This window comes from Festucalex cinctus, chromosome 6, assembly GCF_051991245.1.
Source record: "Festucalex cinctus isolate MCC-2025b chromosome 6, RoL_Fcin_1.0, whole genome shotgun sequence".
NCBI lineage: Eukaryota > Metazoa > Chordata > Actinopteri > Syngnathiformes > Syngnathidae > Festucalex > Festucalex cinctus.
Genome location: NC_135416.1, coordinates 3,096,766 through 4,250,198, shown reverse-complemented (window position 1 = coordinate 4,250,198; position 1,153,433 = coordinate 3,096,766). Strand labels below are relative to the sequence as shown.

At 39.8% G+C, this 1,153,433-nt stretch overlaps 53 protein-coding genes, 6 long non-coding RNA genes and 7 other non-coding genes across 170 annotated transcripts in view; 34 read left to right on the top strand and 32 right to left on the bottom strand.

The window, feature by feature from the left end:
- lrba (LPS-responsive vesicle trafficking, beach and anchor containing) overlaps positions 1–91,363 on the bottom strand; it is a 200,085-nt gene extending 108,722 nt beyond the window's left edge. For 4 of the 10 annotated variants that reach the window (XM_077523683.1, XM_077523684.1, XM_077523688.1 and 1 more), the window contains exons 1-36: positions 90,432–91,362; positions 75,390–75,621; positions 74,804–74,904; positions 73,636–73,731; positions 73,336–73,457; positions 73,122–73,248; positions 72,858–72,977; positions 72,176–72,322; positions 70,891–71,088; positions 69,312–69,445; positions 67,814–67,922; positions 67,310–67,462; positions 66,152–66,320; positions 66,011–66,084; positions 65,163–65,225; positions 64,885–64,982; positions 64,712–64,804; positions 63,682–63,790; positions 63,498–63,579; positions 60,335–60,458; positions 60,062–60,254; positions 53,586–54,620; positions 51,948–52,120; positions 51,521–51,674; positions 50,033–50,213; positions 48,749–48,852; positions 48,239–48,346; positions 46,713–46,854; positions 45,749–46,109; positions 38,580–38,764; positions 37,109–37,193; positions 36,805–36,938; positions 33,954–34,015; positions 19,973–20,037; positions 18,076–18,184; positions 5,726–5,892 (exon numbers count right to left, since the gene is read on the bottom strand). In XM_077523683.1, the coding sequence (XP_077379809.1) occupies positions 5,726–5,892; positions 18,076–18,184; positions 19,973–20,037; positions 33,954–34,015; positions 36,805–36,938; positions 37,109–37,193; positions 38,580–38,764; positions 45,749–46,109; positions 46,713–46,854; positions 48,239–48,346; positions 48,749–48,852; positions 50,033–50,213; positions 51,521–51,674; positions 51,948–52,120; positions 53,586–54,620; positions 60,062–60,254; positions 60,335–60,458; positions 63,498–63,579; positions 63,682–63,790; positions 64,712–64,804; positions 64,885–64,982; positions 65,163–65,225; positions 66,011–66,084; positions 66,152–66,320; positions 67,310–67,462; positions 67,814–67,922; positions 69,312–69,445; positions 70,891–71,088; positions 72,176–72,322; positions 72,858–72,977; positions 73,122–73,248; positions 73,336–73,457; positions 73,636–73,731; positions 74,804–74,904; positions 75,390–75,621; positions 90,432–90,593 (5,771 nt within the window). In that variant the 5' untranslated portion in view covers positions 90,594–91,362. Of the gene's footprint in view, positions 1–5,725; positions 5,893–5,977; positions 6,116–18,075; positions 18,185–19,972; positions 20,038–33,953; positions 34,016–36,804; positions 36,939–37,108; positions 37,194–38,579; positions 38,765–45,748; positions 46,110–46,712; positions 46,855–48,238; positions 48,347–48,748; positions 48,853–50,032; positions 50,214–51,520; positions 51,675–51,947; positions 52,121–53,585; positions 54,621–60,061; positions 60,255–60,334; positions 60,459–63,497; positions 63,580–63,681; positions 63,791–64,711; positions 64,805–64,884; positions 64,983–65,162; positions 65,226–66,010; positions 66,085–66,151; positions 66,321–67,309; positions 67,463–67,813; positions 67,923–69,311; positions 69,446–70,890; positions 71,089–72,175; positions 72,323–72,857; positions 72,978–73,121; positions 73,249–73,335; positions 73,458–73,635; positions 73,732–74,803; positions 74,905–75,389; positions 75,622–90,431 lie in introns of those variants that run through there. The other 6 variants (XM_077523687.1, XM_077523689.1, XM_077523691.1 and 3 more) reach the window with 4 other exon arrangements.
- Positions 91,364–93,835: 2,472 nt separating this feature from the next.
- On the top strand, positions 93,836–97,159 carry rps3a (ribosomal protein S3A). Its single transcript, XM_077525272.1, has 6 exons — positions 93,836–93,982; positions 95,246–95,349; positions 95,854–96,041; positions 96,447–96,655; positions 96,743–96,852; positions 96,985–97,159. Exons 1-6 carry the CDS (start codon positions 93,921–93,923, stop codon positions 97,110–97,112), a joined length of 801 nt encoding a protein of 266 aa, XP_077381398.1. The 5' UTR covers positions 93,836–93,920; the 3' UTR covers positions 97,113–97,159.
- Positions 97,160–97,226: 67 nt separating this feature from the next.
- sh3d19 (SH3 domain containing 19) lies at positions 97,227–109,390 on the bottom strand. Of its 2 annotated transcripts, none has more exons than XM_077525366.1 (20): positions 109,214–109,390; positions 105,401–105,440; positions 105,059–105,099; positions 104,946–104,985; positions 104,696–104,810; positions 103,601–103,742; positions 102,679–103,542; positions 101,857–101,928; positions 101,668–101,780; positions 101,565–101,605; positions 101,249–101,411; positions 101,101–101,163; positions 100,935–101,001; positions 99,887–100,017; positions 99,749–99,810; positions 99,331–99,566; positions 98,976–99,016; positions 98,043–98,220; positions 97,577–97,662; positions 97,227–97,502 (listed from the first exon to the last, which is right to left on the bottom strand). In XM_077525366.1, the coding sequence occupies exons 1-20, from the start codon at positions 109,281–109,283 to the stop codon at positions 97,395–97,397; spliced, it is 2,673 nt and encodes an 890-aa protein (XP_077381492.1). In that variant the 5' UTR covers positions 109,284–109,390; the 3' UTR covers positions 97,227–97,394. The 2 variants fall into 2 exon arrangements, with proteins under 2 accessions (XP_077381492.1, XP_077381494.1); XM_077525368.1 differs by having other exon boundaries at positions 103,601–103,721.
- Positions 109,391–110,742: 1,352 nt separating this feature from the next.
- fhip1aa (FHF complex subunit HOOK interacting protein 1Aa) lies at positions 110,743–133,806 on the top strand. Of its 2 annotated transcripts, XM_077524772.1 has the most exons (13): positions 110,743–110,900; positions 117,182–117,249; positions 119,132–119,329; positions 124,437–125,117; positions 126,512–126,670; positions 126,741–126,827; positions 127,053–127,220; positions 127,745–127,824; positions 127,910–128,079; positions 129,134–129,940; positions 130,914–131,092; positions 131,212–131,332; positions 132,845–133,806. In XM_077524772.1, exons 3-13 carry the CDS (start codon positions 119,225–119,227, stop codon positions 133,024–133,026), a joined length of 2,739 nt encoding a protein of 912 aa, XP_077380898.1. In that variant the 5' UTR covers positions 110,743–110,900; positions 117,182–117,249; positions 119,132–119,224; the 3' UTR covers positions 133,027–133,806. The 2 variants fall into 2 exon arrangements, with proteins under 2 accessions (XP_077380898.1, XP_077380899.1); XM_077524773.1 differs by lacking the exons at positions 110,743–110,900; positions 117,182–117,249; positions 119,132–119,329 and adding an exon at positions 123,534–123,656.
- A 1,233-nt stretch (positions 133,807–135,039) lies between these two features.
- gatb (glutamyl-tRNA(Gln) amidotransferase, subunit B) lies at positions 135,040–143,736 on the bottom strand. The gene is made up of 13 exons (XM_077525387.1): positions 143,581–143,736; positions 142,498–142,651; positions 142,314–142,427; positions 139,011–139,209; positions 138,806–138,928; positions 138,192–138,305; positions 138,021–138,105; positions 137,677–137,721; positions 136,573–136,765; positions 136,339–136,472; positions 136,165–136,243; positions 135,961–136,098; positions 135,040–135,273 (listed from the first exon to the last, which is right to left on the bottom strand). Exons 1-13 carry the CDS (start codon positions 143,724–143,726, stop codon positions 135,139–135,141), a joined length of 1,659 nt encoding a protein of 552 aa, XP_077381513.1. The 5' UTR covers positions 143,727–143,736; the 3' UTR covers positions 135,040–135,138.
- Positions 136,824–139,510, top strand: LOC144021263 (uncharacterized). Its single transcript, XR_013284090.1, has 2 exons — positions 136,824–138,336; positions 138,826–139,510. It is a non-coding gene; the product is annotated as an uncharacterized LOC144021263 (long non-coding RNA).
- A 415-nt stretch (positions 143,737–144,151) lies between the features above and the next one.
- On the top strand, positions 144,152–145,010 carry dctpp1 (dCTP pyrophosphatase 1). Its single transcript, XM_077524654.1, has one exon. It carries the CDS (start codon positions 144,243–144,245, stop codon positions 144,699–144,701), a length of 459 nt encoding a protein of 152 aa, XP_077380780.1. The 5' UTR covers positions 144,152–144,242; the 3' UTR covers positions 144,702–145,010.
- A 2,567-nt stretch (positions 145,011–147,577) lies between these two features.
- On the bottom strand, positions 147,578–193,973 carry LOC144021325 (uncharacterized). 12 transcript variants are annotated; one of them, XM_077525529.1, is made up of 9 exons: positions 193,735–193,973; positions 192,831–192,950; positions 192,386–192,441; positions 182,190–182,312; positions 164,884–165,003; positions 164,635–164,677; positions 162,648–162,756; positions 149,914–149,991; positions 147,578–148,811 (listed from the first exon to the last, which is right to left on the bottom strand). In XM_077525529.1, the coding sequence occupies exons 5-9, from the start codon at positions 164,895–164,897 to the stop codon at positions 148,771–148,773; spliced, it is 285 nt and encodes a 94-aa protein (XP_077381655.1). In that variant the 5' UTR covers positions 164,898–165,003; positions 182,190–182,312; positions 192,386–192,441; positions 192,831–192,950; positions 193,735–193,973; the 3' UTR covers positions 147,578–148,770. The 12 variants fall into 12 exon arrangements, 11 of the variants coding, with proteins under 11 accessions (XP_077381655.1, XP_077381651.1, XP_077381647.1 ...); XR_013284104.1 differs by lacking the exon at positions 149,914–149,991; XM_077525525.1 differs by lacking the exon at positions 164,635–164,677.
- Positions 193,974–195,928: 1,955 nt separating this feature from the next.
- On the bottom strand, positions 195,929–279,870 carry fbxw7 (F-box and WD repeat domain containing 7). 2 transcript variants are annotated; one of them, XM_077524496.1, is made up of 14 exons: positions 279,387–279,870; positions 272,136–272,308; positions 259,460–259,714; positions 258,778–259,359; positions 218,319–218,401; positions 215,691–215,832; positions 212,033–212,167; positions 210,438–210,561; positions 210,193–210,329; positions 208,460–208,573; positions 204,327–204,508; positions 201,580–201,805; positions 201,297–201,507; positions 195,929–198,529 (listed from the first exon to the last, which is right to left on the bottom strand). In XM_077524496.1, the coding sequence occupies exons 3-14, from the start codon at positions 259,643–259,645 to the stop codon at positions 198,261–198,263; spliced, it is 2,391 nt and encodes a 796-aa protein (XP_077380622.1). In that variant the 5' UTR covers positions 259,646–259,714; positions 272,136–272,308; positions 279,387–279,870; the 3' UTR covers positions 195,929–198,260. The 2 variants fall into 2 exon arrangements, with proteins under 2 accessions (XP_077380622.1, XP_077380623.1); XM_077524497.1 differs by lacking the exons at positions 258,778–259,359; positions 259,460–259,714; positions 272,136–272,308; positions 279,387–279,870 and adding an exon at positions 223,921–224,484.
- Positions 279,871–282,703: 2,833 nt separating this feature from the next.
- tmem154 (transmembrane protein 154) lies at positions 282,704–290,780 on the bottom strand. Of its 2 annotated transcripts, none has more exons than XM_077523579.1 (8): positions 289,020–290,780; positions 287,335–287,433; positions 287,012–287,086; positions 286,777–286,830; positions 285,767–285,937; positions 285,592–285,646; positions 285,071–285,147; positions 282,704–283,940 (listed from the first exon to the last, which is right to left on the bottom strand). In XM_077523579.1, the coding sequence occupies exons 1-8, from the start codon at positions 289,123–289,125 to the stop codon at positions 283,936–283,938; spliced, it is 642 nt and encodes a 213-aa protein (XP_077379705.1). In that variant the 5' UTR covers positions 289,126–290,780; the 3' UTR covers positions 282,704–283,935. The 2 variants fall into 2 exon arrangements, with proteins under 2 accessions (XP_077379705.1, XP_077379704.1); XM_077523578.1 differs by having other exon boundaries at positions 285,767–285,940; positions 289,020–290,778.
- A 133-nt stretch (positions 290,781–290,913) lies between these two features.
- On the top strand, positions 290,914–292,914 carry tma16 (translation machinery associated 16 homolog). The gene is made up of 7 exons (XM_077523580.1): positions 290,914–291,046; positions 291,164–291,270; positions 291,448–291,485; positions 291,555–291,639; positions 291,907–292,055; positions 292,137–292,179; positions 292,382–292,914. The coding sequence occupies exons 1-7, from the start codon at positions 291,044–291,046 to the stop codon at positions 292,596–292,598; spliced, it is 642 nt and encodes a 213-aa protein (XP_077379706.1). The 5' UTR covers positions 290,914–291,043; the 3' UTR covers positions 292,599–292,914.
- Positions 292,657–314,972, bottom strand: marchf1 (membrane-associated ring finger (C3HC4) 1). 3 transcript variants are annotated; one of them, XM_077523575.1, is made up of 16 exons: positions 314,344–314,972; positions 314,153–314,266; positions 308,914–308,984; positions 308,703–308,824; positions 307,550–307,628; positions 305,889–306,012; positions 305,577–305,640; positions 305,065–305,450; positions 300,645–300,701; positions 300,421–300,494; positions 297,886–298,596; positions 296,195–296,375; positions 295,982–296,126; positions 294,792–294,836; positions 294,373–294,690; positions 292,657–293,526 (listed from the first exon to the last, which is right to left on the bottom strand). In XM_077523575.1, exons 8-15 carry the CDS (start codon positions 305,140–305,142, stop codon positions 294,413–294,415), a joined length of 1,569 nt encoding a protein of 522 aa, XP_077379701.1. In that variant the 5' UTR covers positions 305,143–305,450; positions 305,577–305,640; positions 305,889–306,012; positions 307,550–307,628; positions 308,703–308,824; positions 308,914–308,984; positions 314,153–314,266; positions 314,344–314,972; the 3' UTR covers positions 292,657–293,526; positions 294,373–294,412. The 3 variants fall into 3 exon arrangements, with proteins under 3 accessions (XP_077379701.1, XP_077379703.1, XP_077379702.1); XM_077523577.1 differs by lacking the exon at positions 294,792–294,836 and having other exon boundaries at positions 314,344–314,970; XM_077523576.1 differs by lacking the exons at positions 307,550–307,628; positions 308,703–308,824; positions 308,914–308,984; positions 314,153–314,266; positions 314,344–314,972 and adding an exon at positions 307,514–307,528.
- Positions 305,085–308,939, top strand: LOC144020273 (uncharacterized). Its single transcript, XR_013283843.1, has 4 exons — positions 305,085–306,015; positions 307,536–307,898; positions 308,710–308,834; positions 308,921–308,939. It is a non-coding gene; the product is annotated as an uncharacterized LOC144020273 (long non-coding RNA).
- apela (apelin receptor early endogenous ligand) lies at positions 314,237–318,290 on the top strand. The gene is made up of 4 exons (XM_077523645.1): positions 314,237–314,416; positions 315,708–315,782; positions 316,303–316,426; positions 317,825–318,290. Exons 1-3 carry the CDS (start codon positions 314,320–314,322, stop codon positions 316,389–316,391), a joined length of 261 nt encoding a protein of 86 aa, XP_077379771.1. The 5' UTR covers positions 314,237–314,319; the 3' UTR covers positions 316,392–316,426; positions 317,825–318,290.
- A 667-nt stretch (positions 318,291–318,957) lies between these two features.
- tmem192 (transmembrane protein 192) lies at positions 318,958–330,574 on the bottom strand. Of its 3 annotated transcripts, none has more exons than XM_077524368.1 (6): positions 330,466–330,574; positions 328,825–328,977; positions 327,636–327,897; positions 327,446–327,568; positions 320,669–320,774; positions 318,958–319,638 (listed from the first exon to the last, which is right to left on the bottom strand). In XM_077524368.1, the coding sequence occupies exons 1-6, from the start codon at positions 330,493–330,495 to the stop codon at positions 319,524–319,526; spliced, it is 789 nt and encodes a 262-aa protein (XP_077380494.1). In that variant the 5' UTR covers positions 330,496–330,574; the 3' UTR covers positions 318,958–319,523. The 3 variants fall into 3 exon arrangements, with proteins under 3 accessions (XP_077380494.1, XP_077380497.1, XP_077380495.1); XM_077524371.1 differs by lacking the exon at positions 330,466–330,574 and adding an exon at positions 330,114–330,407 and having other exon boundaries at positions 328,825–328,974; XM_077524369.1 differs by lacking the exon at positions 330,466–330,574 and adding an exon at positions 330,114–330,406.
- A 672-nt stretch (positions 330,575–331,246) lies between these two features.
- On the bottom strand, positions 331,247–362,816 carry LOC144020485 (LIM and calponin homology domains-containing protein 1-like). Of its 6 annotated transcripts, XM_077524028.1 has the most exons (27): positions 362,481–362,816; positions 355,685–355,755; positions 355,490–355,559; positions 355,274–355,380; positions 355,169–355,199; positions 354,130–354,240; positions 353,035–353,162; positions 351,668–351,738; positions 350,805–351,003; positions 350,598–350,741; positions 343,695–343,880; positions 343,503–343,541; positions 342,707–342,836; positions 341,359–341,507; positions 340,957–341,217; positions 339,031–339,337; positions 338,643–338,957; positions 337,445–337,553; positions 337,099–337,124; positions 336,786–336,899; positions 336,481–336,573; positions 335,107–335,275; positions 334,671–334,770; positions 333,841–333,909; positions 333,232–333,340; positions 333,058–333,160; positions 331,247–332,861 (listed from the first exon to the last, which is right to left on the bottom strand). In XM_077524028.1, exons 1-27 carry the CDS (start codon positions 362,574–362,576, stop codon positions 332,836–332,838), a joined length of 3,333 nt encoding a protein of 1,110 aa, XP_077380154.1. In that variant the 5' UTR covers positions 362,577–362,816; the 3' UTR covers positions 331,247–332,835. The 6 variants fall into 6 exon arrangements, 2 of the variants coding, with proteins under 2 accessions (XP_077380154.1, XP_077380153.1); XR_013283896.1 differs by lacking the exons at positions 343,695–343,880; positions 350,598–350,741 and having other exon boundaries at positions 332,977–333,160; positions 362,481–362,815; XR_013283897.1 differs by lacking the exons at positions 343,503–343,541; positions 343,695–343,880; positions 350,598–350,741 and having other exon boundaries at positions 332,977–333,160; positions 362,481–362,815.
- A 1,223-nt stretch (positions 362,817–364,039) lies between these two features.
- uchl1 (ubiquitin carboxyl-terminal esterase L1 (ubiquitin thiolesterase)) lies at positions 364,040–368,687 on the bottom strand. Of its 2 annotated transcripts, XM_077525245.1 has the most exons (9): positions 368,542–368,687; positions 368,435–368,446; positions 367,962–368,090; positions 366,581–366,722; positions 366,323–366,408; positions 365,631–365,678; positions 365,464–365,533; positions 365,201–365,259; positions 364,040–364,666 (listed from the first exon to the last, which is right to left on the bottom strand). In XM_077525245.1, exons 1-9 carry the CDS (start codon positions 368,572–368,574, stop codon positions 364,583–364,585), a joined length of 663 nt encoding a protein of 220 aa, XP_077381371.1. In that variant the 5' UTR covers positions 368,575–368,687; the 3' UTR covers positions 364,040–364,582. The 2 variants fall into 2 exon arrangements, with proteins under 2 accessions (XP_077381371.1, XP_077381372.1); XM_077525246.1 differs by lacking the exons at positions 368,435–368,446; positions 368,542–368,687 and adding an exon at positions 368,370–368,402.
- Positions 368,688–370,548: 1,861 nt separating this feature from the next.
- On the top strand, positions 370,549–381,401 carry anxa5b (annexin A5b). Its single transcript, XM_077524801.1, has 13 exons — positions 370,549–370,707; positions 370,819–370,867; positions 375,294–375,378; positions 375,686–375,780; positions 376,922–377,035; positions 377,201–377,291; positions 378,526–378,605; positions 378,757–378,807; positions 379,464–379,557; positions 379,633–379,728; positions 380,641–380,699; positions 380,766–380,888; positions 381,027–381,401. The coding sequence occupies exons 2-13, from the start codon at positions 370,865–370,867 to the stop codon at positions 381,087–381,089; spliced, it is 954 nt and encodes a 317-aa protein (XP_077380927.1). The 5' UTR covers positions 370,549–370,707; positions 370,819–370,864; the 3' UTR covers positions 381,090–381,401.
- A 516-nt stretch (positions 381,402–381,917) lies between these two features.
- Positions 381,918–382,666, top strand: fgfbp1b (fibroblast growth factor binding protein 1b). Its single transcript, XM_077524104.1, is given in 2 exon segments — positions 381,918–382,474; positions 382,476–382,666. Coding segments are annotated over 2 exon segments (648 nt in total). The 5' UTR covers positions 381,918–381,940; the 3' UTR covers positions 382,590–382,666.
- A 1,283-nt stretch (positions 382,667–383,949) lies between these two features.
- Positions 383,950–390,393, bottom strand: fgfbp2b (fibroblast growth factor binding protein 2b). The gene is made up of 3 exons (XM_077524103.1): positions 389,823–390,393; positions 385,078–385,955; positions 383,950–384,035 (listed from the first exon to the last, which is right to left on the bottom strand). Exon 2 carries the CDS (start codon positions 385,904–385,906, stop codon positions 385,088–385,090), a length of 819 nt encoding a protein of 272 aa, XP_077380229.1. The 5' UTR covers positions 385,907–385,955; positions 389,823–390,393; the 3' UTR covers positions 383,950–384,035; positions 385,078–385,087.
- A 142-nt stretch (positions 390,394–390,535) lies between these two features.
- On the bottom strand, positions 390,536–413,411 carry prom1b (prominin 1 b). 10 transcript variants are annotated; one of them, XM_077524092.1, is made up of 28 exons: positions 412,852–413,411; positions 406,702–406,763; positions 406,578–406,604; positions 406,274–406,479; positions 405,213–405,333; positions 405,065–405,128; positions 404,895–404,984; positions 403,943–403,966; positions 403,535–403,752; positions 402,396–402,470; positions 401,328–401,391; positions 400,509–400,517; positions 400,242–400,401; positions 399,950–400,102; positions 398,543–398,666; positions 397,439–397,542; positions 397,263–397,347; positions 397,026–397,172; positions 396,068–396,139; positions 395,753–395,845; positions 395,648–395,665; positions 395,447–395,500; positions 394,730–394,810; positions 394,495–394,563; positions 393,875–393,964; positions 393,183–393,298; positions 392,068–392,169; positions 390,536–391,095 (listed from the first exon to the last, which is right to left on the bottom strand). In XM_077524092.1, the coding sequence occupies exons 1-27, from the start codon at positions 413,132–413,134 to the stop codon at positions 392,097–392,099; spliced, it is 2,682 nt and encodes an 893-aa protein (XP_077380218.1). In that variant the 5' UTR covers positions 413,135–413,411; the 3' UTR covers positions 390,536–391,095; positions 392,068–392,096. The 10 variants fall into 10 exon arrangements, with proteins under 10 accessions (XP_077380218.1, XP_077380227.1, XP_077380220.1 ...); XM_077524101.1 differs by lacking the exon at positions 392,068–392,169; XM_077524094.1 differs by lacking the exon at positions 395,648–395,665.
- On the bottom strand, positions 393,723–393,793 carry trnag-gcc (transfer RNA glycine (anticodon GCC)). Its single transcript has one exon. It is a non-coding gene; the product is annotated as a tRNA-Gly (tRNA).
- trnag-gcc (transfer RNA glycine (anticodon GCC)) lies at positions 395,962–396,032 on the bottom strand. Its single transcript has one exon. It is a non-coding gene; the product is annotated as a tRNA-Gly (tRNA).
- A 1,128-nt stretch (positions 413,412–414,539) lies between the features above and the next one.
- tapt1b (transmembrane anterior posterior transformation 1b) lies at positions 414,540–424,833 on the bottom strand. Its single transcript, XM_077524998.1, has 14 exons — positions 424,633–424,833; positions 424,122–424,252; positions 423,873–423,991; positions 422,044–422,206; positions 421,801–421,936; positions 421,144–421,241; positions 420,117–420,186; positions 419,928–420,008; positions 419,673–419,782; positions 418,716–418,775; positions 418,575–418,643; positions 418,424–418,500; positions 418,150–418,325; positions 414,540–417,256 (listed from the first exon to the last, which is right to left on the bottom strand). Exons 1-14 carry the CDS (start codon positions 424,802–424,804, stop codon positions 416,991–416,993), a joined length of 1,728 nt encoding a protein of 575 aa, XP_077381124.1. The 5' UTR covers positions 424,805–424,833; the 3' UTR covers positions 414,540–416,990.
- Positions 424,834–426,207: 1,374 nt separating this feature from the next.
- On the top strand, positions 426,208–428,040 carry clrn2 (clarin 2). Its single transcript, XM_077523221.1, has 3 exons — positions 426,208–426,524; positions 427,432–427,611; positions 427,772–428,040. Exons 1-3 carry the CDS (start codon positions 426,272–426,274, stop codon positions 428,038–428,040), a joined length of 702 nt encoding a protein of 233 aa, XP_077379347.1. The 5' UTR covers positions 426,208–426,271.
- A 904-nt stretch (positions 428,041–428,944) lies between these two features.
- Positions 428,945–433,002, top strand: lap3 (leucine aminopeptidase 3). Of its 2 annotated transcripts, none has more exons than XM_077524259.1 (12): positions 428,945–429,156; positions 429,256–429,371; positions 429,467–429,521; positions 429,605–429,870; positions 430,001–430,165; positions 430,790–430,948; positions 431,014–431,138; positions 431,799–431,887; positions 431,974–432,076; positions 432,161–432,240; positions 432,314–432,426; positions 432,517–433,002. In XM_077524259.1, exons 1-12 carry the CDS (start codon positions 429,061–429,063, stop codon positions 432,701–432,703), a joined length of 1,554 nt encoding a protein of 517 aa, XP_077380385.1. In that variant the 5' UTR covers positions 428,945–429,060; the 3' UTR covers positions 432,704–433,002. The 2 variants fall into 2 exon arrangements, with proteins under 2 accessions (XP_077380385.1, XP_077380386.1); XM_077524260.1 differs by having other exon boundaries at positions 432,314–432,413; positions 432,517–432,693.
- A 929-nt stretch (positions 433,003–433,931) lies between these two features.
- med28 (mediator complex subunit 28) lies at positions 433,932–436,243 on the top strand. Its single transcript, XM_077524352.1, has 4 exons — positions 433,932–434,158; positions 434,336–434,402; positions 434,519–434,631; positions 434,792–436,243. The coding sequence occupies exons 1-4, from the start codon at positions 434,000–434,002 to the stop codon at positions 434,993–434,995; spliced, it is 543 nt and encodes a 180-aa protein (XP_077380478.1). The 5' UTR covers positions 433,932–433,999; the 3' UTR covers positions 434,996–436,243.
- A 767-nt stretch (positions 436,244–437,010) lies between these two features.
- On the top strand, positions 437,011–447,039 carry klhl2 (kelch-like family member 2). Of its 2 annotated transcripts, none has more exons than XM_077525112.1 (15): positions 437,011–437,462; positions 438,875–438,994; positions 439,502–439,608; positions 439,672–439,793; positions 439,968–440,130; positions 440,450–440,559; positions 440,630–440,746; positions 441,090–441,239; positions 441,319–441,436; positions 441,588–441,785; positions 442,430–442,531; positions 443,715–443,843; positions 443,908–444,048; positions 444,583–444,726; positions 444,806–445,841. In XM_077525112.1, the coding sequence occupies exons 1-15, from the start codon at positions 437,395–437,397 to the stop codon at positions 444,862–444,864; spliced, it is 1,848 nt and encodes a 615-aa protein (XP_077381238.1). In that variant the 5' UTR covers positions 437,011–437,394; the 3' UTR covers positions 444,865–445,841. The 2 variants fall into 2 exon arrangements, with proteins under 2 accessions (XP_077381238.1, XP_077381239.1); XM_077525113.1 differs by lacking the exon at positions 444,806–445,841 and adding an exon at positions 445,877–447,039 and having other exon boundaries at positions 437,013–437,462.
- A 1,591-nt stretch (positions 447,040–448,630) lies between these two features.
- msmo1 (methylsterol monooxygenase 1) lies at positions 448,631–452,925 on the top strand. Its single transcript, XM_077524351.1, has 6 exons — positions 448,631–448,701; positions 449,850–450,106; positions 450,308–450,456; positions 451,358–451,484; positions 451,566–451,720; positions 451,842–452,925. Exons 2-6 carry the CDS (start codon positions 449,852–449,854, stop codon positions 452,032–452,034), a joined length of 879 nt encoding a protein of 292 aa, XP_077380477.1. The 5' UTR covers positions 448,631–448,701; positions 449,850–449,851; the 3' UTR covers positions 452,035–452,925.
- A 1,873-nt stretch (positions 452,926–454,798) lies between these two features.
- cpe (carboxypeptidase E) lies at positions 454,799–465,960 on the top strand. Its single transcript, XM_077524350.1, has 10 exons — positions 454,799–454,907; positions 455,329–455,700; positions 459,350–459,546; positions 459,623–459,790; positions 461,389–461,506; positions 461,588–461,770; positions 462,925–463,064; positions 463,146–463,245; positions 463,959–464,077; positions 465,137–465,960. Exons 1-10 carry the CDS (start codon positions 454,814–454,816, stop codon positions 465,233–465,235), a joined length of 1,590 nt encoding a protein of 529 aa, XP_077380476.1. The 5' UTR covers positions 454,799–454,813; the 3' UTR covers positions 465,236–465,960.
- Positions 465,961–468,743: 2,783 nt separating this feature from the next.
- Positions 468,744–472,820, bottom strand: sfrp2 (secreted frizzled-related protein 2). Its single transcript, XM_077525535.1, has 3 exons — positions 471,725–472,820; positions 470,714–470,794; positions 468,744–470,629 (listed from the first exon to the last, which is right to left on the bottom strand). The coding sequence occupies exons 1-3, from the start codon at positions 472,266–472,268 to the stop codon at positions 470,322–470,324; spliced, it is 933 nt and encodes a 310-aa protein (XP_077381661.1). The 5' UTR covers positions 472,269–472,820; the 3' UTR covers positions 468,744–470,321.
- A 637-nt stretch (positions 472,821–473,457) lies between these two features.
- On the bottom strand, positions 473,458–506,210 carry dchs2 (dachsous cadherin-related 2). Its single transcript, XM_077525120.1, has 24 exons — positions 503,691–506,210; positions 502,284–503,102; positions 500,905–501,105; positions 499,902–500,133; positions 499,552–499,788; positions 496,935–497,364; positions 495,702–496,288; positions 495,335–495,522; positions 494,185–494,284; positions 493,926–494,095; positions 491,473–492,295; positions 490,330–490,569; positions 488,650–488,784; positions 488,296–488,505; positions 486,622–487,482; positions 486,181–486,297; positions 484,667–484,878; positions 484,396–484,547; positions 484,102–484,232; positions 483,216–483,502; positions 482,877–483,018; positions 478,891–481,534; positions 478,687–478,767; positions 473,458–473,578 (listed from the first exon to the last, which is right to left on the bottom strand). Exons 1-22 carry the CDS (start codon positions 504,591–504,593, stop codon positions 479,139–479,141), a joined length of 9,573 nt encoding a protein of 3,190 aa, XP_077381246.1. The 5' UTR covers positions 504,594–506,210; the 3' UTR covers positions 473,458–473,578; positions 478,687–478,767; positions 478,891–479,138.
- Positions 506,211–508,031: 1,821 nt separating this feature from the next.
- fgg (fibrinogen gamma chain) lies at positions 508,032–515,343 on the bottom strand. The gene is made up of 9 exons (XM_077523105.1): positions 515,182–515,343; positions 513,838–513,906; positions 513,580–513,766; positions 512,413–512,497; positions 511,215–511,345; positions 510,812–510,945; positions 509,972–510,156; positions 508,387–508,664; positions 508,032–508,300 (listed from the first exon to the last, which is right to left on the bottom strand). Exons 1-9 carry the CDS (start codon positions 515,239–515,241, stop codon positions 508,122–508,124), a joined length of 1,308 nt encoding a protein of 435 aa, XP_077379231.1. The 5' UTR covers positions 515,242–515,343; the 3' UTR covers positions 508,032–508,121.
- A 1,786-nt stretch (positions 515,344–517,129) lies between these two features.
- LOC144020071 (lecithin retinol acyltransferase-like) lies at positions 517,130–531,876 on the top strand. The gene is made up of 3 exons (XM_077523108.1): positions 517,130–517,494; positions 527,334–527,968; positions 529,648–531,876. Exons 2-3 carry the CDS (start codon positions 527,477–527,479, stop codon positions 529,801–529,803), a joined length of 648 nt encoding a protein of 215 aa, XP_077379234.1. The 5' UTR covers positions 517,130–517,494; positions 527,334–527,476; the 3' UTR covers positions 529,804–531,876.
- Positions 522,180–525,417, top strand: LOC144020070 (lecithin retinol acyltransferase-like). The gene is made up of 2 exons (XM_077523107.1): positions 522,180–524,039; positions 525,085–525,417. The coding sequence occupies exons 1-2, from the start codon at positions 523,374–523,376 to the stop codon at positions 525,235–525,237; spliced, it is 819 nt and encodes a 272-aa protein (XP_077379233.1). The 5' UTR covers positions 522,180–523,373; the 3' UTR covers positions 525,238–525,417.
- A 3,059-nt stretch (positions 531,877–534,935) lies between the features above and the next one.
- Positions 534,936–538,935, top strand: LOC144020306 (neuropeptide Y receptor type 2-like). Its single transcript, XM_077523644.1, has 3 exons — positions 534,936–535,169; positions 536,257–536,985; positions 538,475–538,935. Exons 1-3 carry the CDS (start codon positions 534,936–534,938, stop codon positions 538,814–538,816), a joined length of 1,305 nt encoding a protein of 434 aa, XP_077379770.1. The 3' UTR covers positions 538,817–538,935.
- Positions 538,936–540,791: 1,856 nt separating this feature from the next.
- LOC144020069 (PDZ and LIM domain protein 3-like) lies at positions 540,792–553,374 on the bottom strand. Its single transcript, XM_077523106.1, has 7 exons — positions 553,042–553,374; positions 545,622–545,773; positions 544,359–544,437; positions 543,830–544,017; positions 542,712–542,839; positions 542,281–542,392; positions 540,792–541,164 (listed from the first exon to the last, which is right to left on the bottom strand). The coding sequence occupies exons 1-7, from the start codon at positions 553,132–553,134 to the stop codon at positions 540,993–540,995; spliced, it is 924 nt and encodes a 307-aa protein (XP_077379232.1). The 5' UTR covers positions 553,135–553,374; the 3' UTR covers positions 540,792–540,992.
- A 2,656-nt stretch (positions 553,375–556,030) lies between these two features.
- On the bottom strand, positions 556,031–598,183 carry sorbs2a (sorbin and SH3 domain containing 2a). 3 transcript variants are annotated; one of them, XM_077525706.1, is made up of 25 exons: positions 597,505–598,183; positions 582,251–582,306; positions 581,556–581,645; positions 580,204–580,230; positions 580,002–580,120; positions 578,247–578,603; positions 576,799–576,925; positions 576,303–576,478; positions 574,308–574,374; positions 573,318–573,368; positions 573,014–573,239; positions 572,833–572,947; positions 571,097–571,168; positions 569,219–569,275; positions 568,473–568,522; positions 566,872–567,053; positions 565,034–566,689; positions 564,281–564,360; positions 564,053–564,150; positions 563,713–563,827; positions 563,481–563,609; positions 563,049–563,252; positions 557,775–557,812; positions 557,559–557,665; positions 556,031–556,776 (listed from the first exon to the last, which is right to left on the bottom strand). In XM_077525706.1, the coding sequence occupies exons 2-25, from the start codon at positions 582,258–582,260 to the stop codon at positions 556,712–556,714; spliced, it is 4,218 nt and encodes a 1,405-aa protein (XP_077381832.1). In that variant the 5' UTR covers positions 582,261–582,306; positions 597,505–598,183; the 3' UTR covers positions 556,031–556,711. The 3 variants fall into 3 exon arrangements, with proteins under 3 accessions (XP_077381832.1, XP_077381833.1, XP_077381834.1); XM_077525707.1 differs by lacking the exon at positions 597,505–598,183 and adding an exon at positions 591,782–591,923; XM_077525708.1 differs by lacking the exon at positions 581,556–581,645.
- LOC144021252 (uncharacterized) lies at positions 560,599–562,365 on the bottom strand (the record flags this gene model as incomplete). The annotated part of the gene is made up of 1 exon (XM_077525378.1): positions 560,599–562,365. A coding segment is annotated over one exon (783 nt), but the record flags the coding sequence as incomplete, so codon positions are not given.
- On the top strand, positions 597,702–612,417 carry tlr3 (toll-like receptor 3). 9 transcript variants are annotated; one of them, XM_077525715.1, is made up of 9 exons: positions 597,702–598,177; positions 601,808–602,214; positions 603,774–603,922; positions 604,999–605,061; positions 605,178–605,260; positions 607,190–607,609; positions 608,468–608,662; positions 609,655–611,510; positions 612,132–612,417. In XM_077525715.1, exons 5-9 carry the CDS (start codon positions 605,234–605,236, stop codon positions 612,367–612,369), a joined length of 2,736 nt encoding a protein of 911 aa, XP_077381841.1. In that variant the 5' UTR covers positions 597,702–598,177; positions 601,808–602,214; positions 603,774–603,922; positions 604,999–605,061; positions 605,178–605,233; the 3' UTR covers positions 612,370–612,417. The 9 variants fall into 9 exon arrangements, with proteins under 9 accessions (XP_077381841.1, XP_077381842.1, XP_077381843.1 ...); XM_077525716.1 differs by adding an exon at positions 606,181–606,236 and having other exon boundaries at positions 601,808–603,922; XM_077525717.1 differs by lacking the exon at positions 604,999–605,061 and adding an exon at positions 606,181–606,236 and having other exon boundaries at positions 601,808–603,922.
- Positions 612,418–614,088: 1,671 nt separating this feature from the next.
- On the top strand, positions 614,089–622,564 carry cyp4v2a (cytochrome P450, family 4, subfamily V, member 2a). The gene is made up of 11 exons (XM_077525719.1): positions 614,089–614,382; positions 615,119–615,231; positions 616,026–616,111; positions 617,063–617,253; positions 617,360–617,429; positions 617,505–617,631; positions 618,513–618,677; positions 619,743–619,845; positions 620,538–620,672; positions 621,515–621,694; positions 621,957–622,564. Exons 1-11 carry the CDS (start codon positions 614,193–614,195, stop codon positions 622,139–622,141), a joined length of 1,545 nt encoding a protein of 514 aa, XP_077381845.1. The 5' UTR covers positions 614,089–614,192; the 3' UTR covers positions 622,142–622,564.
- A 10,040-nt stretch (positions 622,565–632,604) lies between these two features.
- Positions 632,605–677,315, bottom strand: LOC144021424 (uncharacterized). The gene is made up of 4 exons (XR_013284139.1): positions 677,007–677,315; positions 674,969–675,074; positions 637,105–637,447; positions 632,605–633,705 (listed from the first exon to the last, which is right to left on the bottom strand). It is a non-coding gene; the product is annotated as an uncharacterized LOC144021424 (long non-coding RNA).
- Positions 677,316–679,943: 2,628 nt separating this feature from the next.
- Positions 679,944–722,421, bottom strand: mtnr1aa (melatonin receptor 1A a). Its single transcript, XM_077524809.1, has 2 exons — positions 722,154–722,421; positions 679,944–682,898 (listed from the first exon to the last, which is right to left on the bottom strand). Exons 1-2 carry the CDS (start codon positions 722,353–722,355, stop codon positions 682,018–682,020), a joined length of 1,083 nt encoding a protein of 360 aa, XP_077380935.1. The 5' UTR covers positions 722,356–722,421; the 3' UTR covers positions 679,944–682,017.
- Positions 722,422–724,107: 1,686 nt separating this feature from the next.
- fat1a (FAT atypical cadherin 1a) lies at positions 724,108–798,726 on the bottom strand. Of its 10 annotated transcripts, none has more exons than XR_013283807.1 (32): positions 798,537–798,726; positions 792,544–795,815; positions 783,767–784,081; positions 770,895–770,956; positions 765,733–766,068; positions 764,545–764,761; positions 764,205–764,273; positions 763,471–763,610; positions 754,672–754,947; positions 754,236–754,446; positions 749,194–753,267; positions 748,600–748,796; positions 748,364–748,517; positions 745,858–746,091; positions 744,351–744,737; positions 743,085–743,299; positions 742,739–742,876; positions 742,140–742,283; positions 741,670–741,867; positions 739,113–739,697; positions 738,211–738,433; positions 738,002–738,136; positions 736,523–736,680; positions 734,601–735,075; positions 732,800–732,953; positions 732,590–732,700; positions 730,758–731,395; positions 729,523–729,657; positions 729,251–729,333; positions 727,480–727,539; positions 727,146–727,181; positions 726,250–726,302 (listed from the first exon to the last, which is right to left on the bottom strand). XR_013283807.1 is itself a non-coding variant. In XM_077523246.1 (31 exons), the coding sequence occupies exons 2-31, from the start codon at positions 795,779–795,781 to the stop codon at positions 725,752–725,754; spliced, it is 13,866 nt and encodes a 4,621-aa protein (XP_077379372.1). In that variant the 5' UTR covers positions 795,782–795,815; positions 798,537–798,726; the 3' UTR covers positions 724,108–725,751. The 10 variants fall into 10 exon arrangements, 8 of the variants coding, with proteins under 8 accessions (XP_077379372.1, XP_077379373.1, XP_077379375.1 ...); XR_013283808.1 differs by lacking the exon at positions 729,251–729,333 and adding an exon at positions 729,025–729,050 and having other exon boundaries at positions 726,263–726,302; XM_077523246.1 differs by lacking the exon at positions 729,251–729,333 and having other exon boundaries at positions 724,108–726,302.
- On the top strand, positions 778,314–781,181 carry LOC144020139 (uncharacterized). The gene is made up of 3 exons (XR_013283811.1): positions 778,314–778,807; positions 779,512–779,755; positions 779,856–781,181. It is a non-coding gene; the product is annotated as an uncharacterized LOC144020139 (long non-coding RNA).
- On the top strand, positions 798,580–935,665 carry LOC144020138 (uncharacterized). 2 transcript variants are annotated; one of them, XR_013283810.1, is made up of 7 exons: positions 798,580–798,842; positions 799,141–799,215; positions 857,776–857,866; positions 894,609–894,780; positions 898,276–898,388; positions 923,074–923,281; positions 934,595–935,665. It is a non-coding gene; the product is annotated as an uncharacterized LOC144020138 (long non-coding RNA). The 2 variants fall into 2 exon arrangements; XR_013283809.1 differs by lacking the exon at positions 934,595–935,665 and adding an exon at positions 932,045–932,231.
- A 1,653-nt stretch (positions 935,666–937,318) lies between these two features.
- Positions 937,319–944,472, top strand: frg1 (FSHD region gene 1). The gene is made up of 9 exons (XM_077523278.1): positions 937,319–937,561; positions 938,047–938,114; positions 938,232–938,354; positions 940,077–940,134; positions 940,231–940,345; positions 941,075–941,179; positions 941,290–941,381; positions 944,224–944,334; positions 944,436–944,472. Exons 1-9 carry the CDS (start codon positions 937,503–937,505, stop codon positions 944,470–944,472), a joined length of 768 nt encoding a protein of 255 aa, XP_077379404.1. The 5' UTR covers positions 937,319–937,502.
- asah1b (N-acylsphingosine amidohydrolase (acid ceramidase) 1b) lies at positions 944,447–951,247 on the top strand. 2 transcript variants are annotated; one of them, XM_077523277.1, is made up of 14 exons: positions 944,447–944,464; positions 946,121–946,167; positions 947,021–947,111; positions 947,178–947,264; positions 947,353–947,431; positions 947,507–947,581; positions 947,709–947,754; positions 948,327–948,471; positions 948,573–948,627; positions 949,432–949,513; positions 949,627–949,758; positions 950,384–950,507; positions 950,705–950,761; positions 950,845–951,247. In XM_077523277.1, the coding sequence occupies exons 2-14, from the start codon at positions 946,145–946,147 to the stop codon at positions 950,932–950,934; spliced, it is 1,086 nt and encodes a 361-aa protein (XP_077379403.1). In that variant the 5' UTR covers positions 944,447–944,464; positions 946,121–946,144; the 3' UTR covers positions 950,935–951,247. The 2 variants fall into 2 exon arrangements, with proteins under 2 accessions (XP_077379403.1, XP_077379402.1); XM_077523276.1 differs by lacking the exon at positions 944,447–944,464 and adding an exon at positions 945,659–945,996.
- A 495-nt stretch (positions 951,248–951,742) lies between these two features.
- Positions 951,743–977,181, bottom strand: pcm1 (pericentriolar material 1). 17 transcript variants are annotated; one of them, XM_077523259.1, is made up of 40 exons: positions 977,062–977,181; positions 975,845–975,956; positions 975,141–975,377; positions 974,353–974,688; positions 973,293–973,463; positions 972,938–973,057; positions 972,674–972,863; positions 972,399–972,508; positions 971,856–972,120; positions 971,629–971,779; positions 970,930–971,151; positions 970,624–970,787; positions 970,315–970,547; positions 969,577–969,725; positions 969,375–969,504; positions 969,128–969,301; positions 968,865–969,040; positions 968,313–968,486; positions 967,904–968,177; positions 967,687–967,832; positions 967,528–967,607; positions 966,717–966,906; positions 966,331–966,635; positions 965,564–965,719; positions 965,365–965,421; positions 965,026–965,198; positions 964,272–964,403; positions 963,599–963,743; positions 962,883–963,041; positions 962,697–962,794; positions 961,446–961,580; positions 960,921–961,121; positions 960,769–960,819; positions 960,585–960,690; positions 959,958–960,118; positions 959,819–959,873; positions 959,157–959,380; positions 952,425–952,520; positions 952,226–952,349; positions 951,743–952,078 (listed from the first exon to the last, which is right to left on the bottom strand). In XM_077523259.1, the coding sequence occupies exons 2-40, from the start codon at positions 975,938–975,940 to the stop codon at positions 952,065–952,067; spliced, it is 6,180 nt and encodes a 2,059-aa protein (XP_077379385.1). In that variant the 5' UTR covers positions 975,941–975,956; positions 977,062–977,181; the 3' UTR covers positions 951,743–952,064. The 17 variants fall into 17 exon arrangements, with proteins under 17 accessions (XP_077379385.1, XP_077379382.1, XP_077379390.1 ...); XM_077523256.1 differs by lacking the exon at positions 977,062–977,181 and adding an exon at positions 976,731–976,941; XM_077523264.1 differs by lacking the exon at positions 977,062–977,181 and adding an exon at positions 976,731–976,941 and having other exon boundaries at positions 959,157–959,377.
- A 467-nt stretch (positions 977,182–977,648) lies between these two features.
- Positions 977,649–980,474, top strand: sart1 (spliceosome associated factor 1, recruiter of U4/U6.U5 tri-snRNP). Its single transcript, XM_077523275.1, has 2 exons — positions 977,649–977,863; positions 977,994–980,474. Exon 2 carries the CDS (start codon positions 978,005–978,007, stop codon positions 980,336–980,338), a length of 2,334 nt encoding a protein of 777 aa, XP_077379401.1. The 5' UTR covers positions 977,649–977,863; positions 977,994–978,004; the 3' UTR covers positions 980,339–980,474.
- Positions 980,475–981,463: 989 nt separating this feature from the next.
- LOC144020978 (oxysterol-binding protein 1-like) lies at positions 981,464–992,595 on the top strand. 5 transcript variants are annotated; one of them, XM_077524912.1, is made up of 20 exons: positions 981,464–981,627; positions 982,200–982,345; positions 982,631–982,839; positions 982,905–983,064; positions 983,147–983,258; positions 983,326–983,524; positions 984,400–984,517; positions 984,592–984,655; positions 985,676–985,843; positions 985,929–986,174; positions 987,263–987,383; positions 987,464–987,567; positions 987,650–987,745; positions 987,892–988,076; positions 988,153–988,382; positions 988,701–988,739; positions 989,520–989,567; positions 989,961–990,027; positions 990,125–990,163; positions 990,917–991,059. In XM_077524912.1, exons 1-19 carry the CDS (start codon positions 981,538–981,540, stop codon positions 990,135–990,137), a joined length of 2,415 nt encoding a protein of 804 aa, XP_077381038.1. In that variant the 5' UTR covers positions 981,464–981,537; the 3' UTR covers positions 990,138–990,163; positions 990,917–991,059. The 5 variants fall into 5 exon arrangements, with proteins under 5 accessions (XP_077381038.1, XP_077381041.1, XP_077381037.1 ...); XM_077524915.1 differs by lacking the exons at positions 989,520–989,567; positions 989,961–990,027; positions 990,125–990,163 and having other exon boundaries at positions 982,200–982,294; positions 990,917–992,595; XM_077524911.1 differs by lacking the exons at positions 989,520–989,567; positions 989,961–990,027; positions 990,125–990,163 and having other exon boundaries at positions 984,592–984,649; positions 990,917–992,595.
- Positions 992,596–993,240: 645 nt separating this feature from the next.
- casp3a (caspase 3, apoptosis-related cysteine peptidase a) lies at positions 993,241–999,244 on the top strand. Its single transcript, XM_077524883.1, has 6 exons — positions 993,241–993,483; positions 993,639–993,763; positions 995,121–995,249; positions 996,256–996,431; positions 997,178–997,289; positions 998,185–999,244. Exons 1-6 carry the CDS (start codon positions 993,422–993,424, stop codon positions 998,412–998,414), a joined length of 834 nt encoding a protein of 277 aa, XP_077381009.1. The 5' UTR covers positions 993,241–993,421; the 3' UTR covers positions 998,415–999,244.
- Positions 999,245–999,635: 391 nt separating this feature from the next.
- stox2a (storkhead box 2a) lies at positions 999,636–1,011,808 on the top strand. 3 transcript variants are annotated; one of them, XM_077525122.1, is made up of 5 exons: positions 999,636–1,000,157; positions 1,006,039–1,006,191; positions 1,006,862–1,009,397; positions 1,010,273–1,010,493; positions 1,010,885–1,011,808. In XM_077525122.1, the coding sequence occupies exons 1-4, from the start codon at positions 999,818–999,820 to the stop codon at positions 1,010,478–1,010,480; spliced, it is 3,237 nt and encodes a 1,078-aa protein (XP_077381248.1). In that variant the 5' UTR covers positions 999,636–999,817; the 3' UTR covers positions 1,010,481–1,010,493; positions 1,010,885–1,011,808. The 3 variants fall into 3 exon arrangements, with proteins under 3 accessions (XP_077381248.1, XP_077381247.1, XP_077381249.1); XM_077525121.1 differs by having other exon boundaries at positions 1,010,273–1,011,808; XM_077525123.1 differs by lacking the exon at positions 999,636–1,000,157 and adding an exon at positions 1,003,439–1,004,396 and having other exon boundaries at positions 1,010,273–1,011,808.
- A 1,580-nt stretch (positions 1,011,809–1,013,388) lies between these two features.
- tll1 (tolloid-like 1) lies at positions 1,013,389–1,041,933 on the bottom strand. Of its 3 annotated transcripts, XM_077525283.1 has the most exons (23): positions 1,041,584–1,041,933; positions 1,041,429–1,041,462; positions 1,039,827–1,040,267; positions 1,031,465–1,031,566; positions 1,031,317–1,031,397; positions 1,030,633–1,030,785; positions 1,030,124–1,030,241; positions 1,026,938–1,027,116; positions 1,026,067–1,026,172; positions 1,025,813–1,025,937; positions 1,025,138–1,025,253; positions 1,024,153–1,024,255; positions 1,023,910–1,024,026; positions 1,022,908–1,023,053; positions 1,022,112–1,022,307; positions 1,021,857–1,021,982; positions 1,020,806–1,020,966; positions 1,020,549–1,020,729; positions 1,017,731–1,017,856; positions 1,017,254–1,017,381; positions 1,015,448–1,015,661; positions 1,014,435–1,014,685; positions 1,013,389–1,014,298 (listed from the first exon to the last, which is right to left on the bottom strand). In XM_077525283.1, the coding sequence occupies exons 3-23, from the start codon at positions 1,040,008–1,040,010 to the stop codon at positions 1,014,164–1,014,166; spliced, it is 3,048 nt and encodes a 1,015-aa protein (XP_077381409.1). In that variant the 5' UTR covers positions 1,040,011–1,040,267; positions 1,041,429–1,041,462; positions 1,041,584–1,041,933; the 3' UTR covers positions 1,013,389–1,014,163. The 3 variants fall into 3 exon arrangements, with proteins under 3 accessions (XP_077381409.1, XP_077381408.1, XP_077381410.1); XM_077525282.1 differs by having other exon boundaries at positions 1,041,429–1,041,933; XM_077525284.1 differs by lacking the exons at positions 1,041,429–1,041,462; positions 1,041,584–1,041,933 and adding an exon at positions 1,040,538–1,040,554.
- Positions 1,014,898–1,024,503, top strand: LOC144021190 (uncharacterized). 2 transcript variants are annotated; one of them, XR_013284068.1, is made up of 6 exons: positions 1,014,898–1,015,179; positions 1,015,443–1,015,610; positions 1,019,066–1,021,175; positions 1,021,273–1,021,321; positions 1,021,549–1,021,630; positions 1,024,144–1,024,503. It is a non-coding gene; the product is annotated as an uncharacterized LOC144021190 (long non-coding RNA). The 2 variants fall into 2 exon arrangements; XR_013284069.1 differs by having other exon boundaries at positions 1,015,443–1,015,668.
- Positions 1,041,934–1,045,749: 3,816 nt separating the features above from the next.
- On the top strand, positions 1,045,750–1,053,912 carry tnip2 (TNFAIP3 interacting protein 2). The gene is made up of 6 exons (XM_077525290.1): positions 1,045,750–1,048,019; positions 1,049,433–1,049,723; positions 1,051,240–1,051,326; positions 1,051,401–1,051,679; positions 1,051,831–1,051,947; positions 1,052,836–1,053,912. The coding sequence occupies exons 1-6, from the start codon at positions 1,047,726–1,047,728 to the stop codon at positions 1,053,154–1,053,156; spliced, it is 1,389 nt and encodes a 462-aa protein (XP_077381416.1). The 5' UTR covers positions 1,045,750–1,047,725; the 3' UTR covers positions 1,053,157–1,053,912.
- fam193a (family with sequence similarity 193 member A) lies at positions 1,047,805–1,080,732 on the bottom strand. 4 transcript variants are annotated; one of them, XM_077525279.1, is made up of 23 exons: positions 1,080,249–1,080,732; positions 1,077,520–1,077,594; positions 1,076,911–1,077,153; positions 1,073,852–1,074,024; positions 1,073,592–1,073,759; positions 1,072,320–1,072,581; positions 1,072,112–1,072,236; positions 1,071,036–1,071,183; positions 1,070,883–1,070,957; positions 1,070,740–1,070,814; positions 1,070,558–1,070,667; positions 1,069,576–1,069,705; positions 1,069,460–1,069,503; positions 1,069,145–1,069,298; positions 1,068,935–1,069,042; positions 1,067,509–1,067,802; positions 1,067,153–1,067,411; positions 1,066,473–1,066,835; positions 1,063,644–1,063,926; positions 1,063,361–1,063,547; positions 1,061,507–1,062,482; positions 1,060,660–1,060,741; positions 1,060,192–1,060,335 (listed from the first exon to the last, which is right to left on the bottom strand). In XM_077525279.1, the coding sequence occupies exons 1-23, from the start codon at positions 1,080,462–1,080,464 to the stop codon at positions 1,060,242–1,060,244; spliced, it is 4,644 nt and encodes a 1,547-aa protein (XP_077381405.1). In that variant the 5' UTR covers positions 1,080,465–1,080,732; the 3' UTR covers positions 1,060,192–1,060,241. The 4 variants fall into 4 exon arrangements, with proteins under 4 accessions (XP_077381406.1, XP_077381405.1, XP_077381404.1 ...); XM_077525280.1 differs by lacking the exon at positions 1,060,192–1,060,335 and adding an exon at positions 1,047,805–1,047,968 and having other exon boundaries at positions 1,069,460–1,069,705; positions 1,080,249–1,080,730; XM_077525278.1 differs by having other exon boundaries at positions 1,069,460–1,069,705; positions 1,080,249–1,080,729.
- arfip1 (ADP-ribosylation factor interacting protein 1 (arfaptin 1)) lies at positions 1,080,695–1,095,274 on the top strand. Of its 4 annotated transcripts, none has more exons than XM_077525285.1 (10): positions 1,080,695–1,081,164; positions 1,083,378–1,083,691; positions 1,086,585–1,086,686; positions 1,087,036–1,087,144; positions 1,087,494–1,087,598; positions 1,090,158–1,090,270; positions 1,090,480–1,090,701; positions 1,091,406–1,091,563; positions 1,092,090–1,092,264; positions 1,092,372–1,095,274. In XM_077525285.1, the coding sequence occupies exons 2-10, from the start codon at positions 1,083,380–1,083,382 to the stop codon at positions 1,092,525–1,092,527; spliced, it is 1,452 nt and encodes a 483-aa protein (XP_077381411.1). In that variant the 5' UTR covers positions 1,080,695–1,081,164; positions 1,083,378–1,083,379; the 3' UTR covers positions 1,092,528–1,095,274. The 4 variants fall into 4 exon arrangements, with proteins under 4 accessions (XP_077381411.1, XP_077381414.1, XP_077381415.1 ...); XM_077525287.1 differs by lacking the exon at positions 1,080,695–1,081,164 and adding an exon at positions 1,081,197–1,081,473; XM_077525288.1 differs by lacking the exon at positions 1,087,494–1,087,598 and having other exon boundaries at positions 1,080,702–1,081,164.
- A 564-nt stretch (positions 1,095,275–1,095,838) lies between these two features.
- fhdc1 (FH2 domain containing 1) lies at positions 1,095,839–1,116,479 on the top strand. Of its 2 annotated transcripts, XM_077525380.1 has the most exons (14): positions 1,095,839–1,096,047; positions 1,096,147–1,096,240; positions 1,102,836–1,103,394; positions 1,104,124–1,104,185; positions 1,104,642–1,104,744; positions 1,104,832–1,104,917; positions 1,105,071–1,105,171; positions 1,107,443–1,107,513; positions 1,107,589–1,107,696; positions 1,108,694–1,108,764; positions 1,108,991–1,109,108; positions 1,109,179–1,109,343; positions 1,110,516–1,111,530; positions 1,112,992–1,116,479. In XM_077525380.1, the coding sequence occupies exons 3-14, from the start codon at positions 1,103,017–1,103,019 to the stop codon at positions 1,113,774–1,113,776; spliced, it is 3,063 nt and encodes a 1,020-aa protein (XP_077381506.1). In that variant the 5' UTR covers positions 1,095,839–1,096,047; positions 1,096,147–1,096,240; positions 1,102,836–1,103,016; the 3' UTR covers positions 1,113,777–1,116,479. The 2 variants fall into 2 exon arrangements, with proteins under 2 accessions (XP_077381506.1, XP_077381508.1); XM_077525382.1 differs by lacking the exon at positions 1,096,147–1,096,240.
- On the bottom strand, positions 1,105,372–1,105,442 carry trnag-gcc (transfer RNA glycine (anticodon GCC)). The gene has a single exon. It is a non-coding gene; the product is annotated as a tRNA-Gly (tRNA).
- trnag-gcc (transfer RNA glycine (anticodon GCC)) lies at positions 1,105,766–1,105,836 on the bottom strand. The gene has a single exon. It is a non-coding gene; the product is annotated as a tRNA-Gly (tRNA).
- Positions 1,106,059–1,106,129, bottom strand: trnag-ccc (transfer RNA glycine (anticodon CCC)). Its single transcript has one exon. It is a non-coding gene; the product is annotated as a tRNA-Gly (tRNA).
- On the bottom strand, positions 1,106,866–1,106,936 carry trnag-ccc (transfer RNA glycine (anticodon CCC)). The gene has a single exon. It is a non-coding gene; the product is annotated as a tRNA-Gly (tRNA).
- On the bottom strand, positions 1,107,260–1,107,330 carry trnag-ccc (transfer RNA glycine (anticodon CCC)). The gene has a single exon. It is a non-coding gene; the product is annotated as a tRNA-Gly (tRNA).
- Positions 1,116,480–1,117,169: 690 nt separating the features above from the next.
- trim2a (tripartite motif containing 2a) lies at positions 1,117,170–1,145,343 on the top strand. Of its 7 annotated transcripts, XM_077523630.1 has the most exons (14): positions 1,117,170–1,117,226; positions 1,118,563–1,118,720; positions 1,118,823–1,118,906; positions 1,129,794–1,129,978; positions 1,132,301–1,132,786; positions 1,133,819–1,133,999; positions 1,136,893–1,137,240; positions 1,138,778–1,139,171; positions 1,140,434–1,140,534; positions 1,140,988–1,141,155; positions 1,141,634–1,141,802; positions 1,141,889–1,141,959; positions 1,142,043–1,142,183; positions 1,143,004–1,145,343. In XM_077523630.1, the coding sequence occupies exons 4-14, from the start codon at positions 1,129,845–1,129,847 to the stop codon at positions 1,143,154–1,143,156; spliced, it is 2,346 nt and encodes a 781-aa protein (XP_077379756.1). In that variant the 5' UTR covers positions 1,117,170–1,117,226; positions 1,118,563–1,118,720; positions 1,118,823–1,118,906; positions 1,129,794–1,129,844; the 3' UTR covers positions 1,143,157–1,145,343. The 7 variants fall into 7 exon arrangements, with proteins under 7 accessions (XP_077379756.1, XP_077379755.1, XP_077379760.1 ...); XM_077523634.1 differs by lacking the exons at positions 1,117,170–1,117,226; positions 1,118,563–1,118,720; positions 1,118,823–1,118,906 and adding an exon at positions 1,125,422–1,125,578 and having other exon boundaries at positions 1,132,301–1,132,544; positions 1,132,635–1,132,786; XM_077523629.1 differs by lacking the exons at positions 1,117,170–1,117,226; positions 1,118,563–1,118,720; positions 1,118,823–1,118,906 and adding an exon at positions 1,120,948–1,122,749.
- Positions 1,145,344–1,145,802: 459 nt separating this feature from the next.
- On the top strand, positions 1,145,803–1,152,872 carry mnd1 (meiotic nuclear divisions 1 homolog (S. cerevisiae)). The gene is made up of 8 exons (XM_077523635.1): positions 1,145,803–1,146,013; positions 1,146,535–1,146,600; positions 1,146,718–1,146,775; positions 1,147,962–1,148,110; positions 1,149,039–1,149,113; positions 1,149,207–1,149,321; positions 1,151,026–1,151,070; positions 1,152,249–1,152,872. The coding sequence occupies exons 1-8, from the start codon at positions 1,146,011–1,146,013 to the stop codon at positions 1,152,353–1,152,355; spliced, it is 618 nt and encodes a 205-aa protein (XP_077379761.1). The 5' UTR covers positions 1,145,803–1,146,010; the 3' UTR covers positions 1,152,356–1,152,872.
- The last annotated feature ends 561 nt before the right edge of the window (positions 1,152,873–1,153,433 follow it).

Sequence of the window (1,153,433 nt, the reverse complement as noted above, 5' to 3'; positions counted from 1 at the left end):
AACACTGTACTGTATACACACCGGCGGTAAATGTTAGCATTTTGGGGCGACATTGTAACACGCATTCACAAGCTTGGTCACACGATAGGATGCGTGCTGTTATTTGACATCTGTCAGACGTCTTGGAAACATCCATGTTGTCCCACGTCCATAACAGGAGGCAAGATTGCTTACATTTCTTCGTAATGTATGTTTAGGATGGATGGGGGCGGAGGCTAATTGTTTCCGAAGTAGTTGGACGAGATGAGAGCTGTGGGACGGGTACAGCTGCGAAAGCTCAGCGTGACGTCCAGTTTGTGTTTAGATTTGTTTCTAAAATGGTTACAATCGACTCGGGTTACGACGGGAATTCCGATCTCAAGTTTGGGAATCGTTTACTAATTTGCGATGCGGAACTGCGCTTCACAAGTCAAAGCAAAAACACAATTCAAACAGCAGCAAGTTGTCATGGCTTCCTGCCAGCTTATCACCGTGAGGTTCAATTCAACATTCGCAGATTGAACACCGTTTAACAATATCTAAGTAAAATGAGACAAGATCATCATTATTTATCATCATCAATTATGTCCAAATATGGAGAAATATGAATCAATTACTGTATTTAAAAAGAGGGTTTAAAAGATCATAGAAAAATATGCAAATTGGGTAAAAATGTAAATAAATTTGTGTGTATGTATGTTTATATGTGCATGTATTAATTATGCGCATGTGTGCCCACATACTGTATGTTCAGTTTATGTAGGGCTTTACTTTTGCTCTCTCTTCTTTGCGTATATGTCATGGGTAAGGACTTATAACTCATACTAATATTTGTGTGCACATAAGATAATCATATTTTGTTTATTTTCTATTGTTTAACTTTTATGTTATTGTGGGAATTCTGAAGCATTCCCACATGTTAATTGTGATCGTTATTCTCCACACTTTTTTGCCCACATAATACTTCTGATTTACACTGTTCAAATTTCAACTTGTTTTCAAAAATTGACGCCTCCCGGGGTATATAATCGTCTGATTCCACATGACTTACAGTATTTGCACAATGTAACCTTAAGTATCAACTTTTCCCCATTCATTTTCAATGGGATAGACATTGAACTATTTTTAAGTGTCGCTAGCCACGCCCAATTCCATACATAAAACTTATCATTACCAGGTGTTTGATAGTGCTCATTGGTAAAGTAACCAGGAGGTCATGATTTCATAATTTATCTCTCCATTTACTTCATAAGCATTCCACATGCATTCAAATCTTAGCATTCAGCATTCCCACGCAATTTCTAGTTAAGAACAACTTTAGTAGATCATTATTATGATAGAAGCATTAGGGAGTAGGACTAGATAAGTTTTTGTACTTCTTCCTAATCCTTTTGAACATGTAAATTATGATACTAGTTACGATTTCCTTTTCTTTTTCTTTTTTTAACTACAACTTGTATTTTATACTTGTGATGTGTTTATATGTTCAATAAAACCCAATCAATCAATCAATCAATCTCTTATTTCAGCATTCATATTTTTTGTTTGGTGGTGTGCTGTTAGATTTTTCTTAAATTAGGAGGTTGATATATTCTTATTATTTATTTATTTATTTATTTATTTTTGTTTTTTTTGGGGTTGGGCCATGACCAGCGATCGTAACAAACTCTTCGTAAATTATCCTATTTTTTTCCCCCAGCATTTGCTTTGAGAAATATCATGTTTGAGTGCAACTCGGCAGATTTAATTTGATTTGACTTTTATGACAAACATCTGCTCTGAGTGTTTTTCCTCATAAACGCGCAAAATAATTGAAAATGGATGGCGCTGCTACACATGATTTCAAATGGGGCTAAATTTGGGGAATATTTACTCATTTCCCAGCTGTTACGCATGCTGACTTCTCGTAGCCGGCAAACAACACTGACGACCTTTTTACGTGCCGATTTTGTACACTCGCTGATGTACACTGCGACCAGAGGAAAGGATGTTGTCTTTATCTGCACTTTAGATGATTTTTTTTTTCACTCTGCCTTTCATCCGTCCTCTCTCCGTCTTCCTGCCGGTGTCGTGTCACGCATTTCCGAGGGTGCGTGTACACGAAACGCTGATAATCTCCATTGACGTGCCAAAGTCCTATTTCCTTTTTCAGCCTGGTAGCACGAAGACCAAAAAAAGAAAAAGGAATTTACACGCGAAGGGGCGACGTAGACATACTGCAGGCCTCGGTTTGAACGCGTGCGATACATTTACAATTATGTATCATAATTGTGATTTAGGTCTGGAAAGGAGAAGCGTCCCCGGAGAGATTCATCAAGCTGCCGCGGCTTCTCATGCTCGCATTTGTCTTGTGAGGTGAACAGGACTGTCCTCGGCGTCGAGCGTGCGCACGCACCGTCTCCAGGAAGCTCGCCGGAAGGTGCGAAGCTCAGCAAAGGCTTTTTTCGAGTCAATTTCATGATCAAGCCTCAAAACAAGCAACAATATTAATGACATGCATGCATGCATGTCACACATCAGTAGTGTTAATTTTGTCTGCCATTTTAAAATTTTGTCTCAGTTTTAGTCCAATTTCTATAATTGGATGAATCCCCAGAATTCATCCTTACCTGTTTTTCTTCCCTCTTTTTTTTATGTATAAATCTGATCAATTTTGTCAAAATTTTTATTTTTGTTTTGTGTTTTTATTCAATTCTAATCCTACAAAAAAAATGTAATTCACAAAAAAGGTCATTCTCAAAAAATATTTTCTAAATTGGATAACTTTTCTAACTTTTTCTAAATTCTAAGTATTCTGATTGCTGGAAAAAAAAAGATTTGGGTTCTGAATATTGTTATTATTATTATTATTATTATTATTATTATTATTATTGTAATAAGAAATCAATCCAAATTTGTTTTTCAAATTTTTTTCATTTTTTGACCCAAAAAAATTCTAATTGGAAAATGTTTTCTAAATTATAAGAATGGTTTAAGAATCCGTCATTTTTCAGTTTATTTTCTTTTAGTAATTGATTATCCATATTATTTTTGACATGGGGTGCATATCTGACAAGGTTATTTAAGTTAAAGTAAAAAGAACAAAAACATTCTGTGTCTATTCGAGTGTGTTCTAATATTTTCTCTAGGGGGGCATAGTAGCACAAAATGACACAGGACAGGATGAAAAAGTAATGCTAATATCAATAGTTTGTCCATTACAGGTCAGCTAACTGTCCGGCGGAGCAGTTACAAAGCTGTCCGTTTCCCATCTCGCGATCAATACGGGCCATACTGTTTAAATTTTGCCCGTATTGATTTCCTCGGCGGCGAGGCGACCTCGCGGCGCATTCGTCTTTTTCTGAAGGGGCGGAAGATTTGATTTAGTGGGGAAAAATTGGAGTGCACATCACAAAGATTTTTCGCCGGGCGGGAGCGTGACAAGCCAAAAAGATGGATGTCCCTCGGCTGGGAAGCCTCTAGCCTAAGGGTGTCCATTAGAGCGCCTCTGCTGCAGAAAATGAGCTGCTCGTATGAGGAAGAGGGAAAAGGAGGAGGTGGGAGGGAGGTGAGGAGCCCCGGAATAAAGCCGGAATAAAAATGGATGCTGATGCGGCCATAAAAAGAAGACAACACCGCCAGAGAAATGACTTGCATCCCTACGGGCGTCCTGTAGAATTGTTCGGGATGTAACGTGCGTCGTAAAAGGAAATTGCTCATTAAAACAATCACGTTTTATTCGTGTCATTTCGATACGAGCGTCCATATTGGTTTACGTCACCCATATGGCTGTACGCCCGGAACTCCTGCTGAGTAGGTACTAGAAATAGCACCTGCTAGGACGATTATAAAAGTGCATGGATCCAGATTTTTCAGTACGTCCCGGATGCGACACTGAAGAAATTAGCAAAGGGACAGAAGGTGCAACTCATGTCAGCCATCATGTCGGCCGACTTTCTAAGAATGACGGATCCTGACCCGGATAAACGCGGCGTGGATAGACTGCGTCAAAGCATACACTGCCCGCGATGTTCACTTTCACTCCAAGAAAATAGGGCAAGCCGAGGAGTACACGAGAACAGGCGAGTCCCTATCCGTCAAGCTTTCCGGCAGACGTCCTGACGCGGGACGTGACAGACGAGGGCGCGGAAAACGACGGATGCTGCCTTTTGTCTGGCGGGCGGCAATCCTCGGCGGAGGCCAAACGCGCAAACATAAAGACGGAGGCGGGGAAAAAAAAAATTACAACTCACATAACGCCCGTTTCCTCCCGAGGCCGCGGCTGCCGGGAAGCTGGATATTAAGACACAAATTGCGTTCAGGCGGGTCACGGTGATATTAGACGGCGGGAACAATTCCCAGCAGCCGACAGAGATAATATTTTCATTCCCCGACTCTTTATTGAAGGGAAACTTTGGGGAATATGTTTTTTTTTTTTTTTTTTTTTTTTTAAATGGCGGGTGTGTGCAACAAAACGGTTGTAATGTTGGCTGCATATTGTCTTTGTTTGATTTCTTCCTCAAGTGGCTGCAGGTGCACGTGTTCCTCTTCCATTTTCATAAAAACACTGTCAATTGGTTCTGTTGGTCCATTTTCTTTTTAGGCAACATTGTAGCGATTGTATTATATTTTTAATTGTGCGCTTTTTTTCTAATATTTGTGCACTTTTCCCGTGATATCATCACCCTTTTAAATTACTGGCTTAAGTCGTATTTTAACAAAAAAAATATAAGTATTTCTTTTATTTTTAAATTTTGTATAGTTTTTGTGGATTTTTTTAAATTTGTGTCTAACCTATCATGTTTCTGTATCTGAAAAACATCTCACGCATGTGGCTGCAGGTGTTCCTTTTTTTTTTAATGATTTTCTCCGCGCCAGATGTTGCCGCAATGAGAGCCGCACAGTTCTCTGCCGCCCTGGTGTGAAAGCTGCGCCACCTGACCTTCACGGTAATTGACGAAAAATATTGACGTAACGGCACCGGACTGATTGTGATTTATGAAAAGAGCGCCAGCCGAGCCATTGGCGCGGGGCCTCGGCGCGCCCATCGGCGGCCATTAGGAAAAGCATCAATAGCCGCCACGGTCGGTAATGGGAAACTTTGAGGCCGGCGCTTGTGCTTCCATTTGAAACGGAACGGCCTTTGTGCGAGTACACTACAAAAGAAAAGGAGAACAGGAAGGCGAGAGACGTGGACATGGAAGTACAAGACGATAAAATGGACGTGGAAACAAAAGCGGCTATAAATGGCGGCAGACTAACATGCATCATCACATGGCCGTTACATACTAATAGATATCGTACAGTTGCAACCAAAATGTTCTAATATTGTCGCAATTGCTATTGCTTTTACATTTTCATCTAATGTGATTTGGCATGATCAAAAGATCAATGAATAATATTTTCATCTTCTTCTATATTTATTTTACTTTATGTCTTGCATTTAATAAGACATTTTAATATTGTGTTTCATTTGTCTGAAACACGGATGGGTTGGATGGACGGATGGATGGATGGATGGACGGATGATGGGTTGGACGGGCAGATGGGTTGGGTGGATGGATGGACGACAGGTTGGATGGACGGACGGACGGGTTGGACGGACGGATGGGTTGGATAGATGGATGGACGACAGGTTGGATGATGGATGGATGGATGGATGGATGGATGGACGGACAAATAATGAAAAGAAAACCAAGCGCAATCAACTTGCATGTGACTTCTCCCAGCCAATCGGCACAAAAAGTCAACGACAAACAAGAAGTACCTGACAGAGGACGATCCCCACGCTCCGTGTTTGTCGGTGAGGATGTTGACGATCTTCTGGATGAGCTGCGTAGCCGTCACGTGGTCTCGGTACTTGGCGGCCCTGATCAGGTGATCGCACATTTTCTCCTCGTCGCGCTTCTCGGCCGAGTACTGAGCGCAGTTGGACTGGAGGAAAGAAACAAGGAAAAAAAAAATGAAGTATGGGTAAATTGTGCGACTCTGACGCACCCTCACTTTTTAAGGTACACACCTCATTCGAAATCCCAAAAGGTGGTATCACCCATTTCCCTTGCGTACATCCTCAAAATAATTGAATATTATGAACTATAAACACACTGTGAACAAAAACCAATGAAGGCAATAATTAAAAAAACAAAACAAAAAAGAAAAAAAAAACATTCAACATACCACCAAAAGATGGCACACCCACCGTTCTCTAAACACTTCCTCAAACAAAGAGGCAGTCACGTTTTTAATGGTTGTGTACTACAGAAATTTCTGAACTCAATTAAACACAATTCTCCAAGTTTAATGGAGCTGTTATCAAATGTTTTCAGCCATGCACCACCCAGCATCATGGTGCACCAAATGGGGGATCTATGGGCACAAAAATCTCTTGACAAACTTCCCAATTCTGAAAGTTTAATGGAAGAATTCCCAAACTTTTAAACCACACGCAACACGTTCATGATTCGATGAGAGATGGTGCACCAAATAATACGAACACACCATAACTAATCATGTAAACATGGTCACGGGGAAACAATCAAACTTAAAAATTGAATTATACTTCCATCCACGCAGCTGCACAAAGAGCGAGGGTGCACCTCCTTCTCTCCTCCAAGCACATCTTCCAAAAAAAAAAAAAAAGCATTATTTCATCTTTTTCTGTACTCGTAAATGTAATATCATTCTACCAGGATGCCATTACAGTTTTAATCTGGTGCACCCCCTTATCGCTGCTATTTAGGAAGTCCTTGATTTTCCAAGGAATTTCTCAACGAAAATGCGAGAAGGGGGCAAGAAAAAAAAAAAAAAAAAAAAAGGGGTAGTGTTGGTAATTTCAGTCCTGGTGTCATGTTGATTAATAACAGTGGACACATGGCTACTAATGCCCCGCGGCACACCCAATCACACGATACCCAGGACATTCTTCTCTGTCGGAATATGTTATCGCACTTTTCCTGCTTGGAATCAGTTCTCAACTCAAGTGAAGAAGTGTGTCGACTTTCCACATATCCTGTGTAATAAAATTAGTCTTATGAGACGATGATGCATGGTTGGTGGTTAAAAACGCATTTCCCCCCAAAAGTTCACTTCATAAATTGCTTCCTCTTCATATCTGACAGAAGATCCATAGATATAAATCACATTAGAGGAGGCTGAATTTCTGCGGGCGCAAGCGCCCCTAATTATCAATCTACGTCTCTGTGCGGCTTCGGAGCGGGCCTTGACCCCTCCAGGCAAGCGTGATGAGTAAAACGGGAGTACAACAGGGGGGATAAAGGATGGCTTGGTAAACGTTTGGAATAGGGATGGGCGAGTGGGCCGATACCAGCCTTTTTTTCAAGTACTCGAGTACTCGTGAATCCGACGAGTACAAGCGACCGATGCTGGAGACGTTGAGTGAGTCCTCCTTGCCTGTAGCTGGCGCTACCCTGCAGCAGTTTTAACACCATGGCAAATCATGAGGATCACTTCCTGTTTTGACATCGATGAACCCACAAGCATGTCTTGCGTTTTTCACCAAAACTTCACCGGTTTGGAAATGCTTCAAAATTGTGAATCCTAAACTAAAAGAGCATTTTTGTGTTTTATTTTGAGCGTTAACACTATTGGAGGGTGACCGTGCTGTTTTTTTTGTTATTAAGTGTTTTTGTTAAAAATATTTTTAGTGATGTTTTTTTTTATTTATCAAACCGGTATCGGCACTTGGTATCGGTATCGGTAAGTACTGAGGATCTGAGTATCGGTATCGTATCTGTCTGAAAAAAAGTGGTATCGAACATCCCTAGTTTGGTATTTAAGTCACAAAAATGGTGGCTGTGAGTGTCACGTGAATATCCGTCTTCATTAGAGGAGGTTCACGCACCAATGTATTGGGGAGAATGTACAAAAAAAAATCGCCAAACGAAGGAGTAGATGTCTATATTTGTGTAATAAACACGGGGAAAAATAGAGTTAAGGGACTGCAAAAACCTTGGGCGATGAGCCACATCCTGCTTCACCCAGTCGAAACGAAATGCATTACGTGATCACATCTAGCCGGGTGCCACGGTAAAATTTCCATTACACTCGTCTCGTTCCTGCCCGGGATTTGCAAAGTCGGCAGTCTGATGGCATGAGCATAAACAAACACTTCATTGAGCCTTCCCTCGACCAAAGCCAAGGTAGGAATGGTTCAAATTGAGAAAAAAAAAAAGAAAGCCTCTCCCTCAGGATTACCGGCCAAAACACATAGCGAGCACCATGAAACCACACCGTTAGGCTTGTTTAGAAGCGGAGAGAAGAAATAGCAGTTAACTAGCCGGGTCACTCCCAGAAAGTGGACTTAAAAATGTTAATGAAGGTCAACACGACGAAAAGGACAGAAGCGGCAGTCTTTTTCGGGGGAACGTTGAGGGAAGCACGCAAACTAAATTAAATGTTCCGGGTCGCTTGACAAACATCGGTAGCCACGGCAAAAACTTTCCAGGCCGGTGGAGTTTGTCCTCAAAATGGCTGCCTTCCTGTTCATTTTCAAGCATGGGCCCTTGAGACTTTTTCACGCATCCTGTCAAGACAAACATGGCAACTGAATTGTTTTGATTGGTGAAACTGTTGAAGGGGGACTTTTTTGTATTATTATTATTTTTTTAAATTCCACGCCCCTTTTTCATGCAATTCAGCCAAAAAATGGCTGACTTGATTTGTGCGCTCTTTATGATAGACATGACCACCAAATTCTGTGTCGATGGGTGACAACTGGTGTTGTGAACAAAATGTTTTCAAACGTTGCAGGCCATTTTTAATGGGATGTGTCATGACTCGAGTCATGCAAGAGTAATGTTTGGGTCTGGTCTCATATCTGGGATCATGCCCGGGTTAAGTTTGAGTCGAGTTCATGACCGTGCGCCAGAGTTCACGCCCCTGTTGCGTGTCTGTTTTGGGTATTGATGTAACCACATCCAGTTTCAACTAGTTTATGCTATGTGATGTCTGCACTATGTGATGTCAGGAATCTTTTATGCTGTATGATGTTTGTTGATGTCAGGAACTATCTGTAATTACTGGGTTAACAGCCAATCAGAGAATTCCATGTCATTACTGGTACTCACATGTCGAGCCACAACCAATGAGATTGATTGACTGTCTAGATAAGAGTCTGAGTATCGTGTGTATTTTGCCGGATTATTGTCCACCTGTTCCTGTGTACAGCGTCTCTTAGTTTCTGTGCCTCTCGATGTGAATAAAAAGATAAAATCTTATTTGTGCCTGTCCCTTTGGGATCCAAACCTCTCAGCACACAATAGGATGCACTCCAAAAATGTTGGCTTCCTACCAAAACGGCTGATCACCTGTTCAACTTTGTCCATTACTCTTTGAGACTTTTTTTGTGCATCTTGTTATGATCGTTTAAAATGACTAAATTGCACTTCAATTTCAAGTCTTTGAGATTTTTCATGTAGCCTGGTATGATATCCAAGTCCACCCATTTTCTCATTGATCTGTGAGACTGGTGCTGGGGGCAAATCTTTTCTAACGTAGTGACGTTTCCCCACTTTTCAGAAATTAGTGAGTTTTCAGGGCATGTTGAGGCCTCCCAAATGCAGCCAATTCATCGGAAGAATAATAATAAATAACATCTGGCGCTCGGGCCCTAAATACTTGTTCTGGCATTTGCCAAAACAGAATGTCACTTTGCCGTGATGACTCGCGACACTTTAATAGTGGGCAGCACCTTCCAGGGCCCAACCTGCCTGCGTAGACAGCACATCGACGAAGACCAAAGGATAACGGTTGGCGTTAATCGAGTCAATTACGCGGATTTGCGTTTCTCGCAATTCATTCACCGGTCAAATAAATAACAGTGGATGTCTTTTGGGGAGGAGGGAGGGAGGGATAATCCGGGAAGTGACTGTGAGGTGGAAAGAAGAAGGACCATCTCCAAAAAACAACATCATGGTACAAAGTGGCGACATTGAGACAAAACCATGCATAAACAGACGGTCCAAGGTTACGTTTGAAGATCGTTTTTCTGCGCAGGCTGACAAATTTGGAGTCCTTATGCAACCAGGAATGAGAAAATATCGTATACATGGCGTCATCATGACTACACGCACAGAAACAGTCTTATTAATTAGACAACAGGAAGTCAGCCATTTTGGTTGAAAATATTTGGGCAAAAAGAGCAGAGAACGTTTGAGGTAAAAATAAAAAAATAGGCCCCCGACATCAGTTTCACAGATCGAGGTGAATGAGTGGACATGTCTACCAAACAGACGTCTGAAAAAATCTGAAGATAAGGAACAGGTCAAGCATTTTGGATCAAATTGAATCTAAAGCTTTCCAAGACATTCTAGAGACGAATATGTTGCCCAATATCTGAAAGAAGTCGGCGCAGAGAATTCTAAACCTGTACCGTATATAACGGTAAGTATAGGGTAAGAATTTCAAGGCTTAGTCTCAGCCACCTCCATTTAACTCTTTTACTGCCACACGTTATCAAAAAAAAATAAATAATATGACAAAGTCATTTTGATCATTCACATCATCCTTGAAAAAGTTACATTTAATCAAATTTCGTCATGTTGCATTGTAATTTCATACGCCGGCATCCCCATTGTAAAGAGATGAAATGCTGCCATCTGCTGGCCATAGTTAGTGTTTTTGATTCCACAACCTATTGACCAGGCAGTGCTGCATTTAGCTGTTGCACTGCCCAATGATTAAAAACAAAACAAAAAAAACACACAACATAGTTGACGTTATTTAACGTTTATGGCGGCATACGTCGTGATTTTAAGAATCGTTATAAAACGTTTTTGGCAGTCAAAGAGTTAAAATAATTAGACCATTTTTCCCGATTTTTACCATGCTACAGTTCACTGTGCCATATTTTTCACATGGCATGTCCTTGACTTGCATGCAAAGATGGCAGCAAACGTGGAGTGACGGACGAGAGGGTTTCATCTTGGGCGGAGGAGACGAAGAGGCTGCCATCGAAGCGCGGTGACCGTTCCATTAAAGCCTACGCAAGAGGATGAGGAGGAGGAGGAGGAAGATACTTTGTGCTGCGTTAACCTTGATGGCCGCTAGCAGGGATCTCTTTCAACTGGATTAGATTTTTTTCCCGCCCCAAGAGAGGGCCATGGGGGGGAAATCAATAGTGAGGAGCGGCGGCATGACAGGCGGCATCATTCCAGAATTGAAGTGGCTGTCAGCCATTGTCATTTGCTGACTTTTGTTCGCCATTGTTCTTTTAAACCCTCATTTTTCTCCCTTCCTCGTCTGCTTCTCCCCCTTGTGCGCATTGTCTGAATTCCCTGGTGGTGTTTTATGTTGCAATTTGGAAACTCCGGGGCAAGGGATCAAGTGCAAGAGGGTCTTTTTATTTTCCCGAAAAAAAAAACAACAATTTCCGGATACCCATTCTAACAACGCCATCCCCTCTTTTTCCGATTTTGCATTCGGAAAAGGACAAGGTAGATTACCCCGCCATCATCCGGACCCCCGTTTGTTGGAAACGAAACCCCCGCGGGAGTACTTGTCAACGCACGTGAGAAATTGGAGACCCTCGCAGAGCGACGGCCCGGCGGATGTGCCGCCGAGCGTCAAGAGATTGCAAATCAAGCGTGCTCGTGTCCTCAAACCGAGCCTTAAATCCCCATCTCCACTTTTTTTTCCCTCATCTGCGGCAACACCCCTTGGACCTTCCTCTGTCACTCTAATTGATAAACAGAGGGCTGATACGGTGTAATGAGCCTATGTTCTCCTGCCAATTATGCTGGTTAACCCTCACAACCCACTGAGAGGAAGAGAAGGAGGCATCATGTGACAAGTGCAGCATTTAGATAATGATGAGCGAACTCACACGCTCCTTTATTTGCATGTGGGAGCATTCGGTGGAGTCTTTTTCTATGCATTTGTGAAGCTTAAGGCTACAAAGTGTCCTGACAAGTTATAAATAAATTGGACCCCAACATCAGTTTCCTAGACTGACAGGAAAATTGGTGGATCTGTTTATCATAGCAAAGACCAGAGGTGGGCATTTCATCAATATTGTCAATGACAGACGTCCATTTTGTTGACGATTGACGAGAAACTTCTAAAAATTAACTAAGCATTGACCGAAGTATGTTTTTTGGCCGAAGACGAAATTTTCACCCATAGCCGTGATTGGTTAAAACAAACGTGTAGAATGACGTATCGTCCAATCGGCTCGAATTATTGTACTGAATGTCCCGCCTTTTCCCGACCAAATTACTGTGGAGAGGTTCCAGATGCATATTGCGAAGAACTCACTTGAGTGAAGCGCATATCCATCTGGTTATTGCCAGGCTACACCAAAATATCTGAACTACCTAATTCCGAAATTATTTGGATTGAAGTGGCCACAATTGCATCAAATTTGAGTAGTTTCCAGCCTTCCGATTTAATACCAATGTCAGAAGTTCAACAACTTTCGTCAATATTGAACTTGTTTGATATTTCCCATGGCAAATACTTACGTGTGGTCAACACTAAGTTGGATTTCGGGACTGTGAAGTGAAACCATTCAACCATTGAGGAAGCTCAGTGAAGCCCGCACTGTTGCTGGACATTTTTACAACGGACATTTTTACAAGTTCGTCTTCTGACTTACTCTTCTTTGTATTTTTAAACAGTGTGCGATGGTGCCTCTCACAGGTCAGTCTTGGTCCTACAACTGAACACGGTGTTGTGTGTTGGTCACATCAAGTTCACCGCTACTGCCCGAGCTCCAAATTGAGAACTCTAGAAACTGAAGCTGAACACAAATGTGGCACTTGCAGGAGTGCACCGCTATTCTATTCATTCAAGATGCTGTTTCCATCATCTAGGGTTCAGTTTAATGCGCTCCGGCGCAAACAAAGAGCAATGGAGAGCGCCTCCGTTATAGACACAAACTCCTCCGAAGCTGGATAACAATCCAATGATAATGCAGCTCAACTAAAGGCACTGTACTAAACTGGGAGCGTCTTTTGGTGGTTGGGGGTGGGTACTGGTCAGGAGCCGCAGAGGAGGTACCAGGAGACTTCATTATGCTGACAAGACAGCAGGACTGAGACAGTTGTGTTCCCCTGATGGTCTTCTACTCCAGTCTGCCGGGAAAGGCTTGTACAGCACAAAAGAGATGGCAAAACATGCCGGGAGAAAATATATATTGTGACCATATTGTCAGCGTTTTGTATTAAGACTCGTATTGTGCTTAAATGGGCACTGATGAACGAGCTTTGTGTTGTCTGGACGTGAGACTTTCTAATAATGACGTAGCACGTCATCGTTTGGACAAGGACATGACAGCTTGCGCAGTCGGTGGCAGCTGTCAGTCACACAAGGCGGCGTAAAATAGCCTTTGGGAGTCGGGGCTTTCTGCTGCGACAAGTGCGGAGTAGCAATTGGTTCAACTCCAACAAAGAAAAGGGGCGAATCGTTGCGAGCAGGTTAGATGTTGCATCGCAGAGATGACCCACTGATGTCTGTCTTGATGTGACGTTTGCAAAAGGGTGTCAAAAAGGGAACAAATAAAAAAAAAATAAAAAAAAATGGGGAACTGTTAGACCTCAACGTACATTTTGGAACACAAAACCAAAATATTTAATGAATGTGAAATGTAAAAACGGAATATATAAATCTGCTCACGCCCACTTCCATACATATAATTTGTCATCATTACCAGGTGTCTGATACTGCTTGGTGGCACAGTTGGTAAAGTCCATTGCCCAGTAAACAAGAGGTTATAATTTATCTCTCAAGTTACTTCTTAAGCATTCCACATGCATTCAAAATCTTAGCATTCAGCTTTCAGCATTCCCACACAATTTCTCCAGAAATTGCACTAAGTCTAGTTGTGTCAAATTTTTACTTTATGTACGGTACTTTGTATAAAGCTAAGATTGCTTTTTAAGTGATCTATAAATAAAGTTGAGTTGAGCTGAGCAAAATTTCATTTTTGTAATTTTCTTTTATACTTAAGGTCCATTGCATAAGAGCGCCGGGATAATACAGTGCAAGAATCATCGGCTCAATGCTAATGTCATTAATTTGGGGCGGGAGAGCAAGCTCAGCGGAGGAAAGACAATGACGCCAAACATTAATTAGCCTGCTATCGTCTGGCTTTCATTGTATCTCTCCAAGCGCCAATTCAATTACTCCATATAACAGCGGGAGGATAACCCGAGCGTGCGTATAAAAAAAGGGAAGAAAAAAGGGATGAGGAAGAATCGAAATGACACGGGTCTTGCTCACTCTTCCCTATCTGGACCTTCTTATCTGCCCTTGTGGCCCTGAGAGCACCACATTTCATCCCTAATGAACAGCCCCATAAAAAGAGGGACTTCGATTTCTCCCCCCCCATGTTCTGTTTTCCTATCTCTCCAACGCCCTCTCTTTTCCGGCTCCCCGGCGAGATATCGCCGTCTATCATTTGTTGTGTTGTGATCTGCAGATTCCCTTCACATTAAGGATCCTATTAGATAAAGAAGCTAAAAAGGTAATTGGATTTCCCCCACCTCACCAGCCCCACTTCAAGTTATCTTCATATCTAGTTCGCCACAAGACCGTGGTAATAACTCACTCCCCGGTACAAAGATTACTCCGTTCCGTCCCGTGGAGTTCCGCGCAACGTGTCAGAGAGACAAGACTCCGTTCAGTGGAGAGGATCTGGGACTACAGTGAATCCCCCGGCCTATATCGCGCTTAATCTTCCGCGTCCCTACTAGATCGCTGGTTTTTAAGTGGTCATTTTTGAAGGGTTTTAGGTTGTAATTTTGCACAAGTGGCAGAATGCTGGATGGGCGGTTTAGTGCTGTCAAAGTTAAAGCGTTAAATTAATTAATCACACTATTAATTTTGACCACAGATTATCCTTTCGCTCAACAGCGGATGGTGACGTTAAAGGTAGCACATGTGTTTGAGCAATAAACATAAAAGTACGTGCAGTAACGTAAAGCATTTAATAAATGTTTGTGTATGACATTATTACTACTATTACTAGTAATAAACAGTTAATTACTATGTCATAATTTATCCTTCAATTTCCTTCATAAGCATTCAGCTATTAGCATTCAGCTTTCAGCATTCCCACGCAATTTCTCCAGAAATTGCACTTAGTCTAGTTATACATTATTGTTGTCTGAACCTTTTTGCACATGAATTACTTTTGAATTAAAACAAATAGTTAATTAAATGCTTGGTGGGTTTATTAGATTAAAATGGATTAAAATCGTAGTCGTCCTGAATGACTGAAAAAAAAATTGAGATTTTATTTTTTGGCTATATCGCCCAGCCCTACTGTACGCTGAAAGTCGTTTCTGGATTGAAAGAGACAAAAACCGATCTCGTCCTATGTGGAAAAAGTCATTATTGCGATTCCGTACAAAAGTTAAGTGCAGCTTATTCACAAATGGCAGTAGAATTTGAGAAGTTTATCGTTTGTCTGGCTAAACAATAACCACCGTAGAAACGCAAGACAAGCGAGACTGAAGGTGAGAAACATTTCCAAACACCTCCACAGATGCAAGAGGGTGGGAGTGCGCTGGGGTTTGGGGGCGGTGGGTGGTGGGGGGGGGGGGGGGGGGGCATGTTTCATTGGCCTGTTATTTTTATTGTGGCAGCGCAAAATGAAAGCGTGGGCTCCATCAGACTGAAACAGAGCTTGCACCCAGGCAAAAATCAATACAGCAATATCAGAGCGGGACTTATCAGGGGCTCTCACTTCTACTCGGGGGTCACCGAGGAGCAAGCCGCATTATGGAGGGAGGGGAGGGATTCAATTGTGAAGAGAGAGTTTTGGGGATGAACAACAGACGCTGTCAATTAAGGAGAAGTTACAGCTTTCTATTACTTGTCATTTTTTTATCCCACCAGTGCATGCGGCTGATAGTGGCGCTTCATTGAAAAACATAACTGACCCCGGTGGACACTGGACCGGACAGTTTTGTACAAGAAACAATGGATATTATTAAGTCTTTGTCTATGATATTGGCTGTATAAAGCATGTATTGCCATGTGTAAGCATAATGTCTAAACTTTTTAATTACTTCTTTAAAAAAAAAAAAAAAAAAAATGCATGTCGGTGTACAAAGGTATTTCCTGGAATGAAGAATGCATCAGCAGGGTGCTCGGAAAGTCACTGCATGTGCGCTGACATTTTTTTAACATGTTTTATTACAATTCAGTGCAGTGCCTGTATTCTCGATTGAAAGATATTCGTCAAAATACATGTTGACAGTGACTTTTCAAACACCGTGTATTTATGGTACATATGCTGTAGATTTACATGATAAGTTAATCGATTAGTTGGCAACAAATTGATGATCAAAGTAATCAACAAATTCTTTCATAATCGAGTAATCATTTAGAGTCATTGACCTACGTAACTCATTTGCTCCCAATAACGTATAAATACGTTTTTTTTAATGTTCTAAGTGTCCCAAAGATGTATTTATACGTTTTTTGCTTTTGTTTTTTTTATGCTAGAGCATACAGAAAGCTTTGTTGCAGCCTCTCAACTGCAAAGAACGGTTGCAGAAATGGTAGTTATCACACAAACGGCCAGCAGGTGGCAGCAGAGCAAAGGAGATCAACCAGGGCCATCTAGAAAAAAAGCTCAATTACTTACAATTTTAAATAGATTTGTGAAAACTGATGAAACTTAGCTGTCTTCTAATGCTAATTGCTGCAAAACGGAAACAGATAGAAACATACTTTTTTTCCCTGATGAAAGAAGATACTTTAATCTTTCTTTTGATACGTTCCATGCTTTTATAGCAATAGAACACAATATTCTGTGGGCCTTGCAAACTCAGTCAAAATCCAGGAAAACAGCCAGGAGCGAACGGGACTGCTTCTGTGAAAATGGTTGGGAGTGAATGAGTCAAACAGCTTTTTGGAAACCTCTAGGTTTTGTTTTGTTTTGTTTTTTTTGCTTTGTGGACTAAAAGTGGACTCCATGTCATTAAGCGCAAATCAGTAAAGTGCCAATAATGGGATGAGAAAAAAGTATAAAACAGGAAAGTGTCTGCCTTGAAAGTTGAATTTCCTGTCATGGGGCAAAATACACCCCCAGCGGGAGTATAATGGGTAGGATCTGCTGCGAGGAGATCTAGAAAGCAGAGGATGGGGATCCAAGAAGGGTGGAGGCCACAAACGAGGGTGCCCGCAGTCCGGGAAACAGTTCCCAGTGAATGGCGACGTTTGTGCTAAGCAGAAGGGGGTGTGTGGCGCGTACGCCACATTAGCACAACGTTTGCTTAGCAACGTGTGCCGAGCATGGTGTCCCCGTTCGCCGCAAGCTTGTTTGAGACGGACCCGACTCGACGGGCAACTTTTGAAGCCGCCGAGTCAGCTCCTGGGAGATGCCGAGTTGTTCTTCTTTTACACGGCTTGTGTTTTCTCGCAGAGCAACAAGATATGAAGTGGTTCTTTCAGTGTGACAGGGCTGACTCCGCCACTGGATACGAGAGTCATGGGTTCCTCTGGTCAACTCTGAATAAGTGTTTGATGGCATTCTACGCCAAGAAAAAAAAATTGCTTTGTCATCAATTTAAAGACAATAAAAGGGAAATAGTGAACATACACCTTGAATTCTGATATGATTTTTAAAACCCATTCACTACCATTGACGACTATCGACAGCAAACATCCTTTTTCTGGCAGTGAATGAATTAACTTTACCATTCTTACGTTGACAATTTCCAGTGCAAGATGAAATTTAAAATTAAAAGAAAAAATTAAAGGGATACTTCAGCCCATTATAGCAATAAAAAGTTAATATTTTGTCTATAATTAAATTGATACTTTCATTATTCTTCACGTACAATTAATACCTTTAAAAACACATTTTGCAACTTGTTGTCGACTTAAAATGACATCACAAGGGCTCAGGTAACCAATCACAGCTCAGCTGTTTTCTAGGTTTGGTCATGTGACATTCACAAGCTGATCAATTTATAATCTTAATGTTTATAATCCATGTTTCTTCATATGCTAACCGTGTTCCTATAACGTGTATAAAGATGACTCTCCATGTATATATAAACAAAAACAAAAAAAAGGACCTCCACGCATCTACCATGTATTTTCCTTTAAAAATCATGTCTCTCCATGTATTTTGCAACATCTTACCTCGAATTCCGCATGTTTGTGGATGTCTTCAGCCCTCTGCCGGCTGAGGATGAACTCGGCCTCGTTTGCCACGCGGACCAGGTGGTCTTTCATGGTGTGACTCAGCAGCCTGGAGGAAGAAGAAGAAGAAGATTTGCATACTTCGAATATCATCACTCTGTCCGCTCGCTGGAAGTAGACAACTGGACCAAATCGTGCTAACAGCCATAAAACGATGTGTAAAATAAGCGTACAAAATGGGCAGAAAATCTCATTTGCACGTGAGAGTTGAGAACATCCCGTGGTGCAGGTGCTAATTGATTTGTTAATGATACGCATCTGACAGGAGGGGCAGAGAGTATCCGGCCCGATCGGCGCTTATCTATACTAATCAAACGCGCATGTTGTGGACGAGGGGGGGGGGGGACCTCGCTGCACGGCCCCAAAAGGTCAGCGGTGTGCAAAGTGGAACAATAACAGACGAAGGGCCAGAGAGGAGGGACTGCATGGGGGTTGAAGGGGGGGGGCGTCGGCGGTCTGACTGTAACCCAAGACTGCTGTTTCAGCGCAGGGCAGCAGGGGAGCGGAGGCGCTGGGGCCCTCGGCAGCCTCTCTGGCCCTGACCCCGCTATCAATAACCACTGAGATCCGCACGCAACACATTTCGACTCTCAAATTCATAAATGTTCTCCGTGAGGAAATCAACTTTTTGAACGGTGTTTATGGTAACATCAACACTACAGTAGATTTGAGCCATTCGAAGTGATGACCTCAGTTCAGCAAGCATTAAGAATTTACGGTGTTTTTGATTTTATTTGCAACAATAAGGGGTAAGCTCAACACAATGTTGAGAAGAATTATCAGACAGCCGAAAATAAATCAATTAAAAACGGTTTTAACTTCAGTGTAGGACTGGGCAATATATCGGAAAAATATTGATATTGCAAACATGCGATAAGTTTCATATGGAATTGTATGCTTTTATTTGAATTTGACCAGTCAGAGGCAAAATTAAATGTGCATCACCATGAACAATATCTAGGGTAATTACAAATAATTAACTAACAATACATTGAGATAGCTTATTTTTCCACATGGAAATCTTTTTTTATTTTTTTTCATTAGGTAATAAAAATGTAATTTCTTTAGGTACATTTTAAATGTCGCAAAACAAAATCAATAATATATCACATGTTTTTCCAATATGTCGAGCGAGCTACTTATTTAAATTTTCAGTTGATGCTGGTGACTCTGGCAACCCTCTGTACCTTCTGTTTTTGATCATTTAAACCAACATAGGTGAAAATGTAACTTTTCACATATTTTGAAATTTGTAAACCATTATTTACTGTAGAAAATAATAGGGAGTACTTTTTTAAGATTGTATCAAAATTTTTAAGACATGTTAACCAATAAGCGGTCAAGAAAATAAATGGATGGATGGATGGATGGATGGATGGATGGACGGACGGAAACAACCTTGGGAGGTCCCTGAACTTTCAGTTTGAATTTTAAAACAAAGACGTCTATCCATTTTCTTTTCTTACACCAATATTTTCCCTTTTAGTGAAAATGAATATCGAGTCCAAATATTATTTATTGGCCTCGTTGACCTACTAATATGGCGCGTCTTCATCATTTATTTGCACGAGTATATTATACTGCTCCCTGGTGGCCAGCGCAGGTACAACAGAAGGAGCAACACAATGAATTGACTTGAAATCGTGATGCACAAAGTTTTCAATTCTTTATATTATTTTTAATGATCATACAGTGCAATTTTCCTTATATAAAAAAATAATAATTTTTAGGAGGCTAGAAAGTGAGCCTTGAATTTTATCTCCATACATTGTGTAACAAATGTTCATATAAGAGCAACATTTTGACCCTGGATGATATTTCTGTTTATGTTTCTTACCTGCCTTCGTTGACCAGCTCGATAAAGGCCAGACCAGCGTTTTTCTGGATGGAGTTCTGCCATTCCTACACGCACAGGGGGGGGGGGGGGGGACTAAAGGTTACACATTATTCATTTGGATGGTATAAACATAAAATATGTATGCCACAATCATCCACTGATTAGAAGTTGAAACATTTGAGGACATGGTAACATGCTACAGCAGTCATTATGGAAGTGGGGGACTGCTTTGGTCAGCACAGGCGTGAGAATTAATATCCAGGAGTGAAAGAGCCAAGCTCAAAGTGCATTTATCATTCAAAAATATACAAATTTCCTCCTCTCGTTGACCGGCGTTTTGCTTTGGAGGTGTCAGTCCAAACAAGCCGACCGCAAGAGACTCGCCATCGAGGGACGACGAGATGAGGGAGGGAGGGGTCGACACGACTCTCATGTTCTCTTCCGACGTTTCAACACCTTTCGACGCGAGCGTCAAAAGAATAATAAAGCAACAAGGTTACGGGGGCCTGTCTGAACTTCGCCTGCCTGCCATTTTTTTTTTCTCCCCTCCCCTTTTCCCTCACTTCCTCTCCCGGGAGTTGAAGAAGTATGCATGAAAAACCTCATGTGAAAGAGTTAACGACTAAACTACTCTTGAAGAAAAACACGACATGCCCCTCGAAGCAGCTACAGTACATATTCCACATCACTTAATACAAATGAGCCATGTTTTGACAGCACATTTTATTGGACCCTTAAGGTCATTCTGTTAACTGTATAGACTCGGTTCTAAAGTTCAGCTCAGTTTTTCAACTCCCGCCCAATGAAAACAGGACTTCAGAAAATTTTTTTGTTTTGTTTTGTTTCTACATCACACGCAAGACGTTTTGCCAACCTCTGACGTTGTGGAATTGACTTAATACAATTTAGTATTACCCGTCCGTCGAAGTGTAACAAAATCCTAATTTGCTAATGATTGGACACAATTTATATAAAACAAGTTGGTCTTTGAAGGGCAGTGGTCCGCAACAAGTTACTAGGAGTTCAGTGGTAAATAATAATAATAATAATAATAATAATAATAATAATACTCTGAAAAACAGAAGTTGGTGCTCTGTTTTTTGGAATTTTTTTTTCCAGTTTTTTGGAATTTTTTATTTTTTCTGTTCTTCTGAGTAATTACCCATCGTCCCCCCACCCCCACCCCCGCCCCCTCCACCATGTTTGTCTGAGTAATTTTTTCCCTGTTTTTCAAAACAAAAACAAAATTTCCCTGTTTTTCGGAATATTTTTTTTTTATAAAAGAAAAAATATTCAGTAAAACAGAAAAATAAAATCGGAAAAAAACAACAACAAAAATTACTCAAAAAAACAAATCTCCCCAAAAAAATTGTCAGAAAAACAGGTTTTTTTGGTTTTTTTTTTTGTTTTTTAAGGGAATGCAATATCAAGAGATTTTTTTTTTTTTTTTTTTTTAATGAAGATATGCAGTGTGGACATTTTCCAAATAAATTGGAAATTGAAAAATAGTCTCACATTTACTGTTGACTAATGAAATTCCCTATAGCTGATCAAGGATATTTCATCACTTGAGGAAATGTGGTTTAGCACATGAAAGATTGGCGGTGGAAAAAAAAAAAAGTATTCCAGCATCAACTTATTTCCTTTTCAAACTCTGCTGTCATCATGTCGCGAGCTGATAGAGGAAACCGCGTGTTTATGCGGACTGAGCGACCCTTCGGTAAACTTAGGAAGTCCGCAGGGGACGCGGATATCAGCGCGACGGGGGCGGAAGGAAGGATCAATTTACGAGAATTCCTCATATAAACCCTCCACGCCTCTCATATATATACGTGATGATTTTTGAAGGAACGTATAACGAGCCAAAGCCATCGGAGCCAATCAATCCGGGCGGGAAGCGGCCTGCGCACCGTCACTCGTGCACGCAACAACACCACACTTAACCTCAAACTCATAACTGCTTTTTGTCCTGAAGGGTCCTATTGGCATTGACCGCGTTTACCGTACGCTCCAAACAACCGGGGCGCAACGGGGGAATAGGAGCCCACACTTGGGAGGCTGGCACTTGGCCCTTTTCTGCGGCTCAGCAAGAAAAGAAGCCTTGAGGGCCTCCAAGTAGAAGTTGAAGGACATTAAACATGAGTTTGCCTGTGGCCGTGGGGATATTCCAGACCAAACCGGGCCGGGCCAGGCTCGCTTTCTCTCTCTCTCTCTTTCTCTCCCTCCGCAAGCCGGATTTCAAATAAACACCACAGGAAGTCGGGCCATAAATAGAGTCTCTGGAGGAGCAAACGTTACATTTCCTTATGCGATTTCTTGTAAATACTCGCCAGTTTTGGTCCGAAAGTAAGCCAGGCGCTAGACCACGCCAAGTGATGTAATAACGTCAGCGGAATATGGCGATGGATGATGTACAAGCGCACGCGTCTACACTAAACAACATGCCTGCTTTAATAAAAAACACCCGAGGTCAATCAAAAGCGCCGCCAAAACAGAGCAGGCGTCCTCAATTAAAAGTTAAACAAGGTCCAGTTCAGGAAAATGTATTAAAAGTCGATCATAATGTTTAACATGCTTTCGAATGTAGACATACTTTGGAGAAGTTGTTCTCAATTTCCAAGCCAAAATGTGCTTGAGAGCTGACAAATGTGATTTCATGTTTTCATATAATATTTTAGATTTGTTTTAATTTCATACTATAAATTGAGATTCGCCATGAATGTTTTATTTAACTGTATGTGTTAAATAAAAAGTGTTAACCCCACAAATGTTGGTTGGAGCTTCAAGGATCATTGTGCAGTTTGTCACTTTTTTACTCACAACTGCCACCTCTGGGCCAAAACTTAACTGCACCATCCATGTTAGGATAGTTTATTGTGCGTGTGCGAGTACGTGCACGATCTTAAAGCGATACTTCAATTATTTAGCCCATTATAGCAAAAAAAAAAATTTTGTCTATGATACTTTCATTATTTTTCACGTACAATTAGTACCTTTAAAACTATATTTTGCAACTTGCTGTCGACTGAAAATGACATCACAGGGGCTCAGGTAACCAATCACAGCTCACCTGTTTTCTAGGTTTGGTTATGTGACATTCACAAGCTGATGTGTTTTTAAAGGTACTAATTGTACATGAAAAATAATGAGAAAAAAAAAAAAAAACTCAAAATGAAATAAAAACTAAAATAAAACATTCCAAAACTATAATAACCCTATTACAATATTACAAATAAATTTGTTTATATACTGTCGCATTTTTCTAAATATGCAAAAGCATAAATACATTATTTATACAATTTTTAGGACTAAACACTATTCCTATTCATATATGTGGCCCTTGCGTCGTCCTGATTTTCTGTATGTGGCCCTCAAATGAAAAGTTTGGACACCCCTGGTCTAAGTGCATCGCTGCCTGGTCAATGGGTTGTGGAATCAAAAACACTAACTATGGCCAGCAGATGGAAGCATTGTACCTCTTTTCAATGGGCTGTCGGTGTATGAAATTACAATGAAACATGACAAAATCTGATGAAATTTTCAAGGATGACGTGAATGATCAAAGCCTTTGTCATATCATAGATTTTTTTGATAATGTCCGGCAGTAAAAGAGTTAATTGCGACTAAAAAATGTATAGTGTTCCCTAATGTAATTATTTTTAGTCATCTAATATAGTATGAACATTAGTATTAGTAACAGTACTGACAATTTTAAAAAATGAATTGTGTGTTGAAATATTTTTTTTTTTACCCTGGAGATTAAAGAAAACACATTTTCAAAAAAAACGTATCCATGTACTTGTGGGGACATCAGGACTAAAAGAGCAGCATATCTGATCCAACCGCCCAACACCTGAAAGCAAGCAAGCAAGCAGAATAAAGCACAACAAAGCGTCCAGCCAATAGCCCGTCGTCCATTCTCGGTCGGAAATGAGCTTTGACGAACGCCATCGGCATTTGGTGGACACAAGACTAATGGCGTCATTACTGGCTACGAGGTGGCTACTCTTCTGGAATTAAAAAAAAAAAAAAAAAAAGCGATGACCCCGATCTGAGGAGAGAGCTTGCTGATGGAATATTGGATTTTTGGCTGTCCAGCGGTGTCGCAGCTTTTATGGCCGTAATAGGGGAGGGGGCTTTGGCTGGGGGAGTGTGACCACGAGCGCCCCTGATGAGAGGATACAAGCAGCCATTTGTGAACTCTCACCTTTAACCCGACCTGCCGACAGATGATAGGGTCGAGAGCGTGGGCTGCCCCCTTGATCCTGATTGGAAGCTGGAGGGAAATTCGAGCGACGTCCCGCCACGGCTCAAAGGGGGACGACGCTAGCTGGAAAAACTGAATGGGGCTCGGCTTGTTGTGTGTTCCACGGCCACGACGTTGAGACTAAGCACACATGCCATGCGCTTCCGTCATTACAGCTGATTATCCATAATCAACATCCAAATATACCACCACTGGTAACTACGAGTGAGAAAAAACAGACGTCCAGAGCGAGCTTTCAAAATCAGGCTTGAAAAAAAAAAAATGAAAAGAAAAACAGGGAAAAAAAAAATAATCACGTCTCCGCTGTTCCAAAACAACAAATAAGTCACTCGCGCTGTTCAGTGGCATCGCTCATAATCGCAAGTGTTTATGTATTTGTAAGGTGACAGGTGAGTCTAATCTTGATTACATGACATTTCAAATCATATAATCTACATTGCAAGGAAGCACAGTATACATTTATGGTAGAAATCAATATATAACAACATCAGTCCCTTTGCCTCAATCCATCACAAAACGCAAAAGAAAACTTGCATTACAACGACGCCAAATCAAAATATACAGACTGTGTCAAAAATAGGTATACATTTTAATTTATTTATTTAAGGAAGGAAGGAAGGAAGGAACCTCATCTCATTTTTATTTAGTCCATTTTTAATTCAATATAAATCTAGTATTTTAGTCTCCATCTAATTTTAGTCAACAAAAACTGTCACCATTTTAGTCGAGTTTTAGTCAGAACAACCATTTTTTCCCCTGTATATTTTTTTTGTCAACAGATTATAATGAACCATTTCGGGTCTAAAACTATTTCACGCAAAATTTTCTCACCATTTTGATGAAAAACAACTTGACACAAAATTAAAGTGACTCCTACGGCTCCACGCTACAAGCTAGCAAGGTAACCAGCATTAGTTAGCAGTTGCATTAACATTACTGTTGGAATGTTATAGCCATTTGATTAATGTTAAGTTATATCTTTAATTTACTCTTTTTTTTTTTCTTTTTTTTTTTTTTTTTAAATAACCTTTCACCGTGAATCCACCTTCTGTCTGTCCCGTGTTTGTGCTGTGTCACATGACAGTGTCACAGTCGTGACAGATTAGCAGAGACAAGATTTTACAAAATTATACAATTTTGTCTCGTTTTTGTTCATGAACTAAAATGTCCATAGATTTTAGTCCAGTTTTTCTTAAGTGGAGTACATTTTCATCTCGTCTTCATTAGTCGACGAAAGTGGATACTGATTTGGTCCCATTTATTGTTTATTAACTCATTTGCTCCCAATAATGTGTAAATACGTTGTTGTTTTTTATGTTTTAAGTGTCCCAAAGACGTATTTATATGTTTTTTTTGTTTTGTTTTGTTTTTATGCTAGAGCATACATAAGGCTTTGATGCAGCCTCTCAACTGCAAAGAACGGTTGCAGAAATGGTAGTTATTACACAAACGGCCAGCAGGTGGCAGCAGAGCTTACGAACACAAACCAAACTGTAATCTTCTAATACGATACGTAGCAAACCTTATGTTCTAATATTACTGATATGTGAAGCAATGATGAACTGACTACCTATTTGTGACGTAAATCTTAAATGACGTTTATTCGCATAAAATTGCCTCAAAAATACGGAATTTCGCATATTTCATACCTTTGCTTTCTGGAAGCAAATATAAAAATGTCATTTTGACCTAATGATGATAAAACACAAGATTAGGTTGAAGTTCACAGACATTTGAAGTGGTTAACATTGATGTTCGCTATGTATGAAACCTAAACTGTAAATGTCCCAATAAAGCGGTGACGAAAGGTGCGAGGCAGAGTTCAAGGGTGAAACATTTACTTCAGGGTAATTGTTTCCTCGTGTTTGGTCTAAAACCTGCTCAAAGGAACGGATCCAATGCCCGCTAAAAGACGAAATAGCCGCCGAGGGTGCGACAACTTTTGAGGCCCCGGACCAGGGGAATGACAAGAGTGAACACCCCTTTTTGAACAATCAATCACGTCCGAGACGTTAACGAGCCTTTGCGCCCGATCTTATTTGAAGGCTCCCGAACACGTTTTTTATCAGCGGGGTGGCCAGCCGAGCAGCGGGGGAGGAACATAAGAAAAGATTCCAAGGTCTTCAGTGCAGATGACCCGCCAGGTAAGAAAACATCACTTTGAACGGGGGCCCGACGGAGGAGAGTCACTCAACTGAAGCACAATTGCACACCACGCTCGCTGGAACAACAACGTGGATCTAAATTAAATGTTTTAAAAGGAGACTTTTTCTGTTCAAAACAGTTTGCAGGTGTTTTAATATCTGTGACTAGCTTTCATGAAAATACCCTTAGGATCAAGAATGATAGTACACTTTACATCTCTATTTTTTGGCTCTTAATTCCTTGTCCTGCTTCAAGGAGCTACACCATAGTCATCTCTCATAGGCAGAACAAGGATAACGTAAAATATGCTTCCAAAGTGTAGCTGCTAGCGAAGGCAATACTTTTAAATATGGCATCACATCTACAAGGACACCATCCATCACTATGATAAATTCTGCGTAACATTATTTCAATAAAACATTGTCTTGAAAAGAATGTTAGCGGTTTGAGAGTTAGCGGTTATTGACTTGCTACCGAAGCAGATCACTAGCTAGCTAGCTAACTAGCATGGAATACAGTGCTTCACATATGCTTTGACGTATCTTCACACATTTTCTGAGAAATAAATTGTTGTAAAAGATTTTGATTTTATTTACAAATATTCAACTGCTTATTACTTGTATTTTTCCATGACCACTCAATGGAGCTACGATGTTGCGTCAAGGCTAGCATAAAGTCAGATGGCCCATTCAGCTGAAGAAAAAGCATTGATTGTGTTTGCCCTCATGGAGGCAACATTTCAGAAGACGATACCACCACGCTGGCAACTTGCCTGAACATTTGAGTACATTCGTAGTGCTGCTTAACAAAAGCTAACACTGATAATGCTGTTAGCTAAGGCTAATTATCAAAGCCAAAAGCTAAGTAGTGATAGCATTTTTATGTGCTTTATTTCAGATGTAGCTTGAAATCCACAGATCTTTGACTAGTCTAGTTTCAAAATTACATCGTCACAATACGAAAAATTTCAGTATAGCTCGTCAGTTAGGTGAATTGCGCAAAACTATCTTGTGGCATCTACAGGCAATTACAAACATTTGTTTGTTTACAGTTTTCACAGATTGATTTAGCGCGGGGAAATAGCATGGAAACACTGTCCGAAAAAAAAAAAAAACGACTCATGATGTACATTATTCACAAGCTATTTTGAAAAGTTCTCTTTTTGATAATGTGTCTACCCCCTTTAAGGGTTCTCTCATCTGATTCTCAATTCACCTTCCTGTCAGGAAGCCGCCCTCCTGACCCGGCCCTCCTCCCCGCCGCCTGCATAGTTGGCAGAATTAAGTGCCAGTTGGTGTTAGCGTGTTTTCTCTGCATCTCGCAGGAGAAGTGCCTTTCCACGACGTGACCCCGTGAAGTGGAGAACGACAGCGGGGGGGACGCTGCGCCGCGTGGCACGACCGTAAAGGGGTACTGGGTTTGGGGAGGAGGGAAGAATAACACTTTTGACTCGTACTGGTCTTGAACTTTTTGCTCGGCCGTTTTACGGCACAGCATGGTGCGCCTTCTGACAGGCAGGGGGAAAATGATGAGCCAAAAAAAAAAAAAAAAAAAAAAAGTATTTTTGTCCCCGGATTCACCGCATTCCTCGCCACTTCTCTCACCTCTCCGCCGGGCTCCCCGAGCGGTCGGCGCAACGTGGTCTGCGACTGATCCATCAAAGGCCCGCTTGAAGAAAATATGACCGCTGAACTTGATTTATTGCTATTTTGAGGCCGCGTTTCACTTGAAAAACAACTTAAACTTGCAATTGAGAAACCATCCAAAAAATGTTTTTGCAATATTCATCCTGGTCCTTTTTTTTTTTTTTTTTTTTTTTTTTTTTTTTACCTCCGCCAGGGTACGCAAGGTTTCCTTTGTCGTTATGCAAAATTAATCATTGCCATTTAGCTTAGCTCCTCCGTGAATCGTAATGACTCCAAATAAAAATTGCCCAACCTTGTCAGAGGTTTGCACTCAAGTAGCCCTCTCTCAGTTCAGATATGGACTGCTACATTAGTTTGTAGTGAACAAAGAAATTCGAATTGAGCGTTTTGTTGGTGCTTTTTGACAAGAACCGAGTAAAGCTATAGACTGCTACATTAGCAATTTGTGGAGAAAAGAACTCGGGTTTAGCATTTGTAAAGAAGTCGAGCTAGCCAACGGTACGGATTGTGCAGTCCTATTCTTTAACGGCGGAGTTGTGAACTTCTCTCTGGCTGCGAACCCAGAGGTCAACGGGTGAAAGGGTCAGGAGGAGCCAAGTGTTTGGGGAAGTCAATGTCTGTCTCCCCACACGCTGACAAGAGACGTGCCCATCTGTTAAACAGGTTAACTTTGACTGGAGCCACTGGGAACAAATGATAATGTGCCCTAAGTGGATTACTGGGGGATTATGTGAACCAGTGGTCACCGCTAATTGTTAGTTATTTATAGATATTTTGATCCTTTTTAGACAACCAAAGGGAAATGGATGTAAAATAACACAATGCATTCTACTAAGTGTAGTCAATGCAAGTAAGTCAAGTCTTACTTGCTGCTGTAGCTATGGAGAGGTTTGTGGGCACTTAGTTGTGTTTGAATTATATTCCAAGTACATTATTATTTTTTTGAATTTATTATATTATGGTACAATATTTTACATAGTGTTTATTATTTGTATTTTATTTTAATTCATGTCATATCCTATATCAGTGATGGGCAAGCTCTAAAATTTGTTTAAAAAAAAAAAAGGTTTTATCACTACAGTGGGGCCTATTCTGATTTATGTATTATATATATGTTGTTTTAGTTTGGCAACCCCCATTTTTTGTAGGAAATGCACATTGTAGGCGTATCAGCGTTATTTGAAGAATTTTTGGGGATGTACAAAAAAAAAAAGAACCGACAATGCATTTCAATTGTCGTCAATTATACACGGATTTTAGCTATTCGGCAGGTGTCTACTGTATAGTTTTATGTTGTAATATCATCATTCACCATGACAGGCAGACGTGTCTTAGTTGCACTTGCGTCGGGTCTTATACAGCCGTATTTCGTACGCTGCAACGTGAGTAGGGCTTTTTTTCTTTTCTTGACAAATTTGGATATAATATGTTCCATTATCTTTTTATTGTATTGTCTTTTATTTAAGAATCGGTAAATTACCATTTTCACTTTCATTTGTATTTTGCTACAATATCAATGATAATATTCTTTACGTCATCTATTATATATTACATTATATTTTTTAGTTGATTGTGAACCAAGCAAAATGCTTTTTTAGGTGGGAATAATTTTCTCCTCGTCGTCGTGTTTATTTCATTTTTGTAGCATTTGTCAAGTATTGTCAATGAACAAGTCAAATGTGACTAAGTTTTTGATGAATCATACAAAACCCACACAACTAACAAGTACTCAAAGGGTGGACACGGCGCAATCTGGCCCTCCGCTACATTGCCTTGCCTATTACTTCCTTCCTTCCCACTCATGTTCACGATTCATTTCTGATAAATGGCTGAAGGATGGATGGGCTGACAAGAGGGCCGGACAATAATGGCTGATCTACAGGACACAAATGCAGCTACTGGGGAGATTTATGGCCTTCTGCGCGCACACACTTGACCAGTCCGGTAACCGATGAGATGATTTCTCATATCAACGCCGGACTGAAGCGGGACGAACGCTTCCCCTCTTACGTGGGACATTATTTATTTAACTCGAAGGTTTAAAGAAATTGAGCCGTTAAACAGTGAGATGGGAGTAAATGTGGAAAAGATTGGGAGAAAGTCAAACTGTCCAGGTAAGTAAGTTATACTTCAAATAACAATCTCTGACACCCTTGGCATCACCAGTAAATGTAAACGACATTTTATTTCACTTTGTAATTTTGTTGTTTGAAGAAAAAGTACATTTTGGTTCGAATATTACAGTATCACATGATCTGACCAAAATTAATAAGTGCACCTTTGATTTATTGAAAGGAAACTTGAGCACTCCTGTATCAGACAGTTTCACAACTAGAGTAAGTGCAATTCCTGGAGAAATTGCGTGGGAATGCTGAAAGCTGAATGCTAAAAGCTGAATGCTAAGACTTGAATGAATGTGAAATGCTTATGAAGTAAATTCATATATTATGAAATTATGACCTCCTGGTTACTGGACAATGTACTTTACCAACTGTGCCACCGAGCAGTATCAGTCACCTGGTAATGAAAAGTTATATGTATGGAAGTGGACGTGGAAAGTGTACTTAGAAAAAGTTCAATGTCTGTCCCATTGAAAATGAATGGGGAAAACATTAAATTGTGCAGATATTGTAAGTAATGTGGAGTCAGATGATATATACCCCGGGAGGCGTCAGTTTTTGAAGCTAGTTGAAATTTGAACAGTGTAAATTGGAAATATTATGTGACAGTTGTTACACGGCAAAAAAGTGTGGAGAATAAAAATCGCAGTAACATATGTGGGAATGCTTCAGCATTCCCACAATTAAAAATGTCCTCATTGTGTGCTGGAAGAACATGACAATCTAGTTTGACATGCCAAATTTTGCAGAAAAGTTCTTGCGGGGAAAATACACATCTGGTAGTCTGCAATGGAATGCCTCACAAGTTGACCCACAAAATATCCCGAGAAGCAAGTTTTCCAATTTGGTCTGAATGCCGAACAGCAAAAATGCGGTGCATTCACTGCAGTCGACATGCTACTTCTTTGGAACTACTGTACAGTAAGGAGCCATTCATCTTCAGTTTGTATATGCAGCAGTCCGTCGTAATCAATATCAAGATGCCACCCAAACAGTTCATGTCTGCTCAAAATGGGCCTTTAATTGGAAGGCCTGTTGTCGCTGCTTAGAAAAGAAGCGGCCATCAAAGAGCGGTTTACCATCGCCTCCTCAATAGTGCGACGATGCGGCGGGCCCATGCGACTCTCTCGGGGGTCCCTGATTAAAAGCTGCTCTGGAGTCCCTTGCCTCCTGACCCTTCACCCTGGCCCCACTCCATCTCGACGCACGGGAAATTAATTAAAATTTCACACAGAAAGAGTGAGATTGTATCAACGATGAGGTGGGCTTGGAAATCAATCAAAAACATCCCCCCCACCCCACCACCACCACCACTATCCCAAATCCACTCAAGATGGCCGCTTGTGCGCTTCCTGTGCGAGGAATGGGCACTTCCTGCGCTGGGAGGGACGTGAGGGAGGGGCCGGCTAAATGACATCATCAATCACACGCAGGAGAACAAACACACGCAAATGATTACATGCAGTAATTTAGCCCAGAGGAAAGTCTGTCCCTGCGTTTCCCTTTTTTCTTGCTCACAATAAAATTACATTTGCATTAGCTGTGAAAGAATTTGGCCCAGATGATTTATGGAAGCAATCAACACTGCGCTAGCCAATCCCAGTGGTTCCCTGAAAAAAAAAAAAAAAAAATAGTGTGTGCGTGTGTGTGTGTAGATTAGGTGGGGATGGCTTGGCTGAAAAGGAGCATAGCCAGACTCGGGGACCAAAGTGGGGGTTGTGAGGGGGTGAAGCAGTCGGGTCTGGCTGGAACAATCACACAGATTCCGCCTTTGATTAGATTACCATTAAACAACATTCTGACAGATATGACAAATAGCAGCATTAGAAGCTGTCATTCTCTCCTCTATCGCGCCGTACTCTCCGCCGTTGTACGCGGCCGACGACGCGGGGAAGGGGTTAAAAAGAGCGAGACGGCGTAAAGCCAGCTGGCAGGTACCATTTATTTGGCGAATTAAAGCTGATAAAATAAGAAAAGGAAAGTGTGCTGATGCGTCATTAATCAGATGTGGTTTTTGGATTACTGCGCAGTAAATCGAGAAAAACAAACCGTTATTATCAGCCGTCCTTGTGGCTTGAAAATAAATACGCTGCATTTCCTAAAATAAATAAATCTAAGCCTCAGTCGTTGTACGCAATTGATCCCGAATTTTTACGCAAGTTGGAACACTAAGATAAGCTACTATAAGTCATAATTAAAAACCTGGTTGTCTCTTCTCATGCTGCGTGACGGCAAATTCTTAAATACTTCATTGGGGTGCACCGTTCGGAACCTCGAAAAGTGCAACCTTCATAAACTGGTGACCCCCCCCCTGCGGGTCGAATACACATCAATGATCTGCTGGGTACACTGAAAAAACACAAACACCACCCTCAAATACATCCATAACAAAATAACTAATTATTAGAGTTCGGAGACACCATCGTTGAGTGCTGCTAACAAAAACAGCAGCACCTTACACATAATCCAGTAACCACATAGTATTCTTAAATGAGTGTAAGATTTTGAAACCTCCTTTAAATAGGTCCCTCCCTTTCTCAGTAGATGTTAACCATTTCAGTTAATTGACTAATAAGTTAATTGTTTGAATGTCCTATTTTAACTGTTTTGCAAGCCAAAAAAAACCCTCAAACTCACATAAGGAAAAAAAAATGGCGGTAACGCTAATATGTATGCACAGATTTGACCTCTGCCGCTAACTAAAAAAGCAGCACCAAAGCATGTAAACAACATCTCAGTGTGTCTGATCACTTTTAGGGAGGAAAAAAAAACAAAAACAACTGTAATAAACTGTGGACCTATTTGACGTCTGCTGCTAACCAATACAGCAGCAAGTGTGAAATTTGACCTCTTTTGCTAACTAAAAACAGCACACAAGCACGTAAGCAATATTTCAAAGAGTGTCTTTGCACAAGATCACTTTTAGAGGGGAAAAAGAAGTAGAATGGTAATAAATTGCGTAGTCTACTTGACATATGTTGCTAACCAAAACAGCAGCAAGCGTGAAATATTGCCAGATATAAAGTACATAAAGTACATGTGAAGACTACCGTAACGGGTCCACAATGTTGTGTTCGTCCATGTTTATGTTCTCCACTATATATTTTTTAATTTTAGTTTTAAATTTCAATTTTCATATTGTTTAATATTATCAGCATTGTTTAACGCTTCCCTCAGCTGCAGTTTTGGGTAGTGAAATTCCCTTGCAAACCATTTGTGGAAATATGCTAAGCGCTGCAAAGCGCAATTAACAAAATGGTAGGCAATCGCCGTATTGGATTCCGATTGACAGCAGTAACAAAGCACCCATCGGTAGCGTGATGCTAATCGGGTATCCCGCAATGACGCTATTGACACCGGCCGTCATCGATCCGCCCACGCCTGCTTATGATCCCGGAATTAGTATTCATGAATGTGGCGGCAGGCTAAATAAACTTGGCAACAGAAACGTCCAAGAGAAAAGGACCAATCAATGCAAAGCACTATCAAATCGACATTATCCCTCCTCGTCGGTTCGGGCCCACAAGGGGAACCGGGGGCCGGGGTCAAAGGGGAGGTGGACGGGTCGCCCACCCTTGACCCGTGCGGCCGATATCTGCAAGCGTAGGTGCCTTCGATCCGGTTTCTCAGTCATCTTTGGGGGGGACGGGACCAGAGCGGCAATGGTGAGATAAGTGACTGGATGGCTCCCGAGTCCTGACTCTGTTGTTGTGGTGGTGGATTTAGTGCACTCAAGGTGAGGCAGATAAATCAAAACTACGGCAAAGGGCATCTGAGAGAGGAGATAAAGACGCGAGACTTGCCTGTGAACACAGCAGCATGACGAGCTCCACCACGGAACTGCTGGACTTCATGCACACCAGGCCTGGGGGCGGGAAATACAAAAAGACAGCAAATTGGTGTTATTTGACAAAATGGATGCCTCTAACCAGCCATATGGTTCAAGTGAGCAGTACAGTCGAGTCCATCACGGTTTGGAACAGTACAAGCAGATTGGGGTTTCATTTCCAACGAATTTATGCATTACTGACGGAGATTTGATAGTTTTTCTTCAGTCGACTATGGAGAAAATTGATAACAATTAGAAATTTGGAGGAAACAGTTAAAAACAAAACAAAAAAAAACTGTAAGATAAAACAAAGCAAACAAAAGCTACGGTGTGAAAGTCAAATGGTTCCATGACTCATTGAACAATGTTCAGCAGTGAAAAGTTCATAATTTGCCCAGAATGAATTTGATAACTTCATTATTTTTCATGTACCATTAATACCTTTAAAAACTTTTTTTTTTTTCCTGTTGCTGTCGACCGATGATGACATCACCTGTGCTGAGGAAGTAGGTAACGGCCAATCATGGCTGACCTGTTTTATGGGATTGGTCAGCAAACTGAGCCATGATTGAAAATAATGGAGTTATCAAATTCATTCTGGACAAAATATTTACTTTCTACTGCTGAAAATGTCTCAATGAGTCAAGTATCCCTTTTAGAATAATAAACAAAAAATAAAATTCCATAAATTGGAGTGATCAGCTTTTAAAAAATTAAGTGGTGGAAAAAGGGTGAGACCACGTAAAATAAATAAATAAATAAATAAATAAATAAATACATTTATTCATTAATAAAGCAGATTTATTTGGAGTGACCAGGATTTTTAAAAAGATATTTAAATGAATAACAAACATCTGGTATGTTTTGTAGGCTAGGTAAAAACAAATAAATAAATCAATTTCTGTTCAAATAAATTATAAAAAAATAAATAAAAATAAAAAATTGAAGTGACCAGGTATGAAATAAATCCATAAATAAAAATAAAATGGTGCAACCTTTAGAGACCAAGTTTAAAAAAAATTGTAAAATGTATTAGCTAACATCGTACCATCTGCAAGTATTGATGTGACTAATGAGCTAACATGCTGCTAATGTAAACTAATACATATTTGAGCTTTGTATTACAGGAACAACTTGGGCCGGCATATGTCCCCTATTGATCCCTAATGGCCGAGCGTGGGGCCCGTTTGAAGTGTCCGAAAGCCCAGACGAAGAGATGGGACGCGGACATGTACAAACACACACCTCCCCCTGCTTGCCTTCTACACGGTCGCCCCCCCCCCAAGACCCCCTCCTGCAACTATCAATCAACTTTCCATTTTGTTTGGTGGCAGCAGACATCCCAAACACTGCTATTAGGGGCCTGGCCTCTGACCCGGGCCCCTGGAAACCTTCAAGGGCTGCTACCGGCTCATCACGCTACTACTGCGTTAAAGGCAGCTTAAGCGGCAGGGACGAAGCCCGACCGACCAGAAGGTGGCGTTCCCGAATTTTTTGGAATCCGATTTGCCAGTCTTCACCAAGATGCTCTCTCATATGACAATGACCAACCACCACGAACAGTCGAGCTGGTTTTTTAACCAGCAATCAAAAACACGTTTATAGTTGTCATCCGACATATTTTTTGGGTTTCCAGAGTGTGACGATATGTCGATATCACGATAAAGCGTGATACTTTGCCTCCCGACAGATTATCGATACGCCTACGCAGGTATCGCGATATTTGTAATTAATATACAGCCACTATATAACGGCTCCATTGTTCATTACTTGGCGGACCGCTAGGGGGAGCACCTCATAAGAGTGGTGAGTGGTGAGTGGTGAAATGACAGGTGAAGAAGACTCATGAGCTTACTTTAACTTGTATAAGACATTTATCTGTCCAACAACTGACTCAGTTCTGCATACATTTCTATGAAAAATTTATCTTATATGTATATATGTATGTATGTTTGTAAAAGTATATGTATGTATGTATAAATGTATCATTTTTAACATTTTAAAACATTTTATGTTTTGACTTTTTTTAAGGTATACTTGACTCATTGAACCATTTTCAGCAGTGAAAAGTTCATATTTTGTTCAGAATTCATTGGATAACTTCATTATTTTCATGTACAATTAATGCCTTTAAAAAGAATTTTTTCTACTTGTTGTCGACTGGTGATGACATCATCCGTGCTGAGGAAGTAGGTAACGACCAATCATGGTTCTGTTTTCTGGGGTTGGTCAGAAAACTGAGCCATGATTGGTCGTTACCTAATTCCTCAACACAGGTGATGTCATCTTTAGTGGACAGCAAGTAGAAAAATGTGTTTTTAAAAGTATTAATTGTACATGAAAAATAATGACGTAATCCAATTACAAGTAATTCTGAACAAAATATTTACTGCTGAAAATGGCTCAATGAGTCAAGTATCCCTTTAAGAAAGACACAAATTTGTTCAAAAAAGGTGGTCTCTGCTAAGAAGACATTTGTATTTGTTATTTAAAAAATAAAAAAAATAACACTCACTGTGAAGAAGCCACCAGTTTTAATATTGTGTTTCAATGATGGTACAAAAATAAACTATTTTGTCATTGAAAAAACAGTTTATATTCCTTGAGTAGTTTTATCATAGATTATCGTGGATTTATGACCTGACCAATATATCGATAATCGCGGTATCGTCATATCGTGAGACAATTATTATCGTGAGCCTTGTATCGCATATGGTGAGGTACCCAGATGTTCCCACCCCCAGTTGCCATACGTCCGGAATGCATCCAAAACAGTCAAACATTCTCAACATTCCCAGCCGCCTTGAACGCATCATCATACTCACTGGTGCCCTCGATGAGGAGCTCCTGTCCGTGACTGCCCAACAGGGTCCGGGAGAGGAACGGAGCAAAGTCCACAAAGATCTCTCTGAGGAGGGGGGCCGCCTTCTCCAGGGCATGCTCCAAACGCTCAGAGATGCTACAAAAATGATCATCGGGATGGCGTGAGGTGCAAAATGTCAGGCGACGAGTTCAAGGTCATGTTTTTTTTGTTTCTTTTTAATGGTGAACACTTGAATCAATATAAAAAGGTATTTACATGAATGTGTGTGTAAGGGTTGGGGGAAAAAAAACAATAAGATGAATCACCTCATATTGGGGGCTGTGTGCTGGGTCACAGGGGAGAGCGCGGGGACAGATGGCAAGCTAGCGCTAGCTGGAACCTGGCCGCCTGCTGCAGGGGGAAATCATAGAACTCTGTTATTAGTCTGGACTCACACTTACACGCACACGCACGCAAACACACACTCAAGGCAATACATTATACGGCCAGCGAAGCGCCATAAACCGGCGTGGAAACATGCCTCTTATGAAATCATACAATGGCTTCCATTCAAATGCTGGAAGAGAGGGGAGGGGTGCGATTTATGGAGGAGCAGGGCAAGTGGGGGTACAAGTATCATTTTTATGGTTAAGATAGCGGATGATGTACTCCGGGCACAATACGTCTTCCTTATCAATTTACAATTCAGAGCTTTTCATGATGGAGGCCTCTAAATTACATACTTAGAGCCTGGTAATGTTTCACTGTCACTCGCTTAGCAGGAGCTCCCCCCAACCCCAACCCCAAGCCGCCCCTTGTGCCGGGAAATAAGATTGCACAATTTGGAAACTGACCTAAATAAAATGTATTTGGATTTTGCTTTTAATTGGTATTTGTGTACTATGGTACCCTTTATGGTGAAGACAAAGAAAAAATGATGCAAGCCAGACAAAAATGATAAATACATTTACAAATATTTGAAATACATAAGATTTTATAAATTTTATAAAGGAAATTCAAAAATAAGCTTTTTTTTCATGCACAAGTATAATTCATCATAATTTCATAATACAAATATTCATTGTAATAAAATGTCAGTTTTTAAAACAAAGAAAATCGTTTTTATGCCAAATGAATTGTAATATAAAGCCAATTAAATAGAAATGTTTTATTAAAATGAAAAATATTAAATCAGCCATTGATTTAAACCAATTTATTACCCGCTATCACAACCAATTTTGATTCATGTATCAGAATTTAGCTAGTTCATGGACAATTTAATATTTTTATTTAAAAAAAAATGTTTTATACTAAAATGAAATGTAATATAAAGCTGATTAAATAGAAATGGTTTATTAAAAATGAAAAATATTAAATCATCCATTGATTTATAATTTAAACCAGTTTATTCATTATATCACAACCGATTTTGATTCATATTTGAGAACTTAGCTAGTTCATGGAGAATTTAATATTTTTATTTTACATAATTCTATTTACTGGTTTTTGGCACCAAAAAACATCCGTCTTAGTTACTAGTTGTCTTTCTATTAGCATTTTCATACGATTCTGTTTTTCAAAAATGTTCTAAATATAATTTGAAGATGAATCCCTGAGCTTTGTGTGATCAAGTGTCGCAATGCTATGTGTACTGAGGCCTTAGATAAGCACATTATGCTACACAAGCCCCACAAAAGCGCAGCATTGTTGAATAAATATTGATTTGTTGTAAAGCCAAGTAATCCAGTCTGCACCCTGCTCGCCCTATGCGTGCGCGCGTGTGCGTTATCTACTGACCGTCTGCAGAGGTGCTGGCCTGCGATGCATCTCCAGACGAAACCACAGCCACGCCATCAGCGGGCGTCACAGCGGGCACGGTGGGCGCAACGGGAGCGGGAGCGGGAGCGGGAGTGGCAACGGCGGCAGAGGCGGTCGGCACCTGAGACGTCACACCTGCTTTCTTGGGCGCAAGGACGACACTCCTGCGTGACAAAACACAAATATTCACGATACAAAAATTGTGCTCATTGTGGGAAAGCTGAAGCATTCCCACATATGTTATTGTGATTTTTTTAATTCTCCAAACTCCCACATAATACTTCCAATTTACATTGTTCAAATTTCAACTAGCTACAAAAATTGACGCCTCCTGGGGTATATATATATCGTCTAATTCCACATTACTTGCAGTATTTGCTCAATTTAATGTTTAATATCAAGTTTTCCCCATTCATTTTCAATGGCAGAGACATTGAACATTTTCTAAGTCCCACTTTCATATCATCATTACCAGGTGATACTGCTTGGTGGCACAGTTGGTAAAGTACATTGTCCAGTAACCAGGAGGTTATCATTTCATAATTTATCTTTCAATTGATGTCATAACCATTCACATCTTAGCATTCACCTTTCAGCATTCCAGTCTAGTTCAAGCAGAAAGTTTATACACTTTTAGGATTTCTGTGACAACATTTTAGCTTATTTATTTATTGCATTTAGGATCTTATTTATTCAATGCCATTGACTCAATCACGTTTTACAACAATTTTTATAGTGGCATTGATGCCCCATTTTAGATATGAGATCAAACAAAAGTCACAACGTAAACACTTTTTTTCTTTGGCATAATTGTAGAGTTCCAAATTTGTAATTCAACCATTTTTTTTGTAGAAAATCACATTTTCAAGATTTACATAACTCGCATTGTTTTAAATTTTTAGGAAAATTTGATATTTTCTTTATTTTTTCTGCATTGGCAAAGGCACAGAAATGGGAACTCAAATAACATTTTGGTTAAAAAAAACAAAAAAAAATGGCTTTAAAAGTCGCACAAACTTAATTAATCTCATGTGAATCGCTTCAGAGGATCAAGGGATTAACTGGTTCAGCTTTTCTTTTTTCTTTTTTTTGCTGCTGATACCTACCTACTTTACCCCCCTAAAAAAAGCATCCCTACAGTTGAGAGTAAAGTGATCTGGTTTGAGCGAGTGCGGTTGAAACGGCAGCCGGGGAAGCGGGCGGCACGCTGCAGATAAGTCGTCAGTCTGGAGCAGGGCTCTGACAGACCACTGCCCATATCAAAGGGGAGGCTGGCCCTGCTTATCAGTGCTGACACAGGGGAAGCAGAGCCTAATCACTGACTGCTGCTGACACGCGCATGCTTGCAGATGTACAGTCAAACATGCAATGCACATGTTTAAGTGCAGTGGATAGCAGAAAGAGACCAAAGGCTAAGCTATAAGACATTGTCTTGAAGCAGCTGACGCGTATGAGTTAACCCTGGCTAGCCGGATTAGCAAAGTGGGTAGTAAATAGTAAATCCAGTACACAAGTTTAACCAGTCAACCTGAGTTAGAATACAGTGGAACCAATTTAACGCAAGAGTATACACAGGCTGGCCAAGCAGGCTATTGGAGATTTTAACCAGGCTTGTAAAATTATAACACATGCTAGCAAATATAGCCAATGTGTTTACACGCGCAAGCTAAGTTTGTCCGCAGTTAGCTGAGCATCACACAAATTTACACAGACTAGTCATGCTAGCTGGCAGACTAGGAAGGAATGACTACCCCAAGAGTTTATACTAGCCAGACAATTTAGTAAACAGGCTAGCAAATATAGCCAAGGTGTTTACACGCGCAAGCTAAGTTTGCCCGCAGTTAGCTGAGCATCACGCAAGCTTACACAGACTAAGTCATGCTAACTGGCAGACTAGTAAGGAATGAGTAGCCCAAGAGTATATATTAGCTAGCCAATTTAGTAAACAGGATAGCAAATATAGCACAAACTATACTTACACTAGTCAAGTTAGCACGGACGGTAACAAAGATAGTACACAGGCTAGCAAATTTACCACGAGTTAACCCAGGGGAGCCAAGTTTTCCAGTTTATCTCATCAGTTATTTACAGTCCTCCATTTTGTTATTTGGACTTCTTCATTTTGTGTCTTACTATTTATTTACAGGCATCCATTTTGCGACGTTGGTTACTTATAGTCCATTTTGTGACATATCCATCCATTATTTTGAGTCCTTCATTTTGTGACATTTTCAGTCATCCATTTAGCGACATATCCATTATTTACAGTCATGGTTAATATGATATGAATATTTCTGATTGATGCCTTTATTCACAAAACTCAATTTTGTGACACTTTGGTATCAAACAATTTGCTGACTACAAGTAGGTCGCAGACATTATCTTCAAACTTTTGCTTCTGTTCAGATAACCACAACAGATGATGCCCCAATCAGGATGGGAATAAGAACGTACACTGTTTAAATAAATTAAAATAATAATAATAATAATAAGCACAAAAGAGTGCATAAATAGAGTATGTGTGTTTATGTGGAGCCTTCCATCTGCTTGTAAAGGAACCAGTAAATTATTCAGCAGGTCATTAGGCACACTTATCATGAGTGAGCTGCCCTGGACGATTAATCAGACGTCAGCAATGGCAGCCAGCCACAACGCAGGAGGCCCAAGGTGTGTGCGTGTGCGTATTATTGTAATGTTTTAACCTGTTATGTATGCGTGAATGGAATGTGCTCTGCAATTTTGAGGTAAAGTGAGGGCATCTGCGTATGTACATGTGAAACTACATTTTACAACATTTTCATTGTTTTTTTAAATTATTTTACAGAAATCGTTTTTGTGATATAGTCCTCGATTTTACAAAATGTTACAGTGCTCCATTCTGTTGCATATTAGTTACAGTCTTGTATTTTGCAACATTTTTGTTATTGCAGACATTTGTTATTTACACTCAATTTTTGACACATTTGTCACACATTTTATGACATTCCGCTCTTTACAGTCCTACGTGTGATTTATTATTGACAGTCCTCCATTTTGCAAACTACGTTATTTAGAGCGATGGTTACTGTCCTCCATTTTTGCAACAGGTCCATCTTTTACAGTCCTCCATTTTGCGACACATTAGTCATTTACAGTCGCCCATTTTTGAAGAGCGATTTTGAGAAATTCAACTTGCCGTCATTCCTACGCTGCTCGTTTCTGACACGCCGAGTTTCCTCCATTAACAGCACTCCACGATGGACACGGGTCTTCTGTAGGCGCACGGCAGGAATGCAAACAAGTGCGCCCCGTGTATATCCCCCCCGCCGTCCAACGCTCGCACATTCTGCTGATCTAAATCAGCGGCTCGTACAATGACACTGTTTGGTTCTGGTTCGTGTCAGCAAATATTTGCAGACTGCCTGTCATAACAGGGGCACGGCTGAGAAATGGATGGGAGAAATCCACCGGGTCTGTGCTAGTAAATAAATCAGTCGAGGGGGTGCTGGGGGAGGGGGGCATCGGAGGGGGATACTTCACCCTATGACCCACACCCAGTTTTTATCTGGATTTTCTTGTTCCCCCCCCTTACGTCGCTCTCGTAAATCCAACGGCTGGACGAGAAGAGAGGTGGCGTGTTTTGGTAAGCACGTCTGTGTAGAATGTCAACTTGTCGTGTCGCAGGAGAACTTGCGGTAGATGTCAGCAGTGATGGACATGGGAGATGATGAGTGGTAGAGTGCGCTAGGGATGTAACAACATCCAACGATACGATATCACGATATGCAGGTCACGATACAATAATTATCACGATATTGTGGGGGCGTTGGCGATATTTAAAAAAGATCTCATACTAAAAAACACGCAATATTGTGCTTTTGTACATAACAGCAATGCATATAAACCACCTTACAAACTCTAATAACAATATTGCGGCACTTACTTGCTAATGCAAGCACACATTGATCGCTTCACAAGCAAATTAGGTTCCCTTTCATCTGACAATTAGCAGATTTTGAACATAGAAGGCCAAAACATCCCTAATAAAAATTAAATTGCACTAATAAACTAGCTACTAGGGGGTGCTAGATCTTAAAATCTATTATTCATCCATCCATTTTCTTGACCGCTTACTCCTTACAAGAGTCGTGGGGGTGCTGAAGCCTATCCCAGCCGGCTTCGGGCAGGGTACACCCTGAGCTAGTTGCCAGCCAATCCAGGTTAAAATGTAAAAAATTGTTCGAGCAAATTCCTCATTTTGTATTTATTTAGAGTAAAATGCTTCAGCAATTGTGAAAACTTTGGATTTTTTGTTTGTTTTTTGTTTGTTTTTTTTTTGGGGGGGGGGGGGGGGGTTGCACAAATGTAACAAAACTGTCTAAAAAAATAATTCTAATACATATCAGAATTTATTGCTCAATTTTTATTTTTTTTTGGTGGTGCAAATTAATGTTTCAATGTGTTTAATAAGTATTTAGTAATTTAGAAATGTAAAAAAAAAAAAACAAGTTTAGAATTTGTAGTGCAAGATTAGATGATTGAATTAAAAAAAAATAAAAAATAAAAAAAAATAAAAAATCCAGAGGTATAAAAAGGTTCAAATTTTACTATAAAGTATTAAACGTCTCAAAAACCAGGACTGGAATTTTTTCTAGTATATTTTGCCACAAATTTGGCCAAGTCATGTGGTGTAATCTTAAAACGGATTCCAAGTGACATTTCAGGGTGAAATTTTTGTCTGAAAAATTCATAACAATTCAGTACACATTGGTGACTTGGCTCACAAGTTTAATTTGTTCAGTGACCGCCTGTTTTTTTATGTTTGGTCATGTGACATTCACAAGCTGAGCTGTGATTGGTTACCTGTCTGAGCCCTTGTGATGTCATTTTCATTGAGAGCAAGTTGCAAAATGTGTTTTTAAAGGTACTAATTGTACTTGAAAAATAATGAAAATATCAAATTTATTATAGGCAAAATATTAATGTTTGACTGCCAAAAATGGCTAAATAAGTAAAGTTTGCCTTTAAAGGGTCAGAGAAGTTTTGGGTTGTAAAAGTTATTGTGGACTTTTCTAAATGATACTGTTTGATTTTGTAATTCTCTTGGTTTTATTTGTCTGGTTTGAAATTGTTGCTCACAACTCGAGCCAAAAGCGACGGCTCATATCTCAAAAACCTCAAATGGCGTCTCTCTCGCAAGTCGTACTATATTCATTTCCACATTAAGTTGCAAGCGTCTCCAGTACATCTGTCTTATCGTGATTGTTTATGTTAAGCCTCTTCCAGCCCCTGTTGAAGGTGTCTGGCTGCGAACTGGGGGCTTGCGTGCGTAGCATGTGGAGGCTCCCCGAGCTGTTGGTCTATCATTTCCAGCGCTCCCGACGTCCTTCCCTGTAAAAGCGGCCGGCGTGCTGAGCGGGCAGGAGCCAGTCTAATCCCCCTGATATGAGGAGCACCCGCAGACCTGACAAAGCATTCCTCAGATAAAGACACGCCATCATCACCGAGATGCTGCGGAATTCCCACAGTCGGGGAGGGGGAGGGGGCTAGACTCGCTGACCGACTGCGGGGAGGAGGCGTTTTCTTCAAAATGTGAGAACCTCGACTTTGCCGGTCTCCCCCATGGAGGAGTCTCTTACTCATCCTCAAAGTCTAAATGTAAAACAGACCCAAGGTCAGGACCATCGTTCTCACCTGGGCCTGTCTGCGGATTCGCCACATGACATTTTCCCCTCCTCGCCCCGCTCCAGGGTTACCAGCATTTATAGCGGACAGAGTCACGATCCCTCGGTTCAAAGGGGTTTCTGTTACAAAATGTTCCTCCGGATCCTCCGGGGGGTACCGCGTAGAAATGTCTTCAAGGTCGGCAGCTTGTGTCAGGTATGAAACTGTCAACTTTGAAAAGGAATCGCCATATGCAGTCCTGTGAGGAAACTAGTGCTTTTTTTTTTTTTTTTTTGCCCACCAACACACGGGAGCAAAGTGGAAAAACAGGAGGGATAGAACAATTATTATCGGCGCAGATATTTGGCATTTTGACAAATATCAGCATCAGCCTTTTTATGAATCTGAAGGCCGGTTTTAAACAGAATTTGTAGGCTGTCCACACTTGCCGCAATCACAGTTCGAACATATTCAGACTATTTTTTTCAGTCTGCGAAAATCTTTTGAAACTTTTTATGAACCCTGACGAAAAACCCGCATGCATTTTCGTTTAATGAGATAGAGGGGGCTTTTCATTTATAAAAAAAATAAAAATAAAAATAACACTGACACCGGGAACTTCCTACACTTATTTTTTAATTAAATAAATACGGTAATTGAAATTTTTTTAAAATATGTTGAAGTTTTGGAGAAATATTAACTGTAGAAAAACTTTAGGGAACCATTTACTTGGTTGTTTTTTAGTTTTTTTTTTAATTTACCCTGGAAGCTCCCTGCAATTTTTGTCATATTTTTTAAACAAAGCTTTAAATTCTTTATTGCAATTATTGACCCATGCAATATGCATCTTGCAATGACATGCAATAAGTTTCATGTGGAATTTCAATGCTTTTATCTGAATTTGGCCAGTCAGCCGCTAACTAAAATGTGCACCACCATCCAATAATTGAACATTATCAAAGGTAACTACAATTAATAAATTAAGATTATATTGCGTTTGCTTATTTTTCTACATGAAAAAAAAATATTTCTTTAGATTATAAAAATGACTTTTCTTTATGTACATGTTAAATATCGCAATATCGATATCGCTATATTGAGCAACTATTGCATGATTTTCCAATATCGTGCAGCTCTACTGTATGGCCACTAGGCATAGGATTGTCCGCTTTTAACATTCAAGTCCATTGACAACTCCATTGACTCAATGATCAGATGACACCACTCTACACAAGAGCTAATCTCCGTTATTTTGTTTTAAGACAATATGCAATTTTTTTTAAAACATTTTGTTTTGAGCTGATGATTGACAATGACATAATTTCCAACTGCAATTTAAAAACATATGGCTCAAGTAGCATTGACCCCATGAATTGTGCTCTTTTCCACGCAAAATGACAATTGAGCCTATTGTCCAAATTTAGTATAAATGTTTTTTTTTCTTATAACAGATTGTGTTAATCTATCTCCGATATGAACATTTTAGTGTGAAGAGACGTGCTCACCTGTCAAAAGACCGGATCTGCATGGAATCCCTGGGAAGGTCACCCACGCCCAGCGCGCTTCCCAGAAAAGCGGGCGGCAGCAGGCCGGGGTCCACCATGACGTCGCCGGCCGGTGCGCTGACCAGACTGCGCAAGATGTCCTTCACGTTCTTGCCCTTGGCGTCGGCGGGTCTGACCTCAGACGACAGCGTGGACAGGGCCTCCGAGATGGCGTCGGGGCCGTGAGTCGGACCCCCGGAAAAGGGTGTCTCCGCTTCGCCGGCCGTGGTGATGGAGGCGTGCTCGTCACCGATGCCGGAGTCGTAGCGGCGGAGGGAGACGCCGTTCTCCGACTCTTGACCGGCAGACTGGGTACTGCTGTCTGCACAGAACATAATCATTCAATTAAGTTGACTGTTAAAGGACTAATTTTCTTCCAAAACTGTATAAATATGTTCTATTATAAATGCATTAAGTGTCCCAAAGACGTATTTATACGTTTTTTATGTTTCTTTATGCTATACAGCTAGAGCATGCAGAAGGCTTTTATGCAGCCTCCCAACTGCAGTGAACGGGTGAAAAAAAATGGTAGTAATTACAAAAACGGCCAGCAGATGGCAGCAGAGTATAAGAGATCAACCAAGGCCATGATGAAATCAAGCTGTTTCCCCACAATTCTAAGCAGATTTGTGAATAATGATGAAACTTAACTATATTCTAATGGAAACAGATACAAATTTACTTATTTTTCCTGATGAAAAAAAAAAAAAAAAAAAAAAAAAAAAGAGACTAATTTTTCTTTTGGTTGCATGTTTTTATAGCAATAGAACACAATATTCTGTGGGCCTTGCAAAAATCAGTCAAAATCCAGTTAAACAGCCGGGAGCGAACGGGGGTTGTTTCAGTGGAAATGGCTACGACTGAATGAGTTAAAGTTTAATTAACCTAAAAAATCCGATTGGGGTTTCAATCGGACCTCCGATACCTGTGCTCCGGGTCGACTGTGATCGCTGGGGATGCTGGTTGTCGTTGTGGGGCTCCAAGATGTCTCGGTACTTGGACACCATGAGGACGGAGATGAAGTAGACCACGGCCAGAGCCAGGAACTGAGCCTGCTTACTGTCCTCCTAGAGCAAAACAAGCATACTAAACCACATCTGTATTTGCATGTGTTTGTGCATATGTATGCATGTATGTTCTCCAGTAAGTGCCACTGGAGTCCTCTAAAGTCACTTCAGGTCTTCTTGGAAGTCAATGTGCACGATGCTACTAGCGAGTGGAAATATTTGCCGAAAATGATAACAGTAGCAACTTAAGTATATAGTCAAAATAGAATATAAGAAAGAAACAGTGGAATATTTAATATTCTGGAATCGGCCTACTTTTTTCCCCCTCTACAACATGCTATGTCGTCGGCATCATTTATTTAAAAAAATTCAGATTTCATCACATTTTAGTCAACAAAAAAAAATAATCTTTAGTCATTCAACTACTACAGAGGCTTAGCTTTGTTTATGAACAATAGAAATTAGAGTTTCAAGTAACGGTTTTAAGTGTGGTTTAGGGTTTCAAACAAGGCTTAGGCTTTCAAACTGTAGTTTCAAGAAAGATTGGTGTTTGAAATTAAGGTTTCTGACAAAGGTAGATTGTCAAATTAGGGTTTCAAATCAGAGATTAGTCTTGAACAACTGAATGCTATTTTATAAACTCTACAATTTAGAAAAGAGAATAAAAACAATTCATTTCGGTTGGTTGGTTGACTTCATTTTATTTATATTTTTTTTATAGATTAGATAAATGCAGTGCTTAAAATGTCACTGCTTTATTTATGGAGAAAAAAAAAACTGAAGTGATAAATCCACAGATTTTTTTTTGCATTATTGTTGAAATCTGATTTATGACTTTCTGATTATGTTTATACCACACTTGTCTGGTACAATTTTATGACGGCATCTTAGTAAACAGCTTAAAGACTGAAAAGTGTTTAGTAAGTTAACTGAAGTAGAAAAAAAAATGTCTTTCATTTTAACACTTCAAACCCCAGGGTTTTCCTTACCCCTATGGGGCTAGATGGTAGCAAAGCCAAATGGCTTAGCCTCAGTGATTATTAATTCATAGTTCATCTTTTGCCATTAGCGCAAGATGAACCTACAAAACCAAAACATGTATGTACGTAATAAATCTGATATGGTTTATTGCAATGAATGTATTGCTTGTACTTGTTGAGGAGAGTGACAAAAGTGGTGTTGGTGGTGGTGGTGGGTGTATGCAATGACTATTTTTAAAAATTGCTCAGCCGTACTATAGATACGGTATTGAGCTATAGTTAGGGTTTCAGACAAAGGTTAGGGTTTTGAATTAAGGTTCTGCGTCAATATGAGGGCTACTTGTGGGCCTATTGATTTTATTGACTGTAATCGTAAATGGAACAGTGTTACTTTAGTTGGTGGAAACACAAAGCCCCGAGTCAAGCATGTGTGCGTGCGTGTGTGCGTGCTTTCCACAACTCACAATATCCCGGAAGACGACAGCCCGGAGGCGGTTGATGTCCATGTCCTGCAGCAGCCGCTCAAAGTCGCGCACGGGAGACACCCCGCCCGTCACCGCGTCCACGGGACTCTGCGCCAATCAAAAGGAGACGTTTGATTGGTTCGACGAGACACACAAACGCGTACGGGCAGGGTTTCCTCCGGTGGGAGGACGGCGTCCTTAACGTAATGGCTTTTCTATAGAGCGGCTGCATTATGAATGAGCTTTAACACACACATACACTCGGCGGCGGTTCAGGGAAAGAACGGCGTGACTTTTACTGGAAGTCGCTGGATCGGATCAACAAAATAACAATGACAAAAAGGAGCAGAGTAATACAATCAGCTATGAGCTAATGCAATAACGTCGAGTAGTCAGTGGTCAATGGGGGGGGGGGGCTTCAATCTGGTGTGGAAGTGACTACAAGGGTTTAAAAAAAAAAAAAAAAAAAAAAAAACACGAGTGGAAGAAGCCACCCTGGGTATGACTTGCCTGTGCGGACACAGATTTGCCAGGAACGGCTGCGATTGCTTCTTTGCTGAGCTTCAGGTGAGCCTGCTGACACTCCAGGCAGTTTCTCACAGCCATCGCGCACACTACCAGAAGAAAGAAAGGAAGAGATTCAAAATGGAATTAACGACCAAATGAGGGTTCAGCTAAGTTAGAGGGGGCTGCATGGTTTCATTTCTGCAACCGTTCTTTGCAGTTGAGAGGCTGCATCAAAGCCTTCTGTATGCTCTAGCATAAAAAAAAACCGCATAAATACGTCTTTGGGACACTTAAAACATAAAAAAAAATGTATTTACACGTTATTGGGAGCAAATGAGTTAAAATAGCTGTTTTGACTGCTCTAAAGCAAACAAAACAATAGTAGAAGAATTCCGTAGTGTCAGAAATGAGAGGGAAAAGAACATGCGTATTGCGTGTGACACGGGTGGTGCCAACAGCGTCAGCCCGGTTCACTGTGTCTGCTCCAAGGTCGTACAGTGCAAGGTGTGCTCTTGAATCACACAAATAATCACACTCACACACGCTTGCATGCGTGCGTGTGCGCGTGACTGCTGAGTCGGCAGTGAGACACACTTTCCCCTCGTTTGCAACAAATAACATCTTATACCCGGGATGCAACTTCCCTTCACATGTGGCACACTTGTAATCTAATGTCATCTCATGTCATGTCATCTATTGTAATCCACAACCCCCCCCACTCACTGCTACCGCCGCTTGACAACTGACAAATCTCAGCCATTTGGAAAGCCAAGGAGGGAATTATTCCGTCTGGAAATGGCCTGGCTTTTTCCATTAGGACCACTCTCTCATACGGCCATTTGTAAAAAGGAGACGGAGGGGAGGAGAGGAGCGGGGCTGGTAGACGCTAAAACCTTGTTACGCTCTGACCAAATCAGATTAGGCGCCTTCAATGGGAAGCACATACCTCATCAAATATTCATTTCATAACAAACGCGACTGCTGATTTTCCAACACTGGACCTGCAGGAGTGTCGTGCTGCTTGTTGCTTTTAACTTAGCACGTTACAAAATAACGTTTTAAAATGGAGTTCCGATTTCAAGTCGGGGTTTCACGATACACGGTAGCAGTTGCGCAGCTGAGGCTATTATGGATAAATCACTACATCACGATAGCGACCATTTTACGACTTTCGCCATGCGGTGGGGGTTATAATAACAAGATAAGGTAAGGAGAGCTCACAAAGGTAATTTTTCAAAAAGGGAAAACATAAAAAAAAATAAATAGAAAGTCAGGAAGTGACAGTACCAAGGCGGAGGCACTGTCGCAGGATGCCGCCCGACGACATGTTCTTCTCGGCCTCGATCTCGGCAAAGTTGAGCGAGCTGGCGAAGACCAGAATGTCCATCAGGCTTACGAGGCGCTGCAGGAAGGCCACGGAGGAGTCCAGCGTCAGGCCCTGAGAAGGCTCGATGTTCTCCAGCTCGTGCTGGAGGCACGACAGACGGCACAGGTATGAAAGCAGCAGGGCAAATGGAGCATATGTAGACACCCATGTGTTTACAAACAAAAATGACCATTGTAAATAGTTCTTGTATTCAACAGCAGGTGGATGAGGGTGGTGTCTATTCGGGGGAAATGTAAATGATGCATATTTGATTTATTTATTTATTTTTTAAACTTTTTTTAAAAGTATATTGACAAATCTTCTCTGCATTAATTACAAACTTGCATACTAAAGCTCATTGACAAGTTTTTCATTTATTTATTGTAATTTTTTTTCCCAAAAAAATTTCTGGCATCATCAAAATCTAGTCAGTAAATATTTGGTTTTAATGAAGTGGACAAAAAGAAAAAGAAAACTAGTTATTCAAAGAGAATTACTTTAATTGTAAACTGAGAAGAACAAAGCAAATGATTCTTCACTACATTTAGGGGGAAAAGGAAGAAAAAATTTATTAAAGTCAACTAAATTGTTGACATTGTTTTTAGTGAACAAATGGTCTTTACATTGTTCAAAAACTAATGATTAAAATAATATGTGAATATTTAACTTCAATTTATTTTATTTTTTTTATTAAAAAAAATGTATGCTACCATACTTCACTTTAAAAAAAAAAAATGGTGGGATTATATGGACAGTAAAACTAACAAAAAATAAAGGCACAGTTCTTTGCTACAATATTCTCAATTCAATTCAAAATGTTTATTTCATTCTTTAAAAAAAACAAATGAAAGGGGACAGAAAGAATTAAAACTTGTGACATATGCCCCTGATCATAAAATAAAATAAAAATGAAACAATAAAAATAACAGTAATCATAAAGAAAAAAAAATCTAATTAAATTACATACATTGGTAAACTACTTAAATGTAATTTTATTTTATTTAAATCAACAAATATTTCCTACATGAATCAAAATCTAGTAATACAATTTATTTTAATACAAAAAAATAAATTTTACAGTAGATGAACACATTTATGTTTAGCTCCAACTTCAAGGCTTGAGTAAAATCAATGGCCCTACTTCCTGTCGGCATCTATTTAAGGTCGGTGCTTAATATTGCAAGCGGAGAACACACTTGTCTGAATTTCGACATGGACATTGCAGTAAATGCAGTTAGAAACAACAATAAATCTGCATTCCCGGGTCACACGGAAGGACAGCATCCCATAAAAGAGAGGTCAGTCGACACAAAAAAAAACAAGCTAACGATGTTAAGGAAGCGGCTAACGTCAGCAAAAGGTCAATGCCGTGCTTTCCTCTTGCGCGTGGCCATTGGCTGGAGACTTACCGAGGAGGAGGTGGCGGCGGAGAGCAGCGGCAGGATGCCGCCGCACGCCATGACCAGGTTGTCCACCACCTGCGAGATGAGGTGAACGCTGTTGTGCACAAACACCACATTGTCACTGCTGTTCACGAAGTCCAGGACTGTCTTGGTGGAGTGGCTGAATAGATAGAAAAATATACCAAATTCCTGTTTCAGACAAGAGTTTTGCAATTTAGGGTTTCAAGATCAGGATTGATTATGTTCCAACATCAAGTGGTCATCTTTGTACACCGTCAAATTCATTTACTTTCGCAAAAAAAAAACACTGGTTGCCAGCCAATCGCAGGGCCGATGTGATATTGATTATTCTATTTTTATTATTATTATTATTTTAACCCAACCCGATTGTTATTAGTCCAGTAAAGGTTCAGTCAACAGAATCCTGGCCTACCTCCTCCACGCTTGCACGTCGGTCTCAATAGCAAAGAGCAGATCGGTGAGGAGGCGCTGGTGCATGTGGGACCAGCGGAACTCTGGGATGCGGAACATGGTGGAACGCGGCACCGAGGTTCCGCTCTCTCTCGACTGGGTCGAGGAGGGTCCGCCGGCTGCTGTTGTTGTTTCCTGTAAACACCACAATGATGACGTTACAGAGGACACACGACGTCAAAGTTGAGTTTTGAATTGTTTGTGTACTAGTGTTAATTCGATCAGCCATTTTTAAATTTTGTCTGTTTTAGTCCAGTGTCAATCATGCTTGTTAGTTTTTAAGGTAGTTTGTCAACCTCATCCAATTTTTATTTAGTCAATTATAAGTCTAGCATTTTAGTCTTTATTTGAGTCCAAACATTTTATTCGTCTAGTTTTAGTCAACAAAAACTGTCAATGTTTTAGTCAGGACAATCATTTGACCCCTGTATATTTTTTGTTAGCATATAATGTTGAACATTTGGATCTAAAATTATTTCACATAAAATGTTCTCTCATCTTTTTGATGCAAACCAACTACACACACACAATAACAGTATATCAACAAGTGGCTACTATGGCCCCATGCTATGAGCTAGTAAGTTAGCAAGCATTAGTTTGCGGTTGGATTAGCATTATTGTTGGTACTTATAGCCGTTGGATTGATGTTACATAATAACTATAATTTACCTTTTTTTTTTTTAACCATTCACCGTGAATCCACTGCCTGTTTGTTGTTCCATGTCTGCTAGCTGCAGATTTGAAAGGGGGTGTGTCACTGTGTCACATGACATTGTCACAGTGACAGCTTAGCAGGGATAAGATTTTACAAAAACATATTTTCATCTCGTTTTTGTTCATTAACTAAAATATCCATAGATTTTTGTCCAGTTTTTATTAAAGGGATACTTTACTTATTTAGCCATTTTTGGCAGTCAAAAATTGATATTTTGCCTATAATAAATTTGATATTTTCATTATTTTTCACGTACAATTAGTACCTTTAAAAACACATTTTGCAACTTGCTGTCGACTGAAAATGACATCACAAAGGTAACCAATCACAGCTCAGCTGTTTTCTTGGTTTGGTCATGTGACATTCACAAGCTGAGCTGTGATTGGTTACCTGAGCCCTTGTGATGTCATTTTCAGTCGACAGCAATTTGCAAAATGTGTTTTTAAAGATAGTAATTGTATGTGAAAAATAATGAAAGTCAAGACAGACAAAATATTAACTTGTTATTGCTATAATGGGCTAAATAAGTGAAGTATCCCTTTAATTGAAGTACCTTTTCGTCTCACCTTCATTAGTTGACGAAAATGCATATTGATTTAGTCCCACTTATTGTTTATTAATGGGGGTTTTAGTCTAGTCTAGTCTAGTTTTAATCCGGTGAAAAATGTGTGTTGACGAAATGATAATTGTTTCGTTTTTGTTGACGAAATTAACACTATTGTGTACAAATAGTTGGGTGTCTAAAGTGTCTGCCTACCCATCAAGTGTGAAATGAAACGATCAGGTAGATCTTTTGTGAGCTATTTCCCTAAACGTGCCTACAAGCGAGCTGTTGGCTGTATACGTCACCAATAATATCAGATTTGTTATGAAAACGATGCATACTGTTGAGTGTGCCTCCTTCAGTTCGAGCCTCTCCGTATCTAATGCTACATTGGCCACATCCAGACGGGCTATTTTGATTTCTTTGGTCTTCTGGCCAGCAGCGCTCCTGACGGTGCCACTAGAAGGGGATTCCTCTCCGGAGCCGGTTGTTTCTTGACTCGGTGAGACGGAGTCCGAGCCTTTCGGAGTCTCCTGTCCTGTAGAGGGTGCTGTGGGCTGCTGGTCCTTAGAAGCGGGTTCCTCTTCTGGCGGTGTCACATCTTCTTTATCATCCGCTTCGGGGGTCTTTGGTGCTTGGAGGGTCTCGGCACTCTCGGGGACCACTTTATCTCCAGGTTCTTCGTTGTTGTCTTCTAAAGCAACTTCCTGCATTTCGCCAACTTCCTGCTTCATGTCACGACCTTCGTTTTTCCCAACCGCGTCGTCCTCGGTTGCAGCGGAGGCGTACGACGACGACTCCTGGCTGTCATCAATGGGCTCGCTGACGGAGGACACGTCCACCAAGTCCTCATTGAAGACTGAGGCACCACCCAGCAAGCTGTTGTCCAGAGGGACCGCAGACTCGGGAGACTCTTGGTGGTTCTTGGGCTCATCTTTGGCTGCTGCTCCATTCATAGAGTCTTCATCTTTACTGACTTCTCCCTCAACTGGTACAGGTTCTTCACGCTTAGGTTCTTGTAGATGATCTGCCTTCTCAATATCAATTGTTGGCTCCTGTTGGTCTGTTTTTCCACCCTGTTCCTCTAAGTTGTTGGTTGGAATCCCAGCATCTTCTTTGGAAGCCTCTTGAGCCAGCCTCTGTTCATCCTCCACCACTTTGGACACGGTAACAGACGTCTCTAGCGGCTCAGTGGAAGGTTCCTCCACGGTGAGCTCAATGACGGTGGAGGGCGGTCCATTGGTACAGTCGCCGGCCTCGGCGCTCTGGCTGACTCCGGAGACGGTTCGGATCGTGCCGAGAGACGCGGCGGATTCCTCGCGCCTGTACTGGCGGAACATGCGGGACAGGTGCTCCTTGTGCTGCTCGAAGGTGACCTGTACAGACACAAACCAAACATTTACTGCCATAAAAAGAGAATGAAACCACGCGAAGGATATATATAGCCCAGGTGAGATTAGATGCAGAACAACGCCATGATACGAAACATGTCGCAGTAAGACACAATACGATATCATTAATATAGAGTACTTAACTCATTCGCTCCCAGCCATTTTCACAGAAGCAATCCCTTTCGCTCCCGGCTGTTTTACTGGATTTTGACTGATTTTGAAAGGCCCACAGAATATTGTGTTCTATTGCTATAAAAACATGGAACCTACCAAAAGAAAGATTAAAGTCTCTCTAAAGGAAAAAAAAAAAAAAGTATATTTCTATCTGTTCCAGTTTTGTAGCAATTAGTATTAGAATATAGCTAAGTTTCATCATTATTCACAAATTTAATTAGAATTGTGAGTATTTTAGCTTTTTTTTCCCCAACACGGCCCTGGTTGATCTCCTTTGCTCTGCTGCCACCTGCTGGCCGTTTGTGTAAAAACTACAATTTCTTCAACTGTTCTTTGCAGTTGAGAGGCTTATTCAAAACCTTCTGTATGCGCTAGCATACAAAAACGTATAAATACGTCTTCGGGACACTTAAAACATTCAGAATAGAACGTATTTATATGTTTTTTTGGGGACAAATGAGTTAATAATCCTTTGGTGAGAATTAATGATACGATAAAATGTGGTTTGATCCGAATGTAATGTGATATGTGATGTAATGCATTAACTAAACAAAGCTAAGGTCTCATTTCACTTCACAACGTGATTCAGTTCGGATCAGAATAGTACCATCTTGGGAGAAAAGTAGCTTCAAGTTGCACTCTCTAACAATTTGCCCCCAAAAAATCTTTACAATAGCCTATTTATTTGACCAATTATGGCTGAAACATCTTCTAATTAGTAGTGGTTCACTTCTGCAAGCCTCTGGCCAAAAGTTATCCTGCCCTCTGCGGCTCATGTGCGTAATGTGTACGTGAAGAAGGGGTTATGTAGTTTCAATTTTTGGCCACAGGTGGCAGTAGTGATTTGGAATTCAATTTTCTGCATTCAGCAGCTTTAAAACAATGTAACCTGATTTTGGCAACAACAACAAAAAATCATTTTCATTTTAGTTTACTATAAAAGCTAACATGTTATCATGACTGTAAATTTGTATATTTGCAAGATATGAAAAAAAACATTGAAAAAAAATGTGAAAAGACTATTCAATTTTCTTTGATTTCTTAGCCAATAATATTTACAAAATTCAATTTATGAGGCTAGCATAATGTCAATCAGATAGCATTTGAGGCTAACCGTGTCATGTTAAAAACCCCTCCCCTCTCTTGTACGCGCAGCTACTTAAGACCTATTAACCCCGATCAGTCTGCCGAGCATCAGATAGCGCTTGGAGGGATCAGACTGCTCGTTCGTCCATAACCACAATGGTTGGCGGTGGCGTTTGAGGAAGAGGCCGCGCTTGTAAGCGGTCATAGATTAGCGGCGGATGCTATTAGCGCACGTCTGCGAGCAGTGTGGCGTGCGTGTCCGGCATCGGAAAATCCTCCCACGCCTAATGCAAGACCTCGCATTAATCACTGGGGCTGCACGACAGAAAGTCAAAGATGGTGGTGGAAATGGATGGGGGGGGGGGGGGGGGGTCTTGAGTGAAACTAGACCCACTTTGCAATTTTTTTATTTTTTTTACCTGGGGCTATTTGGACAGCAGGGAATGAGAGAGGCTTTGAGGGCTAAAATAAATAAATAAATAAAATAAAATAAAAATAAAAAATTGACAAATACCGGACGCAGACAAGTAGAAAGAAGGTGAGTAATTGGAATGAGAAGAAAGTAAAGCCGGGAAGAAAGCAGGCTGATTGTTTGTAATTAATTAGGCGTTATTGTTCTAAATTAGCCGGCTACAAGGTTGCTCATTAATCTTCTGTAGTGGGAAGCAGTGACTGCTAATCCATAGCTGCCTCCCGAGTGCGGCAGCAGTTCTTGTTCCAGCACCCCCGCCGCCTCCCCCCCCTCCTCGACGTCGTTCTCTCCCGGACTTCAGAGCTGCCACGCCATTAGTTTGGCCTTAATTGGACTTTAGGCCAGTTCTCACAATTAAAAGGCTGCATTACACTTGCCGTGGAAATGATGTGGTAGGCGGAGCGGGACATAACATGCTGGATTCAAATGGTGTCGGGGGTGGTCCGTTGTCAAGCTTAAAAAAAAAGCTTCTTTATTTTAAATGTGCTTTTTTTTTTTTATATATATATTTCCGTAGTTTTCATGTAACATGAGGATTTTTATATTAAATCAATTGATCACTTTCAAAAGATATGATTACCAGCACTGGCTGTTTTCAAAGATACTTTCTCTAGATACCCAACAACACAGTATAATCAGGTACACTCACGTTAATCATTTCAAGACTTGTGATAATCGTGTCTTTGCTGACTTTGGAGTGAAAAAAACCCCTCAAATTTGGATCGATTGCCCTGTGTGCGTATCGCGCCAAATTCCGCACAAATAGCAGATTATAGCACCAGAACAAAAGAGGCTTGTGGCAAACACATCTCAGAATGGGTTGTCTCCAATTTTTTACAGCGCGTTTGAGGCTAAAGAAACTAAATCATGAAGTGGCACCATATTTGCCAAGGCGCGTTCGCTCTCGTGAGGATTGCTCGTATTTATGAAGCCCCGTTCCTCCGACGAGTCCCGCGCCACTCCGATGAATATTCAATGGGCGCGTCGGGTAGGAGAAGGGCTTCCTCGAGAGGGAAAAGGCGAGAACGTGCGCCTGGCGACTCGTTTTCAAAGACACGCACGCGCGCACACGCACACACACAGCCCTGCAGCAGTGGGAGGAGAGAACAACAGTGACAAACAGCTCCGGCGCTACAAAGGTGGCAGCAAATCTATCAAACGGGACAATAAAATTGCAATTGAGTTTCTTTAGCTTTTTTTATAGCGCATGCATGTATCTTTTGTGGCGAATCAGAGCGCTCGTAAGTGTGTGTGCAGAGCTGGAGTCTTACAAGAGCTACTGTACACATAGGGCTTATGTTTTTATAGCCAATTTTTTTTGCTTTCAGTCAGTTAGTAGGATTATGGGAAAAAAAAAATACAATTCTATTAAGCTTTGAGAAGAAGTGTATTACAGGCAAAGAAAAAACTAAACTCAAGTGAGATTTTGAATAAGGCTGTAGAGCCCGGATTTATTTATTTTTTTTATTAATTTCTCAGGGATAATGAATGTAACATGCTGTTGCTGCATGGCCATGTAAAAACGTGAGACAGGCTTTAGTTACATGCTCTCTCTTAGTAGCCTTCTTGGAAAACAAAGAACGACATTTGGTGACTTAGACTCGGGACAAAATGGACGCCACACGGCTTCACTGTAAAGCAGAGGAACCATTCTGATCATAACAAAAATAAATATAGAAATACAAATTAATTATGTCAAAATATCATGTAGTCATGGTTGTACATAACTATTATATAATGACAATCATATAATATAAAATTCCATATGATTATAAATAAAAAGTATAATTTAGTCATAGCTGCACATCAATTACATTCATTTTCATTCATTCATTCATTCATGGAGCCTGGATTCGAACCTATGACCTCTGCACTGTGAGGCGAATGTGCTAACCAGCCACACCGACCGTGCTCTCAATACATAAAAAAATAAAAAAAATAAAAATAAAAAACACAGAATAGTAATGTTGGAAAAAATCTATTTATAAATTGATGATGAAAATAAAGCTTAAATAATAAAATAAAATGCTAAATATGTTTTAAAACATTTGAAGAATATGTGAATAATTACAAATAAACAAAATTGCCTATTACTGTTGCAGTCAATAATATAGTTCAGTTATAATTGAAGTTATGATGATGTACTGTCACTTGTGCATGCATTCCATCATACATTCATTTTATTTTGGTCCTTTGGAAGCACTCAACATATGCAAACGGACCCAAGCACACCCACAGTCTGTCTGCGCCCCCTACAGGCTACTAACGTTCCCACACTGTGTCAAGTGGGTGCCTCACATCACAAGCACATCTTTAACTCACCCTTCACTCTGGCGGGGCTTTCAACTCCCCCCCGCCCCCACCCGCCCAGACCACAATCCCACACCGTCCCACGGTTACTTTGCCGTTTCGGAACAGACGAATGAATGTAATGCGATAGCCACAATGACTTTCTTCAAGGCCTGAAATGCGCTTTTTTGCAAATGAGAAGTGCCAGCGGTTGATTTTCATCTGTGAATGAAAGCTATTCTATATGTAAATAAAGCGCAGAGAGAAGCTGATTGACTGCTTGTACTAGCATCTCGGTGTTACGCTAATGGGACAGCTTCAGTTAGGATGGAAGGTGCGCTAATTTTGTGGGGTACATTCGTGGACCAGTTGATCTCAACACAAAGGTACAATATAGCCCATACACGAGAATTACATTGGTAACGGCCCGAAATAAATAAAAACCTGCCAAGAAGCGACCCTACATTTATTCTAAAGCTTTATGACCCTCCCCTGTGTCTTATTAACCTTTCCCACATTTGTATTAAATTTTCCCATACTCTTAGAAACACTTCCGATTGGACTGAAAAGTGTTAGAATTAGGGCTGTGCAATTAATCGAAATTTTATTACAATTTCAATTATTACATTCCACAATTACTAAATCATCAAAATCATAAAAAAAATATTAATTTTCTAGTTGGTTAAATGTATACATTTGCACTTTTTTTTAATTTTAAAATAGCTCATTTAATACATTTTGTTTCATCCAAAAGGAAGCTGCATAATTAGTATTTCAAAGAATTTGATTTGTCTTAATATTTTACATTTGTTTTTACATTTCAACATTTTCTTGTTTTGTACCAAAAAATAATTACTCATATTCAAATACTGCCAAAATAATCACGATTACTATTTCTTCCATAATCGAACAGCCCTAGTTAGAAACAATTTTTGTACATATCCAATTTAAATGTGAAAATTTTGATCAGTACTAATACAAAATTGCCATGCGAGGTGTAGGTAGCATTTTTGTCCAGTTGGGGTCGCTATCTTCTACACGGGTGGTCCCCTATAGTGTAATTAATTCACACTCTAATTTATTTAAAAAAATAATTTTGGAACAAATCTTATTATTATCATCATTAGCTTTTTTATTATTATTATTATTATTATTATTATTATTATTATTATTAGTTTTATTATTATTATTTATTTATTTATTTATTTATTTTATTTCCGTGTGATTATAATGCTGCCACTTAACTTTAATGGACATGCCTTTGACAAATACATGTTAACGCATTAAAAACTGTAGACAGGAAAACAAACCCTCCTCATAAGTAATCGTGAAAAAAAATGATTGATGAATAAGGTAGAGTCTAACTTGTGTACGTGTGCGAGTGGGCCATGAGGAGCTCTCTGACCTTGGCGTGGGTGATGGACAGGGTGTCCACCCAGACGCGCCAGCCGCCCCATTCGTACTTGATGGCGTGGTAGAGCAGGATGCGGAAGACGGCGTACACCATCTCGCTGACTTTCTGCTCCTCGCTGTTGCGCGGGCTGATGAAGCAGAGCGACAGCATCCACTCCTGCCACACGGAGCACTGCAGCAGGCTCCTTCGGGGGCGGGGGAGGTTTGGGGGGGTCACGGCGTTAGGCGCGTGCGCATATGCTGCATGTATGTGTATACGCGTTACCTGCGGTTGTCTCGGCTGTTGTTGAACAGCTTGATCATGTCCGACAAGAAAACCTTGCGCACCTCCATGCTCTCGGGCGACTGCGGGGTGTTCTTCAGCAAGGCGGCCATGACCTTCAGAATCTCTGAAATATATATAAATATATGTACATAAAAAAAAAAAAAAAAAAAGTGTTTCTAAAATATTGGTAAAAGTGGTAAAAAAGAAGGGGAGGGTTTGTTTTTGTTTTTTTCTAGACAAAAAAATTAAAGTATTACAGGATTAAAATTGTATTTTTTTTTTTTTTGAGAATGGAAAAAAAAGTTAATTACAACATTAATTCAGGGGTTGTTCAGAAAAATTTGAATTCATAAGGATTGATTTTTTCAATAACAGTCGTCCTATTATGAGGTTTTATTTCTCATGAAAAAAAGTAAAGAATAAAGTTATTTCAGAAAAGTCCTATTACTAAGAGATTAAAGTCTCAAAGTAGGAGAAATAACATTTTTGTTGTTGTTCAAAAGAAAATTTTGTTTTTTTCATTTCACATTGAACAAAAAATAACTGCACATCCTTTTATATATTTTTTTTGTTTGTTTTGAGATTGAAATCACATTTTACAATATTTAAGTCGTTTTATCGATAAGGGGAGTAAGAATAAAATTGTATATTTCTGGGGGGAAAAAAAAGTATATTTTAAGAGTAGTCGAATTTGTTAATCAAGTCATAAAACGAGATCACGTTTTTTATTTCTTGTAACAAAGTTGTAATTTTTTATAATTTCTGTGTACAATATTACAAGAACCAAGTCACAATACTATTAGATTACTTTTTTGAAGAAAAAAATGTCTGAATCTATAATTTTATTTTGGATGCGTTTTCATTTTATGTATTAAAAAAAAAAAAAAAAAAGGCAGGAATTCAGTCAGATATTTAAAGAAGAAAGAAAAATTGAGTATCTAATTTATTGGAGAATTAACAGCTCTTAGTTTCTGTTTCAATTTAGATGTAGCAATTTTGGTTCCCTTACTTTTTTACCATAAAAAAGCCATCAACCACCATAGGAACAAGCTCGGTACCAAACGGTATTTATTTATTTATTTATTTTTTGTAACGTCCGACTATACAGCATAGTCCATCATTCATCACATGAATGTATTAATCCTGGTGCAATTTTTTTACATCGCAAAAATCTGGCATTTGAACAATGGTGTGTAGACTTTTTGCATCAACTGTCGGTACAAGATTGGACACAACGTGCAAATCATTCTGTCACAAACAATCCAAAACTCTGAAACGTGGGCGCACAGAAGAGATGGCTATCTTACAGTCATGCTTTCGGTATTGCTTGGGCCCCTGTGGAAGCTTTGGCTCCGGCCTAGATGACTTACCAAGACAATGTCAGCGGTTGTTGGGGGTTTAGGTTACATTTGCCTCTTCTGACCTTAATGCTAACCGTCGCCCCTTATAGCTCCGTCGTCATTTCTACGCCTAAAGTCGTGCAAATTACGAGTGGCTTGAACCTTCACCGGCAGAAAATTACCCCAGCGAGAGGACGGCAACATGGCGTAACCCTCCCGTCTTGTTTTTCCAAGTTAATTTGAGGGAAACGGCGCTTCCCCGGTGCACTTTGATAGGCTCTGACGTTCCTAAAGACTGCAATCAGAGGGCCGTTTTGAGACTTTGTCACAGATTAAAATCAAGAAAAGGTGCAGGGGCGGGGGGGGTGAGACTGCAGACCGCCGCTCGTACAAAGTGATCTGGCCCGGCTGGGACGCTTTTTAACGCAGCCGTGGCTGCACATAATCAGCGTGGGACTGCAGCCGGACCTTGTCACATTAAAGTAGCGTGCTTGAGCCCATGCCAGATCCTTGTTGAAAAAAAAAAAAAATGTACTGACTGGCTGCATGTGTTCATGTGTAGAAACAAAAACGAGGAGGAGGGACCCAGCAAAACAAAGATGCATCGGAATCATACCAGAATACAGGGGTTCCTTTATTCTACATGTCGCTGATGTCAGGCTTCATTGTACCTCCAAACAAAACTTTTCAACCACTAACACTGCATCGTCAAAGAGAGCAAGCCATTTTCAAGACTTTACATTAAAAAAAAAAAAACACATACGGACTGCGATCAATAGTATACATTTGTGAAATAATATGAAATTTGCCACTTTTTGACTTCTGAGGTAGCGCTTGTTATTCGTGGGCACCCTCTAGTGGTATGTAAAAGAATAGCTGCCTAAGTACAGTTTAGTGGTTCAGTACAGTATTAACCTTTTAATAGTACATTACACTGCATTCAATTTTAGTAACTGTGTATTATTATTATTATTATTATTACTACTACTACATTTAGGTACTTTTTTTTTAACTTGCGTGAGATTCATTCATTGAATCACTGTCTTTTTAAACGCAGTGTTAATTTTGAAATGGTGTATACAATGGTTTATGATGTTTTTAAATATTCATTTATTTTTTTGGGGCGTGCCAAGCCATTTTAAAGCTGATACTTAGTATAAAACAACCATTAGTATGCATGATTTTGTTTATTTGAGATCATTTTACTTAGTAGAAAATGCAAGCTTCATTTTAAATGTCATTAAATTTGTTCCAATTCACACAAAAAAACACTTGTGTCCCGATTATACCAAGGTGCATACCGTGATTTCGTTATCGGCAATTATGAATCTCCAATTTTCTTTCAGAGCACTGCTGTATTTCTTTTCTTTTTTTTTTTGTGGGAAAGGAATGAAAAAAAATACATAAATAATACATGCTTTTAGCAGACTCTTATATACAACACAACCCTTTTTACAGAAAGTTTTATTTGGTATAGTGAGGATTTAACAACCCCAATTGTAATCATTATTCTCATTACTCTCCTTTATCATTGAACTAGTTCGAAATTCAACACATGCTGGACTATAAAAAAGGAAGGAAGGGCGGTGGTTGTCATTTTTTTTTTGTTCATTTACACAAGAGGATTTAAAAAAAAAAAAAAAAAAGAACAGAAAAACACAACACACTCAGGTGGCAAATTTATGCGTTTCATTTGTTGGACATGTGCATGGCAACTGCTTCCATGGGGGAATAGCGTTGCTGTGCAGCAGGGAGCCATACAGTAGGTGTGCTATATGGCAAGGAGGTGGGAGGGGACTGGTGATTTAAGGAGAGGCGCTTACGTGGGTTGATGATCTTCACAGTGGAGTCGGGGTCCGGATGCTGTTTATGGATCACTTGTGTGCAGATCTGCTCGGCGAGGATCTGAAGACGGAACGGATGTAAAAACATGACACGTACATTCGCATTGTTACGCTCCGTCCTGTTATACGCATCATAATATTGCTTTACTGGAGGTAATCCGACCTCAAAGAGCACATTGTAGGTGGTCATGGAAAACTGGGCTGAGTGGAGCATCAGGCGCTCCGTGAGCAAGGAGAAGAGGCTGTGACCGACCATGATCTCAGACTTCCTCCTGACGAAAACAACAACAGCTTCAAAACAAGGAAGAAATCCGCAGCATTGAAAATCAAATAAAGTGCACAAATTAAAGTATCAGCAATCAAATATTATGATGCTATGTATTCAAAGTAAATGTAGCATCAAAATCTGATTTAATACGGTTGCATTCTCCACATTATCGGTTGGAGAAAGTTCTTAAAAAAAAAAAAAAAAAAAAAAAATATTATTAGAATAAAACTTGCATTTGTACTTATTGAAGCCTTCCATCTATTTGGGTAAAAATATGTATAAGAAAAAAACTATGAAGGCCTTTGTGTGTGTTTGTGTTTTGATGATATAAAACAAATTGTACATATACACATACTACCCTCCTTGTCATTTATGTAAAATATATACAATTTCAATTTTTTAATAAATCTGCATTGTACAATTAAAGGCTTTAGAACCGATTTGTAATACAAACGTATCTGTATTGGGATAATTAGGCATCTCCTTTTCATTAGAAAATATATTTTATCGTATAAAACTGCAAATACATCACCCTGATTTACAGACAAAAAATATGTATTTATTATTTGACATTATTCTAAAATAGTATTTGCATAATGAAATGCTTCCTCCAATGTTTTGACAAAAAAAAAATCTATATATATTTTTATAACTCAAGGCCTCATCCCTATTTGTAAAGAAAGATAAAATATTTTATATTATAAAACTATTGTACAAATAATTTTCCACCACCATCTCCCCTCCCATTTGTGAAAGAGGGAAAAAAAAAATACCATAACATTTTACCAAACCGTATTTCTAACAATAAAGGCCTCTACTCTTCAAATGAGTGCTGTCCTGTGTGGTTTCATGAGCAAATGGCGTGTTTTCACAAACTAAACGTCTTCTGTACATTCAATATATTCACAAAAGATGTCGTGCTTACTTGGGTGACAAATGTTTGAGGAAGTATCCCAACACTTTGAGCGTCTGCACTCTGATCCCTTCGCTTTTGGATGCCAGAAGCTTGTAAATCACACTGCAACAAAATTTCACATGAAGCCATCGAGGGGTAATATGAATACATCTCGCGTGTGTGTGTGTATACGACCGCCATACCGAATGCCGTTACGCTGATCAAAGGCCTGCACCATGGACCCAGGGTGCTCAGACATCAGTGCCACCAGCAACTGCAGCACATCCATGAGGTTGTCATCCTATTTAGGACAAAGATAAGTCATATGTATCATGTTTTAAAATTTGATTTGCGTTCCATGTAGAGCCAAATATTCACAGAGATGCAGTTGGGAATTTGTGCGCCAGTGTTTTTCATAGCAACAGCAAAGGGACAAAGTGTTGAACAATGGTGCCATCTAGTGGTGATTCTGCACGCTCACCTCGTGCATGGTGAGGAGGTAGTTGAGGATGCTCTGGAGCTCGTCTTCCTTCACACCGTTGTCCTGAAACAACATTGGAGATGTTTCATCGTGATTAAAAATTTATTCAAGCATGTCTGACCATTGAGCTGGTGGAGATGCCAACAACCTTTATTATTAAATATATGTATTTTTTTAAACTAGCACTGAGCTGGTTAAAATTTAAAGAAAGAAGCATGTTTTCATTAACTAGTACCTCACCTAAAATATCGCAAAACCTGATATCCTGGTAAAAGTGTAATGGGGTTAAGAAAACAGTCACTACAATATCATACATTAGAATAGTGATCTAGTGCCACAACATTACATTTTATTAAGGGGAGAAAAAAAACAACTGAAATTATAGACAAGCTGTCAATATTTTTCCACTCAAAACTAATCAAAGAGGGGCTTTTCAAAAAGTTAATTTGATTTGTACGATAGAGTTATAAATTAATCTGTATGTGCAATCCTTGAAATTGATCATATTATATCATGAATATATGGGGGCCAGTACAGATGGACAACCCCGACACTCAAAAAAACTTGATGATGGCGAGTGTGGCTATTGTTACCATGACGACCAGGGCGGAGCTAGGGCTCTGCTTACCTTTCGGCTTTGACATGATAGTGCTTTTGTGTAGTATTGTACAAAGCAGCTACATAGAGCTTTCACTGGTCATTTCCATGACACCATAATGGCTAATAATAATTATATTAAGCATTATGCTATCACGGCATGTTATTAAAGTGAGCATATGTTATGCGATTTTGGACTAAAACAGACTACATTTAAAGATGGCTGATAAAATTAACACTACTGCTCTTACCTTCATTATGAGCTGCTTGACAAATAAAAGCAGAAAGGCTCGCAAAGACGGCATTTCCTTTGGCCTGGGGCCATCTTGAAAACAGTGCAAGCAGAAAGTTAGTCGATTGTTCGACGAGTCGCGCACCGAGCGGTCTCTTACCGAGTCCTTTGGCCACGACGCCGCTGCGGTCCTGCGGATTGACCACCCAGTAGTAGTACTTGAGCGTATGCATGACCTGCAGCACGGTGCCCACCCGGCGGATGGCGTTGTAGATGGTGACGGTGCTGATGAACTCAGTGGCCAGGTACGTGTACAGAGTCAGCTGCACCTGTGAGGGAACATCAGAGGGACAGGAGACAACTTCAGTGCACTTTGGATTTATAGCAATAGGAAGCTTGTCAGCTTCCATGTATTGCCCCCCCAATGGGAGGAATTTAAAATGTATAGAAAATAATTTGCCAAAATACTTGAAATTGCAAATATTCATGAAAATTAAGTATTTTTGATGAAGTAACAATTGTTGAATATCAAAATTAAAAATATTAATGAACATAATAATGGAGTAATGTACCCGTGTGTAATCAAGAATTTTAAATATTCTGTTGTACTTTTTTTCACGCACAATGTCACAATCATGTATCCCCCCCACACACACAAAAAGCTATTTTTTTAATGAACAAAATTCAAATTCAATTTTAAAAATCAATGTTCCACATCACAAAAACGCTTTTGTCCGATTCATCTTATTTGTATATATTAATATCTTCCTGACGTTCTACACTAAGAAAGTAATAAAGTACTTTGTACTTTTTGTTTTTTAATACTATTTTACATCATTGCCACAGTATGGATTGCCAATCTTTTAGCAGTGTGTTTTACTGGGTTTTTTTTATTCTTATTATATTATATTATATTATATTATATTATATTATATTATATATTATTTTATTTTAAATTCATCCATCCATTTTCTTAACTGCTTACTCCTTACAAGGGTCACGGGGGTTGCTGGAGCCTATCCCAGCCGGCTTCTGGGAGTAGGCGGGATACACCCTTAACTGGTTGCCAGCCAATTGCAGTATTTTAAATTCAATTTTAGTCAAATTGTTACAATTACAACAATGATAATATTGCTATTGTTATTATCATGCTGCCATTGTGATTGTGCCAATTCTAATTGTATTTCTTAACTGACACTTGTATCATATTTTTCTCAAGTAACAGTCCACTCACTGAAGTACAATTTTTATGTACTCTACCAAAGTCTGGTCCTGTTAAGAGCACATGCCAAGCATGTTTGCCATATCGCGTTGTTACCTTGGCGGGGGCATGGATCCAGATGGCGGGGTTGAACAGAATGTGGTCACACAGCTGCTTGAGCAGCAGGATGCCGTTCTGCAAGTTGCTCAGGTACCTGGAGAAGGCCAGCACGATGTCGAGGACGGGCCGCGTCACGTGCACCTTGGACGACTGCAATGGGATCCAAACAGAAAATAATGGACTTCATCACAAAATTCTAATTTTCTGAGACAGTCCTGTATTTGTTACTGAACCACCCAAACAAATCAAAAATGTTCAGAATGCAAGCAGTGCATTGTAAACATCAACAATTTGACATCAGAATCAACAATTCAAAATCTGATTTAGGCTTTTAAAAGTTTTTATTGTTTTTTTTTCTGTTGTGGTTTCTTTATTAAGAAATAAATATTGTGATTTTTTTTCTTCATTCTTGCTCTTGTATTTATATCTTGTCAAAAAAAAGGATGAATCTGTAAATCTTGCCATTTTGGTAGAAAGTAGATCCTGTGAATTTTTGCCAACCTTCTCCAAAGTGTATCCAATGACCAAGAAGCCTTTGCAGGCCAGGACCTGCTCTTGCATGGCCACGGAGTTCTTCAGCAGCTCCATCACAAAAGACAGCAGCGTGCAGCTACGAGGCAAAACGCACACAGAGACAAAAACCGTTACAACATTGACAGACAGGAACAATAATCTGTGTGAGCTGCTGCTGACAAAGCCTGGAGTGTGAGGGGGGGGCCGCCCACGACATGTGACGTGATTGAATGAGGGTGTCGTGTCCCCGTCGTGACGACGGAACACAGTGTCGCCCCGAGAAGGACGAAAGGGAGACAAGACCATAAAGACACGCAGGTAATTATTGTGAAGTTGGCATGCAAAAAAACAAAACAATGAACAAATTAGCAATGAAATTCAATTGTGCCTTCTGGAAAGTTGGAAAGAAGAGCGTCTTTGACACTAAATTGTGCGGACATGTCTATCATGATAGAATGCACAATAAAGTCTCAGGGACTCATGCGTGACATTGAACAGCAAGTTGGCCATTTTTGTTTGAAGCATCCATTTTGGAGGGAAAATGCTCCCTAATTCCCAAAGACCCATGCCTGGAAATGATCAGGAAGTCGGCCATTTTGTTTTAAAGATGGCATTTAGCGGGGAGATTCCAGATCATGATCATGCAAGGTTTCTGTCAGGAGAATGGAGGATTAAGATTCTAGATCGGTGGTGGAACAGAATGAATGTGTGTGTGTGCTGTGCTGAGATTATTAGTAGGGATGTAACGATATCCAACCGTCACGATACGATATTATCACAATATGAAGCTCACAATACGATAATTATCACAATGTTGTGGGGTTTGCAATATTTTAAAAAAAAGTCACAATATTGTTAAAAAAAATAAAAATTAAAATAAAAAAAAGGGCACAAAGGGCTCATACTAAAAAAAAAAAAGCACAATTTTGCTTTTGTCCATAACAGCAATGATATTATCATTATTATTATTATTATTATTATTATTATTATTATATGTTGTCAATGAATGCACACATTGAGTTCCTCCACAGGCATATTACGTTCCCCTTCAACTGACAAGTAGTGTCAATTTTAAACATAAAAGGGCCAAAACATCCCTAATGAAAATTAAATTGCACAAAAAAACAAAAAAAACAAAAAACTAGCCACCAGAGGGTGCTAGAACTGCACAAATGCAAATCAACCTGACTAACAGATGTGTTGCATTTAAATATTGCGAACATGATGACGATACTGTGACAATTTTAATATCACGATATCACGATATCGAGCTTAGCGTTCCATCCCTAATTATTAACACACACAGAGTGATCAAAAAAAAAATTAATATTCATGTGCGCCATGTATAAAAATCTCTTTCAAAAAAATCTGTGCGTACCAGACTTGAGGATTACACACAATTTCAAAGTGTTACAGTTGATTCACTTGTGGCGATGCACTCATCTTTCTATATACATATGAACAGTATGTGCGTTTCCATAGTTACCAGACTGAGGTGTCCAGCTCGTGGCTGGAGGGCTGGCAGAAGTCCAGCTGTGCAAAGAGGGGGAAGAGGACCTGCACACCACCAATGGAGTGAATACCACTCTGAACCGAGTGAGTCACCACAGCTTTCACATCCTGCACAGCCAAAAAAAAATAAAAGACAATCAAGTTTAGCCATGGCTTTATTAATCATTGCTGTGTTAATCATTGGCGTGTTACTGATGTCCAGTAGTACTTAGAAATGGAACAAAGTTAATTCTGAAACCTGCGTGACACCACTACAGTATAGATCAGATTGTGTACATTGTCAAAATATTACAAACCGGGTCAAATTATTTATATGCTAATACGCAAATACAAGCATGTCCATTATGGTTGGATTAGGATTTTTAATTTCTGATATATAGGAACAAAGTACTGGATACTTGTTTGTATTTTGGACAAAACATGGAGTCCAACATTTTCTGGTTTAGTGTGCATTTATTTTGATAAATTCTATTTTATAAATGAACAAAGAATATTCTCTATTCTTTACTATTTCTTTTAACATTGTTGATAAGCACTTAGTGCTGCATACATTTATGAGGCGCAATATTTGCTTTTAGAGTAAATTAACTATAGTTAAGTTCAGGGTATACCCCGCCTACTGCCCGAAGCCATCTGGGATAGGCTCCAGCACCCCCCGCAACCCATGTGAGGAGTAAGCGGTCAAGAAAATGGATGGATGGATAAACTATACATGAAAAAGAGATATTTATTCAGTTATTAAACTTAATGATGTATTTTATTTTTAATAGTTACAAAGTGCTGCCTAATTTATTAGGCGCAATATTTATTATTAAATGTCACTCAGTGCCGGCAAAATGTACAAAGTGAAATGTGAAGATTGACGCATTTATTTAGATTTTCATTATAATAAAAGAAATGAAAATAATAAAAATACCGTTATGCTTTTTTTTTTCTATGTTTATTTGTGCTACTCTGACATTGAAAATTGACAATAATCATAGTTTTTCATGATCATTTCTCAGTGTGCTGTGGTGGGAGGAGCTTGTTGCAAAGCACACTGAAAACATACGGTGGGGGAAAAAAAAAAAAAAAGATTTATTTTTTTTTGATGAGCGAAATGTCAACAACTGCTTGAAGTGGGGAAAAAAGCAAGTGAGAAAAGTGCAGTGTGTGTTTGAGTGTATGTCATTAAGATTGCTACTTGTACAGTTCGTGAGCAACGTAATAATAAGCAGACCTGGAGGTATTTGGAGCAGGTGAACCTTCTGCTCTAATGAGGCGGCTATACAGAAAGCTCTTGCCACCTGTGCTAGCGGGGGGATAAGTGAATGATTCCCAACACAGTGAATGTGTTGAGAATCATTCAGCCATTTCCTACTTCCTAATCATTAAAGAGATTTTTATATAGTGGACTATATATATATATTGCAGCTCACTACAAAGTCCACTAAAAATCCCTATCGCATCTGAAATATGGATTTTTACTTACTGGACTATATACAATACATGTAGGTCACAAAAAAAAAAAATCATTAAAAATATCCAAGCCATCGCAATTGTGAGCAGTTTACCTGGAGCATGAGCGCGTGCGGGGAATGCACGAAAATGGAGGCGTTGTCCTTGGGGGAGGACTCAAGGCAGAGCTGGGCATCGGTGGCACGGGGGTTGTACGCAAACGCGATGGCGGCGGACAGCTTGCCGTCGTACAGCAGCATCTTGTGGTGCTCGGCGAACAGCAAGTCGCTTTCAGCCTTGTACTTGAACGTGCCCTGAGGAGGGACAAGATGAGGAGGAGATATAAAAAGGGGGAAAAAAACAAAACAAAACATGAAGCCGCTGACAAAGTGTCGGCTGTCATTCCGTTTCGGCCCTCAGGTGCCTGAATAAATAACACGACTGAATAAATAACATGCAGCTGCAACACTCCAAATTGACAGTAGTGGTCTTTGCTGCCTATTATGTTTTCTTGTGTGTTGCACTGAATTATATTTTAGCATTCCCAATGCCAATTTAAGTTGGGGGTTTTTGGCTTGGATATTCACTGTGCGTATACATCTTTAAGACATTACGTCTATGGCCATGACAATTTCTGATTTCTCTCAAATACTGTCAGAGCGCAACTGTTTATGGACTCCAACACAGAGAAACCAAGCACCACAAAATCATCCCATAAAAAGAGTCTGATTAGAAATGATCAAAAACATTATCAGACAGGAGAATTTCAGTAAGTTGATGGTATATAACTTTTTCTAGGATTGGAGTGGCAGATTTAATATGGGCTGAGAAGTTTTTCAGTACTGCAGCATCAAGACTCGTCATATGTTTTAGAAGACTAAATGACAGCAGTTTTAAAGGCTTTTGAAGTGACATACTGAACAGATACGCAAGTTGTAAGTGACAAACTTCTCAGCACAGACTTTAGAAATCTAGTGGGTAACTCATCAAGGCAGCACATCAATAGACTCAAATGCATGGATGAGGCATCCATGCATCCAAGCTTTTTAGTTTTGGGAGCCCGAAAACTACTAATTTTTTCAACCAGGTCCCAGAGCATATAAATCTCAAAACGCTGGTCTCGCATTTCTCTATGTAGAACACCTCCCCCCCTTTCCTTTCTAGGGCACTAGCCATGTAGTATGTCTGCATGTATTACACTGTGCTCTGGTGCAAAAGGCCCAGTGAATACATGCATTTAATCAAGATACACTGAAGCATTGATGTATGCATATTTAATGGAATTATTAATATTTTTATAAACTATTATATTATACAGTGCTCTTATTGAAATTAAAAAAACATGCTACAAAAAGCATGTTAAGCTGAAATAAAATGTTTTTAGTTGTCACACCATCTTACCTGGTACCCTGGCCCCAGCTGGTAGATGGCCAGGATCTGCGCAGCATTGAGAGCTTCTCCGAATAAGTACACGGCGCCCATCTGGCCACAGAAGACCCGGTTGGCGTCGGCCGTTTCGGACGAGCCGAGGAAGCACTTGTCGAACGTCTACGGGACGAAAGCATTCATTTTTTTTAGCTCAACGAAAAGCAAAAACAAAAAATGAAAAGAAAAGGTATTAAGGTCTGTGGTGATGAAACGAGGCAAAAATAGCAGCAAAGATGTGAGGACAATGCGCTATAAATATCCTCAATCGCCGGCAGTTCTTTTTAGAACGTGATTGTAGACTCAAGAAATCCTCCATGCTGTGCCACCAGAGCATGCAGTGATTTGCGAGTGATTGTCAGACGGGAGACGTGTGCATCTTTCGCACCATTTTGCAGCGTTATAACCACACTAAAAGATAAAATGAAAGCTACTCAACAAGGCCATCTGATCAAGCAAAGACTAAGAGTTCATGTGTCCATCTGTAATGGATGTGAAAAAAAAAATCCATTGCTAGGTTGATTTTAGTCTTTTAAAGCCGCACACCTGCATCTCACCCCTATCTCCAAGCTCATAATCAGCCCCAGGGGCGCGCCACAGTTTCAGAACACCTGCCTTCGACCAATTAGCCACACTTTGGCAAAGGCTTTCTACTTACGTCGCTGGTGTTGACAAACCAGGCGATCTCTCCAAAGGACGCCAGCTCACCGTTGACGTAGCAGCTAATTTCGCTGTTTTTCCAGCGGTTGTAGACGTGCACCAGGGTCACCATGTACCACTGCAATGAAAGAAATGCTACATTTTATAAACAAAAACGGCAAGACGGCACAATCAAAAAAAAAAAAAAAGAAAGCCACCCAGTGATTATCGAAGAAGATGGCGGTAATTAGCATTGTTGTTTGATTTTTCGTTCCAATCTTACCTTCTGAGGTTTGAAGTCATACTTCACACAGTGCTGGAATCCTTTCCCCTTGGTTTTCAATGAAGTCACTATCAAACAGCCACCCACAAAGTGTGCTGAGTAGCCAAGGCCTTTACTGGTGCGAAAACTGAATGAAAACAGCAAGGATGGTGGGTAAGAGTCCGACGGTTGGATGCCATCCCATGAAGGTGGGTGTCAAGGAACCTGAACTGACCAGTAGAGGTAAGGTTTGTCTTTATCCACATTGATGTTGTTGAGAGGGTCCATTCGGAGCCACGTATGGAACGTAAAGCCATTCTGGTACGGCCATTTTGCGATGGGTGGAAGCGCTATTGCCTGTTTTTAAGCACAACAACACAGAATGAATCGGAATCAGAATAATTAATAATAAATAATAAATAAATAATAATACATTATATAAAATAATTAAAATAAAATAATAATAATAATAATAAATAATAAATCAGATTTTTTTTGGGGGGGGGTTGCTGGTATAATATTGACGTGAACTCACAGCTGCGTTTTTGCCAGGAAAGCTGAAGAAGGAGTCTGGGCCACTCCTTTGAGCCATGTACTTCAGCACTGACAGAAGTTTCACGGCATGTCGAGGCTGAAACGCAAAAATAAATAAAATGCAATACGTCATGTTCTTTCATAACATAGCCTAGCCGAACAGAGGGGATGCACAAATTTGGGTAAAGTCATAAAGTTAGTTTGTCAATCAAGGTGACATGTAGCTAAGCAAGTAAATAGATATGTTATTTATTCTGGCATTTAACTGATTGTTGTAGTGGTAGGTAGTAGATGGGTAAAAATGCAGTTAGCCAGCTGGTTATATACAGTGAGTTAGTTACTTGGTTATTTAGGCAGATAGCAAGGGTGGGTTTAAATGAGCCAATTCCCTAGTTGGGTTAGTCGTCTGGCCGGTAGGTCAGTCAGTTAAGTATGTAGGTAGGTAAGTTACAAAGACAAGCTGGTAAGTAGTAAAGAAATTAGTGGGTCGTAAGGTAGGTAACTAGGTAGGTGGATTAGGTTGGTTAGTTAGTTAGTTAGTTAGTGACCTGGCTCACTGACTGTCTTGGTTATAAGCAGGCTTAACTAAGCCACTTTAGCTACTTTAAAGTCAAACTGACTGACTCGCAAGCTGAGACTTTTTGTCCGTAAGGATTGTTACTGGTTAAGTCATTTAGAATATGTGAGTGAGTCTTGATACTACCCAATACAATTGGTCAGTTAGTTAGGCTAGTAAGTAGTGAAGGCAGGTAGTTAATATGTCAGTCAAGATTGTTATTCACTGCTGTTTGTTAGTCAGCCAGTAGTTGGGCTGGTAAGTAACTAAGGTAGTTAGTTCATCTGTAGGCAGTTATTTAATCTTGTTAACAGCTAAAACTGTTCATCAGGGAAACAGAATGCTGCTATAATCCCGTGTTGATGCAATTAACAATACAAACGTTCTTTAAGAGGTTAACTGTTTGATATATCTTATTTCATAAGCAGTGTCACACTGCACAGGATCCAAAAGCACCGATGATGAAAGAAATCCTCTGGACCAACATCATGAGCCATCACATCTGTGTGACAAGGACAACGATCTGATGGGACGGGGTGGGGGACGCCGAGCGCTTGACGCGTTCTCAGCACATTCTTCACATATATGCCCGAGACAACATCATCTGACTCACCCACTGGCCTTTCTCCCCCTGCAGCTTGCTGAAGAACAGCTTCAGTTCTTTGACCGTGATACTGTAGCTGGCTAGCACGCCCAGCATGTCTACCAGCAGGTCTGAAAGAGAAAGGAAAAAAAAAAAAGCCACACCGGTCAAGCATGACATCCAATTGCTGTACACGAGCCAAGTAAACGAAAATGTTTTTTGGCCATGAAATCATGAACTTATGATGATTGCATATCAGAGGAATGATATTAAAAGATGGAACATTTTCACTTGAGTAAACATCGACTTTGCCCTCACTTGGCTGCACAGTTGCTGGAGGCCTGCTCTGTTCTTGCTGACGAGAAGGGCACTGATGCAAACACCGTCGGAATAGATCCCGGTAATCCTAGCAATTTCCCAACGCCTTACAACAGAGTTGATGCACCCTTATTCCCAGCACCCCAAGCGCCCCCTAACACGCCTCACGCCAGCAAAAGTATCCAAACTTCGTTTTCGTGTACAGCTCAGTTTGATTTTACGTAATAGAACAGCCTTTCCCAGACATTTTAAGTAGGTGGGAAGGGATTTTTATCATGTCCCACTTGGCCTTGTGTACCTGCGATCATGCTGTCGGTGTTGGAGATGCGCTGCAGCACCACCTGAATGAGGCCCACGTCGGTGCACGCCTGCAGGTTGCGCACGCTCTTCTTGAGAATTGCGGTGAAGATGCTCCACACCTCGGCCTGGCAGGTGGACTCGCACTTGTCCAAGAGCTCCACCATACATACGATGCTCTCGGGCTCCTGGATGATGAAGTTCATTTCCAGGTCAAACTGGCCGCCGACCAGCTGGATGGGGAGACAGATAGGGAGACAGGGAGACAGAGACAGAGAGACAGAGAGAGAGAGAGAGAGAGACAGAGAGAGACAGACAGACAGACGAAGAGAGAGAGAGAGAGAGAGAGAGAGAGAGACACAGAGACAGAGACAGAGACAGAGACAGAGACAAAGAGAGACACAGAGAGAGCGAGAGAGCGAGAGAGAGAGAGCGAGAGAGAGAGAGCGAGAGAGAGAGAGCGAGAGAGAGAGAGAGAGAGAGAGAGGGAGGGAGAGAGAGAGGGAGAGGTGTATTTTAATAGTGACAGTAACCAACTGTGCTTCAAAACTGTTTTTAAATTACAAAATCTAGGGGGGAAAAAAGTACTAGCGTCAACATGCAAATAATGTTGAGGTTCAAACTGTTTTAAAAATGTAAAAAATACAAATAAAAAACATTCATAATTTAAAAATATATATTTATTAATTCAATAAAAATCTAGCCTTACTTTTATTTAATAGATTACGGGTTTTTGTCTCAGTAGCAGCATGCTCAGCTACAGGCCAAATCTTTGTGCACTGGCAAATGAATGGAGTCGTGAGCCATAAAAGTCACACTCTCTCACTTCCTAATAGCAGCCATGACATTTTTATTATTGAATCGGCCTAATCGAAGGGAGATAAGGAAAGTAACAACATAGACGTCAAATTCATTCCGCCAGTGAGGGTGTCATGTTCCGAATCAACGTAACAAATGAACATGTGATGTGCTATACAGCCATTAGCCAGGCTGTGTGTGAAAACAATATCGGATCAACGAATGGAGGCTGTCCAATTAGAATGACTGAATTGAGGTTAGGTGGTTTTGTTTGTGTGTTCTGTGCGAGATAAAGGAGGCACCAAACAATAATATGACTATCCCTTTAACCTCACACCAGCATACGAACAATGACACCATCCATCTTGACAAAAAAACTACGATGTGGATTGTGGAATTACTGTCCCATTGCTGTGTTTTGACAAATAACTTCCAAAGAGAATTACAGTGGGCTAAGATATGTACATACATGGTTTTCAGTATTGGAATGTGCCTGGCTTTAAAGCCATGCCAACTATTATTTAACTAATCATGTTAAAAGGGGAAAAGTGATGAATTTGAGGTCACAGTGGCCTTGGCACCATCAAAAAACATATGCAGAAAATCTAATTATTTTCTACATGTTGGGCCAAGATTGAAGAAAACAGGCCAAAAATTTGGCAAGCCAAACAGATCGGGTGGAATTTCATAAGTAGATAAAATTAAGTAATTGACATGTGAAATGGAAAATATGTTTCTACTTTTAACAACCTCCCCCAAAGTTTTATGACCCGTAAATGCACATGCAGACACGGTCACTGTTTTTGTATGCATTCAAAACATGCAGCAAAAAAAATAATAAAAATAAATAAAAAAAAATAATGTAAAAATGAGGCCAATATAAATAAGTTCCTTTTTTTTCTCCACTGTTTTTCCTCATGATTTTAAAATCCCCAAAACTTAAATAGGGTCTACCAGTAATTGGGAATATCAATATGGCTTTTGGAAAAAAATAAAATAAAAAATAAAAAAATAAATAAAAAATAAAAAAGATTCTGGAATTACATAATTGAAGACTAGAAAGCTAAAATATATCCCCTCAGCCCTGTTGCACTGCACCGTTTGTTCACTTGTTTAGTTTAAAGTGTGACATACTGTTGTCAATCATCTTTTTCAATAGTTTGAACTATTTTTTTAAATGAACAATGCAGCCTATTGTTATAGCCATACTTGCCAAAGGTCGAGCTGCACTGTATTCGTTTACAAAGTATAACTTGGGGCTCAAGCACAAGGCGTATTTCATGCGTTTCATGTTGTTCTGCTTTGTTCACAGTAACTCTTTTGGACAGGAATACATATTTTGCAGCACTCTTCCAACCCTAAACTTTTGGTTGAACGAGTGCAGCTGCATCCAGATGTGCCATTAGCCTCTCCTGGGTGCCATTTTTTTCCTCAGAAAGCTCTGATTTATGAGTCTGACACTCAGAGCGACTCATCCATCCATCATTGTTGACGGACGACCAAGAGGACGGAGAGAAAATATGAAGACGAGGCTGCTTACACACATTGTGGGGACACAACTCGGCATTAGTTGAGGGGCTGAAATGAATTTGTCCCCGCTGGTCATGTTATGTCAGGCTGAGAGCCCAAATTAATCTGATTTTAAGAAAGGCCCTCATGGAGTCGTTTTATTTCGGCCGTGTGATCAGAATTTCATAGAACTAAACAGACTTTTGATTATGAGACCAGTGCTTCTGATAGTGTGCCCAACAATTTCAACAAATTTACACACATACTGTCCCCTGTTCCATCATTTACATACAGTAACAGTAGCGACTGTATATCGGGAAAAAGCAGTCCAGGTTGCCAGCTGCAACCTGGGTGCGATCCCAAGAGTGCTCCTGCACCTAAACGTTGTAGCTTTACGGCAACCAGACACCAGATCCCAGGCTGGGTAACCTAGCCTGGCTCTTCCCCACCACCCCGCTGAGGCCTTCCTGAATTAATCATGGCTGAGCAGTCACCAGGGCGCAACACAAAGTACGTTTTCTATGGTCACCATGGAGAAGAACATGGGAGAACGGCAGGGATCATTGGGACCTCGGATGAAATGGTGAGCAAGAGTAGGCTCATGTTTGAGATGTTGCCGGATCAGAGGAAGATTTTAGGGATCTACACAACGTGTTCGACTAATAGGAATGTAATGACGACCGTGTCGCCGGGCACCTCGGCCACCTCTGTCACGCGCATTTGCCATTTTCACCGCCATCAATCAGTTGCTACCAATTGCCCGTTTCAGCGTTTCCAACTTCCGTTTGTATGCACGCCTGACTGCCACTCACCATTTCAAACCAGGAAGCAAAAAACAATAAAATGCATGCATCACTGCTGTGTCACAACATTGCTCGAAGAAGTTGTTGGGTATGTATTGTAACTAAAGATTCTGTCCTTTGCCTTTTTGCAGATACAATTGTGCCTTGAGATATGAGTTTATGTCAAGCCATGACTACACTTATAACCCAAAACACATCTCAAAATAATCTTTTCACATTTGAAATGGGTGGAATAAGTCATAAATCAGGTCCACATGTAGTATGTTCTATGGTCCATTACAACAAGAAGTATAACTTGACTAAGAGCAATTTCTGGAGAAATTGCATGGGAATGCTGAATGCTAAATAGCTGAATTCTAAGATTTGAATGCATGTGGAATGCTTATGAAGCCAATTGGGAGATAAATGATGAAATTATAACCTCCTGGTTACTGGACAATGTGCTTTACCAACTGTGCCACATGGAAAGTGATACTTAGAAAAAGTTCAATGTCTGTCCCATTGAAAATGAACGGGGAAAAAAATGATATTAAATGTTAAATTTTGCAAAAACTGTTAGTAATGTGGAATCAGGCGATTTATACTCTGGAAGGCGTGAATTTTTGAAGCTAGAAATTTGAACAATGTAAACTGGAAGTATTATGTGGGAGTTGTTACGCGGCAAAAAAGTGTGGAGAATAAAAATCACAATAACATATGTGGGAATGCTTCAGCATTCCCACAATTGGCCAAGCTAGCTAGCATGGTACCCAAGCTCAAAGGGGTCATATCAAGATAGCCCCATTTTTAAGATGTGGCCAACATCAAGATGGCCGTGACGACAGAGCTGTGGAGGCTACAGGAAGAATCCTTTCAGGAGTACATGAAGGTGCGGCAAAAACGGCTCAGAAAATGTGTTACACTCATGTGGTTAATCACGTGAAATTAATTCTCAATTCCCTACAGCGCATACTCCTGTTATCATCCCTTTGGACAAGTTCCACATGACAGCATCTAATCCACGAGTAGCAATATCGACCTTTAGATGAGGACCACACGCGACGGCGTTATTTGTCATTTCGGGGAAAAAAAGCGAGGCCGAAAAACACTCAAATGAGCTGTCAGAGCGACGACGAGACGATGGCCTACTTTTTCCCCAACAGCCCTTTTAAACGCATCCTCTTTTTAACGAGCCATCTCATCAAACCAAAGGCAGTTGAGTGCATTGGTCCATGAGAGTGCTAGTTGGTCACGGACGTTGAACACGTGAGCCATTTCCACGCTGCCAAGAGGTCAAGAAAATAATCTGGTCCAAGCGTTATTGGTTAAAAAGACACATGAAAAATACATTTCCTTTCATTGGATATCGTTAAATTACATTACATATAGGCTACTCGGAAAGTCCCAATTCTCAAGTGTGCAAAATACCTACAGTGGAGGAAGTTATACTTTTTTTTTTTTATTATTATAAATTTATACTTTTGGTTGGGTTTTCAAACGAGGAGATAGTTTTTGCTTTAGCAGAGATTAACCCAAATGTGTGAGATTTTTTTGTCTCGCTAATTTGGCACTTCAAAATGTTGCAAAAATTCAAGCTTTTTTCTCGTAATTTTGTGAGGGCATTTTTTTCACAAATTTGTAACTTTATAAAGTCATAAATATTAAAGGGTTTTTTTCTCCTGAATTTGTGATGTTTTTTTTCCTCTGAATATTAGCCCCCTCCCCTCTCCAAATGTATTTTCATGTGGCCCTAATTCTCTGTGGTAATCATTAAATTTCCCAACTAACCATCCATCCATCCATTTTATTGACCGCTTATTCCTCACAAGGGTCGCGGGGGGTGCTGGAGCCTATCTCAGCTGGCTTTGGGCAGTAGGCAGGGTACACCCTGGACTAGTCGCCCACCAATTGCATCCCAACTAACCCATCAAGTCAATTGTGACATCCCAAGTACAGGCACCAGAAAGAGTTTCGAGGTTGAGCCTTTTTTTTTTTTTTTTTTTTTAGTAACTATGCCAGCTAAAAAAAAAAAAGCCGCTATCGAAACAATAGCTCACACGTTCATGCTTGAAAGAGGTAATGAAGAAGCTGTTAAGTGAAATTTCACACTTTCCATTAACACTGGTGGAATCCCCTTTTACTATGATATTCAATCAAATATATCCATGATACATTAGATAAACGAATGTCCCATCAAAGAGTCTGCCAATGCACAAAAAGATGTGATCTGCCTTATCATTGCTTTACAATACCAAATCTCACTCAAAAATGCTGTGCCGCCACGCACACACTTTACAACTCCCGGGACTCCATTATACGACACTGACCTTATTAGTCTTTGTCACTCTCATTACACTCTTTAGTTCCCAGTAGAAGCATTTAGCACTCATGATTAGTTTCACACATGGAGGTGCACATTGGCACTCGACAAGTAGCTTCATTTTCTCCAATCTATGTTCGTCAAACAAATCCATGCAAGTGAGCATGACAACAGTGGGCCAAAAAAAAAAAAACATCCACTTCATGAACGTTATTCAGTATTGGAAGCAAAAAAAAAAAAAAAAGAACTTAAAGAGTGCCAAAATTGGGCAATAGACATAATAGAAATCATTCCACTCAACCTACAAAGTTATCATTGGGCTCAGAAGCATTATAATAGCTCGTGTGCAGATTGGAAGATTTGACACTTTCAAGGGAATTTTCTTGTTTTTCATGAACCAAGAAAAAAATTGTGTTGAATGGCATAGGAAAAAAAAGCAAGGTGAAATGGTCTATTTAAAAAAAAATCTTTCAGCATCTTTCTAAGAATATCTTCAAAAGAGTGTCAATGTGAAACGGCAGCTTCACAGCAATGGGATGGTTCCACGACTTGAGCAAATGCAAACTTTCAGGAGCCATTCTGCATTAGAAATGAGAGCCATTTTCCATGCTGACAGTGACGCCATACTCCATGACTATTAAATGATACAAGTTGTCTTTAATGTGGGGTTGGGTGATATAGCCTAAAATTCATGTAACAGCATAACTTAAAGGGATACTTCACTTATTTAGCCATTTTTGGCAGTCAAACATTAATATTTTGCCTATAATAAATTGGATATTTGCATTATTTTTCATGTACAATTAGTACCTTTAAAAACACATTTTGCAACTTGCTGTCGACTGAAAATGACATCACAAGGGCTCAGGTAACCAATCACAGCTCAGCTTGTGAATGTCACATGACCAAACCTAGAAAACAGGTGAGCTGTGATTGGTTACCTGAGCCCTTGTGATGTCGACAGCAAGTTGCAAAATGTGTTTTTAACGGTACTAATTGTACGTGAAAAATAATGAAAGTATCAAATTCATTAGAGACAACTTTTTATTGCTATAATGGGCTAAATAAGTGAAGAATCCCTTTAAATCTCTTCACAGTAATCGTATATAATAAATCGCAATATAACATTGAATGTACAAATTAGATGTATTTTTGAATGGGTTGGCAAAGCTGCATGGATGGAAAAATGTATAAACAAAAACAAAAAGGATATAATACAATTTGAAGAATACTTGTGAATCTCAAAATTCTTAATTTTAAAGATAGCAATCTCTAGGGTGCAAAACATAGATGACATTGCTGTTACTAACCGGCATTTTCACATTGTTGGGGGATATCAACCATTTATATTCACTGTTAGTCAAAAGTTGGCTGCTATCGCCAAAAAAAAGGAAAGGAAGTTATCCATGAGCCTTAAAACTCTGTTGCCAGCATTCCAGCAATCCCACATTATTTTAGTCCAACAAAATCATCATCTTTCTAGACATGCTCACATTTAAAAGTTGCGCAATACACCAAAACTTCATGTGTAGGCAGTGTGGAATGAAATGTGTGGCATTAGTCGGGTACATGCTGAAGAATGTGCGAGTGGCTAAAGAGGCGTACACGGGAAGGAGGCGATTCCATCTTAAAGTAAACAAAGAATTTCCTTGTTTGGTGCATGCCAGTGACTGAACATGACACCGAAGCTCTGCACATTTGGTGACATGGACATTTACAATTTTTTAGAATCATGCATGGATGAGAAACGCCAGTCATTCTAATTCAACCTGATAGTGTTCTCTCTCGTGTTTGCTCTAAAACCAGTATTGCAGGTATTGCCCTTTGCATTTGACGCTTTCGTTATTACTTTCGTTGGCAGTTGGTGGCAGTTAACAATCTCATCCCACCTACATGTTTTGCATTAGTAAGAGAAACTGCTCAATTAAAAAAAAAAAAAAAAAAAAAAAAAAAAGAAAGAAAGTTGTAGTGTAACGAAAGTCTGGCCGATACTTATTTACTAATGTCATGGATCGATTTCGTCACCAGCAACAATTTCCTTTGGGAAAATCCTGCGTAGGGAATCTGGAGCGTTACTATAACGCAGCACCACACAAGTGACTATCTCCTGCGTCACAACAGTCACGACAGTCTTAGAAAAGAGAATGGATGACAGAGTGGCAAGCTGCTTCACAACACACTGTCATTGAACCCGAGCGTGGTTATAGTAATTCAATTTACATCAACGACCTAAAATTATCCAACCATATGTAACTTGCCCGAGGATATAGGATAGTGTACATCTTGTCTTTTGGATAAGTCAACTATCTAAAATGAAAGGCTAATGATTTTTTATGTTTTTCTTCTTTTTTTTTTTTTTTAACTATGTAATTACGAGACTCTCGCACAAAAATTCAGATGGTGGAAAACTGCCAGTTGAAATTCACACAACAACCAACAAAGTGGGCAAAAACTGACACTATCGTCTGAAGATGGAATAATATTGCCAGGTCAATGTGAGAGGTTATGATTTAATCTAATGTCTGTGACGTAATATGCCAAACCGATAACTTCAACGATGTGCACACAACCTCTAACATTTAGTGCTGCCCGTTTAGACATGCGATGGGACTGGCCAGATGTCTGGACATGCTAGAAATAGACCGGAAGGATTCTGTGTTTCCAGAAAAACGCAATTTTGGACATTTTGCGAGAGTCGTGCACAATGTAGACATGAGACTGGTGAGTTTTGATTGATCGTTCAACTCCCGTTATTCTCCTGTGTAGGCACTGGACAAGAACACAAATAAATTCAACCCACAGCTGTAAAAAGTGTGCACAGGAACCCAACAACAGTCAAACTAGTCAAGACCTTAAATGACTGACTTGTATAGTGATGCTTTTATGTGTAAGTCACAATTCCAGTGGACACAATAGGCGATGAAAACTGCTGCTTTATCAGATACCATGGGGCAAACAGAGGTCAGGCTTTCTGGTTGTGGCCTGTAAAATTAACTACAAGCTGACTAAAACATACTGTTTCACACCCTTATCATCCACCACAAAAAAAAAAAAAAGCTCATTTGTTTATCGGAAATAAATTAGCACAAAGGGTAATCTTCAAAAGGAAACAAATCGCAAACAGTCACGCTTTTTCAGAGGAGAAGAATTAGCCTCCAAACTATATTCAGTTGGGGGAAAATGAGCAATGCAAGAGTATTTGATACACATGCCAGATTAGCAAAATTACGCAAATAAATTAAGCTTGTTTCAAACACAACTTCAGGTCTCGTTAGCATACTTGACCGATTTTAGGCTGATCAGATGAATTTATGACGTGTCCGAAATTTTGTCAGCATCAAATTGATCTCGCAGTTACGACTATTTTCCATACTCTGATACGTTTCAGCAATTTCTTTGCGTAAAAGACAGCAGTGGACTCACAAACTGTGCAAATGCCATACATAAAATAGGGCATCGATGTCATCTACTGGTTGTTGTTGTTGTTGTTGTTGCGTATAAAGTTGTTTCCAAGTTTAACATTTATCACACGCTGTCCCACCCATCTCTGACGAAAATATGTAATTGATAAGTATTCAGTAGCAGTGAATACGTTTCACGGCGTTGTTTCCGCAAGACAATTTGTAACTGAAAGCTGTTCATAACTCTTATTTTGGCTATTATGTGCCAAAGCACAAATGAAAGTGAAGATGGAAGATGACCAAATTGAACTGAAAACAGATTAAAAGGGTGGCAATTTGGTTATTTTCGTTAGGTACAAACATTTTCAGAAAATATTAACCTAAAAACAATATTACTTTTTCTGTCCAAATGCTCACAAATGTTTGTCTGTACATGTCTAATGTTACATGGCAAGAGAAAAAAAGCCTTTATGTTTTTACTGCGTTGTTAGATACTGCCTTAGAGGGGACTCCTTGCTCACCCTTGCAAGTGTGTGAAACTGTGCAGAGGGACATAGTTGATGCAGTCTTATCTCCATCAAAAGGCTTTTATCAACTGTGCACGGAAGATCAAGAAGATGCAATTTTATTCGAAACGCCTCTGGTCATTTATTACATGCAGTGCTGATTTCATTGTGAGGATCATGAAAATGCATAAGACCGTTTGCTTTGGGAAAGTTATTGAATTGTCTCACGGTGTTATCTTAACATCTGCCTACACCCACGTAATCAACGAGGACAATCACATTAGAAGACAACTAGGCCAAAAAAAATCCTGATTTGGATAAGCACCAAACGGCTTGATACTCGTCACTGGCATGAGTTTTATTGAGATTCAAGTATTGCAAAATTCAGCTCAATGAAATCCAACAGTCTCAACACACCAAATGAAGATGATGCTCTATTATTATCTGCATGAGTTAGGAAGGAGGAAGATGAGGAGGAATGTCGACATCTCTCACAAAAAAAAATTAAGTAAATATTGGAGAGAAATGAGAGGAAGACGTATAGAAATACCAGAAAAAAATACTAGAAAATTAAAACCATGATAACCAACTTTAAACATAAAAATTAGGGAAAAGAATACAAAACATGAGATGACAAAAACACGAAACTACTATGACCCTCCTCCCCCCAAAGAAAAATAAACAAATAAATAAATGGATCAAATACAAAAATCTCAAAATACACTATTCGCAGTTGATAGGTACAGAAATTATTTTTAACTTCCAAGAATGATCGATACCACAAGATGGCGACGAAGCGCGGAGAGGATCATAATGCATCACCACCATCATTTAGAATAACATAAATAACTTAATTCAGTCATTACATTATTCGACACAAACAAACCACCTTTACACGAGGCTCATTTATAGCTAGTAGGGGTGTTAAAAAAATCGATTCGGCGATATATCGCGATACTACATCGCGCGATTCTCGAATCGATTCAATAATCGGCAGAATTTTTTTTTTTTTTTTTTTTTTTTTTTTTTTTTTAGGATTCACACCTTGAGCATGGAAGAATGTTATATGAACGGAACATTAAGCCTTAATATTTTATTTTAATGCTGTTCAAACATGAAACAGATTACAACCTCTATAAGACTGAAATTTCAGATAAATAAATAATACATTTTCATATAAATCTTACACTCTACAAGCTTACTGATTAGTATTTTCTAAATTTGAATGAAAAAAAATCGCAACAATCAACTTATAAATTCGTATCGGGATTAATCGGTATCGAATCGAATCGTGACCTGTGAATCGTGATACGAATCGAATCGTCAGGTACTAGGCAATTCACACCCCTAATAGCTAGCATAAAAAGCTAAATATAATGTCCCCTTTTTGTATGCGTGAAGCTCTTCAACTCCCTTCATAGTTTCTTGGCACCAAGATGACACCAGATGACCCAATGAATTGGCGGATGCGCGGTCGAGGGTTTCACTGCAATCTCTTCAATCGTGCAAAGGGAAGCAAGACACAAGGAGGTTAGCACCGTGACCTTGCCTTCAGGTAAAGCCACATTCCACACCAATAACTCGTCAAACTCCAGCCTAGCCTCTCAGATCAGCCGGGAGCCCAGCTGTCAGGCCAGCTGTCCTTCACTTGAACGAAACTGACTCGTCGTTGACTCAAAGTCACATCAGCTGCCGGGGTTAAAGGGTAGACCATTTTTCACTATTTTAAAACGGACCAAAAAGAGGCTTATTTTGGATATTTCTTTTTATAAAGGCGTTTTTATACCATATATGTATGGATATACTGAGACTAACCTAAAAAAAATATATACATCTTTTATCTCAAACATTCTTTTCAACTGAATAATCCGGACATACACCAGTACCATTGCTGCAATCTTGCTATGTTTCCATCGCCAAACTGAATCCTGCAGCTCTCCATGCTAAACTTTGACATACAGTACATCACAACAGGAACACACACAAGCTGACCGTGAGCGTTCGAAAAATTAAAACGACTTCCATCCTGACAAAAGAAGAGAGTCAAACATTTACGCGACACTTTCTCAGGAGTTGGCGAAACAAAGCTGACCTTTGGACAGCTAACAAAGAGTCAAAAAGATTCTGCTTCAGTTTAGCTTGTGAAACTTTTTTATGGTATGGTATGGTATGGTATGGTATATGGTGTACGGTACGGTATATAGTTTTAAATAGTAGGGCATGGTACGTATGGTGTGTTCTTTGATGTATGGTCTGTATGGAAAAGTAAACATGGTATTGTTTTTTTTATGGTATGTAATAGTATGTTTTTATTGATATAGTTTTTTTTGTTTAATTATGTGCATATATATGTCTGTGTATCTATCTACAGTATTGTGTAGTAGTAATGGGTTTTGGTCAGAGAGAAATGGTACAAAACCGCACAAGGGGTTGACGGTGATCGAACGCCGCATGGCTCAGAAGTAGGGCAGTGACTCACACTGGGACCGAGACTCTTCCCGTCACTATTGGTCTTTTACATTCACTTTATCCGTGAAGTGGAGGGTGAACATGGGAGAGCGTACTAAGACCGCCGCGGTAGGCAGGGGTGAGCAATTGACAAATGAGGCCTTACACAGATGCTAAAATCATGTTATGTCACAATTTCTTAGCTCCATTAACAAAAAGTATTGTATGCTAAATGTTGTGTAAGCGACGCAACCCGCAGGTACGGCACAAACACACACGCTGCCTCGGGCAACAATTGGCCAAGAGACACCTGAGCGCTAAGACAGAGAGAAAGTTATTGATGGGTTAACCCATGCGGGTAAGCAAACTTTTTCTTTACATAACTGCTAGACTGCAATAAAACACCAAATTTGTACTCATTCTACAATGCCCTAAAATGCCAAAATCCCTGAAAAATAGGAAAGGAATACGGTAACTGGTGTCAAGGAAATACTGTCAATTCAATTGGCATATCTCGAGTGTCTATCTCTGCATGTCGGGGAGGAGCTAAGATTAGCCCAGATTGTTCCGGAAAGTCTTCACTGCTTGCTGGCATGGGCGGATATACCGTGAGCAAAAATACTGCGATATCACAGTATTAAAATTCCATCTCTAAAAATGTTCTTCTTTTTTTTTAATATTTAGGTAAATAAATAAATAAAAAACACATTTCTCCACAGAGGTATTTTCAGATGTATTTTATTTTAAACAAAATGTAAAATATTTGGTACGACAAGAAATGTGCACCATTTGAAATTTAAATAAATAAATAATAAAAGGTTAACATTGTTTTGTTTGAATTTTTCTTAGCAAGTCACAGTGTCCAATCAATGGTGAGATATTTTTAGAACAGACCCATGGACTACTCATTGTCCTTGGGGCAAACTAGTACATGCTGGCACCCACACGTTTTGTTTTTTTAAAGACAATACAAAGACATCCGTGTAACTAACTGTATCTCTTTCATCTAACCTCCCTCTATCGCAAATATGAGATTTTCAACAAATAGTAGAGGAAAATGACCCCCCCAAAAATCTGCAAATATTCATGGCTGTTGGCTCTGTCCTCACAAATATTTCCAAAATTGTGAAGACTGAACAAACCATCAGTGTCCTATCAACATCCCAGAACGGATTCCAAGGAACTAAGGCAGCAATATTTCATCACTTTACCGATTCACTTGCTACACACAAGCTGCTATTTCTCATTGGTATGAGCTTCTAATGCTTAAAAAGGATTCAATGGATCTTTGAAGCTATATTTTTTCTGTCTTGTAAAACCCCTAACGCTTGCGCTATTGCCTTGCCAGCTAGTGGAAGGTCTTTATAATAATATACATTTGCCTCACATTGCTACGAGTTCTTTCCGACCGAGACACACTCCATTTGATTGTACTATATCATACAATAGAAAGGATGAACTGTTACCACCATGACAAAGCAGTTCTGCAGGTTCTACCGTCCCCGCCGCAACCCCATCCCCCCCCCCCCCCTCCCCCCTCCTGCCGCCAAACCAGCCCAGCTCCAGTTGCATGTCGCCCTTCACAATGACCGCCCTTTTCCGGTTTTGTCGCCCTCTCCCGCAAAAACTTCCAATTTGACTCTGAGGATCCTGTCAGGATGCCACCAGATTAACTGAGATAAGGGGTTGAGGTGGCCAACAGGTTGTACACACACACATACATACAGTACATAGTCATGCACAATATCACTGACCTGGATATGTCATAGGCTGATTTGCTTCTCCGGGCAATGAGGATTCTGACACCAGTCATCGCGTCACATTCAATTTACCACTTGCACGTTGCTGTTTCTGTACGCGTCAAATCTAATAATTACTCACTCTATTCAGTCTGTGATTACAAAGGTCTGCAATACAACTGACACGGGACACTTATGTATAATACTTTGCAGCGGCAGCTTATTTAAAAGATAGTGAAAGTGACTCCAGGGGTAATGATGAATCGGTGCAAAATTCAAACCAGGGGATAGACATACTTAAAGGTGGCAGCAAAGTGATTGACTACTGCTGTCCTGAAGTGAAAGTAATGATAAAAATATGACCTATTGTACCATCTACCATTGGCTTTTAGAATCTTTTAAGTCAAACATCAACAGTCACCCAAAATAACCATTCAACACGAGGCTAGGCTCATTTAGCACTGATGCTAGCATCCTAGAATTTAGGATACCATACTGAGCTACTATGACCAGCCATTTCTTTACAGCTATCTCTGGAATTAATTAGACAGTTACAAAATGATCATGTTATGTCTGCATTTGCACTATATCTATTTTCAACTCAACTTACCTGTTCAAAATTTAAATTACAACCTGCGCTCCATCTCCCTTGGAAGCAATTTACATCCCACAATTTACATCCCAAGAACATCTCTTGTGTGTGATTGTGTTGCCATTTGAAAAAGCCAGTGGATTTTGGACATGTGCACTTGGAGAACCCGTTGGAATTTTGGATTCAATTACCGGTAGCTTAATTTTAATTGCTTAACTTGCTAGCCAATCACATAAGGGGTTCCCCGAGTAGCAGATAAAATGGTCAACAAAGTACATTGAGAAAGAATTAAGTTAAAATATATTGTTTTCCTCTAATTTGAAGGTTTTTTGTTTTGTTTTGTTTTTTTACCAGAATTTCTATATGCAATATTGAAGGGAAAATGCTCCCCAAAACAGCCACTATCAAAGTCTCTGGAACAACATACTCCCTTTTTCAAAATTCTTGGTACGGTGTACTCAGGTTGACTCAGCATTTCAATAAACCCCCATTTTTAAAAAATTTTGTCACCTTAACTACTCCAAGTTTGCTTATTTAGCAGCACTATGAACCTGCAACACTAGCTAGCTTGCTATTAGTGAAGTTTGTTTGTGTGTTTATTTGTCAGCCCTGGAATGACACCTCATGATAAACTGGAAAAATTGCCTCACTTTTAAGTTCTACAACTATCCCTTAAAATGAATGCAAATCCACAAATTGGTTTGACAAGATAGAATAGAAATAATGAAGTGACCAAAGGAGGGCACCGGTTGGCCACAAGCTGAAGGGTTTGACAGTGGACAGCAAGATGACAGAAAGATTCCAGTGGTGGTCCAACATGCAGGAATGGACGAAATTTACGTTGTTGCCCCCTAAAAGATAATATGACACTTTCCCCCAACATGACACAATGATCCCAGCATGTAGGTGCGACCTGCGGCCTATTCTGAGCGCGCATAATCAGCTTACCAGGTTGAACACGGTCTCCACGACGTCTCGGTTGGAAACTTCCCCAACTTCCATGAGACCGGCCAGCACGGCGAATTTCATCCGGATACCTCGGATGGGCACAGCGGGATTGAGCGGCAAGGCGCCCGGCGTGGCGGGTCCGGAGGTCTCCTCGCTCGCCATTGCTCAAGGTGGGAACGGGAGCGCAGGTGGCGTCCACAGGTAAAGCCACCTGTTCGCCTCCAATGGCGGCGGTGGTGGTAAGTCAAAGAGGAGAAATGGAGGAAAGGGAGCGGAAGGCTCTCTTTAATGTCCCTCCGGGTTAGTTGGTGGCAGTCTACAGGCACATAAGCAAGAGTACGTCCCTCGCCATTCACGAATGATAAAGTCAAATAAAGTACAAAGAGTGTCGTTCCGCTGTGGGAAATACCTCCGCGAACTACTCCTCTTCTTTTAGTCCGTAACTTGATAGCCCACTGGCGGATTAATACCGTCCAAAGAAGAAACTGGGCAAGTAGGTAAGGTGGAAGGGTCCGAGGTCGCAGGTACAAGCAAGGCTAGCCTTTCCCCAACGGTCGCTTCCTCGAAAAGAGTCCCCAAAAAGAGCCACTTCACAACCGGCGGAAGTTGCTATTGTCATAGAGTCCGCACACTTGACAGGTAGCGGCGCCAAACTCTCAAAGCTCGCACACGCCGACTGAACCACCACATACGGAGGGGTCGTAAGAGAAGGGGCGGGGAGGGGGGGCAGGGGGTCTGATCAACACGTCGAGCCGGGAAAGTGCACTCAAGCCCCGGCAGAAGAGAGTGGAGCGATCGCCCAGCCGCTCGCTGCGTCCGCCTTTCGTTTCCTGATTTGCTCCCCGGTAGCTTTCAGATCGTCACCGCCATGACAGTGGAAGCCCTCGAGTGAGGAAGTGTGCGCATGCGCGCTGGAGAGAAGTCAGTAGGACGGGCTGGTTACGCGAGAGGCGCGGGCGAGGCAGGTGCGTGCGCCGGCTCAGGTGGACCGTGGAAGGACGCAAAAGTCGCTCTTTTGTCACCAAATTATGGTCAACTCCATACACGAGCAAGAGGTTTGAGTTACTTCACATGGGAAGAGAAATAATGAGATCGTGAATTGGCAATTTGGCATATGCAACAACAGTAATCTAATCCCTCATTCATGGCGAGGTTTACGTCCCAAACCACCGCTGCAATAACTAAAATCCGCGATATAGAAATATTTTATAGCATACACACTAGGCATATGTAATTTATGGCACTTGAAAAAATAGTTAAAATTATATAAAATTGAAGCGTTAGTTGCAGTGACTTCTCCTGGTAAAAAATAAAAATAAAAAATAAAAATAAAAATAAAAATAAAATTAAATTAAAAAATGTAAGTCTTAGTTGGAGTGACCTCTCCTGATAAAAAAAAAAAAAAAGGCTGCAGTGGATTTACTGTTTGAAATGTCTGATACGCATGCACACCTATGTTTACATCAAGGTTTATAAAAGTGTGTATGTTGATGAGAGAATGCTGGGAGGAAACGTCATAGTGTGGGTGTGCTTATGTAACTATGCAAGATGGGGAACAAAAAGATTTTTATTGAGGTACATTATGGTCTGCATTTTTTTTTTCCAAACAGATGAGGGTAGACATTTTGATGGTTCAGACAGTACACAAGTTGATCTGCTCCTTAGCGGTGGCTCAGTCACACCGCTGCACCTGTAAGCACCCGTGGTGGCTATTGCGAGGGAATCACCTGACTCGAGTGAATCACCCGTCTGGACCGTGAAACGGGTGATTCATTAAACTGTTTGTCCTACGTATGTCAAGTGAATTGAAGCAAGCTTTGGAAAAAAGTGTTTCTCCGCAATTGGAGTTTGAAGCACGGTAGTGTTGAATTGCCATTAGTACAAAACACTGTGTTTACAGCAATAAGTTGCGCGTGGGCACATAGTAGACTATGTTGACTCATCACCTGGCACCACCAGACCAGTTGGAGGGCGAATAAATAAATCCTCATGAGCTTGCACACTTGTTTTGTTTCCGCGCTGTTGACCTTTGTGCTGACACCACTTAGCAGGGTTGTCACACTCAATTGCACAGGGGACCAAAACTCAAAGCACGCTTTAGGCTGCGGGCCAAACAGGATAAAACATTTTTGAGCAGACTAAACAAGACGAAACATTTTTGGAAATCAATGTGAATCGAAACAGGCAAGGTACAATATTATTCCAAAATAAATCAATTTAAACTTAAAATAATTTCAAATGTGTTGCTGTTTAGAAAAATATATTTCAAAATTATGCAAATCCCAAACATGAGCTACTAAAAAAATGTACAGCATAGGCTGTTGTTAGATAATGCATTAGTACGAGTGCCCATGCATGCCAAACCACCGGGCCGCACACCAGTACCGGTGGATGCATAGATATGTTGTAGGTCGATACGACACATCCCTTTGAGATGTGTGCCTATGGAGACACTAAGCTATTGGGGGCAAATGTTCAGTGCATTTAAGTTTGTTGTAGGCATAAAGACCAGAATAACAAACCTGTGCTGCATACAGTTGCACACAATGCTGTGCAATCACAACAAGGAAATAATGAATCATTTTGGCTCTTTTTTTTCATTGTACAATCTCATTGATAGCTTTTAGTCTATGAGAGCTTCAGTAACTGCAGTACTTGGCTACTAACAAGACAGTAATGAGAGCGAGAAGCTTGACAAGCAAACTACTACTTACTCAGGGACATACTATATAGTATATATTAGAGGTTTGATTATCAAATTAATAATTAGTTTTGATAATTGATTAATTTAGTTTAAGTTTAGAGACCTTGTTTAATTTAAATGTGTCCAAATTCTTAGAATTTCAGCCTCTCAACAGTCAATATTCTCAGATTTGTGTAGTCTTTGTGAAAGCAGACTTATCTTTGTACTAAAACATCTGCTTTTACTTTGAAAATCATTGATCAACGTATTTGCCAAACAATTACCAAATCATAATACGTTTATGCTAGTGCATTTCCTGCACAGTTAATTTGAAATAATGTCTCGTTTAGAAATGTAAGAATATATTTCAGATTCATTGATTAATCGACAAAATAATCTATTATGAAAGATGTTTAATATGTAACTAAGTTTTTTTAAAGGATTTTTTTTAAATGTTAGGAATATGTCAGACTAAAAGATTACCTTGCATCTGGACCAGAATAGTAAATTGCAGGCTACTGGTTTTTTGTTTTGTTTTTTAACAAATTTAGATCAAATGTTCTGTATTAATAGTACATGCTTTGACGTTTAAAAAAAAGTAAACCTTATTTATCTTAGAGTGTACATGCATTATTTACCTTTGACGGAAAAATTGCCCCCACTAATATGGCCGTCACGTAAGCATGTAGCCGGGCCTGAACAGCGTGCTCGAGTAGGCATCGCGAGAAGACAAACCTCTCGATCTCGTTCTCTTTAACTCTCGCGAGATTTTCTCTTTTCCTCCTCTTTTACTCTTTGTAGCCAACATGGCAGTCGGCAAGAATAAGAGGCTGACCAAAGGCGGCAAAAAGGGTGCCAAAAAGAAGATGTAAGTACGAAATTCAAGTAGCGCAGTATCAAAGAACATCCACATGTCAGATTACCACAAAAGACATATTAAAACAAGAACGGATGAACGCGATATTTGGCGGATAACTCAGGCTTTGGCTACTGTCGTCGACGCTGGCCTGTGTTGGTCGACCTTCCGCGTGAGCCTTTCTTTTGTCATACCCGTGGATGCATTTGAATTAATTGTTGGTTAATAGTGTAATTAACTTGTGTTAATCGCCTAGCTAGCTAGAATTTGGTTTCATCGTTCAGAAGGGTTTGACAACCTTATCCCGTTTCCTGGAGCTAACACATGTTAGCACGGAGTTACTGGCGTCACGTTTACGAGTTGACTTCTCGAAAAAATGCGGTGCTATTTCTGCAATTTTTTGGGAGGGTGAGCGTTAATGAGATGAAGTTGAACTGATATGCTGTGGAATTCAGTGAAATAATGGCATGGTTTATATTTGTTAATTGATGTGAAAGGAAGTAAATGTGAAATGCCTCCATTAGCTGTGTGGAAGTTGTGAACATGTAACAAATTTGACAATAAAAGTAATGTTATAACTTGCGGCATAGAAGAACAATTGGCACAATTATTTGGTGAAAAGGTCACACGGATGAGAAAGGAGTTGAACATGTTTAAATGTACGCAGTGGTTATTTTGCCGTGACCTGCTCTGATTGGTCAATCGCCCGAGGTAGGAAATCTTGGCCTGCCGTAAATTGGCTATTTTACCGTGATTGTTTATTAAAAAAAATTATCTTTAGCAAGAGAGTTGCCGGTCATGGCAAAATAACCACTGGCTAAAGTTATTTATGTTGACAAAGAGGCACGCTAATTAGCTGTCCCCTGTTTGGGATTGTGAGCGTCCACCTGTTGGGGTTTGTCTATATAGGACTGGCTCGTTTTTACGAAACATCTCTCAAAGGCCAAAAAGATAAGGTATAATAACAGTTACACCCTTATTGCAAAATTATTTGTAATTATTCTTGCAAAGGAAACAATATTTTCTCATTTGAAAATCCACAAAATCTTCTTGACATACAGCAAGTGGACAGGAAATGTTGCTTTGTAAAGTGACTTCCAACTGCTTCAAATCTAGAGCTGTTGCAATTTCGATAACTCAAATGCAGTGTTGATCTTATAACAGTTATGTTAGCAGCTTTAAAGTTGGAGTTGGCCCAAAATGATGCTGAGGTTGCTGCCTTAAAACTTGATATGCAGCAAAAACCCCAGAAAATGTAACTGTCATTTCTTCCAGTGTGGACCCTTTCTCCAAAAAGGACTGGTATGATGTCAAGGCGCCGGCCATGTTCATCATCCGCAATCTTGGCAAGACCTTGGTCACCAGGACTCAGGGAACCAGTAAGTCTGTTTTTTAATATTATAGTTTTGTTGCCAAGTATTGCATTCAATGGGCTGGGCTTGGATTAAGTATATGAATAAACCAGCCTTTTGTTTGTCTAATGCGCAACCATGGCTTATGCTGGAAGATGACTACACAAATGTCATGAGCAGCCTACTAGAACAGCTGAACTTTAGTTGGAGTTAATCGGATGCACTTTAACTGGTGGTGGGTGTGTTCAGACCCCCATCTAGCATGAGTTTGTATGTGATTGGTTAATTCTGAATAAAGCCACCTCAGTGAAGAGGGTGTGCAAACTTTTGTAAACACATCTGTTAATTTACCACCCACTTAAATTATTTTATTTTTTTTAAACAAAGTATAAAGCTTGCAGGTCACATTGTCTTGTATGGCTAAATGATAATTTCCTGACTTTCCACTGTGGCGTATTCACTCGTTGCCGCCAAAATGGCCTCAGACCTTCTTGTACCGGCTTTACCACGTCATGTACACCCTCCTCCCAGGAATCGCCTCAGACGGTCTGAAGGGACGCGTGTTTGAGGTGAGCCTCGCCGACCTGCAGAACGACGAGGTGGCCTTCCGCAAGTTCAAGCTGATCACAGAGGACGTGCAGGGCAAAAACTGCCTCACCAACTTCCACGGCATGGACCTGACCCGTGACAAGATGTGCTCCATGGTCAAGAAGTGGCAGGTATGTGTCATTTTTGGATGAGACTTATTTATTATAAGACACCACATTTAAAGTGCCACGTGTCCACTCAAACAAAATGACAGCAGAAATACCATCACCAGGCACTCAACATGCTGACTGGCTAATTGTTGCTAATTGTAATTGCTAACATGAGCTCGTAAAGGTCGTAATTTGCCGACTCCCACGTCACTCGCCAGGCCACAAATTTTAAAGCCACACAAACTCATGACAGCGTGGAATTTAAAGACCTGACTAATTGCACGTTATGGTTTGATGCTAAAAAATCACTTTTTTTTCCAGTTAGTTGATTGTATTATCTGTAGGAAAATCATCTCTTAAAAACATTCGATTGCTACACGACTATTAGAGTCCCTAAACCTGAGACGGTTCTCGCTGTTCCCTTAGACCATGATCGAGGCCCACGTGGACGTGAAGACAACCGATGGCTATCTGCTGCGTCTTTTCTGCGTGGGCTTCACCAAGAAGCGCACCAACCAGATCCGCAAGACTTCGTATGCGCAGCACCAGCAGGTGCGCCAGATCCGCAAGAAGATGGTGGAGATCATGACCCGCGAGGTGCAGACCAACGACCTGAAGGAGGTCGTTAACAAGCTGTGAGTGGTGCGCGGTTGAGGTCTTGGCGTTCTTGTACTCCTTCCTAATTCAACTGTCGGCCTTTTTGGCGTGTTTTTTTCTTTCAGGATCCCTGACAGTGTTGGCAAAGACATCGAGAAGGCCTGCCAGTCCATCTACCCCCTGCACGACGTCTACGTCCGCAAGGTCAAAATGTTGAAGAAGCCCAAGTTTGAGTGTAAGCTGGAATTTATCAAATATGAAACCAAATTCCCCACCCCCAATACATCTCCTTAAGTGTCTTGTTTGTAGTTTCTCAATTGAATTTAGTGACATTTTGTTAAATTGCCTTGCTGATTTCCTCTGGCAGTGGGCAAACTGATGGAGCTCCACGGCGAGGGAGGTTCCAGCGGCGCCGCCAAAGCTACTGGAGACGACACCGGAGCCAAGGTGGAGAGGGCCGACGGTTACGAGCCCCCCATCCAGGAGACAGTTTAAAATAAACATCCTGACAGATTTAATAATAAAAAAATGTAAATGACCAACATTGGACTACTTTTTTTGTTGTCTGTGCAGTTCAAAAAGTAGCAAAGCACGTTTTTATTTCTTTAAAAAAAAAAAAAAAAAAAATCGGACATACTGGCTTTTTCTTGCCAAAAAGTATTGACTACTAAAATTTTATTACATAATTAGTAATCATCAATCATGAATGTCATGCAGCAAAAACTATTCGATGTCAAATACTGCATTTTACAACAAGTACGATAGTTTGTCAGTACATCAGAGCACTTGAATGTAGTTTTTAGGCACTAGGGCCCGTTTGCCCCTCAAGTCACCCAGGAACCATTCGTCGTCCATGGACTCCAAGTCAGTGATGACGTCCCCAACCTGCAACGGAACCAATTGGACCATGTCAGGATGATGTGGATGCTTCAAAGTACAATTTTAAAAAGATACTGGACCTGCAAAGAGAGCTCCTCATCACAGTCTGAAGTGAAGTCGTACATGGCTCTTCCCTTCATTCCACCACCTTCCAGCAACTTTTGACCTACTCATAAAAAAAAAAAATGTTTTAAAATCATGAAATCCACACAAGTAGGCTACAATTATATCTGAAATCGAGAAAAACATTGTTAAAAAAGAAAGGGGGAAAAAAATAGCATTTAATCATTTTTTTCATAGTCATACATCTCTAACATGTTTATATTTTTGGTAAAAATATTAAGCTAAGCAATTAGTTTGTCAATTTCTACAGTTCTCTTGAAAGTTTTTTTTTTTTTTTTTTTTTTTTTAAACATATTGCTTAAGTATTATTAACCCATGTATCTCCAAATTTAGTTTATATTGAGCTAAAAAAAAAAATTTTTTTTTTTATGTATATAAATACTTTTTTGTCCCCTAAAGAAGAGAGTCACATGGACGTCATACCGGTGCGACTATCCACAAAAGCCTTTGGAAAGATTCCTTCTTTGCCGTTGAGTCTTCCGCAGCTCCACTCGTCGTCGATGTGCCTGGTGATGAGGATGCGGTCGCCACGCTTGAAGGACAGCTCGTCCGCCGCCTTGCCGTCAAAGTCGTGTCGAGCCAGCGCCCACTCCACCGAGGACTGAGGGAGGTGCGGCAACATGACACAGTTTTACACCCGTCTATAATATGAATCCACTCCAGCCTCCCACAAAAAAACATGTTTATTTAGTAATGAAAAATAACTATATTGTACTTTATAAAAGGTAATAATAGCGTCCTTAATGTAAAGAAACTTTTCAACATTTGTGCATCCAGAGTTAATTATGCTGCAATCTATTCCAGTGTGTTGCTCCTTCTGGTGTACCTGCTTTGGCCACCAGGAGGCAGTAGTGTATAATACAATCATGCAGATATAAACAAAGAATAGACTTCTGCTACTACTTTGTAAGTTGCTCTAATAATAATTGTCATTTTTCAGAGAAGATAAAGAATGTATGCCAGTGAGTATCGTACAAGTTATTTGTGTACATGCATTTGTGTTAAAAAATCCCTCAATGCTAGTCATAAGCATGTGAGATTTTCCATTATAAGCTTGTGGGTCATTCTAGCTTCATTCAGGCAACATGGCTTGGTTGATTTAAATATACAAAATGCAATTTACTTTTATTAATGCTTAAGTAAACATTAACTGGCAGAGCTTGAAGCCTTGTTTTGATAAATTGTTCACTATTTGCCAAGATGCTAAAGTGAGATGCGTGTACTGCTGACATGCAGCACTTCTATCTCAAGTTTGCACTCGCATGTCAAGACAAAAAAAAAAAAAAAACTACTTCAAAAAACCTGTAAATTGGGCCACTTGTACAAGACACTAGTGTAAAAATAAATGTTTCCTACCTGAGCAAGTTTGACCGCTTCTGGCTGATTATTGGCCATGCCTATGGAAAAAAAAAATGAAACAGAATTCAAAGTCACATAACAGCGAAGCTGTGAATGACTAAACAATAATTGATTTGAAATATGGGATCCCTAAAAATAAAAAAAATGTATAAAAAAAAAAACAAAACACAAAAATAGATTGTGGAGCTCAATGGCTTAACAACTGTTTCAAAAAGTTGAAAATCTTTTTCACACTTTTTTCGATACAAACGTAGTGAAATCTTGGTTCTGTATTGAATATAAACTCCAAATCTTAAAGAAAGGTCAAACAGTGACACACTGTGTATTTATTTCGTGGTGCATTACTTCTTACCCGGCAACGCGACCCTGTTGGCATTAATCCGACTCGACTGCCCAGTGGGCGGTGGCGGCAGATCTTCGACCACTTCCACAAAACTGAGAGGGAAATTTCCAGAAGCGGCGCCCAGCTGCCCGTGGGCCCACTCGTCGCTCACGTAGGCCTGCAGCCGGATCACGTCGCCCTCCGCGAACGATAACTCCTCGCCGCCCTCGCCCTCAAAATCATAGCGGGCCACGCATCTGGGACCACTTCACGAAAATCAGACATTTGAAACTTTGTGGCCAGCTTAGATTTACTAGCATTTGGAACAGCTTTGCATTGACGGAGTATACACGGCATGCAACAAGCTAAAGTTACTGTATAAAAAAAATATAGATCAAAAATGGATGTGAGGGTGTTCAAACATTTCATTGCAAAAAAGAAAACTTACGTGACTTTAGCAGAAAGTGGCTTTGGTTTCTTCTCAGGAACAACTTTTGGTGGTGCGTCCGACTTATTGGAGAATGAGCACAACGATAACGCATTTGTATGACAAAAATGACAGTATAAGATGAGTACTATCACTTACCAGCACTTTAACAAAGCTAACTGGGAAGTAACCAGTGGATCCTCTGCAAGTGCCTCTGTACCATTCACTATCCACGCGCTCCACCATCTTGATGATGTCGCCGGCGTTCAAGCCCAGCTCTCCAGGACCCTCTGACGTAACAAAAACAATACTTTCTATGAAATTATGCATTCAAATAACATTTACCCACGTTTTTAATAAAGCACAGGCCTCCTTATGTCTGAGTCGTTAACGAGCAATCTGCTAAGCCAGGTTTCAAAACTCCTTTGTAGTATTTAACCCCCCAAAAATATATACGTGTCAGCTAACTATTTTAATGCAATATCCCCCCCCCCCCAAAAAAAAGCTACTGCTAAAAAGAAGAAAGAAAAAAAAGAGAGAGATACATGGTTACAGAAGTATTTTTCCTAACAGAAATGTTCATAATTTTTTTCAAATTATTTGATATATATGGTTAAAAGCAACATTTTTGTCTCCAAAGGACAATAAAATATTTTGCATGTTCCAGCTAAAAAGAAAAAATATATATAAACACGATATATGATCTGATGCAATTTTTTTCGGCTAATTATTTTAATTTTTTTTAAATTGTAAAATAAAAAAAAGAAAAGAAAATAGCATAATACGGTTTATTTTGATTCTTTCAATTTTTTTCTTTGTGTTTCGGTTACATGATTCAATTCAACATTATTTTTTTCTGAAAAACATCCAAAAACCAAATTTATTGCTGTTTTGTCTTAAAATTGTTTTTTTAGTATTTTTTTTTCCTGAATTTGAAATATATTGTGAAATTGGGTTTAAAAAAAACAAAAACTGAAAAAGAAATGATGCAAATACGATAAATACAAAAATAAAAATGGAATGCGTAACTTCTTTTCAGCTGTTCGGCTTCCCGCAGGTGTTTTTTTTTTTTTCAACTAGTACCCATGCTAAGGGATACTAAGCCAACTGTATCTAAGGGTTTAGTTACAAAACGGCTTCCTCGATGCTCAATTATCTAAGGCAGCAAATAACGTGCTACTATGTTATCAGACGATGAAATTGTTACCTGGAGTGAAGTCATGTAAGGCTTGAACGTTTAGTCCTTTTTCTTGCTTGCCAGCGGGACCTGCAACCTGCACAAACACCACCAAAGATCTTAGCATGAGCATAAACCTCAGTGACACAGACTCCACTGACATTTTACCACATATTATGCAAAAAGCTCAGCTCACCTGAACTGACGGTTCTTCTGTGTGGCTCTCGTTAAAGTCTGGGGCGGCGGTTCCGCGTGGAAGCTAGTGGAAGGATACACGCACAAAGATGTGGGTTATTGTAAACACAGTTACAGGAAAACGGACATGCTTTGGGGGTTTTCCTCACGGAGTATTTGTCATAGAGACGATGGCCCTGGACAGGTCTGGGAGGCAGGAGGAACCCTTTGGCGGGCTTGGCAGACTGCAACTTGGGTGGCGGCGGTCGTCCCGGACCAGGTTTGCCTGGAGGAGGTGGGCGTGGCGGGAGCGGTTTTCTTATGCTTTCTCGCCTAAAGTATAACAAAAAGATGTCACTAACTCATTCAATGCCAGTCCAGGAAAAAAATGAATCTTTGACGTCTATAGCCGTCTATGGCAGTGAATGTCTTAATTGCTAAATGTAATTATTTATTTTTTTTTATGAAATTTTTGCTTTTACTCACTGATTTGGCAGTGATGGAACCCGCTTGTCTCTTAATAAGCCCTGCAGAGAAACATGAAAGGTTTTTGAAAACACAAGTTCAGAAGCTCCCATTAAATCCTTACCTGTGTTGGGACGCTGGGTAAGGACTTTTGCTTGGGGACGGCTGTCGTGTCGAGGGAGCCGACTGGATTCCGAGCGGGAAGTGGAGGAGGATTGCCCTGCAGATTCTCAGTGGCTGATTGGAGATACCAGCTGTTATGTTCCATAGCGCTTTGTTAGCATGCGTCGTATTTTAGCTAGGTGGTGCTCACCGACTTGGCTGGGGACTCTGATAGTGGTGGGCCTTCTTGTTATAGTTGGTCTCGCCTTGACAGGAGGGGGAGCTGAGATAATATATAAATCAATAAAGACTTGTTTTAATCACTACTGCTAAGCAGTTAGCATCTTTATCCAGTTTTGATAGCACTGTCCCTGCTTGTTGTGCTAAACTTAGGATTAAAACTATGGGGAATATTTTTGTTGGATTCATGTTGGTTTGTTTGCGTAATACAATGCTTTTATATATAGTTTTGGTTGGTAGGTAATGCTGGTTGTAATGCTATACTAAATTAGCTACTTTCATAACTCAAGCTTCGAGGCTCGATTGAATTATTTTGTGATCCTTTTTCTCAGAGTGCAGTTGAATTGGATTAATTCAGTAAAATGTCATAAAGGTTGTGCTTAACTTTATTAGAATCATTTAACACTGGCAGAAAGACAAAACTCATAACAAGTGTTTGATCCATGCATGTCCAAAGACTTTTATGCTAATTTGGACGTTTCCAGTGTTACAATCAACTGATGATACACTCTAAGGTCCGTGGCCACTTTCATCTGAGATCATCCCAGAAGTCTCGCAATGCTCCGAAACTTTGGACTTTTTGAACTTTTCAATCTTTAAGTGTTGTCTTTGTCACACAATGTCAAAACTTGGAACAGTTAGGCAAGTTTGGAAACTATTAAATTTATGTCACTGCATTATAGGTTCACCCTGAAATTTCACCCAAAAGCCAAATATCCCAAACTTTTAACCTAACAAACAAAAATTCCCCAAATTTGTAACTTCACCCAATTCAAAATCAAATTCGACTTACTTGCTGGAGTTTCATCGTATTCGTCATCTCTGAGAACAGCGGTAGAGTTGTGGTTGTTGATGTTGAGGTTGGGCTTCAGTGGTTCCTTGGGCGGTTTCACCGGCGGTCTTGGCGGCAAAGGTGGTTCCTCGCCATGGATGCTGTAGGCCCTGGTTAACACCGCCGGACGCGAGCGGTGTGGGGGTCCGCCCTTTGTGAGCAAGCTCTCCAATTCCTCTCGCATGGGCTTCCCGGCGAGTTTCTCGGGCGGCTGAGGTTTGAAAACCGGTGTCTGATCTTGGCTTGACACATTTTGACTGTCCTGGACCGACAGCGATCTGGCAGCCACTGGAGGTTTAGCGGACACCGGTGGCGGCTTCACGGGCTTTCTGGGAAGAGGTTGCGGTCTGATCGCTTCGGACGCACGTTCGTGCTCAGGAGCGAGCTGGCTCTCGAAGGCCTGGATCCGGGCCTGGATGTTTCGCTGACTGTTCATCTCGCCATGAACTTGTTCCTCCTGATTTGCTTGGTCTCCGTTCGGACTAAAGACCTCCAGCAGCTCCTTCAGATACTCATTCGAGGAAATGTCTGCTGCATCTGTGGGGACCTCATCATCTTCAAGTTTAACCAATGTTTGAACGTTATCTTCGGTCTGTTTTCTGGATTTTATGCGAGGAAGTGGGACAGGTCTGGGTTGTAAGGCAGAAACAGAAGAAGTCGTCGCGCTAAGGGTTGCGTCAGGTTGCGGTGGCGTCTCCCAGTGGACGGTGACCGATCTGGTGCACCTATCTCCTGAGTCCCGTCTTTCTGACGTGCGTGGACCACTTTCAGAAGAACGTTCGGGTCTGGGTAAGGATGATCTTGGTGGTTTTTGCGGCTTTTTACCTAACGAAGAATCACACTCAGAAAGGAACGAGATAAAGACATTTTCCAATAGTTTTACCGGCTGATTTTTCCCTGACGGGGTCGGTCTGCGTGGAGCAGGTAGTGGTGGTGGGAGAACAACGTCGGGGGGCCGCAGTGGGCCGAACAATGTGCTCCTCTCGGCTCTTTTCTTGAATCACCTGGTCATAGGACGGTGGGGGCTGAGTTGTGGAGAATAGAAACTTTAGCAAGACGGTTTCTAAACTTCGTGTTATTTTTGAATACCATGGAATCAACAGTGCCGAAGTCGCACTACTTTCACGTGACTAGAGTATAACATACATTTGTTGTTCTTTTTTTATGCAAGAGCATACAGAAGGCTTTGATGCAGCATCTGACATGATGAGGCGGCTTAACGCAATGGGAGTTATTACAAAAAAATGGCCAGCAGGGGGCAGGGGAATATAAGATATCAGCCAGGGCCATGTTGCAACAAGCTCTTTTTGACAAGGTTTTCACCAGGAATTTAATTATTGATTGAAACTTAGCTATGCGCTAATGCTTATTGCTGCAAAACGGAAACAGATACAAATATACTTTTTTTTTTCCTGATGAAAGAAGAGACTCTTATAGTTATTTCTGTAGTATCCATTATTTTTATACCAAAAGAACACAATATTCTGTGGGCCTTGCAAAATCAGTCAAAATCCAGCAGAACAGCCAGGAGCGAAGGAGCTTGCTTGTGAAAATGGCTGTGAGTGAATGAGTTAAAGTCTTAAAATATGTATTTTATTATTTAGCCTTTAAAAATGACACAAAAGCCTTAGAGCCACCATTTTAAAGGAGCCACAAAAAATGTCTCTAACTTTTCTATTTTATATATTATGTAATAGTAAAGTATTGTTTTCCAAAATGAATTCCTTCGTCTTAAAACAAGTGACAAGTAATCCTAATTTTCCATGTTAAAATCTTAGAAAATCCACATTTTGTCTTTATTTTTTGACTAATGTGTACTTAGTTTTGCTAGTTACATTAACAAAAATAAGATCTAAAAAGATTGATGAAATATTATGCCTCTAAAGTGAACCGGTTCTTAACTCACACAATTTGGAATTCAACCAAAATTTGGCGTGTTCCACAGAGGAAGTTTATAAAGAACCAAGCTGGACCAAACCTGGATGCTTGCGGACCAGCTGGATTGAGTGGAGGAAGGAAAGACCACAGGCGATGCTGAGAACCAGTTGTTGTCATCTAGAGGTTCCGCGCAAATGACAGTGATCTCCGGTCGCCTACAAAAACACAACACACCATTCCGATGCCAAAATGCACAAAGCATAAGTGAGGGGGAAAAAAATATCAACTATATGGGAAATAGCTCATGCATTTGTCAAATAGAGGAATTTGAAGACTTTTTAATTAAATACCTCGGGTCTTTTGTGTTGTCACTCAAAGAATTTGCCCTTGCTGTGAATCATAAGAAAAATTATCATTTACAATTTATATTTATAATTTATAATTCAAGTTTGCATTAACTTACTTTGCTTAACAGCACCTTGTATGGAAGAGGAAGGCCCTGTGCTGATGATGAAGAAATAAATATGATCAATTTAATAACAGTACATCTAAATAATCACATCCAAAAAGACGGCTTGATAAAAGATCCTGCTTTTAAGAAAGTAAAATAAGATCAAATAAAATATTGCAAGAACGGAGTTAAAATGTTCTTAAAAATAAGATCGATACATAGCAACTGTAGTCATAAAGCAGCACACAAACAAACCCCGAACCAATGAAAAAGCATTAAAAAGAAAAAGAAAAAAATCTTTCTTGGTGGAGGTAAATATATGACCAGGATAGGCCTCATGTCATCACAACTTACTTGCAGTGCAATAGATTTGCTTTGCCTCCGTCAAGATGATCTGTGAAGATGAACAGAGAAGCCATTTTCAGTCATGCTGAGTTGCTGGGAAGGAATCTCGTCTCTATTTCAAGTAATTGCTCTGTCTGTAAAGACGTCACTACTTGTAATCCTGTGACAAGCTGGCTACAATCAAACATCAGCAATGCAATTGAACGCGAAAGGCTGAATGCGAGACATTCAAAGTATTCACTCGAATGATAACGTGTTTAGCTTAGTAACCTATTTTTTATGAATGCTCAAATTACAAGCCCTGGATTTCACCCAAAATAGCTGCTTTAAACAAAATGGCTGCCTTCCTGTTCAGTTTCATGTCGTTGATCATTCTTCGTCATCCTGTTATGATTGGAATACCCTCCCAATTTCTCGTCATCTGTGAAAATAGTGATGGAGCCTATGTCCGTCCATCCATCCGTCCGTCCGTCCATCCATCCGTCCGTCCATCCATCCGTCCATCCATCCATCCATCCATCCATCCATCCATCCATCCATCCATCCATCCATCCGGTGGGATCAAATCAAATGTGGCCAATGTGACAACCATGGTTTTTTTTTTTTTTTTGATTTCATTTTGTCATTAGGTTTTTTTTTTGTTGTTGTTGTTGTTTTTTTTTGGGGGGGGGGGGGGGGTGACATATTAATGGCATTTCAATTCATTTAAACTAGAAAAAGATGATTCAAGTGTCTTATAAGTGCTCAATGAATGAATTAAACTCTTATCACAAGGCTTTAGTGTCATGCCAGCAGTATAGAGGGAAAAAAAAACAACCTCTTCGAGCAAGTTACTCATCAAAAAGTGCCTAATTACCAACTACGAAATTAATAGAAAAAATACAAATGTCAAAATAAAAGCACTCATTCGTGTGACATTTTAGTCAAACGAATACACTGTTGAAATCAACATAAAAAGCACCTGTCACGTCTGTAACTTGTTTATCGCTTTTACTCACCTTCCTCAACGACACCAACGTCCTTTCGTTTTTAGCCTGACAGATTTGTTTTAAGCCACCGCCACTTCCTGGTTGATACTTGAAGAAAGCGCTTCTTCCACACGCACTTTGCACCTTACGGTGGGTTTACCTGCTAATGAGCTATATGGAGCATGTAAAGTCCACTATTAAGAGCGTGTTTCTAACTTAAGTCCTCTCCGGTGGACGACCTACGGCTGAATGTGTTAATGTCAGCCAGCGTGTGCGCGTGTGGCAAAAACAAAAACACAAAAGTCGCCATGCTGGACGTGGACCAGTCACATCAAGTGGAATGCGGTCAATCAGGAAGTCAACCCGTGCCACACGACTGTTTGCCGAAATGGAAAAAGATAAGGAAGTGTAACGTCAAATGGAAGTTTCATAATAACAACATTTCACTTGTAAGTCAAGGACAAGTATACAAAAAGAAACATCTTTTGAAGAATAACACCTGGCAAAAAATGAATGAAGAAAAATTATTATAATTAATATAATATACTGTATAAATTCAATAACAGAGATAAAACTGCATTAAAAATCCTGGAAATTTTGCAAGGGAAAACTAAAATAAAAATTTGCATCCTCCAAATTTGGAGTCTGAAAAACACACCTTGAAAATGTGACCAAATTTTGGCAGACTTACACCTGCAAAAATGTTTTTCTCAAAATTTGATTTGTATTTTGGAAAATAATTTGTCCAAATATAGGGGGGAAATGTCATTTTGTCACTGAACAAAAAATGAATAAATACTTTTAAAAAATATATACAATATATAAAAGAAGAATTACACGTGGCAAAAAAAAAACAAAAAAAACGAAAAGTGAAATAATTTCATCGGTTAAAAAAGCGCACCTGGGAGAAAAAAAAAAAAAAAAAAAGACTTATTAAAAAAATAATAAATATATATATATATATATATATATATATATATATATATATATATATATATATATATATATATATATATATATATATATATATATATATATATATATATATATATATATATATATATATATATATGGGGCGGCACGGTAGTCGAGTGGTTAGCACGTCTGCTTCCCAGTTCTGAGGTCTTCGGTTCGAGTCCAGGCTCGGACCTTACTGGGTGGAGTTTGCATGTTCTCCCCGTGCCCGCGTGGGTCTTCTCCGGGTACTCCGGTCTCCTCCCACATTCCAAAGACATGCATGGCAGGTTAATTGGGCGCTCCGAATTGTCCCTAGGTGTGCGTGTGAGTGTGGATGGTTGTTCGTCTCTGTGTGCCCTGCGATTGGTTGGCAACCAGTCCAGGGTGTCCCCTGCCTACTGCCCAGAGCCAGCTGAGATAGGCGCCAGCAGCCCCCGCGACCCTTGTGAGGAATAAGCGGTCAAGAAAATGGATGGATGGATATATATATATATATATATATATATATGAATTTAATAAAAACTACCTGGTAAACAAATCTTAGTCTCAAAGTCTTAATCTGAAAGTGCATGTATCCTTGTAAAAATTAATTAATTAATAAATGATACAATTCTCAGAGTTTTATAACAATAATGCAGTAAATCATTTAAATTTGAATAAAGTTTAGTGAAATGCAAAATCAATTTCAGAAATCTTCTCTGGATTATTAAAAAAAAATGAAAAGTAATGAATAAAATTTAAGTTTACATTCTGCACCCCTACCCAAAATAAATAAATAAATAAATAAATACGATCCAAACTTAACCAGATACTGTTTAGCTTTTTTTTGGCTCAAAAATAAAAAAAAATAAAAATTAAAAAATCAACTGGCTAATACAACAACCATTTCTCATGGTTAGACAGACTTGGGTCCATTTGCATTGTTTCTGTATCTTACGAAAAACAAAAGTGAACCAACCGTGTGTCATGATGTTTTTGTGTGAGTGGACACCAGCGTGGTCTGTGAAGCCGCTGAAGTCAGCGGAATACTTTTCCCCCTATCACAGCTGTATCTGTGCCACTCCAACACATGCCGACATTGTACACATGCTTTGGACCACAACAGGCGCACAGCAGCTGTACAACAAACCATCTGTTTGCCTCCTTATTAAACTCACAATATTAATCAGATTGATATACATACAGGAATACGTTGAGATACGAGTATATTTGTTCCATGACCACACTAAAAGCGTTTGTATCTCAAATCATCGTTCCCCACTGAAATGAATGTAAATGCAATTAATCCGTACCGGCTTCTTTTGAATAAGGAAAAATAGCACAAAATAGTATATATATATTTAAAATATAATTAAATACAATGTAATCAATTAAAGAGTTTGATCATCATGATTTAATTGCGCAATCCAATTTGTTGTGCTGCCCGCCAGCACTTTGTAATACAGACACAAACAACGAAGAATGAGAGTGCCTCTGTAAAAATACTTTAATTCAAGTTTCTTTTCTTTCTTGTAGAGGGTAAGAATAGTTTTGTTATCACTTGAACGTGTTGCACCATTTATGTTCAAAATCTTTCAAGGCTAACTGTTAGCATGTCAATGGCGGTATACATTTTTTGTTAGCATTAAGCTAAGTAGATTTTCCATAAGGCAAAGCCATATATTTTTTTAGATACACATAGTAAATATCTTTGTTTTATGTTTACTGTGACAGTGAACTTCAACTGATAAACTTTTTCTTTTTTTTTTTATGAATTCTTAATTATCATGACTTGAGTTCACGGGCACCATATCGGGCTAGCAACATCATGTATCTCAGGGCATCAATTGTGTGTCTGTACTATTACAGTCAATTTGAGTTATAACTATAATAATAAAAATTTGTCATGCAAACCTACCTGTTGTTTGGTTGATGAAATGGTGAATTTCAACGCACTCCTCTTCCCCATGCCTCATTTCAGCCATCATCAGTTAAAGCAATAAAGAACAATAAAGTCATAAAAAAAGGCGGTATTTGATGATAAGTTCTCCTGAGAGTGTGTATGTAATGATGCGTCCACGACGGTCAATGTGGTCCTGCCGACTGGAGCACTTTGAGTGGGTGGGACCCTGCAGGGGAATCAACATGGAGCCCACCCTCCACTAAAATGAGGGCTGACTACTGGATTAGAGATATATTTTTCGGTTCATTTTCAAATACCTACTGTAACTGTAATGCTACTGTATGCTACACATAATCATAACATACAATATCTGATCATAATACCACACCATACTGTACAAAACCACTTCAATACATCAACTGGCCTTCTACTTTGGTAACTCCGTAAAAGAACTGCCCCATACATGTAGGCTACATGTTTAATACACTTTTGAGAATTTTGTATAATCATTGTAGTTGTAGTTATACGTATACAGTAGTACTATGCCAGAGGTTCGTGTAACACTAACTGTACTCGGGCTCCCTTCACTGCTATGTGAATGAATCACTGCCAAATATTACATTTTAGTTGTGTTTAATACAGTTTCCAGTACATTTGTATTTAAACTTTGAGACCAGCTTATTTTAAAACGTTTACTGTCTTAGGCATACATTAATTTCTATTTACCTTTTATGTGCAAACCATTTTAATTGATTCATTACTTAGATACAGCTATTCCTAAATATATATATATATATATATTTTCTTTTTTTTGTATTTTTAAATTTATTCTAAAAATCATCTTTATATAATATAGCGACTTTATTGTTTGATGAACTTTTTTCCCCCCTCTTTTTTATGTTTCTTGTAGTGTTTCACCTTTAAGAATAATTTTTGATTTTTCTGACTATTTCGACTCTTTTGTTCCTGTAAACCTCCGGGTTGTTGTTTTTCACATACAACTTTGCCATATAGTTTGTCCCTGCGAAGTCATAATATTATGGCTTTATTTATGTATGATTTTAAATGTTCACATAAAAATTTCGACTCTATTATTCTTGGGAAATTACTTAGTTTTTCTTATATAGTAACATTAAAATTTTAGGAATAAAACCTCTCTCTGGTTGTTGATAAATATTTCGGCCAACTACTCCACTATTTCAGAGTTTTGTTTCAGCGTTGTAGATTGAGTCCAATGTTTGGGAGCCAAAATTTTCATAGCTCACATCAGAAAGAAAAAAAAATAACGTTGCAGTATTTTCTCACGCAGTACCTTCTTTGTCCAACAGAGGGAAACAATTTACAACTATTGTACGTATTTGCATCACTTTCTGATTCAAAGTGATCCCATAAAACCACGACACACTGACACATTTTGGAAACCGTATTAAAACCGAAGTAATATCATTTATTGTCGTTTTAAACGCAAAACTAATAAGAGACGATTTGACGCGTCGACACGTCAATCATCCGAGGGGCGGGACTACTTCGGCTCTCTCCTCTCTCTTCACCTTTGCAGTCAAATCGTTCCCTTCCCACTCCAGTGAGTCCACACCTCTTCATTTCTCCACCACGTCAGGACGTCCTTTATCCACGGGATTTAAAGGACTTAAAATAGATTTGCGTTGGGGAAGTGGCTATTAGCTTCCGCGGGAATCACACGGTAAGAAAAAGAAGAAAAGTGTGCTAAAACGCTTGTGTTTTCTTCTTCTTCTTCTCTCTTTCTAAGTGTTTACACTCGTTGTGACTTCTAGTTTGGCTTCGCCGTGCTTGAGGTGAGCTAGTGCGCATGCGCGGTTGTGATTGACACGCGCGTATGTTGTAGCCATTTAGCTGCCTAGCTCGGTTTACGATTACAAAAACAAGTAACGGCTACTTTTATTAATTTATCGTTGCGAAGGTAGCACTCGATGTTACGCCCCCTAAACCCCCCATTAAAGCAAATAGTCGTTATTTTTGGATGCTTGAATGTTCTTTTGTGTGGTCAAGTCCTAAAATTTCCCCAAAACATCCTCAAAAATCTTCATTTTTCCTTGACTTTTTGGTGTTTTATTTGTTATGTCTAATGCTTGCTGAGCCATGTGACGGTATAAGTCTGTCTAGTTCAAGAGTGATTTCTCAAATGTCAGGTCTGTGTGATGCAGGTGTTTAGTTACCTGAAGACGTCACACTGGATGTCATTCCATTACACGCTCAACTATATGCTCGTCAATAAACGTGATGATTTTTCATATTAGACCGGATATTTTATGGTTATTGTTTCCACATTTACCAACACAAACAAACAAAAAAAGCCAAAGGAAAAGGCCACATTTCTACTGTCCTAGTCAATATGACTTCATCATTCAAATATATATTACAACACTTTACTAGGAATGTTCTGGTTGTCACGGATGAGTGTAATAATGATTTACGTGATGCATTGCATTGAATTGAGTAGCTGTGATCACACTAATGTGATTACAAGTCACAAGTTTAGGAAGAGTTTCTTGTAAGAATCACCATCCGAGTTACGGCCCCAAAATTTTTTTTTTCCCAGAAACACTAACAAGGCGTCGTTTCATTTGGTGCAGGTTGTAAAAATTGTTTAAGAATCAAAATGGAGAAAAATATATATATATTATCAGTGCGAAGGAAAAGTAGTCTCTAAAGCAAAGTCACATTCAGCTTTATAGACATGTACGGAATTTAAATAGTAATAGTAAATAATTTAGAAAAGAAAGAAAACTGTTTATATTTACAATACAAAGCCATGTTCAACTTAAAATGCATTTAAAAATACATATTTAAAAATTTTAATGTAAATACAAAATGACAAATAAATCCAAATAAAATTACTTTTAAAACAGAAAAAATACAAAAACTAGGAAGTTGAAAAATATTTTTTCAATGCTCTAAAAAAATCAACAAGCATATTAACAAATTTTGTTTAGATGACAATTTGAAGGAAAAAAATGAAAATGACAAGCAGCTATATATGATTTTATATACCGTACATATATGTCACTCTGACAATTTTTGATTAATCGCTTCATTAAAAAGGCGGTTTTAATCAACATTTTTTGCCTGCCAGCATGTTATGTATTCATTCTTTCGGCATTTAATGTTTTGAGGACGTCTTTGCCATTTTTTGATCCAGGGCACACTCTCATGATCGTCCTCTTTTTCTAATCAGTTAATTACTTGCAGAATTTAAAATGAAAAAATGAACCCAGTAGTTTGACATGAACACATATTCTGAATGTTATACACAGACATTTATGAAATGTTTTCTTTAAAACATGTAGTTATGTTTATTGCTCAAAACACAACCTGTGCTACCTTTAACAGAGCCATCCGCTGTCACGATAAATGATCACCTGCGGTCAATATTAATAATGTGATTAATCTGCGTTAAAACATGATTAATGTGCAATTTTTTTATGATTATGATTTTTATTATTTAACTTGGACAGCGCTAATACATATATATGCAATTAAATAAGTACAGTAACAGTTACAAAACAATAATAAGAAACACCGCCTGCTGCCCGAAGCCAGCTGGGATAGGCTCCAGCACCCCTGCGACCCTTGTGAGCGGTTAAGAAAATGGATGGATGGATGGATGATAAAAAAAAACATTTACAAAAGCTGACTTTCTTTTTTTTTTTTTTTTTTTTTTTAGAAAAAAGTACAACGGTTGTAGAAGAAACTAATTGACATTTTTTTAAAAAGAAATATTGGCGCAATGGTAAAGATATTAACAAGGATTTCTTCAAAATCAATATAGCATTTGCAAATTGACACTTGATACAATATTTTGAAGACCAACAAATCTTTATGTTTACAAAGTAGCCACCTGCTTGAGCAAATAACAAACGTGCAAGAACAAAATGCCGATTTTATTCATTTATGTAACTGCCTCTTTCTTTACAAAGGTTGCAAAACAAAGCGCAGATTAATATTTGGATTATACAGTATTTGGTGAAAAAAAATAAAAACAACTTCTCAAGCAGATGCCACCGACCGGATCAGCTGTGTCCCGAGTTTGGGATTAGCCCCCAACAGCCCTCCCTTCTTGTAACCCCTCAACGACCTTTGATGCTTTTTGACTGCTTGCGTAATCTAATGATTTCATTTTTTTAGATTTAATTGACTGCATGAATTCTAACCTCATAATGGGAAATTTTATATTTAAAAAGACATTCAATTTAACATAATTATGTAAGAAAAAGGTTGCGAAAGGTTTCAATGTATTACCATGTACTCTAAAAGAGGCCGTTTCACAATCTTCTCCCTTTGTGTAAAGAAGAGAGAATTTAACGTGAAAATCAGGTTGAACCACTTGTGTTGTTTTTAACACCAGCTGTAACCTATATACAGATTATGGATTTTATACACGTTGCGTAAACAGACACGATTGACAATGAGTGGCACACAGGCCTCCACAAGGTCAAACAATAATCAGCTTTTCAACATTCCATGAAAATTAGTTTCCCAAAGTGAAAAAAATAGTCAAACTGGTTCATTTTTAAATAAAGCAAAGCAAATATTTGACACTGATGGATGACTCTAAATCAACATTTAACGCTTCAAACTCTTCCACATGACTTGTGTTGCATCAGTTGCCCTCCATCTTCCCCCTCTCATGGCCATTTTTTATTTATTTTTTTAATCAGCCAGTTCGACGTCATGCAAACAAGCCTGCAATGAGATTCCTGAGGCAGACAGAAGCCCATTGTACGCCCACCCTCATAGAAAGATGAAAGTCAGGGTGATGTCATCGCGTGCCCACATTGTGCTCATACAATATCTCAATTTAGCTTTAGCCGCGCGAGTGTCAAGATAACGAGCCCGGGGTTTCAATGAGCTCGTTTGTGACCGTCCTTGAAATATGGCCGGATTCTTTTTGACCAAACTGGTTAGCACGTAGCCTAAATTCAGTCTTCCCCTCCGCATATTCACAATTTTGTATTCACAAATAGTCACCAGGTTTATTAGAGTTGTGGAATTTTTTATTTTTGTTAGTTTTTATTTCATTTTGAGTTTTGTTTTTTAAATTGAGGTGGTTTTAATTAGTTTTCATGGTGGTTCTGTTAGTTTTTATTATTTTTAGTTATTTGATACGTGCTTAGTCTTAGTTTAGTTTTAGTTAGTTTCAGTATTAGTTTTATTTTTTTATTTTTTTAAGTGTATATTACTAGTGTGCAATATTCAAAAAACACCATGGGATGCAACGTCATCTGAAGGTGCGTTTCTATTGGCTGCTGTTGCCAGATGACGTCACTTCTGTGTGACACACTTTCAAACGTCCTTATTCCGCGTAATATTAAAATAAATCTAATTAAAATCACATTTAAAATCATCCCCAGAGGCTCATGCATTAAATTACCAACGATGAAAACGAAGGACATTTTTGCTATAATTATAGTTCGTTTTTTCAACAGTTAGTTTTTGTTTTTTAAAATGCATTTTCGTTTTTGTTTTATTTCGTTAATGAATTTGTTTTTTTTTTAATTTTAGTTTTAATTTTTTCGTTAGTTCTTGTTAACTAAAATAACCTTGCTAATCACTGTTTTTATTTATTTATATATTTGTTTATTTTTGGTTGGGGGGTTACGATTATCTTTCTGTGAGTGTGCGAAAGCTAAAGAGAGTGCCATATAAATCTTCATTATTATTATTATTATTATTCACTGAAAAATTCAGCAAATCACGTTTTTTTTTTCTTCCTTTCTCTGTAAGCTGCCACAAGATGGCGCCAAATCCCTATGCAGTAGAGAAGTAGTCCTTTGGTGGGTGTGGCACCGATCAAAAATGTTAAACCCCATCACGAGAATTGGTTGTATTAAATGCTAATCAACATCGATGCTAATGCTAACGTACGTATCGCCAGAGATTCGTTACGATTTATTCTCTCCAGGCTCCGCCTACACTTGTCTCATTTATTGATTTTTTGAAGACGAGCATGACGTACTGTAGCATTTCCCTCCTGCTGTGTTGTCGACCGCCGGGCCAGTAGCGACTTCACGTGTGGCTTTAAATATTTGATCAGCCACTTTATCGCCTTGGTCACCCTTGCACGTGTTGCCATGGCAACTGCAAGGGAACTCTACAATGTTTCCTCTGAGCAGAGATGAACGAAAAACCATAACTTGTCAGCTGAAAGATAGTTTATCAAGAATTTGATGGGTGTGTCCTGCTGACCTACCTGCCTGGAGCTGTTTGAGCGTAGCACACCTGTGCAAGTCAAAGCCCGTAGAAGTGCTGAGAGCAAGCATACATTTGATCAGGGGAAAAAAAAAAAAAAAAGTTCCTCAGGGCAGTTTCATTTTTTATTTATTTATTTATTTTATTTTTAAATCCTTTCCCTGCTCGTAGCAACGCTTGGCCTGGGCTTGTAGCTATGTTTTTGGTTGTTTGGAACGTGTCTGCAGGAAACCACCAAAATTGATTGAAGACTCTGCAGTTGCACTTTGGTGTACCAGTTTAATTTATTGTGTGACAGAGCTTTTGATTCAGCTTACTTTGTTTCCCAAATGGTGAGTGAGACGCAGGTTGCTGGGGGTGACAAAAAGGCATGTTACAGTATGTTTGTTTGTTGAATTTGTTTTTGTACAAACGTGCAAGTTAGGTTATGAAACACTCAAAATTGTCTTTGGTCAAGTTTGGTGTTTACCCCCCAAAACACACTTTAAGTTTGTCTAAAACATTTTTTTTTTTTTTTTTTTTTTTGTGAACGCACAACATTCTAGATGATTTTTTTTTTTATTTTTTTTTTTTTTTGACTAAATTGCAAGCTCACAGTTGGGATACTAGCGCAGAAATGAAGGGAAAGATAAAAAATATATATATATATATATATATATTTATTTTTTATTTTTTTTGATGTACCAGTATGAGTGTAATGAAAATTGTATATGTGAGTATGAATTTCATGTATCTACACTAATGGCAAATGTACGTATGGGTTAAAGTTCATTTGTGTACACGGGCAGGATTACACATTTTCTTTTAATGAAATGTATTAATTTATTGTATTAATAATGAAATAAGTCAAAAGAGACAAAAAAAAAAAGCGGTAGGACTGGTTAAGTTTTCCACTTCTTCCTACTCCCTTTGAACATGTAAACAGTCACTGATGATTGTATAAGTTTTTTTTTCTTTCATTTGAATTTTTTATCCGCTACTTGTTTATGTTTATATGTTTATAAGTTCAATAAACAAACAAATATTCTAAAAAAAAATAAATAAAAAACAATGTATATGGTCCAGGAATGAATTAAACTCTGTATTTGTATTCTTCAGTTTATTTTTTGTGTAGAACATGTGAATTAATAACACTATATACAGTAAATAAAGGCACATTTCAATATAATGTACTCTTCGGAGCTGAAAAAGCTGGCTGTTTTTTTTTTAATATTTTTTTTTAGAAACTTTTACTCAAGTTGCTGCTGACCTAGTTGTCGGCGGAGTTTATTTTAACACTCATTTGACACGAAAGAGAACGTCACAGCACATGACAAAATTCCCACGATGGACAGCGTGGAAGCTAACATACCCCCCCCCCCCCCCCCCCCCCCCCCCCCCTCTGTGTGACAACTTAACATGGTGGCGCTAATCGTCACGGACAATGCTCTTATTGTCTTCCCGTGCTGGAATGTTGAGGACTTCCTTCAAGGAATGCGGCGATGAGAAAGTGCTGACGTTGCCTTTTTTTTGGGGGGGGGGGGGGGGGGGGGTACTGGACGCTCCGTCTGCTGCACATGTGGAAGTCGTCATCTTTCACTGTGGACTTTGTCCCTCCCCCTTTTATTGAATCTCCTCCCCCTCACGTCCACGTGCTTCTCGGAGCATCTTACTCACATCCAGTCATTTCCCAGCATGCTTCGCCTCCCACACTCCTCACGCAAACCATTCCCAACCTCTCTCTCGCCCTCTCTCTCTCTCTCTGTTTTTATTTAGCCGGCGTGGCATGAGGACGTCTTGTTGGGCTGAGCTCCACGTTCCCGCTTGAAGATGCTCCAGCGAAGGTAAGACCGACAACAACATTCCAACCAGATGGTAAAGATTTGAACGCCCTCGGTGGCAGTTCAAAATGGGCCGATGTGATTGGACAAGAGGGGCTTTTAGGAAGCGTCAGATTTGTTGTCGCGACAGCTTTACAGTTGTCTCCCGTGGTGACAATGTGCCTAATGACTCGTACTGTGAAGGAGTACGTTTACGTATTGTATTGAGCGTGTTGTATATGCAATGGAACAATGCAAGCAGGGTTACAAGAAGAGTTCTCATCCGACCTATGTCCCAAAAAATGGGAGGACTGGTGATAAACAAATAACAATTAAAGAAGAATAACTTATTTAACCTAAAAATTACATTTAGGACCAGGGACCATGCAAAAAAAAAAAAAAAAAAGAACACAATAATTGTGCTGCCAGATTTTAATTTTTTTTGTCATAAGTCATAATCTTACAATGCTGAAGTTATGTTACAAAGAAAAAAGTAATAGAATGAAGTTGTGTTTTCTTTTTAGAATAACATTTTAATGTTGTGAAAAAAGTTGAATACAGTATTTTTTTTCTGAATAAAATAATTACAATTAAATAATATGACAGAAGAAAAAAAAATAGTAACCCATTGGAAAAAAAATAATATAAAAAAAAATAGTCACAATGTAAGGGGAATGAATAAAGACATGATGTTGTGCTATAAGAAATTTTTGTAGAAATTCCTTTAAAAAAATATAAATCTTATGAGATTACAATTATTAGATGACAAGAAAAAATTGCAATACCTCAAGAATAGAGTTGTAATTTTCACAATAAAGTTGGAATATTTTGATTAAAAAAAAAAAAGCTTGTCATTTCACAAAAATGTAGAATTTTTTTTAGGATACATTTGTAATGTTATAGAGAGGAGACGAGAAGATATGTATTATATAAACACAAATGTATAATGTTTTGGTAAAAACATCATTTTACAAAAAAAAATCAAGGAAAAAAGTAAAAAAGTTAGATTTTTTTACAGAATAAAGTTGTAATCTTACATGAAAAAAGTTATAATCTCACGAGAATTAAGTTATAGTTTTCCCAAAAATAAATGGAACTTGTAATATGTGAGTCAAAGTAGAAGTTTTATAGTCACTTTATTTAAAATTAAGTCAAAATATTCCAGGAAATGTAACCATACAATAACTATATATATAATGTTATGCAAAAATTCATAAAAAATAAAAATAAAAAATAAAAGTCTTTGGGGAATACAATTAGCTTTATTCAAGATTAAAATCTTACGCACTTGAAAGAACCCCTTTTTATTGGCTTAGTTGCCTGATTTTTATTTTTATTTTTTTTGCAATTATGCAATTATGTCATGAATATATGACCTCTCTCCAGAGAGACAACAATTACTTGTAAGCGGAACAAAGACTTGCATCCTGGTTGGAAATAGAACTAGAATTGTTCGAGCAGGTTCAACTGGGTTGCAAAAGCAATCGTCTGTCTTACTTTTCCAGTCGTGTTCTCCAAACCAACATGTTCTGTCTTTTCTACGGCCAAATCGACAACCTCTTTTCCGAATAAAGTACTTACAGTACTGCTTGTTAGCTTACCAGGCAGTGCTATACAGTCAGCACAGAGCAAACTTATTTGTTTCCCATCCAAGTGGCGCGTAGCCCGAGTCCATGCTGGAAGCCTCTCAGAACGTCTGAGCTACTCCGAAAAGCAATTTGACAGCTCGGGCCCAAGTGGGCTCCTCCACCCAGTCATGTGACTTCTCCTGTTATTTTTCCTGCATGCCTAACATAGCTGCAGCGAGGCGGCGGCGCAGGGAGAGAACAGCGGCCGGCGTTGTGCTGTGCCTTTTTCAGGGAAAAACCTCCGCTGACATTTTTTTTTTGTTTTTGGCCTGGAGCAGGTCCTCCGCGGTCAGTCCGTCCTCCCGTGGTTACGGCAGTCGGGAACGCCCTCCTATGACATGCTGAAAGACGCATAAAGACCGGTCGCCGCCATGGCCTCCATGGTCGTCAACGGAAACCAAGATGGGCCGTCCGCGGTGCTCCAAGGGGCGGACCCAGAGACATGCATGATTGTGTTCAAGAACCACTGGGCTCAGGTAAATGTCAGCAAGCACACAAACAAACAACATCAAATAAATAAATAGGCAGTCTTGCTCGAGTTACATGTCACTTTTTCAAGTGGAAGAAGTTAACCGCTGTGAATAATAACACCCCATAAAACAAACACACGATTTATTTTTTATTTATTTTTTATGATTTATTTATTTATTTATTTATTTCAACCAGGTGCAAGTCATGCCCAATTTTTGTCAAATTTCCACAATTCTGACATTTTTTTTCTGCCTGTTATATATATATATATATATATATATATATATATATATATATATATATATATATATATATATATATATATATATATATATATATATATAACGGAGCGATTTTTACCCAACCAACCAATTAATTCATTTTTTTCTTTTTATTTACATGCGTGTTTTTCATTTAATTTTTGTTGATTTAAAAATATGACATGCCTGTTTTTATTTATTTATTTATTTTATTAAATTTGTATTTTTTGGCAAATTTCCACAATTCAGATTTTTTTAGGCAAGTTTTTTTTCTGCCCGAAACAGTATTTTCTTTAAGAAGTTATAATCTTCGCCAATTTTTTATTTTATTATTTTTTTTTTAAATCAATCGCTATTGTGCCTAAATTTAGTTTTAGTTTTTCCTGTTACAATTGCCAGCATTTTTGGGGGGCAAATATCACGGATATTTTTTACACTATTTCTCAGAACATTTTTGTTAAAATATGAAGCATTTTTATTTCTGCCAAATACGTTGTTTTGTGATTCAATTTTTTTTATTTTTTTTTATTGATAAGCAGTTTGGCAAATGAATGGATATTTAAAAATGATTTTCACTTTTAACTGGGAATTATTTTTCAGCCAAATACAGTTTTTGCCATGCATTTCTTTTGTTCATAAATTGGGGATAAAATTTGATTGACTTTTTTTTTTTCAGTGTTCATCTAATCATTAGTTGTTGTTTTTTTTTTTTTTTTTTTTTTTAATAAAACCTCAATAATTTGGTTTTGGCCGGAGCAATATTCACTCAATTCAGGTTTTTTGTTGTTGTTGTTTTTTTTTTTTTTTTTTTTTTTTTTTTTTACATGCTTATTCTTGCCAATTTTATTGTAAAAATGGGTTTCAAATTGTGAGTACTGTATATTTTTATCTTTCTACATCCCAGCATCTGCTATTCAAAGAACCGCACAATAGTCAGTTAGGATGCCGTTTTGAAAGTGAACATTTTTAGACAAAAAAAAAAAAAAAATGACATACTATCCTCAAATAACTCTCCAGCGTGCATTGACAAAGATGACTATAATTGCTGCCTTTGGATATTTATGTTGGGTCTTGAATTGGGATGGCCAAGTATCGCCGGGCCCGTCATCGAGGCGAGGCCCGGTGAAAAGTATTTGTCGCTACGGTGACGGCACAAAGTGCTCCAGCCGTCGTCCCGGCAACGCTTGAAAGTACAGCGCGGTTCTCCTGCCAGTGGAATCTTGGCAGTGCAAAGACGTCTGTCTCAGCTTGCTTGTGGGACCCGCTAGCAACGCTACACCCACGGCCACATGAATGACAAGATTTTTAGCTGTTACTTTGGATTCAAAAAAATATTTGCTTCTCCTTGTAAGCCTCTTAAAAGTCCTCATGCGTCATCTCCAAAGACACTTTCTGCATGCCAAGAATCTGTACTTGAAAATTTACAAGGGGAAACGCCCGTAATTCTAACACTTTCACTTGCTTTTGGCACGAACGAGGATATTTTCATTCTCGATGCGCATGACTGTAGATGTTGAGCTGTACTGTTGTGCTACTAAAAACACTTAGTTTACATTTACTACAGAGCAGTCAGTTATTGAACTGAAATATACAGTATAGTTTTTGGTACTGTGTGTAATATTTAATACAGAGCATCAATGTGACGGAAAACAATGTTAAACTTAAACAGTTTTCATGGAAAATATCGTTGTTAAACTGGCCTCATAAGATTAATTTATGCCTAATACAGTGCTTTGCTTTACTGAAAAAAAAAAGATTGTTTCATATATATTATATTTATTACTGAGCAGCCTTTTTTAACTAAAAAAAAACATTGTTTTGAGATGAATTTCACTCATTTTTTTCACGCATTTTCTATTTAACTCATTCACTCGCAGCTATTTTCACTGAAGCAACCCCTTTTTCTTCCGGCTGTTTTACTGGATTTTGACTGATTTTATAAGCCCCCAGACTATTGTGTTCTATTGCTATAAAAACATGGAACTTACCAAAAGAAAGATTAGAGTCTCGTCTTTCATCAGGGAAAAAAAAAAAAGTATATTTGTATCTGTTTCCGTTTTGCAGCAATTAGCATCAGAATAAAGCTAGATTTAGTCAATATTTACATTCCTGGTGAAAACACTGACAAAAAGAGCTTGTTGCGAAATGGCCCTGACCGATCTCTTATACTCTGCTGCCACCTGCTGGCCGTTTTTTTTGTTTTGTTTTTTTAAATAACTCCCATTGCTTTAAGCCACCTCTTCGTGTCAGACGCTGTATCAAAGTCTTCTGTATGCTCTTGCATTAAAAAAAAACATTTAAAAAAAACAACAACAACAACAGCATAGACGTTTTTACACGTTTTTGGGATCCAATGAGTTAATACAGATCAGCGATTGCACTTTTCCACATTTCCATTTTCTTCTCATGAATTCCTGCAAACCACGAAGGAAGGCAAGAGAAATGTTAGTGTGAAGAATTCATGCGGACTTTTCTTACATCCTTTTACAATTCTGGCCGTGCCAAGACAAGTGAAGGTGTCCCAAGAAAAAGAGGGCGCGTGGTCACCCTGTCGAAAAATAGTGTTTGGTTGCGTAGTGCTTTGAGTGCTGTTTGTTCCCTGAGGCTCAGCTGAGCTCCCAGCAGGCTCCAGTTTCCATCGACCCACTTGCGCTGTGCGTAATTTGTTTGTTGCCACAGCAAAGGTGGGCGGCGTAAAAGGAGGCTGACGCTATTGTCAACTCGTAGGGTGGGGTCTGTGCAGTAACAGAGCATGCACAAAGGACAGCCTATCTCACTTTATTTGCTAGTCTAATCATATCATATTTGATTATTAACCTGTCGGCATTAGAAGCAATTTGTTACGTTTGATGTTGACATGAAAGGTAATCATTAAACAAAGGAGGCTTATTGTTACCATCGATGTCAGTTTGCTCATGTAAAATTGTATGGAAGAAAAATATTAATTAATTAATTTATTTATTTATTTATTTATTTATTTATTATTATTATTATTATTATTATTATTATTATTATTATTATTATTATTATTATTATTATTGTGGCTCAATATTGCAATTGCTATTAGTATGCAATTATTTTTGTCAACGTCCTCTTTTCAAATGTTAGTTATTTTGTTGGTACCTGATGAGCCAAGTGTTTTTTTTCAGGTGGTACTTGGTTAAAAAGTTTGAGAACTTATTTCAAAATAGGGCTAGAGACATTAACATGCAGTGTTATGAACTCATTCACTCGCAGCCATTTAAACTGAAGCAACCTCCTTCTCTCCCGGCTGTTTTACTGGATTTTGACTGATTTTGCAAGGTCCACGAAATATTGTATTCTATTGCAATAACAACATGGAACCTACCAAAAGAAAGATTAGAGTATTTTCTTTCATCAGGAAAAAAAAGGATATGTAGCATTAGAATATAAAGTTTCATCATCATTCACAAACCTGTTGAAAACACTGGCAAAGCTTGTTGCAAGATGGCCATGGCTGATCTCTTATACTCTGCTGCGACCTGCTGGCCGTTTTTTGTAATAGCTACCATTGATTTAAACGACCTCTTCATGTCAGAAACTGTATCAAAGCTTTCTGTATGCTCTAGCATTAAAAAAACAAAAAACAAAAAAAAAAAACGTATAAATACGTTTTTGGGAGTGAAGGACAAAGTGTTAAAAAACGTATTTATACGTTTTTGGGTTTAAATAAGTCAGTATGCAAAATCCATCCAGCATGGGGGAACCTCACTCCATACATGTTCTGCCCACAGTAAAAGTTGTTTAGAAGTTTTTTTTTTTTTTTTTTATAAAGGGCTAAAAAGTAATAATTTCTATATTTAAATGTTATAACTGATGTATATTTCATGCTAAAAAGGGCGTCATTGTGTTTGAAACTGTGTGTAAATAGTTAGTATTCATTTCCTTTATCTTATTTTGAAGGGTTATCAGTAACCGCAGTGCGTTATGGGTAGTGGAAGCTACGCTAGGTTGAGACGAGTAAACAGTACACCGTGCTGAAGAAGCCTGCCACCAACTGCACATCCTGTGTTCTTTTTTTCTTTTTCATACTCCTTCGAAAGCAATAGCTGTAAGTTTGTGTTTAGAAGTGTTTAGATATCTGTTTTGGAGATCGTTTTTCTGAAGTGTTGTAGTGATCAGAACATAATTCACCCACGGAACGTTGGGACGAAGGGGGAGTTTTTGGGATGAAAGGATGAAAGGATAAAAGAACAAAATGTTGGTAGGTCTGTGAGCCTCGCACAGAGTGAGTGGTTGTTGCTGTTAAACGATGAGAAGCTGATATCAATAAACCGCCGGTCTTTGGCTCCGGACTTCAACACTCTGCCTCCGACTCCCGTCACTCCTCGCTACAGTGTCTTACTTGTAACCTGCTTCCTGAGAGCACCGTGAATTAGCATACTAATACTGCTAACGATCTAATTAGCATAAGTAACGACTCGCGAAAATGCTTTGTTTACATTTATTGTAGCTATCGTTAGCATCTCGGCTCTATGACTTCTCTGGCGGTAGTTATTTTTTGTGGTGTACTTTTTCACTTAGCAACAGCTAACGTGCTCTTTTTTTTTTTTTTTTTTTTTCTGTTCATTTTTAGTTTCACTCAACCCTTTCATCGAGCTCATGCTACAATTGTTTACTGTAGCTGTTCAGAAGATTGTAATAAAGGAGCAAGACGCTCAGCCCTTCCAGGCTTATGAATACCGAGTTTGGCTTGCTGTTGACCTGCGTTGACATACAGTGTATCAACACGTAGTGATAACAGTACAATACACTATCCACAACTCCAAAATGTGCAACCTAAAGTTTGAAGTTTCCTATCAACTTTAAAGTCATGTTTCTTTTTTCGCAGGTGGTGAAGATCCTGGAAAAACATGACCCCTTGCGCGGCGGCAGCGCCTCGGCCTCGGCCCCCTCGCTGGGGGCCCTGGGCCTGGTCGGCGGCCCGCGCTTCGGCCCCGTGCCGGGCGACGAGGCCAGCGCGGTGCAGAACTACGTGGAGCACATGCTCTTCCTGCTGATGGAGGAGGACTGCGGCAAGGCGGGCGCCATGGGCCCCATCCTGGAGTTCGTGGTGCTGGAGAACGTGATGGAGCGCCTGTTCGTGTGGAGCCTGCGCCGCGAGTTCACCGACGCCATGAAGCTGGAGCAGCTGAAGATGTACGAGATGCTGGTTTGCCAGTCTCGCCAGCCGGTGCTGCACCACAAGCCGGTGCTGCGGCCGCTCATGATGCTCCTGTCGGCGTGCTCGGGCTCGGGGGGGGCGCCCGGCGTGGAGGCCCAGCTGGTGCTGCTCCTGCACCAGCTCTGCTGCGTGCTGGCCAAGGACCCGACCGTCCTGGAGTTGTTCTTCCACACCAGCGAGGACCAGGGCGCGGCCAACTTCCTCATCTTCTCGCTGCTCATCCCGTTCATCCACCGCGAGGGCGCCGTCGGGCAGCAGGCGCGAGACGCGCTGCTGCTCATCATGTCCTTGTCGGCGGAGAACCGGCGGGTGGCCAAACACGTGGCGGAGAACACCTTCTTCTGTCCGGTCAGTACTTTTATTGTTGCGCGTGGCTTCTCAAATACAAATTAGATTTAAAATTCATAATGCCGGTGTCAGTTGAAGATTAAATGATAATTTAAAAAAAAAATAAAAATAAAAATAAAAAATATTTAAAAAAAATAAATATTAAAATAAAATTACCGGTAAAACATTAAAAAAAAAAAGCAACTGTCTAGAAAAAAAAAAAAAGTCATGTTACAATACAAATTGTAATCATTACAAAAGCAAAAGACATTTTGTCAGGATAAAAAGTCACCCTCTTATGGGAATTAGTGTTAATTTTGTCTACCATTTTTATAGTTTTAGTTCCCTTTCAGTCACACTTGTTAGTTTTTATCACAGTTAGTCAACCTCCCCCCATTTTTATTTAGTCCATTTTTAGTCGCTATAAATCCAGCATTTTAGTCTTAATTTTAGTCCAAGAAAACGTAATTTTATTTAACACAGTTAAACATCAAAATTTTATTCACACATCACCATTTGAGGTTATGCACATTATTTTCAATAATTAACTTATCTTGGCTTGGTTTAATCAAATTACAAAATCCTGACATGTGAACAAGGGTTTTGAGACTTTGTTTATCCATTGTTTAGGGCTCGTCATGCAATACTAAAACTAAACCAAAACTTAGAAACTGTTTGAAAACAGACAAATGGCCATAAACTAAATGATTTTCCTACATGAATAATAGGAAAAAGGGTCCTTAGCCTTGCCACACTGTAATGAATTTTACACGTGTCTGGTGTTTGTTTAATTATGCTAATCCCACATCCACAATGCCATTGTAGCCTCAGCCACAGACATGGCATAATAGGAAACAAAGAAACAAAAAAAATCAGCTTTTGATATCATTCCGTTCAACAATGGCCAACCATTCACGGGCTTGGCTAGCTGCTTATACAACGATAATCTGACTGAGGATAAATTGCTGCTAATGCTGTTGTTCTCTTAAGGCACTGAATTAATTAAGCAAAGGAATCCAATTCATGCTGGCATAAGGTCATGTAAACACCACATGCTGTGTCGCTAACTGCTAACAGTAGCATTAGCAATTAGCATTAATGTCGTTATTGTTGTTTTAATGCAGTGTTTCTTGTAGCTAACCGCTAACGGCACAGTTTAAAATGGGCAACAGTTATTTTATTAATCAGGTAAATTGACAATTATTTTATCAATTAATCAATGAATCTGATTTTTTTTTTTTTTGTTGAAATTTCCATCCTTGTATTAAAAAACTTTGTCAAATTGACAGTACAAAAAATGCAGACTGAATTGGCATTTTAGCAAAATGTTGATATTTTGATGTTATGAAACAAAATGTTTCCGTTCATCTAATTTGTCATTCAATAAATAATCCAAATCTCCTTTTTGACACCAGGTTCTTGCCACGGGCCTCAGTGGTCTGTATTCGTCCCTTCCCACCAAACTGGAGCCCCCGAGTGACGAGTGGCACTGCCTGCACAGGGACGACTGGCTCCGCATGCCCTCCCTGGTCCAGTTCCTCAACTCGCTGGAATTCTGCAACGCTGTCACCCAGGTCAGAAAAAAAAATAGAAATAAATCAAACATTGCAAGCATTATTTGCTTTACCCCTGTCAATTTTACAGGTGGCCCACCCCGATATCAGAGACCAGTTGTTGGGTTACATCTACAATGGCTTCCTCGTGCCTGTACTTGCACCCGCTCTCCACAAGGTTTATATGCATAACTCAAGCTTAAATTTGTTAAAAGAATGTTCCATGTCAAGTTTTTTTGTTGCTAACTGCACAAGTTAGCTATAGCAATTAGCATTTTGATAACATTTGTTATATTGATAGAAAAAAATGTTGCTAACTGAACAACAGAGCATCATGCCAGACATCATGTTGGATAATAGTTTCATGTCTGATTTTACTCCATATTTTTTTTTCACCGTGAAGCTAACCCTAGAGGAGGTAATGACCACCACGGCGTACCTGGACCTGTTCCTGAGAAGCATCAGCGAGCCGGCCCTGCTGCAGACCTTCCTCTCCTTCATCCTGCTGCACCGCCACGAGAACGTCCACATTTTGGACACGTTGGTCAGCCGGATCAACACGCCCTTCCAGGTACCCCAGTAAGGCATTTGTCAACAATCGGCACAAAACACTGGACCACTGATTTCAATTTCACTTAATTGCTACAATTATTTATTTATTTATTTATTTATTATTATTATTATTATTATTATTATTATTATTATTAATTCTACGGACTCCATGACTTACGACAAATATATTTAATTACTGTATTAAATTGTGTTAAATGAAAAATATAAAATGTAAACGCCGACATTACTAAATTATTTTTGTTTCATTTGCTATTTTTTATTCATTTGTTTAATATTATTATTTGAAGAATACTCATTTGTCATTTGACCCGTTTACATTGTATGACTGTAGACTGTTGCCGTGGCAACGCCCAGACCACACCAACTTGCTGGTCCTGTTGCTGTGTAAATGGATCGTGTTTACAGTTAACAGTGACACACCTAGACATCAAACATTTTTTTTTCAGATTTGTACTTTTCTGAGCAAACGTTCACCAAACAAAACATGAGGTACACCCGAAATGTTTTCCTTTGTTTCTCCAGCTGGGCATCGTGTCACTGGCACTTTTCCGCACTCTCATCGGTTTGCACTGTGAAGACGTCATGTTGCAACTCATCCTCAGGTGAACTTCCAGCTCACAAAACAAACAAAAATATCACAGAAAGAAAAAAAATCACCTGAGAGAGGATTGTGATGTCCACCCTCAGGTACCTGATCCCATGCAATCACATGATGCTGAGTCAGCGGCGCGTCGTGAGGGAGCGCGACTTCTACTCGGCGTCGGCAGCCAAGATCCTGGCCTTGACGCCGTCCTGCTGCTCGCCCGACCGCAGCCCGCCGCCGCTCCGACAGCTGGAGTCCATACTCTTCTCCAAAGGTGAGCCCTTTCAGAATGGATAAAAAAAAAATAAAAAAATTCAGGTTGATTTCCATTTGTGCAATTCTAGCACCCTCTGGTGGTTTGTTTTTTTCGAGCAGTTTAATTTTAACAAGGCATGTTTTGACCCTTCTATGTTTAAAATCCAGGATAATAGTCAGATGAAGGGGAATGAAATGTGCTTGTGAACCGAGTCAATATGTTTAGGAACTCAATGTGTGCTTCCATTAGCAAGTGCCTCAATACATATTTATTTATATATATTATTTTATATGTAATATTTATTATGTTTCTCTAATATTTTTCATTGCTGTATTGTACATTTTTTTTAGTATGACCTCTTTTTTTTTGTTTTTTTTTTTTGGTTACAATATTGTGACCTTTTTTTGTATCGCCAACCTTCCCACAGTATCGTGATAATTATCGTATCATGTTTGGATATCGTTACATCCCTAATGAATAATAAGGGCAATTTTTTAATAAATGCAGAAAAATATGTCATTATTGCAATATATTATTTGAACAAAATCTAATAACATATAATAAATTATACATATATTTTTTAATTCTGAAAATCAAACTTAAAAACTGTTAAAAAAAAATTCATACGTCATATAGTATATTATTAGTATAATGTTAATGTTATATTACTGTAGATTATATACATTACATGCAATAATGGAGATTACAAAATAATGAAACTTAATTTGAAGAAATACAATTTAAAATTTGCAAGAATTTAAAAGTAGCAAAGCAAAAATTATTTATATTTTACAATTTTATCCCAAACAATTAAAAAAATAATAAGAATCTTCTCTGTTGATCTGAAATTAAAAATCAAAATATTTTATTTAAATTATTATTTAATTATCAGATTTATTGTCACTTTTTCTTTCTTTTTTTATTGAAGTTAATAAAAAAAAATGTTTTCTGTTATTTGTGATTTTTTTTTTTTAAACCTTTTGAACATTATAGTTCAAGTTAAACCATCATGTACTTTTGCATAGTTGTAAACATTTCCCTTCAAACCTGTCTTGTCTTTCTTGTTGATTAGCTGAGAAAGACGGCATCTCCGTTGAGAGCGACCCCGCCGGCAACTCCTCGTGCACCATCGGCTCCGAGATCTACCTGGACGTCAGCTACCTCCACTACCTGGACGACGCCCACGAGCGCATCGCCGTCTGCATGCGGGCGTGCCGGGTGTGGTCGGCCGCGTACGACGGCGAAGACCCACCGCCGGAGAAATACCAACCGGGCTTCCTGGAGGACCCTGCGACCAGGAAGCGAGCGCCGCGGGCGCCCGGCCCCACTCCAGCTCCTAACCAGTTGGAGCTGGAGTGGGACGACAGCTACGATGCGTGCCCGCCAGGCACCGCCGAGCCCAAACATCCGCCCGTGCCGTCGGCTTCTGCTGATCCCCCCAAGCACATCGAGGAGATGAGAAAGTCGGCCATTTTGGTGGTGAAGGGCTCCTACATCGAGGAGAACGAGTTCCAGGATGACGTCAAGGTCTACGATCTGGTCGCCAAGAAAGACACCGCGGCCGTTGAGGTGGCGCCGCACAAAGACCCGAACGCCCGGAAGAACGGAATCACCCAGACGCATCCGCCGGCCGAGAATGGCAAAAGTCCCACCGAGGTGGGCGGCGACCTCCTGGCTCAGTACGAGGAGCTCATCCGGACGTTTGACGGCAACAAAGCCGGAAAATGTGACGGTGAAGCGAAGGCTGCCGCCGCGGCTGACGGTGAGGAAATGGACTTCACTTCCTTCTCCGTAGAGACGCCGGAGTCAGAGAAGCTGCAGTCGCCTTTTGGCTCGGTAATTCGCGGCTCCGTCAGGAGTCATTCGGCACCTTTTACAGGTTAGTTGGCAACGTATAGCGTATAGAGTTTATCACCGTTTTTGTCAACAAAGTTAAAACACATCCGGGAATTTGTCTTTGCTAGCTGGAAACCCTCTAATGCTACAGTTATGACTGTAGTGATGGCATATTAGGGACACATATATATACTGGTATATATAATTAGTGGGGGAAATATTCAAAGAAAAAACTGAAATCATTGTGACATTATAAAATGGCAACATTGCAATAAAAAAAACTCGCAAATTTATGAGAATTAACTCACAAATTTGTGACATTATAGTGTCAAATTTGCAAGAAAAAAAACTCACAAATTTGACAAATAAGCTTGCAGATATGTGACAATATAAAGTGGCAAATTTGCAAGAAAAAAAACCTCACAGGTTTACGAGAAATAAACTCGCAGATTTGTGACATAAGGTGTCAAATTTGCAAGAAAAAAAACTCACTAATTTACACAAAATAAACTCACAGTTTATGACATTATAAAGTGTCAAATTTGCAAGATAAAAAACTCATAAATTTACGAGAAATAAACTCGCAAATTTGTGACATCGTGTAAAATTTGCAAGAAAAAAAACTCACTCATTTATGAGAAGTAAACTCGCAGTTTGGGACATTGTACAAATTTGCAAAAAAAAAAAAATCCTCACAAATTTGCGAGAAATAAACTCGCAGGTTTCTGATGTAGTGTCAAATTTTTCTCGTTTTTCTCGCAAATGTACCACTTTCTAATGTTTCAAATATTTAATTTTTTTTCTCATAAATTTGCGAGTTTTTTTCTCTCGCAAATTTGCCACTGTATAAGGTCGCAAACATTCAAGGTTCTTCTTGTAAATTTGTGATTTTTTTATTTTTATTTTTTCTCTTAACAAAAATATTGACATGTGGCCGTAATAACGTCGCCGTATACATCAAACAAGCCGACAGTTGTGGCCATAAATGATCTTCTAACCTTCCGAAACGTCGCCAGGTCCTTTTGTCAGCGTCCTGTTGTCCCGCCTGGAGAACATGCTGTCCAACTCGGTGCACGTCAACCTGCTGCTGACGGGCATCCTGGCACAGCTGGCCGCTTACCCTCAACCTCTGCTGCGCTCCTTCCTCCTCAACACCAATTTGGTCTTCCAGCCCACCGTTCGCTCACTCTACCAGGTAACACACATCCCGCTCACAAACTAGTCTTTGTAGATTCGATTATCCCATCCGTTACTTCAGCAATTTACTCAGGTGATTCCCCTCAGCCCGCCGACTTATGATTGATTTCCCGCCAGGTCTTGGCCACGGTGAAAAACCAAATCGAGCAACTGGCTGCAAGCAGTAAAGATTTTCCAGAGCTGATTGTCGCCGCCCAACACTGGCTGTTGACCAGGGACACTTTGTACGGAGAAGCAGGTGATGGAGCTTTTTCTTTGTCTTACAGATAAAATCATGAAAATAAAATGTTAGGCGTTCAGCGGAGGTCGCAAGGCGGCCATATTGCTCCTCCCAAGAAACGTTTCTCGCCATATCATCCAGATACATTTAACAGCATGGAAATTGGAGAACTGAGACAGTACTTAGTATGATTTATTATTATTATTATTATTATTATTATTATTATTATTATTATTATTATTTAAATGTATTCAACATAAACAAGAGGACTTGCCTTAAATCAGGGGTGCCCAAACCATGGCCCGGGGGCCATTTGCGGCCCGCTGTCCACTTTTTAGCGGCCCGAGACATATGCTAAAAAATGGCATTTGACTCTGTTCAAATAAAATAAAAACAAAAATGTTTGGTGATGGTCAAATTAAGAAGGGTGGGTGTCGAAAAACACAGGTGCAATTCAAGTTTATTTTAGTTAACTAAAACTAACGAAAAAACTAAACTTAAAAAAAAACATTTCGTTAATAAAATAAAATAAAAACGAAGATGTTTTTTTTTTTTTTTTAAACTAACTGAAACTACATTTTATGTTTACAAATCTAGCTAAATTAAAACAAACAAAATAAAAAATATTGCGTACAAGTAATACAAATTTAAAAAAAAAAAAAAACTAAAACTAATACTGAAACTAACTAAACTAAAACTAAGCATTTATTTAAAAAACTAAAACTAATAAAAAACTAACAGAACCACCCTGAAAACTAATTAAAACTAACTAAATAAAAAACAAACAAACTCAAAACTAAATAAAAACTAAAATGAAAAATTACAGATTACAAATTACACAAAAAAACGCCTTACTATACATGGTCATTTAAAAAAAAACAACAAACGGCTTCCTATACATGGTCGTTAAAAAAAAAAAAAAAAAAAAAAAGCCTTTCTATACATGGTCATTTAAAAAAAAACAAAAAAAAACAAAAAAAAAACAAAAACAAAAAAGCGCCTTACTATACATGGTCATTAAAAAAAAAAAAAAAAAAAACGCCTTACTATAATATGGTCATTTAAAAAAATAAAAATAAAAAATGCCTTATTATACATGGTCATTTAAAAAAAAAAAAAAAAAACGCCTTCCTATACATGGTCGTTAAAAAACCCCCCAAAAAAACAAAAAAAAAAACGCCTTACTATACATGGTCATAAAAAAAAAAGCCTTACTATACATGGTCATTTAAAAAAAAAAAAAGTTCATTACAGTAGTAGAAGAAGACGAAGTGTATTCTTCTTTTAGATCTGCCTGACTGTATTATACTGTACTGCCCCCTTGTGGCCAATGTGTGCTCATCACGTCCTATTTAAGGTCTGTTTTTATGAAGTACAAAATGCAACATTTATTTATTATTTTGGGTGAATAAAATCCTAATATTCCCTACCTCAATAGTTTATCCGAGTGTAGTGATAAAAAAAAAATAATATGCAAAAGTAATCTCTCGCACAGTTGTACCTCATGCATACAAACGTTGTCCTTCTCAGACAAAAGCAATCGAGTGCGAGGCGCCGGCATCATGAAGAGCTCGCCGCCCCCGCAGCCCAGGTCCATCTCCGCCGAGCGCACCGACGTGTTCGCCACCGTCCTCTTCAGCGAGTTCCTCAAAGAGCTTGCCGCCCTGGCCCAAGAGCACTCCATCTTGTCTTACATTCCCATGGAAGAGTAATTCAACTCCTTTATAGCAAGATGTTTTATTTTTCTATCATCTTTTTAGGCCACCAACCAAAGACGTTAGATGTACTTTTGTATTTATTTCAATGTATTTTTATTTTATTTTATTTTAATTTTTTTTAAGCAATCACCGGCCCTTTAATTTTAATTGTCTCAGGGTGGGCGGCCATTTTGGACTCCAGCCTTGGCCTGGCGTTAGCAACATTAGCATCAGCAAGCACAATCCAGCCGCGGACACTTTTAAAGCATCACAAAGTGATGTTTTATTATGATTATTATTGGTACCTCAGAGTCTTTATGATTGAAGCCATGTTTCTTCCACTTTCGGTCACTCCGGCCTATTTAATGACATATTGTAAGGATTCACTATGCAAAATGAATAAGAATATTGGGGACTGTTGTCAAGTTAGGCGGTTGGGTAATTTAAGTGTTGCTTTCTGTGCTATTTTTGTGGCGGAGGAGGGGTTATGATTGTGCTTTTTTTATCGCGACATTGTCTGTTACAAAACGGTCTTTATGCTAACAACTTTTAAAAGAGACATTCGGCTATTTTTTCCCCAGATTTTTATTTTATTATGTTATCAAAATACTCCAAAGGTCAAGAATTACAGTACTCTTGCAAAAAAAAAAAAAAAAAATGCCCATTTTGAGGGGGCAACTCTGGTTGAATTTTACTTTTACGTACAGCACTTTGTATGCAGCTATGTTTGTTTTTAAGGTGTGTTATAACTAAAGTTGAGTTGTACTGCAAGGCCAGCGCTGAGTACAGCTTTCGTTATGATCACGATGGGGGCGGAGCTTAGAGGAGGGTTGAATAGGAAGCAAAATGGCCACTTGGTGCACATCTGTGTATGTGGCACTAACTATACATGGTCGTTAAAAAAACAAAAAGCCTTACTATGCATGGTCGTAAATAAAATAAAAAATGCCTTACTACACATGGTCATTTAAAAAAAAACAAAAAAAACGCCTTACTATACATGGTTGTTATAAAAAAAAACAAAAAAAAAACCTTACTATACATGGTCATTTAAAAAAAATACAATAAAAAATGCCTTACTATACATGGTCGTTGAAAAACAAAAAAGCCTTACTATACATGGTCGTAAAAAAATAAAAAAAATAAAAAATGCCTTACTACACATGGTCATTTAAAAAAAAAAAAAAAAAAAAAAAAACGCCTTACTATACATGGTCGTTATAAAAAAACAAAAAAAAAACCTTACTATACATGGTAATTTAAAAAAATAAAATAAAAAATGCCTTACTATACATGGTCATAATTTTTTATTTTTTTTTTAAAAGCCTTACTGTACATGGTCATTTAAAAAAATAAAATAAAAAATGCCTTACTATACATGGTCATAATTTTTTTTTTTTTTTTTAAAAGCCTTACTGTACATGGTCATTTAAAAATAAAAATAAAAAATGCCATACTATACATGGTCGTTTAAAAACACAAAAAAAAATGCCTTACTATAAATGGTCATTTAAAAAAACAAAAAAACGCCTTGCTATACATGGTCGTTAAAAAAAAACAAAAAAACAAAAAACGCCTTAAAGTACATGGTCATAAAAAATAAATAAAAAATAACGCCTTACTATACATGGTCATTTAAAAAATGATGCCTTACGTGACCATCATCATTAAATGTTTTACTATACATGGTCGTTAAACAAAAAATAAAAAAAATAAAAATATATACTATACATGGTCGTTTTAAAAGCCAGACTTTTTTTTTTTTTTTTTTTTAAAGGACACCTTGTGGTGTCTTGGTGACATGGTCAACTCAAATCATGGTCAACAAAAAAAAACCGTACTATAACCAAATCAGTTTTTGTTGTTTTTTTAAGATTCATTTATATATGGTTTATATAATCAAATAATTAGACAATTAACTGGGGACGAGTATCTTTTTTCATTGGCTACTTGGACTACTTATCAATGTATTATGGATACCGAATAGAAATGTACAGTGAGTGTGAATCAACGGGTTCACGTGACACATTTAGTGAAAGCACGTCTTTATTAATTACAGACAGATAAATAATAATGTCAATTATATACAGCTTGATTGTTGGTAGTTTAGGCGGAACACTTGCCCCCTCAATCAGTTTCTGAAATCTTGTCCAGCAGAATCTTCCGCACTGCAATCGGGTCGGCCCGGCCTTTGGTCTCCTTTCGAACCGACCCCATCAGCTTGTTCAGGACGTTTTGGTTGCCTGCTTGGAAGGCCCGCACCTAAACGCAAAAAGGAAAAGGGAAAGAAGCGGGTGGGAGGAGTTGAATAAATCAATCATCTTATAGGAAAGTAAGTCTTTTTTTTTTTTTTTTTTTTTAAATTAGGATTATTAAAAAAAATGTCATGCAAATGATTTCCCCAACATGTTTCATTTTAGTTAGTTTCGATTTTGTTTTTAATTTTGTTTGTAAAATTTAGTTAGTTTTAATTAGTTTTCAGGGGTGTTTGTTAGTTTTTATTAGTTTTAGTTATTTAATAAATGCTTAATTTTAGTTTAATTTTAGTTAGTTTCAGTATTAGTTTAAAAAAAAAAAGTCTATTACTTGTGCGCAATATTAAAAAAACAAACAAAAAAAAAACACCATGATGGGAGTGATGTCATCTGAAGTTGCTTTTCTATTGGCTGTTGCTAGATGATGTCACTTTTGTGTGACACACTTTCAAACGTCCTTATTCTGGTTTAATGGCAAAATAAATCTACTTAAAATCACATTTAAAATCATCCCCAAAGGCTCATGCATTAAATTAATTGCCAATAAAATAAAGGACATTTTTGCCATAATTATAGTTCGTTTTAAGTTTGTTGTTTAAACATAAAATGTAGTTTCCGTTTTTGTTTTTTTCTTAACAAAATTGTTTTTTTACTTTGAGTTTTTTGGTGAGTTTCAGTCGAACTTTCTCCTGACCTCTTGCGGATGCGAGTCCACCACCTTGGCGCAGACCGCGCGCAGCTGCTCCACGTCACTAACGAGGCTCAAGTCCTGCTCGCCGACAATCTCCGCCGCCGTCTTCGCACCCGACTGCTTCCACATCTCTTGGAACACCTGACGCGCACACACATCCAGGTGAGGAAAACTAAGCGCCAGTTGCGTATGCGTGCGCGTGCTGACCTGCTTGGCCACCGTGGACGAGATGCTTCCTGCTTCCAGCAGCTCGAGCAGCTGCGCCACGGAGGACGGCGACACGCGGCTGAAAACGTAGCAAAAAGGACACCTAGCTTCATGCTAACGTTAGCATTGATAGTGCGTACGTTTTGCTTTGTTTTTTGTATCAATCCGTGTCACCTTTGGCTGACGTTCAAGTCTTGTTGTTTGAGGAGCGCCAGCAGCTCGTTGGTCACCCAGCCAATCACCTTCCTGGGCTCCCGGCTGGTGGCCTTCAGCACGCACTCAAAGTATTCCACCAGGCCTTCCTCATTCTGCAATGTTTTGAATGAGGACACATTCAAAAAAAAAAAAAACCAAATATGATTTTTTTTTTTTTTTTTTATCCTGAGATGAAGCCTGTCGGTTTCTGACCAGGAGGGTGAAGCTGTGCTCGGGCAGGATGTCGTACGTCTCCACCAGCCGGTCTCGCCGGACGGCGGGCAGCTCGGGGAGCTCGGCCCTCAGGGTCTGCAGCACCACCGTCCGCCGGGCGTCGGCCCCCGCCGGGACGGAGGCGGGGTCTTCGTACACCATCAGAGGCGGCAGGTTGGGCTCGGGCATGAACCTGACACGCGTCACATGATCAAGATTCCAATGAGCGGGCGCAACATCAGGTACGCCGGCACAGTCCAACTCGTTAGCCAGAAAGAAAGTTGAATTGTTTATTTCAATGACGTGACTAGTTTCCTAACAGACTCCGCTATCAACTAACTGTCAAGTGACGAGTTAACCACATTTTGAACCAGCTTTCTGTAACTGAATATCAGCACTGACTCACTTTGTAAGCAATTGAGTAAGCAACTGACTAGCTAACTGTCTCAACAACTTTCTTTCTAAGTAACTTCAGAACTAACTACCTGACCAGTTAACTGTTTAACTCATTCACTCGCCGCCATTTTCACATTTCGCAATCCCGTTCGCTTTACTGAATTTTGACTGATTTTGCAAAGCCCACAGAATATTGTGTTCTATTGCTATAAAAACATGGAACCTATCAAAAGAAAGATTAAAGTCACTTCTTTCATCTGAGAAAAAAAAAGTATGTTTCTATCTATTTCCGTTTTGCAGCAATTAGCATTAGAAGAGAGCTAAGTTTCATCAGTTTTCACAAATCTATTCAAAATTAATTTTAAATTTAAAGTAATTTAGCTTTTTTTCTGGATGGCCTTGGTTGATCTTTGCTCTGCTGCCACCTGCTGGCCGTTTGTGTAATAACTACCATTTCTGCAACCGTTCTTTGCAGTTGAGAGGCTGCATCAAAGCCTTCTGTATGCTCTAGCATTAAAAAAAAACAAAAAAACGTATAAACACATTTTTGGGACACTTAAAACATAAAAAAAAAACAAAACAAAAAAAAACGTATTTACACGTTATTGGGAGCAAATGAGTTAACTGACTGAATTTTTGGACACTGCTCTTGTATTGGATGTCAGGTGTACCTAATGTTGTGTCCAATAGATGCAATGAGTTTTTCACCTGTAGTCCTGGAGACCTTCTTTGTCCCTCATGGGCACCGTCGTCCTATCGTAGATCGACAGATAAACAAACAAACAAATATATGAACAATCGGGACCTTGCAGCGGTCGCTGCTCGGGCCCTAATGAAAACAGATCAATTATATAAAGTGTCATATTCAAGGTGTACTAAACCTCCATCCATCCATTTTCTTAACCGCTTGCTCCTCGCAAGGGTCGCGGGGATGCTGGAGCCTATCCCAGCCGGCATCGGGCAGCAGGCGGGGTACACCCTGACCTGGTCGCCAGCCAATCGCAGGTGTCCTAAACATCCATTATGAACCCGAGAGCGGTCCCCACTCTTACCCGGATTTGGAATCGTATGAGCGGGTCTCGTTGTGCACGCGGCCCCCTCGCCGCAACACGTCCGTCTGTCTCCGGATCTCGTAGTCTTTTGCCGTGAACGAACAGGAGCCCGTTTTCAGCGCACGTTTTACGCAGCGGCGGAAATTGAGGTCAATTTCAGGCGAGTCTTACCGATGGCCTTGGCCAGGTAACGGACGCTGTTGATGTTCTTCACTTCGGTCCTGACGCCCAGCGGCTCGCCGGGTCTGTGCACCGACACGTTGGCGTCCACCCTCAGCTGGCCCTCTGTGGAGAAGTCGGCGTTTTTAGCTTTTTGGTAAGGCAAGGCAAGTTTATTTGTATAGCACATTTCATACACAAGGCAACTCAATGTGCTTTACACGAGGAAAGACAACACATAAGCATCAAGAAACAGTAGTTAACATTCAGAGGAAGAAAAATAAATGAAAATAGGTTACAAACTAACAATCTTAAAACATTATTCAACAAACTTTTAAAAATTTAACATAAGGAAGTTTAAAATGATAATGATAAAAATAAAAATAAAAACAAAAAAAATATATAAAAATAAAAATAAAAAAAAAAAAAAAAATAAAAGAAAAAAAAAAATAAAAAAAAAAATAAAAAAAAAAAAATAAAAATAAAAAAAACACTTAATTAAAGCTGGTACAAGTTGGTACAAGTGAAAAGTTAGAAAATAACGTTAAAAAATATTTGCCTTAATTGCGAGCTGCAGTAACTGACATCTATATCCAAAAAAAAAAAAAAAAAAGTGAGCACCATACCCGACATGTTTCCTTGACAGGTTCCGAGGGCCTGCATGATGAGCTGAAGCTCCCTGACGGCCGCCGCCGCCTCCTCGCCACACGTCATGTCGGGCTCCATCACCAGCTCCATCAGGCCCACACCTGACCACGACATTAACGCGCATAAACGGCTGGAGGCTGGAGCGGGGGGGGGGCGGCTCCACCACCTCAGGGCTCTTCTTACCCGCCCTGTTGAGGTCGACGAGCGTCCGTTCGCGGGCGTCGTCGCGCAGGCTCTTGCCGCTGTCCTGCTCCAGCTGGATCTGCTTGACGCGGACGTTCTTCCGGACCATCCGGTTCTTCTTCTTGCCGCCCAGGAGGCTGTAAGTCAGCACGCCGTCCACCGCCACGGGCCGCCGCTGCTGCGTGATCTGGTAGCCCGCCTGATGATAGGGGGGAGGGGTCAAAAAGTCATTTCCAACAAACCACGTTGAGTCATAGCCAGGGATTTTCATAGTTTTGGAATTTACATTTGAGTTAGCTTTGATTTCATTTTCAGTTTTGTTTTTTTTAAATTGAGTTAGTTTTCATGAGTTTTCATGGTGGTTCTGTTAGTTTTTATTAGTTTTAGTTATTTAATAAATGTTTAGTTTTGGTTTCAGTATTAGTTTTTTTGGTTATTTTTTTAATGTGTATTACTTGTGAGCAATATTTAAAAAAAAAAAAAAATGGCAGCGACGTCATCTCAAGGTGCTTTTCTATTGGCTGCTGCTAGATGACGTCACCTATTTGTGACGGTTAATTTCCGGTTAATAATATCAAAATAAATCAATTTAAAATCATATTTAAAATCATCCCCAAAGGCTGATGCATTAAATTAATTACCAAAGACTAAAATGAAGGACTTTTTTTTTTATATATATATAATTATAGTTTTCATTAGTTTTGTAAACATAAAATTTAATTTCAGTTAGTTTTCATTTTTTAAAATAATTTTGGTGTATTTATTATTATTTTATTTCGAAATTGTTTTTTGAATTTTAGTTTTTTTGTTAGTTTTAGCTAACTAAAATAACCTTGGTAATAACTCAAATTAAGCGTTTTAATGAGTGCTTTCCAGATTTAATAATTATGTCTGTCTCCTAATTGGATGACAAAATAATAGAAAAAAAAAAAAAAAACTTTTTTTTTCGCCTTGATAAAGTTCCAAAATCTTCACTTGAGCCTACTTTTTTTTCTCGAACACGTCAAAAATGATGAACTGTCATTAAAATCCTGAATCTATACAATTTTATTATTATTATCATGTATTATTATTTTTTTTTTTACTCAATGTGTGCTGCAACCTTTTAGTTTCTTAAACTATGCCGTTTAATTTTACATGTTTTAAATGTAGCATTTGGAGATTTATTTGAAATGTAAAGTGCATTAACTTATTATTATTATTATTATTATTATCATCATCATGTCTTTCTCTATCAACTGACTTTAAATCTGAAGGAGACATCCAAAGTTGAACAGTAATAAGGTCAAAAACATATTAGCAAAAAAAAACAAAAAACAAAACATCAAATCCTGCCTCCAATTAAAGGTGATGATGTGATGAAACAGTGAACAAACGTCATATTTTTTTCTCTTGAGAATGTTCAGCAAGTTCCACTTTCTGCCATAAGGGGGCAGTCAAATGAAGCTCGAAAGACTCGATCCCGTTTGAGCAACTTGAAGGGTGGTGAACTCAATTTATACAGCCAGAAGCGAAAAAAAAAAAAAAAAAAAAAAAAAAAAGTTCCTTATAAATTGAACACCCGCTCTCATTACTGCTCTTCTCTTACTTATCCTCCATCATAAGTTGGGAGACATGTGGGATATTAATGAGCACCAGTTTAATGTTGCAGCTTTAAAAAGTGCTCAGTATTATTAATACACTCAATAAGAAATAATAAGAAACAAATGGATGTAAAATAGATGGCGGCTGCACTCGTTCATTAAAATGCAGCGGCCGTGTTGTTGCATTTTCACTCTCAAGGTTTCTTCTTCTTTTTTTTTTTTTTCTTCCTTCCTGAAAAGCACGAGAATAATAAATATTTCATCTGCTTCCCGTATTCCTCGCGCTGCCCCCTCGGTGCGTACGAGCTGCCCGCGTTGCCGTGGCAACCGTATCGTATAACGTGACTCATGCTCCACGAGCAAGGTGGGAGTGAAAGCGCAGCGGAGGGAAACGCCTCACCAGGAGAATTTTTTGTTTTTGTTTTTTTTAACTTGAATAATGTAATTCAAGCAAAATATGAAATACATCAAATACATTGAATTCCCCTGTATACAGGACTGTCTCAGAATATTAGAATATTGTGATCAAGTCCTTTATTTTCTGTAATGCAATTAAATAAGCAAAAATGCCAAACATTCTGGATTCATTACAAATCAACTGAAATATTGCAAGCCTGTTATTGTTTTAATATTGCTGATTATGGCATTTTTTTTAACTTGGCCTGAGGAAATATTCTAATATTTTGTGATAGGATATTTGCGTTTTCTTAAGCTGTAAGCCATAATCAGCAATATTAAAATAATAAAAGAAAATAAAGAACTTTATCACAATATTCTATTTTTCTGAGAGAGTCCTGTATAATTCATTAGTATAAAAAATAAAAAAATAAGCATTTGTAAGTGATTATTAGGTTATTATTAGATTATTAGGGTAGGTAGATGATATGTACTATTTTATAAATATTTTAAATATGTATACTTTAAATATTCTTTCAGCTTTATTTTTTAAATATTAAAAAATATATATAATTAACATTTTTAATAACATATATATTAAATTTCAGTTTTAAATTTTATTTAATATTATGTACCGGTATATTTTTAAAATTTTCAATTATATATAAATTCATTGTACATATATAGGATTTTAAATTTAATGTCTAAATGATTAATCAATTATCCAAAATATTTATTTATTAATATAATTGATTAGTTGTTTAATATATATATTTTTTTTTATTTTATTTCCATTTTTAAAATTGTTTTTAAATAACGTATAATGAAAAAGCTGTAATGTTAATAATCGCTTTATTTAGCAAAGCTTGATAGGAGAACTCATGATCATTTAAAGGTCCTTTGCATAAATATCGCGAGACTATTTTGCACATTGCTTGTCACCGTTAAAATGATTCAAAAGAAAAAAACATGCCCCAAAATCTCAAGTGTCTGTTTGTTTGTAAATGCGTGCTATACAAGTGTTTGCCTTTTTACATCGCAATAATTATTTGCACAGATGCTGGGTCATTTGGCTATTAAACAAGCATGCCAGCTGGTCATTAATATGATTTACTGGATTTGCAATCGAGCATTTAGAAAAATATCCCGCCATTTTTACAATGCCTCCAAGGAACATTCACAATAAGTGAATCAATTGTTTTTAGTTGTTTTAATGTTAACGCAATGGGACAATCTGTCTCTGGAATGTTCTGAAATGAGCAAAAAAAAAGAAACGATCCCCAAAAATGAAGCAAGGAAAATGGCATTTTGAACTGAAACTCACGGGGAGATCGGCGTAGAAGTAGTGCTTCCTGTCGAAAAGTGACTTCCTGTTGATGCGGCAGTCGAGAGCCAAGCCCGTCATCACGGCTGCCTCGACGCATCGTTTGTTCAGGACCTGGCGAGACACATACGCTGGAAATGATTCATCATGACACATAGATGACGGTTGGGACTAAAGTTCTTACAGGTAACGTGCCAGGTAAGGAGGCGTCGAAGAAGGATACGAGGGAGTTTGGAGGCGACAGGAAGTTGACGGCCGAGCCGGAGAACATTTTAGTGTGGGATTGAATCTGGGCGTGGATCTCCAGGCCGACTACGCCTTCCAGCTGCATGGGAACACTGCAAAGTGAACAATAAAGTCAAAATATTACGAGAAACAAAGTTTTGCCTGATGGATAAAAGGTGCAATGATACGCAATGTTTTTGTTGTTGTTGTTAAAAATGTTTTACAAGAAGAAAGACGCACTGTTATCAGAAAAGTTATGATAATTGGAGAATTAACTCGCACTGTTCCGCGAATAGTCAAATTGGTACGACAAAAATGTACTGTCTCGAAGGTAGTGTTACGTTAGGAGAAAAAAAAAATCTAAGTTATGAGAATAAAGTTCTAACATCACAAAAAAAGGAATAAAGTTGTCAAGTTACATGAAAAAAATGCAAAGTTATGAGAAGGAAGTGGTCAAGTTACTGTAATAAAGCAGCAACAACAATTGTAAAATTGTTAACATTTTGAGGGGGAAAAAAAGCCGTAAGGTTGAATCTTTTTTTCTTTTTTTTTTTTTTTTTTAATTGCCAGTGGTTTTTGTGCGTGAAACAAAACAGCTACGTTAACAACCCCCGACTTTGCAATAAATTGCAAACATTTAAAAAAAAAAAAAAAAAAGTACAGAGCGGCATTTGAACCCGTGACCGAGCACCTTCAGGTGAGCGCTTTACACACTATTCGACGTGCTGGTATACATTCACCTGCGCAGAATTTCTACTAGCAGTTCTCGCGCGATTCACGGCAAAATAACTCTAGAACGCTAGCTTGCGGGTGGCCGGTTATGGCAAAATAACCACCTGGAGATTGAATTGTTAACCACTGTCAAGGGTTGCAATAATGAACCGGTGCAGCTGTCTTTTCTCACTATGAAAGAAAAAAATACGAGGGAAAAAAAAAAAGAGGTAAAATCAAATTACTACAACAACTAATAGCATCTACAGACGAGCTAGCAGATTAGCCACAACTCGAAGGCCATTTACTCCATTTTATAGGCTTTATCAACCTTTTTGTCCTGTTCTGCAACTGGCCATCATATCGCGAAGATCCGATGTTCAATCGCCGGACTGTAAAAGACGCATTAGGATACAATAATAATGTTTTCTTCAACATTTTGTAGGGGACACTTCCTGCAGCAGTGGAGGCTGCCATGTTGGTTTATGAAGCGCGGTCACTTATGGGAATTGTAGTTCTTCAAGGCGTGTAGAATAGGCGAGAGTTGGGTTTACACTCGTTTTTACTGTTACAAGAAAAAAGTTGTATAGTTACGAGAATAAAGTTGTAACGTTATGAGAATAAAAAGTGAAATTACTTTTTTTTTTTTTTTTTTTTTAAACACATTCTTCTTTCATTTACTGGCCGATTTGGTGCATACCGTCACCGCCTGTACAACAGACCTGTACTAGTTTAGACTCAGAAGTTTAACGTAAAGTAAAGTAGGGAAAAAAAACTATAATTTGGATACTGTTTTGTTTTAGGCATTTGTTGTGGACTACTATTGGTGAAAATTGTAGTTCTTCAAGCCAAGGTGTACGCACTGAGGCTCATATTTAAACTACAAACCCCAGCATTGCGGGGAGGGGGAGAAATGACGCATTTCCGGGTTAACGTTTGGCGGGACGAGTAGTCAGAGAACACCAAACTTTGAACCACGCACGTCCTTTCAACATGATGGCTACAAACGGAAAAACGTTTGACGACGGTCCGGTGAACGGTACCGCGCCGCACGCCGATGCCTCGACGGAGGATCACTTCACCTTCAGCCCGGAGCCGAGCTTGGAGGACATCCGCCGCATGCAGGCCGAGTTCACCGACGAGCGCGACTGGAACAAGTTCCACCAGCCCCGCAATCTCCTCCTGGCCATGGTGGGAGAGGTCGGCGAAGTCTCGGAGCTCTTCCAGTGGAAGGGCGAGGTGGCCGAGGGCCTGCCCGACTGGAGCGACTCGGAGCGGGAGCAGCTCGCCCATGAGCTGAGCGACGTGTTCATCTACCTGGTGGAGCTGGCCGAGAAGTGCCGCGTGGACCTGCCCCAAGCCGCCCTCCGCAAAATGGCCCTGAACAGACTCAAGTACCCCGCAAGCAAAGTGCACGGCTCGGCCAAAAAGTACACTGAATATAAGGACTGATGTATTTTTGAGATTTATATAACGTGGACTTTTTTTGGTGGTGTCAATCATATCTTCAGCTGCTTTTTTTTTTTTTTTTTTACATCTTGAATTGTCTTTTACGTATGTTCGTGCTTCAAAGTTACTTGCAGACACTTCACCATGCTTTTAAAAAAGATTTTACTTGATTTTCATGGCTCATCTAAACCCCTTTGAAAATAGTACACACTAATGTAATATATAAGTTCATGGCCACTTGTTTTTTGTTTTACATGTGCTTTTTCTGTCAAAGCGCTCAGCCAAAGTAAAGTGTTCTTTACCTTCTTTGAATTTGAGTATATTTACTAATGTTATATTGGAGGTCAGAGTCTACTGGATTCATCCATCAGAAGTTTTGATCTGTCTCAAAAGCAATTAGTCATTTGGTGTTGACTGAAAATGACATCACCTGTTTTCTGGGTGTGGTCGTGTCAATTTCATAAGCTGAGTGAGCCCTCAACGAATGTGATGTTATGAATTTTTGACTTGACTTCCCTTTGAAGTATTACATTTATAAGTGGAGGATGACCTAAATCCCAACACGACTTTAACAAAAGCCTGAGTAGAGATTTATGATAAAATGAATGTTTTATATTCCCATATAGAGACTGTATATACTGTAGTAGGGGTGTTAAAAAAAAAAAAAAATCGATTCGGCGATATATCGCGATACTACATCGCGCGATTCTCGAATCGATTCAATAATCGGCAGAATCGATTTTTTTTTTTTTTTTTTTTTTTTAGGATTCACACCTTGTGCATGGAAGAATGTTATATGAACGGAACATTAAGCCTTAATATTTTTATTTTAATGCTGTTCAAACATGAAACAGATTACAACCTCTATAAGACTGAAATTTCAGATAAATAAATAATACATTTTCATATAAATCTTACACTCTACAAGCTTACTGATTAGTATTTTCTAAATTTGAATGAAAAAAATCGCAACAATCGACTTATAAATTCGTATCGGGATTAATCGGTATCGAATCGAATCGTGACCTGTGAATCGTGATACGAATCGAATCGTCAGGTACTAGGCAATTCACACCCCTATACTGTAGTGTATATCCCAATATAGTATTTGCCTTTAAATGACATTATTGCCAATATTCCTATACAACAAATACAATACAACAAAACCCAAACATTCAGTGGAAAAATACCATTATAAACATTTGGTTGTAAAACCAGTTAGGTATATTGTAAATTGTATATTGTTCAATAAAAAATAGGCTATAGCTGTTTCACTTTCGGTTAAAGTTTACTGATTTAATGTCAATTACACAATTTATATTTAAAACAAAAACTTTGCTTTAGAATGGCCCTTAGCTTAAGTCTACTGTAACATATGGAAAAGGTCATTGATGGGCTCGCATCAATAGTTGCCAAGTTCTAACTTTAAGCAACAGTTATTTGAACACAAAACTCAGAGCAATAGACAATAGGTAGACAACACTGACTTTTTTTTTTTTCATCCTCTGCAAAAAAAAAATCGTTTTTCATCCTATGCCAAAAAAAAAAAAAAAAAAACTAATAAAGATAATGCATATAACCATGATGGTCACTTTGCAGTCATGGTGATGCTTTTTTTTTTTTTTTTTTAAATTGATTGACACTGCCAGAGATGTGTTTTCCTCTCACCACTGTTATGTCTAATACGTGAGCTTGGTGAGAGGCTCCGAATGCTAGAAAGCTTTTTTTTTTTTTTCTTTCTGAATAATAGAAAGCTTTTTTTTCCCCCTCGCTTCCACCACCAGCACGCCGGCCTCCATTTGTCGTGCGTGCGGAGAATGACGGACAGCCAGCGGTGACGTCCCGGCTCAGCTCGGCATCGACTGATCAAAGCGGCGTGGTGAGGCTGCAGGAGTTGGACTCAATGAAAGGCGCCTTTCTGCACTGTCTGCTCTCATTTTGGGTGTGGAACCGACAAGGGGAAAAGTTCAATTAGGGTGTGCTAAATTCTTCCTTTGATCTTTTTTTATTTTTTTTTATTTTTTTTTTAAGTTTGGCACATTTCGCTTTCAGACACCCTACTAAGGACACCTGTATTCATCTAATGACATGCAATACATGATGCGGATAAGAAAGTCCAAATCAGAAAGGATAAAAAAAAATAATGCTCACTTCTTGCAATAATGCACATTCACAAAACCATTTATGGTATATCCAGTTTAAGTAAAAGTAGAAGTCAGATTTTCCAATGGAAATATTTTTAATTACACATGGTCCCTCAAAATAGCACCATTAATTTATTAGCTAAACCCCTGGCAACAAAAGTGAGTACACCTTTAAGGGAAAATATTCAGTGGCAATACTTTGTATGGCCACCATTATTTTCCAGCACTGTCTTAATCCTGGACTGTCTATGTAAAACAAATAAATGAATAAATATTACAATTGAGTCAATGTAAATGTGTCAATTGAATTGACACATTTTTCACATTTATGCATTCAATGGAATAAGACTTAAACTGTACAATATTTTTTGTTTAAACATTTTTTTTATATATTTCCAACAACTCAAATTTAAATATACATAATAAAATACATTACATTTAAACACAATAAAAAAAAATAATCTTACATTTTGTATTTTTAATTTTTTGGAATATTTGTATTTTTAAATATTATTTTCACATTTTCATGTACCAAAAGTAAAATTAATAGAGTTACACATTTTTTTTTTTTTATAGAATAATATGAATTTCAATTATGTTTTAAATATTTTATTTAATTAAATATTTTTTTTCATACAAGTACAAAAATAATGTTCTAGATTAAAATTAGAATTAATCATAAATTTTGTTTTAAATATTTTATTTTAAAATATTTTTTACACGTTACAAATTATAAATTCAAAGAAACGTTGAGCATAAATTCAAATAAATAAGTTTAAATGTTTGTCTTTATGTACTTAATAATATTAAAATACAATAAAAAAAATAACTATAGCATCTTTCATTTTTAGAAAATATTTTTAAAAATATATACTCTTATTTTTCTTTTTACAGATACCTTATTTTAGTATTGTTATATATACTGTATATGCAAACAACATTTGCCTGACGAAAACAAGAAGCCCAACGGAACAAAAATGAAAAGTCTGAACGCGAACAAACAAATTTTCTGGGAGATTAATCGTTGGCGTTGTGGTCCTTGAGGTGGTGAACGGCGATAGTGGTGCGCATTGTACTTCAAATCCTCTCTGAATGGCCTCCAAGGCCGTCCTCAGTCAAAGAGACTGTTGCTACGAAGCACTGTTGCTATGGAGGAGGAGGCGGTCGCGCGTCAAACAGACACGGACCACCGAAGGGGGGAGCCCTTTCTCCCCTCATTGGAGAGAAAAAAAAAAGAAAAAAAAAAAGTTTTGAACATGTTTAGAAAATGGGTCAGAATAGCACAAGTGCGACTACTATTGTTGGTGGCCTCAGATGGCTGGATGGAGGCTGCATTTGAAGGCAGATGACGTACAAGTCCATCAATTGCAGGCTTCATTATGTTTTTTTCACAGTCGCCGATAGCCTTTGGAGGTTGAAGGTATATTATGTCGGCGAAAACACATTCAGATTGTAAAAGGTCCTTCAAATTCGCCCTTCATTTCTTTTTGTTGTTGCTGTTGTGAAGGTTTGGCAACTTTCATTTCAGAATGCGTCAATGTACTACGTATGCTATCATCAATTCATGTACTGCATTCGAAATGAATTTAACCTTCAAATGTAGCCTTATCGGCATGTTTTTCAAGCTCGCCCTCATTTGAAACGTCATTCAAATGCAGCCTGAAAAGCGTGAGGCAAGATGTTTTCGTGTTTGTTGCTCAGCTGTGATTGTGAATAGGTCCAAGTCCGATTCAAGCATTTGCATCAACACCCTCCCAGTGTTTCATTCCGGCATCGTGATGAGCCCTGCCAGCAAACCCAACTTTCTCTTTGTGATCAAGTGTGCAGCAGAATCCAACCTGCCCTGGGCGCCTTTGTCCACGCGTCCATTTTTTCTCAGCATTTTAGCTCCTTTTTTTGTTTTTTTTTCTTCCTGGGTCATTACGCGGTCACCACTTCCTGCTCCTTTCTTCTGCCTTGCTCCGCATCACTGCTGAGGGGAAATGAAAAAAAACAAACACGGACTTAAATTTGGTGTATAAAATATTTTTTATATATATATTACATATTTTTTTATTTTAAAATATGACCTTTAAAAAATCCATGAGATGAAAAAATGCCAGTAAAAAATTGAAAATGAAATAATTAATTCATAAATATTTTAAATATATGAAATTATTATTATTATTATTATATTTTAAATATATTAAAACATATATTTGTAAAATATGAATGTATTTATTGCTGTAAGTTTCCTTGTGCTGGAAATAAAGATACATTTGCAAAATATATGACCATCAATACAATAAATTTTTTTATGGCTTCCATGCAGAGTCATGCTTTTTAACAGCTGTTACAAAAATGCATTGACTAAAAAAATCAGAATGTGGGAATGTGGGTTTGGCTTCCATTCCATGGTCACAATTTTTAACAGCTCTGATAACATTGAGTCAAAAAATTCAGCTGTCAGAATGTGTGACTTTTGGTTTTAAAGCAGTCATTGTTTCAAAGGGGGATTTGTCTTCTATGCAGTGTCATGATATGTAACACTTGTAAACTTGAGTTAAAAATTTCAGCTGTCAGAATGTGTGACCTCGGGTTTTCAAGAACTTGTAGTCAGGTTTCCAAATTAGGGCTTCAGATGAGCTGTACATTATTTTTTACAATAGGTGCCATACACATCACTTCATATTTTAAAAAATGTACATTTAACCACCATGTTTATCTACCATTTATCAAATTTCATTCTTTCTTTGATTCATCCTGTACACACATAATGAATGTGACATTTTCCATTGGGTTCTACCTCTACCTCTCATCCACTCGAGACACCCCCCCTCTTGCCCCCCCTCTCCACACAATACCAAGGGGAGGTTTTAATGCGGGCCTAACAAAAGGGGCCCCACACGACTATCGGTGGAGATAAATTAGCCTCACGTCAGGGACTTGAAGCCCAGTGTGAATACAGTGATGTGTGTTTGTGGCTGTTTTGGTCCAGTGGCTGTTTCAAGTGATGGGTGGGAGGCAAAAATCCCAGCATCCACACAGGGAGGCCTGTTTAATTATTGCACACACGACTCGTCTCATATTACCTAATAATTGCTTTTCTCTGGCGCCGCGCGACGAGGAAATTGAGTTAGGGATCGATGGTTTTGCCACATATTTCATCACTGGGGGGAAAGAAAAACAAAACATCTATAAATGTGAAACGTTTCCACGGCGGGTGATAGCATCGCCAGTTCTTAAAGGATTGAAACGCTATCAGAGAACAAAATGTGCGTCTCGTTTGGGACGAGAGCGATTCATTTTCTCATCGTAGAGACTTAGCGTTTGAATTAAGTGTGAAAAATGGGGAATTTTGGGATCCTTTTACGTAATAGCAAGTGGCAGCTGCTTAATAGAGGGCACCATGCTCAGTTGAATCACCTTGAATAAGAAAAAAAAACAATGAAAGGAATACTTCACTTATTTAGCCCATTATAGCAATAAAAAGTTAATATTTTGTCTATGATTAATTTGATACTTTCATTATTTTTCATGTACAATTAGTACCTTTAAAAACACATTTTGTAACTTGCTGTCGACTGAAAATGACATCACAAGGGCTCAGGTAACCAATCACAGCTCACCTGTTTTCTAGGTTTGGTCATGTGACATTCACAAGCTGAGCTGTGATTGGTTACCTGAGGCCTTGTGATGTCATTTTCGGTTGATAGCAAGTTGCAAAATGTGTTTTTAAAGGTACTAATTGTTCTTGTAAAATAATGAAAATATCAAATTTATTATAGGCAAAATATTCATGTTTGGGTGCCAAACATGGCAAAATAAGTAAAGTATCCCTTTAAAGGGAAATAAAATGTTTTTTACAATTATTTTAAATGTAATTTTTAGATTTTTTATGGGGGGTGGGGGTGGGGGCTAAAATATATTTGAGGTTCATCAGTGTGTTTTGAAATATTATTTGGGATCATTAAAAACAATCTATACCTGCAATTTTCCAATTGCATTTTAATGTGCGTAAAATTAAATGTGAATTTTGGTTATTCACGTACGTATTTTGTCCGTATTTAAAACTGCATTTTTGTCATACAACGGGTTAGGAAGTGCATGTGGGTCTATATCTGCTCCCTCAGTAGCGCTGATGAAAAATTGTACCACTGTATCTCCTTTTTTTTTTTTTTTTTTAAAGTGCTTTTATGAAGGTGGCAATTTAACCAAAGCAACATCCAGCCCGCTGCAATCCCGTCCACAAAGTAATCCCATTTTCTCATTTGCACTTGAACGAAATGCACGTGTTTACGTTATACGGGCGCATAACTTCCAGGGTACGAGGGATACGGGGAGGGGCAGGAGGTTGTAACACCAGACAAAAGCCAAACCATTGGCACTGGCACTCTTGCCAGGAGACGACGGCGCACCCCTTTCTATTCAGGTGGTGGCACTGAAGGGGTCCGTTCCCACCGCCAAACACAGGCCAGATGGGATGGGAGAGGCCCAGACTGCCTCTATTGTCCTTTAGGGTATTTTTCCCCCTCACTTTTTTTTTTAAACCATCTTCAACCCTTTTTTAGAAGCTGTTTGAATAATCCCATTAGCTGCAGATTCCTGTAGGCTACCAGCACGTGAATTAGGCCATCAAAATGTGACCAGCAAAACAAAGTTTTCACCTATCCGCTAAGTGAAATGTAGAAAAACTGCCATATCGTATGTTCTCAAGGCTTCTCTGAGCTGAGCGGAAAGCAAACAAATCAACGTCAGCTGAACTGAGCTGATGCCAATTGAAGGGGCTGAAGCTAAAAAATGAGACATTTATTAGAAGAGAGCCTAACGAAGCGGATGACTTTAAACAAGAGAGAAATTGAGTGAATTGGAAGGGAATGAACGAGACGACATTCAGCCCAAAAAACCCCCCCAAAAAAACACTGGAATTCCACTTATCCAGTCGGGTCACCACTTGCTGCAAATGACACTGCTTATTATCTCCCTGATAGCTCTGCCGAGTGCAAAGCCAAATGTGATATGTCACTTCCTGTTCAATTATCATCACAGGTTCTCAGACTTTTCGGGGGTCCTATTATCACCGGCATGTCTGTCCAATTTAATGTTCATCTTTGAAAATGGTGTCGGGGGATAATTTCTTCCACTTTTTCGCAGAGAATCTTCAAAATGATCGTCAGACTTTGGCGTTGTCCATATTAGAGCGCGTAAGCTGGAAAAAGCGTCACTATTTAGTGTTTCCTGCTTCCAGGTTGGAGCTCAATAGGCCAAATTCCCTTGTAGGATTTGGTTCTATAATCAGCCCTAAAATGGCCGTCTCAAACCAAAATGTACAACTTCCTGTTCAATTTTGGGCACGTCTGTTTGAGACCAATCCTTGAATCTCATGACACAGTGGTTTTTTATTTTCTTAAAAATTCCCAGGCTAAATTTTAACAAAATTTGCTCCCAAAATGGCTGACTTCCTGTTGTATTAGAGCATGGATCCGTGAGAATTTTCCACGTGTTTTGTTATGAGACATGTCCACCATATTTAATGTCGATCGGTGAATCTAGTGATGGGGATAATTTAGAAAAACTTTCTTTGCGCCATTTTGATTGAATCTGCCCAAAAATGTCTCCTTTAAATCAAAATGGCCGACCTCCTGTTCAATTTTGGGCTTGGGTCCTTGAGACCTTTTTGGTATGTCCTCCCAATTTTGTATTAATTGATGGAACTGGTGCCGGGGGCTATTTTTATTTTAATTTTTAATTTTTTTTTAACAAAATTTGCAACTTCACAAGCCTCTTCTTCATATCATTCATTTAATTGGTTGCCAGTGGCTAATTTTTCCAAACTCCTCAGGCCCCTTTTTCATGGAAATCAGCCCTAAAATGATTGAACCAAAACTTTGACACAGAATTCCCAGAAGGGCAAAGCCGCTTACAGCCTCTAGGGGCATCAGAATAATATGCTGCAATGTATCAATAATCTGAAGTAAAGTCAATGATGTGAAAAGTCAGGGAAGGAAAACAAAACAAAACAAAACGCCATCTTCCCGTGTAATTAAGCGACAAAATTTCCCGACAACACACACCGGGACGTGAAAGTGGTGAAATTAGACTAACAGTCCCGGCGCGTCAGCGCTTTTAGCATATTTTTTTGCATACTTTGTGCACATTTTAAGGAAATTTGGGGCGCAGCCGCTCTGTGTAAAATGTTTGGATGAATAGGCGATTAGCAGCTTTTTTGGGCTAGTCCCTAAAGACCCTGCTTCATTTATTCAGTCTGCTTGGATTTTTGTTTATTTCACAAACAGCCTGGTGTGAGGTAAGTGGATGGATGAAATAAAATTAAAATCAAGTCAAATGTCTCATTTTGAAGCTGGATAATAAACAGGGCTGGGCTGGCCATCTGGCATACAGGGCAGATGCCCGGTGGGCCAACCTCTTTTGGGGCCGATGCAGTCCTTTTTCATGATTATTTTCCTACATTTTACCACAAGAGACTGCATGGTCCACAATTTAGAAGGGCCAGTCCATTAATCAATTTTGAACATAGATCGCAAACTCAAACATCATCAAGTGGGCCGTAGTCAAAATGCCAGAGACGGAACTGGAGGGACTTTGCTGGTTACAGTCTACTTGCATTGCTCCCCCCACCCCCCCAAAAAAAACAAACAAAAAAAAACATGCAATTTGCATCTTTGCCACCTGAGATGAAGCCCCACAAGATTTACTGTCATCCAGTGTGAACAATTCGGTTCAAATCCAAATTGTATTGGTTTTGTCGTAGTATCAAGCCTGCTAGCTAGCTAGCTAGTGCGATTACAACAAAAATAATAACAAACAGAGGTGAGTTACTTTTGGTGCAGATGTAGCAGAACTTGGTTATAGGAAAGTAAAAAAAAATAATACAGTGCAGGGACTGAGCCCTGACACAAACACATTTATATGTCGGCAAAGCACATCATAAATCTCATATTTCCTTGGCACTAAAATACCACAAGATGGCACCAAAGAAAAAAAGATCTTGAAATCTCGAACATTATTAAGTCGAGAATCCTACCCTCCCGTAATAAAGCGTCTTAGATGCTCGTTGAAGGTTGTGACACAGCAATGAACTTGTCACCACGCGGAGCATCCTGCCTTCTTGCTCCCTCCCGTTAATGGCGGCCATCTTTCCTGGACCGGCTCCATTAATTCCGGACGAAGGAGGGTGACATTGTGTCCGTAATGGCCGCTTTTATGTACGACAATAAAAGGCTTAAATGCGCCTCCTTTTATTTTTTAGGGATGTTGTTTTCTGTCAAAGTCACACAAGCGCCCAAAGAGCCAACGTGTGATTCATTGCAGACAGATAGACAGACATGCATACATTTGTATAATGCTGATCACCGAGCATTCACGTCTTTTTTGTTGCTATTATGCACCGTATAATAGTATTCCCCATACTGCATGTACAGCAAATGCAGAGAACATAAACATATCATTCATACAACTTATTTTGGTATGAATGCTGACAACCAACCATTTACATCCTCTATTTAAAGTATGACAACATTATAGCGTATTCACCGTGTCAGAGTGAATGCTGTGAAGTGTGAATCAATAATTCACTATAACCTTGGCGTGCGCCCCAAAAATTAATGAGGATGTAAGAACCAAAACATGCTGCTTTATATGAAGACTCGCTTCAAACATAAATATATGCAAATGCTGTGAATCTTGTAATCCTGTAGCCCAGTACAGCTTTTTGCATAAATGCTGAGAACTAAGCATTCATTAATCCATGATGATTGATACAAAACAACACAATGTTTTTGAGAATGCTGAAAAATCCTTTTGTGTCTAAACATTTTATCGTAAAGGGATACTTGACTCATTGAGCCATTTTCAGCAGTAAAAAGTTAATATTTTGTCCAGAATTAATTTGATAACTTACATCACCTGAGCCATAATTGGTCGTGACGTATTTCCTCATCACCTGTGCGGTGATGTCATCTTCAGTCGACAGCAAGTGGCAAAATTAGTTTTTAAAGGTATTAACTGTTCATGAAAAACTAGACTAAGTGCAATTTCTGGCGAAATTGCGTGGGAATGCTGAAAGCTGAATGCTAAGATTTGAATGCATGTAGAATGCTTATGAAGTAAATTAAGAGATAAATTATGAAATTATGACCTCCTCGTTACTGGACAATGCACTTTACCAACTGTGCCACCGAGCACCTGGTAATAATGATAAGTTTATATGTATGGAAGTGGGCGTGGAAAGTGATATGAAGAAAAAGTTCAATGTCTGTCAAATTGAAAATGAATGGGGAAAAGTTGATATTAAACGTTAAATTGTGCAAATACTGTAAGCAGTGTGGAATCAGACAATATATACCCCAGGAGGAGTCATTTTTTAAAGCTGGTTGTTAAGCGGCAATAATAATGAAGTTACAAGTGGACAATAATGAAGTTATCACATTAATCATAGACAAAATATTATCTTCTTACTGTTCAAAATGTCTCTCAAACAAAATAGATCACTGTGTGGCTTCCAAGCGTCCAATCGGATTCTTCCGTTCTGATGTTATGCGTAGAAGGCTGATTTGAACTTGAATTTGGGGATTACTATGCAGTGTTTTGATTGGCTAACCAGCATTCTCGTTTTTAACTTCCTTGCCTTTCCTTTTCCATTTTGGCCTGGCAAGATCACCTCATGGAATTATTTATTTATTTATTTTTCCGAAGGAATTTCAATTTCCAGTTATCTGCCGCTCATGACGCCGCGCCCGCCTTCAATAACGGCACCTGGCCTGCGGGACGTCATTAGGATGCACCTCAATCATGCGAGGCCCAGCCGCACCGAAGAGACGGCTCGGAGAGGGACCAATCAATTCAGGCGCAGATGGAACGATCCGACTTTGACGGCCTAGAACGTCATTCCAGAGCTTGGGTGCCGGGATTAGCATTCAGGGAAGGGCGTTTATCGTGCGGTCACCTATTTGGAAAGCCCTAAGACTGAAATTGAAGTCGGTGCACACAGACAGAGTGACAAGTACATACAAAGACACAACCAATGGGGACACGTAGGCCGATATCCAAAAACAGGGACACAAAAAGAAACATGGACACATACACAGGGTCAAAAATGTATAAATAGTAGAGGTGTGCAAAATTTCCGATTCTTAGATTATTCACGATTCGGCCGTGCAACAATCGAGAACGATTCACAAATGTCCAAATTCCGATTATATAAATATGCCAAGGGAAGCGAAACGAGCGAAAAGTACGCGGAACTGAAACGCAGTAGCGCGCGCGGTCTTCGGGACGCTTTTTGGGACGGACCGAGAGTACACATCCACAACTCACGCCTCGAGATTCAAAACAACAACAAGCATGGCTGAGCTGACCAACCCACCTCTTCGTGAGATCAGACCTGCTCCGAAAAGGCAAACAACTTCAGGCGGAAGTATCAGCTAGCTGGCTGCAGTGCGTCGGTTAGCGTTCTACAGGGCGCCGCGCAGTGATACGAACGAACGAACAGAAAAGTAGTGGCTGGCGGTAATGGCGTCTGACTTTATTCAGAAAAGAGTATTGTGGTGGAAATGTATCACGCTTTTGAAAACAAATAGTTTTTAGAAGAAAAACGCTTTATTTCCGAGACCCCAGCCAGCTTGCTGGACTATTTTCCTCTCGTCCAACGCCGTAGTCAGCGCTGATCGCACACACGGGAGGTGAGGATCAAATTGAGATTCATGTTAAAAAAGCCGAACGATCCCATTAATGTTTACACGTTCATGTTTACACAAGTTAAAAAGCAGAAAAGCACTTGAGGGTTTTTTTTTTTTTGTACCTCTGAGAAACTTTAATGTTTACATGTTCATCTTTACACAACTTAAAAAGCAGGAAAGCACTTTTTTTTTTTAAGGCATTTGTATTGAAGTAGTAGTTCACATTGTCTTTCATTTATACCTCAGTGCACTTTTGAGTGGATAAAAATAATATATTTTTGCTCAATGCTATGTTTTATTCTGTTGAAGACTGAATATACTTAAAAGCTGTTGTTACAGAATGAGGACTTGAGTATTTTATTTACTGTTTTGAACTGTTAACTTGATACTGAAATAGTAGTTTATTTAGGTCTGAGAGGACTTTTGTACTATTTTTGTAACTAATGTACGAAACATTAAAAGCGCCAAAATACATTGTTTTTTTTCTGCTGCCTGGGGGGAAATCAATAATCGTTTTATAATCGAATCGTCGCCTCTGAATCGTAATCGCAATCGAATCGTGAGGTGCCCCAAGATTCCCACCTCTAATAAATAGGGACTTCATACACATGCACGCAGAAGGAGTAAAATAGCTATGGCAGCGAGCATAATTAAAACATGAGGCAGCGACATTTTCTTGTCTGGTGGGTGAATAAATTACACCAAGTGTTAACGCTGACCTCATCTCTAATTTATTGGGAGCGCATCAACGCTCCGGGCGATGATTTGTAACGATTATACAAGTATACAGTTTGTCTTAGCAAGACTTTTACTCCGGACTATTACTTCCTGTCATGGCCCCGCCTTTTTTCTTTTTGTTAGCCCATCAGTTCCTGTAGCCTCTTCGACACCAAGATACTGCAAAATGAACCCATCATATTTCGACTAGTCTCGTAACGTTATACATTTCTTCGACACGTTTACTGAGAATTAGCATTTTAGCAATAAGCATTAAATTAAATTTTTTTTTTTTTTAGCATTGAGCCAATAAAGCCCAGCTAGGCAGTATATCGCGACTCACTGTTGGCCTCTCATGCTGTCGTAGCAACAAACAAAAGCGAGTTAGCCAAGTTGGACGCCACGTCTGAGGGATGAACTAGCTTAGCACTAGCTAGCTAGCTGGGTAGATGCTAGCGCAGCGTAAAGGGGATGGATATAACATGGGACAAAAGAGCAAAAAAAAAAAACATGCTGGGCTCTGCCGTTAGCCAAGTTACCGTGTGGAATCCTGGAGATAGAAGTCAATTATTTTAAGCTAAAAGGGAAAACCTTTCCGTGGGTTGATACACTGCGTCAGTGCTTCGGTGTAATCTACTCTCCGATATGTTTGAATATGAGATAACCCAACATGGCTTTTTAAACATGATGAAGATAAAGTGATATATAAGTGCACTCCATTCACAATTTACCATTTGGATTTTTCATCTGTTGGACTATGTTGTATTTTTCAGAAAAGCGCAACATTTTCAAATTGATTTGAATGTCATTTGCTGACTTTAACACTAATGGTGAATAAAGTTTTTGGGTATTTTTATTCTTTTACCATCTCATATTTTTATGTTTCATTCCTGTAACACTATAATAAAAAAAAAAAAAAAAAAAAAAAACCTAATGTATTTTGGTTATGTTTATTTTTTACTTAACCATTGATGAAATATCCTGATTTTTCTTCTTGGATTACACGGACTTCATCACATGCCTAACACAAGCAGGATATTGCGGCAACAATTGTAATCGAAAATTCTGATTTACAAATTTTCCAAAACGCAGCATCGGTACCATGGGGAGATTTTGTTCTACCCAATGTGCTTTTTGTGACACTTTAACTGCGTGTTTCTAAGAAGAAGAAACGCATAGTAGAGCAGCCAGCATATTCTTTAAAAAAATATATATATATTACCAACCCCGTGGCTCAGTTTGACAGCTCAACGAGGCTAATTCAGGACCCCCTGCAGGCGGAATGCATTGGATTTAGGGGGACCAATGAAAGCAACATAAATCATACAGTCGCACAAACAAACCCTGCTGTGCAACGCTAGAATTTACTTGGGGAAAAAAAAAAAAGTCAGATTTTCTTCAGAATAAACTTCACAAATGATGTGAAAAACACATTCAATAATTTGACTGTACAGAGGATATAAAAAGTCTTCACATCTCTGTACAAATGTTTTTCCCTTCTTCGTGATGCATTTTTTTAACTAGTGTGATTTATAAACTGAAAAATATGGTATAAGTTTTTCGTTATGTTGCTTTATGACACCCAATTAACAAAAAGCGAACTAGCTAAATAATTAAGAGGATAACTAACTAGCAAGTAAAATAGCTAAAAAAGAAATTTGCGTCTTTTTTCAGATGTGAAGTTTTGGATTTTGCATTTGTTATTTTTTATTTCGTTTTGGCTTTTGTTTTTTAAATTTGGTTATTTTCAATTATTTTTTTCTTACCAATTTTGCAAGTTTGTATTTATTTTTTTTGAAAATGCTTTGTTTTAGTTTAGGTTTCTTTAGTTTTAGTATTAGTTTTAGTTTGTGGTATGCATAAAAGGTTTTTGAGTGAGTTGCTTATGTCGTTTTCCAAGACACAATTAAACAGGCAAAAATGCTATCAAACTAACCAACTAATTAACTAGTAAGCATAGTAATAAACTTTTTCTCTGAGCTTTTCACACCCAAACCATCTTTTTACGGTGAAACAGGACGGAGAGACGCAATCTTTTGTGTACCGTCGCTCTATGAAAAGAAAGGTGCACAACAAACAATCTGTCATTGTTTGGCCGTGCCGCTAGATTGCTTGTCTATGTTTTATGCGTGGCCATAAAACAAAAGACGTGCGCAGTGTAGAGAAGCGTGTGCCTCCTATTGTCAATATTCCGCTCGCCGTCACGATCAATAAAAAGCAGGTTCTGTTTGAACGAGTGTCCCGAGAAGCCCGTGCTGTCAGCGTCGACCCTCATTACGCTCGGCCTCTCTGGCGTGGAAATGTCACGCACTCCCCACAAGGTCTTAATTAGCATCCTCAATCATGGAGGCAGCGTGCAACACTTTTGCCATTTAATTGCAGTACTGAGTTGCTTAAACGATGCGTGGGAAGTGTCTATGTGGGATGACAGGATTGTACTGTACTGCATAATCCAGTTTTTCAATTTGTTGTTGTTGTTGTTGTTGTTGTTGTTAAAATTAGGGCTTAAGGGAGAGGACCTTGAAAATATAAGTGCATAAAAGATTCTTGACATCACATAGCTCCTGAAATCACATAGCGTTTTTCCAGTTGAAACCAGATGATGGTTACAACCGTTCAGAACAGACACTTGACCTCACGGTCATGACCCAAACATAACCCTTGCATGACCCAAACTTAACCCTGATATGAACCAGTCATGACAGTATGCTACTTCTCTTGAACTGGGTCGACGTCATAAAATGTGTGCATGGTGTACCTAATGATGTGACCAGTTAATGCAGATGATGGACAGCGGCTGCTGCATCCTGTCATCAGTCAGCCTGGTTATGACTTTAATCACAGTCAGCCATTCACACATTTTGGAAAATCAAAAGCGTGAAATATTGCCCATTTGAGGCAGAAATTCATTTTGTTTGAGTCATTTTGTTGCATTCCAAGACGCCGGCTGCCAATAAATGTCACATTTGCAGGGACTGATGTGCGCTATTTGCTAATTAAGATGCTTTTATGCTGCACTTTACACATTAGACACCAGTAAAATTTCCCACCTTTTACACGCAGGTGAAGATAACGGCGTTGAGGAAGCAAAGAAACAAATCACTTTCATTTTAGAAAAACAAACCAAATAGCTGTCGTGGCTTATCTTGAGAAGCATTAAGACGAGGACAGAATGATAACAGAGGTTGTTTGAAGAGAAGGGAGTGAGTGAGTGAGTGAGTGAGTGAGTGAGTGAGTGAGTGAGTGAGTGAGTGGGTGGGCTGGCGGCAGGCAGATGGGCTTTATTGTTTCACGATTTGATTTCCAATAATTCCAAGGTATCGCATATTCCATGGCTGACGAGCTTTTGAGCACGCGTCACACTGTGGGGGGGAAAAACTAATAACGGCCGGCTTTATGTGCTGTGAAATTAAATGTAACTAATAGCTAAGTGTATATACATAAAAGTCAGTCAACGCTGATTCGTGACTCACTATTCGCAAACTCACCCACTCGGTGTCTTGACTTGCGACGTACTTATAACGCACTTATGCGACCGCATTCAAAATCATATGGCAAATCATCTTTCCCTATTGAAATGCTACTAATCACTTCCGGCAGCATAAAAAAACATACAAACTTAAATAAAATGTAGAGAATTAAACAGTTTATGTACTAAGGGCATCGTGCACTCAATCTGATGTGTGAACCTTGGCCACCAGAGGGCAGTATAATACATATATATATATATATGACACATATTAATGAAGAAACACAGAAGAAGACTGTCTTACCTAAGCTAATTGTTTTCACAGAGGAATGAATACAGGCTTGATTTTTAAAGTTTTAATAATGACGACAACATCTACGCTTGTTTCGTCAGCCCACGTATTGCCTTTTGTGTTAGAATAAAGCTAGTGGACACTTAACTCACATTTTTGCTCACAACTAAAGCAAAACAACAACAACAACAAAAACACAAAAAAATGAGCAGAGCAACAAGATTTTATTTTATAGTATTTGCTATTATTATTGAAAAAAAATAAAGTGTTCTGGGATTATAGTTGGGTCATTTACTGCTTAAATCATTTACATAGGCAACATTTTAAGTGTCAGGGGTCCATAACTTACTATTCATGTCTATGCTTGATCCCCGACCTCTACGAATAAGGCAGCCTCACTGTAAATGTTTTATATCACTTGCCTCTTGACTTTCTTTTTGATTCTTATTTAATACTTTGTTTATGAAAGAGCATATATAGCATGTGGGGGGATTCTGCAGGGGCTGTAAGATATTTGTTGTTCCCCCTGCTGTTCTGAGAGTCCTCGTTAGTTAGTTAGGAAGAAAAGTAATTAGACGGCTGCCTGTGAAGTGTAGCAAAGCGCCCCCGGCGGCATCTCTCATCCCAGTTTCTTTTTTTCTTTTTTTTTTCCCCCCTTGAGCTTTTCCAAATAGTTGACGAATGAGTGGAGGATAAATGCGGATCGGGTCTATGCGCAGGGGGTGAGCAACCTACATATGATACAGAAACAAATGATACCTGGAATGAACTGTTAGAAACACCTACAAGGAAATCAGAAAACTACACTCAGCGACGAACAGGTACTCGGGCCACCTTTTTCACGGCGAATCCTCAAAACGCTCAGCAAATAAATGTTGACATTATACTCTGCTGACATTACATGGCATGGGCTGTAAATCCCCTAGTCAAAGCGAGGGCCAAACGAGCCCTAAATTCACCCAAAATGGCTGCCTCAACCCAAAAACCCAAGTTTACTTTTGGTCACGAATGGTGACACTTTTTTCTGTATAGACATGCTTACCAAATTATGTCAATTGATGAAACTGGTGTCATCGGCTATTTTTTTCCTAACTTTCAAGGCTCCGTTTTTCATGGAGATGTGTCCTAACAGGATAACGTCTTGTCAGGACCCTATGGAGCGGCAAAAAGGCCGGATGCCGCTTCCCGTCCCGTCACCTTTAAAGGTGAGCAGATGCCATGAATAATGCACTCGCTGTTGTATCACGACTTTAAGCGGGAAAACTTTTGCACATCCTCTCGAAACTCTTTCACGTTAATTTAACCCAAGGCCTCTTAATCCTCGATGTCTGATGATGTCATCTAAAGGCGATCAAACGTCACTCTCCTGGGGTCCCGTCTTAACTTTGGCGTACGACCGCGGGGAGCAGCTGACTTTGTGTTTTACCCTTCCCCAACACCTCGACATAAAAGTGTGATTCATCTCAATCTCCGTAGCTAATAATTGCTTTGCCGAAAGGAAAGAAAAAGCCTCCTCATCCATCATTTTTACAGAGACGAAGGTGACGGGGAAATGTGTTTATTACGCAGCCGAGGACGGTGAAGACACTCTTCAAGATTACCGTCACGCCGTGGCATCATTAGGACATTTTTCAAAGTTTGTTTACTCACCTTTGTCAACAAGTTTGGGGCACTGAGACATGTTATTGTTTCCTGTTAAGTTTTGTGCTGTCTGCTTGACGGTAGAATTAGTACCGGTGGATAGTGTTCCACTCAGGTCCTGTAGGTGACAGTAAAGTGGTCAGTGAGACACGTTCATGTTTATAGTTTTTCGGGCTTTCTGCTAGCAGCTAGCTAGCAGAAAGCCATTCATGGCTAATTTCGATGTCTCTTCTAACGGATCGTATTAGCACTGGCCATCTGTGCGAATAAGCAATAAAAATTAAAAGTAGCAGTCACAAAACGTGGTGGAAATGCTACGCAAATACAACAACAAAACTATATTTTGTCACAAGAAAGATTTAATTTTTCTTCTTCAAGTGCTTCGTCATTACTGTCACGTCAATTAAAAACAGAATTCCATTATTGTAGCTAGGGAATACTTTATTCAAAGCTAATCTAATCACATTTGTCAACAAACTGGCAACATTGAGACATGACGGGCTACTTTGCTAGCAGGAAGCATGTAGCAATTAGCACTGGTGGATATGGCGGGTGGTGGAATTGCGATCAGACATACTGTCTTTCATAGTTTTTCTTATGACTACCACCAACAATACACCTACCATTACTGATACAATTACAATTATCACTGTTACTATTACTAGCAAACAACTTTTTGGATGCAACAAAGGGAATGCCATATCTGACTATGTGGCAGTTAGGGAAGGAAAACACATTCTGCTGTTAATAATTTATTTATTATTTTATTATTAACTCATGGTCCACAATGTTCCATTCTGGTGCTGTAGGTGGCAGCCTCTTACAGTACTGCCACGTATGTGGTTGTCAGATTGGATATGCCATTCTACAATTATCCCCCTTCTGCAGAATAATAATAAAAATAAAAAAAAAGAACACCCCCCCCATGGAGAATCAACCACATAGGCCGACTACAAAGATCACACAGTGGTGGTTCTGTACAAGACGGCGGGGCCCGGCAGGATGTCAAGATGAGGAAACCATCACTCGAGTGTGAAGAAGAATGATGTGTTTTAGCGTGAAAAAGCCCTTCAGACGACAAGCGCGTGGGAGGAGCAGCTTGGAGATGAAGAAGATATTCATGTGAGCTATTCACAAGGGCCAGTGCGATTACATCTTTTTTTTTTTACTACCACAGGCCGCATATTTCAATTGCCTGTGACATCCAAGCCATCTGATTTTATTTATATATGCTACATTGAAAGCTGCCACTCGAGCAAACACCTCATCTTGGCGCAGGCTCGGGGGATTTGTGGAAATAATAAAAAAGATCAAATTCATCCATAGAATTTCAACAATATTGATCTTCTCTCTGAAGTGGAAGGACTAATAAAAGATGTCTTAAATAAAAACAAGTAATTCCTAAATTGCGTTTGAATGGAAAATGATCACGTGCTAAATGTTGCTATGCTAACATAGCACAAGATAGCAACCTAGTGTGCTAAGAAAACATTAACATGTCAAGTTATTGACACATGAAGCTGGTTAACTAATAACTTTTATTTATCTATTTACAGTATTCCAGAGTCCAGACATAATACGCACAGAAAATGCAAGCAATCACATACTAAACATTAGGGATGTAACAATAATGGCAATATTGTGATATTAAAACTGCCACAATATATCGTCATCGTCATGTCACGATATTAAAAGCAGCACATCTGTTAAAAAAAGTTAGGTTGATTTCCATTTGTGCAGTTCTAGTACACTCTGGTGGCTAGTTTCTTTTAGTGCAGTTTAATTTTCACAAGGCATGTTTTGGCCTTTCTATGTGTAAAATCCACGATAATGGTCAGATTAAGGGGAACATAATATACGTAATATTATTGTGATAATTATCATATCGTGACCTTCATATCGTGATAATATCGTATCGTGATGTTTGGATATCGTTACATCCCTACTAAACAAACAAACTTCAATCACCCCAAGTACATCAACACGTTATACCTACCTGCATAAGATTATTGGAAGTTATTAGATGTTTTGGTTGGAATCTGTTGGATAAACATGATTGCTTGTCTTCATTTCACTCTTTTGCCTTCACCTGCTTTACTGCAGCATCCTACATAGCTAATAAAATGCTCAAATATGAACAACTGGTATGCTAACATATAGTGAGCTAGCAGTAAGGGCAAAAAAAAGTGACATATCAACAACTTGAATTCATATGTTTTATTTTATGAGTAAACAGCCAGCTCACCTCTGCAGAGACATATCCGTTATTAGGCCTTGATTGGCGCATCAGAGGCCTAATTAAGGCGCTCCCGCTCTGAACACGCCACCAACCTGGCAGAAACGCTACCCCGGGGTGTCGCATGCACTGTGAGGAGGAGGAGCAACAGAAGCTCACTGGTTAAAGAGAAACATAAAGCGGCATTTGCCTCATCAAACTGCCTAGGTTTTATAAAGGCTTTTATGAGGCTACAAGTTACTTAAAAACATGCTAACATATAGCAAGATAGCAACCACTCCATGCAGTCTATTTCAAGCAGACAAGCTAAGCAAAGTCAACTTTATTTATATAGCACCTTATCATGTAAAGAAAGAGTTGAGTTTTACGTCATCTTGGACATCTTCACACTAATGGTTGAGATTAGGAAAAGGCACAGTGAGGTTGTATACAAAACATGTAGTCAATACTAACAAAACATGTAGTCCACACTAAAAGAATCACTGGACAAATAGCTCAGTGAGATAAACACTTGTCTTCGGACCAGATGGACCTGGTTCAAGGCTCATTTTAGTATTTTTGCGCTATTGAACATGGCCGATAGAGGTCACTAAACTAAAATACGTAACACTTGGTCGTACAAGTATTTATTGGAGGACCATCTCAAGCAGATACTATTTAAAAAGACAGAGCATTGTGATATTGTCTTTCTTGACCATAATTTGTGTCCAAATGTCCATTAACCACCATAGAGATGCTAATCAATCGCATGTCAATGGCATTTTCCATCGTTTGTTAGCATTTAGCTTGCAGCTAAGTGCTTTCTTTAGGTAGCTGTTGTTGTTTTGAATACACAACGTTTAATCTTTTCACTTTGTTTGGTTTGACAGTAAACTTCAACTGGGAGTGACAATAAACAGCGTGAAGCCATTTTATTTAAGAACTGTTCACTATTTTTTCACTATTAAGTGTGTGTTTTTTGTTAAGTGAGTTCACTGGCGCTGTACAACGCTCTCAAGTTTGCCTTTACAATTCAAAGTGAAAAATCAGCCAAATGACAGCCTGGATTTCAAACAACTCGTATCTCAAGACACCCCTGTGTAGTTTTTTTTTTTTTTTTTAATAGCCAAGAAGGCTACATTTCAAATCCTAACAAACAGGAGATGTGTATACTCCTACCTACCGCCCCTCCTTTTCTCCATCTCGGCATGATGAGATGATTCATCACAGCAGACAGTTTCCTGAGAGCCAGATGAGATGAGAGCGGGGACGCTGTCATTTTCTATCTCCCAAAGAAACACGCAGAGATAGCGACTTGGAGAGAAAGAGGACTGAGAAGCTCGCCGCGCCGCCGGAGGCCGATAGACCGCAAACGCATGACGGCTGAACCCCCCACAGCTGACATTTGTCCGGCACTTGTAATTAAAGGGGCCGTGCTCCCCTACTGGGGAGAAGACCTCCACTCATTTTAGGCACACTTGAGGAGTGACTGACAGGGCTCTTTTGTTGCGTCCAAGGTCCCCGCTAGAGTTCATTTAATGCAATAAAATGTAACACAATTGAATAGAATACAGGGAGTCCTCGAGTTAAGGTGCACTCGATTTAAAGGTGGATTCAATGATGTTCTCGAAAAGTGGAAACCAAATCTGTTTATCACGTTTAAAAAACTGCGTACGGGAAGACCATCCTACCAGCTCTCCTGTTCATCTTGGGGAAACGCCTCTCAAATGTCGCTAACGTCCGAGCTCCTCATCATCATCATCATCATCATCATCATCATCATCAGTCTCTGCAGCCGGCCTCGCTTCATACGGATATCCAGCTATTTTCAAAGTACGCCGTCAGCTCGGTGGAGCGACAACGATGAATGGGCGAATCCGAAGCTCACTCCACGAAGCTAGCTACATGTTACAAACACTCGAAGTGCGCATGCGCGGCTAGGAACGAGCACGCACGACGTCGTTACGCATATTGATTGACAGGATCGAGAAACAATCGTTAAGATGATCCGCCCGGAAGATGCAGCCACAAAAATAGCCTTGAACCCACCTTTAAAGCGTTTCGACTTTACAACGGTTACGCCCGGTCCGCCATTTTGGCCCTGTCCGCCATTTTGGCTAGTCCGCTATTTAGCCTTTAGCTAGTGCTAGCGCTTGTGCACTTGTGGGAGTATCTTTGGCTTTTTAGCCCTCTTTTTTTCCACATCAGCCTCCCCACTGCTTTTACATCCACCTCTAAGCAGTAATGGTAAGTACAGCATCTTATTTATTTAGTTTTTTTTTATTTTAATGTATTTTAGATTTTTTTTAATGCAAATTATTTTGATGTAAATATTGACTCTAATGGGGAAATTTGACTTAAATCGAAATTCGGGCTACATCGCTTGCGTAGGAAAGGAACTCCGACGTAACTCGAGGACTACCAGTACTATATTTAAGCTTTTTTAAATTTTGAAAATAACATTTGAAGAACATAAGCCCCACAAAAAAAAGTCACGGTTTCATGTTAACAACTTGCAACTTAAACTTATAGTTAACTAAGACACGCACACATTCAACGTAGGCTACTAAGGGTAACATAAACTTTTGATGGAAAAAGTGACCACTTTTTTTTTTCTTCACAAGAACCGTTGACAGTTCGTTGAAAGTGCATCAATTTGCCATCCCTGGTACATCACAAAAACCTTAGGGAACAAAAAATGTCCCCTACAATAATTATCCTTTTTTTCTGACAGCATCTAGAAGACCAGTTTGGAAAATGACTGAATGAACTATCCTCTTATAATCGTATAATGAACTGCATGGCCAGGAGGAGCTGGTAGAGCTTTTTCTTTTTTTCTTTTTTTTTGTTTTCTACTTTCAGATAAATTTCAAATGAAGCCTGCGACTGAATTGTGGAAGGTGCCCTCTGGTACATCCCCAGCGCATTCAATTCCCCCCCCCCGCGCCTCGCCGTCTTTGAGAGGATTTTGGGTTGGGCCGCGTTTTGCCGAACCAAAAAAAAAAAAAAGCCGCAATAATGACTCTGCTCATTTGCAGCCAAACAGATAAGACGGCCTTTTCGCGGGAGTCGCTAATGTGGCTGCGAGCGGCCAAAGTGATTTAAAGCCCATTTCACACTCGGCTTCAAAAGGAGAGTGATGGAAACGTCACAAATGTGGAACTTGGGAGAAGTACAAGAAAAAAAAAAACAACTTTTTTATTTTTTTTTTATTTTTATTTTTTTTTAACTGTCACTGGATACCTTGAATGACAGCTCAGTACACCAAAACTCGACTTACAAGAATGTATTGGACTAACTGTCATCAAAAAGTAAAGAGTAATTTTTCTTGTAATTTTCCAATTTTTGACTCCAATCTATTTAACTATTTTCTCTCAGCATTTTTACACTATTGATGTGACTTTATGACTTTTTGTTCTCCAATTGTTATCAACATGAGACTTAGCGGTCCTGTGCCGCATAGCCATGATATCATAAGTTTCTATGTAAACTGACTGGTCTCTTCAGAATTGTGAAATGAGGCCAAAAACTCCCATCATAAATCCCTTCACCCACATAGGAGAGATCGGGGAAATTTTCCACGGTACACAGAGATGAGTCCGTCACAGCCATTAGAGGGGTGAAAAGAGCAAAAAAATTTAATTTGGGGGAACTTCTAAGTTTGAAATGATATTGTTGTGTTTTTAAACAGTTTTAATAAGTGTTTGCGCCGCTTTAGTCTCCCACAAACTTCTATTTATATCCCTTCCAACAGGAGAGGAAGCAGCCGGGAAGGCCTTTCCATTCAATTAGAGCTTCCCGCTTTCCCACGCGGCTGCCACAGCTGTCAACATGACTGCGGCTCAAACTGGCGCCCGTGCAGCCACTTTGCCCAATTTATTCCACACAGACTTTAATAGCAATTGGAAGTGTTTACACAGCAGCACAATACATATTTGACATTTTCACATTTGTTTTTTAAGGAAGTATTTATTTCTAAATGTTTTTGTTAAAAAGCCATACAAACAGTACGGATGTTATCCGTTTGTTTATGTCGTTGGTGGAAATAATTTAAATATATTTAAAAAAAATTCTCATATTTATGAATATAACTGGTTAGACTGGCTGTCTACCCTGCGATGGTGTTAGATTTGGTCTGAGTAGGCAAAAATGAGCAGCAAGCATTACACTGATACAAAAATCAGAATCCGCCAGCATTTGCGCCAAAGCGCAGATGGGCTCTCTCGAAAATACATCTGTGACATCTTTCCTAGTAATTTACAACTTTATTCTCACCATTTCCTACCAGTTTTCTTGTTGTAACATAACTAATTTTGTGTAGCATTACAAATATTTAATCGTAATAGTATGATTTTCTATCACAAATTCTGGTGTTTTTTCTCGTAACCATAAAACTTCTTTATCATAGCTTACAATTTTTATTTTCCCCATGTAACTTTGCAACTTTTTTTCTTGTATAATTACAACTTCCTTTTTGTTATCTTTACGACTTAATTCCTGCAACATTAATGATGTTTGCCATATTCTGGTAGCTTTACCCATTTTGTGCTCACAAAATTATGCCTTTTTTCTCATAATATTGTAACTTTCGTCATTATTGTTTTTTTTTAATATTAATATTCCAACTTGATTCTCTCATATTGACCAGTTATATAAAAAATATTTTTCCGGACAACAAGAGATCAGCTACCGGATGCGTTTAATTGCATTATGCAAACGTCATATCCAATAGCTCGTCAACTCCCTGGTGGGAAAACATGAGCCTCAACTCTTAATACTGCTCCCCTAATGACAAAACCTCCTTTATCAGCGACGTCGGCACCTGTGCCGATAATCCAACCGACTTCCCCGGCTGCAACGCAAACGAGATAAACGCGATCGGACAGCTCGGCCGAGCTACGTCGCTATTAAACTCCCGGCAGACTTGTCAGTGAGTGGCAGGCCCATCCAATTAACGGCATCCAGTACAGGTCAACCAATTCCTGTTTGTCAAAAAAAAAAAAAGCCTCATTGATCCACAGGTTGAGTTATTGAACTGATGAGGAACTCTTCAGCCCTGTAATGGCTTGACTTAATGATGCATCATGGGAGATCGGTGTGATTAGTTATGACAGCGATGCATGCCGGCTTCTTTTGTTACACGCTATTATGTACATACAGAAGGTGGAGTTTTTACTTCAGGAAGTTCAAGTTTTGTACCGCAATAAAAGATGCCCTGAGATAGAAGGGAACATAGAACCATAATAAATAGAGCCAAATACGCACACATAATTTATTCATTTAACAATTTTGAACAAAGAGATGTTATCCAATTAATTAAATCAAACCGCATAAAAAGTACGCCACATATTACCTGAACAACTGCGGTTGGCTGGCAACCAGTTCAGGGTGTACCCTGCCTGCTGCCCATAGTCAGCTGGGATAGGCTCCTGCCCCCCTCCCCCATGTGAGGAGCAAGCTGTTCAGAAAATGGATGGATGGATAACCTGACCAATACAATTTTTTGTTTGCTTTTTTTTTTTTTTATTCAAAGGCACACAAACAGACCTCTGCCAATGCTAAAAAAAAAACATAACTAACTAACTAACTAACTAACTAACCAAACCAAACAAGCAACTACCAAACTTACCATCCAACCAACTAAGTAACTAACAAAACATTAAAACAAATTTACCATCCAACAAACCAACTAACTAACTAACTAACTGACTGACTGACTGACTGACTGACTGACTAAACATTAAAACGACTAATCAATCAACAAACTTACCATCCAACAAACAAATCAATTATCAAACTTACTAAGTAACATTTTAAACCAATGTACAGCCAACCAACCAACAAGCTAGATGACTGACCGACTAACTAACAAATCAATACAGTAACATAAATAAATAAACCAAATTAATTATCTACCCAAAAAATACACTACCTAAGTTACTAACCAATCAACAAATAATCCAACCAGCCATTCAACAGACCCCCAAACAAAGCAATTAAGCAACTGACCGAAAGTGTCTAACTAACTAACTAACTAACTAACTAACTAACTAACTGACTGACTGACTAACTAGCATAGCCCAAAGTGCAAGACCTCAGAGGAAGTAGTAGATTTTGTTTGTCCTTTAGTGCCTCCCGCTTCTAATCCTTGAATGGAATTTGGATTAAGATACGAGATAACGCTTCACGTCCTCTCGGACGGAATCCCGAGAGTGGTTTGGGTGCAGTGAACAACAACATTGATAGCCGCCCGCTGCTCACAGAGCCAGAAAGCCTCGTTCTGCTCTGCTTCCCCGACGCTTAAACTTCACTTCAGCGCCTAGTGGAGCGCGGAGTCCAGTCCCTCAACTTTTATGAGCATGCTTTCCCGCATCACGCTATCGCTAGCAAGAAAATAAACACCGGAAGATATACACAAGAGTGCTACATATTGATTAAACGTGGTCAACCTCATTTTAGAAAGTGGAAAATCCACACACATTGCTTCAAGGCACTTTTTATTCCAAAAGTACTGTACCTCAGTGTACATTTATTAATTCACAAGAAATACCTAAAAAAAAAAAAAAACTCAAGTGTTTCTTATAAACTGATTGACTTTTCTCTTAACGATACATTTTTTCAAACTTTTTTCTTCAAAATTCTACAACTCAAAATTATTTTCTTGCTTTTTTCTTTTAACACTTAATTGTACAAATCACATTTTTACGTAACGCTCATCAATACCAACCATCCGAGACTTATTTAATTGGGAAAAAAATAAATAAAGAAAAAAGATACAGTTCTACTCCTGTCCTGTAGGTGGCTGTAATGAGCATTACAAAGCCAACTGCTACACACGGCAAGTTTGTGGTCACTCCGACCGTCTTCATCCGAGATGACCTTCAGTGCGCACAAAGAGACAAACACACAAAACACTACACAACAGTGTGGCCTCAGCAGGTGTTGTGGCGCTGACGCTCACACATTGTGAGAGGTGAGCGAGGAGAGGCGGAGAGCCAGGTCTATTTTTAAAGGCGTGCGGATGCAGCAGCGTTGTCGTCGTCTGCTGACGATGCTCATTCACTTCGTTGGAAAGTTTCGCAATCATGCCAAGGCAAGCGCCTCAAGGCAACAATAGATTCACTCTAATAAGACATTTCATTATTCGGACATTATGAGTGCGGAGAAATGATGCTAATGTTCGTTGCGACTATTTATTAATACACCTGTGCACAAGTTCTGAAGATGTGATAATGTGAAATGTCATTGGTGCCTTTTTTTTACTTTACAACTTATTTTTCCACAATCTCTGGAGTGTTTTTTTTTTTTTTTTTGCTGTGTTATGAATCTGATTATTCTATTTATTTGTCTGTTTATTTATTTATTTATTTATTTACTCACTCACCTACCTCTTGGTATTAATTTACTGATGTAAACTTTATTTACTTATATACTTAAAATACTTGTATACTCACTTAAAATGTTTGATTTTTCTCTTGTTTTTCTTATCTTATTCTTTACCGCACGTCCGTTTTCTGTTTCATGTGGAGCACTTTGTATTAGGGATAGACCGATTATCGGCCGGGCCGATTATCGGTGCCGATATTTGGCATTTTGACAAATATCGGCATCGGCCATTTTTTGAATCTGAAGGCCGATAAAGCTGGTATCTCACTGAGCAGTGAATACTTGTGAATGTAACGAATTTGTGGTTTTCATCAGGAATTTTAAGATATTCAGTCAGTTTTTATTTATCGTAAACACATTTGGAACATATTCAGACAATTTCTCACTGCGAAGATCTTTTGTAACGTTTTACGAACCCGAATAAAAACCCCAAATTAGCTATATTAGCATGCATTTGTCACTCCGTGAGATATGGGGAACTTTTCATTTGTGGGTCTATTTAAATTTCCACTTTATTGGAGGGAAAGAAAAAAAAACTGAACTCCTTACACTTTTTATTTTTAAAAATTAAATCAAGAAATTATGTTGAAATTTTAGAAAACTTGGGAAGCTATTTACTTGCTTTTTAATTATTATTATTATTATTATTATTATTATTATTTTAATTTAGCTTAACCCATGCTAATGACCCTGGAAGCGCTGCAATTTTTGTTAACAAATTGTCAATATTGTTTTTATATATATATTTGTTCTATTATATTGCAAATTGAATATCGGCTTGAAATATCGGTTATCGGTCTCCTTGTTTACGAATAAGCTGTCTCGGTATCGGCCTTGAAAAAACCATATCGGTCTATCACTACTTTGTATACAGCAATGCTTGTTTTAAAGCGCTTTATAAATAAAGTTGAGTTGAGTTGTGATATTACAACCTTGCTGTCACAACTTGACTTTTTTTCCCCTTGAATTATTGCACCCATTTTTCATAACTAGACTTTTCCTTAGGAGCTACGTAATATTATGCTTCTTTTTTTTTCACGATAGATTACGACTTTTTCACATCATTTCTCTAATATTTCAATATTGACTGCAAATATTTCATTCATTTATTTAAAAAAAACAAACAAACAAAAAAACCACACGAACACACACACAGACCCGCTACTCAGTGGGCTGTATCGCTGTGAAATTAGACCGGGCCCTCACTCTGGGTCCAGCCCACCCCCTTTCGCTTATCCGTCTTATTGGCCTCTTAGCAGACCAGAAGAAAACCGCCCACCTCCGCAGGAAGCATTAGAGCTCGTCCCAAAGCAATTACAAGCCTCAGCTAAACACACTCGCCGCCGCCGCCGCCGCCGCCGCCTGATATTGTTGCGTGACGTCTCCCGCCTCCCTCCTACTCCCAGATAAAGATAACCACTGGAATCGTTCAGAGAACTTGCAAAAGACTTTTACTCTGGAAGTTCAGTCTCCAAGTTCCAAATTAAGGACACAGAGAAGAAGCTAATAGGATTGAAAGTTAATAGGATTGTGGCAGAATTTGCAACATCTTTTAGAGTCATTATCACTCAATTTACTCCTGCCACTTTAAGAAAGAAGCTAAAAACAAATATTAGGGGTGTGGTTGGAGGTTAGATTTAGGTTTTGATGATAAACAGGATTGAGGTAAGGGTTAGATTAAGAATTTGGTATCCCAAATTAGTTAGTGCTCAGGGTTTCGGGCTCAAATGAAAGTCTAGAAACTACAGCCCGGGGGCCATTTAGGGCCCACTGCCTACTTATTAGTAGGGATATAACGATAAGCGTGATATTGTGATATTAAAACTGCCACAATATCGTCATCATCATGTTCACGATATTTAAATGCAACACATCTGTTAAAAAAAAAAAAGGCAGGTTGATTTCCATTTGTGCAGTTCTAGCACCCTCTGGTGGCTAGTTTTTTTTTTTTATTGCGACTTAATTTTTATTAGGGATGTTTTGGCCCTCCTATGTTTAAAATCTACACTAATTGTCAGATGAAGGGGAACATAATATGCTTGTGAAGCAAGTCAATATGTGGAGGAACTCAATGTGTGTGTGTGTGCATTAACAACATAACATAATAATAATAACAACGTAATAATAATAATAATAATAATAATATTGCTGTTATGTACAAAAGCACAATATTGTGGGGGGGTTTAGTATGAGCTCTTTGTTTTTACACTATTGTGACCTTTTTTCCCAACCTCCCCACAATATCATGATAATTATCATATCGTGAGCTTCATATCGTGATAATATCGGATCCTGACATTTGGATATCATTACATCCCTACTTGTTAGTGGCCCAAATCATTTGTCATTTGATGGCTAGAGGATTGTGACATGCCATTACTAATAATAATAACAATGGATTCCCCCTCCCCTCCCCCACACACACAATTATGCGCAAAACTATTTACAGTGTTCCCTCGTTTTCCACTGGGGTTGGGTTCGAAAATATACCCGCAACAAATGAAATCCATGACGTAGTTAGCTTTATGTTTTACATTTATTATAAATGTTTTAAGGCTGTAAAAGCCCTCACCACACAGTTTATACACTTTTCTCATCAAGGCATTTACATTTTCTCACATTTCTCTCGTTTAAACATTCTCAAAGTTCAAACCTTCATACATTTTATAAAATAGGTACATTATTGTCAGAAAAAAAAAATGCATGCAAAATTGTGCTTAAAAAAAAAATGCACGCAACAGCGAAGCCGCGAAAAGTGAACTGCGTTATAGCAAGGGAACACTGTCCAACTAAAATAGCAACAACATCTGTCTTTATGATAATGGATACGAAGATCTTCTCAGGGCAGAAAGAATTTCTCGCTACAGATTTTCTTAGATTTCTGTGCTCCTTTTCAAACAGCTCCTTTGCTTGATGGATTTGTGAGGCAAATCCTCGAGCGTGACAAGTTGCCACCTCCAACTAATAGAAGACTAAAAACTATTAGCTGTGCTTGTAAACGTCTCGTTTCTCATACTCAAAACGTGCCTTTAACATCACAGAGGTGCCGCTAAGCCGCCTTTTCATTCCACGCTGAAAATTTAAAGCGACGCCAAGGTCAGCAGGCATCACCTTTTCTTTTTACTTCCTGCGTAAACAACAAGTCAAGCATTCGCATGTCAGGAAAACACAAGGCAGCACACCCTTTTTGTCACCAGGATGAAAATGGAGGTGACAGTATGGTGATGGCGGAGGGAAAAAAAAAAAAAGGAAATAACCACATTTTGAATTCCACTTCACCTGCGGGAAATCAAAAGTGTGAGCTGCCACTCTGCTCATTCTTCACTGGACGCGCTCACACTTCACTACGAAACACGGTTAAACGTGTACGCACGGAAACATCCTTCTGTCTATTCCCATACATTTAAAAAAATACATATTAAATAGATTATTAGACAATAATAGTCCGTTAGAAACATCTATCCATGCACACGCGTAATCTTAACATCTAACCATTTACATGCACACTACACATACTCAACCCCTGCTATTCGGCGGCCCACCAATAGTGAACAAACTATTAAACAACAACAAACAAACAAAAAACAACATAAAAACTTGCCCTATGTCTTGTCTGGGGTCACGCCAGGGTTAGGTTTGAGTTCATGACCTGTTAAGTTTGGGTTCATGACCGTGAGGTCGTGTCTGTTCTGTACTGATGTGACAAGTGTCTGTTTTGAACTGATGTAACTCGAATCTAGTTTCAACTGGTTTTAGGCTATGTGATGTTATGTGATGTCAAGGGCTAGAAATCTTTAAACCCTTTACCTGGTCAACAGCCAATCAGATAATTCCATGTCAGTCCTGTTACCCACATGTCTAGCCACAACCAATCCGATTGATTCCTTGTCTATGTAAGCCTCCGGAGAAGTGTGTGTCTTTGTCGGATTATTACTTCTGTTACCACTGTCCCTCTGTGCAACAACAACTTTGTTTCTCGTCTAGTCAAGTTTGTTCCACGCCTCCCGATGTGAATAAATAGTTCAAATCTTATTTGTGTCTGCGCTTTGGGATCCAACCTCCAGCACATGACACCCTAAAAACTAATTAAAAACCCTGATTCATGTAAATACATGATATGCAGTATTTTCAAAAATATTGATTGTTACACAATATTATACTGTTAGTCCATTCATATACACACAAAATGTAGAAACAACTATCCATGCACGCACGCATAATGTAAACATATCCGACTACGCGTAATGCAAAGTTCTGTCTGCCCACACACATTGGAAACAGGTTTCGCCATTGATAAACACATCAACAATATTTAGTTGATTCCCAAGCACACACGCTGTAAACATGTACTTTCATACAGGTGCCAAACAGTTGATTCCTACTCGCGTTGTACGTTTTTCCAACTCACTTTCCACGCCGCTCTGAAGGACTTTGATGATGCGCACGACTTCTCTCCCACTCGCAATGCGGACCTCCAGTCAATAAAGACAGTCAGGAGGAACAAGTCAAGTGTGGAAATGAGAAGCAGTTGAGAAGTAGGCAAGGAAAAAAAAAACATGCATATATTCAACAAAGGTGTGCGTTTATGTGAGTGTGCGTGTGATTGTCACTCTCAGTTCATCTCCCATCCTCCTCTCTCATTGCACTGTTTGGTGGACCATAAAAGTTGAAGCAATTCCAATTTGAGGCTGCCCCCGGTTATGGAAGTACAATCCTGTCCTCATGTTGTAAATAATACATATAAAAGCTCATACACAAGTGCATTAGGACGCACCGTGCAAGCTTAAGAATGGACAGATAACAGGGTTATTTCTACAACACGGTCCACTGTGTGTCTCCATGGCAACACAGGCAAGCAATTGTTTGATGGCTGGTCTAGTTCTAAAAGTTTCACTAGGATAACATTATCAGGTGACATCTGAATGTAAAGTTTTCTTTCTTTCGGTACTTTTGTATATGGCTGCAGGTTGAAAGGAGTGTTTCTGTTCATGCCGTTTGGGGGTGAACACAGCCGACGTACTTCCTGGCCAATGAAAGCGGCTCCACGCACACAGAGTTTGACATGAAGTACATTGATTGATTGTCATGACTAGGGTCACACAAGGGTTATGTTTACTGTCATGACTAGGGTCACACAAGGGTTATGTTTACTGTCATGACTAGGGTCACACAAGGGTTATGACCGAGTGGTCAAGTGTCTGTTTTGAACAGCATCTAGTTTCAACTGGTAAGACGCTATGTGATGTCAAGAATCTTTAATGTCTTTATCTGGTCAACAGCCAATCAGATAATTCCATGTCAGTCCTGTTTCCCACATGTCTAGCCACAACCAATCAGATCGATTCACTGTCTATATAAGCCTGTCTGAGAAGTGTGTCTTTGTCGGATTATTACCTCTGTTCCTCTGTGCAACAACAGGGCCCAAGTTAGCTTAGCGCCTCGTGATTCTTGATACATTCTCGTTGTTTCTCATCTAGTCAAGTTGTTCTACGCCTCTCGATGTTATGCGAATAAAGAGTTAGAATCTTATTTGTGTCTGCGTGTTTGGGATCCAACCCCAAAACATAACATTGATAAGGAACCAGGAAAGAAATTAGAGTATTTTGTTCATTATATTTAGATTTTAATGAATCTGTTATGGGGATTTTTTTTATGCCAAATATCGGAATACCGAAAGAGCAGTTCCCTCAAAAAATCCAGATATGTTGGTCTATTTCCTTCTATTCGCATACACATGAATTCTAAGCAAGAATATTGTCTATTCACACTCCAAGTTCCTAATTTGGGTCATGAGTTTAAAACATTTGCCAAAATAGATTTTGTGTTTCAAAAAGGAACATCTGCATTCTCTCTCAAGGTTAATGCTCACTGTTCATGTTTGCACTCGAGCTGCAGTTGGCGCTGACCTTCCAAGGCCAACACTAATCTTCTGTCATCATTTATTCATCAACCAGTGCAGATGAGATCAGCAAAATCACAAAGCAAGCTGTATCATTTCTTCTATAGGGCGGGAAAAAAAAGAACCAAAAAAAAAATCAGGAAAAAGAGAAACAAAGGGAAATTAACGCACGCATCGAAATGGAGATAAACAGACGTCATCCGACGCGACGTGACAGTGGCGGCGTTCTTCCGATCTGTCCCTCTCGGCTGGCTCGCCGTCCTTGGCGAATGCGCGAGGCATCAAGGTCGTTCCTGCCTATCAGAGTGACGGACAAACAATAAAAAAAGGAGCTGCGAGTGGCCAAGTGAGAGACATGACGTGATTTGTTTGACAGCAGCACGGCGAAAGCCCGACGGAACGGACGCAATAAACAGCAGCAACTACAAGGCCAGCCAAACGCAAACTCCTGCTTCTATCTATCGACTTCATCTATTATGGATGGCACTCAAGGAAATACTGGAGTGGGGTGAACATTTTCAAGGAGTAACAGTAACAATTACACTGTATTATAAACTAACATCAGAAAATAGACTGTAGAGAAATAAATAAAAGTGTGATTACTGGTGCCTGGACTCGTACCCCAAATCCGACTTCACATATATGTTTGCCATTTAACCACCAAATCCCAAATCAATTATGAATGTTAATTACTTTTCCCGGGAATATCACATCGCGCTTTACCAAGCCTCATATACCTTTTTTTTATTTTTTTTTTTAAACAAAGTGTTCCAAAACTACGCGGCCACCATGTTCTCTGCTTCCTCAACATATGAAAAAGTTTTCCTTTTTAGTTTAAAATAACTTACTTAAACCTAATCCGTCCCACACAATGACCAACAGGGTATTTTTATTTTCACTTTTGGTAAAATTTTAAAGCCATCCATGTCATGTATGTCGTACTAGCTAGCTAGCTAGCTAGCGCTAAGCTACCCTAGGAGAGCTCATCTTTTGTTTGCAAACTTGAATAAGAATAAACAATACTCAAAATAATAAAAGAAAAGTAATTCTCGGGACGTAACTAACCTACTCCATCGTGAATCATTTTCCGCTTGCCATTAAAGCATCTACAAAATAGATGAATGCTAAATGAAAGTATAAAGCTCCGCTATTTGTCTCGGCGGGTTTAGTCTGCATGGGAGTGTCTGCATCCAGTTGTGGCTTACAGTGGCACCTAATCTTTCTCTTTTTCGTATTTGTGCGTTTGGCTATTTGTCCCACGTTAGGTTTATTTGATATCCGACCAAAAATGTGCCAAATGAAGTGCATACTACAAAAGTGCGGAACTGCAAACGTGGATTAACAGTTTAGACTGGACTGTGTCGTTCGAACGTTCTGCTAAAGTCATTGGAACATTATTGGTAAAAGATAAACTAAGCTAAAAAATGCTTAAAACATTTGTTTTTCGCCACATAATGTCACAGAGTATTGATTTGTGCATTCACAAATAGCATTACCATTATGGGAAAATACCCTGTGGCATACAACTTTGTCAATAAGATTGAATGACTTTGAAGTACAGTCGAACAACAGCACAGTCAGAATTTTTTACTCCACGTTGGCACTTCCACGCTTCCGTAATTTACTGTGTATTACTTTTAGTATGAAATCCGACTAAACTTGTCGGCTCATTACAAACATTTATTACACCCATTCATAAATGAAGCAGGATCCTAAAGAAAAATTATTTCAATGAGCTCAGCATCGTGGCTATGTCTTATTTTGCATTTTAAATCAGCGCAGCGTGTGCCTTCTTCTTCTTTGGCGTCCATATTTCAAGTGCGGGCAGAATGTTTAATTTGTCTCCTTAATCACTCGTTTCTGTGATCAATAGCGTAGAAGCGACTTTGCTAGCATACAGTACGACTCAGCAAATAGTTGAAAATTAAGACTTGCAAGTTAAATGAAAAAAAAATGGCTGTAGTGAACGCCAAATAGAGATGCAAAAGACAACGTGGACATACACGCTTTCATACGAGCTCTTCCGTCGGACGGCATGCGGAGATACACGCTCACACACGTCTGAGTCTCTCACAGGTGAAATGAAAGAGAGCAGCTGGAGGTCTTCGTCCTCAGGAGACAGACAGATGGTACAACATTAATTAAGCGGAACGCCACCGTGGAGCTGGACCACCTGAGAAAACGCGCGCGTGCGTATGCCCTAAAATCCAAACCTTTGTCAAGAAAACACCAACAGCAGCAAAGAAGAACCATCCTTAATTGTACTCAAGAGATTACGTACAACTTGCATTATGCTTTCAGCTGTAATTCAATTGCAGTATCTATACACATATCATGTCAACTCTACACTGTCAAGTCCATGTTGAAACGATAGGACAGTTATGTCTTCTTTTTTTTATAGGCGAGGCCGCTCCAGGCTGACGTTAGCGGTCCGTCGCACTCTCTAGCGGTGACAAACATCACACATCCCTCGCAAACCCCCCCGCACGCCGCGACCTTTGCCGTCATTGCTGACTCGTTCGCATGCCGCCCGCTAAATGCCACCAAATGTCACGTGAAGGACTCACTTCTCCCTCCACGGCATGTCACAAAATATGATTAACTAACTACCAGAGGGGCCACTGACACCGTGTCAATCAGCGTGTCAATCACCATTCCCACGACAACCCCCCCCCGCCCCCGCCAACAACAGTTAGGTGGCGAGCCATTGGTGGGAACTGCATGTGAAGGGGGGGCATGTGAAGGGGGGGGATGTGAAGGGTGGGTCGTTTATGGAGACTCAATAGCCAAAGTCATTTCACGCTGGGGTGCAAAGCAAAGGCGATTACATTGGGGAGCAGCGAGGTAAATAAGAGTCACTGTGGATTTGCCAGAAGTGGCAAAAGTACTCACACTCTGTACTTAAGAAGTACAGATACTTGTATTAAATAAATACATAAATAAATACATATATTTTTTAATGGCCAAAGTACTGATATAACTCCTTTGCTTTCAAAAATAGTTAAAAAGTACAAACTCTGAGCAAAAAGGTCAAAATGATTTTTTTTACCGAATTAGCGGTCAAGAAAAGGGTTAAGTTTGGGTCATGCAAGGGTTATGTTTGGGTCATGACCATGAGGGTCAAGTGTCTGTTTTGAACCGATGATCTAGTTTCAACTGGTCTTAAGCTATGTGATGTCAGGAGCTATGTGATGTCAAGAATCTTTAATCTCTTCATCTGGTCAACATCCAATCAGATAATTCCATGCCAGTCCTGTTACACACATGTCTCGCCACAGCCAATCTGATCAATTCAATTCTTTTCCTCGATGCCTTCTTGTTGTTTCTGGTCAAGTCAAGTTAGTTCCACGTCTCTTGATGTTATGCGAATAATAAACTCTTATTTGTGTCTGCACTTTTGGTATCTAACATCAGAACATAACAAAAATGGATGGATGGATGGATGGACGGACAGTTAACACCAGCTAAAATGTAACTGTAATTCCCTATAAAGGCCACAAGATGGCAGTTGGCAGTATAGCACTGATTTTCCATTAGACAGTGCTATGGCATGACGAAATGAAACTTGCAACAATATGCCACCAGATGGCACCAAAGCAATATTTTTGTGTTAGACATGCCTTTGGCCTGAGTACAAATTTAGCAAATAAGGGAGTCAGTCAGTACTTGACTGAGTAAAGTTACAAAGTATCCCTAGTAAAAGTAAAATGTCACTCAAGTGCAAGATGATTGAAAAATCTACTCAAGAACCGTAACAAAGTATTTGTACTTCCCACCACTAGTATTTACACATTCCTCCACACAGGGACACGTTACACACGCTAATTGAAAGACTTGACAAATAGGCCGACCTCACATTCACTTTACCCAAAAACACCTTTTTATATGGAAAGTCCAGAGTTAAAAAAAAAAAAAAGTCTATTCACGGTCCGCTCAGCAATGCGTTCACGCTCCGCCAAGGACCGGTCGGGAATAGCAAGCACTCATGAAACAGCCTTTGATTGACAGCGTTTTGTCCCTCCGTCGCTTTGCATTTAAAGGAGAAACAAACCTGGGCGCCGGAAACTTTTTTTCCCCGCTATAGAAGTTTTTCTCTCTTGACGGACGGCGTCCACTTAACTTTGTCGCTAAAAGCTCTTCATCCCAGGCGAGAAAGACGTCCCACAGCTTGGCTCTGTAGCAAGCGCACCAAAGAGGGGAACGGAGCATGTCAGCAGAGAAGCCACCACGCGGGAACTCTAAGCATCAATTGTAAGTAACACAGCTCGACAGGGAATCGCTGCATCGTGATACGGTGGCTGCCGGCAACATAAACACAAGGAATGCTGTCCCATTAGCACTGGGATGGATTTGCTCTTCTAATCTTCAACTGGAGCTGATTAGTTGGCTCATGAAGGCAACATCGCACATTTGTAGTGTGTACAGTAGGGGGAATATTTGCATATTTAGTAATACAGTACACCACATTTGAACACTTTAGTTTCGGTTCGCAGCAACAAAATGTCACAAGTTGATGGATGACGGATTTCTAAAGGATAGCCAACGGATGGATGGCCAGAAACGAGCATGAAAATATGATGATGGATGGTAGATGGATGATGTACAATAGATGAAAGATGGATGGCTAATTGATGGATGAATGAATACACAGCAACATACGTGTAGCACTTTGAAGGCCACATAAATGGAAGTCAAGATGGATCGATCGATGATGACAAGACAGCAGGATGGATGATGGATGACTGGGAAGATAGCAACAGCCATGTAAAGACTGGATAGATGGAAGTGAAGATGGATGGATGGATGGATGGATGGCAGATGTAAGTTATGATGGATAACAGAAGTTAAATGGATGGCTAGTAGATAGAAAGATGGGTGGATGAATGGACACAATTTAAGATTAATAGATGACAAGTGTAAATTATAATAACAGAAGATGAATGGATGGATGACAAAAACCGGACGGATGGATGGATGGATGAATTAATGGATGGATGGATGGATGGATGGATGACAGATGTAAGTTATAGATAACAGAATTAATGGATGGATGGATGGGTATCTAAATTATGATGAATTAGAAGAGATTGATGATGGACGGATGACAAAAACTGGATGGATGGATGAATGGATGGATCACAGATGTAAGTTATCATAGATAACAGAATTAATGGATGGATGGATGGATATCTAAATTATGATGAATTAGAAGAGATGGATGGATGGAGGTTGAAGACTGATCGGATGGATGCATGGATGACAAAAATGAATGCTAATGATGGATGGGTAATAGCAACAGATGGATAACAGATTTAACTTAAGAAATATGTTGAATATTATGCATGGATGAATGGCAACAGGCATTTAAAGAACAGAGGAATATTTTTGTGATGGATGTAAGCTGAGTTGTTTGTCTTAAGGCCGATAAAAAAAAAAGAGCCGGTGCACTGAAGCCTGCCGTAGACGCCAAACGCGTATTTCCACATCCGTCTACCATTCAAGCTTTTGTGTGGGCTGTGACCGACTTGATTCGCAAAAGGTGTTTGGCAGGCAGGCAGGCTGCCCACTAATGGCTTCATGCGTCTGCAAATGTCAAGCAAGGCGCCGCATGGAAATCGCATCCGGCCGTAATGGTGACGAACGGCACGACGACGGCGGCGGCGGCGTTCATGCGGAAGCCGACGTGTCATTACCGACCCGCCGACGCTCGGGCCAGCCGGACGACAGACCAACTGTCGCGGCGATGCGCGAGCATTACGTGAGGTGAGCCGCTCACCTATTATGCCCGCAGCCACTTGGAAAATTCCAGATGGATGGATGGAGAACAGATAACGCGCGGATGATGGATTCAAAATGGAGGCTTTTATGCTGCATTCGAGGATAGTTGGAAGTCGGACAATCCGAGTTGGTTTTTCCCAGTTAAGACCTGAAAGCGTGAGAAGGGTCTGATTGCAGACCGCAGACTGGGAACGGAACGCCCACGGAACGGAACGCCCACGGAACGGAACGCCCCTATGCTCTTGATTGACGGAAAGTGACGCTGCTGTCGTGATCCAGTAGTGTTGTTCTCAACTTCTCTGCAGCGAGCGGTCGCCACGAGAACTACGAAACGAAATCATTCCATCCATTATCACAACCTCTTAGTTCTCAAAAAGTTCCCGGGGACGACACGAAATAATTTGTAAAATGACGAGTCGGGAGCAGAAAGTAAGTGGACGTTTCCCGCACAGAAAGTTTGAAAAATGAATTGAAATGATTTAGTGGAACACAATGTTTTTCTTCCTTATCTCTCTCGTTGAATTCCAATTGTTATTTCACATGGAACAATAGTTTGAACCTGTGTACCGTACAATATGATGACCTAAAAGTAGTAACTTGCAAATGGGGAATCCACCATGACGCTGTATGTAATGCAAAATGGTGTAAGCCCAATACATCACATATTTGCAGCAGATAGGCCTGTATAGCGTAGCTACGTAATTAATTACCATTAATGTATCGATGGGATTTGAATAATAACATAATTTTACTCTGTTGTGGCATGAATGTTAAGAAATCTTTACATGAGTCCAGTTTTTTGTATTTATGTTGGTATGTTTTTGGATTGTAATTGCCCAATTCTACAGTCGGATGACAAAAGATTTATACAAATAAAATGTGTTCTAATTTGCACTCAGCTTCATCGAACCGTCTATAAAGATGGACACCTACCAGCACCCATTTTGGAAGGCTTGAACCGATACAGATGCAGCATTTGTGCCAAAGGTGGAGAGTTTGCATATGTTGTGGCACATCTGCAAACTCATGATAAGACGGCAATTTGTCATGAAGGTATGTTGTAGTTTGAAGTCCACTATAATCAATTTAAATTTTGTCAATATGGCAATTCTTTCTTAGTTGCCATGGTAAACAATTTATATAAATATGAAAAAGAATGTATTGTTAATTTTGTGAATGATGAATACATTTCGGTACAACCTAAAAAGTACTCACTGATACTGATGCCAAGTAATGGATGCCACTAGTACTCTATATAGAAAATTACAATTAAACAAATGACACAGACTTTTAAAGAAAGACCTTTCAAATTTGAAAAGCTTTTTCTAACCTAATGCACAGAAATAAGGCTGGCTCGCATTTACAGAAACAGTAAAATAGATGAGAATGCCAAGGTAAGAATAATGGACAGAATTTTCCAAACCCCAATTAATCTATGCAAATTGTCATTGTAGTGTATACATGTCCAAAACATATAATTAATCCCATTCCCATGAACTTAAGGAGGAACGTCAGATGTCAGCAACCAAGGTCAAGAAGCCTTCTGCAGAGAGAGTGGTCGCTTCCAGCTCTCAGGCATGCATGCAACAATTTTTATTTATGTATTTTAAATTTTGGAGGTGAAGCACAGTTATGAACTGATGATATACACTCACTGGCTAGTCAAACAGAACTACACAGAGTAGAGACTTTAATATTGCATCTTTATCAGAGAATCATGTGGTTCTGACATTTATACAATATAAACAAATTATGTGAAAGCTACAAAAACATGCTGATAAGGAATTCTTCATTGCACTACTCTTGTTCGAAGAAGATAATGATGATCATATTGATGATGGAGACCAGTCTATTTTTAGTTTATGCGGTTATGTTCACAGCTACCAGAGGAGATTTTACGGTCCATCCTGATTCTTGCTGTCCTCAATGATGGCGAAGGCGCAATCCACGTGCTGGCCCTGACATGCACCCGATTCTGGATGATCATCAGATAAGAATCATTTTGTAGGGAAGCACATTTTCAGTGGCTAGACAGTAAGTTGTGAGGGAGTGGGGATCATGAGGATAAGTGGTTAAGATAATGGATGGGTGGACAAAAAAAAAAAAAAAGTCTGTCTGTCTATCTATCTATCTATCTATCTATCTATGTGACAGCTAAGGCTGTTTGAAAGCACTATATACATAAGATGACTTGACTGTCTGTCTGTATGTCTATCTATCTACCAGGTGTCGTCAACTGGAGTGCATTTTCACCTGATTATAAAAAGATGTACAGGATCCCCTATTGCCTCACCCCTTGCATCCAATGCAATTCTATATTTAAAAAATATAAAGGGTTCTGGGGACATGGAAAAAGAGGAGAACTCATTGGTTTTTATTCAGATTACAACATTCACAGACGCTGCAGCAACTGCATAAATTTATGTGACAAAATAAATGTGATTTGGAAAACAAAAAAATGAGAGTGGTTATTTGAAGTTACAGAAGCATGTACATTACATAATGCTTACATGTATCATAAAATCATGTTTGGAGAGGAATTTTGTGAAAAATGATGAAGTAGGCTACTTTTTGTCATAAATATACCACCTCGTATTGCTTGTTGTAGGCCTTTATGGAAAAATCTATTTTAAAGATGGCTAACAAAAAATAACATTTTGTATGTATATCACAATTAAACCAGCTTTAAAATACTATTTCCACCTCATAACTTTGTGGAAATAGTCTTTTTCATATGTGCTACGTTTGTGTGTTTGTTGCAATAAAGTTTAGTTTGTCGCGCCATTAATTGCATTAAGTTACTATTCTGTTTCTAAATAGTCTGTTTCGTATGTGGTACGTTTATGTGGTTTTTGCAATAAAGTTTCTACTTTTGTCCTCTAAGACTACCCGTAGCCTGCGGGGGCGTAGTGTTCCGCTGGGGGAGGAGTGTTCCGTGCTTGGGGGCGTAGTGTTCCGTTCTGCGGTCTGCAATCAGATACAATTGGAAAGCGTTCGAGGCGAAAGTAAACAACCAAAATGGCAGATAGTAGTAGTAGTAGTAGTAGTAGTGAGTGAATGAAGAAAGCTATCTAGTTTAATACTCAAGAAAATTGTATTTTACCAATCATGGTTTAAGTTTCCAAAGGGGTCGCCATTGTGGAGTGACGTCACTTGTAGTCCGTCGGTGAAGTCGGGATCCTTTTTTTTTCCGACTTCACAAGTGGAATATCCGAGTTCAAGTGGGCGTTCCCGTACACACTTCCTGGTTTGAACTCGGAACAGTCCCACTTCCGACTATCCTCGAATGCAGCATGAGAACCGTTTTCACTCTGCCACCATCTCTCCTACTGGATGCTTTCCACCAATCATTCGATTGGCTACGTTTACAAATATGTTAAACCAATCAAGCACTGACTACGCATATGACGTTAGCATATGAGCTAAATGTGCTTCGCATGTGTAACAACACGTTTGAGCGTTCATGAGCGCCTCCAGTAACCGTTAGCTCCACCTCTACACAGAGCAGCAACGTTTTCCCCCAGAAAAGACTCGCTGATAAAATATTAAAACGCGCGGGGAGGTGAAAGCGGCGGCGAGCGTCTCCAAGGCACGCCGGCTGGCAGGCGCTTTGTTTCCACGCCTGCCAGCCGCCATTGATTTGAGGCCCCGCGTCAACAGCTAGCCTCATTGCGGCGGGGGAAAAGTCATTCATCTCACCTGCCTGCTAATGGGACCGTTAGCCGCCCGGCGCTAAAGCTACAGTCGAGCCGTGTGGGGCTTCTTGTGTGGGAGGAGAATTTGATGAGCGACATTAAAGTGTAAACATGCATGACGGCGCCCGAACCGGGGCAGCAAAACAACAGCGGGAGATCATTAGCGTCATCGTGGACATCTTAATAATGTCCGCTAATACATGAAAAACAACACAGGGGGGAAGAAAAAAAAAGCACCTTCAGATCATAACAGCTTTTAAATTATTAAACTTCTCTTACAAACACTTTTTTTTTGTCTACAAAGGTTGAGTAATTTGAGTTTCATTTGATTTAAATGAAATTCATGACAATTTGACGCCGCCGCCGACCGTCTCGCCCTCGCGCAGCCACGCTCCATCGGCCGCGCGCGCCGTCGCCGACGAATCGCGTAATTAATTGGCCCCCATTAAAAAAAAAAGCCAATGAATCAAAAGGGATGATTTATTCACGGCGGACATGTTTTGATGTTGTTGATGAGGCCTGCGTTGTTTGTGTTCGCCGCTCGGCTTCGCTTTTGTCTCCGTGAAATGAACATGACACTGACGGCAATGCGGATGAATCAGGCTACGCAGGCACACAATTTAGCCGCGATGAGAGCGCACACTCAAACAATAACAACAGATGACATCATAGGAAGAAAACAAAAGCGTCACCACGTTTGCTTAGTTTTGTTATGTTCTGAGGTCGGATCCCAAAAGCGCAGACACAAATAAGAGTTTAACACTTTGTTCGCATAACATCAAGAGAGATTAAAGATTCCTGACATCACATAGCGTCTTACCAGTTGAAACTAGATGCTGGTTACATCAGTTCAAAACAGACGCTTGACCTCACGGTCATGACCCAAACATAACACTTGCATGAGCCTAGTCATGACAATTTCGAAACAAAATTTTGGCCAAACTGCATGTAAAAAAAAATCCAGGTAAAAACACTAGGGGTGTCATTTTTTAATTGTTATTAATCTCATGAGTTCAGTAGTTAACTCACGAATAATCACAAACTGTTCTAAATGTACAATAAAATTAGTTTTTTCTAAGATTTCATTCTCTAAAACTATAAAAGTGGGGAAAACAATGTTAATTGAACTAATAGAAATATGTCTGTATCTTTTTTAATCTTTCATACAGTAATTGTATAATAATTCATGAAATTGAGTTAAAATGAAAAAGATGTACTGTTCTGTAAAAAAACGAGTGTGACATTGATTTACGTTGAGGTCACTATTCTGCCACTAGATGGCACAATTGCATTTGTAAGTGCATTTTTCTGCTCATATTAAGAGCTATCGACTCTTTAACATGAAGTAACATATTTTTTTTTTTCCAAGTTTACACACCCTTGTTAACATAAAGGTGGGGGGGAATGTTAAACTAATAGAAATATGGCTGCATCTTTTAGTCATTGATACAGTAATTTTTATAATAGTTCATAAAATTGAGTTAAAATTAAAAAGATCTACTGTACTGTAAAAAAAAAAAAAAACGAGTGTGATATTGATTTATGTTGGTCATTTTTCTGCCACTAGATGGCATAATTGGTGACAGCTCAGTACATTTTCTAATCTTTAACGTGAAGTCACTTGTGAAATTCTGCACATTTTTTAATGTGTAAAATACAACTTGACCCCACAAACATATGCATTATTATTACTTTTGTCACGGACTTGTCTGCTGGAATTCCCCCAGCACAAGTCAGTCAGGGGCGATCATTAATTAAAAAAAAAAAAAAAAAATCAGTGTCGTTAAAGGAAATTTAAACGAAGTACTAAAAAAAATGCCGCCGGTTGCGCGTCGATGTCCTCACTGCGACCGCCGTCTTTGCGATCTCAGCCCACCGTGAAGCCGATCGAGCGAGAACGGACGCGAAGTGCGTCCGTGTTTGTCAGCTGGCGCTCGCTTTCTTTTCATCTGCATCTCCTTCCTCCTTCCAAAAGCGGCTGGCCGGGCCAGCCAGCAGCGCGCTCGCTGCATCTCAATCACTTGACTGGACTGCAGAAAAGAGCGAGCGAGCGAGCGAGAGATGCTGATAGCAACATGACAGACACTCGCACGTCTCGACACCTTTGATGTTTATCCCCTTGGGCGCTCCTCACATTTCATTACTCTTACTTTGCTTATCTATCTAACTTTTTTTTTTCTACATTAGGAAAACGAGAACAGATCGTGTGAAGCCTTTGTAAACTCTTTTTGTGATTAATGTCAATATAAATAAATTGGACTTGACTTAACTTGAAAATATCAACCAAAAAGTAGGGCCGACCTTTGTAACGAGAAGGTCACAAACAAATAAAACAGCCAGAACGGAGAGTGCGGGCGGTGGTATGCCTGGTGAACGCAGCTTTTTAGTGGTTAAATGGGTTTCTTTGCTGACCCTGAAATTGGAAAGAATACGCATTAAAGCACTTGATGACGCTGGGTGCTCTCTTCTCATTCCCATGAATTGAAAGAATCTTCATTAAAGCACATCAGAAAGCAGTGAAGGCGCGTTTCTCATTTTTAGGAACTGAAATAATTCACATTAAAGCGCTACACAATACTGTGGATGCTCTCTTCCCATTTTAATTAATTTGTGGTTAATTGTTATGTTTCTTTGATGACCCATAATTGAAATGAATCTGCATTAAAGCGCTCCATCATGCTTTGCTGGTTTTCACGACAGGTGGTCTAAAATTTAAACGAGTTTTAGTTAAATGATGTAAATTATAACGTGCTTATTTTCTGATTCTGAATTCCTAAAAAAAGAAATCACATTAAAGCGCCGCGTAGAGTTGGAGTCTCGTTTTCATGAAGTTGAAAGAGTACACCTACAAGCATTCCACGATGATGGATTCTGTCCTCCCATTTTCATAAAACTTAAAATAATCTCCATTAAAGCACTGCACAGCGCTCTTCTCGTTTTCAGGATCGGTGGTCTTATACATTTTAAAGCTTTTCCATGGTTAAATGGTTTACTGAAATCGGAAAGAATATGCATTAAAGTAGTTCACAATACTGGATGCTCATTGTTTTCATCGAGTCCGCATTAAAGCACGAAACGATGCCAGATGCATTCTTTTCCTTTTGACAGGTGGTACATTCAAATAAAGTTTCTGTGATATTTTTCTCTGCTGCCATTGAAATTGGAAAGAATCTGCATTAAAGCACTTAATGACGCTTGGTGCTCTCTCCTCATTTCCACGAATTGAATGAATCCTCATTAAAGCGCTTCACAAAGTTGTGGACACACTTTTCTCATTTGTATGAACTGAAAGAATTTACATTAAAGCACGACACGATGCTGGACGCGCTCTTCTCGTTTTCATGTTAGGTGGCCTGATATATTTTAATGACTTTTAGTGGTTAAATGTCAGACCCCAAACGTGAAAAGAATCCGCATTAAAGCAGTCCATTATACTGGATGTTCTCTTCTAGTTTTCATGACAGGAGTTCTTCTACATTTACTTAATTAACTCATCTGAGTTTGAGTGGTTGAAAGTTTTGTCTTTGTTGATTGTGAACTTGGAAAATATATGCATTAAAGTTATAGTGACAAAGTGATGTAACGTGTGTAATCGTTATCGATCTCCATTGTTCTTCGTCCTTTTACTGGCCCTAATTGCAAAAAACAAAAACAAAAAAAAAACCCGTGAGAACCAAAATCTCCAGCAATCTTAACGAGCTCTGCAGTGGGAAGATGTCGGTTCACGTCCTTTCTCTTTCTCCCCACTCCTCAAATCTCAATTAATTAGTGGAAAACCCGCACATGAAAAGTCTCAGCGGCCAAGCAGCGAAGGCAATTCATCTTGAAGAATAAGACCACTTGCATTCCGGCATCATGGCGACGCGCTCTGGTCACTGGACGCTTGCGGGGGTGGGGGGGTTTGGGGTTTGGGGGCGCTGGGTTCAAGGGGGGTGCTCGACATGAGAGGCACAGTGGGGGGCTCGGTGACCATCTCGCACGCATGTGTCAGCGGCGAAGGCCTTGATCAGAATTATGGCGACCCTCCCCCACCCAGGGATGGATTGGGGGGCGATTCCCATGATGATGATGGAGAAAAAAAAAACCCGATCAAAGGCGGTCAAGATGAAACGTGAAGGTTTCGACAACTTTGACACGAGAGGCGGCAAGAAAATGACATCGCTTGCATCATATCAAAGAAACAGACAAAATATTAGGTACGACTACCCCATTTTTTTTTTAAATTTTTTTACACTTGTTGCAACTGCACTGCATCATATTAAACGTAAGAAAAATAAAGTGGTGCCTTGAGATATGAGTAACCCGAGATGTTTATTATTATTATTATTATTATTATGATTACACGAGTATTTGAAGCAACCACATCGCCTCTCCCACATGATCACTAACTCCATAGGCACACGGTGTAGCTACTAGTGTTACCGATACCGATTCTGCATTAAAACAGTGGTATCGGTATCGGTGACTACTCACAAGTAACATGCCGATACCATTAAATCCAACCCTAATATAGGATTTTGAATGCAGCATCTTGTGTCTTGCTCGTGCACATTCACTGAAATGTGACATGTTCACTGGATGCCGATATAAGATATCCTATTAGCCCTTGAATGCTCTGAACCAATGACAGCACAGCTTTTTCATGTTGAGGGGGAAAAAAAAACCTTAAGTATCGGTATGGTATCGGGCGATACTGCAAAGCTGGGTATCGGGGGCCAAAAAACGGTATCGGAACAACACTTTAAAAAAAACTGGTGAATTGGTATTTACTGACCTGATGTTGAGAAGCCGAAATCGAGTCTGAAGTAAGAAGCGGGAACAGTCCGGTGCCTGAAAAGTCCAACAGTGACGGATTCAGTATTTTCATGTGATTTTTATGCGTGTAAATTTGGACTAAAACAATAATAATAGGTTGAAGTTGAAGAAAACTTTATTGATCAGTTTTTGTAAGACGTGAGTTTTTTTTTATGTGACTTAACAAAACTAAATATGGAATACTGTACACAAATATTAAATACTTGGAGTGTGTGAAAACATTCTGTTGAAGATGTGACGCAATACATCAGGGTTAAGTTGAGGAAGTCCACTTCTGAACAGGAAATATGGCAACTGTCGCCATTAAAGGATTCAAAAGGAAAATCAAGCACACACTACTAACGTTGAAAAGATTATTTTTTTTTTTACTATTATTATTATTATTATTACATTTCTGCACTCACCTGTCATGTGGTCCTCCACTTCAATCCGTCTTTTTTCTTAGCTGACACGTTCTAATGAGGGCCAGCAAAGCTCTCAAGAGTGGAGAAAAGATGATGCGTCACACTGCACACAAGCAACGGCTTCAAAAAGAAAAAAAAAAAAAAAAAAAAAAAAGTAAGAAATCACAGTTAATGTGAAGTGACGTTAAGCTTGATTTCAAATGAAAACTGCCAGTCTTTTTTTTTTTTTTTGCTCGAGATACTCTCTCTGTATGCGAGGTGGAAGATGAGTGGGTGCATCGCGACGCATCCATATTGCATGAGGGAGCATCCTCATTAATCACAGATCCACAAAAGCAGCTCGTTATGTTAATTGGAGGCTTGTTTTCTAATGAAATGCTCTTCGCTTTCCGATAAAGTCGAAAGTGTGAAAGTGTGAGAATGCATGTTTTGATAATCAATTATTTTTTTTAAATCCTTATTCAATATGTTTTAATCATCGTTTTTGTCTTGTTTTCACATTTTAGGCCTAACATTGATCACATTTTTAATCATGCGGTTTATTTTTGTATCATTAGTTCACCGGGTTTGTTTGTTTGTTTTTTCACCATGGGGCCATCACAGTGAATAAACGTTCATCTCTGTTTTATAATGAATTCATCCTCTTCTTTCAAGACAAAACATAATTCAGTTGAATGTAAACTCAACTTTATAGCTCACTTTAAAAACAGCCATACAAAGTGATGCACATAAAGTAAAATACAGACATATAATAACGACAGTTAAAACAATAAATTAATAACAAAGACAATAAAATAACACTCAAACAATGTCGAGTCTCATGCCATAGATAGAAGACAAATGCGGAGGCAGTACTAGACGATACAGCCATGCTAACACCAGCGAAGAAGAATAGATTACTCACTGCTACTCGATGAGTTGTTGTAATATCAGTAATGTTTCATAAAAGATGATATGCCTGAGAATATTATGTCAACGTGTTGTCCATTATTTGTGTTCAAAAATCATTTGCTGAAAGTGTTGTAAAACTGCAACTATCGATGCTAACCGTTAGCATGTCAATGGATTTTCCTCTATATGCTAGCATTAAGCTAGTGGGCATAGCGTGCAGTTTTGGCTCGTTATATGCCCCACCCCTTCTCAATATATTATAATTATTATTTTTATCCTTGTTTGTTGTGTTTTAACTTAATAATTTCTTTAATCCAAACCATGTTTTTATTTCTTAATCATTTTTCGTTTTCATCATATATTTATCACATTGTTTTTGTTTCCAGCCCCATGTTTTTATTCCTGTTTGGGGCGCATGTCGTCACATCTTTCCATCAGTCATTTCATGCTTTTTAAAAAAAAAAAAAAAAAAAAAAATTATCATGCAATTCTTCATGTTTTTAATCTTTCAGGTTGTTTCTTCTCGTGTCATCAGTGTCGCAAGTGCTTTTAAGTGAATGCTCGCACGATTACTTCCTCATGTGCCATGTATGTTTGTCATTTAAAGTATATAAAAGGTAAAAAAAATAAAAATAAAAATATATATATAAATATAAATATATATATATATATATATATATATATATTGAAGCACAAAAGAAAAATACTATGGGGTCACTTTTTTGCTTTGCGTGTGAGAGTTTGAAATCCTCCGAAATGTCATCATCTCAACGGTCTTCGCTGCTGAAAAAATGAATGAACAGAACAGGTTTAGCCCTAATGTTTTTCTTTACATGTGATCGGTCGACTATGAGGCAACAAAGGATTTCCGCCAGGCGGTTTTAATGCGAACTGACAGGCCGCAACATTTTTTTTGAGTGTCCACTCATAATGGACACGCCTACAAAATGTTGCTTCAAGGGGTGAAATCTTCTAAACTCCAGGGGGTGCTAGCAAACCAAAATGGCTGACCTCTAAATTTGTAAGAGATGGCTTCTTGAGACTTTCATGCCAAGTTCAACTGGCTTTGTGGGATTCATGAAAAACAAGCAAACTTCCAAAACACCTCGTCAGCCATTGAGCGCGTTCAATTCACTCACCAAGTCACTTCTCGGGCAACAAAGGTTGAAAATGGGATTAAGCGTAGCTGTGTAAGGTTGCTGGCACCCAGGAAGAGCGGGCCGCGATTCATCCGCAAAGACGTGAAGCCCCTTCAATGTTTCCCATAGCGACGCATGCTGCAGGGTGGGCGTGCGGGTGGGGGCGGTGTGGGCTTCCATCTCAGGCGGCCTTGGGAAGGAGCGCCGGCCGCTCGTTCATCAAGCGTGAAGGCGGCACTCAAAAAAGAAAAAACGTGAGCTGGATAAATGGCCGATAACCTCGAGAAATGAGCCCATTCATCATCTTCACAAGAAGACAAATGAAAAAGATGGAGGCTGAAAAGCTACAACAAAGCTTTTTAACAAAAAAAAAAAAAAAACGAATTTCAGGAGACTGAGGGCACCAACGCAGCAAAGTCGAGACTATGGAGTATTATGCCTCAGCATCCCGAACTACAGTGCAGAAAACGCCAGTTAGTGTAAACTCACGTTAAAATGAGATTGCAGTTTTATTCGTCAGGAGACTGAGGGCACTGATGCAGCCAATTAGAGACTGAGGACAAATACAACTTCCAGAGGTAAGGCACAGTAAACAGGGTACACCAACGTGGATGCAATTATTTGGTCATTTCTAGAGATTTTACTCAAAGGGAGACTAAGGGCACAAACTGGAGTGCCACAGCAAAATGGAGACTGTGGAGTATAATAGCACAGCTTCCATAGCAACAGGTTACGCTAATGGTAATGCTAGCCTAAAATTGCCATTTCTAGCCAGGATCCTCCGATGTGCATTTATTTGGTCAGTTCTAGAAATTTTACTCAAAGGGAGACTAAGGGCACAAACTATGGAGTGCCCCAGCAAAATGGAGACTGTGGAGTATAATAGCACAGTTTCCATAGCAACAGGTTATGCTAATGCAGCGTCGCTGCAGCAAAACGGAGATTGTGGTTTCAAACTGCAGCATTCGGAGATTTTGGTTTTAAGCCACATTAATGAAAAAAAAAAAAAAAAAAAAAAATGAAGCCCAACCACAAAAAGCAAATCAAATGACTCCCGTAACAACAGCATTACCCAAATAATTTGCTTTATTCAACATAGAAGATTCCTTCACACAAGGTAACAAAACAGACAACGGATTTTCGCTTGAAATGAAAAAAGAAAAGTAAAACAAACCCACATTTTATTGCACTTTAAGTTATAAGAAAATAAAATTCTAAGTGAATGAAACAAATCACAAAAAAAAATCCCTTTAAAGGTTTTTTTTTCTTTCCGTCTGTCGAGTCTTCTTTTTTTTTTTTTTTGCCAGGCAGTTGAACACGAACTGAACTGAAAAAAAAAAAAAGACACTTTAAAATAAACAACAAATCTGATTTGTCAAAACCAGATCATAAATTAAACAGCGGGAGAAAAACGAGGAGAAAGAGCAAGATTGTTTTGTTGTTTTTGTTGTTGTTGTTTTGTTGACTATACAGTGTTACAACCACTTTCACAGTTCAGTTTGTGACTTTTGGAGAAGTTTTGGCTACAAGGTTCAACTTTTTTTTTTTTCCTCTCTTTTTTTTTTTTTTTTTTTTTTGCCCACCGTGCGTAACACTTGAAACTTAACGGGTGGGCGGTCCGTCCACGGATGACAACCAATCACACGCTAGGATGTTTTGTTTTGTTTGTTTGTTCCTTTGAAATCCTGTAAAGCGTTTTTTTGTTTTTGTTTTGTCCACGCAGCATTGGTACATTCCCACCGGTTGTCCCGAGGAACGTGTTGACAACACTCATGCTTCCTTCTCTCTCTTTGCAGGCGATCCATCATCCTTATCATCTTCCGCCTCGTAGAGGCACATTTGGCTCAAGTTTCAGTGGCAAAAAAAAAAAAGAAAAAAAAAAAGAAAAAAAAGATGTTTGCTATTTTTTTTTGTCTTCTTTTCTCCCCTCTCAACAACACAACAGAGTTCATTTTGGAATTTCGCCTGGGACTAAAACGTCACAGCAAAAAAAAATAAAAACAAAAAAACCCAAAAAAAAAAAGTCAAAAATTTGCAACTATTTCCGTCCCCCCCCAGTTCATCTAGCAGCATTTAGTACAGTTTGGCCACGGGGCTGGCAGGTGGGAGGTGGTGGTCTTAACGAGGAGTGGGGGGAGGGAGGTGTGCACGCTGGCCTCAGGAGGTCGCAAACACTCAAACTGAAAAACTGAGGACAGATTTTTTTTTTTTTTTTTTGTGGGGACATGGTAGATAGATGGCACCAGCTGGACAGCATTTGACGTTTGTTGTTTGTTTTCGCACACCGCCACCAGGTCGACTGAAAGTAACAGCAACAAGGGTGTTCCTGTTCCTGCAGCGATACCTGACCTTCAAAGGCTGGAACGCATCTCCAGATGCTGAAAAATTCTTCTGGTGGTAAGCAGGAGTCGTCACCACAGAAGGTCAGACGGGGAAAAAAAGAAAAAAAAAACAACTCTGGACAGCATTGGTGTTCCTGATACTGCTTTCCTCACCTCTCTGTAAGATTTGGTGAAAAGTTGAAAAACTGGAACACACACAGATGTTCCTGTTCCTGTTTTTGCTGTATGGAGTGAGGTTGGTAGGCGAGGAAGGGGGACAGCAGAATTCCTCTCTCATGAAGGTTTGAACGGTGCACCAGCTGGACTGAAAAACTCTGGACAGACAGCAACGATGTTCCTGTTCAACGCCGAGCCAAACTGGAACAGGTCTCGCTCGACTGGAAAACGGACAGCGTCGGCGTTCCCATTTGTTATGAGGTTGGTGGGCCGCAGAATTCAACATCTCAGGAGACTGCTCCTGTTCCTGCTCCTGTGTTTTTGCACCTTTTGAGACGTAGCGGGAAGTCGGCATGCGGGTCGCGACGCATCAAAAATCCCTCGTCTCGGGAGGCCGGAACACGACGGCCAGGTCAAGTGGGAAAACTGGACAGCATCGACGTTCCTGTTCCTGTGTGAGGTGAGTGGAATCCGAAACCTGTTCCTGTTGTTTTCCCCTCTGGTGGAAGTAAGCAGCACAACTAAAGGCTGGAAAACGAGCTTGACAAAAAAAAACAAAAAAAACACTTTGGACAGCATTGTTAGCGATCCTGTTCCTGTTTTTCCCTCCCCAACATACGAAGGGGGGGCGGGTTCTAATACTGGGATTCGTTGCCATTAGCAACAGCAAGGCGAGGGCAGGGGGCGGGGACAGATTTGGAAATTCACAGTTGACACCGAGGTTCCGAACAGGAACAAGCGAGCGGAACAGCAACAAAAACGGGGTTGATCGACTTCCTCGAGGCGCTTTCTCTGTACATGACAACAATCGGCCCCTTTGCCATCAGGGGAGATTGTTTGCTTTTCGGGACCTCCCACCTCCTTCCAGCCCCGCCCCCTCTCAAAAGTAACGAGGGCGCGTTTCACTTCATGTCCACGTCAAAGTCGAGCACCAGCAGCTTGGTCTCCTCGGTGCCGTTGCGGCTGCCCACGGCGCACACCAGCTTGGTGTTGGAGGCGCGGATGCGCCACACCACGCCGCCGCTGCCGCCGCTCTCCAGCGTCACCAGGTTGCGGATGAACTCGCCCGTCTTCAGGTCCCACAGCTTGACCGTGCCGTCGTCCGAGCTGGTGATCACAAAGTTCTTGTTGAACTGCAGGCACGTGACGGCGCTCTGGTGCTTGTGCGGACCTGCGCGGGGGGGGGGGGGGGGGGGGGGGGGGCGGCAAGATGGACGCCGGCGTTAGCTTCCGCTACTGCTAGCGTAACAACTTACAAATATTGTTTGAATAACTGATTAAATTTAGTTTTAATTTTAGTTTACTTTTAGTTAGTTTCAGTATTAGTTTTAAAAATGTATTAGTTTTTGTTATTTAATAAATGATTAGTTTTAGTTAGTTTCAGTATTAGTTTTACATTTTTATTAGTTTTTTTTATTAGTTTTTTCAATTTAGTTTTAATTTGTTTTCAAGGTGGTCCTGATATTTTTTTTTAATTAGTTTTTGTTATTTAATAAATGCTTAATTTTAGTTTAGTTTTAGTTAGTTTTCCAGAATTACTTTTAGTTTTAAAAAACATGGGAGCGACGTCATCTGATGCTTTTCTATTGGCTGCTGCTACTGATGTTACCCTCAAACATTCTTATTCCGGTTAATAATTACAAAATAAATCTACTTAAAATCACATTCGAAATCATCCCCAAAGGCTCATTGCATTAAATTAATTACCAAAGACTAAAACGAAATAAATTTTTGCTATAATTATAGATTTAGTTAGTTTTGTAAACATAAAATGTAGTTTAGGTTAGTTTTCATTTTCTAAAAAGCATTTTCGTTAAAGGGATACTTCACTTATTTAGCCCATTATAGCAATAAAAAGATAATATTTTGTCTATAATTAATTTGATGCTTTTATTATTTTTCACGTACAATTAGTACCTTTAAAAACACATTTTCCAAACTTGTCGATTGAATATGACATCACAAGGGCTCAGGTAACCAATCACAGCTCACTTGTTTTCTAGGTTTGGTCATGTGACATTCACAAGCTGATCTGTGATTGGTTACCCGAGCCCTTGTGATGTCATTTTCAGTCGACAGCAAGTTGCAAAATGTGTTTTTAAAGGTATTTATTGTACATGTAAAATAATGAAAATATAAAATTTATTATAGGCAAAATATTAATGTTTGGCTAATTAAGTAAAGTATCCATTTAATGAAATTATTTTTGGAATTTTAGCTTTAGTTTTTTTTTTGTTAACCTTGCTTCTACTTAAATAGGATATAAAGCCCATAAAATACGAAATATAATTCTAATATAATAAAATGTGAAATATTCAGTTACATTTTTACAGCGAAAGATAAAAAATAACACCTCAATGTATCAAGAATCTCATCTTTTCTGAGCGGCGTACAACCGATAGAAATCAGTTGTGCGTGTGAAGCTTCAAAGTCAAGATGGCGCGCATCCGCTGACTTGCGAGCCAGCGAGAGGCTTGAAAGCGATATCTTAATGAAATCAATTCGGAGGCGACGCCAAACACAAGCGGCGTTTATAGCCGCTGTTGCCATGGCAGCAGGATTGGTTCAAAGCCCCGCCGCCGGCCGGGCGCGCTGATCAACACTCGGCTGATGAGCGCCGTCCACCTATTGTGTCATTCGAGCTAATGAATAGCAAGACATTGTTCACTGACCTCATTATGTAACCTACAAAGACCCCTCCCCCTTTATCGCAGACGTAAACATCCGCCTGAGCGAGGCTCAGCCCTGCCTGCCTTTTCACCATCACGCCATGATGGTGCGAGCGCCTTTGTTTCATCCCGCTGTTTCCTAATGAGGGAATTGAGGGGGGGGGCTTTCTCAGCTACTTCCTGTCAGCCACCAGTTGCACTCGTGGAGTTGACGCAAACACAAAAGAAATGGATTCAGCTTTGTTTGCACATGCAGACAAACAAGCTCACAGGCCCAGTTTTTGGTTGGTCACATTGCTACACAAATGAGACAAATATGATTTTGACATCGCAAGCCAATTGCGATTTTCAAACTGAAAAGAAACGAGCAAAAAGAACATCCGCTTGGTTTTTTCTTTTCCAAGGCCGATACTGATTATCAGCTGTCAAGGAGGTCGATAACCGATATTTCAAGCCGATATTTATTTGCAGTAAAAGACAAAATATTAGTGTCAAAAAAAATAAAAATAAAAAAATAAAAATAAAAAATTAAAAATGTTTAAAAATTATAGCTTACTGTAGGGCTATGTAATTGATCAAAATTAAATTAAAATCAAATCATATTTGTCATACTCGCAAACAGAAATCAAAGATTATTAATCATAGTTTTGAGTTGTTTAAATTTATATATTTGCACCTTTTATTTTTATTTTATTTTAAAATGACTAATTTAATACATTTGGTCCAAAAGGAACTTAATTATAGTGTTTCAAAAAATGTTATTTGTCTTAATGTTTTTAAATGTTTAAACATTTTCTTGTTTTCGACCAAAAAATAAATAAATAGTTTGAATAATCGTGATTTCAATTATTATCAAAATAATCGGGATTATTATTTTTCTTTTTAAATACAAAGTGTAGGGAGTTCTCAGTGTCAGCATATATATTTTTTTTAATAAAGTGGGAAATTAAAATAAATCCATAAATGCAAAATTCCCCATGTCTAACTGAGCAACAAATGCATGCAAAATTGCAAATGTAGCAAATTAGGGATTTTTGTCAGTTCATAAAAGGTTTCAAAAGATCAATTTCAATTTTTTTTTGAATATGTTCTATGTAATATCTTTGCGACAAGTAAAAACTGTCCGTAAACATCCTACAAACCCCAAATTGGCTACGTTGGCAAGCATTCACCGCTCCGCGAGATATTTGGACAAATATCGGCGCCGATAATCGGTCTATCCCTAATGGAAACGTCCTACAAAAAATGGGTGTCTTTCTCCAAGCCCACCTTGCAGCGTTTGCAGACACTGGCCCGTCTTGATGTCCCAGATCTTGACGGTGGAGTCGGCGTTTCCCGACACCAAGATGTTGTCTTTGAGCTCCATGCCGCTGGTGAGCGACTGGTGGCCCGTCAGCGTGTGGATGCAGTTGCCCGTCTCCACGTCCCACACTCGGATGGACGTGTCCAGCGAGCCGCTCACCACGTGGATCCCGTCAAACTGCGTTCAAAAGCAACCGGCTTGGCGTCAAGCGACGGCCATTTTGCGTCACGTCGGGCTCGGGCGGCTGACCTGTAGCGAGTACACCCGGTTGGTGTGGCCCTGCAGCGTGTGGAGGCACGTCTCCGTCTCGGGGTCCCACACTTTGACCATGAAGTCGTAGGCGCCGCTGACCACCCGCCGCCCGTCGTATTGGACGCAGCGCACGGCCGCCACGTGGCCCATGAGGACGTGTAAACACTGGCCCGACTCGATGTCCCACACGCGCAGCGTGGCGTCCCGTGAGCCGCTCACCACCCTGCACGCAAAGAAAAAGACACATTTGCTTTTAATGGTAAGTCAACCTGAAACATTTCTTGACAATATGTTATGTGATCTTACTAGTCTAAACATGACATTGTGATTAATATTACATTTGTGGAATATGAATTATGAAGCAAAATCCAGCCGTTTTGGTCCATCTCAGGGGGCCATTTTGTCACTTGCTGTCGACTTAAGATGACATCACGGCTGCTCAGGCAACGACCAATCACAGCTCACCTGTTTTCTGAAGCTGAGCTGTGATTGGGTGCTACCTGAGAGCTGAACAACTGTGATATCATTTTTACTTGTGGCAAAATGGCCGCCTTCTGATATTGATAAAAACTGATGGACTTTTCTGCTTACATATTCCACTTACACAATGTTTACCAAAATACCATACTTAAGACTAGTGGGCCTGCCTTTTTTTTTTTAAACAATAATTGTCTTTTCCTTAGGTTAAGTGTGCCAAAGTCGCCCACTCAAATTTTAGTCAATGGCTAGTCAAGCAATTAATTGGTCAATCAAATGATCAAATGACTGACATAATTTAGTCACCTTAATTTTCACATTGGTTGTTTCACGCTGCCAAAAATGCTAGCTAGCCGGATAACTAGCCAGCGAACCGGCTAACTAACTAGCCAGCCAACTAACCAACTAGACAACTAACTAACTAACTAGCTAGCTAGCCAGCCAGCCAGCCAGCCAACTTACTAGCCAGCCAACTAACTAGCTAGATAGCCAGCCAGCCAGCCAGTCAACTAACTAACTAACTAACTAACTAGCTAACTAACTAACTAACTAGACACTGAGCTAACTAACTAACTAGACACTGAGCTAACTAACTAACTAGCTAACTAACTAACTAACTAGACACTGAGCTAACTAGCCAGCCAGCCAGCCAGCCAACCAACCAACCAACCAACCAACCAAATCTTTATTCAGTCACTTAAACTTTTTTAATTGTATTCATACTAACTACTTGTTTAGTAATCACCCTCCTAACAAACTAAAGAATCACCAACCAACCCAGTTTATTCCTGATAACCAACCAAACCACTGATTAATTAAAAAACAAACTAGCCGACCAACTGATCTTTATTTCGCCCCCTTCCATAATGTTAACGTGGCGGTCGGTGCATCACCTCTCAAAACGCTTTAATCCCGCTAACTGGCTGATCGCCGACTGTAATTAGCCTCCGCATCCGAACCCCAACCATACGCATATTTGTGATCCAGCACGCTTATTTGTAACTGGATTTCATCATCCACAAGAGAATGAATGAATGAGAAGGAATTATGTGTGTGGGAAAAAAAAAAAAAAAAAAAAAAAAAAAAAAAAAAAAAAGAACAGCCAGCTATACTCTCGATCTTCACTCAATCGCATGTATATCACTTTCGCTTGCTGCTTTGACAACCTGAAACTTTAAGCTCCACTCTTGCTTGTCAGCTTCGTACTTGAATGTTAAAAAAAATAAAAATAAAATAAAATCTAAAAGCTCCACCTGAGGCCTTCGAGCTCACAGAATGGAGTTGATATTTTTAGCGACTGCGGACGGAAAATAAAGCGTCCGTAGGGTGGATTGCTTACCCAAGTTTGTTTACGTTAACACATTCAACACATTTGATCAGAAACTAGCGAGCCTCTCTGTGTCGAGTTGATGACGCGCATTCCTTGATAACATACGACATCACGTCGCTATACCGCTGGCCATGCGAGAAAACACATGCTGTGTAATTTACAAGAAGCGGAGAGGAAACCTGCCGCCATGTTACTCGCTGTCTGCTTTTCAAGTCGCAGTCATCCCATCGAGCCGGGTCATCAAAAGCCACACAAAACCTCGGCGGGCCCCGGGGCGCAAAGAGCACTTTGGAGCCTCCCCGGTGTAATTGACGAGTGGAAGAGTGAGTGGGGGGGGCTCCGCTAAAGAGGGCCTGTTTAATGGCCACCATGCTCACTTTCACATAGACACAGATGCTCTTTTGCTCTGTCAGGTTGCAGCTGCTATCAAGCCAAGAAAACAACAAAATTAGCAGAATGCTCATTACTTCCTCACAGCAACTTTGACTTTAATCGCCATTTGTTTGCTGGTTCGTCAGCAGGATGAGTCCAAAACTACTTGACAGGCTTTTTTTTTTTCTAGACAACTTTGCAAAAGGGGCAACGAGGGCCAAGGAGGAATTACAATTTGGATGAAAGGTGCAACACAAGCAATTTCCCCACTTTTACCGATGCCAAGTGCACAAATTCAAAGGCAGGTAGTTGGTCGGTGAAATCGGGGTACTTTTTTCCCCCCGACTTCAAGGGGTGCGTCCCCGTACACACTTCCTGGTTTGAAGTCAGAAAACTCAGACTTCCCACTTTCCTCAAATGCAGCATATACTCAATAGTTTCTGGTCTCGACACAAAACTTAACCCCACCGAAATTCCATTTCTGGTCCTTGACCCTCCGCCCCCCCCCAACCCCATGCCAGAAGTGCCAACAGTATTTCTGTTCGTTCACAGCAAGCGTCCTCACCTTTTCTCGTGCAGATGCATGCAGCGCACTGTTGAGGTATGCCCGTAGAGGGTGTGGATACATTCGCCCGTCTCTGCATTCCAGACCTTGAGCGTGCGGTCGGTGGAGCCGCTGATGATGATGCTGTCGCGCATCTGCGACGACCACACGCCGCCCGTGTGGCCCACCAACGTCCTTAGACACTGTTGGGAGGCAAACGGCAAGTTTCTCTGAATGTTTCGACCAAGAACGCTCGCTTTCTACGGCTCGACAAACGTCCAATAAAAGACGAGGCCCTCATTCATTCTCATTAGGCGCGCTAGATTAGCGATTGATTAGCATGCTTACGGGAAATCCTTTTTGATCAATTGGATTTGCGCGGTCTGTATCCATTGTGCGCCTCTATTTACGGGATCTTCAACGTATTCAATTAAAAGTGCGTGGGTAGAGGCTGCTGTCTGTATGCACAACATGGCAACGGAGCAGCTTTGTCACAGGCAGAGAGGATTTACTGCACGGAACGGGAGCAAGATTGCAGTGCAACCTGTGCCAAGTCTCCGTCCTGTGATTAAAGCGTTGCGGCGCATGACGGCGCCGCATAGGGCAAATCCCGCTAGAGTGTAGCTCAAGTGAGAATATTAATGATTACTTTCATGGAATTAAAAAAAAAAAAGTGAGATGGCACCGAGGATAATTGCGACATAATACTGAAAAGTTTTTATGCAGCAAGAGGATAAAGTTTACGGAACAAAAAAAAACCACATCATGGCTAAAACATTCCAGTCTACACATTCTTTTGGACTGACTTGACAGTTTGAGTGCAGTGAGAAGACGCCCATTGTTTTGCATTCTCTGGTAAGAGTCCAACATCAATAAAAGTGTCCAAGGCGCTAAAATATTCTCTTCTTGTTGGCATCATCCAAACTGCAATGTTGGCGAGGGAAGGAGGAGAAACCCTCTAGTGTCCACGTGGATGTTTGTTTACGGCCCAGCCGCCCGCCCAAGTATAAATCAGGGGTCCCCAACCACCGGTCCACGGCCTGGCACCAGGTCACATAGATTGAGGTGGGAAAACGCGTTTTTTTTGTTGCGGCGCAGTAATATCACGATCGGGAATATAAACCAGACTACCGCAGCCCCGGTATTATTCGTTATTACGCAGAATATATTTGTGTAATTGTTGATTTATTTAATGATTTTAATCGATTTTAATCTAATAAACCCAAAACATTTTTCCAAATTTTCATTTCTTTACAAATAATTACTGTGCAAAATGTTCAGATCACAATGTAAAATGATTCAAAATTGGTTTTAACAAACTTAACATTCATAGTTTGTGCTTAACTCTTTGACCGCCAAAAACGTGTAATAACGATGAGTAAAATCACAACGTATGCCGCCATAAACGTTAAAATCACGTTTTTTTCTCAGTGCAACGTCTAAGTGCAAGCGCTGCCTGATCAATGGGTTGTGGAATCAAAAACACTAACTATAGCCAGCAGATGGAAGCAATGTATCTATTTCCGTGAACGATCAAAGCATTTGTCATATCAAAATTTTTTTTTTTTGATAACGTGTGGCAGTAAAAGAGTTAAATGCCACAATTAAGTAGTTGGTAGCTATTGTAAACGTCTTGTAAACCTTCCATCCAGCATTCTGCCAAAATTACAACTCACAGTAACATTTGACAAGAGCGGAATGTTTATTTTCTATAACATTAAAAAGCCAATAATGCACTTAATTCTCATTCATTTTCTATAAGACCATAAAAAATTGTAAGCGGAGCTCCTCAGGGCAGTGTTCGAGGGCCATTCAATTTTCCCCAAAGCTTAGATAGTTTTGAGTAGCGTTCTTCAGGTCAATCTTTGACTTTCATTCGTTTTTTATATCAGTTTTTGAGTGGTGTTCCGCAGGAAAGTGTTCAAGGTCCATTCGTTTTCTGTACGACTTCGACACATCGGCAAAATAGCGTACAGATTCTTCCCAGAGGAACGAAAGCAGGGTGAATAACCCGTCATTTTCTTTCATTCTGCCTGGGCCAGATGTCCCGATACTTTGGCTCAAGTGTGTAAAACGGCGCGACCGAGCACTTAAACACCTTGTGACAGACTGTGAAGGAATGCTGACTGTGTGGAAGGCGGTACATGCAGATGGTGGTAATCCTAATGTATCTTTTACACTGCACTTTTTATTGGCACGGACAAGCAATTTGAGCCGAAATGGTCGACTGGGTTTAATTCCGCTCACTCTCTTTTCTCTTTCCTCTTGAAGCTGGCCGGACGTGAGCTACATTTCCAACAGTGAGGGGGAATTCACAGCTCGTCACCGAAACCGCGTCTAATTTCGCCAATAAACGCGCGAGGAAATAGCGCGCAAGCATGCGATAACAAAGAGAACAGAGGATTGTTATTTAAAGCTCTGTAACAACAGTGGCGCGGCAGCGATTTACAACAAATTCCTCACATTCCATTTCCATAGTTTGCTTTTTCTTTTGTCAGCGCCGCACAATGCCGCACCGTGAGAGTTGTGTGGCCGCTCGAGCAACGGCTCGGAATACCAAACGCTGCTTGCGGACGTGCTGCATCATCAGATAAGAGTTGTGGTGAAATGAAACGTCCATTTTGGGATGTGCACCTCTACAGAACTGGAGTGACACGTTGGCTCAACATGTCATAGTTTCCCCAATCAAATGAGCCTGAAAGTCATTCAAAGTGTTGTGGTTCAGATAGCTGACGTTGCAGCTGGCATGGGATCAGTTCCTTTTCAATGCCACAGTCACAAGCATCCTGTGACCGACTGGCAACCAATTCAGGGCGTAGTTCCCCTTTCACCGAACGTCAGCTGTGGTTATTTACAGATAATATAATAAGTGGAAATGTGCTTCAAATATCTTGACTTTGATGTTGTTGGTGTGGGAAGATTCAACGTTCATTTCACAAATCGCAGGGATAGGCTCGCCCTGAGCGAGATTAAGAGTTACATTAAATATGTGAAAGTTCATAGTTCTTCACTGACGGGGATCGATTCGCAATCAATGCCTGACTGACTGGCGACAGGTCCAGCGTGTACTGTAGTAACTTTTTGCTCAATTAAACAAAGAAAACCCCATAGTGGGCACAGAAATAACTTGAATCTGACAAAAGTAATTCATGAAAATGTACAGAAAATTAACCATTGAAAATTGCTTATGAGTTGTAGCTTAACAGAATTATTTAGAAAAATAAATTCATGAAATAGGCCTGGATAAAAATAATATCGCGAAAGATGGCAAATAATTTAACCATATGGACTAAAGCAGGGGTGTCCAAACTTTTTCATTTGAGGGCCACATACAGAAAATCAGAAGGACGTTAGGGCCACATCATGTTATGAAGAGAAATTGTGTTTAGTCCTAAAAATTGTACAAATAATTTATTTGTGCTTTTGCATATTTATAAAAATACTACAGTATATAAACCATTTTATTTGTAATATGGCAGGGGGTTATTCTAGCTTTGGAATTTTTCATTTTAGTTAGTTTTTATTAGTTTTCAGGGTAGTTCTGTTCTTTAATAAATGCTTAGTTTTAGTTTCAGACAGTATTAGTTTTTTTTTTTTTTTTTTTTTTTTTTAAATGTGTATTACTTGTGCACAACACCATGGGAGTGACATCATCTGAAGGTGCTTTTCTATTGGCTGCTGCTAGATGACGTCACTTCTGTGTGACATACTTTCAAACGTCATTATTACGGTTTATGTCAAAATAAATCTAAAAATCACACCAAAGGCTAAAACGAAGGACATTTTTGCTATAATTATTTTAGTTTTAGTTAGTTTTGTAAACATAAAATGTAATTTCAGTTAGTTTTCGTTTTTATTTTGTTAACGAAATAGTTTTTGAATTTTAGTTTTAGTTATTTCGTTAGCTTTAGTTAACTAAAATAACCTTTAATAGCACCCGTGCTTTTCGACACCCTCCCGTCTTACTTTGACCATCTCCAAACATTTTTGTTTTTATTTGAACTGAGTCAAATGGCATTTTTAGCACATGTCGCAGGCCGCTAAAAAAATGGACGGTGGGCCGCACATGGCCCCTGGGCCCTAGTTTGGACACCTGTAATTGTTGACATTCTCCCTGGCCGGTTATACACCCACCGATAGGTCTGAAGTCTTACCTTTCCTGTGATGGCCGACCAGACTTTGAGCGTGTTGTCGTCAGAGCCGCTGACGATGCGGTTGCCGCAGAATTGGAGGCAGGTGATCACGTGGTCGTCGTGACCTTTCAGCACCTGAGTGGAGAGCGAGAGAGACGATTGCTTTTCAACATCAAAGAACCGGCGTAAAATGTCAGAAAGTGCCGCAGGTGTAGTAGTAAAAAGCCAGCGTCGCGTGCTGTGACCGGTCACACGTCATTTCTGAAGACGACAGGTGAGTCGCGGGTACTGCGTGCTCAGCCCAGTGCAGGCATTTGAGGTCCCCCTCTACACCAGTTAAGAGTCTAAGATGTGCTTAGACGCATCAGGAGTTCATCAGGGAAACGTTTGGAGTGCGTTCATTTTATACAGGATTAAAGCTCATTAATTTGAAGGAAAATGCCACCTTGGAGGAACTGAAGTCGCCTCTACAGTTAGTTTCACCCCCAGTGGAGCTCATCAGGGAAATGTTTGAGGGCCATTACTTTTCTGTAAGATTTAATCTTGCAAAACGCTATTGCCTGCCATTTCAGGTCACCTCACCCATATAATTAAAGGGTCTCACCAGTGGAGTTCATCAGGGAAATGTTCAAGGTCCATTCCTATTCTACAAGACAGAATTTGCCAATCTCAAAGAAAATGCTACCTTGGGTGATTTGAGGTTGCCTCCTCCAGTTAGTATGCTGGCAGATGTAGTAGTGTTAATTCGTCAACAAAAACTAAACAAAAATAATTTTGCCAACACACATTTTTTTAACAGACTAAAACTAGACTAAAACCCTCAATCAATAATAACTGGCACTAAATCAGGATGCATTTTTCTTCAACTAATGAAGATAAGATGAAAATGTCCTTCACTTAATAAAAACTGGGCTACAATTTATGGACATTTTAGTTTATGAACAAAAACGAGACGAAAATTATATGATTTTGTAAAATCTTGTCTCTGCTCATTTTTCACATCTGTGACAGTCAGGTGACACACTGCACAAACATGGGACAGACTAGAGCTAAAAAAATATATATATATAGTTATAATTTAACATTAATCCAACAGCTATAACGTTACAAAAATAATGTTAATGCAACTGCTAACTAATGCTGGCTAACTTACTAACTCACAGCATGGAGCCGCCACTGTAATTATGTGTGAAATTGTTTTTCATCAAAAAGATGAGAACATTTTATGTTAAAATAGTTTTAGATCCGAAAAGGCTCAATATAATCTGCTGACAAAAAAAAAAAAAAAAAAAAAGCATATCTACAGTGTAAAATGGCTTGTTCTGACTAAAACTAAACTAAAATGTTGACATTTTTTGTTGACTAAAACTAGAAAAAAATACGTTTTCTTAGACTAAAATAAAGACTAAAATTATAGATTTATAGTTGACTAAAAATGGACTAAAAAATGAGATGAAGTTGACTGTGATAAAAACAAGCGTGACTGAAATTGGACTAAAACAGACTAAATTTAAAAAAGGCAGACACAATTAACACTAAGATATGGGCAATAATAATTAAACTTCAGTTGATTTTCTTTTAGAAATCAGAGTTGAGGGTTCTGCTATTTCTTTGATTTGAGGTCACATCTCAAGTTTATCTATTCTGTGCTGCCAGATATAGTCACACAAAGTGGAGTTTTTATCCACTAAATGCTTGAGGTCCATTCTGTTTGTAAAAGATTTAACCTTAATCAATTTGAAGGAAGACGCTACCTTGGGTGATTTGAGGTCCCCTCTCCTCCAGTTAGTGTCTATCCTGTGCTGCCTGATGTAGGCACTCTTCCAGGGGCTGTGAGTGAAGCCGGGCTTGACGATTTTCCTCTTCTTGAGGGGCAAAGGCTCATCGATGCCTGGTGGTGGTGGGGGGGAGTGAGAGGGAAAGATGCGTTGACTTTTTTTTCAAGCTCATTGTGTAAGACTTCAAAGCGACATGTTGCTGCAGAGGATTAAGCACGCACCTTCTTCCCGGCATTTTTCTCTCCACAGCAAGTTGTCCTCTGCCAGAATGCGCCAGTAGCGACACGTCTGAGCCGCTTGGAGGAGGTCCTTGGGCTCCAGGAACGACAGTACGTACAATGCCAGCTGCGGGAATGGAGGAGGAGACGTGAGAAAGGCACAATCGAGGAATAAAAAGCTCCCAAAGCCAAGAATGTGCTGTTCGACCAGCATTGACTGAATTGTTCGGCCCCTGCTTCGTCAGTCAGATAGAGTGAAAAGTGTCATAAGCTTCATTGCAGGATCTCAAATGAAAACATGGAGACCAGTGTTAACCATCGCGTGACAAATTCAGCATGTGGTCAACAGATCCTGAGACTAATTTGCTAGTGCCACTTTCAACTACAATAAGAAGACACATGTTCACTCTGTTACGAAACTGCTTAAGGCAGTCCGGGCGAAAAAGTGTGTAGTTTTTTCTTCCCCCTCCATTGCATTTTAAACTATTTTTGTTTTGTTTTTATCACCTGTAATATTTTTATTTTTCATTCAAAATGTTGGCTTTTTTTTTAGAAAAATAATTGTGTATTTTTAATCTATTACATTTTAATAGGTTTTGTCAAACAATTTTTGCCTCATTTTTCTATATGTTTTGGCAAGTAATTTTGCAATTAATATTGTCGATTTATTTCATTTTCTTTCATATTTTTGTATTTAACATGAATCCTATTTTTTTTGTATTTAACCTGAATCCTATTTTCGCATTTTTTTTCTTTTCTATATTAATATATATTACATATTTTAAATAGTATTCTTTGGTAATAGTTTAAAAAAAGTTTCATATATATATATATATATATATATATTGCCCTCATTTTTTTATTCTGATATTTAATATTTGTGTATTTTTTTTTGCCGAAATCTTTTTTGTTTTCTAATATTCATATTTGTTTGTTGTGTCAGACTTTTTTCTAAGTTTTCCTCCATTATATTTGCACTCTTTTTTTTTTAATTTATTTACATTTTTCCCTAATAAAAATAATTTCCCGAGATTTTCTCCACATTTTTGTATTTTAGCATCACATATTTGCAAATGGCTCATCTTAAAGCTAGAGAAACTCAACAATTGTGACAGGGGTCGATTTTTCGTTTTCATATGATGGCAAAAAAGCATTTATTTATTTATTTATTTATTTTTTAAGTACCGGTATACAGAATAGTGGTGTTTTTAACATCTCAATTATAAAATGTCTTCTTTTTTTTCCCCCAGCACTCCAATACAGATGTATTGAAATGCACAACTTTGAGTCCTATATTTTGTGACCTTTTACAAAGGAAACAAAAAAAAAAAAAGTCCACCATATGGACTGAACTCAGCGTTAAGTGTGCTTGATCAGGCACATCAAACTTACAATGGTTTCCTCCGTTTAACACGCATGGATCTCTAGTCCTCTTTGAGGCACCGTGAAAGACGCAAGGCAACCCCGCGTTCGGATTAGTGCTCGCGACATGTCAGGTGTTTCCATTCAAGAGCTTGACGTCTGACAAAGAGGAAGTGTGTGCGGCAGAGGGGGGAGAAAGGTGCTGGATTGAAATGGGGGGGCTATTTTCTCCTCACCTCTTTGGGCAGCAGGGAGATGAAGTCGCGCTGAAACTGCGGCTCGATGACCTGCATCATATGCTTGACCTGCGTCGGCTCACAGATGTCGATCAACTCGTCCAGCGCCAGCAGCTTCTCAGGGCCGCTCCAGCTCTGCAATTAAGAAATAAAAATAAAAAGAATTTAAAAATATAAAATTAAATTTCAAATACACATTCCTGCATCGAGCAGCTTGGGAAATGGTCGCCATGGAAACAGCTTTTAAGCAATTATGCCGTCCGGATCTGCAATAAAAAAAAGAAAAAAAGAAGCAGGGCAGGGACAGGTTTGACTTTTTTTAAAGTACTTAAAATGAGTTGCTTCTGAACTTTTTCAGTTGCTTTCGCTTAATCTCTCGTGCCAATGCATCTATAATTTATTTCTGTGCATACATAGTACTACTGTGTAAAATTGTAGTAATCTGTACTGCAGTATTTTGCATTGAGTAGTTTTTGTATTTTGATCTCTCCATCCTATGCGCAAAAGGAACAGCAAACAGAAAAAGAACTAAACTATTTTATTTTATTTTATTTTTCACAGATGTGATTTTTATACTTGTCTTATTTTCTTCAAATAAGAAAACAAATGTAATAGTTGTGTGGTGTCTTTTTCACCAAAAGGTTTGTCTAATATTTCATATTTCAACATTTTTGTTTTTCTGCCATAATTTTGAATGTCCCGCCAACATTTTTCTTAATATTTGCCGTTTTTACAAGTGTTTTTATCTACAAATAATTTTGTAATTGTTTTTGTCTTAATACATTTATGTTTTCTGTTTTTTTCTGCATTCACTAATATTTTCAGACCCCCCCCCCCAATTCTATGTTGTAGAATGCCTATGTTGTCTATGTCTATGTTCCTGTATGCTCTTTGCTTGGTCGCAATGCATTCCAATCGTACATTTCCAGCACAAGATCCTCGTGAGCCTCATCCCAACAAAGCCTTGTGATCACGTCTGCGGCTTGTAGAATTCCCTCCCTGGTGTATGATGTTGCGTGTTTTCCCTTCGAGCGTTCACTCAGTTTCCCGCCATTAGCTGATCAAAACGCTTGTTCTCGCCACAGATCCCCTCCCTTCCTCCACTACCGTCATCCAGCAAAAAAAAAAAAAAAGACACTCTTATGTCACACAGGCGTCCTTGGGTTATTTATGGAGCTTTTTAAGCATTTTTAGGAACTCCCCTAACCAAAGCGTCTGGACTTGAGCTGAGCTGTTATTTAGGAGTCGTTTTCAAGTAGGCTGCAAATAAAATCACAAATGCACCACAAATATAGAGGAGAGGAGCTTTTGGAAACAAAATACTATGAAAGTATAGTAGCAGATTCAACATGTGCATAGAAGATTTTCTATTTTAGTTACTATGGCAACATTTGGAAATACTACCCGAGAGTGCTGAACAATTAATCAAATGGCATTAATAATATTACAAACTCGTTCAGCCCTACTTCCCGATGTTATATTTTTAGTTCTTATGATGTTATGGTTCATGTTATCAAGTTAGTCTTATGTTGTGTTTAATGATTTCATTCATCACAGTGAAAGCTCGTCATCACCATCTGTTGCCTCGTTCTCATCAAATGCTGCTTGCCACAATTTGGTCAGATAAATAAATACGGCAAAACAGTTTATTTTTCAGAGGAATTCGCGTTGTCTTTTTTTCCCCCCTCATTTGTGTTCAAATGGAAGCGTTTCCCATGAGCCGCATTAAAAAAAAATGTCCCTTCAAGCTATCAAAACATACTTCACCATGCCCTTTGCTGTTTACATTGAATGATGTCGTGATTTGACGATTTGATGTTTTGAGCACTTTTTGCACAAATTGCAGATTGTTCGAATGCTTATATCGCACCGTGGGTTCAACACACATCATGCATTGTCATTCTGATTGACTTGCAAAAAAAAAAAATCAAATAAAATACTGCTGCTACAACGTACTTATGCAACCAAGTCTACATGTATCACGTCGTCGTTTTCTCTCGCGGCAGGCCAAGACGAGACTGGGAAATGTAAAGAATGTACGTTTGGCTTTAAGCCGCCTCTACAATCAAGAAGCTGTCAGTTTGAAAAGATGGTAAACTGGCCCAAGGACTTGTCTTCAGAGAAAAAAAAAACAAAAACATGCGCGCGCACACACACACACGAGTGTGACTGCGAGTCAACCGTAATGAGCCAGCTTCAAGTCTCATCCGTCACCACTCAGACATGAACATGTTTGCGGCGACGTCTTATTACCAAGAGTCAATTAAAACCATCCGATTCTTCCAAGTAGTTATCAAAAAGCCCCATTATAAAAAGGGATGGGCACGATAATCGTTCGATTGTTTGGATCTTTTCAATCATTGGCTGCAACTAGGAGAAGTGCTATTGACTGGAAGCATTTGGACAATGATTCCTCAATTATGAACATGAGCAATTAACTCATTTGCTCCCCAAAACATATAAATACGTTCTATTTTAAATATTAGCAGTGTCCCAAAGACGTATTTATACGTTTTTATGGTGTTTAATTTTTTTTTTTTTATGCTAGTGCATACATAAGGCTTTGATGCAGCCTCTGAACTGCAGAGAGTGGTTGAAGCAATGGTAGGTATTACAACAACGTCCAGCAGGTGGCAGCACAGTATAAGAGATCAACCAGCGCAATATTCTGTGGGCCTTGCAAAATCAGTCAAAATCCAGGAAAACAGCCGGGAGTGAAGGGGGTTGCTTCAGTGAATATGGCTGGGAGTCAATGAGGTAATTTGATAAATCGACTAATAGGCAATCATTTGCACCTGCAGGTGAAATCATTTAAAAAAAGGACTCTTTGAAAGAAAGGGGAAAAAAAAAAAAAAAAAAAAAAAAAAAAAAGAGTCACTGGGAAAGAAAAAAGAAATGAAGGGGAAAATCACAATACTGACATTGAAAAGAAAAAATATTCAATTTTAACTTCCAATTTATAGAAGTGTTTCAAGGCTAAATGTCATTGTGTTTACATTCTCTTACCATCTCCCTGTACACACCAACAAATCAATGTTTCATTGGAAAGTTAAAAAAATAAAATAAAAGGCATGAGTTGAAAAACAACTTTGTGCATGGGTGTTAACTGTACGATCTGCCTCTCGCAGCGTGAAACCTGCAAACAGACTGCCTTAATTATCCACGGATTAGCACCTTATCCTCACCCCTGTTAATAACAGGCTCAAAAAATAATTCCGCCGTATCCGTACACCCGACATTAGATAGCATCTGTTCAACTTTCTAACACCGACAACATGTCGTCCCTTCATTTGCTTTTAGCCCCCCCGACAGCCCGGGCTAATTCCAATTCCACGCTACACTGCCTTCCAGTGATGTGCAGGCAAGGGCTGGAACGACAACAATTATCGTGCGAGAGCAAGAGCGAGCATGGATGGATTATTACCCCTACCCAGGGTTTTTCCTGCATATAAAACTTGGAGGCGGTCAAGTTGGATGGCATTTTTAAATCGCCACTGCAGTGTTGGCCATGTTGACAGGGTGGTACTGGACCACAATTTCTTTTGGGACGATTTTGCGGAATTTAGAACAATTCAGTTGCGGTTCTTTTGTAACCCAGCACGTCTTCCGAATGATGTGCAGCCGCACAATCGGCCTCCATTTGAGCCAAGAAAAGTACCTGAAACGTCCGGAGCCATTCCTGGAGCCCCGTGGGTGGCTGGATGGACGTGAGACGCCGCCTCTGCTGGCCCTGACCGTTGGCCGCCCGGAGGTGGCCAAATGTGGTGGGCGTGGCCGGGCACGGCACGATTCCCGTCGGGCTGAAACGATAAAAACGTTTAAATGGGAAAATCGGAATATACACTATTCATGAGAGCAATTATTCCGGAAAATGTCACCGGTGGCATTTGCATATAGCAGGCTAAAAACAATGCAAATAGGTTTCGTTATTGTTCAGGGTTATTCCAGGTGTCCCGAGTTCGCTCCGTATGATTTGAAATGTACTACAAATAATCGCCCAAAGGGGACATAATACAAGTTATGGACCAAAGAATGTGATCCAATGCAAGACAATAATGCTCACCTTTATTGTATTCACAACAATGCAAGTGTCAGAATGAGTAATTGTGTGTGCTAACTTCTTGGGCTTTTATAACTTTTATCCTAATAGATGGTGCACTCAGAGTGTCAAAGGGCTTTTTTTTTTCTTTTTTTTTTAAATGAAACAAATGACTTTTTTCCATATTTCTTTTTCTTTTTCTTTTTTTTTGACATTTACTCAAAAAACAGTGACTGCTCATCTTGCTGCTTTTTTTGGTGATATTTATTCCAAAAGATTTACTGCTCATCACAGTGTCATGTTTACATTTGCCTTTACACATTTTTTTAGACAATTATTCGAACAGTTTGACACGCGCAAGATCTCAGCCTACTTCACACGAGCTCAGTTGAGCGTGCAAATGATTTAAGACTGAATGACATGACCTTTTCTAGTGGCCACACTGCTCTTCTGATGAATAATGTTCCATTTGTGCTATTTAAGTTGCACTTTCGGGGCAATTTGGACACGTCCGACTTCGGCCCGTTCGAGCTTATTGGTGGATATTTTTCCACTGAAACCTGCCAGCCAATTGGAGAAGGGTTTTCTCGAGTAGCGGACAAAACGAAAGGACTGAGGAGAGATAATGAAGTTATACTGTTGTATACAAAAGATTTGAAGGTGTTTTTTGAGCATTTTATATATTTTTTTTTAAAGGAGATGTCACAAAAAGAGACACTTTTTTTTTCATTGTGCATGGACAGTTTTTGGTAAATCAAGTCATTCTGCGACTTTAATTTTCAGTACAGCTATTTTTTTTTTAATATTATTTTTAAACAAGACCTTGACTAAAGGATCGATTTTTTTTCTTTGAAATCTCAAAACTGGCCATGTTCAACAGTATTTGTTGCAATGATTATTTAAAAAAAAAAAATGTTTTACTACTAACAGTGATTAACGTATTTTTACACTTGTATACCAAATAATGGGGGGAAAAAAAACCAGATCCTGCTAAAATATATGAAAGACTACATAATGGGGAATAGATTTTTGACCATTAAAGACTACAGACTTCTCTCCACATCATCCATTATGACTTTCGTTAAGTATTCTTTAAAATCTGGGCCAGTTCCGGTTCTGGCTGGAACACCACAAACAGGCAGGGGCAGCACCAAAAAAGCCTCAATGTCAAACCCTGTAAATATTTCTCTATCGCAGCCATTTTGAGGCTGCAACGGATTAGCTGTCTCGCTTTTGGGGAAGAAAAAATGTTTATTAGTTAAGGTGTACTCTTTTAAACAACACTACTTTTTAAGGTGTTCATCAGTGCAGAAGTAGAAACTAGTTCATCGACATGTTACATGAATGTACAATCGACCATATATTTGTGTTTGATGTCCTTTGGTTCTGTCTTTTGCACACCCTGCTGTGAGAACATCGACAGAGGAGAAATCCCCCCGCGTGCTCTGGCAACAGAGTGCAGCGGAGGGGGGAAGCCCAGGGTCTATTTCATTATTGATTCATATTTAATGGGCCAGGATGCCGATACACAGCTGGTTACACGGCCACATTTACACTTAAGTGCCTGTTGTGCGCGTTGGTGTATTTTTAATGGGGGCAACATGCGCATCAAGTATTCATGGGAAACATCAGGGATGGCTGGCGGGAAAGCGTCATTCCGTTTGAACATCTCGGATTCACTTTCCTTTCACGGCCTCTAATACGCTTTGCGGCGAAAACGAGCGACTGTTAAATATTTCATTTCTTTTGATGCTGGATGGTGTGAAAAGCATGTGACACTTTGGGATGAAGTGGATGAAGTGCACCTTGGGTACTTGAGGATCTTTTAGCCCAGATACCAACAAATGACTTTTCTGTCTTTGGATCTTTTGGCAACACTTACTCTAGATAAGATTTTCTAGCTAACTAACATCAAATGAGTCAATGACTTTTTTTGTCTTTTGATTTGGCTATTTTTTTTTTTTAACACTTATTCTAAACAAGGCCTGAGCCCAATTAACTTCAAATGATATATTGTCCGCCCTCTAGTTTTTTTTTTTTTTAAACCCTGACCAAGTTTAGTTTTTTATTGTTTGTTGTTTTTTTTTTTTTTAACAAAACTTATTCCAAACAAGACCTTTTGTCAAATGACTCTTTCCATTCTTTAGCTTTTTCTGCAACACATCAAAGTGCTTCCACACGCCTGACTAGCATCAAAATGCCTTACAGTAGTCTTGATTTATTTTTTAGTGTGTGGATGAAGCTCACCTTGGGTACTCGGGACCTTTGCAGGGCTTTTTTCCTGAAGGGAAAGATCGGACCTCGGGGCCATGGTCCAACTTTCTCTTCATCTACGGGGGAAAAACAAGCGATAAGGATACTGTTAGACACACTAACATGAATTAAGCCTTTGTGGTGGAGGATAACAGTGAAAACAATACAAAGGGGGACAATTTTATTTGAATACTTTTGCTTTCAACTCCAACAAAGCGAAGTTCTAAAGGCGGGTAAAAAGCAGGTCGTGTAGTTTTTTTCCACCTTTTTTTTTTGCAGAGTACGGTGCAGAATTTCCTCAGACGTTGTTAGCATTGTGTCTGCAACTCGGCATATTAAAATCTGCTAGCGTCAAATTCATGCTAATGGGGAGCCAAAGAACAGAGGATCGATATATTAACCAACGCGCTATATACAAAGCTAATGAGATCCAATGCAAGAGCAGCATAACAATCTGGCCATTAAGGTATTCCTTTAAAAACAATTTCCTTTAGCGTAGGCAGCACGTTGGAGAAATCTGCATGTTGCCAACAACCCCAGCTGACCTTTGTCAAGAGAAGCTGCCAGACTGGTCGGCAGTCAATCACTGGGCACTAACAGACAACCAATCATTTCAACACACTCTTCAATTAAACGAACATGAAAATGTCGGAGAAGCCTGGAGAAAACCGACTGAAGCATGAGGAGAAAACGTTGATTTAAACCGAGACCCTCTCGACTGTGAGGCAGACGCACTAGCCACTACCACCATCGTGCTTCTCCAATTGATTCTATTCCCATTTCCCCATCAGTTGAGAATACAAAGACGCGTGTGTTCTAAAGATGACCTGTTCCATTTCTGCCACACGTGCAAGTGATCACCCTCTCATCAACACACTCCCTCAAATGTGCACACTGCTCCAAATGATGTATACAAGGTGGATGGATGGCCTCGTTCCTCAATTAATTCAACGTGTTGCTTGTTTGACACGAGATGTGTGTGGCCCTCTCACTTTCAGGTTGATAAGATTTTTTAAATTCACACCTTCCACTTATTGTGCAGACGATCAGAACATTATTAGATTAAGATTATATTTTATGTAAAAAATCATTCATGTGTCGCCAAAAAAAACAAAAAAACAAAAACAAACAAGGAGTGAACCAATTATTCCTTCCTACCCAAGTTTTGAGCAGATTAAATCTCTCATATGATTGTGACATTTTTGAGCATATTTTTTAGAACAATCTTAAAAAAAATTAAGGCAATTAAGAATAGATTCTCATTTATAATGCCGACCTCGCTACAGACTAAGGATGTAATAATATCCAAACATCACAAGCATGTAACGTGCCCCTTCATCTGACCAATAGCGTGGATTTTAAACCTAGAAGGGCCAAAACATGCCTTGTGAAAATTAAACGGCACAAAAAAATAGCCACCAGAGGGTGCTAGAACTGCACATATTGAAATCAACCCGACTTTTTTTTTTTTTTTTAAACTGATGTGTTGCTTTTAATATCGTGACATGACGACGACGATATTGTGGCAGTTTTAATATCGCGATATCGCCGTTATCGTGACATCCATAACATACAGTTAAAAAAAAAAAAAAAAAAAAAGCCGTTGACTGATTTAAATTAAGATATGAGTCTTATTTAAGTTTGAACTTTCCATTGTGGGGAAAAAAAAAATCTTGTCAAAATTTCTTTAAAAAAAATTCTGGGCAAATGTAATTAGTGTAAGAATTATGAGGGGGAGTGCGGATACATTTGTTTGTAGTACGGGTCACTGGATGAAAAAAAGTTTGATAAAGTCTGTTTTAACTTGATGCATATAAATAAATGTTAGCTCACAACACGAGCACAACTGAAGCAAAAGAGATCACAGTTTTGTCTCATGTTGACATCAAGGACTGTTAAATTTGCCTGTGATAAAAATCTGTGAGGTGTGCCGTGTTTGAATTAAAACAGCATTGTCCCATGTTGCCCTTTCTGCTGTTTGTGTGATAACTCTAGAGAAAAGCTGCATATTTGATGCCGGACTGTCTGGATCTGCACAGGCTTGATAACACGTCTCTCCTCCAGATTGGTTATTTATTTTGTCAGTCTCTATAAATTTGGCCAGTTTCACTGTTTTTTTTTTCTTTCCAAACGCCCCCCCCCCCGCCACAGTCCCAAGGGGGATATTTGGGGTTTTAATTAGAACCCAAACCCTTAAAATACAAGCAGGAATGCTGGCTATCAGTGACTGCGCCCGTTCTTTTCTGTATCGAAAGCAGACTACACAATCAATGCGCTAAAAGCAACTGATGGGAGGAGAAGCACGTGTACATGACTAGCACGCTAATGCGTCGTCGCCGCCACCCGAACTCCCCTCAGGACATTAAGACTGTGATCTAAAGCACAATTGATGATTTCCTCCTCCCGCTAGCATGTGTAACGGCACTTTGAGAGAGGCTCGAAAGCTCTTTTGACGACAAACATGGCGACGGCGGAGTAAGGATTAAGAATGTCGAAAATGTGAATGCCCGCGTACTCAAACACCTCAAGGCGTGTCCATGGTGAGGGAGGCTTTTTTTTCCCCATTGGAATTACAATGAGAGCATTTGATGACCACTTTTAGTGTTTTTAGTGAGTTAAACATTGCCCCCGTGGGTTTCTTTTGGTACTGCATGTGTAACGTGTCGCTAACGTACGGCATAAACTCAAAAATCTAATTTGCCAGCAGACTAGATTTCTGCAGTTTCCATGTTGGCAAGCTATCGACAAAATAATTTTAGCTGCATCACTCACTATTGCGGACAGCTACCTTTCCTGTTTACATTCTTGTAACCAACAATAAGAGAAAGAGGTCAATCATTAGTTTAGTTGTGACGCATTTTGGTTAGCAAGGGCAGAAAATAGACAAGGGGAATCCAACTGTGGGTGTGAAAGCAGTCAGAAACAGTGCAGATCTAGTTTGTGTGTAGGATTAGAGGTTATTTAAGACAACCACTGAGTGGTGATCTCACTGCAATGGCAGTTCAGTAGGGTGTGTGTTTAAAAAAAAACAAAAAAAAAAAAAAGTGTGTTAATGTGCGTCTGCATGGGAACATCAGAAAAAAATTAAGGTGTGGAGAAGATAAGTAGGAAGCACGTAACAAGCCTCTTCTTGTGTGTGAAGAAGAGAGCAAGAAGGGAATGTGGACTAATACGCAAGTGCTTCCGCAGCCCTTTTCACCGTATCCGGTATGACAGATGGACGCAAGGGAAAGTATTTCTGATACGCTCGGACAGACCGGCACAATCGTGCAGCATTTCAAATGCCCAACAGCTCCAGTCGCTAACTTGTGCGTTATGTAGTTTTTTTGTTTTTACCCCCATTTAAAAAAAAAAAAAAAAAAAAAAAAAAAAAAAAAAAAAAAAAAAGACAGTTGTATCTTGTCTTGTGGGTGCCAATTTACAGGTTTTTCAAGTTTTGAGAGGGGGGAAAACTGTTGTGCTTTTATTTATTGATTTTTTTTTAAGATAGTGTCTAATCTTCAGCATTTCTTCAAAAAAAAACAAAAAAACAGGCAAAGTGTGCTTACATCAGCCGTTTACTGCCACTCTTTGTTGAAAATGACTTAAAATTAAACATAAAACAAGAATTGTTGTGATGACACTGACAAAAGTTCTTATTGCTAACACAAAATCAATTTCTATAGATGGATTAACAAAACTAGCGTATTCTTTATGCTCCTCAAAAAATGACTTATGATTGCAACTTTTTTTTAATTGCACAGCAGAGGGAGTGGCACAATGCCCAATTTATTTTTGCAAGAAATATTGCCAAAAAAATAGTCAATTCTCCCACATTCTAGTTTGGGGCCTTATTATTTATTTTTATTCATGCTTGAAACATGTAGCGGTGCATTTTTGTGGAATGACATTTCAATAAAATAGGATGATTTGAGGTGCAACCGATTTGTGTTACAAGTGTGGTCAGGCAGGCATCACATTAAATTTGTATTCCAAGGTAACACTTATATTCTGAAAGCACCTGCCAAAAATGGCATTCAATATTCCAATCACAACCCACGTGTGCATATGACATGCACCGGCCCAAACGCTCCTTTCTTAAATTCACTTTTCATGGCTTCCACCCAGCAGACATCCTGGCCTGAAGGATACTCTACTTCACGCAAGCTGACACAGTGACCCATTATCCCAGGTCCGAGCCTGGGGCAAATGTTTAATGTCATGGGAGTGGTGAGAAGTAGCGTCAGTGAGAGACTCCGACAGGCAACAGATCACATGCACGCGAGACAAACGCTGCTGCAAAGCCAACCAATGTCGTTCTGTTTCCAGTCACTTCTACAACAAGTCAACTATTATCGGTTTAAAGAAAAAAAAAAACATTAAATAGCCTTTTGTGACAGCACACAAGTAGGAACGCAAAAGGGAATTTCAGAGCACAATTAGAAAAAGCAAGAAGTAGGGCATCTGTGGGGAAGAAGATTGTCAAGTTTCAGACTTTTTAAGACTAATCAAATTTAAGACTTGTTCTCTAATATGACAAGCACAATCAAAACAGAGCCAAATTATTATTATTTTTTTAATTTAATGGATGTGGTTGGGCTCATTTTGGGTTTGTAAAGCGTAAATCATAATTACAAAGATAAAAACATTTTCAGGCCATTTTAAGACCTCTGAATTAAAAATTATCACAAGGCCTATGTACTCCATGGAATATCACAACTACTTAATTTTATAAATCTATTTTTTTTTTCAGTGATTTGGCTCATTTGGAGCACTGGTATTTTAAAAATGGTACTTAAAGATGTCTAAAGAAGCCTTCATGCTGGAAAATCACATTCAAAAGTACCGTTGTGATGTGGATTGCACTTACATTTAAAATTCTCCCATCCCCCAATCTATAAAAAAAAAATGTGATTAAATTAAACCTTTTTTTTTTCTTCGTTAAAACACATTTTTAAACATTTCACATCCCTGTTATAGGTACAAATCTTAAATTGGTTACCGGCAAAATATATATACGTACTTAGACAAAACTGATTCCGCTTGCCTTAATTTTGTAAAATTATTTTTTTAATTATATTGTAAAATCTGAAAAAATGTGTGATCCCTTTGATGTAGTGCATGCTTTTCAAAATAAATTATTTTTTCCAAAGTAATTGCGCCAACATGGAATCAAAGTGTCCAAAAGTAAACTCCTGAACGGGTCCCTGTTTTGGTCCTCCACCCACCAGTTGCGAACCCCAAGTCAAGCGTGTCGTTGCTAAAAGCAATAATACAGTAGCACAGTGCGTCAAATCGATGAAGCAGTCCGTGCGCATTTTCCTCATTTTTTTTTTTTTAAGCCTCCACTTGAATGCCGAAGCTGCCAGTCGTCCGCGGAATGAGACCAATGTGCGCATTTCGTGAGGCGAGGACGCCAAATCGGCGTGGAGAATATACAAATAAACGCAACAGCGAGGCCTCTCTGGGCTGTTTGGATCTCTGCGCCACGCCGCTTTCCGTCCTCCGCAGTGACCGAGCAACCTGACCCACGAGTGGCGCGTCATAAAAAAAAAAAAGAAAAAAAAAAGAAAAGCAGCTCATAATAATAAAACGGCTAGGCGACGCAGTGACTCACTTTGTAGAAAATCATCTTCAAAGTGCCGTAGAACCCCATGGTGCTGCTTTTTGGGAGCCGGCGGGCGCTTCCTTCCTGCTCAGTGACGCTGGCTGGAGTGTGGCGGTGCTTCTGCGGGGGCGGTGGCGGGGCTGTGACGGCGTGAGGCCGGCGGCCGACTCGCAGGTAGATCCGACGCCGCCTCGGCTCTGAACATGCTCGGGCACGTCACCCCTCCACCCGCCTTGCTTTCAGTAGAATCCCCCCGAGCGATGGCATCGAATAACAAACGCGCGCGGGTGGGGGGTGGGGTGAAATTAGCGAAGATAAGCTCCACTCGGACGCCCGGGCAAGAAGCGAGTTCTCGTGTCCAACGACGCGATGCGGCGGTCGACTGGAGAGCTCGCACACCGCCGAGCAGGGAGTGATTCACGGGAGGGGAGGAGGAGGAGGAGCGGAGAGCGAGTGTGCCGTCCTCGTCTTCCTCTGCGCACGCTTGCAAAAAAAAGACGACTCCTCCGCACGGATCGCATTCGAGCCTCCCCAGTGGAGATGAATGGTGCAGTCCGGCGTTCAGCGCCCTCTCCCAGGATTTGCACGCATGCCGGATTGAAGCACCGAGTCCTATCTATCCCACCCATCCACCACTTGTTGCACAAGCAACTGATGCACGTACCACGCCCTAACACTGGCCCCCACCCCTAAACATTGCTGTGTGTAAATATGAAATTGTCGCGAATATATCATTTAGGTGGAGCACATAAAGCAGTGTGCATTTAAAAAGGAAAACAAACAAAACTTTTACGACAGTATAGGTGATTAGTTTTTAAACTAATATGCTCACCACTAGATGGCAGTCCTTGCTCAAGACCACCTACCACAAGACTGACGTCAGAGAAGAAGAGCTCTGTGCCTCGTTTGCGCAGGTATGGATATCAGTATAAGCAATTTCACATTACATACATTATGTACTCACAAAAATACATAAACGGCATTTTTTTTTCATCCACAAGAACGTTGACAGTTCATTTGAAGTGCATGTGGAGCAGGAGAGCCCCTTTGCACACATCAGGAAAGTTACTTATTATAATTACATTTTTAAAATTCCCGATAGGTACACTGACTATTTTTTATTTTTTATTTTTTAAATACAAGCTATATTGTTATGCTGCACCTTTCATTACGAGTTAGATTAGATTAAATTACAGACACACGGACATACAGTAGTAGCTGGTTTGGTATCACTATATAATAATGCAATTATAAGGACACAAAGGTTTTCGAATAGTCAGCTCTTCCTGAGACAGAGGGGCTGGGCACTGATTTATAACCCATTATCTCACGTGTGGGTGTGTGTGTGGGTGTGTGTGTGTGTGTGTGTGTGTGTGGGGGGGGGGGGGGGGGGGGGGGGGGTGATAATCACCTGACTTCCTGATCCCAGGGGAGACTCAACCATAGTTTTGTACTTCCTATTTGTAGCATAAAATACTCATACGAATTTGGCTTATTGTAATTTAATTGACATCCAATAGCACCTGCAAACATTACAACAAAGTCATCTAACGATTCTTAACAGAAATGTATATTCTTAGATTAACTCAATTTCATGAGAATCCTTTTACGTGTCATTTTGTCCAAAAAAAAAAAAAGCGCATAAAAAAAAGGGCACCTTTTACAGGCAGTCATCATGAGTCCTTGTACTTAAGTGCGTTGCAATGCTAATATTTGCTCAGGACTGCGTCTCTTGACATTTGAATAAGATGTTTGTCCACCAAGAAGAGTCAACAGTGTGCAAACTTCCAAATGAGCTCAAGCGGCAGATGAGACAAAGTGGCCGACCTCTGTATCATACATAATCTATCAGCACAATCATTGTTGGTGCACCTGCTTATTTGCACACAAATTCAAAAGGAATATTTGCCTTTCAGCGTGGCAGGTGACAGTCGACTGATCCTGCCCACTTAACGCGCCAGATGGCTTCATAACTCTGATTACCGACAGGAAAATCTCAGGCGAAAAAGATGACCGTTTCGGACACAGAGTGCATTTATGTAGCTACATATTTTATTTGTGTTTGGGAAATTTTCACATCAAAATGTCTCCATTTAAGCCGCAGCGACAGTCTGTCATTGTTTATCTCGGACGAAAAAGAACCTGAAATGATCAAACTACGAGAATAAAGTTGCGATGTTATGACGGTTGTACAAAAATAAAAAATAAAAAACAGAAGAAAAAAAGAAGAGGATTAAAAATAAATTGGACTATAAGAGGGCGGCACGTCCACCTCCCAGTACTGAGGAGGAAAGATCGAGTCCAGGCTTCGGCCTTCGTGGGTGGGGTTTGCATGTTCTCCCCGTGCCTGCGTGGGTCTTCTCCGGGTACTCCGGTCTCCCCCCACATTCCAAAGACATGCATGGCAGGTTAATTGGGCGCTCCAAATTGTTCCTCGGTGTGCTTGTGCGTGTGGATGGTTGTTCGTCTCTGTGTGCCCTGTGATTGGCTGGCAACCAGTTCCGGGTGTACACTGCCTGATGCCAGCTGGGATAGGCTCCAGCACCCCCGTGACCCTTGTGAGCAGTTAAGAAAATGGATGGATGGATGTACTATAAGAAAAAAATGCATATTCAAAAGCAATATTGTGGGTGGCGGAAAAAAGTAGATTTGTAAAATCGTTCAGCCCTAGTCTTCCATTTTGTTTCATTACTCAGTACGAATAGAATCTGCTAAACAAGCTATAGCAACATTTGTCCCTTGACTCTACTCGATTCAAAATGGCTGCATTTGCTTCAAACTGGAGCGTCCAAATGACTGCCGATAATTGCTAACGCTGACCTCTGCCTGCCTATTTATTTTCTTCGCAGCCCATTGATGTCGCGCGGGAGATAGCGGTGGCGCTCGTCTTCATTTCCGTTTTGACCCGACCCCTTCAAACATGAACGCTGCAGTCGCGTGGGTGGCTGCGCGAGATGTTAATTCAACTCCACGCAGACGATGCTCCATTATCCTTCGCCTGTTGCCATGATTCATCATTTCCTTATTCATCAAAATCCCCCTTCTTCCTCACGCCTTGCATCTGTCAAGCCTGGAATGATGCGCTCACACTTCAGCTTGTTTTATTATTAGGGATCTATTCAAAAGGGGGACCCCCCCCCCCAAAAAAAAAAGAAGACAATCGCACAATGACGTGCTCCCGTTTAGTGCCGCATCGCTGGCCGAGAGGTATTCCGGCCTCAAGTTCACCGCGTAGCATTAAACATTAGGTGGAGAAAGGCCCATTCTCCTCGCCGAGTTGGAAGGGTTCCCACCAGCAGGGTTTGGGACGGTAGGAACTGCTGCCGTCTCGCGCTCGACAGCTGTTTCGGAATATCATTCGCTTCCTGCGTCAAGAGCTCAAAGAGTATTCCGACACATCTTGCTATTACGTCAATTAGTGACAATTGCAGATTGTTCAAGGGATCTTATGGTGGTTCTTTTCCACCTCATTCAAAGCATGCAGCAACATTGTTACAGGCGGTTCTCAGCTTACAATGGGTTTCCATAGTCTACTGCTAACCTATGCTAAAGTAAATATTTGTATGAGAAACACTCCCATTTCATCTCATTCAAAGCATGCAGCAAAATTTCACATCTTTTACAGGGGCTTCTCGGCTTACAACAAATTCCCAAAGCAAAGCATGCAGCAAAATGTAACCTTTTACAAGGGCTTCTCGGCTTGCAATGGATTCCCAGTTTACTGCTAACCCATGCTACAGCAAATATTTGTATGAAAAGTACAGCAAATATTTGTATGAGAAACACTTCTAGCCAATACAATCAAATGAAAAGCCGAAAACACAGCTAAAAAAAAAATGCTCCTCCATTCAAAAGACCTTTCTTTAAAAGCAAGTCAACCATCCATCTTACGCTTATCTGGGTTAAGTCAAGGAACATTAAAAAAAAAAAAAAAAAAAAAAAAAAAAAAATCTCACTGTATACCACAAAAAAAAAATGTCAATATAAGTATACTTCTTCCTGCAATTAGTATAGATGACAAGATTTTTTATTTTTTTTTCTTAACAATCCCACTCCAACAAAGGAAATTGGATAATTTCTCTAACAACACACAAATATGCTACAGCTCAGTGGCTGAGAATCACCAATTTAAAGGACATCTCCAGATAGTGCTACATTTTCCCATTCAAAGCATGAAGCAAAATTTCACTCCTTTTATAGGGGATCCTCAGTTTGTCGGAGATCTGTTCCTACAGGAGCGATTAAGTTTGCATTTCAAGGTCATAAATATAAAACAAGCAAATAGAAATAGAAAGTACGGCGCCGACTGCATTTTTGTTTTGCATAACCATAAATTCTTACTCCATACTCAAGCATCATATTTAATCACTTTTTCAGCAACACTTGGCTTTTTTTTACAGGGTGAGAGACCCACAAAGTGGGCAAATATTTGAAGCTAGGTGTCGTTAGCTGTCGTCGGAGCAACTCAAGCGTGCCCAGAAAGGCTTTGGGTGCATCAGACAAGACCGCGGTGCGAAAAAAAAGGCCACCTCGTCGCCCGACCTTTACACAGCGCATTGGAATGCCTGGCATGCAGGAGAGGCCGTGCCGTGGCCTTTCAATGGGGCCGGCCTCTCCTTTGTCGCTCTTCTTCTGGCCCTTTTGTAAAGCCTTCCATCCACACACCCCCGATACTGACCTACTGCTCATCAAAACCTAAATCGCACTGGTCACACCTACATCAACTCAGTCAAGCAAGTTGGTTTTGTTAGGGGGAAAAATAAGGTGATCCTTTTATGCAGTAGAGGTTATGTGGAAACGCTCATTAACACTGCAGTGCAGGCGGATGGCTTCTGGGAAATTACAAATGCTAACGTTTTAGCTTTAACACACACAGCCTGCAGCTAATCCACGGATATTAGGTACTCCCAAAAGGATAGCGTTCGTGTTTTAGGAATAAATCACACTTTCTTAGCCCTTGAGGGGGGTCCTCTAAATCTATTTAAAGGACATTTAAGGACGTTAGTATGAAAATATACTCGCTCATTTGTCCCAAAAGACAAAAAGAAACTGTCACCTTTCCAAAGACTGCTGTAATTGGATTTTTATCTTCCATTTAAAATATTCAATTGCTGAAAAGAAAAAAAACAAAACTTCAGCCTCAAATCCATCCAGCCTTCCATTTTTTTTAAATTCCACTTTTCCTCATTAAGTCAGGGGCGAGCTGGTGCCTCTCCCAGATGAATTTGGGCGAGAGACCGGGTACAACATAATCTGACCGCTAACAGGGCACATACAGACAAGAATTCACATTGCAATTTAAGGACAATTTATGTCTTTAATGAACCTAAGAAAAGATCTATTAAGTAGGATTAGATAGTAGATTGAAAACTGTAAAAATGAGGAGACATTTTGCTGCATGCTTTGAATAGGGAAAATGATGCATCATATGCCGAAGGATGGGTCAATCGTTAGCAACGTTGATTTCCATGCATTATTTCTTCATTTTATGAAGTGCAACTACTGTACTGTAGTATTCGCGTGTTGGATGACTCGAAAAGCCCACGTTAGCGGGGGCCACTTGTAAGTCCAGGTACTCGTGCAGCTCAAATGTTCCTCCATGTTTAATCCCGTTATGATGAGAGGCTTTTGCATGTGGTTGCAGTCAGAGCTGTTCACATCCCATTGTGGTATTTAAGAGAGGGGGAGTTATGGAAATGTGTCTATGATGCGCCAGGTGATTCCTGGCTGGGCCATCAACATTTACACAGGCATGCATAAACCTCTTTAATCATCGCAAATTACACACGTTGCCGCACCTGCTGGCTGTTGACTCTGAAAATGAAGGTCCAAAACCATCTCAGAAAACTCATTTGGGAACATTCTGACACAGTCTCGCCTTGACCTCCACTTCATCCCGATAGCTTTGAAGAGTTTTACTTATCTCGTGCACACAACTGTAATCATTTTTACTGTACCTACGGAGGAATTTGGGGGTGGGGGGTATCCTTCAGTATCCTTTGATCTGAGGCGATAACATATCTAAGATAACAAAAGCTGGTAGTCCTTTCAATGATGAGTTTCAGTGCTGTAGATGTTCGCTCACTATAGAGTACAACAAAAGATGTCATTTGTCTCATGAATCCTTTCATGTGTTCAAAGGCCTAGATACACCAATCTTTTTTTTTTTTTTTTTTTTTTTTTTTTTTTTTTTTTTTTTTTTAAGAGCTCAGAATTGTTCATTCGGTAGTCTTACCGATTCAACGTCTTGTCATCATTGCTCTTTTCTTTTTTCTTTTTTTTTTTTTTTTTTTTTTTTTTTTTTTTGTGTGTGCGTGCGTTTGCGTGCGTGCGTTTGCGTGCGTGCGTGCGTTTGCGTGTGTGCGTTTGCGTGCGTTTGCGTGCGTGCGTGTGCGTGCGTGCAAATACTTATAAATTTATACTCATTCATTCACCTAAAACCTTATAAATATCCCATTACCCTTCGCCTTAACCAGGTACTTCAGAATCTTGCCAGAGTCGAGAGATTTAAATGGTCAGGAGACCAGAGAAAAGGTCAGAAAAAAAAAGAAATAAAGAGAAAAGAAAGGTAAATCAAAGTGACATCCAGCACCGACCAAACACTTCCTGCCTTCCCCATGATTACAAAATCAAAGTCTTACGCCAACCCCGGAAGCCTCTAAATTCCAGCAAATTTAGCGAGATCTCAAGAGCCCAGAGGAAAAACTAAAGAGAGGAAGGAGGGAAGGATCGATAAGGCAGAGTGAGATCAATAGAAGCCAGTACATCCAATCCATCAAAGTGAAGTCCAGCACCAACAAGACCCCTCCTGCGTGGTTACAAAACCGGAGTCTTATGCCAACCCCAGAAACCTCAAACTTCCAATAAATTGAGATCTCAAGTGACCAGAGGAAAAACTAAAGAGAGGAAGGAGGGAAGGATAGATAAAGCAAAGTGAGATCCACAGACACCAGCACCCACTGATTCAAGGGGCTGTGGGAGGGAGAGGCAACTTCTGTTTGAGTTTCAGTAGATGCTGGTGCGATGGATCTGGCATGCATAAGGACCACCACCAAAGAAAGAAGCCGTCAACCGCGGTCCAGCAAAGCGAGCACCCCCCCCCCCCCCCCCCCCCCCCCCCCCCCCCCCCCGGAATCCCCAGGCCGCGGCAGCACCAAGGCCACCCCCAAGCCACCCGAGCGGACACCGGTCGGCGAGCCGACCCAGACACCCGGAACACCCCCGCCCCAGCCCCGGCCCACACCCCCGAGCCCAAGGCCGCAGAACGAGGCCCAGCGGGCCCCCACAGCGCCCCACCGGTCCCCAGCCCCCATCCCCCCACGACCCCCCCGCACCCCACCCAAACCCGCCATCCACCACGACCCAGGCCCCACCACCCCCGACCCCCAAACCCCCGAACACACCCCGACCCCCAGCACCCAACCCCCCACCCACCCATACCTCCACCCCCCCCCCAAACAAGCCGCCCCCCCCCCGACGGCCGCCACCCCCCCCCGCGAACCCGGCCCCCCGCGAGAACCCCCCACCCCCCCCGGAAACCGGCACCGGGCAGCAGCGCAGAGAGGGAAGATGTGCCCACCCCACCTCCAGCCGCGCGAGATTTGCACAGCGGCGGGAGGGGGAAGCAGAGGAGGAAGCACCAGGGGAGAAGGCGGAACACCAGAACACCGAGCCCGGTGGGGAGAGGCCCCGGTCGTCACGCCAGAGTACAAGTGACACCTAACCCTGTTACTGAGTCCGCCAGCTCGCCGACTGGCGAGCTCTACCCTACACCGTGAATGTGGCCCCACCCAGTGTATATACAAGTGTGTGCGTGTGGTGCATTAAAATTGGGAGCAGGTGAGTCGGAGCAGAGGGAAAAATTTTCCCCTATTCCGACACACCCGTATCCCCCCCCAAAAAATGAATATGTATATGTGTGGTGCATTAAAAAAGGGAATGGAGGGACAAAGTGGTGGGGCAGGGACACAAATGGGGGGGACCACAGCGCTGCCAGGCACTGCAGTCCATCCCCTCTGATGGCTCCCCGCCCCAACTCACCCCTCCCCTTGGACGTGAGGTGCATTAAAATTGGAGGGGAGTTGAAGGGTGAAGACGGTGTTTCCACCCTTCCCCACCCCACCAAGAAATGTGTTGTGTGCCCTATGTGTATATTTACAAAGTGTATAGTGCTAGTGAAGTGAGTAAGAGGAGCGACCAGCGGGGCCTCACCCAACCCGGCGGGTGTAGGTGGCACGCCCGCCCCCCAGCACCCCCACCCCCCGCCGCCCCCCACCTCATCCACCCGGCACCACAATGGGCGGACAGCCAGCGCAGCAGGGCTACCGGACAGCCCACCGGCCACCGGAGCCCGCCCGGGGCGCCAGGAGTTATACCGGAGTGGGGCAGGCCCCAAACCCTCGCCCGGCCCCCGGAGCCCGACGCCCGGGCCGGGGAGGGAGCCCCAGGCCCAGGGAGAGGGAGGGGGAGGGGCCGCAGGGCAGACAGGGAAGGGGGGGGGGGGGGCGGGGGAAGCGGGGAGAAGACGACAAGAAGGCGAAAGGGCGGCTGCAGGGCAGGAGGCGGGGGGGGAGAGGAGGAGGGAGGGCGACAAGGGAAAAGGGACCGGGAGGCAGAGGAGGATGGGCGGGAGGAGGCGAGGAGGGAGAGGCGACGGGGGGGAGGAAGGGGGAGGGGAGAGGGAACCACGGGGCACACCGGAGGCCCACCCACCCCGAACCGCGCCGCCGGGCACGGAGCAGCGGACCGCGCCGGGACGGCACCGCCCCGGGCACCAGGGGAAGCACCCCAACACCGCACCCCACAGGGGGCCCAGGGAGCGGCCAAGACGCAACCGCCACCGAGCAGACAACGGGGGGCAGAACCACCCCCGCCCGACCACAGGGGACGGCGTCAAGAAAATTGACTAATTAGCATGCAGTAACACCAAGTGTTGATGCTTAGTGCCCACTAGAAATAGATCTTAAGGAGTTATTGAGTATAGTGTCGTATAGTGTGGTATGCTCGAGCCCACTAGCAGCAACTAGGTTCCTGACTATATAAAAATAAAAACAATCAGATACAAAATACCAAATACAGGAGCAGCGAAAACAGAAGTTGTAACGATGTGGTGGCTCTCGTTAACAGGCAGAATCTTGGCAGGATTAAGTTGCCAAATTGAGATTAAAATATTCTATGTACATAGACCATATTTGTTTAAATCTTGATACTTGATTTTTATTTAAGGCAGAGATTTTTTCCATTGAGATATAATTTATTAGTAAGTTTAACCAGTGGTCGATATTTAGAGATTGTTTATTTTTCCAATTGACAAGGATTATTTTTTTAGCAATAGTAAGGGCTATAAATATAGATTGAGATTGTTTACATGGTAGCTCAGTTATTGTTAAGTCACCTAGTAAACACAGTCTTGGAGATAAAGGAAGCCTACAGTTTAATATATCAGCGAGCTTTTCCAAGATTTTAGTCCAGAAATGCAGCACTGGAGTACATGACCATAAAGCATGAAGATAAGTATCGGCAGTGTTTTGTGAGCACTGGAGACAAATGTCGGAGTCAGAGAGTCCCATTTTTTTCATCATATATTGTGTAATATATGTTCTATGAAGTATCTTATATTGGATAAGTTGCAAATTTGTCTGTTTGGTCATTTTAAATACATTTTCACAGATTTGGGTCCAAAAGTCTGGTTCCGGAACTATAGACAAGTCTTTTTCCCATTTTAAAGTCGGTAAATACGTTTTATTTGTGTATAAAAATAACTTATATATTTTTGATATTTTCTTTATTGTTGTTGGAGAAAGCTTTATAATATCTTTAGCTAAGACAGGCAGTTGGAGCGTATCCTGAAGTGTTGGGATTTGTTTCTTAACCATATTTTTAACTTGCAGATAATGTAAGAAATTTCCCTTTTTTATTTCATATTTCTGGACCAAGTTTGTATACGATATAAACTTATTATCTGAGAAAAGATGATGAAGGTGTGTAATTCCTTTCTGCTCCCATAGGCTTAAATGGAACGACTGATTATTAAGTTGAAAGTCGGGGTTATGCCAAATGGGAGAGAGCCCACAGGGCGCCAATTGGGAGTTTGTAATTTCTAATGCCTTCCACCAGGCAGTCAGGGTGGCGGCTATCATTGGGTTTTTAAAACAATTATGTCGTCTTATTGATTTTGTAATAAAGAGTAAATCTGACAGTCTAAGATTATTACAATCCTTCTGCTCCAATTCCAACCAACAGTTAGCTAGATACACCAATCTGACGTCGGCCAAATGTGACCGACGCCTACCTCATGTGGCATTGGCCCAGACGTCGGCACTTCACGTAGAATAATGCACACCAGACACTGCACCGATCCCGACTATTACGTACCTTTGGTGTATGCTCGAGAAGTAATTCCCCCCCATACCATTGCGTCGGTAGTCATTATTCCTAAAGGCAACCGGAAGCCTCTTTACATGGGCGGGATATAAAAACGTAAACAATGCATACCGGTTACTTTTTCCTCTCACAATGTCCTCCTATGTGAATGAAACCCTCCGGCTTTTTGCACAGTATCGTATATAAAAGTAAATCCTACCTCCTATATCCAGTCGCGTCCCCATGTCATGCCATAGTTTGGCCTTCATACATTTGTCGGCAAACCTTTTAACGGCAATATCATGCAATGCCGGTCTCTCTTGAACCTAAGAGATTAAGTCATCTTCTCGAGCTCCTGTCCAGACAGACATTGTACGGAGGGGTACGGCAGGGTGACAATGCGCAAAATGAGCAATAAAAAAAAAAAAAAAAAAAAAAAAAGGCCTTCCATCTGGACTGTTTATCCGCATTCGTCACTTCCTCTTCTTGCATTGATTTGCTAGCTAACAGCCAATCACAGTGATCAAATGCCCCGACGCCGATTCAACAAATCAAATTTGCTGGAAACACCTCTCCCCTATCTGTATTCCAAAATTATCCGACATTACGACAGTAATTTATACACTGATCAGACGGTCCAACGCTGTCCGACTCCCGACGTCGGATTGGTCTATCTAGGCCACAACACAACACCCCCTAAAACTCACAGTAGTAGGGCCAACTCAGAGAGCTAGGGAGGGGGGAAAAAAAACAAAAACAATTGATACAAATCTGGATGGACGTGATTATTAACCCTTTTAATTCTAGCTTCTCCGTTTGACAAAAATGCCTCAAGCATCCATGCCCAAAACTGAGCAGGAAATTAAAAATGTTGCGTTCAAACAACCATTTTTAATGCGAGTTTCATGGCTCATACTTAGATGGCCCAAATGAGCTCCAATCAGCAGCAGCCATCCTGGACAGATGTGTGATGCTAAATTATGAAGCACCTGAACTCTTCATAAAGGTTTCACAAAGGCAACCAGTTATAAATAAGTGATCTGAGAGGGGAGCATTTAGGCCCATCTTTCTTTGTGTTTGTAAAACTAAATCTAACTTGGATACGAAATGGGGCATTTAGCAAGTATGTTAAATGTAAAGAGTGGGTTATTTGTGTTCACGTTTGACAGCACGGCAGCACAATTGCATCAGAGTGAAGCGGACGGGCGACCTATGTTGATTTACAATCCAATTTCAACCGGTGAAGGGTGCGTTTGATCTCGTTTAGATGTGTCCACCCAGCACGCTTGTAGAGCAAAGGTTCTTGTCTAAAGTGTCCCGTTTGAGATTAGCGCTATCTCTGATGGGCCACCGGGAGAGCTGCTGATAGCAAGCTTGACTTGGAATGACACATTGTGGCCACCAGAGATCGCACAGGTGAACGGTTGACAGAGATTCAAGCAAGGTGAAGCATGGGAAAATCTTTGTTAGAAATCTTTTCTTCTTTTTTGTGTCCTTGAAGTACAATGATGCAACTTGCCGCAAGTAACACAAAGACGATAAATGGAATGATGCAAGACCGACAAACACGTCTTGGAGGATACACTGAAATGATCAGACTATAGTGATGGTGATTGTGGCTGATGAGAATCCTTGTATTTACATTTCTTCAGTCTGCAGCTAGCGGACGTCAAAGCTCACAATATTTTTGGAAAAAAATATATCAAACTAACTCATTTAACATAAATATCAGTGCAGCTGCAGCAGAACACTAAGCACAACACTAGCATAACAATTGAGACGGTTGCACGTTTTTCTTAGAAAAAAAGATTAATTGTGCACTTTACTAAGAATAAAAAAGCAAAACAAACATTGCAATATGAAAATTAAACTGAAATGATCATGATATGTTTGTTTAATTGTGTATTTTTATATACTTAAATTTGTCACTATTAGACCTCAGTATTTGACAATTAATACAATTAATTTCATACATTAGCTTTTTTTTTGGGGGGGGGGGGGGGCGGGGGGGGGGGGGGTCATATTGACATATTTAATTTGAGATTACTGTACGGCCGTACAGAAGAAGGAAGTTCGATTAGTCATTTGGGAACTGCAGTTTACTTTATTACAATATAGACTTTCTCTCCCTTTCTATCTCATCCATCCATCCATCCATCCATCAGCAAAATAAATTCAACAAAAATGAAGCAAAAAAAACCCCTCACAAACTAAAAATTAATTGACTCAGAATTTAAAAATCCTAACTAAAAAAAATAATAACAATGAAAAATCCCCAAATATTTACAACCCCGTTTTAGACACATATTACTGACAATGAAATGAAACATCTCCCAAAAAATCTGTTCTGTAACAACGTGGTTGTCACCAGATAGCGACAGTGACGAGTTTGTCAAGGAAGGAGGGTACAAACGCGTTCTATTAAGACAGGACAGACATTATTGAAATAAATTAAGGCCTATTGTTTAGCTTGTGTTTGTGATAGAGGTCAGTAAGCTTACACTGGGGAAGGTGGGGGGGAAAAAAAAAAAAAAAAGTGTAAACTGCTGGATGTGGCCTTTGTGGCAGGTTTTGCTGCAGTCTTTCCATGGTCAATAGGGTTTGTGTGTGCGTGTGTGACGCAAACAGAGTTCAGACAGTCGTGTACGCCTACACGCTAAGAGTATACATAAGGCATCGTCCTCCTACCTCGTAGAGAAAACAAACGCGAGGTCAAAACTATAGCGGGCCATTTTTAATAGAGCTTGTAGGAGTTGCTGTTCATTGAATTGTTAGCTCAGACACCACAATCAAAAGAAGAATGCGCTGTTTAATAATGCACCACCAACTCCCAGGCATGGCTTGGTTTCTAATGGCCTTTTGTTCACAAGACTTATTTTTGCTATGGAAAGGGTAAAAACAAAGCCTGTTCAACTTAACGTAAATGTGCAGTTATCATACCAGACCGCCACAACACTTAATCTCAGTGCACCGCAGTTTGGGAATCCCTGGGCTAAAGCAAGCTAAGCAGGATTTATGGAGCGTCTGCAACACTGAAGCAGCAGATGGCACGGAAAAAAGGGAAACATGCCCTTCTATTTAAATGATGCAGACACAAAAGCATTCAAAGTCTGACTTTAAATCAGAGGTGGGCAGCCTACGGCCTGCGATACACTTACAGGCAGCGATAAACTGTGTTTATCTTCGATGGACCCTTGGAAATGGCCAAATCGAACCTAAAATGGCTGCTTAAAAACAAAATGGTAGACTTCCTGCGTCTTTTCAGATAGACTTTTGAGACTAAAAGCCTTTCCACACTGCACTTGGCGTTCTTGGTGTCCACCGTGTCAGGCCGACAGTAACCTGGCGCAAGATTGCCCATATTTGGAAGTGCTTTTCCTGTAGGTTGGTCTACAGCTGTTAGCACTCTGGAATCACTCAGTCAGCCCCACAGTTATTGGCTGCGCCTTCTAACAACTTGACACCGCCCGAGGGTGTGTCGTACACACACCTCGAGCACTTGTAGCACATACGCATGGAATGGCTTTCTTGATGGTGCACTGCACGTTGCTAAGTGCAGTGTGAAAAAGACAAAAACACAAAGTTGACCAAATCTAGAATCTTTTCCTGACTTTAGCATCATCCATCCATTGTTGTACATGGTGATTCAAATTTAGTCGCTACCGGACAAAATCTCAAAGACAAATTCATCTTTGAATCGTCCATGCCCTATAATTGCCACTTTGAACCAAAATGGCTGACTTCATGCGTCTTTTCAACCATGGCTTCCTGAGAATGTTTTTGTGGGGCAACTCAAGATAGACATGTCTATCAAAGTTCATGTTGCTGAGGGAATTTGGCCTTCGGGGCTTAAATTTAAATCCTGGAGTGTGTCACTGAGCTACAATTCGCCAATTCAAATCACAATGGCAGACTTCCTGTTTCTTTTCATGCTCGACTTCTTGAGACTTTTTGTGGGTTCTCGCAATATAGACATGTCTATCAAATGTCATGTTAACTACACTATTTTTTTTTAATGGATGGGTTCTTGATTTTTGTTCATTTTTTTTATGATAGTCACACCTGCCAAATTTCAGGTTCAGTCAATTTTGATCTTCTCAAATAAAATGCAAATTCTAATGAGATTTTGAGTATGTGAAAAGCCCACAAAAAGGCAATTTATTTAGTTTTATATGCTCCCCCACTCCTACTATATACGACGATACTTAGTTTCATATGACATCTATTGAATCCCCCTGACAAGCACAAAAACTATCGTTAGCCAAAGCAGCGCCCATTCAGTTCAGAGGGGAGGTGTGGCTGATGACACCAACTCAAGCCACGACACTGTAAGTGACCCGCACCGTTTGACAAAAGGCGACCCGTAATAGCGACCGTGCGTCTGGTGCTTTTAATCCGGGCCGGTCCATCTGCTGTGGTTGCGTCTCTAGCCACATCCGGTAGGACAGCTGTATGGTAATGTGCACGAGAGGCCGGAGGATTGGCGTGCAGACGACACGAACAAGGGGCCCCCTTCACAGCGGGGCGACTTGGCAGATTACACATTCAGGAAACAAATAAAAGCCAGCAGACGACGGAGCTGCGCAAAAACGTTGACAAAGACGCGGTCGCCAGGCAGAGGAACTCAATCAAACTGATGAGAATAGGAGGATGCGCATTGTTGGCTTTTAGACATCTAAAGATGGTGATTTTTCTTTAGCTATGTGTGCCTACTGTTGCGACACTGCCATTTCAAAAGATAGAAGACATTGCACCAGATGTCAGCACACCTTACGAGAGGTTAATTCAGATAGGAAAGAATGTGTGTTTCAGATTTTTGCAACACTTGCTTAAAAGGATGCACAGCCTTCAATGTCAACAGATGAGCATATAAGTGCAAGATGTGTGAACACTTCACAAGAGCTCAGTTTAAGTGACTGTCAAAGGATGCTGGTGTTTGTGTGTGTCTCTCTTTTTCTTTGGCTTTTCTGTTGGGATGAACAATTAAATTCAAATAAAGCCAATTTGCAATTAGATTGTATTTCAAAATGGTTCTGGCCCACTTTTTGGCGACAAATGCCAAAACACAAACAGCCATCGTGTGGGAGATGAATGTCTCGATCTCATGAGAGATCAGTACAGCAAGAAGTTAAAGGGACAGTAACGTGACAAATCAACTTTTTGGAGCTTTTAGCCATGTTAAAATGCTAATTCCTCACCAAAAACATCTCCAAAGTAGTGTTTCCCTCCAATCGCCCCTCTATGAGAAATTCTAGGCCATTCTGCTCTAAAAAGCTCCAGCCCCTCCCAACCTGAGAAATCGGGCGGGTGCTTCACTTTGTGACGTCATTAGGTGCTGACCCACTTCCGCACCAACTCTGCGGACTAAACACACACCCACTTTCTTTGAAACCTCCATGGGATAGTAACAAAAATAGCCTTTATGAGTAACCATTCTGTCCAAATGAATTCAACCCCCCGCGACCCTTGTGAGGAGTAAGCGGTTCATTAAGAAAATGGATGGCTGGATGGATGGATAAATTCAAAGCAATCAATTATCTTTCACATTTGCAATGTCAAAGTGCAATGACAATTGGCCGTCTTAAAATCCCAGAAAAGGTTCCTTGTGGTAGTGGTTAGTGCGCTCGCCCTGTAAGCAGCAGGTACCCGGTTCGCGACTTGCTCATGTTTTTTGTTTTTTTCCTTCGTCTTTCCTCTCTTCTTCCCTCTACTCCCCTGCTCCTCCACGATTTCTTGTGGCAAGGAGCCGTTTTGTTTGAAATGTTTATTGAAGAATTGATAACTTGTGTGGCCATTCAGAAGAGTGCTCAAACGCACAGCTCCAGCAGCAGGCTGCAGCCGGCTCGCCGGGGGCGCGGCAACCACACGGGGAAAGGCGGGGTTTTACTGCACGGGGGGTTTTACTTCCGTGTTAGGAAAAAATAATGGGCAAAACACCTAATATTTCATAAAAGGTTACATCGCCATGGTGTCAAAGGTAAGCTAAAATCATTATTTGACTATAGTTAACTGTGGGAGGGCTTAAAATACCGTGATGTAATCCCTATAAGTTGTTATATTCTGGCGAACAACAGCATGATGCATTTCTTTGCATCATTCATTTCAAAAGATGCACCACCATCGTGCGTGACGTGAAAAGTCAGCATATCGTGCCAGATATCACTCTGCCCCACAAGAGCTCACTTCTGCACGCATGAGACAACTTTTGGGTGAATGTTTTTCTTTTTTTTGGGTGTGGGGGCTTTTCCAAGACATTTATTTCAAATGACGCACAGCCGTCATGCACGATGTCACGAGACGCCGGCATATCGTGCCGGATGTCAGCTCACCTCACGAGAACCCCTTTGCACTGCCGTCTCTTCACTGGCATCTGTTAGTTTTTCCCTAACGCGAACAGTTTTTTGTTTTTTTTTTGTTTTTTCGTTTACGTGACAACTACTGCAGCTGCACTGCTTTTATTTCCCTCCGGCGGCACGAGAGCAGTCAGCCTGACTGATGTCAGACATTTGAGGGTGGAAGGAGGCGCTGGTTGGAAGCACCGAGCAGACTCAAATCAAATCAATACTTGAACAGGCCGAGCGAGCTGCAGATCTAATCCCGACGTTGGGATGACGGAGGACAGGCAGGGACGTGGGCAACAGAGGAGGACCCCCGCTACTATCCCCATACATCCCTCCCCTTCATCTGTAAACTTGTTGCCAGGCAACAGTAGTCTCTCCATGTTGGCCTCCAGGCTGCAGTGAGCGCCTCTGGCCTCATCCGGGATAACGCTCCGGCTTGCTGTTTATGGCGAGGCGCGTGCGGTTGGCAATTTAGTGAAGACGTTTAGCAGATAGTGCTGATTAAGGCTTCAATTTCATGGGGATGAGGCCCCCCTTCCCCCCACCCGTCACCAAAGAACAAAGATAAGATCTCAACGCAGCAATTTCATGCCCCAGCAGAGTGGAAACAATCTTTGAAGGAAAAAGCAAAAGTGTCTTTAGAGTATCGGCCGAGGTATCTGCCAGCGAATCAGATGACAAAACAGCTTAATTGTTATGTGGTACAACAACACGCAAACAAACAATCGGGAAAAACTTCGTCAGCTGTGGTTGCACACTCGGGCTGATAGCGCCATGCAGCATAATGTTATCTCTACGATGACTGCATTTATGTATACCCGAGTCAACTGATCTGTGATTACATGACCCGCTTGGCCATCATGCCTCAGGGAACATATGGAGTTCCACACGGTTCAATTCTGTGACCACTGTTGTTTTCATTGCATCTGCAGTCCATGGGTTCCATCTTCAGAAAACAGTTGCGTGATGGGAGTCAGCGTCCTCACTATGATTTGCAATACCAAGTTGAGCAATTTTAGTCCAGCACAAATTGCAGGATTAGGCCTATATTTGCTATCTAGCAAAACTAAAAGAACACTTCGTTAAGATGCATGTAGATGGGGAATACAAGAACATAATGATTTCTGAATTCAAGGTAAAGAGAGATATTATATAGATATTTGAACTGTTTTCCCCCTTCATCAAATTGCCCATTTGGCTTATTTAAAAATTAAATGTAGCCCTTGAGCAAAAGAGTTTGCAGCGCCCTGGCACAAAGATGCTTTTTTGAGAATTTTGACTAAAAGCAAGTGCATGTTCACTGTTTTAGATTGTTTGAAGAAAAAGTTATAATCTTTTTTTTTTTTTTTTTTTTGTAAGTATGTGCTAACAAGGCAGGTTCTCAACAGCTGTCTTCCGGCTACTGAGCAGCAGTACATGCTGGCCATGAGGCTCTGGGGCGGGGCCCGGTGGGAGTCCAGACCCCCACATACCTGCCTAACTCTCCTCAAAAAAAAAAAAAAAAAAAAAGGAGGCTAGGCGGACCAGATCAGCACTTTATGCGCTCCGCTGTGGCACGCAGATGTGGTGAAAGGGTGTGAATGCAGCAGGCCTGTAGAATATGAGGGGAGGTGAAGCGATGAGCTTCAAGTACTTGCGCTGCACGCGAATCGTGTTCACTGGTACACGACGCTGGCGTTTTTTTTTGTTTGTTTTTTTAACAGTAAAATTGTTCCAATGTCATGCAGTGAGTAGTAAATATGAGTTACAATACTTTACCAATAATAACAACCATGTCCTGATCGAGTGTTCATGCGGTTACCGTTAAATTTTAGAGGAAAGACAATACAAGTACATCGGGATAACTGAAGGAAATTTGAACAAAGTCATTTTTGTGCATTAAAAATAACTTGACAAAAAACAACATTGGATTGGGATGGTTACCAACAATAGCAATATCACAATAGTATTAAAAGGATATATGCAACCAAAGGAAAAAAAAACATTTTCTTTGTATTTTAGAAATCATAAAACAAACAGTAAAATCGTCAATTGTTACTGTAACCTAAAATAGCCTATATCATGAGAGAAGATTTTTTTTCCACATAATCGCCCAACACTAGCACATGGTGAATTAAAGTCAACAAAACAGGACATTCTCAAACACAGATCGCACTGAAGTAAATCCAAAATTTGTGATGTGGCCTGAGGACAAAAATGGCAACTAGACATTAGTTTTTCAACGAAAAACTGAGGACAAGTTCCAAAAGAAACTTTGCGACTATGAATTTGCCAATGACGAACCGTGAATATGGGGGGGATTACTGTAATATACAGGGGATCCTCGGAATACGAGGGCCTAGAAGTAATATTTAATGGAAATATTTGATTCAATTATTACATTACTACGGCGTGAGCATAGTTTAGTGATAGATTACCTACACCCCTTGTACATATTGAGCCCTTTGGCCTGCTATTATACCTCAAGCGAGATAAGGGCTCTCATTGCTCTGTGAGTTTTACTCTTGGCTGCAAAAAAAAAAACCATGAAGCGATATTTCTTTGAAGAGAAACACGTGTATTCAGCGGGAGGCGAAAACTGGTCTGAGTCATGCTACTAAATATAGAGATAAAGAGTTGGCCAGGCGGGGGGGGGGGGGGGGGGGGGGCGGCCACTGCACAGTGAAGCGGAGGATGATTACGGATGCTTCTTGAATGAAACCGACGACTTTCAGAGAACAGCGCGGCAATTTTTTTCCCACATCCATTTGCACCATTTTCCCACCAACAATGGCTTTTCTTCCTAAATAAACATCAGGGATAACGAGGCCCAGGATACCATCATAAAAAGGTGGGATTGTTGAACTGTCATAGGCAACCCTAAAAAGCAATTTACGACGGTGGTAACAAGCTGTTGTCTATTCCTCATAGGCGGAATATAGGATATGGAGTATGGAATATGGATTAGGGGTGTGGTTTTAAGGTGACAATTCCGACACCCGAGTGAGATTAGCCGACACCGATTACAATACCAACCACCTGCCTCAGCTGCATATTTTTTTCAATTTTGGAGCCCTCTATTACACTCAAAAAGGACTTTATGTCGTCTTAACAGTGCAGAAAACAAACATATGAGCCATGTACTGGTTTGATCTGTAACGTGCAGTGTTAAGGGAAGGGGGAGGGGATGGTCAACTGCACAGGCTGGTCTCGAGTCGGCTGCAGGCTGCAAAGTGCACGATACAGGTGATTGTTTTTTTTGCGATTGGCAATGAGAGGAATTGATCTACAAATGCCAATCACGTACTTCTCTATAGAAATCGGCGGATGGATTGGACGACCACTAAATGAAGTCAATAGCATATCTGAAGCTCTATTGTATATAAAACTTTCATTTACAACACAAAGCAAAAAAATAAATACATTAATATTAATTGACCAAACTACATCTTGCAATTGAAATTCCCGCTGTACTGAGAAAACACGAGCTTTTTGAGATGAGCTTCAGCCACCTTCTCGATTATTCCCCACACGTCTTCATCCAGCGAAGACACTGCCAGACTCTTAAGGTAAACTCTCCAAAACGCTGGCACACGCCAAGCTAATAACTGTGATTTCACTCAAAAGAAACGCACCGGGAAACAACAACAAGAACATCTCGGCCAGGAAGCAACAGATTAGGACTTGAAGGTCCCTGAGAAGCACTTCGAGGGCAATATTTTTTTTGCTGTCTGGTGTCGATTTTTTTTTTACAACGTTTATGTGACAGTGAGAAGTTTAAATTGCTCCAACTCTAAAATATACCTTCGTCAAATATCTTTTCAAAGTATAAATTAAAGGTCGTCGGTTTATTGAATGAAATCATGTAAGCAGAAAAGTAAACAGCCTATATAGAAGGTGGAATCTTCTGGCATCTTAAGGCTTTTCAGCAAGAGCACAACAAAAATGTATAGGTGAGTTTTTCAGCAAATAGCTGTGGATAGGTAACAATAATACAATAACAGGTGAATTTGTGAATATAACTATGAAAATGCGAGACATTGTAATAACTCATAAAACATGCTTTCATAGGTTGTTTTGCTACAACGGCGGCGAACAGAGACTCATTATGCTAAAAATCAATCTCTTCATTAAGTAGACAAGGAGGTTGTCCTCGGAAAGCGACATAATGCTAATGTGATGAAAACATGCCGCTGCTTTCAGAAACGTCTCTCAAATCAAATCAGACAACTTTGATTAAGTAAGTGTTGGTGGGAACATCAGTGAAGTTTTTTTTTTTTTTCCCCGCAAGTCAAACTTTTTTTTTTTTTTTTTTTTCCCTTTGATTGATCTTCAGCAACGACCTTGTGACGAGTCGCCCAAGGATGCCTGGCACGTTGGTGGCTTCATTTTAACGCGCGAAGGACTCCTTCAAACTCAATAATGCGGCATTGAGAGTACACTCACGCTACAAGTGGAATATTTAGCCAAGCTTTTAGTCGGGAGGATCTGCATGCAGGGGAAAAAAATAAATAAGATAGGCCGTGCATCTAATCAGCACAAATGTTACTTTGACAGACTCAAATAAAGCAGACAGACATGAGAGGGGGGGGGCTGTTAAGTGACTGCATTTTCACAAATTAGCAGCACTGCATAGGCGGGCAGACCATGCAAGTAGATAAGCACCACCAACATATGACAGTGAAGATTCCCCCTCTTGAAACATGAAGGACAAGCAACAGAGCGCTCTCATTTTGAGGCCATGCTGCCCCCTGGAGGCAGCAATCAAATATTTAGAGTGCCATGAGCCCAAAAAACATCCGAATTAACCATCTTAAAACGATCCATCAAAAGACTTTTTTTTTTTTTTTTTAATCTTCATATGTGCACATAGGGAAAAAGCAGTGAAACAAGTGAAGTTTGTTCTTACCTGTGTGTTCACAAGAACAGGGTGCGGAGTTTGAAGACACAGAGGAGAGAAGAAAACAAGATTTCTTGTTAGTGAGGGGCTTGTGGTAAATGTGGATATACATTTTTTTTTAATAAATAAATATTGAATATACATGTTTTTTTTTTACCCCCAAATAACACTGAGTTTGCCCCACTTAAATATCGCATCATATCCATCCGTCCAACCGCTTATTCCTCAAGGGTCGCGAGGAGTGCTGGAGCCTATCTCCGCTGGCTTTGGGCACTTAGGTGGGCTACACCCTGGACTGGTTTCCAGCCAATCGCAGGGCACACAGAGACGAACAACCATCCACACTCACACGCACACCGAGGGACAATTCGGAGCGCCCAATTAACCTGCCATGCATGTCTTTGGAATGTGGGAGGAGACCGGAGTACCCGGAGAAGACCCACGCGGGCACGGGGAGAACATGCAAACTCCACCCAGGAAGGCCGAAACCTGGACTCGAACCCGAGTCCTAGTATGATAATAAAGATGCAAAATCTGAAATATTCATGAAACCTAGTGTATCATATGATGAATATATGGAGCCAGTACCGTTTGACAGGCCACCACTCAAAAAGACTTCAAGTCAGACCCTGGAAATAAAGGTTAACCTGTCGCTTTTAATACAAATATTGGCCACATTCACGACTAACCCAAATAATATAAACCTTTAAAGTTAAACCCAACTTGTACTTACGACTTATCAATTTCTTACCAATGCATATTTTTGAAAGTATGCCTACGTTAGAAAACGGAGCCATGTCTTATCTGTCAACAATGTCAAAACAAAATGGGTTTTTTTTTCCAGTGATGAACCACATTTCCCTGAAGAGAAGATAAAATAAGCCTTTTGAAGTGTAAAGTTCAAAGTTACGTGTGGTGAAACAAACAGAACCGCATGTCTTTTATAAAAAAATAAATAAATAAATAAATAAATAAAAAAACAGCAGAGCAAGCCCATTGGATTAAATCAAAGTGAAATTTGGGTGGGCCAGGAAAGATGGGCGGATAAAAAAAAGAAAAACAGACTTTCCATGAGAGGTCATAATGGAATTTAGTGTTAGTGCTTCCATCGTCAAAACTGGTGTATTTCTTACAGTTTGCTTTTTCCACAGTTTATTCATTCACACCAATTGCAAAAAAAAAAAAAAGCCAGGGGAAACAATCGTGTGAAATGTTGTGATCTTATCAAATTTGACGCATGGAGCAACAAGCGCGCACTCACACTGGCCTGCAGATAGAAAAGAGAAAAATAAATAAGTGTACCGACAACATGGAAAATGGTGATTGCGCAACGTTACGGAGCTACTCGGATGATTTAATGCTTCTATTAAAGGACCTTTGTGTGACTGGAGGGCAGCAGGGGCGTAATGAAGGTGTTTATTGTGGCCTGTGTGATGTGATGTTTTGTTGCCGAGGCCAACTCTCCTTTGGCTCACAGAAATCGATTTCAGGTTGAGATTGGTATCCGCTGGAATGCATCCGAGGAGGGCTTTTTGCTGCACAAAGAGCAATTTCAGTACTTTTGGCTTGAGGAGCAGAAGAGAAGTTGAACTTTAAAAAAAAAAAAAAAAGAGATTTTTAGTCTGCTGTCGGGCAGTTGAACATTAGAATTATGAGAAAACTCCCACCTACACGACTTGTAAAGTGAATAGACAATGTGCATTGAACAAAAATATAAACATAATAATAGTTTCTGCTCCCATGAACTCAACTCTAAAGATCTTTCTTGCCATTGAAGAGGAATGGACCAACATCCCATTGGTCAGAACAACATGGTGCGAAGCACTGCATGCGGCTAATGGTGGCCGCACCCAAAACTGATTGGTTTGCAGTTTTCACAAGTGAAACCCCAAAACAAGCGCTAATGTTTAAGCAACCAATCGAAAACTAGAAACATGCGCAATTAGAAACACCCATCAGCAAGGCCGGACTGCCACTCATTTTCAGCCCTGGAGTTTCAGGGCTCAGACCGGCCAACTTTAGTTCACATTTTAATGTACATACACAATTTTATAGTTCATGTTTTAATGTAACATATGATCAAAAATGTAATTTATAATTGAATGCTCTTACAAGAGCACGGTCTTTGTTGATTTGAACAAGTATGTTAACATAAAATGGGCAAAAAAAAAAAAAAAAAAAAAAGGATAACGTGCTCTGATTGGTTGTACCCTTATTTTGAAATGTATTCTCACCACTTCTAGTGCACACGACTGAGTTGACTAACTTGAAGAGAGCAACGGTCATCGCAGGAGGCTTTCCCATGATGCTTTGCTGCTGTTACGAGTAACACTTGTAACACTTTGCCTCATTGTACAGGCAAGGTTTATATACAGTTGTATTATTCATTGTTTCTATTCGTGGATTAAAAAGTTTTGCTACTTAAATTGTAACTCAGTGACACCCTTAGTAACAAAGGCACACAGTCGGTGCTATATATATATATATATATATATATATATAATGACCTGTCAGGGTGATTGGGGTTACAGTTGATTGACAATGAGATAGTCAACATAAGATGACATGGATACTTTTTATTTATGGAGCCACTGACTGCCGATTCGCGGCATGAAATATAGGACGGCCCACCGGGAATTGTCCCGCCTCTCCAGATGGCCCAGTCCGGGCCCGCCCATCAGCCATATGTTCCATCCCATCAGACATGACCTTAAACATTTCTCGACAATAATACATTATATGTGACCTCACTCGTCTAAACAAGACATTCGGATTAATATTACATTTGTGGAATATGAGTTATAAAGCAAAATCCAGCCGTTGTTATCCATCCAACGGGGTGGCCATTTTGCCACTTGCTGTCGACTTAAGATGACATCACAGTTTCTCAGGCTCAGGCAGTGACCAATCACAGCTCACTCGTTTTCTGAAGCTGAGCGGTGATTGGTTGTTACCTGAGCCCTGAGCAAAATGCCAGTGGCAAAATGGCCCCCTTCTGATAATGATTAATTTAAAAACTGATTATTTTGGATTTCATATTCCATGAATACAACAATAACCAAAATACCATATTTAGACTAGTGGGGCTGTTTGAACATATTGTCAAGAATTTTTGGGGGAGTTGACTTCCCCTTTAAAAACCAAACTGAACCAACTCCCCTCCGAGACTGCAGGACTAAGCAAAGACGAATAAACTTGGACAAAACTTTATGATGTGAGCCGAGGCAAGCAACTATTAAAAATTAAATTAAACTTGAGCAGCCCAGAGTGAAACGTGTCTCTCGCAAGCGTCTCAGAGGAGCCTGCGGTGTCCGAGCCGCTTTTGCCGAGCAACTAAAATGTTAGGTGAAAAGTGAGCAGCAGTGTGGCTCTAAAGTCAAGAAACTTCTAATTGTACAGTTTGATGCATTACTAGTTGAACCCAAAGCGCAACAAGTTATGCTTCTTGACGACTCAATGTGAGAAGAGTGTCAAAACAAGCTGGTAAAGCTGCCTTGGAGTCACTCAAACTTGATGAGATGCAATGTTGAAAACTCACATATTTCGTTCAAATGTGTTAACAAATCTCACAAAAATCATATGGCGTTAGACTTTGAATATGACCAAAATGACTGTAAAGGGCCTTTTTAAACCTAGATGTCAGACGTTTTTCCATGTATGACTTCTCAACTTTCATATTTTACTGCTCAAACATCGCATCGCCACATCTGTCTCTCCGTGGATTAAATTTGTTAACGATCCAACTCAATTTCCACGAGTAGCTCATCTTTAAAGGGCCACTGGAAACACCCCAAATGACGCTAAAATGGTCACTTCAAACCAAAAAGCTACTAGCAACATGACAAGGGATGGCCATTTTTTTGGTGGAAATTCAAACATCTCGAAAAAAAAATCCTCCGTAGAAATACAGTTACGAACGATTGATTACTTAAATTCACGGGTCTTTTCGCAAATATGGTTCCATTTGCAGTACTGAAGTCAATTCTTTAGGTCAAGTGGCACCATTTGAAAGGAAATCTCATCACAGTAATGGTTGACTTCCTCGTGTGTTGCCATGCACCGTCCACATTTACTGATGATAACGTTTTTCGCAGTTTAGCACCACCCAGTCTCATGTTTTGTGTACATTTTGGCAAAAGTTAGCATTGACACTATTATAACTAGGAGTTCATCTTTCAAAGACATCTGGAAATGGCCCAAATGACTAAAATGGCCGCTTCAATCCTAAATAGCGGTTCTTGAGACGTTTCTGTGGTTCTACTAGTGGTAGAGATGGCTACTAAATTTCGCAATGCCAATTCAAACGGGCATTTTCCAATCCAATAAGGTCATGAAATGGAGCAAATAAAGAATACAGATGATAAGGGCAGGAAGCTGGCAACTTGCCATGTAGCCTACCAAGCACATGGCCTCGCAGCACTTATAAAGGGCATATTGTACATGCTTCTATCCGGGGTCAAATGAAGAGGCACGTATCTCGTGTACACTAAATATCATCACTTGCTTACTTGGCAAGGATCGTTATCAATGTCATCCAGGGTGTAAGTTCCACCGAAGTACCCCCTCAGACTCTGCGAGTAATTTAAGGGCAGGCAAACTGGAGGAATAAAGTGTGCAAATCAAGCCTTACTCTGAGATGCACGCAGTTGTGTCGTCGACAAAAGTTGGTATTTTACACTATGTATCAATTAGTCTTTTGTATTCGATTTTGTTCCTTATTTTTTTAAATATAGGGTGTTTGAAAATTTTAACAAAGTCAAACGTAAAACAACCTTTAAGGCAAATTGGACAGATTTAAGACCACGCTAAATAAAAAGTGGGAGTTACGTAAGGGTTAACTTGATACAGACTATATACGAAAATATACGGAATTGTATTTTCATGTTAGCAATTCCGATACAACCTCACATTGCTGTCATGCTAAAATGCAAATTGGCTCTAAGTCCCAAAGATTTCATTTTCCAGGGTAATTAGTGCCTTCATTCAGTGGACTCCACATTATATTCAAACTATATTTTATGCCCTGATCTATTATGCAATTCACAAAAATCCTGATTAGCAAGGCGACAACCAGATGACATTTTGAACTGTCCAAAAATTGGTTAGACTCCCAAAAACTCACAAGCCTGAGCAAAGTCATGTGCCACCTTTGCTTGCCTGTGTACACAGCTTGGCTAGCAATGTCAGGATGAGACACTGATGGGTGAAATGAAATGAAATGAATTCAATGTCATGGATACTACTACAGTGTAGTAACTGTGACAACAGTTCCAGTTAATTTCTTGGTGCTTGGTTTTCATCGATCACAGGGTTGGTCTGGAACATAACTGAGGATCACTGTTTATAAAACTGTCTAGGCAAAAGTCTTTTTTTTTCTTCTTTTTTTTATCATCATTTTGTCATAACGCAACTCTTTAGGTTTCTGCCTCGCCATCTGGCACGCCCGCTGAGGTATGCACATCCATCCATACACGCACACACCTACAATACCGTTCCCTTACTGCTGTTAAATATAGACGCACTTGATACTGCACCGGCTGAATGTGAATACCGGGAAGAGGCACGGCTCGAGCTTGTTTTTCTTCTTCTTCAGCCTCCACAGGATGTGTGCGGTTTGAAGAGAGGAAAGCCCCTCACGCAGCTCTTTGTGATATCAAACGAGAGCGAGGGGGGGATGTGGCTTCGATTGTAGAAAAGATGCTAAACAAGATATCTCGCAGAGGAGGAGAAAAAAAGGGGTAGGGCAAGGATAACATCCTGAGAGGTCAAGGACTGCAGCAAAAGTCCAAACCGCAGTGCATCAGGAGTGCGGTCAGCAGGGTTCATAGCCACCCCATCAGGCAAACTATATTGGTAACAGCCTATTAAAGATGTATTCATAGGCCATCTTTGTTGATGACCAGAGTACAGCGTGCATAAGAGCACCTTGTAGAAGGTCAGTCATGCGACAGACCCCAAAACATGCTGAAGATGAAACTTAAAATGCAAAATGTGTAATAAGTTAACAAAACCGGAATAGTCAGACCCTCACACCGCCACGTGGAGCGATACGTAGTCTGAAAGGTTTTGAAATCAAAGTGTGAGGCATGGAGCAACTGTATCCCCGTAATGAGCACCTATGAATTTCTTCAGAGCAGGACCTTTATCTCATGCTCAGACGTAATAGAATTGTCGTAATGGAATTTTAAGTTTTGTGAAACTAATCATAAAATAATAATAATAATAATCTAAACTAATAATAAAATACATATCAATTAACAATATTAAAAACAAATAAGTAACAATAAAAATAAAAAAATCATAATATAATAAAAATAATATAAATATAATATAAATATATAATATATAAATATATTTTATATAAAAATATAAAATAAAATATAATAATAATTATAATAATAATAATAATAATAATAATAAAACTAAGCTCATGAGTCTTCTTCGCCTGAAGACTTGCGTCCATTTCCCCATCCCGCTTATGAGGTGCTCCCCCTAGTGACCCGCCAAGTCATTGCTCAAGAAGTCATTAACAATGGAGCCGTTATAGTGGCTGTATATTAACTACAAATACCGAAATACTTGTGTAGGCGTGTCGATAATTTATCGTGATACCGATATATCGTCACACTATATTCAAATTTGTAAACAATCTGACAAAATCTCTTGGACAAGTTGATATTGGGATTACCCTACCAAAAGGCAACAGTTACCCAGACCAGACTTGACAAAAACAAAATATGGAAACAGGTTAGAGGTAAGCTAAGCTTGAACAGACAATAGTCTGTTTTAACTCTCAGTGGTGTAATGTGTCAAGTTTCTCTTCTTTTTAAATTTGGGGAAACACGCAGAAATTGTGCTCCTAACCCATCATTTTTCAGGAAACCGACCGAAAAAATTTTTTGTTGAGCTAATAACATTGTATTGCCATAGAAAGCAAGCTATTTTCAACACTTAAATTGTTACTGACTAATCAGTACAGATTTTGAAAAAATAAGTTGAACACATTTTGACAAAGGGGGTTCCGGCACGACGCCAGCGACATGTCGCTGACCCGGGGGCTCTCGTTTGCTGACCGGCAGTCTGCATATGCCCAGGAATGGGGTGTGCGTCTCAGAATAGCCAAAGGCAGATGCCCCCCAAACGGTCCCCTCTTGTGTTATTTGAAGCCCGAGGGCGACAGAATTCAACCTCAAGCAGTATTCCAATGTATGCTCCTTACTCGCTTACCCCGATAGAAGTACACTTCAACCTCGGGGATCCTAAAACATTCGCTTGCAGTGTGCCGGTTTTCATGCTAACGTCGTTGGCGAAATGCAAGTTTTAACTTCGCATGTTTACTATACTGTCACTGGCATTTGTGGATCAACTACATTTTGTTTACTGCAAACAAAAGAACAAAAGCTGCTACTTTATTAAAGAGCGAATGAATAGTTTCAGTCAAAATATGGCCAAAGACTTCACGTGTTGGATAAGGTGTCAGTTGGCATCACATCGGTTTTAGTCATATCTGAGCGGTATATGTATATTAGTAGTACGTTTAAAAAAAAGCACTCTTAGGAGGGGTGTGCAAAATAATAATAATAATAATCGATTCTCATTTAGTACAATTCAGAATCGATTTTATACTGTCTTTCTTGCCCTTGTTTGTGTACTGTGAACGCTGATCATGTTGTACCCGATTTGGCCACTTAGGGGCAGTGTGGTTCCATGCGATCGGATACACAGTTACAGTTTTTTATTATTTTTTATTTTTAGAGCATATGCCGGTGAGTAATGGTAAGACTCTTCTCTGTATACATTCCTGAAGCGATTTGTTTGAATAGCCGTTCTTTTGAGGGACACAGGTGCCGCAAGTAGCGCGCTAATTAGCATTAGCGAGTTAGACTGGAGTAGATCATGACAATTATTTGCTTATCTACAAAATGAAGCAGAAATTGTCAATCACATCATTTTTTTTTTAATAAAAAATTGATTCTGAATCAAATCGCAGACCCAAAAATAGGAATCGACTCGTGAGACAGTCAAAGATTCCCACCTCTAACTCTTAGCACTTGAGCCGACACTCTTGGTGTTGTTGACATGGACATAGCTGCCGTGGGAACGTCAAGATCGTCTTACTGTGCACGCCTGCAGTTCAAGGCGTGTGGTGGGTGAGGAAAAAGTCATAGGACCGATTACGAAAACAGTCAGTTATATTTTCATAGCTTTTACTGATCGAGATGGATGCACGATCATGAGGTTAGAAAGGGAAGGGAGGTATTGCCAGTCACTTTTTTAATTTAGGATTCATCCAAGATATTACAAGATGGCACCAAAGCAATTTTTTTTTATACAGTAGTGCCTTTAGATACGAGTGATCTGACTTTCCAGTGTTTCGAGATCTGAGCCTTCGATTAGCTGATTTTTCGGCAAACTTGCGATACGAGTGTTATGATGTATGCTGGCAGGTAACTCAACTCACTGCACAACAAGGTGGAGTTTGGCTGATTTCATTTGCAAATTTTGAGAGAAACCAGGCCAAGATTCTCGATTATTGTGATATCCCCTAATTATTAGTCTTTTTCCTCATCAATGTCGGATATAATTGGCAGTGGGGGGCAATTTTGGCCCGTGAGCCGGATTTTGCTGAACCCTGTCATGCCATTTTCAACAGGATAAAGTGTTTTGCAAAGTTTGCCGAGTTCCTAAATAGGTTAAGACCCTCCTATGATTTTTAGCATTTTATGCGACCAGTCACTGACATTTATCATTATTTCTAGTTGAAGTTTTATAATATATTTCTCAACTTTTCCCATCGCTGTCTGAACCCTTTTTGATCTCACTACTTTGAGAGGCTCCCTTCAACTTTGACGTGTAAAAATGACAGCCCAGTGCTAATAATAGTGGTCAGGTGTCACCATTAAATTGCAAGAACATACCACGGACATTTTGAAGCAACTCTTTAAATGGTAGAAATTCTTTTTCTTCATTGAGCTCTGTCATTTCATCAAAAGGCACTTTTTTTTTTTCATGAAAGTCAGCTGTTCTAATTTCCACTTCTATAATCCACAAATGAATTGTTGAATTCATCTCCAGGCGACTGATTAAGAGTGTTGTGTTACTAGATGTGATCATTTGGGGAAATAATATCCGGAGCAATTATTAAGTGAAAATTAATGATGTTTTGAATTACAACCTAATTGGATTTGTATCGTTTTCAGTTCAGGGAAATGGTTATTTTTCCCCAAATACAAACTGCAGATTATGCTGCATTAACAGAAAAAACACTGTTAATGAGGTATTGGTAATTAATCAGATATAATAGTGGAAGCCACTCCAAAAAACATGACGATTTTGAGTCAGATTTTTCGGCTTCAAGAACCATCAGATGTCCACACACGGGTTGATAAAAAATTAATTATTGGGCACTGTAGGCGTGTCCGTTGAATTAGCTGTAGACATGCCCGGCTTGACCTTCATCCGTCAATCAAATACGTTCCATTTAGCACTGCGTCAGTCACTACTGAGCTAGCTAACCTGCTAACACGCTTCAAACGGAGACCGGCCGCTTGGTTGTTAGTTAGCTACACATAGTAGTGGGAGAAATGGGCTAGGTTATTATTATGTACTTGAAATGACGGCAGTGTAATAATAATTAGACAAGAAATACTTTAACACATTTTCATAAGAGAGCTCGGTTTAAATTGTTTTTATTGGATTTTACATAAATCATAGTTATCAAACCTAAAATTAGGCTCACCAGCGACAGACTTTGTAAGGTCATATGTTCGGTGGCACTTTTCTGTGGGTGGAGCCACATCGCAATTGCCAATATTCCATTCAAATATAATCATAACAATCATACAAATAACTTGTCTTACTCAGAAAGATCCAAGAAATCGTTTAAGCTAAGTTACTCAAGAATTTTTCCAGAAAAAAATAAAAATAAATAAAATGACATATTGTCAGTTTTCAAGAGGTTGTTAGCAGCACCTTTAATATTTGCCGTTATCATAAAACAAGCGGCACTTACCCGTCGACGGCAGAATGGTAAACCCTGAGCGATGATGTTAATACTAAATATTCGGAGGATTTTCTGAGGGGGCAGGGGGTCGGCGACGATGTCCTTCGGATCAGCCCCATCCAGAGTTTTGCCTTCCGGTGGCGCTTCGGTGGAGGTCCTGTCCTTCCCATTATTTACGGTCTTTCTACGGGCGCCGCCGGACGAGAAACGGGGAATAGGGCAATGCCGCAGCATTGCAAAAACGGCGGGGGGGAAACAAAAACTAACAAATCACATTCCAGGAAGAAGACAGGACAGGAAACACTGCAAATGGCTTGAACAAGCAGTACCAACACCTCGCAACAGTCTCGTCCAAACTCCCCTGCTGACGGGCACCCTTTTAAAAAAAGTGCCTGGCCTGTGATGTCACCGCTGAGCAGCTGCCGCGCGACGCATGGCCTCCCACAAACCACGCCCACCCAGAGGCGCTTGCGGAATCTGCTCCCGTGAACCTTTGGCGGCGGATTTCATCGCACCACAGCGCACGCGTCCGAGGAACCTCATTGCGAGCATTCTCGGACCCCCAACCTTCTGGGTGGCCTAACAATTCAACAGCGGCAGACATTCCAAGAACATCAATACTTGTGTGTCAGCAAAGAGGCTGAGGATATCTTTATGTACTCCTAGTTGAAAGTAGGGATTAACAGAGGAATAAAACAAATATCCAGTGGCCAAATAAATACCAAAATATCTGTCTGGAAGGACAACCAGTTTTCAAGGAATGCAATTGTGTGCAGAGAATAAAATAAAATAAAATAAAACAAAATAAAATAAATATTAAATGTATAAGAAATTACAGTATTCCAAATGATTTAATGATTTAAATTATTTTCAAATTCACCCATCTCAAATTCATACGGAAATTTGCAACAACTTTTCCACACCTTTGCAACCCTAATAAGTCTAAACTACCTCCAAACCCAACATAAACATGCAGATTTTTTTTTTTCTAAAAATCTTCACATCTTGCCCATGCCAAGCTAACATATAGCATGTTATAGCAAAATGGTGGCTGTGTGATCACAACGGTCAGGGTGTCGGGGGCAAACGTCAACAAAATTTTTTTTCCCTGTGTGCATTTCAAACATCTAAAAACACAATGGCCACACAAAGAATTCTCGGGCTTAACCTCTCTTCTATTCTCACATCCACCATTGTTTGAAGAGGATTAGTGCACCAAAACATCTATCGGAGCCGACCATACGGGCCCGACAGCCGGGCTCGCGCCATTCGACGCCACTGTGGGCTCAAACCCCACCCTCAATTTGTAAAAGTATGTTCAGCACAATTGGTTACTATGTATTCAAATTGGCCTACAACATTAGGTCAAATAGTGGCCATGCCTCAATGCAGAGGTTCTCATACGGCAAGACGTGTCTTATTCGTCCGTGGAATAACTGGCGATAAATGACGTACTTGTATCATTAAATGTATCCCTGCGGTGGATATAAAAAGTCTCCACACCCCTGTTCAAATTCCATTTTTTTGTGATTTAAAAACAATGAGACCTTCCGGACGACAGAAAAGATTTTACAAAACGTTTTCCAAAATGCCAATGCTTGAATGCCCGAAAAAGCCACACAAACCTGCAAACTCCACACGGAAGGCCAAACAAAACCTCTAGAGCGTGGGGCAGACGGGTCAACCAAATCCGGCACCCCACCACAGGTTGTTTTCTTTTTTTAGCATCCGAATTCAGACTGTTCAAAGTGATGCTATTGAAATGATGTTGCACTTCAAACAGAAAGCTATTTAATTTGGATTTTATTGCATCCATCATTTTGTTTATTTGAACATCTTAAATTGGATAGTTTACTGCTAGATGTCATTAAATTTGTTCCTCTTTACTTATTGTCTTAGTGTACACAAACAGTTTAAAACCAATGCACGTACAAGAACTTCCGCTTTTTTGCTGTTATAACGAGCATTTTGTAAAACGCATAGCAGTAGCTCATGAACAGATAAAGTGTTCTCATAATGGAAGTGCCTCAGAATATTAATTCAGGCTGAAGGGTGATGATGCTGTTTAGCTTGTCCTGAATATTATAGCTACTAAATAGGCAACATAACGCCGGGCAAGAGATGCTTTACTGTGAGCATGGCTCGTCATTTGCTCCAACAAATTGCGCATTTCCTCCCCGCTCGCTCTTTTATGGCCTTCCAATAAGCACTGCACAGAAAAAGAAGTGTCTCTACCTCAGCCAAACGGGAAAGCTGGAAACCCGGCCAAACACCGGAGACATAACTCTTAGAAAATAAACGCATGAATGGCCTGGCTAATAGCCACTGCGGTGTGTCTGACCCAAGACGGGCAACGGTTCACAGAGGCGGTACAGCGGCAGGTTACATACAGCTCTGTCTGAGCAATAATAGGTTCTTCAAAAGTTTTTGGGTAAATGCCTCCCCCTGGTGGAAAGGAGTGGTGCAATACAAGTATCTACAGCCATCCATATTCGATAACACTTATCCTCATTGGGGGGGGGCTAACTGGAGTCAATTCAAGCTAACTTTTGAGTGAAGGAAGCTAAGGTACATGTAGACAAACAAGAATCCACCCTCTCATTCACACCTATGTATGATTTAGAATCAAATAAGACTGGTGTCTTAATAGGTTTGCATGCAGTACACAAAAAATGGCAGACTACCTTATATTTACAAAATGAATAAATTAAAGTCAGTCAGACAGGACTTGTCAAGTCACAAATTGAATTGGAAAAATTATATTGATTTAACCTAACCGTCATTCCAGTTTAAAATGTCCCGTCCTTGATTTCTATTGCACCCAATGTATTCATTCAGCTTGACACAATTGTTTTTTATGTTGATCCCTGTTGACGAAAAGATGGGAAAGATGCTGAAAGTGAGGGAAAGCGTGCCAAAAAGGCAAAAAAAAAAAAAAACAGTGAAAAACAACAAGTAACATTTGTATGTAATATTTGGCTTTGAAAAGCCAAGTTACAGGGAAAAAAAAATGGTGGAAAGGATTAATGGTCTTAATTTAATAGGTCTTAATTTCAATTGATAAAGTTAATTTATAAATCAAGGTACCGCTATACGAGCATGTAGGGATTTTTTCATGATGATTTCATGAGAATTTTTAAAGAGCCAATCAAAAGCGACAGGTGCAGGAATGCTTTATGGTCAAAAGAGGGCGCCGTTGTTTAAAAAAAAAAAGAAAAAAGAAAAAAGAAAAACTGCAGCAAGGCTGTGTGAGAACTCTTCCAAATAGAAGTGAAGCTTACCTTCTTGTTGGAGGAGCTTTGGTGTGAGTCCACATTGTTGCTGGCAACTGTCGCATTGTTCCTGATGGAGGGAGACATCAGCCCTTCTTCTTCTTCTGCTTCCTCCTCCTCCTCCTCCTCCTCCTCCTCTTCGTCCTCCTCCTCATCGCGCCCGCTCTCCGCCGAGTGCTCAAAATCGTCGCTGTCCTGGTCCATCTCCTCCTCATCCTCATCTTCCTCCTCCCTTGTCCTCCTCTGCTCCCGCCCTCCCTCTGTCCTCTCGTCCTCTCCCTCTTCCTGGTGACTGCTGCTATTGTTATTGTTGTTCTCCTCCTCGTCCTCTTCTTCTTCTTCTTCTTCTTCTTCTTCCTCCTCCTCCTCCTCCTCCTCCTCGTCCTCTTCGTCGTCGTCGTCATCGTCGTCCTGCGTCCGCTGCCTCTGCTCGGCCCTCCACGTCCAGCGGGGTCCTTTCTCGCCCCGGTTCACCTTGCTGGGAGGACCCTCCTCGCCTCCCCCGCTGTCCCCCCGGGGGCTGTTGCTCGGTGCAGACTCGCCAGGGGCCCATGCCGGTCCTCTGTCCACGTCCACCTGCGAGGTCTCGGGCTGCACAGTTGGACAAAATAATAAAAACGTTTCAGCTGGCTGCAAAAATGACTTTGGCATGTCAAACCGTCGTTGTCGTCGTCGTCGTCGTCGTCGTCACCTGTTGCCGCGGCCGCTCCTCGTCCTCGAGCACCCGGTTCATGTGCTCATCCTCGTCAGCCTCCTCTGCCGGCTGCTGGGGTGCCCGGGCGGTGGAGGAGGAGGAGGCGTTACCTCTCGCCGCCGGAGCCCCGGAGCCCCGACTCCGCCTGCTGCTGCTGCCCCCCGACAGCAGATCCTGGTTCATTTCCAAAAGCCAGCTTGCTACCTCCTGCACCTTCGCTAAGCTGTCTGAGGAGGAGAAGGTCTTGACATGCTGCAACGGAGACAAAAATACATGACAATACAGTTAAAGATTCAAGAAGTGCGACAACATTGTGGGGGAAACAATGGGGGAACGTTCATTCCTGGAGAAGACAACCTCATCATAAGATCGCCTCAATGTGGCTTTTGGCGAGCAACAAATCAAATTTAATCATGAAACTTTCCAAAGACATCAACTTTTACCTTTCTGTGACTCCTCCAGTCTCTCTCTCTCTCTCTGTATCACTGTTGCAATCTACTGATGACACTCATCTGTATTACACAAACTAGTACGTAATGAATCAAAATGTTGTTGGCGTATTGCTACACCTCTAATAAACACCCTCAAAAGCGGCGAGAATAATTCAGATATTACGGTAATTAATGTGACAGTGGCCGACATTGCGATCATACAACATCGGAGGCTGGTTTGAGATTTCTGCACTCTGAGTTCAACTGCTAAACTCAAAAGGGTCCATTATTTGTCTAGGTCACAGTCTCTAAAGTGTTTTCAAGCATTTACAAGACGTCCATTGATCGGACGGCTGACCCAGTTGGATTAAAATATTTAGAAACATCACATGAAGCATGTCCAGGGATACAATTGCAGGACAGTGTTTCCCAACCTTTATGGAAGAAAGGCGGATCGGGGGGAAAAGAAAAAAAAAAAAAAAAAAGAATCTCACACAAAAACACAATTTTGCAAAAGTATTCAAAAAAAGTAGATGTGCAGATTAATTATAGAATTATGTAAGAGCATTTGTTTGTTTTGCCTAGGCTGTTACTTTACATGCCTGAAATAAAATAAAAACTTTTTTTTTTTGTCAAAATAAATGGCAAATTTTATTAAAGCAAGGAACCCCTGAATGTGTTTGTTCAGACTAGAAGTGGAAAATAACCGCTAAAGAACAATGAAGTCTTTGTTTCAACTAAATGAGTAAAAAAAAAAAATAAAATGTCTTTCATAAAGAGAAGTTGATTTGGTTGATTCCCAAAAATAACTAAATAAAAATTTGGCATTTCAAAAGAATTTTAATGTCCACATGAGGTCTGTAAACTCATTTTCATAAGGGCAAAAAGTTAGCCGAACAGAAGAAGACGCCTCCAAAATCTTCTCAAGTCATCAGACATGAGAAAATATTTCTGGGAAGCTCGTACAATTTTTTTATTTATTTTTTTTATGTTTCAGTAAGAAAAGCCGTTCGTTTGACTTTGAGGACAATGTCACCCATCTCTTTTTGCGTGCATGGTCTCGGCACTGCGGTGGGAAGCATTAGTCAGATCTCAGATTGCACGGCCCTCCTGGGAGCGCCGCTCTATGGCCTGGAGCGCCAAGGAAGAAAGGCTATGAATAGTTAAAACTTTGGTCTGGACTGGACTGGAATGATCGAGGTTCAAGCACTTTTTGGTGGCGAAATGTGTTTGTTGCTTCCTCTTGGTGCTGCCGGTCAACCTATTGTTACCAGCGGTGCACACGCAGCTTACGAAATGAGGCACAAGAGTGAGCCAGACAGGAAGTGCCGCATACTTGAATACACATTCATATCCAATTCACTGGTAGCTCAGAATGTAGAATTAAACGGTAACTTTAAGGACATATTGCATGCACCCCCCCACCTGCAATTTAAAAAAAAAAAAAAAAAAAAAAAAAAAAAAAAAGTCAACTTTTTTTTTGTGTGTGTCGCTGAAAAGAGTTAAGTGCCGAGTTTTAAAAAAGCAAATGCTAACTGCTAATCACATACAAGCCTCCTTGAACACAACCAAAGCAAGCATGAGAGAACATGCCATTAAAATGCCAACAACAAAAACGCTGGGATTCAAACACCAAACTTATAGGCAAAAGTGTAACCACGAGTGTGCCGCGCTGCCATAAAGTGCTCCCACCTTGGGTTAAGTCCAATGAACTGCTGAAAAAGTCATTTAGCTTTCACGTGAGCCACTTGTTCCAAATTTTAAATCACAAACTATTGAAAAAATATAGTTTACAGAGACTTAATATTTTTTGTATTTGTTCTTGTGATTTTGGTCAAGTTAAAGTCAATTACTCCATGACGTTATTTCTCTTTTTCACATTAAAGTAAAGCGTTCTAACTAACATGTTTGGCACCCCGAAAGGACAAATTTCGATAGACAGCTTTTAAAACCGATAAGGACAAATTAAATGATTAACTCATTTGCTGCCAGTAAAAATGGATCTTTGAGTGAATGAATTGTTAAAAATACAACTCGCAATTATCGTAATTGCCGAACTATAAGCCGTGACTTTTTTCCACGCGCTTTCAACCCTGCGGCTTATACAATGATGCGGCTAATATATGTATTTTTTCTGACGGCCGCCAGGGGGGGCGCTCGAGCAGAAAAGGTAAGTGAGACAGGTGGAATATATGTGTCGAGGAAGACACAAGTTTAATGTAACTTTGCACTTTGTGCATGAATAAAATTAGCATGAACAGACCCCTCATCATGGAAAATACAAGAAGTCTCAGTTTCAGTGACTTTTACCTGTATGTTATTTTTAACCAGCCCTGTTAGTTACTGCCGTATTGCTGCTGTGTTACTGCCGCGTCACAGGCACTGTTTGGAAAGAAAAGCGAAGGTATATTATTGAAAACTCTTTCTGTGTACCCTCTTTCTTTGTAAATATCTCATGTTTCAATGTAGGCGCATGTGGCTTGTCGTCAGGTGCAGCTTATGTATGTACAAAATTCCTTTTCTTTGAGAAATGTACTGGGTGTGGCTTATGATCAGGTGCGCCTTATAGTCCAGCAATTGCGGTACATTGAATGAAGTTGACTATTTCACTCATGCTTGCATTGTATTGGAGGATAGATTTGCATATTTTGCAAGTGAGGATAACTTCCTGAAAAAAAAAATGACTGTACAAACTATAAATAATTGATGATTGTCCATATATTATGCATTTTAGCTATGCCAGGATATGAGGACAATATTCGTTACTTTGGGTTTTGTGCACAGACTCATAATTGGGCACTTGGGCGACAACATGCTGCTCAATTTGGACAGGGACACGCCCCTCTGTTCTGGCAACAACTGTACACAAGCAAAGAACAAAGGTTACTTTTTCCTCTCGAGAAGAATTTAATGACTCCCTGTCAAAATATTTCATGTTGATGCACCACCAACCGCGACTTATTCTGTAGAGTTTGATCACGGACCTGGAAGCGATTAGGGCCGACGGTCAATCACGGGGCTTTTAGAGACGGTCTAGCAACCATTAGCGCTCATCTTAGCGCTTTCCGCGCAATTAAACTAACGCCAAATCCTGAGAAGTGGGGAAAGCTGCCATTTTCCTCCCATTACAGGTGTGCGAGATGTTCAGATGCGCCCTGAACGGCTTGCTAATGAACACAAATATAATGGAATGGAAAGGGTGCCATACTTGACAATTTGCTTATTTATATCCCAATATTCTCCATGTGATTATTTCAAATCATTGCTGTTACTCGAAGAATTTACTGTGGTGGATCATCTTAAAAAATGACTAGATTAAAGTAAAGAAGAATGGCTAAACTGTGTTGGATATGAGCCATTAAATGACACAAGTGTGTGTTCTTCAGAGCACCCCGGGAGAGTAGAAAAGGTATTGACTTTCCATAAAGGCATACAAGTGGTACCAGCCGGTATCGACGCAGTGTCCACTTGACTTTAAATGCGAACTGGTTAAATAAACAGCGAGGAGGCTTTTGAGTAGTGATTCTCAAAGTGTGGTAGGCAGGCTAGCTGCAGTGGTAAGCGACAGAAATCACTGCGCTAGCATAGGTCAGTTATATGTTCATTTCAAGTAGGGCTGTCAAGATTAGGAAAACACTCAATACATCGATGACCAAATCTGCTACTTAAATAGTCAAAGTCATGATTATTTGTTACGGCTAACCCGTGTTAGCCATTTCTGACCGATAATGTTGTGTCTAGAACCTAGTCTTAGCTAGCACACACAGATGATGTTGTTTGTCATGTTTTGGCTATGCTAACATATTGTTGGATCTACTGTGGATTACAAAGGCATTACTGGTAGTTTGCCATCTATCTAACTACTATCGGTGACTAGTTGACGACAAAGTAGTCATTTATGGCAGCCCTACTTTTTAAGTTCAGCACAATTTCATGTAATCTTTGACAAATGCTAGTTTTTAAGCATTAAAGGGCAAAAAAAAAATATTCAAGTCCAGTTTTTATTTCACTACAGTCATCTCTCGCCGTATGGTAGTCTCACTACGTTGCATATTTTCAAATCATAGACTACTTAGCATTCCCACATATGCTATTGTGATTTTTTATTCTCCACACTTTTTGCCATTTAACAACTCCCACATAATACTTCCAATTTATACTGTTCAAATTTTAACTAGCTTCAAAAATTCACGCCTCCCGGGGTATATATTGTCTGATTCCACATTACTTACAGTATTTGCACAATTAAACTTTGTAATAACCTTTTCCCATTCATTTTTCCATGGGACAGACATTGAACTTTTTCTAAGTATCACTTTCCATGCCCACTTCCATACATAACTTATCATCATTAACAGTTGGTAAAGTGCATTGTCCAGTAACCAGGAGGTCATAATTTATCTCTCAGTTTACCTCATAAGCATTCCACATGCATTCAAAGCTTAGCATTTAGCTATTAGCATTCAGCTTTCAGCATTCCTACGCAATTTCTCCAGTAATTGCACTTAGTCTAGTTTTATAATGGAGATTTTCCGCTAAGACTGGTCGAGTTAATTAAAAAAAATAATCATTTTGCTGAACAACAATCCAAAAGCAATTATCATTAAACCTTTATTTATTATTACCATCATTTAAAATTTGTCTTTTATATTACCGTACTTTGATTGAATTAACACTTTTGTCCACATGTTTGTCTTCCTCGAATCATACCTCTAATACAGTCCATCTGTATTTGTTTTCTTGGCCTCTCCAATTCCACGCAGAAGCCATTAATTGATTTTTCTATTTAGAGTCAGACCCTTGTGTCATCCCACAGGAAGTGGAAGCTCCAGACGAGACGCTATGATTTCAAAATGTGTGTATCCTGGTAAAAATGGAGGTACTTAAGATTGAAGCGGGCATTTTGATGGCATTTTGAAGTTCAATTACCGTTTTATTTTTTTAGAAACAAAATTCAGATACATCACAACCCCCACCCCCATGATGAAATGCTTCATATCAAAGTCAAAAGGCTAACGGGTTTAGCTTCTAAAAAAAGTAGCACATAACTGCAAAGCTGTCCACTTGATGACAGGACATTTTCTAGGAATGGTGTAGAAGTGATCATATAAAAAGGTAAAAACAGATTTATTTAAGTGTTGCATATTGATATTTGTATCCTGCTTATTGTGAGAAATCATTAGCATGATAAGAGTCTTCACGTAAATGAATATCATCAACTATTAATAACAACAGATAAAAGCATTACTTAAGTTAATTTGAGCAAAGTTATTTCATTAGTGTGTGGTAACTGGTAGAACTTCATATTTATCAGTAAATAATAAAATAGTTCTCCGTTTTAATAAGGTTGGTGACACCTGGTGTGGTGTATAGTTTTTTGTTTGTTTTTTTAAATATATTTTTAACAAAAACGTCATACAAAGATACCTGAGAACACAAATTGTGGGGGAAAAAAAAAAATTGCATGTCGACTTCTTTAAACATCAGCACTGCACTGTCTAAAAATTCACTGTTATCTCTGCACATTGACAGTTTCCATGCAACAGCGGCGTGACAACAATTTCCCTCCGGGTGGTTCTATTGTTAATTGTGAGAGCATCAATTGTCTTGGAAACTACGAGAATTCATAACTATTGTGAAAGTGGCCTTCGCCCTGAAGCCATGTGGCTGCCGCGAAATCGGCTTTTCGGTGCCTCCCAGCCCGTTGGACAGACGAGAGGAAATCTGAGAAAGTGGGTCCACACAGCGACGCAAACGTGTGCAATCTTGTTTGGCCTGTTACTTGTTCCTTTCGGGGGGGGGGGGGGGGGGGGGGAATTTGTTTGTCCACTTGAGGAGGAGCAGCAATCACTGCGGCTAGTCTGAAGTAATCCATTTTAAATGACTGATTTCGAGCACACTGTTGTCAAGGCTGCCGCTTCCATTAAAGAATCAATTATTGTGCTGCTCTCTGATGCAACACTTGTTCGAGTTGAAGAATTGTTTCAAAGCGCCTATATACGGTAAGCAGATGCACAAGGCCACTGTGCTTTATGCAATTTGCAGTCAAGGCCTGGAAGGGTCATATCACATCGATACGATGTCATCACGTACGGTTCAGTTTAGAATAAGAGCAAAAAAAAATAAAAAAAAATTGAGTAAAGCTTGAAATTGTACAGAACACCGCAGTGAGGCTTCCATTTTTGACCAAATGGTATGAAACACTGTCATGCCAAAGCCAAAAGGTGAGAAGCGCTGCAATAAGTTTTGTTCAGTGCACAGATTAGCATCAGCTAACAGCGTTGGCTTCTGATAAGTGGCACATAAATTATTCACATTTCAATATTTCCACATTCACGTTTTTCCTGTGAAAAACCTATTCTCAGCTATTCGGTGAGACCAACTTACCGTATTTTTGGCTTTCAACGTAAAGTCCTAAGAAGTCGCAAGGTGCTGCCAAAGCCCTGCCTTATAGGAAAGTAGTAACTTATGTTAAGGAACTATGTTGAACTGATACATCTCCACTGTACATCTGTATACTGAATGTCGCGAATGAACCAAGTTTTATAGTGTAATGAATGATTTCATTTTCATTTAATATACTCCACTGCCCAACATTATTTTGATGTTACTAAAAATACAACAAATTTAAAATTCTGTTTTGTCTATATGATTGCACTTTATTAGAGATAGACGCTGTTTTTTCAGGGCAGATACCGATTATTAGTAGTCGAGGACGCAGATAATCGATATTTGGAGCCGATATTCATTTTCAATACAAGGGAAAATATTGGCATCAAAATTTGCAAAAAATAAACTCCATCTCTTAATTTATTTATTTTTTTTATTTTAAAGCATGTTTATTGAGCAACTTTTAGAGTTAGTAATATATTGGAGTTTTTATTTATTTATTCTTTATTTTTTGGTGAAATCTTAGTCAATAGACAACTTTGTTTTTAAAATCTAACAAGTTCCAGGATCTCCCAGGGGCAGTAGCATGATAAAAACAAAAAATTGTTTTCTATCCTAAATAAAGTATTCCAAAATTTCAAAGTAGCTGAATTATTCAATTTTTTACTTGTCTTCATTTTAATTTCAAACAAAAACACAAGGTGCAAAGAATTCCCAGGGTCAGCAGCATCTCTGAAAATTTAAATAAAAAAAAATAATAATGTAAAATAGTTTCCTGAAGTTAACACTTTTTTTTTTTTTTAAAGGATCTATTATCGGCCATATGATTAATCAAAATGCTGAATATCGGCACCGATAATCAGCCCAGCCGATAATCTGTCTATCCATAGTTTTTTTTTTTTATTGATGTTTTAAGTTTTACCACGTTACTGTTTCAGTATCTTTTGAGGTACTTTATGCGGGTGACAACATTGGTCTCACCTTTTAAAAACTGCTGAAGATGCAAATGCAAAAAAAAAAAAAGAAGAAAAAAGAAAATCAGCATGTCTACGTCACTTGAAACTTTCCGAGCGCTCGCTGACGAGACGCACACGTGAGCGCCGTTACCTTGGATTTGGGCCGGTTGCCGGCGGCGAGCCGCTGCAGCTGCTCCGAAGTGTGGCTGCACGAGAGGAGGTCCGAGCAGCACGCCGTGCGGCCCAGCCTCTTCATCAGAGAGGATATGATGCTGCAGCCACAGCCGCACATCCAACTGCTCATTAGGGGCGCTGAGAAAACGACCGCCCGTAATGTCGTCTGCGTAGTCGCTTCGAGTTGTCCTCACTTCCCGCTGCTTTTTTGAATTGTATTCCGCATGGCGCTAGTTCCTTGAGTACTCCGTGTCAGGGATCGGGTTATCTTCGGGCCGCAGACAAACTACAAGTAGTTTCTTCCCCATCAACTCTCCACTTACATCCACAATCAACTGATGTTGCAAAGACAACAAAAGACGACGTCGGGCTCCTCTGCCGACTCCAGTTGCCGTGCACTGAGGATGCTATCCTCGTCCGCCACTGTATACACACACAAATACGCGCACAACACACACACACACCGCCACAACCAGCTACGCTCAGACTGAGCTCCTCCAAGTTGCCGATAAAAGTGCTTTCCTCCGAATGACATTTGAGCTCCCGACGCTTCCATTAATCGGGAGGGTGGGCGGGCGGGTGTTCGCTCTGGCAGAATCATACGAGAAAATGCAAAGCCACTTTGCATGCGGTGGTACGCTTGTAAAGGAGGAGGAGGAGGAGGAGGAGGAGGGTGGTCCGGGGTTAAAGTAGTTAGGAAGCGGACGACAACAGGGCACACGAGATTACAATGGTAATCTGTCAAAATGCTGCAGATGACTGCTTTAATCTGTATGAAAAAAGGGGGGCAGATGCAAAAAGGCAGAAATGTCTTCAATGGAGGTTATGTTGACCATTTCAAAAAGAGATCCTTCAAAATACAGAGGGACCTTTGACTTGAAAACAAGGAATTTTAGGAAGACAATTGAGTGTTTCGATCGTGGGAACTCGTCTCAACCTCATTATCTGGGCCAGAAGAAGACCCTTGCAAATAGTTGACTGCTGTTACTTTGTTCTACTGTACCAAAAGATGACTGTTCATGTATGATTTCAAAAATGCAGAAATGTGACAGACCTAGTTCTGCATCTAAAAAAAAAAAAAAAAAAAACTCCTGCATTCACATTGTTTAAAGGACGGTCAGGACATTAATCGACTGCAGATGAGATGACATCTTGGACATTGTACTTAAGGTTTTGAGCAAAAAAAGCTAACTGGTTCTGGTCATGGCAAAAGTCAAAAATTCTGTGCTTCGTTTTAATAAACTAAGTGAAAACAGTTGACAATGTATGCAATGTATTATTGGGCAGATGATGGATGGCAAATGCAATTTTTTGCCACATGCTTGTCAAAACATGATGGATAACTTGGTTGACTCGGTGAATTTAGCATAATTTTATCATTTTTGTAGCAATTTTTTAAAAATGTGATAGAAACAAAGTTTCCTTGCCTGTACTACACAAATATTAAAGTGTAAGTCAAACTTACACATTTCTTGACAATAATATGTTATATGTGACCTCACTAGTTTAAACATGACAATCTGATTAATATTACATTTGTGGAATATGAGTTATGAAGCAAAATCCAGCCGTTATTATCAATCTTAGGGGGCGGCCATTTTGCCACTTGCTGTCGACTGAAGATGACATCACAGTTGCTCAAGGAATGACCAATCACAGTTCACCTTGTTTTCTGAAGCTGCGCTGTGATTGGTTGTTACCTGAGACCTGAGCAACATTGATGTCATCTTCAGTCGACAGCAAGTATCAAAATGGCCGCCCTCTGAGATGGATAAAAACCGCCACACCTGGATTTTGCCGCTTAGCTCATATTCCACAAACGCAACATTAAACAGAATAACATATTTAGACTAGTGGAGCTGCATGGAACATATTATTGTCATTTTTTTTATGGGGGTTGACATCCACTTGAATACCGTTTCCCTCCCGCCTTTGCAACACTTATCTGGTGGTGAGAATCTGAACGTAACCAGATGCCATCGAAGGTTGGGGTGGTGGGGTACAGGGGAGATAGGATGACTCTCTCTCCGAAAAGGAAGCGCAGCAGCGGTGTGATATTAATAGCACAGGCATTACAATGATTGATTCCCTGTCCCCCCTTTTGCCACCATTGTGTCAGGAGAAAGGCACGGCAAGTAATCAAACAACCCACGAGAACGAGATGATGTTTTTTCGATGAAACGCCACACCGACTGATGCAACAACAAGATGATGTTTGGCAAATTATGGGTAAGAAATGATAAGAGTCTGGCGAAATCTCGTCCGTGTACCAGGTTGAAATGTGTCAAATAAATCATATCCAAACATAAACAAAGTTGATTAAATGTACATCTGGCAAGAGCAGTCTACTAAAATAAACTCAAAAGCGGTTTGACCTAAATACTGATGGGCCCTAGTTTCAAAACAATGAAAACTCATAAGCGCTAACGTGATTAGCAGAAAGGATTTTTTTTTTCTCCCACTCTGATATGCAACACAGTCAACTGTAACAAAAAGTCTAATTAAAGTGGAACTAAACCCATTTTTTATGCGGGCGGGGCGAGCAAGAAGATGTTATATGTGCTGCCACTAGTAATCACAATATTACTGGGGGCGGGGGGGGGGGGGGGACGCAATTTGATTATTTTTCAAAAACAAACAGTCCTGTAGGTAATAGGGAAGTGTCTTTTCATACTTGTACACGTGCAATACAAAGGAGTCAGTGGCCTGACGTCACCGTCAGCATACACACTCACACACACTTAAAGCTGCTCACAAGCTGCCTCCTGTTCGCTTTGATGATAACAGAGCGGCTTAAAGATGAAGCCGAACGAGTCCGGTTTGAGCTTCATCTCAGGGTAGTCGTAGTGGTGGTGGGGAAGCAACAATCCTATTTACCGTTATGGTCTTTTCGTCGCGAACACAGGAAAAGAGGGTTCATTATTTATGAATATTGCTTTTCACCGTGTCAGCTCAGTGCCTCAGCGTATTGATCCGTAAAGCAGAGTGGTCACTGCACCAGGGAGGGCACATCAAGCTCGAGAATACGAGGACATAAGAAGAAGGCATTGCATGTCCACTTATCAGTCCCAACGTCTTGATTTCAGCACACACTTATGGGCCTGTCTTTTGAGCGCTATCAAGTCTCATTCCTAGTGATGGAAATGGACATCAGATGCAGACTACCAATTCCGCTGGGTTGGCTGCACTCTACCGGCCAAAGGGGGTAAAAAAAAAAAAGTGAAGTGCCGTCATTAATTTGGTTTCCTGCAGGTGCCGTCTGAGTCAGCACTTGTTTTTTTTTTTAAATAAATAAATAAAAAAAACTCCAGCTCCCGCTGTGTGATGACTTTGTCACTAAAAAGTCACATTTGCTCACAATGAGAAGATCCTGTGGCGGCCTTGACATTTTAGGGTACCAAAATAAGAGCTTCCAAGCATCTCAAACACAATAAAGGAGATATGCCCCCCCCCCCCTCCCCCGCCCCCTTCAAATTTTAAAGCGGTTCCCAAGTTTATAATTAGGGAGAGACAGGTGACAATAACTTGCAGATTTTGGCTTTTTATGGAAATTTAAGGTCTCTAATTCTATCCCATGCAAACAGCACACTACCCTTCTTGACTTATCTGAACACCAAACTTGTGCTGTCACTATATATTTTTATAATCAATCGATTATTTGATCAATTCGACAAATTTTAATGCAATCACAAAACTTATCAATGTAACGTGACAGCTAAATATCAATTCCTGACATTTTTATTAACTACTCACTAGAAGCAGCAGGACTGAAAAACTATTACAACGACAGTCTGTGTGCTCAGTTTATAGTTTATTGAGTTTGTTTGTTTGTTTTAACTTTATTTTCGTTTATTGACATTCAATTAAAAATTTTCAAATATTAATATGACCTGTACAATTAATGGAAGTATTACATTCACATCCGTTTAACCCTGGAAAGGACTAATATAATTTCCACGACAACTGACTCGGACAAAATTCCCCATTTGCTATTCATTGTTGACAAACGTGTTTTACTGTTTGTGGATCAAATTGAATGTGTCATTGTATGTTCGGTGAAAATTGCATCATAAACCAACAAATAAAAATTACATTTGATAATAGTAAACCCTTATACCACACTTTACATACACCATACGCTGCAAATCCATTTCGCAAATCCTCATATTCACCCTTTTGATAATGTATCACAATGTCTGTGTGTGTGTAAACATTGTTACACCACACAAAAATCCAGTCCACGCCATATCTATTGTTTTTCATCTGATTGCTTTATAGTCATGGCCTACACTTGTTTCCTGCAATCATGACTTTACAACTGCATTAGTGTAATATAGTGATACGACAAAGCAATGGAACTGTCATAAACCGAGGAGCCCATGCAACTAAAATGCATGCCCGTAAATGGCCACAGTTATTAATAATACTGCATGTGTATATCATAGCCATGTAGCTCTCCAGAACAGATATATATATGGAGCACTGTGAATCAACCACATGAGAAGCTTTGTGGACAGTTAATGGCAATCATAAGTGACCCAAGTTTACCTTCTTCACCTCAGCGCACAAATAGACTTCATTACACATTTAAAAGACTCCAACCTCCGTGCTACAGAACTCCACAGACACTTTAGTACACATCATGCGTGCAGTAAATACTGGTTGAGCTATTTACAAAAAAAAAAAAAAAAAAAAAAAAAAAATGGTGCCGCTTTTACTCACAGTTCTCTCTGCTTGTATTTGCTCAGGCCGCGAGCGCAGGTCTCGGCTCCGGATGCTGGCCCGGGCGCGTTGATGCCTCCTGCGCACAAAAGTCCCGTCAGAGCCGCCGCCGCCGCCGCCGCCGTCGTCGCTGTCCCTGAGGTCATCAGAGGGTCACGGCGCCGCGTTGCCGCCTGCAATGAGAGAAAGAGTTGACGTAAACAAAAAGCGGATTTGGAGATGAGGGTCTGGGAAAAGAACAGATGTGCGTACAGCCAATCCAGCTGTGGCGCGACACTTGATAACTGTGGGACCAAAGGCGGGAAAAAGGAGGGTTGGGAAATGGGAAATCTCAAGCATTTCAACTTTGTTTTTGTAGCAAAGTCAAGGGCCTGCTTTTGCGCAGACTGGAAAAACCACCTGTGTGTAAGGGACATTCTACAGTGAGAACTTCTGATGGATGCAGTTTCATTTTCGTGTCTGAAGTGCTGCTCCCAACAGTGAAAATGCTTTTGTCGTCTTTATGGGCACTTGATTCTTTTCCAACACTGTGGGTTGTTTCCCCAAATAGAAGCCGCTTGCCTAGTTGCAACGCCCTCGCTCTGCCCAATCGCGGTAATGAAAGCCGGACTCGCCATTTGCCCAGCATTATATTGGGCAGGGTTACGACTAGTGATAGACTGATATGGATTTTTCAAGGTAGCTACCGATAATTAGTAGTCAAGGATACAGATAAGTGATATTTCAAAGCCGATGTTCATTTGCATTAAGAGAGAAAATATTAGTGCCACCAATTTTTTTTTCTTTTTAATTTAAAAAATATAAAGAATTGACAGCTTTGTTTAAAAATGATAAAAATTTCAGGGAGCTTCATCAACAAGTGTTAAACTAAATGAAAAATTACCATAAACAAGTAAATAGTTCCCTAAATTGTTCTACTGTAATTAAAGTTTTCTAAAATGTCAACATAATTCTTTTATTTTTTATTTTTTTTTAAATAAAAAGTGTATGGAGTGTCGGTGTCAGCATCATTTTTCTAAAGTGGAAATTTAAACAAATCCATAAAGTTAAAGTTCCCTGTATCTCACTGAGTAACAAATGCATGCAAATACAGCAAATTTGGGGTTTTTGTCAGGGTTTGTAAAGGGCTTAAAAAGATCTTCGCAGAGAGTGAAAAATTATCTGAATATGTTTGAAATGTCTTTGCGACAAGCAAAAAGTGTGAATGTGAACATTTTACAAGTCGCGACGAAGACCCTAAATTCGCAACGTTCGTAAGCATAAACTTGCTCAGTGAGATACCAGCTTTATCGGCTTTCAGCGTCATAAAAAGGGCAGATGCCGATATTTGTCAAAATGCCAAATATTGGCACCAATTATCGGCATCCCTAGTTACTACCCTAAATTGCCCTGCAATAATCAGAGTTTAACTATACTGTATGTCACATGAATCCACTTGCGCATGCATATAACACAACGCCAAAAAGGCCAGAAAGTAGCTGTTCATCAAGCTGTTTTGATTCTGTAACGTGCTCTTGCATCACCCGAACAGCCACAGATGCTGTCTTGAAGAGGTGCTAAAAAAAAAAAAAGGTTGGTGTTTCACCCCCGAGGGGAAGGAAGCGCGACGGCGGACCTGAGCTTGCCTGAAACATGCTGCTGCCATGGAAACTCCCATAAGCCAACTGTCCTGGCAGTAGTAGCACAGCACGGTAATTTCCTGACCTTGAAATCTCAATGCTGCCCGTCTGGATGGCAGGTGGAGAGGGAGACGCACAAAAAAAAAAAAAAAAAACATGTTGCGCTGTTTAGTGACTGCAAAGCCAGTCAGTATCTGGTGTAAATGGGATCTTGGAAGCCAAATGGCTGGGACGGACTTCTCGGATACCGAGTCCATTTGTTGCCGTTTCTACACAAGACGGGTTTGTAGGAACACAATCGGATGGCAAATAAGTGAAGAAAGTGACAGACTTGTTCTCCTGCAGTGCTTAGTTCACTTTGACCGTACAACGGGATAATCCCCTCTTAATAGACTTAAAGGCACTTTAACTGATCGCCCAGCTGTCTGCGTCGCCACCGGGGAAGTCGTACGATCCAGGTCAGAACCCAGGAAAAGACGCCCTATGCACGCTCCGAAAGCACATCAAACACTGATTGGCTCCATCGTCACAAATCGTCCAAGCATGGTTCAAAACGTGGAGAAATTCTATAGAATTCCATGGAGCACTTGAGGGTCTGTATGGGGAAATTGTTTTCCCCACTTCGTAGTGGTGAGGACTGGAGACTGAGGGCTCAGCTACAGCTAAGTGGAGGCTGTGGAACGCAAACCTGTAGAATCTGGGGAAAGCTAATGTCAGCAAGTACCGTTATTTTTGGTCGTTTTCTAGCCCTGCGTCCTGTTATCAAGACAACAAATCTGCCTGACCAAGTACTTAAAAGAGCACCAAATATGACCAAATGGAAAAGCATCATTACAGAGTAGGGTACGTGTAATGAAAAGGGGATATTTATTAAGAGATTCCGGAGAACTGGATGCTTCCAACTTTGTGGCCAGCAACAATTAAGACAAGAACCGTGTCTGTTCCAAGCAAGGTCCGTAAAAGTATCGCAAACCCTGCCAACGCGATTAAGTGTAGACACAGTAGATTTGGAGCGCTTTAACAGATAAAAACGCTCACAAATAGGCTGACAGAACCAAATGCTGGTGTCAATATATCAGAGCAGCAACATGCGTTTTACCTTAAGTTTGACAAACAGTAAATAATTCATCCAGAGAGTGAGAAGGAATGTGGGTCAGAACTGATCTGCATACATTTCCAAGTGAGCAGACCTCCAGCCTACATCACGAGGAAGCGCACTGCAGGTTGAGCTTCACGTCCGTTGAAGTGGACATACGACTGCGCATGATGCGCTGCTTGAGCTTCGCCAACTTCCGGGTGAAAAGAAAGACGACGTCGGATCAGGAATGTGACCAAATAGAAGCCAACAGTCGTACTTTGACGTGACTGACATAAAAAAAGGCTTCTACAGTTAATACAGTGTATGAAATGCTCAGAAGTTATTTGAAATTAGACACAGTCCTTATGATATAAGGGGTACAAGTGTGAACAAAAAAAACAAAACAAGAACAAATATTAAGCAAAGGTGTGTATCTGTAAAAGGTGTTAATTCGTGGAATCATTTGGGAATTGAACTGAAAAATTGTGACTCACTGCTGGAGTTTAAAAAAATGTTTAAAAGTAAAGTTCAAAAAAATTACCTATGTCAGACCAGAATATGAAAATTGTACGTGTGAGTATGTGTAAATGATTTAGATAGGTATTATGGTATATGTTTAGGAAATTTATGTACATATGTTTTTGGCAAATGTGAATATGTTTAAGTGCACTTGTGTATATATTAGGGGTGTGAATTGCCTAGTACCTGACGATTCGATTCGTATCACGATTCACAGGTCACGATTCGATTCGATACCGATTAATCCCGATACGAATTTATAAGTCGATTGTTGCGATTTTTTTTCATTCAAATTTAGAAAATACTAATCAGTAAGCTTGTAGAGTGTAAGATTTATATGAAAATGTATTATTTATTTATCTGAAATTTCAGTCTTATAGAGGTTGTAATATGTTTCATGTTTGAACAGCATTAAAATAAAATATTAAGGCTTAATGTTCCGTTCATATAACATTCTTCCATGCTCAAGGTGTGAATCCTAACCCGAAGCCAGACGTTTTGTTGAATATTTTTCCATTAAAAATGGAAGTTTAAAAATCTATTCACACACACACACACACACACACACAAAAAAAAAAAGGCAACGATGATAAGACGTTGAATCGGTAAGACTACCGAATGAACAATTCTGAGCTCTTAAAAAAAAATAATAATAAATCGATTTTTTTTAATTGAATCGATTCGAGAATCGCGCGATGTAGCATCTCGATATATCGCCGAATCGATTTTTTTTTAACACCCCTAGTACATATATAACTTGGTTTATATATTTCATTTTAATAATAGTAAATTAGAATTGTATTAATAATGAAAGAAGTTTAAATATATTTAGTAAAAGGGGTACGACTAGATAAGTTTCTAACTTCTTCCTACTCCCTTTTGAACATGTAAGTTATGTTGATTGAATGATTATTTTATTGGGATTTTCTTCTCTTTTGATTGTTGTTGTTTTGTTGTTTTTTTCTTATCTCTGCTGTACATCTGTTTATATGTTCAATAAATTAAATTTTAAAAAAAAATGCTGCTTGCTAAGTTGTCAATGAACTTGGGACGAAGACAAAGCCGTGCATTTAGCGTCTCTTAGCAGGCCTAAAACCAATTTAGATTCCATTCCTAACACGAGTAGTTGCTGGTGTAAATGTAAGTCTAAGTGCTGTGACTTGACAGGTGATGAGTTCCGTGGTTAAGCACCAAAGTACGGCGGCAGAAAAGAAAAAGGCAGTGATGAGCTAATCATGAAATAATAGCACACAATCACGCTCGATGGCGCCGAATCGAGGGCATGCTGGCGTGCGTGCGCACATGTTGCGTTTATCTCTCGCAGGAAGCGGCAGAAAAGCCCTTTAATTTCCTCCTTCCTTAATCTGACGCTGCCCACACACCACGTTGAAGGCAGTTCCAAACGTGCGCCCGCCGTCCTGACATCCACGATGTGATGTTATTCGTGCCCTGCTCCTTCTTATCGGCGCGCTCCCGCAAAAACAAGCGTTTAATCTTGAACAAACACGCTGGCGATAAGCGATTCCAACTACTGAAGCTTCGAAGGCTTCAGGAATGCGTCGCCACCTGTGAGACTCTCACTAGTTGTTACGCTCTTTTCCTTTTATTTGTTTACACCAGTCAAAAAGTCTGGGGGTACTTTTTAAACACAGTCGGGGGCTATTTTGAAAATCTGGTTCGAGGCTGCTTTCAAGACGTCCCAAAAGTCATTACGACTCACTTCCTGTCCCCAAAATTTTAGCTCACTGGCCAGGATCTGCACTCCCAAACCGAAGGTGTGCTCGTTTGCAGTGCGGGTTCGATCCCCAAGTTGGGTGGACGCCGCCAACAGTTCTACGGGAAGGAGTTCAAGAGTCAGTCGTCTGTGGCAAACGACGCCGTCAAATGCCATAAACGACTACAAAAGCTCATGTGATTAAGACCGGCGGGAGAACTCGTGCAATCTTTCGGTGCGTTATCAATCCTGACAGGCGGAACATGAAAAAAACAAAGCAATTCTTCTCACTTGGACTTCAATGACATAAATGGATTAAGGTTTGATGACTGTGTGTGTTCTGCAAAGTCGTTTAAAGGACGAATGCAAAGATGTGTGTGTCTTTTCACCAAATCAAATTAACTTAATAAATGTCTACGGAAGAATAGGCACGAAGATTGTACAATTAAAATATGCCCCGAAGACGTACAAAAATGGGTGTGAAATTTCGTGGTACCTTGTGAGACAGTGCTTTTAATTTAGATTTTTGCAATTGTTTTTTTTTTTTTTTATTATATAGAGATTTTTTTGAACATATACTCAATGTATTATGAAATGTTACCGATGAACATTATTGGTGTAACCACAGAAACAAGCACAACAAGAGGATTAATACAAGAACATGAAGAGGAAGTCAAATGGCTCAAGTATCACCATTCACTTCTCACCTGACTGATTTCATTGCTTTTATGGCGGCTAACTTCGTTTTACACTTGCCTGACAAGTAAGAACGGTGGAGACGTGTTACCCACGCCTCATTGTAGTTAAATCCGAGGGTTTTATTTGATCAGCCGTTAACTTTGACCACAGCCAAGAAGAGCGAGCCAGACCTTTCTCTGCATCAATTTTACAAGTTTGCCACCCTAATTGCAGCTCCTGACACAGAAGTCGTCCCATATAGAACCAGACCAACAGCCAAAAAAATAATACTTTAAGATTAAGATTACATTTAAGATTTAAAAATGCAAAATATGACCAGGCATTTCTATTATAAACGGCGAAGCCATTGTAGGCTTTACAGGATTGGTTTAGTGCATAAACCAAATTAAGACCAAATTACACGCGAGTTACGCCATCCCACGTGACCTTAATGAGCCAGCCAAATCTGCATTTCAGCCGATAAACATTGACTTTACAGCGAAAACACGGCAGAGAGTACTGCATAGAACAAATGCTCGCTCCAAAAATAAATTTGAACGTAATATTCATTTGCCTTTATTTTAGTGTAAGCCTAACTTATAAGACTAAACCATTGATGTATTAACAAAACAAAAAAACATTTATTGCAATACAGATTTTTGTGTTTGAAAAAAATACATGGAAAGACGAACTTGAAAAAGAAATATTAGATATTTAATGATTTAAATTGTAATCAAAATATTGAGGGGGTAAAAAACTAAATTAGCAGCAAGCTTGAGACTGTTGTGTCAACAGAAATACTCCTTTATCCTTAATTTTCTTTTATTTTTGTTTTAGCATTGTATCTGAACAGGTAAAATGTAACTACTTTTTTTTTTTAGTACATGACAGAACATCATTCACTTACGTTTCGGAATTGTACTAAATGAATTTGATCTGAGATCTTGATTACATGCAGATGTAAATACAACAATTAGGTTCCAATAAACATCTAAAGACATAATATTCTGCCAGACCTTCGCCTCAAGAAATGTTCTGAAACTTGGCTATGTTCAGTTTTAATCAAATCCCAGAACTTTGCATCAACGGTGCTGTTCACTGTCCAGTCAGCCGGCTATCAGGTGGTGGTAGTGGCTATGAGTTTACTTTACCGCATTGGAATTTCTTCCCTGGGTCAAATTGTGACTTCAAAGTTCTCTTGATGCTCCCTGCCGTGATGATTCTGCAAGCTTGTTGAGCATCTAGACATCATAATGATGCAAACATTAAAAGCTTGAGATCATCAAATGTTCCATTTTGAATCACACTGCCCGGAGAATATGTAGACATGTGGAGCAACAGCACGAGTTGGGCTTCTTCAATGGGACTCAACAAAGTTAGTTGACGAGTTTGTGAAGTTAGGAGTGAACTCGGCTTCTTTTTATTTGAGTCTCAGCGGCATCTTTTTAAAAACTACACTAAGCGTGTAAACACACAGGACGCTATCCGGGTAGTTGAACTTTGGGGAAAGAAATGAAAATAAAGGATGAATCTGGACTCTAGAGTTAGCACGTCGCTAACAAGCTAATGCTAAGATGCTAGGCCCGCGAAGTGGTGCCTTGCTCCCCGGGTTGTGTGTGTGGAAAATGCCCGAGTGTGGTTACCTCACAAGTGCGAGGACGGCCGGGGACGACGGGCCTTTCCGGTAGCTCTTTGCGGCGGGGTATCCGGAATGAGATATCTTCATCGGCTACAGGAAGCAAACGCCGGCCGGAGCCTCCGGTGGGATGATGCCCTCCCTTTCGTGTCTTCTCTTCCCGGTGTGTAGCGCACTGGTACCGCGGGGCGACCACGTTAGCGACACCGGCTAAATTAGCATCCGTCCGCGCGGGGGTGCTAGTGGAAAAAAAAAAAAAAAGAAGAAAAAAACGCCGCTAGCGTTAGCCGCTTGAAAGCAGTCGGGGCGTATTTGCCACTCGCGCGGCTACTTCTAGTCCGTCACGGCCTGTGTTTCTGACGGAAGGGGTCGCGTCGTAGCGGGAGCAAAAGGCTTGCCAAACGGGAGCAATTTGGCTTTGAGTGCCGCTAACCGCTACTGCTAGCTTTCGGATCCTTGACAAATGGCCGTCGCACGAGTGTGACGTCGGAATTTGCTTACACTGGCGCTAGGAAATGACGGAGTTTTTCCTTGGCTTGTGGCGCAAAAATAGCAGGATTTTTATTTATTTATTTTTATTAAAAATGATATATAAACAAATAAATTACTATTAAAATACTGTATTTTAAAATTACTTTATTTATTTCAACAACAAAATGACTGTTTTTCTTTCATTACTATAAATTAAATGATAAAGTGGCTTTTTTTTTATTTTCGTTTAAAATGACCTTTTCATTTTTATTTTTTGTTTACAGTTAAAATGGAATTCAAACCATTAAAATACTATTTTGTTTTGGTGTTGAATTATGTCTTTTTTTCCCAGATGTTTAAATTACTCAAGTTATTTCTACTCCCCATGAACCTTTGCGTGATTATGCGCCCGACTTCCGGAATGAATCTCAACAGGTGTTTTATTTGCATCGAATCTGTTTGCACGATTCCACTTTCTATTACTTTTACATAATTTACCAATGTGGAAATGCCAGTTGTAGCAGCTTTAGCTTTCTGCTAATGTAACAGGGTTCGTGTTTTGTTGAAATAGATTGGGCACAGAATATTTTAAGTTTTTCTTTTAAGCTAAAAACCATCAAAACACATGACTCAGATCTTTTCCCCCCTCAGATAATCCACGAGGATGCAGTTAAGAGTATACTGAGAAGCAAAGTGGTGCAGTTCTGACTATAGTTGTTACTGATGAGAGGCCAGAGAAACGTTCCACATGACTTAACTCGCTGACATTGTACTAGTCTGCGCTACATCCTGTCAAATAATTTGCCATCAGATCACGCAGAATCAATTAGTGACAACTTTCATCTCTAAATATGTTGTGACATGGAGATTCTCAAGTTCTGTGGAAGATGTTGTCATGGAAACATTTGGACAAAATTCAAATGGATTAAAATGCTCCTGATTATGGAAGCAGAAAGGCGCCTGGAGGACAAAGCTAATGTTTTCTAGACTGAGATTAGCGCGAGCGCTAGCCGATTAGCATCACGAAATTAAGTATGGCGAAACGGGACTCCATTTGTCATCTGATTAAGTCAAAGATAGTCAACTAAACAACAACCGCTTTATTATCGCTATTTTACGAAAGTGCCACGCTAAAAATGAAGATTAATGATGAAAAAATTGCAAGGAAAAAAAATACATTAGCTCAAAATTAATTTGTATTTAAAAATAGTCACAATAATGAGAACAAGTGTGTGTGAATTTCTGAGAGTAAAGTCGGGAATGAACTACCAGGAAAGACAAAAATAGCAATAAGAACTTGCAGTAATGCTAAAATTTTGAATTTTGACACTGCACCAATTTGCCTGTCAATCTCCAGCTGCATTCTTCCCTCATCCCAAAAATTTGTTTTGGGCTTTTTGTTTGGTATAAGTTGTTGCTGTGGCAACGCACTGTTTACCAAGAAGAATGATGCTATTTTGATGGTAAATATTCTTGACAACTCATGAAACTTTGCGCACATATCAGGCATGGCACAAAAAAAAAAAAAAGAAAAGAAGAAATTATCACGCTAGTGGCTTGACTTATTCAATTGTGTTCAACTTTTATTGTAATAATGATGAGTGTGTAGCAAGGTTATTTTATATACTAAAACTAATGAAAAAAAAACGAAATTAAAATTCAAAAACACATTAACGAAATTAAAAAAAAAATGCTCTTCAAAAAAACGAAAACTAACTATAATTATAGCAAAAATGTCATTTGTTTTCATCTTTGAAAATGAATTGAGTACATGAGCCTTTGGGGATGATTTTAAAATGAGATTTTAAGTAGATTTATTTTTATATTAACCGGAATAAGGATGTTGGAACGTCATCTAGCAGCAGCCAATAGAAAAGCTTCAAATGACGTTGCTGCCATGTTTTTTTTTTGTTTTTTTTTAAATATTGTACACATTAAAAAAAAATAAAAATAAAAAAATAAAACTAATACTGAAACTAACTAAAACTAAGCATTTATTAACTCATTGACAGCCATTGACGGAAAAAGACGTCAAATAATGCATTTTTTCTGGGTGGGCGGTGAATGTGTTTAACACAATGTGCCAATATATTTTGTGATTATATTGCAGCATCCTTTTTTCCTTTTTTCTTTTTTTAAGGCAAATTTTGCTTAAAAATCCGTCAATTTTGGTTACATCTCATCTTAACTCATTGACTGCCATTGACGGAAAAAGACGTCAAATAATGCATTTTTGCTGGGCTGGCAGTGAATGTGTTAAATTACTAAACCTAATAAAATCTAACAGAACCACCCTGAAAACTAATTAAAACAAACCAAATTTAAAAAAAACAAAACTCAAAACGACGTAAAAACTAATTAAATTGAAAAATTCCCAAACTATAATAACCCTTGTGTGGAGCGAATTATCATGGGAAGATACTTGTGCATCTTGTGGGAGGATCGGGGAGGACAGGAAGGCGAGCAGTCTCGTGTGTGCTTTTCTGTGTTGAGCGCTCTTATCTGTCAAGGTCAGGCTGTTGCGAGCTTAATTTGGAAGAAGTAAAAAAAATAAAAATAAATGCTCGTTAAAAAAAAATAATAATGCAGCACGATTCGGAGTTGTTGATTCTCATCCAAATCGTTTCACACTTAGCTGCCGATCGCTCCAGTGAGAGTTGAGGAGCCAACAGAATGACATCATCTACAAAAAGTATAAACGCAATACCGAGGCCTCCAAACTGGACCCCTTCTTCAATGCCTCGGCTGCACTTAGAAAAAAAGTTATTGACAAAATTGGTGAAAAAACAAAGCGCCTTGGTGGAGTTCAACCCTTGCTTAGTCAGTCAATGCAGACCAAATTAACACTGCTCACACATTTTTACATTTTATTTAGTTGAACAAAGACATTTGAGACCGAGCAATATTTACAACAACAAAAAAAGCACTCACAGAAAGTAAATTCTTTGGCTGTGTTGCTTTTGTATATTTACAACAATAGAAAACAGGACAAAACTGCATTCACATTGAGGTCAGTGCCACAAACACAAACTGCAACAAGGAATGCCAGATTTTTGGTGACATAAAATGCCTGTTCTAGTAGGCTTTTTTTCCCCCACCAAATTCTGATGGCTTGGACTTTAAAGGAGTGGTCTTCCGTTTTCACTCAGGAAAATGCACTATATAAATACAGGATGTATACCCATGAACTCCTTCTCAATCTACACATCTGGGCTTCTGTTAATGTGTGGTGGTGATTTTTTTTTTCTCCTAAGGCCTGTATTTTGCCATTTTGTGTTTGTTTTGTCAACAGCGGGACATTTCTGTGGACAGACAGTTGTCTACCCCTCCAGCCAATCGCAGAAAGGGGAGTGGCAGGGGGGGCGTGTCACTCACTGTCGGCAGACGGGGCCGGGCGAATTTGTCGGCTGCATGACGTCACTCTTGCGGCAACTTGACAGCACGCACGGATTTTTTATTTTTTTTTTCCATTCACTCAAGCTTATGTGAGTGAGTGACCAAAAAAATTTAGGAAAAAATCACCACCACACATTAACAGAAGCCCAGAGGTGTCGATTGAGAAGGAATTCATGGCTGTACATCCTGCATTTATATAGTGCATTTTCCTGATGTGATGAGATGACAAAAATTTCAGGAAAAGCCTGCTAGAACGTCTGAGCTTCATTTGAGGTTAATTTGATGCACTTTAACATGGCGGCAGTTGTGTGATGACTCCAATTCAGTGAGTGATTAATTGTAAACACAACCACATCCCCGTGCAGTCATATGAGGGTGTGCACACTTGTGAAACCACATTGCCTCCATTTATTTTTCATTCCCCCTCTTAAAAACATTTTTTTTTCCACCTGAGTTGTGCATGTTAAACCTTTCATTTGTGTTTGTTTCGATCAATTTTCCGACCTTCCATCCAGCGCGTGAACGCTCTGCCGCAGCGTTGCTGTCCGTCGGAAGATTCTCAGGGATCAAATTTAGCTTCGGATGTATTTCCAAAGCGTAAACTCAGATGAGCAGACGCGCAGGAAAGAAAAAAAAAAAAAAAAAAAAAACACGACTTCATGGTGTGCTAGAGTTGCTCTTCCACGCCGTTAACCTGCAGAGAGGGAGGGGCAATGTGATGACAACAACAGGAAATGGAACTTGTCAACATAGGGAAGTTGCGCTTCCCAGTAAAATACATAAAGAAAAAAAAAAGATATATATATATATTTTTTTTTTTTAAATTTTATTTTATTATTATTATTTTAAATTGTATATGTATATTTGCTGCCATCTGCTGCCTCGTTTTTGTCATCGCTCGACTCGCCTGAGAGTCGGAACCGCACCAGTGACATTCCAGTTGCTTGTTGACTGACCTTTGACCTTTTTCGGGTAAGTGACAGTTTCTATTTTGTCATTCTCCCCCCCAAAAATGCTTGTGTAAACTATTGTGCACACAACTTAGCAGTCGGATTATGTGGAAATAAACTGGAAAAGGTCACGTGGGGCGTCGGCGAGGTTGAGTAAGTGGACCTCGACCTCTCTCAGCTGAGGAAGAAGGAGGTCGTCCGTGTCCGTGTCGTTGCGCCACACGAGCTCCTCATGTCGTAACGGCTGACGTATGCGCGTTTGTGCGTTATGCGTGTGTCGTAACCCATCAGTCACACGATGGAAACATCTGGAATATGCATCCATATTTTTTTTTTTGTACTATTGCAAAAGATTAATTTCGAAGAGCACACACTACCTAACCTGATGGTTAACTCGTTCAATCCCAAAAACATGAAAAAACGTTTTTTAATACTGTGTCCTTCTCTCCCAAAAGCATGTTTACACGTTTTTTGTTATTATTATTTTTGTAATTATTTTTTAATTTTTTTCATTTATTTTTTATGCAAGAGCATATAGAAGGCTTTTATGTAGCTTCTGACATGAAGAGGTCACTTACAGCAATGGTAGTTATTTAAAAAAAAAAAAAAAAAACAGCCAGCAGGTGGCAGCAGAATATAAGAAAGCAGCCAGTGCCATGTTGAAACAAGCTGTTTTTGTCATTGTTGAATATTGAAGAAATTTAGCTATAGTCTAATGCTAATTGCTGCAAAACGGAAACGGATACAAATATATATATATATAAAAAAAAAAAAAACCTCTTCAAAAACTGCTGAAATAGATTTAGAACAAAAAACAAAAACAAAAAAACCTTTAAAATGTCAGAACGCTGACGTTGCAAGCGTATGAGCGTACCGTCTTTAATCATCCACTGGTCCAGTTCTTCCATCTCCAGCTCCAACACCGACGGAACGTCTTCTTCAAACATGGGCCTGGACGCACAAAACAGCGTTTGTACCACCTTGCTAGAAATGTGTACTTATTAAATTCATTGGAAATACATACAAAAGACTTGTCAAGATAACAAAACTTTGCCAAATAATAAGCCCAACTGAATTGAGCTATTTTACTGTGGTAGCTCTTCTTCTTTTTTTTTTTTTACAATAAATCCTCAAGTCCAGTATCTTGTCTACAAAAATTATGTTCTCAACACGGCATCCTGATTAATATTGCGTTTGTGGTGTATGAATTAAGTTGCAAAATCCGCCCGTTTTTATCCAATTTAGGAGGCAGCCATTTGCCACTTCCTGTCAGCTGAAAATGACATCACAGGAAACGACCAATCACAGCTCAGCAAAATCGGAGCCACAAGTGACTGTCACGGCTACAGTATACTATATTTATTGATATATATATTTATGTGAAGTGCAACGTACATTGGCACTTTCTCTGTGCTGGAGCCATCCAGATATGGATCATCTTTTCTGGATTCTACAAAAAAAAAAAAAAAAAAAAAAAAACATGACAGTGTATTATTATATATAAAAAAAAAAAGTCCACTTATTGTATTATATTATGTAGTCGTAACAATAACCTAAATGCACTTTGTACCTCGGACGGCAGCCTCCATTTTGAACCTGCGCCTGAGGAAGAGGGCGAACATGACGATGACGATGATGAAGACCACCAGGGCCACCGGGATGAGGATGAGGGTGATGTTGAGACCCTCCTCGTTCTTGGGGCTCAACGTCGAGTCCAACGAATTCGGGTCGTCCGTGCTGCCTTCTGACAAAAACAACAAAATGACTACAACCATTACCACTGCTTGTAATAATAATAATAATAATAATAATAATAATAATTACTATAATATAAAAAGATATATAATTTAGGAAAAGGTAAAAGTAAAAACATAAAATAAATAAAAAGCAATATTTAATAAGATATTTAATAATATATAAATAAAATAATAATAATGATATAAAAAAAGATACAAAAATGAAAATCTAAAAAATTGGAAAATCTCATAAAACAAAATAAAATGTGGCATATAAACTTTCAAAAAAATATTTCTAATATATAAATCTAACCTAACTCATAAAATTCTAAAATAAAATAATACATGCACACATTAAATAGAATAAATAAGATAACAATATAAATATTTAAAACAATAAATAAATAACTGTCTTTGAGGGTCGTAAAAGGTGCTAGTTATTTAATTATTAGTTATTCAATATTAAGAACTGATGATTATAACAATAACATAAAATATATGAAAATTAGTAATAAGCAAAGTAATAATACTTAATAATAATAATAATAATAAATAATGATATTAAGGGTGTTTGATACCATTTTTTTCCAGAACAATACGAGTATTTACTATTTGAGTGCTCACTGATACCTCTAATGCTGATGATGTATAAAAAAAAATAAAAAATTCTTTAAAACAATTACAAAAAATAGGTAATGCTGTAATAGCGCCAACTGCTGAGGGGGACTAACTCGATGTCAGATTTTTATTTTATTTTTAAAATTTTAGTATCGTGGCTGGTTTTGACAGCCTCCACGAGTAACCAATATGTAACCGATAATGCAATCATATTTACATATTGTACCTGGACTGTCCACTCCTGATCCCACATCTTCTGTTTTTTCTCCTGGTGCAATCTCTGAAAACAATAAGAATGTATTTATTTTGTCTTCAAAACGAAATGTTCCCATTTGTAACTCAACATAAATCACGTGTGGGACATTTAACGTGATGTTGTAAAATTAGGAATTGTAACAAAATATGTCAAGCTTGCGTGCGTTGTGGACCAAAACTACTGCAGTCCTTACTTATGCGCTTACCAGAATCCGAGACGCCTTCCTGGGTGGGTGAGGGTCCCAATGTGGCGGAGGCGTCTGGGCTGGATAATGTGGGCTCTGCAAACAAGAACAAGTTGCTTTGCAGTCAGTAGTCTCAACTTTTAGGTTGTTTTTACAGTAGTTATGTTAATGTGACAGTGAAAGTGATACCAATTATGTACATAATAAAAGTTTGATGGTGATAGTTTGACACTGGAAGAGAATTTTTCCATTTCCATTTGTTCCTTTTTTTTTTTGTCTTCAAAAATATTCAACATGCTGATTTTGTTTTCCAATGATGGCAGATGTCGCTTATGCATTATGACCTGTTTTGGTATCCTCCACGACCACGACATGTCCTTGGTCTTCTGTCACTTCTTCCACGATTTGGCTTTCCTCTTCAGTCACCTCATCTTGGCTTGACACTACGACGACAAAAACACTTTCATAAAATCATACAGACGACAGAAATCAGAGTGAGAAGTTCTCCAAAAATCAAAAGCAACCAAATTCTGTGCCAGGTTGCAACTTTTCACTCTTTCATCCATTTTCAGAGCTTGCCGTCATTCGAGTTGTGCTATTGTCTATCCCAACTGAATTTTGACAACCAATCACGGGGCACAAAGGGTCAAGCGTCATCTAAACTTGGCTGAAATATTTGAAACTTATTCTAAATAATGACAGTAAACATTCACACTGGTATGTAGTCCATTTTAGACTCAATGTCTGTTTAACCTCTTATCGCAGAGGTGTCCAAACTACGGCCCGGGGGCCATTTGCGGCCCGCGCCATATGCTAAAAATGGCATTTGACTCAGTTCAAATAAAATAAACAAAATAAAAATGTTTGGAGATGGTCAATAAAGAAGGGAGGAAAACAGGTGCCGTTTAAGGTTATTTTAGTAAACTAAAACTAATGAAAAAACTAAAATTAAAAAAACAATATTGTTACCAAAATAAAATAAAAACGAAAATGCTTTTAAAAAACGAAAACTAAACCAAACTATATTTTATGTTTCCAAAACTAACTAGAATTATAGCAAACATGTCCTTCGTTTTAGTCTTTGGTAATTAATTTAATGCATGAGCCTTTGGGGATGATTTTAAATGTGATTTTTAGTAGATTTATTCTTGATATAAACCGGAATAATGACGTTTGAAAGTATGTCACACAAAAGTGATGTCATCTAGTAGCATCCAATAGAAAAGCACCAAAAGATGACGTGGCTCCCATGCTGTTTTTTAAATATTGCGCACAAGTAATACACATTTAAATAAAAAAAAACTAATACTGATACTGAAACTAACAAACTAAACTAAAACTAAGCATTTTTAAAGAACGAAACAGAACCACCCTGAAAACTAATAAAAACTAACTAAAATGAAAAATTCCAAAACTATAACAACCCATATTACAAATAAATTGGTTTATATACTGTAGCATTTTTCTAAATATGCAAAAGCACAAATAAATTATTTGTACAATTATTTAGGACTAAACACAATTTCTCTTCATAACATTATGTGGCCCTTGCGTCCTTCTGATTTTCTGTATGTGGCCCTCAAATGAAAAAGTTTTGGACACCCCTGTCTTATCGTGTGAGCCCTTTTGTCACCTCTGGTATTGGCGATACCGACCCTGTTATTTACATGATGTGGAATCCATACCTTGCAGTAAGTATTGCAGTACTTTTTGAGTCGCAACCTACCGGAAACTTTTACCACTTCCTGCTTGAACCACAAACAAATCAAAAAGGTTGCAAAAGCACAAGTGGAGGTTTTGTTACCACGATGAACACTTTTTTTTTTTTTTTTCCCGCCGAGGCTTTACTGTAAATCGTAAAAATGCTACAAATAACGCGTGTGGAGATGATTCAGGGTGATCCTGGATGGAAGAATTAGTCAGCAGGTTCAAGAACAAACCAACAAAGAGTCTTCAGGGAGTCGGCATTTGACTGGAATTGTGTATTTGATGATAAGGGGGGTGGGGGGGGGGCGTCCAGATTTCTTACCTGATCCAGTCCAGGTACCTGTGAGGAGCCACAACAGGAGCAGGAACAGCGAAGTATTCCGGCGGCGGCCTCTCATGCTGATAGAAGAAGGCCTCGAGGCGGACATGTTTCCATCGTGTTGTGTTATGTGTCACAGCATCGCAACTTCCTGACAAATCGGACTTACGCGGATGGGAGAGGAAGAAGAAGAAGAAGAAGAAGAAAGAGGTAGGACACACCCACCGAGACCAGTCACTCGGGTGTGACGCAACTTTTTTTTTTGGGTGCTTGTTGCCGCAAGTTTGCTGCTGCGCGCTCACATTCCTGCTGCAGGCTGTCAAGGTATGCAGGAGCAGGAACCTGCATTGTCAACCCTTTCTGTGAACTAACTGGTCGCCACGGGGCTTCGTTAAACGCCAGCTGTTCCTGTACCTGCGTGTTGAGTGCTGAGTGTGAGTAATACCCAATCCCAATCCCAGGACCTGACCCCTGGCTCATAGGGGGTCATTCGTGCAGGGCTCCATTAAATGTGCCGCATAAGCCAATGAAAAGAGTCAGGCTGCTTGTTGCTAGGCAGAATTGACGTGGCTTCAATCATTTGTGCCCCATATTCCAATGAAAATATTCGTGTCTATTGGTTTAAATAATAACACATTGAAAATACAGAAGGTTGACAGAAAGACTCTTTATCCAATATATATACACCAAATCAGATGTCCCAATAAGCCAATGAATGAATGAATATTGTGAAATTGTGACTACTTGTAGATCGACAAAATTCATGCTCCTTGTTGCTAGGCAAAATTCACAGGGCTCAAAGCATCTCTGATTTTATTATTTATTATTATTATTATTATTATTACTTCTTATGTCAAGCAAATTGTTTTGAATCATCAATCAGAGAGAGAGAAAAATAATTAATTTGCTAGAGCTGGTGGGGATACAGATAACACTTGTTGGGTGACTTTAACAAGAAAAAAAAAAAGATTTTATTAATTATATTAATTAAAGTGCAGTTGATAGTCTACACAAGTTTACAAATACTGTCTTACTCTTAATATAGCTTAATTAAATTGTCGCACAATAAGGTTTGTAATAGTAAGATTAGCTTTTTTTCCCCCATTTGGAGTGTAAAATACTGTAAATAGACTTGAATAATATCCATCTTGTCACAGCTGTGTATCCTGGCTGTGTTACAATTATGACAGGGTCAAGAATTTCATGGAGAAAAAAAAAAATGATTCAGACTTCTTATAAGACATATGACTACCAGGAGGATTTAGCAACATGGCCGCAGGTTACTTATGAATAAACATTTGTTTTCAAAGAAGCAATGACAAATGTAATCTTAATCAATTGTTTTTTGTTTTTCAAATGTGTAGCTAGAAGAATATATAAATTAATATTTATATGAAAATATGATGGATGGATGTTTTATAATTGCTGGAATTAAGTACAATTTTGATATTTAGTATCCATTTTGTGTCAACTAATAAATATATGCTGCTTTTAGCACTGTACTTACTGTTATACAGTCATTATTTTATATATAAATGTTTAGTTATTTGAATCAGTTAGCTAACATTTTAGCTGTTTCTAATTCTTTAATAATTACATTATAACTGTTCTATATAGCCTATAATTATTATTTTTAATTCGTTAAATACAGAAAAATGTGTGTATGATGTGTCGATGGAACGCTATTGCAAACCGATGCACATAACAGCTTTGTTGTCTATATTTTGTTAGTTTTTTTTGTTTTGTTTTTATTGTAAATACAAGTCGAAACAAACTTTTTAAGGTAATATAAATGTTGAATGTTTGTATTGTGCCATTGTGCGCATTCAGTTTTCTTAAGAATACTGAAGAGAGAAATACAACAATTTCCAATTTAGTAGTTTTTTTGTTGAAAGTCGCATACAAGCACCGGAAATTTTCCTCCACTTTTGTTTCACCCGAACCCTTTTTCCAACGGAACTTCATCGTTTCCGTTTCCGGCGCAGCTGTCAACAAACCAACCACGAGTTTCCAGTACACCAAAGCTAATGGTGAGACTGAGCCACTATTTGCGTTTACAACCAAACAAATCGATCACAATTTCAGTGGCGAAATACATATTTAACACGTCACTGCCTTTCACGTGATGTAAATGTATTTTCCTTCAGCCGAAGACGCAGAAAAAGGGGAAAGCCCCGGAGAAGGTTGTGCATCCGTACAGCCGGAAAGCAGCCTACATGGCCCGGGAGGAAATACGACTCAAAAAGAAAGAACGGTATGTTCACGAATCTTGGATTTAGGTCTGATACGTATTTTCATACAAATATTAACCGCATTATGACATCACTGTTGCAGTAGATTAATTTATTGATAGACTACATCGCGTCCCGTCTTCCGTCGTAATGTCGTAAAACGAGGACCATCTGGACTGTGTGCCATTTTGTTTTTGCAGACAAAAAGTTGGAAAAGCTGCACGTCTGAACAGTATCGGTAAGTTAATTTTGATTCATTTTAATCGGTTTGGGGAATTTACATTTAGGATACGTTTCTCATACACAGGTGAGAAGCTGTTATGGTTTCAGAGCCAGTTGGACCCACAAAAGACCACGTACACTATGAAGGATGCTTGTGACGTCATTGAAAGGTGGGCGAGCATCTTAATATTATCGTGTGTGTAATTTAATTTTTTTACACAATATGAAACTGTGTGCGCCATGAAAATTCAGCGAGTAATGTGCTGGCTACTCCTGGTGCACGCACCATGGCCACCAGGGGGCAGTATAAGTATTTTGTCCATCTGCGTGCGTTTACTTTAGTGATGTGACGTTCACTCTGACAAACTTCTTGCTGCCCAAATTTTGTTCTAGCTACTCAAAATGTAAAAAAAAAAAAAAACTGTGTGTGTTTGTAGGTACCTGCAGCGGTTCGACGGCGAGCTGGAGCAGATCGAGCTGGCGAACGGCATCAAGGGGCGTAAGGGGCGTATCCACGGCTCCAGGGAGGACTTCATCAAGCAGACCATCGAGCGCGAGCGGGCGCTGTACCACGGCGCCGGGTTCGGTCTGTGCTCGTAAACTATACTGTACATCCATACACGTTTGTAGTCATCAATGTTGATATAAACGTGCTTTATCTTCACAGAGATCCCGGACTTTATCAGCGCAAAAAATCTGAAAACTTTCAGGTGAGCGAACCACTCGAAACGACTAGCGATGAATTGCAACTTGTTCTATGCGCTACTCACAAAAATTTGGGATTTGGAGTAAAACTACAAGAGGATCAACGCAGGTGTTTGACCCACAAATGGGCCAATAAAAGTCCCACTTCAATTGGACTTTGTAAATAAACATTGACAAGGTTACTAAAGCAATGTTTGTTTGCTGCAGGGAATGGACGGGAGATCTGAAGAAACTTCCTAACATTAAACTGACGAAGGTTTCCAAAAACAGTGTGGTAGTAAAGGACAAAGAGGAACAGAAAGAAGAGGACAAAGAAGAGCAGAAGAAGGACAACAAAGAAGAAGAAGAGTTGGACAGTAATGATGATGATGATGATGACGATGAGGAACTGGATGAAAACATTCTGCTGTCCGACTCAAACTAAGACACTCTTTTCTTTCATGAGTCCTATTCAAAGACTTTTTAAGCACAAACAAGTCAGACCATTTTCTACAGTCGGTTTATTGCACAAACAAATTTTGTGGCTAAGCTAAATGACGTTTTATCTAATCAGACAGGGCATCATTATGTTTTCTTTTTCCCCAACTTTTTGTGGCGTCTCTGGTAGAAAAGTGAACACATTGTAAACAAAGTGACTATTAAAAATTATTTTCATTGTGTCTAATTCCCTTAGATAGTGAAGTTTGGATTGTTGTCTAATTGTAATGCAATTAACAAAATTATAAAATCAATCTATACGAGTTTGATTTCCTGATTTGAACGACCAAAGATGAACATTTTCACGATATTCTCTTTTATTGAGATGCACTTGTATTTATTGTTGACCAGGTAAGTTGTCCAATAATTGCACATTTTATGTGTAATCATTAACACGGTGTTCAAAATGGTTGCCCAGTAGAAACTATGCGACTTCTCCTGGCCAATCAGAATAAACTGAAAACAATGCAAAAGTAACACTAAACGATGAATTTAAATCTGACATCATACAAATGTAGTGCCAAGACATTTGTAGATGAAGTTAAAAAAAAAAAAGTTTGAACGTGGCTGTAAAGTATGTTGGCTCCTTTCAATAATAACATCATTCACATATATTTTTAAATTCCACTGAAAGACCGGAGCGAGCTGCATGTGGCCCACAGGCCGTACTTTTGACCACCTCTGGCTCAAACGAATGTATTGAGGGTGTTTAGTGCAGTTTGACAAAGTGCATAAAGGGAATGTAAGAGTCAAAAGTATAACATACAGTCATTCACTCGGCATTCGCCAGCCTTTTCTGGAGCTGAGACCTCAACCTCACTCTTCGCGGTCACCGTGGTGGTCTGCCGCCTGCTTGCTTGCTTGCTTGTGTTCACCTTGAGAGACACAAATGCGAAGTGAATTGTTCATGGTAATAACTGCGATGGCCACATTCATTTGCTGAAACATGTCAGGTAAATGAAAACCTTTCTTTGACAATCCGAGTTTACATGGAGCCATGTATTCCGATTAGACTGAACCCGACTGGAATTTCATTCGGAATCACAGGTGGAATATTCCTTTCGATTCGGAATGGAGACTGCGCGCGGCAACGCGCATGCTCTGTCTGGACGTAAATGCGTCATGACGTCGATTTTTCCGCCCACTAAAATGGCGGCGTCTCCCCAGAGCTCGTCTGCTCGTCTGAGAACTAGTTTTTAAGTACTTAAACGTTTAAACTTTTTTGTTTTGTTTTTTAAAATTAAGATGTTGCTTCAATAAAAGTTTCGACACTATCAAAACTACTGTGCTAAATGACGAATTAACTTCATTTTGATAAATCACGTGATCGACGTCCGTGCGCTCCGCGGCTGCCGCGGGACTGATCTGATTAAACCGGGGTTGCGTGTAAACGGCAGATCGGAATTGATCATAGTCGCATATAAACAGGTGACCAGAGATCATCATTCGGAATGATTTCAACCGAAATGCCTAAAAAGTCTCCATGTAAACCCGACTAGAAGTGTATCTCTCAAGTGTACCAGGGTTGTTATAAATTTGGATTTGCCGCCATCTGGTGGTCACCGGTGGAACTACACCCACGATAATATAAAAATAGCAGCGCCGCAAATCCACGATGGAAAGACGCTATACTATACTATACTTACTTTTATGAGTATAGTACAAACAAAACAAAACAATTACTTCTACAGTAGAAGACAATATAAAACCTTATTACACACTTGAAGTCCCGCCCAGCTCGACGCAAAAACGTTGGCACCGTCAAACCGGATTGTGCCTGTGCGCCACCGCCGCCTCCAAGGACGCGTCCGAGTCCGGGGTCGCGGTCGGCGCGGGGGCCTCCACGGCCGCCTGGCGCTTCCCGTTGGCGAGCGGGCTCTTGTCGGGGCAGTTCTGCACGGTGATGATGCGGTTGAAGGCCTTGAGGCGGCGCCACAGCTGCAGGTACACTTTGCACTGGATGTACATGAAGATGAGGCCGCCCGTGAAGCCGATGGCCACCACGATCAGTTTGGTCCAGAAGGGCCACTCGAGCACACCTGAAGTGGGGGATGATACGATGTAGTAGAGTTATTCAGCCTGCAGGGGGCGCCGTCATCCCTCACAGGTGTAGGTGATGATGACGCGGTGCCGTGCTTACCCTGGGGGGTATAGTACTTCAGGAGAGAAATCCGCCATAATTCCTCTGCAATCAACATTGTTAATTTCTCTCTCTCTTTATTTTTCTTTGGCACAAATGACTTCTACTGACTCACAGGTACTTTTATTAGCATGTATCATGGCCACGCCTCCATGCTTTTACATTGAGTTGGCCAGAGGCCGTGATACATCTTGTGTAATATTTAGCAACTATCACATGATTGTCCAGGACCAAAACACATCACTTACTCCTACTCTTGCTAAAATGTTTAGATATGAATTCATTTCTGTGGGATAACACTGACATTTGTTGCATCTACAGCACACCATGACAGAAGGAAATAAGAACGACAGGTTTTAATGAAATGTTACAAGAAAAGAAATGTCAACTTTTTGCCTGCATTTTCAAACAATGAGGATATTCTGAGAATATAATATTCTGACAAATAAAGCAATGTTTTATGAGTAAAGCTTTAAAATTGAAAAAATGTCATGTTTTGTTTAAAATATTATTACTCTTGTAACATTTGGACTCACACACTCACTGGCCACGTCATTAGGTCCACCAGCATTTCCAAGCACTAGCCGGCAAAATAGTAAAATGTATTATGCTTTTTGTCCGTCCAAAACATCATCTTATTATGGAATCAGGTATGCAGGTGTACCTAATTGAGTGTCCGGGGAGGAGTTTGTGTTTGTTATTTATAATCATATAATTTGGTGTCAAACAGGCGGAGGCACAAAACAACCATCTGGACCTCTGAAGGGCAATGAAATGATTGCTTACAATAACTAAAATGATGTTGCCTGACTTTTAACCCTTACATACTGTTCATTTTCTATGCATGCATGGTATGTTTCAGGTACAATTTGAGAAAAAATCCTCATAATAATTGCTGAAAAGTGATTAATATTTTCTGCATAACCGAGCCGCTAGTCTCATGTGAATGTGGTTTGTGTTGAATAACTGAACTGCTTATGCAACATGGGTTCATGATTGTGTGCACATGCTAGTTGCACGCACGGTGTTGATGCTTTACGCTCTTCTCCATTCTCAAGTGCTTTTGCCACCATGACTTTTGATTGCATTTGACCCGAACAGCATGTTAAGGGTTTGTTACTTACAGCCCACCGAGATCCAAATGTGTTTTCCAACCTCGAATGAGGACAACACAAATCGGGAGTACTGACCGTTCTTGCCCAGTTTGATCTCCTCGGTGGTTCTCTTGATCAGGATGTAGACGGACCACAGCATGCACACGATGGCTATGAGGTGGAAAAAGACGGAGCAGTAGATCTTCCTCCTCTCGCTCTTGGACATGTGCAACTTCTCCCACTGGCGACGGAAATATGAGCAAACGTTTCATCTCGTGTGCATTAGAACTATTTTGTGCGCTGGTCTACCTTGCGCAGAGGTTTGAGTTTGGTCTCCATGATGAAATCGAACTTGCAGAGCTCGCAGCAGCGCGTGTCCGACGACTTGATCCACTGGTAGAGACACGCGTGGTGCACGAAGCTCAGGCTGCCCGTGCAGTGGCACGGCATGATCAGCGGGCACTCCTCGTCGCCCTCGCAGTGGCAGATCCTGCACACAAAACGCGCGCGGATTGTCAGAAAGCCCTTTTGTGTGCGCGTCTCGTACCGCTTTCACACTCAGCCGGTGCCAAAGACAAAATTAGCAACGGTTCTTGGAGCTGGAGAAGAGAAAAGTGGTGCCAGGGAACTATAAATACCCCAAAGAGAAAGAAGGATAGCACATTTTGTCTATTTTGTTGCCTTGGAAATTTTTCTCATCAACTCTTTTGTTATGAGAAATTAGATTGTCTTTGACACAATGGTTTCAATTTATTATTACAATCTTATCTTACATTTTTTATATTGGGAAAATATTTAAAAATATGTATATGGGTGTAATAATCTATCCATCCATTTTCTTGACCGCTGACTCCTCACAAGGGTCGTGGGGGGTGCTGGAGCCTATCCCAGCTGGCTTCGGGCAGTAGGCGGGGTACACCCTGAACTGGTCGCCAGACAATCACAGTAATCTATAATTTTTTTTCCTATTTATTCAGTAATTTCACAACAATCTCGTCATTTTAAAATTAAATCAACTTTTATAAGAACAACAATAAAATAAATAATAAAAATAAAATAAAATGTAATTTGATCTTGAAATCGCACATATTTTTCTTGTTTTTCCAGTTTCCATCTGTTCATCAATTCCATCTATTTGACAATGATCTTATCGTTTTTAAAATAAAATGAACTCTTTTCTAAGTTGAGATAAACATTTTTTTAAAAATAAGTTAAAAAAAACATTTGGTAATTTAACTTAAAAAAAAAAAAAAATTAATTAAATTAACTTTTTTTTTATAACAAGAAAAAAACAACAACCTTGAATAGATTTTTAACAATTTGGTAATATGAAAATTTGTCTCATTTAAAAAAATTAAATTAGCTAACTCAAAAGAGACATTAGCATTTTTTCCCCCCGTTATTTACAACAGGCATCTTAAAAATATGTTTGGAGTCTAACATTTTTTTTCTTCTTTTTTTTAAAATATAAGCTAATGGGCAGCAGTTCACCCCACCCCCCTGCTGCTGGGCCAATGCGGAGTCACCATAACAACTGGGGGCGGAGCTAACCATTTGCAAGTTGATTGTTTGAGGAAAAGGAGCTCAGTGTGTAGTGTGTGTGTGGGGGGGGGGGGGGGGGGAATAGCACCAAGTGTGAAGTTAATAAAAGCATTTTCAAATCAAAGTTCCTCATTCAAACGTTGGTAACAGTTGTGTTGTGTGCCTTTAAGGGGCGGGCCTAAGTAAATGACATCCCGAAATGAGTCAGTGAGCATGTGTCCGCAGAGTTTTTGACCTACTTTAGCTCCCTGCGAGTGTTTTTCATTTGGGATTTGTGTGCTTGATCTGAAAATGTGGTTGACTGTTAGGAATGCACCGTTTTTGCTGGTGTGAAAGGGGGTTCATGTGGATTTAGAACCAAACCGCACGGAACCAGACAAGTATGAAACGCTTCCGTTATTGTTGACAACGTCTGAAGCGTCGTACGGGCCGCGTGTGGCCGCACGCCCCCGACTGACCTGCACACTTCCATCTCGGAGTCATCGGAGCAGACGCGAGGCGGGGCGCCGTTGGCGCCGCAGCGCTTCTGAGGCGTGGGCACGGCCATGTCGCCGTGCCCCGCCCCCTTCTCCTGATACTTTTTCGTGATCAGCTCCTCCTCGCCTTCGTCCGACGAGCTGTCGGCCGGACTGGGCTCCTTGTCCATGCTGGGCAAGCTTTCCCTCAGCGAGCTGTGCCCGCTGCTAGCGCCGCCGCAACTGCCGCCGCCGCCGCCGTGTCGGTTTTTCACGCCGTCGTCCACCACCGGGGCTCGCTCCTCCTTCCCCTCGTCGGAGCCCACCGACTGCAACTCCATCACCTCCGTCACGTCCTCGCCGCTTTTGCTGCGGCTGCGGTGCCGGGCCCGCCGGCACTTCTCCTCCGTCCAGCTGCGATTCACCGGCTTCTCGTCCTCCGAGGTGGAGTCCAGGCAGCGGAAGCGCGCCGGAGGCTCCCGGCGCGCACGCGAGCGCGTCTCGCCGCGGTCCGGGTCTCTGGCCGTCTCCACGCAGTTCAACGGGCCGAAGCTGTTCCGTTTGCGGCGATGGCGGCGCTTCACCTGCTTCTTGGGGGCCGGGGCCGAGGGGCCCCGGGCGGAGCTGGGGATCGTCATGGAAGCGGGGCCCTTGTTGTGGCCGGGGGCGGGCGATTTGGACACATCCTCCTCAACACGGGTCAGCTGGACAACGCTGAGCACGCGCACAGATACACACACGCACGCACAAGATGGATGCTGAGATGAGATGACAATGTGATCAATGAGGTGACGAAGTTCAAATATAATGTCAAACAATTAAAATCCACTTTTTTATTATGCTATTTTTTTTTAAATTTACAATTACTTTATATTTACAGTATCCTAAAAAATATATTTTTCGTTTTTAAAATGGTATAAACCTGTATGATGAGGGGAAAAAAAGGCTGTCACATTTGATTAGATTAAGATGAAATTTGTTGAATAATACTGCTATTTTTTCCCCATTTTTAAGAAGAAAACGATCGAATCATTTCATAAATTCTAGTTAGTAAATTTAAATTAAATTAATTAATCAATAATGATAAAATATAACAACAAAACGAACCATGAATTACACTTCATAAAATGTTTCTCACTGTGTAAAATAAATTAACTCTTTACAATAAGAAAACAAATGTACATCATTTCTAATACTTCTATTTATTCGGTAAATTAGCATTAAATTAAATTAACTCAATGATGAGAGAACATTTTTTTTCCCCCAGTGATTAGATTGCTTTTAATAAATTTCCCCCCCTCATTTTTAAAATGAAATTAACTCTTATAAGAAAATAAATTGGTTGTCAGGAGTTGATTTCTTTAACAAAAAAATAAATTGTTACTTTGACGATGATGTTTGACCTTTTTAAACTTAAATAAAAATATACAATTACAAACTAGAAATTTTATTCTGTAACTCAAAGATTTTTTTTTTATATATATATATTTTTTGTCATTTAAATTAAATTGTTCTCATTTTGTTAATCAAATGAACTTAGATTATTTTTTCATATTTTATATTTTTTGTATTATATAACAATTTAATTTGTTGTTGTACTAAATCACTTTTTAAAAATGAGATTAAATAAAATTTGCAATGTATATTGAATGTTTTATCTGAATCTGATCCCGGCGACAACTTAAATTGAACACAGAATTAAATTAAACATGTTTGGACGCCGATATCTAGCAATTCCACAATCTATACACAATAATTGAGACGTGATGGCAATGACATGAGCACAATGGAGGCGACACACATGAGAGGCCGTCAGGGACAAAATTCAGGATTACGTCTTACGCACACTCGTGACGCACTCTTATAGACACGACTGAAAACACTTTTCACACATTTTTTGAAGAAAAAAAAACAACAACAACAACACTATAATATTGTACTACCTAAAGACAGTAATAATGAGCTAATGAAATATATGTTTGATTATATGTTCACAGTTTGTCCAGTGAATAGTGTTGCTCCTTCTGGTGTGGTCATACCAGCCATTAGGGGGCAGTATAAAACCGTACAATAATGAACAGACAAACGAAGAAGAATGAATTTTTTACTTAAAAAAAAAAAAAGAAAAAAAAGTCTAGAATATATGTATGTATGTAATGTTATATTATCAAAAAAACTGTGTTCAAATAACTAAAAGTGAAAAATAAAAAAAAATCTAAAGTCTGATGCTAACATTAGCATCTCAATGGCATTTTACATTGAGGATAGCAATAAGCTAACCGGCTGAGCGTTTCACTCGTGTCTATGAGAGAATTTCAATCATGTGTGAAATAGGTAACACCGAATGACTTGAGTATTTCTTTGCGGGCCCCTCATGACACAAGGACACACGCACATGCACAAAACACACTTTCACAACCACACAGCTGAGCCCATCACGAAGAGTTTTTTTTTGTCAGCCTCATATATTTCCTACCGGGGTTTGTCAGTAAGCATACTTAAAAAAAAAAAAGAAAAAAAAGACGGTAAGCGTTCTACCTGCAAATATCCTGAGCAGACGGCGTGACGGACGTCTTGGAGACGCTGGTTTGTCCCGCTGTCGAGTTGCTCGCCTGGAAGCCATCGCGTCAAACAACGTGGTCACTTTTTTTAAAGTCACTTTAGTCCCAATGCTGTGATCAAACGTTAGCTTTTTTTTTTAAATTTATTTATTTTTTTGATAAGACAAACGCACCGGGAGGTCAAAACCCCTGCGCGGTTACCTTGGAGATGTTGCTGGATCGACTGCCTGAGCGACCGGGGGTCTTGGCCTGAGGGCCCTGAAGCGTAAAGAAGAAGGCAGGAAATCGTTACGGCTTTTAGCCCAAAATGGCAAGTGGGCAACCTGCGCGACTTCCAGTCTTCCAACCATGACAACATCTCAAACAATCTTAAAAAAAACAAAAAAAACAAAAAAACAATCAGTATGAGGAACATTGGCACAAAATGTAGGTCTTATGCAGTTGTACAAAAAAAAAATCAACAAAAAATAAACAAATTAATAACATAATGAAAAAAAATGTAAAACATTCAACAGTTTGTGCATACTGATTTAATGTTGCAATCCACCAGTGTGCTGCTCCTTCTTGTGTGCCTGCCTTGGCCACCGGGAGGCAGCACTGCCACACGAAATATATACAAGTCATGCCAATGCAAACGAAGAAGAGACTTTTACTACTCAGCAAATTGCTATAATATTAGACATTAATTGTAGAGGATAAAGAATATATGACGGAGAGAATTGTTATAGTATTATCTGTCTAAATATGTTATTGCACTGTTTGTTGGTTATTATTTTTCTCCTCTTTAAGAATCAAATTACTACTACTACTGTTACAATAAAAGGGGGGAAATGTACCTTATTTTATTTGTATTTATCTGTTAATTTGACGATGTCATTTTAAAAATTAAAATAAATCTGAAATTTTATTCTGTAGTCTTTTTTTTTTTTTATCTAAAATTAAACTTTATAATGAGAAATGAATATAATATTTGACACCATTTATTAGCATTTAAAAAAATATATATTTTTGGTAACTCGACAAAAAAATGAACTGAACTCATATAACATGGAAAATAATGTTTTTTTTTTAATTCAATAAATGGATAATTAACAAAATAGATTAACAGGTCTTGAATTTAAAATGAAAAGGTGTGAATGAGTTTGGAATACCTCCAGGGTTACGAGCAAGGCTGCTTCCATTAAACCCACGCATGCACACAAAAAATTGTGAGTGCAATTGGACAAAAGTGAATCGACACCCACAGACAAGAGCGACTCATCTAAGCTGATCAAGGGATTTGCTGCTAGCCTGATTTGCTATTAGCGGCTCTGTGCTTGCGTGTACAACTGCGCACATGTCATCATCATCTTGAGTCAGGAAATGTTTAAAAAACAAAACAAAACAAAAAACACTAATTGTTGTTGACTTTATGGTGCCGTTGTTTTGAAACGACAAACTAACACTTGGCTAAAAGGGAGAGGAGGAAAATTCATGTCATCTGGATTGGTAAAAAGCTAAAAACTAGTGGAAACTTTAGCGGTTAGCTCATTTAGTCGATAGCGTTAGCAAAGGAATTCTGCCATTCAAGTAAAACTGAAAAACACGACATTTCATCCAATAATAAAGGCTTCAAACTGTCTGCGGTTTTATAATAATAAAAATTAAAAAAAAAACATTGTTTTACTCTAAAAATGTAAAATGATACATATGGTACTTTTTAAAAATATTTTTTACAAATCTAAAAATGTATGTTTTTTACAGATATAAAAAAAGATCAATATTTAGTTACATTTTATGTCAAAAATATTTTGTACAAATCTAAAAATATATTTTTACAGATAGAAAAAAAAATCAAACAATATTTCGTTCAATTTTAGTTAGAAAATAAACAAATTCAGTAAATATGAAAAGTCTACAAATCCCTGTTCAACCAAAAAAAATAAATAAGAGAGAGAAGTAAAAAAAGAAAACAGATAATGTGGTTGCATAAGTGTGCACACCCTCTTAACTCTGAGGCTGTGAATTCACAAGTCACATCCCATTCAAAGTCGACACATCTGCCTCCATTTAAAATGCCTATGATGAACCCCAAATAAATTTTAGCCGTTTTAGTAAGCTTTTTCATTTATTTTTTTTTTAAACAGTGTTTTAAAGGTTTTAAGTTTCAGTCATGGGGGTAAAAAAAAAAAAAAAAAAATTATCCAGGTCACTTTTGAATATCACAAAACCTTGCATTTGAACAGGGTGTGGAGACTTTTTATTTACGGTATGTCTACTGGCCTTTGTTTAAAAATAAATAAATAAATAAATAAATCCTTCTGTCAACGTTTTTATACTATACAGTATATTCATCATTTGACAATAAATAATAGCCTTTCCTATTGGGTGTATGCTTGACCAAGCATAGACTATTACGCTATAGTCAAGGTGACATCTTAAATCACTTGCTTTCTACTTTCAAACAGCTGTTTGACAACCTCATTCCCTTGCAGTTCATGCTATGCTACAGTATAATGAACCCGACCGGTTCGGTGAAGCCGAGCGCTAAAGCGACAACATCCACATTTTGTTAGCTTGCACTCGTAAACAAGATCCAGCTATCCCAAATGAAATGAGCAATTAGCCACGCGGCTATGGCCTACCTGCCCCTGTGCCGACTCCCTCTTGGCTGCGATGCAGGTTGAAGACAGCCGAGTGGAACATGTGCATGCGACTTGTGTTGGGTGTGGTGGAGGGATTAAGTGGTGTGGCGTGACAGCTACACTGAATATATTTAGATAAATTGTGTTAGGGATCCACCGATACATTTTTTTCTTTTTTTCTTTTTAAGCCCAAGTATATGTTGTTATAATGCCATTACATCTTGCATTTGTGATGAAAATGTGTTCAATGTCTTTTTGCAGTAAGGCTGAACCAACACATCATCTCAATACCAAGATATGAACTTTCAAGATATTAATATTGCAAAACCACCAACGATGGACTTATCTTGCTAATGAAAACTAAGCAAAATACTAAAACTAAAATTGAAACATTTTCATTAATGGAATAAAATGAAAACAAATGTGCATTTTGAAAAACAAAAAATGTCTTTGCACTTATAAAATGTATTCTATTTTGTTAATAATAATTCTATATGAACTCAACTGGGACAAAAAATAAACAAATCACATTGCTGCACTCATTTCACTCTCTCTGACATCATAGTATTAAAAAAAGTAGTTATGACATGAAATGTTTGGTGGATGCCAGTTGTGTGAATGCTGTTTGTATTTATGACTACTTAAAAAACAAAAAACAAAACAAAAAACAAAAAAACGTTGCATTTAAAAAACGACTTTGCAGCCACTCGCCTTGTTGTATTCCAACCTTCTCCTTGTGTTTACGTTTTAATTCAATTGTATCTCTCATTTCTCTCAAAGTGCTTGTCCTCTCTTGTCAAAGCAATACAAATACACATTTAACATCCTTTTGCATTATTATGACACTTTTATTTTTCTTTAAAAAAAATCTTAGTTTTTAACCATTACAGTGTCTCCCAAGCTCCATATAAGGAGGAGGAGAGGAGAGATGGCCAAGAGTCCAATGCACCCATTCATTAAAAAACAAAAACTAGTTGACGAGAAGATTCGTCTTTGGCATGCCACGTCATGATTTTACTGCCAATAAAAGCGTTAATTCTTTCCTACTGCATCAATTTAATATGTCCATATCGTCCAGCCCTAATTTATGAATTTATGATTTAAATGCCTTATACCACCCAGGTGGCCAGAGTGTGAATTTTCATGATTTAACAAAAACAAAAACAAAAACGGATTAATGGCATTCCCATTCATTTCAATGGGGAAAAATTATTTGAGATCCAAGTGATTTGACACAAGTGAATAAAACATGTTTCGTCCAACAAGTCGAATACCTCCCCAAAGTGTGCAGGCTCACATTTGTAAAGTCAGAATGTTTAATGCAACCTTTGTAGTGGATTTAATGATAATGTGCAGGTGTGTTCATTGATCAGTAGGTCCGAATGTTACACAAAACAAAAGTGCACTCACGACACGGTAATCAGTCAACTCCTGAGCAGAGTTCACATCTCAGTTCACGTCTAAATCTGGCTTTCCCCTTCTCACGCTCTAGGAAAACACACACATAGGCTGAGTGTGTGTGACGTAACCCTGCGATGTGACACCCCCAACTGTGTCATGCCACACTGTGTTAAAAAAATAATAATAATAATCGCGGGGGGTGCTGGAGCCTATCTCAGCTGTCTATGGGCAGTAGGCAGGGTACACCCTGGACTGGTTGCCAGCCAATCGCAGATATTAATAAACTTATCGGAATAAGAATTAAAAATTAAATAAACAGTTTTTTAATGAACCTGTTTAAATAAAATGCCAACTTAATTGGAAAAAAAAAATACAAACTTTGTGGGTTAGATTTAGGAACTGAGCAGGCAATACTGAGCGGAATTCTCACCAGATTTGCTAAAAAGATGGTTTGAACTGCAACTAGTTTTCCCCACAACGTCTTGGTTGACGTGCAAATTGATTGTGTGAAGGCACGTCTGTGTTGATACTGTGTATATATTATTCACAGCGTGCGATGCTGATCCATATTCCCAAGAAGTAGGTCAGAACCTCACCTCGTTCCTGTCTTTGGGCCGAGGGGCGCTCTTGCCGTTCTCCCTGGCTGGGACCACCGTGATCTGGTGTACGGGCATGCTGGCGGTTTCCAGGCAACACACGCACACACTCAGGCACAGGCGGACGTTGGCGTTGTTCCCGCCGCGTCCCCGCGCCTCCCCGTCCTCCGATGGGCGGCCATCCCGTCAAAGGAGACGAGGCAGGTTCCCGCTTACTCCGTGCACTTGCCGATCCGGACGGCGGAATTAGATCACGAAGACGGCGGCGGAGATGGCTGGGGGTGCGGTCGTCATGGCGACTGGGAAACTACTCGGCGGCTCCCTCCCTCCTTCCTCCTCCTCTCCGTCCGTCCGTCCGTCCGTCCTTCTCCTCTTGCCCCCGCCCGCTGATTGAGCGAGAGAGAGAGAGAGGCAGGAAACAAAAAGGTGTGTGTTGGCGTACTGGATTTTGCCGTGCATGCGGGGTAATAATAAGCATACGCTCCGCGAAGGGGATTAAAGCTTAGACTAACCTCAATCCACTCTCCCGCCCTCATCTCGGAACTAATGGGATTACACGACTTGTGCGCGTGGATGCTGAAAACACACACACAACAAAACGGACAAACTTGTTGTTTCCTCAAGATGGACACTTAACTGACTTAAAATTAGAGTTTGTGTGCGTGTGGGTGACCAAAAAAAAAAATGGCCAACAGAGCCAAGTGTTCAAACAGACACACAAAGAAGCACAAAGGCCAATCATTAATAATTCGGGTTAACATGATCTGACTTGAATTTGAGAGGCGTAAGTGTGCACATCACTGCTCTATAAGTGTGTTTGTCACCCGTGTCGGCCGACGATGGCGTTCTTGTCGGGCGAGCTGGAGGCGCTGATGGTCGTCTTTTCCCTCCTGGTTTTCGGCCTCTTCACCCTGGCCGGAATGATCCACGAGGAACGTGGCCGTCCGCCTGGTACGACATGTACAAACGTCTCGTTGATGAATATGTGAATGACAAGATGAAAAACCGGGTCAAACTGCCCAAAGATATGTGTGCCATACTTGTGAAATCGTGCTGAAAAAGACTTGAGGTTGTAATTGGCTGAGAATACTTTCGCCATGTGATTTCTTAGTCTGTATTTTTAATAAGTAAGGAAAAATCCCTCAAACTTTTTTTTTCCCAACTTGTAATGAATAATTAAGGTGCATTGCGAGTACAATTTTGTGGGTTAAGTTGCAGTTACAATAACCGCCACCTCAATTGCAAAAGTTATATTCCAGACCACACCCCAAAATATGTGAAATTTGCGATACAGAAATATCATAAATACATCCTAGTAGGCTGCAATTGGCTGGCAACCAGTCCAGGGTGTACCCCACCTCCTGCCCAAAGCCAGCTGAGATAGGCTCCAGCACCCCTTATGAGAAATAGGCGGTTAAGAAAATGGATGGATGGATGGATATCTTAGTAGGTTTTCATAAGCGTTTGTGGATTTTTTTTTTTTAATATCCTCCTGACTACCAGCAAAAGAAATATTGTCAAATCATGTTTATTTTGATATTCCCCAATCTTTGTGAAGTAACTGGAATACTGCAAAAGAAATAAAAAAAAATAAAAAAAAGAGTTTTTATTTTTAAGCTATGATGTGTCCACTACAGAGGACATTTTTTTAAAACTTAAATGCTAGGCTCAAATACAGTTAAAATAATTCAAACAATACTTTAATATGTTCTTAAGAGTCTTATAGAAAACATGCTAACAACATCTAAAGCCTAAATTTGTTCAATAAAAAGTGTTATACACTTACTTTTCTGCTGTGCTTGCACTGAGGGAAGCCATTTTCTTTTATGATGCAATCAAAGGTAGCAAAGCCCCACCCCTACACATTTGGTATCATTGGAAAGCTCTGAATGTCCTCTATAGAGCACAAAATGAGTTAATTCAATCGTATGCACTGGGTGGGCGATATTCAGGTTTAAAAATGTCCACTACAGAGGACAAATTTGAATTGCTAGTAGTCAGGAGGTTACAACAAGAGCAAAGTCTAACACAAAAAAATTTGTACAGCGTATCGATCTCGCTATATGTTTACGGTAAAAAAAAAAATCCAGTTTCTTCCAAACTAACAAACTTAATTCATAATCTCACAATATAAATCAATCATCATGTACATTACAAACCAACCTGCGGCCATCACTTTTCTGTAGGCAAACAGGATTAAGGAGGATTGTACTCAGCAAAAACTAGGCTGACCTTGAAATACCGGTACTTCCTGTTTTCACCCTTCTTTCACATGTAGAGTCCAATAAGTGTGCCACCCTATAGTGGCTAAAAGTCCAATTACACCCAAAATAAATGCAGAAGCAGAATAACAACAACAAAAATCCTTCAAAATAGTAAGACCGTGAACCCGGAACCCGCAATGGAGAGTGTTTACTGCAGTAACAATATGTGAAGAACTGTAAAATACCTTTTTTGTTGTTTTCATGAAGGGAGCAACGTTTACCTGCGCAAAGAAGACTTGATTGTTTGAGGACCAGGACGGCACGCCTCTCCAAACGGAACTTCCTCCTCCTCTTGTGAGCCTGAAGAGATGACATAAAAAAATAAAAAAAACATGCAAGGCTGCTTAGTGTGTTTTATTTCACTGCAAAGTCCAAAGTCCACATGGTGGAAACCTCTCCAAGTATGCGAGCCTCATGGATTGTGTACCTTGCGCTAGGATGCGGTCATATTTGTTTCCGGGACTAATGCTGGACTCTACTTATGTGTTGGAATATATCATGGAGATTAAAGATTGTTTTCTGCTCACGTGTGTGTAAATTCTACACATTCAGGCTGATATTTTTCTCATGGTGAGTCTTTTTCAAAACTGTCTTGCTTAGCTGGCATTCCATATTAAACGGGCCACTTCTCATTGAGTGCGTGCAAGCAGAATATTGATACTAGATTCTTTAACTTATTCACTCCCAGCCATTTTCACAGAAGTAGTCCCGTTCGTTCCTGGCTGTTTTACTGGATTTTGACTGATTTTGCAAGCCCCACAGGATATTGTGTTTTATGGCTCCAAAAGCATGGAACCTTTCGAAAGAAAGGTTAAAGTCTCTTCTTTCATCAGGAAAAAGAAAGTATGTTTCTATCTGTTTCCGTTTTGCAGCAATTAGCATTAGAAGAGAGCTAAGTTTCATCAGTTTTCACAAATCTATTTAAAATTTTAAGTAATTGAGCTTGTTTTCTAGATGGCCCTAGTTGATCTCCTTTGCTCTGCTGCCACCTGCTGGCCGTTTGTGTAATAACTACCATTTCTGCAACCGTTCTTTGCAGTTGAGAGGGCAAATCAAAGCCTTCTGTATGCTCTAGCATAAAAAAAAACAAAACAAAAAAACGTATAAATACGTCTTTGGGACACTTAGAACATTTAAAAAAAAACATATTTACCTGTTATTGGGAGCAAATGAGTTAACACAGAGCGCCCCCAAAATGACTACATTAATTTGAAACCATATTGCAAGATGTCGTTTGGTTCAGGCTGCTCTCTAAACTGTCAAGCAGTCTCTTGTGGTAAAAATGGGGGAAAATAATAATTAAATGGCTCTGCGTCTGCCCACCGAACATCTGATATCCCTGAGTGTATAAATATTCCAAATATTCCATATTACGTAACAGCTGCGATCCCATGGAAGTGCTTTTCTCCGGTTTTGAGCTGGCCTTCATCGTGGTCGCCTTCGTCGTCTTCTCGCTCTTCAGCGTCGCGTCCGTCTGCATCCGGCCAGACGAGGACCTGCGGTCGGGTAAGAGAAGACAACACCTGCTTTTAGATGACATGCATATAAGTACTTTAAAAAATATATATATTTATTGTGTGCTCACTCTTCAGATGAAGACGTGGTTGCAAGAGGGAAGCAGAGAGTGATCAGCAGGCAGGCTAAACCGCAGAGAAGCTAAATGAAGCATGAAAAGAAACCGTGTCAATAAAAAGGCAACGTAACGATACACGTTCTGGTCTTGTGGCATTCTTAAAAGAATTCTAATTATGGATTCAAAAAGTGATCAAAAGTGCTCGTCGTTCAGCCAGCAAGTCAATAAATAACGTAAGTTGCCTACGTCTGACTCTTTACCGTATTCAGAATGCTGAATGAATGTTTTTGGTGAAAGCAAAGTGACATATTGTATTGTTTCTTAAAGCGTCTTGCGGATCCGCAGCGGCCGCCGTGTCTGAGTTTTTAACAAAGCGGCTGACATTTTGGCCTCCGATGCCCCGGCGAGGTGACATCTTGACTGGAGAAGACCAGGAGGGAGGGACGGCCGGGTGGGCTCCCTGTTGAGTTCGCCCCTTGACCCCTGAGCCCTCCGTCAGTCAGCCGTCGAGTTGCAATAAAAGACGGCCAGCTTGATTCTATCAGCGTCTACTTTGCTGAATTTGTGATGTGATGACCCGCGTGTGCGTGTGTGTGTATTGCATGAGTGCGGCTCTTCATGTGCATATGAGATCCATCAGGCTTTTGGATGGTCCCATTTGCAGATAAGGGAGTTTAAGAGTCATTAAGTAGCGGGCAGCCGCGGGTCTCATTAGCTTGGACGACCTCATGCCATGACAAAAGCGTCACAAGCACTCTTAATGACGCGCAGAAGATCACAATCAACTCTCACTTCACTGACAGCCAATGTGGTGACACCCAATAAAATGTCGTCTCTCCTCTGCATTTGGACAAATTCATTTAGATGACAATGAAGCAGGCATGCAGGCTCCATGATTTTTGTTCTCTCTCCTGAGCTTAAAGGGATTCTTGATCAATGCATAGAGGGGCTGAGAAAATGGTTTAAATTTATTTTAGAATATAAAAGAAAATGCATAGAGAAGCTTAACTGTAGATATACACATTTCTGACGGGGCTATAGCGCCCTCTAGCCACAGTGTTGCGCCGTCCCTACAATGACATTGTCCAGGATTGCCATTAGCCACCAAATCGTACACCTTTTTCAAATAAAAATGCTTATTTTTATACTTTTCAACTCATACGTCACCCAGTGTTTTATGTATTTTTTTGTTTTTTAACTGTATTGATTTTTGCCATTGATGATTGGCAAAAAAATAAGTGTGAATTTTTTGTACACTTTTGAAATATATATTTTATGTTATATTTGTAGAACATTCTAAAAAAACTATATGTACATAACTGTAAAAAATAAATTATACATAAATACATAGCAGATTTTTGGCACCAGCAATTTCACCTATTCGAGTTTTTTTTCTTTTTTTTTTCAATTTTATCTAAACATTTTGTATTTGTTTTTTGTTTTAGATTTTTTTGGGGGGTAACCCAATAGTTTTGAGGATTTTATTAAATTAAATAAAAATGAATAATGAGGGTCCAAAGTATTCCTTTAATTAAACACTATTTTTTTTTAAATTATGAAATAAAAAAATAACTGCAACAATGAAGCAAAATGTATTTTTTTACCTACTATTATTTTTAATACTTAAAACGGGAGAATAAATCAATTATATATGGTAAAAACAGAATTGAATAAACAAAACAACTCAGAAGAATTTTTTAAGTGGCATTCACTCTTACTATAATATAGTAAATATAAATATAGCCGAAACAATATTATTGTTTCGGACATTACTGTACTAAGATTAAACACACTAGTGCCAATTTCAACAGAGTATTTTCCTTCCCAAGCTGCCTGTACGGATAGTAATAGTAACATATAGGCGCACATTTGCGCAAGCAGCGGAGGCGAACCCTCAAGAGGACCACTTTTATGACTCCCTGTTCTTTCTCGGTATTATCAGAGAGGAAGTTTCTTATCTGCGGATCCTCAGGAGATGATGAGGAGGAGGAAGAAGGTCGAGAAGATCCAAGCTGTCTACGAGGTTGTAAAGATCACAGCTAGCATAGACCGAGCTAGACCTAGAGCTAGCTGTTAGCCTTTTATTTATTTATTTATTTTTTGAGTCGTTGGTAGAGGCAAAGTGACGCGATAATTTCCACTGCAGTTGTCGGCGCGAGCAGCCAGTTAGCATGACAACTTTTCCAACAAAACATCACCTCTTTTGGAGAATTGAAGACATTGACAATGGTAAATCCAACAATGAGTATACAACTGAGACCCAGCTGGTGACCGAACATCCTCAGTTCTTTTTGCATCCCCGCTCTAAAAAAAAATGTTTATTAAATTTTAAATTTTTATTTTTATTTAATTTTATTAAAGATTATAGGCCACACTAACTCATTTGCTCCCAATAACGTGTAAATACGTTTTTTTTTTTATGTTGTACGTGTCACAAAGACGTATTTATACGTTTTTAGTTTTTTTTTTCTAGAGCATACAGAAGGCTTTGATGCAGCCTCTCAACTGCAAAGAACGGTTGCAGAAATGGTCGTTATTACACAAACGGCCAGCAGAGCAAAGGAGATCAAGCAGGGCCATCTAGAAAAAAAGCTAAATTACTTACAATTTGAAATAGATTTGTGAAAACTGATGAAACTTAGCTCTCTTCTAATGCCAATTGCTGCAAAATGGAAACAGATAGAATCATACTTTTTTTCCTGATGAATGAAGAGACTTTAATCTTTCATTTGGTAGGTTCCATGCTTTTATAGCAATTGAACACAATATTCTGTGGGCCTTGCAAAATCAGTCAAAATCCAGTAAAACAGCCGGGAGTGAACGGGATTGCTTCTGTGAAAATGGCTAGGAGTGAATGAGTTAATGGCGGAAGGGGTGTGTAGACTTTATATATCCCCAGAATGCAATATCAAAGGCAACTGGAGGATACCTTTTGACGTACTTAGTAAAGTTATCTGGATCTTTCGTGACTTAACGGGCCTCTCCTGTTGATAATGTGATTATCTGGGCTTTTTCCATTATGAAAATAATAACCTGACAAGTGCAACCATTACGACGACTCTTGTCACACTGATTGAATTCCTCCGTGTGGGTCGCTTATGTGTGTGCGTGCGTGTATGTGTGTGTTTGAGCAGGCTGGGAAATCCCCCCCGTCAAGATGTTTAATCCCCCAGCAAGAGCAAATATTACAACACCAAAAAAATCCTGGAGGGGAGACTTTTTTTTTTTTGGGTGGGGGGGGGGGGGGGGGGGGCACACACGCACACACAACACACAGCAAGTTGGATACCAGGTGGCTGTGAATGACAATTGGAGCTGCATTAGCATATTTAAATGCAGAAAAATACAACTTTTTTAAAAGACAATGGCCGCTGATATGCAAAGCATATGCAAGAAACAAACCTGGCCAAGGAGATGCGTTTGCCAAATCCGGCAGGAATCTCAGCCACGTCTACACCGACATTTTTGCAAATACCATAAAGTCATAAAAGCGCACACACACAAACATTTGTGTTGTCGTTTGTGGGTTTCTCAAGCGAGATGCTTGTTCAAAGTCTCAGGGAGTGTTTTGCAGGCCTGGCGTTCCATTAGCGTCCTGCTGCTTCCCTTAATCCTCATTCACATGCAATGGGCGACATTTCATCTTAATGTGCTAATTGATTGGAGGCGCGCTCAATGGTGGAGTCGCTCACGGCGCCGAGCAGACGCGCTAATGAGGTGACAGCGTACGAGACATGCAGATTTTTACACCCCCCCCCTTTTTTTTATATAATCAAACTTAAGTGATGCAGCTTTTAGACTTTTGCCACAATGTTCCATTTCTATGACTAGACATAATCATTTACATTTCTTTTGTAAATTCATGACAGAAAACGTTCTATACTGAGTTTGGCGATTTATAATTTTTGTTTTACCCTAAATTTTTGCTCACTAGAATGTTACTATTACAAACCATGTGTTACAATTGAAGACATTTTTAAAATTATTTTTGCCCAGTAAAAAAACAACAAAAAAACTATTGTAATCATTTTAAATGTATTTATTTAACCCTTGTTTTTAATCAACCAAGGATGTAGAGCTACAGACTTTCTTCTATTATATTCTAAATATATATGACTTTATTTTTGTTTTTTAAATATTTTTTTTCTTAATTTGTTTATTGTATTCTACTGATGACATTTTTTCTTTAAATAAATGTATTGATGTGCATCATCCAGCGATGCAGTAAGTGCAGTCTTTCAAATTACTATTATTATTATTATTGTTTATTTTTTCAAAATTCAAGAAAACTGCTGGATACTTGCAGTTCAGCACCCACGGATTTATCCAGTCGCTGATTATTTTTTTTTCAAAAAACACTTATTAGAGGTTTATTATTACATTTTTTTTCAAATTAATTTTTGGGGTTAAAATTTCTCAATGCATTTAAAATTAAATTATACTGTACGCAGATTTCCGCTATTCCGTCTCTATCCCCCGCGAATAGAGGTGGTCCACTGTATACTAATTACTAGGAATATTTTATACTACTTTTTTTCCAGACCGATAGCAGTACGAGTACCACTAGTTCTTTTGATACATAAATATATATATCACAGATAATTTTATAGAAAACCATTTATAATCCAATAGAGCATTTTCCCTGCATATTGCATAAAATTAATTTTCTTATCTTCTCATTTTTAGTTTCTGATAGTAAAATGGCCACAAGAGGGCAGCCATTACTGGTATCCACCGCCAGGTTACCCTGACCGATTCATCATTCACTCACCATCATTCTGTAGGTTTCATTCAATTGGTCTGAAAATTCTTCATTTACTACAAATAATGTGTTGTTCATCTGTAAATATTGAAAATTGTGACTATCGTAGTGATTTTCCTTTATTTGATAGCATTATTTAGCTAGCGGTCAAAAAAATAATAATCCGATTTTAAATCGCAATCACAATATTGAGAGGGGAAAATTGCCATTATTAAGATTATTTTACAAAATCATTCACTGTTACTCTATATATCAATCACGCACACAAAGTGCGTGCGTGTGTGTGCTTGTATGTGTGTGTTCAAGGGGACAGTTGCAGGGTCGGGTGGGGGCTTCCTGCCATTCGAATTACCCTCTACATGTGGGGTCAATATGTGCCATGCTTGTGTGTGTGAGCAGTTGAAGTGGAGGGTGATGGGTGGGTGGTGGTCTTAGGGGTGTGGGGGGGCTTCTGGAAAGCCAGTATAAAGGAGGTGGGGGGAGAAGCACCTTTGTCACTTAGCTCTCAAGTCTCTGGAAAATACTGTGAACACTGCAGGGACGTCATCCATTTTAGGGGCTTCTCCAGGATTGCCTACCCAGGCAGGGTCTTCTCTTTCTGGGCTGAAAAGAACCACAAGAAAGTGTTAGAACCAAGACTCCTCATCAGACCCGAGATGAGGATCTTCAACCTGCTCTACCTGCTCACGTTGCTGCTGATGCTGTTCGCCAGCGTGGTGGTGGTGGTCGAGCCAGCCTCCATCGCCAGGCCAAGTAAGTCACGCAAGGCCAAGTCTCACAACTTCCGGAAATTCAATTATGACTTAAAATGGAAATTTATGGAGACTGACGTTAAACCAGATGAACTTTGTAACGATAAATTAACGATTTCAAAATGAAAAAGACCAAAAGAGGTAACAATATTATCTGTAACTGGCTAAATACGTTAAATGTTCAAAAAGAAGTCACTCTCGGTTGGAGACTTTCTGGAGACTGACGTTAAACCAGATGCACTTTTTAACGATAAATTAACGATTTCAAAATGAAAAAGACCAAAAGAGGTAACAATATTATCTGTAACTGGCTAAATACGTTAAATGTTCAAAAAGAAGTCACTCTCGGTTGGCATATGGCGTGTAAATCCAATAAAAGTAAGAATTAAAAGTTCGTCATTTTACCTCGAGAAACACGGTTGAATCTCCTCCAAATGTTTGCTGCGTTCAAATACTACCGCCTAGGTCGTAAATACTTCTATCAAGTGAAGGGGGAAATGAAAATTAAATTATGTATTATTTTATAGGTAATGCGTTGTAATTGTTAATTTTAAAAAAAACCATCCAAAATAATTATATTTGTTGGTACTTATGTTTAAATCGTTATTTGCTTGATGGTAAAAAAGATATGACTTTTGTAACCACCGCTTATTAGCGCTCCTGACTGATGCGTTCAAGCTCGACCGCCAACGTCGGAAAGTATAAAATCCACTAAAACAACGTAAATTATGCACGTCTACGATAAATATCACACTTTTTTTTTAATAAACGATACTCACTCCAAATGACTACATCGGTAATTAGGCCAACATTTCAATCGTTACTTTGTTGGTGTGTATTTGCTGTGTTTAAGCTTCACCGCCAACTTGCAAATAACGTATCTAGTGAGTTGAAAAAAATGGTACATCTATTTGATAAATAATATCACGTGTATGAACATTTTTATAATTGTCTGTGCATGTGTTTAAATAATTGTTTTTGTCAACTGTGTGGATATGAGATAGGACAGCCCGCCAACCATCGCCACTGATTGATGCGTTCGCGCTCTCCCGCCTATGTCGTAATTACTACATTCTACTAGATGACACGTTTTTGAAAGTGTTGCTAAATATTTTTGATTAAGCAAAGTAAAATACAAATATGATACTTTACCGTCTAGGTTTAGTTACGTATGCAAGTCGATTATTAAGGTTTCGTTTGTGTTTGAAGAAACACAAGACAAGACCCGTCGATGCATTCACTTCCCCTCACAAAACGTCGTAAATCGGAACGATCCCACTCGAGAAGCTGAAAACTGCATGTGTGGGCACTTCGGATTGTTTTTTTTACGATTGGCTTTAATTACACACTTAGCTGCACCGCAACAGGTGAGATGTATAAAATGAGAGAGCTTGGAGGCTCGAGGATTCTGATCAGATGAACACCGCCGCTGGGGGATCACACACTCGGCGGGTCTCCATTGTCCCGGTACTTTTGTTAATCCCAGCGTTAAGATGCCATGCAAATACGCCCCCAGGCTTTTATTAAACAAAATGACACGGGAGGAGAATCTAAAGACGCGTATACCTCCAGGCGTGGGGCTTCTCCCTCTGCCGGGGACGAGGGGAGGAGGATGAGGATGGAGGAAGGGAAGGGGGAGTCATAAAGTCATCTGGCACTTTTTATGCTCTTCCTGGGTTTGGCCGGCAGCTTGTGAACGGCGGGAGCTCAGTGGATTTATTAGGGACGTTTAGAAATAGTCATGTTTGGTGGCTGTAGTGTGTTAAACTTTATTATGAGGCGGGAGAGAGGAGGGGAAGGCATAAGAGCAATTTAAGAACACACAAGTCACTTGATGTGTTATTAATGATGGAAAAAAATTGCGATTCCAACTGTTTTCTCCGGCAGATTTCCTGACTGTGAGAAAAAAGTACCACCGACACTTCTGCCTGCACCGACGATGCCTGCCTCTGCACTCCAGAGTCCCCTTCCCCTGATGACACCGCTGAGGTGGTGAATAAGGAGACCGTAGGTGAGCACTGGGCAAACACATATTTAATTACATTTGAGGAATTGGGCCAAAATGGCTGCTTCAAGGTGAAATCAACAAACTCTTGTTAAACTTCGATCGAGGAAACTGATGGGCCGTTGTCGGTACCAGATGTGATCGAGCTGCCAGATTGTATCGGGGTCGCCTGCAGATGACGTCACGCTACAGGATTGTCTGGAAATTGTCGGTTTACAATTGTTTAAAATGACACAATTTATGGACTAACATTGTAAAAACGTAAATAAACCTAAAAATATAAAAGCATGATACTCTAAGAGTGGGGGAAAAAAAATACAAAATTGAAGCCCTTCGAGCTTGCCGGTGACGTCAGTCCAGCAGCGCTAACGAAGTTAGCTTCGGTTTGGTTTCTTTTTTTTTTAGTTGTTCACAAAAAACTTAATGATAATAGGAATACATTAACAATCTAAACTGACAATATTTGTCACATCTGAGACAACTATTTTGTGTATTTATCATTTATTCAAACAATTTTATTATTCAATATATTCTTAGGTTTATTTACGTTTTTACAATTTCAGTCCGTACATTTTATTATTTAAATTACATCTTTAATATTTTCTTTCCAGTGTTTGACGTCACCGGGATAATTTCCGGCCAATCCTGTAGCGGGACGTGTTCGTTAGGCGACCCCGATACCATCTGGCAGCCCAATCATATCTGACACCGACACCATTTTTTCATGGATTTAGTCTTCAAAATGGCTGCTTTAAACCAAATTGCCTGACTTAGTGTTGAATTTTATGGCATGGGTCCTTGAGACTTTTTCGTGCGTCCTGTTATGATAGACATATGTCCACCTAATTTGGGGTCAATTGGTGAAACTGGTGTCAAGGTAGCTAATTTTTAAAGTTGGCATTATTTCTTCTTCTTCTGTTTGATTATTTTTAAGACTCTTTATGGAAAAGGTACCTGCAAAGTTAGATACGTTATCCCGAAAAGGAAACAGCTATCCTCGACAGATGCTAACTTACCAAGCTTCCCCCCCCCCCCCCCCCCGACACCATATGAGCAGAGCACGGTGTCAAAATTTGATGATCATTTCGACGGTTGTCTTTGAAAAAGGAGGTGCGAGGGCCCCTTCATGGCAGCTTGAATTTAACTTGAAATAGACTCCCCCGCCCCCCTCTTGTGGGTACCAGAGGCTGCAGGTGGCACATGAGTAGGTGCGATTAGCGGCAGAGGGTGCGCGGGACCCCTGGTCGACATAAATCTGGCTAATGACTCCGAGGAAGGATTAAAAGCGGCGCAGGAATGCCTGAGCCGCTCGTTTATGTCGGGACAGGCCTACTTGAACACCATGAACTGGAGTTTACCTCCCTTGCCGTCAGTTGGGGATCGTAATCGGACTTTCTGTTACAGGTTCGACACTCAGGAATGAGAAGAAAAATGGTACAGCTACCTCGCACGTGTCGGCACGACATAGTGGACCGACGACTCATGATGATGATAAAAAACACAGAATGGAGGGGACGAGAGACTATTTTGAAAATATCTGAGCACCTTGACTGATCAATAAGCCAAAGAACAAAAGTCTGTAGTCAAGAAAAGATGATGAGGCAGCGCTACAAAAAGGCGCTAAACTCAACAAGTTGTGGACCAAAGAGCTGCTTGCCATGTTGTGTATATATACACGCACACATGTATATAGTATATACTGTATAATGCATTGTATGCACTTCGAATCTTTATTAAATACATTTTATTCCTTTTAATTAAATAAAAATGTTTAAATGTGTTTGTCATTGTGTACATCATCTAGGACTAGGTGATAGAGGCTAAAATTCATATCATGGTATAACTTTACAGCAGAAAAAAAAAATCAAATTCAATCAAAATTGTATTGTAGTAGAATAATTTTTTTTAACTGCAAAGGCTGCAATTCTAAAAATAAGAAATGCTTCATATATACTCTGTATAATTTATTTATATCATGTCTAGATAAGAATTGCAGCCCACAGAGATTTGTTTGCATTATTGTTGGGATCTGATTCCTGACTTACGTTTATGCCACACTTATTTTGTATTTTTTTCAAGTTTTTATTTTGTCAAGTTGTCGTAGTAGTGTTTACGACGTTAATAACTCATTGAAGCAGATGAACTGTTTCGTATTATTTTATGCTTCTTTTTGCCTTTAATTGTAAAGGCCAAACTATAAGACCGGGAAAAAAAAACAATATTTATAAATCATATATAAATAAGATTGTTTGTCGTAATAGATTAAGTTATAGCTTGTTTCCTTTAAAAAAAAAAAAAAAAAAAAAAAAAAAAATCATGGGGACTTTTTTTTTTTTTTTAACACTGACTGCCACACGTTATAAAAATAAATAAATAAATAAATTCCACCCATCGTAATTTTACTAAATCTCTATTAAATGTCTTTGGCAGTCAAAGAGCTAAATTAAAAACAAAAATGGAATTTTGAGTAAATTATTGTACAGACCTCAATGCCAAATCATCAAAATTCCAAAATAAAATCCTTCAAATAAACAATATTACAGACACACTCAAAACATTTAATATGCAAAACACAGTAGATATTTGCAAGGGAGATACGCCCGACCGCGAATAGCAAAATTCACAACTGACATTCATTATAACCGCCACGAAAAAAAACAGAACATATTTTTAGAATTTTGAAATAAAATCCAGAATGAATAAAACAATCTGGAAAAACACAGCAAGTAACAAGGAATAAGGTTTGCCCACCAGGAGAAAAGCCTAAATAGTCATGAGTCATGACACCTGCAGGCCTGAGGGTGACCTGGTCAAAGCAGTTGTAAAAAAAAAAAAAAAAAAAAAAAGGCGTAAACATTTATGAACATTTCAAACACACATTTATAAGAGTAGCAGCTTTCTTGGTACGCTCCCCCCGATGTCCCCTCCCCTATCCTCACCTGTGATCCGTGACGCCTCTTTAAACGTCGGCCATTTTCAGCGCACCACCTCGTATTCATCTGTCCGTTTCGGGTGAGAGGCGAGCTCAGTACGAGTCTGACCTGAATCGGGTCCGACTGAAGTGCACCCGGCGGCCGTCCGGAACAGGTGACGTTGGGCTGGTTCAATGCTGAGCCGAGAGGTTGAGCAGCCTCCTGCTCAGCAAGCTGTTGTGCTGCTTCAGGTACTCGATCAGGTCTGCCTGCTTCTCCACCACCTCCTCCAGGCAGGAACCCTCTCTGAAATACGCACCGCAACGAGGAACCTTCCGTCGCTATTCCGTAGAAAATTCCGAGAACCGGGCTAATTTAACACTATCAATAAGCTACAGCTAGGTGGCAGGACTATTGCCAAAAATGAAGAGTTTAAAATAAAAAAATAAAAAAATTTAAAAAAAAGTTTTGGCCTCTTTTTGCTCCGATCAGGACAACATACTACCCCTAGCAAAAAGTATGAAATCACCAATCTTGGACGAGCACGCAGGCATCTTATTCTGTAGATCAAACTCAGATAAAAAGCATATTTATTCCCCTAAACTTGCTCTATAAAAGTAACATTAACTGAACAGCACAATGTTTTTTCTTCATTTCTTTTAGTGTTTCTGAAAGCCAAGATGTTGCGCTTTGGAATGACCTTATGACTGTTTCATGATTTTTATCTGAATTTGAGCTACAGAATAAAACGTCTGAGTTAGTGCTCGTCCAGGACTGGTGATTCCATATTTTTTTTGCTAGAGGTTGTATAAATAATATATATATTTAAAAAAATAAAAATAAATAAAAAAATTAAAAAAAATCACAAAATTGTGACTATAAAATGGCAGATTTGAGAGAAAACAAAACAAAACTCAAACTTACGAGAAATACACGTACATACAACTCTGACATTTGTGCTAATACTTTTTCGGTCGGGTTTTCAAATAAGGAGATGCTAATTGCTTTAGCAGAGATTAACCATATCATGTTGAGCATTTGCACTTTCTGAGTTTGTTTTTTTTGTTTTTTTTCCTTGCAAATTTGCCACTTTATGAACATGCAAATTTGCCACTTTGTAAAGTGTCAAATTTGTGAGTTTTTTTTTCTGGGAATATTACACCCATCTGAAAAGAATATATATATCTATACGTGGCCCTAATACACAGTTGTACTTTGCTGTGTACAATCATGCTCGGGGGAGAACTTTTAACAGCTACACTATTATCCTCTGTGCAAACAAACATGGCGGAGAATGCTTTTACAGTGTCAATAATGTGTGTGCGTGTGGCCTTACCGGAATCCCGTCTCCGTGGGGAGGCCGCCGACGCTGAAGTTGTACGAGTGTTCTTCCTGGCTGACGTCAGGCGCCGCTCGCTCATTGTTGAAGATCAGCACTTTGACTGGGGGAAACAAAAGCGGAGGACATTTTGTCAAATAGTTTTAAAAAAAAATTATTTAATGGTCCCAAACAACTCTGTTTACCATTTTACTGTCCTCTCAATGCAGAACTGACATGAAGCTAAGTTCATGTTTGGCCAGCTATAGGTGAGCTAAAATGTTAAATGAACACATTAAAGCCATTTTGGTAGGTTTTATAGTGACTAATACCGAGTCAAGCTTCATGAATAACAGGTCAAACTCAAGTTTTAGCCAAGCAAATCCCAAATCCTAATATTGTCCTCTGCGTTTATTTTTTTCACAAGACACAAAACGTAACCTGACAGTGAGAGTTTCCTCGCTGTCGTAACGAGGCAGGTGGGAAAGTGCACACAGCCAGTGTTTTTTTTGTTTTTTTTTCTCTCCGTCTCTCTTGTCTTTTACAGGCTTCCATTCCCTGGCCGCCTTCTACACACACGGGCCGTTTTAACCCGCACTTAGCTCTTATGGGCCGCCATATCCTGCACTTAGAGGTCCAATTCACACGCCCTAAACATACACCTTTACTCTGGGGGATATGAGTGGGGTGGGCCCGGCGGCGAAGTGTGGAGCATAGGGGTGGTCGGCCGCCGCAGGAGAAGAAGGCAGAAGATATGGCCGTTGGTCACAAAAAAAAATAAAAAAATAAAAAAAAATAATTACTGGGTTGACCTTGTAAAGTTGAAAATGTAAATTTGAAACACCACAGAAAATAGTCCTCATTAACAATTCCAATCTCCGCTAACTGTCAACTATAAATCATATACCACATCTTTCTTGAGCCTACACATCCCTACATATTTAAATTCGAGCTGCTGAAATGAATCGCCTTAAATCCTCCTGTGGCTGAAATACTTCCCAGCCGGTTGGCTTAGTTTCAACCCCACGTCGAGAAGCGCTAGCCACCAAGTAGCTCGTGGGCTAGCTGGGGCTCCCCATTTTTTCCATTTCAGGTAAAGTCAACTGTTTATTAATTCAACCCGTAGCTTATATTCACGCACATCCCGTAATTCCTGCTACATTTATAACATTTCATCATATTACTGTTCCTACATCCCTACTCTATGCTAGCTTGGCCAGGCTAATGCTGTCCTAACTAGCCTCGCATGAACCGACGAAGGCGCAACGTCTTCTAACAGTCCATTTGTGAATAATTCACTCACTGGATGACTGAGAATATTCACAGACATGAAACTGAGCTGTTCTGTAAATTGGGGCGGTCAGCAAAGATGCATTCTTGGCGTGTAGACATAGCTAGCTAGCTAGCTAGCTAGCTACTGCTAACTACAACCTGCTGACTCATGTAGGACCCCCAAGTGCGTCACTGGGTGCTGTTTAATATTACACCTCCACAAGTCAGTAATACATAGTTCACTAGTTATCCTCAAATATGTATAATCTATATAAAAACATATATGTGAATTCACTTTACAAGCAATTTCAATATAAGAAATAGCAGGCAGTGATGACGGCAATGCTAGTGCCATCGGGGGTAGCGGTCCCAGTATTGATAAGACAGGAGCGTCATTAGTCAGAGGAAATTGTCAGGGAGATTCTCAAGAGGGCAACCTTTGCTTTGCTGTGTCGCAGCATCGACACACAATCCAAAGAAATACTGCGCATTCCTGCATAATGAGGCCCTAAATACGCGTATGTGTGTGTGTAAATACAAGTGGTATGTGAGAAGCATTTAGCAAAGCGCAACACAATTGTTTAATGCTACTGCATTTACTGACTAGTTGTTTGTGGGATGACACACATTCAGTACTATGACAAATACAACGTATAAATATACATATAAAATGTAATTTGTTATTTTTATTATTTTACGGGTCAGTTTGGCCACAAATGTCGCAGCTGTATGCTAACTAGTATTACTGTATGCAAACATTTTTTGATACTTGTGTTTTCATGTTGACGTCTGTATGCATAATATGTTTATATATTAAGTATTTCTTCAATACATTGCTGTTTATTTCTGTTTCAACTAGTATTGACATGTTTTTTTTTCCACATTCTTGCTACTTTCATTCACTTTTGCAAACTTTTTTTTTTTTTTGCTACATACAACGCTGCTGACTTTTACCCCAAGTGGATAAAAATAATACCTGTATCTCCCGTGCATATTTGTATTGCTATTATGCAAAAAACTTACATTACATAAAACTTACAATGCTGCAGACTATTTATTCTGCTGCTCCCAATCACATCATGCTAAATAGTGTCATCATTGGGTAGTTTGATGACATAATGCTGAAGAAATGATGAAACGGTCAAACAGACACGAGATGCCAATGACGGATGGATGGAAAACTGGGAAGTAGCCGTTTAAAGGAGGTGCCACATTTCACACCTCCGTGTCAGAGGCTCTCTCTCGTCTGTCACACGCGAGTGCACAGACAAGACAGACATGCTGAGCCCGAGCCCGGGTCAGACATCTGAGTGGCAGAAATCAGCTGTGCAGCAGCGTTGCGCAATCCTGGCTGATTATTACAACGTGGCTGTGGTGCTAAAGGCTCATATTGGGACCACCCAGCAAGCGGGTCTGCATCGGACGGTTGGCCACATCCCATCAAAAGATGCGAGAGGCATTTTAAAGTGAAGGAGGTGTGACAGAAGGTTAAAGATTTCCAGGATTTGGAAGTCTGGACTCCGCTGACCAAATGACTCAAATTAGCTGCATGATTTCTTAAACCAGAGACAAAAAGTCTACTAATTTGGCTTGTTAGCGCTCCCAAAAAGTTAAACAGAATTTAGTCCTTTTAAAAGTTTTACTTAACAAGAAACTTGGTACACAGTCTAGCATAATTAGATCCACAAAAAAAGTCTCAGGAGCACATTGATGGAAAGACACAGGTGGGGAGCCGGCCATTTTAGTGAAAAACAGCAATTAGGGTATGTCACACATTCCTGAATTAAGATTGTTTTACTGAGCAACACTTTGGCTCAGGAAACAAGCAATCATGGCTTACCAAACGTTTACAAGGAAGCCATGATTGGATGTCATTTTCAGTTGACAGAAAATGGCAAAATGCCTTAAAGGTGTTAATTAAACATTAAAAATAATGACGTTATCAAATTCATTATAAACAATATATAATGTTAACTTTTACTGATGAAAATGTGAAAATTAGTCATGTATCCCTTTAAGTCCCTTGAAAAGTGGGAGGCACATAAACAATAATCGTCATAATTGGTACACTACTCACCAAATGTGGATGTAAATACCTTCAAATTAAAGCTGAAATTTTACAGTTAAAGCACCCTGTGTCATTTCAAATCCACCACGAGCCAAAACGAGGATGTCTCAATATTTATGGAACTGACTGATATTTAAAGCAGTTTAATAAAGTGCTACATTAGCCTAGCTGCTAGCATTCAAGTCAGCTAATGTAGCAGTCTACTGTTTTACTCTACTTCTTGTCAAACCACACAGACGACGCTAGCAGCTAACATCAGCATTTCATGAAGGAGCGACAATGTAGACTGCTATGTTAGCCTAGCTGCTAGCATTCATATCAGCTAATGTAGCAGTCTACTTCTTCACTCTACTTCTTGTCAAACCACATGGACGACGCTAGCGTCTAACATCAGCAGTTCATGAAGGAGCGACAATGTAGACTGCTACGTTAGCCTAGCTGCTAGCATTCATATCAGCTAATGTAGCAGTCTACACTGCTACATTAACCTAGCCGCTAGCATTCAAATCAGCTAATGTAGCAGTCTACTGTTTTACTCTACTTCTTGTCAAACCACACAGACGACGCTAGCAGCTAACATCAGCAGTTCATGAAGTAGCGACAATGTAGACTGCTACGTTAGCCTAGCTGCTAGCATTCAAATCAGCTAATGTAGCAGTCTACTGTTTTACTCTACTTCTCGACAAACCACACAGACGACGCTAGCAGCTAACATGTTCATGAAGTAGCAACAATATAGACTGCTACATTACCCTAGCTGCTAGCATTCATATCAGCTAATGTAGCAGTATACACTGCTACATTAGCCTAGCCGCTAGCATTCATATCAGCTAATGTAGCAGTCTACTTCTTCACTCTACTTCTTGTCAAACCACACAGACGACACTAGCAGCTAACATCAGCAGTTCATGAAGGAGCGACAATGTAGACTGCTACATGAGCCTAGCTTGTGCTAGCTGCCCACTGGCACGCTGACGTATGCCTTCATGTGGGTGTGTCTTACATGGTTAGAGCCGCAATGTGCCCTGTAGTGCTTTTGCAGCAAAAACGCATGAGCGCGCGAGCCTTTGAAGGCCGAGGAGCGCCTTTGATGTGCGTGGAGCGCGTGGGCCGCATTCATGTTGAAATGAGAGGCCAGAAACATACAGCAGAGGCCTCAAACACTCACAATCGAGGGCGCACTTCAAAGAGAAGTAGAACGAGGCCTTCCTGTATGAACTTCATGGCTGCAGGCGCTACCTTCGGCGACTCAGAGAGCTACCCCCCACTCCATGAACTTTTATGTGACTGAATTTGTATACGGTACACACACACAAAAAAAAAAAACACTCCAAACTTTTTGTTAGTAGTGCTGTGCGCAAGTACGTGATCCGTTGAACGTTCTTTTTGCGCTTGACTCTTGCTTCGCGGCTCACTGCACTGATCCAAGCTGGAATGTGGCGCAGACTGACCTCCTCCACAAACAACTGTAAACACCGGGACAATGTGCGTGTGCGTGCGCGCGCGGGCGGAGCGGAGCGGCCGAGGGCTAGCCAGCCTGTGGCTAGGCTAAACACTAATACCTTATCTCCACCTGCATATATGTGTGTGTGTGTGTGTGTGTGTGTGTGTGTATGGGGTGGTATCTGCCCATCTTGCGCCCCGTGGCAGCCCAAATACTCCTTTTAATATGGATTTCCTTTCAATACCACTATCTGCCTGATCAATATCCTATCAGACACTCGGCAACTGCGGTCTTCCTTCACGCTACAGAAGCCTTTACAAAATATAACACATTTCAATGCTTTTTAATCAGAAGAAATCATTACGGTTGAAAAGTTTCTGATCTTTTCTCGAGGAAGTGCTTGGGACGGATGACTCAAAGGCGCCTGAAATAACGCTCAGAATGGTGAATGTGCGTGCGTGACCCAAAGTGAAAAATCAGCAGATCAGTTGTGGGAAGGAGGGAGGGGCAGAATGCTTGATTGTCATGCTGTCGGGTTTGAAAAGGGCAAAGTAGCTATTGTCATGCCAATGCCCTCTCACAATGTGTGTGGGGGGGTTGTGTGTGCGTGCGTGTTTTTGAATGAGCAATGTAATCTAACGTTTTGTCTTTCTCCATGTGCTGCTTATGAAAGCGATCATTTTGCCACAAAATTTTAACTATTTTTAACCACAAGGGTGGCTCTGATATAACACAAATGTCTGATTTCTAACGGAAGATCACCCCCTCTCGCCCACAAAATACGGGTATATGTAAATTTGAGAATGCCAAACTGCAACTATTTGGTGGTATCTCTAAATTTTGAGGGCTATGTGTGTCACAAAAAAAAACAAAAAAAACAAAAACAAAAAAAACATTTTTTAATTTTAATTTGGTGGGGGTTAACCACAGAAGGACGTTTATGCAAATTTGTATTCACAAAAAGCATGCCTATCCAATTTTTTTGTTTTGTTTTAAACCGCAAAATGAATAATAAATAAATAAAAATAAATTTTAAACCACAAAAATCTGAAAACCTTGAGGGTTTTATTTTTAAACAAAACAAAAACAAAAAAAAATAAAAATCAAATGATGTGTTTTTTCCTAACACAGCCCAAATTTTGAATTTGTGTTGAACCATAAAAATTATACAGCTCCTAAATTATGAGATTTTCTGACCACAAAAAGTACATAATTAAAAATTTCTAAGGATTTTGTTCAGCATACTTTTGTTGCACCTGCTTTTTTAAACAAAAAAAAACATTAAAAAAAAAAGTGCAAATTCTGGTTTAATTAAAAGGATACTTTACTTATTTTTCTATTTTTGGCAGTCATACATGAATATTTTGCCTATAATAAATTTGATATTTTCATTATTTTTAACGTACAATTAGTGCCTTTAAAAACACATTTTGCAACTTGCTATCGACTGAAAATGACATCACAGGGGCTCAGGAAACCAATCACAGCTCAGCTTGTGAATGTCACATGACCAAACAGAAAACAGGTGAGCTGTGATTGGTTACCTGTCTGAGCCCTTGTGATGTCATTTTCAGTTGAAGTAAGTTGCAAAATGTGTTTTTAAAATGTAGTTTGTCCGTGAAAAATAATGAAAGTATCAAATTTATTATAGACAAAATATTAACTTTTTATCGCTATAATGGGCTAAATAAGTGAAGTATCCCTTTTACGTTTCGCTCTGGATTAAAGTTTTTTTTTTGTTTTTTTAAAGGAATCAAGTACAGTGGGTCCCCAAATAATTGTTCGGCATGAAACTTGTCATATATTTTTTTTCTTCAGGAAAATTTTTATCAAAAGAGAGAGAGACGAAAAAAATAATGCCAATTATTGTGTTATTATGGTCTATCTCGCCCCTAACCCCCTGCAAGGGTCCACTGTACCTCCAAATTTTTGTTGCGATTAAAAAAAAAACCACACACACAAAAAAAAAAAAAACACAAAATGCATCTCTCTCTCCGTCAAAAATGTTTACCTGTATAATAGATGAGACAGGGCAACGCCACAAGTAGCTCCAAGGTCAAGACACTGATCAGCAAGTAGGTGTGCAAATCCACCGACAGTCTTGCCGCCATGATGACCAACAGCAGCACGTTCCCTGAGCACACATAAGCGCATCGTTATCGCCACCTAGCATCCGCCGCGTGCCATCGCGGGCGTCTTACCTGCGGAGTGCACGACGAGGGGCAGCTGCTTGAGCCAGCCGGTGCTTCGGTAGAAGCGCAGGTAGCCTCTGTTGCGGGCCCGGCTGTGGTGGTGCTGGGCGCAGCGGGTGAACACCAGGACCAGCACCCACAGGGCCGCCTTGCCGAAGATCACCGCGCTGTCGCCCTGCACGGGCCCCAGGATGCCGACGCACGACTCTTCCCGGCCCAGCTTCAACGTGCACAGGACGGCCACGCACACGGACAGAACCACGTACGCCACCTGGAAGACACGGCAGACGTAAAGTCAAAGGAAAAAAAATCTGCTGCGGGAAAGAAAAACAAATAAAAACATTATATATATATATATATAATTAATTTTTCATTAATTAATTACGTTTTTCATTATACATAAAAACATTATAAGAGCACGTAACAAAATAAATTGTTGTTTCAAAGCGTAAAACCGCAAGGCAACTGCAAAGTTGCAAAACTGTGCAAAAAAAAAAAAAAGGGAAAAAAAGTAAAGAAATTAGGTCTTACTTCATTCAAGTATTTTTGTTTATGAACGGAACAGTAAAATTTGACTTAACTCATTCACTCCCAGCCATTTTTACTGAAGCAGCTTCCTTTCATCCCAGCTGTTTTACTGGATTTTGACTGATTTTGCAAGGCCCACAGAATATTAAAACGTATATATATATATATATATATATATATATATATATATATAAATAAATAATATAAAACATGGAACCTACCAAAACAAAGATTAGCGTCTCTTCTTTCACCAGCACAAAAAAAATAAATAAATAAAAAATAAAAAAAAAAAAATAAAAAAATTAAAAAAAAGCATATTTGTTTCTGTTTACGTTTTGCAGCAATTAGCATTAGAATATAGATAAGTTTCATCAATATTCACATTCCTGGTAAAAACAATGACAATAAGAGCTTGTTGCAACATGGCCCTGGCTGATCTCTTATACTATGCTGCCACCTGCTGGCTGTTTTTTGTTTGGTTTTTTTTTTGTTGGAAAAAGTAACCAGAATTGCTTTAAGCCACCTCTTCATGTCAGAAGCTGCATCAAAGCCTCCTCTTGCATAAAAAAAACAAACAAACACGTAAACACGTTTTAGGAGGGAAGGACAAAGTATTAAAAAACATGACACATTTTTGGGATTGAATGTGTGTATATGTTTCTGTCCATACATGTAGCAGAGACAGCAGGACGGCGTGCCAGGCGGTGGGCACGCTGCGGAACTCTCTCCTGATGGCGGCGTGGAGGGCATCAGCTGAGATGAGCGGCCCGTCCACCAAAGAATCCTCCTCGCTGCGCGTCATGTCCACCGAAGACCCCGCCTGCTACGAACACGACAAAAGAATGACTGCGCTTCTACAACACTGGATTTATTTTACATCATACAATATTATGCCAGAGAATTGTGTCAATACCTGAAGCCAAATTAAAGTCCTGTTAATACCCTACCCGATATATGGATCTTGCCCTGACATTGGTTCGTAAAAGAACAAAAAAAAAACAAAAAAGGCATTTACATGCAACAATAAATGTTTGGGAATACAGGCAAAGTGTAAAAAGGAATGTAGATTGAATGTGATTCGCTATTTATAGCTGCATCAGGAGAGAAGGAAAACACTTTCAGTTTCACTTTTGACTGTAAACGGGTTGCAAGAACTGCTAACAAAATGGGACCCCTCAATCGCACAAAAAAAACCCCAATTGATTAAACCTGACAACGCCACCAATATTCCGCTAGATGGCGCCAAGCTTTTAGCTTTGGCAAGAGGACAGTTTAAAAAAAAAAAAATCAACGAAAAATGGTTGGGAGATTCTGAAAAATATATTAAAATTCGCAAATGCCTAACACAAATATACAGGGATTTACTGCAGCGAGAAAGAAATCACAATTGACACACCTTCTTGTGTCATCTTACAGTAAGAGCAGAAAAATTAGAATAGGTGAGTTATTATCAAATAGAAATATAGGTTAAATATGTGCTTGTCAGGGGCCCTAGCAGGTCTGGAAACGTTATGTTGTAGCGTTACCTTGATATGTAATTTTTAGATTTCTCCTCTTATGTAGCTAAATAAGACAATTATGTAGGTCGAATCTATAACAAGTATAATTTCGTTTCTTTTTTTATTTATTTAAGTAAAAATTTGACAAACATTTTAGTTTAATTTAATAAACTAACACTCAAGAACTTGCAAACTCTTAGATTGAGTCTTAAGTGATACTGAGTGGTTATCATCGTTCGACAGCATCTTTGGAACATAAAATGTATTAATAAGTCTAAATGTGGTATGTCTTCATGTATGCAGCAAGGACATACCGACGCCAACTAACTTAAAATGAGTGTTTTTACGCGAAAAAGTTCATACATCAACACAAACAAATCATGTTAGCGTCTTCGGCTAACACCCATACGCGACTACGAGCAAAGAGACGAACAACTGACACAAAATGTCGGGTACGTACAGGATAAAAGGCACCCTCGGACTCCATTTATTTTTAAAAATCGCCTTTTTTCGAAGAAGGATGGACACATTACAAACTCTGAGCAAAAGCTGAAGGCTAACGGGCAAATGTACACTATGCTATTTTGATGCTTCCAGCATGCCGTACCGTTACGTCGTTATCACATGACCAACAAGGCGGAAAATAATGAACCAAGGTTTTGTTTTTTTGTTTTTAAATGAACCTAGTTATCCGAATTATCTACTAGCATGTGATTTCGAGTGCTAACTAACGTCAACGCTACTTTCCCGAAATAATGGCCGATTCAAGTGCTAATGATGAGTTTAAAACAGTGAAAACTGTCAGTACATACCAAAACTCGCCTGTCTGTCACGTGAGCCATGCGTCAGAGCACTTCCGTTATTTGTATGTTTTCAAAACGCGCCATATATAATTAGTACACAATGTGCGAGCAAAACGAAGTGATACCGGAAAATTAGGTAAGACGATTATTTTCTATTATTTTAATATTTAAAATTTATTATCGTTCACTTTCTTAGTATGCCCCGCCCATCTGCATTTCTTGCTACTGATTGGCTGAGAAGAATCATGTGACCTCAACTTGTGGAATGTTTCGGAAATAGTTATTTCAGATGTCACGTGGTTTATTTTTGTGATTTTTATATAAATATAATGAAATGAATAATGGTTCCTGTCTTGTCCTATGAGGGCTTTTTACATTTGCAATGTGTAGTCTTGTTAAATTCGTTTTATATTCAATCTTAAGAGTTTAATATTAGCAAATTTAGCAAATGCAGTTATTTTATTTACATATAATTATTGTTTTTGTTATATTTTTCTTTAGATAAAATTGTTATAGTTAACTGAAAGTGTACTTGTCCTGCAAAGGATGTTTAAATGACACTGATTAAAAAAATACCATAGTTTAAAGAGACTTTTAAATTAAATATTTAATAATGGTTACTTGTCCATTTTCCTGTAACTTTCTGCATATTTTTTAACCACTCTCCTTACTTTTTTTTTTTTTTTTTTATTAAATGCATATGGATTACATTTGATCCATATTCATATGTTTTTATCTACCTTTAAATAAAACCACAAATACTTTTGAAAGCAATACAAATGACACCAGCCATTTTAGACAGTTTTATTGACAAACATACAGTGGCTATAAAAGACGACGAGCTGAGCATTGCTCGTCCAGAAGAAACGAGGAGCTCCGCATCTGAGAGGAACAGCTGACAACACTCGTGTTGCAGACAGGATGACGGGATATTATGAAATGACGCTAAAAATAATAAAGAGGGAAGCATCAGGTGTTACGTATGGGTCATTGGTTTTAAGCTCGACAGGATGCGGAAGAGGCTGATCCACTCGTTTTTACTTGCTGGTATGGAATTTCACTTCATGTCACATCTCACACACACGCACACACATTTCAAGGTCCATGTGTAGTAGCCCCACACACACACACTGAATTAAGGCACTGGTTGAAACGGCTTAAAGGGAAGAGTTGAAAGCCAACATGCAAATGTGGAAAAAAAAAAAGACATACAACATACTTAAAAGTTCAAGAACTGCATGTCAAACTCATACTTGCAATAACTTATGTTCATGCAAAAAGTGTAAAAACAAAAGGAGAAGGTAAGGCATTAAAATGGTCGCGCTACCTACGTAAAATAGTAGTATTATAGTCTTGTAGTGTATATTGTATATTATTCCAGTTGTAGTACAGTGAACCCCCACTATATAGCAGTTTATCTTTTGCACAAACATTATATTGTTGTAATGCGTATTTAAATGATGAAAAATAGCGCTCCATAATGTACTTTATATAAAAAAAAGAAAGAATAATTACATAATTAAATAGATTGAACTTTTTTGTGTGTGTGTCACATTGCGTCAATTGAACGCTGCTCCTGGTCTGCCCAACTTGGCCACATGGGGGCAGTATAATGCTGCATTCGAAGATGGTCGGTCCCAGTTCCGACCTGAAAGCGTTGGAGGCGAACGTAAACCACCAAAATGGCGGATAGTGATAAATTTTTATTTTGGTCCTCAAAACTCATTTTGACCTCTAGAAAAGTTACCTTTTTGCAATTTTGCTTCATTTATAGTTTTAATCTTAATTCATAAGCATTCCATACAGTTAAGTAGTTGACCGTATAATTTCATGTAGGGAGATAGCGGCAATACGGTCACGTACGTTGCGTTACGTGGAGTTATGTCGAGTATTTATGAATGAAGAAAGCTATCTAGCTTTATACTCGAGTAAATTGTGTTTTGACATTCAGAGTGACGTCACATTGTAGTCCGCCGGTGTTCTTCCGACTTCTTCCTGGAATTTCCGAGTTCAATGGGGCGTTCCCTTACACACTTCCTGGTTTGAACTCGGAAAAGTCCGACTTCCGGCCATCCTCGAATGCAGCATATGACAGACAGACTGGATGCAGCAAACAATCATACAACTCGTACAACTCCAGTGACATTCATAATTATTAAGCATGTGGGAAGGGTAAAACTTTTTTACAATCTCTAATATTGCCGTGATAAACGGGGGTCCACTGTATTATTATTCCAGTTGATGTATTGTGCTTGAGTAGTCATAAATACGCTGGTCATGCTTACAAACACACTGTGGATGCGCAGTATGTTTAGATCATGTGGGGTCCTTATAGATATTCGAGTAAAGTTATATGAGGGTTGATGGTTTATCATATCATCAGAGTGTGGTGGGCTGTCCTCGGCCTGCAAACAAAAACAAAAATAATAACAGTCAGATCCAACTGAACATTTATTTACTAAAAAAAACGCTGATTTACGCCTACAAAAACGGAACTTTATTTGGGATTAAGGCTCGTACTTTGTTTTCACAACTGGCCGTGGCCAAACGTCGTGAGGTTCGCTCTCGCCATCTAGTGGCCGGATGGTATTACGTCCTCACCTCTGGATGCGGCGTAGCAGTGGTGACAGCTCAGCAGTCCGTTACGGATCCTCACGTCCGTCCCGGTGGTGGCGTCGCCCAGCTGCCCCTCGCAAAGGCCACACTGAACACATATTTCAAAAGTAACAGTAACTAATTACGTGTATATACAAACACACGCGGTATTTTTCGTACCTTGAAACACTGCATGTGGAAGAACAGTCCGAGCGTTTGGATGATCATGGCCGCTCCTTTTCCCAGCGGCTGAGAACAACCGGCGCATTGCCTCTTCCCGCTAACGCACCTGAAGTACGCAACACAATCACACAAACATTTATTAACATGCGTAACAATTTCTCAACTCAGCTTTCTAATATATGACACTTAATTAATACATTTAAAAAGTACATTTTCTGCTTGCTGTCGCCTGATGATGACATCACCTGTTCTGAGGACCAATCATGGCTCAGTTTACTGACCAAACCCAGAAAACAGGTGAACCATGATTGGCCGTTACCTACTTCCTCAGCACAGGTGATGTCATCATCAGTCGACAGCAAGTAGAAAAATTACTTTTTTAAAGGTATTCATTGTACATGAAAAATAATGAAGTAATCAAATTCATTCTGGACCAAATATTAACTTTTCACTGCTGAAAATTGTTCACTGAATCAAGTATCCCTTTAATAAATGCAATTGTAATAAAGATGTGTAAATGTCATCCAAAAAAAAAAACAACTTGTAAAGTGTATACTTTTGGTCCATTATGACGTATGATGTCGTACACGTGTCTGTTTTTCTTACCTGCTGGGCGACGGAGGCAAGGCTGAGGACGGCTGCTGTGTTCCGGCGATGCCATCGTGGGAATCGCACCTGTCGTCAACAAACCAAATGTGACTCGACTGTGCTAATTCTATTTATGTCATTTTTGCAAGCGAGCAAGTATTTTTCCTTAAGCTTTATGGCTGCCACCCAACGACTGGCGCAAAACGTTTGGTTTCGCGGCCTAAATCCGCAGTCAATCAACTGCCTAAAGAAAGGCCATTGCTAGCTTAATGCTAACGCTAATTAGCCTCTATGCTGCAATGCTTTAAAACCGTTTAGCATGTTGACAGACAATATAACAGCACTCAGTCGTATTATCTTGATCCTCCGCGTGGAATTATTAATATTAGAGCCGTACTGATAATGAGTTTTTTTTTTTTTTTATGCCACAAATCGCTTCATTTAATGGACGCAGTGTGACGAAAACTGTTTATTCCCTTTCATGCAATTGTGTAATTAAGGCATACATTTATGAAGTACATTATGGAGTACTATTTTTTTAATTAATAAAATATACATGACAACAACTTAAGTTTTTTTTTTTTTTTTGAGAGCGGATTAATGGCGTTTCAATTCATTTCAATGGGAAAAGATGATTTGAGATACAAGTGTTTTGAGTTATGAGCACGGTATGAATTAAACTAGTGTCTAAAGGCACCACTATATGTCAAAATTGGAACGAAGGCTTGATTTGGACCAGAATTCATGTGAAACAAATGCTAAAATTCTCATATTCGTGACCGCACTTGACTTCAAAATGACAAAAAATAAATAAAAAATGGAGCCAGCCCACTGCGGATTCAAGATACCTTTTAACGCCGTGTGGTGGGCTGGGCTGAGTATTCCGGTCCAGAGAGGCCGTCTTCCACATTGCGGACTTCTTGGCTGGCTCAACATCGGCGACAGCGTCTGAAAGAAAGCGCCACAAATTATGTGGAAGCTGTAAAAGACATCACAACTTTTGCTTTTTCTTGACATTTTTCATTTTATTCTTGATTTTTTTTAGGGGGTGAAGCTTATTCTAAAGTAGGAGTTCAAGTTTAATTTTTTTTACACTTCATTTTTATAAGTGACCAAAAAAGGGGCAGCCGAGTGGTTTGTTTGGAGGTTCTGGGAAGGTTTCCTGTGAGCATTCTGGCTTCCTCCCAAAAACATATATTTTTTTTAATTTTCATTTTTATTTTATGGCTTTTTTTTTTACGTGGAGCAGATATGTCAGGAAATGCAGCCGTGTCGATGTCTCACCCTGCAAAAAGTGCAGCTTGGACGCATGCTGCTCTTCACTTCCTCGGGCGTCTTTGTGGCCGTTTTGCTGCACAAATGGGCTGAGATTTTTTTTCTCTCCAGGAGGTGGCGACGTGGTCCTCACGCAGGGATTGAGGGGCGTTACAGTCTCCTCCAAGATCTTCCTCTCCTGGAGGAGCGAATGAAGACAAAATTGTAAGTATGGAAGGCAGCCGTTTGAGCATATTCAATATTCTTGACTACTTAGACCAAACTCATTTTAATTCAGGGGCCATTTTCCCCCAAGTTGGATCTCAATAATGACAGGTAAAAATATTTCCATTTTTTGTAATAATAATTTTATTACAATTAATTAGTACTAGAGTACTAGGGTAATTAGTACACACACATTTTGAAAATATTCCCTTTTTTTTTTTTTTTAGTAGAATCTTACTGCAAAGCATCCTGAAAATTTTCAACAAAAATGAGTGCAGAATTTTTTTTAATCATATCCTGAGTAACAACCAAATTTCAAAATGTCATTTAAAGGGATACTTTGCTTAGTTAGACATTTTTGGCAGTCAAACATGAATATTTTGCCTAAATAATAAAAATGTGATATTTTCATTATTTTTCACGTACAATTAGTACCTTTTAGAAACACATTTTGCAACTTGCTGTCGACTGAAAATGACATCACAAGGGCTCAGTTAACCAATCACAGCTCACCTGTTTGGTCATGTGACATTCGCAGGCTGAGCTGTGATTGGTTACCTGAGCCCTTGTGATGTCATCTTCAGTCGACAGCAAGTTGCAAAATGTGTTTCTAAAAGGTACTATTTGTACGTGAAAAATAATGAAAGTATCAAATTAATTACAGACAAAATATTAACTTTTTATTGCTGTAATGGGTTAAATAAGTGAAGTATCCCTTTAAGTGGTCGTCAGTGCGCCCTCCAGTGGACAAAATTAGCAACAACAGATCATTTTAGTGGAAAAACGACATTTGGTGTTGGGTCCTTGCGGGCCATATTGGACTCCGGTTCTTGCCCATGGAACCTTTGCTTGACACTTCGCACTAGTAGAACCACTATTTATTTCTGATTTTTTTTTCCACTACTGCATGACATTTCTGTGCACTAGTAGAATGACACTAGTGACATTTTTTTTCCACACAACTGTATTGCATTTCTATGCACTATTGGAACTACATGTTACTACTAGTGAGGCAAAACTGTACACTAGTTGACATCTGTGTATTACTAGTAACACGAGTGGAAGTGCTAGATGCTAACAAGTGGAGTCTTTCTACTAGTGTACAGAAGTTTAAAAAAAAAAAAAAAAAAAGGAGTGGAAGGCATAAGCGTGGAAAAACGTCACTAGTGAGACCTGTACCTGTTCATTGTGCTTACGTTCCTCCTCCTGAACCTCCAGTTGCGCTTTCTCCCACTCCTTCTTCAGCTTCTCCTGCTCCTTCTGGTACTGCTCCTTTAAGAAGCACAACCTCAAAGTCACCATAAGATTAAAAAAGCAAAAAAATAGAGGTAACATATAGAGGTGAAATAAGTTAGAACATGCTAGAAAAGTTTATTTGTTTCAGTAGTGTTTTTTTTTATTTTTATTTTTTTATATTACATAAGAATCCGCTTGTAACCACGGCAACACACAACCCACACACATAGGCATTACCACCGGTGTACCTGTAGGAGGCGCTCCTGCTCCCGTTGCCACCTTTCCACACGCTTACGCTCCTCATTGGGGTCCCAGACCCAGTGATTAACACGCTTAGCCAAGTTCAACATGGGGGTCTCAATCTAGCCCCCCCCCCCCCCCCGTTCCACAATCACACACACAAAGACACAAACAAAGACACGCCATGTCGACAACAGCAAAAGGACAGAAAAAAAAGAGGAAAGGTCAGAGGGCAAGTGGAGACGAGGGGTAAACACGAGGTCCAATTGAAGGATGAAGGAAAAGCGGAGCTCAGAACAACAAGTTGATGAGCGTACTCACGCTCATACTGCTCTCCTCTTGGACTTCTGTGGAGGAAAAACACACGGGACTTTTCAATCCAAGTATGAATGAGCTTGTTTAAAATGTATTATTATTATTATTATTATTATTATTATCATTATTATCATTATTATCGTTTTTTGTTGTTGTTGTTTTTGTTCTTTTATTTACACATTACAACCAAAATAATAATGGTCCCTCCCCCCGCCCCTCCAAAAAGTAGTAATTTTAGTCATAATGTATTTCTCAATCAGAATTTTATTCTGCTAAATATCCGAATCGGCGTCCATATTGGTCAGACCCTAATGAAAATCTCTCATCATGTTTCATACGATGGGGGTCATACCTGAGACAGTGGGACAACATTCTTGTAGGCTGGTTATTGAAGTCGATGATAATGACGACTGAGAAGGCTTTTCTTCCGGCGATTTCGCAACGCTCGCACTTTCATTCACCTGAAAGTCAAATGTTTATAACAGACAGTGTATGTGAATGGACAGACAGATGTTTACATTATGTACAGTATGTAGGTGTGTGGGCCAAGGTTATTTTAGTTAACTAAAAATAACGAAAAAAAGACTAAAACTAAAAAAAATAAAATAAAATAAAAACAAAAATTATTTAAAAAAAAATAAAGAATAACTGAAACATTTTACGTTTACAAAACGAACTAAAACCAACTATAAATATAGCAAGAAAAAAAAAAAAAGTCCTTCGTTGTAGTCTTTGGTAACTAATTTAACTCATGAGCCTTTGGGGATAATTTTCAATGTAATTTTAAATAGATATATTTTGATATTAACCGGAAAAAGGAAGTTTCAAAGTGTGTCACACAGAAGTGACATCATCTCGCAGCAGCCAATAGAAAAGCACCTTCGGATGTCGCGCCCATAGTGTTTTTTTTAAATATAAGTAATAAGCAAGTAATACACATTAAAAAAAACGAACAAACAAAAAAAAACTAATACTGAAACTAACTAAAACTAAACTAGAACAAAGGATTTATTAAAAAACAAAAACTATAATAACCCTGGTGTGGACATACTTTGAAATGAATGGAATACATTATATTATAACAATTATATTATATTATTTACTTTTTAAATATAGTTACATATTATTATTTTTTTTCTTCTCATTATTATTATTATTATTATTATTATTTATTAGCATTTACAGATATAGCTATTAGCCTTTTAGCATTTGGCAAAAATCGGCAGATGTTTTACAAAATTTTGCCATTTAAATTTTCTGTCAATACATTCACCTTTCGTTTAATTAAAAAAAAATGTGGAAAAAAAATTGGCCAATTTTTAACATTTTTTTCCTCTGTTGTTAAATTAAACAAATACTAACGTATTAAGTATTACAAAAAAAAAAAACATCAAACCTTCTACTTTCACTTTTAATTCATATCTTTATAGCTGTAAGGTCCAAAAAAATGAGATTTCTTATTAATTCTATATTATTACAATCAAAATAGACTGATTCATTGGATAGTCTGCAAATATTAAAACATCTGCCTCCAAAACAAGTGTCGTAACCTGGCAGTGGCCGTCGACGTCCGGGCCGTGCGGCTCCACCAGCGTCTGAGTGAGTTCGGTGACGATGGTTGTCTTGGTGATGCAGTTCCTGCCGCTGAACAGCGAGCTGATGGTGGAGGACGACGAAGACGAGAAGGACGACGACGAGGACGAGGAGGAGGAGGACTTCGCCGCCTGCGGAGGAGGCGAGCCGTCTCGCGTCTCCGGCATCGAGGAGGCCTCGTTCTCAGCCTGCGCGACCACCATGTCCTTTTCTGCCGGCGAATGCAGCGGCGAAGCGCCCGTGTCGCCATTCACACGCACGAGGCCGTCCATCTTAAATGTGACGTACACACAAACAGTCAGGATTTAAAAACAATTTTTTTGGAGACCCAAAGGACATATTTACCTTGACTCCATGCGTGCTGCGTGGCTGGCGATAGGGCTTGGCCGCCAGCAGGGGGACGGGCCTGGAGGTCTGCGGCGGCGGCGAGGGAAGCGTGAGCGCCGCCGGCTTTGCAGAATGAGGCGGGGAAGGTTTCGGTTTTGGAGGTAAAGGTCGAGGTCGTGCATCCGCTTTGGTCGCTGGTTCTGGTTTGGGAGGTGATGTTGTTTGGGTCGGAGGTTTGTGGCTTTCTTGGGATGGAGGGGGTGTGCTTTCTGAGGTCAGTGGCTCTCCGGACGAGGCAAGTGGCGCGACATGATCGCCGGGAGACCTGCACAGTGGTTGCAGAAGGTATGCAGTTGTCAAATTTGTCTATCCATGCCTGCGTCCTGTGAGGTTCAGTCGGGGGTTGAAATGGGGTTCAGTTGAGGCCAGTTGGGGCTCAGGTCGTCTTCATTTTTGCCATTTTCACCGAAGCAACCCCCTTCACTCCCGGCTGTTTTACTGGATTTTGACTGATTTTGCAAGGCCCACAGAATATTCTTTTGTTAGAAAAACATGGAACCTACCAAAAGAAAGATTAAGAGTTTCTTCTTCCATCAGGAAAAAGAAAAATATTTTCTATCTGTTTCCATTTTGCAGCAATTAGCATTAGAATATAGCTAAGTTTCATCATTATTCACAAATCTGCTTAGAATTGTGGGGAAACAGCTTGTTTTCAACGTGGCCCTGTTTGATCTCTTATACTCTACTGCCACCTACAGGCCGTTTTTGTAATTACTACCATTGCTTCACCCTTTCTTTGCGGCTGAGAGGCTGCATCAAAGCCTTCTGTATGCTCTAGCATAAAAAAAACCTCTTTGGGACACCAAAAACATTTAAAATAGAACGTATTTATACGTTTTTTGGAGCACATGAGTTAATAAGTGTAGTGGTGGTGGGCGGGGGTGTTCGTTGACATGCTCCCTGAGAAAACAGCTCTGACACATCATCCGTTGTGATTTGGCGCCATATAAATAAAAACTGAATTGAAACTGAACCGAAGTACAGTGTTCCCTCATTTATCACGGGTTCATCTTTCGCGGCCTTTTCCCGAATTTTTTTACAGCGTGCTTTTTGGTTTGTTTATTTTTTATTTTTTGGTCTTTGCGTGGCCGTATCTCTCGAACCCTACGTCCGACCGGGTACATACGGGCATCCGTAGTAAAAAAAAAAAAAAAAAAAAAAATCTATTGAAAACTCCGACTTTTCGCTCACTCTGCGGGAGCCGTGCGCATTATCTGGCCTCAAGATTCAAAGTCTGGCTGACAATAACGAGTGGAATTATTAAGTCTTTTGTTAAAAAATTGATAACTGTGATGCTTTTGTGCAGAAGGAACTGGTCAACTTTGAAAGTCAATTTGTGTAAATAATACATTAACTTCCGCATACTACGCTTCAGTTCATCATTTTTTGTCTATTACATCACCCATGGCTCTAAGATCTTTGGAAAACAGTTTTGGAAGATGATGTAGCCACAGTTGTTTGCTTTTACCAAAGTTATTAAAGGCTTTTTGGCTGTCCATGACAGTGTAATCAATTATTTTAGGTGATGCCAGAGTTGCAATATAATGTATAATACCAAATTGCGGCGTTTGGCAACTCGATCCAATTGGCGAGCCGTGTAACGAGACGCATGCAAGCAAGAAATTGATAACAATAAAGACCTCTGTGTCAAAGTTGGCGTGAGTTTTAGAAGCTAGACGACAGGAATGTCAACCGTGGGCCTGTGAAGGAAGCCCTTTCAAACCGTTTTGTCACGATGAGTCAGCGCTATACAAATAAAGCTGACTTGATTTGAATGTGCAAATACCGAAAGCTGGCAATTTGAGTACACTAGAGACTTACATAAATGGTCATTTGTATATTAGTCTAATTATGACTTAAACATAATAAAAACTGTACACCTACTTTTCCACCTCCCTGTGCAAGTCTTCACACGTCTTCTGCCGTGTTGATTCCAGCTCAGAGTCTTCGCAAAGCGTTTTGCGCTCGTGCTGGTCCTGGTTCAGGGCCACCTCGGGGTTCGCGGTGGAGCGGGGCAGGTTTAAGAAGTCCAGCGTGGCGTCGCTGATGGTGAAACGGAGAGCGTAGCGTTGCAGAACCGTGGCCGCCTCCTCCGGCGTCGCCGCACGGCGGTAGGCCTCGCACAGCTCCGCCTCTCGCCGCTCCCTGAGAAAAACACCGGTTGATATTTTCGAGCAGCCGCTAAAAACATTCGTAGTTTCAACAACCACTGAGAATTTCACCAATTTTAACATTTAGGAAGCTTTTCCAGTTGTAAAAAAAAAAAAAAAAGAATTTTGACTTTACTTTTCCTCCACGATCTCCTTGTAGGTCTTGATGCTCTTCCTCTTGTCACCCCCTTCCCCATTCATCCTCTCCATCCTCTTCCTCTCCTCTTCCTTCTTGATCAGCTCTTGCGAGGCGCAGCGCCGGCGGTTCCTCCAACGGGCCAAGTCCTGCACCATGAACGCAGAACAAAATAAAAAATCTAATTAAGGCATCAAAACAGTCAATAGTGTCAGTTTTGTTGGCGTGTGCAGTTCTCTACAAAAGGTATTTTGGTTGATATATGATTCTGGAATTTTTTTTAGGACGGGTTATGAAAGATAAATGTTTTTTTTAGTGTAAAAATGTCCACATATTGTTCAAATCCTTTTGTTTATAGAATGTGTCCGGTCACAACTAGCATTAATCAAAATCTTAGCCCGACAGCAATTTAATGACTAGGGTCATGCAAGGGTTATGTTTACTGTCATGACTAGGGTCATGCAAAGGTTATGTTTACGGTCATGACTAGGGTCATGCAAGGGTTATGTTTACGGTCATGACTAGGGTCATGAAAGGGTTATGTTTACTGTCATGACTAGGGGCATGCAAGGGTTATGTTTACGGTCATGACTAAGGTCATGCAAGGGTTATGTTTACTGTCATGACTAGGGTCATGCAAGGGTTATGTTTACTGTCATGACTAGGGACATGCAAGGGTTATGCTTATGGTCATGACTTGGGTCATGCAAGGGTTATGTTTACAGTCATGACTAAGGTCACGCAAGGGTTATGTTTACTGTCATGACTAGGGTCATGCAAGGGTCATGCTTACTGTCATGACTAGGGTCATGCAAGGATTATGTTTGGGTCATGACTTGCCGGCTTGCAATGGAGAGCTCCAGCAATGGACGAAGATCATGTCCACTGTCATCTCAACTTGCGACTTGAAAAAAAACTGATTTCCATTTCTATATTTTTTTTGATGTAATTTTCGAATTAGATTTTTTTTATATTCATTTTTATTTTCACTTTTAGTGATTTATTTATTTATTTATGTATTTATTTTGAATATTGGCAGTTTTGGTCCTCCATATGTTTTGGCCCTTCTAGGTTTCAAATCCACGTTAATGCTCAGATGAATAATGAGTAATATGGTTGCACACTGAGTCAATATGTGGAGTAAGTGCCTCAATACATATATTAAAGTTATATATTTTTTATATATATATTTTTTATAATATTTTTCATTGCCGTATTAGCACAATATTGTTTCTTTAGTATGAGGTTGTTGTTTTTTTCAAATATTGTGACTTTTTTTTTTTTTTTATACCACAACCTCCCCACAATATTGTTTGGTTATCGTTACATGGCGAGTCAAACGTCTCACACTTTGCCACTGGTCGTCCTCATCTTGGAAGTTGTTGTACTGCTCGTGCATGCGCTCGTAACGCGACAGGCTGAGCTGCGGCAAGTGTCCCGCCTCGTCCTGGTCCACCATGTCGCTCATGCTCACGCTCCTGAACAGGAAAATACACTTTTTGTCACAACACGGAATACTGGCCACCACTACAAAGCACGTGTTAAAAACCGGGAAAGCAATAAATTGATCGTGGAGCAAAGGAAAGCACAAACTGCCAACATTGAGTGTATTAACGGAGCCCAGTGAGCAAATCTGAGTTAAATATAAAAAGAAAAAGATGACAGTAAAAAAGCTGCATTAACAATGAGCAGGAAAAAACAGTTTGAAGCATGTTCGGCTGTAGCCATAAAACAGTGGAACCTCTAAAGTCATACTCAGCAAGCTTGAATTTTTTTTTAAACTTTAACTTTAATATGTTGAATATGTTCCCACTAGTTATTTAATTCGTACTATAAGAATTAACCATTTTAGTCAATACCGCCCTCTTTTGCTGACTGAAATGAACACAACTGCCCTCGGGCTCGCATTGCGAATGTCACATGACCAAACTCAGAAAACAGGTTAGTGGAATTACCGTGTATGATACGACTACCATAACTACACGTTTGTTGACATGATAGTCAAAAAAAAAAAAAAGTTCATAAAGGTTCTATGATGCTGACAGTTTAAAATCAGTTTTCCAAAGTGACATCAGAGGTTCAACTGTACAAACAAAAGTCGTTATTGCAAGCATGCAGAGTCGTCCACATCCGCGTTGACTTACTCGGCATCCGCGGGCATAAAAGCGACTCGCCGGCTCATCCTGGAAGGACAAAACGAAGTGAACACAACGGGAACGTGAGGGTCCGAGCAAGGCCGAACATTTTGGGAATTCAATTCAACATATCCCGATCAATACTTGAATGGATGGAAAGAAAGAAAGACACATGCGTTAAAAACTGAGACGGCGTCTCACATCATTGGCGGCAGATCGTCGTCCCCCGCCCATGAGGATTTCTTTCTCGGCGGATCCTCCGCCTTACTGGCCTTTCCTAACTCCGCCTCCCTTCTAGGCGGGATGACATCATCCAGCTGGAGTTGCGAAGGGGTCACGTTTGTCACATCTGCCGTCTTCTGTTTTTGCTCGTCCGCTTTCTCCTTCCTGAGCGGGATTCGATCACCGAGCAAGACAAATGTATCAAATCCGAACTTATAGGGTGTCCCCACCCCAAACGAGGTGCATGCGATCACTTCACACCTCAGACAAACATGCTCGTGTCAATCCACGCTACACTCGCCGGACACAACATTAGGTACAACTATGACATCTGACGGCATTTAAACCAGAACAAGAGAATGAGATGTATCAAAAATTCTGCCTTTATGCACATAACTGACTTCCTTGATTAACATTTTACGGTGAAAATGAAATAATAGAATCTAAGTAAATGTAATGATAAACACATCTTTTAGTACAATAATGATAATACAGCGTTGTGATTTGATCAAGTTTCGTCAACAAATTTTAAATGAATTAAAATGAAATTAAACTAAATTAATTGTCGATACTTTTTTCCGGGTCCCCTATTTATTCAAGATTTTTTTTTTAAAGTCTGTATATTTATTTAAAAACCAAAAATCATGGCAATTTGTGATACGCGTCAAATATTTGCAAATTTTCACTATTTGTGGTTTCCCCTGCAAATAGCAAAGGTCCACTGAAATGAAATAAAATTTATTACAGCTCATGCTAACCTATGTAAAAACATTTTCCAAAATTTTAACATATGATTTCTCACCGATTATTTTCATGTTCTTGAATTCAAATAAATAAATAAATAAAATTGTGTGAGCAATAAATAACTCTTTAATTGAAACTTTATTATTGAGGGAAAATAAGATGAGCATAAAAATGATCAATTACCTTCAAAATTGATCATTCATCTTTGTAAAGGCAGACTTTTTGATACAGCTCATTGATATCCAAGTCCACGTCATCTTCTCGATACTTTGTTAGTCACTTTGACGCAAGCTCCAACAGCAAACCCCGAAAGGTACCTTTCGCTTGCCGTCTTTTCCACACACGTGGGTGCCTGCTTGGTTCCAGAACTTTGCATGATGTTATTTTTAAGCGCACCAGGCACCGGTAAAAACTGCCTGACGGCTGGAGTAGATTTTTGGAGCCGTCCCGTCCTGCGAGCCATCATGTCGTCCTTCTTCGGGTTGGGAAGAGGCTCGTCTTCATCATCATGGTCATCATTCTTAACATGTTCCTTCTCAATATGAGCACGTGGGTTACTTTCAATGGGAAACTTCCCTTCTTCCACTCTGTGACAAAAGTGACATGTTTTGACTTCCACCCTAGCGAGATGGTTAGTAGGACATGTCCCAATATCCCCACCTGATGTTTTTGTTCCTGTCCACTTCCTTGGTGCCCGGAACAGTAACCTGGACCTTGTACTTTGAGGCAGGCAAAGGCAGGAAGCGGTTGTAAGACGCTGAAGACGTGCTTTGCTTATGGAAAACTCCAGTTCGCCTTGCCATCATGTCATCTTTTTGAATGTCTGGTATCCTCTCCTCCTCCCCCTCCTCCTCTTCCTCCTCCTTCAAACTGCTCTCATACTGAGCCAGACGAGCGTCCAGCTCGGCCAGAGAGCGAGGAGCCTTTGGAGAGCCGGGTGAGAAGCCCTCCTCCGTTCCTCCATCTGTGAGGCTGTGAGGGTATCACATAAAGCTCGAAAACTGGCCTGTGCTAATGCTAATGCTAATGCCAAACCCCCGCATGCACATGATAATGGACATATAGCTATGTGTTAGCATTACAACTGTTAGCAAGTTAGCAGTTGAGAAATTTTAAATAGCTTCTTGTGATATGTTAGCATCGCAACTGTTAGCATGTTAGCTAATGATGCCGGACAACAGAGCCAGAGGCAAAACCCTACTAGAACTGCCTTGGTTGGTGCTTTTTTTTTTGTACTCAAGGTTACTATCACCCGATATGTTAGCATTTCACCTGTTAGCATGTTAGCATCCCAACAGTTCTTATTAGTAATAATGATTCAAGAACACACTTGGTGTAAAGGGTTCTACTTGTTTGAAATAGTAAGGAATTACAGGGTACAATGTGAATTTCTTATTTATTTGCGTTTTTTGTACTTCCTTGCTATGTTAGCACTGCAACAGTTAGCATATCAACAGTCTTTATCTGACTGCTTTTGGTACTTGGGTTGCTCGCTTGTAATGTTAGCATACATACTGTTAGCATGTTTACAGTTTAGTCATTTGGACTATTTTAAAATAGCACAATATAAAATCTGTATTTAGCTACCTTATTGTTAGGGTAGCTATCTTGCTATCTTTTAGCATAGCAAGTGTTAACATATTAGCATATTAGCCATTCTCATTATTATCCTACCCAGTATCAGACCAAATAGACGAATCGTTGCTCTGCCTTAGCACCTTTTGTACACTCAAGTTGCTATCTTGCTACATTTATTATTTAATACCACTTTCTCACCATATCAGCTGTAAATATGAGGGGCATAACATGCTTTTCTCTGATTAAAAGCAGAAACCAAACAGGAAAAATGCAGATAGTTGCATCTCCGACAAGCTAAATACAAAAGCTTGCTTAATGAGCACTCTGATGAGGCAACTACTGTATCATCGTCCCCAGTCCAAACCAGTGCGAGCGGCCATGTTTGTACCTGCCTTCCCGCTCTGAGAGCAGGGAGCCCAGGCCAATGGTCGGCACGGCGACAGTCGCCTGGGAGAGGAGTCGTCCTAGCAACCCCGACTCGGGCGCGCCTATTGGCCGCCCCATCTCGGTCACGCCCCCGAACCGCACCGATTTGCCGGGACCCCGTCCGCCACCGGCATACGACGTTTTCTGCCGACAAGCCTGACAAACGGGGACGGGGTCAGGCTCGCTACAGACACACACACATACAGTACACACAGCGGAGAAGAAATGAGCAACTCCAGATAAATCAGACAGGAAGTAGAGGAGGTTGCCATCTTGCTATGTTAGCATAGCTTAGCTTTTTAGCTATTCTCATTTGTAATGGTACCAACTAACTACATGGCAGGATGTCAAATCCTAATCAAGTCACGCTAGCAACTGTTAGCATGTTAGTTTTTTAGCCTGGGCAAGATGAAAGATCCTAATCAGTCCGCTTTAGGGATTTTTCGTACCCAGGTTGCTATTTTGTTATGATAGAGCATAGAAACTTGGGCCATGCGCAAATGGGTAGTAGGTTACTAGTACTAGTGACTCAAATTGAGTAGCGAAATGGCCCTTAAAAACAAATCAGAATTTTCCCATTCGATTCAGAATTTAAGGCCCGCTAATGCCGCTCTAGCAATGGGAATATTTGGCCAGCTATCGTCTCGATGATGGCCGGCTAACGACGTGCCAGAAACAAACCAAAGTGAGTTTGCAAACTTGTACATCTGACCTGAGAGATGAACTAGCTGAATGCTAGCTAGGATGAAGCTAGTAGCAACGTCTTAGATGGATTTCAAATGTGACATAAGAGAAAGAGACAATTGTTTTGTCATTGGACATGGTATAGCGCGGGAATTTATTTTAAACTAAAGAAGTTAACATTTCTGTATGTTGACGCACCGGTTTAAGCTACCTCTGATAAAGATAAAGCACTATATAAGTGCACATTAACCATTTTTATCCAATTGGATTTTTCATTTGTTGGACTACAATGTTTGTTTTGGGGGGTTTTTTCTTTGTTTTTTTGGGCAAAAAAATACATTGAGTTGATTCGGTCATCAATACTAATTACAAATGTGTTATCATGCGAGTTCAAGCGCTAATAGCAACCATTAGCAGGTTAGCATTTTAGCCATTCTCATTTGTAATAGTTCCATGAGGAGGGCTACTAATCAGGATGTAAAACCCTAATCAAGCAATCATTGTCTTTTTATGTAGGCTACTCAGGTTGCTAATCTTGCTAAATATGTCAGCATGTAAAATGTTAGCATTTTAGCAATTCTCAAAATTGTAATAATATCAATCCAAAGGGCAGTTTCTAAAATCAACGTGGTTCGCGCTGTGCTAGTAGTGTTAGTTAGTAGGATCCTATTAGGGATCCTTGGTGTAGCAACGATTAGCATGGTAGCATTTTAGACATTCTAGTTCTTAACCGTACCAAGTTCTACAAGGTTGAATGTAAAATCCTGATTGAACTGCCTTAGCAACTTGAGTGCAGAAGCGCTATCTTGCTATATGTTAGCATAGCAACTGTTATAGCATGTCAGCCATTTTCTCCAAGTGATGTTCAGGCGCACAAAACCTCCTCTGTGCGAATCTAATGACATCAGCGCCGAGAGGACAAAAAACAAAAGCCTCAGCACACAGTCAACAATTGCCTCTTTTTTTTCCCCCTCTGTAACACACACACACAATGACACACATACAATGACACACGCACACATACACACTAAGGGCCGGCACATTCCCTGCCCTTTCAGAGCCTGTCAGACGGCAATGAAGTGCACAATAATGAGGAGAATAAATAAAGTGGTGAAAAGGAGCCAAGCGAGGGGGAACTAAAGGAGATTTAAAGCTGCTTTCAAGAGGAAACAAGCAGCCACTAGGGGGCGTACTTTTTAAAGATTTATGTTTACGGGTCCTTAGTCTTCTTCCTGATTTACTAAATGTATTAAAGCTACTGTACAGTGGTACCTCTAAAGTGCAAAACTTTGGACTTCAATCTAGTAAGACTTGCGCCTGCTACTATTGATCGTTTTGTTGCTTTTACCTTGGTTACCGATTTGGATAACGAGTAAGAAAGTTACAATTAAGGCAACACAATTCAATGTTACGTTTTAGATTTGAAAATAATTACGGTATGTATATAAACAGCTTTTATTTTGGAAGACAACTTGAAGACTCACGCACGCGTGAGTCACACAGACTGCTGATTTTCTGTGTGCGTGTTTCAGGGGGCACCTGGGTTCACTCATCCTGAGCCTCTCCCACTTCTGCACGTCGGCTTGGCTCATAGCGGCAGACGTCAAGCTCATTGGTCCGTCCCGGGGTAGGGGGCGTGGCCTAGTCTGAGCCCGTCTGAGAGCCAGGTCGTCCATCAGCTTGTCGGGTGTCGCTTTAACCTTTCCTGCATCCTCAGATTCGTCCTCACGCTCCTCCTCCTCCTCATCCTCGCCTTCTTTTTGGCGGGTAATGATGTCGGGGATTTGCTCAAGCTCGCTGTCCATTTGTTGGGGTAGAATAGTGAGGGCAACAATGGTGGTAAAACCACACACAGCATGCACGTGTACTCAAACAAACACAAAACAGTGCATGATCTTCTAACCTGATGTCCTTGTCCTTCAGTGTTTTCTGTGAGGATCGCCTGATGCCTTCCCAACGTTCTTGGTCTTTGCTGCTGCACTCGAGCAGCGGTGGTGCCATGACAAACTGATGCACCCTGGGCACCGCGGGGCCCCGAGGAGCCCGTCGGGAGGCCAGGTCATCTTTGCGAATGTCCGGTACCTTCTGGCCCGCCGCCTCACCCTCGCCGTCCGAGGGTGAGTCCCAAGCGGATTTTTGCGAACTCAGAAAGTCGTTATCGCGGCGAAGGATGATATTGGGAGAAGCTGGTCTCTCCGGGGTGGTGGAGATGGTGGAGGAGGAATGACTGCGTTAAAGACGGGATGGCAACAAGTTATGTCGGGAATGCCGAGAGGTCCACGGTGACGATCGGCGATGCCAAGCGTTAGTGACGTGCATGGATTTGATTTGGCCATTAGTCCATCCAGATGACTCGAAAACCAAAACGAAGACATCCTCCTAGGAAACCTCATCACAGACTAGAACTTGGCATACCAAATACCTCCATCGATCCCAGACTTTAAAAAGTTAATATTAAATAGAATATGACCTAAACAATAGACAAACTACGTGAGTAACTGATTGACAAGCTGGCATTGTTTGAAAGTAGCTAACTGGCTAGTTGTCAATCAAGTGCTAACTAACTCACTAACTAACTGACTGTTTTTAAGCTAGTTAGCTACATAGCTGGATAGTTATGTTGTTATGTACCTCTGCTTGCTAACTAACTAACTAACTAACTAAATAAGTGTTTTATAGCTATTTAGCTAACTAACTGCTTTGATTCTGGTTAGTTAGCGGATAATCAAGCAAGTAAGAGGAAACTAAGGTTAGATGGCAAGTCAGCTAGCTACATAGCTGGATAGTTAGGTTGTTATGTACCTCTGCTTGCTAACTAACTAACTAACTAAATAAATAAGTGTTTTATAGCTAGTTAGCTAACTAACTGCTTTGATTCTGGTTAGTTAGCGGGTAATCAAGCAAGTAAGAGGAAACTAAGGTTAGATGGCAAGTCAGCTAGCTACATAGCTGGATAGTTAGGTTGTTGTTCGGTACCTCTGTTTGCTAACTAGCTAACTCACTAACTAGCTAAATAACTAGCTAACTAACTAACTAACTCAGTGAATTTGATTGTGGTTACTGGGCTACATAATGAAGAAGCAAGCTTTATACTCTACTTTATTTACTGCAGTTTCTAGCAAGCAACTCAACCACCTGTACTACTAACTTAATTTGATTTTGGTTTACTAACTAACTAACTAACTAATTATGGCTTGCTAATTTTACATATGCGTAAAAGAATATGGATGGGAAAGGATGATTGATGCAGTAAATTTCTTTTGAATGCCAACCACTACCGCAAACAATGAGTCAGCACTTCTCAAGCAGTTAGTCGTTGGCCAACAACACCACCACAGCACCAGACAAGCAACTAATCAGATTAATCAACTCATCGTTTTGAACCAGAAGCAAGAGTTCCACGACCAATCACAACTCAGTAGACAAGGTCACAAGACTCCGAGCGCTAACCTCCCGTAGCGAAGCGCAGCGGGCATCACTTTGATGCCCGCCTTCTCCAACCTCTGCAGCCTGGTCCGCTCACACACTTCCTTTTCACCCTGGTGGTCCGGCGCCCAGGTCACGGTCTTTGGGTTCTTTTTGCCCTCAGCGGGACTGTTCGGCACTACATTAGGGAGGCCCGGTCTGACTTGAATATATTCCAAAAGTGTCATTTACCTGCGCTGCTCTCCATCCTCGGCATGAGGTCTGCGCTTGGCGCTCAGGACGTAGAAGCCGGCGTTGCTTCGGTTGGGCAGGAACTGGTTGAAAACGACGGGCGTCCTCGCTTCGCCGCTGGTCGCACGCCGGGCCGACATGTCGTCCTTTTGCACGTCGGGCTTCCTGCCGCCGTCTGCCTCCAGCTCGCCGTCTCTTCCTGCCGTTTAAGGTCGTCAGAGAGTTATGGGACAGAGTCAAAGAACGTTCAGCTGTTTGTTAGTTAGTAGGCTACTTCATGGCTACCTAATGTTCATTAACTACCCAGCTACTACTACTAATGTTGCCAGATTGCTAAGATAGTGTTTGCAAACTAACAGCAAACCAGCCATAACTTTAATCATATTTGCTTTACTTTGATAGCAATAGAAATTGAGGATGAGGAAGTCGCAATCTTGCCAAGTACATGAACAAAATATTCATAGATCTCCAAGATAGGATTGTCTCAAAGCACATATCAAAGTCAGTTGTCAATACTTTCAGGCTGCACGGTATGGGGCGGAAGGACAGGGTTTGGCCAAAAAAATAAAATAAAATATTGTCACAAGGCAAAACTATCCGAGGGCTAGCAATGAGGAAATTCTGTTTCCTCCTGGTTGTCTCACCTTCCTGCACACGCACACACATACATTAAACACACAGGATGCTGCATCTGGGACACACGACTACACACACAGCTGTCCACATGACACAACAAGGTTAAACCCTCCGTTAGAGGTGCTCGAGTCTATTAATGGAACTTAAATTGATGTGCTCTGAGAAAGAAGACGGACAAGTTAGCACACATCTTATAAATCAATTTAATATTTCTAGTGGTCACGAACCTTCCGTGTTGCCTCGGTTGACCACATCGGGAGAAGGACTGTGCTGCGAACGTGAGCCAAACGAGTCCAGACTGTCAATAAAACAAAAGACTGTTAACAACACGAATGAATGGCTCTTAATGTTACCACAGTCTTATTGTTGGACTTGACAATCAAGCTACAAATGTGAAGAAGACCCCTTTTGTGTGTCTGCTTGAGAAGAAAGTCAGTTTTATTACGTGTTGCATTCGTTAAACTGGAAAATTCCAGACTGTTGACAAAAAGATGATATATTAAATCTGTATTAAGTCATTTCTGTCCTGTTCTGCATGGAAGTTGATGTGTACATATATTACAATATTGTGTTTGGTCAAATGTAAAGAAAAAAAATACTGCAAACTACGAACTTGTTACCTAAATAACTACCAACCTAACTACCTAATTAACTTTGACTGTGGTGAGCTAGCTTGCTAGCTAGCTAGCTAACGAACTGATTTTGATTGTGGTTAGTTAGCAAACTTGCTAGTTTTCACAAATTAAATGACCAAAATCTTGGCTGGCTGTTATCCAAGTAGGACAACCAGCTAACTAACCAACTGAACAGGTACCTACAACATTAAATGATCTACTTAACTCACTAATAAATGTCAAAAATGAACAAGCTAACTAGTTAGCTACTGTTTACAAACTAACTAACTAACTAACTAACTAGTTAGCTGTCTAGCTAGTGTTAATGATCAAACTAATTACTCACCGTAGCTAACTAGCTACTAACTATTTATCCTCTACACTCTGGTATACTGGTAATTCTAACTCTATACTTTGATTGAGGTTACCAGCAATTAGTCAACACTAGGCAGCTAGCTCAGAGAAAAAACTCAGAGGCTAACTGACAAGTTAGTTAGCTAACTGATGCGCTAGTGTTTGCATACTAACTAACAGACCATTTAACATCCTGGCTTTGAAAGTGACTCGTTAGCAAGCTGACAAGCTAGTGGTCAACAGCTTACAAACTCACTAACTAGCCAGCTAGCTAAATACAAAACAATGTTAACCTACCTATACAAAGAACTGACTGTGATATGTTAACAACATCACTAATGGCAAGTTAAACTACCTACCTACCTAACTAGTTTTGATTGTGGCTTGTTAGTGAATACTAGGTAAGATACTAACATATAGCGTATCGTACTGTGCATAATGCGGTCAAGAAAACTGGGAAATGGCAAAACTCCAGATTAGGAATGAAAACGGCAATTTAAGGTTGGTTAAAAAAAATAAAATAAAATAAAATAGCACTTATTGCTGTTTACTTGTGTCCTTGCTATTGTTGTCCTGTTGTTATCATGTTATCATTATCCACACGCAACAGTTGTGTGCTGTCTGACCTGTCCAGAGAGTTGTCCCGAGTGTGTCTGGGCGGCGAGAGCGACTCGCTGCGCTCCGAGTCCCAGCAGTCGTAACCGCTGTCTCGAACGCCGCGCTTCTGCGAGCCGTCTGCTGCCTCCTCGCTGTCCTACACACACGTCGTTACAAGCCAAAAGGCAAATAAGTATATCATTATCTATGGAACCGTAGGAATAATTGTAAATAATAAGTTATCATACATTTGCTGCAAAGAAGAACTGCTTCTGCTTGAATGAAGAATGCTTTGCACTCACATTCACATAGCCTAGCCATATATGTTAGCTTATCATATATTTGCTGCAATGAAGAACTGCTTCTGTTTGCAATGAAGAATGCTTTGCACTGTTTCCTGGCTATTTGAAGATAACTCAAAAAAGCTGAAGAACCACAACATCTAACGCAGCAGAATGGGTCGAGCCAGTCTGCTGAGGTCGCCTGTTTTCTGTTAAGAAACGATTGCAAACTTGACCACACAGGTACTCAGCAATCTTCCACTCACACGCACAACACATAGACAAACAAGTACACTGTGTTGCAACTATGCCTTGCATTTGCATTTTTAGGGTTGGAACACCCATGTAACTAGGGGAGTGGAAAAGCAAATAAATAGAGAGGGTGAGGAGAGGAATCTTCAGAGAGCGCAGGAGTGAATTGTATCAGTTCCTCTCCTCGCGAGCCCTGAACTGAGTATCTTCTCTCCTTTTTGTGTCGTGTTTAATAGATGTCAAACAGGTAACCCTGACGGTAACCTTGCTTTTTTTTTTGTTTTTTGTTTTTTTGTTTTACTGTATTAGGACTTTCTTAAAACTGTAACACTTAATTCTAGTAACTCTCCAACTTTTTTTTTTTTTTATCATAAAACCGGTTGAATTGGTCAAACAACTTGATTTTATTCAAACGGAGTTTGAGTTCTAGTATAAAATGTGTTTTCAGTATAAATGGTAAATTTGTAGATCGAATCGTTTGGTCTCCCTGAAACGGCAGAGAAACGAAACAAAAGGAACGTCTCCTTCCTGGTGTGCACCCCTGACAACAACAAAAACAACCCCCGCACACCGACACCCCCCTTTACTTACCACCCTCATGTTTGCCAGCAGACCCTCAAATTCCTTGAGATCTAGCGTGGGTCCGCTGTACGAGGCGCAACCGCTGGCCGCCTTGCCCAGCCAGAAGACGGTGTTCAGAACCTGCAAGACGCAACCCGGGGCTTACACTAGATGTTGAACGCTTACCCCGGGTTTTCACCGGATGCGGTTGCGGTGCGGTTGCGGTGCGGTCCGGCGACGCAAGCAATTAGATTCCATTCATTCGAATGGTGCAGTTTACACCGCTTGCGGGTGCGTTGCGTGTCGACTGCGGAAGACCTATTTTCTATTTTTGCCGGACGCCGCAGCGGTAGGCCTCCGGCAAATGGCAAGCTAGCACAAAACACATCGAGCAGGACAGGAAGACCGAGGCAGTTTCAAAATAAATTTCCGGTTACCTTTCAGAATAAAACACTCGCCAGCTCCTATTTCGCAAGTTTTTCAGCAAAACGTGACGTGGGCGTCGCCGGGCCATGTGCTCATTCACGGTTTAGACACCAGTGAACATGGACGAGGAGAGGTTTATATTGGAGGTGGAAAACCACAAAATAATATATGACACGGCACATCCTTTTTATAAGGACTGTAATGTATTGTGAGTTTGATGTTCGCGATTGCTTGTTGTGCCCGTCTCGCTTGCCGTACTGAGCGGCAGCCGGACGCGGAAGACAGAAATAAAGAGTGGACCCGCACTGACCCGACTCTCGTTATTATATACTTTACAAGGACAACCAAAAAAAGGATGCTGCATGGAATCTCATAGCAGAAGAAGAAGAAAAGGTTAAATCAAAAGAAGTCCACCTCTCGTTGTGAAATGCCACATGATCGCGCGCGCGCGGTCCCGCGAGACACGTTGGGAAGTGGGCGGCGACGGAGCTGCCGGACCGCAGCTGTGCGGAGCCGGTGTGGATTGACAAAAAAATTGACCCGTCCGGAGCACGCAGTCAAGACGCACCGCACCGCAACCGCACCGCAACCGCATCCGGTGAAAACCCGGGGTCACAGCGAGGGGGAAAATAACGCAACTCACGTTTTTCAGTTTGCGGCCGCAATCCGAGTCTCTGATGGAAGACAAGATTATTATTATTATTATTAATAAAATAATAATAATAAAAATCAATGTGCATTTGTTTACTTGAGGTTGGCTCGGACGGACGTGTCCTGGAGGTCTCCCGGGTCAAACAGCTGTGAACCTTTCAGGCCAAGCTCCTCGCAGCCCCGCAGGAAGACTGATAGGTTGTCCTAGAGGAGGACGAACATTAAAACAATTGAACGCCATACAAGCAAACAAGATATCATTTCTAGTTTTATGACAGATTTTTTTTTGGTCTTTTTTTTTTTTTGTCCTTACCAGGCCGGCAATGGGGGTGGGCAGTCTGTTGATCTTCTTGACCAGGCCTGGCTTGATTGCGCTCAGAAGCCTTGGGTGGGAGGAGGAGGAGGAGGAGGAGGAGGGGGCGGGGCCAACAGATAACCAAGGTTAGAAGGAGGTTGATGTGCGTGTGCGCGTGTGGCGCTGCCATCCTTGTGATGTCATCAGTCTTACTCGCATAACAGGATGCCATTTTCCAACGCGCTGCGGAAGTCCTTGTCTCCAAAACGCTTCCCTGTCACCGCCTGCCAGACAGTAAATGTGGCAATGTTGTCATCTCTGCTCACTTATGACGTTTTCATGAAATAATAATACGTGTTTTTACCCCAACATTATGACTATTCAGATAACTTCACATTTTTCTTGGTATATTACAACTTGCTTGAAAATTCCACAACTTTATTTTTGTCATTTTTGTTTTTCACATAACATTACAAATTCTCTTCAAATACTTTTTTTTTCTTCTATTTTTTTCCCAGTATTTTTCTAGTAGTTTTTAAAGTTTTTTTTCCCACTAATACAACATTCCTCTCATTATATTTTAACTTACAAATTTGAATGCCTAATAAGAGAATTTTCTTGTTAATTCTCATTACAATAATTTATGTATAGTATGAAATATGTTGGGGGGGGTTTCGTTTTCATGCATAATATGACTTTTTCTTGTAATAATACTTGTTTTTACTCCAACATTATTACTTTTCAGATAACTAACACTTTTTTGGGACATTATAACTTGCTTGAAAATTCCACAACTTTATTTTTGTGATTTTTGTTTTTTCACATAATATTACAAATTCTCTTCAAACATTTTATTTTTTTTCTTCTATTTTTTTCAGTATTTTTCAGTAGGTTTTTTTTTCCACTAATACAACTTTGCTCTCATAACTATTACAAATTTTAGAGAATTTTCTTGATAATTCTCATTACAATAATGTATGTACAGTATGAAATATGTTATTTTTTCCCCTTTTCATGCATAATATTTATAAATAGAAATTATAAATAATTTGTGGAATCATTTTGGTGGAATAATTTTGGTACTGACCTGAAAAGATGCAAGTCACTTGCTGAGTTTAAAAAAAAAAATGTTTAAAAGCAAAGTTCAAGATCATTATTTAAATCAGATATGAGCTAGTAAAACAGCAGAAATGTATTTTTTTTATGTACCAACATGAGTGTAAAATGAAAATTGTATATGTGAGTATGAGGATGTATTATTATTGTGTATGCCTATGAATTTCATGCACAGACAGAACTTTTTTTTCTGCCACTTGTTTATGTTTTTATGTTTATATGTTCAATAAAACAAACAAACAAGATCACAAATATGACTTTTTCTTGTGACACCTTTTAATCATCTACATAAACGGCTGTTATTTTTCTTCTCGTGGCAGCCCGATTATGTCAATAAAAAGGTGCTTCCATTTTTTTTTTTATGACCACCCATACCAATACTTCTTCGTCTTAAACGTCCTTGCTCGCTTTGATGATTTATGACGTTTACTCCCAATCTGCCTTTTTAACGTCGCGCACGTGTGTGACGGCGTCGAACGGCGGGCCCTGCATGTGCGCAAATCATAAAAACATAACCGATTATCGCCCCCCCCCTTCTCTTATATAAGACTTCCAGATGTTTCCCATTGGCGACGCCGTCCTCTCTCTCGTCTCTTCTTTTCATGTCTGGCATCATTCGGCGTGTCCCGCTCACATCTGCTCGGGTTCGTTTTGACTCGGGGCTTTTGAAACATTTACAGCACGCTCGTGCATTATTTAGCGGGCCTAAAGAGACACAAGCCGGACGATATTCGGCGTGCACTTTTGTCGACTTGTGTTTTGTGCGTAGGATGCAGCAGGGAACAAAGTTGGGTGGGGGAGGAAAAAAAAAAAATGCTCAAGATAAGCTCTGATAGCAACATTTGGATGTAAAAGACAAAATATTTCTCTAAAGTCATCCAAAAACAGAAGCTGAATCGTCTGTTTTGCTTTGTCTTTGGCTTTTCCTGTACTGGGAAAATAAACATGAAAGAAAGAAGTACAACTTGTGCATTTAAAACAACTGCCGTTTAGCTTGTCAGACGGCTAGCTTTGCGATAATTAGCATCTATGTTGCTATCATATTCTTTATCCTCTGCGTAGAATGACTATTAGTGCCGTACTGATGACCTGAGAGAGGAGTTGAGTTGTTTTGAATTAACTGCACTCGAGTTCCGCCGCATCGCCTGCTGCATCTAGATCGCGCTGCATGCAGCAGCCAATCATATTGCAGTTTTAATATTCGCAACACCTCGACGAATAGCATATCCATCTGTCTGTCCGTTTCATACGCCGAGACGGGCACAGCCGATTGAAGCGCTGTGAAAAACTGATTTGTCAGCAGGGTTACTGGAGCTTTTCGTGCGAGATTAAAGCCTCAAATCTGCACGCATCTGGATGAGAGAAATAATCCCTTTGTTGTCTTTGCTGATGACAACGGCGAAGCTAATCTGCACGCAACAATTGCGTCAGCACTAATTTTCAACCCAGAAAGCGTGACGGTGCAGGGTCCACCTAATGTACCGCACATTGGTACTTTAACCTACTAAGGTTACTGTCGTGATCGGGGATAGGCGACGTAATAAAAATGCTTCCCTACGACATTCTTATTGGATTTAATCTGTAATGACATCAGTCGCCACTAGATGGCAGTCATTCCTTATTACACTCCCACCTGTTCATTTCCATTAGAGAAGAAGAACATAGATGCTCTCGGCCATGTTTGCTTTTGTGACATTTTAGAGTCACTCAAGTTAAGTCATACTTTAAAAAAAAAAAAAAAAAAAAAAGTGCCAAGTCATAGTTACAGTTTCATGTTAACAACTTAAATGTAACATTACTTAAAGGGAGTCAAACATCAATATTTTGCCTATAATAAATTTGATATTTTCATTATTTTTCATGTACAATTAGTACCTTTTAAAAACACATTTTGCAACTTGCTGTCGACTGAAAATGACAGCACAAGGGCTCAGGTAACCAATCACAGCTCAGCTTGTGAATGTCACATGACCAAACAGAAAACAGGTGAGCTGTGATTGGCTACCTGAGCCCTTGTGATGTCATTTTCAGTGGACAGCAAGTTGCAAAATGTCTTTTTAAAGGTACTAATTATATGTGAAAAATAATGAAAGTATCTAATTAATTGTAGACAAAATATTAACTTTTTAATTATTGCAATAATGGGCTAAATAAGTGAAGTATCCCTTTAAAGGATAAAGGTTAACACTTGTTTCTACCCTTACATGTCAATAAAAAAAGGTACGGATATGTTCCATTTTCAAGTCAAGTCAAATCATTTATGTACCTTTTCTAACCATATACAGCATTTATTTGTATCTTGGTTTTGAATTGTGAGCCTTTGTAGGTTACATCACATAAAAAAAAAAGATGTACCTCTTTATGAGATTGACTGGCAGTTATACAAAAAGTCAGCTGGGAAAATTCCAGCACAGCCTCAATCCGAATGAGGACAATCGTTACCAAAGGAGAAAAAAAAAGAAAATAGAAAAATCGAGCACAATAACATAATCTGCTGCTCCACAGCTTGTCATACTGTGCGACACAGCAGCGCACAAGGCACAAGTAAATGCGACTTTGGCCTACTTCTGCCATTGCCCCTTACACGCGCATGCGCACGCACGCACGCACACGCCGTGGGTTTAAATGGTAGCCGCCGCTGCTGCTGCTGCTGCTGCCATTCGACACGTCACAGCGGAGTAATTCGCCGCGAGGGCCGCTCGGATTTCGGCCACTGGCGCTGAAATACCCTCAAGACCTTTCGCTTGGTTTCCGCGGCTGACGTGAGCGCTCAAACCGTGGCCACATTACGCACGCGCACGCCCCATTTCCACCAAATATTGGTTCGGTTTGATGCGGCGTGCAACTTCTTCAGATTCCTTTGCAAATAAGGGTGACAAACAGCCAAAGAAAAATATTGACTCGAACGGAGCTTCCTCTGTCAATCAAACGACAGCGTGTACTTAACGCCGTGTGAGACAAGGATGACATTAAAAGCAGCGTAAGAAGCCTAATTTGCCTCAGGCCAATGTGTGCGCGCGACCATTCTTTCGCATAGCTTCCCTCACTGTGTGTTGCTGTGTGGATGTAGGGAGAAGTTTTTTTGTTGTTTTTTTTTTCCGTTTGCAGACGCCTCGTGCTGTCTGGGACGCGGTAAATCTGCCACCAAGGACGGCCGTGACATCTGGCGCGCACGTTTGCTGCGTTTGTGTGTATGACATGACGTGGATTTGTAGGGTGACCCGACCTCCCCCTCAGCCCCCCGAACACACAGTCAGTCAGTTAAAATTTCTGTGTTAACTTTATGCTGGCTTGTCTATGCAAAAAAACAAAAAAAACGCAAATGATTCAAAACCTACAAAATTACATGAAATACGATGCAAAAACACGTTTGTTTTTTTTAAACTACAAAATGACATAAAATACTATTTTCGTTTGAAGACAATAATAAACCGATGTGGCAAAGTAGGGCAGATCCAGCAGATGGAGCCATTGTCGGTACCAGATGGGGTCGCCTGCAGATGACGTCACCGCGACAGGATCGTCCGGAAATTGTCTGTTTACAGTTGTTCAAAATAACAAAATTTATGGACTAAAGTTGTAAAAACGTAAATAAACCTAAAAATATAAAAGCAAGATACTTTAAGAGTGAGGGGGGGAATAGATTGACGCGCCTTCACGCTTGCTGGTGACGTCGGTACAGCAGCGCTAACAAAGTTAGCTTCGGTTTGGTTACTTTTTTAGCTGTTCACAAATAAATCACAATAACAAAAAAAAAAGTCTTCATGATAATAGGAAGACATTAACAATCTAAACTGACAATATTTGTCACATCTGAGACAATTATTTACGTTTTTACAATTTCAGTCCGTACATTTTGTTATTTAAATTACATCTTTAATATTTTCTTTCCAACATTTGACGTCAACTGGACAATTTCCAGCCATTCCTGTAGTGGGATGCGTTCGTTAGGTGACCCCGATACCATCTGGCAGGCCGATCACATCTGGTACCAACACCGTAATGAAAAAAAAAAAAAAAAAGCTTGCTGTGTCCAGCAGTTGTCACTTACTTTGTAAAGCACTTTACCACCACCGACAGGTCTGGGGTGGAACTGCATCACCATGCAATTTGAGATTAGCGTCAGATATGATTTGGATTGTTTGACCTAATTCCGGGTGCGAGCCACAAGGCGCCACATCGCCCCTTTCGGAAACGAGACTGACACCTGAGAGTGTGTCTATGCCCTGTTGCCGTGGCAACCGCTGTCACTCAACCTAGGCGTGTCTGAGGAGTGTCCAACACACACACACACACACACATTTCGAATACCGTTACATGGCCCATACACTGAGTCATTGCCACCTGTGAGATTGTAAAAAACAGAAGCACTGCAAATAGAAGCAGCCTGGACCGCGCTGAAAATAAACCTGCACAATTCCCAAGCAGGAAACAACAAAGCGACACAGCAGGACACATTCACTTCAACTGGAGCGCCTCTTCACTAAAGTAAAGTAATCATGATCTTTATCACAATAAACAGTAATGTCAGTAATTTAGCGGATACCTGACAAAATAAGACGACGACATGTTTATATCAACCATCAGTTTTCAGCTTCAAAGTTTCAGGAGTCTAATCTTGACTAATGTTGACAAAATACTACCTAACCAAGATGGCTGACATAGTCGAGTTCAAACATAAAAACTGCCAAATGACGTATTCATTTCAGCGTTCTACTACTCATCACAGTTGTGATTATAGTTCACATTTTCATTGACTTTACTCGAGGGTAAACAACATTCCTGTCAGATTGTTAACTTATACCTGAGCAAGATGGCGGATGAAGCCATGTCGTAAAGGTTCCCTTTCAGAAGTTTACCAATCAGTTTTGGCTATTCTTCAGATTTTTCAGTGATCAACTGTAGCTCTGTGCCATACCAAACATCGTTTCTATAGATTTCAATAAATAGCCGACAAATACGTCACGGGAGCAAACTTCCAACAACATGCTTTTCTTTTCAGCACTTTATCCATCACAGTCCCAGTCGGTTTTTCAAACAGGGCTCTAACACCATGTTGGAATGTATAACGAGCCTGTAGTTGACTGAATACCTGACCAAGATGTCCGACTATGTTGCTTTGCTTTCAGCACGCATGCCTTCTCACTTTTCTGCTGTTCTTTAATGTTAGAACAAACCGCAGTTGTACTAAATAAATACCTTAACAAGATGGCCGATGTACACTGTGCAGAAGTATTATTATTATTTTACTTAAACAATAAAAACAATACACTTATTGGTGGTCTGGACTTTGGATAACCGATTAATGGCAGTGGTACCACAGAAGTGTACCAACTAAAACTATAGATTGCCAGTTTGTATCGACTATCTTTGTATCGAGGAAGAACTACAGTAAATATTTTACATTTGTAAAAAAAAATAGGTCATAACTGCTTTTGTGATTATGATTCACCACTCGGCTTTATAAATATATATTTATATAGTGAGCATAAGAGCAGATGATGCACTTGATAATCTCATCCCATCATCATCATCATCATCGAATGCTGCTGGTGCGTGAACGTTGGCCCGGTTTCATCACCATGGCAACCACCATGGAATAAGGGGGCGTTCCTGCTCATGGCGTGGAATAAACACGTAGTCGAGAAAAAAAAAAAAAAAAAACACGAGTCAGTTTAATCCGCGTGGGAGTCGTTTTCATTGGATAACCGAGTGCTGTTAGGATGACAACTTTTCGTGCTGTAACTCGACACTCACACTCACTCACCCCCCACGGAACAGGTGACGGTGCACCGGTGCAGTGGGTATTTATTTATATCCACTATCCAGCCCAAGCCCCGCCGCCACCCCCACTCCCAGTCCCCCAACGACGGCTCGTGTTGAGTCCGCTTACCTCGATCCATTTCTGTGCCTCCAGGCAGGCGGGCTCCGGGCGGCTCGCCTCCGCCGACTCCGGCCGGACGTCGCGACCCCCAGGCGGGCTGGCCATCGCCGGGCAGGCCGAACCGGTGTGTGGGACCCTCGGTGCTGTGATGCAGCTCCCCGGCAACGTTATCTTGCGCCGCGGGTCGACGGTACTCGGGAGCCTCCCGCGACGACCCACCACCAAGCCACTAAAAACAGAATGCTTGCACTAACGCAGGAGGCGTGCGCGCGCGCTCGGAGTCGACGGTGGACGATGTCCTCCGCCAACAGCGTTGCGGGCACGCGCTCGACGAGGCGGACACGCGCACGCAGGAATCTGCCCTGCGCGGGGAGGGGGCGGGTGGGGTGATACCATGAGTCCCGTATATATTTATATTATATATTTATTATTTCACATTTCAAGTACCACTTTAGTGATTAATAACTTCGACAAATTCGACTTGAAAGGAAACTTGTATTATGCAGTGAAGTGATAACTGAATTAGGGCCTACCTGACCAAGATGGCCGCTGTAAATATCGGCCGACTTTGCCGGATCCCTGATGAAAAATATCGAGGGTGGTCCGGTGGACCCCCGCTAATCGCGGTGGATTGGGAACGGCTCTGCCGCGAAAGGAGAAAAACCGTGTATAACTTATGCCCGTTATGAAGGAATTGGACAAAAAGAAAAGGAAAGAAACGGGTTGGGACCATCATTTTTGTCGAGTCCTTTTACATGATATATATATTTTTAATAATTCTGTTGACAAAAGCACTGCGATTTTCATTCTCAAATGCTGCTTTCAATCAGGTACCAACAATTTAGTTCATGTGTTTGAGCGTGTATACCACTTTTTTTTTTTATGAAAAAGGTTACTCTAAAAAGAAAAGGCTAATTGATTGTATTAGCCAACATTTATAAGAAATCCATGAACAGCAAATTAAAAGATGAGTTGACTTTTGTGTCATTTTTTTTTTTTAGGTGCTTAAAAGGTATTTTGATTGTTTCTGGGTACTTTTGGGCTGATGATTCAAAAAATGATATTTGAATTAGCTTTTTTGTGACAACTGATTGATAAATGCACTGTTGATAAATGTACTTTGACAGTTAATGAAACACTTCATCTTGAATAGATATTAAACTGTTTTTGCTTTAACGTCATACGTTTCTGCATTTATTTACGGCCAATGTTGCTTAAATTTCACATTAAACAAGATTTGCATATATGATTGCCATCTTTCATATCAAAAATGCTTGAAAAGTTGTAGCATAATGAGAACATCAATACCATAACTTGCTTATTACTAGCACTTTTTTAAGAAAAGTACGGAATATCTTATAAAACTAGAGCCCTTTTTTTGGGGGGGGGGGATTCATCAGTCAATTTCGGATTCAATGATATATGCAAATACTCTAAAACTGTTTAAACTTTCTTGGCACCAAAATGAGTGATGACCACTAATCTCCCAAAATAAATAAATAATTATCCATGCTATTTTAACACTTTTTTTTTTTTTTTTTTTTTTTTTTAAATCACTTGAACCACTATCACACATCAAAAGCACTTTATTTGTGTCAGTAACAGCCACTCGGACAGTGCAAATAAACACTGCAACACACGCACACAGCTAACTGTGCAAAGTCAAGCAAACTAATCAAAATCTATTGCACTCTTCAAATTGGGTTCACTATGTGAAACACATTCTGAAAGCTACATTTAGGCTGTGAGGAACATCAGATCAACCAATTAGCAGCAAGAGGCATCTAAATAGTCAAAAAAAAAAAAAAAGAAAAAAAAAGTTTTTTCCTTTTCACCACAGCTTCCATTTGCATTCTCATTGGTCCGCAAAGCATTCAAGCGTAACAAAATACGTACAAAGAGACAAGTGCTTGTGCAAAGAAAGAAAAAAAAAAAAAAGAAAAAACAGCAGTGGGATTTGTTTGTTCACATCTAAGAAGGAAAAGATGGTTTCTGCTTGTCTTGAACAGTTGTGCTATAACAATGTTGCGTGAACACAATACTTGCTTGACAGTGCGCGGAAAACGTGGATTAATGAGATTGTGGTCTACATTTGGCCCCGGTAGGGGATTTTAACCACGACACAGAGCCACAGCGGAGAAGCGAACTTCGCCGAGTCCTCGCTCCACAAAGCCTCGGCACACTTTGGCAGCATCCTGGATGTAAATTGGTGGGAGGAAGACAAAGTTTGAAACGTTAGAGGGACTTGACGTACAATAGAACCTCGACTTCCAAGGGTGCCCCAACCTTGCATTTGAGGGCCACATACAGAAAAATGGAAGGCTGCAAGGGCCGCACTAAATTCTTTGGCTTAAATTTATTAAACTCAAATCAAGCAAGCTATTCTATATCGTTTATATTTTCCTGGTTTTTGGAAAGAAAAAAAATGCAACATAGCAGCTTTCCATTCAATGCGCTAAGGTGAATAGTTTAGGATTTAATATGTTGGTGTGGCCTTGGCATTGTATCCACTAGACTACTCATGTGGTTACATTTAAGAACTTTAAAGAATTGATCTGGGATATTGCCAATTTAGGCCTCATTTTTGGATTCATTCATTCAGACTAAGGATCTAGAGGACTTTTGTCCTTCTACTGTCTTAAATGCAAAGCCACACATGTTTTGGGACTTTGCTGGAAAGGTTCCATTTCAAATGGAAGGTCATTTAGAAAAGAATCTAATGTCCATACCGTTACAAGGGTCTCATCTTTGGTGGCTCCGTGGTTCAGGGGGCCGTTCATCTTCCCGTCTTAAATGGCAAAAAGACACAGTCAAGATTTCATCAACAAAAATCGAAGTGTGGCATTTACTCAAAAGTGACATGCTTTGTCTACAAATTCTTTCACAAACAGCCTTGCAGATGCCGTGACTACCCTGTTAGTTAAGACATTTACCAGCAACCGAAAATGCTATTTGATGAAATGCAGAGTAGAAGAAATCATAATTCCCTTACCAAATTCAAGGAGTTGTCCATTCACATTGACAAAGGCAATAAAGTGGAAGTTGACCTTATCTGCTTCTGGCTGTGGGAATTTTGAACAATACATCATTTCATTCACTCTTCTGTCAATATTTATTGAACTGAACATTAAAAGAAATAAAAATAAAAAGTTAACTTACCCTACATTGTCCCTGTGCAGCAACCTCATTGTGAGCATCATGGATTGCCTGGACAGATTTTACAGTTACACAAAAAAAAAAAAAAAAAAAAAAAAAAAAAAAAAAAAAAGAACATGGCTTCTATCAAACTATTATGGACCTTAGAACAATCTGGGTAAGAAAAATAATAATAAATAGTTGCGCAGTGTATGATGGTCTGTGGTTCCCCCAAGTGGACATTGACTGCATGCATGTGTAAACATGAACAGACTTCATGCGTTTTACACCAAGTGCAATCGTATAGAAACAAAACATGCTGTTCAGCACTGCCATCTGGCGGTCATTGAAGGACTAAATTGAAACAATACTGAAATACTTCAATAGTCTTCAATTGCCACCATAATGGCCAACATAGAAAATAGTTTGGACTAAAAAACAGATTCAATATTTTAAAAGGCACTGTAAGTTACTTAGAAAACTAACACTATATTTAAAGGAAAACAAATGTAATTGTTGTATTACACATTACAAAAATGTTATTGGAAGAAAAACAGCTCTTAAAGAGACGGCAAATATACTGTACTTCAAATTAACTTTACTTAGAAAAATGTATTGTTATCGTACACAAAAAGTAAATATGTAGGCCTACTGTGCTGGCTTAAAAAATAAAAAAAAATAAAAAACTGCAAGCTTCATTCCTTTATGACCCTAACCTTGTTCTTGTCCAGATGTTTGGCACGCTCATCAGCAGACATCTTGGCAGTTTCATCCAGAAACTTCTTCAACACAGAAGCACTCTCTGAGAGCAAAAATACAAGATTAACCTTAGTGTTAAATTACATTCAAGTTTTGCTAGCTTTAGTTAGAGACGATACTTCGTTTCCTATTGTAGCCGGGGCACAGACATGTTATAAACAATGCTTGCTTTTTTTTACGAGGTGTTCAAGTATAAAATAAATCCAGAATATTACCAAAGGTCAGTTTGCTTTGGTTGTTTCCCAGCGCGTGAAGCAGGGCGATTGTGCCGCAGGAATTGGTTGCAGTCTGCTTCAGGAAGTAAGCGTCCGAGCTCCGCATCACTTTGTCCGCCTGCTTTTGTCTAAAAGAGTCATGCTGGGACACATACAAACAACACTTGACAATGGTAAAATTCATGTTCTATTCAACTACCCTTTATAAAAAAATAAAATATAATATAATATAATATAATATAATATAATATATATATATATATATAATAGATGGGCAGAAATAATTTCAAGGATTAAGTAAATATTTAAGTTTACATATAGTGTTCATACAGAATTGTCTCTTTGTACAGTACTCATGAGACTACACACTAGATTGATAAGAGCATAAAAATAAATCTCTTACAGAATATATCAAGCATTAAATCCATACTGAATTGAATTACCACCTAAGGAATTAAAATTGAATTACAATGTTTTAAAAAAAATAAATTAAATAAAAATCAAATTGAATAGTGAGATTCTCAACTGGTAGCTGAACAAAGATTTATTTTTGTAATAAATATTTGAACAAATGAAGTCAAGTTGATGGTATAAATTTGTGGAATAAATTATGAAAATGATTTTAAAATGTGTGTGGTCCACATACACATAAGAGTATGTTTAAACTTGAGTATTGGAAAAATATTAAGTTATAAAAACCAGGCATAAAAGAAAAAAAAACTAATGCAAATTTGTGTTGGCTTGACTCAGGACAAATTTTGGCAACAAGCTTTTCTTGCTATATTAAATCATCTACAAGTCATTTATTTTTAATTCCTAATGTAAGATTGAAATTAAATGTAAGCTTTTCAGAGATGCTAATTTGGCATTAATTTAGACAGGGATGTCAAACTCACTACGCCTGAAACCATACAAATAAACAGAATACACGATGACAACTAGTTTTGAAATCTTAAATCAAGAATAATATTTTTTTTAATTATTGTCATAATGCTTAGTAAGCATCATGGGAGTTCATGTGCTTGATTTGCTTTCATGCCCCACATAGGATAATGTGGTGGGCCATATCTGGCCCCTGGGCCTTGAGTTTGACACCAGTGATTTAGGGTTCAGAGTACTAACAAAACATTTTGTGTGTGTGTGGTGGAAGGGGGGGATCATCAATTGTTTGTGTCCAGGCTTGGCCCCTAAGCCCCTTTGGTCCCTAGATCAGCTGATGACTCATCGCCATTACAATCAGCATCCGCCACCTCTGCAAGCTCAGCATCACCACACCCCATGGGTATGCGGCCTGGATAGATCCCTGCCACACCCCAACATTGTTACCCCCCCCCAAAAAAAAAAAGTCAGCAATTCAGTCCTTGATTCATTCATGCATTACCTCTTTGGTGATGGGAAAGAGCAGCATGAGGGCACAACATGGCTTCGGAACGGCAGACAGCTGCTCTGCCTCCAAGCCGAGAACGTCCACGAAACGCCAGCCCTCACCCACGCCGACTTTGGTCATCAACTGGTGAAAAGGAAGAATAAAAATTAAGTTTAATAGCCATGCAAAAGCGAGATGAGCTGCTTTGTGCGGAAGATGCTAGCGGTCCAAACAGACCACACCCATAATTAGCCGACAAGCTAACCGTGCCAAGAGGGAAGATGCTGTAGAGTCACACTTTTTAAAAAACGACATTTTTAACTGTTTTAACACCACAAAACTGTCATACTGACGTTGTGTCGTCGACGAAGGGTGGCCGTTGTTGTTAAATTGATGTCCTCAGAGCTTTTTGTCAAAACTTACCGGACATTTAAACGCCATGACTCAGCGTCTGAGTTTTTTGTTGTTGTTTAAGTTTCGTTACCCACCTTGTTAAGCACCTGTAAGCATAACACAACACACACAAAAACATCAAATTATTCGACTGGCGCCTAGAATGACTCAAATAAAGGAGGTCGCGGTTATTTTCAGTCACCTCAGGGTTGATTTCCATCGGAGTCCACTCCATGTTGGCAATGTTTTATCGACGTTTTAATTCGAGATAACTTTTAATATTTTCCGGCGTTGACAGATTCGGTGCTATTTAAAAGACACGGGTCGTACCATTCAAGAGAATTCAAGAGGGGTGGGCTCACACCAACTGGCCGGTTTATCTCGACCGTGTCCGTCACTGGTTGATTTGATTTACTGTTTTGTTTTAATTTATAAGACATCAAGACGATGAGTGACAGAAAAAATGGGTCAAATTTACGATTTTAAGTAAGTGAGTAAAGATTAAACGGGTGAACCGACATTCTTTCTAGAAAGATGCGACGCGCCAATCAAAACCAATCACAAAATGGCTTGGACAGCTTGTTTGACTTGCACTCCACCCAAGTTCAACAAAGCGGTAGCCTAAAAATGACTTTAGAATGTTACGACACAAATAAAACGTTTTTTGTTTTTATTGAAGCACTCTTTAAAAATCTGAGCATAAATGCAAAATCGGAATTTTGTAATAAATAAATGAATAAATAAAGTTGTTGTTTTTTGTAAAACGAGATTTTATTTTAAGAACATAGGCTACTACCCAGTGAGGTATAAAAGAAGTCTGAGTGCGGAGTTTTGTTTTGTAGACATATTACATTAACATGTCTACACACAAAGTAAAAACTTAAAAGCATCAAATAAGACTCAGAATACACCGCAGATATGTGTGTGTCTTTGTATTTTATTGCTGTGATCGATTAACCAAACAATTAATTTCTTTCTTTGGCATTCTATCAAATTCAGAGACAATTGCAATTTCTAATAGACACATTAATTTACTGTGCATGCCAGGTTTGCCAAGAGCAGGCAGTTCTATCAGACTGATCGTCCATCTTTGTGTCTTGCCAAGACAATAAACCTGTGAAAGGAAATCCACCTCCTTCCTCCATTAGTTATTAATGATAAAAGAGGCAGTGGAAATAGAATACGCTGTAGGCTATGCCACACAAATGGTTCAATTTGTTATGCCCAGTAAATGATGATCTTATGTTTGTTGAACTGATACAGTGAAACCGCAAAAAGTGAACCACAGTATGGCAAGGAACTGTACTGCATACTATAATTTAGCATTTATTTACACGAACAGAGACATTGTATAGACGTTTTCAAGTTGTTGCAAAGTTGCGGCCCACTTTATAACAAAGAATACGTTTTTATTTTTAATTTTTAAGATAGCTTTTGAGAACACATTCAAATAATGTACCACCAAAAGTATATTGCTCGTCATAACATCCACTAACCAGAGGCTGTTAGTAGCTAAAGTTCAAAACCGCTCACCTGTCACTTATCCAATATGTTCTATACTTTTTTTTCTTTTTTTCTTAAGTTTATAATTGCTGTCCACGGCCTGACCATAAAAGGTCTGCAAACCCTCTTTTGAGTCCCATCCTACCAGTTGAGAACCACTGATGTAGACAAAAAATAGAAAAATATAAATAGATACAAAAAAAATTGGGGGGAAAAAAATGTTTTGTATTAATTTAATAGCACGCGTTTTGGTTGTTGACAAAAAAGTAAAGCTCGTTGTCCCACCCAACATGGCCGCCAAGTAGCCTAATCACATTGGTTATCTAGCGAGCTAGACTTGTGTGTTTGCCAAATTTTATTATTTACTGTGCTTGTTGACCGTGTAAATAGTAAAATGAATTTGGAAATACAAAATTTCACCCGAAAAGAAGAGAGAGTTGTGTAGCAGTAACGTTGTGGCCTGGTGCCATTAAAAAGATAGAAAAAGAAAGAATGAAAGAAAAGCAAAAATCTCCATGTAGCGTCGCTGCTTGCTGCTGTGAACATAGAAGCTTTCCCGAACACAAAGAGACAAGTTAGTGACCCCCAAAAGGAGAAACACAATGTCAACTTCTTCCTTTTCTGCTTCGTTTTCGGCTCTTCCGCTTCCTCAGTGGTGTCAACGGTGAGCCAATGAGGAAAACTACATCTCCCGAGGTGCTTTGCGCTCACCGGGGTGTGGCGCGTCCACTCACTCGCACGCCCAGAAGACTTTTTTTCCGAGCTGACTTGGAGCTGTCGTCCTTCTTGTCCTTCTCGTCCTCTCTCGCTTCGCCTCGCCGCTTCTCTCCGTGCACTCACCGGGTGTGACAGCTGCAGCTCTGCGGTAAGTCGGCGCTCATTTCCGGGCAGGTGACACTGCAGACCTAGGACTAAAACTTTGGAGGTTGTTTGCTAAAGTCCGAATTTGTTTTTCTCTCCCCCTCCCACTTTGCAGAACGTCTTCTCATCGGAAAAAAAAGAACAACCAGGTCCTGACTAAAATGGTGAGTCTTTTTCCTGCATTTTCCTTCTAAATCACATTCAAAACTTAATATGGTTTAATAATGCCATCATTTTGTGAAAGAATCCAAATCCGTTATTTATGCAAATCTATGACTCATGATAGTATAAAAAAAAGAAGTATTAAGACTTCTAAAAACAACGCCCACATTTTTTCTGAATTACATAACACTTGAGCTGCTTTTTTTCCACTCTACTGGCATACTTGGCACGATATAAACATTCATGGCTTTTCCAGTTTACTGGGTAACTGTAACGTAGTTGATCTAACGGAGCATTTTTGTAGACTAGTTTTTATCCATCACAAACATTTTAAAGGGGACCTTGATTATTTAAAACAGTGATGGATAGAACCTGTGGGCTGTCCAGGACATTTCATCCAAAATCCCTCAAATATCTTACAATGCTTTTATGCTTTCAAAATGAGTATTGTCGTCCCCACCTATCGGCCCTAAAGAAGCTAGTTCAAGGATGATGAAATCAAGCGATGATAGTAAAATAAACTTCTTTTTGGAGGGGAGGGGAAGTTTGGTTTGAGTGACTCATGTAGGCTCTCTTTTTTTTTTTTTTTTTTTCCATTTGGGTGGGGTGTGTCCGTCTATCTGTCTGTGTGTATGTTTTAAAACCCCAGTTTCCAGTCAAGAGTACAAACACCACCCTCCCTCCCTCTTAAAGGAGAAGCATCCCTTTTCCTCAAAGTCAGGGTGGAGCCGCTACGTCGTCACTCAAAATGGAAGCGGTTGCCATCTGCGGCGAGCCGGCCGGGGACTTCCCTTGTGCTGTATCCACGGCAACAGGCTCAAACCTATAAACAAAAAGGAGTAGGGCTGATGAGATCAGTCTACTGTATGTGTACCTATGTAGGGGTCAACATTCATTCGAGAAACCCCAAGTCAGGTCTCAACCCACCTGTAAGAGAATGTACGGACAAAAAAAAGTGAAAACAGATGAAAATCGAACTGTTTTCACTTCCGCTCGTAATCTCATGCGGAGAAGTTTGCGGAAAGCCCAGGAGGCAGGCGGTTAGCGCATTACCGACGTCGAGCAGATCAAATTTCAAAAGAGCGGTGCAGAGAACACGCAGCACGGTGGACTAGTGGTAAGTCTGCATATTCTCCCCAATGAAACGCTATAACCTTACTTGCTTATCATGAAACTGTAAATTGGTGTTCAGTGGGGGTGGGCAGGATGTAAAGAAATTTGAATTATAACCTCAGTCCTCTTATATACCGCAGTTTTTCTGCACGTAGTGAATGTTGTTCGTTCAAGGTGGCATGAGCGTTTGCGAACCGAGCGGACGTTGAGCATGTTAAAAAGTTTCTTGGCGATCGTGTTAATTTCGTCAATGAAAACGAAACAAAAATTATTTCGTCAACACACATTTTTCACCGGACTAAAACCCTCATTAATAAACAATAACCAGGACTAAATCAGTCTGCGTTGTCGTCGACTAATGAAGACGATACGAAAATGTACTTTGCTTCATAAAAAGTGGACTAAAATCTATGGACATTTTAGTTCATGAACAAAAAAACAAAAAAAACGAGACGAAAAATTATTTGATTTGGCACCCCGCCTGGCTATTGTTGCACACACTCCATTTCAGAAGGTGGCGCTAATGCAACCAAAAGCCAACTACCAAATGAAAGTAGATGAAGAAATTGAATCAGCCTGTTGTTCGTATCTGTGTGCCCTGCGATTGGCTGGCAACCAGTCCAGGGTGTACCCCCACCTACTGCCCAGAGCCAGCTGGGATAGGCTCCAGCAACCCCCGCGACCCTTGTGAGGAGTAAGCGGTAAAGAAAATGGATGGATAGTTATAATGTAACATTAATCCAACTGCTAGAAAGTTCCAACAATAATGTTAATCCGACCGCTAACTAATGCTAGCTAACTTACTAGCGCATAGCATGTAGCCATATTAGCCACTTGTTGATAATTGTGTGTGAAGAAAAGAGAACATTTTATGTGAAATACTGTAGTTTTACATCCGAAATGTTGACAGATTTTGTTGACTAAAACTAGACGAATGAAATTATGTTTTCTTGGACTAAAATAAAGACTAAAATGCTAGTTTTCGGCCTATAGTTGACGTTGAAATAAATAAACAGGAAAACTAACAAGCGTGATTGAAACGGGGCTAAAACTGAGACTAAATTTGAAAATGGCGGATGAAATTAACACTATTGGCGACAAAAAAAAACCTGTTTTGCGACCATTAAAACTGTCGTCAAACGTCTTTGCGACCGTTTGAAACCTTGAATGAACTCTGATGAAAACATTCACTACGTACGGGAGTTAGCTTAAAGGGACCACTAAACAAGTTATTTTATTAACCAACATGAAAATCTGAACTCTGTCTATGGGTATAACAAAAGAAAACTTTTTGCGACTTAATAAAACCTTGTTGTGCTCACAACCCTTAAAATTTGGCCAAAGCCTTGACGCCTTGAATCACGTCTTGTTTAAAACCTCCCAAATCGACGTCCAACATTCCATTGGAAACGATCCACATTGTGCTCTTGTTCAAATATCGCTCTTCTTTGTCCCGAGAGGCACGTCGACGTTGATTAGATTTCAACTTGTGCTGCTGCCACTCATGAAGAGAAGCACGTGAAGGTTTTGGAATTCCTCCTGGCTGGAAAAGCACAAAATGCCCGCTTGTTTGTTTGTTGTTGTTGCTTTTTGCGGACCTTGCACATGATTCGGCGTCAGATTTGCAGCGACATTCCTGCGGTTTTGCTTTTCCAAACATCTCGCCGCCTCCGGAGTGAGTCGCCACACGGCCGTTGAGTCATTCGTGTTTGACGACGCGAGGGGAGTGTAAAGGCAGCACTGACGTTCCGTTCTTATCGCATCGGTTTCGGCTTTTGGCGTATTGATCAGTTTGCTTTTCCTCGGCGCATTCTTTATCCACAGTTAGCCATTATCAAGTGATAGGATTGTGACTTTTTTTTTTTTTTTTTTTTTTTTTTGTCAAACAAGAGCCGTTTTGTGTCGACTATTGAGTGAATCACAAAGAAAACGCAAGTCGTTATGCACTCACTTAGGCTTGTGTTTTCATTTCACCGCACACTTTTTTTTTTTTTTATGCTAACAATAATTCCATATATAGTGAAGATATTAAATTACAAATATTAGAGTTGATATATAAAATATGGATATTACAGTATAGATATTAAAAACAATCTATTTGTTTATTTACAGATCAGATTTTTTTCTGATTTTTTTTTTTCCCCACATTCCAACATAAGGCAAAGATGACATTTTAACATTGACCCCATCCACCCATTTTTTTTTTCAGACTTTTCTCTTTATTGTAAAGTTAAACAAATACTAAAGTAATGTAAAACCATCAAAAGTTCCGCTTTTAATTAATATCTTTACTGTCGTGAGCATTAAGGGCCCAAAAATGAAGTTATTTGTAATTAATTGGGGGATTAATCAAATCTCAGAATTGTCATCAGCCAAAAAAATAAACAATAAAATCCTTAAATGTTGAGCCCTAATAATTATGTATACTTTATAATAATACTATTTTTTTAAATCACTTTCAGTGCGTAGCATCATATAAAAATATTTTGGTGTAATATTTTACAATATTATATAACTATAAAATATACATGTGTAAATATAAAGAAAAATAAAATATATCTAGTACAAAATAATACAAAAATAAATTATAGCTAAATATATACTCATTTTATGATGTAAATAATGTAAACATTTTGTGTTGTAAATATTTATTACAAATATAAAATAACTGTTAATATAAGAAACATTTATATTATTAAAATAAAATTACATAAAATAGACATAAAAATATGTATGATCATGTAAATATATATAATAAAGAATAATTTAAAATATAATTCCAACCTTTTTTTTTTTAATTTCATTTACAATGTCATTGTAACATACATAACTATTATGATAATGACTTCCTTCATTTTTAGACTTCGATTGGGCTTGTTCCTAATAGAAATCAGGAGATGAAAACTAGCTCTATGAATTTTTGACAGACTAGTGAGCCTAACTCATTTGCTCCCAATAACTTATAAATACCTTTTTTTTATGTTTTAAGTGTCCCAAAGACGTATTTATACGTTTTTTGTTGTTGTTTGTTTGTTTGTTTTTTATGCGTGAGCAGTCTCTCAACTGCAACTCAACTGCTCTTATTACACAAACGGCCAGCAGGTGGCAGCCAAAGGATGTCAACCAGGGCCATTTTGAAAAAAAAAAAAGCTCAATTACTCACAATTTTAAATAGATTTGTGAAAATTGATGAAACATAGCTATATTCTAATGCTAATTGCTGCAAAAGGGAAAACGGATAGAAACGCGTTTTGTTGAAATGCTTTCGAAGTTCCCGTTCGTAAGATGCTGACCCTTTTGCTGTTGCGTCTGCAGGCCAGCAGAGGAACCGTGAAAGCCAGCGGCAACTTCAACGCCAGCGCCGACGCTGAGGCCCTGTACAAGGCCATGAAAGGCCTGGGTAAGACGCTCGCGCCGATTCCGTTCATGTCACCTGACGCGTCACTTGACCACGATTGTGCTCGCGGCCGTGTTTGTTCTCACCACACGCAAACACGAGTGAAATTTGAGAGGCGGCCCGGCAAACGCGCGCTGCTGCCATTACGTGCATGAGGAAATATACTTGTAGTAAGGCACGGCTGCAACAGGACAAGCCTGTGCTTATGTCATAAAAAGCGTCCGGAATGTATTCCAAGCAGCGTTTTCCACATTTTGTTATTTTACACTGGAATACATTTTTTTTTTTTTTTTTCTCCCCTTTGTCACAGGCACCGACGAGGAAGCCATCTTGCAGCTGCTGACAGCCCGCAGCAACGCCCAACGTCAGCAGATCACCGCCACCTACAAGACTCTCTTCGGAAAGGTGCGATCAGGTCGCCGGTCGTCACCGCTTCAACCGTTTTAGAGGAGATGTCATGCGTTTTGTACGCAATTGAAAACGTTTCCGTGACATGATTGAGTCAAAATACCATTTGTAATATTATGGCAATGTTCTTGTTAAGTAATTATTCTAATGATTATTTTTTTTAAAGGAAAAAACACTTTTCATCATGTTATTTTTTTTCCCCCACTAACATTAAAAAAATGCTAAAAAAAAAAAAAAAATCCTATAAATTTTTTTTTTTATTTCATAAAATTACAAATGCTTGAGGAAAATATGACTTTTTTTTTGGTACTTATAGGTAAAATTATCAATTTTACTCTTATAAGATTATGACATAATTTCACGCAATATGATTTTTTTTTTTCCCCCTATAGAAATGACAACTTCTAGATAGCAACTTTCTGTAAAAAAACAACAACAATTCTTCATGTAATGTGTTCTCTGGAAAAAATGTGCGTTTTTCCTCATAAAATAATATTTTATTTTTGTAAAATTATAACTTTTTCTCATAAATGCAACTGTTTAAATGCAATAGGTTACAGCTTCTTTCCTGCTAGTGCTTTTCTTTTTTCATAAATCTGTATAAAAAATAAAATACTCGTAAACTTACAATTTATTGACCAACTGACTCTTGTGGTTATAATTTATTGCACCGTTTGGTGCTGTAAATGGTAAATCCTTCTTGTGGCAGAGAATTGACTATTGTTGCACACACTCCATTTCAGGAGGTGGCGCTAATGCAACCAAAAGTATTTGCCAACTGCCAAATGAAAGTAGAAGAAGACATTGAATCAGAATGGTAACTAAAGTGCCCAGCTAGCTTGCTAGTTTAGCATGTGGCTCTTTGGCCACAATATGACGCAGGATTGTAGTTAAGGTAATTAAACTAAAAATGAAAACTTTTTCATAGTTAGATGTGGAATTTTTAAATCCAACCAAAATGATTAGGGAATGGTGATTTGGGGGGCCAGTCTGAGCTCTAATTTTACAAGTCACACCTCAGTACAGTATGCAGTAAGTCGTAGGACTAGAAAAGAAGTAGTCAGAAAAATAGAAAAATAAAAAAAAATACATACACTTGATGGTTGATGATAAAAAGTTGTATATGTTGTCTTTTCAGGATCTGATCCAAGACCTGAAGGGGGAGCTCGGGGGTACATTTGAGACGCTGGTTGTGGCCCTGATGACCCCGCCCCTTGCCTATGATGTCACGTCGCTCCGCAACGCCATCAAGGTACGTTAATAATATCGTCAGAAAGACTTGATCCATACCACTGAATAGTGCCACTATCACACGAAATCATCAAAACTAGATGCAAAAAACACAATATAACAGCACTTACAGTATGTCTTTGGGCCTTTTGAGTGAGACTGTGAGAATCCCCTCTTTGGTCACTAGGGGGCGGGCACGGATGAGAAGGTGCTGGTGGAGATCCTGGCCTCCAGGACCGCTCATCAGGTGAAGGACATCGTAGCTGCCTATAGACAAGGTAACATGCTTTTAACACGGACACAGTGTTCTTAACAAAAAAAAACAAAAAAAACAACCAAAAAAAAAAAGACTTTCTTGCATGAACGATAGCAGAATAAAAAAAAAGTTGCATTGAAAAATTCAGATTTTTCTTTTGGTAAAGTTGTGACTTTTAAAGTTTAATTACAATATTTTAAAAAGAAAAGTACTCATAAAATGATGACTATACTGCGGAAAAAAAATAAGACAAAATTTGCACTTTTTTTTTTTTTTTTTTTTTTGCAGAAGTCCTATTTTTTTGTGAAAATAATTTTTTGTAACACGACTTTTTTTGAAAGCAAGTGTGACACACACAATAAATAAATAAATAAATAAATAAATAAATGCTCAATTTTCCCCACTTAATCTGAAATAATGAATCTCACAAGGTTTATAGGCAAAATATGACCATTTAGAAATTGACTTTTCCATGTAAAATTGTGCTGCATTTTGATAGAAAAACTTTTTCTTGTAATACTCTTGTAAGACTTTAAGGGTTTTATGGTTTTGTTTTTAATTGAAAAATTTGATATTGTAAATGTTTTTTCAACAAAAAAAAGTTTATAAAAGTTTATTCATTTTCCATCCATCCATCCATTTTCTTACCGCATTTCCTTGTAATATCATGAAAACCTTTCAATAATTTTTTGGGGTTTGTTTTGGTAACGTAAGATGACACATATATTTGTTTTGAAATTGACTCTTTATGTGAAATTGTGACTGAAAGTTTCTTTTAATATTATGACATGTTTCTAACCAAGTACTAAACTAAACAAATGTCTAAATTATTTCTAAACTATTATTCAAGTGACCTATATTTTAAAATAGAAGAAAAGAAAAATGGGGGGAAACAAGCTTCTTATGAGGTTACATTATTCGCTAATAATAGAATGTTACGCACAAATACCAACATTGAAGAAAAATGGATGTTAACACATTCACTGCCAGCCCAGCAAAAATGCATTATTTGACGTCTTTTTCCGTCAATGGCAGTCAATGACTTAAGATGAGATGTAGCCAAAATTGATGGATTTTTAAGCAACATTTGCCTTAAAAAAAAAAAAAAAAAAAAAGGATGCTGCAATATAATCACAAAATATATTGGCACATTGTGTTTAACACATTCACTGCCAGCCCAGCAAAAATGCATTATTTGACGTCTTTTTCCGTCAATGGCAGTCAATGAGTTAATAATGCGTTTGTGTTTTTGCCAGAGTATGATGACGACCTGGAAGAGGACGTGTCGGGAGATACCTCAGGTCACTTCAAGAGGCTGCTGGTCATCCTGCTCCAGGTCAACAACATCTTCCGACTATCTGTCTAGGAGCCATTTTGGAAATTTTCCACCATTACTAGAGCTGCATTTGCAGTCATGTATTATTCAGATGTTCAAAGATTGAATAGTGTTCGTTTATGTTCTCGTCTCTTCACGTTTGTCCGCACAGGCCAACAGGCAGACCGGCATCCAGGAGGCAAACATCCAGTCTGATGCTGAGGTGAGCCTGTAAAATATTACAAAATATCATCAGGAAATAGAGAGATATGTGTTAAAAACAATGTTCCTATCATTGAAAAACTAGCTGCCTTGATTTAAAAAATAAAAAGTAAGCTAGTTAGCAAATGCTTGACAACTGTCGGTAGGTAAGTTGTTTGTTAGCTTGCTATTTATCGAGTTTGTTTGTTAGCATTAGCATTAGCATGCACCTGCTATCTTGCTGATTAGCTTGCTATCTATCAAGTTTGTTTGTTAGCATTAGCATGCACCTGCTATCTCGTTTGTTAGCTTGCTATTTATCGAGTTTGTTTGTTAGCATTAGCATGCACCCGCTATCTTGTTTGTTCGCTTGCTATTCGAGTTTGTTTAACATTAGCATTAGCTTGCACCCGCTATCTCGTTTGTTAGCTTGCTATTTATCGAGTTTGTTTGTTAGCATTAGCATTAGCTTATACCCGCTATCTCGTTTGTTAGCTTGCTATTTATCTAGTTTCTTTGTTAGCATTAGCATGCACCTGCTATCTTATTTGTTAGCAAACCGCTGAAAAACTGACCACAAGTCTGTTAGTTAATTATTAGCTAGCTTGTGAGTACTTTGCGTTGTTGAGAGGCTTGTTTAGTCTTTTGGCAAAATGTGGCCGTCGTTGTTGTCGTTAGGTCCTGTTCAAGGCCGGCGAGCACAAGTTCGGGACCGACGAGCAGTCGTTTGTCACCATCCTGGGGAACCGCAGTGCCCAGCACCTCAGGAAAGGTTTGTGGTGCCGGCCGACACGAGACGAAGTAGGCAACGTTCGTCAGCTCACGTTTGTGTTGTGATCTTTTTCAGTGTTTGACGCCTACATGAAGCTGTCGGGATTCGAGATGGAGGAGAGCATCCGGAGGGAGACGTCCGGAAGCCTCCGAGAGCTGATGCTCGCCGTCGGTAAGGAAAGGGGAAGACTCAGTCAACAACCTTTTGCTGATAAAGTTTGCTTTATTTTTTTTATTTTTTTTTACTGTTATTATTGTTGTTGAAAAGCTACAGCTTTGTTCTTTCAATATTTTGATTTAATTCTTGTAATAATACGACTTTTTGTAACTTCATTCTTGCAATATTTTCACGTTATTAATTGGAACATTGACTTCATTCTTCGAATATTTTTTGTCTAAATTTTTTTGTAGAGTTAGAAAATCATTTTTCATGTTTTTTTTTATTATACAATTTATCGACTATACTTACGACTATAAATGATAACTTCATTCTCTAATTTTTTTTTTGCTTAATAAATTGTGACTTATGTTTTCTTGTAAAATAATACATTTTTGTAATGTGTCGAAAAAATTCTGTAAAATGACATTCTTTAAAAAAAAATCCTCTAAAATTACAACTTTGCTTTTTAGTATTTATTTTCTTGTAGAATTATGACTATTCTTGTAAAATTCTCTTTTGAAGTCATTACTTAATCTTTTTTTTAATATTTACATTTTTTTTTGTAAAATTATCAATGACCTTCTTGTAAGAAAATATTGACTTTATTCTTGTTATATAACCATTTAAAAATTAAGCTTTCATGCTTGAAATATTCAGACTTCCTTGTTTCGTATTCTAATATTTTAAATAATTTTCCCCCTCAAATTTATGTCTTAATTTTGTAGTAAAATTATGACTACTCTATAGTTTTGTTTTGTTTTGTTTTGTTTTTTTCTCGTAAAAGGCCTTGTTTTGGGAAGTTCTTTTGCTTCCTGTAAAATTCTGACATTATTCTTGTAAAATTATGACTTTATGCTCTCATAACATTATGAATTGATTCTTATATAATAAAAAGAATTAATATTTTTTTGTTTCCCTCTATAGTGAAGTGTGCCAGGAGCGTCCCGGCCTATTTTGCTGAGACTCTGTACTATGCAATGAAGGTATGACGAACAATGGACGGACGGACTGACGGACGGACATTATTAATATTGTTTTGATGTTTTCAGGGTGCAGGAACTGACGACAACACTGTGATCCGAGTGATGGCCACTCGCAGCGAGGTGGACTTGTTGGACATCAGAGCAGAATTCAGGAGGATGTTTGCATGTTCCCTCCATTCTATGATCAAGGTACACACATTATTTTTTTGTATTTTTTTTGTGATGAACAGCTTGAAAATTGATATTGAAAGCAGTAGTAAAGTTATTAGAAATATTCAAGGCTGACATTGCTATCAATCTTTTTGTTTTTGTTTTTTCTTTGCACAGAGCGATACTAGCGGCGACTTCCGCAAGGCTTTGCTCCTTCTCTGCGGCGGGGATGACGCGTAACCACGGCAACAGTGGCCAACGCTAAACCCCACCTTCAAGTGGTCTTGGGAGACGAGCGAGCTCGTTGGAAGTTACTCACCTCGTAAACGTATTTGCATGTGACTCTTGACGGACGAGCCGTCGGGCGCTTTTGGAAATCTTGATTGCCGATCTTTGAAAGGTAGCTAACGTTTCACTTTCAAGTCCATCCCGCTTTTTAACAGACGGTTCCGCTAATTTTTACAGATGATCTCATTTTTCTGTGTGTTTGCACTTGTTTGTTTGGCAATTGACTGAATAAATAAACTTTTTCCATTGATGAAGTACAATCAATGAAGTAATCATGAAGTACAAAACATTTGTCGTGTGGTTTGTCTTTGGATGTGCAATATGAGCAACAAGATGTATGAGCTAGTAAAATAAATACATAAATGCATTAAAAAATAAAAGCATATAAAATGAATGGGGGAAAAATGGTTATAAAAAAATATTTTTAGGTCATTTTATGGCGCTATATAGGCACTGTGTGAGAACAATAGTACTGACAAAATATGTACTGTATTTAGAATGTGTACAGGTAAATAAGACATTGGAATAAAATTTGTTTTTAAGTTAAAAAAAAAAATGTAATTAAACGTTGGAATGTTTTGTAAAAATATAAAACATTATTTTATAGCTAGATACTGTAAATTCTAAATATCCTAAAAATACAGTAAATCAAATTAACTGTATTGTTATGTCTTAAAAACACAAACTTGCAATTCGCCCAGGCATGCCTCTCCAAAGGCACGCCCCCTTCCTCACATTTTCCCTTGTTGCCGGAAAGCGTTGGTGAGTCACATCGCGGCGTGTGACGTTCAGGGGGGCTTTGGATGATTCTGATTGGCTCTCTATTACTCATCGGAAGTTCTTCCGTGTGTATAAAATCAACAAACTTCAGTGATTGTGCCATTGTCAAGATGCTGAGAACTCTGGTGGCTTGTCTACTCTTCCTGGTACTCACCTGCTGCGGGGCGCCGACAGAGGTCGCCCGGGGGAAGTTCCCTTACGGGGGCACCATGAACTGCACATGGCTTGCCCGGGAATGGAGCGACGACCAGGTCAAGGTGTCGGTCAAGTGCGAGGACCCCGTGGCGCGCATCCACGGCGGGGTGGCCGACCGCGAGTGCCGCTACGACGGCAAGCCGCGCCGCTGCCCGGCCTTCCGCGCCGACCCGCGGGGCTTCTGGAAGCAGGTGTCCCGCTCCTTCAGGCGGCTCGGAGGCGGCGTGTGCGACGACGGCAAGGGGCTGGTGAAGGCGCGCATGTGCAAAGGAGCTCCCCGAGACGCGCACTTCAAGCTGGACATCCACAGCTCCGTCGTCGGCGCGCAGTCTGGCGGTGAGGACTGGCCTCCGGTGTCCAGCCCCGACGAACACCACGGTCTGCCCGGAGACCCGCCGGAAGGCGGAGAAGTACTGCATCAGCTCCTGGGCCAGTTTTTGCACATTCTTCCTGTCCATGCTGCAAAATGACTGCTAGTTGGTCTTCTCTCCAATATATTATACTTAATGCAGAGTTTAAATTATATTGTATTAATAAAGCGTTTTCCACAACTACTTTTTTGAGAGTGTTTTCTTTATAATGGATGTGCATGTAATATACACAAAAGGCTAAATTCAAATCAAATAAGTAGTTGTTGAAGTTTTTACATTAAGTGGAACTCTTTCAAAAAATGAAATGCGAATTTACTTAAAATTTAAATATGGCTGAACTTTTCTGAACGAAATGCAGTGCACTGGATGAAAAAACAAAAAAACTTTCAAACAACCGTAACATATTAATAAGAGTCGCCTACCACTAGAGGGAGACCATGAACCACCACATAATCCTTTCTTCATCAACCGACAGGGAAATCATGATCGCTTCTCGCTGAATTCTGCCTAGCAACAAGAAGAAAATGGAGACAAATACTTTGTGATGAATCACAAGTCTTAAAATTTTATAGGTCCCAAACTTTCTTTTGTGTCAAAGTTTTTGCTTTTTTTTTTTTTTTTTTTTTTTTAAAGCCCCCCCCCCACCCAGAATATTCAGATCAAAGTCTGGCAAAGATGCTGACAATTCAGGACATGCCAGCCTAATGTGACTCACAGCATGATTACGTAACACGTCTGTTTGGAATACCAAGCGTGGGACCTTAATGAGATGGTGCACGCTGCCAAATTCGAAGGGCCCTAATCTTAACCCTCGAGGGGTACACATTGCAATCGTCACCACCCATTCAGAGGCTACGTATTAGCAAACAAGCCTTCAATGAAGCTAATATTACTTGGGAATTTGGGAGGAAGATTCTCATGAGTCATAGAGGACATGTTTCCATGTCTGAGACAGGAAAGTATTGTGATACATGCCTATATTATGTCACATATGTTCAAAACTTGAGAGGTTCTGGGTTTGAGTCTTGAGGAACTCCGGATCGCTCCCATACCCCGAAAACAGGCTTGTTTGGTTATCTTAAGACTTCGATTTTCCATGGGTGCGAATGTGAATGATTTGTCTGTATTTGTCCTGTGATTGGCTGGCGATCCGTTCACAAGGGTGTGTAGACTTTTTATACCACTGTGTCCTGCTTTTCTCTACTGTGTTCTAACGATCGCTTGTCTTCATGGTCAGCCTGTGTGACGCACAGACCACCTCGATGTGTGTTCACAGCTGAATAGTGCACTAGTGTGTAGTTCAGCTGCCTCAACGTTAACGAACAACTTCCTGGGCAAGCCGGCAGGCGTGTTTTTTTTTTTGACGTGCGGAACAAGGAGGTCTTTGAACGCAGCGCATGATTGGAAAGTTGACAGGTTTAAAAAAAAAAAAAAAAAAAAGCAAGCAAAATAAGCACGCAGCTGAATGAAAATGAGAACTCTTGATTTTATTCTCCTTGGGTTTTTGTGAATGATGAAATCATGTGACAAGTCCATCAGTGGCGTCTCCCACCTGAAACAAAAGCAGAGTAAAGGTATGAATTTATAAACAATAAATTCAACACATTCAACTAATATTTAGGCAACATTCAATTTATTGTTGTTTATTTATGTATTAGTTTTATTCACATGATGTTATTAGTGCTTTTTCCACTCACATTTTTTTTTTTATCAGTATGAATTCATCTTCAAAACTGACAATTCTGTGACATAAATAGAATTAAAATCTTGTTAGAAAAAAAGCAAATTTAAAATGTGTACTTTTTAAAATGAAAAATTGATGATTAAAATACACGTACTAAAAAAAATACATCAAATACATTACAGATTGATGATTTACAAAATTAGCGTCAAAAATGAAAACACAAATCTAAAAAAAGGAGTGAAGCTAATGAGTAATGAATAATTAGCATGCATGTAATTTTTTATTTTTTTTTTAAGAAAATGTCATTTTTTACAACAAAAATACAAATCATATATATTTGGATTGCGAAATGTATTTAAATAAATCAAACAAACAAAATGCACACCAAGAGTTTATTTTGGAGTGGGGTTTTTTTGTTGTTGATTTTTTTTGGTATAAAATGAGCTTAAAAATTTTAAGCAAAACAGTTTGACAATTATAAAAAGTAAATTATATTTGTTGATAAAATTTTTCAAATAAATTAAAATAAAACGGCAAAGAAAATAGTTTGAAAATAAAAGTTTAAAAACAAAACAAACAAACAAAAAACAATCATTAGATGTTGAATTGTGTGTATCATAAAAATGACTGGAATATATTTAAAAATGTTTAATATTTTGTTTTATATCTGTCTAGTTCTATTCAAGGCGCTGTGCGGTAGACCCCCCCCCCCCCCCCACTCCTTTTTTTTTTTTTTTTTTTTTTTTTTTTATAAATTGACCAATGGCGTGTAATGATCAAAGCCTCAACTTTGCATGTGAAATCTGCCTGGCAACAAGGCATCTGTAAACAAATCCTAGCAAATCGGTCCAAAACATGTCCCAAAGAAATGTGTTGTTGTTTTCAGCTTGACAGAACCAACGCGACTCACCCGTCGCGCGTCAGTTCTTGAACAACCCGATGATGTACTTGCAGATGCCGTGGAAGCTCTTCCAGCAGTACTCGGTGGCCAAGCGGGACGCCTTGGACTCGGGCGGCTCCGTCGGGGGCCGCGCGGTGGCCTTGGCCGCCTTGGGGGCGGTCTTCCTGGTGGGGGCGGGGACGGCTTTGCCCGGCTGGGGCCTGACGGGCGTCGGAGGCTTCTGCGGCTTCTGCGTGGCGGCGGGTTTGGGCGCCGGCGGCTTGGCGGCCTTGGCGGCTCGGGGCCAAGTGGACAGGAAGCTCATCTGGACCTCGTCGGGGTGTCTCTTGCACATGGGAGGCCGGTAGAGTTTGGCGCCCTGACAGGCGTGGCCGAGTTTGCGCAGCTCCCACATGATCTGCGTGAAGTAGTGGCGCGGGTTGAGGCTGTAGGCGCGACACAGGTTGGGCTTGCCCTGGAAGTCGCAGTAGTACGAGCGGCCCTGGCCGGGGCCCTTGCAGGAGACGCGCAGTCGGGTGTAGTCGGAGGCCCCCGACACCACCATGGTGCAGGCGTCCTTGCTCTTGGTGTTGAAGCGGATGGGCTCGTCCCAGATGCTCCGCTGCTGCTGCTGCTGCTGGTTGTTGACGCTGTTGTTGGTTTGAGCGTGGCACGCGCACGCCCACGCCGCCATGGCGAGGACGACGACTCGGGCCGTCATGTTTGGAAGTTTGCGGGACGAGTGCGGGGAAAGGGTACGCGAAGGCCAGAAAGGGTTCGAGGGCGGCTCTATAAAAGGTTGGGGCGGACAAAGACGCCTTTCTTCAGGTGGATATGAGGCTCCGCCTACGCCACACATGATGCAGGGGAGGGGCAGGAAATGAGTTGGAACACGTACACAGTAGATTCTGTAGAGTGAATTTGACTCTATTTAGAGAAATAGACTCAAGTTTTAGAGTAATATTTACACTTGGAAGAGAGGAAAATGAATAATTGGGGGAAAAATAAAAGTCACTCAAGGGGTGAGGAACGAACTCATGACCTTCAGCTTGGGAGATAGCTGATCTACTTACCTGAGCCATGCACCTCCTGCTGTATGTTTGTATATCACTCGTGTCAGCTTAAATATTTTTAACTCCAAGATACCAAAAAAAGAATTTGGTCTCCTCTTGGATATAAGCAAACAGTAGGAGGGGCGTAGCTCAGGTGAAGGTCAAGCTAAAGGTCGTGAGTTTGTTCCTCAACCCTTGAGTGACTTTTATTAATTTTTTTCCCAATTCTTTATTTTACTCTCTTCCAAGTGGAAATATTACTCTAAAGCTGAGCCTATTTGGACTCACTCAAAATTGAGTCAAATTCACGCTACAGAATTTACTGTGTAAAAATTCATGTAATATATAAATAAATAAATACTTTTTTTAAACCAATAATATGATGCCACTTAATTCTCATGGAAAAACTTTACCGTAAAGTAAAAATGAAACATTACTCATAATGTTTGGACTTTAAAAAAAAAAAAATTATAATATTCGTGCAATATTTCAATTTTTAATGTGCACTTATTTTTTTTTCAATATTATTATGACAGTTTTCATAATATGAAAACTACCTCATGAAATAAAAATTCTTCATAACATTTTCGTACATCACTTATCGCAAATTTTTACTCTACACTTTTTTTTTTTTTTTTTTAGCAACATTGAAACTTTGTTCTCATAATATAAAAACTCATATCTCAGGAAAAAAAAAACACTCTTCATAATATATGGACATTTTTCGTAATCTTACTTCGCGTAAAATCACCAATATGTTATCTTTTTTTTTTTTAAACTCATATTTTCTAGTAATATAACGACTTTGTTTCCACAATGTGAAAATGTTATCTTGTAAAATAAAAAAATAAAAATTTCACGTAATATTTGTACCTTTTTCTTTCACAATTTTACTTTATTTGATTCCTGTAATATATATAAACCGGATTTGTCTTTTTTTTTTCCTTGTAAAATTCCGCATTTGTTCTGGCTCTATTTCAACTTAATCAAAAACATCCGAGAGCGTCTGTATTGGGTCAAGGCGCACAAAGACGCCATTCTTCGGGTCAACACACGACTCCGCCTCCTCCTCACGCCACAAACACGCACGCACGCATCTGGCATGTGTGATATTCATTCAGGGGAATGACGGGTGAGAGACTTTCAATGCAGCTGAACACATTGAACGCACGAGGTTCAAATCTTCAAGCAAATTCTAGCAAATCTATAACTTTTTTGTAAGGAAAAAAATAATTTCAATATTCCACATCATTTTCACTTTTTGTCATATGTAACTTAAACATAAAATTACACAATTCTACAAATTTTGGATTTTTCTTATAGCCTATGTACAAGTATTAAAAAAAAGTAATTCTCAAAATATCACAAATGAAGTAAATAAATAAATAAATAGTTAAATTTTGTTTCTGTTGAATTAGGACTTTTCGTAATATTTATTGTCACATAATTAAGAATTTATGGATCTTTTTTTAATTCAGGAATTTCACACTTAAATGGTCAAGTTTTTTTTTTTCCTTTGAACATTAAAAATTCATCAATGCAAAATTCAGACTTCTCAAGACTTTATTTATCATGTGAAATCGTTTTTTGTTGACTTTCCCTTAGGGCCCCACCACAAAGAGTGAATATCCGCAAATAATTCTAATTATTATAGATGACAATATTCCTGGTAATTTATTTCCCTAAAAAAAACTAAACATAGCAGTAATCAGGGACCAAAAAATATCCACAGGCATATATTCTTTATCCTCTATGCAAAATTATGAATATTACTAGTAGCAGCAACAAACGTTTATTCCTTGACTGTTTATTGCTTTAAATTCTACTTGTCATTACGCTATGTTTTTATGTAGTACAATATAACACTGAGTGCTGTTTTTCTCTTTAAAAATGAAAATATTTTTGGATTTTTCTTGGGTGGAGGGAAGGGAGATTAAAACTCATGGCACAAGGCAGTTGGGCCGAAGATAACACAGGACGTCTTTCAGGTGTTATGTGGACTGCAAAGGGGACAGAGCGGAAGAGTGGCGGCAATGTTTAGTCTGCTGCCTGCCTGATTTCCTGACGAACACCCGAGTCGACCACCAGTCAGGAAGTCCATCAATCAAGAGGGGGATGGACAGAGCACAGTGGGGCGGATGGTGACTTTGGAAAAAAAACTGGTGAAGGTGCCTGCAGTGAGGTAATATGACAATAACACTAACACAAATTGTATTCATTTTTTTTTAGAATAATTTTTTCCAATAACGATGAGGAAAAAAAATAATGTGACTTAAAGGGATACTTGACTCATTGAGCTATTTTCAGCAATAAAAAGTGACTATTTTCTCAAGAATTAATTTGGCAACTTCATTATTTTTTTATGTACATTTAAATACAAATTGTTCCACTTACTGTCGACTAAAGATGACATCACCTGTGCTGAGGAAGTAGGTCATGACCAATCATGGCTTAGTTTACTGACCAAACCCAGAAAACAGGTGAGCCATGATTGGTCATTATCTACTTCCTCAGCACAGGTGATGTCATCTTCAGTCGACAGCAAGTGGAAAAATGTTGTATTTATTAATTGTACTCATTATTATTATTATATTATTATTAAGTATTAATTGTACAGGAAAAATAATAACATTATAAAATGTATTCTGGACAAAATATTAACTTTTTACTGCTGAAAATGGCTTAATGAGTCAAATATCCCTTTAATTTGTCTTTTTCTGCCATTTTCTGGTTGTAAAATTACACTTTTTTTTTTTTTTTACTTTCAATTTTATGACTATGCTTACAAAGTACAGAAGGCGGACTGCATCAGGAGGCTACAGAAGCAGTTTGGAGACTTTCAGACTCAAAGTTCTGTGTATGCATATTGAAATCACGCCACTTCTGTAGCCCACTGATCCCCTAGAAGCTGTCAACGTCCCCAAAACATACGCGCCATTGTGTTGTGTGTATTTTGGCAGAGTGGCGAATATTAACCAGGGAAACGCTCTCTCGCCTCTTCATGCGTGTGACGGACTGACTGAGAGCTTCTGTTAGCCACCACGTAGACAAAGCCGGAACTTGTTGGATTTTTTTTTTTTTTTTTTTTTATTCATAGATTTGAGCCCCCCCTCTACAAACACACGATCACTCTTTGGTTTGTGTTTGGCCCCTCCACACCACCGACTGCAAAAAAAAAAAAAAAAAAAAAGGGAAAAAAAAAGCGCACACTCACACAGCTTTGTTAGCTCGCCTTATTAAGAGGAAGTGGATTTGACATGTAGCCAGTAACTTCATGTTCCTTCTTCACGTTCATTAGAAAAACAAAACTTTTTTTTCAACACTGCCGAATAGTATCTTATCGACTTCTTAGCTTAGCATGCTATGGCCGTGCAAACACAAGGTAACAAACAGCAGCTGACTTGACTTTTTCTACCATTCCCTGTTAGCTTAGCATGATGAGATTGTTGACATTGGAAAAGGACATCTAACAAGATGACAAAAACGTTTCCACTTACTTGAGTGTTAGCTTAGCTTTAGCATGAGTTTGAAAACATTGGGATAAAGTAGCTCACATGCTAATACCATTTTACCCCCTACATTCTGTTTACCTTAGCATTAGCTTGGAAACTGTGAGGGGGGAAAAAAGTAGCTCACAAGTTGATGAAACAATTTCTTTTACTATTTCTCATTATTTTAGTTTAAAATGACATTGGAGCTGGGGAAAAGCAGCTTACAGCTTACCATTTGATGTGCTGAGAATTAGCTTGGAAACATCAGGAAAAGGGAGCTCAGAAGCTAATACTATTTTTTCCTCCTACACTTCTATTTATCTTAGCTTTAGCTTGGAAACTTCCTGAAAAAAGCAACTCACAAGTTGACGTAATCATTTCTTTTACTATTCCGTTATCTTAAAATGTCCTTTGAGCTGGGGAAAAGCAGCTCACAAGACGACTTAAAAAAAAAAGAAAAAAAAAAGATGTTAGCTTAGAATTAGTTTAGAAACATCAGGCAAAGGGATCTTAAAAGCTAATTACATTGGACCAAAATTCAAAATATAATAAAAGGCAAAAGTTATGATGCTTAATTCTTAAAAAGTTTACTTTTTCTCCCCTGTAAAATTGCATATTACTTTCTCACGAGACTAAAATGACACTTTTTGGAATGGCTGTAACGTGTTGTAAACCTACCAAGCTTTTATGTAATATTTTTAACATGAACATCATGCAAATCAACTTGCCACTGTGATTGGTTAGCTCGGATCCAATCATGAACCAGAAGTTTTGACATCATCCAAAAGACACGTTTTTAATGGTTTAGAGGCGCAAATATGTCGTGAAGGAATGAACGAATGAAAAATGTGCGATTTTCAATTGATTAGGTGGCATTCATCATCGGTCATAGTGACAAAACATCACACTGAGCTATTAAAAATAAAATAGATAAAGCTGGTTGGATGGTGTCACATACCAACAATTTAATATTTCACAAATTATCAAACTATTTTTTTTTTTTTTCCAAAACATGATGTAACCCATCAAGCCCAAATTAGACTAGCTGTCTACACTACCACAAGAAAGACAAGGATATTTCTAAAAAATGAAATAAAAACTAAACATGTTAGAAAAACAAACATTGACAAAAATATATAAAAAATGTACATGTGTCCATGTGACTGATAGTTTACAGAATGAAATAGCTACGCGGGTAATTTGGGAAGTTAAAACATGCTTGGGTCGTTTTGAAAAACCACATGACAGTTGGCTGGCAAGTTCAGAGTTCCTACTTGTTTGTTGACATTTTTTCCCCCCTTTTTAGTTTCGGGATCATCCAAAGATGTGAACAGGAAATCCGGAATTGTCGGGTTACCTTGGAAAACGGTGGAGCGACGGCGAGAATCACCAACAGTTAATAAATGAGCTTTCTTGTTTGCCTTTGCTTTTTGTGAGTCTTGAGTCACGATGAGATGAAACAAGCGCTTACGATGACGATGCTTCAGTTCCAGTTTTCTTGTCCGCTGTGGGAAAAGCAAACAAAAAACCTACGCTTACTCTTCAGTTTGTTTCTTGTTTTCTGAATTTACAGCAATTGCAGTGCAACAAATTAAGTCGTACAAATTTTTTACCGTAAATTATTGGGAAAAAAAATACGCTAATGTTGCACAAAACACAGTCGCATCACAACTTCAGACCTCCGATCAGAAAGCAACAGTGAGATTAACTCCACATGCTTTGCTTCACTTTTTCAAACTTGGAATGCATAATGCAATTATATTATGACTTAAAAATACAAATCTAAGTTTGCATAATTGTACTGATTTTAGTTACTTTCTAATGACTTTATATTTGTAGCCTATTTAAAAATAATAAACGTTTTGTTTTGTTTTTTTACACATTGTATTTTCATATTGAATTTTTTCTACAAAAAATCCTCATCTTTTTGTTTCATATAAAATCAGTACATTATCATTATATCATTTTCTGTACAATTACCGGTATGCATTTTTCACATATCGCCGCCCTGTTAAAAAAATAAACTAAATAATTCTTCAAAAATTAGTATTTTTTTTGCCTAAATCATCTCATGATGCAAATGGTTCAGACGAATCAGAATAAGCGACTTAGGTGATTACCAGTATTTTAAGAAGGCGTTGATATTTATAACTTTATTCTTACAAAATTACACATTTTCTCATATATTTTTTGTTGTACTAAAATACACATTTTTCTCTCATAACATTAAACTATTCATTCTTGTGAATTACATATCTTGCGATACAAGGATTGTGCACCAAAAAGGCAGCGTAGCGACTGAAGTGCTGTTGATCCCACCAAAGTAAAGTGTCTCCTCATGGCTTCTTGTCACATGTGACATGAAAGTGACGGAAGATTCATCAAGAGGACAAAACTGGGATCCTGATGCATTGGCAGCGGGCGACCACTTCAAAATGTGTTTAACGCCACCAACAGTTCCTGTCAGGATCATTTACCTTTTACCTCGTTAGGAGGGCGCAATCAATCAGCAGTCGGCGCAGATCGGGGGAGCCGAGGCTCGGGGGAATCGGAACAGGGTGTCGCTATAGGGGGAGCTACTGCACATGCAAACACATACGCATGCGCACATGTACACACACACAAACACAAACAAGGGAATTTGAGCCAATGGCAACTCGAGTGGGCTAACTCCAGGTTAGTCATTTTGAAATCAAACGCAGAAATGAAATTGCGAACAGGCGTATTTCTCAGATGAAAACTGGCATAATTCAGAGTTTATACCAGGTGACTTGAGTTCCCCTTTAATGCATGTTTTCCTCAGATGGGAAAAATGAGGCATCGATTTCAGGGAGGTGTTTATTTGTATTGTACCAAAAATTTGGGTTGGGCTGGTTCTATTAAAATGGACTATACGAGGAAATACAAAATTACAAACAAAATTAAAATAATAACAAAATTGATCAAATATATACCTTGATCATTTGCATGCGGTTGATGGCACAGCATGGATTCCAAATGTATTGTTCACCATTTTTGACCCTTATTACCCATAATGCAAGACAAGATTCCCATGGAAAAACCTCCGCAGTCGAGATCATCGGAAAGCATCAAAAGAAGGATTAATCCAAAAGAGGAGATGACTTTTGATCCTGAGAGTGATGATGATGATGATGAAGGTAAAGATCCAAAGTCAAAGTGAGGACGAAAGGTGACAACGAAAGAAGACACAATGGTCAAAGTGCAACAAGCCACGGGTAAGTGGAGCTGGGGAAAAGACATGTGTATGTAAAATGGTGATTAAACAAATTAATAGGGATTAAGAAAAGGGAAGGAGAAGAGAAAATAAACACAATTAATTGATCAATAAGCGCTGACATGCATTACAAGAGCTGTGGGAAAAATACTGACCCAGATGAACAAAGGCTAACCAACCAAAACAGTCTATCTCAGTCAGAAAAGCACGAGATAGTCATGTTGTATGTTGACAGTCATGATCCTAAGAATGGTTCTAAAAACTTTTTTTTTTTTTTTTTTTTGCAGAGATTTGCTTTATAAAAAAATGTCAAATATAACACTCCATAATCTGGATGTAGGCGCTGTCTGGACTCACTCTTCAAAGACGTCCTCCGTGTCCATCCTTCGGTAGTATTTGGCCAGTTTGATGGAGATGATGATACTCGGAAGTAGGAGGATGCTGCAGAGTCCCAGTCCAAACCAGAACGTATTCTAGAAAAACAACAAAAGGGCCTTTTTTTATATTCTTATCCTGCCTAAAGTTACATCTTTATAGCTGTTACACTCCCAGTGGGGTTAATTTGCTGCGAGCTAGCCCCTTTCTAATATACTTTGATGCCAATAAACCTAACTTGCCTCTTCCACAGATGCATTTACTCTTGATTATGTGTATGGCCCTTTAAGAGGACGGGTAGTACAGCGGGCTGTATCTGAGGGGGGAAGGGAGGTAACCGCGTGCTCTGCAGGCTGCAGCGGATACTAGTGAGTTCAGTTAAGCAGAGTTGAAGTCACATTTCACACGAAACCTTCTAGATTTTAAATAAATAAGAAGACAGCAAAACATCTGTGGGTCGGATGAACGAATGCCATGTGCTTTAGGGTCAAAACTTAAAAAAAAAAAAAATGAAAAGGATGATGCATTGGCCGGGAATCGAACCCGGGCCTCCCGCGTGGCAGGCGAGAATTCTACCACTGAACCACCAATGCTTACAAGAGTCTAACTGAATGGATATGCCTGATAAAATGTGATCGACATACATGCCTCCCAAATACAGTGCAGTGTCTTACCACTGAGTCTGCAATGAAGCTGCACGCAACAATCTCCATGCTGTCCACAATGTTGCTGATGGGTTTACATTGAGCCACTTCTGCAGTCAGCTGCAAGCACACAACACATTATAATACTCAACCCTGCGGACCCAAATTTGGCCAGTAGATGGCAGTAATACACCTTTTAACATTCTTTACAAGCACTCACGAGATAATGTTTTGTACATACGTTAAAGTGTTTTACATTCTGTAAATCAAACCGTAAAACTAAATCTAAACAGAACAGTCATTTGAGATAATGTATATTTCAATCGTGGTTTACCACTTGAAGCAATTTTATTAAGTTAGTCAACAATTCTCTGTTTAACTCATTTTAATTTGGTTCAACAATTCTCTTTTTAAGAGTGTAGCTAAGGAACCAGCCAAAGTATGGCTCTATGACAACAAGTGCAGTGTGAAAAGACCATACATTTGTTACTGGGGTGTCAGATTAAAAACAAAATGGAGTGTAAATACTGCACATTCAAGCTATTTCAGGTTTGTGATATTTGTGGGGGAAAAATGCAAGGAATTGCCAAGTCTGATAATTGGCAAGTTAAGTCCGACTCCATTTTGTAGAAAAGGTAGTCAATACTCACAGAGTGGTGAACCCAGTCCGTGTACTGTTTGAAGTATCCCACCAAGCTTTTGACGTAGTTTCTGGTCTCCTGGACACACGCAACAAAAGCTAATTATCATTTTTTGCGATTTTTTTTTTAAAGATGTTTTTTTTTTTTTTTTTTCCCTTAAAGAGCAAGATCCACCCTCTCCCCCAGAGGGGACAAATGCACTGTGGATTATGTATATTTTATTAATTTATTATTTATGTGGTACCTGCTTCACCACATGTGATGCATTGTTACTGATGAGGTACTCTGATGCATCGATGGCGCTCAGGATGTTGGTCACCTTCACCTAAAATGTAAATTTAAAAAAAAATAAAAAATACAATTAAAATGTGTAAAACATAATATAAAAACATTGTTAAATGACAACATTAAAAATGGTGTACTGAAAAAAAATATATATTAAAATGGAAGATAGCAAAAAAAAAAAAAAGTATGCAAAAAGTAGTACTGGTACACATAAATGATAACATACAAATAAGATGAAAATAAAATGCAAAATAAATACTGCACAAATAATAATTTAAGTAAAACACAAACGGTAAAATATATGCAAAAGTATAATTGAAATAAAAAATTGGGAGATGAAATGTGAATGCAAAAAAAACATGTTAAAAAAGTTACATAAAAATTAAATATAAATGACAACACTGTCTTCATGTTAAAAAAATGTTTTAAATTTACATGGTAACCTATAAAAGAATAAGTAAAAAAGTAATAAAATATAAATGCTAAACATGAAAAAAAAAATCAAAAATAACAAATCAATGTACGTCTATTTATATGAAACACAAATAAATAAAAAAAGAAAAGTAAGTAAAGTAATTCATAATTGGTCAATTTAATTGTAAAATGTTTAATAAAACTTCAAATTAAAATAAAATATACTGTAAATATTAAAAAAAATAATGAAAAGGTGTCTCACCGGCAAGTCACTGGAGGTTTTCTGCAGCTGCTTTATACTTTGACTCATAGTGCTCTGCACAATGACACAAAAACACTTGTTACGCTAATGTGATGTATAGTTCTTGAATACTCGTCAACAATTCCATGGGCCACGCACTACATCACCACGGCACTGTTACAGCAAAAAAAAAAACACAACAACCACTGTCACCGTGCTTACCCGGGCACGGACATATTTCTGTCACGGTGAACGAGAGGAGAGAGAAAAATGAGAATGTTCCAGACTTTTATAATAATAAAAAGCGTATATTGCACGTGTATGTACCATGGCTTGCTCCATGGGGACCACCAGTTCTCTGTGAATCTGTCGGATGCTACTGGCGTGACCTTTCAGCGCATTCTCCAGAGCGCCACGTGGCTGCAAAATACATAACATGGAAATAAATACAGAGGAAAGCAAAATGTCTGGGAGTCAAAGTAATGCTTGCCACATGCTTGTAAGAGCTGCGAAAAAAAGAAAAAGAAAAGAGTAGCTGCATTGGCCGGGAATCGAACCCGGGCCTCCCGCGTGGCAGGCGAGAATTCTACCACTGAACCACCAATGCTTGAGAAGAAACCCTCTCGTTCCCCCTCAACTCACAAGCTGGTCGGCCTGTCCCTCCAGATCTGTGGCGAAGGTCAGAAGGTCGACGACTGTGATTCCCTTATTCACCTTAAAAATATAAAACCACGTGTCAGGTTTGTAGCTTCTTTTCAGCAGTTCTAAGTGTTTCACTAAGTTAGTCACTAACTCCCTGTTTGACTAACAAACAACTGAATGACTGGTTAAATTCTGTATTGCTGCCATCTGTTGGTGGTTGTGCCTCATTACTGGTCATCCCAAATTTGGAATTCCCAGTTCCTCTCATCCACCACTCCCAAATGAAAGAATAAAAAGTGAATAATCCTCGCAGGAAAAAGACTAACTGAGCAATTTTTTTGGCAATCATTAAATAGTGTTGTCTGAGATGACAATTTCAAACCTAGAATAATACATTGTTCAGCACTTATTAACTCATTAGCTCCCAAAAACGTATAAATACGTCATATTTTAAATGTTTTAAGTGTCCCAAAGACGTATTTATACGTTTTTTGTTGTTTTTTTATGCCAGAGCATAGAGAAGGCTTTTATGCAGTCTCTCTACTGCAGAAAATGGTTGAGTGGCAGCAGAGTATAAGAGATCAACCAGGCCATGTTAAAACTCCCACAATTTTCCCACAGTTCTAAGCAGAATTGAGAAAAATGATGAAACTTAGCTATGTTCTATTACTAATTGCTGCACAGCGGAAATTGATAGGAATATACTATTTTTCCCTGATAAGAGAAGAGACTCTAATCTCTCTTTTGGTATGTTCCATATTTTTCTAGCAATAGAACATAATATTTCGCGGGCCTTGAAAAATCAGTCAAAATCCAGGAAAACACAAGTGAAAATGGTTGGGAGTGAATGACTGAACCAAGTTACTAACTGTTTAAGTAACCAACTGACTCACCAAGTACAAATCAACACATAATCTCCAACCTAGCAGCAATTCAATAACACGAACATCTTGCCCACCTCAGCCAGGTATGCTTCGTAGTCGATGATTCCGATGCCCGCGTTGGCAAAGTTGATGAGGTTGTCTCTGCCCGCCTGCTCCAGCAGCGTGATGTCCTGCAGGTCCACCTGCACGCTGTCAAACACTTTGGCCAGGTCCTTGTTGTACTGATGATACACACGCATAACGTACAATTACGATTTAAAAAAAATAATCACACTTATCACGAGCGAGTCACACATTGACGGGACACTTGCCACTGTCCTGTTGAGGAAGGAGTTGATGTTAAACATGGTCTCCAGCTGCAGAGCGTGATACAGGCCGTTGTTATCGTGGCACTCCCTTAAAAAAAAAAAAAAAAAAAAAGTCAGTTAGCACATTAAAAATGTCAACCGTATACTATTTGAAGTCGTCATTATTATTGTTCGTTTACCTGTACATGCTTCCGAGCGTCAAGTCAATGTTTGGGTTCTGAAACAGCATCGCAGGAAGGAAGTTCTTCTTGGCTGGATGGACCAGGAACGGCGTGTCTATAATCTAAAGGTACATACAGACAGAGGTGGGTAGTAACGAGTTACATTTACTCGAGTAACTTTTTGAAAATTAAAAAATACTTCTAAAGAGTAGTTTTACCACACAATACTTTTTACTTTCTTTACAGTAGTTACTTCAGGGTACACATTGCTTATATACAGGAAATGCTGCCCTGCACTGTTGTTTGAGCTCAAAAAGTTTTTTTAAAATTATTTTATGATTTGAAGATGCCAGCATTTGCACATACTTACCAGTAATTGTATTTTATTTTTTTGTCTGTATGATGACATTGTTTTTAAAAATAAATCAGACTTCATGTTCAAACAGTTACTTGTATTTGAGTGTTTTTTTTTAATTATTATTATTTTTGTATGACTATGTTTTACTTTTACTTGAGTAATTTGGAAGTAACACTACTCTTAATTTGAGTACAATTTCTGGCTACTCTACCCACCTCTGCATACAGGTATGATCACAGTAACCCCCCTTTATTTTGGCGTATTTATTTTCTTTCTAACCCTAACCCACTACAGAGGACATTTCTTTTAAAGTTAAAATGCTAGGCTCAAATACAGTTAAAATAATTTAAACAACAATTTAATGTGTTCTTAAGAGTCTTATAGAAAACATGCTAACATCATTCTAAACCCTAAATTTGTTCAATAAAAAGTGTTATGCACTTATTTTTCCTCTTAGGGAAGCCATTTTCTTTTATGATGGAAAAGGAGTTAATTCAATCGTACGTACTGGGTGGGCGATATTCAGGTTTCCAAATGTCCACTACAGAGGACATATTTGAATTGCTGGTAGTCAGGAGGCTATACTGTAAGTCACTAGAGGAGTTCAGTTGTCTTTAACTGATTCAAACGTTGCTGATGACTGATAGACGTCACAATCGTCCTTAGAATAGAAAATAATCTAAATTATGTTCATTGCCTCTCGCCATATGATCAAACCAACGCCAACGCACTCAGACAGTAAGCAAAAAAAAGACCATTTGTACCTGGAATAGCTGCCGGCTGGCCAGCGGCTCACACAGCACCTTCTCCACATTACCCCCAACGACAAACAGCGTGGTGACGATGGCCATCAGTACCCAGGCGAAGACGAAGGAGAAGCCCACACCGCTGACATAGACAGACCCAAAGTGACAAGACATCAATATCTGGCCTTGTGGGACTAAGACACGTATGAATATGTCATAAGCGAGTTTCAAGTCAACCTTCCAGTCCTAACCTACTGTGGCAAGAATCAAAATTTTAGTCTTCAGTAAATGTCAAGGAAGTCGAGTCAAGTCATCATATATTAGCAGTGAGCACCTGAGTTGGAAAGTTGGAGTTGGTAGCGTTGCTTACTAGGGTGACCATATTTAAAAAAAAAAAAAAAAAGATGACACTCGGCCCGGCCTCGAAATTGTGGTAAAAATCGAAATTGTAGTAAAAATCGCGGTGACACGATGCAGTCCACCTCGGTCATGCAATGTCAACTGGACATTTTCATGAATTTATAAAACCCCCGGATGTAAAGAAGTTGTCTGTTCTCCCAAAAGAGGACGTTTGGGCACTCTAAATTCACACCGTTTTTATATAAGTCCCAAACCATTCTTCGTATTTGCTTTCCATTGTTTTGTCCGACATTAGCTTTGTTACGTTCGACCTGCTTTCAGTTAGCCAAATTGGTAAGTAAACGTAATACTTTACTTACCAGTTGATTTTGTAGGTTTATTGTAAAAGATAAAGTTATAGTCCTAAGTGTGCAACTACAACGAACCAAAAATTAGCATGGCTAGTGCTACGAAAGATATACTCGAGATACGCTGCAGTGGGTTAATTAACGCCCGAAATTGTGACGTCAGGAGCAACACAACCCTGCGGACCCAAATTTGGCCAGTAGATGGCAGTAATACACCTTTTAACATTCTTTACAAGCACTGACGAGATAATGTTTTGTACATACGTTAAAGTGTTTTACAATCTGTAAATCAAACCGTAAAACAAAATCTAAACAGAACAGTCATTTGAGATAATGTATATTTCAATCGTGGTTTACCACTTGAAGCAATTTTATTAAGTTAGTCAACAATTCTCTGTTTAACTCATTTTAATTTGGTTCAACAATTCTCTTTTTAAGAGTGTAGCTAAGGAACCAGCCAAAGTATGGCTCTATGACAATAAGTGCAGTGTGAAAAGACCATAAGTTTGTTACTGGGGTGTCAGATTAAAAACAAAATGGAGTGTAAATACTGCACAGTCGAGCTATTTCAGGTTTGTGATATTTGTGGGGAAAAAATGCAAGGAATTGCCAAGTCTGATAATTGGCAAGTTAAGTCCGACTCCAGTCAAGTCATGTAATTCAATCCACCTTTGTCGGACATCTATTCTTTTTTTCATTTTTTTTTTTTCATACGTACGCCATCAGCAGGTTCCCGCCCGTGTTGGACATGCAGCCGCGCGTGGTTGGCGTCGCCTGCTTGTCGTAGCCGCACGTGCCGCACAGCAGGCCCAGGATGTTGAAGGACAGGATGAGGACCACCATGCACAGCAGCGCCACGCAGCCAATCCACCTGCAGGAAACGTTTAAAACCACCACAGGTGGGCGCCAAGTTGCGTTGATCCCAGCTTTGGAGTGAAAGCTCGATTGGGACGCCCCTCTCAGAAATCGAACGTCCCAATATTCCATCATATTCATGTTAAAAAGCAAACCTGTAGAAGTCGATCTGGTCAATCTGCGCATAGTAGGACTCAATGTTCTTCTGCCCCCGGTTGAGGAACACGGTGAAGTTGGCCAGTGACGGCTCCACCGGAAACATTTTGGCAAAGCCGTTGATCTCGGAGCCAATTTTATCTAGCATCCCTTTCACTCCTAAATTCATTAAAAAAAAAACACACACCAAACACAATAAATTAATACGCAAAACAGCAACAATGATCATTGAACGTAATTTAGGAAGTTTAATGAGGAACACTCACGAGGTAACGCTGCAGTTTAGTTGTCCAAAAAAAAAAAAAAAAGGGAAATGAAGATAAGAGAAGACAACTGCGTGTGAAACAATGTGACAGATGTCAATAGCGGTACAGTGAACCTCCATTAAATCTTTATGCGTTTTTACAGTATGCAGGCAAGGCAAATTTGGAGTTGCATGGCATTCGTGGATGCAGTGCAATGAACTCATTCACTCCCAGCCATTTTCACAGAAGCAATCCCGTTCGCTCCCAGCTGTTTTACTGGATTTTGACTGATTTTGCAGGCCCACAGAATATTGTGTTCAATTGCTATAAAAGCATGGAACCTACCAAAAGAAAGATTAAAGTCTCTTCTTTCATCAGGAAAAAAAAAGTATGTTTTTATCTGTTTCCGTTTTGCAGCAATTAGCATTAGAAGAGAGCTAAGTTTCATCAATTTTCACAAATCTATTTAAAATTGTGACTAATTGAGCTTTTTTTCCTCGATGGCCCTGGTTGATCTCCTTTGCTCTGCTGCCACCTGTTGGCCGTTTGTGTAATAAATACCATTTCTGCAACCGTTCTTTGCAGTTGAGAGGCTGCATCAAAGCCTTCTGTATGCTCTAACATAAAAAAACAAAACAAAAAAAAAAACGTATAAATATGTCTTTGGGGCACTTAAAACAAAAAAAACATATTTCTACGTTACTGGGAGCAAATGAGTTAACAGCAAGAAGAAGAGGCAGAGAAGATCCCAACTAAAACCCAATAACATTCGCTTTTGGAACCTATCACCAGCAATAATCTGGGGTTCACTGTACACACAAACACAAGCAGATTGGGTACCTGCTACAATATTTTTGGTTTGTTCTTTGACCAGCCTTGGTGTGTCATTGAAGGACGAGTAGCCCTAAATGTGGGGAAAGAAAAAAAAAAAAAAGATACTAACAATGAGTGACAAAACAATTCATGGAAGACTAAATTGTCTTTAAATGTGTTTGCCGTAAAAAATATTTACGTTCAGTTCAAATCAAAGTCTACCCCAAAATGTCAAATTTTAGGCTCAGACTCACAAGCGTGATTTTGGTTGCAGATGACACGAAACCGTCTTCACTGTCCACGAAAACGCGTATGCAAAGTTGATTTAGCACTGCTGTTAGCGTACTTAGGTTCACTGAAAATTTGAAATTGTCATATACTGTATCATGTTGGGTTGAGTGAAAATCTTTGAAGTTTAAAAAAATGCTTGGCTATCTAAAGACTAATTTGCCTTTGATGTTTATGAAACCATACTTAAAAAGGAGGTCAACCTTAAACATTTTTTGACAATAATATGTTATATGTGACCTCACTAGTCTAAATATGACATTTTGATTCATATTATATTTGTGTAATATGAGTTATGGAGCAAAATCCAGCATTTTTTTTTTTTTTTTTTTTTTATCAATGTCATTTTCAGTTGACAGCAAGTGGCAAAATGGCCGCCTTCTGACATTGATAAACACTGCTGGACTTTGCTACATAACTCATATTCCACACATGTAATATTAATCAGAATGCCATGTTTAGACTAGTGGGGCTGCATAGAACATATTATTATCAATAATTTTTTGGGGGGTCGTCTTCCTCTTTAAGGTTTGTAGAAGGCCTGCGATTGGTTGGCAACCAGTCCAGGGTGTCCCCTGCCTACTGCCCCAGAGCCAGCTGAGATAGGCGCCAGCAGCCCCCGCGACCCTTGTGAGGAATAAGCGGTCAAGAAAATGGATGGATGGATGGAGAAGGCTCCAAGCGCTTTTGGTTCATTCTTTTGAGCGTTACTAAAGCATGTTAATTAGATTCATTAAAGACATAAAACCGTCTTTGATGTTTTTGAAAACATACTTTACATTTATGCTAGCTAGGTTAACAGCAGACCTTCTGTATAATGTTGCTGAGGTCTGTCCTCAGGACCGTGTGGACATTCTCCAAGGCGTAGTCGACATCCGGGAGCTGCAAAACAAAACAACAACAACAAAAAATAACAACAAAACTGTTAATCCATTATTGATGATAAATTATGTTGGAAACCACACATAGAAAATGTTAAAAGGAAAATGTCAAAAATCATAGGGATACTCTATAAAACCAAGGAGGCCCTGAATATGAATTCACTATATACATTATATAATACATTATTATTACCATATTTGACCTATTGTGTGGAAATTTGGGGAAATACATATAAAACAAATACCGACACTGTTTTTAAATTGCAAAAAAGAGCCATAAGGATTATTAATAGATCAAAATATACAGAATCAACACATCCACTATTTATTAAATTAAATACAATGAAATTTTATGACTTGGTTGAGTTTAAAATAGCACAAATAATGTATAAAGTATACAATAATCTACTCTGCCACAGTACTCAAAAGTTGTTTGAAATTAGAAACTGTCCTTATGAGATAAGGGGTACAAGTGTATACAAAAAACCCAAAACAAGAACAAATATTAAGCAAAGGTGTGTCTCCGTTAAAGGAGTTAATTTGTGGAATAACTTGGGAACTGACCTGAAAAGATGTAATTCACTTGTTGAATTTAAATTTTTTTTTAAAAGTAAAGTTCAATATTATTATTTAAATCAGATATGAGTTAAGAAGATTGTAGAAATGATTTATTCGTTTACTTATTTTTCTTTGATGTATTGATATGAGTGTAATGAAATTTGTATATACGTGTGTTACTATTGTGTATTTTTTATTTTTCTATTTATTTTTATTTTTTTTATACGAGTAGGATTATATTTTCTTTTATTAAAATGTCATTTATTATAAATAAGTGATAGGATATGAAGAATAAGGGGTAGGACTGGATAAGTTTTCAACTTCTTCCTACTCCCTTGAACATATACATCGATATTTATTGGATGTTTCTTTTATTTTTTTACTTTTAACTTTCTTTGTTTGTTTATGTGTTTATATAATTATATATGTATATATGCATATGTTCAATAAACTTCAAACTTCAAACTTCAAAAAACTTCAACCCGCGTTCATTTTAAAAGCTGGCACCTTTGAGAAGTCGGCGTTGATGCCCAGCTGGAAAAGCGTGGAGCGGATGGCGTTGCAGGTTGGCGACACGGCGCCGTTGGTGCACGCCGGGTCCGACAAGGTGTTGGATAGTGACGCTCGCTCCGTGGACAGACTGTCCTTAAGTCGATCTGTGCCTTCTTGGAGGACTTGCAGTGAGGAGCTGACATTCTCCAGGGCCTCTTTTGTCTCACGCATGGCTGCAAACCAACACGTTTTCATCAGAAATACGACATTTTAACCACCGGAATGGACACGAAAAGGATACAAACAACCTCAAGGAGCACAAATGACATTTGACAAACACAGACCATCACGTAAGAACCGGTTCCTAACACTTCCACTGACATTTACAGTCACAAACACAAATCCAAGAACATTTCTCGTTACCTTTGATTGCATTCTCAACTTTAACTTTAGAAGAAAAGATGTAAAGTGAAAAGAAAAGGAAAATTATTTTTTTCTCATATAGGAACATGAATCGTCAGCGTTTTGGTATGATACCCGGTTAAATCATATAGTTAGTCGCACAGCAAAGTTGCCTAAGCCATAAAAGAACTTTTTCAAAAAAACAAGAAAAAAACATTGAATTGTATCGTCGTACAAAACTGGACGTCAAATTGCGTTGTATCATGTCAAGCCATATTGTATTGCATTGTGTCATGTTCTATGAAAGAATTTAGCAAAATGCATCATATCACAGTAGCATATTCATTGAGAACGTACCGGATCGTATCCGATGGTATTTCTGTCATGCCAGGTTCATGACATGTTAAGCGTCTGTTTTGGAATTGATGCAACAGCATCTGGTTTCAACTGGTTTTATGGTATATGACAGCTAGGTGATGTCAGGACCTATGTGATGTCAATCTTTAACCCTTTACTTAGTCGCAACCAATCAGATCGATTCACTGTGTGTCTTTGTTGGATTATTACCTCTGTTCCTGTGTGCAGCTCTCATTGTTTCTCGCCTCTCGATGTGAATACATAGTTAAAATCTTATTTGCGTCTGCGCTTTGGGATCCAACCTCAGCACATAACAATTTCATCACAACCAATTGAACTGTATCGGAACAAATGGCAAATGGCATTGTAGCTTATCACATTGCCTTCGACCTTTAATCATGTCGGTCCGAATTTTAGCATTGTATCATGTAGTATCAGATTTTTCCGCATCCACTTATATCGTATTGTCATATCCCATTGTATCAAATCACAATGCGTATTATTGGATCCGCTCAAAATGGATGGTCTAAAATCGTGATGTGTTTTATACGTAATCTGAGAGCGTCTTTAAAATGAAACCAAAATTTGATAAGAAGGCTAACAGGTGAGCAAGTACCTCCTGTCATGCGCAGGGCCGTGTCCAGGGAGGGAACCACTTCCTTCTCCAGCTGACTGTGAATCCTCCCGCCCAGCAAAGGTCCAATGTCTAGCACAATACAGTTAAAGCTACTGTAAATTTTAATTTTTAGATTTGTCATTATTAAATGTACAGTAAACCCCACTTACTATCAAGTTCGGATAGGACTTTATTTTTGGCTGTCGTGTACTGCGCTGTCATGTATTCGATTTGCTGCAAGAAAATAAGTAAAAGTGAATTTATTTTTTTGGGGCCATCTTAATTAATGAGTGAAGAAGTGAATGAATAAATGCTTACGGCGGGTGTGTTGTTGGCGAACGTCTTCAAGTCTCTGATGTTGGTGTTAATGAAGCGCCGAGTGCTCTTGATGTGGGAGCTCATGTTGTGGTTCGCCGCGTAGGCCACGAGTACCCCGAGACTGACAAATATAGTACATATATAATTTATTCATTTTTTTTTTTTTTTTTTAAATACAAAAGTTGATAACAAACACAGGGAGGCTAAATTAAGTCATGGACTGTGACCCTTCTTCTCTAACACAGGGAAACTAAGGAGGTAACACCATTCATGTTTTATAAATGTTATTTAAACATAAATGTAAGAAGAATTTTAATTGCAACAGGTGATGCCATAGCCAAGTCTCCCTAGCAACAAGTATCTGGACAGTCGTGATTGCATCAAAACTCTTTTAATAGAGTATAGTACGTTTTAATTGCGCCATATGAACCCTACCTAGCAACAAGTAGGCTAGTGGGGCAGTTACAATTTTGCCCAAATATATTCTTCCTAGCAACAAGTGGTCGAACAGTTAGAATTGAGTCTTTTGAATTCTGCCTATAGCAACAACGGGCTGGGCAATGATAATTAAGCCCTACGAACTCCGCCTGGAAACGGGTGGTGGGGCAATTATGACTGAGCCCTTTTGACTCTGCTTTGAACAAGCAACCGGCCAGTTATAATGCACCTTGAATTCTGATTGGTAACAAGTGGTGAGGCAGTTATTAATTGAACCCTATTCATTTTCTCTATCAACATATGGCTACGCACTTATAAACTAGCTTAATGAATTCTACCTAGCAACAATTGAAGGGGCAGATCAAATCAAGCCCAGTAAAATCTGCCTAGCAACCCATGGTGGCACAGTTATATTTGAACCTAATGAATTCTCCCTAGCAACAAATCCAAACAGTCAAAATAAAGCCTTATAAATTCTGCCTAGCGACGCGTAGTGGGGAAGGTAATTTTGTGCCCTATGACTTCTGCCTAGCAACAAGCCAACCCAGGCATTACATGAATAAGAAAAAATAAAGATTTGTTCGTGTGTGTTAGCCGTTTTCAAATTGTTTTGGGATCCTCACACGATGAAGACGGTGGTGGCGATGAGCGTGGCGGTGAAGAAGCCTCGCCGGCAGTCGGCGTTTTTCCTTTGTCTCTGGTGCATCTCTCCGCCGCAGTTCTCACAGCAACGACATACGCAGAAGCACATGCCCAACACGGGGACCAGGACCACGAACAAGACGCCGATGGTCGCGCACACCAGGAAGCCCAGCTCATAGTAGGCCCCCTGTCAAGTGGGCGGAGAATAGATACAACACCTGTCAGTCATCCTTGTCAACCAATCAGATTTGTTATTGTGATGTTTTAACGTTATGAGGGGCATACCTCAAGCAGGAGGACGACGTTGTCTGGCTGCATCACGGAGACGTAGGAAAAAAAGGCCATTTAAATTATTTATTAACAATGACATGATACCACAAAGTTGTACAACATGAAACCGAGGACAAACCTTTCTCAAATCTTCAAATTTGATTCCTCCCATGTTTTGCTGAATGACTTTAACAATCAGATCTGAGAAGAAAAAAAATATTATTTTGGTGATTTTTCAATTGTCAGTGCATCATCAACCAGATGGCGATGTGGCTTCTTTCTTTTCCCTTTATATTTTTATATTTGATACAGAGTATACTGCCTAGCAACAAGTGGAAACACGTTGGATTTGGGGACACAAATGAACTCGACCCACAAATTCCACACAGCAAAACGTCTTCGACTCCATGAATTCTGCCTAGCAAAAAGTGGAAATTGTGATGGTCAAATTCGGCTTAGCAACAAGTGTCGGATGGACTTGGGAGCACAATCGAACCTGGTCTACAAATTCTGTTGAACAAATATAGTATGTCAGTTGAACAAGCGCCACAAATTCTGCCTAGCAACAAGTAGAAAACGTGTCTGCTTAGCAACAGCTGGAGAATATGTTGGACCTGGTAGCAGAATTGAATGTACAACACGAATTCTAACACGCAACGACAGATGGATGAACGTTAGACTATCAAAGGCAAACGTATTTATCCCTTCCAAAAGTGAACCACGGTGTTGTTCCAGCCCAGCTGTCTGCACGTTTATGTAGGTCAGCCAACGTTAAGCTTACCTGTGCCGCGACTCACCCCCTCCCTCCACTGTTACTCAGCAGGTAAACACAAACTTCCGTACACTCACTGGTCACTTCATTAGGTACACTGACATCCATGTAGGAAAAAAAAAAAACAACCTTGACAATGATGATAATCCTCATTTTCGATTGACAAAGATGGTTTTCAAGAACTAGTTAATTTTGTCTGACATTTTTAAATTTAGTCAGTTTTAGTCCAATTTCACGGCACGGTGGACGAGTGGTTAGCACGTCCGCCTCCCAGTTCTGAGGACTCCGGTTCGAGTCCAGGCTCCGGCCTTCCTGGGTGGAGTTTGCATGTTCTCCCCGTGTCCGCGTGGGTCTTCTTCGGGTACTCCGGTCTCCTCCCACATTCCAAAGACATGCATGGCAGGTTAATTGGCCGCTCCGAATTGTCCCGAGGTGTGCGTGTGAGTGTGGATGGTTGTTCGTCTCTGTGTGCCCTGCGATTGGCTGGCAACCAGTCCGGGGTGTCCCCCGCCTACTGCCCAGAGCCAGCTGAGATAGGCGCCAGCACCCCCCGCCACCCTTGTGAGGAATAAGTGGTCAAGAAAATGGATGGATGGATAGTCCCAATTTCAGTCACGCTTGTTAGTTTTCATTTTTAGACCAAAATGGCTGAATCTAGTTTGGCGTATGGGTCCTTGAGAATTTTTTGTGCAGCCTGATAACATGTGGTTCAAAGGAATTTTGGGGCATGTAGGCTGTGTGTTGGACGTTGATCGAGTCTACAGTGAGTCGCATCGGCACCACCTGTTTTCTTTTTCACAGCTTCTTAGTTAGCATTAGCTGCGGAGGGCAGCTAAGCTTGGACAGCTTAGTTCAGTGACCCAGTAGGAGGTGAAGATACGGCAAACGAAAGGAGCGAGGGGGTGGGGGGGCGAGAGGGGTGAACAAGCGTCACAACAAATAAACAAAACTTCTACATTAATTCAGAGAAGAAAAACTTGTGAATTAATTTGATATTAACAATCTTCTTCCTTCGCAGGTCTTGTCTGACTTTCCTCCTGCGCTCCCAACTGCTGCGTGAAAGCGGCGAAGCAACAAGTGATTAAAGTAAATTAACAGCCCCCGGTGTCTTCCAGTAAAGCGTAAATATAGTCGAGCACAATCCTCGACTCAGACCCGCTCGGACAGATTAAGCGAAGTTGTCGAGCAGACATTGTGCAACCCGGCGCGGCATCTCTGACCTCACAACCACCTCATCTATGCTGAAGAAGCCAACAAATTTATGTTAACTGATATTCAGCAATACCATTATTATTATTTTGTTTTAATCAGTGAGTGAAAGGAGGTATTGCATTTATTTTTGGCAATTTATTAAGGACTTTGATTCAAATGTGGATTTTTTTTTTTTTTTTTTTTGCAATGCAATAAACAAAATGATGTTGCAAACCACACCCCCACTGCACCACACGTGTTTACGACCAATCACATTCATGAAGTCAAAAGAGACAAAACAACAAGAATGACCCACTTTCTGTATGGCTCTGTGTGTTTGTGTGTGTGTGTATATATTTGACAATGCCATCTGCACTAGTCGCACTTTCAGCAGGTTAGCATTAGCTGTGTGAATGCTAGTAATCCTCTAATCTATCTTGTGTGTGTGTGTTTAGCGGTGGGGATAAGGCTCCTCGCACAAGTGAAAGAGGCCAAAACGCATCTTTGCTGCAAACCAAGCAAACCTTTACATGGATTTGAAGGGAGGGGTGAGTGAGGGTCAATGCAATTTTTGTCAGTGGTGGGTGGCTTGACGTAGTCGACCCTGTTTTTGGTATTTTCGTAGGTGGCGCAGTTGGAAATGGGCATTTGTATTGTGATAGTGAACAGAGCCGACTCGATTTCAAGTAAAAAATTTAAGTTTCATCATTATTCATATTCCTGGTGAAAACAATGGCAAAAAGAGCTTGTTGCAACATGGCCCTGGCGCATCTCTTATACTCTGCTGCCACCTGCTGACCGTTTTTGTAATAACTACCATTGCTTTTAGATACCGCTTAATGTCTGAAGCTGTATCAAAGCCTGATGTATGCTCTAGCATTTAAAAAAACAAACAAACATATAAATGCGTTTTTGGGAGTGCGGGACAAGGTATTAAAAAAACATATTTATACGTTTTTGGGTTTGAATGAGTTAATAAACTAAATCATTTGACCAGTTACTGCCCCTGCAAAATTTACTTTAGTATTAAAATGTAATATTTGAGGAGTACCCAGTACTTATCATGGCCTTGACATTTAAGAAGAATTGATGTTCCACAATTAATCGGTATCAGATTTAGAAAAATCTAAACCAAATCAAACTGAACTCTTACGAATTGAAATCGAATCGATTGAGGAAATTATAATCGATACCCAGCCTTACAACACCGATACGGATATATATTTGGATATCAATCTACCCAGCGATTCCACAGGTGTGGCCCACCTGTGTTATCCACAGGGCAGCATATGGTCCCACTGGATTAAAGTTTTACGAAGTGATGCAGGTGACTTAGGAAAGCCTCCCCTAATCGCTGATCTGTTAATTGATTAGCCAGCTCCGCTGGCCTAACCCCGCACACCAAAAATGGCAGAGACTTAAAGGCCTCCAATCCTATTGCGCTGCGTCAACACACCAACGTGACCGCTCGCATACACACTGATCGATACGGGACAACTTTGAATGTCGCGTGACTGAAAAATTTAACTACGAGGATTCCACCCGGCATGCGACGACAACAACAACGACACGATTGGCAGCTATTGATCCGCGACTCCCGTTAATCTGATCACAACATTGCTTTATGGGATCAATATCACGAGATCACATACTTGTTCTGGCAACTTGATCGACATGAAATTGGGTGGAAATGTCTGTCCTAACAATAGGGATGTAACGATATCCAAACATCACCATACGATAATTATCACAATTTTGTGGGGAGGTCGGTGATATTTAAAAAAGGTCACAATATTAAAAAAAAAAAAAAAAGCGTATACTTATAAAAAACGCAATATTGTGCTTTTGTACATAACAGAAATGTTATTATTATTATTATTATTATTATTATTATTATTATTATTATTATTATTATTATTATTATTATTATGTTATTATTATGTTATGTTGTTAATGCACGCACACATTGAGTTCCTCCGACATATTGATTTGCTTCACAAGCATATTACATTCCCCTTCATCTGACTATTAGTGTAAATTTTCAAAATAGAAGGGCCAAAACATCCCTAATAAAAATTAAATTGCTCTAAAAAAAAAAAACCTAGCCACCAGAGGATGCTAGAACTGCACAAATGGAAATCAACCTGACTTTTTTTTTTAACAGATGTGTTCCTTTTAAATATCGTGAACATGACGACGACGATATTGTGGCAGTTTTAATATCACGATATCACGATATCGCGCTTATCGTTACATCCCTACCTAACAAGAGCTACAAAAAAGTCAATTAAAGACTGTTGCCAGAATATAAACAGGAAGTCAGACATTTTGGTTTGAAGCGGCCATTTTGGGGGCATATTTTATGATAGCCTGAAAAGTATGAGGAAATTTGAGTCTGATCCTCGTTTCACTGATCAACATGAATTTGGGTGAACATGTTTATCATAAGTGGATACAGCAAGTAAGACATTTTGGTTTGAAGTAGCCATTTTGGTGGCGATTTTTATGAGAATTATGGATAAATTCGTCCCCAACACCAATTTTTGACACAAAATTGTGATAACATGTCTCAAATAAATGGATTCACAAAAAAAAATGCTGAACAATCCATGAGTGAAATTGAACAAGATGTTGGCCATCTTTGGTCTGAAGCAGCCATTTTGAGGGTAGATTTTTTTTTTTTTTGGGGGGGGGGGGGGGTGTACCACTAACATGGAACTAACAACGACCAGGATGTCATGTGTATTCAACTGTTAGTTAAACAGCATCAGTATGTAAATAGCGCACGCTTTTTTGATGGCGCTCGTTTGGACTTTGTTGTTTAGCTAGCATGCCACCATGACTGTGTGTAAGGTCCTCCCTGTCTTTACCAGCCATTACAGAGGATAAAGTATTAGAAGAAGCAGCGATTGATGAAATGCCTGTCGATCAAATGTTGGCACTGTTATAAAGGAATTATTGTACAGATATTGTATAGAAGGGTTGAAAAACTTGAGAGCGATAAAGCGTTAGCTAATTTGGCAACCCTGTGCTTTTGTAAACTCTCTGTTCGGATCCATGTTGTTTGTCTAAGCAGTGCACATTAAAAAAAACAAAAAAACAAATCTATTTCAAGAAATAGATCTAACAAATCAACTTGAATTAATTGTCCAGTCCTAAATATACTAAATGAAATGACTCGAGAGTCTATTAACAGTAATGATAGAAAATTTTGCTTAGGGTTATGATCTAATGCCGTAACAACCACTTATTTTTTAAATAATTCATAAAGAACACAAAAGACAGAAATTAGTAGCTCCTGTCCCATCCCCCCCCCCCCTCCCCCCCAAAAAAATGTAGGCCTGCGAGATGACACATGAAATTGACGACCCAATAACAATAAACTCGAGAGGCCCCAACCTACAGTTTGGAAAACTTTTGCATGATGAGGAAAAATGTTTATTTCATTTGATTCTATATTTTTCTTAGTAAAAAAAAAAGAAAAAGATAGTTAAATGTATCTTAATAAAAAAATGAGTTAATAATTAGCTTTATTAAAGTTGGACTTTAAATAAAAACATTACTGTTGATATTTTTGTTACTTTTTAACTAATTAGAATAACTTATCGCTGGCGTCAGGCCAAAACCATGTACCTCCAAAATGCTCACTTTTCAGGAGACCCCCAAGATGCTTTTTTTTTTTTTTTTCAACCGTTATTGCATCATCTACCAGAACAAGATATTTTCAACACTATAGATTGGTCAATAATTCGTAAAAATGATGCCCACACATGTGGAGTGACCAAAAGTTGAGATTTTTGATCAAGTATGAAATTTGTCAAATTGTGGCTTACAAGGTTTTGGCACAATGCCATTATCATTTAAAAGTATATAACGATGAAATTGCAGTGGCATTCACTGGGATGTTGAATGTAAAGGATGGTGTGACTCGGTCAAGAGATGTGAAAGGAGGAGGGAGTAATGAAACATGCTCATTGCTTTGTATAATTTTGTTTTTTAGTTTTATTGTGAAATATTTGGAATTTTGTAAATGTGGGAATTCGTGGAAAATATTTCGCAAGGTGTTTTGACTGAACTGAACATTTTGAATTTGGAATGGGAATGATGGGGATTTTGTTGTTGTTGAATGTCAAATTCACTTTTTTTAGGTGGAAAATTTGGAATTCTGGAGAAACTGTGATTTTTTTTTTTTTTTTTTTTTTTTTTCAGAAAACCTGAATTTTGGCAGTCGTTAGAATTTTGAATTATTTGAAAGTGTGCCGGAAAAGTGGTGACAATAACAACACAAGGATTTTATGGGTTCAAATAACTTCCTAAAATTCTGACCTTTGGGAAATGAGTTGGGCTGGACCACGTAGAGAAAAGCGTGCACCATGTGGAAGAGTATCCCGATGGCCCCCGGCTCATAGTAGGCGTGGGTGTCGTACACCGCCGCCGGGACGAAGCCAAAATCCAGCGGCTCCACCGGCGGAGGCGAGCGCTGCCGGTGGGGGTCCGCTCTCGAGTCGCCCTGCTTCGGCTGCTCGTACTGGCCACTCGGGGCCGTGGTGGTGGCGGTGGCCGCCCCCCACCAGCAGAGCAGCAGGACGAGCCACCGTGTCCACAACATGGCTCCCGGAAGGGGGGGGGGGAGACACAAATTAAATCCGGGTATTCGACGGCGTTATCCGAAGAAGAGAAGACACCTGTCCGCTCCAGTCCGAGCTCCGGACGACCTCAGACCTCGAGCGGGTAACTTTTTTTTTTCCCCACACTCTCACTCGTTAGCTCCTGTCGGCTCCGTCCGGACTCTCGACGCGCATCTTCCCCTGGGTACCTCGCTCCTTCGACGGGGCGGAGTGAACAGAAGAGGACTTGTGTCCCGCCGCCTGTCACTCATCCGCCCGCCCGCTGAGCTCTAAATCCCGCTTGACACAGGTTACCGAGGCCAGAGAACGTCATCAAAGTAACGCACACAAAAATGGCTGCGCCAAAATATAAAAAGGAAAAAGAAGAAAAAGGAAATGAAGCAAACATGTTGGAAATGTCCTCACAAATTTTATAAAGCCTGTTGTGGATTAATTTTGTGAGTATCAGGCAAAGAGAGCGATAGAAAGGTTGGGACATTTCGTGACATTTGTTGACGGTGCCTTGAATTACACGCGCTGATAACGCTATTATCTTTATAGCACCTGAGCCAATTAAGATCCAATACCAGCGCTGTATTCAATTAATAATGATAATAATAATTGCAAAAATTAGAAATATGAATAAGAAATTTTAAATCATACATTTCAAATAAATAATTTTCAGTGTTTATATGTGAAATTATGACAGGTGAGAATTATTATGAATAAAACAAATGGAAAAAATCTGTATATAAAAGAGAACATAAAGGAGAAAAATCACATTGTATGCACATGAAGAAAATAAAATGTTTCACATGTACACAATATTACATAATTAAAAAAAATAATTATATACAACAATTAAATAAAAATATGATTAAAGACCCTGTGATGTCATTTACATGTGTTTTTAAATACATAAAAAAATGTATACATAATAAAAATAAATAATAAATTATATTATTAATAATTATAATAATAAATAATTAATTATTATTATATTAAATTAAAAAATAAATTTAAAAAAATGTGCAAAGACTGAGAACAACTTAGTACTAAATTGTTGAGCTATAGCATTAAAATCTTTTCCACCCTATCGGTTGTCCGGATTTCTGCGTTGTGGTAATTACAGGGACCTGTGACACACTTGGGCCCTTGGCATGAGTCGGCCCTCCCGACTATAGCTAACTTGAGCACCATTATTTTATCAATGGCTGGCCACCACAATTTCGAGTTATTTAATAATTAATTGGCCCATTTCTACATATTTTTGCCTTTGTATCCATATCCTATATTCATCATAATTTATGTTTGAAGACAATTAACTAACTGAGAGTGCAGGTTTCAAGGCGTTTTTTTTTTAGAAGCCATAAAGTGTAGTGAGAAGTAAAATAACACCAGACAGTATTACAAAACAAAAAACTTTTATTCTTCTTCTGTGAAGATTACGTCTCACGCACACACTCACACTTCACACTCAAGCTCACGCGCACGCACTGACTGAACAAGAAGCAAATGAAAATTAGCAATCAGTAACATTATATGTGAAATTAAACAATCAAAGAGGCAGCGAGTAGATGATGAGATGGATGCATTGAGGTATAGTTGATTAAAAATAAAAAATAAAAAAAAAAGTCTACACACCCTTGTTCGAATGGTGGCTGGTGTGCGCTGACTGACTCCCATTAAAATGAGTTTAAATGTTACTGGTTAACTGTGAAAACAACCACATCCCCAATTACTTTTGTCTTTTTTTTCCCCTCCAGTTCTTCAACAAGTTATAGTACACAGAACGTTTCAAATGATTTATCTTGTTTTTATGATGCCAAAACCTGGCACTTAAATAGGGGTGTGTAGACTTTTGTAGTCACTGTATATAACATGATAAAAGCATAAGAGAACAAGCGTTGCTATTTTAAAAAATGACGCAATCAAATTCAGACGGAACCAAATCAGAATTTAACTACGTCGGATGGTGGCCTTTAAATATGTTCTCATGCTATTACAATAACTTCAGCACAAAACAATGTGACGGTGACATCCTGCTGGTCAGTCGCAGCAGGGTTTGTGTAAAAACTCATTTATAACCCAACATGTATCACATTTCCACAGATTATTTCATGTATTTCAATTTATGTAGAATGAGAGTTGAAATCTACCCTGGCACATAATCACATCTATGCAAAACAACAATAATTTCTTATTTCAGTCATTTTAGCTGCAAAAGCTTGTTCTTGATGCATTGTTCAGAAATGATTTAGAATAAAAATGAGCTCAAATAAAAAAGGCAAAACAAGGGCAAATTTGGTCATGTCATCATTTAAAAACACTTTTTGAAGGCTGTCCTATTAAAACTCACATCCCTGCTATAAAGATAAAAGATTTTAAAAATCACTTTATCTGTATTAAAAGCAGTGTTGGGCAACCTATGGCCTGCTGACCAGAGATGGCCATAAAAAAATAAAATTAAAAAATAAAACCTCAGAGGGACTGTTAGAAAAAGCCCCACAAATGCTCATCAAATATATAACATTTGATCGCATCATATTTTCCCAGAATTTATGCTGATCATTGGAGCACTTTAAAAAAAAATGTCCCGATAGGAAAAAAACGGTTCCCCACGCCTGGTGTAACAGGTGTTCAGCTATAAGCTTGTTATTTGTTGCCGTATTTCACACATAGAAATCGCCCAAAATTGCCGATTGTAAAAGTTACCCCCCCATGGAAGTGCTCAACTAATTTCATGAGTTAGCTTTTTTTGTTTGTTTGTTTGTTTGTTTGTTCACACTCTTAGCTAGTAGTACACTACTAGTAACCCTCGCTGCCATTGGTCGTCATGGTAACAAAAGCCGTACTCAGCTTTGGTTCCGTAGACCAGTGTGATCAGTTGGTTCGTTGGCATGAGACAAAGGCAGCAACCCGAAAACCGCGTGGACTTCAACTGTGCTGTCATTTTCGTCGATGTTGACCAACAAATGTTTTCAAGACAGCTGGACACAAAGCATGTCAAATTTAAGACTCTAGATTAACATTAGTAACAAAAATCAATGCTATTTATGAGTCTATTATGAGGAGGAGGAGGAGGAGGAGAAGAAGGTCGATGATGAAGTACATGTGATCCAGGACAGAGCCCTGGGGCACATCCGTAATTACTGGGAAGGGGTCAGATCATATGATCATATGTGAGGGACTTTGGAGCTCAATGAACAGAGTTCGAATGTGAGTCTGTACGATTGCTTCACTATTCTCAAATTCACCTTTTTTCTTTTTCTAAATTGATTATTTGCTGAAAAAAAAAGGTGACCTATTTATAGTTCTCGGCAGTTTTCTTTGCTCCTTCAATAACATCCCAGATGCAACATGATAGCACCAAAGCCCACTCAAAAGTAAAGTAGGAATCGGTGTCAAGGAAGTATGCTGAAGCGACATGTCAATTGTCAAAAAAATTAAAAAATAAAAATAAAAAATTGCATCAGGATTCCAGCTTGACCCTACGAGTCTGCCACTTCAGATTTAAAAAAAAAAAAAAAAAAAAAGTAAAATTTGCTTACTATAAACAAAAAAAGATACAATTATTTCCTTCTTAAAACAATGGCAGACTGGATTGTGCTTAAAAAAACAAAAAAATAAATAAAACAGTGCAGTTGTATCCACGACAGCAACAGTTTCACATCTCCGATTCCCGTGACTTGCGTCTCCACGCCGTCTCGAGCAGGTCGCGCAGCAACCGGCAGCGGATCCGGACGAGCCCCCGGAGAACTCCTCGCGCCGGCTTTGTAGTTAGTAACAGCTTAAAGCCCCCTGCTGGTTTGTGTATGTAATAAATTAATAAATACTGATCGGCCGCCGCCGCCGCGTTCAGTCGATGCGGTTGCCACAGATGGTGAAGCGGTCGATCTCCAGCAAGTCTTTCTTGGGCGCCCGGCGCGCCAGCACCTCCTCGTCCAGGCCCGTGTCCGTGTTGATGATCTTGATGACGTGGTCTTCCTCGTCGGGCGTGGTGACGAAGGCGTCAGAGTCGCTTTTGGGGAGCGCGGAAGCGGGGAGGGCAGCGCTCTCCGCCACGTAGGCCGGCTGCGGGCTGACCGACGCCAAGGGTATTCCGGATTTGTCCGTCATTGGTTCTGTGGGAAGGATTACGGCGTTTAGGAAGAATAGCTGTGCTGGGAATCACTTTTTATTTGATGATGTTGCATTAATTCCATGATTTTACTCAAGTTAGCCTAGCTACAGTATATGTCATCTGAACAGAAGATGACTCAAGAAGCTCACGAACTAGAACATCTAACGCAGCAGAATGGTTCGAGCCAGTCTGCTGAGGCCGCCTGTTTTCTGTTAAGAAATGATTGCAAACTTGACCACACGTGTCGTCAGCAATCTTCCACTCACATGCGCACACACATAGACAAACAAGTACCGTATTTTCACGACTATAAGGCGCACCTAAAAGCCTTCGATTTTTTCAAAAGCTGACCCTGCGCCTTCTAATCCAGTGCGCCTTATATATGGATCAATATTGAGCCGCCACAGGTCTCGCTGTCAAGGCGCTATCGGTGACGCGCATGCGCAGAAGATCCCGCCATCTTGGATTGCTAGCTGATACTATTACTTTACATCAGAGAAAATAATAAAACAGCTGTTTAGTCATTTTGGGAGTGAATGGAGTTGTCAGAAAGCTGCTTTGTAATCTATTCATAAAGTTTGACTGACCTATCTGACTGTTTTGTTGACATTCCCTTTAGCGCAGCTCCATCTAATGGAAGAAGCTAATCAGTCTTCTTTCATGCATAACTACAGAAATAAGTGAACAATTACTGTTGATATGCTTAAATCAGATGATTTGGACAATTTTAAATAATTACTCAAACATTAAAATAGTTGTCAATTAATTTGCTAATTGATTATTCGATGAATTTTGACAGTTCTAGTTGAACCAAAAAAAAAAAAAAACTTCTCAAGCAAAATGCATTAGTTTTTTGCACAAGTCCTCCGAAACGCAATTGACTCGTCGTGCTACCTTGCTGCGCCGTGGCAGCGTGAGGTGGCTTGGCGCGGTGAGCCCGGGAGTTGACGCGGCTGGAGACGGCCGAGGGTGGCGGGTCGAAGAGTTTCTCCTCCATGTTGGCTTCCTTGACGAAGGCGCACGACGTGCCCAGCAGGACGATGCTGTTGAGGACCTTCAGGGTGATCAGCCTGTTCATAAACAAATGACCACGCGGGGGTGAATATTACATTCTTAGAATACAAAAAAAAAATAAAAAATAAAATAGAGCACTAAGATGGACATTTACCCAAAATAGAAGAGCAGCACACACATAAAGGAGAGCGATCCTTGGATCTTCACTGAACTGCTCACCACGCGGATCAGCTGGGGGGGAAAAAATAACACGCAATAAAACTTGATGACAAGAACCAAAACTTTTATGTGTCAGGCAAACTGACCAGCAGTGCAAGAGGAAGAGGAATGAAGCCCATTCTCCTGGATACAGAATCGCTGTAGTCTGTATAAGCCTGCGTGCACATAATCGTTATCAACCAACAAACCATCTTTGTTAAGATGAAAACTAAGTGCTAAGATCTCACGTTTTTCTGCCGACTGCTGACCAGGTCGAAGGCCAGACTTGCTCGGTACTCTCCATAAACCTGTGAAATGCAACAAAGTCAACATATCAGAAATGTAAAATGACATGCGACATATACTGACAACTAGGGTTGTAACGATACGGGCAATATCGTGATATTAAAACTGGCACAATATCGTCGTCGTCATGTGCACGATATTTAAAAGGGAACACATCTGTTAAAAAGGTTGGTTTCCATTTGTGCATTTCTAGCACCCTCTGGTGGCTAGTTTATGAGTGCAATTTAATTTTCATTAGAGATGTTTTGGCCTTCTTCTTTTTTTTTTTCTTTACAATATTGTGACCTTTATTAAATTTCGCCAAACTCCCCACAATATCGGGATAATTATCGTATCGTGACCTTCATATCGTGATAATATCATATTGTGATGTTTGGATATCGTTACATCCCTACTGACAACTTTATTTCAGGCAATGTCAGTTCTTAACTCTCATATAATGATTTTAACCGTAAACTAAAATTAAGTAAAAACATGCATATTTTGAAGATGTCTAACAGATCCATAATGGATTGTGCAACTTTTCAACATCAACAACGTGGCACGGTGGATTTAGCGGTTAGCACGTCTGCCACACGTTCAAGAGGTTCCCCTCGCGTAGGATTTCTTCGGGTTACTCCACCTTCTTTCATAACTGGCGCAACCGAGAATATGTCCATCGCGAGAGATTTGTCTACAGGTTTTGCAGTCAGCGAGATTTTAGTGATTAGCATTGACAGCGCTCAGAGATAAAGAGGCTAATCCCTTCCTGTGTTACCGGCTCCCATTGCATAACCGTGCTGCGACCCATCAGAGGGACACACAGGAAGAGTGAAAAGGAGAGGTCGCCCAGAAACGCAAATTTTCTAACAACGATATTTGACATTTGTTGTTGACGTTGCGTGGCGAGAGGAACTCACGTCGGCGCTGATGTCGTTGAATTTGGTGATGAAGGCGTGCTTGACCACGTCCACCGCCACCTCCGAGGCCATCACCATGGCAACGTCAGGCAACAGCACCCACAGGTGGTCTAAAACACAACATGGGTGGCAATATTTTTTTTTATGATACTTTTGGAAAGACAATGACAAGAAACTATTTGACTTCTTGACACTGTTACAGACTTGAATACGTTCTAAAGATTGAGGGCACATTTTTGTTGTTTATTTGGTTACCGAGATTCCAGGAGAACTGCTCCATGTTCCTCAGACAGACGATGAGCAGGAGGATGTAATTGGTGAACCTCTCTTTTATGTCTGCGCTCGACAAACAAAGCCAATCTTGGATTAACCTCCTTTGTGCACAATTCGTCCGAGCACAACTTCCTAATATTTGCCTTGTGACTTTATTGTGTATCCACTTACCGCTGTTTGACATCTGGAAAAGGTTGTTCTTCTCAAACTTCTTGAACACGCTTCCTTTGATTTCCACAAACTGGAAGAAGGGAAAAAAATGGATGAATAATTGCTTTACGCTTACTGGCCACAATATTAGGTACACCTGCATAACCTAATATTAAAATTAAACTAAATACAAGAGCCATACCCAAAACATTGCCTTCACAGAGTTTGAAATGCTCATTTCTGTCGCACTTAACGCATGAGCTCCCAAAAACGTATAAATACGTTCTAATGTAAATGTCTCAAGTATCCCAAAGACGGATTTATACGTTTTTTCATGTTATTTTTTATTCTTTTTATGTTTTAATGCTACAGAATGCTTTGATGCATCTCAACTGCAAAGAACGGTTGAAGAAATGGTAGTTATTACACAAACGGCCAGCAGGGGGCAACAGAGCAAAGGAGATCAACCAGGGCCATGTTGACAAAAAAACGCTAAAATACGATGAAACTTAGCTATATTCTAATGCTGATTGCTGTAAAACGGAAAAAGATTGGTGGCTAGTTTATTAGTGCAATTTAATTTTCATTAGGGATGTTTTGGCCTTCTGTGTTTAAAATCTATGTTAATTGTCAGATGAAGGGGAACGTAATATGCTTGTGAATCGAGTCAATATGTGGAAGAACTCAACGTACAATGGTACAATGCTTATCAGAAAATATGCCTATTACCGATTAATTAAAAAAAATACATAATGTAAATAACAGTTTTTTTCCCAATTTCAATGAGTGTCAATTCCATGCAAAATTTCACTATTCCCGGCCAATTTGTCTGATATAAACACACAATAGTTTCATCTGACAAAATAGCCTGACTATAACAACTTTTTTTTGTATTGTATTGCACAAAATAAGAAAATAAAACCATACTCTCCAAATTAAACATGAAATTGTAATTTTTTTTTTCGGGTCCAATCCATCCTCGTGGCATATAAAGGGAAAAAAAAAAAAAACAATCTTTAAAACTGATCTACTGCATGTTGCTACTCACATTGTTGGACATCATGATGGTGAGGAGTGACTTGTTGTGTGAGTTGAAGGCGACGTTGAGCGTGGTGGCCTGGACCATGATGAGGATGGCGTGGAGAACTGACATCAAGTACATTGAGGCCAAAATAAAGACATACAATATTGGACTAATAAAAAAATAATAATAATTTAAAAAAATTATAAAAAATAGGAGGGATGTCCACATCCAATCACGGCATCAGAATTTGGGATGCAATTTTCAGCGTTTTTTTTTCTTTTTCTTCTTGGTCTAATAAATAAAATCACACAACCATTTGCTGCTTTGGTGCTCAGATAAAAGCCAAGTCTAATTTTGAAATATTGCTTTGGCATCTCGGTGCCAAGAACTTGTGCTGAGGGGGAAGGGGAGGAGCTTCAATTAGTCAGATGATAGCCTCGTCTGACAGAAAAAAAAAAATAAAAAATGATTTTCCGCCATCTTAAAAGCATCTAAAGCAAATCACAAACATTTTTGGGTTTAATATTTATGCAAATACACAGATGTAATAAATAAATAAATAATTTGATAAATGCTCTAAAAGTCTGTTTTCAAATTGGATATGATGGAGATTTTGAATTTTTAATGATTGACAGTTTAATTGATTGACGTACAGTCGGGGAGACGTATCGAAAAGGATACAGACGTAGAGGACGGCCATGAGGAAGTGCGGGATGACGCCTATGTGCGCCCGCTTCTTCTCTTTGGGCTCCGTGGCCGTCCAGTACAGTGCATCCAGGATGTCCTGGCCGAATGACGAGAAGAGGCGGTCGGCCACCTGCCATTATTAAAAAAATAAAATAAAAAAATAACAGATTGGGAAGGAAATGAGAGGAAGCTAGCCGCCACCAAGATCATCCTCATCTTCGTCGTCCTTGGGAGTACCTCCAGCATGTTGTAGATGATGTAGAGCTTGATGACGGACTGGCCTCGGATGAGGTGGTACATCATGGCGTAGTCGACGTAGCTCATCATGGAGTAACACAGGACCATGATGAAGCCTTTCAGGACATCGCACACCTGAGCCGGCTGCAGGAGGCGCCCACCACTAGCATGAGACAATGACGTTACTACTGCCCCCTATTGGCAATTAACTCATTCACCTGCAGCCATTTCACTGAAGCAACCCCCAGAAGGCCCACAGAATATTGTGTTCTATGGCTATAAAAACATGGACCCTACCTAAAGAAAGATTAGAGGCTCTTTTTTCATCAGGAAAAAAAAAAAAAGTGTATTTCTATCTATTTCCGTTTTGCAGCAATTAGCATTGGAATATAGCTAAGTTTCATCATTATTCACAAATGTGCTTAGAATTGTAGGGAAACAACTTGTTGCAACATGGCTCTGGTTGATCTCATATACTCTGCTGCCATCTGCTGGCCGTTTTTGTAATTGCTATCATTTTTCACCCATTCTCTGCAGTTGAGAGGCAAAAAAAACAAAAAAAACAAAAAAAAACATGTAAATCTGTCTTCGGCACACTTAATAAATTTAAAATAGAACGTATTTATACGTTTTTGGGAGCAAATGAGTTAATAATAAATAACATATTGCAGCTGATCATGTAGGCACACTTAGAACCAGAAAAGATAATTTGGAAATTTGATTTAGATGCATAGCACATCTTCCCACGGGCTCACCACCGGTGGGAGGGGCCAAAGGGGTCGGGTGCAGTGCAGGCTGGGTGGCAGCCAAGGGAGGAGACCTTGGCGGACCGATCCCCGGCTACAGAAGCTGGCTCTTGGGACATGGAATGTCACCTCTCTGGCAGGGAAGGAGCCCGAGCTGGTGTGCGAGGCCGAGAAGTTCCGACTAGACAGTCGGACTCGCCTCCACACACGGCTTGGGCTCTGGTACCAGTCCTCTTGAGAGGGGCTGGACTCTCTTCCACTCTGGAGTTGCCCACGGTGTGAGGCGCAGAGCAGGTGTGGGCATACTTATTGCCCACCCGGCTCGGCGCCTGTACGTTGGGGTTTACCCCGGTGGACGAGAGGGTAGCCTCCCTCCGCCTTCGGGTGGGGGGGGACGGATCCTGACTGTTGGAAAGTACCCTAAATGCACCATTTTGCTTGCGTACGATTAGCAACTAGCAAGTGTGTAGCGTATGTTTTGCACGATTAGTTTTTAAAACATCGCTAGCCTCGCGTTACCAGGAAGTTCGCAAATGCCAATGAGAAGTTAGCATCGACTATGGGAGTGTTTTTCCTTCAAATAACGAATTGAATTGGGCCTTTCTGAATCGAATCTAATCGATTTTAGGAATCTGAATCGATACCCAGTCCTAGACTTTATGTGTTAGTGTAAGCAAAACGTGTAATTGACTGACAGCGTATGGTTTCAGCACATTCAACGAACGCGTCCCACAGCATTTCAGAGCCGGAAGAAAGGTTGATTTTTCATGATGCCTAATTTTATATACTGGTGAGTCATTTAGTGATTCAAATTTGGCAGCGTTGTCAACAACACTTTCCTCTGTGTCGTGTCAAATTTACAAGATTTATTTTCTTTCTCTTTACAGTGACTTTAAGAAAAGGGGTGGACAAACTTGGGAGCTATGTAAGAACATGCCGCCACAATGTTTTATGTTTAATTACATCATTTTACCATATCATCCATCTGTGTTCTTTTTAACAAGATGTCTTAGTATGCTTTTATAAAAAATACTCCAAGGCTCAAGAATGACCATATTGATGATTTTTATTTTTTTTTCTTACCCAAGACCGCAGCATGGCAGTGTGAGAAGCTGCAGAAGGGCCAGCAGCACTCTGAGGGGCAATAACGTGAAGACGTAGAGGAAGGCATCCAGACAAAGGAAGAAGCCAAATGTCATCAACTATAACAAAAACACAAAGATATTGATAAACGATTGTGTAGCACAGTTATTTGCCTTTGTGGAAACGAAAGGATTTTTTTGTGTGGTCGGTGAGTAAAGTTGCATGCACTCAAACAAAGTTTTGGCTCACCTTCTCCAGCTCCTTGGGGATGCGAAGGCAGGTATAGACCTTCTCCCTGCGCTCAGTGTATTTGGCCTCGTTGTGCTCCAGGAAGTAGCCCCTGGTCAGCTCCGTGGTTACGAACCTGACTAACGACAGATCTGCACAGACACATCATGCACCACCATGGAGTCAACTTAATTACAAGATTGCATTTTTTTTTTTTTTTTTTTACATTGCACAATCGGTAGACAGACTGGGCAAAAAATACATCTCTGATGTTTTTTTTAATCAATGCAGTGCAGAGTCAATGTACCATGTTGTTGAGTGTAGTCACACAAATATTGTAACTTTTGATGCTAATTATGACGATAAAAGATTTGGGTCCACATTTCTAAAGGACGTTGCCCGCTAACCGTGCAGTACAGTCGGGCTCACTCCCTCTCGGTCACCACCTCATCTCGCGCGACAACAACAGACCCTCCGGCTGTCAAACCCGAGGCTATCTCTCAGTAGCCCCTAACCGGACTAGCTTTCCCACCTGACAGGTTGCGTTTCTTCCCCTTCCCGCTGCCATTTTTGTCGCTGAATCGCAGGCTATCCGTACCACCATCCTTCCACTTGGCTCTTCCTATCCTCGGCGTCCTCCCGCCGATCTCCCTGTCCTCCTTCTCGGCATCATCCGCCAGACCCGTCGACTGCGAGTCCGCCATCTTTTCAGCGACAGCCTGGGAGACTGACGTCGTGCGTCACTGCGTGACGTCATCACGCACAAGGTTATCGAGTACATTATCGAAAGTATATATCTTTTAAACTATACAGCTTTACTTTATTTTTTAGTTGTTTGTTTTCAATAAGGTATTTTTTAATTAAAGTACGTATCTGTGAATGATAAAAAAATAAAAATTGTTTTGTTTAATGGCACACTGAATTAAAAAAAAAAAAAAAAAGTCCTTCCAATATGATTGTAAAGAAAGAACGTTACCATCCATCTATCCATTACCATGCTTAATATTTTATAGAATTAATATGAAATAAAATATATATACTAAATTAAAAAATAAATTAATGCTTTTAAAATGGTTATTTTTAAAACGATTCATAGCACTTTTATTTTGTCAATCTCATCAAAACAATAACTTTCTCTATGTAATATATTATGTTTTTTCCCTATGAAATATTTGTCCCTTATATTGTAGAGCAGGGGTGGAGGATTAAGAAAAAAAGAAAAAAAACGTAATGTAATGTGTGTGTGTGTGTGTGTGTGTGTGTGTGTGTGTGTGTGTGTGTGTGTGTGTGTAAAATATGTAACTATTATGTATTATGATAAAGTCAAATAATTCATTCTCATTTCTAACTTGTGAAGTTGTAATCAAAGGAATAAAAAATGTTCAACATTAACATAAAATATTTTATTTTACACCTTTTTATTATTTAATTATTTGGAGCAAATCAATTAACCAACTAATCAACGAGATAAGTGAATTTAAAGAAAAAATGTTTAATGTGGTTGTAAAAATATTTTACACTCTTAAAATTTTATTATTTACAATAAAACGTAAATGGTGAGAGAGAGAGCGAGGGAGCGATAGAGCGATAGATAGATAGATAGATAGATAGATAGATAGATAGATAGATAGATAGATAGATAGATAGATAGATAGATAGATAGATAGATAGATAGATAGATAGATAGATTAATCTATGCTTTACATTGCTATGCAATTAACAATTAAATATGGCCCCTATATGCACACTAGAGCAATTTGCGTGTATAAATCTTCTAAATGGAGTGGTGGGAAAAAAACAAATAATGCACTTAACCTTTGGGATTTGAATGAACACAATTACCCATGCGTGGATGTTTTTTATATCAGCGCCATGCCTAAAGGTCACCTCCCAAAGGCAATTTGCTATTTATTGCTCCTGCTGAAGAGCAACGGGGCAGGCAGGATAGAATTTCCTCCCAGAAAGGGATCCCTTTGACCGCCATAGATTCGGTTTCTCCTTCCCTAGTTACAAGCGCGCCAACACCTCTCATTTTATGACAACTATTCCTTTTTCTAATTCAGCCCGCCGGATAAACTGATGCAGGAGGTGGCCGGCGGCGCTCGGCTGCGGTTGCTGCCCGGTGCGGCGTTCCCTCTCCTGGGGCAACACGCGGGGCTAGTCATGGTAGGATGCCATCGCTGTGGAAACGGATAAGCTTCTCGGCGGCCTCGGTGCTCTGCGTCGGATCCGTGGCCCTCCTGCTGGTAGCCCTGTCCACGGAGCGCTGGGTTACCGGGCGCATCCTGTGCAAAACCGGCGTCGACATCGTCAACGCGTCCCACCCGGAGCTGGAGTTGTTCACCGGGGACGTCTACTATGGTCTGTTCCGCGGAGGGAAGACCAAGAAGTGCGGGCTTGGGACCAGGCGCTCCAAAATCCACAGTAAGGCGTCAAAGCAGGGTTGCATGTGTGGCAAACTTTGAAGCCTAATTTGACTCACGTGGGTCAGTCAGTTTATTCGTAGATGAGGAGGATTGATCTACAATTAATTGAATAATCAACAACTGTTTTAACAGTCGAGTAATCGTTTAGAGCCATTGTTTAACTTAAAATTGTTTGAGTTCTCTAATTTCAGCCTCTTATAGTAATTATTGTGATTTCTGTAATCATTCACGAATATTCAAAATAAGACATTTAAAAAAATGCTTTTACTTTGAAATATGACAGAACCAGTAACTGAATACGTTTAAAAAAAAAGGTTAAACGATACCAAATACACTAGATTAGCTGGTTAATAAAAATTAATTGGGGACACTTTAATCCAAAAAGAAATGTTATCCTATTTTTAGTCGATGGAATAATCGATAGAATTGTAAATGGTTAAATGACTGAACTTATACAATAAAAAAAATAAAAAAGATTCGATAGTGACAGAGCTGTTTCTAATAATTTGGTCTCCCAATTTAGCTACTGTTCAATAGATTTAAAAAGTCTACACACCCCTGTTCAAATACCAGAGTTTGAGATACAAAAAAAAAAAAAAAATTGAAATCAAGAAATCTTCCAACCCCGCAATTAATGTGACCTATAACCTGTACAACTCAATTGTAAAACAAAATAAAGTATTTTCAAGTGGATAAGGAATAATAAATAAAAAATATATATAATCAAGTGGCTCAAGTATGCACACCCTCTCATAAATAGGGGATGTAGCTGTATTCAGAGGAAGCACACACCTGCCACCATTTAAAATGCCTCTTACTAACACCAAATAAACTTGCTGTTCTAGTAGGCTTCTTTAAAATGAAGGTAGCCTATAATAACCCAATGTGGCGTGCGTGTACTGTAGTCTTCCCAAAGCTGGTGCATACATTGAACGGCGGCCTACACGTGATGGTGATCCTCTTCCTGCTGGCGGCCATGTTCTTCGCGCTGGTCAGTCTGTCCTTCAGCATTTACAACGCACGCAAGGTCCCCTACCAAAGCATCAAAGGTCACAAAGGACTCTACCTATGGAATGTCATTGCCGGTACGTGATTCTGGTGTTGCTTTACCTTGTCATGTGACTGTTTTGCATAGTCACTTGTTGCCAGGTAGAATTCTTAGCCCACAAACAGCAATAAAATTATTTTTCAAAATCGTTCATCCCTATTGTATGACTAAAATGTTTCCCCCTGTTGTGTCTCCAGCTGCTTTCTGCACCCTGGCCGCCGTCTGCTTCCTGGCAGCCGTGAGGCATCACAGCCTCACCGAGCGCGTGGTCAACTACCGGGAGAACCTCTTCGCTTTGGTTGTCCTGGACGATGCGCTTGACTGGTCTTTCTGGCTTAGCGTGGCCAGCGCGACCACTCACCTGGCCGTGTGCGGAGTGGTCGCCATGAGCCGAATCAAGCTGCCTAAAGCAGAGGTCAAGATGCCCGAGCAGCCAACCATCTCCTCTCTGGACTTGCTCTACTGACAGTTACAGTAAAGATGGTGCCAGTCGTAGTTTGCATTCTGGAAATTTGCCAAGTAGAAATGGCTTTACACGAGAATTGGATGTGATTTCCTCTGTAGTTTGTAGAGATGGACTGTGAAAGTATCACACTTAGGATCTGAAGACTACAACATAAACGATGGCCAATATAAATGCTTATGATCACAGATTTCCAGGAGATAACATAGGAAAGAAAACATATAAAAGCACTTTTTATCTTGTTTTGCATATTGTTCAGATATTGATGTTGTAAAGGACATTTGTTTTGTAGGTGTACAGTATATGTGTCTATTATTTATTGAGGTTATTCTTCATCAGATAAAAGATGTCCATTGATTTATTTATTTATTTATTTTTAGATCGTGGGTTACTAGTTTAAATAGCCAAGGAAGCGTATATTTTGCAGTTAAATAACTGTTCAAGTACTTCAAAATAGGATTGTATTATTACTGTATCTTAATTGCACTGGCAGTACGAGTGCTTACCACCTCTACCATGAATTTCCTGAGTTTTGGGGTAGGAATGTCAACCCTTTTGTAGCATTTTCTCTTCAGCAGGTGTGTATGCATTTTAAAGAAAATTATTATTATTATTATTATTATTATTATTATTATTATTATTATTATTATTATTATTATTATTATTATTATTATTACCACCACGTTGGGGTACAACTGTTAAAAATTAAAATGTAAAAACACAAAAATAAAGTCCTGTACAGTACTGGGTTGCTTATAAATTAATAATAAATTCATCATGTATTTTATATTTAACCTATTTAAATTTTAGTCATTATTACGCGGGATTTATTTATTTATATATGTATTTATGTATTTATTTTAAATAATTTTTGGTGGTTGCCAGAGTCGCGGGTTGATGACGTCACCTGCCAAGCGCCTTCCTCTGTGCTGGTCTCTTTCCGGCTTATGTGTGCGACCTTTGACGCCGCGCATTGTTATAGTTTTGTACCTTGTCCCCACGCATGATAACGAGATATCGAATATGTTCCTTATGAGGAGAGCTGCCGTGCTGTCACTCTCACGGACCAACTGCTGTCGGACATTTTGTTCCTCGAAAAGTCTCCAGATGGAAAGAAAAGTGGGTGACAGCCTCGGAGCATTTCAGAAAGGGTTAATTTTTGTCCTATTTACAATAACGACAGCTTTTAATACATTTAAATGTTTTTCCCTTCTTCAGGGTTTGGTGCTGGGGGTTTTCGAGAAAAAGGGAGAGGAAGGCAGTCTTCATTTGACGGAGGCAGCAGAAGGTTTTGACCGCAAAGTGTCTGGAAAGCTGTCCGAATTACTGAAAATGTCCGTGTTTATTTTTTACATTCAATGAAATAATCACCCTTAGTCCCAACATTATGTAGTCATTAATTGCTGCGTCTTACTTTATGTGTTTGCAGTTCTGGACCGTCTCTCAAAAAGGGCAAAAGCAGAGTATTCTATGGAGTACACAAGGTGGGGAATTGCATGTGTATAGAATAAAAAACAGGCTTTTAACAGCAAAGAAAGTCATCATTTATTGGTTGTTTGTCATCCAGGACTTCCCCTGTGTTGCCGTGGTCGGCCTGGATGATGTTACGGCAGGCGTGTGCACGGCGGAGAACTGGGATTCCGCCAAGGAGAGCATCCGCCAGGCGGTGTCAACCGGCTGCAGGGTTCTTCAGGACCTGGAGGTGAACTACGTGGAAGTGGACGACTGCGGCGACCCCCAAGCGGCAGCGGAGGGCGCCTTACTGGGCCTGTTTCAGTACGACCAGCTGAAATCCAAAAAAAAGCCCAAAGTGACTGTCCAGCCTCATGCCAGGTACGACCAAGAGTGTCATTTATTTAATACTGCAGGATTTCTTCATATGGTAGCTCAAGTCAACAACTTTAAACACTGCTACGGCATTTGGTAATTGGCACTATCTGGATGTGTCTATGGCTACATTTAGTGCCAAAGTGGCAGCGTGGGAGAAAGGAGTGCTGTATGCCGAAGGCCAAAACCTAGCCCGCCTCCTCATGGAAGCCCCAGCCAATCACATCACTCCCACCGCTTTCGCTAAGACCATTGAAGAGCGGCTGGGGCAGTATGGCGACCGGGTTGTAGTCCATAAGAGGTATGATATTTATTGCTGATTACTTTTTTTTAATAGTAGACATGGATGACTTTCATTTGAAAAATGAAAATAAATAATAAATAAAAATACAAATAATTTTTTAAATGCAATATTTGATGGGATAGTGAAAAAATGCAAGCAATTGAGCAAGTGTTATTGCCTCTGCATGTATTTATTAGGCATGTATTTTATTGACTCCTCACAAATACACAGACAAAATAATAATTCACAAACTGTTTATTTTTTTTACTGTTTAAAAAACGTGTACAGGAATATAATTAAAGTACTGTAGTGCTGTAGACAGCGCTTTTATTATTTTTTTGCTTTTTTCCCCTATTTTTGCATTTTCAAAATACATTTATAAATAAATATTATTAATATGAATAACACAAAATTTCAAACTTAAAACATTGTTCATATTTAGATTTCTTAAAATGGATATCCTATTGGCCTTAAAAGTTCTATAAAAAGTCGTTTGTGGTCAAGCCAACATTATGTTGGCCTGACCGCTTGTTGCTAGGCAGAATTCACAGGGGGTAAGAATGACATATGCCAGTTATGTTGTTGGATCGTCAAAGTATGTCAATTTTAATAACTGTTCTGCATTAAATTTCCTACCCTCAGAGCCCAGGCATGGATCGAGGAGCAAGGGATGGGTGCGTTCCTCAGCGTGTCCAAAGGCTCAGAGGAGCCCCCTGTCTTCCTGGAGCTGCACTACAACGGCTCGCACGACGGTGCCGAGGCGCCGCTGCTTCTGGTCGGCAAGGGCATCACGTTCGACAGGTAGACTGCCACGAACGCGCCCTGACGACTCGTCCGTTTGCGTATGATTTATCCTCTCTTCATAGCGGCGGCATTTCGCTGAAGCCTTCCGCTTCCATGGATATGATGCGGGCCGATATGGGCGGAGCCGCCACCGTGTGCGCCGCGGTCGTCACGGCGGCGGCCCTCAAGCTGCCCATCAACATCATCGGTGAGTTTTCTCTCTCTCTCTCTCTCTCTCTCTCTCTCTCTCTCTCTCTCTCTCTCTCTCTCTCTCTCTGCCCTCTCTTATCCGCTCTCTCTCGAACTCTCTTCTTTTTTTTAACAAGCAGCAAAAATGTTGATAAACATTTACCTAAGTAAAGGCAGATTTTTGCAAATGGTAAAAAAAAGAAATAAAAAAAAAAAAAAAGAAACAGAACAAGAGTCTAAGAGTAAATTATAGTGCAAGCTATTTTTTGGGGAGAATGAAATGGTGAGAATTAAACAAGGTCTCAAAAAAAATCATTATCAATGTAATTATCAGTTAATTTGACAATCAATTAATTTTGCACGTCTTAATCCATTGTATTGAAAGGGTAAAACATGAAAACATTTTATTTTGTGTTATATGAGCTTGTTCACTGAAATTCACCAGAAATAAACAAATTTGAATTTCAACTTTTTTTTTGTAATTAATGGTGCATTTTGTGGGAAATTATTGAATTGAATATTGTAGTTTTTACAGCAATACAATACAATTACAAAAAAATCAACATTCTTCCATTCCATTCCATACGTTTTGATGATTAAAATTAGACCTTATGGTCAAGCACAATTGACATGTAGTAATTTTTCCCTACGTTTTTTTTTATTTTTTATACTCCGCTAGGCCTGGCTCCGCTGTGCGAGAACATGCCCAGCGGCAAGGCGACCAAACCGGGTGACGTCGTAACGGCGAAGAACGGGAAAACCATCCAGGTGGGTGGACATTTTGAAGCCATGTCATTCGGATGTATAGAAAAGGGATGGTACATGTCAACTGTGACTCTTGTTTGTACGCGCAGGTGGACAACACCGACGCAGAAGGCCGGCTCATCCTCGCCGACGCGCTCTGTTACGCACATACCTTCAACCCCAGAGCCGTCGTCAACGTCGCGACGCTAACAGGTGTGATTTTCGGTTATCACGCTCTGATGTCACCGACGTAACTACGAAACACATACAAGCGTGACTGTGATCATGTTTGCTAAGGCGCCATGGACGTCGCGCTGGGCTCGGCGGCGACTGGAGTCTTCACCAACTCTGATTGGCTGTGGGAGCAGCTGCACAAGGTCACACAGACGCACATGCCCGCCTCTATAAGTGCTGATGTTAACAAAAAGTGTTTGTTTGTCGTCGTCGTAGGCCAGTATCGGGACGGGCGACCGCGTGTGGCGGATGCCTTTGTTCCAGCATTACACCAAACAGGTGACGGATAGCCAGCTGGCCGACCTCAACAACATAGGCAAGTACAGCAGGTGCGTATGTCGCCGGGCGCCCGCGATGCATCACAAACTGAAAAAGGAGCTAAACGTGCCCAAAACGGCGTCCGATTTGGTCCCTGGCAGGTCGGGAGGCGCGTGCACGGCGGCGGCGTTCCTGAGGGAATTTGTCACTTCGCCACACTGGGCTCATCTGGACATCGCAGGAGTGATGAGCAACAAGGATGAAATCCCGTACTTGAAGAAGGGCATGTCGGGAAGGCCCACGCGCACCCTGGTGGAGTTTGCGGCCGCGTTGGCGCACAATAAATGAATGAACACATTTACAAATGCAGTGGTGCCTTGAGGAGAGGTGCAACGACTACATGAGTAATTCCTGTAACTTGATTTAACCATTTCATGCACAAATTATGATGATAGGATTTTTTTTCTCAACTGTTTTTAGGATTCATTAGCCTTGAAAAAAAAAAAAAAAAAAAATCACCTTCATTTTTTTTTTTTTAAACATACATTTTTCAAGGAGTTGGTGACATGTCCACTTGGGTGGACAATGTGTATTTGAACAACAGATAAAATATGTTTGTAAGAATAAATAACAAAAAAAAATGTAAATATGATAGAAAATGTGTGATTTTTAACATCGTGTTCACATATTTTTAACATATTATTTCAAAACTACTACATGTATTGCAAAAACATTTACCCAAAGAAAAATGAACTACTTTATGAGGTACAAATAGTACTTTTCTTTTTCTGGCAACCATTCAACATCACTGCCGCAGTCTTCATTCCCACTTGAGTCAGATGCTATCTGGTCGACTATCCTGTAGCTTTTCCTAGCATATTCTGCATCTCACAGCTGCGAAACTAAACTTTGTCATACTCATAATGAACAGATGGGGACATATGTTCTGTTCTGTTAGGCATCACTGAACTGCTGAATGGGAAGGAAAAAAATTAACCCTGATACAAAACATGAGATCAAAATCAAAACATTTCTGGCAGCTGGGGTGACAAAAAATATGGTGAAAAAACAGAAACTTATTCTCATAAAAATAAGTTTCTCCCCCATAAATAAAATAAAGTTGTAATTTTAACAATATTTTGCCTCATTTTCAAGTTGGATTTTAATTAGAAACATTTTCACATTTGAAACGAATTCTATTACCTAGAATTTTTTGTTCTAATATATGTTTCCTCCTGTAAACATAATTTAACATATAAATTATACATGTATTTAAGGAAATACTTCACACTAAACGTAAATTATAACGATGAATACTCACTAAGAATGTAATTGGGTCAAAAGTCAAACGTTCGTCAGCAGAATTAAAATAGTTTATAAAGCATCAGGAATTTAAGATATTTTTTTTCAATATTGTATCATGTTTTTACGAACACGCACTATCGCGCAGGCGTATAAAGGTATTTTGTTGTAGTGGTGTTGCCGTCGTTATCGATCCAAGCTGGCGGGATCTTCTGCGCATGCGCGTCGCCGATCTCCCAGCATCACCGATAGCGTCTTGACAGCCCTCCATTAGTTGCCCCCTCCAAGGTGGCTGCCACGAAGTCATTCGCGCATGCGTATGCAGAATCCGAAGCCTTTTTAATGGCGTCGTCCCTGAGCGGTATGTTTCCCGGACAGCAACCACCCACCGCGCACCCCGTCGCAGGCGCAGGTGGCCCGGGCCAGCCTGGTTTCCCCGTACCGGGTAACCGGAGCCAGGGAAGCAATACGCTGGTGGATGAGCTGGAAGCCTCGTTCGAGGTGGGACACTTGCTAAATAATAATAAAAAGCTAGCCGTGAGTGCTAACTGGTTTAAGCTTAGCTGTCTCTCCTGTAATTATACCAAATTCTGTGTATTTTTAAGCAGTTTTGTAGGTTTATTAAATTATTTTCTTTGCTAAATAAAAGAAATACATCATATTTCATTTATTCTCCAGGCATGTTTCGCATCTTTAGTAAGCCAAGACTACGTGAACGGAACTGACCAGGAGGAGATCCGAACCGGTCGGTGAACTTAACGGTTTTTTTTGTTTGTTTGTTTTTGTTTTGTAACGTTTTCACGTCTCTATGTTATTATTAGGAAATTCAAACAATTAGTATATGATTGTTCCGACTTCCAGGCGTGGACCAATGCATACAAAAGTTCCTGGACGTGGCCCGGCAGACGGAGTGCTTCTTCTTGCAGAAGAGGCTGCAGCTGTCTGTGCAGAAACCAGAGCAAGTGGTCAAAGAGGTATTGTATTCTCATTAATAGTTATTTTCTAAAGCTTTATGTTTTTTTTATATAATCAGAGTTGATTGTTTACAACATGTGTGTATTGCAGAAATAAAATAAACAACCTTAGTGAGTTTTTGTGCTGTTGTTTGTGTGTGACTCTCCCTGTGCCGTCCAGGACGTGTCCGAGTTGCGCAACGAGCTCCAGAGGAAGGAGATGCTGGTGCAGAAGCATTTGTCCAAGCTGCACCACTGGCAGCAAGTGCTGGAGGACGTCAGCGTGCAGCACCGCAAGCCCAGCGACCTGCCGCCGCCCGGACCCTTGGCCTTCCTGGAGCAGGCCTCGGCCAGCTTGCCCCCCGCCCCTTTAAAGCCAAACTAATTGGGACCCTTGTGGACTGTTACTCGTACAAGTCAAATCAAGCTACAGGCTTGATGAAGTACGCAGAACCGGAGATTGGCAGTTTTATTACCTCCGCCAAGGACAAGAGCATACAAGGTGATGGCTGTTAGTTATACGTTTGAGAAGATGATGGAAATTTCCAAAAATTATGTAGACATTCTTTGGCCAGCCACATTTTCATTACAGGTTGACCTTTGGCTGCGTATAAAATGATGAAATCAACACCGTTTTTTTTTTTAATATATATTTTATGCTTAGTATGTTGTGGCAATTTCTGGCATGAGCTATTGGTGTAGCCCCAAAATAAAAAATTGATATGTCACGTCAACCATTGTCCACCTTGTGGGAGTTGCCTTCTGTCGAAGAGCTGCAGGGTGTGGTGGTCATGGGCAATGGTGATCAATGTAAGTTACAATTATGTGATGCGAAATTTCTGTTTCATTAAATATTTACAGTTTGTTTTCTTATTTATAAATTAATAAGTGCATGTATTAAAAGATTTAAAGGGAATAATTTTCCCTAATTTATTTTTCTTTTTTTCATTTCCTGAAATGTCGCTTCAGATGGGTTGGTTGACTTCACACCATGACAGGCTTGTTCTGGCTGTCTTCACAGCTATCGGCTGTCTCAGTTTGCACTCCTCACAGATGGACGAGAGGATCAAAAAAAAAAAAAAAAAAAAGCTCTGATGAGCTAATCTCCACATGAAACTGAGGGAGTGCTATTATCAGCAATGCTAGTTGATGGGTATGTTGTGTGCATTGTAAGTGGACGTATTTAGGTTCAAGTTTTTGTATATATGCATTGATAGGTCCACCTGTTTGACTTGACATAGTCATTAGGCCCCCATTTTGTGTATGGAACATTGCTGTCTTTTGATTGTGTGAGTATGATTTTTTATTTTATTTTTTAATTCTATCAGAGTAATTTTTAGATCTCAGTTGAATGCATGTGGGTGGATAAATTCTACTATATTCGTGATCTTCCACCCCTAAAATTACTATTTTGTACATTTTTATTTTTATTTTTTATTTTTTTCTGATTTGGTTGTATGGTCGTCATCATAAAATAGTTTGTTCTAGTGTAGTTGCGATGCTATTCTTGGAATGCAATGGCTGGCTATTTATATAGTTTTTTTTTTTCGTTTTTTTTTCTTTTTGAAGTGCTTGTACAATTCTCATTCTTCTCTCGTATACGTTTCCTTGCAAAATAAATCTGACAAAATTACATTATGACTTTATTGAAAAAATACAACAAAATTACATTTTTCTCAGATTTCATTCACAAAGTTTTTTTTCCTATTGTAGATCAATTTTACTCCCCCCGCCCCCCCAAAAAAAAAAAAAAAACATTTTTTATTCCATAAAATAGGAATTTTTTTTCGTATTAAATTGCAGTTTTCAAATAATATAATTACATTTTTCTTCATTTTTTCCCTTGAAAATGATGTATTTGTTTCTCATAATAGTGTAACTATTTTTGTAAATTGCAGCTTTTAGTTATAAAATTATAATTTTTCCCAATTACTTTCCCCTCCCAATAGTATTTTTTTCTGAAATTACATTTTTGAGTACCGTTGCAACTCTTCAAAAAAAAAAAAAAAAAAAATATCACTTTCTGTGCAATGAACATTACAGTATTCATTACACATTTCATTTTTGCCCAATTTTTCAAAGTTGATCTTATAAAATCGTTTGGGTTTTTTTAAATTGTTTTTTTGTCATATTGTATGTTTTCTTTTCTTGTAGATTTTTTTTTTTTTCTTAGCGCAGCGTTCCCCAATTCCGGTCCTTGAGGGACGGAGTCCTGCAGGTTTTCCATTTTTCCACCTACCAACACACCTGATTCACGCTGATAACGATCCTTATGTTTAGTATCAGGTGTGTTGGTTGGCGGGAAAAAAAACCCTGCAGGACTCCGGAATTGGGGAACCTTGTCTTAGCGTATTGTTCGGTCCTCCACCTGTTGATGGCGCTGTGGTTTCCTTGAGCGACTCATTGCAGGCATCGAGGACCCTCTTTGCCGCCACATCTCGTTGTTTGTGCGTCTGAAGGAGCTTGGAGGATGGAGGAAAAGAAAAAATAACATGTAGCTTCTCTCAAACAAACACACCCAGCAACGAGGAGGGACACACGAGGAGAACGTTCACAAACGTCTCGTTTAGCCTTCCTGTCACTTCTCAAGTCCTGAGTAGTCGGCTTATAAAGTGGTATCACCAGCTCGCTCCGTCCTCCTTCAAGAGTCGCCGGCTGCCCTCGACATCCGCGTCCGCTCGGAGACGGGAGAGTCACCGCGGTCGGGCTCCGGTGTAGCTTAAACCCCCACGCCACCACACCCGCGACCGACCAGCAAGGACGAAAACACCGCGCGGATATGGAATGGTGCATGCCGCTGGGCCAAGTGTGCTGCCGTTGAATACAAGCGGAATCATGGACACGCATCCACTGTAAGTCAGTCGAAATGGGATGAAATTAATAAATAAGAATGTGTGTGCGTGTTGACGTTTCCTAATGTGACGGATGATGCCGCATTGACAGGCGGTATGTGGGTTGGGGGGGATTGAGGGAAGAGGGTGGTGGTGGATGGAAACCCGCATTAGAATGTTGGTGCCGGATATTTTCTTTGTGATTTTTTTCTCTCTCCTTTATTTTCTTGTGTTTGCGTGGGCGTGCCATGCTGCGATTTAATTGAAAGCAGCATAATGACACGAGTGCTTCCACATTCATTTAATCAAGTGCCAGTGTCGTATTTTCTACTCATTTTGCCCCTATCCTCGCGTTTTTCATACAAGAATTTCATTTACTGTTTATAATGTGCAATAATTTTAGAGTTAAGTGTCTACAGCGGGTTGCAATGGACACACAGAAAGACCAGAGGAGTCACAGAAACTCATAAAAGTCCTTGGATTTATTTTTTCCAGTGATGAACAGCTGTTGTGAATTTTGCTGTTCCCTCTTTGCCAACTGTAAGTTCATCAACAAAAGTTGTGAAACATTCAACAGGTGAACATTTCATTCAAAAGTTTACAGGTCAACAGTGGAGGCCTTTATTGATACAAAAGTATAATTTACTTGGAAAGCATATTGCATTTGGGTTATGGGACATGAAAATACGACTGAAAAATTAGCATAATTAAGTGGGATCATGATTTTGGCTGTCAAGTAACAATTATAATTGTTGGCAATATTTACTAAAGTAGTCAGCCAGCCAGCAGGGGGCGAACATGGGGTTAAGGTTTCTTTATGCTGCCTTCATAAGAAGTGAGATACTAGGGGGCCAGGGCCCCTTTTTTGTTTTATTTTTACACATTAACACCCTGTTAGACAAATGACATTCAACCCCCCCCCCCCCCCCCCCCCCCACCACCACTCCTATAAATAAATAAAAATAAAATGGTAACGTGAAGCAAATATTTAACGACAAAGTCATATGTTCTGCCATATCTTTAAGACAAAATCTCTCAACACAAATATGTACGCCTCGAAACTACAATTAATAATTTTAAAACCATATTTAGCAGTGTTCCGTTTTTCTGCATGACCAAAATTAACAAAATTGAAGATTTATGTCATTACTGCAAAGTGGCGCTGGGTTCGCTTTAGTGATAAGTAATCTTAGTAATCAGAATTTTATTCTGTCAAAAATCGGAATTTTCATTGGCCTTTTAAAAAAAATAAAAAATCTTTGTCGCACCATAATATTTCTTAATTTAGTGCTTGGTACATTTTTTATTCTTGGTATTTTTTTTTATTTTTTTTTAAAGTATCATTTTTTTCCATTCATTAAATTTCCATTTTGTTGTTGTGGAGCTCAGTGAGATTTGTTGGGTATTGCAATCTGTGTGTGCGTGTGTCACAGGTGCACAAGGCTTTGCCCGCACGCTCTGGACAAAGAAGATGGCGTGGAGAAACAAGGTGCGGTCACGCTCAACCCTCGACACATGAGGAAGGCCTTCAAAGTGATGAATGAGCTGCGCAGGTAATGATAATGCATTGAATTATCAATGTTTTTGTGTTCAATCTGTTTTTGTAATTTTATAAATGACGTGAAGTTGTATCTTTTTTTTAATATGTATTTTTATATTGTGTAAATATATCTGGCTAATGTAAAGTGTCGTAGCAATGTTTTAAGCCTACTAGAACATCTGAGCTTTCTTTGGTGTTAATTAGAGGTACTTTAAAAGGTGGCAGGTGTGTAGTCTCTCCCATTTAAAATGAGTTTGATTAGTTCAATTTTGAATACATCCCACTTATGCAAGGGTGTGCACACTTTTGCAACCACATGAATTCAGTTTTTTTCTTCCCCGCTTGACAAAGATAAAAAAAAAATATATATATATATCAGTCCAGTTGTACAGGTTGTATGGTGGAAAATGTTTGGAAATTGTTGTTGTTTTTTTTTTTTTAAATACATCACAAAACCGTGGCATTTGATCAGGGGTGTGTAGACTTTTTATATCCACTCCTATATGTCCTTCACCCCCAGTCAAAGCTTGTTGTGCGACGTCACCATCGTAGCGGAGGACGTGGAGATCACCGCTCACCGCGTGGTGCTCGCCGCCGGCAGCCAGTACTTCCACGCCATGTTCACAGGTAAACACACACCTCCCCGAGTTACCTACAAAGAAACAAAACGATTTTTGTGTGCAACAACAGGTGAGATGGCCGAGAGTCGAGCCAAACGCGTGAGGATCAAGGAGATGGACGGCTGGACTCTGGGACTCCTGGTGGACTACATCTACACTGCCGAGATACAAGTCACAGAGGAGAATGTGCAGGTGGCACGCACAATACGGCACAGTTAACGAGTAACCATAATAATAATAATAATAAAATGTTAATGTTAGAATACGCAAGTCTTCCTTGCCAAAAAAATCCAAAATCAGTATCAACCGAGTTGATTGTATATCGTGCATTGAATGGCTGAATGCTGTTGCGTGTGCGTGTGTCAGGCTCTGCTGCCGGCCGCGGGTCTGCTGCAGCTGAACGAGGTGAAGAAGGCGTGCTGCGACTTCCTGAGCTCGCAGCTGCACCCGTCCAACTGCTTGGGCATACGAGCCTTCGCGGACCTCCACGCCTGCTCGCAGCTTCTCACGCAGGCCAACTGCTACGCAGGTCATTTGGCTGGCTTACGTTTTCTAGTCTAGTCTAGTCTAGTTTGTAAATGGGTGTATTTGTTGGGGGGTTTTTTGAGGGGGGGGGGGGACACAAACTGAAAAAAATGAAAATGAAATGAAATTCTAAAAACAAACACAGAACATAGACACAAGGAAAAAACAACTGCCTGTGTTTTTGTGGGTATTTTTTTTTTTTTTTTTTTTTTTTTTTTTTTTTAATGTGTTTTGTTGTGTATGTGTTTGTCTATTGTTTTTGTCTCTATTTTGGTGTTTTTCTAATTTTTGTGTCGAATGAAAGGTGATTGTTGTTGTTTCAGAGCAACACTTCACCGAGGTGGTCGGCAGCGAGGAGTTCCTCAATCTGGGCATGGAGCAGGTTTCCAGCCTCATCGCCAGCGACAAACTCACCATTCCCACGGAGGAGAAGGTTAGTACGCACATGCACATGCGCGTTGCCATGGCGACACACCTGATATTACTGTTGTTGGCGTGTGTAGGTCTTTGAATCGGTCATCGCGTGGGTCAACCACGACAAAGATGTGCGCCAGGAGCACTTGGCCCACCTGATGGAGCACGTGCGGCTTCCCCTGCTCACCAGAGAATACCTGGTGCAGGTATCATCCCAGTAGTTATACTTGTGACAATTTGCAACTTTTACTGTGGGCTTAAACTTTTTAATCGTAACATTTAACTCATTGGATCCCAAAAACGTATAAAAACGTTCTATTTTAAATGTTTTAAGTATCCCAAGCTATTTTTTCCTTATATTGTGTCGGTAATTTAAAAATAACTTGGCAAATTATGCTTTTAGAGTAACAATTTGTGTGTTTTAACTGTTAGTCCCGGTTAACAAACGACTAAAAGTGCAGCAGTGTCTGTCTCTCCTTGCCCACACGCGAGGGCATTCCAGTCTCGGTACTGCTGTCAATGCTCAAATCCTGTTGTTTGTGACACCAGCGCGTGGAGGAGGAGTCCCTCATCAAGAACAGCAGCGCGTGTAAGGACTACTTGATTGAGGCCATGAAGTACCACCTGCTGCCCGCTGACCAGCGAGCGCTTATGAAGACGGCGCGTACGCGCATGCGGACACCTGCCTGTTGCCCGAAGGTAGCAAATAAAGCCCTTTTGCTTTGTTTTTTTTAAGAAATGCAGCATTTTCACGCCACCTGCTTCTTGTTCTGTTCAGGTGATGGTGGTGGTCGGCGGCCAGGCGCCCAAGGCCATCCGCAGTGTTGAATGTTACGACTTTGAGGAGCAGCGTTGGTACCAAGTGGCCGAGCTGCCCACACGCAGGTGCAGAGCAGGTAGGAAGCTAGAGAGGCTAATGCTAATCATAATAATATCTCACTTACACATAACAACGCTTGTCTGATCAACCTGGGCCTTGATGCATTTGTATTTATTTCAATTGCATTCAAATGAGTGTAAAGGGACGTTTGCATTTGTTCCCTTCAGGCGTGGTGTACGTGGGCACGTGCGTGTACGCCGTGGGGGGCTTCAACGGTTCCCTGCGCGTGCGCACGGTGGATTGTTACGACCCTGTAATGGACCGCTGGACCAGCGTCAGCAGCATGCAAGACCGCCGATCCACACTAGGGGCCGCCGTGCTCAATGGACTTTTGTACGCTGTGGGGGGCTTCGACGGAAGCACAGGTACCACCGTTTCTTTGCGGTGTCGTTTTTGCACTTTGTGGCATGGATGCAGCACAAGATATTGAATGACTGTTAGAATTTAACAGATGTATTATTTATTTTTTTTGTCAATTTAATTTACAACTTATTTACTTTTTTTTTTAACATCGTTTAGGCAAGGCAAGGCAAGTTTATTTGTATAGCACATTTCATACACAAGGCAACTCAATGTGCTTTACACGAGGAAAGACAACACATAAGCATCAAGAAACAGTAGTTAACATTCAGAGGAAAAAAAAAAATGAAAATAGGTTACAAACTAACAATCTTAAAACATTATTCAACAAACTTTAAAAAATTTAACATAAGAAAGTTTAAAATGATAATGATAAAAAAAAAATAAAAAAAATTACAAAAAAAAAAAAAAAAAGTTTAGAGCATTTTTTACATACTATTTTCAAACAGCTTTATTTCAATTAAGAACAATTGGAATTTAACAGGCTAAATGTTTTTTTTTTTAATCATTTTATTTCTCATTTATAAATAAAGTTTTGTATGGATGAGTGAGTAGTCTAGCTGGATCAGGTAATACATCTTGATCTCAATTTCTTCCTGCCTTGGCAGAGGCTTCTATTGCTCAGACTTGTCGCTGTGCATCTTAACAGGTCTGTCCACCGTTGAGGCGTACAACTCCAAGACGGACGAGTGGTTCCACGTGTTGCCCATGAGCACGCGACGTAGCAGCGTGGGAGTGGGTGTTGTTAATGGTAAGTGTTCACTTAGTTAGGAGTGCCCCAACTTCATCAATTTACAAGGTATTTTGTTTATTTTTATTTATTTTTTATTTTTATTTTTTTTAAGGGTGTCAATATTAGTGTATTAATTTGGAGTTACCGTAATTTAAAGTTCCTTTAATGTCACAATTTTTTTTTTATGCGCGATTAATGACCGCACCTTACTTGAAAATCACGACCAAGCCACAATTTAGCAATGATGAATTTAATAATAATGCACATATTTGTGGAGACTGTGGTCAAAGTTGTATGGTACAATTTTTAAAATGTACAGAATTTTACAAGTTACTTCATGTTAAAGATTAGATAACTCTTAATATGAAAAGAAAAATGCACTGAGCTGTCACCGTCTTAAAAATGCAATTTTGCCTCCTAGTGGTAGAAAAAAAATGACCAACACAAATCAATATCACACTCATTTTTAACAGTAAATCTTTTTCATTTTAACTCAATTCTATGAATTATTATGAAATTACTGTATCAATGATTTAAAGATGCAGCCATATTTCATCCAATTCATCATCATTTTTCCCCACTTTTATGTTAAGAGTATGAAACTTAGGAAAAAAAAATGTACATTTTATTGTACATTTGGAGGAATAAAAAATTGCGACTAATCATGAGTTAACTATTGAGTCATGTGATTAATTATGATGAAAAATTTTATTTATTACTTTATTTATTGCATGTTGTTAGCCAAAATGTCACAACAAGCAACAGGAAGCTTTTTATTGCTGCTAGAACTGTTCTTGTAGTACTGTATACGTTGTGTTAATTAAAGCACATAGTTTCAGAAAGTCTGTTAGCTAAATGCTAACACATGACACAAAACATCTTTTACAGCCTATTGATACTAGCATTGATTGTGTGTTTAAATAATGGGTAATTGAACACAAATGGTCACAATGCGTGTAGACAGATAGAATTACAGTACTCATGCATATATATATTTTTTAATCCTCTTCAATAAAGATGAATAGAGTTTATTGAGCTTAGAGACCTTTGTCTTTGTTTGTTTAAATATTATACTGCCCCCTGATGGCCAAGGTGTGCAAACCTTGAAAGACACACAGTACTAATGAGTATTGAAGCATGAAATCATGATGCACAAACTGTCGAATTCTGTCCATAATGTATATATTTGTGCGTTTGTCAGGGATCCTGTATGCCGTCGGTGGTTACGACGGAGCCACTCGGCAATGTCTGAGCACGGTGGAAGCATACAACCCCAAAAGCAACACGTGGAGCTACATTGCTGAAATGGGCACGCGGCGCAGCGGCGCAGGTGGGTCTTTCTTCCTTTATCTTCCGCTACGCCCGTCAAGCTTTTAATTTTCTTCCTGTGCCAGGCGTGGGCGTGCTGAAGGGTTTGCTCTACGCCGTTGGCGGCCACGACGGCCCCTTGGTGAGGAAGAGCTGCGAAGTATTCGACCCGGCCTCCAACAGCTGGCGGCAGGTGGCCGATATGAACATGTGTCGCCGTAACGCAGGTGAGGTCGGAGAGAGGAGTGCGTCGCTACTGCGTGCCGTTGGAGCATTTGGTCATGAAAGCTCAAACATATTCTTGATATTCAGCCTAAGGTACTAGTGCACTATTTATCTTTACAAGACAATTCGGCACAGTAGTTTAACAACTGTCTTACACATCACTTTGAAATTTTTACAATTGATCATTCCATCACGTATTCACCCCGCCACCCCACCCACAAATTAGCCTACGCTAAACAGTTAGCAATTGCGATTAGCATTAGCATGCTAGCGATTACGTTTCAGCTAAACAAACACTGACCACCATTTAGTACACACATACATAATTTTATCTAAATGAGTTGAATTGAGTGGATATAACTAATAATTTTTTTATTCTGTGCATGAGCATTATTAAACATCAACAAAATGAGCCCGTGTTAAACAGTTAGCAATCGCGGTTAGCAACGCTGACTGCCATTTAACGGCTTTCCAAAACGCGCCGACAAAATGGCTGTCTCACACGACGGCCACGCGATGTGACGCGTCTGTCTCAGGCGTATGCGCCGTCAACAACCTGCTGTACGTGGTGGGCGGCGACGACGGCAGCTGCAATCTGGCGTCGGTGGAGTTCTACAACCCCACCTCGGACAAGTGGACGCTGCTGCCCAGCTGCATGAGCACGGGACGCAGTTATGCAGGTGGGTGGGACCAAAAAACACAACACAGAGGCACAATAATTACAATCTTTTTTTTCTTTTTTTTCCCCCTTAAATACAGGAGCGCAGCAGACCAAAATATTTATCAAAAACGAGATAGAGGTTGTATTCCCAAACTAGAAATATTACTAGAAAAAAAAAAGACCAGTTTTGAAGGTAAAGTCAACATTTTAAAATGGAAAAACACTAAAAGTAAATAAAGTCATAACATTTAAAAGAAAAGGCAAACAAATTATACGATAAAGTTGTGTTATGGCAAAAACAATATCCCAAGATTTAAAGTTGAATAATTGTGAAAAAAATTAAAATAAAAAAATTATCCGGGACGAAAGAGGGCATGCTACAAGAAATAGCCCAAAAAAAATCATAAAAATTAAAAGAAAAAACAAACAAATTATACGACAAAGTTGTGTAATGGCAAAAACAAAATCCCAAGATTTAAAGTTGAATAATTTTGAAAAAAAAAAAAAATTATCTGGGACTAAAGAGGGCATTCTACAAGAAATAGCAAGCAAACAAAATGTTACTAGAAGGGAAAAAAAATTCAAACAACATCAAGATGTCGACGACATGAAAATTTAAATTCAAAATTGAATAATGTAAAAAAATAAAATAAATAGAAGGAAATGCCCTATTTTTTGGACCAGAAGGGACATTTAATTTCATCCAAAAAATCAACAAAGCGTCTTGTAATCTTGAGCGCTTTGCATATGTATCAGCTTTTCAATTTGTCACTATTTCTAAAGATTAATGGAAGTACTCCTACTAGCCTAATTCTGCAGTTGCTGTTTAGACCCAATGCAAGCTGCGCTTTTCTGGCAGCACATTGTTACAATGTGGAACCGGACCGGCACGATGTTAACGACACAGCCAGCTTCCAATAGCTGCAAAAACAAAGCAAAAAATGTTGCATAATTGTGAGTGCATTGACTTGTTTACAGATTTTTTTAGCTGTCAAACAAGATAGCATTTAGCATTAGCCAAAGTAATAACAAACTTTTGTCACCAAAAAAACGGAATGACTTTTTCTTCATAATAAGACTTCTCAGGAAAAAAAACAAAAACTTTTATCTTGAAAAATTACTTTTTCTAAAAAAAAATTTTTTTCTTCTTTTACCTGGTTTGCATCCAGGTGTGACAGTGATCGACAAGCCGTTATGACTGCTGGCGACGGCTGCCAGCGATTAGAAGCAGAAGTTGCATCCTGCTGAATTCTCACGCGGGATCTGCCGTTGTCTCATGCAACGTTTGCACGTTGGTCACTCACGTCGACGAGTTGAGAGACGAAGGCCGCGACGACCAAGGTGATGATGTTGGCGACCGTGAAGATTTTTATTTTATTTTTTGCACTTAACGTGAGCGTTAGGGAGGGTTTGAACCTGTGTTGGACAGGTGACCCGACCCAGCCTGGCCAACTGGGAGGTGCGGCCAGATGCCGCTGCTAAATGACTACTGATGTGAAGCTACTAAAAGTGCTAACATTTACTAAATGGGGAAACAGCTGCTCTCGAAGCGGGACTCTGAAAATCTTCTCATCGCTGGAGTGTCTGTGCGAATTTGTGCGCTTGCCTTCAAAGGTTCTCCGTTGCTCGTGAGCCCGTTTTTTTTTGTTTGCGGGCGCGTTCGTTCGCGTGCATTTTGAGTCGACGGCTGCATGAATGCACTGTTAGTTGGCCGCTCGTTTTGTTTTAGTGTTGAAGAGCGCCTGAATGTTCAAACGGTTGGCCGCTTCCTCCTTCCTTTTTTGCGATTCCTTTGTGCACACAGTGACGAAACGGAACAAAAGTTAAGTGGTTTGTTTCTGCACAGGAACTCCTTTGGACATACCGACAGAAAATGTGACCTATTGCTCTCAAAAAATCTGACATTTTCTTGAAAATTTGCACTTTTTTTTTTCCAGAAAACTTATTCTTGAAAAAAGTAGCTTTTCTTTAGAGCCTTTTTTTTTTTTTTAATACAGCTGGTTTTCAGAAAGTGAGTTTTTCCTCGAAAAACACTTTGCCCTTTCCGACTTTTTTTTTCATTTTTTTTTTTTTCAAAATGACTTTTTCAATGTGATCTTATATTCTTGTAAATTGGACTTTTGTAATAAAATCACGTTTTTTCTCAACCTCAACCCCCAACCCCTGTTTTTTTATTTTAATTTAAAATACTTTTTATTTTTTTTAAAGATTTTTTTCCTCAGAACTCCCCCCCCCCCCCAAAAAAAAAAAAAAAAATTCAAAAACCTAAAAAATAAAATGTCATTTTTCTCCAAAACTGACTACTCTGAAATGTGCTACATTTTTAAAATATTTTTTCTTTAAAAAAATAGGCTAGATATAAGATATTTTCATTTTTTTTCTTTGAATTTTATTTTTTTTTTGTCAATGTGACATTAAATTTTTTTTTCTTCGTAAAAGATGTATTTCTACTCCTACTTTTTGGAAAAACTATTTAATTTTCTCCAAAAAGTTGTTGTTTTTCTTTATAAAAAAAAAAAGACTATTTTTTTTCTTTAAAAAAGCATAATTTTTTTTTGCCAAAAAGTCCTCCCTCAACGTATTCAAAAACAAGATTTTTTTTTTTTTTGTATGATTTTTTTTTTAGCTTCCTTTTTTTTTTCCTGTAATAAATCGAAATGTCGAAGAAGGTTGCCAAACGCATGTCGTCCTAAAAAGAGGCTCGCTCTACCTGTAGCTATCTCTTCTTGTGAGGGCGACGTACAGTATCGCACGTGCTTTACTGTTGCCCGGCAGCCATGTTTGCTCACTGCATGCGCTCCCGCTGAGCTCATCTCCCCTTACGGACTAACCCTGTAAACTGACGTACTATGAATGTGCCAATTTTACAGCATCTTCTCTGATTTCATAAAGTGACCAAACTCTTTAGTGTGTTTTTCCTCCCTTTTTAGTGACTGCTTTCGCTGCATTCTTTTCGTCAACTGTATATCGAAGATGTCGTGTATGCTTAATGACTTTGGATATGTTTCGCATTACATGTTTTGTAGAGCATTATTATTAATAAATCATATGCTTCTTGTATTTAAAAAAAAAAAGAAAAAAGCTGTGAAATGACTTACAGTGATCTGTTTTTAAAAACTTTGCCAAATCAGTAAACTATTTAAATGGATTGTCATGTGCGTTTCTTTACCCCACCCACATTTTTGTGGAAAAAAAAAAAAAATCACGCCCTGTTCAGATGTTTGTGAAATACAAAAATGAGACACGAGAAATCTTTTCAATTTTTTTTCCACTGTTAATAGACCTATAACCTGTGCATATGATCTGTCCTAAGTACTTTTTGAGGAACCTTTTTCTTGATAAAATATATTTTAAAAAAATATGGATAATTTTTCCACACCCTTTTGTTGCTGAACTTTTTCTTATAAACAACTTTTATTGCGGTTTTTTTCTCTTGAATATAGGGAATATTTTCCTCAGAAAATATTTTTGTATTGCTAAAAAAAAAAAAATCCTAAAAAAATCTTTAAAGAAATGACCCTTTTCCCTAAAAACAATACTGTTAAATAAATTTAAAAAAATAAAATAATTACCTTAATTTTTCTTCCTGATAAAATGTTTTTTTTTTCCCTCAGAAATACTTTTTCTAAAAAAACAAACAAAGGAGGCTTTATCAAATGCTAATGCTTTTTTCTTTTGACTTTTTGTGATTCTGTTGATTATGTATCTCATATAACATATCAAACACATCTGTCCAATAAGTATTTATGAAGGCGAAACCTCCCCACGTATGAAAACGTTATGAAATCCGTGCTCGGCCTCTGATTGGCTGTCGCCGTGGCGATCCTCAGTCTCACTATCATCGCTTCATCTAGCCAGCCAATCAGTGACGCCACTTGATCCCGTGACGTAAGTCTGCTCTCCCCACTGGCCAATCGGAAGACCGTTCACTCAGCTACTTGCCGCTGGAGGACCAGGTACACAAAACACACACGCTTCTCAAGCCCGTGCTAAGGTGAGTGCTAATACAGTAATGCTAACAAGCGGACAGTTAGCTCAACTTTTAACCGTTTATTTATAAAACGAAGGACAATGACATGAATTGGCGATTTTAGTGGTGAAAAGAATAATACGAGCTGCTTTCGATAAAGTGGAAGGCACCCATTTTAGCCAGATACAGTAACTATTATTAAAGTTAATATTTGCTGTGAAAACTGGTCAAAATGGTCGTTTGCAAGTGCTGAAAAGCTTCGAAGGAAGGAGGAAGAACTTATTAAAACCTTTCATTTAATGATAAAATGATGTCACACGGTTAACATCACTCGTTTTTTCAAATGCATTTTATTTTATTTTTTTGTTGCTCGTTCAAAAAAATACACTAGTCGTTGACTATAACTATTTTATTTTAATTGTGAAAAAACTATTGCATGTCCACAGTTTCTTTATAATTATAGAACAAAAAATCAGTCTGTCCTTTCTATTAATTCAGTGTATTTATATACTTTTGTAATGAATATATTCAATTATAAGAACCACGTACATTGTGTCAATTTGCCAAATTATTTTTTATTACACTTGTTGTGAGCATGTGCAAAATAAAGTTAATGTGAAAATAATACAGTTGTCTAAAGTGATTAGACATGAAAAATGACCCTAAGTTGAGCCGCAGCAACAAAAAATATGTATTTTAGGTAATCATACAGCACAATATTAAGTGAATGGACGGCTTATCATAGCAGTGTGATAACAATTGTAAGCACAGTACTTTCTTATGTGTATTCTAAAGCCATTTTATCAAACTTATCTCATTTCGAAGACGATAATTTTTTTTTCTCCATTATTAGCCAGTTAAACTGTAACTACCATATGTGCCAGTTTCAAGAAAAAAAAGTTGTAAAGTTGCGATGATACAGTAAATTCTGCTAAAAAAAAATTTAGGGAAAAAAAATGACGAAAGCTGTATTTTTTTTTTCAAGGAAACAAAAGTCTAATGTTTACAAGAGCAAATATGTACTTTGAGGGAGTAAAAGTTTTTCATTTTTGTTTTATTGATGCCCTTTTGCACTTTTTAAAATAATATGACCTAATCCTTTGTTGCTAATTATTTTTGCGGACCCCTTTTACCCCGAGCTCCATAATGTATCTCGTCTCTCTGTGCGCCAGTCATGGAGGTGAACGGCACAGCCACCATCCTGAGCTCGGCCTACCTGGCGGCGGAGTACGTGGACGCGGCCTTGCCCGGGAACCCCTTGCAGCCCTCGTTCAAGCACGCGTGGGACTACATGCTGAGCAACTACACGAAGTTCCAGATCGCCACTTGGGGCTCTCTCATCGTCCACGAGTTGATCTACTTCCTCTTTTGCCTCCCTGGCTTCATCTTCCAGTTCTTACCCTTCATGCAGAAGTACAAAATCCAGCAGGTCAGTGTTTGGTTCTTTTTTTTGTTGTTGTTGTTGTGTTATCTTAGTTATACGGAGACAAGTACGCAACTTTGCCGCAAATATGTTGAATTTTGATTGTACGGGGTAAAACACAAATACGTGAAGTTACATTTTTTTTGGAATTGGAATTGTAAGATTTTGTGGATGGTTACTTTGGGTATATTTTGCGTATGCGCGCAGGACAAACCAGAGACGTGGGAGAAGCAGTGGCGGTGCTTCAAGATGTTGCTGTTCAACCACTTCTTCATCCAGCTGCCACTCATCTGCGGCACGTACTACTTCACCGAGTTCTTCAACATCCCCTACGACTGGGACTCCATGCCCCGATGGTCAGTGCAGGACACGCTGTTATTTTCACGGATTATGTTGTGTTAATGTTTATACAACATTAACAGAATGTTGCGATGACGCTTGTGTTAAAATTTATCTTCCATATTTAAATTTAGTCTCAGTTTTAGTCCAGTTTCAATCAAACTTGTTTGTTTTTACCATAGTTAGTTAACCTCATCTCGTTTTTATTTAGTCCATTTTTAGTCGACTATAAATCTAGCATTTTAGTCTTTCTTTTCGTCCAAGAAAATATCATTTTATTCGTCTAATTTTAGTCTACAAAAACTGTCAACATTTTAGTCTAGTTTTAGTCAGCACAATTATTTAATACCTGTATATTTTTTTTTGTAAGAAGATTATGATGAACATTTAGGATCTAAAACTATTTCACATACAATTTTCTCTCATCTTTTTTGATGAAAAGCAACATGACACACAATTACAGTATATCAAAAAATAATAAAAGCATCAAATTAATTATAGACAAAATATTAACTTTTTATTGCTAAAATGGGCTAAATAAGTGAAGTATCCCTTTAATATTTTAAATTTTTTTTTGACTTTTTGTTTTTGAAGCATTAAGGGGAAGTCAAGTTTCAACATTTTAACAACCAATCACGGCTCAGAAAACAAGTGAGGCGTGATTGGTCGTCCCCTGAGCAACTGTGATGTCATTGTCAGCTGATAGCAAGTGACAAAAAATGCCCCCCCCCCCGACATGGATAAAGTGGATTTTGCTGCTTAACTCATTCACTGCCATTGACGGAAAAAGTCGTCAAATGATGCATTTTCTTTGCTGGTCTGGCGATGAATGTGTTAATATGTATTACTAGAGAACAGTTTGAAAACTAACTGAATTTTATTTTATTATTACATTGCTGTGTGTGTGCGCGTACTCAGGCCGTACATCATGGCTCAGTGCTTCGGCTGCGCCGTGGTGGAAGACGCGTGGCACTACTTCCTCCACCGACTCCTCCACCACCGCAGGATCTACAAGTACATCCACAAAGTCCACCACGAGTTCACCGTGAGTTCTAATAAATACAAAGAAAAATCCAAATCCGGCGAGCTCGCTGATCCGCCCGCGCGCATTTCTGTGCCCAACCAGGCGCCGTTCGGCATGCAGGCCGAGTACGCCCACCCCGCCGAGACCATCATCCTGGGCGCCGGCTTCTTCATCGGCATCATGATCTTCTGCAACCACGTCTTCTTCCTGTGGGCCTGGGTGGCCGTGCGCCTGCTGGAGACCATCGACGTGCACAGGTAACCCCGTCTGACCCTCACGTTTTCCCACGTTGAGGAACGAGGCGACGATGACCTATTTAAAAAAAAAAAAAAAAAAAAAAAAAGAACAAACACATTGGAATTGTTTTGCCGCCCCCAGCGGGTACGACATCCCCGTCAACCCGTTGCACCTGATTCCGTTCTACGCCGGCGCCCGCTTCCACGACTTCCACCACATGAACTTTGTGGGCAACTACGCCTCCACCTTCACCTGGTGGGACAAGCTGTTCGACACCGACAACCAGTACAACAAGTACATGCACAATCGAGAAGGGGACAAGAAGATCCAGTAAAAAAAAAAAAAAAATCGTCTGGAATTGAATCTGGTTTCGATCCGGATTGACGCCTTTGTGCCTTTTTTTTTTTGCAGTGCGAGTATTGTGGTCTTCTGTTTGGCCAGAAATACAACAAGCATCAATATTCTCCTTTTTTGGCTGCTGTTTGATCTTTAAATATTATTGAACTAATTTTCTCCCAAAAACGTATAAAAAACATTTTATTTTAAATAGTGCCATGGTGCCAAAAAAAAAAACGTATTTATGCATTTTTAAAAATATTTTTATACAAGAGCATACTGAAGGCTTTGATGTCGCCTCTGACTTGAAGAGGTTGTTAAAAGCAATGGTAGTTATTACAAAAAACGTCCAGCAGGTGGCAGCAGAGTATAAGAGATCAACCCTCTCTTTCAAACAGGTTTGTGAATAATGATGAACATTAGCTATATTCTAATGCTAATTGCTACAAAACGGAAACAGTTAGAAATATAATTTTTTCCTTTTTGTTTAGACTTGTTTTGGTTCGACATATGGAGTTACATAGAACATAATTTGCAGTCAAGTAAGCTCCATCAGGAACTTGCCTTCGACTCCACATTATTGTTCATCCGAGAGACTTTTTTCTTTTTTTGTGCTGCTATTTTGGTTAGTAACAGGGTTCAAGTGGCCTTAAACTAGTAGTCTTAAACTGTTTTGTTTTTAATTTCCACCAGTTGTTTTTTTCCCCCTGTTGGTGAAAAGCTGGCCTCTATTTCTTAGCACTGACATCCATTAATTGAGGAAATACAGGATGTGAGGTAAAAAGATAAACAGTAATCCACAGTTTTATTATTTTTTTAAATACATCCCACAAAGAAACCCCGAAATATTTTTGTGTTCATGTTGGAATAAAAATATGAATATGCCTGACTATGTACTCTTGTCCCAAATATGTACTGAATCTAGTGTCGGTTTTCCTACATATGCCCAACTACTGCACCGAGGACACACCCCTGCGGCCATATCTTGCACACACACGCAAACGGTGCTGCGACAAGTCAGCATGCAGCAGCAGCTAACAAACAGGAAGTCTGAAAAATCGAATGCCGTTTGATAGATACTTGCAACTGACTCAAAAGTGATTGACTACCGCTGATTTAAATGGAAAATTATTAGCAAAAATCAATAAATAAATGTATTATACCTGTCACTGACTGCCTGGTGGCGGAGTAGCCACTTTTAAAACAAGCTCAATCATGTGGTTTGTGCAGGTAGGCTAGATGGTATATGTGTTTGTATGGGTGTAGGTCAGGGGTGTCAAACATAAGGCCCGCGGGCCGGATCAGGCCCGCAAAGGGGTTTAATCCGGCCCGCGAGATAATTTTGTAAAGTTAAAAAAAAATAAATAAATTGTAATGTCGGACTAATGAATCAGTCGGCCACAATCAAAATATATCAAATTTGTAACTTCACAAGCAGTCCCTGTACGGGGGAAATCGTCCTGGATGTCATTATTTTACACACAACGTAAAGTTACGGTTTGTTTAATTATTATTATTATTATTATTATTATTATTATTATTAATGTATTTATTTATTTTTATCATTAGACCAACAAACGTGTTAAATACGACACAAATTCAATTCCTGGTAAGTTAACACAAATCAATATGACAAGGATTAGTGTCCTTATAACGTCATTACCTGCACCACGCAATGCATTCTGGGAACAATACATATGAAAAACACGTCGATTTAACACGTCCAGGACTCTGTTCCATTTGCATTTGTATTCTTTTTTGGAACAATATGATGACAGTTGAGCTCCATAATTTTGGGCTGGCACACAAATAGCGAAAATCTGCGTCTAATTGACAGCAATCGTTTTTAACTCTTTGACCGCCAAAAACGTTTAATAACAATCAGTAAAATCAACGTTAAAACATTTTTTTTTTTTTCTCCCCCCCTCCAATGTCTAAGTGCAGCGCTGCCTGGTCAATGGGTTGTGGAATCTAAAACACTCTAAACCATGGCCAGCAGATGGAAGCATTGTCTCTCTTTTCGTCAATGATCAAAGCCGCTGTCATATCAAAGTTTTTTCTTTAATGTGTGGCAGTAAAAGAGTTCAGTTCTATTACCGTTATTTTACCGATGCGGCCCACTTGGTCATATATTTTCCTCCATGCGGCCCCTGAGCTGACATGAGTTTGACACCACTGGTGTAGGTGGTATGGTGAACAACGGCGACCTCTTGTGGCCATTTTACAATCGGGAACTTGCCATTTCATGCAATGGGGAAGTGTTGTGATTTTTTATATATTTTTTTGTATTATTATTTATTGAAATAACAAAAATACAAAACACAACAACCAGGGGGGAGACAAATACATATGAAAATATATTTCTACAAAAATATATTATACAGCTCACATAAATATAAGGTTTTGTTGCTTTCTTATTTGTGGAATGACCAATAGACTTAATATATTGTTTGACTTCATTTTCGAACATGAAAAAAACTAGGTCTCTGCTTAATGTATCGACATTTGTGTATGTGCCATTTTGCCAATATGAGAACAAAAATAATTATATGAAAAGCGTTTTCATTGGGGAAGTGCTGTAATGGTAACCTTGCTCTCGCAAGATGAATTCTCGCGGTATTTGTGCCGCTCCCGCAGATAACTGCAGTTCCCGAACCACTGGTGGTTCCGACCAATCACAGAGCGACATGGTGTTTGGGGGGCGGGATATGCAACTGTGACGACACCCGGAAGCAAGCGCCGACGCCGGAGCTAACAAACAAACCTAACATGGACGAATGGACGCTGCAATTAATTCTGTTCTCGCAGAAAGACTTACCGTTTCCTTGTTTAATTTTGAACAGCGAGGGGCGTGTCACGCATTTCTAGCTGGTAAGATGTTCGCGCTTTTCTCCCCTTCGACATGAAAGGAGATGGCGTTTTGAAATTTTCACCCGTGGCCGTGATTGGTTAAAACAAACGTGAAGAATGTCGCATCGTCCAATCAGCTCGAATTATTGGACAGAATGTCCAGCCTTTTCCCCGACGAAATTACTGTGGAGCGGTACCGGATGGATATGATTCGCCAGGTTACTGTAATGGAATATATAGGTCTTTCTTTAAAAAATACATGTCATTGTTTTATGTATAAAAAGTTGAGTATCAAAAAAGTGGGAGGGGGAAAAAAATAACAACCTTCAGCCGTCACACATTGTCCATTGTCGTGAAGCCCGCCAGTGTCTTTTATTTTGAACTCACTCCGTCACCGGACGTGCTCTTCTCCCGCTTTGTAACTTGACACTGCCTCACTCAGGTACGCATCCTCGCGGAGGGGAGACGAAGAAGGAGGGACGAAGAAAAAAAAAAAATCGCCGAGCCAATAATCCATCCTTCCACCCAGCGAGGCCAGCAGCATCCACCCAACTCTCCTCTCACCACCATCGCACGACGACGGCCATGAAGGCGCTCTTGTTGCTGGTGCTGGCGGGCGCGACGTCGCTCGCGCTGTCGGCGGACGGCGACATCTCGTTCGAGTACCACCGCTACGACGAGCTGCGCAAGGCTTTGGTGTCCGTGTGGCTGCAATGTCCCACCATCGCGCGCATCTACACCATCGGCGAGAGCTTCGAGGGGCGCGAGATGCTCGTCCTCGAGATGTCCGACAACCCCGGCGTGCACGAACCGGGTCAGTACATTTAGTCCATTTTTTTTTTTTTTTTTTTTTTTTTTTTGCCCTCAAGCAAAAGTTGCTTCGTGCTTTTATTTTTGGCGCATAGCGGTTGGGTGACATTGATTGGAGCGACTCGCTCTTGCAGGTGTTCTTGTATCGTTCGGGAGCCGCCGCGCGTTAAAAGCACAAATTTCCACCACCAACAACTACAAAATGAATAAAAGAGAGAAAGCAGCGTCAAGACGCCATTTTGCAGCTCGATGCTGATCCGCGGTGGTGATTCCGAGTTGAAACGAGCCGCAGGCGGCCGAGCTGCATGCGCCATTGGCAAGCTTATTTATTAAGCAGGTGCAGCTTTTCATTTCATGACACAATAAAAAAAAACATTGCTGGGTGCAAAACAAACATTCCCTGCAGGTACTCCAATAGACGAATGACTCAGGATCACGTAAAATAATTTTGTTATTTATTAGTTTTGTCGTAATTATTATTTTTCTATTTTTTGTATTGTATTTATACAATACAAAAAATATTGTTTAATTAATGATAAATCAAGCCATCTTCTTCCCTTTTCCAAGATTTTACCAATTATATTAATTTTTGATCGATTGATTGATTTGTTTATTGACCATATAAACGAGTAGCTGAATTTTTTTTTAAAAAACATTTTAGCATTTTCTTTTTTAAATATATTTGCAAATTGTTGAAAAATTTTCAGACTTTATTCATTTATATAGTTTTTTAAAAATGATTTTAGCATCTAAATTTTAAATATCCCTTCTTATTAAATACACTTGTAAAATTAATTATTTTTATTATTATTATTAATTAATTAATTAATTAATACATTTATATTATATACCGTAATCTATCATTCTGTCATTCAACCGTGTAAGGTTTTATCTGACTAAATAAATCTGTTTTATCGATTAATTCATTTATTATTGTTGTTGTTAATACATGAAAATAATACAATGCTCTATATCCCAATGTTGTGTGTATTATAGTGCACCATTTTTAAAATGATCTATTTCCATCTTTGGACCTTTTTGACATGTTTTATTTGAGTAATTTTTCATTAATTATGATTGGTATTTTAACATTTTTTTTTATTTTGCATATATTTAAATAAATTAAATATGCCTTACTAATTGTAACATTCTAATTTTTTCACTATTTTTGAAATAAATAAATGCATACATTAATTAATTAATTGAGGCTAATGCCACAGCACCCCCCTGATATAAATAAATAAATAAATAAATAAAAAGTTGAGTTTGAATGTAAACAAACAACTGCAGTCTTCTCGCAGCTGCTTATTCATCCGTTGGTAAGGATTGGCTCAATTCTCTCGCTTAACTTTACTTCATTTTCACACCAATAAAGAATGCAAGAAAAGAGCAAGTAACCAAAATAAAACATGACTTGCATCGTCTGAGGCTCATGTACAATTAAGCTCATAAAAGCGAGGTGGTCGCGTGCAAACACGACTCACAGTAGAATTATGGAGGCTTTTTTTTTTTTTTTTATATTGCTACCAGATGTCAGAAATAGTGCAGCCATGTTTTTAAAAGCTCCCCTCAAGGTGCCTGCCTAAGGCGGGGCGGAAATAGCGGTCGCCGTGGCAACAGATCGGCTTAGCGTGCTGAGCCGTCCGCCGGCTCTCGTGGTTGGCTCGGGGGCCGTCTCGGGAGAGAGTAGAGCCACTGCTGCCCCCCCCCACCACCACCTCGCATCCCTCCACCACCGCCCACCCGAAACTGCATCTGTTAGGAAGCCGCCATCTGTCACAGGGTTCTTCTGTGTGCCATGACGTGACGCTCTGCCGTGTAGTAGTACAAGCTGCGACGCTTGGATTGAACTGTTTACGCTCTGTTTACGAATCGGAAGAGAAGGCGACTAGTTGGCTAAAAGCTTCGTTTAGTGTGCGTGCTTCAAGTTTGGAAGCAATCGGGTAAAATCATGGAAATATCCCAAATCATCCTTAAAATGGTGGCTTCAAACAGTCACTTAATGTTAACAAGCCGCGTGTTTTTCGCCAGTCGCCTAACAACCCACTCTACACTTCCATGGTTTCCATGGCAACTCTGGGCACACGCCCTTCCACCCGTCCTCTTCCTCCATGATGACGTCATTCTGTCATCGCCGCGGAAACCATAATGACAAGCTGGCGTGTACAAAAAAAATGAGGCGGCAGTAAAGAGCTGACTCACCTGAAGTTGCATATTAAACTTAGACTAGAGAACGCATGGATTCTTCTCATATCTGCCTGTACATGATGATGTAGTTGGTCACAAAAACACGTCACGGTAGACCGCTATATGATATGCCATATTTTTTCTGCTGCTGTTCTGTATAAATGGCAAAGGTGGAAATTTGCGTTATTTACAGTGAAAGCGGCTAACTATTTTTTTCCTGCCTTTTTTTTTTTTCTCCATGTTGCCATTCTGTATAAGTGGCAAATGATTGGTAAATTGACATACTAGTGAAGCGTCTGATTGAGTAACTGGTCTGCTAATCAATTTATTGACTGACCTATTTACCAAATGACTGCTTAGCCCACAAGCTAACCAACTGACAGACTGACTTACTAAATAAATCAACTGACTGACAGCTGTCTAAATAATCGACTCATTAGCTCACTTCTTACTAGGGGTGTGCTCAAAAAATCGATACGGCAATATATCGTTGCGGGCCTCATTACAATACACGTATCGATACGCAGGCCTCAGAATCGATATTGCTTGTTAACTTTAAATAGGCAGTTAACGTTTGCCTTTGCAGCTTGCATTGTACCTAAAAAAAAACAGAAACCAGCGTCTTTGAAGTTAATTGCCTTCGATTAATGCAAAAATTGCTCACCAGTGATTGGACACGTGTGTCTTGCTAAGAAAAATGAAAGCAGAGGAAGAATATCAACATTTATTTACTTGTAAACTTAACATGGCACATGTCTCATGTGGGATACATATGTATCGCGATACGTATCGCATCGTGGCCCCTGTATCGTGATACGTATCGCATCGTGGCCCCTGTATCGTGATACGTATCGCATCGTGGCCCCTGTATCGTGATACGTATCGCATCGTGGCCCCTGTATCGTGATACGTATCGTATCGTGGCCCCTGTATCGTGATACGTATCGCATCGTGGCCCCTGTATCGTGATACGTATCGCATCGTGGCCCCTGTATCGTGATACGTATCGCATCGTGGCCCCTGTATCGTGATACGTATCTCATCGTGGCCCCTGTATCGTGATACGTATCTCACCGTGGCCCCTGTATCGTGATACGTATCGCATCGTGGCCCCTGTATCGTGATACGTATCGCATCGTGGCCCCTGTATCGTGATACGTATCGCATCGTGGCCCCTGTATCGTGATACGTATCGCATCGTGGCCCCTGTATCGTGATACGTATCGCATCGTGGCCCCTGTATCGTGATACGTATCACATTGTGGCCCCTGTATCGTGATACGTATCACATTGTGGCCCCTGTATCGTGATACGTATCACATTGTGGCCCCTGTATCGTGATACGTATCGCATCGTGGCCCCTGTATCGTGATACGTATCGTATCGTGGCCCCTGTATCGTATCGTGAGGTTGGCGGCAATCCCCAGCCCTAGTTGCAAGTGACGGCGCGTTTTTGTTGTGCGCAGGCGAGCCCGAATTCAAGTACATCGCCAACATGCACGGCAACGAGGCGGTGGGCCGGGAGCTTTTGGTCTACCTGGCGCAGTACCTGTGCAACCAGTACCAGCAGGGCAACGAGACCGTCATGGACCTGATCCACAACACGCGCGTCCACCTCATGCCCTCCATGAACCCGGACGGATTTGAGAAAGCCGCCTCACAGGTGACCTCGGCCGATCCGACGACGCCTTTTGAATGACGGCTGAGCCGTGTTTTAAAAAGTCCACCTTGTGGTTCAGTCCGGAGAGATCAAGGACTGGTTCGTGGGCCGTACCAACGCGCAGGGGGTGGACCTGAACCGCAACTTCCCCGACCTGGACAGAATCGTCTACGTCAATGAGCGAGAGGGAGGAGCCAACAACCACCTGCTGCAGAATATGAAGAAGTCTGTGGATGAAAACACCAAGGTGGGTCGGGGGGGGGGTGGGGGTGGGGGGGTGGGGTGGGGGTAATAAATAGTTAGTTTCAGTATTTTTTATTTTATTTTTTTTTAAAGCCATGGAAGCGACATCATCTCTAGGTACTTTTCTATTGGTTGCTGCTGATGACATCACTTCTGAGTGACACACTTTCAGACGTCCTTATTCCGATTAATGTCAAAAATAAATCTACTTAAGATCAAATTTAAAATTATCCACAAAGGCTAATGCATTAAAGTAATTACCAAAGACTAAAACGAAGGACTTTTTTTTTTATGCTATCATTTTGTTAGTTTTTGTTAGTTTTGTATATAAAATGTAGTTTCAGTTAGTTTTCATTTAAAAAAAATATTTTTGTTTTTATTTTATTCCGTTAATGAAATTGTTTTTTGTTTTGTTTTTTAAATTGAATGATTTTTTTTTTCATTAGTTTTAGTTCACTAAAATATTTTTACTGTATTATTTAATTTAGTGAACTAAAATATCCTTGGCTACATCCCACCTAACTACACTCAAAAAAGAATATTTGCGTTTCATATCTTAAATGTAACGCATAATCATGATCATTTTGTGCTGTGACATCATCACAAGTTTACTGTGGTCGGCCTACAATAAAAAAAAAAAAAAAAATCTACCAACTGACCAAAATGATGAAGTTTTTTTTTTTTTCGTTCCAAGTACAGCCTTTGCAATTTGAATTTTTTTTTTTTGAATTTGCATTCTTGTACACTACAATTTCGATTTGAATCTGATTCATGGTTCAGCCCGAATGTAAATACACAGTAAATTCTGTAGAGTAAATTTGACTCTATTTAGAAACTAAATAGACTCAGTTTTAAGTCAAGTCAAGTCAAGTTAATTTATATAGCTCGTGTCAGGTGGAATATTAACTCATTCACTCCCAACCATTTTCACTTAAGTGTTTTCCTGGATTTTGACTGATTTTCAAGGCCTGCGAAATTTTATTATGTTCTATTGCTATACAAATATGGAACAAATCAAAAGAGAGATTAGAGTCTCTTCTTTTATCAGGGAAAAAAAGTATATTCCTATCTGTTTCCGCTGTGCAGCAATTAGCAATAGAACATAGCTAAGTTTCATCGTTTTTCACAAATCTGCTTAGAACTGTGGGGAAATCAGCTTGTTTTAACATGGCCTGGTTGATCTCTTATACTCTGCTGCCACTCAACCATTTTCTGCAGTAGAGAGACTGCATCAAAGCCTTCTCTATGCTCTGGCATAAAAAAAACAACAACAAAAAACGTATAAATACGTCTTTGGGACACTTAAAACATTTAAAATATGACGTATTTATACGTTTTTGGGAGCTAATGAGTTAATAATTCCAAGAGTTTTTGGTCTCCTGGTCTCCTCTCAACTATAAGCAAACAGTAGGAGGGGCATAGCTCAGGTGATGGTATGAGTTCATTCCTCAACCCTTGAGTGACTTTTATTATTTTCTCAATTCTTTATTTTACGCTCTTCCAAGTGTAAATATTACTCTAAAACTGACTTTGGTCAAATTTACTGTACAGAATTTTCTATGTCCAAGCAAAAATGTTCATGTTATTTGTCTGTATTTGCAGCTGGCTCCAGAAACCAAAGCGGTGATCCACTGGATCATGGACATCCCCTTCGTCCTCTCGGCCAACCTGCATGGCGGAGATGTGGTGGCCAACTACCCCTATGACGAAACCCGCAGTGGTAAATCATCATATCGTATTCGAATGAGCTTCAGAATGAATCGAAACTCACTGTTTGTTTTTTTCTGTTTCGGCGTGGAAGGCTCGGCCCACGAGTACAGCGCCAGCCCCGACGACGCCATCTTCAAGTCGCTGGCCAAGGCCTACTCGGGCTACAACCCGGTCATGTCCGACCCGCAGCGGGCGCCCTGCCGCAAGAACGACGACGACTCCAGCTTCAAGGACGGCATCACCAACGGGGGAGCCTGGTACAGCGTGCCGGGCGGTAAGAAATACGAGATTTGCGGAAATGAAACTCCTCAACTCACTTCAACATAGTTCCATGGCACCACAATGTCAAAATATGGCACCAAGGTAATCGCTGTATTACCTGAGCCTAAGCACAAAACAGTAAATAGGTGAGTTTTCCACTGAATAATGAAAGACAGGTTTGAAAAAAAAAATTCTAATTGTAATTTAATTAAAATTATATAATATATCATTTGAAATTAGAATTAGAAATTTTCTTCAGTGAAATAATCGTGTATTTTAAATTAATATTTTGCATTTATTTTCATTTAAATGATTTTTTAAAATTATTATTTAAAAAAAATTAACTGAGGAAATATTATTTTGTTTTTCAATGTAATTATTCTCTTTTTTAATATAATATAATTAAAAAAAAATGTGTTTCACATAAAGAAAAAACAATCCAGAAATTTGGTATATGCATTTTCATTGGATTTTGATTTTCAATAGTTTTATTTATTGAAAAACAAATTTGAGTGTAAATACTTTTTATTTATTTAAATTCAAGTTAATGAAAACATATTTCAATGCAATTATTCATTTATTTTTTTTAAATAAAATGTAATTTTAGCATGAAAATATTCTTTCATTTAATCTGAGAAAAATAGTTGGGGTCTCAATGTAATTAATTAACATGAATAAAAATATTTGTGTTTGACTGCAATGTATTTCTATAAATGTAATTAAAAATACTTTATTTTAATAAAAAATTTTTTTATTTTAATTTCATCAATTTAATAAAATATTTGTTGAAATGGATTTAGTTACAGTTTTCTGAATTTAATAAAAAATATTTTGTGTTTCACAAAAAGAAAATACATGCCTTTTATTTGATAGCGACGATATTACAAAAAAAAATATAAAATAAAGCTACAATATGTAATTTCAATTTAAAGCTACGTATGTAACAATTTTATCTTACAAGCATTAAGTTGTTGTTTTACATCACTTTAAAAAGAAAGGTCATTTCAAATCGCCTTAACTTTAATTGCCTATCGTACTGGTGGACCAACCAGTACACTTCCTGTGTTCTGTTAGCTTTAGCATAGTCACTAGCATAAAGTATGCTCATCTAAATAAGCGCTGTTAGCATTTAGCTCATGCAAAATCATTGCTGTTGTGGTGTTGCAGGAATGCAGGACTTCAACTACCTGAGCAGCAACTGCTTCGAGATCACGCTGGAGCTCAGCTGCGACAAATTCCCAGCCGAAGACTTGCTCAAGAGCTACTGGGAACAGAACCGCAACTCGCTGATCAGCTACATCGAGCAGGTGGAGGGCGGACATGTGCCAAGTTAGCTTCGGCCGTGAATCAAATGATGCGATTTTGGCTCCGTGCGTGCGTTTGTTCAGGTTCATCGCGGCGTCAAGGGCTTCGTGCGAGACCTGCAGGGCAACGCCATTAGCAACGCCACCATCTCCGTGGAGGGCATCGAGCACGACATCACCACAGGTAGCCATGCAAACCCGACATAAATGCGCAGCTAAGCTAGCAAAACTCATTTGTAGCTATTTTCAGTAAGCATTAGATCAGGGCTGGGCAAACTCGGTCCTCGAGGGCCGGAGTCCTGCAGGTTTTGGAGGTTTCCCTCTTCCAACAGAAACTGATTCCAATCAACAGGATCGTTATCCGGCTTATGCAGAGCTTGCTGATCATATATCAGCTGTGTTGGAGAAGGGAAACATCCAAAACCTGCAGGACTCCGGCCCCCGAGGACCGAGTTTGCCCACCCCTGCATTAGATGCATGCAGCAAAACAAATTCTGAATAATTGGATTCATTTTTTTTAACTCGCAATTTTGCAATTTATCTTATTAATATTATTATTTATTTAACTTATAATAATAATAAGGATCGAACACCAAACTTCCTTAGAGAAATACACATTTAGAAAAATAAGCGTATTTTTTTGGACATGTTCTTAAAGTAAACGCAAACATTTTGACATCCCTCCATTCCATCACCTTCTCTTGCTCGTTCGGCTATCTGCAAGCGGTTAAGAATGCGGCCAGCGACATCACCCATCGGTTTGATTCCACCAACATGCTTCACTAAAAGCCCTTTCAATTCTGTTAGTTGGCAGCATGGCCCCCTCTTGTGGACACATTCGGTATCGCAACTTTCTCACGCCTTCTAAAATGTTGCTTCCCCCCCCCCCCCCCCCAGCCAAAGATGGCGACTACTGGCGCCTGCTGACTCCCGGCAACTACAAGGTGGCGGCCTCGGCTCCGGGATACCTGAGCGTCATCAAGAAGGTGGCCGTTCCGCACAGCCCCGCCACCAGGGTACGAACCATAATCTCAATTACATTTTCATTTTGAAAGCTTAAATGCAGAATTTCCTTTAAAGTCAAATGCAATTGAACTGCACTCAAACAAGTTGAAGCTAAAGCACAGAGTCAAAGTTCACTTTGATTCAGTAATTGTTTTGTACCGCTAGAGGGCGTACCAGACTTTAAAATGTCATAACTTGAATGGATGGATTTTCTCTTAAAAAAAAAAAAAAAAAAAAAGGTATCTGTATTCAATAATAAGTGGTTCAGAAAACAATACAACTAATTAATTAATAAAATAATAATAATAATTTACATACATATATTTTTAAAAAATTAGATATTCAATTATTAAATAATGTAATAATTAATTAACATATATATTAATAATTATATTTTTAAAAATAGATATTAAATTAAAATGCAATAATAGTTAAAAAAAATATATATATATGTATTCCATTCTTTTATTATTGTAAAGTACAATATGTATATAGTTTTTTTTTAATTCATTTTAAACTGTTGTTTATAATTGTGTTTCATTAATTAATCTTAAATTATAATGTATTTTTTCTAATAAAAATAAAAATACAATGATGACATCAAAAATGTAATTTTGCTGTAAAAGAATGCTAAGAATTAAGAATTTTAGTTAAATATTTTAGACAAAAAAAAAGGAAATAGATATTATAAAATATGGAAAATAAATACATATAAAAAATTAAAGCCATGTTGCTAAAATATTTTAAATCTTAAAAAAAAAATCAAAATATACGTGAATATGTACCATATTTACCATTATGTTACCATTAACAGTATTTGTATTTTTCTCTTCTTTTTGTTTAATTGACTCAAATAAAGGATGAATGAAATGAAATATTTGAATATAATAAAACATTGTATCATGAAATACTCTTATTAAACATATGTTTAGTTAATTTTTTTTTTAAATGAATGTAGTTGACAAAATATATTCAGAACAAAATAATGCTCTAAAACAAAAAATATTAAATATGCAATGAAGCACATGTTATTTATGTTGTTTGACTACGTTTTTTTTTTTTTTGTGCAGGTGGACTTTGAGCTGGAGTCTCTGATGGAGCGAAAGGAGGAGGAGCGCGAGGAGCTGATGGACTGGTGGAAGATGATGTCCGAGACGCTCAACTTCTAAACGGACGCTGGACACATCGTTTTTATTCCCTTCTCTTCTTCCTTCGTGTTTGAATAGACACACGCGCGCACACGCGCGCACACGCATTACCTGTTGTGTCATTTGGTCGTTCATCGTGAGTGGTAACCATGGCAACCATCCCTATAACTTATGAGCTACAGATACGCACACGTGCACAAATAATGTGGAGTAATAAGGACTGATGATGAAGGATAAAACATTCACTGTTAAAAAATAAAATAAAAAAAAAACACTATCGTCTTCATCATCATCATCATCATCATCATCATCATTGATTGCAGCACAGCTTGGCTTTGAGCACAGAATGACTTCTTATTCTTATGAATAATAACATACATCTATACATATAAATATATATTGGACTGTATTTATCAACCAAATTATAGCGAGAAAAGTTGGTGTTTATTTTTTGTTTTTGTTTTTTTTGTTTTGTAACGTTTCAAGAGCAAACCCAAAGCCATTCCTTTGTAGGTGCAACACACAATAAGGAACTGTGAACGCTTTTTTTTTTTTTTTATAATTTCATTTGAATGTGCTTGATACGAAACTGAATGGACACAAAATATCGTATATCGAGACTGTACACGTGGGGAAGAATATCGCTGAATGTATAGCTGTTGAAAAGGGACTTATATAAACGACTGTATTTAAGAATGGAACCCATTCAACAAACAATAAAACTCCCTGTTTATGTTGTCATGGTGCGTGCTCGTGTTTTTTGGGGGTTGTACTTAATGCAATGGTTGCTATACTATACTTACCCATGGATGTTTTAAATAAATGCCTTACTATGCATGGGTGTAAAAAAAAAAAAAAAAAAAAAGTCTCAGAATAGCCTACATGGTAGTTTAAAAAAAAGCATGCCTTACTATATATGGTCGTTGAAAAAAATTTTGAAAAAAAACACCTTGCGATACACGGTCATTAAAAAAAAAAAAGTCTTACTATACATGGTCGTTTTAAAAAAAACAAAACATTACTTTCCATGGTTGTTTAGAAAAAAATAAAAGCCTTACTATACTATTACTATACTTGTTAATTATTATTTTTAAAAACAAATAAATGCCTGACTATACATGGTCGTCTTTTTTTTTTTTTTTTTTTTTTTTTTTTTTAATGCCTTACTATACATGGCTATTGTTTTTCTTTTAATAAATGTCTTAAAATACATGGTAACGTTTTAGAAGAAATATTAAAACAATTACTATAATGGTCATTTATTTACAGCATTTTTTAAAAATAATAAAAGCCTTAGTATACTTGCCTGACTATACATGGTCATCTTTTTTTTTTTTTTTTTTTTTTTTAATGCCTTACTATACATGGCTATTCTTTTTTTTAAATAAATGTCTTAAAATACATTTTAACTTTTTAAAAGAAATATTAAAACAATTACTATAATGGGCATTTATTTACAGTATTTTGTTTTTAATAATAAATATTTTTTTTAACAAATAAATGCCTGACTATACATGGTCATCTTTTATTTTTATTTTTATTTTTTATTTTTTTTTTATTATTTTTTATTTTTTTTTAATGCCTTACTATACATGGCTATTTAAAAAAAAAATGTCTTAATATACAGGGTAACTTTTTAAAATAAATAAAACCATTACTATAATGGTCATTTATTTACTTTTTTTTTTTTGTAATAAAAGCCTTAGCCTTACATAGTCGTTTTAAAATGTTTAAAAAAAAAAAAGTCTTACTATACATGGTCGTTTAAAAAAAAGAAAACATTACTTTCCATGGTTGTTTAGAAAAAAATAAAAGCCTTACTATACTATTACTATACTTGTTAATTATTATTTTTAAAAACAAATAAATGCCTGACTATACATGGTCGTCTTTTTTTTTCATTTTTTTTTTTTTTTTTTAAATGCCTTACTATACATGGCTATTTAAAAAAAAATGTCTTAATATACAGGGTAACTTTTTAAAATAAATAAAACCATTACTATAATGGTCATTTATTTACTTTTTTTTTTTTGTAATAAAAGCCTTAGCCTTACATAGTCGTTTTAAAATGTTTTAAAAAAAAAAAGTCTTACTATACATGGTCGTTTAAAAAAAAGAAAACATTACTTTCCATGGTTGTTTAGAAAAAAATAAAAGCCTTACTATACTATAACTATACTTTTTTATTTAAAAAAAAAAAATACATGGTCATTTTTTTTTATTTTTTTTTACATGGTCGTTTAAAAAAGTCTTACTATACATGGTCGTTAAAAAAAAGAAAACACATTACTATACATGGTTGTTTAGGAAAAATAAGCCTTACTATACTATTACTATACTTGTTAATTATTATTTTTTTAAAACAAATAAATGCCTGACTATACATGGTCATTTTTTTTTATTTTTTATTTTTAAATGCCTGACTATACATGGCTATTTAAAAAAAAATTCTGAATATACATGGTAACTTTTTAAAAGAAATAAAACCATTACTATAATGGTCATTTATTTACAGTTTAGGCCTTAGCCTAACATGGTCGTTTAAAAAAAAAAAAAGTCTTACTATACATGGTCGTTTAAAAAAAAGAAAACATTACTTTCCATAGTTGTTTAGAAAAATAAAATAAAAGCCTTACTATACTATTACTATACTTTTTTTTTTTTTTTTTAAATGCCTGACTATACATGGTCATTTTTTTTTTTTTTTTTTTTACATGGTCGTTTAAAAAAAAGTCTTACTATACATGGTCGTTACAAAAAAGAAAACACATTACTATACATGGTTGTTTAGAAAAAAAGCCTTACTATACTATTACTATACTTGTTAATTTTTTTTTTTTTTTAAACAAATAAATGCCTGACAATACATGGTCATCTTTTTTTTTTTTTTTTTTTACATGGTCGTTTAAAAAAGTCTTACTATACATGGTCGTTAAAAAAAAGAAAACACACTACTATACATGGTTGTTTAGAAAAAAAAAGCCTTACTATACTATTACTATACTTGTTAATTTTTTATTTTTTTTAAACAAATAAATGCCTGATGGTCATGGGTCATGGGTCATGATCACCCCATGGTCATCTTTTTTTTTTTTTTTTTTTTTTTTTTTTTTTTATGCCTGACTATACATGGCTATTTTAAAAAATAAAAAATACATAAATAAATATCTTAAAATACATGGTAACTTTTTAAAAGAAATATTAAAACCAATTACTATAATGGTCATTTATTTACAGCATTTTTTTAAATAATAAAAGCCTTAGTATACTTTTTTTTTTTTTTTTTAACAATTAAATGCCTGCCTAAATGCCTGCATGGTCATCTTTTTTTTTTTTTTAAATGCCTTACTATACATGGCTATTTCTTTTAATTACAAAATTTTATATATATATATATATATATATATATGACAAAAAATAAGAATAAGCCGTTTTGTATGTTCCATTTATATTTCTTTCAACATAAAATGAATGTTTTATTGATTAATTGTATTTATCATATTAGATTAAATCGTAGAAATAAAACAGCTACTGTGAATGCCATTTATTTTTTTTCCAAAAAGTGGATACAAGATCAAATGATCACATTTTGATATTTATAAAACAAAACATCAAAAACAAATATTGCACAACAAAGAGATTATTAGCAAAATCAACATTTATAATGTCTACAACAAAACACTTCAAAACTAGGAGACCAAATATAAAAAAATGAAGGCAGAAAATGAAAATGGTCGTTTTGTATCTGTTAGTGCTCAAGTATCAAAAATACTATTAAAAAAAACAAACAAACAAAAAACAAAAAAAACGATAACATAGCCATATCTCATGTTTGGCTTGAGAAAATGTTCGGATTATCATTTGCATTTTTTCCAACAACAATTTCAGTGATTCATTTTATGAAACAAAAGTTTTATTTATGACTTTATTCTATTCAGGCCTTCCAGAAATTCAACAGTCATACAAAATTAAGCTGGCAATTGAACCTTGAAACTCAAACAATTCAACAGACCAACAATTTGAAATTATGCCAATAAGACATTTGAGCTGGAAAGTCGAAAATTTAAGTTCAAATTTCAAGGAAATTCAGCAAGAATATAGCACACAAATAAAAAAACAACAAAAAAAAAACGAAAAGGAAATCATTGTCAGAAAATGTAACAAAAAAAAAAAAAAAAAAAAACTAGTTCAAAAATCAAGAATTTGATGAAATTCGATCCAAAATTTCAAGGTCAGAAGATATACCATTTAGTAAAAAAAAAAAAAAAAAATCAAACAAGATATTAGTCTGAACAATTTTGAAATTTTATTTCAAAGTCAGTTTGTCAAACACAAATTTAGCTTGATAAGTTGGAAATTTGAAGAATTAGAAGAATAGTAACAACATGTAAAATTGGAGACGACTTAAAATATTTTAAGTTCAAGTTTCTGTTTGAAAAAAAAAATGTATGGGTTATGGAAATTCCGAATTGTTTGGGCTAGCCACATTTAAAAAAAAAACCCAAAATAAAATAATTTATGATGTTCGAATTTTTGTGCAATTTTTTTCTTCTGAAAAATCCAATTTGAGCTAGCCAAATTATTAAAAAAAATAAATAAAAATTGACAAACTTAACTGATATCTTTTGGCACTAACACGATCATCTATTTTAAAAATTCAAATGGATGAACTTTTTTTTTTTTTTCAATTGGAAAACAATACAAGTCGAAAGGCCATCTTGAAATTTAACACTCAAATTTTTGATGTTTACGCAAAATTGTTGTACAACTTCTGAAAATTCCGAGCTGGTCGAGTTAACATTTTTCAAAATGAGTTTCACTGTTTACAATTTCACACGAACATGACACTACTTGTTACTTATATCATAATCTGTTTTAACAATTTAAAAGGATAAACGTTTGCATGTGTTCTTTTTTTTTTTTTCATACATTTTTTTTTTTTAAACTAAAAATCTAAGATGGTGCTTAATGATTTTAAAATCAGGCTAATCGAAATGGGCGGGGCGATTAAAACAGTCTTGTGTCGTTTTTTTTGTTGTTTTTTTTTGGGTGGGGGTGGAATATTTATTTATGTATTTTTTTATTTTGGTGTTTTTTTTTTTTTTTTTTAGCACTGCAGCTTGCGTATGCTGCGCGAAATCCTCTTGAAGTCGCGGCGGCCCCTGTGCCAGCGCTTGAGCGAGGTGAGCAGCAGGCGCCCGTCGTCCATCTTGCGGCCCACCGCCAGGTAGGCGGCGTTGATGTCGTCCATCTCGTCGCAGACGCAGCGCAGGCCGTCTTTGAGCCACAGCGCCGCCTTGCGCAGGTCGCGCTCGCTCACGCCGCGCAGCTTGTAGACCGTCTTGCTCTTGCTCTCCGGCACGATCCGCATGTCGCCGTCCGCGTAGACGATCTCCTTCACTTTGATTTTCAGAGCTCGACGACGAGGAAAGCAACAACGTGGTTACGATCCAAACGTATTCAACGTCAAATGAAACAAAAGTCGAAGCTGCTGCTCACCAAAATCGTTTTTGCACAAGTTGTCCACTATTTCGTTGTCATTTTCATCCGTTTCCTTGCAGGCGTCGCACACTTGTGGCACTGAAAGACACACAAAAATTTTTTTTACTTGAGGTACGTGATGGTTAGATTGTCGTGCACTGCTCCAGTACAACCAGTAGAGGCACTCTTGAGTCATTTGCAAGTTGGCTTATGTCCAAAGAAGAAAACATGACAAAACATCGCAAAAAAAACCATCCTGATTAATTTTTATTTTTTTTCTTAAGCCATTCACTGCCAGCTCAGTCGAAATAGATCATTGACGTATATATCCGTCAATGGCAATTAATGAGTTCAAAATTCAACTTTTTTTTTTTAAGTCAATTTAGGAAATATACCCACCCCAAGAGTTTTTACCTTTCAAGAATAAAAAAAAGGTTAGTTGAGGAAAATAACATTTCTTTCATATTACATTTTAATAAATAATAATAATTTTCCACCAAAAACTACTTATTTGCTTCCAAGACGATTCTTCTTGTAAAAAAGAGAAAATAATTTTATTTTTTATTAAGTCAGACTATTACTTCAAAAAAATAACAGAACATCCTACTTTTTCCTATTTAAAAAAAACAAACAAAAAAACAATATTGGTTATCCACACTTTTCAAATTTTTTTGGTTAACTAAAAAAAAAAAATGCATTGGAACAGAATAACTGTAGTGTAGAAAAATACAAATATCTTCCTTTTCAAGAAAAAGATTCTTAAATAAAAAAATATGGAAAATGTAATTTCAGAGATCAACTTTTGATTAAAAAACAAAAAGAGAAAACATTTTCCCCTTGGTTTATTTTTCAGAAGAAAAAAAAATCTAAAAAAAACTTAAATTGATCAGATTCGACTTTTATCTTAACTATTTAACAGTTTAAAAAAAACACCATAATTTTCTTAAATTCTCCGTGAAAAATGATTTCCCCTCAAAGCACAAGATGCGTTGAAAAGGCCTTTTAATTAATTAATGAACGGCCTCGCACCTTCCGCGGCGGCGTCGGGCACTGCGTTGCGGAGGTCGGACGGCGGGATGCACAGCTGGTCGCCGTCATCGGCGGGGAAGGCGCGGCAGTCGAGCATGGGGGGCCACGGGAAGCCGAAGGCGGCCATGACGGGCGCGCAGCCGCGCTCCACGCCCTCGCACAGCGAGCGGCACGGCCGGACGGCCTCGTCGAGATCCGGCAGGCAGACGGGCGCGAAGAGCGAGCAGAGGAACTTGCGGGTGTCCGGGTGGCAGCGCTTGTGCACCAGCGGGATCCACGAGGACGCCTGCTGCACCGCCTCGCTCATGCTCTCGTGGCCCAGCAGGTTGGGCAGGCGCATGTCGCTGTACTCCATGTCCCGGCACAGCTGCAGCGACGCCGGGATGGCCTTGCACTGGCTGCGCTTGTACGGGCGCTCCTCCTCTTCCTCCTCCCGCGGGGGCCCCGAGTCGTACGGGCCCCCGGACGCCCGAGCCCGCGACGTCAGCAGGAGCAGCGGCAGCAGGGCCCACGCCGCGGCCAAAGCCACAGCAGCCGGCGTCATCGTGAGCGTGAGCGTGGGTGGAAGACTGGCAGTGTGACCTCCTCCGAGACTTTTCTTCAGTCAAAACTCTGGGAGGAGTCCGCAGAGGGGGCGTCGACGGTCGGATTTAAATACGAGTCTGCTTACAAAAATCGGACTTTATTTCTACACAAATAAAGCTATTCCGCCCTTTACATTTAATAACAATTTTGTCGTCCGTTGTGGCTGCAATTATATTCTTGACCACCAGATGGCAAAACGCAGCTTACACTGTGACGCGCAACATTTGATAGCAGAAGAAGAAAAACCCGGAAGTCGTTCGCCCGCCTTAATTTTTGTTCAGAATTATTTCATGTCATCTTCTGTAATCCTATTTTAAAACGCCACAGAAAGCGACGGCACTATGTTTATTTTGAAATGTACGTCTTTAGACATGATTATTGATGTATATAATGAGACGATACGTTTATTAGTTTGGGAAAAAAACGCGATCGTACTGTAAACACAGGATGCGTAATGGATAAGTCAAGTCATCTTATATAGCGATTTCAAACAACCTTCGCTGTCACAAAGCGCTTTACAGAAACACAACAAAACAAACATCACATCAAATATGAACAGAAATACAATACAATCACAACAAACCATTTTTTTTTCATTCATACTACATACGCTTTGATGTTTTAAGCAGTTATTGATGAAAGACAGAACAAAATATTGTTAGTCTTTCTCCCTCAATAAATTGTCTTTAAATATGTTTGTATTATTTGTGTGTTTAAAAACGTTTGCTTTTTTTTCTTCCAAACCTAAGATCTTCCAAATCATTTGTAAAATCAGGCTTTCTAAAATCTTGTTCTTGCAATGTCCGTTCTTTTAGTTATTGTAGTAAGCTACTTTTTATTTATTTATTTACTTTACTTTTTAATGTCTTTTTTTTTTTTTTTTTTTTGTTAACTGCTTTTAAATGTTGTGTACGAAACACACTATAAATAAAGTTGCCTTGTGTGTCGAATGTTGCGTAAACATAGTGACACTGAAAGCTAATTTTAGCACAGGTCTTATTTTTGTCCCAATCTCCTTTTTTACCCCCCCCAGCCTTCATTGTGGAAGTCAAAACAAAACGGGCTTGACGTGTTTGCTTCATTGCCGCCAAATGAGCCAAGTCGTCAGGTCATCCGTCTGTCCGCTCAATGGAGCGTTCATTTTCCATCATTAGGAGGATTGCGGTGCACCTCAGTGCACCTGGCTGGGGGTGGGTGCGCCCCGCCAGGGGTGGAAGGTAACCCAATCCGGACTCCGCACTTCTGCTTCTTCTCACGCTCCAACTTCTTCTGTGTGGGGGGAGAAAAAAACAAAAAAACAAAAAACGTCACTACAGCTCATCGGTCTTATGTGCGACGTTTGTGGGGATTTGACGCTAAGTGCTTGGTTGGACCCCAAGAATCAAAATGTTCTGATTTGTTAGTGGTATGATGTGCATGTTTTGGAATTTGCTTGTTAAGAGAAAGTTGCTCCTCAAATGAAGCCTCTGATCGCAAAATTACGCCACAAAGAAAGAAAAATATTTTCATTATTTACGTATGTTTTGTACACTAAACCCAATTTAGATTTCGATGTGGTTTGAAAGTTGAAAAATGCGTAAATCTTGGCGATGATGTATTTGTTTTTTTTGTATTTGGGGTGCACAGCTGGTCATTAACATCTCTCAAATTCAAACTTTTGTGCGTCACTTCAAATGGAGCTCAACATGTGGTCCTAATTGGGTCCTGTTTTAATACCGCCTCATTTGCCTGTCCAAAAAGAGAACTTCAGGGGTCCGCTGTTATCCTCGCAACATGGCCAAGCTATTTTTAGACCAGGTTGGTTTCGAGTCAGGGACGCACAGGAGGGGGTCTGAGGGAGGGTTGGGGGGTTGGAACAACTTGACCCTAAAGTTGTTTGGCGCACATCACTTTTGGAGTTGCTGACATGTCGTCAAAAGGCTGAAATGAACGTCAAACCCGAGTTTGTGAGAGGCATCCGTCTTCTGTGCTGGTTTAAAAGTGGGTAGGGGGGGGGTTCTTGTAGACCACATCCATCACTGAAGGATTTTGAGAGTGGGTGAGCAGGTGGGGGTCAGAGGGGTCAACGACCCTCCTGTGTCCAGCCCCCGAAACAACCCTGCTGCTTTCCACAAGGGGTTCAGAGGTCATCTGACTTGGTCGTCACAGACAAACTTTTAAAGTGAGTCACTCGAGGCCTCACGTTACAGGCTGGTCACTTGTCAGGGTTAGGAGGGCGGAGCTAGAAATTCATGTTTATTTCAGAATCTACATAACAATAAAAATACAGTAGGACATACACATTTGTTTACATTTAAATCGGCATCTCGTTTTCTGCTTCCTTCTATTTTGTTTTTTTTACTTTTACTTTACTTTTCAAAACAAAATAATTACAAGTCAACACATTAATATGTATACTGGCAATATGATTTTTTTTGGGGAAATATAAACAGTTTAAAAAATATATTTTATTTTTCTTATATTATTAATTTATCATTTGACATCTCAGTCTTCCTTATCCTAATCCTTTTTTTTAAATTTTTTTTATTTTAACACGTGTAATTATGTATAAATACGTCTTTGGGAGCATGGTAATATTTAAAATAGAACGTATTTATACGTTTTTGGGAGCAAATGAGTTAAAGTGAAATATATCATATAATTAAATTTTGTTCATATGGTAAAAAGATACCTTTTTTAACTGAACATATATTTGGCATTTGTAAAATATGTGCATATAAATTTACCTATATGATAAATGTGAAATTAATTTCTAGTTTTGTAAAAATTCGTACAAAACTTACATAAATTACATCAAATAAATGTGCATGATGCACAAGTATATTTCAACAGTAGTTTTAATCTAACAATATATTTTGCCATTTAAGGCTAAAATGTAGATGAAAAGACGAGTAAAGGCAGCAAAAAGTTAGCGATCTGCACTGCTGCCAGATTTCTGCTGCCATCTGTTTTCTATCATGTAGCAGCAGCAGAAAAAACCCACAACATGAGTGATTTGATTGAACCCAAATGTGACGCTTGCGGCAATGTGGCTGCTTCGTGTATCCAACTTTGACCCGCGCGCTCTCTCTCTCTCTCTCTCCCTCGCATGCCCACTGCCAACTTAACCCCACGCACACACAAACAAGCACACGCACTTTCAGCAGCCTTGGCCAAGAGGCGCTAAAACATGTTCTCAGTTTCTATTCCGACAGCTAAAGTTTCTAACAAAATATTACAATAATCCTCGCTGGCTTCAAACTGTGGGGGAGAAGAATCGGAGGGGACGAAATAAATAAATCTTCCCTATTGTTGAAAAGCTGGCATATGGATGCTCACACTTCCAAAATATTTCTTTAAAATATTTGTCAAAAGTGAGTTTTTCTCCGATTTTGCCACAACTGTGTTTTTTGTCTGATGTTTGGTTTTATTTGACTTGATTTGAACTGATGCAATCGGCATGTAACTATGTGATGTCAAGAATCTTTCATCTCTTTACATGGTCAGAAGCCAATCCCGTTTTACCCGCGTGGTCGTCAGCAGCGAATCAGATGAATCCATGTCAGTCCTGTTTCAGCGACCTATCAGGGTTTCCCACGTTTGGCCGCAGCCAATCAGATCCATTCACTGTCTATATAAGCCTGTCTGAGAAGGGTGTGCTTTGTCGGATTATTACCACCGTTCCTCTGTGCAACTCTCGTTGTTTCTCGTCTAGTCAAGTTATGCGAATAAATAGTTAAAATCTTATTTGTGTCTGCGCTTTGGGATTCCAACTCCAGAACATAACAGATTTGTGTAAATACCAATGATGTTTTCCTCTATAGACGTAACGAGAATGTTTTTGTAAATACAGTACCAAAACATCAGCTTTAAAATCTTTGCTGACCCTAACATACACATTTTTATTACACTGAAGATATTTTAGAATTTTCAAATCTAGAAGCTCGTACCCCACCAAGGTGGTGAACATTTTCAGACGAATGTTGTTTTTCACGCCAGGGTTCAATTCAAGCTCGCAGCGTTTCCTAAACGTCCTCTAAACAAACAGTCTTAACGGTTCTCTAAACTGGTCTTAATTATTTGTAAGAGAATTAAGAAACATTTAGGAAACGTTGCAACCTTGTATTGAACCCTGACGTGAAATCAACATTCACTAGCATTGCAAACATTCATCCCTGAGCAGGATACGGAAATGCGCTTACATTTGGAGTGGTCTAAAAAGCAAACTTTCACAAATGTTGAAAAGAATTTTGTCTACCATAAACTTAATATTTATGTTTTTGGAAAAAATAAAACACCACAATTTAGTCTCCGAAGCTTCTTCAAGGATACAAATGTCGAATATTCAACGAATCTAAACAAAAAAAATCTAACCAACATAATCTGTTTTTGGTACAGGAACGCAATAGTTGTTATGAGGTTGAAACACGAGCTGCTCTAAAAGCACTTGAAGTTATTTCATGATGACAGTGAATGATAACAATCCAGCTTCTCCATCGGGAGCATGCGGGAAGCACTGAGGCCGACGTTCCACATGGTTTTCATGAGAGGCGAGGTAAGGAGTTCTGCCATTAATTACCTCCACCAAGGAGGTCAGGCGTGCTTTCCGTTTGTTTGTTTGCGTGACCGTCAGCGGGATTGCGCAAACTCTCACTGGCGCGCGGCCTTTTTCAACGTTTCATTGCTAACCAAGTTTTTCGTCTTTTGTCATCAACATTAAAAGACTATATCGTTGTGTGTGGTTTGTTTTTAAACTTTAACTATTCATCATCATTAAAGCAATTATACTAGTTTTCCATCAACTGTCGACAACATTAAAGCACCAACAATTTTTTACGACACTGTCAACAAAGCAATTTCATTATAATTTTCATCATTCATCAGCAACATTAAAGCAAGTAAACTCTTTTCATTATTCTTGATCAACATTACGGGACTTGCTATGTTAGCTATCATTAAAATTAACTTTTTGACCGCCAAAAACGTTTAATGACATATGCGAAAATCCTAATGAATGCCGCCATAAACGGTAATTGACATCAACTACTTTTTTTATTTTATTTTATTTTTTAAATCAATGGGCAGTGCAACGTCCTGTAGGGCGCTGCCTAGTCAATGGAGTTGTGAAATCCACAACACCCACTAAATATGGCCAGCAGATGGCAGCATTACATCTCTGAAAATGCAGAAAAAGTATGTTTGTTTTCTCCTTATCTCTTTCTATTTTCACTTATGTCACTCAAATTACTTATTTTCAATGGTCATTACTAAAGAACGGAATAAGGGAGAAAGTAACGTACTTTTTTTTCCAGAATGAAAGAATGGAATCCAATCTTTCGTATGGTATTGTACAATATTCGGTTTGCCTTGAAAAACGAGTGAAGATGTCAGCTGGCACTGTTGTTTTCCATCATATATTAGCAACAATAAAGCACCTACACTACGTATTGAACAGTGACGTTATTATTCTAATTGGTCACTGCACATTAAAGCACTTTCATTTCATCATTTTCCAGCAATACTATGTACCTATTTGCGTATGTACGTATTCAACAATAAAATACTCAAATATGTATCATCAACATTAAAGCACTAACAGAATACATCATCAATATTAAAGCACAAACACTCTCCAACTGATCTAAGCTCATCCAAGCACTTTATTTTCCTAAACGTTGCCGACTGAGTGCGTGATAGCGATCCACTTTTAGGGCCAGCTTTGAGTGAGTGTTTTGGGACCCTCCCGCCCCCAAAAGCTTTTTTTTTGTTTTTTTTTGTTTTCTCCTCTTTCTTTCTCCCTGTTTGGCCAGATCACCTGATACGGTGAGAGATCTCCTCCATCGGTTTGGAATCACAAATAGGAGAGAAAGAACGACGGCGCACACGGAACGCGAGTCAATAAATAACGGCGCACCTCCAGGTGATTACATGGAAGGTCAGGGCCAAAGTGTTTATTGTCTCTGCCGAGACGTCTGGTAGCGATTTCAGCGGCTACAACGTCCCGACATTTGCTTTTAACCTGAGCAGTAAAATAGGGGTGGGGGACGCACGCTGGATGAACTTCCACCATTTTGTAACATCCTACAACATGCACAGATTGCAGAGAAACATTTTGTACAGTTGTATGTCAAAGGTATTGTAGAGTAATTTTAATCAGTTGAATCCAGTGGTAGGTGGCGAGTTTCATACCTGGGATTTCAGTGGGGACTTAATGCTAATGCTAAAATGCTAACTGTGTGGCATTTTTGCACATTTGAGGATGAATAGCATTATTTCTAAAAGCAAGAAACACAATTCCATTTATCTTCAAATACATCAACTCCAAATAACTTTTACCCTCTACACTCAAAATCATATTTATCAATATAAAAACTTTAAATAAAATACATCATACTCACCAGAAATCTGGATGCCGACCTCCCTTCTTTGCTCCTGCTTCTCTATAAGCTAGGTTAGCGTCTCTGTGAAGAAATCAATTTCTGGGTCGCAACAAGCCAGCCAGAAACCGTGTTGGTTGATATAACTTCCACTTTTTAAGGACTACTAAAAACAACAACCTTGTGCACAAAGTATTTCATTAAAAAAAGAAATCTCATTTAGACCTTGAAAGTGGCCTTGAAGGGAGTTTGACATCTACACAGTCGTATGTAAGTTTTTTGTTGTTGTTTTAATCAATCTTTGACACTTTGTAGAGCACGAACCACCAAAGCCCAAAAACTAAAAAAAACAAAAACAAAAAACACAACAAAAAAAAAGAAGTCATACTTGTGTTAGTTACAGAGCAGACTTTCTTGTATGTTACAAAGCTAGTATTTTACAAGTTCAAAATACACTAAAGCTAAACACTTGCTCATACTTGAATTTCTGCCTCGAGCAGGCTTGCGGTGAGGGGCCCCGAGTCTAGCCTGATACCCCCCACCCCGGCGTCAGATACGATCGGAGAGGCACTGGGGGTCCTGATGGTGAGTGACGACAGCGAAGGGGAGAATGATGGCGTCATGGCCGTCGGCGTGAGCCCCGTGTTCCTGGCCAAGGGGGAGTAGGCGTACCTGGGGTAGGAGGGCCGTCGCCCCAGGTTGGGTGCCCGCGACGGTTTGCGGGGCAACACGGTCCGCACCCCCGGCTGGGCCACGGATGTTATGAGTGGAGGCGGGTGCGCTGGGTCCTCGGGGCTCGCTTGGAGCTCCTGGTCCGGGAGCATCCCGATGTCCGTGAAGACCGACGCCAGGGTCTGGAAGCAAGGCTCCCAGTCCAGCAGGTAGTCCCATGTGTAGCCCCCATCCAGACACTCCAGGGAGGACAGAGAATCTGCAGATTTCCCTTCTAAATTCCTTTCTCTAATCCGTACAAGTAGTCCCTCACCGCCTCCTTCTTCTTTGAAGTGGTGCAGACTTTCCGTGCTGGCCATCCCCGAGACCAAACACACACCGTCTGGGTTTTCCAAGGTCCGTTTCCCGTCTCGTTCACAGCAAGGATACTCGTTGATCCACTTGATCTCCTGGTCCTCGGCCGTCTCGCCTTCCGCCGATCCGCGACCGCTCCAGTTGGACGGCGTCTGGCGGTTGGACCCGTCGCAGTTTTGCATTAAGATAGCAGGTTTCATATCCTGCAGAGAGAAGGCGCGGTCCAGTTGGTTCAGGTTGGTGGTCGTCTTTTTGTGACCGGCCTCTTTGAGTTTGGATCTGAGCACCAGGCCGACGAAGAGGACGAGGATCAGCAGGACAACGGCAAGCGAGACGCTCAGAGTGAGCATGTGCCCGTCGAGCGGCAGCCCGACGATTGCCTCGGCTGAGCTGGAGACATTGACGTAAACCTGACAGGAAGATGTCCTGGACACTGGACGGGGACTTCTGGCGGACACGGCCAACTCTAGCACGTCCTCACCGCCCCGTCTGCGGAACATGGGTCCCGACGCATTGATGGCTCCGGAGGTTTTGTTGATGGAGAAGAACGGCGGTGGGTCCAGAAGAGAGTATTCCACAACCCCATCCGCACCTCCATCCTGGTCCAGCGCCATCACAAAGCCGACCGTGTCCCCTGGCTTGGCATCTCGGGGCAAGAAGAAGTGGTAGTGCTTCTGGGTGAAGAGGGGACTAAACTCGTCCACTCCTTTGACAGAAACGTACACGTTGACCGTTGCCGCCTTGTCACCTTTGTCCCGTGCTTCTACCACCAAGCAGTACTCGCCCTGACGTTCATAGTCCAACGTCTGCCGGGTGTGAACATCACCAGTACGGGAGTCCACAGCCAAGGCGGACTCCTTCCTTGCCACCCCATCAAAATCTTCAAAACAGGAGGACAGGACGGAGTAGGTAAGTTGTCCATAGGCGCCGACGTCTTTGTCGACACTCCGGATGGAGCAAACGTGGGAAAACGCCGGGAGGTTTTCCAGCACGGAGCAATTCAACGTCGGGAACAGGAAGAAGGGACTGTTGTCGTTCTCATCCAACACTGTGATAAAAACCACGGCGAACGTGACCTTCCGATCTTCCGTAGAATCGCCGCCATCAGACACCCGGATGGTGAGCGCGTATTCGGAGTCTTCCTCGTAGTCTAGCGAGGTGTTGACCACCAAAAGTCCAGACTCAGGGTCCAGCTTGAGGCGCCCTGGGCTGTTCCCCGAGATGATGTCGTAGCGTAGCCGACCGTTGACTCCCGCATCAGGATCGGTCGCATTGACCTGCACCAGGCTGGTTCCCGCGTGGCTGTTTTCGCTGACTTGAACGTGAAACTCTGTACTCGCAAAAACTGGCGCATTGTCATTGCAGTCTGAGACGGTCACCAGGATGTCGGCGGCGCTGCTGAGACGTGGGGTCCCTCGATCGGATACTCTCACAGTGAGCGCGTAGTCCTTCACGGTTTCGCGGTCCAGCGGGCCGCACAGTACCAACTGGCCGACGTTTATCACCCGATTTTCCACCTGTGTCATTTTGACTTCCAAGCAAAAACGCCTCTCATCATTTCCGGCAACGATGGCGTAGTCCAGATGTGTGTTTTCGGGGCTCCAGTCTTGGTCAGACGCAAAGATGGTCAGCAGCGTGGTGGCGATGGGCGCGTCCTCCGAGACGGTGACGGTGTAGACATCTTGGTGAAAGAGCGGTGTGTGGTCATTGGAGTCTAGAATTAGAACGTCGACTGTGGTGACGGTGGAGAGGACGGGATCTCCTCCGTCTCGGGCCTCGACAAGAAGACGAACGGGGTTGCTGTTGGCGGTGGCCTTGATGGGCTTATTGGTGAAAATGGATCCTGAAAGACACAAATAAAGGGTTAGCATTGCAAGCTAGCATATTTTCGTGTTTATTACTGTTTTTGACAGCACTAATAAAGATACATCTTGCAGAGGTGCGTTCTAGTCTAAAGCAGCGGCAAAAATCTTCGTCTTTACTTCCTGGTAGGCTGCGATGTCATCACTTCCAAATAAGGGCACGCTGGCCACCGGGGGCTCATCGTCATTTTGTGCAGCTGCGAAACCTTCCACACTGAGTGAGTGCAGTGTGAAAAGGGGTTAACATGGCAGCATCCAATCATCAGAGCAACATGCTACGCTAATATTAGCTGCATAAAAGCTACAATGATACGACAACAGATCTGCTCAAACAGCAGTGGTTTATATCGTCCTTTTTTTGCACTTTGAGTTGTTTCTGTCCATGTTAAGGTGCTATATAAATAAAGTTGCCTTGATTTGACTACTCTGTGTGGTATCTGCTCGACACACTTGGAACCTTGTATGACAAACAGTACCAGGTAAGTATACCCTCCAGTGGAAAAGTGCAATGTGAAAAATGATCATTTGCTACTAAAATGTTATTTATATGAAGTGTTAGGATGGCTAATATGGTGCCATAAGACATGAATTGTTAACACATGCTTTGTCTTGTTAGCATTACCCGTGTGCCACCTTCACTTTAACCAAAACCACGTGTACACAATTACAACACACTCGAGTGGCAGCAACGTATTCCCTCCACCGACAGATTTATTATCCGGCTTCAGTGCCCTTGCTCTGCTGAATTGTCGACATGTTGGCCTGATTCATTTTCACTGGGCTATTTATTGTTTTGCAAACATAAAGAGGCCATTTTTACCAAGGGAAGTCACGTATCAGATGGCAGCATTAGTTTCACTTTTTGCACTCCTTAACATAACGCCGGGCAAATGCATTATTCTCATATTTAATGTTCAGGTTCCCGAGCCCGTAAATTACCTTTGGGGGAGGGAAAATAAAAAAATAAAAAAATAAATAAATAAATAAATAAATAAATAAAAAATAAAAATAAAATAAAAAATAAAAAAAGAGTTGCTTACAGGGAATTTACATGGACAAAAATTGTTGGAAATGATAGGTGGTAATTCTTTAAAAAAAAGGACTTACTGGTGTGGCACACGTATCGCAGCATTTTAAGACGTTTTCTGCAGGTCTGTGTGTGCTTTGACAACATTCCAAAAACACAAAGAAGAGACTTGGATGCGGCCATTGCACAAATAACTTCATTGTTGGAACTTGTATTGGGTTCTTTTTCCACAACTGGCATTGTGATTCTGGTAAAGGGAAGACATTTCCATGAAAAAGGCTCGTTAACGTTCTTACCAGTGTGCGATTGGACGGAAAAGCCTTGCAAGAGAGATGAGAGTAGCCTGTAGGTGATTTTGCCATTCAGTCCTGAGTCCTTGTCGGAGGCGGACACGTTCAAGACAAATGTATCCGCAAGAGCCAACTCTGACAACTCCACCTTGAAGAAAAATGGAACAAGCAGAACATGACACATACTTAAAGCCACTGTGCCCCAAATAATTGCAGAGTTGTGCGTCGTTCCACCTGAAAAATTAAACACTGTACCTCATGCTTCCATTCTTAGAGTCACTGAAATAATTCCCATTCGCATTTTGAATAAATAAAGGTCACACCTCGACTTTTTTCCAAACAAACCTGGTACGAGACCTGGTTGAAGACGGGGCTGTTGTCGTTGACGTCCAGCACCCGGACTTTCAACTCCCCCGAGGTCCGGTGAAGAGAATCCGATGCCCAGATGGTCAACGCGAGTTCAGCCTCTTCCTCAAAATCCAAAGCTCGGGTCAGCGTGACCACGCCGGTGTGGCGGTCGACAGCGAAGGCGTCTTCTACGGCGGCGTCTCCCGCAAAACTGAAGGTGATGGCGGGGCCGAGGTCCACGTCGTTTGCCGTCACTTGCGTCACCACGTACCCCGCCGATAGATCTATGGAATACAGTCGACAGTTCATTTGCTCCCAAAAACATAAAAATACGTTCTATTTTAAATGTATTAACTCATTCAACCCCAAAAACGTATAAATATGTTTTTAATTAATTTGTCCTTCACTCCCAAAAACGTATTTATACGCTTTTTATGTTTTTTTTTTTTTTTTTTTTTTTTTTTTTATGCTGTAGCATACAGAAGGCTTTGATGCAGCTTCTGATCTGAAGAGGTCGCTTAAAGCAATGGTCAGCAGGTGGCAGTAGAGTATAAGAGATCAGCTAGGGTCATGTTGCAACAAGTTATTTTTTGCCAGTGTTTTCAACAGGATTGTGAATAATGATGAAACTTAGATATATTCTAATGCTAATTTCTGCTAGACGGAAACAGATACAAACATACTTTTTTTTCTTGATAAAAGAAGAGACTCTAAACTTTCTTTTGGTAGGTTCCATGTTTTAATAGCAATAGAACACAATATTCTGTGGGCCTTGCAAAATCAGTCAAAATTCAGTAAAACAGCCAGGAGCGAAGGGGGTTACTTCAGTGAAAATGGCTGCGAGTGAATGAGTTAAGGTCCCGTCAGTGGGTGGTGGTCTTACTCTCGGATACGAGCACAGGTTCCATGAGGGGGATGGCGGGACTGTTGTCGTTGATGTCCACTACTTGGAGCCAGATGATGGCGGTGCTGTTGAGCGGAGGGTTTCCTTTGTCTGACGCCTGCACCACCAACCTGAAATGTCACAAAAAAAAAGAAAAGAAATCATCCATCCATCCATCCATCCATCCATCCATCCATCCTCACATTTACACCTGAGGACCAATCAAGTTCTCATTCATGATTCACACTCTGGTCTTGGACCAATCATGCGCTCCTGTGAGTTGTGTTAGTGTACTTGTACGAAGACGTGATCTCGCGGTCCAGCATCGCGTTGTTGGCGAGGATCCCAGTAACTGAGTCCAGGTTGAATGCATCATTATGGTTCCCGGAGATGATGGAGAACTCGATTTGCCCGTTTCCCCCGCTGTCGGCGTCATGGGCAAAAACCTGCCAACGGATATGAAAGAATTGGGTAGTTTGTATGTTACTTGTATCTGCGGTCACAATCCATTTTCTTGCATATGTATCCTGTTTAGCGTGCCGCGTGTGTGTATAAACATGCCTACCTCCATGACGTAGGTATTACGCACTAGGCCCTCCCACACGGCAGTCCGGTAGGCGCCCCGTTGAAAGACGGGGGCATTGTCGTTGGCATCCTGCAGGGTGACGACCACCTTGCAGTGGGCCGTCCGCCGCCCATCCTCTGCCAGGACCACCAGCTCCACTCGGGGGCTCGTCTCAAAGTCCAAGGTGTTGTCCTTCCCGACCCGAATTTCACCTGACACATATGCAACACAGGTCAGTCAACATATTACATGTTACATGGTATTAAAATGAGAAAAGGCATTTTGGCCCTTTTAATTTACAGTTGCTTTAAACAGGGGTGTCAAAATAAGTGCATTAATTTTGAGTTAATTTAAAGTTCCTTTAATGCCACAAATTTTTTAAACGTGCAATTAATGACCACCACTTACTTGGAATGTGGACTGTACATGTCCACGTCAAAATTTAGCAGTATTAAATTTAATCATAACGCACATATTTGTGGAGACTGGGGTCAAGTTGCATTTTACAATTTTAAAAATGTGCAGAATTTCACAAGTTACTTAATATGAAAGAAAAATGCACTGAGCTGTCACCAATGTCTTACAAATGCAATTATGCCATCTAGTGGCAGAAAAAATGACTTCAACACAAATCAATATCACACTTGTTTTGTACAATACATTGTTTTAATTTTAACTCAATTTTATGAATTTTTATGAAATTCTTGTATCAATGACTAAAATAATCACGTAACTTTTATTAGTTTTACAGTCATGGCTGACTGAGACTTTTTTGTGGGTTCCCTCATGAAATACATGTCGACCAAATTCCACGATGCTAAGCAAAATTGTCATTTTGAGGCTGAATTATTTTAAACATTTTGAAAGTCGCTACTAAGCCAAAATGACTGCATGGAATCAAAATGGCAGATTTCCAATACATTTTCAAGCATCTTGTCTCATGAACCGTTTTGTGGATTTACTTGTAATCATGATAGACATGCCTACCAAATTGTTGTGTTTGACTAGCTTTTGGTGAGATAAAATGAGGTTAAGGTAGCTTACCAATGTTTGCGGGTTTTATAGAGCTGGATGAAGTTAAATGTCATAATTTTCTATTTTATTTAAATTGCGAGTCTTGTTTGCTGCCAGTCTTATTCTTCTCAATTTAAGGCAAGCAAGTCATAAACTTGACAACTTAGATTTTATGCGAGTTATGTGATATAAGTCCCTCACCTCTGGGAAGTAGTAAAATCAAGAAAACACAACACAAGTATCTCATTATTCTCTCATATCAAGATGTTATGGGATGCTGGAACACGATCCCCAATCGTGGGGCCTGGAAACAATTCAGAGATGTAGCGGATAATTTGCGCTTGGCAAAGAAAGTTGGCACAAATATTTTTCTGGCAAAGTTGTCTTTGTGGATGGCGTCATGGAAAATAAAATGGCCGATTAGAAGAGAACGTGAACTTGGCATATCAACGGTAGTTACGAAGAAGGCTACAGTTGCCACTACCTCTGTGTGTCGTTACCTGTGTGGGAATCAATAGAAAACACGCCGTCGTCGTCCTCGCGGAATATGGCATATGAGATCCTTTCCAATTGGTCATTGGCTTGGTCACCGGCGTCAACCGTCGCGATCCAAGTGCCTGAAAAACACTATTTATGTAGTAATCATGCGAAAACAGGGCCCTGGTACCCCTAGAGTTGGTAGGTGTAGAAAAAAGATGTTTAGTGAGAAGTGGTTATATGGCTTATTGAGATGTTTTTGTGGGTCCATCTAATTTTATGTTTTGCTTTTTTTCCCCTGGAAGGTGCTTGGTTTCTTAAGAAATTTTTGTGGTTTACTCATGACAGACATGCCTAGCAAATCTAAAAAAAGATCTTTCTCTGATTCTGGATCTGGACTAAAATCTGTTCACCTGAAGGAAAAAAAAAAAACTAATAACCCGGAAAACAACAGTGCCACTTACCCGCCTTGCTGTTTTCCATGACGGTGGCGTTGTAGAGTTTGCGCGTGAATTGAAAGTCTTCGATTTGTCCTTTGAGGTGGACAAACACCAGGCAGCTCGACGTCAGCGCGGGATTTCCGCGATCCGAGACCGCCACCCGCAACTTCCTGCCGGAGAACCCGGCCCTCGCCCGCCGCCTCATTGAGATTTCTCCCGTCTCTCCGTTGATGTCGAACAGGTTCTCGTTGCCATCGGGCAAAGAAAAATGAAGGGTTCCGTTGGGGCCCAGGTCGGCGTCTTTCGCCGTCACCGTGGCGACCACTCTGTTTGGAAGCATCTCGGCGGAGACGATTGCGTTGACGGGGTTGCTCTCGCAGACAGGTGCGTTGTCGTTGACGTCATCCACCAGGACGATTACGGACACTAGTGAACTCAATGGGCCTTGGGTTCCGCCGTCTGTTGCTAGCACTTTGAAGGAGAACTGATCTTTGGTCTCCCGGTCCAAGGTCTTGGTCGTCCAAATGGTCCCGGTGGTGGCGTCGACGTCGAAGGCGCCCTGGCTGTCATCGCCCGTTAGCGAGTACGTCACGTCACCGTTTGACCCGTGGTCGGGGTCCAGGGCGGTGACGCTCAGGACCGCCACTCCAGCCGGAAGGCCTTCGCTGATTGAGGCGCGATAGCTGTCCAGGGTGAATGCCGGCGCGTTGTCGTTCTGGTCCAGGAGGAGAAGTTGTAGCTGCGTGGTGGAGCCGAGCGGGGCGGGGCCACCGTCACGGGCTTGGATGGTCAGCGTGTAGTTCTGATGGTTTTCGCGGTCCAGGATCTGAAGGGTCTTGATGGCCCCTGAGTGGCTGTCGATAGCGAAGACGCCGTAGTCCTCGCCTGAAGACAGTCGCACAAGTTACATAGAGTGTGGAAATAAGATTATGGAGAAAAAAAAACAAACAATTTTATTAAAAGAAAAATATCAACATTTTATTAAAAATCTATTTTTCAATTTCAAAAATTAATTTAATCAATTTATTAAAAAGAAAACCAAGAACACATTTAAGATGAAGTAAAGCTTTTTATTGAAAATAAATTAATACGATCGATTGCAAAATATTGAATGGAAAAATACAGATTAGGACTTTATACAACTAAGTGAAATTTTAAAAAACTATTTATAGATAAAATAATTGTTTAGAAGGGAAATGTGGCTTTTTATTGAGAAAATAATAGCCATAAAAACATCTTCATTGGAAAAATAAAACTATACATCCAAGAATACACATTTATTCAACTTTTTTAGTGTATAAAAAGAAAACTTTTTTTTTTTTTTTTAAATCAAGAAAACAATTGTCTCGAGATGAAATGCGACTTTTCAGTGAGAAAATATAATGAATAAAAACAGAAAAAAATGTGTCGAGAGATGATATATGATTTCCTATTGAAAAAAAAAATGAATACAATAAAAAAAAATGGACTTCTTATTGGAAAAAAAATACAATTAATTTGAAAAAATACAACTTTATTGTAAAGCAAATACGACTTTTATATAACTTAAAAAAATATATTAAATAAAAAAATCTCAAAAGGATACACTGTTTTTAATGAATTTAAATAAATTTTAAATAGTAAAATGATGAAAAGTAACATTAAACTTGAAATCCCCATCTTGGCAACATTCACTCAAAATCTGCCAACTTTCCTCACCTACGATGGAGTAACGAATAGTGCCGTTCTCGCCGACATCCGGGTCGGATGCTCGGGCTGTGTGCACGATGCCGGGCGGCAGGTTTTCCGGAAGGCTGATCTGGAAGGATGACTGCGAGAAGCCCGGCGGGTTGTCGTTGTCGTCCAGCACCGAACACAACACCGTGGCGATGCCGGAAAGGGGCTGCGGGCCGCTGTCACGGGCCTGGACTGAGGACAGGAGTACAGCATAAGGACCACGCAAACTGAACAGACTTTTGCTGTTACTACATTTCATGATCGGGTCCGAAGGTTCACCATGATATCAGTTTGTTGCTGCATTGGTGAACTAAATGTAATTGGGGGGGTTCCTACCTCGCAGGGTGAAGTGTGGCTGCCGCTCTCGGTCGAGGAAGGCCGATGTGGTGATCAGGCCGGTGTACGGGTTGATGCTGAAGAGCTCGTATCCAGGACCGGGTAACAGAGTGTACCACACCACCGCATTCTCCTCTGGGAAATGCATTCACCATGTGTCAATCATCCATCACAGAAAACATAAATCTCACCTTCAAGCTAAAGTACAGGTTTGGCAAAAAAAATCTTTGGTTCAAGACATTTCTATAACCAATTTATAAACATACAACCCTACTCTCTTCTGCCTATATATATATATATATATATATATATATATATATATATATATATATATATATATATATATATATATATATATATATATATATATATATATATATATTTTTTTTTTCTCTATTAAAAAAAAAGTTGTATTTTTTTCAAAAATTGTTTTCTTCCTTTGAAAAAGAACAAATCACACTTTTTTCTAAGTAAGTTGTTTTTCTACTAAAAACGTTTTTGACAAAACAATAAATTTTCAATTATGAATACTTTAATAAATAATTTAAATAAGTTGTTAACTCTATAATAATAAATCTACATTTTTGATGTTATTTCATTTTATATCTTTGATTTTTGCATCTAGAGAGAACTAGACTTTTTATTATTCTGTATGTTACAGATATATAGTATTACTAAAAAACAAATAAGATTTGTTTGCTGAATACAATTCTTTTCGAAGAAGTCATATTTTTCTAAATAAAATCCTATTTCTTAAAAAAAACAACACTTTTTTTAAAATAAATAAATAAAAAAAACAAACGTATTCTTGCAATAGAAATGTCACAAAAAAAGTATTTTTTTTCCGACTGTAATGACTTTTTTGTTAAAAAAAAAATTGTGAAAAAAATCTGATAAGTTGCATTTTTTTCCCAAACTTTTTTTTTTTTTTTTTTTTAATTAAAATTGTGCCTAAAGTCAATGTTTCTACATAAAAAAGGGTCCCATTTGCTTTGACATGAGCGTAATCCGAACATTTTAGGTCATTAATAGCTGACGACAACCACAGACTTTATTGGCACAGATGGCTCGGATTATAGACAATGACATCATCGCCAGAGCAGACCTTTGAGACCCCCACAACCACCACCATCACCTCACCCTCACAATCCCCCTTCAAGCCCCTACTTGCTGTTTTTGGACTCAAAGCACCCCCTACAACAACCCCTAGTGACCCCCACCGTCACCAAAAAAAAAAAAAAAAAACACCCGAACCCGCCGCCTCAGCAGCAACAGCATTCGAACAGAGCTGCACTGTCGGCAGCAGCAAGCCAAATAAATGGGACTCGGAAGGCTCCCCGTGTTAAAATAAACACCCGTGATTCGGGGTTAGACGTGTGAGATCATTTCTAGTTCTTCTGTTTATTTCTATTTTGCAAGGTTTTCATGAACTCCTGGCAAGGAATGATTGCATTGCAGTAATTGTATGGCAGGACACTTTGAGTTTTTACTCTATAGGTTATTTATATATGGTCAACTACAATATACTGTAGAACTACTGATTTGTATTCATGAACATCTGGTGATAGGTGAATTGCATTAATTATGACATTTCGGACTTCTGAACGGCCAGTCCATTCCAGGCCAAAATCGTCACGCAACATGAATCACTTGACAAGCGAAAACTCGTCCTCAAAGTACCTGAATCGTCATCGGTGGCGGACACTTGGACGACCGTCTCTCCGGGTTCCCTGTTCTCAGACACGCTGGCGACGTACACGTCACGAGTGAAGACGGGCGGGCGGTCGTTGCCGTCGACCACCTCGATGGTCAACATGTGGCTGGATGAGAGCGGAGGGAGGCCTGCGTCTACCGCGCCCACGTTCAACCGGTGGAACCGCGCCGTCTCAAAGTCCAACGGCGCTGAGAGTCGCAAGAGGCCTGCGCGATAAAAGCATGGACTGAAGTCAGTTTTTGGTTTGAGAACTTTCAAGAGGAAGGTTGGGAGGATTTGATTTTCTATTCAATTCAAGTTTATGAATAGCGCTACTAGTCAGCAGGGGGTCTCGGGATATGACGATACCGTGATTAGCGATATATCGATCAGTTATTAAATCCACGATAATCTGATTTAAAAACAAAAAACAAAAAAAAAAACCTCAAGACATAAACTGATGTTTTTTCAATGAGAAAATTGTTTCTTTTTGTACCACCACCGAAACAAAATATTAAAATTGGTGTCTTCTTCACAGTGAGTACTTTAGTATATATATTTTTCAAACAAATACAAATGTCTTCTTAACAGAGTCCACTTTCTACACACTATTGTCATGCAACATGTCAGTCAGTTACAGTCAATTGTTTCATTTTATAAAATGTGACAATTTTTTTGTCCAACATCGCAGAAGTAATATTGAATCCAATTAAATCAATATTAATATTCCTTAGAAATTGTGTGCTTCAAAAAGTCAAAACATAAAATATGTTTTCAAATGTTAAAATTGAAGATATAATACACATTTTTCAGAGAAACGTATGCAAAACGGAGTCAGTTGCTGGACAGATAAACACAAGTAAAATTAAGCTCATCAGTCTTCTTCGCCTAAAGAATTCTGTACATTTCCCTGCCACTATTATGAGGTGCGCCCCCTAGCGGCCCGCCAAGTAATTGCTCAATAAGTAATGAACAATGGAGTCGTTATAGTTGCTGTATATTAACTAGAAATATTGCGATACTTGCGTAGGCGTATCGATGATCTATCGGGAGACAAGGTATCACGATTTATCGCCATATCGATATATCATCACACTCCTAGTAGTCAGTCAGTAGAGGCGTGTAGGTACCTGTTTTCTCCTCCAGAGTGAACAACCCTCTCTGGTTTCCCGCCAGCATGACATAAGAGATTGTCCCGTTTTCCCCCTCATCCGCATCAACCGCCACAAAATGGTGGAGCAGACTCCCTTCCTCCGCGTCTTCTGCCACCCGGACCGCATCCGCCGACTTAAACGTGGGCTGATTATCATTGACGTCCAGCAGAAAGACCCTCGCCGCCACTGATGCGCGCCTACGCTCGACCCGCCTCTCGGCTTGGTCGCTGGCGGTTACGGTGAAGGCGTAGGCGGTCCTCGCCTCCCGGTCCAGCGGCGCCGCCACCGTCAATCTCCCGGTCCGAGGGTCCATATGGAAGGGGAAGCCCGGGGGCGAGGCGAGGGAGTACCGCAGGGCGCTGTTCGGGTATGTCCCGTCCTCGTCTCTGGCGCAAAAGGCAAACGCCAGTGATCCGAGGGCGGCGTCCTCCCTCAAGGCGAACACTATCATTTTGTCAGGAAACGACGGTGGGTGGTCGTTCACATCCTCTACAGTCACGAACACCCGCAGTGTTACGTTCCCGCCGGCGTCGTCGTCGTCCTCGGCGAGCACAGTCAGCAAATATTGCGCGGCCGCCTCGTAGTCCAGAGGCTGGTAGACGTAGATGTCGCCCGACTGCGAGTTGACGCCAAAGCGGGAGTCCTCATCGCCATCCGTGATGGAGTAGCTCATTTTCTTTCTGGGGGACACGATGATAGCAGAACCAATCATAGTGCCAGGCGGGTCGTCTTCTCGGACCCACAAACGTCTCTTGATTGTCGGGGAGGCGAATTCGGATTGGTCCTCTGATCCATACACCTGGAAAGAATAAAGTGCTGTTAGATTTATTTATTGGTTGGTTGTAGATTAGAATACACCGATTATCGGCGTCGATATGGGGCATTTTGACAAATATCTGCATCGGCCTTTTTACAAATCTGAAAGCCAAATAGCGAATTTAAGGTTTTCATCAAGATTTGTAGGATGTTCACAGACAGTTTTTACTTGTCGCAATGACATTATGAATACATTCAGACAATTTTTCACTGTCTGCGAACATCTTTTGAAACTTTTTTCTGACGAAAACTTCAAATTAGCTACGTTCGCAATTTCACATGTATTTGTTGCTCAGTGAGATATCGTGACCTTTTCATTCATGAATTTATTTGAATTTCCACCTAATAAAAGATAATGATGACACTGGGAACTTCCTACACTTTTTATTTTAAAAAATTAATACATAAATAAATAAAATTCCATCCATCCAACTATCCATTTTCTTGACCGCTTATTCCTCACAAGGGTCACGGGGGGTGCTGGAGCCTATCTCAGCTGGCTTTGGGCAGTAGGCGGGGGACACCCTGGACTGGTTGCCAGCCAATCGCAGTAAATAAATAAAATTAAGAAATTATTTTGAAATTTTGAAAAACGTAATTTACAGTAGAAAGCTTTAGAGAACTTTAGTAAAAAAAAAAAAACTATTTACTTGCTTAGTTTTTAATTTAGCTTAATAGATGCCGATGACCTTGAAAGCTCCCTGCAAGTTTTGTTATTTTTGCTTAATTTTTTAAAACAAAGCCGTCTATTCTTTACATCAGGGGTGTCAAACTCATATTAGCTCAGGGGCCACATGGAGGAAAATATATTCGCAAGTGGGCCGGATCGGTAAAATTGTAAAATATTTTTTAAAACATTGCCGTCAATTACATGCAGATTTTCGCTATTTGTGGGCCAGCCCTAAATTGTGGGGCGCATCTGTACAAATATTGTCCCAAATTTTTTTTGCATAAACCTGCATATTGTTCACTGATTGTGTGGCGGGTGCCGTTAATGAAGTTATAAGGATGTTAATCCTTGTCATATATGTAGTTGAATGTGTGTCTTATTCAGCATGTTTGTGTTTGATTCATGTTTTTATTTTTTAAACAAACTAACTTTAAATTGTGTTTAAAATAACGACATTCAGAGCAAGTCCATGTACAAGTTGCATTGCTCAACTGAGACTTACTTGTGTAATTCTGAATTTATAAGCTTTGATTGTGGCCGGCTGATTAATTGGGCCGACATTACTTTTTTTTTTTTTTTAACTTTACAAAACTATCTCGCGGGCCGGATTAAACCCCATGGAGGGCCTGATCCGGCCCCCGGGCCTTATGTTTGACACCCCTGCTTTACATGTTTAAAATTAAAAGAAAAAGTACATAAAAAAAATGTTGACACCAATATTTTCTCTTCTACGGTAAATGAATATCGGCTTGAAATATCAGTTATCGGCCTCCTTGACTACTAATAATCTGCATATCGGTCCATCACTATTGTAGATAGATAGTTGGTAGAAGAATCAAACAGATTGATGTGAAAGAGATCCGCAAAAACGAGTCCAGCAAACTTGTGCAACTGGTTGAAATTGGATTTCATGTCTCGTCAAGCCACACAAGTGTGCCTGTACCTGCACGTGAATGAGTGCAGTGTCCTCTAGTGGTGGTGATCCACCGTCCATGGCTGTCACTTGGAGGATGTAAGTCGTTTCCGCGCCGCGCTTGAACAGCGTCGTCGTCCGGATGTCGCCGCTCTTACCGTCAATCTCGAAATGTCTCAAATGTTGACCTTCTGCACCGACTGATAGACACACGGATGAAGGTTACAGAAATGTCCCGTGTCTAATTATAATAGAAACAACGTACTTAGGTTCAGTAGAACGAACTTACCAGTCAACAATGAGAAAGTGACCGTTCCATTTTCCCCCGCATCCAAGTCTTTGGCAAATATGTTTGTCACTAAGGATCCAGTTGGTATTCCGGATGATATCTGACATAAAAAAAAAAAAAAAAAAAAAAAAAAAAAAAAAAAAAAAAAAAAAAGTATACAAATTTGAAAGGAACTTTGCAATAATATGTTCTCCACTAGTCTAAACACGGTATTGTGATTAAAATTGCAGAAAACTGACTTATACAGAAAACTGCCCGTTTTTATCCTTCTCAGGAGGACGGCAATTTTGACACATGCTGGTGATGGAAAATGACATCACAGTATACCTCAAGGCTCAGCTTGTGAACGTCACATGACCAAACCCAGGAAACAGGTGATACTTGACGGTCGTGACTAGGAATGCAACGATACTGGCAATATCGCGATATTAAAACTGCCGCAATATATCGTTGTCGTCATGTCACGATATTAAAAGCAGCACTTCTGTTAAAAAAAAAAAAGTTAGGTTGATTTCCATTTGTGAAGTAGCAGCTCCCCCTGGTGGCTATTTTTTTTTTAGTGCAGTGTAATTTACACAAGGCATGTTTTGGCCCTTCTCTGTTTAAAATCCACGTTAATGGTCAAATGAAGGGCAAGGTAATATGCTTGTGAACCGAGTCAATATGTGGAGGAACTCATTGTGTTGCTAATGCTTGTATTAGCGATAGTAGGTTGTTTAAATGCATTGTTGTGATGTAAAAAGCACAATATTGTGTGTGTGTGTTTTTTTAGTACGAGTTCTCTCTTTTTTTTTTTTAACAATATTGTGACCTTTTTTGCATCACCTCCCCACAATATGGTGATAATTATCGTATTGTGATGTTTCGTTACATCCCTAGTTGTTACCTGAGCCCTTTGCATTATGATGTCATTAGCAGTTGATAAAAAATACCAAAATGGCCGCCGCCTAAAATGGCTGAAGATGGGTGGATTTTTCTGCTTATTTAATATTTCACAAACACAGTATTAATCAGAATGTTTAGATTGGACAAGGAACATAGAACACATAGTAAAGATTGCTTTTACTTGATTCTCCACCTCAGTGTAAAAAAAAAAAAAAAAAAAAAAAAAAAAAAAGTCCACCCATTCACGTATACATATAACGCTCACCTGAACATTGCGCTCCTTGCTAGCGGGCAGGTGCGTGAACCGCGGCGCGTTGTCGTTGACGTCAGTGACCAGGATGTGGACAGTGGCGGTGGCATTGCGTCGTGGGCTGCCCTGGTCGGCAACCATTACCTGCAGGGTGTGTTGGCTGTGCTGCTCCCGATCCAACTCCACCCAGTTGACGATCTCGCCTGCGCACGGCAGCAAGTTGCGGTCGCATGACAGTTAGTTGAAGATGCGCCATATAAACACACAAAATGAATTAAGGAAGGTAGAAGGTATGTGTAGTTTGAAGTACTACTTTACAGTAGAAAACTTTGTAGTTAACTCTGTAGTTAGGTAAGTAAAAGGTAGTCGGTTGCATCTTCACCCGTTTCAGCATTGATGCGGAAGAACTTCCCATCCGAGAGCAGGATGTACGACAGCTGAGCGTTTTTCCCAGCGTCCCGGTCGGTGGCCGTGACCTGTCCCACCAGACCCTGAGGCGACGGCCCCTCCGGCAGGACCAAGTAGTACGTGGCCCTGCTGAAAAGCGGCGCGTTGTCATTGACGTCCAGCACCAGAACCACCACCGCCGCCGTAGCGTTGGCCTCGCCCGACTTGGCCGCCACTCGGAAGCGATAGGTCGATTCCCGCTCGTAGTCCAGATCGTCGGCGAGGTACAACCAACCGCTTCGGGGATGGATCCGAAACGGAAACGGTGGCAAGCCCGCTTCCTCCTCCAGGGCGTAAACCAGGGCTGCGGTGTCGGAGGAGGCCCCGTGGATGTGGTGGGCCTTCACCTGGATCACCCTGGAGTCCCTGCGGTAGCCCTCGCCGATCTCCACCTGGTAGACCAGCGTCTCGAAGGCCAGGCCGTCGCCTGGAGTGGCCCGGTCCACGTTTACGGTCAGCGTCAGGGTGGCGCTACGCGGGGGATCGCCGCCGTCTTCGGCCATGATTTCCAATTGCATCGGACTGTATAAATAAAAAAGGAAAAAAAAAAGTGGTTATAGTGCTCAGGCGGCATTTCCAATAGGGAGAATTACTCAAAATTTCAGGCCGTCACCTAAAATTCCCTTGGCGCTATTTACTACTTTCCTATTAGCATGGGCTTTGGCGCCATCTTGTGGCACATCACATTTTTTATTTTTGTATTTTTTTTTACCAAGAAACAATTTTTAATAGGGGTGCACCGGTTGATCGGCCGGCCGATTTATCGGCCCCGATTTCCTTCATTTTGGGGGTATCGGTGATCGGCCGGCCCCTTAAAAATAAACCGATCTTTTCCACCGATCTCATCTCTCTCCTCAGATGTCTAAAAAAAAAAGTTTCTTCTTCTGCTGAGATGATTAATAGGCTTTTATTTTTACTTGAGAGAAATACTTAATGTGTAGTTAAAACAAACCGTTTGCATAATTTCACAGATTTTGTTCAATGTTTTTCAAAAAAACAAATTGGAACGCTGAAGGTGGCTGCTTATTATGAAGAAAAAAAAAATGGGATCGGCAAAAATCGAACCAGGCAGGTCAGACTTTTTAAAAGATCGGGCATTGGTGATCGGCCGGAAAATTGTGATCGGTGCACGTCTAATAACACAAAAAGTAATTTTGGTAAGTCATACCTTTCTCGAGGGTCTGTTTTCAGGCTTTGGTTGAGCGTGACTGTTCCGAGGTTTGCGTCCACCGCGAAAACCTCGGCATGGCGACCTCTCAGGTGATAGGTCACACGCCCATTCGCTCCACTGTCATCGTCGTGGGCGTGGGCGATGTACACCGTGGTGCCCGGCGCGGTGTCTTCCGAAACAAACACGGCATCCCGGACTTTGAGGAATACGGGCTGCGCGTCGTTCACGTCAGCCACGGTGACGTTGACCCGCGTTCCGCCGTAGACCGGCGAGGATCGGGCGTAGGCCTGGAGGAAGAGCAGGGCGTACGGAAGGGTCTCGTGGTCCAGAGGTTTCGCCGTGCTGATCAGGCCCGACTTGGCGTCCACGCTGAACAGACCCTGCGGGTCGCCGGAGGACATGCGGTACGATACAGATTCTGTGGAGTCTGCGAAGAACAAGGTGATTTATGACGGTGGGATGTCCACTAACGTGCGGACGGGTTTGGAGGATTTTGGACCCTTCAGGACTCATTATTGGAAATTTGACAAAAGAATAATAATCACGATAATTGACACAAAGGGAAAAAAATCACTTCTTCGTTGGTACCATGCCGTTTACAACACATTACATTACTTTAGCCTTCAGTATCGGTTTAACTTTACAACAGAGGGGGAAAAAAAATCACTTATACATAAACAATAATATAAACGATGTCAAAATTATTATTATTTAAAGTTCTTGTAACGCCACTAATTTCTGTAACGTGCGATTAATGACCGTGTCTGTCCATTACTCACTTGGCAGACACGTCCACGTCAAAATTTAACAGTACCTAATTTAATAATAATACATAAATTTGTGGAGACTGGGGTCAACTTGTACTTTACAATTTTAATAATGCGCAGAATTTCACAGGTTAATTCATGTTCAAGATTAGATAGCTCTTTAATATGAAAAGAAAAATGCACAGCAGTCACCCGCGTCCTACAAATGCAATTATGCCATCTAGTGGCAGAAAAACGACCTCAACGCTAATCAATATCATACTCGATTTTTACAGTACATCTTTTTAATTTTAACTCAATTTTATGAATTAACTGTCTCAATTCAGTTGAACTTTTTCCCACTTTTATGTTAACGAGTATAAAGTACAGACAGATATTGACATAAAAGCTGTGATTAATCATGAGTTAACTACTGAAGTCATGCAATGAATTACAATTAACAATTTTAATCACATGACGCCCCTAATATATATAATATATATATCTATAGTGTGCGTGTCCATAAAAAAATCTGTGTCCCCATTTACACAAACTTCTTTCCGTCCATTGGTGAACCTAAAGTGCTCGCAAAGCAAAGAGTAATTACAGTGGAATTAACCCCTTAAATGAAGTGTTTGTCGCATCACACACTTATAAGATTACAGACTACCTTAAAGACGCCTAGGACTAAACTTGTTTCTGATTTAAGCTTTAAGGTTTTAATCCATTAATTAATGAGGTGGCCTCATGTGACTGCTCTGCTGCCGTTAAGCTTCACACACTGCCAGGTTTGTCCTTTTATCTCGAACATACACGAGCGCACCTAAATTTGTTGGTCACCATATCGTTTGTCATCTGTTGATCGACTTAAAGGGGATTAGAGATTAAAGGGCAGCCTTCATTTGGCCTTCTTCGCGCCTGGAAGACACAATGGCACTTTTTAAAGAACACACGTGCGCGTAGGATAGAGTGATGTTTACGCAAATTGTTCATCAAAGACTTTATTGTCTGATGTTGTTTACAAACACGTTATGTTGATGTGGTGCCTTAGATGATTCTGAAAAGATATTGGGTATGTCAGACTAAATTGTCATTACAGTTGGGAAAAACAAATATATCGTTTTTGTTTTTTTTTTAAAGGTCATGCTGTCTTTGATGTTACACTGTCGAGATTTCATCACCTCTGTCGCCTTTGATCATTACAAAAACGCATACATTAGTTATGTCAAAGACTTCATTACGTTTAATGTTGAAAAACAAACAAACAAACAAACAAACAAAGAGTTGTTTAGGACCACAGTGACGTTGATATTTACCAACATTATACATCAAAGACTATCTTTGATGTCTATTAAAGCCTGTCGGGACTCCAGCTTTGCCTTTGATGATCACGAAAATGTGCACGTTATATCAAAGACTCCTTTGCCTTTGGAGAAATACAAAAGTTTGTTACAGGCCACACTGTCTTTGATGTTTACCAAAATTATACATGACAAGACTGGATATGTCTTTGATGCTTAGAAAAATGCATGTCAGGATTTCAACCTTTGCCTTTTATGAGTACAAAAATGCCCACGTGTGGTAGGTCAGACTCTTCATGTCCTTAATTGTTGATAAAAATAGAACGACTCATTGTCTTTGATGTTCAGAAAAATGTGTACAAAGTTCATTAAAGGTCAAATTGTCAAATGTTTACAAAAATGCATAGGTTAGTTACTAAGGATTCATTAGCGATGAAGATGTTTTCTATGTTTACAAAAATGCACAAGTCTACGTTAGGTACGTCAAAGTCTCTCCATTGTCTTTAATATTTACAAAATGAGCACATGTGAAGACCAGGTTGAATTCAGCCGGGCGAGAAAACGTACCCGATGGGTTTGTGGCCCGCACGGTGCCCACGCTGGTGCCCGGCGGGGCGTCCTCTGGCACGGTGAAGGCGTAGCGAGATGTCTGGAACGCGGCCGGAGTGTGGACGCTCGTCAAGACATCGACGGTCACCTCGGCCGCTCGTACCGATGACACGCCCCCGCCGTCCTGCGCCGAAATGCCCAACTTGATGCTGGCGGCGCCCAGGTGGGTCAAAGAGGACGTGAGGAACAGCATTCCTGTTGGGAAATATTATGTCGTGTGTAATAATGATTTGAATAAACTTTACTGCTGCTTCAGAGGACTTACGCACACTAAAAGTCGTCCGGTTTAATCCCGCAGTTTTGATTACCTGTTTGTTTATCGATGGCAAACAGAGCAGACAGGTCGCCGGGCAGGATGTGATAGGCGACGTGGCCGAAGCGACCGGCGTCGACGTCGGTGGCCGCCACTCCCAGGATCTCTGTGCCGGGCGGCGCGTGACTGCTGACGCTGGTGGCGTAGTGCTCAGGGTTGAACACCGGCGCGTTGTCGTTGAGGTCTTGGATCTCCACGTGCACGTACGTGTGTGCGCGGAGACCTCCCTACCGAGCCAAGAACAGCGAATTAACAACAATATCACAGCTTCATTTAGAAGCTGTTCATTTTACCAAACGTCAAATACAAATTTATTTGATGTACCCTGTTCACTCGTTTGTAAACGGCAAAGAAAATTAGTCTCTTGATGCACCTCCAAAATGTATTTTTCTTAACATCGAGGACAATTTAGTCTTCAAACAGTTTTTGTGTACGTTTCTCTCAAATTCAGTGTTTTTCTAAACAAATGAGTCTCAAATAAACCATTCCTGTGTTTTTTTTTTTTAAATCATCAAAGACAACCAAAACTATTTTACAGAGGTAAAATACACTATTTTGTAAACATCATCTTTAACGAACCCTAATTATTCATTTTTAAAGATCAGAGACTTCGAACTGTTCAAAACACATTTTGTAAACATCAAAAACTCTCGTCCTAATTATCCTAAAAGGGCAAAGAGTCTCTGATGTACCTAATAAAAATAGTGGAAGAGAATCTAGTCTTTGACGAACTGTTGGTGCAGATTCTTTGAGATGTCAAAGAAAGGCACAGTCTACCGTAACTTATGGATTCATTTTTTTAATCTCCAAAGCAAACTAAGAGTCTTTGTTGTACCAAATATCATCATTTCTGCAAACATCAAAGAGAATTTAGTCTTTACTGTACCCTAAATATGCCACATATTTGTTAATATTAAAGAAAAGTTAAGAATCAGCAATGATCCTAATATCAAAGACAAGCTTTAAGTCTTTGTTCTTGTGTGCATTTGTATACAGACCGGATCCTCTGCCCTGACCAGGATGTCATGGACAGTCTGTCCGGCGTCTCTATCGATGTCCCTGGAGACGCACAGCTCTCCAGTCCGCGAATTAATGTGGAACAGGTTCTGGTTCTGGTTCTGATTCGACTCCTCAAAGTCATCAGGCAGGGAATAGACCAGAACACTAAACTCTGGACCGTCCGCATCGTCGGCCACAACCTACGAAAAAAAAAATACAGGAAATCCAAGTAGTTTAGTGTCCAGTTTCCTTTACATTGACGATGACTCAGTCTTAAATTAGTAAAGTCAAGTCAAGTTTATTTATATAGCGCTTTCAAAGATGACTTTTTTTTTTTTTTTTTTTTCTCTAATGCTATTATTATTACTCATTCCGTCAGCTCGTGCCGGACAGTTGTCTCTCTCGGTACCAGGCGACACGTTATGTGTTATGTTGTGAAGCAACACTGGTGCCATTGTGAGAAAAAACACCGCTGACCGTCTCTGTTGCATTGTGGGACTAAATGACAGCTCAAGCAAGGAAACGAGAAATCTCTTTTGTAAACATCAATGAACACGACATTTAATTCTCAGCTAACTGTCTTGTTTTTGTACAGGCTGAATATATTTTTTCAACAAACCTAAATTACACATTTTTATTAACAATCAGAGACAGTTTAGTCCGCATTGAACATAATATATAGAAACTTGAACTTAAAGTACTTATTTTCGTACATAAAGTCAGTGAACGTAGCATTGATTTTTTTTTTTTAAATTGAGTCTTCAACAAACCTCACTTACATATTTTCATAAACCTCAAAGCTAATTTAGTCATCACTGCTGAACTTGATGAATGCATTTGCGTAAACATTAAACACAATTTAGTCTTTATGAACCTCTTTGACCGTCAAAAACGTTTAATCCCGATTAGTAAAATCACAATGTATGCCGCCATAAACGTAAAATGACGTCAACTACATTTTTTTTTATTTTTTAAAAAAAAATTTTTAAATCAATGGGACGTCTAAGTGCAGCGCTGCTGGTCAATGGAGTTGTGGAATCAAAACTACCCACCAACTATGGCCAGCAGATGGCAGCATTGTATATCTTTTCAATGGGCTGCCTGTGTATGGAATTACAATGAAACATTAAATAATCTGATGAAATAGAACGTTTTCAAGGATGATGTGAATGATCAGCACCTTTGTCACATTAAAGCTAATTCACAGAGCGTCACTAAACAAAAAATATTAGTGTCAAAGTCACTGTTGTGGAGAAAATGTATCTTTTCACAAAAAGGTTGTTTTATCCTTCTCTTTTCAATTTTCTCATATTACCCATTTTCAATAAAGATTTATGAACTGCTTGAACTATTTTCTAGTCTACCTTCTAGTACGTACTTGTAAAAAACAGGTTCCTGCGGGGCTGTGTTCCATCACGCTGGCGTTGTAGAATCTCTGCTGGAACACCGGCTCGTTGTCGTTGACGTCTTCTAGCAGCAGGCTGACGGTGGCGGTGGACGACATGGCCGCTTCTCCTCGGTCTTCTGCCACCACCAGGAGCAAACACACCTCCGGCTGCTTCTCCCAGTCCAGGTCTCCGGTCGTGAAGACCAGGCCAGACTCCGCGTCCACGCCGACCGGGCAGTCCCAGTCAGATTTGAGGACTGAGTAGGTGATGTCAGCGTTGACTCCTTGGTCCGAGTCCTGGGCCTCCATCTGGATGACTGAAGTCCCCTTCGGGGCATCCTCAGAGATCCGGACGACAAACGTGTCCTTCGCAAAGACCGGCGCGCAGTCATTGGCGTCGGCCACCTTCACGAAAAGACCGGTCTCGCTACTCAAAGGGGGGCTCCCGAAATCCGAAGCTTGGATCTTCAACTCGTAAAGATCCTTCTCCTCCCTGTCGAGCTGGGCGCAGACGAACAACGCGTACAGAAAGTCGTCCGTCCGCTTAAGTGCAAACTTGCCGTCGCCACCCTCGAGCCGGACTGACACCGTCTCTCCTTGGCCGTCCGGGTCCGACACGGAAATCCGGGCCACGTAGTCTCCGATTCCGGCGGCCTCGGAGACCAGCGCATCTCCGGTCTCGCTGAGGAACAGCACGCTGACAGCGGGACTGTTGTCGTTGACGTTCTGCACCTTCACGACCACCAGGGTGCTGCTGGACTCTGGCTGGGCTCCGTTGTCTCTGGCTGTGACGATCAGCTTGTGGAAAGCCTGCGGAAACACGCAGTAACGTACAGTATGAATACAGCAATTCCCTCATAGTTTTGCGACTCCAGATTCATAAATTCCCCTATTCGCTGAGTTTTAGCAGAAATGATCATCTGCTATTAGTGGAAACGGTTTTCCTGCAATCATAGTATTGCGTTGAGCTGTTGGCAATATCTGGTGACATTTTGTTGTCAAGAAGTGAGTCAACGATTATACGGGCTCAGTCTCTATTCACTGTAAAATGACATTAGCAGACAAATGAACAATTTAAAGCTGCTCTATGTAACAATTTGCCCCCAAATATCTTTACGCTAGCCTTTTGATTTGACCATTCATGACTGGACTGAAACATCTAATTAACATAATTATTAACACCTTAGCTGTTCGTAAATTGACGCATGTTCTGCTCCTTCTAAATTGTGGGCCGGTCTCTCTAGGTAAAATGGAGTAAAATAATCAATTGAATGGCACCAAATCGTCCCCAAACGACACCGGCCCACCGGGAATCTGCCTTGTCTGCCAGATGGCCAGTCCAGTCCTGATTATATTGAAGCAGGAGTCCATGAAGGCGATGTAATTTGTATACTCCACCTGTGCTTCAAAATCCAGCGGCTTGTTGAGAAAAACCACCCCGGTGGTCTCGTCAACGGTGAAGAAATCTTCGCTGTCGCTCTGTCGCCGGTTGATCTCGAAGCTGACCCTGGCGTTCTCGCCCTGGTCCTGGTCCGTGGCGTGAACTTGGCACACGGATGACCCCGCCGGAGCGTTTTCCGGCACGGACGCTTCGTACTTGCTCTGGTTGAACACAGGCGGGTTGTCATTCTCATCCAGGACCCAGATGTTAACCCGCTGCCTCCCGATCCGAGCGGGGACGCCGCCGTCGAAGGCCTCTACGGTCAGAGCGTAAAAGTCCCGAACTTCTCTGTCCACTCTCCCGTCCAGAACCAGATCCAAACTAAGGTGGTTTTCGGAAGCACCGCGTTGCTCTAGCCGGAACAGCTCCCCCATATCAGCCTCTCTGATCCGGTATCCCTGGGTGCCAAACTCCCCCGCATCCTGGTCCCGAGCTCCTTGGAGGTGGAAGCGGCTACCAGGCGGGCTCAACTCAGACACCCTCAGGTCCACTTCCTCAGAAGGGAACGCCGGCGAGTGGTCGTTGACGTCCACCACGTTGATGCAAACTCGGACCACCTCCCCCGCCAGGGTGGCCACCACAAATTCATAACTCGCACGGGTCTCTCGGTCAAGAACGGCCGTCGTGGAGATGATGCCCGTGTCCGGGTCGATCTCCAGATCGCGGAACACGTGCGAGTCGTGGCTCTCCGAGATGAAGAAGCCGACAGTCGGCCCGCTCAGACCGGTTGCCAGGTCACCGACCACAGTGTAAGCGGGGAGACCCTCCGGGACGTACAGTGTCAGGTTGGAGACTTCTGCCCATGAGGGGGCACACAACATCGCCACAATCAGCAGCGTGGACGCACTTTGGTGAGACATGGCTCACTTTTAAAAAGTTTTTTTTATAAAGATTAGATCAGGGGTGTCCAATTTATTTTTATTTTTTTCAATGCCGCGCACGGAAAACTACAGGGATGTAAGTGCTACATTGAAATTCTTCTATTCTTCTGCTATAATTTGTTTAACACGCTAAAACTGATAACATAGCGTTAAAAGGAGTGCTGTCACTATTGAATATTTTTAGACTCGATTAATCAATGTCAGTTCAGATGTTTGCAAATGTCTTACTTTGATTAAACACAGAAGGTAATCAGTCCTCTTTCATGAAGGACTCCAGAAATTAGTGAACAATTGCTGTAGATATGCTGAAATAAGAGGATTTGGACAATTTAAAATAAAATAAAAAAATGTCTCCAAACGATTACTCGATTAATAAAATAGTTGTTGATTAATTTGATAATCAATTACCCGATTAATTTTGACAGCTCTAGTTAAAAGTAGGGTTGTTAAGAAAAATTGATTTGTCAACATATCGCGATATTACAGCGCGCAGTTCTTGTATCGATTCAATATGCGGCCGAATCGATATTTAGACATTAATTTTTTGATGGAAATATTCAACAAAAAATCTTATGGTTAGGGTTCACACTTTAAGCATGGAAGAATGTTATATTAATGGAACATTAAGCCTTAATATTTTTATTTTAATGCTGTTCAAACATGAAACAGATTGCAACCTGATTGTTAAATACATTGTTGAAGTTTCAGTTAAATGCATTATCATACAAATCTTACAGTGTGCATGTACATGTTTATTGATTAGTATTTTCTAAATTTGAGTTAAAAAAAAAATAAAAATCGCAACAATCGACTTACAGATTTGTATTGGGATTATTCGGTATCGAATTGAATCGTGATACGGATCGAATCGCCAGATACTCGGCAATTCACACTACTAGTTAAAAGTAAAATACATCTCAACTGTACTTGGGCAGTGAGTGGCTCTTCAAAGGGACTCGAGCTGGCATACTACTTACTACAATTCAATTAATTATATAATTATGTAACAACTAAAAGATGGATTTTTGGCTGACCAATGGCATTGCATCCCACTAGAAAAGATCTGCTCCAGTACTGAGCAATAACACAATCATGCTGCATTCTAGAAGCAAAACAGTCTGTCAGCAATCTGTATTAAACTGACGGAGCAGAAAGTGGAATCATTTCACTGACGATTCTCAGGCGCGTCTTACCGAACGATGTATAATTGGTGGAAAAAAAGGAAATGAGAGAGAAAAAATAATTTCTTCTTCTTCTTCTCTTCTCCCGCCATTGCCACCCAGTAGAAAATAAGTCGTACAATTAAGGCAAACGACAAGTCCAGTGGTAATTTTACGAGTATATACCACCGACCGCTAAAAAACTTGAGTTTGGACACCCCTGGATTCGATAAGAAAAGACAAAAACAAAGTCACATTGCAGGTTTCCAGTTGAAATATCGGCGCACATCCTCGGGACGAGCTCCTCAATGTGCGCACCACGACCCCGACTGACTGCGTGGCCCCATCTGTGCTGCCTGCTGCCATTTCCACACTGCTAATCAGGCTGGCAGATTATGCTGCCACCAGACGTCACGGTGCACTGAGGGCGACCATGAAGATACAAAAGACACACTGTAACACATTCTAGAAGAATACATAGATCCCCCCCCCCTTTTTTTAAATCTAGCCCTGTGTTGTGGGTTTAAATGTTACCTTCATATTAGGTTATGGGTCAAATGGACCCATTTTAAAGTCAACCTTTCTTTATTATAATTTAAAAATAACCCATATTAAGGTTAACTCTCCAAATAAAAAAAAATGTGGGGGGGGAAACCCTCAAAATATTATTAAATTACAATTGTAAATACCATCCTGAGCAATTCTGGCTATAAAGGTGAGGAACTAAAACAGGACATTTCATTTGTCACAAGTGTGCAGGTCAATGTGTTTGTGCGTTTCAGTATAGTGTGTACAAGTGGAGGGGGGGTTCGTGTGTATGGTTTGATCTCCACATTGGTCACTAGCAGCCAGAGTAGGCGATGGCGATGACGTCTCCATCCAAGAGATATAGCCAAGGGCCACTCGTCAGATTGTGAAGCCCAAAATGCCCAAAGAAAGAAGAAAGAAGGACCTTTATGTCCACACAGGGGCAGCAGAGAACCGCATTGGGAAACCTTAGTGGTCAGTTGAAAAGGAACAGAAGTTAAAACTTATGAGTGGAAAAAAGTAAGGCGGAATTTGGGGTGAAATATTTGGGAAGGAGCAGAGACTTTGGGTCAAAGAACTGACTGGTGACTGGAAGGGGAGGAAAAAAAAAGAAAAAAAAGAAAGTCATTTCAAATTTTAAATTCGTTTAAATGATGACCAGAAATTGGTGTATCTTTACCGGTTTTAGTTATTCACAACTTTCTTAATATTTCTATTAATTACTCAATGAATGCACTGGAATTGTCTTTAAAAGATAAATCTCATTTGATAGCAATACATAATGAATTATGTGCCCACTTTGTTTACTCCTTTGTGACACTAACAGACCATGAAAATAAATAAAACTACTGCATTCATCACCAAAAATAGGTTTTATTGTTATCTAAAATACGTAAAAAATGTCGAATCGGTAGCAGCTAGCAAACAACCCCCCCCCACCACCACCACCTGTGGGTTTGAGCGGCAGCGACCAAAAAGTCGAAAAAACATGAAAAAGGTTTGTCTTACCTCAGTCGTTGCGACAGTAAATGTCCCATAAAAAAATTATTGACGAATAATCTAGCCAATTTTTGTGGAAAACAATCATTGTAGTTGGAAATCTTAAACTGTCCGCCCATCATCGCCGGAAGTACATGTGAGCAAGGAAGAACAGGTCTCAGTTTGTATTTGCGCCATCTAGCGCTAAGGGGTGGAGCTGCATTTAATTTATATTCTGAACTTTTTTTTTATTTTTGAGAACTTTGACAAAGAACCACAGCTATGCAAAAGTGCTTTTACAGAAAAAAAAATAAAATAAAATATAAAAAAAAAACATCAAACGAGTTACAAAAAATAAAATACTAATACAAATATTTTTTTTTATATAATCAATTGAGCACTATTCACTAGTTAATAAGTATTTCTGGTATTTTTTTGATGATTATTTTTTTCATTTGTGAGTCATAAGTTCAAAGTTTGGTGTACTCTATGTGCTAGCTCATGTTTGCCAGTTAATGGTTAACCAAATCAAGAGCTGCCCAAAAAGAAATTTGCCAGAATATGAAGTAGGACGGTACGGACTGTTTTTTTCAAACAAACACATTAGTGTGATTTGTAACGCAAAAAAAGGGACATCTACAAACCGAGTGTCTTCTAAATGACACTCAACTCACTTCTGTTCTTGGGATCAGTGGCGCGTAAAAAGTGGGTGCTAACTGAGGATGGGCAAATGATTTCAACCGTTCAAATATGGGGTGGTAAAAACAAAACTTTATTCATAGCTCCAAACAATAACGAACAACAGCAAGAGCGTTCCTTTATTATGATTTTTTTTTTTTTTTTAAACCACTCCAAACTGCTTCGCACCCGCTTGCTGTCCGCCGCCTGCCGCGATGCGCGTTACGGGGATGATCTTCATGGTGGTCTCCTTCAGGGAGTACCAGCGGTTGTGCCACGTCACCCAGATGATGCCGTTGTCGTAGCCGAACTCGCCGGTGTCCTTTTCGCTGTATCGCCCACCTGCATGAAGACAAGGGCAGAGGTCACGTCGCCCTTGCACGGTATTTAGAAAACATGCTTCAGTGTAATATTATTATTTTATTCACCCTGGTAGTATTTGCCGTTCAAGTGGGCGGCGTGGCAGCGGTTCATCCACCAGCCCGAGCCGTCCTGCATGGCACAGTTGCCGTCGTACTTGTCGTTGTCCTTGTCGAAGGTGCTGAACTGCATGCCGTTGTGCGACGTGAAGAACTGGTCGCTGGGGTCGTCGCCGAAGTCGAAGCCGTTGAAGGCGTCGCCGGCGTCGCCGCCGAAGTAGTAGCCGTAGGTCAGGCGGTACATGTCGCCCTCCGGCGCCACACGGAACATGGCGTAGTCGGCATGCCTGGAAAGGAAAATAAAAAAAAAAAAAAAAAATAAAAAAAAATATATATATATATATATATATATATATATATATATACATATATACATATATATATATATATATGTACCTTTTGTTGCCCTCCCAATAATAAAATAAATAAAATTAAATAAAAAAATAAATGTAAAAAATAAAAAAATAAAAAAATAAAATACTACTACTACTACTACTACTAATAATAATAATAATAATAATAAGAAGAAGAAGAAATATCTAATATTTGAAACCGCTTGGCTTACCTTTTGTTGTCCTCCCAATAATTTTTTTTATACAAAATAAAAAAATATTAAATAAAAAATAAAAATAAATAAAACATAATAATAATAATAATAATAATAATAATAATAATAATAATAATAATAATAATAATAATAATAATAATATATGCATATTTGAAACCACTTGGCTTACCTTTTGTTGCCCACCCAATACAAAAAAATAAATAAATTTATAATAATAATAATAATATTATATATATATATATTAGGGGTGTGAATTGCCTAGTACCTGACGATTCGATTCGTATCACGATTCACAGGTCACGATTCGATACGATACCGATTAATCCCGATACGAATTTATAAGTCGATTGTTGCGATTTTTTTTCATTCAAATTTAGAAAATACTAATCAGTAAGCTTGTAGAGTGTAAGATTTATATGAAAATGTATTATTTATTTATCTGAAATTTCAGTCTTATAGAGGTTGTAATCTGTTTCATGTTTGAACAGCATTAAAATAAAATATTAAGGCTTAATGTTCCGTTCATATAACATTCTTCCATGCTCAAGGTGTGAATCCTTAAAAAAATAAATAAATAAATAAAAATAAAAAATCGATTCTGCCCTTATTGAATCGATTCGAGAATCGCGCGATGTAGTATCGCGATATATCGCCGAATCGATTTTTTAACACCCCTAATATATATATATATATATATATATATATATATATATATATATATATATAAGAATATTAGAAACCGCTTGGCTTACCTTTTGTTGTCCTCCCAATTAAAAAAAAATAAAAAAATATACAAAATAAATTAAAAAAAAATACTACTACTACTACTACTACTACTACTACTACTACTACTACTAATAATAATAATAATAATAATAATAATAATAATAATAATAAATATATATATATATATATATATATATATATATATATATATATATATATATATATATATATATATATATATATATATATATATATATATATATATATATATATATGAATATTTGAAACGTCTTGGCTTACCTTTTGTTGCCCTCCCAATCGACCAGCTCTATCCGGAGCACCATTGGGATGGTGCTGCTCACGGACAGCAGGTGGATCTTCTCGTTGCCGAGCCAGAACTCGGTGGTGTCGTCATGCGAGAGGTAGCCGAAGCCCTCCTTGTACTGGATCCAGTTCTTGTTGAAGTCCACGCTACCATCCCGCCTCTGCGGATGCGATAAAAGATGCTCGTATATGGGAATTTCTCAGATGTGAATATCACCACTTAAACACCGATAACCTTACACTCAAAAAAATAGTCCGAATTGTGTCGAAAAGAGACCAACTCAATTTTTTCGGCTATTCAATTAACCCAAAAAGTTGCAGCAAATGAGTAACCCACAAAATAAGTTAAATAACCCAAAAATTGGGCTGATCTGTTGGTTATTAATTTAATTTTAAACAACTTTCTAGGTTAAATAATTCAAAAAGTCGGGTTGGTTCATTACCCAAAAAAGTTGGGTCAAATAAAAATTTTTAAAAAAATAAAGGGTTGCTTTGAATTATTATTGAATTTGACCCAGCGTTTTGGATTAAATAACTTAAAGAGTTATAAATAACCTACAAAACAAGCAAAAAAAAAAAAAAAAAAAAGCTTTGTAGGATATTTTTAAAATTATTTTACTTTAAGAATTGTATTATTAAATTTTCTTAATTTGGGCCCTCCATTTTTGACCCAATTTGGGTTATTTTTGACCCAACCGTGTTTATAAAAAAAAATAAATAAAACAAAAAAATCTGCCAATTGACAATATGATTCCAAAATATCCAGCATGTGCCATTCATTCAAAGCAAGCAGTCCAGTTTGGGAAGATTACGAACCCTCTGGAGGACCGTGAAGCCACGCCCATAGCTGTCAATCTCGCAGAAGACCAGGAACTGTTGGGTCGCTTGGGCCGGTTTGACGTAGTAAATACCGCTGACGGTGGCGCCTTTGTTGGCGATATCCTGGCAATCTGATTGGAAAAAAAATGAAATCAAATTGTACCTTAAAATAACATTACTATACATTTAATTTGATTTTTTTTTGTTTTTTGTTTTTTACAGTATGTTCTTCTTTCAAGCTCGCAATAAATTTCATCTGTTTACCATCTACTGATGTCAGTAGCATATTGATTTTTGCTTCCTCTGACTAAACACTGAAAGGGACACATGTTGGGAAACAATCTAAAGGTCACCGCCCCCCTTTTTTTTTTTGGGGGGGGGGGGGGTGTTGTTGTTGTACCTGTTCCCGTGGTGGGCTGAATCTCAACACTGTCCTTGCAGGGCTCGCTGCACCTCTTCTGCAGCTGAATGGAGAGCGACTTCAGGTCCGCCATTCTCCTCTCGTTGGCGGCGACCGCGTCCTGCAGTTCGCTGCGGCAAGTGATGCGCAAACGCGATCAGAATTGCGCCGGGTTCGAATGTTTGAGAATGATCCATGCTGGTGTTTTTTTTTTTTTTTTCAGAGCAAGGAATAACGTTGCACTTTGGTCATCCCTTGCAGTAAAAAATGCATTAAATCTTTGACTGCCAAAAACGTTTAATGACGTATTTTAAAATCCTAATGAATCTTGCCATAAACGTTAATTTACGTTTATACTTTTTTTTTTTCTCTCAATGGGCAGCGCAACGTCTTGTACAGCGCTGCCTTGTCACTAAACAAAAAATATTAGTGACAAAGTCCCTGTTGTGCAAAAAAAAAAAAAGTATCATTTTACAAAAAGCTTGTTTTCTCGTTATATTATTGTATTTTCGCTTATGTCACAAATGACCCAATTTCAAATGGTGATTACTAGAAAACGTAATAAGGTAGAAAGTACATACTTTTTCTTTTCTCATGAAAGAATGGAATCGAATCTTTCATATGATATCCACCATGTTTATGTAGTCATACCGCACAATATTCTGTTTGCTTTGAAAGGTGAGTGAAAATGCTCGAAATCGGCTGGGGTTGTTTTTTGGATAACGTTTGACAGTCAAAGAGTTAAAAACATTTCATAATTTTTCAATTTGTTTTGTTAGCATTAGCGCCATGCTACAGGTGGAATAGAGTTATATGGGAGGGAAGATGAATTACAAATTAGACCATGTTTTTAAAATGGATAAAAAAAAATAATTATAATTCCATCCGTTGTCTTGTTTAAACATAAACGCCAAACAGTGCAGTACAGTTGGAACAAAGTTCAAATATTATATAATAATCAGTGGAAAAGACATTTTGGAGGGGTGAGGACTGCACTTTGACCCAAGATGAAAAATGTAGGGAAATATTTATAAATTGAAGCAAAAAAATTGGCTAAAAAATAAAAAAAAATGAGTGTAAATATTATGCACTCAATCCCACTATATATCATACACTACAAACCTTATATCAAATGATTGGTAAAAATTTTTTGGTGTAGCAAGGGAAAAAAAATAAAAGCAAAGTTTACGCAACTTACAATATTTGCCTCTCTTGTTCAATGATGGTCCTCTCAAAGCGGATGACGTCATCCAGCATACTGGACGACTTTTGGAAGTAGTCGTCTACAAAGACATGTGCAATGTGACATTTCATTTGTTCGGTTCACAAAATAATCAGTCGTCCACCCTGGATGGATACTGTACACTGACACATAATGATACATCATCGTATTAGGATGCAGGGATCGATTTTAGGGCCACTACTGTTCTCAATGTAAATAAATGAAAAAAATACAAATAAAAGCTACAAGAATCTGATTCAAAACCATTTCGGCTTCTAAATTGAAAAACACAAATCTATGTCGACATTATGACATCATCTCTGTAGGTTGATATTTGATTACGGTTAAGTTATAAGAAAATAATTTTTGTCATTCTTTGCAGGGGATAAAGAATATATTCCCGTGACTAGGGATGGGCGAGTGGTATCGGGTTGATACCAGCCTTTTTTCAAGTACTCGAGTACTCGTGAAGCCGACGAGTACAAGCGACCGATGCTGGCGACGTGGAGTGAGTCCTCCTTGCCTGTAGCTGGCGCTACCCTGCAGCAGTTTAACACCATGGCAAATCACGAGGATCACTTCCTGTTTTGACATCCACGAACCCACAAGCACGTCTTGCATTTTTCACCAAAACTTCACCGGTTTGGAAATACCTCAAAATTGTGAATCCAAAACTAAAAGAGCATTTTTGTGTTTTATTTTGAGCGTTAACACTATTGGAGAGTGACCGTGCTGTTTTTTTTGTTTTTTTTTGGTCAAAATTAAAGGAAGTATTTTTGTTAAAAATATTTTTAGTGATGTTTTTTTTCAATTTATCAAATGTACTACTGGTATCGGACCTTGGTATCGGTATCGGTAAGTACTGAGGGTCTGAGTATCGGTATCGTATCGGTCTGAAAAAAAAGTGGTTTCGAACATCCCTACCCGTGACTATTGTTCGATGTGTTATTGCACCGTTAGTGTTTGGATATCCGTCGCTTAAAGTGTAGCAAAACTGCCACTTTGATGCTAACTGTTAGCCTGACTGTCTATGGAGTTTCCCATTGTTTGTTAGCAACCGCTACCTGAATGCTAAGTCGTTGTTTTAAATAGCGTATCTGTAACTTGCGTTTGTTGATTTTGAGAGTAAGACGGGCGACTCACCGGGCTGGATGTTCTTCTGGACCGTTTGCATGCTGTCTTTCATGTAGACGAGCCGTTCTTCCGCTCCGCGCGTCAGGTTGGTGATGCTCTCCAGCTCCTCCTGCAGGTGGTCCAGATTGTCGTGGGCCGACGATGTGTACTTTTGCATGTAGTCGGCCACGCCGCACGTGGTGGGACAGTAATTGCCCTGCAACGCAGCAAATCGGTGACGGTGAGGACAGCTCGAGGGTCGCCGGGCGAATTTGGGCTCGTACTCACAAAGCCGTCGTTGGGGTAGCACGTCATTCTGTCGTTGTTTCTGATGGCGATGTTGTCTCCTCGGATTTGCTAAGGAAAATCACAAAGAGAGCCTTTTAAGTGGAGCTCGGGCGAGTTGGAGGAAGTGAAGCACTTTCAAGTTCCATTTGCTGTTTTCTATGGTTATTGTCACCCTTTTTCTTAGGTTCAAGCTTCGCAACGTCATATTTTTGCAAGCAATAGTATCAAAAAAGAAATACTATGGGAAAAAGTTTTTTATCAAAAGAAATTTTATGAGAAAATATGTTTAGAATTCTCATTTAAAAATGCATACTTTTGAAAAAAATGTAGTTTATGAGAAATTGCCATTTTTTTTCTCCCCTGAAAAAGTGGTACATTATTTACAAATGTTAATATTATTATTATAATTTTTTTGTAATATTTTCTCCCAAAATAATTTTTCTTAGAGGAAGACTTTTTTTATTTATTTTTTTTATTTTCCTGAAGTCTTGTACTTCTTTAAGATGAACGTCTTTTTCTTAAGAAAAAAGTAATTTATTTATACTTTTTATAAAAAAAAAAGAAAAAAAAAAAAGCGGGATACATCTTACAACAATAAAATCATACTTCACTTAATATTTAACATTCTAAGTATTATTTTAAGACATAAATGTGCAAACTAAGAATAATAATAATAATAATAATAATAATAATAACAATAATAAAATATAAGAATTTTTTTGGTGATATTTCTCCAAAAATAGTTGATCTTCGAGGAAGACTTTTTTTGTTGTTAATTTTCCTGAAATCTTGTATTTCTTTAAGATGAAAAAGTGTTTTTTTTAAGAAAAAAAAAGTAAATTATTTTTCCTTTTTATTTAAAAAAAAAGGGGCTTCATCTTACAATAATAAAAATAAGTAATTAATAAGTAAAATAAGTAAAAATATTTTAAGACAAAAATGCACAATGATAAAGAACAATAAAAAAAACTTAAAATGTGAGGAAAAAAATTGTTAGAAAAAAACATTTTTTACAAAGACAAAAATGATCTTACAAAAGAGACAATTTTAAAACGTCATAAGTTTCTCTGAGGTTTTTTTTTGAGAGAACAACCTCTTTTTAGAGAAAATTATTTTTTTTTTTTAAAGAAAATTTTGTTTAAAAAAAGGGGGATCTTTCTCAAGGGTAAAAAAAAAAACAATTTACAAAATTATTAGCATTTTTTTCAGAAAAAGTACTTATTTTGGGGAAAATTTCCCACATTTCTTCCAAATTAATAAGATTTTGAGGTTTAATTTTGACAAAAGGCGTATTTCTCCCCAACAGTTAAAAAAAGCCATTTTTATTTATATTTTTGGACTTACGGCGGACGCCATGGAGAAAAGCAGCAAGAGCCCGGCGGGGGCCACCAGTGATGAAGCCATTTTGCGTCCCCGGTCTTTGTCCTTTCCGCTGAGTGTGAAGCTCGTCCGCTCACCGCCAGCGCTTATTTATCGGGGACAAGGTCCTGCGTGGGGTGTTTGACAAGAGGTTCGAACGTAAACAACCCGCACACTCACTGACCATGACTCAAACGTCCACTCGGATCATTTCCCAGATTTGGCCGTGTCGATGTCCCTTACAAAAATTGTTCGGTACATGTGAGATGCAAAACCTTCTGTTTCATCATCACTTCAAAAGCGATCACAAATAAGATTTTTTGAAATTTTTTTTTGTGGTTGTTCGAGGCAAATTGAAGATCTGTGGAGTTTTTGGGTTGTGTAATAGATTTCTCTCAAGAAATGTCATAACATTAAAAAAATTTCCACAGGGGAAAAAAAAATAGAAGAGTAAAGTAAAATAGTATAAATGTTTTTGAAAAATTGCCAATCCCAGTTGACTTAAGGTTTTTTGATGGTGATATTATTTCCTATAAGAAAAGGTTGTTTTAATTTAAAAAAAAAATTATTAAGCGCCCTATAAAGTTGCCATTCAAGTTTGAGTAGCTTCATCAAGAAATGTTTTCAAATAAGATCAACTGTTCAGTGAGTATTTTGATTGCAGTGTGAGCTGAAACCACTAGTGGGAGTTACGCTACAAGAAAGCAAAGACGACAGTTTCAACTGACCACAAAAAATCGAAGACTTTACATTTCTGTAAAATTAATACTATCTCTGACATAATTGTTTTCTATCCTAATATGTTCTATATTGCACTGTATTTTTTTTCTAAAAATATTTTTTCCTTCAACTTTTTTTTCCCCTTAAAGATAACCAGACTTATTTTTTTTCCCAACGTAGAATTAAAAAAAAATAATTTTCCCCTCAATATTTATTTATGTATTTATTTATTTATTTTGGGGGGGGGGGAATGCAACACATTTTTTCTCAAAAAGCACCCCCCACCCCCAAAAAAAACAAAAAACAAAAAAAAACAATACTTTATTCTCCTATAAATTACTTTATGAAAAACAAGTAAAATTTGACTATGAATTCTGCCTACAATTATATTTATATGGTCAACCAATTATCACTCTACACCCCGGAAAAGTGACTTTACTTAGACTTAGACTTAGACTTGACTTTATTGATCCCTTTAGGATGGCTCCCTCTGAGAACTTTACATATCCAGCAGCAATAAGAACAGGAAAAAAAATAAAAAATAAAAAAAATAAATCAATCAATAAATGAGGTTATTACACCAGAGATTGAATTAATAAAAATAATAATGATGATAATAATAATAATAAAAATAATTAAATCAATCAATAAATGAGGTTATTACACCAGAGATTGAATTAATAATAATAATAATCATAATAATAATAAAAATAATTAAATCAATCAATAAATGAGGTTATTGCACCAGAGATTGAATTAATAATAATAATAATAATAATAATAATAATAACATAAAAAATAAAAATTCAATCAATCAATAAATAAGGTTATTACACCAGAGATTTAATTAATAATAATAAAAATAACAAAAAAATTCAATCAATCAATACTCTCGTAAGATTGAGTTTTTCCTCTTTTTAAAAAAAATAAAATTCCCCCTCCACCCCATCCATCCATTTTCTTAACCGCTTCGCGGGGGGTGCTGGAGCCTATCCCAGGTGGCTCCGGCCAGTAGGCGGGGTACACCCTCAACTGGTTGCCCCACCACCCCAAAATAAAATCAAAACAAAGTAAATACAACGTTGTTTCCATTTTTTTAAAGTACCTTTGTCAGGAATTAAAAAAAAACAAAAAAAAAAACATCTCCAATGTCAAGGCCAAAGTTTTGATCTTAGCACATCCAGTACAAAAGTGCTGTTGAACGCACCCCAAAGCAAGCGGCGTGGCACACTGGCCTCATGTTGACTTTGTGCGCTGAACGCTGCCTCTACCTCAGCCTTCCCTCTGCATGACCTGCTTTTATGACATGCAGGCCCGAGGAGAAGACGGATGTCGAGCCTGAAACGCGACCCGAGCGTGAACCGGCGGGCGGACCTAAACACTGCTGAACTTTAAGTGAACCGGCCTTTTTTTTTTTTTTTTTTTTTGTGAGCCCGCAACAGATGGAAAGCGTCTTGGTCCGTGCCAGGGTGCCTTTCCTAACTTTTGGCTGAACCTGGAAGCTCCCGGGCCGCACGCCTCCGCTGTTGACTCAAGCGTCGGTCAGGCCAAAACACGGCGCCGACTCATCAACTTCAGGTTAGCGACGTTCCCGGCAGCAAGTCTGCAGCGGGGGTTCGAAAACCGTTTGGGTCGAGCGGAGGAAAGTTTCTGAGGAGCTCATCGTACAAATAACGCCAATAAAACAAAACGACAATGTGTACCTCAAGAAGAAAGAATCTATGTGATGATAAGTCATAATCATATCGGAGTTTTTAAATGGCCTGAAAGCTCATTTAGAGTGAAGCAATTGCTTTTGAACGTTGTATTGCCACACTTTTTAAAAATAATATCATTTTGTGGACTGACAAATCTTGCACACACTGATTGCGAATCACTTTTCTAAAGTTTGCAACTTCTTGGTGTAAGTCTCCCGTTTGACACAAACGGGGAAAAGGTCGCCCCCGGGTTCAATTGTCGGTCGCACACACAAAGCTAAGCTAGGCTAAGCTAAGCTAAGTCTGCTCAGCTGAAGGTGGTGTGAGAAAAAGCCTCTTGTTCACACTTCGTTGTCGCACCATTTTGCCTGGCTAAGAAAACAACAACAAATGTTTTCAAAGGCTAAATCCATAATTTAACCTTTGATAGAGTATGCTAGCATCTTGGATCAAATCTGCGCAAACTAACAAACAAACTCACTGGCTAAAGAAGGTAGAAGCAAAGTTTATCTGGATCTACACCTACTAAGTAACTAACTAATGAACAAACAAAACATTTTGTGCGGCTCTGCACCAACTAGCCTAACTAACAAGAAGGAAACCAAACAAATGGGGGGAAAAAAACTAAAGTCACATTTTTATTTTTATTTTTTTTCATCTGGAGCTGCACTGACTATACTTAACTAAACTTATTTTTATCCTAATAATACCCTTTTCAAGACTTTTTTTTTTCATTTTTTTTTCTAAACCATAAAAAAGGTGTTTTCATCAAATAAAACAACCGTTATGAATATCATAAGCTAGTTAGCTGGCTGGCTGGCTAACTCGCTGGCTAGCTAGCGAGTTAGCAAGCTAAGTAACTCGCTGGCTAGCCAGCAAGCTAGCTAGCTAGCTACTTACTACCTAGCTAATAGCTAGCTACTAGCACTAGCTAACAAGCCTACCAATGGTGGGACAAATGATAATGTCGTCTCAACGCCTAACTAACTACTAACTATTGATTGAACTAATTAGCAATGGCTGAACAACATAGGCTACAGCAACTTTGAAATCTAATCACACTTTGTATGATTATTTTATGAGCAATATAAGCGTACGAGCAGACATGCGTATGCGAGTACTAGAAAGTCAATATTGTTTTTAACGCGACATTGAGAATTTTTGATACATTCACAGTGCTCTCCACTTTTTTTTTTCAAAAAAAAAAAAAGAATGTTTCCACATCGTAGCGAATTGCTAATCATTTTGCGGACCCCCGAGCTGCAGACCACTAACCCCCGTGGGAGCCCAGCTTGACAGTTTGTGGTTGCTTTTGTGGGTCAAATGATGAGCGTGTCGTACAAAGCGAACAGGATTGGCCTAATCTGGACAAAAGGAACGTTTTCACGGCTTGGAGAAAAAAAAAAAAGTGCATCTTGGACCAATCCTCCTCCTCCTCATTCCCATTCTGGTCTCGCTGGATACACAGAGGATGACTACCGGGTGTCCCCCTTGTAGTTTTATAGTTTCAGTCTGGGGTGGTCAACTTTTTTTTTTTTTTTTAAAGCAGTTTTTATAGGGATTAGGTTTAAGGTTACGGTTGGGGTCAAGGTTATGTTTGGGTTAAGAGTTCGATTTTAATGGCAGGTTTAAGTTTAGTGCGTTTGGGGAAAGGGTTGTGGTTCGAATTACAAACCAAATTGGTCTGTGGAACATTTGGGGTTATTTATTTAACCCAGGGGTGTCCAAACGTTTTCATTTGAGGGCCACAGACAGAAAATCAGAAGGACGCAAGGGCCACATAATGTTAGTCCTAAAAATTGTACAAATAATGTATTTGTGCTTTTGCATATTTAAAAAAATGCTACAGTATGTAACCCAATTTATTTGTAATATGGCAGTAAGGTTATAGTTTTGGAATTTTTCATTTTAGTTCGTTTTGATTAGTTTTCAGGGTGTTTCTGTTCGTTTTTATTAGTTTAGTTCTTTAAAAAATGCTTAGTTTTAGTTTAGTTTGTTAGTTTCCGTATTAGTATTAGTTTTTTTTTAAATAAATATGTATTGTGCACAATATTTACACAATATATACAACGTCATCTGAAGGTGCTTTACTATTTACTGCTGCTAGATGACGTCACTTCTGTGTGACATACTTTCAAATGTCATTATTCCGGTTTATGTCAAAATAAATCTACTAAAAAAAAATCACATTTAAAATCATCCCCAAAGGCTCATGCATTAAATTAATTACCAAAGACTAAAACGAAGGACATGTTTGCTATAATTCTACTTAGTTTTAGTTAGTTTTCGTTTTTATTTTATTTTGGTAACAATATTACTTTTTGAATTTTAGTTTTAGTTTTTTTCATTAGTTTTAGTCAACTAAAATAACCTTTAATGGCACCTGTTTTTTTTTTTTTTTTTTTTTTTGAAGAGCTCAGAATTGTTCATTCGGTAGTCTTACCGATTCAACGTCTCGTCATCATTGCTCTTTTTTTTTTTTTTTTTTTTTTTTTTTTTTTTTTGTGTGTGTATGTGTGCGTGCGTTTGCGTGCGTGCGTTTGCGTGCGTGCGTGCGTGCGTTTGCGTGCGTTTGCGTGCGTGCGTGTGCGTGCGTGCAAATACGTATAAATTTATACTCATTCATTCACCTAAAACCTTATAAATATCCCATTACCCTTCGCCTTAACCAGGTACTTCAGAATCTTGCCAGAGTCGTGAGATTTAAATGGTCAGGAGACCAGAGAAAAGGTCAGAAAAAAAAAGAAATAAAGAGAAAAGAAAGGTAAATCAAAGTGACATCCAGCACCGACCAAACACTTCCTGCCTTCCCCATGATTACAAAATCAAAGTCTTACGCCAACCCCGGAAGCCTCTAAATTCCAGCAAATTTAGCGAGACCTCAAGAGCCCAGAGGAAAAACTAAAGAGAGGAAGGAGGGAAGGATCGATAAGGCAGAGTGAGATCCATAGAAGCCAGTACATCCAATCCATCAAAGTGAAGTCCAGCACCAACAAGACCCCTCCTGCGTGGTTACAAAACCAGAGTCTTATGCCAACCCCAGAAACCTCATACTTCTAATAAATTAAGATCTCAAGTGACCAGAGGAAAAACTAAAGAGAGGAAGGAGGGAAGGATAGATATAGCAAAGTGAGAACCACAGACACCAGCACCAACTGATTCAAGGGGCTGTGGGAGGGAGAGGCAACTTCTGTTTGAGTTTCAGTAGATGCTGGTGCGATGGATCTGGCATGCATAAGGACCACCACCAAAGAAAGAAGCCGTCAACCGCGGTCCAGCAAAGCGAGCCCCCCCCGGAATCCCCAGGCCGCGGCAGCACCAAGGCCACCCCCAAGCCACCCGAGCGGACACCGGTCGGCGAGCCGACCCAGACACCCGGAACACCCCCGCCCCAGCCCCGGCCCACACCCCCGAGCCCAAGGCCGCAGAACGAGGCCCAGCGGGTCCCCACAGCGCCCCACCGGTCCCCAGCCCCCATCCCCCCACGACCCCCCCGCACCCCACCCAAACCCGCCATCCACCACGACCCAGGCCCCACCACCCCCGACCCCCAAACCCCCGAACACACCCCGACCCCCAGCACCCAACCCCCCACCCACCCATACCTCCACCCCCCCCCAAACAAGCCGCCCCCCCCCCCGACGGCCGCCACCCCCCCCGCGAACCCGGCCCCCCGCGAGAACCCCCCACCCCCCCCCGGAAACCGGCACCGGGCAGCAGCGCAGAGAGGGAAGGTGTGCCCACCCCACCTCCAGCCGCGCGAGATTTGCACAGCGGCGGGAGGGGGGAAGCAGAGGAGGAAGCACCAGGGGAGAAGGCGGAACACCAGAACACCGAGCCCGGTGGGGAGAGGCCCCGGTCGTCACGCCAGAGTACTAGTGACACCTAACCCTGTTACTGAGTCCGCCAGCTCGCCGACTGGCGAGTTCTACCCTTACACCGTGAATGTGGCCCCACCCAGTGTATATACAAGTGTGTGCGTGTGGTGCATTAAAATTGGGAGCAGGTGAGTCGGAGCAGAGGGAAAAAATTTCTTCTACTCCGACACACCCGTATCCCCCCCCAAAAAATGAATATGTATATGTGTGGTGCATTAAAAAAGGGACTGGAGGGACAAAGTGGTGGGGCAGGGACACAAATGGGGGGGACCACAGCGCTGCCAGGCACTGCAGTCCATCCCCTCTGATGGCTCCCCGCCCCAACTCACCCCTCCCCTTGGACGTGAGGTGCATTAAAATTGGAGGGGAGTTGAAGGGTGAAGACACCTGTTTTTCGATACCCGCCCGTCTTACTTTGACCATCTCCAAACGTTTTTGTTTTTATTTGATTTGAACTGAGTCAAATGCCATTTTTAGCATATGGCGCGGGCCACTGAAAAATGGACGGCGGGCCGCAAATGGCCCCCGGGCCGTAGTTTGGTCACCACTGGATTAACCAAAAGCTTGTGTTAAATGGATAACCCAAAGGATTGTTTTGTACAAGTTGGCAGCCATCCATTTTTTTTTTTTTTTTTTTTTTTTGGGGGGGGGGGGGGGGCAAAACAACTGTTTTTTTTTTGTTTTTTTTGTGGGTACAAACTAACGCTAAGATGCTAATTATTAACGTGTGCCTACATTTAATACTCTTTGTTTTGCTTGCTAATTAGCATTATTATCAGCGGCATAAAGAAACAACAATATTGTATATTATAAGATTCATATCGTGACAGGTATAGTTTGACATGGGACGGTTACGGTTAGGATAAGTTCGGTTTCATGTGAAGGGGGTTGACATTTTCTGTTCAACAAAACAAAATTGTGTCAGTGATTCGTAACATTCACAAATCTGACAGCGCAGTCGAAAGGGATTTTTTGCACGTTTTTCTTTCGGAAAAGGCGATCAAAGGAGAAGAAAGTTTGTTCTCTTATGAGCGAGGAAAGCAATGTGACACCGCGTAAACATGGAAGCACTTTGAGTGAGTGCAGATGTGCAAGACTCTCTGTGAATTCTTCCGTCACATCTGCGGGAAAACATCTTGAACGACATCATCAATCGCAGATTTCGTGCGGTTTTACTTGCAAATGCTTCGCTTGAGGAAACACACAATCACATGCAGTCGGGTTTTAGCGACCAAAAAGCTGTCAATTATTATTGAAAATTTCAAGTATACATTGTAATTAGAAATACAACATACGTACAATTATTAATGCTGAAGAAGGTCATGTGTTTTACATCTTGTGCATTACATTTTCATATAAACGTAAGTCCAAAATCCATTTTGGGGATTTTTAGCACACTTGTGGTTTACTCCAGAAAAAAAATAAAAAAATAAAAATCATCTTTTCCGAAATATGGTTGCAATATGCTTGTTCTAGTACTCGTAAAGTTTCATATTAACTCGCAACTTTTTTTTTTCTTTTTCGTTCCCTTTTTACAACACTGACATGAGCCTCCACAACGACTTAACTTATTTGTACACTCGAATGCCTGTTGTTAAAAGTAAAAAAAATAAAAAATAAACCGTGTTCAAATAAAGCCTGCGCAGTTAATCAAGCTTTTACAGAGCCACAATTAGACTCTGAAACAAACAATATCGCCTAATTAGAACCTTGTTGGTCTTGCACAATTCGAACAATGTGCACATTTGTGCAAGATTCAAAGCAAACGTGACTTTTGCTTTAATCTTGTTGATGCATGTGCTGCTAATTCCCAACAAACAAAAAACACACACACAAACACGCACGTGATAAAAAAAAAAAAACAAGTGTGTTGGTGGGCTGGATGTTTAAGGGGGGCTTGTCCTCCTCGTTCCTAATAAAAGGAGCTCATCAGAAGCAATGTGAGCGAGTCACCATGATCAACTTATTCGCCTTCCTAGTGGAGAAATTCTCCCTCCTGTGCAAGCTCAAAGTGCTGTTTTTCGGCTCTGCGCATGCGCACGAGCGTCCCACCCAGCTCCGCGGAGCCTCTTCGCCTCCTCCTCCGCCGCCTCCGCCGCCGCTTCTCCAGCGGGGCGACCTCCTCGAGGTTCCCCGCACGCTCTTCACCCACTTCGGCGTCTACCTGGGCGACGACCGCGTGGCGCACCTCATCCCGGACATCCTACCGGCGCTCACCGACGACCGGCGGCGTTTGGCCTCGGTGGTGACCAACGGGCGGCTGATCGCCGGATGCCTGTGCCGGCGTGCCACGGTGCGCGTGGACAGCCTGGAGGACTTCGCGTACGGCTCTCGAATCCTGGTCAACCGCGCGGATGCCGGAGCCGGAGCCGGAGCCGGAGCCGGAGCCGGGTCGGCGAAGAGGGCCAAGGCGCTGCCCGCGGAGGAGGTGGCCCGCCGGGCGGAGGCGCTGCTCGGCAGCTTCCCGTACAGTCTGCTGTGGAACAACTGCGAGCACTTCGTCACTCACTGCCGATACGGATGCGCCGTCAGCGGACAGACTGAGCGGGTAAAAATTGAAGTCCGCCCCCGCGTGTACTCGCGGTTCGGCACTCGCGGATTTTTTATTTTTTTTTTCCTAAAATATTTTCGTTTTTTTTTTTTACGGATATATGCTATTTGGAAAATGTATATAAAATGTTGATTAGCATTTGAAGCTTTTTAGGGGAGTTTCTATATATATATATATATATATATATATATTTCCTCTCATGCATTTCAGTAGACATCAATTATACATTTTTTATATATATTCACAATTAATAAAAAAAAAAAAAACATTTTCATATTTTTTTTATTTTTTTGTTTTTTTTGGGCATTTAAAACACTTACTGGGTCAATTTTGCAATGTATTGTATTATTTTTTTTTTAAATGGAATTTAATTGGCATCAATTTTTATTCACACATTTTTGCTATTCGCGGGCCGGTCTCACACTTACCCACTTGCAGATAAGGGTTTGCTGCACAGAGGTGCCTTGACTGACAAGTTGAATTCATCCTTGATTGGGCTTTTAACTCAAAACACTCCTGAAGTCATCTTTTTCCTTTTAAATGAAAGGAAATACCATTAATCTCTCATATTTTTTTTTATCAGAACAATAGTATTCTACAATATGGTACTTTACAGTAAAAACATAATTAAAGAGAACTCAAGTCAACAAATTTCTTAGCAATAAAATGCTCTATGCGCCCCCACTAGTCTAAACACAAGCTTTTGATTGATATTGTATTGGTGGAATAAGGATCAAGCAGATGAACCCGTTTTTATCCATCTCATGGCGCACCTGTTTTCTGGGTGTGGTCACGAGACGTTCGCAATGCGAGCCCGAGGGCACTTTGACATCAATTTCAGTCAACAGCAGAGGGCGGCATTGGTTCATGAAACATGAAAAGCTAAAGTGATAAAGTTTATGTTCGCATTATTTTTGTTACCCGACTTACTGTTTGTCAGAATTTTGTGAAGTCGTCATATAGTGAATGCGTAAAAGACTGAAAAGAAAGAATTATGCCGACATGAGTAGTACTCTGATTTCTGTTTTTTTGTTCCCTCTAGTTTTGCGAGTTCATAAAATGGGTGATCAGAGATCGACGGAGCATCTTGGTGACGGGAATTCTGGGAATCATCTCCATGCTCTTTTGCGGCTTGGCTGCCTCAACTACATTACCCACAATTCTTATCCCCTTCACTCTGTGGATGGCCGGTTAATTCTCGGTGACTCTTGACCTTATGTTTATAGTTGCCCAAGTGCCTTAGAAGTATCGAATTGCCTTACTTTTCCCCTGTATTAACAATAACTGGCTTATTTCATTCAAGTGTCTTTTTTTTTTTTATAGTTGTGCAAAAATATGTAAATAATAAAAATGTTATTTTTATGGTTGTTGATTTGTGTGTGATTTGTAAACAACAAATGTCTTTAACAAATCGTGTTGCACTTTCACAAACATTGGAAGATTTGAAGTGACTTGACGAAAGTTTTTGTGAACATCAAAGACAATTACGTATCAAGAAACATAATCATTCCATTTTAGCGTGTTTCCATAAATGACAAAGACAATATCAGCATCAACAAACCAACATCCCCATTTTCAACAATCTTAAGTGTATATATCGTTACCCTCTTAACACATTCATTGCCAGACCAGCAAAAAATGCATCATTTGCATCGTCTTTTTCCGTCAATGGCAGTGAATGAGTTAAAAAAAAAAAAAATATATATATATATATATATATATATATATATATATATATATATATATATATATAACAAAGTTGATTTAGTGTTGAACAAATGTAAAATGTGTTCTGGTTACTATCAAAGACAGTTTTGACTTAAAGCGACTCAACACAGAAAATTGAATTTCAAATCGCTACTGCCGCCTGTGGCCGAAAAGTGAACTGTATTTTCCTTTCTTTACGTTCACACGTACGTCACATCCACAGATAGAGGGCGGGAAATTCAAACCCAAACGGGCTCCGGGTGAGGGAGTGGAACCGTCACTTCGGTGCCGGTTGGCGTGGGTTCGCTTCCCCGCCATGTAAGTTTGTGTGCGTGTGAGTGATAAAAAAAAAAAAAAAAAAATTCGAACCCAAATCTAGTCTGAAAACTATTAACCATTACGAACAGCTAAGGCAGTGGTCCCCAACCTTTTTCTCCGTTACAAAGTTCCAAATATGTTTTTTTTTTTAACTAATTTTGCTAACTTGTCGTCATCGATTAGCATCTGTGCTGCGCGACTGAGATAATTAGCATCTTGACATGCGTCCGTCGTAAACAGAGAGAATCCGGTCACTTTTCAAAATAAAACATTTTAAAGCCCTATTCAATTAACCGGAAGTACAGTACGTGTTTTTTTTTTTTTTTTTTTTTTAATTCTTTTAACTGTGCAGCCCGGTCAAAAGTGGCCCACAGCCCGGTACTGGTTCGCGGACCGGTGGTTGGGGACCACTGAGCTAAGGTGTTAATCTACCAATTAAAAAATGTTTCAGTCATAAATGGTCAACTAAAAAGTCTAGTGTGGCAAATTGTTACAAAGTGCAGCTTTAAACCATTTTAGAAAGTATCTGTTTTTGAAAAAAAAAAAAAAAGAAGACAATTTTGCCTTTTGACAAACATACTTGTTTTTTTTTTCACAAACATCAAAGACAATTAATCCCCACCCCCCTAAAAAAAATAAAAAATCTTGAGAATAATTTGTTCAATGCAGCCCCACTCGTCTAAATACGGTTAATATTCGTGAAATGTGAATAGGCATCAAAATCCAGCAGTTTTTTATCAATAGCAGAAGGCGGCCATTTTGCTATCGAGTGAACATGACATCACAGCTGCTCAGGTAACAACCAATCACAGCTCAGCTTCAGAAAACAGGTGAGCTGTGATTGGTCGTTGCCTGAGCGACTGTGATGTCATCTTCAGTCCACACACCGAGTGACAAAATGGCCGCCTTCTGATATTGATAAAATGGCACAAATGTAACATGAATCAGAATGTCACGTTTAGACTAGTGAGGTCAAACATATTTTTGTAAAGAAATGTTTCAGGTTGACGTCCCTGTTTAACTGTTGAAATAAGAAATGATGTAGAAAACATCATTGACCGTTTCGAGTCCTCAACAAAATGAACTTGCTTACATATTTCGTACTCATTTCGAGATGACTGCAAAATGCTGAATAACGATGAGGCGAGTTTAGCAACCAAAGCGGTTTATAACTCCGGTCGACCTTTTCCGGAATGCGGATTTGCGCTTGACGCGGACCCTCCATCTTAATTCCCTCCAAATGAATCCCCAATTTTCACATTCCAGACCGGCCGCAGAGTTCTTCGAGAAAGCTCCTTTCGTTCCCAGTCCCGCCGGGACGTCGGCCAACCGCTAATCCCGACCCAACCCGCCTCCGCCGGCCAATAAAAGCGCCGCAGGTGTTGCGCTTGACTCTCACCGCGCCGGCCATGTTCCCCTACCAGCTCCTCAGCTTCTTCTTCGCCACCTCCAAGAAGGAGGAGGACCCCTCCTGCGAGTACGACCTGTCCCGGTACAAGCGGGGCGACCTCCTGGAGGTACCCCGCACCCTCTTCACGCACTTCGGCATCTACCTGGGCGACGGCCGGGTGGCCCACCTCATCCCGGACATCCTCCCGGCCGTCAGCGGCGACAAGGCGGCCGTGGCCAAGATGGTGACCAACGAGCGCTTGCTGCTGGGCGTGCTGGCCAAGGTGGCCAGCGTGCGCGTGGACTCGCTGCCGGACTTTGCGTACGGCTCGCGGGTGCTGGTCAACCGGATGGACGGCGTGTGCAAGCAGCCGCCGCTGGACGCCGACGAGGTGGCCGGGCGGGCCGAGAAGCTGCTGGGGGGGGTCGCCTACAGCTTGCTGTGGTACAACTGCGAGCACTACGTCATGTACTGCAGATACGGCATGGCCATCAGCTACCAGACCTACCAGGTACTCAGTTTAGTCTTAAATGAACCCCAAAAGACCATTTAGACTAAGTGCAATTATTGGAGAAATTGCGTGGGAATGCTGACAACTGAATGATAATAGTCTGAATGCATGTGAAATGCTTATGAAGTAAATTGAGAGATAAATTGGAAATTATGACCTCCCGGTTTCTGGGCAATGAACTTTACCAACTGTGCCACCGAGCAGTATCAGACGCCTGGTAATAATGATAAGTTATATGTATGGAAGTGGGCGTGGCTAGTGACACTCAGAAAAAGTTCAATGTCTTTCCCATTGAAAATGAATGGGGAAAAGTTGATATTAAACGTTAAATTGTGCAATTACTCTACAATTAACCTTTACTCCATACTTTTTTTGACGTGTAGTAACTCCCACATAATACTTCCGATTTACACTGTTCGAATTTCAACTTGCTTCAAAAATTCACGCCATCTTGGGAATATATCGTCTGATTTCACAGTACTTACAGTAGTCGCGCAATTTAATGTTAAACATCAACTTTTCCAGCATTCCCACAATGAATTTTCAGTGAGTTTTCAATGGGACTGACATTGAACTTTTTCTAAGTCCCACTTTCCACACCCACTTCCGAGATGAGCTTTTGCGTATACTGTACAACAAACATCATTTAAAGGGATACTTGACTCATTCAGCCATTATTAGCAGTAAAAGGTTAATATTTTGTCGATAATTAATGTGTTAACGTCATTATTTTCCATGTACAATTAGTACCTTTAAAAAGTAATTTTTCGACTTGCTGTCGACTGATGACGACATCACCTGTGCTGAGGAATTAGGGAACCTAACGACCAATCATGGCTCAGTATGCTGACCAAACCCAGAAAACAGGTGAGCCATGATTGGCCGTTTCCTACTTCCTCAGCACAAGTGATGTCATCGTCAGTCGACAGCAAGTAGAAAAAAATATACATTTTAAAGGTATTCATTGTACATGAAAAATAATGAAGTTATCAAATTCATTCTGGACAAAATGTGAACTTTTCATTGCTGAAAATTGTTTAATGAGTCAAGCGTTTTTTTTTTGTTTTTGTTTTTTTTAAAGATTTTATTTCAAGGGTTATCAGTGTTTTTTTTTGTTTTTTTTAAAGATTTTTTTTTAAAATAAATAAGTAAATAAATAAAATAAAAATTCATGTGTTTTTGTCAACGCTGTAGAGTGCAGACAACAGAACCTTTGAAAAGCCAACGCCCGTAATAGTTTTGCTTTTCTGAACTAAAAAAAAAAAAAAATCAAAGACAATTTAGTCTTTAACTCCAAAGAATTTAGTACTCAATTAACCTTAACTAAAATAATTTTTCATGAACGCTGAAGATAATTTAGTTGGAAACAAATGTAGCCTTTATGCTGTGTTGAGTTGAGAGTTCTCAGGCTCACGTTTCTCGTCTCACTGGACGGCTAATAAGCATTTACAATCCGTGTTTGTGAGGATTTCTTGTTCCACAATACGAATCGATTGTGTTGTTGCTTGAGGGAGCTCACATGAAAAAGATGACGGACAAAGTCGAGCTTCAGTTGAAATTCCGCCCTTGATTCGAGCGCAGGGTGTGAAAACGTGATTATTGGGAGTCGAGCTGCTCCTAAAAAACAAGCACGTGTGTGACGCTCATTTTTTGTATTTGTGTTTTTTTTTTGTTCTCAGTTCTGCACGACGGCGCGCAAGATCGTGTGCAGTCGGACCAGCTCGTACGTGACGGCCTTGTGCGGCGCAGTCGTCCTGCTTTACTTCGGATGTGCGACGCCCATCACGCTTTTGGCGACACTCTTGCTGTCCTTCACCATCTGGATGGCAGCATAGGACAGAACAGAAACTCTCCAAAAAAAAAAAAAAAAAAAAAAAAAAATTGGGGGTGGATCTGTACCTTGATCCATCAGACATCCTAATTTCAATACATTTGTTTTCCTTCTTTTTGTTTTGTTTGTTTATGGTTAACCTGTTATTCATATTTGATGATTCATTATAGATTTTTTTTAATATTTTATTATATATTATATTAATATAATATATTGTATTAAATATGTACAGTATGTGTTAAAATAAAAGTATATTTTTTATTGTGTTAATATGTTTAGAAAAACTACTGTGACACAATTAGTTAAAATAAAAAAGAAAGAAAAAAATTGAAAGCCTACGGTGTATACATACAGGACTGAAATTTGAATATTGTGATAAAGTTCTTTATTTTCTGCAATGCAATTAAAAAAAAAAAAAAAAAAAAATGTCATACATTCTGGATTCATTACAAATCAACTAAAATATTGCAAGTCTTTTATTATTTTAATATTGCTGATGATGGCTTGCAGCTTAAGAAAAGCCAAATATCCTATCTCAAGTTAAAAAATAAAATAAAAATCATATCAAATCAGCAATATTAAAACAATAAAAGGCTTGCAATATTTCAGTTGATTTGTAATGAATCGAGAATGTATGACATTTTTGCTTATTTAATTGCATTACAGAAAATAAAGAACTTTATCACAATATTCTAATTTTCCGAGACAGTCCTGTATGTATACACGTCGACATAGTAAGTTACAATATTAAAAAAAAGTAAATATTGTAACACAGGTTAAAATGTAAATACTATTTTATTTAAACCTCTCTGCATTACAATATTTTTGATAAAATTGATTGTAGGCCTATAGCTGCATAAATCAAGACATAAAAATAAATTCCATCTATTTTATATATGCAGTATAAATTACATTTTACAAATAGGCCTAATGTTGGTGTCATAGCGCCACCTGTTGCTTAATTGACAAATTGTTGCATTTGCTGGAAATACTCAGTCATTTTTTAAAATCTTATGTGACTTGAATTGTCAAAACAATAACAAGGGTTATCGCTCCCCCTGCTGGTTTAGCATGTTGCTGAAAGCTTGACGTTGCATTTTTATGTGGGAAAATGTTTTTCATTTCTCTTTTTTTTTTTTTTTTTTTTTTTTTTACGAGTGGAGGTCAGTGTTGAGATGATCCACGTTCTAGCGACAAAAATATCCGGTCATCCCAAGGCTGCTGTTTGGACGTATGACGTCATGCAAGTTGTTTTGGTAACATTCAAAAACGCATTTCGTCATGCTTATCTTGATTTGTTTTGATTTGTGCCGCAGGGAACTGCGATGCAAGTGAATATATACCCTCTGCTAAATTATTATTATTACATTTTTATTATATAGAGTGTGCTCTTTTATTTGAAAATATATTATGAAACACATTTATATGATGTAATATGCGTATACGAAACAAGGAGCCACTCGCTAACTCTGGCGAGTGAAGCGGCATTAAAGCCAGGAAGTAAAAATCGGTCGTGAGATGATCGATTGAGGCGAGGCGAGGCTTGACGCTTATCGACGTGCAGGTGACCCCGTTGACCTCTGTCAAACGCATTTCATCTGCCCTTTCGGGCTCGTATTTCCTCCTCAACGGTCGTGGACGCTTTTTTTTTCCTTCTTAGTCAGCAAGTAACAGAGTTCAGCTCCTTTTCTCACATGTATGTTATTCATTTGGATTTTTGTTTGTTTATGGTTTTGTTCCCTCAGCGCCGGGCCTCCGAGGATGCCGGGCTGGAAACTTTCCCACAGTTGTGAAAGGATGATGTCCAAAATCAAATGATGAATGCTTTTGTTTACTGGCAAAAATGTAACATTGGCTTGGCTGGGAAGATGTCAGGACGGGAAAAATGTGAACACGCTCAAAAAGGTGTCAAATGACAGACTTGTGTCCGCTTTACATTTAATCATGTATCTTATTTGATCATTTGTTTATTTTTTGTTATAATGATTAGAACTTCTCTTTTTTTTAAAATATAAGTCTATCTAATTTAATTCATTCATTACCCGTATCACTTATACTCAATAGTTGTTAATAAAGATAAATACTACAATTATTATAATCAATGTGTTATTATTATTATATTATATTATATTATATTATATTATATTATATTATATTATATTATATTACCAGACATTTGCAATTTCTGGAAAAATTGCGTGTGAATGTTGAAATGCTGAATGAAAAAATTATTATAATCAATGTGTTATTATATTATATTATGTAATATCATATTATATCATATCATATATTATATTATATTATATTATGTTACATTATATTATATTATATTATATTACATTACAGTATATTATATTATATTACCAGACACTTGCAATTTCTGGAGAAATTGCATGTGAATGCTGAAATGCTGAGTGAAAAAAATTATTATAATCAATGTGTTATTATATTATCCATCCATCCATCCATTTTCTTGACCGCTGATTCCTCACAAGGGTCGCGGGGGGGTGCTGGAGCCTATCTCAGCTGGCTTTGGGCAGTAGGCGGGGGACACCCTGGACTGGTTGCAAGCCAATTGCAGGTTATTATATTATATTATATTATATTATATTATATTATATTATATTATATATTTCCAGACATTTGCAATTTCTAGAGAAATTGCATGTGAATGCTGAATGAAAAAAATACAGAAACATGTGGAATGAAGTGCAATGATTTAGAGTGATATTGAGTGATATGGAATGATATTGAAATATACAGAATGATGGGAAAAAATATTGAATGAAATGGATATTATATTTTTCATATGTCCGAAATTTTGGGGGTTTGCGTGGAAAATTTGGCAAGTTGAAAGAATCAAATGCGTTGAATATTTACAAATTCAAATAAGAACAATGTGAATGAGTTATGCTGAAAGTCCCTTAAGAAATGAATGGAGAATTTTTGGTTGAAAATATGGAATTTTTAGGAAAACTTGAACATTTTTGGAATGAGAAAAATAATACCCTCCATGATGAGAATTTTTGTTGAAATTGGAATGATGTGAATCAGATGAATTATGTGGAAAAAAATGGGAATAATATATCAGCCTTCAACCAATAACATAATAATGAAATAATAGTATATAGCAATTCTGACTGAATCCGTAAAAACACTCAGCTATTGATGTGGCGGCGACGTATAATAATTCATAACGCCGCCAAATTGCCTTGCGCGCACTCCGACACCCACGTTGGACTTTGATGAATTATAATTTCCTCATTAGCATTCATGAAAATGTCTATATATTATTTTCCTCAATTCAATTTCATTTTAATTGCTGGGCTGTATAAATAAACATGTTGATTAAGAACGTTTCCAAGATGACTACAAGCCTTCTCATTATGGAGCATCATGCAGGTATTACGTAATATTCACACAGCTATATCGCTGCTGCTTATTTGTCTCTTACAAACGGATATTATATTATTAAATTTTATAATCCTGTATATATGGATGCATATTTATTGTTTACTAAAACACTTGCTTCATTTCCCTGGCATAACCTGCAAACATTGCTCCTCAAACTGACTAAATTGCTCCTGAAATGAAGTCATTGATTCTCAAAATTGCTCCTCAAAGAAAAAAAAAAAGCATCTTTTGTTGTCCTCGTAAATTGTCGAGAGTCGCCAGAGACTTCAACAATACCGTCCTTGAATACGCTGTGATCAAGTGAGCGTTTGAGAGCGGGAGGCTGGCGCAGATCGATAATCAATCATTTTCTCTTTGATAGATTGAAATCAATGATAGATGAGCATGAATGAATGAATGACTGACGCAGTACAGCACAGTAACGTACAGTGTCAATATGTCAGAGCTCATCATGAAGTCAAACGATCACTTGCGCGCTACCTTAAATGTCCTCTCAATTACTTGCTATGAATGAATGCACGGAGGGAATGACGGATGAATAATGGATTCATGGATGGATGAATGAATTACTCAAGTATAATGAATGCATGGTAAATATATGAATGAGTCAATGAATGAATGAATGATAAATATTGAATTGTTGAATGCAGGCAAATGAATGAATAAATGAATGAATGAATGAATGAATGAATGAGTAGAAGACTGCATGAACTACTTAGGTAATGAAAGAATACATAACTAGATGAATAGAATGAATAAAGTGAGGAATGAATGAATGAATGCATGGAATGACGGATGAATAATGGACTCATAGATGGATGAATGAATTACTGAAGTATAATGGATGCATGGTAAATACATGAATGAGTCAATGAATGAATGAATGAATGGGTAGATGACTTGCATGAACTACTTAGGTAATGAAAGAATAGATAGCTAAATGAATAAACGAATAATGTGAGGAATGAATGCATGAATAAATGCACAAATTAACCACTTGGCTGAACAAATGATTGATATATTGGATGCATGAATAAATTAATATAATAACAAAGTGATGAATGAATGAATGAATGAATGAATGAACGAATGAATGAATGAATGAAAGCTCACATTAGTGGATGAATGATGGCTGATAGGTTGAATGCATGAATGAATAGAATAATGAATGAATGGATGAATGAATGAATGAATGGATGGATGAATGGATGAATGAATGAATGAAAGTTCACATTAGCGGATGAATGATGGCCGATAGGTTGAATGAATGAATAAATAAATAGAAGAATGAATAAATGAATGAATGAAAGAACGATAAAAAGAAAAAGAAAGAAAGCTTAAATTAATGACAGATGTTGGCTGACAAATGATTTTTAAAAGTAGCCTAATATGTAAACACATTAAACTGGTAAATTAAATGGAAGCATCAACTTAAACTAAGTAAAATAAAATGTTTTTTTTGTGTCCTTTACTCATATTTTTTATCTGAATTGCTGCTAATTGTGAGGCAATGCCAAATCGATGCTTTTATAACACTGACAATAAAAGTTTTATTCCATTTATAAAATAAGTTAAAAACCGATAGCTATAGCAAAAAAAAAAAAAAAGTTCATTTACACAAAACATGCGTATCTCATTACAAAATTAAATCTAAAAATAAAAAATCGAAATGTCAGTAGGTGATCATGTAACGATCTAACCTGCATCCCGCATCCTGTGATGATGATGATGATGATGATGATGATGATGATGATGGTGGGTGCTGGGGGTGTGTGGGAGGGGGCAACTGTGACGAGCAGTCGGCGCTCGTCGCATTTTCACGCGGCTTCTCAGTGGAGAAGAAGCTTTGACTCTGCTTTTGCGTCTTCTTTCATCTTCATCTTCATCTTCATCTTGACCTGCACGCCGACGACGACAGCAAACGGACTCAACGTTAACTTCTCATTGCACATTGAGGTAAGAGTTCAAAAAAAAAAAGTCATCCCACCTTCTTTTGGATTTGATATTTTTATCGTTGTTTTTTTTTAATCAGTCCTTCGTAAGTACTTTTCAAACAGAACATTCTAGGAAGCTTGGCAAAGGTGGGAAAAAAATAAAATATTGAATACTAATTTTGAGTTGTTAAAATGGATACATTTGCACCTTTTTACATTTTTAAATAACTCCATTTAACAAATTTTGTTTTAATCAAAAGGAACAGGCGTAATTATAGTGTTTCAAAGAATTTTACTTGTCTTAATATATATATATATTTTTACGTTTAAACATTTTCTTGTTTTGTACCAAATTAAGAGTTAACAAATCAAACAGGCAACGAGTGGGACCTTTCACACCATGTTCGGGAAAATACTAGACAGCGTAAAATGGGCTACACAGGTGAAAAATAATGTATGACTGATTCTCGCTTTAGGTTTGAGATGCCCGAGGGCTGTGCAATTAATCAAAATTCAATTATAATTTCAATTACTACACTCCACAATTACAAAATCAGCATAATCATGGAAAAAAAGATTAATACTAATTTCAAATTGCTTAAATTGATACATTTGCACCTTTTTAAAAATTTTTAAAATAACTAATTTAATAAATGTGTTTCGTCCAAAAGGAATTTTACTTGTCTTAATATGTTTTTACGTTTAAACATTTTGTTTTGTACCCCAAAAAAATAATAATCGTGATTTCAATTGTTACCAAAATAATCGTGATTAATATTTTCTTTTAATTAATTAATATTTTAATTAATATTTTCGCGAATTCCTGTTTATTTATTTATTTATTTATTTTTTTTTTTTTCTTCAGCCCCTTTCACACAGTTCCACAGTTGAAGTCCTGTAGTACTGGCGTTTATTTGCCTTTGCCAGATCATTTAGATTGCCATAAAAATGTTTTTACTGACAATATGTCAGGCGATAAGATGGCCACCACACCCCTGTCAGTGACTACACGTTTCGAGAATATCGAACAGCGACTAACAAAATTGTAACAGATTGACATTAAATGTTGTGAAAATTTAAAATGTGTTTTGTTTTTTTCCCCCCCGCAGGCCGGCCAATGGTGGTGTCGCAACATGGATGTCGCTAACGTAAGCGAAGCACAGCGGCTGTGGGCAACGTTTGCTAACTGCTGCCGGGCCGGCGGCGAGGAAGCTTACCCCAACCTGGAGGACAGCACCCAACTGCCGGCCGTACGCGTGGCGCTCATCCTGGCGTACGGCGCCATCATCGCCCTCGGCGTGCTGGGCAACGTCCTGGTGATCCACGTGGTGTTCCGCTTCCGTCGCCTGCGCACCGCCACCAACTTCTTCATCGCCAACCTGGCTCTGGCCGACCTCCTGGTGGCGTCGCTGTGCTTGCCTTTCACGCTGGCGTACACGCTGCGCGGCGAGTGGGCGTTCGGCCGGACGCTGTGCTTCGCCCTGCCCTGCGCCCAGGGCGCCGCCGTGCACGTGTCTACGATCACGCTCAACGTCATCGCGGTGGACCGCCTCCGCAGCGTGGCGCGGCGCCCGGACGGCCCGCCGCGCACGTCGCGGCGGGCGTGCGCCGCCGTGGTGGCGATCACCTGGGCGGTCAGCGCGCTGCTCGCCAGCCCGCTGGCCGTCTTCCGAGAGTACGCCAGCTTCCGGCTGGCGCCCGGCAAGTCCATCCAGGTGTGCGCTGAGAAGTGGCCCGAAGAGGGCGGCAGCGCCCCCTACAGCCTGGCCATGATGTTGCTGCAGTACGGCCTGCCGTTGGCTGTCAACGCGGCGGCCTACGCGTCCATCTGGAGCAAGGTGGGACGTTTGTAACTTTGAAACGCTGAACCTACTGTTTTTGCTGAAAAGCTCACCAATTACCTGTTAGCGCTCAGGCCAAAGCCGTGTCAAATTGAATCATATTGCTTCAGCGCCATCTAGTGGCAAATTGGTGCAAGTGCTTCATTTAGTTCGAACGGACGTTCTCAAAATGTGTAACTCAGTGTCACCTCAAAAAATGAAAAGCACATTTACTATTCTTAAGTTTAAGACAACTTTACAAAAGTTTAAATAAGATGTTGCATAGGTACGAGCTTCACTTTAAAAGATTTGATCGGATGTTAGCTTTTCAATGTTGTCAAGTCAAGTCATCTTTATTTAATTTTAATTGTATTTAAGTTAGTAATTTTTAAAACTGACATTTTTAATTCAGTGGTTTTATTATTTTTCAAGTGTTATTAATTCAGTGATTTTTTTTTTTTTTTTTTACAATTTTAGTCATATTTAAATTTGTTATTGTAATTACATTTAGTGTTTTTTAATTGTAATGAATTCAGTGATTAAAAATGTTTTCATTGTATTGAATTCAATGATTTTTAAAATTTGAGTTGGATTTAATTTTTAAAATTTGAATTTGATTTTCCAGGTATTTTTAAAAAATTCCCTGTATTTCTTTTCCTTAAAAAACCCAAAACAAAACTAATAATTGTACTTGATTTAGGAATTTTAAAAACTAATATTGTTTTTAATTCAGTGATTTTATTATTATTTTTAAATGTTAATTCTGTGATTTTTTAACTAAATAATTTTAGACTTTTACATTTTAGTAGTATTTAATTCAGTGATTTTCACATTTTTAGTTGTATTTATTTAGTGTTTTTTATTTTAATTGTAATGAATTCAGTGATTAAAAAATGTTTCATTATATTAAATAGTGTGATTTTAATAATTTTTTTAAAATGTGAATTGGATTTAATTTTTAAAATTTAAATTGCATTTTCCAGGTTTTTTTTAATATCCCCTGTATTTCTTTTCCTTTATATATATAAAAAAAATAATTGCATTTAATTTAGCAAACTGACGTTTTTAATTCCGTTTTTTTAATTATTATTTTTTAAATGTTATTAATTCAATGATTTTTAAAATAATTTCAGTTGTATTTATTTGTTTGTTTTTTTAATTGTAATGAATTCAGTGATTAAAATGTTTAATTGGATAACATTCAGTGATTTTTTTAATTTTATTTGAATTTTCCAGGTTTTTTTTTTTTTTTGTTTTTTTTTTTTTGTTTTTTGTTTTTTAAATATTCCTTGTATTTCTTTTATTTTTACTTAGTTATTTACATTTTACGATTCAGTGATTTTCTATCTATGTGTGTGTATTTAGTGCGGGTTTTTTTTTTTTTTTACTGTAGTGTATAATTGTAGTGAGCAAAAAAATTGACATGGTCTTTTTCAAATTTTCAAATTCTAGTATTCCACCAGTGACAATACTTTTTTTTTTTTTTTTTCTTTTTACCTGGATCCAGATGAACGCCAGCAGGCTATCGCGCGCCCACCGCCGCCGCCGCAAGACCACCAAGATGCTGGTGACGGTGGTGGCCGTCTTCGGCGTCAGCTGGCTGCCGCTGCACGCCTTCCAGCTGGCCGTGGACGTCGACAGCCGCGTGGTCTACATGGACGACTTCAAGCTGCTGTTCAGCGCCTTCCACGTGGTGGCCATGTGCTCCACCTTCGTCAACCCCATCCTCTACGGCTGGATGAACAGCAACTACAGGAGCGCCTTCCTGGAAGTCTGCGGCTGCTACCGGCCCTTTAACGGCCACAAAAAGACAAACAAAATGGCCTCTGCTCCCGCGTACAAGTTTTAAGTCTCACTTTTCCTGGATCCCTCGTGCCACAATAAAGAGTTTATGTATTGTTTAAGTGGTTTATTGTACGTCTACATGAAGCTGCTGTCATTTGTGTTCTGTGTTGCTTAAAGCACAACGTAGATGCTAATTAGCATAAAGCTAGCCAGATCTTTAGACAGTTGTTTGGCTGTTTTAAAATGTACAAAGTGTCATTCTTTTTCTTGAGTTTGACAGTTAACTTCAATTAAGAGTGACATTAAACTGTTGGAAGGCTCTTTTTGTTTTTGTTTTTAAAGAATTGTTGATTATTGGAAAGCGTGTTGGAACTTCCTGTCGGTGTGGAAGTGCTCCTGGCCCTTTAAGAGCAACCAAAATCAAAATTAAAAGGCATCTAAGGGAGTCGCACTTACCATGGTCCCTGGTAATCTATCTTGCGTGATCGTCTTCACTTTTTTCAGCCATTGATAATATCTTGGTTTCGAATGAGGAAGGTTCGTCGCCTACAAACGCTACCGGCCCTTTAAGAGTGACAAAAAACTCAAATAAAAAGGTTCCTCACAAATATTCAAGTCCATCAAAGTTTATGTTGGACTTAGAGACGATTACTCGGTATACATACAAAGATACAGATATTTGTAATATTGCTGGTGTTTTTATTTTATTAGGGAAATTTCGCATTTCACAAAGCCAAATTTTTCAAATTTAATTCATGCTTTAAAGTATTTTTGGTTGATATTAATCATTACATAAGAGTCTCTTATTTTTGTAAATAATAAGAAAGGTCAAAAGATTTTGAAAATAGTCAAGTTTGTTTAATTGAAGTCTTTTTTTTTCCTTTTTTTTCCTTTTTTTTTTTTAAATTTCAGGGTTATAAAAATTTGTAATTTCATTTTGGATGCAAAATTGAACTGGATTGTGGAGTGATTGTATATATTTTTTGTCGTTTATTTGTTGTTGTATTGACAAGTTTCGTCACAGAATTGTTCATTTATTTTCTGTCAATTAAAAAAAAAAAAAAAAGTTTTTCCAACTTCATCCCCACAGCATTTTGTCACCAAGAACACTTTTGATTTTGAATAATGGCGGTTTTCTAATCCCACTGATCAATTCTGTTTTGAAAATTTGGTTTTGATTGATTTATTTATTTTTAACAAGTAATAATAATGATATTTTACGACAGAAAACGTGTTTGGATTGATTTATACTCAATTTGTCTTGCACCGTAAACAGCGTTTACCTCTGCCAGAGTATTGTTTCATAACATTTTTATGAATGCTTCTTATGGAAAGAAAAAGATTAAATCATAGAAGTAAAATATGCATGTGTACCTCATTTAATGGAACGTGCTACTAGTAGTATTTCGCAGCCTGGATGACACTTTCTGTCCCTTCTGGTGTGTTCCGGTGTGGCGGCTTTATTTTGTTCTGTGTGCGTTGGGCAGAAGGACAAAATGGGTCGTTAAAAAAATAAAAATACTCATGGTGGTCAAAGGATGAAAGTCAAAAGACGAATAGGCCATAATTCAATTGATTTTATGAAAGCGAGCACTTACATGTCAGTCTCCTGGCTCCATATTTGTGCTTATTAATTTCATATATTTTGCTTTATTGGGTTTTTCTTGACTTCTTCATACAAGCTCCTTCAGAGACTCGACATCAATTGGGTCGCTTTTCTTCCAAATAGAGTATAATTGAATTGTATTAGTCATATTAGTCATGATGGTGGCTTCTAAATTCAATTTTATAATAACCTTCATGTTTGGGGGCCTTTTTGGTCATCCCCTAATGTTGAAAAGGAAAAATATGTTCACCTATTGACATTTTGTTAGAATAAAATAAGCATGTCTAAACATTAAGTATGCGTCATTATTGAATTGATCCAAAGGGGGAGCTGTGAATTCATTTTTTAAAGAAAATTATTCTTAAATATATGTTATATGTATTTATCAAAACTGACAGTTTTCTATCTATCTATCTGAACAAAAAAATAAAGATTATTGAGGGAAGGATGAGGCGTCTTTATTGGCTTGATGACGAGTCACAAACAGGAAATGGGGAAACTGGTCAACAGGAAGTGATGTGATTCAGGCAAAACAGGCGAGAAGGCGGTGACCAGATGGCGTCCCTCGGGCGGGTGAGTTTGGGTGGTGGGTGGGCGGAGTTAAGTCCCATCCCGGCCGATGAGTGATGCCGAACTACAGGTCGTGACTCTCGGGTGGGGGTCTGCTCCTGGCCCGGGCGTGGGTTTCACAGTACAGCTGGCCCTCCACGAAGAAATAACCTTTCTGCTTCAGGTTGACGTCACAGTCGGCGCACACGAAGCAAGTCGGGTGGCGGAACTTGTCGCGAGCTTTCACGACCGTACCGCTGCACCAGTACAAAAAAAACAAAAAACAAAAAAAACATGACAAGAGGCACACCCACAATTTTAAAAAGCAGCATTTGAGGACATTTTTATTCTTTATGCACCAGTGTTAAGCATTCCCACATATGTTATTGTGATTTTTATTCTCCACACTTTTTTGCCGCCTAACAACTCCCACATAATGCTCCCAATTTACATTGTTCAAATTTCAACTAGCTTCAAAAATTCACGCCTCCCGGGGTACATGTCGTCGGATTCCACATTACTTACAGTATTAGCACAATTTAACATTTAATATCAACTTTTCCCCATTCATTTTCAATGGGACATACATTGAAGTTTTTCTCAGTACACTTTCCATGCTCACTTCCATATATATAATTTATCATCATTACCAGGTGTCTGATACTGCTCGGTGGCACTGTTGCAGTTGGTAAAGCGTATTGCCCAGTAACCAGGAGGTTATAATTTCATCATTTATCTTTCAATTTACTTTCAGCATTCCCACGCAATTTCTCCGGAAATTGCACTTAGTCTAGTTTTCAATGGGACTGACGTTGAACTTTTTCTAAGTCCCACTTTCCATACATACAACTCATCATTACCAGCTCTGTGATGTTGCTCAGTGGCGCACTTGGTAAAATGCATTGTCCAGTAACCAGGAGGTGGTGGGTTCGAATCCCACCTCCATGTGTACATTGCAAATGTATCCATGGCAATTATGCTAAGTGATTACATGTATACAAACCATCTTGGTTCCGCTTTCTCATCTAAATGAATGGCGGGTACTACATGCCTAGGTGGCGCTATTGCATCAATTTTATTTTTTTGTGTGCATTTTTCCATTGGATAAGATTATTTCGATTTTTCCATCTAAATGAATGGTTTACTTTGAGATAACACTAACATATAAATAGGCCATTAGCCATGATTTTCAACAAACCAAGTTGGCTCACATGTTAAATGCTTGCCTGGCGTTATGGAGACATGCAAGTGCGTTGGTTCAAAATCTCGCTTGGGCAATATTTTATTAGCATTCAGCTTTCATCATTCCCACAGAATTTTTGCAGAAATTTTCGCTTTGTCTAGTTTTATACAGTCTGGTAACGTGCACTCACACAATGCCGTTTCCACACTTGTCGCAGATGGGAAGCTTCTGCAGGTTTCCGGCGGGTGCGCTGGGTTTGGTGGTGGGCGCTTTCACAGTTCTGGTCACCATCGGCTTGCTGCCTGCAACGATAAAACACCGCAGCACATTTCATCACATTTCATAACGCCAATCAATCATTTTCATACGCTCACATTTCATCATGCAGTATTTGCTGACTGGTGAAAGACAAAATAGAAGAGCACCTCCGAATATGTGATACAGTATGAGAATATAAAATATATGAATACAGTATTTAATAAATAGCTAGCATCAATGACATGTCTTATAAAGGACTTTAAATCCCACATTATAGTATTTGATTGCAACCGCAACATTGAACAAAAGTCCAAAAATAGGAGTTAGCCCACTGGAGTTGTTGGGGGTTTGATTTGAACTGACCATCGCTCTCGACGTATTCCTGGAGCGCCTTGAAGGATCCCGACTGTCGAGGTTGTCCCGGTTCCTCGTGGTCCTTCTGCAACATGCGATAGACGTCCGAGTCCTCGATGTTAGCCAACGTCCTCGGGCTGCGTGGACAAGCGCCACACACGTTGGTGCCATGTCATGTGTTTTTTTGTTGTTGTTTTTTTTAGCCAAGATAATATCCGTTATATCTGTATCTCGTATGACAGTGTCAGAGTCAACCAAAATGGAGGCCGTCATAATCAATCCTTTCTTTCAAACCTGACAATGAAGACAAATGATGCGTCATCGCACCTGCCTTAAAAAGCCCACCTGATGCAACTGACGTACGAAGGGCGAAGGTCTAAGCAGGAAATGGCCTGGAACAGACGATTTATTGCTTCTTCATGAGATTATGTAACACAAAATGCTTGTATTGATGTTTATTTATATCGTCATAGCAACAGGAGATGTTTCGCTACCATCTTTCTACTCTAAATAAAGATGACTTGACGTGACTATGGATACCTGCAAACTAATGCTGTTGCATTCTATTAGTTCACCACTAGATAGCACTAAATTCTACACTGTCTCTTCTTAAAAAAAAAAAAAAAAAAAAAAAAAAAGGTAAATATTTTACTGATTTGGAGAAAATATGTTTTAAAATGTCCCCCTTTTGGGAGGATTTTTCAAAATGACTGAATGTTTACTGATTGGCATGATTTTAAAAGTCTTGATTTAAAAAAAAAAAAAAATGTACAAAAAATGAGAAAAATAAACCGATAATTTTATTCATTCCAGTTTTTTAAATAATTTCTTGAAAACATATTGTTTATCAAAAAACTAATATTAGGGAGGGTGTAGGAAGTGGTAAAAACATTTGACATTTTTAAAACATTTTGAAGAATTTCTTTTAAAATTAAAATAAAATATGAATATTGAATAATTTACTATGAATTGATACGTAATGTAAAAATGTTAAGTGGATGCCTGACTTCAAACATTGCCTTGTAATAGTAAAGTTTGCCTCTTGAACAGATTATTATTATTATTATTATTATTAATTTTTATTTTATTTAATTTTTTTGTGCGGAAGAAAGGTGAAGTGCGCTGACCTCTCGTGCCTGGGCTGCACAAATCCTTTCATCTGTCCCTCCATGGCGTCCTGGATGTTTCCGGAGGAGTAGAGCCCGATGGGCGTGTTGTAGGTGGTGCTGACCACCTGACGCGTGTCGTCGATGTTGGCCGCCGCCAAGAACGGTTGAGCTCGCCGGTTGTGCGACGAGCCGATGGCCTTGTACTCCTGCGCCCGAGGTCAAAGGGTCAAAGTCATCAAATCAACTAACGGATGGAACCGATTCAACTTGGAAGAAAGTGAGCGCGCGACCCTATATATAGTGTCCTCCAAAATGATTGGAACGGCAAGGTCCAACTTTTATTTCCTGGTGTTTACATCTGTTAAACAACTGTTAAACACTAGCCACTTTTCAAGTGAGCAAAAGTATTGGAACATGACTGATGGGTGTTTGTATTTGCACAGGTGTTGCCTTTGCGCTAGTTTATGGTTTGGGGTTTCACCTGTGAAAAGTGCAAATACATTTAGAGGGGAGTAGAAATTATTATTTGTCAGCTTTTCCTACTAACCTGCGGCTCGGCTTCCAGGTTGACCTTAAAGGGGCTGCCATCCTCCGTCACCCGCGGCGACCACAGCTTAGCTTCGCCTCTAATAACACCACAAACATGGTTGGAACATTAAAAAAAAAAAAAAAAAAAAAAAAAAAAAATCAAATCGGAAAATACAAAACAACATGCTGTTCAGATAACTGTTTGTGTGTGTGTGTCTGTTAATTTTCAACACTTCAGAACCAATCGTAAACATTGAAAAATTATCATTTTAAATAATCTTAGAATAAAAAAAATAAAATAATAATATTGTTTTTTTTCTTCTTCTTAGAACATAGATTTTCCCTCCTTGAATTTTCTAAAAGAATAATTTTTGAAATGTGAAATTGCGTTACAGAATCTGTTTTGAAATTTTTTTTTTTTTTTTTTAGTTCTTTAAATAAAATTTTTTGGGGAGGTAAAATATTTTATTATTATTATTTTTTTTTAAGGGTTTTCAAAGATTTGTATTAAATTATTTTTTTATTTCATTTCCATACATCTCAAAACATATATTACCCAAACATAATTTCACATTTTAAAGAACACCTATATTATAAAATGTTCAAAACGAAACATAAAAAAAAACAATTATTGATAATTGATCTTCAATTGTAAACATTGAAAAGTTCCAATTTTAAACTATCTTTGAAATTAAACAAAATTATAATAATAATATTGTCATTTTTTTCCTTCTTATATCATAGGTTTTCCCCCTCCTCGAATTTCAGAAAACAATTTTTGAAATTTGAATTTGTGCTACAGAATCTGTTTTCAAATGTTTAATTCTTTTATGTCTCGAAATTAATTTTTTCTTGGGAGCTAAAAGTATTTTATTTTATTTTTTTTAAAGAGTTTTCAAAGATTTGTATTAAATTATTTTTTATTTTATTTCCATTCAGCTAAAAACAGATTTTACTCAAAACATAATTTCCCATTTGAAAGAATACTTAGTGAACTATTTCTAAAATGTTCAAAAAGAAACTTTAGAAAAATTAATTACTGATTAATACATTTTCTCAATGTTGCATCTTCAATTGTAAAAACAGGGACTTAATGCAAACTAAACTTTGGAAAGGTTTTTAAAAGTTTACCAATTTAAAGAAATGTTTAAAAATTCTAGGATGAGTCTTTCTCATCATAAAAATGGGGATTATTTTATTTGTTCTGGTATAAGAACTTCAAAAACGATATTATGTAGAATATACAGTATTGTTTTAAAAGATAAGACGAGTGCCCCTTCACCTTTCCACTGAGAGCGTGAGCTGTTGGGTGGCCTCTTTGATTTTGTTCTGCGCGTCGCAGTGCAGCATGTCGTCGGCGGACGCGCCCTCGATGGCCACGATCAGGTCGCCGGCGCAAAGGTTGGCCACGGCCGCCTTGCTGCCAGGTGTGATCTACCAGCACAGACGGAAGAGACCGGTCACGTTACGTACCGCCTTTAAATCCTGCACTGACATCCATCCATCCATCCATCCATCTTCTTCCGCTTATCCGGGGTCGGGTCACGGGGGCAGCAGCTTCAGGAGGGAAACCCAGACTTCCCTCTCCCCAGCCACTTCAACCAGCTCCTCCGGCGGGATCCCGAGGCGTTCCCAGGCCAGCCGAGAGACATAGTCTCTCCAGCGTGTCCTGGGTCGTCCCCGGGGCCTCCCGCCAGTGGGACATGCCCGGAACACCTCCCCAGGGAGGCGTCCAGGAGGCATCCGAACCAGATGCCCGAGCCACCTCAGCTGGCTCCTCTCAACGCGGAGGAGCAGCGGCTCGACTCTGAGTCCCTCCCGGATGACCGAGCTTCTCACCCTATCTCTAAGGGAGAGCCCGGACACCCTGCGGAGGAAGCTCATTTCGGCCGCTTGTATCCGGGATCTCGTTCTTTCGGTCACGACCCACAGCTCGTGACCATAGGTGAGGGTTGGAACGTAGATCGACCGGTAAATCGAGAGCTTTGCCTTTTGGCTCAGCTCTTTCTTCACCACGACGGACCGATACAGAGTCCGCATCACTGCAGACGCTGCACCGATCCGCCTGTCGATCTCCCGCTCCATCCCACCCTCACTCGTGAACAAGACCCCAAGATACTTGAACTCCTCCACTTGGGGCAGGATCTCATCCCCGACCTGAAGACGACACTCCACCCTTTTCCGACTGAGGACCATGGTCTCGGATTTGGAGGTGCTGATCCTCATCCCAGCCGCTTCACACTCGGCTGCGAACCGCTCCAGTGAGAGCTGAAGGCCCCGGCCTGATGAAGCCAACAGCACCACATCATCTGCAAAGAGCAGAGATGCAATGTTGAGGCCACCAAACCGGAACCCCTCCACGCCTCGGCTGCGCCTAGAAATTCTGTCCATAAAAGTTATGAACAGAATCGGTGACAAAGGGCAACCTTGGCGGAGTCCAACCCTCACCGGAAACGAATCCGACTTACTGCCGGCAATGCGGACCAAACTCTGGCAACGGTCGTACAGGGACCGAACAGCCCGTATCAAGGGGCCCGGCACCCCGTACTCCCGAAGCACCCCCCACAGAACTCCCCGAAGGACACGGTCGAACGCCTTCTCCAAATCCACAAAACACATGTGGACTGGTTGAGCGAACTCCCACGCACCCTCGAGGATCCTGCGGAGGGTGTAGAGCTGGTCCACTGTTCCACGGCCAGGACGAAAACCACACTGCTCCTCCTGAATCCGAGATTCGACCTCCCGACGGACCCTCCTCTCCAGCACCCCTGAATAGACCTTACCAGGGAGGCTGAGGAGTGTGATCCCTCTGTAGTTGGAACACACCCTCCGGTCCCCCTTCTTAAAAAGGGGGACCACCACCCCGGTCTGCCAATCCAGAGGCACTGTCCCCGATGTCCACGCGATGTTGTAGAGGCGTGTCAACCACGACAGCCCCACAACATCCAGAGTCTTTAGGAACTCCGGGCGGATCTCATCCACCCCCGGGGCCCTGCCACCGAGGAGCTTTCCAACCACCTCAGTGACTTCGACCCCAGAGATAGGAGAGCCCACCCCAGAGTCCCCAGACTCTGCTTCCTCAAAAGGAGACGTGTTGGTGGAATTGAGGAGGTCTTCGAAGTATTCCCCCCACCGCTTCACGACGTCCCGAGTCGAGGTCAGCAGCACCCCATCGCCACTATAAACAGTGTTAACGGTGCACTGCTTTCCCCTCCTGAGACGCCGGATGGTGGACCAGAATTTCCTCGAAGCCGTCCGGAAGTCGTTTTCCATGGCCTCACCGAATTCCTCCCATGCCCGAGTTTTTGCCTCAGCAACCGCCGACGCCGCGTTCCGCTTGGCCATCCGGTACCTGTCAGCTGCCTCCGGAGTCCGACAGGCCAAAAAGGCCCGATAGGACTCCTTCTTCAGCTTGACGGCATCCCTTACCGCTGGTGTCCACCAGCGGGTTCGAGGATTGCCGCCACGACAGGCACCGACCACCTTACGCCCACAGCTCCGATCGGCCGCCTCAACAATGGAGGCGCGGAACATGGCCCATTCGGACTCAATGTCCCCCGCCTCCCCCGAGACAAGGGAGAAGCTCTGCCGGAGGTGGGCATTGAAACTCCTTCTGACAGGGGATTCCGCCAGACGTTCCCAGCAAACCCTCACAATACGTTTGGGTCTGCCAGGTCGGACCGGCATCTTCCCCCACCATCTGAGCCAACACACCACCAGGTGGTGATCAGTTGACAGCTCCGCCCCTCTCTTCACCCGAGTGTCCAAAACATGCGGCCGCAAATCCGATGACACGACTACAAAGTCGATCATCGAACTGCGGCCTAGGGTGTCCTGGTGCCAAGTGCACATATGGACACCCTTATGCTTGAACATGGTGTTCGTTATGGACAAACCGTGACGAGCACAGAAGTCCAATAACAGAACACCGCTCGGGTTCCGATCAGGGGGGCCGTTCCTCCCAATCACGCCCCTCCAGGTCTCACTGTCATTCCCCACGTGAGCGTTGAAGTCCCCCAGCAGGACGAGGGAGTCCCCAGAGGGAGCGCTCTCCAGCACACCCTCCAAGGACTCCAAAAAGGGTGGGTACTCTGAACTGCTGTTTGGTGCATATGCACAAACAACAGTCAGGACCCGTCCCCCCACCCGAAGGCGGAGGGAAGCAACCCTCTCGTCCACCGGGGTAAACCCCAACGTACAGGCGCCGAGCCGGGGGGCAATAAGTATGCCCACACCTGCTCTGCGCCTCACACCATGGGCAACTCCAGAGTGGAAGAGAGTCCAACCCCTCTCAAGAGGACTGGTACCAGAGCCCAAGCCGTGTGTGGAGGCGAGTCCGACTATGTCTAGTCGGAACTTCTCTGCCTCACACACCAGCTCGGGCTCCTTCCCTGCCAGAGAGGTGACATTCCATGTCCCAAGAGCCAGTTTCTGTAGCCGGGGGTCGGTCCGCCAAGGTCTCCTCCCTTGGCCGCCACCCAGCCTACACTGCACCCGACCCCTTTGGCCCCTCCCACCGGTGGTGAGCCCGTGGGAAGGGGGACCCACGTTGCCTCTTCGGGCTGTGCCCGGCCGGGCCCCATGGGTGCAGGCCCGGCCACCAGGCGCTCGCCAGCGAGCCCCGCCTCCTTTTCCTGCCCAGTGACCCATTCAGCAAAACAGATTCACATCATCCTTTCCATTTAATATTCAAAACATTCAACCACATTTAATTCACCTTGGTAAAAATGTTCACCATACCGAAAATTTCCCACCAAAAAATTCCCCATTCCACATCATGCAATATCATTCCGCATCATTCAACATGCATCCATATTTTTTTTTCCTTCCAGCATTTACAAGATTTTTCCAGAAATTGCAAATGTGCAGTTTAACATCAGTTTTCTGTGTTTCTGTAAAACTGTATGATGAGATGATTTAACTCATTCACTGCCCAGTTAAAATGGATTTTTGACGTCTATAGCAGTGAATGAGTTAAACTACTAGTCTACTACTACAATATGGCCTGGACAAAAATGAGTTTGAAACCCAACATTTGTGACTTTCGAACATTCGTTGTTAAACTTTTTTAACCCACAGACTCTTAACACAGAAGACGCACGCCCTTACTTATCCACAAAACTGTACCAGACAGTATTTGGTATCAGAGAAGACTAATGAGAGGTCACAGAAGATCATCCCAAAAGGTTTCCAAAGAACATTCTGGCTTCCGATGCACGGGGGCGTGACCTTATTACATTACTACACGCACACGCATATGCGCACGCACACACACAATGAGGTCATGTGACTATAAATAAGGTCTTGAAAGTGGATTCCAAAGAGGGAGCGATAACTTACGGCACGCATCAGATGTTTTCCCGCTCGGAATGTCAAAAACGGGCATACTTCAACACCCCCCCCCCCCCCCCCCCCCCTTTTTTTTGTGTGTTTCTTCTGTTCATTGGATTTTCTCCATGCACCTCATTTGTCATGCACAAAGTTTTCGGTGTAAATTAAAACACCATCTTGTCTTGATTCATTTGCTCCATCTGGTTTGTGTTATTTTTACACCTCCACCAAGGAGCTTTATTCACTTGTTTTACTAATATTATTTTACTAAATTCTATAAAACTGTGTGTCCAGGCAGAAAACGGATGTAGGAAATTTTGCATAATTTTTTTTTCAATATTGAACTTATTCTTTGTTATAAAAGCGACATAATGCAGATACGCGGCATATACGAGAAGTCTTTGTTCTCGCCTGTCATGTCGCCAAAATTAGCACGCAGCTGGTGAACATGAGCTTGCATCGTGCAAACAAATAAGCAGATGTTTCCTCGAGGGATCATCACTTGGGTCTCCAAAATAAACACCAGTGCATACTGAGGAGCATGTTAACAGCTACCGGTATACATTTTCAAGTACTATAGATATTTATGTATGTTTTTATATGTTTATGTGGCGATCACGTGTGTATTACATTGTAAGTAAAAGAATGTAGAGATGAAACTGTAAAAGGGGTAAATCCCAGGTCATGACTTTCCAATGCCCCAACGGGATCACCCCACATATTTTTCATTTTTCACCAGACTATAGCAGTAATGATACGTTTCTTCCAATTGAATAGAAAATATTAAAGGAATACTTTATTTATTTAGCCATTTTTGGCAGTCAAACATGAATATTTTGCCTGTAACAAAGTTGATATTTTCATTATTTTTCATGTACAATTAGTACCTTTAAAAACACGTTTTGCAACTTGCTGCCGACTGAAAATGACATCACAAGGGCTCAGGTAACCAATCAGAGCTCAGCTTGTGAATGTCACATGACCAAACCTAGAAAACAGCTGAGCTGTGATTGGTTACCTGAGCCCTTGTGATGTCATTTTCAGTCGGCAGCAAAGTTGCAAAATGTGTTTTTAAAGGTACTGTTTGTACGTGAAAAATAATGAAAGTATCAAATTAATTATAGACAAAATATTAACTTTTTATTGCTATAATGGGCTAAATAAGTTAAGTATCACTTTAATAATAAATAGCACAATATATTGGACTTTTGAAACATTTTTTTTCCCAAATCTTATTTTTAAGTGTTTTTATCATTTAATGTGTAAGAATTTTTTATTAGTTAAATCTTTTTATTTTTTTTTAAACACTCATTCAGCAAACTCAGTTTTAAGATATTGGAAAAATATGTTATTTTTATATTAATTTTTAATGAACATGCACATTTTATTTATTTTCATCATTACTATTGTTGTGACTATTATTATTTGAAGTATTAGTATGATTGCCATTACTACTATCATAATGATGATGATGGTGATGACTGTTTATGAAAACCTTTCAAAGTTTTGGACAAATGATTACATAAAAATATTCACATACAGTATTCATATGCACACACACACACGCACACATTGATTTGTGTTAAAATTTTCAAAAAACTTTCATCAGGTAAGTTTGGTTAAAAAAAAGAAAAATAAAATAAAATAAAATAAATAAAATAAATAAATAAATAAATAAATGGAGAAATTGGTATTGTGCTGAGGAAGTTGTAAATCTTTTTTCTTCCCCTTATAAATCTTTACATATTTTGGACCGAATGGTTGACCAAACAAAATAATTACGAATTTTACCATACATGTTTTTATTTTTTATTTATTTTTTTTTTAACTCTGCTTGCAACTGATAATAAAGCTCCTGGATAAAGGAAGTCTAAGCCAAATAATAATAATAATAATAATAATAACAACACAATGTCACAGCATTGCCTAAAAATCATAGCTCTCATATATTAAAAAAAACAACAACAAAACAAAACAAAACAGAAAAACTGTCCAGCATTCACAGTCCGAGTGCGTGTATCTCTTTAAGAACAAAACACAGCCATGGTTTGTGTTTACATTCTACTGGCGGCCCATAAAGACCAGGAGGTGATGTTCCTGTCCTAAAAAGGCAGTGGAGGCACGCACACACACAGAGTGGCCTTGAAACGATGGCTCCAGTTGTTCCTGATGTCTTTTCCTAAAAATAGCGGGCGGGCGGGCGCTGCTGATGGATTAGTAGATCGAATCGCGTCTAGATTGTTGTCGTGTTCCAGCTCTTGTGTCACTCTTCACATGTCGTACACGCGCTGAATGTGATTTCGAACTCGTGTTATTCGTGTCGTGTGTTTGGTTTTACCCACGTCAGGGTTTTGCCTCTGCAATTCCCCCCAAAAAATGATCTCGCCATCTTGTCTTTTGGAGCCTTCAAGGCCACCGTAGTTGTTGTACTTGTATCGTATAGAGGGACGTTCCATACCACTAGATTTCAGACTGATAGCAGTACAAGCATTACTGATATGGAAGTACTAATATTACTAGTGCTTATGAGACAACATTTCAATGAACACAATTACAGACGCAAACGATGATTCACCGATGTGTCAAATGGCTGGTATCGATAATCGCCCATTCCTAGCCCATACAGTCATATAAAAGTGCATTTTAAACGTGTCTGCCCATTCACACGCATTGTTTCAAATTGCATTTCCATTCACTTTCAATGTAAACAGTCGCTCATATACGCTCATGATGTAAACCGCCGTTTGTCCAATCACATACAGACAATGTAAACAGACTGGGACGATTGACGTGATTGGAGTGTCCAGTAATATATTGGTCTCTCTGACATGTGCTTACAAATTCTTGTGTGTGTAATCCAGTGGCTATAAAAAGTCTACACACCCCTGTCCCGTTTTGTGATTTAAAAAAATGAGACAAAGGTAAAACGTTACAAAAAACTTTTCCCCACCGTTGATGTGTTTGTTCTTCAAGAGGTGGGGAAATAAAAATAAAAAAAAATACACAACTGGGATAAAGTGGTTGCACAAGTGTGCACACCCTCTTAACTCATTGCAACTAAAAGTGCATGTTTAACCCCAAATAAACTCGGGCTGCTTTTATTACATTTTATTTTAATGTACCCCCCTAAAAGATTAAGTTTCTTTTGAATCACTCAAAACTGGCATTTGACCAGGGGTGTGTAGACTTTTTATATCTACTGCATGTGTGTGCGTGTGTATGTAACATAAGCTGCTATTTGTATCTAAGCCTACAGCAAACACACTGACACAGGTGCAAAGTCACACCCTTTTTGGAAGTCCACCCCCCCCGCAACTTTTTTTTTAGAGATAGAACATTCTGTAAAAAAGAAAATCCGATCACAAACTCACCCTGGAGATGGTCAGTGGCTGGTTGAAGTCCTTGCCGCCCACCAGACGGAAGCCCCAGGGGGCCGGCCCGTTCAGGACCACCTTGAACGGCATGGTCCCCTTTCAACGGCGATGTCCCGACACACTGAGGGGAGTCTGAGAACGTAGTGATATCAAAGAGCAAGGGAGGGCACGTGGGGGGGTCCGGACATGGTCCCGCCCCCAAACAGGAACACCATTGGTCAGTTTTTTGGCTGCGCTGTACGCGCACTTCTTGTTCCGAATACTTCGCTGATGTGAGGATGTGTGCGACCCCACACTTTCCTCTTCACCCCCCTCCCACACCAAAAATCATCCACAGACAGTTTAGAGTCTGGTCCACCCCCCCCTTCCAGCCCCCCTCTTCACTCCTCTCCTTTTTTGGTCTGCCCACTCAGAGCTCAGAGGTCCCGCAGGAACATTGTGGACCAGCCAGGACGAAACCCCTACACACGCTTTCATTCAACCCTTATAAAAATTTTTTTTTTAAAAAGCTGCATTACGTGATATTTTTTCTTAATGCTGTTGGATTTGTCATTTATATTGAGGTTCATATGGGATCCAAAAGAGCTCAACTTGGTCACAAAACTCAGGGGCCTATTCACTAAAGGTTTGCGTCGCCTTTGCACGGCGCTAACCGGTAAAAATGGAGCAATCCGGGAGCGCCTAATTCACTAAACACGCGCAGATGCGGAAATTCGTCACTAAGTGCGGTTGGCAAACCAGATTGCACCACGGTGCGCCGGTGTTATTTGCGCGTTTGTAAATTAGGTAATTTCCATACATTTGACGCAAAATATGCCCACCCCAATGCAAATGAGACTCATTGATATGCAGCGTCTAATTCACTGACGCCAGCGCAAATAGCTACACAGAGTTTGCGTGACGCAAATAACGTTTATGGAAAGTATGTATTAACCTGACGCAACCTCGATCCCAGGATCATGACAGCAGTGCATGGCATGGTGCACGTCACTCCGGCTGATCACGTAGAAAGGAGAGAGAGAGAGTGAGAGAGCGAGAGTGCGAGAGAGAGAGAGAGAGAGAGAGAGAGAGAGAGAGAGAGAGAGAGAGAGAGAGAGAGAGAGAGAGAGAGAGAGAGAGAGAGAGAGAGAGAGAGAAACCCGGGCTGATCGGCAATGGCGGGGAGGCATTTTATGATCCTTTTTATGTTTCAGATGCAAACTGTACGCCCGCAACAACCTCTGAAAATATACTTTTTAAAAACGATCGCACCAATAATTTGTACTTTATGAATGAATGACGTTGTGTTTGTCACAATGGCCATTTTACTGATGCAGACAAAAATTATTTTAAGACATACGCGATACTGTGTGATTACTTTTGTACAACTCTTAATTGTGCAGGCTGGTCAACCACTGTTAAATCATACTACGAAATAAAAATGGCACATATTAGCATTAGCGCTAACACAAACAACACACTGTCTGATTTTAATAAGTGTTTACAACTCTTAATGTTACCGTTAGCACTGGATGTTGCAATCAATGTCATTTATGTTAGCGCTACTGCTAACTATTGGTTCATTGTACAAAACGAAAATAGTCGAAAAGCAATGCTGTCCAGGCCGGTCCACTAAGAAATGAGCTGCTGCCTTTGTTAAACATCACCCAAGTGTTAACATAACAATTCAAAGTGCAAATTCGACACATTAAAGGTTTCATAAAGAACAGTAAAATAAATAAGATCATATCTAAGCGTTTATTAATAATACAGCCCCGTAAAATGCAAAGTAGAAATACTTGACACTTGTGTGCGTGTGCATGTGTGAATTGTTTACAAATAAGCAATTTCACTACATTATTATTGTTATTTTTTGCATTTATCACGTTACATGGCTATTGAGCTAGTCCGTTTTTTTTAAAGGCGGTGTTCAGTCACAAAAAAAAATGGTGTAAAAAACACACACAAGATGACGCTGTTGACAGGAAAGAACAATGGCAATAGAAGAAATAAGAAATAAAGCCAAAAGTGAGTGAGTTTTTATAAAGCAGGTGGATGTTGACAGCATACAAAAGGCTTAGAAAACACACACACACACACACTCAGAAATGTGAGCAACACAATGTGAATTTAAGATAAAAATAATATATCTTAAGGTGCTTCAATGACAGTCAGTGTCCAAAAATAAAATAAAAATCCTTCGTGCAGCGTCACAGCTAAGATGCGGTTTTAAATATTTCCAACGGCAATTTTTTTTCTACCCTGTACAACTAATCTGACAGCCTACAAATTCATGACAGTTTGTTAATCAGCACACTATTGTACTGTATACGTTAATTGGGCTTTCACTTGTAGCGCGTTTTCCACCTACAAGGTACGCAAAGCGCTTTAACACTGACTTATCTTTCACCTATATATAAATATCTGAAATGCAACTTTTTTTTTCATATAAAAATTTAGCGACACAGTACATGTCTTTTGTTGGACAGAGTTACACAATACAGTAATCATAATAAAAACAAAAATGATTACAGTATGTCATCATCATGTACAATTTATAACATGTACTACCTATCACCAAAGTTTTTTATACGAAAAAAGAAACAAAGAAACTTTGTTTCTGTTTCATAAAAAAAAAAAAAATCTAAATTTGTCACATTCAATAAAAACCTCGTAGTTTTGCTATTTTCCAATAAAAACCTCAAACTTTTGCGATTATAAGTTTTTGAAAATGTATTTATATATACAAAATACGAAGAAGTTACTATGTCACCACTGTGAGACAAAGGTAACAAAAATTATTTAAAAATTGAATTCACAATTTTTAGTTCTATTTTCCCTTAAAGAATTACAATCATTATAATGAATGATTAGCCATTATACATATATACATACATATATATATATATATATATATATATATATATATATATATATATATATATATATATACACATATATATATATATATATATATATATATATATATATATATATATATATATATATATATATATATATATATATATATATATATATATATATATATATATATATTTATTTATTTTTTTCTTTTCTGGGACGCCGCCTAATTTATCTTAATAAAAACAATCGTTCCCAAGTTGGTTTGGTTAGATTAATGAATAAACACAAATAAAACAAAAACAAAGGTACAATCATCCCCTCGTGTTGGCGCACTAATAAATACAAAAACTAAAAAAGTGACAAGCCCTCCGAAGCTGACACGCTTTCTTCTTCTGAGGTGAACTCTGATGTCAAACAAACAAACACAAATTGGTTAAAGTGCATAAACGCTAGCGGTGACGGTGAGCCGGTGACATTTGCGCACGTAACATAGCACAAAATTCGCTGATGAATGTCTTTGGGGTGCGAACATTTTTGAACAAACAGAAGAGAAAATACGTGATGTAGCAGAAACACGCGCGCACACACACACACACACACACACACACACTCGCAAAAGCGCTTTTGCGTCATCGTCATTTTTCAGCTTGTCCGTGACCATAAAATCAAGCATAGAAAGAGTTAAAAAGAACAAAAAAGAAAAATTGTACTAACGAGGTCTTCTGTTGAAGATGGCTAGTGAGAGCTGCGTTGCCATACACACACACACGTACACGCACATCCACACATCTTCTGTGCTGAGGAGGGCGGGGCCAGGAATCATTCACGGTAGCTGCTTCACGTAGTTTCCTGGGAAGGTTCCGAACAACTTGCTTCGACGAGACGTCCCTTGGTAAACAATTAAGAACAGTCAAATGTGCTAAGCAGGTGTTCACAAAAATTAAATTAAACATTCTTAGATGGCAGATGCTATCAATTATGCATGATGATGGTGCTATTTCACTCGCAAACTATGGTTTCACATTGCCATCTAGTGGCAACTTATTTAATTACAACATGCTGCTAAAACTTTTTTCCTCATAACACCCAACAAGAAATGTTAAAATATGCCAACTTTACATCACTGGTGCTTGCTCCTTAAAACACAAATCCTTTTTCTATTCATAAATTAGAGTTTGCCAGTGTGCGATGATGACACTTCAATTTGTGCTTGTGTGTTATTTAGGCGAGTATGCTAGCTAATAATATTGTTGAGCCTCATGTGAATGTGGTTTGTTTGTTTTGAATAATTTAACTTCTGAATGTTTTTGTAACAATGGCTTCATGATTGTGTACATTTTAGATGCATGGTGTTGGCGCTTTATGATCTTCTCCGTTTTAAATGCTTTTCTGGAATCTATAAGCAACAACAAGCCACTTTTTTGGGGGTTGAGAGTAATGAATTATTTGCGGAGTGCTCTGCCACTATCCCACGTGAATAGCAGGAGTTCACAGTATTTTATAGATTCACCACTCAAAGAATAGGAATCAAAATAAATATAGAGCAATTTAATTGTTAGTTTGGAAATTATAACATTGGAAATCCTCCCAAACTTACTGACTTATTTGAATAATACAGTATATATTTAAAAAAATAATAATAATAAAACATCTCGTGCGCCTTTGCTTACCAACAAACCATCCGTCGTCACACTTCTCCATCACGTCGACCACGTCGCCCTCCTTCAGCTCAAGCTCGTCTTCGTTGCGCGGTGCGTAGTTGTATACGGCCTGGAAGCTACAATTCAAACACGTCACTCGTTCATTACTCTCTTTAGTCAGCACGTATGTGGCTTACTAACGTGAAAATAAATACAATGAAGGTTTGTAGTGTAAACATGACTTACGGGTCTCCTCCGCCGTGGAGCGCTTCCTGGACTAATCGCTGGAAAAAGAAAGGAAATGTGTTAGAAATGTTTTTAGAGAGAAAGAGAGGGAGGACAAAAAGAGAGAAACATAATATGACATCACAGTAGCGTGGCATCTGCAAAGCTGATATGTTTTATATATATATATATATATATATATATATATATATATATATATATATATATATATATATATATATATCCCAAGAAAATTGGGATGGAAAATATATTTTTATAATAATTAATACAAATATATATTATATATATTTATATATTTTTAATGTAATTAACTTCAATATTAGTTTATTATTAGTTTTAAGATAGTGGAGTAAAAATTCATTAAGATGTATTACCGGTAATCAAATCAGCAAAAATGTTTTACATATTTACAAATTATTTATAGAACACTGCAAATAATTCTGAAAAATCTACAAAAAAAAAAAGAAAAGATGGACATTATAATTTTTTTTATGGAACTATAGTTGTTTTTAAAGTGATCTATTCATTCAGTACAAATATCTATCATTTTATGTGGAATAGTATAAATACTACATGAATTAGAATGCAGGCCTACTTATGAGCCAATATGAAAAAACGTCAGGTATCATAAGGCCAATTGCACAACAACCACCATCTACTTGAGGGAAATAATTCATATGTTCTGTACACAAATTTGAACGTGCATGTTAGCTAAGTGACTTGAGATGACTTCCTTAAACGTCAACCCTGCGCGACAGTTCCAGCAAGCAGAGTTCACCAAGAGACAAAGACGTGTCCCCCTACCCTTCGACCTCTAGTGGGCCTCCGAGACAAGATGGGGCTACGAGGCGGCTTTCCACCCACGACTGGATCCTGCTCCGCGGGCATACACAAAAGGCAAAATGTACGTTTTGGCTCCCATAGCAACCAACAGCAAGTCACTTGCGGTCATGTCGAGCACACCAAAGTCAAACGGCAACATGCCAAAGACCGACAATCAGCGAAAGCATCACGATGCAACAACCCCCATCAAGGTAAACCCACCATCTTGAACAGCACTGTCATTTCTGTTAGTGGACAAAGTTTGTTAGTGTGCACATCACACTCTATGAATTTACACTGTAAATATTATGACATGATACTGCCACACTTCTCAGTGGACTTCATTACCATAATACATGCTGCCTATAGAGGCGATGTGGCATGTGTATCTGTATAGCTGATGTTTACAATTCAAAGTTAAAAAGAACATTTAACATTGTGAAATATTATTTAATATTACTAGAAACTAGAAAGTATCCCTTTAATATTATCACAAAATTGCATTTATATAAATAAAGGCCTCCAACAAGAAACACTATTGTCACTACGCTAATACTATATTTTAATTATTTGTAGAAAATCGATTAAAAATATTAACTATATTATTTAATATTAGAGAAATGCAGGGCTGTTCCCCTAGTAAACTCTACTGTTATTTATTTGTTGGCAAAATGATGAACTAAAAATAAAACATTTTTTTTTTATATGATCAAAAATGCATAAAGACCTCCATAGTGAACAGCAATATACTATAAACTAATTATATATACTAACATTATTATTAGTATTATAATTTAATATGCTGTATTATAAACTCATACTGTATACTGTATACTAACACGATGCAATATATACAGTTATTGTTGTTGGGGAATCTCCGTTAGCTTCCACCGTAGTGGTTACTATTCTTCCTGGGGAACTATGCTTTCAAAATAAAACAAGCTACATTAATATCACAAAATAATATATGTGCACAAACGCAAGATTACTCTGCAGTTATGTAAACACTTTTAAATGGCCACTTTATGGGGTTGTGCTTCCTATGAACTGATTAATCCAATCATCATTCCCACACAAACGGCAACAACTGTTAGAATTCATCCTCAGCACCGGCCTGACTCCAGTTTACCTTCAACTTGGGAGACCTACGGCCCGGGTGGGACACCGCGGGGGGAGAGCGGCGTGAGGTGAGGAGCGGGGGGGAGGTGGACGAGGGAAACGTGGCAGAGTGGGGGGGAGTCAGTGGCTCTGGCGAGTGGAGGGGGGACACGGAGGGAGAGGGCGAGACGGGAGGTGAGGTGGAGAAGATGGGCAGGGGCGGGGGACGGGGGGAGGCCAGGGGAGACGGGGGAGAGTTCAAGGATCGTGGCGAGGAGGGTGACGGGGGGCCGGTAGGAGGAGAAGGTGAGCGAGTGGGGGGACAGACGTCAGCCTAGTGGAGGGGCAATGACACAAAACACTGAATACACAACTTCAATTGAATTGAAATCATAATGGCTGAGGAGACATGGAGGAAAATATTGAAATATTTAGAAAAAAAAAAAATCATTATTATTTATTCATCATAATTATTCCTATTAATCATAAAATATTTTGATTTCAATTCTTCCTGTTTATATATTTTGGATGTTCATACTGTCAGATGATCAATACAGATCATTAGAAAAGAAAAAAAAAATCACATTTAATTCTTTTTAATAACATTGTTTAGATATGTATTGTATCTTTTTTATTGTTATATTTGTGTATTTTAGAAAATACGTGATGTTGTGATAGGGACTTCAAATAATGCTTTGTACTATATTTGAGGAAATGAGGAATAAAACCATTTTATATAATAATAATAATAGTAATAATAATAATAGTAATAATAATAATAATAATAATAATAATAATAATAATAATAATAATAATAAGTTATTAATTTCAATACTATTTTGAGTGCTCAACACATTTCTGAGAAACAACTTAAAATGACAAGTTAATTAAAAAAAAAAAAAAAAGTAAAAGTCAAGAAATCTATCTAATTTTACCGCCAAGTAATGTTCAGGCTAACACCTTGTTATTTAGCATGTATGAATAAGGAGACAAACTGAAAGTCTAATGTGAAACCATTATTTGCAGGTTTTTGTCATAAAATGTGTCAAAACAAAAAACTTCATCACGTTACTGCAAAAGAAAACGTGACAAATATTTTCCTCCATGTCTTATCCAACGTCCTGGAGTTTTTATTTTTTTTTTATTTTATTTTTTTTTAACTAAACCATGTTTCCACCTGGCAGTACAGTTCAGTATGGTATGAAACTCATCTGTCAAGCCTTGGCTGCAAAAAAATAAATAAATATGCAAAACAAAGTGATGTGGTGAAAATGATCAGGCTTGCGGCTGCCTGTTAACTATCTAATCGTGAACCCGTTTATGTGTTAAATAGCCGGGTGTCAGTTGTGTATGAATGTGCTTAATATGCGTTTATTTTGTATATAAAAACAACATAGTGGAAATGACAATAAAATGAAATGTTGCATATCACCTCACATATCTTGCATTTCTAGTGTTGTTTTTGAAATTTGGCTCAGGTTTATAGTGCATCTGAATTTGTCACGCATGTGTTGATGGTAAAAAAAAAAAAAAAAAAGATAATACGAAGGCAATTCATGTTGCTCATCATACACTGTGTCTCGTTTATGTTTTATTCTTAATGATTTGTCAAAATAGAGTAAGTCAAACACTACAAATAGCAAAACCTAAACCTCACGACTTGTTTTTGCATCTATACTAGCTGTTTTTCCTTCAAGCATATTGTATAAACACTATTGTTATTGTTGCACATCGCAATATCCAGCTCGGCCATACGACAAAATCACGGCTTTGGCGGACTCGGGTTCTAGTACTCTAACACTGATGTTGGTACCCAATAAGTTGGTATTTAAAACATGTACCTTAAAACTGTACTGCTTGGTGGAAACGGGGGCGTTTAAAAGAAAGGTCACAAATGCTCTACCTGTGTACTGAGTCTCCCTGTAAAAAACTCCTCATCCTCTCTAGCCTCATCATCTTCTTCCTGAATGAATAACTCAATAAACGCCTTCCCTCTAGTTGACGGAGGCCTCTGAGACTCAACTGGGGCTTCATTCAGGACATGGGCTGTCACACGCTCGTATTCTGCTGATTCAAATGCTCGGGGTTTCGCTTCTGGCTGAGTTTTGTGAAACTGGGCTTTAGTGGAGGAGGAACACACCGGCGACTGATCCTGGTCATCCAGAATTACAGACAGCAGCTCGTCGTAAGGGTCTGCGACACAGAGCTGGACGTCAAAGCGGCTAGGCGACGTCAAGGGCTCCGACACCTTGCGGAGGTCACCGTGCGATTGGTCACCCGCGCGTCGTCCCCCCCGAGAACGAGCGAGCGGACCTAAAACGCCGGAGGGGTACTCGGGCGAGGTGGGCGGAGGCTCGTCGAGAGACGGCGCGAGGTGACCGGGGAGAGGGGGCGGCGTGGGGGGTGCGGGCGTGGCCGAGAGGGAGCGAGGTGGTGGGGCGTCCACGGTGATGGAGAGCCACTCGTGGGTGACCTCCCGTAGGTCGGGCCTCGTCAGCAGGGAGGATGCGTGGTCGCGGGTGGGGGATGGAGGTGGTAGATGGGCGAAAGGCTTCGTGAGGGGGAAGCGGAAGAGAGGAAAAAAGGAAACAGAAAGGTACACAATGTGTGTGTGTGTGTGAAGATATGATTTATTTATACTAGGGGTGTTAAGAAAAATCGATTCGGCAATATATCACGATACTGCAGCTCGCAATTCTGAATCGGTATTTAAACATCAATTTGTGATGGAAATATTCAACAAAAAGTCTTACTTAGGGTTAGGGTTCACACTTTAAGCATGGAAGAATGTTATATTAATGGATCATTAAACCATAATATTTTATTTTAATGCCGTTCAAACATGAAACAGATTGCAACCTGTTTGTTAAATACAGTGTTGAAGTTTCAGTTAAATACATTATCATACAAATCTTAAAGTGTACATATACAAGTTTACTGATTAGCATTTTCTAAATTTTTGACACTAATTTGTAGAAGGTATATGTACTGTATATGAATTTTTTCGGCCTATAAGTCACTCAGGAATTTAAGTCGCACCAAAAACAAACAATCAAAAACATGCATCATGAAGACAAAAAACAAAACAAAAAACAAAAAAACCCCAACAATAAGTCACTCAAGAGTATGCCATTTTTTTTTTTTAAATGTATGATTTATAGTCAAAAAAATATGATACTATACTGTGCATGGGTAATATTATAATACTGCAATGTCAGCGATAAAATGTCCCTACTGAAATATAGCACAGAATACAGTGGAACATGATTACAACTCACCTCCACCTCTTTTTCCTACATGAAAATGAAACTCCGCGTCTCATCTTATCCTGATGTTGTGGTGACATTCCCTTACCTTGATGGGCGTGGAGCTGGGTGTCCTGTTGCCGTGGTATCCGTGGGGGTCCACGTGGTGGAGGTGGTGGGCAGAGGTTTTAGAAGGCGATCGCTTGAACAGGTCCACATAGGCCACGGGAAAGATGCCCTGTTTGGTCGTGTCTGGGATCTTGCCCTCGTACCAGTTCTGGTCCACCTGCCGGAGCACGATCACCCTTTCGCCCTGTACCAGACACACGCACACATATATATATACTGGAGTAACTTTATGTGTGATTGAAATGGCAAGCAGTCCAAAGTGTGCAGTTGTTTTGACAAACGTCAGCTGGGATAAATTCCAATCACTCGTGACCCTAATGAGAACAAGCAGTGTTGAAAATAGAGTATTGATGCTTCTTGTTAGCTGTATCGATGACTGACTGGCGTACGGTCCAGGGTGTACGCAATCTACCTTTCTGAGAGACAGCTCCACATTTGTGTCGGCGTTGAAGTTGTAGCGAGCCACGGCCTCACCGATCTCCCTGACGTGGGCGGGCGGAGGCGGTCGGCTGGGCTGCGGCTTCTCCGTAGATGGCATCTTCTAAAGAAGCAGAATTAAGAGTGTGAACACTGTATACCACAACACATTTAGTCTGTGATTTATTTTTTATTTTTTGCCAGCCCTACGTTAGTTGTACACCCACCTCCACGTAAGCTATGGGGAATATCCCCACCCGGCCTCGGTGCTCGCCTTCATACCAGTTGCTGTCGATCTGCCTGATGATGTTCACCGCATCGCCTTTTTTGAACGTCAGCTCCCTGCAATGTAGTCGGGTTATTTCAAGTGTGACGTAGTATGACGGGGATTTACTCATTGGAGGCCATGCCGTGGATGAATAGCAAAGGCACATTCAAAGCCATTCAGCTGTGATGGTGGGGTGTGAAAATGCTAGCGTAAAAAAAACGACAAGTAAAGTTTAATGGCGCGAACGGCCATTTTCTGACGTGTCGGTTTAAGGCGTTCATGCTTCAATCTGTACTCACTTAGCCGTCTGCGCCTTAAAGTCGTAAATAGCTCGGGCAGGCTGCTTCTGATGGAGGAGAGAGAACAGAATAAGTTGTGTCATCTGTTTATGGGATACCTAGAGGGGATAAAAGTGGGAGACAGAAGATAAGCAGCAAATATTACCAGAATCACCAAAACAATACATCCAATAATGCTAAAGCTAAAGAAACTGGTAGCCATTTTGGGGCTCAAATAACAGGACCTACCTCTCTGTCAGGAGTGGCTCTTCGACTCTGGGGTGTGTGGCGACCGTCCATGGTGGAATAACTCCTGGGCACATCCTGGTCTGTGATTTGCAAGAGACAAAACAGTACGCAAAGTTAGCACAGATAGCATCGCAATGACAATCGGGACAACAATGGGCATGCTCACAATACGGCTGATGATGTCATTCCAACAGGTACATAAAGGCGTGAAACCTTGACATTACAATGGGTGATTGGGGTTTCAAAATATGACAGACACACTTTTGAGCCAAAAAATGTACAAAAAATGAAACATGGTGGTGGGCAAAAGGTGGGAGGGGGAAATTGATGACAAAAAGACACACATTACAAACAGACTGGCTTGAATAGGACAATCGGATGAATACAGTAAACCCTGACTGAGCACTGCCATGAATAGCAATCGTTTAATCATGTGAGGAAAGCTTTCCAAACACCCTAAAAAAAAAAAAAAAAGACTAAACTTAGCTTCTCCCAACATACAAAAATGTCTTTCACTCGAGATGTATCACATCAAAATACTTTCTGTGAATTTGTGAAACTGCAACTAGGCAGGGGCTCACTGTATACTGTAAATTCCCATGTATAGAAAAGCCCTCTGTTGTTGGGATCAGATGCTGTCATAGGCTTTTTCTTGAGAATTTAAAGTGAAAACACTTCATGTATGTATGTCGCAAAAACACAATGTGACCAAGGTGGTGAACAGGACAAATGATATAAGTGCGTCATCTCCACCTGAATAAAAAACACCATTCCCATTGCCATGTTCCTCCCCGTAATCATGACAGTTGGTGGCGTCCAAATGGCGTCCGTAACAGGCACTGACTGGCGACTGGAGCCGAGGAGACTGCAACTGCGGCGTGAGCGGCTCGCCGCCGTATGAGGCGTACCCGTTCGGGCCGGCCTCATGCCAACACCTCCTCCTGGCTGGCAACGAAGAGCTTCTTTCAGGCACGCTGGGCAGCAGCTCGGAGAGTATTCTCCTCAAGATGCTGTCGTCGGGGGTCCTGGCGGCCCTGTGGCCCCGCTCGGCTTGGATGTGCTCGTAGATGTCCCTCAGGGCAGCGTCCAGCGCTTCGTAGATGGCCTGCTTGGATTTTGGTCTGCTTCCGCGACCACTGCCGCCGCCGCTGCCCTTTTTCTTGTGGAAAGGCACTGGGCTGACCAGGTAGGCCAGCTTTGACATGGACTGTTGGGTCTCCGAGCCTTGGACCCGGGAACGGCTGCTGCGACTCGGCGGCGGAGGTCTCTGGGGGTCCTGGCGGGCCCGCTGCCGCTCGTGGCGGAGCATGGTGGTGAAGCGGGTGTAAGAGGCTGGGCAGCGACCCTTGCAAGAGCTAATGAGGTGTCTGTGTTGGTAGCCCTGGCTCTGACCAACGCTCTGGTGGCCAGGATGGTGGTGGTGATGGCGGAGGTGGTGATGCAATGTGGCAGAGCCGTACAAACTTTCCGAGGAGGTCAGCGAGCAGTGGTCAAAGTCGCTCTCGCTGCAAAACGACGAGCCCTCCACTTGGATGAAGTCGCTGAGGTCTGAGGCGATGGCATCCTGCTCGCTGTCAGAATAGTCAGCTTGCGGCACCCGCGGGACGGGAGGAGCCAGGTAGGAGGCACCGCGGTTGGGCTCAGGCCCCACGCGAGGCCGACCCTCGGGCGGGCTACGAGGTTTACGCGAGTGGTCCGTGGCGGGAGGCGGCCGTCTATTGCCGCTGCCGTCCTCCTCCAGTAGAGACTCGATGGAGAAACGGCGTTTTGGGAAACTCGGGGTGCCGCCGCCACTGCTCGCTCGGGACGAGGAGCCGCCCGGCGTGGTGGCGCCCGACGCCGCCTCGCTGTCTCCCAAGTTGGGCATGGATTTGGACTTCTCGATGAGACTCTCAAAGGCGGAGATGCGGTTGTGCACGGTGTCGCGCGGCACTTCCAAGCCGCCAGAGGGCCCCCAAGGGGAGAGGCGGTGCATGTGTAGATGGGGCTGCTGCTCCAGCTCCAGGATGCGGGCGCGGACCGAACGGATGACCTCGGACGGGATCAGGTGGGCCCTGTCGATGTGGTGCATCTTGCGGTAGAGTTTGAGGAAGCCCGGGGAGTCATGCGGCAGCCGACGGCGGAGGCGGGGCACCGAGCCCACGGACCCGTTGGAGTCCGAACGGTCGCACAGCAACGAGCCGGCGCTTTCCGAGCGACAGGCGCGGCGACGGCGTGGGCTGTCGCCCAGCAAGTCGTCACAACTACGGGACCTGAGCTTGCTGCTGGGCGGCGGCGGCGCTGGAGCCTCCTTGGAGGAGGAGACCGGTGCCTCGTCTGGGCAACGGAGGGGAACGGAGGGCAGGGACGAGTGCCCGCAAGGACCCGAAGATGTCAAAGTGTTTGAATACATGACGCATGCGGCCCCACCTTTTTTTTTTTTTTTTTTTAAGACGTCCCACAAGAGAGCAGCGTGGTGGGAGAGAAGAAGAAGAAGAAGCAGGAAAGCATGTTAAGCAGTCATAGCTTCAAGAAAGGAAGGGAGCAAGGAGGGAAAGCTTCCACAGTCAAAACACACAAGAGAAAAACTGGGAATCATTCCACGTGAATACCTTTGGTGCGTGAGGGTGAGGATGGTGAAGAGCGAACGACGGGCTTCTTCAGGGCACCTCCGGCGGACCTGCTGGCGTCGGGCGCTTTGGGTGATGTCGCTGCTCGGCTAGGGTATGACACAGTGTTCGTCTGGGAGTTGGCAGGCTCTGACTTCCTTCTCTTTCTGTAGTCGCTGGCAGCGCTGAAACACGGCGGTCAGTAATGACAACTATGTCTATGAATGCAATCTGTATGTACAGGTATTAGTACACACTCCACATGCTTAATGGGAACATGGAAGCAGATCTTAAGCTACAAAAGGCAATGAATGGACCCTCACGGCCCTCATTTTCATGGCTCACCTTTGCAAAGTATTGGCAACCATCTGTCTAAGACACAGTAGAAAATATGCTCTTCTCATTGGAGCTCATTCTCTAAATTCTAGAAAAGGAGTTTGTTAAAGTTTGTTTCTCTAAATTCACCCAAAACACTTGCTTCAAACCAAAAATGTCCAACTTCCAGTTTAATTTCAGGCTTGGGTCTGTGAGATAATTAATTCCTTAACTAATTCACATCCAAAAACATTTTTCAATACGTTGTCCTTCACTCCCAAAAAACGTCTACACATATATATTTTTTATTTTATTTTATATTTTAATGCAAGACAATACAGAAGACTTTGATAGAGCTTCTGACCTGAAGAGGTGGCTTACAGCAATGATAGTTATTACAAAAAAGGCCAGCTGGTGGCAGGAGAGTATAAGAGATTAGTCAGGGCCATATTGCAACAAGATCTTTTTGACAGTGTGTTCAGCAGAAAAGTAAATAGTGATGAAACTTAGGTATATTCTGATGTTAATTGCTGCAAAACGGAAAAAGATACAAGTATACTTTTTTCCTAATCAAAGAAGAGACTCTAATCTTTCTTAGGGTAGGTTCCATTATTTTCATAGCAAGACAACACAATAATCTGTGGGCTTTGCAAAATCAGTCAAAATCCAGTAAAATGGGGAGTGAAGGGGGTTCAGTGAAAATGGCTGGGAATGAATGAGTTAATGAGAGAAAAACTGCCAGTGGAATTCCTCTGTCTTTGAGCCTATGCAAATGTGTAATTGGCTCAGTGGGCAGAATTTTTATGAAACAGTTTGTACATACAGAACTGTTTTCGCACTACAGTATTGACTTCTTGGCATTGGCTTTTTGTGCTCGTTTGAAAAGCCACAAGCGAGCTTTCTATTGAGCACGACTCAACCTATTCATCACATCCTATTTTTGCTCACTGGGGAGGATGTCAGTTAATAATAATCAGGGCGAAGGGAAAGGGAGAAGGACAAGGGAAATATGGAACGAGGAGGAGGGGTTAAGCATAAGAGGTGAAGGGCAGACTCAAAAGGTTTATTGTGATTTAGATAGCAATGAAGATATAAAGCTCATTGTCTTGCGCTATATGAGTAAATAAAGGCTGATATTTATGCCTAAATGTCAGCAAAAAGGGGAGCAATAGCAAAGACAAGAGCGCGGCGCTCAAATCAGAGCGTGGAGCAGTGATGTTGACAAGATGGGGGAGGGGCATGATAGAGGGGGGCGGGGGGACAAAAATAAAAAGAAACAAGGGGGTTACCTCGCGGGTCTTTCGGGGGGCTTGTCGGCAGGAGCGACCAGCAGGCTCGCCTGGAAGAGAGAAGAAGAAGATAGAAAAAAGAAGAATGAGCCGGCTGAAGAGGCGGGGGGGACAAAAGGTGAAGTGACTCCCGTCTGATTGTGCTGTAGCCTGCACGCGCCTCTGGATGTGTCACACTCAAAAGCCTCCCCCCCCCCTCCCCCGTCGACGCAACGGAGATGATGGTTCCACGTGGTGCACCTTAGCAAACACAAAAGCACTGCTTGCGCTCTGTCGAATGAAAGTGAATTAGCAAAGGAGCTAAGATAAGGGTGATAGGGGGAAGGGAGGGGGGGGGGCAAATGCTGCCTCATAAACATGGACTGGATCAACCGCAGCGGACCTAAATAAGGAAGTAATCAACATTGCAACAAACTAAAGAAAGGCTATGGTGTTTCCCCATTTTTTTTCCTAAAATATTATATATGCAGCAGGAACATAACACACATAATTTGCTACATATACTTTTGACTATTCTCACAATCACCTCTGTATCCAGAGCATCTACTTATTCATGCACGCATCATCGCCCCGCCCCAAGTAGAAGTAATCAATTTGCCCGTTCTGTTAAATAGAACACTGCTGACCAATGTTGCTGCTGTTCAAATTCACTTCTGTAGTTTTCCGTTTGCAAGTGGCATTGGTTTTCGGAAGCCCCGTTCACAATACATTGTTGCAACACCACATTAGTCACAAACATCATTTACCTCGATGCGCTGGCGAGCTGAGACGTCTGGATTATAATCCAGCCGTTTTTTAGGAGGCTTGAGTGGCAGGGATGAGCGTGGGAGGCAGGAGGAGGAGGAAGAGGAGGAAGGTGAAGATGAGGTGAAGGAGGAGAAGCAGCAGTGGCATCATGGGGAGCGGAGGAAAAGAAGGGAAAAAAACGTGGAGAAGAGTGGACACCTATTAGAGAAGTCTGATATTTATGCATGAATTAGTCTCTAAATCACAAACGCGGATACACACCTAATGGTCACATCCTTGGTTACGCACAAGCGACCAAATGAAATGCTGTACACTATCAGAGATGTATGAAATCGTATGCTTTTACAAAAGATAATATTTTGTACTTAAATTATTTTATAAAAGATAATATTTTGTACTTAAATGATTTTACAAAAGATAATATTTTGTACTTAAGATTAAGTGTCAGGTCATCTCATGTCGTTAATTACAGTAACTAAATTGTTAGAAGCTGTTCTCAGTTCTGTAGTACAATCACAATAAACACTTGTGTCCATTCATCAATCAATATTTGCATCATACGATTATTTTTTTCCCTACAATTATTTACAATTTAAATTAATAATTGTAATTTGTTTATGTATTATTTTTTTAATGTTGAATGCTTTGGTGAACATTTTTTGTTTTGGGATTTACTAGCAATGTATATTATACTATAGCCAAGGTAAATGACAGTGATCTAATGTCATTTTAACTCTTTTTCATTAAATTATACATGTAAATACTCTAAACATATATTGCCATTTTGATTAAAAACATTTAGTTTTTTTGTATTTAAAATATGCCATATGTAATGCACTTTACGTTCAATATATATTACTTTTTATTGCATTGAAGTAACAACTTTTCATTCTTCTCTGATTGGCTGGAAGGAATCACGTTTCACCTGCCTTATGAGGATTGTACATGGGTTACATTTAAAGTGACCTTTCAGGTTCCTTATTTTGGCAATCGCAATTATTACCTAAAGGGAGCTCTTGTTGGATGTAACTAATGAAGTGACCAATGAGTGCATATAAAACACACACGCACACGTGTTCATGCAGTGTGAGCGATGTAAACATTAGCAAATGGAAACAGCTCGAGTCAAAAACACACTGCAGTGTATTATTCCATGATTGCATCTGAATGGTATTACAGCTTTCCTCCAGCAGAGGGCATGACAGTCATTAAGCTTGAACAGAACTCTTTCAAATTCCAATTTCCCATTATTTGTGACAGACCTGTGCTGGCTTTCCGCTATTCCTTTTCAAAGAGCTGCTGTCTTGCCTGTTAATAACTCAGAAGCTAGAAAAGTTGACAGATTAGCATCCTCGTCCCTCCATTCTGTGTCGGTATCTCTCACACAGATTGGCAGCTGGAGGAAAGCCAGCTTTGAGGTACTGCCAAAGGGGCTCCTGACTCTGGTACAACTGCTCAGCCTTTGCGGTTACACTGTATATTTTTTTCTACCGAACAGTCCTGTAATTTGGATCATAGCATAACTGCTTTTGTGGTGGGTGGTAATAATTACACATATTGATCCACTAATTATAAATGAGTCTATTTATGTCAATAGCTGCTAGCCAACAAACTTAAAAAAAAAAAAAAAAAAAAAAAAAAAAAGCAACTTAAATCCAAAAGACGGTCTGCTAGAAAGTTGGTGGGGTTGGAGGAGTCACACAGCACCCAGCAAACTACTACATCATGCTCACACAGCTAGCCCCACCCGGTTTACTAGTGCACAGACACACATACTATATATACATAGTAACAAAACCACGAGGGTGGTGTGGAGAAAAAGTGAGTGCAGAGGTCTAGAAGGCGCTCACGAGTAGCTAGGCCTACATCTAACTTACCGGGCGGCCAAACTCCAGCTCGGAAAAGAACTTATACCAAGGCTCGTTCTCTAAATCTATGTCATCATAGGTCTGGAAAAAAAAATGTGACAGTGGGAAGAGAGACAAGAAAAAAAAGAAGGAAGTATGGAGAGCAGTCAAATAAACATGGAGTGTGTGGTTAGGGAGGAACACGTGAGGGAGGTGGATGCGGACCATGGGTCAAGATTTGGAGCGCAAAAGCAATATATATATATATTTTTTTACAAAAACGTGTTTATTAAGTACTGTAACTGGAAGTGGAACTTGGAACTCAAACAGTTTGATGGTCAAACGACTTGGGATTTGACCTAAATAAAATTCTATGGACCAACGAACTGAAATGATTTGATATCAAAAGACACTGAATTTGACTTAAAATTCTGCGGACCACTGAACGTGAACAGTTTCTTGGTGGTCAAAAGACTTGAAAATTCAGCCTACGTAAAATTCTAGAAACTTCAGAACTCAAAATGTGAAAGGACTCGGAATTACACACACAAAAAAAACAAGGATATTAGAACTTGAAAAGTACAGTGGTCAAAGCACTGAAAACTTAAAGCGGACAAGAATAAAAAAAAAAAAAAATATGTTTCCACGGGATTGTTTAGTGATCAAAAGACGATTCAACCTAAAATTCCACGGACTTACGAACGTGAGCGGGTTGGTGGTCAAACGTGTCATAATTCAACCAAATTTGATGTTCAAATATTTTGGAACTCGTTTGTGGGCAAAACACTTTAAAATGAAATTTCTTAAACCCTAGAATGCGAGTGAGTGGTTTTTGGTGGTCAAAAGACTTGCAATTTGAGTTAGATTCAGAGGACCTAGGATCCCAAACAATTTGCTGGTCAAAATGTGAATTAAAGTTGAAATTCCATGGACCTCAGAACTTGAGTGGTTTGGAAATTAAAAGACTTGGAATTTTACCAAAAAAAAAACAAAAAACAAAAATCAGATCTTTAAACACAAAACCTTTGTGTTCAATCGACTCCAAATTGGATCAAAAATTCCACGGACCGAGGAAAATCAGGTGCTTTGACCGACCCCTGAAAATGGTTAACAGCACCCTAAAATGAATTTTTAAAATCTCATCATACTGCAGCATTTCGTCAATTAAGTTTGACCCTTTGAGACCTTCTATTGTTCGATGTATTTATTGTTCTAATCTTATCCCTGCCCAGAAGCCAGGCCATGTTTTTCACACCATCCATCTAAGCTTTAACTGCGGTTTTGGGGGAACGATGAGTCAGCCTGAAAAGCAGAGAGGCATGGTGGCGGCTGCTGACAGCACTGTGCAATCAGCACGCACAAAAGCAACACAATGAGGAGTGTTATTGAAAAAAAAAAAAAAGTTGTTTACTCAGCGTTATAATTAAGAGGCTCAGCATGGCCATTCATTAAGAGTAGTACACATGATGCTCGCAAGCGGGCCGAGTGTTTATTTCTGTCCATCTGGGAGACTCGCGTTTGCTGTTATGAAGCAGCATCAACCAACAGAGGGAGCAAGTATTTCAAGCCTAACTCCTTTGCTGCCAAAAACTACGTTTAATTGTTAACTAATTGATCCAACTTTTTGCTTTAAACGAGAAACAGTAGCAGTCTGCTGTGAACTGATTGGTCCCACAATGCCCAATATTTCAATAACAATAAAAAAAATATCTGAAAATAATTATACGGAGTTGTTTATATTTGTTATCCAAAACATATTTACTTACAGGTCTTTCATGCTCTAAAATGGAGGACTTCCCTGGCTCATACTCAAAAATACTCCTTGGCTCGGCACGGTACTTTCGCGTGTCCACCTTCCTGTCGGGAGGACCCCATTCATTCCTGTAGAGAAGAACCATTTAGGCCCCAAAAACTCCAAATTCATGCGAGACGGGAATATTCTCTCACATGTCCGGCGTGTCTCTGTCACGGTCGCTGTCTCGGGCCCTCAACTGCAGCAGGGAGGGGGCGGGCGGCGGCGGCGGGGGAGGCACAGGTGACGGCGAAGGCGAGGGATCCCGGGCGGCGAGGCGCTGCACGCCGTTGTCCGACAGGCTCTTGGCGAGCGGCCTGTACGTGTGCGTGCGCGGGGCCGGGTGGGCCAAGGTGGCGCTGGGTGGCACGCTGTAGTCGTCTGTTTCAGATGCAGAACATTATATTGAACTAAATGGCTTATTTTGTGGTGAGTAATTGATCATAAAGCACAGCTCACCATTGTTAACGATAGCATATGTTGCGCTGTAGGTGTCCGAATAGTCGTCATCTGAAAAGTAGTGGATATTAGACCATGTCTAAATAGAAACACAGGACCATGGATGATCGTTAATGACAAACTAAATTAAAAAAAAAAAAAATAAATTGTGAAAAATAAATTTCCCTTCAAACAAAAAAAAAAAAAGTGTAGTGAAATGTTTTTTTTGATTGCCGTTTGTATGGGGAAATCCGTTTACTGTATTTCCTAAAAAGATGACAAATTATTGATGCTGTACTTTTCTAAAAAGCAGCAAATAAAGCTGCCGAATGAGTTTTATAATCTCAAAATTTGGCAGATGTCCCACATAGCCTTTTTCCACTGCAAGAAAAAAAGACCTCGCAAAACAAAAAAAAAAAAGAAAAAAAGAAAAAAAAAATCACTATTTGTCCAGTGCTCTGCTTTGCATTGTCCATGACATTCCCCCATTGGCCTCCGCTATATTTAGTACTGTATGCCATCCAACATCCACGCCTCCCCCCCTAACCACACACACTTTTCATGCCTTGATCAGCCAGCTGTGGAGCTTTCAACTTCTCCCACGGTCTCCACTTCTCCAGATAAAACGTATAAAAATGAGCCTCTGACTTGTTGCTCTTTTGAGGTCAACGGCACGCCACCGAGGCATTTTGCATGTCATTATTCATCAGGATGAACACATTCACACGCGCAATTACGCAACGCAGTACTTGCATTGGTATTTGTAGCCTGAGCAGTCAAGTACAAACAAGCCCTATGCTGGACAGTTGCGGTCAGACCCTCTAAATTGGAGCGCTTTTCCCAGGGCGGATTGTGTCTTATTAGCAAGTCTTCACCACCAGCCTAATGAGGTCTGGCTCAGGGTGCGAGGGTGGAGGAGAGTTCCTTGTGGGGGAGGTGTCGTTAATGAGAGAATTCATCACACAATGAATGGGAGCTTCTTAGGGTCATGGTACAGTCAAGTTAACCTACCCGCTTTGTGGACCTTGTGGATCTGTTTGAACATGGTTTTGTACCAGTCCTTGGGCCGATCCACCGTCTATGTGGACGGAGAGAGAAAAAAAAAAAATCTGTTAGCCTAGCAACCTTAAGCATGTGTGTCAGCATTTTATCAAGATATATAATAGTATTTGACTACAGGGCTAAATTAAACATTTTCATCAATCTGCCTGGTAAGGGTGTTCTATAGTAAGTTTCTATTTGAATAAATATCAATTTTCATATGTGACACTTTCTGACTACAATTATCTGGATAAATGTTCACATAGCTGATATTAGCATTTTATCGATTCTTATGTATAAGAAAGAGTATTTCAAGATATTGTGTTGAACTTGAAACATGTAAAACAAATATTTCATGAGTCATTCGTTACATAAGAGTAAATTAAACGGTATAGATGTCACTGATTTAAATTCATATGAGATATTATTTAGGCAGTATGCTTTACAAGTTTGCTTGATTCAGAAGTAAACATTTGAAAGGTGTTTTCATTTATATTGAGAAATTAATACTGTATTTTAAAATGTTGAAAATTGTCAAATAGTGCCAGTGGTGAATTTGAGAAAGTACTTAGAAGACTGTATGAATGTATGTGAAATGATTTTTTAATGTTAATAAAAGAACCAGAGATCTGGGGAGAGAGCATTGTATATCATGTACTTTTTACCTGCTTATACGGGTAAACATTTTTGTTACTGTGGTACACCTTCCCTTCGCTGGAGCATTAACATTAACATAACAAATGTTAGCATTTGATGAATTATATGTAATACAGTATCTCACTACAGGGCAGAGGTAAAACATTACTTCAGTGCAGGTCTGTATTAAAAATGTTCTTTTTTTTTTCTTTTTTTTTTTTGATAAGTGATAGCATAGCAAAACAGAGCAATATCTAAAGTCCTGACTTTTCTACTTTAGCACTCACAGCTCTAGGCCTTTGTGCTCCATTTAGCCACTGTACATTAATATTGATTTTAAAAAAAATTATTGAGTAATTGTACTGCACATCTATGCCAAGAATCACATGTAAAGTTCTTTGTAAGTACCACAAATGACCACCTGCTGTTCTGCCGTATGCATTACCAAGGCTAACAATTTCCATAAAGTGTGGTATGTACGTCTTTATGCACACGCTACTAAAGAGTCACTCACACTTAATGTTGCCTTTATTCAGTAGCACTAAAAACTGCATTTGGCTTCGCCTCAGTGAAAAAAAAACAAAAAACAAAAAGAGGCTCCACAGAGAATGAGTGTTGGCCTGAGCATGTAAGCGCCAAGACTGGGGGCCAATTACCACTTCACTCTCCACGGTTACCACACAGAGTGGCCGCAAAAATGTTTGTCCGCTGACTCCGCTCACAATACTGTAGGACGCGTCTGCTTTTATGCAGGACTCCTTGTGTTTCTTTTCATCATTTCCCTCAGCTTGTTATCTTTGTAACTTGTCCATGAACAAGGATCCTCAAGAAGCCTCAACTGGACAGAGTGCTAATATGCGCTAATCCGCAACCAGAAGCTGACAACTGCCTGCCTACCGTCCAAATAATGTTATGTCCCATTATGACAGTTCAGTGGTGCCTTGAGGTTAAGAGTGACTTGAGAATTTCTCATGCAAGCCGTCGTCCGGACGATTTTTTGCTGTGATTTGTGAGCAAAAGATTTAAGATATGAGCCCGGTATGGTGGCAATGAAATCAACTCAGCTCACTTCAGAACAAGCAGTAGTTTGGCAGATCAATTCTTCAAAAAAAAAACAAAAAAAAACACACTCCCAGTTTAAGTTTACCGTCAAACATAACAATAAACAAAGAGAATTGCAATGATGATTATTGTTTTGTTTGACTTGTAGAGGCATATTTTCCAGAAATGTTACCACTTTTAGGGTGTTAGACTTTGTTGACAAATGAATATCTATGTGAGGGAGTCAATCATTTTAATTGATACAGATCAAGATTGTCAAATGCTCACTGTGCGGATGGCAATGGGAATGCCCGACTCGTCCACGGGTCCGATGCCCTCGTAGTGGGGGGCTTTGATGACGGACACCTTGGTTTCCTCCTCGGAGAAGCGGGCGATGGGGACGGTGCTGCTGAAGCTGGCATTGCCCGACACCACAGACTCTCTAGTGAACGCCTCGCTGCCTTCTAAAACAGACAATATAGACAATGGATTTTTATTTTTTTTTATTTTGCTTTGTGAGTTGAGTCGAAGCCCATTAGTCACTGACGTCATTACTATTTTTCAGCACAAATAGAGCGGTCCACAACCCTTTTCTCGCCACAGACCGGTTTCACATTAAGATATACTCCAACGAAAAGGCAGATTAAAGCAAATGTTAACGTTATCACACTTATGTTGGTAATGTATTACTGTACAATGTACATAACATTTTGCCGATGAAGATAGAGTTAAGCTAGCAAGGCTAACGCCTATCTTCATCTACCATCATTTCTAATCATCCCACCTGAGCTCCGACTCTGTCTCAGGAGTCCAGTGCGGAGTGAGGTGGGCGGCGGCGGGTAGGACGGAGGCGAAAGGGGCCTTGGGGCATGTCCCGTCCCTCCGTTCATGGCGTGAGTGAGAACGTGGCCCTGTAAGGAGGCGTGCCACAAAGAGACGATAATCAACAAAAGCGTTAATTTTATGACTTCAGTGTGTTGTAAAATAGAGGGAGTGCTAATTCTGGGAGGACAGTCATAAAAGTAAACAGTAATAGTTTACAGACAGACAATTCTTCCATTAGTTTGGTAATAACGTCAAGCACACCGTGGACAAGATGGAAGTCTACTTTGAAGGAAGCGCTTCCATCCAATGTGAGACAGCAAATTATTTCACATTGAAAAGGTATTTTAAAAAATTATTACGTTAGTTACAGATGACCATATTACTAAATGAGAAGTAATAATGCTGTACATTTCTACTTCTGTTGGTGATAATGAACAAGAAAAGGCACTAAAAGCTTTTTTTTGTGTGCAAAGGATCACAGATGTACTGTATTTCCCCAAAGAGTGGCAAAAAAATGTATTTACTCAACCACAGAGAGCAGTTGGCATTTATTTTCAAGTGAGGTGTGGCGCTCACTTGAAATGAGACCTTTAATTTGTACAAATGCATGTTTAAGGGCAGAGCTAGATTTGTTGCTTTTGCGTTACAATGGGAATGGACTGTATAAGTGCAATTATTACACATGCGGTACAACTGTAGGCTTAGGTTAGGTTAGGCAGATGCTTTATTATTATTCTGAAACTAAATTATGGCATTCGGTTCGTCGTTAGGTGTGGTAGAAAATGTATTGACAACTGATTTGGGAATTCCAATTGGGTAACTGGCACACTTGCCTCAAAGCAGTAAGACCATGTTGATAGTATTCAGTTGAGGTAAATACTTTAGTACTTTGATCCATAACAAAATGTATGAGTTTAACATCACTGGTCCTGAAGAATGCGTATGTCGATAGCTTCAGTAGAAACTTGAGTGAGTGGATAATGTATCCAATTATGAAATGGCATCCATTACAGCAGAGGTCACAATTTAGGAATATACAGCAGTTGCATATGTGAAAGTTAGAGAAGTGGTCTACTTGCGCGCTAATTGACGGCAAGTAGGCCTGGCTCGGATTGCACATGCAATTAGATGTCCTTTACCTTTCTTGGTTTATGAATTAGTGATACAAACTCCCAATAGAAAGGCATGCGCTAGAACTGGAGCGTTACAGAGAAAGAAACAGAGCAGAGCTTTGAGTGCAGAGGCGTTGCAATGACAGGGTGGTGGGCGAAAGTCTGGAATCAAGCAGGTAGTTCAGAACAGACAGCTGCAGATAAAAGCAACACATGGCGGCGCGGCTATCCGAGTGAGTTGGCGGAGCGTTTGTTTTGGGTAAATGCGGCGGTGACTTGCTGGGATAATAATTACGTTAGTGACAGTGGCTGTTGCGGCGGCTGTTAGCGCGTCGTCGGGGCCAGCAGCAGCAGCGGCGGCAGCGGCAGTGAAGACCGAGACGTGGCTGAGGGTGGGCGACGGCGTGGGCGAGGCGCTGGGCGAGTCCAGGCTACAGATCTGCAGCTCATCCAGCAGACCCGCCGTCGAGGACGAGTAGTGGCTGAGGGCCGAGACTGTCACGGGAGAGGCGGGGGGCGACGCGGTGACGGTCGCGACATACGGGCTGGGTGACAGCCCCTTGGACATTAGGCCCGACAGGTAGTCGAGAGAGTCTGAGCTGTGGCTGAGAAAGGGAGAGTGACGTGCTGTGGAGTCAAGGGAGATGGGGCCCTGGTGATGGAGGGGGGGGAGGAAGGAAGAAAGCTTAGTGGCCTTGCTCATTCGAAGCCCTGTCACAAAGCATGAGTGGAAGTAACACAGTGAAGCGTCATGAGGCCGCAGCGGGTCTTCACTGATTAATGCTGTGGATGGAAAAGGCTTTGTTAGTCCAAGTGCAAAGAGACTACATGGACACAAGGATTGGGACATATCTAATAATGTCACTTATGGCCAATCTGGCTATGACAGCCTTGCTCTGGTACTCAACTGTAAAGGGTACATAGTTTCTGATTAAATTTAGGCTTTCTACCCCAAAGTTCATAACGTTTTGTCCATTAGTGTTGCAACCCAATCTGCAGTGTCCATATAATGCACTTTACACTGACTTTCACACATGGATGCAATACATAACAGTGTGTCAGATGAGCTGCTCACACATGAAAAGAACCAGTTAGTTTACTTGCTTAAGTTGATTGTATGGCAGCACCAAGTTGAAAAACCAAAGAGCTATACACAAACGTTCAAATAGATATCCCGCAAAAGTATCCCAAAGAAACCAGAAAAGGTGGAAGATTTAAACAAGTTGGTGTGAGTGCTGCTCTTTTTTCCACCTTGATGCCACCAAAGTGATGTCGTTTTAGTCATCTTAAATTTCGATTGCGCTGTCTGTTTCTTGTACCAACAGCTCGGCAGGAGAAGGTCTTGGTGGAACTGCGGGAGGAGACGTCAGGTCTTGGGACGGATCTAAACTCGGTGGTGGCTGAATTGGGATCGCCGCGGGTTTGCTCGGAGACTCTGGATGTTTCTGGCTTTCCGGGAACAATTTGACGGAGAGCGAGGAGGTCCTTGCGGAGGGCTGAGGAGGGGCGGTCGGGAGGTGTGTGGGAGGAGGTGGCGAGTGGCTAACTGTGGTCTCAACGTTAAGGTGTTCAGGCGGGTCTGGGATGGTGACGGGGGTCAGTGTCAGGGAGGATACCTTACGTTCCTGGACTTGTGTGTTAGCTGAAGCGTCATTTGCAACACTGGACGCAAGTTGGAGTGAGTTAGCGCTCGTTTCCGTGTACGAGGAAGTGCTGCTACTAAAAGTGTAGGACTCTTTCAAAGCCTCCTCTTTGTGGGTGAACATTAGCTTAGTTCCGGCGCTCAGGTTGTCAGCTAATACAGCGAGCGAGCTGTGGGATGATGGGTTAGCGTTTGCTGGTGTAAAATGGAGACTATCTCTTCGTGAAGGGGGTGAGGGTACGTGATTGTCATCCTTACGGACCAAAGCGAAGTACAAAAAAATAATAAATCATGATGATTACTGTCACAACACATGAATGCATACCTTAACAAACCTAAAAAACAAAAAACAAAAAAAACAAAACAAAAAAAGTCAAAATAAGTCAATATCTATTTGAGGTGTGTTACCTGCGATTTTCTGTCCTGCAGGTTGGGCCGGACGCTGCGAAAGCCTTTAGCGGCCAGAGAGGAGCTGATGGTGTCGCCGTTCTTAAGGCCATCGGTGGCACTGCGAGACCGCCAAGAACCTGTCGGTTGGGTTGGTTTCATTAGCAGCCAAACACAAGGTCAAGACAGACCCTAAGGAACAGATACTAAATAAAACACTTACTGAAGTCTGATGAGTGAGGATCACTTCCTGGGAAACACAGAAACAACAAGTCACGAAAATCAAAGTACAGAACTCGTCCTCCAATGGTAACGTTAATTGTCCACCAAGTACATTATCGGACTTCAGTCTTTGAAATCACCACTTGAAATACCAATAAACAAAAAGACTCCTTCAAAAGTGACATTACATCAATCATTTAATGGTTTCCTAAGTTGTGTCACAAAGAACCAACCACCCATCATTTTTCTATCGCGCTTGATCTCATTAGAGTCGCAGGTAAAGAGGTGACGATCCCAGTTAAATACAGTACAATTAGTTCCATTTTCTAACACATTTTTCCTAAAGGAAAACGTGTTTTGCTGGACAGTGGAAGAGAGTGGGAAAAAAAAATCAACTTTGGCGTGGTGTTACACTAGAGGTCCTACTGTATTGGGAACAATGAGCCCAAATTCCAACATTGCAGCACAACAAATCCAACACAGCTTAAGTGACCCTGAACAAAGTGTGCTGAAACAGCTTTTGTTGTAACATGGGCCTTTTTTCGCGACTAAATCCCTATTGTTGATTGCAGCTTGTTGTTGTTTACTTTCCTGCAGAAAACCGTAGGTGCATGGACGCTAAATACCTTAGTTCTACAAAACCAATTGTACAAGCAATTTTCCATGTAACACTGATTTATATGCATCTCCTGTATACTGTACCTACGGTAATTGCCATATTTCCTCAAGTAGTGTTGGCTTGGTCAAAAAGTACAGTAAAGCATGGGGTGTTAAAGCTGACACATTTTGTCAAAAATGTCAACTTTAACAATGATTAAAGTAAAGCATTCCAGTAGACTGACATGCGGTTGCTCCACAATGTTGTCTGCGTCCATGTTTACGTTCCCGGAAGCTAAACTACTTAAGTATTTTCTTCCAGAACAATCCTGCTTCAGATCCCGTTTCAGTGTAATATACCATAACTTTTTTCGCCCTCACCTGTTACCCAAATGAGGACAAGCTCTACCCCTAAATGTCACCCCTGAACAATACATGCAATATAAAAACTTGGATTGGGGGTAAAAAAATAAACGGCAAAATTATTGTATAAATAGGAGGAAACCACAAGGGGCTGAAGGAGAACATGACATATGCGAGCTGTTGTGAGTTTAATGACCAGTATGACATGATTTAAAACTAAAAACGACCCCAAAGGTCGACAATATGGGAAAAAAATGGAGCAAAATAACTTTGCAAAAAAAAGGAGCAATCATAACATTGACCAGGCAGCAATACTAGGATGTGAAAAGTGGCTTGTCTCATGGTTGGGAGCCTTCGTCTTTATTTGAAAAGGGGGCGTGCAAGTGTTAGTACCTGAGGCCAGATTGGGTGAGCTCTGGACCCTCTTCATGGGCGCGAGCGTGAGCGACACGGCAACACTTTTGCGAGCGCATCCGCCGCTATCTGAGAACGTCACATGCACGGCAAACGCAAGACACATGCAACAACAAAACAAAAAAAAAGCACATGCAATTTAGTGCAAATAAAACCACAGCAACACATACAACAATTTTTGAGTTTGTTTTCAAAGGTGCATGGCCTAAAAGGTTGGGGAAAGGCTGTGACATTGAACAATCAATGTAGGCATACGCTAAAAAGGGCCTGTTTGTATTTTTACTGGGGATGGGGTGGTGTTGGGGGTAATTGTGGTTGGGTGCGCCAACTCTGTCGGGCTGTTGTGGGTGTAAACAATCTGAACCTTGGCAGACTGTGCACGTGTGTGTAGATTTTAAAGATGAAGTGCTCATCTCCAGCTGGCACAGTCGTATAGAAGTCTGCTCGGGACAACTGCCAAGTGTAGCTTTGGAAAAGTATTCATGGAGGAATACATCACACTGAGGCAGAGAGCAACAAGTTCTCAGTGAAATATTGAACTCAACATGGACCGATGCCAGAACAGCAAATTACACTTGCAAACTAACCGCTTTGAAAAGAAGGTTCAAATAACACAAGCAGAGGACATTATGGTTCAAATGAATGGACTGGGTGGATTTTAATCAAACACATACCTGTATTCATATTGAAGAGCACTTCTTTGCAATTCAAAGCTGGGTGACACACCTTCCTGCAAAAACAGCAAGAAAAAGCACACCTTAAATGACTTTGAAATGGATCTCAAGTAGTGTATGAGCAGAAATTAAAGCAAACATGACAATGGTCGTTTAAATTAAAGGCATGGTCTTCCGTTTTCACTCAAGAAAATGCACTATATAAATACAAGAGTTTTTCCCATGAACTCCTTCTCAATCTACACATCTGGGCTTCTGTTAATGTGTGATGGTGATTTTTTCCTAAACCACCATCAAGCAGCCTGTATTTTGCCATTTTGTGTTTGTTTTGTCAACAGCGGGACGTTTCTGTGGACAGACAGTTGTTTACCCCTCCAGCCAATCGCAGAGCGGGGGGTGGAGCGGGGCGTGGCGCAGACGGGGCTGGGCGAATTTGTTGGCTGCATGACGCAGTGCAATGCAATGTTCACTGCGCCCATAACTAACTGTCGCTATAAGAAGTGTAGTAGTTAAAGAAGGCGCGTTCAGTATGGTGGAAATTTAAAACCGAAAAGACCCAGCAGAGGCCAGCCGCCGTTTCCGCGAGAGGGATTTAAGTTAATGTAGGTCACGCATACTGTGTAATGCGGCAGGTTGGAGTGATTGCGGCAGGGATCACACATGGGCTGCTATGTAAATGACCTTGACCCGTAGCACATGGCTGATACATCGCGTCACTCAACTTCATTGTTCACTTTTGTGGCAACAGACAAATTCCATTGCACTAAAATCAGTGGTGGTGAACACATATTCATTATGACGAGACATCAAACATTGCTGCCAAGCTCCGCTCACACATTGACGAAGGCTGAAATTCTTCACAACTGTCCATCTGTCTAGCATGTTTAAAATTTGGCCACGATTGGACACAAAATCGCTCACCCAAGAAACCCTGGAAAGGGCCACGATGAGCTTAAAATGGCCACTTCAAACCAAAATGGCAGTGGTCAAATGTCTTTTCAGACATGGGTTCTTGAGACATAATCTGTCTAGTCGATACCGTCCAAATATGGTCAAAATTGGACTAAAACTAGATGAATAAAATTGCCCAAATTTCAGATCAAAATGCCACAAAAAAAAAAAAAAGGTACAGAATGTCAGCCTCCTTACAAAGTGAAATGTTGAGGGTCAACTTACAACGGGATTCATTTTGGGAAAAGGCATGTGACCGTATACCGACATGAATGCTAAGTGCCTCAAGCTACCGACTGAAGGGATAACGTTTGCGCGCCGTAAAGCTTGCTGACACATTTACAGCTTCGATCAAGACAAAAATTGAGGCTCACGTCATGCATGAGTATAAACAGCTGAGATGACTACCCTATTAGAACATCATGGTGGCTAAAGAGCGCAACAAAGCACTTCAATAGCAACCACAGAATGCGCAAATGACTTCCCCTCTGTTGCGGATCCGCATTCCACACGCAAATACAAATAGCAGCACTTTACACCATGTGAAGCATCGTCATCAGGTGTCCCATTAACTCTAGGCTGCGTCGCAAACAAGGGAATTTTATGACACACTTTCCCACTTTCTCACCAACCATACAGTATAAAAACATGCATTTTCGTTGTTCCCGACATTGGCAAATTCGCTGATTTCTATTGGAATCTATCCTCCGACGTCCAGTATTAACAGAAAAACCCACTCTTCGCTGCCCTTTTTTGCTCGTGCTTTGTGCATGAATAAATTTAAGACTCTCATCATGGAAAATACAAGAAGTCTCAGTCGCAGTGACTTTTACCGGTATGTTATTTTTAACCAGCCCTGTTAGTTACTACCGTATTACCGTACCGTACTACCATATTGCTGCTGTGTTACTGCCGCGTTACAGGCACTGTTTGGAAAGAAAAGCGAAGGCATATTATTGAAAACTCTTTCTGTGTACCGTCTTTCTTTGTAAATATCTCGTTTCAATGTGGGCACATGCGGCTTATAGTCACGTGCGGCTTATGTATGTACAAAATGCGTTCTCATTTTAGAATTGTACTGGGTGCGGCTTAAAATCAGGTGCAGCTTATAGTCCGGAAATTACAGTATGTAGTATGTCATAAGACATATAGTGGAAAACTAGTTAACATTTCCTGTTTTTACATTTACATGACAGTAAAAAAAAAAAATCATTTCTTGTTAAACTTACATACATTCAATTGTTTAAGGTCTTCATAAAAAGTATGGTTAACGTTAACGTACACATGACCCCCCCAAACATGCTGTTACTTCCAACAAGTGTTACCATTATTTCCAATGAGAAATTTGTTTCAATAAATACAAATATCTTTTAGTTATTGTAGTTACATAATCGACTTGCAAAGCTGCAAGGAAGAAGCCATGAAATTGTTGTGAAAAAAAGATGCACATCGGGAAGAATTTTTTTTCAAAATTATGTCATTTTTAATCTACATTTTTATCTTTGTTTGTACGATCCAACACTATGACTCTTAGTGACAACATTACCTTTTGGGCGCAACCCTAATCAGGACTGTAAAGCCTTGGCGGCTCTTGTTATAGTTATTTCTGTAGGAGGTGTCGGTTTTATGGAATAGATGAGCCATAAAATGCTCGGAGAGGGGTAAATAATATCAATATTTAATGTAGGGAAAGAGTTTTACAAGGCGCTGGGTCTATATCAAGCCGCGTGTTGTGGGATACTTTCAGCCTCTGGAGACCCAATCTTCACCTTCACACGGCGTCCCTCGTAAATCTATCTCCAAGCACCGCACACACACGGACTGGGTAAATCATGAGTGTGGCGTCACGAGCTGTCGGCATCCAAAGGATGGTCAGCTTATAAACAGGATCGTGTTTCTTGGGGACAGATCTGCGGCGTCACAGCAGCTGTGTCTGTGGTGTGAATGTTATGGCTGGACTGACTGAGAGGAAACCCACTGAACAACCCAAACACACCTTACAAGCTTACCAGATTTTGCAGGCGAAGCAATCCTGGTGAAAATTTGGTTTTGTTAGGCTTGGCAGGTTTGACTCCAAAAGATTTTCTCGACAAAAGCCCGTGGAGTTTTTGGAAAATTCGGCCCCCGAAGCCAGTTTCCCAGGCTCCTTTCATAGACAAACTAGAGATTTTGTCGGACTGCTACAAAATTTGCTACAAAATTTGCTACAAAAACTCTCAATTGCCCCGAGGATTATTCATTGTGAGGACCTGCCCTAAAACACAAACCTCAACAATTGGTTTGATGATTGAGATTATGTTGGAAATGTATCCCTCAATTCCATTTAAAGGTCATTTTGGACATTTCCAGACTTGCCCGTCAGATTTTGCTAGATTGCTGCTACCGTATTTGAACCTCGTATAATTTAAGAATTTGAGCTTTTGTCATTGTATGTGGGCGGAGCATGAGAATTTAATTTACAGGTAGATGACCTCATGTAAAACTCAATAATCCAATAACCCAACTCCACAAGGTCATATAGCTTGACCAAAGTCCCACATGTGCACATAACTTTCAGATCTGCCAGACATTTTGAATCCGAGGCCTATCGTTGTTCTGACCACAAAAATGCTTCCACACTCCACTGAAATAACGGCAATGCAGTGCCATATTTAAAAGAATTAGGACCTGCTCCCTTATTTGGAAAAGTTTTTCTTCCTGTCAGCTAGTTCGCAGACCCGCCATGTCTCTGAGGACATCCAGGTCACATCTCTGGAGGACAAAACATTTTTACAAAAGTACCTCGGTAATGTTGAGCTGACATATTTTAGTATAGCACACCGGAAATACTACATACATAGAAGTTCCTCGTTGGCACTGTCTTTAAATACATTTGTTGATGAGCTTAATCTGTTGACATGATCCTTTGAGTATGTCCCTGTTCAAGGGACCACACCGGGGTCAGGACCCTTGAGGCTATATGGCTTAGCTCCCTTGTTCACTCTCGCCTGCTCTTTACATAAATACATCCACCCATCTGTTGAGTCTACGCTGGTTTAATTTTGTAGCAATAGCTGTCTGTCGAACCCTTTAAACACAACTCGAGAAATGCTTCGGATGAATGTGCATCATTTCCGGATAATGAATGGCATCTTTTGTGCATCTTTTTGCACAAAAAACTAATATGTATATATGTATATGTTTGTTGTTGATTGTTTGTTTTAAAGGGAAAATCATACAAAAACTAGGGTATCCGAAAACATGGTTCTACTGTAGCACCCCCTTGGAAAGTACGGAATAAATAACCCCCGGGATCAGCTACTACACATGGATGGTTGTATTTTGTCCCTCCCATCCACCAGGTGCATTCGTAATTGTCGTTTTCATCGTACTAACTTTTTGAGCACGTGCAGCGCTAACTTTTTGGTTTTACTGTCTCACGGTTATTACACTTGCATATGATTATGCATGCTGCTCTTCTTTGTGGTCTACCAGAGCCCAAATTACAGTCAATGGGTAAACCACGGCAAATTCAGGCCTTTAGATGACTCAAAACTAACTCTCTTACTCAGCAAAATAAAGCCGAGTTAAAATCAGTCAAAAATGATGAATTTCCGTTTATTTATGACTTTTAATTTCAAAAAGTTTTGCGTAGTCACACAATGATACAGAACTTCTCTTCATATTTGTATAATAATAGAGAATATTAAATTGTTACTCAAAAAAGACAAAGAAATGCCTTCCTAGCTAGTAACCAATTGCATCAGTTCACAGAATGTTGAAGCTTACTCACGTTAAACAGTTTGAACTCTGTTACCAACCGTGTAGTATTAAAAAGGATCATATACTATGTGGATGTCTTTAATTAGTACACTGACTGTATGGTGGCTCCAAAATGTCGTGTGCATCCATGTTGATGCTCCATGTATTTTTGTACTTGTCCTTTTAATTTTACTTGTGACATTGCTTAATATTATTCCAAAAATGTCGAAGAAATGCTTCCTTTGACATCCACTTGGTTACAGCCAGTTTTTAGCATTCTCCATGTCCCGAAGACAGCTGAAAAAAGCTCCAGCTTGCCCACCACCCTCATGAGGATAAGCGTTTCAGACAATGGATGGATGGATGGATGTCTGCAGCTTTTTACACATTCCCTCGTGAAGCAACGGGATTTGCAAGATCGAGCACAATCGCTGCAAGGGCAGTAAAAATCCTGATCTCATGAGCTACTTCACACTCCTCTGTGTCAAACATTTCTCAGAGTTTTTCCTTTTTCTGCCCCCCTTTCAGGTTTCCACATAGTAAATGTTCAACCACAACGCAATGCCAAGTATGCGAGCCCTGAGCTGGCATTTAGAGTCTACACTGACAACAATGTAGTAGTAGTCAAACTGTCACTTTAACGACAGACATAACATGCTGAGTCCTGCTGCCGATGCTCATGTTTAGCACTGTTAAATTAAAATATCAAAATGTTAACTTAAATCTTGGATTCTAGCTGAACTGAAATATTCTGAAATCTATTGAGGTTTTATGAGATACAGTATAATGGCAATTCCAAGTTTTGCGCAACGTTTTCCCCCCAATTTCTTTTGTCAGAATAAGATTTGTCAGATCAATTTTCAAGCAAAACAACTACAAACAACAAATACTCAATATTAACTTTAACAATTAAAAAGTGACTCTCTGAAACTTCATTAAGCCATTTGGTTCTTTATCTAGGTGTGCTAATGTTATGCTAAAGAGAATTTCATTGAAAAATTCCGTTAGTCGTTGATCAAGCTTTTAATCAGCATACTGTACATCCAAAGGCGATACAACCAAAACAATCCAATAATCTTCCCTTGTTTTTAGATGTTTTTAATCAGCCCTACTGCCACTAGTTGAACAACAGCCGCCTTCAACAAAGTGTTATCTCCCTTGTTTGTTCAACCTCACGACTCATTAGCACACCCCCTGGGGGGAGGCCGATAAGACTGACCTCCACCCGCCGGTCCGTCTGTCCACGGCACAAGTGAGACAGAGGCCGTGTGTTCGGCAGATTGCGTCACAAGCGTCGCTAATGAGCTACGGGAGCGCTAATGCAATTATGCAATGGCAACCGCAGCGTCTCGCTCTCGCTCTGGAGTCGAGGGCGCTGAAAGAGATGGGATTACATGTGACAAGTTGTGGCGTCTTGTCGTTTCTATACACGGCTCTGGACAGCAACAGAGAGGGCGGAGGGAAAAACAAAACAAGTGGGCACACGGATTGAATGTAAATTGCAATACAACAATTAATTGAATTCAAATCGACATCACAAATTCACAATGTAGTACAGGAACACAATTTTCAAATAAAGTCTGCAATTATGGGGAAAAAATGTTTTTTTTTTTTTAAGAGTTCATTTTGAAATGTCAATCTTTCTTATGTTGTAATATGTTAATGTATTTAAATAGGAAAAAAATATTGGAGAAAGACATTGTTGTTGCTTCTCTTTTTATTTTATTTTTTATTTGTTTTAATAGTCCTTTTTCTTTGTTCTCTCTGTCAGCCCCCCCCCCCCCCCCCCCCCAAAAAAAAAAAACATGTACTACTCGGTGCACTTCCAAATAAATTCTCACACATTCTCACTTGTCGCGTAGCAAATCTGTTGGCACAAAAAGACAGAATGAACACCCGCTGCCGAACAGAGAAGGTAAGGAAAAAAAAAAAGGAAAAAAATAAAAGATGTCTGTAGGAACGATACACTAGCGAGACTTCACAATGACTAATGTTTACAGCATCAGACTGCCCCGGGCTGCCAACAACATGGCAGCTAAGATCAGACAAGGCGAGCACAAAGACAAACTAAGTACATGCAGCTTGGAGAGCCTCTCAAAATATAAAAATAAAAAAAAGATACTGTACTCTCTATCTTGAAATAGTTGCAAAAGGCAACAGTTATGCATCGGGATATACCTAGGAATGTGAGTTACATTCACGCTATTCAGGAATGTTTAGGTTGTACTTTACTTAAGTCAACAAGTGCTTGTTTGCTTGGCTATACTGATCCAACTCATAACAACTGTTTTGCTCAGATTTAAAAACAAACCATTTCCAGTTCTTTGATGATTATCATACTTTTCCAAACACGCTGGAAGAGATACAGAAATGTGATGATGTTTTTGCATATTTACCAATAATTTTTGGTCGGTTTCCAAACATTTTACTAGCATACAATGTTCCCCTGCTATTCATGGGTAAAACGGCAGAGCCCTGCCATGAAAAAATGAAAATTTGCAAGTGACTGACAATTTGACACCACCGCCATTATACTGCTTATACCTTACCAAAGATGGCAAATAAGTACTTACTACATGGAACTCCTCAATTCACATTAAAATAGTTTCTTAGCACAAAGATGTCAAAGGATGGTACCAATGCAATATTGTTGCAACTATTAGGCAATGAAAAGGTGAGTTTGTGATGAAAGTTTCCCCCCAAAAAAATCTATTACTCGACAAATATACAGGAAAATAACACTACGTATTGTTTTTTAATGATGTTATTGCTTCTAGTCAGTGTAAACCATTTGAGGGCATAAACAAACACGTGAAGTTTCAGAACTGAAGTCATAAAAGAAAAATCAGGTTTCTGAGCACTTCCAGCTCCAATCTAAAATTAATATTTTACTCTGTATGCAATATAGCAACAACAGGTTTTTTTGTAGAAGAAAACAAACCTACAAATTTACATTCTATTACGTTCCAGCTTTATTTACGTTGGCAAACTATTCCAATAACAGTTTGTCATTTGAAGCCCACTCAAAGTGAAGGCCTATCAGCAGCATTCCGCAAGCACAGTCCAGTTTCCCCAGGTACCGGCGTTAAAGTGTCCAGCACGGAGATAAGAGCGACTTGATTAGCAGGGGGTGCTGCTATATTTACTACCGTTAGATAAGACCCTTTGCCCTCTAAGGTTGTCTAGGGCAGTGCAAAAATACAGGAGGTTCAGAAGCCCCTTTTGGACGGAGCGTGCAAGGCATCATTTGTCAGAATTTGTCGATGTTCCGTATAAACAGCACATACAGACGAAGTACAAAATTGTCATGCCAGCAACAAATCATATTTGTGTAGAATTAGGTTCTGCAGTTTTAAGGAAGTTAAGATTTTTTTTTTTTTGGGAGGATTTTCCAATAAGTCCTACTCTTCCCTAAGTATGACCATTTGGTTTAGACTGAAAATTAAACCAAACTTTTTAAAAGTTTCGAGAAACTTTTTCCAATTAAGTCCATATTTTTAAGATTCTTTTCAAATTCAGGACAGTGTCCTTTGCTACAAGTTTTATTATATTTCCAACTCACTTAAGATTTTCAGGACACTTCTTCGTCATTAAATTTTGGTTACGTCTGTCACTGGATCGCATCATGGGGATTGTGTGCTCTATTTTTATTTTTATGTTACATTTTAACCAATTTTACAGTATTGAGGTTGTTTTTTGTTTTTTTTTAAACAGCCTTTTTTAAGCCACTGCCGTCAAATTCAATAAGACCACCTCTTCAATAAATAAACCCTCTAGGACTCTGAACAACGGGCTAAAAATTATATTCCCAAATTTCAAATATTTGACAAAATTTTTTTTTGGGGGGGGGGGGTGTTTTTGATGATGTAAGTTCCTTTTATTTCAGGCTACTGTCATCAATTTTAGTAACATTCATTCAATAAATATGACCAATGTCAAATGAAACAAATTATTTCCCAGTGATGTTTATGAGGAAAGGATATCCCTGTGTGAACTGAACGGAAACCAGTTGGTGCACAGCACACCTACAGGGGGATTGAGGTGACATTCCTCAACACCCCCGAGAGCGCACTCCTAATGGAGGCATCACTGCTTTGGCTATTGTCACGCGTGAAAAAGTGTGTAACAAGAGACGGAAGTGGGGAGCGTGAGTGCAGAAGGCGAGATTCTGGGATGGTTTGTTTTCAGTATACTGTACAACTTTTGTTATATTTTCTTCGATTTTATTTTATATTTTGTTTTCTGTACATTAAATGGCCAATTTGACCTGCAAAACAACAGGAGTAGATTTTTTTCTTTTTTTGGACTATACACTATCAACTAGACCTGTCAAATTTAAAGCCTTAAAGTTTTAACTTGAAGCTTTAAAAGCTTTAACTTTGAAAGCGCTGCAATCAACATAAAAGAAAGATGTAAGTTTTGAGCCAAGTCCGTATCGCAAACAATCTTTGAAAATGCTACAAAGATATTCATTTACATCAATACATACATCAGTAGATACTCATTTACAGTTCATTGGAGCGTTCCCTTTTCTGTAGTTTTGGCTTCTCAAACTACAGCAAATGAGCAAGGTTCTAAAAGAAAACCTTTCAACGCTGCCACTTTATTCTCCTGTGACAAATTCATTTTTAAATCCAACTCAGATGAAGAGAATTCTACTTATTTGCTATTTGAGTCATCAAAGCGATATAGTCTTGCACCGAATGCTTTTTGACTTTGCTAAATGATTCCCTATGAAATCCCACGGTAGAAGCCCCGGGTATTGTTTGTGACATTTAACCCCAGGGATGACCACCCGGCCGGCAAGGTGCAGCATTCTGAAGAAAGTTCGAATCTTACCCTCACAAAACCAAAAAGACGGAAGGTGAAGACGTCCTCCACGTATCCTTTATATTTTTGTTTGAAACTCAAGTTTTCCTGCTTTCTTTCAGATGGTTGGAATGAGTCCCCCGTCCTGTTGGGGCCGTATTCCGACATGTGTTTAAAGCTCAGGATGGACAACAGAGTGAGACGCAAGAGAGAGAGAGAGAGAGAGAGAGAGAGAGAGAGAGAGAGAGAGTGGCAAAGAGAGTTCCCTGTTTGGGTGAAGCAGTGATCAGATCCTGCTATTTACAGACGCGGGCATGCTCGTCTGTGACACTGGAACGTGACCTCCTTCAGCGGTCCAAGCACCACAAACTGTGTCAGGGTCCGACTATCTCTTATTTTATCACATTCCATACAGTCATGCTACGAACTGACCTGTGCCTATACACTGCACAGTAAATACATAATAGTCAATTGCTAATGCAAATTATAACACTGTACAGTATCCAACTCAACTTCATTATTGCGTTGAGTTTGGACAGGTAAAACAATATAAAAATTCATGAATAAATATAAATAAATAAGAATCATTTTTACTTCTGTACTTTTTTATTACGTAAGTAAAGGATTTGAGTATTTATATTTTTACCAGACACTTTTTTTTTTTTACACAAGTATCTGTACTGAAGCACGGAGAACAGTATTTTTGACACTTCTGGGAAAAGGTGGATAAATGACTGAAGGGTACACGCAGCGGGGGTTAAAGTCGCACGCTAGCAATAGCATGCCGTCAGCGCGCGGCTATGCGGGAGCGTTCGACTTCCACATAACCCTGTCGAATTCCGCCCGCCGAGATTTTCTTTCACTTTCCTGTGCTGACACTTTGATCGCCTGGACGGGTCACGTCGCCCTCCGAGACGCGGCGACGCTGGCCGACGTGCGCGCTAACATTCCTCGCCGCCAATGGCACAACAGCATGTATAAATACTCCACCTTCTGTGGAGCCTCTGAAGCTGAGGTGGTGAAATTTGGGATTTGACCAAAATTCCTGGGGTAAAAAATTCACAATTTCAATCAATGTTTAAAGTTAATTGAAATGTCAATCAATTCCAGGCTACGCTCCAAATGCTCCGCAATAGACAACAACCCTGATCCGTTGTTCTACCTTCGGTCCACGTTTCTTTGAAACATCTTGATTGTTTCTTCGTTCCCACCCAGCTTTCTCTGAGAATCAATCCCACAATGAACCTCACCTTGCCTAAAGAAATTCTACTGAAATCTTGCATTGTGCTGCTTTTGGCTGTCAAGCTGTAATGGTTATCAGCTGGTGGCCAACACCAGCTACCTCGCCACAAACATGGCGCCTTTGAAGGCGCTTAACATGTGGGCAGTTGGGTACCATTTTAATCAGAATGTTATGAAAGAAAATTAAGTGTAATTTTCTTCGACTATTTGATAACAAGAAACACCCGCATACCACAAAGACTTATGTTCAGCAACCTTTCAGACGTCAAAATCTGAATGAATCGGAGGTCCGGTCCCCACTGTATCTCAACAGTTTGCGTCTCACCATGAATATATTTGCTCATACGTCGACCCACCTCACGTCATTTATTATTTTACTGCTGTGTAATTCATCCGGGAGCGCATATATTTGGACGTGACCACACGCAGGCCGACTATACACAAGAGTCAGACTTCGAGACTGGCTGCTATTCCCAGAAGGATGATGTAACAACTGATATTTGCATCTCATATTTAGACCCCTGACACCTAAAACCGATGCGAGCAGCTACTGTTTAGCACGCTGTCTGGGACTGCAGCCACCGCCTCATCCATTCACAGCACTAGACCCAAGAAAATTAAGTAATTTGGCGAGGGGAAAAAAGTATTACAATATAGTAATGGAGCTTGAGCATAACACTTTAAAAACAAATTGTAAAGGTCACAAATATGAATAGTTGAATACTTTAAAACTGGTGGATATTAGGGGTCTGTAGCTCTCCCATAAATATATTGATACATGTGGTGGTCTGATACGATTCAAGGACAGTTCAATTATGTATGTGAAACTATTTGATTTGGTTCGATTCAGTGGGATTATGTTTCAATTTGAAAAGGTATGGGTATGGCTGACCAGGCTGAGTTAGACAGGGTAAGATGCAATGAGCTTCTTGTTGTTATTTCCAAATAAACCAAATTTCCAATTCAAATCATTTTTGTTACACCCCGAATAGAAATATATTAGCTAAAATAACAATATTGTGCATTTTGATGGGAATTCATAGTTTTGTTTTTTAAAACTCAGATTTTAAGAGTCTTGAGAGTTTAGTTTTTACGGCAACAAAGCGTCTGAGTAAGGTCCGACATTAGGCTTATTTGACCGTCAGGCAGCCTACCATGAGCCAACTTGTGGTGACCGTTTATATTTATTTAAAAAAAAAACATTTTATTTACCAAATTGTGACATTGGAGGTTTTGGCTCATGAAATTTGTGCTGGTGGTGTAGTCGGGCTAGCATCAATGAATTTTGGTCGGCTTGACATAGTTGATGGCTGAAATGTCGGACCCTTTAAGTGTCCGACATTTTTAAGGTCACAAAGTGACACAATAACTCTGAGATACAAAGCTATTGTCAAATTCAACAACAACAGCTGAGTTACAGCTTTAGACAGAAGGTCAGTAACAGTGCCAGTCCCAGCACAGAAATCTTTGATCTTTCAGAGTTTTCATTAGTTAGTATTTAACACAAATACACAAAATGCCCTCGTTAGCCGGTTATTCTAGTCAGTTGTATCGTTAGCGCTAAGCAGCGATGCAAATGTGACTCCAGTTTCATCAGACGAGACAAAGCAATGACATCACCTTAGCCTCAGATATGCAAATTAGTCATGTCGCCACAGGCGTACAGAGCACCAAAAAAAAGGCCATCAACAGGAGTGCAAAATGCAAAAACTAAACAACTGGTGGCTCGACAAGTGTGTTGTGTTAGTGACAAAGCGGTAATGCAGGCGAATCAAATTGACACGAGCGCAGTTGGCCGAGGGATCGCAGCGGAGCTCGGGCGGCGGCGGCGGCCAGGACGTGACGGCCTGAACAGCTGCAGTTACCCAGATCTGCCACTCACGTGCCAAGGATCACAAAGGAATGGCAAAAAGCTGACAAGCGATGGGCGCTAATGATGTATCCTCCAGAGCTATCAGGGGACCAATAAAATACAAAAAACGGGGCCAAAGCACCCCATTAACGACTTAGCTTTGACAGCTAGCTGAGCAAAACGTTTTGATGCCACATTCATTTTCAGGCCACATCCACCAATAAAGTCTCTGGGTCACTGAATCGAATGATATTGAATACATTTCCATGTATGTATCATACTTCATCAAATACAAGCCATCCCGCTAATAGACAGAGTACCCCAATTTGCCACCGGGTGCATCGTCCGCTGGAAAAAATAAACACCACCTTCAAATGAACGCCTATGATTAGAGTTCCAGTATACAACAATTCACTAGTGTCAGTTTGAGGGTTTTTTCCTCATTGAATCTGTTAACTCTACCCACCAAATCAAATAGCTGTAATCTATAAAACACAGCCTGTGTGCAGCAAAAGAGAAAAAAAAAACTTCACGCTGTCAACAGTCTAATCTCCAAAGGATTATGTAATTAAAGCTAAAACTCAGGCAGTATCGCTCGTATCAGTGAGTCTGTGAGCTTTCTGAGCAACTCGAGTCGTCACATCTGCTTCTGAAAGACCCGGCTGGAAATAAGAAAATACAATACAGAGTGTGCAATTATGGATTCTGCCAACATTTTCCAGAAAATATACGCACTTAAAGTCTCACACAACTTTGCCGTTCAAATGGCATCATTCGGCGCACCTATCATGACCTCCATTCAGTCAGCGTCGAATGACTTACTCATAGTTTTTACTTATTCTTTGGCTTTTTTGCAACGCTGTATGTGTGGTCATTTGTTATCAAAGGTCAGTTGTTGTTTTTTTGCTTTTATTAAACGTCTTTCAGCGAACTTATTTACAACTTGGATTCTGTCTTTTTTTTTTTTTTTTAGAAAGAATAGTAAATATTACTTACCCATAAAGGCTTTAGGATGATGACAATTTGACTGTGGACAAGATTATTGCTGTTCTCATTATTTTCTATGGTAAAAAGCTCAAGTTACAACATTCAGTTACCTCAGTTACCACACTTGCACACACACACACACACACACACACACACACTCGCCAAACAAGCTGGCAGGTGCACCTGTTTACAAGCGACACATATTTTGTGATTACTATGTCACATGAAATCTGTATTAAAGTTACTTTACTAGCATAAACATCCGCCCAGGCAATAGAAAACGATTATCCATCCATCCATCCATCCATCCATCCATTATCCGAACTACTTATACCACACTAAATCCTAAATCACTGATATTTTGCAGAGTTGCACAAAGGCCAGGTAGGCCACAGTGGGAGTGGCATGACGTTCCCGGAGTGATAGTGTTACACTTTTCCCACTCTCCCGGATCGTCACCCCCACCACCACTGCCATTCAGACAGCTCTGACAGATAAGCCGTATTATTTTACCAACATCCTTCATACCAGTTATACCAGAAAGTTTCAATACGGCGACAGGGGGGTCAAAATATCAAAGAAAATGCAGTGTATTACATAGCAAAACTGGAATTCCTTTGACAAATCTAAGCAAGAGGGTTAACCAGAGGGTGAATAGTTGAGTTGCATAACGGTACATGACCACAATGGACCTGTTTACCACATTGGGCTGTTTTGGATAATCACAGTTGGTCAAACAGGGGTCCCAAGAGTCGAAGCTTTGGGGGTAATAACAAGACTCCAAAACACTCCTAAACCTTGTAGAAATCCTTCCCAGAAAAGTTGAAACTTATAGCTGCAAAGGTCGGACCAATGTCATTTTAAAACAGATGGCTTTAAGAATGGGATGTCACTTAAATGAATGTGAGTTAAAGCAGTGGGTGAATATTTTTGGCAATACAGTGTATCATAAAAAAAAAAAAAAAAGTGTATTATGTATGCATGGAGGCATATTTTTTTTTCCCCTTTCTAGTTTCTATAGCAGAGTTCATGAATGTTGAGAATGAAACAGTTCATGTTGCATTCAAGTGTACATGTAAGAAATATATTGAAGTAGCAGGTCCTTCTTTTCTCACTTGATATGACAATAAAGGCATCTATTATTTTCTAATCTCGTTTAACAAATCATCGCCCCCCTGTTGTGTAAATTACACCAAAATATATGTGAATCATTTCCCATGTACTGTAGAATGGATGGATGCATTTTACAGTACACAGTCAATGACAATAGCGATTATGCGGCATTGAGGGATTAAACCAGTCAATCTGACCATTAGAAGGCTTTTGTTTACGGTATCACTCCCCTTCTTAATCCTTCCGGTTCTTAAAGAAGAGAACAGACACATCCTTTTTTTTCCCTTTTTTTTTTAAATGCGGCTCTCTTCCATAAATGTGCTGGAAAAAAAGAGCGGCTCGCTTGAACGCGACAACACCGGCGACCTCGGCCGCTTTGCCGGGTGCTCATCTACCTCGTTATCTGCGACGGACATCCAAGGGTCACTAAAGGCTAGTAGTAGTAGTAGTAGCGCGTAAAAACACATTCAAATAAATTAAAATGACATTAATTTGAATGGTGGTTGAGGCAAAAAAAAAAAAAGATGACATGAGGTGATGTTTTCGGTAAGGTGCCTACCTTTTTTAGCAAAGCCGCCTCGTCCTGGCTAGCTTGTCAGCGTCCTCCATGTCAAAAACACAAAACAAAACAGCAAAAGTCCTCACTTGCCTTTAACACGTCATTCGCACCCGTGGAAAAAAAAAAAAAAAAAGACCACACACACAACAGACCGGCGAGGAGCGAGCGAGGCAAGCGGCCGTCCACCTGCTTACTAACGCCACCTGCTTACTAGTATCAGCCTGCCTGGTGGATTCACCCAAACGGACAACTCCCACCTCTCACAGTGGGGGTCACCGGGTGGATGGGGGTGGTGGCAATGCGGTGAAATTGTCCGGTACCCCCCCCGCTGCTCTCTCGCACGCCCTCCGGCTTCTACTCCGCTCCTCCCCGCTCTCCCTTGCCTGGCGACAAGGGCAAGCACCCTGCTCAGTGCTCACAGGAGGCGGAGAAGGCGAGAGCGGATGTCCTTTTACGAACCGGCGTTTCGGATTCGGAACATCGCTAACCTCAGCCGACCCCCCGTCCCACTCTACCGTGTGCTTACCGGTACTGCGCAAAATGGTGTCTACAGGGTACTCAAAATTGTTATTGGCTTGTTGCCCGCCAACAGCCTGTGAGCAATTTGCGCGGGGTATCCATGACAACGGGCTACAGCAGTTAGCTGGTTAGCAACCTTTTGCTAATGCTAACGGTAAGAGAGCAACAGTCTGATGTTTTAAAAAAAAAAAAAGTCTGATTTTAAAACACATACAGCATTTTTGCCGATATACACACATACTTTAGTACGCACACTTGCCTGTGAGCAATTTGCCCAGATAACCATGCTAATGGGCTACAGTTAGCCTGCTGGGATATTTTTGCTTGCACCAGTTATAAAAACACTTATCGTGTGAGTGGATATAGAACGTCTCCACACCCCATTTGAAATGCCAAAATGGTTCACTCTTGTGGCTAACTTTGTTTACATTCACCATGGATGCCACTAGCTCAAATTGACCACCACAACCTGCAATGCATTGCAGGATATGTAGTCCATTTTTGGCCAATGATATCCATGGTGAACATAACAGTACTGTTATGTGAAAAGGCTTAGCCACTAGCATGTAGCATGTTTGCTAGCAAACAAACTGTGTTTTCACCCATTACTATATTGTGAAATATTTATTTTAAACCACGGTAATAAAAAAATAAAAAAATAAATAAGGCATGCAATATATAACTTTGTTCTGATCAAGGCTGAAAGAGATTAATTACAGACCATTCATTTCAGTGATAAACATTAGGCTACGTCAGTTTTTGAATGTTTTTTAATTAAGGGTTTCAAATTTCGAGCTAGACTGATGGTTGAGTTTTGTGCCAACAAGACCACTTCTGTGTGTAGTGTGTACATGTGTGCAACGGCGTGGCTCTGGCTCTTCTTTGCGTTATAGGTCGGCCCTTGAGTCAATTTGACTGTTATCATGTTAGAGGCCTTTTTATAGACTGTACATATGAGTGGGGGCCAACGGGCAAATGATGGCAATACCAGCGACGTGATAATCCAAGGTTGTTGCAAGTGCAGATGTACTAATGTCAAGACAATTAGGAGAGTACGTTTCGGGGGGCATTGTCCAGATGAACAATATTTGTTGTGAATAAGAATGACAATAAAATGTGATTATTTACAACCACAGCTATTAAGAATGTCATCCACATCAAGCTCATATTAATGCCTTCTTGGCTCTTTTGGACATGCACAGATGCTATCAATAAGGTGAAAGCAGCAGACTGGCACGTTTTTGTTTTGTTTTTTTAATCAGAGCGCCCTTACATCTTTCCACGCTCAAAGGGATCCACATTTGGAACAGCTGATAGAGTGAAGTTCAGAAGTCTGGTCAGCGTTAGAAGGTGGCATGATGGTGCTGAATGGGGTTTGAGTACATGAAGTCATGGTCTGGCAATGACATCATATCAGCGTCATTTATTTATAGGTGATCTTCAATGTCTTAAGAGCTGGTTAAATGCCTCAAACCTTCAGCTCCCATAACATGTCTTAATCTTTTATTTAATAAACATGTAGTGTTTTTTTTGTTTGTTTGTTTTAGATCAGGGGTAACCAACCTTTATGAAACTGAGAGCTACAGTACTTCTTGGGTACTGATTTAATGTGAAGAGCTACCAGTTTGATACACACTTCTGAAATAACAAATTTGCCCAAATTACCTTGAATGTTATTCTTAATAAGGTATGATATTATTGTGAGAAGACATCGATCATGTTAATGATTTCTCACAATTGGTAAAGAGATAAACATCAACAGGGAACCATTAATTTAATTGTTTACATTTTCAAATAATCACTTCTAAATGCACTTCTAGGCAGAATTCATTGAGCTAAATTATGACTCGTTGCTAGGCGGAATTTGTAGGGCTCAATTTTAACTGCCCCGCCATTTACAGGGCTTCATTATTACTGCCAGGTCGCTTGTTGCTAAGACAAATTCATCAGGCTTGATTATAAGCCCGCCCACTTATCACCAAGCAGAATTTGTGCTTGATTATAATAACTGGCTTCATGCTTATCAATAGCCAATAGTTCTAATTGAGCCCCACAAAATCTGCCTAGTAACCAAGTGACTGGGCAGTTCTAAGTTATGATTTCCTGCGGGAAAATGGTTTAAAATTGTTTTCCTTTTCTCATCTGCATCCACATTCATTGATGTCTTTCCTGACGTTCTTCTTCTTAGGCACTTGCTTGTGCAGCCAACATTGTCATGCACCTCTCTTGCATCTCCTTATGAGGGCATGAAGTAGGGAATTTGCGCGTTATGTAATGCACCTCTTAACGTCTATCAAAGCGCAACTAGCGATGGAGAAGAGCCCTGTAAGCTGTTACATTATTATTATGATTACACTTACACGTCACGCCAACACTGGCATCTGCTGCATCCGCTGCCGAGCAGACGGATACAAGTACAGCAGGTGTCGTTTGGAGGCTTGCGCGTGAGGATGAATCAGTCTCAATGTTGACGACATATGAGATTGAGTTAAGATTTGTGCGGGGCATTTTTAGACATGTTTTACGTTTTGATGACAATGTTGTCAAAAGGACGTCTGATGGCAGAGATGACAAAAAATGCTGTAATGTGCATGCCGGGCCAGTAGATGGTGATGTTGCTGTGTAAAGAACGCTCTTTAGATAATAAAAATTATACAAACTTAATCGTGATTACTGCTAAAATGATTACATTTCGTCAGTTTTCAGATGGAAGCGTTTACCGCTATATATAGTTGCCTAAAAGTAACTTTAAATTACTGTTACAGTATCAATACAAAATAATGTGCTTACTAAAAAAAAAAAAAAAAAAAAAAAAAATTCTCAAAATTCTGCCAATCATGCAGATCATGGTAATCTTTTATTTATTTATTTATTTTTTGAATGTCTTGTGTTTTTTGTGGTTTTGGAAAAAGTAGGGAAAAAAATGCAATTATGCTACAGGCTAATATGAGAAAAATTTTGTAAATTGAAATAGAATCATACATATTACATAGAAGATTTTTACAAATATTCTAATCTTGCATTTATGTTTTTATGAGATAATTTCCCGTTTTTGTGGTTGTCATCACATTTTTTCCCCTGGCGCCACTAATATCTAAGACTTTTCTGTTATTTTGTATATTTTTAATACATTTTTAAAAAAAAATTTTTTTTAAGATAATCTATTTTTTAATTTTTTATGGTTTTATTTAAAATACATTATTATGTTTTTATTATTTATAATTTGATCATTTTTGTTTAATTTTGATTTTTTTTTGCTTATTATTCAGTTGTTTTTACATTTTAGTTTAAAAAAAATGTGCAACCTCTTTGAACTGTTTGTTTTCAAACTAGGTACAAAATTAACTTATGTGCAATACATTTTTAATCCAACCTCTATTTCAGTACAAGTTCTTCAGTTTTCCTTTATTATTAAACATTACACAGTGTCAACGGTGCTGATAAGCCTGCAAGAAGAAAATATGTATCAAAACAAATAGTTGGAATTCCTTCCATGATTGTTCTCGGGAAAATCTGCAAATCCTATTGGTAGATTTTCAGCTTCTATAATTAAGAAATGGGCCCATTAATCCAATTAATGAAGAGGGGAGTGGGGGAACAGAAGGTGATTAAGGACCCTGCAGCAGCAAGCAGTGCCACAATCCTATAATGCATGCAGACGTTTGGGATGAATGAGTTCGCAGACTGCTTTTAGGACCCTATCGCCTTACATCATTCTCGTGTCTTTTGCAGGATTTTTCAAGGATGAGGAATTTGACCCTGAATCTCTCCTGTTCCTTTTTAGGAAACGTGGCTTAGATGATGATGTGTGTTCAGCCAAGAGGACCTCAACATTGAGGGAAGTGAAGGTCTTTTTACTTTGGAAAATGGAGCCGGGGATACTACCATTATGTCAACTACAGTCAATATTTCATTGAAATTAAATTAAATACCGACATACATGGACAAAAAAACAAAAAAACAGTTTATCATGTATAATGTATGTAATGTATGCCAAAATATAGCATACTGCACTGGTTACATACAAGTGACTGGTGTTATGGTCTGAGGTTAAAAATAAGATTTAACTCTTTATTCACATAACATTGAGAAGTTAGAACAAACTTGACTAGACAAGAAACAATGAGAATGCATCGAGAATCACGAGACGCCAAGCCCCCTTGGGCTGTGGAGATGCACAGAGGAACCGAGGTAATAATCCGACAAACACGCACTTCCTGGTTTGTCTTAAATAGACAGTGAATTGATCGGATTGGCTGTGGCTAGACATGTGGGTAACAGGACTGACATGGAATTATCTGATTGGCTGTTGACCAGAAAAGGAGATGAAAGATTCTTGACATCACATAGCGTTTTTCCAGTTGAAACCAGATGATGGTTACATCAGTTCAAAACACACTTAACCTCACGGTCATGACCCAAACATAACCCTTGCATGACTCAAATTTTAACCCTGGCATGACCCAGTCATGACAACTGGGAGCTAATCAAGCCTCAATATAAAATCCTCCCTTGTTAATTTTTACCCACATCATCTTTCTGTAGCAAACCACTTCTTCCTTGATTGTTCATTTATCTTTTTTATGTCTTTTTTTTAATTGTGATAAAGTACAATCTACTGTATGTGCGGCCCCAAACGCTTCTACGTGCTCGCCATTTAGGGCGTAAAGTTGTTTTCCATATTCATATTAAGGGAAAACTGCTATCCCATCACAGCAAAGCTGATTTACATGTCAAATATTAACGAGAAAACAGCACCCTGGATATTTCCAACCAAATTATCTTGCATACTTGATAAAAGGATATCAAAGATTATACAAATAAAACTTTTGGGGGTTTTTTTTTGGCATGGGATCTCTCACTTGTTTTTGCACTTGTTTAATAGTTAAAAATGTGAAAATGCTCAGGGGCTAACTTTTTTTTTTTTTTTTTTTTTTTTACCCTTGTATGTTAGTTAAGATTTTTAAATTGTGACTATTTCCTGTTCAGTTCTAAAGGTCTGTTGATGGCCTCAATTTGACCCAGCTAAAGATTGTTTTCATTTTCCATCCTATGGAATGAATTCTTCCAAATACTTTGTCAAAATCTCATATAATCTCACAGCCCTCTAATTTAGGCATGCTGTACAATTGTGCTGATAATCACAATAATACAGTATACTGTATGCAGATAGTCTGCTGTTTCGACTGCCCTGCAAAGAGTCAACAGTGCGGCGCAATACAATATTGACCGTATTGATCTCTTGTCACTTTACAGTGAGACCGAGAGCCAGACAGTCAGCACTTAAACAACAGATCCATTAATAATCATAATATATACGGTATATTTCTTAAAAGCCACTAGAGGCCCGTATCGCTGTGCAAACACTTTCCTGCTTCATTTTCATTACTATGGTTGAGTATTTTTTTTTCTTTACTTTAGTGTAATTACAGTATACAGTATTACTCATTTTGAAACTTACGTGATTTGAATTGATCATTGAATTGGTATACAGTAATACACCGGCATGATGACTTGTTGGACCAGTAGCTAAGTGTACATTGCATCTGGTAAGTATTCCCAGCAATATTTTGCTGTGGTACAGCTTTATTCCAAAAATGAATTCAATTAATTGTATTTCTCAAAAGTCCATGCTGAGCTGAAGGCCAATGCTGCCAACTCAGCGCTAAGTGCACTCGAGTAGGTGTGCGGCTTCTTGGATCGACTGTCATGTTATTTATTTACCACGTTGCTGTGTTTGCTTTTGACAGGTCTACAGCAAAGGAGTTACCGGAGCAAAGCCCCTGACCGCGTAAACCGGCGGAGTTTAGCAGTGGACTAAACCATTCAGCTGATTTCTTATCTCAGGACTGGGCGCTTGTGCTCCATTAATCTTGGGGGAGGGAGGGAGGATAAAAAGGTAAACGCAAGGTCAACTGATACGATTGGTTAGTCTGCGTGTGGCTGAAGAGAGTGTGGAGAGATGTTGATTGTCTGGGATGATCAAACTGTGGCGCACCCCTGGAGGGCACTCACATTAGTATGTGTACGTGTCTGTTTTTTTGGTTTTTTTGTCTGTTTGTGGGGTTTTTTTTTTCCTGCAATCATGCTTTTGTCACAAAACCAAAGTATAAAACACAAACATTTCGTCTGTAGGATTAATTTTATTCTTAAAAATGGCCATTTAAAAAAATATATTTTTCTTCCATGACAAACTCGACCATATAACTCGGCTCTATCTAGTAGTATTAAGGTAATGTTTTTTTTGTATGTTTTTGTTTTAATTTCTCAAGTATTTTTGGAATTTGTTTTTGTTATGTTGTTTTTATTTAATACGTCAGTTCTTTAGATTTTTGTTTCATTTACTATTTGTACATCTAATGTATTTTCATATATATTTAATTTTTTATTAAAATGATCAAATTTAAAATAATAAAACCACTAATAATTTATTTTAATTTTTTTATTAAATTTATTTTATTTTAAATAATTATGTTCATATTTGTATTTCGGCATTTTATTTTAATATTTAAATTTTATTTTAATTTTGTTTGATTATCAATTATTTACTGTTTATTAATTTTGTACTTTAATACTTTAATAATTGTTTTTTTTTACATATTTTATTATTTTTAAAAACGGTGTATGTATTTATATTTTCTTTTTTTGGAGCATTCTTTCAAGTTATATAATAATAATAATAATAATAATAATAATAATGAGGAAAGGCTGGTCAAGTGAAGGTAAAACTGGTTAAAAAAAAAAAAAAAAAAAGCATTTTAACATTATTGACTGACATGCACGTCATAAGTTAATAATAAAGTTAATGTTAACCATGTATAATAATGTGTAATAAAAACTCATGAGAAAAGTTGTTCTTCTCTGCCCGGGCCTGTTGTGCATGTGGGTATTCCCCCATTCATGCATTCATTCATGCATGATGCAGCTTGAATGTATTACAACAGGTTTCATTTATTGCACTGTTCTGTGTGTAAGTGTGCGTGCGTGCGTATGTGTCAAGGTCAAAGTATGTGGAAGCACCGCCCACTCAGGAAGCTGGCAAGTAACTTTTTGTTTTTGTGCGGTTTTGTGCATACTGCACAAAGAGAAACTCGAAAGAAGAAGTAAAAACGGAATTAGACATCTCATGTCTGTATTTCTTTGCTCTCACAAAGCTTATTTATTGAGGTCTCCAACTGCTGAGGAAATACGACTTCTCCGTTTGGAAACCATGAGCTGCACAGATGGGAAAAACCTGGTAAGAACTTGGAGGAAATGACAAAAAAAAAAAGTACAATGTGGATTAAAGGTTTGGCTCATTTTGTATTGTGTGCAATAACCAAGTGATAGTTATAAGCTAATTAGGGGTTTGACTGTATGTGTGGCTTTGCATTACATCGCTAGCAAAGTCTCTGGATTATATGACTGTTTCCCTCTCCAAGTTTTACTCCCTCAACACCCCAGCAAAAGAAGAATAAAGCAGCCTGTACGTTTCAAATTATTATTAGAAAAACAACAGTTTTCTTTGTATGTTGAATTAAAAAAAAAATAAAAAATTGAAATGAGTCCATGTGACTTTTGCTCTAATTGCTAGCTCGCAAGCTAGCTGTTGCTGTCTTTTCTTTTTAAATTTTGAAGAGAAAAACTTCATACAATGTAAGATACATGCTTTTTGTTGTCAAGTATAAACTTATTTAAATATTTTCAAGTGACCTGTGATCTATTTGAGTAGGCTGTTTTCTTTTATTAGCTGAAAAACACCTCAGATTGCTTTGTTTTGGCTCACAACTACTGGGTGAGAGATCTGCTGTTTGTTGTTGACAGTGGGGTCATTGGAGTAATTCTACTGTAACTGTTAATTAGCTAGGTGCTTTTTTTTGGTTTGTTTTTTCGTTTATATATTTTTGGGCCAAAAAAAACAAAACAGAAAAACAACAACACTTGATACCACTGTACTACTTCCTGTTTAGACAGATATAAAGGCATATATATAAAGGCATATATTGTGTTTTAGCATATTTGGCGGTATCATCAGCGATAGGATGACACTGATCACTGATTTTTTAACTCATTTGCTCCAAAAATGTATAAATACGTTATATTACATTTTAATTACCATACTCCTAAAGTATTTATATGTGTTTTATGGTTTGTTTGTTGTTGTTGTTTTTGTGCTAGAGCATACAGAAGGCTTTGATGCAACCTCTGAACTGAAGAGAATGTTTGAAGCAATGGTAATTATTACAAAAACGGCCAGCAGGTGGCAGCAGAGTATAAGAGATCAACCAGGGCCATGTTGCAAAAGTCTCCCCCCCCCCCAATCTTTTAAACAGATTTGTGAATAATAGCGATTTAACGATATCCAAATGTCACGATTACGATATTATCACGATATGAAGCTCACGATACGATAATTATCACGATATTGTGGGGAGGTTGGTGATATTTAAAAAAGGTCACAATATTGTAAAAAAAAAAAAAAAAGAGCTCATACTAAAAGCACAATATTGTGCTTTTGTACATAACATCAATGTTATGTTATTATGTTTCATTATTATTATGTTATTATTATGATGTTATGTTAATAATGCACGCACACATTGAGTTCCTCCACATACTGATTTGCTTCACAGGCATATCCTGCTCCCCTTCATCTGACAATTAGCATAGATTTTCAACATAGAAGGGCCAAAACATCCCTAATGAAAATTAAATTGCACTAAAAAAAAACAACTAGCCACCAGAGGGTGCTACAACTGCACCAATGGAACTCAACCTGACATTTTTAACAGATGTGCTGCATTCAAATGTTGTGAACATGACGACGACGATATTGTGGCAGTTTTAATATCACGATATTGCTACATCCCTAGTGAATAATGATGAAACTTAGCTAAATTCCAATGCTAATTGCTGCAAACGGGAACAGATAGACATACTTTTTCTTTCTGATGAAAGAATTGACTCTAATCTTTCTTTTGGTAGGTTCCATGTTTTTATAGCAAATAGTCTTGCAAAATCAGTCAAAATCCAGTAAAACAGTCGGGAGCAAAGGGGGTTGCTTCAGTGAAAAAGGCTGGGAATTAATTGGTTAAGGTTTTTTTTTTTATTTGTTTGTTACTTTTTCCAAAGTTTTAAGTGTCTTCTCAAAAGATACTCTGAAAACTTTTCCTTATCATCCCTACAGGCGTTTCTTCTGGGCCACGTTATCCTAGTTTTCCTCGCCGAAGCCTCCCAGAAGAAAACCTCTTGCCGCATCCAAGGCACCAAAGCCGACTGCAGCCGCCTGAGCCTGGCTGCCGTGCCGCCCGACCTCCCCGGAAACATCACCAGCTTGGATCTGTCCCACAACCGACTGAACCAGATCCCGCCAGAGTCCCTGGCTCCCTACGCGGGTCTCCTGCAGCTGGACGTCGGTTTCAACAGCATCACCAACCTGGATGGCGGTCTGTGTCGGGCGCTGCCCCTGCTGCAGACGCTCGACGTGGACCACAACGAGGTGCACGTGGTCCAGGAGAAGGACCTGAGCGCCTGTGGGAGCCTGACAAGGTTGCGCTTGTCGAGCAACAGGCTGAAGCTGAGAGGGGAAGTCTTCGCCGGGCTGCAGGTATTTGGTGACTTTCGGTTCACCGTCACTTACTTCTCCTTTGATTTCTTGACAATAATATGTTATATGTGACCTCAGTTGTCTAAACAAGGAATATTATATTGTGATTTATATTACATTTATGGAATATGAGTTATGCATCAAAATCCAGCCCTTTTTATCCATTTTGCCACTTGCTGTCGACTGAAGATGACATCACAGTTGCTCAACTCGGCAACGGCCAATCACAGCTCACCTGTTTTCTGAAGCGGGGCTTGTGATTGGTTGTTACCTGAGGCCTGAGCAACTATCAGGTCATTTCCACTCGACAGCAAGTGGTAAATGGCCGCCTTCTGATATTGATAAAAACTGTTGGATTTTGCTGCCTAACTCATTTTCCACTCACGCAATATAAACCAGAATGCCATATTTAGACTAGTGGGGCTGAATAGAATATCCATCCATCCATCCGTTTTCTGAACCGCTTGCTCCTCACAAGGGTCGCGGGGGGTGCAGGAGCCTATCCCAGCTATTGTCAATAATTATTATTTATTTAATTAATTAATTAATTAATTTATTTATTTATTTATTTTGGGGGGGGGTGACTTCCCCTTTAACATTCACAATTCAAGCAAGTCCTAAGTTTTGTGGAAAAAAAATGAAAATGAAAAAATCCACATGAAGCCAAGCTTGTATTTAGCAAGTCGTAAATCATTCAAAGCGCATATTATTTAGAAATATTCAGATTTCAGATTAAATTACATGCTTATCCTGAAATTTCAAGATTTAAACAAGCAAGTCTCAAGTCCTAAAATTACCAACGTACTGCAGAAGTCTGATTCATGTCAAGTCATGTGACTCCACTTGCCTGCCTTTCAGAGTCTGAAATTCCTGGATGTATCTAAGAACAACCTCAACTCGGCCAAACTGGGCTCAAGGCCTCAAATGCCCGACCTGGTGGAGCTCAGGCTGGGATTCAACACATTCTCAACTTTGGCCGAGGATGACTTTGCTCTCTTTAACCACTCGGCATCTCTGCAGGTCCTCAACCTGGAGTCCGCCACCATCAAAACAGTAAGGAAAAACTAATGAACTTTTATGCCATTACAGTCCTCTTGCACTCAGGTTCAAGTGCGGCAGCCTGTTTTGATATGGCGCTTTAATGCCACCCACAGGATTACAGTGGAACAGTAGCAGCTGCCCTGTCATGACTTTTTCAAGAAAATGAGTCACAGATCATTGGACCAATCGTGGGTGTACTAGTCTGCCCTTTGGCCCCAAGTCAGACTTTGTGTTGTAGTGCCGAATAGGATATCGCTGACTTTGGGCCAAAACCTTCTACCTCCAAAATTGTCACTTTCCAAGAGTCCCCCATTTTCACTGAAGCGACCCCCTTCGCTCCCGGCTGGCTTACTGGATTTTGACTGATTTTGCAAGGGCCACAGAATATTCTGTTCTATTGCTATAAAAACATGGAACCTACCAAAAGAAAGATTAGCGTCTCTTCTTAAATCTGGGGGGGGGGGGGGGGGGGGGGGGGGGGGGGAAGTATATTTGTATGTTTTCATTTTGCAGCAATTAGCATTAGAATATAGCTAAGTTTCAGCATTATTCACAAACCTGGTGAAAACACTGGCAAAAACAGCTTGTTGCAACATGGCCCTGGCTGATCTCTTATACTCTACTGCCACCTGCTGGCTGTTTTTTTTTTTAACTAACTACCTTTGCCTAAAGCGACCTCTTCATGTCAGAAACTGTATCTTCTTTATGCTCTAGCATTTAAAAAAAAAAAAAAAAAAAAGTATTATGTTTTTGGGAGTGAAGGACAAAGTCTTAAACATATCTAAACGTTTTGGGGTTTGTAACATTGCGTCAGCAAAGAGAACAAACCATTTGCAACTCTTTAGATTGGTCCGAAATTTGTAAAAATGACACCCACACGTGTGGACTGACCAAAGAAATATGGCAAATTGTAACTTGCAAGGTTTTGGCCTGACGCTAGCAATATGGACCCATAGAACACGTTTAGTGATTCAAACAGATGCTGTCTATGTATTTTCCCGCAGGTGGAGCCTGGTTCCTTCCAGCCCATTTCCCACTTGCGTGTCTTAATCATGGACGGGAGCAACATGGGAACGACGGCCATCTCCAAACTCTGCGCTGCCCTGTCGGGAACGTCTCTCCGGAAATTGTCCTTGCAGCGTATGAAGCTGGTCACACTCACCAGCGGCACCTTCAAAGATTTGCAGCAAACCAACGTAACCTCGCTGGACCTCTCCGGCAACGGCTTGGGTAAAATCGAAGAGGGCTCGTTCCGGTGGCTCGGCAAATTGGATGCTCTTGTTTTGTCAGACAATAACATCAAGCATTTGACCAAGCAGACGTTTCAGGGTCTTGACAGTTTAAAACAGCTGGACTTGAGGAAAGCTCTGGTGAAAAGTCATACGTCCTCCACGCCCATCATCGACGATTTCTCCTTCCAACCGTTGGGCGCCCTCGAGACTTTGTGTTTGCAGAGGACTTCGGTGCGGATGATTAGCGAGTACACCTTCGCAGGCTTGAAAAGTCTCAAGAATCTGGACCTGAGCTGGAGCAGCTACATATCGCTGAAAAACCTCTCCAACAAGACCTTGGCGTCGCTGGGCGGGTCGCCGCTGCTGAAGCTCAACCTGACGGCGACAGCCATCGTGCAGATTCAACAAGGCGCCTTCTCCCATTTGCCGAACCTCACCAACCTTTTTCTAGATTTCAATTTCATCAAGCAGACTCTGAGAGGTTCAGAGTTCCGGGGCTTGGGTCAACTCCAGGAGCTTCACATGTCCTTCAACCACCAGACGATCAATCTCACCTCCACGTCGTTCGTCGGCGTTCCTCTTCTCCGGGTGCTGACGCTGAGTAAAAGCCTCACGGCCATGTCCTTGAACTTGGATCGCTCTCCGTTCGAGCCCTTGTCCAAGCTGGCCTACTTGGACCTGAGCAACAATAACATCGCCAACCTGAGAGCCAACCTCCTGAGCAAGCTCGTCAACCTGAAGGTCCTCATGCTGCAACACAACAACCTGGCGCGCTTGTGGAAGGACGCCAACCTGGGTGGGCCTGTGCTCTACCTGAAGGGTTTGGAGAACGTGACGAGCCTGCAGATGGACAGCAACGGGCTGGACGAAATCCCCGCCGAGGCGCTGAGCGGGCTGAGGAACCTGCGTGAGCTCAGCCTGAGCAACAATCTGCTCAACAACCTGAAGGATTCCGTGTTCGACAGCCTGACCTCCCTGAAAGTCTTGCGTCTCCGGAGGAGCATGATCACGGCCGTGAGGCCCGAGGTCTTCCGGATCCCTTTGGCCAACCTGAGCTATCTCCTCATGGAGAACAATCCCTTCGACTGCACGTGCGAGAGCATCGTGTGGTTTGCGACGTGGTTGAACACCACCAACACGACCGGCGTTCCGGGCTTGAACGGGCAGTACACGTGCAACACGCCGCTGGCTTACTTCAACCGTTCCATCACAGATTTCGACCCCCTCTCCTGCAAGGACATGGCGCCGTTCCAGGCGCTGTACGTACTGAGCAGTACGCTGGTGTCGCTGCTGACCGTGACGGCGCTTCTGGTGCGCTTCCACGGCTGGAGGATCCAGTTCTACTGGAACATCCTGGTCAACCGCTGTTTAGGCTTCAGTGACGCCACAGTGGAGGAGGGCCGGCAGTTCAAATATGACGCTTACATCATCCACGCCGAGGCGGACGCCAACTGGGTGGAGAGCGCCATGATGCCCCTTGTGGGCAAGGCGCGCAGGTTTTGCCTGGAGGACTGGGATTCGGTGGCAGGGATGTCCAAGCTGGAGTCCATCGTGGAGAACATGAGGAACTCGCGGAAAATTCTTTTTGTCGTCACCGAAAGCCTACTCAGTGATCCGTGGTGCAGCCGGTAGGGATGTAACGATTTCCAAACATCACGATACGATATTATCACGATATGAAGGTCACGATACGATAATTATCACGATATCGTGGGGAGGTTGGCGATACAAGAAAAGGTCACAATATTGTAAAAAACAAAAAAAACACTATTGTGCTTTTTTGCATTATAGCAATGAAAAATATAAAAATATATATAAAAATATATATAAAAATATATAAATATAATATTGCTAATGTAAGCACACATTGAGTTCCTCCATATATTGACTCTCTTCACAAGCATATTACATTCGTCATCTGACCATTAACGAGGATTTTAAACATAGAAGGGCCAAAACATGCCTTGTGAAAATTTAACTGCACAAAAAAAAAAAAACTAGCCACCAGAGAGTACTAGAACTTCAGAAATGGACATCAACCTGACTTATTTTTTTTAACAGATGTGCTGCTATTAAATTCCCCATAAATTGCAGAGATTAAATGACACTGTCCTATCGATTCAGTGTTATAGACGAGCGTAAATGAATTGGGAATTTTAAAGACCACAATAAATCCCACAGAAAATGCAAAGGCTAAAATAATTCCCACAAAAGTTTTCTTCATTCGATTTTTGTTTTCCTCCATGCAGCTTCATGGCCCATCATGCATTGCACCAGGTGATGGAGGCCAGCAGGGACTCTGTGATCCTGGTCTTCCTGCAGGACGTGCACGACTACAAACTATCGCGCTCGCTCTTCCTGCGCCGCGGGATGCTCAGGCGACGCTGCGTCCTCCACTGGCCCGTCCACAAGGAGCGAGTGGCCGCCTTCCGTCAGAAGCTGCTGATCGCACTCGGGACGACCAATCGTTTTCCGTCCCTGCTCTGAGCATTATATATTTCATTGCATTCCAGAAAATAAAGGACTTTATCACAATATTCTAATTTTCTGAGCCAGTTCTGTAAATAAATTGATAAATAACATTTTTTTTGTACCATAAGAAACAACTGGTTTATTTTTACGTACTATTTTATGCACTGATCTAACAGTAAATAGCATATTTTTTTATGCACTGTTAGTCTGATTTTATTCACAAATTGCAGCCATCTTATTTAAAATAGTGACATCTAGTGGTTATTCTCACTGTTACCACGTCCTACAGCTTGTGCATTTAACGTGACTAATAAATGAACTCGTGCTTGTCCTCATTAGAACAGCGCCTAATTGGTCCTGTCTCACACGATCTATGATTTAAATTAACTATGATGAACAATGATGTATCTTGGTACACCCTGAAGTGGTGTTTTAATAATAATTGATCTATACAACAACAATAACAAAAAAAAAACAGACCACAGATACAAGTTACATTAATTACATATTTGTGTTCATTTTTTTAAAACGTTTTTATTTTATCTTGGGTGACTTGGCTTACTCCATTGAATTGAATTGAAATGCCCTAACCTGGTCCAGCTCTCCCCCAAACAACCCCTCCAAAAAATAATGCAGCGTGTTTTATAATAGTAAACGCATCACAATAAGATAATTAAATAGAATGTAAAGTATGGATCCGTTGTGCATCTTGATTTAATGCTCATTTCATTCATTGTGCCGCGTCTTCTGATGTGCCCGCCTTGGCCACCGGGCGGCAGTATAATACAGTCTTACATAATACACGCTTTCAACTAGTTTATTAGCCGGTCTGCTGCTGTTTAACGTTAGATAACATGCGTAGGAACCATTTATGGCGCTTGATGGGACTGCGATAAACTGGCATCAATAGCCTTCCCATGTAACCGATACATATTATTCCCAATTCCCACTTAGCACTGTCATAATGTTTCTTTTCACCCTCTTCTCTTTTTTTTTTATTCTTAATTTGTTGGAATGTACTTTTAAGTGTATCCCAACAAGCCTGCTCGGGAATGTTATGAATCCAGACTTATCATGCAATGAGTTGCTCAACTCAAGTTTATTTATATAGCGCTTTCAAACAGCCTGAACTGTCACAAAGCGCTTTACAGAGCACAAAAAAACAACAACATAAAAACATAACATAAAACATTAACACCAATACAATGGGACTGGAAAATTTGACCATTCTTTTTGTGTATGGCGCTCATCACGAACGCAGCTGCTTGTTTATGAGCTAGCTTAGAAGCAAACTTAGCTTGTAGCAAACGTGTGTGATGTTGAGAACGTGTCACTGATGAGCTGCTGAAAGGAGACTAATTCTGTCCTCTTTCATTTAAAAACTGCTTCAAACATCAAAGCGTACGCAGGGATGGAAGAATGTTGATTTGTTGTGATTGTATTGTATTGGTGTTAAATGTTTTTAGTTGTGATTGATATGGACAAATGAATTCCAGACAACAGCATGTTATTGTCATGTCTAGAGCTTGGTCCCAATACACACTTCAAAAACTCTTTTTTTTTTTTTTTTTTTTTTGTCACCCTGCATGAGTCAATATCAACCTGGCAAATGCCTTTTTTCGGCAACCCTGTGATGCGACTATGATCTTTACATAAAAAGTCCAACTTCAAGCACAGTGACATGTTTGCAGTAAAAAGATAAACAGCACAAAGGGCGTTCGGAGCCAGAACCCTCCCAGTCGCGACTCCCAACCCGCCTACTACGTGTTGTTATATAAGACGGCGTCTGCCTCCAAGCCAAGCAACTACTTTTTTTTTCCAAACCACAGCCAAGCAACATGGCTGTCGTAACCGCCAGCGGGTCGGTCCCGTTACTGGGCGCGGGCCTGCTTCTGGTCCTGGTGGCGCTCACGTACAAACAGCTGAGAGGATATTTCAAAAACTGGGTGATCATGAAGCCCATCCCGGCCGTAAGCCGCACGTACCCGTTCGTTGGCAACGCGCTGGAGTTGAAGACCGACGCGGTCGGTGAGTGTCTCTCACATTTATTTATTTTTTTAATCAAACTTTTTGGGGCTTTTTGGGAAAGAATAATTTAATAATTTTAGGGGTTGCTGGGATTCAAATTTGAGGAGTGCACCTCAAAAAATGGACTAGAAACATCCATACCAAGGACTCCTTTATCAATGTAAACCGAACTACCATGTGGACGCAAACAAAACCATAAACTTGTTCATGTTCAATTATTAAAAAAAAAAAAAAAAAAAAAAAAAAGCATAATTTTTTGGCAACATTCATACTTTTGGAGGGAAAAATTGTCACGTTATGAAAATAAGATGTTTTTCAAGAAAATAAAAAGGTATATGCGGATAAAATCATAGAAGAATAGCCATATAGTTCCAAGGTGAGATTGTAACGTAACAATAACAAATTAATATAAAAACAATATTGTTGTAATAATATGAAAATATGTTAACATATTCATTACATTTTTTTTGTGAATTCATTTTTTTATGAGAGAACAAAGACATTTTTTATCTGGATGAAAAGTTGGAATCTTACAAGAATAAAGTCACGTTTTTCCAACATAACGTCATAATGTTACCAAAGCAAGGTTGTATTTTTGAGGGGTGAAAAAAAAAAGTTGTATCTGCTTTTAAAATAGTCAACTTTTTTTTTCCAAGTTAGGAAAAATTGCAATATTTGTTCTTGTAAACAAAGACATTTTTTTGTTAGCATACACAATGTTTACCTTGTGTTGCAGAGTTCTTCAAGCAACTTCAGGGTTATGCGGAAACGTTCCGCAATACGCCTCTTGTTAAACTCTGGCTTGGGATGGTGCCGTTTTTGATTGCCTTTCATGCCGAAACCGTCGAGGTACAGTATACTCTTTATAGAGAAGCAGTGCATCTGGAAAATATTCACAGAGTTTCACATTTTCCACATTTTGTTGCAACGAGAGGTGTTTCAGACCCCTCGAGGGCACTCGGCAAGATGTAGATGTAGTCAAAAGAGTCACCTGGTTTTTGAGAGTCATATCATATTTATCCTCTGCAAGGAGCTGAGACCTCTGATACTGTACAGGCGTCCATGTAAAGTTGAACAATCTGGAGGGCAGCAGCACAATGGCCAATTAATTGATCCGGTGTGACAAAAATATCAGGTAACGACCATCGCAGCTCACCCGTATTCTGGATTTGGTCATGTGATGTACGCAAAATTATCGCTTTGGCACTACGATGTCATTTTCAAGACACCAATTCCAAGATGGGCGTTCACCCCAAGCACTTATCGTCTCAAACTACGCCCACCGCCTATCAACATTTTTCTCTTTCTTTTTATTTTTTTGCAATTAATTAGGGCATGGCTTGTGTGTTGTCATTATCGCTGGGACATTTAGAAGGGTGAAGCCTTATAGAAAGGTGTGGACTGTAATTAAGCACGGAAAACATCTCAGGGATGATCAGTGGCAACAGGTTAAACCTGAGCCCAATTGTACTGTGGACGGGCGAGGACGTGTTGTGCGTTTGGAGCAATGAAATGATCATATTCCATTTCTGAGTAAAGCAACGTCACAAAATGTGGAAAATAAAGTACTTTCCGGATGCACTTTATATACTTGATGGCAGTTTACTTATGTTTTTACATTCTTTTTTTTTGCCCCTCTCCAGCCAATCGTGAGCAATCCTGTTCACATAGACAAATCTCTCATTTACAAGTTCCTCCATCCCTGGCTTGGAACCGGTCTGCTCACCAGGTATGGAAATGTCAAATTTGGAAGCCATTTTAGACCCACATGGGCAACAAAATTTCATAATTCAGCATTGCACATATGTTGAGGGCACATTCGCTGCTAGAAATCCATCAAAGTCATTTGTAGACTTTAACTTTCCAGACCCCTTTTTTTTTCACGGAATTCACCCCAAAGTGTCTGTTTCAAAACAAAATGGCTGACTTCAAGTACTCACATATGGGTTGTTGAGATTTCTTGTATGTTTTGTCATGACCCATGACTAGGGTCATGCAAGGGTTATGTTTGGGTCATGACTAGGGTCATGCAATGTTTTGCTTACTGTCATGACTAGGGTCATGCAAGGGTTATGTTTGGGTCATGCAAGGGTTATGTTTACTGTCATGACTAGGGTCATGCAAGGGTTATGCTTACTGTCATGACTAGGGTCATGCAATGTTTTGCTTACTGTCATGACTAGGGTCATGCAAGGGTTATGTTTGGGTCATGCAAGGGTTATGTTTACTGTCATGCAAGGGTTATGTTTGAGTCATGACCGTGAGCTCAAGTGTCTGTTTTGAACTGATGTAACCAGCATCTAGTTTCAACTGGTCTTAAGCTATGTGATGTCAGGAATCTTTAATCTCTTTATCTGGTCAACAGCCAATCAGATAATAATACCATGTCAGTCCTGTTACCCACATGTCCAGCCACAGCCAATCAGATCGATTCGTTGTCTATAAAAGCCGGTCTGAGAAGTGTGTGTTTTTGTCGGATTATTACCTCTGTTCCTCTGTGCAACTCTCGTTGTTTCTCGTCTCGTCAAGTTTGTTTCCCGCCTCTTGATGTGAATAGATAAAACCTTATTTGTGTATGTTTTTTGGGATCCAACCTCAACACATAACATGTTTACTCAATGAGCCAAACTGTTTCTGGTGACCGAATTGACTAACTTTGGCTGATTTTTTTTTTTTTCAGTACAGGCTCAAAGTGGCGCCAGCGGCGCAAGATGCTGACGCCCACCTTCCACTTCACCATCCTGCAGGACTTCCTGGAGGTGATGAACGAGCAGGCCGAGGTCCTGGTGAACAAGCTGTCCTCGCAGGCAGGCAGAGGTCCCTTCAACTGCTTCAACTACGTCACGCTGTGCGCCTTGGACATCATCTGCGGTCAGTCCACCGGGACAGCAAACTAGCACTGGCAATAAAGGACAGGGGGAAAAAAAAAAAAGACAGTGTAAGTTAATTATTATGTCATTTTATATCTCGTATGTAGAAACCGCCATGGGAAGGAATATTCGCGCCCAAAGCAATTCTGAGTCAGAGTACGTCCAGAGTGTCTACAAGTAAGCTGAAACTGCTGTTTTAGTTATTTTAAGTACTAAAAGAAAATAATGCAATGACTTTGTGTTTGTTTCAAGAATGAGTGACTTCATCAGTCGCAGACAGAGGGCGCCGTGGTTTTGGCCCGACTTTACGTACAAATACTTTGGTGAGGGCAACGAGCACGACAGCACGCTCAAAACGCTGCATTCTTTTACATACGAGGTAAGAGACCATTTTGATTTGACACTATTTATTTTTTTTTAAACGCGCAATTAATTCACTCACTCCCAGACATTTTCACTGAATCAAACCGGCTGTTATGTTGGATTTTGATTGATTTTTCAAGGTCCACAGAATATTTTGTTCAATTGCTATAAAAAACATGGAACACACCAAAAGACAGATTAGAGTCTCTGTTTTCATCAGGAAAAAAAAAAAAAAGTGTGTTTCCATTTTGCAGCAATTAGCATTAGAATATAGCTAAGTTTCGTCCATATTCACATTACTGGTAAAAACACTGACAAATAGAGATTGCTGCAACATGGCCCTTGTTGATCTCGTATACTCTGCTGCCACCTGCTGGCAGCAATAACTACCATTGCTTTAAGCCACCTCTTCATTTGATAGCTGCATCAAAGCCTTCTGTATGCTCTTGCATTTAAAAACAAAAACAAAACAAAACAAAAAACACGTTTTTGGGAGGGAAGGACAAACTGAAAAAAAAGTTTTTTTACACATTTTTGGGCTTGAATGAGTTAATGACCGTCTCTTACTTGGAACGCCTGTACTGGGGTAATTCCAGTCGCAACGCAGCAGTCACATCCATGTCAAAATTTTAGCGGTAATAAATTTAATAATGCATATATTGTGGTGATTGGGGTCAAGTTGTCTTTTACAATTTTAAAAATTAGTTAAAGTTATTTCATGCTCGGGATTTGATAGCTCTTAATAAGAAACGAAAAATGCACTGACTGAACAGCCATCAATGTCTTACAAATGAAATTATGCCATCTAGTGGCACATCAAATCAATATCACACTCGTTTTTTTTACAGTACAGTACAGGGAGCCTCAAAAGAATGAACTCTGCTTATTTTCCGTCAGGTGATTCGGGAGCGAGCCCAGAGTCTCAAGCTGGAGGGCGAATCCGAGTCCGAGACCAGGAAGAGGCGAGCGTTCCTGGACATGCTGCTCAAGACCAAAGACGAGGACGGAAACCCCATGAGCCACCAGGACATCCAAGAAGAAGTGGACACATTCATGTTTAGGGTGGATAATTACACTTTTTTTTTTACCCCTCATTCATTCATATAGTTTTACACCCCTAATATAAACACATACTTATGGAGTCGTGTTAATTTCGTCAACCAAAACTAAATGAAAATATTTTCGTCAACACACAATTCTGCTGACAAAAACATTGTAAAAGGGTAAAATGATTGTCCTGACTAAAAGTAGACTAAAATGTTGACAGTTTTTGTTGACTAAAACTAGATGAATAAAATTATGATTTCTTGGACTAAAATAAAGACTAAAAATACTTGAATAAACAGTGGCCAAATAAAAACAGGATGAGGTTGACTAACTAACTACGATAAAATTAACACTATTATGGAAATAAATGATAAATTCAAAATATTGATGAAATTCATTTAGCGTAGCTATAATTTGAATTCATAGGTATCTATTTTATCAAAATGAGATGAATGTGTTTTTAAGAGCTGCTCAATTGTGGAAAAAATAATAATCACGATTATTTTGGCAGTAATTAAAATCACGATTATTCATACGATTATTTATTTTTTGGTGCAAAACGAGAAAATGTTCACACATTTAAAAATATTAAGACCAATTAAAAAAAATAGAAACACTATAATTATGTAAATTCCTTTTGGACCAAACAGAATATATAATAATATACATTTATAATGAATAGTCATTCATTTATTTATTTATTTATTTTTGTATGTAGGCAAAAACTTGAAGTTGGAGTGTAGCATGTGCACGATTTAGTAGGATGATCTTTTTTTTTTTTTTTTTGGTACAAAACAAGAAAAATAAATAAATATAACAAAAAAATGAAGACAAATGAAATTATTTGAAACACTATAATTATGAAAGTTCCTTTTGGATGACACAAAAGGTATTAAATTAGTTATTTTAAAATTAAAAAAAGGTGCAAATGTATACATATACACAACTCAAAAATTATTATTAATGATATTTTTTTCCGATTATATTGATTTTGTAATTGTGAAGTGTAATAACTGAAATTGTCATTGAATCTCGATTAATTGCACAGCCCCATGTGTTGTTGTGTTATTGTTTTTGTAGGGCCACGACACGACGGCAGCCGCCATGAACTGGGCCCTTCATCTGCTGGGCTCTCACCCCGACGTGCACCACAAAGTTCAACGCGAGCTTCAGGAAGTGTTTGGTAACACACACACACACACACGCGCGCACCCCTGACTCATTGCCTCTAATGTGTTTGTTTGGAGTTTGGAGTTGCGCTTCGGGCAAATGATAGCTGTGAAAAGCCAAAACATACACACACAGCATGATTCATTTATGCTCTCCGTTGCTTTGCTGCGCCTTGCGAGGTGTCAGAATTGGTTTTGAGTTGGCGTCTTAACTCAAAGACGTATTTATACGTTTTTTTGTTTTTTTTTTGTTTTTTTTGTTTTTTTAATGCTAGAGCATACAGAAGGCTTTGATGCAGCCTCTCAACTGCAAAGAACAGTTGCAGAAATTGTAGTTATTACACAAACGGACAGCAGGTGGCAGCAGAGCAAAGGAGATCAACCAGGGCCATCTCGAAAAAAAGCTCAATTACTTACAATTTTAAATTGATTTGTGAAAACTGATGAAACTTAGCTCTCTTCTAATGCTAATTGCTGCAAAACGGAAACAGATAGAAACAGACTTTTTTTTTCCTGATGAAAGAAGAGACTTTAATCTTTCTTTTGATAGGTTCCATGTTTTTATAGCTATTGAACACAATATTCTGTGGGCCTTGCAAAATCAGTCAAAATCCAGTAAAACAGCCGGGAGCGAACGGGATTGCGAAATGTGAAAATGGCTGGGAGTGAATGAGTTAAAGAAGTTTTTTTTCCCCCATGTCCAAAGGTACGTCGGAACGCGTGGCCAACATGGAAGACCTGAAGCAGCTCAAGTACTTGGAGTGCGTCATTAAGGAGACCCTACGCCTCTATCCCTCCGTGCCCTTCTTCGCGCGCACCCTTTGCGAAGACACGAAAATCAGTACGTATGAACCGAATAAGTTAATAGCACCACTTCTGCGCCAAAAAGCATCTCCAAGTTGAACTTGGAATACAATTACGGTAACAATATTTATTTCAGGCTTTTTAAAAACTAGCCTAGCTTGTACTAGCGCAGCTTATGCTAACGTTAGCGCTGACGTCCCTGCTTGCTGCGACATGTTTGAATTAAAGCAAAAGCAACAAAACGTTCCAATAATTCTGGCATCTTGTATGATTAAACATGAACGGTTTTCATCAAACTGCTGACGTTAGCATCCATGCTAATAGTGCCAACCAGAACACGTGCAACATTTCGAGAGGTAAAAGTAGCGCTAATCCATAATAAGTATTAGCCTACTGCTAACCGACGTTGCCAAGATGCTGCCGTTCATGGTGTGACAAAAAGTAGAAACAAGTTCAAGCTGTTTTCTATTTTTGTGTGTGTGTGTGTGTGTGTGTGTGTGTGAATTAGCCTTGTTCATTCTGTGTAGTTGACGTTTTGGTAGTAGCGTATGGCTAACGTGTGTGATAAAATGATTTTGGCTTCTTAAATCAGAATCAAGATGTATCAAGGAATACCGTGACTGAGTGTGTGCATGCATGTGCGTTCTTATGAAACAGCTTTCATGTTGTTATCAACGCTCACCGATAGGATAGTGTCCAATTATGGTGGCCATTGCGAGAGAAAAAGTAGGAAGGTCATTCAAGCAGCTTTCGATTTTTTTTCCCCTCCCAAAACAACCTAGCTTATTCCAGAGCCATTGACTGTTACAATACTAATTGGGGTTTTTTCGAGATATTAAAATAAATTCTCTTTTTTTTTTTTTTTTTTTATTTTGCCAGACGGTTTCACAGTGCCCAGCGGCACGAACGCCCTCATCATCACTTACTCTCTCCACCGAGATCCTCGCTACTTCCCTGAGCCTGAGGAATTCCAGCCCGAACGCTTCCTGTCGGAAAACACGGTGGGGAGGCCGCCCTACACGTACATCCCCTTCTCTGCCGGACTCCGAAATTGCATCGGTAAGACGGTAGTAACTCATGGATCAGTCACATCATGCTATTGCTAAAGCTAACGCTGATGCTAGTCCATCTCTTCATGCTAATTAATGGTCAGCTTGATGTGAAAGCTTCTCATGCTGATGCTAGTTTTACTACAAATGTTGATGCTAATGTTGACGCTAATGCTACTCCTCATGCTAAAGCTAATGCTTCTCCTTATGCTAATGCTAATGCAATTTCATACGCTAATGCATTAATTTCTCCTTCTTTTCCACTCTGGCAGGTCAGCGCTTTGCCATCATGGAGGAAAAGGTTGTGCTGTCATCCATTTTGCGTAAATTTAATGTGAAAACCAGCCAGACACGAGAAGAACTGAGTCCAACGGCCGGGCTCATCCTGCGGCCCGAGTCTGGCATCTGGATACAATTGGAAAAGCGGGACGAAGTCCAAACAACGCTTCCCATTTGAGAAGGTTTGGTTTGTTTTCATAAATTTTGCTCAGTACCAAGTGGTGGATATGCATTTCGGTCTGAATGAATTTTGATTTGTAAATAATGAATAATGTACTTGTGATTTGTGTAAGAATTGTATCAAACTCTTTTTTTTCCCAATCCAAATTAAAATGTTATTTTATAATTATTTTGTGCCAATTTGCACCGCCCCCCCTCCTTTTTTTTTTTTTTTTTTAATAAAATGAACCCAAAAAAATAACATATTTTTTTAGTAAATTTTTAAGACAAAAATCCTTTTTTTTTTTTTTTTAAATATGCTATTCTTTTTTCTGTATTTCTTTTTCTGTATTTTTATTTTAAGTATGTCACATTTTATTGGATTTCAATACTGCACTCAGTGCACAGTAATAAATTTTGTTAATAAATTCAATTGAAATTATTTAAAATCTCCCAGTACATTTTTTTTTCTAATTTGTTAATTTGATTTATACACAGCCAATTGATGCTAAATTTCACAAAAAGGGATTTTTCTCTTTTGATTTCGTAAAATCAATATTTCCAAAATGACCGCCATTTTCTTTTTACCTTTGAAATTGAGATAACTCTAAAGTTTCATAATTTGGATTTTGACCAAAATTCGAATAGCACAAGCCTATGCCAAGATTTTTTTTCCCCCCCAAGTAAAGATAAACCTTCCGCGTTCAAAGGGTGACATAAAAGATCAAATTGGCCGCTATCTTGAGCATATTGACGCACACTTGCCAAGTGTGCTGCAGGTTGCCTCTTGTTTATGCTTTAGCGGCGCAAAGGTTGCAAAATCCTAAAACTCGCCAAGGGCCATTGGATGACTTTTAAAGTTGTGTCGAAGCATAATGACCTCCTTCTACGCTTTGCAATGCTAATGCCGGCTATTAGTAATTATCATAATACAAGCTAATTTTACCTTGTTTTGGCTAGCTTGGCTCTCTCAACAGTTTCAGGCTTACTGATGTAGTTGTTAGTATTAACTTAGTGTTATAACAGATCTTTTTTTTTCTCACAATTTTGCAGCTCTATGCAGGATTTTTCAAAAATATTTTTTTAGCATTGTGGAAAAACTCCTGAGGTTTGTGCTGTACTATCATAAAGATGTTTGATCATCAAAACATGATCATCTTGATGTTAAAGTGTAACTATGGTGGCTCATTGAGGTCAATAAGATCATAATGAAATATTCATTGTGACGTTAAAATGTAACTATGGTGGCCCATTGATCAATAAGATCATAATAAAATATTCTTTGTGATGTTAAAGTGCAACTACGGTGACCCATGGAGGGCAACAAGATCATAACAAAATCATTGTGATAATAAAATGTAACTATGGTTGCCCATTGACGTCAATCAGATCATCAAACCAACATCATAATCTTGATGTTAAAAAGGCAACTACGGTGGCCCATTGAGGTCAACGAGGATGGATGGTCAGTCGTGGCGATGGCAGGCCAGCGTTAACAAATGATCTCCATCCATAACGTCCCGGGAGAGGTCAGCGGATGATGAATGGATGAGGATTATTTCAATTATTCAACCCGCCGCATGATCAATGCTGGCCGAGATATTCAGAAAGCCGGAACGGTCCTTTTTTTGTGTGTGTGTGTGTGTGAATCTAAACCGCAATGTTCTGCACGTGCGGATATTGTTGTTGAATTTTGCCATCTATCCGTATACACAGAGAACAACAGTTCTTGTACTGTCAAAGAATCTACTTGTCAGGAGAACAGATGAGACAGCATTAATGCGACATCTATTTGGAAAACTACCTAAGTAGTTTAAAAAAAAAAAAAAGTTGTAATGCAAGAAGACAAAAAAAATGATTAGAAGGAGAAGAATTAGACCAACTAGACTAAGTGCAATTTCTGGAGAAATTGCGTGGGAATGGTGAAAGCACGTTGAGATTTAAATTATGAAATTATAACCTCCTGGTTACTGGACAATGCGCTTTACCAACTGTGCCACCGCGCAGGTGGCATGATAATGGTAATGATGATAAGTTATATATATATATGGAAGTGGGCGTGGAAAGTGATACTTAGGAAAACGTTCAATGACTGTCCCATTGAAAATGAATGGGGAAAAATTGATATTAAATGTTTAAAATTGTGCAAGTAGTGCAAGTAATGTGGAATCAGACAGAAGTAGGTGAGGAAGATGATAATGTGGATGATAAAGAAGATGAAAATGAGAAAAGAAGATGACAAGGTGATGATGATGATGATGATGATGATGGGATACGAATGAAGATCGTGGATGAAAAAGATGAAGATGATGAACATGGGGAGATGAGGAAGAGGTTGTGAGGAAGATGAAGACGAGTAGAGGGTGGCAAAAAATGAAGGTGAAAATGAGGACTATCGAGAGGAAAATGAAAAAAAAAAAAAAAAAAAAAGAGGAAGACGACGACGAAGCCTAAAGTGGAGATGAAGACGTTGAAATGGAGGCTGGTGATGAAGATGATGAATAATATCAGGATGAGGATGGGGACGGAAAAAAAAAGGATGAAAGTGGAATGAGGATAAAAGAGGAAGTTGAAGATGAAGAGGGTGAAGTTGAATGATGACATTGACGATATGCGCATGACTGCACTGGCCTACTTTCCCAACATGGTGCAGTTCCCCCCAATGTCCACAGGGAGGCAGCGATACACTTCAGAACCGAGGAAAGCTTCTGGCTGAGATAGACGCTAAATGAGTTTAATTGGATTTTTGTTACAACCTCGCGAGATTTGCCGGCACATACCGTATGACGCTGTTCTAGTGTTAAACTTTTACTCTTTGGCATGTTTGGGGTGACAGCAAAGAAGAGAAACGTTTTTGTTGTTGTGATAGACACGGAAATAAGGTGCATGTGTAGTTTGGACGTTATCATACACGTACGTCTGCGATGTCTCTGACACGCATGCGCGCGCACGAGGCGTTGATGAGGACAGGAAGTGACAGCGCGCCTCGACCTGACTGAGCAGCAACGGGGAGCGCTTCATGACACACTGCAAGCTCCCTGGGTTACTTTTAGTCCCTCGCACACGTTCACGAACACACGCACACAATCGCCCACGCGTCTTGCACTCGCCGTGTTCCTTTTTGCTGTCTTGTTGCACAGAAATCAGGTCATTTTCCTCCCCCATTAAAAAGGCATTAAAGCAGCAACACAATAGATTCAAGCGGGAGGTGTCACAGTCAGAATGTGGAAACAAGGGGTGCACCAAATAGATCGTTTGTTTTTTTGTTGTAAAGGCAGTGAGACAGTTGGCGATCTACCTAAAAGATAAATCGAAACAAATCCTGTTTAGTGAGTCATGTGACTTGGACCCGAGTCACAGGTGTTATGAATTGCGACTTGCTTGGCAAAAAAAAAAAAACTTCTGAAATACTTGACATGACTACGCCGTTTTGTTCACAAATCGGAGAAACGAGAGTTCTTTGCACTGATGTTTTACTGCGGGCCTTGCTTTTACCACAGACACACCGTAGAACTGGTGAGACAAATGTACAATGAAATAAACTTAGCTTTACAAAACATCGAAAATATAAAATACAAATAAAACATATACGTACCACTTTGGCCTGCTAGTGAACAAACGGGTACTTGTGCAACTTAATTAGCTTCACTTAAGCTCCGCAACTGTCGCGACGTAGCGCTGCTGTGGCTGCATCCGACTGCTACCTTGCTATGCTAACGAAAACAGGAAATGACCTCAAAAAAGTCAAACATAAAATTTACCATTTTAATTTACTTGCAAACTAATTATTGAGTATATAGTCCTACTAAGCATACAAAAATAATAAGAAAATAAAAACAATGCACCTAAACAAAATAAGTTTGCGCACCATAATAACCTTCTATTGCAATCACTGAAACACCAGCTCCTCCTACTGGCGAAACACAAAACCGCAACTGCTTCAACCGTTACAATGACTTTGACTTGAACTCCATGACTTGACACGTCTGTGTACATTTGTAAATACATTCCACTTAATAAAGTGTCACTTTTAGCAGTGCGCACTGTACACCTGACCCTTCCAGTGTGACGTCACGTTGAAGTGCGCCCCTAGCGGTGGAGAGCGAGTGAATTAGCAAACAATCAGTGTGAGCTAGAAAATGGGGCAAAAAGTTGATAAATCAGCGACCAATGAACTTGTGCGCGGCCGACGGATGCTCTAATGGCTCAAACAGAGATGAGAGCATTCGTTCGGCTGCCGGCAGCGATTCTAAACCCCGTGAAAGACTAGTGAGGAGTAAAAGACTAGCACGGTGGCTAGCATGAAACTACGACGCAACTTTTTTAGTTAGCGGCTTCAAACGACTGGTTTCAATGATTCGCAGTAATGTAGTGTCCTACTCGGGACATTTTTTGTGACACAACATAATTCCCACCTTGTAAAGAAAACGCTTGCTGAAAATCAAGCTCTCTACATTCATTTGTTATGGAATGTTTGCCCTCCGGGAGGCGCTGCGGGAACTAAGCAGTGACGTCAGCTGGAAGGGTCTATAGAGTGTCACGGAAAGCTCCAAGAAATGAATACTTTTGGATTAAAGGACTATCTCTGATGTAATTGGGGGGGAAAAAAAGACAATAGAAACTCAAAAAGGAAGAGGCACTTACAGCTACGACGTTTACCTTCATTTGTTCGACGCAGGTAAGCTAGCTGTGCGAACTGTCAAGCTAAGCTAGCTAGGTTAGCTTGACAGTTCAGCTCATCAAGAGCTGGTCAAATATGAACTAAACTTCATGTCAACTATGCATTTAGTTGAGGATACGTGATATAGTTTTGACACAATGGAGATTATAATCTTCAAACTATTACATTAAAACAAGCCAATTGCAGCCTATACTCAAGTTATTGTTCATTTAATTTTTCCTTTGGAAATGAACCTTTTTTTTTGTGCTCATTTAATTTTTTTTGATTGATTGATTTTTTTTTTTAGCCATAATTGTGCTGAATGAAAAATAATTTTCTTATCACTCTCATGACCGAGCAAGATTTTATTTATTTATTTATTTTTTCAATAAGTGGGATTTGCTTGAGACTTGAAGACTTGAGACTTACGTTCTGTAAAAAAAAAAAAAAAAAAAAAAAAAAGTGATGTCGAACGTCCCATTCAGCCCATTAATTGCTTTGTTATTGAAATAAATAAATAAATAAAAATATATGTATTGCAATGTGTTCATTGGTTGTAAGTGAAAAAGGACAGGAAGTGATTCTCATTCCGCGTACGGAAACACCGCCTAAGAATCCGAACGTGCGTTAACCTTGCTGAAGCTTTGACTTTGGCCCTCGCTAATGATCTTCACTTTGTCTCTCCCCTCTGCCCCTTTGCCCTGCAAATGCTAATCACGCACCGCCTACCATTCCGTATGCAGCGCTACGCCTGCCGCAACCCTTTCTTCAGCCTCTTAGCGCTCTGCGGGGACTCCGGGGGGTGGAGGGGGATTAGGAGGGGGCAAAAATGATTAGGGGGTGTGATATCTTACATACCACCAAGTTACGTATGATTTTCACACCACCCTATGTATGTCTAAAGTCAGCTTTGACTGGCACTCAACATTAGCGCACCTCCGCGCACATGACCCACCCGTGGCATAAAAAACCCCAAAACAAAACACAAAAGAACCCTGCTTAGCGTATAGCAATGTCGATTTTAAGTTGTACAACAGCTTCTTGAAAACTTTCACAACCACGCACCCTTTTCAACACCCTGCTAGAGTTGGCGCACCACTATTCCTGATGCGTATCATAACCTACATGACAGATGAACGCAGTTAGGTGGAAGCGTGCCAAGACAAAGGGGGGGTGGGTGGGGGGGGGGGGGGGGGAGTGGCCTGCCTATAAAAGACACCTTGATGCCATGGAAAAAAACTTTCAAGGTTAATCCCCCACACATTCATCACATTAAGACACACTGTTAAGTGCTTGTCAATTGTCATTAAAAGCTTGGTATTGTGGAAATGTGTGATGAAGATGAGGATAGTCAAAATCTTTTTTTTTTTAACTCATTGGCACCCAAAAACGTATAAATACGTTCTATTTTAAATGTTTAAGTGTCCCAAAGACGTATTTATACGTTTTTTTATGCTAGAGAATACAGAAGGCTTTGATGCAGCCGCTCAACTGCAAAGAACGGTTGAAGAAATGGTAGTTATTACACAAACCACCAGCAGGTGCCAGCAGAGTAAAAGAGGTCAACCAGGGCCATGTTGAAAAAAAAAGCTCAATTACTCACAATTCTAAATAGATTTGTGAATAATGATGAAACTTAGCTATATTCTAATGCTCATTGCTGCAAAACTGAAACAGCAGTTCACACACATTTCCTCCTCCATTACGATATTTTTCTTTTTACATTTTTTTTTTGGTAGACCTTAAAAAACAACAAAAGAATAACATTTTCCACATTATTATTATTATTATTATTTTTTTAAGATTTGACTTTATTTCCACCAGACTCTTTTCTCATATTTCTGTGGTAAGTTTTTTTTTTTAGAATGACTTCTTTTTTTTTTCTTTTTTTTTTTTTTCTTTTTTTTTTTTTTCTTTTTTTTTTTTTTAACACATAACCATTTTTTTCTCTTTTGAGGGAAGCATTTATTTTTAGTAACTTTTTTTCCGTAACTTTTTTTTTTTTTTTAAGTTTTGGGATTTTTTTTCCCTTTAACTTTATTTTTTTCCACCAGACTGTTTTCTCAGATTTCTTTGGTATTTATTGTTATAACAGAATTTTTTTTTATTTATTTGTTTTTTAGAACGACTTTTTTTTTTTTTTTAATACATATAACCATTTTTTCTCTTTTTTGAGGGAAACATTTATTTTTAATAACTTTTTTCCTTAACTTTTTTTTTTGACATTATTTTGTAAAAATTTTTTGTTTGTTTTCGGATTTTTTACACGTCTGTCTTCAGTCTTGTATTTTATTTTTCTTTCTTTTTCCTCATAAGCCCCATAAAACATTTTTTTTGCCATTTATTATTCTTATTTTTTAGCTCATAAGGTTGCGACAACTGTGGCAAACTTGTCTTCCTGCTTGCGTGCCACCAAAGAAGATGGCATCCCTTTTAGTGCAACTGCTGACTGAGCCATTTCCCACCCGCTTGTTCACATTTTCTATCAGATGCTTCCCACGTGCATGAATGGAAGGAAAGCATGTTTGTCAATGAGGAGTAACCCGAGAATGAATGGAGGAGCTTCCCTTGAGAGCCTCGTGACGTCAAACTGCATCGTCCTCCTAGTTATTATTATTATATATAATTTTTCTTTTCATAATTTTATGGTAAATCTAGGATATTCATAACCGGCAACATCATCAGCCACGTACGCACACACAAGTGGGTCAGAATTAGAATATCGTCGGCCCAGCAGACATTAGCGATGCGCGCTTCAACCGCAAAAACAGAGCTTGATTATTTTTTTTTTTCCGCCAGTCGTGGGTTGCGGTGGGATTTAAACAAATATAAATAAATAAGGAGTCTCGTTAAAAAAAAAAAAGGCCTAATGAGGCCCAGAAAACGAGTCCCAAGGAGGGGAAAAAAAGAAATCCCGCATGAATGTGAATGATGTGGCAGATGATGAAATGGTGGCGAAATATTCCAAATAACGCTGTAAGAAATGAGACGCTGTTCATGGGATTGAGTTGCCGGAAATCATCTGCCACAGTTGAAATGGATGAAAAGGGCTTTAATCCGTTCCAGCTTCACTAAAACACAATTATTTTTTTATTATTTTAAATAAGAAAAATAGGTCAATAATTTGTGCGTCATGATTTCATGGATTCATTGATTGGATATCGTTTGTCTAGTGTGCATACTTCAGTTAAAAGTACATACAAACATACCACATGTAGATTTGAAACATGAAGAGATGAAACGCAAAACACCTAGCAGCATTAATATTAACTGATTTTGTGCAGATGATAAAGAATGCACGCCTTTGCATATTGTTGTTTTGTGTGTCCACGTGTTGCTGTACTTTAACACATTAGAAGTACAGTACTGTTCATTGACTAGGGACCATGAATAGCAAAAAAAACATGTATAATTTATGCCCTTCATAAATGCATTGAAAAGAAAATACAATTATTGTTTTTTAAGCCAAATAAATACTGAAAAAATGGGGATAAATAAATTGAATGATTTTATGTTGTACTATCAATAGCAATGAGATGAATAATGCATCTCCAAAATCTGCCTTGAACATTACAAGTTTCTCAGTATTTTGTTTAAGTATTAATAAATGTGGTTAATTAAAGTTTTAAAATAAATCTTTAAAGATTTTTAGGACGAAATGTTTTTTTTTTCTTCTTTTAAGAGAATATTTTTATGACTATTTAAAAAAAAAAAAAACATTTTTTTTTCTCTTAGAATGTACGGACTTCTTTCTCAAAATAGTTAGACTTTTTCCCATAATATGTTTTTGCTTTATTTTTAATTCTTGGAATATGATTACTGTACTTTTTTTCTCTTAATAGTTTTTTTTTTTATTTGACAAAATGTAATTTAATTTTTTTTTTTAAATCTCACATTGTTTGGAGTTTTCTTGTAACAATGTTTTTTTGTCCAAAAAAAATAAATAAAATTTTTTTTGTGTGGAATATAGCCACGTTTTTTCTCGTAATCAACTTTTTCCATGTGATTTTTTTATTTATTTTTATTTTTTCGTCATGTTTAGAATGTTTTCTTTAATGTAAGAGCGTTTTTTTTTTTCTTGTAGCAATTTCCATTTTTGCTAGCAACTATCAAAACGAATAAGCTTCGGACAAATGTCGGTCAAAATGGCAATCAAGGTTTAAACCCATTTGCACTAGTAAGTCACCTTGTCCTTCCGCACACAGGCAGTTTGGTTTTGCTTTCACAGACACTAATAAAAATTTAAAAAAATAATCAATAGATCGAGAAAGCCTTCATCTGGTGACTTTGATCATCATTCTTGAGCTAAAAGTATCAACACACCAAAAATAGCATCAGCCGTGTGTGAAGGTTCGATCGTCACTTTTCCGGAACAGCAAACAACAGTTGTTGAAAATTTCTACTTTTTTCCGCCCAACAAGGTTAGACAAAAAGAACAAGAAGGCGGTCACAGCAGGCTAATGTGGGGTTGGCATAAAAAATAAATAGGACAGTTGTTGCCTTTTGTTGTTGTTGGTCAGGAAAAGAGCACAAAAGGCGACCGCGCAAAACAAGCTCGGACACTTTGTGCGTCCTTGGACAATTATTATTATTATTATTATTATTTTCGCCCACCACTTTCATCCACATACATCAGTCAGCTTGAAAACGACATGTTGTCCTTGCTTTTCCAAACATCAAAGACATGTCTTCATTGAACCTCGCGTATGTGCTTCGTCAGCATTGGAGACAATTCAGAATCTTCAACAAACCTAACGTGTGATTACTGAGAACATCAAAGACACTTCAGTGAACAAACCCAGCTCGCATATTATGCGTATTCGATTTTACAGAAAGAACATATTTTGTATTGCGCATCAAAGACACAACCTCAGCTGTATTTTTCTTTAAACACTTTGGATGATCATCAAAGACACACTTCATAGTCAGCCTAATGTAACAAGTGTAACAATGACCATTTAAACCAGAACCAACATACATTTTAAACACCAAAGACACTTTGGATAAATGTCCAACACGACTATATTTACCGTTTGAAATCAATCAACAGTACTTTATCAGTTTTTGTAAAAATCAAAGACACTCTCAAGAATGAACACAGTACGCATGAGAAACATGTGTTTGATGAACCTAACATTTTTCTTGAAGGCAATTTAGAGTTTTCAACTAAGCTAAAGTGTGATTTGTTTTTATGCGCTTTTGTAAACATCAAAGACACTTGGATTAGCCTATCAAAGGTGTTTTGGTAAATTTCAAAGAATATTTATAGTCTTCAATGAAGCTAAAGTAATTAACTTCTGTATGCATCAAAGACACTTTTTATAGGAAATGAACCTTGGTGAATGTCAAAGACACATTCAATGAACAAAAGATGCTTTTGTAAACCTAAGACATCCTCACTGAATGTATGTGTCTTGGTCAATTTTGGACAATTTAGTCCTCAGTGAACCAAAAGTGCGATTTTTGTAAACATCAATGATACTTTTAACCACATAGATTCCTCAATGACCCTGACATGCACTTTTTTTTGCCAGGGAACCTAATTGATGTGTTGTGCAAACAAAACAATTTAATCAACTACATTAACATGTATATTGCTGTAATTTTTTTTAGATTCAATCGGCTGATATTAGCTTTATTAAAATTGGATGATTGTTTGGCCACAAAAAAAAGTTACGATTTTTCTCTTCCAAAGGTAAACAAAAACTTTTTAAAACAGTCCAATTTTCTGCCTGGAATTCATATATTTATTGTTCTTTGCTTCTTTTTCACAAAAAAAAAATAAATAAAAAAATAGGAAAGTTATTGTATTCATTACACATATCAGTCGGGTTTTCGGAAATTGATTTTGCTAAATTGACGTTGGCCTAAAACAAAAGTGACAAGTTTGAGTTTGAATATCTTGTCTCACATTTATCACACGCACTTTGCAACACTTTCAAAGAGATGAACGTGTCCTCTTGGGTAGCACTCGGTTTAGCATCGTTGCGCTCTGCTGGTGTAATTTCCGGGCTGGACAGCTTGGGGAGTGCGGAGACAGGTGTTTGGTGGTCTCCTGGGGCTTGGATTTTGGAGGAGGGCGGGCGAGGGCAGCATGATGGATCACCGTTTCCTTCCCGCGTGTCGACTTTGGAATCGCGACTGGCAGCCGATGAGATGAGATGCCGGCGACTCCAATCTTTCCGATGCTTGTTCCCGCTCGCAGGTATCTTTGTGTGCTTGAATATTTTTGTGTATGTGTGTGTGGGCCACATTTTTGTAAGCATCCAAGGTAGCCAATTTCAAACGTCAAAGAACGTCCAGTGTAACTAATGTAACTGTAAAATGTGCAATTTCTGAGTAAATTGCGTGTGAAGGCTGTGATGCTGAATGAAAAACAGGAATTATCTAGAATGATATTGAATGATGTTGAAGTATAATGAATGACGTGAAATGATAAACAATGAGCTGGAAAAACAGGAGGAAAACTAATAATAATAATAATAATAATAAAGTAGAAGAAAAAATAAAACAAGGAAACAAGAAAGGAAAGAAACAAAGTTAATATTAGGCCACTTCTGGGTCACTTCCTGTTGAAACAGGTCACTTCCTGTTGATATCGGGTCACTTCCTGTTGATTTTAGGCCACTTCATGTCACTTCCTGTTGACATCAGGTCACTTCTTGTTGATTTTAAGCCACTTCCATGTCACGTCCTGTTTAAATCAGGTCACTTCCTGTTTAAATCGGGTCACTTCCTGTTGAAATCGGGTCACTTCCTGTTGTCCTTTTTTTGCGGGTCACTTCCTGTTGATTGTAGGTCACTTATGGGTCACTTTCTGTTGATATCGGGTCACTTCCTGTTGATTTTAGGCCACTTCATGTCACTTCCTGTTGAAATTGGGTCACTTCCTGTTGTCCTTTTTTTTTTCCGCGGGTCACTTCCTGTTGAAATTGGGTTACTTATTTTGGGGACGGGAAATGTGTATTTGTTTTTTTGTTTTTTTTAATTGAGCAAACATAACAATTACAAACAATCTAGGCATTTGACAATTCAAACCAAGTCAAACATCTCCGGACACGGAGCTACGCAGAATTCAAACAGAATAAAATTAAATGAGAGAAGAACAAGAAAAAAAAATGTCTGAAAGGAAAATAAAGGGTATTAAAACAACTTGAATATCTTCAGCAACAAAAGCAACTCCATGGCTTTCTTAGTCTTCACAAAAGCCAAAGATTTGTACCACAAGAGGAAATGTGTTAGTGTGGTGAGTGCCATCGGTAGGGAAATGCTGAACAGTTGAAAGTTGCAACGGTGTGAATCGGTGAATAAATGTAGAAATTGTAGTGGAAAATTGTAGTGGAAGGTGTTAAGAATCGAGTAGGGAATGGATCTAAACTTTCTCACAATTCACCTCAACAAAAATGTTATGTTGAAGTTCGTTGAAGACAATAATCTGGTGGCCGGTTGAGGGATCCCCCCCCCCAAAAAAAAAAACAAGTACGTTAGCTTCGTAGAAGGTACACGCTACTGTGACCTTCTTGACAGATACGACAGTCCATCAACTGTGCTATTAAGCCTGCGCGACCTCTCGTCATAAAACCGTTCGCTGAACGCCAGTCGCCGCTGAAGCCTTCCGCCTCATTTAACCACGCCATAGTTCACGCCGGTGTGAGCGATCCCCGAGGCCGGTTTGGCATTTATACGGCGACTCTAATTACGCACTCGTTAGCGCGCTGAGGGAAGCCAGCGGAAGCGGGGACGACGTAGCGCGACCCCTTTTAATTCCTTTCCTTTATTCCCTTTTTCTCTCGCGCTCCCTCGTTTTCCGGGGGTTATAAGTTAATTACCCGGCGCTCATGAGCTATATACCTTGAGAGACATCAATGCTGTTAAGCGCACAACGGTGACATAATGGTCGGCATTCATAAAAGCTGTGGCTGTACGGGCGATGTCTTAAAAGGGATACATGACTCATTGAGACATTTTCAGCAGTAAAAAGTTCATATTTTGTCCAGAATGAATTTTATAACTTCAGTTTTTCTTTAAAACTAATTTTTCCACTTGCTGTCGACTGATGATGACCTCACCTGTGCAGAGGAAGTAGCTAACGACCAATCATGGCTCACCTGTTTTCTGTGTGTGGTCAGTAAACTGAGCCATGATTGGTCGTTACCTACTTCCTCAGCACAGGTGATGTCATCATCAGTGGACAAGTAGAAAAAAAAAAAACTTTTTTAAAGGTATTAATTGTACATGAAAAATAATGAAGTTACCATAGTAATTATAGACAAAATAGTATTTTTTTTTACTGCTGAAAATGGCTGAATGAGTCAAGTATCCCTTTAAATAAATGCAAGTTGGGCCAAAACAGTTACTAATTTCACAAAAAAAAATTAAAAATAAAATAAAAATAACTGTCTAAACTGTAAACCTAGAACTGGCTCAAAAGTGTGCATGATTTTGTTACAATGACAGAATTTTTCATTTCCTTCATGAGCTTAGTGAGAGAAATAAAAAAAAATATATATAAATATATTGGCTGGGTGGGAAAAGAAGGTGTTGGAAGAATTGAGCGCAGGCGCCACGTGGGACGCAGAAGCTCAATCCAAACTTCCCGTGCGCCATATTGGACCGGAACATTTGGCGAGGGCACGTCATCAAAACAACGGATTATTTTTCAAAGGTGCGAGGAGTTTAAAAGTCCACATTGTGTGTATTTACAGCAGATGGTTCAAAAAAAAAAAAAAAGAGAAGAAGCCTTGCTAGCATGGAGAAGAAGTAGGTCAGCAAATCCTCAGGAGGACGACAAGAAAGAGAGTGAGAAATGGAAAAGAAGAAAGTCAGAGCAGGTGGAAGCGATTGGATCGGTGGATATCCGTCGGATGTGATGGATGAGGAGGCCAACACAAGCAAAAAAAAAACAAAAAAAAACAAAAGTTTGAGATTTTTCCCGTTTCCTTTCGGGCTATTTGTCAGCAATGGCCGCGCCCGGCCCGGCCCGGCTCGGATAAACCAGTCGAAGAACAAACAAGAAGAGACAAATTGGATCCCGCTTCTCCTCAGCCCGAGAAGTTGAAATTGGAGGAATCCTGCTCACCGACGGATGGGAAATGAGATTTTTTTTTTTTTTCTTCCCCCGAGGCAGCTCTACGTCAGCGTTAGCTTCCAGGCAGTCGCATGACATCATGAAAAGCAATGTTTGTTTCCCAACCTGGAGAGAGTCATAGCACATGCACCTGGCGTAAATAGAAATAGAGTCAATGAGTTTGGTGGAGTCAGAAGTGGGATGGGTTGAACTAGGAGTTTGGTGAAAAGTTGGTGTCAGAAGAGGGATTCTTAGTCAAGAGGCAATGAATTAAGTTTTTACAACATAAGTATTTCCCGAGACAGTAATAACATCATTAAGCAGAATGTAAATGATTGTGATTTTTGTTCCATTTTGTGTGTTCAAATATCAGTTGCTTCCAAAACTGTGGCTGCGGATGCTAACTGTTAGCATGTCATTGTCGTTTTGTATTGTTTTGTTAGCATTAAGCTAAGTAAACTTTCCTGAAGCACCACTGTGTTATATTGTTGCTACTAGGAGTTAGGTGAAAAGTTGGTGTCAGAAGAGGGGCTCTTAGTCGAGAGGCAATGAATTAAGTTTTTACAACATAAGTATTTTTCTGAGAGAGTAATAACATCATTAAGTAGAATGTAAATGATTGTGATTTTTGCTCCACTTTTTTGCGTTCAAATATCAGTTGCTAACCGTTAGCATGTCATTGTAGTTTTGTATTGTTTTGATAGCACTGTGTTATATTGTTGCTACTAGGAGTTCGGTGAAAAGTTGGTGTCAGAAGAGGGATTCTTAGTACAGAGGCAATGAATTAAGTTTTTACATCAGTTTTTCCCGAGAGAATAAGAGCATAATGAAAAAACTGAATGTAAATGATTGTGATTTTTGCTCCACTTTGTGTGTTCAAATATCTGTAGCTGCGGATGCTAACTGTTAGCATGTTATTGTCGTTTTGTATTGTTTTGTTAGCATTAAGCTAAGTAAACTTTCCTGAGGCACCACTGTGTTATATTGTTGCTACTCGGAGTTTGGTGAAAAGTTGGGTGTCAGAAGTGGGATTTAGGTGGGAGGGGCATCGGGAGTTCAACGAAAGCCTGTCAGGGGTGTCAGAAGCGGGGTCAATTCATCGTTACCACCAAAAAGCCAAAGGAAAAAGCAAACTTTTTTTTTTTTCTAACCTTATATTCAAATAGTCCTACTTCTGAGTTTGGTAAAAGTGGTGTGAGAAGTGGGATCGTCAATCCAAACTGCTCTTGTATTCTGTCGTAGTGTTGTAGCATACCTGGCGTTGCGTCCAGTGGATTGTCTGGTGGCCTCGTCAGACCACACGGGCGTCGTCGCTCGCTGACGTAGTTTGACGACGGACGAACTTGAAACTTTGTGACTTTGAGAGTGCGTGGGAGTTGATTGAAGGAGCCCAAGTTGCAGTTCGCCGGCCCCTTTTTGTTTTCCCGCTCATGTCATTTTCTCCCTTTTCCAAGCCGTTCCCACGCCTCGGCCTTTCAAAGCGCTAATCCTCGTCTGACAGCGCTAAGACGCCGCCGCCGCCGTGTGTGCGTGGGAGGGGGGAGGAGGATGGTCCACCGGCCGGATGATGACCTACATGACGCTGCTTCTTCTTCATTCTGACAATGATTGAAAAGAAGACACAAATACAATAATAAATATCAACAGTTTATACATTTGAAAGTAAATACAGGTTATAAAAAAAAAGAAGTAAATAATATTTTGGGATATAATGAATTTTGACTTTTTTTGGGTGGGAGGAATTAACACATTCACTGCCAGCCCAGCAAAAATGCCTTATTTGACGTCTTTTTCCGTCAATGGCAGTCAATGAGTTAAGATGAGATGTAACCAAAATTGACGGATTTTTAAGCAAAATTTGCCTTAAAAAAGAAAAAAGGAAAAAAAGGATGCTGCAATATAATCACAAAATATATTGGCACATTGTGTTTAACACATTCACTGCCAGCCCAGAAAAAATGCATTATTTGACGTCTTTTTCCGTCAATGGCAGTCAATGAGTTAATAATATTGCTGAGGTCTTGGGACAAAATAAAAATAAAAAATTCAGGGGTAATAAATGCATAAATATTTATAATTAAAATCTGCATTTATTAAAATTATTTAACAAAATAACTTTGAAAATTAATTTTAAAAAAGTAAATAATATTTTGGGATATAATGAATTTTGACTTTTTTTTTGGGTGGGAGGAATTACTAATATTTATATATATTGCTGTGGTCTTGAGACAAAATAAAATATTTTTCAGGGGTAATAAATACATAAATATTTACAATTAAAATCTGCATTTATTAAAATTATTTAACAAAATAACTTTGAAAATTAATTTAAAAAAAGTAAATAATATTTTGGGATATAATGAATTTTGACTTTTTTTGGGGGGGTGGGAGGAATTAATATAAATATTGCTGAGGTCTTGGGAAAAAATAACATATTTTTCAGGGGTAATAAATGCATAAATATTTATAATTAAAATCTGCATATATTAAAATTATATTTTTTTTAAATGAAAATTAAGGATGGAGCACCATGTTTTAAATTCATTCTACTTTTCTATTATTTCTTTTACTCATGATTAATAAATAACAAATAAAAGCACTCATTGCAAGGTTATAGAGTGCAAGCAATTTTCAGCAGTTGAACGTGAAAGCACAATTTTACTTTATTAACAGCAACCTTGGCTGTCCTTAAAAATGTGCACTCCATATCCAGCAGGTGCAATAAATTGTTGACAAACTGAGCAAGGTTATTTTTTTTTCCAGGTGCATAATTCTTCATTTAACTCCCCATTAGAATTTATGTCCTTTCCCCCCTACAGTATATTTACAATTTATTTTTTTTTGTTCCCCATTGACTGAGCCAACATTTTACTTTATGTGATTATCGCAGCGAAAAAAACAAAATTTGCTGCTTAAGTGCAAAGCACGCCGCCGTCGCCAAATGGCACCGTTTGCTTTTCGCTGCGCGCAAACAATTTCATTAGACTTTGGCGTATTGTTGGCATTTTCCCGCGTGAAATGTTGTTTACCTGCAGCTTGTTGTTCCCGAGTCATCGCAGCGTAACATCAGAAACACAAAAGAAGTTGAATACCTCTCAGCAGTGAAAATGATTACTTGTGACTGACACGATATTCATTAATACGTGATATGTAATAATCAGTGGCATGCAAAAAAAAAACAAAAAAAACATTTATGTTAACAAAAACATGAACAAACATGAGCAATCGAGTTTCGAATTCAAACATTTTTGTATGTTTGATATTTCTAAAGTGATTTTTTGTGTGTGTTATTTTCCCAGCAGAGGAAAAGCAAATGCAGGCACACACAAAAAAAAACCTGTTGATTTGCTCTCAAAAACAATATTTTTCCCCCCACAAATCTGATACTGCCCTGCGATTGGCTGGCAACCAGTCCAGGGTGTACCCCGCCCACTGCCCAAAGCCAGCTGAAATAGGCTCCAGCAACCACCGCAAAATCTTGCGAGGAATAAGCGGTCAAGAAAATGGATGGATGGATTTCTAAATACATTAGGAACAATTTACCCCAACCCCGAAAAAAAATCTTTAAAAATAAAAAAGAAACATTTCTTTCAGATCACAAAGGAAGTTTGAAATAAAACAATTAAAAATAATAATAATAATTCTCAGGGGGAAAAAAAAAAATCCAACATTGCTTAAAAACCAAAGAAAAAAAAAAAAAGTATTAAATTTTTTTTTTTCGTGGGGGCGAAATGAACATTCCTAAAACAAAATGTTACTGTTTCCCTTTAGAAAATAAGTTTGTATTTGTTTTTTGTTGAAAATGCAAAAAAGCTCACTCAAAAATTAATTTTCCCTTCAGTGAGGATGGTGAGATTTTTTTCTCTTAAAATATTTTTTAGAACGTCATTAAAAAAACAACATAAAAGTAAACTTAAAAAAAACAAGTGACACTTTCTGAGAAAATTGTGACATAATCGAGCTTTTGTCATCTGTTTTCTGTGTTTGATCATGTGACATTCGTAAGCTGAACCATGATTGGTCGCTAGCTGTGATGTCATTTTCAGTCGACAGCAGGCGACAAAATGGCCGCCCCGACTGGATTTTGCAACTTAACACATATTTCACAAACACAATCAGAATGCCGTGTTTAGATTAGTGCAGGTACATAGAAATTAATCTTAATTTTTTTTTTGTCATTTATATTTTGCTTTTTCAGAACAAAAAAATAAAAAATAAAAATCAGACAATAAGCATCCCGTAGTTTTCATCGTGGCTGCTCCCTTCCTCAACCGGCTGTTATTTAAAAAAAAAAAAAAAAAAAAAACACCCAAAGGAATGCAGGCCATTCCCTGTTAAATGACATTTTTTTGTGTATGTGCTTGAAAGGACACTTTTAGGCTAATATGAGTGGCCTGCCTGTGAAACAAATGAGTGCGGTCAAGAAGCAAAGGCGGGCCGGAACATTCTGGGTCAGACAGTTGAGGAGGATTAATTTAATGCACTATAACTGGATAACAGCAGGGGATTCTGGGTAAAGACTTAAGCCATAAAAAAAAGCAGTTTTGGAAAAAAAACAAAAAAAAAACGACCCAAAACGAGGAGACGGCGGCAGCTCATTAACGCAAAGCTAATCCCGTACAGGAAGTGGACGTCTGTTAGCATTGTCAAGGTCAAGGTGCATTTTTTTTTTTTTTTTTCTCTCGAAGTGTCGCAACCTTGGTGGTGTCAATCAAGCCCAAGAGGGAGGACAGCGGCCTTAATGGCCGCCATTAATAATAAATCTCCCATCTAATTACGGACACTGCACACTAATGAGAGGGTTTTGTAATGAGATGCTAAGCTAAAAAAAAAAAAGGCATTACTAAACATAAAACAAAGGGTATAGCTTAATTCCTTTAGTCCGATAACTTGATGCTAATGCTAACACATCATAGGAAACAGATGTCAAACCCTTTAATCAAGTTATTTTTTTTTTTTTATACATTTATTTCTTCAACATAACAGTAATATCTAGATCTTCATCCTGTACAGAACAGGGTTAATATAGCGGAAACAAGCTAACTGAAACTGTAATTGGAAAAACATTTTTCACAAACCAAATAAAATAAAAAATGAAAATGCTTTTCAAAACACGAAAACATTAAGTTTAGAAAACTAACCAAAAGCTCCGAGCATTAGCCAAGGTTAGCTGCTACGCTAGCTGCTACGACTTATCCATAATAGAGGGTTACTAAACACTAAATTTGTCAGTTTGGAAGGCTACTTTTAACGTATAATCAATTAAAAATCAAAAAGAAGTGAGATATGTAACTGTCGAGCAGATGTGTTACTATTCTCAAACCAACTACATCTTAAGTATGTAAAACTAACCAAAACTGCTAGCATTAGCACTATAAACAAGCCGATGTTAGCTGCTACGCTAGCTGCTATGACTTATCTATAATAGAGGTTTACTAAACACTAAATTTCTCAGTTTGGAAGGCTATTTTTATATTTTTTTGGAACGTATAATCAATTAAAAATCAAAAAGAGGTGAGATATGCAACTATCGAGCGGATGTGTTACTAATCTTACGTAGCGTATTTTTCTGTTTGCTATTCTTATGCTAAATTGTTAGCAAATGAGCAAGTGAACATTTGCCAAAGGTCTTCTTTGGCCTGTTAACTCCACATTTAACTCTTTTCTGAAAAATCAAATTGTACTTTGTACGTGAGAAATATACACAGCGCGTATTTGTGTACATCGCTTACGTCGACAACAGTTTTATGTTAACTCGCATTTGTTTTTCGGCATAACAAATGTGATGTGCCTTTTCCTGCACTCCAAAAACGATTGCGCTCGCCACTGCGATCACGGTGACACTTGCAAGCTCAGCGTTATCGCCGGAACTCAGCGTGACCCCGTTAGGGAGGTCGAAACGGCTCTTGGTTTCTCGCCGTCGTATGAGAAAACAGCCGTCACCTCAGAGATAAGTCGTTGTCGGGAGGAGGAAGAAAAAAAACAAAAAACATCTGTCACCTTGGAGATAATGTACAAACAGCGTGAGTGGTGTTAACATTGAGGGAAAAAAAAGAAAGCCTCCTTTTAGTCTTTTAATGAGCTTGACAGTATATCAGAATTAAGCTGTCCCTTCGTGTATACAGATAGTAAAAATAAAGTGAAATTTATGACAAAAGATGTTGGAAATGTACTCATTTACTTTTTTATGTCGATAAGGCTATACTGTAAATTATTTTAAAACTAGGAAGAAAAATCTTTTCAGAGGTTGACGTAGCTGTGTTAGCGCATTGCATTAAAAAAAAAAAATCCCTATTTGCTACAGAGCTTTGAGCAAATGGTGTACCTCACTGTTGTCAAACTAAAGGCCCGGGGGCCACATATGGCCACCAAATCATTTTAGGTGGTCAAAAAAAAAACAGCAATGCATAGAAACAACCTATTATCTCTAATAACACTTAATATTGAGGCATTTACATGCTAATGCTAGCACATATTGAGTTCCTCCACATATTGACTCGCTTTACAAGCATATTACGTTCCCATTCATCTGACCATTAGCGTGGATTTTAAACATAGAAGAAGGGCCAAAACATGCCCTATGAAAATTAAACTGCACTACAAAAAAAAATAAAAAATAAAATAGCCACCAGAGGGTGCTAGAAATGCACAAATAGAAATCAACCTGACTTCTTAAAACAGATGTGCTGCTTTTAATATCGTGACATGACGACGATATATCGATATATTGTGGCAGTTTTAATATCGAGATATTGTCGTTATCGCTACATCCCTAATATATATATATATATACTGGAATTTTATTCTGCCAAATATGAGCAGTCCCATTAGTTCCTTTTTTTGTTTTGACATTTTCTGAACAATAGCATTGTTGTGCGAGCGAAGACAAACAATGAACAATGGTCACATAAGCCTCAGCTTTGTGGCTTCCGTTTCACACAATGCAAGTCAAGGGTAGCTGCTCGTTCATCCTCATGGCGTCCTCGTAGCATTTTTTTTTTTTTTATGCCCCCACCCCACCCCGCTTCATGTCGCACTTTCACGCTACGCCACTCGTAACGAGCACTTATCCTCCCGCAGCGTTATTGATGTTGCGAGTCAGCAAAGCAATGTCAGAACGGAGGAGACATTGACACCGTAAAAGGCAGCGTACGCTTAGCTAGTTTTGTTTCTCTAAAAGCATGACGGTCCGAGCAAGGACGAGCCGCGGGGTTAAAAAAAAAGAAAAAAAAAAGTGTCAGGTAAGCATGTCAACAGCCGTCACGTGCGTTTCGGCATGCTGACAGCGACTCTTTCGTGGCATCCTTTATTTTGTTCCCCACGCTAGCGCCACCTAAAGGTCAGGAGCCTCGAAAAAAAAAAAAGGTATTAGCACTAACAAGATTGAAATGTCATGCAGTCACTTCTTTAAAATAAAAATGGCAATTTTGTCACACTGGAAGAAAGTTTCTTTCCTCATATGACTTCTATTTTATGTCTTTTGTCCTTTTGATTTTGGGAAAGATGACGGTCTCTGAAAAGATCAAATTTGCAAGATTTGTTGAAAATATTTTATTAGATTAAAAACACAGAATTTCTTAAAATACAATACTGGAATCTGATAATAAAAAATACATACAAATTCTCCAAAAACATGATTTTTTTCTCCATATATATATATATATATATATTAATTCTTTGAAAATACATTTAGGAAATATAATGAATGATCAAGACATAAAAAATAGATATTTAGAAAATGCAATTTTCTTAAGTAAACGCAAATCTATCTCAATCAATCTCTAATCAATCTACTTAAAAAAATATATATATATAGATTCTTCAAAGAGTATTTTCAGAAGAAGAAAAAATTCTCTCAAAATATGACTTTTTACCATAAGATCAAATTTGCAATATTATGCTAGAATTTATAGTAATAATAATAATAATATAGTAATAATATACAATATATTAATCCACAAAAACAAACAAAAAAAACACATAAAAAAAAAAATCATAGGGAAATCTGTATGTATGTAATATTTTTGTTTTTGGCGGGTTTTTTTTTTGTTTTTTTTTAATCAAATAAGAATTCATTAGAAAATGTATGTTTTTCCTGAACTGTTTTTTTTTTAAAATCTATTTTCAAAGAGTAAACCCTAATATAAAAAAAACAGGCTTTTCAAAATTTTTTTTCTTTTTTTAAATGTGATTTAACAAAATAAAACAAAGAAAAAAAAATCTCAAAATCTGATTTTTTTTTTTTTTTTTTTTTTTCAGTAAATGCATTTTAAAAAGGACACTTTGTAAATTTAACCTTACAAAATCGGGGTTGTCCAAAAAGACCACATTATCAGTAAAAAAAAAAAAACTAATAATAATAATAAAAAATCTAGAACTTTACTTTTCCTCAGAAAAGAAAAGACTACTTTTTCCCAGAAAAAAAAAAACTTTTACTTGAAAAAAAAGACTATAGTCAAAATGTGTAATATAGTAGTGTATGTAACTTTCAAGCAAATCAAAGCCATATTGCAATATATGTCTTTTTCACTTCAGTGGGACACGTTTTTGTTTCCTTGGTGCTCAACTCAAATGAGCCCATGCGAGGATAATTTGCACACTCTTATGTTGAAATTGGGATGAGCCCAAAACAAACAAACCAAATGCTTGACACAGGCAAGCAAAAAATAAATAAATAATAAAAAATAAAAAAATGGTGGTCATGTCGCATCTCATGACTGCGAGGTTCTGGCGCCCCCTCGTATGGATACGCTTCATACGCCGCGCCCTCTAGCATGTGCGTGTGCGCGCAGAGTGGATTTGTGTATCCGCCGGCAAGCTTGGCTCAAATTTCGCTCCAGAGCAGACTTCGGTCTCCCGGAATCAACGTGAGTTAAAGCGGCAGCGGTCCCGTGATGCTCTAGTTAAATAAAATAGTGACAGCGTGTGTGCGTGTGTGTTTTGTGTCGCACTATTCCCATTACTATTTGGAATGCATCGCTTGCATGCGCATATCTTATTTATCAGCTGCCGTTTACGACTCGTGTATTTAAAACAGCCTAAACTAAAACCTAAAAGAAGGCCCTGCTAACTTAATGGAGTGTTAGGATACATCGATATCGCGATAAATCGTGATACCCTGTCTCCCGATAGATTATCGATACGTCTATGCAAGTATCGCGATATTTGTACTTAAAATACAGCCACTATAACGGCTCCATTGTTCATGACTTATTCAGCAATTATTTGGCGGGCCACTAGGGGGAGTACCTCATAAGAGGGGCGTGGAAATGGACGCAAGTCTTCAGGCGAAGAAGACGGATGAGCTTAGTTTATTATTATTAACATTATTATATAATTTATCATAAACAGTGATACCTCGGCTGACGAACGCTTTAGCTCACGAACTTTTCGCCTCACGAACATTAAATTCGCGAGAATTTAGTCTCTGCTGACGAACTAGTTTTCGGCGGACGAACCAAACCACGAGAAGCTGACGCACGCTCACGGCGTCCCAGTTCGTCACCCCCTTTCTTTTAGTGCGGACGCGGTTTGTGTTTGATAGACATTTTGAGTGTACTTTTGCTATTATGGGAGCGAAAAAGACCCCACCACAGGCTAGCGTTAAGCCTAATGCTTACCAGCGAGGGACGGCGATTCGGCGGCGCGTTTGCATTGTAGTCAATGGAGTTCGCGCCACTAAAAAAAGCGAAAGTGCCATCACGTACCTCAAAAAAGGAGAAAATCGTGCCATGGCTGTTTAGTCCCAGGAAAGAGGTGAAAGTAGTCGGCGGTGCTCACTTTTTGTTGACTCGCTAAAGTGCTCCACTTCCTTGTTCACCAAGGGACACGCCTCCTCCGCTCCGGTGAGCACGAAAGTGCGAATGAGCGACAACCGTTCCATAAACACTACGCGGTGAAACGCTCGCGAATGAAGTAAGTCTACCATTGCTACTATCCTTAAGAACTACCATCACAAAGTAAAATAAAACGACTCTATTATACAGTACAATTTATTTCTTTAATTACAATACAATAGCACATTTATTATACGTAAAATAAGGTATATTTTTGTGTAGTTTTAAGGCTTATTTAGTAGAAAATTATGTTTTATAGGGACCTGGGAACGGATTATTCTCATTTTAATGGTTTCTTATGGGAAATAAATGTTCGGAAGAAGAACTTTTCGGCTTACAAACACTTTCTGGGAACCAATTATGTTCGTGAGCCGAGGTATCACTAGGTATATATATATATATATATATAATATATATATATATAATATAATATATATATATAATATATATATATATATATATAATATATATATATAATATATATAATATATATATATATATATATATATATATATATATATATCCATCCATCCATTTTCTTGACCGCTTATTCCTCACAAGGGTTGCGGGGGGAGCTGGCGCCCATCTCAGCTGGCTCTGGGCAGTAGGCGGGGGACACCCTGGACTGGTTGCCAGCCAATCGCAGTATATATATATATATATATATATATATATATATATATATATATATATATATATATATATATATATATATATATATATATATATATATATATAAATAATAATAATTATTATTATTATTATTTTAAGCAAAAAAATGGACGGCGGGCCGCAAATGGCCCCCGGGCCGTATTTTGGACACCACTGCTCTACAGCAAAAATTCCACTGTGTGTGGCGCACGGTTGTACCGATAAGATTATAAAATAAGTGTAGGAGAAGCTCTAGGACAACAATTTTTGTTTATTTTGGTTGCAAAGGGCGGATTTCCGTTCATTTCCATAGGAAAAATGATTTGAGTCTTTTTATGACAAAGAAAGAAAATTATTCCTTACTACTGCTTAATGGCATTAACTAAATGATAAATCAAATGTGCAGGAAAGTGTGGGAAAAGTTACAATTGGGGTTCACTTTAGTTTGTCATTTTCTAAACTGGCCTTCCATTGAAGCTTTTTGGTGGGGTGGGGTGGGGTGGGGTGGGGGGGGGGGTCATGCAAATGAAGTGTGTCTGATGTTTGCTGCTCACAGATAGGCAGCTGACAATCTGCTCTCGGATGACTTTGCGGCGGTGGGAGAGATGGAATAATTACAAAAAAATACAAATAAAAAAAAAAAAAAAGAAAAAGAAAAAAGCAAAAGGCGGGGGAGCCGCCAGTGGGAGCGCAGCCAGGCTGACTGGATGCCTAATCAGAGCTGGACCAGACGCCGGCTTCACCAAAGCAACTTTTCAAACGCCGACGCCGGATTTCGCTCGACTTGCCCGGTCGTGAACTCCAGCTCATCTCACAAATGGAAAAAAAAAAATATATATATATATATATATATATATATATATGGCCATATAATTGGATTTTCATTCTATATAATAATAATAAGTCTATATTAATGCTGACTTGCTTATGTTTATATTACTTATTGTTTAGGAATAATTATGTTATTTTTTTACTTGTTGTAAAAAGTTTGATAATCACTGTTCAATGTGTTTCCAGTAAATCACAAATTTTCCAAACTAACAAACTTAATTTTTTTTTAATATACATCAATATACACAAATGTGTATTTTATTAATTGAACTTTCTGTAGACGCGAAAAGCAGGATTCAAGAGAACTTCACATTCAATCATGTTCAGCAAAAACTTGAAACTTGAAATACTTCCTGTTTCCTCTCTTGTTCTTTGAAATTTAATTTACAGTGTCAACCATGATAGTGCGCCACCATCTAGTGGCTGACAGTGGAACTACACCCGAAGTAAACAGGAGGCAGAACAAAAATAAGACTTAAAAACTGTACAAAGAAAAAGGCCATGAAGTATCGGGGCCGCGATGGGAGCCCGCGATGGAGTGCCGTTGACTTGTATTTCTCGCCGTTCAATTGATTCCTATTGTGGCATTCTCAAGTGCGTCGAGTGTTGAGCGAGCTACAAAAGGCGACGCCGTTAATTACAACACGCGGCGAGCAAAACTCCTCTAAGGGGGTGACTGCTGCTTTTGGAGTTCTAATTAACATCACCAGAGAAATAAAAGGCACTAATTGCTAAACAGCCACGTGCAGCGAGGGTATGCTAATTGCGCCGTCCGCTAACGAGTCTCGTGTCATTTTGCAATAACAACGCGCAGCTGGAGACGTGGCAGAGGTGCCGAGCAAAGGGAAGAAGACGCGCGGTTTTACTAGCCTGTGCTTCTTTGTACTCACCTCTGTGAAGTATGAACTTCCACACCACCATGTTTTTTGTTTTGTTTTTTTAAACATAAGAAATGACCAAAAAAAGTACCACTACAAAAAAGGTTACGCTCTCCATGATTCATTTACATGAAAAGGAAATAAATGTTTTAAAACAGACCATTTTCAACACTGAAATGCAAATGTGTTGAACTTAAATGAGAAGCCTTCTGTTAGGTTGGTGTCTCAGGAACAGCAGTTCACGGGTCAATTTGACCCAAGTGTAATAAAAAAAAATATAAAAAAAAACACATCCCAATAAACATTATTTTTTCATTGCAAATAAATGAAATGAACCTTTTTTTTTTTTTAAATCAAGTTTCATCATGAAATACTAGCTTTAATTATTTGACTTTGAAATGGGTCATTCTGACCCGGGCTATGTTAAATGTTCCAAAACGTCCCTCATCATGAATTTTACAGCTTATGATTAACAGTCATCAATACAAATGTCAAAATGTAGCATTTTAATTGTCTGTTGATTAAAAATGTTGCAAAAAAAAAAAATCCTTCTAATTTGTAGTTTTAAAACTTTAAAATGGGTCAATTTGACCCGGGGTAGTTTAATGTTCCAATAGCATTCTGATTAACAATAGTAACTACCATTTTAAACGAAAATATGTCAAAGTGAACCGTTTAAATTGAAGCGTTTCATCGCAAAAAACTACTCATTTGTATCTCCAAATTTAAAATGGGTCAATTTGACCCGGGATAGTTAAATGTTCCAATAATATTCTGATTAATATTAGTAACTACAATTTTAAATGAAAATATGTCAAAGTGAACCGTTTTAATTGAAGTTTAAAAAAAATACTCATTTGTATCTTCAACTTTAAAATGGGTCAATTTGACCCGGGATAGTTTAATATTCCAAAAGCATTCTGATCAGTAACTACCATTTTAAATGAAAATTTGTCAAAGTGAACCGTTTTAATTGAAACGTTTCATAGCAAAAAACTACTCATTTGTATCTCCAACTTTAAAATGGGTCAGTTTGACCCGGGTGATGATTAATGTTCTGAAACATTTTAACATTTAATTGAAAATACGACAAAGTGAACCTTTTTAATTGCCCGTCGATGAGACGTTTCATACTCATATTGATACTTTGTCACTCTTAAAATGGGTCCATTTGACCCGGAGTGTTTAATATTCTAAAACCAACCCAATAAATATTGTTTATAGCTTATTAATCGTTAGCTTATTAATCAAGTCAAATTTGGCCATTTTTTTTTTAGTCTGCTGATGTGAAAAGTTTCATATCTTTCAAAACTATTCGATGGGTCAATTTGACCAGGTAAATGGCGATTTTATTTTATTTTTTTAAATTGTTGGTGCCAAGCAAAAAGCTGAAAATTCTGCCATTTTGACCTACAACATAACAAGGATGGTTAAATACAACTAAAGAGAACCTGGACAGCGATTCTTTTACATAGAGGAAACAATATTTTTTTGACAAGCACTGCTTTCGAAGCATTTCCTGTTTCCTGCCTCTCGTCACATTTTGCCGCCGTCTCTTATGTGCTGGCATCACGTAAAAAAAAAAAAAAAAGCGAAATACGTGTGGAGTTGACCTTTTAGATGTTGAATGAGCTGAAGTCTCGCCTTTTAAACTTCAGTAATAAGAAGTTCTATTTGCTGTTCTGTGGCCCTAGTCACATTGTTCAGGCGTGTGTGCGTGCCTGCGTTTCCTCCATCTATCCTTTTTTTTTTTTTTTTTTAATGAAACGTATTGTACATGTGGGCGTTTGCTTAACCCGGAGAAAATTGAGTTCTCCTATTCATTTATTCATTAATTCTTTAATAATGAAATTGCAACGGCGTACGGCGTATCCGTGGCCCCGCGCAGCCGCTCCGACTTGTAATTAAAATAACTGCCACTTATCACCTGATATGGTAAGGGGTGTGTGTGTGTGTGCGCGCGTGTGTGCACGTGTGTCGTTTGCCCTCTCGCCGTGACAATTATAGCTGCCTTAATGGAAACGGTGTTGAGTAATATACAGTACGCCGCACGGATTCCATTTAATGCCTCCCTTACTCACTTGATGTTATGTGAATAAAGTGTTAAAGTCTTATCTGTGTCTGCACTTTATTTAAGTAATAAAGATGGCGTCCATTTGTGGCCAGGCAAAAAGTAACTTCACAAACGCCACGTTTCAAATTGGCTCATTACATGTAAATAATATTATTCTTCTTTTCAAATAAACACCCCCAAAAAACCCCAAATAAACCAAAATACCTCATGTTTTATGTTAAAATCCCTGATTATGGATACAATTTGGGATTCCTTTTAGGTCACGCAGGTCCTCATTAAAGAAACAACAACACGGCCATCTTCTCCTGTCTCCCGTCTGTTTTTTTGGGGGTTTTTTTTCTTCTTCTCCCACCGCGCCAATGCTTCCACATCAAAGGCGGGCATTAGCATAGCGGGAGACGGCGAGGACAGAGCGCCAAACTCGTTTAGCTCGTCACCGCCATTTAAGGCAAGGAAGCGTCGAAGCTTCGAAATGACAAAGGCACGGCCAAGCGTTTTCAAAAATGAACAAATGCGCCGTTACATTTACCTCAATTTACCACTTACATGAGAAGTGCTACTTCAACGTCACATGGCACAGAATAATCAGTCACATGATGCGGACTGAGAAAAAGGCAGGATGCAGTTACACTCCAGTGCTGTAGGTGGCAGTCATTAAATCTAACTCCTGGTAAAAAAAAAATAAAAATCATTTCATGCCTGTCAAATCTGATTCATTTTTTTGCATGTTTTTGGCCAAGAATTTTCTTTTAAGTTGGAGGAAAACATTTGAGAACCACTTCTTTAATTATCTTTATGCATACTTTTAAAAGATTTTTTTGAAGACGGAGCTGTTTTGATGTTTTTTCAATGCTTCCCTTGGATGCATCAAAGCTTTTATGGTAACGGAAACGTGTACCTTCGGCTCATTGTTGTTGTTTTTTTTGTTGTTTTTTTAACCACCTCACACTCTTCTTGAGTCCTGATGCCATCACCTCCCACAAAAAAAAAAAAAAAAGCTACTACTCCATTTTAGCTCTCCAAGCTACAGCAGGGATGAGCAACTGACAACCACACTGTTTATAGTTTTTTTTTCTCCCCCAATATCTTTTTCTATTAAAAAAAAAAAAAATTGAAATTTTATGATTTATTTATTTCGATTTTTTTTTTTTTGGTAAAATAAACAAACAGATTTTCTTAACTACATTGGACCTCCCAAAGAATTTATCCTTTTTTTTTTTTTTTTTTTTAGGAACAAAACACCATTTGTCGTTGAAAATGTATATTGGAGCATTTTGGGGCATTTTTTTGCGGGTGCTTACAAATTTGTTTGACAGCATCTCTATGTTCTTCTTCTCTAATAGAGATGAACAGGTAGAAGTGCTACTAAACAATGTCTGCCACCTAGTGGTGGTTGGTATTATTACAATTTAAAACTGATCAGCTGTTGAAGCGTTTTTGTAATTGTTGCCCTTGCCTGACCTAGACATTCGCCTTTTTAGGCAAATATGTACCCTCATAAATATGTACCCGAAGTATTTATATATTAGTTTAAGGGGTACAATAGGTGTATCCTTGATGGTATTGCCCCAGTGACAAGCCATTGGACCCTTAATTAAAGTTACAAATTTAGCCCGTTTTTCTTTCTTCTGACGGTGCAGTGAGTCCACATTTTAAATGACGACACAAGACAGCCAACCCCTTACGTACCCTTGACCTTCACCGTCGCAGAACCGGATAAACGCGACTCCCATTTGTGATACACGTGACGCCCGGGAAAACAAGGTGGAAGAGCAACCCGCCGCCTACCCCGCTTGCTTCCTCAACCTCCTCGCTCAGGTTATTTATAAACTTTTTAAAAAGATTCATTCAACCAATCGGGTGGGGGGGGTCCTCGGCGGCATCCCGTCGCTCACGTGAGCGAGAGGGCGGTTGCCTGGCAACTGTTAGCCGCTCAACGACAAGCTTCCAGGAGAAATGTACTGGCGGGTATAAATAGTTGCAATGGTTTGAATTAAGGCTCAAAAGTCGGTGAGCTCAAATGGACCGCAAACATCCGAGAGCTGTTCCGAATGTTTCTGCTGAAACAAAAGGAACGCACCTTAGTTAAACGTATCGTCTTTGATGTCGACGACAACGCATTCTTGAAGACTGGTGTTTACATTTAAAAAAAAAAAAATGTAGTTGAGGACTCTTGAGGGTCTTTGATGTTTGTGAAAATAATTGATATTTGTTGACGAGCCTTAGTAGTCTGATGTTTAGGAAAACATTTATGTTAGTCGTTGAAGACACTTAATAGTTTTTGATGTTTTCAAAAACATGTTGAAGACTCCATGTGGTATTTGATGTTTACATAAATTCAGCTTGTAGAAAATGCATAGTTTTAGACGTGAAAATGTATGCACAGTTCCAACTTTTTGAGTTTTCAAACTCACCGAAATTTGATGACGAGTCTTTGTAGCCTTTGATGTTTACAACAACACATAAGTTAGGTTGTTGAAGACTCTTGATAGTTTGATGTTTTCAAAAAGATGTAGGCTCATATTAGTCTTACAGCTTAATGAATTCGTGTACGCTAGGTAAGGTTTAGTCTTTGATGTTAAGGAAAACAAGTACAAAGTTTGTTGAAGCTTCATAATTGTCTTTGACGCTTACAAAAAGGTGCAAGTTGGGTTGTTAAGTCTTGATCGTCTTGATTGTTTTCAAAAACAAGCAGACTCACATGAGTCTTGGAGGTTTATGAAAAACGTATGCTCGGTTTGCTGAAGGCTCTTAGTAGACTCTTCAATGTTTATGGAAATTGTTTGGAAATTTTCAAAATCAGACATTATATTTATTGATGAGTCATAGTTTGTTGAAAACTCTTTAGTAGTCTTTAAGGTTTAGGAAAGCTGTTGTTGAAGACTGACGCCCTGAGGATTACAGAAACACGTTTGGATAAAATGTATGCTAGGTTTGTTGAGCGCTCCTAATGGGCTTTGATGTCCATGAAAACATGTTGTTGAAGACTCTTTGATGTTTATGACTCCTCAGACTGCTACAGGTAGGAGCCTGCGAGCTGTTTCCTACTCGTCAACAGCTTCTGGTGGAAGGCTAGCAATATTTGTGGTCCGCTAGCAACTCTTATTGGTCTGCTAGCAACTCCTGATGGTTTGCTAACAAATCTTATTGGACTGCTAGCATCTCTTGATGGTCTGCTAGCCGCTCTTGATGGTCCTGGGTTCACGATAATACAGAGAGTGTCTGATGTTCCGTATACCTGGCTGAGGGAATCCTGTCGACAGAGACGACAAACGGCTCACATTTACAACCAGCTTTTTTTCTATTTATTTTTTTTTGCAAACACCACGGTTGAGTCACAGGCGCAGATGCTAACTTTTGCTTTGGCTAATTCCGCTACCATCTGCGCTCTCACCAGGCAAGAACGACCTCTGAACTTTTTTTTTCCCCCTGAGCAGACGCGTTGCTGGTTTTGTGCGGGCGGCTCGCAGGCTGTTCTCGACAGACCCGCTCAGTGCATTGCAAGAATTTTTTTTTTTTAAATTACCTCCTCCATGATGACTTTGATGCCTAAGTACCTTGATTAAAAAAAATGGCAGCATGAAAGCTAATCTCTGCCATAAAAATAAATAACATGAAAAATGGCTGTGTCGTGTCTGCTTTAATTTAATGGCTACAAAAAAAAAAAAAAAAAAAAAAAAAAAAAAAAAAAAAGACATTTTGTACACTTATTTTAAAGATGAATCCAATACAATAAATCCTGAATAATTTTAATTAATGTATAAAAGTTTTTTTTAATTAACTTCTGAAAATATTTAACTCTTTTACTGCCACACGATATCAAAAAAAAAAAAAAACTCATTCTTGCAAACGTTCTACATTCTACTTCATCAGATTTTGTCATGTTTCATTGTAATTTCATACACCGGGAGCCCATAGAAAAGATACAATGCTGCCATCTGCTGGCCATAGTTAGTGGCTGTTTTTTATTCCACAACTCATTGACCAGGCAGCGCTGCACTTAGACGTTGATTTAAAAAAAAAACAACAACAAAAAACATAGATGACGATGTTGACGTCATTTAACGTTTATGGCGGCATACATTGTGATTTTACTAATCGTTATTAAACATCTTTGGCGGTCAAAAAGTTTACAATTAAATCATCACAAAAAACATTTTTTAAAAATATGCCAATTTACAGTTTTAAAATCACATGTATACATTTTTCTAATCAATTTCGAAAGAATTAATACAAAGAGACATTAATATAAAAAATGGTGATTAAAAGTACAATAACTGAATGAACTAGTACACTTCAATAAGAGTGTTCCTGTTTATTTAAAATGTTCACTAACATTTCAATATTTCCAGATCCATACATGAAAATCATTTTATATTTTATATCTAAAATACATATTAAAAAATGCAAGAATACAGTCCATCAAATACATTTGAAACAGTCCCATAAATACATTGTAAAGCAAATTTATTGTTGCCCGTTTTACTGTTTCGTTTTACGAAGTGGCTGATTGTTCATATGAGATTGAGGCAAAGTTTGCCTTGAGGCGGCACGCACCAAAGCATCTCTAATCAAATTGCGACCGACCGTGAATAAATTGCGCCGCGGCATCTTTGATTGCGACTATCGATTCTCATGTAAGCTTCAGTTTGATTTGGGCTCCCATGACCAACTTATACTGGCAGTTTACCAATAATCAATTATCTGAATGGTGTTAATTAGAGGCCGAAATGATTCAATCTCACCTTGAGGATGTTTTCGTATTGTCGCTATTGCTTCCTATATGCTTTATATACTGTATGTGCTGTCTCAAAAAAAAAGTTATAGTCGGATTCAATTTTTGCACCAAGTTGAACCTTGGGTCAAGGACAGTGTAATTGGATTTCTGGATATATCTAGTAGTACATCAAATACACATTTTCTATTGTTATTCATGTCACAAAATATTCTTCTTGAGTCAAAGCAGAACCAAGAATCGGCGTTTGAGAGACAGGGAAAATAGCGAGGTCACTTGTTGCTAGGCAGAGTTCATAGGGCATAATTGCTCACTTCCCCAAGTGTTACAAGTTCAACTTGCAAAATATTGCAAAAAAAAATTGTCTCAAATGTCAAAGTAGTGCAAAATAGAGTGAGTGACATCCTTAGCAAGAATTGCGAGGTCAGTTGTCGCTAAGGAGAGTTCAGATGGGGCAATTACGATTGTGCCCTACCTAACACAATATACACATACAATTCAAGCCACACACAACTACGAAAGGTATTTTTCTAACATCAAAATAGTATAAAATACAATCAGAAAAGTCTTTTGCGAGAACTGAGAGGTCACTTGTAGCGAAGGCACAAACGTAATTTCCCCATAACACAATGAATCCGACAATTCGGTGTTCAACCCATAAAAACCTATGAAAAATATTCCTCTTACATCAAAATAGCACAAAACAGAGTTTGAGGGCTCACTTGTTGCTAGGCAGAGTTCTTAGGGTGCAATCATAACTGCCACATACATAACACAGTACATCTTGTGCTTTGGAATTCATTCTTCCCCAAAATTTGGAAAAATATGCATCCAAAGTCAAAATGTTGCAAAAATTAAATCTATTGTTTCAGCGAATTTTAGTAATAATTGTGAGGTCACTTGTCGCTGGGCAGGTTTCGTAGGGCACAATCATTACTGTCTCTGAAAGTCTGCTTTGGACTTCAGCACCATGCCCCCAATTTTTTATTTTATTTTATTTATTTAGGGGGGGGGGGGGGGGGGGGGCTCTCATTTAAAAATAGTACACTTCGAAGTCCGGCAGAAAATATTTAGCAAAAATTACGAGGTTGCTGGTCGCTAAGAATAATTCTTAGGGTGCAATCATAAGTGTACATCACATCGAGTCTTACGATTTCAAATTCAACTAAAAAATAAAAATACCAAAAAATATACGTATAAAACAGGTCTTAATGCATTGACATCACGCGGATGAAAGAATCTCAACTTTTTTTTTTCTTCCTAGAACTGTCAGTTTACCGTCAAGACAAGTTTGCTTTCGGTGTGTTTGAACGTGTTCATACAGTTAAGTGGTCGCAAACTGACAACATGGAGCTAATGGAAAGTCTGTGTCGTTGACGGGCCGACAGTCGCCAAGAGAAGCCAAAAGCGTTGGGAAGCGATGACACTGAACGAGCGGGACATTTATTTATTTATTTTTCTTTCTTTTTTTTTAACACGGGCATACGTTTTTCTGGGTTTTCCCACCTGGGATTCCGGGCTAAAAGCCATCTTCTTGGCAAGGGCCATTTTTTTTTAGCACCGCGACCATCCACGCGAAAGCAATTCCAATAGAATCATGAAAGGTCCATGGATGAGCCATATGTACTTTTAAGTCATCCATTTACTCAAGTAAATAATGGTTTTAAGAACATAACTGGAGGAAATAATGATAGTTCAGTTTTGTAACTTTTTCAAAATGGATGTTAAAAATAACTAAATAAGTAGATAAATAAGTCTCCCAAAGCCAGTTTAGCAGGAAATTTGGTAGGCATGTCTATCACGAGTGCACCCACCAAAAGTCTCAAAACACACAAGAAGTCGGCCATTTTGAGTCAAAGTGGCCATTTGTAGCACCCTCCTTCTTTGAAATAATTCAGCCCCCGGAGTCCGTTTCACTTAGCAACATGACATTTGGCAGGCATGCTAATCATAAGCAGATTCCCAAAACAGTCGCAAAAACAGATGCCTGGGAAAAAAACAAAAAAACAAAAAAAAAAACACAGGAAGTCTGCCATTTTGGTTTGAAGCAGCTATTTATTGCTCAGTTGCACCCTCCGGAGTTGATTAGAAAGAATTCTGCCCCGATACCGGTTTCACTTAGCAATATAAAATCGAGTAGATCCCAAAAAAACAAAAAAAACAAAAAAAAACAGAAGGAAAAGAAAGAAATATACGCAAGAACTCTGCCATTTTGTTTTGTAGCCACCATTTTGGCTCAAAAATGTCTACAGCCCCTGGATCTAGTTTGACTTGATAACATAACATTTAATAGTCATGTGAAGCATTAGTAGACCCACAAAAAAAAACTCAAAATAATCACAATATGTCCCAAAACACATAGGAAGTATGTCATTGTGGTGTGAAGCGGCCATTTTGGCGACGAAGCATACACCCAAATTTTTTTTATGTTATAATATTCATCCCTTGAAGGTAGATTGACAACGAAATATGACATTTGGTAGGCAAGTCTATCATGAGACGACCCACAAAAAAAAGTCGTAAGAAGCCCCTGACTTGAAAAGCCGCAGGAAGTCGGCCAGTTTGCTTTGAAGTAGCGTCTTTCAGGTCAACTTTTTTTTTTTTTTTCTTCTCAATAGTCTAACAGTTCTTTTGACTGTCCTGACTGGTCCCCGTGGGTCAGAATAGAATAAAGAGCCACTGGCAATTGAATGCAGACATAAAGAGCCATAAAAAAAACTCAATGTCATCGCATACGATATTCTCCATCATTCGAATGGGAATGGGCCTTCATGTGCTTGGTCCATTTTATGAATTGGGCTGTATTCATTTATGCAGCCAATGTGAAAGACTGTAATGGAATAATGCAGCAACACATACACTATATTGTCAAGTATAATGTGACAATACGGTGAGGGGCTGTTTGTGAAGGCTAAAATGTATGAAAGCTTTAGCCCCGTCCTGGCGGCTTTCATCTGGCTGCCAAAGTGCATTAGAATAATCCCCGTTCATGAAAAATGTTTCATCCCTTTTTGTCTGTCACTTCAACCAAAAAAAATAAATAATTCTGCCGGGCATCCGTCCTGGGCACAGATGCAGTGCGGTTCCAATATGTTTTTTTTTTGTACTTAATACACAGTCTTGCAAAATGCATGCGTATGTACTTAAGGGTGGAAAATGGAAAACAATGTCCGTTTGTCCTTTTTGTGTTATGTAGACATCTGTCTGTCATTAACTGAGAATATACATTTTTATTTTATTTTATTTTTATTATTATGTTTATTTTATTTTGTTAACAAAAAATGTTTAACATTATATATATATATATATGGGTGTCAGGTAATTAAAATGTTTAATTGTAATTAATTGTATGACTTCAATAGTTAACTCAATCGCAGATTTTATTTATGTAAAATGTAAATGTACAATAAAGTTTTCATACTCTTGTTAACATCTAAGTGGAAAAAAAGTTAAACTAATAGAAATATGACTGCATCTTTTAGTCATTGATGCAATAATTTCAGAATAATCCATAAAATTGAGTTAAAATGAAAAAGATGTACTGTACTGTAAAAAAACAAACAAAAAAAACAGTGTGACATTGATTTGTGTTGAGGTAATTTTTCTGCCACTAGATGGCATAATTGCATTTGTAAAGACTCTGGTGACAGCTCAGTGCATTTTTATTTTCCTACTAAAAGCTATCTAATCTTTAACATGAAGTAACTTGTGAAATTCTGCACATTTTCAAAACTAAAATACAACTTGAGCCCGGTCTCCACAAATATATGCATTATTTTTTAATTTAATGCTGCTAAATTTTGCGACCGGAATTCCCCTGGTACAGGCTTTCCAAGTAAGGGGCGGTCATTAATTGCACTTTACAAAAATTAGAAGTGTTAAAGGAACTCAAAATTAACAAACTCATTTTGACACCCCTAATATATAAACTTGTTTGCTTATATTAACATTATGCATGTGTGTCCATTCACATGCCTGTCGAATGCAAACAAGGCGTACCGCAAACATCCGCTCTCCATTCACATATCATGTCTGACACGGGCCCAAGCGGATGACAACCTCATTTAAGCGCCTCTATTACATTAGATTCCCGATAGGTCGCAAAGTAAATACAGCCTGAGCCGATCAATTTGTCCGCGGGCGAGGCAAGAAGCAATAACTCCACATCCGACGGTTGCGTTTAATGCTCGGCCCCCCGAAAAAAGCACCTTCCCCGTCAGGTGGTTGTTGTTTTTTGTTTTTTTCCTCCCCCCCAGCATGCATCCATTCCGACTCACGGTTGGCTGCGACCGCTCAACACGCGGCGCTTTAGTGCACATGGCAGATAAGAGCTCCGTGGATGCGGGAAAACCAAATTATGTGCGCGGCGCTCATATTTGCCTTTGATGGGATTGACCGCCGGCGACTGGTCTCCGGTGTGATTGCCTTCTGTCGATCAGGAATGTTGTTGCAAAGGAAAACTGTGGGAGAGTATGCGGTGGGGCGTCCCTCAAGGAACATATCCAAGTCCACTGATCTCATATGTGCTTCAAACGGACATTCGGTGATAGCGACATCTAGTGGTGAACTAATAATTCATTCATTTTGAAAACCGACTGTTTATGTTTTTATGACTGTTTAAGCTTTTTATTAGCTTTTTTTTTTTTTTTTTTTTTCCTAGCTCCTCCCGCTAGCCGCTCTTGTTAGCCGCTCAAGCCTATTGGCTCCAACTAACTCACGCTAGCCGCTCTTGTTAGCTGCGCCAGCTAATTCCAATTCGCTCGTCCTCCCTCTAGCCGCTCTTGTTAGCCGCTCAAGCCTATAGCTCCGACTAACTCCCGCTAGCTGCTCTTGTTAGCTGCGCCGGCTAATTCCGGTTCGCTCGTCCTCCCTCTAGCCGCTCTTGTTAGCCGCTCAAGCCTCTTGCTCCGACTAACTCCCGCTAGCCGCTCTTGTTAGCCGGTTCGCTTGTCCTCCCTTTAGCCGCTCTTGTTAGCTGCGCCGGCTAATTCCGGTTCGCTCGTCCTCCCTCTAGCCACTCTTGTTAGCTGCGCCGGCTAATTCCGGTTCGCTCGTCCTCCCTCTAGTCGCTCTTGTTAGCTGCGCCGGCTAATTCCGGTTCGCTCGTCCTCCCTCTAGTCGCTCTTGTTAGCTGCGCCGGCTAATTCCGGTTCGCTCATCCTCCCTCTAGCCGCTCTTGTTCGCCGCTCAAGCCTATGGCTCCGACTAACATCCTGCTAAGCCGCTCTTGTTAGCTGCGCTGGCTAATTCCGGTTTGCTCGTCTTTTGACGTCGCTCGCCGAGCTTCACAACAAGCTGCCAAGTTGCTGTCGCTCGTCGAGATGCTCGTTTGCTCAAGTAAAACAACAATTGGTGGTAGACTTGCGAAATTTGGTTTCTCTGAGCCACCGTAGTATTGCTGCATTCGAGGATGGTGGGAAGTCGGATATATCAGAGTTGTTTTTTCCCCACTTCCAACCTAAAAGCGTTTGAGGTGAAAGTAAATAACCAAAATAACGGATAGTGATAAATCGTTTTTTATTTTGGTCCTCAAAACTCATTTTGACCTCCAGAAAACTTCTTAATTTATTGTTTTGTTTTTTTTTTTTTTTTATTTCACAAGCACTCCATAGAGTTCAGTAGTTCACCGTGTAATTTCATGTAGGGAGATAGCGGCATACTGTCACCTACGTTGTGTTACACGGAGTTATGTTGAATATTTATGAATGAAGAAAGCTATCTAACAGTAGTGACATCACTTGTAGTCCGTCGGTATAGTCGGGGTCCTTTTTGTTTGGACTTCCTGAGTTCAAGTGGGCGTTCCCATAGACACTTCCTGGTTTGAACCCGGGAAAAGTCCGACTTCCGACTAGTCTCGAATGCAGCATATGCATGCTCCTATGTACTTCTCATGCTCTTCTTTGACCACTAGATGGCGCCAGGGACTACACACTGGGTCTTTAACTAAAGAATCAGAATTGTCTTTAATGGCCAAGTATGCAAAACACACAAGGAATTTGTACGATCAGCTACACAAGCATTGCAGTAACTGTCCGACACCGACAAGTTTTCCTCCCGCTTGTGCCTTTTAAATGCTCACCTTATAAAGACGGAAACTTCATGAATAATGAACGACAACACAACATGAGTAGCCTGCGCTCACCGCAAAACAAGCCGTCGTTTGCATCGGGAGACTGGAGAACATCAAGGATGGAGTTGAGTGAAGGATCGGGAAGGGTGCAGGTTGGGATTGGGGGTGGGAGTGGGGGAGGTTGCAACCGGTGATCAACCAACCGTGCACGGGAAACACCTCTATTTATAGCACCAGGCTTCTTCAGGCTGACAGGAAGGCGCGTGAGCTGAATGATTGTGGGCGAAAAAGGAAGGAGGAGGAAAGTAAATAAATAAAGAAAGAAAGAAATAAACACGTGCAACTTGTAGCTTGCCCACATTCATGCATTTAGAAATTTATTCATCAGCATCGTGACGCTACTACAGTAATGCTCGGTGTTGTCTCTTTTATCATGCTAACATATCATGGGATATGTCATGCTAATGCTAATAGTTAGCCGTTTTAGAAACAACCGCTATTTGATTTTGAACGCTAATGAAAATATTCCTAGACTAGTTTACTGATATGCAAAATGTGAATTTAAGAATAAAAAAATAAATGTTGATTATATAAAAAAGCTAACCAATTGGTTGTTTGCTAAGTGAACTGTATTGGGTGAAAATATTGTTTATCCAAGTTAGGGGTGCCAGGATATTACATTTTTTTTTCCATCATAATTAACTCTTTTACTGCCACACGTTATCAAAAAAAAAAATTAATATGACAAAGGCATTTTGACCATTCACATCATCCTTGAAAAAGTTACATTTCATCAAATTTCGTCATGTTTCATTGTAATTTCATACGCCGGCATCCCCATTGTAAAGAGATGAAATGCTGCCATCTGCTGGCCATAGTTAGTGTTTTTGATTCCACAACCTATTGACCAGGCAGTGCTGCATTTAGATGTTGCACTGCCTAATGATTATTAAAAAAAAACAAGAAAAAAAAAACATAGTTGACGGTATTTAACGTTTATGGCGGCATACGTCGTGATTTTAAGAATCGTTATTAAACGTTTTTGGCAGTCAAAGAGTTAATCGCATGACTTCAATAGTTATGATTAAATGTAATCTTATATCTTCCTCAAAGAAAAAAATATATATATCAAATCTTGACCCATAACGCAAACACCTGTCTGGCCATTCCAACCGGGTAGAGCGCTACTATATGCGTGAGGCGCACGTGCCAGTGTGTGTGTGCGCGCGCATCTACGGGGAGTGACAGGCTTGGTGTTGGCGTGTTGCGTGCTGTGAAATATCCTGAAATGGCTCGCCTGCGGGGCTCGGTGCGAGTCGGAAGCAAAACGTGACTCAATGAAGCCGGTGGGGGGGGTGGGGAGGGGGAAGTCTGTGATGGTGGGCGTGGGGAGGGAGAAGGGGCGCTAAAAAGCGAAAAAGAGAGACAATTTGAATGAGGAGCTTTGGGTGGAAAAAAAATAATAAAAATGATGGTGGTGAGGTGGGCGGGGTGGGGGCTGAGTGGGAGGGTGGGGGCAGTAGCTGTTAGCCGCACGGGCTGAGCGCGTCACGTGCAGCTTTGAAATTGGTCAGTTTGTGTGCTGCTAAAAATAGCACGTGCCATAAATAGACGGGCGGCTTGGCTGAGTGAAGGACAAAATAAACCTTATGAGATTCGACTCCCAGCCAACATCACACAAATAATCCACTAAGGCAAAAAAAAAAAAAAAAAAAAAAAAAAAAAGCGTGGCGTTTATTTTTGGGATGATGTTTTTGTGATGTCTGAGGCACTCGCTGTCACCTTCGGAGAAATTCATAATCGCATTGTCAATATTCACGCCGCATTTCTTTATGTAGATTTTTCAATGGCAGCTATGTGAAACACTGCAGCACCCTAAAAATAATCACCAGTCAATCACAATACAACTATGAATTAAGTGAATGGGAATTAAGATTGCACTCTCTCTCGAAAATTATGTGAACCACTACACGGTTCATCACAAGCAAACTACATCCTGGATCGGTTGTCAAAGCAACAATAAGTGTAGCACTGAAGTGAAATCCAGCTCGCACTATAGCTGCTTGTAAGTCACCCATGTGAACCACTACATTACCGACCAAAAGCACAAGAAAATCAGCGAAGTGAACAACTACAATAATTGTGCATTAACCCGGATCTAATCCACATTGCACATTTCAAATGATCAACATGCCGCATAAAAATAGCATCAGCTCAGGTTGTAATTTGTCATGTTTAAGTAGCAGACGTATCTTATTCGGCGTGAATAAATACATGATCGGTATATGGGAATATTTGTGCTACTGCACGACCCCCGAACAGACGGAGGGTTCACCCACCGCACAGCACATAGCCACAGGTGCTAGTGGCGCTGGTTGCTATCAAACCTGGCGTTAATTGTATCCAGGTGGTGTGCCGTCTTGACAATTTACCTTTAATTACTGACTAGCTCTTTAATGGGGAGATCAATAGAGTAAAAGAACACTGAGATCAATACTCAGGAAAAAAAAAAAAAAAAAAAGGCGGCGCATGCTTAAGTGTTAAGGCAAATACATTAAGTAGTAATCGTGACGTGACGTCCGCCAGGCGTGTAGCGGTGACGGTGGGAGTTTGACTTTCACGCAAAAAAAAAAAACAGTGCGGACGCCAGCGGTCAATGCTACATTCGCGATTGCCATGTGAGGGACTGATAAACGGTTAAGGACTTTTATCTAGGGTGAATTTTATTCATTGTAAATTGATTCACATAGCTGACATTCAATATAATGGTGACCAGTTAAGGCTGGAAGTAGCCGTTCTGTTTATGGCAGCCATCTTAGTTTTTAAAATGCTTATTACCAGTAGTTATAGTCAAATTTCAGTCACAGGAGCTAGTTTTAGTGCAGTTTCAGTGAGTAAAAACTCAAATAGGCTTTAGTCTATTTTTAGATTTGTTATGTTCTGAGGTTGGATCCCAAAAACGCAGACACAAATAAGATTTTAACGTTTTATTCACGCAACTTAACTTAACGAAACAGAGTAAGCTAACGTAGGGCGTGGAGGATAAGCCAAAATAGACAGTGAATTGATCGGATTGGCTGTGGCTAGACATGTGGGTAACCGGACTGACTTGGAATTATCTGATTGGCTGTTGACCAGAAAAAGAGATGAAAGATTCTTGACATCACATAGCTGATGACATCACATAGCTTAAACAAGTTGAAACTAGATGCCGATTACATCAGTTCAAAACATCAGTTCACAACAGACACTTGACCTCACGGTCATGACCCAAATATGACCCTTGCACGACCCAAACTTAACCCTGGCGTGACCCAGTCATGACAAGATTTAAAAAAAAAAAAAAAAAAAAGTCTCTTAACAAATGAACATTATTATGTTCAACACATAAATTTGACAAAAACTTCCGAATGTATAAAAATAAATAAAAAATAAGAGTAGATTTAACTATCAAAGAAACCAAACAACAATACTCTTTGGTAGCTTATTAACCACGAGTGGCACAGACCATGTGCTTTCATTTTTTTTCTCTAACAGTTGGTTTAATTTAGATTTAATTTTCTCAAACATGGGTTGAGTGATAAGCATTACACACTCACATAAGCTAATCTTGACGTTAGCACAACAAAAGCTACCTTTAGCCTCAAGCTAGCTAGCAGGCCATTTGTGCCAGGAGTTATGTGGAAAACTTTAATCATTACGTAATGTGTCCCAAACCAGTTGTGAGGGCTTCTCTAAGTTAGAAAAGTCAGCATGCTGTTTATTTAGACATATAGGGAATAGTAGCAGGTCGAAAATGCTACATCATGTTTCACTCAGTCACTCACTCAAACATGGGTACTACACCGCATTGCTCTACACATACTGAGACGGTAACACTCAGAATAAGCTAATGAACTGATGCTAGCACGGCAAGCTAACGTTTGTGCCACAATTTATTTAGAAAACTTGGTAAATTTATCGCTAGCAGATTTTCAAGTAACATGATAAGATCTGTTCAGAGGACTTACTGGTCGATTTTGAGTAACTGAAAGTGAAAGACCATCCGCTGAAACGCTCGTCCAGTCTCCTCTCGTCATGCTTTTGTCATCAGCCAGGTTTGGCTCGTCACCGTCACATATCGTCATGATAGAAAAGGGGCACCATCGCGCCAATGATATCACTTCACAACACTGGTAAGAAGTGTGATTTTTATTTGTAATTGTAACGTTCTGGCAAACTGGTTTATGTAGCTGACGTCCATTTTAACAGTAAACGAAAAGCAGCACGTGCTTAAGCGTGAAGGCAAATAAATTAGGAGTGAATGGTGACTCCCGCCAGGCGTGTATTTGTGCCGATTTGAGGAGGCAGCGCGGGCGGCGGCGCATCTAGCGTGGCTAACTGTTGTCTCCACCGCGGATGTGTTCCAGGAAAGAAAGCAGGAGTGGTGGTGCATGAAAAATGTGCATTTCAATGAGGAATATTAAAAAAACAAAAACAAAAATGTGGTACAAAAACGAGTGGATTCGTAGTCATTTACACAGGTTTTAACTAGAGCATGCATTTCTCAAGTTTAGGTTGGAAACTAAACCAAAAAAAGATCACAACATATTGTTTTCATGTCTGCCACATAGCTTTATCCAAAAGGGGGGTTGGGGAAGGCTGATTAAAAGTGTAGAAATGGACATACTGCACAATATGTTCGCCCCATCGTGACTGCCGAGATCCCCGCAGGATTCACCACTGTGCGACCATTTGCTTAGCTAATGTGTGCCCAAGCGCAACTTAAAGTGCTCGCTGAGATCTGTTAAGGGATTAGTATTATCTGTTTAGCATGAGCGGTGACTAAAAAGATCAATTAAATGCATGCTCTGGATAAAATATGCTGTCGTCCGCTTAGTCATTTGATCCCCCCCCCCCCCCCCCAAAAAAAAAATAGTGAACCAAAATGCTAACGTTTAATTACTAACATGAGATCTAATCTACCAAAACTTCAACGTTGGAAAATTCTTTTGAGATGCTTTTTTTCTTCTTCTTCTTTTAGACATGGACGGTCGCTTATCGCTAGGCAGATTTCATAGGGCTCAATGTTATTGTATACCTGCCCCTTAACACAATCAATTTTATCTGCGTTAATTTTAATAGACTACACAATGTGATATGCTAAATAAATTAAGTTTACACAACCCAAGGAAATTAAGTCGGATCAGATCCTAGTAATTTAGTTAAATTAACTATAATAAACTAGACCAGGTGCAGTTTCTCGAGAAATTGCGTGGGAATGCTGAAAGCTGAATGCTAATAGCTGTTCAGTGAAACTAGAACATTTCCTGATCTGATAGTCAGTTGGTATCAAACCATCGATTGTACTAAAAAGTGGTCCAAACGGGATTTGAACCCAGGTTTTCAGTGGGGGAGGAAATTGCTCTAAGGACTGAGCTAATGTGCCTTATTCAAATTCATGGCTAAAGGCGTATGGTTTTTTTTGTTTTTTTGTTTTTTTAAAAGAGCCATCTGAAAGCCAACGTGCATTTATTCATTTCAGTGAAATCGGAATGCATTTCCTGATACATTTATATCACTAAGCATAATTGCCACGGATATATTTGCAATGTATAGTCGGAGGTGGGATTCAAACCCGGGACCTGCTGTTTACTGGACAACGCACTGAACCAAGTGCACCACTGAAAAGAAAGTTCTGAAAAAGATTGAAAAAAGTTCAATGTCTTTCCCATTGAAAATGAATGGGGAAAAGTTGATATTTAACGTTAAATTGTGTGAGTACTGTAAGTATTGTGGAATCAGACAATATATACCCCAAAAGGCAAGTTGAAATTTGAACGGTGTAAATCGGAAGTATTGTGAGGGAGTTGTTTCTTGGCAAAAGAGTGAGGAGAATAAAAATCTGAATAACATTTGTGGGATGCTTTCAGCATTCCCACAATGATCCAACTCAAGTATACTTAGATCAACCAATAGAATTTCTCCAACGTCTCCATCATCACCACTTCAGACTCTTATTGTTTTTACGTGTTACAGCGGTTAACTTTTTACACTTGGTTCAAAAAAAGAAAGCTACTAAATCCAAATATATTGCGAAGAACCTTGACCGATGAGCTGGGCAACCTACGCCAAGGACAAACGTGATTGAACGTACTTTTTCTTTTTCTTTTTTGGGGTGGGGGGGGGGCTCCAGCCCAGCAGAATAAGATCGTCGCCCTTATAGCAAGCGGCACTGAACCCGAGGCGCTTGTCGTCGCTAACAAATGGCGGCAACGCGGCGGAGCGCGTACTCGCTGAGGGATGGCGACGGAGACGGGGCGGACTCTCTTGAAGAAGAGGATGGATGGGGTTGAAGCAACGTTGAGCACAGCGGGCGGTGCGAGCATCCGTCAGCGCCCGTTCGCTTGTCTGTCTGACAGCAAGGGTCCCCCAAGGGGCCATCAATCTACCCGGATGGTCTTCAGCAAAGCTACTGTACAGAAGACGCCTATAGAGGACGATATTTTTGTAACCCTTTGGATTAAAAGTAAAGAGGAAGTTGAATTGTCGTGATGAAATGAGAGTCCGATATTTCTCTTCGAAGCAAGCAAAGGGGGCTTTAACTTGCAATTTTGCCCAAACACAAAAGGAAATACGCATCGCTGTTTGCTGCTGCAGATGTAAGGAAAAGACCGAGTCGCCTCACTCACTTCGACCGATTGTCGGCAAAAACGACATTTTTGGACATTATTCCTGTCAAGCAGGGTAAGAATGAATTCATATTACCTCATAGTTTCAATGTTTTGTTGGCATTTATAGTAAATAGTAAGTCAACAAACGTGTGGACGGTTAGCTACGTTAGCCTTTAGCTAAAAGCAACAATGGAGAACAATACCTTAGCACAGACGTAGTCCTTTCTGTTCATTTTGGAGGGATTCAATTGGTTGTGTGTGCAAAGTGTGTTTTTTTTATTACATTTTTTTACACTAATAGATGATGTACAAATTTAAAGCATTGTGACCGGATGTATCAAATATGATACAAATCAAAAGTCATATGGGAAAATGATTTTCAAAAAAATAAAATAAAAATTGGTTGTCCAAAAGGACCAATAAATACAAAGAATCTGATTTTTTTTCCCCTCATATATTTCACGGTTCAGGCTTTATCGGGTTAAATTGAGGTTCTACTGTACGTACTTTTCCTGGGATAGCCCAGCTATTCATGTCACCAGTTGACCTTGTTCCCCAGCAGCCAACCCGCATCATTCCGAAGACGTTACGTGACGGGTGTCCTCCCCAAAAACAACACGCTGGCTGCACTCCACCGCTCAACGGCGCGCACATGACCTGCTAAAACATGTTCATGCGTGCCATTTATAAACGGGACGGAATTATTCATTGTTTGCAGACATGCTGTGCTATTTTGGGACACACAAGTGTGCTAAAGTTAGCAGTGAGCGGCGGGCTAGTGAAATATTGATGCGCCACGCGCAACGGATGCGTTTGATCTTCCCTTCCGGCGACAAGACGCCGCCGCTGTGAAGGTATGTCACATGAATGAAACAAGGAGCGGTCGTGGGGGGATGTCGGAAGTCGTCCGCTGATTCCGCGACGGGCACAAATGTGGATGTTGGTGCTCGTTGCGCTTGGCAGTCCCAGTTTCGAAAACAGGTGGGTCAAAAATATCCCAATTTGGGGCAATTTGACCTGTCTTCTTTTTTTTTTTTTTTTGTATAGTTGTCCCTCTTTGACCCAAATTGCTCAAACCCATATTTTTAACCCAACTGTTTTTACAATTTAAAATTAGATGGGTACAAAAAAAAAAAAAGTAACATTTTTATTTTAGTTATTCATTCACTTTTGGGTTAAATGAACAACCCAAAAAGTTGGGTTGGTGTCTCTCTCTCTCTCTCTTTTTTTTTTCCTTATTTGGGTTTATTTTAAACCAACTGTTTTTCGAGTGCACTCTTAAAACTGATGGGTCAAAAATAATCCACATAGGCTCAAAAACGTACTGACCCAACTTTTTGGTGTATTTAAAATTTTTAATGTTATTTATTAACCCAAAGGTTTGAGCAAATATTTTAACCCATTTAGGTTGTTTTGTGCAAAACGACTCAGTTTTTTTTTTTTTTTTTTTTTTGTGGGTTATTCTTTTTTAAACAGCTGAAAAAGTTGGAAAAGTCAATTTTTGAGACTCAGTTTCCATTATTTTTAACCTAACAGTGCACTCTTAAAAGTGCTGGGCCAAAAATAACCCAAAGTAAAAAATTAAAAAAATGGACCGACCCAACTGGGTCAATTTGACCCAAAAGTCTGGGTTGTTTTGTACTAAAAATGTGATGTTTTGAACAATAGTTGTGCCAAAATGACCCCAGAATAGTAGGTTGGTCCATTTTTTAATCCAATTTTTTTTTCTTCCTTGATCTGTATTAAGAATGTTCATTTAAATCGTCATGTGTAAACATATTTATGTTCATTGATTGTCTCTTGTGTAAAAATATCTGTCTGGTCATGGTCACGACGTAACTACAAGCATGTTTCTCCATTCACGTACACAACACATGCCAATATCTGTTTATGATGATCTATTCACATAATTTACTTATGACATACAATCTCACATCAATATGTTTGTCATTCACACACAAGTCTCATTCATATACACACGTGATTTAAACAGCGGTCTGTCCATTCACACAAAGCCAGAATGTAAATAAAACATCTGCGGGCACAACATGGAGACCCGTCAAAGTAATATGTGGAAATGCAGTTCATATTCGGCACACGTCAATGCTAATTAAGTTCACACCACACTTAAAAGGTTAACACGCGTGCGCACGTTGCCTGCTAACAGGTAACAACATGACAACGTGTTGACAATCATCAGAGACTATTTGAAATCTTATTTCCGGCTGTGAAAAAAAAATGACGGGGCGAAAAGTTAGTAAATAATAACAAATTTTTTTGGATGCAACAGAGTAATCTAACAATCTTAACAATCTTAATCTAACAAAAATTAAAATTATATTTGTAATAAAAGAGCCTATATTGCAGAGATGCACACGTACCCTAAAGGTCAAAATATTAGGAACAGCTGTTAATACAGTGGAGCATTGTTTACCGACCCGAATAACTTTGTGTACGCGCGTGCGCGTGCGCGTGCGCGTGCGCCCACCAGCTGTCATGCCAACAGGGGGCTCAGTGGTGAGCTGGAAAATGGAGGAAGCGGCTCAGTGCGCCGCGAGATTAGGCGACACATCAGTCTGCCCATACCGTACATCCGCCTTGGCGGAGGTCTGAGTTTCCCGCCGAGCGCAATTCTACTTTTTAACCGAGTGCGATTCTGTTGTTTGACACTAAAGGGCGAGCACTCAACTCGAGAGGAGACGAGATCCTCCATTGTGTGTTGTACTCGTCCACAACTATCAGCAGCAGCAGCAGCACACGCGCCTCCTGTTCCGTCCCCAGTGGGGGCCAGCGAGGGGAGTTGGACGCTCAAGTGGACCACCTGGCCGAGCCTCACATCACGGTTTAGTGGCGGCAGGTGGGAGAGATGGAGAACACAGTTATGCAGACGCAAGATTCTTCGACGACGACTATAAGCGACTCCAAACTTGCTTGTTTGTCCAATGTTTGCGTTTGAAATATATTTATATTCTTCTGATCTGCTGCAGTCTTACTTCCCTGCTTCACTACATTTCCTCTACATTGCATCTGGCAAACCACAAATCGTGACAGTCTAGTAGAATTTAAGATAAGCGGACTTTTGTGTTTTTGCCATATTCAAGATAAGACGAGATAGGCCTTAGGGTTTGAAATTTTGAATCCATGGTTGTAAATTAGTGTTTCAAGATAATTATTTGGGTTTCAAGCCTTGGTTGGGGTTCCAAATGGTGTCAAGTCAATCATGGTTTCAAGCTTGTTTAAAGTGTGCAAACAAACATTACTATTTCAAATGATGGTTTTGAGCCAGGGTTAGGGTTTAAATTGAAGATTTCAAACCTGGACAAATAACTCATTCAGTGCCATTGACGACTATACACGTCAAAGATCAATTTTTAACTGGGCTGGCAGTGAATGAGATAATATGGTTTCAAATTAAGGTTTCAAGCCAGAAAGTTTCACAGTAAAGTAGTGTTCCAAGCCAGGGTTATGGTGTTAAATCAGGATTTCAAGCCAGAGTTAGGGTTTGCAAGTGTGGATTTAAACCCCAAACCTGACTTGAAACCCTGACCTAAACTTGAAACTTTAATTTTAAATATTAAAAGTTATTTGAAACACTAACCATGGCTTGATACCCTACTTAATGCCAAGGCTAAGGTTCCCAAATGAGGTTACAGATTTCAACCTATAGCTTGGGTTAGGGCTTGAAAGTAGGGTCTCAAGTCATGAATGGGGATTTTGGAATATGGTTTCAAGTCCAGGTTTTTAAACTGGATTGTGAGTCTAGGTTAGGGTTTCAAATTGAGGTTAAGGTTACAAATTAGGGTTTCAAGACATGATTAAGAGTTTGAAATTAAGGTTTTAAGACAGGGTTGGGTTCCAGTTCAGTCAACTGTTGCTAGGCAGATTTGCGATATTGTCAAACTTGGATATGCGGATATTTTTTTTAATGAAATGTGACTAAGAAAGAGCATCTTCCTCTCCCAAATAAATAAATAATGCAGGTTCAAAAATGAAAAAGGAGACGGATTTCATTCTGGAAGAAGAACAAAACAAGAAACCCACGCTGAAATTAAAAAAAAATTAAAAAATAAAATCTCCTTGGCAGAGGTAATGCCGAGCGCCTGCCGCTTCCCGCCGTGCCAACGTGTCGGCCATGCCAGCCAAGCGGGAGGATTTTCACATCTTTTGCTTTTTATTCGCATTTTCTCTCGCAGCTGCTCTTCATTTTCATCGGGGAGTTTTTTTTTAAATTTTTTTACAAAAATCATGCTCAAAGTACAAAACATCTGTAGGCGAAAATCCTTTTTTTCACATCATCAAAAACATCGAAAATACAAAATACCAGTTGGATAAAAAATAAACCTTGTTACAAAACCCTACAAAAGTCTAAAATGTTGACTGAAAGATGATTTGAAGGTTTCTTTCGTTTGTGTCTGCATGACTGCAGTTTTATACTATACTGCCTCCTGGTGGCCAAGGCTGGCATACCAGAAGGAGCAGTACAATAAATAGCGGCATTAAATCATGCTGAAACGATGACATCACTCTACTTGTGCCCTTGAGTGCGTGTGTGTGTCTTTTACATGCTCTTCAAATGTCCCGCTGACAGACACACATCAGCGTTGTACTCGTCTCCGAGGACGAAAAACGTCCAACGCGTCCTGGCTAATGTTTTGCGATGGCTCTTTGCGTCTCCACTGACTGACTGACTGACTGAGTGATAAAAATTTGTAGGCTCGGCCTCGCTTCTTCCACAATCGGACTCGTGTCTACTCGACAGGAATATTTTGTCGGAATCTCAGCAGCCGCACGTTTCCCTCGGGATATTTTTTTTATATATATATCTTATCGCGCGCTCCCCTCGGCTCTCGTTTCTGCAGGGCGTCGATGGCGAGATGATTGACAGGCCCCGCTTATCCTCTCATGCACGTGTACACGCGCACACACACACAATGTACTTGTAATCACTGAATCGGCACTTGCTTGATTTCCCCGAGCTGGCTGATTGGAAAGGAATGAGGAAACAAAAAAACAGCAAAATATATAACTATGTAGCTGAAAAAGTGCAAAATGCAAGCTGAATTCTGTACACTGATTTTCACGCCAAATCCTACTAAAACGTGTTTAGTAAGTTGTAACCAAAGTAAAGAATATCTTCACAGTAAAATACAAAAATCTGATTAAAACCCTTCCAGTAAATATTATCAAAAGTTAATGCTTAATGCATTAAGATTACCTTTTGTACAAATTTCTACGAAATGCTTTAAAGTTTGACTTCCTAAAAGTATCAAATGTTAGCTTAATTCACTCGCCGCCATTTTCACATTTCGCAATCCCGTTCGCTCCCGGCTGTTTTACTGGATTTTGACTGATTTTGCAAGGCCCACAGAATATTGTGTTCTATTGCTATAAAAGCATGGAACCTACCAAAAGAAAGATTAGTCTCTTCTTTCATCAGGAAAAAAAAAAAAGTATGTTTCTATCTGTTTCCGTTTTAGCATTAGAAGAGAGCTAAGTTTCATCAGTTTTCACAAATCTATTCAAAATTGTAAGTAATTTAGCTTTTTTTTTTCTACGTGGTTGATCTCCTTTTCTCCGCTGCCACCTGCTGGCCGTTTGTGAAATAACTACCATTTCTGCAACCGTTCTTTGCAGTTGAGAAGCTGCATCAAAGCCTTCTGTATGCTCTAGCATAAAAAAACGTATAAATACGTCTTTGGGAGACTTAAAACATTGGAAAAAAACGTATTTACACGTTATTGGGAGCAAATGAGTGACAAAATCTTTAAATTTGTAAATTTGTGTACTTAAAGGGGAAGTCAACCCTAATGTTTATTTGTTTATTTATTTATTTTAATATGTTCTATGCAGCCCCACTAGTCTAAATATGGCGTCGTTCTGTTTAATGTTGCATTAGTAGTATATGAGATAAGCAGCAAAATCCAGCTATTTTAGGCATCTCAGGGGGCGGCCATTTTGCCACTTGCTGTCGACTGAAGATGACATCACAGTTGCTCAGGTCTCAGGTAACAACCATTGACAGCTCAGCTTCAGAAAACAGGTGAGCTGTGATTGGTCGTTGCCTGAGCCCTGAGCAACTGTGATGTCATCTTCAGTCGACAGCAAGTGGCAAAATGGCCGCACCCCTGACATGGATAAAAAATGTACAAAACCGTCCTTAGAAATAGTATCCAAAGTAGTAAACATTTTGTTTCAAGCACATTTTTTTCTTTTAGCTTAACATTCGTATTGCTAGCAAGTTTCCACGCGCGTCTTTTCATGTTGTGTTTGTGTGTTGAAGACTAAAAACGGCATCCTGGCGTTCCCCCGCATCATCTTGTTTGCTATGTGTGACATTTGTTGGTGTGTTGACATTGCGCAGCCTCACGTGCGATACACCAACAGAGCCAGGCTGCTCGCTAAAAATAGAGCCGGCACGTTTTCTTTCTTTTTTTTTTTTTTTTTTAATATCCCCTTGTTAAATATGCATGAGATTAACGAGTGGAGCGCGGCCGCCTGCTGACTGACAAGCTTTGTTTGCGAGCGTCACGTCGCCTTGTCGTCGTTCGCGTCGGCGGGACTCAAGCAGGCGGCCGTCAAATCGCGTTGAAGTTCAAATCAACGATATGTCAACGTCTCACCTTTTCATAATGCCAAAGACTGGATATTGGGTTCATTTTTGATGAGTTCCTTCGGTCGTACAATGAGGAGGAGACATGACTTCGTTTCCAGACACGATATTGCAATCAGGAAGGCGAATTGTTGCGATAAATATTACAAAAAGTGTAATGTTACAAGAATAAAAGTTGTGATGAATGCTACGAATTAAAGCCATAAAGTGGAGCTTAATAATGCGAGATTTTTTTCCCCCCCAAGTCAAAATGTAGCATCCTCGGTTGAAATAAAGCTGGACTTTCCAACTTTTAGTAAGCTTCCCTTTGTGTGAACACACCGTAAGATCTCCAACACAAAATAAACAAAATGCCATTAATAACTCAAACGGTATGTTTTGTGTATCCATTTTACCTTATTCAAGCCAGATACTATAAATGAATTGCCTTAAATTATGGTTTTATAGCCTTTACAATAGCTTCTTTGACTACAATTGACATAGTATATAAAAAATGTTAACCTTGCCCCTTCGCCTTTGTCATTTCCTTAAAACAAAAATAACCCATACAGAAATACAGATTTGTAAATAAACAGAATCTTGAGCCACAGTGTTGCTAGCTATTTACCAATGTGCGTTAGCACACTCTAGAGGATGAAAACGACAATGTTCCACCACGCAGCAAATCACACAAACAACGTGAAATGTAGCCGACATTAGTTCATTAAACAATAAACGTGACTAATATGAACTTCGTCCCGTTCTCAATCAGGTGCTAATGAATCGGTCGGTGAATTCTTACCTTTAGTTTTTGTTTGTCTTCTCTCTGTCTCTCTGGTGCACACACGTTTTCCTTGTCCTTGTCCTAGTTGTCCGAACGGCGGTACGTCGGTTAGTGACGTCATTTCCTACCAATGTATAACACAATTTCCTGTTTACTTCAAAATAAAAGCGTCACCTATATTACAATAGCACAATAGAACAAAACAATCCTGTCGTACAAAAATGCAATACAAAAAATAATAGCAGGGTAATTCTCAGCAAAATCCACCACTTTTATTCCATCTCAGGGGCGGCCATTTTGCCACTTGCTATCGACTGAAAACGACATCACTGTGCCTCAGGAGTCAGCTTGTGAACGTCACATGACCAAACCCAGAAAACAGGTGATCCGTGACAGTCTGCAAAAATATTTTTACCCTTAATTTTAAATCATACAATTCTGTGATATGAGCTTGAACTTCATTGCGAATGAGAGGTTCAGAAAATGGTTGGATGGATTGACTTAAAAAAAAAAAAAAAAAAAAAAAGTATCAATTTTTTGCATGTGAATACGCGGAGGACGTGTGGAGGAGACATATGTCCCAGCGCAGCACGTTTTGATGAAGTCCATATGGACGCTGGTCGGTGCGCTGCTTTGAACGTGTGCGGAAATCACTCGGTTGCCAAATACGCAAGCTGCTTCAAAGTCACTCTTGCCACTCGCTGGCTCGTTTAACCCCCAGGAAAGAAAAAAACAAAAAACAAACAAACAAAAAAAACAGCACAGTGAAAACTTTATTGATAATATAGTTCACGATCAAACATTGAGCTTTCACACTAGTTTGCTGTTATGTTAACTTGTAATTATTTTTTTGCACAGTTTGAGATTTTGAATTATTTGAATTAGGTATGAGTCAGCAGAATTAGCCCCAACTTTAAAAAAACAAACAAAACAAAAAAAACGCTTTTAAGTTCTGCTTGCTAGATATTCTACTTGGCCAGTTTGACCTGCAACGTGACAGGCGGGTTCAAACAGTGACGGTGACGGTTTGACATTGGAATGGAATGCTAAATCCTATCCTATGCATTCTAAATTAAAAAGAAAAAAAATCTGAGAACACACACAAACACAGAAAGTAAGTGTGGCATGCGACCCACAAAACCTTCCTTGCGTGAGTGTTCTAAAAATAGAATGTGGGATGAAACATCAGCACGCTTGTGTGTAATATAACCACCGCTTTAAAACAATTGAATTACAAAATGTAGTCACTGTTTTCAAATGATGTTTTTCATAATTTATATATAAAGCATTCTTAATTAAATGAATCTAAATGTTTTTTGTTGTGCCATCATCACTGATCTATATATATGACTAGATGGCTGATAGGCCAAGTCTTTTTGTGGTCGCCATATTGCTCCTCCCAAGAAACGTATTTACAGTATCGAAATTGGAGAACCCCGCCTGCGGTCTTATAAGACCCCCTACGAGCTGTATATCCCTCATCTGTACGTATACTGTATCGCTTACACAGTAGTCTGCTCATGAGGTGGGAGTAACAAGATGGCTGCCCTGTGACTTCACCGGCTTGCATTGGCGCGTATGGGCTAGCGACTATCCAGTCATATATACAGGTCAGCGGCCGTGGTGAACGTTGGTTTGTTTACAGTAATGCTAAGTATTGCGATGCTAGCTTGTAATTAGTCAAGTGAGGCTACCTTCAAATCCTGCTAGCGGTTTTAAAACTACAAACTCCCCCTCATATCCGCTGTACACTTCATAAATGTTTCACAGTGGCCACAGTTTGACCTAGCAACGGATTATTTCTAGTCTCATTATTTCCTAGGGGGGGTAAAGCTCGCATGTGGTGGGGCACTAACCCCTCCATGTAATAAAAAATATGAGTGGCTGTTCTCAATTTATATTTACTTTTTATTATTATTATTATTATTACTTTTTTGGCACAAAGCCCAACACAATCAAAATTCCACCACCACTGTGAGTGTGTGTGTGTGTGTGTGTGATGCACAGAAATAAAAGGCAATTATCAGAGTGAGTCAAAGTGTCATCAAGGTCTCACTTCGTTAGTCCACGGGGGCGACGTCATCATTTCCTGTGCGGCCGACGTTTCTCATGGCGAGCGTTCACGAGCGCACGTAATGTGGAACGTGTGCCGGGGAATAAAAAAAAACCCGGACAAGGGAGACGATGGAGGGCTACTTGAACGCCGAGTGATTACGTGAGTCAGACTCTTTGGTGGTAATAGCTGGAGAACGTGCGCGTGCACATACACGTGCGCAGTAATAGCGGTTGTGGTACTTGACGCTGGAGATGAAACTAATCCGCTAACAATCCCGATTGGGTTGCTGTTAGCCGTGAAGTGATGACGTCATGTTGGATGGATTCAAGTGAAGGGAAGTGAGAGGACAAAATGGTTGCTTCTGTATTGCTTCTTACTTGCTTAATGGGCAAACTTATGCTGCATTCAAGGATGGTCGGAAGTCGGACTTTTCCGCGTTCAAACCAGGAAGTGTGTACGGTAACGCCCCCCTTGAACTCGGAAATTCTACTTGGGAAGTGGGGAAAAAAAAAAAAAAAAAAAAAAGGGGGACCCCGACTTTACCGACGGGACTACAAGTGACGTCACAAGTGACCGTGAATGGGAAAACACAATTTACTTCAGTATAAAACTAGATAGCTTTCTTCATTCATAAATATTCCACAGAACTTCACATAACTCCACATTAAATAAAGCAAAATTAGTAACGAGAAGGTAAGTTTCCTGGAGGTCAAAAATGAGTTGAACAAAAATAAAAAAAACAATTTACCACTATCCGTCATTGTGATTGTTTACTTTCGCCACAAACGCTTTCAGGTCGGAACTGGGAAAAAAACAACGACTTCCGACCATCCTCAAATGCAGCATAACTGCTGTTAGAAAACGGCAGTTTGTTTGTTTGTTTACATTCAAATTTCAGCTGCGGCAGCCCGTTCGAATGACGTCACGCAGGTGATGTCACGTCGCAAAGAGATTCTGAACAACAAAAAAACTGTTTGCAACGTGCAAAAACTGTCTGTGAGCGTATTTGCAACCTTTTATGAAGCCTAAAGCAAACCCAACGTTTGCTACGTTCGCAAGCATTCGCTATTTTAGCTAATGAAATAAAAACACTTTTTTTCAGAAAAAAAAACTATCTGAAATGACATTTTACCTTTAGAAAACTAAATAAAATTAACTATAAATTAAAAAAAATAAATAATAATTTTTCATCTTCAATTTCATTTTTAACACATTACTGCGTGAGTGAACAGAAAAAAGAAGGTCCAAAAGTTTTTTGTGAATTTCAGTTCGAATATATAATGAAAAATCCCCAAACTTTATAACCCTGCCCCAGTCTTATGTACAGTATTTTTGTTACAGCTTTTTTTTTTTTTTTGTAAAGTAACGAGCTAGCTAGATATTGTATAGGCCTATGATGAATATTGTTTTTATTGAATAGTATGACTCCCAATGTCGTCAATTCATTTTGGTTGCTTGTTGTTTTCACCTGACTGCTCTTCCATTTGCTAACATGTTGGCCTATAAAAGACTTTGCAACAACAGATTACTGTACACAAGCACACGCACACACTTCCCGGGATTAAAGCGCTAGTGATGGGGAAAGGGAGTGCAATGCTCTGTGTGCGTTTTTTTTTTTTTTTTTTTTGTTGACTGAGGATGATGGCCAGAGCTTGTGTTACATAACACAACATCAGCCCCGGAGTGGGGCTGCGTGCGTGCTTGCGTGTGTCACACTAAGCAGTGCAACACACACAACATTTTCACAGGACTGAGATGCCCTCTGAAAGTTGCTAGCGGACTACCATGAGCTGCCACCAGGAGTTTTGACATTTTTTTTAAATGTCTGTGTCAAAGTGCACGTTGTGAAATCTGATAGAAATTGGCAAAAGGCTTAATCGCATTTCGCCACATTTGGGGGATGTCTTATAAAATGTGTTTCTCATTTTTCCAGATTTCAGAATTCTTTACCAACGAGCTCACTGAATGATTTTTGTTCAAGAATTGTATTTTATTTTTACATTGGGTGTAATTACACTGTCCAACACTAGATGGCAGCACACTATTTTACTTGGACATTATAAAATTGAAAGAACAACAAAAAACAAAAAAAACAAAAAAAAACAGGAAGTACTTTTATTTTAGCCTATTTGTTGCTGAAGAATTATGACAATCAAATCCTCTATAATCCTGATTTTTAAGCCTACGAAAAGTACGGTTTGCTGTAGCTTCATTTTATAATGTACATGTTTGAGCATGATTATTGATGTATATTGTGAGGCGAGTAGTTATTTAGTTTTTTTTTGTTTGTTTTTTTGGGAGGGGGGGGGGGGGGGGGATTTGTTTACCATCTTGTTTTCGTTTTTTGTATCGGGTGTCGGGTGGAATCCCCCACCTAAATTGACACCTGTTCAGAAAATTATTGAAGAAAAAAAACAAACATCTTACTCGCTATCATACATCGTTGCACAATCACAACAATATAACACCAGGAAATTGTTCAATTGTTTATTGAATAGACAGCAGAGCGTAGATTTGTTTTCAAACTATTTTGGCCATTTAAAATGTGTTAATATTGTGTAAAAAAAAAAGAAAAAAAGGTGAGGACAGACGAATATTATCGATTTGTAACGCAATTGATAATATTGGTCTTCAAGTAGAGGGAAATGGGCTCGTCTTCCGTCGCAGTTTCCGACCTTAATGTGGGAGTTCCAAAATCTGGTTTAAAAAATAAAAAATAAAATAAAATAAAAAACATCAGCACACGAGCCATTTTCCACATTCCTGGTTGTTTACGTGTAATTGTCTAGGTTTTGTGTGTGAAACTTTGTTCTCACATGGGATCTGTGCATGGAATTGTCATTTTCTGCATCTGGTAATGTCTGCTTGAAATTGTAATGTTGCACATTTTGGGAACATCAGCATGAAACTGCCACACAACAAAGAGCGACAGCGGCGTGAAATGTATCTCGTTTTTATTTTGCATATTATGAACAAGTCCTGATATCCATGCATACAGTATATAATGAGATCACAGGATGGCCTGGTTACTAAAATATATATTCCACATCATGATGGGGGGGGTATTGCAGGATATAATAAGAATAAGTAAGACAGCACTTCATTAAGTGTTACACTGTCACAAATGAGCTTATTATTCAATGTTTTGTCTTGGCGTGGCTTGGGTGGAACCTGATATATATATATATATATATATATTGATATATATTCGTATTACTAATATAGCTACATAGAAAATAAATATGATGATACCATCAATGTAAACAAAAGCTTGGACATATGTCGACTGGACTACAGCTACAAAGCAAAACGTGCCCGTTAAGAAGGTCACAAGAAGACATTGACCCTGTTATACCACCAGAAGCGGACTGCAGTCGGTAGCGGACTTCTAGAAACTGCTAGTGGACCACTTGGACTTGATAGTGGACCATCTGGAGATGTTACAACATCAGGAGTTTGTGCAAACTACTAGCGGACCTCTAGTAGTTGCAGGTAGGCCACTGAGAGGACTAAACTTTACAGTAAGCGTTGCCTGGCAACCACCAGTTGACAACCTGGAGCTACTTTGTCACCAGGACTTGCTAGTGGACCACCAGGAGCTGCATCAAAATACACACTGTTGCTAATAGGCAACTAGAAAATAGTGATCACCAGCAGTTGCTAATGGTCTCTCTGGAGCTGCAACAACATGCGGAGTTGCTAGCAGACATCTAGAAGTTGCTTGCCAATCGACCACTGGGAGTTTCTAGCGGGCGGCCGAGAGTTGCTAGTGGTCCACTAGAGGTTTTTAGAGACTTCTCGTATTTGATCTTCGACCACCAGGAGTTGTTACGACACCACAAGTTTCTAGCAGACAATTAGAAGCTGTTAGCAGACCACCAGAAGTTACTTATGGACTTCTAGAAGTTGCTAGAAGGCCACCAGCTGTTGCTAGCAGACCACAAGCAGACCAACAGAAGATGCTAGTGGACTACCAAGAGTTTCTAGAAGTTGTTCTGAGACCACTCGGAACATCTACATGACTAGGAGTTTATAGTGGACCACCAGTTCCAAAGCGGAACCACCAGGAGTTCCTAGCGGACTTCTAGAAGTTGCTAGCAGGCCACCAGCTGTTGCTAGCAGTCCACAACCAGACCAATAGATGCTGCTAGTGGACTACCAAGAGTATCTAGAAGTTGTTCGCAGACCACTAGGACCTTCTACTTGTTCATCAGTTTATAGTGGATTACCAGCCATCATTCAGCTCCAAAGCGGACCACCAGGAGTTACTAGCTGACTTCTAAGAGTTGCTCCCAGACCCCAGGAGTTGTTCATGATCCGCTGGAGTTGGCACAACACCAGAAGTTACTAGAAGTAACTAGAAGCTGTTAGCAGACCACCAGAAGTTACAAGAGGACTTCTAGAAGCTGCTAGCAGACCAATAGGAACTTGTGGCAGACGACCAAGAGTTTCTAGTCAACAACTAGAAGTTGCTAGCAGGCTACCGGAAGCTTCTACATTACCAGGAGTTTCTAGTGGACCACCAGCCCTCATCCAGCTCCAAAGCAGAGCACCAGAAGTTCCTCGGAGACTTCTAGAAGTTGCTAGCAGTCTACTGGCAAACCAATAGATGCTGCTAGCGAACTACCAAGAGTTTCTAGTTCGTAGTGGTCTACCATGAGCTTCTCCATCACCAGGAGTTGCTGGAGGACTACGAGACATCATTCAGCAAGTGGACCACCAGAAACTTCTAGCCGACTTCTAGGAGTTGCTCCCAGACCACAGGTGTTGCTTACAGACTATTAGCTGACCACAAGGAGTTCCTAGTGGAACACCAGAAGATTGGGTCCAGCAGTCGTCCAGCTCCAGAGCAAAGTGTCTGATAATAATAAGATAATAATATGCACCCCTGTTATACTGATTGTAGAGGTCAGAATAGCACCGAGTCGGCGTCACTTGAGGCTTTTCCATTATTTTATATTTGGTTGTTTTTTTTTCTTTCCCATGTCCGTTTTTTTTTTTTTTTGTCTTTTCATACCGAGTCCACCTTGACGCGGTTATTGTTCGTCATGAGCGGCGAGGGCTTGCTCTTGACCCTCTCGCCGCCACCGCCGGCCTGGTCGTTGGAGCTGTCCTGGAAGAAGAGTCTGGCGGTGCAAAGCGACACCACGATGCGCTTGTACTCGCGGCGGAAGTTCTGGTTGAGCACGCCGTACACGATGGCGTTAAGGCAGCTGTTGAAGTAGGCCATGAAGTAGCTGGCCACAAACAGCCACTCGGGCACCAGCGGCAGCGCCACCTCGGGCCGGATGGCCACCGCCAAGCCGATGAGGTTGAGGGGCGCCCAGCACACGGCGAAGAGCACGAAGACCACGAACATGGTGACGAAGTTGCGCACGTCGTGAGGCGTCAGCTTGGGCCGGTTGTCGGGTTTGACCCGCCGCCGCACCTGGATCACCAGGATCCAGATGCGCAGGTAGCAGTAGGTGACGATCATGATGGGCAGGATGAAATGGAAGAAGACCACGGCGATGGTGTACGCCGAGCTGGCCGACTGCTCGAAGGTGCACGAGTAGACGCGCGGGTCGTAGCGCAGCGAGCCCACGAACAGGTTGGGCACGATGGCCACCACGGTGAGGGCCCAGATGAGCAGCACGTAGCACAGCGAGTTCTTGTCGCTGTACAGCTTGTCGTACTTGAGGCTGTGGCAGATGTAGCAGTAGCGGTTGAGGGCGATGCCGGTGATGTTGAAGATGGAGCCGATGACGCTGACGCCCGTCAGGAAGCCGCTGATCTGGCAGTGCGCGTAGCCCAGGTTCCAGCCGTTGTGGAAGATGGAGGCCAGCACCAGCGGGTACGGGTAGATGGCCACCACCAGGTCGGCCACCGCCAGGCTCACCACGAAGATGTTGCCTGTAACCCACACAAGGAAAAAAAAAACTAAGTTAGCCCTGTTTGTATGGACATCCTGCAATATTTTTGATATAGTCTGGTCTTCAGGTTTATCTCCAGTAGACTTGATGATTGTGGCAGTCTTCAAAAGATCATCAAATGAATTGCAGCTCGGGTTCGGATTTTGCAACTTGCTGTCGACTGAAAATGACATCACAAGGGCTCAGGTAACCAATCACAGCTCACCTTTTTTCTAGGTTTGGTCATGTGACCTTCACAAGCTGAGCTGTGATTGGTTACCTGAGCCCTTGTGATGTTATTTTCAGTCGACAGCAAGTTGCAAAATGTGTTTTTAAAGGTACTAATTGTACATGAAAAATAATGAAAATATCAAATTTATTATAGGCAAAATATTCATGTTTGACTGCCAAAACTAGCTAAATAAATACAGTATCCCTTTAAAAATTTCTTGACAATAATATCTTATATGTGACCTCACTAGTCTATTCTGATTAATATTGCATTTGTTGAATAAGAGTTATGAAGCAAAATCCAGCCATTTTTATCCATCTCAGGGGGCGGCCATTTTGCGACTTGATGTCGACTGAAGATGACGTCACAGTTGCTCAGGGCTGAGGCAATGACCAATCACAGCTCACCTGTTTTCTAAAGCTGAGCTGTGATTGGATGTTACGTGAGACCTCAGCAACTGTGATGTCATTTTCATGCGACAGCAAGTGGCAAAATGGCCGCCTTCGGATACTGATAAAATCGGCTGGATTTTGCTGCTTAACTCATATTCTACAAACGTAATATTAACCAGAATGCCGCAATTTAGACTAGTGGGGCTGCATAGAACATATTATTGTGAAGACTGTTTTTTGGGGGTGTTTACTTCCTCTTTAAGCAAGTTTTGACATTCATTTAGCAGTTTCAAAGAACAGCTGTAGGAAAGAGCTCCTAGTTGCGCATGATGTGCTAACATGATAGCGACCGGCGCTAATCGGGTCCCCACACTTCCTTCTTTGTTGCAATCTGTCCATACAATTCGGCCTGTTGCCGAAAAAAAAAAAAAAAAACCCACACAAAATATCACCGTGGCAAGCATATCTCCAGACTGTCAGTCAGGCCTGATGACGAAGCTCGCTTCCACGGTTCTGCTTTGTGACAGGTCGCCGTCACAGATAAGACCTCTTCTGGTGTCAGATTGCATACGTATGTATCGGCGCTATCGCTTGTGATGCGTGCAGGTAATTTCATTTCTGCGCCCGATCAGAAATGACAAACCAAAGTTGCCCTCTCTCCTACATGTGATGTGAGTCATACCTGAATGGCACGCGAGTATCTAGTATCTGGTATTTAGTTGTTTTGTTTTGTTTTTTTAAATTCAGATAGTTCTTGACATTTGACAAAACATTTCTTGACAATAATATGTTATATGTGACCTCACTAGTTTAAACATGACATTCTGAGTAATATTACATTTGTGGAATAAGAGTTATGAAGCAAAATCCAGCCATTTTTTATCCATCTCAGGGGGCGGCCATTTTGCCACTTGCTGTCAACTGAAGATGACATCACAGTTGCTCAGGGCTCAGGCAACAACCAATCATTACTGTATAAAAAAAATAAAATGGGTTTGACTACCCTTTAAGTAGTTTTTAGAGCAATTTTGTTTATTTTAGTTTACTTTCATTAATTTTAGCTTTATAATTAATATATGGAGTGTTTGTCTATGTATTGTGTAATATAGTAAACTACAAATGTCAAAACACTGTTGGACTGTCCAATTGTACAAACATACAACCATCTGGAATAAATACTTTTAAAATAAACCTTGAATGTGCATGTATATTAACTAATGAAAACGAAGGATATTTTCCACTACAGCTAGTTTTAGATGCAGTTTCAATTTTTTTTTTTTTTTTTTTTTAAAGGAATACAAGTCTTATAAAAACTAACCAACTATTCTGTGAAATGACTAATGTCAACTCTTCTCACAAAAAAAAAAGTTAATTTAAAATTGAACACTTGTGATTTTTAAAGCACTTTTTGTAAATGTTTTTGCATTGGGTACAGTAATCGGTCATGCTGGACAGCCACGTGATCATCGCGACGTATTGCGATCGTAAAATACACATTGAATGACATGGCTGCCAGTGACAACAAAGAGACTTCACGAGGAGTTATCGCGTCCCACAGCGGACATCAAAGGTGGAATTGCGCCCTATAGCAAAGAAGCACTTCTTCAAAAGCAGTACAGCCATGAAGGACTCGCCAAAGATTTGTGTCCAGCCGAAAGCGGTGATGAAACTTGCCGATAAGGAGAACTCATTCAGTCAAAGTTGTGACGCGTCTGCAAGCTGTGTGTTACAGAGACTCAAATTGTTCTGAGGTTGGATCCCAAAAGCGCAGACACAAATAAGATTTTAACTCTTTATTCGCATAACATCGAGAGGCGTAGAACAAACTTGACTAGACGAGAAACGGTGAGAGTCACGAGACGCCAAACCCCCCCTGGGCTGTGGAGATGCACAGAGGAACAGAGGTAATAATCCGACAAACAAACAACCGAACCTGGACGGTAAACATCCGGGTGACTTTTACTCTGCTAGGCCAGCTACATGTAGTGTGCTAAGTACGCTTTAGCCCACATTAGGAGAGGACAACTCTCCTAGGTTTGGACTCACATACACAAGGCGAATGTCTCTCCATCCACTCATATACATACGCCCCAATTGTCAACATGTCTGTCCATTCACAAAAATGCATGTTAACATGAATCCATCCATTCACACACTCACACAAAGTAATCTGGCTTTGGTCACGTGCAGAAGAATCTTTCGGTGCGGTTGCTGACGCTTTGACAGCATCAGTGCTGGAAGCGACTTACACCGACTGTCCATCCGTCGATCAGCGAGCCTGCAGCCTAATCTGTGGTGACACGCTAATAGCTGAGATCTCTATCTGACTTCACGACTGGCCTTCTCCTGGGCAGGCCCGCCGTCCAAGCAGCGCTACAAACTAAGATCGTTGCAGTTGGGCAGCAGCCTTGACCTTGGCGGGGGTACGAGGATACGGCCAGCGTTTTTAGCCGACGGATCGGGCGGTCATCTGGTTCGGATCCGTTTTCAGTTTGTCTAATCATAATGACATCATCAGTCCCTTCATTCCCACGATCCGGTTTAACTTGTGATCTGCCTATTCATGCACACGTAAAACATCTAAATTAGATTTTTTGGGGGGAGGGCGGGGCTCAGTCAAGCAGAATGTGAAACAACTATGGGCAGCGATGTGGTGGCCTTTCAAAAGATTTATTTATTTTCCTCCCTGGGATTTACTGAGTCATACAAAGGCTGCTGTCACTCGCAGGGCATTCCCGCCAGATGAGCCGACAGCCTCCAACATAGTGTTACGCTCTGGAGTTGGATCCCCCAAAAACGCAGACACAAATAAGATTTTAACTATTTTTTCACATCGAGAGACGCGGAACAAACTTGACTAGACGAGAAACAACGAGATTTGCACAGAGGAACAGAAGTAATAATCCGACAAAAACACACATTTCTCAAACATTTTATATAGACAGTGAATCGATCTGATTGGTTGTGGCTAGACATGTTGGTAACAGGACTGACATGGAGTTATCTGATTGGTTGTTGACTAGATAAAGAGTTTAAAGATAGCTCCTGACATCACATAGCGTATTACCAGTTGAAACTAGATGCTGTTACATCAGTTCAAAACAGACACTTGACCACACGATCGTGACCCAAACATAACCCTTGCACGACCCAAACATAACCTTTGCATGACCCAGTCATGACACATAGGCCAGACCGACTCCCAGAAATAGCCGCACCAATCAGCAAAATCTCCGACCTTCGCTTCTCATCTCAATCACGGAGCTAAGATTGCAGAAGTTTGCAGGAAATTTCCGTACGGTTGCCAAATATATTTCCACGGGAATTTAATGTGATATTTAAGTTGCATTTTAGGAGACCACCTTCAATTTCGCAAATTCCTGTTCACTCCATTGAAGGCTTCCAACAAGTTGTGGAATTTTGCAACTCAATGTGTCGCTAACGACATGAGCGTCTTCACCTGCGTGGTTCTCATGACTCAGGTCCATCAATTTGCGACTGCAGCATTGGCAGCCAGAGGCTTTGATGGAGATCCAAAATTCTGCAGCACTCGGAGGACACGCCACCGCTCGCTGACCTCTGCTGGCTAATGACGGCGGCCCAAGTCCAAGACGAACATCTTACTAGCTAAAAATGCACGCTGGTCAACGGAATTAATTGTAGCGTCCATTCGTCCATGTTAGGTTTGTTTGTTAGCCCCCGCCTTGGCCCTGGCTTCCTGGTTTCGTCACAGTTGTATATCTCGCCCCCCCCCCCAAACACAAAGGGCTCTGTGATTGGTCCGAACCACTGGCGGTTGTCTGCGGGACCGGTACAAGATGTATTCTCCGGAGTTTGTGAACTCACAAATACCGCGAGAATTCATCTCCCGAGAAGAGCAAGGTTACAAAATCCTAGGAGGATGTGGTTAGTAACGATTGTGCTTCAAATGTGATGAAACTTGGTTTTACTGTGGTACCGTACGACCTTCCCATTCAGTAGCTTTTCAAACAGAATGTTTCCCCAAATGCTGCCAAATCCGTGTTTGGCTACTTCCTGATTTCAAAAATCCCAGTTCAAGTACTTCCCAATGTCCCAATGTTTTGTGGCAAAACATTACTTTTATGACTGTAGACCTTCCTTTTAAACGTTCTTTCCAAAAGCACTAAATCCATGTTCCGCCCAAATCCCAGTTTTGGAACTTCCCAAGGACATGGTTGGTATTACTGGAACGCTCACACCCCTGGAATGTGAGAGCTATTTACTTGATCCGCGTGCGGTGTTTTATTTACCTTGGTCAGCTGCTCTGTGGCCCCCGGTCTCATTATGACCTCCCCCAAGGAGACAAACGCCAGCCAAGAGCCTAATTGGACATTAGCTACGAACTAAGCGTAAGCCAAAAAAACACCATCTCTGCTTTATCCGGGCCACTTTCATTCCATGAACAGTCGGTCCGCACCGAGCCAGTTGCTCGGCTGCAAAAGCCGAGGAGAAAAAAAAAAAAAAAAAAAAAAAAAAGTTCACACTTGGCTGACTGGAGCGTGTTGAGAAAAGCGTACGCGACGGCCACCTTGGCGCGTCTCTGCGGGGATGTTGTTTCGAACGCCGCTGAGCTGTCTCCTTCCGCTGGACTGCGCCGCATCATAACATCGTTAGGCGGCCGCTCGCCGCCGGGAGTCGTGCTGTTTTTCCGCCGCCGTGACTCGACTCGCCGCGATTGTGCCGCTCGCGCCGAATTTCAACCTTTCGGCTGCTCATTTCTAGCTTTAGATGGCTTCAGCTGTGGTTGGTTGCTTTGTATACATAGACGCATTTATTAAAAAAAAACAAAAACGGGCAAATTTGAAATTGACAGTACAGTAAACCCAAAAACGTATAAGTGCGTTTTTTAATACTTTGTCCTTCACTCCCAAAAACGTATTTATACGTTTTTATTTATGTTGTTTTGTTTTTGCTATAGCATACAGCAGGCTTTGGTACAGCTTCTGACATGAAGAGGTCACTTAAAGCAATGGTAGTTATTACAAAGAACTGGCCAGCAGGTGGCAGCACAGTATGAGATCAGCCAGGAAAATGTTGCAACAAGTCTTTTTCTCCAGTGTTTTTTTTTTATTTTATTTTTTTTAATTTAAGCTATTGCAGGTAGTGTTACTGTCAATTTTATCTGCCATTTTTAAATTTAGCCTTAGTTTTAGTCCAGTTTCAATCATGCCTTTAAGTTTTTATTATAAGTTAGTCAACCTCATCCTGTTTTTATTTAGTCAGCTTTGAGTCAACTATAAGTCTACCATTTTAGTTTTTTAATCCAAGAAAATGTAATTTTATTTGTCTAGTTTTAGTCAACAAAAACTGTCAATCATTTAACACCCGGATATATTTTTTGCGTTTTTAATTTTTTTCTCAGTAGATTATGTCATCGGATTAGAAATGTACAAAAAAAAAGGAAGTCACCAGCTTCATTGTCTGCTTTTGGCAGAATTGACTGCAAAAGTTTTTTGTTTTTTTTAATGCATGCTAATGTGAGGAGGAGAAAATACAGCTCTGCTATATGAATATATTTCAATAATGCGTCCGGGATTTATATGTTAATGATTTAAAAAAATGACACATATATAATGAGAATGTCAGGACTGGTTTTTGATGGCGGTTTGAGACGCTGAAGGTGTAGCAGCAATGTGTTTGGAGTAAGGTATTTTTTTTTTGACAGGTTGTTTTGAAGGCAAGTTCAAATGGAGTTGCACATTGTTTTGTTTATTTCTTTGGTGATGAAAGGTTTTGTGATTGTGGTTTTCCATTTTTGTTGTTTTTTTTCCCCCATGTTTTTTTAGTAGTATTTTATTGAGTTTTTTTGTTGTTGTTTATGCGAGTTTGTTATTTTCTATTTAACAGTAAATAATAATACTGGTCAACAAATTTATACTACATTTTTTTTTAATCAGAGGTGCAAACTTGTTCTGTTAAATAAAGAGATTAAAGATTCCTGACATCACATAGCGTCTTACCAGTTGAAACTAGATGCTGGTTACATCAGTTCAAAACAGACACTTGACCTCACGCTCATGACCCAAACATGACCCTTGCATGGCCCAAGCATAACCCTTGCATGACCCTAGTCATGACAGTAAGCATAATCCTTGCATGACCCTAGTCATGACAGTAAACATAACTCTTGCATGACCCTAGTCATTAGAGTAAGAATAACCCTTGCATGACCCTAGTCATGACAGTAAACATAACTCTTGCATGACACTAGCCATGACAGTAAACATAACCCTTTTATGACCCTAGTCATGACAATAAACATACCTCTTGCATGACCCTAGTCATGACAACAGTAACATTAAAGACAAGTCCAACAGATGTGATGTGAGTTGAAATTGGAAAGAGAGACACTTTGCGGACACTGCCTACATTAATAAACCTTTTTTTTTCATCTAACAATCTCTTTTATTTGTTTGAGAAAGTTCTACGTCTTGTTTAATTGACTGCTTACAGGTACTAGCTTTTTGTTTCCTTTCCTGGCTCCACAAGGAATGACACTTTTTCTCTTTTTTTTTTGCATTTTTCCTCATTTAATGTGACCTGAACTGTATTTATTTACAGTGTACCAATACAGCCATACTGTAGATTTACATGCACATTCAACATTGATTGAAATGATTAGTCAGGCTTTGAACAATCAAAATTTTAAAAAGTTCATCTTAAATGTTGCCCATGTGTATGTGAAGACATATTTTTTTTTTTTATGAGGTCAATTCCCTCCAAATATCTCCCAGCCAGATACTGCACAACAACAGCAACAACTTTGATTATTACGTGAGAAATACAGTTCATGGAGTACGTTCCTGTGTGGTTACTATTGGATTTGAGGGGGATATTGTCTTTTCATGAATGAAGCCAGCTTTCATCTCCTCGCCTCCCTTATCAAATCTATTTCCAGAAGCCACAAAACCGCACGCGCGCCGGAACGTAAAGCGCGTTAATAACAAAACACACAAGGCGGATATAGACGGACGGCCACGTCTGTCCATAGCTGGCTGTATTCACTCGGAACACAATTTCGAGTTCAAAAAAATAAATGAATTACAATGAAATCCCATTCTTTACAGATGTACTTTTCTTGCGGAAAGCAATAAAGGGGTGTAAAAGCACACAAGCATGTTCATGGTCGCCACCGCGGGTGCTGGCGTCAGCAAAAATAAGCCGGCACTGCCATATTAGCGACAAGTTTGACAGAGCGACAAGTCAGCAAGAAAGCCTTTCGGAAAACGCTCCGTCCGTGTTTGTCCTACTTAAAGCGAAGAGGACAAAACGGACGCCTGGCGGACGTCGCAGTGCAGGAAGATCATTCGTGCGCTTTGCTTGCCGGGGAGCAGCTGGACTGACTGGAGAATGTTTGCGTCACCCGGTACACATGCTTCACGCCGGCCCGGGGGGAGCTCACCGTGACCTCGTGCTCACTCGGGATGTAACGATAAGGGCAATATCGGGATATCGGGATATTAAAACTGCCACAATATCGTTGCCATGTTCACAATATTTAAATCTGTTAAAAAAAAAGTGAGGTTGACCTCTGACATGAAGAGGTCACTTAAAGCAATGGCAGTTATTACAAAAAATTGGCCAGCATGTGGCAGAAGAGTATAAGAGATCAGCCAGGTACATGTTGCAACAAGCTCTTTTCTCCAGTGTTTTCACCAGGAATGTGAATAATGATGAAACTTAGCTATATTCTATTGCTAATTGCTGCAGAATGGTAACAGATACAAATATGCTTTTTTTTTTCCTGTTGAAAGAAGAGACTCTAATCTTTCTTTTGGTAGGTCCCATGTTTTATAGCAAAAGAACAATATTCTGTGGGCCTTGCAAAATCAGGCAAAACCCAGTAAAACAGTCGGGAGCAAAGGGTGTTGCAGTGAAAATGGCTGGGAGTGAATGAGTTAAGGTTCAGTTCCTGGTTTAGTCTGAAGTATCAATCAATCAAACTTTATTTGTATAGCACATTTCATACATAGAACAACTCAAAGTGCTTTACTTTTAAAATTAAAATTGAATAAAACTGTAACGACCTAATAAACCTGAGACTGAGTATAAAGAAGAATATCGGCAAATATGTTATTGTTTTCCAAAGTGAGAGCAGATGTTTCTTATTTAGATCAAACCCGAAGATAATCAGTCTGTTACCGTGGAGGGCTACAAAAATTGGAGATTATTTACTGTTGAAAGGCTTTCTTATTACAAAAAATGTTGGTTTGTTCGCGGAAAGTTTGATTAAAGACACGAGTGATTTGAGTTACAAACAGAACAAATTAAGCTCATAAGTCAAGTCGTTTTTTTATTTTTATTTAATTTTTTTCTGAACAATGTGTTTGGCCGGAGCTTGGCGACACTCAAAGCGTGGAATCAGATTGACAACATGACACGGGACAAGTTTGTCCAGAGGGCCCTCATCTGCGAGCCGTGACTGGACCTGTCAGGCTGTGTCAGACCACCAGCTGTGGGGGTCTGGCTGAAATCCGGCGTGACACCACCCGTGGTGTTTTGTCATCCCGGCCGCCTCGCCGGGGGACGGAAGCGTGTCAGAGAGGTACTTTGGCAGAGACTCTTTCCGCAGAGGTTGCGTACAGTTTCAAGTTGAAGCGACATCGACGCGGCGAACGTAAAATCGCATGCTAGCATGGACGACCTTACAACTACATTTTGGTTCGTATTTCTGAGTGGAAATGATGAATTTCTACTTCTATTTTCTCCTGGGACTTTATTATAAGGACATTGGTACTTTACTTGTAATTTGCCCCAATGATGCTGTGTCTGAGAGACATTTAAAACTGAAGTCCGAAGTCTGCTAAATAAATTTTTAGTGGCCCTCGACATATGCTAAAAATGGCATTTGACTCAGTTCAAATAAAATAAAAACAAAAATGTTTGGAGATGGTCAAAGTAAGAAGGGAGGGTGTCAAAAAACACAAGCGCGATTAAAGGTGATTTTAGTTGGATAAAACTAACGAAAAAACTAAAATTCATAAAACAATTTCGTTAACAAAATAAAATAAAAACGAAGATGCTTTTTCAAAAAAGAAAACTAACTGAAACTACATTTTATGTTTACAAATCTAACTAAAATAAAACTAACTATAATTATAGCAAAAATGTCCTTCGTTTTAGTCTGGTAATTAATTTAATGCATGAGCCTTTGGGAATGATTTTAAATGTGATTTTTAGAAGATTTATTTTTATATAAACCGGAATAATGACATCTCGCCCATGGTATTTTTTTTTAAATATTGTGCACAATACTACACGTAAAAAAAAAAAAAAAAAAAAAAAAAAAAACTAATACTGAAACTAACTAACTAAACTAAAACTAAGCATTTATTAAAGAACTAAAACTAATAAAAAACTAACAGAACCACCCTGAAAACCAATTAAAACTAAATTAAAAAAACAAAACTCAAAACAAAATGAAAACTAAAATGAAAAATTCCAAAACTATAATAACCCTACTGCCATATTACAAATAAATTGGTTTATATACTGTAGCATTTTTCTAAATATGCAAAAGCACAAATAAATTATTTTTACAATTTTTAGGACTAAACACAATTTCTCTTCATAACATTATGTGGCCCTTGCGTCCTTCTGATTTTCTGTATGTGGCCCTCAAATGAAAAAGTTTGGACACCCCTGCCATAGTCGCTAACAGTAGTCAAGTCACGATTTCAGTAAATACATCTAGGCCATAAATACAAAGCAAGCCAATTTAATGTTATAAACTGCAGTCTATTTTCGCACATCATCCAAGCCACCCGTATCAGTTTTTATCCGAAGGATATCCACAGTACTTCCCGATTTGCCCAACTTCTTTTCTTTTTAGCTCTCGTCCAATCAGCTCCCAGCCAGTCCTCATGTCTCGCCACCTGATCCTCCGCGTCTCGGGCCAGCTGCACACTGTGTGTTGCTTTTGACCGTTCTCAAACACGCAGTAACGATGAGACGGGAGCAAACCGTTTCCTACAAAATCGCGATGGCGATGTTTTTTAAGCCACTCGGAAGATCTGTTTTAGATCATTTGTCCTGCTGAAAAAATAATTGATGGATGAACATTCAATAGCAAAATTCTAGCGCGAGTTGTCCAGGCCCTGAAGTCGCCAAGCGGCCCCAGTCCATTCAACTACGACTGCAATTATAGCACCTTAATTAAACTATAAACATTTTTTGACTGACCGTGTCAAACCATATGATACGGAAAAAAATAAAATGACATAAAATCAATAAATAATAATGCATTCAAACTGATCACCAACATTAACTGAGGAGCACAATATATAAAAAAAAACTTTAACCTGCAAAACAAAAATATAGAAAATAATTTGTGCTTTTTTTTTTTTTTTTGCTGTGTGCAATGCGCGCATGCTCAGTGCGCAGTGCAAACAAAACCCCAACACCACCGAGCGAATGCTCCCTGCGCACACTCTGCCAATAATGAGAGCGCCACTGCCCCCTAATGTAGTGGAGGTGCAATTGCACTTTGTTCTAGGACAGTAAAAAAAATCCAAATAAAAAAATTAAAAAGCACGTTCCCCGAGGTCAAATGCGCCCAACTTGATGGAGCCTCGGCCCCCCCCACTATTTGAGAAGCACTGGGCTACATTAACCTCAAGGAATAATTGAGACTAGTGTCGATCATGCAACTGTGTCACTGGAACCTGATCCACGTTTTTTCACATTTAGTGAAGAAGCTTCTATTCTTACCAAATAATTGGATTTTTATCCACGTAATCATCGGGATTTGGTCGTGACAGACAGTCACAGACCATCACAAAAAGAAAAAAAAAACCCTCACACATTCAGCGGATCCAGACAGAACGTGCTACGTGGCGAGTCGTCGGAATCAAAAGAAAAACACCTCAATCTTTGCCGGCTGCCGATGCAAAGCTGAGATTTTCCCTCTTGCGGAATCCGCACGCACGCAAAGGAAAACATTGAAAGCCGGCTGGCGGTGTTGTTTTGACAGCACCTCGGTTTGAAAGGCGGCGGCAGGTAAATGGAACGGGACGACGCCCGCCTCGGAGGCCCGTTTGAAGGCGAGCCTCGGGCGACGGGACCCGCGACGCCTCGCCGACCTGTCAACCCTGGGCGAGCTCCTCGCACTGTAACCCCCCCGCGGCATGCTGCGCGTGCACGGTGAGAACTTATGGATAGAAAAAAAAAAAAAAAGCGAGCATTCAAACCAAGTTCAACCCGCGACGTCCTGAAATGGAAAAACGCACGCCAAGTCACACCTTGGGGATTTTCAATAAAGCGGCCACAGTGAGACTCTTGTCATGTCTCTTTTCAGTTGCTGGCAGAAGATTTCTGTTTTCAGGGGATTTGTCAAGTGTGCCGCCAAGAAACACACTCGAGAAAAGAAAAGAGCCAGCCTGTGATCGCAATCCTTTGCTCACTCGCTGCCTTTTAATTAATATATACCTTGAGATACGAGTTTAATGTGGGTTGTGAGGTTTGCTTGTAACTCAAAACACTTGAATCTCAAATCATCGTTCCCCAATGAAATAAATGAAAACGCCATTAAGACCATTCTATCTGAGACCATGACAAGACATTTACAGAGATTATGCAATTTCTAGGGATGTAACGATAAGCACGATATCGCGATATCGTGATATTAAAATTGCCACAATATCGTCGTTATCATGTTCATGATATTTAAATGCAGCACAACTGTTCAAAAAGTCAGCTTGATTTCCATTTGTGCAGTTCTAGCACCCTCTGGTGGCTAGTTTTGTGGTGCAATTTAATTTTCATTAGGGATGTTTTGGCCCTTCTATGTTTCAATTCTACACTAATTGTCAGATGAAGGGGAACGTAATTTGCCTGTGAAGCAAGTCAATCTGTTGGGGGAAATCGATGTGTGAGTGCATTAACAACATTACATAATAATAATAACAATAATAATAAAACATAATAATAACATTGATATTCTGTACAAAAGCACAATATTGTGCTTTTTTTTAAAATATGAGCTCTTTTTTTTTTTTTACAGTATCGTGACCTTTTTTAAAACTCATTCACTGCCTTTGACAAGTATACTTGTCAATTGTATTTTTTAGAGCGGTGCTAAATGGGGGCGAATCTGAGCATGCTCCACTGTAAATATCAAACTTGGAAACAACTTTACTGATGCCCAACCACCGGTAGATGACATCATCGCCCCATTTTATAGGAAATAAACACAGTTTCAGAGGCCATGGGAGAAATGGCTGTATTTTGGCAAACCTACATTTTTCTGCTGTCAATTATAAAAGAACGGGACGGGACAAAAAGTAGGGAGCCTATTCTGTTATTTGGTAGATTCGGTTTATATATAATTATTGAATGTAATGTCACGTGAGTATTGGAAATGTAAAAATTTTCTATAATGACTGGCAGTGAATGAGTTAAATATCGCCAACCTCCCCACAATATCGCGATAATTATCGTATCGTGAGCTTCATATCGTGATAATATTGTATCGTGACATTTGGATATCGTTACTTCCCTAGTGCTGACCAGTCTCAACTGAAAGTCCCTGGCCAGTCTGAGACCAAGACTTTCAAAATAAAGACCGGCCACACTCATTTACAGTACAAACAAAGAATATAAACGTCAATTTGACACAACAGAACTTTTAAGAAGCAACGGTACCGCACGGTGCTGGGCAAAAAAAAAAAAAAAGGCCACACTGCGTTTCCAATACGCAATCACTTTTTACAGCATGTTCTTCCTCGGTTCAATAACACGAGTGAGGAGGGCTGGTAGGCAAAAAAAATAAAATAATAAAAAAATAAAAAACAAGCCTGTGCCGCACACAAAATTGCCAAACATGATGAAGCGGGATATGAATTGGTTTTTGGGCCCCGCGGTGCCATGGAGGCAGCAGAATAAGGCATCGCGACGCACAATGCCGCAAAATTATCTGCTGAAAACAGACTTTCAAGCTTGTCCTCAGCCGCCACCTGGCCCATTGGAAAAACATTTTCGTGGCTTTTTTTGCGCACCGCCTCGCTATTTGACGGCCAGGTCGGAGCGTGGCCGGTCTTGAAAGGCCAAGCTTGGCGGGAGGGCGGCTTACGGGTTGACCCAGTTAGGAGCGCGCCGGATCGCTGACCGCAAGTTCTGTCTTTTCAAAAAGAATACCCCAACAAATTCCGATTTGAACAACAGCAGTACACACGTACGGAAAATGGGGCCAAATTTGAGCACTTTTCCCATCAAAGTCAGCAAAAGCTTCATTGTCTGGAAGATTCTCCTGAGTGATGAACCGGTGGTGTGGCGTTTACAGCGATTTTTATTCCTCCATCTACGGGGCGACAATCACAGATGTTAGACATGTTCACTATTTACGATCACAAACCCTTCAGTGGGATTACAATTCATTTTGAAATGGTATAGGTGTAGCTTCTGCCATGTTTTTTTTTTTTTTTTTATATGCAAACACAACTCAGCAATTTATTTATTTATTTTTATTTTTTTTCTTGACCGTGCTCCAGAGTTCACGACCCGTTACGTGTCTGTTTTGGTATTGAAGTAACAGCATCCAGTTTCAACTAGTTTTAGGCTATATGATGCCTGGACTATATGACGTCAAGGATCTTTTACGCTTATATGATGTTTGTTGATGTCAGGAACTCTCTGTAATTACGGAGTCAACAGCCAATCAGAGAATTCCATGTCAGTACTAGTACTCACATGTCTAGCCATAACCAATGAGATTGATTGATTGTCTATTTAAGGGTCTGAGAATTGTGTGTGTTTTGCCGGATTATTGCTCAACTGTTCCTGTGTACCGCTCTCTTAGTTTCTGCCTCTCAATGTGAATGAATAGATAAAGTCTTGTTTTTGTCTGCGTTTGGGATTCTACCTCTCAACACATAACATATTTCTTTTTTCTTTTTCTTTTTTTAAGAGAGAAACAACTCGGCTTTTGTTTTTTTCCTTTTTTTTCTTTTTTTTTTCTTAATGCCCTCTTCCTTGTTCTTCAGCCAGGTCGCTTCTTGACTGTCTATATTTCTTTTCTTTTTTTTCTTTTTTTTAAGAGAGAAACAACTCAGCATCTTTTTTGAAAGTTTTTTTATTTTTTCATTTTTATTTTTTAATGTAAGAGAGAGAAACAGCTGTCAACTGTCAAACTATATAGCCAATACTCCACTTTTTTTTTTTTTTTTTTTTTTTTAATAGTTTGCGATGGGCCCCATCAGTGGCTTTCGACTTTATCGCTCGTCGTGTGGCGGGCCTAAGTAAGTCGCAATTGTGCCGTTTAACCACAAAAGCGCTCAAGTTCTTAAAAAAGTGCAGTATGGGGGGGGAAGAGATACTCATGCCTGTGCTGAAGTGCGTCACTAAGGCATCGTTTTAAGCAAGCGTCCACCCCAACCCGCCTCCCAAAAAAACTGGGAAACTTAAATGGCGGAAAGCTTTTTGAGCTTTTGAGCACTGCAGCATTCAGTACAGAAAATAGATGAAATGGGGGGGGGGTTAAAAAAAACACCATGAATTGAAGTCTTTGTGGTCGTGTGATAACTTGTGCTGCTTTATGAGTAGAAAAAGAAAATAAGAACCCTGAGGGAGCGTTTCTGCAACTGTTACATAAACAGCAACGTTCTATAGACATTTTCAAAATATCACGCACTGATGCCTTGCTCAATAGTACCCCTGTGATCTTTTGATGATTACCAGTGATGTGTCATGTCTTGGGTATTGAACCAGCCGCCCGCCACTCCTTTAGTTAATCCATCCATGTTTCATTTGGAACTTTTATGCCACGTTTTGTCCGCTTACGAAACCAAACCGCGACTTTAAAACCAAGATTAGTGCTACCGTAATGTGTTGTGGATGATTTATCTAAAATAGGGCACAATCCAGTATCACATTGCGGGTTACTCTGCGTAACCCTGCAACCTTGAGCGGCGCACCGATGCCCCTGCTGGCAACATAATGCCACGGTCATTAATTAGTGTGTGAATGACGTGACATTGTTAAACAGCTTGGAGTTCATTGACAGTAGAAAAAGCACTACACTAATGAAGCCAGTTTAACATTTTACCCTTTTATGAGTTAGCCAATCAGTCAGTCCGAGACATCTCACTTATATAATCACACCAAAAAAAACAACAACATGCAGCTCACGTTTCAGAATTGGATTCAGGTTGTTTATGGTTGAAGATGGTAAAGGCCCCAAAATGCACAGACACAATCGAACGGCTGTCTTGGGCTCCCATTTTGCAATTAGCGAGCAGTTTGATCCCGTCAGAAGATTGGAAGCATCCCATTTATGTCGTTCGGGTCCCAGGATGGCGAGAGTCTAATGAGGAGCAACTGGCGCTCGTTACGGAACGAGCACACACACATACTCGTCGGGCTTCAAGGTTATCGAGGTTAATGCGCAGCGCAAGCAAACCTACGACTTATTTATTTATTTTTTTTGGGCACGCGCGACTGCCAAATGGGAGCTTGTTGCAAATGAAGGCGCAAGGCTGAACAAGGGAGCCATGTAACATGGAATTTAGACCGTTTTAAGTGGTGGGGATGACTAGAAACTCACCTGAGGCTTCGGAAACCCAACATTAGCAACATTAGCATTACCAGAAGTGAGCCCTGTAACATGAAATGTTGCCTGTTTTGAGTCGTAGGAATGAATAAAAAAAATAACCTGGGGCCTCAAACACCACAGGTTTAACGAACATTAGCATTACTAGAAGGAAGTCGTGTAACATGAAACGCAGCCTTTATTCAGTGGTGGGAATGAATAGAAGCCGAACAGAGGCCTAAGAAATACCGTTAGTTAGCATTAGCAACATTAGCATTACTAAAAGGGAGAACTATAACATGGAATTTAGCCTTTACTTGAAGTGGTGGGAATGAATTTAAAAAAACAACAACAACCTGACACCTCAAAAACCATAGGTTTAGCGACCATTAGCAACATTAACTAGCAGTGAGCCTTGTAACATGCAATGTTGCCTGTTTTCAGTGGTAGAAGTGAATACAAAACCAACCTGAGGTCTCAAAAACCACAGATTTAATGAACATTAGCAACATTAGCATTACTAGAAGGAAGTCATGTAACATGAAATGCAGCCTTTATTAAGTAGTGGGAATGAATAGAAGCCAAACAGAGGCCTAAAAAAAATACAGGTTACCGTTAGCTAGCATTAGCAACATTAGCATTACTAAAAGGGAGAACTATAACATGGAATTTAGCCTGTTTTACTTGAAGTGGTGGGAATTAATAAAAAAACAACAACAATCTGACACCTCAAAAACCACAGGATTAGTGGACGTTAGCAACATTAGCATTACTAGAAGGAAGCCGTGTAACATGAAATGTAGCCTTTATTAAGTGGTGGGAATGAATAGAAGCCGAACAGAGGCCTAAAAAAATACAGGTTTCCGTTAGCTAGCATTAGCAACATTAGAATTACTAGAAGGGAGCACTATAACAATTTAGCATGTTTTACTTGAAGTGGCGGGAATGAATAAAAGCCAACCAGAGGTCGTAACTCTTTTACTGACAGACGTTATCAAAGAAAAACTTTGATATGACAGAGGCTTTGATCATTGACGAAAAAAGATACAATGCTTCCATCTGCTGGCCATAGTTTTGAGTGTTTTAGATTCCACAACCCATTGACCAGGCAGCGCTGCACTTAGACGTTGCACTGAGAAAAAATAAATAAAAAAATTGTTGACGTTATTTAACGTTTATGGCAATATACGTCGTGATTTTACTGATCGTTATAAAACGTTTTTGGCGGTCAAAGAGTTATTCAAAACTACAGGTTTAGCGAACATTAGCAACCTTAGCATTACTAGAAAGAGAGTCTTATAACATGATACGTAGCCTGTTTTAAGTGGTAGGAATGAATACAAGCCGACCAGAGGCCCGCCAAAAAACACAGCTTTCTATTAACATTATAATTTGAATCATGAACATACCTGTATTGTATATAATGCCCCCCCGCCATATACCAAAAGTCTGCGCATATGGCAGGACAGAGGATACAATTGGTCAACTGGGACACGTTAACGTGAACAAGAGAAGAGCAAAACAATAATTGTTTTGTTCATTTAGTACTTAGCATGTGGCCGATTAACAGCCACATCCCATAAAATTCATTCACATGATCTGGACATTTTTGGCCAACTGGGATACATGAATGCGAGAAGAAGTTTATGTTCATCTCGTAATTTGCTCTCTTGCCGATTAATGACCACATCCCATAATCGCCACCATGTCGTATAATAAAAGAGGCATTAATGGACAACTGGGACGGGTTTACATGATTGCAGGAAGAGTAAACAATTGAGGTTGTGTCATAGTATTTCGTGTGTGACTGATAATCGACCACGTCATAATATCATAATGTGTCGTTTAACAAAAGAACACCGGCTCGCCTTTTTTGTGAATGCGAAAAGGGTAAATATCGCAGCACTTGTGTGTTTAGCTCATGGGGCCGGGGACCCCCACACCCGCCGCGCAGCTGATGCCAAGCACGTGTTGTTTGTTTTCGTTCCACTTTCCTGGTGTGACAGATGCCGGCAACTTGGCCGCTGTGTGTTGTAGGTGAAATGTTTGCGAGCGCTATCGGCAAACATGAATCGGGCACTTTTACTGCCATCTGTCTCTCATTCGCTCACCCCCCTCAAAAATGTATCGAGTTTGATGACGCACGCCGGGAATTAACATGAAAATGATGAGGAGGAGGATTATTTGTCGACCGCGTTGTATGCCACGGGGCAACCGCCCTGTTTATTGAATCGAGATGAGCGGAAACCTGGTCAGCGGAGGGAGCACTAAACGAACTGCAGGAATTTCTGGCAAGTGTTGGCTGTGTCCTACATATGACAACTCTCCTCTGTAGTCTTCATATGCCTCGGGATAAGTGTGACAAAGAAAATGGTCAGGAAGGTCGTGAAAGTACACCGTAAATTCTGTCGCGTAAATTTGACTCTAGAGTGGGACCAAATAGCTTCAGACTAATATTTACACTTGGACGAGAGTAAAATAAAGAATTGGGGGAAGAAAAAAAAAGTCACTCATATAAGCAAACAGGAGGAGGGGCATAGCACAGGTGGAAATGTCTCCCAGGCTGAAGGTCGTGAGTTCGTTCCTCAACCCTTGAGTGACTTTTTTTTTCTCCCCAATTCTATTATTATTTTACTTTCTTTCAAGTACTGGTGAATAGGGCTGGGTCTAAAATATCGCTATATCGATATTCCTTTTCATAGCCCAATATCGATTCATAAAACCATGAATCGATACTTTTAATACAGTCCCCCCCCCCGTAAATTGGCCGATTATTGGCCTTCAAACATCGGCCAAAACAATTGGCTAATTGAGCTAAATATTTTCCCCTTAAAGCATTATCGAAGAAAGCCAAAGTTTCCGACACTGTGAAAGTACCATTTTTGCTTGTGTAGTATTAGCAACTAGCAAGTGTCGCGTATGTTATTCTGTTGTCCCGAAGCGCCCTCTAAGCTGTTTAATGACATCACAGCTGGAGTTAACTGTAAAACTAAATACAAAACGTTAAGAATTACACCCACTGCATATTTTAAACACAAAACACACTTTGTTTTTAAAACATCGCTACTCTAGCGCTAACAGGAAGTTAGCAAATGCTAACGGCCCGGGACATTAGCATCGACTTCGGGAGTGGTTTCCTTCAAATAACGAATCGAATCGGGCCCTTCTGAATTGAATCGATTTTGGAAATCTGACTCGATACCCAGCCCTACTGATGAATGTGTTTCAAGCAAGATCTGAACGAAGGAGCGCTGTATGGTAGCAGTGAACTCACGTCAACTCACAAGATAACGAGTGAATATTCTTCAAAAAAAAAAAAAAAAAAAAGACTCTTCAAGCTGTTTATTGCCACTCTCAGCTGAATGAAGTGCTGATACGGGCTGAGTATAGCAATATAAGATCCTTTTATTAACTCATTCACTCCCAAAGACGTATTTATACGTTTTTTAGGTTTTTGTTTGCTAGAGTTTTTGTATGAAGGCTTTGATGCAGTTTCTGACCTGAAGTGGAAGCTTAAAGCGATGGTAATTATTACAAAAAAAAGTTTCATTCATGAAACAGATGAAGCACACTTTTTTTTGTTTTTTGTAATCACTACTATCACTTTAAGCGACCACTTCAGGCCAGAAACTGCATCAAAGCCTTCATACAAAAACTCTAGCAAACAAAAACCTAAAAAACGTATACGTTTTTGGGAGTGAATGAGTTAAGAAAAAACATTCCAACCCAATGAAGCCTTTTTTTTTTTTTTTTCAAAAAACATATGTTAAGTCTTACAAATCTGCAACCGTCCTGTATTCTTCATATGTCTTTTCTCACCAAGATAAAACTTCCACACATTTTGGTTATGATTGCACTAATTCCCACTCGAGCACAGCTATAAGCGAAACAGCCACATCATTAACCTCGGCCAAAATAATAATAATTCTGGCCTATATGTCGGACGTAGTTTTATTCCCACGTAAAATGGAGGTCAGTATGATTACTCTGTGCCTGCTTTTGACCCCAATTGACCGGGAAAGCGCTTCAGCATAATCGTCTCAGGATGCCGATGTTTTAAATGCCTTTTTCATTCGATATTCAGGGCATACATAGTGTAGCATTATCGTAAACATGACGAGGCGCATGTTATTGCTTGCGCTTATCGTGGGCTTAATCTCACATTATTTGTCAGTGGGAGCGTCGGCTTTGGACGCGCTCTCTAATTTCCTATTTTAGGGGCGGTCGCTGCTCAGGCTCAAAGTCGGCGGAAGGAGCAGCTGACGACGTCTTAATCCCTTTATTAAAAAAAAAGAAAAAAAGAAAAGCTATCATTTTGGGGACTGGCGGCATCATGCCTCCATTATGTTAATCAAAGGGGATCAAACGTGGCGTGACGCGCGACGGGAAAAAGTGCATCGCGTGTCAGCGCAACAGCTGGCAGACAGACGTCAATCTACTCCCGGGCGCTCGCAGACAATCTGCGTCTAGCCTAAAACGATGTAATATCCGGCGCCGCCGACGGCCAACTGCTGCTTGGCGCACTCGCGCGCCGCCGTTACGCTCCCGGGGCGCATTTAGGCAAGCTTTAATTGAAGTCTTCAGCATTTAAAAGTCCACAACCTGCTCACGTGACTCCGGCCAAGAACGGCGATCCAAATTTTCACTCAGTTTGCTGAAATTTAATAAATAATTTAGAGTTTTCAGTTAACTTTAATACACTTACCAAAGAAAACACAGAGTAAAATTAACTACTTGACTCCTAGCCATTTTCACAAGAAGCAATCTGTTTTACTGGATTTTGACAGATCTTGCATGGCCCACAGAATATCACGTTCTATTGCTATAAACACATGGAACCTACCAAAAGAAAGTTTAGAGTCTCTTCTTTCATCAGGAAAAAAAAAAAAAAAAAAGTATATTTCTGTTTCGGTTTTGCAGCAATTAGCATGAGAATATAGCTAAGTTTTATAAATTGAGCTTTGTTTTTTCCCCAACATGGTCCTGGTTGAGCTCCGATACTCTGCTGCCATCTGTTGGCTGTTTGTGTAATAACTACCATTTCTTCAACCATTCTTCGCAGTTGAGAGGCTGCATCAAAGCCTTATGTATGCTCTAGCATAAAAAAACAAAACAAAACATAAAAACGCATAGACGTCTTTGCGACGCTTGACATGAAAACATGAAAAAAATAGAACGTATTTATATGTTTTTGGGAGCAAATGAGTTAATTTTCAATTTGATTGTCAAAACATATGAACAATGCCAAGAAAGTTATTTGATTAGGTGACTGGTAGGGCTAATCTTTTTTTTTTTTTAAATCGGCTATTGGAACTTTCTTCTGGCAAATATCTGATGAATCGGGTTAGGGTTAGGGTAATGTCTTCCTTTTGGCCATTGAGCTGAGGTTGTAACAACTCCAGCAACATGTCATTCACCACTTCAGGAAATGAAATTCTTGGTAATCGTATCCCAAAGGTTTAAAAGCGTGAAGTCATTTAGGATCACATATGCACAAAATAACCAAGAATTACGTCACCATGCTTTGCTAGACTAATTGAGTTCATTTTCGGAACGTGTCGGCTAATTTTTTTTTTTTTTGCTTTCCCAACAAATTGAAGCGCAGCCAGACATTGTTCACACTCAGCAGGAGGGAGCCGTTCACATCCTCCGTCGTAGCACACGCCCCACTTCCTCGGGGGTAAGTCACTAAATATGCAACAAAGCGCGAGGAATTCATGAAAAGTTCCGGTCGGCTAGACTCAATCCGGGGTATTTTTTTTTTTTTCCAGAGATCTTCCACATTCGTATCACTTGGCTAATCCGGATATAATTGCGGTTGTCACGGCTCGGTCCTTCCCGGGTTCGGATCTTTTATCATCCGTGTTACAGCGCGGCGAGTCGTGACGCCGACGCGGTCGCCGAGATGACAAAACACTTGGAAAAAAACAAAAAACAAAGTCATGCCGTGCGTATTGATGCACAATGCATGATTGTCACGTTGTTCATTGAGCATTTTGTAGGAATAGCGTTGGAACCTAAAATGAAAAAAGATACAAGTGAGCTAAGGTTGAAATTTGACAGTTAAGTAGAAGTACAGATACAAAGAAATAGACTCTGGTAGTGATTTGACACCTTTACTTAAAGTGGAAGTCAATCCACCAAATATTTATTGACGGTAATAACTTCAATGCAGCCCACCAGTCTAAATACGGTAATTCGGTTAATTTTGCGTTAGTGGAATATGAGTTAAGCATCAAAATCCAGCCCCTTTTTATCAATATCAGAAGGCGGCCATTTTGCCACTTGCTGTCGACTGAAGATGACATCACAGTTGCTCGGTTCTCAGGCAACGACCAATTACGGTTCACCTGTTTTCTGAAACTGAGCTGTGATTGGTTGTTACCTGAGCACCTGTGATGTCATTTTCATTCGACAGCAAGTGGCAAAATGGCCGACTTCTGATACTGATAAGATCTTGTTTTTAATATAAACCTCCCCTTTTAAAGGGATACTTGACTCCCTGAGCCATTTTCAGCAGTATAACGTTAATATTTTGTCTATCATTAATGCGGTAACTTCATTATTTTTCACATACAATTAATACATTTAAAAAGTAGTTTTTCCATTTGCTGTCGGCTGATGATGACATCAGCTGTGTTGAGGAAGTAGGTAATGACCAATCATGGCTCAGTTTGCTGACCAACCAGAGAACAGGTGAGCCATGATTGGTCGTTACCTACTTCCTTAGCACAGGTGATGTCATCATCAGTCGACAGCAAGAGTAAAAAAAATATTAAATTGTACATGAACAATAATGAAGTTCAAATTAATTCTGGACAAACTAACTTTGTCACTGCTGAAAATTGTTCAATGAGTCAATCCCTTTAAGTGAAAGGCAACACTTCATTGCACAGGTAAATGGATCAATCAAAACATATCCGCAAACACAAATAAACATTATCAATAACCTAATTTGAAAATCGTGTACAGGCCAGATCTTCTATTTTTGCTTCTATATCATAATAGAAATGGTTAACTGGTGCTATTTTCTAAAAAAAAAATTCCCATGACACCGTGACCACCTTTAAGGTAAAGTTGTTCATTTGCATTGTGCGTGTTAACAACACAAAAAGTAAAAGTTTCTAATATCTTCTTTTCCCTCAACTTGCTTATCAGCTCTCGACTTCAGTCACGTCACGCCACCGTTTGATGCAAACGCTTCTGGTTTGAAAAAGAAAATTAATTGGTCGACTGCGGCGGTGGCAGAGTCAGCAAAGAGCGTTTTTGTGTTCCGTGTCCCACTGCTGTCACTGATATCATATCTACATTACATTTGCACTTTTTTTTTTTTAATCACGCCGGCACAATATTTTTCTCACAACATCAATAGCCACCAACATTGGACGCCGCCCAAATGCCGTCCCGCCACTACGTGTGAGCATCGTATATGATAATCACGGCGAGTTCCATTTATGGGTCGGCACAAGCAATGCGGAACGCGTAGGACTCTCTTAATTACTTTCACAAACGTGACAGGCCAACCAGAATGCGTCATAATCTTCCTGTCCCGACTGAGAATGAGTGCGCCTCCGCTCTGCTAAAATGGGACGGAAAATCTGAAAGGATGCAGGTAAATACAGAGAGGCATTGTCAAATCCAATCGAGCAAAAAAACAAAAAAAAAACAAAAAAACATATTTCTAACTTGCTGTTTATAGTATACATTTAATGTATACAAATAATTTACCATTTATTTTCTTTCCCCACAAATCACAAATTGATACTATTGGTCAGTCCACAAGTGTCATGACTAGGGTCATGCAAGGGTTATGCTTATACTGTCATAACTGGGGTCATGCAAGGGTTATGCTTATACTGTCATGACTAGGGTGATGCAAGGGTTATGCTTACTGTTATGACTAGGGTCATGCAAGGGTAATGTTTAGTATTGTCATGACTAGAGTCATGTAAGGGTTATGCTTACTGTTATGACTAGGGTCATGCAAGGGTTATGTTTGGGTCACAATCGTGAGGTCAAGTGTCTGTTTTGAACTGATGTAACCAGCATCTAGTTTCAACAGGTAAGACGCTTTGTGAAATCAGAAGCTATGTGAGGTCAGGAATCTTTAACCTCTTCATCTGGTCAACAGCCAATCAGATGATTCCATGTCAGTCATGTTACCCAAATGTCTAGCCACAACCAATCAAGTCGATTCGCTGTCTATATAAGCCTGTCTGAGAAGTGTGTGTTTTTGTCGGATTATTACCTCTGTTCGTCTGTGTAACTCTCGTTGTTTCTCGTCTAGTCAAGTTTGTTCCACGCTTTGGGATCCAACCTCAGCACATAACAACAAGTGTATGTTTTTTTTTGTTTTTTGTTTTTTTTTTAAACAAATTATTGAGCAATTTTAAAAAGTTAAAAATGGCTTGCTCTCTTTGGTGGTTGAACAAACATTGTTGATTTGGTTTCCTGAAAACAATTCTCACAGTGTATTTTAACAAAATTTTTTTTCAATTTATACAGAAATTTTAATGTCTAGTTAATTTTGTGCAGTGGCTCAATTTACTTTGGGGTTAGAATTCAATAGTAAAATGATGGATAGTACCAATAAACAGGATATTTACACTATTAAAAGTCAAATAAAAAAAATGATGCCTTAAATCACAATCCGGTTCTAATTTAACTGCTAGCAGTCAAAAGCAGACAAACATTCTGTTGTTGTTGTGGTGTTCACGGGCTCTCATGTGCCTCGACGAGGAAACTCGGTTTGTTCCAAGACGAATCCCACGGAACATTCCAATCTGGTGGAGATTGAGTAATGAAAGTTCATGGGAGGATTTTATGAGGACTCTTTTGTTTTTGTGCCAGTTGTGTCGCTGTGAAATGTCCGACAAGCACAGGTCAGGACACCATGGGACATACATAACATTACAAACAATTCTTCTTCTCCTTTTCAACATGTGACATCGCCTCAATCCGAGTCCATAAACCGAACGAAGTACAGAGAAACCTTAACTTTTAAACCCGAATACCTTCAGTCCTAAACATTTACCAGTGTTAATTTTATCAGCCATTTTGAAATTTAGTCTCCGTCTCAATCCCGCTTGTTAGTTTTTAACAAAGTTCCTCAACTTCATCCCATTTTTATTTAGTCCATTTTTAGTCGACTATAAATCTGACATTTTAGTCTTTATTTTAGTCCAAGAAAACATCAATTTATTCGTCTGGTTTTAGTCAACAAAAACTGTCAACGTTTTAGTCAGGACAATCATCTAACCCTGTATATATTTTTTTGTCAGCAGATAGTTTTAAATCAGAAATGTTTAGCATTATTTCACATACAATTTTCTCTCATCTTTTTGATAAAAAAAAAAAAAAAACTTGACACACAATTACAGTATATCAACAAGTGGCTACTATGGCTCCATGCTACAAGCTAGCAAGTTAGCCAGCATTAGCTAGCGGTTGGATTAATGTTACGTTATAACTATAATTGTCTTTCTACTTCCTATCTGACTGATTTAGTCCCAGTTAATGTTTATTTTATAACGTTTTTTTTGTTTAGTCCAGTCTAGTTTTAGTCCGGGGAGAAAAAATGTGTGGACAAAATGATTTCTGTTTAGCTTTCATTGACGAAAGTAACACTAACGCTGATCATAACCCAACATTACAACTTCAATACCTAACCCTAGAACCCAATTACTAACCCTTGCAGTGACATCTCAACTCTTAACCCTCAGCACTAAAAACCTAACCAGAAACCTTCTTCACAGCCCTAACAGTGACACATCCACTTCTCAGCCCTAACCAAACCCTAAACCTCACAGTGAAACCTCCACTTCTAAATCCCATCCTGAACCCTCAACCTCAACCTTACCTCTAACCTGTTCCCGCTAATCCAGTTGCTCTCGGGTTCAGACCGTGAGACCAGCTTGATAAAGACAACATGAACTCTCCCGTGCCTTTTATGTTTTGTGCCAGCTAAATCCAATGGCGTGCGAGCTACGCCGAGGCCCGAGACGCTTGCTCCGCCTGGCTGAATGGAGCTCCGTCACCGGAGCAACATCAAATGACATTCATGTGTCGACCGGAATAATCGTCATTACACACCGTTCTGAGCGATGTGGCTAGCCGAGAACGGCGCTTAAATATACTGTACCGCCATGTGACAGATGATGTAACTCGACATTTTAGCCATTTTCAACCTGATGGTGTAACATAATGGTCCGCAACCACTGGTCTGCGGTCCAGTTCTGGTCTGCCCCGCACAGAGAGATGTTCAAATAAATAAATACCTGCAAATGTTTTTATGTTATTTTTGTTAGTGGAGCACAGGCTTTCCCTCAGCGGCCCACCAGGCTTTTCTTGCCCCCACATCGGGCTCACCTAAAAATTGTACAACTTTGTTTGTGCCGCATATAAATATTTTGTTTTTAGACTCATAAATTCAGAAATGAACTCGCACATTTGTGACATAAAGTTATAAAATGGCAAATTTGCGATTTACTAACCAATCAGAAGCTAGCAGACGCTAGATATATGCAATTGAATGACTGAGAACAGCAGATTCGACAAATCCATTTCGCGACTTGTACCCAACGCTTCAAAGTGTGAATGCTTAATATGATATAGTTAATATCTGCTAAAGCAATGACTATCTCCTTACTTGAAAACCTGACCGAAAAGAATTGGCACAAACATCCGAGTACGCTACGTGTATTTCTCGCAAGTTTCTCTCTTTCTTTCAAGTTATTTTCCTCGCAAAACTGTGAGTATATTTCTCGTAAATTTATTAGTTGTTTTTCTCTCGCAAATTTGCCACTTTATGTCACAAATATGCAAGTTCATTTCTCGTAAATTTGTGAGTTTTTTTTCCTCGCAAATTTGCTACTTTGTAATGTCTCAATTTTATTTATATGGTTAATCTCTGCTAAAACAATGTCTATCTCCTTACTTGAAAACCTGACCGAAAAGAATTGGCACAAACATTTGAGTATGCTACGTGTATTTCTCGCACGTTTCTCTCTTTCTTTCAAGTTATTGAAAGTATATCTCTCATAAATGTATTAGTTTTTTTCTCCCAAATTTGCCACTTTATAATGTCACAAATGTACGAGTTTATTTCTCGTAAATTTGTGAGTTTTTTCTCGCAAATTTGCCACTGTAATGTCTCAATTTTATTCTAGTAATTTTTTTTAGTTTTTTTTTTTTTTTCTCTATTAGCCCAACAAAAAAATTGATTTATATGTGGCACCAATGCGCAGTACATATTACTGCGTTGTAATGTATGTGTCGAATTCAGTAGCTGTACATTTTAGGCACATTGAATAAATCACGTATGATTGTTTGAACTTCACAAACTGGGACTTATTTTCAGGCAAACGTGTGGTGCCACTGTATGACACGCTAAGTAGTAGCCATGTGGAAGTGTTGCGTTACGGCAGGACAAAGCCGACTGCATTTTTTTTTTTCCTTTCTCCATGAGTGGCCGGCTTTAACAGTCATGCAATGTGACGCATTCACAGCTGGAAGCTGCTGAATCGCGCACGCAACTCTTCTTCTTTCTCTGCCGGCCCGCCGAGTCGCGGCGTCCGACTAAGTGCTTCGTTCAAGGGCACCTTGGGAAAATAACGCCGCGTTTGCGTCGCCTAGTTTGTCGGAGCGGGGGGGGGTGGGGATTCAAACCGGCGCCCTTCTCGCCTCGTCCCACGGCGAGGGACGCGAGATGCCGTGCTCGCGCATGCGATGGAGTCGTTAGCGCTCGGCGGTATGAATGTGTTATGCATAATTCCCCTTGGATGAGCATTCGCTTTTTACTTGATCTCACTGCCCAGAGCATCAGCAACGTGCGTCATGCCGAGATCCCGTCAAGCAGAAACAAGTTTTCACTGTAGAGTATTGTAAATACTTAAAAATAGCGCGGCACCGACATGAATGGTGGAGGGGGGCGGGGGATGTTTGATCACGCTTTTTTGGATGGTCTCATTAAGTATGTGTTTTTTTTGTTTTTTGTTTTTTTTTAATTAAAAAATGAGAAGATCTGAAGCAAAGCTGGTTTGGCAGTTGCCCTCGTTAAAGAGCCTGTTGTCGCGGCATGACCACAACATCCACATCCGGAATTCAATTTAAAAATAAATAAATAAATAAATAAATAAATAAATAAATAAATAAAAATATAGTGTGCGATTGGCTGGCAACCAGTTCAGGTTGTACCCCGCCTACTGCCCGAAGCCAGCTGGGATAGGCTCCAGCACGCCCGCGAACCCTTGTGAGGAGCAAGCGGTTAAGAAAATGGAGGATGTATGGATGGACGGATGTATGGATGGATGGATGGATGGACGGATGGATGGAAATATAGTTGCAGTTGCTGTCAGCAAATCCTGTGACCTCAACTCAGCACGAGTCAAAAAGTTTGTAATTGCTTTTTCTTGAGCTTATTCTAATAAGAAAAAAATATTTTATGGACATGCTCATCAGCCAGGTGTCTGAAAGTATAGCCCCCAAAGTCCGTTTCACTTAGCACCCTGGAATTTTCTTTCATAAGTCATAAGTCAGCGCTGACTTCCTGGTTTCGTCACAGATGCATATCCCGCCCCCAAACACAATGTCGCTCTGTGATTGGGTGGTTCGGATCGTCGGAAATCAACGGGAGCGGTACAAGATGTCTTCTCCGGGGTTTGTGAACTCACAAATACCGCGAGAATTCATCTTACGAGAGCAAGGTTAGCCATTCGCAGCCATTTCCGGGTCCTTTAAAGACAAAATCCTCCTCAAGATTTTTTTTTGCTCCCAAAATTTAACTTTATCCACTAGACCGATGACGCCGAATTGCGAAGCATTTTGCCAACATTGTAAAATTTTACTAACTTGTTGTAAAATTCTAATAAGTTAACTGACCAAAGTCAGATCAAGTCCGATTGTCTTCATGACTGTTGGACCCGGAAGAGACTCATCGGCGCCACATAGTGTCAGAACTGTATGGAATTCGAGGGCCGAGTTTGATGCAAAACGCAACCGTCAATAGCTCCTCCACAGGTATGACACCATGAGATATTTGGACCTCAGCGGAGGGGGTGTTGGATCAGTACGATGCAAACCGACAGGATGTCATGTAATATGAAGCCGGCGAGGTCAAAAGGGAAAAGGAACGGAGCGACTGGGAAAAATAAGGGAGGAGTGGCGGGGTTGAAACTCTCAGCAGAATGTCAAACCATAAAAAGACAACCGGGGAAAAAAAAAAAAAAAGAAAAAAAAAAAGAGAGGCGTTTTCTCACTGGTGATATCTAAGGGGGGGAGGGTGAGTGGTGATGCGTCGGGGAGGGACGCGTCACGAATAATATCGCGGCGGGTACGCAGAGCATATCTTAAGAAGGGATTAGCGCGGGCACGCCGTGTGTACAGATAATCCTGCAAATATGAGAAAATCATAAAATGGTCTGGGAGCTGATAGGAGCGCTTGCTGGCTTGGCGTTTCCCGCCTAGTCGACCTAAAAAATAAAATAAAAAAAAATACAAATAAAAAAAAAAAAAACACGCTGGGAAATATGCTGTCAAACGGCGAAAAAAGGGAGCATTGACGTCAAAGTCGATCTCTCAGCATTCATGCGTAATGCTGCGACCAAAAAAAAAATAACATTATTTATTCTCTATGGTTGACACGTTCTTAATCGTGATTTATGGCAGCACAATAGTGCAACGCTTCAAACGCAACCAAGGAACTAAATGTGACTCACTGGGACAAATGAGTTTTTATGTACTCACTCACTCAAGTAATCATACTTATTTTGCCAAAATGTATATGGTGGTCTAATATTTGTGTTTTTGTATTTTTGGTTCAATATGTATTTTATTTTCTAATGTTTTTAACTCATGTTGATTTCTTTCTAATATTTGTGTAATATGTTGTATTTTTTTCCTGTCTGTTTGCCTTTTTTTTTTTTTTTTTTTTACAATTTGTCACCTAGTTTTGCAAAAAAAAATTCAAATATTTCTGTTTTTTTTTCATTTATGTCAAATAGTGTATTGTCATATTTTTCTACAACAGTATATTTTTTCCCTAATATTTTTCTACTTTGGTCTGCATGTTTCCAGTCATTTCCTCTTATTTTAGTTAGATTTTTTTTTTCAAAAAAAATATTCGTGTACTTTTGTCTTCTTGAATTTGTTGTCCAATATTGTTTGAGTTTCCAATATTTGTATATTTTATTTAATACTTTACAAATAATTATATTGATCAAACAGCAAATGTGCGAATACCAAACCTCAAATATGCGATATATATATATATATATATATACATATATATATATACAAACGATAACGTCAAGCAGTACGGGGAACTGTCGCGCAGAGATCAGCTACCTAATTAGATCTTTGCCTTATCGATAACATTTTAATCCCTGAGACGGCGTCGCCAGGCACGGCAGACGTAATTAGCGACCAGCGTTTCACACGTTTCCGGAGCGCTGCAGCAAGGTTATCAGGTCCAAAGACGCTCTGAAACCGTCGTGAGCAAGGAGCTATTTAAACAGATCCATCGTTTGGAATTAAACGGCCCCCGGGTAAAGAAAGACCAAGCTCCTTATCGTGGCTCTCCCACTCGCCGGCAAACTGTAAATTAATTGTCGAGTCATGACCCGCCGGCTCTTGCGGGCTCCCTAATTAGTCCGGAGGTTTTTTTTTTGTTTTCCCCCCCACCCGCTGGGCCATCTCCCGTCTGAGGCGTCGTCGTCTTTAAGCCGCCGCGCCATGCTGAGCCCGCTCTGATGCTTATCGTGGCATTCAGCGACGTAGCGGGAGCGACCCAGCGAGCGGGCCTCGGGAGCAGCGGGCGTAAGCGGCCAAATATGCGCTTTTAATTAAATAACACCTGCGTACCTTCTGTTTATCCTAGCGAGACCTGGCGGATAAAGACGCTCGCCGGTATCATATTCCCGACTGATACCGCAGGATTTGCCGCCGCGCCGGTGGGTTTATTTGGGCAGTCTGGCATGATAATGTGCGAAAAACATACAGTGGATACATTACTACTTGTGCAAATGTCAGCGTGAAGCTGAGTGCTTTGGTTTGTTGATGGAAAATACTCGAAATATAGAACTTTGTTTGAATGACCTTTCAGTGCTACGGCGGTAGTTGGGCAATAGTATCACGATACAGCAATGTTACAATAGTACAAGTATGAGGAAAGTTAGCACAATATCCCAATACGGTCAGTTTGACAATTTTATCATAACCCGCCGATAGTTTCCAAACTGTGAACAACAATAGTTTGACAAAAGTATCATGATACAATGGTAGCTTCACAATTGTATCATGATACAAGTCTGTTATATGCAATGATTTGTCAATAGTATCGAGTATCGACCAATTGTATCATGACACGACAATAGAAAGGCAAAATTTATTATCACAATATGCAGTTTCACAATTCAATATATAGAAAATATGACAATATTTTTACAAAAGTAAGGGATTGTTCGATGATAATTAGGGGTGGGAACCTCTCGATACAATATGAGATACAAGGCTCGCGATAACGATTATCTTACGATATGACGATAACGCGATTATCGATATATATTGCTCAGGTAATAAATCCGCGATAATCTACGATAAAACTAACCATAAAATAATAACATAAAAAAATACAAATAAAATGAATAAATTTCAATAAATAATAAAAATTAATAAATAATCCAAATAAAAAATAAAAAGTAATAATTCATAATATAATAAAATAAATAAAAACAATATAAATACATAATATATAAATATATATAATATATATAAATAAAAATAATAATAAAAAATCAAAATATACTACTACTACTACTAATAATAATAATAATAATAATAATAATAATAATGAAAACACTAAACTCATGAATCTTCTTTGCCTGAAGACTTGCAATAGTTCAGGAGTCTTAGTAAATCAAAGTTGCCACACTACTAAGCTAGATAATTATGTATATTAAAAATAACGATCAGGTGGTCAGTCACGCGCCCAAATTTCCTCAATCAATTATGTGGAATATTAACACTTAATGAATCAATTAATTGCAACTTTTGAGAATATTGCTAATAGAATGTGAGAATCTACATGTCTACATGAAGCTGAATTTGGGGATTGGGATGGGGGTGGGGGGGCTCGACAGGTCTGACAAAAGAGGCAGCCCTTGTCATCGCAGGACAAGCAACCAACCCCCTTAACCCCCCCTCCGTCCCCGTCCCCCTTGATACCGCTACCGCTGGCATCATGCCCGGTGTGCAGTGTAGCTGAACAATGGCTGCCAGGCTGTTCAAACACAAATTAATATTGTCCACGACTCAGTTTATGTGACGGGGAAGAACTTGGAATCACCGCGACATAATAATAAGGTATCCTAGACAGCTGAATTCAAAGAAGGAAAAAAAAAAAATGACAGTACAATGTGAAGAAAAAAAAAAAGCGTTGACCTTTTCCAAGGTCAAACAACCCAGTTTTTCCGTAGCCAAAAGTGGAATCGATCTAAAGTTGAACAATTACGAATTTGATGAAGTATTTTAGGAATGATACACCAATAAAGTTGCATATCAAAGGGTCCAATTCCGCTATTTAATTACAATATATTCCAATTACTGATCAATCAGCAGATTGATTGATTTTTTTTATTTTTGTCCCATAACGCTTACTACAATAAAGACATTAATTACAGGGGGGGGGGGGGGGGGGAAACTGTTTTTTTTTTGCAAATATTGTTTTTTTGTTTTTTTGTTTGAATGTCATTATTTTTGTCTTATGTTCTAATATGATAATGTGGGGGGAAAAATTGTAAATTGGGCAAATATCTGTTGTTTTTGTTTTTTAGTTTGCTTTAATTTTATGTTCTTTTTCTTCCCCATTTATATGCAAGTGTTTAAAATGCCTTATTTGTAAAATGATGCACATTTGTATTTGAACAATTGTAACTTTCCGTATTTTTGTGGGAGAAAACAAAAAAAGTAAAAAAAAAGTTCCAATCATAAAATGGGCAAATATCTGAACTTACGGCTAGCCGATTAATCGGTTGCACGATAATCATTTTGCATGACTTGCTTTTTCTTCTTCTTAGAAACCATTACTCCAAAAGAACTACTTGATACATTGTTCTTCCTTTGCCAAGGTCTTTTTTGAATTTTTATGTATTTATTTATTTATTTTTGTATATTCTTGCTAAGAAACAAAAGTGACATCCTTGGTGGAGATTTAAAAAAAAAAAAAAAAGCAAAAAAAAGCAAAAATAAAAAAAAAAGCCAGATCCTTCAGTTAGAAAAAAACAAAAAAACCAAACAAATCCGTTCCACCATCAAAACTTACACGCGTGTAAAATGGATTGCAGTGATAAAAATCAGGTGTAATGGTTGAGTGTTCCTCACAAAGCCTTTGAAATTCCTCAAGCAGGAAGCTCACATTGGCCACAAGAGGATTTGTTTTCCTTTCACTCATCCATTTACGCTTTCATGATCCAATTTCCGTTGAGGATCTTCCCAAAACAAAGCCACTGGATATTTAGAAAACCCTGGAACGTTGCATTTTTAATAGGAGACGTCGGCAAATACCGCATAATAATTCCACATGACTGTTTTTCTTTTTTCTTTTTTTTTTTTTTTTTGTCTGTGTGAAATATTCATTACGCCGAGAGCAACGAGAACGTTTTTTTTTTTAATGAATGGGAAACGGCCGGAAATAACATCCCAGCCGGCACGCCGCCAAGTCACGCAACAGCTAAGAGGGTTGAACTTGCGTGTCACATTCAAAACAGTCGACGGCGACGCTGGAACAACAATAACAAACGACGGGCTTTGTGTTTTCCGACGCGAGCCTAGCGCGCGAACACATCACTTGTTTCGCGTCTTCACTTCTGAGCGGCTTCCTTTTATGAATGATTAACGCAAACAGATAAAAACGTGAATATTGTTAGTCTGGTGGTTGAGTTCAAATACTGACATTCTATGATGAATTATTATTATGATTAATCCCGATACGAATTTATAAGTCGATTGTTGCGATTTTTTTCATTCAAATTTAGAAAATACTAATCAGTAAGCTTGTAGAGTGTAAGATTTATATGAAAATGTATTATTTATTTATCTGAAATTTCAGTCTTATAGAGGTTGTAATCTGTTTCATGTTTGAACAGCATTAAAATAAAATATTAAGGCTTAATGTTCCGTTCATATAACATTCTTCCATGCTCAAGGTGTGAATCCTAAAAAAAATAAAAAAAAATAAAAAATAAATAAAAAAAAAATCGATTCTGCCGATTATTGAATCGATTCGAGAATTGCGCGATGTAGTATCGCGATATATCGCCGAATCGATTTTTTTTAACACCCCTAGGAAATACCGTGTTTTTTTTTAAATGGGATACTTGACTCATTGAGCGATTTTCAGCAGTCAAATTGTTATGTTCTGGGGTTGGATCGCAAAAGCGCAGACACAAATAAGATTTTAACTCTTCATTTGCATCGAGAGGCGTAGAACAAACTTGACTAGACGAGAAACAACGAGAATGTATCGAGAATCACGAGACGCCAAGCCAACTTGGGCTATGGAGGTGCACAGAGGAACAGAGGTAATAATCCGACAAAAACACACACTTCTCAGACAGGCTGATATAGACAGCGAATCGACCTGATTGGTTGTGGCTAGACATGTGGGTGACATGACTGACATGGAATCATCTGATTGGCTGTTGACCAAATAAAGAGGTTAAAGATTCCTGACATCACATAGTTTCGGACATCACATAGCGTCTTACCAGTTGAAACTAGATGCTGGTTACATTTGTTCAAAACAGACACAGTCATGACCCAAACTTAACCCTGGCAAGACCCAGTCATGACAAAAATGTTAATATTTTGTCAATAATTAATGTTAATTATTTTTTATGTACAATTAATACCTTTAAAAAGTAATTTCTTTAATTGTTGGAAGTAGGTAACGGCCCATCATTGCTCACCTGTTTTCTGGGTTTGGTCAGTAAACTGAGCCATGATTGGCCATTACCTACTTCCTCAGCACAGGTGATGTCATCATCAGTCGACAACAAGTAGAAAAAAAAAATACTTTTTAAAGGGATTAATTGTACATGAGAAATAATGACGTAATCAAATTCATTCTGGACAAAATCTGAACTTTTCACAGCTTAAAATTGTTCAATGAGTCAAGTGTCCCTTTAAGATTGATCCGTGGGCAGCAGATACAAATAGAAACCGAAGAGGCCCCAGAATTGAACCTTGCGGGACACCTCACGACAGTGATTTCAGATTAGAATGAATGACCAATTCACCATTCTTTAAATCAACTTATTCTTGATCTATTTTGCACTATGGTGCGGTCTGCGTGTGACGAAGAAAAACAAACGTTCTGTTCCAAACTCCCAACGTACATTCCGTTCGTCTTTTAGTATTATTGTCAGCATGTTTGTACTGGACAGCCAGGAAAGAGTTAAGCTGAAGCTTTGCGACATTTCCTAAAGTCTAGCCCGATGGGGTGTCTATTTTTTTTTTTTCCAGAAAATGCACATTGTACAACTGAATAAGTTGCACTGCCGCTGCGGAGCAGTTTCGGATGGCCGGCAGTTTGCTTGCCACGCCGCTAAATCATTGCAGGCAACGTACCCGACATGGCGCAGATAAGGACTTCACCGATTCGAGCGTAGGCGTCGCGGTGACATTAACGCAGGTGTCAGTAAGTGAGATGCTATCTCTGTCTTGCTAACTGTGACAGAAAAGGCTATCTTGATGGTGTGGTAGATTTTATTTGGAAAAGCGTCTGCTCAATTATTTGATACGTACAGTGCTTAATTCGCCTTTGTTGTGTTTGATACTGCCGCTGTGGGTTCTAAGTAGCAGTTGTTTGAAGGTTTATAATGTAACATTTATGCTAATGTATGCTAGGCAGCCTATGATGTTTTACATTATGTTTATGTTAGCATTATGTTTATGTTAGCATTAGCATAACTGTCCCGTATTAATTCGGGACGCCCCGTGATTTTGGGCTAAATTGTTATGTCCCGTACGGGACCTTCAAAAGTCCCGTAAAATAATTCTCAATTCTTACACGAAATGCAGCAAACGGCATCTTTGCCATTTTTGGACCACGGCCGCTCCCGTCGGTTGACAAGTGACAAGGAAGTTGCTCGTAGCCAATAAAGTGAGTCGCTGGGTGTGACGTTATGTGGAGCTCTTGCAAGGTAAAAGAGGCAACTTGAGGCACTTCCTGGTTTCGTCACAGCTTCGTCGCCTACACTCTAAACGCCGATCTTAATACGTCGGCTGCGAACGTATCAGCGGGAGCAATACAAGATGTATTCTCGTACTATTTCTGGACAAATACTGCGAGAATTTAGATTGCTGGCAAGTTTCGCAGTCAGCGCTTAACACGGCAGACCGCACTCTACAGGTCCTAGATCAGCTAAAACCTGTCCCTTATTTTGAGATGATAAAGTTGGCAACCCTAGTTAGCATTAAACTAACAGACACCGCTGGGTTAACCATAACAAAGAGTGAGACCAGATTTAGTAGCTAACGTATGTTTTAATATGTTTAAAGCATGTGGGGGGTTAAAAACAAAAGAAATCTAAATCAATCAATATTTGTTTAGCCTCTTTTTTTCAACACGGGTGGGTCTAACTGTCACATATCACATCACAACCATGCTCCCGATTCCTTGAATGACGAAAGCACGATTGAGAACTACGTCAAACCATCCGTCTGCCAATTTGCGTACGATCATTCCACATTCCCAAACAGACAAAAAAAAAACAACTGGGCTGGCCGTGAGTTAGGCACGCACGTCGCCCCACCCGATCTTCGATTGGAAAGCGGCACCTCGGAAGGCACGGCATCCAGGGACAGCGGCCGCCGCTAAACACGATTAAACAATTATTCAAGCCCTTGCTGGAGATTGTCGGAACTTTTCCCATTCTGGGGCATTTTCATTATTGGCAAGTGAACTGCGCGCTCCGTTGAACTCTGGGAGAGGAGGCGGCTGCGTTATTATGACCCCCTTGCATGTAATTAGCCGTAATTAATGGTACTACTTCAAAGAGGCCCTTCCCTCAATGTACCTCTTGTACCCACATCTTCCCCCCTGGCGGCACACTTCAATGCCTTAGTGTTGGGTTCATACTCAAGGCTGAGAGCTGCACACACTGCTGTACTAACGCAATAAAAGCGTGATTGTTCCTCGGTGAAACCCTTAGGACAAACAATATGGACTTAAAGGAGGTCTATACACTGAAGACACATGGTAGACTCGGGATGCTATGCTAAGCTATTTCAAGATGCTAACCAAAGTTCAGTAAATATGACCTCATTGTTTGAATCAGTGTGATTTGTTTTGTTAGCATTAGCATTCTGACGACATAAACTATTACCATAAAATGTTTACGTTATATGTTTTGGTTGTTGCTGTTCCGCTAATATCCCGCAGGTGTGAGTAGCGAGTGTTTCGAACAGTTGGTCGATTGTCAAACAAACAAAGAAGACAGTCGGATCGCCTTTGGACTCGCAATGCTAATACTACAAATGATGCACCTGTGGTGAAAATTTTGACGCTGTATATTTGGGCAGTGTTGCTGCTCTACTAAACTCAGAAGACGGTTCAGTTCCTCTAAAAATAAGACGACATACATGGAAAAAATCATTAGATCAAACCCCCCTGAGCTCAGAGCTCCATCGATTGTCCGGGAGGTTGGTTGGCGAACGTCACGGGAAGCATTAATGCCTGGATGCGGCGGGCTTCCCCCTTTGGCTTCAGACTGCCAATAATTGCTTCAGTTGTTGCTCTTTGCTCGGCTCTGTGTGCTCGCTCGCTCGCTTTGGGGTCAGTGAAATTACCTCCGCTTCAAAAAGTAGGCTGCGGCCGGTCCACGCGAGCCGCCTGCCACAAAAAAACTATACAGTTAGGTATATTTCCTCGACTGGAAGGTGAGCAAAGAACTGGGGATGGGAATAAATACAACAATAACAAAACCAAATGGAAGCTTGACATGGTCTAATCAATGAAACGCTAGTTGTGATGGCTCGCTTACTGACAAAGGCAAGTTAAAAGATCAACTAGCAATAAATCATCACAAACCAAAGCAAGTAACGAGTCACTGCTTCCCCAAAATGCTAACAAAGGGATGTCAAGCTAAAGAGAGAGCAAGCTAGCTAGCTAACATGAATTGTGAACGTGTCAAATTTAACAGCAAAAATTATGAAAGTAAGTTGGCTCAATTCAACCAAAATCAAGAGAATGGGGTTATAATAATAACAAATAAAAGATTTATTTCATTGGTTTAGTTAACTTGTGACGATGGAGCTAGTTTTAACTACTTCCGGAATGGGCAAAAACTTTATCGTCGCGACACAAACTCGACTTAATTCAACCCAAAAATAAATACACCATTGGCATTTTAGCTACTTGTGGCCAGCTAGCTTTGATTAGTTGCTAAAAAAAAAATTGTGGGTTTACTACCAAAAACATTCAGTTACTAGGCTTTGCCAACACTTTTGACTTATGAGCTGAAAAAGTGACAATAGAGTTTTGTTTTGTGTAAATATAATTTTACATACATTTGAATAAAATTAAGTTGTCAGTACTGTAAAAGTACCATTTATATCTGCAATAAAAGATAAGTTGACATATATCTCGATTTATTTCAAAGTACAACGGTTTGGTTCTTCGAAATAAAAAATAAAAATGATTTTCTGGTTCAAACCGGTTTTTGTTACACCTAAAACATTTATCATGATAAAACGTCAATTAAAACACGAAATTTATCACGTTAACTTGGTGTGGCAGCAGTTACACGTCCATGTTTTGTTTTGTTTTTTGTTTGTTTTTTTCCGTCTTTGGAGAACGTTCTAAAATGACTTGCCATATAAGGTTAACGCATCTACTTACTAAATAGTCTAATTAAAAGCAAAAACCTTCCAGTCTCGATTCTAACTATTCTTAATTCGACCTAAAAAAACAGCGACGTCGACTAAAGACTCCAGAAAATGAAGCAAAATGTGTTATTTCGCCTCATTTAAAAAAAAATAAGTTGGTGTTTTGGCTCCAAATTGCGCGCGGTGTTCCGGAATGCGACCCACCTGCGTTCCGGAGCTTCTTGTTCCGATACACGGAGAAGATGACCAGCAGGTTGCCCAGGATGTCCACCACGATGGTGAAGATGAGGAAGCAGCCCAAAGTTGTGGTGACCCACGGCGGGCGGTTGAGAACGGCGGCGGCGGTGCTGTCGTCGTCGTCGGGGTCCGGCGCGGTGCTGTTCAGCTCAGACCCATTTGTGACCATTGTACAGGGGAGGACACGAACTTTCCTGTCCCGAAAGTGAGCGAGCCGAGGGGCCGGCGGGTGGGTGTGGGGGTGGTGGGTGGGTGGGGGGGGGACTCCGCGCTGCTATCGGCGGCGGGGTCCCGCTGCCAACGCCGGGACTCGGTCGCCTGGCGCGGCTCCGGTCCTCATCCTCATCCTCATCCTCCACCGCCTCCTTCCTCGCCCTTTCCCGACTTGAGTGACGGCGAGTGGACTTGAGCTTCTTCGTCCCTGCACCATCCCCTCTTCCTGTTCTTATGCTCCCTTCCACCCCACGCGGCGCGTCTCTCCTCTCCCGAGTCCACGCGTGTTGTGTGTGGTGACAACTTCCACACGCCAGAAGCACCACGTTGGTTGGGGGGAGGGGGAGGGGGGTTGTTGTTGTCGGGGGGTGGCAAACACTTCCACCCCGAGACGGAGCGGAGGAACTACAGCATTCATTCATGGCGCTCAGCCATTCATCTTTTCCACTGTGGCGCCTTCTTCATTCAACTTTTTGCTTCTCTTTCATGAAAACGCCGGAAGACAACGCAACATATAAAGACGTGACTACATAACCCATGTCTCAATTAACTCCCCCCAGTTCTGTTAAATGTCTACATAAAGCGACTTTAATAATCCTGGTTGGACACACAAAGTTGTTTTGTTTACATTTTGGAACAGTTTTTTTCCCGACTGACAAGTTCTCTAACATCCGGGCATTTTCTGATATTTCCGCTATCCTTTACACACTTGAAAACAGGTAGATTGTTATAGCAGTCAAACGTACGACTTTTCATAACGTTTTGAAATCAAAATAATCGTCACAAATCATATTACAACGACCCCAACAGCAATGATTTTCACTGATCGGAGAGCTTCCTTTCACTGAGTTGACCACCATTTTGCTCGGAATTGTCAATTCCCACTTCAACCCCTGAAAATATTAAAATGTTCGCCCAAATATCTCCAATATTTTGGTTGTTAGGGACGTTAAGCCTTTCCCTCTCCATGGACATTACAAAAAAAAAAAAAAAAAAAAACAAAAAAAAACAACGTTGCTGAATGTAAGAAAAATTACATTCAATTATCACAAAAAAAAAAGAAAAAGAAATCAACCACTGAAAATATTTCGGATTTTGTGCATGGCTGCAATCGATCGTCATGAAAGTTAGAATTAGGCTATACTTAAACTGCTGTAGATAAATAGAACGATTGCACCAAAATCCTAAATACCGCGACGATCATTCTAATATTTGCAGTGGTTGAAATGGACACAAGTTGTTTTTACCCATATGAACCCTCACTGACCCTGAGGTCCTTCCAACACCTCCCTGACAGTATTAATCTTAAATAGTACCGTTTGATTTTTGCATACATTTATATTTCAACGTTCCCACTTTTGTTGTTCTGATTCGATGACATTCAAGACCTGTATTGTGCCGCCATCTTGTGGTTTAGATGCAGTACTGCAGCCACTCAGAATAAGTGGCTCATTTTGCATATGCCAACCAGTGGACTTGTTACGTTGTCAAGCATGAAAGCTGTTCAACAAATGCTTCATTTGTTTTCATTAATAATCCGGTAATTATGAAGAAGCCATTAACATAGCATCCCATGAATATAAATGTGCTTTACTATAAAAACCTCAACTTTAGAGGTCTTCTAAACTCTGAAATGATGAACTCCACCGGTGCCTTTGCACCCTTATATGCGTCAGTATAAATAAAGATACGCACAGTAATATATATATTTTTTATAGGAATAATTTATTGCCAGTAGGAAAGCGTGAGCTGGTGGCAGTAATTCAATAAAAACCTTAACAAGACTGATGCGTTGCTCACGCACACACATAGACACGGGCGGTATCCATGACGACCATAAATATCATCGGGTCCCGTTTCCTTGATGGAAAAATAAAAGAGGTTCCAACGTCAACATGTACAAACAAACAATATTAAAAAAAAACATGAATAATGCATTCGTTCACTGAAGACCCTTTTTTTTCTCTCTACATGACAATTATTTTTTTTTTTTCGTGAACGTTAGCACAGTAAGGCCGATCATGTCACACTGTTTCTTCAAAATAAAAGCACGGAATATCTACAAAACCTACTCTGAAATCAAAACTGTACATTTGACATTTACACTGAAAATCACCACTTGTAGAAAACGTTCTATTTATAGAAATTGGTGGGAATTTTCTCTTTATTATTGTTTTCATTTTCGTTTTCCTCTTGAATTATTGATCCACTTCCTGTGAGTGAAGTCATACTTGCCAATCTTCCCGACAAAAAAAATTACGTCACTTCCTTCTGGTAATCATGTGATGTGTCGACAAAGAGTGAGCTCACATGAGGACAGGGAAATTTTAGGAGTTTCGTTTAAAAATAAAATTGTGTTCAATTACAATAAATACATATTAAAAATAGAGAATAATCAATAGAATCGATTATCTTTTTTGAGCCTGATATCGATTCATAAAGCCATGAATCGATCATTATTTTAATATTGTTTTTTTCCCCATAAATTCATAAGAAAATATTATTTTAAAGTCCAATTTTTTTGTAATTCATAAGAAAATATTTTTAAGTCAAAAATTTTTTTTGTATCTTACTGTTTTCTTGAAATCTACTGTTAACATAAATTTAAAAGAATTTTCTTACATTTATGAAAGACCGATTTTTAAATTTATTTCTAAATTTATTTTTACAACACATCAATGAGGGGAAAAACCGGAAGTTTGTCGAAGGTCACAAGTCGTCCCGAGTGAGTTTGCACATTTTTTTTTTTTTTTTGCAACCCCAACACTGTCAAAATGTGCAGCTGGGAGGAAGTAGCAGAATACGGGAGGGTTGGCAAGTATGACGCAAAATATCTCGTCTCAAGTTGCTCCCTAGAGCAACTTTTGGCATTCCTTAAAGTAGCACTAAGGAACTTTTCAACCTTAATTAAATATGTTCAGAACTCTTAATATGTTCATAACTAGTTGAATGGTACCTTTGCCTTAGCCTGAGGGTGTCTGTATCTTTTTTTTTTTTTTTTCTGGCACTAAGCAACTTTGAGGAAGGTGGTAGGAACACTGCCACACAAAAAACAAAATGTCAAATGCGCTGACTGAAAGTCAATTTGAAGGTTGACACACGGGAAAAAAAAATTGTCCTCATGGGAAATGTGGTATTCCTTCAGGCATAACATTACCGCTTTTGTCCATATGGTGGCGCCATAATCACCATAAACTAAAAGTTCCTTAGTGTTGCTTTAACAGGAGAAAAGCGGTGCAATAAAATACGCCTTGTGGACTCGGATCGTACCAGGCGTATTAAAAAAGGAAAAAAGAAAAAAGTGGGCTCGCTCGCGGGGCGGCTTCAGGCACTTTATCGTGGGGATCCAGTGTCAGACTTCAGTGTGCTGCTGGGAGCCCAGCGGCGGGATGGACAGTCGCTCAAAATGGCCGTCGTCGCCGCTCTCGTAGTCGCTGATCATGGCCTCGGACTCCTCGCAGCACGCCGACATGTCCGAGCAGGAGGCGGTGGACGCGTACAGCGACAGCGACACGTCGTCAAAGTCCCGTCCCGGAGCGGTGGCGGCGGTGGAGGAGGACGGCGGCGGCGGGACGGCGTTCAAATACTGGCCCAGGCTGTAGAGTTCCGGCAGAGCGGCGCGGCGGCGGACGCCGGCGTCGGCGGCGGCGGACGACCGCAGCGTGTCGCCGTACTCGGGCGGCGGCGGCGGCGGCGGCAGCTCGTCGCCGGACGGGAAGTCGTCGGGCGGCGGCGGGAAGTCGCTCTCGATGTCGTAGCCGCCCGGGTAGTAGTCGGTGTCCATGGCGCTCGGGTCGCTGTACAAAGTGGCGGCGGGCGACTCCACCAGCTCGTACTGCGGGAACTCCTTGATTCCCGGCAGCTGGACGCTCGGCATCCAGTCCGACGTGTCCCAGTGGTATCCTGGATCAGGGCAAAGGCTAGCGTTAGCATTGCCGTGCTAACTTTTTGTTTACGTTGGGGAAAAAAAAGCATGCGACAACACGCCACTCGTATTATTAACGACATCCTGATCTGGCCACACCAAACAAACAAATAAACAAAAAAAAATAGTATCTGATAATTCCATAATTTGTACAGCTCAGTTTGCATTGCTTAGCGATTTTGGCAATCAAACATTAATATTTTGCCTATAATAAATTAGATATTTTCATTATTTTTCACGTACAATTAGTACCTTTAAAAACACATTTTGCAACTTGCTGTCGATTGAATATGACATCACAAGGGCTCAGGTAACCAATCACAGCTCGCCTGTTTTCTAGGTTTGGTCATGTGACACTGATAAGCCGAGCTGTGATTGGTTACCTGAGCCCTTGTGATGTCATCTTCAGTTGACGGCAAGTTGCAAAATGTGTTTTTAAAGGTACTAATTGTACATGGAAAAATAATGAAAATATCTAATTTATTATAGGCAAAATATTCATGTTTGACTGCCAAAAATGGCTAAATAAGTAAAGGATCCCTTTAGCCATTCCGCCATCAGGCTAGCTAGCATTTCAAACATTTTTGTAGTAGACTGAACTGACTGAGTTTATCAGCAAAAAAAACAAATAATTAGTTCCGAATTCTTGCCAGCTAAATACCATCAAACCATGCGTGGGAACACTATTAAATCTCAACGTCACACTTTGGCTTTCACACCAGCACATAAAAAGCATCACAGGCTCCGGTCGTTAGCGTCGGGTTAGTGGTTAGCGGCGTCACCCCCACAAAAATGCACAAAAACACCAAAGAAAAAGTCACCTCTTGTGTTCTTGAGCTCACGAGCCAAAAAAGACTCTTTCAAAAGAATCCATCAAGAAAAGGAGGAGGAGAAAGAGAGAAAACACGTTAAAAAAAACAAAAAAAAAACAGCGAAGGATGCTAACAAAGCTATCGACACAGTGGGGACATGGGAGTTTCGGTGAAGGCGACAAAACACGTGAAGGGCTCATTTGACAGGGTTGCCATTTTCCTAAAGATTGCTAGAAAGGTGTTTTTTTGTTTTTATTTGATTATTTGACTTGTTAGCGAGCTAGCTAAGAAAATGGCGACTCCGCTAGCCACACGACAACAACAACGAAGAGAAAAACGGTACCTTCTCCTTCCACCGTGTCAAGCACAGAGTTGACAAAGTGGATGACAGTCACTATGGAGGCTTGCGAGAGGAGAGATGATACAGCATTAGCATAAATGCTAACAAAAATGAGAAGAACAATACACATATGGAGGGAAATGTGATGCTATCGCTAACACAGAATAATGGCTTTCTATCAATGACACAATGGCATATGGACATGAATCTACATTAAATATAAGATATATATATATATATATATATATATATATATATATATATATATATATATATATATATATATATATATATATATATATATACTTTTTGTGGATTTTTTTGTAAAATTGTTTAATCTTCCAAAATTTACAAATTATTAGTAATAATAATAATAATAATAATAATAATAATAATAGAAACAACCAAAACAATAATAGTACGGAGCTCGAGCGCTAATCCATTGTGGTGACGTTTCTCATTGGTAAATAATAATATATAAACAATTATATTTGTACTTTAAAAAAAAAATTTAACAGAAAAAAGTTCAGATTTTCCAAATATTTAATGTAAATAATAATAATAATAATAATATTTTGATCAGATTGTTTTGTCTCTGCCTTGTCCAATTTAATGTGCTAGTTTTTTCCTTGTCAGTCGAAGAGATTGTTTTGGTGCTTTGTGGTGTCTGCTGTATTTTGTGTTATAAATTTGTTTTATATATTTATTTATTCATTCATTCATTCACTCACTGCCCTACTTCGAGTTATTAGTCTATTGATGTAAATTGTATTCACTTTTATACTTACGTTTTGTTTTGCTCTTATTGTACTTATCTTACTCTTCACTATACGTTTCATATTTCATGTACAGCACTTTGTACACAGCAATGCTTGTTGTTTTAGTGCTTTATCAATAAAGTTGAGTTGAAAGTCACTGAAACGCCCGTTGCTATTGGCGACACATTCACAAGAGGGATGACGATGTCGATTACATTTACAACTCAAACATAGTGACGCGCTACGAGGTGCTAGTGCTACACATGTATTTAAGAATTAAATTCCCTGGAGATTTTAATGCACCCCCTCCCCCACCCGCCACGCCCCCTTGAAAAAAAGAGAACGGGATGGCGGGGAAATGAGACACTAATGACCCGTGAATTTGATTTTAAGGCTCATTTTCGTTTTTGGAGGATGATCAAACAACTGATGGCAAGCATACAAGACTTGTATCAAAAATCTGCTTTTTTTTTTTTTTTTTTTAATAATAAGAATATCTTATCTTGTAGTGTTTTTCAAAAAACAACAACGCTCACTTCTGATTTCAAACTGACCTCTTGATAAGTTTAATCGTGTCATAAAAATTTGACAAAGCAGTTCTCATGATGCTGCTGAAGAGTTGCCCAGCACTGCAAATTAATTAATTAAAATATTGGCAATCAATACTGAATAGTAAGTAATATGAAATAGATTTTTTTTAAAATGCAGATTTTTTTTTTTTTTGATAGGAGTCTTGTATTATCTTGTGAGATGATAAATGAACGGGAGGGAGGACAGAAAACTTGAGTACCATTGCGATACGTTCCTTGAGGTTTGCTTTAACAAAAACAAAACAAAAACAAAAAAAAGTTGTGGCATGCTTAAACAAATAATCAGCGTGCAAGTACTTTCAAACACAACATGGCTGCCATGGTTAAGTCGTGCACATGTAAAAATGTGGCGGGGAAATGTTGTCATGCAATTGTTTTGGGTGTTTTTTCATCCCAGGAGAATTCCAACAGCTTTAGAAAACTTACAGTCCTTTTCTTTTTTTTTTTTTTTTTTTTGAATTTTTAAAAGCGTGTTCTGGACCTGTGGACAGATTTGATCCATATGGGAGCTGAGCCCCGCAGCAAGAAGAAGAAAAGAGTGAGAAAAAAAGAAAAGAAAAACAACAACACGTGACTCAGGAGGCCGCCACCATTTTGAGAGTGCGGAAAATAAACTTAGCATAAACAGAAGAGGAAACAACAAAAGCAAAAAGCGTCGACTTGATTGTGAGTGTTCAAAAGGCGAGTAAGCGACGTACCGTTGTCGTCGCACGACTCCGACTGGAAGGAGCTGAGGGACTGGACTTCGGACATGCTCCCCCTGGTGTTGAAAGGGTGACATGCGCTCTCCTCCACGGGCTTCTTGGTCACGCAGTCCAAGTCCACAACTTTGGCTGGGGGCCGAAATGTAAAGAAAAAAAAAATGTCATATTCAAATAAAGCCTGCAATGTCATTTGTAGAAAATTGTTATTCCTATTATTTCTGGAAAATTTTAATAAATTAGGTGAACTAGAAAAATGCATGCAAGTTTAAAAAAACAAACAATTTTATTATATGGTAGATATTTTTTTAAATTTAATTTATAATTCCAAACAGCCAGATTTTTAATTGTACATTTGTATTTAACTTAAAAAATTTAAATTTTAATTTTTTTTCCCCCCGAAGCTGAAATAAAAATCAAAGCAACACTTCTTTTTCGTTTCTTTAGACAAATTACTTTTTTTAAAAACTGCGATGGTTTTGTTCCCCAGTGCATTAATTAACCTTTTTAATTTAATAAGAAACTGCATAAATGCATATAAGTGATACCATTTTTTTGTGGCTTTTTAAAAATGAAAATAAATAAATAAACAAATAAATAAATTATAAAACTGAGATTTTTTTTTTTTGCAACATTCCAAATTTACAGTTGTTTTTTTTTGTAACTTTTTTCAAAGTTTGGGCTTTACTAATAATAAAAAAGAATGGCTAAAATTTATATTAAAATACATTTTAAACAAAATAAAAAGCAGATATTGTCGAAGCATGTTTTTTTTTTTTTGTTGGGCAACGCAAGAACCGCCAAAGAGTTTTATCTGAAACACTAATAATACTAAAAAAAATAAAATTTGTTTTGTTTTTTAAGAAAGGGGTAATTATTATTTTTTATTTAAATAAAAATAATAATAGATTTTTTTTAAGAAATGGGTAATTATTCATTTTAATTTAAATAGATAAAAAAAAAACTTAAATAGATAAAAAAAAACAATGGTTGGACAGTGCATGTTATTGCTATTTTTTTTTTATTACTATTATGACTATTTTTGGTGTTTTTGATTTCCGTTGTGTTTGTCTCTTTCTTTCCATTTTTTAAATGTATTTATTTTTTTATTTTTTAATGTGAAGCACCTTGTATAGAAATAAAGATTTGATCGATTGATTAGTATTTTTTTTTGGATGGGAAAAGGGTTTGGCGCCTCCAGCACGACGACGGCGGCGGCGGTCCAAACTCACCGTCGTAGTCGTAATCCCAGCTGGGCTTCTGGATGGAGTCGCTATCCGACACCGAGTTGGACGGCGGCGGCGGCGGCAGGTTGGGCGCCACGCTGCACACGGCCACCGTCTTGCGGTGGCCGTGCGCCGCGTCCGGGTTGAAGGTGCTGAACTCGGGGTGCTCGGGTATGGCGGAGCCCTCGAAGGAGTTGCGGTCCAGGTTGTTGCGCGAGTCGCTGGGGATGCTGGGCGTGTACGAGATGGGCCGCACGGGCACCTGCGGCGGGATGTCCGAGTAGACGTTCTTGTTGAACTTGTCGAAGTACGGCCTCTGCAGGAAGGAGTGCGGCGCGCCCGAGGCGCCTCGCTTGTCGTCGTCCTGCCTTTTGGACTTGTGGCGGCACGCCCTCTTGCGCAGGATGACGAAGAAGAGCACCAGGATGAAGATGCTGGAGACGAAGACCACGATGCCCACCACCTCCTCCGGGCCGATGTTCCACGAGGTGGACACGAAGTCGTTGCGGATTTCGGCGGCCTGTTCGCAGGCGGGGCCGCCGAAGCCCAGCGAGCAGTTGCACCTGTACGAGCCGTGCGTGTTGTGGCAATGGCCGCCGTTGGCGCACGGGCTCCTCGAGCACTCGTCCACGTCGCTCTGGCACCTGCAGCACAAAAATTTCTTATTTCAACATCAGACGGTTTTTTGCACGCCATCCAAGTGCTTTGAGTGCGGGCAATCGTGGGCGGAATGCTGACAATGTGACAATCGTATCAACATTTTCCTTAATTTGAACAATTCCATTTGGCAGTGACACATTTGGACAAAGGCTCAACTGAGGGCTGCTCGATTATGGAGAAAAAACTAATAATAATCACAATATTTTGGCAATAATTGAAATCATGATCACTGGTACAAAACAAGAAAATGTTTAAGCATTTAAAATATTAAAATCAATTTTAAAAAAAATAAATAGAAACACTATAATTCTGTATGTTCTTTTTGGACCAAGTACAATTTATTTATTTATTTTTAAGTTGGAGTGCACTGTGCAGTAGGACAATCATTTAGTTTTTGGTATAAAACAAGAAAATTTACGCATTTAAAAATATTAGGGAAAAAAATACAAACACTATAATTATGTAAGAACCTTTTGGACCAAACCAAATTTATAATAATACATATTTATAATAATATTTATTTATTTATTTATGTTGCAGCATGTGCACTGTACAGTATCACTTTTGAAAATGGTTAACATAAAAAAATAAATAAATAAAAAATATTAAGGCAAATACAAATTCTTTGAAACACTATAATTATGCAAGTTCCTTTTGGATGAAACAAAATGTATTAAATTAGTTATTTTAAAATGTAAAAAAAAGTGCAAATATAGACATTTAAACTCAAATTAGTATCAACTTTTTTTTTTTTAACAATTATGCTGATTTTGTCATTTTGGAGTGTAATAATTGAAATTGTAAATGAATTTCGATAAATTGCACAGACCTAACTCAACTGTTTTTTTTTTTTCTTTTTTAGGCTGATACCATTTCTGATATTTGGCAGAACAAACAGATTAGTCAGCCAAATTAAAAAAAATATATATATATTTTTTTTCTTTTTTTAAAAATCTGTTAATGCAGATATACATATAAATTGTAGACATTTGACTGTATTACTATTCTGACCTGTGTGAAAATGGGTAAAAAAAAAGAAAAAACTAAAACAAATTTTCAAAAAAGAAAGAAAAATAATGGCCCATCTTTGTCAATTTTAAGAGATAATATCGGCCGGTTGAATCATCTGGCTGATTAATCCGTCGGGCCCTCATTTTTTTTTTCTTTTTTGTACATACCGGTCTCCTTGGAAACCAGCCTCGCACTCGCACACCGGCCCATCCAGACTGCCGATACACCTGCCGCTGTTTTTACACGGGTTGTCCGTGCAAAATGGACTCATCTGGCACCTGTTGTCCAAACACAACAAGCATAAATGAATTGTGCAGAAAAATATCATATTGTTTCACTGGACGCGCCACATCCAGATTGAAAACCTTTTTTATTACCTTTGACCCGAGTACTGCCCTCTGCACTGGCAGTAGAAGTCGTCCCCCCGGGGTACGCAAGTGCCCCCGTACAGGCACGGGTTGGATGCGCAGGGGCTGACGGCCATCTCGCAGTGGGCGCCCATGAAAGAAGCGGGACACTTGCAGAAGTAGCCTGAGGAAGTTCAATAAGACTGCAATCAGCATGTTTTGCTTTTAACTGATCGCCCCTCGGGCGCAGCTCGTTCACTCACTTCAATTTTTCCACTGCTGCTTAGCGGGCGCTTTTTTGTTTAATTAGGCTGATGGCGAAAGCGTTGCGTGATTCAAGCGGCTGACGAAGGATTACGACCCCTTTAAAAGTGTTGAGTGTGCATAACCAGCACATTAAACCAACACACTACCATTAGTATTGCTCTATATAAATGTCCAGCATGGATAACTTTGGACAATTTTCATTTCCTGAATATCAGGAGTCCTGACACTTTTGTGCCATATCAAGTCCTTGGCAAAAGGTTTGACTAGTTACAACACCCGTTGCCTTGTAATCTTCAATAATTTGCTTAAATTCAATATTTTCCCGATGGAAACTGGCATGCAGAATGACATACCAAGACTCCCACTACGTAAGGGAAAATAAATAAATAAATAAATAAATAAATTTAGTTTCTGAGTGGCCAGGTGTCCCAATAATTTTTGCCAATAACGTTGTGGGTGGCAAATGCTCATTGCTTGACTGCAGTATCAACTTCCTACCAATGGAGGGTGCTAATAGACCGTGAAAGACTAGAAACGTCTCTGGATGTTATTTAATATGGTTCCAGTGAAACTTCGGGGCGAAAATTTCTTGTCAACCTATCAGACTTAGTCAACTTTTATATATCTCAGCTCTATAAGTAACATTTTGGCAGATTTGCTTTAAAGCGGAAGTCAACCCACACAATAAATCTTGACAATATGTTCTACGTAGCCCCCACTAGTCCAAATACGGTGTTTTGACAAATATTGCGTTAATGGAATAGGAGTTAAGCAGCAAAATCCAGCAATTTTTTATCAATATTAGAAGGCGGCCATTTTGCCACTTGCTGTCGACTGAAGATGACATCACAGTTGCTCTGGTCTCAGGTAACACCCAATCACAGCTCAGTTTCAGAAAACAGCTGAGCTGTGATTGGTGGTAGCAAGTGGCAAAATGGCCGCCCCCTGAAGTGGATAAAAACAACTGGATTTTGATGCATAACTCATATTCCACAAATGTGTGGTCACATGAAGGTTATTTTAGTTGACTAAAACTAATGAAAAAACTAGTGCTGTCAAACGATTGTAACCGAAGTGTTCAATTTTTAGTTATCTTGGTTTTATATCGAATAATATCGGCACCAATAATCGGTTAATCGGTCTATCCCTAAAAAAAAAAAAAGACTGAAACCAACTAAAACTAAAGTAAAAAAAAAACAAACAAAAAACCTAAAACTAATACTGAAATTAACAAAAAATAAATAAAATCTAAAACTAACAAACGAAAGTAAAACGAAGCATTTATTGAATAACTAAAACTAATAAAAACTAACAGATAACAGAACCCCCCTGAAAACGAATTGAAACTAACTAAATTTAAAAAACAAAATTCAAAACGAAATTAGAACTAACTAAAATGAAACTAAGGTTGACTTCCCCTTTGAAATGAACATTTCCCTTATGGAATCTGTGAGCCGCAAAGAATAAAAGTTGCAGCTCCTTTTGTCTAAAACAACATATTCTGGTTTCTCTCCAAATGTGTTTTTCTTTTCTTCCTTATTTATTTTTTTAAGGCAAAACAAACCTCCATTCGGCCTCGGGTTACACACGCCGCCGTTGCCGCAGGGATCGCCGGAGCAGCTCTCGGGCGGCGCGAGCGCGCAGCCCGGCGCCACGTCCTCGATGGCCTCCATGACGGCGTGCGCCCGCCGCGCCTTGGTGTTGAGCGGCAGCTCCTGGCCGTTGAGCGCCATGGCCTCCATGCAGCCGCGGAAGCCGTTGGCCACGGGCAGGTTGCGCCCGTGGCGGGCGGCCGAGGCGGCGTGCTGGCGGACGTGGCCGCCGAAGTAGATGCTGTTGTCCAGGTTGAGGGTGCGCAGGGTGCCCGGCGCCGTCCCCGAGGCGGCGTGCACGCGGTCCAGCACCAGCTTGGCGTAGTTGCCGTCCACCTCCAGGGAGACCGAGTGCCACTCGCCGTCGTTGACCGTGGCGCTGTGGACCGACACCAGGCCGGGGCCGCTGCCGCAGTCGAACTTGTACTGCAGGCGACCGTTCACGATCTGTTGGGACGCAAATAAGGTTATTTTGGTGCTCAAGTGGCCCAACATTTTTGCAGTTGTTGTGCCAATCAACCTGGCATTATTAGTCTTGGTTCCATTTCAAACATATACCCTGCATTGTGACATCTAGTGTTAATTTCGTCAACTAAAACTAAACAAAAATAATTTTGTCAACACACATTTTTCACCTTCACTCCTGGCTGTTTTACTGGATTTTGATTGATTTTTCTATTGCTATAAAAACATGGACAACCCACCAAAAGAAAGACTAGAGTCTCTTCTTTCATCAGGAAAAAAAGTATATTTGTTTCTGTTTCCATTTTGCAGCAATTATCATTAGAACAGAACTACGTTTTGCCTATAATTAACAAACCTGACAAAAACTGACACTGACAAAAAGAGCTTGTTGCAACATGGCCCTCGCTGATTTCTTATACTCTGTTGCCACGTGCTGGCGTTTTTTTTTTGTTTTTTTTTTAACTACCATTGCTGACACCTCTTCATGTCAAAAGCTGCATCAAAGACTTCTGTGTGCGCTTGCATTAAAAAACATTAAAAAAAACGTATAAACACGTTTTTGGGAAGTAAGGACAAAGTATTTAAAGACGTTTTTACACGTTTTTGGGTTTGAACGAGTTAATAAACAACAACTGGGACTAAATCAGTATGCATTTTCGCCGACAAAAGAAGACGAGATGAAAATGTCCTTCACTTAATAAAAATTGAACTAAAATGTAAAACTAAAACGAGACGAAAATGATATAATTTTGTAAAATCTGTGACACTGTCATGTGACACACAGCGCAAACACATGGGACAGACAGGAGGTGGATTCACGGTGAAAGGTTAAAAAAAAAAAAAAAAAAAAAAAAAAAAAAGTAAAGTAAATTATCGGTATCAAAAAAGATGAGCGAAAACTTGATGTGAAATAGTTTTAGATCCGAAAAGGTTCAATATAAACTCCTAACAAAAAATATCCAGTGGTAAAATGGTTGCCCTAACTAAAACTAGACTAAAATGTTGACAGTTTCTGTTGACCAAAACGAATAAAATTACGTTTTCTTGGACTAAATAAAAAGGAGATGAGGTTGACTAACTGTGATAAAAACTAACAAGTGGGGATGAAAATTGACTTAAATTGAGACTAAATTTAAAAATGGCAGACAAAATAAACACTAGTGACATCGTCTCAAGGTTTTTCTTCAATTGACTATTTTCCCTCTGGAGTCAGGCACGTTGGCCTGTTCGATTGCGGAATGTGTGGAAAAGTGCTCTGAGCTTCCCTCCCAGCCTGAAAATAACTTTTGTTATTCTAATTTTCCAACCCACTACCACATTCCCATAGTTCCTCATGTGAACGGGGCCGTTTTTAAACGGCCATTTTGAGCTGCGAGATGACCGCCGACGTCCTCGGAATTACGGCGCGAGCGAAAAGCCACGAACGCACCTCGAGGATGCTGTAGTCGGTTCCCTTGGCGAACATGACGGTGGCGTGTCCGGAAAAGGTGCGCAGGCGGAGGGACAGCTTCATCTGCTCCTTGTTGTCGTTCTCCATCAGGTGGTACTTCACGTAGCCGCTGCCGCTGAACGTCATCGAGTGGCCGTCTGACAGAATCACAAAGATGGGTGAGGATCGGGGTCGAAGGTTAGTGCGCTAAGAATAGGGGTCGTGGGTAGGACTAAGATTCAGGACAGAGACAGTCAAATGTGCTAAGCACTTATCCAACACGTCAAATTAAGTGCATAGGAATAAAAAAAAAAAAAAGTTAAGAACACCTTTTTTCCCTCAGGAAAATATTAATATTATTGAAAAAAAAATGTAGATTCTCTCAATATGACTATTGTCATAAATACACCAATCTAGCAAAAGTTTGACTTTATGCTCTCAAAAAATAAATATAATTTTTCTAGAAAATATTAAAACTCTTGTAAAAAAAAAAAAAAATCATAAAATTACATTAAATAACAGAATCAAAATACTTTTCGCGAAAAGTGACTATTTTTGTAACCAAAAAAAAAAAAAAAAAAAAAGAGAAAAAATTATGATAACGTTCCTTAAAATACATTTATCTAGAAAGAATAAACATTTTTGGAAATTCACAGGCATGAGAAGTGTGTGGCAGATATGGTATATATAAAAAAAAAATATATATAATTTTTTTTGTGAAAGTACAACTTTATTCTCAACAGATCTCCGCTTATTTCTAGAAAAAAAACTAGAAAAAAATCTAGAAATATGATCAATTCTCTTAACTTTATTTTTCTTTATAGAAAAATGAGTTCTCATAGAATTACCTTAAAGAAAATGTTGTCCTGAAAAACACCTCATTTTTCTAGAAAATAAGGCACGATTCCTGCAACATAACAAAATCTAGAAAAAATGACTTTACCCTCACTCTCTTTTCTAGAAAATATGAATGTTTTTTAAAACTATTTTTTTTTTTATATTGAAAACAGACTTGTATGTTCTTGTAACATTACAAAAAAAAAGCATTTAAAAAAAGAAATAACTGCTATCCTAAAAATATCATCTTATCTAGAAAAAAAAAGGACAATTCTTGTAAGATTACAAGCGTATTCGTCGTAAGGGCTATGATTTGAGTCAGGGCCGGAGCCATCGGACACTCAAACTCACAAGTGAGAAGTGGATGTATTATTATTATTATTAGTATTATTTTGGTCAAAGTACAACTTTATTCTTGAAAGATCACATCTTATAGCAAAAATATTTATAACCTCCTTTTCTGACTGTTTATTTTCCTAGCAAAATATGACAATTCTCGTGATTCTTTCTATCTTATGGAGCCAACACATCTCGTAGAATGATATTAAAAGAATACATTTTTCAATAGAAATACGGCTCTAGAAAAAAAGGAGAAGTTTAGGGGTTGCGGCTATGCTCGTTATTTGAGGTTATGGTTCTTACCAGAGCATTTGTTTTTGTTTCCTTGAGGACACACGCACGTGTACTTGGCATCTCTGTGCACGTCGGCCACACAGTCCAAGCCCTCCGGACAAGGGCTGTTATCACACACGCTGTTCAACACGGGACATTTGCCACCTGTAAGATGCCAGGAGATTAAGTGATGTCATACATTTTCCATTCTGTGCGCGCGTTTGCCTATAGCGAGCGACCTTCACACTGGCAGGTGGCGCGTCTGTGGTGTCTGGGCGTGACGAAGCTGAGGCGTGCGGTGCTGTACGTGGACATGGACGTCCGGTCCAGCGAGACCACCTCGTCGCAGAAATGCAGCGGGCAGTCCATGCCCAAGCACAGCTTCTGCGCCACGCGCACGATGCGCACACCTGTCATCTCCTCGATGACGCCCGCAGACGAGTTCAGCTTGCGGAACACCACCTGGGGAACGAAAACGGGAGAAAGCTTTCTCTTTTTTCTTCCTTTTTAAAAGTATTATTATTATTATTATTATTTTTACACATAAAATGTCAGGCAAGATCTTACTAGTAGTCAAGATGTCAAGTTTTTTTTTTTTTTTTTTTTTTGAAGTATAGTTGTAAAAAAAAATTTGTCTTGAAAAAAAAATTATATTGCTAGATCACAAATTTTAATTACTTTTTCTTGTTAAAATATTGTATACAAATGCATGCCTCTGTTTTTGCAAAAACCAATTATATGGCTGAAGAGTACTTTTAGTAAAATATATATTTTAATCCACCTAAAATCACCAATTTCCTGAAAATATTATTCTTTAATATACATTAAAATATTATATTTTTTTATTTTAGAAAAAAAAATCTCTGAAAATATCAATCTAAGTATGAAAAATTCGAAAGAAAAAAAAAAATTTTTAGTACAAAAACTATTATTGTAAAAAAAAATTTTATCCTAAAATACCAATTTAATTATGAATAATAATAAAATCACAACCTTTTCTCGAAAACAAACATTATTTATTACTTATTCTCTACATAATTATTCTGAAGAGAAAAAAAATAGTCCTGTCAGAATTTGAGACTGATTCTTTTGATCTCTTCTTTATCATAAAATGACGAGATTAGAAGGAAGGTTATCTCACCTCCTGAGACTGGTAGGGACTTCCGGATCTTTCCAGCGCCAGCAAGACATCAAGGTCTCCCTGCTCGGACGGCTGCAGGCTGACCAGCTGCACGTCGCTCCTCCTCACGCCAGCGATGTTCCTCAGCGCCCTCTGGAAGTTCCGCCAGTAGTCCCCGATGAACTCCTCGGGGGCGATACTGGCGAAGCGCACGGCGATGGAGTTGTCCAGCGCCTGGCGGGCCGCCTGCCGCACGTGCACGTTGACGTCGGCGGCCGCCGTGAAGCGCCCGTCCGTCACCGTCACGTTGAGCGGGTAGTGGCCGGCGTCCAGCGGCCGCACGGCGATCACTTTGCCGTCCGATGCCGACACGGAGAAGGACGGCGAGGACGTGGCGGAGGACGGCGCCAGGCTGTACGTCAGCGTGTCGTAGACGTCCTGGTCGGTGGCGTGGATCTTGCCCAGGACGCCGCCCGCGTACTCGTCGCCGGCGGTGGACACGAAGACGTCGAGCGGGAGGATGGCGGGCGGGTAGACGCTCTCCTCGATGACGCGGACGCTGATGAAGGCGCTGGAGGAGAGCGCCGGGTTGCCGCTGTCGGACACCTGGAAGTCAAACGCTGCGTTAATACACATAAAGTGGTTGCTTGACTTACTGGTAACCCATACATTGTAATCAAGGTACTACCTTGAACCTGAAACTAGTTTAATTTCTTTAGTGTGGTATGCAGTATTTGTTTGTTTGGTTATTTCTATATTATTGCTCCTACAGTTTAAGACGAGTTAAATTCAAGACTTTTTAAGACTATTTGAGTTTATAATAATTATTTAATCAAACTATCTCAAAAACAAAATGATTTTACAAGGTATTTTTTATTATTTTTTTTAAATAAAATTGATATTTCAGGAGAACAATTTTTTAAATACCCCCCACATTTTTACAATACATGCAATAGTAAATAAGTGCAGCCAATCCTATAAAAATACAGGACTGTCTCAGAAAATTAGAATATTGTGATCAAGTTCTTTATTTTCTGTAACGCCATTAAAAAAATTAAAATCTCATACATTCTGGATTCATTACAAATCAACTGAAATATTGCAATGCAAGCCTTTTATTATTTTAATAATCTGATTATGGTTTACAGCTTAAGAAAAAGAAAACTCAAGTATCCTATCTCAAAATATTTGAATATTTCCTCAGACCAAGTAAAACAAACAAACAAACAAAAAAAAATCCGCAATATTAAAACAATAAAAAGGCTTGCAATATTTCAGTTGATTTGTAAAGAATCCAGAATGTATGGCATTTTTGCTTATTTAATTGCAAAACAGAAAATAAAGGACTTTATCGCAATATTCAAATTTTCTGAGACAGTCCTGTATTCATACAAGAATAAGCAAGAATAAAACTAAAAACCTCCTTTTCTAAAGTTTTATTTTTGACTAATTTATTATTGCCTATAAACACTTATTAAATGTTATATGTTAACATTTTTTTAAGATTAATTGAAGAGATTTTCATGCCAATTAATCCCTTGTTTTTAGATTCATTTTGGAAAATGGATGAATGGATGGATGATTCAATGCCTTTTAGGACTTTTGAAGGAGCTGCAGGAATCCTGTTTGTATGATATTTGATCTATATCCTGCAGAGGGCACTGGCGGCATTCAAGAATCACTGGACCCCATCAAACACGTTGACAACAGGATACACACGCAGATGGTCCAACAGCAAGCACAGTTGGAAGAGAAATTGCTGACTCAACAGCAACGTCCGAAAAGACATCACACCTCCGTTTCAACAGTCTATCTTCTCATTCTGTCCCTTAACACACAATTGCGCCCACTCAAGTCACTGAAGACGCTCGGTTGTACTGTGAACCCTCGCAACTTGATCACAGATGGATGTTTCATGCTAAACTCATTGTAGCTCTCAACAATTTTTCCTCATTAGAAATCATTTCAATTCCTAAAAAACAAAAAAAATTTCTGTTAAGCTTTTAACTTTCCCCCCCTTCAGTATGAATATGCCCTAATATTGGTGGGGTTTTCATCCAGTTGTTTCAAATTTTTTAAGCGAAATTCCTGAAAATACGCGAAACGGACATGCGATTTATGCCCGTTTCCATCTGTTCTTCTTTTGTGACTAGTGAGTGACTCTTGAGTTTGTGACACGTTTGGTCAAAACGTGCGACGTGTATCCGGTCTAGTCAATCGGCAAAACCTGTATGCGTAACCTAAATTCGTATTTTCTTTTTTTTCCCGATGCGCTTCAAAACCCACACCCTCCAAACGTAAACTTTGTTTTTGCGAATTTTAGGGCCTTTTTCGAATTTCTAGCGTTTCCATTCAGTTTTATTTTCACAGTTCTTTAAATTTAGAATAAAAATGGGTGGATGGAAACGGTTGAGACTTTTTCTTCTTCCTGTACTTGTCTCAGAGAGTCGTTATGACATTTTTGAAGGCTTTATACTCCCAAAACACAAAATAAAACTCGACAGCGAAACAGTGAGGAGAAGTCAACGCAGACTGACAACGGATGAGTCAGCGCAGATGGAAATCAATAGAATCTGACCTGAGCTTGAAGCAAGTAGTGTTCCTTCACTCTCTTGCTCAGGGGCCCCGCCAAGAGCAGCGCACCGCGCTGGTCAATACGGAAGGCGTCGGCCGCATTGCCGCCGGCGATGGAGAAGGAGAAGGGCGGCCCGTTGTGGGAGGCGTCCCGGTCGGACACCAGGAGCTGAAGAACGCTGGTGCCCTGAGCTTGGTTCTCCTGTGGGACAGACAACAACAGACGGGAAGAGCTAAGAAACTTGACAAAAGGATGAAACGAGGAATTTTGGCACGTACACTATTTACTATTATCCGACTATTTTGCGGTTTCATGCCACAGCCATATCTCCGAATGAACTCAATTCACCTCCCTTCACAACAATAAGCTGCAGTTTGGCAGATGTAGCACGGCTGTATCACGGTTCATCTTTCACGCCTCCACTATTTCACCTTGCGCCACGAGAGCATTCGCATCCACTTGATGCGTCGTACCTGGATGATGAGGCTGTAGTTGGCCTGGGAGAAGAGCGGCGGGTTGTCGTTGACGTCGGAGATGTCCACGTTGACCACGGCGGTACCGGACAGCGCCGGTGTGCCGTTGTCCACGGCCAGCACGGTCAAAGTGTATCCTGACGTCTGGAGATTGGAATGATTGGAATGTCAAACATGAAAAAGCACAACCACACAGCCATCCTTTTTTTATACTGCTTTTGCTTTTGTATGGAATTGGAAAGAAAAATCAGAAATTGGATTATTGAGAGAAAAAAATATATATGTGGTCAATTTATTTTAATGCCGCATCGCCCAGCCCTACAAACATTCTAAAATAATTGTTGTACACATCAAAACAACCCAGACTCTATTAAGACCCTTAAATTTGTTTTCGTTAACATCAAAGACAATCTAGGCCAAACTAAGCGTACAACTTTTCCTAAACGTCAAAGGCAATTCTCTTAAATGACCCTAACATACTGTAAACAAACCCAGTGTACAATCTAGACTAGTGTATTCCTAAACATCAAAGACCGTGTCTTGAAGAACCCGAAAATCAAGTTGCATCAACAATCAAAGACAACAAACATAATATTCACCTGCTCCCGGTCCAGCTGCCGGGCCACTTTGAGCTCGCCTCGAATGGGGTCGATGATGAAGGGGCTGCCGCCGTTGCCGTCCACGATGGCGTAGCGCACGCGGTTGTACGACGGCCCGTCCGCGTCCTCGGCCATCACCTGAGGGGCACACAAAAGCTCGTTGCGTTATCTATAGGCAATTACAAATGCTCAGAAACACTTTAATTAGTACAAATTTCCTTGCTTTAGCCGTTGTTATTGAAAATGTTGCAATATTTTAATGTATTTACTCATATAGCAATTCACACAATTTCCAATTAAATAGTCTTGAAGTCGGGCGTGGTCATTCTTTGAAACTGGTCTTTACCGTCAAGACCGTCCTGCCCAGCTCGGCGTCCTCGCCGACGACGGCGGCGTAGACGCGCTGACTGAAGACGGGCGCGTTGTCGTTGACGTCCGTCACGTTGATGTTGACGGTGGCCATGTCACTGAGGGGCGGCGAGCCTCCGTCGGTGGCCTCCACCGTGATGTAGTACTCGTGAGACGTCTCGTAGTCCAGCGGCGCGATCACAAAGATGTCGCCTGAGGAACGCAAAAGGATAACACCGTATTGATATTTGCCTGTCAATCACAAGACTGACACGCGGTCGTTGACGCCTCGTGACAATTTTTAGTTTCGAAGATAACATTAAGTACGAGTTTTGGTAAACATCAGAGACAATGTTTTCAATGAAACTAGTGTACATAGTGTACAATGAAGTATTTGGCATTATTTCTCCAAATGTTTTTTCTTCATATTTTTGTTGCTATATTTTTGCTTCTAATATTTTCCTCAAAATTGGTATTTCTCAGAACTTTTTGTTAACTTCCGAATATTATAGTGTTATTGTACAATACTAACTTGCCAGTTGCCCATCCCAGAACCTAGTCTTCAACGACCATAACAGTTGTTTTCGAAAAAAAATAAACAAATAAAAAACTTTCCTTGAATATCTTATTTTGTATGATCCATTAAAAGCTGGTTTCAAGATTTGATATTCAATAATCTTCAGCAAAAAATAGAGAGCTTGAAATACTTCCTGTTTTCACTCTTCTTTCAAATTTGCACAATGCCAAACAAATAGTATACCACCATCTAGTGAATAAAAGTGGAATTACACCCAAAATAAACGGGAAGGATAACAAAAGAGAAAACACAATCCGTGAACTACAACCCGCAACGGTGAGGGGTTTACATAGGCAGAGATGGCAAATCCAGGTCCAGGAAGTAAAAACACAGCCACAGTTTGGCTTTAGCCCCTTGTGCTAGCTAGCTCACTAGCAGGTATCTGAGCGCTGAATAGCTAGCGAGGGAGCTCGCTAGCTATTAGCAGCATAGTGACAGGACTACAAGGACTACGGAGATGAAGGATTATGCTAGAAATGAGATTAAATACGCAACATATTAGGTGAGAGGTGGCAAATCCAGATCCAGGTCCTAGCTAGCAAGCTACCTAGCTAGCTCCCCGGGTGTTCGGTTACCTGCTAAGGAGCTAGCTAGCTAGCTCGCTAGCACAAGGGGCTAAAGCCAAACTGTGGCAGGGTTTTTACTTTCTGGACCTGGGTTTGCCACCTCCGTACATAGGTCCCATACCTGTGCTTGGGTCCACACTGAACGCCCCGTGCTCGTTCCCACTGACGATGCTATATCCAATCTCTCCGTTGGCATCCAGGTCTCGGCTGGCTGCTTGCACCCTGAGCACTTGCCCGCCCGCGGCCGCGTCCTCCGGCACGGCGGCCGCGTATTCGCGGCGCTCAAACACGGGCGGGTTGTCGTTGATGTCCAGCACGGAGACCTGCACGCGGCAGGACGCCCACAGGCGCGGCGAGCCCCGGTCGGCGGCACGGGCCTCCAGCTCGTACAGGGCCCGCGTCTCGCGGTCAAGTGGCCGCTCCAGGGTGATGATGCCGCTCAGTTCGTCAATGGCGAACCAACCGTCAGCAGAATCCGGCAGCGAGTAGACCACGTCGCCGTTGAGCCCTAGAAGCACAAAAAAAACACAAAAAAAACCTCAACTCACCAACAACTTTTCCAGATTTTTATTTGTTACCAATTTTCCTCAAAAATGTTTTACATTTTTTATTCTATTTTTTTTGTATAATCAAATGTTTTTGTTGCATTTTTCCCAAAGATATTTGTCATATCTCTATTTTCTTCCAAATTTGTAAATCTTTTCTATGTAAACACATTTTCGATGTAATTATGACTAACAATTATTTCAATAATTAATCTGTCGAATATTTTGTCAATTAATCAATGAATTGGATTTAAAAAATAATAATAATAATAATAATTCCCATTCCTTTATTTAAAAACGGAAAATTTTTTCCCCCAAAATGAAATGCACATATAAATAAATTATGATTCAGTTTTTGGTTTGGTCTGTAACGTCAGAAAATCGGCAAAATGGTTGATCATTGTTTTCCAAATTAAAAACAGACTTTTAAAAATGTCTTACTTTGAAAAAAACACAAAGATAACATAACAACAGACAGACATCTTTCCGGTATTGGAGGCGCGAGTACGGACGGTGGCATTGATGGCTCAGTGTTGAAAAGCTTCCGCCGCCTTCGTCAGGGGAAAAACATCCACGTGCGATAAACAGGCCCATGTGTGATGTTGTCATCGCTCAGCTTCCAAAGAGACAGAGACGGATCTGCGTAATAATGTGAATCCATTTGTGCCCCCGTTGGGAAGAGGGCCATTATGCTCACGTTTATTATCTCGGTCCTCTGTGGCTCTTATTATGAAAATGCTCAGGTGCTTTCTCATCCGCTATGTGCATTTGGTGCATTCAGGAACGCTGGGAAGATGTCGAAAATTATCCACTCTCAAACACAGGAGACCACCTCATATTTTTGTTTTTTCCTTTCCAATATTAAATTTTTTTTTTTTCTTTTAAACAAAATTTTGTATTTTTTTCAAGGAAATTTGGAACATATTCAAAATGAAAGCTGTTCATTCCTAGCCACAAGAAAAACCTTTGAAACACTAGGGCCAACGATTAGATTATTCTTTGTAAACATGCCGATATGAGTGCCGTGCGTCAATTTGAGTCACTGCGATGTGACATTTTCACATCCTCGGACAGTCCCCTTACCGCTGTCGGCGTCGTCGGCCTGCAGCTTGGCCACGAAGGTCCCCGTCTCGGTGTTCTCGAAGACGGTGAAGGTGTACGGGTCGGCTGCAAACTCGGGAGCGTTGTCGTTGACGTCGCGCACGGCCACGTGCACGTCGGCCTCGCAGAAGCGCCCGCCGCCGTCCACCGCCCGTACCTTGAAACGGTGCTCGTCACGCTCCTCGCGGTCCAGGGGCTTCAGGGTCTTCAACTCGCCTGAAGTTGACACGGGGACGTTTAGGACACACTTTGATTAGTGGTTACAAAGGGCTTTTGGTCTCCAATGTTAACAGGACACGTCTATACACATTTTGAAATAGCGTTTAACTCTTTCACTCCCAGCCATTTTCACATTTCGCAATCCCGTTCGCTCCCGGCTGTTTTACTGGATTTTGACTAATTTTGCAAGGCCCACAGAATATTGTGTTCTATTGCTATAAAAGTATGGAATCTATCAAAAGATAGATTAAAGTCTCTTCTTTCATCAAAAAAAAAAAGTATATTTCTATCTGTTTCAGTTTTGCAGCAATTAGCATTAGAAGAGAGCTAAGTTTCATCAGTTTTGACAAATCTATTCAAAATTGTAAGTAATTTAGCTTTTTTTCTACATGGCTCTGGGTGATCTAATTTGCTCTGCTGTCACCTGCTGGCCGTTTGTGTAATAACTACCATTTCTGCAACCGTTCTTTGCAGTTGAGAGGCTGCATCAAAGCCTTCTGTATGCTATAGCATTAAAAAACAAAAAAACAAAAAAAACGTATAAATACGTCTTTGGGACACAAAACATAAAAAAAAAACATATTTACACGTTATTGGGAGCAAACGAGATAACATTAATCAAGGAAAATAGCATAAATAACATCCATTATTATGTACTCATTATATTTGTATTTTAATTTTTATATCAATATGTACGTTGGCTCAATATCGGTTGTAAAACACTGCTTCAGTGCCCGATTTTGCGAATGAAAAAGCTTCACTATAGACTGAGCCAATGTTATTAGTACAGTTTGTCATGGCCTGGGCCGCATGCGCCAGAGTTCATGACCTGTTATGTGCCTGTTATGAGTCTATTTAGGTACTGATGTATCAAGTGTCTGTTTACAAAACGTGATGTTCGTGATGTCAACCTTTAATCCTTTAGGTGAAGTCTGGACCTATGTGATGCTGTTCTTTCGTCCTTTACGATTCACTGTCTGTAGGTGCAGTCTGAGAAACGTGTTCGTTGCTGGATTATTAAAGACTGTCCTATGTGCAGCGTCTCTGAGTTCCTGCCTCTCGATGTGAAAAAATAGAAAAAATCTTATTTTGTGTCTGCGTTTAGGATCCTACCTCCCAGTGCACAACACACTTATTTATACTCTATGTAAAATGTAATCTAATGGATGCATGAATCCAGAAAAAACAACAACACATAATTACGTACATTTTCTGGCACCACACAGTGCAAAAAGCATCCAATGCACGTAATCAAGTGAGCTGGGCACACAATGTCAAAGAGTGCACTGATAAAAGCGAACATCAGTGCCTCTTAAAGCAGATTTTCTCCGTCTCGTATGCTATAATTTAAACATTAACGGCACCTTTATGACGACCCTCACCTGGGCGTCCAAGATAATAATGTAGGGGACTCGATGTCTTGTAGTCGAGATGTGCGCTCATGCTTTTAAATTAACTTCATTTAAAAAAAAAAAAAAAAAAAAACACACACAAAAAAACAAAACAGTGCCCAGATGGAGCGTGTGATTTAGGGACTCTCCCAATAGGCATTATTTGCAGGCAACAAGTATAACAGTCATAAATTCACCCTAAGTGTGCAACTTGGGATTTTACTGCCACCTTGGTACTTTTTTTTCCCCTCAGTGTTGCCTTGAAGGGAAATAGTCTTGCCTGGTTGCAAAAGAAAAAAGAAAAGAAACAAAATGAACTAGTAAATAAATAAGTGGGCACAAGGGTGTTTTGCTTGACAGTTAATTTGGCCATGTGCCCGATGCAGATAAAAGTTTGCAAAAAAAACATCATAATTGGCTTTTAGATAAAGAAATGTTGGGGTTTTTAGAGCAATAAAATAGATAACAGCATTTCACACTGACAAATCAAACCAAATAGCCCCAAACCACAGTTTGGGGAAACACACGTTTAGCATTTATTGGAAAGCTCCACGTTCTTAAGATTAACAATATAAGCGCAGAAAAATAACTTACATAAATATGTTCTATGGTTAATTTTCTTTGTTAGATTTTATTGCATCTGCAATATTGGCTAGGCTTTGCTGAGTTTTCACAAGGCTGTCAAGGTGTTGCGTCGATATTTCTACATTGAGAACGGCAACATTTCATATGCTGACTTTGCCGTCAGAACGATCAGCAGTTTTTTTTTTTTGTATTTGAGTAGACTGTCCAGCAGGAAACCGAGGGTTAAAACGCTAGCATTATGCTGCTCAGGCCCTACCTACATATGAAGTATCATATTAAAGATAGATTTTTACCAGTCTCGGAGTCAATGAAGAAGAGTTCTGATCCAGCCCCGTGGAGCTCGTAGGAAAGTTGCGCGTTTGATCGTATATCGGCATCGGTGGCTGAGACTTGCAGGATAAGTCTGCTGGCTGGCGAGTTCTCGGGAACGCTCTCGCTGTAGAGAGACTAAACGGGAAACCCAAGTAACGATGGTCAGATTGGACTACAACATGTCAGCATTTTGTGTTAAAGCGGTGGGAAAACTTACCTTTTCACACACGGGGCTGTTGTCATTGGCATCCAGCACTTTGACCTCCACTACAGCTTTGGCAGTAAAGATGCCGTCACTGGCGGTGACGTTGAGTAGGTAATAGTCCGTGATCTCGCGGTCCAGAGGCTTCCTGACTGACACTTTCCACTCGTTCTGAACGTGCTCAATGGCAAACTGTCCGAGCGGGTCGCCCGCTGTTGGATAAAGTACAAAGCATTTTGCTTGTATGGTATATACCACAAACAATTGCTATAAAAACTGAAACCTCTGATAAACCTCTGATTCTATTTAGTCCCTTTTACCATTATCAGATAACACCAACAATAGCTCTTGTGTGATGACAAAAAAAAGAAAAAAAAAATCTTGTTAGCAACAAACTAGAAACCCTGCATTAGCCCCTTTAGCATTAGCAAATAACCCCATTGACAATTCTCACCTGATATATAAAATACTAGTCAAATAGTGACAATTGCTTTCAACACAACAGAGCAATAAATCCCCTATACATCTGTGATACTACCTTTGACTCTAGCAGCATTAGCTCCCATTAGCATTAGCGGATAACCGCATCGAAAACTAATATTAACTCACCTGTAATGAAGTAGTTGACCTGTCTGTTGATGTCCTCAGAATCATCGTCGGTGGTGCTGAGGATGGCGATGACACCGCTGGGCGGAGGGTCGTCCTCGCTGACCGTACCCTTGTAGACTTCGGCCGTGAAGCGGGGAGGGTTGTCGTTGACGTCGGCCACCGTCACCTCGACACGCGTGCCTGTGGCGTGCTGGACTTTGTCGCCTTGATCAGTGGCGATGACGACGACGGTGTACTCGCTGCGTTTTTCCCGGTCCAGCTCCTTGAGGGTGGTCAACCAGCCAGTTTCGGCATTGATGGCAAAGAGCTCGGCGATGTCCTGGGAATTGAGCTTGGCGTCCAAGCTGTACAGAACGTGGCCATTGGTGCCTGAGTCCAGGTCGGTGGCTTTAACTTGAACCACCTGCGCCCCGCCAGGGAGGTTCTCTACCACCACTGCCTGGTAAGGGTCTGACTCAAAGACTGGCTGATTGTCGTTGAGATCTTTCACTTGGATGTTGACGCTAACGGACGTGGCAATGTCATAGCCGTTGTCCTGGCTTTGTGCCCGCAAGGTTAGCTGGTACCACTTGGTGGTCTCATGGTCCAGGTTCTTCTGGAGTTTCAGGGTGCCGGTGTCTCTGTCCACGACAAAGACCTCGTTCTCATTGCTCTCTGGAGTGTTGCCGTTCACGAGGCTGTACGTGAGTGGCTGCTCGCTCTCAGCCCGGAACACGTCAATCTCTGTGCCGATTGCTAGGTCTTCTGCCACTGTGTAGCGGTAATGAGGCTCAGCAAACTTGGGGATGGGAGTCTCAGGTGCTACTATCCGGATGTATACCTGCACGACTGAATGCTTCGGTGGGTTTCCAGTGTCCTTCGCCCGGACAAAAAAGGCATAGAGCTCGCCCTCGAGGCCGATGAGGCTTTCTTTCGTCACGATGACCCCAGATGTTCGGTAGATTTCAAAGTTCTCCGCCACATTCTCTACGTCGGCTTCGATGGAGTACTCCACATCGGCGTTGCTTCCCTCATCCACATCAGAGGCGGCGATCTTCACCACTGATGTACCCCTCGGGGCGTCTGACGCGATGGTGACTTTGTACTCGGCCGCTCGAAACTGCGGCGCGTTGTCGTTGACGTCAGTGAGGACCACGTTTACGGTACAAAAGCCCACCTTGCCACCGCCGTCTTTGGCCTCAAGAGAGATGGGAATGACCTTCTCGATGCTACTGTCGCGGTCTAGGCTCTCCAAGGTGAAGACATCACCGTTTTCGTTCACCGTGAATTTGTCCCTGGCTATGTCATTGACGATGCGGTACGTGATTTGCCCGTAGATGCCTTCGTCATCGTCTGTTGCTTTGGCCTCGGCTACCAAAGTCCCGGCGGGGGAGTTTTCCACAAGCTCTACCGCGTATTCCACCTGAGAGAACGCGGGGATGTGGAAGTTGGCACCAATGACAGTGACGTCCACGACTGCTGAACTCCGATAAACACCGTCCGACACAGACACGTTAAGGTGGTAGAGCGGCTGCATTTGCGGCTGGCGGTGGTTCGAAATAACAATGGCGCCAGTATGCTTATCAATGGCGAAACTCTGGTCCTCGTTCCCAGAGACTATGGCAAACTCCAGCTTGTCTGAGTCGGAGCTGTCGGCGTCCGAGGCCTGGACTTGGGTAACAAAGTGTCCGCGTGAGGCCAACTCGCTGACAGCTGCCTTGTAAGCCGGCTCAGCAAACATTGGCGCGTTGTCGTTCAGGTCTGTGACGTCCACTGTCACCATGACGTCGGTGAAGAGGGCAGGGACCCCTCCGTCCACAGCACGGACCCTCAGTTGGTGCTGCACGGTCTCCTCGTGATCCAAAACTTGTGCCGTTGAGATGAGCCCCGTATCACGGTCGATGACAAAATAATTTGAGCTCTTCCCCTTCTCCTCTACCAACTGGTAGAAGATTTCCTGATTGTGACCCGTGTCGAAATCTTTGGCCTCCACTTGTAGGACAGATGTACCGATAACAGATGCCTCTGAGATGGTGGTGTAGTAGGACTTTGACAGAAACACTGGTGAGTTGTCATTGATGTCTTCCAGGATTATGTCCACAAATACGTCTGAGTGTGCTCCAGTCAGGGAGTCGGTTGCTCGGATATTCAATTTATATGCTGGGTGAGTCTCAAAGTCCAGAGGCTGGGCCACGTGAAGAACCCCTGTGTTGAAGTCAATGGAGAACTGCTTGAAGGGGTCCCCCTCAGAGATGGTGTAAACAATACGAGGCCCCTCAGAGTCACTGGCCTGCACATGGAGAACGGGCGTGTGCACCTGGACATTCTCTGGGATTTCAATGTTGTAAAAGGGTTTCTCAAAAACAGGGATAGCTTTGTTCACCACTGTAATTGGGACTTCCACTTCCGCTGACAGTGCTGGATCACCGCCGTCCATCGCCACCACAATGACGACAAAGTCCGCGTTAAGTGATTCTTTCTCTAGCTTCTTCTTGACGGTGATTTCTCCCGAGGGGTTTATGTCAAAGTGCTCCTGAGGTTCCTTCAGTTCGTAATGGATTTCTCCATTGCGACCACGGTCCTTGTCCACTGCTGTGACCTGCCGGACCACCTGGCCTTCCTCTGCATCCATCTGGACCAGGGCATGATAGGGGAGGTTGACGAAGACGGGTGTGTTGTCATTGACGTCCTCCACGGTCACCGTCAAAACAACGTGGGCAGTGTCTTCTGCTGGGTCCTGCTTGGTGACCTCAATGACGATGTCAAACGTGTCCTGCCTTTCACGATCAAATGGTATTCCTGTGGTCGAAACCACTCCGGATGTCCTTCCGATTTCAAAGCGTTTGTCAGGATTTAGAATTTTGTAGAAGAGAGGCTCGTTTACTTGGTTACCAACAGCAGCAATGACTTCCAGCGTCCTCTTCTCGGACAGGTTCTCTGGGACAGAAGCTCTGTAGGACTCTCTGGTGAATTTCCCTTTGCTCTCTTTGTTCTCTCTCAAGTGGATCTTGACGGTTGCGACATTGGCAAATCTCCCGTCCGAAACCCTGACTTTCAGCTCGTACCTGCTTCTTAGCTGGGTGACATTCTGAATGGAGATAACGCCGGTGTTTGCGTCCATTTTGAACTTGTCGCCGATGTTCCCCTCAGAGATTGAAAAAATAAGTTTGGCGTTGGGTCTGGAGTCCAAGTCGGTGGCATTGACTTTGACGACTTCCACGCCTCTGTACGTTGGCACTACCACAGTTGCCTCGTAGATGTCCCGGTTGAAAATCGGCGGGCAATCGTTGACGTCGATGACCTCAATCGTCACGTTGGCAGCCATCTCTGCGAACAGCCGTGGCACGCCGAGATCATGGACTTGCACCGTAAAGCGATAAACGCTCCTCTGCTCGTGATCCAAGGTGGTTGTGATCCTGACAGCTCCGGTGTTGGAGTCGACAGCGAAGTAGTTGAGGGCAAAGGGTTCCACGATCTGATAGACCAGCATGGCGTTGCGGTCGCTGTCAGCATCCGTGGCACGGATGACAAATGGCACGTTTTCTCTGGTGAGAACAACGCTGTTGATGGCAGCCGACTCGCTGACCACACCTCGGAACTCTTGTTTGAGGAAAACGGGGGCATTGTCGTTCTCATCCTTCAGATGAATCACCAGGGTGGCGTTACTGGCGAGGCCAGCCATGTTGGTGCCCTGGATGATGAGCTTGTACTGCGGGGCCACCTCGTAGTCTAGCTCTTTATGCGTGACCACCACGCCTGAGTTAGGGTTGATGTCAAAGGCGTTGTCCGTGTTTCCACTTTTGATTTGGTAGAAAACCGACGATTGGCTGATGGCCGCCACCGAGCTCACGAAGCTACCCGGAGCAGCCGATTCGCTGATGTCGGCGGAGAACACCTTCTCAGAGAACCTGGGGGCGGCATTGTCTGAGACAGTGACGACAATGTAGACGGCGGCGGTGGTGGACAGTGGGGTGGCCCCGCGGTCGGTCGCCTTCACAGTGAGCTCGAAGCGGGTCTTGCCACTACGACTGAGCTCTTTGGCCACTGTGATGGTGCCCAAGACGGGGTCCATGGCGAAGCAGTTTGCCACGTTTCCTACCAGAAACAAAGAAAACGACCATAGAATTAAGTGATTGATTTTCAGATGCAAAACAATGATAGCTTGACATCAAAGTACCGCAACTTGGCTGTCACTTGGTCAATTTTTTTTTGCTTTGTGTTGCAAAGTTTACATGACGAATGAGCTTCAGATACAGTTGTGCTTGAAAGTTTACATACGTTTGGGGTTTTATTTCAATAAAGTGAGATCAGAGTTTGGTCAAGTAAAAAAAATCAAACGCGTAAGTGAAGGAACTGCTGTTCTGTGCGGGTCATTCTTCATCAAAAGTCACATCGGTTCAAACAAAAGCCACGTGTTAAGAAGCTGATTAGAGCAGAAAAAAATGCGGGCGATTCTGGGGGTCGATGAAATGGCTGAAATATTTGGAAACTCCAGACAAAGCCCTTGACGTGTTCCTGAGTATTCCATTCATGAAAAACATCCAGTAGGCTGACTCATGACTTCACGTACATGACAATGAAAGCTTTCATTTAGTCCAAATGCCATAAAAAGTCTGACAATTTGTAGTTTATCACCAGAATTTGGGTGAATAACCTTGTCACTTGTGATCAAACGGTAGTGTTTATGTTTGTGTGTTTTAACTGTCACTGAGCAGACATTGGCTTTTACGGTAATTTTTTGTTTTGTCTTTGATGCTTGAAAGGGTACAAATATAGACTGCTACGTTAACTTCTCCCGCAAGCTAGCTAGTTTTGCTGTCACCAGTGATCAAATGGCAGCATGTTTCTGTATGTTTTTTAACGTTACTGAGCAGACACTGACTTTGATTTTGTGTTCCGATGTAGACTGCTACATTAGCTTCTCATGCTAGTCTCAGCTTGTCATTTGTGATGCCATGTGCCTGTTTTACTTGAAGTGTTACCACTGCCATATTTAGACGTGCCTTTGATTTTCACACTTTTAAGTTAACTTTAACGCGTACGAGTGACTGTCGGCACCATACCTGACTCGATGCTGTAGATGACCTCAGCATTGCGGCCTTTGTCTTTGTCCAGAGCCGTGACCTGCAGCACGGCCGAGCCAACGGCGGCGGACTCGAACACACGGCCCGAGTACGGCGTGCCGACAAACCACGGCGCATTGTCATTGGCGTCCTCTACATTGACGACCACGCGCACCAGGTTGCGTTTTACCGGGATGTCCTGGTCGCGTACCTGGGAATGAACACAGAATAATTAAATGAATAAGGAAATACAAAAATTTGAATTACATCTTGGGTTGCTGGTATTTTAGCTTTCAATTATAGCCTGTGCTGTACAATTGGGCTAGGGAATACCAGGATCTTTTAGAAAGGTGCAAAACTTATAAACTGACCAGGATACTCAACTATATACCACAAACTGCCTGCTATACCTCCAAATGTCACAATGCACGCTTACCATAACCGTGAGGACGTGGCTGTGCATCGCCTCATGATCCAGCGGCTCGGCAGTGTACAGCGTCCCCGTCCCCGGGTCCAACTTGAACTTCTTGAGGCTGAATGGGTCGGTGCTGCTGAGAAGGGTGAAGGTCAACTTGTTCTTCTCATCTTGGTCGGTGGCATCCACGCGGAGCACTTCGCTGCCCACCGGCATGTCCTCAGGCACGCTCACTTCATACTTGACGCGGGAGAACTGAGGCCGGTGGTTGTTGGTATCGATGACGCGGATGAGGACCTGCCAGGGACGACCAGGATTTTGTTATTTGTGGTTTTGGAAGATGAATCATGATGCTTAGAGGAGAGAATGAATGAATTATACAGCAGTGGTGTTTAACACTTTCAATATTATGCTCCCAAATCCTCGACAACAGTAATACGATATCTCCTTTGAAGATTCAAAAGGGGTATTTTATATAGTCTAACATGGAAAAATCATAACATAATAAATTCAAATTAAAAAAAAATACATGGAATAAATTAAACATTTTAACCAGTTAAAAATCCCAAGTGTATTACATTATAAATGTCACATTACAGAAGAAAATAATAAATAATTGATGAAACTAATATACTTTTAGAAATTACATCAACTCATCTACATAAAAAAGTAAAACATATTTAAAGAAATACTTGGTTCATGTAATTATAAAATGTTTTTTATTAGTATATTTCACTTCATTTATGTTTGTTTTTATTACATTACAAGTTTGATATTAAATTATAGAATGACTTCCTAAAACACACAATTTATATGCATGTACACTTATATACGGTAACTTGTTCCCTCACTATAATTCGGTTAACTTTTCGGGACCTCGCTATTTCGCACTTTTGTTTGGTGCAATTTTTTTTTTTTTTTAATAGTAGTGTACCTATTTTTTTTTTATTTATAAAGGTTTAAACATTGAGAGAGTGATTAAACAAGAAAGAAATGTGAGAAAATGTAAATGCCTCTATGAGAAAAGTGTATAAAGTGTGTGGTAAGAGGTTTTATAGCCTGAAATCATTTATGATAAATTTAAAAAATAAAGCTGACTACTTCACTAATTGCTGGTATTGGGAACATAACCCCAGCGATAAACGAGGGAACACTACTACACACTAGTTCTATATAGTATGTTAGGGTACGTGTTAAATGTGCTCGCAATGTGTTTGGGATAAGAAAAAAAAGCACAAATGTGGCGATCCATACTTTTCATCGCACAGCGACGATGCAATTGAATGGATGAAAGACTTACAATATTTTCCAAGTCCTACAAATTCAAACCTGTGACCCAAATGTTCATACATGTTCCTCTATGCCTTTGATCAACAGAGGAAAAAAAAAAACAAAAAAAAACGAGTGCCGCTTTTGTATACTCCAAACATCATCCAGCAAGCTGTAAAATTCCACCGGGAGAGTGTTTTATCAACACCAGCCACTCGTCTGCTGGACTTCCGACAGAGGATTACGGAGAGCTGCTGGAATGCCATCTCCGCTTCCCAGCGAGCGGCGAGGGGGCTTCTAGCGTTGCCAAACATGGGGAACAAAAGGATCAGGCCCGATTAAACACCTGCATACCAGACACCAGGGGGTGATATCCCTTAAGGAGAGGACAAAAAAAAAAAAAAAAAAAAACACAAAAAGGCAAAGCCGTGCAGCTCCACTCTAAAGCAGACCACAATCGGTGGTAATACTGTTCGCTGAGCACTACGACGCACATATGGGCACAACTTGAGAGGAGTGATAGCACGCTGCGATGCTGGCAGTGCAGCTGGGGCGTCGGACATGGTGGTGTTGGAGTGTCAAGAGCACCTACTGCTATTCACCAAGTACTATGCAATATGAAAGCTGGCAAGTCATCAAACTTCACCCACGCAATGAAGGAAATTCAAATCCTTCGCAATTCCGTGTGGCCCATCTGTCTAGTATACGTGGTCCAAATTTCATTTCAACCAGACAAAATCTCTAGGCGCTATGTCTTTAAAGAACTCATAAATGAGGAAAATTATGCTAAAATGGCTACTTCAGCCCAAATTGGCTTCATTAACTGGCATGGAATCTTGAGAGTTTTATTGGGTCGACTCCTGACAGATACATTATCCACACCAAATTTCATCATGCAGAGTAAATCTGGCTTTGAGGGCTGAATTATATCGAAAACTCCGAATGGATCTATTAAGCAAACATGGCAGCTTACGACCAAAATATCAGACTTCCTTTTGGGCATTGGTTCTTAAGATTTGTATTCATATTAGACACATCTACCAAATTTATTTCTTGCTGAGTGAATCTAACCTGGCAATAGCTAGATTGATATTGCGCTTCACTCAGGGGAGTTCTCCGCAATATCCATCTGGTACCTCTCCACGGTAATTTGCTCGGGAAAGGCGGGACATTCTGTACAATAATTTGAGCTGATTGGACGATGCGGCATTGTACACATTTGTTTTAACCAATCACGGCCACCATGATTGGTTAAAATTTCATCTTCGTTCTTGTCGAAGGGGGGAAAGCACAAACAGCTGACCAGCTAGAAATGCACAAAGCGCCTCTCACTGTTCAACATTTAACAAAGAATCTGTGAGTAATTCTGCAAGAACAGAATTAATTGTAGCGTCCATTCGTCCATGTTAGGTTTGTTAGCCCTCAAACCTGGCTTCCTGGTTTCGTCACAGTTGCATATCCCGTTCCCAAAAAAAATGTCGTTCCGTGATTGGTCCGAACCACTGATCGGCAGAAATCAACGGGAGCGGTACAAGATGACAGACGTAACCACTATATTTCGTCTCAATAACTGAAACTTCCTTCAGGGGCTGAATCTTAAAAATTCTGGAGATGGAACCGAGTCAGGACGGCACGGTGGAGTTGTGGTTAGCACGTCCGCCTGCCAGTTCTGAGGACTCGGGTTCGAGTCCAGGCTCTTGCCTTCCTGGGTGGAGTTTGCATGTTCTCCCCGTGCCTGCGTGGGACTTCTCCGGGCACTCGGGTCTCCTCGCACATTCCAAAGACATGCATGGCAGGTTAATTGGGCGCTCCGAATTGTCCCTAGGTGTACTTGTGAGTGTGATGGTTGTCCGTCTCTGTGTGCCCTGCGATTGGCCGGCAACCAGTCCAGGGTGTCCCCCGCCTACTGCCCAAAGCCAGCTGAGATAGGCTCCAGCACCCCCCGCGACCCTTGGGAGGAATACGTGGTCAAGAAAATGGATGGATGGATGGATGGAAGGAACCGAGTCAACCAAACTGTCTGACTTTGTGGATCTACTCACGATAGACATTTCCGCCAAATTTTATGTTGCCAAGTCAAACAAACTTCAGCGCGCTGAATTTTTAAAAACTTCTAGCGCAGCTATTTCTTTGAGTTTCGTGTTACATGGCGAGTGGAGACGCTAATATGACCGCTTCAAAACAAAACGTCAGACTTCCTGCGTCTTTTTGGACATGGCATTTTCAGACGTTTATTGTGTGTCTACTCATGATAGACAGGCCTACCAAATGTCATGCTGTTGAGGAAAACTGGCCTCGGGGGCTGGATTTTCAAAAACCTCTTGACAGTGGGCTACCGAGCCTCTTCCTTAAGGGGGGGACTTTCGCATCACACTCTCTTGGCCAAAAGAGGCACTCAGGAATGGGGCCTCTGTTGCATGGTTGCGCCCTTAAGCAGCCATTCCAGGCATGTCTTCTAATGTCATGCCAGACAGCATAAAGCGGCAGATCCCTGATGTCTCACAACACACACGCATTCGCGCACACACACAACAGCATGCTTCAAGTGACCCAATTACCATTTTGTTAGAATACGTTACCGTATGGAATCATCACTTCACTCAGCGCAAACCAGACGTTATCAACAAGAGGACTCCACAAGTGATTACAAAACGACGACATCGCAAACAACAGCGGAAATTCTAGGGTTGTGTGGGTGTGTGTTGCCTCCTCCAGGGAATGCTGTGCAGAGGCGTGACTGTGACTGTGTGTGTGTACATATGACAGATGGAGCCACAGTGAAGGACGGGTAGAAGTAAAAAAAAAAAAAAAAAAAAAAAAAGAAGCTGTGAGGGTGAAATGACAGGGATGGAGGCGGAAAAAAAAAGGGTCAAATTTAGAAAACACATGCTTGTGTGTGAAAGGTGCAAAAACAAAATGGCTGAGAAGAACAACACCGCAAAAAGCAGCCAGGAATGGGAAAAGTGTTAGCGTGTTAATGTGTTACTTTTCATTTGAAAATAGAACTACGGCTATGAAGCAGGATGAAATCCTTATTGAAATGCATTAGAGCTTTCAGTACTCGCGTCCACATAGTGTCAGCTGCTACTAGCATGTTATCATTTTATTAAGCATGCCATTTTTGAGGGCAGGACGTATAAAATCCTTATGAACGGCCATCAGGCTGTCTATACTGTATGTTACGTACAATAACCATTAGAAGTTAGCATGTCCATACCAATAACTACTAAGTCAAATTTTTACACCAATGTAGCTATGGTTGAGGCACTAGACGTAGAATAGAATTGAAATAAGTTTAGCTTGTTAGCATGCTATACGATAGCATACCAACAGTTGGTATGCTAGAATTTGATCAAATTCAGGGTGCAAAATCCTTATCGAGCTGCTTTATCGCTTTCTGTATTCAAGTTGCTACCTTTGCTATATTTTAGCATGCCAATTGTTAGCTTTTTATTATATCCCATAACAGAAATAGTACCTGACGAGAGGGCAAGATGTCAAATTCTCACCAATATTTTTTACTCAGTTTGCCATTGTTGCTGTGTTATAGCATACCAACCATTTTATCAATTTCTTTAATCGTATCTACTACAGGGCAAGATGTAAAATTCATATTGATCGATCATAACAGTGCATTGTTGTTCCTGTTGTGCTATTTCTTATCATACCAACTGCTAGCATGTTATCGACATTAGTACTTTCTGTACTTGGGTACCGATTTCTGTATCTTGCCATATGTTAGAATGTCAACGTACATCATGTTAGCATGTTGTCCATTATCCTTTGGAATAGTATACCCAGCAACATAGCAGGATGTAAAATCCTCTTAGGACCTATTAGCGATTAGCAAGTTGGTATTTTGTCAAATACAATTTTGCATGGAACAATGTAAAATCCTATCAATTGAAATATGTGAAACCCTTCGTTCTCTGTTCGCACTTTTTGTACATCCAAGTCCCATCCTTGCCATATGTTAGCATATCAACTGGTAGCATTTGCTCCATCCTCAGTCATTACAACTTGAAACACGGCAAAGGACGCTGAGGACGGAACAAGGATTCAATGTGATGAAGTAACCTTTTGTGCAGCATTGGGAAGGGGAGGTGGTGTGTGCTTTTGTGCTGCTCGGCCCCCAACTGGGCTTGTCTTTGGAAGGACCGAGCCCCCCTGCCAGGTGGCAGGTTGTGGGCACCGGCAGCGGGCACGCACACATGTTCCCAAAACAGGATTAACACCACACTACATACACTTACATCCTCTCTACCTGTAATGTAATGAAAAGATCCCTGATACGTGAAAGGATATTTGTCACAAAAAAAAAAAAAAAAAAAAGGGAAGAAAGTGAGCGTAAATAGGCCAGCGTGTCTAGCGAAATTTCCACATGACTTTGATTGAGGATGAGATAATGAAGCAGCGCTTTCACGAGGTCGCCTTTGCAATGCGTGCGATCCACCCCATCCAATTTGTAGACAAACTCAGCAAAATTGAAAGGCAAACAAAACGAAATGTTGTCCCCAGAGAATCAAGTTTGCATTTTTGCTGTGTGTTCCCACTGAGATCCACTTTCAGGGGCTTTGTGAATGCAATGAATTTGCAATGAAAATGAAGAATTGAAGTTAAAGTAAGTCCAGTAAAGGTTCAGAATATGGCAAATCTCAAATTTACCAAAATGTACCAATTTCAGGAATGTACCTATAATTCTTCAAAGAAAAGAACTGAATTAAAGTTGGAGTCAAAAAGTATAGCAATAAAAGTGCTGTTTTTTTCTATTTATGATGTTTGTGTTTAGAAAATGACAAGACGCTTAGAGATTAGGTGTGTTAAGAAAAATCGATTCGGCAATATATTGCGATATTACAGCGCGAATCGATATTGAAACATCAATTTTTGATGGAAATATTCAACAAAAAGTCTTACTTAGGGTTAGGGTGAACACTTTAAGCATGGAAAAATGTTACATTATTGGAACATTAAGCCTTAATATTTCATTTTAATGCTGTTCAAACATGAAACATATTGCAACCTGTATGCTAAATTTGAGTTAAAAAAAAATCGTAATAATCAACTTACAGATTCATATTGGAATTAATCAGTATCAAATCGAATCGTGACCTATGAATCGTAATACAGATCGAATCGTCAGATACTAGGCAATTCACACCCCTATTAGAGATGGACACATTTCACAATTTTAACTTCAATTCTTCAAGGAAATCATCTGAATTAAAGTTAAGACAGAATAAAAATATGTTGTATAAAGTGTGCAATTTTTGTCTATTTATTGTGCTTGAAATTCAAAAATGTATACAGTTCACCAACATCCCTTAAATACATTAAGGAAATGATCAGTTTTCAAGTTGACAGTTTAAAAGTATATTGTAGTCTATTTATGAAGTTTGAAGGTCAAATTTGCTCTTGTAAGTAAGTCATAATTCATTCCACGAAATGATCAGATTTTATGTTTTAAAAAGTACATATCAAGTATAGTATACTAATATAATATAATACTAATACTTGTGCCTGTAAAGAAGAACTAATCCCTTAGAAAATGGCCACATTTCATCCGTTTGCTTTTAATTCTCGCTGGCAATAACAAGAATTAAATTTAAAAGGTCTCCTTTGAGTGCAAGTAATTGAAGTACAAGTTGACGTCTGTTGCCAATGCTTTAAAGAAAGTAGCAAGCAAAAAAAGAAGAAGCTGCGCACTAAATGAAAGGACGTTGTGCGGATGAGCGAGGGCGGCTCGGCTCTGCTTCAACCGAGGCAGCAGCAGCGACAGAAGATGAAGCGTGATGATGAAAGGCCGCATTCATAGCCAGCGACAACAAACGGATTCTTTCGCAGCCGAGGACAAAGGGCGGCAAAGGCGGAGTGTGGAAGACCCCAAAAAACTAGCATGTCGCTACGTTAGAAAATCTCACGGACAAGGCGTGACCGTGAGAACCGAAACTATAGTAAAACACGGCCACTTTGCTACAAGCATGAAGACGTACATTTGCATATTCATTTTCATGTTAAAAAATTTCTACCAAACTACTTCGAAAGTCGCATTCTTTTCTTTCAGGAAACGATAAGAAATAAAGGTTGAAAATTTACTTTAATGTGTTGTAATTTTGCCCTGCGATTGGCTGGCAACCGGTCCAGGGTGTTCCCCGCCTACTGCCCAAAGCCAGCTGAGATAGGCTCCAGCACCCCCTGTGACCCTTGTGAGGAATAAGCGGTCAAGAAAATGGATGGATGGATGTTGTAATTTTGAAAAGATAACATCATTTTAGAAATGATGCTCTAAATATTACCTGTACACCATTTAAAAGTACTAGACTAAACGCAATTTCTGGAGAAATTGCGTGGGAATGCTGAAAGCTGAATGCTAACAGCTGAATGGTAAGATTTGAACGCATGTGGAATGCTTATGAAGTAAATTGAGAGATAAATTATGAAATGACGGACTCCTGGTTACTGGACAATGCACTTTACCAACTGTGCCAACGAGCAGTATCAAACACCTGGTAATGATGAAAAGTTATATGTATGGAAGTGGGCGTGGAAAGTGACACTTAGAAATAGTTCAATGTCTGTCCCATTGAAAATGAATGGGGAAAAGTTGATATTAAATGTTAAATTGTGCAAATACTGTAAGCAATGTGGAATCAGATTATATATACTAGGGATGTAACGATAATGGCAATATCGTGATATCGCGATATTAAAACTTCCACAATATCATCGTCGTCGTCATGTTCACGATATTTAAATGCAACACATCTGTTAAAAAAGTAAGGTTGATTTCCATTTGAGCAATTCTAGCACCCTCTGGTGGCTAGTTTTTTAGTACAGTTTAATTTTCATTAGGGATGTTTTGGCCCTTCTATGTTTAAAATCAATGCTAGTTCAATGTCTATCCCATTGAAATTGAATGGGGAAAAGTTGATATTTAATATTAAATTGCGCACATACTGTAAGTAATGTGGAATCAGACGATATATATACCCCGGGAGGCGTGAATCTTTGAAGCAAGTTGAAATTTGAACAGTGTAAATCGGAAGTATTATGTGGGAGTTGTTACATGGCAAAAGAAGTGTGGAGAATAAAAATCACAATAACATATGTGGAAATGCTTCAGCATTCCCACAATTACAATGTTTAAATTTCAACAGTGGGGAATAGATTAATTCTCTTACCATTTTATTCCTCGAATTTCAGGGGGAAAAAAACTCTCGAACTATCTTTTTTCTTTTTAATTGCCGCAGTGTGCTAATTAGTGCTGTTAAAACATGTCAGCCTTCATTAGCGCGAGTCTCGTTTCACAGAATTTATTTGCGTAATAATTAACAGACAACAGATTAAACCACTGCCCTCATCCTACCTTAACTGCATGGTAGGCAAACTTTATTATCTATGAACTAGACAAACCTAATTACCTATGCGCCATACAAATCTAAATTACCCAAGATGATTGAATATGGCCGTTGCTGGTCAAGTCACGTACAGATGAATAAATAGAGACCTTCCATCCATTCCGTCTCCCGTGATTCCGCCGAGTTGCGTTACCTGCGTGCTAACCGTCCTGGTCCCGTCAGTGGCCTCCACCGTCAGGTTGTAGTTGGACTTCTGCTCGGCGTCCAGTGGCCTCGCCACAATAAGGGTTCCGCTGGCCTTGCCCACGTCGAAGCGGCTGTCGTAGTTTCCACCTGGATAACGGACAAGTGACGCCGGTTACAGCAAGAAAGGGGGGGAAACAAATACGCAATCACTCTTGCATATAAGAATGAAAGATATGTAGTGTGTATACATACAACACTCAAAGGGGAATTCATTTAGGGGAGGGGGGTCGTGTTTAAACACATTTTGGACTATAAATGGGTAAAAAAATATGAAGTGTTTCGGATATTTGTTTACATGACAACGCCGTTTGGTAGACTCAATAAGTAAAATCATGGGGAACGCATTTAGTTGTTTTTTTTTGTAAAGAATATTAACTATATGTGTACTTGTTGATCTTCCCTTCCTGATAAGGAAAACGATACACAAAATAAAGTCACCATCAATTTAATGGGGTCATACAAAACATGCATCTCGCTGCCGCCTACAGGTCTGGCATGCTCATTACAGTATTTTGTCAACTGTTCGTTGTCATGTAAACCCCAAAGGACACTCAACACGAGAAGAAAAGGGATAATACAACATGAAAATGAACAAAAAAGGCAAAATGATGGTGGGCAAAAATGAGGCACGATACGTCACACTGAGCGTATACTGTACACCGTATATCTGCCAGCAGCTACCTTCTGCTGTACAGTTGTGGTCGCAAGCCATCTGAAGGACGTAAAACATCTCAGTGTCCTCTATGCCGCCTTGAAAGCATAACGACGGATAAGAGAGGGAAAGAAAGAAGTAAAGGGATAGTGAGAAGATGAAGAAGAAGAAAAAGTGTCACGAAAGTTCAAACTAAGCTTGTTTTTTGAGGTAGGACGCTGGAAGTTGTCCTTACAAATCAACAAAAGTTATTTGATGTATTTCTGTACTCTTTTGTGACTGCAACATTATGATGTCACTGGTCACAATACAATTCACCCGAAAGCTGAATATCCAGCACAAACGTTACTTCGAACGGCGGCTGGCTACCTGTGATCTCGAACCACACGGCAACGTCCGACGACTCGGTGGCCACGACGCCCACCATGTGCGCCACGGGGTCGCTCTCCATCACTGAGAAGGAGAAGGGCGACTCCTCGAAGACCAGCGGGGCGGCGTCCTCCGGTATCTCCGGCTTGGGGATCCACTCGATGTGGAGGCGACACGTCGACGACTTCTGAGGGCGACCGTTGTCCACCGCTTTGATCTGATACAGTCAGGTCACGACAGTTTAGGAGCTTCTCGGTCGACTGTTTTGTTTTTATACTTTTTACTTATTTGTCATTAATGTGGCCTACAACCTAGAACATAATTGAAACTATGAAAGGGGAACAGAAAGGATGTAAAACTAAACTACTGAGATATTGTGTTTGCAAAAGTGTGCACACCCTCATACTTGGGCTGTGTTCAGAATTAACCAATCACATTGAAACTCATGTTGTGTGAGTCTGCACATGGTTGCCAACATTTAGAATGCCTCTAATTGACCCTAAATAAAGCTCAGCTGTTTTAGTTGGCTTTTGCTGGCATTTATTTTTTTGTAATTTTTTTTACAGTGGATCATTTCTTATGTTTCATATAGTGGTCAACTTTAATGTAGGCTGTTTATTTTTACTATTTTTAATAGTGGTATATTTATGACTTTTTACAATGTTAATTTTTAGGTAGATTTTTATTATTTGTGACACTTACTAACTGACGGTTTATGTAAGAACCCTCTACTGTATTTATGTTAGAAAAATAGGTTGACTTTTCTTTGTTTTTACATTGGTTAATGTTCACGAGATAGTTTCTTTAACGAACACAGTTTTTTGTGTGTGTTTACTGTTTTTATAGTGGTGAACTTCTTAGAATTTTTTTCTCTCTTAAGACTGGTTACTTATGACAATAAAAAAACACCAAAATGTGCACTTAATGTAAATAATTTTGGGGGACTATGTTCTCCTGAGTAAAATTCAAGTTATACACAGCATATGCAGTAGATGTGGGTATTAAAGTACAGTATTCTAATCAATATATATGGGCGACATACAGGTGATTTATAGTCATATGGATTTTTCGTCTTATAGAGACGAAAGCAAGAAGGAGATTGGCAGCAAAAACAATCTTTCTTGTGCCGTATCTCCCAGAGAGACTCTCACGGCGAGGGCGCCTGTCTCCGACTTTCAAAAAACTCACCGTGAGGATGTCGTACTCCCCCGCCGACGAGAACTTCTTGGATGACACGGCCCCCGTCTTGGGTTCGATGAAGAACTTGCCGTGCTCGTCGCCCTCCTCTATGCTGTAGGAGATCTCGGCGTTGGCGCCGTGGTCGCGGTCGGAGGCGATGACCCGGTACACGGGGTCCCTCCGGGCGGCGGGCCGCTCCTTCTCGGGAGTCCGCTCGCGCTCGGGAAGCTTGATCTTGTAGATTTTCTCCAGGAACAGCGGCCGGTTGTCGTTCTCGTCCAGCACGCGCACGATGACGCGGACCGTGGTGGATTTGGCCGGAACGCCGTGGTCGCTGATGGTGACCTGGGGGGGGGGGGAGATAATCACACCATTTTGCATAACTGTGGGAGCTTTTACGTTGGAAACGTACAACACAGTTTTGGACCAAATGGAATCGTACAACATGATGGAAATTCTGCACATGGTGCCTGGCTACAGCTATGAATGGGCAGATGTTCTAATTTGATTCATGAAAAATCTTAAGTGTGTCAACTCAAAATGTTGTGTTTTTGGATCACAAAGCTTTAAATATTGATGGATGGTTCCATTTTGGATTTGGGGTGGACTGTATAATTCACACGAACCACCACAATCAATGACAGACAATTCAAAACAAAAATGTTAATTTTCTACAAACATTTACAGCTCATTCCTTTAGCTATGATTTCACAAAATGGTAAGATATGCCTTTCAGCAGATGGCTATTTCTTAACTCATGCAAACCCAAAAACATATAAATACATTTTTTTAATACTTTGTCCTGCACTACCAAAAATTTATGTATACGTTTTTTTTTATATTTGTTTTTACGCTTGAGCATACAGAACGCTTTGATGCAGCCTCTGAATTGAAGAGAACGCTTGAGGCAATGGTAGTTATTACGAAATCGGCCAGCAGGGGGCAGCAGAGTATAAGAGATCAACAAGGGCCATGTGGCTCAAAAGGCTCTTTTCCCCACTGTTTTAAACAGATTTGGGAATAATGACAAAACTTAGCTATATTCAAAACGGACAATGATCCAAATATATTTATATAGATGAAAGAAGAGACAAATCTTTCTTTTGGTAGGTTCCATGTTTTTATAGCAATAGAACAGAATATTCTGTGGACCAAAGGACGGGGGGGGGGGAGTAATTTAACGCAACAAAAAAAGTGTGTGCTATTCCTTCATAAGTAAGTCTGTGAAATTCCCTAATGTACTTCTTTTGGTAGCATGCTACTTCCTGGTTCATAGAAAGGTGGTTTATATTTTTGCCCAGGTGTGGCATTATAATTGCCAAAGTGGTGAACATTTCGACTTTCACACAAAGAACAGATGCAGCTTTATGTGTACGAGGCCTTTATGAAGGGGAATGAAAAAAAAAATAGTCGTAGGACAATTGAGCGACAGTAATGCTGGCAAGAGATGCCGCAAGGGCACAACAAATGTCGCCGCCATTAAGGAGCATCTGCCAGCCACACACCATTTACTAGCGTCATTTCAATTAGTCTGCTAATGTAGTTGTTTGGGGCGTCTGCAGATGTCGGCCAAAACACACCATTGATACGAGCCCAATGACTCTCTCGAGAAGGATTGGCCAACCATTTCGATTAGCTGTTAGCGTGAAACACCATGTCCACTGATAACGTTGGGAATAAACCTGCGCTCATGTGACAAATTAGTGTTGAAGAAAAGATGTTAATTTAATATTATTATGGGTTTGTTTTTTTTAAAAAGAGAATCAAATGACTTGCAGTAACAGACTCCTACAAATTGATGGCAGTCTTCTAATTTTTACCATTATGTTGTGTGGTTAGCAAGCTACCAAGTAACAGTAACAGTGTTGGGGGAAAAACATTAATGTAAAATAAACACATGAACTTAATGTGGACTGTTTTATTGTTTTTACATTTTTTTTTTAATACTGGTTCACTTCTTTCAGGTAGACGTTTTTTCTATTATTATTGTTTTTGCAGAGTTAGGCTAAAGTTTTAAGGTCAAACAATTCTTTTTACATTAGAAGTTACGGTTTGTTTTTTGTTTTTTTGTTTTTTTTTAAGAAAGGCTTTTTTTACAGCCTTCAGTGGTTAGTTTTTTAGTTTTTATTTGGGGGGGTAGACTGTTTTATTGTTTTTACTTTTTAAAGCAGTTAACTTCTTGAAGGTAGACGGGTTTTTTAATAGTTGTTTACTTTGTTCTTTTTTAAAGTAGACCAGATTATTGTTTTTATAGAGATGAACTGTTTTAGGGTGGGCTGTTAAGTTTTTTTAAATGGTGGAATGTTTTATTCTGTTTTACAATAATTAATTTTCTTTTAAGGAACACTGGCTTGAATTTCAACTTGTATAGTGGGTCTAATTTTGTGACCTGTTTTCTTATTTTTCAGGTTTGAACGTAGTTGACTTCTTGAATGGAGACTGTTTTATTGTTTATACAGTGGTTAACCTTTAACTTACATTTGTACTTGAAAGTTTACATACACTTGCAGTAAACTAATGAGCACACTGTATGGTGATAAAAAGGCTTCATGCCCATAATACCTAAAATACTGTGGCAATTGTTTGATATTGGTTGAAGTTGACATGCGTTAACTTTTCCCCCACTTTGTACTACAACTGAAAAGTTGCAACTTTTATACTTGTGCGCTTTAGTCATACATATGAGGTCATTGCATCACATTAGGGTGTGTATTTGCACAGTAGTGTAGCACTCAGGTAGTGATCTACTTTGTGCTAAAGGCACGCTGTGTAAACCCACTGTTCACAGCAGATGTTCAGCCTCACTCCTCCTCCCCTTGTCTTCCCCCCCTTCTGTTGTTTCTTCTTTCCACTCTTCTTGGTCCAGGGACCTGATTCCTGAGCATGCCCTGGCATGTCCCACTTTGCTACTCGCCCTCCCCCAACCTCTCCCATCCAGACCCGACGAGAGGTGGCCTTTCTGCTCTCTGTCTTTTACACCCAGACATACGAACCTACCAACCCCCCCCCCCCCCCCCCCCCCCCCACCATGCTCCACCAATCGCCCCCTCTCGTCGTAAAAGCTATAGGCAACTACCCGCTCACCCGCCCTTTCCCTTGGTCCATGTTACCCACCCCCCACTGTGCATGTGGATGGTTTTACAGGGTTGTGAAAGTGCAGTGTGAGAAAATGGCTTCCGGATTCCAACGCACACACACACACACACACACACACACACACACACATATATACACATACACATGCACCCCCACGCACGCACACTTTAGGTCACCATGGTAGCACATGAACCTAAACGGGTTCCTTTCATCTCTTTGAACTCTACAATGTGGAATTCGACCCAAATTTGTTGGGAAAAAACGAGCCTCTAAACCTTGCAAGAGTTCAGCTCACTTCAGTGAGCATCTACTAAGGCGATACATACACTACTGTTAAATACGATCTTTTTATGTGCTTGTTCACATAATTACAAAAATAAATGCTGAGTGGCACACAGCCATGATGTGACACGTGAGCACAAAGAACGAAGTTGAGTGACACGCAAAAAAAAAAAAAAAAAAAAAAAGAACGTCGCCTAGCACAGTGTTATGTTTTAATTTTTTGCAAAACTTTTGTTCAGTCGGATCATTTTGCTGTTTTTAAGTTTGTACAGCAGTTAACTTAAAGGTAGATTGTTGTGTTGTTTTTCACAGCGGTTAACTCGTTGCGTTTACGGGAGCTAACGAGTGTTTTTCAGTTTTTGCAGTGGTTGGTTGTTTTAATTTTTAATTTGACAATGATTAACCTATATAAAGATTTATTCTTTTGATGTATTACAGTCGCTAACATATATAAGGTTGACTTTCATTGTTATTTATGCTTTACACTTCCATGATAATTCATAACGTTAACTTTTTTTGTCAAACCATTTCTGTTGGCAGCAGTTTACTTCTACACTACTATCGAAAGGTGACTAAAAAGTTGAGTTGAGTTAAGTTGATTACTTCCACCAAGACTCCACTGCAGATCAAATCATTATGTCATTGTTTTTACAAAGCATATTCACGGTTATTAGTGACGAGAGTCAATTTATGTCCAACCTACCGCAGCTTATACATTCTACTTGGCCTCTTGTACCTTTGTTTGAAAACATTTTTCTTAAGCATTGTCTGTGAAGAATGCTATTGAAGTCCATTCTACAGCTGTAATTGAAAGATGTAACACAATCTGAGGATGAGAACTAACGCAGCTCAGGCAGCAGATGTACGAGCAGCTGAACGCCGCCGCTCCTGACTGTAATTAAAAGCCTGAGAAGAAAAAAAAAAAAAGTCAATTAAAAATGCTCCATTATCAACTCTGGCTTGTGCGGCGAGCAAAGATGGCGAGGCCAAGGTCAATTAAAAGCCGGGAGTGTAAAACACCGACGGCAGCTTCCTGGTGTACTAACACAGAGTGGTGGATGAGAAATAAAGAACTCAACCACTGCTGATTCCTCTCCACCCAGCAAACAAACTTTAATTGGTTTATTATGATTTATAGCGTTACTGCCCTTGCCTAAGAAGAAACCAACCTAAAATGAGAAAAAGACTTTTTAGTGTTAACCACAGAATTATAAATGTATACACATGCTAACTTGGACAAGATTTGGCTAGCTAGCGCCTCTCCAGAACTGAAAAAAAATCTGCCCAAATCTGCCCCCAAGCCAGTTTCACCGAGCATTCAACCTCACATGACATTTGGTTGGCATGCACTGACTTGGGAGCGGACCCACAAAAAAGATTCAAGAATTCAAGCTATAAAACAAAATGGTAGTCTGCCATTGGAATGGTAGCGCCCACCACAATATTTTCAGCAACAGGAAATTTAATAGCCATGTCGATGAGTTGACCCACAAAAAAAAATCTCAAGAACCCATTAAAAAAAAACAACCCAAAAAAAACAAAACAGGAAGTCAGCCATTTTGGTTTGGTAGCATCCTGACAATTTTGCCAACAATTCAGCCAGCCAAGACAGTTTCACGCAGCACTATGAAGAACGAGCATACCCGCAAAAACGTTGAACAAGTCATTTCCGAAAAGGGACATGAAGTCTGCAATTTTGGTTTGGAGCGGCCATTTTGGATCTGTAGAATTTTTTTGAAACTCCAGCCCCTAAAAACCGTTTCACTAAACAACACGAAACTTAACAGCCTTACCTCAAGAATGTGTTCGTCCTGCTGCTCCCTGTCCAGCTTCCTTGACGTCGTCGTAACTAGGCCTGCAAAAAACAGAAAAAAAACCAAAAAAACATCAATAATAGACTTTATTCCGAAATAATGTAAAACACTGCAAAAACCTAACTAACTTAACTTACTATAACCTAACCATCTGCAAAATATGCACAGGTGTAGGAGTTAAAAACGTTCCCGCCGTTAAGAACATTTTGGTGAAGGCAGCTGCCAGACGGACACGTGTGAAATGTCGCAAAGACCCTCAAAGAGCTCAGATGGTTAGCGTTTAATTCCCACGCAAGCTGAACAAACAAGACACTAAAACCGTCTAAAAATTGAAATTTTTTTGTGCTCTTTGAGTAAAAAAATAATAATAAACCAAACAAAAACATTCAATCAAAACGATGCTGTTATTTGTTTTTAGTTAAATGAAATGGAGAAACAAAAAAAAAAACACAAAAAAAAACTGTCCCTTTTTTATTCTACAAATGTTTAACAGTTTCACTTTTTGACTAGATGAGATCTTAACCTTAATCTAATATTATTATCTCCAAACCATAACAGACTGCTCGCTAATTTATAGCCAAACAAACCAACAAAAATCCTTTTTTCCATGTTTGTTCGAAAACATGTTGCTTTTTTCCCCCCATTTTGATTTATCATGGAATCCTTACTCCTGCGAGAAAATGCAAATACTTGATCCCATCCATATACTGGAATGTTCATGCAATGCTAACATCAAGACAAACTAAGTCACCGCCTCAAATATTTATTATCCCCTCGCTGTTGTAATCACAATAGAGCTCATAGTACAAAGTACAAACCATTACATATGGACATGGTTCATCATGATTGTCTAATCCTAACTTTATATTACTGAAACCAAAAGAACAGGGGACAAAAAAAAACAAAAATAAAAATAAAAAATCAGGCACATATTTTGATGTTTGTTTGGGAATAAGTTTGTCTTTTCTCCATTTGATTTACGATGGAAAAATTACCACCGCCAACAACCCAAACCCCCGCAAAGAGGCCAAATGGTACATTCCATGTATTTAAATCTTACCATAACCCTCCATGAATCTGAAAATAGTCGGCTATCTAACATCCAGATTGCCAAAAGAATTAAAAAAAAAAAAAAAAAAAAAAAAAAAAGTGTATGGCTTCACAATCAGGTCTACTCATTTCCAGCCACTGCCTCATTCTTGTCATAGCACGCACTTGTTGATTGCACAAACTGCCTTTCCGCCTCATCTACTGGCTTTTTTTAAGGCACCTTTTGCCAAAAGCTAAATAAAACCAGCGTGTCTTAGCCCAGTGACAAACATGCAGACAGAAGGGGAAGAAAATCTGGCTAAACGGCGACGTTCTCAGCGACATCTCGTGCTCGTCCTGCCAGCGTTAATTGCACCCAAGCACAGAGAAGACGAGCCAGCTCGGACCGCACCAAGAGCAGCACCGTCGCCGCACCGCGACTCGATTAGCATCAAGCGAAGGATTTCCGAAACCCCAAAAGCCAGCGAGGAGCGCGAGGCCCACAACTTACAGTTGCCCAGAAATAGTCGCAGGCTCAGCACTGCAATTAGGAAAACACAAGCCGGCCACTCGAGCTACTTTTCCATTTTCAGACTTTCCTTTTTGGCTCTTTTTAATCTTAAACATAAGACTACTGATTTTCGTTCAAGTGAACGAAAAAAAAAAAAAAAAAACTTAACAAATGTTCTTGCTTATCATATATATATATATATATATATATATATATATATATATATATATATATATATATATATATATATATATATATATATACACACACACAAATCTTTACGTTTTCATTTTCATATACAGTGAAAACTCTTGTTCTTCACAAGAAAAGGTTTCGTTGAGAGACATTTCCTAAGCGCTCAAGAATAAAGTTTCTTTAAAAAAAAAAAAAAAAGTTTGAGGAAAGCTTCATAATATAGTGTCAAAAAAGTTTTGGGGGGACAGGGAAGTTGCAAACTTTCGAGAGCAAAGTTGCAATGCTGGGAGGAAATAAAATGCAACAAAGAGTTATGGAGAAAATATTTGTTATCAAAAGAAAAAAAGATTTTTATTTGGGTGGGGGGGGGGGTTAAAAGTAAAACTTGAGAATTAAGTCATTACTTTCAAGAAAGTGAACAATAATGAAAATTATTATAAAATAAAGTGTGATTTTTTTTTCAGTGTTTAAAAAATAGTACTTAACCTTACAAAAATAAATTCATGACACGAGGAAAAAGATATTTTAATATAAAGATCTTAATATAGTTAGTCAATTTTTATTAAAATGGTAAAAACCTAATTGTATTTTTCAAGAATGAAGTCATAATGTTACTAGAAAAGCCGTAGTATTATGAATAAAAGTCACATTTGTCAAAGCGACAATTAATGTCACAAATGTAACACAAAAAGTTTGAGAGAGAATGAAATTCTGATAATAAAGCCAATTATTTTAGAGAGAGAAAGAAAAAAAGTTTAAAAAAAAAATCGATCAGAATGATGTGAGAAAAGTTCCCTCTGTAATTGAAAATAGGAAATCTTGGGAAAATACCGGTAGTCATAATTTAAATAATAAAATCGCAATTTTACAAGGAAAAATGAGAAAAAGTGTGACAGTGACTTGGAAGCAGAAAAAAAATAAATCATTCTCACATCTCACTTCAAGCATGTGCTATAAATGTAGCCTTGCAATCGCCAAAGTATGATATGCAGAAACACTTCTTTTTGGATGTTTTGGCATTCTACATCTTGTCCTGGTTTTGTTGCACATGCTGACAGCAAAGCGTGAAAGCTCAGGATGAGCGGCCAAGCCAAACATCTCAGACAATACTTTCATGTATTGAAACAGCCTGAAAGTTTGATTCCTATTTGGCTTTATTGGACCTAAAATGAATACTTGCTAAACAGAACCAGTCCTTTCATGCAAAGGATATGCGGCTGATCCGGAAAACTGGAAAATTGTCGGCTTGACGAGCCAAAAGAAGTCCGCACTTCCAACACGCAGACCTTCCTTTTGTCCCGGCGCACACAAAGCCGTAGCGAGGCGTGGGCCGAGGACGGTTGACGGTAATTATAGCTGTGATAGTCGGGTCGAGGGGCGGGTGAAAAAACAACAACAGCCGAGCAGCAGTGAAGTTCTGTCCCTCCGTGAAAATTGGACAAGCAATTTGACAAAATGGAGACCCGCGGGAAACTTAAGCAGGTCGAGACATGGGTGTCATTACGTATCCTGCATTTAGCATCAAGTGTGGCAGAAGGAAATTCGGAATGCTATGAGGAAAAAGTCGAATAAAGTTGAAATTTTATGAGTGTCATTGACACAAAAAAGGTTTGATTTTTTTTTCAGAAAACAGTAATAGTAAACAATATCTAATCTTTCAGGAATGAAAATATGTTACTAGAAAAGTGGTAATGATGCGATTTTTCAAGAAAAATAAAGTGATCTCTGTAAAAAGACGCAATGTTACGAGAAAAGTCAATAATGACACAAGAACAAGGTGAGATTTTTCAAGACAAAAAGGTTGTTAGTTATTAGTTAATTAAAATATGTATTAATGGACTGGAGGTGAGTTGCAATATGAAAATAGTTTTTCTGTTTTTTTTTTTTTTAAAGAACAATAATCTTGTGTTAGTAAAACAAAGTTAAAGTGTTTTATTTTTTGAGAGTATATAAAATGATTGCACGTTTTAAGAAAAGTGCTGTAATCTTATGAAAATAAAGTAATAAACTTGAAAGAAAAAAAATTACGTTGAAAAACGGGAAACAACAATGTTAACATAAAGATGCATTGCAAATTAAATTTAAAACATGAAAACATTTCTTGCGGGACCTATAGGTAACTATATACTTCACACATCATATGACAATATGATTGTAACAATAGGTATGGTATTATAAGATTTTTTTTTTTCTAATCGAGGTGGAAAAGGCAGTACCGTTAAGAGAATAAATTTCCATTTTTAAGAAAAACTGTGTTCAAGATATCATCAGAGTAACTTGCAACACGATGGGATACAAACACTAAAGGCACATTAAACAGTATCACATTATCAACAATCATTGGCAATTAGCCAGTTAAGAATAAAGATGTATTGATATGAGAAGTGAGAAGCAGTCGCGAAAAAGTTGTCATATTCAGTTCACTTCCAGCTGCTCGTTCCTCTGGCGGTATGATTATAGTTTGACCTGCGCACAACAGCCAGGAACAGCAGGAAGTTGTTGGAGTTATCCTTTCCCTATCTCACTTCCCGTGATAATGGATGCATCTCTGCTGAAAAGGTAATAATGAGACGCATCGCATCTCCCCTCCCTCTCCTGAATCCAAACCAATGTGACTCCCAACTACAAAGCCCGCCAAATGTATGCTAGAAACACAAAATAAAACACGAAATATAATGAAACACATTAGGGTGAATAAAAATGTCGTTATCACATGTATGGAGTTTTGAACTGGGTGTTAGCATTAAGCTAGCGTACTCGTCAGACTAAGTTGTGTGGTTTGGTTAAATACACAACATGTAATTTTCTTTGTTGCATGGTTAGTTTTATAGTAAACGTCAACGGCAATAAACAGTAAGTCGATGTACCACTGTTTTTTTAACCGTTTTATTTCAAAATAACACTTGAGGAAAGAAATGTAAATGTGTAGCCGTGACACTTTAAATCTTGTGCAAACATCCGTAGTGTGTGTGGGCAGTCCCTGCCCTAATTCATCTTGAATGGGTGCAGCGGTAACGCGTGATAAGATTGTCATCCGGCCTCACCGACAAAGCCCCGCAATCTATTTCCCGTGTTTGGCTTGGTAACCATCGCCAAGCAAACAGGTCATTTACGAGGGTGCCGTTCAAAGTCCAACGGCGTCCTGCCGCCGCATTGTTACAGACAGCGCAGCCCATCAAATGTGGGCGAGCGCCATTGACAACCTTTAATAAGTGCGTTGATGAATCCGCCATGAAGAGAAAATGCAAGCAGACGGCACGTGGGATGCCTTGACTGAAGTATACATGAGTCAAGAATGCATGCGGGGGATTCAAATGAATGCTTGTCCGCCCATCACAACACAAATTAAAACAGCCTTGCCCTTTCGACATACATCTTTAAGCCACGGGCAGAGTTGGCACACCCTGAAAGCCCAATTCACACTGAATGCGGAAAGGACGCGGTGCGTTTTCCGTACGGCTTCCCCAAGGACTGTAATTCACATTGCGTGTCCGGAAATCTGCACCCGTCAGACCACAAGATCACGGGGGTTCACGCTGGAGAGTTGACTTCACGTGATAACAACTGTGTATATCAGAGGTGTCCAAACCTTTTCATTTGAGGGCCACATACAGAAAATCAGAAGAACCTAAGGGCCACACAATGCTATGAAGAGAAAATGTGTTCAGTCCTAAAAATTGTACAAATAATGTATTTGTGCTTTTGCATATTTAGAAAAATGCTACAGTATATAAAGCAATTTATTTGTAATATGGCAGTAGGGTTATAGTTTTGGAATTTTTCATTTTAGTTAGTTTTTAGTAGTTTTCAGGGTGGTTCTGTTAGTTTTTATTAGTTTAGTTTTTTATAAAATGCTTAGTTTTAGTTTGTTATTTATTTTATTTTTTTTAATGTGTATTACTTATGCACAATATAATACTATATAATAATAATAATACAAAAACACCATGCGGCGCAACGTCATCTGAAGGTGCTTTTCTATTGGCTGCTGCTAGATGACGTCACTTCTGTGTGACATACTTTCAAACGCCATTATTACGGTTTATATCAAAATAAATCTACTAAAAATCACATTTAAAATCATCCCCAAAGGCTCATGCATTAAATTAATTACCAAAGACAAAAAGGAAGGACGTGCTTGCTATAATTATAGTTAGTTTTAGGTTGTTTTGTAAACATAAAATGTAGTTTCAGTTAGTTTTCTTTTTTTTTTTTTTAAAGCATTTTCGTTTTTATTTTATTTCGGTAACAATAGTGTTTTTTTAATTTTAGTTTGTCATTAGTTTTAGTTAACTAAAATAACCTTTAAGGGCACCTGTTTTTCAATATCCTCCCTTCTTACTTTGACCATCTCCAAACATTTTTGTTTTGTTTATTTTATTTGAACTGAGTCAAATGCCATTTTTAGCATATGTCGCGGGCCACTGAAAAATGGACGGCGGGCCGCAAATGGCCCCCGGGCCGTAGTTTGGACACCACTGGTGTATATAGCCCTGTTTTGTAAACAATAGCCACGCTTGCCTGTTGCCACAAACTTTTTTTTAAAGCACACACCAGAGAACCAAAACCCAACACTTCCATTCCAGCTTTTTCTGCCTCTTTTTCAAGTAGCTTCTGAAGTGAGCTGTTCTGGTCTTGGCTTGCAGGTGTTGATTTTGACAAAAAGAGCCACTCAAGTGTTTGAAGAGTCAAAGCTTTGTGTCAAGAGAAAGTAAATCAGTAGTTTTTATTTACTGGGGTGGGATGAAGCAGACCCAAGCAGCAAAACTCAAGTAGCAACAGCGGGACGACCACCACGACCACCAGCCAAGGCGGGCGTCAAGTAAAGCTTTTGTGTCTTTGAAGCCTCACGACTGTAGTGGATGAAGGAACACTATAGCTTGTTAGCTTGGAACACATGCTGAAGGGGCACACGCACGCACACAAAACATAGGCTTTCATTTATTTTCCCACCGTTTGGTTCACAAGCTTTGCATGAACGCCAAGACGGGGGCCCCCGCACGCCCGACGCAAATTTAGAACGTGTCATTATGGGGGAGAGAAAAAAAAAAACGCATGCGGTAAATTTAAACATTTTCACAAACCAGCGGTACCTGTTTGCCGTGTCATCATGCCGATACAATTTTGAGTTAAACAAGGGCTAGAAACGATTATTTTCTAATTAAAATAGTTGTCGATTAATGTGGTAATTGATGAGTTGTTGATTAATTTTGCTTTAGTGCCAACAACTGCTTTCATTTGAGTGAATTTCCGAGTAGGAGTTAAATCAAAGAAAGCCTTCAGGTTCAATTTTAGGCATCCATCCTTGCATAATGATATATGATAGACACATATCTACTGAATTTCAGGTGGATCGTTGAAAGTGCTTTCAGGCTGGATTTTGTCTCACTGTCCAGGGCCCCTTTTCATTTACTTTGCCCAAAGAATGGCTGCTTCAAATTGCAAAGGCTGATTTGCAGCACAGTTTCAGGTATGGGTCCTTGAAACATTTTCTTGCTTCTTGTTATGCTAGATAAGTCCATCCAATTTCAGAGTGATAACTTTTACTTCTGTCAGGGGCATTTTTTTTTTTCTAATATTGCAAGTCTCTTTTATGGAATTTGCCCCCCAAAATGGCTGCTTCAAACTAAAATAGACAACTTTTAAGACTGTTTAATTTAAAGGTACACTCAGTATTATACAGTGGCATCTAGTGGTGAAATAATAAATCATTCGAAAAAAAACAACAATTGTTTGTGTTAGTAGTATGTAAAAAGATATGTTGTATCGCATAAACGTACTTTTTTAAAATATAACGGTTAGTCTAGAAATCGCAAATTATCTTACATGTCCGCGCCTCGCCTGCTAGTGTCTGCCATGTTTCGCCGCCATCTTTCTGCTACGGGTGCCGTCAAAGACAAATTTCAGCGCTCCATTTCTTAACGCGTTTTTGGAACGCACTTCCGGTTTGTATGGCGACCGCATGTCCACGAAGAAGAAGAGTTTCCGGTCCCCGAAGAGAGCATTATCAAGCATCACACTTACTTTGGGAATTTATTTTATTTCAGCGCGACAAAACAAGAGTTTATATTGTAGCCGCATTTGCCAGATGGAGAGAAATGAGGAACAGACTAGGTTTGGGACGTGCCGGTGCCTTCGACTGCTTTCTACTTGACCGGTAAGTAAGAGTACATTTGTGTTTACGTTTTGAGAGCGAGAGAAAAAGTATACTCCGTACTAATTAATACGATGTTCGTACCTTTGTTTTACGATCACTGTATCTGTTGATTAGCAACTCCGCACCACTCGAACGATTTCGTTATGTAGCTACTTGCTTTGAAAAAAAAAAAAAAGATTCCCGCTGGCACGTTATATTTAGAGTAAATGCGCAAGTTATTGTGTAATGTAATGTAACTGTGATTTCGGAGGTATATTTGCCCATAACTTCAATAGAGAATCTAAAGCATACTGTATTAGTGGAGGAGTTGAAAATTATTTTCGTTGTGGTTGGTGAAAATAGTGTTCTCGAAATTAATTTTCGGCAGGCAATAACTTCTGGACTTAAATGCTGGCTGTACCGTAAGCACTGCTAGAGTCTGAACTCTCTCACTCAAGTGTGTACTGGTCCATTGTGTAATTGGGTGCACAAGAATTAACAGGCTGCCACGTTTTCCACGGAAATTCGACAAGCAAGCAGCCTTTGCATATTCTATGTAGTATGCAGTCAAGTTACTTTTATCTAGCTAATACAATGTTTTGGGCCCAAAAACTAAAGATCTTACCTCTATTTTGGGGGCTTTGTTGGAAAGTTGGTGACATATAGTAGTATCATCAATTATTCTATTTTATTTTATAATTGTGTTTTTGTTTGTGTCACACTAGATCAACAGCCAAACTTGAGGGGTTCCAGAACCATATTCTGATGTATACAAGCATTCATGCACCGTTTAAATACATCACCGACCTGCAAGAAAAAAAAATATCAAGGGGAGAGTCAGCAGCCATATTGGAATGCCCCGAATGAGGACACTTGAATGGAGGACCCCAGAAGGCTTCGGTGTTGTACCACCAGTATCTCCACCTACCATATCTGAGCTGCAACAAACTGAAGTCAGCCGACGTCTTGGTATGTCATTTACATATGGACGGCATTGCACACTACATGAACTTTTTGTGTGAAGCAATACGGAATGGTCACATGTACAAGCACCACTTGTTTTACACAGGACCTGCTGACCAGGTGTCTGAAGCCATGGAGTGACTCCTCCCTCACTTTCCTCAGCAAGCCTTTGAAGAATATGATATCATCGTTGGTGGGAACATGCCCTCACTCCATAACATGTACTTGTGCAGTCAAGGAGCATGTCAAACTTAATAAAACCAGCAAACATTGAAGTGACTTCATTTTTACTGCAGTCTGTTCACACAATCAATGGACAAGCCTTCCTTAATTTTGCCCCAATAACATCATAGAGTAGGCGAAAAGTAGTGTTACAGATCATACTGTGTTCGGGAGAGTTTGAGGAATGTTGCAATGTTAATGGGGGGCAATGTCAGCACACACACACACAAAAAAAAAAAAACATCATGGTATTGAGTTAATCAGATATTTTAGCTGTGTACAACACATACCTGCTCTGTAACACTACTTTTGGCCCAAACCTGTATGTCTATTTTCCATATTTTGAAATGCACAGCGTATTGGTAAAATTCTGGAACAACTGCAATTCATGTAGCTCATTATATTCTAACAGCATTTTTTTTTTTTTTTTAGTTAATATGTTCATTTCATGTAGACTTTTATTTTACTTTATTTTATTCATTCATTTTCATGTACTGTACCTTACATTCATTGGCCAATGAAGAATTCCTTGTCATTGCAAGCATTTATAATAATTCTCCAGGCTTTTGATGTTTTACATTTCTGGTCATGTAAAATAGTGTTAGGTTAGGTGTCGAATGAACACTGCATGTTGACGCCAAAGGAAATAGTATTTTTTTAGTTATTCAAAATGTACAAATTAACACACAACAACAATATACAAGTTATACAAACTACAACAACAAGTGTCAGACATGGACTAATTATATGCCAGGTAAAAAACCTTTGTATTGTCCTCAAGGATCTGGGAAAGTGTCACTTATTTGCTACAAGTCCACCAAGGTGCTGCAGTCTGGGATCCAGGTACAGGAAATCATGGTGGTGCTGATGTGTCAGCAATGTGTCAAAAAGTATTTCTTGGTGTCAGTCTATCAGCTGGACTTGGATATCTTCATGTTCCTCCATGGTCATTTCCTGTACGAGTCTCTGCAAGAAGGTAACAATTGTATGTCAGATGAGGTACCAATTAACTGAAAGTCACTGAGCCAATGAAGTACATTATTACATGAGCAAGACTATTTGTGAAAGCCATGTAAATTCCTGCACATCGAAGTACAAGGAAGCTGTTGTATCTTCAATCAAAACTAATTAAGTTGCTTAGTGATATTTATTAGGTAAAATTGTTCAACATGGTGACAAATCGATATCTGAGTAAAGGGTTTCAAATGTTTTTGTAAGCAGCACTTTTCTGAGTGGTTAGTAGCAACAAGACACGGGGGGTTTACGAGTCTGAGTTGCAGATGTGTCGTTCAGTTAACACCATTATTTTTGCACGATATACTAAACATATCAGCAAACGATGTAATCTAAATACCACATATTCCAAGCAAAGGTATGTTTTGAGCCATTCACATGCATGCTCGAATGGAATTATTTTTCCATGATGACATAATTGTACGTTACGAGGCACCGCGTTCTCTTCCTCGTCGTCTCTCTCGCCCCCTTTGAGATGGTCCACATGTCTATAAAACGTATAACATAACTGTGTGTTCTCTGTTGCATGGTTTAGTTGCACTAACAAATATGAACATAGATAGCCATTATCATTAGCTGACGTACAGTATTTCCAAACAATGCCGACAAAAATATTAATTCTGAAATTAAATGACTAAATCACAATTATTAGGGATCTGTACAGTATGTCTAACAAATGCAATTCACTTACGTCATCACTCGAGGGAATACCAGAAGTTGTTTGCGTTCTGTTCCGGTGAAATTGGTGGTAAGCTGTTGAAGTAGGGTCTCTCTGGGACGCCGTAGTTCGTGTGCTTAAAATCATTGCATTATCTTGTTTGACCGATAGATGGCGGTCGTGAGCTACACACTGGGGCTTTAAGACATGGGTTCTTGCTTTATTTACAGTATTTGTCCTGTTATGATGGCCGTGTAAACACTTAAACGACTGCAAGTCCAAGTGTGTAGTAAGTTAACTAATTAATGTAGATAACATGAAGGTATAATAAATCTGATATTGTTTATTGAAACACAGATTAATTTATCAGTTGTTTATTAAAAAAAAATAATGGGAAGAGGACCTTGAAAAAAATAATCGCATATTAAATAGCAATATTGAGGGGGGATTGAGGAAAAAAAAAAAAAAAGTCTATCTATCATATCTACAGGGAAATATGTTTCCAGCTAAATTTAGCCGTGCCGAACATGTTTTTACACTTATGACAGTGATGTTTATGATGGTGACAGTTTGTCTGTGGAAGAAGTGAATTCAATGGACATGACTTCCTATGGGGGAGCAAGCAGCCTTTTTTCTTTTTTTTTCTGCCTTCCTGACACATTTAATCAGCGAGCGAAGAAGAGGAAATTAAAGTTAGCGTGCTCCTGCATTAATTACTTTACTTGCTCCGTCTACTTGGGAATACCCATGCACGACTTATGCCAGGATGGTTTGGGGAGAGGGTGGTGCGCTACTAACGGCTCTCCGTCCTTATTTGGTCAGAAAGTTCACATTGGCAGTAGTAACCAAAATAGCTCTGCAGCTTGTGTTGATGCGACTACCTTTGGGAGGGGGGGAAAAGACCACACACAAACACACACCCACACAAAACTGACAAAATGTAGAGCGCACGGGCGAGTTCATAAGAAGCCGATGAAATATTAATGGTCACGCCATTTGCAAAGCACCGCATGAGATAAGGCACTTTTAGAGTGGAGAGAGGACTCCCTTAGGCACTGCCCATGTAAAAAAAAAAAAAAAAAAAAAAAACTAAATTGCCTTTTCATTTTCATAAATTAATAGATGTGAATTATTCGCACAGGCATGTTAATGTGACGAGAGGTGTAATATATGCGAAATTATAATCTAACTTAACTTGCGACCCCGCAAAAAAAAAAAAAAAAAAAAAAAAAAAAAAAAAAAAAAAGTCTGGAAAGTTATGCTGGTGTAAATTTTTGATAAGCTATTAATCAATTAATCATTTACAATTTAGAATGGTTCAAATCCTCAGAATGTCTCTCAATAGTAAATATACTGAGATTTCTGTTGCCCCTACACAAAATCAAACTGATTATATTTGTGTATTTTCAAAATAAGAGATTTGAAAACATTTTATTTTTTTTTTTTAACTTTATAGAAAACAATGTTGAACAATTTTGCCCATGTTCTGACATGTTACACAGACCAAACCATCATGTTAATCTGAATTACTTTTTAAATTTTATTTGAAAATATATCATATTTGCTGGTACATTAATAAAGGTGTACCATGTTGAGGTGAAAGAAAGAAAGAAAGAAAGAAAGAAAGAAAGAAAGAAAGAAAGAAAGAAAGAAAGAAAGAAAGAAATTCTTGTTCAGTTTTAAATCCTCTTAGTAAATTACACTGTCTGGTGAGCTATTTTTTAGAACAGGCCCATAGGCGGCTCATGCTGTCCTTGGGGCTAACTAGAACCTGTTTCAGATTTTTTTCTTCTTCTTTAGAACAATGCACAATTAACCAACAGAGGAAAGAAAGCATCCATGGATGCTCTCATCTGGCCTCGGCAATCATCGTCTTAGACGCAGCTTGTTTGCGGTACTTAGCCAGTTTTGGAGTCCCCTCAAAAAATGAGAAAAAAAATGCTCATTACCCGTGACACACAGTTTGAGTAGTAATTGAAACCTTGGCTTTGTAAAACCACGGTAAACCTTCAAATCGGTAATCGGCCCATGCCTACATACAGCCCTGCACAAGGCTTGCAGACCACTATGAATCCATGTGCCCCGCCCCCAAAATCTCCCCTCAAAACCAACAGCAGTCTTACCTGTCCGGGAATTGATGGCGAAGAAGCCTTGCGGATTACCGCTGGTGATCCTATAGCTGAGTTTATCGCTAGATTTTGCATCCGGGTCCAGCGCTTCTATCTGGATGATGGACACGTCCCTGGGGGAGTTCTCCATCACGGACGGGTAGTAGACGGGTTCCGACGCCTGCGGCGCGTTATCGTTGACGTCCTGCACTTCGATGTAGACCTCCACGAAGGCGGACAGGGGAACCACGCCACGATCCATGGCGTAGACCGTCAGCCAGTAGTGGGGAGTGGTCTCGTGGTCCAGCAGTTCTTGCGTTCGGATGATACCTTAAGAAACGAGAGCACAGCGCGAGTTAAGCCACAACAATCTGGGAAATAGATTTTTCACAACTGGAAGAGTTTTTTGTGTATGTTTTAGCTTTGCATGGCTTTTTTTCTTTTTAAATTAATATACTTTAATTCAGCAAAATCCTACCAAATATATATTTTTGTCACCCATAAACATATGTCTATTTTTGTTGACATTTTCACATTTTTAACAAGGATGGTGAAAAGAGGATCGTCATCTGCAACATGAGTCAACTTCCCGTGATGTCTACGTTGTAAACATTTTATTGTTTTATCGTACTGGGACCAGTAAGGTAGTCATACGATTTGGAATGAGACAGAATACTCAGAAAATGCTTAAAAAAAAAAAAAAAGAATACTTCAGAGCTCAGTCCAGACTCAAGCAAGGATTGAAAATTTGCCTAAACATGGAGATTTTTCTTTTTTTTTTCTTTTTTTTTTAACCGTTTAAATTACTATTGTTTTTCATGTTTCAATTCCATTCTAATTTACATTAAGATTTGTTGTTTGTTTTCCAGACACAAAATGTTGGAAGCGGAAAATAAAAAGATCGCAGAAGTTAGGTTTAGGTGTCAACATGCTATAGTATCAACAAGAGGCCAGTAGTTTGCTGTTTACATTATCCGGCAGGGAAGGTTGTTTTACTGCCATGCGGGGGCGACAGTCCTCAGCTGAGCAAACAAAAGAGCTTTCAAGCTACCACGTGAATTGCACCCACTGACAATGGTGTCAACTGGAAAAAAAAAGGCTAGTGGAGGATGGGCAACTCCAGGAAGTCATAGAAAGATGAAGCGTGAGGATGGACTGGTGTCAAGGAGACACTTGATTTTTCTTTTTTATTACTACGGTATGTTTGAAATAAATACACCCAAAAAAAAAAAAAAGCACCAAATACTAAACCATGTCATGTTAGTAAAAAATTTAAAAAAACGAAAACATGCATGAGCATTACTGGGTCATGCCAGGGTTAAGTTTGGGTCATGCAACAGTTATGTTTGGGTCATGACCGTGAGGTCAAGTGTCTGTTTTGAACTGATGTAACCATCATCTGGTTTCAACTGGAAAAACGCTATGTGATGTCAGGAGCTATGTGATGTCAAGAATCTTTAATCTCTTTACTGGGTCAACAGCCAATCAGATAATTCCATGTCAGTCCTGTTACCCACAAGTCTAGCCCCAGCCAATCCGATCAATTCACTGACTATTTAAGCCAAACCGAGAAGTAAGTGTGTGTCGGATTATTAACTCTGTTCCTTGGTGCATCTCCACAGCCCAAAGGGGCTTGGCGTCTCGTGATTCTCGATGCATTCTCACCGTTTCTCGTCTAGTCAAGTTTGTTCTACGCCTCTCGATGTTATGTGAATAAATAGTTCAAATCTTATTTGTGTCTGCGTTTTGGGATCCAACCTCAGAACATAACGCTTAAAGGGCTCAAACAAAAATGGACAGTATATATATTGAAGGTGACATAAATAGTTTACAGAGGGTGTCGCTTTGTTGACACAGCCGTTTGTTGAATGACAGCAGCCAGGATTTGTAAGTGAGAGCAGACAAATAGTTGTGGCTTCAGGTCATGAAAAGCTGCAGGAGGGTGGTGGGGTGGAGATTTTAGATGAAGAGGTGCAAATTCCACGCGCGTAGCATTCATAGCACGCGTAGCATGCTTTGCAGTGAAGGTTGACTAGAGTTCAGTGGGGGGACAAACTGGCTTTAATGCATTGAACTTATGTCATATCGATGAGTCAATTCATTCATGTCTGCAACACAAGGCCTTTTGCAAGTATTTTGCTTTTTTTTTTTGGCGCTCAACCAGGGGCATTTGTAGTCTGATGATAAAAAAAAGTAGAAAGTTGAAACTTGCATTTTTAATGTTACTGGAATAATGTAGTTGAGGTTCGGTGTGCATAAAAGTGTGGTACATCTGGCACTAGTGGTGACACTTGATCCATCCTACCCTGACTGAATAGTTTGCGAACAAAGCATGTGAATTTACTTGCCGCGCCTATTTCGCACCGTTATCCTACCCCATTAGAAGAAAAAAAAAACCTGCCTTTAGGCCAGGAGAAAAGAAAAAAACAGACAAAACCAGATTTGCTTTCTGCTTCTTTTTTTGTGTGCTTGCAGTCCCCGAGGCTTTGTTATTCAAAGTTACCTGAGCTTAGCAAGATGTGAACTGTCATGACCTGCAGCCATTTTTTTTTCATGTGTACACTACAGCCATACACACACATAACACACTCACAAAGGCCTTATTCAAACAAGCCACATGGTTAAGGTAGAGCGAATCAGGATGAAACAAAAATGCTTCCTTATTTGCAGCAAGGCATGAGGACCCGGCTTTGAACTGCGCTAATGCCGCCAGCCCCCCTTACAAACCCGCATTCCCCGAGCCTCCCTGGGCCTCCCGCTCACATGCTTCCAGAAACGAGCCTCGTCTCTGTGCTGCAGACCTGCTGAAACGCTTCACATTCCGCAAGCGTGCTGGAAAAAAAAAAAAAGAAAAAAAAAAAGAGAAAAAAAAAAAAAAAAAAAGGAAGCAAGAAAGAAAGAAAGAAAGAGAAACTAGGAAAAAGGCCTGAACTGAATCGCTGCGTTACCGGGCAACTTCACGTTCTCAAAGGTCCCCTAGACTTTCCAAAAAGTTCTCAGAATTCTTGTGGCTAAGAGCCATGCTTCGAACATCAAGTTTATTTAAATTAACGTTTGTAAACTATCAAGAAGTATAAGGTTACCATCTCACTATAAGTTATCATATGAACTATTATATTAGCATGTTAGCATTATCAATTCTCATTTGAAATATAACTGACAAGTTGTGACAACTAAGGATGTCACTTTTTTGTATATTTATAGACTCAACTATTCTGTCAATTAACCAAATAAAAATGTATTTTTGCATTTAAGTTTACTGCAGTCATTAATATTTGGTGTTTCTTAATAATCAAACAAAATCAAATAACAATAAAGCAAGATGGAGATGAACTTTTTTGAAACTGTGAGCTGAGATGCAAAGGGCTACTGGTTCAATATTCACTTCTGAGATTGCTTCAGGTGCAGTTATATGTCTGATTATTCATACAACGACAGCAAATAATGATCATTTTCTTAACGGATTAGACTGACTAGTACTTTTCCATACATTAATGGTGATTCAGTTACTAACTACTACTGGTATGAAATTCTGAAGTATCTGCTCTCGCAACCTTTGCCTCCAGGTTGCTATTTTGCTGTATGATAGCAATTTTTTTTAAAGCTCATGTTCATAATGGCTCTGCGCTCATGTTGCTACCTATGTTAGCATAGCAACTGTTAGCAAGAACCAGTGATGTTACCAGTCAGACCAGAGGTCAAGGTGGAAGATCTTTGTTGGTCTGCCTCACCAGAGTCGATCCTCAGGTTCATATCCTGCTTTGTTAGCACAACAACTGTTAGCATGTTAGCATTTGAGCAATTATCTTGAAAAAGTAAGAAAGGGCTTCGTATTAAATACTAATGAATCTGTATTGGCATCTTTTGTTTGATATCCTTCCAATATGTTAAGATATCTGTTACCACAAGAGCATTTAATCACTCACATAGCCCTTTCATGCACAAATTATCATACATCAAGTTTCGTACTCAAGCTGCTGTGCTGTCTTACTGCTAAAAATTAGCAATAGAGCTGTCAGCATGATAGCATTCTAACAATCTACAATCAGCTTCAGCACAGGTAGCACCTGCCCATAAAGGCACCTGACCAGATTATCCCGGAATTAACGTTGTGATTCTACAATGCAATACTAGCAGTCGGCATTGCAAGAAAGTCCATTTGTTTATACACAGTTGGACCCTCTGCATGCTCTTCTTGAGTGATTGCGGTCCCGCTGCTTTTCTTTATTCATTGCTTTTCTTGAAGGAAAAAAAAGTTTCATAGCCCCAAAATAAAAGTGAATACTAAATTTCATTTTATAACAAATACAAACAGCAGCATTAATAATACAACAAACAATTGTTCGCCTGTGCCTTGACCGCGAGTGAACTGGCAGGGTTGGGGAATTGGGGGATTGTCTTCTTATTTAACGCAGTTACGTACCGTGCCCGCTCTGTGATAGCCGGCTGAACAAGTTTATCTTTCCTCTAATTTATAAAATGGCCTGTTAATTCCACTCGAGATGGCCTCTGAGACCATACCACGTTGTACAGTGTGTCCATTGTTATTAGTTTAAAAGGCCTTGGCGCATCTGTGATAGGCTGGCAAACAGTTCAGGGTATATCCCGCCTACCGCCCAAAGACAGTTGGTGAGCACAAGCGGTTCTGAAAAATGGATGGATGGAAGTGAATGTGAACCCAATACCCGTTTACCATAGAAAAGCTGCAAAAAAAGAAAAAAAAAAAAAAAAAAAAAACCTTTAAAACTGTCCAGAAAGGTTTCACAAATGCCATACAAATTGTTATTGTACATTCAGTGAATATTTATCTTTCGTCTGACTCTAACTGACACTGAATTGAGGTTCTTATGAGTCGAGCATGACCCGGAGTAACAGGTAAATGAACAATGCCTTCTTCCTGTGCCGCAGAAATTTCTTAAGAAGGTTTAATGGGGTCGGCTGAGAACTGCCGCTGTATCCTTTTAACGACCAAAGTGTGCTTTTCGTTTAGCGGCCGGCAATCAACTTTGTCCCGTCGCGTGCATTCCTGCCGCCGTCTCCATGGCGACGGCACTCAAGCGGGAGGACTGTTTGGATTGGATTCAGGTGGCACTTTGCGGTTGTTGTGGATTTTATCTGAACGCTAACTAAAGAGGAAGGGTGGTTAATACTACATCTAAACATTAAGGCCCAGATGAAAAGCTTGACGTTTTTTAGCATTTTTTTTTTTTTTTACTCAAAAGGAAAATACAATAACACAGTTTCGCAAAGGAATGTCTACACAGCACGCCAAGTGAAAGGGCAATGCATATATTATCATGAGAAGAAAGGGCAATGCATACATTATACAGTCAGGCATCTAGTTTCATGCAGAAATGAACATCTCACACCCTTTTTGACCAAAAAAAAAAAAAAAAAAAAAAAATCACATGCTCCGCAACAATCCTATCCAAGCATCATACCCTTTAAAATGGAGTGTATGGGGTCAGTTATACTAGTACATCTGTCATGCTGGAACCACCTGAAAATGTTTATTCTCATGCGCGTTTCGCAATGAAAAAGTATCAAACCAGGCCAGACATGAAAAAAAAGCAAAAAAAAAGCATTGTCTAATGTACAGCTGGATGACGCCAATAGCAGTTGTGCGGGAAATAACAGGATTATCTCAGAGTTCAGCCCCATGACAAATTTCTATTGTTTAATACAGTCAATTTTTTCTTCAGTGATGCATTCTCACCAATCAGAACAATGAATTAAGGTATATTTGCAAAAGGGAGTCAATACGATACCAAATAATCACTTTATATAGGTTCCAGCGCTACTGTTATATGCATGATGCAGCAATTTTGTGGAAACACTGATTTAAAATGGCTTGTATGGAGATATATTTATGTATTTTTCTTACAGATATGTCTCACAACTTCACAAGTCATGTCAAGCCAAGTTTATTTGCAATTGTTACCACTTGGTCCATTTCTATCACTACAGTGTGAAGCTAGCTAGCTAGCTAGCTAGCTATGCTGCATTGCATCCCGAACATGCACCTTCCCTGGATGCTTCAATATACAGAACAGGTCGGTGCCATTATTTAAATTCACAATATATTATGTATTCCGTTATTCAGGCTACTGTGTAATATGATGAAATGCAAAGCATTGTGGGTATATAACAGGAAATTTGTGCTCAAATGTCTGTCATATAGTGTCACAGGCTTATTCAGGTATAAAAAAGAAAAAAGGAAAGAAAAAAAAATCACACCAACTATTCTCTTTCACGCAGTCATTCCACTTCTGTAACGCCTCCAAAACCCGGGAAATGTGCAGGTTGATGTCAACACTACATTCTATGATTGTTTTGCTCACACAGAGCAGCAAACTTGAAAAAAAAAAATCAGGACTTGAAACCCCTTTTCTGGTTTTCTATTATTTCATTTCACAGTCTCCAACTAGGAAATTTAACCCCCCTCATTACATATCAGTGGTCTTCACACAAGAAAAAAAAAACAGGACTATGCACAGTATTAGCTATTCCCTTTTCACACAGGCATCCGAAACAACCTCTCAAATCAGCATATTTGCAGATTGACGAGTGGAAAACTGACATCTGTGCCCAACATCCATATGCATGACGCACCCAAAGACTGCTTTCCAGAGAAAATCCTCTTGAGTTAATAAATTAGCAGTATTGTTTTGATGAACCATGTTTTAACTTGTGAGGTCGTAGAACAGCGTGAAATGAAGGTAACCTGCCAAGTGAAACAGGAACCAGACTCATCTACTCCTTCAGTCTAACAGAAGGTGTGTGGGTCGTGGCATTTTCACGCTTTTTGTGTCTGTTTTCTAATTTTGACCAATTTTAAAAACATTTTGGCCACAAGATGCAGCTGCGGCTCTTAATATAGCAGAGATCGGTGCACCGCTGCCCTTGCTATATGCCTTTTGCCTGTCAAACAAGCCACACCGTTCATTTCTGCGAACCTCTAGGATGCATTACCACCTCGGCCACATTCAGTGATATGCTGATCTCAGATATAATCAGTGACAAACCCTAGGGGACAATCTAATCAATGTACCTCTGATAATCACTTAATATAGGCATCAGGGTCTAAGGAAGGAGATCAAACCAAGCTTGTTGGATCTGGAATTACTAGTCCAACAGGTGTAAATAATGTCATGCCATCCATCAATTTTGCACTTATGACAGGGGACAACTGTTGCGTGAAAGCGGAAGAAACCAATAGAGCCATAAGCATCCCGGTTATCCGGTCGCTCGTAAAACAACATTATACCGCATTACGACGGGGAGCCGAACACACCACAGCTGACACGCGCAACAAACCCCATGGGGCCTCCCCACATCATCAGATGCTAAATATACCCACCTGAGAGCCAGCGTTTCCCAAAGGAAAACACCGGTGGAAGAAATCACACGTGTATCCAATTCTGAATCCAAACAAACGGATTCAGAAAAACTTGGAATGCAATGTGCTTAATTGTAGTCTTAGGCAGCTATTACTGTATATTTGTATTACAAAAACAATGTCACATTAGCACAGAACTCCACCGTTGCTGAAAATATAAATCCAATCATTTTGTACATCTGATGTGATTTTTGCTAGCTATATCTCTTATACTATGTACCAAAGATCGCTCATGGTGGTCTAAGACTTTACAAAGTACTGCATTTGTGTATCTCTATACAGATCCTAAGCAAAAGGATGAGGCCCCTAGAGTTTCATTTCTGGCCCACTACTCCTCTACAATCAGTAATGAACGGCTTACTTCATCCTGCTATCTGTATCAGTCCTACTCCTCACCAAAGGATCATAAAAACGTATGGGTGGTCGAAGAGTTTTTACACAGTACTGCATTCATGTACATCTACCCAGAAACTCGGCAACATGATTGGCCCTGGAGGAATTTTCCTTGGCTAATGCACCACCCTACAAGTAGTTTTGCAGTTTTGTATCTGCTCTGTATCGCTATTAGAGTATTTACTGTTTACAAAAGATCATTTAAAAAAAAAAAAGTTGGCCTTCGGTGGTCTGAAACTACTTAAACTACTAATCTTTCTAACAATCTGTCAATTTCTTAAGATCATAAAAAGTTCATGTTGGTCTAAAAATCTTCGTACAGTCTTGTATCTTCATCTAGACCCTCACCAAATTTATGAGCCCCTAAAGATTTTTTTTCCTTGACCCACGCATCCCCTCTCTACAATCAGTTTTGAACATCTTACTTGAGCCTTCTTTCTGTCATTTGGTTCAATTATCATAAAAAAAAAAAAATTGTGGTAGTCAAGCTTTTGCATGAAATCTGGTCTTGCCACACAGGAAATGGTTTTAAGGAGGTAGCAAGCAAGTTCCAAAACAACCACATCAGGTGGTTGTGAGGTTGGGGGAAGGCGTGGGTGCTGTAGGAACTCCTGGAATTCCAGACTGCTTATTTTGGAGCTAATTTGACTCAGCTGTGAAAATGATTACTGGGCAGCCGAGCCGCGACGTAAGAATCCCATCGTTCAAGATTTCAAACCGTCGAAAAGATTATCACACACAACAAAGGGGGTAATAAAAGAGGTTGAATGAGGGAGAAACTCAGTTCTTCCACAGTGACTGCTAAGAATGTCCGCTCAGGTCTGGGAAGCAGCTGCTCCCCCGGCCCCCAGCCCCCAATGCGTCCGAGAGCGAGAGCGAGAGCGCGAGACAGAGAACGACCAGAAACAGGAATACTCCCTTTGCCTCATTGTTTCACACTAATCATGGATACCTGAGTATTTCAAACACTTCTCTGTTTGACAAACAGAAAATGACTTACCAGTTTCCTCATCAATGGTGAATATCCCCAGGCCAGAACCGTCCCGGATGGAGTATCGGATCTCGCCGTCTCTGCCTTTGTCCTCGTCCTCGGCTGTGACTGTCATCACGGACGTCCCGACAATAGCATCCTCCTTGATAAATCCCTTCTCCACAAAGGAGCGGAACAAAGGCCGGTAGAGGTTCTCATTCACATCCACTACGTCTACCTCCACAAAGCAAGTGGACGAGAGCGACATGGGCTTGCCTTTGTCCTTGGCCTTCGCCGTCAGGTTGTACACCTGCTTGGTCTCATAGTCCAAGTTCTGCACGATACGCACGGCCCCACTCAGCTTGTCCACCTCGAAGTTGCCATCTCCGTTGTCCATCAGGCTGTACCGGATCTGACTTGAGGCCCCGACATCGGGGTCGTGAGCCTCCAGCCACATGACTACTGTGCCAACAGGGAGGTCCTCCCTCACCTTGACGCGGTAATTCGGGGGGACAAATTTAGGCGGGTTGTCGTTCACGTCCTCCAGAGTGATTTTAAGTGGCACGGTGGACACGAGCTGGGGCTCGTTCTCCGCCAGGTCACGGGCTGCAATTTTCAAGTCGTACACCGGATGCAGCTCGCGATCCAGCGGCTTGGTGACTGTCACCACCCCGGACTCTGCATTAATAGCAAAGTGATCCGTGCCACCCAAAATTGAGTACCTCACCACACCGTTCTTGCCTTGATCCTTATCCGTCGAGTCCACCTGTATAATTTCCGTGCCCACAGGGATGCTCTCACTAATTTCGACTGAGTAGGAATCCTGCAAAAACTGTGGGATATTGTCATTAGCGTCCAAGATCTTGATATCGAGCAGTCGTGAGGAGGACTTCTGCGGAATGCCGAGGTCATAGACCGTGACATTGAGCGTGTAATGGTCTTTTGTTTCCCTGTCAAGAGGCGAATAAACCAAAAGCCAGCCCGTCTCCATTTCGGCTAAGAAGTGACTCTCTGTGTCGCCTCCTGAGATGACGTACACAAGCTTCCCATTGAAGCCACTGTCTGCGTCGGTGGCACCCAAATGAGCGATGCGACCCCCGACGGGGAGGTCCTCCCGGACTTCCACGGAACTAGGGAAGGACTCGTCAAACCTCGGCGCGTACCGGTTGATGGAGTGAATGTCCATGAAGTGGTCGTCGGGCTCAGCCTGAGTGTGGACCTTGCTGCCCTGGAGCAGCTTCTCAGCCAACATGGTAGCCACGCCGGTTTCGACGCACTTCACCTGGACGGGCATACGGGCAGTGATGACTGTTATATTCATGTACATAGGCTGCGTCTCACGTTCTCCATCGCTCGCCACAATCCGCAAGCTGTGAAAGGACGTTTTCGCCGCCTCGCCCTCGCTCAGCGTGTTCCTCAGGGAAAGCACGCCGGAGTTTGCGTTGAGCTCAAACAGATCCAAGTCGTCCCCGGATTTGATGTAGTAGCGCACAAGCTGCAGCTCATCGGCATCTATGGCTGACACGGTGGTTATCTGCTCACCCACGCCGTGGTCTCTCGGCACAGTGACGTCACAGTCCACATTTTCAAACAGCGGCTTATTATCGTTGAGGTTATTCAATGTCACTGTTACGATTGCTTCCACCTCCCTCCGAAAGGGGGATCCCCAGTCGGAGGCCCTGACTTTAAGACTGTAAATCCGCGGCATGAGCTCGTAATCTAGCAGCTCAGAGGTGCTGATGACGCCAGAGAAATAGTCAATGACAAACGGCTGCGGGATGAGATTGGTGATGCTGTACGTCACGTAGCCATTCTCGCCTCGGTCCAGGTCGACCGCCTTCACTGTCACCACACTGGTCCCGACGGGTGCGTTTTCATCAACGCTGGCCCTGTACGACGTCTGCTGGAACTCAGGCGCGTTGTTATTCACGTCGATTATGTCCACTATGACTTTTGCTGCCGCTTTCCCGCCGCTGGCCGTGACATCCAGCTCGAAGCGGACGGCCGCATTGGCATTGATCGGCGCCGCTGTGCTGATCAAGCCGGTGTCGGGGTTGATGGTAAATCGGTCTGATTTGTGGTTAAAAGCATATTTGAGCTGAGGCTGCTTTGGGAGAGCAGTCACCATTGCGACAGGCGTGTGAAGAGGGGCAAATTCGCTCAGGTTGACTCTGTAAACGGCCTTTTCAAAGACAGGGGGCCCCGTTTTGAATTGAGGGGAAGTGACATGTACCAATTTAGCAGATGAAAACTGAGGTGGGCTGCCCTTGTCCTTTGCCTGCAAAGTGAGATTATATCCAAAAGGCTGGCTCTCCCAGTCCACGTCCTTCACCGCTTTTATTTTATACTCCTTGCTCCCCGGGCTGGTTCTCACAGCCCTGAACTGCTGGAGCGGGTCGCCAGCGACGATACTCAGCGACGCAATCTCCCCATTGGGTCCCTGGTCGCTGTCCTCCACTGTCACAATCGCGTAGGTGGGGTCGGTGTCAGAGTCAGAGGGAGCCAGGGTGACAGCGGTGACCACGGGTGCGTTTTCATTCGCTTGCTCCACCCGCACCGTCAGCTTGGCCGTGCTGCTGAAACCGCTACTTCCGTATAACTTCATGCCACGGTCCACCGCCAGGATCTCCAGCTCATAAAGCTTAGTCTCAGAGTAGTCCAGCCGGCCAGTGAGCGTCACCACGCCACTGGTAGGGTGCACGGCGAACATGTCCGTCCACTCGCGGAAACTGTAGTAGTACTCTCCATTCGTACCGATGTCGGCGTCCGTCGCGGTCACCTTAGCCACACTGCTACGTACGGCAGTGTTTTCGGGTAGAGAGATGCTGTACGAAGTAGGTGAAAACAAGGGCCTCAAATCATTGGTGTCGAGCACCTGCACTGTAACCTGGGTGCGGCACTCCATATTGGTGCCCCTCTCCGACGCTTTCACAGACAGCACGTAATGGTCTCGAACCTCCCGGTTGAGAATGGCTGTGCTACCGCCTTTGGTTCTGATGCGCAAAAAGCTAAAATCTCCCAACAGGTAGTCCTCTGCCTTGAACAAGTTCTCGTTGTCCCCGGAGATGATTTTGTAGCGAATCTCCCAGGCAGGGTCGGTGACGTAGATCCCCATCTTGATGTGACTCTCGAGGTAGGTTTTGGCAGCAGAGTTCTCGTAGATGGTGGCATTGTAAACGGGCTGCGTGAAGTGCAGGGAGGCGGCGCCCGCCATCCGGAGTAGCTGCAGGAGCAGCGTGGCCAGCGAAAGCGCCCACAGCCCCGTCATCGTACCTTTTTCACCGTTGCCGCTGCCGTACCACCTGCACAAACAGGAACATCAGATTAACGTTATCACATGAAATACTGACATGATTAGGATTGCAGGATTAAAAAATGTCCGGTAAATTTACATTGGAAGTTAGGATGGGAATTTTGCAAATATTCCAAATTGGAAGCTTTGAATGGGAATTGAGGGTAATTTCATTTCAATGAATGTATCTTCAAGTATAAATATTTTGTTTGTCAAACCACCATGCAAAATAAATAGCTCCATGTGCCCATTGTGAGTGCACTGTATTACAGTACCTAATTTATTGTATCACTCACCCCCTTTTTTTCCCTTTTCACTCAAACAGGAGCATATTTGAAATATCTCACGTTTTGGCTTGCAGGACAATGAAGAAATGGACCGAGCAATGGAAAGAAAAAAAATCATAAGCTGGGGCTTTTGTAAGTAGTCAACCATCAACCTAAACTAACAAGGTAGTAAAGTCAGAATTACCATAAATATTTATAACAACGCTTTCACACTTTTATCACAACTAATAGGGCTCACTAGAAAGTTAAAAAAAATAAAAATAAAAATCAGTCATGGACACCAGTTCTACGCATTGACGCAAAATTGTCTATCACCAGGATGCACAAAAAAAAGTCTTAACAACCTACAAATTAAATTGAAATGAAAAATGAAACCCAATCGGAAGCTTGTAACCTCATGTCGGGCCAACATGGCATCAAAGTTTGATGATTGTGAGGATTTTGGGGAGGTTAGTAATACATGGCCCCGAGCACTTGTTTCACCAATCGAACCAAAATTGGGTGCACACGTCCATTATAACAGGAAGTCAGCCATTTTGGTTCGAAACAGCCATTTTTATTTGGAGGTCACCCAAAGTAACCCTAAATAGATATCCTAGACTAGTGATTCCCATCCTGTGTGCTGTGCTGTGGTAAACTGTCCGATTTCACAGGTAGAACAATTAAATGCTCTCGATAATGTTCAACTATTGCACGGCAGTGCACATTTTAGTTAACGTCTGACTGGTCAAATTCAGATAAAAGCATAAAATTCCATATGAAACTTATTGCATGTCTTTGCAAAATGCATACTGCATGGGACCATATCGCGATAGATATTTTTTCGATATATTGTGCAGCCCTAAAAGGAATAATAGCTTTATGTTCAACAGAACAGGCCCATGCATTGAATAACATTTGTGAGTAAATCGAGATGATGAAAGATCATCATTTCAATATACATTGTAACATTTTAGTTGGTGGTGTGCTTTGAGATCTCCCTAATGTATACATTGGTTTAAAAAAAAAAAAAAAAAAAAAAGACTGGAAAACTCCATCTTCAACAGAAGGGCAAAACGGAATCTACGCCAGCTAATGTGGCATCCAATTTTGAAGATCATCTTGAAGGTCCTTTGTGAAAACGTGGGTGTGAGGACCAATTTTATTGTTATTCATATCTTTCACCGCACATTTTTTTTTTTTCCTCTAAACTGACCACAACCCGGACAAGGTAGGAGACGGACACCATCGCCTGATTCAGACCAAAAATGTGTGAAAGCACCTCATGAAAATTTTGGTTGCTGACTTTTACATTACCATTTCTAAATGTGAAAAAGAATGCATTGAGGTTCAATTTTTTTTTAGTTATCGTATTCAACATAAAACTTGTCCCAGTGGTTTATGTGCATGTATTTGAACTAAAACACCACAGTAACATCCATAATATCCAGATGTGAAATTTTGCCCCAACTCCCCAATGCTGTGTGAAAATCCCCTTTCCTCAGCAATGTGCACTTCATAAACGGTGTGACGTGTGCTGTGATAAGCGATCACATCACATACGTTCCTTGTGTGTGGGGGAACAGTCTAGTGACTCGTTGACTCATTTATGCATACACTCGCTTAATGTGCGCACGCCACAAATTGCCCATAAACCACCGTTGCGTACACATGCCATTATGCAAATGTATTCCATTTCGCAGACTTATTCCTCTCCATCAATTATGCCACGATGATAAAGAAATTCCGCTATCTCGCTGTCCCTGTGCAGTCATAAAAGTAGCTCCCCGGCACATAAAATGCCAGGAGCAATTACCATTACAACAGAATAAAAATAAAAATCTTGGGGGGGGGGAGCCGTGCGCTATTTACTAGTGTATGTTGCGTTCTCGTGTGGGTAATCAGTGTTCACCTTAAATGTGAAACCACATAGCCTGCAGGTACAAAAGAACCATCTGCTGCTCGTGGGCGTCCATTGTGAGGGGATATAAGGGAGGAAAAAAAAAAAAGCCCAACTTTAAGTATCTTAGTTTAAACAAGGGGAAATACGGGTTTCACGTAAGGACGCGAACGCGACATATGTAAGGTTTTCTTCATTTTAAAACAAGCTTTTTGAGTTCGTGTCTAAGTGAAGCGCTTGAAGAAAAGTAGTTTGAATTCCCATCCCCCAACTCTAAAACATCAACCTCATGCAACAAGCCGAGCGAGGAATGTGTTCCAAACGTATGGAAAACGAGCTTGTATTCAAACGGCGAAGTCCGAAAACCCCACTCGCTACTTTAAAACAAATAAACTGACTTTTTGCTTCAAACTCAGACTCAACTCAACAGCGCCGTGATTTCGTTCGCCAAACCATAAAATGCGACCAACGCGCAACTTTTCCGCACTTTATTCCTTGCGATAGCGCACGGAACCGGACAACTTTAGGACCAAAAAAAAACTAAACACCAAAAAACGCCACGTACCTTTTTTCCCCTCTAAAGAAATAAGGATTAATCCCGAAGTTTGGGAGGTTTGCTGGGTGCTTTAGGTAGTCCAAATGTCGGCATGGTGGTACGTTGAGCTCTCACTCTGCCGCCGATCATCCATCTGGTGGCAGCTCCGAGCGGTCTCCCACCGCCCTCCTCCTCCTCCTCTTCCTCACCACTTTTCCTTCGCTTGCCGCCTCCGCCGCGCACTACACTGTGATATCACTCCGCGCTGCGCATGATCCGGAACTACTTCCATTCTGGCAACAAGTGAAGAAATCAAACGTGATCCTTCTTGTAAAGGTACTGACTATTTATTTATTTTTTAAAATGTGAATGAATTTGATAGTGACAATTTAATATATTTAATACAACAAAAAAAATACAAATCACGTTCTAAAAAACGTATTTCTCTCCATTCCCATCCCGCTTATGGAAGGTAAGTATAAGCTAACAAGCTAAGCGACAACTGCCTATGTCGAACAACGTCGCGTTGAGCTTGTTGGAAATGGACAAAGGAAGAAAAAAAAAGTGAGAAGTGAATCTAGTGTTAAGTGTTTCAAAATAGACACACTTTAATGACAATTCCATGTCATGACAGGTGCGAAGTAGCTTCTAGCTGGGAGGACAAATAAGCGAAACACAAACTGGATGTTCCAACTGAGTCTGCATTATGGTGAGTGTTTTGGTGCTTATTGTGCATTTTATTATTGTGCATCATTAAATGGTTGCTTGCTTTAGTATAGAAAAAAACTGGGGCAAACTTGTTAATGGTGGAAACAGTATATTTTCTAACCTCTTATGGCAACAAATGTCCTTGGCCGTAAGCTATTTCTTACTTACATCAATGATTTAGCGAGCAATACTGCATTTTTATCTGTTAAGCTCTTTGCAGGTGATGCCAAACTTGAGAGCTTATTTAACAGGAAGAGATATGAAAATTGAAAACAAAAACTTATTGGTTTTTCGGTCTTTGTCCTCTCAACTTATAAATGTTTTTTTACATTGAAAGTTGCGGAAAGGGAGACGCTTATCAGGATGCCCTTGAACGCATTAAAAAGCTCTCACCTCCTGTCTGAGTAATGGCCCTGACCTCACACATTTCTCTCTCTTATTGCCATAAGTACACAACTTTACTCAGTATGTATTGCAATGGGCTTACCTCAGCAGCTGTGTTTCGTCCATCCAAAACATAATAAGCAAACCACACAACTTGGATTTAATGCATTGAAGGGGACATGAATTATTTTCACAATTTAAAACAAGTGACAAGTCATAATATTTAATAATATGGCTGCGACACCAGTTTGTCAAAAGGATAAGAAATTACAGAACATTTTACACCCTTTTTAAAATGTGTTTTAAGAGTGTGGAGTGAGAGTAAAACAATGGATTTCATTTCTACTCATGGAGGTGGAACTAATGTCAATTAGTGTAGCTGATGTGGCACATGCAGTGGACATACTGCCCCCAAACGATGACAGCTTTGATGAACATTTGAATATTTGCTGCTTACCGTAATTTCACATTTGCTAACGCTATTCTGTGCATCCAAGAACATTGCCGCTTGTCTTAGCTTTGATTGTCTGCCACTTGAAAGTGGTGATTGTTAGCCAAGCCTATCTTCTTCCAAGTCATGGGAGGACAAACTTGGCGTGGAGGTGGAATTATATAAACTAGCGCCACTGCGGCAACATTCCAAATGGTTTTGGGAAATTGTTAATGACTCACATGTTTGTTAATTTCATGAGTTGGCAGGCACTCCAGAGTCACAAATATTTGGATACACCAAATAGCTAAAAAAAAAAAAAATCCATAATCTTAATTATAATCCTGACACCATCCTCAAACTACTCCTGTTTATGACACAATGAATACAGTGTGCTGTGTCTATGTCTTTATCCAATATAATTAGTCATATAACATTATATTCAAGTTTATTGAATTGAATTCTCCTTTTTCCGGCACAATGAATACAACTGCTGCATTGTCCATGTCAGAATGAGCTGCTCTGTTACATAACAATTCGGGGGAAAAAATGACACAAAACATTTTGGGCAACAAGAGATTTATTAAGTTGATTAATTTCCCACTTGATGGGTGGGTAAGCGCTCCAGAGACTAACTGTATACAAGGCATTTAAAAAAAAAAAAAAGTCTCTTTTAATTTTGCAACATCTCCCAGAAACTGTTCCTGTTGCTGGCACGAAGAGTACACCGCGTTCCATCTGCCAATTTCGTCATTCAACACAGTTGCCTGAACATTCTGGCAAAGTTTCACACTTGATGGTTGTGCAGGCACTCCAGAGACTGAAACTATTTGTAAACAAGTTATTAAAAAGTAAATTTTTCATAATTATATTATATCCCTTTTTGTGTGTCTTGACACCTCCCTCAAACCGCTCCTGTTGCTGTCACATCGAATATTGCCGCGTTACATCTGCCAACGTCTTCATTCAACACGCGCGTACAACTGAAGTTTGACGCCACGCTGTGAAGTGGCCGGCAAAAAAAATGCCCAGGCTGCCTGGAGCCGGCGGTCTGGCGTGAGAATGTGGGCCTCGTGTCCATTCGGCAGGGGCTCATTAAAATCACATTTGCCCACAGGCTGAGGCAACCAACAAGACCTGTGGGGCTTTGTGTGTGCTCCTATGTGGGAGAATTATTGAGCTTGAGAGGAGGAAGTAGAGGAGGGGGGGGGGGGGGGGTTGGCGTTCAATGTTTCATCTTCCTCCATCTCAACCTCAGTTTAGTCAAGAGACAGCGTTGAGCTTTGTGACCCGCCCCCACCTTCCCTTCTGATCCGCCTGTAAAGCTTTAATTGAATTCACGTCAGGTGACGCCCGCGGCTGCTTCCTCGGCTTTGATCCCTGCGAGTGTTTGCGCTCCTCAATGCTGTGGGGGTGGGGGGGGTCACGTCCTGCCGCCTTATGGACCTCGTGGATGGATGCATGATGGACGGACGTGCAGGCTTTTTTTTTGCACTGGAGCACTAAATCAACCCCTTCCTCCTCTCTCACCAAAGCACAGGAAGTGCTTTATTAACTTGTGACATTGAGCAGAAGCTCTTGCGTCCTGGGTGGCTTTTCTTTTTGTGAAGAAAAACTTGATGACTCTTTCTTTTTTTTTTGTATGAAGTGGTATTAGTGCGGTACCTAAAAAGTAAAAAAAAAAAAAAAAAAACCTTCGGGAATAAAGCGTTATGACAAACCTGTAAATCTGGCTAGTGTGAAATTCAATAACGATGAACATCTTTTGTTAGCTAAGCTTGCAATTTCTCAAAATGTTTGCCTGTAAAACCTTGGCCAGACTGTCATATAACAGAGCAGATCATTGTTTCTCATGAAGAAATAGTCAAATGCACATGGTGAAATCATTGTGCCCACAACAGGAGAAGTTTCAGGGAGATGTTAAGACACATAAAGGGGACGTATTGTGAAATGTTGCAAGTCGTGTGTGGCAGATCTTGTAGGATCCCGGATAAATTATATTCTTTTCATTTCCTTTGTTTTTGGTTAAAAATCTTGTTTGCTCACACACACATTTGTTGCCTAAATTTGCGCTCACAAGTTAACTAAATCTATGTTTTCATGACTCAGTACAGTTGTAAGTGGTGTCAATTTTGTTTAGTTTTTTTTTTTTTTTTTTCTTTTAAAGCATGGTCGAGTTTTTAGCACGTCCACCTCCCAGTACTGAGGACTCGGGTTCGAGTCCAGGCTCCGGCCTACCTGGGTGGAGTTTGCATGTGCCCGCGTGGGTCTTCTCTGGGTACTCCGGTCTCCTCCCACATTCCAAAGACATGCGTAACAGGTTATTTGAACGCTCTGAATTGTCCCTAGGTGTGTTTCTGAGTGTGAATGGTTGTTTGTCTCCGTGTGCCCTGCGATTGGCTGGCAACCAGTCCAGGGTGTACCCCGTTGACTGCCCAAAGCCAGATGAGAGAGGCTCCAGCACCCCCCGCGACCCTTGTGAGGAATAAGCGGTCAAGAAAATGGATGGATGGATGGATGGTCGAGTTTTTGTTCGAGCCGCATCTTTCTGATCGTGGCACGGTCGCAAGAGTTGTCGCTTCTGCGACAGATCGTGTAGATCCCTCCCCAACCAAATCTCATATTTTTTTTCTTTTTTCTGTTTCTTTTAAAGCAATCACCCAAGAACTTTCAGCTTTCATTTGTTATGGCGGTGCCATATTGACAAAAGCGGTATGTTTTGCCTGAAGGAAGACCGCATTTTCTATGAGGACCAGCACACACAACATCGTGAAATCCTGATGGAACTGCAAACTGTTAAGTTGATGGCTATTTATTGCTACCACACAAATTTCCGATAGCTAAAAGTATCATTATCATTTTGATTTGAGCATCAACAGCTACTTATTAGTACAGCAGGAACCAAGCCAAGGCAGCGTCTGTCAAAAATCCCTTTTTTGTCTTTGCGCTCACGTCAGCAAGTGAAAGCCGGGCCAATGTTGATCCTTGAGTGTCCTTTTATCCGGGTAGCCTCACTTTTTGTTTTTTTGTCTGCTCAGACAAATCTTGTCATTTCTTCAGTTGTTTTTCAGCTTCTGTCATGACAGTAATCATACGTAATGTTCAAATGAACTTAGTGGTGTATGCCGTAAAGCAGTCAGCACATTTGTAGTATTTTTGTGACCCTCCTCAAAGTTGCTTAGTGCCACAAAATACAGAACCCCTCAACTGGTTGTAAGTCGTTTCATCAGAAGAGTTATGAGAATATTTGCTCAAGGTTGAAAAGTTCCTTTGTATTTCTTTAAAACTCAAGCTTACTTGCGCCTTGTTGTTAAAATCTATGCTTATGAGCTTTTGTTAATTATAAATTGTCATCTTTCTCACTGTTTCAAATGGTGTCACTTGCGCAACAGATCATTTCGATTCTTTTTTTTTTATTTTTTTATTTTTTTTTTTTAAAGCATACCTGTTTGCACATTTTATCTAAAATTCATGCTCAAAAGTCTTTCTTTTCGAAATCAGTCTTTGTGACAGTGACATGGAAGCAAGTGGTGTTGCTTTTACATTGTGTGAAAGTTTGGTCAAGATTGTGACGTTGTTTTTGTCCAGTTGGAGTTTTAGTTGGATTTCCATTGCAGATTTTGTTTCGTTGGCATAATGGGTTGCCCCAACCTTCTGTCAGTCAATGAATGGCCTGTGTGTGTGTCTCAATCTGCCATTTATTTAAAAAAATATTTTAGCACAAGTTCATACCCCCAATTGAAGGGTGGTAGAATCCAGATGCAGTATTTTGATACCTTCTTTGTTTCGCAGTAGAAATCAATCAGAGCTGTACTGTCCAACGGAAAATGGGACTTTACTGAGAGATCCATAGCTGGCTATGTCTGGCACGTTGAGTGAGTTATGCCCTGCTTTTCACGGTGACTAATGCCTTTAGCAGTAAGCCCCACCCCACACCCACCTCCCGCCCGCCCTGGCAACTTGAAACCGGAGATCAGGGGAAAGACAGATGACTTGTCGTGCGCCCGAGGCGAGGCCGAGGCGGCACTCCTGGCTGTGCCGCCCGACTCTGCAGCCGGATTTTAACTGTAAAATAAGAGGGATTGGATTATAATAATCTAATATGTACGACAGGCCCTGTGGCGAAGACGTTAGCCCCACCGGAGCCACTTGTCGAAAGCACAGTTCATAACAAGCGGACAGAAGACGAAGCGCAAGGCTATCTCGCAAGTGCGCTCTTATTTACGTCAGATAAATCCGCGTGACGCTCCAGCACTAGGGCCAGTTTCAAGAAAACAACGTGAGAGTAATTTATGGAAAATAATAAAGAATTCAAAGCGTCGCCTGTAAGTTGGAAAGTGAAGTCTTCTGCTGCCTGCAGCAAAAAAGCAGGAGATTACAGTAGCAAAGCCCCCCACTGGTGGAAGCTCCTCTAATTACCAAAAGAAATGACAAATAGATACACAGCTCTGTAGAGCAACCTGTTTGGAGACTTCACATAATTGCCTTGTCCCCCCCACTCCTCACTCGCATTGCAATTAGAAAAGAAATTGTCATAAATAGACAAGTGCGTATAGCTTTGCATGCAAAGTGACACTCAACCTTGGGAATCCTTTCATACAGTGTAAAATAGTCACATTTCTTTGAAGAATAAACCGATTTGTTTGCTTCAAATTTTTTCATCAAGATGCCCCCAGGGCAAGAAACATACATCTCCTGGAAACACCCCAAGGACCAAGCGTCAAACGTAAGGTGGGCAGGACCTTCTCCACCACATCTGCGCTCACTGTGGAAAACGTCCTTAAGTCAGGTTTTTGGAGAAGAAAGTCAAACTTTTTTTTTTTTTAAAGGGAAGAAGTAGTGATCTCACAAGAATAAATTTGAAATCTGAGTAACTATCCAAATCTTTTCCCCCCTATTTTATTGAATTGAGTTATATACTCCATCCATCTGCCCATCCATCTTCTGCCGCTTATCCGAGGTCGGGTCACGGGGGCAGCAGCTTTACGAGGGAAACCCAGACTTCCCTCTCCCCAGCCACTTCAACCAGCTCCTCCAGCGGGATCCCAAGGTCAGCCGAGAGACATAGTCTCTCCAGCGTGTCCCGTATCGTCCCCGGGGCTTCCCGCCGGTGGGACGTGCCCGGAACACCTCCCCAGGGAGGCGTCGAGGAGGCATCCGAACCAGATGCCCGAGCCACCTCAGCTGGCTCCTCTCAACGTGGAGGAGCAGCGGCTCGACTCTGAGTTCCTCCCGGATGACCGAGCTTCTCTAAGGGAGAGCCCGGACACCCTGCGGAGGAAACTCATTTCGGCCGCTTGTATCCGGGATCTTATTCTTTCGGTCACGACCCACAGCTCGTGACCATAGGTGAGGGTTGCGAAGTAGATCGACCGGTAAATCGAGAGCTTCGCCTTTTGGCTCAGCTCTTTCTTCACCACGACGGACCGATACAGAGTCCGCATCACTGCAGACGCTGCACCGATACGCCTGTCGATCTCTCGCTCTTTCCTACCCTCACTCGTGAACAAGACCCCAAGATACTTGAACTCCTCCATTATACGTTATATACTTTTTAAGAAAAAAAAATAGACATTAAACTTTTTGATTCCAGTCATGTTCTTGAAATGCCGCAGGTCTAGGCTTGTACATCCCCCAATGAACACGCCAGGACCAAGCACCATACCTGATCCGGTGGTCATCTCCACCACCCTCCTTGTGGAACGTACTCCCTTAAAATAGCCGTCACAGAAGATCCAGAACATAAGTGCCACATAAGAATAAGCCAGTCTGGGACTAAATTGCTCCGTCGTTAAAAACCAACCAAGTGGAGCATGCACAGATGGCGCAGAAACTGATGCCAGAATGCGGCAAACAAACACCGTTTTCAGGATTTTTTTTTTTTCTTCTTTTCTCAGTGAAGAAGATTTCAGAAGCACAGCGAATTTACTTCAATATTGTTTCCAGTCTGCACCACTCTGAATGTCACTGGTGGTGGTTGCGTTCCTGCCTGAAAGTTAGAGGAGAAGATCAATGATGCGCCTAAATTCATAAATTAAAGACGCCGTTAAAAACTGACAGCGAGGAGAAGACAGGGGGAGGCTGTCAGTAATCCCGTAAGCTTAACTTTTGCCATTTTCTTTTCTTTTTATTTTCTTTTAAACTCTCTTCCAGTCACCTCCTGTCTCAAAGAGGAGGCGCTGACTGACTGGCTGCCTGAGGGAAGTAATATCTTTGACAAGAGTGTGCTAAACATATAATGACTGCCCACTGTATGCTATGTCCAAAAGTAGATTACAGCCGATTGTAGGAGTATGTGGAGACGAGGGCTAAACGATTTCTTGTTTTTTTTGTTTTTGTTTTTTTTTCATCAAAATTGCAATTTAAGACAATGCAATCACTTGATCATCAAAGTTTCTGCTTTTTGCAGCACTCCTGACTGACCCAGAATCTGTTGTGTCAACTCTCTCGTACAAGTGCAGTCGCACAATCGTCATTTTTTTTTTTTTTTACCTGCAACTCGGTCTACAGATTATATATATATATTATTATTATTTTTTTTTTAATTGGTGGTGTAAAAAAAATTTGTCCAATTTTTAGTGGAGTTTTATAATCTGCGAAGAAATAAACACATTTATCTAGAGGAATGGCATTTTTGGCATAGAGACAAATGCTGGAACAGTCTTATTAAAAAAAAAAAAAAAAAAAAAAAAAAAAAAAGTAAAATTTCAATACAAAGAACAACAAAAGTAAAACAAAAAAAAACATTTTGTTGCAAAAAACAAAGAATACTTAAATAGTATAGAAAAAAGTTGTAATTTCTTAAATCATAATCTTACACAAAATGACTTGATTCTTGAAACGTTGCAGTTTTATCGCAGTCAGATTTGTCTTCATAAAAAAAATTAAAAAAAACGCCTGATTTGTTTGTGTAAAAATATGTTCTTGCAAGAAACATATGTACAGTATATTTAAAAGAATGTCTTACAGCTAATTTAAAAAAAATAATAATATTAATCTGACCTCAATAACGAGTGACGACATTTATTTCAGATAACCAGTTAGTTGAATATGTAAATTCTGGCTTTTTTTCATGTTCTCTTAAAACCAATATGTCTTTTTGGAATTTTGGAAGCAACACAACCCCCCCAAATATCTTGGCATGTATTTTTTTAAAGGTCTTTAAATCGAACAGCACATTGACATTGATATTTATGATGTACTATATTTCCTCAGTATGCCCCCCTCCTCCACACTCCCTAATCCCACATAAATTGTGTCGGGATTATGCACAAAAGGCACATTTTGGACATGGATTTGCATGGATGGATTAGCAAAGCCTTGTAATAGAGGCTCACCATTGTGGAGAAACGCCGGTTGCCGTAATGTGATGCCGTGCTCCACTTCATGCCAACGCACATCACTCATCTGCCACCCGGGGAGGTGGGATCATTTCACGTTGTGATTAAAAGTTTGTCTTTTTTTTTTTTTTTTTTCTTACAATATCAGCCAGAAACAGATGCTGTCGCTTTTTCATGGTCTGGAAACAACCTTCATGGACACGTATTGAAAAGACAGTGATACAGAGAAATTGGAGTGCTTTTGAATTGCCTGACATTGCCTTTCAGGATCTTACGGTTCACTGTACTGTAGATACAATTGCAATGAAAGAACCAACACCGTTTGGTATGGATGGATGGATTGTTCTATTTTGATGTCATACTGAATCGATTCAGATTTCTTAGAGTGAAAAAAAAAAAAGAGTAGAAGCTTTACAAGAATTAATTCATAATCCTCCCAACAGTCTTTTTTTTTTTTTTTTTTTTTTTAGGAGAAAAACAATCTAAAATAAGGTGGCATTTCATGCATTGATATTTGAAATAGGGTATTTAGGGTGCTTTGAATGTCATTGTCGTCCCCGCCACAATTCTCTTGCCTCTCACAGAAAGATGAAATTGCAAATAGCAGACACCATTTAGTACTTAAATGCTCCTCGGCGGCGGGTTTTGTACGAAAAACAAGCCAATCACAGTCTTTCTGGCAGCAATGTATTATGTATGTACATTTACTTATCTAATAGCGGCCGCTCAGATTTCGACAGCTTAGGGGAATGTCCATAGGGGCCTCAAGCTGCTTCCCGATCCTCAGATCTGGGGGAAGTCAAAATCACTCCCGGGATGAAATGAAAGAACCTGAAAGGAGCACAAGTTGAGCTTGTGCGGAAATATGTACGTGACTAGCATGTTGCGCGTACGTCCTTGTCACAGCTACACAAAAGAGGATGGGGTTGCTTAGTGTAGTATTTTGCATAATCGCCTCCTCTGGCAAACCATCATGTTCATGCAGATATGCTATTAAATGTGTGTAATGGTAGCTATTCTGTTGCAAAAAAAAAAATGCTCCCCTAAATCGTTAATGGAGCAGCCTAAAGCACTAAGAGATGCGCAGCCTTGCGCAGATTCTATTGACAGCAATTCCCATAGAGCCGACTACATGGCTACGAAGCGTGTCAGCCATCGGAATGATTTGAAAAATGCCTGGAGCGAAGTATGATGGTGGTACGATGAGCAGAAAGTGAGCCAAGTGTCTACCGTTCAAGTTTTTCGGTTGGTTAGTTAGTAAGACCCGGTACACATGTAAAAATAATTGGATGATCATTTTTTTTATGCTCTTTCACTGCCTAGTACAGAAAACTGTTCGAAATGGGGTGGGGGTGGGTCTGAAATATTAAATGTGTTCCAATATTTACAACCAAAAATGTTCAATTAATGTGTTTGTAGAGAGCCGACATCTTCCAAGTCATGACTCCGTGAACTGAATGTAGTCAATAAATAAAAGTAGGCTCTCCAGATGGCAAGAAATGCTTTCCAAATCAAGTCTTTTTTTTTTTTTTTTTTTTTTTAATTATAGCAGCCATTTTACAAGTCTCCCATCTCCAGTCTCTCCCAAAATAACTCAGAAGGCATCAGTGCAACATATGCAGTAGTGAAAGTAAGTTCTGCTTTGTCTTTGTTAGGTTGCATGTGATTATGCAAGATATCTGCTTTGGAGGAATTGTTTCGAGACCGGTTCGTGGAACAGATACAATCGTTATATATGATCAGAGTACACCACACAAAAAAAGTGAAAAAATCACCACCGCACATTAACAGAAGCCCTGAGGTGTAGATTGAGAAGGAGTTGGTGGGTATAAATCCTGTATCTATATAGTGAGTTTTCCTGAGTAAAAACGGAAGACCCTGCCTTAAAAAAAAAAAAATCTTTGAAGATTTTAAAATCATTATGTGTATACCAGGTCTTATGTATTTTGCAAGATTGAACGGAGCTGTACATGGCTAGTACATGAGATTTAAGGTTGGTGAATGGGCTAAAGCTAGGGGTGTCATTTTAGAAGCGATATTTCAAATATCGGGGAAATAAGTCATCCTTTGTTCACATACTTACCTATTGTTCGGAAAATGAAAAAGTTTGTGGCATTAAATCTAGATCAGCCCATCGTGGTTACACCTAGGAACTTCAATGAAAGCCCAATATTTTTTGAATCAGCAGATATCTGTTTAGCTTCATCAAATGAGTGGGGAAGAAACTTTGGTTGCCAGCTCATGTCTTCTTTTCCCCCAGAAAATAAAGTGCATAGGTGGCAAATCACCCGCCCTCGGGATGTAATCCTCTCCCAATTTTGTTATTGTAATAAGCTACTAAAGTCTGTAAGATGCAGACTTTATGGGCATGTGTTGGCCGCCTCCGTGGGGACTCGGAGCTAGAAAATCAGAGATAGGACAGTGGGCCGAGATTGGCATTCATCAATTTTTGATTGGCTTCTTTCTCAAGCCCAGCGTGAAGACACACACAGACAAAATACACTCACACACACACTAACACAGAAATGTCAACATTCCGACAGGGGAAAGACATCTCGGCGGCGTCTTGGGAACTGAACACAGCCTTGTCGTGTCCCCATTTTGTAGTTCCTCGATGCAATTGCGAGGGGCAGCTGTTACAGTTGAAAGCGACGGGTTGCGTCTGTGATCTTGCATGGAAGTCCTTCCCGCTGTCAACTTGGTGCTTGTTAAAAATGTGGGATGGAAATTGGGAAATATAGACAGCTGTCTGGTCAAAAATATATAATAAATAAATAAGTAACATTACATTTTTTGGAGGGAAGATGATGCATTTTGTTGAAGGAAAAACACAGTTTTCGAGGTTTAAGTTGGAAAACCAAAGTTAAAACATTGTGTATGTGTTTTATAGGAATCTGATGCATTATTATTATAATTATTATTATTTAATAAAAGTTTGGATTTTTTGCGAGTTTTAAGTTTAATCGCAATAGTCATATATTAAATTTTTTTATTTTTTTTTTAAAGATTAACAACAATATGCAGTATGTTATAGAAGTCACTTTGCAAAGAATAGGGTTTTTTTTTCAAGTAAATTTCTATCTTGCAAAAAAAAAAAAAAGTATTTTGATTTAAGAAGGAAAAGTTAATACATGTGAATTTGAAAATTCACACATACACGTCAAAGTTAGGGAATGTGTCATGTCTGGGGTTGCGCCAGGGTTAAGTTTGAGTTCATGACCTGTTAAGTTGGGTTCGTGACCGTGAGGTCATGTGTCTGTTATGTACTGATTTAACAAGTGTCTGTTTTGAACTGATGTAGCTAGCATCTCGTTTCAACTGGTTCTAGGCTATGTGATGTTATGTGATGTCAAGAGCTATGTGATGTCAGGAATCTTTAACCCCTTTACCTGGTCAACAGCCAATCAGATCAGATCGAATTCCTTGTCTATATAAGCCTCCTGAGAAGTGTATGACTTTGTCGAATTATTACTTCTGTTACCACTGTCCTCTGTGCAACTCTCTTTGTTTTGTTGTTTGTTCCACGCCTCTCGATGTGAATAAATAGTTAAAATCTTATTTGTGTCTGCGCTTTGAGATCCAACCTCCAGCTCATGACAGTCTGTTCTGCGACTGATATATATATATATATATATATATACATATATACCATAGCTATGATGGACAAGATTTGTTTAGATTTTGGGAGGGAAAGCTTTGGAGTGTTTGTGGGATCGTGAAGAGGAGTGGCTTAAAAAGTTTGGAAAAGGCTAGCGTACAAAGTGCAATAAACATACGTGTACAATCAGTTGTAAAAAAAAAACACCAATGCTTGCTAGCGTTGTTCATTCAGCTGAAATCCATAATAAACAATGAAAATAAGCAGTGTTTTAGATCTTTGGGGAGATAAGTGGTCATTTGCCAAAACACTGACAGAATAAATAATCAGACTTATTGATTGACTCTTTTCCCCATGTTTGTTATCAGGGTAGAACGACAAGGGAACAGCGGCACTCTTGTATTGATTGCACGCTCCCTACGGTATTCTACTGGAGAGATATCATATTATTCCTTCTAAAATGTGCTCCGCGTAGATTGTATAAAAATAGCTCAACCTTCACCATATTCACCTGGAAGATACTGAAAGCGTGTAAGATTAAATATTCGCTCCGGATCTGACATTAATTTATCTCGCTACGGTGGAATGCTCCGCTGTGCTTATTCATGGATATTTGATGCATTGCAGTGATGACATGGGATTGAGCTGTCTCCGAAGCCAAATGTCAATCATGCAGTCCATTTCTCAGGTGTATCTACTCGGAAGTGATGTTTTTTTTTTTTTTTTTTTTTTTTTTTTTTTTAATGACAAACTTACATTACTGTTTATGTCTTGAGCATCATGCAGCTCGGTTATCTGACACTGAAAACCACTTTTCGGCCATGTTATTTTCAAATAGTATCATGTAACTATCGTAAAAATTCAATTCTTCTGAGTATGAATGAAATAGAGCTGCCGTCAAAGTGACATTTAAAGACTGTTTAGCACTAGTCAATAAATGATAGCATGTCATACCGAGTAAATAGGACGTAGGCGTAATGTTATTGGTCACGTAAGGCAATGCAAGGACATCTGCCAACTTAATTCCTTTTGTCCGTGATTTCACCTTTGATCCGCCGTCAGAAAAAATGTGAGTTTCTCCAAGTGTCTGGGCTGACATGTTTTGCCATTTAATGGGAACATAACTTGGTGGGTTCAAGGATATTTTTGTGGCTGCGTCTTCCGGGTGGATCATCTTAACGACTGTTTCTCGATCCTGTCGATCAATCCGCGAAACGACGTCGTGCGTGCTCGTTCGTAGCTGCGCGTGCGCACTTCGAGTGTTTGTAGCATGTAGCTAGATTCGCGTTAGTGAGCTTGGGATTCGGCCATTCATCGTTGTAGCTCCACCGAGCTGACCGCGTACTTTGAAAACAGCTGAGAGCCGCAAGAGGACATCCGTATGAAGTGAGGCCAGCTGCAGAGATTGATAAAGATGATGATGATGAAGATGAGCTCGGACGTTAGCGACATTTGAGAGGCGTTTCCCCCAGACGAGCAGGGGAGCTGCTCGGATGGTGTTCCGCATGCGCAGTCTTTTTTTTTTAAACATGACAAACAGATGTTTGGCTTCACTTTTCGAGAACATCATTGAATCCATCTTTAATCCTGCAAATGGATAGCATTAAGAAGAGAAAAAAAAAGGTCAGAAATGTGTTACAGTTAACAAAACACATCCAACAGCTTGTCTATGCAGTTAGTCCAAATTAGTAAGTCTTTGAATGAAAGATCTGGATTTATTCCACCCTACACTCACTTCTCCTGTCTTGTTATGTTAGAAGCAATTGTTGCTGCTGTACGTGTCTTGTGTCCTTGGAGAATCAATGAAACTTTACTTATCCTAAGGCCTCATTGTCTTCTATTACATAAAGTATGAAAGTCTTGGTAGTACGGTACTTATTCTTACTAATCCTTGGATCGCCGTACAGCTAAGCTTTCACATCGTACCACGTGTTCAAGGAAACAAAAAAAGATTTTTGTTTGTTGGATTTTGTGCATAGGTCCTTCAGCCTTTTTTCCGTGTCTCTTGTGATCACTGCATTTTGTCTTGCTCAGTTAAACTTGTGTCTGGGATGATTTCTTCTAACTTTTCTGAGCAGTTTTTTTTTGCTGTATTTTTCCCTAGAAATGTTTGTGTCAAATCAAGATGGATGACCTCTTATTCAATTGTTGGCACGGATCCTCATACTTTTTCGCCCCTCCTGTTATGATACATGTTCACCCAATTTCATGTTGATCTGTGAAACTATGACGAGGACTGATTTTTTTATAATTGTAATTTTCCTTGCCCCTTTTTCATGTGCTGTAATTTTTACTTAACTCTTTTACTGCCACACATCAAAAAAAAATTAATATGACAAAGGCTTTGATAATTTAGGTCATCCTTGAAAATGTTCTATTTCATCAGATTTCGTCATGTTTCATTGTAATTTCATACACCAGCAGCCCACTGGAAAGAGATACAATGCTGCCATCTGCTGGCCATAGTGAGTGAGTTTTTTTTTTTATTCCACAGTCCATTAACCAGGCAGCGCTGCACTTAGACGTTGCACTGACCATTGATTAAAAAAACAAAAAAAACAAAAAAATGTAGTTGACGTCATTTAATGTTTATGGCAGCATAAATTGTGATTTTACGAATCGTTATTAAACGTTTTTGCGTAAATGATGTTATTTATTTTGTAACTTTCCCAAAGGCACGACTGCATGTGTGAGTTTTGGGGGAGTTGTGCTTTTATTAGGATACTAGCGCCGTGTTCAGCCCCAAAGTACTCTGCCTATTGTGAAGCAATGCCACAGGTTTGTCACCCTGATAGCGGCGGCACAGTACGGCCTGTTCCCACACGCGCTCCTATCAAGGCGTTGCAGAGACGGCGTTTGTTTGAACACCTTAATCCTTCGCAACCTCCGTTTTACCCGCACTTCAAACGCCCTGCCGCCTTTTGACGCGTCCCCTTCAGCGAGGCACCTCTGAAATGTTTTGCACATACAAAAAAAAAACTCAAAAGGGAGCAGAAGCAACGCGTCGGACTTTCAAAGGCAACCGGACCCGCTTGATGTTAAAACGATGTTTTCAACACAAGCCGGAGTGCAAGTTAGGTTAGATGTGTGAACACACGAGTGGAAATGGGATGTCACAGGAGCCATTTGAGTTCTGGCTTTCCGCCTTTATCAGTGTTGACCTTTTTTAAAGTGTACGTTGAAGTAAGGAGTAGCGTGTTAAAGCGAGCCCTATTGATCTCGCCGCACCAAAAAGGTCACGCACTGTGGCAGTCTTCGCGCAACCTGGCATTTCGTTATATTAGCCGGTGGCTCGGTGTGTGATTTTTGACACAAGTATGCTGACTCAGCAACAGGCCAGTCTGTGTGTGTGAGTGACGGCTCATTAGCAGTGTTTGCTAAACGGCTGATTAAGTACGAGTCACACAAGAAAACCTTGGGGAAAACGCACAAACACACTGTTAGCTTAAAAACTTAACGCAGTGGACCTCACTCTGCTTCATCTATCCTTCCCTCCTTCCTCTCTTTAGTTTTTCCTCTGGTCTCTTGAGATCTCCCTAATCTGTTGGAATTTAGAGGTTTCTGGGGTTGGCGTAAGACTCTGGTTTTGTAACCATGTGGATGGCAGGAGGTGTTTGGTTGGTGCTGGATTTCACTTTGATTTATCTTTCTTTTCTTTGACCTTTCCTCTGGTCTCCTGACCTTCTGAACTTCACGACTTTGGCGAGACTCTGAAGTATCCGGTTAAGGTGAAGGGTAATGGGATTTTTATTAGGTTTTAGGTGAACTAATGATTAGAAATTTGCGCGAATTCACACGCACGCACCCCCGTGCACACACGCACGCACACAAATGTGCACATACTCACAACCCCCCCCCCCCAACAAAAAAAAAAAAGAGAAAGCAATGATGATAAGATGTTGAATTGGTAAGACTGCCAAACAATTCTGAGGTCTCTCTTAAAAAAAACAAAAACAAACAAATAAATAAATAAATAAATAAAACTTAACCCATTCTAGTTGTCTTTTTAAGACTTTTTACCCTGTGTACCCACCTCAACCCCAACTCATTGATGCACCACAACAACCTCCCATAACCCACAAAAACAAACAAACAAACAAACAAACCACATTTAACATATGCCTTGGTTGATTTTAATATGCTGAACACCCTTTCCCTCAATGTTGCAAGTCTATGCGGCTAAAACAAAATTGTGAGAGGAGTCCCTGTGACGGCACCTGTGTCTAAATGATGTTAAAATCAAGTGAACCAGCCGTGGGGGACCACTCGCCGTCAATGTGCCAAAAAAACATTCAGGCTGGAAGTAATGAGACTGAATTCCCACTGTTTGGACCACTCCAAGAAAACCAACGATGTTACAGAGGATTCTTCCTCAAAGTGGGAAATCCAATCAAGATGTGTCCACCCCTTCACTCTGAAAGTGGAGTTAAAAGACCTTTTTTTTGTGTGTGTCCCTCCGTCATGTGTTTTCTATCATCATTAAGAGCTCGTAAGTCTGTTCTTTGGTTTTGATGCGTGAGCTATAATCAGCGTTCAAATATTCACAAAGCATAATGTTTATTTCAGCGCACTTGAGAAGTCATGAAATTTGCATGACCTCAGCAAAAAAAATGAAGTGAATATTTCACGACTCCCGCCGCAGCCTGCCAGGGAGCCGTCGGTCACGGCTGATATTGGCCAGACAAAAATACATCAGATAAGGGGGAAATATTCCAAAGGGGAAGGGGATGCATTGAGCCACCGTGTTATTAGCATCATCATTCATTTGGTTCCACCTTTTAGACTGCCCCTTCGATCCCCACAACGCAGCAGCACTATTCTCATAAAAAAGCCATTTTTGGGGTTTATTTATTTATTTATTTTATTCTTATTTGATTATAAAAGCGATGCATAAATCATCAGTCGACTTTGGCTCTGAAGTGTCAGCCCCTTTGATTATTGGACAAGAGGTAGAACTATCGCGAGTGGAAATGTGTCAGGCGAGCGCTCTCAAAGAGAAGAAAAACAAAAGATATTATCAAAACATCCAATTGACCATTCTCATATTCCATGGATGAAACATTTTTTGGAAAAATAAACTTGTTTTGTTTTGTTTCTAATTTCCACCCATCAATCTGTTTATCCCATCATTCAATCAACATCCAAATTTCCATGAATAACCCCATTAGCCATTCATCCTTTGGCCTTTTCATCACTCTTTACATCATCCATCCAGTATTAGTTCCTTTAGCCTTTCCCCCCCCATCTTATATTAACACTTCACATTCCACCGGCTCTTCAGGTCTGTCCTTGAAAGCAGATCTAGTTTCAAAACGCCCGCAAAAAAGTCGCCGTAGAAAGCAAACCAAGGCTAAGATCAATGAGATTCCACTACAAACGGCAGCATTAGACGAGGAGACACTACCACCACCTGGGGACTACACCACTGAAGCAATTAGCCACTATTTGGAGAGGCAATTAGAGAATGTAAATAGACCGCACTACCTGCACTGCTGAAAATGCACCACGACATAATTAATCATCCTTTACTGTGCTTCAGGTTTGCCCAAATTTAGCTTGTTTTAGATCTGTTTGTTTGACCTGAAACGACCTCGGCATGTCACAGTCCTACCTCTAAGATAGGGACATGCTTGCCGGCATGAGTGGCTTTTATTTATTTATTTATTTATGTATTTACTTCTTTATTTATTTTGTGTCAAAAAACACCAGCAGTCAGCCAACACATTATTTGAGTCCAGAAGTGGCAAATCCCGGTCCAGACAGTAAAAAACAGTTTGGCTTTAGTCACAGGTGCTTGTACTCAACTGACAGGTAAACAAGCTCTAGGGGAGCGAGCAATGAGCTCCTGGAGAACTCATTTATCTGTAGTTTTTTTTTTTTTTTTTTTTTTACAAGCTGGACCATGGATTTACCACCTCTGCTTGAGTCTCACTTTTAAAATCATACTCGCAGTATATTTTGATTTTATTTTGAAAAATGCAATTGTTTATTTTTTTTTCACCATTTTATTTACTAGTGGCACTATGAAGAGTGTTCAAAGAGGGGGGACAAAAAAAGTTAATTACCCAACCATTTCAAAAAGACATACCAATATATTAGAGTTGAAATTGCAATACTGTAAAACCACAATATTTTTGCTCATCATTATGATAGGGTTAGAAACTAATACCGTCCCATGCTTACTTTTTAATTTCGCATATATCATGACTGGGTCATACCAGGGTTAAGTTTGGGTCATGTTTGGGTCATGACCGCGAGGTCAAGTGTCTGTTGTGAACTGTTGTTTTGAACTGATGTAATCGGCATCTAGTTTCAACTGGTTTTAGCTATGTGATGTCAGGGGCTATGTGATTCAAGATTCTTTAATCTCTTTACTTGATCAACAGCCAATCGGATAATTACATGTCAGTCCTGTTACCCGCATGACAATCCGACACAGACAATCCGATCAATTCACTGTCTAGTTAAGCCAAAACGAGAAGTGCGTTTGTCGGATTATTACCTCAGTTCCTCTGTGCAACTCCACAGCCCAAGGGGGCTTGGCACCTCGTGATTCTCGTTGTTTCTCGTCTAGTCAAATTTGTTCTACGCCTCTCGATGTTTTGCGAATAAAGAGTTAAATCTTAGTTGTGCGCGCTTGGGATCCGTTACAGCACTGCCCATGTGATGTACGGAAGCTGCAATGGAAAATGACACTCAACTGCTGTATTGGTCATAAACGTTTTCATAATGTCAATAGGTTTTCGAGCCAAAGGCAGCTGAACATTAGGCAGAGGCAGCAATCTCCAAATTGTATTTGCAGAAAAAAAATCCCTGGTATGCTAATCTAATGGTTTTGTCCTTCCTCAGTTCTCACAAGCCAAGTAAATTAGCTCAAAACATCGTGTTCGTGAGGCGGCATTAATGAACGGTTAATTCTAACGAGCTGTATTTGTCAGTGCTAAGAAGGTTGCCACGAGATGGGAAAAGAGCAGCGATGGCAGCCCGTCGCAGCTGTCCCGGTGTCGACTTTCTCTATAGGCATCCGGGGGAAAAAAGCGAGCGTCTGCCGGTCGACCTTTTGAGCTGCTTGCCGTCCGGCCGAAGGGTTGGCCTGAGGGTAAATAGCGACGACATGGCTGTCACCTGTGTACGACTGCGGACGTTTATTTGCATGCATGCGTGCGTGTTGACTAGCGGGGGCGGGAGGCTCATAAATTCACCGCGGGTGGGCCGCCGCCTCGAAATGAAGAAAATTTCCATTTGGCCCATGTTAGCGGGAGCATAATTGACTAAATGTAAATAGCGGGTGGGAAAAGCAGCGCAGGCTAATCAAGCTCATTTATTAGCAAACAGAAAGCAGCAAGGAGGACAAAATATGTAGCTTTTCTACTCAATTAGTCGGGATTTGTAAGAAAGTTATGAATGGAAATTTGCAAACAAAAAATATGTAAAGAAAATACTGAAGATGTGTTTTGGGCATTCTTTGCCCTCAACAAAGACAAATATGCAAAGCTTAGCAAGATTATTTTGTTAGTTGGCTACTTAGCAATATTACACAAAAACGTTACTGATCAACCTTTACACAACCTTTACCTCTACATGTAACATTGAACCCCAACACAATTACACATTGCAGGATGGAAGCAACACATGGAAATTAGTAGCAAAAAAAAAATTCTTCTGTCAAACATTTTGGCCAGATACTTAAACACTTCATGCAAAAGTAATGACTTAACCAATTTGTGTAAAAAAAATAACATTTATCACGGGAAAATTAGGGTGGATTTTGTACAAGTTCTGTCTGAATGGAAATTCATTTAAAAAAAAAAATGCTGTATTAGAATCAATCCTCCAGAAACTGCATACAGTATGTAACAAAAAACAAACAAACAAACAAACAAAAAAATCTGAAATTTGTCAGTGTTAGGGTAAGACAAATGGTGGCTACCGCCGATATTACCTCCCAAGATCGATGCCAGTCTGTATTTTTGTATTTTTTTAAATAAATAAATAATTTGAAAAAAAAAGAAGGAAAAAAATCAATGTATTTCATTTGTTCTCCTCCATTTTAGAGATCAATAAAAAAAATCATATATAAGCCTTACAGAAACCGATGGTTGACACAGAAGTGAGAATAATTTTTAGTCAAAGGAAAACCGATTCATTCCGTCTTTTTTTTTTTTTTTTTTTTGCTTTCAACTAAATGGCTATGTGGTATATACTGTACAGTATGGAAAATTGGCACTGACATTTTGATTACCGTATATTGCTATGTTTTCTCCCATCTCTGTGCAAATAGATGTTATAATTCCACATTGTCATCTTTGATGGTTTTCCTTTTTTTTTTTTTTTTTTTTTTTCAAGCTCCACTGAGCTGTAATTTTCCCATCACATAACCCAAACGTTCAAGGTAAATCAAGATCCAGCTTGGCGGCCAGCGAGCTGTTTTATTACCTGACGTAACAACGGCAAATGAACTCTCCTTTATGGGCGAACGGCTGGCAGATAAATGGATGGAGAGGCCAAAAGGAAAAAGGCACATAAATAGCGATAAAGCACCATTTTGTCCAATGAAATTGGCCAAATGTGATTAATACTGTAAGAAGGGCAATGTGTACTAAGAAATGACAATTCAATGAGAGATCCACCAGCGTGTCTGATTGACATGAAATCCAGAATGCAGGTTTAGGAAAAAAAATATCATGAGATGATAATAACAGAAGACACAAAAATCAAGAAAGAAGCCATGCTGTGAAACACACAGTCAGCCATTTTGATTTTCACGTTGGTGTTTTGCATCAAAGTATGCAGTCATTTTAAACTTGTAAACTGCCTGTTTGAAAAGAAGTCTGACAGCTCCTGCTTGCTAGCTTATAACCGGGCACTTAGCTTAGCAGCGAGTTGCTAGCCAGTAGCCGCTAACGTTTTTAGCATCCTTAATTAGTAATAGCACATCGTATCAGGATGATGTTGTTATGATGCTGGTGATGGGACAGTGATGGGATGGGAATTTAAATTAAACTTAAACTGGGCTCCAGCCATCCAAATTCCAGTCGCAAAAAGGAATTAAGTCAGCTGCCACGCCGTCACATGCTGGCCATGAAAAACTTCAAAATAAAAGCATAGCAAGGTCCGTGTATGACTCTATGAAAGAGGATTTTATTTTGATAATTTTGGTTTCACTGCATTGTTGGCGTGTCCGTTCTGAAGAGACTCATCGGCACCCCCTAATGGCAAAAATGTAAAACGCAAAATTTATAGTCATACATACAGGGTCTTCCAAAATGTTTGACCCCATTTCGTAGGCCAATAATTTTGACAATTTTCGTTGGAATGACCTCAAATTTTCACAGCTTGTGTAGAAACGTTTCAAGTTTTTGTGTGTAACATCGAGCTGACACAAAACACAGGAAAGGAAGTCCTGAACGTCCTACAAAGCACTTGTGCTGTAATTCCAAAATATAACCTGCCACTTGGTGTTGAACATTTATGAAAATCTGTTATAGAACCAACAAATATTTGTACTTTTCTTTGTAAATTCAACCAATAAAACTTTTGACCTTCAACATAAAGTGTATTTAGTTCCATTAAGATCTATCAAGTAGTTTCTGAGATATGGGCATTTAGAATGGAGTCAACCATTTTGGAACACCCTGTATTTTACCAAGTGGCCATTTTAGGGTCAATTTGGCCACTTCCTTTCCAGGTGTCCCTCTGTTACATACTTGTCTTAAAAATTTGTTTGATTGCTCTTAAATTTGAGCATGGTATACTACAATTTAATTTTGGTCATAAGGGTGGGGGCAGAGCATGGCAGTGAAGTTTGGTTAACTCGTCATAAAATAAATCAGCTCCTCAAGGTCCAACTGATAACTACTGCTCGTGTCTTTAATTTTTATTCACGGGAACTATTCAAATGTTATATTGGGACACATGGTGTCGAAACTTCCTGCCGCTCCTATCCGAATGTGTACGAGCCGGGAGCGGAGACATCGTTAATTCTCTCTGGCAGATTTTTGGAACATTTGTCGAAACTTTGCACTCCATTTGGACGGGGGCCTGACCATTGTTTCGCGGCAGATGTGATGCGCTTATACGGCGAGCTTGGCGCACACACTAGGAGGGCATGTGGGGCTTAGTGAACTGGGTCAATTACGTCTGTGATATTAAAAAAAAAAAAAAAAAAAAAAAGAAGACTTTTAGGGTTTCATTTTAGTGCTGTATGTTTCTCTCTCTTACTCGGAAAATGTCTTGTTTAAATCCTCCCCTTGTGTACCCATCTGCTATTCAAATTGAATTCTCTCCCTTGCTTGCACTACATAGTGAAACTGTGTAGGAGGGCTAATTAAATGACTAGCAATAATACACGGTGTGATCAACTGATCATAGTGTTATTCCTGTCGACTAAATTTTAATTGAATGTCTATTTTAAAACAAATGCTTTGACTGTTGATAAGAATGTGTCTTGTCTTTCTAAACTAGAGCGTTTTGGGATGTGGGTTCTTGTATTCATGATTGGCATACCTACCAAATTTTATGCTGTTAAGTGAAACTGGTTTAGCGGCTGAATTGTCAGGAAAATGATGACGGCAGTACGGATTCACTTTTTGGTTGTCGCAATTGTAAATCAAGTTAGTTATTATACAAACACGTGCTCTTATAGAAACAATAAATCCATATGAAGAGACTTTAAAATTGAACCTTCAAACTGAGTCAAGCAAGGCCAGCATTGTGACCTATTTTCTTGCATGGGCATGGAGTTGTGTGGGCGGGGTTATGATTTTGGGACCGACTACTCTTGAGATGCATTTATGTATTTTGGCATCGCTATTTAGAGACTAAAAAAAACTGCGAAACATCCACACTCACACATGCAAATCACCTCCAAAGTTCACAAGAAATACCGTAAGACGGCATGAAAAAAGCGGAGATGAAAATCTTTTTTTGGATTGCCGTAAGGCACAACATCAAAGGACATGGAAGCGTGTTTGGACACTGGAGATGTACCTGCATCATTTTCATGTTTAAATAACCGCACAACCTCCATTTTTGCCTCAGGGAGAGGCAGACTGATTAGCATTACTTATACAACATGTGACATCGTTGCAGCCAAGAACAACTCTTGCGAAATTATTCCATTAAAAGCACTGAAATAAAGAAACATTACTGATTTAATGCCTGGCTTTCAAGTGACCTATACCAGATATCACTGAAGAACCAAGAAATGACACCAAAAAAAAGATGTAAACAACTACATGCTATTACAGAATCCCTAAATGAACATCAACAACTTAACATTACTATTACACAATTACCATGCCTTACATGCCCAGATGAAATTAATACCACATTTTCACTCACCACAACCCGTACCAATTAATACCCAAGTACCACAGCCAGACATGATAATAGCAGTTAGTGATGACACAGATATTTACTTGAATAAACTTGACCATACATTAAAATCCATTCTTCATCCTGATTGCAACTGCACATTTTAACACGTATCACAACCCAGCGCAGTGACATTGTAGTGACAACACAAACTTTAAACATCAGAATCTTACAGTTCTATTGGCGAAGGGGTTCCCCGAGTAGCAGATGAAAAATTCATACCGTTTTATTCTAATTTCAAGGTGTTTTATGACCTGATTTTTATCGGCAATATTACACAAAATCGTTAAACAAAAATCAACCCCACCCCCACCACCACCACCACCGTTCACCTTAACCGGATACTTCAGAGGCTCGCCGGAGTCGTGAAGTTCGGGAGGTCAGGAGACCAGAGGAAAGGTCAAAGAAAAGAAAGCTGAATCAAAGTGAAATCCAACACCAACTAAACACCTCCTGCCATCCACATGGTTACAAAATCAGAGTCTTACGCCAACCCCAGAAACCTCTAAATTCCAACAGATTAAGGAGATCTCAAGAGACCAGAGGAAAAACTAAAGAGAGGAAGGAGGGAAGGATAGGTGAAGCAGAGTGAGATCCACAGGCAACAGCATCCAATGATTCAACGAGCAGTGGGAGGGAGAGGCAAATTCTGTTTGAATTTCAGTAGATGCTGGTCAAACCTGCATATTTACCTTTGACCTGTTGTCGCTACTTGTTGTTGCGGGTTGTTTTACATGTTCAGTAAATGCAACACATTGCTGTGTCAATCATTTGAAACATGCGCAGAGACCAAATAACGTGTAACTTTAGTATAAAAGAGCTCACTTGGCCACATAAATAACTCGTGCATGTGAGGGCGGATGCACACTGTTATAGGCTGACATTGGAAAAAAATGTGCACTTGCACTTGTCATCAAGAGGTACACTTATACAGTAATGTACCTCGGGGTGTGTGCGGATGTGTGTGTGCGAGCATGTGCATGCTGCAAAACAATGGGAAGTCATTACTGGCATCGGCGCTCCTTTTGGACCATTAAACACAGCCCAGCCGCACTGCGCCGGTTGTAACAGCAAGCACACACCTACCTGCACATGTGTGTGCATATGTGTGCACGCATACACACAAAATAGTATAGAAAGGTCTTAAGAAGGGGTGTGTTCAAAAAATCGATACGGCAATATATCGTTGCGGGCCTCATCACAATACACGTATCGATACGCAGGCGTCAGAATCGATATTGCTCGTTAACTTTAAATCGGCAGTTCACGTTTGCCTTTGCGGCTTCCATTGTACCTAAAAAATAAAAACCAGCAGCGTCTTTGAAGTTAATTGCCTTCAATTAATGCAAAAATAGTGATTGGACACTGTGTCTTGCTAAGAAAAATGAAAGCAGAGGAAGAATGTCAACATTTATTTATTTCTAAACTTAACATGGCACGTGTCTCAGTGTACCAATTTTCCTATATTTTGTTAAAAAAAAAAAAATAAAAAATAAAATGTGTCTTATGTGGTATATATATACGTATCGTATCGTGGCCCTGTATCGTGATACGTATCGTATCGTGAGGTTGGCGGCAATACCCAGCCCTAGTCTTAAGTACAAGGTTATATCGAAGTATGTACTTTGTAATAGGGATGCACGATAATACTATTTTCAACCGATACCGATAAACGAATGATTTAGAAAGTGGCGATGTCGATAACCAATAAGTAATGCGATAATTGTTTGGAAAATTAACTTCAATACAAATATACTTTCGAGTCCTCCTATAAGTCGAATGACTGCAAACTTTACCACACATCTACTCAGCAATCTTCCACGCAACAATATGTACGTTTTGCATTTGTATTTTTAGGGTTGGAACACCTATGGAACTAGGGGTGTGAAAACCAAATAAAAAGAGAGGGCGAGGAGAGGATTTTATTGATATCTCAAAGAGAACTCATTTTGATTTTTCCAAAACAAAACGGCCGTGTTTGAAAAATGCAACAAAAAACTGCGAGACTAACATTTTTGTGGAGACACAGAAAGCCCACACTGGTGACTGACTGCCATGTCGCCATGATGTCAATATGAGGTCGCGCGCATCATGACATCACAAATATGCAACACTGCCATAGGAGAGGAGAGGGGTTGAAGATTGAGCCACAAATACAGCGGATGGGCCAATGTGGCATGTCTAATATTATCGGTGGATTTCTTTATTATCTGGTTTACTGTATGATATCAAATTGGTCTATAATTGACGATAATTATCAGCAGATTTCTTTATTATCTGTTTTATCTGTTTGACTTCAAATTGGTCGATAATTGCCGATAATTATCGGCCACCGATATTATTATGCATCCCTAGCCATAATGATGTCTATATTTGAGATCTTTAAGGAAGGAAAGAAGAAAAATAAGCTTGGCATAAAGCGAACGAAGGTTTCAAACGTTTGGAAACTTGCAACATGAAAGTGCAGTGAGGATTTCAAAAACAAGTCTTCAAATAAGGATTGGAAATGTGTGATGTGGTGTCACGATCACACCGTTTTGTGAAATGACAAAGATGAGCCGCAAGTCTTTGAAATCCAGAAGAATTAAAACACCATTCTTAGTTTGTCTTCTGCTTGGTGAAAGTAGCACAATGTCATATTTCTCCTTTAGAAAAAAAAATTGTAAAGCAGGTAATCGATAGAAGCAAGGCTGCTGTGTGTTGCGTGGCTCACTCCATCATTTATTATTCAACAAATACTTCTTGCAGCTTTTGTCATTTTTTGCTATTCTCATTGCGTACTTCATTCGCCTGTGTGCGTAAGTCCCCCCCCCATCCGCCGTATATATATTTGTATTTATGCTTAGCGACAAAGCCTTCACCGTAATAGAATCTGTGTGATTGCAATAAAATACGGTCTCCGGGCCCGAAGCCGCGGGGGGATCTGGCACCGTGCGCTGAATCTATTTCCTGCTCGCGTAGACGCATTTGCACTTTAACTTCCTGCCACGGGAATACAAGCCTCGCACATTGTCTCATACGGTGAAATCGTTAACTCATTCACTGCCAATGACGACTACAGAGGTCACAATCCAAGCAAACAGCCAGTGTTAATTTTGAAAAAAAAAGAAAATTTAAAATTCAAATTTTAATATAAAAAAAAAATAATAATTTAGTTTTAGTTATAGTCTTCTGACTAAATTTAATTCAAGCCTTATTCATAACTCAGTCACAATTTTAGTCAACAAAAATAAAGAGCAATTTTAGTCGATTAAAATTGACTTTTGGAGGCCTAGACCCAGTATGTGGTCTCAGTAAGACCAAGACCGATCACAAGAACGTCAACGCCCGTGTTGTAGGGTAACAGGAATCCGTTCTATGCACGATGATAGCACTTAGCATTGAAATTGTTGCCATCGTTGTTATTCATAACGACAATGAATAATAACTATGAATGAAAACAATGAATAACTAAAACTAAATTCAAATTTCTTGTCAAAATTTGCACTGGCTGTTTGCTTGGATTTTTGACGTCTATAGTCGTCATTGGCAGTAAATGAGTTTTAAAATCCAACCGCCCCGTAGAACAGCCTTGTTCAGCTACCAACCACGTTACATTTGCAAATACTGCTTGTCCAAGTCACAATTCGACTGCTTGTTTTCACGTCGTTCTCTGATTTGTATTAATTTTGTCTTCGCAAAACTCAAATCTGCAACCAAATGTAGACAATCAGCGCTATTCATTTGCGGTACAAGTGCACACCTGTCTTGTGCCATGTGTATCTGTGTCAAGTGTCCGCATATTCACAAGCAAGGCCGGCAGGTGCACACCGAGTTCATTTATTGTTTTGAAATTGACTTCTGGTCCACCTCTAAGCTCAAAACAAAAGGCGTGCTTTTCCTCTAGAATAATGAAGTATCCATCTGCTGCAAAATTGTGTGCATGTGTGCTGCCCATCTGCTGGCATACTTACGTAAGGCGGCCGTTTTGTGTAAACACATTTCCACGGTCAGAAGAGTGTCAATCCCCGTCTTCGCTCACCTCTCAACCTTCACAGCTCATTTGAGGCTTCCGCGGCAATCGGATAACAGCGCAAGTCGGCTGAAACAAAGGAAAAAAAAAAAAAAAACGCTTCCTCAGATAAATACAATGGTGCTGTCATGTGCTGGAGGTTGGATCCCAAAGCGCAGACACCAATAAGATTTTAACTGTTTATTCACATCGAGAGGCGTGGAGCAAACTTGACGAGAGGAGAAACAAAGAGAGTTGCACAGAGGGACAGCGGTAACAGAAGGCAATAATCCGGCAAACACATAATTCTCAGACTGCTACTACAGACAGTGAATCGATCTGATTGGTTGTGGCTAAGTAAAGGACTGAAGATCGACATCACATAGGTGCTAACATCACCAAACTGTCACATAGCAAAAAAACAAACAAAAAAGGGTTGAAACAAGATGCTGTTACATCAATTCCAAAACAGACACGTAACAGGTCATGAACTTAAACTTAACCGTGGCGTGACCCCAGACATGACAGGCGCCTTGAGATATGAGTGTGATTTTTCAGATACAAGGCATATGCAGTGAACCCTCACTATTTGCGGGGGATAGGGACTGAGTTGGCCCTCAAATAGTGAATATCTGCTTATAATTGATGCTTATTATAATATTATTTAAAAAAAAAAACATTTACGGTCACATAGTCAATGCTATAGACAGTCACATATTCTTTATCCTCTGCAATGAGCTGAGAAGAGCTGTACAGTATCCATCTGTGTGTCTTATACTGCCCAAAATTTGACCTAAAAGGAAAATATCTTTCGTTTTGTGAGTAGTATCAATAGATTATGTATCTCAGTAGATGCTGCTGTTTTGGTTAGCAACCGTGTCCCAAACGGGCTCCCTGTGCGGACACGAATAAGCTCAAAAAAGGTTGTAATGGTTATAGTGTATTTTAGGTTAAACCCAAAATTTGACCAAAAAGGCAAATATCTATCATTTTGTGAGTAGTGTCAATAGATTATTATGTATCTCAGTAGATGCTGCTGTTTTGGTTAGCAACCGTGTTCAAACGGGCTCCCCGTGCGGACGCGAATGAGCTCCAACTCCACGCTTCCTTGCTCTCACCTGCGCAACTCTCACATTTATCATCAAGTGGCTGGCGAGGAGCCATGATGGACTCTGACTGTTAGTACCGCCTTCCCCCTCTCACCCTCCACCAATTGGCTTATCTGTCACTCAAGCGGGCCCATCAGTTTCACACGCTGCGCATTACGTACCGTTTATCATGCCGGGCCCCCTCAGCTGTCATTTGCCCGTAATTGTCTTTCTCTTCTTTTTTTTCTCTCTCTCTTCTCTTCTACAGCGGATAATTTTCTCCAGTCAAAGTTGACACCCCTCATCCGCTTTTATCCCGCACTTCTTCATCCAGATGTCATTTGAAGCCATTCACTTTTTTTTTTTTTTTTTTTTTTAATGTGTTCAAGTAACAATCAAGGCTGCTTTCGAGCGTAAACAACTTTTAGGCTGCGTTTACGGGCACACGTAGCCTTTGAAGGAGACATATTACTGTATGCATTTTTTCTATTCATCCATTTGCTGTCGTGTTTATCCTCACTGGCTGCATGGGGGAGTTGGACCCACTGACTCACATTCACACCTATGAACAATTTTGAGTCTTTAATGAACCTGACAATGCTCCACACAGACAGAAATCATCTTTCAAATCACACAATTTCATGGTAAACTATGAAACACTATTACCACTGCTACTCGTCGAGTCATTGTACACGAATTCCATGATTTTTTTTTTTGTTTTTTTTTCTCACTCGCTGCCACTTGACTATAGCGGAGAGAGGGATAGCAGTCCGATGTGTCGGCAACGAGGGGGTGAGAGAGCCTCTTCTGCGTCCTCTTTGAATCTCGTCAGCCGCGGAGGCGAGAGCATGCAAAATAGATTTAGGAGGTTGCGCCGTTTCAGACCGTTTTGACGCAGTCCTCAAGACCGCTAAAGTGTAACCAAAAAAAAAAAAAAAATGTCCGTTTTACACTCGCTTGCATGCGGTCATCCCTGCATTAAACGTAGGAAACTTATGTCATATGGCTTAATGTGAGCCTTCTATTGATTTCAAGTGTGAAATATGGCGACAGTGGTTGGGGGGTGAAGCAGAGTGGGCGACCCGCTCAAGTAGCAGCAGTGTGTATGATTCACCGGAACAATAAAGCTTTATGCTTTATGCTAGACTCAAGCTTCTCATTTCATCTGCACTAAAAGAAAATGTGCTTTTAGTGCCTCTGACGTTTTTTTTAAAACCTTAATAAAAGCCACTATATTTTCACAAATAGTGACCAGGGTTGGGGAGGCCTTTATTTGGATGCATTTTAGAATAGTTTTTGACAATGTTTGTGGTATATTACAATGTATGCCAAGATAAGATGTTTTAAGCTAAATGAAGGACTACTATGGAGAAAGATGCACAACATTGTTGAGCGACCACGTATCAGAGAATACTGCAACACTAATCCAACATGGACACGCTCAACATTGTGGAGCAATCACATGCCGGAGTCTATTGAACTACTAATATAACATGGACAGACACAAAATTTTGGAGCAACCGAATTTCACAGTCTATCGGAATCCTAATCCAATGTGGACATGCACAACATTATGGGGCGACTACAAGTCAGCATCTACTGAACCACAAACTCAACTTGGACACACACAACATTGTGGAAGGACCAAGTGTCAGGTTCTACTGGAACATTATTCCAAAAGGAACATACACAACATTGTGTAGTGACCATGTCCAAGAGTCTACTGGAACATTAATCCAATGTGGATGTATTCATTTCAACATTGTGGAATGACTGTGTCATAATCTACGGAAATTCCAGTCCAACATTGACACACACAGCATTGTGCAGCACCCACTTATTGGAGTCTACTGGCATGCTAATCCAACATGGACACACACCACATTGTGGAATATGGACCAATTCGGAGTCTACTAAACTACTAAACCAATGTGAACACAAACAACAGTGTGGAGTGACAAAATATCAGTCTACTGGAACACTAATCCAATGTGGATGCACACAACATTGTGGAACGACTGCAGGTCTAAGTCTAATAAATTTCTAATGCACAAACCTTGTGGAGTTACCAGATAGTGTAGTCTACTTGGACACTCATTCACCACGGACACAACATTGTGGAGTGACTACAGGTCAGAGTCTAATGAATTTCTAATACTACGTGGACACAACCTTGTGGAGTGACCAGATATCTGAGTCTACTGGAACACTAATCCATCATGGACGTACACAACATTGTGGAGCAACCTAATGCCTAAAGAGTGTACAGTAACGCTAATCTAACATGGATGCATGAAACATTGCGAAGCAACCACATGTCAAAGTGTCATTGTGGAGCGACAAGGTCCTTTTACCCTAATAACAAAGTCATTTTTTAGAATAACCGCAGATTAAGTTTATTGTAGTTGAAAGTAAACAAACCTGGATTATTTGCAATGTCATACGCGGGAGTGCCGACGTTTACCCTTGACCGCCTCCAGATAAGAATTATCTTCACTGTTTTTTTTTTTTTCTTTGCCGCTCCACCTCGCTGCTTTCCTGCCTCCTATCATTTATTTCCTTCATTTTGTTTTCAGCCTCCTTCTTCTATAACTCTTATTATCTTAATAACGGCGTTTTATTGATACAACAAATACAAAAACGGGTTTTATCTCCCTCGTTTTGCCACCATTTTAAATAACACCTTCCGCGTTGCATTAACAATACTAGGCCATTCCAATACTATGCACTGGTGCCTTTGGAATACAAGTTCAATTTGTTCCGTCACCACATCCGTAACGCAAAGCACTCGGATTCCAAATAATATTTTCCATTGAAATGAATAGAAATTCCAAGAAGCCGTTTTAAAAGTAAATAAATAAATACATAAAATTGATGTATAAGGTGCTTTAAAAATATCAACCGTTAAACAAAGATGGATAAATGACAAGGAAGAAAGTATCTAAACACGTATAATAAAAATCAGTTTTCAAATCAATTGATTCTCATGGACAAATTGTTGAGTAAAAACAATAAACTCAAAAAACAAGCAATCTTGACTTTGAAAACAAACTCTTGCTACACGCTCGCTGTTGAAGCTCATATTTCTGTGGCACAACTAATTATCATCACACACCGTCGTCTTCATTCTCTTTGTGACCTCGTTATCACTTCGCTTGGTAAACCGTGGTTTGTATTACGTTGATTGACACAACGCCAACGCATGCCCACGCTGATAAGAAAAATCATTAGCGTTCATTAATAATTGTTGTATAGGAAGAGCAACGTCAAAAACGTGATAAAACTGCATTTGTTTTCATGGGAAATAAGATAATTCTTCATATTGTGGGAAAGCTATGAATTTCTCAAAACTAACGTTTTAAGTAACATTTTCACATTGACTGGTCACGCTTTTGTAAAACTTGTCATACTACTACTATTGGGTGATATAGCAAAAAAAAAAAAAATATATAGCGTGTATAAAATCAATCAAATGTGCGTGACCCTTTTCATGGTTCAATAAATATCATTTCCTGTTCTAACATAGTCACGAGAAATGGTCCATGCTAGCTAGTCATTAGCCATTGTGCCAAGTTAGCATTTATGTAATTGATGTTCATAACCAATGTTGCTCATAATGTACTGAAACCAAGACGTTTCCATTTCCTGTTGTGTGGCTAGCATCACATTTGAGCATGCTATTCATTAGCGTTCTGTTTACTTTGCATTACATTTTTCTCATGCTAGTCAATAGTCATAATGCCTTCTTAGCTTGAATGCTAATTACGTTAGCATCTGTATAGTTAGTTAAACATGAGAATTACAATTGACATTGGTGTTCAAATTTGCTGAGCAGGCAGATTTTTCTATTTTCTTATTTTATGCTTATCATCACAGTTTGATGCCATAGAAAAACTCAAAACTTTTGTATGGTTTAAATTCTTTACATTATTATGAAACAGAAGGCATCAAACTTTAAATGTTTTTTTTTTCCCGCTGAATTATCTTGGGCGGCACGGTAGTCGAGTGGTTAGCACGTCCGCTTCCCAGTTCTGAGGTCTCCGGTTCGAGTCCAGGCTCGGACCTTCCTGGGTGGAGTTTGCATGTTCTCCCCGTGCCCGCGTGGGTCTTCTCCGGGTACTCCGGTCTCCTCCCACATTCCAAAGACATGCATGGCAGGTTAATTGGGCGCTCCGAATTGTCCCTAGGTGTGCATGTGAGTGTGGATGGTTGTTCGTCTCTGTGTGCCCTGCGATTGGTTGGCAACCGGTCCGGGGTGTCCCCCGCCTACTGCCCAGAGCCAGCTGAGATAGGCGCCAGCAGCCCCCGCGACCCTTGTGAGGAATAAGCGGTCAAGAAAATGGATGGATGGATGAATTATCTTGGTAGACCGAACAGGAAGTGACATTAAATATGAAATAATAGCGAGAGAGAGAGAACCCAACGAGTCCGTTGAGATTTATCCCGTTGTAAAGCCGACGGTGGCGCCGTGCCGTTAAAAAGACGAAGAGTATCAGCGTTAAGGGGTCCCCTTGATAGCCGACATAAAAGCATGACGTCGTCAGTGAATGTGAGTCATCCCTAATAAAGTTTTTTTTTTTAAATCTAGTTTGTATATTAACTGGTAGAATTTCGTAGTGGCCTTTATACATTAATTTAAGGTGGTTAAACTCCATCAGTTCATGAAATTTTAAAATCTTTAGTTGGATAAATAATGGATTTGTGTGGTCTCTGTATCCACAACCAAAAATGACACGTTTCTGTATAAGAAAAATGGGTTCGTAAATGTACGTATACGTCAAAAGTGCAGTTGTATACACGGGCAGGATTACATATTTGTCTTTTATTTAAATGTATTCACCTATTGTATTAATGATGAAATAAAAATGAATAATAAGAGATACGTTTTCAACTTCTTCCTACTCCCTTTGAACATGTAAACTATCACTAACGATTGCATAAGTTTCTTCTTTCTTTTAAATGTTTTTATCTTATACTTGTTTATGTTTATATTTTATATGGTCAATAAACAAACAAACAAAAGCAAAAGTCAAAACGAACTAAAAACTTAACTATCAAGAAAAATCTTGCCAAATGAAACGATGAGTCTCTACAAACACACAATTGTTTCGTTACTTGCAATACTTGATAAGCAAAAGTCGCTTGTCGCTAGCTCAAATGAGGGCTAGCGACGACATTGAAGGCCCATTTCCCGGCCATGATTATTTTTGGCCGAACGCCTTACCTGCCGTAACCATCTGCTTTCGCACTTGTGTGGCGTTAGAGTGGGACTCAATTAAAAGCCGCCTACAAAGGCCACGGATGTGTTATTTGGCCCACCTGCACCGCCTCTTGGCAGGCGAACAGCAGCCGGGGACTCAACGCGGCTGCTCGCTTTATGTGTGGTAATTAACCCGAGCGGAGGATTTGATGTTGCTGTTATAAAAAAAAAATAAAAAAAAGTCAAGTTTTAAATTGAATCTTGAAGCATAGTATAAGTGAGAATGCAGCTAGCTGTTACCATGGGTGAAGCAGCATGTGATTCATTGCCCAACATGATACCTGGACGATCCGTTTCAGTTACCGACAAACCACTATATTCTTGTTTTAATAATCGATTAAACTGTCAATTATTTTGTTGGTTACTCAATAGAGATGTAACGATATAAAAAAAAAATGACGATATGAAGGTCACTATACGATAATTAGCATGATATTGTGGGGAGGTTGGCGATACAAAAAAATGGTCACAATATTGTAAAAAAAACAAAAAACAAAAGAGCTCATACTAAAAAACAACAACAACAACAACAACAACAACAAAACAAACAGAAAATTGTGCTTTTGTATATTACGGCAATGCATATAAACAACCTAAAATTTCTAATAAGAATATTGAGGCACTTGCTAATGCAAGCACACATTTAGTTCCTCCACATATCGACTCGGTTCACAAGCATATTACGTTCATCTGATCATTAGCGTGCATTTTAAACATAGAAGGGCCAAAACATGCCTAGTGAAAATTAAACTGCACTAAAAAAAAAAGTAGCCACCAGAGGGTGCTAGAACTGCACAAATGGAACTCAACCTGACTTTTTTTTTTTTTTTTTTTTGTTTTAAAGATTTGAATATCATGACACGGCAACAACGTGGCAGTTTTAATATCGCGATATCACGGTATTGCCGTTATCATTACTATTACTCATTGAATCGGAGTTAAAAGAAAAAATAATAATAATTTACGTGACTTGATTAAACAACGGGACATTGTTTCAAATTGACAGTGCAGAAAATTCACAAATAAATGAATTTGATTCAGTTCCTGGTTCCGTTTGTAACATGGCACAATATTGGCCAAAATGTTGATCATCGTTTTCCAAATTTAAAGTGGGTTTGCTTTCATAGAGGATTACAGAGAACAGTCTGAGGATATGGACAATTTTATTTATCAATTAATTTGACTTGATTAATTTGATATCAATTAGTTGTCCATTAATCGATTAATCCTTGCACCTGTGGATTAAATGGGCTAACTGAATAAATATGACTATTACAGATTGTATTCACAAAGTCAAGACAGAACATGTTGGTTATGCTTATTGTTATGACTAGGGTCATGCAAGGGTAATGTTTAGTACTGTCATGACTGGGGTCATGCAAGGGTTATGCTTATTGTGTTGACTAGGGTCCTGCAAGGGTTATGCTTATACTGTCATGACGAGGGTCATGCAAGGGTTATGTTTACTGTCATGACTGGGGTCATGCAAGGATTATGTTTGTGTCATGCAAGGGTTATAAGCGTGTGGTCAAGTGTCTGTTTTGAAGTGATGTAACCATCTAGTTTCAACTGGTAAGACGCTATGTGATGTCAGGAATCTTTAATCTCTTTATCTGCTCAACAGCCAATCAGATAATTCCATGTCAGTCCTGTTACCCACATGTCTAGCCACAGCCAATCAGATCGATTCGCTGTCTATATAAGCCAGACTGAGAAGTGTGTGTTTTGTTGGATTATTACCTCTGTTCCTCCGTGCAACTCTCGTTGTTTCTCGTCTAGTCAAGTTTATTCCACGCCTCTCGATGTGAATAAATTGTTAAAATCTTATTTGTGTCTACACTTTGGGATCCAACCTCACCACGTTACACTGAGTGACTTCAGGCTCCTGCTACAGGATGTGCTGGCGTATTATTTAGGAATCTAAAATGAAGCCTTAAACCAGGCTTTCGCCCCTGGTGGTTGGCTGACTCCTGGTTGAGAAAGTTCCCGATTAGATATGCAGCAGAGCTCGCATTTTAAATGTAAACATCACAGACAGATTAAAGTAATCATGGCAGCCAAAGTTAAAATGAAATTTTGATTAATTGAGCAGCCCTCACACTGTACGTTTGTGATCATGTAGCTCGTGGTGAGGCGCCATATGCTCTGGCACCCCCCCCACCTGGCTTTTAGCCTGATAACCGAAAATCTCTCCGAGCCCGAGTGCCGCCTAGAAGGTAGGAGCTGGCTGTGGAAGGTCTCTATCAGTCACTTCTTATCTCCCCAGACTTTGATGAGAGGAAGGGGAGGATGGTGGTGGCGGGGGTGGTGGTGGGGGGTTCTGATAATCTGAATGTGAAGGTCAACACTCGGCAAGGAATCTGATAAGGAGGAGTTGAAGGCGTGAAAGAAACCCACGGAAGACAAGAAAAGCAGCCATGCTGCTCACATGCTGTACATGAGGACTGGTTGCAAGTCAATCGCATGTCAAGCTACTGTGATGCGTTTTATCGCGTTTGCCCTCATGAGGTTTGCGATGAGGTGAGCCGATTCCAGCTGACGCTTTGGCGAGAGAAAATGGGTACACCTTGGACTGGCCACCACTCCATCGTGGCTACTCCGATGCGATACAATTCGTATATTTTTAGAATCTATTGTTCGACTATTACTTTAAAATCAATGTCGATTATTCCATTAGTTAACTCATTCACTCGCAGCCATTTTCACTGAAGCAACCCCGTTTTACTGGATTTTGACTGATTTTGCAATGTCCACAGAATATTCTGTTCTATTGCTATAAAAACATGGAAGCTGCCAAAATAAAGATGAGAGTCTCTTCTTTCATCAGGAAAAAAAAAGTATATTTGTATCTGTCTTCATTTTGCAGCAATTAGCATTAGAAAATAGCTAAGTTTCATCATTATTCACAAACGTGTGAAAACTGACAAAAAGAGCTTGTTGCAACATGGGCCTGGCTGATCTCTTATACTCTGCTGCCACCTGCTGGTCGTTTCTTGTTATAACTACTATTGCTTTAAGCAACCTCTTCATGTCAAAAGCTGTATGAAAGCCTTCTGTAAGGTCTAGCATTAAAAAACTAAAAACGAAAAAATACATTTTTAGGAGTAAAAGACAAAGTATTAAAAAATGTATTTATACGGTTTGGGTTTGAATGAGTTAATACAATAATCAGATAAAATACTATCTTGCATTAAAATGTATTAAGCAAGCATTTTTTTTATTTGGTTTTGTTTTGTGATTAAAAACAACAATTAAGCAAGAAGTATTGTAAGCACCAACCTTTTTGAAATAGATTCAGTTACTGGTTCCGTCATTGTTTTCCAACGGAAAAACACGAATCGGTTTGCTTTCATGGCGGAGTACAGAAATCAGACTAGAATGTTAAGAAGCTAAAATCAGAAGATTCCGATTTTTTTTAAGTTCAACAACGGCGATAAATGATTACTCGATTTTGAAAATAGTTGTCGGTTAATTGGATAATTGAGTCGTAGTCGATTAATTACTTTCTTTGCGCAATGCTTGATGCGGCCCAGACAAACCTAGACTCTTATCTCAAGTTCAGTTTGAGATTCTGACAGGGTCATCATGAACCAAGTTATGGTGACTCCATGTTGGAAAAAAAAAAAAAAGCCCAAGAAAAAGCTTTAACTCCAAATTTGGCTTACATTCATATCTGTATCAAACATGGTTTAAAAACACAATTTTCCCTCAAGGACAGTACCATTTTCAAATACATTTCTACCAGGAGGCACGCAAACAAATGTGTAAATTATCCAATATCTCAGCCTAAAATCAGATATGAAGAAAAAAAAATTGTTGCAAAGGTTTTATTTGTTGTGTTTGACGCTCCTCTATTGTTCTTCTTTCTTGTGCCATTAATCACAACAACAAGCCGCCTTTGTGTGGCTATGAAACGCGCCGATGGCGTATGAATAACAACATCAATATAAAAAAAAAAAAAAAACTTCACGGTCACGCTCCACATTTACTAGTCGTAAATCAAAAGTGTAACATAAAGACAAAATCTCAAATGTGTTTCTTCATTGTTTAGATGTAAAAAAATATCATTTTGCTGATTGTCAAATAAAGAAATGAGATGAGGACGAGTGGATCAAGGACGTAGCATAGCGGTCCCCAAATAGTGCACACAGGTATGTCGCCTAGCTAGCTAGGCGATGACATCCGAGTAATCTGATTGGACGCTGAGTAAATGACCTGAAGTAACATCATTGCTTTTCTGTCCTTTGATGTTGATGTTTTTATTTTCGAGTAAAATATCTTTTGATCTTACGTTTGATGTTTTGGTGATTAGACTTGATGTTGATTTTTTACAAAAATGTACTTTGATACATTCTCGGAAAAAAAAAAAGTCATCTGGTGTGTATTTTTAAGAAAAAAAAATCTACTTTGAACTTTGAGCTGTATTTTTTTAAACATAAAATAAATACTTCAATGTTTTTCAAAATTAACTATGTTCCTTTTTTTTAGAGAAAAAAAATATTTGGTATGACCTTTGATATTACTAATTTAAAAACAGAATGTTTTTTTTTGTTTTTTTGTTTTTTTTTCGAAAACCATAGTAGTTTTCAATTAAAAGCTCACTAGATGTTTTTTCATTTAAAGGGATACTTTACTTATTTAGCCATTTTTGGCAGTCAAACATGAATATTTTGCCTATAAAAAATTTGATATTTTCATTATTTTGCATGTACAATTAGTAGTAACTTTAAAAACACATTTTGCAACTTGCTGTCGACTGAAAATGGCATCACTCAGGTAACCAATCACAGCTCAGCTTGTGAATGTCACATGACCAAACCTAGAAAGCAGGTGAGCCGTGATTGGTTACCTGAGCCCTTTGTGATGTCATTTTCAGTCGACAGCAAGTTGCAAAATGTGTCTTTAATGGTACTATTTGTACGTAAAAAATAATGAAAGTATAAAATTAATTATAGACAAAATATTAACTTTATATTGCTATAATGGGATAAATAAGTGAAGTATCCCTTTAATGATATATTTTTTTTCCATCCCTTTTATCAACCAGTTCCGATAAAACTGCTGTTTACAGTACCTCTGGACAGTACGCATTTTTGGTTCTGTTCTAGTCAGATGTGTTGTTTTTTTTTCCCCCTTAAAACTATTCACACAACACTTATATACGGTATGGAAAATGTAAAGAATTTAATTCAACAAAAAGTTGAGAAAAAAAAGTGCTGTTAATAGGCTACTTTTAGGATGCACTGGACCTGTGTATTAACGTTTGTGGCGATTGTTTACGTTCCCTCGATGCCAATTAGTACGTTCATTTGTGTTGATGGGTCGCCATCATATCAGTTTGGATCTCGAGGTGGATTTTCCATTAATTCCTCTGGCTTGGGTAGAATTTACACATCACGAGAGACCAAAAACAATCTCCAAATATCGTCTAGTCCTTCCTGTCTGAACACAATCATCTTTTTTTCTTGTGTGTGTTTTTTGGATGCCGATTGTTTTTCAGTTTGCAGACAAACATTTGAGCGCAGCACTCATGTCGACTTGATCTGAAAGGGAAGCGCAGCACAAATGAGGCAGGCGGTCTCCCACGAGGACACGCTGCTCCAAGCTTTTATTACGATATTTTTAGTTTGCTTCTTTCAGCAAGGGAATTCACACACAAATAACAACTTTTCTTTAAGCTCGGAGGCAAATGTGCAAATTGGAAAACTTTGTGTGGTCAAATTATTTGGGAAGCAGCCTAATTGGGAAACATTTGACGTCTCACTATGGTAAATAGCATGAATGTTCTTTTTTTTTTTTTTTTTTTTTTTTTTTTTTTTTTTTTTTGTGGTCCGTCTGTATCTGCATTTTAATATTGCTTCCATTCCCATTTTGTCTAATTGATTTGATTGCTTGATTTTAAATGATATCATTTGTTTTATTTTATTTGTCACATTTTTCAAGAAAAAGTCATTTTCAACAATTCAGTTGATTTTCTTTTCTGCAATCGACATAGCAATCTTTCAAGAAATTGTCATATTTTTCTTGTTTTTTTTTGTAACTGTTTTTTTTTTAAATAGAAAAAAACAACAATATTCAGTGAATGAAGTCTTAGATTACGGAAGCGTATTGCATTCACTTGAAAAAAATAATCCCGTTTTTTTTGACTTTTTTTTTTTTTTTTATTATTATTATTTTTCAGGTTTTTTTGTTGTTTTTTTTTCTGTTTTGCTGAATATTTTTTTCTGTCATATATACAGATCAGTGGTCTGCAACTGGTCACTTGGAGTTCAGAGGTAATTATTTTTATTTTTTTTTCTATTTTTGGGGAAAAAAATTCTCCTGTTTTTCTGACAAATTTTTCTCCATGTTTTTCTGAATATTTTTTATGACAGGAAAAAAATACAGTAAAACAGAAAAAAAATCTTTAAAATAAAACAGAAAAAATTACTCAAAAAAGAAAAACAAAGCTCCCCCCAAAAAATTGTCAGAAAAACAGGAAAGTGACTGCAATACGCTTCCGCATTAGATAAAGTAAGCTAAATACTTTTTTTTCTGTTTTTTGGGGAAAAAGAATTATCCTGTTTTTCTGATAGATTTTCCCCCCTGTTTTTTCTGAATATTTTTTATGACAGAAAAAAATCCAGTAAAACAGAAAAAAATATTTTTAAAAAACCTGAAAAAAATACTCAAAAAAAACAAAGGTCCTCAAAAAAAATTTCAGAAAAACAGGAGTTAAAAAAAAAATAAAAAAATTCCCCAAGTGAATGCAATACGCTTCCATATTAGATAAAATAAGCTAAATACTTAACAAAAACTCTGAGAATAGTACGTTTTAATTTGTTAAGCTCAAGAAAATATTAGTAGAATAAATTGCATTATGTTTCCCAAGACCAGGATTCCCCAATTCCGGTCCTCTAGGGCCAGAGTCCTGCAGGTTTTCCATTTTTCCGCCTCCCAACACACCCGGTATTAGGCCCGCACGATATATCGTTTGAACATCGCGATTACGATTTGCGCATGCGCGATAGCCACATCGCAAGACGTGCGATGTTTTTATTGTATTTTTTTTTAGCGCAAGCAAATCTTTGTTTTGCTTCATAAAGTTAGCAAGCTACCTCACGCGCGCCCCTCCTCCCTTCTGCTAATCAGTCACTAATCAGTTCAATGAAGACAACACTAGATTTTGCAAAACTAGATTTATTTTTTTTAGTTGAAATGGTGTGTCACATCATAATGTCCTATTCTTCAAATTTTGCATATATAATGAGAATAAATGGTACTGTTTCTGTTTAAAATATTTGTAATCACAGGTGTAAAAAAGCTGAATTTGTGTCTTCCAGAATACGAACGGCTCTCGTCATGCCTCTGATTATCTGAATACGTTAAGCTGCAATGGTAAACGTCCCGCTTGGGTGATTTCTGTCTTAAAGGCACAGGCGAATCAAAGCCACTAATGGAAGTAAATATAGACGAAAGCTTCTGCCAACATGGTTGTACTTTGTGCCACAGTTGTGCATTTAGGGGAGTGAAAGTGAGTATTGATTAAACCTGTAAAGCAGCGGGGAAACATTTCAGTGTTTTCAGGGGATTGGAAATGGGAATGTGCCTCAATGAGAGATGGCCCAACTGTGTGGAGGAAGAGGAGGAGGAGGAAGAGGAGGAGGCGGAACAGCTCGACCGCAGCCCGCAGGGCTCAAGCCCAGAGAGAATTTGTCTGCATCCGTCCGCATCCGTGTGCCGAGAGACAGACCGGCCAGCCGCGCTTTTATCGTCCATCCCGCCGAGCGGGAACACGCGCCGGAGGTTCTCTTCCCCCCCCCCCAAGAAACCAATCGCTAGGAATAATGGTCGCAAGAAACGCTGACTCGCCGGAAAGAGAGCGGAAGAAAGCCCAAAAAGTTTTGGCGGACAAAATGGCGAATAGATTGGAATGGAAGTTTGCGTTTAATGAGGACCTCGTGGCACATTTGCACTCCAGACTAGCTGAAAAGACTAAAATCAATACTATGACAATTAAGCCACAATCGTGTGATTTTTTTTTTTTTTTTGAGAAAAAAACTTAAATTATCTTTTTTTTTCCCCTTGAAAGAATGAGCGAATGAAATGATCCTTAAACAAGAAAGTAATGCCACGAGAAAATGGCCACAGAAATGCTGAGTCACCAGAGAGAGAGAGAGCAAGAATGGCCAAAACGTTTTGGTTAGGGGTGTTAAAAAAAATCGATTTGGCGATATATCGTGATACTACATCGCGCGATTCTCGAATCGATTCAATAGGCGGCTGAATCGATTTTTATTTTTATTTATTTATTTATTTATTTATTTATTAATTATTATTATTAATTTTTTTTTAAAGAGCTCAGAATTGTTCATTCGGTAGTCTTACCGATTCAACGTCTTATCATCATTGCCTTTTTTTTTGTGTGTGTGTGTGTGTGGGTGTGTGTGTGTGTGTGTGTGAATCGATTTTTAAACTTCCATTTTTAATGGAAAAATATTCAACAAAACGTCTGACTACGGGTTAGGATTCACACCTTGAGCATGGAAGAATGTTATATGAACGGAACATTAAGCCATAATATTTTATTTTAATGCTGTTCAAACATGAAACAGATTACAACCTCTATAAGACTGAAATTTCAGATAAATAAATAATAAATTTTCATATAAATCTTACACTCTACAAGCTTACTGATTAGTATTTTCTAAATTTGAATGAAAAAAAATCGCAACAATCTACTTATAAATTCGTATCGGGATTAATCGGTATCGAATCGAATCGTGACCTGTGAATCGTGATACGAATCGAATCGTCAGGTACTAGGCAATTCACACCCCTAGTTTTGGTCAAGAAGATTGAATTTACCGTATTTTTCGAACCTTGCCAAGCAAGATGAATTCTCGCGGTAATTGTGAGCTCACAAACTCTCGTGCAGCTCCCGCTGATTCGTTTGAAGCCGGTCATTGTTTTAGGTCGGACCAATCAGGTGTCGTTTAGGGCGGGACGAAACCAATAAGCGCCGATGGCCGGGAGGGAAACAAACAAACCTAACCAGACGAATGGACGCTGCGATTAATTCTGTTCTTGCAGAATTAGCGCAAACAACAGCGAGAAGCGCAGCGTCCATTTTTTATCTGGTGACGATGTTCGTGCTAACGTCTATTCAAGTTTGTTGTCCGCCTCTCGATGTTATGCGAATAAAGGGTTAAAATCTTATTTGTGTATTGATGGCAAAAGAAGACACCTATTAAAATGCATTTTCCAACTTTTCTTGTACTGTTATGGCTTAAAAAAAATTGCCAATAGATTCAGCCTTTTTTTTCCCAACAAACTGCTTTTATTCACTCAAGATTGCAATTTTTTTTTTTCTCATAGTGCAAATACTTCATGGTAGAAACCATCTTGACATCAATTCAAATAAATGTATCTTCTGGCAAATTGCCTGCGGATTCTTCTGTGGTCCAAGAGCGCATACTGTCATATCTTTTCATTTCTGCTTTTTAAATGACTGGCAGTAATGAAATCGCAGTTAACCGAAGGGGAGATGTTGCGCCGCTGCCGTTACCAATGGAAATCTTTTTCTTTAAAAAACATGAACTGCTGGCCTGCAGCTAGATTTGTAATTCTCTTTTTAGCGAGGCCGCATAAAGCTCCTTCAAAGTAAAAGTGGTCTGAACAGGTTGCCCAAGCGGAAGCAGGTCATTTATTTTTGATTTTAGGTTTGACTCAAGCATATTGCTTCACTCCAACACCGTCCGTTTCATTATACATTGCTTTTTTTTTGTGCTTTAAATCTGTTTTGATATCAGAGCAACAACAGTGTCTGACATTTTCTTTTCTTCGTCCACAGTTATAAATCAGACTATGGTAGTTCCTTGAACGATTTGAAACTTGAAATTATCAGACTTTAAAAAGAAAATTAAAAAAAAAGGCAAAATCTTTCATGACCTATTTTTTCCAAAGGAAAACAATAGAACATTTGTTTCCAAGAACAAAGTTGTATTTGTTGTATAGCAACAACAAAAAAAGTAAATAAAGTCGCATATTGTTAAGAATAAAATTCGTCGGCATAATGCTTATATTGACTTCCTTTGACCTCACATCAAAGGATCAACGTTATTGTTGCCTTATCGCGCTTATCTGTAAATCTTTCCTAACAGATTGCACAGTGAAATAATTTGTGACTCATCATGAAAGTGAAAAGACGTGACGTGGCACAAAGTCAAACCGGGAAGCATATTTCCTTGATGGAGTTTTTTTTTACTGTTTGTGAGGTTGTGTGTGCTTTTCCTGCTGACAAGATAAGCGCCCGGAGAGAAAATCTCTGGCAAAGTGCTGGGTTTGCTGGGCGCACACCTGCAGAGCGCAGATTAGCCGTGAATTATCTGAAGAGTGAGCCTCCGCTGATGGCTCACCCTCGCTAATCTGACGTTTTCATCGCAAAGGCATCTCTTATTGCCGTTCGGCTTCTACCGCACCGCTTGCTCGTAACTTCTCGGGATGTTCGGGATCAACTCCTTGGATTTCCAGCTGTGGCTCAAATGTGGCCATTTTCGCAAGTTCATCTATAAAGGTTTAAGGCACCACAGCATAAATGCTAATTAGCATCAGCATTAAGCTCTTTCTTAATGCAGTTGCTTGATGCTTGTTGTAGAAGTAGTTTGACAGTAAACTTCAATTGGGAGTGACATTAGCAGCTTGAAGACCCTTTTTTGACGTTCACTATTTGCCAAACTGCTGCTTATTGTGAAGTGTGACGAGTTGGGAGTACCTCAACTTGCGACTTGAGTCACTAGACAACAAGTGAGGGCAGACAGTGGACAAGATAGTCGTCCATTACGAGCCGGCGAGACTTCCTTGTTCGCCGAGCTGCTCACTCGACCAATGACAGGCAGTTTGCAACGGGCGGAGTCCAACCCAAGACACGCTTAGGACCGCCCCCTCATTTGAATAACCTTTCCACTTGGCAGCGCGGCCCAAAACTGCCAAAATTAAAAATAAATAAATGACTAAATAAATAAATGACTAAATAAAAGACTAAATAAATTAATAAATGACGAACAGTGAAAATAAAAATGGATATTAAAAAAGATAAAAATAAAATGTGAAACATATTGCTCAAAAATTAAATACAGATGTACAATGATATATTATATATATATTATATATATATATATATATAATTTTTTTAATATATATATATATAATATTTTTTTTTCGTATATAATTTCCACATTATATTTTTTTTATATCCATTTTTATTTTCACTTTTAGTCATCTATGTATTTATTTAGTTATTTATTTGTTTTGAATTTTGGCAGTTTTGGTCCTCCATACCTGCCACCATAACAGCGCTCGTTATTTATCTGTTTCTGTAAAGCGCTTTGTGACAGCTAAGGCTTTTTGAAAGCGCTATATAAATAAACTTGACTTGACTTGACTTGATTTGACTTAAGTTGAGTTAAGTCTGCGCTCGCAAGTTAAATGAAAAAAATCTGTGGAATCTGTGGAAACCTGATAGACATGCAGCCACAACATTTTGTTCCCCAACTATAACTAGCTGAATTTTGAAATGAATTTCAGGCAAGCAGAGAAAGCGTACATATTTGAAGATGAAGATGGAAAAGCGAGAGGTGGGAAAAAGGTCTTATTTCATTAGAGCATCTTATTTGTGTCAAGGAGAAATGTGGATAGCGCTCTTGCACATAGCCTTGAAAAATCACATTTATTTAGTCTGTGCCGACCTCTCTAAAAGAGGTCTAGATGTATGATCTTGAACGGAACCTTCAACCCAGAGTTGATGAGTATGTTTTATTCCGGTCAGGTTTTTTTGCACTTTAATCACGACTTCTCGCAGCCAACTTTATCCAACGAGACCCCGGTGGGTTGTAGCTTCCACTTCCGTCAGCAGCGACTTTGTCCAAACTTTCGCAAGCTAACCTTGACTTACCCCCCCGTTTTTAATAAGCGCAATTAAACGGGCCCTCGCAGCTCATTTCAGAGCAAATCCTCAGAATAATCATCAAACTTGCCACTCACATAAGATGGTGAAAGAAAGAAAAAAAAAAACGCTTGGCAATTCAGCATCATCCCTCTGAGTAGGAGACGCGTTCATGAACTAGTTGATCAGGGAAACTGGTGTCAGGAGATGATTCCCCCCTAATTTCCCAGGCGCCATTTTCACATCTGAAAGGGTGCTTTAAAATTGATTACTTTCTCTCCAATTCCAAGCACGGATCCTTGAGACCTTTTCTGTGTGTCCGATTATAATAGACATGTCCACCTAATTTCATGTCCATCATAATTTGTTTCTCAAGAAAAAATTTAAAAAAATTCTCCTCCAAAGCAAAATGGCAGACTTACTGTTCAATTTCATCCACGAGTTTTCAAGACTGGGTCCTGTTATGATAGACATGTCCGTCCGAAGTTCTGGGTGGGAACTTCCACTGGTTCTTGTATCTTATTGCTCACGATATTATACTTACAATAATAGCCAGAAGATTGCATGTTCTCAGCTGAAATATTTACTGGATGCCAGAAAGATCGAGTACACAGCTGCGGAGACTGCTTCTGTTAGTATGCAAAAGAGGAACTGATCTATTCAAAAGTGTCCCTGCATTTATACTGTCTAGGCCGTCCGCCCACATGGGCGAACCGCTCAGCCTCCCCATTTGAGAATGTGTAACCTGATGGCCTTAACACGTTTCTACTGGATACGTATGTCAGAATGCAGACAGATAGAAAGGCGACACAAAGGCCTAGCTCAAGTCATCTCTCGAATCATTTAGAGTCCTAATCTAACGGGTTCATTTGTGAAACTGGTGCAGAAGGCTAGTCTCCATAACCCCCCAAACTTTGCCCCTTTCTTTTGGTTCAAACCTAAATGGCTGAGTTTGGATTCAATTTTGGGAATGTGTTTGAGACTTTTTTTTGTCTTGTTGTCCACACATTTTTGTGTTGGTGAAGCTGGTGTCCTAGGCTAATTTCTTTCCAGGTCTCTTTATAATAGACTTGCTCCGCTGAAACAGCCAGCTTCCTGTTTAATTACAGGCGTGGATTCTTGAGATATTTGCTTGCATCTTGTTATGATAGACCAAGTCCACAAAGTTTTGTGTCCTTCCGTGTTGGGGGTGTTTTTTTATTTATTTATTTTTATTTTTTTTTTATTTTTTATTTTTTAAAACATTCCAGAGGACCCGAAAGGCAGTTCATGCTTCCGATGCTGACAATTCCAAGAAGGCCTTCGCACCTCCCGATGCTCAAGCCTGTAACAACAAATACCACAATTAGTGCTTGTTTGGAAGTCTGCCATGCTCAAGGTCAACAGACAGTAGGTTAATTGGACCCCGGAGGAAGACTTTTATAGCGTTTAAAAAGTCATTTTAAAGTTCAGGGACATCGCTCATCGACTGGACGTGAGCCAGGCAGGAAAGTCCAATTGAGGAAAGTAACAATGGAGTCCTGCAATGCCCAGTGGAAATTGATTGTGTTTGTTTGTGCGCGCTTGACTTCTGCTCCGCATGCGTATGTGGCGGCACGGGCACGGCTTAGCGCTAATGCCGAGCAGGTGCAAACGCGACCTGTCAGGTGGTGAGCACCCTAATATCATTTGATTATGATAGACATTCCGCCAAATGTTACAGTTCATCGTACCAAGGTGTGGTTTGGACAGGTAAATATAGTCATGCCCCAAATTTAGGGAAATCTGAAATGGTGTAAAAGAGTTTAGCACTATGAGCTCTAATTTCGTAGACGGTATGTGCACCATGCTGCAAAAACCTGGCCAAAACTGATTTCCATATTAGACCACGCTGCGTTTAAAATTAATGACACCAGCCACTTTGAATGGCCATGATCGGCTGTGACAGCTCCCACAACCTCCCACTTGCAGACCTGCCAGCCTGCGCTCGTTTCCGAAAATACCAACATCGGTTCTTATCCCACCTCGGCGCAGATGTACGCCACACAGGATTTAAGTACGACAGTGTTCTCAGGCTTTGCATGTTTTCAGTAGCTATCTTCAGGCAATATAATGTAATCAGAAACATATCTCTGAATTCACTTTACAGCAACAACAATGCATGTAGAAGAACAATATAAAGTAAGTAGAATATATTCATATTCATAGTTTTTTCAATTTCCTCAGGAGCTGAGCATGTAGTCTCCATATGTGTATATTTGCATACAAAGAGATTTTTGTTAGTGTGTGAAATCGTCTATTACTGTTTGTATTGGAACTCTACAGACTTGCATGACTACTTCAGATAATGGCTGCCGCCTTCCCGTTGGGAAGCCATTTTGTAACGGCAGGGGCCTTAAGTTTTAACACCTGACAATCACCTCTGTGCCCAATTGTGTAGAAAGTAATTCTCATAATCTGTAAACGTTAGTTTTTGTAATACTTTCTTTTCTTTTTTTTGACGTTTCTGGCATTTATAGCATATAGAGTGGATGAAGAATCCCAGAAAGTTTACACCTCATTTCTCTCTCCCTGTTTTGTTGAAAGTCCTTTTAAAAGCTGTTTTTTTTGCTCTGTGGCTAAATGTTATGGCTTCAAATTTGCAAGATATTTTTTTGTGAACGAAGCAACCGAAACACACAAAATGGGGGATTGTAGATTGCTCGGTCTGAATGTCTAAACTACTGACTTACTCTGGGTGACCCTGCGTGACTTCAGCATACCACAACCAGCTGACGGTCCAACTAAGCTAATTTCTTTAGCGTACCTCGCAGCTAGATTAACTTGGTAAATCCTCTTTGCGGGATTTGTCCCGGAAGACGAGCAGAAAACATGTACCGCCGAAGCTTACGGGAGGTAATCGAGACTGAGCCAATCAGTGAGCTCCCCAAGCCTTCAGTTTTGCACCTGTCGCCTGCTTTTGTTTCGCACGTCCAGAAATAGACAACGGTAAACCTTGGCTACAACTTCAGTTGCATCAGTAAAGTGGTAACGAAGTGGTTTCGGATATTTGATTTCGATTGTTACAATCTATATCTTTTTGATAATTTTGTTAATTCCATGTGTTTTTTGTTTGTAATTTACACATTTGTAATGCAATCTGATGTTATTTAGCTAGTTAGCTTACTAGCTAAGATTAGCAAATAAAGGCAATTTAAAGTTCTCAACCAAATTATGGAGTCCAATCCTAACAGATATTTGATTTAGATTGTTACAATCTATATCTTTTTGATAGTTTTGTTAATTCCATGTGTTTTTGTTTGTAATTTGCACATTTGTAATGCAATCCGATGTTATTTAGCTAGTTAGCTTACTAGCTAAGATTAGCAAGTAAAGGCAATTTCTCAAAAGTTCTCAACCAATTTATGGAGTCCAATCCTAACAGCGTTTTCGTCTTGTTTTTGTTGGGTGTAGTACCCATGTTTCCAACTCCTAAACTTAGTCACAGAGAAAACATTAGCCTGTAAACGACTTTGGTGTCTTCGAGTATATTTAGAATTTGTTCGGTTTGCCAAAAAAAAATGCCTTCTGTGCCAGATTGTAGCATTAAAATATATTTAATGCATCACATATTTGTTGAATTAAAAGTTATTTAATGCTATACAGTTGCCAAGCTTTGTGGTATTAAAGTTTTTTATTTAGTTTATCCGTTCATTAAGTGAGTTAGCTAACATCAGCTGTTTCACACAGTTTGAATTTCACACGTTTTGTGTTAGGTTGTTTCGATTTTTTTCTCTTTGTTCCACAACCATAGATAAAGATGAGTCACAAGCTTCTTTTTACAGCCTTTTCCCCGCAACATTTTTAATGAAGAGATGTCTTCCATCTCAGCTACGTTTTGTTCTTGCTTTCATTTTCCCTTCTTATGTGCAAATCAATCGCCATTAAACTCGTCTCATTACTTTGTAAAAAGTTGTTTTGACACGGGGCGCTTTAACAAACACAAAAGGTCTTTTATATACCGTGATTGACGACTTTCCGTTCGGCTGTTTGTTTGAATTAATACACGGGCGAGCGGCTAATTAGGACGCATGCAGAAAGGAAAGAAAACACACCTGATGTTTGTTTTTTTGTTTTTTTTAATTATTATTATCGCAAATGAGCACTTGTAATTAGATGTGTGAAATGCAGACGTGGCAAAAGTATTCACAGTGTACTTGAGTACAGACAGGGGCGCAGTAGAGATGGGAAAAAGGGGGGAATTGTCCCCCACACTTTGTGAATCCCCCCCCCCCCCCTCCTGTGTCCCAGCTACAGCTATTAAAACAATTTGTTTTATCATCATAACACATTTTTTTTTAATTTATCATAAACTGCGGCTACACAATCAACAATCACACAGACAGCAGATGAGACAGATAAAAAATGTTACGCAAAGCGACCTGGAAAAGGTAAAAGTAATATGTAAGGCTGTAATCACTCTTTTTTTCTTTTTTTTTCATTTGTGGGAAAACAATCGTGTGACGCAGAGTACAGCTACCTGAAAAATCAGCTTAAGTAGAGTGTTGACGTTGTTGCTTCCCACCATTGACAAGTTCTTTTTTTTTTTTCCTACTGCTTGTGAATACAAAGGACCTGGCTCGGCCTCGTCGCACTCCTTTATCGCCATGGCGATAAAGATGGTGAAAACAGGACCAATTAAGTACTCGGCGACACTCTTCGCCCTGATTGAATGAGATCACTGGCCCTTAATCAGGACTAATTGAATGTATGGACAGGCTCAAGGAGTATCGAATGGATTTAATGGCAGCCGTTCGCAGTTTAAAGTCACAGTGACATCTGAGCTTATTTTTCCAGAAACGATTCCTTTTCACTTTCATTATTTCAATCTAGAGGTTATTGACTGGAAACCTGACACGTGGCACGGTATCACAATGGGCTGATTGTGATTAGGTAGAGGAAAAGTATTGCTTTATGAGTGTCAGGTTTTGGTGGTTGGGACAAAAGATTGTAGTTTAAGTTGTTCGCTTTTTCCACCAAAATGCTTTGCTACAACTATGAGCTTTTTAATACCACCGTTTGTGTCCATGTGTCATGGTCAATAAAACACCGGCATAGAATCATCTGATTTTGAAAATGATATTGTGAAAGAAAAGACAATCGATCCTTCTTTCTCGTTAGTGGACGCCTGTAAGGCATCACGAGAGAGTGGATCAATAGCGTCGTAGTGGACGAGGACACAAATAAGCACCAAAGCGCTTGGTCTGCTCGCGGCAGGAATAGATTAGCAGCATAACCAGAGGCTAAACCTGTCACACCGCACCGGATTAGCCGTAAATCACGCTAATCGCTACGTCGGCGATACCTCTCGGTTAGGTTTTACAGCACAGAACAGCTGTCTATGTTAAAAAAAAAAGTGCACTGTCTGATGGAGAACCCTAAAAAAAAAAAAAAGAGGTTTCCAGATGCTATCTCAAATCCACAGTGACAACGCTGCGATAAAAACACTGATTAGCATCAGAGGAAGCTGGACTGATCGACATTCTATTAACACTCCGAGGTCTCAATCCAATCAGGAAACTTTTAAATGATTGGACCAATGTCTTCAGTTGTGTGATGAAGTTCATTTGTGACGACAATGTCATTTAAAGGTAAGAAAATGGATTACCAATCAAACTTTTTGTGCTACTTCGACAAACTAGTTCATTACCACCACTACTACTGCTGCTGACTATTTATCCATCCATGCATCCCTCCATCCATCCATCTTCTGCCGCTTATCCGAGGTCGGGTCACGGGGGCGGCAGCTTTATGAGGGAAACCCAGACCTCCCTCTCCCCAACCACTTCAACCAGCTCCGCCGGTAGGATCCCAAGGCGTTCCCAGGTCAGCCGGGAGACATAGTCCCTACAGCGTGTCCTGGGTCGTCCCCGGGGCTTCCCGCCGGAGGGACATGCCCAGAACAACTCTCCAGGGAGGTGTCCGGGAGGCATCTGAACCAGATGCCCGAGCCACCTCAGCTGGGTCCTCTCAATGAGTAGCAGCGGCTCGACTCTGAGTCCCTCCCGGATGACCGAGCTTCTCACCCTATCTCTAAGGGAGAGCCCGGATACCCTGCGGAGGAAACTCATTTCGGCCGCTTGTATCCGGGATGTTGTTCTTTCCCTCACCTATGGTCACGACCCACAGCTCGTGACCATAGGTGAGGGTGGGAACGTAGATCGACCGGTAAATCGAGAGCTTTGCCTTTTGGCTCAGCTCTTTCTTCACCACGACGGACCGATACACAGTCCGCATCACTGCTGCTGACTACTTCATGGGAATCCATAACACTCAATCAATGACCTTTACAGTTTAGGACTCTAGGGTTGGGTTTAGGCTGGGTTTTATGTTCGGGATACGTTTTGAGATAGATGTAGGGATTTAGGAAGGGTTTGAATTGGGGAAAAGATCTTTGTGAGGGTTTAGGTTTGAGCTTAATTGGTTTTCAGTTCGAGTTTAGGTTTGTTGGGGCCAGTTTATAGTATATTATTTAGCTTCCTGCAACAGTTTGAGTTATGGTTTGGCTTTTGGTTGGGTTTAGTTTATGGTTTTGGTTTGAATTACAATTAGGAGTTAGGAAATTAGGTTTGGACACAATATCTTTTAAGTCTGCTCTTTAATAAATCCTGTACAAAAACAAATACAGCTGCAACTTTTTGACGCTGGTACATTATTGTTTAAAAACAAAACACACAACTCGGCTTTATTTTCTAATGACATTGCACGTAATAATAATAAAAACGAGGCCGTATAAGCGAGCACTAATTTTTCCTCCATCACAGCTTCACCCGCAGTGGACACCGTTTGACAAATGACCAATTAGCTTCATTTGATACATAATTGCCTTTGCTTGCGCATGATGATGATGACTCAGGGACATTAAAGACGACCATGGCTTTAATCTAATTTCCCCGACAAATGCTTTGGGGGTGAGTCCCATTTTATGATGAATTAAACGGCGGAGTGGTGCTGAGCTACAGCCGACGTAAGGCACGCGCCATCAAAGCGCAATTTCACCCTGGATTAGCGCTGCTACGCTCGTGGAACTGGACCCTTTAATGAATAAATGAAATGGCGTAATCGCGACACTTCAGTCGGCGTGATTAACAAGCGCCCGCATAAATTATAGGCAGCAAACTTTTTAAAAATCCAAAGTTTATCCATAAAGTATGTAAAGGAGATATTGCATCGAGCTGATGCAGAATGCCTGGATCGGGTCCCCCGACTAGAATGGCAAGAATTAATTAACTCATTCAAACCCAAAGATGTATAAATACGTTTTTCAATACTTTGTTCTTCACTCCCAAAAACATATTTGTACGTTTTTTGTTTTTTGTTTTTTTTATGCTAAAGCATAAAGATAAAGCTTCTGACATGAAGAGGTCGTTTAAAGCAATGGTAGTTATTGCAAAAAAAAATGGCCAGCAGGTGGCAGAAGAGTATAAGAGATCAGCCAGGGCCATTTGCACAAGCTCTTTTTGCCAGTGTTATCAACAGGTTTGTGAATCCATCCATCCATCCATCCATCTTCTTCCGCTTATCCGGGGTCGGGTCGCGGGGGCAGCAGCTTCAGGAGGGAAACCCAGACTTCCCTCTCCCCAGCCACTTCAACCAGCTCCTCCGGTGGGATCCCAAGGCGTTCCCAGGCCAGCCGAGAGACATAGTCTCTCCAGCGTGTCCTGGGTCGTCCCCGGGGCCTCCCACCGGTGGGACATGCCCGGAACACCTCCCCAGGAGGCATCCGAACCAGCTGAGGTGGCTCGGGCATCTGGTTCGGATGCCTCCTGTGGAGGTTTGTGAATAATGATGAAAAATGGAAACGGATAAGTTTTTATAGCAATAGAACAGAACATTCTGTGGACCTCGCAAAGTCAGTCAAAATCCAGTAAAACAGAGTTAACAATGTGCGTTTTGTGCTTTTTCTTTGGCTTATTTCTCCATGACACGTCGTGGAATAATTGTATTAACTGAGTAAAAATATATTGTCCTTAAAAGTCTAACAAAACATCAATAGTTAATGCTGACTGAAATGAAGTCTACTGAAATACTGTATCCGAATTTTTGTACGTCGTAATATATTTGTCCCAATGGCTCCATTTTCTAATGAAACATCTCGTCAGACCTTTTGACAGACTCTGGCTTTCGGAGGAAAAGCAGCGCTCCCCCGCGGTACATCATCACGGGGCCGCGATTTCAGGGTTATATTTAGACGGCAACCCTCCGACTGGAGCATCTGTGCCTTCTTACGGCCCCGCCGCCAACCTCCTTCCCCCGCCTCGTCGGGATTGAAGAGCTGCCAGGAGGCTTTGGGCCACGCGCCTTTGTGACCGTCCCGCCGTGCTGCCTTCACGCACCGCGCGATACGCCGCCGTTTTTTGTTTCTGCCGAGTATCCGTCGCGGTCAACGCGCGGTTAGCTGCGCCTTTGGCAACATTGGAAAAAAAATACCAATAACTATTCATTTTGGGGAAAAATAACAACTTAAAAGTCACGTAAGTTGTGAGACCTTGCGTAAAAAAAACAAAACAGAAGGCCTCATGTTTTGATGACGTTTTTCCCCCACCAAATGTAAATAACATTGTTCTAAAATGGTATTATGTATTGTGGTGAAAAAGCTAAAGAAAAAGAACAAAATAGAAACACAAAACAGGCAACCCAAGAAAGTTGAATGTAACTCAAACTGAGAGAAATCTACGAAAGTTGAGTGTAACATGAAAAACGTTGACAGTGAAAACAAGGAAGTAGGGTGGAAATGGCGAGAAACACAAAGATGGTGCAATTTTAATCTTAATCCTTTGATGCCAAAGTTCCACAGGGCTTGCGTTTTGTACGACATGTAAAATTTGAGATGTTGAAATGAAGCAAAGTGGCTCTGTTGAGCATTTTTTAGGACTTTTTAGGTCTTTCTCAACTCAACTCAACTTTATTTATAAAGCGCTTTAAGAACAGGCATTGCTGTATACAAAGTGCTGTACATAAAACATAAATCAGTTGTGCAGTAAAAATAAGGTAACAAAACAAGAACAAAGCATTTTGAAGTGCGTATACAAGTTTTGTTTGTTTGTTAGCATTTTAATCTGCCCCTTTGCTTTTCTTTCGCTGTCTTTTTTTTTTGTGACACTAACTAATACAATCATAGACCTTGTAGATTTTGATTTTGTGAGCGTCATGTAAATTTGAATAAGATTGCAAATGACTAGCACTGGCAGAGGAAGGAGTCACAGGTGACCCTGATTGTGAAAATGCATCTTTTTCTTTCAATTATAATAATTTTGTTAGTTACAAACAAGGCCAGAGAGGTAGAAGGTGCAAAAATAATAGTATTATATTATATTATAATCTTATATAAAAAAAAAATTGCAATTATTCGTTATTAGCAATCTTACACAAGAGTCTCATTCTAGCGTTAGCCTGGGAATTCACTGATAGGATTTTTCCTTCCAAAACGGCACAAAGGGACGGCCCGTTTAATTGAATATGCTAATAATGCCGCCGAAACATAAATGAGAACGGGGGGGAAACACGAGTGGAGCGCTAACGCGTGTCGAGCGGGGAGGGGGGGGGGGCTGATTCGTCCTCCTTCATTTGGATTATTGCTGGATTTCATTAGCACGCAAATGGCGTATTGATCCCCGCTGACAAAAGAGCCGGGGATCACAACAGAATGCAAATGGAGAGAGAGACACAATACTTGTGTCACTCTTACAAGTCATCCCACTTAATCAGTCTCCATTTCAAAGGGGCATATTGTGGGAAAAAGTGACTTTTTTTAATAGCTTGTATACAAATAGTTGGGCCTCCCGGAGGGTTTTCCCACCTATTAAATGTGAAATAAGGCTGGGCTGGGTGAACATTCAAAATTTACAAATGGCAGCCAGATGACATTGTGAAACAATATCACGTCAAAGCCAAAAGATGACCAGAGCTGCGTTGAATATTGTTGCAATCACATATTAGCAGATCTCATGAGGTTGCAGAGGCGTACCTTCATGTTGTGGCAGGTGAATGATTGTATAAAAGAAAAAAAATGATTATGAAGATTAGCCTGTATGATGCCATTTAAAATCCATCTTACATTACAAAAGTGAGAATAAGACATTCAAATTGTACCTCATTTGATGTCAAACTATTCTTTGTCATGCGCCACAATGTAGCGAAATTGCCTCTTAAATGTTTTTTTTTTCTTCTCTTAGCAATCAACTTGTTTTCTTTGTCCAATTGTCACATTTTCTTTCACTGCTTGGTTTCTATTTACTAGGCTTTCCTCTTGTGTTCCACTACCTCAACCACCCCCCCCCCCCCCCTTTTTTTTTTTTTCATGATTTTTTTTTTTTCTTTTTCTTTGCCGGAGTCTGACTGTCTGCTCTTGAAATAGAATTGACCTCAGTTCAAACTGGGCTGCTGCTACTTGTCTTTAACTCTGCACCCAAGCATGTAGTAGTAGAAGAAGTGAAATGCTTACTATGTCATTTGAAAACTATACCAATAAACTTTATTTATAGAGCACGGTAAAAACAATCTCAGCTGCATACAAAGTGCATAAAGTAAAAAAATCAGGCATATAATAATAAGGAGGACATTGAATTAATAACATAAAGACAGTAAGTACAACAAAATACGCAAACAATGCCCAGTCACACAAACTTGATCGCACTATTTATAGATCCACGCCGGACCAACAAGACCGTGATCATTTTCTGCTGCAATCTATTTCCCTGGCAGAGCGGAATGAAAATTGATTGGCCAGAAGAAAAAGGGGAGAAAAAAAAAAACCAGCGGCCATTTGCATTCCACCCGCTGTGTACGATTTCCACAACTCGACGCCTTGATCACATCGTTCACTTTTTTTCTGTGGAGCAGCAGAAACGATTTATGTACCGTTCTCCAAACATGTTCAGTCAGAGCCGATTGATTTTCTCCCGGCTGCTGTTTGGAGTACAAGGAGTCATTTTTCTTACCATCCCACCGAGAGAAAATGCATCAAAGGTAAACTTATTTTGAACGACAATTTCACCATTTGCTGAAAACATCGGCGGAATTGTCGACAATTTGGATCAGAGGATGCAGTTTGATGATATTGAAGAAGCAATTTTGAAACATGTTTTGGAGAATATCACAAGAAAAAAAAAAAAAGTCAGAACACGGCCCTGATATGAATAAATTAAAACTACCGTTTTATAACACTTTAGTTGGTATGCTTTTTGAGATAAAAGTAGCAAATTAAAAGCATTTTTTAATTATAAGGAAAGAAAATAAATTATTCTGAGAATAAAGTTGAAATATTTTGGCATAAAGTTGTAATTTACAAAGCTTTCATTGATGAAAGTCCATATGTAGCAATGTAATATTAAAGGGATACTTCCCTCATTGAGCTCATTATAGCAATACAAAGTTAATATTTTGTCTATAATTAATTTGATACTTTTCACGTACAATTAATACTTTTAAAAAACAATTTTGACACTTGTTGTCGACTGAAAATAACATCACATGTGCTTGGTGCTCAGGTAACGACCAATCACAGCTCACCTGTTTTCTAGATTTGGTCATGTGACAATCACAAGCTGAGCTGTGATTGGTTACCTGAGCTCTTGTGATGTCATTTTCAGTCGACAGCAAGTTGCAAAATGTATTTTTAAAGGTACTAATTGTACATGAAAAATAATGAAAAAACACATTTTGCTACTTGCTGTCGACTGAAAATGACATCACAAGGGCTCAGGTAACCAATCACAGCTCACCTGTTTTCTAGGTTTGGTCATGTGACAATCACAAGTGAACTGTGATTGGTTACCTGAGCCCTTGTGATGTCATTTCAGTTGACAGCAAGTTGCAAAAAGTTGTGTTTTTACTGAACATGGTCATAATATTTGTAGAAAATAGTCTTTCTTCCTAAGAGTGTTATTGATACATTATTTAAAAAAAAAGTAGCATTTTTATTGGACAAAAAGTATATATTTTTTAAAAGTTATATTTTTGTACGATATTAATGGAGCCATTTTTTTTCATGATGACCATGTTTACAATTTTTGGGACTATTACGAGAATACAAACTAAAGGGAAAAATGGTTTTGTGAGAGTTGCCAATTTACAAGATTTAAGTAAATATGTAACAATTTAATGATATTAAATTAGGAATTTTACAATATTTTAGTGTCAATTTTACCAAGAAAATACAGTCATGACATTTCCATTTTGCAGTCTTCACTAATTTTTTTTAACAGAAATGTAGTCATCATATTCATATTTACAAGAATATGGCCATGACTTCGGGAACTATTGATAGCAAATTGTTTTACAATGTAAAAGTAGCAGTTTTACGATATTCAATTGGATCCAAATAAATACTCAAGCATAGTATAAATACCTGAGAAAAAAAAAATGAGTTCACAAAGTATTTGTTCCACCACTGGGAGTTGCAACATGAGACAGCAACATGTCGAGTTGGTTCCGAATGCTCAACGACGTTGGCAACTGAAGCTAAAGGGTGCTAGTAAAAAGTCAATCGCATCGTCTGGCAGTCCGGCTACTAATTTCCCGCCACATATCCAAACACTGTCGAGATGCAGCAAAGTGCCAAGAAAGCGTGACCAATCAAAGTGCTGCTGCCCGAGCGCCACCCCCCCATCACAGTCGTACCTTCCATTTTGTACGCTCTCCGTCACCCCACCGTCGCTAATAAAAGTATTACGTCCTCTTTACGGGGCCGGCCTAGCAAAAATAGCAGCTCGAATCGAACGGAATTAAAGGAAGGTCGGGCGGGACAGCCACCTTGAAATGGATCAAACAGTTTACACGGAACTGACCTTGACTTAAACGCTGCCTGTCGTGAAGTCGGGTTACCGCCGTAGATTTGACAATTTTACGCTAGGAAACACATTATACTGCGCCGGTGTTCCGGCACCTTTATTGAGCCAAGGCACATATACTACTCACTAAAAGTTATTTGGTTGGGTTTGGATTTTTGAAAGGTTCAACTGACTAAATAGATGTCTCCATGATGTTATCTGGAGCTGTGATCCTCAACCGCAGGAACGGCGGCAGCACAGTTGAAAGAATAATAAATACAAAAATAAATAAAAAACTTACTGTACTTCCGGTTAATTGATTAGTCGAGGCTTTTAAAATGTTTTATTTTGAAAAGTGACCGCATTCTCTCTGATCACGACAGACTCTTGACGCATGACTACTGAACGGACGCGGTGGGTTTTCCGTATGGCGGCCGCACGGACATTATTACTGGGACTTCTCTTCTACCATGGGTAAGGACGTTTTGTGTTTAAATAGTGTTATTTTGTCATTTTTAATTTATTAAGAGCTAATTTTTTTGTCTTAAATGTCTGACCCATGTCATGCTATGTAGTTAGCTAGCTTCCCTCCCAAAAAACGAGTTTGCAAACTGTTTTATTTGTCATGACTAAGGTCATGCAGGGGTAATGTTTAGGTCTTGGACTCATGACTGGGTCACGCCAGGGTTAAGTTTTGGTCGTGACCGTGAGGTCAAGTGTCTGTTTTGAACTGATGTTTTGAACTTTTGTAATCGGAATCTACTTTCTACTGGTTTTAAACTATGTGATGTCAAGAGCTATGTGGTATCCAACCACAGAACATAACATTATTTTGAAATATACCGGATTTACCTTGACGCGAGATGCCCGACTTCCTTACTTATTAGGCTCCATCTTGAGGCAGTACTTTATAATACAGTCACGCAAACACAATTGAAGATTAATCTTCTTCAACTGCTGCTCACTAAGTTGCTGGAACATTATTCATTTTTGTGGAGGGTAAAGTGTTGTTCCACCATTTGTGTTGCAAAATCCATTGCTTAAAGACTTGAGAAACTGATTCTGTTGAGGCTATTGTTAGCTTGTCAGTGTTAGCATTAAGCTAGCTGAGACTGTTTGTTTACATTTCACACTGTGGCATTTTATTTATTTTATGTTTAGTTTGACAGTTACCTTCAGCGGTGAGTGGCATAAAAGCTCCTGAAAACTCTTTTTTTTTTTTTCAAGAATTGTTCATTATTTACCACACTGCTTCTTATCGAGAAGTGAGTTGGATTGATTGCTACCATACAACTGTTCATATCTCAAGTTTGCACTGGCAGGTCACAGCAAAACAAACAAATCATCCTAATGATGGCTCATATCGTGCAAAATTAGTATGTTTATGTATCTTAAGCAACCACCGTACCACACGGAACTTATTTAAAATTATATATGTATGAATTGTAAATCTGGTGTAGCACCCCTTTCCTTCCTTTCACCCAGAAGCATTTTCTTCATATCTGTTTTTCCCCGAGGCCAACATAGCGGCTTCAGACCCAAAGCAATCCGTGTCACCTCATGTCACCTCATGAAAAAGAAAATTTTGAGGGAAAAAAAACATCTTCCGCCTCAGTTTCAGTCGTCACCTCCAGAACACGTGCAGAAGCAGTAAGTCGGTTGATTAGAATTCACTGATTTGTCCAGGAGGATAAATTACATGATGTGAATTTTGTCTTGCCTTTTCTATCAAATAATCTCATTAAAAAAAAAATTATTATTATTATTTGGGTCCACCAGTCAGTATTTATCCCAACCTGGAATTTAGCCCTGTTGCTTTTGATTTTCATGGAGTTCAAATTATGAGGACAATTGCATAGCTTTACCCCAACATCACATTTATATGAGGTTATTTTGATTTTGGACAGTTTTTCCTGACTACACGCATACCTGCATAGCCTTACCACAAACTAAATGTAACCACTTTTAATTTTTGATGCATTCATCTGACTATGCGTGTCTTCATGGCTTCATTACCTGTTCTTTTGTCTGTTTTGTTTTTGTTTTGTTTTGTTTTGTTTTTGGTCCATTTCAACTGTCTACATGGACGGCTACATAACTTTATCCCCCACCTGACATTTATCTGGGTTACTTTTGTATCTTTGACAGGTTTAACTTACAACGCAGGCAGCACCGTGGCTTTATCCAGCGCCTGCATTCATATAGGTTAGCTTTGCGTTTCGACTCGAAAGCGGGCGGATGAAAAACCTCCTCGACGGGGCTAACAATGTGTGTTGTCATGAATTAAATGCGTGCAACACAGTCGGGTGCGCTTCAACACAACGTGAGCACGTGACAGATTATCCAACGTTTGACGGCCACATAGCTTTGAGCAGCAGCCCGTGTCACATTTCACGGACGCCCGCCTTGCCAGATTAGCGCGTTTGCTAAGATGCGCTCTCGCAATGCAAACGTCATTCCTTCCTGTTGCCGCTCAACAGCTGAATCGTGTCAGCAAACTTTGTTGGGAGCGCCAATTGTCCGTGTGATTACTATGGCTATATTTGCCAATTATAACACAAAATTAATAAATAAAAATAAAATAGGCCTTTGTTTATTTTATAGCATCCTATTTTTTTGCCAATTAAAAACAGAAGAAAATGAATTAATTCAATAAAAAGAAAATATTTATAAATATTTGTTAAAAAAATATTTGTAATGAATATAAAAAAAAAGGGAAATACTTTTAAATATATATATGTACAAATTAATTGTATAATGGTAATAAAGTATTTATTTTATAAAGGGACAAATAGCTAAGATATGTGATCATTTTACACAAAAATATTTTTTCCCTGAATTATATTTATTCTATATCATCATTATTAATTTTTGCCTTTTTTAAAACACACGCACAACAAAATAAATAATTAGGTGGGGCAGAAATGAATCAAAATGTATCAAAAAATGTTTCAAAAAAATAAAATTAGTGAAAAAAATATTTGAAAAATAAACATTAATTAAAACCCTCAAAACAATAATAATAATAAAAAAATAGATGAAAAAAAAGATGCTTTGTCCTGGTCTAAAGGCTAAAACAGAATAATTTAAAAAGTTCCCTTAAGGTAAGGCAACTGAGAACAGTTTTTCATTTACAAGGCAACTCGGGTTCAGCGTATTGTCCAAGGACACTTCGTTGACAGTAGACAGTAGCATACAGAATACAGCATACTGCAACTGACAGCAGATAACGGTTTCATGAAAAATTTTTTAATAAAACTTTGAACTCGATAAAAGTCCAACGTCAACGACTATAATTGAATTGCTGTGATTAAAATAATGAGAATAATGTCATTTCTCAAGTTCATAGTTAATACTGTACTTTTCTTTTTAATTAAAAGTGCACATCTTATGCTTTGCTATTTATTAGAAATCACAGTCAATGAAATTATTAAAGCTAAAAAAAAAAATACAGCTGATCAAGCAACTGAATTAAAAAGTGGCATGAAAGACTTTCAGGCCTCTTTTGTGAAGAATTGGTGAATATTTGCTCATGTGCTGTTTATTGTGAAGCGAGTTCATTTAAAAAAAAAAAATCATCAAAAATGCAACTGATCTTTATGCTAAATGTAGCCATTGTACCATTCCCACATATGTTATTTGGATTTTTATTCTCCTCACTTTTTTGCTGAGAAACGACACCTACATTATACTTCCGATTTACAGCATTCAAATTTCAACTTGCTTCAAAAATTCACGCCTTCCGGGGTATATATGGCCTGATTCCACATTATTTACAGTACTCACACAATTTAACGTTAAAGATCAACTTTTCCCCATTCATTTTCAATGGGACTGACATTGAACGTTTTCTAAGTCCCTTTCCCCGCCCACTTACAAGATCTCTGATACTGCTAAGAGGCGCACTTGGTTAAGTGTGCTGTCCATTAACCAGGAGGTCCCGGGTTCGAATCCCACCTCCGACTGTACATTGCCAATATGTACAATGGCAACTGAAATGATTAAATGCACGTTGGCATTCATCAGATGAATATTTTTAAAATACATACGCTATTAGCCATGAATTTGAACAAGGCAATTAGCTCTCGTCGTTAGAGCAAAAGCTTTCCCCCATGGAGAACCCGGATTCAAACCCCGCTTGGACCACATTTTACTACATTCGATGGTTTGGTACCAACTGACTATCGTATCAGGAAATGGGTTATAATTTCTCTGAAATGATTAAATCCCACCTTAGACAGATTGCAGTTCAAGTTTTCCTTTTATACATTTATCTTTCAACTTCAATAAAAACTTTGTAATTTTCACATAATTTGTCTTTGAATCTCCCTCATAAGCCTTCATCTTAGCATTCAGCTATTAGCATTTAGCATTCCCACGCAATTTCTCCAGAAATTGCACTTAGTCTAGTTACAATGTAAAAACTCAGTGGGCTGGATTAAACAACACAGTTTTCCCACCTGTGTTCTATTTTGTTGCTCAACGGGTGATGTTTTTTTTGTGTTTTTTTTTAACTGGAAATTGTTGTTTACCACACAAGGTTGTGCAGCACACGTCACATCGTCACTTTGCCTCCCGTAATGAGTGGCGAGACTCTCGCCCCTGCGGCATCCAGATAACTGCGGCAGACATGAAAAGCTGTCACCTCGTCATATCGGCTGCTTATTTTCAGCACGAGCACAAAATCCTGCGTGTCACGGGATTAAGGGGATGACTTCGACAGGTATGATGGCGTTTCAGTTCAACCGGCTGCCCCCGAGAACAAGCACCTGCTGCAACCGCTCTGAAAAGGATACTTTGCTCATTGAGCCATCAGTCACATCAGTCTAAATCTTTCACATCATTCTTCTCGTCTTCTAGAAATTGCAACTGTCTAGATTCGTGTACTTTTCGTACAACTTTTCACTTGGTAATATTATGACAATTTTCTGACAATTATTTTCCCATAGCGGCTTTCCCCCCCATAATCAAACATTTCTAAGAATATTGCAATTTTTTTTCATAGTGTAGTACATGTGAGGCTCCACAGTCCACACAGGTAAGTGAAAACTGTCATTGCCAACACAATAACCATTTTTTTTTTTTTTTTTGTTCCAATATGAGCCGTCCTGTGTGATTTATGATCGCTTTGCGGTCTCCAAACACACATACACAGGAGAGGGGGGGAAAAAATGACATCATTTGGGAAACATGCCGGCCAGCCCCCATGATGAGGGATTTCCACCGGGATTATCTTCTTAGGCTTCATTGGACTCGTTTAAGGCAATAAGCGTATTGACCCCAGTTTTTTTTTTTTTTTGCTCTTTCGCTTTTTCTCCACTTTGATCCATTTCCACCCACCGCGCCAAGTCTGTCATCGCACATTGACGGCTAAAATGAAACATGTCGCTGAGGCTTGTTAAAGCTGGCGCACGATAAAAGGACAACACGCCATCGGGTGACAAAAGGGCCTTACATTTGGTGTTTTACCAAATAAGATGAAATTTGGTATGCGTGTCAGTCAGGAGCCGAACCACAAAAAAAAAAAAAAATATCTCCGAAACCCACAATGAAAAGACACAAGAAGTCTGCAATTTAGATTTGAAGTGGATGTTTTCATTCGGTAGCGCCCGTCAGAATTTGAAATCCAGTTTCACTTAACAAAAACTTTGTTCTATCAGAAGTACCGTAGACCCACCAAAACGTCAAGAAGTCCAGCCTGAAAAGAGACAGAAAGACTGGAATTTTCACTTAAAGTGACCAGGAAGTTAACCTAAGATGTCAAAAGTTGCTGTTATATTTAAATACGTATATCTTATTTATTAGCTGCAGTTTTGATTAGGAGTGTGACAATATTGCGATAAATCGTGAAACATTGTCTCCCGATAGATTATCGATACGCCCACGCAAGTAAAGCAATATTTGTAGTTAAAGGGACACTTTACTTATTGATCCATTTTTAGCAGCAAAAAGTTGCTACTTTTTCAATAATTAATTTGGTGACGTGATTATTTTTTTATGTACATTTAATAACTTTTAAACCATTGTTAAAATGAATCGAACGCCGGCATGTTTGTTACACGTGACTAAATAACCCGGATGTTTACGTCACTAGTGTGTAAACGCTACACTATGGAAGCACTATGCAACGCAGCCGTGCATCTAGCGTCAAACCCGGAAGGATTAAACCTTATCGCTTCGAGCCAACACGACAAAATAACACTACCGAAGGAAAGTCTGCCTTGGATGTGAAAGTTGTGGCGCCAGATGGTCTTTTCGGGCACAAAATAAACTTTGACGAACGAGTGAATCAGGCGGGGGGTGAGTGGTGCTCGTGCGGGAGCTGCAGGAATGGACAATCCGCTAATGAATGTGTGCTGTCTGGAAATGAAAGAACTCGAGGATCGGTTCCTTGCGGACAATCTCAACTGCATCCTGGAACATCAGACATTCAACATGGCAATACTAAATAGACATTCTCAGGATAGCTTTGGTTGCGATGAAAGATGTGAAGAAGAAAAGTCTTGGAGGAGCAAATATCCAACAGGTAAAGTGACACACAGTACGAGCAATGCAAAACGTGTGGAACTGACGAAATATTTCAGGAAAAAGAAAAAATAGTAAAATTAAATGTATCGTCGTTACAGCACCCAACCTCCCCTAGCTGTTTTTTTTTTTCTTTTTTGCGTAGCGTCCCACTGCGGTCAGGCCAGCCGCCACTCGAAAAGACGAAGTCAAGCCAGCCGCCCCAACGATTGTTAATACTGTGCATTACGGTAACGTGCCGACGTGCCCCTGCGTTGGCCACCTTCAAATGAATTATGAAATAAAACAGTCCGTGCAGTATAATAACCAATGCCCCCCCACCCCCGAAACATGCCTACCTTTCGCTTTAAATTTGCTTCGCTTCTCCGAGATCTTTCAGTGGCCGTAGTAAGACCTCGATTTGTGTCGGCTGTTGTGAGAGTGAAGGCTCCGTGTTGCTAGCAGTTGCGGCTCCTCCATCGGCTTGATTATTTCCCACGTCTGGTTCTTTAAAGATACTCGGTACTGCGTTGGGCTTTAGTATTAGGCGTGTGGCGTACCCCATCTCAAATTGTAACATATATTCGAAGTCCTCATGCCTGAAATGTTCGCTGCGCGCACGCCTGCTTGTCCTTCGGGAGGTTGACAGCACTTAGCAAACAAACCATTGTCTACTCAAGTAGCTTTTTTTTTTTTTTTTTTTTTTTTTGGGGGGGGGGGGGGGGGGGTCTCGCGGGTTTTTCCTTGCCGACGCCTTGCAAAATTTTGCAATACAGTAAGGCATAACTGACGTTTGTGTCTTCCTCGTTGTTATGTCTGCGTGAACTACTGTTCCCCAAGCGAGTATACACACTAGTGACGTCACCACTTGGGGGCGTTGCAACACGGAAGTACTTCTATGTTGAAAAAAGTTAAATAAATCAATATAGGAGTGTATTCTTCAGCTCTTATGCATGTTTCGTAGCTATACTAACTATTTACTGCCAATCAAGCCATACATGTAAAATTAAAGGAGCCTTCCTTTAATATACAGCCACTATAACGGCTTCATTGTCCATAACTTATTGAGCAATTACTTGGCGGGCCACTAGAGGGAGCGCCTCATAAGGGTGACGGTGAAATGTACGGAATTCTTCAGGCGAAGAAGACTCGTGAGTTTAATTTTACTTGTGTTTATCTGTCCAGCAACTGACTCAGTTTTGCATACGTTTCTATGAAAAATGTGGATTATATCTTTGTTTTATGTTTCGACTTTTTGACGCACACAATTTCCTGAGGAATATTGATTTAATTGGATTTAATGTTTAAGAAATTTTATTTATTTACTTTTGCAATGTTACACAAAAAATTGTCACAGTTTATAAAATGAAACAATGGACTATGTAACTGACTGACATATTCCATGACAATAATATTTAAGAAAGACAAAATTTGTTCACAAAAAAAGGTGGTCTATGTAAGGAGACATTTGTATGTTTAATAAATATTTTTTTTTTAATACAGTAAAGTACTCACTGTGAAGAAGACACCAGTTGAAATATTGTGTGTCACTGATGGTACAAAAAGAAACAATTTTCTCATTGAAAAAACATCAGTTTGTGTCTTGGGTAGTTTTATCGTAGATTATCGTGGATTTATGACCTGACCAATATATCGATAATCGCGGTATCGTCATATCGTGAGCCTTGTATTGCATATCGTATCGTATCGTTTGCTTTGTTCTTGTTTTGTTACCGTATTCTTTACTGCACAACCAATATTTATCTTTATGTACAGCACTTTGTATACAGCAATGCCTGTTCTTAAAGCGCTTTATAAATAAAGTTGAGTTGAATTTTGATAAATCTACAAAGTATTTACTCTAACACATTTTAGAACATTTAATCAAGTAGCCTAAATGTGATTTCCGCCTGCTTTAAGGACACATCGATGCTAATTGTTAGCTAGTGTGCCGTTGTATGCTAGCATGATTTGATGTTTGGCTTGACATTTGCATGTAAATATGACTATGAAACTGATGGTGGCAATTCATTCATTCATTCAGTGGAAGGTGACCAATTAAAGAAGCAAAGTACGGTTGATTGTAAATATTAACAATGGATGTCATGGCGGTGCCCGAGATGACGTCTGGCACGCGCGCACGCGTTAGTGACATGACGGGCGTGTTGTCATCCGGCGAGGGATTATTAGAGGATGAATGGAATGAAGAAGGATACATGCCATTTCCCAGATTAGGATTGACCTGCTTCGAAACATAATGGTGGTTTGTCCTCATCCCATCAAATCTGCCACATGACCCACATTGTTTTACTTTCTTCGCATTAAATGTGGCACTAGTCACAATAACGAAACACCATGTGGAATAATCACATTTATGCCTATTGTGAGGCTACTAAACTTTTGCCAAGTCTTGATGCTAAAATAGAACTATCACAGTATTATAATACCATTGTAACTATCATGACCACAAATATAATGATTGTAATTAGTCTAACACAATTGCTGAATTGTGATACAATAGTAAAGTGTTCAGCATCTGAAAATAGTGTTGTTCGCGAAAAGTTAAATCACATCATGTCAATTTAAAATTCTAAGGGAAATAAAAGTCATACGAATAAATTAGTAGTAAAATTTTGAGTCGATGCATTACAAGAAACTAGTGAATTTGCACGACGTAACGGGGGGATTGGTGGTAACGTAATCATGCATAGCCAATTTTAGCTTTGATAGGGTTTTTTTTAATGGCTTTCGTGGGTGGAATGTTTGAATTCAGGCTGAAATATTTGCCCACCTCGTATAACCCATTCAAATTCCTGCTGAAATCTCCAATCTGTTCCTTTGTGATTAGCTTCTTCTGCACGGTGCTGTGGGATCATCCCTTCATCTCCTATTGCTTATCTTGAGAGGCTTATACAGAATACTGTATGATATTGTGACCCCCCCCCCCTCTCTCTCTTTTTTTTAATTTTTTTATTTTTTTATTTTTTTTTTACATTTGTCTTAATCTCACCACCTCTGCATCTGTTCCTTCCTTCGCAAGCACACGCAACCTCCTCACCGATCATACGACACACTCCTCTGCCGCTTAACGTCTCGTTGTACTTGTATGACAGTGATCTTCTAATACAATTGAAGAAGAAGAATCATTGTACTTCTGCTTTATTTTAGTTTTTGCATTATTATACATTGGTTAACTTCACGTCCTACTTTTATGACCTTGACTGTTAACATGTGGGTAAAATGTTTTTATTTTGATTTTTTTTACGAGATATATATATATTTTTTCTTTTGTCATAGTTTGCAGTGGTTCATTTTTTTTATTTCGCGTAACAGTCAATAATCATGACTCGGGTCATGCAAGGGTTTGTATGTTTACTGTCATGACTAGGGGCATGCTAGAGTTATGTTTGGGTCATTTACTGTCATGACTAGGGTCATGCAAGGGTTATGTTTACTGTTATGACTAGGGTCATGCAAGGGTTATGTTTACTGTCATGACTAGGGTCATGCTAGAGTTATATTTGGGTCATTTAATGTCATGACAAGGGTCATGCAAGGGTTATGTTTGGGTCATGCAAGGGTTATGTTTGGGTCATGCAAGGGTTATGTTTGGGTCAAGACCGTGTGCTCAAGTGTCTGTTTTGAACTGATGTAACCAGCATCTAGTTTCAACTGGTAAGACGCTATGTGATGTCAGAAGCTATGTGTGTTTGACTGCAAAAAAAAAATCGCTAAATAAGTAAAGTATCTCTTTAAATTTGGCAAGCAAAAAAAGTTGATGAAAAGCCTTTTTCATTTAGCGATTAATCGTGATTAAACAAAATTCTAAGATGTGTTTAATCCAATTAAAGAAAGTTTTATCGTTTGACGGCTGTAATAAATGTATTTTTACTTAATTTTTTTCAGTCTTATATAGTGGTTCCATTCTTGTTGAAGTTAGCATATGCCAATTAAAAATGTTTAAAAATTATTCATGTATTTTTAAAATAAGGTTTCAATTGTTTTTATAATGTTTTTTTTTTTTTTTTTTTTACTTGATCATTTTGATCATTCTACAGTGGCTAACATGTCCTAATGCTCATTCACTTGCACTTGGAATGACCCTGGAAGACAAACATGAACTCACTTTACATGAACTTCCTATTGCAACATTTATTTAGACATGACAACTTGGACACAACATGCATCAACGTCTCATAAATAAGAGTGTGCGGTCTCGCAGAGGCTGATTGTGGTCAAACGAGCGCGGCGCGTCTACTAATTTAGCAGGAAAGTGACGCACACGGACGGCAAAGTGACGCATGGGGCTGGAATAAATTACGATTAAACCGGATTTTCTTGCCTCGTTCGCCTTTTATTTTATTTATTTATTTTTTTTGGTCACCATCGGATAGGCCAATCAATGCCCTGCGTCGCCACATTGATTCACTGGCGTTAGCACAAAGTAAACAGCCTCAAATGGATTCGGGCCCGCTGATGGAACACACCGGGCGAATAATAATGCTGTGTTATGGTCGTATCGGCGGGGAAATGACTAATAAAAACAACATTTACGGACGGCGCGCTGAAATCAGGGTGTTTTCTTGCGAGACTCAGCATAATCGCGTGTGATTATCGAAGCAATTCATGGGGGAATGAAAGCGAATAAGCAGTATTAGGGTTACACTGAAAAAGGACAAAATAATTAATGCCCTAAAAAAATATAATAGTATGAGGAAACAGGTGTGAAATTGCAAGATGTTAGTAGCAAAATGTTGTGAAATTAGAGGTAACCTGATGCAAAATGTGTTAGTATACTCTAAGAAAAAAAACAAGAAAAAGTTGCAATGTTACAAAATTTTTTTTTATCCCTTATTATTAGGGCTATTTTGCTGAAAACGCCAAAAAATAAATAAATAAATAAAATATCCCAAAAAACTTTTAGGAGAAAAAAAAATTATAAGGTAATTTAGCATAATTTAATAGAACTAAAAAAATACATTTTTTATCTTTCGAGAAATTTGTTATGTTCTAATAGTCTTAAAATTACAAGATATTTGTGGTGATGCTATGAAAAAAAAAATAGAATTACAACAGAAAAAAAGTCAGTGTATCAGTGTTGTGTGCTGAGCGGTAGGATCCCAAATGCAGATACAAATAAAATAAGATTTGATCTATTTATTCACATAGAGAAGCAGAACCTAAGAGAGCGGTACACAGGAACAGTTGAACAATAATCCAGCAAAACACACACAATTCTCAGACCCTTAAATACACAGTCAATCAATCTCATTGGCTGTGGCTAGACATGTGAGTACTAGTACTGACATGGAATTCTCTGATTGGCTGTTGACTCCGTGATTACAGATAGCTCCTGACATCAACAAACATCATATAAGCATAAAAGATCCTTGACATCATATAGTCCAGACATCATATCGCCAAAAACTAGTTGAAACTGGATGCTGTTTCATCAATACCAAAACAAACACGTAACAGGTCGTGAACTCTGGTGCACGGTTAAGAACTCTACTCAGACTTTAACCCAGGCGTGACCTCAGACATGAGACAACAAGACCCAAACATTACTCATGCATGACTCGAATCAATTTGTTGAGAAATGTATTTGTAATTTCTTCTAGCCCACCGTAAAAAAAAAAAAAAAAAAAAATCAAAACAGTTGTGTTGATCGGCTGTTAACTACTGCACATTTTTTTGTACAATGTCCTCCAAAATGTTCCATGAGGAGGTGTAACATCTCGCTGATTTGATTAGCATCGCCTGTCCCGGAGTTGGAGTTAAGATGCAGGCTGTGAGTCGGAAAGGTGGGTTTTTCCAAACAAATCCATCAACGGCGAGCAGGGATGGTCGCTGGGTTATTCATGAGTTACACAGAGGACAAAAGAACACACACATTTCTTGTCGGCGTGTTTCTCCAAAGGGGGAGGCTGCAGCCTTGGAAGGATCTCAAACCTTGGTCAATATGTATCGAGCGAGCACAGCGATGCGTTCAAGTGCAAGTCAGTGAAGGATGGAATCCATCCTCGTTGCCATTCAAAAGAAAGCACACCGAGTTCGAGACGCGAGCGAATGATCAGCGTTTGCTCAAAATGATCTTAAATTTGAACATTTAAGACGCTTCAACGTACAATTATGCACTAATTGTCGTTATCACCATGCATCACCGACCGTGTGGACTTCAGACAAAAGGGCCCTAATTTCCGTAAACAGGCCACCATGTTTGCATGTCACTGGATGTTCCGGCGTATGGAGGACCAAAGCTGCCAAAATTCAAAATAAATAAATAACTAAACAAATAAATAAATGACTAAAAGTGAAAATAAAAACGGATATAAAAAATATATAATTAGAAAATTATATAAAAAAAAATATAAACGAAAAAAAGAGCAAAAAACGTATAAATAAATAAATACATTTTTATATCCATTTTTTTTTCCACTTTTAGTCATTTATTTATTAATGTATTTTATATATATATATATATATATATATATAATAAGTCAATATGTGGAGGTACTCAATGTGGACTTGCATTAGCAAGTAAGTGCCTCGATTTTAAGTCTTATTAGAGATTTAGGTTGCATATATGCATTGCTGTAATGTACAAATTACCCACAAACTCCAGGTTGAGAGATGACGACTCTACCACTGAGCCATGCCGCCGCCATTATGCTTGTACACAAGCACAGCAGATGAATCCATGTCGTAAAAAAAAAAAAGCAAATGAATAGCATATGTCCAATGAAAAAAAAAAGTCATTTAAAATTCATGGAGAAAAAGCACGTCTCCTCCCAGTGGTTGGAAAGTCCGATTATTATCCATTAAACAGCAAAAGCGTCTGTTTCATTTGGAAGCCACGCGGCCGCAAGACGTGATTAATAGATACACGAAACTTTCAACCTTTAGCACTACATCCACTCTTGTTTTTTTTTTGTTTTTTTATATATAAAGACAAACACTTAATAGGGATTTTTAAGTGTAGCCTATGTTTGCGCACCTTTTCGTGCTACTTGGCTCCACATGTGCCACCCACGTCGCCGGGCCATAATACGGGATGTGGACTTCCTGGGAAGGAAAGTGTGGTCTGGACTTGACTCGGCTAATAAACTTTGCCTTAGTTTATTTTCTCGGCATATTTTATGTCTTCTTGAAATGATGATGTCATCTTTTTTTTTTCTATGTGGGGTCTTAAGTTGTTACTGCAAGAAAGAGAAGACAGACCCACGTAATGCAGTAATGACAAACATGCAATTCTTTACTCAGAACAAATAACCTTCGTCGATGAGCTACATGCTGCTACACCAGGTCTAACAGCTACTGTTTACACACTCAACATTGAGCCACTGTATGATCACGGACATAAAATTGTTGTAAAAACGTACTGGCTGGACACAAGATTCATGGTTATTGTAGGTGGAAACTAACAAAATAGCTCAAACAAAAATTTAAATAATGTTCTGTTAATTAAATAAAAACAGAAATGTTAAACAGCAACAACAATACTACCGATTAGGGATGTAACGATAAGCACGATATCCTGATATCGTAATATTAAAACTGCCACAATATCATAGTCGTCATGTTCACGATATTTAAATGCAACACATCTGTTAAAAGAAGTCAGGTTGATTTCCATTTATGCAGTTCTTGCACCAGGCTAATTTTTTTTAGTGCAGTTTAATTTTCACAAGGCATGTTTTGGCCCTTCTATGTTTAAAATCAACGCTAATCGTCAGATAAACGGGAACGTAATATGCGGTGGAACTCAATGTGTGCATGCATTAACAACATAACGTAATTAAAATAACAACATAAAAATAATAAAACATAATAATAATAATAATAATAACATTGATGTTATGTACAAAAGTACAATATTGTGCTTTTTTTAATATGAGCAAATTTTTTGACAATATTGTGACCTTAACTATCACCAACCTCCCCACAATATCGTGATAATTATCGTATCGTCCTATCGTGATATCGTATTGTGACGTTTGGATATCGTTACATCCCTACTACCGATACTGTAACTACAGATTTACATTTCTAAAAAAAAAAAAAATCTATAATTATAGCAAAAATAGCCTTCATTTTTCATTGTCAGTAAAAAATAATTAAAAATAAAACTAATACTAAAACAAATGAAAACTAAACTAAAATCAAGCATTTTGGAAAAAAAAATAAGAACTGATAAACTTGCTCTAAAAAAATCTAACTGTAGGTAAATAACAAAAGAAAGTCAAAACAAAATAAAAACTAACTAATGACAAATTCAATTTTTTTTTAACCCTGACAAGAATAAACATACTTGGAGCGTAGTGTATCACTATACATATACAAATAATGAGCCACATGCTGCTTCACAAAGCAAGAATCTTGGTTCAACTTGCATGCTTGTAGACAGACTTTTTTTTTTTTTTTTTTTTTTGCTGCTGAAAATCTTGTGAAGAATGTCCTGCATGTAGATTAGCACTAGCCTGTTAGCTCTGCAGGACCGTTATGGCATGTACGTAATTATTACTGCCATGCAGGGCTGTAATCAGCAGCCTGTAATTTTTCCATTTTTTTTTTTTTTTTTTTGCTATGGACTCTTGTATGGTCTGAAGATGCTTTTTGAAATGAGCATCAACTCGATTGTGGCGAGTCGGAGAACTGATTCATGTGTCACCACTTCCAAGAAGAACTTTTTTGATCTTAATAGGAAAAAGAAAAAAAAAAAAACGTAATTCTATTCGAAGCTGGAGCTGCCACGACAAATTGGTGTTCACGGCGAGGTTGAGTTAGATTACTTTGATTTTTTTTAAAGTAGCTTTCTCGACACGCACACACTTGCTTATGTGTGTTTTAAGTGGATGTAATTTGACGGGAGAATTTTCTCCCAGCGGCGCGCTGATAAGGAATTGCGCTATTATCAATGGGAATAAAAGAGGAAGGAGCGGGAATGTACACTTGGGGATCATTTAGATAAAAGTCGAACAGTGGAGCTTTTTGCAAACGTTGCCTCATAATTTCTTCGTGTGGAAATAGTTAGCACATGTTTTTTTTATAGCATCCAAATCAATACGGTTTGTGTCACAAAGGTACTAAAGAGAGAGACTATTCGCTTAGCTGTCAAGGCCATCTCATGAAAGATTTCTTAAAAAAAATATAATCCCTAGAAGTATGATAAGATATTAATTAAGATGTGTAACATTATGAGTGTGTCAAAGTAGATGATAGTAGTCAATGGCATGCACCAGTAGGATATAACGAATTGTAAATATGTGAGAAACGGGCTCAAGCACTATACGGTCTGGAAAAGAAGCGATCGGGTTTATGACCAAAACGACAGGTTGAAAAATGTGACTTCTCGAACGCAGAAGAGAATCCTGTACGGTACTCGGTTAACATTTCCCCCACATTTTCGTTTGCCATGTCATATTAGATTTAATTTAAAAAAATGAAACTTTTGAGAAGTCATTTTCAAGTTCTTTCAAATTTAGAGAATTATATTAACGATGTGAAGTCATTAATGACATGCAGTAGCTGGCTATAATTGTAAATATATGAGCGGAAAAAAAGTTGGCGCCCGGCCAGCGGCTTTCTCCCGCTCCTGTTCCGACGGCGCACGCCCTGCGGCCATCCTCTGCTCCTCATCCTTCATGGGGTACTGTCATGACTAGGGTCATGCAAGGGTTATGCTACTGTCATGACTAGGGTCATGTGAGGATTATGTTATGCCTACTGTCATGACTAGGGTCATGTAAGGGTTATGTTATGCTTACTGTCATGACTAGGGCCATGCAGCGGTTATGCTTACTGTCATGACTAGGGTCATGTAAGGGTTAAGTTAAGCTTACTGTCATGACTAGGGCCATGTAAGCATTATGTTATGCTTACTGACCGTTATAGGTTATGCTTACTGTCATGACTAGGGTCATGTAAGGGTTATGTTATGTTTACTGTCGTAACTAGGGTTTTGCAAGGGTTATGCTTACTATCATGACAAGGGTCATGTAAGGGTTATGTTTAAACCTAGAGGTCCACTCGAAGGTGTCCTTTTTTTTTTTTTTTTTGCCATTGCCTTCACAGACAAAGTTAACTTAGAAACTGTCCGATTGCAACAAAATTTATACTAGAGAGAGAAGTAAAGTTTGAAGACTTGCCATAAAACTTAAACTCTAAAAACTCAACTCCAAAAGGTCACATAAAATTTCAGCCCCGAAGCCAGTTTCACTTTGCAACATGAAATTAGGTAGAAATGTCAATGTAGACGCACAAAAAAAAAAAAAAAAAAAGTCTCCGGAATTCATGCCTCAGAAATCACTGGAAGTCTGCCATTTTGGTTTGGAAGCGCCATTTTCAGGGGTCTTACAAAAGCAAACTCGTCGTACAGATTTTGTCCACCTGCAAAAATGTGAACCTTTTTTTTTTTTTTTTTTTTTTCAGTTTTACATTCTTCCTTGAACGCCCCAAACTCTTACGGACGGGAGTGTCTTGATGGGGGTCAGCGAACGCACCGCACGAAGTGAAGTGAAATTGAAGCTTATCTTGGCCTCCCCTCAGATAAACCGTGCGTCTCGAGACCACCTGAAGCCTGTCATCTTGTCTCTCATCATTGCATTGCAACGCATTTCATTCTTATCTTTGGCTGGCCTCCTTTCTCTTGCTCGCTCGCTCGCTTGCTCTCTTCTTCATCTTGACTTTTGACTGACTAATAAATCATTCAGCGCACTTGAACATGCTCCGAGCTCGCTGGAACGGCCCCCGATGACCCCGAAATAGACATTATGTTAACTTTCTTTTGTTTTGTTTTTATCATCTTTTTTTTTTTTTTTTCTTCTTCTTCATTTCTGTTGACGTGGACGAAACTGCAAGATTCACTTTGTGTGTCCAATCGGTTGTATCTGGCGCAGGTTTGCACTTGATTACTTTTTTAAAGGCTTGTTTTTTTTGTTTTTTTTTCCCGTCAGTCAGGAATCTGTGTTTGGATCTGTTGGCCTCACAGATGAAATCTGTTTTAGCGGCCACAATTTTCAACTGCTGTTTTACAGGATTTGGAAACCGAGATGCAAAAGCAAAGCGCGATGTCCCAATTTTTACCCTCCCGGTCTCCAAAATGTCATTATTTGTCAAAACAAAAGGTCCCCGCTGACTCTTAATTGAATCCAATCCATTTAGAAGCTCAAAGATCAAATCTCAAAGCGCTATTCAGCACTCGGGCTGCCACAATTTTCAGCTGATTACTTCCTCAAACATTCTGGATTTTTCTTCTTCTCATCTTCTGAGCGACCCTTTTTGAGGCGGCTTCTGCTTTGGAAATAAGTGTGGCCAAAAAAAAAGAAAAAAAGTCACAATATGGATTGAGTGAATCCTTTGCTTGATGATTAGCTTGTGACCAAAGATTGACAAGAAACATAAACAGAACGAGACTGCGTGCATTTTCATCTTTTTCGAGAAACAAAAGGGCTCATGGACAGGGTCGGATTGAGGCGCTCAGGGGCCCGTGGGGTACATTGCCCCCTTAAAATCCCTAATATAGTTATTTATCAAAACAAAGTGCATTGCTGAACTGAATGCATGTGGAAATGGGCTGGAAGATTAAATCAGTTCTATACAGCGAATCAGACAACCACAATTTTCAACGGAATGCTCCCTTAAACATTCCACATTTACTTAACAATGCAAATTTATCCCAGCAAGTATCTCGTGACATTGGTTGAAAACGTTGAACTTTAATGGAGTGCGAACGGAATACAAACCATCCCCGTTAAATGTCAAGCTCTTAGTCCTGAAGGTCACCGCGCGTGGGGAGGGGGGGGTCTGGCGGTAGTCGTATGTCCGGCGCGATATATAATATAAAGAGTAACCTCCAAGTGGTGATTACCTGGAGGAATATGGGGCCAAAGTTCACGGGTCACTCGGGAGGCCGTCGTAATTCATCACAGCAGAGGTGTCGCGCAACAACCTCAGCAGGACAAACAGCATCGAGGCAGAGCGTCAGCTAATCATTTGTGGGTTTGAAATGGATGTTGTGGTCATTACTGGTACATTCTGGTCCTGTAGGTGGCGTTATTTTTATTTTGATCTGCTTTAAAATTTAAAAGGCAATATGTTTGTTTTAAGGTGCGCTAATATTCCCAATATTTTAGTACTTACCTGCTGTACCTGCTACAGGTTGAGTACAGGAATTGTTAGTGGACTATTGAAGTTATTTGGTTACTAAGTAATGCTAGCAGACGACCAGGAATTGTTGGCAGACCACTAAGAGTTTTTAGTGGACAGTCAAAACATACAGAGAGAAAATGGGTTTTAAAAACACAGACGAAACATGCTTGGATCTTTGGATTCATCCTACTTGTTGAACATGGTGACATGAAAATAAGACTTGCTCATTTGATGACACACCCCGTAGCCTCCAATAGGTTGCCAAAGCTACTTGTGATGGACTTTGCGTCATGTGAAGGATGGCTGTGGATAAGTGTGGTGTAAGAAGTCTAGACAAAGGATATGATAGCCCAGAAGGATCACCGGGGGTCGTTTCATTTCATCAGAGGTCTGCAGCGGTCAGAGTTTTTCTTGGCGCTTCAAAATCCCTCGGAATTACGATTCCATATCTGAGGATGGACGTTTCAAATCTTTTATATGGTGACACTAGATCAACAAGGTACACGTTTTATACAAACTTGAAGTTGCCGTGACCGTCATTTGATAGTGGACCACCGAGTTGCTAGGAAAACACTTGGAGTTGCTAGCAGACCGGATCGGATTTGCCGGTGGGCGCATAGAAATTGCTAATAGAACAGCAGCTGTTGATAACAGACCCAAAGGATTACGAGGAGAACACCAACAATTGTAAGCGGACTAATTGTAGTTGCGTGTGGACTACTAAAAGTTGAGAGCAAACTACTAACTGACTTGCTATCTGACTAGCAGGTATTGCTAACACCCTTATGCTGCGTTCTCACCAAAACCGAAAAGGCGAACTGGAACACTTCCTTCGCGAGCATTTCACAGCGTAGAGTTTTTTCGGAACGATTGCCGCTCATTCGTGATTTCGTGCGCACCGGAGCGGAGGAGGCGTGTCCCTTGGTGAACAAGGACCGTGGAGCACTTTAGCGAGTCAACAAAAAGTGAGCACCGCCAACTACTTCCACTTCTTTCCTGGGACTAAACAGCCGTGGCACTATTTTCTTTTTTTTTTAGGTATGTGATAGCACTTTCGATTTTTTTAGTGGCAATCTGGCGGTCGGCAGTTGCGCTACAAATAGCTTTGGCGTGGATGATAAACACTGCTGCTACCTCGGTACAGTTCAATAGCAAGTAAACAGACTTACCAGCACTTGAATGCTACTTATTTGCTCACCATTCTGTCCCGGCTGGCCTTGTTGTCGGTGACAATAGAGAGGACACTTTTTGTGACGTAGTCTGCACTCGAAGCCGATTGGCTACTGCGAGGCAAAATGCGGAAAAAAAGTTCAATTTTTTTTAACTTTGGCGAATATGCGAGTGTGCGGATTTTCGTCACGAATGTGCGGATTTTCACTGCTGCGCACTGCGTCCCAGCGCGCCAAACGCGTCCTCCGCGCCGCCCCGCGCACTTTCGTTCCGGTGCACGTGAACTCCATTGACTATAATGCAAACGCGCCGCCGAACCGCCTCCCCCCGCTTTTGGTGTGAACCCAGCATAATGGAGTTGCTAGTGTAATGTAAAGAACAAGTTAACATGGAACAAGGAGTTGATAGTAATAGTTAGCAGACAAAGAGTTGCTAACAGACCATCAGTGGCCAATGAACTGCCAAGAGTTGCTAACAGGCTATTGGTATTGCTCGCAGACTATTAGGAGTTGCTAGCAAAGCACGAGGCATTACTAATGCACTACTAATTGTTAGCGGACCATGAAAAGTTGCTTCCAGACCACAAGGAGTTCCTGTCTGACAATAAACTAAGTCTAACTTAGTCCGGAGCTCTGATTAGATGTTTGTTCGTTGAGCTACCCATTCAAATACATCCTGTACTCACCCAAGCAAAAATTTGTCCCAAATTTACTTTGGGTGCACCTTTTTTTAGGCGTTTTCATCAAAATTGCCCTAATGATAATGTGTTAAGTAAATTAGTCATGGTCATTTTGTATTTCTATTTGCACTTCAAGGCATGTTACAGTCATGAGACTAAACATGTTGCGCGCACCTCACGTTTCCTATTGTCGTTTTCATCTCCAGTGAGATGTTCTTGAAGGCAGGTGTTTATTTTCCATTCAAGCTTCACTTGCCTAAGAATATAATGATGTGTCTGTTGTGCTTGCCTTTTTAGTTTTCTTGTGAAACTACCCATGAAATAGACAAGTGGTCTCCGCAGAGAGAAGATTAAAGCGCGGCTGCGGGCAAATGATGGAAAGTGCAAAGTGTGAAATGATATTTTTTTTTTTTTCCCCGTACAGTACTCTCATCAACGTTTATGTTTTGTTTTTTTTTTGCTGACATTTTAAGCCGTCAACTAAGACGCCGCTTCAGGGAACACGGTTTACGTGACTCCATTTCAATTGTACTCTTAATAACTAAATCAAATTTGTATGGATTTTTTTTTAAATATATATTCTACACAGCATACATACAGCTCTCACAATCAGACCCAACAAATCCTTTTAACAGCGATGATAGCAAGTAAACAATTGTGTTTGTCATCACAAGACGATTCAACGTTCAGTATTGTGATTGTGAAAGTAGCTGTTGGACTTGGTGAAGCGTTGTGGCCCATTACTACCTCCGACACCACCACAAATAGACAAACAGCCAATCACTTCCCCACTATTTCATGATTTGAGTTTTTTATACAAGCGTAAAAGCAATATTGAGCAAATCTTCGTTTTTATTGCCCTCAAAGGATGATATAGAGTAAGACTTAATACCAAATCTTACGGTGGGGCATGGCAGTGCACAGGAAAAGTCAATATCCCCTTGCACACTGCATTATGCCTGCTGTCAATCAAACTGACTTGACAAAAGAATGGAAATGGCCGGCATGAGACCTCTTGGAAAATTGCCTAAGGTGGAAGTCAAAAGTGTCTAAACTGCTTTGCATTCACGCTGCAGAATCGACGGATCATATAGTTTAATATCAACTTTGATGCCATGCTAGGCTTACATTGTTCGGCCTAAAAAAGCTTAAAGGGATACTTTACTTATTTAGCCATTTTTGTCAGCCAAACATTAATATTTTGCCAATAATAAATGTGATATTTTCATTATTCTCCATGTACAATTTACTAATTGTACATGGAGAATAATGAAAATATCACATTTAAAAAACATTTTGCAACTTGCTGTTGACTGAAAATGACATCACAAGGGCTCAGGTAACCAATCACAGCTCAGCTTGTCAATGTCACATGACCAAACCTAGGAAAGAGGTGAGCTGTGATTGGTTACTTGAGCCCTTGTGATGGCATTTTCAGTCGACAGCAAGTTGCAAAATGTGTTTTTAAAGGTATTAATTGTACGTGAAAAATAATGAAAGTATCAAATTAATTCTGAACAAAATATTAACGTTTTATTGCTATAATGGGCTAAATAAGTGAAGTATCCCTTTAACAAATTAACGTCATCCATCTGTGTAGAATTCCTGCTTCCGATTGGGGCTCAGTTCGTCAAAGTACAAAACCTAGAATTCACCCCGAAGGCTGTTTCAAAGCAAAATGGCAGACATCTTGTTCGATACTTGGGACTTTTTCGTGCATTCTGGTATAATCAACATGTCTACTGAATTTAGTTTGAAACAGGTAATGGAGATAATCTTTTTCAAATGTCCTCCTATGATGGACATGAGCACCACATTTCTTGCCAATGGGTGAACTTTTGTCTCACTTTCTAGACCGCGTCTTTTGATGGAATTCACCCTTAAAATGGCTACTTCAACCCAAAATGGCTGACTTCATCTTCACTTTCAGTCGTGGGTCCTTGAGACTTTTTCATTGGTCCTGTTACAATCGACACATCCATCCAATTTCATGTTAGTCGGTCAAACCGGTGTCATTGGATACATTTAAAAAAAATACTAATCATTTTCCAGGTCCATTGTTTTTGGAAATAATCAGTCGTCCATAAATGTGAGACTACATAGCACTCAGCAGACCTCCACCAAGGCCAAATGAACCAAATCAAAACAATACGCCTCACATGTTTGACAAGCCAGACATTTTGTCTTTTCTTGAGGCTCAAATATGACCAAAAAACAAACAAACAAACACTTAACTGTTAACAGGTAAATATTGCTATTGTTACAATTATGTTTGTAATCATGAGATCATCGTGTTTAGTATTAAGTAATATTCTCGTATGCTATGTTCCAAGTAACCTATAATTAATTGTTTTTGTTATCATGAGATGGCTCAATATTGGCGTAATATATTAATATATATATATATATATATCAATATTATAGTAATCACCAGCACATAATGACTACCTAGGACTTATTTTTTGCTCTACTATTTGGGAAAAGTCCACATTTCTCCTTTTCTATCTTAGCATAAGCCAGTCCCAAAGACGAGTATTTATTGTGTCTGGCACATGGTGCACATAGTTTCCCAGTGAGGTGCCATAAGGAATGTGCTGGATGAAGGTCAAAAAAACTCTCAGCATTATTTCTATTTCATTTGAAGAGAGGTAAAAAAAAAAAAAAAAAAAAAGATGAAATGCAGCAAAAAGAACTTAAGCAGGTGATAGTTGACTACTTTCTAACATTTGCAATGGAGAGGATGTCCACTAGGATGGAAGCTGTGCTGTATGTTTGTGGATTGTTTCAGCATTCACGGGCATGGGCGGCATCATATGAATCCACAATCATATGCAGTATTTGAGTGTGAGCCAGCATTGAGCATTTCTTACCACATTGCCCTTTTTTTTTTTTTTTTTACCTCTACCCTCAAAAAAGTCCTTCAAGTAGTGCCCTGTGGAAAGTTAGAAAAAATGTGCAACCAGTCAATGTGAAACCACAGACCAAATTGTCCGAATCAGCACCGTTTCCAACAATGCTCCATGGTTCGTTTTCCCCCGCCTTTGTCACCAGTTCAGCCTTTGGCGAGGTCTGTGATCTACCGAGTGACAATCTAGCTCAGCCGTTCGGCGACTAATGAAGCCTGGTTTCTTCTCCGTTGTTCCGCGAGTCAAACTGAGGGCAAAGACAAAACAAAAAAAACACGTTGGCGCAATTGGAGTTGTGCTGGTGCTAATTGGCCATATTGTCTGATTGTGACTGCGTCTGAGACGTCAAACACCAGAGCCACCTTTTTTTTCCATTGTCTCTTTCCTCCGCAGCTGCGGGCTGTTCGCGAACTCGTCGGGGAAACTCGAGTGTATTAGTTTTAATTAGCGAGCTAACGAGGTGAGATCCCACTTCTGACACCGACGTGGCGAGGTCCTCGGGAGAATACGCCATTGCTGTCGGTGTTAGCAGATTAAAAACAAAAATGCTATTTTTTTTTTTGTACTTTCGAGTGCGTGCGCGTTTGTGTGTGTATGTGTGTAATGCTGTGGGCTGTTTGTGTATAAACAGATGCCACCCGCCATGTTTGTCTCTCACCTCACGAAAAAGCAAGAAAATGAGTCAAGCTCACACTGCAGGATTGGTGCAGGGTAGCATGTACCATTAACACCATTTCACTTCGTTAGCGATGCCGAGGAGTGTTTATTTTTCTTGCGACTTTGCACGTATGTGACCTACTCCCGCCTCTGCTAAATGGACCTGAGTAAATCTTCTGAACCCGTTAAATCGAGTCACTAACACCCAATTCACACTGACTGCGGAAAGTACGCGGTTCGTATTCCGGAAGGTGAACCAGCACAGCCGAGATCACATACCTCAAGTCGCTAATCGATACCACAGAAGCTTTCAGTCTGCTACATTCGTGGAAAGTCATTCAAATCAATGCTTAACGTCAACTCTGTGAATGGACACGAATGATTCAAGTCAGTGAAACGATACGACCGAATCCATCCATCCATTTTCTGAACCGCTTACTCCTCACAAGGGTCGTGGAGGGTGCTGGAGCCTATCCCAGCTGGCTATGAGCAGTTAGGCGGGGTACACCCTAAACTGGTTGCCAGGCAATCGCAGTACGACCGAATCATTTGGGTCTAAATCAAAGCACGACAACTGAATTATTTGCGTCTGTGTTTTTTTTTTTGGAGAGTCCACTAAACCAGAGTCAGTGAATCAGCATGAGTCTTTTGTGTTTCCAACTAAGTCAAGTCATAATTGATACAACCAAATTGGGGCGAACGTTTGTGAGTGCTGGCAAGAGTAGCGAATACGGTCGTTCATTCAGTCGCAAACGTTTGCCAAATGTTCTCTAGACTTTCGCCAACAGTTTTAATGTTTTTTTCTTGTCGCATTGAAATTTTGAACATGTTCAAAATCTGCCAAATGTCTGGAGAATGTTTGACTCGAACGCATTTGCTACCTTTGTTCTCCCTTCAGTGGCATACGAGCTTTTTAGCCTGGGCTGTTTACGAGTCTGATAACTCGAGTCTGTGAAACCAAACAGTCGAATCGTCAAATGTCGGTTGCCAATGAAGTAAATCATCCAAGTCTGCAGCGTTTCTGGTAACTTGACTAATTAGTCAGTGAACTCTTAAGACCACATTTACCTTAGTGTTAAATACTTAATGAAGTGTCCAAAACATTCATAAAGCAGTACTTCCCCGCTGAGCCCAAGATTTAACACCCCTCTCGCAGAAGCTTTCAAGGTCAAAGGGGTTACAGGCGGCTCTTCAAGATGGCAATCGAGCTTCCAGGAAAGGCGCTTATATATATATATATATTTTTTTTTTTTTACTCTCTTTTATAAATCTCTTGAAGGTGTCTCGCCTGGGAGAAGAAGCTTAAGATGAAGATGTAATATCATCACCGTGGGACACCCCAATCTGCTTTAGTGATTCCGTGACCCACATTTGCACACCGGGATTGGCTTTATTTTTAGCTTTAAAAAAAAAAAAAAAAAAAAAAAAAAGGCTGTGTATGTGTGTGAGCACAAGCTGAGACGTAGTCTACAGTTAAAAAAAAATAAACAAATCATTCAATATTCAGCAAAAGTTCAGGAGCTTCTGATGGAGTGAAAAACACATTTTTGAGTGAGGTGGCTTTCGGAAAATCGTCTGAATTATTATTGCGTGCCAGTAGGGATGCCTAATAAGCTCATCATTAAATTCAAGAAATGTCAAATTGGCCCTAAAATCGACACCTTCAAGTTCAAACATTGGAACATCGGGGATAAATTCTCAGTACTGTACGGTATTTCTTTTTTTTTATGGCGAGTCATCAAACTTCGCTGCCATGATCCATCTACCTGCAATTAAAAAAACTCAAAAATATCTTTTGCGATTTGGTGTTGTCCATCTATCTAGTATACATTGTTCAAATTTGGTAGCAATTGAACAACATTTCGAGGAGTCCATTTTTGAAGGACCTCAAGAAAATAATCCCTAAAATGGCTGACCTTCTGTGTCTTTTCATGCCTGGTTTCGTGAGACTTTGTGTTTCAGTTTTAAGTTTATTAATTATCGCGATCAAAAGTGCTTTTGGAATAGTTTCAGCCCCATCTAGTATTCTATGTTTAATGTCACTGTCAATGTCGTTTTCTGTGAATTTGAAGAGGGGAAATGCCTTCAACGTTATCGTGAAAACTCAGCTGGCAAAATCCAAAAGAAGCAGGCAGATCTCAGAGGCGCTGAAGCTCTTTTTAAAGTGCAAGAAACCTAAGAAAAAAAAAAAAAAAGGGCAGACAATCAGACTGGCTGAAAAAAAAAGTGCATCCAGCACAGCTCGCGGTGACGATCAATTTCGGAGGGCAAGACTTTCTCGCTCGCTGTCAAATAATCCCTTTAACCTACTTTCAACCTCACCGCAATTTCATCTCCCGACTGCTGAGCGTGCTTTCGACATCCCATTTTTCACGCTGCTTCTTGAAAATATGTTTTAACAATTCTGTTAGCTTCATTTCTATGCTTATTACGCCATAGAAAATGACTGAAGCCAGGTCACAGCTGTTGAATTGCACGGTTTCTCAAAGTTTGGTCCACTAGACTCCTACTGGTCTGCTAGCAACTTGTGGTAGTCAACAAGAAACTCCTGGTCTTGTTGTATGAACTTCTAGTAGTCTGCTAGCAACCTTTAGTCCACTAGTAAACCCTGATGGTCCACTCGCAATTCTACGTGTTCCACAAGTGATTTGTAGTCCACTAGCGGCTCTTACTAGACTCTTGGTTGTCCATCCAGTAGCAAATTCTGATGGTCTGCCATCAACTTCTGGGAGTCCCCGATCAACTCCTGGTGGTCCAGTATCAACTCGGAATAGTCTACTAGCAACTCCTAGTTGACAACTTGCAAAGACTAATATGCGAAAAACTCCTGGTCTTCTGCTAGAAAATCCTGGTAGTCAGCTAGCTAGTCCTAGAGGTCCGCTAGCGACTTCTAATAGTTTTTTATTTTGTATGCTAGTAACTTCTGGTGCTCTGTTAGAACATTCTAGTAGTCTGAGTCGCCTCTTCTGGTGGCCCATTACCTACACAGAGTAGTCTGCTAGCAACAACTTGTGGTCCGCTAGCTAGCAATTTCTAGTAGTCTGCTAGCAACATGCAGTGGTTGGCTAGCAGCTAGTGGTAGTCCATTTGTAAATCCTGGTGGTCAACATCTCATCTGCAAGCAACTCCTAGTAGTCCGCTAGTAATTCATAGTGTTTTGCTAGCATCTTATAATAGTCATTAGTATGCTAGCGACTTCAGCAGAGTAGACTGCTTGCAACTGTTAATATTCTGCTATCAACTACGAGTGCAGCAATAGAAACTGTGCTGTTGACCAGATAAAGAGATTAAAGATTCCTGACATCACATAGCTTCTTACCAGTTGAAACTAGTTGCTGTTACATGCTGATTGCATCAGACCCCAAACAAAGCACAGTCATGACCCAAACATAACCCTTGCATGACCTAAACATAACTCTTGGCCCCAAACAAAACACAGTCATGACAGTAACTCCCTGTTTGTCATACAGTAAAATTATCATGGTCTTGATTGTCCCAATGAATGGTTTATGGGCCACTATTAGTAAACTAGCAACTTGTAGCAGTCCGTGAGTATATTTCATCAGCATTTTTTTTTTTTTTTTTTTTATCAAGTTCTCTATCAGACAGCCTCTTTTAATCCTGACAGTAATCCATCAGGATCTCACATAAAGCATCAGTGTGAATATTCATGTGAATTACTTATTCCATAATAGGAGATAGGACGGGTCAACACTAGTTCACGAGACACCGTCAAGGCAAAGGTTTAACGTTATCTCCGTATGTTAATGAAGGCAAAATCCTCTGGAAAATATTGACAAAAAGTCAAGTAACATTCACATCTAATAAAAAGCATATTCAGTATATACAGTTGGGCTTTAAAGAACCAAACGTACATTTTCTAAACAAAGACCAATAAACCTTACAGACAATTTAATTCTTCAACTTGTTGATAATTTAGTTTCAACAAAGGGCCCGCTGCAGTCTTCAGCAATTGTAATATATTGACTTAATTTGAAAACCTAAAAGACAGTATGGTCTTTAACTTCATGAATGTGTATTTTGTAAATAAAGACAAAACGTGTGTTTCTTTAAAGTGGAGCATTTTAGTGTTCAATGAAACCATTGCACATTTTTTGTACACACTAGAGTCATCAATGGTTGTTTTTTCCTGAAAAACTTGCATGATGAATTAGTTTTGTTGTTGTTGTTGCTATTTTGGCATCGCACGCACACCGACAAAGTAGGAAAGCATCTTGAGAGCTGAAAGGTTTGAGGAGGTTTTATGTGCGTAATAAGCGCCGGCTAATGACGAGCCAGCTAATGTTGATGACCAAGGAGAGCGGAGGGGGATAACATCTGGCTCTTTAACTGTTTGTGCGCGCTGGCTCTTTAAATATCAAGCCAATTACTGTTACGAGCTCGACTATGATTTACTGTTATATCCTGCCATTGGTGATGAACCATTACGAGTGCGTACTTAGCCAAATTAACGTTTGGAAAAAAAAAAAGTCTGCATTTCAGACATTTGAGCATTCATTCCATAGGCTTGAGATCCAGCTACAGGTTCGTGTACTGGTATACTTCATCGATTACTACAAGAACCATTTCAGCATACGATGAGAGGTACAGGTTACTAATGAGGCTAAATTGTGCTGTGTTATTAACACTAAAAGTGACATGAATTGAAGTTATTATTATGCTACATGCATCACTTGATTATATTAGGAGTAGTAGTAGTGGCTCCGGACTTCCTGGGTGGAGTTTGCATGTTCTCCCTGTGCCCTCGTGGGTCTTCTCCGGGTACTCCGGTCTCCTCCCACATTCCAAAGACATGCATGGCAGGTTAATTGGATGCTCCAAATTGTCCCTAGGTGTGCTTGTGTGCGTGGATGGTTGTGAGTCTCTGTGTGCCCTGCGATTGGCTGGCAACCAGTCCAGGGTGTCCCCCGCCTACTGCCCAGAGCCAGCTGGGATAGGCTCCAGCACCCCCCGTGACCCTTGTGAGGAATTAAGCGGTTAAGAAAATGGATGGACGGATGGATGGATGGATGGATGGATGGATAGTAGTAGTGCACAATTGCTAGTGCAGTTATCACTCACTAGTAGTAACTACAGTTGAATAATTAATTAATGCAAATCAACATCAAAATGTAGTTTTTAAATTTAAAATTGAAAAGTTAGCAATTTATTTTTGCCAATGAGCTTTACATTTTGTATGTATACATTTTACATATATATATATATATATATATATATATATATATATATATACACATATATGTAGCACTAGTGGTGGGGAAAAAAACAGTACTAGTAAGATCACCCATCTACTAGCGCACTGAATAAAATCTTAAATGGCATTTTTTCATGATTAACTGTTGGCATATAATAATGTAAAATATGCGCTATTATTGCATTGAACTAACAGGAAGTTACTATTGTGCATCTCGAACACAATACTGTTGTCTGCATCTAAAAACATCGGTCGAATATGCCGTTTCAACTTAAAAGTGAATAAAACATGTTGTAGCCACAGACACGTCTTTCAATCCAGATATATCTTGCCAGACAAAATCAAGAGACACACAGAACAGGGCGACATAAAAGACACACACAAAAAAAGTCAACAAAAGCAGCGTTGTGTTGTTGACATCCAGCAAAAGCGGACTTCCAGCAAGCTTCATCGAGTGCCGGGCGAGGCTGTCGAGACCAGAATACAAACGCGAAGACCGGGACCGTCGTGTAGCGTTGGCGCCGCGCGCACGCCAGCAACAACACATTTGTCAGCGGGCTGCGCGCGCTCTCCCGAGGCTGATGTTGTCGGGGAAGGTCTGAAGATGGGACAAATAATCAATCACGGCCGCACAACAGCCGCAGGAGAAGCACAATCGGCCCAGAAATCTTCCCGACGTGTCAAAGTGGCCCCATTTTTAGCTGGGGAAAAACTTTCCATGTTAAAAGTAAGACTGTTCATACGAAGTAGCATAGCGGAGATTTTTGAACCTTTGAGGTCCAGAATGATCTTTTTCTTCCAGATGTATCTTAGTGAGCCAAGGAAGCAGCATATCATGCACTATTTTCACTTTTGTTTTAATTTACTGTTCAATAGTTCGATCACATGGCATCAAGCATAACACCCATGTTTGTATGTAAATTTCTGTTTTTTTTCTTGAGGCTAGTGAGGAGTAGAAGGAAGCAGCATATCATGCACTATCTTCACTTTTGTTTTAATTTACTGTTTAATAGTTCGATCACATGGCATCAAGCATAACACCCATGTTTGTATGTAAATTTCTGTTTTTTTTCTTGAGGCTAGTGAGGAGTAGAAGGAAGCAGCATATCATGCACTATCTTCACTTTTGTTTTAATTTACTGTTTAATAGTTCGATCACATGGCATCACGCATAACATCCATGTTTGTATGCAAATTTCTGCTGTTTTTTTTTTCTTGAGGCTAGTGACGAATGAAGGAAGCAGCATATCATGCACTATCTTCACTTTTGTTTTAATTTACTGTTTAATAGTTCGATCACATGGCATCAAGCATAACACCCATGTTTGTATGTAAATTTCTTTTTTTTCTTGAGGCTAGTGAGGAGTAGAAGGAAGCAGCATATCATGCACTATCTTCACTTTTGTTTTAATTTACTGTTTAATAGTTCGATCACATGGCATCAAGCATAACACCCATGTTTGTATGTAAATTTCTTTTTTTTCTTGAGGCTAGTGAGGAGTAGAAGGAAGCAGCATATCATGCACTATCTTCACTTTTGTTTTAATTTACTGTTTAATAGTTCGATCACATGGCATCACGCATAACATCCATGTTTGTATGCAAATTTCTGCTGTTTTTTTTTTCTTGAGGCTAGTGACGAATGGCAGGAATCAGCATATCATGTACTATCTTGACTGAAGGATGTTTTTTAAAATTCTATTCCTTAGTTCAATCACATCACACCAGCACAAACGCCTCATTTTTCTGCATGTTTACTCATGTGATGTTTTTCTTTTTTTGAGTTTAGTGAAGTAAGAAAGCAGCATATCATGCATATTCTTCGTAATAAAGGCGTATTTCTTTGACAGAGTTTTCTCACGTGACTTTGCAACCACATTCGTAAGCATATTTGCGCTAGAGAGGATTAGCAACAAGTAGCAGAACATGCGCTGTCTTTGACAAAGGACAAAAAAAAAATATCATTTCCATCTTTTCCCTTCCAACAGCAAGGTAAACATGACGGGAAGAAAAAAAAAAAAAAAAAAAAAGTATTTCCACTCATGTATATTTTGTCCCGTTTTTCGTGTTCAGTGAAATCTAACAGCATGTAATGTACGGCCTTCACCATTACAGCATATTTACATGACACTAACATTAAACTAAGATTGGCCAATTTTTATGCATTTCTGTCCATTTTGGCCTTTGCAGCATGTCATGCACTGTCAATAATAATCACTCCTACACTACTGGTTTTGAAAGGATGTTGTAGGTATGAGAATACAATTTGTAGAAATTGTGTCCTTTTTTTTCTACCAGAGTAAAAACTAAATTAATTTGCCACAAAATTTGTGTATATCATGCTCTGTCTTTACAAAATAATTTTAATCCCCATAACACATGACCTATATGTTCATAGATTTGTGTACATTTTCATCTCATTTCTCCACATTTCTTGCACTTGACGCATAGTAGCAAGCAGCATATCATGCACTGTCTTGACAATAGAATCTCATTTTCGTTCCATTATTTGCTCACATGACGCCAGCGCATCACCACATGTGTATTTCCACAGATTTGTGCAAATGTTTTTCCCTCCAAACTCCTGAGTTCTGCAAGGAAGCAAAACAGCATATCATGCACTCTTCTGAATGGAAAATGTTACTATATCGATTTTTAAAGTCTGTCATTGGTGGTTGATGTGAGCATCCAAAGGCTTTTGGCGTTCGCCGGGTCCCGGCGGAAATGCTGCCGGTGATGTTGCCGGTTACGATCTCCCAAGTCTTTTGTGTATCCACAAAGCAGCCTCGCGAGCGGCGAAGCGCGTCGCATTTGTGAAGCCTCTCTTTCACTATTTTCATTTGCTCTTTGCCAGGATGCAGCCGGACGAATCAAATTACTAGCCCCAAAAAAAGCCGCGCTCGCCAGGTCGGACGAATCCCATCAAATAAATAATTTAGGGAAGGAAAAAACAGGCTATGAAAAGAAACACGGTGTAAAGAGGTTAGTGTTGCGCGCAGATACCTTTTACACAAACAAATAAATTGAATTCCTTGTATGTGCGTATCTGTCTATGCTCAGCCGGGAGATGAAGAAGATAGATTTCCCTGTGCTGTAAAAGGTTCAGTTGGACAAATACAACTGAATGACTCCAAAAGTGATTTATTTTTGCTGAAAAGTTTCAATGTGATGTATATCTGTGAAGAGAAAAAAAAAAAGAATATAAAAGCTTAAAATATTTGTCAGGTTCCGGATGGTTGGGTTTTGCTGTCCTGAGTTCTCCCCGCGTCTCGTTATTGTTAATTTTGTCCACGCGCGTGTCTTCCTTTCCCAGTATGTGTAACCAATCAGTGCCCTCACGCTTCTCTATATTTTCTCCCTTTCTGATTAGATTTTTGCTCTCGATGCCAGATTTCTCATTTGCAGTGCCTGACTTTTTGATTGATTTTGGCACAAACCTGGTGGGTGGGCGGGCTTTGTGTGAATAGTGTCCTCATTACTCATTACTCAAGTAATGAAAGACTTTATACTGGTCTAGATTTTAAACAGGCAGTTGTGGAATAGATTTTAAAATGATGTTACTGGACAATAAATCACTTTGGGTCCTGAATACATTTAAAGAATGTCCATGGAATCTCAACCCAGTTAACATTCTAATTAAGACCAAAGCAAACATGGTGAATCAGCTGTTATCTGTTAAGCTGTCAAAAAGTGTAAATGCTTTATAATCTACAATAAATAACTATGCTTTTCAACCCTCATATTTCTGTTTAAGTCTTTTAGTACATTTAAATATTTTTTTTTTCCAAAATCTTGTTCTTGCGCTGTATGTTTTTAACTCATTCACTCGCAGCCATTTTCACAGAAGCAATCCCGTTCGCTCCCGGCTGTTTTACTGGATTGTTCCTGATTTTGCAAGGCCCACAGAATATTGTATTCTATTGCTATAAGGGCATGGAACCTATCAAAAGAAAGATTAAAGTCTCTTCTTTCATGGCCCTGGTTGATCTCCTTTGCTCTGCTGCCACCTGCTGGCCGTTTGTGTAATAACTGCCATTTCTGCAACAGTTCTTTGCAGTTGAGAGGCTGCATCAAAGCATAAAAAAAAATAAATAAAAAAAAGTATAAATACGTCTTTGGGACACTTAGAACATAAAAAAAAATGTATTTACACGTTATTGGAAGCAAATGAGTTATTTTTTTTAAATTTCTCTACTTGGCTTTTAGCAGCGTGATGCCGGACGTTCTACTGCCGTCAATCTTCTAAATTAAAAGTATCCATCATATATGTTGTCATTGCTTTCGTGGTTATGCTAGTAACAGGTTCGAAACACAACAGTCACAGCCTCGTAACGTTTCCTCTGTACTTTACATTTCTTCCTTCTTTTCCATGTCCTTTCATTCTTCCCCTCATCCTTTTATTCATCTCTCAAATTGTTGCTGCACCTTTTCTTTGTTTTGGAGTAGACAGCTGGTAATATGAAAATACACACACACACACACACACACACATACACACACATTTGCATTAGGTGAAGGTACATCCATCTGCGTTAAGGCTCATTATGCATAATGACAAATCCTTCCAAACATTTTAATTGTGGCTTTTATGCTAATTTATGACTCATTACTTTTATTCACAGACTCCATTAGAGTCGTTTGCCGTGATTACTTTCTTTTTTTTTTTCTTTACCTTTTTTTTTTTTTTCCCCCTGCAAGCCCTTTCAGCTCTCAATTTGTGTCAAAAAAAAAAAAAGAAAAAACGTTTTAGTGCTCTAAAGGGCCAGCTTTCATCTCCAATGGATTAAGGAGCTTTTAGGACAATTTAGAGGGGAGAGTTTAAAAGTGTAATCATCAAACATCAAAGTATCAAAAACAAAGAAAGCCATTCAGTGATCATGCACGTTTTGTGACAGGAAGTTTTAATCTTTTGGCAGGATGCAAGATCTGTGACATGTGGACAATTTTCATCATTTTTGACAACGGGAACATCAAGGAGCTTATGTCAACCATGCATGGGAAATCAACAGAGTAAATGGTGACAAATGCTCGTAAAATAGTAATCGTAAAATTGAGAACGCTCCCGTGCCCTTCGGGGGGGGGGAAGCGATATGGAATCATCTTGTAGTATAAAAAATAAAAAAATAAAAAAAAGGGGGCGGGAGTCGATTCAATGAAATGTAAATTACCTTTGACACTTAGGTAAAGCTGTACGTCAGTTAATGAAATGTCCAAATTGTCGTTGGCGATGATGAAAACATTTACGTTGATTCCTTCAACATTGTTTTTTGTGTTTGTGTAAACACTTTTTTGAGGCTAATGGAAGAAATTGTTTTTGATGTTTCTCAAAACAAGTACGTTAGTGTTGTTGAAGATTTGCAGCTGTCTTTGAGGTTTACAAAAACACAATATGAAGATTCAGAAATTGTGTTTAATACACATACATTAGATTGAATGAAGCCAAAAATTGTCTTTTTTTTTTTTTTTTTTTTTTTTTTTTTTTTTTTACTTTAAGGTAATTGAAATTGTAAATTGTCTATAATATTAACACATTTGTTGTATCCACCTGCCCTATCTTTGCTGTTGCATATGTGTTTATACTATTTTTTTGTTTGTTTTCTCTGCTGCCTGCAGGCAGGTTGCAAATAATAATAATAATAATAATAATAATAATAATGTTAATAAAAATGTTAATAATAATAATAATAAATTAATAATAATGTTAACAATAATAATAATAGTAATAATAATAATAACAATAATAACGATAATAATGTCAATAATAATAACAATAATAATGTTAATAATGTTAATACTACTACTACTAATAATAATAATAATGATAATAATAATGATAATAATAATAATTATTATTATAATAATAATAATAATAATTTAATAATGTTAATAATAATAATAATCATAATAATAATGTTCATTAAAATTACACAATTGACATAGACATCTTTCAATTGCCTTGGATTGTGGCCGAAGACATTTCTAAATGTATTCATTTTTTTACATTTGTTTACAAAAACATATACTTAAGGGAAATTGAAGATCAAATTGTGCCTGCTGTTTCTGAAAGCCGCACACACATGAAAGGTACCCCATGTTGTATAAAATGGAAGTGCAATCTCCTGGTTTATATTGTTGTTAATTGAGACGATTTTCTGACAAATAAAACGCCAATTTCCTGTTCATAAATAAGATTGCGTTTTGTTTGTTTGCAATCCAGCAACAACTAAACGTCAGTGGAAGTTTGTTGCCCTCCAAAACAAGACTTACACATGTACCTTTTTTCTCCTGGGTGTATATTGAGCATCTTTCCGGCGTGTATCGCGTCAGCTAACAAACGGCTGATGACACAATTTGAGAAAACATTTTCGCTTGCCTGGAACTGATATGCAACGTGATGAATGAATGATTTCTCGGAGGGTTCGGTTTTCAGTTTCCTTCGCACTTCAGTGTTTGGACTTCTTATTATAATGTCAAACACACACGGATGTTGAATATCCTCATTTCCGAGCAATAAATCACAAAAGATAGAACGTGTTATGGAAAAGAAATATACATTGTGGCAGATAAAGGAGCTTCAAGTTTGCCACTCTCAGGTTATGTCAATGTAAACATAAAACTCATATATTTAAAGTATGTATTTAAAACTACATACCCTCTGCTAGCCTAATGCTAACATACAATGAGAAACACCATAGGTACAATCGCTATCAATTTAGATCTATCTTACAATATTGTTATCCTTTAAGCAATGATATCTGAACACAAATGGTGAACAACACATGTAGACAGATAATATTCACCGGCATATTTTCTTTATCCTCTGCAAAGAATGACTAGAATCTTTCAGTACTGAATACTGACATGTAGTCACGTCGAATGAATTGTTGCGTCTTACCAAAATGTTTATGTCCTCATTAGCCAGTAAGAGTACACGAGTGTCGCCATCATGAGCATGGATGCATGTTTTTGCCTGCCAGGATCTGGTTGTTGTAGGACCAACTCGTATTGTGAGCTGTAATTTATATCACAGAAATAAATTTGCTGGACATAATTACAGGATGTCACCCAGCTCTTAAACCCGATGGTCATGCAACGGCCCGCAAATGGCCAATTAAATAGTCTTGCAAAAACGGGCCCCCACGCCTCGCGCAAGCCGAGCAGTGCAATTTGCCCTATTCAATATGCAAAGAAAAATGCAGATGGGAAGAAGCATCATTTGATATAATGGCAGGCTATAATAATGCTAATGCCTTTTTTGCCCACTTTTAATCAAAGTAAAATGTTGAATTTCCAAGAAAAGGGGGATAAAAAAAGTGAGGTAGTGCCGCAAAGTGGACTTTTTACAGCCGCAATTACACAGCATGCGTTCCCTATGGCTGGAAATGGCCGTATTTAATTTTTATGCGTATGTCTGTCAAGCAGGGGCCATATTTTTCAACCAGATTGACATGTATTCAGGTAACATGAAAGGTAGGATAGAGTGGCCAAACGTCCTCTTTTGGCCAGACATGCCCACTTCTTTTTTTTTTTTCCTTCCATTCTGTCCAGGCATCAATTGTGTTGAATTTAACTGACGCTTTACGTGACAAGTTGTTGATAGTTTTCCATCAGTTCAACTTCCCAGTGGTGTTTGTTGATCACATTTTAAAGGCCCAGTCTGCCGATTTCACTCAGGAAAATGCACTTTTTAAATACAGGATTTAAACAAACAAACTACTTCTCAATTTACAGATCTGGGCTTCTCTTAATTTCTGGTGGTGATTTTGTCCTAAACCCGCAAATACATGCATATACCCTTCGGAAACTATCAAACTGCAGGTTGGGGAGTTAGACAAGGCAAGTCGCAAACGACGCGGCAGATGCTGAATCACTGTCTCGTTTGCCCGCATGACTGCCTCATTTTTCAAACATTTTTTTTTTTTTCCCCACTTCCAGCGAGTTCCCTGCCGAGTCGTCCTGGCGTCAACCTCATCACGTTAGCCAAAGGTTATCCGTCTCCCTCATCCCGCCGAGCCCGGAGTGATACCTGACAAACGGCAGCTTCGTCGAAAGCTATAGCGGAGGCCCCGCGGAGGCCCCGCGGATGCCGCGGACCTTTTCCCCGCCGGTGAGAAAATCAATACTGTCAAAAAACAAACAAAAAAAAGACATGATTGTTTAGGCGGACTGACAGCCGCGCCGCTCGCTGAGCAACGGCACTGCGGTTGTTACACGTGTGGGGGGTATTGAACACGTGACCTCCCGTCGAAGCCTGCTCAACCGCACGCTGTCACCCGCCGCGAGACGCCGACAAATAACGGTTAGTTTCGTTCCGCAGGAAAGAGCAGCGACGGGAGATGTTATGTTATTCACTTTCCTTGCACTTTTTTTTTTATTTTTTTTTATTTTTTTAACGTTCGGAATCATTCTTGCTCTGCTATGACAGGTAACAAGTTCAAGTATCAAGTTTTGATTTTGTTAGTTAAAAATCTTTAAATTGGTTAACGAGTGATCGCCTAACTTTTTCGCAAAGCGTCTTCTTTCAAGCTTAAAAAATGGACTGCTTACTTTCTTCTTGTTAGTCACTTTTAATTCGAAGTCATAAATAAATATTGATCATTACAATTTAAAGTATTACCGCTAAAGTTGCTGCACGAACAAACAAGCAGCAAACTAACAAACTTCCGGTTTATCTGTGACCTCCTTTTGAGATTAAAAACGCTCGTGTTATTATCATTAACACATTCACTGCCACAGACGGCTATAGACGTCAAAGATTATTTTTTACTGGGCTGGCAGTGAATTGAGTTGTTTTACCTAAAATGAACCAATAAATGTTGATCACATTTAAAGGTCTTACAGCCGAAGTTTGTGTTAGGTCAAAACAAAACTTTTAATTAAAAAAGAAAGAAAGAAATTAGGCTTTTTGTTGTTTTTACAAACCCAAAACATTCTTCACAAGAGGCTGATAAACATTCAATGTCAATTTTTCATTAAAAATGGGTGTAAAATCCTGGGGGGAAAAAAAACAGGAAAAATTCAAAATGTGAAAATGATTGAGGAACAAAAATGAAAATAATTCCGTGAACATGCAAATCTGCGAGTGCCTAACAGCGCATATGCCGAAGTCGTCTGGAGTTATAAATTGTCATATCACCATTCACCACTAGATGGCAGACATGTCTAATTTGCACTACACTGGGTCATGTACTGCACATTTTACAACATGAGTAGGCCTAATAATTTTTTGGCGGCTTTGCAATGATATGCAGGGCAAAAATACTACCTCAATTGCAAAATGAGTTCTTGCACGTCACGTTGACTTCGCAGCAGTTTTGTGCCGTCCTTGAATGATAACGTTTATGTAAGCGAGCCCTTTGCACTGGGGGGGGGGGGGAATCCAGTATGTGCTTATTTTGTTTGTGTCAAATCCTTTGTTGTTGGGTCGGGATAGTGAATCTTTTATACATGCATTGAAAAATGCATGTATAAAAGCATGAATCTGAAACGTAACCTTCCAGTTCCCTTGATGTCTTCTTTCAAACCATCTTGTATCTTCCTATTAGACACACTTTTAATGAAAATAAAACTCCTGAATTGAACCTGCCTACCTTTATGTGAAAAAAAACAAAAACGTTACTTCTAATGAGACCTTTTCAAAAGAGTGATGTTCATTCTCGCTCGCCGTCATCCTGCTTGTCCTACGCTGTCACTTCCACTTTTCCGCACTGTCACAATCCTTCTTGTTCAACATTCCGACATCATTACATCTGTCCTATTATCCTTGCGCGAGCTAATCAGCCACTGGAAACCTTCACGTTTCTCTGACACGTTTCCATTGCATATGGCGGCCGAGCGGATTGATAATTTCATCACGTGTCGGTACCAAAACCCTCCTCCCGTCCTCTCCCGAATGGCGGAGCAAAGATGTCAACTTCACAGCACCGAGAGCTGGCAGACGTCAGCTCGAGAGCGAGCCAGAGCGGCCACATGCTTAAGGCATCCCGATCCGCTCAAGGCTGTACAGCGACCAAACAATCCCTGGCGATGCACCCCCGGGCCTGAGCAGACGCTCCCCCGGCGAATTTCCTCCAGCCACATTCAACATGCATGCCTGTCTGCAGACATGCCAAGGACTTTCGGAATTCCGCGGACGCTTGTCTGTAACCTTCAAAAAACACCTGACAGGAGGTCCCTGGAAAGCTCATTTGCGCTACCAGTAAACTACGAGTCAAGTAGCCGGAAGATACAATGTATGCGAATTTAATCTTAAAAGAAGATGTCAAACGATCCGCCATGATAGCTTGAAAGTTAGCCATTTCCTGGGTAGCAAGGGATTTCAGCCTGTAATAAGTAATATTAATTACTTTTGTTTCGTTACAATTGAGTCAATTACTATGAAAACATATGTTTTTAATCTTGAAGGAAGATGGTAGGTACTTCGGCAGCTTAGCTCGCTAATTAGCTGCTTGGTGTTTAGTAGACTAACTTCACGTATCATACTTTAATTGTAATATTTAGGCTTTCTCTGTGTGTCTGTTATGGCAAAAAATGATGTTACTAATATGAAAAGAAGACAAACTCCTCTGGCAGGTTACTAATCTTAAAGGAAGACGTCAGGCAATCTGGCACGTTAGCTTGCTAGTTAGCTTGGTTATCAGACAGGATTCCTTAAAGACTTTCAAATTGGGGAGGGGGCATCTTTCAATCTTTTTCAGTTAAATGTCTTTTTTTTTTTTTTTAGATAGTATGTGCCTCTAATAATAGGAGATGTGTACTTTTACAGGAAAGAAAAGACTGGTCCAGCAGTTAGCTTGCTTGTTAGCTACTCGCTGTTTAGCTTAACAATTTGCTTAGCCCCTTCAGACCCGCATTTATTTCTGCTGGGGATTTTTTTTTTTTTTAACTTAGTTTGACTCTTTCTCCACATAAGAACATGGGAAAACATTTTTGGGGTTATCGCATGCTTTCATTTGTTATGGTCGCCAGGATAATATGGCTGTAACGTATTGTAAACTTAACCAGCTTTAGCTACCAAGCTAACATTTTGAACATCAACTTTCGATTGTGATTGGTTAGCTAGGATCCAATTATGAACCAGAAGTGTTGACATCATCCAAATTATTATTATTAAATTATTATTATTGGTTTAGACACACAAATATGTCACGTCCACTGCAATCATCTATGTGAAGGGGTTAGAAGACTTGTAGCTGTAATGGACAAAAAATATTGCTTTCTTTTCTCACTCTAGTGAGTCTAATAATAGGAAGATGCTTGGTAATGTGTGGTTTTACTTTTGAAGTAAGACTGATAAGTGTAGCATGCTAGTTGACAACGTACTAGTTAGCAGGGAGACTTAAACTAAAAGACTTTGAACATATTTATTGCTTTCCTTTGATAAAAAAAAGTAAGCCTAATAATAGAAAACTGTAAGGTGATGTGGCTTTTCACACTTAAAATAAGACATCAACTCCTCTGGCAGTTAGCTTCCTAGTTTAGCAAGCTCTGTAGTTTTTAGTGTCAAGCGTTTCAACAGGAATAAACACCATTTCTTTTTTCTTTAAAAAAAAATGTAATACTTCTGAGGTCCAAGGTGATGTGTGTTTTTAATCTTCTGCAGGAAAAATGTCAGGCGAAGTGGCAGCAGCTGGCCGCTTGTTTCAAAATGACAGCGCTCGGAATGATAAGGGTCGCGACTGGGACGACCCCGCCCTGCGGTGGAGGCATAAGGAGGTGGGAGATACTCGGAATACGATCGCAGATTGTAAAATGGGGTGGAGTGGTTTGACGTCCTGTCTTGGAGAAGGTCACAAGTGGCTTGAAATTGGATGCGTCCAGCAAGAACCTTCCCTTTTGTTGTTGACTGATGGTGATTTTAGCGACAGTATTAGAACAGGGATGGATTGTTAAATTAGACAAGAATTCAAAACTATCGTATGTAACTTCACACATGGATTTTGTGCCACTAAACATTTACAGGTGAACATAATTTGAGTTTCACTAATGCCTGGATCAGACGAGAAGCCCTGCAATGCCAAAATGAAAAGTTTTCATGGATCAAACGTGAGTTTTCACAACAGACCAGAGACCAGGAAGATGTGCAGAATGTACTGAAACGCTGAACAGATAACCGGTAGATGTTGAAATATCACTCGAAAGCCCAACGTCTTGAACTTTTTGTGACTAATTTAGTAGCCTGAAACATGGTGAAGTAAAACCACCACAAGAGTCTTCATTCACCATTTGTCAAATCCTTGCAGAAATGTGACCAGACTCGTCCTGGCGCTGACAGTCATGGCTGACAAATTCACAGAGCGCTTCCCCGGCATCTGTGACTTCCTCTTTGGGAGGCAAATTTGTCACGGTTGATTGCCTCGGTAGAACCATTTAGCAGCCATCAGTATCCAACCCTCCCCTATACACGAAAATCCATTTCCGGACCCCGTCCCGACACATCTTCGAAAATTGCAACGGCTCCCCAGGAGAGGCTACGGGGAAGGCGGGTCACGTATGACCTTTTTCTTCTTCCAGAGAGCTTCATGACGTTTTGTATGTTTGTCACTGCGCACGCATCGCAGCGGGAGGTGTTATGTGAGAGAGTGAGAGCTACTCCTACAAACCTTGTAATCCTAAATCCTTCAGAAGGGAAAAAAATAGTCTTTTAAAAGCGACAGCTGCTGTCTGCTTAATAAAAAAAAAAGAAAAAGAAAAAAAGAATATGGTACGGAAAAATCACGGTGGCACGTATAAGAAAGTGTGACGGCGCTAAGAGGAAAAACAAAGGCGGGAATGGGCTTTGGGAGTCGAGAGACGGAAGCGGCGTGATAGCGACAGCCGTTGATTGTTTTCGCCGCTGAAAAGAATGACAAGAGCTGACACAGAAATGTCATCCCGGATTTTAAACTGGCGGCAATCTTGAAGCGACAGTCTGACGACTTCAGTTCCGCGAGGAAGCCTTGGGAGACAATTATATAAAAAGGTCTAACCCGAAACCTGAATTTGCCAAAAGTAAAATAGCAATAGTTCTGTGACAGAAGAAATACCGAAGAAGAAGCAACATGCACGTATAACGCACGCTGGGAATTTACTAGAACCGGTGATCGGATAATGTCTTTGTGAAGCAGCATTTGGCTCATTCCCATGCTCTACGTTGCAAGTGACTAGGCAATTATATATTTATGGTCAAGTGGCACATTATTGTTGCATCATACTGGCCAAACTGAGTGGCACACCTTGAAAATCGAGTACAAAGAAAATGAGTTGACACTCTAGCTAGCCTAATTAGCATTGTTCGCTACAGATAGTATCTCGACTACGAGAGTAGCATAATGTTAGCCTTTTGGTGAATGCGCTAACCACAGCATAGCATTATTTTACAGCTAAGATATCTTGAAACACGTGACGCCATGCTGTGTTGATTTTTGATGGATTCATCTGACTATGCAGAAGACCACGTAGTTTTATCCTCGGTTTTGGCTAGTCTGCTTTTTGTGTTATAGTTTTAGTGTTTCAGACTTTATAATACTGAAAAACCAGAGTGGCTTAACAGTAACATAAAAATAAAGTGGTGGCAAAGCAAGATTTTGTAGCTAGCTTCGTTAGCTTAGCTCACCACGGATTGTAGCTAAACCTTAGTAGCAAAACGTTAGCCTTGTGGTGATTGAGCTAACAACAGTGTAGCATTATTTTACGTTACCTTGGAACAAACAAAGCTGCGCCTGTTTATATGTGATGAATCCTAACAATTTATTAAACCTATGTATTTGGCCACTCTGCAATTTAGGGGTGTGGCTTATCAATTTCAAACAGTATGACTGACCAAATGAGTGGCGTCCCTTGACGGGAATGTCAAGTTGACCTACATTTTTATTTTTTAAGTTAAGTTAGATGAACTCGTTAGCTTAGCTTAGCTTAGCTTATCTTAGCTTAGCTTACTACTGACATAGGTTACCTTGGAACAGACAAAGCTGTGCCTAGTTTGTGGATATGGTGGATTTGTGATGGTAGATGTGGCTGGTGCCAAACTCTCTCCCGGCCTCTTTTTTTTTTTTTTTTTTTTTTTTACGTCACTATGCAGCGCTTCCAACCTCATCCTTATCAATGAGATGCAGCTTCAGTCAACACTGCGTATAATTCTGTGGCAATCCGCGTTGGGGCTGCGGCGGCGATAAGCGGATGTTTGTGGCGGCGCTCGAGCTAACTTTGTGGATTCACCTCGCTGGAGGACGGCAAACACGATACGTCTCGGCAAGTCGCCTTCTCGAAAGCGTTTATAAAGCGCATAAATTAAACACTCACTTATCCTCGCGTCTCATTTGCATCCGACGTCGTAAATACCGCCCGTCTACCGTTACCTGCCGCGTTTTGGGGGCCAGGTGGAGACGCTAATGTGCCATTAAAACTTCAGCGGGCTCCCAAGCGGTGATTTCCATTCTGATTGAGAGGCTGATGAGACTCTTTAAGATGCAGCAGCCCCCATCATTTTCTGTTCAAAGTGATTGACGACGCGAGCGTTCAAGCTAATATTTGTGGGATGAATGATCGAGGCGGAGTGAACCCCGCTCAACATTTTGTTTATGTCGGTATTTTGCTCATTTTTCTTCATGAACAATGGCCACTCAAACGGCAGCGATGGTGGGATAGTGCAGTGGTTGGTTGAACAATTCTGAATTCAATCAAAACTTTCTGCGGAAAAAAAAAACATGCGGTTGAAGCCTCTATTCACAAATTAATTTTTGTCAGGCATACGCTGAAAAACTCAACCGGGTTTTTTTGTGTGTGTGTTCTTTCTAGAAAGTTCTAAAATGCTGAAAGGTGTCGCCAAAGTTCTGGCTAAAAAGAAAGTAGAAATTGGTGTCAAGGAAGTACAACATGTTGAAGTCTTGACTGACTGACAGTCTAAAATCTTATATCGGGGAAGATCTACTAAAAGTTGTGAACGACTTTGCTACTTGTTTGTTCAAAATCAAATCATCTGTATGGTTAATGTAAAATGAGTTTGAAATTATATTACTGTTTTTATTATCATAATCCATGATATATTTATAGGTTACTCTATTAAATCATCTCATCAGTTATTTATGTAAATGCCAAAGAGCAACGACAACCAACAACAACAACAAAATGAATAAAATGGGGCTTCAAAATCATGACAAATCACATCAGTGTCTCCATTCTCCAACACTCAATACGCTGAAACCAAGCCCTGTTCAAATGTCAATCAAATAACATTTACTTTGACTACTATCTGAAAAATGGATGCGGCTTTTTCTAGCAACATTCTTACGCCTACACGTCCCTCCATGTTGGAGGCAGAATTCAATTCTCTGCCTGCCAGAAGACGCTGACCTACCTGACAATCAACCTTTTCCCTCTCAGTCTGCAGAAGGATGATTTATTTTTATTGATTTATTTTTTAACTTTTAAAGTTAGCAATATGTATTAGTGCAACATAAGGTTAGCCACTTAAGTCAAGGCTATCCATAAATATAACAAATATTTTGTGACTTTGTCAGATTTATACATCTACCTGTTTTCACCGACTGATAAAAGTAGAAATTTTGTTATCATTCAGTGCATTAATGTTTTTCCTACTAAATGCAGTACAGGCAGCACAGCTTCTACTTAGGTTTTATATGCTACACTCACTTATTGCCAATTTTAATGTCATGCTTAACAGGTGAACTTATTTTTCACTTCAATTTATTTTTCAACAGAGACTAAAAGTCAATTAGTTGTCAGTGTTATTTTACACTTCAGTGTTTTGTTTTGTCAGAACTAAACAAAAGGTTTAAAATTATCTGCCATGTAGTTATTTTTATATGTATCAAAAGTACGACTAGTTGTATTGGCTACTTGGTATTTTTTGTTATGGAATTGTTTAATTGTGTCATGGTTTGGGTTGATTTTTTGTTACTTTTGTCATGGCTCAGGTTTGATTTTGTCCTCATTCTTCTTTGGGTTCTTGTCGTGAGCTGTATTTTGTCATGTTGTTCTTGTGGGTTTCCCCTGTCTCGTCAAACCTGAGTATGTCCACCTGTGTTTGCCTTCCCCTCCTAATGTGTCAACCAATCAGCAACCTCTGCCACTTGTGTCTTGCCCAGCTGTGTCTCGTGTCAATTAGTGTGTGTGTGTGTGTGTGTGTGTGTGTGTGTGTGTGTGTGTGTGTGTGTGTGTGGTGTGTGTGTGTGTGTGTGTGTGTGTGTGTGTGTGTGTGTGTGTGTGTGTGTGTGTGTGTGTGTGTGTGTGTGTGTGTGTGTGTGTGTGTGTGTGTGTGTGTGTGTATTTAATCTCTTGTCTCCCCTCTGTCTGTGTCGATTCATTGTCATTTTCCCCATGTCATGCTGCCGGTTTTGTTCCTCGCCTTGTTCCCACCCTTTCGGATTTTGTTGTTTTTGTTTCTTAGTTTGTAGCTCATTTTTTCCTCTTTGTTTTTGTTTATGAAACTTCTTTTTAACCTCGTTCTTTGCCTCCTCGCCCTGCTTCCCTGCGTTTGGGTCCAACGCCACACCTCGTTCGTGACATATTTAAATTGAGTTGACTTAGTAGGTTTCCCTCTGTAGTGGTATTCCAATTGCTATGCACGTTAGATTGTATGCCAGACAAAAAGGGACGCATGGAAATATGACGTGTCGATCACAATGAGGATTGCGTTATTTGTTGTCATTTTGAAGGTTGTCACTGCCGTGTGTTTGTAAAATAAAGCGGCGGACGAAGGTCAGTAGTCGTTCTTTCACGTCACGTCACGTATGATTGATGCACTTTCTGCCTTTCCTCCGACGTCGCCCTCCATCAAGAGTGACAATTTTATTTCGTTTTCACCCGAAGCCCGCCTCTCAATCAGTTTTCCCATCGGAATTAATTGTATTTGTCCAGTTCACAACCATCCAAACTGGTAGCTAAAGAAGAAGGAGAAAGAAAGAGAGAACAGTTGTGTTGAAATGCATTCCACTTTGGATTAATGGCATTTGCATTTATTTGAATAGAGAAAGTAGATTTCTGCTACGTTTTGAGTTACAAGTGTGGACACAAAAGGAATTATACTTGTATGTCAAGCCACCACTGGCAGAGATTCACGACATTTCCATTCAGTTCCATTTGTATTATTGCCAGTATTATTCATGCCGCTCTATTATTCCTCCACATCCATTATGCATTATTTAATTTGAGACTTTTTTGCGCTAGATTGCTTGCAGGACATCGAGCTCTATTGTGTAAAAAGCCGGCGGTGTGTGTGCTTGTGTGAGAGAAATGATTCCAAATGAAACATTGCACATTCAAAAAGGCAGCTCCGCACTCGGGGGGCAGGAACACGGCCCGGCTCGGCCCGGCCGGCCTCGCGCCCAAACCACACAGTCATGTAAATGGAGTCTGCTCTGAGGTCGCCCGCTATTTCGGGAGCAGACAGGCTGACTCCGAAGGAAATGACAGACTAACGCTCGGGAGACGGACGCTCGCTTTTTCAGGCGTCTGCGCGGCTCTCCATGTGTGTACGGAGCGGAGAAAAAAAAAAAAAACTGAGTGGAGAGTTTACTAGGAGTTCAAATCAAAAACAATGTCACAGGCTCCCCAATATTTTTATTTATTCAGTTACTAGGTAATGCAGAATGGAGGATCTGTATCTGTGTTTTTTTGTTTTTGTTTTTTTAAATCATTGCTGCAGCACCCACGTGAGCCATTTTGTCCATTAAAGTCATTACTTAAATCAATTAACAACAGAATGCAAAGCTCTTAATGCAAAGCTCTTTTGAACCACCACATTAATTAAACAGCCTGCAAGGTCACAAAGAGTACGCGTTTAACAGCAATCTTCATGAATGTGGAGGATGTCTGCTGCATTTCCATATATATATATTTAGTTTGTGTAGTGGGACTATGAAACAGACTATGGAAAAAAAACAATCAACAAAGAGCGGAAGTTACGTCTTTTGGGAACTTCCTACGTAGGGCTGCTGGATTATGGAGAAAATGGTAATCACTATTAATTTGGTAATAACTGAAATCACGATTCGGACAATTGTTTGTTTTTGGTACAAAAGAATGTAAAAATTTTTTTTAAAAGAAATACATTTATTTGAACCACTACTTGTACAAGTTCCTTTTGGACCAAACAAGATTTCTTCAATTCGTCATGTTAAAATAATAATAATAATAATAATAATAATAATAAAAGGTACAAATATATCAATTTAAACAACTCAAAATTAGTATTAACTCATTCACTCTCAACCATTTTCACAGAAGCAATCCCGTTCGCTCCCGGCTGTTTTACTGGATTTTGACTGATTTTGCAAGGCTCACAGAATATTGTGTCCTATTGCTATATTGCTATAATCACCTTTCAAAAGAAAGATTAAAGTCTCTTCTTTCATCAAGAAACAAAGTATATTTCTATCTGTTTACATTTTGCAGCAATTAGCATTATAATATAGCTAAGTTTAATCAGTTTTCACAAATCTATTTAGAATTGTGAGTATTTAAGCTTTTTTTTTCAACATGGCCCTGGTTGAGCTCTTATACTCTGCCGCCACCAGCTGGCTGTTCTGCAACAGTTCTTTGCTGTTGAGAGGCTGCATCAAAGCCTTCTGTATGCATTAAAAAAAAAAAAAAAAAAAAACATATAAATATGTCTTTGGGACACTTAAAACATAAAAAACAAGTTATTGGGAGCAAATGAGTTTATATTTTATTTTTGATTACGATTATGCCAGTTTTATAATTGTGGAGTGTGATAACTGAAATTGTAATTGAATTTCGATCATTTCTACGTATTTTGACCTAGTGTAGGCAAATAAAGATTGCCGACATTGTGTAATCACATTCTTACCGATGAGATGTGCATGTAGCGCTTCTCCCAGCGGTATTTTCGCCGTAGACGCAAGAAATAATGCGAAAAACGCCACGGAGAAATCAAATGTGTTCAAGTTAGGCGGCAACGTAAGATGGCCGCCAAAGAGTGACGTTGAATACGTCACAGCAAATAAATAAATGTGAATGCACAGTTTGTTTTGAACCGGGCCACAAACAGCGTTCAGTTGCAGCTTTTCGAGACCTACTTTCTGTCTTTCGAGAAAGTGGGTGTGGCTTGCCAGGCTACTTGAAACAACAGCAACACGTGTCATGCCGACATCAAGGGTTTTGTGCAAAAATGTCTTCCCTCCCTAAGCCATTTTAAGTCTCTGCTCCGTGTATTTTTAACTTCTTCTCATCATTGTTATAGCGACCGTAATGTATTGTTCTTTCTTGGCTTTTCTTCTTTTTATGTTAGTTTGCTCGTCACTGTAAACGAGGGCCACTGCAGTGGGCCACAAGTAAAAAAAAAAAAAAAAAAAAACACTGATTGAAAGGCACGAGGTGTCTGGAGTGTCTTGTGTTGGGTTACAATCGAATCTATCTCAGCTTCCTCCAGCAAAATGTGCTGACTTAACCATAAGTGGCATTCAAGTGAACTCTTTATTGACGATTCTCTCGGGATGACAGCCGTCAAAAACAACTCGGGACATCAAACTTCGCTTTGGCTCTGAAGGTGTTTTGAAGTCGGCGGGAAAAAAACAAACACGCGCGCACACTTGGTGAGTTGAAATCTCTCGAGTTAGAATTCCTCTGACGCTCCGCTCGCGTAAACGCTGACACTTCAACCTGCGGGGGGAAAAAAATGGAAGCTGATAAAAGTGCATGCGATTCCGGGGGATGGTGTTATAGATAGAATTATTTGCATAAAAAATAAAAAAAATAAAAATGTTTTGCAATTTAAATAACTTTTGTGTTTACATTCGCAGTCCCGTCTTTTAAGTGTGCAATTCTGCAATTCATTGTGGCTGTGACAGTCGTTTTGCAACATTGACATCTAAACTATTTGTTTTTCCAAAAGAGACCATAAATAATCCCAACACAATAAATTAGTCCTAATTAATGAGCTTGTTTAGTTTCGCTTTACGAGAATCTCATGAGAATTTAGCTAGGTCATATCCAGGAAAAAAAAACGCCAAAATATTTCCATTTGTCATGACTAGGGTCATGCAAGGGTCAAGTACTGGCATGACTAGGGTCATGCAAGGGTTATTCTTACTGTGTACTGTTATAATTGGGGTCATGCAAGGGTTATACTTAAACTGTCATGACTGGGGTCATGCAAGGGTTATGCTTACTGTTATGACTCGGGTTATGTTTGAGTCACGACCGTGAGGTCAAGTGTCTGTTTTGAACTGATGTAATCAGCATCTAGTTTCAACTGGTAAGACGCTATGTGATGTCAGAAGCTATGTGATGTCAGGAACCTTTATCGGCATGTAACTATGTGATGTCAGGAATAGTCTTTGTACTTAGTTGTACATTGTATTTCATAAACCCCAAATTACTTTAGTTTTTGCTTGTCATGTTGTTTCTGTAAAAAGAAAAAAAAATCTGTTTAAATTCACATAATGGGCTTCACTGTTGCTAAAACAAAATATGTTTTCATTAAAGTAATATAAAGACTGAATGTCAATGTAAAAAAAAAAAAGAAGAAAAGACTGCAATCTATCTGTTTTCATGCATCACAATATGTTCGCCGAGTACTAAGGATCGTCATAATAACATTTTCTTGACTGACAACAAGGAAAATAAACAAATTATTGCAATAACTTGTAATTAATGTCTCGAAGAAGAATATTTTGAACTCCTGATTCCATGCCACTGTTGTACGGCACAGGACTTCATCTTCGGACCACAAACTAGTTGAGAATGAACCCAACAACAGCGCCTCTGCTGGCTGCAGCAAGTAGTACATCCCGTTTTGACCCCATTAATTCAAGGCTCAATTTATCATCACTCTATCGCACATGATTCAATTAATTAGTACGCCTACCACTTATAAGTAGACCTAATGATCTTTTTTTTTTTTTTTTTTTAACAAGCAGTACGTAAAATGAGTACCACATCTTGGTCCAGTGCTCTTTAAGCCAGCGGCCACCCGACCATAAAAAATGGGCCTTTTTACACCGTCTCCTCTGCGGATTACTGCAGACGAAAGAATTATGCACGATCATGAAACTAGTGTGATGGCGTATGCGAGGAGTCCACCACCCCCTTCTCTCGCTCGCCGTGTAAGCTGGAGTTATGGAAATGAACGCACGAACATGGGGCAGAATTAACAGTCGGAGGCCTGCGTGCTAATCATGTCAGCCATTCACCGTAACTTTTTGTCTTTGAAGATTTAAGGGTCAGTGATTAGTTTTTATGCGGATGTGAACCGGATGAAGACGATAAAACAGTGTAAACACAACATTTACTAAAGGCCTTAATGGCTAGCAATCAAAGAAAGAAAGAAAGAAAGAAAGAGAAAGAAAGAAAGAAAGAGATCTGCTAGCTAATTAATTAGCATCTACAGTAATGTTGCGGTGCTTGAACACTTTAAGCAACATATTGAAGACAAATGTTACAGCAACAATGTGTTGGGGAGCTGAGGGGGCTCAAATGACTTTGTACAACGTTATTGAGCTAATTTTAGCTAGCAGGCATCTCCACTAGTTTACTCGTTGACTATTTGTTGAAGCATCATTTGTAAGTGGCTTTTAAAACACTATTAGATGTGATGTGATGTAGATAGAATGATGTATGTGTTTGTTTACCTTGAATGGTCACCACTAGCGGGCTAAAGCTAATAGCGATTGCTAACTGTTTAGCATAGGCTACTTTTGTTAGTTTTATTTTTCTCACAATACCTCATGTACAGAAGATAAATAATTAGTAGTTATATTCACTCATTTCAACTCATGTACATATAATAATGTATGCGCGAGCTCAATGGTAGTTAGTATTTGTTTTCCTTTGAATGGTCATCACTAGCGTGCTAATGCTAATGACGTTCGCTAACTGTTTAGCATAAGCTATTTTTGTTGGGTTTTTTTCTAATAATACTTCATGTACAGAAGATAAATAATTAGTAGTTATCTCATGTAGATATGTAGATATAATAACGTAAGTGTGAACTAAATGGTAGTTAGTGTTTGTTTACCTTGAATGGTCATCACTTGCGTGCTAATGCTAATGACGTCTAGCATAGGCTACTTTTGATTGATTTTTGTTTTGTTTTTCTAATAATACCTCATGTACAGAAGATAAATAATTAGTAGTATCCACTCATTTCAACTCATGTAGATATAATAATGTAGCTATGTGTGAACTAAATGGTAGCTCATGTTTGTTTACGGAGCGCGCTAATACTCATTGTGATTGCTAACCCTTCAGCATAGCCTAATTGTGTTGGTGTTTAATAATGCATATGTACAGAAGATAATAAATAATGACAAGTTATATCCACTCAAATCAGCTCATTTGGCAGCTCTGCGTTTTGCCATTCCCAGTTTTGTGTTTCTGTGTTTTGCGCAAAATGTGTTGTGTAGTAGCAGCTTGGCAGCCCTAATATATATGCACACCCTGTTATAATACTAACTTCCACTTTCAGACAGGATGATACAAGAAATGCGTGTATAGTAGTAGAACAAAGAATAAGAAGCAAGTAGGATTTGTTTTTCAGTCTCCAAAACCAATGTTGAAGTAGCTGCCAAAACTAAGTTTTTTTTAAGACTTGCACTTGTAAATCCAAAGACGAATGAAGCTATAGTAGAATTTGTTTTCAGTCATCACAGGCACCTCTTTTAAATGTGCTGCATAAGAAGTCTTTGGCTCCGCCTCCCCTGTTGACATTTCCATCTGGAGTCCTGCCATAACCACCAATGGGCTTGTATATTAACCTTAAAATATGTTTTCTATTTCCTCCCATCAATTAAAGTGTCAACTTGTATTTTTTATGAGCAAGTAGACAATTGCTTGCTTGGCCTGGCGTCTTCCCCAGCCTCAATAGAGGCATTAAAACAGCCATTTTTTTTTCCTTTTTCTTTTTTTCTTTTTTTTACAACATCTCTTCCTCTTTTTAACTAACAGCCAACGACGACGCTTGTCACGTATTCAACAAAGCTGTAAAGTCTTGCCATCCTCTCGGCCCGCAGTTCTCTGTGAAGCGGCGCGTTAAACGACGCCGGCGGGAATTATAATCCTGCCGGTTTGTCAGCGCCGGCCGGCCCTCGCCGCCTACAGTGTGTACATTATCGGCAGAGGGCGAACACGGAACGCGGTTAAACGGAACACGGCGAAAGTCGCCCCGTGAACGACTTGGACGGACGCCTCGCAGGATGCGGTCGGCTGCTGGAATGGCCGGCGTCCGCCAAAGGAAAACATCAACCCCCACAATTACGCTGCTAATTTGAGGCATGTAGCTGAAAGATGTATTTATATACACGACACACGCTCGCCGCCCGCAACATTAGCGAGCTAGCACCATCCAGTGACATCTGACATGAAAGCTCGCTTTACAAAGAGAATAATATCTTGCTCAGTTTTGATTGGTTAATGTCGGAAAGGCATTTAAAATTCTTTTAGATTTTGACGGAAATACTAATAAAGGTGGAAGAACTGACCTCCTTTCACAGGCTAAATTACGATACGCTCCTTGAAATAGTACTTTGATAGTATTTCTATTAGCTGCACCATTTCAAATGTGGATGTTTTTTTTTTTTAATCCATTCAGATTTCACGTGTTGCTATGCCAGTCTAACTCGTTTCACGTCATCCTAGCTAGCAAAATACGAATATACCCACCTTAGTTTAGCGCTAGCTAGCTGGTACGACACAAGAGAATGGAGTCATAATTAGGTACAAAAACAATTCCCTGGGTTCTGCCGTTGGCCAGTGTACGGCGAGGCATACGGGAGGTTAAAGTAAATTATTTAAACTAATAAGTAAACCTTCCCGCAGGCGTTAGCGCGTTAGTGATTTAGATATGTTTACGTAAAATATGAGCCTTGGGGAAGCACTTTGGACAACATTTGACGTGCTATAAACAGTAAGTGTGCTCCATTTACCTTTGTGATCAAACTGGATTTTTTTTTTAATGTTAAAGGAATAACGAACGCAGATTTTGGGTGCGAGTCTGAGCACTAGTATTTACTGCAATTGTGACTTGTTAGCACAAATGTTTAAATTATTACGTACATATTTTCAAAAGTAGTTTTAACAATACTTTATTTATTGTTCTTAACATATGATAATGTGTTGCGGCTCGTGACAATAGGATGGGAATGGGTAGACATCGTATCAGAATGTACATCAAATTTTCAAGAACCCATACTTGAAACTGAACAGGAAGTCATCCATTTTCATTTTAGTCAGCCATTTTGTGTAGCTCGCACTTTGATGAAAAAGGAGTTTGAGTTGAAATTGAGTGGAAACGTCCATCATATTAGGATATACGCAAAATTCTCAAAGACAAATGACCAAAACCGAACAGGAAGTCAGCCATTTTGGTTTGAAGCAGCCATTTTGAGTAAAACCCTTGCACTTTAGCAAACTGAGGAATTTGTCCAAATTTAGTTTATAGTCTTTTGACTAAAATTAAAGTTTTAGTCATAATTTCGTCATCTGATTGTATTTTAGTTTGAATCCAATTTTAGTCGACTTAATTTTCACCTAAATTAAAAAAAAGTGCATAATTGCTTGCGATTCATCTTACAGCTGCACAATGAATGTAAACATGTTTGAACATTAAATAAAGTGCAGTAATCGCTGAACAGTTTCTGAGTGGCTCTTTTCTTCAACCCGCGTTTCATTCCACTGTTTATTTTCATTTTCGTTTTAGTCATTGACGAAATTGTCAGTCAATTTTAGTTATCGTTATAGTCTCAATGAACGGCTTCTATTTTAGTTTTTGTTTAATTTTCGTCTGAGAAACATTTTCGTGACGCAAATTGTGACGAAATTATCGCTGGTCCAAAGGAGCCCTAATTGGGTAAATAAAGATCGCTGCTGATCCCAGATTAGATTTTTCACTTTAGTTGACATTGCAAGACTTTATTTCTTTTTGAATAAGATTTAAAAAAAAAAGAAAATTCAGGTGTATGCATGCGCTTATAATGCTCCATGCGAGCTTGTTTCGTAGTCTTGAATGCTGCGGGCAGAGCGAGCGTTGACAGAGGGTGCAACCTTTGTCTGGTGAATTTGGATTTGGGCAGGGGGGCGACGCAGCAGGCATTAGCTGCTCCTGAGGTGGCTCTGACCTCAGCCTGGCACTTTTGTTTTCCTTTTCCTAACAGCAGTCGGGAGGGAATTGAGCCTTCTAACCCGCCTTGTCACATATCAAACGTGATGTCAGCAAGCTGCTTTCATTTGTTGGCAGGAACGGGCCTCGCTTTGCCCGACACGGCCACTGCGGGATGTTGGCAGCGCACATTTGGTCACGATTTGCACCAATAATGTACATTTTTTTAATTATTAGTCGTAATTTTTGTTTGTTTGTTTGTTTGTACACTGGAGATGCAAAAGCTGAACATATTGTATAGTTTTATGTGTCGCGTCTGTCAAGATGCAAAGTCGGCACTTTCTCGCCTCTCGTGTTTTCCATCTAAAACTGAGTGAAGTAACGCAATTCAGACCCCCTCCGTTCTTCCGAGGCGCTGTGCGGGGGGAAAGTAATGTTTAGAGTGAAATTCCATCTGTTTATTTAGTTTATTTTTTTTTGCAAATATGTCGCCTTCGGTGTGGACAAGGACACACGGGGCTGCGCTAAATCCAACCACTTTCCCTTCGATAAACAGCGCAAGACAGATGAGAGTGCTTTCATGGAGTCAGCAAATCATTTGGGTGGAGATTGATGTTCTCTCATCTGCGTGCGTGTGCGCGTGCGTGTGTGTCTGTGTGTGGTCCGCAGGCACTCACTCACAAACTGACAATTTTCTTAACACTTTTTGTGTCTTCGTGTTGAGTTTAGGACTACAACTTACAATTATTTTAACTCATTCACTGGCAGCCATTTTCACTGTTTTACTGGATTTTGACTGATTTAAGGCCCACAGAATATTCTATGTTCTATTGCTATAAAAACATGGAATCTACCAAAAGAGAGATTAGAGTCTCTTCTTTTATCAGGAAAAAAAAAAAGTATATTTCTACCCGTTTCCGTTTTGCAGGAATTAGCATTAGAATAATAGCTAAGTTTCATCATTATTCACAAACCTTTTTAGAATTGTGGGAAAACAGCTTGTTTTCATCATGGCCCTGGTTGATTTAATATACTCTGCTGGCCGTTTTTTTTTTTTTTTTTTTTTTCCCATTACTAGCATTTCTCCCACCCGTTCTCTGCAGTTGAGAGGCTGCATCAAAGCCTTCTGTATGCTCTAGCATTAAAAAACAAAACAAAACAAAACATATAAATACATCTTTGGGACACAATACAATTATATGTTTTTGGGAGCAAATGAGTTAATAATCAATTAATCTGTCCATTATTTTGTCAATAAATCAATGATTTGTAATACAAAGGTTTTAATTTCCATCCCTTTAAAATAAAAAACAAGGACATTATTTCAAATTGATAGTGTTATGTTCTGGATTTGGATCCCAAAAACGCAGACACAAATAAGATATTAACTCTTTATTCGCATAAAATCGAGAGGCGTGGAACAAACTTGACTAGACGAGAAACGACGAGAATGTATCAAGAATCACGAGACGCTAAGCTAACTTGGGCTGTGGAGTTGCACAGAGGAACAGAGGAAATAATCCGACAAAAACACACACTTCTCAGTCAGGCTTATATAGACAGTGAATCGATCTGATTGGTTGTGGCTAGACATGTGGGTGACATGACTGACATGGAATCATCTGATTGGCTGTTGACCAGATAAAGAGATTAAAGATTCCTGACATCACATAGCTTCTGACATCACATAGCGTCTTACCAGTTGAAACTAGATGCTGGTTACATCAGTTCAAAACAGACACTTGACCACACGGTCATGACCCAAACATAACCCTTGCATGACCCAGTCATGACAGATTATGGGACTTAATTGCAAAATGTGTTTTTAAAGGTACTAATTGTACGTGAAAAATAATGAAAGTATCAAATTAATTAAAGACCAAATGTTTTTATTGCTATAATGGGCTAAATAAGTGAAGTATCCCTTTAAATATATATATATTTTTTTAGCAATGTCGATTTGACTCACGACATGAAGCAAAATAAAATTGCAAATATTGACTAAAACGTAGTGCGTGTGCGTGCGTGTGCGCGACGTAGCATTAAATGAGCGTTTGTAAGTCCTTCGCTGACAAGGCAATTAAAGAGAGATGAAGTTTCTTTTTTTTTTAGGCCACCTTCCGCAGGGATCTTGTGGCAGGTACTCGCAAGGTAATTGCTGTAAAAATTCAACCCCGTTCCTTTTTTGTGTTTGGCCGACAGCTCGTAAATGATGATCCCCCTCCGAGGCTCACGCGCGGGCGTCCGTGACTCCCCTCCATCAGTCCGCAAAGGCTACTCGGGTGCAAAATCTTCCTCTGTCTCCAATTTAATGTCACGCTACTAGAAAAGACGGCGAGGGTGCGATGAAATGTGTTTTGGAGGCGTTTAAGTTGTTTCGAGCGCTGGGGAAACTGCTTTTGTAAACAAAATGCAAATAATAACATGGCACTGCAAATGAGATAATAGGAGAAAAAAGTGGAAGAATAAATAGAAGTGTCCATTTGAAAATCCTGTTCAGTGTTTGATGATTGACACATCATGTCAATGGCTGTGACGACAGTATTGATCGATCCGTCCGTCCAGCAGTAACGGTAGAAAATGAGAATTTCCAGTAAAGCATTAGCACTTACACGAAGACTCAGCAATTCTCGACCGTTGCTTTTTTGGCGTCTTTGCTTTTTTTTTTCTGCCAGCTTCTCCTCAGCTCAGCCATCTCACTAATTAAACTCAAATCACATCAATACTTCAAGTTGTGGTAGGGGGAGGGACATTTTCTTGAACCTGTACACCTCAATGGTGGGGAATGAAATGCTCCCTCGTTATAATAATAAGGATGTAGCCGTGTTCGGAATGACATCATTTTAACTCATTCACTCGCCGCCATTTTCACATTTCGCAATCCCGTTCGCTCCCGGCTGTTTTACTGGATTTTGACTGATTTTGCAAGACCCACAGAATATTGTGTTCTATTGCTATAAAAGCATGGAACCTATCAAAAGAAAGATTAAAGTCTCTTCTTTCATCAGGAAGAAAAAAAGTATGTTTCTATCAGTTTCCGTTTTGCAGCAGGCCTTTTTTTTAAGGGGGAAATGCTAATATTTTAAGAATCGTTTCCATAATTTACAAGAAATGGTTTGCAGTGATGTTAGAATACAGTCAGAATATTACAGGTGGGTTTAAAAAAAAAAAAAAAGTAAAATCACATGAGAAAAACAGACAGAATTGCACAACAACAAAAAATCTGGCCATTGTGAAAATACGTTCAGATTTTTTTAAGAAGTCAGACAACTTGGAGAATAATTTCTGAATTTTACAGCCCCCCCAAAATGGAAAACTGTAAGAATGAAGTCTAAATAGTGGAAGAAAAAAAATAGCAATGTTGTGACAATTAAGTGTTAGTTTTATGAGAAAAAAAACCCATGTAAACATCCATCCATCCATTTTCTTGACCGCTTATTCCTCACAAGGGTCGCGGGGAGTGCTGGAGCCTATCTCAGCTGGCTTTGGGCAGTAGTCGAGATACACCCTGAAATGGTTGCCAGCCAATCACAGGGCACATCTAAACATTTTAAGGGTAACTTCTAATTTTAATGACGAAAGAGTTACAAAACTGTTAAGTTAAAGTCAGAATTATATGAGTGGGGCAAAAAGAGAATAAGGCCAGATTTTTATGAGAATTTTCTGTTTCCATTCAGTGAAAAGGAGGATGTGAGGATGAAGTCAGAATTAAACAACACAAAAATTATTTTGTGGCATTAACTGATATATTTATGAGAGAAAAAAAAGTATGTATTTTGGAAAAAATGTGTTGTGGTGACAGTTTAGCAATCATATTATCAGAAAAGAAATCAGAATATTCTGCAATCGATGTCCATATCACGAGAAAAGAGTTGCAATATTATGAGGATAATGCAATGCTAGCGAACTGGCAAGCCAAAAGGGCTAAGGAAGCTAACATTACCGTACTTAATGGAAATGACGGTAAAATGCAGCATTGTTACGATTATCACTGTTATTGATATTCTAATGGGTGCAAAGAGGAATATTTATGTGTATACATGTGATTTAACACCTTCCTTGTTATGCCAAAGTTGCTTGAATATAAAAAGTGAAGCGCTGTAAATAAGAACACACTGGGAAAACCCTGATATCCCCCCCCCCCCCCCCCCCACACCCCCCCAGGCTTGGGAGAGTCAGATAAAGCCAGTGAAAAGGCTTTGTGTCAAGCTCTATTAATCCATGCCGGTGCTTAAGAGATGCTCGTTAAATCGCGCGGGCGTGTGTGTTGCGTGTGTGTGGTGAAGTAGCTTAGTGCTGATGTTGCACCTCACTTTCACTTTTTTTTTTTTTTTTTTTACGAATTTTAGTCACAACCATGCAGGTATAAAAATCACATATACAGTGAATCCCCACTATTAGCGACTGGCTATTCCTTTACATTCTTGTTTCTATTTTTCTTTATGTAAGACACATTTAACAAAAAATGTTTTTGAAGGGCCTGGAACGGAAGAATTTCAGCGGGGAATTAAACTAAACAGAAAACAAATCGATTTACGTGTTGTGTATATTTAAAATAAACACAAAGTTTAGCCTTTAGTCCGCTAGCTTAATGCTAGCGCTAACACTTGAAGGTGGGTTCAAGGATATTTTTTGTGGCTGCGTCTTCCGGGTGGATCATCTTAACGATAGTTTCTCGATCCTGTCAATCAATATGCGTTCCTAGCTGCGCATGCACACTTCAAGCGTTTGTAGCATTGTAGCTAGCTTCGCGTAGTGAGCTTCGGCTACGGCCATTCATCGTTGTAGCTCCACCGAGCTGACCGCGTACTTTGAAAATAGCTGAGAGCAGCAAGAGGACATCCGTATGAAGCGAAACCGGCTGCGGAGACTGATGAAGATGATGATGATGACGATGAGCTCGGACGTTAGCGACATTTGAGAGGCGTTTACCCCGGACGAGTAGGGGAGCTGGTAGGATGGTCTTCCGCATGCACAATTTTTTTTTTAAACGTTACAAACAGATGTTTGGCTTCCACTTTTTGAGAACATCATTGAATCCACCTTTAATTCAGTGCCAGCCATTTTCAGACCCTTTAGTACTGTTACGATTGAGATGCTGCGGTGGACCCAAATGCAGAGAAGCAGAGGTGTAGTCAATAAAGGGATTTAATTAAACAAAAACAAGGAGGTAAACAAACAAAACATCAATTAAAAAAAAACAAAAAAAAACAAGCAAGGCAAAACATGGTGAGAACTTCAAGGCAATAAATGACAGGAGGAAACCACAATGAATCGACGTGGACAGAGGGGAGACAAGAAACTAAATACACTCGCACTAATTGACACAATGAGACACACCTGGACAAGACAAAAGTGGCAGAGGATGCTGATTGGTTGACACACGAGGAAGTCAGGCAAACACAGGTGGGCAGGATAACACTTGACGAGACAATGGGAGACACAAAACGAAAGCAGAACTTGAACCACAACAAAAACAAAGAACAAACCAAAACAATGACCCTACCAAATGAAAACTAATACATAGTTTATATTCTAAAGGACATGAAAAACATGGAAACTGCATATATAATCCTTTGAGCAACTGATATTTGAACATAAACAATGCAGCAACACATTCAGATATCGCATATAGGCTACATTGGATGGTCAGCAATCGAATGAAACCCGTAAGTAAAGCCTCCTACTAGACTTTCTTAATTCCACATTGGTGGGCAAGCACTCCGGAGACCCAACTACGTGTACACAAGCAATTAAAAAGTCCATTTGTCATAATATGTCCCCCTTTAAACTGAATTCCAAATGACATCATTCCCCTGCGTGATTAATTAAGCGCATCAAAGCAGGTATCCCGAACCTGGCAACACTTTCCAATCACAAAATGCTTCACAAGCAAACCTAGCGCATGCTGGGAGATGTTATTAATGCCTCAAGGCCCTTTTCACGTCAAGCTCTCAAAACGTTTCTGACAGAAGCGCCACACGGAGAGAGGAAAATAAAATATCCCTTTTTTGGCGAAAAGAAAAAAAAAAGACCTCTAACCAAAGCCATCTCGGAGTGGGTGGCCATCTGCCACTTACTACCTCCTAGGTGGAGAGTAGACCAAAAAAAAAACAAAAAAAACGTATAAGTCATTAGAGGAAATTTAGACTTTGAAGCACTGACGCATGACACATTCAAGGCTGCAGGCAAGCGGGAAATATTTTGGAGTCCAACCTCACTATTTTTTATTTTTTTTAGGTAGACTTCATGTTATAATAATAAAACTTTGATTTAAAAAGCACCTTTCAAGGAACCCAAGGACATGTGCGACTCTTCAAAACGGATAGTTTGTCGTCACTGTCCAATGACAAACATCCACCCCAAAAAAATCTCTGTTAGAACAAATGATTTTCACATTGGTACTTGGTCTCTTTGCTAATTTGTTGAGAAAGATCATGAAAAAGTTGAATTGTTAACAAAAACACCACATGATTTGCCTTTTAAATTAACAAAGACAATGTGTAGGGACTTAAACGTGACCCTTGAGGGGCGCCACAAAAACAGGCTAGGTTTAAAGTGGAAGTCAAGTCCAAAATTTTCATGGCAACAATATTTCTGTGCCCCCCGCTATTAATATTGCATTTGTAGAATAAGAATTAAGAAGGCTGATCCCCGTTTTCAGCCAATTTGACGTTAAAAGTTTTCTGGGTTTGGTCACGTCATGCTAGCTTGCTAACTATGCGAGCTAGTTGGCGGCTAGCGCCTTTTGTCATGGCGTAGAAAGATTTTTAGACTCACACATAAGAAATCTATTGGGTTTTTTTTCACAATCTTGAAGCCTCATTAACTCGAGAGGGGTCACAGTTAGCTTGCGTGCTAACTAGCAGCTAGCACCACTTGTCACAGCGTGTCGACTTTGTGGAATATTGTACAATTGTACATTTACTGGAGGCTTGAGGTAGATATATTTTTGTGATTCCCCCATGTATAGTTATAAGAACAATTTTGGCAAGACGACGACTTGATTTTTCATGATCTTGAAGCCTCATTTTTTTTGTACTTAGCAATGTTTTAAATCGTAGCAACTCCATTTTGTGTGGCGTCTCACATTTAGACATGTATTTTCAGTTGACAGGGATTTTAATTTTAATTAATATTTTTTTTGCTACTCAGGTTTGGTCCCTGACCCTCATGAATAGCGAGGGGTCACCGTATTCTTCTGTCCTTAAATGGAAAACTTACTCGAGGGCCTACACAAACATGAAGTATGAAAAGGCAAAAACTCTTTCCATACATTGCTGACAAATGTGCTTAAAAAAAAAAAGTGGCAGAAAATCCTGTCAAAGTTGTCTTTTTCTACATATGGAATCTATTTAACAGGCTCTGAGCCTAAATGTCTTCTTTTACAGCACTTTCCAGTCACTTGAGAATAACACCTGTGCATCTTTGTCTGTCAGCGTAAAAGCTTTCAGCTCGTCGCCATGAATAATTCATGCAGTCCCACAATAATAAAAACAAAAATCACAATACGCCAGCTCACCGAACATCGTATTGTGCGGAAAAGTAATAATTCGATTAGAAACGACAATAAACGCGTTCGCGTTGTCGTCCTTATCATTTGTAAAGAAAACATCTGCCAGCCGGCTGATAATAAACGTTCACAGTGTGTGATAAAGAAAAAGTGATAGTTTAGCTCAGCGGGAGCTAGCGCGCTAAAAGCCGGTCGGTGCTTCCAGCCGCCCAATTATCCCACCTGCACCGTCAACCACCCCGACAGGCAGGTCGGAAATGTTGGCGTTCGCTTGCTGTGTTGCAGTTAATCTACTGGCAGCTGGCAAAAATGACTCGAAGCAAGCGAAATCAAAGGCGATGTTGATATTTTACGTGAAAATACGCATCATTTGTAATTTGACAAACAGTTTTGACCTCGATGAGTCAAGGTTGTTGTGCTCAATTGGCACATAAGGGAAGTGAAATGAATAGAAATGCTGTTTAATCCATTCCATCCCCACATTTTGTCTTAGCGAGAAAAAAAAATAGCACACCCTATTAGTGTTAATTTCATCAACGAAAACTAAACAAAAAAAATTTCCTCAACGCACATTATTCTCCAGACTACAACTAGATTAGACTAGACTAAAACCCTCATTAATATCAATAACTGGGACTAAATCAGTATACATTTTCGTCGACTGATGAAGACGAGATGAAAACTGGACTAAAAACTTTGGACATTTTAGTTCATGAACAAAAACAAGATGAAAAGTTATATGATTCTGTAAAATCTTGTCTCTGCCAATCTGTCACTGTGACACTGTCAAGGAAAAGTTTAAAAAAATAATACTACATTTTTGTTATTATATAACATCAATCCAATGGCTTTAATGTTCCAAAAATAATGTTAATTTGACCGCTAACTAATGCTGGCTAACCTATTAGCTCGTAGCATGGCCATAGTAGCAACTTGTTGATATACTGTAACTGTGTTAAGCTGTTTTTCATAAAAAATATTTTTTTTTTTTTTTTTTGGGGTGAAATAGTTTTAGATCCGAAATGTTCAACATTATCTGCTAACACAAAAATATATGGGGGTAAAATGGTTGTCCTGACTAAAACTAGACTAAAATGTTGACAGTTATTGTTGACTACAACTACTCAAATTAAAATATGCTTTCTTGCATTAAAATAAAGACTAAAATACTAGATTTCTAGACGACTAAAAATGTACTAACCAAAAATGGTAATAAAATGTTATAAAAACTAACAAGCGTGATTGAAACTAGACTAAAACTGAGACAAAATGTAAAAATGACGGCTAAAATTAACACTAAACACTACAATATTGTAATTAAATGCATAATTAAACAATATGCACCTTGTCATCTAATGCTTCAATCCAATTCATTGTGCTGATCCTTGTGGTATGCCCACCTTGGCCACTGGGAGGCACTATAATACCACACAGTCTTGCGGACACAAATGAACAAGAAGAAGAAGAAGGGGGGAAAAAATGCTTCTTTTTACTCACTGGTTTTTACTACTAGTCACTCAGTAATGTAATGTAATACTGTATTAGTCATTTTGCGTCAAAGATAACAAATGCCTGTGAGTATTGTTGTAAATGAGCTATCTGTTCTTCCAACATTTGTGTTCAAATCTCCTTTGCTGAAACCGGCTAACTATTAGCACGTCGGTTAGCCTAACCCTTTTCACACATCATTTCCCCTGAAATTGTGCTTTGATTCTGTAACATCCATTTAGACTTTATTGCTTCCGGATGATCTTTGTGTCTCGCCTCCCATCGTAACGCAAGTACACGTGAGTCACATTTCACACCAGCCACTTGGCTCCTGACACATTGTTGCGCGCCCGCGTCACTCAAGGGCGCCGAGCGGCGAGCTCGGAACTGCCCGCGATCTAATTACGGACGTCTCGCTCGCTGTCAGTCACGCCGGCAAGGCCGCCTACGGCCCGTGGCCGCGCGTGATGGCCTGTGAAAGCGGCGCAAGGGCACGTAGCCTTTATCTCCTGTGCAATGCGTCCTCACACTTTCAATCAACGAGAGAAACTCGCTCTCGCTCTGTGAGTGGACACACTCGAAAGTTTTATGCGACAGTAATGCTCTTGTTTATGAGATGAAATGCGCGAGAGTGAGGTGCCACTCAACCATACCAGGAGATGAAATTGCGGCCGTTCCAAAGCGTTGGCATGAACAGCCAAACAAGGCCGTAGCAACAACTCAAGATTTTGATGTTGTTTGTGTTTTACCGTCGATGTGGTGATGTGAATCCTAAACCCTTTTCGATTTTCGGCCTAGCTAAGGCACTCAGTAAGATGCTGTAATATTAATCGATGGTTACTATCGATGCTAACTGTTAGCTTTGCATTAGTATTAACACATTCACTGCCAGCCCAGCAAAAAAAAAAATGCATCATTTGACGACTTTTGCCGTCAATGGCAGCGAATGAGTTAAGGTAAGCGAACTTTCCAAAGGCAAAGCTGTGGATTTATTCTGCTGCTTAAATAGTTAGAGCGCCACAACATAGCTGTTTAGCTTTAGCATTAGCTTAGTGGGCATATGATTATTTTATCCATCCATCCATTTTCTAAGCCATTTTCTCCTCACAAGGGTCATGGGTACACGCTGAACTGGCTGCCAGACAAATTCAGGTGTTTATTTTTGACAATAAACTTAAACTGGGAGTGGCATTATACAGCGGCAACCTGCTTTTTGAATAATTTTAATTATCAAAGTGCTTTTTTTGTAAAACAAACTATTATTAGGAAAAAAAATTCCAAGTTCAAAAACAATTTGTATTGCATTCTTTGGGGTGGGGGTTTGGGTGGGTTGGGGGTGCTTTATTATTCTGAAAAAAAAAAAGTTTTTTTCCTTTATGGTTTGAAAAATTAACATAATTTTATGCTAAACAAAACCCAGTCTGAATCGGATTTTTTTTTTATATATATATATAAAAACATGAGTGACATTAAACCGTTTCAAGCCTCTTTTTTGAAGAATTGTTTAATTGTCGAAGTGCTGTAATTATGAAGTGACATTGTTGCACCTTTTTTTTCGGCGAGAAATATTTTCGAAAAAGTGTTTGAAAAACATATGCATTTTCATCAAGGGGGAAAATTTCATGGGAAAGCATTTTCTTTGACTTCAAAATAATGTTTTTTTCTTTGGCTTCAAAATAATATATGTTTTTTATTGAATCAGAAAATCAGGTTTGATGTTAAAGATGCAAGTGTATCGAATCGAATCAAATTGAAATAAAAACTTTACAGTGTATCGAGATACATATTGAATCATCTTTTATTGGGGAGATGCACACCCTGAGTTTATGCCTCTATTTATTGTGGGAATGCTGAAGCATTCCCACAATAAATGTTGTTGTGATTTTTATTCGATATATATATAGTCTGATTCCACATTACTTACAGTATTTGCACAATTTAACATTTAAAATAAACTTTTCTCCATTCATTTTCAATGGGACATACATTGAACTTTTTCTAAGTATCACTTTCCACGCCCACTTCCATACATATAACTTATCATCATTACCAGGCGTCTGATACTGCTCGGTGGCACAGTTGGTAAAGTTCATTGTCCAGTAACCATGATGTCATAATTTGATAATTTATCTCTCAATTTACTTCATAAGCATTTCACATGCATTCAAATCTTAGCATTCATCTTTCAGCATTCCCACGCAATTTCTCCAGCAATTGCACTTTGTCTAGTTGGAAAAATACTCCTTTTTTTCTTGAAAGCCGACACTTATTTTCTCAGATTTTGCCTCAGAGTATGCGATTTTATTTTTTTAACATGGCCCTCACACTCCTTCTTATCCCAGCAGAACAATCGCACATTTTGCCGAGAAAGTTTCCACCCTGCTTGGTTGGCTTCCAGAGGCGAGATAAGGCGGACTTGTTGCTCCTCTGCGGCGGGCGAGCATCACGAGATGAAGCTGGATGACGGAAGGAGGGGAGGAAGCAGCAGCAGGAAGCCCCCAGACAAGCAATAATTTAACTTTAATCTGAGCTCTGCAGGTGGACGCTGAACAAGTGAGCAGATTTACTCCCCTTACATCGAACGTTATCGCGCGCGCACTCGCAAACACACGCGCACACACAAAGAGGGATCGCCGAGAGAAGTTACAAGCGGAATTACACTGATTGCCAAAGAGGTCACCCTTGATAAGGAGGGAATTGCTTGGAAATTGTGTTTACGTGCTGGCGGCGGGCGCGAGCAAGTCGGAGATGGGAATCAGCGGCCAAATAGGAGCGGGGGGGGAAAAAAATAGGTGGAATGGCGGATTTCACATACAAAATGATGAGTTGAAGTCACAATGTGGAAAGTGAGGAGACTGATAACGAACCTGACATTCACCTATTGACTTTTTCGAAAGTCATTCACATTTGTTTTCTTTGACAAAACATGTAAATGTGTCTTTTTTTTCTTGGAAAAAATTCTCGAAATATTCTGATTTATTTTCTGTGTGTTTATGACTCTCTTTTTTTTAATAATACTTTGTCACACAAAAAAATCCCACTTTATTTTTTTTTGATATTATATGTAAATATGTATTTTTTTTTAAATAGCTTTTTAGTCCTGTCAAAGTTAAAGCTTTATAGCTTTTAATTCTTGACTTAAAGCTTTATCTCTGCAGTTAACTCTGGAGTTAAAGCTTTAACTTTGACAAGACTAAAAAAAAATATATTTAAAAAATACGTATTTACATTTAATCTATCATTATTTATTGAAGTCATTTTACATTTTTTGAAAGTCATTCAAATTTGTTTTCTTTGGCGAAACATAAGTTTATTTTTTCTTGGGAAAAAATGTGAATTTATTCTTGAAATATTCTGATTTATTTTTTATTTTTGAGTCGATTTAAATTGGATATGCTTATGACTTTTTTTCTTTCAAAATCCCACTTTAATCTTCTGAATTTATAACATTTAAAAAAAAAATAGTGCTGTCAAAGTTAAAGCTTGAGTTAAAGTTAAAGCTTTAACTCAGCTTTAAAGCTTTAACTTTGATATGGCTCGTTGAATCCGCCTTTTGAAAAACTTGACATGTATGTAAATGTAAATATATATATTTTGTAAAAAATTTTTTAATCCTGTCAAAGTTAAACCTTTATAGCTTTAATTATTGACTTCAAACTTTATCTCTGCAATTAGCTCGGGCGTTAAAGCGCTAAAGCTTTAAAAAAAAAAAAAAAAAAAAAAAAAATCATTAACAATACATCTTTACTAATGTGATGTCTTGACATTTTTAGGAAAAACAATCTGGCTTAATTCATGTTGATAATGTAAGATTATAACATTATATATAACGTTTTAATGTATTTCCTCTAGCCCGAGTGCATTTTTTTATTTTATTTTTTTTTAATTCTATTTTAGGAATATGCTGACTTTTGGAAGGTTTTGGCGTTGCAATGTGCAATCCTAAGAGACTGTACCTGTAGATTCACTCTTTTGAGACGATATGAAAAGCCTGCAGAAATATTCCAATGGAGCAGATTGGGCATGTGGCTAACGAGCAGGGCCGCCGAGTTAATATTTCCAATATGAGTCTATCCTCTTTTGATTAAAACTTTCCCCTAATGATTGTTTTCATTTTGCCGTTTCTTCGGGGGGAACCGACTTGCTCGCAGTCGAGTGATCGCGCGTCTGCCTTTCCCCAAAGAGATTTTCAGCTCCTTTGAGCTCATTGTTTTTCATTTTCCGGGGCCGCGACTTCGCTTCACTCCGCGTGCGCTCTCATCAGCATAACGCTTTTGCGCTCGACTCGCTCGGATTTCCCGGCGGAGGCGCGAGGGCTGGAAAGCAGGGCTCATTTGTTTACTTTTCACACTATTCCCTAAAAATGCCGGTTGCGTAATAAGGCCTCGTTAGCCTCACCTTTTTTTGAGACAAGGGTGCAACAATACAGGAGAGAACCAAAAACAAAAAAAAGTACGGTTCAGCACGAGGGATGTAACGATATCCAAACATCACGATATGATATTATCACGATATGAATGTCACGATACGATAATTATCACGATATTGTGGGGAGGTTGACGATAATAAAAAAATATTATAAATATTATATATAATATATATATATATAATATATAACAAAAAAAGTCACAATATTGTAAAAAAAAGAAACACAAAATAGTGTTTTTGTACATTAAAGCAATTAAAAATATAAAATATTCTAAATATTATATATTAAAAAATATATAAATATAATATACATATTGAGGCACTAATGCAAGCACACATTGAGTTCCTCCACATATCGACAAATTACGTTCCTTTTCATCTGACCATTGGTGTGGATTTGAAGGGCCCAAACATGCCTTGTGAAAATTAAACCGCACTAAAAAAAAACAAAAAAAAAACTGCCACCAGAGGGTGCTAGAACGGCACAAATGGGAATCAACCTGACTTCTTCTTTTTTTTTTAACAAATGTGCTGCTTCTAATAGCGTGACATGATGACGACGATATATTGTGGCAGTTTTAATATCGCGATATCACGATATTGCCGTTATCTTTACATCCCTATTCAGTACCAACCAGAGCAGTAATTTTAATATTTCATACAAATGTTCCCAAGACCTTTGTGTCATTTTTCATTAATGTTTGGTAATAGAGCAACATGTTAAACATTTACTTTTTTTTTTTTTTATTTTTACTTGACTATTCTGTCTAGCAACACTCATTGTGACCGGAAATATTTACAAAATCTGTATAGAAATAATGTTGCTTGCTAATATATTGTCATTTTATTTTCTTTAATCCTCTTGACATGTTTTTTTTTTTTTTTTTTTGTGGACATGGTTAGCGCTACCTTTTGCCCTTCACTAACGTCCGTCCTCCAGTCAACAGCTGTTGACACGCTCTCAATTATGCGGCAGTGCGCCTCAGCGTCGCCTCGGACGAGATGAACGATCGGCGTAATTTGTGTCCTGGGCCGAGCCATCCATCACGTGTGGGTGAGAGTGTCGCCTTAGTGAACAGAAGCATTCAAGTGAACACTTTGCAGCACACCTTGATGTTAAATGCACTCAGCGGACACTTCATCACATGCGTACGACGTGCTGCGTGCGGACAGACATCTTGGAATTGTCTGTATGTGGATGGACAGACTGTTAGTTAGTTAGTTAGTTAGTTAGTTAGTTAGTTAGTTAATTGGTTGGTTGGTTAGTTGGTTAGTTAGATGGTTGGTTGGTTAGTTAGTTGGTTGTTTGGTTTGTTAGTTGGTTAGTTGGTTGGTAGGTCATGAGATGAGTCAGACTCGGTTTATTTGGTTAGTCAGCTCACCAGTCAATTAATTTGTTAGTTAGTTAGTCATGAGATGAGTCAGACTCGGTTAGTAGTTTGTTAGTCAGTCAGCGTGTTTGTGCACTCAATCAGTTGATTATGTAGTTTGCCAGTCAGTTAGTCAGTTGGCTGTTCGGTAAGTCAGTCCGTTAGTTTGTCACTAGGAAAGTAGGTAGGTAGTAGGTCAGTTCGATTGATAGGTCAGTTCTCCAATTAGCTAGTCAGGTTGTTATTTGGTCAATAAGTTATTTGCTCAATAAGTTAGTTGGTTAGTCTGTCAATTCGGCAGATAGGTAGGTAGGTCAGTTCTCCAGTCAAGTAGTTGGTTAGTCAGTCAGGATGTTTGTGCACCCAGTCAGTTGATTATGTAGTTTGTCAATCAGGTTGTTAGTCAGTTGGTTGTTCGGTAAGTCAGTCAGTTAGTTTTGTCACTAGGTAAGTATTTATGTTATTTAGTCAATACGTTACTTGCTCAATAAGTTAGTTGGTTAGTCTGTCAATTCGGTAGGTGGGTAGATAGGTAGGTCAATTATCTAGTAATGTGGTTAGTCAAACAGTCAGGTTTTCAGTTACTTAGTCAGGTTGTTATTTAGTAAGCGAGTTAGTTGTTGGGTAAGTTAGTCTTTAAGTTTGATTGGTAGTAGGTAGGTAGGACGTTTCATTATATGGTTGATCAGACAGTCAGCTCTTGAGTTAGTCAATGAGGTTGTTATTTAGTCAGTGATTTAGTTGTTCAGTCAGTCGGTTGGTTAGTTAGTTGGGCCCTTTGGTTGGGTTTTGATAGGTAGGTAGTTAGGTAATAAATCTGTCAGTCAGTTATTCAAGCAGTGAAAGTCATCAGTCATTTTACCAGTCAGTTAAGTGATCCAGTCCGTTGGTTAGACCCCCGCACCCATTCGCAATCAGGTTCCAACTGCAAATATACTTCAACACTCGTTGATGGATGGTGGCTGGTCCACAAAATATCAGCCCAACCATGAACCAGCTCCTGGCAGAAAAAAGGTTGGGGACCACCGAGTTAGACAGCCACTTAACTCAATTATTTGGTCAGGTATGTAAATAAGCAGTCAATGAAAATGTTATATGGCTACCTTGTCAGTCTGCTGGTTGGTCGGTTATTCAGTTGGTCATTCTGCCAAAGGTTTAGGGGGCCAAATTCTCGTAGTTGGGCCGTCACGATATTGTATGGCCAGAGATGATTTTCTGTACATTGTGTGAGTCAACATTCAGTAGGGTGGAGGAAAACCTGATGTGGCGCTTCAGAACAAACTGCAAATGCAAAGTCTCGTGTCCCTTCCAAGTGCTGATGCGACTCTTACGTTACATCCCTTCATATGAGTGACGGACGCCTCCTATGTGTGGATATACCATCCCAAGGTTGATTCTTCATCATGCCTTTTCAGGCTTTTCTCATTCTCCGGCAAGCGTCGAACGCCTCCGCATTCATTAGCCCGTCTCCGACTTGAATTTGTCACCCGTCTTTAGCTGTACGTCGCTGAGTGGATTTCCTCCTCCGCCCCTCCAGGGAAATCAACATGACTGAGCGACAAACATACCGTTAGACGGGTCGTGTCATCCCGGGCATAAAAACGTGTCAGGTGAGCACAAGGACGCCGAAACAAACAGAATTTGATGTTTGTTTGTTTTTTACATGCGAGTGTTATGTAAGGACATGCGGGGAATGCAGCGTATTAGTTTGAGTCGTCTTAAATCCCGCGGCAGTCAGCTTTATGAGCGCTCCATCCAGAGGCTTACTTCACAAAATGTCAGACTTACTTTCCTCCAAAGTGCTGATGATCGCGTCGCAGCTCAGCCACTAAAGAAAAAGGGAAAAAAGAGAACGGCATAAGTGTGCTTTTAAAGCGCTGAACTCTCAACATTTGTTGGTGAAAATTCTTACAAGAAAGTCTCACAACCACGTGATGAAACCAAACTATTTGCTCTGGTTACTCCTGTAACGGCTTAGTCAGGCGGCTGGTTGGTTGGTTGGTTGGTTGGTTGGTCGGTCGGTCAGTCGGTCCGTCGGTCCGTTGGTTGGTCCGTCCGTCAGGTAGTTCATTAGCCAGTTAGCCTGAAGGTTGCAGTCTAGGGGGCCCTTAATCAATTAGATTAGTATGTCAATTATTCATTTAGTCAGTTAGTCAAGGCGTACAAGGGACACTTAAATAAGGTGAAGTGAAGCGATGGTCAAATAATTTAAACCACTAAAAAAAGTCAGTCAGTCAGTCAAGTCATTTGTCGGTCATCCACTTAATAAGTCAGTCAGCCAATCAGTTAGTATGTCAAAACCAAGTCAGGGTTTTAATTTTAGTTAGTTAGTTAGTTTGTTAGTTAGTTAGTTAGTCAGTCAGTCAATCAGTTAGTCAAATAGTGATCCAGTCCTTCAGTTAGTTAGTTAGTCAAAACCCAGTCAGTCTTTTGATTAGTTAGTTTTGTCATCTAGTTATTCAGTCAGCCAGTTAGTCAATAAGTTAGTCAGTGATCCACTCCAGTTAGTTAGTTAGTTAGTTAGTTAGTCAGTCAGAACCCAGTCAATCTTTTGATTAGTCAGTTTTGTCATCTAGTTAGTCAGTCAATCAGTTAGTCAATTAGTGATCCAGTCCTTTAATTAGTTAGTTAGTTAGTTAGTTAGTTAGTTAGTTAGTCAAAACCCAGTCAGTCTTTTGATTAGTTTTGTCATCTAGTTAGTCAGTCAGCCAGTTAGTCAATCAGTTAGTCAGTGATCCACTCCTTCAGTCAGTTAGTTAGTTAGTTAGTTAGTTAGTTAGTTAGTTAGTTAGTTAGTTAGTTAGTTAGTTAGTCAAAACCCAGTCAGTCTTTTGATTAGTTTTGTCATCTAGTCAGTCAGCCAGTTAGTCAGTGATCCACTCCTTCAGTCAGTTAGTTAGTTAGTTAGTTAGTTAGTTAGTTAGTCAAAACCCAGTCAGTCTTTTGATTAGTTTTGTCATCTAGTCAGTCAGCCAGTTAGTCAATCAGTTAGTCAGTGATCCACTCCTTCAGTCAGTTAGTTAGTTAGTTAGTTAGTTAGTTAGTTAGTCAAAACCCAGTCAGTCTTTTGATTAGTTTTGTCATCTAGTCAGTCAGCCAGTTAGTCAATCAGTTAGTCAGTGATCCACTCCTTCAGTCAGTTAGTTAGTTAGTTAGTTAGTTAGTTAGTTAGTCAAAACCCAGTCAGTCTTTTGATTAGTTTTGTCATCTAGTCAGTCAGCCAGTTAGTCAATCAGTTAGTCAGTGATCCACTCCTTCAGTCAGTTAGTTAGTTAGTTAGTTAGTTAGTTAGTTAGTTAGTTAGTTAGTTAGTTAGTTAGAGGTGGAATCATCCTGACAATTCCGGATGTAGTCAGGATAACGATGGAGAATCAAGAAACTTTGACATAGCTTTCTTTGATTGATACATTTTTATTTAATAAGGCAATCCAACGTTCAGACCTTTCCTGCTTGGTTATTTCTACGGCTGCAGAGTGAACAGCATTACATGCCATTCATTCATTCCGATCAATGTACATGCTAAGGTATACCCACTTGCTGAATAACTAATGTGACTGCTATAACAAACAAACAGCGGCCGGCTGCGTATGTTTGCTCAACCGCAGATGGGGGAGGCATCCGTCAGGTCAGCAGTATTACGCATATTTCAGTTTTCTGCGGAGATTTCCCCGCAGCCGAGCTTCGCAGTGCGACAGGAAGCGGAACGGTGAGCACATCCCATCATTCTCATCACTCCGCCGACGCGCTTTTTTATCGAGGCTGTGTATATGCTAATAAACGAAGAGTTACGAGGCACTAAAAATCTGGCGGGTAAACAAGCAACCCGGGCAAAAATATGGCGCGAGTCAACCTTGAGGAGAGGCGGTGGTGCAGTGTGGCCGTTAACCGACGCCCGTGCTCATGACATTAATTAACACCGCGCCGCCAATCATCTCGTCCATCTGTTTTCATCACACACGCCACCGGGATGAGACTCCATTGCTTCTGTCGTGCGGCAAAAACATGCTGCAATTTTTTGCTCGCTTGTGCCTTTTGCACAGAAGCCAGCAAAGCGCAACATCCTGCCGGCTAACAAACTGACAAACTCATTTTTAAGTGTGGAGGATTCCGTTTTTTGATCATATTTCGACGGATACTTGTGGAGTCATTTTCCAAAACAAAAATCACTATTGTCTGATTTTCATTCATTTTTATTTTTATTATTTTTTAAAGGATTATTTGGGGATTTCATAACAGACAGTGAGATAGATATCTATTTTTATTCTTTTCTAGTTGTAGTAGTTTTTTCTCTTTTCTGTTTCTTTTTTGGTTATATGTTTCATTTGCCTTCATTTTAGTGTAAGCCGAAACTATAAGACCAAAACATTTATGAATAATAAATCAGGTATTGTTTAGTGTAATACACTGCTAATTTACTGCTTGTGTATGTTAAAAATGCATGGAAAGAGGACCTTATTAAATCGCAATCGCAATACTGAAGGAAAAAAAAATATCTTGATTAGATTATATTTTTGCAAAATGGTGCAGCCTTAATCAAAAGCGTGTTAGTAGCAGCGAGTTGAAAGTGTGAAAGTTTGCTTGGTTGCCTTTGGTGTCTTCCCGTGAAGTGACTTCACACCTTCCCGTCCTCTGCATGTCCTCTTTCATTATCCGCCCAGCCTCACTGGGACCGCTTCCCCTTAACTCACTCTCTCATCTACTTTACGGCCGTCTAATTGGATGCCAATCAGAGAGGACGGCCGAGGCCAGCACATCCTGAGTCACGTGACTAAAGAGGCGGCTTGACAACATCCAGGGGATGTCAGGGAAACGCATTCACAAACTTTCCTTCAGCATGTATGGGGGTATTTTATTTTTATTAATTATTTTTTAAAGTGCCAATACTTTTCCCATGTCTTTCCATACACAAGTATCTTCGCATTAAAACAATTTACAACAGATATTTCAGTTTTTGCTCTATTATCAATAAATGTGTGTGTGTGTGTGTGTGTGTGTGTGTGTGTATGTGTATATATATATATATATATATATATATATATATATATGTATTTTTTTTTCTAATTTTTACTTTTTCAATTTGTAATTTTTTTTATTTCAAAATATACTTATAATTGTAAATTAAATTACAAAAACTACTTCTATTTGTTTTTTAATATTTTTTTTTAATTGTCTTTTAGTAAGTATTTTTTTATTTGCATTTTTTAATTCCGACGTACTTCTAATTGTTTATACCGCCGGTTAAATCAATCACAAATATGTATCTATTTTTATTTATTTTTATTTTTTCACTTGATAACATTATCCCTTTAGAATTACCTGTTTCTGGTTGAAACAAATATAGATATTATTGCAAATTTGCAATTTTTCAAAAACTTTTCCAAAGATAATTACATGTTGATGAAAATATGAAACAATAGTATTTATTTTCATTATCCTCGTTAAAAATATTTGTTCAACGATTTACAGATTTTGAAAGATGTACAATAAATATCTTTCTTTCTCCCTTTTCTCCTCACAGATCAATTTTCTTAGCTTTATGTTGGAAGCAGCTTGAGCGCTTCAACTGCTCCATAACTCCAAAGCACGTTTCACGTCGAAAAACATCTGGCCTCTCCGCGCCCAACTTTACCTGGACCATTTACCACGGCAGGTAAATATTTGAAAGGCAGCAGGCTGGTGGGTGCAAAAGGCCTGGAAAGTGCTGGGCGGCCCCTCCGGTCACGCCGGCGTCCCCTCAGCGCCTAATGAAAAAAAACGCCTCGCATCGTAATTGCCGTCGACCCTCGCGGGCGGCGACGCGATTGGCCACCGGGTGACCCCCCGCGGGCGTCCTCTGGGCAAGGTCCCGACAGGCCGCCGCAGCCCCCGGACGTGGCTGGAATATTCACGAGCGACGCCGGCGGCCTTCCATTGATTTGTTCGGGATAACTCAGGACGAATGGTCGCCTCCAACGACCATGAGTCTGCCTTCAAAGTCGTCGTTATCAATCTGCCTCCCGTTTAATGCGCAAACACGGAAGAGTTTTTAAAGGCACGAGTCAAAACAAAAGACATAAAACAAGAATCCACACAAAGCTAATGTAAAGCCACAATGTTTAAGTCCAACACTTCCCACGGACAGAATATCGAGTGCAGTCCAACCATTTGTGATTCTCGGCTGATCACGTCCATTCGGTAAGGATAAGAAATGTAGACACCCGACACCACAACGGATGGACGTATATGTTTCGTGTAAGCAGACTGCCGCTGTGCGTCTTTGGTGAGTATTAAACACTGACCATGTTTAGGATTGTTTATGTTAGGCCTGCTTGGGACTCAATTATTGGAACAAGCAAACTCTTAACACATCTCAGACCAAAAGAGAATCTTAAAATCTGCATTTGACGTCCTTTGTCAGCAAGAGGCAAAATCAGGGCAAAAACAGACACTTGTGTGTACCCAGAATTAGAAAATGAGGCAGCCTCTTACTTGTCAGTCAGTCAGTTAGTTAATCAGTTAGTTTATTAGTGCTCCAGTCTGTTTGTTAGTTAGTTAGTTAGTTAGCTAGCTAGTTAGTGCTTGACTGAGTTCGTCACATAGTGTGTAAGAGAGCTAGTCACTCAGTTGTTTGATCAGTTAGTCAGTCAGCTAATGACTCGTTCCTTGAGTGAGTTAGTCAGTCAAAGAGAGTACGGGGGTTAGTTAGTTAGTTAGTTAGTTAGTTAGTTAGTTAGTTAGTTAGTTAGTTAGACCGTCAGAGAGTGTGTAAGAGAGCTAGTCACTCAGCCAGTTGTTTGATCAGTTTGTCAGTCAGCGTATGACTCGGTCGTTGAATGAGTTAGTCTGTCAGAGAGAGTACGGGGGTTAGTTAGTTAGTTAGTTAGTTAGTCCTCGACTAAATTAGAGAGTCAGAGAGCTAGTCACTCAGTCAGTTAGTTACTCAGTTGTTTGACCAGTTAGTCAGTCAGCTAATGACTCGTTCCTTGAGTGAGTTAGTCAGTCAAAGAGAGTACGGGGGTTAGTTAGTTAGTTAGTTAGTTAGTTAGTTAGTTAGTTAGTTAGTTAGTTAGTTAGACCGTCAGAGAGTGTGTAAGAGAGCTAGTCACTCAGCCAGTTGTTTGATCAGTTTGTCAGTCAGCGTATGACTCGGTCGTTGAATGAGTTAGTCTTCAGAGAGAGTACGGGGGTTAGTTAGTTAGCTAGTTAGTTAGTTAGTTAGTTAGTTAGTTAGTTAGTTAGACCGTCAGAGAGTGTGTAAGAGAGCTAGTCACTCAGCCAGTTGTTTGATCAGTTTGTCAGTCAGCGTATGACTCGGTCGTTGAATGAGTTAGTCTGTCAGAGAGAGTACGGGGGTTAGTTAGCTAGTTAGTTAGTTAGTTAGTTAGTTAGTTAGTTAGTTAGTCCTCGACTAAATTAGAGAGTCAGAGAGCTAGTCACTCAGTCAGTTAGTTACTCAGTTGTTTGACCAGTTAGTCAATGACTCATTCAGTGAGTTAGTCAGAGAGAGTAAGGCGAATAATTAATCACTTAGTTTATTAGTGAATCAGTCCTTGAGTGAGTCAGTTAGTTGATCAGTCATTTAGTGAGTGAGTTGATCACTTGGTCAGTTAGTTGTTTATTAGTCAAGTAGTGCACCCCATATTGTTCCAATTGCTTCAAGACATGCATACATCGACAGAATTTTTGAGAATCAAATCATTGATTGGTTTGACAAACTTTTGAGCCTTTGCAGAGGTCTCTCGCTCTCTCTGTCTATTTCTCTCAAGTGCTCTCATATTGTTTACGACCACCTCGACTGGATTTCTTTTCCCCCAATATGGCAAAATTGATGATGAACAACAAGCAAAATGAATTGACTCGGCTTTGGCATTTAATTAGCGTCTAATTATTTTCCCATTGTTCTTTGTTCTGAGTTGATTAGCTGGCACGCTAGGAATCCTCAAAAGCTCATTTCCACTCATTTGCTTTTCTTACGAGGCGCCGCCGCCGCCGACCGCGGTGAATGTTAAACATGGGCGGGGAACGGCTGCTGCTGTTCACATGTGACGAGCCACATCATGCTCGCATTATCACCTGCTTTGTTTGCCAGGACCAATAAGAGAAGGAAAACGCTGGCGGGTGATTGGGCCAAAAGTAGCGTGTCCATGATCTTCGAGGAGCCAATCAGATTTCAACATGGATGTGCAGAATCTACCTTCAAGCCTCCACTGCTCTTCTTTTCAAAACGACGCGTGATTTCTTTAAGCTGTTTTGTCAGTCACAGTTGAGCTTTTATTGTAAAACTGTCGCGAATCAAAAGATAATGAAATCTTTATATTTAAATGTGAAAAATCAAATCATATAATTTCATCTAAATTCAATGTCAACATAGACAGCCTAATAGGACTTATTACGGTAATTATAAACCTACGCACTCCAAAATGCTGGGTTGTTTTCTTTGGAGCACGTTGGGTTACTTTTACCCAAGGTTGGGTTCGTTATTTGGACCCAGCAGGTTGGGTCGAAGATTGGATTTGGGCGGCCTGAAGAGTTGAAGCAGGTTGCCATTTTGGACATTTGTGTACTGAAGTTGAAGTAAATTGCTGTCATTTTTATGCATGTACGTAATCTTGACCCACCGTGATTGATCAAATCCTCAACACATTGCACTAGTTAATAATCTAGCATTGGTCCTTTTTTGGACCCATTGCAGTGTTCCCTATTTCACACAATTTGAAGGCATAATGTCCATAACTGCAAAACGCTGAACCAGCATCATGATTACATGCCTTTTATCAGCGGCATATTGCAGGGGGGTCTGTTTACAACATGGCAACTCATACACATAATCTGTGTGGAATGCAATTTTTGTTCTTTTGTTTTACACACAAACAAGGCATGGAGCATGTTGCTCGCTTTCGGCACCTGATATTATGCTAGTGGTGTACTTATTTGTGTCAGTGCAGTTTAGTTTTTACTCCCAGATGATGATGATGATGATGATGATCAGTGTCAGTGTCACCGGGATTCAAGTGATTCATTATGAATGTAAAAAGCAGTTTAAAAATACACTGAAGCCTTTTTCAATTATTCACGTCTTTTCCCCCCCCTCGGGCAACCACTGAAGCTTTTTGATGCCAGCAAGTCAACAAAATTAGCCTGTTTTGAAGGGGTGGCCCCGTCTAATGCAAAATACACGTTTGTGCTTTGTCATCTTATTAGAAGCTAACTGTGACAGCGCTGATAGCTAATCTGACGAACTAACGCGTAATGCAGACCCGCTTACCTTTTGGGTATGACGTCACAGTGTTAGCCGCCACATGGTGTCACAGGCCAAATTCTAAACGGCTTGCTCAGATTTTAGGAAATGGGTGACTCATAAAAGATTTGATTGACTTAATTAGTTTATTTATTTATTTATTTTTATTAGTTTCATTTAACACTTGATTGGTGAGCGGGCACTCCAGAGACTAAAACGATTTATACATAAGCTCTTGAACCAGAGCAGTCTGTGTATTGCGTATGAAATGAGTTCTAACCATGAAGGCTTTAGATAACTTTAAAAAAAAAAGAAAAAAGGAAGCAGTCTTCTTCATGTATTGCTCTTCAAAAGCCACATTGACAAATGCAATGAGCCAGCGTGTGTTACGTGTGTATACTGCCACCTATTGACGTCATGTGGAGAACGAATGACTGTCTTTCAGCGTTCCATTGAGTGTGTACGGTCAACGGTGATGGAGTGGTTAGACTGCTTCACAGTCAAAAGGTTCTGGGTTTGATTCCCCATTCCCAGACACTTGCATGCAAGATTAAGTTGTGCCCTTCTTCTCTCACCAGAAGTCAGCTGGAATAAGCTCCAGCTCACGAGAAAGACGTTTATTATCCCTTCATTAGTTGTTCACATTTTTCAAGTGTTTTATTAATATGGGTATTAGCCTGGCTCACCTCTCTGCTGATACACGAATGGCACATAATAATGTGAAAATGCCAGTCAGCGTGCGTAAAGTAATTGAACACATTAACGGGTGACAAAACGGAAGCAAAATGCGAGCTAATTCCCATAATGAGTTATGTTGGAACTTAATTAGTAACATCCCCTCCGGGTATTTTTCTATTTTTCATTATTCTCTACCACATCATGAACACTCTTCATGTCGCTTATTTTATTTTTTATTTTTTTTAAATAAAGATGAGCTCTTTTCTTGTAAGTCGGCGAGGGTGGAGGTCAGCCTTAATGGTTTTCACGGCGGACTGGAGCGCGCTATTGCTCTGCTTCACGGAGCTTTGGCTCTGCAAATGGAGCTCGGCCCGTGCAGTTATTGTGGAGGACACGTTGCCCTGTGCTGGTTATTGGGAGAAAGGAGTTCAGAGAATGGGATTTACACCTGTGATGTGTAGCTCCTGCATGCTAGTAAATCATCGTCTGACATTTCACTTATTTAAAAAAACAAAACAAGAAGAGATGACTGTCTCCACTGTTTCAATGTAAATTTAATGTTAACTTACTTAACGGATAGGGAGATAAAAATAAACTGTAGTTGAGATTTTCGGTGTTTGATTAGAGAATTTGAGGATTTTTAGAGGACAAAGCAGGGGCAGCAGTCACATGACGTGTACTGATTGTCAAATACAAGAAGGGCATTGCCGTTTGTGCCCATCTTAAGAAAAAACAAATGTAATATATGTTATCTAATGTGAACAAAAACATAGATGAAGTTGATTTGTTGCAGTTATCATTAGCTAGTTTAGCATATATCGAATGTATAACATAACAACGCTAATACATCGTCAGATTAGGAAAAACGAAGTATAATACGGCAAAACAACTAACTAATATAGATTGTATCATTAAAATATTTTTTAAGGTTAAACTGCCAATTTGGGGCCGGAATGAAAAAGTCAAGGTCGGAATTGGCTGTCCCTTTGCGGCCGCCGTAGTTGTTGTCAACCTTGTCACAAACTTCCGCTTCCGCCTGTGTTAGCCGTGCAAGCTTGCTAGCAACCTCGCTGCTTACACCATGGCGGAATATTCTAGCGTAAAATCAACCAAATTGGTTCTGAAGGGACAGAATAAAGGGTAAGTCAGGATATGTAAGGCGGAAGTGGATAGAACGGCGTGGCGTAAAGTTACGATGTCGATGAGGTTGGGGTTTTAGCGATTCGTACTAAATGCTAATAGGCTAAATTTGTAGTAAACGCCGATAAACAAACCGCCAGTAAACTACAAATAGTTTTTTTTTAATTAATGTGTTTAACATATTTTAATGTCGTTGCAAATACGAACATTAGTAAGCACACCGAGCGGTGCGGTTTGAGGAAAGTTTAGTTTTTGGCGACTTGGTGATGAAATGCTGCATCCACCATTAATTACGTAATTGAATTCAAATCCAATTTGTATTAGGTTATTTACTTCTTTATGTTGACTAAATGTCTTTGAGTACCGATTTTGTTTTTAGACACATTCAATATCCGTGAATAAATAATTAACAATGTTCAAGGGTAAAAAATAAGAATGCGGGCGAAAGTTGCAATTTTTTCCCCACTTCATTCTGTTTTGAACAGGAAAAAGAAGAAGGACAAAAATAAGAAAAGAAAAGCAGCAGATGACGAGGCCAAGCAGGATGTTGTCGGTATATGTGCCCTCGTCTTCACTTTTAACATTAATCATCCCTCAGTCTTGATGTTTCACATCCTGGACTAGTGTGCTTTAATAAATACAATTTCTTATTTGTCTTCTTCATCACCAGGCGGGTGGTGGGCCATCCGCCACTTCGGCGACATCATGGGCACTGTCGCCATCGAGATGCACAACAATTCCTACATTCACGCTCTGGATACAGGACTTTTCACGGTTGGCGCACCGCACCCAGGTGAGGTTCGGGCATTTTTACGGAGGAAAAAAAAAAATCATCACTCCTCATTTGGTGCTGCTGTTTTGGTGAACAACAGAATGCCAATGGGCTCAACTATAAACTCTTGAACGTCTACTACTACGTTCTTTCATCATCTTTTTTATTTTTTATTTTTTTAAGGAAACCAGAAGTGTTTAATTTGTTTTGTGTGTTGAGGTGGATGTCTTGGATTGCTATATTTTTGAATTTTTCAGGGTGTCCATGCATCTTTTAGCGTTGAGGCTGATGGTCTTTGAGAGTTGGACTTTTTTTTTTTTTTTAGGTAGCTAAACATAATAGTGCGACAGGGCGATTAAATGTCCCGCTGTTTTATTTTTTAAGACAACTCAGCATTTTCAAGTGTCTTTGAGTTGTGGCAAATACGTGTCTTTGAATGCAAGTAAAGATCCCTATGGGGTCTTTTGAGTTTTTCCGGTGACGAAGCATGTTTGAGTGCCTTTCCGGTGTTTATTTGTTTGATTTCCCAAGTAGATGACGCATCATCAGGCACACTATTAAAGGCACGTCCTCCATTTGAGGAAATATGGCGCTTTTAATGCAGCACACATACACGTCTCACTATAGAATGTCAATATGTGTCTTCGAAAAAAATAATATAGAAATTCAGCTTTGCAATGTCTAAACGTCAGACCGAGGGCCTGCAGAGGTTTTGAGTCCATTTGCAGCTGGACATGGAGCGGCGTTAATTTATTTATTTATTTATTTATTTTTTTACAGCGCCGCATATTAATTCAGCATGCGTTTAATCAGGGGCGCTGAAAAACTGCCGAGAGATTGAAAGTAAACCCCCCAATTCCCTGAGTGTCTCCTTCCTCACATCCGCATGGAGGATGTGAGGAAGGCAGGAGATCAAAGAGGACACCAGCTAGAATTTTCAAGGAGACAGAGGACGCATTTAGCAACATTTTCAAAAAATGATTTCATAACTCCTGCACTCCTCAGACGACACCACGCGCACCAGATTTTTTTTGTTTTGTTTTTTGTTACTTGAGTGTTGATTTTTTTTTTTTTTTTTTTTTTTTAAAGGAGAGAAGGCGTCTTGGAGTTTTTCTTTTTCTTTGAGGTATCTGTTGAATTTATAAGACAGCTTGGTGTCTGAATGAGACTGAGTAGAATTTGTATTTTATTTTTTCCCCATGCAATGCAACTAAAAGCCTATAAACATCTTTAAGTTTTAGGTTTTCAATGCGATTTGACAACATTGAGAGAGTTTTTGGGCGGTGACTTTTTAGTTTTTAAGATGGCTAAATGTCTTTAAGTGTTCGGTTTTAAGAATGCTGTGCGTATTTGTCTTGAGAGTGTTTAAGGTGCCTTTGAGTGTCTTGAACATAGTTTTTTTTTAAGTCTTTGAGAGACTTTTGCGTGTTTTTTTTTTTTTTTTTTTAAGGTAAATAAGTGTCTTTGAGTATTTGATGTTGAATTTTTAGGTGACCAAGTGTCTGTTAGCAATAACAAAAAGCAAAAGCGAGCAATTTTTTATTTTTTTTGCCGTGTATGAGCCTAGAGGAGCTTTTTGCATTATTAATGACTAGAATGCAGGTGTGAAGAAATTATGCCCATCTTTTAAAATATCGTAACATCATTTTACCCTTTAACAATAATATAACTTGTACCCGCCCTGCATATATTATGCACTATTTTGTTAATTATTAACCGGGCTATACTGTTGTTTTGTTTTAGAGGACGAAGGACCGGACCCCCCTGAACAGTTCACTGCGGTCAAGCTCTCTGACAGCAGGTGACGATGCAATCACTGACAATCTGTTCTGAGATGTGACCCCAAAAGTTATGAAAAGAATACTTCACCGTGTCTTTGATAATAACCCTTTTCCAGGATAGCCTTGAAGTCGGGCTACGGGAAGTACCTGGGCCTCAACGCAGACAACCTGGTGGTGGGCCGCTCCGACGCCATCGGATCCAGAGAACAGTGGGAGCCCGTTTTTCAAATGGTAGCTAACCATCCCCTCGTTAGTAGCGTCTTTGAGGGTTTTTTGGGAGGGGTTTGTTGAGGTTTTGATGGTCTTCGAGTGTTAAGTGCCTTTTCTTGTCTTTGAGTTTTTTAGTTTTAAAGGCAACAAGCATCCGTGAGGGTCTTTGTTGTGTTGGGGTGTCAAGGTGACCTAGTGTCTTTGAGTGATGAGTGACTTTTAAGGGTCTTTGATCGTTTAAGTGTCTTTGAGACTGTCTTTGACTGTTGAGTCTTTAAGGCAAAAATGTATCATTGAGTATTGAAGTTTAAAGGTGACTAAGTGTCTTTGAATGTTTTTGAATCTTTTTTTTTTTTTTTAAAGCAACAAGCATCCTTGGGGTTAAGTGGCTAAATGTCTGAGTGTCTTTGACTCTTTCAAGAGACGACGCATAATTGCTTGTTGTTGTGAGTTTTTAAGGTGATTATGCACCTTTGGATGTTTCACTATTAAGTTTTTAAGATGATTCTGTGTCATTGAGTGTCTGGAAGTCTTTGAGTGAGTTTTGAAGGTGACAAAACATTTTCGTGTCTTTGAGAGTTGAGTATATAAGGCAGCTGCATCTATAAACGTTTAGTTTTTAATGCAAGTAAGAATTTGAGTCGACCAATTGTTGAAATTTTCGAAGGCGACGAAGTGTCTTTGAGAGTCGCTTAGCCTCGCGAGAGCTGCTTTGAAACATCAAGCAAATTGCCTTCCCTTTCGGACCAGGGCAAGATGGCGCTCCTCGCCGCCAACAACTGCTTCATCTCGTACAGCGAGAGCGGCGACATCGAGGCCACGAGCAAGACGGCGGGAGACGGCGAGATGGTGAAGGTGACGCGCGATAATCCTCCTTTCATCCAAACCCTCTCGTGTGACCTGACGGGGTTTTTTTTGTTTTGTTTTGTTTTGTTTTGTTTTAACGCCGAGCGTCTATACCGCAGATTCGTTCGTGCGCGGAGCGAGACGTGAAGCCGAAAGACGACATCGCCGACGAGGACCGAGGCAACGTCAAGTCATGCGAGCTCAGTTACGTGTACGTACGGCGGACATTCACTTTTGTGATCGCTCCTGAAGTCCAAATTCCTCTTGACGTGATTGGCTGCTTTTATTTCCACACTGCCGACGGCCTCCATTTTACGCTGCACTTGGTTTGCTTCCGACTAAATAGACTTGGATTCACTTTGGTGCGGGTCAGCACTTTTTCTCGTTCTGCTCATTACATCGTTTTGCTTCACTGTTGAGTTCACACAAACACTTGACAGCTAGCAGGATATGTTTTAATTTCAAGCATATAAGCATACTAGACTAAGTGCAATTTCTTGTGAAATTGCGTGGGAATGCTAAGCTGAATGCTTCTGAAGGAAATTGAAGGATAAATTCTGCGAAAATTACATAGTAATTAACTATTAACACATTCATTGCCAGACCAGCAAAAAATGCATCATTTGACGTCTTTTTCCGTCAATGGCAGTGAATGAGTTAAACGTGTTAAAAATCAATGAAGCAATTATAAATTGCTGATATAATGTACAGCAGGGGTGTCCAAACTTTTTCCTCTGAGGGCCACAGACAGAAAAATAGAAAGCTGCAAGGGCCACTTTGATTTTTTTTTTTTTTAAGTTATTTATTAACACATTCATTGCCAGACCAGCAAAAAAAATGCATCATTTGACGTCTTTTTCCGTCAATGGCAGTGAATGAGTTAATTACCAGTAATAGTAGTAATAGTGGTAATATTACTCCTAATTATGAAGTAGTAACTTGTAGTTAAATGACAAATAAAAACCCATCCACCCATTCTCAGTCAGTAGTCAGCAGTAGTCACCTACCATAAATTACTACTACAGTAAAGTTCTTTCATTCATCTATTTATAAGAAATGCCTATTATTATAATACTCCTCTTTCACATCTTTGGGTGCAGCAAACTTCAAATAAAATCAGCACAAAAAATAAATAAATATAGGATGCCATGTCAGACTATACTTGGTACAAAACATAAATCCTCGTCCAATCAAACGGCACCTTAAAGTCACGTCACTTCCGCAGCGTTCGATTCATAACATTATTCGTGATCATCATCAGACTAACAGAAGGCGAATTTTTCAGCCAACAAGAGAAAGAAAACATTAATTCAGATATGCAGTTTATAATGTTCTTGTGTGCAAACAATAAGCATTCACATTCCGTTTTATGCTAGCATCTGCTGAGTACTTTATTTTTTGTACTCTCTTCTCAATCCTCTCTGACAATCCCAGAAGCCCCTTCAGGATAGACTGCCATCTATTGGCACACATCACTAATTTACTTTTACAAAAACAGTAAAAGACTTTTTTTCCCCTTATATGAGAAACTACTGGATATATTTGCAATGTACAATCGGAGGTGGGATTCGAACCCGTGACCTCCTGCTTACTGAACAATACTACACCATCTATCTCATTGAAAATGAATTGGGAAAAGTTGATATTTAACGTTAAATTGCGCAAGTACTGTAAATAATGTGGAATCAGACGATATATTCCCAGGAAGGCGTGAATTTTTTAAGCATGTTGAAATTTGAACGGTGTAAATCGGAAGTATTATGTGGGAGTTGTTTGACGGAAAAAAAGTGAGGAGAATAAAAGGTGCCTGAAATAATAACAACAAACAATACGAATAACAATTGTGCCTTCAGCATTCCCACAATTAGCCAAATAAGAGCGATAAAGACGAGCCAGTGCTAGGAAAGCCGATCCTAAAAACTGGTTCGGAATGACCTCCAACAACTTTTCGCACACTGCTGTTATCTGCACCCCGTTATCTGCGCGTCGGGTCAGCACACACGCTTGACACCATGTTGACGAGAAAATTGCATCACTTCACGCGCGAGCGCGCTTCCGAGATGTCAATCGAGACGCGCGTCGGATGGAGCGGCAGATTTACGCACGCTTCGTCTGCTACCGCGTCATGATGTGGATAATGGCCGACCTTCAGCCTCGTCTCCAAAAGTTTTTGGCGTGTTCGTGAAAGGTCAGATGTAAACTGTTCATCACTGCGCAGCGGCAAGTTACAGCAGCTTTATGGAAGGGACTTCATTTTGATTACATATGAAGTTATGATTTGAATATGTTGTCGCCGTGCAACAAAAGACGAGACTTGTCTTCATTTTTGAGGAAGATGAAAATAGCTAAAAATAAACAGGTTGGGCATATTTTGCAACCCTATGAATTCTGCCTAGCAACAAATGACCATGTTTGAACAACAATGTGTTGATCTAAAACTATTTTTTGTTTGTGTTTTGGATTAAAAAAAAATTGAAGATACATGCCTTTTCTTGGACAGTGATATCAGATATTTTATTTTGTAGTTAATACAAAACCCATTTCCAATTTATTACACCTAATCCTTGACAAACACGTCACATGACTGACATGACAATATGTCATTGGCTGCACCCCATCAGCCAGTTATTCTGGAGCTCTATGATTTCTGCCTAGCAACAAGTGAATATATAATGTGAAAACCAAGACTGAGATAGAACCTGTTGATATAATTTATTTTCTAAATCTTTTAAGTTCAAAATTGCATGTGTCAATTTCATTGGCTAAAGAGCGTGATTATGTTGGAGCACAACAAATTCTGCCTAGCATCAAGTGGCTTAAAAAAAAACCACATACAGTAAGCATTTTATATTCAATACAGACAAAATAAAACATCGGGGTTTATGTTCTTTAATATGCCGGCTTCTCATTGGCCAATGTGGTAGTGCTTCTCAAGCCCTATGAATTCTGCCTAGCAACAAGTGGCCAAATGAACTTTTGATGCGAAAAACAAATTTTCTTTTTTCATATTTTTTTAATTTTTATTTTTTCATGAAAATCTATTTTTTTACCAGTAAGAAGTTTCAGAGTTTCCAGGACCGTCGCCTGCGGGTGAACGAGGATGAGCCGTCCATGCTGAAGAAAGCCAGATTAGATGGAAAGTTTCACGAGGCTTTGCTCGACAGGTGCGAAATGTTTGCACCGCACCACACAGGCGTCACTTGATTTCATTTCGCTTACGTGTGTGATACATCTCATGCTGCTGTCTTGTTTTTTATCATTACAGGAGGAGCAAAATGAAAGCGGATCGATATTGCAAGTGAAGCATTTCATCTTTTATTTTTATTTTTTTAATAAATATGTTTGTGCCCATTTGTGTCAAGTGCAGAATTTATAATGAATATTTTTACCAGTCAATGGCGGGTAAACAAATTTGGTGGCCTCACAAATTTACATAAACTTTGCACTTTTGTAACTGTGTCATATCCTTGTAAGAGTTGTGCAAGTCCGAATGCATTGAGGAGATTGTGAAACTAAATGTGAAATTTAAAGTTAATGTGTAGCAAAACCCAAGTGATATGTTACACTTCTACGTGGAAAGAACCACTGTCAACCTTTGTCAATGGAAATTCTGCTCTAATAGATTTGAGACTTAATGAGCAAGTATACGGTGACTAGCATGGAACAAATGACTAGCGTAGTGGCATCAAAGCTATCTGAGAATCTTTGCTAATTTAGGTTTCGCCCAGTAACATGCAGTCATGTCATGATTATGGCTCCGAAAGACTGAGATCCAGAGTCAAAAACTGCAAGCATGAAATAATTGCTGTAGTTCCGAACTTCCGTCACCTCTGTTACAATCTTTGTTAGGGTGCATGTTTGCTTTATTATATGAACACTAGTGAAAAACAAACCTGTAAAAGAATAAATGGACAAAGTGAAGACACACAAAAAATACATATAGCTAATGTTATTTTTATTTTTATCGCGTTTCGAAAGGTCCTCTGCGATTAATGTAATTTTTGGCGCCCTCTTGTGGTCATGGACGTCAACAGGCCAAATTTAACTCTTGAAAACTACCCGTCCGATTTGAGGGGAATAAAAACCACTAACCTATAAAAGATTTTAACCTATGTCATCAATTCATGTTTCCTACAAGGATCATAAATTCTGACAGTACAAAGTGACTTTATTCTACGATAGATAGATAAGAGATTTTTGCTTGTGGTGTGTTTGGCTGTTTCTTTTGTTTTTGATTGCAGTGGTTGTTTTGCATTGGTTTTGTTTCCTCGTTGACTTCCGGCCTAATGGGGTATATACACTGATCTATATATATGATTGGATAGCCGCTATTCCAAGACTTTTGAGGTCTACGGCTTGCTCTGGCGCGTATGGATTATCGGCTATCCAGTCATATATACAGGTCAGTGGTGTCGCAAGCTACAAAAGCGACCCCATGATACGTTTCCGTGTGGAAGAAACCATTAAAGGGGGATTTGCGCCATGCTATTACATTTTTTGTTGTTGTTGAAAATACCAGTTGGTTGTTTTAAACCGACAGATTTAAACTTATAATAAAACTTCATAGAAATAAATACAATTGTATTTTTATGTCACTTTGTGTACTAAACGTTAATTCACATTTATTGACTTCCGGGTCCCCCACCCCCTTGGTGGAACGGAAATCGGCTTTGCGTGACAAGAAAACAGAAGTGGGCCCCTTCTCTAGTCAATTTCAAACATTTTGCCTTCAGTGGGCACATTTCTGCAAAATGGACCTGGCCAGCTTTCGTTTTCTAATGTTAGCTGCTTTATGTGCAGCCACGTCGGCACAATTTGTACCGCCTGTAAGTTTACATTCCCGTTCGGTGTATTATCTGTCTCGTTGACGAAGTATGAAGGAACTGTCACTTCAAACTTAACTCTTTGGAATTAATAATTGTGTTGACTCTTTCTTTTCATTATTTACAGTATACAGAAGATTGTCGGACGGGAATGTATCCTCCAAGCGGGCCCACGTAAGTCACATGTTGTTTTTGTTGTCAATAGTAAATAATGTCCATAGCCACTCCATGCCTTACATCCAGCAAGCCACGTTATGTGAAGCTACAAACGTTACCGAATTCCAAATTACCAAATTCAGATACGCATTTGAGATCGTACTAGTATAATTAGCAACGTTTTTACATGCATAAATGTACATTTGGAACTCACAAGCCATTTTTTTTTCGGTATAAGCACATTGAGTTATATTTGCAATCAATTAATCAATCAATGCTTGCCGGAATAAAAAAGACTGAGAGGACTTTGTGAGATGAGATATAAGTCATGCCTTAGAATAGAATTTAAATATGTATTAAAAATGCAACATGGAACGGAGAAAATGTATGGTATTAATTTAACTCATTCACTCCCAGCCATTTTCACAGAAACAATCCCGTTTTCACAAGTGTATTTCAAATTGTAAGTAATTTAGCTTTTTTTTCTACATGGCCCTGGTTGTTCTCCTTTGCTCTGCTGCCACCTGCTGGCCGTTTATGTAATAACTACCATTTCGTCAACCGTTCTTTGCAGTTGAGAGGCTGCATCAAAGACTTCTGTATGCTCTAGCATAAAAAAAATATAAAAAAAAAATGTAAGAATACGTCTTTGGGACACTTAAAACATAAAAAAATAAATAAATAAATAAAATTAAATAAAAATTATTTACACATTGGGAGCAAATGAATTAAAAACAAAAAAACTAAACGCCTAAAAAAGGTGCACCCAAAGTAAATTAGAAGCTGTACAATAATGAAATAATTGTTATGACATTTTTAGAATGTATTGAACTTGTCACAAATGTTACGCTAAAGCACAATTGAAATTCAGGTTTAAAGGCCGCGTGAGCTGGTACACGGTGGACCTGGACTTGCCTCCCAAGGACAGATGGACACCTGTCATCACGGACAAAAAGACACAGGTGCGAGAATTTTCTGCCGCCATTTTGTATTGATTTTTGTTGTGTCCCAACGTGATTGCATGTCAGTTGGTGAGCATGATCCAGGCCGTGCGAGACTTGGCCAACGCTTTCGTTCCCGAAGGGAAGCTCATCGAGCTGGTCGACGTCGCTCTGGTGAGGAACAGGCTTTATTTGTTTGTTTATTTTTCACGACTTCCATACCTTTTTTGTGACATGATCGTGTTTTCGTGTCAACTGGCAGCCTTTGATTGTCAGCACGCTCCCGTACCCGTTTGGTGACGAAATGAAAGGAATAGCCGCTGCGTCGGGAGTTCCTCTCGGTAAGCGTCGCTCACTTCGTTAGGTACACCGCATGTTTTTAATAAAGCGCATTTTTTATGATTGATTTTTTGTAGGTGAGGTGGCCTTGTTTAACCTCTTCTACGAGGTGTTTACCGTGTGCACCTCAGTGGTTGCTGAGGACGCTAAAGGTCAGTCAACTTCCTTCTATGATGACCTTTATTACTCCCACAATGATGAAACTATATTTTTAAAAAAATGTATTAATCAATGGTGTTGTGAAAAATGAGCCAAATGTTCTTTTTTTGATGTTGACAGGAGACCTCCTGCATGGTCGTAACCTGGACTTTGGTTTGTTTATGGGGTAAGATGGCTGCCATTTTCCATTTGGGACAAGTTGGGGCACTGCCCCGCCACTAGATGGCACTGTGGAAACATGTCTCACTACAAATGCAACTTATTTCTCATCGGAATACAATTTTTTTTTCTTTTTCTTTTTCTTAGATATTTTTTTTTTCTCCCTGTAATATTTGTAGTGTTAAGATTTTCGTAGGATTACTTTTATTTATTTTATTTACTGTGGAATTTCATCCTTTTTTTGGGGGGGGGGTTGGGTTGTGTCAATTTGTCTTTTTCCCTAATTAAATTGTCTATATATATATATATATATATATATATATATATATATATATATATATATATATATATTTTTTTTTTTTTAAAGACCATTATCATTATTTTTATTTTTTTTTGTAGAATTATGACGCTTTTTCAATATGAGTGGCACTGCAGTCCTCTGCCCCAGGTTTCCTTAAAAAAATAAAAAATAAATAAACTGGCTTTAGGGCACATATGATTGTGCCCCACTAAATCTACCTAGCAACACTCGGGGGGAGAAAAAAAACAAAAACATTTGTATGTTTGTGCATGTATCAGATGGGACGTGAAGAACAAGTCTTGGGTGATGAGTGAGCAGCTGAAGTCGTTAGTGGTCAACGTGGACTTCAGGAGGAGCAACCGCACCGTCTTCAAGTCCACAAACTTTGCCGGTTACGTCGGCATGCTGACCGGTATCAAGCCGGTAAATTCACACGCTTTCACTCTCATTTTTGAGAAAATCACCAGGGGTGTGCAGACTTTTTCTATCAAACGTACCTGATCACGTGCCGTCTCATTTGTCAGAACTTGTTCACCCTCACCATGAATGAACGCTTCAGTCTGGATGGAGGATACATCGGTCAGTCACTTATATTCTATTCCCTGATTTTTTTTATTTTTTTTTTTAAATAGAATTTTTATATATATATTTTTTATGTTTTTTATTTATTTTTTTAATTAATTTTACATTATATTTTATTATTATTATTATTTATTATGTTATTATTTTTAATCCTGGCATGCAAATTCTGACTTTTTTTTTAAGTATTTTTTTATTTTATTTTTTTTTTAATCTCATTATTATACATAATTTTTTTTTCTCCCTTCTAACTCCAACTTTATTCTCAGCAAAATTTAAAGGGATATTTCACTTTTTTAGCCCATTATAGTCATAAAAATATAACAAAAATAAATAAATAACTAAATAAAACACCTGTTTTCTAGGTTTGGTCATGTGACATTGACAAGCTGAGCTGTGATTGGTTACCTGAGCCCTTGTGATGTCATTTTCAGTCGACAGCAAGGTGCAAAATGTTTTTAAAGGTACTAATTTTAAAGGTACATGAAAAATAATGAAAATATTAAATTTATTATAGGCAAAATATAAACATTTGACTCCCAAAAATGGCTAAATAAGTAAAGTATCCCTTTAATTTTATTTCTCGCAGTTGTACTAATATCATCATAACTAGTATCAAAAAATTTTATTTTTTGTTGTTGTTGCATTTCAATTTATAGTCAACAACTGTTCCTGTAATGAGGTGACTTTTTTTTTTTTTTTTTTTTTGTCCTGTAAAATTGCGACATTTTTCCTGGTCCAACTGCGACTTTGTCTCGGTTTTGATTTTGACGTGACTGAAACGAGCGTTGTGACGTCATGCAGGCATCCTGGAGTGGATCCTGGGAAAGCGAGACGGCATCTGGATGAGCTTCCTGACTCGCTCCGTACTGGAGAACGCAACCGGGTATGTCCGGTTTTTCCTTCCCGTCACTTAGCGACATGAGATTTGTGGAGACGTCAGCCATTTTGGTTTCCAAGACGACCGTTTGTTTGTGTTTTGTTTTTTAATCTGTGTAGCTACGAGGAGGCCAAGTTTCAGTTGTCTCAGACCAAACTTTTGGCCCCCGCCTACTTCATCCTGGGAGGGAACAGCACGGGGCAAGGTTGCATCATCACCAGATCCAGACTCACCAGCCTGGATGTGCTCGAGTAAGAGACGCGCATTTACAAATGATTTGCATATTCTTATGACATAAGATATTGCAATTTGTTTTCCCCTCGAAAAACTCCTGACTCAAAATGGTGATGGTTTCTGTTTTCGCTCGAAAAATTACAAATTCTTGAACAAAACCACTTTATTCATGTGACATAATTACTTTTATGTTTTGATACCATTTTTTTAATACTATTTCAGTTTTAGTAGTAGTTTTAGCTTTGGAAGAAATGACACTTGATTCATGTAAAATTAGGACTTTTTCATCTTGACATTTCAAATTTTTTTCTTAAATAATTCCAACTTAATTTTAGAAGAAATGCTCCTTTTCTCAAGTAAAATTGTTTTATTTATTTTTTGTTTGGTTTAATTTTTCATTTTTATTTTATTTTTTTTGAAGATTTTATACATGTTAAAGAAGAGGTCAACTCGCTTGAGACTGACGGCAAAAAGGAGAAGCATCCAAGTGGACTTTTGTGCGCTTGTGAAATATTTGATTGCTCAACGACTGAGCGCATGAAGCACATGACCGACCGGGCGAGCGTTTGTCACCTGATTGACTGTAAAACCACATCAGAAAGTGTGTCATGCGCTTTTTTTTTTTTTTTTGTCTCTCTTTAGGATCGATCTGAAGCTCGGCCGCTGGTTCGTGTTGGAGACGAATTATGACCACTGGAAGGATCCTCTCTTCCTGGATGACCGGCGCACGCCCGCCGTCAAGTGCATGAACCAAACGACGCGCAATGTGAGCAAAACAACAGCACACAAATTCTTTTTTTTTTTTTTTTTTGTCCTACATTTCTTGATGTTTATTTGTGGGCACGGATGACTTTTCACTCCAAGAAACTGGAGTTCTTTTTTTTTTTTCTATTGTAGAATTTCACTGTAGGCTGTACTTTGGCAAAATACGATTTTAGTGTTCCAATGTTTCCATTTTTACAGAACGTGTCCCTGAAGACGCTGTACGACGTGCTGTCCACAAAGCCCGTGCTCAACAAGGTGAGTGATGACGACGACACGTTTTGATATTTGAGCATCTCGCTGATCTGCCATTTCATTCTTTTCTTTTTGCCGCACGTCAGTTGACGACATACACCACGCTGATGCAAGTGTCGTCGGGCACGCTGGAGTCGTACGTCCGCGACTGCCCAAGCCCCTGCATGCCCTGGTGAACGCCGCTGCCGACTGGCCGGCTCCGCCTCCCCCAGTGTCCCCAGCCAATGGAAATCGGCATCCGAACTGTTTTGAATGTGTGCGCTAAATAATGTTCGTGGCTGTGATTTTAATTCTAATGTATACATTGTGTCAATTCATGTTAAACGGGTGACTGGTGCAGGATGCAAACCATTTCAATAATACCGATTCCCATCCCCAAGAGTGTAAATGGTTTTTGTGTGAGCACTTTAAGCACTGGATTGCACCCATGTATGTAAATTCATTGGACCTGTAATGAAATACTAAAGAAAAATAAACGTTTTCATTTGATCATTTTTTTTAATGTGCTACTATCAGCTTTATATTGACAATTTTAAAGCATTTTTTTTTCAGGATGCCTATAAAGCTGTGTTGTTGAATTCATACTTGGACATTATTTGAAAAATAAAATGTTCCCATACCATTCCGACCAAAAAGTAAAAGTTTTGACAAAATGCTCTGTAAAGTTGTCAAGACATCTATTTTTTTTCTTATACAGTAAAACTTTGTGATTTTAGTTTGAGTTTTAGAATGGTCTTTTTTTAATTTTTTTATTTTTATTTTTTTTTAATAGCTCTGTAAAATTGACTTGACACGGTTTTAAAATGAAAGGTTTTGCTTAATATTTCATTTTTTGCTTCTTGTAAAAAATAAAGCTTATTTTCTTGCAAAATTGAGTCAAGAGAAAAAAAAAAGCCGTTCACTGTGTCACAAAAATAAATAAATACCGGTCGATTAGAATTGATGCATCTGAAAGCGAAAACCCAACTCCACACAAAGCACAAGTTAAAACACCCAACATTTTATTTAAAACAAACCAGTCTTCAACATGGACGTGAACATGTAAAGTCCGTTTGCAGAACGCAATTAAACAATTAGGAATTTGTGAGTTACAGAAAACATTTCAAATTTAAAGTCCTAACTAATGACTGAAAAATTGTCAGCAGTGTTGACATTTAAACCCCGCCCCTTACCCAACATACTCTGGAAGGAAAACAAAAACTAACTTATGTGTGTGCAATACAGCTTATAGGACTACAGAATTAAAGTATTTTTGAAAAAAGAAAAAAAAGAAAAAGCTCAATGGAAGGCGGGGTCACTTCAAGACTTATTCAGACGTTTCTGAAACGCACACAAAAAAAACGTAATTTTATTGTGTGAGAGTTTTGAGAAAACATTTAGTTTCACAAGAAAAAAAAAAAAATCTAATAATATGAGAAAAGGTCGTATTTGAAGGCGAGGGAGGAGGAAAGAATTTGAAAATCCAACCTGGTTCCTTGAGGCGGTTGTCGTCCCCAACAAGGTCCGTCGGCGTTTGCGCGTGGCCGCTGAGGATTTCCACGCGCAGGTCGTTGGTCTGCTGCTCGTCCACGATCCTCTTCTGGAGCTCCTCCTGCGGTGGGCGGGTCCAGACATCCGTTCAAAACGCTTCATGTGTCACATGACGTCACACGTTCGCTGCTTGTACCTGGCTGGTGACGGGGATATGCAGCGGAAGGTGGTCCACTCGGAAAAAGTCGTCCTCGTCCGACGTCCTCTGGCTGCTGTTGCCCGAGACCGCTTCCTAAAATCCAATTAGGCGATTGTTAATTATGCTTTCGTCATGTGTGTGCATGAAAATGTCCTCATTTCGGCCGACAAGAAGTCGACTTGGATTTTTTTTTTTTCTATCTCAGCCTGGTAAGCCTATTGTGCTATGCTTAAAAAAAAAAAAAAAAAAAAAAGTCAAGATTATTTCTTGACCTAAAATATTAGGACAAAGATGACAATTATTTAAAAAAATCTATATATTTTTCAAGAGTAGTCAGAATTTTTCAGGAAACCATACTAACTTTTCATAAAGTTGTACTTTTGCAATAATTGAGTCTTTTTTTTTTTTTTAAGCGATTGGAAAGGTCATTTTTTTAAGTGAATAATGTAGCATTCCACCAATAATTGAGTCAAAAAAAAAATAAGGTCCGGTGACGCCATGTTCCAAGCAGCTGCTTGAAGATCGCGCTCCGTCCATACTCGATATATTTCCTAACTAAAACCACAGTACTCGACGATTTTTTTCCCCTTTCTCTTTTTTTTCGAGATGGCAACATCCCTAAGAGGCAAAGGATCGCAAAAACAGGATCAAAATAAAGATAAAGGCGACAACTTGAGACAGCTAACTTTGAAACAGGCCTCGGGCGGTCCCGCAGTTACAGAAGATAGCGTGCATAACTCCGAGTCTAAAATACTGGCTGAGCTCGAGAAGTTGAGGAAGGACAACCAAGAGGGCCATATGCAAACTCAACTCTCCCTGACAAGGCTGGAAACATCTTTTAAGGGACTGAGAGAAGATGTGACAAAATTGGAGAACAGAGTCGCGGAGGCGGAGGGCCGCATTGGTGCTAACGAGGACACCGCTAAACGACATGAGCAGGCCCTCCGCCATTTGCTACACAGAGAGATGGAATTGACGGCGCGTTGCGAGGATATGCAGAATAGACTGCGGCGAAACAACATGAGGATCTATCGCGTGCCAGAAGGGAGCGAGGGAAGAGACGTTAAGCTCTTCGTACAGGAGTTGCTTAAATCCGCAATTCAACTTTCCCCGGAGCTCGACATAGCCATTGAGAGGGCACACAGAGCTCTCTCCGGCAAGCCCAAAGATCCCAAAGCTGCCCCGCGCTCTCTGATTGTTAGATTCTTGGATTACTCTGTCAAGGAAACCATACTCCGGAAAGCATGGGAGCAGAGGTCAGTAATGTACAACGGAATTCAGATTTACTTGGATCACGATTTTTCACCCGAGTTACAGAAGAGGAGAATGCTCGCGCGTGACGTCGTAAAGCAACTAAAAGTCAAGAATATCAGGGCGAAATGTGTTTTCCCTGCACAGTTGAAAATGTTCCTTGATGATGGTGAAAAAACCTACCCGACGTTATCGGATGCGCTCCCGGTGCTTAAGGAGATGGGCGTACAGGTGCGAGTGGATGAGAGGGAGCGGATGGAAAATGAGCTGTTCCGGGAAGGTTGGAGCACCGCAGGAGCAAGACAGACACCGAGGAGAGGCCGCACAACTTTTTCCTACGCAGGGATTAAATCATTCTTCGACACAAAGGAGTAATTTTCCCCTCTCCTTTACATCTTTTTACCCCCCGCCCTCCACCTGTTTTTTTTATTTATTATTATTATTATTTTTTTTTCTCTCTCTCTCTCTCTCTCTCTCTCTCTCTCTCTCTCTCTCTCTCTCTCTCTCTCTCTCTCTCTCTATCCTTTCTCTTCTCCAACACTAACAACCCCCCCCCCCCCCCCCCCCTCGTCGAGTTTATTTGGAAATTTATGACAATCTAAGTTAGGATGATAGATATACTGTTTAACATTGGACGGGACGTGATGGAAAGCTAGTGGAGTACCAGCTATCCACGGCACAAGTCGCAAAGGAGGACAGCGACCAACTTTTCCTTTCTCTTTTTGTTCCACGGAGGATCTTCTGTCACCAACCTCCGCCCGGAAACATCAGGGACTGGGTTATTTGGGTCCTTGGACTCCGAATGAGCCAGTGTGGTATGTGGAAGCCTACGTTGTTTTGTAATTTTTTGTTTGTTATTGTTTCAAGTGTATATGTTCCTTTTGTCCTGAGTGTTGAATTGGGCCATCGTTCTACCAGTTGTACTTTTTCTTTTTTTGGTGATCAATGGGTAAATCAACATAAAGTTAAAATAAGGCAAAAAGATGAATAATCATATTGTTGTTACGTATAATGTTAAGGGCTTAGGTAATCCTATCAAGAGAAAAAAGGTACTAAACCAACTAAAAAGGCTTAACTGTGCAATTGCAATGCTCCAGGAAACACACCTTTCTGATAAAGAGCATGAGAAGTTGAGGAGGGAATGGGTAGATCAACAATATTGCTCCTCATACCAACAGGGAAAGAAAAGGGGAGTTGCAATTCTCTTCAGCAAGGCTATTTATTTCTGTCATGAAAGGAGCTTCAGTGACAAAGAAGGGAGATACTTGATGGTAATCGGCAGAATAGGGGGCATTATAATTACTTTGCTTAATTTATACGCCCCTAATGAGGATAACCCAGATTTCTTTAAGAAGATTGCATTATTGATAGCTGATAAAGCGAAGGGAATTGTCTTAATAGGGGGAGATTTCAATTGTGTTTTGAGAGCATATATTGATAAACTCCCTGCTGACCTGGGTCAAAAATCCAAGAAATCGAGGGCTCTAGCAACAATGATGGAGGAATTAGGCTTGGTGGATGTTTGGCGCCGCTTACATCCAAAAGACAAGGATTTTACTTTTTTTTCACATGTACACTGTACCCATTCGCGGTTAGACATGTTCTTGATTTCAGCAGTGGACTCCTTTAGAGCTATTCAATGTAATATTGACGCAATTACTATATCAGACCACGCCCCAGTGAGTCTGAACCTAAAGTTGAACCCAAAAAGGAATTTTAAATATTGGCGCGCCAATGTATCTATTCTAAATAAAAACGAAATTAAACAAGAATTGCAAAGAGGCCTAATGGAGTATATTCAAGTAAACAATAATGATGAGGTATTCCCGACAATATTATGGGAGGCAACCAAGTGTGTTTTGAGAGGTAACATTATTGCAATCTGCTCTAGATTAAAGAGAGAAAGACTTGCTGAAATAACGCAGTTAGAAGACGAAATCCGTAAATTAGAGCGAGATTATCAGATAATGCAAAAAGATGACACACTTACCATGTTAAAGGAGAATAGACAGAAATTAAATGACCTATTAACCTATAAAGCTGAAGGGCAGCTTCGATTTTTGAACCAAAAATATTACGAATTTAGCAACAGGGCCAGTCGGCTCTTGGCATTTCAGCTGCGTAAAGCACAATCGAGCAGAACAGTACATAAGATCAGATGCCCAAATTCTGGCGATATGATGCTTCAGCCCGACGACATTGCAAATGCATTTGCTGCTTATTACCAGGATTTGTATAAGGCGGAAAGTTACCCAGATAAGAAAGAAAAAACAAGGAATTTCTTTAATTCGATTGAAATTGATAAACTGACTGAGGAGGAGGCGGAGCAGATAACAGGCCCGATTACACAAGAGGAGATCAAAAAAAGTATTTTGAAACTTAAAAGTAACAAAACCCCTGGAGTGGATGGCATCCCAGGAGAAATATATAAAGCTTTTGAAAAGGAATTGACACCACTTTTACATAAGGTGTATAATTATGTACTATCGGCAGGTGAAGCTCCTCAGTCATGGTCTGAAGCGATTATTTGTGTTATTCATAAAGAAGGAAAGGATCCAACCCTTTGTACATCTTATCGCCCTATCAGTCTCCTATGTGTCGATATGAAAATACTTACCTCCATCATTGCTGATAGAATTCAGTGTCATATCCAGAAATTGGTAAAAGCTGATCAAACAGGTTTTATAACAGGCAGACATGGAGCAGATAATGTTAGAAGGGCCCTAAATCTTCAATTAGTAGCACAGGAAAGGAATACCCCATCATTGTTTTTAAGTCTGGATGCTGAGAAGGCATTCGATCGGGTTGATTGGGACTTTCTGCTACAGACATTACAATATATGGGTTTCAATGATACGTTTATTACATGGGTCCAAATGTTTTATAAAAATCCCAGGTCACGCGTGAGAGTTAACGGACACTGCTCTGAATTTTTTCCACTAGGACGTGGGACTAGACAGGGTGAAGTCCTCTCGCCGTTATTATTTGCTCTTAGCATCGAGCCCCTTGCTGAGTTAATCCGATCAAATCCACTCATACAGGGAATAAGAGATAAAAAAGATGCCTGTCATAAATTGTGCCTTTTTGCTGATGATATTTTGCTATTTTTGGAGAACCCCCTCACTTCCGTGCCAGCCTTGCTTAATAGTCTGGATCAGTACAGTATGGTATCAGGTTATAAAATTAACACAAATAAATCAGAAGCATTGATGCTTGTGGGTAACTGGCCACCACAATTAGACAGCCTTGTTTTTTTTAGGCAATCAAAACAGGGATTTAAATATCTGGGTGTAAATCTTACTCCCAAGACAACACAGTTGTTTTCATCGAATTATGACAAACTTTTCAAGGAAATTAAAAATGACTTGAGTAAATGGGATATACTTCCACTGTCCCTTCTGGGTAGGATTGAATGCATCAGAATGAATGTTCTTCCAAGGTTACTCTTTTTGTTTCAAAACCTCCCGATTTTTATACCCCAGTCTGCATTTAGATTATTAGACAAATTAATATCAAGATTTATCTGGCAGAACAGGAGACCAAGAATCCGTCTTAAAATCTTGATGCTGGGTAAAGAGTACGGTGGGCTGGGACTTCCCAACATCAAACTGTATTATTGGGCTGCCCAAATAAAAGCAATGGCGGCCTGGATCATACGGAATCCGGAGTCACACTGGGTTTCATTGGAGGAGCATTCATTACCAGGTATTTCCCTTTCAACTCTTCCCTTTCTCAATCTGCAGTGCCAGAAACGAATTGTAATCAAGAATGTATGGGTTAAACATACATTGAATGTCTGGAAACAGGTACAGAAACAAATAAAGGGGGTGGTAGCTCTTTCGCGGGCCATGCCCATAAGGGGGAATATTGAGTTTTTACCATCAATAATGGACAGTGGCTTTGATGGATGGGCTGAAAATAACCTCAGAACTTTGAGTCAATTATTTGAGGGAAACATGATTAAAAGCTTTGCACAATTATGTAGCAAATTTAATCTAATGTCAAGGGATCATTATCGGTATCTACAAATTAGGAATTATTTAATGACACATCAGGATTGGGTATATGTTAGAAGGGAACCAACTCATATAGAAAAGCATTTCAGTCAATTGATAGAGAATGGAAGTGTAATGAAAAAACAAGTGTCTTTCATGTATAAGAAATTACTGATGGATATGTCAGATAACACTCAACACATAAAACAACAGTGGGAATTCGAATTGAATGTGACCTTGGATGATGATACTTGGGAAGATGTCTGTTCTGGTTGTCATAAGGGTGTAGGGAGTCAAATGTGGAAGGAATTTGACTGGAAAGCTAAAATAAGATTCTTTAGAACTCCATTAAAGTGCTCCGTGTATAAGCGTGGGGTTAGTGACAAATGTTGGAGGAATTGTGGTCTTGTGGGGGATCAGACTCACATTTTTTGGGACTGTCCCATCATACAAGGTTTCTGGACTGGAGTAAGGGAAAAATTGGAAAATATTCTTAAAGTGACACTCCCCCTGGACCCTTTGATTTATTTGTTGGATATATTCTTGGATAATTTGTCTCATGACCAGAAGTATTTGCTTCATCTCCTCCTAATGACTGCAAGAAAGATGATAACCATCAACTGGCTGAAACCTGAACCACCCACAGTCGCACAATGGTTAAAAAAAATCAAACAGTTGTACTCAATGGAACAATTGACAGCACAACTTCAGATGAGGGTTCCTATTTTTGAAAGAAGATGGGGACCAATCCTGGACACTGTTAGATAGGGTATTGATACCCTGGGTATGTGGAGGAAATTTTTGTTGTTGTTTGTCATATTATTTGTATTTCCATGATACCAATTGTATGTAAAGGCCCTATCTCAGGACAATTACTGTTATTGTTATGTTGTTGTCGGTTTTGACAATAAAAGTTCAAAAAAAAAAAAAAAAAAAAAATAAGAAAAAAAATATTAAGTGTTCATTTTTTGAAAAACTATTTTAGAATTAGATAATTAATAAAAATCTATAATACAAAACTAGTCATAAGGAGAAAAAAAAAAAAATATATATATATATATATATATATATATATAATTTATTTATTTATTTGTTTACAAGAAATTTATTTATTCCTAATAAGGAAATCTCACTTAAAAATGAATGAGGGGGGGGAAAAAAAGTTGACAACTGTCCCAATATTTATGGAGCTGAGTGTATTGTTGTGGTTCCGGTGACGTTGTTGGGCAATAGCTGATGTTGCGTGTTCATAATTTATATACTTGACATTTATGCACAGATCTTGGTGGGGGGGGGGGGGGGAAATCATAAGTTACTCACCGGTTACTGAGCGTTTGAGGTTTTTTTCTTTTCACTGAGTGCTTATCTTCACTGACTACTTTTACTTGAGTGGTATTACTCTAGAACAACAGTATACTCTTCAGCACAATTTTTTTTGCCTCCGCATGATGTCAACGTTTCCATCCCGTTTGTTTGTACTTACGTCGACATTGATCATGACGGGGGAGTCGGTGTCGGGGGTGCTGGTGGCGTTTGAGTCTTTCGGGAACGTCGGCGCTTCGGAGCTTCTGCCGCTTTCTTCGGGGGCGGCGGCGACGGCGCCAGCCGGGCCCTCCTCTTCATGGACCTCTTCGTCAGAGTCGCGACTCACCGCCTCGGTGTGCTCGTCTTCAGCCAACGCGACAACTGACATCTTGCTGCTCTCTGCTGTTTGGTGGGAGAGAAATGAAAAGGAGCACAATATTAAACACGTGGAAAAACAGAAAAATATAGTACAGGCAGGGTTTCTACAGCTATCAGCAGGTCTAATTTAATGCTTTTTCATGGAACTGGTAACTTTTTCATACTCTTGTTAAGACAAAAGTGGACAGATATGGTGACCAAAAACAAATATGGTGTCATCTTTTCAATCCCTTATAATTTTCAAGAAAGTAATTCATGTTATTTAACTAATTTGCTCCCAAAAACATATAAAAACATGGTTTTTTTTATGCTAGTGCATATAGAAGGCTTTAATGGAGCTTCTGCCTGAAAGGTCACTTAAAACAATGCTAGTCTTTACAAAAAACAGCCAGCAGGTGGTAGCAGAGTATAAGAGATCAGCCAGGGCCAAAAATATAACTAAGTTCAAGAATGTGCACCCACCGTCGTCGTTGGCTGGTTTCAGGTCAGTTTCTTTGGTTTCACAAGTCGATTGGCCCTGCAGAAGGACGCAAGCACAGGTCACACACAGACAAAACGTGATGTTCAAGTGGTAGACGACATGAGCCAGAATGTTCCGTACGGTCAGATCTTGCTCCGGCAGGCCTTCCACCGTGGCCTGCAAGGACGTCTGCACGTCCACGGGCCCGGCCTCAAACTCTTCGGGCTCCTGCTCGTCGTCGTCGTTCTCATCCTCGCCGCTGCCGTAGTTGTTTAGGGCCTGGGTCTCCGCTTTGGAAAGCCCTCCGGGAACGATGACAATTCACAAAGTCAAGAGAAAACGTCACAAACTCAACAGCTTGGAGGATTTGGATTACTCAGTTTTTATTTGGGCAGTGACAATGGCCAAGGAATTTTGTAATTTTAGGGAAATAACACATGATAAAGTTCACAAATTTTTGACCAAGCTGAAGTGTTGAAAATGTCGTGCTCTCTTTGACGATGCAATGTTAACGACTCATTTTTGTTTTCCTGAAAACTGATGGTTTTGGAGATTTTTCAAATGCAAAAAAATGGGCTTTGGCTCAATACAATTTAGTAAACGGATCTAAAACGCATTTAAATAACCTTAGGAAAAAATGTTTTATTGTACATTTAGAACAGATATAAAATTTGCAATTAATCCTGAGTTAACTATAATTACGATACAAAAAAAAATAAAAAATCACCTGCCACACCAAATAAAAGTCTTCTGCAATTTTCCACTTACTGATGGATAGCGGCATTGCCTGCCCACCAGCCTCTTCCTCATCTTCTTCATCATCATCATGGCTTTTCTGATCAGAAGGAACTTCCTGCTCGGTGTCATCTTTATCCTGTGACGGAGAAAGTTTCAAGTGACACTCAGCTGGGTGGTTAAGTGACATCCGGTGTCACGATCAAAAGCACGGGACCTTGTCTTCGTCGGGAGAGGCTGACGCATTAACTTGGAGCGCTGGGCTTTCCTAATTGGAAGGACAAAACATCAGTCAACAACAAACCTTTAACGCAAATAGATTTTTTATTTTTTTTTGTATATTTAAAAAAAACAATGCTAATACATCACCTTCAAGGCATGACTGGTGTCAGGAGGATGCTCAGCCTTCGTGGTCATCTGCCTGGCTTCCGGGGCGGCGGCGATGCCGTTGTCCAAGTCTTGCATGAGTCGGAAAAAGGCCAGTTCGTTGAAGAGGATGTCCGAGACCTCCACCAGCAAGTCCTCACCGCAGTCCTTCAGGGTTTGGCCCAGGAAACGACTGAGGGAATCCTAGGAAGGGAAAGGCTTTTTATAAAGGGACATTAGAAACTTTTTTTTTTTTTTTTTTTCGTAGCATATAGTTCCTGCCCACTCACAAGCGAATGAAATTCAACAACCAATCAAATCATTCTAGCTTTTTTTTTTTTTTTTTTTTTTGCAAACGTGCATTCTTTACTTCAGTCCCAACTTTACATGATGGTGAAAAGGTGGATAGATTTTGTAGTTTTACATCTTTTTTCCCTTTCCCTGGTTTGCCACAGCAACGAATGTCTGAAAAACTGTTTTGAAATTGTGAGGAAATAATCCCAAATCCTGGTAGAGGAAGTGTCATACCTGCAGAATTCCTCCGAGCTGCCGATGGAAGAAGCGCACAAACTCCTTGCTCTCGTCGTTCTGCTGCGTGAGCGCCAGCACTTTGCGGCGCAAAGACGTCAGCACCTGTGGCGTGCACACCTCGTGCATGTTCTCCTATGCGAGGAGCCAAAAGCGATAAAACATTATTCATGTGCTCGGTTTTAGGTCGACTACGTTGAGGATATTTCCGCAGCAGTTCCAACATTTGATTATTTTTGGTCATCTATACATTTACATTTTTGCACATATAATGTTTACATTTGCATTTTGCTTGTTGTATAGTGCATTAAAACTATAGATTGTTTAGCTAACGTTATGCGTAATTTTGATTAATTAATTTATAATGTTGATTAAAATAAATCATGATTAGTAGGGGTGTGAATTGCCTAGTACCTGACGATTCGATTCGTATCACGATTCACAGGTCACGATTCGATTCGATACCGATTAATCCCGATACGAATTTATAAGTAGATTGTTGCGATTTTTTTTCCATTCAAATTTAGAAAATACTAATCAGTAAGCTTGTAGAGTGTAAGATTTATATGAAAATGTATTATTTATTTATCTGAAATTTCAGTCTTATAGAGGTTGTAATCTGTTTCATGTTTGAACAGCATTAAAATAAAATATTAAGGCTTAATGTTCCGTTCATATAACATTCTTCCATGCTCAAGGTGTGAATCCTAACCCGAATTTTGTTGAATATTTTTCCATTAAAAATGGAAGCTTAAAAATCGATTCACACACACACACACACACACACAAAAAAAAAAAAAAAAAAAAAAAAAGGCAATGATAAGACGTTGAATCGGTAAGACTACCGAATGAACAATTCTGAGCTCTTAAAAAATAAATAAATAAATATCGATTTTTTTTTTTTATCGATTCGAGAATCGCGCGATGTAGTATCGCGATATATCGCCGAATCGATTTTTTTTAACACCCCTAATGATTAGCATTTTGACCATAATGTAGCATTTTTTTTATTTATTTTTTTTAAAGACCATAGTTGAAGGAGCCTTCCAATTAAGATACTTTCCTACTAATAATATACATCCTTCCAAAAGAAGGAACTGTACATAGCATTATGACATCCTCATCCTTCAAATGTCGCCTCTTGTGATATGTAAAGAATGAAGCAAGACACTACAGTCCATCGTTCAATCGACAGACTGAAACTGTACCAATTTGAACAAGTGCAGGTTTTACATATTCCGGTCACGCTACCTTGAGGAAGGGAATGACCTCCGTCATGATATCCTTAATTTGCCGATTGAGCTGCAGGGTGTCGATCTGAGGAGCGTGCACGTCACCAGAGGTGCCTCCTGCTCACAAACAAGAGCGTAATGTAATAATCTTAAAAAGGCAATTCTAATGGAGGGCGGAGGTGATGTTGTCGGAGGCCTGGCATACCCTCCATGGCTTCTGGAGGCGGAGCAGCAGCAGCACCAGCACAAGGTTCAACATTGGCGGGGTCCGAGTTCCCGGTGGTGCTCGTGTCCACTTTCTGCTTCATATGCTCGTACTGGCGCATCCTGACCAAAGCTTTGTCCAAGTGGATCACTGTGTTGCCTATGCATTCAACAATACTGACGCTTTGTTTACTTTAACAAATATACAGGACAGCGTTCACACTCTATAGCGCTGTTTACCTAAAGTTTAGCAGCATTTTTTTGTACACTACACATGTAAGTTGAGTTAATTTGCCATTAAAACTGTGGGGTTCTCAAACTGTGGTACTTTGTACTACTACCACTTGATGGACATGGACTCCCTCTGGTGATACACGAAAGAATCAGTGCCTAATTTACAGTTCAGTTGTATTGATTTTTTCTTTACAATAAATTTCCAATTAATCTTTCAGAACTTTAGAATTGTATTTGTGTATGTGCAATACATTTTTAATTGAATCTTTTTTTTTTTTTTACAGTATTGATGTTCAAACTGCATAATGTTACAGTCTTACAATCAGATAGAGACTTCCCAGTCACAAGTTTGGAAACACTTTCTAGTGCTATTGAATGGAGAACTGTTTCGAAAGTTTTGACTGGCAGGGATTAGTGTAGATTTGTTTGCTCAAGAATTGTTTTAATATGTACATTTCTTGAAAGCGTGTGGGAGGTTAAAACCTTTTTTTGCGGGTGGGTCTGGAGCCCGTCCTCTAAACATACCCAGATCATCCTTGGAAAATGGATCCAGGTTGGTAGATGACAAAGTGCTGTCATTACCCACGGACTCGATGTCATCTCTCTTCAAGTTCTTCTCCACCACTTCCTAAAAACACAGCATACCCCAGAAATATACTCGGCAATCCTGAAAGCAGACTCTCTCATTAAGCGCGAAACGAACGATCCTCCCGAGAAATTCCAGAGGACCGGAAGAAGCAGGCAAGCGAGACTCGGAAATGCCGACTTGTCTTCAAACAGAAATCAAGACGTTTCATCTATCGCTGTCTAACAAAGGAATTATTTAGACACAGTTGGCAGGGCTCCCAATTAGCCGGAACGCTACCAGACTAAAGAAACGCAGGCGACATGGACGGACAATTGGGGGTCACTGCTTACAAGCCTTTCTTGCTGTCAAGTCAAGGTGAATGAAGACGAGGGGAGACAAGATGGAAAGGATGAAAGGAGAGCAAGTAAAAAAAAAAAAAAGATGAAAGATGTAGAAGGAGTGGGCGGATGAAGATGAGAAATGAACTGAAAGCTAAGATAGGATCTCCTGCAAAGACGTTCACGGATACAAAAAAAAAAAAAGTGGACAGAAAACAGCATGATGGGAATGCGCCAGCACGTCTTTTACCGCGTCGCTCATCGTCGAGCTCTCGCTGGGCGTCAGCTCAGACTGGGAGCCCCCAGCCCAAGACACGGCGCCAATGGGGGGCATCTCTCGGGAGGTGCTCTTCTCCGCCAGCTGCCTGCTCACCACCAAGTCCTGCGGGAGCGCAACAACACAGGGACGACTAGTGCTGTCATCATCAGATTCATGTTAATTTTGAATAAAAGTGTATTACAAAAGTATTTTTGCCTCTCATTACTGTTTATTATCCAGTGAATGGTGTTTATTTCATAGTTCTGATTTATATAGTGGTTAAAAAAAAAAGGGGGTTCTTCATGTCACACTGTTACATGGTTCATGTTTACAAATGTCTTATTTTGATAAAACACGGAAGATAATCAGCAATTACATGTTGATATGCTAAAATCAGAGGATATGGACAATTCTGAATTTAAAAAAAATGACTCAAAATGATTCCTCAATTAAAATAGTTTAATTAATTTGATAATGGATTACTCGATTCATTTTGACAGCTCTAGGGCCTGAGAGACCTCATCACATTCAAGAAATGATTTGAGTGCTTCGACTTAACAACAGTGGTTAACTTGTTTGAACTGAAACACGCGCTGTTTGTGTATTAAATTGAGACCATATACGGTGAATGAATGTGTGTGAGATGAAATTTAGTGTGAATGAGTGCATAATATTTTATAGTGGGATTTAAAAAAAAAAAAAAAAACATTTTGAAATTGGAACTGAGGTTCTGTCGTATATTAACCTGCAGGGAGTAGAGCGCCCTCTGCCTCAGGTAGTCCGTGTTGAGCAACTGCAGCTCGTGGAAGAGCTCGATGAGAAAGTGAGGCCGTGACTCGTTCTGGGAAATCAGCGTTGCCACCTCGGAGTAGATGGTCTCCCTGAGCGCCTCGAACAAGGAGAAGTCGCTGCTGGCGTCTGTGATTTTTGGGGGCATTCGACACATTTGTCTCCATATTCCAGTCGATAAAAGCAGTGACAACAGTGCAGGTCACAGAGGCGAGGACGTGCGCGTGCGTGGGATGTTTTTAGGTGAGGAAAGAAGAAAAAAAAAAAAAGCCAACAACTTGCGTGCTGAATTTACCTGCTGCTTCTGTGCATGCAATTCTGTTAGAGAGGAAGGGTGTTCTCCAAGCATAGGCTGTCAGTAGGATAAATTAACAGTCAGCTCAAAATGAAAGGTGGCTGTGCCAAATGTGCAACACAAGCTGTTAGAGTTGTGATGAAAGACTAAAATCAGCAAGCAAAAGGTAGAGTAGTCTACGAGAAAGTTTTAGGCATACCGGAGGAGATGTCATTTTGTTTGTTGCCAAGCTTGGTTTTACTGTCGAGTTTCTCTTGCGTGAGTTTGTCCAACAGATGCTGATCCTTGTGACGAGACGACGCTGCCCTCTCTTGGTTAAAGTCTGCCGTGCTGCTCAGGCTGTCGCTTTCCAGACCTGATGAGTGATAGGAAGTACTGCACTGTACTTGAGTAGGTTTTTCAGCTATCTGTATTTTGAGTATTTCTTTTTCTGATGGTAAGTGTGTGGGCTCATGTAGCTTGTAGGATTTAAAAAAATAAAAAAATAAATTGAAATACACTTCGAAGATAAGGTGTTTCTGTTTTTTTTCTTCTTCTTCTTCAATGTATCTTATTAATCTAGCATTTTTTTCTCAGGTAACATTAGCAAACCTATGGGTGCACATTTTGATAGCCTTAGCTAGCTCTTGCTTTAAAAAAAGAAGAAAAAAAGATATGTAATGTGATATTTTTACTGTTGAAAATGAACTATGAAAATCTAGTTTTAAAAAAGGAGGGAAACATTTTGTGCGCAGAAATGTTATTTGCTATTGTGCCAAGTTATCAAAACGGCGGTATCATTCACAATTCATCTTTTCCTGAGGGTTCTTTCTTTTACAACACTTGTGATGTTATAAATTTAAAAGTCATTTATGTTCAACTTTAGAGGGACTTCAAGTTCAGAAACTGGACCTTTAACCACCTCCGGCATTATGCGGATGCAAAAAAAAACAAAACATCTTGTGCAACTGGATTATGCTGGTGTACCTTCGTTATTCTTGTTGGGCCCTTTGCCCCGCTTGCGTCGGCTCTTGCTGCGGGAGGCCAGGTTGGCCTGTGCGGAGGCCTTGCGCCCCGTTTTAAAGGTCTTTGTGACTGTGGTGGGATCGACACGGTCGGCCAAGCTGCTAAAACTCGCCTCAGACGCCTGCTCGCACTCGGCTCGAGGGCTGCGACGTCGCTGTGGCGAGGGGAACGAGGAAGGGGAGAAGGAGGGGGTGCGCCCCCCCGTTGGAGGCGGATGAAGCAGGACAGTGTTGTTTGGGAAGGTGTTGTTGGACCAGCCCGTGGGTCTAAAGGGGAAGGGGGGGTGTCATGTGAGATAACCAAGTGCACAGGAATGAACTGCAATATGCCCACAAGGAGAGACCTACCGTCTGTCGGTAGTGACATTTAGAGGTGAGCGCTGGAGTGGGGGAGGGAAATTCATGTACTCCGTTTTGATGGAGGCGTTGGCGTCCAAGTGCTGCTGCTTCTGCTGGTCCAGACTTGGATGATTAGCACTTGCTGCACCCTGAGGGACGTTGCTCGTGGCAGCAGGGAACGGAGGAAACAGGCTAAATCCTGCAGTGTCGCCAGAAGTAAAGATAAAATCACTTAATTAATAGTTAACTCATTCACTCCCAGCCATTTTCACAGAAGCAGTCCCCTTCACTCCCAACTGTTTTACTGGATTTTGACTGATTTTGCAAGGCCACAGAATATTGCGTTCTATTGCTATAAAAACATGGAAACTACCAAAATAAAGATTGAAGTCTCTTATTTCATATTTCTACTTCCGTTTTGCAGCAATGAGCATTAAAATATAGCTAAGTTTCATAATTATTCATAAATCTATTTAGAATTGTGAGTACCGGTAATTGAGCTTTTTTTTTTTCTACATGTCCCTGGTTGATCTCCTTTGCCACCTGCTGGCCGGTTTTGTAATAACTACCATGAATACTAGTACTGTGCATGAATTGGTGACTCAGGCTGAGATGCGAATTGTGCGTTAAAACGCTCAGGCCAGGCCCTAATGAGGACAAGTGACATGGATGGCCAGAACGTTAAAGACGCTGTTGATAATGTCATACACCAGCCTGCGTAAAGTGACAAGTGGTTACCGACTGCCCAACAAGTCAACAGGAACAAGCCATGAGTGTTATTCTAGTAGAAATGGATGAAAAGGGTCTTGTGTGTACTAACCTGCAGATGAAGGGGATGAGTGGTGGTGTTTTTGCTGTTGTGGCTCCTGCTGCTGTAGTTCATTCAGCACCTGTTTCAATCTAGAACACCACGACAGGCAATATGTATAAAAACTCCATCTTGATTAAAAAAATGAATCCAATTTGAATGCTTTTTAACCTTTGCACATTCGTTTGCTGCCAAGCCAGTTGTGTGTAACATTGGTTGAGCTGATGCATGATCAGGTGGATCTGCTGTGACGTCAGATTGTTGGGCAACGCGCTGAACGAGCCCGTCATCAAGCTTTGCAGCATGTATGACAGCATCTTGGAAAGAAAGGTAAAATCAGATTAATTTTCCCCTAGTTCTAGCATTCATGTATAATCCGACTGGCAACCTGTTGGTCCTGCAGCAGCGTCTGACACATGCTGGTGCTGAAGTCCAACTGTCTCTGCAACTGGCTGAGCTGCTCCTGCCAGTGGGTGGAGCCCTCGGCCACTGAAAGCTCCGAGGCCCAGCACAGGTTCTCCTGACGTCTCGTGGCTGCAGGCTGACTTGCGGACTGGTTTGAATTTCTGGGTGGTGGTGGTGGTGGCTGTTGCTGCTTGGTTTTAGGTTTAACATGAGTTGAGTCATGCCCGGTGGAAAAGGCTGCTGGAGGCTTCGGGTTACTGACGACATGAAGACAAGAGCACATAATGTATAAATTGAACTAAAATATATAAGGACAAGAAAATATGCTGTGAATATGAAAGCCTTTCAACCAAAAATAACAAAATACAAATCAGGATCGACTCCATACTGACCATTCTTGTTTCTTCTTGGTGTAGCTGGGCTGATTCATGGTGGGGAAGATGTGGTCATCGTCCGCAGAGCTGCTCTCTGAGGTTTCCTCCTCTTCCATGCTGTGCTCGCAGCGATAGTCGCCATCCTCGTCCTCATCCAGGTTGCAGGGAGTGGAGCCCCAAGTGGCCATTGTTCTGATAACATCCAATATGAATCAATCCCTTCATAGGCAAATCGCGTTCAAAGAGACCATTCTTTAAACAATTTGGCTTGGGGCTGGCCAATGGTCTTAAAAAAAATGTAAACGATGTTTTTTTTTGTTTTTTTTCCCCTTCTTTTACTTACTAAGATTTGCTTTATTTTGTTTAATACTAATTCATGAGATTAGGTTTTTTCTTGCAAATTTTATTTTCCTGAGCAACTTGCATCAACATCCACTGTTTTTTTTTTAACAGATTAGAAAATAAGTGCTTGTTCTTTGAAACAATTTTGCCTTTAGTGAAAAAAAATGTATGGATTTTTTTGTTGTTATTATTATAATAAAATAACCCAGCCCTAGTGTGAATTAATACCTTTCATCCCGACTACGAGTAAGTTGGGAGGGACACGCTTGCACGTCAGTCCCGCAGGGGATGCCGGGGAGTCCGCAGCGCCTCTGATGTTCCGCCATCAGAGACTCCAGGTGCTTGCGCCGCTGCCGGAGCTCCTCCCGGACGACCTGGTGGCGACGAATCTCCGACCAGAGCTGCTGGCGACACAATAACAAGAGCAACTCAGGTTGAAAAATATGCATCTTTTCACTTGGAGTGGGCTCTTTGTATGTGTGTGTTGCCACCTCATTGTCAGGGACTGACGTGGCAGCAGCTTCGGGAGTAGTGGGATTGAGCACGGCCGGGCTGCCTTTGGTGGCCGGCAATGAGGAGGAAGGCTGCGTGGCACCCGGCGTCGAAGTCGCAGCCGGAACCTTCCAAACTAAACCCTGCTCGCTCACTTGGCTGGACAGTGACGACTGGAGGAGAAATAAACAGATGAAGTATTTGGAAAATTCCATTTAAGGAAATGTGATCATGTGTATTTCCGACCTGCAGGTCAGGACACGTCAACTGGAGATCCTGAATCTTGCCCTGGATTTCACCGAGCATCTGACGCTCCTCGTGGAGCTGCTTGAGGGCCTGCTTCTGCTGACGAAGCTTTGCTTTGTAGATCTTCTCCCTGTTGTTAAGTCGCATCAACAGAGTCAAGTAAGAATTAAACCTGAGGTGTGTTGGGACGAAAAACGCATACCTGGCCTTGGTGTACAGGGCAGCATCTGATCCATGGGGATCCTGTTGTGGTCCAGCAGCCTGTGGTCCACCCACACTAACTCTAGTGTTATTCTGCTGTTGGTGCAAAGTTTCCTCTTCATTGGCCGTCGTGGTGTCTGTGTCATCGCTCTGGACACACAGACAAAGACTGTTAAATATTATTTCTTAAAAAATAAAAATAAAATGCATGCTTATTGTGAGTTTCCTGGACATTTGCGTTTGACAAGGTGTCTGCTGTCACGTGCCACATCACTAAATGACGTCTAACTCACCTGTTTGTTATCAAGCGCTGACTCAATGACAAAATGTCTTTTTCATTTACATGTGGCATGTTTTACCCTCAGAAACGAATTAATCTCAAGTCGAACATAATAAATTGATGTTAAGCGTGCTATAATTTTATGTTTTGTGACAGAAGAATGTCAGAGACTTATACTTAACACCTGGGAACTTTTTATCAATGAAAAAAATTGCCATGTTGCGCTGTATTTCATTTTAGAGATGGGCGAATACTGATACCAGGCCTTGTATTAAGGTATCATAACGGCGACCTGAGAAGGATGGACCACCCTCCTGTTTTACGATCAGGAATTAAAAATTAAAAGCATAAAAAAATTTCAGTAATTTCATGTCATTATAAAGAAAACAAAAAAAAAATTATTAAGTGTCATTGAACATCCCTATTCAATGTTTGCCATTTTCTGGTTGTTGTTCCCACCTGGACCATGGCAACAAGCTCCTGTAACTGACGCAGCTTCTGCTTGGCTTTCTGCTGCTGAACCTCCTGGGGAAAGCCTGCGTAGCTTGCCAGGCTACTTGCTGACCTTGAACCTGACGCCTCGTCATCAGGACAGCAAGGGTGGGCGACGGCTCCACCGCTTCCACCGTCATTATTGCGACCGTCCTCATCCTTCGCCCAATTGTAGGCTGTGTCCCTGTTGTACTGGCACTCTACAAGGGTGGAGAAGCCAAAACGGGTCAAGAGCAGTCACTTGTTTATAAGGCGGCTCGAGTTGTGTGAGTGTACCAATGGCCGAGGGGATATTAAAGCTGCGAAGGTTGGCCTCTGACCGGTTGTTGATCTCAGTGTTTAGTCTACTGTCGCGATTGTTGGTGTTGGTGCTACATGAGACGCTGCAGCGGTTTGCCAGGCTGTTCAAGTCGCCCCAGTTTTCACTGCGCTGTGGGTTCCTTAGCACATAAACCGACAGGTTTGAAATTACACACCATTCTCTCATGTGAAATTTGAGTCAGAGTACAAAACGTCCCGTGAGACACCTCGAAACTACGGAACCTCTGTTCATAATTAGATTATCTGCAATTCAGGACACACCGGATGTTAGTTGGTGGCTGACGATTCTCTTGATCATAGTCAAACATGGTCTCCAGCATGGAGCCGTCCTCTGTTTCTTCCTCCTCTTCATCCTCCTCCTCCTCATCTTCGTCCTCCTTCACATTTTCATTAACCGCATCCACCATCATGTCAGACGTCTGCTGAAAGTACTGGACTAATTCCCGAAGCTCGTTAAGGCGCTTGTGGACCTCCTTCAGCTTTCTGTTGGTGTGCAAATTTTTTTTTTTTAAATGATAAATTAAAAAGTAAAATAGACTTAAATTGTATTGAGTGCATTTGATGACAAATATTTAAATTTATTGATGAATCATGACATTTGACAGATAGAACTACTTTTTGCATTTCATTTTACGGTGCATATCAGATAAACAAATCAACCAGTATTTTTGTTTTATAATCCTTGCATTATACAATACATGACTCCCCTGCTAGTTAACCCGTTAAAAGAATGCCTTGGTTCATCTGAACGTCTGTACACGTTGCACAACGAATGGCATGGTAAGAGTCGGTAGTTTTAAATTTGGCTTTTATGTCATTTTGGAAAATAACTACTGACTATAAAATAGGTGAAATAAAATAATTTCAATATTACATACTATGTATGACATCACATTTTGATTACATATTGGTCAATTGACTGTCTTTTGAGGGTTGTTTTTTTTTCATGAATATGGTTACCTGAGTTTGTCTGTGGAGTTGTCAGTGTCTGTGTGTTGTGGGAGCAAGGGATGAAAGGAAGCGGGAGCTACAGCTCCATTTGAGCAGGTAGCAGACGGACAATCTGAAGAGCCGCCCGTGCTCAAACTACGCTGTGTTGACAACGCACCGCCTGAAAGAAACCGCGTGTAGTGAGAGCACATGAAGTCACCTTAAGCCTGACATTATTATTTGAAACAAATCCTCACAGTAGTTGTTGTTGAGCGTCTGATCTCTGAGGGAGTGAAGTTCGTGTAGGATCTTGTCCATGGTTTCTTTCTTGTCTTGGAGCTCCTGAAGCTTGGTGAGCTTGGCGCTGGCAGGTGTCGCTCCGCCGTCGAGGCCGCTGTGGGGCCCGGAGGCCGAGTGCAGCACAGGCCTGTGCTGAGGCGGGTCGAATGCCTGGGACCAGCTCACTTCTCTGGAGAGGGAAAGGCTCTCTGCCTGACGACGGTTGTCCGGCACTGACTTGGTCTATGGTGGGACATTTTGAACGTGGTTAAAACACTCAACTCAACTTTATTTATAAAGCACTTTAAAAACAACGCTACATAACAAGTACTGTACATGGAGTAAAAATCAGTCATGAAATAAAGACAGGTAAAACTAACAGAAAATAAATTAATAAATGCCATAAGTGGGTAATTAAATAAAATTAAGAAGTGAATAAGTCAATAAAATATATACTAACACATAAGAACTTGTGGCAAATCATCATGTTCCCTGATTAACCGGTTTATGAGCTGCCATACCTGAGAGTCCCGCAGTTGGTTGTGGAAGCGCTGGATCAAATCATTGAGCTCGTCATTGAGCTCAGATGTAATGCTCAGCCCGGACACGCTGCCCGTGGTTTCCGTGACGACTGGAATACAGAATAAAAAGCAAATGTTCTACGATTCTAAACATTTTTAGGGGTGGTGTCAATTACTTGTTTTTTTTGCTAATCGTGGAATGATGGCGACTGAGCCATGTCAGGGTTTACGGTACAACTTTACTCATGCTTTCACTTTTCACTGGTCTGTCTCACCTGCCGCATCCTCAATGACTGCAAGCGCTTGCTCAGCACTTTGCTGCATGGCCAGTAGAGCCTCCTGGCGGCCCTGCAGGGCCCTGAGCTGATCCTGCTGCTCCAGCATCTTCTTCAGCAGCTCGTGCTGCTTGCGGAAGTTCTCCAGTTCTTCTTTCTGGTCTTGCATGGACGCATCAGGCCAGCCGCCCTGCAAGGAAACCGCAAGTATGTCCCGATGACTCCAACACTGAGCATTTGATAGTGACGTGCAGTAAGGCACACTTGTGTGTTCGATGCGTCTGAAGACCTCACATCAACATTCAACGAGGTGCTCTCAATCAAGGAACCGGAACCCACAGCGGAATCTTGCGTCCTAACGTCCTCCTCCTCGTTCTCCCGAGCCTGTCACATCACCCAAAGATGACAAATTAATAATGTAAGACTTGCCCAGTTTCACCACATATGTTACAATCAATCAATTATCCATACCGCTGGGCCACATGATATGATAGATATTACAATATCATCCAAATGTTTAGCGATTTTTTTTTTGTAACTCGATCTCTTATGTATCAGCCATAACACAACCTTATAGCAAAACAGAGAAAATAATTTAGAAGAGCAGGCAAAGACCCACCAGCATTTTCTGCAGGAACCGCAGGTAAGACTTCTCCTGCTCCCTGAGGTGCTCGATGAGATGAGAGAGGCGCTCCACGTTGGCCGGAACATCGTTCTTCTCCACCAGGTCGTCGCGCATGGAGCTGGCCTTGCCGATGTACTCGCGGATCTGCACCAGCTTGCTTACCAGCTGCAAAACAAATCGGGGTTGGCAACTTGGCAGTATTAAAAAGTAACTGGCACAAAGAGTGAGAAAGTAAGGGGCAGAAATTAGTGGTGGCCAGAGTGAGTAGCAGTCACGAGGACAGACACAGACTGCAGTGGGCACACACAGTGGCGGTATTTATAAACTGCCCTAAATACAGCCACACTGTTCTGCCTCACTTTCACCCTACTTTTTTCTCTCAGTAGTGTAGAACAAAGTGATGCTTAATGATATTCTCAAATACACATCACTAAGCTGCAACTAACATTATTTTTATTGATTAATCTGTCAATTATTTTGTTAATTAATTTGAATAAAGACATGTTCATTTCCATCGTAAAAGACAGGACTTGATTTTAATTTGACAGTGCAGAAAATGCACAAATTATGATTCAATTACTGTTTTGCTCCTTAATGTGTCCAAAATAGGGGAAAACAAATGTTGATTATTCTCTGCTTTCATGAGATTACAATTACATAAAGACAAGAATATTTTACCCCTGATGCTGAAATTCTGAGGATTGGGCAACTTTAAATTAAACAAGGTATCTAAACCATTAACTTATTATCATAAACAATTATCGATTAATTTAGCGATTTTTCTCCAGCCAGTTAATCAAAAACAAAGTAATGGTGGTTGGCCTGTCACTGTGACAGTCTTCACTCTCGCAAACAAAGCGAATGAGATCTATCAGCAGGTACCACAAATTCTGTAGCCACAGTAGTAGTTGGTCACAATTTATAGCTACTATTAAACGCTCATTATTCTAGTGCTGCAAGAAAGGCATTCATAGCAACTTGTGAAGAATTATTCCACAAGTCAAAGTGAGTCAAAGTGAAAATTTGTATGAAATTTTAGAACAATGAAACTTACCAGGCTGCTGACAACGCTGGCTTCTCCTTCCTCGCAGTCTGCGCGTGTCGCCGCCGCCCCTCTGTCAGCACTGCCCCGTGTTGGCCTCGTTGCCGTTTCCTTGGCGGTAGCTCCGGGGGTGAAGGCATCCCTCGCTGCTGGGCTCTGCTTTTTGGTTTGCTTGGTGGTGGCGGGAGTGGAAGGGGCAGAGGTGGCGGGCGGGTGCAGCAGCACCTCCTTGCTCTTGTTGGTGTTCACGTGCAGCGGGACAAAGTTGTAGGGTTTCTTGTTCGCCGCCGCCAGCTGTCGCTGGTTGTTGGCAGCCGTGACGCGGCCCTGGGAATCACTACCAATGCTCTGTGATGAAGAATTAAAGAGGTGAAAAAGTCCCTATAAAGTGGAATAATAGATTGGGTTATGTTTAAAAAGAGTTTCTGAAACAGACTGAAAATATATAGTGGAAAATTGCAGAGAAATAGCATGAAATCACTTCTTCTGATTTCTTGACTGGCGCACTTGGACATACAGCATGATTCGTTCCTCCCTTACTAAAACAGAATTTGAGCTGCCCAGTGTTCTAGTTGGGCGACTGGTTTCCAGTTACATTATGTCTCCGCCATTGAGCGCAAGTTAGCTTGTGTGTTGATTTTATGATTATAGTCCACAATAACTATTCCATTTTAAAGGGGATACACCAAGCATGTTTTTACATCCGTAAGCCTACATCCCCAACCCTCTATAATATTTCTGATTATGTCACATGCATTACTACTTGAATGTGAAACAAGGAGCTCTCAGCTCATTTTCACCTCGTCCAAATCAGAAAAGGGGATCCTCTGGTGGATCTTGTCCAGCTCCGCCTGGTCCGGGACTGAGCGCTGGCTGGTGTATTTGATGTGCACCGGCCTGCGGCGGCCGCTCCAGGGTGTAGAATTGGGCGAAATGTCGTTGGTCAGGCGGCCTTCCGCCACCAAAGCAGCTGACAATTTTTTCTTGTTTTTCTCCGACGAGCGGTTTCCCTTCTTCTGCTGCGCGCCACCCCAGTCCTGAACATTCACAACTCTTATGAGTGATCACCCATATTAACTTAGTCGGGGGGCATTGAGAGGGAGTGAGACTGCCTTTTTGAGCGTAATGTAAATCAAAACACTACAAAAAAAAAAACTGTGAATGGAGGGAGATGGGCCAATTAAATTTTAGGAGGGAACGATGACACTTTCAATCATCATGCATCTAATTATGATAACATTCAGTGGTGAATGTACACTTTGGACACCACAATATCCCGCTTCGCTGAGTTATTTACTGAAAGGCACACAGATCTGTACAACCATGCCTCTGATGTGCCAATCTAAGAGTGAATACAGTGTGAACATGATATGTAATACGTCTATAAATTGTCTCTCTAATAATGCTGGTCTCATGTAAATGAACAAATAATTGACATTTTACACACACACACACACACACCTAGTTTTATGGAACTTAGTTGTGTTTAGTTAGTGTCGTTTACCATGTTGTTGAGTCTGTCGTCCAGGCTGGCGTTGGTGACGCTCCAGTTGTGCAGCTCGTCCGCGCTGTCATCGAAAGGAGCGCCTCCGGTTGCCATGTTACCACCCTCTCAGCTGAAAACCCACAACAAAAACGCTCAAGGTTGACATTTTAAAAAGGAAAAAAAATCGCCTGGCGACTATTTTGTTTCTACCTAGGGCTCCAACTACCTTCCGTGTTTAACCGCCACCCCTCGACGCCGAGCTACATGACCCGACATGACCGATGCAGTTAGCGGGCGTTAAAGCTGCTCTGATAGCCATCACAAACGGACATGCGAGGAGAACGCACCTTACATGCAAAGCCACGTCAACATGAAGAGGCTACGAACGTTCAAAGCCCGAGAAAACTAATGTTGGGAATGCGGACATGTTATCTGGCGGGCGGGTGCTTTGAAGTGACTCCAAGCCCCGGGAATCACCATGGCAACCTCTGAACGTCCCCATCAACCCCTCGTGTTATGTAGCTTCTGAGCAGTGAGCATCGGTCTCGCTACTAAAAAAAAATAAAATAAAAAACAACCAAAAAAAACAAAAACAAAACAAAAACAGTATGTTTCAAACCAAGTACGAAACATTATAATACCGAGGTTAATGGCGTCACGTGTGTGTGTGTTAGGGGGAGCTGGCTAATGCTACCTGTTAGCGACCTGCCATTTGGTAACACGTCTGACGCTAACTAACCCCCTCATAGTCAAGCTAAAGCCAACCTTACCGTGTATATTAGTGTACGAACAAGCCAAAATAGCAAACAAGTTAGCGCTGCTTTCAAGTACTTTAACGTCTCAGTAAACCGAACGTCGTCTAATTTAGCAAGTGAACACTTCAGTGAACTGGAATAATAATCACCGTAGCGTTACACGTTGTGGTGGACCTTTAATTCGTCTTCTTCGTTGTATCCATGTGAGAAAATCCTATTCTGTTAATCACGCGGCTCCTTACTCTTCAGTGTGTATTTGGTGTTAATGTTGATGCAATATTTAGGATAAATGTGAAAGCTTCGTTGAACCACAATCAACCACCAGCAGGTGTCGGGAAATCAATGTGTCGTCACTAAACCGCGACAATGACCGAGCGACCAGTTTTAAAGATACAGTGCAATCGCGGCAAAACGAGAGGAAATAACGAACCAAACTATCACTTTGGTTATTTTTTCGTTGTTTTCAAGATTTCAACTCACATTGTTTCCAAGTTAACCAATCGCTGGTGTGCTCCAGTTGTAATAATCACCCCGGCCCAAGCAGGAGTAGTAGCCATTAAATCAACGTGACGTCACTACACTGCGACACATTGCATCTTGACACTAAAATGTAAAGTACAAAGTTTAGATTTGAGCTAATTTTTTTATTTTAAATTTTAAATATTTTACACATATATGCCAGTAGGCAGTCAGAAACCTACTTTCACATACGTTCATAATAACACTTTAACCTATATCATGTCGATAGTCACAAAAAAGCAAAGTAAAATTATAAGTATTTGTAAAACTTTCAATTTATGTGAATGCACCTGAAACCCCTGTTATTTTGGGGTTACAGTACTACTTTATATTGTACATTAGTATACTACATATATACTCTATTGCATGTTTTCAGCATGTCAATTTCTGTTGTGTACTTGTTTTTATTCAGTAAAAAAACATAAAATAAAAGAGTCAACATGGGGAAAAAAACATCACATAAAGTAAAACTTCGACTCACTCGACTTGTTTTGTTTTGTTTTGTTTTGTTTTGTTTTGTTTTGTCGGGGCATCGTCAACGCTTTCCTGCTGTAACAATCAGCCTGTCCTGTAGATGGCAGTCAATTAACTTTAACAACCGGAAGTGACTTCTCCAACGTGACCGTGTCGTCCGCGCTTCGTCGGACGGAGCTTGGACGAAAACTCAAAATTGAGCCTAAATGACTCATTAGCTCACTTATCTTGGCTTAGCTTTGCATAGTGTCGATCAACGGGCGGCGATTCCTTTTTGGCCGCTTGCTGAGTGAGTAAAAGTCTTCCATTGGGGCAAATCGCCTATGCTAGCGCGTTAGCAACTCCGAGCTAGCGTCAATTTGTAATCACTTGCTCATAGTCAAGATAAGCGAAAAATTATTCCTAACTTGTCACCACAGAGGAAATAACAATGGGTTCGTCCAAGAAGCATAAGGAAAAGAGTCGCGACAGGGAAGCCGAGGATCGCCGTCGCGAGCACAAGAAACATCGCCGCAAGGAGCGCGACAGAGACGCGTCGGACCGAGATGGCACTCGGGAGAAGGACAGACGAAAGCGGTCCGCGTCCAGGGACAGGAGCGGACGCGATAGCCGCAGCAAAACCGAGAGAAGCGGCGGGGAGCCACGCATCAAGAAGGAGAAAATTGATAAGATGTACGAGGAGGGAAACGGTGAGACGCAAGCTCAGTCCGCCAGTGGAGATGCATCTCTCAGCATCGAGGAGACCAACAAGCTCCGAGCCAAGCTGGGCCTGAAACCGCTCGAGTTGAACGACAACAAGAAGGAACTCGGCACCAAGGAAGAGCCGCTGGTGGCGGAGACCATCAACCCGGCTCTCATCCAGAAGCAGAAAGACATCAAGGAGAAACTGGCTGCCATGAAGGAGAAGCGCCTACTGAACCAGAAACTTGGCAAAGTCAAGACCCTGGCTGAGGACGACTGGCTGGAGGACACAGCCGCCTGGGTGGAGAAGAGCCGGAAAGCGGCAAAGGATAAAGAGATGGCGGAGAAGAGAGCCAAACTCCTGGAGGAGATGGACCAGGAGTTTGGCGTGAGCAACCTGGTGGAGGAGGAGTTCGGGCAAGGGCGGAAAAACACCGCATACACAGCGCGAGATCTGAAAGGTCTTAAAGTGCAGCACAAAGTGGACTCCTTCGGCGAAGGCCAGACGGTCGTCCTCACGCTGCAGGACAAAGGTGTGCTCGAGGAGGAGGAGGACGTGCTGGAGAACGTGGGGCTGGTGGACAAGGAGAAGGCGGACAAGAACGTCGAGCTGAAGAAGAAGAAGCCCGACTACAAGCCGTACGAGGAGGAGGAGAGCGTGGACGACATGGTGACATTCAAGCCGCGCGTGGTGCTGTCCAAATATGACGAGGAGATCGACGGCGAAAAGAAGAAAAGCTTCCGCTTGAAGGCGGGCGGCGTGGCCGACGGCGAGCGGGAGCGGGAGCTGCAGGCCATGCGGGAGACACTCCGCAGCCAGGCGCAGTCCTTGGAGATGCCCTCGCTCGCGATTGCGTCCGAGTACTACTTGCCCCAGGAGATGGTGGGCTTCAAAAAGACCAAGCGGCGCGTGAAGAAAATCCGGAAGAAGGAGAAAACGACAGTGGCCGACTTCTTGCTCCTGGACGACACGCGCAAGTCGGACTTCGGCTCCAGGACGCGGGGGCGTGGCCGCAAAGCGGACTACGAAGACGACGAGGAGAACAGCGGCAGGTGGCCGCACGAGGTGGCGACGGCGACAGCGGCGCCGCAAACGTCCGACGACATCCGCACGGCGGAAATGGACATCAGCGACGACGAGGACTTCACGCCGCCCGAGCCCAGCGTCATGGAAGAGGATGAGGCCGAGCAGGAGCTGCAGAAGCAGCTGGAGAAGCAGAGGAAGCTGAGGCAGAAGCGGCTCCTCAAGGACTCCGGCGAGAAGATCGCCGAGCGGGTGAAGCGGCTCTCCAAGGGCGACGGCGACAAGGACGCGGAGAAGCGCAACAACATCGTCTTCAACGCCACGTCCGAGTTTTGCCGGACGCTGGGCGACATCCCCACCTACGGCCTGTCGGGCAACCGCGAGGACCAGGAGGACATGATGGACTTTGAGCAGGAAGAAGAGCGGGACGGCGCCAGCGGCTCCAACTCGGACGCCGAGGACAACATCGGCTGGAGCAGCGTCAACCTGGACGAGGAGCCGAAGCATCCCGACTTCGCCACCGCCTCCGCCACCATTCTGGACGAGGAGCCCATCGTCAACTCGGGCCTGGCCGCCGCCTTGCACTTGTGCAAGAATAAAGGACTGCTGGAGACGGAGATGCAAAAAGTGGCGCGCGTCAAAGCCACCAAAGGCGCCCTGCCCAACGACAACTACTGCATCGAGGACAAGATGGGCTTCGACGACAAGTACAGCCGCCGCGAGGAGTACCGCGGCTTCACGCAGGACTTCAAGGACAAAGACGGCTACAAACCCGATGTCAAGATCGAGTACGTGGACGAGTCCGGTCGCAAGCTGACGCCCAAGGAGGCCTTCAGGCAGCTGTCGCACAGATTCCACGGCAAGGGCTCGGGCAAGATGAAGACGGAGCGCAGGATGAAAAAGCTGGAGGAGGAGGCGCTGCTGAAGAAGATGAGCAGCAGCGACACGCCGCTGGGGACCGTGGCGCTGCTTCAGGAGAAGCAGAAGTCGCAGAAAACGCCCTACATCGTTCTCAGCGGAAGCGGCAAGAGCATGAACGCCAACACCATCACCAAATAAATACTTGTAGGACAGTAGTTGGTATTTTCTTTCCAAACACGTACATACTGCACTTGTGTTTTCCAGTGCTTGTTTCAAATCGAAAATGGTTGTAGTTGTTGTAGTTAGAAAATTGTCAATAAAATTCAGACAAAGATCCGTTTTTCCTTATTTCTAGGATTTGAGTGTGGTCATACTTTATCACAGTACAACTAAAAACAAACTTTTATGGTGGGTGTAAGATTATATTTAATTTATCTTGTTCAAAATCTACTCAAATTCTAAATGTTAATTTAATATAAATTATCACTGTACAATGCTGTATATATTTGTTTTTAACCCCCCCCCCCAAAAAAAATCTTCAAAACAAACAAAAAAAAAAAAAATTAAACGTACACTACGTTTCCTACCTAAAACAGTGGGCAATGAGGTTGCATGATGCATTATGAAAATGCCTGCCATTGGGCGAAGCATTGATAGTAAAATAATCATAATAGAGCTGAAATGGCCCAGTGACGTTTACTGTCATCTCTTGGCGGAACCAAAATTTGACGGTTGACATTTAGGTGATGACGTCAACACCGTCATCATTGTATGCATTATTAGTCAAGTTATTAGTGAGTCACTTATATATTTACGCGTAAGAAATAGCTGCCGCCATACTAGTTGTATATCTCAATTACGCCTTGCATGAAGTAATTTAAAACATATAATTGTTTACAATTTCTAGATGTTTTTGTAACATGGCTTTCGACCCGCTGTCCAGTCACAACCAAGGTGGGTGGTTGATGGTGACTGTTCCTGTCACCGGAACTCTAAAGCAAGTGAAGTAAGATTTTGGATTACTATTTTTTTTTTTTTTTTTTGGGGGGGGGGGGGGGGGGTGATCTCACGGGGAAAAATGTAACGTGGGATTTCAAAAAAAAAAAAAAAAATTGTCGAGAGCTATGTGAGCGGATATCACACTTTTTATTATTTTTTAAATGCTTTTATTAACACAGTTCAACACATTTAAGAATACGTCTTGCATATATGCCAGATACAAAAATCGTTGTACAATTTCAATATATTAAAATAAAAAATAAAATAAGCATTTGACATGAAAACAGGTCAACCATCTTTGGATATTACACAAATGAAGCATCATAAGAGAAAAACGTCATTCGACAGTTGACTGCTTTTCTTGGATACCACACATCCTGCGTGTCCGGCCAAGATGGATGACAACTTCCGGTCTAGCTAGCAAGCTTAGTGGCGGCCAGAGTTTAAGGAGATTTTCATGCCTTGAATTGGCTTCCTGCTCTTTTCAGGTAACTTTTTCAATTATTTTCTCCACGCTACTATGTTAACACACTACCTCCTGTGTCACAGTATGTGTTGCCACCGAAGGTGTTTTTTATTAAAATGAATTTAAAACAAGTTACCGGGCTCAAAGACGTTAGCTCACCGCGACTCGCTGTCATCACTGCATCACTGACAGCTGACACACGATCACACACACACACGTACGTTATGACGTTTGTATTTGACTGCTGCATTAGTGTTAAAACAAAAAAATGAACATGATTAATTTGGCTTTGATTGACAATTTTTCCAACCATTTTTATACAGTCGTGTCATAATGATGACGTGTGTCTGACCAAGAGAGAGGTCTGTCTTTATATATATATATATATATATATATATATATATATATATATATATATATATATATAATTTGATACAACCATGTAGTCAGAATGCACCCCCTCCATCCCTTCTTTGTGTCTTCTTTATTTAATTTCATATAAGTACGATTGAATTAAATACATTTTAAATTTGTTTATGTACTTTTGGCCCACCATATTCTATGTCAATGAGATGAGCCATTTTACCCTACCAGGCTGCTGTGATGTCATCAGAGTCCAAGCCCCCCACTCCCACCCCGGGTGACACATACAAGGGCTGGCTCTTCAAGTGGACCAACTACATCAAAGGGTACCAGAGACGCTGGTTTGTCCTCACTAATGGGCTGCTCTCGTATTACCGGTAGGAATCCAAGTGTCCTTGAGTTGTACCTTAAGACTAAGCCATGTGACTTCACATTCGCTGGTGTTTATACAGGAAACAAAACAAGTTGGGGCTGTACTTGCTGCCGCAAAACTGAATCGCTCTTACCATCTGGTGTGCATTTGTTAAATAGTAATTTCTACAAGTTATTATTAAAGTCCTAATATTCTTGGAAACGTGTTACAAAAAATATTTTTCAAGGTTACCCTAAAAAATGTCATTGTTAAAAGTTTTCAATGAAATCAACAATGATCTTGTCCACAGAACCCAGGCTGAGATGAGTCACACGTGCCGCGGTACCATCAACTTAGCCACGGCCAACATTGTCGTGGAGGACTCGTGCAACTTTGTCATCTCAAACGGGGGCGCGCAGACGTACCACCTGAAGGCCAGCTCGGAGGTGGAGCGCCAGCGCTGGATCACCGCCCTGGAGCTTGCCAAGACGAACGCGTTCCCCATACCGGATCTATCCGGTGAGGCCGAATTTCCTATTTTCACGTTGCACTTGCTTGACTGTCTTCATCGCCGTCGCCTACAGACGAGTCAGCGGATGAAATGTCTGAAGCACACCCCACCCCGGGACAGGGAGGCGGCCGCAATGTGGAAATCCAGTCTACGCTGCGCACGCTCAGCAGCAAAGTGGAGGACCTCAACACCTGCAATGATCTTATTGTCAAACATGGGTCAGCCCTGCAAAGGTATAAAACCGAGCATATATTGTGTCAGTATTGTACAGCACAGTGGAGTGATGATTGAGTTGACTCCACCCCCCCTGAACAGATCTTTGTCAGAACTCGAGGGCATCCATGTGGCAGCGGACATGGGCGAGAAGGTCAGACAAGTCACCGAGAGGGCCACGCTCTTCCGAATCACCTCCAACGCGATGATCAACGTAAGTCACCGCCCACCGAAAAGGAGCCCGACGTCGTCGACCGGGCTGATGGGTTTGCTGTGCGTAGGCGTGCCGAGACTTCCTGTCCATGGCTCAGAATCACAGCAAGCGCTGGCAGAAGGCCTTGCAGCTGGAGAGGGCACAGAGGATCCGCTTGGAGGACACGCTGGAGCAGCTGGCCAAGCAGCACAACCACCTGGAGAGAGCTTTCAGGGGAGTCACCGTACTTCCGCCGTCGCCCAGCAACATGGACTTAGGGAGCAAAGGTACACTTTGAAGTCATTTCTTAACCCGAAATCTTAACCCTGTTACTCCCACTCCTCCCTGCAACTCCTAACATTTAACCTATCATATTTTTCATCACTTCCAGCACTAATTCCATCTATTTTATAATACAAATGCCTCCTTACTGTGATATTTGTTCCATATGACGTTTATGAACAACTTGTGGAGAGTTTGTTCATTGTTGACTTTAGTTCTGTTTTTATATTTTTTAGCATGGCACATTTGACAAAAATTAGGTGCGTATAGCAATAATAGTCATTATTTTTGCCTTATTTGATGTATTGTATTACACTCATATTACTTAAGAATTTACATTAATTTAAGGCATTGGCCGTAATTTGGTGCTTGAATCGTCATTTAAAGTTCTATCTAATCAATTATGTTTGAAATGAAAGGCCTTTTTACACTCCATTTGGTTTCCTTATTGTGCACCTTGGGGTAGTGTGCAAGGACAACAGCAAGCATGCCCATATATGGAAGTGCTTGTGTAGTGACTTCTGGTTGGTCTATTGCTATTATTACAGCGAAATCACTCCGCCAGCATCTCTTCTATTGGCTGCGACATCTGGTGTCACTGCAAGGAGGTGGATTGTTGCTAAGTGCAGTGTGAAAAGTCCTTGACCAGTAATTCCAACCCCTTAACCCTACTTCTACCCACTAATTTAACACCTACTCTTACCCACTAACCCTAACCTAACTTGTCAATATCTTGCGAGCCAAAACGGCAGAAACAAAAGTCTGCCAGATGAATTTAAGCGTGGACTCATCAGTGGAGTTGTAGTAATGTGTGTGCCAATGTTTCCGTTTGTACAAATGAAGGCCAGTGCGACATGTAATCCTCCACACTTTGCTTCAGGTGGAATGTCGGGAAAGGGGGATGCCAGCGATGAAGACGACGACGACATCGAGTTTTTTGACGCCATAGAGGACCCGGCAGAGTTCATCACCGTTCCCGCTGACCCAAAATATCACAGGTATACACCTTTGCCAAGGCTTTAGTGCTAGTTAATCAATAATATGGATAATATTTTTTTTGTCTGTCCTACAGGAGATCTGGCAGCAATGTAAGCAGGCAGAGCAATGAGACCGGCGTGGATGATCTGTCGGTAAATGTGTGTACATTTGATTTCTATTGAAAAGGAGACATATTGTGCTTTTTTTTTCTCAAAATTTAAAACAGTTCCCCGGGAGTCTAAATAAAAGCTTTCTGACATCCTTACTAGGGATGTAACGATCATGGTAATATCATGATATTGCGATATTAAAAGTGCCACAATATATCGTCGTTGTCATGTCCCGATTTTAAAAGCAGCACATCTGTTCAAAAAAGGCAGGTTGATTTCCGTTTGTGCAGTTTTAACACACTCTGGTGGCTACTTTTTTAGCGCAGTTTAAGGCATGTTTTGGTCCTCCTATGTTTAAAATCCAGGATAATGCATAATATGCTTGTGAACAGAGTCAATATGTGTAGGAACTCAATGTGTGCTTGCATTAGTGCCCCAATATATATATTATATATTTTTTATATATAATATTTAGAATATTTTTACATTTTTTATTGCTGTAATGTTTTTTTTTAGTTTTTTTTTTGTTTGTTTTTTTTAGTATGAGCTGTTTTTTTTTTTTTTTTAACAATATTGTGACCTTTTGTATCGCCAACCTCCCCACCATATCGTGCTAATTATCGTATTGTGACCTTCATATCGAGATAATATCATATTTTGGTGTTTGGATATCGTTACATCCCTAATCCTTACATTAATATGTATGAATAGGAACTGAATTAACAGCACTAAACATCCACATCACACTTTGTTTGTAACCACAGTGATCGGGGCAGAGGTAGTAGGGTGTTGCAACTAGGCAAGCGGCTATTAATGGGAACAAGGCGGCGATACGAGCAGTATATGAATAAAGAAAGCTAGACATTTTCACTTGCTGAAGCAGTACTTCATCATCCTGCTAGCAAATTACTTGTTACTGAGGTGAATTCTCTAACCCCACACTTTGGTCTCTGCATCACAGATTTTCACTGATTGTGTCTGGAACGTATCCCTGCCATAAACGGGGATTCACTGTATGCTCCCCTCTCCCGCATCATAATCAAGTTGTCCTCCTCCCCCTTGGTTCAGTTCGACGAACTGTCACTAACGTCCAGCCCGGAGTCCCCGCAGCCACAGGAGCTGGAGCCCGTCAGGCAACGGCGGACGCGCATCCCGGAAAAGCCCAACTACTCCCTCAACCTGTGGAGCATCATGAAGAACTGCATCGGCAAGGAGCTCTCCAAGATACCGATGCCTGTGAGTACGCTGCCGCCAAAAACGCCCTCAGCCACCCAAACGAAGTACCGCCAAAGCCCCTCCCCCTCATCTGCCTCCCCTCTAGGTGAACTTTAACGAGCCTCTGTCCATGCTGCAACGCCTGTCCGAAGATCTGGAGTACTACGAGCTGCTGGACAAGGCGGCCAAGTGTCAGAGCTCCCTGGAGCAGATGTGCTACGTGGCCGCCTTCACCGTGTCGTCCTACTCCACCACCGTCCACCGCACCGGCAAGCCCTTCAACCCGCTGCTGGGCGAAACCTTCGAGCTGGATCGCCTGCAAGAGTGTGGCTATCGCTCTCTTTGCGAGCAGGTAGAAACTGACTGCAATACAATACGAGCACTCAAAATGTTGACCTTTTTGGATCTACAGGAAAATTGTTGTTCTGAATGAAGGCTTGCCTAATTTTAGGTGTTAAGATCCTTAAGCACCTTTTTGATCTGTTAGTCTGAATGTTCAATAAAAAAAAGAAAAAGTTTAAAGACACATAGCTCATTGATTACAGTTGTAGAACAAAAAATACGATATGATACCAAATAAATATACAATTAAACATGCATATACTCTAGAACATATAAATTATTAAATAAAAATAAATATAAGATGAATAAATATTAGAAGTCAAAATCTACATAAAATTCACAATAAATACAAATGCTTCTGGATATAAGATAAGTATATAATATAAAATTCTAAACAAAATAATAAAAATAAATGAAAAGTTAACAAAAATGTAGTTAAACATTAATATAATAACACAGAAAAATTAAAAGTATACAATTATATTGGGTATAATAAAATACAAAATGTGAAATTACAATTAAACATGAAACGATACAGAAAATACAGTGATCATTCTTGTAAACAAAAAATGTGGGAGAACCAGTGTTGATATTCATTTAGGAGTGGCAGCATACTGCACCGAATTGCTAGCCACCACACCTTCAAATGTCTTTTTTTTTTTTTTTTTTTTTTCTTTTCCATGTATAGAGAGCGAGACTGTCAGCAAAACTAGTCAAGATAAAAGCAGAAACAATTGTTCATCCTATCTATGATCGAACAGTAACACGCAGCCAATAGTGAGGCCAACTTTAAAATAAAATCTTTCCACATGCAGTAAGCTCGCGCCTTGGTGACTCTACCCCCCCCCCCCCCCTTTTTTTTTTTTTTTTTAAATACACTCACTCACACAAACACTCACACATACAAACATGGTCTCCCGGGTGGGGACATGAGCCCACGCCACCTGCACCAAAGGCAAGCAAGAAAAAATTATATATTAATAATTTTAAAAAAAAATCTTTAAAAACCTATGATAAACATCAGCATATTAACATGGGGGTCAGGATTCCGGTAAAATATCTCAGGTAGTTTGTGCCCTCACTTACCTGTTCTCTCAGGTGAGCCACCATCCGCCTGCAGCAGCCCACCACGCCATCTCTGAAAAAGGCTGGACGCTCAGACAGGAAATCACCTTAGCCAGCAAATTCCGAGGAAAATATTTGTCCATCATCCCCTTGGGTGAGTACGCCTTATTAACGCGAGTATGCGCTGTACATTTCTGAACAAATATGATGCAATATGATTGTTGTCTTCCTCAGGTTCTATCCAGTGCATATTTAACAAGAGCGGCAACCATTACTCTTGGAAGAAAGTGACCACCACAGTGCACAATATTATTGTGGGAAAGTTATGGATTGATCAGGTACGAGGATGACGTTGACTTGGAGGGAATACCGTAATGTGGCGTGAACTTTTTGAACAATAAGGTTTTTGTTTTAATCCAGTCAGGGGAGATTGACGTGGAAAACCACAAAACTGGAGATCGCTGCCACCTTAAATTCACTCCCTACAGTTACTTTTCCAGAGACGTGGCAAGGAAGGTGAATTTTAATTTAATTGATAAAGTTGAAAATTTGAAATTTATTTGCATTTTTTTTTTTTTTGCATCTGATTTCGATTCAATATAAGATGTTTTTAGGATATTTTAAGCTCTCAAGATCACCACATTGTATTTCTCTTCTGGTAGGTGACGGGTGTGGTGACCGACAAAGACGGAAAGGCACATTATGTGCTGTCGGGCACGTGGGACGAGAAGATGGAGTTCTCCAGGATCACGCAGAGCAGCAAGAGCGAAAACGGTGCCGAGGGCAAACAGCGGACCGTCTACCAGACTCTCAAAGCCAAGGAAATATGGAGGAAGAACGCCTTACCGTACGTGACGCCGCAATCGGTCCCCCCGCAAATAATTGCAGGTGACGTGAGTCTCTGAGGCGTTCGCTATCCGCAGAGAGGGAGCAGAGAGCATGCACTTCTTCTCCTCACTGGCGCTGACGCTCAACGAACCTGAGGAGGGCGTGGCGCCCACCGACAGCCGGCGGCGGCCCGACCAGCGTCTCATGGAAGACGGCCTGTGGGACAGGGCCAACGCGGAGAAGCAGAGGTTGGAGGAGAAACAGCGGACGGCTCGTCGGGAAAGGGAGCGGGAGGTCGCCAAGGCGGCCAGCACGCCCGAGGAGGGTAAGAAACCGGTTTGGCGGTAACCAAGCCATCGTAACTGTCTTACTTCCGCTGATTTAGCAAGCAGACAGATTAAGCTTTTATTCCGCTAGTTCTGCGTGGGTGCCATACATAAATAACAGCAAGTGTTGGCTTTTAGACTCGCCACGCACTGAGCAACTCATGACAAAAGGGGACTATTTTCCACTTTACTCGTGTTGTTTTTGGGGTCAACCTCGTGTATAATAATGTAAAGTTAGCTAGAAAGGAAGACATTGTAGGATCATGCATGTGTGTATTTGTATACTACTCTCTGCTTGTCTTTGTCCTATCTTGAAGCATCCAGCCAGGATTCAAACAGTGACTCGCCTTTGAAAAGCAAGTACAATACTCATTTTCATGCTTTTTGGGGCAAGGACGCCCTCTAGTGGTACTGAGTGTGTGTTTGTGGTCTAGCTTTCCAAATAGCCATGTTTATACTATTTAAATGGATAATAATGTTACTGTATGTGGCAGTCTATACTTTTTTTTTGTACAGGTAGTTATCTTGTAGGCTAATGGCTAACTAGCTTAACTGTCCAGTGAGCTAGGTTGTTAGCTATCTTTCAATAGCCGTCTTTCTGGCTATGGCTAACTATTTCAAGTTGTTTCAAATTAATACTCGACAGTGTTCTGTCTTTCTGGGGAGCCATTTTGAAAATGACCTAGCTAGCTCATAATAATGGTAGTTAGTATGCTGTCTGTATTGCACGTATATTGTATTGTATCGCTAGCTAACTGTGGCTAGATAACGTTATATCTTTGCAGTTAGCCTTCTAACTGGCTAGCTTAAGCAAGCTAATCGTAATGCCAGTTAACAAATACATCTTTCAAAGTAACTGTATTGCTGGCTAATTATCAAGCTCGTAAATAATAAAGCTGGGTAGCTATCTCTTTTCTGAGATTGCTGTCTCCCTGTCGAATGGCTAACTTTCTAGCTAGCTGGTAAGCTTAATAGTTAGCTTTCTAGGTGTTGCTGTTGCTTAGTGTGTTATAATGTTGGCCGCAATGGTGCGCATTTACTTGGTTTAAAAAGTTTGACAACCACTGCTTTTGCAAAACTAAGTTTTTGTGCGTGCGTCTGTTGTCACTTCTCACCTTAGCCTATTTGCATTTTAGCTGACACAGATGAGATTGGAACAGAAGCGAGTGAGGTTTCAGATGAAAGCAAGTATCACCACGCAGCCTCGTAGTGTACATTTCATTTGTTCGTTTTATTAGGGATGTGCTGCGTAACATTTTAGCACGCCATTTTATTTCCATCTACTTTTGACGTTTTGTGGTCTGACTTGTCGGCATCTTAAGTGGGGATATTTACAAATGAGAATTTCAGGCCTGTGTTATAAGGTTTTAGGATGGGGGTTAGGCTTTCAAATTAAGGTTTCAAACCAGCCAAGTTTGGTGTTTGAAGCCGAGCACACGGTCGTATTTCACACTGTCGTTAAAATGCGACGCAGCACATTTGAAGGGTACGTTGTAGCATCGTGTAGCGCGTAGTCTCGTCGAGTTGAGTGGCAGCTGACGAAGTGACAAAAGATGTTTGTGTGTGCTGACGTTCAGCTGACACAGAGGACTCTCCTAACCTTCACACTGCACCACCTCTTCTTGCTCCTCCAGTCACATGCAAGTAGCCCCTTAATATTCCCGTACTACTACTGTAGATATTTTTGTAATAGTAGTAGTAGTACATGTTACCATTCCTCATGTTCTCACGCTCTTTTCAGTCCAAGACAATGAAGGTTCTTGCGGAGCTGCAGCCAAAAGCAAGTAACATACAGTAGAAGGCAGATAGTATACATTAGCACGTAGATAGATTATTCGGGAACTTGTGCTGCGTATTTCCAGGCGAAATTAAAAGTGAACCGAAAAGGGGCAATCATTTAGAAAATACATTAACTCATTCACTTCCAGACATTTCCACTGAAGCAACCCAATTCGCTCCCGGCTGTTTTACTGGATTTTGACAGATTTTGCAATGCCCACAGAATATTGTGTTTTATTGCTGTAAAAACAATGGGACCTACCAAAAGAAAGATTAGAGTCTCTTGTTTCATCAGGAAAAAGATATATATTTTTTCTGTTTCCGTTTCGCAGCAATTAACATTAGAATATAGCTAAGTTTCATCATTATTCACATTCCTGTTAAAAACACTGGCAAAAAGAGCTTGTTGTAACATGGCCCTGGCTGATCTCTTATACTCTGCTGCCGCCTGCTGGCCATTTTTTGCAATAACTACCATTGTTTTAAGTGACCTTTTCAGGTCAGAAGATGCATCAAAGCCTTCTGTATGTGGTTGCATAGAGAAAAAAACAAAACAGAAAAAAAACGTATAAATACGTTTTGGGGAGTGAATGACAACATATATTTAAAAACGTATTTACACGTTTTTTGGGTTTGAATGAGTTAATACAGTGGAACCTTAGAAACAAATCATGAAAATGACTCTACGTCATAAACGCGATATGTCGTTTTGGTTTTGAGTCTTGATTGTGTTCGTTCCTCTTATGCCTTCTAGCCGTCCATCCAGACAACTACCAGGCGCTGTGGTTCGAGAAGGTGGACGACCCCGTGTCGGGAGAGACCATGCATGTCTACAAGGGAGGCTACTGGGAGACCAAGGACAGTGGCAGCGGCTGGGACGCTTGCCCCGACATTTTCTGACCACACGCTGTAAAATGATTTTTATTTTTTTTTTTAACTTGCACAAGAATACAGAATACACAAGAATACATTTGCAATAATAAGGGGGGGGGGTTATATTGCAATAAGAAAAGTTGTAATTTTTCAAGAAAAAATGAGAAAATTGATCACGGTTTGAGAATCATGCCATAATGTTCCAAGAGAAACATTCAGTTTCTAGAGAAAAAAATATGAAAAATCTTATTTTATGACACAAAAAATATCATATTATGAGAGTAAAAAAAAAAATATTACAAGGGGAAAACAAGTAAGTTGCAGATATAAAAAATAATAATAATAATAATATTGGGTTAAAAAAAAAAAAGTTGTAATAGGAGATTAAAGTTACAAAATGTTTTTTTATTTCTACATTTCCTGTAAGTTATGAGAATAAAATCTAAATTGTATATTACCATAAAAATGTACTTTTGCAGGGATAACGTTACAATTTTACAAGTACTGTAATGTTAAAATTAAAAATAATAAAATCATAGTATTAGTTATATTACAATAAAAAGTTGGAACATCACGAGAAAAATCAAGAAAAATGCTATGATCATTTTCCCAGTGAACATTGCAAAAATAAATAAATACAAAAATACGAGAATAATTTTGTGGTATTATTTTATGAGAACATTTTTCTAATAAAACCATAAAAAAAAGCCTAATTTAGTTTACATCAAGATGTAACTTTACAGGGAAAGAAAAAAACTTGTATGTTAATATTTTGTTATACTATGCAATCACTGCCAAAACTTTTTCCCCACTATTTCTGTGTTCCAGGGTCCATTATTCATAAAAAAAATAAAAATATATAAAAAAAAAAAAATATTCAGGTAGGATTTACATCTAAAAAGTCAAACGCTGTATATAATAAGAATAAAGATAAATTACCCGAAAGTTCAAGCCATGTGTTTTTTCCCCCACTTTCTATAGTATTTGCATCCCTACAGACTGAAGGACTGTGCTGTGGATGAGATTTCTTCTTTCTTTTTTTTTTTCTCACGAATTTAAGTGTACTTACTTTCTGTTACAAATTGTTGTCAAATAGTGATTGACATTTTTACATGCTGAAGTATATCTTGTCTATTTTATCCAAATACAGTGGTGCCTTGAGATATGAGTTTAATACGTTCCACAGCAGCACTCGTAACTCGTATACGAGTAGGTAGATTCTTAATTTAGATATAAATTAAGAATAATACTGTACTACTACTACTGTAAGATGGCGTAGTTGTTATTCATTGAGGGCAAAAGTTCAATTGAGTCACCTGAGTCACAGCGTTGGCATCAAAACATAAGTTGGGTTCCTTTATTTGTATCTCAAGGTGCCACTGTACATATCTTTTCCCCTTCTTCCAAGCTTCACTGTTAATCATGTGTGCATTAACTGAATCCGTTTTTTTTAATGTCTTCTGTAATTTCCACACCAAAAATGTACATCTGTATATGTTTGCAGAAGTTTAGCGGGATACACTGTTCCTGGTTTAATTAAATTGGTGATTATCCACTCCATTTTTGTGTTAGCATAATTCCGCTGTGCAGTCATTTTATTGTCATGGGTCATAAGATTTTTAAAATGTAAAAAAAAAAAAATGAAGAAAAAGTGTTGCCATTTAAAAAAAAAAAATTAATACTATTTTGCAATTTTTTGATACTATTCTGTAAATGAAAAAAATGTTTTTGTAAATGAACTTGCATTAATTTTGAGAGACAATCTGCACATTTTAAAAATGTTAATTAAAAATGAAAAAAATTGTTGTACACTAAAATGACGGACTCAGTAAATATGAAAAACGTAAGCATTTTACAAGACTAAAATTGCAATAAAAGTTATTCAAGGGATTTTGTTAATATGAGAAAAACATTTTTAATGAAAAAGATGCTATTTTAAAACAATTTACAAGCTAAGCTTGTGAGAATAAAATCTAACTTATATTTTAATTTTTTTAGTTTTAAATGTGCATTTTTTTCTTAGTAAAATTCACATTTTATTTTATTTGCAATGTATATGTGAATGTATCCGTTTTATTTATTATTTATTTAGTCACTTTTTAATTTATCAAATGTGTTTTGCTTATTTTATTTATTTATTTTTTTCAATTTACGATACTTTTTAAGTCACCGCTCACAAGGCAAGCGCCTTATCCAAAAACGAGCGCTCCTTTCGGCGTGACGTCACTATCTTTTGTTTACTTGCTAAGCGTTGCTTGCTAGTTTACAGCAGCAGCAGCTCACGAGCTCCCGCCCAGTCTACCTCCTCGACGCCGGTGGCAGACTTCAATTTAATTGCGTAATCACTCAAAGCGGAGTACGTGTGAATATTAATTGTGTAGTAATCATGTCGGCTAACGGGCCCGCTGGAGCTGACTGCACGGACGCGAGAAGAGGCGACGGACAGCCGTGAGTTTACCAACTAGCCGGCGAGCAACCGCTCATGGTTGACGCCGACAAAAGACGCTTAACACACTATGTTGTAGTCGTGCTGTTTATTGTTAATTTGTTTTTATTGATGGACTTTACAAAAAAAATGTGTGTGTGCGTGTGCTTTGTGCCAGGTCCGACAGGTCCATGGATGTGGATGCCCGGCAGGCGCAGTCATACAGTTACAGATACAGTCTCCAGTTCCCTTCCATCGGACAATGTATCATCATCAACAACAAGAACTTTGACAGGAGGACAGGTTTCTAAATTCTATCTAAACGTGTATCTGTAATGGCACAAGTTTGGAGAGCTTTTCACTTCCTGTTTCAAGTATTTTTAAAATAATGGACTGGTTGTGTGTAGTCATTTTACTGAGACATGCAGTTTTGTCGAAAAATAAAATGACACAATTTATAGTTTTATGAGAAAATAAGTAATTTACATTTTAATACTTTGGTAAATTCACAATTTTATGCAACTTTCTCAATTTTACATTGACTATATATATATATATATATATATATATATATGTATATTAAAGGAAAACCGTTTCTATGTTTATGAGAAAGTTTTAATAAAAAAAACTATTAAAAAAAAAGTTACATTCTACAGAATTGTGAGAGGAATTTACAGATATTGTACACTTATTATTTACATTTTTAATATTTAATTTGTATCTTTTTTTATTTTGTTAGTTTTATGTGTATTCTAACTTTTTATTCATTTTATATCTAAAAATATTTACTAATAAAAAAATCTATAGAATAAGTTGCATTTTACAGAATACAATGTGAGAGGAATTTACAAATATTGTACACTTTTTTTATTTACATTTTTAATGTTTAATTTGTATCTTTTTTTATTTACTTATTTTTATGTGTATTCTAACCTTTTATTCATTTTAATTTATATCTAAATATTTACTATTTATTAATCATATATTTATTTTACATTTGTATTTTATTCCTTTTTTTTTTCTTTTTTTTTTTTTTACTGCAAACCAGAACCGTCTTATCTAACTGATTAATCAGCCAGCTGTTATTAGTGCTTTTAAAATCTGCAAAATTAATCTTTTATATACACGTTACAACATAAAATTCAAGATATTCATTCAAAAGATTTTTCTCTCTGTTGTAAAGTGAAACAAATACTATCAAAGTTTTGTAAAACTGTCAATTGTTACGCCTTTAATTAGTGTTCAGGGACCAACAAAGAAGCTATTTTGTTCATTTTATATTTTTGAAATGAATCACCTTATTAGTCGATTGTCGGAATTTTATTATGCCAAACATCAGAATCGGCACAGCATGAAAAAGTCCATATCGGTCGGCGCCCAGTAAACAGCTTTTGTGTACTATTTTATATCAACGTTGTTATTGCCATTTTAGCTGTGAAACTAAAATTCAATTTAAAGAGCCTCGGCTTGACTCTTCATGCTGACGTCGGTCGTCCGGCAGGAAGTGAACGTAACCGCAAGTATTAGTGTCATGTGACGTGGGTCACACCACAACTTCAAGTTCCTCTTCCACTTTTGCTTTTGGAATGAAATCATAAGTGACCATTGATGTGTGTGTTTTTCCAAATCTTTCATTGAAATGTCGTTTTTGATGTCGCAGGCATGAATCAACGCAACGGCACCGACGTGGACGCGGCCAACGCCATGAAAGTGTTCGCCAAGTTGGGTTACAAGTGCAAAATCTACAATGACCAGACAGTGACGCAGATGAAACAGGTTTTAACTGCAGGTGAGCCGCTCCCAAATCCCGTATTACAAGACAAACACAACATTAGGTACACGTGAGCAGTTTAATGGCAGCGCTATAAAGAGCTGTCACATAGGAAATCAGGTCTTAAGTTAGTCATTTCATTAATTTTTTTTTTCATTTCTGATTTTCTTTTATTATTATTATTATTATTATTATTATTATTATTATTATTATTATTTTAATTTTTTAATTAATCAGTTATCAGAATTTCATCCCACCCAGGGTTATTATAGTTTTGGAATTTTTCATTTTAGTTCGTTTTTATTTTGTTTTGAGTTTTTTAAATTTAGTTAGTTTTAATTCGTTTTCAGGATGGTTCTGTTAGTTATTAGTTTTAGTTATTTAATAAATGCCTAGTTTTATTTTAGTTTTAGTTATTTTCAGTATTAGTTTTAGCTGTTTTTTTTTTTTTTTACTATTATTATTATTCTTAATATTATATATATATATATATATTTTTTTTTTTTTATTAATCAGTTATCAGAATTTCATCCCATCCAGGGTTATTATGGTTTTGGAATTTTTTTTAGTTAGTTTTTGTTTCATTTTGAGTTTTATTTTTTGAATTTAGTTAGTTTTAATTAGTTTTCAGGCTGGTTCTGTTAGTTTTTATTTGTTTTAGTTATTTAATAAATGTTTAGTTTCATTTTAGTTTTAGTTAGTTTCAGTTTTAGCTTTAGTTTTTTTTTTTTTTTTTTTTTTTAATGTATTAATTGTGGGCAATATTTAAAAAAACACCATAGGAGCGATGTCATGTGAAGCTGCTTTTCTATTGCTGCGAGATGATGTCACTTCTGTGAAACACTTTCACAGTTAGTTTTAGTTAGTTTTGTAAGCATAAAATTTCAGTTAGTTTTCGTTTTTTTTTAAAAACATTTTTGTTTTTTATTTTATTTCATTAATGAAATTGTTTCTCGACTTGTATTTTGGCTTTTTTCGTTCAGTATTAGTTCACTAAAATAACCTGATCATATTGTTTCGTCAGTGTCCAAGGAGGATCACGGCGGCTGCGCGTCGCTGGCGTGCGTGCTGCTGAGTCACGGCGACGACGGCATCTTCTTCGGCACCGACGGCTCCATCGAGCTCAAATACCTGACCTCGCTTTTCCGCGGGGATCGCTGCAAGACGCTGGTGGGCAAGCCCAAGCTCTTCTTCATACAGGTACTCGGGCTCGTTTGGCACAAAAAGTGAATATGAGTGTGAGAAAATGGAATCATTTTCAAACTAATTTCTAATATTACAAGAAAAAAAATAGAAGTAACTATTAAAAAGATATATATATATATTATGAGAAAAAAATTTAATTTCATGAGAAAAATATTTTTATTGCAACAAAGATCATAATTATTATTTTTTGTGAAATCATTTGAACTCATTTTATTTATTTTATGTTATCTGTAGTATCAGACTTTTATTTTATTTTCTATGGTTATCATCACACTTTTCGTGTTTTTTTTGTTTTGTTTTTTTTTAATGATGAAAGTCACAATTTTTGCATATTTATTTTTTTTTTAAATTTAAAATAAGAATTGGAGAAAAAAAATAAATTCCATAATTTTTGGAGCAAGTTCTGACATATTGTAAGAGAAAAGAAAATAACATAACATGTTTCGTATTATGAATGCTTAGTTTTGCACCAGTTTTATTATAATGATTTTATTGTAATGGTTTTATGTTTTGGACTATTTCTTTTGTACTGATTTTATCATTGTCCTGGATCTTTTTTTGGGGGGGGGGACACGCTACCTGTTAAGCGTCTTTGACTATTCTGAAAAGCACTATACAAAATAAATGTATTATTTATTATTATTATTAACATTTTACAGGAAATACAACAAATGGAGAATAAAGTTGTAATGTAAACAAACGTAATAATGCCGTTTTTGTCCCTCTTCTCTATGGCGAAGGCGTGCAGAGGCACCGAACTGGATGCCGGCATCGAAACGGACAGCGCCGACGACGGCACCACCCGGATCCCCGTCGAGGCGGACTTCCTCTACGCCTACTCCACTGCGCCAGGTCAGGTCTCCTCATCTTGCAGGCGCTGCATGAGTTTTTCTCTTAAATCATTATTCTAAACATAAATAAATAAATAAAAGTATAATAGTTTTAACATGTAAAAATATAAATTTTCAAGGAATCAAATTTATACAATTTATATTTTTTTTATTAATGCAAATAATTATTTGTTGCTTTTTTTACATTTTATTTTAAAGTCATTATTTTTATTTGAGATTGTGAGGAAAAATATGAAGAATTATTTTGACATTATTAGAAAGTCTTTCATTTTACAAGTTTTGCTTGTTTGTTTTACAATATCAGTGTTGCTGTGAGGTATGATTACCACCAGTGGTACGCAAGCCCCCTCTAGTGGCGCAGAGAAGAATCATAACATTAAATGTTCAAACTCTGCCTATGCTACAATAATTAACTTAAAATTGTATTTATTTGATTTAGACTGTATTTGACTATGCGACTGTATTTTTAAGTTGGTCATGATGGTGGTATTTAGTCAGCTAAGTTTTTTTTTGAAGTTGTATTTTGTGTAAATAATAATAATAAAAGTATTAGATAGACCTTTACAGTTTTTTTTCCTAATAAGTCAGAATTTTTACAGAATTATTTTAATTAAGTATTATTGGGGGGAAATAATTAAGAAATGAGAAAAAAAATTATAATTTTACAGCATTTTTTTTTTGTTTACCATTTTGCATTTCTTTTTTTTTATAATAGCTTTTCATTTATTTTTCAGAAGTTAAAGTCAAAATATGATTTTTTTTTTCATGAAATGTTACAAAATAAAAGCTTTGGGGGAGGAATTATGTTACAAGGACTAATTTCAATAACACAAAATGTCCTATTTTGCGTTTTTTATTTTTTATTTTTATTTATTTTTTATTTATCATCCCTGCAGGCTACTACTCGTGGAGGAACACGATGACCGGCTCGTGGTTCATCCAGTCGCTGTGCGAGATGCTGAGCGCACACGGTCACACGCTGGAGCTGCAGCACATCCTGACCCGCGTCAACCACAAGGTGGCGCTGGAGTTCGAGTCGATCTCCGCCGCGCCGGGCTTCGACGCCAAGAAGCAGATCCCGTGCGTCGTGTCCATGCTGACCAAGGAGATGTACTTGGTGCCCTGACGCGCGCGAGCTCTCTCGTTCAGTTCTTTCCAGCTAGCATGCATTTCGTTGGAGTTCGTAGGCATCATTTAGGAGTTTTTTTTTGTTTTTTGTTGTCTTAAGCATTTCATGATAAATGCTCACTTCATTGTGAATTTTCTTGTGTGTTTGCTGTTTACACAATTCAGGGAGTTATGAAGCCACTAGTGTACGCCTTTATGTACAAGCTGGGGCAAAAGTAGACAGACTATTTAAAAATAGCCCAATTAAAATCCTTCCTTCCTGAAATAAGTTTACGTTTCAAGTGTCTACCTACTTTTTGCCTCACCTTCAGCTACCAGAGCATCTATAAACTGAAAAGGCTCAAACATATTTAACTTATAGAATGCTGGTAATGTTGAATAAGCATTTGCTCACGAGTTTGTTTGTTTTTAAGGATGGCCCCTTGAAGGACAACCTAAAATGGCCACCGATAGCAAAATGGCTACCTGCTCCTTATCTCATGGTGCTGACGTTTATGTAAGGCTGATGACGATATGAACCTCATGATATTGTGGGGATGTTGGCGATAAAAATAAACAAACAAAAAAAGTTCCAAAGTTTTAATACGATATTGGCCTTATGTTGTGACATCCATAATGATTAGGCAATCAAACGTGTTGTGTTTTTTATGCACAAGCTTTGTTGTGACTTTTGATACAAATATTCCAATTGAGTTTTATTTTATTTATTTTTTTTAAATGACAGTGGTATTTGATATTTGATTGGATTCACAAATCTTGGAATGTTTGTTTTTAACTGTGACGTGGCGTGACGTAATCTCTTCAAAATAAAAATAAACTTGAGAAACACTGTTACCTATCATCCCTATAAACGAGCAGTGAACATTGTTAAGTCTTCTTATTTTGTAAAAGAGATGGCTTAAATTAATTAATAGATCATTTATTTTTAAAACACCGCCTAGTTTCCGTTTAATTTGTACTAAATTTTGGACTTGATCCATGAGACGTTTAAGTACAGGCGGACTTTTACATTAACTCAAAAGTATACCGTGCTCAACCCCGTTTAGATTTTAAAAAAATTATTTATTTTGTAATAGCGCGAAGTCCGACTATTTAAATGTTTTAAACCTAAAATATTACATTTTTGCCGCTTGTTTTGACGCCTCTTCAGGCAAGCGTCGAGAAGTTTCCGAGCATTTATTGAACGCAACTATCCCTACACTTGCCCGCTCTACAAACTTGGTTTAAAATGCACTAGCGGTGGCACAAGCTAGTTGGTCTTTTTTTTTTTTTTCCCCCTTAAAATTCAACTTAAATATTCTCCGCAAACAGCTTAAATTTGTTTTGAAGAAACTTGTAAAAAAGTTTTGACAGAATGGAGCTGTTTCGGAGCCGTGTTTGTGACCGTGAACTTCGGTGACGATGGAGGAGAAAGTGCTCGGCATCGCCCCGCACTCGCTGGCCGTGGTGCTGTCGAGGTTGAGCGGCCACTGTGAAGACGAGACCTCGGTCCCGTCGCCGGTGCCGGTGCCGGTGCCCGTGCCGGCGGGCTACCAGGTGTTTGCGGACTTCAAGGCCACCAACATGCGACATTTCTGGAACCAGGCGCTCACCCGGGCCCTGGCGGAGGTCTTCTTCCTGGGCTGGCTCGACGAGCATGTGCTGCTCATCCGAGGCCGCGAAGATCACCTCCAAGTGCTCAGGAACGGATGGACAAGAAGGACCCTGAAGGCACCGCCGGGCTTTCACATCAGCTCCATAGGTTGGTCCTTTCTTCAACACTAGTTATCAATTCACACTATTATTATTATTATTATTATTATTATTATTATTATTATTATTACGAATTTATGTGTCATCCTCAATGTGTGTGTGTGTGTGTTTTTTTTAAAGCTTATTTAACTCATTCACTCGCAGCCATTTTCACTGAAGCAACCCCCTTCGCTCCTGGCTGAATTTACTCGATTTTGACTGATTTTGTAAGGCCCACAGAATATTATGTACTATTGATATAAAAACATGGAATTTACGAAAATAAAGACTAGAGTCTATTCTTTCAACAGGAAAAAAATATTTTTGTATCATGAGAACTTAGCTAATATTCACATTCCTGGTGAAAACAGTGTCAAAAACAGCTTGTTGCAACGTTGCCCTGGCTGATCTCTTATACTCTGCCACCACCTACTGGCCATTTTTGTAGTTACTACCATTGCTTTTAGCCACCTCTTTATGTCAGAAGCTACATCAAAGTCTTCTTTGTGCTCTTGCATTAAAAAACAAAACAAAAAACAAAGAAAAGAAAAGTTTTTGGGAGTGAAGTTTTTTGTATCACCAACCTCCCCACAATATTGTGATAATTATCGTATCGTGACCTTCATATCGTGATATTGTATCGTGATGTTTGGATATCATTACATCCGTCGTCCCACGTCTTAAAAAATTAGCTAAATTTGTACAAAAATACTGATGCACTGAACTGATCAAAGTATGATATTGTTATATATATATATATCGATAACTGATATAACAGATATTAATATGTACCGTCGTTGCTTGTCTAATAATCAATTATCTCACAAGCAGTTTAGCGTTTCCTGCATGTTAGTATGAATGAATTCCTTTGGAAAGCTAACTTGATTTTGTTGTTGTTGGTTCTCTATGTATCGATTATGTTACAAGAAATTTCTCGTTTATCACCCTCGCTAATTTCGGTTTGAAAAGCGAGTTGGATTCATACAAAAGTATTGTTTCAGTGTCGTGATACGATTTGATGTCCCACTGCAATTTCCCACCGCTTCTTTAAACTAGCGGATAAAAGTTGTGTGTTTTCTGTCAAAAGGTTTTAAGCAGCGACCGTTAAATCCCATTAGTTGGGGGTCTTGGTATCCGTTGGCTACACAATTGGGGCAGCAGGAAGGAAAAGCATTTTTTTTTTTTTTTTTTTTTTTTTTTTTGTTCCTGAAAAGTGCCGGTGAATTCCCAGCGTTAGGCGCCTGGAAGGAAAGGGAGCGTCCCGGCACAGAATGACGGGAAACGTTTGTCAAATCAGGAATGTTTTCCTATACTTTCTACATTATGAGGTTTACATGATGCGTTGTAAAGCTCCCACTAGAGGGCAGAAAGGCTCGAACTGCACAGCGGTGCCTTGAGATACGAGTGGCCCGACTTGAGTTTTTCATGCTATGAGCCTTTATGATGAGAGCAAGTAGTAAACAATTTGTCAAAATGAGGCTTCCAGCTGTTTTATGCCACTCTCACGTGATGTTTACTGTCAAACTAAGCAAACTTACCACCTTGTCTATTGAAACAGCCGAACAACTGCCCCAAAAAAGTCGCTGCAAGCTTAATGCTAAGGCTAAATAGCATCTATGTTGCGGTGCTTTAAAACCCTTTAAGCAACCAACTGAACACAAATGGTTCATGTTAACTCATTTGCTCCCAAAAACATATAAACACATTCCATTTTAAATATTGCCATGGTCCCAAAAACGTATTTATAAGGTTTTTTTTGTTTGTTTTTTATGCTAGAGCATATAGAAGGCTTTGATGCAGCTTCTGACCTGAAGAGGGCACTTAAAGCAATGGCATTTATTACAAAAAACGTCCAGCAGGTGGCATCAGAGTATAAGAGATCAACCAGGGCCATGTTGCAACAAGCTGTTTTCCCCAGTGTTTTCAACAGGTTTGTGAATAATGATGAAACTTAGCTATATTCTAATGCTAATTGCTGCAATGCAAAACGGAAACAGATAGAAATGTATACTTTTTTTTTCCTGATGAAAGAAGAGACTCTAATCTTTCTTTTGGTAGGTTCCATATTTTTTTTGTAGCCATAGAACACAATATTCTTTGGACCTTGCAAAATTAGTCAAAATTCAGTAAAACAGCCAGGAAAAACAGTGAAAATGGCTGCGAGTGAATGAGTAGGTAGAAAATATTTCATTTTCAATGGACCTAATCTACGCACTTTTTGTAAAGATTGCAATTTTTTTTTAAATAAAAACGTTAAAGACACTTGAGCGTAGAGAACAAAGCGTAAATATCGAAAACAATTTTGAGTCATCAATGAATTCACCCGGCATATGTTTTGTCGTAAACATCACGTCTAATGTGCATGTTTTCATAAAAACACCAAAGGCGTTTCAATATTTTCTCATAATATTGAGCCTGGTGTAAACATCAGAGTTTTGAATCTTCAATGAACCGAGCCAACATCGTTTTTTGTAACCGTTGAGCCTAATGTAGGCTGTTATTTTTAAAAACATGAAATGACACCGACACACTTTCTGTAAATATTGTAAGTAAACTAAACTATCCGAGCCAACACGGATTTGAACACAGAACCGCCCACGGCAACATTGTCAACCGCTTGTGCTGCCTATGCTTACCTATGAAGTGAATACCAATGAAGCCAAATCAATAAAACAGTCACATGACGTATGACATCTTCCCCGGCTCCTATTGTGAGCGACTGCCACTTTAAGAAGGATTTTGGGGGGGGGGGGGGTACTTCGGTGGGTGTTCAACGAGGTAACAGCTATGAGCTCATCGGCTTGCGTCGTCATGGCAACAAAGGCTGTTGCAGCACTACTGAGGAATAAAATGGCTGGCGAGCTAGTCCCCCCCCCCCCCCCCCCCCTTCCCTTTTCCTCCTCATCTTTTTCTCTTCTTTAGTGTCACTGAACTGGGGCAGATTGGTTGTGACACCACAAGATGCCCCCCCCACCCCCACTACACACGTGCCATTTTGTGGCCACCTCCTCATAAAAGTCACCAAGGTGAAGATGCAGTAAACTGACTTCATCCATTTTATTCTTTATTTATTTTTATTTTATTTTATTTTTTCAAGTGATCTCGCACCCAGACGCATGCTCTCACTCACACACCCTTCCTGGAGGTGCTGGGAGCAGCTGCAGCATTAGCGGCGGGAAGAGGAGCCGTTGACTGGAGTTTGCCTCCCCCCCCCACCCCCAACCCCGCACCCGCCCTCCCCGACTCTCTCACACACAACACCCCCCCCCCCCCTCACGCCCCCTCCCCTCCACCCACCCACCCCTGCGTTAATGAATGGATGCTACGGTTAACGGATCGCCGCCGCCGCCGCCATCGAGGCTGGATGTCTATTCTTGACTTGATTTTTCCCCTCCTTCCTATGCTCTCCCGTTTTTGGCTGTGTTATCTCCCTCCCCGCCCTTTACTCGTGTTTGTCAGCGGTGGAGAAAGAAAAAAAGAAGGACGACGGGGGTGTCTCGGTGTGTGTGTGCGGCGGCGCTCGACGGGGATAAAGATGGAGGTGAACGTGGCGTCCCCGCCGCTCGGCGTACTACCGTTGGGCTGAATGCAGGAGCTTTGATTTGGATGCAGGTGTTTTTTTGGTTTTGTTTTGTTTTTTCCTGACTTCATTTCCGGACGACGTTGAGCTATTGTCGGGCCTCGATGGGAAAAGAACAATCCTGAAAACGACACCCCCCCCCAAACCCCTCCACCCTTTCTCTTTTTATTAGATTTAACCCCGTGTCACCTCCCACCTTCCCTCAGCACCCCCCCCCCCCCCTCCCCGTCACCCCCCCGCATCGGAGCGTAATGTGCCTCCCCACGCATGCAAATGGTGGCCGGGTGATGCCTCCCGGGAGGGAGCCCGCCGCGAGCCGCCGTCGCCGCCGACACCGCGCCGCCGTTCGTCAATGAGACGCACGCCGCTTCTCCTTCCTGCCATGTCCGGTGTGCCATCGCTCTAGCGGGACGCTCGGTACCCCATGCGGGGGAGGCGCTGAGCCCCTGAGGTTGGTCCACCTCCCCCCTGCCCTCCTTCAACACCCCCCCCCCCCCCCCCCCCACCCCCTCTCCCCTAAAATAAACAAGGGGGTCACGATGAAGAAGAACCGCAACGTGCGGCGGGCCTGGGCCGGCTCGGAGAAAGACATCCGTGTGCAGAAGCAGCACCTTCCTCCCCCTCCTCCTCCCCATTTCTCGCCGTCCCCGCCGAGTTTTCGGGCGTCAGGTGAGTGGTGCGAGTGACCGAGAGAGGAAAACAAAAAATTCCATTCACCATGCACTCCAAAAACAAGCTCAATGAAAAATACTGAAACAAAATAATCGACCTAAAGAACAGGAAATTTTCACTTGGAAAACATAGCTTGAACTCGTGTGTAGCCTGCTAACTGTGTGCTACACTGGGCTGAAAAAAAAACAAGAAGTAATACAACTATTTGGATAATCGATTAATTAAGAGACCTTGTTTAACTTCAAATTGTACACATTTCGTGCCTCTTATCAGTATTCTCGGAAGCAGACTGATTAGTGATTATCTTTGAGTTTTTTGGGGGTTTTTTCCAAAATAAGAAATTTGCAAACATCTACTTTTACTTTGGAAAACAACGATCAACATTTTTGCAGATTTTCCGACGTGTTCTGGACCAGACCAATAATTAAATGATGATCAGTTTATTTTATGCAAGTTCCTGCACTGTCAGTTTGAAATGATGTCCTGTTTTTGAATAAAGGAATGGAATTTTAAGAATTTTGTTTATCCTATTTATAGATTAATGTAAAAAAAAAAAATCAACCGAATAATCAATTATTGAAATATTAGTTAATTTCAGCCCTGCTTGTAAACAAAAAAAAACGCCGCCGAAATCCGAACTCTGTTCAATACTACAAAAAGTGGAAAATTCTTTATTAAAGGAATTAAATGAAAGATATATTTCCTAATTCACTCAAAATAATCTGCCTGAAAAACACCAACCAAGTGAAATCAAGTACATTTACTGCTATTGTACTTCTTATCGCCATATCGAGTTACAAGGACTCACTCTGAGAGCACACGCTTGCTCACCATACATACCACCACCCGCACAGATCCAGCAGTTTTGTTTTGTTTTTGCACTATTTTTGGTTACCTTTTGACTACCTGTTTTGACCCTTGCAACTGTGCAACTATATTAAAACTGTGCAGTATATCTATGTATTTGTAGTTATAGGATTTTCCTCATCACAAATGAAATGTCCAAAAAAAAAAAAAAAAGATAAGATGTTTAAGGAATAAAATGCTAAAATGCTTGATGCAAGAGAAATGCTTTTGCACAAAAACCGCCCGGTAAGAAGAAATCTTAGAAGGAAAAAGCATGCCTATCTTGCCTTGACCTGAGATATTTAATCTTGGTTCGATTTGTAGTGCGTACACTTCTACAAAAGAGCCTAAGAAGAGCATTATTGTGCACCCCTCATAAAAGCTCTTGGTGTTTACTCCAAAGTGTGCACGTGAGCTATGTTGCTTGAGATGAGGTGATTACGTCATGGCGTTGCTCCACTGACCGTCCAGCGCGGTGTCGTGTGAGGTGGTATAGTCGGGGTGGGGGGGTTACGTGGTGCGTTAGTGATGCCACGCCGAAGCCTGCTCAACTTGACAAAGGCGACGGCACGTGGCGCATGTGTGCCAAGTTCTCATTGTCGAATGTTGCCGCAGCAGCTCACACACACAAACAGGAAGATGAGAGAGGAGAGAGAGAGTGTGAAACAGAGAGAGAGGACGAGGTGGAGCTAGAACCGTTTGACCATTACGTCATCGCTTCTCTCACTCACCGAGCCATTCTTTTCCTTTCTCTCTCTCTCGCTCGCTCGCTCGCTCGCTCTCTCTCTCGCAGGTGACGTGTCGCCCATCAGCATGTCGCCCATCAGCCAGTCACAGTTCATCCCGCTGGGCGAGATCCTGTGCCTGGCCATCTCGGCCATGAACGCCGCGCACAAGCCCGTCAGCCAGGAGGCTCTGGTGGAGCACCTCACTGCCAGCTTCCCAGGTAAGCTGCTACCGCAGACTCTCATCAAGTCCGTTGTTTTTATTGTCTGTTTGTTCAGGCTTAGAATATTGTATAGTCAGGAAATCGTGAAATTACAATAGTACCAAACCAGAGAAGTGCTGTAGGCCCAAGACTGGTTGGCAGTCCTTTGCTTATAATGCGAGTGTGATGAAGTCTGATGCATTTTCTGTAGCGTTAGTCCTCATCTGGGTCACGGCTAACTAGAGTCTAGAGTTACACTTGCTCAACTTGGTATTTTAAATCACGCAACAATAGTCCACGAGTAAAGGTGGAGCCCAGCTGGTTGTTAGCTACAATGAACTCAGTCAATAACTTCCTGTCCACTGCGTGCAATTGCAAAAATGGCCCGTGTAGAAACATGGACGGCGGCGCAAACATGTTCGGCGGAGCTTTGAGGCAGAAAATATAAGTCGAACTATTTTTAAGTTGACTTATCCGACTTGGTCGACTTTTTTTTTTCCCGAGTATTGGAGTAGCTTTAAACACAATGGACACAACCAGTCCAGAGTCTACCCCATTTCTCTCGCCAAAAGTCAGCTTAGGACAGGCTCCAACTAACCCACGACTCAAATGAAGAAAATGTAGTGAAAGATGCTTTGAGAGCTACTTTTTTTTTTTTTTTCTTACATATTGTGTGTTTTCATTGAAGGCGTGCCGACACCCAGCTTGGAGGTTCTGCGACACACCCTCAACATGCTGGTGCGAGAAAGAAAGATCTACCCGACTCCAGAGGGCTACTTCATCGTCACACCTCAGACCTACTTCATCACGCCGTCCCTCATCCGAAGCAACAACAAGTGGTACCACCTGGACGACCGGCTGCAGGAGCGACAGGCGCACCCGCAACCACAACCTCAGCAGTGTACTTCGCCCAAGTCGGGGAACGTCACGCCATCCACGCCCGGTTGCCTGTCGGAGAGGACGTCCCGCAAGAATCACAATGACTCGTACAATTCCCGACGCGAGGAGCCGCCCAGGCGTCAGAGTAAGACACCAAAGGAGCAGCAGAAGGCCGACCCCCAACCGAGTAAGACCCCCAAGGACCATGGCGGTGGCGGCGAACCTACGGCGAGCAAGGAGCACCGAGGAGAACCGCCGTCCTACCCCTACCCGCCTCCTCTCCCGTCCCCACCTGCCCAGCAAGCACCCCAAGATCCGGCGGACAAAAGCAAAAGCGTCACTTCGTTCCCTTACAAAACGGACACCCTGACCAAAAAGAAAGAGGGGAGCGGAAGCAGCGAGAAACAATCCAAGCGGTTCGGTCTTCGGCTTTTTCGCCTGAGCTTCAAGAAGGACAAGATGAGGCAGCTGGCCACTTTCTCGGCGCAGTTTCCGCCGGAGGAGTGGCCGCTGCGCGACGAGGACGTGCCTGCCGCGCCCATCCCCCGCGAGATCGAGATGGAGATCATCCGGCGTATCAACCCCGACCTGACGGTAGAGAACGTGGCGCGGCACACGGCCGTGATGAAGCGGCTGGAGGAAGAGCGCACGCAGAAACACAAGGCGGGGTCGTCGGCGCAGCACAGCGCCCGCAGCCGACGGGGTCGTGGCCACCGGCGAGCCCCGCACGGTAAGTCTCGCTCGCACAGCAAGCCGCGGACCTCCCGGGGGGAGCCTTCAGAGGGTTCGAACTGGGATCTTCTTTTCATGGAAAGGGATTACCGTTTCTTCAGCCACTCGTTGGTGCGTTCCCCTCGGGAGGCCATGTACACCCTGGAGCGGCGGCGGAGCGGCGGTGCCACGTACCTCGTCCACAGCAACCCTAACATCACGGAGTCGTGCTGCCCCGTCACGCCTGAGTGGGACGTGTCCGGGGAGCTCGCCAAGAGGAGGACAGAGATGCCCTTTCCCGAGCCCTCTCGGGGAACGTGCCAGTCCAGGGTGCAGAGGAGTCACAGTCACAATCAGGACCGTAAGTCGCGTCACGACCGGTCAGACCAAGCGAAGGAGCGGTCGCGGTCCATGGACAACTCCCTTAAAGGGCCGTCGCTGGGCCCGCCAGAAGACTTTGAGGCCGGGCCGGACGAGCGTGGCCACTACTACACGGACGACGGCACCCTGCGCGCCACGCAGAAGTCGGGCCACTACTCAAGGATCATGTTCTCTGCTGCTAAGTTCCACTCGGATTTCAATGTGCCTGATTTGGGGAAAGGGAGCGTGGACGAGTTAAGGGTCCGCAGTACGATGGAGAGGAACAAGAGCAGAGACAGCCTGCCGACGTACAATGAGCTCATGGGACTTTCTCCAAAGCCCTCAGCGGACGAGTACTTCCAGTGCAATACGTCAAACGAAACAATCCTAACTGCCCCCTCGCCTCAGGCAAAATCAGAATATGACACGTTAACCTCATCAGGAGGACGCCGAAAGGGCTCTCCGGCAGACCGCCAAACGCCTCACCTCACCTCGCCGCACAAGATGGAGTACAAGGAGGACTTGTCGGCGGCAAAGGGACAAAACGGCGGCAGCGGCTCCGTGCGACTGACGCCCAGCCAGACGCCGGAGCCGGCGCAGAGCGCCCGCCTGACACCGCACCAACACAACGTGGACCCCGGAGGGGGCGGCGGCGGCGGAAGCATGTCCATCAAGAGGAAGGAGATCTTCAGCAAGGACACCTTGTTCAAACCGCCACACAATGCCTTGTCCGCAGGCTACGCGGACAGCAGTTACACCAAGTCTGGCACATTGCGGAAAGCCTCGCACGCCAAATCAACAGAGGCCCTTGACAATCCTGAGCCCCAGCAGCCTTCCAATTCAGCCACTTCCTCGGCCTCGCCTGCGCTGTTACAGGGCTGCTTAGAGCCAACCGTCCCACCCGCCTCCTTTGACTACTACAACGTCTCGGACGTCGAGGATGACGAGGAGGCGGAGGAGGACCCGCACAAAGAGTTGGCCAAGGCAGAGGATGGCAAGGACCATCGAGAAGCGGGTGGTAACGGCGGGGGCAGTGGCACTGGTGGAGGCGGCGTTGTGGGCGGCGGCGGTTGCGGCGGCGGGGAGGGAACCATAAAGTGGCTACTGCAGCGGGAGAAGGATCATGATCTGCAGCGCAAACTGGAGACCAATCTGACCTTACTCAGCCCCAAGGAGACGGAGAACAGCGGCAGCCAGAAGTCGGCCCACTCGGCGCGCTTGGACAGCATGGACAGTAGCAGCGTTACGGTGGACAGCGGATTCAACTCACCGAGGTACGACCCCAGCATCCATCGCTTCTGTTTCCCTAGACCTTGGTTGGTTGGTTGGTTTTTAAACCCCTTGTACATTGACCATCTAAGCCAGTGGTGGGCAAACTTTTTCATTTTAGTTTTTATTTTATTTTCAGGTTTTTTTTTTTTTTTAATTTAGTTAGTTTTTTTATTATTAGTTTTAGTTCTTTAATAAATGCTTAGTTTTAGTTTAATTTGTTTCAGTATTAGTTTTAGTTTTTTTTTTATGTGTATTACTTGTGCACAATATTTAAAAAACACCATGGGCTTTGGTTTGTATCAAAATTAATCTACTAAAAATCACATTTAAAATCATCCCAAAGGCTCATGCATTAAATTAATTACCAAAGACTAAAACAAAGGACGTTTTCTATAATTATAGTTAGTTTTAGTTAGTTTTGTAAACATAAAATGCAGTTTCAGTTAGTTTTCTTTTTTTAAAAAGCATCTTCGTTTTTATTTTATTTCGTTAACAAAATTATTTTTTGAATTAGAATTTTTTCGTTAGTTTTAGTGAACTAAAATAACCTTTAATAGCGCCTGTGTTTTTCTACACCCTCCCTTCTTACTTTGACCATCTCCAAACATTTTTGTTTGTATTTTATTTGGACTGAGTCAAATGCCATTTTTAGCACATGTCGCGGGCCACTGAAAAATGGACGGCGGGCCGCAAATCGCCCCCGGGCCATATATTTGGCCTGAACTAAACAATTGTGGGTAGTGTGCGACAACAGTCGAAGCACTCGGTGATGCAGCATGTGGCTCATTATCCAACGTTTATTATCTCACTACGTTCCAAATCGACAATTGTGTGTAGCTTGAAGTTTCCACTAAAAGTCTCGTCTCGCTTCATCCAGGACGCGCGAGAGCCTGGCGTCCAACACGTCCAGCATCGTGGAGAGCAATAGGCGCCAGAACCCGGCGCTGAGCCCCGGGCACCACGTGGGCCCGGGCGGCGCGGGGCTGCCCTTCAGCTTCCGCGCCATCCCCGAGCCGCCCGCCCCGCCGCAGCCCGACAAACTCCAGAAGCCCGCCAACTGCCTGGCCTCCATCACCAGCGTGTAAGACGCCGCGTCAAGTAAGCCAGGGGAGTGCTTTGACTACTTTTCTTTTTGTTTTTATTTTGTTTTTCCCTTCTGGTGTCTCACACATTCACACACCTTTGGGACTCCTGAGATTCTTACTGGGACTGTTACAAACAAACAAAAAACAAAACAGGCATGGCTTCTAAGAGACTGTTGTTCCCACAGCTTCAACAAGAACCTGACTGCAAAAAAAAAAAGAAAAAAAAATCAAATAATGTAATAATAATAAGGAAAGACCAGAAGACTTAACAGAAGACTTTTTGGTGACTTATATGGAGATTTACCGCCGGTATTGGAAAGTAGTAGAGTATAGCATACAAGTAACATTTGGGAGCTTTTTCTATCGCCTCATGTCCGATTCAGTGTTCTTCTTCCCGAACAAAGGCTCAACGGGTCAGCACAATGTGGAGACCACCACAAGAAGAAGAAGAAGAAGAAGAAGAAAATGCGGGGAAAGGAAGAGATTATACCGACATAAATCAGCTCCGGTTTGTGTGGCGCAATGCAAACGATGTAATGTATACTCCATACTTTTGATATCCTAATTATTATAATGGTGGTATTAAAGATGCTATGTGACCAAAAAAAAAAGCAGGTTTGGACAAAATGGCCTCCGTCCTTTTACACTTGACATTTCTTTTTTTGTTCATTAGCAGAAGAATTGTTTTCAAGTACCCCAAGGTGCTCTCGCCAAAAGGTCAGCTGGGATACAATGTAGTTCGCTGCGACCGTCATGAGGACAAGCGCGATAGAAAATGACGTAATTTGAACCCGCTTTTGCTGCATTCGAGGATGGTCAGAAGTCGGATACATCCCAGTTGGTTTTTCCCAGTTCCGACCTGAAAGCGTTCGAGGCGAACGTAAACAACCAAAATGGCGGATAGTGATAAATAGTTTTTTAATTTGGTCCTCAAAACTCATTTTGACCCCCAGAAAACGTACCTTTTTTCAATTTTGCTTCATTTATAATTTTAATCTTATTTCATAAGCATATAATTTCATGCAGGGAGATAGCAGCAATACTGTCATGTACATGCGTTACTTGAGCTTTGTCAGATATTTATGAATGAAGAAAGCTATCTAGTTTTATACTCGAGTAAATTGTGTTTTGCCATTCAGAGTGACGTCACATTGTAGTCTGCCGGTGAAGTCGGGATCCTTTTTTTTTTTTTTTCTTCCGACTTCGCATGTGGAATTTCCGAGTTCAAGGGGGCGTTCCCATACACACTTCCTGGTTTGAACTCGGAAAAGTCCGACTTCCGACCCAAAAAAATTAAAAATAAATCTGAATTGCACAGGTCTACCTAATATTGTGACTGGTGAGTGTTTCAATCAAAAATATTTTTCTGCATAGCGTACTGTATGCATAAAGCATGTTATCTTTCTTATTAGAGAAACCTCTTTTGCGCTTGAATGGGAAAAAGAATTGCAGGACTGCGGATGGACAACAGGTGGAGGTAAAGAGCCGAAGACAGTTTTTTTTTTTTAAAGGCACTTACGGAAAAGACCACTAATCGTCTCTTATTCATTTCTATTTATAGTTATATGTTGGAATTTAAAAAAAAAGAACGTTGTGGTTTTTTTTTTATATAATTTTGATATTTTCATGATTTATTTATTTATTTTTTTGCCCGTTCTTGGCTTTTTGGGGTGTGAGAAAACCGCACGACTTCGGACGTCCATTTTGGCTCTACAATGGCTCATTGGGCCAAAAAAAAAAAAAGGTAAGTCGTACATTGGCAGCTCTTTTCGACCTGTGAGTACTTTAATGATGCAGAGAACGTGTAGGACATGTCAGCGTCACAGACACAGACATAGATTCTTAATAATAATAATATTTATAATAATAAAACACATTGGTTAGGGATCTTCTCGAGCTTGGCACGTAGGGGCGATTTGTCGTCATTCCAGTTCAAAACATTTTACATAAACACACACGTTATATATCATCTATAACACTCTGATGCAGGAAGGGAATGTGCGTGATAATTGTACATGAATACGTTTGAATGAACAGCTACGAAATGACACGAAGAAGTATTAGGGCCACACTAAATAAAATACTTCCAGAAAAAAGTAACAATCTTAGTCAATTCAGTCGAATTTTTAGAGATTAATGTCCTTATGTTAATGAAGTTGCTTTTTTTAGAGAGACAAATTTGAGTCATGAAGGGAATAAATCTGATTTTTTTTCCCTCAAATTTTTTTAAATCTAACTAATAGTAAAAAAGCCTGATTTAATTAATTATGTGGAATAAATTGTCATATTTAGGGGAAATAAATTATGTCCTCATTCTGAAAAATACTTTAATTCCTGTAGTCTTTTTTTTTTTTTTTTTTTACACTGTTGCCCTAATACTTCTTAGATACTATACATCCAATCATTTATTTCATTTTTTTTCCTTGTCTATTTTAATGCCCCAAAGCATTTAAAGATGAAAACATGACACACCAAACAAAGCATCCACGTAGTACTAAGGCAATAAAGTAGTTCCACAGGACTAGTGCTGTCCATCATGTCCGTCCCTGTAGCACCAATGGGAACGTCTCCTTGCCCGTCGTGCCCACAGATATTCCCTTTCTGATATCCACCAGACGAAAAAAAAAAAAAAATGATGCATTGGAAGCATTGAATGAAAGGGTTCAATTAGTCCGTTTGCAACCTCTAAAATGTGAATTCTGCTACGTTTTCATTGCACTTAGTTTTTAGTTAATATGATTATGCACAAATACATACTGGAACAGAGAAACTATTACATTTAGTTATGTCATAATTTCTTTTGACCGCTTGCAAGGAGGTTCAGTGGGGCAGTGACCCACCAGATCCAGCAGATGGGGCTGTGGCACCATCATTGTAATGTGCATTCCCACCACCCACGGAAATTCAGTTTTGTTTTGTTTTGTTTTTTGGCCCACCTTTTTTACTGTAACGACAGTAACCTGCCAGATTTTTTTGTCACTTTTTTTGGCCTTTATTTGAGCTGTTATAGGCTTCTTAAATTGGGGCAAAGTTGGACAGTGACCCACCATATTTCCTTTCCCACTTTTTTCACCATTATAGTCCCCTTGCATTGAGGACAAAGAGGTGCAATGGCCAACCATCCCCCACCCACGACCACCACTTTTTTTTTCTATAACAGTCTGCTTACATCAGGGGCAAGTGTCCCACCAGAGCAAATACAGCAGTGCTGAAAAAAAAAAATGTTGGCAGTTTACAATGCACATTACCACCACCTACAGGGGTGGAGTTGAACTGCACTGCCAGTCAAGCAGAAACATGTTCTGTTTTTCAGGTTGCTTTTCCTTGATGGAGGTCTGATATTTTTTTTGTATGTATCTTTTCTCTGTACACTTTAACGTCAACAAAAAACATCCAAAGCCATTTTGGAGGTGGTAAATGGTGGTGGTGGGGAAACAAAAATAAAATCAACAGTCTTGCAATAATCTGTACAGTTCAAGAATGGAGGATGCGTAAATGCTCGATGCATTTTCCATTTTTTTAAGGTTCCTTAGCGCAGTCGCAGTTTGCCACTGCCAGTCCCGCATCCGACGAGCAGCTTTGACGTCCGCGACCAAACGTCCGGAATTCTCTATGTAATTCTACCCTGGAGTTTTTCCTGGGGGAGGTATCTCCATCCACGGGACGAGGAGGTTTTCGGGAGGTCATTTCCTGGTGTGAAGACTTTCCTGGAACTTGGTGCTGGAGTAGCGGATGTGGAAGCCCTTCTTGCTGATGGTGTCGTCGCTATGGAAACGGATCAGCAAGGCGTCGCTGGGCGAGTAGATTCCTTCCCTGGGCTGACGGGAGGGAAAACATTGTCCCTCGTTAACGCAAGTTTGAAATGAATTAATGTTGTGAAATAGACACCGTTTCACAATTTGTCACCAGAGTTGAATAAATTGTAATCTAATTCTTTTCCGTGTGCTTTCTTACCCCCGAGCCACAGAATCGCCCGAGCCTGTGCGAGTCTGCATCGTAGCCGTTGTAGAGTTCAATGAAGTCGTAGCCGCAGTCGGCCTCCTCCTCCACCTCGAAGGTGACGAAGCTGAGCTCGATGCCGTCACCCTGCTCGGCCGTCAGCAGCCACTCGCAGTCGCTGTGGCCCGGGTAGTTGTTGTCCCCGAACTGGGCGTGCGAGTACAAGTTTTTCTGCCGAACGTCCGCCTTCAGACGACCGCCACACTCTGTGCACATGACAACTTTGGGATGGACACTATTTGAGGGTATACTGCATTTATTTGTATTAATTGGGAAATAATAATATAATTTTTTATGTATGTATGTATGTATTTATGTCTGTATTATTTTTATTATAATGTAAAAAAAAAAGAAAAAAAAAAAGGTATTTATTATTTTTATAATTGTGTTTTTGGTCCAGCTGTTGATGCTCTTATTTTTTATGTTTTTATATATAAAGTTTAGTTGACTGTATTAAATTATTTTTGCGGGGAAAATAATCAATTTTTGTCTAATCGAGATTTAACGCAGCATTAAATGTTAATGTAATGTACTAATTAAGTTAATGAAACAAATCAACGTTACAGTTTTTAATACTCCACACCTATAGGGGGCAGCAGCAGTCTGCCGGCCCAACACAAGGAAGAGCATGTCACCAGTGACTGAAGTTGCTTTTTGGTTAACGTTACTGCATGTAGCAGCATTGAAGCACTGGTTGTAGGTATAAAACCTTTTCGTAACTATTATTTCATTTGGAGGACTTTTTAAAGATTTAAATGGCTTTTAAGAGCAAAAATATTCGCCGCTGCTACGTTTAAAGCCTGGTGTGTTTTTCGTGTTAGCCACTAGATGTAGACATTGTTCCAGCCAAACGCTAACTTGCGGTGAGTTAGTGAAGTGAATGAATGAGTGTCAAATGCCTCTGTTGTTTGTATCAGTTCTTTCCATATTGATAATAATAAAATAATAACGTTTGTGGTTTAGTGTACCGGTGGCGTGAGTAGCCTGGAAGCCCTTCCGTTGCACGGAGGCGTCGGAGATGAATCTGAGGTACATCCGGTTGGCCGTGGACACCAGCGGCTCGGGCACCTTACTGCCGCACAACCGCCCCAAGATGGCCGCCGTATCGCCGTCGCCGTCGAAGGCCTCCAGGTGATCGTAGGCGCACTCTTGGTGCTGCTCGATTTCGAACTCGCTGAACGTCTAAACGGTGAGGGGTGGGAGAGGGAGTTATGCTTCCTAGAAAAATGTTTAATGATTTTTCTACACCAAATACCACCCCAAAAAAATACGTGGAGTACAACTAGTTATATCTCAATACACTTTTCATTGATGGTTATACACACGACATTGTTACTAGGTGTGAGCAAAAACAAAAAGAGAGCGAGAGAAAGACAGAGAGATGCACATGATTTGACAAGGGTTCAATGGTTTCCACTGTGTTTGCAAATCATATTTTTGATTACATAAGCGATTTTAGGAGATTATAGAATTATATGTTAATGACTGCGTGTCCATGGCGGAGGGCAAGGATGTGCTTGCAAGACCTTGTAACCTCATGAAAAGCATGTCATAGAGTTGCATATCTGATCTGTCCACTATTACATCCTCATTTTTAAATATTAGAAGAATCAAACTGAGCTGATTCGTGATGTTAAAATGCAACGAATGCTTGACAGGCTCAACGCTGCATACCAGTAGGGGGCAGCATGTTATGGGACATTGATGGTCTACTTAACAGTGGTGTCCAAACCGACGCTGATTCCTATCAACGGGATCGTTATCAGGCTTATGCAGAGCTTGCTGATGAGCTTTTTATATATCAGCTGTGTTGGGAAACATCCAAAACCTGCAGGACTCCAGCCACTGGTCTACTACAAGTAATAAGTGATATACAAGTATAAATGAAATAGAAATATCTTAGTTTCATAGTTACTCAATTACTGTTATGACTTTGTATTTATTTTTGGTTGGTATTTTTTAAATATTTCATTCATTTAATTCTTTTTTTTAATATATATATATATATTTTTTACCAGTACAGACATACAACATCAACCGTTTGTGTTAGGTATGAAGGAAATGGGCTACTGGCACATAACATGCATGTGTGCACACCTGCAGGCCAAATGCACACACAAAATCGTGCATGTGTGTGTTTGTGAGGGAAACAGATGGGGAAAGTCACCCGAGGCGTTTTTCAATCGCGTGACCACACTCCACGCGTTTTAGCCCCATTACAAATGTGCACCTTTGATTTAATTCTCAGTGGAATTTAGAAAATCGTACCAAAAACAAGTCTACTGTTTGTAAGTGAAATTATGTAGTTCGTATCACACATCTTTTTTTTTTCTTTGTAAAAGAGCAAAATGTGTGGGGGAAAAAAACAAAACTCAAAACAAAATAAAAACTAAAATGAAAAATTCCAAAACTATAATAACCCTACTGCCATATTACAAATAAATTGATTTATATACTGGAGCATTTTTCTAAATATGCAAAAGCACAAAAAATATTTGTACAATTGTTAGGACTAAACACAATTTCTCTTCATAACATTATGTGGCCCTTGCGTCCTTCGGATTTTCTGTATGTGGCCCTCAAATGAAAAAGTTTGGACACCCCTGATCTAGTTAATGTAAAAACAAGATCATGTTGCACTTGCATGTTTTTTGTAAACCAATTAAAGTCCTAATTTATTGGGGGTAGATGACGTTGCATTTGGATGCCGTTTGTAAACAAATTTGGTGCAAATCTGCAGTAATATTTGCCATTTTGAAGGCAACCCAACTTACGATCCTCACGCGGTGTCCCGGCGTGGCCGTGATGTCCCAGGTGCACTCCTTGCGGCTGGGGTACTTGTCGGGCCAGTTGGGGCTGCTCAGGCTGCCGCTGGCGCTGTGGATCTTGTGCTCGCACTCGGCTGCACACACGCACACGCACAGAGGAAGTTGAAATGAAGGCTGCACAGGAAGAGGTCAAAGGAAATGGAAAGGGAACAGGAAGCAGCAAGCGGTAGGCATTTGAAAAAAGAAAAGAAAAAAAAAGCAATGCTGACAAGTTGAGTGTGAAATGGACACGCCAAACAATCCTGACTAATTACACACAAAACGTCTCACAATGAGACCGTCGCGCCACTGGAGCGTAGCAACATGTCGGCAAGCGTGTAAGCGCTAAGTTGGAATACAACGACAGCCACCACACATGAGCTCAGAATCCGTCTGCAAAAATCGTATTGGACTACCGGCGCCAAGCCTTAGACTTGTACCCACCTTCCTTGCAGTCGTGCTTGTTCTCGTGCAGCACGAAGCCGTGGCGACACTGGCACACGTACGAGCCCACCGTGTTGACGCACTCGTGCTGGCAGCCGCCGTTGTCCTTGCTGCACTCGTCCTTGTCTGACAACAAAATGCGCGCAAATCAGCATCCTTTCAGGAGATATAACCTAGTTTCCCATAATTTTCCTTTCATTTTTGTCCCCTTTTATGTCGCATTATGTTCCCATAATGTCTCTGATTAGGTCTTGTTCTTTCCAATCATGTTCCGTTAGTTTTATTGTGTTCGATAGTGTCCTCTATTGTCACAATTGTGTCCCATTATATCTATTTTTTGGCACATATTTTACAATAATGTCCCAATTATATCGAATGCTATCCCACAATGTCTCATAATGTCCACTTTTATGTCCCACAGTGTTCATTAATGTCTTACATTTTCCCCTTAATGTCTTAATTTTTCTTTATTGTGCCATTCCTTTTTTGCCCGTGTGTGTGTATGTGTGTTGTGGTATTATGTTGCTATTGTGGGCCCAGTCTCGCTGTATCACTGTCTAAGGAGCTTTGCCGCTGATGCCACACTGCGCGTTCATTGTAGCAATCCTTCAGTCACCGCGTACACACACACACACACACACACACACCCCAAGTTACGCTCACGTGGACTAGACGTGTGTGTGTGTGTCTATGTGTGTGTGGGGGCCGGAGAGGTGCAAAGGGATCTCCTCCAGTTGAAGCCTTGTTGTCACACATTCGCGTGCACAACAAACACCACACCGATTTAATTGTGGTTCATGTGCACAGCGATGTTACGTTTGGTCATTATGCATATGAGCGACTAAGAGGAAATCTGCATCTGGATTGCCTTGAAGTTGTTGTTGTTGTTTTTTTGGCCTAAAAGTCAACAAATGGTTCCTTTGCTCTGAATAGGCTGAGGGATATTTGTTGTCATTTTCATTGGGGAATCATAGCAGTGTCCTCTGTGTCCACTTTGAAGACAGGGCTGAGATACATTGTTAAAAAAAAACAAAAAAAAACATGTATCGCCATATTTTGCATCTTGTATGTAGTTTTTCAGATAAAATGGTAAAATATATCAATAAAATCATATAATTCAGCAACTCATGCTTTTTGTCCACGATGATGGGAAAAAAAATTCAATAATATATTTTTTTTACGTAGAAAAAAATACAGCTCCAAAAATTCTGAATTTGGTATTAAAAAAAGTTTAATTGTAACTTTTAATTCAGCTAGTTTGTAGCCTGTTGCAATTGAATGATTGGGGGTAAAAAGGTGGACTTTGGGACAGAGCATTATGTTTCCCTCAAATAGGAGGAGAATGGATCTGGCGGCGACGATCCATGAAGACTTTCCCAGCAGCCAATCACGTCAAAGTTACCTCGAACCTTGGCCGAGTCTGTGGCGGCGGCGGCAGCTATGCGGCCTCGAGCGACCGAACGGCCTCGCTTTGCATTCCGGCACGACTCAAACACAAGCAAACGGTCAGGACACAACGCCATCTTGTCTGAGGGGTGGGTAGAGGGTGGAACGCGGGTTGCCCGGGAGACGCCGGAGGCCCGGGACACAGACATGACATACATGAACTTACCAATCACAACTTTAGGGACACCTGAGAACTAGTTTGAATATTAATAGTGCGGAAGTTAAAGTGGTTTCTAAGATTTTGGCTAAGAGGTCAAACTGACTGCACCTTTTGTCATAATTTCACCGCAGTGTAATTACAAGTGTTGCTAAGATATATTTTGACCTATGCTGTTTTGCTATGCTAAATTCAGCCAACATGCTACGTAATTTTATAATATGCTATGCTACGATAAGTTGTTACGTTTTGCTACGTAATGCTAGGTTTCGTTATTTTTATGTTGTTTTACGTTACGCTGCAGTGTGTTATGTTAGTAATAAAAAGGCTTTATGTTATCTAAGTTATATGTTGCGTTACGCCATTGGACGTTCTATGCCACGTTAGCTATGCTAAGCTATGTTATGCTATGTTACGTTATACCACATTACGTTGTGCTACGTTACGTTATGCTACAATATTTTATGATATTATATGCTACTAAATGTTCTGCCACATTACATGAAGCCGTTATTCTACGTTATGCTATGTTACGTTATGTTTATGTTGTGCTACATTACGCTACGTTACGTTATGCTACATTATATAAGGTTTGTGCTATCTACTTTATGCTATTTCAAGATTTGCGTTATGTGTCACATTACGCCATTGGACATTCTATGCCACGTTAGCTATGCTAAAATATGTTATGCTATGTTACATTATACCACATTACGGTGTGCTACGTTATTTTATGATATGCTGTGTTATGTTATTTGCGACTAAATGTTATGCTAAATTACTTTAAACTGTTAGGTTAATCTACGTTATGCTATGTTACGTTATGTTTATGTTGTGCTATATTACGTTATGCTATGTTATGTAGGCTTTATGCTATCTACTTTATGCTATCAATTTCAAGATTTACGTTATATGTTACGTTAAGCCATTGGACACGTTGCGCTACGCTATGTTACGTTATACCACATGTGCTGTTATGTTATGCTAAGTTACGTTACATTATGCTATGTTATGTTAATGTTAATGTTACATTATGCTTTGCACATTATTTTATACCATGTAATGCTAAGCTACATTACTAATATGCAACATTATTTCGTGCCATGTTACGTTGGGCTACGCAACGTTAATGTTTGTCACGTTATGTTGCGCTATGTTTTCTTATGGTATAATATGTTACGTAACACACAGGCACCCACATCAACGTGTGTTTACCTGAGAAGAAGTGCGCCTTGAAGCCTTTCTTTGACACGGTGTTGTCCGACTTGAACTCGATCCTCATGTTGTTGTACTGCGACGTGATGACTTCAGGGACCTCGGTGCCGCAGTATTTCCCATGCAGCTTGGAGTCGGGCGACAGGCCGCTGCGCACCTCTACGTAGTCGTACTTACACACCTGATCAACACGTGATGACGTCACACCTCCACTACTCTAGGTGGCGCCACAGCAAAAGGTGGATGGCTGCACCCACCTCGTTGCCCTCCAGCTCAAAGGCCTCAAACTGCATGGAGATGCGGTACTGCGTAGGGGCCACCACGTGCCACACGCAGTTCTTGTTGGGCGGGTACTCTTTGGGCCAGCCCGGCGTGCTGATGGTGCCGTTCAGCTTGGACAGCAGACCGCCGCAAGCCGCTGTGTGGAAATAAGGATGCTCTTTACAACTTTAGCCAGATTCCCTCCCTACACGCTACATCGTCATCCAAACCCATCGCCTTATTTTGCAGTGGTTATTTGTTATGATTGTGCGCAATGCACGACATTCAGGAATGGCAAAAGGTTCCTCAGGCTACCCCCGTGCTCCAGTCCCCTACGCACTGCATCATCATCAAAGTTTGGAGTCAGTGAGTATACTATGTGATTTTGTGTAATCATACAATCCTTAGTCTACTTTTACGCTTCTGATAGTAAAAAATGTTACGAAAATGTCTTTGCCTTCAGGAATACACCCCAAATTCCCCTACACACTACATCATCATCTAAGTTAAGGGTGAGTACACAGGTTATTGTTTTATACTTAATTATATGACTTTTTTTTTTTTTTTTTTTTTTTTAAGAATTTATATTATAAAATCAGACGACTGTCTTGCCTTAGGTAATCCTCCTTTTCTACTCCCGTACACAGTACATCATCATTGAAGTTCAAGCTGACAAGACTATTCATCATTGCTTTTAAATAAAGTTACTAGTTAACTGATATTCATAATTGAATTGCAGTTAATGTTGAAAAACATTCCTTCACCTTCAGAAATGCACCAGCTCTACTCCCCTACAAACTACATTGTCATCAAAGTTAAGGGTGAGTACACAACTAGTTTTATAGCTAATTATCCAACTTCTTTTCACAATTTTATGACAGTAAAGAATGTTTAAAAAAAAAAAAAAAAATCAGATTCCACTCGCCCTACACACTACGTTGTCATCAAAGTTCAGGTTTATTATAGTACGTATATGCACTTTTCACCATGCTCCTTCCTGACACGCTACATTTGTCGTAGTCAGTGCTAGATTAACAACAGCGTTACCTTCACAACTCTTTTTGTCGGGTGCGAGTTCGTAGCCTGGATCGCAGGCGCATTTGAAGCTTCCCAGCGTGTTGACGCATCTTTGCTCACAGCCGCCGTTGTCCGGCTTGGAACACTCGTCCTCCTCTGGAACACACGGAACAATAATAAGAATTCAGAATTTGGCGTCGCAATCGAAAAATTGTGCAAAGCTACCCTGAAAATGGCTCCCAACTTTGCAATCCAACACGAAAACGTCCAAAAAAACAAGCTCACCCTTGAAGAAGTTGGCGGCAAAGCCCGCCTTGTTGACCGTGCCGTCTGACACAAACTTCATCCACAGCGTGTGCGCGGTGGAGCGCACGTCCTCGGGTTTGTCGTAGCCGCAGAATCGGCCAATCAGGGGGCTCGTCTCCAACGGGCCGTCGCGCACCTCCAGGTAGTCGTACGCGCAGCTGTCGTGTCGCTCGATCTACCAGGAATTGAAGAAAAAAAAAAGGAGGAGGGAGATAACTAAAATATTAGAAACAGTATAGTGTAAACATACTGAATAATAATAAAATATAAATATTTTTGGGAAGTTCTCCTCACCGAAAGTCAATGATTCAATATACAAATTAATAAAGTACTGTAATGCCATCAAATGGAATGTTAAAAAAAAAAAAAAAAAAAAAGTGTATTTCCTTCCCGCGAGGAAAACAGGATAAAATATATTGAAATTTAAGACCAAAACAGTAGAACTACGGTATTGTATTTTAAGACACTGACGGAAATATTTTCAATGATTTTATTTTGAAGGGCTTGGGCATGCACCCCATTAATAGCTTATTATGACCGCACGCCACTGATTTTGATGGAGTCAGATGCGTGATGACTCCTGGAACACCCACACAAAAGCACTTGCACTTTATCATCCTATAAGAGCGTGAAATCCAATCCAGACTTTCCCACGCACACTTCTGAGAGTTCCCTGGCCTTTTTTATTCACGTGACTTCACTGGTGGACCGCCGCCTTCCCCACCACAGCTTGAAGAGGACCCCCCATCGGACAAAAACATAGCCAAGTAATCACCTCGAATGCCTGGAAGCAGAGGCCCACGTTGTATCCCTCGGACACGGTGATCCTCCACACGCACTCTTTGGAGGGCCGGTAATCGTCGGGATAGTTGGGGGACTGGATCTGCCCCGAGTCTTTGTTGATGTCGCCGCCGCAGATGGCTGCAATAAGCACACAAGAAGTAGTGCATCATAGAAAGAAAAGAGACGTGTTGTTATTATTAGATTATGCGCTTATTCAGTATAATCCGGAATGAGTGCTTCACTTTTTCCACATTTTTATGTTGCAGCCTTATAGATATTGAATTAGGTGTTACTATGTGCGCAATTCAAAACGTTAACATTGTAAAACATCTTTCCCCATTGAAATGAATGGAAATATCATTAATCTGTTTCAGCATCATTCCTTTTTTTTTTTTAATACGGACAAATGGCACTCTATAATATTACAAACGTACAACCATAACATAATGTGATTAATAAAATGTAAGGAATTAGACAGTTTGTGCAAGCAATATTTAATGCTGCAGTTGAATTATTAATTGTGCTGCTCCTTCTGGTGGGCCCGCCTTGGCCACTGGGAGGCAGTATAATACTGCAGTCATGCAGGCACAAACGAAGAAGAATAGACTTTATTATACTACTACTTTCAGTGACTCATTAAGTTTATGTATTAGTAGTTAAATTTCAGAGAGGATAAAAACGCACCTGTGATTATTATGTTACCTGTCTACATGTTGGTCCACCATTTGCTTTCAAACCTCCGTTGCTTATAAAACCACGACTATCGATGCTAGCTGTTAGCAAGTCAATAGTTTTCAGCGAACCCGCCATCTTTCATGGAAAATGCTTATTGGAAGTTTATCCCCGTTTAAAAATAACTACATAAAATATGGCTATATTTTTCTATTCATTTATCATGGACGTCAGTTGTGAGCGGATTTTCGCTATGTACGGGCCAGCAAATATCCCCGCAAATAGCTTGGTATTTTTCATATAATATAAAAAATTTAGTTACCTTCATAAATGGCAGCAAAGCCTTTCCCCACCCAGTTGCTGCTGCTCCGGAATTCTATCCACATTCGGCTGTCGGTGGAGGTCAGGACGTCAGGAAGTTTGTCTCCACAGAACCTGCCTGTGGCGCACACACACACACACACGGTCACACATCTCTTTATTTATTTATTTTTTTCATGACTCACCACACTTTTTAATTGTTGTGTGTGTGTGTGTGTGTGTGTGTGTGTTGCAGGCTTCTGACCCAGCAGAGGAGCTTTCCTCCAGTAGCCGTCGCGCACCTCCATGTAGTCGTACCAACACAGGCTGCTCTTGTACAGGTCCATGGTGGTGAAGTTCAGTACGATCTGTGGTCACGTGAAGTCAGAAGAGGAGGAGGGAGATTCTTATTTCTCTCGGTTTTGTTGCCGTTCACTTTCGACGCTTGAGTGTGTCACTACTGTGTACTTTGTATGTGAACTACTGTAAGTCGCATAAGTAGGTTCAGGAGGTCAAACTTCTACTTCTTTCATTGATTACAAAAAAATTATTTTTGTGAAATAAACATTGTGAAGTGTTTTGAAGGTACGCCACCGAGAAATCAGTACCGGTAACTATCACCAAATCACTGGTCTGTGGTTGGTCTATTGTCATTCTTTCAAATAGCGTAATAATCAGAGATATATGGAAGTGAGTGGTAGCAGTTTGGCTAACGGCTGTGTCTATGTGGCGGCCATGATGGCAGGGGCAACACTCCCATCAAAGGCAATGCATAGACATTGAAAATACATTGTAACTTTCTCATTTCTCTACTGATTTTCATGAGGGTTAATTTTTGTCAACACCAAAGCCTGTCCTTCAATATATACCATTTGGAGAAAAAAATTCCCAGCGAAAGGTTAGCGTTCCGAGTTCTTTTGTACGCAACCATATGCAGCACAATACTGTCGTCCTTGGCCTTTTTGTTTTCTTGCCATCCACACACGTGGAATTTGCGACTTTGGCCCTTAGCATAGCTTAGCTTAGCATCACCGTGGGCACACAGCTCAAAAGGGGGCGTGTCATATTTGCCTATTTATATCTGTGGGACTGGTAATAATGAGTAGCATACTGTTATGGCTGGTATAACAATGAAAAGCTCTTTTTGATAATGCCGAAACCTCATTTCTGAAATATGTCTCACTGTGACAAATTATGCTGCGGCGATTCACAAAATTTGTGCGCTAGCGTGCACGTGTGCGTGTGTATACCTTCTCTCCAGGTGTAACAGATATTCTCCACACGCAGTGCGTGTATGAAGGGTATCCATTGGGGTAACCAGGAGATGAAAAGTTGCCTGTGGAATCTTGCAGCGTCTCTCCGCATGCTTTAAGACACACACTGCAGTGTTACACCGTACGTTTATATTCATGTTGTTTTTTTTTGGTCACTGAATCATCATATGACAGCATATCGATGAAATAAGTACAAATATGGAAAGTCCTCATCAAGACCTCTGATATGAGGTATGAGTCAATGTTGTTTGTTGCAAGTAGATTTTTGACTTGGTTACTAAGTGACTTTGAAAGCATAGAATTCGTTTTTATACAGTTCTTGTACTGGGTGTCATTAGATATTGTGGGTTTACCTAATGATTTTGCCGATGTGTGAACAGATTGGCGTCTCAGTTCATGACACGCACAACCTGTCATGACGTGCGTTTGCGTGCGTGTGCGCGCGTGTTCAACAGATGAGATCGGAAAGCTTTGCGACAAATTCAACCCAAATTGACGTCAGGGCGGCTAGCCGGGGACCGGAGGAATGTCAAAAACGTGCGCAGGAAGTGAACAGAACGCAGTGTGAAGTGTGTAAACACAACACTGATGAGCTCATCTTCCACACATGAACACAAAGCAGTGCGATAATAAATTTGAATATTTGAGTACCTGGACATCTATAGAGCTTCCTTGCCTGTGCAATGTCTCCTTTACTGAGTCGAGTCCGCTGGCCAATCGCAGGCCGGACGCCGTTTTCGTCCCTGGAGGGAAGGATGGTGTCAAGGAACATCCCCCTTAAGCACCCAAAAAAAAAATCACAATTTTAAAGAATTGAATCCAAAATGGCAACATAAAGGACTGCTGATTGTTTGTTAAATGCGATCTTTGTATTGTGCATGTAATGATGATAACGAGTGTTTTACCGTGAGAAGGTGTTCCTGGCGTAGTGCATGATGCTATCAAAGTCATACGGCTCGCCCAGAGAGTTCACCTCGCCCGGCTCCATTTTCAGGAAGTTGTACTCCTGACCTGGGTGAAGCGCACACAAACACATACACATACGCAAACGCACGCACACAATCAAAAATTGTTTTATTATATGAGCAGTTAACTCGTAATAACTTTCTAAATTGGCTAAAAAATAAATAAAAAAATGGTGGGAATCGAAAAGGTAGCAATACTAGTCTCACTCAGGCTTTAAACGCTAATTTGAAACCTTAACCCTTGCTTGAGCCCTAATTTGAAACTAATTCGATTTGATTTCCTTAATTTACAACCTAACTCCATCTTGGACCTCTCATTTACAACCTGTTATGTGCTGAGGATGGATCCCAAAAATGCAGACACAAATAAGACTATGTACAAATAAGACATAACTGTCATGACTAGGGTCATCTAACCCTTATATGACCCTAGTCATGACAGTAAGTATAACCCTTGCATGACCCGAGTCATGGCAGTAAGCATAACCCTTGCATGACCCGAGTCATGGCAGTAAGCATAACCCTTGCATGACCCGAGTCATGGCAGTAAACATAACCCTTGCGTGACCCTAGTCATGACAGTAAACATAACCCTTGCGTGACCCTAGTCATGACAGTAAGCATAACCCTTGCGTGACCCTAGTCATGACAGTAAGCATAACCCTTGCGTGACCCTAGTCATGACAGTAAGCATAACCCTTGCGTGACCCTAGCCATGACAAAACCATAGTGTTGAACCTCTAACCCTTGTTTGAAACCCTAATTTGAAATCGTGAGGCCAGGTGCATTGTGGGTAGCGCGGTCCTCTCACCTGGTTGGATGTTGTCGCGTATGATGGTGACGTGATCGTCGCGGTCGGGCCGCGTATGCTCGTGCCAGAATCCGATGACGTGGCCCAGCTCGTGCACCACGATGCCGAACTTGTCGCAGTTCTTGCCGATGGAAATGGCCTGGGGCCCGTTGCCGCGGCGACCCACATAGGAGCAACACCTAAAGCGGGGTGTTTTGGCAGGAGGTTAATAACCCGTAAAGAAAACAATTCTCGGGATTGTTTCAGGCTACCACTGTCTCATTGAAAATACAAACTATTATTGTATGTACAGTTTCAATTTTTAACTTTTTCCTTGATTTAACATGCTCCAAGTAAAGCTAAAATCAATTTTTGGTAGACAAACAAATTACATGTTTAAATATTTTTATGTTTATTTATGAAATGACGACATTGAGGCTATATTTTTTTTTATTGCTGTCAAATGTCAAAACGGGTCAAATCTGACGGGATGGCTGGTACGTGTTACACATTTCAAGACACACATGCACACAAAAGAGTCCGGATTTCCTGCCTCGTACTCCATCCAGCAGAGGAAAAGCTGCAGGATTTATTTATTTACAAACGCTCCGATAGCGCCGTCGTTCCATAACTGAAAAAGCTGCGAGAATTCACATATCGCGCACACACAAAAGTTCTCTTTTTCTGGTTCGCTGAGATATCCGTGCCAGGCTAACAAATCTGATTAAAGTTATCCCGCGAGCTGGGATTGGGATCTGGGACTTTGTTTCCTTCATTTATTCATCTGTGCAACGGCATGAGCTGTGCCACTCATTTTTTTTGTTTTTTTCTCCGTCTCGCGTTTGTTTTTGTTCCGTCTGTCCGTCTGTCTCCCCCTCCATGGCGCACGTGTATTTGTCCATCCGATTAAAAGGGTCTAATCTCCGACGCGGCCATCATCGTTGTCGGTTGACATACACGTCTTTAACTCGCTTGGGTGTGTGCACGGATTAGTTTTTTTTTTTTTTTTTATCCCTTTAAGAAAAAAAGCTCCAATATAATTCAAATGAATGAATACTATCCCCTACTGAGGTTTAATAATTGTGCAACCGCTGACGATGTTATTGTGCATTCAAAAATGTATCATGCTGAGGATCAAGAATTCATTGTAACAAAAAAAAAAAAAAAAAGGCTTTTCTCAGATTCAAATCAAGAACCAAATGGTTCGTTCAGGAAGTGTTTCTTTTCAATATTCAAGTCTTTCTACGATTCAAGATTGTGACTAGAAGAGATGATGTCATGACATTGGCTCGAAGTGTCCAATCAGAATGCTCTGATTTTGTAAGAACTTGGTTTCTGAATCGCAAATTTCAAAGAAATGTTCCAGAAAAACTTGACAAAAATCCGAATTAAAACATATTTTTTACTTTTTTTTTTTTTCCCCCCGAAACAAAAAATGCTCAGAAAATTTTGAACGCCGTGCTATAGCATGGCTATTTTTTAACAAATTCAAATCCAATCTCATGAAAAAATTCAGATTTGCTAAGGACATGCATGCTATTACTTTTTTTTTTTTTTTTTACTTGCACGCATAGCCACTAGGTGGTGCTCAAGCAAACTAAGTGCCCTTTTTCTACAGCCTTTTTATTTTTTTTATTATTATTTTTTTTTTAAATAAATATTGGGAAAAAAAATATTCTCTCTAAAAATTTTAGAATTATTTATCTTGGCCTCATTTTTGTATGTCGTCAGCCTCTTAGAATAAGGGCGTAACTTCGTAAGTCATTATTTTTGACATTTTTATTTTTTTTGTCCTTAAAGCCGCAGTGTGTAGCTCACGACCGCCATCTATCGGTCAAACAAGATAATGCAATGCTCTCTTCGGGGACCGGAAACTCTTCTTCTTCGTGTACATGCGGTCGCCATACAAACCGGAAGTGCGTCTGCAAAGGCGTTCCAAAAACGCGTTAAGAAATGGAGCGCTGAAATTTGTCTTTGACGGCACCCGTAGCAGAAAGATGGCGGCGAAACATGGCAGACACTAGCAGGCGAGGCGCGGTCATGTAAAATAATTAGTGATTTATATACTTACCGTTATATTTTAAAAAAGTATGTTTATGCGATACAACATATCTTTTTACTTACTACTAACACAAACATTTGTTTTTTTTAAATGAATGACTTTTTATTTCACCACTAGATGCCACTGTATAATACTGAGTGTACCTTTAATATCACCTCTGCTAAAATTGGCTACATCCTTAGATAATAGGGTGACGATATAACCAAAATCTTCCCGTTTGATCAGGGGTGTGTAGACTTTTCATACATTAGCTTCCCTTTACCTCCTTTATTAATCACTGTGTTGTGTTGAAAATTAAACTACAATTGTTATACGACGCTGCCGTTTTTTTTGTTTTTGTTTTTGCTTGTGCATCAGCCGCCAAAAATGTGTGCACGTGCCTGGATGAGATTATACCTAGATTACGCTGATGTCACAAAAACAACTCCGAATCCCATGAAAGTTCTTGCTACAATGCATATAGCGTGCAAAAAAAAAAAAAAAACGAATTTTTTTCAACAAGCATTAGAGGCCGCCTTTCATGTTTTTTGGCTTGGCGACAAATGAATGTTGCAGACACTTTAAGATGCCCGCCGCCGTCCCGCTGCGCCGCCAAACAATGCGCTCCTCAGCGGCGTGAACACACGCGCGCGCGCGCACGCACACGCGGGGAAACACGGTGAGCGTACAAACACTTAGAAGCCCGCCGTGTGATTGGCGGGATGTGGAAACAGGAGCGGGACAGGAAGGAAAGCGGAGCCATTGTTGAGTGAGCGTATCGTCTCACGCTGTGACAAGGTCACTCCTGAACACACACGCGTGCACACGCACACGCAAACACCCGTGGTGGGAAGTAAAAAGATAAAGACATTGTAACTGAAAGTAGTTTTTGTTTTTTTAATTTTTTTTTAGGTGTATTGATTTATATGAAAACATGTGTGCTGCGATTGGTTACCTGAGCCCTTGTGATGTCATTTTAAGTCGGCAGCAAGTTGCAAAATATGTTTTAAAAGGTACTAATTGTACATGAAAAATAATTTTGACAAAATATGAACTTTTTATTGCTATATTGGGCTAAATAAGTGAAGTATCCCTTTCAATAATTCCTTTAAAAACAGTCAATATTTGTACGTACGTACGGGTTTTTGTTTACTTTTGCCACTCACCCGCATGGTCGGTAGGTGAACACGATGTAGCTCTCCTCGTCGGTCTTTTCAATGAACGTCACGCACGTTTGTTTCTCCCAGTGACGCATGGCCTGCTTGAACATGGCCCTCTGACTACCTGTAACAACACATGCACGCTTTACAACAGTGATTTTCTAACTTGTGTCTGCAAAATTCATTTGCAGTAAATTATAATGCCGTAACGTGTTTTTAGAAAGTGGGGAACCGGCATACCAATAAAAGTAAGCTATTAAACCGAATATTCCAATCTTATCTTGGGGCCAATCAAAAGCTCTGATATGACATATGCCGTATCCATGCAACATTTCTAGTTGTGGCATTACCCCCCCGTGGCATTATGGGAAAATACCCCATTGCATTATGGGGAAAAAAGTTTTTCGCATTTGGCCGACATCTTACCAATACGTTTGAGCAACTTCATCAATACGTTCGAAGGTATTACAAAGTCATTTGAACGGCGGATTTACAACCTTGACACACAATCTTACCGGTGAAGTTCCCACCGATGACGTAGGGAATGACCCCCCCGGGCCAGATCCTCTCGGCTCGTGAGGTGGCTGCTCGAGGAAAGCGGTCCTTTGTGGCGAATCCCGCCTTGAGGCTTTTGCCCATTTTGTGACTGGAGGTTTTCGGGAGCAAGTCTACGGAATGAAATTCACATCTGGGTTTAGGGTGGTTCACAGCTCATTAAGACTGCACCAGAGATCACTGGTAGAATCGTGAAAATGGAAATTTTTGTAAGGTAGTAATGAAGAGTTGTCTGGTTGCACGATTCAGAATTCAGACCCCTATCTTGAAACCCGAAGGCTTGATACCCCAATTTGAAACGCTGACCTTTGTTTTAAACCCTACTTTGAAACCCTAACCAAGACTTGAAACACTCATTTGAAACTAGAATCCCAATTTGAAACACCAACTGGAAACCTTAATTTGAAACACTAATCTTGGCTTCTTACATTCCACTTGCATCTGTGGTGGAAAAAAAAAAGAAGAGTTTCTTATTGTGCGTGGCTTTAAATGAAGGATTACTGCCACCTACAGGACTGGAGTGGAATTACGTAATTTCTGAATCGATTGACTCAGATAGTTTGGCTTTGGCGAATGTCTGAGCTCCAGTGAATGTTTCCCCCCCCCCCCCCCCCCCCCCATCGGGTGCTTGAGTGTCATCTTACCCAAGCCGAAATTCCGTATCCTCTCCAGCAGCAGGTACAACGAGGCTCTCTTTGTGGCTACTCGGTGCTCCTCCGAACCGCCTGACAAGAATCGCAAAGTGAGCAGTCTTAGCGTGGGCGTGGCTATGTTAATCGCCGCCTCACTCACCCGACGTGTGTCCCTGCAGCGTGCGCGTCAGGTCAACGGTCCTGTCGATCTGGAACATTCCAAGGTCTTCCTCGTCTAAGGCGATGTCACCCCAGAACGCAGCTGCGGCAAGCGCACATCGCGTCAACACGGCAACTTGTACGGCGTCAGTCTCAATTGTGTCGATGATTCAGTCGGTCGGCTAGTTAGTTAGCACATGGCTAGTTGGTAGGCAGATGGCAAGTTAGTAATCTAGTTGGTTGATTGCTAGTTGATGAAAGAGTGCTCGGTTAGTTGTTTTTGCTGGTTGTTCAGTAGTTGGTTCGTTACTAGTCAGTTAGTTAGCTAGGGTTAGGGTTTGATGCGCTTTAGTGAGTTAGCAAGTCGCTTAGTTCATTAGTTAGTGGTGATCATTTTTTATGATAGTTTTGGAATTTTTCATTTTAGTTAGTCTTGAGTTTTGTTTTTTAAATTTAGTTAGTTTAAATTAGTTTTCAGGGTGGTTCTGTTCTGTTCTTATTCATTTTAGTTATTTAATAAATGCTTGTTGTGTTTTGTTAGTTTCAGTATTAGTTTTAGTTGTTTTTTTTAAAGGTGTATTACTTGTGCTCAAAAAACACCATGGGAGCGACGTCATCTGAAGGTGCTTTTCTATTGGCTGCTGCTCGACGACATCACTTTTGTGTGAGATACTTTCCAACGTCCTTTTTCCAGTTAATCTCAAAATAACTCTACTTAAAATCACATTGCTCATGCATTAAATTAATGACCAAAGACTAAAACGAAGGACATTTTTGCTTCAGTTAGTTAGTTTTAGTTACTTTTGTAAACATAAAATGTAGTTTCCATTTTTTTAAAAGCATTTTCGTTTTTATTGTATTTCATTAGCAAAATTGTTTTTTAATTTTAGTTTTTTTTGTTAGTTTTAGTTAACTAAAATAACCTTGGTGGTGATTCACACTTTTAATTAGTCATCTCACGAGTCTATGCGTTGAATCAGAAAGATAGCTAGTCAGTTAGCAAGCCTTTTTAATTGGTTGGTTAGCCAGTTAGCTAGGCTAGTTAGTCAATTCACTCTTTAGTTTGTCCGTTAGCAAGTCTATTGGTTAGAAATCAAAATAGATGGACGGAGGGACGGGTAGTCGGTAAGTTAGTTATTCAGTCAGTCTATTATTAAGTTGATTAAGTATGCACTGTAGTTGGAGTTAAATTAAAAAAAATATATGAATTAAACAGTTTTGTTTTCGCCATTATTTGTTACATGATGGTGGCAGAAGCGCTGTCATGATCGCTTTCAAAGATTTTGCGAGGACTCTTGGAAAAGCTGTCCAAACCACGGCACAGATGAGAATTCTTCCTGTTATTTTTGGGGTCTCGGGAAAAGGTGCCGTTCTCTTCCACCTGCATGAGCAATGAATGACAGAAGCGTCCGCCATCACCGTCCCACTCTGCCGCGGTCTTGCCGTAGTGTGATATCAGGCCATGCGTTAATCCTTTTGCCCCTGATGTCCCACTTTGTCTCCGCCCTCTTGTTTCTCCTCCTCCCAGCCTGGCCAGCTCCTCATTCATGCAGCTCTGCTCTGCTTGGGGTGAGCCGGCCAGTACGACTACCGAACTGGTTGACTAACAGGTGAACTAACCGATTGATTAGCTGACTAACTTAACCAACTGATGACACTGTTAATGACTGAATGACTCCAATGACTACCCGGCCGTCTTTGTCCGATAAACCAACTACATCACTGGTGAACGTACTAATTACTGACTTGAGCGGTGATCTGACTCACTAACCTGATTAACTGAAAAACTAACAAGATGTTATCCAACTTACAACAGAGGAGCAAACTGACTGACAAACGGTGACGCAAGGTGATGCGACTTGAGCGAAACGTTCCGTATGGCAGAGAAAGACGCTGATGCAAGCACAAGAAGATGAAGGGAGGTGATTTGACTTGGTGCTGTTAATGAAGCCACGGCGTTGCTGTAAATAGCACAAAGTCAAGCGTGCGCATGGGGAAGGTCAACATCCACACACACACACTTGCGGTACTGCACCAAACCAAACTAATAATGTCAAGTTCCAATAAATTCCATTTCCTGTCTTATGTACCGTCGTCACATCTTGTAATGACGTCCATTTCCTTTCTTTTCAGTATATTACATTTCTTGTTTTATGGTTACCGTCCTTTTTTTTTTTTTTTTTTTTTCATTTCTAGTTCTACAGTTATTGTTTCATTTTACGATAAGTTCTACTTCCTGTTCTTTGGACATTTTTCAGTAAGTCCCATCCATTTCCTGATCTACTGTCATCATCGCATTTTTTGGTAAGTTAATTTTCCTGCTCTATGGTTCTCACATTTTACAATAAGTTCCATTTACTCATCAACATTTATCATCACATTTTAAAAGTAAATTCCATTTCGGATTCTACGGGTATTATCACATTTTTTATTTTATTTTTTTTTCGGGAAAAGAAGCCTCCTGTTCTACATTTATTTTAATTCTACTTCCAATTCTATTGTTTATCACGTTTTTTACAGTTAAGTTCCATTTCTTGTTCTACAAAAAATTGCTCAATTTCCTGTTCCACGGTTTACCTCCGACACTTTTATGGTGAAAGCACAAAAAAAGCCAAATAAAACCAAAGCCACTTGTGACAAATCCCAACTGGATTCTTGACCTGATCTGATGTGATGTTCCGCGTGTGAACTCTGTGACTCACACACCGTGACTCACACTCACACTTTTTTTACGCACTAAAATATTCAACACTTGGGACGTCCTTCCATCCGCTGTCGCAACGCTTTTACTACTATAAAATGCAAAGTCCGGTTGGAACACTTTGTTTCTTTTTTATTATTATTATTTTTTGATTGTCTGTACATTTGGCCAACAATAAGTCAACATGGACGTTTTTTTATCATCGTTTGTTCCATTCCTGTCATCTTTCAAATCATCTCAGTTTGATTAGCTAATTGATTTCCGTGACTAAGGAGAAGTCTAACTTGCTGGAGCATTCTTTGTTTTGAGCGCACTGCAGTCGGGAATTGGAGTTCAAACATGAGGTCACCCCCACGCAGGTTGGCCCAAATGTGTGCATGTGCCGCTCCATGTGCCGCGTTGTAATATTATTATAGTGCATTTGGCTGTGAACGTAGCGTCATATTAAAAAGAGATTATCTCTTTGCCCCGTTTGAGGATTTTCGCCCTGAAAGTAATCATTGTGCAAAGCTGCTTGTTGATCCGCACTTTTTGGGGGCTGACAGTGAGCAGCTCGGGATGGAAGTTTGTTGCAATATGTCATTTGGAGTGAAAGTGGAAGTCAAACTTTAAACATTTCTTGATGATAATCTGTTATATGTGACCTCACTAGTCTAAACATGACATTCTGATTAATATTACATTTGTGGAATATGAGTTATGAAGCAAAATCCAGCCATTTTTATACATCTCAGTGGGCGACCATTTTGCCACTTTCTGTCAACTGAAGATGACGTCATTGTTGCTCAGGTCTCAGGGTAACAACCAATCACAGCTCAGCTTCAGAAAAAAAGATAAGTTGTGATTGTCACAGCTTGTGAATGTCACATGACCAAACCTAGAAAACAGCTGAGCTGTGATTGGTTACCTGAGCCCTTGTGATGTCATTTTCAGTCGACAGCAAGTTGCACAATGTGTTTTTAAAGGTACTAATTGTATGTGGAAAATAATGAAAGTATCAAATTTATTATAGACAAAATCAGTGTTATCTATCAGTGTTAAGGTATTAGTATGTGTTGTATTTCCATCAACAAAAACACACAACCGAAGGTGACTTTGCCTTCCAAATAAAGCACACCAAACCACGTGCACACATTGAAAATCGATCACAATTGAGCGGGCGCGTAGCAGGTGAGCGGCGCGGCAGATTCGCCGACTCATCACTAATCCGAACCGACCCACCAGCCCACCCTCGCTGCGGAAAACAATGAGCAAAAAGAAAACAGTGAAGGTGTTTGTGCTGAGGCGGGAATCCTGAGGAGGACTTCGGAAGCTCCGCTCGGGAAAATCCTGTTTAAAACCCACTTGAGCGCCAAGCCACCGTTTCCTTCCTGACAAGGAGCCAGAGAGCAACGCCGGCCGTCACCGGTGTGTAAAAAAATCACCACCACATATTAACAGAAGCCCAGAGGTGTAGATTGAGAAGGAGTTCATGGGTATACGTCCTGTATTTATATAGTGCATTTTCCTGAGTGAAAACGGAAAACGCAGCCTTTAAGCCTTCAATTAACCCAATGCAGGTTTCCGTAAACGTTAAAGACAATTTCAATTATTTGGAGTCTACCTGCAACAAGCAAGTTTCCATCTCTGACAAAGGAAAAAAATCAAAAAAAAAAATCACATATTTTATCCAGAGGTGCGCAAATGTGGCCTTTGACGACAAGCTCTGTATTATTCGTTTTTATTTAATTGCATTAACTATTCAACGTGTTCAACAATGTTGGAAGGACAACAAGCAAGCTTTGTCTTTCAGGTTCCTGGTGAAAAAAAAAACGGAAAAAAAAAAACCTCCTGCTGCTTCACTTGGACTGTGCGTGCGCGTGAGCTCTTTCTGTGAGAGCCGTGATTTTGGAAGGAAGCATGAATGACTCGGGAGCACTCTTGTGTCATCTCCAGCTGAGCAGCAGGATGCAGACAACCGGGAAGAGATAAGCGCGGGTGAATGGAGGGAGCGCTGCATTTGCGTGCGCGTGCGCGTGTTGTCTCGCAGTACGGGCCTCGGAGAAGATAAGCAGACAGGCAAATAGTGCGCTGGTGTTTTCCCAGTGAAAACAGGAGGCGGAATAGCGACACGCTCAGACGATGGCGCAGGGTCAGTCGCGATTGCTTCTTCTCAAGCACAAATACAGAGCAAGTCAATAATACAATAATAAAAATGTTCTAGACAATAATTATGTTGTATGCACCCCCGTTAGTCTCAAAACGGTAGTAATGTGTTTGTGGAATATGAATTTAGAAAAAAAAAAAAATCGACCTGATTTTATCCATCTCAGGGGGCGGCCATTTTGACAACACCTGTTTTCCGGGTTTGGTCATGTGATCGTCATAAGCTGAGCCATGATTGGCTGGTTAATTTAAAGGTGATATAATGAATAAAGCATTTTTTTTAATACAATCAAGATATTACAGGCTGAACATTTAATTCTTTTTTTGTATTTATTTTTCTTTTTTCTTTTTTTTTTTACAATTACATGTCATTATTTGCGTCTTGTGTTGTCATGTGTTGTGTAAAAAAAAAAAAGTAAAACATCAGTTAAAATCTGATACTTTTAAAGGGATACTTGACTCATTGAGCCATTTTCAGCACTAAAAAAGTGAATATATTGTGGATAATTAATGTGGTAACTTCATTATTTTTCATGTACAATTCATACCTTTAAAAAGTCATTTTTCTACTTGCTGTTGACTGATGATGACATCCCCTGTTCTGAGGACCAATCATGGCTCAGTTTACTGACCAAACCCAGAAAACAGGTGAGCCATGATTGGCCGTTAGCTACTTCCTCAACACGGGTGATGTCATCATCAGTCGACAGCAACTAGAAAAAAATACTTTTTAAAAGGTATTAATTGTACATGAAAATTAATGAAGTTATCAAATTTATTCTGGACAAAATATGAACTTTTCACTGCTGAAAATTGTTCAATAAGTCAAGTATCCCTTTAAGAGCTAATAATGCCTGATTCAATGGTCTGTATGACTGTATTATACTGCCCCCCAGTGGCCAAGACAGGCACACCTGTAGTAGCAACACAATGAATTGAGTTGAAGCATTAAGTCAGGATACACATATTAATTAAACCATTTAATGGGATACATTTCATTAAATTACATCATTATTTTTGTGACTATAACATTATAGAGTGCTATTGCTATTACTCAAACACAATTGTTTTGTTTTGTTTTTTTGTTTGTGAAGCTGGAATGTATTAATGGGATTTCTACTATAGCTACTATTATAAACAATGAACGGTATTATGACATTCACCGCATGTTGTTAGCATGTCTACCTTGCGTATTCGTACATCCGTTGCTGTATGACATTGAGAAATGATGACTCGGCACAACGGAGGCGTCGGAATGCGCCGAATTCCAAGGATACGTTTCCTGTACGGTGAAACGATATCGTGGATCCTTTTGATCATGAATGTGCGGATGTTGACAGCATCGTGCAGAAAATCCCAAACATTCTTTCAAACCAGGTTGGGAAAAAGTACACGGGCATAAATACCGTTCATATGCAGTCAATGTAAACATACTTGTATCAATGAAACCTTTATGTACATTTCTACAGTATATAATCCCAACACGGATATGTTTTTTTAACCTTACAAGACTCAAGTCAGTTCCTGCCAGCTTATGTAGACTTACTGTCTCCTCGTACAACACACAAAACCCAGTCACGGGATTCAGCATCCGCACACACCGAGATGAGAGTAAGGTGCACACAGGCGAGGGGTTGTCAGGTTTATGTATTTGGTATGTGAGGAATGTACGCACGTGTGTGTGTGTGTGGGTGTCAGTGTGTGTCAGTGTGTGTCAGTGTGTGTTATAGGCACAAAAAAAAAAGTAAGTCGTCACTCACTACATTTACTCAGTTACAAGTAGTTAGAATGTAACATACTTTTACTTGAGTATTTTCTTAAGTAGTAACTCTACTTTTTTACTCCATTACATTCCACTCATAAGATGCATGAGGCCCATCTGGCACCTTCACACCATGAATTGATGAAACAACCGAGGTCAGGTGATGTCAGGACGGACGATTTTGAAATGTATTGTTGATATGTACTGTCTGTTATGTTGTATGCCCGTCCCCGTCGTCCGCCCCCGCCCACCGCGCTAAGTTAGCAACTGTGCTAACCCTTTGGCGGGTTATTGTTTCCAAGCTAGCCGGTCACTTAGCCCCGCTCCCAAGTTGAGCTATCCCACAGGATGCCTTTAGTCACATTTTGGCTTCAGTTAGTGTTGTAAAGTCACACGTTGTTGGTGGCCCCTCCGAGGTTTGCCTTTATTAGCCAGCTGTTATTCAGCCCGTCACCACCCCTAATATCCGAATTGTAAACACGTCACCGCCACTAGGGACTTCGTAGAACATCATCATCATGATGATAGAAACAGTTGTGATCAAGTGCCAACTGCAATTGTTTTAATTATTGCAAATAGATAAAAAAAAAAGTTTGAAAATGTTTGAAAAGTTTACCCATACTTATTCTGCTAGTGGTTTTGTTTTTGATAATGGCGTGCAGCTGATCACTTTCAAGAGCTGTGAAGTCCTTTTTTTCCCCGTTACAATTGGAAGGGCTTCATACACACACACACACACACACACAAAAACCGTTTACTCTATCAAAATCAATAGAGTTTGAGTGACTTGTACACGATTGGCCGCGTAAACGACAGCTATAGTCGATATAATCAGCAAGCTACGACGCGTGTGCTAAGCTAACGTCCGTGCTTTCTGTTGCCTTCGATGGGAACGTCGCCCCTACCAACATGGCCGTCGCATAGTCTGTCCATATATCTGTGAAAAGTTGAGTTGACGTTCCGCCGCAGTCTGTCATTATAAAGTGTGTGAACGCATCCCCACGTCCGCTCGCCAGATGTTCCTCGTCTGTCTTGGCAGTTCATTTACTGTAGCATGTCTCACGCGTGGCACACGCACACGTAGGCTTGACAGTTTGAAGTAGTACTAACATGAAAAGTATTACTACAGTGAAGCTAAAATATCTTTTAGCTAAAGCTAAATGTTAACAACAAAAAGTTGCAAATGCGCTGTAACATACAAAATGTGCAGTTTGAAAGCAGTCATTCTTTGGTGTACCACTAGAGGGAGCCCACTTTCTTAGATAAATTATATCCTAAATATAATTTATGACTTTTTCCATTATAATCAAGCACAGTGGCATGGTGTGTGCTGGATTTTAATTTTTAAAATATAGCATCCATGTTCTGTAATGCTTATCCTGTTGATGGGTAAAAATATAACGTATATACCAAAAAAGTACAACATATAATAAATATATAAAATGTAAATAAAGTATATGTTTACATTACAATAATAAGATAATAAAATGTCCAAAAGACCCAAGGATGCTTGCAGTAAATAGTCTACTATAAAATGACTGTAATTATGCTATATACTGCTTTTAGGTTTAAAAAATAATTGACTGTAATCGTACTATATCAGGCCTACTATATATATATTATTATGAAATGATAACTGTTAAACTATTGATACGCACGCTGCTATCTCACGCGCGCGTGCGCACACACACCCACACGTATCATCATGACGATAAAGTAACGGAATAGTTATAGTGCAAAAGCATTGCGACTGACCGGCTTTGCAGGGGTCCTTGTAGTCGATGGCGTCGGGCCTCAGGTCGTCGTCGTAGTACTCGTAGTCGCGCTCGCGGTCGTCGTAGTCCACGCAGAAGCCCACCTTGGCCCACACGGTCAAGCCGGCCAGCAGCAGCGTCAAGCAGCGCATCTTGGCGGCCAGCGCCGGGGGGACTCGCTCCATCGGAAGAACCCACCCGGCCAAGGCGCGCAGCCGGACTAGAGGCGGGACGGGACCGGACCGGACCGGACGGGACGGGACGAGACGAGAGCGGCTCCTCGAACGCCTCTGCCCCGGTCGCCCCGGTCGCCGGTCCCCCGGTGAGTGGCGCTTAGGACGCCGCTAAAGTGCTGTGCTCGCTGGCCGCGCTCGTCCGTGAGCCCCCCATCGCGCTCCGCCGCCGCGCCGACGCCGAGGGGCCGTCACCCCGCACCACCGAACTGGAAGTCCCGCAAGGAGAAGGAGAAGAAGAAGAAGGAGAAGGTCCGTGAAGGCAGCACAGCCGGGCTCCTGCTCCAAACATCCGCCCGGACGCGCACGCTCCAACTACTCTAGCTACTGGAGTAGAACAACTACTAAAGTACACAAACACACTAGTGTGCACCACGACTGTTTGACAATGGCCATATGTATCGTGTGCAGCTCTCACTACTGGACGACTGTCACCTCTCGACCAGTCAGTCTGAGAAGCTGTGCGTGTGTGTGTCTACCTTGCTTCATCTCTCTCGCTCTCCCTTCCTCACCTCCCTCCCAATCAAGTTCCAGCACTCTCTCTCGTTCTCCTCCATTAAGTTAAACCGCTCGCTCTCTCTCTCTCTCTTACTCACTCACTCACTCACTCACACTCCATCAAGTTCAATCTTTCACTCTGTCATGAAGTTCAATTTCTCTCTCTCTCTCTGAACTCACTCACTCACACTCCATCAAGTTCAATCTTTCACTCTGTCCAAGTTATTTGTCTGTCTGTCTCTCTCTCTCCCTCACTCACTCGCTCACTCACTCATTCCATGGAGTTCAATCTCTCACTCTGTCCAAATTCAATTTCCCTGTCTGTCTGTCTGTCTGTCTGTCTCACTCACTCACTCAATGTTCAATCTCTCACTCTCTCTCACTCTCTCTCTCTCTGTCCATGAAGTTCAATTTCACTCTGTCTCTCTGGTGCCGTCCGTTGGCCGTTCTTTGCAGAGGATAAAGAAGATATGCTATGTTCTGTCAACAGCAGCAGGTTTGTGTTCCAATATCTGCTGTTTAAAGGGAAACACGCCACCACTTAGGTGCTAATTGCTAGCCCGTGCGCTTATGGAGGTTCCCATTGAAGGTTATCATTCAGGTAGTGGTCGTTTTAACAATGAATTTGGAGCACTCGAAGAAATCCCACGCGAGTGCGCACACACCAAGATTTGAATGCCGGACCTCGGAAGCGAGAGCGGCAGTGCGAACCACTTGCCCACCGTGATGCTCTGCATTTAAAAAAAAACTGCGACAAAAACAATTTACGCGGCATTTGTGTTTTGTTTTTTGCATGTACGGCAACGTTGTCAACAAGCGCTGCTAATCTCGCACCACATGCTCGCTCACATTCAAACATGCACAACTCTTACCTGCACGCTCCCATCGCGCCATTCTTCTTCAGTCCTGGAATGAGGGGTCAGGGGGAGGGGGGAATGGCATGGGGTTAGGGGGCAGGGGTGGGGGGAGGGGGGGTTGGTATGGTTCTACAAATGACCCCCCCCACCACTACCACAATCTTCACAACCTCCACGACGAAACGAGATTATCAGACGCTGTCCCTCTGCCGCTAATCCCGAGCCTGCAGCAGAGAGGTGCTCTGCAGGTAGCGACGTTCTGACGTCACGCCGCCAATCCAACCGGCAAGCTGCCCAACCGCAAACATGGCTGCCGCAAATCCCCTGCACACACACACACACACACACACACAAAAAAAACAGGGGAACCTCCAAGATTCAACAAAAGACAAATTTCCCACAAAAGTCGTACGAGTACAAAAATAAGTTCATTGATTTGCAATTACAACATTTAGCCATTAAACAAGTGCAATTTTTTTTTTATTAATGCATTTCATGAATCAATTTCAACAGTTGTGTTTAAAAAAAAAAAAAAAAAAAGTTGACCACCACCAAGAAGCTAATCGCTTCCCAATTACAATTAGCATCATACAAATTCATATTAATGTTAAAAAATAACAATAAAAGAATAACATACAATAAGCAATAAAAGCAAAAATTATTTACCAATAAAAATGAGTGGTTTAGCTCCTATTGGGCAGGCAGATGGAACTTTTGAGTCCCACTTCTGACCCACTTTCATATGGTGTTCCACAGGGTTCAATTTTGGGTCCCCTGCTGTTGCATTGTATTTGCTTGCACCTAGGTTTCACCTTTCTTTCTCATTTAATATTTTAAGCTTTATGCCTTTTGGTGAACAAAACTCTTGCCAGATTTTTTTCACAAACAAACAAAACATTTGGCTTTGAAAACAACTTCATTATGAAGGAAGTAAAACCACACAAACACACTCGCTGTGTATGCGTCCAGATCAGCAAAATGTCCTCCTCTTCGACAGCATCCCAGCTATTGAGATTAATGCTCTATGCGGGTATTTGTGTCCCTATTTAAAGCCGCCATCGATCCGTGCGTCCCTGAAACTCTGTGAAAGTACCTCACCAGCATTTAGGCAACACACACACACACACACACTGGAGAGTGTAGAATACAGTAAGTGCTGCGGTTTGCAGATATGGCAGCAATCTTACTAAGGTTGCGAAGGCCCTTTCTAAAATTGCTTCGTAAGCCAAATACAGTTAATGGACATTTTGAGGGCTTTCCCACACTTGAAAAATCTCACAAAATTTTTACAGACATCTGCATCCTGCTACAAAATGTACATTTCATAATAATGTAGGTGGAAGCCTCCTTAAAACTGTCTCAGTAGTAGTGTTAATTTCGTCAACAAAAACTTGAAAATAATGAGGTCACACATTTTTCACAAACAATAACTGGGAGTAAATCGGCTCAGCAGATGGATGGATGGATGGATGGATGGATGGATATTTATAGTTATAACGTAACATAAATCCAACAGCTCTAAAGTTCCAACAATAATGTTAATCCAACCGCTAACTAATGCTGGCTAGTTTACTAGCTTGTAGCATGGAGCCATAGTAGCCACTTGTTGATATACTGTACTGTAATTGTGTGTCAAGTTGTTTTTCAACAAAAAGATGAAAGAACGTTTTATGTGAAATTGTTTTAAATCTGAAATGTTCAACATTATTTGCCAACAAAAAAATACAGGGGTTAAATGATTGTCCTTAACCTGGCAATAGCCAGATGGTACCGCTCCACAGTAATTTCGTCGGGAAAAGGCGGGACATTCTGTACAATAATTCGCGCTGATTGGACGATGCGACATTTTACACGTTTGTTTTATCCAATCACGGCCACGGGTGAAAATGTCATCTCCATTTGTGTCGAAGGGGGGGAAAGCAGGAACATCTTACCAGCTAGAAATGCACGAAGCGCCCCTCGCTGGTCAACATTCAACAAGGAAACTGTGAGTAAATCTGTGAGAACAGAATTGCAGCGGCCATTCGTCCATGTTAGGTTTGTTTGTTAGCTCCGGCGTCGGCGCTGGCTTCCTGGTGTCGTCACAGTTGCATATCACCCTCCCCCAAACATAATGTCGCTCTGTGATTGGTCCGAACCACCAGCGTTTCGGGAACGGCAGTTAAAATGCTAGCTTTATAGTCGACTAAAAATGGACTAAATAAAAATGGGATGATGTTGACTAAGACTAACTATGATAAAAACTAACCAGTGCTGTTGAAACTGTACTAAAACTGAGACTAAATTAAAAAAAATGGTGGCTAAAATTAACACTATTCAGCAATTTTTTAATTCAATTATTCAGCCCAAAGTCAGTTTCAGCAACATGAAATTTGATGTGTCATGAGTAGACCCCTCACCAAAAAATCTCGAAATACTCGAAAAGATTGAGCAAGTCTGCCGTTTTGGCTTGAAGCCAACATTTGCGGGGCCATTTTGGTTAAAACGTGGCTTTCACAAGAGAAGGAAATCCAAAGGTCCAGAAAGGAAATCCTCCGTTTACATGACAACTTGTGCATTCTTTCTCTCACCTCGCTTCTTATTTCCTCTTTTTTTTTCCCTTTCTTTTTCCCCTCCACACCTCTTGTTGTGTTTTCTGTGATGCAACAATTTGACCTCATCAAAGGAGAAGAAGAAGAATGAAGGCTTGAATGAAGGATGTGCTGGAATGACAAGATGGCGCAGGTGCACGCAGGGTTACGGTAAAGTATGCGGGAAGTGGGAGAGGAAGAAAGTGTTGACGCATTTTTCCAGCGCAAACATGACTTCAATTTCCCGCTTGGTGATACGAAAGCCGCTTTTACGAGGGGCTTTTAAAGGGGACTAAAGCTATAAGGCGTTTCTTGCGCTCATATGTCAATATGGAAAAAAAAAAAACTGGTTTAAAAGTAAACAAACCAGCCAGCAATCCACACAATGTCCGGTCTTCCTTAAAAAAAAAAAAAACAACAACAACAAAAAAACAAAAAACACCATTTTGGAAACACGTATAGGTAGTAGGGATGTAACGATACGGGCAATATCGTGATATCACATCTCCAACAATATATCGTCGTCGTCGTGTCACGTTATGAAAAGCAGCACATCTGTTCAAAAAAGTCAGGTTGATTTCCATTTGTGCAGTTCTAGCACCCCCTGGTGGCTAGTTTTTTTGTTTGTTTGTTTTTTAGTTTCACAAGACATGTTTTGGCCCTTATACGTTTAAAATCCACGCTCATGGTCAGATGAAGGGGAAAGTAATTTGCTTGCGAACCGAGTCAATTTGTGGAGTAAGTGCCTCGATACATATATTTATAGATATTTATATATATAATATTTTTATAACAATTTTCATTGCTGTATCAGCACAATATTGTTTTGTTTTGGGTTGGGTTTTTTTTTACACAATATTGTGACTTTTTTTTTTTTTTATGTCACCATTCACCCCACAATATCGTGATAATTATCGTATTGTGGCCTTCATAGCGTGATAATATCGTATCGTGATGTTTGGATATTGTTACATCCCTAATAGGTAGAAGGCAAAATGTGATTTGACAGTCAAGACACATGCTAGAAAAAAATGATGAGAACTTTTTTTTAAAAAGTTTTTTAACTTAAATAACAGTTTTATATTGAGGATTAAAAAAAATACATGTATTTATTTTTATTTGATTGATAACAAGTGCTTCTGAAGATCACCAGGTGATTTTTGCAGGACAGAAGATGTAACGTCAGGTGACTAAAACATTGCCACTGTACCACTTTTCCATTTTGACCACATCAGCCCATCCTTTCGCTATATTGACGCCGATATGCTAATAGCGGCTGCTAATTGCTCCGCTAAGGCTAATTGGCGATGCGGCTTATCGATGTGCAGCGTTAGCAATCTGCATGCCAAAACTGCTGATTTGGCTTTTCCCATGTAAATTCGAAACATTGCACACCAAAATGCAACTAACACATTGGTGAGCTTTTTGCTTGTAAGTGTAATTTTTTTAAAACGTATATGTATAAAAATGCACATTTGACAGCTTGTTTGTGTGTAAATAATAGTAATATAGGCAGCAATAAGTAACATCCTAAGTAGCTATGACATTTAAAAACTGATTTTTAAAAAATATTGTGCATATTATATATGTTTCCATATACAAATATGTCAAATAAATTTTAGATTTGAATGAAAAAAAAAGAATACAAATGATAAAAATGTTATGTTGTTATGTTTAAATTGAGTTAAAGAATAAAAAGAAAACTCCAAATATAGAGATTGGTCAATTATTTTCAAATAAGAATGATATAAAATAGGTATCATTTTTTTAAATATATGTAAAAAAAAAATTAATTAAAAAAAAATATCAAGGTGTGGTACTCCCTCTAGTGGTACACGAAAAAACTGTATAATGGTACAGTGTTTTAATTTTCTTTTTATCCATTATGATTTAGTTCTAACTTTTAAGAACAATACTGTACATTTGCATGAAATAATATATGTTTTAAACATTGAGGTTCAGTTTAATTATCTTATTTTTGATACATTTCAACTGAATCATCATTGAAGTTTTTTTTTTTTTCGCGTAAGCTTGGATAAAAAAAACAAAACATAATTGTGTTTGTGTCATACTGTCATCAAACAAGAATAAGAACGCGATCAATCATACTGGGGCGCTCACGTTATGAAAGGCAACAAACTGGAGCAATACCGATTATGTCCACAAGATGGAGCCGTGCATCATGTTAACGGTGAGGGACTCAAACCTGATTCCTTGCGGTCACAGGCCGCATTCTTAACCGCTTTGCACAGCCCGAACAAGCAAGGTGGTGAGGTCATGGAATAAAGGGACGTAAAATACATAAGTTCATGTTTACTTGTGAAATATGTCCACAAAACTGCAAAACAGACAGACGCAACACTTTTTGCTAGATTGGCTTGTTTACTTGAATTAAAAACAAACAAACAAACAAAAACACCAGTTTATTTAATTTCAGGCCCTATTATTATTTTTTTATGTTGACTGTCCACATTTCTTATGTTTTGTTGTATGTTTGATTGCATTTTTACACATTTTAGTGGACATTTAGTTTTTTTAATTTGCTCAGAAGTGTTTTTGAAATTGTTTTAATCTTTTTTTATTATTATTATTTTTTAAACAAGACTTAAATATTCGTTTTTCCTTAATTGTGTGTGTTTTTTTTAAACATATTTGTATTTGCCATGTTTTAATCTTTAATTCATTTCATTCAATCAAGTCATTTAATTATGCTGTGTTTACGTTTCTGTGTTGTTTTAACTAGTATGTTATAGAATGCATTTCATTTCTTGTTTTGTTTTTTTGCTGGAACTGATTCATGACATTTCCTGGCTAGCTAACAGCATGTTTTCCCATAAGGGTGCATTCACTGATTTTGTAACACAAAAATGCATTGTCCTGTTATATGAACTGGGAAATTTACTATATGACGCTGCATTAACGTGTACGTTTACAATGTTTAAATGGCGTTTTCCAACGTTCCGGCCAGAATTGTTGCCAAAACTCTGCAAGGAACGGTTTAGTAAGGCAGCCTTTCCTCATTTTCGTTTAAATTTCCTGCAGCTCATGACTCTTGATTACGCCCGAGGAGTTGACGTGAATTTATGTCCCATAATTTGGTCATGCTGCATTCATTGCCAACAACAGGTTGTGTTGTGTACTTTGTCGGAACTGTTGGGGAATTCGTTGTGATGTGGCGTTTACGTGTGCGTGTGGAAACCCTGTAAACTACGCTGACACACGGCGCCTTCCAATGTTCCGGACAAAATTGTTGCCAAACACCCATGAGTGAACGCCGACGCGGATATTTGGGTAGTTTTATAAACATTTGCACTTAGTTATCTCGTTTTAAATCCGTCGAAACCTAGTTTAGAGTTCAAGTTATTGTTTTTCCCGCGGTTATGAAACGCACCACCGGTACTTTAGCAGCCAACTAGCTCGTTTAAATTTCTCGCCATTAATTCAGATTTTTGGAGTAAATGTTCATTCGGGTGAATAAAAAAGGGGGACAATTTGTTTCATAATGTCTCCCGGAGACGGTGAGTCTGCGAGGGCACACGGGGCTCACTTTGACGAATCTCCAAAATTCCAAGGGAAGTTCCCCAGGAAATCCCCCGCTCGGTTATATTATCGTCGACGGCGTGAAGCCACACCGCCCTAACAACCGCGCGCTTTCCTCGGCTACATTCGAGAAGGAAACCGTCAAATGGTGGATTACTAAAACGGAGCAAAGCCACGAAAACCGCCGCAAAAAAAAAAAAAAATGGAGGCAGCCGACGCGGACAAGAAGCGGAGCTACAGCACGCTCAACACGCTTTACCACGAGAGCCGGCAGGAGATGGAGCTCCTTTCCAAGCAGCTGGCGGTGAAGGACAACATCATCGCCGAGCTCAAGCTGAGGCTGGCCGGCCACGAGAGGCTGTGCGTGGCGGTGGGCGACGGCCAGTCGGTGGTGGTCGGGCCGTCCAAGTCGCTGCTGGAGAGTTTGTGCAAAGAAATCTACAAACTGAAGCAGAAGAGCAACGAGACGGATTTGAAAGTGGTCAGACAAGAAGAGGTACTTTTTTTTTTCAAGCGTTTGTTCGTTCTTTGATACTATTTATTCAAATTCTAGTTGTTATTATTATTAGCATGACTAACAACGGCTGTTGGGTCAAGCAGGTGTTCTCAAACTGTGGGTTGGCGCCCCAAAATGGGTCACTGGAATATATTTGGGGGGTTGTCAAAATAATATTTTCATCGATCGTTAAGAAGGCAGTAACTTTCTGATCGATGTTAAAAGAAAAATAGTTCAATTGTTTGAGGGGGGAAATGTGGTGAGTTTAAATAAAGTCATTCTTTCATTAAACAGTTAAACCAAATTCAGAGTTATTAAAGTAACACTTTGTGAACAAATAAAAAAAATCGATTTTGAGACAGTCACAATTTATTAGGTATTTGATTTTTTAAAAATTATTATTTTAAGAGAAGACAAATTACAATTTGACACGTGCAAGTCAAGTCACTTTTTTATTTTTATTTTTTTTTAAATAGGGGATTTGTAGAAGAAGAAGAAAAACAAAGTTGTGATTTAAATACTAACTAGCCTGCAATTTGTTACGATCATAAGAAAAGCTATATTTAAACAAAAAAACAAAAAAAAATGTGGATTTTCACACAATGGATTTTATTTCAAATTTTCACAATGCAAACAAAAGCATGGAAGCAAAATCCTGAATTTGGATTTCAGCACAATCAATTTTTCATTTATTTATTTTTTTTTAACAATGCTAACAAAACCATTGGAAGTGGGTTTTATTGCAGGTCTCAGTGTTAAGAAAAAAAATCCTAGATTCATATTTTAAGGCAATCTTGCTATCATTTTTATTTTTTTTAACCAAGCTCTCAAAATAGGCAAAAATTTGAAATTCTGGATTTGGCGAGCAATCTTAATTCTAACTAAAATGTCACGATTTGAATACAGTCAGTACAAAAAATAGTGGTGAAAAATCTTGTACTTGGATTTAATGCAATTTTTCACAAATTTCTCAAAAGCCCCCAAAAACATGGCAGAGTGGAATTTAATAAAATTTCTCACGTTAAAAGATGTAGCAAGAAAAAATGCACAGTTTTGATTTAAACACAACCTGATATCAATTTCCCCATGATGCTCACAAATGCAAAAAAATAATAATAATTTTATCATATTTTTTACAATATCGAAAAGCAAAAATTAGTTTTTCATTTTTTTTTAAAATTAAAAAACAATTATTTTTATTTCAACCCAATTGAATGGTTCACAATGTTGAAAAATAGCGTATCGAATTCCTGTCTGTGGATTTTCATGCAATTTTTTTTCCAATGTTATCAAAATCCTGAATTTGGATTTGAACGCAATCCATCTTGTTTTTTTGTTTTTTTTAACTTTTGAACAAACATTTACTGGCTACATATTGATTTACAAGCGCTTTTTTTTTTTTTCCCCATGCAGGAGATCCAGCGGCTGAGCGAACAGCTGCGTCAGAAGGACGCGCAGCTGGCCAGCGCCAAGAGCCCCGGGGAATCGAACGGGGATCCCGCCGACACGGACCTGGAGCTCGGGAGGCTGCGCTCGGCCGAGGCCACCAGGGCCGTGCTGTGCACGTCGCTGGCCGAGGAGGCCGAGCAGCTGCGGGGCCAGCTGGGGGCCACCGTCCACGTGTGCCGGCAGCTGATGGCCAAGCTGGAGAAGAAGAACAAGGCGGGCGAGGGGGCCCGGGCGGGCGAGCAAGCCGCTACGCAGGTGGGCGTGCACCCCCCCGTAGTTTAGCTACAATTAGTGGGCGGGGAATGTAGGATAATTGTGTCGATATTTTGATGTCAACTAAAGATATTATGATGATATGTTGATAAGTTGTGAAACTTGGAATGTATCCAACTAATCAATTATCAAATTCATCAATGCAATTTAAAATTTGCCAAATCCTCTTAATTTCAGCCACTCAACAGTTAATATTGACTGATAATCGTTGTGACGAATCCAAAATAAAACGTCTGTTTTTACTTGGGAAAACAATTTTTGCATATTTTCTGAAATGTTACGGACCAAAGTAGTAAACTGAATCATAACTCATTTATGTTTGTGTAATTTCTGTGCTGTCAATTTAAAATAATATCCTGTTTATGAATGGAGAGATGGAAATTTTTGGGGGAGTTTGAGATTAATTGATTAATCCACAAATTCATCTGTTAAAATAATTTAGTTGCAGCCCTAGATAGGTTAACAATAATGTGAATGACACAAAAAGTAATGAGACTTGCAGGGGAATAATATATTTGATGCTAACAATAATAATAAGTGTTGAGACTAGTACGGGAATGTAAAAGTTCATGTCGAGATTTTATCAATTAACTAACGACATCTCGATAAACGGTGAGACTTGCAGATGTCGTATCACAATATCAAACAAAAGATAGCTTTTTTTTTTTTACAATGCTAATTCCACATGGGAAAAAAAAAATCCTGTATTCATATTTAAACACTAACCAATGAACAAAAGATACTAATTTTCCAAGATGCTAGCATGCTAAAATGCTAAAAAACAACCTAGCAAGCAATTTTCCACATTTCTAGCTACAAAAAAAAGTAACTCTACAGGGTGAAAAAATTCCTGGGTTCAGATTTGAACGCTAACCAATAAGTAAAAAGCTAGTAATTTTTCAAATGCTAGCATGCTAAAATGCTAAAAACAAAAACAATCCAGCAAGCAATTTTCCACATTTCTAACTACAAAAACCCCCCAAAACAGATTCCCACATTTCCCCCAATGTTTCGTATAGATCAGAAGTATTTTTTTTTTCTTTTAATGCTAACTACCTACATGAAAACGTAAATAAACAAACTAAAATGGAAGTCATTTGCAAATTTTCAGTGATAACGAGCACAAATGTATTTCTAATGTCATTTTGATTTTTATGCAAACTGAGACAATTCTGGAGTTTGGATTTTAATGCAAACCTGCGTGCAATTTTTCCACAGTTGTAACTAAAAACAAGAGATTATTTATTTCTTTTTTATTATTATTATTTACTTATTTATTTTACAGATTTTACTGCAGTCCAGCTAGCATTTTTTCCACAAAGTTAGCAAAAGCAAAAAACAACTTCTTGGATTCGGATTTGAACGCAAGCTAGCTATTTTTGCACAATGCTAACAAACAAAGAAAAAACAATTCTGCTAGCAATTTTTCACATTACAAAAAAAAATAACAGTAAATTCAGATTTCAATGCTAATTCCATCCCGTTTAATTGCCAACAGCCGCCTGAGTCGCCCGACAGATGTACAAACTCGCAAATGCGACAACTTGAGGAGGAGAATCAGCAGCTGAAGCAGCGTGTCGCCTACGTAAGAAAAAAAAATGTTTAAAAAAAAAAACCAAAAAAACGTGATTGTTAAAGGCTTTCCAACCATGATTGCAGGTGCAAGGTCTGAACTCGCAGTGGCAGAAGTACGACTCGAGCAGGGAGGACTACATCCGAGGACTGTGCCAGCGCCTCAAGAAGTCGTCGGCGGCGACGGCGACGACGACGACGCTCGTTCCCTCGCTCGGCTCGGCGAGCGCCGCCTTGCTGCAGAACGAGATTTCCCGACTCAACGGCTTGCTGGAGGACAAGCTGAGCGAGTGCGCCAGGCTGCGAGGAGAAGCCCGGGAGGCCGCCAGGAAAAACCGAGAACGCGTCCAGACGCTGGAGCAGCAGGTCGGTCGGTTGTTTGTTCATCGCAAAAGTGTTTTAGGACACGGAAAACCTGATGCGAGCTTGACAGAAAAAAAACTTGTTGCAGATTTAACGTTTGTCATAATTTAACGTTTGTTTTTTTTCTTTTCCAACATTTTGATGGATTCTTCAGGTACTCATCTACACGGAGGATTTCAAGTCGGAGCGAGCTGACCGGGAGCGAGCGCAAGGACGCATTCAAGACCTCAAGGAGCAAATTTGTCACTTGAAGCAGCAGATACACAAACAGGTGATTCTTTCTTTCTTTCTTTCTTTATCTTTCTTTCTTTCTTTCTTTCTACAGTGAGCTTTTGGAAATTATTGCGGGAGAAAAAAAATCCAACAATTTTGATTTTTGGAAAAAAAGAGAGAAAAACAAAGTTGGGACACAGACTTAAAATTGTACCTTTTTCGACAATCCTCAGGTTATCTTTTTAATCGTTTTCTACACGAAAACATCATGATAATCAAATTTGTGATAAAAATCAGAGAATTTCTTTTTTTTAATTGCAAAAAAAATATATATATATCCAGAAAATTGTAAAAAAAAAAAATATATATATATAATTTTTTTTTGCTTTTTCCTTAATTTAACTGCATGTACATATTTCATGTCAGTCATGACAGTTTTGTTTTTTTTTTAGGGGGGGGGGGGGGGTGTCAGGGTTCCACATTTTTCTTTAATTAAATAATTTTGGAAATGTCTCAAAATTTTGGTCTGTTGTTAGCTGTTACTTTTTGCCTGTTTATATATATATATATATATATATATATATATATATATATTATTTTTTTTTTTTTGTGGCTGAAACTTGACTTGTAGGAATTAATTTTCAGGTTGTTTTTATTTATAATGTGTAAAGCACATTTCATGTTTTTTTTGTTGTTGTCATTTATATTATTTTTAGCCACGGCAACCAGACTTCATTTATTGTTATCAAATGGAAGAATGTAATTGTAAGTCAAACAGTTTTTTTGGTTCATGCAAACTTTTCAGAAAAAAACAAACTATTATTAATTTAAATTGTACATAATGAAAACAAAAATGTTCATGGAGTTGTTTGTCAACAAAGCCCAATCGTGCTTGCTGGTCACGTATTAGCAACATGCTAACGGCTACGAAACATCTTTTTGGCAGGGAGCGAGCCGAGAAACCCGAGAGGTCCCCGTGTGTCACGTGCACATCGGCCACCGGGTGTCGACGACGTCGTCGTCGTCGCGGCGCCACCACCGCGACGTCGGCGACCGGACGGTGGCCAGGGCCAACATGCAGCGTCAGTCGGCCCCCTCCGCGGCGGCAGCCCCGCCCCCGCCGGTGGCGTTACCCGCGTTGTTACCGCAGAACGCCGCCCTGGCGGAGGTCCCGTCGGATCTGCAGTGCCCGCGCTGCTTGGCCACCTTCAGCGAGGACGACGCCGCACGGTACCTCAACCACTGCGAGGAGTGCGCCACCTTGTGAGCACGACCGGAACACTTTTGCGCACTACATGGTATACCTCAACTTGAACAAAAAAACGAAACAAAAAAAACAAAAAAAAACGACTTTTGTTGCACCTTGTCAGCGAGAATCATTTAAGACTTGAGTTCAGGTTATGTGTTAAAGTCTTGGGGTTAACTATTCGCTGTTTTTGTGAGATTACAATATTGTTAGCATAACAGCTTTGGGACATTTTTTTTTTTTTTTTTTTACCATTTTCAGGAAAAAAAAAAAAGAGTGCTATTATTTTTTTTAATTAAAATTTTTACGTAAAAGTCAAAAGCTTTCGACTTTTGTTTGAATAAATATGAGTAAACTTTCAGATTTTTTTTTTTTTTAACGAAACCCATTCAATTTGAAGATTTTTGTTCCAAAACGTCACCGTTCACTCGTAATGTCAAACAACGGTCACGATAGCTTAAAACGATCCTCGTAATGGTTGGCCCAAGACTTTATTTGCGTACTTTGATAACAAACTGTATAAGCTTCCTCCTATGTTGAATCACAAAATCTTATTTGGTGCTAGAAATCTATTCATAATTTATTTTCATACACAGAAGCCATAAGATATTCTTATACTGTTAGATTATTTTAATATAAAATATACCAATGTATTTATTTAATTTGTAATGTTGCCAAAAGACAACAAAAAGATTTTGGAAGATATGGTGCTTTTTTTTCTCCTCCTCCATCTTAGCTAATCCTCTATTTTTATAATAAAATATTTCATAAATGAAACTCTGTCTGATATTTTCATTGTGAACTACCACCAAGGTTATGTTGCAAAATTTAATAAGCTATTTGCTAAACATATTCTTTGAAAAGAAATAAAACAGAGATCCATTAAATTACAGGAGCAAGGTTCCATTGTTTGACCCTTTTTACGGACTAACTTGACATTGTGATTTCCTAGGAATGTTGTCGGAGTGATGGTTTGAAACCGTATAGCTACATGTTTGCAGTGGTTTATATAAATATATTTACCTCATGGATGATGAATATCGTTAAGCATGTGTATTATTTCGAAAGTGTGTCAAACTGCTTGTCTTTTTGCGTTAGCCCAGTTTAAAAAAAAAGATCAGTGACCTCATACTCATAGCGTGTCATGTAACATTTACATGCGCGTGATGGGGGAAATCCCCTGAACGGGTCATGTGACACACACGCACGCACGTACCAGCTGTAAAACGACTAGTATATAACGTTACAAGGGCACAACAAGCTCGCGGCGGCAACAAAGCGGCGTGTAGTATCACTTTGACACACACATACACACACACAGCGTGCATGAATCAGTTGTCACGGGTTCGGTGGAGTCGGAGCAGGAAGTCGGACATCCCCTTGCTCAAACAGGAAGTAGGATGCAGACGTGCGCGCGCACCCAGACAAACAGACTCACTCCAACAAAGACACACGTGCATAAACACACTGCGACAAGAGCAAACGTATTAAAAGTTAACAAAAATTAACAACATAACTAAAAGCACTTAAAAAAAATTTATTAACGAAATAAAATTAAAACATGAAAATGCTTTAAAAAAGGTAAAATTAGCTAAAACTATTATTTGTTTTAAGTTTATTAATTAGTCAAAATGAATAATTATTTTTTATATTTAGTTTGAGCAAGTTATTCGCTTTTCATCTTTTTATTTATTTATTTATTTTTTTACTGTCGATGCTTCATTTTAAATGAGTAATTAGTTTGTTTTTAATACGTGGTGTTCGTCAAATGCAAGTTTTTTTTAAACGTAAAAACTGCAATTCTCAAATGACTGACTTTCCTTCTTCTGACGTACAGCAATAAATAAATAAATAAATAAATACAAATAAAAAAAAAAAATGAAAATTAAAAAAAAAAAAGTGACATCTTATATTTGTAAAATTAGCTAAAAAATTAGCAAAATTAGCATTTCTAGCTGGTAAGATGTTCGTGCTTTTGGGTTAGAGCCCATATATCTTGGAAAACGATACTAAAACTTTTATAAAACAGTTGTGAAGCTAAGCTAAACTAAGCTTACTTCCCCCTATGTACACAAATCATGGTTACATGTTAGGCAACAACCTCCTGCTTTCATAAAACGAGGGACGTTGTTAAGTGGCCACTAAGTTAGCAATGTCAACAAATCGTGGTTAATTTCATTTTTTTTTTTTTTTTTATGTGATTGGGTGGTACTACAACAATGTATGTATAGAAAAGAGCTTTAAAAAAAAAAGTCAAAAAGCTAACATAGCGTTTAGCCACCATCCCACATAGCAGCAGTGCGACTCCAGACAACGTGATGACTATTATTATCCGGACTGTGTCATAAGGTTAAAAGAAAAGACCCTAAAAAAGCCCCCCACAACACTTTTATACTCGCAAGTTAAAAATGACTGAACGCCCCCCTCTCATGTAGCTACACTCAATGGCTTCAGCCCACTTACATTACTGTACGTGAGTGGGAAAAAAAAAAGAAAGAAAGAAAGAAAGAAGCTTGCAAGTCGCCCACCTTGACTGCTGTGGGAACTTTTCAGTGATTCCACGCTTGCTAACACTTCTGAGGCCGGCAGACATTTTGTGCGACTACCTTTCATCTTGGGAATGGGAATTTCCACACAGACACAATCATAGACACACAATTAGAAATGTTCATCATTTAATTGTGTATGTGAATGGACCAGGGTTATTATGGTTTTGTAATTTTTCAATTTGAGTTATTTTTATTTCGTTTTGGGTTTAATTTTTTTAATTTAGTTTTAATTAGTTTTCAGGGTGGTTCTGTTAGTTTTAGTTATTTAATAAATGCTTAGTTTAGTTTTAGTTAGTCTCAGTATTAGTTTTTTTTTTTTATTTTTTTTTTTAAATGTGTATTACTTGTGCGCAATATTCTAAAAAAGCACCATGGGACAACGTCATCCAAAGGTGCTTTTCTGTTGGCTGCTGCGAGATGACGTCACTTCTGTGTGACACACTTTCAAACGGTCTTTAGTCCGGTTAATATCAAAATAAATCTACTTAAAATCATCCCCAAAGGCTCATGCATTAAATTAATATAAGAAAAAAATTTGCGACAAGTATAGATAGTTTTGTAAAAAAAAAAAAAAAAAAAAAAAAAGTAGTTTCAGTTAGTTTTCGTTTTTTAAAAAGTATTATCGTTATTTTGTTAACAAAATTTTTTTGAATGTGAGTTTTTTCGTTAGTTTTAGTTAACTAAAATTACCTATGGAACGGACAGACCCATGCTTAAAATATGTGATTCTGTAATGTAATTCTATTTTCAAGTGTACCGAATGAAGCGTCCATTAAAAAAAAAAAAAAACCTCGCGCTATCCAAGAAGCCGATGGAGGGAAACTTTTTGACCTTCCCTCGCTGTGTTGTGCTCATTTGCATATTCAAAAGACAAGCGCTGGCCCTCATTTGCATATTTGAAGGTGAAACGTACACGAGCGTTCCATTCATTCATTCATTCATTCATTCATTCGTGCATTGCCGGCAAAATGAAGCCGAGGGCGCAGTGAGTCACTGAGCTTCCTGCTGGATGATGTCATCAAAGACACGATCACATACCTTGAAAGGAGGCAGCAACCACCCGGCGACCTTTCACTTCCTCATCCTCGATGATTGATCACAAGTACACATACACACTAGCGGATGTCATGTCACTGTAATAGTTTTGGATTGTTCACTAGTTAGGTTTATTTGGTTTGAGCTTTGGTTTAATTTAACTTTTAATTAGTTTTTCGTAGGGATGGGTGACACCAGGTATCTCATGATTGGTCCCTGTGGGGTTGTACTATTGGGAACTAAAAATTAGAATAGAAAGTCACCATTAATGTCATGCAATTTTAAGGAAAAATGCTCTAGAGTATTTGTGATATTTAGTTGGTCGTTCTTTAAAATTATTATTGTTATTGGGGGGAACTTTATGTATCAAAAAGTACAAGTGGTATTGGAAGGTATCACCAGTGCTTTCCACTGTGTGCGAAAGGACAAACATGATGCCTGTATGTGTGAATAATAGGCTAATACATATATATATATATATATATATATATATTTGGTTTTTTAATTAATTAATTAATTAATTTTTGCAGATTCTTAAATGGCTAACATCAGCTGATTAATCAGTCAGGCCCTACAAAAACAATAAACTCAAATAATACTGATTGAATTCCTGGACAGGTTGTGGAGTAAATCAAGCGCACCTTCTTCGTGAAGTCAACAGTAAGTTAAGCAAAAGTGCGCTCATTTACTTACTCATGGACGTCCATGGGAATGACCTCAAACCTATAAATATTAGTGCACACGTAACATCGATATTGTATCTACGATTGACATTTTCTTCCCACGTCACGTCTGGGGGTCCATAAACATCAGCAAAAAATCTTTCTCATATCTCTATGACCTCATTTCACACAGTGTGAGCGCGAGGGGAATGTACTCCATTTCACAACGACTTTCGCTTTGCGCCGTACGACGACAACCAAACCAGTGCGAGGTGTGACTCACTGCGAACAAAAAAAAACAAAAAAACAAAACATGGCATGAATTAATCGCGTCCCCGGCGCAAAGCTAACTGCTAAGCACAGTTTAATGTCATGTACACAAATGAGTCTACTCAAGGCACGTTAATGTTAGAAAACATTTCTTTAGTAAAAGGACGGTTTGAAAGCTATGCTAGATAATTTAAAATGTACTATTAAATCCCCCCAGACCTATGAATAAGGTCTTTTAGAGCATTTCTATAACCCATTACCCCCAAATATTACACTGTATGTTCTTTTAGTAACCTACTCTTGATTTACTCTGCTTTTAAAAGTCGTAAATCGTTTTTTTTAATGTCTTAAATTCCTTTGTCTTTAAATGTTTAACTACGTAAGGCACATTGCGTATGAAATACATGATAAATTAAACTGCCTTGCCTTACCTACTAAAAGGCTCACGGCAGAAAAACAAGGGTTGTTGCAAAGCTAAATGCTAAGCTAGGCTAACCGTCCACAAAACGCCAACTACGCACACAAATGCGTCTGTGGCCATTCGACACACACAAATTATTAAAAACATTACTCCTTTCATAAAAACTAGCTCTGTTGTAGGGCTAAGCTAACAGCAAGGTGTAGAGTCATGCTAACCGTACTAAGCTTACAGTTAGGAGTAGCCAGAAACGTGCGTGGACTGTTGTGAATCTAAACAATAGCACTTAATGCAACCGCTATGCTAAGCTAATTAGCTACTAATAATATTGTAATGCTAACTACATACACAAACTTGTCCACTATCTATGCTAACTGTCCACGAAACACCAACTACGCACACAAATACGTCTGTGGCTATTCGACACATACAAATTATTAAAAAAAAACTATTACTCCTTTCATAAAACCTAGCGCGCGGTTGTAGGGTTAAGCTAACAGCAAGGTGTAGTGTCATGCTAACTGTACTACACAAATGTGCCTACAATTGCCATCTTTGTATGCAAATTTGTCCACTAAAAGCACAGTATCAGTCCTTTCATGAATCTAGGGATTTTGCTAAGCTCAGCTTACAGCTATAAGTAGCCATACACAAATATGATGACAAAACTTGGACCTGTTGTGAATCTAAGTTTAAATAGCTCTTAACGCAACCGCTATGTTAAGCTAATTAACTACTAATCATGTTGTAATGCTAACTACTAGGGGTGTGAATTGCCTAGTACCTGACGATTCGATTCGTATCACGATTCACAGGTCACGATTCGATTCGATACCGATTAATCCCGATACGAATTTATAAGTCGATTGTTGCGATTTTTTTCATTCAAATTTAGAAAATACTAATCAGTAAGCTTGTAGAGTGTAAGATTTATATGAAAATGTATTTATTTATCTGAAATTTCAGTCTTATAGAGGTTGTAATCTTTTTCATGTTTGAACAGCATTAAAATAAAATATTAAGGCTTAATGTTCCGTTCATATAACATTCTTCCATGCTCAAGGTGTGAATCCTAAAAAAAATAAAATAAAAAAAAACAAAAAAAAACGATTCTGCCGATTATTGAATCGATTCGAGAATCGCGCGATGTAGTATCGCGATATATCGCCGAATCGATTTTTTTTTACACCCCTACTAACTACATACACAAGCTACAAAAGTTGGGCTGTGAAGCTAAGCTAAGCTAGTTTTGTGCTAACATGTTACTTTCCCCCCTCCAATCATATGTCTACATAAATGCCAAGAAATAAGACAAGAAACGACACCCTGCCATACTATATTGTATTCCATCTTTCAAAAAGAAAGACACGTTTCCATATGACTTAACAATATGTTAAAAAAAAAAAAAAAGTACCCAGTCAGGCATTTTCAGTGTTAATACAATAGACACTCTATAACCGATTTGATAGTGAGCCGTTTTCTTCTCTCACGCACGCGCGCAAACAAGCTGGCTATGCAACGTCAAGAAACAGAAAAAAAAAAATGCATCTGATAACATTTTTTTAAAACTTTTTTTTGTTTGTTTTTTAAACAGGATCTTAAAAAAAAAAAAAAAAAAAAAAAAAAAAAAGACAAAAAAAACAAAAACTGTCAAGTATTCTGGGCGGGTGCAAAGAGTGGACGCCAGCTTACCAAAGCCCCTTTTGAGACGCCATGTTTGGAGGAAGGAGGTGGGGGTGAATTTTCTTTTTTTTTTTTGGGGGGGGGGGGGGGTGATTGGGGGGTCAACTGGATAAAAGCCACAATATGTCAAATACAGCTCTTTAATTAACAATAATAATAATGATCTTTCGTCCATTTTTTTTGTAATCAATTTAGATAATGGCTTGTTCAGTCAGAGAGAAAATGGCTGACGAAAAAGCACACAAGCACGCGAGGGGGGGAAAAGGAAAAAAAAAATAAAAAATCCGGATTTTGCTTTTCTTCCGAGTTGAGCAGGTCCGAAAAGCAAGGCAGCGTCGGGAGAAAAGAAACAGTCGGGGGGAAAAGGTAGATTGGTGGCGCGTGGCGGTATAAAGGGGGGGGGGGGGGGGGGGGGGGGGGGGGGGGGGGGGTGCGTGGTGGCCTTGTTTTTTATTTTTGGGAGGGGGGGAAGGGGGGGATGGACTGGACTCAGTGTGCTGCGAAGGTGGCCTTCTTCAAGCTAAAGTTGGACCAGTTGATTGACAGCCGCTGACGCGTCTGCCGGGCCGAGTCCAAACAGAACCTAAAACGCAACACATGATTAAATTGTCGCCGAGGAGCGACGTCATCTGAAGGTGCTTTTCTATTGGCTGCTGCTAGATGACATCACTTTAAACGACTTTATTCCGGTTATTTTCAAAATAAATATACTTCGAATTGGGATTTTTTCGACCAACATGGAGAAGAAAATTGAAAATTGACATTTTATGGGATTTACTCGTATTCATTTGAATTTTCTTTTCATGGAATCATGAATAATCTTTTTTCCCCCATTCATGCAATATTAAATGAACTTAACTGAACTTAAATTTCGACTCCTGGCTTGCCAAACATAAAGATAACGTACCTTTTGAAATACTCCACCTCTCGCTCCGTCTCGTCCATCTCCGTGCTGTCCAGATCGATGTCTTTGGGCAGGAACACATCATCTAAAAACGCACGCATACATTATCATTATATCATATATATCAAAAAAACATTTTGAGAAGTTCCAGGGTTATTATTATAGTTTTATAATTTTCCTTTTTTTTTTTTCTCTCTCCTCATTTTGATTTTTAATTTTAGTTCGTTTTAATTAGTTTTCAGGGTGGTGCTGTTAGTTCTTATTAGTTTTAGGCTTTTTTTTTTTTTAAATGCTTGGTTTCAGTATTAGTTTTGTATGTGTATTGCTTGTGTGCAATATTAAATAAACGCCATGGTAAAATGAAAAAAGTAACATTTCTTACAGAGCATTTCATTTCGGCTGAGTTAAATGAAAAAGCAGGCGAGTCAAAAGTCAAGCACGGAAAATTGTCGCCGATGAGCGATGTCATCTGAAGGTGCTTTTCTATTGGCTGCTGCGAGATGACATCACTTTCAAACGACTTTATTCCGGTTATTTTCAAAATAAATATACTTAAAATCACATTAAAAATAATCCCCAATAGGTTCCTGTATTAAATTAATTACCAAAGACTAAAACAAAGGACATTTTCGCTATATAGTTTTTTTTAATATAATTTGGAAACAAAAAAAATGTATGTATGTATTTATTTATTTATTTATTATTATTTTTTAAAAAGCATTTTCATTTTATTTTATTTTGTGAACAAAATAATTTTTTTAATTTTAGCATTTTCGTTTTTGTGGAGAACTCAACTTTGTGACGTATTAACGTGCGTCTGCCAGTATTGAGTGAAAAGATGGCCACCCACCTATGGAGGTGTTCATCTTGTCTCCCTTCTTCTTCTTGTTTTTCTTGGCTTTTCCTTTGGGCTGCGGCGACTCCGCGCTGGGGGGTTTACCGTTCTGCTCCGCGTGTTCCGACTGGGCGGGAGCGTGAAGACGAGGCGGCGGCGGTGGCGGCGAGGGCGACGGGTTGGACGCGGGCGGGCTCCGCCTCTGCTCTTCCTTCAGCTGCCTTTTGCCGCTGGCGCTCCTGTTGCTGCTCCGGGCCTCCGAGGAGGAAGGGGGTGGGGCGGCGGGCGCCTCGACGGGCCTGGGGCGCGCCGCTTTGGTCTCTGCGGGGTGGACGGGCGCTTCCGGATCCTTCTTGACGGGGGCGTGCTCGCACGCGACCAGCTTGGCGGCGGCGGGCTTGGCCTTGTGGCTGTGGAGGTGCGGGAAGCCGCGCTCGCCGTTGGCTCGGGGCTCCGCCTCCGGCCGGAGGTCCTTGGGGCAGATGAGGTTCTGGAGGAGCTGCGACTTGCCGTTGCGCAGGTGCTCCAGCACGTTCTGCGCCGTCTGCTTGAGGGGCTGCGGGTTGTTGCCGCCGGGCGCCGGCGCCGCGTTCTCCTTGGCTTTGTCCTTCCTCTTCTTTTTGGCGGCGCAGTGCTCCTGCAGCCGGAGGAGCTCGCGCTGCAGCGCCGCCTCGTCCTCCTCCTGCTGCCGGCGCCGCTCCTCCTGCTGCGCCTCCGCCTCCTGCCGGGCCTTCTCCTCCATCTTCTTCTGCTTGTGGCGGGCCCTCTTGGCCGCCTTGGAGCTGGACGCCGGCTTGCTGTCGGCGCTGTTGATGAACTGCAGCAGGTCCTCCACCCGCCGGTGGTCCTCCACGCCGCCGAGCGGGGCGTCGCGCTCGGGCGCCGGCTGCTGCTCCTCGCGCTTGGGCTGCTCCTCCTTGCGCTTGGTCAGGCGCAGGCGCAGCTTCTCGCGCATCTCGGCGTAGTTGCGGCTGGTTGGCGCCGCCGGAGGCTGCGGGGAGAAACGCGACGGAATAAATCAAATTAATTTGATTCGTTGTCATTTTAAAAATTGCAAAAGTAAATAAAACTACTTAAATATTAAATCCAATTAAATCAATATTACATTCCTCAGAAATTGTGTGCTTCAAAAAATCGAAACAGAAAATATTTTAAAACGTTAAAATTGAAGATATAATACACTTTTTTAAAATGTCTTCTTCGCCTGAAGATTTCCGTACTTTTCCCGGCCACTTTTATGAGGTGCGCCCCCTAGTGGCCCCCCAAGTAATTGCTCAATAAGTAATAAACAATGGAGCCATTATCGTGGCTGTATATTAACTACAAATATCGCGATACTTGGATAGGCGTATCAGTTATCTATCGGGAGACAAAGTATCACAATTTATTGCGTTATCGATATATCGTCACATTCCTAGAAGATAATCAGCCTTCTTTCATGGAGAACAACAGAAATCAGTGAACAATTACTGTTGACATGCTGAAATGAGAGGATTTGGACCATTTTGAATTAAAAAATGGCTCAAAACGATTACTCGATTTTTAAAATAGTTGTCGATTAATTTGATAATCAATTACTTGTTGAGTAAACGATTAATTTTGATCTCTCTAGCACATAGAAAATAATAAATTTTTATGAAGAGCTATTTTTGCACAAGGTATGAATGTTACGTTTACATTAAAACTTATTTAAAATCAACATACATTATTGTTCTCGTAATATTTTGCTCAGGATTTATTTTTGAACAAATGAAACATTTAAATAAATGTTTGTTAAAACAGTAATCGTCCCGAATGAAAAAAAACAAAACAAAAAACAATCATTTGCAGCCCTGTCCAGTTGTTGCATCAACATGCTTGCGTTCTCACCCCGCCATGGCCGAAGAACTCGCAGTAGCAGCAGTCACAGTACTTCCCTTCCTTCTGATTGGTGGAGGTGGAAGTGGACGAGCTGTGTTCCGAGCAGCTGTCCTCGTCCTGGCTCTCCTCGCCGTCGTAGGGCGGGTGCTCGTACGCCCTGTCGCCCTCCCACCGGTGCCCCTCGCATTCGGGATCACTGTGGGGGCGGACGGGCGACAAACATTCAGTATTTGGATGGCTAAAAAAAAAACAAAAAAAAAACACACTAAATGTCATCGTCAGGCGGACCCACCTGCAGACGCTGGGCGGGGCACTGAGCGGGCCGTCCGACGAGGAGACGGCCGGCTCGGCCGGCGGGAGGCACAGACCCGGGTGGACCTCCCCCAGGTCCGGCGCCGGGGCGGCCATTTTGGGGAAGGACTGCGGCGCCATGGCGGGGAGGTGCGTGGCGGGGGCCGGCGGAAGGGACGGAGCGGAGAGCGGCGGGAGGGGGCTCAGTGCGGTGGGGTTGTTTCGGGGGGCGGGTGGGGGTGCTTGCCTGTGGTCCTCTTTACCTAAACTGTGAAATACGTCGTCTGGGGAGACAAAAGGGACATCGATGAGAATTGAAGGGAAACATAGGAGGGCATTTACACAGGAAATGTTCCATGGTGTCAATTATGACAGCATATTAGACCATGGCTGAAGAATTTCGGCCCATTTCTCGTAACTTTTCAACCACGGGATGCAGTTCTTGACCCACTGGCCGCAATTCCTTGTGAACCGGAATTATTGGCCAATGGGGTGTGATTCTTTATATGGCCCATGGGTAAAGAGTTACAGCTCTAGTCACCGTTTTCAACTCGGGCTGAAACTGATTATTTAGGCGGATTCTATTGCTTTTTTGTACAAATATTTTTTTGAAGATTACTTTTAAACTAGCATGTTGGGTGCCATATTTTGTAAATTGTATGATTAAAAATGCAGTTAAACACTGTCCTGGCCACTTAATTAAAAAAAATAAAATAAAATAAAAAAAACATCTTTAGCAGCTCTGCATACATTTTTTTTTTTTTTTTTTTTTTTAAATAGGCAGCTCACAAAGAAATGGCTGTTACTCTTCCACAATGTCCGTTTAAGGTGGAAATGTTTCACCACAGAGACTAAAACATTTCTAGTAAGATATGAGTCATCATTCTTTGACTGCTTCTTTCCAAAGTGGTAACCATGACGCATGATTTAGCACTGTACGACGATAGGGGTTAATTGTGCAAAGGGTTACTGGGTTTGACTTGACAGGCTTCTTGTTGCCAGACGTAAAACCCTCAAATGTCAGGCAACCACAGTCCAAGCATCGGCACTTCCTGTTACATCACACATTAAAAACAATCAAAATAAAAAATAAAATAAAATAAATAAATAGAAAAAAAAACAAAAAATATATACACAAAAGTTTGGGATACAGGGAAGTGAGGGTGAAATTTCAGGGTGAATCGAAAATGCACTATAAACTTCTCTAACCTTTAAACACACAAGTCCAACTGTTATTACCTGCTGTTGTCTAAATAGGGTCTAAATGGTCAAATTCACACCAGGTATTCGATCCATTATTTAAAAAAAGGAAAAAAAAAAAAAAAAAAAAAAAAAAAAGCTTATTTAGTGTTGGCATTTAAACGCTCATTTACATTTTGTCATTGTGAGATTTAAAAAATAAAATAAAAATAAAAATAAATAAATAAATAAAAACCCTAACAAATTGACCGAAGGAAGTAGTCTAACAGGATGCTCTCAGAGGGAAGTGGCTACTAAGCTTTGAGTTTCAGTGACATCATCAGGTTAACAGACGGGCATAGAACTTGCTGGGTGATTGGAAATATAACTGGTTCATTCATCAACACCTGTTGTAAATTGTGGTCATTTGATGTTTATTTTATTAATTTATTTATTGATTCACTTATTTCTTATTAATTTATCGATGTAAATTTTCTATACGTGTATACTTATTTGTTTTGTGCTCATTTTAGTTATTTTTTTACTGCATGACCGATTTCTGTTCCATGTACAGCACTTTGTATTAGTGTTCATTTCGTCAACAAAAACTAAACAAAAAGAATTTCGTCAACTCACATTTTTCACTGGACTAAAACTAGACTAGACTCCTCATTAATAAATAATAACAGGGACTAAATCAGCATGCATTTTCGTCGACTAATGAAGACGAGACGAAAATGTACTTCACTGCATACAAACTGGAAAGAAATCTATGGATATTTTAGTTCAAGGACAAAATTGAGGCGTGTTTTTATAAAATCTCATCCGTGCTAATCTGTTACTGTGACACGGTCATGTGACACACCCCCTTTTTAAATCTGTAGCGAGCGAGTGCAACATGCACGAACACATGGGACAGACAGGAGGTGGATTCACGGTGAACGGTTAAAAAAAGAAGTAAATTATAGTTATTATGCAACATTAATCCAGTGGCTATAAATTCCAACAATAACGCTAATCCGACCACAAACTAATGATGGCTAATTTACTATTTTATAGCATGGAGCCATAGTTGTCACTTGTTGATATAAACTAATTGTGTGTCAAGTTGTTTTTCATCAAAAAGATGGGAACATTTTAGGTGAAATGGCTTTAGATCCAAAATTTTCAACATTATATGCTGACAAATAATATACAGAGGTAAAATGATTATACTGAGTAAAACGTTGACAGTTTTTGTTGACTAAAAATAGACGAATAAAATTGTTTTCTTGGACTAAAATAAAGACGAAAATAGTAGATTTATAGTTGACTAAAAATGGACTAATTAAAAACGGGATGAGGTTGACTATGTTAAAAACTATAACAAGCGTGATTGACACTGGCCTAAAACTGAGACAAAATTTAAAAATGGCTGATAAATTTAACCTTACTTTGTATACAGGCATGTTTGTTTGAAAGTGCTTTTTAAATAAATTTGAGTTATACATTCAGAAGATTCGCTATTCAAATGTGTACTCAAGGTTAAACAACTGAAATTTCACATTTTAGGTTCCCCCTGAAATTGACCCCAAAAGCCTAATATCCAAACCTTTTTTTTTTTTTTTTTTTTTTTTTTTTCCTCATAAGTGCTAACCTAGTCTGAGATTACCTAAGGAGGTTTTGGACGCTAGGTGGATCGGTAGGTTATTACTTGACTGGACAGTGGTGGCGGTGCACGACACGGACGCCATGGACGCCGACGTCGCCTTGGCCACCCAATTGGTCTCGTTGAAGGCATCTTGGAAGTTGTACAGACACTTCTTCTTGGCGCCGCTCTTTTTCTGCTCGCGGGCTTCCGACGACGAACACGACGACAGGGACGAGGATGACGACGAGGAAGGGTGGGGAGCAGGCGTGACGGGGAGCAAGGGATGGTGGTGGTGATGGTGGTGCTGCTGGTGGTGGTCCGCTTGGGGGCTGGCGGGCGTTGGCGGGAGGGGGACGTCAGCGAGGGGAGGGTCCAGGATTTCCTCTGGGAAAGAGGGGAAACGTTTTTAAGGTCAGACAAATTTACACCGAGGGGACATTTTGGGATTTGTGGGGCGATGTTCGGCAGCCATTTCATGTCAGGCATGTTTTTCGTTGGCTTACTGATAGTCAGTTGAGAGCAATTGAAGCAGTTGAATTGGGTTACTAAAATGTCTGTCATTTGAAAAAGTGCATTTTTAAAAAGAAAATTCAAGCACTTTTCCGAGCTAGCAGGAAGCCTTGCTCATGAAGCTTTGGTGTGACATGGCAAGAACAACAGCAGACAATACCGCCACCTACTGGCCTGTGAAGAGTGTCTACCTTGTAGCAGCTCTGGCAGCAGCACTTGACTGATTGATTGATCCAAGCTCTTCATCACAGCTGCATCCCACAGACTTTCAAAGTTGAGCGAGAGGCACTGCAGCGAGCTGTTCCAGTCACCCGCACCTCCTCCACCGCCGCCATTGCTGCTGCCGCCGTCGCCACCGAAGCTGTTTTGGTACACGTGCTCAGGTAGCGTGGGGCTGAAGGCCGGCTGCTTGGCTGCTGGGTGGTTGTGTGTGGGGTTGGGAGGCAAAGGCTTGGAGAGGAGAAAGTGAACACGTTAGTACGTAGGTTGGGGAATAAACAAATATTTTGACTTCAGTCGCTCTGCATTTTTCGCCAACTGCTTTCACCTTGTGCGTGAGGGGTGGACTGGGCGGGTAAAGTGTGGGGTGCAGCAGCGGTCGGGGGAAGTTGTGCAGCGGGAGGTGTCCGTGGATGTGCGGGTAGAGGTGGAGGGCGGGCCGGGTGGGGCTGGTCGTCGTCATCTTGCCGTTGTCCGTAAAGAACTGGTGGCCCACGGCAGCTGGGGGAGGCGCCGAGTGGAGTCGCCCAGGGGGAAGGCACCCGGCCGGGCCCAGGATGTTGGTCGAGGCGGGGTCTTGGTTACATACGTGGCACTCGCACGCATGCTGGACCTGCTCTATCTTTTGGTGGAGAGACACATTCAAATGATGTTGGCGAGGGTGGGAAATATACAAGCACAGTAAAATTGTAAAACTCAAAACAAAGAATATAAAAATATATCAAAACAAGAAATCTACAATACACAAAATGTTAGGGTAAAAATACAATACAGAAAGATTAGACCCAAAATAAACTAATAAAAATGTTTGCGGAAATTCAAAAGTATTAAGAAAGAAAACAAAAATATAATGACAAATAGATACCGGCATTTGAAATACAGAATATTGTAAAAAATCGTAAGAACATCATTTTTAACAAAAACTGAAAACATATGTTAAAAAAAAAAATCAAGGACAAAATGCAAAAGTATTATCAGTGGAAATCTAATATTTGGTCAAAAATACGTGAATAGAAACAACTAAATGTTGGGCACGAAATAAAAATATTAGACCAATTAAAAAAAAAAGAAGAAGAGAAGAAGAAAATCCCAAATTATAACCAACAAAATAAAATAGACAAAACTACCTAATTGGGAAAATAAAACTATTGGAGAAAAAAATATATATAAATACTAAGAAAATGCCAAATATTTTGATAAAATATCCCCAAGCATTAGGTAAAATACAGACACACACAAAAAAAATGAAAATACAAAAATATTTGAGGAAAAAGTAAATAAAAGAAAATACATAATTCTAGATATTGAATACAAAATCACATATTTTTAAAGTTTAATAAACAACTACATAACTACAAGATATTGGACTTTTTTTGTTAATATTGGACCAAAGTCAAGAAAAAAATACGATTATTAGAAAAAAAAAAAAAAATTTAAAAAAAAAAACACAAGAAAAACAATTAATAGAATACATACTGAACTGGAAAAAACTGAATTATGACAAAAGTATTCAAAATAATTACAAAACACAAAAGTTTGAATAAAATACACTAGCATATTAGGCAAACAATATTAACATATTTGATAAAAAAAATACAAGAACTAAAATATTAAATTTTCATAATGAAAAGTAATCTAAAGAATTGAACAATTTGTGCATGATGCAAGAAATTACTGGCATCAAAAAATGCAATTAATTTATAAAATTGGTATATCGCCCAGGCCTACATACTGTATATAGGTTTTGTAGGTACCTGCTGCTGGTGGCTGTACGACGGCGGAGGACTGTTTGTCTCCTGATGCCGCCTCCCTTCCTCTTCGTCGCCGTCTGAAGAGCTACTGCTGCTGCTGATGCGAGGAGACTGCGCAAGGAAAAAGATTTACATATGGGAGGCGTTTAGGAAATTAGGACGCAGGTAACAAAAAAACAAACAAACAAACAAACAAACAAACGCACAACTTACCACTGCATTTTGCGCTGCGCTGACGCCGCCACTGCCGTTCATGTCGCCGCGGTGTCCATTGACTGTCGCCACGCCGTTGTCATGGTAGCCGCTCACGGGATACATGTCTCCAAACTTGGCGGACATTGGAGGCACTTCGTCGTCATCGCTGACACTGGACGGAGGAAGTGGAATGACAATTCAGGAAGAGGATGACACTCAAAGGCTTTAAATTTAAGTGCAAACCTAACACTAAGGCATTCCAGGATCTGTTGCGCCCCCTTGTGGCACATGTGCATTGTTACAGAATCCGTGACTTGAATTGTGGCCACTTACAAAGTGTTGCCGTCCCCGGCAGGCAGGACGAGTCGGGGATGCCGCTGGATGGTAATGGGGGAGCTGGAGTTAGAGCCCGACGGCGAGCTGCCCGACGAGAGGCTGGGTGGGTGCACCTGAGCCAGGTAGTCCTGCGGGGGAGTGTCACCCTGCAAGGGCAGCTTGATGGCCAGGTCCTCCGAGATGGGCGAGTCCATGATGCCGCACGTCAGGATGTGCGAGAGGCTGCAGTCGTCACACGTGCACCTGCGGGTGGCCAAACAATTGATTGTAATGAATTGCAAATCATCATCATAGTCAGACTAATAACCGTATTCATCAGGAAATATTCGTCAGGGATTTGCTGATGAGAGTGGCATGAGTCAAATTATTAAGTAGACAAGAGCTAAAGTGATCATCCTCAACATATGACTATTATATATTAGATGATTAGCATAAATAAATATTGGAAAAAAATTGAAATATTTCAAATTAAAAAAATAATACACAAAAAATAATATACAAATATTAAAATAATAAAATACTAAAACATTGGACAAAACATAACAGATATTGGGAAAAAGGAGAAAAATGTCTGGAGGACAAAAACTAGAAAAAAAAAAAGAAGCAAAAATATTAAAGAAAACAGAGAGAGGAAAAAAAAATTAAAATGGTAGACAAAAATGTGAAAAATTTTCATATGACAATAAAAACATAGCATACTCATAGTTTGGTATCTGCGGATTGATCTCATTGAACTTTTTTTTACAATTGTTACAAAATATCCACAACAAAAATATTAGACAAAAATGATACAAATTATTAAGACATTAGACAAAAATATTAGAAAATGTGACAACAAATATCAGATCATGCAAAATATTATCAAAAATGCAAAAATGATCCAAAAACTATAATACGGAAAATACAAAGATTAGAAAACACAAACAAAAAACTCTGAGAATACAAAAAGTACACAATATCAAAACTACAAAATATAATATTACCAAAAAAAGGAAAAATATAAAATTTATTAAAAAATAAATAAATAAAATAAACATCATAGAGAGCAAATGTATTGGACAGTAATACAATAAGGAGGTTAAATAGGCTGCTCACCTTCTCCGATAATTGCAATTGGGACAGTCAGGAATATTCAGACGTGACGAGAGCATTCTCATGGTTTCTGTGAAGTTGTCTCCACAGGGCAGCTTCTTATTGTTGGGTACCTGCCAAGAAGACAACACAATGTATCAAAACCCGATGACCACGTCATTCACTATTTACTTTTTGTGTCCTACCTGTTCCTCGATGTATCGCCGCTGCTTGAAGAACTCCCAGTCCTCTTTGAGCATTCGCTGCTTTGTCTTTAAAGTCTGTAGAAGCCACGTTCAATTGAAACCGCGTTCAGCTCACTTATCAAATTGCGAAAATGGGATCTTACATTGTTGCCAACCGGCGATTTGTGCGGCTCTGTTCTTTGGTTGGTAAAACTCTGGCCCTCCACTTTGAACAGTAACTGCAAGAGCATCACGTGTATCTCAACGCCTTGTTCTTTTACAACGTCGGACTCCTTTGATAGAGCGCTTTGGCGTACCTGTTCGTCCACGTAGTCGTCGATCCTCTTCTCGCACTCCTGCCACTCGCTGGCCACGCTCGCCATCTCCTGCTCCAGCCGCTGGTAGCTCTCCAGCAAGGTCCTGTACATGTCCTCGCTGTAGGAGTCGTGCGAGGCAGTGCCGTGTCTGAAAAAAACGTGCCAAGAAAAATGACACACGGAAGGCATTTGCTGACAGACAGGTTGGCTATCCTGTTAAGTCAGATATTGTGCAATTCTTCTAATACATTGTATTACAGAATTATATTTATATTCTATTCTTTATATTATTAGGGTGAGACGGTGGAAGACTGGTAATAGTTAGCAAGTCTGTCTCACAGTTCAGAAGTCCAGAGCTCGATATCGGGCTCCGGCCTTCCTGTGTGGAGCGTTCATGTTCTGCCAGTGCCTGCGTCGGTTTTCTCTGGGTACTCCAGTTTCCTCCTTTAGTGAACTGAATTGTTCATATTTTTATTTTCATTTTTTTGTTTTATTTTGTATTATGTATCTTTTTGAAATAATTTTGCTTCACTAATTTTTGTATTTAACCTTGATGTCAAACGTGTATATTTGTTTTCTAACAGTTTCTAAAATTTATGTAATATTTTCCTCTCACTTTGATATATTTGCTGTGATATTTATTTTCCATTTTTGTACTATTTGTGCATTTTGTGTCTAATAGTTTTTGGTCAAATATTTGTATTATGTAGCAATATTTTTGAATTACTGTCTTTTTTTTTTTGTTGTATTTTTTATTAATCACTTGTCACTTGTCTAACATTACTGTATTGTTTCCTTAAGTGTTTTGTATTGTTCCATAATATTTTTGTATTTTTCCCTACACACATATTACATTATTTAGCATTACTTTTTAATATTTTACATTGGTTACTTTTTTTTTTTTTGCATTTTTCGCTAATATTTTTGCGTTTTTCTTTCTTCTTATATTACTGTCTAATATGTATTTTTAACATTTTCCAAATATGTCTGCAATTTTTAAAAGATACTTTTCCCCCTAATATCTTGTAATTTCCTTAATACTTGTACAATTCTTTTATTCACAAAAAGCAGCGTACTTGAGCTGTGCAACGAGTGCAGGTAAACTGCTGTGCAAGACGGGCTCTGAGAAGACCAGGTTCTCAAAAAGGTGCTTGTTGTGCAGCTCCCACGTCACATGGAACTTCTGGAGGTGCTCATTCTCCTGAGGGGAGAGTGGAACAAAACAATCTCAACATCATCAAAGCTTGGTGAAAGCTGAAAGGTGAAGGAAGCCGAGCAACTGACCAGGGTGAGCAGGAAGCCGCTGATGGTGCGTGCCGCCTGGCAGAGGGCGCTGTACTCCTCCAGCAGCAGGGACACGAACTGGTGGGCTTGCGGGGGACCCTGGGCGGCGGCCGCGGCTGCCGCCACCGTCCCCGGGGATCCCGGGAAGGTCTTGGAGCCAGCTGAGAGGTGCTTGACAAGACGCTCCTTCATCTCCAGCACGTACTCGCGGGCCTGCTGCTCCAGACGCTGGTATAGCTGGTAGGGGTCCTTCTCGCAGAGTCTGTTGGATGGAGGTTGATTATGGCACCGTTGGAACTTAATTCATGAACAGCAATTAGGGCTGAACAATTAATTGAATTTAAATTGACTTTGCAATATAGTAGAATACAATATTTGTTTTAATCACAAAAGCTGCAATTTGGGTAAGGGGCTGCTTCATTTTATTTTCTATTCGTATATATCTTATTCAATTACAATATGGTCTAAATGTTTACATAATATTTTGTGAAACATGAAAAATTCAAATGGTAAAGCCTCTGAGTCGTTTGCATTGTTGAATTATTTTTTTTTGCTTAGGCAACATTTGTTTGGTATGATTGCGTGAAGTTGTAACATTGAACAAAAAAAAAAAAAAAAAAAAAAAAAAAAAAAAAAAAAAAAAAAAAAACTACAAGCCAAAGGGTTTAATCAGTTTAAATTCCTACCCTGTTAAACTGTATAACATGAAGCGCTCAAGAGGACAAGCAACACTACAAATTCCAGCATCCCCTTCCACAAATACAGCTGGAGTTTGACTTATGGGTTTAATTTGTTCCGGAACCAAGCGCGTAACTCAATTTACTCATATACCAAATCAATTTCCCCCATTAAATTCAATTGAAATGACATTACAGTCCCTTTCACTTTTTTTATATTGTACATTCCAAATTTTGACTGGGATTTTTTTTGTGTGTGTTGTGTATCACTGGATTTTGAGGTCATAACTATTCAACATGAACTTTTAGTGCAGAGCAGGAAGCACGAGCCAGGGTGAAAGAATGACAGAACAGCAATACAAAGTTATTGAAAATAATATCTGCATACGTACATGTGAATATGTTGGCATTACAAGCAGGAGGCTTTAAAATATCTGCACATGTTTAATGAAACAAACATTTGATCGCTACTTAGCATATTTTCTCTATTGTGAGGCTATAAACGAGGAATTTCTGTTATTCGGACATTTGTTGAAGCCCTACTTGGGAGTTTTTCTCAATTTTTCTAGGTAAAACAATCTAAGTGGTTGAGTACCTGTCTACCAGCTCCTTCATGCCATCCTTGTCTCGCTCCAGCGGCTGGTCGCGGTCGTCCGCCAGCGGCGTCCCGGCCTGCCTGTAGATGCAGCGCACCAGGTAGCGCACCTCCGACCAGTGCTTCTGCAGCTGCTGCGACTCTCGTTCGGACTCTGCCGAGATCTCTCTGCCAAACGGGGCGGTGGACATGTGGTGTATCTTTAAGAATAACGTTCGCTGGTGCGGCGGGTATCGTTTTCTCCCCCCCTCGGAACATACCGCCTCTCGTTGCAGGCCTCGCATCCGCACACAGTGTCGCCAGGCATGGGCGCGGCAAGGTCGGGCGCGGGGAGCATGGGCGGCGTGGGCGCTCTCAGTCGGTCCGCCGTTGCTGCCGCGTCCGGCCCCAGGGTGCCGTTACCCACGGGCATGTGCAAAAGAAAGTCCTGACTCTGGAAGTGAAACAGTGTGATGACAGCAGGGTTATTATAGTTTTGGGATTTTTCATTTGAGTTAGTTTTTATTTCGTTTAGAGTTTTGTTTTTTTTAAATTTAGTTTTCAGGGTGGTTCTGTTACTTTTTATTTGTTTCAGTTATTTAATAAATGCTTATTTTTAGTTAATTTCAATAATAGTTAAAAAAAAAATAAAATAAAAAAAAAATAAAAAATAAAAAAGTATTACTTGTACACAATATTTAAAAAAAACAAAAAAAAAAAACATGGGCGCGACGTCATCTGAAGGTACTTTTCTATAGTCCACTGCTAGATGACGTCACTTCTGTGTGACACACTTTCAAACGTCCTTATTCCGGTTAATATCAAAATAAATCTACTTAAAATCACATTTAAAATGATCGCTAAAGGCTCATGCGTTAAATTAATTACCAAAGACGAAAACAAAGGACATTTTTGCTATAATTCTAGTTATAGTTAGTTTTGTAAACATTAAATGTAGTTTCAGTTATTTTTCATTTTTTTAAAAAGCATTTTTGTTTTGATTTGATTTTGTTAACGAAATTGTTTTTTTGGAATTTCAGTTTTATCGTTAGATCTTAGTTAACAAAAATAACCTTGGATGACAGCAATAGAACAGGAAATGGAACATGGGCAGCAATTCCTACACGACGACACTAGAGGATCGCTTCAGTGGTGGCATCGACTCATATCACTTTACAAGGGGCAGTTGGTCAGACAGAATTAGAAAATATTGGCCAAAAATTAGGCTTCAAGCTGTTTATCATCTCTCAAACTCAAATAATACAATAAATTCAATCAACTCTAAATAAATGAAACTTTACCATTCATTATTACTCAATGAAGTGTCACTTCTTCACAGTATCAATCTTCAGTCTCCTCTCCTGTTCAAATTTAAAATGTACCTTAAAACATGGCCTATGCAGTTAATAAAAGTTTTTGAATGTGATCTATTTACTCAAGTAGTAGTTGTGCTTTGCGGTCTCATTAATAGCCGCTCAACAGTACTACCATTGCAGATAACCCCTGCCCCACTTTTTTTTTTTTTAATCCCAACACAGAAGACAAGTGAATCACAAGATTTTCCCTCCACTATTCTTAGTTTCATAGACAACGGTTTGCTCCCTATAGGATCAAATATAAAGACAGACTTTTTGCAAGGAAGCAATCAAAACATGTCCTTCACATTTGAGAGCTCTGAAATTAAAACTTGAGAAAGCAAACAATCAACCCTTTGTTTTGATGTCGACGGCCCGTTCGCACAATTGATCTTTTTAGGGCCCAAGCAATGACTGCTACGAGGTACCTATTGGTTTTGTGGAAATTAAATGTCCTCCGAAATTAACTGCATTTTTGAGGGCCCTAAACATGCACAAAAACTACTTTGGACACACATCAGGCTTAGTGAAAAATTGGATACTATTACAAAAAAATGGGTCTGTACCACAGGTTTAATTTTATTATTATTATTATTATTATTATTAATACTATTATTATGTGACTTAACAGTCAGGCCAGAGACGTGAATGGCTTTCCAACTGACCGTATCGTCCTGGAAACGTCTTCCTGTTCCCTCTCATCATCGTCAAAAGCAGCGTCGTACATTGGTATCAATATCATATCGTAACACTATCAACTAAAGTCTTATTGGACTGAGAAACCAGGACAGATAATAGTTTACTGCTATCTTGCATCACAATAGTCTTTCATAGAATTTCCCATTCTATGGTTGCATTACTTCCTGGTTTCCCGCGATGACATCACACACTAAGAACCAAAAGCAGCAAATAAAAAGCAACTTATCAGTTTACTGGCAAACAAACAAGCTTGTCGTCATAGTTGTTGGCCAAGTTTCTTGTTCACTATCAAGCCCGTGAGATCGCCAGCTTCTGTTTTTCTCGATAGAAGCTCAAGCAGATGGAGCCGTCAACATTTTGATACTTCATGGGAAAAAAAGTGTGGAAAATGAAGAATGCCTGATTGGCCTCAAATCCTCACCCATGCCCGGAGGGGAAGAAAAAAAAATAGGCAGCTGCTAGCAAAACATGCCAAACAGCAAGCTTTCTCCCACAAGAAAGATGTTGTGACGTACAAAAGACCAACTGAAAAGTGACGTGTCTTCCACTGATCAGTTCAGTACTGTGGTCCAACAAAAACTTGAGCTATCAGGTCACCACCGAGTAAGACCAAATCACAGCTGATATCAATGTCGCCGAACTCGGGAAATGTCCACTCTTGATTAGCTGTTGTCAAGCACATTTCTACCGCGTCTGACTCAGTAAATACGCTCACAGCTGATCATCTTGCAGTGTTCACTAATGAGTATACATTAACTCGTTTGCTCCCAAAAACGTATAAATACGTTCTATTTTAAATATTACCAGTGTCCCAAAGACATATTTATATGTTATGTATTTTTTTTTATGCTAGTGCATACAGAAGGCTTTAATGCAGCCTCTAAACTGAAGAAGAGAATGGTTGAAGCAATGGTGGTTGTTACAAAAGTGACCAGCAGGTGGCAGCAGAGTATAAGAGATCAACCAGTTCCATGTTGCAAACAAGCTGTTTTGCCCACAGTTTTAAACAGATTTGTTAGCTATATTTTAATGCTAGTTGCTGCAAAACGTAAACAGATTTTTTTTCCCTGATGAAAGAAGAGACTCTAATCTTTCCTTTGGTAGGTTCCATGTTTTTATAACAATAGAACACAAGCTCTACGGGCCTTGCAATATCTGTCAAAATCCAGTAAAACAGCCAGGAGCGAGTGAAAATAGCTGGGAGTGAATGAGTTAAGGCCCTTAGGTTTTCACGTTTGTCACAACTAAATTAGTATAATATTTGTTGAAGGTAAACAGTTACTCACCCCCAGCTGCTCCAGCGCAGTGTGCCGGTCCTCCTTTTCCACGGTGCGCCGGCAGTCCGGACACACCCACATCGGCAGCGGGAGAGCGGCAGGCGGCTGGCTGGCATCCAGTACGCCGTTCCGATGGTCGGGGACTCCCGCCTCCGGCCACGGGCCATCTTTGCTGCGCTCGCAGCGGCACAGGAGGCAGTGGTCGCCAGCCGTATACGGGGCTCGCTGGTTCAGGCCGAATGTGAATGGGGTCTAGTCGTGTGGGGAGGAGGCGCTTAAAGTTAGTTTAGAGGCGTGTTTCCACCTTGGGAACATTGCATTGAAACCATTTAGAGGGTCAATGTGTATTTGGACTTTGAGAACTCGTCTGAAATTTATTCTGGGGCCAAAAGTACAATTTTGAAATGTCTATGAACTTTTGGGATGATGTCTGTGGTCTATTTGACTCCCAGCACCAAGAACTAATGCCGAGTAGGGTTTTCATTACCATGACAGCTAGATGTGGCGGTAAAGTGGTGGGTAGTAGTACAATGGAAAATTAATTCAGAAGGGCTCACTAAGAAAAAAACAAAAAAACAAAACACTTTGATAAATAAAATAAATAAAACACAAGGTCACCTGAAGGACTCCGGTGAAATCGGCGTTGACCGGTCCTTCTGTGAACTGCGGTGTGACACTGGCGTTGACTTTGAGCTGCAAAAAAAAAACAAAAACAAAAAAAAAAACAAGGAAATGAGTCAGGATCGGTATCGGGCACCGGTACTTAACTGGCCTTGAGGCTGAATTATTAAAACCTGGAGTCTCAACAAGCTCCATTTTTAACGGTTCTGCTATGTAGTGGCGCAATAAATAAATAAACAAATAAATAAATAAATAAATGGAACTTGGTCTTCATTATTTTATAGAACACATGTGCCCATTAAATGAGAGAAGAAAAAAATGATTGACTGATATGGGGGAAATAAATATTGGTGTCAAAATGTTTTAGAATAGAAATTAATCTAACTCTTAACTTTGCTGATGTTTAAGGTTTTTCGTTTTTGTTTTTTATATCTTGGACAATATACATCTTTGTTTTAAAAGAGCTGCCAGGGTCAACAGTAAATGTTCAATGTAAATATCACAGCTCCCTATAATTTTAAATAAATACAATTTTCCAAATTTCAAAATAATTGAAATTTCAAACTTTCATGTATCCTTGTTTTACTTTCAAACTAAACCAAAAAGTGTGGATAGTTCCCAAGGTCAGTAGCATCTTTTTATAAAAGGTAAACGGTGAAAATGGAAATACTGTAAATGGTTCCCTGAGGTTAACACAGTTTTCCACGGATCTATTATCGGCCGTCAGATTTTTAGATTCGTCAAAATGCGGCCTGAACCACATTTGCGCCACTACTGTTAACGGTCTTGGAGAAATTACTCAAATAAATTTTCTATTTACTTAGGCTAGATCAATGTTTTGCACTTTCTTCATCTCTGACCGCATTTTGAACTAACAATAATAATTATTAGATTGTTCTAAGATGCATTGTCACAATTGTTGTCGAGCCATCTCGTCCCACTGTAGCGTCGTTTGCTACAGGTACCGGTGAATTCCTCCTGTGCCAGTATATACAGTCTTACAAGCGCTTTATAGGCCTGGCGAGCCGCCAGGCTTTTGTTGCGTCAGCAGGGTAAGTCTCACGTCACAAAATATCAGCACGTAATATTTTTATGTTTCCACAGTCTTGTCTCTACAGCTAAATCGCTTTGTGGCTAAAAAGATGTTCACCGGGAGGCAGTTCCAACAAAAAGTGAATGGCCTGTACCTCCTACTTCCTTTACTACATGACCGGGTGGGGTCACATGACTATTACATCTTCTCCCATTTTCTCTTGTTCAAACATTGATAATGTTCAAACCTTCATAAATTTTATAAAATGGGTATATTACTGTAAAAAATATGCAAAATTGCACTTAAGAAAAAATTCCGCGATACAGCGCGACCGCGAAAAGTGAACCGCGTCTTGCGAGGGAAGACTGTACTTATATTTTGACTCAAAGTCCCTCATGAGAGCGTAATAACTGTTTTTGCGATATTTTAGTTATTTTTCAAATTTTCTGTTTCCATTACCAGTTTGCTTTTGCGCATTTTGCGCAAATCTGAGGGTAATGGAAACACAACTAATGATGGCAACATTTTGACAATAGAGTAACTAACGATTAATCCAATTTGAGTCGATGAAAATAAAGAGCAAATTTTGTCGACGAAAAAAAGAGCAAATTTAGGTGACTAAATTTAACAGTTTCGTTGATATTTTCCTACAGCAGACATTTAAACTTTTATACACAAAATTATGACACACCTATTTGTAACTGTAGATTAATTTAATGTGCAAGACACGTGTAAGAAAATTATAAAAGTCTGAAACTGATTCAACAAAAACAAGGTCCCACCTAAAAAAAAAAAATCTCGACCCTCACTGACGTTACATTTGGCCAGAAATCTGTTCTTTTATGCCAGTTTTTTGTCATAGGAAAATTATCCTGGGCTCCTCTTTAGAAGGACCGCCCATTTATGCATGTAAATTTATACTTTATTTTTATGTTGAATATATACCTACAAAATGGGTCCATTTAAAGCTATCTACTGACTATTAAACAGACATACACTAAGAAAACAAACAAACTGTTCTGATTGTTTTACATAAACGCCTGATGTAGTCTGTATCGTTATTAAGCGCATGTGTAATGTATAGCTATTAACTATGAACCAAAACATTGCGTTTAAAATGTCCAAGTAGGTTATTTAGAACGAATCTCGGGTGTGGAGTTAAATTGTATCCCCAAAACAAAGTCGGAAGCTGTAAACATTGCAGCAAGAGAACAAGAACCGCCTGTAGGCCCTTAAGAAGTGCAGCTGTTAGCATGGTTAGCGTTCGTGTTTATCTTTGCGACCGCGGTGCTTTCAAAAGCGGTTTTCCTATTGTCTAAGGTGCCCTTTTAATCACAGTAATCTGTCCGTGAGTCGAAATGAAGTTCAAGGGGACCTCAATTGACGCAAATGCGGGGCCGAGATAGCTCAAAAAGTTCGGGCCGAGACGTCGGTATCACAGGGCTGGACCTCCCCGCACTGTACTGCACTGTTTACGGTGGATATAAAAGGCTTAAAATGTCAATTTCACAAGAGCCAAAACTCTCAAAGTACGACGCTTTTAGCGATACACCCGGTCATAGGTTACCATAACTAGGCGTCTTCCTGTCATCAGTTTGGGGCCCAGATCAGATTAGCGTCGTTGATAATGTCGCCCCTGTGCCGACATGCTTAGGTTGCTTGATGGGGAGGGGGGTGGGGGGGGTTTGCTTACCTCTCCGTTCATGCCCGTCACGGAGCCCACATTTCCGCCCGTGACAGGTGCGAGGAAGCCGGCAGGTGTCGGAACTCCCGCACAACCGAGGGCCGAGGCGACCCCGGCCTTGCCGCCGTTGCTGGTGCCGCTGTTGCAGACAGCACTGCAGCTACTGCCACCGCCCCGCTTATTCTTCCTGCGTTTAGCCCCTCGCTTAGCATCGGTTGGACTCATTTTTCTGCGACACAGCAGGCCGTCCGGACTCTGTGGGCTCTCCAGTGGGACGCCGGGCGAGGGTTATTGTTATTAGCGATATTTTTACAACCGGGGGAAAGGCCGACGAGGAAAAGTGCAAAAAAAAAAAGAAAAAAAAAGCCGACTTGACTGTGACCAATATGGCTGATTTGGTTGAGGCTGCGCCGCCGCTGCCTCAGCTTGGCTTGGAGTTGTGACGTCACTATGCGTCCGGGACCGCGATGAATGCTGGGAAATGTATTTCTTCGCCGGGGGGCAACAAACAACTGGGCAGTTTGTGGTCAACTGCAACGCCAGTCAAGACTTAACTAGACGCCAGTTACGCGCAGTATCGTGCACTCACCCCCGCCTCGCTTAATTCCACCAAAGAAACACTTTTTTTTATTTATATACAAAGAGATGGAACCCGGCTTAGTTTAAACTTGTAAACTGTGGAGTTTAACAGCAGGGGGAGAGCGCATTCAACAAATGGTCCACTAGCGGCCCTCCGTGGCTGATCACTTTTTCCGGGGTCCGAACTCCAAGTCTAGTATACTAGCTGGAGCCCGACCACCACCGCTAAAGAATTATTTCTATTTATTGCGTTACAAAGAACCAGGCTGCTGTTCCCCGGACGTCGGACACCCGGTTTGGGACTTTACGACAATCCGCTAAAGTTAGCCACGACGGCCGTAGACAGGTATGGTTAACTACTTTTTTTTTTTTTTTTTTTTTAAACCACACACTCCCACACCGACTCAGTTGTTTCCTTGTGACGTGTAGTCACTTATGCGGCGAAACTGGGGAACGACACGATCCTTTTCCCTCGACTCTTTCTTCTGAGTGCTCTTCGCTTCGAACGGATGATAAAGGAGTAGTTTTGGTTGGCTTGTTAGCTCGCTAGCTACCCATGTAGCTAAGCTAGCTGGCAAACAACGTCAACGTTAGGGAACGGCCCTAAAAAAAAAAAAAAAAAAAAGCTCAAGGACTACAGTGTGGTAATTAAATGGTATTTACTTTAAATGTATTCAATTTATATGCTAATAATTGCACTTGGTTATTCGCGGTAACAGACGACGTTGATGTTGGAAACTTTCCATTGAAATTGTACAAGTGAAGGCTTAAAGGCTTCAAATTGTGTATGTGGCAACAGCCCTAAGCATTGAAATCGTCTGCTTTTAAATTGATTGTACTTTGAAATCCAAACCAGGAAGTGGGTGTCCAAACTTCCTTTTCATATATACTTCCCGTCAGGTGGTAATCGTGAGTCTGATAAAGCCACAAAACCTTTTGATTTTATTGCACCAAGAAGATAAAATGCGTTGATGTCTTACTTCCTACTAAATGTGAAATGATGATTTCCAGTGTGTGCCTGTCATGCATTGTCACTTCCAAAAACCTCCAAAATCAGATGTTCAGGTCACAGAATTAGACATTTTAGCCACATTTTAGGGAAAATAAGCATCTCAACTTGCACAAACCGCCGGATTTTATGCAAACTTCAGCAAAGTTGTTCAGACTTGAGCAAACCATGAGAGTTAAGCATTGAAAGAACATGTTGAATTTGTGTTTTACGTTGCCACTAAAAAAAACAAACTTTTGGTTTGCTCTTGTTTTGACTGGTTTATTTCCTTTAATTGTGTTGCTGCAACCTGGAAATTATGTTTTGGTGGATTATTGAAAAAAAACCTAAATAAATAATCTACCAGATATGCCTGTAATATATTGGTAAATCCCAAAAAACCTCTGAAATTAGTCTTAAGTCACGCAATTGGGAGCAATCCAAATGGCACACAAACCCCAGCATATATCTCAAGACTTTAGCATATCAGCCAAGATGTATCATAGGAATGTGTCATTTAGCTTTTCTGTGATGATGACCATAGAGACCAGAACTTGAACTTATTGCGATGTTGTGTAGGCGTACCGATACGTACCAAAATCTAATAAATGAACGTTTCCATTTATTGTACGTTGCAATCCAGGCCAGGAAGTTGATAGCCACGCTTACTTTTCAGATTGACTTCTTGTCGGGCAGAAAACTTGACAATCCGGTAGCGCTGGGTGGTATGGCCTTAGCTTTATTTCTCCTGATAGTAAACAAGTTTTTTTTTGTCCAGCATGTTTTTTTGTTTTTGTTTTTTTGTTTTTCTCCCTTCCAGCGTTGAATTGCATTGACTTCCACAAAAAACAATAGATTGTTTTCTTTACATATGTGTGAATAAATGCTTCCCCCTGGAAAAATTTCCTTTCTCTCAAAACACGTCTCAATTTTGGTGGAGTAACAACACACCACAACACCTGTTGAATGAGAGTGCTCTTATGTAGAGCTGTACAGGTGAGGCAAGGTGAACTCTGATGCAGCTTGGAAGCACACGCCTTTGGCAATATTTCGCATGATTGACTTCCCCTTTTTTTTTTTTTTTTTTTGTGGAAGCCAAAACTTTGTGAAAATGATTCCACTCAAGTTGTCTTTTTTTTTTTTTTTTTTTTTTTTTTTTTTTTTTTTTTTTTTTTTTTAAATCAGAAATTAAACTCACACTCTCTGTCCGCGGCCATGTTGTTGTTATTGTGAGTGCTTCACATCAGTGGGGATGCGTTCTGTTGGTTTTCAGTTTCTTCTTGGGGAAAGTTTAGATGTCTGTGCTCCACATCAAGACTGTCAGTGTGCGACTAGTGCACCACATTTAAAAGGATTGAAAGGAGCTGCTTTGGTTGAACATGGATGAAGTTGCCGTTGTCCACACCCGCAACAGCGCAAACTTTATTACACGTCGACTTGCGCTCGTTTCTGGAATTCCCAATACCTGGTCTAAGCCGCCCCTGCGCCTACGCCAGTCATGAAAATGGAGCCCTATAGCTGCACATACTAACATAGTTATCGTTCATAACCTCCTGTCTGTTTGTTTCCAGGTATGTCTGAGGGTAGTCTTGACACCGAATCGGGCAAGACCTCAGCTGAGGACCCTCGCATGGAAGCCGAGGAGAGTCCGCGTATTGGTGACCCGTCACCATCACCGTCGCCTCCAAACCTAGACAGTAGTAGCGGTAGCGCGTCAGGGAACGATGTGCTGTATGACATTAATATTGACAGTGCCGAGGATAAGTCGGTAAGCGGCAACGAGGATGTTGACCAGGGCGCGGATGAGGCTGTCAGTGTAGAAAATGGAGAACACCAGACTGTGGACGCAGCAGAAGAATGCGGAGATGATGGCACTCAGACAAAGGTGACGCTGACGTTCACTCGTGAGCAATCAGTTTCCTCTCTAGTGCTTTTCCTGTTTCTGGTTTGCGGTGGTGGTCTCTCTTCTTCCCTGCGATTCCATAATCACGCTCCTCTCAGATTGGCTTTTGTGATGTGATTTTGATCAGAACGAAGTTCTCGCTTTAAACGGCGTGTCGTATTGCTTGGGGTGTTAGCGATAGAGCCGGTGTAAGTGTTGCTGTTCTGTGTTGTGACAACAAACAAATGTTCATTAACTTGCCCTACGTTTACAACGGAGCCTCCAAAACGTTTTGTCCCCAAAGGAATGAAGTGAACTAGACATTCAACATTCTTAACTGTCATGCAAGTGTTTAAAAGAAAAAAAGTTAATTAAAACTACTCACCTTCAAAGGGAAGCGAAGTAAAAGAAAAGAAAAATTCTTTACAATAGGCTCTATGCAGCCACACTATTCTAAACGTGGTATGCTGATTCATATTGTGCTTATTAAAAATTCACCCGTTTTATCCATCTCAGGGGGGCGGCCATTTTGCCACTTGCTGTCGACCGGAATGACATCACAGTTAACGAGGACTCAAGTCAAGTCATCTTTATTTATATAGCGCTTTCAAACAGCCTTAGCTCAGCTTGTGAATTTCACATGGCATGACTAAACTTAAAAAAATAAAAAAAAACACTTTACGCCTTGATTGGCCTTACCTATTGAGGCTCTCATTAAAACACCTTCCCCATCCATTACACAAGCCTACCATAGCCAAATTAAAGGGTTATTTGACTCATTGAACAATTTTCAGCAGTAAAAAGTTAATATTTTGTCCAGAATGAATTTGATAACGTCATTATTTTTCATGTACAGTACAATTAATACCTTTTAAAAAGTACATTTTCTACTTGCTGTCGACTGATGATGACATCACCTGTGCTGAGGAAGTCGGTAACGGCCAATCATGACTCACCTGTTTTCTGGGTTTGGTCAGGAAACTCAGCCATGATTGGTCGTTACCTACTTCCTCAGTACAGGTGACGTCATCATCATCAGTCGACAGCAAGTAGAACAATTACTTTTTAAAAGGTACTAATTGTACGTGAAAAATAATGACGTTACCACATTTATTATAGACAAAATATTTAACTTTTTACTGCCGAAAATGGCACAGTGAGTCAAGTATCCCTTTAACTGTACATGTGTATAGTTTTATATAAAACTGTAAGTTATAATTTAGTAGCCTCCAGGGTAACTTCTTTTGATTGAGGCCCATTTGGGCAAATTCCCTAGTAGGAGTTTGTCAAAGTACGAGCTCTGATATTGACCCAAAATGGCTGCTTTAAATCAAAATGTGCGACTTTTTGTTCAATTTCGAATATGTCAGCCGAATTTCGTGTTGATTGTTGAAACTGGTGTTGGGTTTGTGGTGGGAGTTGTAGCAAGTTGCTGAGTGAATTTAAGTAGATGGGTGAATTTTCTTGAATGTTTTTTATTTTTATTTATTTATTTATTTTATGATGGTCCCCAGACAAAAACATCGCTTTCTTGCCAGTTAGCATTAGCATCAGCAAGTCATGGCGAAATGAAATGTGACATGGAAGAGTGACACCGTGATAATATTTCAAAGCGTTAGTACAGTGTTAATATTTGAAAATTAATGATAATTAATACCGTAGTTAGCATCTCTAAGAGTACAATAGTGTTCTCTAACTGGTTCTGTAGCTGGCTCCTCTTTGTGTGCGACACCATTAGCAGTAGCATGGGCAATGAACAGGATTACATTTATCGCTACTTACAAAATGGATGCTAACTTCTCACATTTTTCTTTTTTAAATCCTTCACAGTATTATTAGAGCCCCAAAACACGCAATGTGTGAATATGTCAATGAATTGTAGCTGGGCATGCGTGCGACAGACAGCCAGGTCAAACTGTGCATCTGAGAGGATTACAGTGTGCAAGGTCGCCTTATCTCCTGCTGGCGGTTTGATGAGTTAAACTGTCTGACTCAAGCCTCTTCTTTTTTCTTTTTTTTTTTTCTTTCTGCTGCCCACCAGCATGCTGGCGTCAAATGGCCCTTTAAGTATTTATGTGTTGGTCACATGACACGGCACTTTAAAGTAAAAGTGTTTGCCATACAGGGAAACTCCATCCATCCATCCATTTTCTTGACCGCTTATTCCTCACAAGGGTCGCGGGGGCTGCTGGCGCCTATCTCAGCTGGCTCTGGGCAGTAGGTGGGGGACACCCTGGACTGGTTGCCAACCAATCGCAGGGCACACAGAGACGAACAACCATCCACACTCACACGCACACCTAGGGACAATTCGGAGCGCCCAATTAACCTGCCATGCATGTCTTTGGAATGTGGGAGGAGACCGGAGTACCCGGAGAAGACCCACGCGGGCACGGGGAGAACATGCAAACTCCACCCAGGAAAGTCCGAGCCTGGACTCGAACCGGAGACTACAGGGAAACTGTTATCGCTATATGGAGTTGAGTTGTGGACTTTGGTTTTGTTTCATACCTGGTGAAATGGGTTTTCCTGTGGTCCAGTTTTAACTGCTTTTTTTTAAATGTATATCATATAAGCTGTATTCTTAGTCCAGTCTCTCTTTTAAAAAAAATTATTTTTCCATAATTCATGGCAGCTCCTTTCTCCCCCCAAAAAATAGGCGACATTTGTGTGTAATTTACCTGGATCTTACTGTCTGCTACTCAAACACTAAAGGGAAAAAAATGTGATGTCATGTCTGATGGGGACCATTGGTTTGCCCATGTTCAAGTACTTGACCCCTGATCGTAGTCAATGTCCACAAGATGGCAGCCCACATCCACCCGCCGTACGTCTCAAGATTGCCCCTTGTTATGTTGTACCTAACGAGAATGGGACTCTGTCCTTGCCTTCACAGGAGCACGCCATGGCTGAGGAATCCCAGAGGAGCTCGGCCGCTGAGATTGCCGTCACCAGCAACGGAGACCTGGACCAGAGCCCGGAGGAAGTGTTCTGCGGGGTGAGGCCTCAAACCACAACCGTTACACGATTGTGACTATAACCGCTACTAATGCGTCTACTACTTCTGCAACTCGCAGGGAGTTCATAAAGTGCATCAACCTGACATGTACAAAAGTCGGGAATTATGTTGATGTTGTTATTGTTCCAAGCCAATAAAATCTGTGACTACTACTACTAATTCTACTACAGGTAGCACTACCACTACTACTACTAACCAGCGTTAGTATTTCTGAATGTTGCTTCTTGTTAGAATCTGACAACTGGACGAAGTCCAGTGATGTGATTATTCAACAATATCCACATACTTTATTACTTTAACTGAATTTTTGTTTAATGTTCTTCCGCAGGACTCTTTCCCTGGGAAGCCAGCATTCACAGACCTTCCAGAGTCTTGTGTCCCCTCCGGCAACTCTGCATCAACGACAGAAGGAATCGTTGAATCGGGCCCGTACAAAGGTAAAGCATATGGCTGAACGTTGTCATAATAGAAAGAAATCAGCGAGGACCTTCACAACAAAAGCCATTTTGTATCATGTCTCCTTTTCCGCAATATATCGTTTGCTGATTAAAGGCGGGCGTCATTTGAATTTAATGAGCCTGCTCTCATCTTTACCCCGAAGCCCGACTTTGCCTTTCATCTCCTGTTAGAAATGCAAATTTGAATCTCTCTGCAGCGCGGTAACGCATGTTGCCATGGCTATTTTCCGGGGTTTTGACACCGGTCCCATAGGCTTTTGTTTATTAACAATCTGTGTGGAACTCCTGATGATGCCGCGCCCCTATCTCAATTGTGACTATCCCCCAGGGTCGTCGAGCCTCCCCGCGTCCCCCGTGGCTCCCTTCGCACCCAGCTCGGTTGTCGCGAGCCGCCTGGCACGCTCCTCCAGCGTGGGCCAGGTGGAGGAGACAGGTACCCACGGTGATGGGACAGGAATAGAAAGGCGCAAACTAACCGCAGGCTATCCGCTACCGTACCTTTTCTTGGCCTTCTTACCCGCTCCGCTGTCTTCATTGGCACAGGCTTTGCGTTCCATTCCGAATCACTTTCTCTATCGATTCTAATGGCTCACTATCCTTTGCAGCTAGACGGGCTTTCTCGATATCTGCTTTGTCGATGATGGACATATTGGCCACTACGACCGAAAACCTCTAGACGCCTAAAAATGAGTTTGACTTGGGTAAACAACTTGCATGTTGGTGCCAGTAGATTTCCCTGCTTGCAACCTTTTGCCCTCGCAGAACATGAGCTCTGAAACTGACAATGTGTTATTAGGGTTATCCAAAAATAAAAGTCTGAAATGTTTATAACGTTCATACATCATTATTGGAAGTAGAAATACATCGGTCCATTTAATAAAAAATGAATGTGAGCTGAAGTCCCTGTAAGGTAATTCATTAATTAATTAATATTAGCTATCTTAAGATATCTGATGCTCATAAAATACTCGTTTGTAATCTTAATCTGGAATGGGCGCGGTGTGGCTAGGTGGTAGAGTGGTAGTCTCCCATCCATTAGGTTGTGGGTTTGAGCACGCCGACGTGTCCTTGAGCAAGACGCTTAACCCCGATTTGCTCCCAGTGGACCTGGTAGATCACTGGTGGGTGATTGTGATTGTAAAGTGCTTTGGGCACTATAGCTAAAAAAATAAAATAAATAAAAAAATTAATAAATAATAATTAAAAAAAGCGCTATATAAAATAGCAGTTCAATCTGCGAGCAGGTTAGTCCTGTGCGATATGAGGTAAAACAATTAAATTTAGCTTGAACTTATCCAATATGAGTGAGCATGAAGTTGCCAAACTTCACCAATTTTGGGAAGCAAATGCAGGGTTTTTCCTGGCTCAAATTGAGACAGAGGTGGTTTCACTCTGATTATAATGGGTGACTACCAGGTATCGGTGCCCATACCAGTCTAATTTTAAGGTATTGGTCCTTGCGGCACTGACCGATACCATTATGGGCCGCCCTCCTACAGCCATTTTAAAATCAGGGACTAGATATTCAAAATTATATGAATACAAAGTGGCTATTATTTTTTTGCCATTTTTTTTTAAACTACAGTCATTAAAAAAAATCATCCACCAGTAAATATTAAATTGTAAATATAATACAGCGTTGTTGTAAAACACTATCATGTTTATTGTCTTTACTGTGTGCTTTTATGACTTTGGCGATGGCTGGAGCGCGCCACCTCTGCCTCGCAACCAGCAAATGGCCGTGTTGCTCCATGATCTATTTCTTCTTCGGTACATTAAAGTTTAGAAGAAAAAAAAGAAAGCTGTTTCTTCCTCGGTTGTTGCTTCAGCTATAACGCCTCCATAATGGCGCAACACTGCAACTGCAGTTAAAATGCGTTCCTGACTGAGTTCAGTCAACACAGCGGGAGCGCTGTGTTGAGCGATATCAGTAGCTCAGGCTGGAGGTGGGGAGCAAATTAGGTGGAGGTGGCCGCCTCTAAATTTTGTACACAGGAAAAACCCTGCAAATGTCAGACCTGATCAAATTGGATGAAAACTACCCAGGTTGACCAAAATTGGCAAGCAAGCAAACGTCACGAAGATTTCCGAAGTTTGCAAGCGAAAAGCGAATGTCGCCACTGAAGTTACAAACCAGACCAATGTTGACAAGCAATTTGGGATCCAAAAGTTGGCCAGCAAATGCTGCATTAAGTAATATTCTCAGGCTATGTTAAAAGTTGTGATAACTATTACCCATTTCATTTATAAGCGATGAATTTAGCTAACTAATGTCACCAAAGTCATTAAATTTTTGCAATTATAAGATATCAGTTTCAGGGCTCCGTATGTTATTGCTTTCGTTACTATTTGACTAATTGTAATTCCACTAATTGTACTATTTAACTGAATCATCTTTGTTCGCCAGTATCCTGTACCTCCTTCGATGTAATATTTAGCCCAGTGGTGTCCAAACTACAGGCCAGATACATTTTTCTAAATATGCCAAGCCACAAATACACTTATAGTTAAAATAATAAAGGAGTCGTCTTCATAACACCGTGTAGAATAAAGATAATTCAGTTTCAGAAACATTTTCCTCCACTTTATTGTTAGGATATTACATAAACGATCCTCACGTATGGTCAGCTTATTACAGATAGCTCTTGTTTTGGTTCTGAATGTGGAGGTAAGATTCAGCTGCGCCTCAGTGGAGGGGTGGATCTATTCAAATGGCACACAGCTGTTTGCCTTATCTCTTTGAACAGATAGCCATGACGTAGCAGTTTTCTAAAATAACTACTAGCTGTTATATAAACACTGCATAAATGCTTAATTGGTTTTACCATGTTTAATAAGTTAAAAAAAAACAAAAAACTAAGTGGCCTTTGCATCCTTCAATTTTTCTGAATGTGGCCCGCCGGAGGAAAAAAGTTTGGACACCTCTGATTTAGCCTTTCCTGAGGCAATCATTTTCACGCACAAAGGTAATAATTTGTTATTAATCGCACAGATGCTACCCAAACGCAGCCATCGAGTGGCCCGTTGGTCCTGTCAGAAGACTTGAAGAGTCCGGCCATGGAGAAACTCGACCTCGTCAGAAAGTGGAGCATCAACACTTACAAAGTAATTCTATTTATTTACTTTTTTTTTTTTTTTTCCCTTCTAATTGAGCCATAATGGCACATCCATCTTTAATATGAAGATATTTTTTTGTCAATCAGTTGATTTAAATATAATTTGGATGATTTACTATCATTTAAAAAAAATAAAAAAAAATCACATAAATCGAATAATTTTTTTCAGTTGCTGTTTGAACTGGCCATGTTTTCCAGTGCACGCGTCAGATTCTGTCTGAGAAGCTCGGCCGCGGCTCCAAGACGGTGGACCTGGATCTGGAGGCCCAGATTGACGTGCTGCGCGAGAACAAGCGCAAGTACCAGAACGTCATCAAGCTGGCGCAGACGCTCGCCGCCCAGCTGTCGCAGATCATGCAGACGCAGAGGCAACTCGGCGACGCCTTTGCGGACCTCAGCCTCAAGACCCCAGAACTCCATGTGAGTGTTTTTATCCAGCGTAGGGGTGGACAGACTTTTGTGCTTTATATACCTATTTTTTAATGAATTAATTGCTGTGGCAACCCCTGAAGAGATTAGATGAAAAGTGCAAGAACAAAGTTTTTTTTTTTTTTAAATTGGCCAGCAAATTTGTAGATGTGGTTAAAAAAATAATAATATTGAAACATAAAAATTTAAATTAATATTTTAAGCATAAAATATGACTTCATTCTCATTTTTGTTTGATGTATTTAAAATTGTTTTGCAAATATTCAATAACATCATCTAGAATGACGTAACTAACCAGCTATTTAAAATATTTTAAAAACATTTACAATAAACAATTACGTAATGTAAGAAATGTTTATTTTTCTAGAATTTTATGTTTATGTTTATTGTTTGTTTATTTTTCTAGAAAAGATAAAAAATAAATAAATGTGCATGAAATACATATTGTTTCATCAAGTTAATCAATTATTTAAAGGAAACAATCCACCCTTTGTTTAAAAAAAAAAAAAAAATATTTTACTTTTTTGTTCAATTTTTATTTTATTTTATTTTTTTAAATACAATAAATGAATTGTCTCCAGAGCTAATGTGGATAAACGAAGATGGATGGATGGATGATAAATAAAAAAAAAAAAAAAAAAAAAAAAAACGCAAGTAACAAAGTAAATGATCAGAATGTTTTTGATTTTTCCCAGGAGGAGTTTGGTTACAACGCTGAAACCCAAAAGCTTTTGTCCAAAAACGGGGAAACTCTGCTCAGCGCCATCAAATTCTTCATCGACAGCGTCAACACCCTCGTGGACAAAACCATCGAAGACACCATGATCAACATCAAGCAATACGAGGTTGCCAGGTAATCTGCCCCAAGCCTTACCTTTACCTTCGTTCGATCCAAGACTGTCGACACTTTGTGAAAACAAAGTAACGACAACTCAAGTTGAACAAGTCTTCACTCGTCTTCAAATCAAAATGGGGGAGGTGTGGTCTCAACCCTCTATTTTTTTTTTTTTTTTAATATAGTGCTTTCACAACAGCTGTACCAAAGTGCTAACAGAAAAAACAACATGAAATGTGTATAATACATTCATTAGCAACCAAACAAAATGATCTCTTTTTAAAATATATTACGCTTCCTGGCACTTGTGCACACAGGAAGTGCAGTTTTTCTTTCTTTTTGGCTGTGTTGTGAAAGGAGAGCTTGAAGTCTCCTTTGATCAGTATAAGAGTGGCGGGATCGTCGATGTCGCAATCACCGCGTGAATAACGTCACTCATGTTAAAAGTAAAGAAGCAACTGTAGTTTTGTAACAACCAAACTGAACAGTTATTCTCAGCATCCAGACCATATTTTCAACTTGAGGTCTGACGTACGCTCGGCAGGGTGGAGTACGACGCATACCGCACGGATCTGGAGGAGCTGAACTTGGGCCCGCGCGACAGCAACACGCTGCCCAAGATCGAGCAGTCGCAGCAACAGTTCCAGTTGCACCGCGACAAGTACGAGCGGATGCGCAACGACGTCTCGGTCAAGCTCAAGTTCCTGGAGGAGAACAAGGTTGGGGAAACGAGGACTCTCTGAATGGAGGCGGGATTTACATGTCGCATGAATGTTTATCAGCGTTTTTTGACAAATTTATTAGGTCCACATTGTTGTTGTTTTAGGTGAAGGTGTTGCACAACCAGTTGATGCTCTTCCACAACGCCGTTGCTGCCTACTACTCGGGCAACCAGCAGCAGCTGGAGCAAACACTGCAGCAGTTCCACATCAAGTTGAAAGTGCCCGGCGGCGAGCGTCCATCTTGGCTCGAGGAGCACTAAGGAAAAGTCTATAAGTGCAAACTACAGGGATCCCCTTCCCCGCCCTCCCCGAGCACCTCTCCTCTCTTCTGACAGGAATGATGGCCTTTCAAAACGATCTTTTTAAGCAACAAAAATCTCAAATCCATAATGTTGTTATTTTCACTGCTACAATCTTTGGGAAAAAGAAAATGCACTTTGGATGTTTGACAAATCCATGAAACCGCAGTAATCACGTTAAGCTGTAAAAATGCCTTTTTGTACAACAGCGATATGAATGTTGTCACCCAGTGGGATTGAAATTGCGTTTTTGTCATCTTTTTTTTTGAGTATGAGAGACAATTAACATTCCATACAATTCTGTCACAGCCTCAACCACTTCTTCCTGTAGCAATAAAAGCTAATGTTAAAAACCACTGTTAAATATACCATAGGCTAGTTTAGGACAATTGCTACTAATGAGCTTTTTTTTTTTTCTTTTCTTTTTTTTCTCCCGGTCCAAAAAAACAAAACAAAAACACAACAAAACTGATTTTTCTTTGAATTTTGTATGGGAAAAAAATTCTCCTTGGACAACAATGTTATTTTGGCACAACATTTGATGCCACTCTGACAAGGCTATTTATTAGTTAGCACAGTGTTGTATGACGACCATGAACTAGAAAACAAAAATGACAGATTTAAAGAAACATTCCAACCTAAAATTTCCAGAGCCACACGTGTTCATCGTGTGAAGCTAGCTGCCTTATTTTGCTTTATTTAGTTATGCTATATGGTATGCTAACATGATTATGCGCGCTTGCATCAGAATGAGCTAACCCAAACACAATTTCAGTTTTACAGTTTGACAATTTATTTATTTATTTTTCTTTTTGATACAAGGGAAATCCTTGTCTAGAAGTTGATAACGTTTGGCACCCCTCAAAGTGATCAGTTAGCCTCGCTTAGCATGACAATCGTAAATTAAAAAAAATAATAATTAAATTCTAGACCCTAAAAACGAGCACTCCTAAAAATTTTCTTTAACCAAAGCTGGCTCAGCCGTATTTTAATTATAGTCATTAGGTTGTGTGATGCTAACAAATATCTAACAAACAAATATCACTCTTGTACCACTTACAAGGCTCAGTTAGCATATCTTAGCCAGCAGATTCCAGATTTAAGAATACCTCTTGCCAACAGCGTGAAAACTTAAGACACTATTTTTTTTTTTTCTGTGAATACGATGCTAGCTGCCTTGTTTTAATTGCAGTTTTTAAGTTAAGCGACAATAAGTTTGCTATTTTGTTTGTCTAATTCGCTTGTCGCCATTTGGCAAGGTTTTGTAAACTGACAATTGGTGATAAGTGTTATAACATCCTAGTGTAGCTTAACATTAAGACTTGCAACAACATGAAAATCTCCTGACAAAACTCCTTAAATTAAAAAAACAAAAAAACAAAACAAAAAACGCTCCTACTTGCTTATTTGACAATCTTACCGTGAATGCAAAGCTAGCTTTTTTCCCCCAGCTTTAAATTATTTTGAACATGTATAAAAATAAATACAATACTTATAAAAGTATAACAGCCTATATAGTAACTTGTGAAAAAAATAAGTTTGTTTAAAATATCATTGTTTAATTCACAAATTTTTTGATATGCTAATGTCGTAACAAACTAATAAAAACATAACTCTAATCCTCAGATTTAAGGGTCATAAAACGTAAACCGGTAAGTTTTTGTTACAAACAACTGCTAGTAAACAAGGAGTGGAACATTATTGAAAGAAGAAATATGAATGCTTCAAAAATTGACACATTTTCCTACATGTTTGATGGGTTTTAACGTACAAATGCTCCCTGTTCCGTTGACAGGCTTTGCTAACAAGACTTTTCTGTCCTATCAAACAGACCAAAACAGTTTGCTAATTCAGGACACGAGTTTGTCATTTACTGTCACTTCTCTGACCATTTTCAACAAATGCGATATTGTTAGCCTGACTCTACTTTCAAACAATTCCTCATAGCTTGTCGTATAATATGCTGCGCTGAATTCTGGCTTCTTATTTTTCTGGAGAAATGAAGGACTGACTAAATATTTCGACAAAATGTGCCTTGACTTTGCTTCCCTTATATGCTAATGCTAATAATTGTTGTTAAAAAAACAAACAAACTTCAAAGCACTCCAAAATACAGACTACTTCCATTACTTCACGATTGAAATCATTGTATTTTTAAACACTGCATGGACTATATCCGCTTCGGAATTACAAAAAGGTCATGTATCATTATACAAAATGCATTTCTTAAAAAATGTTTGTTGTAAATTATGAAAGACCAGCATACTCCGCTTTAAGCTGCTAACACTTTTCTTGATTTAACATTTAGAAAATTGTATATTTTAAAAAAAAAGCTAGTGCGTCAAACACTCATATTTATACCTGGCAGTCTCTCATTTGCTCAATTTTGTACCACTGACTTTTTATAGTTTGCGAGTGTGACTCTGGTTTGACACTCCAAAAATGATATAAAAAGGTTTATATATTTGTAATTTTGCCTAGTATATGCCCTGTAGTCTGGGAATAGTGCATTTTTCCTGAAGACTTCAATTGAATAATATGCTAAGTGCTAGCATGTGTATCTTTGTATAGGAAAAAAAAAAAAAAAAACTATTGGAAAAAAGTGTTGGGTTTAAAATGGTTTTGAATATTCAAGATTCACGTTGTCATGTGCACACAAAACAAACAGTTGTGCAACATATTTGGGAAAATAAATGATTTTCTTTTGATTTTTGTGATGTTATTTGTGCGTCAGATTTCAAACTGACACCGCAATTCAAATTTGTATTAGGATGTGAAGAGTTGGCTGCCATTTCACTCTTCTTACTTTTTGCCCGTGACCAACATACAAGTTAGGCAGATTGTTATATTAGTCAAACAACATTTTGAAATAAAAAATAATCTTCACAAATGAAATTACGATTCAAAGGCCAATGCTTTTCGATGTAAGTAAGTACTTTCACCGAGTAAGGCCGCCATTTTGACTTTGCTGACAATTGGCATACTGTTTTAGAATGTCAACATTGTTGTCAGAAGTAACATTTTTGCCAAAGAAAGTTGCTAGCTAACTATATATAGCTACTGTAGGGCTAGCTAAACATTTGTCATATCAGTATTTTATCTCACGTAATTGTAATTAATCGTTTTAACTAACGCAAGATAGGTTGCTTTGTTTTCCCGCCCATTCCGTCAAACTCTCACGTGACCTCTGTCCTCGTGAACGCGCCCCCTCCACCTGACGTTATGTTCGAGCACGAGCACGCAGTCAGTGAGTGAGTCCACAGGCTGCAGCTGGCTGCTGGCTGCTGGCTGGCTGGCTGGCAGAGCTCCGTAGCTCCGTCCCTCTCCCCCGCACGCTACGCTCTGCGGCGGCAGTCAGGTTGTCTTCTTCCCCTTGGCAAGTCCCCCTCTGCCACCAGCTGTGAGTCCAACGACGCCGGAGCGGAATATTTGTATTTATCCTTTTTACGTGTCCCGACCGAAACCAACCATCCTTACCCCGGTAAGTGAGGCCTCGCCTCACCGGCGTGTGTCTTTGAATGTACGGCTGTGGGAGCCTCATGCGGACAGGTTGCCACCAAGTGCTTTGTGGTGTTCGCAGCCGGTTCAGTGTGCCTTTTTTTGGGCCAAACGTGTGCGTCAGCCATCGCTGTCTGTTTGGACCTGCGGAGTCAACTCACTAAGGTCACCGTGAGGTAGGTTCTGCAATGCAGTGGAGGTCCACAATGACATCATAAATATAGTTTTATGTACTTTGGGGCTCAGAATCTGTTGCACTCATTGACATTTAAATTTTTTTTTTTGGGAGGGGGGCAATCTTTATTACTGTAATACAGTAGTAATAAAGTAAGTAGTTAACTACAGCATTAGATATTTGGCCCATTTGTTATGGTTGTGTCCCTGGAGTTTTTCAACAAATTGCAAAGAAATGCACAAGTTTGTACCAACTTTTTTTTTTTTTTTTTGTCTAATTTTGTAGCTTTAACTTACACTACGATTTGCGTATGTCGGATATTTTGTGTTGATCTGCCAAAATTTTGAAGCATAAAAACAGCCACAATTGGAAAAAAAAAAAAAAAATTAAAAAAAAAGTATTTTTCACTTGTTATTGTTAATGTTATAATTTACTAGTAATAATTATTGTATTTGTACTTTCTGTTCTTATTATATATATTTTTTCATTATAATCAATTAAAAATCATTAATTAGCAATGATAAAAAAAAAAACTGCAGTCTTAATTAAAACTCCAAATGATTAATACATGAATTTACCTTTGTATGTTTGTTTCACCTGTAATAGGTAGCATAATAAGATTTTGTGACTTTTCTCGAGTGAACTTATTCCACATTTTCAGAAAGTGTAATTGCAAACTAAAATTTGTTTCGAAAAGTAAGTGAAATTATTTAAGTCTGGAAGTGCAATATGTTACATCTGATCCAACATTTGATGCTGGTTTCATGCAAAATTTAGTGATTATCCATTTATTATTGTTAGCTGATTGTAAAAAATTACAATCTGGCGATCTTTTCTTCATTAAAAAGTTCAGTTCAATTGATTAATTCGGAAGTAGGCTAGTTTTGCTATTGTGCTTTATGTTTTTTGTTCAATCATACGCTGTTGTTAAAATGCTCTATAATTAATGTTGAGTTGATGAATTAATGTACAAATTTAATTATATCGGGTCCGACATAGGTGGCTAGCCTCTAGTGAAGCTTTTGTTTCATGCAAAGTTAGCCTTATTTTGGATCAAATGTTAATTTCTTTGTTCATGCAGTTACTGAGGTAGTGTGTTCATGTGGTTTTCCACCAAGAAAGGCTCAAATGTTCCCTTCCTGATTCATGTAATTACTTTTTTTTTTTAAACAAAGATTTTCTGTTAGTTTTGTAATTTTTTTTGCAGCGAGCTAGCTTGTCGTCTGAGAGCTTAGCGCGACCTTTTAAAAGTTTTTACAAGTCTGCGCCAGTTTGTGAGGCAGCCTTTCATTGGCTTTTGTACACTATTATGCCTGCTGAGATGAGTTAGAGGCCAATCCATTCAAGTGTGCGGAACAATACCCCAGTGGAAGAAGAAGAAGAAGAAGGGGAAAAAAAAAAACCCTCCCCAGGTCGGGTCACTTGGGCGGGGGGTGGTAAGGGTGGAGGTTGGGTGGTTGCTGTGGAGGCTGAGACTCACATGGAAAACTCATTCCTCTGACGTCATCCCACCGAGGAAGATTCTCGGGTGGTGGTGGTGGTGGGGGGCTTGATTTAGTTGTGTGGGATCGGCGCAGCCGGCTGAATGGTCGCTGCCAACGCAGGGTCCACTCGAGTGTTCTTTATAGCCTGGAAATGAGTCTTTCCAATGTGGTTCTTTTGAGATAAACGGCTTAAAATTAAACAGCCCACCTTTGCCGCCCGAAAGATGGCTACGATAAATTGTTTTAAAAGTTGGTCGGTGAAAGTTAAAAGTGGGTCAAACAAGAGGATCTGCGCCAAGGTTCAATTGTTAGTCACTATTAGGGATGTAACGATATCCAAACATCACGATATTGTGGGGGAGGTCGGCAATACAAAAGAAGGTCACGATACTGTAAAAAAAAAAAAAAAAAAAAGAGAGCTCATACATAAAAAACAATACAACAATGAAAAATATTATAAATATTATATACAAAAATATATATATGAATACTGAGGCACTGAGTTCCTACACATATTGACTCGGTTCACAAGCAAATTACGTTCCCCTTCATCCCTTTAGCGTGGATTTTAAACGTAGAAGGGCCAAAACATGCCATATCAAAATTAAACTGCACTAAAAAACTAGCCACCAGAGGGTGCTAGAACTGCACACATATAATTATTACACATATAGCACACATATAATATCGTGACATGACGACGACGATATATTGTGGCAGTTTGAATATCGCAATATCACGATATTGCCGTTATTGTTACCTCCCTAGTCACTATAACTGATAATTAAATGTAACAAAAGATATCCCACCCATTACCAAACAAAAATTGTTGCAATTAATTGAAACAGCTGCTTAAATTCAGGTTTGATTGGTTCTCTGTTTATTCCCCTCATTATCTGCTTGTTTGCGCACAAGATTTACGCTCAACCGACATTGACATTTTTTCTCACGCTTCTAATTTATTTATTTTTTTGGGTGTTGTTGCATTTTGGTGTGCGCTGCATTTTTTTTTTTCTTGTGACAACAACAAAATGTTGCATTCATTGAATATTTTTCTCAAAATTTTACACACACAAATTTTTGCCAATTCATTAAAAAAAAAAAAAAAAGCTAAACTCACTTTTTGAAATTGGCTGACAAAAGCGTGTCCGCTCGACTGATTGAACAGTCTCACTGTGACTATATGATTTTGTGTTTTATGTTCCCTATGCTCAAGAGTATCTTGGTGGCCTCAGGGGTTAGCGGGTGGCTGGCACACAAACATGTTTGCATTCCCTCCGCCCCCTTTCCCGAATCCCGTCTCCGTAGCGACGCCAGCACCTGCTCCACCTTTTAAATAATGGCACCTGCGGAAGTGTCGGCTTAAGGCCGGGCCAAAACAAACTACCCCGAGATGTTAGCGACATATTTGCCTTTTCGTTTGGTTAGGCGGCGGATCAAATTGCTCAGGTTGACACACAAGAGTCGGCCGCGCCGCTGCGGGCCAGAAACATCAGCCGTAACTCTACCGTAACAAAAGAACAAAAAAAACGAGACAAGAGTTGCTGTTTGGTTTTGATCCGCAGCTTGACAGACGGTGTCCAGTCGTGGCCCTTGTTCAGGTTTTCCGATTTTGAGCGTATGAATCATTTACACTCAGTGTTGGTCAAGTTGATACCAAAATGTAATATGTCATGTATTGCTAGTTACTGTGTTTTGCTCAAGTCAGCCTTTGTCCCTTAAAAAGACACAAAAGAAAAACTCAGAAGAGATACTTGGAAGTGATTCCAATCCACAGAAAACAGCAGTTTAAAAACAAAAGGGCTAACTAACTTTCATGTATCTTGTCATGATGAACATACGTGCCAAATTGGCTTTGGATGCGATTATTTTCTAACACTTGTGTTCATCCTGAATAATCAAACTCGGCTGACGCTTTTGTTAGCTTCTGTTTTGATTTTCATACGTCCTGTCATGATGAGCACGGCTTTTGTGTCAACCAGACTCACACTCGCCAGGGGCACTTTTGTTGTTCTTAGCAAATAATTAACACCCATGTAACTAGGTGCGTGGAAAGGACGTGGAAAAGCAAATGAATAGAGAGGGTGAGGAGAGGAATCTTCAGAGAGTGCAGGAGTGAATTGTGTCAGTCAGTTCCTTTCCTCTCTCCTCGCGATCCCTGAACTGAGTGTCTTCTCTCCTTTTTGTGTCGTGTTTAATAGATGTCAAACACGTAACCCCGACACTTTTCCAACGCCTTTGATACAAAATGGCGGACGGCCCGTGCATATCGCACCATAGGTTCTTCATTGATTTTGGTGTGTAATGTATCATGTGTGCGGGATTTTGTATCAATTGGGACCTACTGGTGCTGGATGTAAATATCTTCTAACACTATTTCATGGTAGAGCATCAACATTTGCCATCTGGCTCCAAATAGGCTAGCGTTAACTCGGGTTGTAACGATTTCCAAAGATCTTGATACAATATTATCACTATATGAGGGTCACGATACGATAATTATCACAATATTGCGGGGAGGTTGGCGATACAAAAAAAAAAAAGATCACAATATTGTAAAAAAAAAAAAAGAGCTTATTCTAAAAAGAGACAATATTGTGCTTTTGCAATGCTTATAAACAACCTAATAACACTTAATATTGAGGCACTTACTTTCTAATGCAAGCACATTGAATATTCCACATATTAACTCACAAGCATATTTCGTGCCCCCTCATCTGACCATTAGTGTGGATTTTAAACATAGAAGGGCCAAAACATGCCTTGTGAAAATTAAAATACACTATAAAATTAGTCACCAGAGGGTGCTAGAACTGCACAAATGGAAATGAACATGCCTTTTTTAACATGTGTTGCTTTTAATATCGTGACATGACGGCGATGATATATTGTGGCTGTTTTAATATCACGATATTGCCGTTATCGTTGCATCCCTAGCGCCAACACTGCGTTCATTTAATGTCTGTAGCTATCCAAAACGCTATTAGCCCGTTAGTGCTAAGCTCACCAGGGTGTAGTACAGTCAGTAGGAATGGGACCACAGCAGATGTAGAGGATCGCCATATCTGGTTATTTTTTATTTTTTTGGCATGTCCCACAAGTGAATTAAAAGTTTAGTTGATTTTTTTTTTTTTTTTTTTGCCTGTCGCTCTGAAACGGTGATGGAAGGAAAGGAGAGTCCACCGTCTTCTATTTTTAGTCACATTGATGAATTGTGGGCCAGCAGAGCGTCTCATCGGGGACTAAATTGAGGTGAATTGAATTGCCCTGAAGAACATTAGACGGGAATTACTTCACGCCTGTCTGGTTCTTAACTCTTAGCTACTGTAATCTCTTAATCCAGGATTCCTGCAATAACACAGGTCTTTGTTTTCCATGGTGAATATGAGTGTTACATAAGAACCAGTGTAGCCAATCAAGTGTCCAGTAAGTAACCTGGGCGTCCATCTTGCCGTCCACGGCGGTCGGCGGGATGAAAAACAAAACGTTCCGACAGCTCTCCGCTAACGAGCGTTCCCACGGCGACCGAGACGGGAGGTTTATCCTGTTATGTCCCATTGAAAGGCACGACTTTGCCCCCGCGGTGTCGCTGAAAGACCTCTGGCCGGCGGGGGAAATCAGAAGTTAGTGACGGGAGGATTATGAAAGGCACCTTGACCTTCATACGTAACACAAACCGGGACTGAGATACTGTTGGTTTTTAACTTTACATTCAAAGAGGAGAAAAAAAATTGTTGATGACAATTTAGTGTCATTTGTGTCACGGGATAATTTTTTTCTATCTTTCTGGAGAGGTTACGATGCATGTGGTAAGAAGTGGTTGAGTCAATGGTTGATTCAAACCAAGATGGCCGACTTCCTGCTCAGTTTCCTGAATACCTCCTTGAGACTTTTTTTGCGCCGTTTCTGTAATAGACTTGTCCGCCCAATTTTTTGTCGATTTGTAAAGCTAGTGTCTGGGACTAAGTTTTTCACATTTTCCAATGGGAGGTACTGAGTAAGAAAAGGCTGATTCAAACCAAAATGGCCGATTTCCTGTTCACTTCCTGGAATATATCATTAAGACTTTTTATGTGTTCTGTTATAATTGACTTCTCTGCCCAATTTTATGTTGATTGGTGAAACTAGTGTCAGGGTTTTTTTGTTTTTTTTTACCATCCATCTTAGTGTAAGAAATTACTGATAGAAACCAAAAAACTTCCTGTTCAGTTTCCACAATAATTCCTTGAGACTTTCGACTTGAAGCATGGGCTGTGATGTAACCAAGAATTAGCATTTAGCCACAGAATTCCACATTGAAAGCAAACATCCACAAGCATCACTTTAAGGACTTAATTAGCCACAAGCTAATGTTAGCCACTGGCTCACAAGGAAGGTCAGATTTCATGATGGTGAATTAGACATGAGCTTGATGAATTAATCATGTACCAGAGTGTCGGGCGGCTAACGAGACTTGATATTGACGCTTGTGTTGTTGTCATGTTTGACGCTAACGACTTAATGTTTTTAGCTTGAGGAGAGAGAGAGAAAAAACAAACTCAAAATGGTTGATTTACGTCGGTCTGCGGCCCATTGTTAGTTTGCCTTGAAAGTGGCAACAAAGGTTTCGTGTGACAGGATTGATGGGAGTGTCGGATGGGTTTGTGACACTTGAGTACTTTTGTTCCTGGCTCGTTTTTTTTTATTTTTTTTTTTTTCCACAGTCAGTGAACGGTTCATCGTTTTTACTGAGAATCATATACCATAATACCACAATGTTGTATTAATGTTATAGTGCTTTGTACAGTACACCATGCAAGCATGTGTCATAATTTTCAACATACCAGAGCTGGACTTCAAAGCTCTTCAGAAACTGGAAAAAAAAAGAGAGATTTGACCATGTCCCTGGTTTTGAATCCCTCTAGACCACTTTGATCCATCCCCCCTGCTTCGGGTTTGCTCTAATGTGTGATGATTGTGGGCGACAACATATACAGACTCCCACTTTTAACTTTCACTCTCAGAAATTGTGACTATATTTATTAGTTTTGCCAAGTCAGTTTTTCTTGTTTTTACGGTACATAATTTTGATTATATTAATATATTCTTAATATAATTTTTCCTGTTTTTCAGCCCACATTTTGCAGTGCTGCCCGATGGCTGCTACCCACCCCTTCCTGCGGGTGGTCCCCCCCTTGAGTGATGGAACCGAACAGAATGAGAGGATGCGGCCCAGTCCCGCCGAGTGACTGAAAAGTCTTCAGTGTGAACGTCGTTAGCATTAGCGCTCATATGCTAACAAGCGCGCCCCGCCATGCTGGCCAACGAGTCCCACAGCCGCGGACCCGCCGCCTCGGACGCCTCCTCTCTCGCTGTGGTGCCGCCTCCGCCCCCTTTGCCGCCCCCTCCGCCGCCTCCGCCGCCCCCCGTGGTATCCCGCCCCGGCAGGAAGACGCGTCGGGTGCGCAGCTTCTTCTGGAAGCCCATCCCTGAGGAGAAGGTCCGCGAGAGACCCAACATCTGGACGCTGGCTGGGCGGCAACAGCAGTACCAGATCGACGTCCGCTCTGTGGAGGAGCTGTTCGGCCAGCAGGAGGAGGTGGGGACGGGCTGCCGGGGGGCAGCGACAACTACTGGGACGGCCGCCGGGGTCTCCCGATCCCGATCGTTCAAGGAGAGCAGCAAGGAAGAGGTGAGGCTTGACGTATTGATTGCCATACCTAATGTAGCATGCAATGGTTGCATTTGCTCCCAAAAACGTATAAATACGTTCTATTTTAAATGTTTTGAGTGTCCCAAAGACGTATTTATATGGTTGTTTGTTTGTTTGTTTTTATGTTAGAGCATACAGATGGCTTTGATGCAGCCTCTCAACTGCAGAGAATGGTTGAAGCAATGGTAATAATTATAAGAACGGCCAGCAGGTGGCAGCAGAGTACAAGTGATCAACCAAGGCCATGTTGAAAACAAGCTGTTTCCCCACAATTCTAAAGAGATTTTATTTGGGGAGAGGGGTCTATTTTAGTGTCATTTTTTTGAGTAAATACATCGCTCTATTTAAAGATTGCAGTCTATTTGAGGAGATGTGTTCTTGAGCCATTTATTTGAGGAGTTAATTTAAGGTGTGGTGTTTATTTCAGGAGGTGGCTCTTTAAAAAGCGGTGTAAAAAGCAGTGTTTGTTTTAGGAGAGTTGCTTATTTGAGGAAGGGTCCCGTCTATTTTAGGAGAGGCTGTTTGAAGGGAGGCGTTTATTTAAGGAAAGGTGTTTATTTGTGAAGAGGCAATGGGTGGCATTCAAAAGAAAGGTCTCAAGTGTAGAAGAAAGCGACATTGCCATCTACTGGCCTGGCATGCAAACTGCAACCTATTCAGACTTCTTGTTTGCTCATTGACATGTTGCCCCCTTGTGTTTGGGTGCAGATCAGCATCCTGGACTCCAAGAGGGGAATGAACGTGGGCATTTTCCTCAAGCAGTTCAAGAAGTAAGTCCTGTCTCCTGTTAAACAGCCAGTCAAACACTTTTTAAGCACAAATATTTTTTTTCTTTAGGCGGTTTAGTGTCCGAATATGTGCTTGTTAATGAGTTTTGTCACTTTTCTGTTGTTTTTCCCTTGATTAGATTAAAAAATCAGATTACGTAAGTGTTACACACAATATTCGACTGGAATGTTAATCCAGTGTGGATGCACACATCATTGGCAGAGAAACTTGGAGCCACTTTTTCTGTCACTCAAGATCAATTTAAAAAAAAAAGAAAAATATTGAAAAGAAAGTCTTTTTTTCGCTAGTTCATTTCGAGTTCTTCATTCATGAACCCCTCACGGCTTCCTGTGTATTGTTAACAGTTCTTTACAAGCTGGCGTATGTAAACAAAGCGTCTTTTGCGAACGTATTCAAAGCGGCACACCTGTTGTGGACCGTCCTTCCTCCCTTTTCAGGTCCAACCGCTGCATTGTGGAGGACATACGGCGAGGACACGGCGGGACGTACGGAGCCCAGCCCCTCAAAGACCTTCTCAAGCTGCTGCCCGACACGGACGAGGTCCGTGTTGGAGCACGTCGAACCGCGGTTACGCCGCCGACAACAAAACAAAAGGGGAAAAACTTTCTCCCTTTTCCCCTTCCGCAGGTGAAGAAGCTGCAGGCGTTCCGAGGCGACCCGGACAAGCTGACGCTGGCGGATTCTTTTATGTTCCTGCTCATCCAGGTGCCTCGGTGAGTCGGGAGTCTTTGACTTTTTTTGTTGTTTTTTTGTCAGGGTGGATTACTACAATTTGTTTACTCTCAGGGTTGATTGTGATATTGACATGAACTAGCACGTGTATCAAATGAAGCGTCGTGACATCATCGTCTTTTGTTTCGCGTCAGGTTGGAGGTGCGCATCGAGGCGATGGTGCTCGGTGAGGAGTTTGTGCCTTCCTGTGCGCTGATGAGTCACGACGTCGATGTGGTCAGAGTGGCCACTCGAGGTGTGTGTGTGGTGTCTGCTTTCAAGTGTGCTCACACCTGATATTTGATCACATGCTTGCATGATGCTAAGAGGACCATTTTTGCATTTTGCAGGCCGTAGATGTGGCAGAAAAACACATAGTGAGAACGACACTTGACGATAACAATACATTACAATAACAATATTCAATCTTGCTGCCACCCCTATAAAAGTAAAACCTGCATCAGCCGGGAATCGAACCCGGACCTCTCGCATGGCAAGCGAGAATTCTACCACTGAACCACCAATGCTTAGTACAAGTATTCCAACTGGCGGTAGACCTCCACAAAGGCAAAACATTTTTTCAAGGGCCATCTGGAATTATTACTGTATGTTTTGCCATAATAATACTGTTTTGTTTGTTTGTTTTTTAAATGAGAACAGCACAGTGTGATGACGCAAAATTGCGGTCACAAAACTGGATGATAACATCTGATAATATCGCATTGAGAAAACACATTTGAGAATTTTAAAACTAAGCGTGCATTACATTTAAGATTTTCAACAATTTCAATAAGTTGTGAGAACAGAATTGAGACTGTGCTGATATGCATATATGCCTGAAAAGGTAAATTGCATTGGCCGGGAATCGAACCCGGGCCTCTCGCATGGCAAGCGGGAATTCTACCACTGAACTACCAATGCTGTCATGTTGCCGTTTCAGTAGGCTAAAGACCTCAACGACGGTAAAAGATTTGAACGCCCATTTTGGACTGGAGAGTTATTGCAATATTACAGGCAGATTAAAAAGATTACGCCATAAAATTATCACGCAATATTTGAAAATTGTGATCACGATTACAATCATTGCAGAAGTAGAATTGAACAATTTCAGACTAAGATGCTGTCACATTAGTAAACCCAAATTGCATTGGCCGGGAATTGAACCCGGGCCTCTCGCATGGGAAGCGAGAATTCTACCACTGAACTACCAATGCTTAGTGTTCCATGGGCTGTAGGCCTCCTTCAAGATGAAACAGTTTCAAGCCAGTTTTTGGAACATCGCAGTCATGTATTACAATGATACATTTTGATAACTATTCGTCGCAAAACATTAAAATACATTTTGTTTCCCATAAGCCTCTGCAATAACGAGAGAGAATTGTAAAATGTGATAATACGATAACAGTTGAGAATGTTACATTAGATAACAAATTGGAACATTTTTAGAGTAAGCCCCTACCGCCTCTGATACATTGGCGATAACCATCCATAACAATAAGAAATTGCAAGAACAGACTTATACAATTACAGGGTAAGTGGCTACCTCCATTGAAGGGATAAATTGCATTGGCCGGGAAGCGAACCCGGACCTCTCACATGGCAAGCAAGAATTCTACCACTGAACCACCAATGCCCAAAAGGCTTTTTTTGCAACACATAACTATTTTGATAATGATACATTGCAATAAACCGATAACGATTTGGAACTATCCAATGCAATAGCGATTCATAGCAAAACGGTATATTGCAATAATGCTGTATTGTGGCCACAACATTTTGAGATAACAACACTTAGCGATATAACTATCAATCACTGTACAAAGCTCAACTTATATATTAGTACAGTAAGATTTTATTCAATATCGCAATGAACATGGGAACAATTTCGCAAAATTTTGACAAAATGTTTTGAACAACTTCAGGCGAATTTGCTGTCACGTAAATCTAAAGTGCATTGGCCGGGAATCGAACCCGGGCCTCTCGCATGGGAAGCGAGAATTCTACCACTGAACTACCAATGCTTAGTGCTGGTTTTCCAACGGGCTGTAGACCTCCACCAAGGCGGAACATTTTCAAGGGACGTTTTATGGAATAGTCTATAACAATGATACATTTTGATAACTATACGTCAGCCTCCACAATAACGATAAAGAATTGTCAAATGTGATCATACAATAACAGTATATAATGTTACATCAAATAAAAACATTTTGAAAGTAAGCTGCTACCGCCTCTGATACATTGGCGATAACCATCCATAACAATAAGAATTGATTTTAATACATTGCAAAAACAGACTTGTACAATTTCAGGGGAAGGGGCTGCCTCCACTGAAGGAACAATTTGCATTGGCAGGGAATCGAACCCAGGCCTCTCGCATGGGAAGCGAGAATTCTACCACTGAACTACCAATGCTTACATGAGACTATTTATTCAACCACAATAACGTAGAAAGGAACATGGAACGCGTTCTCCATTTTGCATGTCTTTAATGCGCAATTGTTGCCGCTTTGATTTGATCCCGCAGAGTTGATGGGCTGCGAGGAGCTTCACGCCATTTTGCATCTGGTGCTGCAGGCGGGAAACATCATGAACGCGGTACGTGGACGCAACGCGGTGTCATAAAATCGTAAAAGCTGACAAACGGTGAAACGTTGGTTTCCGTTTGTTCAGGGAGGCTACGCGGGCAACGCGGTGGGCTTCAAGTTGTCGTCGCTGCTCTCATTGGCCGACACCAAAGCCAACAAGCCGGGGATGAACCTGCTGCACTTTGTCGCAATGGTAAGCAAAAAAAAATACATTTTTTTATGCATTCATGGAATTGAAAATACGGTCACTTATAAACAAAAAAAGTTTTCTTTATTATTATAATATTTACTTTCATTTTTGTGTGTTTTGTTAATAAGTTATACATATTTACTTGATAATGGAAAACAATTCTTTTACCTTTTTATGTTATATTTGATTACTTTGAGTTTTGTGTTTTTTTCTTAATAATAATGTTTACATTTTTAATTATCATGTTTATTACATACTGGTATTTACTGTTTGTATTACAAATATTGACATTTTTAATATAATCTTTTTTTTTTTTTTTTTTTTTTTACTATTATGTTTTTGTAAAGTTGCTATTTACTTGATCACTATTTATAATGAAGTATCGTTGATAATTAACATTTTAAAGAATATAATTTGCATAAGAATATAATTTGCACTTACGAGGTTTTAGGCAATTACATATTTTTTATATATCATATTAAGTAACCATATTGACTTTGGTATTTACATTTACTTAAATTTTTTCATTTTTGTATATGCATTACATTTTTACTACTTACTTTTAATATTGTGTGTTTCTGTTTCCGCACTTTAAAATTTTTATTTTAATAATAGTTTTTATGGTAACACATTATTATTTTTTACCCTTAGGTGTTTTTAATGAATATGGTTTGGATTTTTAATATTTTATTACTTATGTTTTGTTTTCAATTGTTTATATTTTATATTTTGTTATTTTTAAATTATCACGTAATAATTTGTGCAGTTCACGTTTTGTTTTGTTTTGTTCTTGCAAATGTTTTAGAAATTTACAACAATTTGTGTTTTTACACGAATTTTTGATCAGAAATTCTAAATACATTTTTGGCAAAAAATTGGCAAAAAAAATTCTAAATATATTTTTGTCAAATCAAATGCCATCTGCAGTATCCGTGTGGGTCACCATCCATCATGCCCCATGTGCAAAATGTTATGCTAAAAAACATACTTCTTTTCTTAGGAGGCGAAGAAAAAAGACGAGGCGCTATTAAAGTTTCCGGAAAAACTGGTCCACATCCAGAGTGCAGCGAGGTAATAATAATAATTAAAAAAAAGAATACCTTAAAGGGGAAGTCAACTAAAAAGGTGAGGTCACATATAACATTTTACTGTCAAGAAATGTTTAGCGTTGACTTCCTCTTTAAGTAAAAATGTAAAACTCTAAATGTACATTATTTAGTAAACACTTAAAACAAATAGAATAAAAGATTAAGCATTACAGCGGTAAAACCGTGTTTTTTTTGTTTTTTTTACGTAGGATCTCCGTGGAGAACATGGATCAAGAGTTCTCGTCCTTGCACGTGCGGATCCGAACTCTCGAGGAGAAGGTGCAGGGAGACCCCGAATTACTTCCACAGCTGACGCCTTTCCTGCAGGTCCGTCAGCCGATCGATCAATCGTCAAGAAACGAGATTAACGCCGCCTTGACGTTCCGAATGCTTTCAGAGGTCTGCCAAGACGCTCGCGGATCTGAAGCGTCGTCGTGTGGAGCTCGGCAAAGAAGGCAACGCGCTGGTGGACTTCTTCTGCGAGGACAAGGACGCGTTCAAGCTGGACGAAGGGTTTCGCATCTTCCATGACTTTTGCGTCAAGTTCAAGAAAGCTGTCAAGGTCCGGGGCTCTCACTTGAAACGTCAGCGATACGTTTAAAATTAGTGCGTTCATTTTGAGTTCATTTAAAGTTCCTTTAATGCCACTATTTTTTTTTTTTTACGCATGATTAATGAGCGCCTGTAGTGGGAGAATTCCAATCTCAATGCAGCAAACATGTCCACGTCAATATTTTGCAGTAATAAATTTAATAATAATGCATGTATTTGGGGAGACTGGGGTCAAGTTGTATTTCACAATTTAAAAAATGTGCAGAATTTCATGTTACTTAGATTGGTCTTAATATGAAAAGAAAAATGCACCGAGTTGTCACCAAAATCTTACAAACACAATTATGCCAACACAAATCAGTATCACACTTGATTTTTACAGTACCTTTTTAATTTTAACTTTATTATTATGAAAGTACTGTATCAATAACTAAGACAGCCATATTTCTATTAGTTTAACATTTTTCTACTTTTACGTTCACGCAGGGCGGCACGGAGAATGACTGGTTAGCACGTCCGCCTCCCAGTTCTGAAGACTCGCCCCCATTCAGAAATTAACTAATAATTAAGTGTAGTGTTGTCGGGTCAATGACTTGTGAAATCCAAAAACACCCGCTAACTATGGCCAGCAGATGGCAGCATTGTATCTCTTTTCAATGGGCCGCCGGTTTGAGGACGACGTGACCGATCAAAGCCTTTGTCACATTAAACCTAATTCAGAGAGTGTCACCAAACAAAAAATATTAGTGTCAAAGTCACTGTTGTGGAGAAAATGTGTCTTTTCACAAAAAGCTTGTTTTCTCCTTATCTTTTCTATTTTGGCTCAATGTCACTCAAATTACCTATGGCCAGTGCAACGTGTAATGGAGCGCCGCCTGGTCAATGGGTTGTGAAATCCAAAACACCCACTAACTATGGCCAGCAGATGGCAGCATGTCTGTTTTCGCTCAATGTCACTCAATTATTTTCAAATAGTGATTACGGAATAAGGTAGAAAAGTACTTATTTTTTTTAATGAAAGAATGGAATGCGATCTTTCATGTGGTATCCATGTTGTAAATGGAGTAAAAGAACACAATATCCTGTTTGCCTTGAAAGATGAGTTAAAATGCTCGAAATCGGCTGGCACTGTCGGGGTTGAAAACATCATTTTCCGTTGCTTTGATTTTTTTTCCCCCACAGGACAACGCCGAGCGCGAGCTGAAGGAGGCGGCGAGGCAGCGTCGCCTGAGGGAGTTGGAGGAAAAACGATTGGCGTGGTCGGCGGACGACGGCGGCGGAGGCGGCGGCGGCGGCGCGTTCGCTCGCAGCAGCAGCGAGAACGACGTGGAGACCCTCACCAAGGAAGGCCTGCTGGACTTCTTCCAGGAGAGGTCCAAGAGTCCTCACAGTCCGCCGGGACGCTCCTCCAGTGCCCGCCGCCACCGCCACACGCTGACGTCCGTCGCCGACCGGGAGCTCCGCGGCTACCTGGAGCTGTTCGGAGACAAGTTCAACAGCCTGCCGCGGTCGGGCCGCGCCCTCCAGCGCAGACCCGCCCCTTGGATCGACAACCGAGAGCTGACGTCGCCTCGAGCTGAAACCGAACCCATCAGCCCCCTCGCCAGGTTTTCCTCCAACGCCGACGAGGACCGATACAACAACAACGGTTCATTTGGCAGGCGGATGAACGTAAACATCGAGAAACACACTTTGGTTCCCGGTCCGCAAGCGTTTCACCTCCAGAGTCCGAACTTTGCCGACCAGGGCGACGTCCAGCTGACGGATCTGGAACAAGACAGGCGACCCCCTTGCGGGGCTCCGGATACGGTTCCAGGAGTCGCGGTCGACCCTTTGACGCAAGAGGACCGGACAAGTTCCGTTTCCTCCACAACCTGCGACACCCCCTTGCCCTTAGACACCCCGTCGTCCAATCGGAAGCCGGCGTTTTTCATCCCAGACGCCACCGAAGCGGACTGCTCCGTCGCGCTGGACGTCTCCGAAGTCGAGAGTTCGTCCCTTTCCAAAGACGGACTTCAAACCGGAGCGAGCGACAAAGACGGGAAGAGCTCGCCGTCCGCCGATTCGGACTCCGTCCCGCCCGGGGGGGGGTCGTCGCTACCGAGAACGGCGGACGCCGCCTCCTCGACGCCGCCCGAGTGGGGAACCGAAAGCTTGGACACCGCCCTTGCGAACACTGCAAAAACTGAAATCTTAAGTAAGATCTAATTTCTTACATTGAACCTAAATTTGCTTATTTTGCTTTGACACATTCTACTATGGTTCAAAAATGGGTCAATTTGACTTAACTTTGAGTCAAGAAATTGGTCGTTTGTGTAATTCGACTCATATAAAATGTGTTAGATTATTTACTTGAGTCAAAAAATTGGGTCATTTTATATCAAACAACCAAGCAAGTTGGGTCAAATTGACCCGTAATGTAGATTGGCCCATTTTTGATTCATAATTTAACTAACTTTTGATCCAACCCTTTGTTGAGTACAAGTTATTTTTACTTAAAATGAAATTGTCAGACAAGATCATTCTGCTTATTTTAAGATAGGTATTACTTAATGATCTTATTTGGCATTGAGTGTTAACAGCCAGTTTGAAGTACTTGTGAGACTTAAAACAAACAATTTCCACCTTTCACCATTAACCAACATCAAAGGCCCTGAACTGGGGTTTCGTAAATTGAGTTTTCTTATATTAAGTTATTTGCTAATGTAAACACACATCGAGTTCCACCACATATTGATTCAATTCACAAGCGTATTAGGTCCACATTATGGCATATTTAAACATAGAAGGGCCAAAACATGCCTTGGAAAATGAAACCGCTAAAAAAAAAAAAAGAAAAGAAAAAAAAAGAAAAATAGCCACCAAGCCACCAAAGGGTGCTAGAGCTGCACAAATGGAAATCTTTTTTTTTTTTAACAGATGTGCTTCTCTTAATATCGTGACACGACGACAAGATATTGTGGCAGTTTTAATATCGTGATATCATGATATCGCGGTTATCGTTACATCCCTAGTCAGATAATCCAGGTATATATCTAATTCGCTCCCAGCCATTTTCACAGAAGCAATCCCGTTCGCTACCGGCTATTTTACTGAATTTTGACTGATTTTGCAAGGCCCACCGAATATTGTGTTCAATTGCTATAAAAACATGGAACTTATCGAAAGAAAGATTAAAGTCTCTTCTTTCATCAGGGAAAAAAAAAGTATATTTCTATCTGTTTCCATTTTGCAGCAATTATCATTAGAATATAGATAAGTTTAATGAATTTTCACAAATCTATTGAGAATTGTGAGTAATTGAGCTTTTTTTTTTTTTTTTTCAAGATGGCCCTGCTTGATTTCCTTTGGTGTGCTGCCAACTGCTGGCTGTTTGTGTAATAACTACCATTTCTGCAACCGTCCTTTGCAGTTAGGAGGCTGCATCAAAGCCTTCTGTATGCTCTAATAAAAAACAACAACAACAACAAAAACCCGTCAAATACGTCTTTGGGATTTTTTTGTTTTTGGGAGCAAATGAGTTGGTTGAAAATAACCTTATGCCATTTTGTTTTCGAGGGTGTGTGGTCCGAAATCCAATTTACCAGCAAACATTTTCGAGCACAAAAAGTAAGAATTTGGTACTACTGTCCTTTTTTTGTTTTTTGTTTTTTTGCAGTGCAGAAAAGCAGCAGCAAACCAGCACGCTCCAAAAGCAAGGCGGGGGCCGAAGCCGGCGGCGGAGTCGACTCCGGTGGGAGCGTCGGGAGCGTGCGGAAGCTAACCAGCAGCGAGAGCCAGAGCATGCGGAAAGTGGTGCCGATTAGCCGACTTACCCGGACGGCGAGCAAAAAGAAAGCGGAGACAACCCGAGATCAACCTGCCCGCGATCAAAGCACCCCGCCGAGGGGACGCCGGGAAAACACCCCGAGACCCCTGCGACACTCCAGTCTACCTCCCGACGACGCCAAAGCCCAGAGAGGCGGCGGCGGCGGCGGCGGCGGCCTCTCCAGATGCGCGTACGATTCCACTAACTCGAAAATGACTTCCAAGCCGAGCGCAAAACCGTTGATGAACCTCCCCAAGTCGGCGCCCGAGGAGAAGATGTGCCGCTCCGCCATGAGGGCCCTGGCGCAGACGCGAGTCCCCGCCGGCCCGCTGTCGGAAAGCGGCGGCTCGCAGGCCAAGAGCCCCCCCGCCGTCCCGAGCTTCGCCCGCAACACCGTGGCGTCGTCGTCCCGCACCAAGAAGGAAGCCGTCGCCCCGCCCGCCGGCCTGAGTCGGCACGCGTCCGTCAAGCAGACGAGATTGGCGGCGGCGTCCGCTGGTCCGGCCGGCGAGGAGCGGGCGAACCTGCGGCGGGTGCACAGCGTCAAGGCGAGCAGCCGCGGCGCCTACTGCCGCAGCCAGACGCCGCCCGCGCAGGCTCGCGATGTGGGGGCGCCAAAGCCCAGCTGGAAGTAAATCGCAATGACGCCATCTTGTTCTTTCCGACAGATGGCAAAGTCGTACGGGTTGCGTCCGATCCCTTTTGTTTTCCTCTTACTTGTCAAATGGGAGCATTTTCACCACAGGAACTCCCCAAAGTTATTATTATTATTATTATTATTATTATTATTATTATTATTATTATTATTATTATTATTAGGGATGTCTCGATCCCAATCACGTGATCGGAAACCGAGTCCCTCCCGATCACGTCATTTTCAGCTGATTGGTATCGGGAGAAAATGATCAGTTTTCATTTTTGGCAATTTTGTTTTTATTATTGTTATTGTTATCATTAATAATATTATTATTATTATTATTATTATTATTATTATTATTATTATTTTAGGGGCTACAAAGCAACAAAATCATCCAGAGGTAAACATATTGCCAAACAAAACGATTTATTTATTTTTGTTTATTAAAAAAAAAAAAATGGAAACAATTTTTCTTTCCCCTCCTTAATACTTTACCGAGACTCGGTATCGGCAGATCCTCAAAATTAGGTAAACTCGGACTCAGACTCAGGTGCAAAAAAATTTGATCGGGTCATCCCTAATTATTATTATTAATATTATTATTATTATTATTATTAACGATATCCAGACGTCACAATACGATATCACGATATGAAGGTCACGTTACGATAATGATCACAATATTGTGGGGAGGTTCGCAAAATTGCAGGCTTGTTTATTGTAAATTCCGATTTTATTTTCATAAATTGAAGTAAATATAGGAAATAATACAAATCTGACTTTTATTTTATTTATTATTTTTATTTTGATGTAACGATATCCAAACATCACGATACGTTATTATATTATCACTACATGAAGGTCACAATACGAAAATTAGTGCAATTATGTGCAAATCAAGCAAAAATTCAGAAAAAAATTGACATCTGCTGCAATTTTGATCTGGGAAGAAAAGAAAAAATAATAATTGTGATGAGTTCCTGTGGTGCGCCTGCATTGTTTGTACCTTCTGTATTGTTTTGTCAAGCAGAACAAAGCTAACACGCGGATGCATGACGTCATGGCCGCTACGTAAACAACTGCTTTAACGTTACAGTCCAGTTCAACGAGGATACATAAGACAAAAAACAAACAAACTGTCAACCGTTATGCAAAGTGCGGTAGTAGTTGTGCCTGTTGGTAGTGTTTCAAGGACGCCTCCATACGTCATGGGGAAGCATGCTAACGCTATACGACGCTAATGCTAACTAGTGAGCATTCAAGACATTACGATGTGATGTTGTTGTGTTTTTGTTTGTTTTTTTGCGGGGGTGAATTCGACTGTGATTGTAGCACGTGGTTATATTTAATAGTAACATTTGTTACTATGTGTAGCTTTAACTCAGCTGGTCAAAACATTAGGTACGCCAGAGCTTTGTAAAGAATGTATCTAATGAAGTGGCTGATGGTGATGATGTTGAATATTATTTCAAACAAATGTGTGTGTGTGTGTGTGTGTGTGTGTCCATATTGCATGTATGTGGATTCGATTTTCCGCAAATGAGTGTTAGGGCTACCTCTGAATTATTTTTTTTCCCAAGAAAAAAGATGTAATATTACGGAATAACGTTGCAATTTTAGTGAGTAAAGGTCAACACCACCTTAGTCTTTTTTTGTTTTTTTCAAACAAATATTTAACTTTATTTCTATATTGTAATACATTTTTCCTATTTTGACTATTGTATGTTCCGAAAATCAGCAAATTTATCAACTTACCTGATGTTGGACCAAATTGTTTCTTATATTATTTACCGTAAATTTGATGCAAACTAAATCAATACATCGGAATTTACCAACCATATACTTGCTTTTAAAATTCAAAATTATCAGTTCAAATTACGACCAAATATTGGGCATTTTTTTCTGTCATAAAATTGTGAATTATTTGTTGTCAATTTGGACTTTGGACTGAAAATTACATTATTCTCGTATAAAAGTGTCATAATTGCACCACTATGTTCTTGTAAAATTCAACATTTATTTTGAATTATCAAAAATTACCATTTGTGGAAAAAATTGGACCCCAATTTTTTTTTTTTTTTTGTAAAATTACAAGTTGTCAATTTATTTTCCTAATTTATTAATTTAATTAATTAAAAGAGGATAGATATCTCTGAAAATTATTAGGCAGTTTTTTTTCTTTTTTTTGTAATATTAGAACTTTAAAATTTGCAAGTTTCCCCTCATAAAATTTTAAAAATATTCTTAGCAGCATTATGACTTAATTCTTGCAAAATTCTGCTTTTTGTTGTTGTAATATTGCAACTTTAGCCTCATAATATTTTGAATACTCTTGTAAAATGATTTTTTTCCCCCGTTTTTTTCTCATGTAGTTATTTTTTTATTTTTTACTGAAATATTTTTTACTTCTCTCCCAAAATTCTGCCTTTTTTTTCATGTAATATTGGCACTTCATTTTTTTCTTCGGTGTGGCCTGAACACTTTTTGCCTTTTCTGCTGACGTCATTTTGTCGAACTTGTGTGTCTTAAAAAAAATAAATAAATCAACACCGGCCTGTAAAGAGCATTGTGCCATCATCTCCATGGCAACCGACCACCACCACAAACGCACACACAGCCTGTTGCCTTAAAGCCTGTAGCTCCATACATGCATATCGATATCGATACATCCATGCAGCTGCTGTTTGTACATAATGTAAAGACATAGTATTTTTATGACCATTAAAGCTTTCTATATAAGCACTTGGAGAGTCTCGTGCGTGTGTGTGTCATTTACTCTTACTTTAGAATGACAACCAAGGTTCGGTGGTCATTATATTAGGGACACATGCCCGTATCATCTACATGACAAAATTTTGCCTCACAAAGACGATTATGAGGATATTCTTTGTAAAATTTGGACTTATTCCTCAAGGAATTAAAAAAAATAATAATACAAATATTCCTACACTAAGCTTTATTTTGAAAATGTTTAAAAAAAAAATCCTCATAAAGCTTATTTATTTTCTCTGAATATTATGATAATTTTATATATTATATAATTATTAAATATCAGAAAATATTTTTTTTTTTTAAAACTATTCTCACTGAATAACATTCTTACACAAAATATTTAATTTTAATTATTTTATTATTTATCAATCCGTAATTATTATCATTTTCATAAAAAAAAACATTAAAAATATTATTTTTGCCATATTATAATTTTCTTCCAGAGCATTTATTTGAACTTTGAATTCAGCGTTTTTGTTTTTTTCGTGCCGTTACATGTGCTGTTCCTGCTGTACACACCTTGTCCTCTTGGGGGCGATGTGGTGCAGGCATGCAGATAACGCACTTTAAACAGTTCATCAATTCAAAGACCAGAAGAAGAAAGTCGTAATTGAAATGCATAACTGTAGTGTAAATAGAAATTGATTTTCACAGAGCTGGAAAGATATCTACCTGTGTAAGTCTTATTATTATTATTATTATCTGTTTGCATGTTTTACTCAAGTGTTTAAGTACGAATATTCGGTCCGTAATATTTGAATGTATATCTGTGTTACTTTCGAGTACTCGGGGTGGGGTAGACCAGCCAGGTGCAGTTTTGCACTGATTGAGTCCGCCTAAAGTGATCCTCCACCGGCAACGACGACGGGAAGTTGCAACGCTAAATACGTTGACATAACTATCCATAGTTGTATTCAATATATTAGCTCCGCTCAACTCAAGTCTGTTACTTGACTCGTGGGATTCGTTTCGTCATAACACCTGAATGAACAGTGTATCCACCTGGCTGTCCTATACTGCCCCCAGGTGGGCAAGGAGCTTGGCATGTCTCGCTCCCTTTATTTATTTTTCTTAAACCACCAGGACGGTTGCCATAACAACTCAGTGCAAACATCACCGAATGCTGTCAAAGGTGCTTATTTGCCACAAGAGGGCAGCAGAGGGCTTTGCATCATCATTTGGCAATCTTGGACCTCAAAATGTGAGCGTGTCCTCTCTCAAAAATAAAAAAAAAATAAAAATACCATCTTGTAGCTCAGCAGTAGAACGTTTAATAGTACGTATGGTATGTGATACGATATGCAATACAAGGCTCACAATAACGACTAGCTAATGAGATGACAATACCGCGATTATCGATATAGTGCACAGGTAATAAATCCACGATAATCTACGATAAAACTAACCATAAAATAACAATAATAAAAATAAGAATAAAATAAATAAACATCACTAAATAATAAAATAATAATAATAATAATAATAATAATAATGTAATAATTCATATTATAATAAAAACAATATAAATAAATATAATATGAATACATAATATAATATATAAATATTTATAATAAAATAATAATAAATAACATTAATTAATAAAAATAATAATAATAATAAAACTAAGCTCATGAGTCTTCTTTGGCTGAAGACTTACGTCCATTTCCCCGTCACTCTTATGAGGTGCTCCCCCTAGTGGCCCGCCAAGTAACTGCTCAATAAGTTATGAACAATGTGGCTGCATACTTCGTTACAAATATCGCGATACTTGCGTCGGCGTATCGATAATCTATCGGGAGACAGTGTCACGATTTATCGCGATATCGATATATATCGCGATTCGTCACACTCCTAATAATGAGTGTGATGTTGGGTCGTAGTTTTTAGCAGTATGCTGACTGAGTGCTAATATGTCGAGAAATATGTTCCAATTCGGACGTCAAACAGGAGATGACCTGTAGCGGTCATGTGTGAGGGATTAATGCTCGTCTCAATCCTTCTTTATCCCGCAGCTCAATGTCACACCTCAACACTACTCACTCGGCATGCCATGCTGACTTTCCCTGACTTACCACCTCCACTGCATTACTACTACTACCAGCGCTACATGACAGCGCGCGTTGGAAATGACGCGATGGAGAAAAACTGTGCCGACGTCACAGCAGAAACAGTGAGTTGCATTTTATGGGTTTACGCTGTGTTTCAGTATCTATTTGCTCATCCTGCTGCAGTATTTATAATAAACGTGTCCTCTGCTTGCTTCGTTTTGAAGGCAGATGACGTGAATGTGAGGTCCAAAAAGTGTGAGTGAGTGAGTGTGGATTCTCGAGAGAGACAAAATGGAAAAAGACATGAGGTAAGAGCGAGGCTATGCCACGATTTTATGAATTGCCTTTTTTGAGCATTTGCCCACACTTAAAAAAAAAATAAAAAAATAAAAAAATAAAAATAAAATAAAATAAAATAAACGAGAAAAGAAGAATTAATGAAATTTGGTAGACATGTTTATAACTAGTAGAAAAATGTCACCAGTCTTGTCTGAAAAGACAGGAATTTTTGTTTGAAGCAGCCATTTTGTGTCAGATGTGTCCTTCAATTAAAGAAGAAGAAGAAAAAAAAGAAACAATAATAATAATAATAATTGAGCCGCCAAAGACAGTTTCACATAGCAAATTGTAAATTGCCGCGCCATGTCTAAAAAGATACGGTAAGTCTGCCATTTTGATTTGATGAGGCCATTTTGGATCAAAAGCATCCTCCAAATTTTCTTAAAAAAAGAATTTGGTCCCGTAAGTTTTCACTCAAGAACATGAAATTTGGCAGACATGCCATTCATAAATAGACGGACAAAAAAAAGTCACAAGAAGTCACGCCTGAAATTAAAAAAACATATAATCTGGCATTTCGGTTTGAAGTGTCCTTTTTGTTTTAAACTTCCACCCCCAACGACGCGTTTCATTTAGCTGTATGAAATTTGGTAGACATGACTATATATATTTTTTTGTGTGGCTCTAGTAGATACATAAAAAAAAAAAATTAAAAAAAATCTCAAGAAGTCATAACTGAAAAGATGTGAAGTCTACTATTTTGAAGCGGCCATTTTAGGGTTCTTTCCAGAGGATCTTTATTGATTAACTTTGCCCTTCAGATTTTGTCCAATTGCTCCCAAATTTGAAACACGTACACACTAAATGAAAAGAATTCTTGCGGCGGACCCCTGGTTGTGTGCCGTGCATGCTAAACGGGTTCCTCTTAAAGACTGCACCCCCTCCTTCCAACCACCTCGATGCCCACCAACAATAAAAGATCTCATTCCATTGCACAAAATCAATAATGGAACAGAAATGCAAATAACGGTTCCTTTTCTTCCCACTTTTTTATTTATTTATTTATTTTTTTGTACATGAAAAGAATCTTTTCTGGGACGCTGCATTGATGTCGTGTTGTCATGGTGACACCTTTGGAGGGGCGGTTAGCTCCAAGGGCAGATTTTGAGCTAAAATGTTCTGTAAAAAAAATAAATTGTTTATTACTTAAATCTATTTAAAAAAATATAACATTTAAGATGTAAGTAGATTATTATAGGAAGGAGACTGGTGTGTTAGCTTTGTGAAATGTATTGTATGCTACAGCTATGTTAGCTTATCGTCGCATGAACATGCTAACAATAGAAAGTAATTTCCCTATAATAAGGGAATTAAGATTACCAATGATAAAATATATTTATTGCTGCTAAATTGTTAGCCTAGCTAGCTTGTTGTGAATTTGTTAAACAAAGGGACATTCATTGAAAGGAAATACACGCTATAGCTAATGTTAGCCTTGCATAGCAAGGCCACATTAAACAGGGTTGTGAGTTACTTTTCGTTTTAAGTTTTAATCTCATGTAAATGTTTTTAAAAAAAAATCTAATAATAGCACAAATATTTTAAATATAAAAGAAAGTTATATGAAGTGAGTAAATGGAGACTGGTGTGTTAGCTTTGTGAACTGTATTGTATGCTACAGCTATGTTAGCTTATCATAGCAAGAACATGCTAACAATAGAAAGTAATTTCCCTTTAATGAGGGATTTAAGATAACCAATGACAAATGTATTTATTGCAGCTAAATTGTTAGGCTAGCTTGTTCAACAAGGTACATGAATTGAAAGGAAATACATGCTATAGCTAATGTTAGCCTAGCATAGCAAGGCCAGATTAAACAGGGTTGTGAGTTACTTTTAGTTTTAAGTTTTAATCTCATGTAAATGTTTAAAAAAAAATCTAATAATAACCCAAATATTTTAAAAATAAAAGAAAGTTATATGAAGTGAGTATAATATTATTGTTCCTGTCCATTATTGTCCTAAATTAACTTTATTTCTACGCATTTATAGATCAGAAAAATGGTCCCCTTTATTTATTTGGTTTTTTTTACATGAACACTTATTTAATCATATATTTATTCCTCATTCATTTTTCCACATTATGTTATTATATTTTAACTAATGGACTATTCATGTATTTTCTTGTTTGTATATTACTCCACGCAATCCACGTTTGTATCAGCAGAGATCGCTGTGGGCTCAAGCTGATTATGTTTTTGATGATTTAATTGCTTTTGTTTTTTGTTTTTGTTTTTTTGCTCTGCAGGAAGTCGCAAATCTTAGAAAGAGAGCTATTAATAGCATTTTTATTGTCTTTGTATGTGTGTGTGAGTGTTGGTGGTGAGTCATGTGGTTGATTATTGGACTGTGCAGCTGACAAACTGGTACTTCCTGTGTACATGTGCGTGCGTGCGTGCGTGCGCATGAGTGAACCGGTCATGCATGTTAACACAATCGTATGTGTACTGCATGTACATGTATGTTTGTCATTTTACAAGAAAAAAAAAAAAAAAGTATGACAAGTCATTGAACACATTATTGATTAAAAAATGTGGAAAACATCAAATCTCTTAAGTAATTGTACTATGAGAAAACCCATCAGTGCTATCATATATTTGTTTCCTTCCTTTTATCGATCGGAAAAAGAAAACACTCGTCCGAATGATCAAAGTCCAACCACATTTGTTGCTTTAAACAAACTTTGCATGCAAATAAAAGAGACAAATATCAAGCGACCCATCATACAGCAATGAAAAATATTATAAATATTATATATAAAAATATATAATTATAATATATGTATTGAGGCACTTACTCCACATATTGACTCCTTTCACAAGCATTGTACATTCATCTGACCATTAAAGTGGATTTTAAACATAGAAGGGCCAAAACATGCCTTGTGAAAAATTAACTACACAAAAAAAACAAAAAAAACATCCACTAGAGGGTGCTAGAAGTGCACAAATGCAAATTAACCTGACTTTTTTTTTTTTTTTTTTTAACAGATGTGCTGCTTTTAATATTGTGATATGACGACAACACGATATATTGTGACAGTTTTAATATCACGATATAATGATATTGCCGGTATAGTTACATCCCTAGTTCGATATTGATTTTTTATTGATTTTTTTAAACGTCATAATACTATTATGTACTGAGCTTGGATCCCAAAAACGCAGACACGAATAAGATTTTGACTATTCACATCGAGAGGCGTGGAACAAACTTGACGAGACGAGAAACAACGAGAGTTGCACAGAGGAACAGAGGTAATAATCCGACAAAAACACACACACAAAAACACAGACCGGCTTATAAAGATAACGAATCGATCTGATTGGCTGTGGCTAGACATGTGGGTAAACAGGACTGTCATGGTATTATTTGATTGGCTGTTGACCAGATAAAGAGATCACATAGCTTCTGATATCACATAGCTTAAGACCAGTTGAAACCAGATGCTGGTGACATCAGTTCCAAACAGACACTTGACCTCACGGTCATGACCCAAACATAACCCTGTCATGACCCGGTCATGACAAATAGACATGGGTTACGTAAAATATGTACAGATAAGTTCGATGCATTTACGTTCGCCATGATTGGCTCCCCCAAAGAGGCCCCTCCCCTCCCCCCCAACAAAGTCCCACCTCCTCTCACACGCTGTCCGCCTGTCAGTCTGTTTGGATTATTGAAAGAGCTCACATGCATTCCTGCCTTCTTTTTTTTTTTTTTTTTCACTCCCGCATCCGAGATGAGGATTAGTTGACCGGCAACGCACACGCACAGACGACGGGAGCACGGGGCGGCCATGATGCACTTGAAGTAAGTGGAAGGCAGGAAGTGGCGACGAACATTGAGGATGATTGATGTGAGAAACGGATGCAAGCAACTCATGCGAGTGACGAGACATTCAGGTTGTTTATTTACCTTTTAGCATGTTATGCTAGTAACGTGTTGGTATAGTCAACTGGGAATGTTGACATTTTCCATTTCAGTCTGTCTGATGACAAAAAGGGTTCATTTGTCCATATGTGCTGCTTAAATATGGAGTAGAGTAGACGAATGTGTGAATATTTTTTCACATTGGGTGCAGTTTGACTGCAATGGTGTACCTAATGAAGAGGCCCAAGAAGTGTTACTGTATATGTTTGTTTCTGGCTAAAAAAAAATATATATATATATATATATATATATATATATATATATATATATATATATATATATATATATATATATATTGCAGGAAAGCTTGCCATAAAAAACATGCAAAAAAAAAAAAAGTTTTTTTTTTCTGGGGAAAAAAAGTGAAGGTTTAAATTATTATTATTATTATTAATAATATTATTATTTTTTTAGTAAGTTAAATTTCACATATCTATTCTGGTATCTTAATTGTTAAAAACGGGGGGGGGGGGGGAAGTTAAAAAAAAATAAAAATAAATAAAAATACTGCAATTTAGACCAAAATTGTTACACTAAAAAAATCCTTCATGGGCAAAAAAACCCCAAACATCTGAAAAAAGGTTGCAAAATTCGATGTAAAATAAAAAAAAAAAAAGTAAGAAGTTAAAAAACAAATTCAAATATCTATTCTGGTATCGCAATTGTTGCCCCATTTTTTTTCTCATCTTAATAATAAACAAAATAAAAAAAATAAAATAATAATAGTTAATTAAAAGTTGCAGTTAAAAATGTTATTGTTGGAATATGTTTTTGTTCTGATTAGAAAAACAAAAGTAATGTGATTTCTTTTTTTTCTTTTTTTTTTTTTTTTTTTTAAATATTGCATAAAATGAAAATGCAAAAATGAGCCAAAAAAGTTATTCATTAACAATCACAATGGCCCAGATATTCATCTTTGTTAATTTCTTTTTCACAGAACTTCCACAAACAAACAAAATCCAAATAAAACAAAAACTGGGGGGGGGGCTAAAAAAAAACAAAAACAAAACAAAAAAAAACGCTGCAATTTAGAACAAAATTGTTACACTAAAAAAATCTTTCATGGGAAAAAAATAAATAATAATAATCAGAAAAAAAGGTTGCAAAATTTGATTTTAAATAAAAAAAAAAAAGGTGAGAAAAATGTCTTCAGAATCTTTAAAGTGACTATATATGACGATATATAATCATCAATTCTTTCGTTGAGATTCCAACATGAAGACAAACAACATCGCAGTCACTCAATTAGCATTAGCGTTGCCGCATGCAAGAAAACAGCACGTGTGCGATGTCAGTTACTGCTTGTCTGCTGCAACAAAACAACACGGATGCGAATGCGTGTCCACAGACGTCGTCGTCGTCGTCGTCGTCTTATCTGGCGTGGCCAGAAACGCCAGGCTGACACGCACGCACGCAACGTTGACCTCGCGCGATGTGTTTCGACAACCAGGAAATGTAATCTCGCGTCGCCCTGCACCCGGTGGACGTTCCAGATTAGATTGGAATTGCGTCGCTAACCCAAACAGCAGCACCTAGCCAGGAAAGAGAAATGTATGACGAAAAATGAAATACATATTATGAGCGTGTATTTTGTTTCATGTTTCGTGTCAATTTCAGTCGACAGCAGAAGTGATATCGTGGCCAAAATGGCTCAGCTTGCGAACGTCACGTGACCAAAATCAGGGAAAAAAAAAAAAAAAAAGTATAATATTATAATTATAATATTTTCAAAATGTAAACTTTAAAAAAAACTATGAATAAATCATTGAATAATAAATGAAATTAATTTAATTAAAATTAATTCAAATAAAAACAAATACTACTGAAAACATGAACATTAAATGAAAAATCACCCTTTTAGAAGTAAAATTAATGAAAATGAAAAATGAAAATCATTTTTACAAAGTTGGAATCAAAAACAAAAACATGAATAAATGGATAGTCACACCAATCATGGCTCACCTTGCGAACGTCACGTGACCAAACTCTGAAAACCAGTGTCATTTAATTTTTTTAAAAATGTTTCAAAAATATAATAATAATAAAATTATGAATAAATAATAAAATAATAAATGAAATTAATTTAATTAAAATTAAGTAATTATAGTAAAAAACAAATCCAACTGAAAACGTGAACATTAAATGAAAAAATAATAATAAAATTATGAATAAATAATAAAATAGCGGTAGCAAATGGTAAATGGTAGTAAAATTATAAATAAATAATAAAATAGCGGCAGTAAATGGATGGATGGATAATAAAATATTAAATGAAATTAATTTAATTAAAATTAATTAATTAAAACAGAAAACAAATACAACTGAAAACATGAACATTAAATGAAAAATAACCCTTGTAGAAGTAAAATTAACATTAAATGAAAATCTTATTTGCAAAGTCGGAATCAAAGCATGAATTTAAAAAAACAAAAAAAAAAAAAAAAAAAAACAATCTCGTTTTCAAATGAATAACCCTGACAACCTCCCTCCCCCCTTTTTGCGGGGTGAGTCAGCATCCGAGGCTCCCCGGCGGGAGCGCCCATAATTCCATCTGCTAAGCCCTCATTCGTCATCCCTCCCTGCCGCCCTCCCTCCTTCCATCCATCCAACCGTGCTGCACCCGCTCAAAGGCACTGACACAACGTTTACTTGAGGACGGGAGGGATGTGACGCCAGGAAGAGGAAGAGGATATTCACAAGTATTCACTAGTGAGTCAGATGAAGATGATGATGATGACGATGATGATGTCGCTTTTGTTTTGACGCCTGCTAAGTCCCGGTTGCCGTCCACCTTGTTCCGAATGTTCTTTTTGTTTTGTTTTGTTTTGTTTTTTTGCCAGCATGAAAGCAGGAATGGCCGCTTGATGGGCTTACGTAAGAGCGGAGTGTGTGTTAGTGTGCGTATTGAGGTTGGTGTGCAGTTGTGTTGCATCTCGCCAGTGAAGCTCAGCCGATGGAATGTGGCTTTTTCGTCTTCAGGTTTTTTTTAGCAGGTACCATTCTACCACAATGCACAATTGTTGGCTTTTAGGTGGCAAATGCGTGAAAATGTTTGCTTTAAACATTCGGTCGTTCCATTCCAGAATTTCTTAATGATATAATTAGATGTATGCTTTACCAATCCAAAATGTTTGTCCACTTGGGGTTGCCATTGTCATGTTCTCCACTGTGGTATCTGTGTCGAGGCCTGTCCTGGTGAGTGACGTGGGAGTCGGCGAGGAGCAAGATAGCGCTTGTGGCTAACCGTTAGCCAGTCTGTGTGTTGACGTACTTGCCGTGAACGGTGGCCATCAATTACTACTACGAATACTACACGTTACCTGATTTTGTGTTTTTGTCCTGGTTGGATTTGGTTTTGTTTCATGTTGTCTTGTTTTCTTGCGGTTTGTTTCATGTCTGTTTCGTCAGGGTTTTGTGGAACATCACTTTCATTGTGTGGAATAGGGATAGACCGATTATCGGCCAGGCCGATTATCGGTGTCAATATTTAGCGAATTCAGGGTTTTCATCAGGATTTGTAGGATGTTCGCAGACGGTTTTTACTAGTCGTAAAAACACATTTCGAACATATTCCGACAATTTTTCACTGTGAAGATCTTTTTATGAACTTTGACGAAACCCCCAAATTAGCTACATTCACATGCATTTGTCGCTTAGGGATCTACAAGGATGTACTTGTAAAAAAAAAAAAAAATAAGAAAAAATAACTATTTGCACTTCAAAATGTTTGCTTTGTTCTTGTTTACTGCAAAACTAATGTTTATGTACAGCACTTTGTATACAGCAACGCCTGTTCTTAAAGCGCTTTATAAATAAAGTTGAGTTGAGTTGAGTTGGTAACGTCATTATTTTTCATGTACAATTCATACCTTTTAAAAAAGTCATTTTTCGACTTGCTGTCGACTGATGATGACATCACCTGTGCTGAGGAAGTAGATAACGACCAATCATGGCTCTGTTTGCTGACCAAAACCCAGAAAACTGGTGAGCCATGATTGGTCGCTACCTACCTCCTCAGCACCGGTGATGTCATCATCAGTCGACAACAAGTAGATTACTTTTAAATTACTTTTTAAAGGTACGACTTGTACATTAAAAATAATGAATTGATCAAATTCATTCTGCAAGTATCCCTTTCAATTTCCAATTAATAAAAAAATGATACTGACGCCAGGAACTCCCTAAACTTTTTATTTAAAAAAAATAAAAATAAAAATAGGAAATTATGTTGCAATTTTGGAAAACTTTTTTTTTTTTTTTAATTTTTAAACAAATCAGTCAATTCTTTGTATGTTTAAAATTATTATTATTTTTAAATATATATATATATATATATATATATATTTTTTTTTTTTTATTTTTTATTTTAACACTAATATTTTCTCTTTTACTGCAAATGAGTATCGGGTTAAAATATCAGTTATCGGCTTCTTTGACTACTAATAATCGGTATCGGCCTTGAAAAAATATTATCACTATTTTTTATTTTGTCTATTCGCTGTCCAGACGCAGTCCCTAATCCCTGCAAATGGCGCAGGTCCACTTTATCACGAGTATTTTTCACTGCATTCGCTGGCGTTATCTCTTTTACTGCCACACGTTATCAAAACGTTATCATTCACGTCATCCTTGAAAACGTTCTATTTCATCAGATTTCGTCATCTTTCATTGCAATTTGATACACGGGCAGATCATCGAAGAGATACAATGCTGCCATCTGGTGGCCATAGTTAGTGAGTGTTTTTGATTCCACAACCCATTGACCAGGCAGCGCTGCACTTACATGTTGCACTGCCCATTGATTTAAAAAAAAACAAAAAAAAAACGTATTTGACGTCATTTAACGTTTATGGCGGCATACATTGTGATTTTATTCATTGTGATTAAACGTTTTTGGCAGTCAAAGAGTTAATAGTGCTGCTGCATAGATGTCCTCATGGCGTTCGAATCTGACATTTGACAGTGAACACGTCACATGACCTCACTGTAGAGCTAATTCAAACCAGACCACATGGATGCTTTGCGGTCAGAGTACATTTAGGAAAAATAAAGAGAAAATGAGATATAATGAAGGATAAGGAAAACATAGTGTCGTTGAGTCCCTGCGGCTTTTTTTTCCTTCCCCAGCCTTGTTGTGGCACTGACACACTTTCCCTCGTCTGCCCGATAACAAAAGTCAATTTGTGAATAAAAAGGACGCGCCGACAGTCAAGCTGGCTGAAAGTGGTGCATTGTGGGTAAGGCGTTTATTTTTGGAGCCAGCACAGAATGTCCCGCTTTCTTCTTTCTCATTCATTATGTATTTGTCCCGTCGAGAGTGGCTTCTTAAGAGCAACCTCGCAGCGGGGATGGCAGCTGCTCGCCAGGATTGGGTGGGGGTGCGCGGACTCGGACGGGGGGGGGGTGCGCGGATTGGAACGTTTGGGAATGGCTGTTGTGCGACGTAAAGGCAACACAGCTCAACGCTAAATGAGGTTTGGTTATGGTTTTATTGTCGAGTTTGTTGGTATTTTTGTTACTTTCAATTTCTATTTTGGCGCATCCCTGGAATGGGGTGCACCAACTTTTTGAAGAGGGGTGCACTGCTTCCTAAGATTCCGCAAAAAATTGTCCTACAACGTAAGCTCAATTTAAATATAAGCTAAATGGGCTTTGTTTGTTTTTTGGGGGGGGTGAGTGTCTGGGGATAGGGGTGCGCCAACTTTGTGTGTCGATGAGGGTGCGCTGCTTAAAAAGTTTGGAAAACAGTTTTACAATGCAAAATTGACTACAGCGGCACGCTAAATTAGGTTTGTTTTGATTTTGTGGTGGCGAATTGGGGAGGTTTGGTGCAGGGGATTTGGTGCGCCAGTTCTGGCTGTTAAATGGGGTGAACACATTATTAAATTTTCACAAATGATGTTCTGTAACATAAAATTAAATAGTATGTAAATAAAATAAAATGTAAATAGAATGTTTTTTTGTTTGTTTGTTTGTTTTTTAGTAGTGTGCCAAATTTGTGTTGAAGGGGGTGTGCGGGTGCCAGGGATAGGGGTGCGACAACTTTGTTCGTGATTTGATGGCGTTGCGCTGCTTAAAAAGTTTGGAAAGCACCGTTTTGCAACTTAAAATCAACTATTGCAGCACGCTAAATTAGGATTGTTTTGATTTTTGGGTGGTGGGTTGGGGAGATCTGGTGCAGGGGATTTGGTGCACCAGCTCTGGCTTGGTTTTAAGTGGGATGAACAGATGATTAAGTTTTGACAAATGATGTCCTATAATGTAAACTCAATTTAGATATAATCTAAACGGGCTTTGTTTGGATTTGTGGAGGTGTCTGTCAGGGAGGGGGGTGCGCCAACTTGGTTTGTGAGGCAATGGGGGTGCACTGCTTAAAAAGTTTGGAAAACACTGTTTTTACGACGTAAAATCAACCATAGCGGCATGCTAAATTAGGTTTGTTTTGATTTTTTGGGTGGTGGATTGGGGATTTGGTGCACCCGGTCTGGCTCGGTGTTAAATGGGGTGAACAGATTATTATCCGCTAAGTTTTGATAAATGATTTTTATTTTTTATTTTTAAGTTTGGATAACAATGTTTGGGATGTAAAATCAACATTGCTGATGGGCTGGGGTGTGCGGTGCTCGAGGAGCAGGGGTGCGCCAACATTGTCTTGGTGGCGTAAAAAGTTTCAGAATGGCTGTTCTAACTACATAACATTAACTCAACTACATGAGTCATCCTGCGCCAACATTACTGTATGCGACTGCGAGTGCTTCATCTTACTAATCTAATCGGTGAGTGAAACCGCATGTGTTGATTGATGCTTCTTTTGTCCGAGTCACGACCGTGACGGGATCATGACCGACGTCGCACCTCCGCAAAAAAATAATCCACTCGCGCCTTGGGGGAGGTCATCATTGATGGAGTTGGTCTGTCTGGCAGGGCTCATAAGAGGCGGCGTCGGGGCGGCCTCTACCCAGTCCCGCGTTTAGGATGGCCGCTGACGCCGGCAGCATTCCCAGCCCGGTGGTGCGCCAAATCGACAAGCAGTTCTTGATCTGCGGCATCTGCCTGGAGCGATACCACAACCCCAAAGTGCTGCCCTGCCTGCACACGTTCTGCGAGAGGTGAGTCCACTTCCTGGTTTATCACAATTAGCTTCATGCTAGCTTACAATAGAAAACAACATTTAATGTACATGCTAACAGTTAGCTTTGATAGTTGTGATTTAGGAAACCTTTTAAAACAACGAAGCAGCTTTGCCCTTAACGTCCTCGCTAGCGTGATGCTAATTACAATAGAGAACATTTACTATACATGCTAACAGTTAGCATGCTTAGCTTTGATAGTTGTGGGTTAGGAAACCTTTCAATACAAACAAGCAGCTTTGCCCTGAACGTCCTCGCTAGCTTAATGCTAAAGCATAATAGAAAAGGACATTGACATGCTAACGGTTAGCATTACGCTTGAAAGGAAAATGACACGAAACTTCTTGTACCATTAATGTGACCTATAACCGGTACAACTCAATTTAATAATAATTAAAAAAAAAAAAAAGATTGTGATAAAACGTAGCAATAAACATGGATAATGTGGTTGCACAAGTGTGCACACCCTGTCATAACTGTGTTCAGAATTAACCAATCACATTTAGACTTATTTTAAGGTTTTGTGGAACTGCTCATAATTCACTCTACATATTTTGATTTAATGGTGGAGGTGTGGGGATTTTAATTGTGTTATCTTGGTCTAATTTCTTTAGACCATAAAACCCTGACATTAAAACAAGGGTGTGTAGACTTTTTATATCCACTGTGAAGTGATTGTGAAGAAAATAGGGGACAAGAAGAAATAAAATTACACTGAATATTTATAATAGTGCTGTCAAAGTTGTGCAGTGGATAAAACATTTTGAAGACGTCCTAATAACATTAAATGTTGAAAAAAATTAACGCAACAGGTGCTCTTTAAATTTGGCGGGCAAAAAATGTTGATTTAAAAAAAAAAGCGTTTTAAGCAATTAATCGTGATTAATCCAAATCCTAAGAATTAAAACTTAAAATAAAATAAAAATTTAATTAAAAAATGTAATAATTGGACAGCTCAAATTTTTAATTAAACATTAAAATTAAATATAAAGAAAAATACAATATACCAACTTAAAAAAAAATAAAATAAAAAAAAAAATTCAAAATATTGAATACAATGAAAGAAAAATGTAAGTCAACACGTGAGCCTTTTTATTAGCTGTGTGATGACATGACAGTCGCTGCGGTTGGCACCAGCGTCTCCGCCGACCTTTTGTTTTGGGGACAAAAGCGACCCTGTGTGACTCTCAACTCAAATCTTTTATTTCAAAGCGGCTGCATGGAGCGCACAATTTAGCGCACAACTCGATTAAAAAAAATAAAAAAATAAAAATAAAAAAAAAGCTGCATTGAGAACTTTTTGTCAGCAGATTATATTGAACATTTCTGATCTAAAACTATTTCACATGAAATGTTCTCTAATCTTTTTGATAGGAAAAACAACTTCACACTTCACAATTACAGTATATCAACAATTGGCTACTATGGCTCCATGCTACAAGCTAGTTAGTTTGCAAGCATTAGTTAGCTGTCAGATTAATATAATTGTGGGAATTCTGAAGCATTCCCACATATGTTATTGTGATTTATATTCTCCACACTTTTTTGACACGCAACTCCCACATAATACTTCCAATTTACATTGGTCAAATTTGAACTAGCTTAAAAAATTCACACCTCACGGTGTATATATATCGTCTGATTCCACATTACTGACAGCATTTGCACAATTTAACATTTAATATCAACTTTTCCCCATTCATTTTCAATGGGACAGTCATTGATCTTTTTCTAAGTATCACTTTCCACGCCCACTTCCATATATATAACTTATCATCATTACCAGGTGTCTGATACTTCTGTTATAATTTCATAATTTATCTCTCAATGTGCTTTCAGCATTCCCACGCAATTTCTCCAGAAATTGCACTTAGTCTAGTTGTTGGAACGTTATAGCCGTTGGCTTTTTTTTTTTTTTTTTCAACATAATAGAATTTTTGTCTCGTTTTTGTTAATGAATTAGAAGTTCATAGATTTTAGCCCAGTTTTTATTAAGTGAAGTACATTTTTGTCTTGTCTTCATTAGTCGACGAAAATGCATACTGATTTAGTCCTTAGTTATTGTTAGGGTTTTAGTCTAGTTTAGTCTAGTTTTAGTGTGCGTTGACAAAATTATTTTTTGTTTGGTGTTCGTTGACGAAATTAACATTAATGCGTACAAAACATCCATTTGGTGTGCCGAAGACTTTGCAAAAACGTACGTTACATTCAGTCCAATAAGGACTCAAAATGCATTTGTCAACCAAACACTTTTCGATGTCCGACCCGTGTACGTCTGCGTCTCGCCGCCGCCCCCCGCAGGTGCCTCCAAAACTACATCCCGGCGCACAGCCTGACGCTGTCGTGCCCCGTGTGCCGCCAGACGTCCATCCTGCCCGAGAAGGGCGTGGCGGCGCTGCAGAACAACTTCTTCATCACCAACCTGATGGACGTCCTGCAGCGCTCGCCGGCGGGCCGCCGGCGGGTGGAGGCGGCGGCCGTCCTCGACGACATGGCGGCGGTGGCGGCCGTGCAGCTGCTCTCCTGCCCCAACCACGGAGGCAACGTAAGCGCCGTTTTTCTGGGGAATGATGCCAAATGGCAACAATTTGTGATTTTTTTTATTTGTATTTTTTTTGATTTCCTGGCGACTCAGGTGATGGAGTTCTACTGTCGGCCGTGCGAGACGGCCATGTGTCAAGAGTGCACGAGCGGCGAGCACGGCGAGCACGCCACCGTGCCGCTTAAAGACGTGGTGGAGCAGCACAAGGCCTCGTTGCAGGAGCAGATGGACGCCGTCAAGAGGAGGTGCGCCGGGGATTGTGGGGAAAAAAAAGAATTCTAGGGTGGTTAAATGGTGCAAAGTGTCAGGCGATTCAAATTTTTAATCGTAATTAATCGCATGACTTCAAGAGTTAACTCACAATTCATCGCAAATTTTATATCTGTACATTTTTTTTGGTAAGTTTGCAAGCTCTTGTTAACAAAAATGGGGAAAAATGTTCAACTAATAGAAATATGGCTGCATCTTTTCGTCATTGATACAGTAATTTCATAATTCATAATATTTAGTTAGAATTAACTTAATTAATTTGCTCCCAAAAACGTATAAACACGTTCTATTTTAAATATTACACGTGTCCCAAAGACGTATATACACGTTTTTGTTTTTTTGGTTTATACTAGAGCATACAGAAGATCTGAAGATCTGATCTGAAATGACGAGAATGATTGAAGCAATGGTAGTGATTACAAAAACGGCCAGCAGGTGGCAGCAGAGTATAAGAGCTCAACCAGGGCCATGTTGCAACAAGCTCTTTTCCCCAGTGTTTTAAACAAGTTTGTGAATAATGACAAAACTTAGCTATATTCTAATAGAAATATGGCTGCATCTTTTAGTCATTAATACAGTCATTTCATAATTCATAACATTTTGTTAAAATTAACTCTTTTGCTCCCAAACGTGTATAAACACGTTCTACTGTCATTTTTGCTATGGTCCCAAAGACGTATTTATATGTTTGTTTGTTTTTTGTTTTTTTTAATGCTAGAGCATACAGAAGGCTTTGATGCAACGACCTGAAGAGGTCGCTTAAAGCAATGGTAGTTATTACAAAAAATGGCCAGCAGGTGGCAGCAGAGTATAAGAGATCAACCATGTTGCAACAAGCTCTTTTCCCCAGTGTTTTCAGCAGGTTTGTGAATAATGATCAAAACTTCAATACATGAACAATGATGAAAATTTAGCTGTACTCTAATGCTAATTGCTGCAAAACGTCTCATCCAAAATCTGCGACGCTTACCGCTTTCCGTCCCGTTTACCCCCCCCCCCCCCGCCAGGTTGCCGGAGATCGACGGCGCCCTGCTGACGCTGTCGGAGATCCTGCAGCGGCTGACCGCTCGCAAGAGCGCCATCGAGGACGACGTCCACGCCGCCTTCGACGAGCTGCAGAAGACGCTCAACGTGCGCAAGAGCGTCCTGCTCATGGAGCTGGAGGTCAACTTTGGCCTCAAGCAGAAGGTGAGAGATCGTCCTGGTGGAAACATCAGAGGCAATTTTCATGTGTTTTGAAAGCATGACTGGCTCAATAAAGTCAACGTGCAAAAAAAAAAGAAAATTGCTCCTCAATGACTTTGATTTGCAAAAAAAAATAAAAAAATAGGAAGAAAAATATGCAACACAACACACATTTTCAAATCTAAATCTGTATGTATTTTCGTCGACAAATGAAGATGAGACGAAAACGCACTTCACTTAATAAAAACTGGACCAAAATCTGTGGACATTTTAGTTCATGAACAAAAAACGAGATTGAAAATTTTAGGATTTTTGTAAAATCTTGCCATGTGACCAAGGTTATTTTAGTTAATTAAAAAACTAAAATTCAAAAACTATTTCTTTAGCAAAATAAAATAAAAACAAAAATGCTTTTTAAAAAAAATAAAAATAAAATCCTTCGTTTTAGCCTTTGGTAATTTTGTTGCGATTTTTTTTAACATTCAAATTTAGAAAATACGAATCAGTAAACTTGTACAGTGTAAGATTTGTATGAAAAAGTATTATTTATTGATCTGAAACGTGAGTCTTATACAGGTTGTAATTTGTTTCATGCTTGAACAGCATTGAAATAAAATATTAAGGCTTAATGTTCCATTAATATAAACATTCTTTCATACTTTTTGGACCTTTTGGTGAATATTTTTCCTTCAAAATAGATGTTTAAAAATCAATTCGGCCGCCTATTGAATCGATTCGAGAATATCGCCATATATTGCCGAATCGATTTTTTTTTAACACCCCTAAATAAAAACGGGATGAAGTTGACAACCTGTGATTAATACGCGTGATTGAAACTGGACCTAAAACTGAGACGAAATTTAAAAACGGCTGCTAAATTTGACAGCACTCAAGAGGCCTGCAGAGTGCTGAACTTGCTCTCCCTCATCCAAAAAAGCAATCATCTGGTTGGCTTGCTGTCCCCTGGCAGCTTGATCACATGCTGATTGACTCACCATTGACCCTCTCGCCAACTGTAGCCTGCAGGGAGGAGGAGGAGGAGGCGGAGCAAAGGGTGGCTGTGAGCCAGACTTGGTGGGTGGAGTTTGCTTGCGTTCCGTCCCGTCTGCTGGTAGATAGATGGAGCCAGTGTACATACTGGGTTGCACTCGCAGGGTGTGTCACACTGCATCTGTGGACTTTCAAGGAGTTCCAGGGTGTCGTTGTGGGGGTCAAAGACCCTGTCATGGATTTTGAGCGCATGAGATAAATGCACAATGGCCTCGGGTGGTGAAACAGAAGATGAGTGTGACGGGCTGATTCACGTGAGTTTGCTTTGGTACTTTCAAAAACGGCAAGAACGTGTGCAGGGATTCTGTTTTTATGATCCTCTTTGCGGTCTTTGATAGCCGTTTGCAGACTGTTTTTTTTTTTTCCTCAATAGAACTAAACAGCAGGTCTGGCTTGCAAAAGAGGGGTGACTGTGTTTTGTTTGTGTCCCGGCCCGGCTTGCTGATGTAACCAATACGCCGCTACGGAGCAATGCTGCCCCCTGCTGGTTGTCTTTGGTGTTCCTGAAACGTACCTTTGGTTGATTGGAGACGAAATTGTCTTTTGATTTTTACACAAAGTTGTTTCCAGCATGAAAAAAAAAAAAAAAAAAAAGATTTAGGGTCTTTGATGTTTTAAAAATATCTATATCTATATGAATAGAGACTAGAAATTGTCTTTGATGACCAAAATCGAGTTAGTCAGGGTCACAGATTTTTTTTTAAACCTGGCTAAAAATGTATGTTGGTTTGCTGTACACCAAATTATCTTTGAGCTGCCTCAAAACACGTACTTTAGATTAACGGAATCACGTGTCTTTGATGTTTGCTGTTTGTGAGGGCCACTGAAGACTCTTGAAAGTCTTTGATGCTTATGAAAACATCACGTTGGGTCATTGCAGACTAAATTGACTTTTACGCACACGATTTGTTACTTTGGTGCTTTGAAAATTTCTCTTTGATGTTTACAGAGACATAGTTGTCACGTTTATTAATATGCCATGCTAGTTGACAACAAAATTGTTGATGAAAAAACATGTATGCTAGGTTCAGGACTAAATTGGCTTTGTTGTTTACAAAGACTCAAACTTGGCCTCATTGAAGACTCAAAATTGTATTGAGTTTTATGAAAAAGACGTTATGGTAACTCAAGCCTCTAAATTGTCTTTGATGTTTACAAACAGACGTAAGCCTATATGCCATGTTTATTGACTGCAAAAGTGTCTTTGATTATGAAAACGTACGCTAGGTTCATTGAAGCCTCAGTTGCCCGTGTTTTTGATTGTCTATAAATGCTAGGTTCATTGATTTTTCTTTGATTGTCTTCAAGAAGAAAGTACGCTAAGTTCATTGAAGACTCAATTGTCCTTATCTTTGATGTTTAAGAAAATTAAGAAAACTATGCGCTATGTTCAGTGGACACTTGTTTTTGATGTCTTACAAAAACTCATCCTTTATCATTGAAAACTCAAAACTTTCTTTGATGTTTAAAACTGACTTAGTCGTCCTACATTTTGAAACTTTCTAGTCAACAAACTTGTCTTTGACGTTTAAGAAAAAGTGCAGTGGAGACTCAGTTGTCTTTGATGTTTACAAAAACTCATCTTTTGGTTTATTAAGAAAAAGTGCACGATCAGTCGTCTTTGATGTTTACAAAAACTCGTCTTTGGTTGATTGAAGACTCAAAATTGTCTTTGATGTTTCAAACTGACTTAGTTTCACCAAACTTGAAGACTGAGTTGTCTTTGATGTTTACAAAGCTCGTCTTTGGTTCATTGAAGACTCAAAATAGTATTTGAGTCCTATGAAAATGCATGGTTAGTGAAGGCCCTAAATGGTCTTTGATGATTTGCTTTCACAACGCGCAGGTGCTGCAGGCTCAGCTGGACAGCCTGCTGCAGGGCCAGGACGGCATCCGCAGCAGCTGCGACTTCACCGAGCAGGCGCTGAGCCACGGCGGCGAGGCCGAGGTGCTGCTGGTCAAGAAGCAGATGAGCGAGCGCCTGTCGGAGCTGGCGGCGCAGCAGCTGCCCCTGCGCCCCGGCGAGAACCACCAGCTGGACTTGCGCCTGGAGACGGAGGGCGTCAAGAAGTCCATCCACAACCTGGGCAGCGTGGTGACCACCAACGCCGTGGCGTCCCAGACGGTGGCCACCGGCGAGGGCTTGCGGCACTGCGTGGCAGGGGTGCCCACGTCCGTCACCGTCACCACCAAGGTGAACGCGTCAATTCGGTCCTCAACATTTCTTTGGCGTCTCAAATGTGCTCTACACCGTAAAAATCTATCTTGTAATATTTACTCAACTCATTCACTGGCAGCCATTTTCGCTGAATCAACCCCCGACTGATTTTGAAAGGCCCACAGAATATTGTGTTCTATTGCTATAAAAACACGGAACATACCAAAAGAAAGATTAGAGTCTCTTCTTTCACCAGGAAAAAAAAAAGTATATTTCTATCCATTTCCGTTTTGCAGCGATTAGCATTAGAATATAGTTAAGTTTCATCATTATTCACAAACCTGTTTAAAACGCTGGGGAAAAGAGCTTGTTGCAGCATAGCCTTGGTTGATCTCTTATACTTTGCTGCCACCTACTGGCCATTTTTTTTGTAATAACTACCATTGCTTTAAGCGATCTCTTCAGGTCAGAAGCTGCAAAAAATAAAAAAATAAAAAAACATATAGATACGTCTTTGGGACCATAGCAAAAATGACAGTAGAACGTGTTTATACACTTTTGGGAGCAAAAGAGTTAATTTTAACAAAATTTTATGAATTATGAAATTACTGTATTAATGACTAAAAGATGCAGCCATATTTCTATTAGAATATAGCTAAGTTTTGTCATTATTCACAAACCTGTTTAAAACACTGGGGAAAAGAGCTTGTTGCAACATGGCCCTGGTTGAGCTCTTATACTCTGCTGCCACCTGCTGGCCGTTTTTGTAATCACTACCATTGCTTCAACCACTCTCGTCATTTCAGATTAGATCTTAAGATCTTCTGTATGCTCTAGTATAAACAAAAAAACAAAACAAAACAAAAACGTGTATATATACGTCTTTGGGACACGGTAATATTTAAAATAGAACGTATTTATATGTTTTTGGGCGCAAATGAGTTAAAAAAAAAAAATTCTCGCACGTATTTGCACTCACTCCAATTAAAATAAATTACACTGCTCAATATTAATTTCTACCAAAAACCAGAACCTACCAAAAGAAAGATTAGTCTCTTCTTTCATCAGGAAAAAAAAGTATATTTCTATCTGTTTCTGTTTTGCAGCAATTAACATTAGAATATAGCTAAGTTTCATTGTTATTCACAAACCTAATTACAATTGTATTTGAGCTTCTCTGCTGCCACCTGCTGGGCGTTTGTGTAATAACTATGATTCCTTCATTTCTTCAACTGTTCTTTGCAGTTGAGGCTGCATCAAAGCCTTCTGTATGCTCTAGCATTATAAAAAAATAATAATAATAAATCCGTCTTTGGGACACTTAAAACATTTCAAATAGAACGTATTCATACGTTTTTGGCAGCAAATGCGTTAAGTATATCTCTCAACAGAATTAAGTAACATTTGCATGGAATTAAAGATTGATTACATGCAGGAAAACATTATCATCTTCATGTGCAGCACTTTGTATACATCAATGCTTGTTTTAAAGTGTTTTATAAATAAAGTTGAGTTGAGTTGCGTGTCCTAACGAACGCCACCTCCCCCCCCCCCCCCCCCCCCCCCCCCCAAGGACAAAGACGGCCAGCTTTGCAAGACGGGCAACGCCGCCCTGACGGCGGAGATGTCGGCGGCCGACGGCAGCAAAGGCGACGGCGAGATCCTGGACAACAAGAACGGCACCTACGAGTACCTGTTCACCGCCCCCAAGGAGGGCACCTTCACGCTGTCGCTGCGCCTCTACGACCAGCACATCAAAGGCAGCCCCTTCAGGACCAAGGCCGGCAAGTCGGCCGACGCGACCGACGGCGTCAAGAAGAGGCTCAAGTCGCCGGCAAGCGGCGGCGGCGGCGGCGGCGGCGGCAGCGGGCACGTCAAGCAGAGGGCCATCAAGAGGCCCGCCAGCATGTACAGCAGCGGGCGGCGGAAAGACAACCCCATCGAGGACGACCTCATCTTCAGGATCGGTACGCGTTTTTGGGGGGAAATATCGAAGACACGTTTGTGTGGACAAACGTTTAAGGTCATTTAGCGTCCTTATTTAGCCCATTATAGCAATAAAAAGTTCATATTTTGTCTTCAATTAATTTGATACTTTCATTATTCTTCACGTACAATTAGTAGATTTAAAAACACATTTTGCAACTTGCTGTCGACTGAAAATGACATCACAAGGGCTCAGGTAGCCAATCACAGCTCAGCTGTTGTCTAAATTTGGTCATGTGATGTTCACAAGCTGAGCTGTGATTGGTTACCTGAGCCTTTGTGATGTCATTTTCAGTCAACATGAAAAATAATGTAAATGTCAAATTTATTCTAGGCAAAATATTCATGTTTGACTGCCATAAATGGCTAAATGAGTAAATTATCCCTTTAACTTGCTGCGAAAAACGTATAAATACGTTCTATGTTATGGCAAATTAACATGTCCCAAAGACGTATTTATACGTATTTTATATATATATATATATATATATTTTATGCTAAAGCATACAGAAGGCTTTCATGCAGCCTCTCAACTGCAAAGAACGGTTGAAGAAATGGTAGTTATTACACAACCGGCCAACAGGTGGCAGGAGAGTATAAGAGATCAACCAGGGCAATGTTGAAAAAAAAAAAAGCTCAATTACTCACAATTCTAGATTTGTGAATCATGATGAAACTTGGCTATAGTCTAATGCTCATTGCTGCAAAACGGAAATAGATAGAAATATACTTTTTCCCAAAGACGTATTTATACATTTTTTTGTTTTGTTTTGTTTTTTTATATGCTAGAGCATACAGAAGGCTTTCATGCAGCCTCTCAACTGCAAAGAATAGTTGAAGAAATGGTTGATCGGCCAGCAGGTGGCAGCAGAAAACTCAAATACTCAATTCTAATTCGGTTTGTGAATAACGATGAAACTTGGCTATATTCTAATGCTAATTGCTGCAAAACGGAAACAGATAGAAATCTACTTTTTTTCCTGACGAAAGAAGAGACTTAAATCGTTCTTTTGATAGTTTCCATGTTTTAATAGCAATAGAAGACAATATTCTGTGGGCCGTGCAAAATCAGTCAAAATCCGGTAAAACAGCCGGGAGTGAATGGGATTGCGAAATGTGAAAATGGCTGCCAGTGAATGAGTTAACAAACCCAACAAATCTTTTTTGTTTTTAACATAAAAGACAAGTTGTTGTTGAGTGAAATATGTTGATTATAGCGTAGCTTCTCTTTCCTAACGTGCAGGCACCAAAGGGCGAAACAAAGGCGAGTTCACCAACCTGCAGGGCGTGTCCACCTGTGCGGGAAAAGTGCTCATCGCGGACAGCAACAACCAATGTGTGCAGGTACAAAATATCAATTATTGTTACAGCTGCATTCACTCCACACTTACAACTTTAGTTTTTTTTTTCAATGTAAATGATTGATTTTTTCTCCAAGGTAGACTTTGAGAAATAATAAATTGTTAGAGGTGTCAAAATGATCTTTGCTCGCTTCCTATTATCAAATTATTTTCCTGAACTTAATTTTGGGGGAACAAAATGATAGCTTCTTTGTCATAATGTTTTATTGCCAGAACATTTAAAATGTTTAACAGTTTTGTTTTGGTAAAATTGCAATTTTTTTTCTTGTAAGTTATGCTTCTATTATACTTTAACATTTTGCAAATTTTGCTCATATGTTGAGTCTTTTTTTTCCCCCTCATAAATGAATATGTAAAATTCTCAATGAAATGACTTTTTTTATGCCAGTAATTTTTCAAGGTTTGCTTTGAAACTCACTTCACTTCTCACTTGCAGGTCTTCTCCAACGAGGGCGTGTTCCGGAGTCGCTTCGGGGTCCGGGGCAGGACCCCCGGTCAGATGCAGCGGCCCACGGGCGTGGCCGTCCACCCCAGCGGTGACATCATCATCGCCGACTACGACAACAAGTGGGTCAGCATCTTCTCCAGCGACGGCAAGTTTAAGGTTCGGAAACTGGTCTTATTATCTATATTATATTTTTTTATATAATTCATATGAAATTATCTATATATTATATATTTATTGTTCTATAATTAATATAAAAATTTAATATACTATTTATTATTATTATTGTTATTAATAATTTTATTATTATTTATTGCAGCAGCCAATAGAAAAGCACCTTTCAGATGACGTTGCTCCCATGCTGTTTTTTTCATTATTGCGCACAAGTCGTACACATTTAAAAAACAAACAAAAAAAACAACTAAAACTAATACTGAAACTAACTAAAACTAAATTAAAAGTAAGAATTTATTAAATAACCCAAACTAATAAAAACTAACACTGAAACCTAATTAAAACTAAATAAAAAATAAAAAAAAAACTCAAAATGAAATAAAAACGAACGAAAATTAAAATTAAAAAACTATAACCCTTTTTTTTTTTTTTTTTTTTTTTTTTTTCCCCCTCCCCCTGGTAGAACAAGCTGGGCTCGGGCAAGCTGATGGGTCCCAAGGGCGTGTCGGTGGACAGGAACGGCCACGTGATCGTGGTGGACAACAAGGCCTGCTGCGTCTTCATTTTCCAGCTCAACGGCAAGATGGTCACCAAGTTCGGTAACCGCGGCAACGGCGACAAGCAGTTTGCAGGTGACGACGGCACACGGCCGCAAAACCATTTGAAATCATGGTTTCATCGTGTTCATCATTTTTTTTTTTCCTCCTTCCATATCCAGGGCCTCACTTTGCCGCCGTCAACAACAACAACGAAATCATCGTGACGGATTTTCACAACCACTCCGTCAAGGTACGCCGCGTTTTCATCGGGTCGCGCCAAGTTGCCGAGGTTTTTCCATGGAATGGGAACGAGTGGCGTACTTTTTTTGATAGGTGTTCAACACGGAGGGGGAGTTCCTGCTCAAGTTCGGCTCCAACGGCGAAGGCAACGGTCAGTTCAACGCCCCCACGGGCGTGGCCGTGGATGCCAACGGCAACATCATCGTGGCAGACTGGGGCAACAGCAGGATACAGGTCAGTGCGAGGGCCAACATGGCCGACCTGACGTTTGCAAATTCCCAGCGGAGCCATCGTCGCATGGCTACTTTGCATCTTCCTTTTATTTTTCCGCAAAAAAATATTACATATTATGATGCATTGCATCGCGGAGATAGAAAATATATACTGTGCTGTATAATAAGTCAATAAAAAAACAAACTAACATACTTTTAATAGAAAAAAAAATGACTGTAAATGGGAAAAAAAACATAAATGATGAACGAAAAAGCATTCATAATAAACTAAAAATCATACCAAAACTAAAAAATATATAATAAATAAAAATATTTATATACTGTGCTGTATGACAAGTAAAAAAAAAAAAAAAAAACTTTTAATGGAAAAAAATGACTATAAAGTAAAAAAAAAAAAAAAAGATGATTGAAAAAGCATTCATAATAAACTAAAAATCATACCAAAACTAAAAAACATATAAAATAAATAAAATAAATATATACTGTGCTGTATACTGTAATAAGTAAATAAAAACAACAACAACATACTTTTAATGGAAAAAAAATGAATGTAAATGAAAAAATGAACATATGATGAATGAACAAGCATTTATAATAAAGTAAAAATCATCCCAAAACGAAAAAAAACATATATAATAAATGAAAAAATATACAGAATTAACAGGAAATTTTTATTTTTATTTGTTTTAATTCCATTATCGTGGGTAGTTTTTGGAACATAACATCTGCGATTTTATTTTATTTATTTTTTTATTTTAATTTTGACAGCGCCTAACTGATACCGATTTTTTTTTGTTTTTGTTTATTTTTGCTTGTGTCAGGTGTTTGACGGCAGCGGCTCCTTCCTGTCCTACATCAACACGTCGGCCGACCCGCTGTACGGCCCCCAAGGTCTGGCGCTCACGTCGGACGGCCACGTGGTGGTCGCCGACTCGGGGAACCACTGCTTCAAAGTCTACCGATACCTGCAGTAGACCGCTCACACGCTCGCTCGCGTCATCCAATACGAACTATGACATCGCGCGCGCGTAAGGAGCAGATTTGCACTCATCCACCTTCACCTGTTGTCTGCCATTTTGTGCCACTGGGACTGCCTGTTTTTTTTTTTTGTTTTTTTTTGTGTGTGTGCTTTTAGGAGTCACTTCAAAAATTCAAACCAATGTACACCTTCCATAACTGCTATATTGCAGTAAATGGAAAAAAATATGTACCGAAGAGTCTTCAAATTTTGCCTGATTACTGAATAAATATTGTGCATATAGGAGAATATTGGTGCCACGATGAAAAGGGGAAAAAAAAAAATATAGTCAAATGAAAATAGATGTCATATCACAGGAGTATTATTTTTTTTTAAATATTATAAGCGTTAAGTCATATTCAGATTTTACTTTATGAGGAAAAAAGTTGAACTATTGTGAGAATAAAATAGGGAACGTAAGAATATTATTTTATTATTATTTATTAATTTATGCATTTTTACAAGAAGAAAAATATTTGCATCCCGAGAATAAAGATCAATTTTGAAATAAAAATACTACAATAATAAAGGCATCATGATAAGAAGAATTAAGTTGTAATATAAAGAAAAAAAATTGAAAATGTTTTACTATTCATAATATAAATGGTATTACAATAAAAAGTCATTTTTCCAAGAAAAAATGTAACATTATGAGGAAAAAAAAAATATTTGGAATTTAGCAGGGTTTTTCCTGCAATAGTCCAACTTTTTTTCTCAGCCTGTTACCATTTTATCCCTGTAATATTCCAACTTTTCTTCTCTTAAAATTACATAAACCCCGTTCATATTACAGCAATTATGAACAAATTGTGACCGCTAAAAAATGTTTTTTTTTTCCCTCTTAATATCATGACTTTATTCTCAACTTTTACTTTCTGATTTCAGAAAATTGCAATGATGAAACAATCATTAAAAGGTTACAACTTCATCACGCACTGTTTACATTTTTTATATGTAAAAAAAAAAAATGTAGGGGGGAAAAAATCTATTTCTTTATCCTCATGCAATTTGACTTCTTCTTGTAACATTATAAATTTACTTTATTTTTTTTTTTACTTTTTTTTTTTTTTCTCCCTTTTCAGCGTGGCCCAAATCCACCTTGTCTTGCAATTGCACTGTGTCATGTTTGTAGCAGATAAAAGTCTTGATATATTTCTTGGGATTCGCGCCAAATATGTGCACGATCACGACACGCATTATGATACACTAACGCAAAACTTACGCATGGCTTTAATAAGCGGCTTTAATATCAGTGAGTCACCAAGTGCAATCTGCTGTTATGACGCCCTCACAAATTAACATTTGACAACGACATACTAACAAAGGATATTTGTAGCAAATAAATAGTTTGACAGTCCACAGAATACACGGCTGCACAGTTTTATGTTTTTTCCTACACATTCCTGTTAAATTATTATTGTTTTCCATTTTATTGTTTATATTTCTTTTAATGTCAAATGAAATTAAAGTGCCCACTTGACCAAAAAATTAAAAAATGTTTCTGATGTCTTTCTCTTCTTACTACATGCTGTATATAGCCTGTATGCTAAAAATAACCTTTATTAATATGACCGTTTTCTTATATTACAACTTCATTCTTATTTTTTTTTTTTTTTTTTTGTTTTTTGGGTAATTTGTAACTTGACTGGCTTTTTTCCCCACATAAATTAGAATTTCAGCCACAGTAATATTTAAAACTTTTTTTCTTATAAATCTTGCATTTTTTCCACCATAAAATTGCATTTCTCATATTATTGCATCTTTATTTTTATACTAGTAAAACTTCTTTCCCCCACAGAATTGCAACTTTATTGTGGTAAAAATGATGACTTCCTTTTACCACTACTAATTCAAGTTTTTGCTTGTAAAATTTATTAATTTGTTTGTGTCATATTAAGACTTTAAATTCTTGTAAACAAGAGACTATTTCACTCTTATAATTTTACTCTCCATAAATTAATTTAAAATTAATTTTGCTCCCGTAACATAAGGGTCTTGTTACTGTATAATTACACCTTTTCTTGTGAAATGCAGATTATTATTGACTGATTTTATGTTTCTTTTATGTTAAAATTTTCTTTTCTGCTGTCTCTCTGTTTTTGTGTTTATGATGTATGTTCAATAAAATCAATCAATCAATCAATCAATCAATCAAATCAATCAAATTATAGTATTTATTTTAACATGATTTTTTTTGTCAATGCCCCCTCCCGTATTATACAAGGATTTTGCAATATGACCTAAACTTGTCTTTTATTTTTATTGACGTAAAAAAACAACAACATACATTTGCCGCAATTTTGAGCACATCTTGAATTATTCAAGAACACGCAATAATAAGTCGCACCTTCTCAACATAACCGATAGAGAGCAGTAGACCTCAGTCAAAGTGAAGATGCCTTCATCGTCATCGGAAAAGCGAATAACTTCCAACAAACAGTCCTTTTTATCGTTTTTGATTATAAAAGGCGTAGATTGGAGAGTGCACGTATATTTTATCAAACGTGTCTGATAGAAAATTACAAATATAAAAGATAAAAACATTTCTGACTAACGGACTTTCCAAGACAAAAATAACAGGCGTGCTGTAGCGTCGTAAGCCATGATGCGAATCTTTGTAGTTTTCGGGATACACATGAATGCGACACGGCGACGTAACGTGACAGACTTCCGCGGGAAAATTCAGAAGTGTCTCGACACTCAAACTAAAAACAAAACAAAATAGGACGAATTTCACAAACCAATTTTAAACGAGGATTTATCACGCATATTAGCGGTATTGGACGATTCTATGCTATCTACTCATCAAAATGGTAAGTTAATCGAGCTATTTACTTATTTTTAATCGCTAGTACCGTTGAGACGATGATCGAGCTGGAAGTGACGTGTTCAAGGTTGTATTTATTTACTCCAAATTCTTCCGTACTTACTTTAATGATATATTATCGAATTTGTAAAGTCATTTGCTATGTATTTTTATTCTAAGAGTATCGGCAACATAACTTTTATGATAACATTGTCACTCATGGCAGGTACCGTAAATTGATGTCGCCTGTCGCAAAACATTCGCCTCAACGCAAAATTTCACTTTACGTCTCCTGTAGTCATGTCGTCATTTACTTTATTAAAATATCACATTATTTTTATTTAATTTAGAGTGCAGGCGTTATGGTTTCTTTAGCAAGAGGCTCGTTGTACTCCTTCGCGCAAATAACTAAATGAAGTAGCTTTAAGTTTTCGCAATGTTGTTTCTTCTTCCATTTTACGAAGTAAATCATAAATAATGTGTATTATTTGTCATTTTGGCAATTTTATTATCGTCATTGCTTTTCAGTCCAAAAAGAAAGGGCTAAGTTTGGAGGAGAAGAGAAGTCGCATGATGGAGATTTTCTTTGAAACAGTGAGTTATTATTTGGCGGTTTATTTATTTTTTATTTATAATTTTTAAAGTAAAAAAATAATACTTGCTGTCTTTTTTTGATGCACAATAAATCACACGTTTCTTTTGCTTTTGTAGAAGGATGTATTTCAGCTGAAAGACATTGAGAAGATTGCCCCTAAAACAAAAGGGATAAGTAAGTTATCATTCAGAATCATTTCATTATATTAATAATCAACAATTTAAAAAAAAGAACCAATTAATGACGTTAAATCTGTCACAAGTGATCAGTGTGACATTGCTTCACTCGACTTGCTGTCTAGTTTGATACTCAAATAAGTTGTTGGGCTCAATAAATAATAACCAATTTGGATTGTGAAATCGGTTTTGTTTGCTGCACCCCATGTATCGAGATACGTATCAAATTGGAGAGATGCACACGCCTAATAGCGAGAAGAGAGCAAGATTGGACCAGGTTATTAAAACATTCATAAAAAAAAGCGTTTTAATCAAATACTAATTCCTATGGGCTTCCCTCCTGTTTACGAGCGAGCCTTTTGGCTCTTTTTAAATAGCAGCTTTGCTCTCTGCCTTTTACTGCAACAATAACAATTCAGATGGGCCCTGATTAAAAGCACATGTTTTTGAGCCCCTCACTCGGGCATGATGTTGCTTAATGAGGGGAAGGGGGGTTTCCTGCAGATCCTTCCATGTTTTTTTGTTTTTTTTTCCCGAATGTACGACTGCTAGTGTGGCGCTGAACGCTGACATTTTTTTTTCTCCTCTCTAAAGAAGTGTCACATTTCAGATGTCATTCTGGCTCGGCTACATTCTCTCCAAGCAAGCGCCCGACAGGCCGCAGATGTTTTTGCTTTGTCGACGTTACAGAGCCACACACTTAAATAAAAAAAAATAAAAAATAAATAAAAAAAATCAGACTTAGAATTCAATACAATCTGACAAGGCTGTGCAATTAATCGAATTTCAATTACAATTTAAATTATTATACTCCCCAATTATAAAATCAGCATAATCGTAAAAAAAAAAAAAAAAAAAAAAAAAAGATTATTAATACAACTTTTTTACTTGTTTATACATTTGCAACTTTTTTTAATTTTTAAAATAATTTAAGAAAAAAAAAAAAAATCATCCAAAGGGAACAACAAACACTCACTTTTGGCTTTTTTCGCAAAAGCCTAATCCAAAGGTTAAGTGTCTTAAAAAAAAAAAAAGCCAAAGAAAAAGCTAAACACGCCTCATTTGAGTGTTTCCTTCCACTGTATTCTATTAGCATGCAAGCTAATATTCACTAACCATGCCTGGAAGAAGGCGCCTCGGTCTCGTCATGTGACGTTGTTTGCGTCTGCGTTTGCGTCTTTGAGCGCCCATGTCGGTGAAGGAGGTGCTGCAGAGCCTGGTGGACGACAACATGGTGGACTGCGAGCGCGTGGGCACGTCCAACTACTACTGGGCCTTCCCCAGCAAAGCGCTGCACGCTCGCGAGCGCAAACTGGAGGAGCTCAACAAACAGGTCGGCACACTTGAAAGATATTTGGGAAATAAAATAAAAAATGATGTTCCTCAACACTTCCAACAATAAAGATATTCAATACAGGCAGAAGTTTTTGTCCCACTCGTCCCCACTATCGTATGGCGTTCCACAGGGTTCCATTTTGGGGCCCCTGCTGTTTTCATTGCATTTGCTGCCCCTGGTTTGTTCCATTTTAAGAAAATATTGTATTTCCTTTCACTGCTATCCGAATGAAAGTCAGATGTATGTCCCGATAAGTTAAAATAAATAAATAAATAAATATTCCTCAAGGCCTGTTGACAGGAAGTTTTTTTTACATTTAAACATTTTGTTTTGTACCAAAAAAAAAAATCAATAATTATCCTACTGCACAGTGCACATTCTGCACTCCAACTTCAAGTTTTTGCCAAAATAAATAAATAAATAAAGAAATATTGTTAGAAATTCTGTTTGGTCCAAAAGCAATTTACATAATTATAGTGTTTCATTTTTTTTTTTTAAATTGGTCTTCATATTTTTCAATGTGTAAATATTTTCTTGTTTTGTACCAAAAAATAAATAATTGTTTGAGTAATCATCATTTCAATTATTGCCAAAATAATCGTGATTGTTATTTTTTCCAAAATCGAGCAGCCCTATCGTGAGGTACCCACCCCTAGTTACAATCTAGCTGTAATATTATTTATTTATAATATTTATTTATTGAATTTTAATTTTTTATTGTTATTATTATTATGAATATGATTATTATTATTATTATTATTATTATTATTATTAATTTAGTCTCTGGTGTAATAACCTTATTTATTGATTGATTGAATTATTTTTTATTTTATTATCTGTTCTCATTGCTGCTGGCCATCCCAAAGGGATCAATAAAGCTAAGTCTAAGTCTAATGCAAGAATGAACTGTCTCCACCTCCAAAAGGTGTTGGAGGCAAAGCAGCGCCAAACGTCCCTGCTGGACGAGATTGGAAAAGCCAAAGAAGGACGTCAGGATACAGTGAGGAAACTTTTTTTTTTTTTTTTTTTTTAATCATCCAAAACATGCTGTTATGTTCATAATCTGAATGAGCGCGCGCGTGTGTGCGTGTAGAAAGAGAGAAGCGCCATGTTGAAGGATTTCGCGGCCCTGAAAGACGAGCGAGCTCAGCTGCAGACCGAGTTGGACAAGTACAAGGAGTGCGACCCGCAAGTTGTCCAACAGATGAGTGAGTATTAACCAATCCCGCCCGACCGATTTACAATCGGCCGATACGAGCCATTGTAGAATCTGGACATCAAACTTGAGGTAGGCGTTCTTTTTTTTTTTTCTTTTTTTTTTTTAAGCGTATGACTCACCCGACTACTACCTTTAATCGAGGCACAACGTCTTGTTATCGTGATGGTTGATATTTAAGGGAATTCCCAAATAAATTTGAGATGATTACGCTTGCTACACGTTTGTTCTCTGATAAGGCATCGATTTAGATTCGATGTTCCTCAAATGGATGATTCATTCATTAAGGCATGAAAATGAACGCAATCTACTGTTAAGCATCAATTACACGATGCGTCGCCTCCACACGTGAGAGAACATAATGTTAGATATTAATTATCCAATTTTGCTCAAAGCTATTGCTGAAAGTGTGCAATATTTGACTGTTGACATTTTTTTTTTTTTTTTTTTTTTTTTACAACTGGTAAACGTTGAAATAATGTGAAAAATATTCATTTGCTATTAAACCCGGTTTATAATACCCACCTCCATTTGAGAGTTGTTTTAGTCAGGAATATGCAAAAATACATTTTCCTATTATAGTCAAGTTCCCTATCAAGAGCCAAATCTTTGATTATGTAAAAAAAAATTTTTGTCTCCCGTGAATTCCTCTTACTTCAGATGTAATGTGGAAATTCCATAAAGAGCCCATAATAACAAAGAAAGCCCGTAAATTTTATTTTAATAAATTAATTAAATGAAATAAATGTGTATATATAAATATAAATAAATATAATAATAAAATAATTTTATGAATAATAATAATAATAATATTTAATAATAATAATAATAATAATAATAAAATATATAAATATAACTTCATATAAATGTCAAACCATAATTCCTGCAGTCCAAACTCACAAGTTATTAGTTACTAGATGTAACGATATCCAAACATCACAATATGATATTATCACGATATTGTGGGGAGGTTGGCGATATTTAAATAAGATCACAATATTGTAAAAAAAAAAAAAAAAAAAAAAAAAAGCACAATATTGTGCTTTTGTACATAACAGCAATGCATATAAACCACCTACAATCTCTAATAACAATATTGAGGCACTTACTTGCTGATGCAAGCACACATTGATGGCTTCACAAGCAAATTCGATTCCCCTTCATCTGACAATTAGCATAGATTTGAAACATAGAAGGCCAAAACATCCCTCATGAAAATTAAATTGCACTAATAAACTAGCCACTAGAGGGTGCTAGAACTACACAAATGAAAATCAACCTGACTTTTTGTAACAAATGCGTTCCTTTTAAATATTGTAAACATGACGACGACGATATTGTGGTAGTTTTAATATCACCATATCACGATATTGCCCTTTATCGTTAGTTATGGGGTAAAAAAAAAAATAATATATATATTTTTCTTTGCCTAAATGTGGGCAATAATTACGTACATATTTGTACTTTTCATTATACTTGATTCAAGTTATAATAAGAATGGTGCCGATGACAGTTGAACATGAACTTGTTCCCACACCCTGAAAGATAGAAACAACCAAGATCTGATCATAAATTGCTTCAGTAATTATCATAACTTCAAATTGTAAACAAACGATTATTTACTTGCCATTGACTGTCGGCTTGCTCTATCATCGTCATCGTCATCATCATTAGTTTGCCTTTTGACCTTTTACAGGAAAATCAAATGTTGTGGCCAAAGAAGCCGTTTCCAGGTGGACAGGTGAGTCATTTATTATTATTATTATTTTTTTTTTTTTTCCGGCACGCCCGACTTGCAATTAATTTCACCGGAGCATAATTGCTGCTTGTCAAACGATTGACGCATGGCGCCTCTCTCTCTCTCACCTTCCAATTGTTGACTCTTCAAGCGTAACCATGGCGACCGTCGACTATTTTCGGTCAAAATTGTCCTCCCGTCTGGTTGATCGAGCAAGAAGGCGCACAATGCGGAAGTGAGCGAAAACAAAACAGGAAGTGAAAAGTCGAGTAAATGTGGACAGTTGACATGAATGATTAATCAACTCTTTTAAAAAGATAATTAAGGTTATATTTTGTTCCATGTGCTTTATATCAGTATGGCACCTCAATAGGTTGCCGACTAGTTGGCCGCCTAAATGGGTTGCCGTGGAAACTGATGCAGAAAAGTAAACAAGGATTCCACCAGTGGAGGGCGCAATTACAATTAAACTCAAGCCCAGCGAGTTTGATGTCGAAAAAGGTTTGCTGAATAATAATTCACCATAGGAGTGTGACGATATCAATATTGCAATAAATCGTGATACTTTTTCACCTGATAGATTATATAGATCAGGGAAGTCCAAAATTTTTCATTTGAGGGCCACATACAGAAAATCAGAAGGACGTAAGGGCCACATAATGTTATGATGAGAAATTGTGTTTAGTCCTAAAAAAAAATAATAATAATTTATTTGTGCTTTTGCATATTTAGAAAATTTATTTATTTATTTGTAATATGGCAGTAGGGTTATTATAGTTTTGGAATTTTTTATTTTAGTTTTTATTAGTTTTCTTTTCAGGGTGGTTCTGTTAGTTTTTGTTAGTTTAGTTTTTTTTTTTTTTTAAATGCTTAGTTTAAGTTTAATTTGTTACTTTCAGTATTATTATTATTATTATTTTAAATGTGAGGGACCAGAGGATGCTAGAAATGCACAAATGGAAATCAACCTGAATTTTTAAACAGACGTGTTCCCTTTTAAATATTGTGAACATGACGACGACGATGTTGTGGCAGTTTTAATATTGCGATATCACAATATTGCCCTTATCGTGACATCCCCAGTCCCAAGTACATTATCAAACACCCCCACCACTTGATTATGTACCACCTTGGACATCTTATCTGACTTTTTTTAATTTTTTTTTTAAATGTATTTCCAGACAACGTTTTCGCCATCAAGTCGTGGACCAAGAAAAAGTTTGCGTTCGATGACAGCCGCATCAACAAAGCCTTCGGGATCCCCGAGGATTTCGACTACATGGACTGACTGACAACAGATGGATCGCCCCCGTCGATGTTTTTGAGTTTTTTTGGCGTCCATTAAGCGGCGTGGGCGATGAAAATTAGTTTGCACCTGTTGGCCTAACTTCCTAAGATGATTTTCCTCAATCGTTATCATAAAGGTTGCTTCACTTCCTGTTTTGACAAAGCAAACGTTTCTCCGTCAGGCCCGTACAAGCAGAGTTTGTGCATGAGCCAACAAAATGGCTGTCGCGGCACGTCGGCGCTTTCCTCAAAACGAGATGCAGAGCAGAGCCGCGGTGTGTTTACTCGATGTTCCGCGAGTCCCCGCGTGGATGTCAACGTTCTGTTTTTTTTTTTTTTCCATCGCTTGTGTTTGTAAAAGACGTCACGTTTTTGTTTATCAGGCAACCTTGTGACTGCGCAGTTGTTGATGAAAATGTTCTGCCGTCTGTGAAGCAGCGAACAAGCGGAGAGGTAAAAAAAAAAAAAAAAAAAGATGTCAATAAATGCCTGAGTGCAGTTTTGTTTGGACACACCCACCCGCCGTGGAACATCACTCGTGTGCGTTCATGTGAGTACTTGCCCGACCTGTCTTCGCTGCCAATCATCATTCGGGTTCAGTCTGAATTTACTGGCAACTAAAAAGCACTTTTGAAAATTCGATAATACGGCGTGCTCGGCCTAGAGGCCACTTATAGGCCAGAATATTTTTTTTACAAGGTTTCCTTTCATAACTCTAATGTGGATGTAGACATTAAATGCCTTTTGTCATTGTTGTAATGATTCCAAGAATTTTTTTTTTATTTTTGCCGGGATGAAAAGTCATAATCTTACGAGAGTAAAATCATATTTTTCCAAGGTGAACCCATAATAATATTTAAAATCAAAGTTTGATGAGGGAGGAGTCTTTTTTTTTTTTTTTTTTTTTTTTTTTTTTTAAAATAAGTGAATTTTCAAAAAACAACTATTCTTGCTGTAATATGACAAATTCTTTTAAAATACACATTTAAAAAAATAAAATACGTTAAAAAAAAAGCAATTTATTCCTGTTATTACTTGAAGCGATTTCTAGAGAAATTGCATGCGGATGCTGGATTTAA

Excerpts from the sequence above, each read along its gene's own strand:
- rps3a (XM_077525272.1), top strand. The coding sequence starts at position 93,921 with ATGGCAGTCGGCAAGAATAAGAGGCTGACCAAAGGCGGCAAAAAGGGT. Across the intron at positions 95,350-95,853 it reads CACCAGGACTCAGGGAACCA|GAATCGCCTCAGACGGTCTG; the intron begins GTAAGTCTGTTT and ends CCCTCCTCCCAG. Across the intron at positions 96,042-96,446 it reads CCATGGTCAAGAAGTGGCAG|ACCATGATCGAGGCCCACGT; the intron begins GTATGTGTCATT and ends CTGTTCCCTTAG.
- sh3d19 (XM_077525366.1), bottom strand. The coding sequence starts at position 109,283 with ATGATGGCTGAAATGAGGCATGGGGAAGAGGAGTGCGTTGAAATTCAC. Across the intron at positions 103,543-103,600 it reads CGTCAGGGAAAAATCAGCCG|GTAAAAAGCCGCAAAAACCA; the intron begins GTAAAACTATTG and ends ATTCTTCGTTAG. Across the intron at positions 101,606-101,667 it reads TACCCAGCGTCCCAACACAG|GGCTTATTAAGAGACAAGCG; the intron begins GTAAGGATTTAA and ends GTTTCTCTGCAG.
- fhip1aa (XM_077524772.1), top strand. The coding sequence starts at position 119,225 with ATGGCCTCCATGGTCGTCAACGGAAACCAAGATGGGCCGTCCGCGGTG. Across the intron at positions 126,671-126,740 it reads TCTGCAACGCTGTCACCCAG|GTGGCCCACCCCGATATCAG; the intron begins GTCAGAAAAAAA and ends TCAATTTTACAG. Across the intron at positions 128,080-129,133 it reads GTCCATACTCTTCTCCAAAG|CTGAGAAAGACGGCATCTCC; the intron begins GTGAGCCCTTTC and ends CTTGTTGATTAG.
- gatb (XM_077525387.1), bottom strand. The coding sequence starts at position 143,726 with ATGGCAGCCTCCACTGCTGCAGGAAGTGTCCCCTACAAAATGTTGAAG. Across the intron at positions 142,428-142,497 it reads CCTTACCTGGCACGTTACCT|GTCCTGAACAAACGATGCGT; the intron begins GTAAGAACTTTA and ends GTGTCTCGCCAG. Across the intron at positions 139,210-142,313 it reads ACTTCTACGCCGATCTCCCC|GCGGGCTACCAGATCACGCA; the intron begins GTGAGTTTCAGT and ends CCCTATCATCAG.
- dctpp1 (XM_077524654.1), top strand. The coding sequence starts at position 144,243 with ATGATGGCTACAAACGGAAAAACGTTTGACGACGGTCCGGTGAACGGT.
- LOC144021325 (XM_077525520.1), bottom strand. The coding sequence starts at position 166,132 with ATGACAGCGTCCCCGCTCTCATCTCATCTGGCTCTCAGGAAACTGTCT. Across the intron at positions 149,992-162,647 it reads CCCCAAACTTGTTGACAAAG|TGATGAAATATGTGGCAAAA; the intron begins GTGAGTAAACAA and ends CTTTCCCCCCAG. Across the intron at positions 148,812-149,913 it reads CAGAGAAAAGCAATTATTAG|TGATGCGGAGCAAGGCAGAA; the intron begins GTAATATGAGAC and ends TCCCCTCAGCAG.
- fbxw7 (XM_077524496.1), bottom strand. The coding sequence starts at position 259,645 with ATGAACCAGGATCTGCTGTCGGGGGGCAGCAGCAGCAGGCGGAGTCGG. Across the intron at positions 218,402-258,777 it reads AAAGCTCCTCCAACAAGAAG|ATGAAGAGAAAGTTGGACCA; the intron begins GTAAGCTTCACT and ends TTTCCCCCGTAG. Across the intron at positions 212,168-215,690 it reads AATGGCTCCGGACGTTTCAG|AGCTGGAGCGGCCCTGAGAA; the intron begins GTACTTTTCTTG and ends TCTTAATTGCAG.
- tmem154 (XM_077523578.1), bottom strand. The coding sequence starts at position 289,125 with ATGTCCGCCTCGAGGCCTTCTTCTATCAGCATGAGAGGCCGCCGCCGG. Across the intron at positions 287,434-289,019 it reads AGGTACCTGGACTGGATCAG|TGTCAAGCCAAGATGAGGTG; the intron begins GTAAGAAATCTG and ends TTGTCGTCGTAG. Across the intron at positions 287,087-287,334 it reads CGTGGAGGATACCAAAACAG|AGCCCACATTATCCAGCCCA; the intron begins GTCATAATGCAT and ends TCTTGTTTGCAG.
- tma16 (XM_077523580.1), top strand. Across the intron at positions 291,271-291,447 it reads CGACTCAAAAAGAAAGAACG|ACAAAAAGTTGGAAAAGCTG; the intron begins GTATGTTCACGA and ends TTGTTTTTGCAG. Across the intron at positions 291,486-291,554 it reads TGCACGTCTGAACAGTATCG|GTGAGAAGCTGTTATGGTTT; the intron begins GTAAGTTAATTT and ends TCTCATACACAG.
- marchf1 (XM_077523575.1), bottom strand. The coding sequence starts at position 305,142 with ATGCCCGTACACCAGATCACGGTGGTCCCAGCCAGGGAGAACGGCAAG. Across the intron at positions 300,702-305,064 it reads GGCCCAAAGACAGGAACGAG|GGCCCTCAGGCCAAGACCCC; the intron begins GTGAGGTTCTGA and ends TTTACGCTTCAG. Across the intron at positions 298,597-300,420 it reads TCTGCTCAGGATATTTGCAG|CGTTGTCCAGCTGACCCGTG; the intron begins GTAGAACGCTTA and ends GCGCGTGCTCAG.
- apela (XM_077523645.1), top strand. The coding sequence starts at position 314,320 with ATGAGGATCTTCAACCTGCTCTACCTGCTCACGTTGCTGCTGATGCTG. Across the intron at positions 314,417-315,707 it reads AGCCTCCATCGCCAGGCCAA|AACTGCATGTGTGGGCACTT; the intron begins GTAAGTCACGCA and ends CGAGAAGCTGAA. Across the intron at positions 315,783-316,302 it reads ACTTAGCTGCACCGCAACAG|ATTTCCTGACTGTGAGAAAA; the intron begins GTGAGATGTATA and ends TTTCTCCGGCAG.
- tmem192 (XM_077524368.1), bottom strand. The coding sequence starts at position 330,495 with ATGGCTCACGTGACAGACAGGCGAGTTTTG. Across the intron at positions 327,569-327,635 it reads CCTCGTCGTGCACTCCGCAG|GGAACGTGCTGCTGTTGGTC; the intron begins GTAAGACGCCCG and ends ATGTGTGCTCAG. Across the intron at positions 319,639-320,668 it reads CCCACGGAGACGGGATTCCG|AGAGGGTTCCTGCCTGGAGG; the intron begins GTAAGGCCACAC and ends TGCGTATTTCAG.
- LOC144020485 (XM_077524028.1), bottom strand. The coding sequence starts at position 362,576 with ATGGCCAGCCCGCCTGGGGGTCGCGACGTCCGGCCGGAGTCGGCGGAG. Across the intron at positions 336,574-336,785 it reads AGCAGGAGCGCCTCCTACAG|GAGCAGTACCAGAAGGAGCA; the intron begins GTACACCGGTGG and ends TGCTTCTTAAAG. Across the intron at positions 334,771-335,106 it reads CAAGCTGCACTTTTTGCAGG|ACGCTGTCGCCGATGTTGAG; the intron begins GTGAGACATCGA and ends GCTTTCTTTCAG.
- uchl1 (XM_077525245.1), bottom strand. The coding sequence starts at position 368,574 with ATGGAGTGGACTCCGATGGAAATCAACCCTGAG. Across the intron at positions 366,409-366,580 it reads CCAAAGCAAACTGACCTTTG|AGAGTGCTTCTGTGTTGAAG; the intron begins GTAATATTCTGG and ends TTTTGCTCTCAG. Across the intron at positions 365,679-366,322 it reads AACATCTGGACAAGAACAAG|GCAATCCATGATGCTCACAA; the intron begins GTTAGGGTCATA and ends AAATCTGTCCAG.
- anxa5b (XM_077524801.1), top strand. Across the intron at positions 377,036-377,200 it reads CGCTCCGCAACGCCATCAAG|GGGGCGGGCACGGATGAGAA; the intron begins GTACGTTAATAA and ends TTTGGTCACTAG. Across the intron at positions 378,808-379,463 it reads ACATCCAGTCTGATGCTGAG|GTCCTGTTCAAGGCCGGCGA; the intron begins GTGAGCCTGTAA and ends TGTTGTCGTTAG.
- fgfbp2b (XM_077524103.1), bottom strand. The coding sequence starts at position 385,906 with ATGTGTGGCGTAGGCGGAGCCTCATATCCACCTGAAGAAAGGCGTCTT.
- prom1b (XM_077524092.1), bottom strand. The coding sequence starts at position 413,134 with ATGTTGTGGACACGGTGGCTCGTCCTGCTGCTCTGCTGGTGGGGGGCG. Across the intron at positions 403,753-403,942 it reads AGTTGAGAATGCAATCAAAG|CCATGCGTGAGACAAAAGAG; the intron begins GTAACGAGAAAT and ends GTTGGTTTGCAG. Across the intron at positions 400,103-400,241 it reads GACCAGATCGACTTCTACAG|GTGGATTGGCTGCGTGGCGC; the intron begins GTTTGCTTTTTA and ends CGTTTCCTGCAG.
- tapt1b (XM_077524998.1), bottom strand. The coding sequence starts at position 424,804 with ATGGCGGACTCGCAGTCGACGGGTCTGGCGGATGATGCCGAGAAGGAG. Across the intron at positions 420,187-421,143 it reads CCATCATGATGTCCAACAAT|TTTGTGGAAATCAAAGGAAG; the intron begins GTGAGTAGCAAC and ends CCCTTCTTCCAG. Across the intron at positions 418,644-418,715 it reads TCAGCAGTCGGCAGAAAAAC|GCTTATACAGACTACAGCGA; the intron begins GTGAGATCTTAG and ends ATGTGCACGCAG.
- clrn2 (XM_077523221.1), top strand. The coding sequence starts at position 426,272 with ATGCCATCGCTGTGGAAACGGATAAGCTTCTCGGCGGCCTCGGTGCTC. Across the intron at positions 426,525-427,431 it reads CAGGCGCTCCAAAATCCACA|TCTTCCCAAAGCTGGTGCAT; the intron begins GTAAGGCGTCAA and ends CGTGTACTGTAG. Across the intron at positions 427,612-427,771 it reads CCTATGGAATGTCATTGCCG|CTGCTTTCTGCACCCTGGCC; the intron begins GTACGTGATTCT and ends TTGTGTCTCCAG.
- lap3 (XM_077524259.1), top strand. The coding sequence starts at position 429,061 with ATGTTCCTTATGAGGAGAGCTGCCGTGCTGTCACTCTCACGGACCAAC. Across the intron at positions 429,871-430,000 it reads ACTGTCCAGCCTCATGCCAG|TGCCAAAGTGGCAGCGTGGG; the intron begins GTACGACCAAGA and ends GGCTACATTTAG. Across the intron at positions 430,166-430,789 it reads CGGGTTGTAGTCCATAAGAG|AGCCCAGGCATGGATCGAGG; the intron begins GTATGATATTTA and ends TCCTACCCTCAG.
- med28 (XM_077524352.1), top strand. The coding sequence starts at position 434,000 with ATGGCGTCGTCCCTGAGCGGTATGTTTCCCGGACAGCAACCACCCACC. Across the intron at positions 434,403-434,518 it reads CCAGGAGGAGATCCGAACCG|GCGTGGACCAATGCATACAA; the intron begins GTCGGTGAACTT and ends TCCGACTTCCAG. Across the intron at positions 434,632-434,791 it reads CAGAGCAAGTGGTCAAAGAG|GACGTGTCCGAGTTGCGCAA; the intron begins GTATTGTATTCT and ends TGTGCCGTCCAG.
- klhl2 (XM_077525112.1), top strand. The coding sequence starts at position 437,395 with ATGGTGCATGCCGCTGGGCCAAGTGTGCTGCCGTTGAATACAAGCGGA. Across the intron at positions 441,786-442,429 it reads GGGCTTCGACGGAAGCACAG|GTCTGTCCACCGTTGAGGCG; the intron begins GTACCACCGTTT and ends GCATCTTAACAG. Across the intron at positions 444,727-444,805 it reads CACGGGACGCAGTTATGCAG|GAGCGCAGCAGACCAAAATA; the intron begins GTGGGTGGGACC and ends CCTTAAATACAG.
- msmo1 (XM_077524351.1), top strand. The coding sequence starts at position 449,852 with ATGGAGGTGAACGGCACAGCCACCATCCTGAGCTCGGCCTACCTGGCG. Across the intron at positions 450,457-451,357 it reads TGGGACTCCATGCCCCGATG|GCCGTACATCATGGCTCAGT; the intron begins GTCAGTGCAGGA and ends GCGCGTACTCAG. Across the intron at positions 451,485-451,565 it reads AAGTCCACCACGAGTTCACC|GCGCCGTTCGGCATGCAGGC; the intron begins GTGAGTTCTAAT and ends GTGCCCAACCAG.
- cpe (XM_077524350.1), top strand. The coding sequence starts at position 454,814 with ATGGACGCTGCAATTAATTCTGTTCTCGCAGAAAGACTTACCGTTTCC. Across the intron at positions 454,908-455,328 it reads GTGTCACGCATTTCTAGCTG|GTACGCATCCTCGCGGAGGG; the intron begins GTAAGATGTTCG and ends TGCCTCACTCAG. Across the intron at positions 461,771-462,924 it reads CTGGTACAGCGTGCCGGGCG|GAATGCAGGACTTCAACTAC; the intron begins GTAAGAAATACG and ends GTGGTGTTGCAG.
- sfrp2 (XM_077525535.1), bottom strand. The coding sequence starts at position 472,268 with ATGACGCCGGCTGCTGTGGCTTTGGCCGCGGCGTGGGCCCTGCTGCCG. Across the intron at positions 470,795-471,724 it reads GCCCGACGCCGCCGCGGAAG|TGCCACAAGTGTGCGACGCC; the intron begins GTGCGAGGCCGT and ends TGTGTCTTTCAG. Across the intron at positions 470,630-470,713 it reads CTTGTGCAAAAACGATTTTG|CTCTGAAAATCAAAGTGAAG; the intron begins GTGAGCAGCAGC and ends CTCGTCGTCGAG.
- dchs2 (XM_077525120.1), bottom strand. The coding sequence starts at position 504,593 with ATGTCTCACCAAAGTGCGTCCACGCTGCTGATTGTGGCGATGTTGTGT. Across the intron at positions 483,019-483,215 it reads TCAACCAGGTCTCGTACCAG|GTGGAGTTGTCAGAGTTGGC; the intron begins GTTTGTTTGGAA and ends TTTTTCTTCAAG. Across the intron at positions 481,535-482,876 it reads TTCCGTCCAATCGCACACTG|GATCCATTTTCACCAATAAG; the intron begins GTAAGAACGTTA and ends TGTGTCTTTCAG.
- fgg (XM_077523105.1), bottom strand. The coding sequence starts at position 515,241 with ATGGCTTCATCACTGGTGGCCCCCGCCGGGCTCTTGCTGCTTTTCTCC. Across the intron at positions 508,665-509,971 it reads GATTGGGAGGGCAACAAAAG|GCATGCCGACTACGCCATGT; the intron begins GTAAGCCAAGAC and ends TTTCCTTTCCAG. Across the intron at positions 508,301-508,386 it reads GAACGGCAAATACTACCAGG|GTGGGCGATACAGCGAAAAG; the intron begins GTGAATAAAATA and ends GTCTTCATGCAG.
- LOC144020070 (XM_077523107.1), top strand. The coding sequence starts at position 523,374 with ATGTTTAAGGGGGGCTTGTCCTCCTCGTTCCTAATAAAAGGAGCTCAT. Across the intron at positions 524,040-525,084 it reads TCAGCGGACAGACTGAGCGG|TTTTGCGAGTTCATAAAATG; the intron begins GTAAAAATTGAA and ends TGTTCCCTCTAG.
- LOC144020071 (XM_077523108.1), top strand. The coding sequence starts at position 527,477 with ATGTTCCCCTACCAGCTCCTCAGCTTCTTCTTCGCCACCTCCAAGAAG. Across the intron at positions 527,969-529,647 it reads TCAGCTACCAGACCTACCAG|TTCTGCACGACGGCGCGCAA; the intron begins GTACTCAGTTTA and ends TTTTGTTCTCAG.
- LOC144020306 (XM_077523644.1), top strand. The coding sequence starts at position 534,936 with ATGATGATGATGATGATGATGATGATGATGATGGTGGGTGCTGGGGGT. Across the intron at positions 535,170-536,256 it reads ACTTCTCATTGCACATTGAG|GCCGGCCAATGGTGGTGTCG; the intron begins GTAAGAGTTCAA and ends TCCCCCCCGCAG. Across the intron at positions 536,986-538,474 it reads ACGCGTCCATCTGGAGCAAG|ATGAACGCCAGCAGGCTATC; the intron begins GTGGGACGTTTG and ends ACCTGGATCCAG.
- LOC144020069 (XM_077523106.1), bottom strand. The coding sequence starts at position 553,134 with ATGCCGTTCAAGGTGGTCCTGAACGGGCCGGCCCCCTGGGGCTTCCGT. Across the intron at positions 542,840-543,829 it reads GTGCAGCCCAGGCACGAGAG|CCCGAGGACGTTGGCTAACA; the intron begins GTCAGCGCACTT and ends TTGTCCACGCAG. Across the intron at positions 541,165-542,280 it reads AAGTGTGGAAACGGCATTGT|CGGTACGGTCGTGAAAGCTC; the intron begins GTGAGTGCACGT and ends GTACTGGTGCAG.
- sorbs2a (XM_077525706.1), bottom strand. Across the intron at positions 578,604-580,001 it reads TGCAGGACAGAAAATCGCAG|GGCCCCATCTCCCTTGACTC; the intron begins GTAACACACCTC and ends CTCCATCACCAG. Across the intron at positions 563,253-563,480 it reads TGGAGCTGTCTCTCAGAAAG|GGCGAAAGGGTGATCGTGCT; the intron begins GTAGATTGCGTA and ends TGTCTGGTACAG.
- tlr3 (XM_077525709.1), top strand. The coding sequence starts at position 605,150 with ATGTCTGTATTTCTTTGCTCTCACAAAGCTTATTTATTGAGGTCTCCA. Across the intron at positions 605,261-607,189 it reads GCACAGATGGGAAAAACCTG|GCGTTTCTTCTGGGCCACGT; the intron begins GTAAGAACTTGG and ends TCATCCCTACAG. Across the intron at positions 608,663-609,654 it reads AGTCCGCCACCATCAAAACA|GTGGAGCCTGGTTCCTTCCA; the intron begins GTAAGGAAAAAC and ends ATTTTCCCGCAG.
- cyp4v2a (XM_077525719.1), top strand. The coding sequence starts at position 614,193 with ATGGCTGTCGTAACCGCCAGCGGGTCGGTCCCGTTACTGGGCGCGGGC. Across the intron at positions 617,430-617,504 it reads TACGTCCAGAGTGTCTACAA|AATGAGTGACTTCATCAGTC; the intron begins GTAAGCTGAAAC and ends GTTTGTTTCAAG. Across the intron at positions 617,632-618,512 it reads TGCATTCTTTTACATACGAG|GTGATTCGGGAGCGAGCCCA; the intron begins GTAAGAGACCAT and ends ATTTTCCGTCAG.
- mtnr1aa (XM_077524809.1), bottom strand. The coding sequence starts at position 722,355 with ATGGTCACAAATGGGTCTGAGCTGAACAGCACCGCGCCGGACCCCGAC. Across the intron at positions 682,899-722,153 it reads CAAGAAGCTCCGGAACGCAG|GCAACATCTTCGTGGTGAGC; the intron begins GTGGGTCGCATT and ends TGTGGGTTACAG.
- fat1a (XM_077523246.1), bottom strand. The coding sequence starts at position 795,781 with ATGACGGGGCTGTGGGCGCTTTCGCTGGCCACGCTGCTCCTGCAGCTA. Across the intron at positions 764,762-765,732 it reads GGGAGTACGACATCCTCACG|ATCAAAGCGGTGGACAACGG; the intron begins GTGAGTTTTTTG and ends TGACTGTATCAG. Across the intron at positions 746,092-748,363 it reads CTTCATTGACTCCGAGACTG|GCGAGTTGAAGACCCTGAAG; the intron begins GTAAAAATCTAT and ends TGTCAACTTCAG.
- frg1 (XM_077523278.1), top strand. The coding sequence starts at position 937,503 with ATGGCGGAATATTCTAGCGTAAAATCAACCAAATTGGTTCTGAAGGGA. Across the intron at positions 940,346-941,074 it reads GGGAGCCCGTTTTTCAAATG|GGCAAGATGGCGCTCCTCGC; the intron begins GTAGCTAACCAT and ends CTTTCGGACCAG. Across the intron at positions 941,382-944,223 it reads TCATGCGAGCTCAGTTACGT|TAAGAAGTTTCAGAGTTTCC; the intron begins GTACGTACGGCG and ends TTTTTTTACCAG.
- asah1b (XM_077523276.1), top strand. The coding sequence starts at position 945,760 with ATGTCACTTTGTGTACTAAACGTTAATTCACATTTATTGACTTCCGGG. Across the intron at positions 945,997-946,120 it reads CGGCACAATTTGTACCGCCT|TATACAGAAGATTGTCGGAC; the intron begins GTAAGTTTACAT and ends CATTATTTACAG. Across the intron at positions 947,755-948,326 it reads GACTTTGGTTTGTTTATGGG|ATGGGACGTGAAGAACAAGT; the intron begins GTAAGATGGCTG and ends TGCATGTATCAG.
- pcm1 (XM_077523259.1), bottom strand. The coding sequence starts at position 975,940 with ATGGCAACCGGAGGCGCTCCTTTCGATGACAGCGCGGACGAGCTGCAC. Across the intron at positions 960,820-960,920 it reads ACACCAGTCATGCCTTGAAG|GAAAGCCCAGCGCTCCAAGT; the intron begins GTGATGTATTAG and ends CCTTCCAATTAG. Across the intron at positions 959,874-959,957 it reads TGCCGGAGCAAGATCTGACC|GGCCAATCGACTTGTGAAAC; the intron begins GTACGGAACATT and ends GTCCTTCTGCAG.
- sart1 (XM_077523275.1), top strand. The coding sequence starts at position 978,005 with ATGGGTTCGTCCAAGAAGCATAAGGAAAAGAGTCGCGACAGGGAAGCC.
- LOC144020978 (XM_077524910.1), top strand. The coding sequence starts at position 981,538 with ATGACAACTTCCGGTCTAGCTAGCAAGCTTAGTGGCGGCCAGAGTTTA. Across the intron at positions 987,384-987,463 it reads TTTGTCCATCATCCCCTTGG|GTTCTATCCAGTGCATATTT; the intron begins GTGAGTACGCCT and ends TGTCTTCCTCAG. Across the intron at positions 988,383-988,700 it reads GGCCAGCACGCCCGAGGAGG|CATCCAGCCAGGATTCAAAC; the intron begins GTAAGAAACCGG and ends CCTATCTTGAAG.
- casp3a (XM_077524883.1), top strand. The coding sequence starts at position 993,422 with ATGTCGGCTAACGGGCCCGCTGGAGCTGACTGCACGGACGCGAGAAGA. Across the intron at positions 993,764-995,120 it reads GAACTTTGACAGGAGGACAG|GCATGAATCAACGCAACGGC; the intron begins GTTTCTAAATTC and ends TTGATGTCGCAG. Across the intron at positions 996,432-997,177 it reads CCAAGCTCTTCTTCATACAG|GCGTGCAGAGGCACCGAACT; the intron begins GTACTCGGGCTC and ends TCTATGGCGAAG.
- stox2a (XM_077525122.1), top strand. The coding sequence starts at position 999,818 with ATGGAGGAGAAAGTGCTCGGCATCGCCCCGCACTCGCTGGCCGTGGTG. Across the intron at positions 1,000,158-1,006,038 it reads CTTTCACATCAGCTCCATAG|GTGACGTGTCGCCCATCAGC; the intron begins GTTGGTCCTTTC and ends TCTCTCTCGCAG. Across the intron at positions 1,009,398-1,010,272 it reads AGCGGATTCAACTCACCGAG|GACGCGCGAGAGCCTGGCGT; the intron begins GTACGACCCCAG and ends CGCTTCATCCAG.
- tll1 (XM_077525282.1), bottom strand. The coding sequence starts at position 1,040,010 with ATGGAGCGAGTCCCCCCGGCGCTGGCCGCCAAGATGCGCTGCTTGACG. Across the intron at positions 1,030,786-1,031,316 it reads GATACGGAATTTCGGCTTGG|ACTTGCTCCCGAAAACCTCC; the intron begins GTAAGATGACAC and ends TTCATTCCGTAG. Across the intron at positions 1,026,173-1,026,937 it reads ACGCGACAACATCCAACCAG|GTCAGGAGTACAACTTCCTG; the intron begins GTGAGAGGACCG and ends CGCTTCACCCAG.
- tnip2 (XM_077525290.1), top strand. The coding sequence starts at position 1,047,726 with ATGGAGGCAGCCGACGCGGACAAGAAGCGGAGCTACAGCACGCTCAAC. Across the intron at positions 1,051,327-1,051,400 it reads TGAAGCAGCGTGTCGCCTAC|GTGCAAGGTCTGAACTCGCA; the intron begins GTAAGAAAAAAA and ends CCATGATTGCAG. Across the intron at positions 1,051,680-1,051,830 it reads TCCAGACGCTGGAGCAGCAG|GTACTCATCTACACGGAGGA; the intron begins GTCGGTCGGTTG and ends TGGATTCTTCAG.
- fam193a (XM_077525278.1), bottom strand. The coding sequence starts at position 1,080,464 with ATGAGTCCAACCGATGCTAAGCGAGGGGCTAAACGCAGGAAGAATAAG. Across the intron at positions 1,077,595-1,080,248 it reads TGACGGGCATGAACGGAGAG|CTCAAAGTCAACGCCAGTGT; the intron begins GTAAGCAAACCC and ends TTTTTTTTGCAG. Across the intron at positions 1,060,336-1,060,659 it reads GAGGTGGAGTATTTCAAAAG|GTTCTGTTTGGACTCGGCCC; the intron begins GTACGTTATCTT and ends GTTGCGTTTTAG.
- arfip1 (XM_077525285.1), top strand. The coding sequence starts at position 1,083,380 with ATGTCTGAGGGTAGTCTTGACACCGAATCGGGCAAGACCTCAGCTGAG. Across the intron at positions 1,087,145-1,087,493 it reads TGAATCGGGCCCGTACAAAG|GGTCGTCGAGCCTCCCCGCG; the intron begins GTAAAGCATATG and ends ACTATCCCCCAG. Across the intron at positions 1,090,271-1,090,479 it reads GGAGCATCAACACTTACAAA|TGCACGCGTCAGATTCTGTC; the intron begins GTAATTCTATTT and ends CATGTTTTCCAG.
- fhdc1 (XM_077525382.1), top strand. The coding sequence starts at position 1,103,017 with ATGCTGGCCAACGAGTCCCACAGCCGCGGACCCGCCGCCTCGGACGCC. Across the intron at positions 1,104,745-1,104,831 it reads TGCTGCCCGACACGGACGAG|GTGAAGAAGCTGCAGGCGTT; the intron begins GTCCGTGTTGGA and ends CCCCTTCCGCAG. Across the intron at positions 1,109,344-1,110,515 it reads AGTTCAAGAAAGCTGTCAAG|GACAACGCCGAGCGCGAGCT; the intron begins GTCCGGGGCTCT and ends TTTCCCCCACAG.
- trim2a (XM_077523630.1), top strand. The coding sequence starts at position 1,129,845 with ATGGCCGCTGACGCCGGCAGCATTCCCAGCCCGGTGGTGCGCCAAATC. Across the intron at positions 1,139,172-1,140,433 it reads CGACCTCATCTTCAGGATCG|GCACCAAAGGGCGAAACAAA; the intron begins GTACGCGTTTTT and ends CCTAACGTGCAG. Across the intron at positions 1,141,803-1,141,888 it reads CGGCGACAAGCAGTTTGCAG|GGCCTCACTTTGCCGCCGTC; the intron begins GTGACGACGGCA and ends TTCCATATCCAG.
- mnd1 (XM_077523635.1), top strand. Across the intron at positions 1,146,601-1,146,717 it reads TGGAGATTTTCTTTGAAACA|AAGGATGTATTTCAGCTGAA; the intron begins GTGAGTTATTAT and ends TTGCTTTTGTAG. Across the intron at positions 1,146,776-1,147,961 it reads CCCTAAAACAAAAGGGATAA|CGCCCATGTCGGTGAAGGAG; the intron begins GTAAGTTATCAT and ends TGCGTCTTTGAG.